This window comes from Phaenicophaeus curvirostris, chromosome 6 (genome assembly GCF_032191515.1).
Source record: "Phaenicophaeus curvirostris isolate KB17595 chromosome 6, BPBGC_Pcur_1.0, whole genome shotgun sequence".
Classification (NCBI taxonomy): domain Eukaryota; kingdom Metazoa; phylum Chordata; class Aves; order Cuculiformes; family Cuculidae; genus Phaenicophaeus; species Phaenicophaeus curvirostris.
In genome coordinates, this window is record NC_091397.1 from 45672780 (window position 1) to 46806471 (window position 1133692).

General features: G+C 39.1%; 4 protein-coding genes across 9 annotated transcripts; 3 read left to right on the forward strand and 1 right to left on the reverse strand.

The window, feature by feature from the left end:
* The first annotated feature begins 77279 nt into the window (after positions 1-77279).
* On the forward strand, positions 77280-121182 carry CMC1 (C-X9-C motif containing 1). The gene is made up of 4 exons (XM_069860074.1): positions 77280-77383; positions 89319-89411; positions 118595-118685; positions 120021-121182. Exons 1-4 carry the CDS (start codon positions 77359-77361, stop codon positions 120133-120135), a joined length of 324 nt encoding a protein of 107 aa, XP_069716175.1. The 5' UTR covers positions 77280-77358; the 3' UTR covers positions 120136-121182.
* A 1525-nt stretch (positions 121183-122707) lies between these two features.
* AZI2 (5-azacytidine induced 2) lies at positions 122708-155418 on the reverse strand. Of its 2 annotated transcripts, XR_011337674.1 has the most exons (9): positions 155261-155418; positions 143664-143893; positions 140302-140427; positions 139876-139975; positions 137477-137625; positions 134790-134851; positions 131225-131340; positions 124396-128322; positions 122708-123665 (listed from the first exon to the last, which is right to left on the reverse strand). XR_011337674.1 is itself a non-coding variant. In XM_069860073.1 (8 exons), exons 2-8 carry the CDS (start codon positions 143886-143888, stop codon positions 127952-127954), a joined length of 1149 nt encoding a protein of 382 aa, XP_069716174.1. In that variant the 5' UTR covers positions 143889-143893; positions 155261-155418; the 3' UTR covers positions 122708-127951. The 2 variants fall into 2 exon arrangements, 1 of the variants encoding a protein (XP_069716174.1); XM_069860073.1 differs by having other exon boundaries at positions 122708-128322.
* A 67096-nt stretch (positions 155419-222514) lies between these two features.
* Positions 222515-268386, forward strand: LOC138722181 (uncharacterized). Its single transcript, XM_069860075.1, has 4 exons — positions 222515-222642; positions 223392-223570; positions 264321-264358; positions 266716-268386. Coding segments are annotated over exons 1-4 (303 nt in total). The 5' UTR covers positions 222515-222641; the 3' UTR covers positions 266801-268386.
* Positions 268387-328790: 60404 nt separating this feature from the next.
* On the forward strand, positions 328791-943540 carry RBMS3 (RNA binding motif single stranded interacting protein 3). Of its 5 annotated transcripts, XM_069860070.1 has the most exons (16): positions 328791-328852; positions 443202-443370; positions 591501-591670; positions 617576-617634; positions 677429-677520; positions 787109-787266; positions 798873-798952; positions 854542-854648; positions 865582-865628; positions 873417-873513; positions 876160-876210; positions 909154-909264; positions 935232-935312; positions 937843-937970; positions 940056-940119; positions 941740-943540. In XM_069860070.1, exons 2-15 carry the CDS (start codon positions 443245-443247, stop codon positions 940099-940101), a joined length of 1353 nt encoding a protein of 450 aa, XP_069716171.1. In that variant the 5' UTR covers positions 328791-328852; positions 443202-443244; the 3' UTR covers positions 940102-940119; positions 941740-943540. The 5 variants fall into 5 exon arrangements, with proteins under 5 accessions (XP_069716171.1, XP_069716169.1, XP_069716173.1 ...); XM_069860068.1 differs by lacking the exons at positions 328791-328852; positions 443202-443370 and adding an exon at positions 493566-493949 and having other exon boundaries at positions 591504-591670; XM_069860067.1 differs by lacking the exons at positions 328791-328852; positions 443202-443370 and adding an exon at positions 493568-493949.
* Positions 943541-1133692: the final 190152 nt, after the last annotated feature.

Below are 1133692 nucleotides of genomic sequence, written 5' to 3' on the forward strand. Positions count from 1 at the left end.
AAACAACAAAACCAAACAACAAATTGGCTGTGGATTAACAGATTAACCAGTGGTATCTTCTTTCAGTGCTGTGTAATGCTACATGTGCTTCCATGGTCAGTTTCCTCCTTCAGAATGAAATCTGGGTAGGATCAGTCCTTGAGTGACATAGAGGGATTTAGTGAAGCATCTGTCTTGGTGCATAAAGAAGGAAGAAGCCAGCTCTGCTAATGATGCCTTTAACAAATCCTTTACAGGTAGGGTGGCGAATCAGGCCTGTAAATTTTCAAGCTGAAGAAGGATACGGTGTTGAAGTTGCATAAGCAGAGAGACTGAAGCTAAGCCTGTGAGAGAGACCGGTGGTTTCTGTGTGGTCATGCAGAAGTGGAAATTAGCAAGACTTGGCAAGGCAGAGAAGACGTAAAGAGAGGAACATCTGTAAGTATTCCCAGTACTTGGGTTGCAGAGCAAAGACCACCAAAAACATGATGTTCTTTCTGTGATATATTTATTAACTGGCTTCATTGGTAAATCTACACCACTGCAGGAAGGAGCAAGGTACAAAACAAAAATGGAAGAGAAGGAAGGATATTGATAGGAGGGAAGGGGGAACGGCGTGACAAAAAAGAAGACAAATATATACTGCACAAATATATCTATGCTATGAGCAAGTTTGAAGATGTATGCACAACAGGCAAGAAGTTAAAACCTTTTTTAAGGTATTCCAAATTGCTTGTCATGTTTTGTGTAAACATAAGGCCATAGATGCATACAAAAGATTGGGGCATTTCATCCTTCTGACTTTTTATTTTATTGTTTTAGCTATAACATCAACAGATACACAACAGTGTTGAAAAAACTGTTTCCCAGTTCTTTTAGCTCTTACCAAGAAATCAAAGTGCATACTTAATCATACCAGTGACGATGTTAAACAGTGGGTGCTACTGTGCACCAGACTTAAGTAACAGAAACAGAAAAAATAGCAGAAAATTCAGCAGCCTAGTCAAAAAGCTCATCCATATTTGTAAGACTAAAACTTTTTTCTGTAACTGCTAGCAAACACATGGGTCAGCAAGATGAGGTCCCCAAGTGATGATTATTTTAATGGAAATTAATGTAATTATATTTATTGTCATTTCTATTTTATAAGTTCTTAATTGGATTTGCTGAAAATAAAAACACAGGCATTGACATGTTTTTTGCTTCACGGGTTTAATATACTCCCTGTGCAGGTCACATCAAGTATGGGCAAAATTCAAAGAGTGAAAAAATGTCACATTTAATTAGGACTACCAAGATAGCCGTGGTGAGATACATTCCTCTGAAGTTCTTGAGTCAAAATAATATGCATTTCATATTGCTTAAAAAAGGCTATATTCTGTGCTAGACTGGTATGAATCCAGAGCACTCCACTGGAATTATGCTGGTGTAAACCTGGAGAGACTGAAATCCAGGTTTGTCCCAATGCATGCCTTTAATTCTGTAATTTTCTGAGAAGTAGGTTCTCAAACACTCTACACTGGAATAAACAAGAAAATAACTCCAGCACCATCAGTAGAGTTATTTGTGATACATAACTACAGGAATGAAACCAGAACCCTGTCCTCAAAATTACAAATATTCCTGCTGAGTCTCTTTTCCTGGGATGGAAACAGATGGTTGATGCATCAAGGCCAGATTTTAATCTCAGCTGTGATCATGTAAGTCTGAAGCTGTTTTGCTGAAGTCTTTGCAGGGCCTTGTTTTCACAATAGAAAGTGGTCAGTGGCTAAACCATGACATTAAGGTATTCTCAATCCCCGGCTTGTTTCCATTGGCATGCGGTACCCTCGAGGATTGGGGTTAAAATAAAAAAAAAAAATAAAACATGACTTTTTCAATTTGGACCAGTTCCCTGATTCCATCCACAAAACTGATTCCCAGCCACTCACACCAGTACAACTTGGAGGGTGATGTCCCATGACAAACACCAGAGCAACCATGACAGGAATATTATTTAGTCAACAAATATGAAACTGCAGCCTTAGGAGGTTATCCATGATCTGAGAACTAACATGGCGATGTCAAGCAAGAACTCATGCTAGAAAGAGAACATAATAAGTTTGAGGTTACTTTGATAAGCTAGAGGTTTCTGGATTGTATATACCTGATGAAATTTGCTCTGGCCTCATAGGGAACCAGATACAGTAATTTAAAGCCATTATAAATTATTTTGTATAACCTCAAGGATACAAGAGGTTCTGAAAGACTGGAAATAGGCAACCACCATGCTGTTTTGCACAGAGAGAAAGAGGAGCTAATAATCATTTTAACCCAGCTTGTTTATAGGTAGTCAATGGGCAGGACAGTCACACTTTGTCCCATGGATCTGGGCATCTCCCTAGTATAAGCACTGGCATTTTTGCAGCTGTGTGTTAAGTCAGGTCAAGGAACAGATCTGTCTGAAAACTCTTCCTACCTCCCTCTCTACCCCCCTCCTCCCACCTGGTTTAGCTCTGCTGGATCAAATCCTTAATTTTACTTGGTGTGTGGTCGTGAGGACAGCAATGTCACAGATGAAAAAAGGAACAGCCAAATGATGTGAAAGGAGGAAAACGGCTTGGCCCAAGGTTGTTTGGTAACAAAACCTCACGATCATACCTAGCAGCTGGTCAGCCTAATTCAGCTCAACAAATAATCACATAAGCTATTTATAAAACCGAGATATAATAAAGAGGAAAGCCACAGCTAGGATACATTTGTTAAGATTAAATCACATCAGGCCAACCTAATTTTTATCTATGACAAGTAAAAGGCCTCTTGGCAAAGACAGAAGTAGAATCCATGCTATAATTAAACTTCACTTACATTCTGCCATTATTTATGGTGCCAATCTTGTAAGTCACGTAGGGTAACATGGCCTGGACAATGAACTGCTAAATGGGCATCCTTAGGTGTTAGTTGTCTGTGACAGGAGCTGGAACATAAAATCTGCATGTAAAATATGAACAAACTTAAATGAAAACAGCACCTTCAACTTAGCAGAGATAACCATTTCAACATTATCATTTGGGAGAAATATTTCAATATAGTCAGGAGTAAGAAACATCAGACTTTCTTTACTTTCATTCATGACAAAGACACAATGACTAACAAACTGACAGAATTATACTTCCTCTGCTTGGCCAATTGGCATTTCTTTTTTCTTAGCTTATAAATCAACAGTCTTAGAATTGTGTCCTTTCTGGTATTGCTTCCCTGTCATTCATATCCCAAGGGAATTCAGTAGGAAAGAACCAAAAAGAGCCAACATAGAAGTAGGTCTTCTGTTTCTTCCATAATAACTTAAACTTCATCTTCTAAGCAATAACTGAACTGACATACCACTAGAGTCTACTTCTTTTAAAAGAAGCTATATTATTGGTTACAGAGAATAGTACCTACATATATAAATAAGACTTTTAAACTATTCTGCTATTTTTAAGTGTTTTAACACATTTTGTCTTTCATACAAATAAGCAGGCTTTTTCTATTTTAATTTAAAAGAGTCATTGTGATTGTACTATTGACATGGCTAGTGTATTTCTCCACAGGCAGATTTAGTTCTTTTCATCACATCTCTAAAATATCCGAGGCAATTTTATATAAATGATAAGCAATGCCAGCCACTTAATTCTAGAGTGAACTCAAAGTTTTTTCTTATGACCAGAGGTTAGAAACCTCTGTCGCTGGAAATGCAAAACATCTTCTGGAGTTGACTTGTATGTTCCCCAAATTTGTGATATGAGTTTGATTAAGTATGCTTCTTATATTTCTCAAAGGAATGTCAAAGACTGTCTGTTCTTGTAGCATTTAATTTTCTTTCTCTCAAATAATTCTTCATAGTCTTTCTGTATCAGTGCAATTAAAGCTCAGTTTATTTTGTTTGTTTGCTTGATAAATCATCAATCAAAGTCCAATTTCTTTAACATGGATTTGGTCAGTCAGTCATTTTTGTTCCATGTCTTCTGATCTGTCTTGACTGTTAGGCGCATATGAGTCATATTTAACTTGAGCACTACTTAAAGCCATATAATTATTTGATCTGAATAATTTGTGAGTCTGCCTACAGTTAAAAATTTTGCATATTAAGTACAGCTACATTAAAGTTGGTTTTTTTAACATAACTATCCCTACAGTAATAGATGAATATCTGAAACCTCACTGTATGTTAAAAACAAATGTTGATCTAAAACTCCCCTGAATATCGCAGTTTGTAAACTCATCAGAAATTCAGTGTTCTAGATATAACTACTGTGGCTAAGAAAACGATCCCCACAAAGCTTCCATAAATGGTATAAGGGCTAGCAGATCTAATGTAAACTTATTACATGTATTAACAGCTGAACACATGTATCCTTGTACTGTTGTGTTGGATCTATATTAATCTTTGCAGTGGAACAAGCTACAGGATAACAAAGGTAACCTAGTTGAAGAGATTTCCACCAGCTTTGTAAATGTGCTGTTAAATATCTCCCACATACATAAAAGCTTTGTGAAATAACATGGTTTTGTATTGCACATATGCTATACTTGGTACAGAGACTGTGAGCAACAGCTTATCCCATTAGTCATGAGATGCATTCAGGCTGCTTTCTCTATAAAATCAGCATGTCTCCGCCAACTCATCATTTACCAAGCAGCCTCCTCACTGGGATTGCCTTCTTAGGTCTGAGTCATTTGTTGTGGGTGAGGTTTTGCATATGAAAGTACCTCCAATATCAGAAAAAATGTCTCTAATACGAAACCCACAAATAAGTAATATGTACCATCCCTCTGAAAATACCCAGTTGCTAATTTTTTACTGGTGCACGCTACTCTCTGTGATATAAACCAAATGAATACAAGGCCTGGCAATTCCATAGTGATTTTGTACTGTGAAATGATACTCTTTCAGTTATACAGGCTATATGAAACCAGCTTTTCATTACTCTTAATTTTGCACCGGTGTGTATGTGTGGATGAGGAACCAAGTCCTTTCTGATTATCATTTTATATTACCTCTTTCTGCCCTCATGGGCTGAAACCTATGAAAATTTTTGGAGACCAGAGCAACCACAGTAACAAAACTCTGTCTGTCCATGTCCACAGTGCATAGAACCTGTAACTCCTTCCCATGCCACAGCAGTGAGTATGGTTTGCAAATTCCTTCCATTTCTATGGATGAGGATCTACACATGAGACCCAAGGGAGAGTGAGCTTTGTCATGGCCACGCAGTAAGGAAACTGAGAGACAACACGTGGAGCTGACACAAGATGAGTGTTGATTCCAGGTAAAAAACCACAGTTCCATGTTGATTAAATGTGCCACAGCCACAACAAAACATGATTCTTACAAAGATGCCTAACTGCATTCGTGGTGTCTCCTTTTCTAAGGGCAAAAAACAGGGTGAAACCCAGCTCCTGCTGAAGATAGCTAGAGCTTTGGTACTCACTTAACAGTCAGCATTTCACCATAGGAAATCATCTCTGTTGCAGGTTAGTTTGAAGGATCAGGATCTTTAAGCCTCTGTCATGTCTCCAGACTTCATTCAGCAAGAAGTTAGACCCAGTCTCATGAAGAACTGCAGCTGCAGTGTGCAGCTGGCACTCACACACACCAGTTTCTAACCCTGTTCCACTGACAAAGAGACCAATTCAGTAAAACATTATTCACTGACTACACAAGTTTCTAAGGAATTTACTTGGAAAATGCACAAACTGCACCACTGCGCCACTGGCTCTTCTGCTTACAAAGCTCTCCTTTCTCCTTTACTGATGTTGCCTCATTCTGTGGTGCTTTAGTAAAAGAAAAACAATCTTCTCAACAGTTTTTTTACCATTAATCCTTTCACTTTAACTAATGTCAGCGGAACCGATATTTCCCATTTGCAAGGTACTATTAAGTTTAGGGATAAACATTTTACCTTAAAGTACCACACAAATCTCCCATGAAAGACTCCTTCAGCAGAATTACATTTCAGAATGCCAAGATTTCTTCACCGTGCCATTTTTGTCCTGTTAACTCACGTATGCAATGCAGTATTATTATTTTTTTTAATATTGTGATTTCTGGTGTCTCCTGCAGATGAAGAGTGTGAACACATTCCTGGAAGAGTGTGAACACATTCCTGGTTTTATGTTGCCTGAAGATACATGAAAATAATTAATGATTCCGTTGCACTCAGCAATTATACTGCACTGTATTCTTTTCAAGGAGTGTGCAAACTTCAATTCAAGCTTCATGAATCTCAGTTTTTACTATTTAAATCAAATGATGCTTGGTCAATACTCTGAATGGAGACCTTCCCTCCCGTCCTCCCCAAACTCAGAAGTTCAGAAGGGAATTATTTGAGAGATCCAATGGATGGTTATATGCAGATAAAGAGGAAACTGTTGCATGACACAGACTTTCAGAAGATTCAAAAGGCACTCATTTTCATGGAATTATACTGAGTCTATTTTTGTCAATGCAGTTTTTAAAATCTTGAAACAGTCAGACAGCCACGTTTTCATATGGTAAACCAACAACAAACATTAACAAACAAAATGCAAATACTTTTTATTAAAACATGTGAAAAAGATACACCCCCTCAAATATCAACATAGAGAGGAGGGGGGAAGGCAACTTATTTCACTCATTATTTTGGTTTTTGGTCTACAGTTATGCTTGTAGCAATTCATGATGGCATCACTTCCTGAGCACCATCCACAAGTTGCAGATACACTGATTCCAGCACCACCAGGTGGCCTCTTTCATGTGAAGTACAAAACCAACATCCAAACCACTACTGAGTGGAAATATTAATTATCAGTAAGTTTTGTTTTCCACCCAAGTTCTTCTACAATTCAGAATGATACAAACTAAAGGATGCAAAAAATGCAGTTCTGTTCCTAAAAAGCCATGCACAAAACCAACCCAATGGTTTTAAAATAAACATATTTTTATAGTTATCACAGGAAATTTCAGATTTTTTCTTAATTAGCTATGCAGACTGCCAGTAATTTATCTCTCCAGTTACTCATGTTTACTGCACAGAGCAACCTGTGCCAATCTCCATACAACTAATGTTACACTCTTTGATCAAAAATGAAATGGTTAATAAAGTTGGTGACTAAGTTACTGGCATTAGGTTTCCACACTGATACTGCTTTGAGATTAATGGGATATTTCTGACCTCTCAGACACGCAGTTGCAAGCTTGCAGAAGGTTAAAGAAGTTTCATTGGTATTTCGTTTCTGTGCCTCCATACAGCTCTAGAAGTATCCAGATTTTAAACTGATGAGGGTCACATACAAACTGGAAAAGAAGGGCAAGGCATTTCAGAGTTTTTCTTTGTAACTGTAAGATCAGGTTCTCAGTTATTCCAAGAGGTTTTAATGTGAATGAGAGTGAAATCCTTACAGCTAATTTTTGTTTTGATGAAAACCTAAATTCTGGAGCACAGATGGCAGTTGAAAAAAAAAGAAGAAAAAGAAACAGCATGACAACCTACAGTAAGGCAACTCACTCCAGTCCTTGGATACAGTCATTTTAAAGTGTTTTCCAGTACTGCTAACAGTTCCATTGTACCACGAAATGGGATGGGACTAATAAACAGCTTTTATGTGAATACTTTTCAGATTGCCCCTCAGAATGAAGATTTCTACGCAGATGCAATTTGCTATGATTTCTGGGATATATTGTATGGCTCATTTAATGCCATCCATATTAGTTTTATATTGTCATATATTTTATTTCATTAAAAACAAAGCTAAGTCAAAATACCAGGCACGTTGTTTTGCCTCTTTTGAAAATCTGAAATAAGAAGCGTGAAATTCTGCCATTCTTACTCAGTTGTGTCACTTTCAAACTTTCAGAATCCAGTTTTTGCTTTGCTTCAAAAGTCAGACTTGTCTGAATCACTTGCAATCACGAAGTTTTCCAGACACACAGGTTGGAAAACTAAAGTGCTTTTAACAGCTGTGTCCCAAGTTCAGAATGTAGGTCTCTGCATGCTTTGTTAGCCCTGAGGAGGGAAGCAGGGACTTCAGCATTTTGGCTGTGTCTTCCACTGTTTGCCTTTTACTGTCACAGCGGCTGCTGCTGCTGCTGCTAAGGATGACATCTGATGTTGACACCAGACATTGGGGAGATAGAACAGACTTTCAATATCTGTGCTCAGTCACTGGGAGAAAAAGCCTTGACAAAAGCCATCACAAAAGGAGATAATCGTGTCCTTCTCCTCCTCAACCTTCCATCACCCTCTCCTGCAAACACCAGAAAGCCTCAGAGGAAAGAAGGCTAATGAGTTACCCCTGAGCCCCACTTTTAATTTGTTTATGCTGTATTTTAGAGGATTCTTTCTGCAAGCACAACTGATAAAGTAAATAAATAATCTCTGTTTTGCAGAAAAGTCATATTTATTGGAGTAATTTTAAATATTGTAAGCAAGCATCCACATACTGACATTTCTCATTCTTTCCAACCAAAAAGCTGCCTACATCAAAGGAAGAAAACATTAACAGAAAGAGATGGGGGTAGCCTCGTAACCCACTTCAGTTTTAACACGTTAAAGGGAGAACTACCATACAATTATCTTTACTGCCCTACACTTACTATGTGAAAATGCAATGAATGCAGGAATTACTGAGGTGTAGAAGTTTTCAGAGCCTGATGCTGCAATCCTCATGTCTGTCATACAGAACCTACCTACACGAGTTGCTTGCAGTTGATCCAAGTAATTTGTATCTAGGAGTGTTGTCCAACACAGGAGCTGCTAGAGTCTGATCAAGCTTTGATTTCTTAATTATTATTCTTAATTAAAAGCTAAAAAAGCAACCACTTTAAAACGCTTGAATTTGCTGATGTTAACCCTTGTTTAACCACATTTTGAGTTAATGTGATACAAAGCCTGAGTTGGAAGGCTTGCTAATATTTCTGTAAAATATAAAATACTAAACACTTCAGCAACATAACAATGCTTGTTCTAATAAGAATGAACTGAGCTAGGTACATGAAGGAATAAGAAAAAGGAGTTTTTGCAGCAGTGTGTGAAGCACAAGCTCAGTCCTCTCCCAGAAGCCATTCTTCGATCTGTTTGGTGGGGCAGGCTGCTGGATTTGGTGTTGATGGCTGCAATGGATTTTTGTCTTTCAAATTTATGTCAGCTGCAGCAAAACAAAGAAATATGCTAGTATTTGAAATTACTTATTTTTTCCCATTTTAAAAAAATGTGTTTCAGCACTAGTTAAAGTTACAAGTCCTCTGGAATTTTTTTATACCTCTCAATTCATTCATCCCTATCCAGTACTCACACATTTATTTCCAGCCAGGAGAGGAACTCAGTATTTTTCTTTTGAGAGAGAATAGGAATGAAAGGGGATTCCCAGAAATGCCCCTCCCATTAGCTCTGTGTTTGAAGTATTATTAACACTTTCACTTTCTCACTCCTACTCTCACCATTTGAATCTGGGTCATAACAGCATGCCTACCCTTCAGTACTCTGAGTGGGTGGTTGTTTTGGCTGGCGCTAAAGTGCACTTGCTTTGTGACACAGAGTGCCCTTATGGTGACGCATACCTGTTCTTTTCAGTTGCCTTTTATATTTTTTTTATCAATTCTATTATTATAAAGGACAGACTAGAGAGTGGAATTTATGTTATACAGTATTTTATTGTTTTAACAATGTGAGAAAGGAAACATCACAAAATATTTTAGTCTATTCTTTTCACAACGCTTTTCCCTACAGCACCTTTTTTCCCCCTTTCCAACTACATTTTCCTTACAAAAATACTGTAATACATGCCCTACCTTCAAATACTACAATGCATGCTTGAGGTCTCAGGTTGGACCTCTAGCACTAGAGTCTTTAAATATCAGATGAGGAATTTGAAGAGCTAGAATTAAATTACAGAAGAAATTAAATTCAGTTAGTGTCAGGCTCCTGTCTAAAGAAAGTGTCACACCTGTAAGAACTCCTGTATGAAAAGATGAATATATGTGAAGGAAGCCCAGTCTTCAAATTTCCCTGTTAGCACAAAACCAAAATCAAGAGCCTGGTACAGGAAAGGTTTATGTGATAAGCGTAAGAATGGGAATGACACCTGTAGATGTCTGTGTTTCCAAACAAGCAAAGTCTATTATTGACTCATTGTTTATCTAATCGTGATGTTTCTTTCTGTCTCTTTGGGGAGTGGAAGAAGTCTGTGATTATGGACTTTTAGAACAGGAGCAGAACGATGAGACACTATTTTTGCTGATTAAAGCATCTACCTTTCTGAGTGCAATTCTAACAAAGATAAAGAAGAGAGATTATTCTACATAGTTCTGTTCTACCTTCCCAGTTATTGTGGAATGGTCATTAATTAATTGGAAAATCTTCTAAACAGCTGCTATTTTAAAATTTCTCTACAATTAGTACTAACAACCTGTTCAGAGTAGTTCACACCTGCTTTCTTTAGGTAACATACCACATAAAGACAAATTATTGCTTGTGTAGTTATTGTATACAACATTAAAAAAACAATCCTAAGATTATATAACTACATGTGTACTGTTTGCTTTTACTACTATCGTCACAAAGCAAACACAACATTTGCAACCTGTGCAATTAACACCAGGGCTGTTCATTCTAAATTGCAAGTGAGTATCTCCATGCCATCCCTTTTCTTTGCATCCAATTAAGGCTAATGCATACTGCCCTACAAGAATTTGCAAGCTGTACCGAGAAATAATGCAGTGTTAGTTTTGTAATTTACTGCACAGGGCACATTTGTGCTAAAGCTCTGTAAACTGGGCCCGTGGTCAAAAGGAGCAATTAGCACTTTGTTAGTATGCAATGATGTACTAATCTACACAGTCCCCAAAAGCAATTGTCTATTCCTCTTGCCCTCATGTACAAAATTTCCTACAGTATGCACCACTCTGCCCCTAAAATAACCCCTCACAACCCTGTTGCTGCGAAATAGGTCTTCTGTGACTAGAATCTAGGTATCAATTAGAATTGGAAAAGAATAGTTGTGCCATTAATCCCCTTTTCTCTGTTGAGACAGCTGCCTAGTTCTCTGGAAGTCAAACAAGTGTAACTGTTCTGTCAAAAAGTAAAAGTGGGTCAAATTTAGGTGACAGAGTATTTCCATCTGAGCCCCCTCTAAAAGTTGCTACTAACTAAGACTGTTGCAAGTTGTGATCTCCAGGAAAATAAGCCTGATGCTAAAAGTGGTGGGATGGTAAAAAACATAGAAGTTATGATAAATTTGACAATTGTCAGAAACAGTGGACTAAAATATACTACTCAGTGAGAATTCCACATCCCCCTCTTGTGGCTGATAAGTAAAGGATGTGACTCTATCACAGGTACCAACTAAATTACCTTCTAATACAGGCAGGCTTTGTGATAGTCACCAGAGACAGTGCACAGGGAGGGCTGCAAAAAACAAGGAGGAAGACAAGGCAGCATATTGCCAAGTATTAGAGTGACTAGTGCTTGTTGTTAAAAGCCTGGTTTCAAAGGCTACTTTCCAAAAATCAGGCTCATTATAAGGTATCTCAGCTGGGGCATCCACCAGCCAAACCACCTTCAGTCACTAACCATTTTGGAAAATCCTGGCAGGGCAAAATGTACCTGCCCATTAAAGGGGTACACACTAAGAATCCTCTCCTCCTTGTATCAGTTGCCTAGAAGCAAGTTAAGACTACAACTTCATATTTACCCAGCAAAACTTACAAGGCTGGGTTACCACAGGGTTGCAGTTTCCATAACTGCAACAGTACAGAAAGCAAGGATAATAGATACCTGATAAGAAAGGTAAGGCTTATTAAGAACGCAAAGGACCTCCATGATAGCAGAACGCTACACAATTCAGATGAGTCAACAACACTATCCAGCTAGGTAATGTGGAAGTTCAATCCTCAAGTTAAAGGAGAAAATAAAAAAGAAAGTTCTGTGAACTGGCCTTATCCCTGCTTCTGATCTTATGCAAAAGAGCTCTTTGGCTCTTCAGACCAGGAGAACAAGAGACATACCCTGGACTTGGATGGAAGAAAGGGAAGAACAGTAAAAAAGAGGTTTATGTAGTTGTAGGAAACTGATAGAGCTTTTCTCCTTCCTAATTTCTTTCCTATTATATCTGTCTTCCACATGAATTTGGTTCAAAGAGCTCCTAGTTTCCGTTTTCCCTTCTTTTTTTTCCTTCCTCCTCTTTGTTACCAGCGGGAAAGAGAGGAAGAAAGGAGGAGTATGAATGAGGAAATGATAAATCAAAAATCTCACTGCAAAAAAGAAAAAGTCAACAGTTAATTTTTTGGTGCTAAAAAATGAAAAATTAGCATTTTTTAAAGAAATTATTAATAATACTCCTTTGAACAGTTTAGATTGGTTGTTCACTTGATAAATACTATATTCACTTAATGGGACACAATCAACCATTCCATTGCATCTGACAAGAAAACCAGCCTCACAACACTCCTGATAAACCTGTCACTTCCCACCAAAAAGCCACAGTTATCTTTAGAACGGGAGGGCAGTAGCACAGCAACAGACCTGAAAGCGCTCTTGTTTCTCCATATTTGAAGAAAACTACTGAACACAAGAAAAGGCCTGAGAGCTGTATTCTTTTCTTAATTAGGGGACCTAAATGTTAGCGTATCAGTGTTTGCCACTTTGGTACCAAAAGCAAAGGTACTTTAAAGAAATATGATAAATATCATTACAGTTACTACTCACAACATTCTATAAACTAATGTATTCCTTCTAATCTCTCCCTTTAACAAGTTAGGAGTCACAGCATCCTTCAGGGAGATGAAAGAAATATATTAGAGATGGTAGTTAAGGAGATAGAGTCTCTTGTGACTTAGAATAAAGTATTTAGATTAACTGTTGATGCATAGAATACTCTAACATCATATAATTTATTAATGGGTCTGTTACACAACAATATGGATCTACTAAGGTCATATCAACTACTTGTCCTCCTCATTCATTTCCTTGTGCAAGCAGCAGTACCTGATTCATTCGATTTCCTCCATCTGTTTTTCAGTTTTCCCAGTTCATCTCTCCAGGACACCACCTTTTGCAAAGAATGCTTTAAATTTGCTGTGGAAAGAAAACATAGTTGCTTGGATGTTATCCAAAGTTGCTAGGCATGGAGAAGATTTCAGAGGTTCTTCGCTTGGTTTGCATTTAAGCTGCAGAAAGGTTTATGCAGCTGTCTGAAATATTTGTAACAGTACTGAATTAGTTTTCAGTTAGTTCATTTAGCTTTCATTGTCAATGAGTTTTGTAACAGAGCAGTGGTAGGTGAGGAGTAGATAATATGTTAACAAGAAGGCTGTTCCTGTCTCTGCTTAGTGTCAGCACCTGCCATTTGGGATTCTCTCCAAAATTTGTGTTCTGCTTGTGAGAATAATGAAAAACAACAAAGAGATTTACTGAGAATTCTAGTTCTGATTGTGTACACTTACATTTATGGGCTTAGAAAATTAATAAAAACCAAGAAAAGAGCATAAGGAACTAAGTCTTCAGAAGTGTTTTCCACAGTAGACAGAAATAAGATCCTGCCAAAGATTTAGCATTTGAACAGATTGTTTAATATTCATGTAGGAAAACTTAAACTGATTATGTTCCAATTTATTTTTTAAATATGACTTTGCTGCAAACTGTGAATTGCTCATCTGCTTAAATATTTTTTAATAAAATAACATGTTTTAATATATGTTGCTATCATGCTGTTACAAACATCGGAAATTATTAACACTAGAAAAGTATTAAAAATTTAAACTGTTTCACCATCTGTGCTGTTTGTTTATTTTTCACATTTCCTTCAACTTGGACAGTGAAAATAAATTTGTTTCGCTTTCTTTTTCACTCTTTCGCACTAACATAATGATTCAGTGCTTCTGCTACAAACACCACAAGGGTACAATTCTCTCCAAACTGCCGTATACAAAAATGATGTTTTCATATAGTTAGAAAAAGATATATGTATATATAAAACCAGACATAAATAACTTGACTTTATTAAAATGACTACATGATTGGTCCATTGCTTCAGTTTTTTATGTGGATTGACTTTCCCAACACACCACAGGCATGCCTGGGCTTATATAGCTACTGTATATCTCTATTTGTGGTACTTGACAATAATCGTTTGGAAAAAAGAGGTTATCATCTAACCAGGACAAAGGATGCCTGAAGTATGATGGTGAGGTGCACTTGTCTCTGGTAATGCACTTTATGTTATTTTTATGTGATGAATGGAAGACAAGTGCAAATACATTTCTATAGGCCCAATTTCATTCAGAATTTCTTTCCCACCTGACTGTCACTATTTGAAAGCACTAGACTTTTCAGCTGAAAAGTCACTGAAGATGGAATCAAGTTTCAAGTCCCAGATTCATCACAGAAAAAAAGTGATTCCAGGTCTACTACCCTGTTACAATTGTGCTGCTCAGTTGGAATATTTCAGGGGCATTCTTCTTCCACACTAAAATGAAGACAATCTGAAACAACTGAATCCTAAGTTGATGTTCCCCCTTCACAAAGCCAGGTCACATCCCAAGGCCGTATAATACCTCAGAATCTGACAGAGAAGCAACTCCCCATTGAATCACTTAAATTATTGCATGAAACCCAAAGATAAATCCATTGGATTAGCATTAATGGACATTATCTTTGTTCCGTGTTCACAGGCACGATGGCTAGAGAGTCATCTCTAAGTTGGAACAGACTCCATACATTCCTCATAAAATATTTTCCGAATCACAATCACTCCACATTTATTGAGTCCAAGCCTGGATTCAATGGCAAAGATCTAAACCTGAAATCTTTGTGCTTTCTCAAAGTAAAAAAACCCAAACTACTGATTTCATATAATAAAAAAAAAGTTCACTTGAGATTGTTAGCTTTCTCTGAGTTACACTTCTCCTGGACAATTTCCAGCAACTGTTCCACAGTAATCTACTCATTAGCAGTGGTGTTCTGAATTTCAAGTAAACTTTTTAAGTCTATAGTGAAAGAGGTGGGTGAAAAGACAGAAGTTAAGGTTAACACCTCTTCTAAATGAATAATGTTTTTCTTGGCAATTTGCTCTGTGTAGACCACACAGTGACTAGAAGAAAAAAATCCCCAATCCACTACCCCTCAATACCATTACAGTGGATCAGGATAACAAGGAAGACTTCAGGAATAGCAATAACAAGAAGAAGGGGAAGAAGGGGAAGAAGAGGAAGAGGAAGAAGAAGAGGAAGAAGAAGAAGTAGTGTGACATTTAAAAATCCTTCAAATGACAACTTTATGAATGTGATACAGAAGTGAAGAACAGGTAAAACTGGACTTGTCTAACAAATTAACTTGACCAGATAGATTTGTTTTATCCTTTCACTTGCCCTTGAATTTTGAGAAGAATTCCCTTGCATGCCAATTGCCTGGGATTTGAAAGGTCTGACACACAATATTCATGGTAGTCAGCTTCACTAATAGTTCTCCACTCTTGTTTTTCCACAAAAAATGTCACACTTTTTGGAGACATGATTTCCTTATTCATTTATTCATTTTCTCAGGGAGGGATTAAAAAGTTAAGTCCTTTATGCTTTACCTTTGATAAGTCTGGAATGGATTGTGAATATGATACTGTAAATTGGCAGAAAGATCTTATTTCATCTGAATTTTTGCATCAGTCTCTCTCAGAGTCTAATGAAACCTGTCACTCTTATGAAGACTGACATGGCCAACAAGTGTGCCGCTGAACTGCAACCTGCCAGGCTTAGCAACTCCTGCCACAAATGCATTTGAAAATCTGGATTTTCTGTTGATTCCAATATGGTTTTGCTATATAATGACTTCCATAGCAAGACCACATAGATATTTCTCTCAGAAAAGTTACACTGCATGTGTTGATCATGTCCAAATTACAAAATGTTGAAGAGACAATAATGGGGTTTTTTGAACATTTGTTGTTGAACAGTGAGAAACAATGTGGAGACTCAATATGTGCTCAGACATCATCAAGTGCTGAAGTAATTAATCTATCCTTCCATGAGCCCTTGGGAAAGACTTTCTCATTTTTAGCTTCAAAGAGCCTTAGTTGCAAATACTCTTTCGGAAACTGATATTCAGAAGTAAGCCATGCTTTACTACTGCAGAAATTCATACTTCAAGGTGAGTCATTTTGTTTTTTAACTCTCCATAAGGCTGGCTCTCAAAAACATATTCTACTGTGCTCTTTTTTTTTTTCTTTTCCTATGAATGTTCCGCTTTTCCTGCTGCCTTCAGCAACATAGCTTACACTCAGAACACAGCTGGTCATTTTAGGGCTCTGGGAAGATTCTGAATCCTCCATCCAGATTTTTAAAAGCAATATGAGGATTAGGCAAGCAGGTGACACAGAGTTCAGAGGGGCTTGAACAACTAACTCATTTCAGCCCTGGTAGAAAGCAAAGACTGGAATTCAGGAAATTTTCCTCAGGCAATACCCAGTAGGGATTTTTGCCTGAACATGGATGTCAGGACTAGATCTTTACAATACCAAATCTGAATGGTATTAAACCAGTTCCAAGGGCTTGTCTGCTACATTATATTTCCTAAGTATAAGTAAATAAGAACTAAGGAGTCTGTATAAACTGGACAGAATAAATATGTTCAAAAAGAACAGCGGCTCAAAAAGTATCTGTGGGTATGAGAGCTACAATAATATTAAAAAGCTAAATGTTTTCAAATCAATCCAGTCAAGTGCCTATTGAAAAAAAAGGAAAAGCTCTCTTTTTTTTTTCCCTCAGCTGTGGTGGTGCAGCACCTGCCATTAGCTGTGGTGGTTCCTATTTTCATATTGTCTGACAGTAGCAGTTGGACTGAGCCAGAGCCAGTGAGGCTGAGAGGCAGACTCCCTGCTTCCACAAAGCTGAATTTAATAAGATGAGAACAGTATGCCAAGATGGTGAACTCCCTCCCTAGCACTTATCATGACACTAGTCACTCAGCAGGGCCCTTATTGCACCAGTAATCTGGGTGAGCCTGGCAGAACGTCCTGCTTACAAGTTCAATATAATAGAACAGCAGGGCACTGGAGGCCTGGCAGAAAAGCTTAGCAAAGTTAAAGCCTATTACGCTATGCTTGAAAAAAATGGCTCTCAAAATATTATATGCCGAGCAAAAACCTGGACATGCCAAGTGCAGTGACATACTAAGCCTCTTCCATAATGGTGCACTCATTAGTCTATAGACACAAGCACCATGGATTTACAGGTCCATAACTTGAATGGAAATGGATATGCAAATTCATCCTTTTCTTCTGCTCTGCTTGAATTTAATAGGCAACACTACACCAGAATATATATAGATACCAAAACTTGAATCTGCACTGAGTTGCATTAAGTTGTTGAAGTCAGAAAATCCCTGCTCTGCATATTATTTCCCTTATATTTTCATAAAGAACAAAAAGTAGTTGGAATAGTCCACCTCACTGGTATACACTGGTATGTAACTGAAATGTCAACCTTGACAAGACCTGTGCAGAAAAGCTGTGTCAGAGACACTCTTAGTACAGCAACATATGCCACAAACCCACCAGAATTTAAATTGAAGCAGAATAAAGATTTTCTTGTGAGCTGTCCATACTAATATTGTAAGTCAGACTGGCTTTAACTGGATTATTACTAATTTGACTGAACATTTTGAAGTCTATCTTACTCCTGTCTTGTTTTTAGCTTCAGCAATGTCTGTTTTAGTATGGGCTTGAAATTCATCAAGAATGTGCTGATCTGACCTTGAAATATGGTCTCTAGTTTGAATGGCAGTTTGGGTTGAGAATTTTACTTGTTTGGAATTGCCAGAAAAGTCTTTCCATTTTGTGAAAAGACCATCATGATAAACTCCCCTGAAATGAATACTAAAATTATAAAACAGCTAAAAAGAGATGGAAGAAGAAGAGGTAGGCGTGTACCTGCATACTTCACTTTTGATGGAAAGGTCAATGTGTCCGCTGGCTACTTTGCAAAGTCAAGTAGGCTTTCATTTGCCAAACACAAGCCCTTAAAGCCATCTGACATGGTCTTGAGTTTCCCTCTAGCCTATATCCATTATTCCAGAAGAGCTAGAGTCTCCTGTGGTTTCTGCACCATGTATGTCCCACATACAGTAGAATTGCATATTGTTCAAGCTGGAAGGAACCTCAAGACGCCGCCTATGCAACCCTCCCTTGAAGGGGAGGGTCAAATCACATTTAGATAAGGTTGATCTGGGCTTTGTCCAGTTAAGTTTTGAAAACCTCCAAGGATGGAGTCTCCATAATTTCTTTGGGCCCCTCTTCCAATGCAGTTCCTCACAGTGGAACATTTTTTTTCTGTATTTCCAGCTATCACCTCCCATGTTTCAATTTGTGGCTCTTGTTCTTCCACTATGCTTCTCAGTAAAGAAATTGGCTCTGTCTTCCTAGTAACCTCCTCTTAGGTAGCAGAAAGCTGCTGCTAGGTGCCCCACACCTTCCCTAAACAATATTTCTCTCCAGAGAAGCACAGTTCCCTCAAGTTCACCTGGCAGGGCATGTTACCTAGCCTCCTGACCACCATCGTAGCTCCGTGCTAGATATGCTCAAGTTTACCAGCATCTTCCTTGTACTGGAGAGCCAAAACCTGAAGGTAGCATCCCAGATGCAGTCTCACAAGTGGCAAACATAGGGGAATAATCAGTGATATGATTCACTGTCTATACTCCTGTTTATACCTCCATTATGCTGCCCATCGGGACTCCCAGCTCCTTTTCAGCAGAATCTCCCATTTCTGGGGTGGCAATCCATAAGAACTAGGGTCAGTGATGTGGCGACTTTTGTGAGTTGGTTACAGAAGACTGCATCCATTTCCTAACGTTGACCACAAGGTTTGTAGCAGATTCCCACTACAGTGTTGCATGACCCGCAAGACCTCAACCACACTCGCTTCTGTTCCACAGAACAGCTCCATACATCCAGGCTACTCCATAACATAGACAGCATGCCACTTCCTCGTCTTCTCCTCCTTGCCTAAAGAGCCTGTAAGCTCTTTACAATACAGAGCTCCTGCCATATCTCTGTTATTCTCATGATGTCTTGGTTCTGCACGCACACACAGAGCTCTAGCTCCTCCCGTTTGCTTTCCAGGCTTGTGCTTTTGTGCACAAACACTTGAGGCAAACCTTCTTTTAACCTGTTTTATCCTTCCTGAGGGCTCTCTTGCTTCTGTCACCCTGTCCCATGCATTTACTGCCTCGACTTCTGTTCCCTCACTTATCTGCACGCTGTCATCACCATCCCCTGACTTACCTGGTTTAAAGCCTGTTGGCAAAGATCATATGTGTGGATATCTTGGATACTCTAGGGCACCTCAAATGGAAAGTACTTGCATTTAGACAGTTAAACCCTGCCTTTAGTGTCTGAGTCCAAGACTTACAACTGCTTCTGTCTGGTCACGTCTATTTCTCATCCTGTCCTTCCAGCCTGTACTGTTAAATTGATCATTCAAACAGAGGTATAGAACTTATCTTCCTTATAAATGTACAGAAAGGGTATCTCAGATACAGGGTTTAGCATTTTTTTGAGGAAAGGCCTTCTTGTGTGAACTAAATTTACTTCTTTTATGTATGATCCAACAGATTCTAGCTAAGAATTGCTCAAGCTACAGTACAAGAAAGCAAAACCAGATGAAATATTCCTACCGTAGTACAAGGGTCAACAATATTTGGCAGATGTAATAAACACAGCAGACAGCAAAGTTTTAGGTAGCACACAGCTCTTAGTCAGGGTGCCTGAGTGCATTAATAGGGCTTAATGGCCCTCACCTGTCTCAGGTGAGGCCTCCACCCACACCCATGGGTCCAGGAGCTCTACTTAAGCTCAGCTCCACAACCTTCTCGTGTTTCTAACCTGCTCTGAAGAAGCATTTGGTTTCACTTGTGCTCCTGCCTGGCAATGTGTCTGGCTGATCTTGGCCTCTGTGAACTGACTTTTCAATTTGACCTGGGGTCTGCATGGCAATTGCTGAACCTGACTTTGACCTGCAGACTGACTTACCGCCTGGACCTCAGACCTGCTTCATCACTGTGAACTTGTCTGGTGATTTCAGCTTTTGGTTGGACCTGGCTATTGTCTCTGGGCTTGCCCTGCTGACCTGGTTATTCCTCTTGGCTTCATGACCCTTAGGGTCCCTCTGGCTCTCACTGCTCCCTTATGAAAGCTGTGAAAATGGTAAATACGTGCTACTGAGAGCTAAGCATGTAGTTAAAGCATTACTGTGAATACAGCAGAGGCAGCGCTTCGAATTTTACTGCAAAAGAGAAGATTTTAAAAGCATCATGTTTCCCTTTCAAGTTTTTCCTTACTGTTCTAGACTGCTACCTGACCTGAATATGTACGGATTTCTCCCTAGTACCTTTGAAATCCTCTATTTAAGTACTGATTTTCTTGTATCACATGCTCTTTGCAGTGCTTTGTTATATTCTGCCATGTTGTTTTGATAAGTGATAGTCCCTTAATCGAAGAACTTTAGTTTGGTATTGGCAGACTCGATGGTTTCCCTCTTGGAGAGGGATACTTTGTGGGTTTTGTGCAAAATGTTAACAGCACGTTAACAGAACTGGAAGTAGTTTGATTTCCTCTGCATCTTGTCTCCCTAGTGAGCACAACAGGGAGTTGAGGACATACATGTGTCTTGTAGCCCTCAACACTGAAGACCAAACATGCTGTTTACCCCTGTCATGTCTGCAGTTCATCTGAAAGGATGCCAGGCTTAGTGTAAGGTAAAAAAAACCAACAACCAGCTTGTGAAAACAACAACCTTAACTCTGCTTTGGAGTATGGTTTTGATATGTGACCCCAACCCCCTCTGCTCCAGCTGCCTGCATTCAGTGGCTGACCTGGCTGGGAGGGTGGGGCTAAAGGGTGACACTATTAAATTAAATTCTTAGGATATTTGTAGTTGTAAATTACATGGAATTTATTTGTAAGGGTGCTGGAGTTGGAATTTACTCATAGTTTTTATTTTCCAATCAAAATTTTGAAATACAATCTCTTCTGTCTCTCACTAGTAAGTGAGCTTAAAACTACTATGTTCTTCTGCATGTGTAAAATCCATGGAAAGTTTTTATTGATTGGTTAACCACATAATCAGAAAAACTCCTGGCTAGGATTAAATGACTTCATGCAAATAAGCAGAAGAGTCTTAAGGAACAGCAGTGTCCCAGAATACTTTTCAGAGCCTATGAGTGCAAGTTGCAAGAAGCACTCACTTTCCTCTTTGGTAGAGCCTCTGTTGGTAGAAAGCGAGGGTACCACCAATGTTCTCCTGTGCACATCCAAACCCAAGGTGATAACAGAGCACTGCAAATCATACCAAAGGATATGCTTCTATTTTAAGTCTCACTTTGGGTGATGAGTTTTAGTTTTATCACCTGTCATCTAGTGGTGAGATATTCCCAGGCGAAGAGTGTGTTCAGGACGGAGCAGTATTAAATGTTCTTGGTAGATTTCAGGTACCTTGTCAATGTTAGTTTGGTATTCAACCACTTCAGCGTATATGAAGGATTGTTACAGCAGTAGTATCTTTGAATTATTTTGTTGCTGAAGACAAAAGTAGTAAAATTGAACTTCTCAAATAAGCTTTTAATATTATCAGGACTAACACAGAAATAACTAGTAATGCAGTTTCATGAAAAAAGAAATTCCTTTGGGTATTGTAACTGATGGGACCGATGTACTTGTCGTAGAGAAGGGAACGAGTGAAAGGAACCATTTAACAGAAAGCACAATGTAGGTAGAGTTACATAAAGCTGAGTGTGACACTTGGCTTGTGCTACAGCAGCTGTTATTAGAAACCATATGGGAATTTCTGAAGGCAACTTTTATTCTGAATTTCCTCATCTGATTTAGCAGAGACAAATACATAGTAATGAGTATGTATATTCTTGATGAAATTCCAAGGAAAAGGTCTTCTAACATTCTGTAAGCAAAATCATAATGCCTTTGCATATTGGTAATCTCTTAACTTAGATACTTAAGACAAATCAAATAAATGTTTTATTTTGTGGGACCAGATGGCTAACACCTCACAGGCTAAAATGCCAGCTGCCAATTTGTTTGCTGGTGTTTGGCTTTAAGTTACTGCACGCACTGGCACATAAAGAATAAACTTTTAATTTCTGTCAGATTTATTTTTCTACATTTTGAATTTTAGTTAAAGTTCACGTTGAATGGAGTAACAACCTAAGGCAAATGCTTGCTCTTTTCTCTCAGGAGGTAGTTTCCTACTACTCAAGTTATGCATGCAATGCATTCCAACCGGTCTTCCATATTCCATCAGAAATGTCTGATGACATAAAAGACCAAGTTTCATTATCATTGATTTGTATTGCTATAGTCCAAAGAAACTATGATACAGCTTATGCCAACATCATGCTTGAAGAAATCTCAAAATTATTTTCTTGTCCAAGAGAAAGTACATATATTCTGCTTAGCAGACTTTTGAAGTATTATACAATGGACAGATCAGATGTATTGAATACCAAGCCAAAAATTCCAACTGACTCAAAAAGAATTTTTTACCAGACCTTGGCACTGGAATTTTAAGGTATCATTGTTATCTGTGCTAAGAGCTAGTTTGGATATGGAGGACTAATTAATCCTGAATTTAAGTGCTTTTTGTTTAGCTGATGTAAAAATGAGCTTCTTGTTATACCATATGATTAAAAGCTATTCCAAAGAAATTTTCATATATTTTTATAGTGTCTGATAACTACAAAACTGTTTGCACAATAGGAATAATCTATGCTAGAATAATAGTGTGTAGTATAATACTTATAGGCCCCAAATAGTGAGATCAGGGTATTAAAAGTAAAATATTTTATCTCCATGAAACTGATCTCACCAATCAGGAATAAACTGATGTGCTGAACTGCAGTGTTGGGTAAACAATGTGAGGAAGCAAATCAGTTGTTCGACTTCAGCATCAAGTATAGAAAACAAACCAAATTGTGGCTATACCCTAAAAGAGATTTTAAAAAAAATTATTCTATGATCATCATATATTTAAATTCCTTTTAAAATATAGCAATTGATCCAGAAACTAAATGACTTTTCAAAATTAGAACATCAACAATCCCAGTTTAAAATACATGGGGCGAAGAGCTCTTTGTTTCTTTTTGGCCAAGCCTACTTCTGAACCTGTAACTGAGTAATTGTAAAGTAGCTACGCATCGGAAGCTATGTATTTAAATTACTTTTAGGTTCATCACTGTTTTCATTTTTTTCAGGAATGAAAGTGAAGTCATCAATGTTAAGTTTGTTTTTTCTCCCTATCTGGAAGACATCCATAACTCAGTGCTTTGACTAATGAACATTAAACAATAGTATATATAGTACTAAAATATACAATATAGTACCAGTATTGTACTGCTAGTTTCCTATAAATGAAATATATAAATCCAGTGTTGCCAGATGTAATGAGGCCTGGTAATACGTTTTAAGGGTATTAATTCTTACCACATTTTACCACTTTTAGATTTTTTCTTTATCCCATACCATAATATTCAAATGAATACTGATTGTCATTACTGTGTTCAGTTCTGGGCCCCTCACCACAAGAAGGATGTTGAGGCTCTGGAGCGAGTCCAGAGAAGAGCAACAAAGCTGGTGAAGGGGCTGGAGAACAGGCCTTATGATGTACAGCTGAGAGAATTGGAGTTGTTTAGCCTGGAGAAGAGGAGGCTGAGGGGAGACCTCATTGCTCTCTACAACTACCTGAAAGGACGTTGTAGAGAGGAGGGTGCTGGCCTCTTCTCTCAAGTGACAGGGGACAGGACAAGAGGGAATGACCTCAAGCTCCGCCAGGGGAGGTTTAGGCTGGACGTTAGGAAAAAATTCTTTACAGAAAGGGTCATTGGGCACTGGCACAGGCTGCCCAGGGAGGTGGTTGATTCACCTTCCCTGGAGGTGTTTAAGGCACGGGTGGACGAGGTGTGGAGGGGCATGGTTTAGTGTTTGATGGGAATGGTTGGACTCGATGATCCGGTGGGTCTCTTCCAACCTGGTGATTCTATGATTCTCATCACAGACAAGAAGCATTGCCTATTTTTCAGATTTTAAAATGTATTGAATATGTCATTATATGTTTTCCCTTAACTGGTGTTCTCAACAAGATAAGACCACTTCTAATTCCACATCCTGTTTTTCCTTTGGTTAGTTGGCTAGTTTAAAGTCTTCCTTCTGTCTTAGGAATTAAACTAGTCCCTCCAAATACGAAAATACTTTCTTTTGAAAGAGCAGCTTTAAATTTGTTTATTCTGAAAACAAAAAGATGGCACTAAATGAAAGTGTGCATGTTTATTTGATTCCAAGGTTTCACAGAGCAAATGAGAAACTAGACAAGTGAGCAATGTTCTCATATTCTGCTTTTTAGGGGTAGCAGGGTGGATCTGTACGGTCTTACATAGTTAGTATAAAATACAGCTGATCTGACCTGCAGTCACTTCTGTGCCTGTCTGTGCTTCGTGGTACTGATAAGGAGCTGCTCAACTGTTGTAAGTCCTTGACCTTTCACTTGTCTCAAGTGGTAAGTGTGAAATTTGCGACCAGCTATACTTTGGTGCAATTTCAAAGCACATCAAGATCATGGCAGGAGATAGATGAATTGAACTGGATAGCATAAGAGCCAACACTGCAGTTTGAAATTCTAGTATAAGATCCTCGGAGAGAGGTTCATCTTTATTTTATACAGCATTGATACTGTTTAATACTTACTGCTGTGATAAATTTATACACATAAAGAGGATTCTGCTTCCAAATGTTTCTGTATTACTCTACAAGGAAAATGTAACAAAAAGACATCCACCAAGTAAAAACAATGTACCAATTTATCATCTCTATGACTTCCTTTGTGATCAGGAAGTTAAAATGTACATGAATTCATGAGTGAGATTTTGGCTTTATGTATTTACAAAGGTGTTAATGTCTCTGTTTATCTTAAGGATTTTGCATTGCAAAACCAAATAGATCATAATCTCAAAATAAGCCAGTACTAACAAAGGTTCAAATCTCTATATTAATTTTCTAGTGGGATGACCCTATTTTCCAGTCCTTTCTGCAGATGGATAGAAGGCCACAGGTTAACAAAGTTTTGAGGACAGTATGCTAGTGTTTTGTTTTCTGAAAAAAAATAAGTGTACTACTCAGCAACATTCAAAGTGTATTTTACAAGACAGTCAATAGTTACATACGAAAATATATCAATATAGCTATATATGAAAATATATCAATTCTGTGCTTAGCAGCCAGAAGAGTGTGAAGTGGTTATCACTGCAAGATATTAATACCTAAGCTATTAAAACATCACGTAGGGTTGCACCTGTGTGCCAGCATTTTAGCAAGCAGTGCTGCTTTCTCTTTTTGTTTTATGATCTATAGGTGATTCCCCTGTTCTTAGTCTACTTCAGACCTTTGCTACAGCTATTAATTTCCTATTCAGGCTGATCTTTGATTGGAAACATCTATTCCTTTACTATAACCTGAAACTTCTCTATTCACTGTGCATCATGCCTGTCCCTTACTCATTACAGGCCCCCAGTATTGCTCTCCAGCTATATCCAACACCTTATGGTCTTCGGTAACCATGCTGCCTGACAAATCTCAACCTTTGTGAGTAATAGCAACATCAAATGAGAAAGGTTAAATGCTCCTCTACCCTGACAGAGTAATGCTCAGGGTAGATGCACCAAGATAAAACAGGTGCGATGCCCAAGTTGCAAATGCAGTCTTGCTCAAGAGGAGATAGGGCTGACCAGTGGTTTAGGGCAACCTGCCTCCTGTATCTAGCTAAACTTCAGCTTATCTGAAACTGGGAGCTTCATGGTCAATTCTGTAAACATGTAGGATTTAATGACCCTGACCTTGCTCACCTGGGGCCTCCAGCTTAACCCATGGCCCAGGAGCTCTATCTAAGCTCAACTTCGGGCCTTTACTCTGTGCTTGAGATTTACGTCAGACCTGTCTTCTCAGCGTAAACTTGTCCAGCAGTCTCAGTTTCTAGCTGGACCTGGCCATCATCTCTGGGTCTGCCCTGCTAGGAGCCCTGGCTGACAGGGTTCCTGCTTTCTAGCCCGCATTGCCCTGGCCACTGCTGTACCCTGCTGGAACATGGTATCATTGAAGTTTTAAAACCACATAATCAAATCAATGAATAATTAGTTAATCAGAAAATTTAATTTCTGTTTCAATGGACCAATGGCAGGATTTCTTTATAAATTTGAAGATGGTACTCTGGTTTGCATTAAGGCAGAATTGATTTTCTGACTTTTCATCCAAGAATTGTCTAAGTAACTTCATTTTTTCAAAAGTTATCTGCATGTTTTCAGACAGTGTCTGTCTCTAGAATTGATAACGCTTAAAATTTATGATTATTACCAAAGTAACGTAGCATTGCTATGCACAAAGGCTGTTGTTTATATCTATCCATGCATACTAAGGCCATGGTCAAGTCAGTGGAATGATGTAAACCAAAGGGGCGAAAAGAGTTGCACCTGCAGGGAGGGCTGGACAGGACAGGTGACCCAAAACTGACCAACAGACTATTCTATTCCTTTTATGTCATATTTGGCCTAAAGCTTAGGGATCACAAGGGTCAAGGCTCTTCAATGGCTGGCGTCTAATACGAACCTTGTCTATCCTCTTGCCCACGATCTTGGATACATGTGTACTTGATAGCAGTTCCTGAGTCCAGCTCTTGTCTGCCACTGAATGCAATCCAGGGCCCTTCCCTGTGTCTGCTCTGCAGCATCAGTGGTGATGTATAGTCACTGGAGGGTTTGATTTTTGTATATTTGTATATATTTTATTATTTTCTTGTTAATAGTATTTTACTTATTATTTTCACTAAAGATATGTTAGTTTCCAACCCACAAGTCTCTCTCTCTCATTTCCTTTTTCCCTTTCTCTGGGCAGAGGCAGTTGAGATCACAACAGCCCATGTTTACGTACTGATCTGGCTGGAATGGGGCTGAACTGTGACGGGGAGACAGGGGAGAAAGTAGCCACAATAATGTTAAAAAAGGATTTTTTTAAGAACTCTGTTTACGTACTTTGAATCTGGCAAACGAAATAAAGCAATGAAGCAATTTGGGATTTCACCATGCAATTTATATTATACCATTAAACTACACTGATAGAATCATAGAATAAGCATTCAAATTTATTACTCATATCCTTGCAAAAGATAGTAGTCGCTCATTCTAATGGGACAATGTACATAAGTTCTGTAATAAATGTAGGTAGAATTATAACCAAGTCATATCCTCATTTAGCAGCCTTTTGTTTCAAAGATAATAATCGGCACACTACTGACTGCTTCTAAAAGTCCCACAGGTATATCTGAGAGATAATTAGAGGAAATCAGTAAATTTTTAAATTGATGCATACTATCCTTACTGAAACCAGCCACGGTGCACATAAATAACAGTCGAGTATGACTCAAACTTAGAATTAAGTTATATTGCATTGTCACTGTAATGTCTTAATGTTATGATTGAAGATTTTTTACACTTCTGAATATCTATTTGATTACAATATCAATACTGGAGTGACCATCAGCCAACAGAATACACAAAATGTATTTCAAACTGATCTCAACAGACAGCCAAAGGCACAGAATCATGAATGTTCAGGAGTCTATTCGACTAGTGCAACTGCTTGGACTAATGTACCCATTTATTCACTCTTCTATGTTATGTAAAAAGAACACTTGCATGTAAGTGGAATATGGAAATAATATAGAAAGAAAATACTGCTTAAAAGTTTCATCCCATATAGGCTCAGGTTTTTTTATTTATCAGAAACACTGGCAAGTATGAAAAGCTTAATTTTGACATCCTGGAAAAAAACAAGGTTAAATGCAAACCTGAATATAATTTAGCATGGAAGTTTATTACAATTGTAAAAATATGCTTTTAAAAGGAAAAATACTGAATATTTAATATCACAAATAAGTAGTATGTAGAATTATGCCTGAGGGTTCTTTTGCTATGTGAGTGGTTTTAATTTAATTTAGAAGGGCTGAAAATATAGAATACAGTACACACTTCTGCAATCTACCAACTTTTTGTTGTTGTTGTAGAAAGGCAGAAAGAATGCTGCATAACTAATCTCAAAAGCCTCTAAAATCATTTAAATGGAAGCAGAGTTATACAATGTCCACCTTGTAAACAGCATAGCAGAGAAAACTGCTACATTGGCAGTACAAGGGAATTCACTCACACAAATTTTTTACTTAACAAGAGAGAAGTTACCATCATCACGCCTGCTCTCATTGAGGTACTTGTGAAAGAAATAATATTAAACTAATTTTTCATTTAGCGTTGTAAACAAATTTGAAATACTTTTCTATACTGGAAATGAATAGTCAGAATGTAGAGCTGCAGACTTAAAGAACAACCCTCCCTCCCCCCAAAAAAAGAAATAAAACCAAACCAAAATCCCTTGATGAAGAAGCTTTGTAGAAGCCACGTTTTAGTCAAAACCTGTCATTTTTAGTCACCTGGTGCTTAAACTCAGTGCTGACATTTTACTGTTATGTTCATGTCAGTAAAGTATTTTAAAAAAAACCTCATAGGCTATAGAAAGCTGAAAAAAAAATAGCAAATACTTTCTGCAAGAATCGGCACCAAAAGAAGTGCATTATTTATACTCAGTAGATGATTGCTTATACAATCACATATTCCACAAATCTAAAATGCTATGCTTGTAGAAACACGGGAGGCAGATGAAGTAATAATATTGAAGAAGTGCAACTCTGAGAGGAAATGTACCACTTTACACTGTACCATGCATGTTTACACCCAATCTTAATCGCTGAGCTCTATCACCACTACTTATTGGTTTCACTGAGGCTTACGCTATGTAATCAATATGATGTTAAATACAGTCAATAAATAATGGCTGGTCAACTACATAACTTGCATTTGCTTTACTCATGCAACAGAACTGGAGGGACTGGCCAAACCCAAATGGTACTGGACAATATAACATATACAGCACTTTGGAAATACAAAGAACTATGTACATCTTTTTAATAAAATTTGAGGGACTTTATAGTATACAAAGATTTACCAGTTTATCCAGTCAGTCCTTTGGAATCTATATTAGTAGTTATGTCTTTTTTGTTTAGTCATCATAAGCAGATAAAGGATATTGATTATGCTCTATTTTTATCCTAGCTTTCTTAACAAGGTAATAGCATTTTTCTTCAGCATGCTTTGAAAGTCAAATATTCTGATGCTTGAGAAGTTCTAACATAGCTATTACTAAGGTATTAATTAGTTCATTGTTTCATCATTTATAGTTACCTATTTGTACAACTGCAGATAAATAATTCATGAATAAAAGGATTATATGTATGCGAGCGAAGTGCTGTATGTATTCTACCATTGTGTAGTGTAACCCTTTGGGCATTTTCCTTTATATTCACAGTCAGATTTTGTTGTAGAAGTAAACTGCATATATGATTCAAATGGGCTCCAGGCAGATGCTCAGATTTTTCCTGAAAACATATAAAGGCTTCAGGGAAACATCTTCCCTTGGTGATCATAAAAGCACCACTTGCATGTTTCCATATGGAATATCCTTAGAACCTTGTTCACAAACACAGAGAGAACTGAGAAGCAAAGCTGAGTGGTTCTGGCACCCTAAGGATTTCTGAGATAGTAACCATGAGGAGAAGGTTCTTGTATACATAGCAATGTGCTACAAATAATGCACGATATCTTACTATTCCTAAATGTTTGGCAGTGCTCTGCTCTGAGACTTCCCTCTGGTCCGTTATAAACCCAGATATTAATTTTGGACTTGATTGATGCTTCTGTAATTCAGAATAATCTGCAATTGCAAGTTATAAATGCTTTGGACTGAAAGCATTTATTCAGAAACTAACAAAATACTGCATATTCATTCATTAAGTAATAGTTGTAGATGTAATGGATGGTAGCAATTTAAAGCAGCTTGTAATTTCATAGCTGCTGTATGGGAGAAATGCTTCTAGCGAAATTATACTAACCAGTTAATCATACGACCACTTCACAGCTGCTACTAAATAAAAGCTGGTTATGTTTATCTAAATTTTCATTTAGATAATAGTCATGGTAGGCTAAAGGTTGGAGAAAGTCCTCTTTAAACCGCTACCTAAAACCTTTAGCAAATGGAACTACACTCAAGTATCTTTTTTCCATCTAGATGCAGGATTGGTGTAACTGGAAATTAAACATTTCTTTGTATGTATTGCTGAAGTTCAGATTTATTTTTTTATAACTCTGTAGGGTATATATCCTATATAATTTGGTTATACTCAGTCTCTTTTTCTGCTCAGCCCCTGGCTTGTTACTTCCAGGATGGTTTGCATTTCAGATTTGTTGATGGGATGCTATTTCAGTTTTCTTCTCTTTCCTTTTTCTCCCTCACTGCTTCTGTTCTCTTCAGAGGCAGAGAATCCATCATACATTCATGTCTTCATATGCCTTACCTGTCAGCAAGTTCTAGTTTAGAGGCCTAATTCAGGTCTTCATTGAGTTATCATGCTGCTCCTCATGCAGCAAAGCTATATCAATGCCTGTAAATGTATTCAATTACCTGCATCCATCGTGTGATTCACAGGATGACTCCTCTCTTGGAATATTACTACTTTTAAAAATGGGCTTTCTTTGTTAGACCTCTTAGGTGTGTCACTTATTCATGTCTTTTCTATGACTCCTAACTTTTTTGTATGTGATAGAAGTTGTCTTCTGATTTTCTCTCCTAACTTTTTCTGTAGGTGTGTTACATGTTTCAGTCCTTAATATTATTTCTCCTTGTCTATCCATCTGCTTATTTTAGCTGCTTCTTCCTCTCTGCTGGATTCTGTACAGACTTCCCATCCCCCTGTCCACTCCTTTAAACTCTCCCCCATAGCTCTGTCTATCCTCTCAGTCGGTGCATTTGTGACCCTTCTGTTCAGATGGAACCCGTCCCACCTATATAGGCTCCATCTGTTCGAAAATGTCCCACAAACCTAAAAGGGGATGAAGGAAGTTCTCCTCTACAGAATTGACGTCACTAGGTGGAATTCTCCTGGGGTTCTGGCCCCGGAGCATCAGTAGCATTTACAAACAATAAAAAGGCTTCTTCCTGAAAGGAATTCCTGTGAACAATGTCACCACAATACCTACCTATTTGCATGTATACTTCTCAGGACCCGATCCAAAGCCTAAGTCACTGGGGATTTTCCACTGATCTCAGTGGACTTTGGATCAAGCTCCTGTTTCACAAATACATGCATTCAAAGGACACGTTTAAAAAATAGCAACTTCTGTCAATTCAAAGGTGTTTAATAACTCCAAAGCAATTTTCTTCCTCCCCAAAAATATGGCAACTAAGAAAACAAAACATTACAGAGATACTTCACTGGGAAACCACTATTAACAATGTCTCTATGATTTATACTGGGACCTAGTGAAATTAAATATTGTAGATGTGATGCAACATTTTGTCAGTGAAGTGGTTTTTTTGATCATTCTCCAAATGTTGCTTAATATCGGCAGTATGTAAGGTATTAAAATCTCTTTGTGATCTGCTTCAAGGGACAAGAAAAGCTGGAAGCAGATAAAAGCAAAAGCTCCTTAACATGGAACCTGCTTTCAGCACTGGTAAAACCTCTAGTGATTTTTTTATTTATAGCCTAAGCAGAAGAGTTGTGTTAGTCTGCTGCATGAAGCCAATCTTTTACTGTTCAAAGTAAATGACTGAAACCTGAAATTTATGTTTATACATCCCACTGAACAGATGTTAAAATGAGGAGGAAAGGCTGAAATTAATTCCTGGCAATTATTACTCTACTCAATAGCTGAGATGCATTTTAAAATTTTTAAAAGACAAGAATAAGAATGGCTCTATACTTCATTTTTGAATAAGGCTCCTTGCAATGACAGTCTCTCTCAGCTTTTTGCAAGGTACAGTAGCTGCAGCTTTGTTTATCTGGCCCCTACACAATATTGTCAGGATGCATTTCCATTTTCCAAGTGACTGCTGCCACTGTGCCACAATCTGTGCTCATTTCTCGAGCAGCTAAACCCTTTGACACTGTGGTTTTTAATTAAAATTACATTAAACTTAATCAGCCAGAAAGAGGCTGCTGTAGAAGGCAGGTTTGATTGCAACCTGCAAAGGGCGCTGGGGCTGCCAACTCGCTAAAGATGTGCCGGCAGATGCCAAGCTGCTTGTGTGAGCCCCATGGTCACAAAAATGCTATGAGAGGTCAATTCTGTCTTCACTTTTTTCTAGCACTGTCACCAAACTATAATGCGCGATAGCTCGCGATAAAGCTCAAGGAAGAGAAAGAAATACATTGCTAATACAGCTGACGTACTTCATTCATTTCTCAAATAATTGAGAATCACAGAAGTATTTGATAAATGCTGTTGTTTGATGAATCCTGCAAATGATAGACCCATAGCTCTACCTGCATGATTAAGAGTCAAACATGTGCAAGTGCGTATGAGATTTGGGTGTTGTGATGTAAATAGTCCCTCATCTCCTCAAGATTTTCCCTGAAGTTTATTTTTTGTTCTTGGCTTTGAATGGAGTAATGAGCAAATGAGCCAGCCTAAGAGTGTCAGATTGCCAGTACTTCTTTGTAGAGCTAGGACTGATTTCACTGCACAACTTAATAGATTTTATATGAAAACGAAAGTAAAGCTTGAAGTAGGGTTTTAGAATAGTATTCATAACCTTTTAAAATATTCTCCAATAGCAGCCCAAAGCAACTGCAGAGTTCCTTGAGCTTGGTAGGATATTGGTATCTTCCCAACACTTCTCCATGTGCTGGTCATTGAATGGGACTTACATATATGAGTATTATTTATATTATTTTAATACTTATGCTAATACTTACGTATTTTATTTTAACACTACCTTATATTATTTTAATGCTTAAAAATAGCGCTCTCTCTCTCTCTTTCCCTCCCATGTCCATTGTTTAAATCTGAACAAACTCACAATGAACTGTTAAGGTAGCAGGTTTCAAAATCTGCACCAGATTTGATAGGACTAAAATGTGCCTCTGAAACCTGTTCCCATCTTCTTGAGTCATGCTTGAAACTGTCCAATCTTAAGAGTTCTTATTGCTTTGAAATCGCTTTTGCATTCCAGGAAGAGGGGGAAAAAGGTGCTCAGGAGCCTTTTGGCTTTTATTTTAAGTTACAAAACCCACTAACAAAGCTTCTGTAAGCTTTTAGGCAAGATTTTAGTTTTTAACTCCATTTTGTATTTCCCCATGTGGGCTATTTCATCCTTCTACCTACAACCAGTGCTTCTGGAATCACTTGAGTTTTGCTGTGAGAATTCGATTTATTTTATATGCTCAAGGGAACAGATGAATACTGTGATCTCATGACTATAAAAGCTGACCAGAATATAATGCTTTAGATAGTTTTCAGTTGTGTATGGCTGGAAATGTGTTTACTGAAACCTGGAAAATCAGGAACAAATTGGGAAAAGTAATGAGAGAAATGCAGAAGAGCTGGATGGGAGAGGTAATGAAATCCAAGAGTCTAGTAGATTTATAATTAGTGAAGGCAGACATCTGAAAAGAAGAGAAAGAGAAAACAGTAAGAAAGGCCTCCCAGTGACTGAAGTGGTAAGATAGCGAAGTTATCTTCTTACTACATAATCAGGCATGTTAATTACAGTAGATGGCAATTACTGTGTTAAGAACTATTACAAACTCTATCAGAAAATAAATACATTAACACGCTTATAAATTAGTAATAACACTAATTAAGTCAATGGAATCAGACTGCTCTAGGAGAAACAGGAATTTTTTTTCCCCTTCAACTGTTCACTCGAGGAGAAAAGAAAACAAAAGAACAAAGCGCTTCATGCTTGCTAATTACATTTGATGTAAGAAGTAATAAAATATGCCAGAAAAATTAAACTTCTGTTGTGTGGAAAAAAGGCATAAAATAGCAGTGATGGAATTAAGAAACAATTTTTAAAAGTTTGCATGTCCTTTTTCTGGATATAGGGATTTAGGAGCAAGCAAAGAATTTAACAACCATTTCATTGCATTATGTGACCACGAATACTTTTCTTCCCCCTTATTCTTGCAGTCTCCACTGTATTTTCCACTTTTTCCTCATTATCTTTATGCATACATTTCTTTATTGTTTTGCACATTTGTTTTGTGCCTTGGAAGCACTCCTACAACTCCAGCTAATAATTTCCTGTGACTGAGCTTTAGCCCTGAAATAAAGAGATGAAATGTGGAAATAATTTCACAGCAAACTTCCCTCTTAATAGTTTGGGTAAAACAGCCATTAGCAGTAAGCATGAACCAAACAGTTTTAAGCCTTACTAGATGATGTTTTTTCACTGAATCAACTAGACCTTGTAATGTACAGTGTGCTCAGCATAGAGCAAGATGCATGGCAAGAAACACTGTTATTCTGTATGTGGACCTTGGCCAGTTACTTAAAAGAATTACACAGTCTGAGCTCCATGGTTAGCAGGGGATGGACCTGGTAGTCAAACATTTCCTTCTAATACAATGTTCTTGACAAGGAAGGATAAAAAAGCAGACAAAATAGTCTTTCACATTTTAGGTCATCTTTTAAGCTACTTTATATGTAACGAAGACTATGGTAAAGCTGGAGATAATATTTTTCACTGATCACCCACACAAGTTTATTTGGAATAGTAAGGTATGCTACTCATACAAAAAAATGAGTCCTTCCATGAAAAGTTGAACTAATGTCTCCTTGTTTGTCTTGGTTTTGTATTTTATCAGTAATCAAAGCTTCTTCTGTGATAGGACCCTTAAAATACCTTCCTTCTTCGGTATCTAATTTTAGTTGAATTTACATTGCAAACATTGTCTTGTGGATCATGGCCTATCTCACCCCCTGGAGGCCTTGTTTCAGGCAGCTTGATGAACTTTACAGTTTGAGACCGCTGTTAGATTTGGTTGAAGCTGGTTAGTAGGTTCAGGGAAGGGAGATGTACATGTTGCCTGGGAAATTACAGAAGTCTTGTTTCTTCAGAAAATGAGGGTTAATTAGATATATAAAAACCAGATAAAAATATTTAAAGGTTTTCTATTTATCCTATTTCTTGTTGTACAGTTGTGAGTTTGTGTTAGTAAATTCTGAAGGAGTGATGGACAAAGAGCTCTATAGTTAAAGCAAGGTATAATATGTGTGTACAAATTCTGCTGGCCCATAGAATGGCACGAACCTTGCTATCCCCAGGAAAAACAAGGGAGTTTAGAATGATGTGTACTACATGATGGGATAAAGATGGCATACATGGCAAAGGGCAATTTGATACAGGAATTTCTACCTCTTATATAATTGGGAAACCTTAGAGGTGTGATTGAATGAAGGCAAGGGTGACGGATACAAAAATGATGGCTTCTTAAACTAATGTGTAGGGAACCCTGCCAGGAAAGGTTCATGTCTAGATCTAGTTAACCAACAATCAGGCAGTAGGAGCAAATTAGAGTTGAGCCCCTGGGGATCAAGTGACCATAATCTGATTAAATTTATTATAATGTAGAAACCAAACCCAATTAAAACAAATATAAAAAGTATGACTTCCGACTGGCCTGCTCTGTAGCTTTATGGAAGAAAGGGACCTTGGTACCTTGGTAGTGCAAGTACGCTGCTTGGTAGGCAGAATGCAGCACTGGGGCAGCTCTGGAGTTCAGAGTATGCAAGACAAACCTAGGATTGGTTCTGTTTAAAGCTCAACATTTCAAAAGGAGAATAATTTTATTCCTTCTAGAAAATTCCCACACTACCAGTTGCACAAATTACATTTAAAGTGGTGATCTCTTCCTAATTAGAAAAAATGCAATTTAAAGACAGGATTAATGTGAATATTAATTATTAGCACTCTAAAGACAAGATGCACCTTCTTAGGAGGTTACCGTTAACATGGATATTAATATTATGATATAATTAATTTGCATCATTGTTATGTCTTCAAGCCAACCACTGCAAACAGCCCTATGGCAGGGAACCACGTATCTCATCAAACTGCAGGTGTAAAGCAAGACCTTCTAAGCAAAACAGACAGTGAAACACAAGCACAATTATTCCCTTATATGTGGGATGCCCAGTTTTTATTTGGTACCTGCACTGCATTTTGTAGGGGGTGGGTGCGTATTTACTCAATGTGGCAAATGACCTGCAGCTGGTGAGAACTCAGATGTGGATTCCCAGCTGCCATTCATCAGCTGTTTCCAGGAAGGCTAAAACTTCTTATGAGAGTGTATATGGAACTATAAGACACCAAAAAGATCAGAGGCAGGAAACTGAGCAGTATAGCTCCTCCAGGATTTAGGTAAGCATTCAAAGACCAGACTTGTCCACACAGGCGAAAATTTCAGGTTCATGCTGCCTTTTAGTTTGAGTCTAAGCATACATAAGCCTAAAGTGTGTTCAGGTGGCACACAACAGAGGTACCTCACCTAGAACATCACTGGCCAGATTGGCAACTAGTATTTGTAGCAAGCCTCAGCTCAGGTTGCTGTCATACAGTGTGGATGCTAACAGTGTGGGTGTATAGAATCAGGTTGAGAAACAGCCTGTTCCAGCCACCTTTAATATAGTGATCAAAGGAGGACAGATTTGTGCTTTGAAAAAAGGGTTTTTTTAATATGGAAAGTTAAAAAGCCTTCCACACAACAGAACTGCTGATGGGTACTTTTGTGTAATGTGCAGCTCGAGTCTCTCTCTTCCCTACAGTTTTCAGTGTTCCTCCTTAAAAGACAATGCCATATCCATTATTGTACCAGCTCATGCTCAAAGACAACATGCAAAGCCTAAAATGCCTCATGACTGCATATCTCAGGAGAAGTCTTGCCTTCCAGCTCTGCTTTCTGGCCTAACCATAAGAATCAGCACTTGGCTTTCTCAATACTCCTGATGAGGTGGTATTGATTATTGAATTTGATTAAGCCTGTGTAACACATCTCACATCCAAGGGTCAACATAGCTTATGAGTTACAGCTTTCTAAGTTTATCAGACTTGATGCTAAAATATGAAAAAAACCTGAAACTAATTATGAAATGGCAAATGTAATTTTCATCTGTTAATGCAACAATGTGAGGTGCCTCAAGGCAACTGAGATGGTTTCTGGTGGCCAAATATGCATTATTTGTAAGACACCTATCACGAACAACAGAATTAGTCATCACAATGTAAAATACAGATAAATACCTCTATGTCAATGAAAAAAAAGCCTTTGTTAAATAACTACAGCTTCCATGTGGCTGAGTCTGCCATTGATATGTCTTCTGACTGGTACCGTATTACATGAATAACCCCAGTAATTTCAGTGAAATTAGACAAGAAGTAAAGTCCTGCATAATGTAAGTACAAAGAAGATTCTACTATTCTCTAAACTGAGAGGGCATCACTCACCTCCCAGAATGGACAATTTTGACTTTAAACATCGTCTAAGACAACAAGAGTGAAACCTTGAATGTCTTTTTCTGCACAGGTAAATTGATACAGATCACAGGAGAAACATTGATTTAAAAAACAGCATCTTGACAACAGAAATGTTCTGCCTGGAATTTAACTGAAAGATGCCACAGGAAAAGTACAGAAAATATTTCTTATAGGACTGGAAATTATTTTTGCAAAGTCTAACTTATTACTCATAAGTTTATCCCCACTTGACAGAATAGCTTTTATATTTTTCAATGAAATTTAGTAACGTCCATAGTGCGAGAACAAGTATTGGAAGGAACAAAGCTGGAGATAACTCAGCACATTCACTCTTCAGAAAACTATCCAGAGAAAACAGTAAAATCCAATAAAATAAATGAAAAAAACCCCCCATCAAGTCAATCAATCAAAACTGCTGTGATTTTTTTTTTTCACTTTACTTGCTTTATTACCTGACTGCCCTTTTGCTTTATATTTTTCATATGGTTTTAAGACACTGCAGCCATACAATTACATTTTTGTGTTTAAACTTTTAAATGCCCAGAGATGTCTCTCCATCCAACAAAGGAATGGAGCTGTGACTCATCTGGACCTATGACTGTATTTCATACATCACTGCTGATTAGGAAGCGTGAGGGTCTATTTTATCAGGCATGTCCCTGGCAGCACTGGGTCATTGCACTCAAGGGGTTAACTGATGGCATTTAATACACTTATCTGCAGGTAAAGAGGTTCAAGGCTGGAAAATACTTCCCCTCGTATTACCACTTGGTCAGTTAGCAACCTTTAGGCCAGAGCTATGCGTTCATATCTTCTTGATATCCTGTCAGGATTCCTTACTCATTCACCAGTAATAGAGTCCTGTGACTAAAACCATTTTTGGCCAGGGTAACTGAAAGACCAGCTTCTGATTCCTCACAGAAACTCTCCTATAGGCAATAAAACAGCAGTTATATCACAACTGCTCAAATGGCAAATATGAAGTGACTGCTCGAGTATAAGATGCTGCTTGAAAAAAAGGAGATGGGGGTAGCTCATTTGACAGAGCTGTTCACACTTTTTCTGCACAGCTGAGAGACATTAGCTTGATTTCCCAAGATTGGTGTGTTTTCCAGCACCGCGAGTTAGAAAACCCAGCAGCCTCAGAGATTAGCTGGGTCTGATCATACATGTTTCAAAGCTCAGGCACCAAAAGCCACTCAAAAAAACCCCCAACCTCATAGAAAGCTGAATATTTTTGCAAGGTCAATAGTTCAAATAGAGTAAACAGAAAAAGCAAAATGGCTTTAGTAAACAGCCTCTAGACTGTCATTCCCATAATAGTACCCTATCTAGTTCAGAATTCCATGCTTTCTTTTGTAGATACGTGGGTGAAATTCATCTCTTTTTGTCAAAAAAGAAATACTTGTCTATGTTCACACAGACTGGAGATGACTGGTAACAACCATCCAGTTCAGTGGATTTGGGAATTAAAGCAAAGCAGGACACAGTTGACGATAAAGGAGAAAACACAAGGCCTTTTATTTTTAGTTTTGATTGATGTCTAAAGTTGAACACCTGTATTTTATACTGAACTACTCAGTCTGGCAGTCTGATAATCAACACTGCTGATTACCCAGTAGCTTCCAGAAATCATTGCTTGTAAGATAGCAAGTAATTTTTGGATGCTTAAATAGGATTGAGATTCTTATCTTGGGTGGCTCTTTTTTTAACTGGCAGAAAAAAAAATATTTTACCAACCTTATTCTATCACAGTCACTGATAATCAACATTCACATAGAAAAAGATAACATAAAACATGAATTTTTTAGTAGCATCAGAACTATTTTAAAATATGTGTTGTATTACGTTGCACTTATTCAGTGTATTGTATAGAGTTATAATAGTTCAACCTTTGCCACGGAAGGCAGAACCAGAAGAGGCTATTTGTCTAGAAAACATGGAAACCCATTTATTTTGACAGATTTATTTTTGGATGTGAAAAATTGTGGGGTGATTTTTATTTAATATTCCTGATAAGCTTACTCTTTTAACTCATGGTATGTACCTGGTATGTATTGAAGGTAAATGATATAGAGTTTAAAATTTTTTCAAGTGTCTCTTTGAACTGAAGCTGCTCACACAGTAGCAGATCAATATGTAGTAAAGGTAATGTGATTGAAGTTGAAAAGGCTTTCCAGAAGGATTTCGAGTTGTTGGCTGCATATCTGATTGTGGATGCTCACTTTTAGTTCCACATAGGAGGGCAGTCTTTGTTATAATGTGCCACTCTTTGGATTTGGTTCTGGAGGAGTTGTGGGTGCAATTTGTCTTTTTATTACAGGGGAACTTGTAATCACATTTACCTCAGAGCAGAAGAACAGAGAAAACAGAAATGAAAGGAAAGAGAACAAACTGGCAGTAATTCCTACCTAAACAGTACCTTCTAATTGCAGACACCCCTCTTTCTCTCCATTTAGACTGCAGCTGAATGGAGTTGCTTCCAGTTTTGTGCTGCTTTAACAATAGTATCACCTCGTTTTCTAATCTCAAAACTTTACAATAATATAAAGCTATATTTGGTTTAAACTCTTGGGCCTACTTATAATTTTATTTATAAAGACAAAACAGAAATTATATTTAAAAAATCAAATTAACACAAGACAGAGGTCAATCACAGCCAAACAGATTTATGTATCAGCATACTAAATAAAATCAACGAGATTATGCAGGTATACTCTTTTTTACTATAAAATAAAAGACAAAGCTACCAACAGAAAAGATTTTCCTAACTCCTGGAGTTGTGGATAGCAATGGAGGAAAAAAAATAGATGCTTTTCAGAAAAGCATTTCCCCTTTTTTTCTGCTGAGATACACTTGATCCCAAATCCTTGGTATGTTTGCACAATGATTCATGGCCTCCTTCTAAATGGCTAGGTGGGTTCATTCTAATCCAAGATGTCTCTGTGTTTTGCTCACGTTTGTTGCACTCTACACTAAGCAAAATAAGAACTGAATTTATTTTGGACTTCAAAAACCTGTCACTTCAGTTCAATTAAAGTACGTTACCCATTGTGTTCTACAATAGTTTACATGCAAGACCTATATTTGAGGCAGAATTACCACAGAAGTCCTCGCCAACATGTCCTCCAAACTTTTACAGAAGAAAAGGGAACCTGATTAGACATAAAAATCAGATAACTTACTAGAATATTCTAAAAGACAGGTTTGTAGGATGTGCAACAAAACCTATAAAGAGTCACTATGAGACCCATACTTTGGTACATTTCAGGTACTTGTTTAAAATCAGCGTTTCTCATGGTGAGAAATTCTGTGGTGAATGTTGAGACAAAAATCAGAATAGCAGCAGTGATCACAGCTGGAAGTAAGTTTGAAAAAGAAACAAAATGAAAAATCCACTCTCTAAATCAATACAACTGATAATGTAGACCTATACTTTTTTCATATTGACTGAAAGCTTGGAGTATGCTGACCTAGGTCTGAACCCATCGCCATGCCATCTATAGGTATCATGTGCTCTGAAAACTAATTGGTTGATGGACTTACGCATGGAGGCGTGAAAAACTTTGTAATGCTCAGTCACAGCAGGATAAGACCAGAAGAAGACATTAACAGGGACTGAAGAGGAAGATGACATGGTAACAAGACTGAAGTAATGCATGTCCTTGTAGACATAAAGGACTAGGAAGATTAAGTAAGCAAGACCTATTTTTCCTTTTCCACTGTGAAAAAAACAATCCTCACAGATATTTTCCTAGCTTTTGTGAAAACCAGGCTCCATTTTTTAATTTACTGCATGTTACAGAGAACACGGTAGCAGACAGAGATGAATGCAGTATAACTGCCTAAAGTGTAGTCACTTTTTCTTCCGTATTTTATTCAAATTTTCTTGTGTTTTGTATTGGCTAAAGATAAAAGAGAGATTTTTGATGCTGTTTTAAAGAACCAACAGCATGTTTTATTATGATTTTCATTTTTAACAGCAATAACTTTACTAAATTCCACTTGCTGTCAGTTAATTTCAGCATGCACCCAAACTCTCTCAGAAAATGTGCTTTTGTTAAGAATTTTTAGTTATCACACAGTTTGCTGCTCTTACTCCTACTTCTTCCATCACCACGGTTCCTCTCATTCAGCCAGGCATTCAGTTAAGGATGAAATTAAATAGTTCCACAGTTAATCCATTTTTTTAGAGAAACATCTTAAAAACATTTCTGTCATAAAGAAACCATTACCTGTCTAATCAAACAACTCATGACTTGCATTCTAAATTTGACAAGCTTGGTCTGTAGTTCAGCAAGCTAACACTAACTTTTTGCATGGCAGTTCTTTGAGAAATATCATCAGCCGGCTAGGTGGGTTCTCCATACTGCTACACCATAATCTGCTGTTCAAAATTGCATCTACCATGTGGTTGCTAGACTGCTACACTAATACTATAAAACATGCATGACAAAACAAATAGACAACGCTGCAGGGTGTCTTCTCAGAAACGATGTATTAGGTGTCCTCCACTCCTTGTTCTGGTTTGCCAGCGAACATCGAAATTTAGGGCATTCATTTGCTGACACAAACAGTATTGATATGAAAGATAGCCTAATGCACACAGATGAAGATCACAATTGACAACAATCTTCTGCTTGGCTCAGTGGATCTTTGAACAACTAGGAATATCTTGTCTGCACAGAAGATGCAGATTTTGGAGTACTTGTTTATTTCATCACTACTTGGGGTACCACAGATCATCACAAACCTTGTGTCTGCCTATTTAAGCTAGAGTATAAACTTTCCATCTTCCTAATATAACATTTTCAACATAAAGCCACTTCACTGAACACACTGCTGCCTCTCTGGAGTCCAAGAACAAATACAAGAGATGTTAGTCATTTGCACACTGCTTAACACATTGATGGAAAACACATGGATGCAATGGTAAAAAATATGAAGAAGAGAAGAGCATATCATTGACTGATATAATTGCAGATATCATTGACTGGAAGTGCATTAGCATTGTAGAATGTAAGAACAGCAAAACCTCTGTAAAGTTTACCTGAGTCTAAAGCACTATCAGTCATTGAAATTAAAATGTGGTCTCAGTACTGAATATTATAAATACTGCAGTACAACACACACTACTTTTGCAAAACAAATGTGAAGTACTTTGGGAACTGTTAAAATAATTAAAATATGCAGCAAACTATTTTTAACAAAAATTTACACCTAAAACCAAATGAGAACTATAAGCTAGAAAATGCAACAAAATCTAAAACATGAATCAATAAGGATGGCATTTATTAGAGTTCCTACAAATTTCAAAGCTTCTTATAGAAATAGTGAATGTGGAAGCCCTGGCAGTACTGAACAGGGACAGCCTGAGCCAGAGAACACCAATCAAGGCCAGCACAGAAAACAAAACACTATAAGGCATGCAGATGGACACTGATGTTCTAGCTGACAGCCACAGTTTGCACTTTTGTAGAAACTGCTATTCCCACCTTAAATTTTTGCTTGCTTAGATAAAGGCTGTTCCTTATACATTTTGACAAAATGGAATATTAAGTCCATTGAGCATCGTATGTACCTACACGCTTTAACCTTAAGATGGGCTGCAGGAGTACAAAATCCTTAACAACAATGTCTATCAGCACAGATGAGAAGGTTTACACCTCCTGAGGCTTTGGATGGATCATCTTGCACTGTGCAGCAGTGTGTCCTGAAACTTTGAGGAATTCCCATTGGAATTCCCCTATACTAAAGATGACAATGGAGACTTTAGCAACACAAAAGAGGAGGGGAAATAGTACATCCTTAAAAGATCAGAGGTGCTAGAAGGAAATCTTCTCCAGATACTATTGGAAAAGCAGTTGTTTTAACACAAATGAAGCTCAGGCTTCAGGAGAAGGGGGACAGGCACCTAAGAGGGTAGAGTACAAGGAACACTGGCTCAACCACTTTCTGTCTGCAAGATGTTTTTTGTTTCGGTTTGTTTTTTTTTTAACACTACAGTTCTGCTGGCAGCCATTTCAACAGCTTGTCTTTGGCTGTGAGAAAGACAGATTCTCTTTCCATGGGATCAAAAGATGTAAAAAGAACAACCAAACATACTGTAAAAATACAGCTAATACACTATGTAACAATCAACATACTGTTAAATACAGCTTTATTAAAGTAAAACAATAATTGATCCCCAGAAAGTTGAGGATCCTTCCTTCCCCTATGTGAAGAACAAAATTCCTCTTGAATTTTGTAGCTAAATGTACTACTAGAGAAAAATATTCTTCCAAAGGAGGTGAAAAACAAATAAAATATTTACACATAGCACATAAATCCTCACAAAGATTTTTTCTTATTTTGTTGAATGAGAAGGAGGTTGCTAAACTTTATTTTTTGGTTTTGAAATGCATTTCAATAGTTCTAACATCATTTTTATTAACTGCAGAATAGGCTAAGAGAAGATATTTGATTTATTGCTTCTCCTTACAGTGATGCTGCAAGATGAGAATACCATTTCTTTTCACCCAACTACTTCAATATTGTTATTCTAAAAAAATGTAGTACTGCTATATAAAACAGTGTGCAGAGCTTTAATTTCACAATATCAAACATAGCTTTCCAAACTAGCAAATACATCTAGGCTTCCAATATCTGTGTAATTTGATATGCTGACACATTTTTATTTCCTGTCTCAGTAATGTCTCATTTCACTAACTCATTGCCATAGGCTACAAACAACTTTCACTCCCTGAAATGTCATACATAATTAATATATGGTAAATTTTAAAATATAAAGTTCTTCAGACCCACTGAACAGGGCATTTCTTTCACTTTCTGTCCTACAATATTGTGTAATGTTGATGCAAATCGTTCTGTTTTCAAAGTAGCCATGTTTGGATGGTCAGTGAAAATCTCATATGCTAATCTGATGATGCACTCAAAACTTTGGATGTATAAACATAAGCATAAAAGTTCAGCTAAATATGCTGGCCTAATTTACATGGTAATTCACTGTCTGCAAATGCAACTTACATAGTGTATAAATGTACATACACTTTTGGCTCTATAATGTTTGTTAAACTTGAGCACGAAACAACTAAAACAAAAATCCAGCCTATACATTTTGTAAATATTTTTAGTATCTGTAGACCCAATGCAGCATTATATGCTTGGAAGATACATTTTCAATATGTGGTGTTATACCTAGGGTCTGTGCTTCCTGGAGTCTTGAAGCCAACTACCATTCAAAATATAATTTCTGTTCCCCTGGTTTCTGCTTCATCTACTACAAATGTGGTGTAGCTATCCTTAGGATACCTTTAGTTCAACAGCATGTATGTATGAATACAGTTTGTTTCCATAAATGATGTTTACTCACACAACTACAATCAGTTAGAAGAAGTATTTAAATGACAAGTAGACAAGCTTAGGGACATAGTTTAGTAGTGAACTTGACAGTGTAAGGTTTACAGTTGGATTTGATGATCTTAAAGGTCTTTTCCAATGTAAACAATTCTGTGATTCTGTAAAGTAGTATTAGGTCTGAATACCTCATCCCATCCAACTTTTTTCAGAAGCATTTATTTTCTTGTATGAATACTGTTTTATCCAAATGACTGCCCTTTTAAAATACAGTCTCTAAATGCTTTATAGCAATTCATAAATAATTTAATTTGCAATACTCTAAACACTCAATGGCAATGTATCATGATGGTCAATGTTTCATACCTCATTGTATCGCTGTTGACTATCTGTGTGTTACTCAATGGAATAAGCTAAAGTGTTTCTTTTTCACATTGTTTTTAGCAGTGATAGCTGAGACTCTCAGATAGCATCAACAGTTAGATGTTTGAAGTCTCCTGATACTGCAAACACAACAAGGAGAAGGATTTTTACAGAATTAATGTAACGAAGTTTTTACAACTGCATTTAAAAAAACTCTTATTTATTTATTTATTTTAGTTGGGTGAAACAGGAGATAGATAACTACACCATTCTACTAAAGTCTGAAGACACACTTATTTCTGGAAGTAAATTATTTTGGGAAATTATTCATTTTCTGTGACCAAGTCCACGTATCTTTTCATTAGTTTTTCTAGTTTTCACTTTTTCAGTATTAAACAGTGTGAAAACAGGAATTAAGAGAAAGCTTTCTAACCACCACATAAGTATTTGCCTTCAGCAAGGAGTAGGATAAATGAAGTGCATACTACGGCAAAATAACGGATCTTTGGTACATTAAGAAGTGCAAATCTGTTTTCTAAATATCACATGCAATGGGTAGGAACACACTGTCACTAGGATATACTCATAATTCAACTGGGAACACAAACAAAAAAGATCAGAGCTGAGAGCGATTCACTTAGTATTTGTATGTTGTTTATTGAAAGTAATTTGCTAGTGTTTTTATTTCTCAGACATCCTCAATGCACTAAATTTTGATATCCAGTGCATTCACTCTGTTCATATCTGCCATATACAAATTCCAGTTAAGTGATGTATTTTACTGAACTGGGCTTTTATCTTAGTCATAAGCTTGTCAGGATTTCTGAGGAAATTGCTCCCACTAATCTTAAGAGTCTTAGAGTCTGAGATGATTTGGCATTGTTTTTTCTCAACTAGTGACTGAAAGATTGTTTCACCTGAGCATACAAAAAAGCTTGTGCAATTTGTGCAGGTGAAGAAAATCACTGAGTGTCAAAGATTTTAAATATAATGAAAGCAACATAGCTGAGACAGGGAAGCACTAGCTTCCCAGAATACCTAGAATAAAGTAAAAATTTACTATTCCAAATTAGATTCAGGGAAAGATAAAGCCTAATATAGAATTCAGAACAGCTTCTCCATTTTCTTCAAAACTACACCAACAGAATTTAAATGGAGCTATTTCAAGAGGCCAAAATAAATCAGCATTATCAAAATAAGAAAGATTAATAAACAAAAGATATGAAATCCAATCCAATCTCCTCCTACATTTTCTTCTGTACAGAGAAACAGGAATGAGAATCCAAAATGTCCTTTTTTTTTAACTCGTGTGGGTGAAATTCCAAATGAGCACACAATTGGAAACCCAAGGTAGAAGTCTTTCCAAGAAAATACAGGCACTGAGTTGTAGTAATTTGAATGTGGTTGACACTGCTTTACTGAGACAGGAGGGCTGCTGAGAGTACAGTTTCTTAAGGTGAACTTGGAAGAGTTTGGGGTGAACAGAGATTCCTCTAGATATGTTTGTCATTTTTAAGAAAATAAATACAAATATGAGGAAGAAACTCCACATTTCAAAACCAAAGATTAGTAATTCAGTATATGCAATTTTTCCAGATAAAGTTTACATAACACTTAAACAGAAAGAAGACTACTGCTGTACTCAAAATGAGTAATACTTTATTTTTTAGACAACCAAGTGATCATGGCTAGGAAAACGAGATAAAAAAATTAACAGAATTTTTTTCTTTTTAACTTGCATTGGAAGCCATCAGAAAGTAAGCTGAATATTTTTCCATGTAAAATGAATAGTTTTTAATACTAAGTAGACAATACAACTCCAGTTGCTGCCTCTTCTTTAATGACAGCAGCCATCTGAGCAAATATGCAATGTGTTTTTATCTATTTGACATGTGCTGTTACCCTCATTTATAGTAGATACTAGAAAGTCATTTGCATGAAATGAATGAAGCTTGATATAGAATCATAGAATCATAGAATAACCAGGTTGGAAGAGACCCACCGGATCATCGAGTCCAACCATTCCTATCAAACACTAAACCATGCCCCTCAGCACCTCGTCCACCCGTGCCTTAAACACCTCCAGGGAAGGTGAATCAACCACCTGGGTAGCCTGTTCCAGTGCCCAATGACCCTTTCCGTGAAAATTTTTTTCCTAATGTCCAGCCTAAACCTCCCCTGGTGGAGCTTGAGGCCATTTCCTCTTGTCCTGTCCCCTGTCACTTGGGAGAAGAGGCCAGCACCCTCCTCTCTACAACCTCCTTTCAGGTAGTTGTAGAGAGCAATGAGGTCTCCCCTCAGCCTCCTCGTCTCCAGGCTAAACAACCCCAGCTCTCTCAGCCATTCCTCATAAGGCCTGTTCTCCAGCCCCCTCACCAGCTTTGTTGCTCTTCTCTGGACTCGCTCCAGAGCCTCAACACCCTTCTTGTGGTGAGGGGCCCAGAACTGAACACAGGATTCGAGGAGCAGTCTCACCAGTGCCGAGTACAGAGGGATGATATGATGCTTTAGCCAGAGCTCCAGAAGGGAGATAAGACAGCCAGATATACCTCTTACCTCTTAACTAAGGGGCTGTCAAGGTGCAGCATTCTTGAATAGTTCTTTTCCTTGTACACAGTGTTCATGCTCAAACTGATTGGTTGGCTAGGTATTGTTGATCTTTTTTTAACTCTATGTATTAAAAATAACAATTCTGCTAATAATAGTGATGTGAGAAGTTGCAGATTAGACATTACACATAGAAATGCAATATGAATCATCCATGGATCACCTATTTTGTTTGCGGCCTGTTGATCAGACCCTGTCACTTCAATGGCTCAATGTCCAAGTGGAGGCAAGTGGTGTTGCTCAGGGGTTGGTAATGAGACTGTTGTTGTCTAACATCTTTGTTGTAGACACTGGCAGTGGAACTGAGTGCACCCTCAGCACTATTGCTGGTGGCACCAAACTATGTGGTACAGTTGACACACTGGAGGGAAGGGATGCCATTCAGAGGGACCTTGATAGGCTTGAGGGGTGGGCCTGTGCAAGCCTTGTGAAGTTCAGCAAGGCGAAGTGCAAGGTCCTGCACCTGAGTTGGGGCAATCCCAAGCACAATTATTGGCTGGGCAGAGATTGGTTTGAGAGCAGCCCTGAAGAGAAAGGCTTGGGTGTGCAGGTGGTTGAGAAGCTCAACATACGCCAGAAATGTGGCACTTGCATCCCAGAAAGCCAACTGTATCATGGGCTGCATCAGAAGAAGTGTGACCAACAGATCGAGGGAGATAATTCTGCCCCTCTACTCTGCTCTTGTGAGACCTCACCTGGAGTCCTGCGTTCAGTTCTGGAGTCCTTAGGACAGGAAAGGCATAGATCTGTTGGAGAGAGTCCAGAGGAGGGCAGTGAAGATGATCAGAGGGCTAGAACACCTCCCATACAAGGACAGGTTGAAAGAGCTGGGGTTGTTCAGCCTAGAGAAGGCTCCAGGTAGACCTTATAGCAGCCTTCCAGTACTTAAAGGGGGCCTCAAGAAAGCTGGGGAGGAGCTCTTTATCAGGGAGTGTAGTGATAGGATGAGGGGTAATAGTTTTAAGCTGAAAGGGGAGATTTAGATATTAGGAAGAAATTTTTTACTGTGAGGGGGGTGAGGCACTGGAACAGGTTGTGCAGAGAACCTTTGGATGCCCCATCCCTGGAAGTGTTCAAGACCAGGTTGGATGAGGCTTTGAGCAACCTGAACTAATGGAAGGTGTCCTTGCCAATGGTAGGGGTGTCGGAACTGGATGGTCTTTATGGTCCCTTCCAACTCAAACCATTCTATGATTCTATGAACTTTAATCAGCATCATCCATGCTACTCAATCCATGTTTTTCTATTTTGTCTTAGACAACCAGCATTCACCTAGAGATTCTGCTATCTACAACACAACATGCACATAGATTGTTGAGGTGGAATTCAGTCGCACTATGTAATTTCCGTAACACCTTGATGAAAAAAAGCCAAGAGAGTGTTTCTCCCCAGACCATGCAAAACATAAGTAATTCTAATAACTCAATACCTCCATTGACTAGATTTAGTCAAACTCACATAGCTTACAAGGAATAAAAGAAATAGTTCTGCATATGCAATCTCCATTGTTCAAAAGCATCTTATCATCTTATGTTTAAGACACTATTTGAATCTATGAAGTCTGCAGTTTGCGAGAATTGTGGTCATTTAGCTAATTGAACTCAAAGATATGTGAGAAAAATGTGCAAAAAAGTCAACAAGAGAGCATTTATACATATTTCCTCTGATGCAGCCAGTAAATATTTTTCGTAAAATGTGATAAAGAAAATTCAAGTGTCCTCTGAAGAATTACTGTGTTAGGCAGAGTAATGTCAATCCTTAAAGTGTGAAACCAAAGGATTATAATTTTTGCTTTAAAAGCAAGTATCAACGGAATTTAATTATGGAATTATTTCTGAGGCTTCACTGATACTGAGTGTGTCATGTAAAGCAAAATAAAATACTGTCTCACAAGTAAAGAAATTAATCTGTCCAGCTTGAATCTAGCACAAAAACATTCTTACAATCTCTTATGCAGCTGTTGCTGGCTTATTAATCTTTACGTAGAAAAAATTATCTATCATAATATCTGTGCTCTCAAAAACTCATAAAAAAGTTTCATGAGCCATGGTTCAGGAAAACCCCTGATAAAAGGGAAATTATTGATACAAAGAAAACCATCCAATTAGTTCAACTCCGCCTTTTAGTAAATCAAATTGTAAACTATAAATTAAAAAACCTGAATTACTGCAGGATACATATTCAACCGTCTGGTATTATCCTGCTATGTTTGTTCATCGTTGACCCAGAATTTTGGAAATGATGTAGCAAGTCACATAAAAGGACCAATGGCCATCAGCCACACAGGTAGCCTGCTGTGAGAAGTTTCTGCCAAAAGAGTACTCTCCTGTGTGCAGGACACCTGTGGGTGAATCCCCTATCACACCAAAAGCTGCTAGCTGGCAATCAAGTTCAAACACCTGATCACTAGATATATGTGTATTTTGCTGGTCCATCTGCGGCACGGAACATGTGCCAGATGTTTCACTAAATATGAATATGAAAGTAGCAGTATAAAGCGTATCATACATTTAGGAAAAACTCTGTTCATAAATCTGCACCAAGTATTTTGTCACTTTTCTTATTCACAATCAAAATTCACCACAGGCAGTGAAAATGTCAGATTTTCAGTTATGGCCAGAGGGATTTATAAGTCATTATTACTGTATATTAGGGACTACTCTTGTTGTACTGTAATCTTTTCTCAGAGCCCTTAAAATGTTAATTAAGAGAAACTTCTGAAAAAACAAAATCATAGTAAGTAATTCCCTGACTGATTCATAAATGCCAAATCTGTCCAAAGATGTTCAAAAATCAGACCACTGGTGCTAAATGCAAACTTTCTGGTACACATGGTGAAAGGAGGTCTAATGCATGATGGGATAAAGAACTGCCAGTCTTGTTAAAAACCAGGATTAATAAAAACCTCAGTGAAGCTAATGGGACTTTCCATTAACTTCTACAGTCTTTGGATCAGATCCTACAGTTTATTTTTCTCTGTCCTTTTATCTTCTTTCCCTTTCAGATTTGTTTTTCTCCTTTATGTGTTACAAGAGCAATACTGAGAGCTGAAATGGACAATGCTTAGCTGGCAGTCATTCTCTGGTAATTAGACTGAGTCTCAAACACCTGACCTGCACATCTATGGATATCAAGCACATCCGAGTGCCCAATTACCCAGGAGTATTAAGAAATAGGTTTGGAGGATGGGCAAATGATTTGATTCTTAAACTCTTCTCTAGTTGACGCTATACTTGCTTCTTCTTTAGCACAGTCTAGAAGACCCAAAGAAAGACTGGAGGTCAAATCCTGTCTGAACCATCATATGCTGTGAACAATTTCTTCATACTGTTTAGGATCTTTGACCTTTAGAAAGTCTACGGCATTCATAATTATATCTAAAGAAGCTTTGATGGTGTCTTCCCCTATAATGGATTCACAGACATGAATAATACTCCTTAATTTTCAAGTATTTCTTTTTCAAATTAATATTTCAAAGAGAAAAACCCTTATTTTGTTAAGAAGAAGAGTTTTTAGGGTTGTAGCTCTTGCGTAGGATGATACAGTTTGGTGGCCTCTCTTGTTAAAAATGTTCTAGTACCCATCTAATGCCCACTTATTTATGGATTTTAGACTAAAAGCCCCTTTTTGCCAGTTTTCTTCACAAGCACTTATCTCAACATCCTCATTAGATGGTTTTTCTCTTTTCTTTTTTTCAAGGCCTATCCATGCCCTTGGTACTTTCTTTTGTTCCATTCTGCAAAAGGAATGGCTTTAAAGGATCTCTCTCCACCAGTTTCAACTTTTTTCCTTTGTAATTAGCCTTATTTGAGGAGCAGAAAAGTAGAAGACCAGAGAGAAATAATAATAATAAAAAACCCTAGCGAACAAAGGAGATGATGTTCTTTACTTCAATCATATGCTGTATAGCCTGAGTCAAAGAACTTGCACATCTTTCTTTTCTGAATTTTTTTTTTACATCTGACTCATATGGTACATGTAAGCCAGCTGAGAGAAAATTTCTAAGCTAAAGAAGAGGAATGTTTTTTTTGGCTGGATATTGTTATTACCAAGGGTTTTTTAAAAGTCATAATTAAAGAAATCTTTTACAGACAGCAATTTGGAAAGGGAAGATATGTATTAATACACAAGTGTGTGAATAAAAAAGAATATATTTACTATGTTAATGGGCAAACATGCATATTTGAAAAACAAGCAGTGAAATAATATATCTGAACTGAAATGAAACTTGGAGATTAATTTCTTGTGTCACAGAAATCATGTCCTTCTTCATTCAAAACATCATGGAGAAAAATTTCTTTGGTATTCTCTTTCAAAATGAAAGAAATAATACATTTTGGCAGTCCTGATAAATCTTAAAATTCTAGAATGAGTTTTGGTACACTTAACACTTATGGAAATATGGAAATCTGCATTTGTAGTGGTCCTGAAACTCACTTGTGAATGATTCATAAGAGCTACGAACAAGAAAAAAGAAAAGGGTGCCTTTACTTATAAAGAAAGTGAGCGGATTTGTATTCTGACTTGTTTCAAACTCTTCTTTGAAAATCAAATAACACTCGTACCTTGAATGTTAGGTCTTGACTTCCTAAGCTTTGTTCCCCTTTTTTTTTGGGTTTTTTCACTTCTTGGTACACTGTTCTTGCAAGACTAGATAAGTAAAGGAAGAACATTTACCACCTGGAAAAAAACAATACTTGAAACTTTGAATGATAGAACTCTTCTCCAAAAAAAATCCAAGTATTTCAAAGAAGAAGATGTATAGAACATCTTCCACTATTGGAAGTCTACAGCTGTGAAATTATTCTCATTATTTTTTAATATGTATTTGTGAATTACATAAGTGGTTTTATTATTAATATCACTTTGAATACATACATGAAATTTACTTTGACTGTCACCAAAAAGCAGATTAGCTAACTTTCATGTATTTAAAGGTGACTAAATTTTTTGTTGTATTGACTGGCTTGATTTTATGTTCCTCTAAAATAACTCCAGCTAAAGCTAGTAGTAAGTTCCACAGATATTATAAGATTATGTAATATTTACTATAACACAAGCAACATATATGTAAATAATTTCTTGTTTAATTTTTGTCTATATGTCTAAATTTTATTAATTTTAGAGCTATCAGAGTTGAACTAATTTTGATGGGTACACAGTTGAGTTAAACTTTTATGGAATCGGGATACTTTTGTGAATTTTACTCACAATACAATATTTTTTTGAGTCTACAAAACTGAATGGAAAGAGACGTTCCAGCAAGACAATAGGTCATTTGTTCTGCTGCTTACATCAAAACAACCACCTTTTGCCACTTATTCTTTTTAGTTCTAGACAGAATTCTAGTGAAAATAAAACCGTTTGAATTTTGGACATAAAGTCTAAATAGGATCTCCCTTCCTTATTTTGCCTATTATGAACTCAACCAATCTACTGACATTCTATATATCAAGATGTATATGTTCACACATCCAAAGTGGGAGGCAATCAGTTTGCATACAGCTACAAACTGCAAGTCTGAAGTGGTTGGATCTCTCTTCTATCTCTGTACTTACTTAGATATCTTCTTGTGGTCTCTGCTCATTTACAAAATTATCTCAGCTAATGCAAATACATTGTGCAATCCATGCTCATGATGGAACTATCAGATTTTCTGGCTTGAATTGTTTAAAGAATTACATCTGTTTATGTTAGTAATTTATCATATTGTGTGCATAAGACATCTAGATGCACTATATTTTATAAAGTAAAGCACTTCCTTTTTTGTAAAGGCAAATGTTCTACTTTTTATTTCATATTTTACATAGTTCCTTTTATATTTCCAGTTACAAGCTGAAATTTTCAAACAATCGTGTAGTTGAATCCAGCTATAGCCTACGTATGCACAGGAAAGGCAGACAAGGATCACAGACTTCCCAAAGTCTATAGATGTGCAAAAACCTGTGGTGCTTAGCTTTCATAGAAAACATCTGTGGGAAAAGAAGAAACTGATTCTGGCGCAGGGCAAGTAAAGAGATTCATAGAAGGGTTTTACACCTCCTTTTCTTAATAACCTCAGCCTAGTGTGCTAAGAACAACATACCATAAATTAAGTTATACTAACTTATCAGTTATATTAACTTATATATTAACTTATAATTAAGTTATATTAAGCATAATTGGATGCAAGTAATTTTTTTCAAAATCTATTCAGTTATATTGCACAATTAAATTGCATTTAGCAATATGTTACATAGATTAAATATGTTAAATACAAAGTAGTTTTTTTTTTTTTCCTTTTCATTGATAGGTAACTTACCTATTTATTAAAGGTAATCTACTTTGTCTGGCAGTAGGCAATTTTAGGGCAAGTGACCGCTTTCACACGGGAAAGGACTCCTTCCTACTTTTTAAAGTAATCGGACAGAAGCCTGACAGGCAGTTTCCTGATCTTAACTTGTGCCTAAGCATATATTATTTAAAATGTTCATGAAAGACATTAGGAAAGACGTCCTTACTAGCAGGGCAGTATTGCTCTGGAACAGGTTACTCAGACAAGCTATGCATCTCCATCCTTGAATGTTTTCACAACTTAACTTGACAACACCACAGCCGACCTGCCTAGCACTGACAATCATCCCACTGAGCCAGATGCTGGACTAGGTGACCTCCGTAGGTTCCTTCCCAACAACATTTCTGTCACCCTATGATTATACTAAGTGAATCCATACTTTCATAAGGCACAATCAACTTCAGATTTCATTACTCATTCACAAAAGAGAGATCAATATTAAGATTCTACTTAAAACTCATATTTTTCATAAAGTTTTTCTTCAAATAGCAGAAACAAAACCAGGTCTGATGGTTCTGAGTGCCATTTACATAGAATGACTATGTTTTTGTTGTCTCACAAAATATAAATAAATATAATAGAAAAAAGTCTGCTCTGTTCTGATAGACCTGAGGACAGTACAATTGTTCCAATTCTGCTGTGCAGAACTTGTTCCTCTGTGAAAACGTATTTATTTAGGGATCACAAATGTTGCAGGTCTATCATTTAGTTATCCAACTGAAATGAGATCCCCAAAACAGGAGATATGGAAGAAAGAGATATGAGATCCCCAAAACAGGAGATATGGAAGAAGGGTTCCCCAGGGCTCAGTGCTGGGTCCAGCCCTGTTCAATGTCTTTATCAATGACCTGGATAAAGGCATCGAGTGCACCCTTAGCAAGTTTGCAGACAACACTAAGCTGGGTGGAAGTGTCGATCTGCTGGAGGGTAGGGAGGCTCTGCAAAGGGATCTGAACAGGCTGGACCGCTGGGCTGAGTCCAATGGCATGAGGTTTAACAAGGCCAAATGCCGGGTCCTGCACTTGGGGCACAACAACCCTATGCAGTGCTACAGACTAGGAGAAGTCTGGCTGGAAAGCTGCCTGGAGGAGAGGGACCTGGGGGTGTTGGTTGACAGCAACTGAACATGAGCCAGCACTGGTGAGACCGCTCCTCGAATCCTGTGTTCAGTTCTGGGCCCCTCGCCACAAGAAGGATGTTGAGGCTCTGGAGCGAGTCCAGAGAAGAACAACGAAGCTGGTGAGGGGGCTGGAGAGCAGGTCTTATGAGGAGCGGCTGAGAGAGCTGGGGTTGTTTAGCCTGGAGAAGAGGAGGCTGAGGGGAGACCTCATTGCTCTCTATAACTACCTGAAAGGAGGTTGTAGAGAGGAGGGTGCTGGCCTCTTCTCCCAAGTGACAGGGGACAGGACAAGAGGGAATGGCCTCAAGCTCCGCCAGGGGAGGTTTAGGCTGGACATTAGGAAAAAATTCTTCACAGAAAGGGTCATTGGGCACTGGAACAGGCTGCCCAGGGAGGTGATTGATTCACCTTCCCTGAAGGTGTTTAAGGCATGCGTGGATGAGGTGCTAAGGAGAATGGTTTAGTGTTTGATAGGAATGGTTGGACTCGATGATCCGGTGGGTCTCTTCCAACCTGGTTATTCTATGATTCTATGATAAAACAGGTGGGGCAGAATCAGAACCATAATAACTGTTAACACATACATCTCAAAAGTGTCTTCCTATGGTACTCATAACTTACATCAGACTCCTGTTCCTGAAGGCAGATGGGCCCTGTAATCCTGTTCCTGGAATGTCATCTTTAAATCAACCCAGTTTCCTTTTACCATTAACAATTTAAAGAGATTGTTAAAGAGCTCACTCCCCTTAAGGTTAAAAACCACATAATGTCCAATGCTATGCATGCCCAAATGCAATCCTATTTCTTATGCCAACTCAGGTAGCTCTTTTGCCACTCTCTTCCTCACAAGATATCTTCTACCTGCTATCAGGGGCTGAACACCAGTAAGACAATTTGCTTCTTGATATAAAATAAATGCAAGCTTTTGTTTGCAAATGAACAGCAAACAAGAAGTACTTTGCCACAAGTTCGGTCTGTCCTGTCAAATATCAAAAAGATAAAACCAAACTACATTCATGAGACATCTTCAAACAGTATCATCACAATAAGGCTTTGCCTAGCACCTCTTTCTTTTGATGTTGTATGTAAAACAAGATTGCTGGGAACCACAGAGCAGCAGGAAAGAAAGAAACCTACTTCTGAGTTTTGGGTGGACTTAGCATCTACAGGACTCGGTCTCAGCCACACACTAGCTCCCATGTCATCAACACTAATGTTACAAACGTACTCTTAATGCTCATAGTGTTGCCAGCACCCTGAAACCATACACAGTAAACCTTATGAGGTGAAGTCTGAGATGAAGACACCCACTGCCATTCTGTTCTCACTGTACTTTACAAATCTTGCAGATACCTAAAAGGGTTAGCTCAAGTCCTCCTCACAGTAAATAAAATATTCTTTAAAAGGCTTTTGGGGATCCTCAGGGCATTCCAGCATTGCCAGGAAGATGCTTTTCCCTACCTAGTAGAGAAATACATAACAATGTGCTTTAGAAATTAAAAATTTAGAAGAATCTGAATAATTGCTTCCTGTCAATTTTCTAGGTTGGCATCATGTAATTCAAGAGTGAATCACCTCAAATTCATTCGGAAATATCTGTCTAGCCTGTGGAAAAGCTGTGTAAAGCTGTGTATGGAGCACAATACATAATGAAGTTTACACTTGCTTTGAGTTTGTCCTGAGGAACATACAGCAATTCTGACATGGTATCTGTCAGTGCTACAAGTTCCAAGATGCAGCCTAGTAGCAGAGGCATCTATTTCCTGTTCGAAGGCTAAAAGAAAACCTAATATTTACACATCAGTTGTCTCAAAATATTAGCATTTGTTTCCCCTTAAAAATAAGTAAGTAACTGCATTATCAGAATAAATTAAATACAAAAATTTTACGCAGATATTCAAACTACAGGTCAGGACAAAATATCCCTAATGAAATTAGTGTTTTTCAATCTGTTTTTTCAGTTGTGCATACAACATAGTTTCAGACCACTCCCTTTTGATCTGATTATAAGAATCAAACAAAGTTAAATTGATCTGAGCCTCGTACTTTGATTTGCTCAAATAACTGCATTGTGTTTTCTGACACATACCAAATGGAGCTGGGTGCATAACCAGGGGTGATTACATCTCACAGGCCTAAAGACTCCAGTTTATTTCAGTACCTTCTTGGATCTTGGAAACAGAACATGCAGGAAAAAGTAAAGTGATGAGACATATTTGTTTAAGCTACACATTCCCTAGACGCATGCACCAACTAAAATGCCATCAGTCTTGAACAGATGTCCACACAGTAAAATCTTTGAAAATTGCGAAGTGTTGTTTGAAAACATTAAGGCAACAGAATTTCTCAGCAAAGCAGCAGTTGGGCAAACAAATACAGTGAAAACAAAGTATTTTTCCCTATTTTTTTTTCCAGAAAACAGATGGATTTATTTATTTGTTTTATTGCTCCAGCCAGGAAGAATTTCAAACTGTATGGCTTCCTATATCACAAAGCTATGGGCATATCAAGCCATTCTAACTGTAAGCACTTTTACACTGTGACAAGAACAGTGCACATAGCACAATGGAACTTCTGCTATGACTACAATATAAATAACTTTTGTATTAGCTGGTATAAATGTTAAAGCCTAAATAAAGAGTATATTGCCTAAACACAATGTAGAAAAGTGAAAAATTACGTATTTGAGATAATACAATTAGTTATTCTCAAGAGTTAGGCATTCTTGCAGATCCACTGCTGATTCCACCAGTGTTGTCAAGGTCTCTTGATTTAGATGGCTAATGAATCTATTACAAATTATACACACATTCCACTAGTTTCATGTATTTATAAGCATATTTTGATGGAATCATTCTGACTACTGTGGCTGGTTTCCTATGCAAAGAAGATTATAGTTTCTGTTTGAGCTACAGGATATGCAGCAAGAAAATAAACATTTTGATTGAAAAAATGACTGATATTGAATATATTACTTAGCTTTTTAAAAACTAGACCAAGCTTTGTCTTACTTTGGTTTTAGCCTCGGAATCTTGTAATAAATTTCTCTAACGTGTGCATACAGCATGAATCACCATATGTTTTCTCCAAGTTTTCTATTGCATGGTGGTGAGGATCAATCCTTGTCTTAGCTGCCTTTTTATAAGAAGATATCAAGGTATTTATAATCCTCACTATAAACCAGGCATTGTCAATGTCAAACACACATACGACTTTTAAAATTCCCTTCCAATACTCAACATTAAAAAATACGGTTAACTAAAAAGGACACAGACTATTTTGAGTCTCCATCATACTTCCTCTTTGCTCCCTTCCTATCTTCAACCTTAGGGATATGATTTAGGTACAGTTGGGGCTTGATGATCTCAAAGATCTTTTCGAACCTAGTGATTCTATGATTCTACGACCTGGTCAAAATTTTCCCACAGATATTCATGCACAATCTGTATGTGCAATGTATGCCTCACTCAGAAACAAAATTTTTTAGAAGATATTCTACCTGATAATATACTGGGACCTAAAAATTCAGAAACAACTCCCATAAACCAGTATGAGTATTATGAAAGGTTTTAAAATGGGTTATAAAAACTCTTAAAATTGTAAGGGTAAAAGGCTTTGAACAAGCCATATTCTTAAAGCAATATTCAGCTCTCATCTTTGGTATCTTGCATATCACTATTTACCTGACACAGATCAGTTTCAAGTAAAGAAAAGTTCAAATGAAAAGAAAGAAAACGAAAAGTAAGAGAGACCTACTCTTCACTGACCAAACCACTTTCTTTTCATATGGAGGAAGAGGGTAGTGAAAGTTTGAGAACAATTCAATCACAAGCCTAGCAATAACACAAATTATCTATATAAAAGACAGTATTATTGAATGCTTTCTCTAAGTTCCATGTACTAGCTCAGTTTAAAATTATAGTTCTGACTGCTGATCAAACGAAAAATTTCCCTTAAGGTGGTCTGCCAGAAAGCCAGTAGATTTTCTGCACAGAAGCACAAATCCTTCTGTACAGGTAGCCCATATACTGAGGCTTTGTCTTCAGTTTTGTATCCTGACAGCTATGCCCCTGGGGTGGCTTGAGATTTGCCCGAAGTACTTCTCTACCATCTCTCTACTCTTATTGGCTCTTCACTCCAACACCACACAACAGCCTCACACTGATTCTCTTTAGCTTGCCACAGAGCATTCCCTAGCTGCAAGGTGCCAAGAATAGGTCTTGGGATAATGATAATGGTTCACCTTTACACACTTGCTCAAAACGCTTTAAAGAAATTATGAATGCTAAACTTATGGTTTTCCCCTGGTCTACTCAGACTCCAAGTTTAGCCAAGCTGAATGATAAAAAGCCCCCAAAGAATTATTAAGCAAATATTAAATTTAGACTTTCGGTTCAAGAACGGAAACTCTGAACTCCCATTTTTATTGGTAAGCCTGGTTGCTCAGTCAGTAAGACTCTAATCTTTCTATCTGTAATCTCTATTACTTTTTTTATTTTGCTGTTAATCTTGGGACACAAAAGCAAATACCCTAAGTGTTCCGGCACAGTACAGGTAATCGTACCAGCAGAAACTACGGGCATGCTTACATAGTGAGGACCACCTCTTACGAGGGATGCTTTTTAAACTGGAGACTACAACCACCACCAGCAAGGCCAGAAACCAATAAACTGAAATAAATTAACAAGTAAATTTATAAAAATTTGCTTTAATGGAATGCAATATGAAGCATGGGCTTAAGGGTCCTCTTTGAATAACTTGAGAACTGTTATTTCTATTTATTAGGCATTTGGAATTGCATACAGTAAAAGAAAAAAGAAAAAAGAAAAAAAAAAGAAAAAAGAAAAAAAAGAAAAAAAAGAAAAAAAAAGAAAAAAAGGAGGTGATACTTCTTCCTGAGCTAACATAAAGTAAAGTTGTTAACGTCTAATTTTGAACTGTACCTTTGTGCTTTAGTGGATCCAAAGACAGAGCTTGACAAACTGGAGTATTTATCCAGACAAAAATAGACACTCAGCTGTGCTTTAGTGCCATTTTCTGTCACACCAGCATGACAGCACTAAGTGTTTAGTTCAAATAAGTGGTTCCACGTCCTCTGATAATACAACATGGTTCCGGCATTCTGTTCACTACAATTTCAGCTCCATCAGGGGTGGCACAAGACAGCTCAGTATTCCCAGAGATTTTCAAATAGTGGTGCATGTGTTCTATTATGCACTCAACCCGCCTGGTCCATTTGGACTGGATTCATGAGGGAATACAATTAGCTGGCCATTTTATTTACACAACACAGTCTGCCAATGTATCCCGAGCTTCAATTATTTTTATTTTTCTCTTTCTTGCAGTTTTGAATTCTTTCTGATATCGTAACTATCTGTAGCACAGACTCTTCTTCCACTGGGCATTAGTGTGTAGGCAAGCAACTGTTGGGGACAGCTTCGGACAGTTACAATCTTCAAATTACAGGTAGTAGTAATTTCCTTCACAAATGCATGGGCATTGTTCTTTTAAATGAACCACTAGATTGTTTGGCAGCACATTACTCCGAATGTGCTGCCAAACAAATCATAGAGAATATGAAGGAACAGCAACAGAAAAGCAAACACTCAGCAACAAATTCTCCTTCCTACTGCACAACTCACCAATGGTCCCAAAGCAGAGTGCTATTGTTGTACTGAAGAACAGAATTTGACACAGGTAATTCAATATTTTAAAAAAACAGGCAAATAGTCACACAATGAGATGAGAAGCGATCTTATCCAAAGAACACAGAGCTTATGTAACTGCAGCAAGCCTCACAAAACCACTGTTGCCACTGTATTTTAGGTATACTTCCCAAAGTTCAGATAGGACATACACCACAAAAAATAAGACCAGACATAACCAAATAAATACAAAAAGTCACTCTCATTCAAATGCAAACATTTGAAATGGTAAACCTATGAAAACAAGGTGTGCTTATTGAAACTAGGAGGTTATATATTACTGATTTTATGATGTTGAATAATCTGTCAAGATCAGATTTCTGCCAATGTCTTCACTATTCTTTTCTTCCTCTGCCTCTTTCCACATGTACTGAAGGAAAACCTTCCATCCTCCTACATTTTTGTCTTGAGGCAACACAAACCCAAAATATTTCATACCATTAAAAGGAAACTTAGTAAGAAAAAACTTTGTACCAGATTTCAACAGACATTTTTTCCCATGCTGCTAGACAACATGAATAGCCTGTCTTACTTGCAATTTTCCTTGTTACTCTAATTATTTTTTACCAAAACATGCTACCTCTGGACAAGCTCTTAAAATATGACCTAAGCTACCCTCTTGCCAAAAGGTTTTTCCACAGACTTTGCTAATCATCTTCAGGTACATTATTCATTTTTGTAAAGATACATAATTAAACTTTGACAGGCAGCCCAGATAACTTTGGCCACTTAACTATAAAGAATTCAAATTACTAAAACTTAAGAGTGATATTATACATTGCAAACACAAAATGACATAACATCACAAAATGATGCGAGACCACATAACATCTCTCATACCTCTGAAGGTTTCCATCACTTTAAATCTAGTATCACTTTAAATCTAGTAATGAGTCAAACTGAAAGTATCAGTTGAACTAGCAAAAACTGTTAGTGCATATACGCTGACAGACAGCCATGGTCTAAACTCACTAGACTGCATGAAATATTCACTTTCCTTACCAATACAGCATGTTCTTATTTACAGTGAGGCTTGAGAGCAAAATCCAGAACCTTTATCTGATTACTCACCTCAAATGTCCCTTATTCCTCAGGTCAGTCCACTGTCTCCTGAAATGTTTTCCCAAAGTGCTGTGGGAAAGCAGAAAGTCCTAAAATCAGTTGTCTGTATTCTGCAACTTCAAATTGCATAGTTGTTTGGTGGGCGTACATAGCAGATAGAACAGATTCTCCTGTTGTTCTTGATGCATATTGGGTGTAGAGCATCTCTGAAGCTACAGGAGGAGAGGGGGACATATTTTCAGGACAAACATACCTGGTCATTCTGGAAGAGCACATTGAGGTGCCAGACTGTGAAGGGGTGGTATTAAAAGCACTGACAACATGCCACAGTCAAGCAACACATGAATTAATATTAGTTTTTGCAACTAATCAATACACTGGCCTTGGCATGTTCTAGAGTTTTGATTAATTGCTGGTAAATTTTACAAAACTAGGGGGGGATACCAGATTTTGGGTTTCAGAGGAGTGGGTTTTTTGCAAAACAAACTAAACATATAATTGCTTTCACAAAATAAGACCCTTCAGCCATAAATAGAAACACTTCCAGGAGATATTTAACAGCCTACAAAAACAACAGAATGCTAATGCTTGTATTAGGACAGCAGTAGTCTTTGTTCTTCCCTCCAGCTGAGCAGGCAGCCTTACTGGAGCAGGATAGGTGGAAAAATCTGTGCTCCCACACCAAAAAACAGAGCTGTCTGGGCACTGTAATTACAGTTGGGGAATAGGGTCCACATGATTTTTTTTCCAAGTGATGGTAGTAGCCCTTTTAGTTATGTCAGGAGCTGTGTGATATCCTGGTGAATTTATAAGTAATTTATTGCTCTTCATTCCTTGCTGAACATACCTTCTCTATTCCTCTCTTCCTTGTCCTGTAGTCTCATAACTGCAAGATGAATATGGAACTCATCTTCATACAGCCACTTTTATTTCCTGCTGAAGAAGAAGAATCACTTGGCAAATATGGAACAGGTGCATTAGAAAGATGACATAAAAAAAGAGCAGTTATTGTTAAAAGATAATACAGCATAAAAGTAAACTATGTTAAAAAATTACCCTGAAAGTTCCAATTCAGACTTTCAGAAAACTCTGAAATAATCATATCTGCCCTCAAGCCACTTGCCTCAGGACAGCTGCATGGATCAAGCACAGAGTACTCAGGGGCACTTCTCAAAGCCTGTGCCTGTGAAGAATAGACCACTGGGTACTGCAGGTCACAGGCATAAGGCAAATAAAGTCTGACTCTGCTTAAGAGGGAATGAAAAAATCTAAAGAAGACAGCTGTTAAAGGCAAGCAGAGTTTACCCTGCTGTTGCACTTTTCAAAGCAGCGATGTCAGAGCTCTTTTCCAATATAAGATCTCTCCTTTCAAATGTGGTTAAGAATTAATTTTAACATTTAAAATGAGTTCTGTGCAGAAATTAATATACATCTAGCTAAAAGTTTGGTGACATATTTAAAGGTTTTTGTATTTCAGTTTGATAGTTTTACATATTTTCTCATGGTCATTTTTGTCACCATTCATCATCATTTTTGCAAGAAAATAACTCACCCTCTCTTAATCTCATTTTTTTTTCTCAAACTTGGGTAACACTGATATCAACATTCCAGGAATGAGCCTAGTTCTTATAAAACAGTAAAAGAAAAAAAAGAAGTCCTTTGTTGAGTTTTTGCTGGAAATGCCAGAAGACGACAAAAACAACCAGAAGAATTATACAAATGAACTTTCTAAACGTATTTGAACAACATTGAGATTTGTTAGTTGAAAACAGGAGGGCACTTATTCTCCCTGGTAACTTTAATGATAAAGCGACCTAGGTGTGCTCCCATACAACCCCAACTTCATCACTAATACCAACACAAGAGGTGACCTAAAACTTGACACTGACAGATAAAATATATGGTAGTCCAGAAATCAATAGAAGCAGTGACCTGCTTTCAAATGAAAAGCAGGAAGAATCTCTCCCAAAGGCCCAAATGGCTATATGGCCTTCCGACTAACCACCAAAATGCAAGGAAAATGTAGACTTTTTATACATGACTACAGAATGGACAGAACTGAAAAAACCCCACGTGCTTCAAGTAAGTATCATTCATGTTTAAATACAGTACAAGTTGGGAGCTTTTTATTTCAGGAGGCATAAGTGGTCTGAAGAAAATGACAAAAGAGAGAGAAAACAAATGAAAAAGTGCAAAGAAGAGTTCATGGCAAAACCACCTTGCCAGAACAGCACAGCACTTACAGAATTACAGTAGTATTCTGACTGATATTGTGTGAAAAGCTAAGAGGGTATTTCTGATGCACATCAAACACAGTAAAAGCTGAAGTGAGACCACAAAGATTTTTCTCTTTTCTGAAACAGGATATGAATTTAAGTCTGCAGAAATAGAACTGGTGTGTGCATGTCTTCTTCTAAGGAGGGACTTGCAGATGCTCCCCAGAAAAATAATTGTTTTACAATAGCACAGCTTCTAACTCCTATGAAATGCCATAAATCAAAGCCCTAGAGTATGTTAGAGCTTGCCACTTTCCCTGCACCACAGACTCCAGCTCCTCCCTGAGTCAGAGTGAATGAACCTCTTTATAAAAAAAAGCAACAATTCTGACAGTATGCTCATTCTTTCTCAGGTTTTAATGCCAATTTCCAGAGCCTAATTGCTGTTGTGAACTGTGAGGAATATTCTATATCCAAACTGTGCCTGGAATGAAAAACTACCTTTCCCCCTTCCCTGTTCTCTCCCTATTTCAGCAGCTGATTTTCTTCCCTGTCAATACAACTATCTGTTGTGGAGAATTTTTGCTTCACAATAAAACTAAAAGCATCCCTTGATTTCCAGTATGTTTGTTACAAAACAGTACCAATTCTGATTTAATCTTTGGCTTTAGGATTGCTTTTTAAAGCAAATTTGATAGTTTCTCAGCAGTAGCATCACATTTCTTCAACACTATGTAGGTCAGTATCCAGTGACTTTGTTTTTAATGATTGTATTCTTTTGTTCTCTTTGCAGCGCCCACAAGGACCTGAATGACAGAAAGTTCATTTTTTCTCCGAATGAACATCTGATTAGAGTAGCCCATGCTTTACCCCCCTTTGGGAGACATGCTGTCAGCCAGCAAAGCCATGGTGGTCGTGGTAACTGTCACTGCATATCCAACAGCTGCTCCGTTACACATTCCCTAACCTGGCAAGAACTGTGCTGCTGAGATTCTGCTGCTTTCCCCCACCCTGGCTCTGTGCTGCCATAGCCCCATACCTCCAGCAGGCAGGCTGGCGAGCAGTTCTTGCTGCAGCTGCTTCTCAGCCTCCTAGTGCTGGTTCATCACCAGCAGGAGGTCTCCCTAAGGTGCTTTCTAGGGCCTCCACCCTGGAGACTGAGTGTCACCCCTGTCAAGGAAACTGAGCTCCTCAGCTGGAAGCCTGCAGGGCTAACCTGATTGGTACTCGGAGTTTGCAGATAGTCAGGTTTTTGCTACAACAACAAAATGAAATATTGATGCTGAAGTGGACATTTTAAAATCTTTATGTTCAAAGCAGAACATGGCTTGCTAAACAGAAAGTCAATAAAAAGGCCAACATATATTTCCTCAATATCAAAAGAATTATGTCTGTGCAGTTGTAATATTCTAGATGAGCTTTAGCTCAGGCAGAACTTGGGCTAAGTAAGACAAAATTCAATACAATTTGTGTTTAATAGATGGATGCCCTAATGAGCATCAGGAGAGTCATTTTAGCTTAATGCTAAATTTTTCAAAATAACCTTTTAATTATATAAAGCTAGGTACTGTTATATTTTCTTTGGAACAAGAAGTCCTTTATCTTTGTTGAATACGTGATAAAAACACAATTGGAGATTAAGCTGCCATCATAACTGGTTACACCGTTCTAGAGGTCCTTTGCTTGCACTTATGCTGGATGGTCCTGGTTAGGATTATACTCTGTCTCATACATGTGAGGAGCTTGGTCTTCCATGATTAAATCTACAACTGAAATAATCATGAAACATTCTTGAACATCATACTATTCTAGAATCTTAAAGTTACAGCAAACAGCTTCATTTTTTTTAAATTAAGAAGTATTTCTGCTTGTGTAAACCATATATGAGCTTAAAAAAAAAAATTCAAAATTTCCCACGATTTTTCAACTAAAAAGACGATGTCAAGTAAATTCAAAGAATACGACAGCAAAATTACAGAAGTAGTTATTTACTTTCAGCTATGGTATCAATAGCTACCATCACTGTTGCAAAACTGCAAATGCATTTCAGGACTTCAAAATGGTAGTATCCACGCATATGCAGTATTCTTAATGACTTGACACTCCATTTTAGGGATTGCCTTTTATGGTAAAAAGTAAGTTAATGTGTAAATTGCTATGTAAGAAACAGATGAATATGAAGGTAGTGTAAAACTGTATCTGCAGAAACTTCAGTTCAGCCACAAACCCATTTTGATTTGGTAAATTTGTCAATAAAGGTACAAATCAGGTGCCACTCACCAACCAAAACTTTTTATTCAAAAAAGTAAACAAAATCTTGCATGGAAAAATAAAGGATGGCAAGAAAGACCATTAATATAACAATCCTGGAGATGAACTGTGGTCGAAACTGAATTATATCAATTAACTGGAGGATACTACATGACAGCATAACTGGCATACCAATAAGTTCGAAATTGGAACCATACCAAGGATGCCATTTGCCTGAGACGGCAGATAAAGTTTTGCAACACCATGCTGCTTCTTCTGCTAAAACTGATAGAAAGTGTTTCTTTTGCATTACAAAGGGCCAAGCTGTCATGCTTGTAATAGAGAATGCAAGAATAACAAATGTTTTTCCATGCATGAAATAGCAATGGAAGAAAAGATATAACATTAAGATACTATACTTCAGTATATATTTCTGGAATGAAAAATCAAGAAACATAACAAGAAGGTGTAAGAAGCACTTGTTAAAAACACACACAATAAACATAATAAAAAATACAAAATGTAATAGTAATTCTCTAAAGGTGCTATGATTTCTACAGCTAACTTGGCTGTCTCCATGTTGCTAAGAATTTCTAGCAGAGGAAGTAACCATCAAACAATTTATATTTCCACTTCTTAAAAACTTTTCTAAACAGGGAGAAAGGACCCACAAAACAAACAGAACTTACATTTCTATAGATATTGGCAACAGTATATAGCACAGCCAAGTGATAAAGAGTTATTCTGAAATTCCAAATGCAATAATATTTTAAGAACACAGGGGTTAAAATCTTGCTGTTATTCATAATCTGCTGCTCTGTATCAGATAATGACGAAATTGAAACCTAAGCTTCACTTTTCTATGGCTTATCCCAGCATGGGAATTGATTCATCACACTCTGCAATCAACTTTTTGGTACTTAACCAAATACAAATTATAACACTGAGGGAGATTTACATGTTTCTCTCATAGAACACAATGCTCAGGATAAAAGAGTTGATTCATCCTCTGCAGTGGATTTAGTTACATTTCCAAATTCCCATTCAAAGTAAAACACAGAAAGACTGGGAGGATGGGTGTTCTAATTGTTTTCTATGCTTTGGTACTTCTCTATGTTATTTTCATAATTGTTAATTTTTAAAAGAATAATTTGCTGTTTGTTTCAAGACTTTGACTTAAAAGAAGTACCAAATTTGCTCTCCCCTAATTTTGTTGTAGAAGTTCTGGGAAATCTCAGAGACTTTATGAACCTTACCGGAAGTTTACAGCACTGACTATTCTTTTCTTCAAAATGTGAATTAGTCACTGAAAGTAAAGAAAAGGTGTTATAAAAAGTGGGATAAAAAAAAAATCCAAGAAACAATGAATTTGAAATAGCTTGACCAAAAACTTCTGCTTTTCTGAGTTGATTAACACTTAGCCCTAGTTATGTAAAAACATGACAGAAAGTTAAATCTTAGTTACACTTCCTTTTACACATTACTGTTCAACCATGTCATCTTTGATGCTGTGTTCCTTCCTAATTCTTTAGGATAGGTAGGAAAGAGAATTAAACACATACGTACAAAACATATACAACATTCATCAGACATTACATATGTATAATGATAATAGATGTGTTTGTACCAAATACGACATCTGTGATACCTTTTTGCTCCCTTTGCCCTTACTGAATTCTGGCTGTTATGTCATTTTAATTGTTTCTATTATGAGATTTTTTTGAACAGATATGCAGACAGATCAAACAAGATAGTTACTTAAATATTTTGCAGCAAAGAATTTGAATGTAGAAGTTGTCAGGATCTTACGACCTTCTGAACACAACTGGAATCAATTGTATAAATCTTCTGAGTTTTTGTAGAAATTCTGTGTATTACAATATGTCAGATTAATCAGACCAAAAAATATCTCAGGATTCTCTGGATGATACTATTGTTTGCCACATCAACAGCAACTCACCTTCACCAACCAGCCATCAGAACTGGAGTTGCACAAAACCTGTATTGCTTAAGGATGCAAATATCCCAGCAGGGCAGACAATTAGGAATGTACCAGAATCATATTCCAGCAAAATACATGTCAAAACCAAAGTTTTCAAAACAGATCGCCCTTCTCTGCACTCAGTGCTGCCTTAACATTGAAATGAATGTTAGCAGACGAAAGTATAGCAACCATAAAACCATACTCAGCAACAAAAATAACATAAGAAAGGCAGACAGGGATAAAAATCCCATTTGTTTGCAGCTACAATGAGAATTTCTCAGCTCAAGAATATGTGACGTGATAATTTCACTGCACTCAACAGTAAGACTCCTGTCTTTAAAAACAGACAAGTGCTTAATTGCACAATATAGGTAAGACACTAGGAAATAAGAAGCTGATTTCCAAAGCAGTGGATGAATACAGAGAAGCATGAAAAACTTTTCCCTTTCTGAACTTCAGGTTCTGCAGTTTTATGACTGCCAATACTTCCTCTTGATAACTTCCATATCTCAGTAAGTAAAACTACAGAATCAGCACTGGTGAGTTAAGGCTTCTTAGCAGAGTACTGTTAAAGTCAGATTGAATTTTCCAAACTGGTGAATACAGAGAAACTAAGTTTTCAGCATTATTAGTGTTGCATCACCCTTATACACCTAAAAACTAAAGGAAGGGAAAAGCTTTTATAAAATAACGTGTTTTGATCATATCAGTCATGGTAGGAAAATTATCTTACTCTACTCACATCCTGTTTATCAGGTCAGTGTCAAGTTTGAATTTGAAACAAGTGGAAGTGTAATGCAAATATTTAATTATTATAAGTTTTATGGAACATAAATCCCAGTATCTCGGATTGTTTTTATATTTTATGAAAAAAGAGACAAACAACCATAGACTTCTCAACAATGTAAACCAAGGAAGTATGCAAATATAACATCATAGATAATTATGTAACACCACCATACTGCAGGGAACACAGATAGGTATGCAGATTTACTATAAGCTAAATATTGAGAGTTTGATGCATGAAAAAAAGTAGTCATCTGCTGACAGAAAAGGTTTTTCAGACAGTATCAGGATCACATTTAGCAATGACTTCTATTTCGCATTCATTTCTGCATCCTTCTCTATATACATTAAGTAGCTTTTGTTTAATCGCCTTTGTCTTCTGCTCCAGTGACTCAGATCTTACCATTTCCACCGACGCCAATACAAATGCAAAAGCATGGATTGTACTTAGTTCTAATTTCCTGAACTATGAGTACTGTTATGATCTCATGTCATCTCAGTGGACTATAAATTGAGGAGCCTGATCTTCAAATCTCTACTCTGACTGCAGAGTCAAGCAAATTGCTTTAACTATTTGTACTGCTGTTTCCTGTTCTGTAAGGCTTTTTGAGGTTTAGAGATGAAAAAAGTAACTACTACAGTTGAACTTCAAGGCAGAATCGTGGTCTGGCATTACAAGGTGGAGTGACCTATAAGAAGTAAATATTTCCAGAATTAACAAAACAGACTATGATTCTTAAGAGAATCAACCAGCAGTTAAGAGGATTTGTGTCTCTAAGCGGAGATTTACTAGATAAAGTGTGTGTACAAACAAGACTAGTGCTCAAAAAGGACTGATTGCACAATGTGGTTCAGTTATTAATGGCCAAACTCTGCTTCATTTTCTATGCTTGTAATAATGCCTGACAGCAAGGACAGAGCTGTAATACCTGCCTGCATTAAGGAATGTATTGGTACGTACCTTAAAACTTCAGAGCCTGCTGCCATAGAAGCATTCTTTACTGTGTCAAAAAAAACCCCAAACAAATTGAAATCAGACCAAGGAGAGATTAGGAAATGTCCGTGCTCATACTAACAGAAAGACAGAAAGATGGCACTAGTGCCAGCTCACATGCCCAGAAGACTGCACCATACAGTGGTTACTAGAAGCCACGTTGATCATTGAATCATTTCCTTTTAAATATTTAAGATCAGAGACTAGCTCTCCTCTGCATAGCATTTAAGAAAATGGGAAAGGATTAATCAGGAGAATGGCTCAGTAGCTTTTTAAAGAAAATCATAAACAGAAAGAAAACTTGTGACTGCATGCAGAGCCAGAAGGAGGGAAAATGAAAATCAGAAGCTTCAGTAAGGACTGAAATAAACTTCCAAATTAAAACTCTGATGCAAGTGAGAATCAGCCTATTATTGTTGTGGATGTAGTTGGACAAGAAAACATTCTGACCATAGCCTGACAAGTAATTGTTCTTGTAAGCAGAGTATATCAAATCATGAAAGTTCATAGACTAGCTTGTCTTGGTGGTGGGCCTTCCCTTTTACATTGCTGAACTACTGTTATTTGAAAATCTTGATGCTGATCTATGTACATCTGGTATATAGTTTACAACTTTGGGGTACATCTGAATCTATTGAGATAAACGAGGATGTTTTAAGGAAACAGAAGCCAGTGAAAGATTGTGCTGCTGAGGACTTTGCAAAAGGAAGAGAATCAAAGTGTTTTTCACTCTGCCAATCAGATCTAGTAGTGAATGGCAAATGTAATTACTATTTGATGCAATTTTTCTTGTTGCGCAGATGGTCAGCTCCCTAGATAATACTTCAGTGACTTCTTGCTAGAAAGACAACAAACAAATTATGGTAGTGACTGTGATTCAATGCTTCCATCTCCCCTGAAACATAAGTGGAAAAGCCTGGCCCGTGAAGAGAAAGGTTTCATTCTCAGTAAAGTGGTAAGAGACAGACCACGGGACTTGTCATAATCACTGCCACCATGGAGTGTGTCACCTAGGGACACACCAGATGCAGCTCTTCTAGAACATGGGAGAGGCCAAGGCAACACAGTGCTAAATCTTGCACTGCGAAGTGACTGCAAAAGTCAGTTATGTGAGATTTGGCAGACTGCAGGTTCAGAGGTCTAACAAGCCACTAGTACCCACTCATCAGAACAAGCAAAATTATAGATGAATAAGACAGGACAGAAATAGTTCAATGTGCCTGGTATTTCCTCTTTCTACAATACCAGATTCTGCTATGAAGACCTCCAATCTTTAAACCTTTAATTATAGAGACAAAAAACAGAGACAGCTTTTTCCCTCTTACAGAAGACACGCCTCCAACCAGTGACCATCTCAAATGGCAAATAAGGCTTTGAACAACTTTACAGTGGCTTCAGTAAAAGTACACTCCCTTAAGAGGAGAACGAAATGTTACTTTGATTGCAAATGTTAACTCTCATTTAAAGCTCCCCCACATCTCTCACCTATGAGTGAATGTTCTTCACACATGTAAGCTTAGCAAAGAATCACAGCCTTTTACTGGAAGTTATATTTCATGAAATAAGATCAAAAATGTCAACAGCGAACACGCTGAAGAGGTGCCACTTGAAAATATTCCTTTGAACTCATTTGACCAAGGCTACTGTTTGGAGTTTAAAAAAAAAAGAAAATCACACCTGTGCGCAGACAGATAAGCTCTATTTATCTGGTAAGAACAAGGTGCAGAGACTTGTGCAATAGATAATTAATCTCTATTGCTATCTATAGTTTCATTGTTAACACTGTCTTGGTTGAAGTGTGAAAATATGTTCACACTCTTGAAAATAGGCGATTAACTAATCAAATGACAATATGAATCTTAGAAAAACAGAAATGACTACAATTCAACACTACGGATGACTATACTCTTATTTTTAGTTTTATAAGAAAAACATTCTCTCAAGCATCCTTCAAGACTGTAAAGGAAGTTACCACATCTTTCCCACTGTAACAATCAGCGCAGAAAGCTATGACCACCATCACCAGTCAATTTTCACTAGAGCACCCAGCGTTTTACCATCAGAGAATTAATTGAGGGGATAATTGTCCTTGTATAGACAAGTTCCAAGAGACTGTTACAGATGACATATGCAGCACTGAATAACTAACCAGGGGCTGATTCTAGTAAGCAGTAGCCAACGTCCCACTAAGACCCTGTCAAGTAACAGTTGTGTGTATTAAGTACTACTGGTCTTATATCAGTGCCTCAGGAGATGTCACAATTAAGCAAGTTTTCTGGTTAAGTATGTCACTTAAATGAAGCACGTGGTACTAACTTGTATCAAAGAGCTACATAGCAAAAGCACCACACATTTCAGCATAACTTCACAGGGCTGCAGAACTTGTGCAAGATTCATTTTAAAAAAAGATTTGACTAAACACAAATTACATACTCCAGATGCTATTTCAAAACTCTCTCCTGGGATAAGATGCAAGGTAGACGTTGTGTTTAAGGAGACCCACTTTGCACTTTTTTTTCTTTATTTTTTTCTTTTTTTTTTCTTTTTTTTTTCTTTTTCTTTTTTTTTTTTTCTTTTTCTTTTTTTTTTCTTTTAATGAAACCATCCATTCATACCCTTGAATGCTCCTACAGGTAGAGTTCACCTAAAAGGCACTTTTACATGAGTGAAAGCAGTAAATAAGATGTAAAGAAGAATGCAATCATCCAGCACAGCCAATGTAGGTTTGCAAAGGGAAAGCCTTGTTTAACGAATTTGATCCCCTCCTATGATAGGGTCCCCCACCTAGCGGATGAAGGGAAGGTGGTGGATGTAGTTTTTCTGGATTTTAGAAAGGCTTTTGGTACTGTACCTCACAGCATCCTTCCAGTCAAGTTGTCCAGTTGTGGGTCAAGTGGGTTCACAGTGTGTTGGGCAAAGAACTGGCTCAAGAGCAGAGCTCAAAGGGCTTTAGTGAATGGGGCTACACCTGGCTGGTAAGCAGTCACCAGCAGGGTTCCTCAGGGCTCAATTCTAGGGCCAGTTCTGCTCCATATATTTATCAATGATCTGGACTCAGGAGTTGAACGCTCCAGTAGCAACTTTGCTGATGATACCAAACAGGGACAGGCTGTTGATTGTCTTGAGGAAAAGGATGCCTTGCAGAGGGATCTGGGTAGGCTGAAACATTTGGCTATGGTTAATGGGATGAAATTTAACAAGTCACCATGCCAGATTATTTACCTAGGATGGAATAATGCCAGGCACAAGTATAAACTGGGAGAGGAGTGGCTCAAGGGCAGCCCTGCAGAAAAGGATCTGGGAGTACTGGTTGACAGTATCTTTTTTCTAATCCTTTCTTATATTCATTGCACAAGTGGCATAGTCCAAAAACCCTTAATACAAAGAAATTGATATGTTGCATTTTCAGTCCTGTTAAATTAAAATTCTCAAATCAATATATGAACATTAACTGAAGTGGTATATAAAGTTACAAAAAACAATTGTAATATCCACATTTTACTCAAAGGAATGAGATCAAACTAGTGGATTGAAAAAAAAAAAAAGCATACAGACACTTAATGCTGTATAACGGAAATGCTCTAGATCAGTAAAGCCAGAAGCATTCGTGTGTAAGATTTTGACTACATCACGCTCTACTAATTTCTGTGAATGTATCAGCATGAAAAACTTGGCTCTTACTGTGGCCTCAAGTTGAAACAATCCATTTCCAAATAAAGAGACTGAGTATTGGGAAAATAATGTAAATGTGGGGAAAAAAAAGTGGACTTGAAACTCATACCTTTAATTTAATGAAAATTGATTTTAAGAATAAATAACATGGTAACTGTGATAAAAATTCTTCCTACTGATTTTTTCTAGATTGCTCCTTGTTATCTTCCATAGGCATGTAAGGTCTGTCTGGCATCTGGGGAAGCCTCCTGGACTTCTCACTTCCCAGAGAATGTAACGTTTAAATCTCACCTTTCCACTGAACAGGACATAACAATGTATGGTATCAGTTGAAATGCTATATTTATAAGAATTTTTGCAGCCTCGTATAAGTGGCTACTGCACAAACTGACTAATTTTCAGTACCAGCTGTCAGTCTAAAATACTGAAGACAGGAGAAGACTGTAGGCTTTTTGAAAATTCTGGAGTGCATTTGTTAAAAATAAGTCCTGAGTTTCAGCTCTTACTCCATCTCCTTATTTTTCACATCTTTTAATTTCTAGGGAATTGTGTTCTCGAGTTTTACAATGCACAGTTCTTTTATCTTGCATTTTGTTTCTAGAGTGGTCTCATGCCACTAATAACAAGAGAAAGTCAGTTAAGTACACTACAGACTCATAAATAAAAGATACCACCAGGATTACTCCTTTGACATTAAAGTATTCATCACTTATTTCTCAATGCTTACTTACACAGGCAGACCAAAAGGATGCATAGATAAATTAGTAATTTTTGACAGTACCAAATTCTAGCAACACTACTCAAAAAAAGCATTTTGTATTCTTTCTATAGACTTCCTAATCTGTATAAAAGCTTTTCATGAGCATCAGCACTGTTCTTCAAATTTTACCTTAAAATCTGCGTGTTTGTAATAACCAGACAGCTACTAGCCTGTCTTCATGCCTCTATAGCATTTCAAAAGCATCTGTTTGACCTTTTAATGCAGACACAATATACAATGGAAATACTTGAAACCCCTGATGCTGAACTGCTTAAACAGAGGTAAAAAAAATGTAAGCCGTAAGTAACTGAGCTAAGGAGTAACCCAGCTCCCCCAAGTCACTGGGCAGAAACGGGCATTTCCCTAACTGTATTTTTCCTGAGTTTCTGGTGGGACACTGCATTTCCTGATTCCTTCATCAGCTGAGCACCTGCTGCAGGAATGTGGTCCCAGAGACAGGGGTGCAGGTGTCTTGCCCATATACTGGGAAGCCCTTTATAAATGGCTCAAACCAACTAATTGATAAATATGGCCACCACTGTAACCATCATCTTCTACTTCAGCTTCTTGCTGCAGAAGCCTCAGGCACTCCAAGGGCTCCCTCGGCCAGAGGCTGCCACAAGTGGCCAGAGGAGGGCTACAAAATTGGTGAGGGGAAGCCTATGAGAGCAGCTAAAGTGACTTGTTCTGTTCAGTCCAGAGAAGAGGAGGTGGAGGGGAGACCTCCTAGTGGTCTACAGCTTCCTCACAAGGGAGGAGGATGAGCATGTGCTGATGTCTTCTATCTGGCAACCAATGTTACGACCCAAGGGAATGGCAGGAAGATGCACCAGCGGAGGTTTAGCTTGGACATTAGGAAAAGGTTCTTCACCTAGACAGTGATGGAGCACTGGAACAGGCTCCACAGGGAAGCAGTCATGGTGCCACGCCTGGCAATATTCAAGAAGGATTTGGATAATGCCCTCAGACATATGTTGTCTACTTTGAGGTTGTCCTGTGCAGGGACAGGAGTCGGACTCGATGACCCTTGTTGGCCCTTTCCAACTCAGGATATTCTGATCCTATGACAAGTTTGCATGGGGCTCACAGGGAAGCTGCTGTTCTTCATACCTGGTCCTGCTGGGACTCCTCAGTTGATAATGAAAATACCAGCAAATGGACTCTCTTAAACTCATTTTGGAGTTTTAGAAAACAAACACCATTTATGAGGGCTGGGCAACATGAGGGAGTGATCTCCAACAATCGTGTGCAGCAAGCGAAGAGCTGGGGACAGAACATATTTCCCACTTGCGTGCATATGTATAATTTTTCCTAGAAATCTTATGCATATTTATTAATTTCCAAGAATTAATTTTAATGTTATTATGAACTTCACAACAGTCAAATCTCTTGCTACTCGGAGCTGGTGCCGGCTTTGCCTGACCTTGCATTTGAGATAGGGAAAGACTTCAAATAGAAGTGTTTACAGAAGCAGAAACATCCGTTCACCACAGATCACACTACACACAAGCCGTCATCATCTCTGAAGAATGAACAGCGTCTGGAAAGTTTGAGGTTTAACAAGGCCAAATGCCGGGTCCTGCACTTGGGGCACAACAACCCTATGCAGTGCTACAGAGTAGGGGAAGAGTGGCTAGAAAGCTGCCTGGAGGAGAAGGACCTGGGGGTGTTCGTTGACAGCGACTGAACATGAGCCAGCAGTGTGCCCAGGTGGCCAAGAAGGCCAATGGCATCTTGGCTTGGATCAGAAACGGTGTGACCAGCAGGTCCAGGGAGGTTATTCTCCCTCTGTACTCGGCACTGGTGAGACTGCACCTCAAATACTGTGTGAAGTATGTTCAGGCCCCTCGCCACAAGAAGGATGTTGAGGCTCTGGAGCGAGTCCAGAGAAGAGCAATGAAGCTGGTGAAGGGGCTGGAGAACAAGACTTAGGAGGAGCAGCTGAGGGAACTGGGGTTGTTTAGCCTGGAGAAGAGGAGGCTGAAGGGAGACCTCATTGCTCTCTACAGCTACCTGAAAGGAGGTTGTGGAGCGGAGGGAGCTGGTCTCTTCTCCCAGGTGACCAGGGACAGAACAAGGGGGAATGGCCTCAAGCTCTGCCAGGGGAAGTTCAGACTGGATATCTAGAAAAAAAAAATTCACAGAAACGTCCATTGGGCACTGGCAGAGGCTGCCCAGGAAGGTGGTTGAGTCACCATCCCTGCAGGCGTTTAAAAGACCGGTGGATAAGGCGCTGAGGGGCATGGTTTGCTGATTGATAAGAATGGTTGGACTCGATGGTCCTGGACATCTTTTCCAACCTAGTGGTTCTATGATTCTGTGAAAAATACACTGTTTGAAAGCAAACACGCTCTCAGAGGGACAATTTGTCTGACTTTAAAAAAACAAAACCAAATACTTAGGTGTAACTTTAGCTTAAATCCACAACATCCCACCTTTTGCCACAGCACCTACTTCTCGCCTCACAGCGACCGCCCCCCCAGCGCGGGGCAGGGACGCTCAAGGTCCCACAGCCCGCCCCGCCCCGCGCGTGCGCGCCCCGCCCCGCCGCGCGCCCCCGCCCCTGCTCGCAGCTCCCTGCCCCGTGCCCGGCGTGGGGGGGGGGCGGAGCTCGGCCGCCCCGCGCTTGCGCGGCAGGCGGCTGGGTGAGGGTAGCGGGGGGGTCGCGGCGCAGTGTGCGCAGCCGCCGCCGTTAGCGTAGAGCCGCGGATGGAGCCTCCCCCTGGCGCCGCAGGTAGGGGCGGCCGCGCGCGTGCAGCGAGGCGGGAAAAGCGTGGCGGAGCGGGGGGGGGCCCTCGCGCCTCCCTCCCTCGGCGCCGCCGCGCTGGGGCTGCCGGTGGGAGCCCCGCCGCTCGCTCGCCAGGAGAGCGGGCGGGGCGGGGGCCGGTGGTACGAGGAGCAGTTGCTGTTACACTAAGTGGAATCACAGAGTCGTAGAACGGTTTGGGTCGGAAGGGACCGTAAAGATCATCCGGCTCCAACCGCGCTGCCGTGGGCAGGGACACCTCCGACCAGAGCAGGCTGCCCAAGGCCCCATCCAGCCTGGCCTTGAACACCTCCAGGGATGGGGCAGCCACAGCTTCCCTGGGCAACCTGTGCCACCGCTCTCATCGTGAAACAATTCCTCCTTATGCCTAGTCTAAATCTGCCCCGCTCCCGTTTATACCTATTGCCCCTAGTCCTATCACTACAAGCCTCGGTGAACAGTCCCTCCCCAGCTTTCCCATACCTGCTTCAGGTACTGGAAGGTTGCTATAAGGTCTTCTCGGAGCCTTCTCTTCTCCAGGCTGAGCAACCCTAGCTCTCAGCCTGTCCTCATGTGAAAGGTGCTCCAGCCCTCTGATCATCCTTGTAGCCTCCTCTGGACCCGTTCCAACAGCTCCATATCCTTATGTTGAAGATTCCAGGACTGGGCACGCTACTCCAGGTGAGGTCTCCAAAGAGAGGAATAGAGGGGCAGAACCTACAGTAGAGTTAAGTTCATCCAACTAGGTATGTTTTTTGAAGGTCAGACAGGATGTCCCTCTGATAGCGTGTCTGTTTTTTTATATAGCATGTTCTTTCATTTCCATAAACATCTTGTATCTAATATGATCTGTGTTGAGCAGAGGTATAATCTATCATCACCTCTGTTTGCAGCCTTTCCCTGTCTCAAAGGCAAGGTCAGACCAAGCTCCAAATAAGCAATAGATTTGACTGTTGTGAAGTTCATAATAACATTAGAATTAGACCTTGGGAAGTAATAAAATATGCGTAAGATTTCTGGGACAATTCATACACGTGCATGTGAGTGTGAAATCCATTCTGTCCCAGCTCTTGTCTCACTGCGTGCTATGGATGGAGATTGCTCCCTCGTGTTGCCCAGTCTTGATAAAGAGCGCTTGCTTTCTAAACCTCCAAAAGAAGTCTTAGAGAGTTTATTTACCATCATTTTTGGATTCACTGGGAAGGGCCACTCCAAGGGGCTTGGGTGCCCCACCACCCCTTCCCTCCTCAGCCCTGACCTCCCAAGGCAGGGGCTGCAGCCCCAGCGGCTGCGCAGGAGGCTCCAAGGCATCCGCAGTGGGCTGTGCTGCTGCCCCACCTGCTGTAGACACCTCTTTGACCGGAAAGCGAACTTGAAGGTGAGGTACCACAGTTGTGTGGTCCTTGGCTTCATGTTACCAAGGTCTCGTCCAAGCAGTTACAACCACGTATCCCCAGAAGCGAATTTAAACCCGTGTTCTTATGTTGTAGCCCTGAGCAAACCAAGATGAGCGGCTCTGTAGAATGCAGCGTATGCACTAATATCTAATTTAATTTTGGAAGTTACTCAAACATTCCATGATTAAGTGATTTGGAAGGGACCTCAAAGATCATCCAGTTTGAACCCCACTGCCATGGGCAGGGACACCACCCATTGGATCAGGTTGCTCAAAGCCTCGTCCACCCTGGCCTCCAACACCTCCAGGCATGGGACATCAGCAGCTTCCCTGGGCAACCTGTTCCGGTTCCTCACCACCCTCATTGTGAAGAATTTCCTCTGTATGTCCTGTCTCAATCTTTCCCTCTCCAATTTATAGCCATTAATGAACAGTTAAGTCCTCTCCGTTTGCGATATTTGAGGCATAGATAATGGTGCAGCATGAAGACTGGCATCTGGCCAGTCTTCAGGAGCCAAAAGAGATGGAAGGTCAAGATAACCTTTATTTTGAAGCTTATGTGGAAACTTCAGATGTGGCCAGATGCCAACAGAATAGTGTAGGGGGCTACTTTGCAGACCTCAGACTCAATAAAGGACTGTGGGGAGCATGCGTGAGGAGGAAGATACCTTCTATAATTGGTATTGTGAAATGTGATTAATATGCATGATTTTAATGCAAAATATAATACATAAGTTCAGTGTATAAAACCTGCTACTCATAACCGTTGATGTACACGGTAGGCAGGTTGATCTCCCCGGTGTATCCAGTAATGAATAGAATGCCTAGCTTCTTAAAACTACACCGGTGTTAAGGCGTTTCTTTTCCCAGTTTTGGTGACACTTACACCCCTATAAATATTTTCTCATCTGCCCTGTTCCCGGTGCACCATGACCTTATATCCATGTAATATTCCCGAGGTGGTGTCAAAAGGCCAGTCCCCTGGCAGAAGGAACCCAGCGAGGCGTCATTAGGCTTCAGCTAATGCAAGGTGATGAGATGGTCATGGCTGGTGCTGATTGGCAGCGGTTGTGACTGTGTGCTTTGGTCCATGCAGCCTGTGGCCACCACCTTCAAGAGCTGAAGGATGCCAGCCAAGACCAAACTCTTTATTCATGATGGAGACCTGCCCTGGGCATGGCTCTCCAGGCCCTGCAAACAAGGCATTCACACAATAATCAAGTTCTGGTTTTGCTGAGCATGTCATCTGAGCATTGATCTGTTATTAAATTAAGAAATGTTATAAAACTTACTGCTGTGTTTGAAGTGGTGGTTGTTTCATCTACAGCATAATTTTGCTTCCCAGTTGTTCTTTAGAAAAAGTTTAATTATTATACTAGCCTAATTCAAGCTACTGTGCATTCATTGAATAGCAAAAGGATGGCTTCAGAGACTGAAGTTTGTCAGTGTTCTGCTTCCCTAATTATGTCTGTAATGACATTGTATGCCCCTCCTAATCTATGTTGTAGTTGTATGTTAGCTGTGGTAGGTCTACAGAGAATGTACTTTGGGTACGTGCTGTGTGACACCAATATCAAGACTCATCTCCTGAGCAGTGGCATTGCTTATTGACACCTTTCTAAATCTGCTACCTTGTTAGCCAGTATCTTTTGCTTACCGCCCCCAGCCCCCATCAGGCCCTAGCTGTTATGGCTCTGTTGAAAACCTCAGAATGTGAACTAAAAGAAGAGATGTCTAATTGAGGTTGTAGAGAAACTGGAACAATAGCTGCAAGAAGTGTGAGCTGCCCTCTTCATAGTGGTAAGGTGTTAACTCGGATACCTCGGTGCTGTAGTTTTTAATGTCATCATTGTTAACTGCTTCTTGGCTCACATATGAGATAAAAGAGAGAGAGTCACAGTTTAGTAAATTGTTACTGTGACTGGTGGTTCATTTTGTGGTCACAAAAGTCACAAATATTCTCATGGCTTTGCCAGGCAGTAGGGAGTGATTATCAAGGAGTTCTCTGAAGCTGAGAATGTAGAACCTGTGAATTATGTCATAATTTGTATGGCTGTGTCATTCAGTGATTGCATCCAGTAAATAAATTGGTAGATAAATTCATTGACACAATTTTGCGTTACTATTTTCTTTTATCCCTCTTCAGAATGAATGTGCTGCTGCAGCCCAGCACTGAAGCTGATTTTTGCATGCAGCACTTCCAAAACTCTATAGGGTGCTGTTCTCAGGAGTAGAGGTCATGGGCTGTTAGAACATTCATTTTCTTCTTAATGTGCACTTGGTTATAGCTGTCATTTTCATGTCTAGATCCCTAGTTGAAGATTCACAAGTGTGAGAAGAGAGAAGTAGGGTTGTTGACAGTAGCTTCCATACACAATATGGGTTAGTACCTATCCCGGACATTGTTTTGGGTCTTAAAAACAGAGAGGCGGAAGACTGGATTTAATAGTTTTCCAGAGCTACTTAAAAAGTCTGTTTCTTACTGTCCTGAGGAAATCTGGCTCATTAAATACAGCAGCAGTGCATAAGTGGAAGGAGAGAATTAGGCTTCCAGAACCTGTGTGACATGTTTCAAAGTGGCATAGCTGGTAAGACAGAGTTAGAAAAATATACTGAAAGAAATGAAAGTATAGCTTCAAAAGACAGAAAGAGGAAAAAATAATGGGAGATAAAGCAATGTTGGATTTTAAGCCCAAGTGTATACCTACAACAATTTCAGCTTTTAATTGAATTTCTTTTAGATAACATTTGTGGTTAAGAGCGTAAATTGCCACCATCAAGAAGGGATTTTAATGGGAATGACCTTTTTGATATTCCTAGTGTCTTTGACCTGTGTTGGGAGGATGGAGGGAAGAGATAATTGTAATTTCATGAAGTTGTTTGACACCACATTTTAGAGAGCTATTCTGAGAAAAGAACTAAAAAATGGAAGATGTATTGGAATGCTCCAACAAGTTTTATAATACTGAGTGGTTTGAAAGGATTCTTTAGAAGTTAAAATCCAGAATAACATCTGCAACATCTTGTGTTAATATAACCAAAAGGCTTTCAGCCTTCTCTTCATGTTAGAACACCTTATGCTGTGCAGCTTTTGAAGACACTGGTGCGTTTTCATCATATCCATGGTATTAGTTTCTAATGGCTTCGTTCATTTGTATCATACGTACTGATTGTTCATTAATACATAGGTACAGAAATCAAAGGTAGCCATTATTTTTTCTTGTCTTAATCCTTCTTTCAGTTAGAAACAAAACAAAAAAAAAGTAGAAAGAATGGTATTGGGTCCTGTTATTCAAAAGCCTTCCTCTTAATTTGTGTGTGGTATTCATTATTTGAAGCGGAAGGTGTAAATTGTATTGTGAAAGGAGAGGTTAAAGTGCTAAATATCCAAGTCTTTGAGAAGTTTGAGCAAATTTTTTTTAAATGAAACTTTTATTTGTGATTTACATTGTTTTTCTTTACACACAATTCTAAAAAGTAGCAAAGATGAGTATGGAGTGATGAAGCCACCAATTAATATTATCAGGCCTGGTGGAAAAGCTTAGGTGGTTAACATCTCCTCTAGAGACCCTCTAGAGCGGGGTTTCATTGTTTGTGTAGATTTGCTTCTATTCTTTCTTCATCCAGATTCTGGGTACTTTGCTCCTTCTATGCATGTTTTACCTGCCACTTATCTCTTATTCCTGATGCTTGAAATCTCTGCAAAGCTCTATTTCATGTGATCTGTTTGGTTTACTACAGATATTTTGTGATTTTTGCAGGACCTTTCTCTATTTCTTACTTCAGGTAGAAGTAAGAAGTAAATTCTTGGACAACATCCACTTTTGGTTAGAAAGGACACAAAAGAAATAGTGTTTTTGTGCTTGAGACCAGTTTCAGACAAGAGGTGCTCAAAAGTGTGGGAATCAATTAAAAAAGTACGGAACTCTATGTGTAGGAATCCAGTTGTGTGTATGCTGTTACTGTATTTTTGCCATCCCAGAAAGAAAAGAAAATGTGTATTTGGTTGCTGAAATATTGCTGCATGGTATGTTTGTTTAATTGACAAAAAGTTGTGTTGAGGATTTTACGTCAGTTACCAAGTGAAGCATTCAGAAGTTTTGCCATGTCGGAATTAAGGCCGGCTGTGCTATTTCAGTTCTTGGCCAGCCCATGGCCCCAGTGGTTACTGACTTTGTGTTTTATGTGTTTTGCTGGAATCCTTATTGACAGTTGTCAGAAGGGATTTGAGGTGGGTTGGGGTTTTCCCTTATAGGTAGCTCACACCCTAAATTTTCATAATTGACAGGTCTGTCATACTTGAACAGTACCTCGGGCTAGGTGTTAATAAGCCTGTGTTACTTCAGTAGTAAATATTAAGCCCTGATCTGTATTAATTCTTTGGACCCTGTAACTGGCTCTTCTGTGTGATCAAGAAAAAAATTTGTGTCAAAAATTCACAAGCGTCTTCAGGATTGGCTTTACTTATTACTCACCAGATGTATGCAAAATTTGCTTTGTTGGGTCTGCTTTTCCTTTTCTTTCTAGATGTTACAGCCTTGCTATAATATAGCCATTGCTCATTTTTAGCAAACAGGCATGTCAGTATTCTAGTAATCCAGTACTGCCGTATTGCAAGAACCTGAGCTCCAAAGCAAAATGTAAGATAACAGATTCAGCCAGTGGAAAAGGTGAAAATTGACTTTGAGGTGATGATAGAATGATGAGAAGTTAAAGCTTTGGAAATTTTCCCTGGTGTTGTCATCCCTGTACTCCATCTTAATTTAAAATTACATCAGTACTAAATAGAAAGATCTCAAAATCTGTTACTTCTTAAATACAAAGAAATTTATTCCTATATATTTAAAGAAAAAAATAGTTTCTGCATATAGAAGCTGCACTGATCAGACACTTTTGCTTTTACATCAAGGTTTCAGGATGTTATTTTACTTGCATTATAACACTTCTGTTATGTCACGTTGTCCTTCTATACTTAAAACCTTATTAGAGAGTGAAGTACTTAAGACTGTTGTTCATATGCAAACGCTTATGTGCAAATGAAAATACCAAACTAAGTAGCATTTCACATGTGTGTAAAGATGGTTGGTCCTGGTCCATCATCAATCAGTTCTCACTGGATGTTTCTGACTGATAAAATCAATTACCTTTAACAGGTTCCTGAATGTTTCTGTGGAGCCCAGGTTTCAAAGCAGTGTGCTGAAACTATTTGTCACTTTGGCCCCATGACCCCCTTGGGGGTAAGCCCACAGGCACCCCCTCACAGGCTGCAATACTGGGTACTTAAAGTATTAATTGCATTGATGTATAAAAATACATTTGTAGGAAGACTACTTAGATTTTAGAAACAAATGCTCTTTTCCTGCCATGACTTTAAGGAGTCTATCTCTATATCAGTTTGTTCTGATGTATGACATAGTGTTTTAGAATAGAGGTTGTAAGTGATTGAGAAGATTTTCAATGATACAGACTTTTTTGATAATGGTTCTTATGATGCATGTATGTACAAATGATTTCACATGAATTAATGTTAGATTGGTAACTTATTTGAAATAAAATGGATAAGCTAGGTAGACGGTAAAGGAGATGAAAATTTTGAGTTGAATGCTTTATTTTCCTGGAGGAGTAGTAAGCTAGAATTATCTTTGTCCATGCAAAACACCATTACAAATACAATAAAATAAATCTGAAATGATTTTTGGAAGAAACCTCTAGAGCCAATAGTTGATTGATGAGAGGAATGTTTGCCAATAAGCATGCAATTCATATGGTGCTGCTACTGCTGCTTTTAATAATAGTGTACTATTTCAGTGTAGTTTTATAATTAGCTCATAGGCAAGCGTTTTGCAACAAAACCTTGGGGTGAAATGGAGTATTTACAGCACAGAAATAGTTTTTACCAAGAGATACGAAAAATTGAATCCTCAAAATTAACACACTTATGTAACTTAGCTATAAACTTGTTATGAATTCTTCAGACCATCGTAAGTGTTCTTTGTACTATAGGCCTTCGTATGGGAAAATGAGAGAATGTCTGGTAAACTCAAGTTTAGTAGGTTCATCACAGATGAAGTCAAAACCTTCCCTTCCAGGAAAAGGACTGTTACACTTATTTAGTGTAGAGGTTTTCTTTAAACATGATATAAGTTAAAGAATGGGAATTCTTCTGGTGTGTTCTTGGTTCTCCTCCATTTCACTGAAATAACTGTTATTTCTGCCGCTGAAGTTTTCATTAGTACTTTTTCAAGACGACCTAGAAATGTATCCACTGACGACTACTTGTTTTTTATGGCAGTTAATAAGAAAAATAAAAATAGTAAGGTGTATTTCTGAACCAAGAGTCCCCCAAAATGAAAGTGATTGTTTCAAAATATTTATATTTATATTTAATAATAGTGTACTATTTCAGTGTAGTTTTATAAAAATATTTATATTCAAAATATTTATATTTTGAAGGGTATATTTGTATTTTTTAACTTGGATTCTTGAACTTCGGCTGTAGCCTTATTCACACGTTCAAGGAGCTAGTGATTTAGACACTGTAACACCCGCAAGCCTGCATTTGGTTTTAATTCTGGCTTAACGTTTGCATATATTTTTACAAAATACTTAGTTTTTACTGTCAATTTTATTTAGTCTGCTTTTTGTAACCTTTACTGAATTGGCTCACGTTTATCCATTGTTCCCTTGTAATATTTGATGGTACTAACAATATTCAACAGAATGCAAGGAAAAGGTATAATCTCAGGGTACGAAGTTGCTTTAACAAACATGCCTGAGTTTTAGCTGGCAGGAGGAGAAAGAAAAGATGCCACTAACATTTTTCTGGCCCTCTGGAAGCAAGAGGTTGTCTTTTCGGTTCCCTTTGTGGCCAAAGGCCATGTTCATTTTGAACAGCGTACCCAGAAGAGCAGGCAAAGTGTGTGGAGGCTGTGCATGGGAACCAAAGGTATCAGCTCTCAAATGCAGAAGGCAAACAGTAGAAAAACATTTCTTGCTTATCTGCGGATAATTTTATTGTTTTGAAGATAAAATAAAACAGTACTAGAACTGTTGTAATGCAGATTATTCTGTAGAGACTAGTCTGCAGCAAGTCTGGTAATAGAATAAGAATTATTTTTCTTAGTACAGAATAGTGAACTTTCAAAAGAAGAAAAAGTTGTAGAAACTGTGATATAGTTGAAAAAGGGCAAGAGGAATTGATGGTTTCACATCATGGCCATCTCAGGTTTTTTGATGAAGTCTTGCTGCTGAGGTGTTGTTTTCTTTCAACATTCTTTCCATATATGTTGCTGCAGAGCGGACTAGGTTGCACTAATGATCATCTCCTTGCAAGTGGTTACACGTCGTTACCAGAAATGCAGTTACTCTCCACATAAACATATTCTTCTAGCTGATATCCGGTATTGTTAATATTTGTGCCTTATTTTTCTTCAATATGTTGTATAAATGCTAGGGATCCCAAATCCAGTAAAATGTTTTAAGATCCTTGAAGGAAAATCCGTGTAATTGTAATGCAATGGATAGTTCAGAATCAAGGACAAATATTAAAATACCTAAGATGTTACAATTGAAACTCATGACTAGATAGTGCCTAAACTGAACATCTGCATTTGAGCTATTTGGAGAGATGTTTGCACCCAGATGCCTAAAGCTACCTCCTAGACATTATAAGATTATTTAAATTGCTTGTGTTTTCATGGTTTGAAAACTGATAATTCAGCTTCACTCCTGAATTCTCTACCTTCTTCCCCCAAGTGGCGCAGAGGGATGGGGAATAGGGCTTGAGGTCTGTTCATCGCATGCTGCTTCTTTCTCCTCAGGGGAAGGACTCCTGACACTCTTCCCCAGCTCCAGCGTGGGTCCCCCCTGGGATCACAAGTCCTGCCAGCAAACCTGCACCTGTGTTGGCTTCTTTCTCAGTGGGATCACAGGTCCTGCCAGGAGCCCACTCCAGCATGGGTTTCCCATGGGTTCACAGCCTCCTTTGGGTGCATCAACCCGCTCTGGTGTGTGGCCCTTCACAGGCTGCAGGTGGATATCTGCTCTGTTGTGGACCTCCATGGGCTGCAGGGGCCCAGCCTGCCTCACCATGGTCTTCAGCACAGGCTACAGGGGAATCTCTGCTCTGACACCTAGAGCACCTCCTTCTCCTTTTTATTCACTTACCTTGGTGTCTGCGGAATTGTTACTCTCACATGCTCTCGCTCCTTTCTTTGACTGCAGTTGCTGTTGTGCAGCAGTTTTTCCCCCCAGAGATTACCTCAGAGATGCTATTTGAGCATGTGATGGGTCCATCTTGGAGTCGGCTGGCATGGACTGTATCGGCCATAGGGGAAGCTCATGCTTCTTCTCACAGGAGCGACCTCTGTAACCCTGCTCCCCGCCTCCCATCAAAACCTTGCCAGACAAACCCGATACAGCTATCCAGTACATTTCTATATGTACTGGGGAAGGTACTGATGTATAAAAGTTAAATGAAGTAATTATTAAAACTCTGATAAGCAGATCTAGTTACTCCAAAGTGCAAATCAGCTGAGAAGCACTTTTTTTGGCATGTATTTGAGTTTATTTTCTGTATTGAGCAAGTCACGCACTGTGTAGTTAAGTGTGTAATAGTGTTGATGTGTTGGGGGTGAATGACAGCAATGGGGGACAATTAAAACTTTCCTTTTGGTGGCATCTAGAAACCTACTTGCTTATCTGTATCCATGTTCATGGATCAGCTTATTTTCTTTGTACTTTAAGCATCACTGTAACCAGTTTAAAAAAAAGGGGAGGAGAAGCTTAGGCTATAATTAGAGCCAGTGGTGCTCATGACAGTTCAGTTTTCTTGTCTGAGTTTTATGCAGTTCCCTCACATGGGGCATTTATGCAATTCATAGAATCATAGAATAGTTTGGGTTGGAAGGGACCTTAAAGATCATCTAGTTCCAACCCCTCTTTGATGGTCAGAGATACAGTTATATATAATGAACTGGATTGGAGAATTGTCTAGCTGAAAAATTGCCTGACAATAAATATATTTATCTTTAAATCAAATTAACATCCCCTTTCAGTTCACCACAGGGCTGCAGAGCATGTCTGTGTGGGGAGAGGGAGAAGAGCATCATGGGGACTGAGAGGGGCCAGGACAGCTGCAGCGCTGCTTGCTTTGACTGAAGTTAGTAAGGCTGGGGCATGGAGCCCAGTGGTGCTGTTTCCTGCCATGGCATTCAACTGAACTGACCTGTCCTTTCTGAAAAACATTCTTAAAAGTTTTCTGACAGCTTTATGTTGTCTGTAACATAAAAAATGCTCATTACAGTATTTGTACTGATATTCTGCAGGAAGTTAAAACGAGGGATATTTAATGGTCATTACTATTATCTTAGTCATGAAAATTGGAGCATAGAAGCAAATAAAGGTTGAGCTAGTCATGTTTGTTATTTTTGTGGTATTTACAGAAGACACTGTTTTCTCGGTCTTTTGCTGTAGGAATTCCAAGTAAGAAAGTTTTGAAGTGAAACATAAGTCTTTAGTTCAAATTCTTGGTATTGTTCCTTGCAATCCTGTTTTGTTATTAGATTCCCCTAGTAATATCACTGATGTGATACTGTGTAATGTCATAATATAATGTCATAGTGTTAGTAAACTTTAAAACACGATGAGTTCAAAATGACTAGAGAAATGTTAGTCTGTTGCACTTTGATTTATAAGTAACTGATGATGCCCTGAAAAATGTTTGAAAGTGGTAGGTAAGTTAAATTCTGCTTCTTTCCTTAACTGCAATACATCACACTTTTAATTTCTTTCACTTAATCTGAATTTTTTATTAGCAGTTTTTAAATGACATGATTGCCACTTGAAATAACAGCGTATCTGACAGAGTTTTCATAATGTGAGCATCAGAACTGAAGCGTAATATCAACATCAAAGGGTGAATAAATAGTATGTTTGAGGAGGAAAACTGGGCATTTGTTCTTGTTGAGTTGAACTTTTCAATGAAAGAACTCAAAGAGCCTCCATTTAAGAAGCTGCTTAGGGTTTTTTTAAAGAACTGGAGTCTTCCACGTAGCAGTACAAATTTCACATTGTGCTCTAATATGTGCTATATTTCTCAGCTTTATGACAGTGAGTAAAAAAGCTTATTTGTGCAGATAATGAACATAGAAGAATACTAGTATCCTGAAATAAGAGTAATTCTCAATCTTTGTGCAGTCTCTATACAGACCTTCTAGTAAGGCAGCAATTGGAATGTGCTGCCAGAATTTTCTCTCTTATTTTTGATTCATTGTGTACATTGAGCAGAACAGAAATATTCAAGATAATTCTCATTTTGTATCTGAGGAATTTTAAATGTTGTACTTCCCTGCCTTTTAATCTATGTGATCCTGCCATGGTACTTTCTGCTGCTAGTTTGTGACAGTATTAGTATTCTAGCATGTCTTGTAGAAGCAATGCTGTTTTATTTCTGTAGATTGACTTTCTCTGATGTATAGATAAAAATAATATTTTTTTTCCTATTTTTTGTTTTTATTGCTCTTGCAGAAAATTCTAAGCTGAGACATGTAGAAAAAGATGTTTTGATTCCACAGATAATGAGAGAGCGAGCCAAGGAGCTGTGTTCAGATAAAGTGCAAGGTAAGAGTCAAATATTCATTGGGATGCAGATGTATTTCCTTTTGTGCCCTCTCTGTAATCCTTGTTTTTAAAGTCAAGTAGTCAGAGAATTGACATGTATGAACTGCATCTTATCTGTTCACTGTAAAACCAGTAGTAAAGTGTATAAATCTGCCATGTTGGCTTTGGCTGCTTGGGGATGTGGACTATTTTCCAGAAGGACTTGTTCTCCAGGGCTGTGGAATTTATTAGTATGATTGACACAACACTTCCCACATCTCGTTCTAGACTGTGTGATGACAGAGCAACACAAGAGTTACTGTATTTCTATATGCATTATTTGATACTTATATAAATGCAATTGCGTCGTGAGCCTTCAGTTAGGGACTCCTTTATTGTGATAAATTTATTGCTATATTCCCAACTAACTGCATCCTTTCTCTGTCCCAGTATTTTAATGATACACGCACATAAACACACGTGTTATTACATGTTGAAATAGGATGATGCAGTCCACTTTTGCATGGTTTTGTTTTCTTCTGAAGAGTACTCTTTAAAGTTGGGTGTTACCACTTCTTCTGACACGCAACTCTTCATATATTCCTGAGAGAAATCTGTAATTTTCCAAAGTGCCAGAAAGATAGAGCTACTTATATACAAGTTAGCTGAGAAAGTTGGAAAACAAAAATTAGGCTGCAGAGTTGTTATATACAAGTGGCGAACCTTCAGCAGAGGGTGCTTGCCTCTTGTCATCTGGATCTGTGCTCTCTACATTTCTCTGATCGTGCACCCTATCAGTAAAAAACTTTCTGTGTATGCAATCGTAGTATGTATATATTTGCCTCTAAATTATGTACCTGTACCACTATACTAGTATATTATATATAAAAATCAAACCAAACCCAAAATTTCATAATGAAGGGAACAAATCCAAACATTTGCTTTCTCATTCATTGTTAAAATGTCACCTTGAAGGGACACATGAAGAGCATTTATTTTTTGGAAAATATCTGCTAGGTAGCAAACGACTCACAGCCATCACTGTCCTCGCTGGAAAGGTCAGCAAGTGCAGAACCCTTGTCTTTTTGTAAAAGAAAAGTGCGCAAAGTTGGACAACTCTCTTTGCCATGAGACAGCCAGCGAACCTCTGTGTGGTGCAAGAGATTTTCAGAATCACTCCCCGTCTCGTTACAAAGTCTGGTAAAGATTGTGCTATCTGAAAGGCTTGTTTTTATGAAATTAACCACGTCGATGTCATCCTGTTGCACTTCGTGCGCTACTGGCTCCGACTCCTTTGCAGCATTAGTTTGCCTGTGAGTGATGCAGTAAAGGAGTTCCATGTTCCAAAGATATCTCTGTAACCTTACCCTGGCATCTCTTTTTTTATTGGAGTCAGAGCAGCCGCTGCTTCAGTGGTTACACTTGCACAGTTCTTCCCTAAAACATTCTTTTTTATTAAAAAATCCATTTCCTGCTGATAGCGTATCTTGTCCGGTACATCTTCCCTTTAGTGGCTCACAAAAAATTAAGTTCTTCATGCATTTCATTATTGAAAGACAAATACTGTAAGCTGAGTTAGAAACATCTGTACTTTCGTCCAGCTGTACAGTAGACCTCCCACACCGTGTAGCTTATTCTAGTACTTGTTTCTTCACATCTTCAGCTGTGTCTTCTGTGCATCTTCCAGTATTTGATGGCAAAAGGATGTGTTTCAGTTTGTTGCCATTTTGTTTGGCATGTATTTTTTTCAGTGATTTTTACCATGGCAGGAGGGACAATTGTTTTCCCAATGATATGTGGCTTTTTGTCTTTCACTATTACGTATGAATATTCATAGGAGGCTTCTAGACATTTATCACTAGGTGTGATAGAGCCTAGTCTAGTTAAAGGAGACCAACGTATATTCAAGCAGTAGCTTTTAGGGGTTCCCCAAAACATGAAGGAGTAGTGTTATAACAATTTTTGAGATGACTAAGTGGGAAAAGAGTTGGGAATTTCTGCTAAAGGAAAGTTGTATCATATGACAGGTAACTTCCAGTGCTGCCAGAAGGACTTAATGCACCTTCTATTTTTTTCATTTGAATGATAGTTGAATCGTTTTTACTTTGAACTCTATACCTATTGGGGAAAGAAAATGAAGAGGGAAAGCAATTACAGCGATGTGGGTCATTGAAAGAGTCTGTCAGTTAAAAATATTTTGGAAGCATGCTGTTTGTATAATTTTCTTTGAGGGTAGACTAAAGGGGGTATGTGTTTCTCCTCTGAACTTTGTGTAAGATGAGAACTTTGGTTTCAGTTTCTTAATTTTCTGTGGCAGCAACCAATACTGGAGATTCTTCAATTATGGAAGCTTCTCAATTGTGGAAGCTTCTCTGTGTTTTTGCCTCCATAAATTTTAAAGCAAAATGCTGTCTCTCTTTTTTTTTTGGTAGTGTTAGGTAACATAATTTTTTTTTCTTCTTCTTTCTACTGAAGATAGTTTTGGTTGCGTATCTTTAGGAAACTGAGGTGTGTGCATGCATCTATCTCCCCCTCATTCCTCTCTCACCTGTAAGCCAGCTTTGATGAAATTGTTTGGAAGTTGGAGGTGGAAGCTGAATATTTCTGATGCAATTTTTATGATCAAATAGACAAGCAAAACTCATATTCATATCCCTATTAAAAAAAGGTGGTAGTATCAGTTCAGCTATTTCGTGCACAGCTTTTAATCTGGATGGGAGGTTAGAGACAAAACCATGGGAAGTGAAGCTTAAGCAGTTTTGTGAACAGGATAATGTATCTTCCCTTAAGTCTGTTGTGAAATAATTGCTGGAATAATTTTTTCATGTTTGTACATAGTGGTAGGTGTTAATCAGAGTAAATAGGCTATGTCTTTTATGCTGTAAATCATTATAAGCTATGAACATAAGCTATGTAATTAAGTAATAAAAACTCCTGCGATATGGTTTGTGCACTACAGAGTGCATACAGGGGCATGAAATTGTGCTGTTCACACTACGTGGCATAGCTTCTCATTTAACTTGCTCTCGGTGTAGGATTTTTCTGCTTTCTGTTAATCTTGTTTGAATAACTCCTATTAGTATACCTTTATTTTGTTATTTCCTTAGGAAATTGTGGTTAATGCATTGTTAATATAAGAAAAAAAGCTGTTCTAAAGTATGGGCCTTTTACAATTTCCTTGATCACACTAGGTTCATATCTGTCCCTATGGGGAGCCCCTATACATTCAATAGTGCTCTGCATGAGCACAGGGGTCCATCTGTATACAGTCCGTTACCTTAGCCTGCAGCCATACCACCTAGAGCTGTGTGCTTATCAGAGCTAATAATGCAGGTTTTGACAGCCTGTCCGGCACGTGTTCAAGAGCCATCCAGGGAAAAGAAACCCCAAGGGTTAAAAACGAAATAAAAAATAAAGGATTTGTTGACTCAAGAGGTGATGCTGCTACCCTAGCATGGTTAAATGGGTGACCCATTGCTGTGCTCGGGTGTTACAGCATACCAGAGTAGCTTAGGGATGAAATAAACGTGTGTCCATCTGATCTTTTTTAAGAACAATGAACCATTATGTCTAGTCATATTTCATTTTACTTAGAATATTTAAATTTACTTTGAACTTTTTTTCAGATTGTTCCAGTATAGTTCTTGTGTTTGCTGCATGTTTCTCAAGATTTAGGTCATCTTAGTTGCAGAATAATTTTAAATGTTTGATTTGTGTATTTTACGATTTCCAGGCACTGTTTCAATGAAAATAGATATATTTGTAATTTTGAGGGTAAACACACTTTCTGCAAAACACTATGACCATTATGTGAATATGCTTTATTTTATTAATATCCATGCACTTAATATATATGAAATTGTGTGCTATTATAGGAGTATCGAAAGTGTCATAAGAGAACAACAACCAACCAGCCAACCCTGCTTCCCCCTCACCCCCCAAAAAAACAAACCAACAACATTTTCATACAGGAACATTTCACTGTATTTGTACTAACCATAGCATGACTTTGTCTGAAATAATGTTAAATCCATGTATTTCTGTATCAGTGTGTCCGTGGCATATAAATTATATGCTTTCAAACTGAAGTGGCTAAAAATAACAATAACTTGCCATTGCCTCATCCATTGCTTTTATGAAATAAATTCTTAAACAAGTTGTTTCCCTTTAAAGTTACTGAGGTGGTTTTTTTGCTTTAATTTCCAGTTATAAATTTAAATTAGAGTAGATTTTTTAAAACAATGTCATAGCAGATTTCAGGAACTTGAAGTTAGCATCTTTTTATTAGAAAGGTTATCTTTAGCTTATCAAAACCTCTCTAGTTTTATCTAGTCATGCTGTACCTTCCATGACTCCTCTCTGCTCTGAATCTAGGGATGCTCACTAAAATAGTACTGCAAGAGCTTTGGTTGATCTTGATCCTATCTACAGATTCTGAAACTTAAATTGATGGGTTTAGGTAGACAAGAGCTGTTGAGAACAGAAATACACAAACTTGCAATACTGTCCACTCAGTTCAGTGTGATTTTGGGTTACTTGACTTAGAAAATAAAAACAGAAACAGCTGACTAACTTTGACAGAGTATGGGATTAGACCCTGACAAAGTTTTCTCAAGCTGAGATCCCAAAAAGAAAGTACTGGATCATTTAGTCAGTCATGAGACCATAATTTTGTATTATATTTGTTGTCTACACTTTCTGTATTACTTTTTTTATAAAGCAATTTCCCCCACTTTCCAAAACCCCACAATTTTTTTTTCCAGGAAAAAGTCTTGCTCCGGAGACAAGGGGACTTAGTTGTAAAGTTTTTTCTTCTAAATTATGTTATCTACTACTGATATATGGCCTGGGTTTGGGTCTTTAAACATCACCAAGAGTGACTTGCAGATGTCTTCTGTAATTGTGACTAGTTTCTAAGGCTCCTGGGTTCATGTAGGAAACTGAGCTACACGCTCAGTATTGGACATGAATACAAGGATAGATAGTTCAAATCACCTTGGATCTGCCTTTAGGAAAGGGAATAATTTGGATGATTGAAGACCTAATCCTGCCTGTGACTCTGCAAATAAGATTGTACCCATTTCTTATTTGAAGCTTGTGGTGGGGGATACCCATTTGGCCAAGATGGCAAGTTGTTCTATTGTTGGGGTTTTTTGTTTGTTTGTGGTTTGTTTTGGTTTTTTTTGGTTTTTTGTTTTTTTTTTTAATGAAAGGGATACAAAAGGAGGATGTTTCCACCTGTGCTGGGTTGAAGACTCTCCGTGGAGCAAACTGTTGTAGTGGTTCTGTTGTCCATAGGAGGTGTGTAATTAGAGCAATTGTATTTATATTGCTGAAAAAAAATCCCAAGATACTTGGCAAGGATTTAAAATTGGTTTGGAAAGTGTGGCTGGAAAAGGACATTTCCAAGCAGGCACACTCCTCCTGTTCTCCAGTTTCCCCATTAGCCCTCTCCTCCTCAGGGCTCATGTTGATACTCAGTGAAAATGATGGGATGCAACACTACTGCAGGCTTCTCTACACTAGAGCATGACCAGTGTCAACCAGAGTTTTGATGATGTGCAGTTACTCAACAGTCCTGTCACTGACATTATCTCTGTCCCTGTAGGGGCCACCTGCTCTAGACCATGACCCTTACACCTGACACATCAAGGCCCATAAAAGCAAATACATTTCTGATTGAACTACATGTGATGCTGCACATTTAGATGCCCAAGCACACCTTTAGATATTCCTTCTTCAAAAAAAATCCTGCTATATATACTTTCTTATTAGAAATGCAGATAGAGAAGTGTATGAAATACTGAGCAAATTTCAGCTTGATGTTACTCTGATATTGTATTGCAGGCCAAGTTCTGTTAATTGATGCAAACCCTTGCTGAATGCTGGGGGGAGATTAACCTGTTGGTACCTACAGTTGTGGTTCCGAGGTTGACGCTGGCAGATGCTAAGACTTATGGTATTGGGAAATTACCTGACAGCTCAGCTCATGTTTTAGAATTTTGATGAGTCTTGTTTTCTTGAAGCAAATTAAAACTAAACCCACCATTTAGAACTGAACTTTGCTCACTTGCTTTGCCTCATTGTGAAAATAGAGACCTTACAATTTTTTAAATTCACATATTTTAGGAATATATGGAAATATAGTGATCTTCTGATTTACCAAAGCAAAAAGATGAAGTAACTGATAAAAATGTATGAGTTAACATGATGACTTCTGGTAACTTATTTTAATTGAGCCGCTTTCCAGAAATTGCTTAAATGTACATGTGTATGTATGGTTCAGATTTTGATGGAAGGCCTGAGAGGTTACATGTGAGGAATGATGCATTTTGTGACTGGAATAGCCTTTTCCTATGAGAATGAAAAAAGAATGCTGCCTTATTACCTACAACTTCATTTTTGTGAGAGGAGGGTTAATATAGTTCGAGAACATAGGTTCAATCCAGTACAAAACGCTAGGTGAAGGGGAGAAAAACGTTATCCTTCATTTATTTTCTCAGTATTTAAAGTACATTATAGTCATATTGTGTGTGACTCCGTGACCCTGTGTGAAACTATTGAGATCACTATTGTACATGTTAGGGAGTTGTCAATTATTTAAATTATTTTAGATGCTTCGATAGCCTACAGCTTTATTTAGTACATACTTACATTATAAGCAGGTGGTTTTCCCTGGTTAGCATTTATCAAGTATAAGATGCTGAATTTTTACATGATGTTCTTGTTTGCGCACAATAGCTTTTATTTTGGAAAAAATTATTCAGCTCTATATATTGCCAATGAACATTTATTCTCATCACATTTAACTATGTGAGTTAATACAATCTCTAGAGGGATTATGGTATATTGAGCTTTGCTCCAATAAACTGGGCAGAGTGAACAGCTATATGTAAATTACAATTTCAAGAAATGATATCCTAGATCTCCTGGTCATTTTTAGTGATGCAGCATTAACTATCCAAAGCTAATTTAGAGGATTTTATAGAAAAGAAATATGAGACCATATTGTGTTGCTTGATGATGAAAAATTAAGTATTCTAACTAGTGTTAAGACACTGAAGAAAATGTTCAGGGATGGAACTTACCCTATTTGATTATTTTTTCTTCCTCCCTCCGTGTCATTTCAACCCAGCTGATGACAAGAAATGGGTCAGACTGCTGGCTTTACCACTGCAACTTAGTTGTGTGGGGGTTTTTTATTTTTTTTTTTTATTAGGGAATGGAACAGCTTTTACACGGACAAAGAGAAATGAAATCACTTTCAATGAAAGAAAGAGGCCTCATTATAGCCACCAACAGCAGTTATTGACAGCTACACTTCCTATTAACAAGGAGCATTTAAGAGTTTGGCTGTTGGATCTTTGGACTTGATCTAATTTGCTAGCATTAATTAGTTTCTTTTGAGCACAGACACTTGGTGCTCACAGCTATAGATTTGGAGGACTAATTAGGACAGAAAATTGAACAGAATGGGGTAAGGCATTAACCTTCAACCATTACCAGCTGGGGCTCTGATAAAGACCACAGAGTCCAAATGCTCCTATTCATGCAAAGAGTACTCTAATGAATATCAATTTCAGCCAGGTTGCCATATCCTACAAGCACTATCTTAATTTTGATTCTTTTACCTGGTAGACATTTTTATGTATAGATACTGAAGTAATATTGGTAGTTCAGAGCTCATAGATTACAACCTTGATAGGTTACCTGTGTTTTACCCAGTCTTTCAAATTAGTTTTCTCAAGTTAGGGATTTTTATTGGTTTCCAATTAAGATCCTGCATTTCAAATTGTTTTCCTGCCTAGCAAAAATATATTAGCATAGCATAGATTAATTGTATGGTATTAACAAACGCTGACTTAAATAGGGAGTGCCTGCATGTTTTTGCATTTCTATAGTACCTGGTGATAATATCCATGAGGAGAAAACTGACAAAGCTACCTGCTGAAGACTGAAAAATAGGATTGCTTCTTTTGCAGATTTATGATGAGATACAATTGTTGTATTGTGGTCTTAAGTTGGTAATCCAGTTTTAGGAGGGAAGCAGTTCTTCCATACTGTGGATTGGTGCTGTTATAAAATCTGGAGAATGGAAGTATTGATTGTATGTAAAGAAAGGAGAAAAACACTTGTCCTTTTGTACAATTTCTTTGATTATTAGAAATGTTGGACTTGAATTCAAGATCCAAGATCGTGAGTTGTTGTAATCCTTTAGTCATATCACTACTCCCTCTCGAACTCCCCATCAGATCTGGATCATTATTTCCTGTTCGTGCAGCTTCTGTGCCTGGAAATTCCTTGCCTGGTGATGAGAAAAGTGTAAAAGTCTCTTCTTTGACATCCTTTCTTCAAACTTGTTAAAACGTATATCCTGTGGTTTTGGGAGAATTCAATCTGTTCAGGTTATGTCTGGTGTTTAACTCATTGAGGCTAAAATTGCCTTTTATGTGCTCCAGTTATTTCCCATTCTCCACTGGTAAACTGTACTTTTAGGTTGAATAGCTGGTTCCACGTCTTAGGTCCTAATGATGTTGGTTTGGTGCAAGCTGTGAAAACAGAAATACAAACCTGCCTGCAGCTGCTGACCTTGGGATATTTTGTGGTATTTAGATCAGTCTTTGGAGAACTACTTTTGCTGGCTGCATAGGGGAGACATGGTCAAGTTCACCTCACAACAAAAGGGGAAGGCTGGCAGTTATTGCTGCAGGCTCTTACTAGTACCACCTTTGTATCTTTTCTGAGATGTTATATACATTGCTGATTCTCATAATTTTCTTTCCCAGTTGATATACTTTTACTTTCAGCAAGTGAGGGCAATACTTGTGATTCTGTGGGGTATTTTTGTATCTGTTCATTGATGGTGGTGATTACCTACAGATACCATAGCTTATGCATTAGAGTATTGCAGTATCATACTACTGTGACGTAGTTGCATATAGTAATGCCTTGTTATTGGCAATATGTGTGACTCATAGTAAATATTATTATAACTGCATGTCTTCAATGATGTCTTAAGTAGTTGCTTCGCAGTCTTGGATTATTAACCCCTCTTAGATACTACATTCAATAGTAACACAGCACTTTGTGTAAATAAATCTAATACTTTTAAGAGGTCATACTATATTCCCTTTGCATGTTTATAAATATTTATATTGTATATGAATTATGAATATTACCCTCGGGTAACTTTCACATAGAAAATAGGTTATTTTTGAACTAAGTCAGAATGTGTTGTGTAGATACCATTAGATTCAGCAGTGGAAAATGGAACTTAGTTTGGTCAAAAAGTAGTTACTGTGTATCCAAAAATGCAATAGTGAGTGTTCAGATAGGCTACAGGTAGTGTATTGACTTTGTAAAGAACATATGATATTCAGGGTAAAGTAATGGGGGGAAAACTTCTGTTCACCGTTCTTTAGAAAACACATTAAATTGGCAAGTGTATTTGCAAAAGAAAGTTGGTCATCGAAATCACAAAAATTGAAATTAAGTGTTAATTCCAGCTGAGCTAAACGTGAATCTTGAAAAGTAGTTGCAGATTCATCTAATATGCTTTGATCTTATGAGGTAGTGCATTATAAGAGTTGTAGTTTTGATCTGCGTTATTTCCTGTACACTGGAGAGCTATTACCTTTTGTACATCGCTTTGTCTTTGTGTGGTATATTACGAGTCAGCAGAGCCAGTCAAAAAAACCCCAAAAGGGCAAGAATTACAGGTCTGATCAAGCAGTAGGAAAATGCAAGTTAAAGTTGAAATACAGTTTGGCAACCAAACACACTTTCAACAAGATATGGTGGTCTAAGTATTCTTCGTGCTTTTTTTGTGTTCTGGGAATATCAGCGTGTTTAATGAAATCTCAAATTGTCATCCTGTTTGGGGATGAAAACATTTTATACTAATTTTTCAATGTGGAACATGAGTTCTGAAGAGTGCTTAGCTTCAATTGAGTGAGTTGTCCTTCTGGCACTTCTTCTTTGATGTGGAAATTAATGGATCCTGTGGTAACAATACTGACAATGCACAACTTGTTTTAAAGTAGAAACAATGTTGTCTGTTGCTGAGTTAAACCACGGTCTTGTACAATATTGTTCAGATCCTTTTAATAATGGCAAAATTCTCTTCTTTCCTACCCCTAGATTTAATTTTGTTGCTATTGTAATTGTTTTCCAATAGTCATCTCAATGGTGCTGTGTAGAAAAAGAGTAGGGAGTTGTGTGCTCTGACGAGTGTTCTGCTTACAGGTCTGATGCTTGAGAAGGGAGCAAAGGCTACAGTAATAATAGGTCATAGAACACTTGTGCATAAAACACTTGTGCTTTTTTGTCATCCCTCTGAATTTTATTTTTAACAGTTTTATCACCCTCAAAAATAAGAAGAAAGGAACCTTGCAGAAAAGAGCACCAGGAATTTGTGCTGCCTAAGATCAGGCATTATGATACCTTTACAAGAAATGTAAGCATATGACAGAAGGTGAGAAGTATTTTGCATGAGGAATCAAGAGCTGCAGAGCTGATCAGAGGATATGAAAGGGAATGAAAAAGGAATACGAGTTGTACAAAGCATTGAAGGTATGGATGAGGCTTTAATTTTATCATCAGGGAGGAAGAAAAACTATTTAGCTGCTGTATTCTACATTTGAGAAGGACAGTAGTAAAGGGTTTGAAAGGAATCATGTAAAGGATGGAGGTTAATCATTCTGATGTGATAATATGTAGGAAAGGAATTAACTTGTGAAATTTTGAAGAAGATAATGTAGGACGTAATGTAATAATGCATGAAAATTTCCCTTGCATGGGGTACGCAGATTTTTCTCTTGATATCCACTGTGTTGGAAAGAAGTTGAAATAGTTGTAGAGAATTTTGGACTTTAATTGTGGTAGTAAGGGATCTGCCTTCTTACCTTTTTCTCTGAAAAGGCTGAAATGCCTTTTTCCACTTCTGATAGTGAAGTTCAGGATTTTCTTGTATGCATTTTATCACATATAATGTCTTGCACTTTATGGCTGTCTTTTTTTCCTGTCTGTGATCCAGAATCTCTTGGGGAAGTAGCTAGTCATTCTTCTTTTCCCCCTCTTCAATATAAATTAAATATGCCCTCCAAGCTTCCAGTTAATTGAGGACATTTTAATACTCTGAAACACTAAATCATACAATCTGCTTGTATGTGTAAATTCATCATTGCACTTGCATACCAGGTTGATACAGATCTTTGTTTCTTGGTGACAGAAATACCCTATAGACTTTGCTATAACGGGGTGCTCTTGAAGTTGGTGAAAAAGCATTGTAAAGGTGTGGCGTGAGGTTTGACCTCTCCTGTGGCTCTAGATTGTCAGTCTAACCTTTTAAAAGTAGTTTTATGGAGACACAGCTTATGTTGGTAGAAAGGACTTCCGAATTCTATTATTTAATATGTGGGAAATGGATAGGAAGTGTGTCATGTGGAAGCACATAGGAGAAAGTTGAAAGCAGGACTTCTTGATGCAATCTAGACCAATCTAACTGTGCTTTAATAGCATTAGCTTCAATTCCATAGATTGTCAATTCTGAGTGCTCTAGAAAATTAGCTCTGCATTGGAGGGCACATTTATCAAGTGTAAGAGGAATGGAGGCCTGGAGAGGACATTTAGAAGACACTTCGGGCCATCACCTTCTTTTGTGGCCATACCTAGTTTGTCTGTATTTGTCCTTTAATATGATTAATGTTGCAGCTTCTATAGACGTGCTGTTCAATTGCTTATTTATTTTTTACTGTTTAAAGAATGTCTTTTTGTTTTCTTAGTTTTAGAGGATTTTAATGTCAAAACTAACTATTCTTTGTTTATTAAACCATTTATGTTCTCACACATTGAGCAGATTCCTGGTGGTAGAATGAATAAAAGCAGCACTTTGAATGGAAGAAATAGGATGATTAATTTCATCTAAAAAAGGCAATTTTCCTACCCTAATAAGGCAGCTTGCACAAAGTTCAGAAGTGCAGGAAATGTCCCTGCTTTTTCTTTCCAGTTTGCAGAGTATCTCAGGGAGGGAGATACATAAAAGCAAAAATCAGCATGATTGAAGAAACATGGCATGCTGAGTGAGACCCAATACAGCAGGGCAAGCACCTAGACTGTCATGCATTCAAATGGGCATATTCTTTCTGCCTGAGAATAGTTAAGAAGTTGGGAAGTTGAGGATAAAATTCTGTGAGGCCATAATGTTTACATTCTTAAATTACTTTAAGGCACTGTTAAGGTAGGCTTTGACACGTATCCTGTTAATTAACAGAAACTTACCTTTCCTAAGAATATGGAAAAGAAGAATATAAAAGAATGCTGTTTAGGGTCATATAACCAAAGATTTAGTTACTAATTAATTAGTAATTAACTAACTAATTAATCTTTAGTGGGGTACTAACAGAGCTCAGAGCTTCTGTGGTGTGTTCAGTAACTTCTGTACAATGGCCTATGTTTAAAATATTTTATATTATCTGCATCTAAAGAAGCTTCGTCACTGTTGAATACTAATGATGCTTCATCTTTCTTTTTGTAACAGAGTTGTCCTCACCTTATACTTTTCAAATCTATTCCTGATTTAACTAGTTGGAAAATTAAAAGGATATACGTGTATATGTGATGGAATTTTTTTTACTTTATACATTTAAAACAGCTTGAGAAAGTCTTTTGTGGGGAGTGAGAATGTGGTGGACAAGAATCCTCTTGCTTCAGCAAGGCTATTGTGCAAGTTCATTTTGATATGCTTCATCTGTTGGGTAACTGTGAAACTTCGGCAGTTTTAAACAGTATCTTTTGGGCAATCTGTCCACTCTACCATCAAATTAATGTAAATACTGGTTACTGACAGTGCATAAACTTTTGAGAAACATTCATTGTTGGACAGAGAATACTTACTACAACAATTTTTATGCTTCTTAAGAAGGAAGGTATATAACAGAGTTAGCAAGTTTTGCTTTAGCTGCATTTTCCCAACAGACTAGTGAATCAGATTAGTAGTTCTGGTCTCATCTTTATCTCTTCTGCTCTTGCTGGTTTAAGTATCAATTCAGGAAAACACGGCATGAGATAACTTTTTTTTTTCCTAAGTTAAATGTGCTAGTTCTGTCCTCTTGTAGGTAACTATTTACATGTTTGAGTATGCATTTATGTACCTGCATTTAATCAGTGTCTCATTACTGCTTTTGTTAATGAAAGGTAGATTACATGTTGGATTTTTAAACACATCGCTGGAAAACTGGTGGATTGTCATGGCTACAGAACAAGGTTCTCTTCTAAATGATGGGTAGGTGAGCTTAAGAAACTGATGTAATGTTTCACATACGGTTCTGTTAGCACAACCTAACTCTCGTCTCATGGTCTTACACAAGGCCTGTAGTTCACTAAAGTATTTTGGACGCTCTGAGACATAAGTAGTGGTCTCAGTGCAGTGTTGTTTGTTCCAGACCTGATGTAACTTGTCTCCATTGCCCTAGTGTTTGAGTTGCAATGACCTGACTTGCCTGAAAGCTAATTCAGCCTCTCTAAAAAGGAGGAGGAAAAAAAAAAATCACCTCTGTGAGTGTGTTGAAAGTTCTTAAAGGTAGTTTAATATTTTCATTACTGTATTTCAGGTCCACCTAGATGCATTTCATATAAAAAGTAAATTGTAACAGTACTGTAGTTGCTTTAGGTGAAACAAGCAGAATTCCCTAGTTTCTAATGTGATGTAGTCAGTCTTAAGTTTAATTACAAAGTTGGTATGCTAAAGTTTAGGTTCTACAGAGTGCTGTGGGCATCCATTAAAAGAGATCTGGCAGGAACCAGTGTTTTGTGTGTCCAGATCCTAACAATCAATGCTTACCAGCTGGGCAGGTTTTGTACTAGCAGTTCTCAGGTCTTAGCTGAACTTGTAGCAAAAGGTCAGAATGATCACTTAAAGCTGGTTATGTTTCAAGCAATCAGATGGAATGCATCTGAATAAAAAAGCAGTGTCTAGCCCTCCTCTTCTCCCTTCTGCAGTCTTTCAAAGCTCCATTGGGGCAGCAGTTAGGTCATAGTGTTCTGCAGTGTTCAGAGAGGAGAGCCTTGTGAGCGGTGCACTAATCTTGGAGACTTATGTTGTCTTCTTGAACTCTCCCCTTATAATTTTTCATTAAGTCATGTATGATGGAAGGCATTTCATCCCAGTTCTAGTCATCTGAAAGTTACGTCTCCTCTAAACCAGTCATTCTGTTTAAATCTCTTTGGTGGGACCTAACTGCATTCTGGATATGTCTTGTGTGCTTGCTCACTCTGTTTCTGTCCCTCTCTGTTTGGTGTCAAGGCAACAAAAAAGAGAGCAAGGTACTTCCAGAACCAGCTTTAGGTGAGACATGAAAATTTTAGGTGGCTAAAATTAGGTAAAACGAATTCTACGGGTAGTCATTTTTAGTCTCTGGTCACACATGCAAATAAGGATAAGACCATTTATGAAGGAGAAACTGTCATGGTCACTGTGTGTGTGGCATTGCATTGCTATGCATAAAGCAAGTATGGCTGTGCTATGAATTTTTGTTAGGGTATTTGATCTGCTGCAAAAGCAATGTAGAAGCTCTTGGGCTTTGTTAGCATTTGCTAAGGATTCATTTGAGCTGGTTTTTTTTTTCTCCCTGCTTCAAGTGCTTCCACGCCACTTGGGAGTCCCATTGATTTCTTAATGCCTCCTCTACTGTTAAACATCGATGTGTCTGCAGGTTCTGTGCAGGTGTGGCCTGGTAGGGACAGTAAGTGCTTTTCCTTTCCTGCCAAGATTTGGTGGAAAGTAAGGGAGAGGGAGTTGACTGATAACTTCATTTCAAACAAAGTTCAGCTGGACAGAAGAGTTACCAGTTCTAAAGTTTGTGGAGAACACTTGGAATCAAATGAAGATTTTGACTTCTGTGGCCCCAATTACATTTTTTTATCCTTCACCACTAGCAGCAGTCCCAAACTCTACTTGGAGACTGAATAACAAATCAAACTATTTTCCAGAACTAGAGTAATTTGACATCTCATTCCTGTTTCACCACTTCCCCCTGACTCCCCCCAAATAATTATGAGATATAAGGCTGAAATCATAGCGTGTAGGGGAAAACAGGCAAATAATCCCAACAGTAAAAACTTAAGCTCATAAATCTGAGACCAGCCTGCTGTACAAGAAAACAGATGCCATGCAATAAATTAATACTAAGCTGAATAATAAACAAGATGTATTGTTAAAGGCCGTTAATGCAAAGAAAGTGGTTTCAGACTTTCATATGCTTGTTTTCTGTCTTTGTTCAATTGAGGCCCTTGCATGTGTTTTCTTTATTGTTCTCTTTTGCACACATTTGAGCTTTGTTGGGTTGAGAAATCAGTCTCTAGTTGGGCAGTGGTGATTAACTTACACTAAATAGGCAGCAGTAATGTGATTTGAGAGTGAAAAGGATTCATTTCTTTTAAATGAGGGGAAAAAAACCAAGGTTGAAGGAAATAGTTTACATAATCTGTAAACTAGTTAAGGAGCTGAATATTTATGCAGGTTGAAATTGAAGCTTAGTTGCCCTCTAGGGGTTTTACATTAATACAGCATATGCTAGCTTTTGGGTGTTTTGTTGGGGTTTTTTTTTGGTTTTTTTTTCAGAATAAGGGTGAGAGAATTCTTTGGAAGAACTTACATACTGACAAATCTGTAGTGATGGAGGCATGTGTACATCTGCATTCAGTGAGTCAAGCTCATTTAGTTCAGAACCCTGAAAATGGTGGAAGGGTGTTTAGCCAGACTGTGTTCTGGTAATTCCAGTTTACCAGTGGAAAAGATGCTCTTGGTGATCCAGTTGTAGCACTGAGAGATCCCAACCAGGAATGGTCCTCATGTAGAAGTCGAGATACACTCCAAAGAGCTTTCAGTGCTAAGTAGATATGGAAGACAAAAGGTTACATGGGGCTGTAATGGTGCTGCTGAGAACTCCCCGATAGTGGCAACATTCAGATCCTCAGTCAGTTTCTGCTTGTGTACTAGCCACCAAATGCTGCTTGGAATTCTTGATGTCCTCAGTAGTATGCATACAGCTTGAGGAATACAGTGTAGTTAACTGTCAGAAGTTAGAGTGCTGTCTGGGAGGCTTCATCATACCAAACTAACCCTTGATTCATGCCACTAAATTCTATGGTGTTACACAGATTTTTATGCCATTTACTGAGTAAGCCTTACACTGAAGAACAGTTTCTGTTTTTTGAAGGACTTCTTGTAGGTGACAGAGTTCCTCATGCGTTTTGGTTTTCTTTGTGGATTTATCAAAGGTTTGTTTCTAAGTCCCCTATGTACAAGTATTTCATTTTACTGTCCTCAAAATTATAGCCTTCGCTATATAGAAATGGCCACATATCTTAATTTCTTTACATAATCAGTTTTATTAGTAGAATACACATATAGTGCTTTGGCCTGGTACTGTTTGGTTCCAGCCACTAGTAGCATCACAGAAGCATCTGCTTGCTTTTATCTGCTGTATGCTTGGGCATGATATCATGGTTTCAGCTTTCTTGTCAAAACAAATGGCTTTATCATCAGAACTCTTATGTTACCAGTTCTGCCTTCTGCTGCTCCCTGATGCTTGATGTCCATACGCAATCTTCCTGGGCAGTAAATGATTGCTGGATGCTGTACATTGGACTAAAAGGGAGGGTGGGTTGGTTGTTCTCAGGACTTTTTTTCCTCCCTTCTGTCATCAGTTTTCCTTCATGAGCAGAAGCAGCTGAGCTGATTGCTGTCCTTACGCAAGCTTTTCCTCCAGAACAGAACTGTTCTGTAAGTATGGTTGTAGCAAGCTTCTGGTCTTGCAGTGTTCTGAATAGCACTGGCCTCATCAGTTTAATAGCTTAATAGTTTAACAGCCTCTGAAAAGTTTGGGTAAGTGTGTATTACTAGGTTGGGGAGGGTGTGTGGCGTGGAGGAGTTCCTGATTCAAGGGAGGAATTGCAGTCACCCTGCTCCTGCAGGGCAGTGTGCAGTGCTGACAGCTCGGGGAGAGTTTTCCAGGACTTGAACAAAATACTGAGTTGTAGTGCTTTGTCATTGCAAAAGACACTTGTGCAACAGTTTCAGAGGTGCAGGAAGAGTATGGTGGCTGGATTATTTGCTGTCTGATATTCAAGCTTACTTAGTATCTGGTTATCTGAGTCATTTATTTAAAACAAGTACTTATTTACAGAAGACGGAAGATAAATGCTATATACAGTTAATACCAAATTTCCAGATCTTGTTGCAGTTTGGTGTGCTTTCTTGTCACATCGTTGACTGATCTCTTCAAAAGCATGAAATGCATGGGGAAGCCTGAAATTCTGTTTGCCTATATAGTCAGTGATGCAGTTCATTTTGAAAAAGTAATTGCGCAGTGGAAAAGTAATTGTGCAGTGGCCATCACTGCAAAGTATCAGGTTACTCTTTGGTATACAGTTCAGAATACAGATACAGCACAATTTTTTTTTTTCCCCTGAAAAATTGCGCTTCTGGTTCTGTCATCCTTAAAAATGCTGAGTAGTACCTCGTTCAGCAGGAATTCTTCCTGTACCTCCATGCTGGCATATGCTGAAGGCTAGGAAATTTTGAAAAAAGAGAGAGACTACTGCAAAACAAGGTCAGTACATGGCAGTCTGTTTTGGAGATGTTGGGATTGTGGCTGGGACGGAGAATAGGATGAATTGTAACCTATAAACTAAATTCACTTTCATTTTTAAAAGTGCATAATAAAGTGCGTCTTTAATATTGTATCCTTGTTGGAGTGCCCAGCAGGCCTGAAATGTTAACCCCATTCTGTAGCCCCATCCCACCCCCATCCTTCAGCTGGAACACTAAATCAGTTTTACTTTTACTTAGAGGATATTTTGTTGCATTCAGTGGAAGGAGAAATAATAGTAATAACATCTACCACCACCACCTTGGTATTGGAACTTTGAGTTGAAATACTGCTTTTGGAAATACAGTAAATTGAACCGAGGGAGGAAAAAAAATATCCCTGAAGCAACATGCTGTAAATTAGAGCAGGTGTCATGGTGAAACAGCTGTGTAATTGGTTCTTCAAGAGTTACATAAATGACCTGCTCTATCTCCACCATGTGGTAGAAAGACATTACTGCTGTTTCTGCCACTCGAATCTCCATCTTCTCTAAATAGATTTTTTTTTTTTAACTTTGGAGTTCAGCTAAGGAGTCAGTCACTATGGGACAGAGGGAGGGGGGTTGTTGTTTCTTTTAATCATCTGTTATCCTAACTTCTAAGCTGTCCCTGAGTGGCTCAGCAGCTCCCGAAGGAGATGGGAGGATAAGCAGCAATGAGGCTGCTCTGCGCAGCTCAAGTTGGATGCACTTGTTTATATAGAAGGAGGCAGTGACAGACAGTAGCCATGGGGGAACTTGCATTTGTTCCAGTTCTGCCTCTTCTAGCGCCTGGTATGGTAATGCTTGATGTCAGGGATACTTACTGGAGGGTGGGAGGAAAATTAGATCAAGTCAGTCTTAAAGGATGCACTTGTTTAAAAGCAGTGCATTTTAACCAGGTGGCTGTGCTTTACCTGAAGCCTTATATAGAAGACAGTGCTTGTACTTGATGGGAACGTTCCTAAAACAAGTATCTTTAGTAGACAAATCATGATTTACCCAAGTAACTGTTTAACATCAACGTGTTGCTTAAAAACATTTTTTTTTTCGTAAATTCAATGGGAAGGAAAGGAGTTCTGCTTTTCTTTACAAATGTGCCTGATTAGCCCAGCAGATTGTCACCTTTGAGCACCTAAATCTGCCTTGCCTGACAAAATACAGTCACTGCAAAGCCTCATACATTAATGTTTGTCTCCTTGCTTCTCTCACCCCACCCCAGTCTCCTGAGGACATAACCCTCTTAGCACTGCTGTGGTCTGGGTGTCTTGCTTAGTCAGGGCTAGGAGGACTTGTCCCTTATCTCTTAAAGAGCTGGGTGGCTGGAACTTCGTAAATGTGGCAGTGTACTGTGTTTCTGTGGTTTGGGGTAAAGTGCATATACATATGTATACACACACACACAAAAAATGCTGGAAATCCAGGCTGGATCAGGTCCTACTCATGCCTGTTATACTGGAGGTAACTAAAGCTAACAAGTAGATATTTCTCTGCATCATCTGCGCTAAAACTCCATTTGCTGTAAGTTCTTTTGAAATTCTAGTGACGAAAGACGTCTTAGTAATAAGTTGTATCTGCCACAGCATTTTGTCAACATTCAACGACAGTCAGGAAAGAACTATCAGACATTTTAAGGTGTATGATTTTTAAAACCCTTCTTTTCTGGCTCTGTGATTACTTAGGAAAATATTTCCCCAGTCAAGTTTAATGTGTGCAATTCAAAATTCTTAGAAACTAAAACCTAACTTTAATCTTCCCACCCCTTGTCCCCCAAAAGTAATTTGATCAGATCTCAAGTGTGTAGTACTGATCGAGAAAGACAGAATGAGGAGAACTGACCTGTCCTTGTCCAAGCTGCAGAACTAAGAGCTGCTGAAAATACTGTGAGATTGCATATGTATATTTTTTTAGAACTCTATTTTTTAACTGTAAGTACTTTAATCTGGTGTATTTCCGTTACCTAAGTTTTTATCAATTTTTTGTTAGTTGTACTGATGTGGTTGGCTTGAATTACTGTGTTTGGCTTTATTGCTCAGTCTTTTTTTTTTTTTTTTAAATTAAACAGTTTTTCTTAACTTGTTGCTTTTCAGTTTTGTTGACTGTCTCTTAGTGCTCATTATGAAATTAGGAAGAAAAGGTCCAACAATCTGCAGTGGAACAGTATGGATTAATTGGGACAGACAGAAATATTTCCCTGATGTTCCTTGAGGCTGTGCCTTGCTTTAGGGTTTCTGGATACACATCTGACAAACATCTGCAATCCTCAGTCCAAATGGGAGCAAATCTTAGAATGCTAAGAGCATGTATAGTGAGTCCAGTGAGAGAGGTTCCCCCAGTGTGAGCCTCTGCGTCATAATGGGAATGGCACTGGGTCTTCATCGTTCATGACTCTTCTTGGATTTATTCGTCATTCCTTGATGCTAGTTTCTTAAAATACTTTTTCCCCAGAAATTCTGACTGTAATGATTGTTGAGTTTGAAAACAAGGAAAACCCAGTTAATGTTTCTGTAATAAAAAGTAGATAAACAGCTGAGCAATGACTTCTGTTTTGAATTAAGTGATGTTAAAGAATCCCTACATGCCTTACATGTGTTTTCAGAATTGGTGTGGTAATGTTGTTTCTAAAAAAACCCAATAGGCAACACAAAAAAACCCAATAATTTTTTTTATAACTTTTGAAACATGAAGTTTAAATAAGCTGTCGATTTCCTATGTTCATTTGAAAAGTCCCTTCTAAGCCTTAATTTCAGAAAATAAATGCTCTTTCTAGGTGTGAGCAGTTGACCAGAAACTTTAAAGACGTGAAAACTTCAAAGGCTGATGCTTCTAGGTAGATGGCAGTTACAGAGCAAGGAGATAGATTGTTCTGGAAAAAGACCCAAACCACTCAACAAACCCAACAAAACCCAACCCCCAAACATTTTAGAACTGCACAGAGTGCCTTTCCTCCCTACTGCTTTGCCCCATCCTACATCCAACCAAAGGATACTTTGAGGCCAATTAATTTTTGCAGCAGCATTTTGAAAACTTCTGATAAGAAAAGGCATCCATGGCACAACACACAACCACAATTGCAGTAGTTGGGACTTCAGCAGAACTTGAGCAAGCCGGGGCAGATCTTGAAGGAATTCAGGCTAGCAAATGCCTTCTTGGTATTGGGGTGAATTTTTCCTCTCTTCATCCTCCTCTCTTGGAGGCTTGTCAGCTTTAGACCCACTGTGCAAGTGATTCTAATGGTTTTGAAAGGTCTGTGAAAACTTTGTGCTTCAAGGTATAAGTCAAGCTTGCAGTTGATAGGAGTTAAGAAGAAACTTCTCTTGAGAAGATGATTTTTTCCATAATCTAGACTTTCTGGCACCTTTTTCTCAAGTAGCTATTCCTGGCTTCTGAGAAAGATGGAGTGCAGGACAAACGGACCCTTTGTCTGAGTCAGAATGTTATTTTCTCATCTCTGATTTTAAATGTCCCCTAGAGCAAAGTCTTCTGATTTGTTCCTAGGATATTGATAACACATATTCTTTACCCCAAGGCAATGTGTTTAGAGAAACAGTTTCTAGTTTTTTGGGAAATATTCTTCCTCCGCAGATCACAGTTGTGCTATTTGCCTTCCTGACAATTCTCTGCTGCTGGATGTTCACTTCTCGATCACAAGACCAGTGATTTTTCAGCATTTCATACTGGAGTGCAAGAGACACTGTAGTCTACTGGACAATCCTCTGTTTGCAATGTATACTTGCATTATATACAAGGCTGCTTTTCCATTCTGAGTGTGCCCTGGAAAAGATTGGGCAGGAGGAGAGATCTTTAACATGGTAAATATCCTTTCCCTAGAATTCCAGGATTCCTGGAATTGTCTCGCCTCCCCGATCCTGCATTTGTGTGCTGCTCCATATTGATCATCTGCCCTAGGACAGATGCCCCAGCAGTATGTTGGAGTTACCAAAGCTGAAACAGAACAGCTTTCTGGGGTGGGTGGTGATGAGCAGGAAAATGGAAAGTATATGATTATTTTTATGTTACAGCAAATGAGCGTTTGTGGAGACAAAGTAGTTGATCTGATAACAGAGGTTTACTTGAAAGACTCAAGGTTATTTTATGTCAATTTTCTTTTTGCCCTATATAAGATGCATTTAATTATTTCGTGCTATCTCACTCTATTCAAATTAATCTGTCTTATATATATTGTTGCTCAAATTAGAATAATTCTTTAATCAGCTGTGTTATGCATGCCATAGTACACTAGAATAGGAAAGCTACTTCTGGCATACTGACGATGCATGTATTTTATTTGTTATTGTAATTTAAAAGTAAAATCAGAAATATTGATTTCTAGTTGACTGGAGAGATGATTTAGTTTGAATATCAGACTGATCTTAATCAGGTGAGAATTAATTGAGTTGGAGGTATTAGATATTCAGTGATGTTAACTGAACCATGAGCAATCTTCAGAGAAGCTTTCTTTTGTACTGTGTTAGAAATATCAAATAGCTCATACTCTATAATGTAAAGCAATCTTTTCGTGTTCATCCTACTACTTCCTCTGGCTCATTAAATGCACCAATAGGCTGTTCTGTGCATCCTGAGCAATCCTCAAAGTAACAGGCTAATAAATAACAATTTATTACAAAATTAAAAGCATGATAACTACCATAAAGTGTTTCTGATGATGTTTTGTATAATTATAATGGTCTTGAACACATTTTACAAACATAGGTTTTAAAATCTTGTCCGTACGTATATTTTAAAGGCAACTGTTTCCTCTTCCTTCCATCATTGCCCCACAGATCCCCTTTGTTACTTGGGTACTTTTTTTCTACCCAGTAGTAGAGCTCAAGGAATGACCCAGACATTGGACAAAACTCTTTCCTTTTTTGTGTAAAGGAAAAAACCTACCCCGGGAATAGAACACAAGCCTTGTCTGGATCATGATACAGGCTTTTTTTTTATTATTTTAAGAGTGTGATAGCAGTATCGTAAGTGTTGAGAAAATATAAATGGTGAGATAACACCTCTGTAGGACTTTCTCTTAAGTAGTAAAATTGCAAAGTCTTTAAATAAACTAGAGCCAGACCTGAGAGGATCAATTTATCTTGATAATGGGGAATATTTCATTTATTTTGTGTACAAGAACATCTGCAAAATGCGTAATTATGATTGCTAAAACTGCAGTTCTAATGTCATATGAATTGCACAACACGTTGCAATATGACTCAATGGGAAAGTGCCAAGTATTTTTATAATCTGAATCTGCCAAAAATGAGCTTTCAGAAATAGCTTTCAGGCGACATACAGTTCATGCACTAAAAATGATAATGATGATCCCTTGGCATTGTTACATCACCACAGTTTTTCATGCAGCTGGTTGTCTCAAACACTTTTTATTCTTCTCTTGCTTTGCACGTGGAAAGACTTCTGTGTTAATAAATAATTATCCAATATTTTTTTATATTTTTGTTTAAAAATCCCCTACAAATATAATTTGCTTGTTGGTTGTTCCCTTTTATTACATAACAAAAAAATAAAAACTTTCTGATAATTTTTAATGCTTAGGGCAGGGCATTAAAATTTTTTCTACACAGTCTTTTTTTACTTGTATGTAAGTGAAACTTTTTCAGGCCAACACACAGATTTTGCCATTTCATTTTGAATGCAGCACAATGGAGAGACCAGCCCACCTCTGTTGGTAGCAGAGGGGTGTTGTAGACTACATGAAGAGCAATTACATCTTAAATATAGTGCTTTGTGTTTGCTGTCCATTGTTTGTAGATCTGCAGACACTGACATTAAGAAGGTTAAATTTAACCTTGTCTGGTTTAATGGTGTGGAACGAAATTATTATCTTTATGCAGCAGAGCTGTGGCTCTGTGTTAGGCCAGATGTTGGTTTGCTGCTTTGAGTCAAAATCTGACAAGTCTTATTTTCATCAGATAGGAGCAATTATTTATTGAACCTACGAATATGTTCTAAGATGAAAATAGACAGTGCCCTGGCTTTTTATTTCCTTTTTTTTGAATTGAGAAGTATATGTACTAGGACATTTGTTGGTGTACCCTTACGAACTTTATTGTAACTAACTTTCTGGTAATGTATCTGGTCTTATAAAGTTTGAAAATCAACACTTTAATATGCTGGCTATTGCATGTGTGTCTGACTGCTTGGATAGAGAGGGAAATAATTTATCCAGTCTTTATCCTGATGTAAGTGAACTGTTACACAGCTTCGCTTTGGTTTCCATCTGTTTCCCCTGTTATCTTGTAGTAAAGTTATAAAACAGAGTTGGGGGAAAAAGCTATTTAAAATACTAAAGAAAAACATTCTTCTTAGGTACTGAGTGTTTTTCAGCAAAGATTTATGCGGACTGTAAAGATATTTGTAAACAAATTTCTTTACTGTGTCAACCTAGCTAATTATCAAAGAAACCTTAACAGATGAGTGCTCTGTAACTTAAACCAGTTCTTAACCAACCATCAAATAAACTAAATAATAGTCAGACATTAAAAAAATAATTCTTGATGCCTCTGACGTCATTTGTATGGTTCTGTGTCTGAACAGAAGTATTAAAAGACTCAAAATAGAATTTTTATACTGAAAAACACAATGTCCAAACAGCTTTAGAAATAACTGTAGAAGGCTTTTTAAAAGCTCCGTCTTCCATTGTACTGTGACCTTACATGTGCCAGATTTACAGAAGGAGCTGTTTTCCCTCTTATTCTACATGTCTTGCTTTCTTAAATAGCTAAGTTGAGATAGGGAAACCACGTGAAATACTGCTCTTGGATCGTAGGCAGCTGGAAATTTGGAGGTACTGAGGACTAAACTCAGCAGCTTCTCCGAGCTGCCCAGGGCCTGAGATGCTCCCTGCTGAATAGTGAGTCCGTGGAAGAGCTCATCACTGACCTTTACCACAAAGCCCTCACATCCATCCCTAAAAATCGTAGGTGGTCTTCTCATGATAGGCAGATCACCTTTGTGGGCTAGCACGCCATAGTTAGCAGGTGAGAACTGGCAAAATGGAATTTCTCTGTGTGGAAATACGGTGGTTCAGCTGTGGATTTAGAGAAGGTACAAATCGCAAGCTTGCTTTAGCATTTCAAATCTCTCTATGTGACTGTAATGGCCAAAAAGTAGAGAAACTTAAAATTGTTGGAACTGTGCCCAAAACTCATTTGCGATTTGCTTTACAAGAGAGGTGCAAACCTTTCTTCATGAGAGAGAGGAGGAAGACAGAATCTGGCCTCGAATCAGTGAATTATTTCTGAGCCGTATCCTCAAGAAGAGTTCTTTGCTCAGCGTGTATCCCCTTAGATGCAGCCTATGGCACGAGAAGAGCCTGTGGGGCTAACCTGTGTCAGATATGATGTCACGAACCAGAACTGCTTCAGGTGAAAGAGGGGTCCACAGCCAGTTTCCGTGGTAACTGGTAGTCACCTGCAGATCTTTGACGCAGTACTAGGTCTGTCCTTATCTGTGCATAAAGCATTCAGTGACAGGCATATGTAGCTGTCCTGGCAAAGCGTCATCACTGTTTGTTTTGTGGAAAGCCAGTGTTTTTTCCCCCTTTCTAACGAGTCATTTTCATTCCTATTATGTTCAGATTCATTCCTTATTTTATTTAGTTTGTGTTTGTAAATATTGGGGATAACTGCTATTGTTAGTTTGAAATGTTTGTTTCTATTTTATTACAGTCTGCACTGAATTTGCAAACCTGCCCAAATTTGCATCTAGTTTTGCTGCTGCCTGAGGTTCTGTTCTGATAGCTTGCTGCTTGGGAGGAGAAAGAAAACATTGTGTCAGCCCATGAGCTTGTAAAGTCATGAAAGCCCTTTGCTGTAAAGATTAGATGACTTGAAAGATTTCTAAGAGATCGGTTCTGCTTTGAAAGAGCAATTGTTCTTGATACCAAATGCAGTATCAGGAAGCAGGGTTGTTTGAGCGTGAGGCCAGGTTTCTCTAGTGTTCTGATTACTGCTTATAGCTGTTGAAGTGTTTAACTACAATGGGTTTGTAATCAGATCCTGTATATCCGCTCCTTTTCAGGTATCTTGCTGTGCACCCTGAAGCTTTGGTCTTCAATGCAGATATTCGAGTGAGGAATAAGTGGCGATTACAGAGATGGAGATTAATTCTTGGTTTGAGATTGTACCTGGAACTATTGTGCACTATTTGTGAGATCCAAACCAGTAGCTCTAACACTCTTTGTGCTGCTCAAGATTGAGGTGTTTTGTTTCGTCAGAGTTGTGAGCAAGGCAGAGCATAATTAAAATTAAAACAGTATTCTTCAGGCTCCTGTAAGGTTTCTGGTAATCATTTATAACTAAACCTGTCTTGCACCACAGTCCTTATGTGACTGCCAAAGGGATTTTAAAGTGCTGGAAGTTAGAGGAGAGAGGGATAATCAAGTTTTGTGTGCTCAAATGAGGATGCCTGATAGTCTTTAACACGCTCCTTTTTTTCCCTCTGTTGTTAAGCATCACAATGTTAAAGCTAGATAGCTGGAAACATTTTTACCACTTTGCAGCAGTGCCTGGCCATGTACTGCAAGCAGGGCCTTCTGAAGCCAGGGAATGCTTGCAATTGTAGTGCACGTTTTCTTCACCAGGACATCACGCCCTCAACCAATCAAGACTGGTGAGCTAACAAGTGAGAGGGACCTCCTGTTGTCTTCAGGTTTTTTTTTACTTCACAGCTTCCAGTAGGAATGATTACTACAGAAAAAAACCCCTAGCATAGCACTTAAGGAAGCGCCTGGAGAGAGTAGAAATCAAACTGGTAACTAGGCAAATCATAAGCTTTCACAGGCTTCTGATGTTTTTCCCAGAAAAACAAAGGAATTTTTTAGGAATGTGACAATGGTTATGATTTTCTGAGATGCTGATGTGGCGACATTCAATGTAAACAGGCCAAGAAAAGAGAAGAAATGTCAGATTCACCTTGAAAAGCCAAAGAAACATTTTGATAATTTAGTAGCACACTGCTGGTATTGTTCAGACCTTACACTGCTTCCTAAACTTCAGCTGTTCAGAAGTATCCTCAAAGTTGTGCACGTGTATTTGTGTGATTTTAGATCTAAACTAAAACGCATACCAAAAAGGATCTTAGAAATTGAGTGTGGTTATTAGCAGATGCCTTTGAGCACAAGTTACAGTATCTTCTCAACTAGTAATTAACTGGTTAATTTAAACTCACTTTTTCCATACTTTCATCTGGTACATTTTCAAGTGACATATGGTGATGTTTCCAATGAATAACTTTATGTGCTGTGTTGAAGCATATTTTAAGTGTTCATTAATAATATGTTAAAAGGGGATAAGACATCCGGTGGGTCTCTTCCAACCTGGTTATTCTATGATTCTATGATTCTATGATTTTGCAAAGGTACATGTAAGTTTGGCAGTGAAAGGATCCTTAAGACTGTCATCAACACTTTCAGCAAACAACAGGGGCTTCTGTAAGATATTTTATCAGAATCCCAATTAAAATAGCCATGGGTAAGCAGATTAGCCTCACCTAGGGATGCATGCAGCTGTTGGATCACTTTCTCCTTTAAGTCTTGTTAAGTAGTGTCTGGGATACTAGAAGGTGGGTTTTGTTCCACTGAGGTCCACAATTGCTTAATGCCCATTTCCACAGCCACCTGCTATGAGCAAAGGGCAGGATCACTGCTTTTGTATGCATAAATCTCTGTTTTCTTGTTGATTTAACTTTCGATGTAATGGAAGATACATCATCAAACAGGATCAGCAGTTACTTAGTAGGTAAATCCGAAACTTAGCTACATGTCTTGAAAACATACGAGGACTATGCTGCAGTTGGTACGTTTAACAATCACGTCCCTATTTTCATGTGGTCAATAACTTGCAGGTGCTTGAGGTGCCTTTTTGATGCCCAGCATGAGGTCAGAAGGTATATTGATACAGTTAGCTTGAAGAATGGAAGTGATAGAGAAATTGCTATTTCCTAAAGTATTACCTGTCTGATAGCTGTGTACAAAAAGTGGAGGATTCTGGTATGAGTACATGAACTACGAGATTTTGGATGAGACAGAATAAGAGCAATACATTGAGCATGTATGTACATATGGTGCTCAAAGTGCATATACTGAATGTATGTAAACATACTCAGTGTACATACACACCAAGTATAGATGATGCCACCCTCTGCATGATGTGGCATCATTACGTTTTGATTTTACTCGATTAGCTGTTTTGCTAACAGTGTTCAAGAGTATTAACAATTTCCATATGCCCTACATTTGTTGGATAGTAAATCACTTCCAGGAAAAGAAGAAGAGAAATGGACTGAATTCTGGAAGGTAACACAGTAAATCTGACTTTGTTCTTGACCTGGCTACTGGTTGATCTTGGACAGTTGTCTCTCTCACTCTCTGTCTCTTTCTTTTTCCAGCTTTAAACACCAGCAAAAACTAACTCAAACCCCACTAACAAAACCAGTTTGAAATCTCCTGGTAGAAATAACAGCTAATCCTTACTTAGTTTTGTTATTTGGTCAAACGTCTGTCTAGCATACTGATAGCAATAAGACATAATTTAAGTCACTTCCAGATGAACCCAACATGCTTAATCATGACTTTATTTCCCCTCCAGCCCTCAAAACTATTTCTGTTTCATTATCTCACTGCCTAGTTTTTAAGTCCCGAGGCCCTTAGGACCAACTGGGTACTTTAACTTCATTGAACAAATGGATGCAAGATCATTTCTCTGGGGAGGAGCCAGATCATTCTCTCTCCTTCCTTTTAAATTCTCCTGTTCTTAAATGCCAGAGATCATGATCCCAGAAATGTGTATGATCATGAGTATTTTGGTGGGCAATGCTCTTTACTAGCCATTCAGAGTTTGAAGAGACTCTGTATTGAAGAACAGGCAGAGGACAATACGCAACACCAAGAAGATGCAGAGAAGAGAGCCATCCATCTTGTAGCACTGTAGTGCCGTATACTGGCGCTCCCAGCTGATAAGCTGCTGGCTTTCTCCTTGCACTCCCAGGAGGAGACATTTTTGGAAACTTCAGGAGGGAACCATGACCTCACAGTTTCTTATCTTCTGTCCCAAAGGTACCTTCACAGGAGGAGATTGCCAGTGGCATTCCTTTGGGAGAGTAGCTAATGGCAATATTACCACCCTCTTAATTTGTAGATACAAATGTATTTCGGTAATTACAAAAGCTCATTGCAGAGGAAACATAACCCTGGCTTACCTAATTCTTCATGCTTCCTTTTGTTTTGCCGTGATAGCCTTGAGTAGTCAGTATGAAAAGCAGGCACAAGAACCATGGATTTGCTGCAAGAATAACTTCAGAAATTTGTTGGTATTAGCAGCAGTGGTCTGTGTGCGAATGTGTTGTATGAGAGGAGCATCCCAATTAAAATCTTGTTGCTAAACACATGACAAAGGCCTTACAACAGCATGAGACTCCAGGCCAACTATGGTTATATTAATAACAGTAAACCAGATCTGGTCTGTGAGGGGTTTTGTATATGGAATACATGGTAGCATTTTTTACCAATTGTCATCTTTCTGACTTTAATTTAGTTTTTTTTTTTTCTTTTTTCCCCCCAGCATTTACTAAATGCTGTCAAGAAACCGGTCTTCTTATGGTGGTGAAGTGTCGGCAAGAGAACACGGCACTGAAAGATTGTCTGGTGGGCTAGTAAGTTCCTCATGAGTTTTTGTTGGGTTTTTTGTTGGTTTTTTTGTTGCATAGGCTATTCTAATCTAGAAATAAGTGAAAAACTTAAATCTTCTCAAAAGGATATTGCAAGGTCAATGTCTTCAATGTCTTTTCTGAAAACTGTTTCTTCACTTTAGAAAACAATGTGCTGATCAGGGCCCTACCTGGCAAAAATTTTATTACTTTAATGAAGCCAACCTATGGCTATAAAGACTCTTCTTGATTTAAATGGTGGTGGATGTAGATTTTCAGCCGAAGACAGCTTGTAACCCTGTATTCACTATGCTGAATTACGTATGTGGAGGCGGAGGTGAGCAGCAGAAGCACCTTCATACTCTGTTAGTGAGACAGGATAAGTTTGTTTTGGTTTTGCTTCTCAGTCTTTGTCCTGAAAGTGTCCTGCTGTTATGAGCAGCAAGAGCAGCAGCAAGGGGACAACCTGATCCATGGTGGATTGAAATGTCTCTTTCGGAAGTCTAATTTATCTCCAGTGCCATCAGGCTGACATTCTTGACTTCCCAGGGTGAAGTTTGGGGGTATTTTTGAGTCTGATATGGGGAGAAGGGGGCTGATTTGGTTTCTTGGTGAAATGTGTGTCCTGTCCTGTTATACCTTTAAACTAGGGACAGTTATTCTCAGGTATTTAGGAACTGATGATAAAACCTGTGCAGCCAGGGAATAGTTCAAGCCCAGCTGCAGTGAGAACTTGCTGGCTTTACTCAGTTGTATTTGTCTGCACATCCATGCATTAAATTTTGCCTTTAAAAATAACACAAACCAAAATCCACCCAAACCATGAGACGCTACTGAAATAAATGTTTAGTGCTTGTATAATTACACTTGAAAATTATGAGGAAAAATGAATCAAATTTAATGATGAAGTACCTACATGTTTACTGTTCAAGATAGACACTTGAGCCTGTTCCTAGTAGTTGCTTGGGTGCATAAATATGAGTGTACTCCTGCAGATTCCCATGCTGAAGACACTAACTGCAAATAATAACAAATTATTTAGGTGACCTAAAACACCAAATATCCTTCCTCTTTGTGGCTTCACTGTAGAGGCTTGGAAAGGACTGTGCTGCAGGAGACAGCAATATCATGATAGCATGCAGACCAACTCAGTATTCAGAGTTTATGAAGATAACTTTAAATGTTTATGTGCTTTATATATTAAAAAAAAGTATTTTATTATTGGAGGCAAGCAAATTTTCTTTGGGTGTGAAAGGAAGATCAGTTGCGAGTGTTACTCATGCAATATCTGTTCCATATTCCAAGATGAAAAACAATATTATGTATTTCTGTGTCTTGTAGCTATTCTGATCCGTTGTTCTATGAAGAATGCAAAACAGAATATCTGAAGCAACGAGAAGAATACAGAGCAACTGGAATTAAGAAAAAAAGGCAGAAGTTTGCTTCAAATGTGTAGTTAAAACTTAAAATGAACTTTGCAAATTTTATATCCAACTTTGATTTGACATGATTTAAACAGACTAAAATCATCTGCACCCATCTGTGTGGAATTTAACTGAAATACACAAAATGAGATGAATGGAGAATAAAATAATCTCTGAACTTGAAAGTGAATTTTTTAATTTAACAATAAAAAGCACATTGTCACAGTTTGCAAGAGAACTTGCAAAGGTCTGTCCCTCTGCTTTGTTACCAATTTACAAAAGGCCTTTTTCAATGTAAAGCTTGTCCCTAGTTCTGTGTGGCAGACTGCATAAAAACTTAAAGAGGGAATATTTTAAATTGTATTAACTGATCACAAATTGAGCGTACATCAAAATTTGCTCCACTGTAGGCATTAATTCCTCCATTAATGTTTGTCATCTGAAGCTAAGGGTGTATGGAGATGCTCTTGCTGCTCTTTCTAGAAGAGAAGGGTGGCAAATGCAGAAAAGAGCAGCTTCTTGGACCAATTTGATTTATCTTTTTCATGGAAATACTGAGTCATGTGAGAGCCTGATAGTACTGCTTAAAAATTATGACTAATTTTTAAGTCTGTATTTTCAGAAGAGATGAATGCGTCATGCCTGTGCGTGGCCCAGACTGACTGTTTTGACTCAGATGAAAGAATCACCTGATCTAGTCCTACCTTGAGAGTGGGAGAAGGCAAAGTCATGGAGAGCAGGATTCTCCCTTGCTTTCCTCTTTCAGAATGCAGATGATTGTATACGCTTCCACACTTCAGGAGCAAGCGAGTGACCACACTTGCAAAATGATTACGGGTAGAAGCAAGTAAACTAAACTAGGTATGTAAGATGCAAGTCACATCTTTCAGAAACTAAAGGGTAAGCTGGTTCCTCTTCAACAAGGGGCATAAAAAAAGATCTTTCATATTCAGATATTTGAAGCTGCTTAATTGTAGAACTCTCAAATGCATAAGTGGCTCTGTTAAAGATAGCGAGTAAAACTTCGTATTACCATACTGAGGTATCTTTTGAAGCATTTTGAAATAAAAGAAATTTTAACAAGTAAGGAAAGTCTGCACTTAAAGACCTACCTAACCTGTCAGCCGTTCATTTCTCCTTACCTACACTGTGTGTAGAAGGAAGAACTGGGTTATTGCAGCACCTCCTTTGTTTACCGTGGCGCACCCTTAGAGCTGGGCTTTGCCCTTGGCTCTGGCATCAACCTTCTCTCTAACACACCCATGGACTTAATTAATTCCTAGGTTTGAATTCTTAATTTCACATCTTTCACTTCCTTAATGTCTTATGCAGGATCCTGTATTTTAATTGCATTTACAAATGTTATTTAAAGTTTAAATGAAAGAATGAGTACTATGAAGTGACCAGTTCGTACTAGTAAATTGCTTTCGGTTTTGTTTTTGTCTCACCTGCAACCTCTTCTTCCTACTCAGGTTAATAGGAAGCAGCCCGAGATCCTAATTGGTGTCAGAAAACAGCAGCAGTACTGACAAAGCCTTCAGCTGTTCTTCAGCAGCAAACTGGAAGCTTTTTTACTACATGTTGAGCACGCTTAAAACGAGCACTTCTGTTTGGTCAGAAGTTACTCAGGAATGACACGAGAGTAAAGCTCTGGAAGCCTGGCTGTCTCCTCTCAGTCCCTCCACCTCCCAGCAACACAAAATATGGAACCATCTTACTTAGTAAGAGTAGCCAGCTGTACACGAGGAGGAACGGAGCAGACACGGATACAGACAGACACTACTTTACATAGGCACCTTCATCTAAAGCAGGGATTGCAACTCTAATTAATGGTCCCCTAGATGGTTCTTTGTATGGTTTTTTTTTTTCATTTTGAAAGAAATTCTGCAGGATTCTTACACATTATTCTACATAAGAGTAGACAATCGATGGAATGGCTTCCATTGTAGCTGCAAGCCTGGCGCCCCATGCCTCCCTCCTTTAACGGAAGCGACGTGCCCAGCCACTTTAAAACCACCATGTGGCACTATTGATTGACACTGATGCAGTACGGTCTTAAAACTGGAAGACTGATTCGTTACCTCACACCCTCACACAGTGCAGCAAGGTGGCTGTCACAGCCTCTGCAGCCTCTTTGTAGGACTTGGGAGAACTTGGCAAAGCACCCAAGACACCCACCTGTTTCAGTTCAGGCTTCACTCTTTCAGTTTATTAAAGCTCTTTTCAAGCTCCTGAGACAAGCTTCTGACAAATCTTAAGAGAAAGAGCAAACCGGTGTCACACACATATTTAAAATGTTTGCCTTCCTAGAATAAAATGACAGCTTTGAGGAAAGAGGAGTTGCAGTTTGTAATGGGCAGGGTTTTCAAAGAGGAGTGGAACTACCTACCACTGCAGTCTCCGCGGCTTCACCCAGCAATTAATCTCTAAGCCAGGAACACATTCTGCCACATATTTAGTAGAGCTCCACTCCTCATCAAGTAAATCCTGCAAGTGTTACATTAGGGCAAAAACAATTGCTGTTTTTAAACCATCAACTTTAAAGAAGTATATCTCAGTTTAGAATAAAATCTATTAATCAAAATAAGAACTAGAATCTACATATTTTTGCAAACAAGAAAAGTCTGTTTATTCCAGAAACATAGAGTTTTGGAGTGCTGGAACCAATCAATTCTTCAAAGGCATTTTAAACTCCTGCTTGGTTGTGGAAAACCTTCTCTTGCAGTAAGTTGTCGAGATGCCTGGAAGTGTGGTAATCGATGGGAGAGAGGGCTGGTGAGTAAGCTGAGCGAGGTAGAGTTTCACAGCCCAGTTCGTGCAGCTCCTGCAGAGTCATTTGCGAGACGTGGTCAGGCATCGTCACGGAGTAAATTGGTCCTGTTTGAGCACCGATGGGTGTAAGCGTTGCAGTTCTTGGTGCGTTTTGCCAATTTCCTGGCAATGCTTCTCTGCTGTGATGGTTTCACTGGGATTAAAGTAGTTGTAGAGAATGATTCCATTTGCCAACCAGCAAACAGTGACCATAATCTCCTTTTGATGCAGCTTTGGTTTGGGGAAGTGTTTTGGTGCTTCGCCTTGGTCCAGCTGCAGGATGGAATGCTGTTATCATAAAGAATCCATTTCTCATCACGTCACAATGCAATCAAAAAATTAATTGATTTTGGTGTGTAAAAAGAAACACAGAGCAGAGTTTTTAACAGTGATTTTTTGATTTTCATTCAGCTTGTGATGCGTGCGTTTTGTTGAGCCTTTTTGATTTTCCCATTTGGTGCAGATGTCAAACAGCTGTTCAATGGTCAACATTTAGTTCTGCAACCTCTCGAGTTGTTTTGCATGGGTCCACTTTGCTACCAGCCCTCAACTGGTTGTTATGTACTGATGGACGCCCATCACCCTCCTCAGCTTCATGGCTCTTATTTCCACTACAAAATTTTTTAAACCAGTTTTGAAAATCTTTGGAACTTCCATGGATGCTTGGTTGCTACTGCTGGCAGTTTCCACTGCTCTACATCCCCTTCTGAACTCATACAACAAAATTGCTTCAATGTCCTTTTTTTTCCTCCTTTAATTTGGCAGCATTTATGAAAAATAAACAGTGAAAACAAAATCATTAGCATAAATAAGTAAAGCGAATCATGCACTTTAAAATGCTGTACTACATGAGCAAGTAAATAAAAGTTTAATCCAAAATAAGCATCACAGTTTACAATGACAGAATCAGCAATTATTTTTGTGCCAACCTAGCAATTCCTGTGTTCTGTTTACTCTGCTGGTCCAAGAATGGTCAAATACAGTTGAAATAGAAATATTCCATCTAGTTATAAATCAGTTCGGTACCAATAAGCACCTCGTTATGTCTATCATGCTTCTCTCCTAGATCAAGCACCACCCACACTCAGATGCCATCGTCTTACAGCTTAATTACTGTGTCTTGTATTGCCTTCATGTTTGAACCACTTACTTTCTCTTACATCTTAACATGGAATGAAATGAATTCTGCTGGACATTGATCTCAGTTCAGATCATATTTTACTATAGAGAACAGATTTAAAGAAAAATCAGAATGGTTCACCTGCTTATTCAGTTTCGGAATTTGCAACTCAGTTAAAATTAGGGTTTACGTTTACTGTCGATAATAAAAAAATGAAATACTTCTGTCCACTATCCGATGCTCACACAATTGCAAGTAGCACACAAAAAGGGGCAAAAGCCAGACCCTTAAAAACCAAACTGATACGAATAATAGAATTCCCCCTCAAAAAAACCCCCACGTCATTTTGTATTCAACCTACAGAAAGCAACAGGGAAACACCGTACTGCTCTGGAGCAACTGGTCATCTTGGGGCTTGTCTCAAGGTCAGAAGCAAATGCGGGTGAGTCAGTCCAGTACCAGAGCCTTTCATTCGTCCTTCACCAGGCCAAGGCATCATTCAAAATTCAGGTGTCTGCACACAGGACTCTCAAAAGTCTCCTGCAATAGCTTTTAAAATAAAATTAAACCTGCTTTACATCACCAGTATAGTTCATATTATTACTAGATGATCCTTGCCAACCCAAATCATTCTATGACTCTACTTTACATGGCCCTGTGCTAAATTCTTTGGACTAGATATTGCCTTACTGTAACTCCACCATATGTCCAGAGCTGCTCGTCTTTTTCCAGCTGTAAAACTTGACAGCGCATCACAGCTAATTTGGGAGTTTGCTTTTTTTTTTTTTTTTTTTGATATGGTTACTTCAGAGAAGAGGAAAACTAATCATCTTCAAGCCCACAGAACTGGCAGGCAACCTTAAAATGATCACATTTACAAAAAATTAAATATTTAGAACAAACGAAACAGGGGAAGTTTACATGAGTTATTAGGTTAGTCCAGCTCTCCAAATACGTATTTGTGAGCTTGTTATATGCTCACTCAAATGTGCAAAGTACCATGCTCCTGCCTCAAATGCCGTCTTCCATTTCTGTTAAATGGAATTAGTGCTTCCTTAAATTAAAAATTGTCAAATCTGCGGGTTGAGTGAAGCTTTAAAATGTTCAAAGTCTGTATTCAAGTGAGATTTTCTTGCATGTGTGTCATTTAACATACTTTGGTCCTTACTTTATGCATTTTTATAGTTTTATATGGAAATGCACGCGTGTGCACACAAAACACCAGAACCCCTTTACTCCAGCTCCTTCTCCATCTAATTTGCTGTCACTGTGATGAAAAGCTTTCACTTCTGAAAATGGAAAAAAAACACTGTAAGCCACTAGTGGCATGGATTTAAATGACTTTTCCATCCTGAGTCAAAATGTGATTGTGTGCTTCAGACCAACAGATGCTTCACAAGGCAGCGAGCTCCCAAGTGACTTCAAATCTGGGGACTTCTTTTTCAAACATTACGGTTTGGCTGCAGCAATGACTGACTGGATTGGAAATGCTGCCTACAGCAAGCTCTCCATCCTCCTGCTCTCCACTCCCAGGTATCAGCACTTCTTCTGAAGTCCCTCCTGGCAAACATCACTGCTCCTTTCTCTAGCACGGAAAGCAGCGCAGAAGATAAACCTCAAGTCAAAGGTAAAGTCCAGAAATTCTCAGGCACGGCCCAGAGTCGCTTAAAATAAATTTTTCCATCACACATGACAGGCTGATCAGGAATCTTTTGACACATGTAGTCAAACCACAGGAACACACCGTAGCTTAAGGTAAAAGTCCTTCAGGTTTCAACATCCAAGAGAATCCTTTTCCCAGAATACACTGAAGCAGGTTGCAGAGGATGTTTGATGTTTTTCCTGAATGGAGGTAGGTGAACCTCAACCTTAATTGCTTATATTCGCAATGACCTTTATAATCAAGAAATTAAAACGGAGTAAAAAGTTTTGTGCCAAATGCTGAAAGGAGATTTGTTAGAGAGACCAATTTCAAACAAAAATAAATTTATTTCAAATCTTACACAGCAGAATTCATTGCACAAATTGAAGTATTAATCGTGTTGATGTCTGTTGGATCATAGATTACTTAATAAAAAAAACCTCTGTAATGTTGAGGTGGTGAACCCCAGAAAGTAAGCTACATCAGAACTCAATACAATATAGCTTACACGGCCACATGAGATATGTTTTCTGCTGCTTTGTTATTACACAGGTAGTTGGTTCTATCAGCTAAAGCCTAGTGACTTGGATTTGTTTTATGCATATTGGGTTTTGTTCTATTACTTTCCAAGAGATTGTACTCCCCTGAGTCAGCTGTGTTCATTGGTCAGAATAAATTCCAGCATCCGACACCATTTCCATTAATCGCAGACAAGCCAGTATACGTGAGCAAGATAATAGAAAGATAAAAACAATATGGGAAACATTATTTATGTATGCTGTTCACTAATACAGTAAGAAGGTATCTGGAAGGCATGTTTTCAACTTTGATAGACAAACTGAAAGAGGATGGGAGGATGGGCATCATGTCAAGTACTTACTCTACAGGGAAGAAAGTGCCTGGAACCACACAGCACGTAGCACCTTGGTAACACTTTTACAGCCTATCATTACTACGGCGATGCTACAGTCATAGCTTCCCCATGTATCTGCAAGCAATTTTAAGATAATTTCCTACTAAACAGCCATGAAAATAGTTTTTATTACTCTGATCTTAAGCTGGACTCTGTGAAGATGAATACTTCCCCACCCACCCATCTCTAAATAACACATTTAGTATGAAGTATCTTCTCACGCATTACAGGGTAGGGATCATGGATCTAAAATGCAAAGCAGTTTTATTCAATGTAAATGCATTTCACTTAACCCTGTTGTGTTCCCCCAGATATGAAGCAGAGAAGTTTGTTTGTTTTAAAAAGGCATAAATTATATTTGTCTAAAAACAGTTCTTGGCCTTAAGAGGGAATAAAACCCCTAAATAATACTTAGACACCCATAACCTATAAAGCAGGCAGTTGCAATCAACTCTAGTTCTCAGTGGCAAACCAGTACCACAAAAACACTTCTTGCATTACAACACCTGATTAAATTAAGGCTTTGTTTCTTTAATAAAAGAAAAGTTAGTAGCCTTCACCACCACACACACACAAAGCCAAGGTTCTGGTGCTGCGCAAAGGAGGCACAATAAGGGCTAACTGCACTGTGAACGGGATGATTCTGTAGCAGGCACCACTATGCACAGAATTCAATCAGTTTCCTACAGCTCGTAGTGTTCAGCAGCTTTACTTATGATCATTTATAATTCCCAATAAAGACCCAAAACGGTGCAATCATAACAGGGCAGCCTAGGAGCAATTTTTCTCTTGCCACTATCTAATATATATCAAGATTTTGACAAAAAAAAATAATCTCACCTTTGTTAAAACTTACATAAAAATGCATTTCTAAACCAGAGGAATCAGAAAGTTAATTGAAAGGAGGAAGGGAGAGATAATCCAGTGCTTCACTTTATGCCTTACTCTGGAATAAAAAACTACTGTCAAAAAATAAGTCAGAGCTGGTACAAGTTTTAACACAGCAAGTATTTTCTTGATAACATACAAATAGCAAAGAAATACAGAACTGTGCCATTTTATTTTATTCCAAGAACTCACTTTTCAGTGTCATTGTTTGCAAACGTATGCCACCTGCAGTGCAAGGCTACCTAGGCACTAGCTAGATCTCTTTCTACTTACATTAAACCAGCACAGCTTTAACTTCAAGGAACACACTCCTGATTTACAGCAGAGGAAGACTGGGCTTTCTGTTCTGGAACTAGAATTAAAAAATAAAGAAAGAACATTCCAGGTAACTTATTTTCCTCCTTTAAAAGTTCAAGTGTTAAGGTGCCTATTCAAATCCATTCTAAAAATGCCTCAGTTCGCTCTAAAAATTGTTTAACTCTTGTGCAAGCAGTTTTGATTGCACTGATCCAGGTAATCTACCGGACAGTTTAGCAAAGTTGTCTTATTTTTCATTTCCCAAAACGTGTTCTCATTAGGTTTTGGAGGACTTGGGAATACCCAGGAATTATCTTCTAGAGAGCTCTTTCCAAAAGAATGGTGTTCCTGAAATGGTTTGCCATCAACTGGAATGGGTCTGTCATCTGTCCATGCTTGTAGAGTCACCCTTTCAGACGGGATGTTGACGCCTCTCGGCAGAGGGGGAGACACAGCGTTGCCAAGCATTTTGTTATAGACTGCCCCAGATGTCAAATTCAGCTTTGAAATGTTCATGTCAACACATTGTACTGGTACAGTAGAGGCAGCTGAAAAAAGAAGATAAAAAAGATGTTTAAATGACATTATCTAATGTATTTTTCACATACTCCAAAGGTACTAAGGTACAGCAGGGATATTAAACCCAATGTTTTCAAGCCACAATTTCTCAGACCATATTTTACTTCAGTAACCACTTAAAAGTTACAAACTGAGTGTACTGACCTCATTGTTCTGATTTGGCAAGATGAACCAGAGATCCTGAAACTGCAGTGTCTAAAATACACCCAGCACCAAGGAAACCTCCCAGCTCCCATTTGAACACAAATCAACTGATGAGTCTTTTTGACAAGACTGGAATGAATGCTGAAACACAGAGGATTTTCATGGCACTTGAAGAAATCAACCAAATTCAGCACACGGCTTCTTCCTGCTCTACTGGTTCTTTTAACAAGTTGTGTTCTCAGGCTGCCAAGAACCTGAATTCTGCCTGTCCAGGAAGCAGTAAGAGGGAAATGCACGGTGTTCTCTGGTACTGGGGGCTCTGCTGGTGCCTGGCGGTTCTTACTCAATATTTACAGCTGTTCTAGAAAACTGCTGTCGTCTGAATTCTGAAAGTAAAGTGACAAGACTGCAACGTTCAGCCATCTGAAATTCCAGGGGAGTTTTAAACTCCTGGCAAGGGAAGGAGAGGATTTTGAAACAGAACTGAATCTACCTGAAATGAAAGAACCGCACCTCCAACACGCATCTGAACAGATGGCCACACACAACCAGGTCTTTTATTGCAATGACAATTTACATCAACATGCAATGGGAGCAATTAATGATTCCTGCAGTTAAAGAAACCGACATCTTGCAGGTAGCTTTCTAGAACATCCGTGGATCATGAGTAAGAACTGTGATTTGTAAGTTTTCTGTTTCAAGGACAGAAAAAGGAGCCAGTACCTTGGCCAAAGAATACAACTTCCATTTGTCACTATAAATTAAAAGCTGGTACTGAATTTGCAAATGACAGACAAAAGCACCTGCCAGTAGCCCAGGCATCATATCTGAAAGACATACTAAGGAAATGGATTTGGTCTCTGTGTGCTGACAGATGTCAAAAGCAATTTGAGGTCTACAGGTCTTTAGAAGTTCTAGAAAAATGAAATCCAGTGCAAATGGATTAAAAATGTAAAAAACCTGCTGTAAGTGGACACACATTTGTTGAAAATGCCCTCACGTGTAGTGACAGCAAAGTAGAATCCACATGTTAACAGATACTGTTAATATTATACGCACAGCAATAAATATATTGCATTCTGCAGACTTTACACACCTCTTAGAGCAGCAACTAGCTTATTTATAAAACTAGTTTTCATATATAAAACAGCTATTACTACAGGTATAGGATGTGGAAGTTTTAAGTCAATTCTACCCATATTTTGCATAAGCCAAGCTTTTCCTATAAAGATAGGCACAGATATATCTCCACCATTCATAAATGCGGCTGACAAGCAAGGTAAACAAGCACAACAACAAAACACAATTTTGGTTTCTGCTGAACCTGTCCACTGTCACATAATTCTGTAGGCTTTTTTCAGTAAATTCACAGAGCAAAATGTCAGAAAAATCCATTGTTTCCCAATCAATCAAGTCTTTCATAGCTGTGGATGTACTGCTGCTTTAGCAACTGCAGAAAATCGCGACTGTGCACCAGGTGAGAGAGAAAAATCAGTACTTGCAGTGGCAAGACAGGTTAACTCCAAATTAAAAATAAGGACAGAAAGATAAATGATCACATCAAACCTTAACACAGTTATGTATTAAAATCTTACTCGCTTCCTAGTTTTTCTGCTCAAGTTTTATGAGAAACATGTCTTAGACTTGTAAGAACATGGACTCGACTGATAATGATATGACCAAGTCTACAAAACGTGGTGATAGTTTGGCAGCCCAGTACCAGCAAGTACCAGACAGCGATCGTTAATCACCGGTGGCCACAGAAAAGGGCAGTGATTGGTCTGGAGGTAAATCCTATCATTGCCTCACTGAGCCAATCAAAGCTGTTTTAAAAACAAAATGTCTTGTTCTTGTACTGGATAGGGACATCAGAGACTGTCACCAATATATTGGAACCAAGTTCACTGTCTTTCTCTGACGACATCTGTATTCCGAATATCCGAACACAGTAAATACCACAACAGAAGTGAGCAGAAAACTAAAGGAAATAGACCCTGCAACGATGTGTCAGACCAATAGTCTGGCCCCACCAAAGTAAGAATGCTCTCTCATAAAGCATTTGGCTTGAGAGAAACGCAGGTGTGAAATAGAACCACTATTCACAGAAATTATACATACTTTACGTGGAAAGTATGTTTTCCTTAATTATTTGCAATATAGCAGCAGAAATAAGGCAGTTTTGTAGCCTCAGTATTTGACATTCAGAAAACATCATCTTACGTATCATTTCACTAGAAAAGTCAGCTTTTCTGAATGCCAACATAAATATGCAGCAAAAAGGAATTTGTCTGTTTAAGTCTGATTTTTAAAAGTGGCCAAATTAATTCTTTATATACTCTATACTGGGAAAATAAGACTGACTGTGTTTGCAAAAAAAGATCCCCCCCCCCAATATGAAGTAGTTGTGGTAAAAGGTCAAATACGAGTAAACTTAACACCTCAGCCTTGTGCACATAAGCAACACTTGACTGAGAAAAAAGCCACAAGGGGAACAGAATACAGTACTGAAGAAAAAACACATCAGCAACACCTTTATGTGTGAAGTTGACCAGTATGAGACAGAAGCAAAAGCACAAAATGGGTAGGCTGGAACCATAATATGGTCTAGCTTATCAACTTCAATTGATGAGATTCTGATAAGATATGATAGCAAGTTACTTTTTTTAAATGGTACAGCTTGAATCAATGGTGTTTTCGGAAGGTCTGTTACTGCAAACACTGACTTGCCTTTCTTGGTTGCTGTTGGGTTGGTTTTCAGTTTTCGTAGAACCTCAGCTTGCACATCAGTCACTAGACGTAAATTAGACATTTCTCTCTTCAGTTCCCAATATGCTTGTTGTGCACTTTCAAAACAAAAATTTTTTTAAGAGTTAAATAACTGCTCTCTCTAAAGCATCCTCATGCCTATTAACATGCTTATCAAGCACTGACTGTTCATCAATTGTTTTTTGCTGGACATACACTGCCAATTTTATTAGAATACCATAATTCAAAGTGAATTGAGCAGTACTGATGATTATCTTGAATTTATGGACCTTTGTGTATTTTATGTGATGAAAAAAAAAATCTTGCATAATACTATATATAATGTATTATATATTAACATACTAGACAATACTAATAATTTCAAGTTCCCTAAATGGAAAGAAACATAAAGCATAATTCTCCATTTTCATTATTTGAAATTAACCATCTTACCATAAAATTAGTAATCTTCAGGTAATTCTTTTTAAAAAAACACATTAAGTGGACACTAGACTGCAAACAAGGTAGGGGATGATCTTTGAATAGCTTCTGATAAATGACACCACACACCATCTTATGTTACGATCGTAGAAATGTTAATTGATCATAGTTTTGAATAGTCTATCAAAATCTTCTTTGGGTCTTTACATCATTAATTTTGCTACAATGAATTCAGCCTACATATTCAAGATCCGAACTGAGGACCCAAACACAGATGAAACATACTGTTTCATATTCAAGTAATCGAATTTATGTTATTACGCTGCCTTATAAAACAGTGTGAAAAATAGCAACTCAACTCATACTCTGATAAGACAGCATAACATAAGAAACATTTCACAACAGCAGCACTGTTCCAGCACTGAAGTTTCAGGTCATTAGCTGGTAGGCAAATCAAGAACAAAAACATCAGAAAAGTCAGCATCACCATATGTCTCTTGGTAAAATTTCAAGCAAAAGGCTCACTAAACACCACGTTTATGTTGATTAATAATTAACTTACTGTTCAAAGACATAAGGATGCAGTTACTTCAACCTTAACATGAAATCAAAGATTTAATGTGGTTTTAATGCTTAACATTCTATCAAAACACATTTATTGAGGACAAGCATCATGGATGAGAGTTTTCAGAATATTTCTTTCTTCCTTCTATAGTCACCTAAAAGACATTTATTGGGAAACAGTTCAGTACCTCAAACTACTGTTGAGATGTCCAAGAATCCACAACAACTGTATTTCAAACATGCATATATACAGATTTCTATCCTTCTAAAATAGCAATTTAGGATGACTCCTGCGTGAAATTTAACAGACATAAATGTGTTCAAAAGCTGCCTGAGAAACAGCTTTATTTTGTTCTGCACATTAATGCTAAAAGTTTCTTTAAAACATAGCTTTCTTCTATGCATGGAAATGTGTCCCCAGAATACAAAAAATTCAGATTCAAACACTCTGTTAAAGAGCAGAGGAAGCTGAGAGTTTAATAGGTAATCTATAATGTGCCAGCAATTGTAACAGACAGAAAGGTAAAACTTTCAGAAGTGATATTACAAGAAGTTCAGCTAAACCTGTGGTCTTTTTACTGCAGAATCTATGTGGCTCTTTGAACTTTAAGTAGATGGCAATTCTAAAATTAAATTGATGATGCAACTATGCTTCATTTATTCGTATGCTTTGGTCTCAAAAATAAGATCAAACAATCTTTAGTTATATCAAAACAGAACTGTTTAGTATTTAAATATTATCTATATAAAAGTGGTAAACGTAAGAAAAAGCTCAGTTTACTATAAACCAGAAAGAAAGTGCTTCGATAAATTTTGTAACATGCCTTTATTATTTTTAAAAGCGTCTTGTACAGGGATGCAGGTACTTGAATTCCACTTACACTACACAATGTATTTTAACTGGTTTTTTGGATGCTGACCTAAAATCCCATTGCAAAGCCTAATTTCCAAGGCATTTGCAATCGAAAACCAAGAATTCCACATGCTTGGAAGTTTATCCTACACTGCCTTCTCTCATGTACTATAAACCTTGAATATGATAGCAATATCTAAATCTACAGGAAACTAGACTTGCAAACCAAGAATTTAAGTCAGATTTGCAGACTGCTGATAAATGTGAAATAATTACTTTCCAAAAAGTTAGCTAACTGCAGATCATAGAACTACAGCTAACTGCAGATCATAGAACTACAGCTAACTGCAGATCATAGAACTACAGCTAACTGCAGGTGCCTCCATTTCTCATAAAGAGTAGGATTGCTTGCTACAAGTGTTTTGCGTAGGTTCTTCAAGTGTTTGTCCACAGATTTTTGAATAGGCTTATGTATGCAGTATACACTACATACCATATTGCAATAAACATGATACTGTGCATATGCTAATTTAGAAGGCTATCACCTGAACATCGCTTTGTGGAATGACTCTGCTCTGGAAGATCAAAGAGATAACTGCTTTACCTTGAAATAACACCTCTTCTCAGGTGTGTTAGACTGACTATTAAGCTCCAGCAGAAACCACAAGAAAAAGTGTTAGCTAGCTAGCTATCCAGTCAAGGTGAAAGGTGAAAGTGTAATGTGTATGGCGTGTATAATATTATCATCATTACACCAGAGAACGTATGAAAAGAAATATTGTGCTCTTCTCTTTCAGTGACTGATTGCCTTTCCCATCTCAACAGCCAAGTACGATGAGGTATTTCATTAAGCAATCTGTCATTATGAAGGACCACTCTTCCCTCTTGTGGAAAATCGTGTAAGTACACAAACAGGCATAACTGGTATAAGAGATGCAGTTCATATTTCTTTTCTGCAAGACAGAACATTTAGGAACTTTCATGCATCCATTAAATGTTCTTTTGTATAAAGAATTAAAGGGGGTGTATATATATATATACTTTCTAACATGGCCCACATATTCAATACAGGAAAATACAGGAATTTATATCATAAGCACAATTATTTGAACGTCTGCAAAATGAGAATAAATGTTTTCTGATATGCTAGCATTTCTCTGGAAAGTTGCTATTGACTTTTGAATAGGTCACACAATGGCTCCTCATCTCAATACTTTTTAAAAATACTCTAAAATGTCTTCTAGTAGAAATATTTTTGCACTGTGCTAAGTAAGAATGTATGCTCCAACAGTAAGTGAGAGATTTCAAGCCATCACCTACCTGAATACAGAAAGCTCCCCATACACAAAAATGAAAATATTCTATAGCTAGGATGAGATTTGGAAATCCATCTACCACCTCAAGCCAGCAAATTATTAAAAAGCTGATTTTAAAATCTAATATAATTTAACTTCCACCTTCTGTAAAGCAATCTGAAGACGCAAATGTTTCCTTATCCTAGGCTACCAATGTAACAAAGAAATACAAGAATTATAATAAACTTCCTAAATCAGTACACCTCAACTTGTAATTAGATAATATCATTTGAAATAATACATTTGCACAGGCTGCAAGAATATTTACTTATTCAAGTAACTGTCCCTCAGTAAACTAGATGTAAAACACAAGAGCCACATGGGATTTTCATACCTCTGGATACCTTGCCTTTGAAGGAGGTCCCCATTTAATGTATTTTCATCTTGAGCCTGGTCCTGCAAAACAGAGCGAGGGGAAGATAGAGAAGGAATGAACATATGATTTCAGATCTATCTGAAAATACTGCAGTGAAACTACAAGTTCACTAATATTAAAAGTCAGAATTAGTCTTCCTTAGCGTTGGTTGCAGTGGTTGCTCAGCCACCACCACACTCTCTTATCCTCTCTTTTTTTTTAAGCAGCCAAGCTCTCAATTTGTGATGAAAAGCAAAACTTGAGAAAGGACGTCCATATAAAAAAAAAAAAAAAAAAAAAAAATCAGTCTTCTTACATCCCTTCCCTGCCCCGGTATACAAAGACCTTTAAATTAACAAAAACCATTTCAGTATGGATTTACTTCCATCATACTTTTATGATAAAACATAATTTATTCCTTGAGTCTGAAAGACTGCTTTAAGTTGTGCATACAAGCAGCCTCACTGAAGTTAACGCAGCTGTTCAACAAATCAAACAATGGGCTCACTTCGTTAGTCATGTTTCTATTAGATCCTCACCTGTGATGAACTCCCTTTTGTATCCCTTCTCTTCATGTTCCCCTCCCTCTATCATTCCTTTTAGCCAAAGCGGTTACGAATCTGATACTTGCTACAGTGGCTTCAAGACAGCCTATACACATTTCAAACGACTTGTGAATGTAATGTACACACTGCATAAACTACAATGCAAAACCTGAATATCTAGAAATAAATTTAAAAAAAATAGAAAGTATAGTTGCCTAAGGTAGAAAACATCTGAGAATGCTCACTAATGTCATTAAAAACACCAATATGAAAATAGCAGTTGGGTTTGAAACAATGCTGCCTTGTAATTGCCCACTGGTAACATTTCGCTGTATTTCACCTGACAGTTTTTCCTTCTTCTGAAGACTTTACCACTACCACCCACATTCAGTTTCACAGTTGAAAAAACAGTTGTACTGTATTACCACACATTTGAAAATCTGTACCTTTTTATTTCCTATATTAAGTGGTTAACAGGATCAAGAAGAAATCATATTTTAAAAAAACAAGAAAAAAAGCTGTTGTTTATATTTGTTCTTTGCAACAAAAGCTGCTGGTATAAGCCTTATTTGATCAGTGTCACGCATAAGCCTTATGACTGCTATTTTAGCCTGTTCTTTCTAGCAATATTAATACGCACAATACAATCTGCAATCCCCAGTTACTTATACAGCTGTTACTCTATTCTGTACAGCTATCTGAAGACACTAGAACTGCATACACGCTGCAGTCCGCCTTCAGAATGTACAAGTTATTGAAATACCTAAAAGAATTCCAGATACAAGCGAAAACAACTACCAGAAGTAAGGGAAGTTAACAAAACATCTCACATGCCTTCCAGGTAATGTGCTTTACCCCCACCTAGTGGGAAAAACGGAGCAAATCCGAGACAAGACAATGCACGTAAGCCAGTCGTGGCAGCAGTGGATCTGCAGAGATGCATTCAGCGCTAAGAACCCTATGCCCCAACTATATACGCTCTGAAGCCAGCAGGAGAGGGGGACGTTACTTCAGGCTACCTCTAGTCGGGTCCCTGAATGCCCAGGAGTGGTTGGGGTACATCATAATTAGTTTAATCCAAAAGGAATCCAGTTTCCATACGGCAGGCTGCTCTGTAATGCAAGGCACAATAGCCAATGGTGATGATTTACTTCAAAAGTAAATTTCTGTAGTAATGTTAATGTGCCCATAAGAAAATATGCCAAAGAAACATTCCCAAATTGAACCAAACCCTGTTTGTAGGCAGGATGATGGACAAGGATGGTAGATTTCATCTGCAAGGCTTACAAAGCCTGAATACTGACTCACTGAAATACTATGTGAATCAAGGTTACATAATCATAATTCATGACCATGAGGAATGTAAGATAGTCTGCCTCTTCAAACAATCTCATTTAAATGTTTGAAGTTTATTGTGTAACTTCACCATGACTGCAGAGTCATAGAGACTGCCACTCTACCTTTCAAAGGTAAGATGTAAAGCAGTAAGCATGCACAAAACATGTATTTTTTTAAAGATTTAATGCATTTTATTATTGTTAAGCTATCTTATTTTTCTTTTTGAGATCTTAACATCTACATTACAATGAGTCACTCAAAACAGACACTTGCCCCAGAAATGGCAGAGAAGGGCACCAAAAGGAGGCACTTTTTGGTAAGAGACCAGGTTTTGCCCAGACTAAATAGCACGGCCTTAAACAAATACCACCACAGAACACTTCAATGTGAACAGCTACTTATAAGAAATCATAAAGCTTTATTTATTGTCGCTATATGGGCAATGTCTGCGAAAACTCACCTATGTAAAATCACAGAATATCTCGAGTCGGAAGGGACACAAGGATCGTTGAGTTCAACTCCCTGCTACTCAAAGGACTACCTAAAGCTAAATCTTATAACTAAGAGCGTCATCCAGACGCTCCTTGAATTCTGGAAGGCTTGGTGCCATGACAGCTTCCCTGGGGAGCCTGTTACTATTTTGAAAATATTTAGAGTTAATTTTACAAAGACATCAATCTTTCACTCAGTTATACACTTTATAGCTCTTTATTTACTGTTTATTTTGCTTGAACACGGGGTTTTAAAATCTACTAAGAAAAAATTCCCCAAAAATAAAGGTACCTTCTGTTTGGATTTTTGCAACTCCTTTCTGAGACTGTTGCACTCTTGCTTGAGCTTTTCTAGATCCTGTTCAAGACTATGCACTTTCAGGTCACTGTTCAGCTTTTCTATTTCCCAGCTGGACTGAGTACAATTCAGATTTTTCATCACTGTAAAGAAGACAAGCGAGACAATCAGAATTCAGTCTCAGTTCAAGGAATGTAACTCAGTATTTCAGGCCCATGCCCTACAAAAATGTTTATCCTGTACCTTCTGAAGAAACTGCAGTGTATTACAACAGGGAAAGAGTAACACTGATAAAGTCATTGGCACACAAGTACTCAGTTTTCTGAGTTCAAAGTATGGAGCCCTACTTTCCAGGAATGCAATGGAGATTTTACATAACAAAAAAGTTAATAACAGCAAAAAAAAAAAGGGCACTGGAAATAAAAAAGTTAATGGCAAACACATATGAAATATACAACAACTTGGATACTTCTTACACGTCTTGAAAGCGTGAGACTTTTACCTTTCAGATTTATACTTACGTGTGAATTGCTATAAGTTCTTCCCAAATTTAATATCAGGAAGTTCCAAACATAACAACAAAAGATGCAATCAAAACAAAAGAGTAAAGCCTAGAAGTTCCATAAGTCTTCTTATAAGACAGAACAAATTCACATGGTCATGAGTAAGAAGCAGCCTAAGACAATCCTAGCCTCAAATCATTAAGTTGGACAGTAAGAAAAGACTTAGCAGGAAGACACCTGTTAAGTCTGCAACTGCACGGTACACTCATTCTAGATTTCACAGTTTAAACAAGCTTAAGCTACCTTAAACAAAGTACCCAGAGCCCACTTATGAGTAAAATCGATTCCTAAATAAAGCTTGAAATCACCACATTTTCAGAGCTCTCCTTATAAACTCTGCACTTCTTACCTTCTTAAAAGCATGAGGCCCTCAACTAGTACACACAGTTTGTTCTTCTATGTTTAAAAACTTGTGCAACTTAATTTTAATGTTGAGGTCCTCTTGGGAATTAAGCGCCCTTCATATCACTGCATTTTTTACAGAATCCGAAGTCCAATCTGTATCTGTAACTTTACAAAGACACCATGTTCTTATTCTCTTTTCTTGCAATTACATTAATAAAGATTTTTATTCTTCCATAGCGTTTTATTTTACATAGTTCTTATTTACACAGCACTCTCTACAACACCAGTATGAGAAGCTGGAGTTGGGCTTTTGGAATTGCTAGAGTACATTGATTGTTTCTCCTTCGTCTCTCCGCCAGGCTCTCTACAACTAGGATCTTTCTACCTGTCCCCATATCCCAGCCTATTAAGTAACTGTTGTCAACTGCAGCTACCAGTATACAACATCCTCTTGTACCTGTCATCCCAACAGTGACACAAAGCAATACGCTGGATCACCTGCAGGTACCAGAGGATGTGATATCGACTGCATAGTGTTTGATACTTGAACAAGTATGTTCCCCCTCCACTCTGACGAAAAGATGGGGGGGTCCAGGAATGTACATGACTAGCCTATTAAACTGTCAGGTTGAGCACATTTCTCAAATTATTACATAATCGCAGAACAGTCAGGGTTGGAAGTGACCTCTGGAGATCATCCAGTCCAACTCCCTCTGCTAAAGCAGGTTCACCTAGAGGTGGCTGCACAGGAATGCCTCCAGGTGGGTTTTGAGTGCCTCCAGAGAAGGAGCTCTGGGCAGCCTGTTCCAGCGCTCAGTCACCTTCACAGTAAAGAATTTTCTTCCTCATGTTCATGTGGAATTTCCTGTGCTCCGGTCTGTGCCCACTGTCCTGTCAACAGGCACCACTGAAAAGACGCTGGCCCAATGCTCTTCACACCTGCCCCTTAGATAATTAGAAGCATCGATAAGATCCCCTCTCGGTCTTCTCCAAGCTAAACAGATGCAGGTGTCTCAGCCTTTCCTCATAAGAGATATGTTCCAGTCCCCTTATCATCTTTGTGGACTTCTGCTGGACTGTCTCCAGTCATCCTGCCTGGTCCTTCTTGAACTGTGGAACCCAGAACTGGACATAAGACTCCAGATGCAGCCTCATTAGGCAGAGTAGAGGGGGAGAATAAACTTCCTCAACCTGCTGGCCAGACTCTTCTTAATGCACCCCAGGATACCACTGGACTTCTCGGCCACGAGGGCACATTGCTGATTCAGATTTAGCTTGTTGCCCACCAGAACAAGAGTGGAAGAACATTGGACTCTACAGTGGAAAAAGACAACATCCTCAGACACAAGCTCAAAGTCCCTCACTGAAGTATAAGCCTCCCTTATCCAGCCACTATATAGGGTTAAACCTCTTCATGCCCTGAGACCATAATATAACCACTAAGACTAATCAATATACATGAAAATGAACCAGCTAGATGCATACCTTGTTGAGTTTCCACTTCAGTTCTTAGCTGTAACAGCTCTACTTCTTTAGACTGCAATTGTTCATTCAAGGTTTTCAAGGATTCCTCACTGTCTTTTATCTATTTTCAGCGGGGAAAAAAAGCAAAATTAATTTGTGAAGGTATTTTTTTTCCTATTGTGCCTGACAATTCAATCTTTATTTTAAAAAACAACACAAGAAAAATATTGCTTTGATTATTTTTAGTGTTAGCCTAGCCCAGTAATAAAACTGAGATATTTAAAACGGTTATTCCTACGTAAAGTATCATCATATATTTTAAAGACCTAAGAAATGATGAAAATACACCACAGATATTCAGCAAATAAAATTAATTCTACAGTAAAAATTTACTGACTATGCAATACTTACATAACATGCATTTAAATCATCACATAAAAGGCATACCATTTTATCCAGTTTGCTTTTCAGATTATCTCGGTCAATGCAGGCCTCTCGGTACGCCTGGTATGCCTTATTTACTTGTTCACGTCCTACTGCACTGCATTCCTCTTCCAGGCGGGAGCCACGCAACTAAAAGTTTAACAGACGTAAGAAATAAGTTGTGTGTGTTATAATGAGAACTGCAAAATTTAAAAAGTGCACAGCACAGCCTGCAACATTAAGCCAACACCATTTCTTTTTAAATTTAGAAAATAAGTTGATCAAATACATACATGCAGGCCAAAATTTTTTACAGAAGTGGAACAAATGCCATCAACAAGTTCTGCAGTCTCTAACCATACTTAATGCTCAGTGGTTTACTGCTATGAGGATGTTTAAAAAACACCCACAAGTCACGATTACTCACATGAACAACTCCTTAATCGCACTGTTTCCAGCCTCTGAGGATGTACAAACTGCTCTTGGAAAAAAAGTTTTAAGCACATGAAGACATGGGAAATTCAGAAGAACTGAACGTATTTTTTTAAATTATTAGTAATTTAAAGATTTTTCTTCCAGTATATTTATATCTAAAAAGTCAAAGCAGAATTATTTACAAATAACTATTAACTTCCAGATCACCACTACCTCATTATCTGATAAGGTAAAAGACAAGCAAGGAGGAATAAACACTACCAACTAGATTGTCAGAATTAAAAATACTGAATATATTTTAACAAGATGCAAGAAGAGAAGTCTTACACCAAATTACATCTGTTCATAGAATCATTAAGTTGGAAAAGACGTCTTAGATCATCGAGTCCAACCATTCCTATCTGCCACTAAACCACATCTCTAAGCACCTTGTCTACCCATCTTTTAAACACCTCCAGGGATGGAGACTCAACCACCTCCCTGGGCAGCCTGTGCCAGAGCCCGATGACCCTTTCTGTGAAAAAGCTTTTCCTTATGTCCACTCTGAACCTTCCATGGCGTAGCTTGAGGCCATTCCCTCTTGTCCTGTCCCCCGTCACTTGGGAGAAGAGGCCATCACCCTCCTCTCTACAACCTCCTTTCAGGTACTTGTAGAGAGCAATGAGGTCTCCCCTCAGCCTCCTCGTCTCCAGGCTAAACAACTCCAGCTCTCACAGCCGCTCCTTGCAAGACTTCTTCTCCAGCCCCTTCACCAGCTTTGTTGCTCTTCTCTGGACTCGCTCCAGAGCCTCAACATCCTTCTTGTGGTGAGGGGCCCAGAACTGAACACAGGATTCAAGGTGCGGTCTCACCAGTGCCGAGTACAAGGGCAGAATAACCTCCCTGGTTCACATATAAAGTTCTTGTTTTGACCAAGTATTGCATTATCCTTTTCATTCTGTTTATCCTGCACACTTGCTTTAAAGGTGTTGAGGCATTTAAATATATACAGCGTAACTAATATAGATATTTGAGACAGATTTATGTGTTTTATTAATAACTGAGACGCACACAAATTTATAAAAATTAAAGAGGTGACAGTTATGTATCTATCTAAAATACCTCCTCTTTTGAGTGTCTGCTTGGAAGGAAGTATGGGAAAGCAAGGCATAAAGACAGGAAGCTTCTGCCCTTTGCTTTTTGTATTGACCCTCAAAAGTGGGCATACTACTCATTTTACGCTTTTCCTTTACATTTTCCTCCCTCAAATAAAGGCATTCAGATAGAACATAAGCCTTACCAAACTTTCTGGAAGCTTCTATACACGTGGAAATTCTGAACTCAAAAGGTGTAACTCCCCTTTTGTTTTTTACCATACAGGTATACTTGCCATTAACAAAGAATGAAAGACAGTTCTGTTGCTTAACAGACCGGGCCTTCTATACAGCTCCCCTCTCAAAGCACCATTTTTATGGTATTCACATACTAAACCCACAGTTTTCTCTACAGAAACTAAGTATCATCTTCAAGACAATTAAGCTGAACCAGGCCAAACCAAAAGACACAAGACTAAAAGGCACTGTCAAGGTCAAGTCCCGTTTATTATGATTTTGAGTAACCACATAAAAGGTGTTACACTCAGCACAGAATATTCAGTCTAGAGCTCTGTAGTTCCTATTCCCATTACCCCCACTGGACAGTACATAAAGAAAGTGCTGAGAAAGTTCTGCCTTTTAACAGAAAGTCAATCCTGTCAAACTAGCCACCAAGAACTTATGAATAAGTGTTTCGAAGTTCTACAAAGTGTGACTCAGGCTTTTCACCCCAATGCCACAAAATAATACATATTTAGTGAGCTTTTAAGAGTCTGTAGCACACACTTAGGACTAAGCACTAATAAATGTCTCAGCTCTAGCTCTAGAATCTATCTTTCCATCTTATATTAAGAATCCTGGAATCATAGAATGCTTTGGGTTGGAAGGGACTTTAAAGACCATCTAGTCCCAAGTCCCCTACCACAGGTAGGGACACCCTCCACTAGATCAGGTTTCCCAAAGCCGCATCCAACTTGACCTTGAACAATCCCAGGATTGGGTCATCCAGGACTTCTCTGGGCAACCTGTTCCAGTGCCTCACCGTCCTCACAATAAATAGTCTTCCTAATAGCTAATCTAAATCTCCCCTTTCAGCTTAAAACTGTTACTCCCTGACCTATCACCACACTCTCTGATAAAAAGCCCCTAAGTAAAAGGGCTAAGCAATCTATCAAAGTAAGGACCTTCTGCAGTACAAAGACTCACTACTGAACGACAAATACACGTTTAATGACAGCATTCTTTAATCACAGACAAAAGCCCGTGCCATGGTCTTTGTTTAAGCTTTAATGAACTTTGCTATACTAAGACCATGGCAAACTGCACTTCAAACAAATTCCTAGATTCCTTTAGGTTTTAGAATTGCTATATCAAGAAATAGCCAGCCAAAGGCTCCATGTTTGTATTTCAAGTTTGAGACTGCTATTTAGCTAAACCTAACTAGATAGTCTTAACAACAAGTTTTGCCTTATCATTTCAGTATGCTGAGCCCTAGAGATTCTTTTGATAGACAATTCCTAGATTCTGACAACTTACAGTATTGTAGAACAGTGAGGTGCCAAGTCTAAGTCACTTAATAAACTAATTAATAAACCCCATAGAGAGACAGATGAAATACAGTAACAATCGAATACAAGTACACAAAGCCAGTGTCTTTGCAGGGCACTACAGCACATCCCATCACATATATGCCCAATAAGGACCAAAATCCCAGTATGACATAACTAGACCACCAAAAGAATAAACTGTTTCACTTGAATAAAACAACTGACCAAAACATTTTAAATTGGAAATGATATTAAGTATATATTTTAAATACTTAACCATCTGCTAAAAAGCGGCTGCTGCCAGAAGCAGATAAATTGATTTTTTTCTTACCTTCTCTTCTAGAATTCTCACTCTTTTTTTTAAGAGGGAGTTCTCCTTCTCTGTCTCCTTTAGTCGTTTCTTGATATCTTCATATGCAGTGACAAGTGCGAAGTGCGAAGCAACAGACTCATCTCCACCATAAGATGGAACAGGAATCTCCCCGTCTCTCTTATGAGTGTTGTCTGCTTTTTCATGGTTCAAAATACAGATGTCATCCTCTACCAACTCGTCCATGACAGCTGTTGAAAGAAACAGATATGAGTGCAAAATTCAAGACAAATTCATCAAGAGTCTCAAGTCTGAAAACCTTCCAAAATAATACTGCAGGCTATTTCTGTTTAAGTATGACAAGACCAAATAATTACGAAATATCTCAGTCTTGCAGAAAAAAAATCTTGAAATCCATTTTACATGGAAAACAGGCTGGATAGAAAACTTGATAAATTGTTTTGAGTACATATCAAATTTATGAATACCCAAATGCATTTTTATTATTATACCATCCTAGAACTTGGGCAGTACCAAATATTTGGTCTTCAAATGAATTTTGTATTACAGTTTTTGCAAGCCAGCACTGAGCAGTGAAAGAGATTACAGTGGCCAGAAATCAAATCCACAAACTACTGTGGCTCCTGAGCACAAATGCCACATTTCCTTCATTCTTAAATGCAAAAAGTTATACTTTCCCCAAACTTTAAAATGGAACCATAGGGCACACTTGCATTGGTCCTTAAAAGAGGCTGCATGAGTTGCTATTCTTTACTTGGTCACAGTAGAAAACATCCTGCACTGAACAGCAATTACAGTGATTCTCAACTAGAAGAATAAAACAATAACATGATCTGTCCCAACAGACAATTACCTGACCATATGAAAAGCATAGTCCTAAACTACCAGGCAAAACCACCTGAATGACAAATGCAAAGTAACCATTAGATTCAGCTTTTATTAAAACACACATCATTTAGGCACAGTAAAACATTCAATAAGAAAACAGTACTTTCAAAAAAACCTCCATATACTTTCTTGAATTCCAGAGCTTAAGAGAAACCCCCCCAACAGCATTTTCTTTAATCTTACTATTTACTAGGAACAAGTTCAGGCATTTGATATAACAATTTGATTTAAACAATTTGATAAACCAACCCACCCCACTCAAAACCAACCAAACAAAAAAAGACACAACTCATCCTTATTTAGTTATGAAGATAAAGATTCCTTGCATTTAGATGAAATACTAACAAATGCTATATGGTACCTTAATGTATTTCTTCCCCCACTTAAACTACTGATGCCACTTACACTAAAAGCTGGTTTTTTTGTTTTATTTTTCCCCTTGAACAAATTCTCAAGTTCCTTATCATTAGCTAATGAACCAACAGAAAAGCTGGAATGAAAGAAATCAGCCTAATGAAAACAGTTTATATTGTAGAAAAAAGTTATTTCAACAGAAAAAACGATCTGATAGCAAAACTTTGCAGAAAAGGCAGGCATCATTAGGGAAAAAAAATCCTCACAGCCACTGCTGCCTCTACTGTGCATTTATTTGCTATTCAAATTCAAACTGTACTTCTATTTGTTTAGCAATGCTAAGAGGTAAATAACCTGGCCTGGAGCTTCTCTATGTGGTCAAATTTCTCTCACCGTGCCAGCAATGGAAAAGCCTTGTGGACTGCAGCATTAGGAAGAGCTGTAGTACAGTTACAGCTGAACAATGGAGCTGTTATCACGTTTGTCTCAATTTGCTCCAAGGCAGTTAGACAACATGAGAAAAACCTGTGACAGCTCGTTTATACTAAACGGACAGCAATGGAATGGCAAGAGTGAAAAAAGAAGACAAGAAAAATACAAACCAAAACTGACATCGTTTTAATAGTTATCTTCAGGGGGCAAACAGACGCCTTGTAGACTGTCAGATGGATTCCAATACAACAGGTATCCCAAGCTTCCCTTGCCTGTTGTTTTGCCTCATCTTCCCTTGAGTTTCTACTTGACTAGAAAGAGCCTTGCAAAAGAGATTTGCTGCGGGGCCAGGTGGTGATTTGTTAACTGAAAACTATAAAAATATTATTGCCTTGGTAGGCAAGAGACCATGGGATACAGAAGGCAGGAGACTGCAGGACCCCAGTTGTTGCTAAGAGACGTAGATAATTGTGCTAAAAACAGACTTTGCAAGGCTGGAAAACAAGAAAGCTATTTGGGCAAGTGGAAAGGCACTGCCTCAATGAGGCAGGGGTATAAAAGGAATTGCTTTTGCTTAATAAAGGTCTTCGATCAACGCTTGGAGTCCATGCTTCAATACACCACAGTTTGCTTCCTTTTCATTGCAAGAATAATATCACTCCATGCACAAGGCAACCTTGACCAAAAGCACTACATCATTCAAACTGCACTAACTGACTGAAGGAATTGCTCACTTTGCCTTCTAAGATGAGCATAACGTATTAGCTTTTCTTCCCCTGTTTTACCAAGGGCTCTGAAAGTTTTCTCATCCATCTCATCAAATTCCAAAGGCTTGCCTTCTGCAGGCACCACACCTCCTTTTCTCTGAACATCAGACTGAAATGTCATTAAAAAAGTGTCACAGCTTATCATCACCTCTTGAAGAAAGCAGTAGATAATGTGACCTTGTACAAAACCTGTATCTTTATCACCACACTTTCCTATAGCTCCTAAGCATGAGCATTATACTTCTTGCACATCTCGGTTCCACCAGGAGGCAGCAATGAGGGAAAACAGAAGACAACATTAAAAGACAAGACCATATTTATTTTGTGTTTTGCTAACTAAAACTCACTGCCTTTATGAGCTTCTAGAAGCGCAAGACCTTCCAAATGAGACTCAGCATACACAAATACTATTTTATAAATGTAGTTACATGCTTAACCCACTGCACCTACCAAAAGAACTATGAACATTTTTTAACTTGAAAGATCTCATTTAGTTTACAGGATCATTCAATTCTGGTTTTTTGATGCTGTGCTCTAAGCCAGGACTAGAAGCTATTTTAAAAACAAGCATATAAATCAACATAAATCAAAGGGGCTTGTAATACACATTTTCCTAAATTTCTACATACAAGATAACCATTTCAGAAAGATGCAACAGACATCTTTTACTATCTTATTCTAACTAAGTGACAACAAACAGCCTACAAAACAAAAGTCTATTTCTCCTGAGAGACTGGTGCCCAAATAAGACACTTTCCTCTCAGCTAGTCGCTTTGAAAGGCAGATCTGATGCTGTAACACTTTGGAGGGGACAGTGGCAACACACCTCACATAGGCTTAAATCAAGTAGGTGGGATATGCAGAAGGAAGCATGTGATTTTTAAACTTTTTGCTTCAATTATTATAAATAGATAAAAGTACCTTGAAACACGCTTCTTTGTAATGGAAGCTCAACAGCCTGACAAGAAGAGAAAATCACAATATTCATGTCGTATACAATTATTCTTATCTTTCATTATCTCTGTTAACAAACTATTAATAATATTCACACACCATATTACACTGACAACTACAAAAAAGCACAATCATTTCACCTTTACATCTTACACTATTCTAATCACCACTGTCATCATGCCCAACAACATGGAAACAAAACTGAGACTTCAGACAAACACTTTGAAATGCAGGGACGATTTTACATAAGCTGAAATTTAAATGCCACTGAACACAAATTTACTCAGAACTTTAGAACATAACATGAAGGAAATACAATAATGAAATACATTACTCTCAGTTTAGCATAAAATCACTTCAAAGCCATAGCATACTCAGTCAGAAAACAGAAAGCTGCTGGTATTTTGAGATTTTGCCTGACCTCCTGAAGTGCATTTCTGCTTTTGGAAAGCAACACTACTCTTGAAACTGAAAGAACCTTTTCTTCAAAGAATGAATAAGGCACTATGATTTCTAAGAGATTTCATAATGGCATTATCAGTCAATTTGAAAGGAAAAGTCTTGACATATTTTGTTCTAAATAGCTACCCATTTTATCCCATAACAGTTGCTCTGCAAAACTACACAGTTAATTTAAAATAAAAACAAAACAAAAAACAAAAACTCAAACACAACACTGCAAAAACTGTGAAAAATCTACAGACAAGGAAAAAAATATTACAAAAAAGCATTTATCAAATCCTAGGTGTGAGTTGATACAAAATAATTTTAAGTTAACTCTATTAGTAAACATCAGTCTCTTGCCTGTGCTTACTGGATATTTCTTTTACTGCATATTCCAAAAAGTTTCAAATCTCATAGTCTACAGAAGTATATGACAGACATTTCCCAAGAAAAAAAAAGTGTTATGACCTCTGTATGGGATAGGCGCTTGATGACTCAAAGGTAAGTTATAATAGATGCGTCACTAACTGCAGCACTTATTAGATGGGCACGAGGAAAAAGTCACATTAGAAAAATCAGAGCAGCTTTGCTAAGTATATCTAAATAAATCAACACAACCTAAGAAAGGAGAGAAAACAAAAAACCCTAAACAGTTTATCTCTATGCTGCAAAAGAACTTCAAGTATTTCCCAAGAAAAAATACAAATGCAAAGTTACTTCTCCAACACCTGCTAAGCCCATATTAAAAGGCCAATAAAAGCTCTAAGCTCATGCAGGGATGGAACAGCTGTGTACAATCAGCAGGTCTATAAAGGTCATGGTGAAATGCAGTTCACCAGCTCTTTGCTGTGCTGTCAGGAAAAAGAAAAAAAAAAAAGAAAAATTCGTGCTTACAAATAGTTCTTCCTCACAAGAAGGTCTCTCATATTACTAAAGCAACAGACAGAAACCCTTAGAAGAGAAAACCTTACAGAAAGGGGTTCTATCGGTAAGAAATCCGTGACAACAGCTATACCCTTTAATTTTACTTCTTGGCAGTCCCATAAGGGCTTGTGGGATTGTTTAGAGTCCAGCCACAGGCCTCTGCCCATGCTTTATTCTATTTGGCTTCTGCAGTTCAAAGCCACACTTGCATGCACTGCTGCAAATGCCTCAGATCTGTCACGCTCAAGCATCTGAGTGAATTTTGATCTCTTTGAGCTGCAGTTCGTGAGACTAACTGGTTACTTTAGTACAGATTAAGTGAAAGATTTCCCACTAAAAGATTTAATCTACAGACAAGTTAATGTCTACAAATGCAATTGGTCCATCTCTACTGACTTAAAGCAAGCTTTACAATCCCACATACCACGAACCCCATCCCAAGAAAGGCACCCTAACTTTTCCAGTGACAAAGAAACATATTACATTTATGTATTTGTTTAGAACAGTCTGCACAGCCTATTTAAATGGATTTTAATATTTACAAAAAATATATCAAATATATTGATATTTAATATTATAAATATATTCAATGTATTATAGATTGGTATCATATACTAAATGCATCATATGTTAAATATGTGACTGTATTAGTGTTTATATTAAATAATTAATGTGGGGTGGTTTTTTTTTTTCAAAGCAACTCGAATACACTCTTCACAGGAAGTAGTATTAAGTTCTAGTAGGAGTGATTAAGTCCAATGTAGAAAAGAACAGTTTCTAGAAACCACTTCTTTTGTTCATTGATGCTTAACACAGGTTATAGAGCAGCTTTGATTTAGTATATGAAATATCTTGAGTAAGAATGTTTTCCCATTTCTTACTAATGCTTGGCAGGAATATAGCTTTCCTCTTCAGAGAGCTTTACAAATATTAGTAATTAACACCATCAGAGGTAGTTAAACATAAAACACATTTTACATACGAGGAACGCAGGACGCAGAGGCTCTAACAGCAAACAGACCACTGCTGAAACGGATTTCTGTAGTCTGAAATGTTAATCTTATTCTCAGGAGAGGAGACTATAAAAGCAGGATTACATTAAATTTTTCCCAGTATTGAGAAGATTCCCATTTTGCCCCCTCTTTTGATTTGAAAGGGAACAGAATAATTTTCAAAATATTTCCAAAGATTAAATGCAAATAATTTCAAGACAGTATTTTCCTGATGTTTTTCAAGGCTGCTGAGAGTCTGAACCATTTTACTTTGTTTACTTTACAGACTTGAGGGGCTCGAGGAAGTCTCCAGCAGTTAATAAGAAGTGCATAATTTTTGTACTGGTTTACCCTGCCTTACACAGAAGGGTGTACATTTGCACGTAGACATCAAAATAAAATGCTAAAATCAAGCAATGCCTCAATCCACAGGAATCCCGAAAGCGTGATGCAGCCTCCACCTTAATTTCAGAAAAGCTGTATCGCTTTTTTTAATTCTTCAAAGACAATCCGCACAGCAATGAAAAACACAGAATTCCTGCAGTCAGAATCAAAAGCTCCACACAATATATGGAGTACGTGACGCATGATGCTAAAATAAGCAAGACTCCCAGTCTCTTTAAGCATCTATCACTTTGCATCTCTCCCTCAGAAATCCTCGTTTCTCTTTGATTCCAGTTGTGAACAGTTTGACAGACATTGCTTTTTACAGATACTTGTTCCATTTTTAGAGCAAAAAAAAAATCTGCATATACGCATTTCAATAGCTGCTAGCTTCAGCCACTGCTTGTTTTTCCCTGTGGACAAAGTCCACAGCCCCACAGAACTCCCCAAGACTCCATGTGGAACAGGGCACAGCCCTGCAGCTTCAGCATACCTGCTGCTCTTTCAGAACATGTCAACACATCGGCTGTATCAGACCTCCAAATCGCTTTCATTTTGCTGCCTCCAGGAAATAGAAAGTTACTGTCTTCAAGCTCACAAACCAGATCACTGTAGTTCATCTACTGTGAACATCCGGGTAAGCTAGAGGAGCCAAGCAAAATCTCCTTAGGAACAACAAGCAATTTTTTCAATCACAAGCTTTTTACAATAAATCTACACTCTCAAGACTGAGAAAATTACTAAAAAGCTCATTTTCTGACAAGAGTGCTTTCTCTGAACAGTTTCATACTCCTCTATCTTCATCGCCAACTTGCAAGGCCTACACATCCTCAACATAATATATTCAATTTGCCTTTCTGTGGATGCTGTCACAACCACAATTCACCCTGACAACAATCAGAAAAGGAGGGGGAAGTTGGAGTCAATTAATTATTGTCCTCTTAGCATCATATAATGCTATTTATTGAACTATTTAATTTAATCTTGAAGCTAATTAGAATCAATACTGCCTAAGAAACACGAGTAAGAATAAGATGGCTTCTGGCTGTGAAACTGTTCTAGCAATAAATATAAGTAAGGTAGCTGAAAAACCCATAGGTCCTCATGCTAACACTGAATATTTTTTCAACACTCTTTTGGTGTTTGTTCCTTCCCATTTGAAAATGCTTATAAAGAACAACTATTTATGAAAACGAAGAGAATTTGTTTTGGTTTTCTAAATCTTCTTTTGTAAAACAAACCACAGGTCCTACCTCCAAGTCTTAAGTTTCCTCCCACTCAATTCAACTGACAAATTAACTCATGTTCAATATGTTCACAAGTTCAGTGATAAGGTATTATGAAAGCCTTCTATAATTACATTAACATATAATTCAACTGGAAACACACCTCACCTGTTACAGCTATTAAAAGGCAAACTAAACTGAGTCTCACTGATGGCCCCTGGTCATCCTGCAATTCACTAACACAGCATCTGGAGGTTTCCAAGCCTGGATTCCTTTTCCCCAAAGGGCTGGAACAGATGATCTTTCAAGGTCCTTTCCAACCTGGGCCATCCTATGATTCTGTATTCAGGCTTACATTTCCTTATTTCAGACAAACCTGGTCATTTGAACGCAAGTATCTGGTAGCAGCTTCTAAGTGGATAACTTCAAATGTTCAATTACTTCACTTCCCATCTTAAACTTAATTTTTTCTCCCCAAATGCATCATCAAATTTACATAGCATCTATCATTATACACAGAGAGCTCCACATAGAAGTATTATATAGTCATGTAAATAACAGCTAATTAATGCAATTATGAACATACAACAAAAACATAAGACGGACTGCGAAACTGATTGTGGATAAATCACATAGATATGGAACCTCAGGAAGTCCCCCTTAGCAGATCCCATCACTGACTTCTACCAAGCTAGTTATGAGGCTGACTCTCGTATTAATCCTATCATTGCCATTTTAACAAACTGGATCTCGTTGCCACTCTTTTATTAAATATGGACCCTTGATCTAGACCGAGCAGTTCAGACTGTTTAGAAAATACCTACGAAAGAATGAAAACAGGTAAATCCACACCGCGTTTTATCCCATTTACTTTTATCTTTTCACTTACTTTCTTCAAAATCTGTTCTAAAGAAATCAGATATTGATAGCACGTGCCATAACTGGTCTGCACTTTTCCCAGAGTAGTTTCCACTTTCCTGAGCAGACATCCTTCATTTAACATTTTCCAGGCGTAACACACAACCCCCAATTCAATGCCTCTATTGATATCATAAGAGCAAATATTACTGGATTTGCAACATCAGGTATGGTTTTTCCAACACTGCGAGATGAATTTGCTCTATTTCTCCACCCAGAGTATACTAAATACAGTTTGCTCTATTTGACCTGACAACTTCACACTTTCTCCACCTTTTAGCTACACACAGAAATCACATACTGAAAAACAAATCATCACACATACTGAAAACCACAGCAGAGTACTTGCTGAAATTCAGGCAATCTTAAAATTATCTCTAATTCATTACTCATTTATTACACATAAATGTCACTTAATCCCCCCTGCTCTTTTTAAAGACCTTTTTACTATTTAATTTTCACTGTAAAATATAATCTAGTTTGTACTCCAGCTACAGTCAGTTTGTATTTTCTGACTGCAAACTGTAGCATAGATTGAAGAAGAAAATAAAAGAAAGGCAGCTTTAGAACACACACAAGGTTTGGGGGAAAGAGGTGGTTAAACCCCTCATATAATTGGATCTAGAGTTCACTCAGCCAGTGTTTTAGAGAATAGTTTGGGTTGGAAGGGACCTTAAAGATCATCTAGTTCCAACTCCCCTGCCATGGGCAGGGACACCTCCCACTAGTCCAGGCTGCCTAAGGCCCCATCCAACCTGGCCTTGAACACACCCAGGGGTGGGGCAGCCACAGCTTCCCTGGGCAACCTGTGCCAGTGCCTTATCACCCTCATGGTGAAGAAATTCTTCCTTAGGTCGAGTCTAAATCTGCCCCTTTCCAGTTTATGCCCATTGCCCCTAGTCCTATCACTACAAGCCTTTGTGAACAGTCCCTGCCCAGGTTTCTTGTAACCCCCTTCAGGTACTGGAAGGTCGCTATAAGGTCTCCTTGGAGCCTTCTCTTCTCCAGGCTGAATGAGCCCAACTCTCTCAGCCTGTCCTTGTATGGGAGGTGCTCCAGCTCTCTGATCATCCTTTTAGCCCTTCTCTGGACCCATTCCAACAACTCCATATCCTTCTTATGTTGAGGATTCCAGAATCCTCAACATAAGGTTTTCTGCCTTCTGACTTCCCTCAGAGTTGCTGGCTCAAAAATTGCACTTAAGAGTTTGAAGTAACAGTTTTTTCACTTGTTATAGTGTAATCATCTGAGCAACACTTACTCATATCACAACGTCTTTCATAAACCAGGAGTTATTCAAAGAACAGAACTCCACTCACTTCACTTTTTCCAGAACTGGCTTCCAGTATACTGGTTTTACTGCATGGACACCGTGTAAAACAGCAGGGGAAATGAAGGGATTCCTTAAAAAATGCAAAAGCTCCTAAAACCACCCATTGGAGTAGTTTACAGCCCAACCCACTCTCACATGTAAGTTGCTGGGAGAAAGAAGTACTTGAAGGAATCACAGTACCAGGTGAAACACCAAGATTTAAAGCTATAATTTCCCAAAAGTCAAAAGCATCACTAGCTCGTAAGACTTGCTCAACACTTACTTGTACTCCCTTCTTCCAAACTGTATTCCACTGTGCTCTGATATTTCATCATGTTTCTGTTTTCATATCTTGCACCAACAGTCCTACTTCATTCACTTTGCCAGATTCTCCTGTACTAAACGCACAAATCGCTACTCTAAGAACTCACACAGTTTTTCATCTTATTTAAGTGCAGCTTTTTGGCTGTTGCATGAGACCCACTACCCACTCATTAGCAGTACCTCTAAACTCTGCTCATGGACCATCAATGGGGATGCCCCTCTTTACCCAACCATACACCCCTGTAAAGCAAAAGTGGGCTGGGACATCACACAAGACTCTGCCAACCTGCTCTTTCTATAAGAATGGCTATATTTTAAGAATCATAAAATCGTTTGGGTTGAAAGGGTCCTTAAAGATCACTTAGATCCAAATCCCTGTCACGGGCAGGGTCACCTTCCGCTAGATTAGGCTGCTCAAAGCCTCATCAGTCCTTGAACACCTCCAAGGATGGGGAATCCATGACTTCCCTGGACAACCTGTTCCAGTGTCTCACCACCCTCACATGAAAAAAATTTCTTCCCGATATCTAATCTAAGTCTCTCCTCTTTCAGCTTAAAACTGTTAGCCCTCATCCAACCACTACACCCCCTGATAAAAAGCCCCTACCTAGCATTCCTGTAGGCCACCTTTAAGTACTGGAATGCTACTATAAGGTCTCCCTTCTATTCTCCAAACTTAACAATCCTAAGTTTTTCAGCCTGTCTTCACAGGGGAGGTGTCCCAGCCCTCTGATCACCTTCATGGCCTCTTCTGGCCTCAATCTAACGAATCCATGTCCTTTCTGTGCTGAGGACTCCAGAACTGAACGCAGCACTCCAGGCAAGGTCTCACAAGAGCAGAATTGAGGGGGAGAATCAACTCCCTCGCCGTGTTGGTCACACTTCTTTTGATGCAGCCCAGGACAAAAGTGGATTTCTGGGCTGCAATGGCACACTGCCAGCTCATGTTGAGCTTCTCATCAGCCAACACCCCCAAGTCCTTCTCCTCAGGGCTGCTCTCAATCCATTCTCTGCCTGGCCTGTAATCATGCTTGGGATTGCTCTGACCCAAGTGCAGGACCTTGCACACGGCCTTGACAAACTTCATCAGATTCGCACAGGCCCACCTCTCAAGCCTGCCAAGGTCCCTCTGGATGGCAGAGAAAGAAGAGAAACTAAGGATCCGCCAGAACCACCTCCGTGCCCCAGTCACTCTGCATCACCCAGTGACACACTTGAGAGGTCCCCAGACACTCTGATTCCACCAGGCAAGAGGGTTGGAGCACTCCTGCTGTGAGAGAGCCGGGGTTGTTCAGCCTGGAGAAAAGAAGGTTCTGAGAAGACCTTAGAGCAACCTTCCAGTACCTGAAGGGCCTACAGGAAAGCTGAGGAAGGACTTTTTACAGGGGCACGTGGCAATAGGACGAGGGGGAATGGCTATAAATTGGAAGGAGGAAGACTTAGATCAGACAGTAGGAAGAAATTCTTCACGATGAGGGTGGAGAGGCACGGGCACAGGCTGCCCGGGGAAGTTGTGGACGAACTCATCTTTTCAAGGCCAGGCTGGACGGGAGCTTGGGCAGCCTGACCTAGCGGGAGGGAGGCTGGAACTGGATAGGCTGTAAGGTCCCTTCCAACCCAAACCATTCTCTGACACTAAACTCCCCGGGACCGCTCACCCCCCCGCGCCACGACCAACCTCCGCGGGCCTCGCCGCGGCCGGGCGGCTCAGCGGCGGGCAGCCCCCTCGTCGGGGAGGCAGCGCCGGGCTCCGCTCGGGGCCCCTGGGGCTCTCATCGCCGCCTCCGCGCGGAACTCCCGGGGCGCCGCCCCCGCCGGCACCGGAAGTCAACACGCGCCTCACGTGACGCCCAACCCGGGTCCCCTCGGCCGCGCTCCGCAGCCAATGGGCGCTCGCGGCATCCGGAAGGAGAGCGCCAGGGCCGCCGCCCCTCCCGGACTACAAATCCCGGCATGCAAGCGGGCGGGCTCCGCGCGGAGCACCTCGGGAAAGACCCCTCCCTTGCCGCTGAGCCCGCCCCCGCCCCGCCCTTGATTGGGCCCCGGCCCCGCCCCCGCTCCTGATTGGCCTCCGTCCCTTCCCGCCCCCGCTCCTGATCGGCCCCGCCCCGCCCGCCTTCTCCCCGGGAGTGAGGCGAAGTTGTTGAAGCGGTCAGAGGGCGTCGGGGGGCTGTGTGAGGGGCGGTTGGACTCACTTGGTCTGTTCAGCCTGGAGAAAAGGAGGCTGAGGGCGGAGCTCACAACAGTTTAGTGCTTTCTTACAAGGGGAGGAAGAGCAGGCGCTGATTTCCTCCCTGTGACCAATGACAGGACCCAAGAGAATGGCAGGAAGATGTCCCAGGTGAGGTTTAGGCTGGACGTTAGGAAAGGATTCTTCACAAAGAGAGCGGTGGAGCACTGGAACAGGCTTCTCAGGGAAGCAGTCATGGCACCAAGCCTGACAATATTAAGGAGCCATTTGGACAATACCCTCACACATGAATGTTGGGGCTGTCTGTGCAGGGAGAGGGGTTGGACTCGGTGATCCTTGTGGGTCCCTCGCAGCTTAGGGTGTTCTATGATTGCCCTTTAAGAGCTGCACTGAATTCCGAGTCAAAATGAGACCATGATACAGCAGTAAAGTGTCTTTTACTGGGGAGGTGCCCCTGTCAAGATGCACATGCTGTGGGACAGGTCCCTCCAAGTGCTCCTGAACAGAAGGTTGGTTTTTTCCCCCCCATTTTGCGTTCTTTAAACTATTCACAGCTTCTTGAGAAATTTATACTTGTGCATAGTCAAAGGGTGAGCGAGCCACAACAAAATCACAGAATCATTTAGGTTGGAAAAGACCTTTAGGATCACCAAGTCCAACCATTAACCTAAGCTTGCCGAGTTCACCAGTAAGCCACGTTCCCTATGACCTGCAGAACAGCGACAACAAATGATGGAATTAAGCGCAGGTATGCAGCAGTGCACTCTCCTCCTAACTTGCACACCAGGCATCAGAGCTGACACATATTTATTGTGCTATATTATACATATGCACTAGATTAATATACATAGTCATGATTTTCCTGAGAAGTGAGTTGGGTTAGTGAGATTAGTTACGGGAACTAATTATCATGAGTCTCTTCCTCTTAGTGCTTGTGTGTTTTCTCGTGGTAGTGGTCGATAAGGGTCTTTGGGGAGGAAGGCAGGCAGTCTTCCTCAAGTTGAACTTTTCAACTTTCCTTCTTGCACGTGCTCTTGGACTCTTTGGGCACCTCTTCAAGGTTGCATTTGGTCCTAGCTGGTTCTTCTTTCTCTTATCATTGCACCATTCCTTGTTATCTGGCTTAATTAGATACAGTCACATTCTTTCTAACTGCAGAGTTGTTAAAATTCCTTATGTAAGCCTAAGTATCCAGGCACAGGTTAGCTAAAAGTTATTATTCAAGCTAATCCTATACTTCAGTTCTAAAATCACAAAACTTATGATAAATAATCTCTTCCTTCACCTAAGCACCACATCTACAGGTTGTTTAAATAGCTCCAAGGATGGTGACTCAACCACTTGCCTGGGCAGCATGTGCCAGTGCTTGACAACCCTCTCAGTGAAGAAATATTTCCTAGTATCCAAACTAAGCTTCCCCTGGTACAATTGAGGCCATTTCCTCTTGTCCTAGTTACTTCGGAATAGAGACTAATACCTACCTTACCACAACCTCCTTTCAGCTAGCTGTAGAAAGATGTAACGTCTCCTCTCAGCCCTTTGCACCAAGCTAAAAACCATCAGTTCCCTCAGCTGCTCCTCGTAAGGCTTTACCAGCTTCATTGCTCTTCTCTGTACATCCTCCAGCGGCTCAATGTCTTTCTTGTTCTGAGAGGACCAAAACTGAACGCAGTACTGGAGGTGCAGCATCACCACCACTAGGTACAGTGTAACTTTTTTACATCCCTAGTCCTTTGTCTTGCAACATTTGCAGGTATGTGCAAAGGCAGAGGTGGAGGGCAGCACAGCACCTGGCGCTGCACCAGGGTGACAAGATCACCATGTGTAACCTTATCAGCTGAAAACACAGCTTTTGTTCCTCAGCCAAGCTCAAATTGAAGCAAGAATAAACCTAAATCACAGTTCAGGACCTCTGTTTTAGGGATAAAAACAAGCTGATTCAACAAGTCTAATGTAGGTCGACGGGAGAGCAGCTGTGCTGTTAAGACTAATTTAAAACCTTAACAGGGTTTCCTTTCCGGCTAAAAAAACAAGCAGTTTGCTTTTATGTTATGAGAGCTCTCTGGTCGAGTCCCAAAGGGCCTTTTGCATCTGTGCCACAAAGTCAGCTGGAGCAAGGGGAGTGTATTTAGGATGCCAAATTTATCTATACATGGAAGAACATTGAAATATTGTGTACTCCTTAAGTACTTAAAGACTAAATGGAAACAGGACCTCACAATCTGCTGTGGGTAGGGAATTGTTATTTGGACAAGAATCTCATTAAAAAAAAACAAAACACCAAAAAAAAAGCCAAACCAAAACAAACCAGACCGCAAGATCGCCATTAATCATGTTCACAGACCTCAAAACAACGTTTTAAAGTTTTCAGCATACTACCATTATTCAGATTTTCACCAGAAGTTTAGGTTAGATATAAACTTCGGGGTTTTTTTATATGCCTGAGTAGTACAGTGGTCTGTTTTCAGCTGTATTTAAACCCTTATTTTACCAAAAGCAGTGTTGTCCTTTCAAAGTCCAAGAGATACCATTTCCAAGTTAAAACTTCCTCAAGATAATTAATATACTATGAATGCAAATGTGTTTGAATGTCATTAATTTACAGAACAGAAGTTTTTTTACATAAATTAGCTTTGATTATTGGAACAGTGCCCTTATGAAATCCAGAAGAAAAGCGCATAAAGGTTTGGGCTATCAAATATGTCCACTATTTTTGCAAATAACATTAATAGATTAATTATCTCATTTATTTTTTATCCATGTATTTAATTTATAGTCTTTTTCCTGTTAAAAATTACAGTTGGGATTATATGTGCAGAGCAGCTAAAGAAAATAGCCCCAAGCAATGGCAATTATTGTAAAACCTTCTGGTACACATCTAAAACCAGCTTAAAGACAGTAATATTAGAATTAATGTCAGAATTTATTCCCATAGTAGAGAGCCTATTTTTGTTTCTTTGAAATGTTGAGTATTTAAGTGGAGAGCAGTTCATGGTGTCAGTTATCTTTTTTGAAGAAACAGATACTTTAGTTTCTGAAGGGAGAAAAACTAATACATTATTACAGAAAGTACTAGAACAGGGTAAGGATTAACAAGCTAATTTTAAAGTGAACACATATAGTTTAGCTGCATATCGGCATACAATGTTTCTGTTGAACAATTATATATATAGCTTTTCATAAGCTGTCCAGCTTAGGTATTGCAAACTACCAAGCATTATTATCCAACTAACAAGACATTTCTCTGTACTTTAGTTTAACATCCTAATTCCAGCACATGCTAAGCACATATAGTGAAATATATTACCAGGCACAAGCAGAAGCCTGCAGAACCAGAATAGTGGACTTTCAAAACAAAACAAGAAAACCCCACCAAAACAAAATCCCAAATCTTTTTGAACTCTTGCAAATAATTCAGCACAACTAATATCCTCAGGGATGCGGGCCAGAGCATTTGGTCTCAAAAGCTTTATCTTAAACTGAGACTAGTAACTTTCAGTACTAAATACATTACAGTTTGATGACCTACCAAAGAGGTATGTCCCTTAAAGGAACTGATTCCATAGGTTGATTTATTAGACTTATGGAAAGACTGTGTTTTTTGCTACAAAACAGAAAGGTTTAAAACACTGACATGGAAAAAAACCCACTGATTAGCTATAAAGTACAGTTGTTTAACATAAGCTGTATTTAATCAAACCACACCAGATTTTCATCTAGAAAACTGTAAATAAAAGATAGATGATTCAGAAATGTTAAGGCCCCAGATGACAACTAAATAACTCTGGTACATGAGAAGTATGTGCCTAGAACAGCTTACTCCCTGTACTCTGTTTAATTCTCTTGACTATTCCTATTATGTATGATTTAAATACTGCATAATTAGAATGATACAAAACTATTATTGTATATAATTAGAATAAAATTAATTTGATATGAAAATCAGCATGCTATAAAACATACTAAGTTAGATTCCATTTGGCAGATGAAAAAGCTGTTTTAAACACTCCCATCTATTCAATTCAGATTAGCCTAGCCTCCAAAATAAATGAGAGTAATCATAGGTATTACTCTGTCCTCATACAGTGCAAATCCTTGCAAATACAAAAATAAGTCATAGTCGTTCTTCTCAGATCCTTTCCTGTACTTGACATTTCACAGAATCAGCACAAAGATCATAAAACATGTCCTGCTCGAAAGTAATCCCTTAGCAGTCTTTACACTCTCTTTTGCAATCCTTCTGTAGCAGTCAAGGTAGGACACAAAGCTGCATTACAGTCAGAACTTGGAAGTACTAAAGAATATATGCAATCAAAATGCTTGCTGTGTATTTTTTGAGACAGTTGATAAAGCACAAGTAACACTTAAATACAAAGGGCATTTGCTGACTTTTAGTTATAGGTTAGCCCTTCCATATTATATTAGGCATAAGGTCTTCTACAAGAGCCACTCATTTCTTTTTCAAGATGTATCACACAAACTGAAGTATTGAATATAGTTTTCAAAATTACAGCATACTTTTTCTTCAAACACCCATTAGATTGAAGCTATTTCTACAATATTTTCATCAACTCGTCGAGTGTCTAGTGTACTCACAACAAAAATGAACTAAAATCTCTCAGAGAGAAATAGCATAGACACACCTACGCAAAACAAGCGACCACTACATTAATCCTTCAACCACTGTAAGAGTGGAAGTGCAGAATTATCCTATCTGCAGAGTAAGGTGGGAGAGAAAGAAGGGAACATAAAGGGTGGTAAGCAGAAGCAGGACTTCAGCTGGTATGTATTTGTTCAATGTCAGTAGCTAGCTGTAGAGGTAGAAAAAAGGAAAAAAATTACCCAAAAACAGAACCAAAAAAGCAACCCAAAATACTTATGTCTATCAGGCGTCTTGTGTGTATTGAAAGAAGGAACTATCTGTTTCAAGCTTTGTACAATTTTACAAAGACTTGAAAAGATTCTCTAGAAGTCATATTTTTACTTTTGTTTGGTGTTGCCAGGAGATAAATATGCATGAAAATGAGAAGAGAAAGCAAATGGAAAGAGGTCTGTCCAGAACTGACTTGGTGGTAAGCATGGTGCTTTAGAATGGTCAGTCATTTTTGTGAAGGAAACGCTGTTCTGAAAGAGAATGTAGTCAACAAAATGCATGAACTTAAGGCACTACAGCATTGCCATTCCAGATATGGCAATTTTCAAACTTTTATTACAGTTTTTAAAGAAATAGATTTTGGATTAGAAAGGAATCAGGGATGGGGGGAGGAAGCTTGGAGTACCACCTGAGTTTTGCCACTGGCTTAGGAAGTATGGAGTTGATCTAATAAAACTTTTTTTTTTTAATTGGCATTTAGCTATTATTACTTTTTTTTTTACCTGTTTTATATATGCATTTGGTTTTCCTCTGCAATACAGTTAGGATATGGTGCAAATGGGTCAGAGGAAACACAGCTGGATATTTTCAGTACAATAACAAAACACATGTAATTATTAGTATTATGAAATCCATAAGCCGAGTAAGTAATATTTTTGTTATCATGGTAGTAGTTAGAATTGGCTTAATTTGTCTTTCAAGTGTCTCCCAAATTAAAGCCATGGTCTGTCTACTGTTACTTTGAAGGATTACAGCAGAAGAATGTAGTAAGAGTTAATGATATCCTCAGAAAATTCCAGTGTGCTGAACAGCTTCCCATAGCAAATTGTTCTTGTTGTTTGCTTGACCCCATAGCCTGAATTCTTACGGCTAATTATGTTTTCTTTCCTTGTGAATTACTTTTACTGTCTTATATAACTCTTCATTTGAATTGCTGTGTCGGTTAATGACTTATGGATAAGTAGCCTAGCATCTTATTCATAAGCCTTCTAATAGTAAGTCTTCGCTTGTTATGAGTATTATTGTTATTTCCAGTAACAAGCTGTTATTCTGTTAAAATGTAAAAATACAAAGTAGAAATGCCCAGAACTTGCTCTGAAAATGTTAAATTATCTGAAAGCCTACCATATCCTGAGCCATAGGCACTGTCCTCACTTGTGTAATGCTCTGAACTCCTTGGTGTCTAGTATTTTCTTACTCTTCAGCAGAACGTAATCCAAGTATCTGAGCCAGAGAGACTCTTAACTGTCAGGATAACATGTTCTGATAAGCAAAGAGAGCAGGGTCTGGTCCTGAGCATGCAAACTCATTCTCATTTGTTGCAACAAGTTTGAACTTCTTTATGCTAATATGATACAGGCAGTTAATATTCCATCACCCTTTTCTGACTAAGCATTTTAATTTTATTTCAGTGTTAATACCAAACTGTTCATCTTTTACTTATAAGTATTTAGAATTGGACATGTAGCTACTTTTGTCACTAAATGTCTTCAGAACAAAATTTAGTGAAATACATTAAGAATGCATAGAGAAAGAAGCATTTGGAGAGAGGAGTGTGCTTGGGATTTTTTTCGGGGGGAGGCGGGAGGAAAGAGGTGGTTTGTGGGGGTGAAGACAACAGGAAGGAAATGTTTGTACTCCTTATTCCCAGAAGTTATTAAGTGGTACTGTGATAAATGCTGATTTGGTACTATAAGAAGAATGAGTCATTTTCTGCTGAGGTAGTTACGTAAATTAGAGACTGTCTTAATAAGTCACCAGTTCAGTGATACATGCTGTAAATGCTTTATGTTCTCAAATCTTCCCTAACCAATGGAACTCTTCTTCACTGGGTTCAGTGTTTTAAATATCTTAGCTAAATTAAGAAAACTGTTACTTCTCAGGTCAGAAAAACTGAGTTACGTTCTTAAGGCCTAGTGCTGATAACATAAGCACCATCCTACTGCCAAGGGATAGATTTCTGTTGTGAACCAGAAAGGTCTTCTGGCATAATTTTCCACCTCTGTTTGATACCATTAAATACTGCCAAACCACTCATCTAAGAAGGTATGATGGATCTGCATCATGTTTCAGAAGGCCAAAAAAGAGAACTTACTTTGTCAATATTGAGGGAGTAATCACAGTTCAAGATAGACTGATGTACTCCCAAGAAAAGCAAGCATTTTCCTGGGGAATTTTCTTCCATCTTTTTTTGAGCCATGAGAAGAGAGGTCTGGATTGGTACACCGTAGTGAAGGTAGGCTCCATGTTCTTTGCACTTCTCATATTCTTCCATTTTTTTCTTCTACTGGACTCTTGTATGAGAATGCATTCTTTGCTGTTTTTCCTGATAGTCTTGAATGCATCTGACAGACAAAGAAAGGTCTGGACCAAGTCTGGATTTGATATCCTGATATCGATATATGTTGTTGATTTTCCATTCACCCCCATCCCTTGCCCTCCTTGCATACATTTACCAACAATGTCATATGCCCCTCACCACATGAAGGATGTTGAGGCCCTGGAGCATGTCCAGAGAAGATCAACGAAGCTGGTGAAGGGACTGGAGAACAGGCCTTATGAGGAACAGCTGAGAGAGCTGGGGTTGTTTAGCCTGGAGAAGAGGAGGCTGAGGGGAGACCTCATTGCTCTCTATAACTGCCTGAAAGGAGGTTGTAGAGAGGAGGGTGATGGCCTCTTCTCCCAAGTGACAGGGGACAGGACAAGAGGGAATGGCCTCAAGCTCTGCCAGGGGAGATTTAGGCTGGACATTAGGAAAAAATTTTTCACAGAAAGGGTCATTGGGCACTGGAACAGGCTGCCCAGGGAGGTGGTTGATTCACCTTCCCTGGAGGTGTTTAAAGGTAGACGAGGTGCTGAGGGGCATGGTTTAGTGTTTGATAGGAATGGTTGGACTCGATGATCTGGTGGGTCTCTTCCAACCTGGTTATTCTATGATATTCTGAAATTAAATCCCTTAAAGCAATGCTGATTTTAAGTTGTGCCTAACATTCTCTCTAACCAGTGCACTGACCTAGTAATGTGGGCAAGGGTCTTTGCTGTCATACTTGATCTCATTTTCAAGCACCAAAGCAATTCATTTTTAAGAGGACTTCCTCCTTTTGTGCAGTATTATGATTTAACAAAATTGAAAGTGAAAAATGTGTTAGATATAGTCATGCTTCTGTGGTAAAAGATAACACAGATGAGTTTGTAAATTAGAAAATGAGTGAAAATAGAAGGTTATGATTTCTTTTTGAAATGCCATTAATGTGCATATAATTAATTATGCATCTTAAATATCTGATATTTTTTCAGATGTAAGAATTATGGAGAAATGGAGATCTGTAGAGTCTGTATTGACAAATATATGGTCCTACTTTTTCTCTGCAAAATTACTTCATCTTTTTTTCTTCAACTGTGTTCATTACTTGATAGAGAAGTAAGTAGCTGAAGAAATGTTTTACGTATCCACCAATTGACAGTTTGTATCCTCGTGGAGCATTAAGATAAAATACCTTTGTTACAAGAATGGTGGTAAAAGGGGTTAAATACAGTTGAAGGTTGGTCAAGAATGGTGTTCCCCAGGGTTCAGTGTTGGGTCGAGTTCTGTTCAATATCTTTATCAATAGTGTGGAGGAAGGGATTGGGTAAGTTTGAGGATGACACTAAGCTGGGAGGTAGTGTCGATCTGCCTGAGGGTAGGAAGGTTTTACAGAGGAATGTGAACAAGCTGGATTGGTGGGCTGTGACCAGTGGTATGAGGTTCAACAAGGTCAAGTGCCGAATCCTGCACTCAGGACACAACAACCTTGTGCAGTGCTACAGGCTTAGGGAATGGTGGCTGAAAAGCTGCCTGGCAGAAAAGGACCTGGAGGTGTTGGTAGACAGCCAGCTGAATGTGAGTCAACAGTGTGCCCAAGTGGCCAAGAAGGCCAATGGCATCTTGGCTTGTATTAGAACCAGCATGGCCAACAGGAGCAGAGAAGTGATTGTGCCCCTGTACTCAGCATTGGTGAGGCTGTGCCTTGAATACTGTGTTCAGTTTTGGGCCCCCCATTACGAGAAGGTCGTCAGGGTGCTGGAGTGTGTCGAGAGAAGGGCAGTGAAGCTGGTGAAGGGCCTGGAGAATAAGCCCTATGAGGGGCAGCTGAGGGAACTGGGGTTGTTTAGCCTAGATAAAAGAATGCTGAGGGGAGACCTTATCACTGTCTACAACTACCTGAAAGGAGGTTGTGGCGAGTTGAGCGTCTGTCTCTTTTCCCAAATAGCTAGTAATAGGATGAGAAGAATTGTCCTCAAGTTATGCCAGGGGATGTTCAGATTAGGTATCAGGAAAAATTTCTGCACCAAAAGGATTATTGGGAACTGAAACAGGCTGCCCAGGGAAGAGGATGTGTCACCATCTCTGGAGGTATTTAAAAGACAGGTAGATGAGGCGCTCAGGGATATGTTTTAGTCGTGTACAGGTGCGGTTGGACTCAATATTCTCAAAGGTCTTTTCCAACCACACAATTCTATGATTCTATGATAAAAAGAATGAAAAAATAACTTTACCAAGAAGTAAATGTTCTTTGGAAAAAAATCTGTTGAACTAGTTGTTATAACTTTGGGGCTTTTCCCATTTAAAATAAATACAATTTAATTCTTGTTTTGGAAGGATTAGCATAAATTTGATTTTTCTATGGCTGAAAGAAATTAAAAATTTAGCTAGATATAGTATGAGTTCAGAAAGAAAATTGGAAATATAATATTTAAAACAGGGATGACTTTCAAGTGATGATGCTATATAAGTTTCTACAAATCAGCGATGACATTGCAATGTGGTTACCCATCCACAGTTTATTACGTGTTAAATTTCTGACAAGAATTTTCATGAAGAGTCTGAGATCCATAAAAGCGGAAGTAACTACATCTGTCTAGAGCTTCCTTCTTTAGTGTGAAAAATAAAAATTGGTTGTGAAAAAACACATTGCTATCTCAATCACTGTTGAATCTATGCTCAGTTATTGGGGCATGTTGAGATATATATCTAATATTCAGCATCAGTGATACATTCTTATTAGCTTGTACTTCACATTGTCTTCATTGATACCTATTTATTTTTTTGATACCTATTTTATTTTTTATTTTATTTTACCTATTTAGTGACTAATGTTTTTTAAGGAGTCTTTGTTAAAGATTTCCACTTCCCAGTACCAGTTATCTTTTAGCAAAGATGATTTTTCTGATGATCTAGAGCTTGTTTTTAGGTATAAAGAAACAATAGAAACATACAAGCCAGTTTTACCCCCTCAACAGACCAAAATCTGACCTCCCCATCCCATCCCTGCATTTTTCAAAGCCTTCTGTTCCTTGGAGCTTTCTATTCATTTTAGTGTCTTAGAAACCATACCATTATCTTGCCCACAAATGAATATGTTGAGCTGTGCTAAACCTTTGCCTGATGCTCTCTAACAGACAACTGTTCTTCTGTCCATTTCTCTGGAGAACCTCACACCAAGCACTAACCTCTCTTCAGCAGTGCCTGCAGCGCTGCTTTTTATAGTGTTTGCAGACTGTATGCCCTGGCTTATGGTTTCCAAGCCTGTGTGCATTGATTCTAAACAGCTGCGGCACTTCTTGGGGTAAAGGTTAGTTCTTGCTTGCCGGTTGTAGCACTCACAGAAAGCATAGACGTTTGCTGTCAAACAGGAGAGCTTTCTAATTCCTTTGTTGAATTTTGCTTTTATAAAAATATTAAGAATGTAGAAATTATAAAACATACCTCTTGAACGCTATTCCAGTGGAGGTTCTTTCTCTGAACTTTTGCAACCATTATTTATTTTAGAGTCAGGTGACATTAAGATGATCACTAATTGAGCAAAACTGCACAACTGTGACATTTGGTTTATAGTACTATTGGATTTTAACGTTGACAAGTCTTCCAAATCCATGGTAAGAATTTCTGAATGTCTATAAAGACAATCACAGTTGGAAATGTGATCACTGAAAGATCTTCTAAGATTTGTGTGCGTTATTTTCTGTGGTTTCAAATTATAACGAGCAAATCCATAAAGTTAAAAAATGAACAACCAGTGTGTCCTGCTACAACAGGAATATCAATGAAATGGAAATATAAATTTGTTGAATTTGAACTTGCTCTTTCTCAAAACAGGAGCTTATCACAAAATTCAGATGAAGTTAATATTGATGCTGTAATTGTTCATCTTTACAGAGCTTTCAAAGTAAGTTAAGTACTTTTTTTCTTCCTTTTAATGTATTCCATGCAGTAGTTGATGGTAACATGAGTTGTGGACAGATCCCCAAATAGACTAGCTGTGAATATTTTTTTTCAGCTACCTCTTAGAGTGACCTGACACACTTGGTTCCAATACTTGTAATAGGCAGTGGATGATACATGATTTATATGGGTTTATTTAAAGCTATCACATTGAACTGCTGGTTAGTCATTGTTGCAGAGCTTGGGCTGCAGCAAAATATATTAACAGCTATTCCAAAGCCCTTTAATACTGGGAAAATAATTACATTATACACAAATGACTGACAGCATATTTTCAGATATTAGTTACTGTATAGATTCATGCTTAAAGGTAGGTGGAAAATGACTTTGCATATTATGTAGGTATTAACGCCATCATAACAATGTGCTAATTACTTAGAGAATTTGGGGATTTTTTGGCTATCAAGTAAAAAGTTGAAAAGTTAAGCCATATTTTATAAATGGATTAGTAGAGTCTATTAAAAATTAAAATTTACATACAAAGTAGATTTAAAAATGAAAGTTAGATATACTTTCAGATAGCCATTTGTGTATCTACAGCAGTTGTTGTATGAAAAACAAGTAATGTAACCAAAGCTACAGATTTCCTTTGGGAAAAAAAAGGTGCAAAAATATGATTAAAGTTTCTGTGATCACAAAGGCAGTGAATAAAAGAACGTGGAATTGTTACTTGACAAATCTCACTGTGCTAAAACTAGATAGCCATCAATTAAGGCAGCAGGAGGTAAATTTAAAACAGGCAAATGAAGTGCTGTTTTATTCAGTGGGCACTGGACTTTTGGAATTTACTGGAGATTGTAGAGTCAGGTGGTGTAAGTAGGTTCAAAAAGGAATTGTCATAAACAAAATGACAGTTTAGTAAGAAAAAGAGTAGGCAAGTAAGTGCTTTCTAGCATCCCTAACCCCACGTTTGTAGGTGCTGTGCAAGTGTTCCCTGAAAAACTGGTATGACTTACGTGTTCTCCCTAAACAGCACTTCCTTTTGCTACTCTGAAGAACTGCTGTAGGTGGACATTTTGTCTGACTTAGTAGGACAAAGTTATTACCTAAGAAACCTTCCATTACTCTCCCCAAAGTATTTTTTCTACAAGCACTTGCTGGCAACCTCATAGGAGCTTACAACTGATACGAGAAAGGAAGAGCACTTTCTTTCTAAATTACTTGCAATTTTGTGTGTGTGTTCCTTTCTGCTTTTTATAGGCATTCAGAAAATCAGTATGCATTTCTTGCCAATGTATACTAATGAAAATGTCAGATATTTGCCATAAAATAAAACTATCTCATGACTATTGCTTTGACTGTGTTTGATTGCTTGCCAGAGATTAGATTGTGGGTATAATTTTCTTTTAATAACTTCATGTTGGGTAGCCCTGCATTCTAGTTTGCCAAGATTTGTGCCAGAACAGATCAAATATGAAATAGATGTCTTATTTATTTTAGAATTCTGAATGTAAAATAGCTTATGGATATTTTAAGAGAGCTAGTTCTGTGTGCTGTCATCAACTATAATCCTCTCTTCCTCCAGTTATTCAGTGTATCAGCCCTTGTTCCTCAGTGGCTTGCATGTTTTTCTGGAAGATGTTACTACTTGCATCCCACTTACATCCCAGAACTGCAAAACAGCCGACTCAGAAGTGTCATCTTTTTTTTGTTTAATATTATCTGAATGAATTTTCAGATGTCATTAATTTTCACTAAATCAATAATGCATTGCATGCTATTTACTACATTACCCATAGCCAGTGCTTATTTTATACTGCTAGAAATAGCAGAATACTAATATGTTTACACCGGAGCCTGCAAGTCTCAGTTTTCACTTATTTGGGCTAGAAATTGTTGAAGTACTGTCAGTTTTGAAGTACTCGGAAACAGCACAGCTTTGTTTGTAGATACAGACCCATATATACAGTAAACTGAAACATTCAGTAAACTGAAATTGTGAATCATAGAATCATAGAATCACCAGGTTGGAAGAGACCCACCGGATCATCGAGTCCAACCATTCCTATCAAACACTAAACCATGCCCCTTAGCACCTCATCCACCCATGCCTTAAACACCTCCAGGGAAGGTGAATCAACCACCTCCCTGGGCAGCCTGTTCCAGTGCCCAATGACCCTTTCTGTGAAAATTTTTTTCCTAATGTCCAGCCTAAACCTCCCCTGGCAGAGCTTGAGGCCGTTCCCTCTTGTCCTGTCCCCTGTCACTTGGGAGAAGAGGCCAGCACCCTCCTCTCTACAACGTCCTTTCAGGTAGTTGTAGAGAGCAATGAGGTCTCCCCTCAGCCTCCTCTTCTCCAGGCTAAACAACCCCAGCTCTCTCAGCCGTTCCTCATAAGGCCTGTTCTCCAGCCCCCTCACCAGCTTTGTTGCTCTTCTCTGGACTCGCTCCAGAGCCTCAACATCCTTCTTGTGGTGAGGGGCCCAGAACTGAACACAGTATTTGAGGAGCGGTCTCACCAGTGCCACGTACAGAGGGAGAATAACCTCCCTGGACCTGCTGGCCATGTTGTTTCTGCTCCAAGCCAAGATGCCATTGGCCTTCTTGGCCACTTGGGCACACTGCTGGCTCATATTCAGTCGGCTGTCAACCAACACGCCCAGGTCCCTCTCCTCCAGGCAGCTTTCTAGACAGACTTCTCCTAGTCTGTAGCACTGCACAGGGTTGTTGTGCCCCAAGTGCAGGACCCGGCATTTGGCCTTGTTAAACCTCATGCCATTGGACTCAGCCCAGCGGTCCAGCCTGTTCAGATCCCTTTGCAGAGCCTCCCTACCCTCCAGCAGATCGACACTCCCACCCAGCTTAGTGTCGTCGGCAAACTTGCTAAGGGTGCACTCGATGCCTTCATCCAGGTCATTGATAAAGACATTGACCTGGATGCTGAAATAAAAAAGAAATTGCCTTTAAAGAAACAAAAATAGAACTTAGGGATGTAATATTTTGTACAGAAATGAGCCTCAGATAATTTTTTAATACGTTTTGTAACATTACTATGAACTTTCTTATTTATGTGTAGATCTACCAAACCAAGTAGGAATGTCCTTTTTTATTTTGTGTTTAATTTTTAGAATGCCATTCTAAGAGGAAAAAATCTGCAAAGGCCATCTGTTCTTTTTATGTCTCTGAGAAGTGTTTGAGTGGTTTCATTAGGAGAGGTAGCGTGTTGTCACTGTTCATTAGAACCTCCAACAGATTATTAAATAGTTAAGGTGTAGAGTGTGGGCGGATGTACCATCTAGCAGAGCTGACAGTTTAAAGGGTCCCTTTCGTGTTTGTTTCAGATTGGTTGAAATAATTTTTTCATGTGTTTGGGACAAGTTGAACCTTTGGCTTTTATACTGGACTGAAAGTATTCGCCAGGTGGCTGCTACAACTTTTACTTAATTCACCCAATCCATTCATGTATTTCTTAATACATGTATTTCTGGGTTTTTTTAGACACTTCTGTTCTTTAAAGACATGTAAAGAAAAAAATTAATATGTTCTTGCCTTTGTCTGAAGTATGTCCCACAGTTAGGATTGTGAGGAAACTTTCTATGCAATTATTGAAGAGAAGCAAGATTGCACTGGAGATTAATAGTCTTGTTGACTACTTTCATAGACTTCTTCCTAATACCTGTCTGAAAAGGTGATTACCTACAGCACTGATTGGCAACAAAATTAACTCCAAACAGGTACTATACATGAGGTCTCTGGAGCATTTCTCCGTATGTCCTCAGAACCACCTGCTAGTGAGAACTCCAAGATAATATGCTTCAGGACTTTATTTCAATTTTCACATCCATCTGTTCTGATCTTTAGACACATCTGATCTCCCTGTTGGAGACACTGTCACTGACCTAGAGAGGGGTGGGTTGAGCAGTGCAGCATTATGTAAGTGTTCCAGAACTCTGACCCCTCTCCTGCCATCCTCCCTCAAAACTGAACAAGAGCTGTGTTTTGAGCAGCTAACACAAATAAGAAAGCTGTATTTTAGTGAATGTAAAGGAGAATATTTATTTTCATTCTGGTAGCACTTTGAGGCTGGTATCTAGCTTTTCAAGTATATATAACGCTAGCTTTGCCCAGCAGGCATAAAACTCTACAAGTAGAACTCACCTGCAAATTTAAAGAGTTCATGAACGTTGGTTAGATTGTAGTATTGCTCCAGGCTTGCTGTTCAGGAGGTGCAATGATCTACCTGTAGATATAACGACCTAATGATTAGGAAGTATTCCCAGTTTCTTTATACTAAGTATAAGTTGATCATACATGGTTTTGTGTTTGATTTATTTTTGCAGGTTTCTATCAGTTCCAGTAGTAATCAGACAGATGCACCGTGAATACATTGTATTGTAATAGCTTTTTCTACACAGTTCTGACAGTAGTGGTATAGACATCTTCTTACCTCTCTTACTAGTATCTCCTTTCCACATGACTAATTCAGAAAAGCTTGTGTGATACTTAATGTCATAGCTTATTTCATACAACACTGAGTATAACTGACTTTGTAAGTAAGTCGAGATGCTATCTGGAAATGTGAGTATTGTATAACATTATGCTTGGGAGAACATACTTATTTGTAGCAGAGCAATGTAGTCCCCTCCATCCATCCATCCATCCGTCCATCCGTCCGTCCGTCCATCCACCTACGTATCTAATCACATTGTCTACCTACTGTGTTAAATATTTCCGGTTTCTCTGGGCCTCTTATTCGGGTACTTCTGCCTTCCCTCTGTACTTACTCCTTGATTAGAAGTCTTTTGAAAAGTCTCAGTAGTACTTCAGTCCTTGTCATAGAAGTAATTGTGTTACATCACCACTTCCTATTACTGAGAATTAGATTTTTCTTTCTGAAATGTTCAGGATGCTTTTTGCTTATGTTGCCGAAACAGCATTTTTGGTACTTTAAAAAAAAAATATATAAATTAGAGACACCAGTTCTCCTATTGCTGTATTCCGCAAGAAAGTATTTTGTTCTCATGTAGGAAAAGCAGGCTTGCAACTTAAATGCCAAGGGAGCATTAGATATGCCCTTTCTATTTAGTTAATGTTAAATTCTTGTCAAGATTATAAATTGCTCAAAAATAAAAAAGGTGATTAATGTGATTTGCAGCACTACTGAGCTCTTGTCATATATGAACAGTTTTAAGCTGTTAGACCAAATACTTATTGAGACTTTGGGAGAAGAAAATCCCCTTGCACAAGTAGTAAAAAAGTTTTGTAGGACTTTCTAAAGGTGTGAATTCTTTTGTGGTTATTATAAATGAATAAAAAAGGAGAAATTCAACAAAGCCAGACAAGAGCTTCAGGAGAGATCACATACCAAGAATGAACATCATAGGCAAAGCTCATCTAATATTGTCTGCCCCTAAAAGGCAATCTTCTGCTCTTCTCATAGAAGCATTCACAACTTGAAATATGGACTGTAGAGAGCAAATACGGGTGATTTGAAAAATCCAGCTCTTCTTTCACTTGCATGTGCTGCTAAATTCTTCATATTACAAATTAATCTTTCAATAAAGAACTATGCCTTTCTTCTGACATGTTTAGCCAGAGACATCTCAGTGTCAGTGAGTGCACATTAGGTACATTCATGTATTTAATTTATTCTTTAGACTATCATCAATAAAGTTCTGTCATTAGTTCCATGATTTATATATGCATTACTTATTTTAATGAAACTCTACTAAGCTGTAAGAAGGAAAGACAATTAAGCAGTTTATTTTTAACTAGAATTGTTGGAAATGCAGAGAATGAATTAGAGCTGTGGAGTAGAAAGAGCTTATTTTACTATAAGACTTTCTTGTTCTGCTACTCTCACTACAGAAGATAAGTGTATCAATATGCAAGTTAAAAATAAAACCTGTTAACATTTCTACAGGGACACAGAGGTATGGCTGTAAGTGGATAAAATGTTTTTTTACAAACACCTCCTGTCATTTTATTCCTATTTTATTCAAGAAAGATTGTTTTTCTCACTTAATATTTCTGTCAGTTAGAGTTATTTTTTTAATTAATTCAAAATTTGTACTGGAATAGAAGACTCAGTGAATGTGTTATCCAATATATTTACACTGTGAAATTCAGCATTAGCTAAATGTTTATATTTACTTTTAAAATGAAATATTCAATCACTTCACAAACCTAAAAGTAGATTAATGAAAGTATCTGTAATAGCTGAAAGCTTGCATTATAGTTTTGACAAATTGTATACACCCCTTTCATTTAAGGTTCTCAAAATAAAATCATTATTATTGTTTTTGCTGTGCTAAGCTGAATGGCTCTTAAAAGGTACACAGAACCAAAATTAAGGATAGGAGGAAACAGCATATCAGAAGGGTTTCCAAATGAACAGATATATTTTGCTTGCCATGCATGAGTCTTGAAAATTCCACGTGTCCCTGTGTCTGCTAGAACCATACCATGTACCTGCACTGTGACTCATATCCAATTCCACTTACAGCCAAAGAAGCATTATTCAGGTGGTCTATGATTTTGGGGTTCAGATTAGGCTCAAAATGTAGTCTACTCTCCTCAGTAACTGAAGTCATATTTAACAATGTTAGTGTCTGTTCTAATTGTAGAACGATATTCGAGTCAACTGCTTTTTTTCTTTCATATGTTACTCTGTAACTCCACACTTTGAAACTTGAGATACAATAGGCCCTCCTAATAACCCTTCTTTTTACGTTTCAGAAAAATAACCGTATGTATAGAATATAAATAGTGTATATTCCTGATTTTATCCCCCGCCTCGCCCCCCATCACCGATCATGACTTCAGGGTCTCTGCTTGTATCGAAAACAGAACTAAAGGTGCTCTACAGCTTTGACTTTTTAGTGCATTTACAGTATTTGACCACTAGGTGTCACACGCCTACTGGTGAACGAGTAACGCAGCTTAGCACCATTGACTTGCTTTTTTTTTTTTTTATTACTGTTTGTAAAGACTCTTTATTCCTTCCCTTTATTTTCCCCAGAGCTCTAATATTGTCTTTGGAGAAATATTTGTTTCTCAATGGCAAATATATCTGTCTTCAGCTGCTTTTATCATCTGCTCTCCATTTGCTAACTCAAGAGTCAAAATGCTTTTGTTTTCTGACAAACATTCACTTGGACTTTCGTCAGAGCTTTACTATTTTGTTTTATCTTTTAAGTTATGGCTTTTCCCTTTTGCTGTTGTTGCAGATGTTTGTTTTCATAAGGACCTAGTAAAATAGGAAATACATGTTTAAAAAATCCACAGGAATTCTGGAAGTCTCTTTGATTCTCTTGTGATAGTGGCAAATCTCTGAAAGTGCTGTCACCTTACTAATATTTCTGCCAATAAGTGAGTTCTTTAGTGGCATTTCACTCGTCTTCAGGCCAGGATTCTCTTGCTTAACACAGAACTATATTTTTAAATATTCACTGTTGTAAAAGTTTCTGATCCACCTTCCCCAGTTTTTTTCTACTGTCAGTTTATTTTGTCACCTCTTGAAAGGTACTCCAATATATTACTTTTGTGGTTTGGATTTGGCTTGGGGGACTTTTTTGTGGTTTCTTTTTTGTTTTTATTTCCTTCCTTATTTTGCATAATAAATGTTTGTTTCCTTATTCCAAAATTTTCATTTTTCCTGTCTCCATATTCCTCTTCCAAATAAATTGACCTTTTCTTTTTCTGAAAGAAAACTGGGCTATGTGTTTGTATAAAGCTACCAGAAAGCATGAGTTTGGGGAAGTGGTGAAAATGAATGTACATAACACAAAATTATAACATAAGAATAGTTCTAGGAAGTCCGATTGGTCTACCTGGCACACCATCCCTTCTTTGCTCAGGCAATAGAGAATGTCCAGCAAAGAGTATATGAACAATGCCAATGTGTAGTAGCACTCTAGGATGCTCTCCCAGTTTCCAACAGTTTGTAGGTGTCGGGCTTCCCTTTACAAGCAAAGGTCTTCGTGTTTTTTCTTTTCTTTTCCAGAAATTGTTCAGTTGCTTTTGGACGCCTATAAACTTTTATGTGATGTGTCAAGGAGTCTTCAGTGCAACTACATACTCTATGAAGTATCTTCTTTTGTTCATTTAGAGCATGCAGTGCACAAAAGTTGTTTGATGCCACTTAGTTCTCATGCTGAAAAAAGACAGTGGATATCATTCCCTATTCACTTTCTTTATGCTAGTAAGATTTAGTAGATCTCCATTTTGCCACCTGGCCAGCCATCCCTTTTCTAAGCTAAAGAATTTTACCTTACATATTGGAACTTCAAAGTCATTCTATGCCTTGGTTTCCTATTGCCTCTTTCTGTCTTTTTATGGGTTTATGTTGTTCTTGTTATTGTGGAAGGAAACTGCGTGGAGCCTGTAAGATCTGGGACGACTGTGGAATCACAGAGTGGCATGGTGATGTTTTCCTCTGTTCCATCTTTAACAATTCCTAACACTTGATTTACTTTTTTGATTGCTACTGAGAGTTGAATCAATGTATTCATGTAGCTGTCATAACCTCAAGGTCACATTTAAGTGTCAATTCTCAATTCAGAACCTGTCACGTTTGTAAAGTTAAGATTTCTTTCACATATTCATCACTTCTAGGTTTTAATTTACACTGGATTTCAACTGCCATTTTATTACCCGGTTAGGACTAGAAGGTTGTGGGTTTTTTTCATTTGGGTATTTTTGTTTGTCTTTTTTTTTCAGATCCTTGTCCCTATGCCTTTAGTCTTCCTGGAACAATTTGGTATCGAAGTATACTTAGAGAGTAATCTCAGTGTTTTGTCACTCTTCAAGATAATTTATGAACATGTTGCACAGCAAAGGCCAAGCACAGACTGTTTGGCGTTTGTTTTAGTGAAATGCCATTACTGAGAAAGCAGACCAAGTATCCTTTTACCAATTTTCTTTTCTTTTGTCATTGGTTTACTTATTTAAGGACCCATATTCCATGGCATTCTTACTTGTTTTAACAGCTTGTGGTGAAGAACTAAGTGCCTTTTGGAAATCCAAGAAGATTGTATTAACCTGATTTCTTTGTTCATTTACTTGCAGGCTTCTTCAGGGAGTTTGAATGAAAGTAATAATTTTTCTGTCTATACTCATTCTTTATAGTAATATGTGATTTGGTATTCCCATCAGGTGAAGGATCTTTGAAGAACAATGTTTTCTTTAAAGAACAGTGGTTCTTCAAAGCAGCAATCCAGCAGTACTGTATGTTTCCTTCAGTCTAGCACCATACATTCCAGTACTGTATCCTAAGACTTGTCTGGTACAGCCTTTAAACTATCATTAGGGATGTTTCCTCAGCCACGTCATTATGTATCCCAGTTACACAACTTTAGTGTTAATAAAAAGCAAGTGAATAGGAAGATTATACTTTGGCGCAAGTTCTTTGGAAAGGAAAATTATCACTACTTAGACTATGATGTTATACTGTGTGCTGCCACCTTGTGGTTTTAAAACGTCCGTCTTCCCCACAGCAGAAACTGCAACCAGAAAATGCTCTGACAAAAAAAAAAAAATCCTTTGTCTTAAAGATAGATAGTTAGGTGGGATTTTTGTTGTGATTGTTTTGGTTTTGGTGGGAGGTTTGTTTGTGTTTGGAGGTTTTGTTTGTTTGTTTTTAGGAGCCCTGTTTGGTCTGCTATTGAACTGGGGTTTTTTTGGGTTTTGGATGAATAGTTCACCTATTGAATTCCTGAAGGCTCATTTAGCATCAACATGTGTCCCATCTTATTTCCTCACAACTTTAAAAATATCAGACTTCAAAAAATGCATATTCATTATTCTATCTGTGCTAATGGAATTGAGGTATTTGTTTGACCATCCTTAAGATGACATGTTGGGCTCTCTTAGGGGGTAGCATTCTAGCCCATTTCCCTGGAAAACCTCTTGAGTTATCCAAACATTTTCTACGTGCTTAACTCATGCATCTTCGTTGGTAACTGACTGAAGTTCCTGTCTTGATCTGGGGTTATTTCAAGGTAATATTGCCTTAATTGCAGATGCACAAATGTAAATATGTAGAGTAGCCATAACAGAGCTGATGTCCCTTCTTAGTAGTCAGTACCTTAATCAGTTGTTCTCCTTAAATGTGATAATTTTTTTGCTTTGTACTTTTTACTATGTTTTACTAGAGAACAACTCACAGCTCTTTATATTCTGTGCAGCATTTCTAACTGTATGCCATAAAAATGTAGAGGTCCTTGAAAAAGTGTAGTTTCCTTGTTTGTAATGGTGGTTCTTTAAGAATTATGCTCCTGCACACAAACTTTCTTCTGCATCAAAGTTCACTTTGCTCAAGGTAACATCACAGTTAAGGAGAATTAATTCAGTATGTGGCCACTTCACTTTCAAGTAAGGCTGGAGTCATGCTTCCCAAGTCATTTTTTATGAATGCTTTTAAGAACAGTGCCACTGTAGGAGGAATGCCAGTCTTTCCATTTGACCACTTGTCCTAACCCACAACTTGCTCGTCCTTGCTCTAGCATTTGACCAATGATCAAACAAAAAAAAAAAATTGAAATTAAACAGGGAAAAAGTGAGTTTTCAGCTTGTTATGCCAGCTTGCAATATACTCGTATTTGGAAATAGAATGTAAGACAGACACCAGTTTCAAATGCTGATTTCAGTGGCCCAGAGATTTGTTAAGGATTTTATAAGCTTATCATCAAAGGCTTCTAATTCTACAAACAAGAATACACAGAGGTAACTTAACAGTAAACTTTCTTCAGCAAAATATGCGCAAGTATCTTTTATTCTCCTATTGACTTAGTCTCTCCAGTTTCAAAACTCTCTTTTAAGGTGCTGATTTATTTCTTGTAGTTCACTGTGGAAAGATGTAGAATGAAGGGACCTTAAAGATCACCTAATTCCAAACCCCCTGCCATGGGCAGAGACACCTGCTAGATCAGGCTGCTCAAGGACCTATCCAACCTGGCTTTGAACACTTCCAGGGAAGGGGCCTCCACAATTTCCCTGGGCAACGTGTTCCGGTGCTTCACCACCCTCATTGTCAAGAAATTATTGTCAAGAAATTCCTCCTTATGTCTAGTCTAAATCTGCCCCTCTCCAATTGAAAGCCATTCCCCCTAGTCCTATCACTACATACCTTTGTAAAAAAGTCCCTTCCGAACTTTTCTGTAGCCCCTTTCAGGTACCGGAAGGTTGCTCTAAGGTCTCCTTGGAGCCTTCTCTTCTCCAGGCTGAATAACCCCAACTCTCCCAGCCTGTCCTTGTGTGGGAGGTGTTTGAGCCCTCAGATCACATTTGTAACCCTCCTCTGGGCCTGTTACAGTAGTTCCGTGTTCTTCTTATGCTGGGGATTCCAGAACTGGACACAATACTCCAGGTGGGGTCTCAGAAGAGTGGAATAGAGGGGCAGAATCACCTCCCTTGCCCTGCTGGCCATGCTTCTTTTGATGCAGCACAGGATATAGTTGGCCTTCTGGGCTGTGAGCATACATTGCCGGCTCATGTCAAGCTTCTCATCAATCAGCACCCCCAAGTCCTTCTCCGCAGGGCAGCTCTCAATCATGTCATCCCCCACCCTGTGTTGAAACTGCGGATTGCTTTGACCCAGATGTAGGACCTTGCACCTCATGAGATTCACCCATGTAGTTCATTAAGAGCTTCACCCTAAAGGGTATTATGGAGCTGAAGACGTCGATTTTGTTCAGGAATCTGAGGGGAAAGGATCTGCAAACCCAGCAAAGCTTCCTCTTTAATGGAACTTGCATTACTGTCCTACAACTGTGGATCTGGTTCAGTGTGATTGAACTGTGTTCCAGTCAAGGTAAACATCACATTGAATAGGAACTGTCAAGTGTAAGGGTCCATATTTTTGAAGTAGTCGTTTCACTTCATATACCAGTGCTTGGTCTCTTCAGATGCAAATCTGGGTCTGTGGGTATAGCAAAATCCAGGAGTGCTATGAATCTTTTGAAGATTATCTCTGTTTCAAATGTGGAAGTTTGCTAATTTTTAGAGAAACCAGTTAAAAACTTACAGGCATTCACTTTTTTTCCTTGTCAGAGATGGAAAGCATGGTCCCCCAAATGATCTGCTCTGATCATTCATGGAAGAATGATGACTAAGCAAGTGACTAAGATTCAGTTCAGTAATCTTCCGTCACTGCAGAGAATTTCAGATAGGCTTCTTTAAAGCTGTGAAATCAGAAATCTCAGAAGGATGTGAGATTTGAACAGAAGCCATTAAGTAGATTTTGAAACTATAGGTTTCTTGGTTTTGCTATCAGTTCAAGCAGGTTACAGGTATAGAATTTATTATTGCTTTATTAATATAACATGTTATACTGAAGGTTTTATGCTTAATAAACAGTAGTGTTGGGATTTGTATCAGACTTAGAAATAATTGCTAAAAATTTTAATTTAAAATTAAATTCTGTTTTGCAGTTAAAATTGTTCTGATTAAAAATCAGAAGTTTTCATAAGTAGCAATTTACTAGTCGAGAAATTGTCAGAAAATAATCTATATTTTAGTTTAGGCAGTGTCATAGCATGCAAGTCACCCTACCTGCTGAAACATTATGCTTAGTAAGTGGCCAAATGCTCCCTGCCTGATTGCATTATGTGAGTTGAACAGCGCTCATAGTTAAGATAGAGAACTACACTGTATTTGCTACAGATGCCCAGAGAGTATTCACGTCTCAGTAGCTATATAGAAAATTACAGCAGTGTTTAATCCAATTTGTTTTGATGATGTTTTCAAGTAACAGCTTCTAAACCCATCCAGTATTTGTGAAAGTGCCACTTCTTGATTTATACCGTCAACTTCGACACTATATCAAATAACTGTCATGTGGAGGTAGATGCTAGAAATAGGCAGTTGGGTGCAGTGATTGCTGATAGACTAGAATCAAGGCTGGAAACAAAGTTACGTTGAGGCAGACCTGAAAGAGAAATTAGGAGTAGCTCAGAGAATCTTAAAACAAACAAACCTCAAACCAAATGACCAGACCTCAGGAAACAGATTTGGAATGAAAATGCCACAGAATCAAAAGGTATACTAAATTGAAGGACAGGGCAAGAGTTTATTTCTAGAGGCAATAAGCTGGCAGGCAAAGTAGTCAGGAGTGGGAAGCAGAATTAAGCAAGTATTAACCGGGTCTGAGAAACAAGCCATAGGAATGTAGTTGTAACCTACCTCAAATAACTGAGCTCACTTGGATGGCATCTCAGGGTCTGACAAAGCCAGCAGTCAGGCACACAAGCCAGTCCTTAACTGTTCAAACTGTTCAGATTGTTAGGCCTCACTGAGAAAACTCCTGTCCCTTCAGTACAACTCCAGGTTAAAAGGTGCACCCAGCAATGTGACCTCTTTGTTGCTGTTGTTTATTCTCCTTGTGGTCACTTTGCTCATACTTGCTTCAGCGGTAGCGTCTCCGACTTGCCTGCCTTTAAAGAGGGGAAAAAAAACAACAATAAAACTGGAAACTTTAACTTCTTTGTAGAGAAAGATACTTCAGCTACCTTCCTGTTGTCTGCCTTTGATCCAACAATTTTTAGTCTTGTTATTTAAATAAAAAATTAAAATCATATATACGTACATATATATACACACACACCCTTTGACACTGCACCTGATGGCTTTGTCGAGAAACTGGTGCTAGTGGAAAATTCTTTTACTTGAATAAGGGCCTGCAGCATAGTGAGAGAAACATTTTATTTTTTAACAGTAGCTGTAAGAAAACAACGTGAAGAATTTGAATTTTACATGAATATAATCATTTGGATAATGATGATTTAGACCAGTGGTCACCAAAGTGGGGTATGCACACACCAGGATGTACGCAAGATGATCCACTGGCCTGTGGGAAAAACAATATTAAAACTTGTAGTTATCTTCTATCAAAAAAAACCAAAAAAGAAATTAAGGTTTATAAATATTTAGTACACAACTCGAAGCTGGTACCCTCACTCGGTCTGTATTGGATGCTCACATCAGATATGGTACATAAGGTATTCTAAGGGACAAATGTGTGTTAGACAATACAGAGGGGTTGGCAATGGTGCTCTCACTTTTTTTTCCCAGTGTAGTGATGGATTGCAGTTTGTGCCTACTGGCTGATGGTAGCATAAAACCTAAATTATGATTAGCAAGGTGTTTAGAACTTAGGCGTTCAGAACATCAGGACAAACCTTCACAGTCTTTTTTTTTAGGAGTGTTTCAAGTTTTGATGCTCAATCCAGTACTTTGCAAAACTTAATGATAAATATCTTGAGGCCTTCTTTGAAGTTTCCTAGGTAATAGGAAAAGACCGCATATGATTAAGCAAACGAATATTCTTCCTGCCACTGTAAAAATAATGCATGCAAAACATGGCAGCAAATTAAAATGCACCCCTTTGTCAGCAAATAGTGCTGGAAGATGCACAGAAGACACAGCTGAAGATTTGAAGAAACAAATACTAGAACAAGTTACGCAGTGTGGGAGGTTTGCTGTAGTTGGATGAAAGTACAGATGTTTCTAACTCCTCTCAGCTTATGGTATTTGTATTTCAATAATGAAATGCATGAAGAACTTAATTTTTTTTTTCTTTTCCTGGGAGCCACTAAAGGAAAGTTGTACCAGAGAAGATATAGTCTCAATGGGAAATGGCTTCTTTACTAAAAACCAACATTTTAGGGAAGAACTGTGCAAGTGTAACTGCTGAAGGAGTAGCTGCTCTCACTGGAATAGAGAAGAGATTCCAGGGTAAGGTTATAGAGGTATCATTGGAACATGGAACTCCTTCACTGCATCACTCACAGGCAAGGTACTGCAGCAAAGAAGTTGAAGCCAGTAGTGCACAAAGTGCAACAGGATGACATCGATGTGGTTAACTTCATAAAAACAAGCCCTTCAGATAGCAGAATCTTTACCAGACTTTGTAATGAGATGGGGAGTGATCCTGAAAATCTCTTGCACCACACAAAGGTGGCAAAGAGCTTAAGAGAGTTGTCAAACTTTAGGTTTTTTTTCTTTTGTGAAAAGACAAGGGTTCAGAACTTGCCAACCTTTTCAGCGATGACAGCGATGGCTGCAAGTCATGCGCTACCTAGCAGATATTTTCAAAAAATTAAACACACTTAATGTGACCCTTCAAGGTGAAGGTGATGTTTTAACAATGAGTGAGAAAGTAATTGCTTTTCAAAAGAAACTCATGGTACAGAAAGAGTGGGTTGATAGCAGGTGTTTGGATTGTTTCCTTCATTATTGTTTGGTTGTTCTTTTTGGGGTTTTTACTGTCACTGAACACATTGTGATTGTGTCACCTATAAAAACCTCTCTCTCTGTACACTTTAAAAATGTGAACACAGAATAACCTGCTTAAATCTTTCAAATGAGAGTTTCATTGGGTTTAGAACCTACTTGTTAAAAATATAAATATGCAACACCTTCTGATTAGTACTGAAGAACAATTGATTGACACCATGGAAGATGGTGACTTACTAGCCCATTTTAAGAAAGACATTTATATAACTGATGAATGGGATTAAAAAAAAATTAATGTCATGATTTTCATAAGTTCAGGCAATGAAGCAGTGCTTCCTTTGAGATCTATGCATCTTTGCGAAGTATCTTTTTCAACTACGACACCCATTAATATCAAGTATTGAAATAAACTGAATGTAGAACTAAACCTTTGAATTCCTTTTTAAAAAAAAGAAACATATTTGATCACATAGCTTTCACTTAGAAATCATTACATATATATATATTTACAAATATTCATGTGTGCTACTGTAGTAATATGTAGGTTATAAAACATACACAAGAAAATTAAAACAGGATGAGATGAAGAAAAAATATTTTATTTTTTATAAACTGTATGTTATTTATTAAAAATGATAGTAACAGAGACCACACATACAAAAAGGTAGTCATTTGAAAATCAAGCTAAATTTTTTTGGTAATATTCTTTAGTGTAGTCAATAAATCAAGTACACCAGCTGTATTAACATTCCTACAAGTAGGGAATAAATTTATATAATGAATAACTGGTACAACATAATTTGTTTTCTTTGTCAGAAGTATTTGTCTTCTGCTTGATTTTGGAATGTTTTTTGGCAGTAGTAGAGGATCAAGCAGCTGATAATGATGCAGCATTGCTCAAGAAAAGAGTGAGAACTTTTACATTTGTTGTAAAATGTAAACTTCTAATGTTCTAATTAAAACTGATGATTAAGCATTGCATTAGGTTTGTATTGCCATCCCCATGTTTTCTTTCTGTCAATCACTTTTAGACTTTGATCTCTTAAGGTACTTAAAAAAAAATAATTCTGGTGTTCTTTATGCCAGAATAGATTTTCTAGGAGGATGTAATAATGTGTTTTAAGATATAATAAAGGCAATTGCACTTGTAAATATTATTTGGGTTTTGCATTTCTTGAATATTACTATTCTTGCATATGTTTTTCAAATGTTTTTGTATGTATTTTCTATACTATAGAAGTAGATATTTTACATGTAACATTGTAGAACTGTGAGGAACAAAGGGGGCATCCTTTGAGGGGGAAGAAAGCAATATCAGGTCTAAAATCTGAGCAGCTGGTTAGTGTTTTTTGATGTGTTAGACATTGTTCAGGTTTTCATATCTGGTCACATATGAATGTTATTTAACAAGTGGCATGTCAAATATTTTGTCTGTGTGGTTATGCCCAAGAGCATAATTCAGCTAACCCTTAAACTATGTGTCTCAATTTAATTAGATTTGTTAGAATTTCTTTGAAATGGTACCAAAATATTCTTCTAGTATCTAATAATCAGTCTTCATCAAGTTGTTAGAAAAATAAATCCTTAAGTTACTATTTCATTGCAAAGAGTGTGAGAACAAACAAGCAATGCAATGCACATTCATTGCTCCTAACAAGGATCTCTGAAGGAGCTGCTACAATACAACTCGTTGCTATGAATAGAAAGAGCTTACCATGTATGGTTAAATATCAACAATTTGCTGCAGGTTGGTGGGCTTCAAGAATCCATAATTTGTCATTTATTTTTGCATACTTTGCCTATTTGGAGTCAAATCAATGGCTTAAGACACCTGGACAGGTGCACAAATTTCCAAAACCTCAAAATACTGAGTAACAAACTCTCTTAAAAATCAGGTCACAAGTATTGTGTATTGTGGTGGGTCCCAGGGTGCACAACAAGCATCTGAAAGTCTTCTACTGCATATAAGGTATTAGTTCTTCAAGAAAAAATGTCTGAGTAGTTTGGGGATTTTAAAGAAATTAATACACAGTCTGAAGTTTCTTTTAACTTTACTAGTAAATACTACCATTAGTAGCTTTTCCAGGTGTGATAATATTAGTTAGTACAAGTGATACCATTTTCTAATTTTTTAATTTACCCATCTGGACTTCCTGGAAAATCCTTTTTTTTTTTTAATATACTACACTCCAATACAAAAACATGTGTATCCATTACAAAAAAAATGGAACAATTGTTAAATACGGGATTAAAAAAGAACAGTTGTTCTGCTGTAAGAACTACTCATGATTTTGTTCCTTTGTCTGGAACTAGAGTAGTACTTTTGTGACCGTTAAAGCTTTTTGATTTCCAGCCTGAAGTGATTTGTGGTAGATTATATGCATTTTGTTTGGGCTCATGTTATCCTTACATTTAAACAACTATGTTCCTTCTTGGTATTCCCATTCAACATTTATTTATTAGCAAACAATGATCTCCTCTTGCACCATATATTGGCATTGCTACTCATAACTTAGCATAGATTTACATGCTTAGAAAACAAGCTCCATCAGGAAAGTGATGACTGAAACCTTTTTTAATGACTTATTAGTTCCTTGGCCCAGTTCACTGTATAGCTACGTGAGCATTTGGGTTGGTAGAACAGTGAAGATGGTGCTGAGACAGAAACAAACTGGTAAATTGGGGTAAGGATAAAACGTAGCATGACATCGCTTTATGCAGTCATAAGTTCTTTTACTTGAATCTTATAAAATAGCAGATTTTCCATTCTCTGCTCATCCTAGTAACATTTCTCTGCTCGTGCCCCATTTAAAATCTGTTTTTCTTTAAATAAGCTGCCAGAATTCTGCATAGCTGTATACACAGGGTCTCATTATCGCAATGTAAAATAGCATAAGGACTTCTCTTACTCTGCTGAAATGCTCTTTTCTGATTTAAGGTCATGTTTGCCTTGTAGGGTTGCATCACATTGGTGGCTCAGTTGTCCTGAGATTGACTAATATGTTATGATCTTCATTTCCCTAATAGATTTTCGGTGTACTAGTTTCTGAGGAACTGTCACAGAAATAGGTTTAGGCATAAATATTTGTGTATGGTGACAGACTGATGTGTCTGCAAAATCATCATGGTACAGAATTGCTCCCATAGCTCATCCCCTTTTAGCAGCTCAGAATGCCAAAATCATGCAAGCATTAGCAGCAGCCACATGAAATTATTCTGGCTGTGTATTATGCCCCTTCTGCCCACACTTCTTCCCCAGCCCTGTCAACTCAGCTGCTAGAGGGGATAACAAAATAGAAAGCAGTTCATGTCAGCCTGGGGGAGTAGAAAGGTTTTAAGGGTTTAATGCTGGCCCTTACTTCTAGCAGGGCTGGGTCTTTTCTGAGTTTTGCAGCCACATATTACTGTGACTGGGAAGTTTTACTCAGTTGTGGCTTTTCTCCCTTCCTCTTCATTTCTCCAACTGGAGACAAGTGTTCTGGGAGAATTTGGCCACTGACAGAGGTGAGCACAGAGCATACTCCGGGATCTTGGCTATCCGATGCTGGATCTGAAAGTTCTTTTGACCTGGGATGTGCTTGTCTCACCTCTCTGCTACAGCTGTTGGTTTTCCATTGTCCTCCTGGGGCAGGGTGCACTGACCCAGCTCTGAGTCAGGGAGGTCAGAGGGGGTTTTGTGGAGAAGCAGTGGGACTGTTGCCGTCTGTTATTGATGGTAGCAATGCTGCTTAGCTCAGCAACAGACAAACTTCTCAGGGAAGGTGTTCCTGTCCTGGTTCCTCTGTCATTGCCATGAAATATAGTTTTGATGCCTGTTCATGCTGAGAAAATAAGTAATTTTATCCTCTCCTTGAGGGCATCAAAATCCAATTTGGTATACACTGCTAAGAAGCCTTGAGCGCTGAGCCTGTGTCCCAACCTCATACTTTGTATTATTAAATGTCATGACACTTCTATTACTCCAGTCCCCACGTCACCCAGTTTTTCCTTTATCATAGTTCAGTTCTCTGTATTGACACATGGTTAGGAGGCATTGACATCTCTCCTACTTTCTATGCCAGGCAGTTTAAAAAATATTTAATAAGATTGTTCCCAAAGATGATATTTGAGGAACTCCACTACTAACCTCACTCTAGGGCAGAGGTCTAGCACACAAGAGTTGACATCTCCTCCATAGCCACTTTCTTGTTGCTTACAATTGTAGCACTAATCCCCATTTTATGTAAAACTTCTTTGTAGCATATTACAGAGGTCTGGATAAATCCCACCCTGCTTTTTCTTTGTCCATAAAATCGGCTATTTTATCAAAGATATCCAGTCATTCTAACAGGATTATGTTGGTAGTTGTGTCTTCTTTTCTCATTTTCTGTTTAGTCTCATATATTTAATGGTTTATTTTCTTCTGAAGTTGTTTTAGGTTTTTTGTACTCTAAGATCAGAGTAATGTGTTTAGGTGTGTAGATGACTTTTGTTCTGTACTATTTGCTGACACAGAAAAGGTGAAGCAATAGAGAAGTAGGACAACATAAGCTAATGGCATAAGTGAGACCATTCCTGTAATATTATTTTCAGTTATGGTTGTTATATTTCAAAAAGGAGAAACTATTGAAAAAGTGCTTAGAAATAGCTGTAAGAATGTTTGTGGGCTTCTTGTAATGTGAGTTGTAATGAGAGGCTTAGAAAGCTCAATCTGTTCAATATGTTTAAGTAAGGATTCAGATGTAATTTGATCGGAGTCCACAAATAGGTGCATGAAAATGAGATTTCTAGTATTTGATGGCCTTAAAACAGTAAGGAATATAATAAGGTCCAGAAGCTTGAGACTGAAGGTAAACAGATTCAGGCAAATAAATAAGGTGCATATCTTTTAACAATGAGGATAACTAACCTTTGGAACATGATTTAGGTCGTTGTTTCTTGGAATCTTTACAAAGACATTTAGGTTTGATTTAATAGCATGAGATTCTTTGGTCTGTATAGGAAGTGTGGTCATGCTAATTTAGTTACAGTCCCTTTTGGCCTTGATATTTTTCTACTTCTCTGTTAAAATTCTGAAATATAAAATAAGTCCCTTCAAAAGGTGAAAGAAAGGAAATAACATTAAGTCCTATTTTCCATTTGCCATGTATGATCCATGTATTTTCATTTTCTATACTCAGGAGGAGTAGACCTTACAGAATGAAATGTGTTCTCCCTCCTGTCTTGATAATCTGCAAAAGATGGTATTTTATAATGATAAACTGTTGGAAACACTGTCTTATTTTCATAATACGGCAAGGTTTGTAATTTAGCCAAGATTATTTGAATTAATTCCTCGTAAGTTTTTTTCAAATAAGCATTGCTTTCCTTGTGCTGTGAGAACTATAAAAGTAAAATAGCATTTGTAAAAATATCACTAGCCACCTAATAAGGCAAAATGTTGCAGTTTTGTCATATGTGGGAATCTAGTTGTAGACTATAAAGGGAAGTATTTGGAGGGGGTTTTCTGGAGCCAAGTTTTATGACGATGGACAAAATTTCCCTGAGAAATATGGACAGACATAGAGAATAGCAGTGGTGCTGATTTTATAAACTGTACAAAGTATCTGTGTAGATGTTTGAAGTTACTCTGGCATAGGAACCTTTGGGGTTTTCTTAATAAAAATAATCTAGAAGTTCTATTTCTAATTACCATTCAGTGTAGAAAAGGAAAGTAATTCAACTTTCTGTATCTCTCCAGAATTGATTAGTGAATAATTAAGGCAGATATTTTAAAGAAACTATTTGAAGGAACAGGAATAAAAAAAAAGTAAGCTTAAAAATATTACATCTTAAAGTATTTCATTCTATCATTCTTTTTCTTCTGTTTTCTCTGGTCGTATCAGTTGGTTTTTTGTTATTTGAACAATTTACAAGTTGAGGAAAACGAAGCATGAATGGAGAGAGAATCTTTTTTGTTTTTTAATTTAGGGAAAAGTTTCACTTTAAAAGCACAGAACTACTGATTATTGTGGTAATATTCCTTGACATTGTGCAAAATGTAAAAGTCAGGGACTGAATTAACAGTGACCTTTTAAGAGAAATCTTAACCTACATGAGAGAATTAAAAATGGATGAGCTGTCTTTGACAGATGGATTAATGGATTGTCATCTAGAACATTTTAACGCCAGAATTGTTTAATTAGTGCTCTCTTTTGAGACAAATAAATTGACAATGTCACTAGCAGAAAGTTGAAACAGATGCAATGTCATGAATCTGATGAAATATCTTGAGGATCTAAGGACAGGAAATAGCTGTTTCTTATAGAACTATATAAAGTGAATACAATTTTCTTAGATACTGAGCAACAATTATACTTTTTGGGTTTTTTCTTAACACCTAATTCAAGACCATACAAAATGCTACAGAATCTTAACTGGAGAAGCCTACCTTTGCCTTCTAAGCAATGAAGTTGTGGAAGCATAAGTGGGTATTACAGTACTTAATCTTTGTCTATCTGTGATATATTTGTCTGGAGTATTTTTGGTCCAGAATGTGGATGTGATCATTTATTTAAACACAATTAGGTTTTTAGGAAAAACCTATTTTAGGAATGTGGTGAGCATAAACACATCAGTATACAATTACATTATTTCATCCTGTAAAGGCAAAATTTGAAGCAGAAAGTAAAAAGTTCATCTGGATATGTCAATTAGAGCAGATGTCCAGGGTGAATACTGGATTATTGTAGTCTTGGAATAGGAGATTTAAAAAGCTTCATGTTTTGAGTTGCACTGAGAAGAGCTTTAAGAAAAAGCTGATTTTAATGCTTAAGATATGTAAGTGTGCTTTTCCATATCATTTACATTGTATAACTTTATTTTAAATTGTAATACTGTTACTATTCCATTCACAGCAGTTACGCCATGTTAAAGCATGCCAATTTGGAGTTTTCTGCAAGGATCCACTAGAGAATACAGGGACACTATCTCCTCCATTTTTCAACATTGCACTTGCTAAACAGTAGCATGTTGCTTCAGCAGACTGTCAGTGCACCATTTTGCCTTATAAGAAAAAGTCTGGGGAAAATCTACAGGCAATGGGACTGAAGCATCATGTTAATTTATCTGAAGTATGTTCTCAGTAGAGATGATTTAAAAATAATTGGCATATTGGTATCATGCTTTGTAAAGAATCCTTCACGTTAAACAATGCACAATTACTTACAACAAACCTCAGTCCAAAAATAGTTCTGTAGTAGTTTCTGCTGCTCGTAATTAAAAGTGTTTGTTCTTTGTACAGCATCATTTTATAAAAGAATCACTTATTAAACAGAAGTGGAAGAGTTGGAATCTACTGTGAAAAAAGAGTGTTAAAAAGTAGCACCTTAAAAATATGTTAAGTTTGCCCATTGAAAACATTTAAATTGCTATTCCATCAAACTACACATGGACACAAATGCTGAGGTCGTTGAATACATTATTACTGGCAAGTAAGAGGGTGGCAAATAGGCTATGCTCATGATAGAACCTAGTAGAATAACATCATAGGACTGGGAGTATGGAGAATCAGACAAATGATAATGATATAAAACACACTCTTCTGACTGTATAATTGTTAGTATTATAAGGAGGGGAAGTAATAATTATTATTGTCACCAGTAACATTGATATGTCTGAAGACTTGCAATAAACAGACCTGAAGAACAGTAATGCCTTTTCATTAGATCACATTTCTAAGCAGAAACTTCAGGACTTCTTGTCCTTCTAGGCATTTGAAAAACAAGTATGGGTGCTTACTGATTTGTCTCTTGTGAGTGACTACAAATGCCCGAAGACATTTTTGACAAGGTGGATAAGATCTGAAATTCATGAGACTTGCAGAATGAGAGAGAAAGGCTTGAGGAAGGAAGAGGAGCATTGCTGTCTTTTATATAAGAAAAAGTGATGAGACATAATTAAATTATAAGTATGCTTAAAACAAGGACTTCCTGAAAACTGCATAGAATATTTTGTAAAAAGACACCATAGCTTTTTATTTGTTTGCACAGAAGTATTCACAGGGTTTATGTTACGGTCCTAGAAACAATTGCCGAGATAAACTGTAGCTGTGATTCAATTGCAGAGTGATTCAAGAATTGATGTGAGCAGGAACTCCTTAAGCTGTCTTCAATGCACAGGCTGACAAATTAAGAAGTAGCTTTAGATTATGAGTGTTCACGCAAGTAGCACTTGAAAAGAAAGCAGTTTATTGTTCGGCTGATATGTGCTTGTGAACTGTTACAGAATCACAGAATCACAGAATCACAGAATAACCAGGTTGGAAGAGACCCACCGGATCATCGAGTCCAACCGTTCCTATCAAACCATTATGAATGGTTATGAACCATTAGTATTTTTAAACGATTGCAATCTACAATTTATTTAAAGTATCACAATAAATTTACCTGGTTTTCTTTCATGTTTGCTAATATGGAAAATCTTAATAAACAGTAGTAATTTTTTATTATATGCATTAAGTGCATCAAAAAGCCGATTCCATGGGACATTGTAGAAATACACTGAAAGGTAACTCCTTCCAAATATATAAAAATATGTGTAAATAGAGCCGATAGATAGTCAGAAGGAAGATGGAGCCTCAAAGAGATGAAACATTATCCAGTATTTCAGAACAGGTCAGTGGCAGTCAGAGGTGAAACCCACATCACCAGACTGTCCTAACAAAGTGACCAGAGTTTACTTTCCTTATAATAACATGAAAGTTTAATAAGTGATTCTAAGTAAAACTGGTGATAAAGAGCAGTTTCTTACATTGAATAGGTCTTGTTTCCTTTGGCAAGAGGTCCAATCATTTGATTGGGAGTCCATTAACATGGTTTTCTTTACCTTCCCTTTTGGTATTCATGTTTCAGCCAATGTATCAAGGCTAGAGTCTTTACTAGCAAAATTCTCAAATCTTGACTTTTTACACATACATGCTTGGTGTAGCATCTAATTTACTTTTTAATTGGAAAAACTTCTATAATGATATATTTAAATGTAGATTGAAGTTTATTTTGTAGACAAATCTATTAACTTACAATAGAAACAAAGAAAGCGTTACAGCTAATTGTCACTCAAATACCAGAATTTATTTTTACTCTCTTAGAAAGAACAAACTCATAAAAATAGATATGGACTGTGGAATAGGCTTTTAAAATATTTTAATGTAATCTTATAAACTGTATCAACTAATAACTCTTCATTACTTGGTAACACTGTGACTAACATGCAGAATAATTTGCTGAATTGTTTCTCCATTCTTCAGCTAATCATTATGTACCTGTGGTTCACGTGCATACAAGTGTGCTTTTACTGTATTTCAGTAAAGAATGAGTAAGGACAAATAAATGTCCTATTCTGGGATGTGACCACTATTTCTGACTAGCAAATTGAAAGGAAAAAGCTGTTGAAAGGAAAAAGCTCCTTGTGGCTGCAAGATCCTGATACTAAAGAATTTTGAAAGAGAAAACATGGTTAAAAATTTTAAAGCTCTGTAAAGAGTAAATATAAAATTATTTTATTCAGAAGTTAGAAACATTCTTAAGTAAGGATTCCTTTTTCCAAATTCACATCTGCTTACTTTGCTAAATAACTTATTGCTCCTTGTAATGAATTAGATTTTCATTGTGATTTTTATCAGGCTTTAATTTTTGGTCCAAACTATGTCAATAAAAACAACAGCAGATGCAGTTCTTGTTGGGTAACAGCATAGACCATTTATACCTTGAAATGTCTCATTTATCAGTGAAATTAAGTACTTAAAGAACTATACAACTTAGATTAGTTTGTGAGATATTTACGCAACAGTTTTGCCTCATTGACCAAAGACAGAAAAGCTGTTTTTTCAGAATGCGAAACTGTGGATTCATTGCCCTGTTAATAAACAGCAGCAGAATAAGCTAAGTACTCTAATTATTGCTAAATGGTGAAAAGAGTCTTTTTTCACAGTTGATGTCCAGACACTAACTCTTTTATGAAATTATATGCCTGGAGATCATATTTCAGCTTTTTGAAATTATGAGTCTTATGGATATTTAATGACATTTCACAAAAATGATACAATCTTTTTAAATGAAAGGTATGCTAAGATACTCTGTTGAAACAGTTGTGAGTATGTAAGATAGTATTCTATTATTCTATATATAGAATTCTTTATTTATGAGAGTTGTCTTATCAGAAGTCCCTTATAGACAGCTCGTATAAAATACATGTGAAATATTTAATAATTTCTCTAGGAGAAAACAGTTTATTTCTGATATAGCAGTGTTTTAGCAGTCAAGTCGGATGTATACTTCAGGCCTCCAAAAAGGCTTGCATGCAAGTGCATTTTTCTCCAAGCTGTATTGTTTAACTTAAGAAATTTCTTCTAGAAATTCTTTTTTTTTTTTTTTTTGCAAATATGCTCAGAAGTTCACAACTGTAATGGCACTATTATTACAATAAGTATATATAAATAATTCAAGGAAATAAATCAAAATGAAAGACATCTTATTGTCATATCACATTTTACTTCTAATGATTTTAAGATAGTGTAAAATACAAAAGCAAGTAAACTACTAGTTTTTAGCAGTTATATCCTTAGTCTTTCAGTGTAAGTAACATTTTCGGTTCGGTACTGGGAGCAGTTGCAGAATACAGGATGGCTTGCTAGTCTGCTGGCCCACCTAATTATCTTTGAAAGTATTGCACAATGTAGGACTACAATATTTACTTTGTCTCAGATTGTTTGTTTAGTTGAGGTTGTTCTGCAGAACAAGATTCAGTTAAAAACCTGTTGAACAAATTTGACATATAACTAAGTGGGGTGATTTGGATCATCTGCAGTAGAGGTCTAGGTTCTATGATATTCCTATATCACAGATTTAGTGCAGCAACTCAGATGATCAGTTAATTTGTTTATAAACTGTGTGCAGTGAAAAGACCCCACTCAGTAAGAGCTATGAAATTGTGGAGGATTTAATCAAAGTCTGTTGAAAAATTGAGCTTGAAATGGCCATGTTATAGTTCCCAGAGAAACTCATCATCATAGAAGCCAAAGAGCGTTTGGAAAGGATGTGAGTGGAAAAGGAGGTGCAAGGCTGGGGGAAGACAAGCTGAACTTGCTTCGCTTTTATCTTGGCTAGAGATATAGTTTAGTATGTTCCATATGTAGAAGGTAAAAGAGGTGAAACTTAGAAAACCTAAACCTTATCTATACTGTTTATTATAAGAGCATTTTTAAAATAACCAACAATCATAGAAGTAGTTTCAATATCAGAAATGATATTTTTTTTGCCCTAATTTGACTTGAGGAAGTGTTCACAAGTATTTTGTCTCAGTGATTCCAAGTGGAGTTCCAGCTGTTTATGTGTAAAGCTTTTTGTCCCTTCCAACTCAAGCCATTAAATCTCTTGTATAAGTTTCTTTGGACAGTTTTGTTTCCGCTGGATGTGCCTGTACTTTCCAGGGAAATAGGTATCAGGCAGAAACAGGAAATTAAAGCAGCTGCTTGACCAAACTATTCTCAAGTACTTAAAATGACTGGACTTCACAACCAGATATAGAGCATGGGCTTTTGAGGTCAGAACCTTTTTAAATAAACCTATGAATTCCAGTAAGTAAAGGTGTAAGAAAATAAGACTAAATGAAATAACTCTCTAGTGTAATACTACCAATATACTAGAGGCTAAATGGCAACTATTTGTTTTATTTCACTGTTTTCTTGTCTGGCATTCCAAACTGGCTAGCTGTGGTATGGGTTGAAAAGCCCTTGAAAATACTGTCTGGAATTTTGTGTAAGCACATCTACAGGTGGATTATTGAATGTATGGACAGCAGTCAATCAGACAAAAAGAAAACAAAGTCAGGTCACCCACAAGAAAACAAGACAAAGCATCCTAAAATTATAAAAGCAGAATTCAAAAATCCTTTTGCTTTTCAGATTTCTTGCTGAGCACTCTCAGTAATGATATCAGAAGTGATTAATTTTTATTTTTAAGTTCTATGATCTATAATTGTTATGTACAACTATATTTCCTTAGCTACAGCTCTGAGGAATACAGTTTCACAAATATTCTTATGAATATACTCTGAAATAGCCTGAGTATAGGCTACAATAAATGCAAAAAAAGTGAACTTTGGACATTTCGTGCGTTTTAAAAATATTTCTTCTTGTTATTTGGTATGTAAATTTTCTTCTAAAGGAGAAATTTTTATCACTACGGAAGAAATAAATCATACATAAAATAACAGTTTGGTATTCTGATAGCTGATTTTAACATAAACAGCAAGAAGCTGCTGTAAATTAAATGTTTCCTGCTGATCCACTTCCTTTTGAAACACAGTAGGAGGGGCATTAGTTAACATTAAGGCAAACACAATTATCTGCTGACTGCATTGTATTAAAAATAGCTGACAGCAATAATTCTTTGGCGTCTTCCATCACTGAAGGTATATTATAAAATTAGTTCATGTAAACATATTTTACAGCAGTAAAATACTTCTTAATGATTTCCAGTATGCCAACGCGATCCTTGGCCACAGAAGTAATTTTTAGTTGTGAAGAAACATGTTAACCATGTTTAGTATTACCAGCTTAAAATTACTTTGTTTTCAGTGGTCACAATGAAAGAAGTATTTGTAGTAGAAATGAAATAAATCCATTTTTACACACACACACACACACACACACAAATAATGTATTTTCCTCTTATACTTGTCTCTACCAAGATGAGGAAAATCCAAACAAACAGAAAATCCATAGCAATTTCCAGAGAGTTCAGCCTCAGGAAATTTACTTTCTCATAGAGAGTTTTGTAATCATTGTTCCAGAATGCTTGGTCCAAAAAGGTGAAGGTTTCTGTTTTGATTTGTATATATAAATAAAATATTTGTTTTAAGTATTTGCTTCTAATGATGTTTCTGCAACTGCTAGTTACACTGTTTACCCAATAATTTCATATTTAAGAACAATTATTTGAAGGTCCTTAACTTATTTCAAAGAAATGAATGTTCTAGGCTAAGTTACATCTTAACCTAAAGCAGAGCTAGTTAATTTGTACTCCCACCAGCATCAATGAGAGCTAATTTTTTTTTTGTTCATTGCTTTGACATTACAAACCCCATTTTTTAATGCTTAAAATAGTATTTTTTCTTACAAATATAAATGATCAAATAATAGGATTAATATTGCATAAAAGAGCAATGTACATGCCAGCTAAAGTTTTTTTTTTTAGTTATTTCAGAGACAGCAATTATTTTGAAAGATCTGGAACTAATTCTGAGGCATGTTGCAGAGCCGTTGTTTTAAAACGGCTTGTGAGTCATGTAAGGAGAGAACGGATACAAGGCAAAAAGGTACAAATTATACATATTTTTGCTGATGATTAGAGGCATTTCTGGAAGTATATTTATTTATAATTATAAAATGCAATTTTAAAATTACCTTGCAATTAATAAAAACTATTTCTAAAATCAAGTTATGTTGCTGAGAAATTTGAGCATTACATGTATTATTAAGAAGTCCTTCTATGAGGAACTCCACGTATTTTCAGTACTAAAATTTGAATGTCTCCTTGTTGGCATACTGAAATTACAGGACTTAAGAGATGCAGTACTATTCATTCTGAAGTAATTTACTTGACCTGTAAGTGAAATAGGAAGACAACTTTTGGGCCAGTTCAATTCTTTTAGATATACTATATTAGCCAGAATTACTACTCTGTCAACATGTCCAGTTAAGTAGTTATATTTCATTGTAATTCATTTGATTATCTTGATCAATTCTATTTCGATTTGATTGCTTTGATCACTCTGACATGGATGGAGTCCAGAACATTGCAATCCAAAAGGGCTGCATCCTGTCTGTGTTCTTCTTTTCGAAAGACTTTTGATTTGAATCCAGTGTATCAAGGTGAGTCAGATGTAAAAACTCTTTTTCACATTGTATTGACGTTTCTGCAACTCTTCTCAGAGAAGGCAGAACACACAGATTGGAATGCTGGTGTGTTTGTTTTCTGTAAGCCTTCAAGTGGGCCATCATATTCTTAATGAAGGTCTTGGGTGTACTTCTAAGCTCAGACCTTTGGAACAGAAGTCAGAGCTACTCCCTTCTGCCTCATTGTCTCCCCAAATATTACACCTTAGCTATGTCTTTCTAAGTCACAACTGAATTCGATACAAGCTCTGTCTTGTGAACAGGAAATTAATTCAAAGGACTGCAGAGAATGATGATAACTTACATAGTCTTGCTATACATGGTAGTATATGGAAATTATGAACACCTAAGAGTCTGATTCATTTTGAAGAATGAAATTTCCATACCTTGTGAAGATGTCTCAGCTTATGGCATATTTTAAAATACAGCATTATAACTCAGCATTTGTTATTATTTGTTATTCCATATGCTTTCTTTTATGTGAAAAATAAATAGTTGGGATAATAATCAAATGGCAAATAAACTTTTTGCAGAAAAATTATGCTTGTAACTTGGGACACTTCTTAGACGGTTACACTCCATTCCTTTCACAGCCCTTGAAACATCAGTGGTCGGCATTGTCTTTGGTCATGAGAGTATATTTCTTTTGCCATTCTCTCCTGGGAGCAGTATCCCTGGGAAGCCCAGGGTTTCTTATATCTTACACTAGGCTGTTTAGTTCCCATTAAACTACTTATTATAGGGAGGCCTTGTAAGAAATGCTTTTGACATACTTGAGCTCTTTCAGCTCTCTTCTGTTCCTTGTCTTTATTTTCTCATCATGGTTCTTTAGGTCAAACACAGTAAGGCTATATTTGTATTATCTACATGTATTAGCATTGAAAAGCATCCTCATGCACACTTCTTGTAGAGCCCCTTGGGTATGTTTTGCAAATTATTTGTTTTACCTGCACTGTAGGGACTGGGTTTTTGAGTTAAAATACACTATGACTTGAAAGGGATAGGTGCTACCCCCCACCCCGCTGTCCCTCAGACTGGGGTTGTGAATTCATGTGCTTTTTTTTTCTACAGATATACATCTACTTATAAAAGCAACTATGAAAGGCTGTACAGTATTTAAGTATTCTGCATGAGGTGAAAGCTTTGTTGATTCTTTTGACGGGGTGGTTTTGTATTTATGTGCAGAAAGAGATCACATTGGAATTAATACAATTTATAAGCCAATGGGTCATAATATTTGCTTTAAGAGAAACATTAAACTTGTGCTTTGTCTATTACTGCAGTGTGCTTTGAGGACAACCATGTTGGCCTTAGGCAGTTCTTCAACTCAAATTCGTCATAAATATTTTTCAAAATGGGCAAACTCAGAAGTTCTCTTTTGAAGTATCAGATAGCACATATTTGACTAAACTGAACTCAATAAGTATATTTTCACATAATTGAAGTCTGTTGCCCTGAACACATTTGACCCAAGGCATCATCCAGCACATAACGACAGAACTCAGAAAAAAAATTCTAGAAGTAATTGTATTTTAAGCTTTGCTAATTCGTTCATTAAATACAGAGTTTATGTTAGGATACTGAATTTGTGGCAGAGAGAAACTGTAAGTGACAGATTTGTAAAGAACTAAAATGATAGTAGTGCTGTATCCTATTTTCTTTTGTTCCTTTATTATTTCCCTGTATAAATAAACTGTCTCCAAATGTTAAAAGCAAAATGGGATGAAATACTAACTTTGTTATTTACTACTTACATTATCTCCTGTGAAAAGTTGTTTTCTTCAAGTGTTTTCTGATAGGCCTTCTAACACCTAGAAAAAAATTCATTGTTATGTCTTATGGGTGATTTTGCTATGGTGTTACATTCTTTAGAATATAATCTACCAATTATTTTCTCTCTTAGCTTCTGAAAACAATTCTAGCAAGAATATTTGCACTGTAATTTGTTACTCAAAGATTCATATATCAGACTTCATCATATTTCTTGAAAGTGTGCCTGTATATGCAAAAAATGAGGGATGAATTATCTAACATTTTAGAAAATCGACCTCTTCCCGCAAACCCTTTTAAAGAAAACAGGAGGAACAGCAGTACCAGAAGGGACTGCACTCTTACACTTGGCACCCTGTTGACCACAGTCCTAATATAATCTTCAAATGACAAATGATCTATGTAATTATCAATATAGTTTAGTAATCCTCATAAAGCACAGAATGCTGTTCAGTGTCATGAGTGTGCTGCACCCTCTATTATTTCCATGTAGTTTTCAATCTCAAATTTAAGGATATTTTATTTCAACATATTTTTTCTGCAGTTCTGTGGTATCAAGTCTTTGTAACTACAAATGTTTTAAAAGGCTTATATATTTCAGGACACATCTGAGATGCAGGGAAATCTGGGTAAAAACATTATGCCTTGGTACCACTGCACTGTTTTGCCTTTCCTAATGGAAAAATTACTCCATCGTGACAGGATAATTTCAGAATCACAGAATGGTTGAGGTTTCAAGGGACCTCTGGAGGTTGTCTTGTCCAACTCCCCTGTTCAAGCAGGGCCATCCAGAACCATTTTCCCATGTCCAAGGATGGAGACTCCACAGCCTCCCAGGGCAACCTGTGCAAGTGCTTGGTCACCCTCACAGAGAAAACATGTTTCCTGTTCAGAGGGAACCTCCTGGTCCTGTCACTGGGCATCACTTGAAAGAGGCTGGCTCTGTCCCCTGTGCACCCTCCCTTCAAGTATTTGCATACATTGGTAATATCCCCATGAGATTTCTCTAGGCTGAACTGTCCCATCTCTCTTAGCCTTTCCTCATAGGAGGCATCCTACAGCCCCTTAATAGCTTTCACGGCCCTTCACTGGACTCTCTCCAGTAAGTCCATGTCTCTCTTGTACTGGGGAGCCCAGAACTGGACGCAGTACTCCAGGTGTGGTCTCACCAGTGCTGAGTAGAGGGAGAGAATCACTTTCCTCAGCCTGCTGGCAGTGCTTTTCCTATTGCAGCCTGGGATACCATTAGCCTTCTTTGCAACAAAGCCACATTGGCTCATTTTCATTGATGAGAGAATATTTTGAAGAGTGAGATATACTGGATACTGTTTTCTGCCACTGTCCTCTTCAGAAGCATATGCTGTACAACCAGCTGTTTTTTAACTTTATTTTCTTGGTACCATCTTCAGAACCATAGCACCTGAACTTTGAAGGGTATTCTGGAATCTGGTAATGGGAAAAATACTGTAGACCCACACAGTCATATGAGATATAACTTACTATGTTTTGAAAAACTGTCATTTTGCATAGTGCAGAATAACACTGTAGCCCTTCATGAGATACTTTTCACAGGTTTCTTGGTGACTGTAAGGGGTCTTTTTTGTATATAACTTCTTTGATACTAAGATGGTACCAAAATACTGACATAATATAGGAAATCTTACTTCGTTATGTTTATTTTCTTCATAGAATAGTTTGATTTGGAAGGAACTTAGAAAGAACATCTAGTCCAGCCCCACTGCCATGGCCAGGGGCATCTTTCACTCAACCATGTTGCTCAAAGCCAGACCATTTGCTTTTACTTTATAACATATCACGGGCTTCAGCCATCAAACCGTAGGTTAGACCATCTATATCACATCATGCTCTCACTACTTCTCTGTGAAGTACTCACACATTGTCCACTTTCTCACAAACTTGCTGCTTCTTAACCAAGTGGCATTGTTTGAACTGTGCAAAGGAATAATTATTTTAACTGAGCATCGCATGACATGATACGGTTGCTAGCAAGCTTGCTGCATGTTCAAGGTTGAAAACTGAAGTTGTTTATTTTTTTCACAGAGAATATTTTTATTGAGATTTTACAAAATTTTAGATAACTGAAATATGACTTTTCATATAACTATTACAATATAAACTGACCTGCTTCTCTGATTCTAAATACATCTTCAATTCTCAGTGCATTCCAGCAAAAAGCTGGATCTTTGTATGTTTGAAACTGATTTATGCAAATCTTTAAGCAGTTAGAAACTACATTTCAACTGTATAATCTTGACTACATTCCTTTTTTTCCTATATTAAACAGTAATGGGGCTTCATTGTCCTTTGATCTTCATGTATAATCCCTTTCGGTTAACATTAGGTTTAAGTTCAGTACTAGAAAATTCAGCTTGGCAAACTCTAAGTGTTCTCTAAGAGTTTTTTCACTTAAAAAAATTGTATGTTTATCCAAAGGAGTATTAGCTGCTACACAGCTTTTAGATATGTTAGAGAACATCCAAAGTATGCTTATTACACTCTCCTACAACTAAAAACAAGAAAAAACCCCTACAAAATATAATAAAGATCAAAGCACATCTCTCTCCTCCTAACCCCAGGAGTATGGAAGGAAAAGAGAAACAGAACAAAGTGGATAAAAATGGAATTAAGAAAAAGACAGAAAGAGACAGATAAAATATTAATATTAAATGTGAAGACTTTCACTTCGCTGTTCTACAAGACAAATGGTCATCCACCCCATACACATTTTTTAATGAAAAGCCTTTAAAAATTGTGTAATACTACTTCTGCAATAATTAAAAATAATTCTTTTTGAGAATTTTTAAAAATAAAGGTATTGCTGAAATATTTCTCAAAACATTTCTATTTCTGACAACTGTAGTTACTGAGAAATTTTTAAGTTTCAGATAATTGCATATTAATGTTAAGAAATATTTTAGGTTATACATCACCACATTTAGACAAGTGATAGTCATTTTTATGGCCTCAAGAAAACATAAATTATCTTTGAAAATATTTCTTTGCTGATTTTTCCTGTGACTAAAAGGCAAAAGAACTCTAAGCAAAACAGTAACAGAAAATAGGAAAGTGAAACTATAAAACCTATGCATTCCTTAAAGTGAAAAAATTCCATGTTTGAAAACATGTCTAGCAATGTTCCCATATTCTAAAAGGATTCTAGAATGACTACAGGTATCGCAGTCTGGCAAACTTCTCTTCAGTATTAGAAAACTGACAGAGTATGATTAAGGACAAAGTAATGAATGCTTGTATAAATATATGCTGATAAGATCAAACCAGCCTGGTTGCCACAGGAGTAAATCATGTATTCTTGACCTGCTAAATTCTTTCAGTCAACAGTATTGTGCGTAAAGGGCATTTTGAAGAAGTCATTTACTTTGATTTTTCAAAAGGATTTCTGATAGAGTCTCTCATAAGAAACCGGCAAGAAAAATAAAGGAGTCATGAGGTAAGGGCAAAATTCTAAGAAGGATTAAAAGTGAGTAAGCCAAAATAAACACGGTTCTAATAAATAATTTCTTCATAGATTAGAGAAGGAATTCTTAGCAGGCAATAAAGAATACTTCAGGTAAAAATAATGTTTTATGGGTTTACCCAATAGCTAGTAGTTTACCCTGATTTAGTAATTATGCTATCATCTTGACTGGTGATTTTCTGGAAATCTGTAATTATTGCCTTTTTGTCACAGTGAGCTGTAGTAGGATCACGATGTGTTTTAGGTATCATTTGATTTTAACTACTGTTTTCTCACGTGGCAATCTCAAAGCATGAAGGTGACGTTGCTGTGGCCCAAGTCCTAACTTTGGTGCTTTCTTTTCATCAGTGGCACTTGATGTAACTCTAGTATTATATTTGTGTTGGTGTTTAATATATCACAAAACCAATCTGGGTCAAAATTAATCTTATCCTCTTGAGCAAAGGGTTAGTGTTTTGCCAGTTTACTTTGCTGATCCAGTTCACCATGTAGCCACATAAATACACCTGATGAAGTACGAGAGGGGATAGAGCAAGAGCAGGTATAATGTCTGCAGTGAATTTCTTCTTTTCATGACAGTTCCTGTTTATGCATGCTTCATATTATTTTTGAAGCCATGGGTATCTCTGAATGGAACAGGTAGTGAAATCAATTATATCCAGTTCAAACTTAAACTCTACTAATTGCTGGCACAGATGTAAATGCAAATGGTGAGAAAGTTGCAATAAATGCAATGATGAGAGATATTGTATCCTAAAAAAAACAACAAGGTATGATACATCTTTGAGCTATACATTGATTTTCACTAGGCAGTTATACTGGGATCCCTTTCACTTTACCTACGCTTAAAAAAGCAGTCTAATTGGTTAAAAAAAAAATTACTTGAATTAGCAGAATTTTGTCTGCATTATGATTAGAATTACTGAAAAATGTAACCAAACTTTATAGAATGCTTGAAAGTTTACAAAACAGTATGAGCATGGGTAATGTAATGTATTAAGCATGCATATTAATATAATACTTCACATGTATTTAAAAAAATCAATCTTCAGTCTTTTTTTCAAATGGTTAATAGAAGTAGAGACAAAGGAAAGTAGGAAAGTAGAAAAGTAGGAAAGTAGGAAAAGCTGATTAGTTGGATTAAATGCTAGTCTGAGAGTCATCAATCACACAGAGCCTTCAACAGAGCAGTAAATCACCATTAAAATAAATAAATTAATAAATAGGTTGACAAACTTCTTTATATTTTTGGCAAAAGAAATGTAGAGGTGAGAAAGATATAACAGAAAATTCTATGGTTCTTTGGTCTCTTGGTTGCACCTGAACATTTTGACCAAAGATAGTTAGTAATGGATATTGCTGAGAAGTCATCTCTGAGTTTTTTGCTGTTAAGGTACATTTATCAGGTGACTGAAAGCCGAAGCATTATAAGCAGTAAGGGTGTAGAACCCTTCCTCACTACCTAGCAAGATGATGTACAGCACATCATCTTATTTCAGCTGGCCATTGATGTTGGACGAAAATAGCATGCATAGCAGTATTTTAGCATGCATGGAAGTGGTCTAGGTTAGAGTCCATCGATTGATTGTGGTTGGAAAGGGCACACTGTCTTCTGGGCAGTGTATTTATAAAGTTTCTTGCTACATCTATAACCTATGAATCTTCTTAAATTTGGTAAAATCTGAGTTTGTGAACTTTTTGAGAGTAAGGTAGGAGTAGGTTTTATGGATGGAAGATCAGAGAGGTGCCATTTCCTCAGAACTCAGTACTCTTCCCAGGCAATCTGTGCCACCATCTATTCAGATTGATCTTTAGGGAAACAGATTTCTTCCAGTTGTGTGTTGCAAATAATCATAGAGAGTGCAAGGAAGGAAGCTGCACAATCTCTTAAACTGGTTTTATTTAACACCATTATTAATAATCTAGAAAGGGAGATAATGCTAAATTAGGTGTTGCAAATATTAGTGAAAACAGAGATAATGCAGAAGAGTGAAAGGAGGTTACAAATATAGGAAGGAAATAAGTAAAACAAAGAAAGTTTTACTCTGAAAATTTGAAGCTAATTACATAGAGAAAAATAATACAAAAAAAAGTTCAGTATTAGAAATATGGAAATTAGTAACAGCAAAAAAGCTGCAGGAACAACAATAGAACTGCAAATTGTATATGAATGTGATCTTGAACATGGAGGAACACAAGCAGTTTGATTTGGGAGGCAAATTCCCATCTCCAGCTCTCTGATCTGCAGAACACATAAATAAACTGTATCATCTTTCAGGATAGCGCATCTTGTTCTCTCAAGTTTACCTCACCAGTTTTGTGACCTGATTGCAAAAGAGGATGTATCACCACAACACAGCATTTTGATCGTGTGCAAAGTTAATGCGTGATATGAGTTACGTTGCCATAGGCAGAGAAATGATAATCCCTCACTGCATCTTTGAGGCCAGAGGTAGATGTAGTACAGCTGTTAATAGCAGAGAGGGAGGCTGTGTCCCGTTTTCATTGTTTCAGGTCATTCCCTGCAGACTGGGTCATATGGTGGGGCATGCTGCCAACCTAAAGAGCTGCAAAGCATATTTTTTACACTCAGATTTTCAGGTGCTGCACTGCACTGCAGTTTCTCTTCAGCACTGGAGGAGCTAGAAAGGAGCTGCAGTGCTTAAGTCAAGACTGAACAAGTGAGTTCAGAGTTGGTACAGTGGTGGAAAATGAGAGAGGAGGTGGAACACTGATAATAATACTGTCAGTACTTAATATCATTATTAGCTATAAGTATTCCAGCGCTTTCTTTTCTCTGCAAAGAAGAGTTAAATTGAAAAATTTTTTGATACTGAAAGGGCTGGCTTTTGGAAAAGAGTAAAAGAACTAAGCATATGTTCATGAATATGATTATGCCTACATTGCACCTTAGGGGCTGGACCACAGAGCTCACTAAAGCTGCTGTGCCCCTTGATGTGTCTCAGTGTTTTGCATGGTCAAATATAGGACACCTGTAGCATACCCTACAGGCTTAGAAAGGCTTCTGGAGCCCAGACAACCTACAAGTCCATCTGCCTTTGTATTTCACAACACTGGGACCCTTCTAGGAAGATTCACGTAGCTGACTTGTCATTGGTTGTGTTCTGTCACTGGAAGGTGGCTGAATGTGCAATTCAGATAGAAGCATACTCAGACTTGCTAGAACTTGATATAAGTTTTCAATCCGCAGCATGGCCCAAATCTCTGTCATATAAAGTTCACAATGAACACATAATTCATATTCAAACAGTGTGCACCTGAGACAACTATGGCCCTTAAAAGAAGGGCTTCAAACATATACTCCACAAAAACAGAGATGAAGCCTGTATAACATGTCTGACAGATAACTGAAGAGATCTTAATAAGCATTCTCTAACAAAATATATACTGTACAATAAAATGAAAATTGGCATGTGAAAGAGCACCTGTGCAGTTTAACAGGAGCAACAGTAAATGAGAAGACATGTTAGGATCTGAGTATGTGCTAAGTCTCTCGCAAGAGACTTTTGATATGCACCCTGCATGTGAAAGCATGCTGAATGTACTAGAAATCTCCATCACTACTGTCACTAGAATACTCTACAGTTGTGTGTCATTTTGTTGTGCACATAGACCCAAACAGAAAGTTTGTGCAGCTGTCATCTTCCAAGTGCACTGCCAGGTTTGAACGGCTTCATTTTATGCCATGATTGCATTCATCCTCTCTGGCTGCAGGTATCTTAGGAGTCAGTCTGTCTCCTTAGGCACAACGTGTCCTTCATAGTTTGCTCAGAATTGCACTTGACATTTCAATATCCAAAATTTAGCATATGTGATACATAGTGTTGTTTTCCACACTTGAGTAGGGCATCAGGAGGAATTCAATGTTCCTGCCCCAAAGAAACAAAATATTTCAAAGGACTAAGTCTTAAAAAACCCTTTGAAAACAGGTCATGAGACAGAATATATAATTTAAAAAACAGTGAAATACAAATATTTTGTAAAATAAATACATATGCAGGGCACTATTTATGAGCTTGGCAAACAGACAGCAACCCTATCACCAAAGTTCTAAAAGTGTAGAAAAGTGTTAACAGTTTGCCAGCTGTTAGAGAAAAACCTTATCCAAGGTCTAACCATTAAGCTGCAAAGAAGGATCTTAATGTATTTGTACCTGGGAAGCTGAGCGTGAACATGAAATCAGTGCCAGTTTTCTCAGGGCAGGGCACCCAAAGCAGTGTTAGTACAAATGTGGCAAGTGGATGTACCTATTTCTGTCAGCCTTTCTCCAGCTGGACTAAGTCAAACCTTAGACTAATTCAGTTACTCTGAGATTAATTCTGGCAGAAGTGGAAAGTACTGTGCTACTGGTCCCTGACTATTTCAATTGACATTTCTTTTTGTCCTACCTAGATTAAAAGCCTTAATTTATACGGCATGGTCACTAGTGTCAAAAATTATGTTCCTCTCAAGCATTAATGCCTACTTATACTAATGCCCGACTTCCTATTAAAATTTGCTAGCATTATTACATTCCCAAGTCTTCTTTTTAATATTTGTTCTTTGCAGTAGGAGTCATCTTTGTTCTCTTTTTCGGTACAGCTTCTAGCACAATAGACCCCTGATCCGAGACTGATTTTCTTAAGTAAAAAAGTCCTAGAGGAGATGTATTGGGAGTAAAAGTTTCAAAATAGATCTGTGCCATTGGAGCTTCTGTGCTTCACTGCATGACTCCTGTTTTAAAGACAGGGTCAAGTTCAGGAGTAAAATAGTTGGAAATCTAAAGGGAGGGGGGGGCTACATGAGATTTCTGCCAAAAATAAGATTCTCCATCCATAGTCCTGCAGTCTCTGAGACTGACCCGTCATGTTGTGAAAACATGTGTATTGTGCCAGCCTTCTTATGTCAGCTGAGAAAACAGAAGGACAGAAGGTGACAACTGTTTCCACCAAAAAAAAAAATTAATATTAAAAACACAGAAGTGTCATGACAAGCTTTGATAATAATCTAAAGAATTATTTGAGTGAGATACTGTATCACGTACTTGACAACATTTCAAGCAAAAAGATTAAATTCCAAAATAAGTGAATCTTGTATTTTTCAGTCAGACAAAATAACCTGAAAGGGTGACTATGTGAGACTCTGAAACAATAAACAAGAAAGAGTTTGTCATTATTAAAATACCTCTACAATTTCATTTTTCTTGATTATAAAAGGAATTTTTAAGGAATCTCATTTATTAAAGAATAAGGAAGTATTACGTTGTCACATAAAGTACTTGCTGATAAGCAATCCTGTGAATCTTTGAAAATTTCTTTTCTTTAATGATTATACCAGCTGTCATCCCTGACCACAAAACAAAGCTTACTGGCCCGGTGACTTGAGAAATGCAGCAGTTGTCTAGGGAGGCTAAATAACATATTATTCTGCATTTATTTAATAGATATTTACATGCTTATATAATTTGTAAATGCATGTACTTTCATATCTATATAAGGAGAAGGAACAAAAAGACCTCAGCAAAAGATTGTGTTGATGATTTAAGATTTCAAATCCCTTTTGTAGCCTCCTAATAAGTATTAAATGCAAGTACTCAGAAGTATTCAACTTTTTTTTTGATGTGTCTCAGTGGCACATTGCTGATGGCACACCTTCCAGGTAGTTGACCTGTACCCTGTAGAGCAAACCCAAGGCAATCTGCCTAATCTCATCCTGTGTCATGCATCCAGCATCCCTGTAACTGGAGAAATCACATGGGTACTTTTTCAGATACCTTGCAAATACATACACAAAAATTATTAAAACAATCTTTGTTCAGTTCACAGTTTAGCCTTTCTGAAGTTTCTTCCATGCCCTTGAAGAACAAAGAAGCCAAATCTAGTTAAATTCTGTTTTTAAGCTTGTCTGCAAAATTACTCTCATCCCCTTGAGAGGAAATAATAACACGATCCCCACAGTGATGGGTTTCAGAGGAAATACTGGTACAGTCAAATCTAAAATAAACAAATATAGTTGGTATTAAAGCCAATGTCTTTTCCCATTTTTGAGTGTCTTAAGATATCATACAATATTGCTAAATTTTAAATACTCAGGTTGAAGTTTTCTATGGCAGGTGTCTGCCTCAGGCTGAAATGCATGTAGTTCTTCACTTGTTTTGGAAAGTTTAAGCAGGCAGAGCACATCTAGCCTCTCAATAGGTTTCATAAGAAAATATTTTTGCCCCTATGAAAAATATTTACAATTACCAAGGAAACTGTATTATCTTCATATTCTGGAGTAGTAACCTAAAATTTGGCACAAGCTATTCTGTGAAAATCTGCCTACATTTGGCTTGCATTTATAACCTGATCAGAAAAAAAATATAAGAAAAAAAAAGACAAAAGCTTCCATGTCTTTAGCCATTAGGGTTTGGCAGCTATCTTCTCCAAAGCTTCATCTGCACTGGGTCTGCTCCTTGTTTGGACTGAATGGGTTGAGTGGGACTTGGTGCACTTCCTCCTCTCTCTGACAAGCATTGTAGTTTGGAGAACAGAGCTTGTAGTAGGAGATTATCTCTTTTTCAGTGTCAAAGAACCCCTGCTGATGACACAGCAATAAAAGGAAAACTGCCTAAGTGGAGCATTAGGAGCTGGATCTGACTGTTACAAGGATGGCGACCATGGTGAAACACAAGAGAAGAGAGAGTAACTGAAATTATTAGCCAAGAGTTATGAAGACAGAGAAAAGTGGAGTTAAAATGTAAAAATAATAGAGAGAAGTGGGAACAGTCTGGATGTCAGAAAGAAATTCTTTGACTGGGGAGGCCAGCTGGGTATCTGTGACTGTAATATGGGCGTACCAGAAATTGCACCAGTGGAGGATTTATGTTTGGAAAATGATAGACAGGTATATAGCTTTGCCTGCCCCCTAGAACTAGACTTTTACTCCTGCCAGGTAATAATTCTGTAGGTCAGATGAAATGCATGTCTCACCTGCCTCTTGTGGCTGATTCACAGAAGAGTGACAGCTTTTCACTACTCATACTTTCCTAGATTGCATGTCGGAGGTCTGCACTGCACCTAAAAACTCAAGCCAGTTGAGAGTATGTGCATGTAATGTAAGTTCTGTTTATAATTTTTGCTTTTTAAAAGCTCAGAAGTCGCTCTGACTTTCCAAACACGGTCTTATTGTCCTTTAGGCTTCTAGGCATAACACATACTTACTTCATTGAAAATTCATGAAAGCAAGTTATTCACAGAAACCCCAATTAATTGGTCATTTTTAGAATAGAATCACAGAATCATCTAGGTTGGAAAAGACCTTTAAGATTGTGGAGTCCAAACGTTAAGCCAACACTGCCAATCCCACTACTAATCCATGTCCCCAAGCAGCACATCTCCACATCTTTTAAATGCCCCCAGGGATGGTGACTCCACCACTTCCCTGGGCAGCTTCTACCAGCACTTGACAGCCCTTTTTGGTGAAGGAATTTTTCCTAGTATCCAATCTAAACCTCTCCTGGCACAGCTTGAAACCGTTCTTTCTTGTCCTATCACTTATTACTTGGGAGAAGAGACCAACACCGACCTCACTACAACCTCCTAACTCTAAATCATAATATCCAAGGGAAGATAATATTTGAGACATACTCAAGCTCTTAGAGCTTAAAAGATGGGAATGTATGTGTAAGCTCAAAATGCAGCTGCCTAGAAAATGTTCAGTGATGAGACATTTGCAAGGACTAAGGACAGAAACTCAGTAAACTTCTCTATGGCCATTCAGCTATGCTGCCCTATTTACTAGAGCTTTGGAGACAGGATTTGACCTGTTCCTACACACTACATGGTGCTATGGATTTACAAACTTTGATCGTGTTGGTGACTATTTAGGCATTTCCTTTGCTTTTGTACACTAGCACTAACTGGGCTATTATGCAGCTCCAATGCTTTCCTATTTTTTTACTATTTACTGTTTGCCATTTCTTGCTTGCTGTCATTCTAAAGAGCACTGATATTTGCTTCTACATAAAATTAGAAATGAACTTTTGTAATGAAACAGAGAAGAATATTTTGGCTGGACCGCTGGGCAGAGTCCAATGGCATGAGGTTTAACAAGGCCAAATACCGGGTCCTGCACTTGGGGCACAACAACCCTATGCAGTGCTACAGACTGGGAGAAGTCTGTCTAGAAAGCTGCCTGGAGGAGAGGGACCTGGGGGTGTTGGTTGACAGCCGACTGAATATGAGCCAGCAGTGTGCCCAGGTGGCCAAGAAGGCCAATGGCATCTTGGCTTGTATCAGAAACGGTGTGACCAGCAGGTCCAGGGAGGTTATTCTCCCTCTGTACTCGGCACTGGTGAGACCGCTCCTCGAATACTGTGTTCATTTCTGGGCCCCTCACCACAAGAAGGATGTTGAGGCTCTGGAGAGAGTCCAGAGAAGAGCAACAAAGCTGGTGAAAGGGCTGGAGAACAGGCCTTATGAGGAGCGGCTGAGAGAGCTGGGGTTGTTTAGCCTGGAGAAGAGGAGGCTGAGGGGTGACCTCATTGCTCTCTACAACTACCTGAAAGGACGTTGTAGAGAGGAGGGTGCTGGCCTCTTCTCCCAAGTGACAGGGGACAGGACAAGAGGGAATGGCCTCAAGCTCCGACAGGGGAGGTTTAGGCTAGACGTTAGGAAAATATTCTTTACAGAAAGGGTCATTGGGCACTGGAACAGGCTGCCCAGGGAGGTGGTTGAGTCACCTTCCCTGGAGGTGTTTAAGGCACGGGTGGATGAGGTGCTGAGGGATATGGTTTAGTGTTTGGTAGGAACGGTTGGACTCGGTGATCCGGTGGGTCTCTTCCAACCTGGTTATTCTGTGATTCTGTGATTCTGTGATTCTGTGACTACAGTTCTGCTAAATATGCAGTGCTTTGTCACAGTAAATGCTTCCCACAGATATCGTGTCTTGGGACCGCTGTTGCTTAGAATTAAGGAAAAAACAAACATCCAAGTGATAAAGTCTATTGCAAGATTGGTGGAACATACTACTCCAGCTAAGAAAACTGAGTCATTGCCATGACTAAGAGAAATGAGATGACTTACAAATCCCTAGCAATCTTCATCTTTCAGACATCATAGTTGACGAATAATCATTAGTTTGCAAATAGGCTATGTCATCCTCTGGTAGATGGAAGTCTGTGAAGCTCTGTTGTATTTACTTCTTTCTAAAGCCTTCCAATAAACCTTCTAAAAGGTTTCCCTTTGACTATCTTAGACCTATAAATACTGAATCTGCCTGAATCTCTTAGGATGATGTATTAGGTACAACCTTTTCAGACTGTGAGAATCTTGAAATATCACTGTGAAGATTCTTTTAAAGATATTTTAATTGTAAGCCAATTTAAGTGTCATAATGTACCTGCATTTCCTTTGGCCTTTACTTGTACATAACTGAACAGGTTAATTATCTTTTGCAGTTAGGATGAATGTTTTTCCCTAAAACTCAGAGCTATTAGAAAACTGAAAAGTTTTTGAGATAATAAACAATGTTGAGGGTGTCCTGTTTATTAGAGATGTTAAATGATGAGCAGTAAAAATCAAAATTTGAATACCGGTGAGCACCTGAAGATTAAGAGGAACCTGTTTTATCCAAATGAGAGATTTCAAGAGAAATTTTTAAAACTTCTGTCCTCTTGGACTATTTTGTTTTGAAATCTCTATATTTCATTGTAGAGGATCTGTTTATTGATATAAAATTCCTTCTGAAAAAGAACAAGGATTTCACTCAATGAAGCCTCCACCATCAGTCCTAAAGGCTGTCCTTTTTTCTTTTGTCCCTACATCTCTTTTGTTTCCACTGCCTCCTGAAGACAACATCTCTTTAGTCAAGTATTGGTGAGATAACAAGGAGTTGTATTTTATTGGTACAGCAACTTGGTACAGCAACTTGGTTGCTGTGCCAAAAGTTCAATTTTTCATTTTTGGAAAAGAAATTACTGCAGTTTCTTTCCCCCACAACTCTTAAAGTATACAGCAGCACTAAATCAGCACTGTTTCATGGATTCACCTGAAGACTTGAGCTGTAAAATTTCATCTCAAGAAATGAAGAATTATTTGTACTATGAAAAGTAATACATACTAAACTTGTTAATCAGAACTGACAAAATGAGATCTTTCAATACAACGGTATAATTTCATCTCTTTAGTGAAATCAATACTTATGTTTTAACTTTTCAGATTTTCTGGATTTCCACTTGAGGGCATGTATGGCCAATATGTTCTTACATCCTTCCAATTTATCTTCTGTCTGCTATCATGAATCATAAACTTGTTCTTTAGCCAGTCTGTTCCGTCCATTTCATTTAAACTTAAGACTTGGCTCTCTGAATCAGGCTGTTATTCTTTTAAAACTTGTCCATGATCAGCTGCACCAGTTAGCAAGTTTCTGCTCAGGTTAATTCATTTTTTCAACATTTTAGAATTGTTTCAGCAATCAAGATTTCACTCTGTTTGTTGTTGTTGGTTTTGTTTCTTTTTTTTCTTGGACATTGATTTCAGTTCTCCTTGTGCTTCAAGGGAATTTTCCAATTTCCATTGATACGCAGTCTTTTTTTTTCCTTGAAAATATTACTTTCCCCCAATACCGTAGCACCTCTTGCTTGTAAATGCTTTTCTAGTTTATCCTGAAACACGGCAAATGGGACTGAGAAAAGAATCAGGGATGTTTTTGTTTGCCATCAACCTTCTATTCCTTTTCATACATGGGGATGTAGGTGTGTCTGTGTAATACAGAAATATGTTTTATATATGTTCATACTGATATATTTTGGAACTAGATGATCTTTAAGGTCCCTTCCAACTCAAATTATTATATGATTCTATATATCTGTGTGTTTAAGTGCACAAATATACAGAGTCATCTGAGTGATTTTTTTAAATGAAACAGTGGATAGCTTTAATATTTTCTTGTCCTTTTTGTTTTGGTGTGTGCACTGCAGAGACACTTGAAACTTATTAGATATTTTCTAAACAGAGAATAAGAAAGTTCTCAGCTTTGAATTCTTGAAGTTAGTTTGTTGAGAAAGAATGACCGAAAGACAATATTATCTCCTTGTACCTGTTTAACCCTCCTATACCTCTGAATCATGTCCCAGAATACAGGTTTCTTCAGTAGGAGGCAAATCTTAAGGAAGACCTTAAATGTTCTGCTTAAATAGATTCTTCTGTTGTTATGACAGATAAAAATAAATAAATAAATCAGCTATTAGATGTCACAGGACTGTAGAATCACCAGATTGTTCAGAACTTTAGTCTGACTGATAGCACTACGCTGGAAGATGCAGCTGTAGAAATCAAAATGTGTATCTAAACAACACTGAGTCATTAGCCATGTCATGTGAAAAAGTAATATTTCCTGATTTGCATTTGCTTTTCTGTACCTTATTTTGGCTTGCCTGAGAAGATTCTTAGAGTACTAGATCTTTATATGGTAAAGAGAACATCAACAATTACAAGAGTAACAGTAAGAAGTATTTTTTACACTGTAGATAAAATTTGATAATTTTGGCATAAATTAATGACAGCACAGTGGGAATTAAGAGGAAATGTTTAGTACAGACTACTTAATGCTTACTTACTGAATACTTTTGCCTAGTTTTCCTTTGAAAAGCATTTGGCACTGGGAACTGTTGGGATATTGGAGCAGGAGGCCTGTTAGTCTTATCTAGATTTTCTTCTAATTTACTTTAGAAAAGACAGATGTGCCTAATACAGTAAACACAAATAATTATTCCAGAGCAGTTATTGTAGGGTTGACAAAACAGATAACTTGACGTGCTTATAAAATCTGTATAAATACAGCCAAGTATGTAAACTGCAATGTTTCTCATTAGAAAGTAATAGAAATGCAAATTGATTTCACGGAAGGCACACAGAATACTTTTTTTCTGCACAATTGTTTTGTTATTGTGAGACATCAGTGTGATAATGCCACGAGAAGCAGCAGGTACCTTGCTGTTGCTCAGTTCTGAGAAGATAGGAGATTTCCCAGTACCAAACACACTCGGGGTAATGTACAGCTCTATTATTTCTAATAAGAGGTGTTCAGCTCTTTGACTGTCTTCCATGCAGAGCTCTTGCATTAAACCAGAACACATGCACTTGATCTACTTCACATAGGCTTTGTCTTCACGGACATACCTTATAGCTTGCAAAGGTGAATTCCATTTTTATGTATACTAAATTCTGCTTTGGTGAAATACCGTTTATCTTATGTTCAGCTGTGACCTGACTTTCATGAGAACATTAGGTAATTTAAGAGTTATTACTGCTCAGGCCTTGAATCCTGACTAGTTTTACGTCTACACAGAATGATGTGAGGACTCAGATTTCACATGCTGGCACAGTGTTCCCAGAGGGCCAGAGCTTAAACTCTGGAAACCAAATTTCAGTTGAGGGAGGTACAGGCAGATGAAAGGAAAGCACCCTTTGGAGCTTGAGAATAGATTAAGTGGCTGATGAAGAAGTAAATATATAATCTCTCAGACTGCTATTGGACTCTGACATCAACTATTTTCTGAAGCTGAGAGTTCTTCTGGTGCTTATATGAAATGAGATGAATAGCTGAACAGATAAGCTCACAGCCTATGAGTGAATGTGATTTATTGCATGGGGGATGTATTATCTCTTAAAGGCAAGTGCAAAGTTACACTGGTCAGTGAACAGCCTAGCAATTCAGTTCTTTTCCCTAGCAGCTGAGTCTTGTGTTTCAGAATCTAAGCATTCACTCTAAATAAATTTTCTCTAGCTCTTGCTACAACATCCTGCTAAAAAAACAAACAAACAAAAACAGACAGAAAAAAGAAAGAATATATAATTTTAAAGGCAAACAGGCAGGGCCCAATGGATCCCAGTACCTGTGCTGACTGTGCTGACGCAGAATTCAGTGAAGGACCTAGCTCAATATTGAAGATAGCTGACTAACTCAGCTTCTCACCTGTCCTGATCCAGTAATTCAACTTCTGGTTGCATGACTGGAACCACTGTAAAGTACAAATATACTATGAGTCTTCACAGCAGGGTCAAACAAGAATACTAAGAGTTATGAATTGCGCCTACTTGTAGCAAAGAACTAGTAACTTCTCCGAAGTTAACTGACCCCTATTAACTGTCAAAATTATGTACTACTTCACCGTCAATTAAAGGGCACAAAAAAGGAAATAGACAAATGCGCTCAAACATTTACATGATGCCTGGCATCTTGTTTGTTTGATATTAAATTGCGTTATGTTATTTCTGTGTCATTGCTGGAAATAGATTAGATTGTATCTGCAGCATCGTATTGGGTTTTGGTTTTGGTTTTTTTTGCTTTTTTACTCAGAACCAGATTTTCAATATATGACATCTATTTTTCAGGTACAATTTTGAGCACTGATTTCTCTGCAAGCAAATGATAAAATATACAAATATGCATATAAACCTCAGCTGTAAGTGCTAACTGAATACAAACTAAGCACAAATGGGCTTTTACAGATGTAAATTCTATCATTTGCTTGTACAAGTGACAATGATAAACAACCACATACCCCTGTGATTTGCATCCACAAAGCTAAAGTTTAGGCCTGAGTGCTTTTTGAGACCTGAAGTGTCATACCCTGTTGATGGCATATTTGACCTGAGAACATCAGCTTTTTAATCAAAACATTTCCTTACAACTTCAGTTTATTTTCTTTATATCCATTACCAGATCTATTTATTTTTAATCTATCATCAAAACATCTATCTTTGAAGGGTTAGGCTGACTGTTGTCTTGTGCTGAACTATTGCTAATATGCTGACAGGCATTGCTATTCAAGTACGTTTGCCTAATTTTGGGTCTAATTCTACTCATTTTGAAATTACTGGACATCTCTCCATTGGCTTTTCATTTGTACATTCCTTGGGGTAGGGATGTGTCTTCCATTGTTTTTTGTGAGTGCAGTGCTAGTTATTGTGTCCAAGAAATACAAGTAGACAATAACCTATTCTTTCAAGGAACAAAAAGATGTTCTTTTTGATGCATTCATCTTTCATCTTTCTTGAATTTGGCATTCAAAGTCAGAATGCTTTTTTGCAAGGTTTTCACTTTCATCAGTTTCCTAGGTTTTTGCATCTTATAGTCTTCTCGTGTTTTCTCATTAACTTGCTTTCACACTCAGTTGTTCAAATGTCTGGTTTTAACTCCACAATTGTAGGTAGAAAAATTAAACAAAAATAAAATTAAGTTGCTTTCGGGAAATGTATGATATCCCAGTCAGCAAATGTTTCTTCAAAATTTTACTGAGACTTGTTTTTTCTCCTATAGCATTCCGCAAAAGCAGAAATAGCGGAAAAAAATAGCCTTTACAATTAGGGAGACATTGCTAGCTCCAAAGCATACATATATTGAAATAATTTATGGAATTTAAAATAATTTTGGAAAGGGAAAGTTCAGGTTTTTGTGTTTCTCCTTCATTCCTTCATTCTGCCTTGTAGTATTGACCTCAAAACAGGTTTATCCTAGGCAATGACAGCAAAGTCAGACTTTTTCCTAAAGATTGATTAAAGTGGTGAACACTATACTGTTTGAATACATACACTCAGACTCACTGGATTCATCCAGTTGTAGATTAAGATATGCATATAATGGACTAAACTGTAAAAACCTATACTCAAGTCCCAGCAGTTGAATTGAAGAGTTTGATAATTGATTGATAATGGATAATACACACACTTCTTATCAATTTTTAGTTTTAAGAAGATGTAATGAATTTCATTTGGTCTTACTTATGCTTAAACATCCTTTGTTTCATTAATTTATACTTAACACACTTTTTTTTTAATACTCTAATAAATTTTGTGAATTTAAATATATTTCCAGTCTGCAGAAGGAATGAGGAGGGAATAGGTTATATCTCAGCAGACCCAGAGAGTTAGCAGAAGTTGGAAGAAGTAGTCAAATTGAGCAGTATGCATTAATTTAAAAAGTAAAAGCAGAAACATTTTAAGAATGTGGTTTTGTGCGTATTGTTTACACAGATACTACCAAATGGATTTCTCATCTATTTTCATAATCAAGAACATTCTCCAGACTTCAGTTTTGACAGTTTTAAATAAAACCCATCAAACTATATTTGCATATGTATATATTCAGTCTGCTATAAAAATAAAAAGATGTTATTAGCACATTGAGCCCTTGTGCTTCTCTCTACTACAAGGGATAGAAGAGGTGAGAAGAGATTGGGAGAGAAAAACAAAAGCAAGTAAGGATCAGTGGAGCTAAACATCTAGCTGTTATGGGCATTCTCCTTACCCCATGACATGTTCTAGATCTGAGGATGTTGCTCTAGGATCCCACTGGGCATATCAGAAATAAAGGCACACAGGAACACCCCATAGAACTAAAAATCAGACAGGAGTTAGTGCTGCGAAGACCCGCACTAGTTCCTCCACAAATCTACTCTGCACTTTACACAGCAGAGCTGTGTGTGTGCAGTGTGTGGGCTTCAGTTCAGCTGGTAAAGCAGAAATGCCTGAGGGCTAAACCCTCACATATTCATTTCTTCTCTGTCTCTCCCTGTTAGTGGGACTCTGAACTTCAGTAGACCAGTTCTTACACACCAACCCTTGGCTGCCACTAGAGATGTTGTATCCCTTGTAGAGCATTCTCATGCCTTTGTCTGCTCCTGAAAGTTTAATCTCCCTGGCAATGAAGATTTGGTATCCATTAAGAAATAATATAGAACATTTCTTTCTCCCTTGTTTTAATGCACCTCCCATTTCTTTATCTGTTTCTAGCAAATTGTTGTTATGACAAATTACTTCCCCCCATTTTTTGAGTGAATTCAGTGGGTATTTTCCTTTCCAAAACCCTGAAAACTAGGTCAAATTTTTCAGTTTGGCACAGATCCAAGCATTCCACAGGAACCGAGGGGACTGCAGCATCACCCAGTGAAATACAGATGTTTTCAGACTGTGTGAAACAAATCTCTGTGTGGCTGTGCTGCCTACCCATTTGCCTCAGAGCTGCATTTCTTTTCTTTGAGTCTGCTAGGTTAGACCTTCTGTCCCACTCAGAGATGTCTTGGCTAACTATGAGTCCAGGCCAACTCTCAGAAAAGTCAGGAGAAATAGCTGCTTCTTTTTCTACCTCACACAGCAGTTTTCAGGGGAATAAAGCCTTTCATGCACCCTGCAGAACTTATGTATGTGAGTATGTATGCTTACATACTCAAATGGTGATGCTACTTCGGAAAGTGGGTGCATGGTCTGCATGGTCATTGCTCTTTTTGCAATATCTTGGGCAAGGAAAGGTGAATTTTTGGCTATGACAAGAAGGGTTTGTTTGCCACTTTTGTGGAGTATGAACTAAAAGGAGTTATGTTCATGTTTAACAGTCATGAAGCCCATCAATTCTGTTTTGATGGCTTTCTAGTAAAAGAGCTGTAGGATCTCAGGAGACCTCCCAAGGCTGACAGGATTTTTTGTTCCAAAAATGGAACAGAGATAAGTCTTTAAAAGGCTCAAAAAATATCACTCAGGGCTTGAGTTGTGCAGCCATTCTTTGTGTTTTCAGTATTTGTGAGCGAAAATGTTAGAATGCGGAGGAGAAATGATATTATCAAAATTGTGGGTGGAAAGCTAGAAGACGGTACTTTTGCAAATGCGCTATGTAATGTATACATTTTCATGTCAGACTGTATAGAGAATGGTGGAATTCAAACAGTATTTTCAGCTTTTACTCTCTAAGAATATCCACAGCATATATTTATATCCCCATGCAACATAATTCTTTTAGGACAGCGCTTATTAGACCTATACAATTACAGACTTTCTGAGACAGAAAATACCCACATACATAGATCTGGAAAGCTACAGGAGCCCCCAGGTTACTCAGTGTTTGCATACTTGCAAAAAAGCACCTTAGAGAACAGAAGCAGAGATCGATGGGTGGGAAAATGACTCAATGAACATCTGTGTCAGCCACTTTGAAATGTGTAGTATAGAGGGAATTATCGATAAGGTCAGAGTCTTCATGAGAAAGCAACTCTGTTTGCAATTCTCAAGCTAGAAATGAAATGGCCTAGAATGCAAGTTGACAGATATAGTGTTGAGTGAGGCACCAAGGAGCTTGCGTTGACAACAGGAAACCTTTGATTTGAATTGTCTAAGGGTGGTAAAAGGTCAAAATTATTCAAATGTTGAATGCAGTGGGTAGGTGAATCCTGAACTAACATATATATGAGGCAGCAGAAAGCCAGATGCTACATCTCTCATACAGTGTTGGCTGTGTTTTTATGAAGATTGCATATATCTTGTCAACTCATAACAGCCGTTTTTGTACATTTGACATGCAACATCTTGGTTTATCCACATTAACATAAATATAAATGTGTTTGAGAAAGTCCTGACAATATCTTTGAACAAGAATTGCTATGTAAGTAAACATCAATAAATGATATAGTTAGTTTCTGAGTGGTAATCTTAAAACTATTCATAAGAAAAAGTGACAATTGCTAAATGAAATAAATGACCGAAAGAAGATATCATGGAAATGGAATAAATGTTCTGTTTAATCTGCCACTGAAGTACTTGATGATGTTAGGCAAAACATTTAATTGTTGTATGTCTTCCCAGCATTTCTAGCCTTATTACTCAGGACTACAGAGGAATCCCCTGCCATGTGGCTTACACAGTATGTTGTACTATCATCTGATCATGACCAAGAATAGGAATACAAAATTGACACTGTTTTCTACAAAAAGCAATCTTCAACCCTTTCTATCAAGTTGTTCCAATACTTGGCCTGTAATTAAATTCATAGTCTCATCACTCCTTAATTTTAATTTTTTGAGATATAGAGAAAGCAGTTGGTCTTGAAAGCTTTTCCTTTTGTATTTTAGAATGTTAGTGTCACTGGAATCTATTTAGTCACCTACACCTGTTTTACAGCACAACCCACAAGTGCAAAATATGCAGGAGCATGGAATGTGTGTTAATGAGTTGCAGTATTGATTTCACCACCAGTATTTTTAAATGCTGTTTCTCTTGAAAAATGAACAATAGATCTGGGCTCAGAAATTCTTGATGCATGTTGTGGTAATAGACAGTTCATCTTCAGTAATGTACTATATTATTCTATATAGAGGGTAAATTATATGCTGTTTTACCACAGTGAATATGAGTGAAGGATCCATGCTAATTTTTTTCAGTCTATCAGCACATCTGGAAAGCATTCAACACAATGTTGGTTTCTTATAAACACAGCCTTCCTGGTACGGATTGACTTGCCCCCCAGTGAGACTCCCTGGTTTCTGCTTCTCAATGCATTGACTTTCAAGATAGTCGCCATGTGACACAGGATTATGGCTCACCATTCTTCCGCCTCAGCTCCAAACACTATCCTTTTCATTTAACATTTGATTGTGGTGGTTGTACCAAGTTAGTTGAAGCTACTGAAAACTTTTCATTACAGTACTGATCTACTCTTCAGCTCTGTGTCTTGTTGCACTATCATGGTCTGTAGTACCACTCTTCTCTCAGTGCTTACCAAAAATCAGGGTAAAAGCTCATGTGCTTCTGCAGGGACCTGAGGAGCCAGATAGTTGTTGAAGGACCACTTAGGAGAATGGAAGGGGGTCCTACTTCTTATCTCCTCAGCCTGCTGAACCAGATTTTATTTTCCTGTTCAGTTTCTTAGTGCTTCTAGATTTGTAGTTACTGTTTGCATCTCAAAGTATGTTTGGCCCAAAGAGGACTACTTCTTTTACAATTTTGCAATTATTCAGACCTTTCCTTTAGCCTGACAAAATATTTTCTACTTTGCATTCTCTTGATATCCACTGAGTAATATTAACCAGGCACAAACCTGGTTTGTGCAGAGAACAACTGGGAGCATGCTGTTGTGCTAAATTATTTGTAATTATTTTTTTTTCATAATAGTATGCTATAAAGGACAGATAAAGGACAGGACAGATAAAGGACAGGACAGATAAAGGAAAGGAAAGGAAAGGAAAGGAAAGGAAAGGAAAGGAAAGGAAAGGAAAGGAAAGGAAAGGAAAGGAAAGGAAAGGAAAGGAAAGGAAAGGAAAGGAAAGGAAAGGAAAATGACAAAAAAAGAAAAATGTGAAATTCAGCAGCCAAGTACAAATCTTTGTCCTGACTTTCATATAGCCTAGGGCCTGCCCTCCTCTTCTTATACATGATCACATTCACTCAAGAAGTTTCTTTTGGGTTTGGGGGTTAAACTCTCTGGGATTAGGAGAAGAGCTTTCTGAGTCAAGGGCCCCCACCTCTGGAATTAGTTTGCCTTGGTTCTCTGCCAACGTCCAGCTCCAGTAAGCTTCAGAGCACATGGTGAAATGTTTGTATTTGGGTTAGCTTTTCTCTATTTTTAGACAGTTTGGTTTTGCTTTGAATGTTACTTTATACATCTGCAGATGGTAGACTGGGAATTGTTATTTTCAAACAGCATTATTTAATATTACCCACCACGGGAAGGTTTCTGTGTCATTTATCAGTAGTTTTCTAACTGTGCACTGTAGCACCTGAATGAACAATATTTTTATTTTCACTTTTATCTTGCCATTTTCCAACCTGTGATACTGGAGGTACTTTGACCCAAACTGGAAAAGCTCTTGAGCACAGATTTTTGTTCCTTGTGTGCTTTGTTGTGTGTGGAAGGAGGTGGTGACTGTGCTGAAGGACTGAGGGAGAGGTGGCTTGTCATCTACATGGGCTCACTGCTTTGCTCTGGGGAGTTCTTGAGCAAAGTTCACCTTTGTACTTGTTTCCCAGCCATCATAGCTGGGCATACAGATCCCACCCTGTAAGTGCTTGCCTGTAGTTAATACTGCTTTTTGCTAATGAGGCTAAAGCTATATGAGGATCCAGTATGCTTAAATCTTTCTACTCCAAAATATAGACTGTATTTAAATGACTATAAACAAATGGTTGTAAGCAAGCTAAGTATCTGATTATTAACTTTAATAGTCAGGGTTTGGTTGTTTTATTATTCACCTCAATTGAATGCTGATAGTTTCAGTAGAAACGCTCCTTATTTGCAGCAATCTGAGAAAACAGTAGGGCCCTTAAATACCTGAGAAGAATACTAAAGGATCTTTAGAGGCGAGTATTTTTAAAATAGAGCTTTGGTTTGTGACAAAGCCTTTTTTTCCCTCTATTGCGAGATTAGCCCTTGCCCTTTGTCCAAGTAAGATCTATCCAGGTTCCCACAGTAACAATCCTGTTGGGGAATAACGGGACCCAAGGCGAGGAACAAAAGGGCATCATGTAATACCTGATAGTCACCCGCTTCCCAAAATATCCTGGGACAGGTTCTCTCCTGGTGTAAAATAGACCAGACCCTGAGGATGTGGCCCGGTATCTCTGTGGAGTGGGTAGTTGCTATCGGAGAGGTCAGTGCGTGCAGCAGGCAGATCAGCTATAGATCAGACGTGTATTATGACACTGCGGGCTCTCAGTAGATGTTTCCAGTTAAGTTTCAAAGCAGCTGCTCCTCAGGACAATGTGATGTTATATTTAGAAGTGCAGACTGGTCACCTGATGGTGTCCCGATTTAAGAACGCTCGGGTCTACGTTCACCATTCATCTCTTCCAAATGAAAAGGGGAATAGCTGAAGAGTTGGCTTGGCTCCGGCACCACTAAGGCAATTCTTGTTTTGGGATAAAACACTCTTAATGAGATTGCATTTTTCCCCACCATGTCTAACTTCAGTTGGAGAAGTGAGCTAACACAAGGAATAAAATAACTGTGCGTGCACTGCAGTCACGAGTGATTTAAAAGCTTACATATGATTTTTTTCTTCTTCTTCTTCTTCTTGTATTTGTGTTGATAAAATCAGAGAGCCTGTGGCTGGTACTGATTTAGATTTGCAGCCCGGATTTGCTCTTGTTTTTCTCCTTACTCCAGTTCTCCTTGTGCAATGCTGCGTGGCGCTGGCAGCCTGAGAGAGAGGGAGCTCCAGTCACACACATAGACTCCGGCCACGGCGAGGAGATTACCATCAAGGAGCCCACATTTGCAATACCGGGTGGTGCTGGGGGGTAGGTGAGGGGGGGGAAAAATAAAATAAAAGCAACAATCGGGTAAATGCTCGTCTCTTCTCGCCACCAGCACCTTGCACAGGTCTGAAACCGCTTGTTTTGCTTTGCTGTATTGCGCTTGCCTGGGATGTGGAGAGGGGAGGGGGATGGGAGGAAGGGGGAGGTTTAACTTTTACTTGACATTACCGGGTTATTGTCAGTTCCCCCGCGTTAAACCCCGGTGGTTTCCCCTCGCCCCCACCCCCCTCCCCGGGCTCGCCTCCCTCCACTTTAACTTTGTTCAAAGGGCTGCAGCCCTCAGGGTTTGTCCGGGCCTGGGACACAGCTCGCCTAAAGTAAATAACAACCACAATTAGAGCGGGAGTTGATCTTGGTGGCGAGAGAGATCTGCTTAGTTAGCGATTGCTGTTGCGGGGCGATTGAAGGCCGTCCGACCAAGGACACGCTGCGCTCACACGCACACACACACACACACACACACACAGACTCTTGCACACGCCCGCACACACACACACCCGCTGGATACAAAAAGTCTGGAGGATCTAGGGGAGAATTGCAGCCGCCGGATCGGTGCAGAAGCCAGAGCCATGCGTGTCACGGCCTCCTGAGGGGGGGGGGGGGGAAGGGAAGGAGGGAAAGGGGAAGAAGGAAAGGAAAAGAAAGGAGGCAAAAAGAGGAAAGAAGGAAGGAAGGAAAAAGAAAAAAGGAAAGGAAAGAAAGAAGAGGAAAGGAAAGAGAAAAGGGGGAAAAAAGGAAAGACAAAAGGGGGAAAAAAGGAAAGAAAGAAAGGGAGAAAAGGAAAGAAAGAAAGAAGAAAAGGAAAAAAGGAAAAAGGGAAAGAAGGAAAAAAGGAAAGAAGAAAAAAGAAAAAAGGAAAGAAGGAAGAAAAAGGAAAGAAAGGGATAAAAGAAAGAAAGAAGGGAAAAGGAAAGAAAGAAGGGGAAAAGGGAAGAACGAAGGGAAGAAAGAAGGAAAGAAAGAAAGAAAGGAGAAAAAAAAAAAAAAAGAAAGGCGAGAGAAGGGAAAGCCCAAGGAAGACGCGGGGTGGTGGAAAGTGTTCGCCTGCTTTTGTCTCGCACTACAGTGAAGTGGAAGATGGAGATGGATGTTCAGGGAGTTTCTCCGCGCCCGGAGCCCATCCCCCCGGCGGCGGGGGCCCCTCCGCAGCGCCCGCCGGCCCGCGATGGGCAGCCGGCCGAGCCGCCCCCCGCCGAGAGCGGCCCCCCGGAGCGGCGGCTCGGCGCCGACAAAGAGGACAAGAAGGTAAGGCTGCCCGCGCCCCCGCCGCCGCCCGCGCTCGGGGGAGGTTGTTTGAGGACACGGGGGGTTGGCGAGGCGTTGAGGGGGGGTGGGGGGGTGGAAGGCGTCGTCGCGCCCGCCCTGCCCCCGAAGTTTCCCTCGATGACTCGGAAGGGCCGCCGAACGCCGCCTTCCCTCCCCCTCGCTCGGGGTTTGGGCGCGAGGCACCGAGGGCGGGCGCCGTGTCCCTTCCAGCCCTGCTGTGTCATTGTGGAGCGGGAGGAGCGGGGGGGGCGGCGGCGGGTGACGGGAGTTCAGCCAGAAATGGGTCAGACCGCGGGCTCTGGATGCGGCGGCTGCCGGGGGAAAAGGTGCCGTTCGGATCGCGGCGGCGGAGCGCATCGAGCGGCGCTTTTGTCTGCGGGCACCGGCTGCCTTGCCGCTCCTTTTCCTCGGCGTGGGTTGAACCGAACCGAAGCCGGTGGGTTCTGGGGTGTCTGTGAGGTCTGGAATAGGCAGAGAGCCATAAATGGGCAAGTTCCATCGGAATATGCTGGTTCTGTCAAGGAGCGATCGGTGTGCGCTGGACCCTAAAACGCAGCCCTTCACATTTATCTGAAATCCGAATAATTCCCTGAATGGACAGATGCCCCGAAACAGGTTACAATCCGAGCACAGATGGAAAAAATAGAAATAAATGTTGCCATGTACTGCATTTGAGCTGCCTTTCTTCAACTAGTTTTACTCTAGTTTGGTTTTGTTACAAATGTGTAAGAGAACAGGAACACAATGACGGAATGTGAAGCGGAGACGCAATAAATTCATGCAACAACTGTGTCACCCCGCTATTTGCATGACTAGTGTTGCAATTATCATGAGAAATACAAGGTATTTTAAAAACAAATTGTATCTTTGACTGGAGACCCCAAGTTTGTAATATTTACCTCCTACGCATTTGGGCTTGTTACTGTTTGGGGAAATCTGTCCTACTATTTTAATTAAAAGAGGGTATCGATGACTGATCATTTGAACAGGGCCTGTGCAGCTTAATAAAGTGGATGCAAGGGCTTTATTTAAAAATGGTCACTGTTGGTTTACATATTGTGGTAGATGAACACAGAATTTCATCTCACTTGAGTTTATGAATATTTCATTCCATCATGACTGCACGTTACTGTATGTATTTAAATTGTTTTTATGTGTGTTATTGTTTCTAGGATCTCTTTCTTTGCATTGCGTTACTTACTGGAGCTTAAAGTGCTTTTATTTAAAAATAATTAAAATGTAGAGCCAAGGTTGCCATTTACACGACTTGGTTGTGCCAGTGCCTCAAGCATTTAAAAACCCTGTCATCAGCAGAAATCTGTGCTCTGTAGTTACTTTCTAATGTGCCACACAGTCTGTCTAATATTTCACCAGTTGTGGAACATGAAGAAGGCAAACAAGGTATGATGGAAGGTGAATGAACACTGGAGAAGGCCTGATTCTTCATGGTGTGGCTAACTCAGTATTGCACTGTTTTTTTTTCTGTATTTGTCAGCATTTACTGGACATAGAAACAAAAGTACTATTTTTTTTTCCTAGTTCTAGCCATGCTAAAATACTATGATCTATTCCTTTTTTTTAATCCACTTTCAGCTCTTCCACACTCACCATTGCCAAGGCATTTGCAATGACTAGCTTTGTATTTTTGGGAAGCGCTGTGATATTTCAAATCTCCCTAAATATATGCATCTTTTCTGGATTTTGTCCCAGGACAACCAATACTTCTTATTAGTGCAGAAGTATTTCAGATATCAGGTAAAATAGTGGCACCAGAAATGTGATGAGAAGGGGAAAACCCGTTAAAGCGATAGTAAAATCCAACAATATTGTGAAAAAAATGTTCCAACCACAAACCAAAACCCAAATATTGCCAGAGACATAACCTAAGAACTTTCTAAATGGAATCAGATAACAGTACCATGGTTTATTTGATGCTCAAACAAGTGTCAGAGGCACATTGATACATCCTAGGAGTGTAAGCACTCTACCTGGAAACTGCAAAGGACGTTAAGAACCTGATTTCCCGACACATATGTACTTAATGAATAACTAAATATTAAGATTTTACAAAATGCCATTATTCCATTGTCAGGACTTGCTTTTGGGGATCATGCTTGAGTTATAAAAAGTCTTATGTTTTATCATTGAACACTATTTCTATTGGAGGTATAAAGAATTTTCCTTCCATCTATATAAATGGAGATGGGTCAAATTTATGCTCTAATAAAACTACGTTTTGTCACTACCTTCAAAAGGAATATTGCTGAATTACCTGAAGAAAGTATTTTTCTGATTCTATGGGATTTCAGTAGAAAGTACTACCGTAGTGTCAATTATGTGGATATTGGAGGGGTGTGTGTGCGTCTGCTATATGTTAATTTGTTATTTTTCCTGGAACCTCGGGAAAATTGTGAAATGTGCATAACTTGAAATATATCCCCCTGTCTTCAGCTGGGATGCTGACACGCTGATGAATATGCTTAAGTGCTTTGTTGGAGGAAGACCTAGGTTACTTCCTATATATCATTCTGTGCTCAAACCTTCTCTGACCAATGTATCAGAAAAGAAATTATGAAGATTGATTTTATAATTTATTAAATATGCAGTACTTGGTGCTTTAAAGCATAGTCGCCATTTAGGTGGGAGAAAATTAAGCAGAAATTGCAGTAGAATGTAAGAGTTAGGAGACGACTGAGTCTATAAGGATACTATTTTTTCCCCTTAAGTAAAACACATCAAGAAAATATTTTTCAACACTCCTACAATGTTTTCTGTTATTTTAGTTAAAAACCTGTAGGGCTAACCCTATATACAGCAGCGTGTTGACATTCTCCAGTATGGCAAAGTGGGTGACTGAGGGGGAGAATAACATGCGAACCCGACTGTTTATTCCCATCTGGAGGTGCAACTGAAGCCTGCGATGGGGGGGGTGGGCTGTCACACTGTCTTGCCACATTGTGACTGAGAGCAAAGGGACACAGACCCATACATTTTAGCAAGGATTTTTTTCCAGCTTATATTGAGGTGGCTGCATCTTTGCAAGGATCACTGTAGGGAGCACTTTGAGACTTGTAGGCAACTCTGCTGTTCCTTTTCAGATTGGTGACTATGGGTGACATTTGTCACAGCTGACATTATGACCAGAATTTTCCCAGGGGTGGTATCCTGAGTTAGGACTTTCAAGCCTTCAGCTGTGTCCAGCCTGTTACAGTGTTTCTGTTATCCAAACTACCTCCTAAGTCCCAGGTCTTCCAAGAGTTGGTCCTAGGTATGGATTTGGTAATGTCATGTTGCATACCCAAATAAAAGCACTTTATTTTGTTTTCCACTGTGGAAAACCTCTGTATTTCTGGAGTTTGCACAAATAATTTTGCACAAATGATTTATGAGCATATCCAGATACATTCCAGATACAAAAAAAAAATCTGTGAAATAGCTCCAAGGTGAAGAACCTTCTGTGTGTTTACATGGAAATGAAGACGTCAAGGTTGCAGCAAAAACAGGCCTATCTGGGCTGGGTACATTGTACTCCGGTTTAAAAACGATTTGCTGGTGTTTGATATAAGAATTCTGAAGTGTTTTGTGGGATTATTTTTATGTTATTTCCCAGAATGCTGGCCTGTGATATCAATGTGTGAGAGTGGTACCCAGATGTGAGCTTCTAAAGGAGAAAAGCTGAGTGCTTTGGGGAAGGCACTTGTTGTTAACTTGGGAATTCTGTTCTGCTGCACACGTGATCTGATCTAATCGTCAGTCTCTGAAAGCGTTCTGCTAGTGTATTTACAGGACTACTGCCACCAACAATACAGTGGTTGTTCACTCATCCTCCGCAAGTGGCAGGTCAGGAAGAGTGGAAGGCTCTTCAAGGGCAATGCTTTTTTACTAATTTCTCTTATGTGTTTAGTTTTGTTTGGTTTGGTTTGAAAAGCCATATGTTATTGTGTGTTTACATTTAGGGAAGAGAAGTCTTAAGAAATGCAATTTATGCTTGAAGCAGGTGGTTGGAAGTTTCTTTTTTGGGGGCAGATCACTCCAGTTTGAAGTCAGATGAGCTTCTCTTACTGTAGGCAGTTCCATTGTAGTCAGGAGAGTAGTCATCAGCCACTGCCTTTTCCTGGAGGTTTAGGTGTTCTCTCAGATTACCTGGACCTAGCCCATTGAGCAACTTGGAGTTACGATCGAAAACCTGAAACTGAAATTAGTGGTGGATAGGGGGAACAAGTCTTGAGTGTGTGTGACAAAGAAAGCAGAGACAGGCAATACTACCAGTTGATGATAGTAGCACGTTCTCCTGGTAATTGTGTAAAATGCAATACCTTCTACTGGCGGGAGTTGCCAAGTACTGAAGGCTTTGTGTCAGGTGTGTTATAGGCCATGGTCCTGCCAGGATGTAATGCAGGCACAACTAGTCAAGGTCAGGCCATTGTCTGCCTGGATGGACAAATTCTTGGCCATCTAGAGATGGCAGAAAATTTTACTTGTGGCTTTTACTGTTCTGAGAGTTTGATGTCAAACAGCAATTCCAGTGTATCTTTAAAGGGTGGACAGAGCTGAAGAATAATGGGTCTTTCTCTAACTCATTGATAAGAATGTTTCAGAAATCATTCCTTTGCCCAGCGACACCAACTCTGTCTTTTTCAGGTCCACTTTTAAGCACTTATTCTTCTTTCTTAAGCAGCTCCTTAGTGTGCTGTGGGACATCGTGATATTGGTATTGATCTGCATAGTTCAGCGTCTTACTGATGAAATGGTCTAAGAAAAAGCTTATTTTGCACTAGCATTCTGTTCTCCAGAGTTCCCAGAGCCTGATGACTGTCTGGGTGGTGAGCCTGCCCCGAAGCCACACGCCCAGGATGTGCTTGGTCCCTTATATTCGGGTCTTTGTCCTGCAGACTTCCAGGTCACAGCTCAGGGGTGGGCTCTAATTCACTGCAGTGTGAGGAGGCTCCCAGATGCGTTCACCTGGGACTGCTGCCCAGAGCCAGTGCCTGGCAGGTGCTTTTGGAAGGGAGATTTGTGTCCTTTCTACTGCTGCTGTGGGCAGCAAAGCTATTAACCATGCCATTAACCTGTTTCAGTGAGCAAGGCCCAGGGGCCTTCTGCTTTGAGGAGAATTAAAAATAAAAATCCAGATTAAAAAAAAATCAAAAAGAATAAATTCACTGTGAACTGAAAGCCTTGCTTTGCAGGCAGGTCTACTTCTGCATTTCCATGCATTTGATGTACTCTGCCTCTCACACTTCTCTTGCCTTCTAGTGAGAGAATCCTTAGATGAACCTAGGATTGTGCCTTTATTACAGAAATAAGCATATGAGAAGAGTAAAGAGAAAGAGGAACTGTCAGTCCCTCAACTGAAGGCAAGACTAATAAACATATTTTATTAGACATCAGAGAATCTATAAGGAGAAGAGATATTGGGAATCAAGCCTCATAATTTTCGCAGGTCCAAAATCACTTTTTATCTCATGTTCTGAGAATTCCTTTCACTGATGTGGGAAAGAACCTTACCTTAAGCGGAGTAAATACACATTTAATATGTATTTATTTTCAGGTGGCACATTGAGAATCTGGGATGTGGAGAATGAGGTCTAGCACTAGTTTTATGTTAGAGTTAAAGCATGAAGTTGGAGAGGAAGGAACTGACTGGCACTTTGCCTGTGTCTGTACTAAAACAATGTACATGATAGTGCATGGGAATGATTCTTTGAAATCTTACACAATACCGAGTCTTCTGAAAGAAGAGTACACTATTTAAAATAGTTTTCCCCTTAAATAAATTGCATGAGAAATGTTTTGGCAAAGAGATAACATCCGTTTAAATTTTTCAACCAACTGATCAATAAGTGGATGAAGCTTGAAAGGCTGATCACACTGACTGGTTCCTGGGGTAAACAGAAATATTCATTGTAATGCAGAGATTTTGTGAAAAGTAAGTATTACTTATAGTTATTACAAAGTGAAATTAAGTGCATATGTTGTTGATTAGGTAACAAATTCAAGGACATAAACAATGAACATCATGGGTGCGAGCTGAACAACACTCCTGAGTCATCGGAAACACAACCACAAATTTTGTATGCACAAGACACAGAACTGGCTCTCTGGCTAAAGGCAAATTTGTCTTGGCTGCAGAAGGGTTGCGAGGATTCCTACTCAGAGGAAGATGTAACACTGAAAGGGGCATTGTTATCTCCTCTTGAGCACTTGGGACATTTCTTTGACTCAGACGTAGTGATATGTGTTCGTGCCTATGTGCTGAGACTGGAAAGCAATCCTATTCAGGGCTGCACGTGACAGCCAGGGACTTGGCCAGTGCATGGCATATCCTTCTCACTTATGTAGAGCTTGTTCTCAAAAGCCCAGTATTCATGGGAATTCCTGTCCAAGGGTTGAGTGCCAGCTTGTAATGAATCTGAGGCTTCAGACAATGGATAATCAATGAAGCTAGAAAAGAACAATACTCATGTTGTTGCATGCTATTCCCAGTGTTTTGCTAGATGCTCACAGTGGTTTTAGACCATCTCTATCTGCGGTGAGCGCTTACCGTGTCATGCTGCACCCTTACAGCACAGTAATTCTTACTGTAGTGAGGTTAAGATTTAGTTAATTGCTTAGAACTTAGAGGAAAATATAGTTACTAATGTGCAAAGTGGTTCCGCTTCTGTTTGGTTCCATATTTGGTTGTTCTCTGCCCGGCTGTAGCCATGCCGCTCACATAGTGACTGGGATTATTTCCCAGCAGTTTGTGCTAGGTGGATTTCTGTACTGACTAGCTGCCAGTAGTAATTATCCAGTAAGGGTATAAAAAGTTGTACAGTCTCAGTAGAGTTATTAGTTTCTAACAACCTGTCTCAGAAAACAGCCAAATAGTAAAGAAAATGGAACTGCAGCTGTAAACAGGAAAAATGGCAACAGGAGCTCTGATAATAATTTCCATGAAATAGTGCTCAGATCACGTTCTAATGTGATATTTAAATATGTAGAAGAAAAAAGGACAGATCTGAAAGATATTACGTACTATACAGTAGTTTCTTTCCTTCCTCACTCTCATCCTTTTTTTGTGGCTCTAGAATTCTTCTCTGTCTATAACAAAACCTTCTGTTTTGTTTTATTTCCCCACATTGCATTCTGAGCTATAAGGAGACTATTAACAATAGTAACCAGTGCATCTTAACTGGGATAAACAAGACTCAATTTGCCTCATAGTATGGACAAGGACAGTCATGTATAAAATTTGTTAGACAGCCATGATTTACTAGAAATAGAGTAATTCTTCCATGCCTAATGACTTCTGCCATGTGTTTAAATACAGCTGTTATTTTCATTATACATTCTATTAAGTAAAGACCAATCTTGTTACAGAAGCAGAATAGGAATAGTTTCCTTGACTGAAAAACAAATGTTGGGTGAGTAGAAATTACAGACTCAAGCCCCAAAGCTGAGTTAATATACTTACTGTTCCTGGGTTCTGAGTTCATTCCATGGAGCACCTTAGCCTATAGTTTCAGAGTTTATTCTTTCCAAAAAGATATTCTAAACAAGTTGTTCAAAGTGATAATGTGATCAAAACCTGAAAATACTGAAGGGAGATAAAATTAGTATTTCCCCGTCTACTTCTAGACCATCTGCAAAGGATTGTTATCATTGACTGGAGAATGAGAATAAAATGGTGTGGAACCTCTGCCTGTTCCGTTAGCATTGGATCCGTGCTAATTGATTTCAACAAGTGCCTCAAGCCCTACTGACATCTCTTCTTTGCTATTAACTAATGATGGTTGTCTCACTGAGGTTATGACTCAGTCTATACTCATTTCCAGAAGGCCATAGCAGAAAATCTCTTTTTGCATCCGAACTAACAGGCTTAATAAGAGTCTCTGTGGAAGGGAACTTAAAGTGCTAGTATCTACCAAAGACAATAGCTGTAGCTGTTACATTTAGTGGTATTTCAATATTAGCTATAGAATCATAGCATCTCAGAATCATAGAATGGTTTGGGTTTGAAGAGACTTTAAAGATCATCTAGTTCCACCCCCACTGCCACGAGTAGGGACACCTTCTTATAGTATATTAAATATGCATTGTGCTTTGCTGGGAATTAGAAGAGTACATTATTGCCTTGAGGTAGTTACCATGTGAGTCGGACATAACACAGGAACGATAGCTACAGGTTTTCATTCACAGAGAGGCAGGTGAACATGGTATGTGAGGGTAAGAGCAGCTAAATGCTGCTCTTAAAGCCAAGGAAGAGTGAAAGGGAGCAGCACAGAGGGGGAGTCCTAGCTGGAAAGTTAATTGAAAGCAGCTACTTTTGAGTAGGACGGGAAGGAGGAAGCTTGTAAGGTTAGTATTTTGAGAAGAAAGAACTTTATGAAGTGTGTATTGGGTCCACGTGGAGTTAAGGAAACACACAACAGAATCTTGCAGAGTTTGCAAAATGCCTATCTAGGCTTCACAGACCTTATACAGTGCTCTGGTTATCCTTGTTAACTTTATTGAGTGTGCTTCGAGGACATGCAGACTTTCAAAGTATGTGAAAGCTACTTTTAATAATTAATTGGCTCACTCTCTCCCACCTATTGCTTCATATCTAATAAAAGGCAACAGTGAGTCCTTGCCAAAGCCAATAGATACAATGATTTTAGCTTAGCAGGGTTTGAGATATGACAGGCGAGAAAGGATATCCTCAGAGATCTTTGAAGTGAAACAATCCCCATATTTCGTCCTGCTTTATTTCTCCCATGACTCCCATATGATGTGCTTCTAGAGTAAATTTTCCTTGATCTAATAAGTGATCTCAGAAAGATCAGTCTAGTTTTAGAGAATGAGAAGCGCATGCGTATGTCTGTTTGAACTGATTTGTAACTGGAAGCATGTTTCAACTTTACTGTGTCAGGGAGACAGACTGAAATTTCCAAGTGATAAACTGACTTCTGCCTTAAGCAGTGCAGTCACCACCCACACTATCATCTACATCCCTGCACTTGCAGTATGACACAGGAAATGACACACAATTATCAAATGGCTGTTAAGATGGATGCAGGGAAATAGTGACCTTGTATGCGTAACCTCACAGACAGACATGCACAGATGTTATGTAGTCACATAAGTGTGTGCAGTTAAAGTATGCCTGTTGCGTACTTGGGAAGACTTTTGTTTAAACAGAGAATGCTTAAGTCTGGAGGAAGCTATGTTTCCAGAGGGAGAAGGAAGGAAACCAGGAGCTTAATGGGAAGGAAAGTCATAGGTTTTTAAGAGACCAAGAGGAGCAAGACAGTAACAAACGGCTAGACATTCATCCTGAACCTGATTTTATGTCCCTTTCACAGCAGGGAGGTGGCTAACGCGGTGGAAGCTTACTGTCACCTGCTACTGTGGTCTTATGCAAAGCGTAGCCTTGTTAGACCTCAAAATGTGGACAGAACTTCACAAGATGCGTCCTCTTGACAAGTTCAAGAAGTGAAGTTCTGCGCATCCTGCGCAGAAGCAGAATAAATGATGAATCATTTCTAATAGAAGCCACGTGGAGGCTAGAGAGTTGGAGGCAATCAAGGTCAATGTGGCTCAGCAAATCTTTACAAGATAGGATCATATCGCAGGACTGTTGTGAGATAATCAGCCAGAACTACATCAGAACTGGAATCACCCAGTGCTGAGAAATGTTGCTCAGTGCAGGAACAAGGCTCTGGCTCCTCTATTTGGTCTGGTCTCTGCAGTGCATATTTTGCCTGTTGATAAGACTCACCAGCTTTTTATCTATAGGCAGTATTTCGTAGTTACATTCTTGCTTCTTGTTGCATGCAGAATGGTTACTAAGGTCTTTCTTACTAACTGGTTGAGTAGTGCAGTCACATTTATATCTAACTGGTATTGTTTTAGAATTAGACTTACATCCTCACAACAGGCTATCTGTTAGATCACACAATCTTACAGACTGTGGCTTTTTTCAGGGTACCTCAGAACTGTCCATAATGCCTGTGTTATCTGCAGTTACTGATAAAGCCCATGAAAAGATGCCATTCTGCAATGCCATTCTGCATTTCACAAGTGTCTTCATGTTACCTATGATCATACCATGACACCTATTAGTCATCCATCTACATCTGGTGGTAATAACCTGAAGAGACCAAAGCTATTAAAATTAGATAACCATAGATAACAGGTGCTTATGTATTATGTACTGCATGTTATTATTAAGAACTAGAAGCAGTAAGACACAGTGATACAACAGTTAACAGGTGCCTGAAGTGTTGCTCTCTTATTTGCTGACATAGGTGACTTGTTTCTCACCCATGCAAAGGAAAATTATAAATGAATCTGTGATAGGCAGAACTTTTGCCTTTTTTAAGATGCATATCAGAACAGTTAGACCTGTTGACACACAGTTCTGTTGTATCAATAGCCTCAGCATGCAGTGTGGTCCTTACTTTATCGTACATCATGGGTTCCCTTCTAATGCTGTGGCAGAGACTGTCACAGCTACCCAGAAGACTCTGAGGAGGAGTACAGGACTTGAGCAGTCAGATGTCATGACCTCTGAAAAGTGATGTGGAGATAACTGCAGAGAATCTAAAAGGTGAGGTACTGAATTATAAGTACAGAAGTGCACTGTGCACCAAGCTTCTCTGCGCACAAACAGAAGTATAGGCATTTTGGAGGATAAAGGCAGGAAATACCAAGTTCTCCTTCCAACCAAAGTACATTGTATTATAAAGATGGGGAAAAGTATTGGGGAAAAAGCATGCATGCACCCATTAGTCAAGAATAATAAAATTCACTTAAAAATCAAAACAATAGAAAATGCATAAATACAGCAATGGGATCTAGTGATAATTTTTAAGTGCAAAGTTAAGGAAAAAAGGAACAAGGTAGTTTATCCATCTTCCTCTGTTGTTAGAATCATAGAATCATAGAACAACCAGGTTGGAAGAGACCCACCGAATCATCAAGTCCAACCAAGCAAAAGGGAACATAACGTGCTTACATGGTACACCATTCCTTGCTCTGATGTATTTGAGAGCACATTCACCATAGGTAAAATACTCTTTTGACCATAATGAGGAACAAAGTGTCACCTCTGATCTGTAGTCTTCTACTTTCCGCTCTGCTGATCTCTTTCCAAACCTCTACCAGCACATGCTGGCAGTCCTTCTGTGGACTCAGGAGCAGGAGGCAGAGACTGCACCCTTGATGTGAGTATTCCAACATTTCTCTGACAGCAGCAGTTTTAGCACTTTAGCATCAGCCCAGATATGCAAGGGTCAAAGGATTAATGAGTTAATAAATTTAAATGTCACAGAGTGAGGAAAGGTGCTTCTAAAATGCTAACAACATTTTTAAAGCTGAGATCTAATTTTTTACCTCATGGAAGGCTAGGGACAAATTTTATATCCTACTGGCAAATCCCACTTTTTCACAGGTCACGGGGTGTGTTGTATTTTAACTTCTTGAAACTATTTATGACTAAGTAAAACTTGTTATGAGTAGGAACTGTGTGAAAGGCAGTGCAGAGGTAAAGATTGTAGAAATAATTCAGAACAAGGTGGATTAGTAGGCTCAGATGGGGGAGTCAGACGTACGTTGTCAGAGCGCTCGCAGTTTACAGGATTCCTGCATTTATGCACCTATCAGGACATGATATAGCACAAATGGGAAATTGAAGGTCCCTTCTGTGCATTAAGCTCTTCAGGGCTGTAAGAGAACTGTTTTGCCCAGTGTAATTTTGGGAATAATATTCACATTTGGAGAATAAGGAGGAAACATGGACAGGCTGCAGCTTGAAATAAATCTGGGGATTTAAAGTTTGTTAAAATAACAATTTTAATGAATGCGTGTAGTCCACATTCACACAAAAGATGGAAACACCCTTGATGAGATTTTGCTTGAGATTGGGAATTATCCTGCCTTGGAGCAGGAGAATGCTGTAGATCTTCTACTTCATTCTTGTATGATTCTGTGCTGGAAAATGCTTTGATGCTTTTAAAAATGAAACTGCCTCTACACAGAGTTTTCAGGTGTACTCTAACATAAAAGTTGGTATTAATTACCTGATAATTGTATAAAATGGATGCAATTGTAAATAAAATTATTCACTGCAGTCTTAACAGTCAGATGTGCACACTTGTAGGATCAGATCTTGCAATTTCAAGCTTTTGAGGGGGATGTATTTAAACATTGCTGCTACAATCAAACCTATATACATACATGTTCATGGAGCACTAAGTAGAATATTTCAACAGAGTAAAATTGTATTTCCTACTATATCAAAAACAGTCTTAGATCTCAGCAATACAAATGTGCTGTGGAAGTGATATCCTAAGAGACTGTAACTAACCTGAATCTATTTTTGGTATGAGATTGTTCATATAAAGTGCTAGTGTAATAACTGAACAATGGTTTGAAGCACCTTAAAAAGAAAATATATTTAAGATTTGAAACCATCAGGAAACTTGCATTTTCTTGGGTTGATATGTTTGAGGAGCTATTTCATTATAATGGGATATTTCAAATTCCAACTAGTCTCTTCTTTCCTGCGTATTAGAGCTGTATAACAATGTCAAATGTTGCTATTGATACTTTAGCCTTAGCCTGCACAACAGATTTATAAGAGCAGAATGCTTTGTCGTCTTGCTCTTGCAGGAGCATCAGTTTGAAGAGTAACACATTGCAATAGATTCAGTTTGCTTTTTTATCAGCAACTGATGGTGACACTCTTAAGAAAGGGCCGAATTCTCATACCTACAAATACATTTGTCAACAAAATATGAGTGTGTGAGACAACAGTTCAGTCACATTTCGCTTTCATTTTTTCTCTTTTGTGCTAGGGCGTAACTTCCAACTGTCAGCTCTTTCAGCTAAGTGTCAGCCTTTTTATAATTGCTGCAGCATGTCAACAACCCCTTTAAAATTACCATATGTCAGCTGTTTACCATATCGACTGAAAGCATGCGTATTGGGTTGCTCCCCTTTGCCCTACCTGTGTTGCTCTTGGTGACAGCCAGGTGATGATTTTAGCTGACAATTCAGCCACTGGCAGGAATGCCCCGGGTGGATTTGATGTGGCTCTGCTGACTCTGAGAAAGTCAGTCACAGAACCAGACAGTGGGAAGAATGGAGCTGGGCGGCAGATGTATCTGGCAGGCTGGCTAGTGAGCAGGCAGACTTACGGACCAAATTGCTTCCTTCCTTGCCTGAATATTTAGTCCACTAGGAGGCAATTATGTTGTAAGTTGTGTGATCTCCATGGGAATTTGCTCCTGAGAAGACCTGGCTACAGAAGCAGGAGAATCTACTAGTCCTAGTATCTGTCTGAGTTTTTGACAAATGCCATTGCTATAGGATGTTAGCACCTTGCAAAGATTTAAAAATATTGCAATAAACCTATTTTTTCCCAAAATCACTGACAAAAAGATGAATGGCAAAGGGCTTACAAAGGGCTTACAAAGGGCAAACCTTGTGTTGTTAGTGGTAACGTGCTAGCGTGTGTCTGGGTTTGGACTGTGTCTGGTATCTGGTTCCTGACTGTGAACCAGAGCTTTTGCTGGCATTTTTCTGTGTCTGCCATCCAATTTGGACCTGTACTGCAGAGGGAAACACTAGTAAGCTAGTAACACAGTGCCAGATAGTAAGAGGATGACAAGTCTTTTCCAGTCTTGTGTGAATGTTATTGAATGAGCAGTCAGTGTGCTAGGGGCCAGTGAGCCAACAAATATGTTCAGCATTCCCACAAAATAGTCTTCAGAATAGTAGGAGGTGTGATTGTGAAGGGGAGGTTTTGAAAGCTGTAGATAGTGGAGTTACGAAGGAAAAGTGAGCTGGCAGGAGGTGTTTGGAAAGTAAATGGGGTGCTGTGTAAGCCTTTCCCACAGCAGCTCTGCCTGTCCAGCTAGTATGTCCTGCTGGTGTGGAGCTGGGATATTTCTCTGTGGGAAAAGAGAGATGAAGGTTATAGGGAAGTGTCAAGGGCACATATGCATGGAGTGTACACAAAGAAGTCTGAACAAGGGGCATCTCAGCAAAGACTGCAATGACCAGGACTGGCTGTGTGTGTTTCAGCTGCTTTCACCAAGCCTCCTCATACAGTGAAAATGAGGTCTCTGAGGCTGAATTGTCTGACATTCTCTCCTTTTATATTAGCCGTATTATTTACCAATTTAGAAAATTATTCAGTGGGGGATAATTAGTGTGTTGAGATCATGATGGGTCTAGTCAGCTTTCCAGAGAGTACAGCGATTACCGTGTGAATAGAGGTGCATGTGACGGACAGGCCAGGTGGCTGCTCTCTATCTAACCTTTGCATTAGTTTTCTTGTGGTTTTGTGCACACCTCTTCTGTGTGATTAGCCTCAGTGGAAACACTGTCTTAAGGGTCCTGTTGGCAGCAACAACTTAATAGGCAAAATGGAAGGGGGTAGGTGTTCTTCTGTCTTTTTCATTTTTAATTAAATAAGGCAAAATGCACAATAAGTAAAGTCTGATTTGCATGAAAATTTGTATGCATGTATAATGGATCTCAATGTTAATGTGGGAGATTGCAGTCTTTCAAATCAGTGGCCTCTATATTTGATTTTTAGAATTATTTGCTTCTTTGTAACTTTCAGTAAGTTTCTGTTGCAAAATAGTGTCTCTAAATTCCTTGTGAAATACTCAATCACTTTGTAGTCTAGTAGATAAGGACTTTGCCTTCTCCTGGAAAGTACCTTTTATTAAAATCCATTGGCAGCTTTTCGATAAATTCTTCTTTTTTTCCTTTATCAAATGTGTTATTATGAGTATAACAATGAATGCTATCATTAAGAAATGCCATTCATTTAACAGCCATAACTTAAAACTTCTATTCCACGAGCAAATGTGTGTGTGTCTGTGTGTAAAAGCCAGATTTCACTGGATTTTTGAATGCAGCTAAATCTTGGAATGAACTAGCAAATATCCTTTGTTTAAACTTAACAATGCTTGTATTTGATACATTCCGAATTAATTTTTTTATAGCAGATTTCATTATATCTCTGTTGTGTTCTGGGTACAATAGGGCAGCTCACTTGCAGCTGAATTAAATTCTGCAGTTTAATAGCAGTTTGACTTGCCTAGGCAATAAACTATCTCCCATAAACGGAGGGGCTATCAAGATAAAACATGTTAAGTTAATTCTGTAACAAATCCCTGTGTTGCTGATGGAAAAAACTCCAGAAGAATTGCTCCCTGTTATACATGGGGGTTTAATGAATCTCAGGATAATGGAGATTACTATCTCTGAGGTGTTTGCTGAAATATACCCTTTCCCAATGCACTCTCTGAATTCTTCTTGGAAGTCCTTGTGGATCAGAAACTGGCTATGGCCTAACTATGCTTTCATTTGCTCTGCTTTAACAAAAGGTATGATTTTAAACTGACTTCAGGAATTTGGTAAAAAAATCCTGTCTGGAGACACCTAATTCCATTAAACCTAGCTAAGACAAATTAAATATGCATGGATAATTTATAGGTATAAGCTAAGCTAACAGAGTAAGTTTTTAACTGTTTACCTAAATCAGTTTTCAAACAGACAAGGAAAAACTTTCATCTAGTACAAGACTGGGAAGATTGGGACTATTTACCCTGGATACGAAATGAATCTGATGAATCAGAAGTAAGATGATAAAATGTTACAGACAAGGAAGGTGTAGGCTCTACAGAGCAAGAAATGCTATTCTACCATCAGGGAAGAACAAGGCGCATTCAGGGAAGCCTAAGAGTGGCAGAATCAAAAGTAGGTAAAAAGAAATGCTTTGCCCTGCGGTGAACTAGTTGCTGACAGAACTCATTGTTGCTGCATATCTCTGAGAGCAAGAGTTTACTGGGGCTCCAGAAGAACAGAGGGTTACATTTAGGGTAAGCTTAGTCTTGACTTAACTGAAAGGGGAGGTCTGAGTGTAGGAGAAGGAAAGAGCGCTGCAGCTTGATTGTGCAAGACCATGCTGGTGCTTAGAAAGCTGAGATCTAATGTGTACACTCAGCTGTCTCTGTAGGTAAGGAGGGCATCCAATTGTAATGATAGGATTAAAAAAACCAAACAGTGGTGGAAAAGGTAAATGACCAGTCTGCTATTAATGGAGTCAAAAGGACTTTTCCCCTATGTCTTTTCTATACAGAGCTGCTTGTGCAATCTTTTGGTTGCAGGATTCTGGCAGGGTAGATCTCCAACAGCAATTTCTTATTCTACAGACAACCACAGTTGTATCCATTTCCTTCCAATAGCTCATCATGTCTGGTTGTGCCTTAAAAGCTACAGCAAACTCTGTCGCAGCCTCATTAGGAGTTTGAATCACTGTATTTCCGTGTTTCTAAGGAGCAAATGCCACAAATTGGTCTGTAAAGGTGACACTCTCTCTCCCACACACTTGGGTAATAGAAAGTACCTTTGTCTGGTTCCCAGACTATGAAGTAGGACAGATCTTGAAAACTGTCAGTGCTGCTTAATGCTTCGTCCTTGGGAAAGGGGGTGCGTCATAGGACAAGGTGGTTTGTTTGTGGTTGTAGCTGCAGAACAAATGAACTGGGGTCCCTTTGTAGACAGCAATAGAGAAGCAGTGGAGGAAAATGAAGAGGACATGTTCTCATCCTGCTGCTTTATCTGGTGACTCTAGTCTCTTAGGCATGCAAAGCCATGTCTTAGACACAGTTTCTAGAGCTTTAAGGGGACTATATTTTGCTGATCAAAGCAGGATAGCAGGGAATCAGGCTCCTGAGTTGTATTTGTGGAGGCAGCAGCAAAGACTGAAGTGGAGAGTTAATCAGCACTTCTGGGTTGGTCTCAGTTCAGCCTGGAGAGCTGTGCACTACATGGAAGAAAGGTCTGGAAAGTGACTTTCAAGTGGGTTCTTGCCTTTTTGTTGTTTCCTGCTCTGCAGCAAAAACTGAGAGTGTCTGTGCTGCCTCTTGGCCCTCCTTAGCCAGCAGCTGCTGCTTTGTTGTCTGTGGAAAAAGCCTAATCGTCTCACCAGGTAGGCAGCTAGGTTGTTCTGGGACCCAGCTGCTACCTGGATCTTTTGTGTAGCTGCTGCAGACCGCAGCACATTGTGGCAGCCCAAGAATATGTGCAGCATGCTCTTTCTTTTTTCTCACGTGTTCAGCTAACCCTGCCAGATTGTTTGATCCACATACGAGTTCTCTCACTGTTTGCTGTTTATGATGGAATGAGGTCACAAGTTAAGTCTGAAGGCCATTCAATCATTCACTTTGTCCCTATCATCTACCCTCACATCCCACCATCTTTGCTCATGCCCTACACTATCAGTTATTGCGCTGTAGTAGAAAGGCCTGACATGAAAATCTGCCATTGCTCATTATTGTGGCCTAGTTTTGTGTGCCAAGTTTTCTGACTGTCTCTCATGAGCTGTGTACTCCACAGGGTTACAGGCTGTTGATAACGACCCACTCATATTCAAAGGCTGAGGAGTGCCTTCTGTGTACAGAGGATGTATTTTCTTTTTTTTTTGTTTGTTTTGTCTTATTATATTGTTCTTTGTTAATATAAGTGAGACTCAGGCATTGGGCAAGAGACAGTCAAGATTAACTTTTTACTACTACTTTCTTCTCCTCCCTCAATTTCTTTTAGTCCTTCTTTGCAGATCTCTGAGGACATAGCTTCATCAGACCCATCAAACTGGAGGTAAAGTGAATGGGTCGATGATGGTGGAGAGCAGGTGAAAAGATTTTTCCAAAGTACATCATTGGAAGCACTTAAGATTTTATGTGATTTCAGTAAATCAAAAACAAGTTCTCACAGTCACATCTGGATTCATGGCAGGCTGAAGGGGAGCCTTGGTACTTGAAGATATTCTTTGCATAAAAGCCTGATACCCTTGCACTTCCACATATGGAGGTGCAGAGCCAAGACTTTGAAAACTGTGGAAGTCCCATCAGTTAATGGGGCTTACCTCTTAAGTCCTCAGCCAAAACCTAGATATTTCAAAAGGTCATCTAGCTCTGGAGAGGCAGCTGGATCAAAGGTCTGAAAGCTCTCTTTTCTTAGTCCATGATGGTGTGTCTGATGGGAGGGTACTTGGCCTTTCTGGAGCCCTGGCCCTAGGAGGGCTAGCAGCTGCTTGGAGAAGATGACCTGTTCCTTAGGCTCATGGCTAATGCTAGCACAAGTACCCGTTTCCCTCAGCCTCAGAGAGCTGGTGAGGGGCTACCTTTCTCGTAAAGCAGCAGCCTGCAAACTATCCCAGCTACGTGGCAGGGGCAGCCTTTAAAATTTTATTGTTTGTTAAAATATTGCTTCAATCTAAAGGAAAATGAAAGCAAATAGAAAGTAATTCCTGGTGAACACGAACTGCTATCTTTTGGCTGGCTCCAAAGGGGAGTCTGAGAGCAGCTTGCCAGTTGCACAGGGGAGCAACGTCTTCTGTTAAAGAGATATGGCAATGCATTTCTCTTCCCAGCTGGCATTCACTGCAGCTCATGTTTATGGCTCTTCCCAGTGGAAGTGCAGCTCTCCAGAGGACTCCTGGCTAATAGCACAGCCTAATGGAAAGGCCCCTGTGCTGGGTGATGCTGTGGATGGAAGCATGAGCTTTATAGCTTGCATTAAAAAGTCGGGCCCTGTAACTAAAAGCTATAATGATTCATTTCCTTCGTGGATGGACTGTAGAGAGGCATGCGTAACAAACAGTGATGAGTGCTAGGACACTAGTAAAAACAATATAAAACAAAACTGTGCCAGTAAAAGGAACGCTAAAAAACTGTCAGTGAAGAAATAAAAAAAAGATGATACATAGCTCATTGTACAGCCGGGAAGTTTTTGTCAATCTTTCCTATGGCGATATCAATTGTAATTCTGAGATAAGTAACTTTAATACTGAAATAAGACTTTTCTGCATGTATAAATATATAGGTTTCAGAGAGGGTGGTAGTTTTAGAAGAGCTCTTTTCTGAGGTTTACCTATTGCATTTTTTTTGAAATATCATTGGTGCGCTAAAATATACTGCAAATATGAGTGTATATCTTGTATTTAGATCTAATATTATGATGGCTATAAAATAACCCATTTAGAATAATATGCAATTGGACTCCATTAATTTTGTGTGTTAGCTTAAATTTTCTGCTGTAGCAAGGTTATTTTTATGTAAATAGAGAAGTTGGGATTGTAAAATAAATAATTTCCATTCCATATTCAGCGAATGATCTATATTTCTTTTTGACACTTTTGCAAGATGTGTTACACAGGATTAGTAAAAAAATTGCTCACTAGAGCTTTTAGATTTGATTTCACACGGCTGTGCTAACTGAAAGAGGCAGTACTATGTTAGAAATACTATATTTTCTTTGTTTGGAAAGGAGGATGCTAGCTATGATTTGCTTACTTGTGGTTATTATTTGTTATTTGGAACACTAGCATTTTGGAGCTGAAATTAAAAGAAGTTGAGATTCACTAAGCAGGAAAAAAATATTAAAGAGAAAAATGTGTGTTCCTGTGAAAAAAATCCCTTTGTAGGTAATAGTATAGCTATGTGTCGTTTTTTTAGCTACTGAAATGTAAAGTAGGTAATTGGAAAATGCCTACATTTTCCTACTTCCTAGGATAGTAATAAGCATACTCCTGATACAAACACTACATGTAATGGTTTTACCAGCTCTGCCCACTGCTGATGTGATGCCAGCACCATCAAATCACAGACCACACCATATGTGGTTAGGTGCTGTCACAGTAAATTTAACCCTCATCTGTTAGGGAAAGAGTCCAGATAAAAGGTCACTTCCAACATCAAAGTGGCCATTTAATACTTTTATTTCCTCTAATTGGAAATGATAGTCAATGAGAATAATTCATAAAACTTGTCCAGAGCAGTGATTCTCTGCTTAAAATGATATCTTCTGCCTAAGTAGCTGTAATTGCAATCAGGTTTATGACATATTATCATAGTGGGATTCAGCACTTAATGATGTATATGGGCAACTTGTTTGTAATAGTTGGCAAATAGACCCGAGTAGGTTATTTCTCTGATAGGAACTTCATTGTGTTTGACCTTTTGTTATCCAAGGGTTTGAGTAAAGTATTACCTTTGCTGGAATTAGGTACTTGAGTAAAACATATCATGGGACTGCTTAACAGTTCATCTGTGATACAATAGCAATTAATGTCTGTGTAAGTAAACTTTCTGTTTTAAAGGTCATTAATTTTCTTTACACGATACAGCTCAGAGAGCCTGCTACTAAAATAATTGGAAGCTAGTGGTATTGATTTATAAAGGAGGATTAAAAAGACTAAAAATCTAAAGATTAGCTAAGCTAGGAAAGGGTGTGATGTAAGTCTGCCTCTTGGTGGTTTTGATCGTATTGTGTATCTGGGTGAAGTTCTTCAGCTTTTGTTTCAAGAGAGTTAAACTAAATAGTTTAATAGCTAAGCCTATGCACTTTAAAACTTAAGAAGAAACAGAGTTCTTCTTTACATGGAGAAATATTTTACCCTACAGACAAACCAACGAGGCCAGTTCTGCTCTAAGACTTGTGTGTGTAAAGGATGTATGGGTGGTGATGCAGCTGCAGTAACGCAGTGGAGCCACCACATTGTTCTCCTCACTCAGGATGGAACCGCTGTCAGGCAACTCTTGGTCCAGCCAGACACTGCTTGGCAATGGTGTCACACTACTGTGATAGCTTTTAGGAGATACCCTTTTTGCTATGATGCAAAACGTTCTTAGTCCTGGCTCTCCTGTATGCCAGTTCCGACTCAGATTAATTTCAATCACCTATATGGGAGTTCCGACTCAGATTAATTTCAATCACCTATATGGGAGTTACATAGGTTTTAAAGCTGTGTTAGAGGCACAATGCATTTCGTTAGCTTTATGAAGACTATGCTAATGTGAACGAGAGTTTATAGAACTGAAGCATTTCTCAGTGACGAGATTGATTCAGCAGTAATTCCTCTCACAGATCTGTTTTGGATTTGGCTCTTTCAGTTGGCAGCACAGTTAGTTCTGTTGCATCTGGAAAATGGTTGTGCATCACGCATTACCATCATAAGAATCCTTATTATAGTATACTAGTTATCTGTAGCAGTGCCCTCTATTTATTGGGGCTTTCCAAAATGTAGGAAGGTCTTTACTCTGAAGTAATCACAAACTAAATAATCAGTAGCTTACCAAAATTTAGAAACTACCCATTGTTGCCAACTAGAGCCGTAGAGAATATTTGATGGCATGGCTCATAGTACATCAATTAAGAATTGCTGATGAGAATCCAACACACTAAGTAAGAAAATTAATGGAAGAGCAAGCAATGGAGCTTCTCGCAGTATTTCAGTGTTATAAAGCTCCATTCTAAATTAGGAGAGTGCACATTACCAGACTTTCAGCTTGCTACTGATCCAAAACTGAATGTTGCCCATTAAATGCTATGGGACAGTGTCATCTTTGTGTGGAAACCACGTCATGAACTGTGCAGGAGAAAGCAACGTTTATTTTGGCAATTAAAAAATAAGTATCTGTTTGAACCTGCGCAGAAGCCGAAGTGTGAGAAAAGGAGAGGGAAACTGGTCAAAAATAAGGGAGAATAACTGGAGCTGAGCCTCAGTGAAAATGGGGCGAGGACTCCAACACCTGGCTTCTGTGCCTTTACTTTTGATAGTCTTGCGGGCTGAAACTGCTTGTATGTGTGTGTGTAGATATGCTTAATACAGTGAGATTGAGATACCTAATGTGGCACTCCCAAGCAGCAACAGTAGTTAATAATTTTACATCGTGTTTTCCTAGAAACTGATTAGCACTCTGAATTGTAAGAAACAAATTCACAAAGCAAATGAAACTGTAGAATTCTATTGCTTAACCAATATTTTACAGTATCCAGGCTTTCCTTTCACTTTTTTTTAAGCAAAGAAAAGTTTAAAACACCATGTGAGACACATCTTTGTTGGATTCGTTTTAGTTTTGCGTAAGATATTTCTGTGAATGAATGTGAGTTCTCTTCCCCTTAAGACTTTTGCTGACTGGCAGAAACCATCTGTTTAGCTGGTTTTATACCTGCTTAATTGATAATCAAGACTGAATCCTGTTGTTTAGCCGATCTGACTTGCCTGTTAGTAAACCCTATTCTCACATTAAACTCTGAAGTATAGAGTACACAGAGAAACCAATTCCTGACCTGTAATAAAACTGACAACCTGTGCCGTCTGCTGGTATCTGTAAGTATAGGCTCTTTAATCATGGTCTCAGTGAGGCTTTGGTATTAGAAAGGAAGAGTATAGTTTTAGAGCCTGAAGGACAGGCTTAAAATGCCAAGAAAACTTCCAGAGCTCCCTAGCACAGAGAGTAAAATGAGTTATGTTCACCTGTTGGGAAGGGAAATTCAGCAGTTCTGCTAGACTTCACAGTTCAAATCATGAATCAGGATCCCAGTGATGAGCATGGCTTAGCACTGATGAATGATTTATGAATAACTTCTGCTTTTCAGATTCTGAAGGAATAAGCTTTCTCTTATGCTCTGCCCACCACCTTTCTTTAAGGGAATTTTGCAAGTGCAAGAAAACATCTTGATTATTAGAACTGAAGGTTTAGGGAAAAAACTAAGTACTGTAAAAGTAGGAATTTGATCATGAGCGTTGACAGGGGTGTGCCTAAGCACTTTTTCTAAGTCTGCATGTCCTTAAAGGGCATGTGTAGTGGAAAACTGTTACTGCTCTCTCGTATGTGGCCTCTGTTCTCATCATGTTCCCAGCCTGCTCCAGGTCTAACTGATAACTGCAGTAGTGCTTTCTACAGGAAGAAACTGTTAGTCTCCGAGTCATGTTCTTAGTATACAGGTCAATAATCAAATTTAGATCAAAAGTAGGGCAAAGACAGTTTTTCTTTCTGCAATGGGCATACCCCAGGAGCCAATGATTGTGGCTTCAGGAATTTGAACACACCAGTGGCTAGTCACAGCTGTCTACTGGTGTTGTGCTACTAAAGAAGTAACTTTCAATATAGTTTTCAGACTCCCCAGGTTTCTGTCAATAGCTTTTGCAGGTGGCCATTCTTCTTTATACCACAAAAGGTAACTAAAACCACGTAAAAGGCTACAAAGTTATAAGGCAACCTGCATCTACTCTGAAAATCTTGTAGGAATCTGAAAGAGGGGAGAAGGATAGCGGGTAGGTGGGTAGTTGGTTGAGTAAAGTTGTCCCAGAAAATTGCCAAGTAGTTAAAAGAGGGACCTATGATCTAGTTCCTGATCAGTGTAATTGTCCTGGAAACGCATCTGTACATAGAAGCATGCACAAGGAAAACCTTACAACTGTAAGCAAAATCCGAATGATTCCCTGCATTATTTGTTGGAAATAAGGGGTCTGCATTATTCCACATACCTGAAGGCAAGCTATGTGGCAGCTCCCAGACTGGGAGCTGTGATAAGTAATCACACAGCTGCCTCAAGGTGTTCTGCTGCAATCACTAAGGTTTAGATAGCAGCTAAGCATTATTCTCGCAAGGCTTAATGTTGAAAGACAGGTATTTCCAACCACTACAGCATAAGTACCAACATTCCTGTTTGAAATGGATTATGTTTGTGCATGTAAGAATTTTATTTATGGCAGTTGTCTGAAGCGTTGCTTCTTACACTCTCATGTCACAAACATGGTGTGTCTGTTTCAGGGATGAAGTGTAGATTTGTAAGGGTGAAAATGATTTCAGTTGCACATGAACACGCTGCCTGCGTTTTGGTTATATGGAAGAAGTTTTTGTAAAATACAACCACAATTTGAATTTACAGTGTAGTAGCACTGTGCCAGAAGGGTGATTCTACCCCCAGAGTGCCTCTGTAGTTCAGATTAGATGAAAAAAGGCGGCCTTAGTGCGGAGTAAGAGCATCCAGGTGAGAGTTAATGTAGACTAGCTATAACTTGCGCCTTCCCCAAGCAGACATACCCGAGAGAAATTTACTCTTTAGCCATCAGGCCAATAGAGACTCTCTTTCCTTGGATTCCTCCTTATATTACAAACCCTTTGTAAATATTTCCTTTGGCTTTAAATGCAACATTTCATAGTCTTAGAGGTTTTTTTTTCCATAATGTAAATGGATGCTTTCTTGTAGCTTAAATGGAACCAGTCATGATGCTGGCTTGTTTGCTTGCTTTGTATAGGGAATCGGGTATGAGACCTTTTCCCCATTGTGGTATGTGACTTTCTAGTATCACCTCTTATTTTTTATTTTCATTTTCAAAATTTTATTTTAAAGTCAGTAAGCGCAGAGCAGAATATGTTCTCTTGAAACCCTGATAGACTTGATGAACAGTTTTTCTACTTAATCCTCAAAGCTCTAGTGCTGCTCTTCCCTCGCCTTCATGATTTCAGTCCCAGTTTGGCCCACTGCATATCAAAAAAGAAGCTCGAAGGATGCTGAAAGTTATATTGGCAAGCGCTCTCCCTTGAGAGATCAAGCGCTGCTTCATCCAAGTCCCAGGGTACCCTGACACCCATCTGCCAGGGAACTCCTGATCTGCCTAATGTGGGATTAGATGCTGTATGAAGCACTGGGTTTTTCTTCCTTTTTAATACATTTTATGAATACTAAATATCCCTTTCTACACCCACATAGCTTACCTCTTTCATGTTGTTTTATAATAAGTATCTGTTATTAGCATAATAACTGCTCAAAGTGACATCTTACATTGTATTGTCAAAGATTCATGTATTAATATTTCCACAGTTCTGATGCTATGATACTCTGTAGTATTGTAATTTTACCAGAGATTATTATTTTTATGTCAAAGATCTGCCTATTCCATTTATATACTGTACAGTGACACCAAAGCTACTGATAGGGGCTGTTATGAAGCTTCTGTAAAGCAGCGTGTCAAAAAAAGTATGTGAAAGCATACTAAACCTCAGAGTGCTTTGATTGCTTCTTGAACTGCTTGAAAAAGGAGAACGGGGGAATTCATTCATGCAGTATTTCCCTGTTGTGTATGTATTTGTTTATCTTAAAATTGTTTAGGCCTGTCTTATATCCTGTCTTTTAAGCAATGTGAGTTGGCAAAGGCCAGCGCACCAGTTTTATTATTTATCAAAAAGCCTTTGTATAAAGATCAACTGTGTCTGCTCTCTATTTGCTATTATTTCCATCCACTTTTCAGTAAGTACCCTGAGCAGTTTGATAAGATGATGGAAATGTTGTCTGGTTTCATTGTTGCACCTCTCAGAATCTCTTGTATCCTCTGGTGAAATGTTATCTTGTACTTTGTTACAGTAATAGTCCTCAGTGATTCAAAACAGGTATTCTTTTGTCTCCTACTCTAACAATGTATGTAGGGGAGACCGTTTGTTCTCTTTCAACAGCTTACTGCTGTTATCAAAAGCAACAGTGGATCAGAAGAAGAACTATCTTTACACCCAGTATCAATAGATCACCTTCCTCCTGCTGCATGATGACAAGCAGAGCAAAATCATACCGACTCTTTCCTTGTTCTGTATGTTTCAGTATTTTTCCCTCTTCGCTACAGACACGTTTCAGTGTGTGGTTAGAGAAGATAACAGTGGTACTTGCACATACGTGTACAGTTGCGAGGAACCGTTCTTGAGATGCCCCAGTTCTAAGCCAGAGTCCATAAAATAATTTTAGGAAATATTTACTTGAGGTGATGATATATTCTGACAATGGCATACACATAAGGTTTGTGTGGATAGAACTGCTAAATCCATACTCTCTGTTTACATATAAGATTCCAAATCTAGGAAAATATTCATCAAGCACTCCTTTTTTACTATTCACTGCTTCTTGAAAATGATCTGACTGCCATCACATTTTTCAATGTATAATGAATGCTGACTCAGTGCTTTAGCCTTCTTTTCCTCTTTTGGGGTTGCAGGGAGGAGGGGCTGGGAAAGGAATTTGTTCTGTTTTTTTTTCTGGGAAAGTTGGGAGAAAACATTTTACAAAATTACTTGCGTGTAACCAATAGACCCAGCCCTATGAAAACCCATTTTATTTTGAGGCTTTCTAGAGAAAACCAAAGGACTGAAGTCACAGATGGGAAGAGGAGAGAAGAAAGAAGGAAAATAGTGCTCATTTCACCCCACTGCTGGAGATACCAGAGACCTGGTTTGGATTGTGCTTGGCCTTGGCTCAGATCTGCACTTTGTGCGAAACCTTCTCTCGCCTCATTTTGGCAATGCTCTCACTACAGAGCTATAGGTTCTCTTGGGATGCTCTGTTATCCCAAAGCTCTTCCATCATAAAACTAATAATGCTAATGGTCATAGGGCCAGAAAGAGAGCCAGAGTGACTTGGAAGTTTTCTCATTTTGGCTTCCATAATTGTTTTGTATAAAGTGATATAAGCCTAGGTAGAAACAGTGAAGAAAAATCAACCTCAGAATAGCTTTCAAACAAATGATTAGATCGATCTCCTCAGAAATGAAAGCCTTGGGTTAATATTCCTTCCCTACCTAAGAACAGCAACTTAAAATGAGGACTCAGTCTTTCTGTTTGTCATAAATACTAGAACCCCATAAACATGTGATTGTCACTGTAGAAATCATGACTAATAAAGACTATATTCCAAAGTCTTTTTATATTTGAGGGGTTTGAGTTGTTTTATTGAGACATAGTTATTTGCCAAATATTACCTGAATTTCTCATGAGCAATATTAAGATCGCAGTGAATCTAAAAGGCATGCAATAAAACCAATGTCCTCATCCCCTAAGCAGGCTTCAACCCAGCCCTGATTGCAGTCTCTGCTAAGTGAGAAAAAAATTGAAATGGCATTTTGGTGCACTGCAGCATCCAGACAGTGGGGTTTGCCTTTCCATCCTGTGATCTAGTCAAGGATGGCAGGTTCTTAGTTTAAGGACTACAAAATTCATAGAAATTAAACCCTGAATGAGAGAAGGGAGAATCGGTACGTTCTGTACTTATTCTAATGTATTTATTTGAACTTAATTAGTTAAATTATTTATGGCTTTAAGTATTTTGGCATTATTTCCATCTGTATGGTCTTTATAATTTCAAAGGGCCAATGAAAAGTACAATGTTTTCTGTGCTTATTTCCATTCTGACAAATGAGACTTCTTGTGGTATTTAGCTATGCAACAACATACAGTGAGATAGGAAGAGACCATGTTCATGCAGATCTGGAGGGACCTCCCAGACAGGCAGTTTCTCTAATATGCCTATTGGTTCTCTGGTTTCTCTGATGAGATTTTTGTTGCAATATGCATTTATGATGAAAATTATAACTTCTGTACATCTGCAGTAACTCTAGCAAACTGCTCTGTTGAGAGTGGCTTGTTCCACAGAATTAAAATGTAAATGAGCTCATTTATTTCTAATAGAATTAGAATGTGCTCTGTAATTCTTGCTGTACCTAGCTGAACTCTTTCTTACACAGACACAACTCTTATTGATTTCTGCAGGAAGTTTGCTGGAACATCATGGACTGCGACCGTGCATAGAAGTATTCTTGTACTGACTTACCTGCCAGTGAATACTGACTCACCAATTAACTTCAAAGACAAACAAACAAACACCTTCACTTTTTGTTTCTCTGCTCAATAATAAATTTAAAGTGGTAGACTGGACCAGTGGTAGGTAGGATAGGACTGTGATACTGATGCTGGTTGTATTTATTAAGACTATGTTACCGTGAAACAAGGTCAATTTATGTTTTGCCTTTAACAATTCTAAAGTGTTTGGAAACAGTCGGTTACTCTGTTCTGTTGATGTAAATATGAGTGGCTTCAGGGAAAACTGCTTCCCTCTCTCTCATATGTGTAGATAACAAATTTATTTATTTGGGATTCTGGACTTGGAATTGATTTTGTTTATGTGCTTTAAGCTCCTGTGAAACAGTGACAAACATGCTGATGTCTCAGTAACTCTGCAGATCCGATTACCTGAAATCATTGCTTTATGTGACCTCTCACTTTCTGAGTCTTGAATATTGGCATCTGTCTCAGAGGGCAGCTCCAAAGGGAAGCTGAACATCCCCAAAGTCAAGTTTTGCAAGAATTTGAGGAAAGGGAAAAGTATTTGTTCACTATTTCCCTAAATGTTTATATCTCCATGTTCGTTATGCTAGCTAAAACGCGAAGGAGGTAAAAAGGCTCTTTTTGCTCTTTCCAAACAGCTTTGGGAAACACTGTATTTGGTGTGCTGCTTAAGATTATAACAGAACAAGCTAAAACACTGTGGAGATCAGCTTCTTCCAGGTTTACTGAAAAATACAGTTTAATGAGAATTTTTGCTTTAATAATAAATAAGGCTCTTCTCCTTGAGTCACAGACTGATCAAGTGGCATTTCCAATAGTACTGCTCTATTGGGCTTCTGATTAGTAGGAACCTCAGTTAATATGAAAGGATACACTGCATCTTCAAATGCTCAACTGCTGTGAAGTACAGAAGTAGTACGTCTGTTTTTAGGCAGTGTTAATCACCTGTGCTTTAAGGCTATTTGTGCATGGATTAATGCAGCAAGAGCCAGGGTAGAATTGGATCATGGAAATACTTAGGTCTAATTATCTATTTATTAATTCATGCCTTTATTGACTGTCAGGGGACTAGCTGTATACGGGCATCTAAGATCAAGACCTAAAAGTGCTGAAGGACTGCATTTGGGAGTAGAGGGGAGAGACCCGATTTGGAGTAATAAAAGTAGAATGGATCCTGGTTTTCTTCTTGACATTACTACTTAGAAGAGTAATGTTGAAAGTTAGTGAGTTACTTCTGTCTTCTCCCTTTCCCAGCCCCTCTAGAAGCATCAGATTGTCACAGACAGCTCCCAGCTGGCCCTGGGGTGCATCTCTGGAAGGGCATGGCTACAGAGCTTTTTGCAAATGTTCAACACATTGTTTTTTTCAATAGCTTATTTTATCTGATATTTATTATTTAATTAAAGCAAATTTTATCTTAAGAAAAAATGCTACAGAAAAGAGGCTGTAAACCTGGATCTTTTCAGCTATTTTTCTAGAATTTTCCCTATCTCATTGGCTCCTTATGATTCTTATGCAAAATTTTAGAGGAAAAAATCCCTGCTCGTTAAATTTGCTCACTGCCTTCCACTGTGTAGTTTAGACGCATCTTTTCTTCCTTCTTTTTTTTTTTCTTTCTTTTCTTTCTTTTTTTTCCAGTATTTTATTCACAGTCTGCTCTACCCTGCTTTAGTTTGGGCTGAAGGAAGCCAGAGAAGGATAACTATCAACGCTTTCCCAAATGCTTGTTCACACCTGAACTTGCTCTTTACCAGGAGGTGTAGGTTGAAAATTGGTAAGGACTGAGATGAAATGTGAAAGTGTGGGATTCTATCTAGTAAGTTCTTGTGCCCTTCTCCGCAAAGCTGTGAGGACTAAGCCCAGCCCCACCTAATGCCGTTTCCCTTGGAATGTGACTGTAGGAGGTTTCAGTCTCGGATGCTAGCTCATGGCACTATACAGTCCATTACTCCGACCACAATCCAACACCCTTTTTCTTTGTCTCTACTCCTTAATAGTCAGCACATCTTCCATATGTACCCCATCTCGCAGTTGTTTTCAGTTTTGCACAGTCCTTTTACCTGACCTGCTCTATATTCTGAACTTTTTCCTCCTCTGGTAAACATTAGTTATATTGAATTTGGAGCAAACCTGTTGTCTCAGTGCTGTCTATACCTCAGGCTGAAATCCTGAGCTTGCTGCTTTTAAAATGGAGCCTCTAAAGTAGCCATCATAACGGTGAAGATGGTTTTGGGGTTTAGATTTTTTTTTTCATTTTTTTATTCCCGCCCTCTCTCTGTTCATTGAGGTCTTTGTGATCTTCAGTAACTTGTAGTTGCATATAACTGACTTTACAACATGGATAATTTGCTTCAATAACCAGAGCTGCTGGTTAATAGATGTGAAAGGGGTGCTTTTTAAACTCAGTGGAAATCTTTGGAGTGGTTGTGGCAGCCAGCAGACACAACCCAAACAAAAATTCCTGTAATCTCAACAGACAGCAGCACTGAATCACTTCCAGCCATCTCTCGCCAGCGTAGTGCTGTGTATTTTGGAAACTGGGGTACCTGCAGCCCCACAAATCCTCACAGCACCAGATGCTGCTCTATAGCCTGGCATCACATAAGCAAGGTCCCTGGCCCTTCAGTCCCGAGGGAGCCAGAAGAAGGCGAATCTTGGCTGCTGCTGCTCAGTGCATCCTTAGCAGAAAAGGAGAGGAAACATAGAGGCCTGTGACTGAAAGAAGTAATCCCAGCATCAGGGTAACAACTAACAGATTAGACAAGGAGCCTGATCTTTGTTGACCTGGACTTTTGTAATGATCCATGAGAGCAGTGTGAGCCTGTTTCATGCCCGTGCTGCAGTGAAATAGTGCGGGATAAAAGGCACCAACCAGAAATTCTGTCTCTCCCCACTGGTAGCATTTTTCTGTCCATTTTACAGAGGCATACGTGACTGCAAAGCAATGGAAAAAAATTGACTTCACTACACATCATTGTAAATGTCTCCTGTCACTGCCCTGGTTGTAGAAGGGAGGAGGAGAGGATTTTAAATTTGGATATTTTTTTTTCCAGAGAGCCTGAAAGATTGGTGTTTTATACTGTTTATATTTAGCCTAAGAAATTTCTTACACTCTTATTAGTTATTTTAAAAATCTTTCTGATTTTGAGTACCAACCAGTAGAGAACTTGCAGCTAGTTTTAATAGTTGCTTTGTTGTTGTTTGGTCCTGTTTTGAAACTGAACGCCCTATGTTCCAAGGTGATTTCTGTCTGAACTTCTGGCTAGCATAAACATGGGTTCAGTCATTAAACTAGTGTTCAGTATATTAAGCAATTCAGTCTAACCTGCATTTCTCTTAATTAATATGTGCTCAACATTTTCATATTCTGTTACTTGTTACATGGAGATGTCAAATTTCAAGACAGCCAGACAATAGCAGCTGGACTCATGTGTTTAAGACTTGATGGGATCAAAGCCTTAGTGGTTTCTGCATAGTGATTTGGTAGTACTGAATGTAATAGTAGAGAGATTTGCTTTTTGCTAGTTCTGAGCTTCCATTTCAAAGGTGGGAATCAGCAAGTAATATCTTCTAGTCCTGTGTTCAGTGGACTTTTGCATGCTGAATGTACACCCTTAGATGTTGTTGCGGTTGAGCTAGGGTTGCTGGGTACTTCTGAAAAGTAGACTACTTCCTCATTATTTTAAAAAAATGGAAAAGAAAATATTGAGTATAATGGTGATTTCAAGAAAAAATATGTAATATTTCAAATAACATCACTGCCATTAATATACCTCAAACCTTAGGAGAGAAGTAGCAGTAGGAGGCATGCACTCCTTGGCTCTCCTTCTGCAGTGGGTCAGGCGCTGCCTAGTTGAACCCCTCTGCCCATGCTTTCCAGTAATGCTCCCAGGCATCAGTTTCACGCTCCGTGTTCATTGCTACCAATCCATGGAAAACCGTTTGTACTTGTGGCAAAAAGCATTCTCGAGAGGCTCTTCACCACTTAGGCCTTCACGCTTTTTTTTACAGTATCTCTTCTCGCACTGTCAAGTTCTCAAGCCCTTCTCGGCTTCAAGACTCTTATGTAAGGAGCGTGGAACTGAAATAAATGCGGAGGGCGAATCCAGTCCCAACTTGATCAGTCACAGAAACGCATCCTGGTCTTGCAAGGAAGGCTGTTCTGAGAATGGCCCTTTTTGCTTCCCTGGGTGAAAAATGAAGCGTCTTTCTCCAATGGGGATACAAGGTTGAGAATGTCCACACCCCCTTTTGAAAACAAGCAGTCTGGCAGTGCCGGCTGGGAGCAAAGAAAGGCCCCTGGCGTATCATCTCCTGCAGTGAAGTGTCCTGGATACAGAGAAGCAGGAAAAGGGATTGTTTTACAAAGGTATGAGCTATTCTGACCCTCCCGGGGCTGGGTGACTTCCCACTGCACTTTCCTTGGGGCTGTGGTGAAATGCCATAGTCTAGCCCACATGCTTTTGCTTGGAAATCTGAGCCTCCAGGCGTGAATAACTTACTGGAATTAATCTTCAACTGTTGTCATCCAGTATTCAAATACTAATGTGGCTGATCAGAGCGAGGCAGTGCAACCATGGTGGTCTTGGAAAATAGTGCATCACACAAGTGATATTTCCTAATATAGTTGATATTTGTTCTTCTGTAAAAGGCATCCTAACATGTTATTTCAAACTGCCAGGCTAAACAACTTGTGCTGGCCCAACCCCTGTGCAACAAACAGTGCATCTGTGCTGAACTGCAAATATCAAGAAGCAGCATCTAAAGGGGGAAGGAGTAGTTATGTAAACACAAGAACCTCCTCTGGAGGTAAATTAAACCTCTGAGATGCTACAGGTTTAGCAAGAACTGTCTTTCCCTTTATCAGCCATGCAACCTGTGAAGCATTGGGAAGGAAATAGCATCGGGGTCTGAATGAAGTGATCCTTCCAGGTAACAAATGACCTGGTATTTCTCAGAGCGGCAAGGGAAGCAGGGTCATGTTTTCAGATATGGCAGATTTATTTTGTGCTCTGAATTTGAAAGTTTTTTGCAAGTTCGTGAACTATGACAGCGATCGAGAGGGATTTTTTCCAGCCCTTTTACTGAAGGTTGAGTGTCACCATGAACTAAATAATTTTGAATTTGGGTTTTTTGTTCGCATATAGGTGGCTTGTGCTGTAGTAGGATACGTGACACTGTTTTTCTCTTCCAACTCACCTCCCGGGTTGCACAAGGAGCTGAGACAAACACTCTTCTCACAGGGTTCTGTTTTTTCTCATCTGTAATGATGCTTACAGATTTTATTTAACAAAGTTTTTTTTTTCAAATAACTGATGGGAAGTGTCATGCAAAACTTGAAATCACTATGTTTTAAATAAATTCACAAACAAAACTGAGAACAATACTGTCTGTGCTCATTCATGAGAAGGAATGCTGCCCTAAGTCAATGAGGCTGCTCAGATTGACTTTTAGCTTAGTGCACAAGTGGTGATTTTGTGTGATATTAGGATTAAAAATCGCTTTGAGGGAAAAGAGGCTATACAGTTAAATAAGGCCATAACTATTTCTCAAGCATGTAGAATATCCCTTTTTTCATCTCCTCCAGAGCGCAAGGACTTTGTGCAAGTACGTGCAGATTTCCCAGCAAGTGAAAGACAACAGAATTTCCTGACTCTTTTTGACCTTCAAGTGAAGGTTGATGAGTAAACGGTGAGGCACCCTAGAGATGGGCTGACCTGTAGGTAACTAAATCTTTTAAAATAAACATACATAAAAAGAGCAGGGAATGTGAGAGGCATGAGGGAAGAAGTTGCTTCCTGCCAACTCACTTTTTACAAAACCAGAATTAATGATATGGTGTGAAATGTGCACCTCTGTGAGTCACTGGGCAGACTGCAGCTCTTCCTGTCCTCCACACTTGGCTAGCACAATGACTGGTGGCCACCAAGCATCTTCCCCACAGGCTGGCATGAAGGAGCATCAATCTGCTTTATGGTTTATTTCACAGATATTTGTCAGAAATCTCAACTTTTGGCTCAGCTGCACAAAATCCCTTGATCATTGATTTTGTACTGATCCATCTCTGCTTGGACTTTGGTATTTTCTGCCATATCGGTTTGTTCTCACTGAACCTCAGACCTGAGCTCCTTTCCAAAGACACTTCAGCCAACTGCTACCCCTTGGACATAGTCTCAACATTTCTTCTACATCCAAGATCATCTGAGCTGTGACTGTTGCCCACTTTTTCACACCATATGGATTCCTTGTCATGGGTTTCTTTGTCAAATTTCGGTGCCAGACTTGTGAATGATCTTAGCCTCCGTGACTGTCAGATCCCATTTCTCATCCATTCCCATTTCAGCCTTTTCAGGCCAGTCATTAGGAGCTACATACTTTGTCTCCCTCTATTTCTCTCTAAACTTTGCAGACCCAACACTTTTGTCCCTACTACATCTGGTTCTGAAACCTTTTTCTTCCATCTTCCACATGCCCTGGACCAAACAGAGGATTTTGGCTGGGAAAACACTGATGGGGGAGTAGGGTAGGCACACTTTTGTTTTAGATGTCTGGATCTGGCAATATACAGCACACTGGAATTGCGGTTCCAATGAAAGTCCCACTCAGCCCCAGGCTGGAGTAGACCTGCTGAGTTGGGAGCCTTGAGGGAATGGCTGAATTTGTGTAAGCAGCTTATCGGCTAAACCAGATAAAAATCAAATGCATCTCTATTGACAGTTTTTGAGCTGGGGCTTTACTTTTCTGTTCTGTTTGAGGACTTACACCTTGTCCAAATTCAGGTAGGTTTTTGTTTAGACACATTCATAACACAAAGGGCAGAATTTTGATGTGTCATATTTATTGTCAGACCTAATGCAGGAAGGGAGTGGAGAGCCTTTCTTGAAAAAGAGCTTTCCCCTTCCACACCATTGTCTGTAACCTCTTCCTCAAAACTGCCCACAACAGTATATCTAGAAACCTTTTCCTCTACTCTGAATCACGGTGCAGCATATATTCGATGTATTTCCACCCCAGATTCCAACTCTAGAAGGTCAAAGTTTTGCAGAGTTATTGGTAAATAAAGATGAAATTTTACTTGGGGAAGTATCAAGTAACATCGGTTACAAGCAGAACTGTGCCCCATGGTACTCTGAGCTGACACCCCCCACCTCCCGCCTGTGTCTTTTGTCACTGCTTTATTTAGCTCAAGGTTTCTTATGATTGAGCCAGTTCCTGTTTCCAGCTGAAGTCAGTGACAAACTTCTTGCTGGCTGTGGGACCAGAGAGTTCATTGCTTGATAAAATGGGAGCACACTCAAGGGATCACTCAGAGGGTCACAGAGCCCAGCTGGCTGAGGCCACTGCAGGATGTTGTTCTGCTGAGAAATACAGAACAGAGTTGGGCATGCTGCTCTGTTTTGTTTTAACTTCATAAACAACAGTCCATTTTAAACAGTCTGCCTTATTTTTTTTTGGTCTTTGAAAAGAAAACTATTGCTGGAGGTGGTCTAAGCAGGAAGAAGATAAGCTGTTTGATGCCGCAGTGGCACAAAGCTTGGGGTAATGAAGGAATGGGTATGTTTCGGGTCAGCGTGAGTTCAGGCAGCGAGGTCTAAATAGCTGCTGGAATGGCACAATTTATCATTTTGTGAGAGAGAAGGTTTTGGTTGCTAGACTAGTTTGTCTATGATCTATGTACCTTTTGAAATCACAGTGCTTTATTTACCTTAGCAGAACAGAGATTTAGATATAAACTTAAATATATTTTCTAGTACAATCAGAGTTTGGGAGTGCCCAGGTATTATGACAGTATTATCTTGAGGTATGAAGATGTGGGAACGTTGTAAAACAAGGTAAAATGTCTGAGACTAAAGTGACACCTTAGTGTAATTCTTACCTACTACCAACTATTTCCTTGTAGTGTTGGAGTGGGATAGATCTGTATGGCATTCTTCCCTTGAGGCAAGACTTTTTTTAAGCTAATATGAGTTATCCTGTATTTGCCATAGGCCAAAAAGAATATACGTGTGGCTGGCTGATGTGAAACAACAGATGTGCAGCAACTGATTTGTAGGTCTAAGCTACAGTCACATATGCACATATCACTGACTACTGGCAATGGGCTAATATCTAGGTTTTGGATTAAAACAATTCAAGACTATAATTCATTGACTGTACAAAAATCAGTGAGTTGATATACTTCAGGATACAGACTAGGTGAGCTTTTTTTACAGATTTAACTATCCCTGTAACTCTATATCTGCACAGAGAAAGGGGGGGAAGTTTACTTATTGATATTAGACTCTAGGTTTCTTTCTGATGGTATTTTGTGCCCTGTGAAGTCACCACAAGGGAAAATAGAAGCACTTCTCTTATCATATTTAACAGCAGAGAAATGAAAGAAGGTGGGGAAGTGATTAACATAGCAGAATAAAGGAGGATTTAAACATATACAATAGTTAATAGTAGAGAATATACTTGCATGAGCAGTGATGAAGGAAGAGTGTTGCTGAGCAGAAGGTAGGAGTTAGAGTTGTGTGGCTGCAGAGACAGCTGATCACAAAGAAAAGATAGAAAAGAATGTCATTGGCAGTGGTTCCTGGGTTTGGTCTTGTGTTTAAAATGCACTTTCAAAATAAGCTTTTAGCAATGTCACAGGATTATCTTGTTACTGTCATTTGTATGCACTATTCAGCTGCTGCTTTCCATATGTGCTGGAACTGTGTGAGCTGGGACTGGAGATGGCACACAAGAGATTCCTGAAGCATTCAAAAAGAGAGGAGACTAGACTACTTTGACTACTATGGCTGAGAAGAAGGAAAATGTATCAGCACATTTGGGAAGTATTCCAGATGGTGGAAAAACATCTTCCCTGTGTCAGTATCTGCCCTATGTCAAAACAGATCAGAGTCAAAGCCTTCAGGCTGGAAGAGGGGAGGGGAGTATGCTGATATATAAATGTGGGTGCTTCTCTGAGAAACTTCTGGAAAGCTTAGGGGATATGCCAAGTTTGTTTAGTAAAAAAGACATGGGCAAGGCGGGAGGGGGCCTGCAACACAGAGAATTTTTCAAAAAGTCCATAATTTTGATTACTGAATGCCTACCCTAAAATCCCACCAGGTGCAATATTTTGTATTGGATAATGAAGTGTGTCAAAGTTTTTAGGGGAGAAAAGATATTCTTACACTGCTGTAAAAGGTAAATCAGTAAAACTACACTATATAGCAGAATTTCTAAGTTAAATCAATAACCTTACACACTAAAGTAGTGCTTTGTAAGCTAAAACTCGTCTACACATCATACTAATCCTTTGAGAGTGTAGAGAGTTTAGGAGATTGGTAATACCATCTGCAATATCAGTAAAATACAGTATTAGGTTACATATGCCTACTAAGGCAGGCATCAGTAAATAAGTATGTGATATTAAAAATTTGACACTTCTAAGTCATTCTTTGATAGTGGAATGTTCGTATTCGTGTGTTGCAGTTACCTTTCTGTGTATGTGATCTGAGTGAAAATCAGTCCTTTGGTAGAGCTAACAGGCACTTTAAGCATTTACTGGTGTGTGGATGAACCTCAAAGATTAACGCTGTAATAGGAACAGGAGTTGGAGGGCTGACATTAGTTTCCAGAGGTCTCTGGGGTGACTTATCTGCAGCTAGAGAGGCTGCATTTGCCATTAATTTTTAAACGGTGAATGAGCTGGGCTGAATCCACTCCCTGCTCCCTGCTGTGCTCCGTCCTAGGGAAGCAATGTGTGCTGCAGGAGGTGCAGTCCTGGCCAGGCTGGCAGGGGGGTGACTGCTCTCTTCCAACTGTATTTATCTTCTTGAAAAGGCAAGACTGGGGTTCCCATTGGGTGCCCTGGGGAAATCTAGAGGGTGTGTTTATTGAATAAGTGCATCCTTTAACTCTGATGTTGACCAGTCACTGGAGTAGTCTCCCAGCAAGAGAAAGTACCACCTAATTCTGTGCTATAAAGTTGCAATGGGTAGAGCTCTGCTGGAGAAGGCAGCATCATAGTCTTACTGATACTTGTTTTCTTCGTTTTATTGGTTTTACTCCTTATTGCTTAGAAGCAATTATTTACTGCTTCTGGTGCAGAACCTAGATAAGGGGCCATGCAGGGCTTGAGCGGACACCTTTCCATCCACTGCACTGCACTGTGAGGACCAGACAGCTCTTGCATGGCTGGCGTGTGCCTTGGGCCTGTACTTAATGTAGGAGACGTCCTATTCCTAAAGAAATTCCATGTTGTAGCACACGCATCATCCCCTGTGTTGTCCCAGCAATTATGGAGTTGTGCTTGGCTGATGCTGGATTGCTGTCTGAAACTTGAAGTTCTTTTGGTTTTGTACTTTGCCATACCTGTGCATTTTGCTTGCTGATTCAGGGTAGCTGGCTTTATCCAAATAATTTGAATATAATTTTTTTATATTGAGTTTCTGTAATTAAAGTGCATGCATGCAATAAGAATTACCTCCTTTATTATTCTCAAAAGTGCTCACCAGCTCTAGTACCCTGAAGGGTTATTGGCATTATATCTGAGCCAATTATTTTTATTTAGAAGATTATACCTATTCATCTACTGTAATATTAAGTAACCAACGTTGATGTTTTTACTTCCTCCAGCCTACATTTACTGAGCTAGATCTGGGAACATATGCATCACATTCGTTTTTGTTTGATGGGCCTCAGAGTCTAAATTGGGACTTTTGAGCTGCTCTTAAATGCTGGGAAACCATATGTGGTGTTGTGTTGTTTGAATGACATTCAAAACCAGAGGGCTTGTGTAAACATGTCATTGAAAATATAGCTCAGTCTGTGTAAGAACATGCACCATTGTTCAACCCATGCGTGTGGACAAAACAGTTGAGAATGGGAGAGAAGAGCTGTGGCTTCTCTAAAATAAGAAAGAACAGGAAAAAAAGTCTTTCCAGATGGACTCCACAGAAAAGTTCTGCAGAGTTGGTGTCTCCTACCTTGTCTAAATTGTCCTGGAAGGAGTGAGTTGTTTGCAGTCCATAAATGTGAGTAATCCCAAGGGACTGGAGTAGGCCCTCCGGTTTAGGAGTTCACTGTGATTAAAGAAAGTATGGTGAGAAAAGCCCTCTTCAGAGCAAAGGACATGTTCCCCACAGAGAGGGTAGCTCTTGTGTCTGGAGAAAAATTGTTCCAGGTTATTTTAAGAAGAAGCTAAAAGCTTGGTATGTAAAGGATAAGAGTTGCTTTAAAGAAGAATTGGACAGTAGCAGAGATTTTTGTGCTTTGGAATGTTTGCGCTTTTGTTATAATCAAATAAACAAATGTTGTAAGTAGGTTTTTTTGTTTGTGTATATCTCTCCAAAAACTTTCTATGAAATCAAGCTGCTATGGGATCAGGGGCAAGGTCTTAACATTGATTAATAGTAATTTCAGTTTAGGAATCAAGGCTTAGGGAAAAAGTGTACAGCTTTAAAAAAAGTGATGAAGAGACCAGTGAATTCTCACTCTTGAATCTGGTGATGTTGGCCATAGTCCTGAAAGAGATAGAGAATGAGACAAAGAAGCCTCTTGGTGTTACCAAGTCAGGTTGGATAGCTGAGGAGAGTGTACTAGGGAACTGCAGAAATGCCTCACAATATAGTATGACTGTAGGACAATCTGGCAGTTGAAATTCAGTGATGATGATTATACAATAGTGCAGAGAAGGAGAAACAATCCTAAACTGAAATACACAGTGATAGAATCTAAATTATCCTTTGGGGAGAGACCTTGGCTTACAATAATTGTATACAAGAGTCTGCTGAATGTAAGAATAAAAAAGGATAAAATACCAAATACTAGGAATTATTGGTAAAGGAATCCTGAACAAAAAAAAAATATTTATGCTACAGTATAAATACATGGCACACTTGAATATTGCACCCTTATTTTAGAGAGGATGTAGGAGAAGGGGAGAAGATACAGGAAATGTTGATAAAAGATGTGGAGTGACTCCCATATGGAAAACAAACGGACACTTGGAGATTTTCATCTTCATATCTGAGCTCGAAGAAATCAAAGTTCTTTCAGGGCAGAAGTGACATTGAGAAAGCAAATAGAAAGTGACTGTTCACCCTCTCATACCGCAGGAGCCAAGCAGCCTCAAGTGAATGGTTAGGTGACAAGTTTAAAACTAGCTAAAAGGACTTCCTATAGCTGTGAAATTGCCCTGGGATATTGTAGATGCCAAAAGTTCCTGTGCTAACAGTGGTGTTTGGACATACCCTTTAAGAAAAACTCTCCTGGGGGTTATTGTACACAAAAATGCAGTTCTGGTTCAGGGAATCGCCTCACTAGAGATTGCTGGGAGCTGAGGAGGCCCAGAGGTTGGGAGGCTTTGGGGAGCAAAGGGAGGGTGTCTTTGGCTGTTGGCACTTGCCCAAGAAGGAAAAAGTCTAAGTTTTGAGCGTGATAGGATGCTTGACTTCCTCAGTTTGAGCTAATCTTGTCTAGCTATTCTTGTGTTATCAGATCTGCCTTGTACCAGGGTAGTGTTTAAACACACGACAATGCAAGCTCCTGCCCTTAAAAATCAATTTGTGCTTTTGTGGAAAGATCTCACCGAGTGTTCTTGCAGAAGAGAGAGGCAGAAGAATTAAAAAAACAAAAAAAAAAAGCAGAAAGGAATGCAAAAATGAAAAAATGTACTGTGTGAAGTCTTCATTTCCAAAGATTTTTTAATACTTTCAGAGGGTCTTTTTGTCTTAATAGCTATACATAGCATATTAATATGTTTTCCACATGTGAATAACATTGATGTTGATGTCTGGTGCTAATCTCCAAATTGTGAACATCTTTGTATCTGGGCACTTGCTGTAGCTTTTCAGTGAGACTGAAATGCAGCTAACCTGAATAAAACCTGCATATTGGAACACCTGATTTTCTTTTCTTTGAGGGTAATGTAATGTGTGCAGTATGTGTGCTAAATACATTGCTTTCTAGTTAGCTCTCCACGTAATGTTGGATTGCAACAGACTGCTCTCTGTCACACCTGATGACTAAACCTGTCTCACCCACGTCATGGGAAAGTACGGGTGCATTGAGCCTTCTTAGAATCAAGCCTTAGGTTGTCCTCAGATTTCAAATCTCCTGTGCACATTTTTTAATATGGCCACTAAGTCAAGAGATACAAGCACAAATGGATTCCAGGCAACAGTTAATCAGATAAGTATTTATTTATTTAACTCAACCTATAGAATTATGCTGGCAATATTTTATTTTTTTTTCAGAGTTAGAATTCCATTGAGCAAAAGACTGTCTTTTAAAGACTCTTTTCTTTTTTTCAGGCATCTGCACCGAAACATTCTGAATTTCATTGGGCATGGTAAGAAATTTCCTTCTTAACCTCAGAAAAAGAGTCAGTTAAGAGCTGGCTGTTTTGTTTACCTCCTGAGGTGTTCAGAGTGGAAGTATGGCTGTGGAAACGAGACGCATTTGGTTTGTGTGGTGCATATTAAAACAGGAGGGAAAGATAACTAAAGCAAGCGTACATTTCAACCTTGTGGGACAGTGTTTACTACCATAACAGCAAGAAGTGGGTTAGAGTTGGCTGTAAGCTAAGGGCCATCAAAAATTGTGTAATGTCTGTCTGTGTGATGGAGAGACACGTTTTTTAAACTACATACAATAAACACCTTTTAAATGGTCTTAGTGAACATACAGTTGAATAGTTGATAATGTTAGGGTTGCCTAGCAGACTCAGAGTTACCAGAGTAAGGGCACAAAGCAAAACAATGACAGGCAGCTGGGGAGGATGCACTGTGCTGTGAGGGGAAAAGCTTGTAATATAAATGTTGCTGAAATATGAAGTAGTTCAATCTCATTGAGACGAAGGCTTTAGTCTTGCTGGCACAGCTGTGTCAGGAAGGGATTTATTATATTTTTGTCATCATTGCTATGCTAGCAAAAGCTCTAGTATATATGAAGTTACACCACAGGGAAAAAAAAAGGATTCTTTTTGTGGACAACTTAATTTGCTCATGGAAATGTTGTAAAACTGTACCTGCAAAAGGCTTTTTTTGCTAGTGTAAATTGTCTGTGCTTGTTTAACAGTACCAATAAACCATTACAAGAGCCTACAAGGACTTGTTGAAAAGGAATAATCTTTCTGAAGCTAAAGACAACAAATAATCCTCTGTATAAATTGGCCAAGTCATACAATTGGACATGGTATTTAAAAAGGAAATATTAAATCTAAGAATGCCAGAAGATTTTTGAGGTTTTCTTTTTGGTTGTTTTGGGGTTTTTTTTGTTTTGTTTTTGGTTTGGTTTTTTTTTAACCATCCTTCTCAACATGCAGTTGCTTTTTGCCTGAAGTTCAAGCTAAGAAAAATCCAAGACAGCATCATGCAGATGTTTTTCCCTCCTTGGGCATGTATTGTCTCCATGGAACTAGGTACTACTGATGGGCTTGAGACAGGGAATCCCATAAAGTCTTTCTTTGTGACCATGAGAAGTACCACTTTCTTGGGCAGCACTAAGAGAGTCTCTCCTTGAAGACACCCTCCCACATCTGTATACTGGGCTTGAAGCCAAGCCTCTCTTCTGTAAAGAAACCTTGCTAAAATTTCTCATTTCATGCCCCTTTATGGAGAGAGAGAAAGAGAGAGAGTGTGCAAGGGAAAGAGAGAGGGAGGTACGTGCCAAGTGTACTGAGAGAGTGTAGCAGAGTAGGCTCTTGATTTTGTGTGATTGAGGACAAGGGGACAGCAAGAAAGGAGAAGGCTTTATATTAATCAGCATCATATTTGCCATCCCTTCCTCCCACCTCAAAAGTGATAAATTCTCTTCCTTCTCCCCTCCAAAACACATCTATATTTTGTAGACAACTGTTTATGTCTGAGTCCTCTGAACTATCAGAGGCACCTGAAATAAATGCATTTATGAATGTGCCTCCTGCCAGCCTCTGTCTAGTCTGCATATGGATACTTAAAAGAGTTGAAGAATATGTCTCACATACCTCAGAAATATGCTGAGTTCACAGTGGTGGCACCTGAAACAGCTTTATTCTTCCTTCTCCCTTGGAGTACAGTGGAATTGCTAGTATATTATTTGATAAACAATCACCAATTAGTCGTTCCAACCCTTGCTAATTCAGCAACTGCTCTCCAGGGCCTCCAGGCAGCTTGTATGCCAGTTCATGTGCTCGCCCCAGGTAGCTCTGAACTGAAGGAGTTTCCTTAATTGTTTTTGCTGTTGTGTCTGTTTGAAAGGTTTTACTGCTCCTTTTGTTGAGCTGGATGGTGTATTACAAATTCACGCTTGCTGTCTTCCCTTTCTCCAGTGTTAACAACATCAATAACACAATCCCAAAACATAATTCTACATCCTATTGGTACCTCTGCACGGGTGGGTAGAAACACCTACTTTGTGCCTCGAATGAAGAGTGGCCTTGCTGAATGCAAGCAATAGGTGTGATGCTGCTTCACTTCTTCAGTCTTTTATAGGTTTGGGCATTGACGGGTGTCTTCATGAACGGCCCTGCTGCCCCTGCTGAACACCTACATCACATGTAAATCAGATCTCAATCATCTGCTGATCATTGAGTGGGATGGGACAGGAAGACATATTACTCATCCTTGATAGATGTTAAAGATTCTTGCAAATTCTGTTGAGCAACAAGCTGTGGATGGGAGAAATGTCTCTCTGCTAACATTTGTTCCTTATTCTTTTGTCTTACAGGTGCCTGTTGATGACTACAAAACCTACTGAAGCAAATTCTACAGGAGATGGCAGATCTATGGTCGTGGATCCTTTACACATATAAATGTTATTGTGTGTGTCTGTTTGACTATGGTAGGGTATTTAATGTATCATAGAAAAAAGTTTTGTACGTCCAGACTCAGTGTCACTCTCACCATAGATCCTTCGTTCCAAACGTTTTTTCCCTCATTTGACTCTTTAAAAATAATCCTTGAAAAGTGTAACCTTCTATGAAAAACATGCCCTATTGTCATCTTCTGGAAAAAAAAGGAAAATTTACTGTATGCACTGTTGTTGTAAGTGAAATATGGTGTACAGCATGCTAAGTAGCTGCTCAGTCAAATCTCAGTGTGAACCCAGAAATCCTCAGTAGAGGGAATAAATAAATATTTTTATTTTCTCTAAAGGCTTTCCTGTGCAATTCTTTTAAAGATTTTCTCCAGAGACAACATAAAGCAAGCAGATGGGTGCCTCTTCACTTCTTAGTGTGGTGGCAAGTTTGTTGGGGCATTTTTGGCCAAGCACTCTGAAAATATTCAAAGTCTCCACAAAGATGAAGCCCACATTGTTAACCAGTAACATGCCTCATCTGTGGTGAGATGGAGAGTTGAGCATTAGATGTTTCTGTTTTAAGTCACACAGTTACCCCTTTATCAGTACCTCCAAAGAAACTGCAAAGACAACTGATGTGAACCTTCTCTGCTCACAGGGTCTGGGCAGAAAGATGGGCAAAGCTGTTCAGCTGAAGTAATTGCTTTTTTTTCTTTCTTTCTCTTTCATGTGCAGTAACATCCTGCCTTTTGAAGTCTATGTTATTTTTTCACGTTAAACTGCCTGTGCCTCAGAATTTCCATTCTGATTTGTATAATATATTTTTTTTAGAACACAATTTTCAAACATATTTCCTTTCTTTCAACCCTTCAGATGGGTTGTTTGGCCTCCACACGCATAATCTTCTAGACTTGTATTGAAGACTGTTGAGAAGAGCTAATACCACAGCATAGTATTTGCAGTACGGTGCGTCATCTTGCAACCAGACTGAATAGCAAGGCATTATTCGCAGGGAGGTGGGGTTATATTTGCTGCTGCTAAGTTCTTAGCTGTTCATTTTTAACACTGGCTGCCTGGATATTTCTTTTTATGGAGCGCCTGTTTATTCTTGTTTATTTTTATAGAGTAAAAGGCTGGTGGGGAGAATGAGGGTGTTATGTGCAGTAATGTTATAAATAACGTTAGCGCTCAGATTATTTGCATTATATCCACTTGCCTGAATGCATAAAGTTAAACAAAAAAGTCTTGGAAAAAAAAAGGCAGAACAATGGCATGGATAAGAGGTCTATAGGAAATACTACAGAATATATTTACTGGGGAGTATTCCCTGACTAGCTAATAAGCCAGACAGAAAATTGCTTACTCCTCCCACAGCCTCAACCAGATCAAACAGAATATTAAAGTCTTAAAGATGCTGGTGTAAAGAAGTAGGAGGGTTACTCAGCACCCACCACACTTAACTGACAGGCAAATGGGGAGCCTGCTGGGAGAAGAGCTACGTTCCCAACACAGACGCTCTGAGGTGGATGACATGATGAAATGCAGCTGAGATGGAGAAGGGGAAGCATACAGACAGGGCTTGTTGTTGTTCTTTACCTTTTGTTCTGTTACTGTATACTTTGGCTTAAATCAACAATAAATGCTGACTTTTGATCTGTGTTTCAGTCAGTGTGGTGCTATTTGGTTCAGTAATGAGACGTTTAGTAACACTGCAAACTCCTGAACAAATGAGGTGTGGGCTAGGCATCCAGGGGAGAGTGGCTGCAGTTCTTCCCACTGCCTGTGTGTGAATGCTCACATGGGACAAAGATGCCAAGGTCCTACTCCCATGGCTGCTGATACTGGAAAGGAGGCAGACTCCAATTCCAGTCAAGGTTGTCATTTACAGTAGCCCTGCTGTCGTATTGACCTCTAGTGTGGTTTCAGTAGTCTCCAAGTCTTCCTCCAAGAGGATGGAAGTGAAGTTGGACCATTTCATACATACTAGGTTTTCTTCCTTCCTCTCTTTCTTTCTTCCCAAATGTTGGTTGAGTCAATGGAATTCTTCTGGCTTGTTATTTCCTAGCATGCATCCTCAAAGCTGCACAGCATCCAGGTGCCCTTTCCTCAAAGTTGAAGGACTGAATAAAACTCCTTGACAGAGCTGCCTCCTTGGTGGGGCAGAGATCGTGGAAGACATTGTTCTGCTCATTTTTTCTGTCCTTGCTGGGCTGCTGATTTCCATCCCATATAACAATCTTGAATTCCTGTATGGTAGCTGGGCCCGGCCATAGCTTTCCATGAAGAAGGAAATTCAAATTCTGGAGGACTTTGAGGGAAGAGGAGCCCTTGAAGGACTTCTAGAATAGCAGCACAGGTTCTGGTTCCCAGATGTCACACAGAAACACCAGTGAATCTGCATGGGTATACAGCAAATCTGCAAAGGAGAGCAGGGGCTATACTGGAGCTAGGAAAGTCCGGTGAAAAGAAATGGTTTAGCTAATGGCTGTGACTTGAGCTCATACTGCAGATTGCTCCAGCAGCAAACCTCTGTCAGACCAATTGGTCCCATATGCCAGAGGACTTTGATTTGTGGCTGGGTTTAGCAATGATCTGAGGCTTGCATCTCTTCTATAAATTCTGCTGAAAACAGAGCTTCGGCTATGAGTCAGTTACAAGTGTAGTTAGTTAATTCAGTGATATATTTGAGTAACACTTTACATCTGGACTTGGCAACCAGCTTGAACTCCTCATTTGAAAACAATAGTAAAGTACAAGACAGATTATGATATGATGTAGTCCATGAGCATTTTTTTTTTACAATAAGAGCTGCTGTTTCAGTTATCTCCTAGCATGAAAAACATATTGGAGAAGTCACAAGTAATTGAAACAAAATGCTGCGAGTGACAGGTCTTTGACAAAGCTCTGGACAGACGATTACAGAAAGTCCTATGTTGTGGGGTGAGAGGCAAAGTACTGTTGTGGCTCAAAGCTGGGGAGGAGAGGAAAAACAAAGGGTTAGGCTAATCTGCTGGTGTAGAAGGAGACCAGAGCTGATCTTTGGGCATCTGCAAATTAACTAATGTTCCTGTCGTTAACCCATTTATTGATGGCATTGAAAGAGGACTGGAGTCACAAAGTTGCAAAATCTGTAGGGGAAATATTACTTGTCTTTTCAGGAGCAGTAAGAACTATGAATATCTTCAGAGAGTTGTGAAGTTTTCTACCAAGTGGGCAGAACAGTGTGGGTTAAAGATCAGTGGTGAATAAAGAAAGTAAGACTGAGTGTGACCAGCCAGTCCTGCCAGATGCAGAAGAGCTGAGTATGAGATATCAGAGGGGATGCTTACTTGAATTACGAACACAATCAAAACCCAACTCTGATATTAGGTTGCATATCATTCTAGACTATTAAGAAATGGAGAATTTCGAAGTGTATTATACAGCCTTTTGTATAAAGCTATGTTGTGGTCTCAACTAGAACAGATTGCCATTTTCGCCTCCCAACCTCAGAAACGACGTGGCTTGAAATAGGGAGATTTGGGAAAAGGGTGACAAGAACTTTCAAGAGTCTGGGAAAACTCTTGCCAGAAAAGAGACCGAAAATTTACCTTTAGAAGATAGAGAAGAGGAGGAATGATACAAATATGGAGGATGCTGATCATGTTGGAGAAGAGAAGTCAGGCCCCGTAGTGTAGGCCCACTGGAGCACAGAATGAAATTTCACAGTTGTTCAAAAAGATATGAATTATAAGTAACTAGGGAGGTGATAGTAACATCACTTCATGTCATAAACTCAACTTGAAAGTTTTGAAAGGGGGTAAGGATAGGTAACAGCCACCATCCTACAACGGCTTAACCCCTGACAAATGTGCCTCTTCAGAGGAATTGTTACATAGTTACTTTCTGCTCCAGTTTTCAAACTGTTAGCTGAATTTTTCCTGATTCACCCCTCTTCTGAAATCCTGTTTATTTTCTGTAAGGGGAGTTAATAATTCAGTGTACTGTGCTCATTTGCCACAAAAAAAAAAGGCCTTTGATAGAGATATCTAGTGCTTGTGCTGTTATAGTGTCATTCAGCTATTGTGCAACTTTAAAATGTCTCTTCTAATATATAATATCTCATTATTCTAGTTCGTGTGCTTTGGGATAAAACTGTGCATTTAATTGTTTGATTAGCTGGCCTACAGCCACTTACTCAGGTGTATATGAAACAAATGTATGCATGTAGGGGTGTTTGTGTACATGGAAAAATGAATTTATAAAGAAACATGTCAGGGGATTGCTCAGTAGGATGCAAATAAAAATAACACAAGTTTGGGTTTTTTTCCCACTGGCTTTCATGACCTCCTTTCAGGGTTGTACATAGATGGGTTTTCCCCCAGCGGGTCCTGCTTCCCTCCACAGTGTCAGAAGGATGGCTCCTGATTTGAGAGATTGTTCCTTGAAGCAGGGTCATCATTTTTCCCTCCCTTTCCCTTTCCGAAATATTCTGCTGCTGCTCTGGGTCTACACATTCCTTCTGCCATGGCAGTGCATGAGTTAAATTTTCCTAGAAGCATAATGCAGCTCTAAAGTAACATGTCTGTTGATGATAAAGTTGCTGGAGAGCATAGAAGCTAGTGCATGGCCTTAGATATTTTTGTACTTCTTGGAACACAGATATTAATCTAAACATCCATATGCCCTTTGTACTGATTTGAAGTCTATGGAGACGTTGAGCAGATGATCTCAGAAAAGATCTGTCATACAGAGACTTCCCTCTGTTTAGCTTGCTCTAAACAGCTCTCAAGAAATTATCTTTTTTTTTTTTTCTTAAATAAGACAAATGAAAATTCTGAAGACTTGAGTCTTTGACGGAAAGACTTAATTTTTTTTTCTTAAAGAAATATGAATAAATTTATTAAATTTTTTAATAGAAATATTGTTAAGGACTCCCTCAGGCTTGTAAAGAAAGGCATTTATTTTAGAATGGTATATTCTTTGAGATAGAGATCAATTACATTATTATTAATTTTTTCCCTTTCTCCATTTTATTGCAGCTTTCATTTTAACATGGCTGGAATGATTAATGGGATGTGCTGGGTTAATGCCTTCTGTTTGAGTACTCAAATGATAGAAGCAGCTTTGTGCAAAGCTTTTAGTGTGGGTGCAAGATTGGAAGATATTTTGAAAGCAATGGATTGGCCATGGTATTTCCACTTACTTTAATTTAGCCATAAATCAACTGTGAATGATTCTCCCATAGTAATTTTTCATACTGTTTGAAGTTGGGTAAAGAACATCCCCGTCCTAGAGTGAAATTGTGATTTTTCTAGATCTTGTTGATGACATGATCAAGATTTATGAAGGGTGACAGTGTAAACATTGCACATTCCTCTCTCTTGTTTGCCTGTTTACCTCTTCTCTTTGCCTCCTTCCTTCCTTCCTTCCTTCCTTCCTTCCTTCCTTCCTTCCTTCCTTCCTTCCTTCCTTCCTTCCTTCCTTCCTTCCTTCCTTCCTTCCTTCCTTCCTTCCTTCCTTCCTTCCTTCCTTCCTTCCTTCTTCCACAAGGAGCTCTAAAATGTCCCCTGGCATGCAGCTGCTGCATGACAGTGGCTCCGACTGCACGGACAGCGACAGATAGCAGGTAACAACAATAACCTAGATGGATATGAGATGGTTCAGATCAAGTAGCAGTAGGATCTGAGCAAATTCCTACAGTTCTGAACATTTTTTCCCCCTCTTAATGTATTGAATTCGCTTTTAATGTTGCTTGATATCAAAGTACAGCTCTACTTAAAAAGGAACGTTGTAGAAATGACATTGTGGAGTCGTTCAGTCTTTCTCCTCTTCAGTTTCTATATCAAGTGCACAGTTTGAAAGCAAAAGGATACTTATTTATTTGTTTTCCTGGCAGTCCTCAAATCTTCTCTGGATTCCGAAGCTCTAGGTAGAATAATTTCTCCCCTTTCTCCCCCTCCCTCTCCATCTTTGCCATTGACTAAAGTGAAGCTGCTAGTACTGAGTAACCTCTCTGTCTGCTAATGTTGCCCTTTGTACCAGCTCAGCAAACCTACTGGGCAATCCCACAGGAATATTGCATTTATGTATTGTGTAATATTCTGCAATACTGTATTTCTTTCCTGCTTGGCTGGTAGCTATGATGTTGAGTTACCATTTATTAGACCTGGGGCAGAGAGGTTTTCTTTGAGAAGGACCAGCTAGATCTCTCAGAGGCACTTGGCAAGTCATATGTTAGTAACTGCCTTTGGTTTTTATCCAACAATAAACAAACACACATGCAAACTCATTTGGCTGCACTCTACCTGAAATTAAGTTGCAGATTGTATCCAGCCCTTGGGCCAGGAATTCCTTGTTCCTGTATTAGACAGTGTCTAATAGTAGTTGAAAGGGAAAATTTTCAGAAATCATTTTGCAAGTGACTCTGGAGAGACAATGAATGTAAATCCTTGCAGACTTACAAAGACTGCAGTCAGAATACTGAGTGAAACTCAACGTGCAACATAGCAGTTCCTCCCTACATCACAGGCTTCAAAGATTTAGTATTCAAAAGAATGTGGGAAATTGGGTCACTTCTGTACAGTTTAGAAAAGATCTGAGGTTACCAACTCTCTTGCTTTAGCCATGCAGAAACTCTGAGTCTGGATTAGCAGGAAATCTGAACAGGATTTTCCTCTGCATTTAACATGAAAATCTAATAAATTTCATTGAACTCACTGAGTGAAGTTCTGCCACCATTGAAATGGATGTCAAAATTTCCATTGGCTTTTGTGGGAATAGGATGTCACCTTATAAAGATAAAACCTAAATAAAATCTCTAGGTCTTAAACACAGTTATTTCTTTCAGGATATTACTTATTGTAAGACTTTTTGAGTTCTTGTAGGGAAAACAATTTAGCTTTCTTACTCACAAGTAGATTTTCTGCCTTTTAAAAATGGCTACAATTTACTTTTCAGTAATTATCACTTAAGAGAGACACCTTAAAAGATCTAAAGGTAACAAGGAGGTGGAGGTAGTTACCATGCAATTAATAAGTATCTGCTATCCTTCCTGCAAGAAGGCTGAACTTGTATTACTCTTCCCCCCATTTATTTTTTGGTGAGCAATACAAAAGGGAGTTGCTATAACAATTTTATAGTCCCCAAATAGTTTTCAGAGTTTATGAGATAGTATTTCATAACTACATTCTGTAAGCAGTGGTGTCTTTTGGAATGACTATGAAATGTTGTAGGACAGATTTCAAGAAGACAGCATTTTGGCATAGGTTTCTGCAGTAAGAAAAAGTTACTCTAGACTCATTTTGAGTATGTCTCATGCCAGGGGTGGGACCAGAGCTGCCTGGTTTTATAGGCTTATGGGTCTGTTTAATCAGGCGGGAATTAATTGATGTAAGGACGGCCAGAAACAGCTCAGGGTGAAAGTCCAGGTTGCCTATGCCCGTCTCCAGCACTAAGAAGTAGCAGATGTCAAGGAGCGCTTATATTGGTAGCTTGTTCTTATACTTGCCTAAAGTCAAGAACTTCCTAAGCCAGAAGGTACAATAATCGAGAAGCAATGGAAAGAAAACAACATTAAATGCAATATCTGATTTCTGTTTCTCCATGACAAGGCTCTGAAGGAAGTCTTCCTTCATCCATTCTTTGACACTACCTGTGTCTCAGCAATTACCCTACTAGGAATTAGTACAACCTGACACTCGTTACACAGAGCATGAAAGTAGTTAATATGTAAGTTATGTGCAAGAACATCTGACTGGGAGGAAGCTGAAGGAAAAGCAGAGAGTTAAAGAGGCTGTAAGGTAAAGAGATGCATGGCTTTCTACTGCATTTTTTTCTTAATTACTCTTTCAGATACTTCCCCCTTCCAGCATCTCAACATGCAAAGTAAATCTGTTTTACCCTGCATGAATACCTACTAAGTTTGATGTTCATTTCTTTTCTATATACACCTGTTTTGTCAAACAACGTCAGGCTAATGTTTTGTCTTAGTGTAGAGTGCCCAAGAAAACAGAGTAAGCTTTGGCAAGGAAAAAAAATCCTATGGTATAGTAGCTGTGTAAGTTTAAAGGCATAAATTGATGGTTCACATAAAGATTGTAAGACGTTTTGGTTGCAGGCTGTTAACCATGCTACAAGTACATTTCAGAAGTCTAGCTTGCAGCTGTCAGCATTCCAGAGTTTCACCCACTAAGTCATTAATTTGTTCTCATGTCTGGAAGATTTAGCATGCCACTATAGTTTCTTGCATATTAAATTTTAGTATGTTTTAAAAAATGTAACTAAAATGCCTTTTGATAATAGAATCCCCAAATACCTGAGACTTCATTTCTTCTGTTGAATGACACAATCAATTATAATAGTATTTGTATGTTCAGCTGGCTGAAAAATAAAAATTGCATCCAGATTTCAAAGCCTGATCAGAAATCACACTTAAAAATATCACGCATTGAAAAAACACAGGCAACTTGTTTTCTATGCGTGTCTGAAACTGAACATAAAACAAAGTATTGCTGATTGTCATAGGAAAAACTGGACTCAGCTGCATTATCTCGTAAAACATATTTTTCCAGTTTCTAGAAGGAACAGATTAAGACATTTGAACACCTCAGCTAGGCTTTTTAGAGGATGGCTTGAAGTTACTGAGCATATGGTGTTTTGGGTAAACAGAGAACCATTAAGAAGCTATTTGAAATTTTTTGGAATATATATGCCAATCAAATTCCCACTGGGATCTGACACTATTGCATGGGGCTCAAATCATGTAACCTCTACTTAACCAGATCTGAAAAAGGAAGTGACAGTGCAAGCTAATTCTTTAGGTTCCCGGTACAGTCAAGGAGTTAAGGAGGTAAATTCATTACACTTAATTTAAAAGGCTGTGTTGGAATAAAATGAATCTTCACCTGCCTGTATCCTCACTGATTATAATGGAATTAGATGGTTAGCCTAGGATACATGTCCAAACTCTGAAATAAAGTAAGTTTGGTGAAATGAATCCTGTCTGAAACATACTACTTTCTTGCAATGTGGTTCAAGTGCGATTGTAGTCAAACAAACCAGTATTTGTGTTGACTGACAATTGTTACCCAGTGTAAACTGCACAGACAAATGTTCAGGACAAAATACAGGATGGGGAATGGATTCTGATGTTTTTTTAGGGAGCTGTTGGATTGCAGCATCTGAAAACTGCTGGAGAAGTTTGCATGGTTAGAGCTGCCAGATAACAATTAAGCATAGCAACATGGGCTGTTTGCTTTCGAGACTGAAGCATATGAGTGGAGTACACCCTGTTCTAGAGGGAAGTTCACGGGCTGGCTGTTTTGCTTTTGTGGAAAAAAAAAATAATCCCAAGATGAAGGAATATCCAGAATTTGCCCTTTCCTTTTTCCTTGGCGATTGTCGCTAAGGCTGGGGTTTGGAGGGACTGGGATTTCTCTTGATGTGGTGTAAAGGCAGGCTAAACTTTTCCATAACACTTTGTCAGAGGCACTGGCCAGTGCTAGTCCTGTTTAAGTGGTTCTCTCATCGGCTTCGGTGACAGCAGATTTAGGACTGTATTGAAGTTCACTATTGCCAGAAATCAAGACAACAGTAATGGATGTTCTGTTTGTCCAGAGTGTTTAGAAAGACAGAGTTTGGGGAGGAGGAGGAAGCCTGAACTATGCTGGGCAAACAGAAATTAACAATATTTAGCATAACTTGCCCTTTCCCCCCTTTCAAAACCAGCTGTTTCAATACCACAGTGACCTACGTGCTGGAGTTCTCCAGAGAGAGGAATGAATGCTTGTAGGTTTTAAACCCCTCTGTTATCAGCAGGCTTACAGTAGAATGAAGTTCTCATGCAAAACAATTGCTATGCACTGCATCCATACAGGCACAAAGCCAACGTATCAATTATGTTCAATGCCCTTCTCTTTCTGTTGCTTTAGACCTGTTTTAAAGGTCTGCTACATCATATTGTGAGAAAAGAAATAGGACATTGGCTCCTTGCTTTCTTTCCCTCCCGTTTAGCAGATGCCGGGTTATCTGCACTGACGCTGCAGAATGTGTCACTGCTTAGATGCAAAGAGCTGCTCCGAGGTGGGTTAGGTGCCAATGGCCTCTGGTCAGTGGTCACTGTATGCAAGTCACCTAATTTCCCCAACCAAGATGAAGGTCTGCAGTGTATCTAGGGTATGGCTTTACCTGTGATCATGACACAAAATGGATCTCATACTATGCCATTTTAAACTTTTGACATGTATCGTGCTTTCTCCGTTGTTTGCTGCCAAACTTCTCCTTTAACCTGAGAGGAAGATAAGATGATAAATTCATAAAGACTTTCTGATTTTCCGAATTTGATGTGTGTCAGCTCTTTGTAGAGGATTTATGAGAGAGGAAGAACCTGGGTAGAAAATAGCTGATACGCCTCAGATTATGAAGAGTGTCTAAAAAGTCTAACCGTTACATACGTAATGTAAAATATTTTTTCTTCTTTTTATTTATCACCTTCCCTGAAAACACAATGATCCAATCAGCATTAAAAGTTTTTTTGATGTCATTGATTTGGCAAACTAACACACTGCCTAATTTCTTGTTTCTTTCTGGGACGACTGAGAAAATGGCAAAAAGCCAACCTCAGAAGGTTGCCCATGAAACTATCAGAGTATCATGTACACTTCAAATGGGGTCTTTGGTTTTGTTTTTTCCTTAGATCATGTACTCTCAAAATGTTTCCTCCCTTGTCTGTGCAGATTTTCAGTGGAAAGACAGTATCCTGATAGTATTCTGTCAATATCCTTAGCTCAGGTTATATTCTATTTTCAAATTGAAAATCTGGTCACCAGGACGTCAAACTACCTGTCTAAGTTCTGTAGGTGAAAGTTGGTTTTCAGTATTATGCTCTGCTCATCTTCTTGGCCTCTGTTAAATATGGGATTCGATGGTCAGTCAAGCTTTACAGGGCTTACGGTGAAGAATCTGTCTTTTTTTTTTTTTTTTCATCGAAACCTACCATGGCATCAAGCATTCATCCACTGGGAGAAATTACTTTGAAGACAAAATATTCAGATCTCCAGCTCCCAGTTTCATAATTGTCTCTCGGAGATCAGGCTTACCATGAATCATGTTGAATCTGATTTGACTAATCCACCTAACCTTAACAATAAAACCCCTAGAAAGTTGTCCTTAGCTTAGAAACAGAGGAAAAAGACTGATGAAGCTGGAAGTGCAGGCTGGTATGCAAATTTCTGTGACAGGTAAAACATTACTCATGCAAAGATATTGCATGGACTCTGGATGGTATCGCTTCATTATCCTACATGGGCTGCAAGGCTTTTTGTTCTGTTCTCATCCTCCTCTTTCAGAACTAGCCACTTAGCTGTGTGTTATTTATTGTCTTCAGAAAAAATGTAGGTAACAGCATCTGGGTAAGTCAGAAAAAAAGTAGATAACATCTGAATAGGTTAAAATCCCCTATACAGCAGCAAAATTCCTGTTGTATTCACTAGAGCTAAGACTGCACATGAAATCACAGCTTTACCCTATGGATCTTCTGTTCCTTCATAACATTTCAGAAAATGGTATAGTCCAAGGAACTTTGTTTTATCTATGGCCTAAATGCCTTTTACACAGTAGAGATCAAATAGTAATGCTATAATTCATATTATGTATTTCCTTGCCATGCCTTTATAGTATAGAGTGGTGTCATCAAAGCATAACGGATTGACCCAAGCAAACATTTCAAATACATTTAGGTGATTTTAAAAGCTAACTGCACGATTGTACTCCGAGACCTAAGTGAGACTGGGACTGAAACCCTTGTCTGAGATTAATCCAGGTGCTTACTTCCCCCCCTTACCCACAGTCATGTGCCCTATAGTTAAATAAGTGTTGGGCCTAGGAAAAAAAGGCAGAAGTTGAAAAGAAACTTCATTATGTTCATTTTTAGACTACAATGGAATAAAAGTAATAGAAAGAATGGTTCAAAATGGTGTTACTTTTGAGAATGGACTGAACTGGAAGAGATTTTATTTTTGTGCCCCCTCTGGCATGAATTTACTGCAAACAAGCAAAGAATTTACTAGGGGACTAAAATAAGATGTCCTTCATATGGCAGTTTTATTTATTTTTCACCTTTGCATGATCTTTGCCCTGCATTGTTACTCTTTTTGCAACATACATTTCCCAGGAGTAATGTGTGAGGATTCCTTCCTTTTGTGAAATTGTAAGCATTTTTGTTCAATAATCTTGAGTTATTATTCAGTGATATATAAGGAACAATTTTTATTACCACCAAATTCTAGAAGTGATCCATTGTGAAAAGCTGTTCAAAGCCCAGGGTGAGCTTTTAACAGGTACGAGCTTTTATGGGGAGCTGGATTCCTATCATCCCATGACGTGTCTTTGAAACTCTCCCCCATGTGACTACGACCATGTGTGCAACTGTGTGGCCTAATTTGTGAGTAGTCATAATGATCATACAGTAATAGGCATGCAACTGAGTCTGTGTTTTGTTCGTAACTCCAAGTGCCTTTAGCTGAATTTTCAAAGAGGCTGAGTTCTCACATCTCCTGCTACTTCAGTAGAGCTCCAGGTGCTCCGAGACTGAAAATCAAGCTACTGACATACTGAAAAATTAAAGCTGAGGTATGAATGAGTCAATCACATATCTACTGTTCATTCCTAAGTCAGACTTAGAGCTGGGTCTTCCTCAGTTTAATAGAGGCTACTCACATAGTCTCTCAGGAGATTTTCTATTCGAGAATTTCCTTTTTTTAGTCGCCTTATCACCCAAATGTTAGCTTTATATAACTGGTATTTTCTAGTCACAGGCCACTGTCCCCATTGTATCTGTTGGATTAGGCACCTGGTAACTACTTTTTTTTTTTTTTTTTTGATTCATACTGCATGTTTGCACACAACACTTGTGATAGAAGTTTTGGACGGTCTGTTGTCTGAGCTGTGGTTACATCCTCAGGGCTGATATTCACTTTCAATACACAGAAACAAAAATGAATAAAATTTGCTATCCAACCTGAGTCAACAAAAAGCGCTTTTTCCACTTATGTTTGTGACGTATTGTGAATATTCATACACGTTCACACTTATGCATGTGAATAAATCCTTGTTGGGCATTCTGGTATGTAGAGCTAAACAGGTATCTTCATGCTTGCAGGAAAAGGCACTTTCTTCGTATTTTTTTCTCCAATTCCAACCTTTATAAATGATGTTATACTTATAAAACATCATGATGGTAGCTGAGAAAAAATAGGGCTTTAAAACAAAATGTGCATTCTTTTTATTTGCCTTCCGTTTTTTGATCTTTCATCTTCAGCTTACTAATGTATTCAAAACTCTTCAATAACGAAGGCTAAGAGCATCTGGGCTTTTATTTTAAAGGAAAAAAATGAAATCCTTACATAATCATATCATTGAAGAATCTGGGCATTAAGAAAAACACCAAATGAAAAGACACAAAATTATGAGCTAGAGGAGCCTTAAACAGAGGGCAAACTAAAAGAATAAAAGATAGAGTATCTTTTTATCCATTCAAAGGCACTGAAGTAAAGACCCTTGAAACCACGTGAGTTTTTAGGACAACGTAGTCTCAGGAGTCTCTTAGCGTTGCAATGCTTAATTTAAATGCCCCTATCAAACAGGTCTGAACTTCATGTGAACAAGGACTTAATGTCTAGATTTTTTGCAGGCACTAAAGGATTATTGATGAGTAGGTGGAGGGATTCTGTCTTGTTTGGTTATATATTGTGGCATTTTTCTCTGCAGAAGCTGTAGCTGTTTGCAATGTTGTCTGCAACCACCTCACTTGAGGATGAATTTTCCTGCCTTTGCCTTTGATTCTTGTACAGCACCCATCAACTGTGAAGAAAACAGCAGTGCTTAAGCATAGGCTATTCAAGTATATTCAAAATATGTTATTTTTAGCATTATTGTTAATATGAAATGTTCCACCAACCAGCTGGAATTATGCAAATCCGAGCACATGCGTTCCTTACTAATCTGCACTCTTGGATGTACTCTTTACATTCATTTCATTTTATGAATGTCTTTCCAGCATACTTGCCTACAATAGGAGATTGAAAAGCCTGCAATTTTCTTCTTGCCTGATTCTCCCATTGGGTTTTGTTAGTATTTGAAAAAAATAAATTGATGTCTTTTTTTTTTTTTTTTTAAGTCCAGATTGAGGAGAAAATCAACCTGCCAGCACAGATGAGTGAGGAGAAAAGGGAAGGCTCACAGACTGTAAAAGATGAGTTCTTTAGGCGGTTCTTTAGTGTCTCACTGTTTGTAGTAGAGGTAATTAGGGCAGTCTTGGAAGGAGCTCTGAAGGTCTGAGATATTTTTCAATAGCTTGATCTTGAGCCAAAAGATTGTAAACTCTGTCACCTTCACTAGTTTCACCAAAATACCATGGGGACAGTTTCTAGATGAGAGGGAAAGGAAGAAGTGATGGCTTTGCAGTATTGGCCTGTTTTCCATGAGTCTGTGTGTAGATAAAGAAAACCTAGACACGGCCTTTGTCATCTTTATCACATCAGTGTTTTTGCTGTGGATAAGATGTTGAATCTCCCTTACATATTCCTCCTTCCCATTTGGGGCTGGTGACATGTTTTAGGAAGCTTGTGTCTATGTCTTGCTCCTCATGTGTTTCTGTATCGCTGTTGATCTATGGGAGCAGACTTTCAGTGCCTCCTGGTGTCCTCACAGACATGGCTGTGGGAGGGGGTTCTGTGTGGCCACGGCACATCTGCTGTTAGGACAGTTCTCAGTTTCTTCCCTGCTAGCATTTTCCCTGAGGATTTGTCCCAGAGGTGAGCAGCCTTGTTCCCTGGTTTGAAATCTCATGATTAAATGTTACTGTAAATCTTTATTTTAACCTCACCCTGTATGTTGTCTGTTTTAAAGCTTTCTTAGAAAACTCATTCAATTTTAAAAACTTATTTACACCTCTAGTTCACCTTGTCTACCTAGAAAGGTCTTTTCAAACTCCAATAATTTGTTGTGCCTCATCATTTTTGCTGAACTCATGATTTCCAAATAGAATTGCTAGAAATTTTATTTGCTGTTGCTGATTTTGTTTTCTACAATGGAAGATAATACACATAGCAAGATAGGATTTTTCAGGCTTTTTCTGACTAAAATAATAAACTAGCGCTCATTGCTGCTAATGAAATTTGGCGATACGTTTCACATTAAGCCTTCTGGGGCAGAAGTGATCCACCCTATGTGCATTCATACACTGTGTAGCACCCTCAGGTCCTACCCACAAAGTCTGACGGACTTTGGAAATTCTTTCATTGCAAGTTTCTTGCTTTGCCTGAGGCCTTCTCTTTTCTTAAGCAAGGAGGCACATTGAGAGTTGCTACTGTGCACAAGAGTTTTCTTGCTTCTCTAACAGATATATTCTTCCAGATCTGGTGGGCTAGATGCTTGGTGTTCTGTATTGACCTAGAACTCTAAGGGATGCTAGGGATATATTTCTTAATTGCTTTAGTGAGTCTAGCCTTCGAACTACTTCAGTTTCTGCTATGATTTTATCCATTTATTACCTGGTTCTGATCTATGTTTACTAACACTGTTTTCTTAAATGAATGGAGCTTTCATTGAGCTCCTGTTCAAAGAAAGTGTAAAGAAAGGGAAGATAACTTTGTTACTAGTTTGAAAACATCCCTAAAACTGACCCTGTTATACTAGTTTAATGTTTATCAGTCATTTGTAAACATTAGGTATCAGCAGCTCAGTGTTAGCTACTTTAAATGAGGTGGTTCAATTGAGACTTACCAATGAATTGTCTTGACCAGAGCATATTTGAATGCTCATTTTAAATATTCTGGCACTGAAATGATTTCCTCTGGTGTAATGGTTAACCGTAACTGTTAACCCCATATGCTAAAAATATAATACCGTGATTGCTTTACAACCACAGCTATTTTTTTTCTTTTCTTTCCTTCTATCAATGAGTTTGCATTGCAAAACACTATATCCTGCTTTATTTGGTATGGTTCCAGGCTTCCTAACATTTTAATAGAGTTGCCAAATATTCTTGTTTAGAATTGTTGCTGTCCACATGACGTCTGTTTCATACAGAATATCTCTTCATATAAGTAATATTTCTCTGAAAAACTTTCAGACTTTCCAAAACCCTAAATTTGTGAAGGGGAGGAGCATAATTAGGTCTATCAAACTCCCTATGTATTGTGGAAAACAAAAAGATACATCAGATTATTTTTGGACTGTAGAAATGTAAGCATTTGAAATAAAGTGAATGAAGGAATGACAACTTACATTTTGAAGAACATAAATTTGGGTTTATATAGATTTCTAAACCACTTCTTCTTCCCTTATGTCACTCTTCTGCTTTGGATCCCTTCATCAAATTCTGTAGGAAAGAAATAATCTTTCACCTGTAACCATTTAACAGCTAGTACAGCAGAGTCCAAATAATTGATTAGACCTTCTATGTCATATCACTATGCAAATGATAAATACCTTGCAGAAGCAGTGGGCAAGATGTATTTGTAATAGTGTAGGACTGGCAGCAGCACCTCCTTGCTGGCATTGCTGCAATATTATACATCCTTTTTCCACAAAGGTACCTTTTGATAGCTGTTTTTAAGAGTTTTAATAGTTAAACCAAAAATCTGCAAAATAAATACCTTAGCATTGACCATTCAGGGCTTTATCTTCCCTCTCAACTGGCAAGGGATTTCCACTCAACTGATAAGGGATTTCTGGTTTTATTGGGTGTGTTCCAATCATAGTGATTTCCTCTGTGAGATTTATATTCTCCTTGTGGTAAATGCTGAGGCCTCAAAACCGTATGATTTTCAAAATAGGAGTACAGGCATGTTCAGTGTAAGGCAAAACATTTATTACAGTCAGGTTTCTCATGTTTCTGAATTACAAACAAAGAATTACTTTTCCCTTTGTTGTCTTGCCATGAATCATGCAAAATTGACGTCAAAGGAGTCATTCAAGGATTAATTTGATTACATATGTACATGAATACAAAGAGAGAAGGGGAGAGAGAGAGAGATGTTTAAACACTACTTTCTATCTGCCTTCGCTGGCAATAAGTAAAATTGGATCATTCTAAGAGGAGCTGAAGACTTTCCCAAAATAATCCTCTTTTTTGAAAAATGGAAACCTCTTCCAGACATTAAGCCAACATATGCCCTGAAGCAGATGTATCAATTACACTTAAAAAATTATAACATGTAGGTTCAGCAAGACTCCTACCTGGTGTAATTTCCCTACATGGAGAAAATTCCTCCATAAAGGAAAATTTCACCTCATAAGAATCTTTCCTACAAAGTATCATTTTTTTATGCAATGGATGAAGTAGGTGCATAGTTCTTTCAGGAAAATTCGTTATATAAGGAGATGAGTTGCTGTGGGCTAATTATATACGGTATAAAAATGTTTCCTATTGTCTTCTTCCATCTATGAAATGTAAGCACAGTCTTAACAAGAATCAGCAGCACATGGTGCTCTTTAGAAGTCAGAACAGTTCCAGCAAATCTGACAGTAGGACGAGAGAGATGAAATATGTTTCTAAAACATATTTTTCTGCTGGTGAGAGAGTGTCAGAAGGCAGGGAGAGGTGGAGAAAGGTGGGTCAGATTAAAATGGTGAAAAGAAACAGTAAAGAGAGGAGGAAAAATGGAGACTGAAGAGGGATCTTTTTCGGAATATCCCACGTTTCATTTTGAATGGTAAGACACACATCCCTTTTCCTGGTTCCTTTTGCTGCGTCTGGGCTCTGAAGCACAGAAGACTCATGGCTTTACCCTTAAGCACTGGCTGCAGCTTGTGTGAACTATGGGACTTAATTACCCCTATGGTCCTCTGGTCCGTGTGCCTTCCCTCAAGACTCTGGCACGTGCTCCAGGCTGAGGTCTCACTCTGACAGCGAGCTGGAGGGCACTGAGTGGATGCAAGGCTCCACACCCCTGCAGAGCACTTTTCTGAGGGACTCGTTCTCTTAGCACATCATTTTTTTGTTGATCCTGTTGTTGTACTTAGCACAGGTATCAAAGGGTTTAGATGCCATTAAAATGCAGGTTAAATACTCTTTAAGAGAAAATCTGGTACAATTGTGGAATAGAATTGAAATTCATTTCAACGGACAATTCTCCTGGCAGCTACCGATTTGGTTTCGATAGGAAGGAAATGGATGCTGAGAAGGAATTTAAAGGCAGTGAAGGAAAGCAATACAGTTTTGCCATCGGGCCAAATAGAAATAAAACTGTTTGCCTTAAAAGATGTTGACAGATTTCAACACTCCAAGGGAAGGACTGGTAGATGATGGACACAGCACAGAAAAACTTGTCTTAAGCAATAGTTGGAGCCCACCGAGAAGTGGTTGCCTAATGATGGCGCTTTGTGATATCAAACAAAATTATGCTGGGAACTTCAGAAGCAGATCAAAGCAGTCACCAGAGAGAGGAGGCTTTCAGTTGCAGGCAGCCTTCTACAGTGTGTCAGGCTGTGACCGGATGAACATTTGGAGCTGGAGGGATAACTTCGCACTATCGGATACTCATCCAGATTCACAGAGCAATGGAAGATGCAAATAACTTTGTTTCTGAAGGGATCTACTTTTCTGTAGAAAGTTTTTTAGATACTCATGTTTTTGATGGATCCCTAGTCCCTAGCATTTGTTATCATCCTTTACCTGTGCAACTTAGTTCTATCTTTTCGCTGCTGTGCTGTTTAGCAGAGGTTTTACTTAGAAAGTGGGAAAATGTCCGGATCCATGGCTCAACCAGCTTGTTCTGTTCCTTTATTCTGCTTTGTGGAAGCAGAGGCGAAGTTTAATTGCAGAGGATCAGAAATACTGAAGAGCAAAGTGCTGAGGAAAGATTTTAATTGAAACAGAGCAAAGTTACCGTATGGTGGAGTGATGTTATGCCAAATATTTTTGCAGCATTTCTAAATGTGGGAGCATAACTTTTCAAACAACTTGCCTGATGTGAATTGCTTTTCTTCATTTAGCAATATTTAGGCGAACTGAATGGTTTTGCTCGATTATAGCAGTTAATTTGATCTAATGCAGTTGATGTAAATCGTGTAGTTAGCCTGATTTATGTCAATTGCACCAGCAAAAATTTGTTTATAAACCAAGCCTGGAGTGTCTTTCTTAACACAAAAAGTATTTTCGTGACAACGGCTGCTGTGAAGTAAAATACATATTGCCAGGCAAATAACATTTCAATTGTATTTTTGATTTCTTTATGGGTTTGGATAGAGAGAAGACTTGAATTATTAATTACAGAAATGTGGCATTTTGTGGTAATTTCTTAGCAGATTTGGGAATTTCATCTTCAGAAAAAAACCCCAGCTATTATGTTCAAAAGACATTTGGAGAAATAGAATGGTGTTTTCTCACTAATGCATTTCCAGTAAACATTGAGATTTAATGATTTTCAGAAATCTTTAATTGTATGCTGACAGTTGCTCCACTGAGGGAAGACCACTCTACTGAGGAACGCTTGTCCCACATGCGGATGATTCAGAATTCCTTTTGCAAGGGATTTTGTGGCTTCTGTGGGCATTTATTATGGCATTTTAAAATATCAAGTACAAGTCTTAAGGCAGTGACATGTGCTGGCTGGTTCTTCTCCCTCAGGATTCTTTTCCATTGAATCTGTAGCAGTTTCTCAGGGATCGATGAAGTTATACCAGTATAAAACTGCTCTGAGAGGAAAACTAGTTTTAATGTATACAGGAATTATTATGTTATGTGTCTCTATTATCATCAGTAAAGGCATGCTATATATTTATATGTTTTCAGTATCTAAAAAGAATGACTTTTTTGTGATCTAGAATGCTTTGAATAATACGTCTACTAAATGTTCATTCAAGAATCTTGGAAAACCAGCACGTGAACAAACAGCTTCGGTTTCCAGTTGCCCACTGTAAGTATATAGGTCTTTCGAGGGGCTCCGATAGCAACCACATGCAGCGTGCTCCCAGTCACACCTCTGCTTTCTGTATGCAAAAACCTGCCATATGTTTCTTCAGTTTCTCTCTCAGCTTCACTGGCCTTGTTCCTGTTAAATGCAATGACTGGAAGGTAGATGTGAATTGCCTCTGGAACAGGGCAGAAGTAGTAAATTTGACCCTCTGGGAGGGAAATTCATTATGTGCAAATGCTGCCCAGTGGCATAAATCAGCCCCCATGGAGTTTGGGAGGAGTTTTTCACCCTCTCGAGTCCCTGCCAATGCTAGTTAAGCTGAGAGTCAGTTACAGCCGTGTCGTATACGTGCTCCTCCCAAAGAAATGTGGGGTTTTTCTTCCAAGTTGACAGTGAATAGACCAGATCCTGATGTGCTATACGGACAAATGGAGTAGTTTGGTTTTATGCATTCTTGAGACACTGTCTTCTTGCTGTGCTGCCTCAGCACCGTTCTCTGGGGAACTGTCATAAACCTCCAGCTAATGCAAGTTAGGAAAGCAAAGTTGATGGCAGGGCTAGTTCCTAGGATTGTTCCTATCCCCAAAATCTGACACCATCCAGAATCCTGATGATGCAGTTCTTCTGGCTCAGGGCAAATACACACTTTGTTATACATAATACAGACATGATTAAATTTTCCATTTGGTAAAGTCACAGAGCAGCTCCAAGTCCTCTAAAAATAGAAACGTGATTCAAGTTGCAAACAAGATGGAAGGATTGCAAATGGCTATATTACACATAGAGCAAGCAAAATGAAATTAATAGGAAAAAGCTGGTTTGGGGACTGGGGCTGTGCTCTCTTTTTCCAAGCAAATGCGCCGCCATGAAGCTGCATAAATCAGCAATTCCACTGTTGCAAGTAGAAAGAGTCTGGTTTACTTAAAATGCAGGCTGTTGCATGCTTTACTCTCCTGAAATGACAGAGCAAAGAAACAATTTTTCTTAAGTCACTGACCCATTTGTTTACCTGCTGAGTTGCCAACTATGCATTTACAAAAGATATTTGCATTGGCTAGGAAATCAGCATATGTACAATATTCTCCTGCACCTTTTATTAGGAGGGGCTGAGGCTATTTTAATTGCTAGTTTTGCGCTTTGTGTCCCCTGTTGCCCACAGCAGCCTCACTGACCTCTGCAAAAGCCAATTTAAAAGTTAATTGCAATTATTATTGTTTAGGCTAGGAGCAGGTTAATAGGGTGTTCTTTGTGGCTCGGGGTGCAAGGGTCCACTATGCCAAATAGCATTTAATGGATAAATAGGAACTGCATCTGTCAGGTCAGGATATCAAAGCCTTTTAAAAGGACAACACCATTAACTTTACCGGAAGAATTATTGGGAGAGACATGTTGCAGTTTGTCTAAGACTACAAAATAACGTCTGGAGCAGAACCATGAGGGAAGGTCCCAGGCTAAGCAAAGGAGAAGAGATGCTCCTTAAAAACACCCCTGGTTTATACTTTCCGCAGTTAGGGCAGTAGACTCTTGGGGCTCTGGACTTCCAAATCTCATTCAGGGATCTGCCCAGGCTCCTTGTGTGATCAGGTGAGTCATTCTGGGCCTCACATCTCTGAAATGGGGGTAATACTGATTCTCTGATCTAGAGGTCTGAGGAAGTTAAATTCAAGTAGGAAAGAGAAAGGAAATCTTTAGGTGTTGTTATGGAGATGAAGCCGGAGTAAAGAATACAGGCATGGTGGGCTGTTTGCACCAGAAACTCCTTACTTTCTGCATAAGAATTCGGGGATTTTTGACTGAACTGGCCTGAGACCTGACATTTTCCAAGGACTGCAAAGGAAAAGGTTCCCTCCTCCTCTTACTGTCCCTAGTGTGTTAAAGGTCTGCATCACTGTTATCATCTACCTTTAGGAACTGGAAATCCTACGTGGAAATGATGCACTTCAAGTAAAATGCACCTTATGTAACAACTAGTTTGTAAAATAGCGTGTGTGTGTATATATATATAGGTAATTAATGTTTCTTATAATTAACAGCAAACATTATGCTCTCTACAAAATAAATATTTTAAAATAGGGAATATATTTCTGTAGTACCAAATACTGGATTTTTCAGGAAGGTAAAATCCTATGTAAAGATTTGAAGCGTACTTCAAAACAATATTTATACATGCTGCTCTACCTAAGCATTCAACTATCATCAGTGAGCATTCATTTGGAGGTGTCACATTTTTTTAAAATTTCTTTGCTCTGTTCACAGTATTTTCTGTGTTAAAACAGTAAGAAAAGCAGAAGTATAAATAGTCTGATTAAGATATCTCTTGTTTATTTGCTTACTTAGGCACAAGACTAAAAATTATATGAACAAAAAATGTGACAAAAAAGGAGGAAAAATACCTGAAAACAGATCAATGTGCTGCAGCACACACAAGGTTTCTGATGGTAACTTTAATGAGGATCATTACGTTTCTGATTTGTATTGAGGCTGAGGTTATGACCAAAGCTGACACCTCAGTGTTCCCATGGACCAGCACTGCTCAGTTTGCCCATCTAATTATCCAGGTTTTTTTCTGTCCATCCCATCCTTGTGGCAACTCAGCTCCTGAGAGCTCCTGCGCTACTTGGAGTGCGATGCCTTGCGCTTTTGGTCTTATCAGCCCACACACAGGGTTTTCCTGAGCACAATTGATGCAGCAGAGACTTGCCTGAGCCCTCCGTGGGGCATCCTGACATGCTTATAAATACAAGCAGTCAAGAGTCAAACTGATCAACCTTCTCAGAGTTTGGACCTGGATGTTAGTGAGTGCTGAGCCCAAGGACACCATCCAGAGCATGTAAATGTGGGGAGTCCCACCAGTTTGAAACTGGATGTATTCAGAAGGATGCCATTCAGGTGGTTTGCAAGGCTGCATCTTTTCATTCTCAAAGAACCTGTGGGACAGCACTGGCCATCTTGCAGAACCTTCACCTTACTTTGTGCTGGCTTTGGAGTTCAAATTGCCTATTGATTTATAAAGACACCGCAAATCTGGATTAAAAAATGCACTAAATGTCACTCCATTTCATCTTGTCATTTTCTGTCACTAATGGCAGTTACTGGTGGAATGATTTGTTACTATATTTGAGCTCTAGAGTGTTGTAATTTCTCCTAATTTAGTTTAGCCCGTAATCTAGCTTCTCCCAGTTCATGGGAGAAGGACAAGAAATTTTCCAATAATTCTGTCTTCTCTTTTGTAAAGAATGTTGAACCTGGTTCTGGGCTTGAAAGCGTTAGTTTTGAGGCCCTTAAGAACAAATTGCTGATACCCTAGAATCCTCTTAATTGCTATCCTGATCAATGACACGCCTGCTTAATTGGGATGATTGGCAGCAACTAATCATGTGCAATGCATTTCAATTACTCTAAACAATATATTAGTGGCCTACCTGTGTTTAAATGACACATCTCCTGTTGTCTTCTGCTGTTGCAAGCTTTCATAAGAGCTATAAAGAGAGAGCTGAAAGCTTGAGAGGAGACATGTTCTACTTATGCGCCCCCCTGCTTTCTTCCTGCTTCTACACCACTCAACTTTATCCTGAATATTTAATACAAAATTATTGTATGAACACTTAAAGATAATTTATGAACTACAGCAGAATATTTTCCAGCACTATCCCAGGTCCCTGCTACCTGGAAAAATTAATTAATTGGTTGGTTTCTGTTTATGTTGGTTTCTTTGTGCTAACCAGCATGTGTCATTACACGTAGCTTATTCCTACGGTAGCTTCACGCTTCGTTTTCTAATGGTATAAAAATGTGTAATTGGACAAGCCTGTGGTCTTACTATTAGAAAAGAATACTAATAAGGTATATTAATGTTCTCTTGTTATAAGGGGAGCTCGTTTAAAAAATGTCAGTGTTTTAATGATGAAAGAGATGGTTGTCTAGGAAAAAAAAGTAAAAATGCATTTCATTTTAATTAGCTCTAATTAGAAGATTAATAGATTTTAAGGACAGAAGGAGTCATTGTGATCTTTAGGGCTAGCTCCACAGGACGTAGTCACATAAAACAAAACAGATCTAGCTTCTGATGGCGCATGAACGTGCTACAGCATATACCTACTTCTTACTGGCCATTCTGCTGTCAGGAGGGAGGATGTGATTCTTCCCTCTTAAGACAGACATCTAAACCAGTTTGAGTCAACCCTGTCCTAGAGACACCTAGACTCAAAATTCTACAGACTCAAAAGGGAATCAAATGTGACTAGATCAGTCTGGTGGACATCAAATTATAGATTAGATTAATCTCATTGTGTCTCTCTTATCGCACAGAATTGTGGAATAAAGAATCCTTCAACAGTCACTGAATTCACTTCGAGATTTCCCTGTGCTGCTCTTCTGTCTGATGTGTGTGGCTATAACTGCCCTTGTCTGAAAGAGCATTTACAAACTGATGCAGTGAGCAGCCTTCAGTATGGGAAATGACCCTGACTGCATACAGGTCTCATGACTGGCTGCTTCAGGCCCTTTGGAGGGAAGCTGGGTGAACAGGCAATGTGGGGTAAACAGGAACTGAGGTCATAGAATCATAGAATAACCAGGTTGGAAGAGACCCACCGGATTGTTGAGTCCAACCATTCCTATCACAATAGGGAACACCATGAAACATTACATCTCCACAGGTAAGACACAGCTCCTCGACTTTTAAGCTTTTGCCTAAGCTATGCTGAGATTAATCAGAGTACTCCCAAACCTCTTGTTGGCCACCACCTTGTAGAAATGGCCTGAACATGTTCTAATCAGACTTAGTCCTTCATGAGGAGGCAGATACAGCTCTTGCCTTTTTAGCTCACCAAAGAAAGGGAGCTGTTTTCCATATGAATGCGCATTGATCAGGAACAAGTTCAAACATTTGGTTTTTTCACTAGGAAATCTGAAGTCAGTTCCTGTCTTAGTCTGGATTCATTCAAACCCCACTGTCCTCCATCTGAGAAGACTGCCCTAACCCCAAGGCAATTGTAAAAAAAAGGTTGCTGTGCAACTGCTGTTTGAAAATTCATCCCTGCTTTTCTCGTTCTCTGGTGTTATAAATCCTGAAGAACACAGTCGTGGGGTTTGAGTGAGAGAGGAAAGGTGCCCATTCCGCTTCCACTGCAATCCATCCTACTCAGCAGGGGAGCCTGCGTCTGGCTCTCTCAGTTCTTAACGTTCACAGGAAGGACATCAGCATTGCACTTTCTTGTTAGCATGGCTAGTTGCTTCCTGTAGGTATACATTCAGTGTGTGGATTTTTTGGACTATCTCTTTGAACTGTGTAGTTCTTCCCATAAATGGGGACCCTGTACATAAATCTGATCTTTGGATTTAACCTGGAAGAAGGAAGGGACAACAGATTTAGGTTTTGCAGATCCTAATAGTGAAGTCCTCCTGTTTTCCTGGTTTTGGTTGCATCTGCATCCTAAGTCTAATGTTTCATCATGATTCTTGATAAACTTGTACCTAAATTATCTGTGCCACGCTTCAAGGTTTCATTTACCTATCTCTGTCTTTGCTGCGTGGCCCTGAATTTGGCATAGGCCATTTTTGCTCAGTTAAATTCTGCTTTTAGAAATCTTCATCTTGTGTATTTACTGATGTACTATGTAAGTACCTAGAGCAATGATCAGGTGACTGCTTAGCTATTTAGCTTTTCTTTGATAAGTAATAGACCACATCCCTTAGATCTTCAGCTTTATAGTAACACATAATAACACTGGCATATATTATTAATAAATACAATTTCAAAAATTTGCAAATAGAAAAAAATAGGTTTTCCTTTATTAGAAATGTTAATTTCTGTCCATCTATTTCATGCATATTTGTTTCTGTTTATCCTTTTACCAAAGTATTTTTTGAGACATCTTGTAGTGTAATTTTAGATGAATAGGCAAATGAATTGTTTTCACAGCACTTACACACGTGTAAAAAAGGCTCTTTTATGCTATACGTTAAACCTCTGGAGAATTGTAAAGATGGACTTTAAGATTTCTACCTTTGCTAAACAGCTTTGCAGCCTTCAGTCCTATTGTTGTCTTTATATGTATAATCACTACCTCAGGGACAACCTGCCTTCCAAGTAACAGTGTGTAGATGCTGAATCTGTATTTTTTAAGAAATGTTTCTTTTCCTGACAGCTACTCCAGAGAGCAAAGAGAAAAGGACAAGTGTTTTCTCAGATGTTAGTTTGGTGACAAGGGCAGGAGACTGAGTAGGCTGGAGTATTAATGTGTTTTTTTAGGGGAACAGAGGAGAAAAGGGAATAGGGATATGTAAGAGGAGTCAAAAATACAGGAGGAAATTGTGTAGAAGACGGGACAAAAGGAACAGTGATGAAAACAAGTTTGTAGTGACACTGCAGGGAAGTAGATGATGAAAGCTGGTGATAGCTTGCTCAGGGGAAGCATCAGGGCATAGAGAGGGCTGGGGTCTGGGAGCAGTGGGGGCTTCTCAGGGTGGCAGGGCAGGACCTGGCAGCCAGGGCCCATCCCACAGCACCAGGGGCAGCCCTAGTCCTGGGCATTGGGCTCCTGCATGTGAATGGAGACAGGACAAGGCTAGGACAGGATGGTCCATTCGCTGAAATGTACGTCATACCCATAGGAGAAGCAGGGGAGAAAAGCAAGCCACGTGCAAAGATGGTTTTGTCTTTCCCTGGCCATCCTGGTGATCATGGCAGCAAGAGAGATGCTGCATGCCCATCGGCCAAACCCAGTGCTGTGCTAAGGAATCCATGGGGTCTCCAGAGCATGTTGCTCTCGAGGTGGACACTGTTGGGACAGAAGGGCATTGAAACAAACTTCCACGTGATGAAGGAATAGGGTAATGAGGCACAAAATATTTGAATTTATATTTTCCCCTGTGGTGTTACGGTCACAAAAGCAGCCATTTCTTTTGCTTGAACTGCTTCTCTGTGTGAATAACATTAGTTTTGTGTGGGCTGGGTATATAAAATAAGTGTAAGCCACCAGGATTGTGATTTATGTGCAACAGAAGGTGCTCCTAGTGGGAAAGACAAGTGAAGGTATGTGGGGAGAACAAATGGGGACTTGTGGGCTCCTCGCATGCGTGTGTGGATATCGTGTGTCTGTCTAATGCACAAGGGAGGACAATCTTCAGCTATGTCTTTTGATTTTCTTCCCTCTGAGGAATGGGATGGCGCTTCAAGTAGACTTTTGATGGCTGTCTTTATGAATAATGCTAATTTCATCATAATACAAAAAGTTTAAAACTTTAGCTTTTGTACAGTATGAAATGAATGAACAGTGCATCAGAAACATCTGTCAGGTTATAGAATAAAGGCTTAATTTGCATTTTTGTGTGGTGTAGAATAATTCATGCTGGGACATCAAAATTTGTCTCCTCAAATGTATGGGAAAAATACACTTTCTGGTCTTTCTTGTTGTTCCCAATAGACTGGTTGAGGGTGGAGGGAGGGGGAAAACAGAGTTGTGCCATGTTAGCACCAATAAAAACCTGCAGGGTGCAATGCAGTAGTATGAGCATCTTCAAAGCACCTTACAAATAGGAATTAATACATTGATGTTGGACAGGGATTCTGTGGCCGGGATAAAGCTGCAATCACATCAAGAGTTCATGTGTGTGATTTTCAGAAGCACTAAAATGACTTTGTAGCACAAATTCAATTCAGTGGCACTTACGATTCTGTTGCTGAAACACCGTGTTGAGTTGCAATGTATGTTGGCGCTAAAATAAAGATAGCAGCAAAAGAGGAGAGAGGTGAGACAAGACATCTATGAATGACCTGACTTCTGGAAAATCTGTCTTGCTGTAACTTTGCAAATTCCATGTCTTTTAATTATTACTGAGTTGTATGTACGGCTATTGAGAAAATAGCTGCCTGTTCAGTCTAGCGAATGAAGTGTATTGCCAAAGACAATAGTTGGAAGGAATAGCTATCAGTAGGAGGAGGATCTTGAGCAGTTCGGAACAGAAGTCAGGGTAAGTATTTTTTCTTCTAGTCTGCTTTTAGCTCTCTCAGGCATCTCATTAAGACGCTTTGACTCAATATGCTGGAGCTGACTGACTGTCTCTTTTCATTGACTGGGCAGGGAACTCAAGTCCTTCATTGTGGTCTGTTGAACCATTCCTAAGCTAGAGACCTAATGTAAGCATGCGTATATGGTGTGAAAACCTGCAAGGATGTATGTTTTTATCAGTGAGGCTACGCTACAGAACTGGAACAAATAGCTGGAAATCCCTAAAGGAAGGCTGGATACTTAGAAAGAAACTCTTCTAGAAACCATTAGCTTTATGAAGGGATCCCTGAGTGAAATCCTATGGGCTTATGTCATGGTAGTTAGCATATTAGGAGAACAAAATGGTCCCTTTGGCCTTAAAATGAATATGAGAATGAATAATTCTAAGTTGCTCTCAATTCTCTTATGTTCCCTGGACAACGCATCCTGGGGTATAGGTTCTAAGGAGCAGAATGTGGCATATTCATGACACATCTTGGCTCCATTGTGGCAGAGAAGTTTAAAAACTATAAATGATCAATAATTTATTAACCCCTTGGTCTCAGTTTTATTCTCTCTACCCTTTATAAATGGTAGACACTCGATTATGAGTGTGATGGGATGAGTTAATAGGATTTATATGCTTTGTATATACTTCATAAATTCTGAAGGACTATAATGTGTTGGAGTTATAGATAAATTATATGAAGAGGCTGGTGAATTGAATAATAGAAAGAATAATAGGAAAACAGTAATTGAAAAACCTATAAACTCCATTAATGCATACCCTTCCTTTATTAATTTGTAATAATAATGTAGTGGATAGATCAATCAAGGACATTACAACAACAGGTGACTAAAATGTTGTCTTTAATGAGATTTCTTGGAGTTTTATTCTAATTCCACTCACTGTGTAAATTAAGGATGGAGTCAGCCAGATACCGCTCTGTGTTATGCCAGGCTGATGGAGCTGTGTTATTGTAATTGGGAGCAGAATTTGGCCCTGAGCTCTCACTTACCATGTGAGGAGGGAGGGTGGAGAGAGACACTCCCAAGATTTGCCTGTAGTTTTCTAATTTGAGACTTGCGCAGAATGAAACCCTGAACCCAAGTGCCTCCATATCAACGGCTGCATACATAATGCATAAGCTATTAAGCATTATGAAGAGTGCTCTGCTCGTTGGGTAGCTGCAGAATAACATGGCTAACAGATGTTGTGCTTCTAAAGCAGTTGAACTCCTGAGTGTGCTTTTATCTTCTGATCTGCAGTGTACTGTTGCTCCCTCACTAGTGCATACACAAGGCAGAGAGATTAGCGTTAATTAGAGAGAGGCTTTGCTCATTTTTCATTGCCAGTTTCAATTTTGGAGGAAGTAAATGTTTCTCTCCTTTTTGATTTCAAATAAGGGCATTTTAGTATAAGCATGGTGCTGGGGGATGTTATATGTTAGTCAGTGATGTCTATGCATAAATTAGCTCGTGTAGGTCTGGATGTCATGTAGTAAAGTCCCAAAGTGGATGAAGGCTAGCGGGGAGGACGGAGGGAGCAGCGCCAGGCTTGGTGCTGGCTGTAGGACAGGGATCCTAAGAGGAAAGCTAGAGGAACTGAGGAGCTGTGCTATTTTGCGGCATGGGTTCATGAGGAGAAACATTAGCTTATTATTCCTCCTAGGACATTACTGAGCTTTATTAAAGCATTTTGCATTGCTGCTTGTAATGAGAAAGGAAGGGGAGCTCTCTCCACCTTCTGACCCCCCCCTCCCTCAAGCACCAATGCAAGGGAGGATTTATTGCTTCATTAGCAGCGTGATCGCGCTTCACAATGAGTATCAGCTTACTGAGTTATTTAGGGAATGACTCTTTCCCCCAGCTATCCCCCCTTCCACCATCACCAGCCCCCCACTTTTCTTCATATGCTTTTGCCATTTACTCATCACAATCAAAATATCACTGCTTCCTTTTTTTCTGTAGTGACAGGGCACTGGCAACAGAACAAATGTCTTTAGGTTGACAGTATGTTACAAAATTGTAATGTGGGCAGGGTAAACTGAAATCAAAGTAAAACCAAATTCCACTCATTCTTCAGATTCCCAGGCAGACTAAGACATCTTGTGCAGTTCATTGATCCTGTATCATGGGCTTAGAGATCGTTCCCAGATGGTGAAGGCAGTGCTATCTGTTTCAGTCGTTTTGGTTTTTTTCCTCACAACTCTGTATTTCCTGTTGTGAGAATATGACAGGACCTCTGGAGTGCCTGTGCTTACTGACCTCCCCTTCTTAATTACCCCTAGACAATGATATTTTATCAAATGGCATAGAATCACCTTATCTCATGTCTTCGTAAATGTATCTGTGATAGAAAAGAACTTTTGCATCTGAAAAGCAGTAATTGTGGTGGCTTGTGAATGGTGCTTTCTTCTATAATTAATTTCAATTATGTCCTGTTAGATTCCCACAGCAGCTGTCCAGCAGTGAGGCTCTGTAGGCCACCAAACCTTCGCAATTCAGATTGGGGTTATGTTTAGAAATGTGAATTCTTACTCAGCCTGTCTATTGCCTGTGTGCTTTGAGTCATATTTGCTTACTTTACTGACACAAGCACATTTTTATCGCTGCTACCGTCACAGTGCCAATGTATGCCTCCAAGCTGCAGGATGACCTGTAATCTTCTCCATCTCATGCAGCCTCAACAACACTGTCAGCAGTGCTTTAATTGTAGATGGTGTTTTGGCCCTGATGCTTGGAACCGACTGAGCTTGGCCTACATCCACAAAAAAACTGTGACAATGTATTTTTTTCTTTACATGTTAGGAGGCAATTCCTTACTTGGTACTTGTTGGTTTTGTCAGAAGTGAGCAACCTTTGATGCTACCAGAGCAGCAGTTAGAGAAGGTAGGGTTCCAGACACTTCTTTGGTGAACCTCAGGGGTGTTCATCAGATGCATACACTCATTCTCTGACATGTCTTCAGAGTTAACGTCCTTGTTGGACTTGCTGTGTTTGTAAGAGCCAAATGTCTTGAGCCTCCTACCTGTTTCCCTGTTTTTTTCTCCTGGACTCTTCAAGACTGCTCTGCACACAGAATTTTACTATCAAAAGGTATGATGCTTGTTTTGGCTCTGTAGTTGATACTTGTTTTGGCTTTGTAGTAATGAGTGGAATTATTTTTAGCGTGAAGCCAGGCTAATTTGACAGTGCTATTGCAGTTTAGCAAATTAACACTTCAATTTGTCATTTCTACCATCTTCTAGGGGAGGGGTTGTTCTGAAGGGTACTACAGTTAGCAGTGGCAGCAGGCACCACGATCAGCAGCAGCAACAGTTCCTGACTCTTTTCAACTTAGAAATGATGCAAGCATCAGTGCCAGCACGCTTTTCCTGGTACAGGGATGCCTGCATTAACATTCATGCCAGGAAGCGTTCCTCTCTGGAGGAAGGAATACCAAGAGCTCTGCAGAGCTTTCCTGCTGGTAAGACGAGTGCTGTTCTCATCTGGATTTCATCACTGCTAACACTTTGCTGGCCCTGAAGCCAAAGGGTGTGGCACAGTGTGTGCAAACTACCAAACTCTCTTACCCCTCAAAACTTGGTGATGTGATTCAAATATGCTATGGGAAATGTGAGGCCAGGGAATAAGGTAATATCCAGAATGGCCAATGGCATGCAAATACTGAACCCCTTGTCCTGGCCTTGTTATTTTATCAGCATAGATGTAGTCCTTGCGGCCAAATAACTCGCACGTCTCTAGTGTCTTGACCTGTATCTGGTATATGTAAAGACAGCCCTTGCTCTGAATACTAAACAGAAAACTTTAGGACCAACATGGCTGTTACAATGCTCTTTACTGCGTTCCTTCACCCAGTCTCGATGATGCCTCTCCAACCTGTGTCCCCATTTCTTTTCCGTGGTATGGTGTCTCTTGGTTCTGTGCTTTTGGGAAGGTTTAAAAAGTCCTCCAAAACCTGTGTACACAAATAGAAAATTCAGGAGTTTTTCTCTCCATCTTTTCCTTTCCCACACCAAGGCTCTCTCTAAGGTGAGAGAATCCAAATCCCTCTGTATCTGTATATGGGAGATGGTGAAAGGATCTCATAGGGAATGCCAGAGAGTGCCTGTCCTGGCAGGGTGTTAAGTCATGTTCCGTGCAGGTACACATGTGACTGTGCTCGTAGGGGCTCTCTGTCGCTCTGCTCTGAGGGGGCAGATACGAGAAGGGCCCAGGCAAAAGAGTGGTTTTGCACACCTTCTCCTCAGTTCTTTAGCTACAAAATTGTGATAGTTGGTGGGTTTAGGCCTGGCATCGCTAGCCACAGGACAACACATGAGCTGAGCCAGGGCTCAATGCTAGGAGGATCTGAGGAAGTCTGTAGGATACATATAATAAAAACACATAAGATTATCATGCAATCATAATTTTTGTTGTTTCTGTGGTTGAGAACACTTGGCTTTGATTTAGCTAGGCCCCAAGCACAAACTCATCATTAATGATCAGGAAACTTTTTTTGTGTTTACATAAAAGGAAATTTCTCCGCTATTTACCGCATAACCACATCCTTTAGCATTACAATTGTATTTTTTCCTGGCAATCCAAACCTTTGAAAGGTGAGTAGCTCTCAGCTAAAAATGTGATAAATATCACATTTTTAGTGCCAACGGTTGGCATGGATACTGATAATTAATATTTAGTTAAAAGACATACTAGATCAGGCTTCAGAGTAACTTGAACATAAAGGATGCTGTCAGATTTTGGCAAACAGAAAATAAGTACCTGTTGCAGGAATGATAACAAATCAATATCAGCACATTGTCAGTCACATTGTTTATTTGTTCTTTTATTTTCATAACCTTGTTTCATGGATTTTCAGTTTCTGACATTTTTTTTCACAATGTTAATGATACATTGAGATTAAAGCAATAATTCTAAGAGAAGGCTTTCTAGTTTCTAAGTTACCTCCCTTGATCATGACTATACATTAAGGTTCACATTACATTTGCAGAGTTTCCTAGCTCTGCTTTAGTTTATGCCTTTAACAAACGTTTGAAAAAATAAGGCATGAATCTTACATAGAAAACCAGTTGTTAAAGGCAGTCCAATCATGTCCTTGTAAAACATCCTCCCAAATACCAGTTTAGTTTGTAGTTTGTTAGTTAATCTGTTACTGAAAAATATTTTTTAAATATTTTAGGATACTAATCTGTTAGTATGTGATAGACTTTGTTGGACCTTTGATGAACTATAATTTTGGATTCATATATTTCTTTTGGTGCTTTATGGTAAGGATCATGATTGCTTTACATTTTCAAGGCAGAACACCTGAGATACTTCTCACTGGCTAAAGCAGGACTTGGGGAGTGCTCTTAGTGTCTTTTAATGGTTTGTCAAATTTCACATTGGCCAGGGCTCAATGGCAAAGCTCCATTTTGATGTAAGGTGAACCTCAACTGTGGTTTGTCTGCACAGCGCAATGTCATTCTTCCAGTGTCTTTCCTCTCTTGTGCCCAGGAGAGAAGGCAACAGAGTTATCAGCAATATACCCAGGTAAAAGGCTCTTCGCATGTTATAAAACTTTCTTCTCCCAAGAGCTGTGATAGCAAGGGCAATAAATGGGATCTCTGTACTTGGTGAAGGATTTAAAATTTCCCTCCTAAGCATTCAGCAAGAAGTCTGATCCAGGATTGCCACACAGTTGACACCCACATTAACTCCATTGCAGAAAACTATCCATGATTCCCTAGAAAGAAAACTATATAGTCAAATCTATTTGTTTGTTTTGTTTTTTTTTTATTAATATGGAACTGCTCTCTTTTCATAAAGTCCACCAAGCTGCAATTCAGTAAGGTATTTCTGTAGATAGACAAATTTATGTTTTCCTTTTTCTTTCTTCCTCTTTGGTAGCCTGAAGGGCATGGATTATTTTTGATGTAGAAACAATCCACAGTAATCAGCTGGTTCTCATAATCTTTGTGCCCTTTCCTGAGCCGTTCCCTGATTACTACAATGTAATTTCATTTGCTTTTATTAATTACTTCTTTTTGCTTGTACTGTCAGATTAGTTCTGAAATATTTCATAGAATCACCAGGTTGGAAGAGACCCACCGGATCATCGAGTCCAACCATTCCTATCAAACACTAAACCATGCCCCTCAGCACCTCGTCCACCCGTGCCTTAAACCCCTCCAGGGAAGGTGGATCAACCACCTCCCTGGGTAGCCTCTGACAGTGCCCAATGACCCTTTCTGTGAAGAATTTTTTCCTAATGTCCAGCCTAAATCTCCCCTGGCGGAGCTTGAGGCCATTCCCTCTTGTCCTGTCCCCTGTCACTTGGGAGAAGAGGCCAGCACCCTCCTCTCTACAACGTCCTTTCAGGTAGTTGTAGAGAGCAATGAGGTCTCCCCTCAGCCTCCTCTTCTCCAGGCTAAACACCCCCAGCTCTCTCAGCCGCTCCTCATAAGGCCTGTTCTCCAGCCCCCTCACCAGCTTTGTTGCTTTTCTCTGGACTCGCTCTAGAGCCTCAACATCCTTCTTGTGGTGAGGGACCTCTCCATTGTAGGAGCTATTTAAACCTTCCTCCTTTAGATCCATACCAGATAATCAGGGCAATTTGATTAAAATGGGAGGCTGACTTTTGATTTATGTTTCCTTTTCTAAGATGAGTAAAGAAAGTTCAGGTCATCTTTGAACCACACATAAAAGTAAAAAAAACCAGTATGTTAATCCTGACTCCAGTGGTCTTCATCTCAGTAGGAACTTAGTTCTATTTATCTACGTGTAATTTCTATTCAAAATATGAATTGAAATGTTGCAATTAAAAAAATTGCCACTGCTCACACAAAATGCAGAGATGATCATGCTGAAGAATCTGTAGAGACATAAATCTTCTGCCAGTACAGCAGAAATAAAACGTGTTCCTAGTTCTCATTAAGAAAAGAGAATGAATAGTGAGATGGTGCTATGTCCTCTGCAGATTTTGCTGTTGCGATGAGAGGATTCCAGAGGGTACTTAAAAATTCTAGTTGGCTGATCAGCACAGTGGCCAAGAAATTTTTGTTCTGAAGGAAGCAATCTACCTTTGACCATGCCTTAATGAGAATTCTTTTATCACCAAAGGTTTTTTTTCTCAATTTGTATTGAAGATTTCAAAGTTTATGTTTTCATGAAACTGAATTTATTTTAAAAGACAATCAGTTCCTTCAGGTAGTAACTAGATGGATATTTTTATTCTTAATTTATTTTCTTCAGCGCGTTACTAAAATAACTGGTAGATGTCTGAAAAGGTGACTGAGTTCCTTCTCTGAATATTTTTGCGTTTGTAAATATATTTCTTTGTTATTATTTTTAATTGTGCATGGTCCTATGTAATCAAGAAAAATTGTCATGGTTTAGTCCTAGCCCGGCCAATTTTGGTAGCTAAAACTGATCAGTTGGGCTCCCTGTCCCCGCAGCCCCCAGGGAAAAGGGAAAGGGAAACGAGAGGAAAAAGACTTATAGGTTGGAAACTAAAACTACAGCTTTAATGAAATAATAATAAAAAAAAATAGAAAGTAATAAAAATATATACAAATATATGAGATTGCACCCCCACCCTACTCCTCGATGACTATATGTCTCCACAAATGCTGTAGAGCAGACATGAGGGAATGGGTCTGCGTCTAGGAGGGAGCTGGACTCAGGAACTGGATTCTGGAATGAGTAAATCTGGGATCAAGAGCAAACAGACCAGACAAGGTCCTCATTGGGTGTCAGGCCATTGCAGAAGAGAGAGGGACCCTCATGATCTCTCATTTTTTATACTGAGTATGATGTAAATGGGATGGAATACTCTGTCGGTCAGTTTGGGGTCACCTCTCCTGTCTTCCCCCTCCTGCAGGTGCAGCCTCTTTTTACCAGCTCGAGGATGGCCTTGGTTACTATAGGAATAAGTATGAGCGTTGGCCTTTCTGCATAGCGATGTCTTGTTCTATCACTTATAGAGAGAAACACTGCTGGAAAACATGCAGTTAACTTTCAGAAAATGAAGTTACTTAGATGAGACGTAGCTGAAGTTAGAAACTAATCCTACTTTTACTCAAACCACAACACAAATGATAGTAATAACAAGTACAAGTCAGCTTTTCAGAATTATGTTTATATAGTCATTTTAGTTATAGTACAACTCAGAAAAGGACTACTGTGATGCTGTTTCTTTTCAGTTTCTATTCAGGAAAGATCTGCTAGTTTACCCATATATGTTGAATGTCTGCCTTAACATAAATGGGTAGAGTATTTTTGGGGTATTAATAGAGTATTATCACATGCTGTCAGAGACTTCAAAAGGGAGATTTTCCTAATTGTTGTCTCTTCACACTGGAGTTCTTTCCTGATAAATAGTATTTCTCCTATTTCCCATTTTCAAGAGTTTTTGAGAATCTTTCACTGCTCTGTGAGTGACTGACGCTACATCCCCAGAGCTGCATGGCACGTGGTTGTGCCTGCCTGTGTTCAGCAGAGCAGCTAAGTACATTCTGAAGCTTAAATATTAGGGTAAACTTAAGTATGTGCTTCACTGCTTTGTAAAAAGTTATAGCTATCTCCATCATGGCCAGTAAAGGCTAATTTCCTGACATCTGGGCAAGCTGCAAAGGCCTGTCCAGCTGTGGGTTGCCACCTCTACTTTCTGCTCTGATTCCATGGTATATTCAAGGCGGCGTTGTTGAGGTACTGCCTCAGAGCACTGCAGATTACAACATTCCCTAGAAATGCTTGCATTTTCTGCATTATAGCTGGCAAAAACAATCAAATAAATGTAAACCAGAGAAGCAAAATAAATCAGACAGAAGCCTCAGAGGTAAATGAAGAACCTTTGTTTTCCATTTAAACCTGTTGGATGTAGTAGTCTGTATGCCAGACCTTGGATCTCTTGAAAATGACTTATTCCCAGCATAATTTGCTGCCTACATTAGACTGAATGAAAATCTATCAGCGAATGGCTTCCAGGTACAGACTCTGCAACGTTTGGCTTTAGTTCCAAATTTCAAAGGTCGTTTAGAAAATCCAAGTCAGGATTCAGAGCAGAATTTTGAACGTCCCTGAAGTTCATGTTTGTTCAGACCTAAGCCTACAAATCTGAACCAACACGATAATGCAGTTTTAAAACAAGAACTTCTAGGTTTATGCGGAATCATTCATTCGTTTTCTCTGTGGTATTATTTACCAGTCACAAGGGCATGTAAAATAACTACTTAATAATTATGAACTGCTAAAGCCGCTCATTATGAATTGAAAATATCTGAGTGCAAATTCTCTAAATGATGTGGAAGTTGGACTATCGGGAACGTTCAGACTGTACGTTATCAAAGTGTAGGCTACTATCTAGTACATTTGTCTGATATACAAGACAATTTCATCTCAACTTGGATGAGATACAGAAGCGTAGGCTCTGTGGAATATGAAGTAGGCTTGGTGGAGCAGAGGGAAATTCATGTTATGTTCAATGTGCCTAGTAAATAATGAGATATTAAATTATAATGTGTTCCAGGAGTTTTCAACTGTATTTTCTCTTTAATCATTTCATTACTCAGAGTCCTTTGTTTCTGACTTGTGTCTTTCATTAGAATTTTAGGACTCAAGTATGTGTGTGGGGAGCTCTGTGAAAGTCCCTGTGGCACCTCCACTGCATTAATTCCTTCAAATAAGAAGGAGATTTCTCAGCAACAGAATCCCTGATTTTTGAGTTACAAATTTCTGCTATGGGCATGGGATCCTGAGCAAGCCTGTGAAGACAGGTTTTGTCTGCAGCAGCCACCATCTATAGCTGGAGCTTCCTTGGAGTGTCTCACTTCCATGGCAGCATACTTGGAGCACATGTGAACCCTTTTTCAATGAGACTTGCAGCAGAAGTGGCGTGGTGTGACTGCAGGGGTGGAAAGGACTCTTGTAGCCTTATGTGAGCTAGCATTATCCTGCTGGGTGTTCCTGTCCCTTGGCATTGCTGTGTGAGAGTTGGACCAGCAGGCAGGATTGGTGCTTTCAAACAGATGGGCCCCGAGCACAGTCTGAGCCAAGGGAAACATGCATGTGAATCACTTGTGGGTGTTAAGGGCAGGATTCCCATTTGATATTCTTGGCATCACAGCAGGTATAAGGGTCCAAACATTTAAACAGCATAAAGCACTTGAGACTCTTAAAAATGCACGGTAGATAGGTAAATTCCTGTTAGTGAGAAGGGAAGGAAGCTTCTACAGGCAGGCACACCAAGCAGCACAAGATTTAGGACTGTGCAGTCTCATTTGTTACCAATGAGTCAAAGACTCACTGGCATGTGAGTGTGGAGCCAGAAAGGCAAATAGGCTTCTAATGCATGGGCTTAGTGAAACCCAAGACAGATTTCTGAACTATTTCCCTTTGCCTACCTGGTGCTAAAGTGTCTATTACAGGAAAACAAGGAAAGTGCTTTAATTATGTTTCTATAAACAAGATCCTGATTTCCTGGAGTGAAGCCTCAGGGAGCATTATAATGCGTCAGTTGGTATGGGCCAGTGGTACTGGTTGTTTTGGTTTACCTTGGGCTATTCAGAGGAGCCTAAAGGGTGTCTGATTCCTGGTCACTCGTGACTTTCTTGTGATTCTTTGAAAATCCTTTCTTTAGCGTTCACTGTAAAATAAACCCTGTTGACGTGGGCTACATTTATGTTTCAGGACTGCAAGAGCTCTCCTTCCTGTGGTTCCCAGTTTGGGGACACAAACTAGCTATGCTTTATTTCCATATGGAATAAGACTTGGCCGTGCAAGTACAATATTCTCTCAGACCTAGGGTTCCAAGAAAGGAAACGTGACTGGATAGGAGCAAAGACGTGCTCCAAGAGATGACCTGTTGGAGTCGGTGAACATGGAACACAAGGCATACATTAATATACTCCCTCTGACAAATCCATACATTGAGACAGACAGTACTTTGTATCTTAGTAGTTTTTGTATGGACAAGATTTATCTAAATATGGTGCTTACTGAATACCCTGCTGTATTATTTGTGAAAACACTTATTTGTTTGCACAGTTACATCACTTGTATGCATGTAAGGGGTTTGTTTTGTGGGTGTTTTTTTTTTTTTTACGTGAGTGAAGCGACTGGCATACAACTGGAACAGCGTAACCTACTGTAGCTAAAATGCAAGAAAATCTTTGCAGTCTAGGAGAAGGTTGCACTTTCAGTGTGGATCCAGGGTTGATGCCAATTAAACTTATATAAGTGCAGTAAGAGAACATTAAGGTTGCAAAGAGTGCACTCCAGAAATGGAAATTTTGGAGCATGCGTTGGCTGAATTCTTTGGCACATAGCGGCATTGTCTTTAACAACTATACATAGGCACACACAGTGCCGTTATCAGCTGATGGTAAATGTGCCCATAGGTGGCACTCAGAAAAATGTAACAGTGTTTATGGCTTTTGCAGGATCAATAAAGTTCATTGTTGTTCAGTCCGAATAGCTCCCTTTGGTGCAGCTTTTTTTAAGGCGGCTTTGAGCAACAAAGCCCTTGTTGGAGGGTTGTCTGAGAAATGGTAATTTAGTTTCAAAGATACTCATAATACTCATAATATATATATTACTAAATTGAAGCATTTGATAAATAATACAAAGCCAACACAGGAAATATTAAATACAGTTTAATTTGTCTGCCAGTATATTTCAGAGTGCTCTTGAATAAATATGCACTTTTATTTTAGAAGATCAGTACTGCTTTGCTTTAGTGGTAAGAAAATATGCAGCACTGATCTGAAATGTGACTTGACACTTGAAAATATAACCTAGAACTAGCAAAAGGAGTAAAAGAAAACATGCTGGCCTGCCAACCTGTTAGCTTAACACCTGACTCACAGATGCCCTACTTTCAAAACATTATTTTTTTTAAATGCAGGCACATGAATGTATTAATTTCTCAATTATCTCCATGTTTTCCTCCACATTCAGGCTGCTTTGTGAACAACTGCTAATGATGCTTTTGCGTACCATAAGCTGGCTTGAATCTTTTGTAATAAGCACCGTCAAAACCTGGTTATATGAAGTTATTTGGAAGTATTGAAACGTTCAGAGATGTGGTGGTATCAATCTTTCAGTCTTATATAGGGTTAAAGACACCCTACATCCACCCCAAAACTGCAAGCTGGAGTTAGTGTGCTATGTACAACCTGTGTAGATTGACTGTATTACCCAGATTCAGTGCACTGTTTGTATGAACCTGAATCTCTTGCAGAGAATGGGGAGGGAGTTTCCTGAAGAAGTGATGTTGATGGATGGGCTGAGCAAATGTTAGCATCTTTTTCTGGGCCCATCAAACACAGTGTGTGCTGGGCCACGTGTGCTAGGAGGAGGTGTTATGGTCACCCTTGCCTGCAGTTTCAGAGGGATGATAAATTCTCCCTGTATGCTTCGTGCTCTAATACTCTAGCTTGTTTCAATATGGCAAGGAGTCAGATTTGTGCGTGCTTACATCTAAATACACATTAATATAAATAATAGGTGAATATTTTTTTTTGATATTCTGTCCAGTGAAAAAATTGGTCAATTGATTAACCTATCACTCAGTCCATTATTCAGGGTTGTATCTGAATGAAATCACAATTATTTATGAAACTTTGATTAATTTTAAATCTGTTCTTGGCTTTGGGCCATCAGTTAAACTGTATAAAAAGAATCAATTAGTCACTTTACCTTTTAAGAATTTTTTTTTTCAAGTTCATACAAAGATTTGTTTCTGTCATGGAAAGACTATAGCCATGTGCCACTGTGTGTGTCTCTTTTAGGTCTGTTATTTCACTTACTGTTTTCATTTAATTCCAAAAATTTGCTGAAAGCTGTGAGTACTCAGCACCTTCCCAAACCAGGCAACTTTAGTTTCACCGCCTAAGTATGCATTCAGGCATTAACTTTACGCAGAAGTGTTTTGAAATGCTGGGCAGTGGTTTCTAGTAGGAATGTTAATCTTTACAAGCACCACCACTGAGATTTCAGCCTTTGAGGGCTACCCCTTGCGGTAATGAAAAAGCCTGTGTTTCAATGATCCTATCATCTCTGCTGGCTGGAGTTTTAACTCCTGGTAGGGCCACTTAAGTCTAACAGGTCAAAGAGGCCAGATGAATTTAAATTCAGTGTTTTGCCAGACTGGCAGTTGATTGATAGTTCTATAACTTACACTCATTAGCAAAATAAAGTCAAGCATCAAAAATGCACTAAGGTAGTCACACTAGCAAGGCAATGGACTTGGCAATTTTTGCAAGTCTTTATGTGAGTCATTGGTAAGGCCAGGCCTCTGCAAGTCTTTTTGGAAGTGAAGTATGTAAGTAAATTTCTGGAGCTTTAGAAAAATGGTTGCAATTATAAAAGTAGATAGTGGTAATGAAAGAAATGGACAAATGCAAGCCCTAAATCCTTGGAGTGTGCAAATATCAGTGCTGACAAAAAGCAAGTTAATAATGAAAAAGTCTTTTATATATCCAAGGATGTAAGATAGTTACTACTCAGCGAGCATAACATTAATTCAGAAACATCGTCATCACTCATAGGATAAGAGCCAGTTATGACTGGGGAGTTACTCATCAGCCTGCTCGGACTGACGGCACTGCTAGGTCAGTATCTTCCTGATAATGGCAATAACAAAAATCGGTGTGGTCAAAATATACTGGAGAAAGCAGTGAGCAAGCACAATACCCGTATTTTAGATCAGCATGAGGGAGAAATTATAATCTGTTCCCAGTGTTCAGAGTGGGTAGAAATCATTGTTAAATATGAATGCCTGTTAGTCGAAGGAGTCATCCAAGTGGAGTCTCTGGGTACTGGTTTAATTGGTTTAACTTTTCCTAAAAGAAAATTTAGGTCAATTTTTTAAGACATGATATGGGATAGATGAGCTGATATTAGAAGCTATCGGAGTTTTTGTTTGGTAAGACTGAAGAACGCATTAAAAATAACCACCCCTTTTTGTGAAGCTGCTTCAAAACATGAGAGTGATGCTTTGCGATGTTTTAACTTTGTTTTTGTCAGGGACGGAAAAGTGCTGTGCTCCTCTTGGAAATGGTGTAGCTGCAGTTGAAATATGTTTTTGTGAGCCACGCTTAAGAGTAGATAGACCAGATAGAGCCCAGGGGAGGGTGACAGGAGAAGAGGATTAGAAAATGTGTTTATGGAAACAAGGTGAAGGAACTCATTTGTCTAATTTAGCAAGAAGGGGCCTGAGGGGAAACTTCACCTCCCCAAACATACACAGATGATGGGAAGCAATAGTGAGCAATTGTTCCAACACTGGGGCGGTTGTTCAGGGCTCCTCATTAGAGGCTTTTAAAAAGTGGTTAAAGGAAACTCTGCCAAGGATAGCCTACAACTGCTTGATCCCAACTTAATGCAGAGAGTGAGGCCAAACAGCTTTGAAATTCTTTTCCAACTCTTCCTTTTTTTACAATCCTAGAAAAAGCATAAGGAAAAGGCTAATCAAAACATTACAGAATTAATTTCCACTTGGACTGATGAAAGAAGCCTACGTGTGTCAATGCTCGGATCCTGTACGAGTCAGGATCTTTGTCTTTTTTGAATGATTGTCTTGTAGATACTGCAACAGCTGTTATTGATTTTCAGAAAAGTGTCTCTGATGTCTGCATAACTGAGGGACACAAAAGAAACAAGCCAAGAGAAGCATTAACTCCTCAAAAATAGCTCTACAGAAAGAGACAGCAAAAGTTGTAAAACAAAGGACAGAGCAGTACAAGGCAGCATGAGTAGAAATGAAGGGGATAATTTGATCAAGAAGTTGAAACAGTTGGTAAAAGAGATTTTAGTGAAGCATTCTACCAGTTCAGCTACTGAACTTGATTCTGACGTTGTTGTTATGGCACAGTAAGAAGACATGATAAACATTCTTAAACTTCAGAAAACTTTGGGTGAAACTCGAATTACCAGGGAAATACTTGTGAGAATGAGATGAGGAATGCAGCATTATAGACATTATAGACAAAATGTCAAAGAACAGAGATGCAAGCAATCATAGCAGTCAGCAAACTGAGCAACTCTGGCTGTTATACTTCTTCCAGTAACAGAGAAACTCTTCTACACTGTCATATAAAATAAAATGAAAGAAGTTGTTGTGCTGAAGCCTGGATTTTGACCTGGAAAATTAACCTGTCAACTGATTTTTTTTTTACACAAGGGTTAATCATTCAAAAGAACATCAAATAGCTTAAAAAAAAAATCGTACTTTTTCTAAAATCACACGAGAGACTTCTTCATAAATTACTATTAAACATCTTGATGTGTCACCGTATGCCAATATAAATAATTCTTTTAAGGTGCAGAATGCGCAGCTAAATCAATGTAAACTCGAGCTTGTGATTTGATAATGGATAAATGTCAAGCATGGTTGCATTATCTCCCCTCTGGTATTTGACTGGCCATTACGCTGAAACACGTAGAAGATACAGCACAAACACTGTATGACTCAGAAGCCATGCATTGGAATGAGTTGGATTGTGGTGGTTTTAAAAGTCTTGCAAATGGCAAAAATCCCCCTCATGTAGATCAAGATGCTTCGGCAGCATAAACATGAGCTGATTCTCAATCAGGTGTGAGTAAACAACAACCACTGCAGAAAGAACCCCTCAGGTCCCAGCACACACATTATTTTAGGAGGCATAGCGTACAAGCGGTAATGAACATCCTTTGCAGTAGATTATGGGTCAGTACAGATGTATAAAAGGAAATGCTGACAAATAGTCAAAATGTGCTTCCGCTTAAAAGAGACTTGATTTTCAAGGGTCTGCAACTGGAAGGAAAAATCTTCAACTCAGAAGTTATCTCTGATGGAGAAAGAAAGCACCTTAAAAAGACTAGGCATTAATTTATAACAAATACCAGAAATCATCAGAGTTTTCAAATAATTATGCTTTATCCTTAAAGCTATTGAGAAAGGAAAATGAGAAATATTTGCTGGGAGCTGTGAATAAAGGCAGGGCGTTAGCCATGACAGCTCTGCCATGGGGCAGCTGGAGGAGCAAAAGAAAAAGGCCCGCAAAAAGAATCTCTCTAATTGAACTTGATGCAGTGTGGGAAATAGTGCAATACTTAACAATTCTGGGAATCTGTAGAAAGCTGTCCAAATCTGAAAAACTTGGCAAGGCCTCATTCTGGCCTTAAGCGACTTTGGATGGCAGAGGAAAGAATCATTCTGGAGTTTAAGGATCTCTTGTGTTTGCAGCTATAAAAGGTTTGTGTATGGCATATAACTATTTCATCAATGAGTAATGTATTATGGGGGTAACTACCTATTACTATTTCGCTTAAGAAAATACTTTTGAAAAGGCATTGTGTGCCAAAATTGCAAGACTAAATATATTTTATTGTATAAAAAGACATTAGTGATTGCTTCCTGGAGATGAGCATTATAGGTTTCAATTTGTGGCTACAAAGCAATGAAATTTTCAGTACACTCAGAAAATTGTACGCTGTGTATTAAGTGAATTGAGGAGTTTGAAAATGGATATGGGTGTTCAATTTTTATATTACACAACTGTGGAAGAACTAGGGAAAAACACCTGCTTTGACTTTGACCCACAAAGGAAAACGCTGATGCAAAGTTGCTAATTAAAAGCAAACCAAAAACCAAATCACACATATACCCCGGGACTTGCTCAGATGCGTTCAGTGCAGGCTTCTTATAAGCTACGAGGATCACTCAAGTGCTTGTAAAATGAATAGAAAACTTCACTAGCTTTAAATGAGTGCAGGCTGGGCAATCACATGTTCCCTTATCACTTCCAAAAATGACCTGCTTAGAGCAAATTGAAGCACTTTGATAGTTCCGATAGCTGTACAATTCACATGTTCAGAGTGGTGATCACCTTCAAATTTAAGCACTTAATTTAAAAGCTTCAATAATTTTAAATTGCTATGTGCCACCGAGTGGCAGATAGAGACTCAAGTGCTACAGTATTTTAAAAACACTTTGGTGTTCTGCTTAATATTTTTATTTCAGGGACTTCAGTGAGGGTTTCCATAGTCGAGTGTGGAAAATGGAACAGATTTCAAGATTAATGTAGAAAAGTAAGAGACTTTATGGTTTTTAAAAATCGGAGTAGAGAAGGTCTTCTCTGGAGAATGTAAAGCTCCTAAGCCCCTGCTTGGCCTTTTCTCTGATCTGTTTGACCAACATCCTAGTGTGGGCTGCATCAGAAGGTAGAAAGAGATAATGGCGTTTACATGGGCATCAAGAGACTTTTCTGTCTGTTTACTCTCCCAAAAGAGCCTGCTTGGTTTAGGTTTGTTTCTGCTTAATGCCTACTTCTGCAGAAGCAGCTAGGAATAAACCTTTACTGTTATTTGAACCCTTCCCCACTTGTGGGTTCAGATATTTTTATCTGGCTGCAGGTTTGTTATTTTGATTTTACTAAGCTTCAATTTTATGTTGGGTTAAATCCTTCCCGTGTGCTTTTAACTAGCCCTGTACAAAATTTATCATTTAAATGCTTTGCTAAAGAGTGAGCTGAACTGTAAGCATCTACTGCGGACTTTGCCTGAGTAGACAGGAGAGGTGCAGAGCCTACCACGAAGACCCATGCAGCCCCATAACTCCGTCTGGCTCCAGATGTAGGGATTAGGATTTTTGAGTAGAATGGGTAAGTCAGGCTTCAGAAATGATTATTCACGCCTGCTTGGGAGGAGACACAGGCTTTGGACTAGGAAGGTATCACTCCAGCCTCCTGAAGCCTGGCTGATAGAAGGTACCACTCTTCAGACTAGAAGAGGAATGGAGCAGGGAGCAGCAAGCTGTAGCCCCCAGAAAGCTTGCAAATGATACACTAAGAATTAAATCTCTGAAGAGCCTAGGAGCAATTCACTAGAGCTGATACCTTGTGACCTCTCATTTAGCAGTACAAGACCAAAATTGGGTTCCTGAGAGGTAAATGTGAATAGTGTCTTTCACTTACAGAAAACTAGAATCTGGCTCACAGAGATTTTATTATTGAGGGTGCCACTTTAAATGCTAATCACTATTTGCAGGTTCATTACAGCTTCAGACTGGCCTCTTCAAAGGAATGAAGGGGTATTATGTGTTCATCTACCAGCGAAATTCAAACTTCTTTGAAAATCCCAGCTTGAAGGTACAAGAACACAGACCAAATGTGAGTTCAGTGATTGTTTTGCCAAGGTCTCTTTCAGTATCCACTTCTGTGAGTACAGACCCAGCCTACACAATGATCTTGTGTTGGCGTCCCTAAGTTGGACCTATGGAGTATTGTGAAATCTGACATCAGACGAACATCATGCAGCTGGAAGAGAAGTGGCTGTTTCTCTGTGGGAGCTGAAATAAACTGTGCTGGCAGGGTACAGAATCATTCCCTAGTACAGTGTGCCAAAACACCCAGTGGTTAAAATGGGAATTTAGAAGTTCTGATGTTAAACCTATTAATGCAGCCAGTGTATATGCATCATACTGGATACCACTTTCATGTTATAAGGAAAGCTGATCTGCTTCAACTCTGGATTTTATTTCTAATAGCCAAGTACACTGACGCACGACTTGGCTTGACACACCACTGGTATTACGCAATTGAAACTCTTCTTTCTATTTAGTGAAGAACCCTTTGGATCTCTGCCCTTGTTTGATGATTGTTTTTTCTTTTGCTGAACGTAAGCAGGTTGTGTAGGTTGAATTGTGACTTTCCTGTCTGCAATCTGAACAGCCAGATTAAATTTTAAACTAACCTTTCCCGGCCCCACTCCTGACTACTTGAATTGATTTATACTGTGTTTAAGTACAGTAAAACTGTGTTGAACAATTTCTTCCATTTGTAATGAATATCAGCTTACTTTCCTTCTTGTTCTTTTTTCCAAGAGCATACATTTTTTGTGACATATCCCAGGAAGAACTGGTTTCCTTCTGCATTTCAGCGTTTACTTCAATACTCCAGACAACTTGTATTTTGGGTCTATGAGTGTGAGTTTTTCTTCACACCCCTGACTTCCTGAAATCCAGTGCCAAGGTGTTTAGATCTACTTGTCTTACTCAAGGGTTGCGTCTGCTGACTGAAGCTTGCATTTAAGGTTGTGAAAAGTTTAATACTCCTCCTTCCAAAGTGTTCAGGTGTTGAAAGCAGGCTGCTAACGGTTTGTGAACAGCCATGCTGATGCTTGCAGTGAGGTCAAGCAATGTGAAAATTAACTTGGCTTTTGCATCTGAGTGAGCCTAGTGGTCAGCAGGTCACTGTAGGTTTGTCACTTGTCTTGTACATGACAAGAAGGTGTCAGAAATCACCTAGTGCACAACTAGGGAGTTTCTGCCTGGCATAACTGTAGAGACCTGGAGATATAATCTGAAGCCTCGAGTTTTAGATATCTCTACTTCTGGGGGGAAGGGTGGCGTAAAATCTAAAGTAATTCTGAACAGAATAAATGTTAGTTGAGAAGTTTGGGAATTTCGGGAGGGATGTTTGTTTTCACTCATTTTCTGGTTAGAAATCTGAAGGTGAGTATCTGAGAGGACTGTGAAGCTTGCTAATTTTGGAATAATGGTGTTGCTATGTTCTTGATGGCTTTTGTCTAGAAAAAGGCGACAGGCAAAATCAAACTTTTCTTTGAGTGAATTTATCGGCCAGTGCATGGGACACAGTTAGGTTATTTGCTCGTTTGTTTTTTTAAGGAAAAATCAGTAATCTCTGTCTTGTCCTTGAATTTCTGCTGATTTCCTCTGATGTTTCAATATGAATTTGTGTTTTATCCCATTACAAACTTCCATTTCTTATGTTCTTTCTCTATTAATAAATTTCCATGCATTCATTTACCTGTTCTTTTTCCTGAAAGTTGCTGTCCACAGAGGGTTTCTTACTCCTCAAGTTATTTACTTTATAAAGTCCTGAATGGACTCTGTAGGCTGTAATTATGAATTGTTACTGAACCAAATAATTTGCGCAAGAATGTGATATTAACTTTTATAAATGGTATTAGACAGCTACTTCACAGTTCACTTCTGATGCCACAGCTGTAATGCTGAAAGACAGTAGACGTACCTGACTAGCCCTCACACCAGCCTGGGCCTGAAAGAAGTGGGAAGACTATAACAAAAGAAAAGGGCTGTGGTTTTTGGTTTTTTTTTAAAAAAAAAGCTTCTAACATGTCCCACAAAAACTTCTCTAATTTTTCAAAGTCCTTATCTTTTACAAAAAGTATTCTATGGCCATCTTGTAAAGCAGCCTTTTAATTACAGAATCCTTGATTGACTTTCTCAATAACTCGCTACAGGTGCACAGTGGTCAGGACAGAATTATACCACTGTACACCCACGTCTCTGTCCTCCCATGGCTGGAAAAAGTACTTAGGATTTTCCCAGGGATGTGACTTTGTCATGGAAACTGCACTCCTTACCACTAAAATTGTGAACATTTTTAATTTCCTCTTGGGAAGAAGGAGAATCAAATTAATTCCAAAGCTGAAAATGTTGAATGGCATTCCCAGACTCACCAGTGGTTTATATAACAGAATCTGTCACTTCAGAAAATTCATAACCCAATCTCTCTTCATAGTACAAGCAGCCTTATAATTTAACAGCATACGAAAATTCAAGAATGCCAATGTGGGCACCCCTGTGTTTCACTGCAGGAAAGAATTACAGCACAGTTCTCAGGAATTCTATTGTGCATGAGCTAGCAATAGCATATAAAATGCTGGTATTCAACTAATATGCCTTTATTTTACACTGTGTCTCAATTGGATGAAGGAAAAATACCCCCCAAAAATGTACTGTATTTTGAATATTGCAAAACCATGGTTATGTTTTCCATCAGAACCATTTTAGTAAGGTAAACATACCACAAAATCACAGAAAATACTGCTCTATAAATAAAGATAGCAGCATGAGAGGTGGCTGAGTCAGTGTGAAGTATAGCAGGGTTTTACTGGCAAAAAGGTGATATTTTGAATATTCATAATTTATTTACTGTATATATCTTAAAATTTCAGCCTGTTCATTATATATGAAATTGAATACTATAGTATAGTAGGAGACTAAAAGGCAAGTATTCATTTCTAGCTTTAGCATCTCAGTCTTTAAACAAGACCTGCTCCTTAGCATACTGGTAAGACAGATGGATAAGTGTTGGTAGATATGAGATTTATAGTGTGGCATTATTTAACTCCTCTGTAATTTGCTTGTACTAGTGCCCTTGAGACACGTTTTTTTTTCAGAAAGTGTGATTTTTCTACATTTATTCTAGTGATGGTATATTGAGAGTTGTTAAGGAAATTAAAGTCACATTTCAGGCCCCAGTTCAACAAAGCATTTAAGTAATGCTTAACTTAAAGTACATTTTAAACTAAATCCTATTTAACAAAGGTAAAAAGCAGAAGCTTTCAGAGGGCCTTTCTCACATGGTTAAATTGAAATGTGTAGGGGTTTTGTTAAAGTGAACTTAGAAATGCTGCCTATAACACAGGCTCAAGAGACTTTCTGTGAAAAAGGACTTTTAAAGAAAATATTACCTGTTGTCCAGATTGCCTGTGGGATGTGGGGAAGAAAGCAGGAAACTCCATTCGAATTTTGGAGCAGAATATAAAATGAACTGGATTTATCTTGCTTAGAGGAAGTGTTTTGAGACCCCTAAAAAAGGTGTTTTGACATGAAAAAGAGCCATGTCTCAGCTCACAAACTTATTGGGTAGTTAGGCATGTTCCTCAGAGACATCATGGCATTGAAGGCTTTTCTGAAAAGCTAGAAAAAAGACCTTGTCTAAGGATGCATGGAGAGACCTCTATCAAGCTGGCAGTTAAATCCCTTGTATCTTTCTGTCATTGGTAATGCTTTCTCTTTTAGTGGCAACATCTCTACTCCCTGTTCTGGAGTAACTTCAGGGGGTTATATTGATACTTAATGACTGCTTTAAAAAGTTTGCCTATTAGAGTCCCAGGTTCTGTTAAAGAACATTAAAAGTTTTGATAGATAAATATCAGGTGTGGTATTGCAGAGCACAATCTATATTTCTGGATCTCCTTGGCAGATTCCATGAGACACCTTTCAGATTTAGAAGTAAAATGCCACTAAAAATAATTTTGTCCAGCTCACCTTCCCCAATAAATTGGAAGCAGTTATTTACAGTAGTGAACCCAGATACAGTTATTTTCTTCATACAGGTAATCTTCCTTAGGAAAATTCATTAATATTCTTTAGGAAAGTAGCTGGTGGCCTTGTCTTCTGCCACCTGGTGTGATGCAAAATAAAAATCCATGGTTTTACCTGTGAAGACACTCAGATGACCAATAGCGAGGAAAAGAAAAGTGAGTTTCTGGGTAAGTAAGCACAGTTTCCTAGTTGTCCATGAAAGACTTAAGGAAAAAAAATTAAGAATAGCTCTCAAGTATAAAACACCAATCACGTTGACAAAAATATTTTTCCACCCAGTATTTTGGATTGTTTGGGAGATCAAAATATATCTAAACCCCAATTTTTGTTAGAGAAAAGCATCACATTTATCATGTTTAAGGAAAATTCCTGTGTAATAGAAATTCAGCACTGCAAAATCAGTTATTTTTCCATATGACAGTGTTGGCAAAGGTTAGACTCAAAAGCTTTCTTAATTAATTACGTCTCTGTATTTCAACATGTGAATGAAGGTTTTGACAGCCTAATAGAAAATGTATGTATGGATCTGTAGTGAATCTGAACAAACACACGTTAACATGTAGCTAACGATACAGGGCGCTTTTCTTTATGTAGTAGCAAATTGTTAATAAGCAGAAGAAAGTTGATTTAATGTTGATATTGCAATGCACAAGTCATTTCACTACATTTTTATTCTAACTTCAAGACACTTAGAATTTCTTCTGGGTACTTTTTATTAAGTTTGTCTGAAGAGGGCAGCCTTTCCTAATGCACTCGGAATTTTCTTACTGTGGCAAGGTTACTGTACACTGAACAAATTGACAAAGGACGCACTCACAGTCCTGAGTTTGCCCCTCATTATTGCTTATATTTTCCTTGAAGTCTCTTTCCATATATATTTATCGACCAACTCCAAAGGATATTATTATTTTAAATATTTGACCTCTGCTAAAAACCAGTCCAATTTCACTCATTATCTGTGCTAAAATTACTGGAGGCTTGCTGTGAGATTTCTAGAAAGATATTTAAAGAGAATGTTATTAGGAAATTTCTGAAAATATGGGTGCTGTTTATTCATTCTGCAGTCTAGAAATAAGGGTCTTAAGTGCTAAGAATGCACGTGAATAAAGCAGGGAAATATTCATCCCTTTCTGTTGACAGTTCTCCTTATTTTTCATGTTTTCTATCCTGAACTCCTCTGCAGGCTTCAAAGTAGACAGAGTTATGATACCTTTTTCCTTTATTTTATGTTTTAATCATAAGGAAACATTTAAAAAAAAAATCTTACAGCAAATTTGTGCATTGCAATGTTACCAGGAAAGATGAATGGCTACTCCACACTTAGCAATTAGTGTGATAGATTTAAGGGCTCTTAGAAGAATTTATTGCTGTGGTGTGCCTCAATCACGGGGCAGGGAGGGGCATTTGAAGAAGCTGGAATGATATATTTTCACAGTTATTGCTGCTCTAGCCACTATGTCCCATCTCTCCTCTCGAAATGACAGCCAAATTTGAATGCCTGTCTCACCTTCTTCAGTGTTAGGATTTAGATTGTGCGATAGGCCTGGAGGAGTAGGAGCACAAGCTAAATGCAGGGAACTTAAAGGCTCAAACTTGTAGAAGAGGAAGGTAGTGGAGGCAATAGGTGTAGGATTTCACAGCCTCTAGATAAATGAGCATACTGTTTGCAAAAGAGTATTATTTGGCTTACTAGAATCTCTATAAAAATCATGTCCAACGGGTTGCTTGGGCAATTAAAATGATGGTGTGGATCCTCTGCAAAACAGTCAGCTAACTGTATTCTCAGTAATTCTCTGTAGAAATGCCTACAACAAAATGAGAGCCCAGCAAGTTCGCTGTGGTGGTTGACAGGTAGTAAACTTTGTACGGCTTCCCAGTCACAGCACCTTAGCAGTGGCTACAGTCAAACTGCAGTACAATGTCAACCCTTCTGTTCATCAGCTGATGATTAGGCAGTATCAGTGCTAATCTAGTCAAATGATCCCTTTTTTTTGCTCTGGTGACTTTGTAGTTTTTTAAGGAAAATATGAGTATAAAAACATATTTCCCCACTGTTACTAAGTAGCAAATAATTGATTTTCTTCCTCCTGCAAACTTGTACTATTATTTAAAGCTGCCAGATGTTTAAGCTGCCACACTCATTGTAACTCAAGATCATTGTCTTACGGAAAGCTTGCTCAAAATCATAGAATCATAGAATGCTTTGGGTTGGAAAGGAACTTTGCAGCTCATCTAGTCCAACCCCCCTGCAGGAGCAGGGAAATCTTTAACTAGATCAGGTTGCTTAGGGCCCCATCCAACCTGACCTTGGATATTTCCAGCAACCTCTTCCAGTGTTTCACCACCCTCATTGTAATAAAATTTCTTCCTTATCTTATAAATGTGATCATTTAAAATCTTATTATTACACAGATATCTACCTGGTTTATATTACTTGAATTTTTCTTGCTATATTCATTGACATAAACCCACCCTTTTCTTCCTACCTTGTCTTTACTACAACAGCCACTTGCTCAGAAGTAGAGGCAGATTGCTTCGTTTCCTTCCAACCCAAGACTCTCTCAATGACTGGGCCCCTCTGAAAAGTATGGGCTCCTTCCTCTTCCTGCCTTAGTGCTGAATTGCTATGAAACAGAGCAGAAATTTTATTCTCTCCCTACTAATTAAGTACTCAACTTTCTCCACATTCAGACAAACAGTTGCACAATTGTAACATGGTCTTCTAAGATGCCAGATTCTCTCCTTGCAGGCCAAAGACCCACTAGCATATTCTTCCCAAGTCCTCTAAGAAATTACATACTAATTGTGTTTATATCAGCATTTTCTCTTGAGACAACGTCTAACTGAAATTGATTGCTTGTTTTCATTTTTTGTGACAAATCTTGGGAGGGAACATTATGCTTTCTGCCAGACACCAAGACTTGCTGTCTCTTACTATTTCCTCTGTTTAATGAGTGTGTGTCTGTAAAAGGTATGGAGGATGGATTTTCCGTGATTGTACTGAGAAGAAATGTACAAATAATTCTTAGATTTCAAATACCTCCCTATTTTGAAATTAGAAATGTGACTTTCTGTTTCCACCCCTTGGGAATGTTTTCAAAATGAGTTTGTAAAATATTTGAATAAGCTTATTGTGTCCTGGTCTTAATAATTTAGCAGGAATTGCCGACATTTTTCCTGAATGTCTAATTGCCTTTTGAATACTTTAAATTTGATTCTTCTGAGAATGACTCATTTATCTAGAAAATGGCCTTTTGTTCTTCACTTTTATCTGTCTCGCCATTAAAACGATATTAGAGTACCTCCTCCACCTTTCTATGATTGCATTGTTTGCAAATAATGATTTTCATTTTTATACTTTCCAGAACCTTCATGATTCATGTTATTGCCTCCCAGTACTGAAATACATGTAAAGTATTCTGATTAGTACATCTACTGTATGCCATCTTTGAGTTCAATTTCTGCACTACTGGCTTTTGCATTGTCTTAGCAAGGCTCTTCTCTATTCTGGCTTTATTCAATGTAAGCATAATTCTGAATTCTTATTATCTCTGGTGAACATTAATAAAAGAAGGTAAGAGCCATACATACCTTTACGAAAGGATTTGTTATTTTTATATTTGTGTTTGTCCAATGATTTTTTTATACTCTATAGTGTATCTCTGAAGGTCTCCTAGTCAGTATAGTCTTTGGTGCGGTTGCTTTGTTTTCTTTTAATGCATCAGATCTGATATTACTCAAAGATTCTGGGTCACTTTTCATATTTCTTGTCTGTTTTTTTTGATGGGACAGGTACCTTTCTCAGAATAGCTACTGGAAGAAAACAGCTCTCACTACAGTGAAAGTCTTTTATGTTCCTGGTGTTATTTCTTTGTCTCAAATCAACGTATACTTGTTAATTCCATTTTTGCAGACCTGTGTTGCATCTTTCAGTCCCATAAGACTAATCCTGGCCCATTGTCTGCTGTAACCAAGACTGCCTTTTTATAGTTAGTTCCCTACACCTCCTTGTGTCCCTGCATTTCATTTACTCAGGGAAATGGTGAGAGTCTGAAGGACATAAAAGATGTCACGTGTTCCAAGTTCTTCCGATAATGCATCTTATATTTCATTGTGCATTTTTTCAATAGGAGTAGATGTCCTGGTAATATCAATACTGTTGTGATCCCTGACTGATTGTTTCAAGTGACTGCTCATAATATAATATTGCTTAACATAGTGCTGTACTTACTTCCTACCTTGTAGTATTTCTAAAAAAAAAAATCCACTTTCTGACTGTATTATTTCTCATATGGCTGTGATGTACTCTCCTACCTTCTCTGTACTGCTTGACAGAGTTCTTGACCTCAAAGCATCAAATATTTCCACATTCTCATTTTTCTTTTTCACTCAAGCTGAGCTGAATTCTCCTCCTTATCCTATTGTGTGTTTCCAATTCTTGTGACTTTCTAACAATTTCTTAATTGTACATTTTATGGGATGAAGTTGCCAACTTTATGTCAGTTCCATCCGAAAGACTTAAAAGTTATTCCTCGATCTCTTTGCAGCTTATCTTCAAACTCTCTGACTTTGGGAGGAAAGTGCTGACTGTATATGTAGCATCTCCACAGAGCCTAGAAGTTCTTTCACCATGTTACAGTTCCTAAGAAAGAGATTGTTTCTTGTCACTGACAGTAGCAGCTGTTCAGCTTGTCTGTGACTCAAGTACACTACACTTTTTTGGCCAGTGTAACTGGGAATGGAGAAGGAATTAATGTTGTATTGTTGGCTTGAGCTTGACCAGACAGTTATGCTAAGGTAGATGTGACTTCAGATGGGTAGCACAATGTCTAATATCAGTTCTTATTTGGTTTGTGATATGTAAAAGGCTTGTGGACTTCTTTGCCATTTAAAGATGTATTTTGAATTTTTAAATACATTCATTATTAGGTTTAAAAATCAAGTAGGATATGGGAGGTCACACAGTGCGTGTTTTGTTTAACAAGATCTCCTGGTTGGTAGCTGTAAAGAGAGGTTCTAAGGAAAGGATATTTTCATCCCTGGCTTTGTCCAGAGTTTTTTTCCCTTCCAAAGTGCCAAAATATTTCTGTATTAAATTGGTGGACAGGAAAGGACAAAGAGAAAAAAAGAAGGGGGAATCACAGTGTCATGACAAGTCCTACACCATGGTTCAGAGCCTGTGTTAAATTGCTAAACTGTCAAGAATCCACTGTTGGGATGAGTAAGAGATGAATTATACTTCTATTGGCAATTTCACCTCAAAAATTGAGTTACAATGTTGATATTCAAGAGTAGGTAGTGGATATAAAATGCAAGTGAGTACTTTGAGTGAGTGCCTGATTTTCCATAAAAACATCCACTGAATGCATTTGCTTCATCAAAGCCCAAACCCACAGGTTCAGAGATGTACTCCTATGGTTGACAGCTCAGTCAATATCTCTCCTGCTCTGTTTCCTCCTGTCATAACATTGATTTCTGTAAGCTAGAGGAAGTAATCCCTGATGACACTGTGCAACAGTCTTAAGGAAAGTTTGTTTTCCCACTGCCCACTTTTTCAAACACAAATTATGAATGTATTTTATTTACAATCTGCTTACACTCTTCATCTCTTATAGTGCAGTTATGTTTCACATCCTGACCACTGTATCAAGATCAGCTGCTTTTTAAATGCTTTCTTCTTGATTTTACACTTTTATGGGACAACATACTTGATGATTCTTCTGCATTATCTCATCACTGCAAAGCAATAATGTCACTTTGATGTATGCTACTCACACAGCTGCCAAGCTCGCTGATAGATGCATCATGCACCTGTTGCATGGAAGAGAAGACCATACTGTCATGCCATGTAGTGTCACTCCACTGTCAACACCGCTACATTTCATTTTGTGTCCTAACCCCATGATCAACAACATCCGTGGTAGAAACTGCTGCATAGCTATAGTGACTTGATGTTCGTATGAAACTAAGTTTCAACATTTTCTTTCTTCATTGTTCTGACTAAAAAAACCCCAAAAAATCCATCTCTCTGGAATTTCACAGTGCTAGTCTCACTAGAAAGCAGGTAGTTTTCCAGGTAGTCCTTGAAGTTTTTTAACTGTGAGGAATGAGAACCTAAAATTTAATTTTACTTGTGTGGTATTGAAGAAACCATGGTTCTTTAAAGTATTTGCAGTTTGTTTGGTCTTATGTCCAGAGTGGCACTAGCTGTGAATTTCCAGCATAGTATTGGTCTTGTTGATAAATGGGATGAGGTTTTGAAGGAAGGAAGAAAGGAATTGTGTTTATTTATAGCATTGGAGTGAAAATTACTTCGTGGGTGAGCGGCATATCTGTTATAAACAGGCTTCAGTGGAGTTTGTCTTGAGGCAAGGTGTGATACCAGACTGGAAACACAGAGATACCCTTTCCACTCAGCTGACTCTTCTGATCTGTTGAGATGACATTTGTGAGGAAGAGGTGGTGAAGGATTTAGCATCACTGAGTGTGCCAAGTCTTACCCCACACAAAGAATCAACAAGGCTTAAGAGTGTCTGGAACCAGACCAGGAGCAGGGAGGCATTGGTATGCGGGCATGAAGTCTATGTTGTTTCAAGAGATATAGCTGGTTCAAATTTCAGACTCTGTAATTCCTCTAAGCACTGTTTCTGATCAAAATCAGATTAGTTGTCATCTTTTCTATTTAAATTATATATAGATATGAATAACTCGTCAATTATGTACTATATTGTTGTTGAATAAGCTCACTAAGTAAAAAGAAATAAAACTCAATACTTCAAAAACCAGCCCTCTACCCACAACTAGACTGCTTTGGTTGATGGCAAAAGGACTTCATCTGCTCTTTGTTTCTGGAGAGCCATAAAGGACATTGTGGCCTTTTCTAGCATGAGAGGCTAAAACTTTATTTTTCACTTGTGTTTCTCTTTGTAAACTGCTGTGAAATATAATGAAATAAACAAGTGAACCCAAAAGTCTGTATATGTCAATAAGCAGCCATTAAATGTTGTTCCTTCTAAACATAGCATTAATAGTCCCTCTTTGAAAAAGTCACAGACATACAAAACTCCATGAAAAAAAGAAGGCAAAAAGCTTCAGTGCCTTAACAGGCGACAGTGTTGTCACATGTCACTATTACTTTGTCCAGCAAATGAATTTTTGAATTTAAGGAAAAATCAGGGAATTTCCATATCAAATAAAAGGAAAAAGTAATCTAGATATTGCACAGTGCAAAATAGAACCTGAGTTTGATGTCAGCCTTTGCATAAACAGCTAACTTTGTATTTTGGAAACAGCAACATCTTCAGTACAACTGATAAGCAAGAAACATGTTGAATGCCAGCAAGATTTTGGGCCAGGGCATTGATGAGCCTATGAATTGATAGTTTATCAAGTATATCATATACTTATAACTGTATTCTCAAAGAACTACAGGAAAAAAATGGAGTTGATATTATTAGAAGTTTAGTATTATCTTCCATTTATTTTCATATTATATTTTCCCTATTTACAAACAAAAACTTTTCTCCCCTTCTTGCCCAGCTGAAAAATTCTGACTAAGTTCTGCAAGTCAAGACAGTACTTCACATCTTTATCAGCAAACTGCATTTGGAACATTAATAGTGTTCATAGGAGTTCACAAGGCAGTTCAAAGATACCCTGATTACACAGCAAATTTGCTACCATAATAACCTTTTAAACCCTAGAAGAGGACAAATTACGTAAGTCCCTTGGTAGGAAAAACAGGGAGCGTGGGTAGATTTAATTTCACCTAACATTAGCCATCCAAAGTTAGATGTCTCAATTAAACTGGCTGCTTAGCCTCTCTCTCTGGTGAGGGGATGGAGAGAGGCAGGTACTTCCAGAGAGTAATTCATCCCATCTTAAGATACTTTTTCAAGCTAATGGGATGGATTGCCATGACTACCAGAAGGCTTTATAAGTTTATTTGGCTGTAGAACAGGTTACAAACTTTGACTTTGTTATCAGAATATATACTCTTTTTTTGCTTTTAGAAATATTGTAACAACACTTGTAACTCTGTGCTCTCCTTTTCTTTTCTGATTTTGAAGTGTGCTCTTACACTGAAGCTCTCCTTGACTGAATGAGAAATTATTTCTGGACTGTAAATGATCTTGGCTTGTATTGTATACAGTCATTAACAGAGTTAGCCCAACAATGACATAGTAACATATCTTTTCATGGACTGTCCTGTTGAGCTATACTCAGATGTGCATGTACTGGCCTAAAAGTTTTTTCTGGCTTCATGCTATGCTATCTACTGTGCTTAGGCGTTTTCCTGCAAACTGCATATAAAGCAGCAGCTTTGCCCATACACTGGACCATTTGCTTGCTCTTCTTTTATCTGCACTACTTTATTGCTATGAAAACTACTTCTGCGCTGACTGGGATTGGGAGGCAGCCTGATATTGCATCAACATACCTCATATTCAGGCTTATGTCCAGGCTTGGGTCTAGTTGTGTCCTTGAAGCATACATTGCACCTGAGCCTACATCAGATTTTCTTGTTTCCTACCAGATGTTGTCTGGGCAGCAGTGCACAGCCCACCAGCTTTCCTCCCTCTCTCGCTTTTTTTTTTTCTCCATAACTTCTGTCTCAGATATCAAAACCTACACATCCAGTTGGCAGTTTTGCCTTCAAAAGTACAGTCCGGTGTGAAAATTGTTTTATCTTTCTTAAGTTTTCAGTAGAAGTTCATTGGTCTTTTAAAGTGCCTGGTGGTCACCTGCAGCTGTGAGAGTTTAACCTCTCTTCACAGGTGGGAGAATAAGGAGGAGGGGCAAGGACATAAGGAACAGCTTGAGAAAGGAGATAATTAGACCAGTCAGTCCTAATTAGTTTTTAATAGTTGGGGAGGGGGTTTTGTACCTACGTGTGGCTGAGAAACAGCTTAAAGGGTGCAGAAACGAGCTGAGATTCAAAATTAGCTGCGTGGAGGCTTGCTGGAGGCTTTTGGTGAGCTGCTTGGTTTGTGTGTTTTAAACAATGCTGTCAAGGAGCTCTACAAGACCATAGAGGGAGTTTATGTCAAGGGCTTGTCCTAGTTGTGCCAGAGGGAGAGTGCTTAAATGTTCTGTGTATGTACTCCTTCTTTCTCAAAGGAAGAGCGATGAGGAAGGTGATTTTAATTGAAGAAAGAGATGTGGATTAAGAGACTAAATGTAGTCTGTGTTCTCTGTGGTGAAATAAATAGTGAGAATGCAGCAACTTGAGGTCTCCTTTGTGTTGCAACCTGCATGCAAAAGCTATTTATCTAGCAGAGAGAATGTTCTTAGCTTGTGATCTTGGCTGCTAGGAATGAAGGGTTATATTCCTAGAGGTAGGTGGTTGTTCAGTGAAATGGGAGTAAGAGTGTGTGTGTTTGTGTTTGGAATTTGTTCATGGATGTTTTTTTTTAATTCACCTGACTCAAATACTTCAACTGCTTGGGAGAACAGGGGATGTGGTCTACCCTTGAAATTTTTTGTTGGCCCTTATAACATGGAGAGAAGCTCAGATGGAAATATTTTCTAGATCTTTCAGAATCTGCTCCAAATGATCTGATATAGAAGCTCCTGTGTGTAAGCAGTATAAGCCTTTGCTTTATAAACTAATATTTTGATTGGTTTGGAATGTACAAGTGATCCTTCTCATTGATCTATGAATGGAGAGCTAAAAAAAAAAAAAGCCTGGGAATATAGGGGAAATAAATGCTGATCTTATACCTGTCCTACTACTGTTTCTACAGTTTATATTTTTAAAGTGCCTACCTCTTAATCAAATTTGAAGATGGAGGTCAGCTTCTAAATACTTCTGAGGCTCTGATTCGTTCTCGTTTGTAAAATCACACACAAAAACGCCTTCTGTCTTTGGAGGTATTCATCTACTGGCTGCCTGGCATGGAAAGGGTCCTCTAATTTCTCTGCAATATTGCAGCACTGTTTCTCTGCAGCATATCTTTCTTTGGGATGTCCTTGAAACTGAGGTGGAAGACTTCAAAAGAGTGATTGCTGTAGAGGAAATGTACCTCCTAGAAGTAACAGGTGTTTAAGGAAGTAATGAAACCAAAGATTGCTATTCATGTGTTTAGATGGGAGTAATATGCAGTTTTTATTAAAATATACTAAAGGCAGACATACCTTTTATCTATATAAATTAATTAAGAAAGGTGTGTGGAGCTTGTGGGAAGGCATCTTGCTGGAAGACAACTTGCAGGTGCTCCCAGAAAATCTCAAGCTATCCTGTTATTCAACTTGTTATTCATAGATTGATCAGTCTTTCTTCCAAAGAAGGTAAAGATAATTTTGGCTTTATGAGACCTTATGAAAACTAACTTTGTATGCAATTTGTCTCTTCTGAAGCTTCTAGTAAAAGAAAGCGTTATTCTCTCACGTGGCATATTTGTGTATTAAAAAATGTCTACCATCGTAGGGATAGACAGTAGAAGCTACGTGCATGATACAGTAATGTTAATAATTAAATTTGTAGAATAACTGCTTTTCGATGGACTAACACAAAAGCACAATTACAGCAGTGGCTGTTTCTTATTAGTGGAATGACATGCCAGCTTTAGAACATGTAATGATGTAAAAGCCCTAGTGGTTATAATTGGCATAGAAACGTACTATATCCTTGGGTGTTAAAAGCCATAAGTTATTTATTTTCATACTTACAAAGAGTATAGTACATTGTGGTATAAATATCACATGGATTGTCTTGCTCGCACTTTTTTTTAGAATAATTTATGTCCATATGGTTCAAATATGAATCTGTCCCCTTATTAGCATCCTGCTGGTGACATAATGTACTGATAAATTAGCATCTCATGTCTGGAAAGCCTGTTTGAATTCAGATCTCATGAGTAGGTAACTCAAATCTGCCTGATCTTCCTGATACAAAACACCTTGTTGTCACAAGGTTTCTGTAGTACCTGAGCTGTCATAATACAGTAGTGATATACTTGTAAGGTATTTGGCTATTGACTGTGGTGGGAGGTGTTCAAGGCTTTTTTGGAAGCACAGAATTCGCATAGTGAGGGATATATTTGGAGGAGCTCTGTGTTATGCTAGGCTCTAGGCTAAAATAAGAATAAATAGGGTAGAAGTTTATGGTAAAAAATAAGTTTGAAACTGAGGATAATGTGTATTCAAACACATGGTGATGTTCTTCTAGACACCATATTGCATTGATTCTTGTGCAGTATCAAAGGCAATTTGATTATGAGGTCCGTATGCGATACATGTGATATGGGTATGAAAGTCCATATTATGTTTTTATTTTTCTTAGTGCTTCAGGAAAATAAATGTAGGGAATTGAGTGAAAGAAACATAGGGATAAATCATAAAGACTGTGCTCTTTCTTCAAAAAGAAATTGGTAAATAGCTTCTGTACTTTATTACTTAGCAAAAAATAAAATGAATGTTTTCAGAATAAAGTGAAATGATTCTGAAATACCAATTTTGCTTTATTTTCTATGAGCTGTGGACAGCTTCTATAAAACTAATATGAAGTATGGAATGCAACATCCCTATGAGTTGGGGAAAAAAATACAGATAAAACTTCTAAGAACAGGCAAAGAAATGCCTTTAATGATGTCTTCCTGGAATAAATGTGAGTTTAGAGCATGTTTGATTAATCTGAGTGAATTGCCTGGCTGAAGAGTAGTGCTTTGCAGCCCCAGTTTAGATTTTAGGGCTCAGCATTGAAATTTGAAGTCTCGGGGACATGAACAAGTTGAGGTGAAAATTGAGGCTCTGTGGTGCAGGCTGAACAAAACATTGATAGCAAATCTGGGTAACTTTCATCTCTGATTTATCTCTGATTTTAATGCTGCTGTATTGTATTTACGGCTTCTTGAGGTTTTTGCTTAGCATTTTTTTTTTTTTTTTTACTATGGGAGTTTACATGGATGAGATTAGTGAAGCTGACTGTATGGCGAGATGTTGGTGAATATTTGACATGTCTGTGTTTTATTTTGCAGAGAACTACGGTCAACAAGACTTCTGGTGCTCCTTCCTACAGCAGATGGTCCAGTTCACAGCCCCATCAGGTAATATACCCTTGTCAAAAAGGATATGAATCTTGGGTTGACATCTGCTTCCTTTTATAATGAATCTGTTAGGGGATCCGTGAGTGTTATCTACCTGCATTAGCCCAACTAGGTCATGCTGATCTTGGAGGCTCTTGCAGGATGTCCCATGGCAGGCTCTAAGATGCAGGTGCTGTTCATGGAGGGTACAGCTCAGACTCTTCTAACGCAGTGGTCCCTCTCTGTGGGTGGTTCAGGATGGTTATCATGGCTTCATCACCTTATCTTTTGCATCTTGTCATTTAAGCTAGAAATGTGTTTGATGCTCTTTGGCAATGCATGAATTCATGTCCTCCCATGCTGCTCTTCCCTCTTCCAAATATTTTCTGCACTACTTGAAAGTGACTTGTAGAGTTACAATGGCCAAAACTTTCAGGAAAATTTTTTATGAACACTGACTGAAATGGGAAAGCTATTCAGTGATAGCCTGGAAGCAATATTATTAAAGGCTTTTTAATAATAATATGAATATTATCCAGGGTTTCTGTTACTTTATCAAAACAAAAGAACTTTTTTGACTACAGTCAATGACATGGCTTGCTTTGTAATCAAAGAAAAATGTATTTTGACCATGGCAACTTCCTCTTTAGAAACTCAAGTGTTTGTTCAGTGTTGATTATGTTAACATTTCTTCTCCCCAAACTTCTACTTTTGCCCTTCTCCAACCTCTTTCTACCTTCAAGTCCTTTAAAAAATCAAACAAAACCACACACAACCTAACCAACCCAAAACAAACCCCATAGATTTTGTCTTTTTATGAAGGACGTATATCTACTAAGAGAGGAATATTTGCTCTCAAATTAAAGCCAAAGAAACTATGAATTTAATTTGTATTCAGGTTAGGATGGGAAAGAAGGGGGCTAAATGATTCATGGGCTGAGAGCTGACTATTTCACTGCCCTACCGGTCTTAATAGTTCTGCTTTCACGAAGTACTGTAAGAGTCTCGTGCCTCCTGTCCATATAAAAGTATGGGGTTTTTTTCTTGCTGAAGTTTCCATGTTTTCTTATTCTTTCACTTTTTGGACATTGAATTTTCACTGTTGTGGGGTAAAAATTAATAGGCAGAAGGTTAATTCTTTTCAGTGGTTATTGCTGGCCCAATCCTAGAGAATCACGTGATAAGCAGGAAAAAGTTCATGGAATACCACTAATATGTACAAGACTAAAGCAGCAATGACTGTTCCTCTCTTGCAGCATGTCTGCATGTTAATGGGAGGCGCGTTCCTAAGTCAGGAGGAGATCATCTTAACACATTGTATAAATGCACTTTACATACTCTATTTCCTTTCCAAGGAGGGAGGGGAAGAGAAGTACCTAAAGATTTGTTCAGTGTGTCGCAACCCTGCCAAATTGCTAGCAGGGTTGAAGGACTAACTACCAGGAATGTTGTTTAAAAGTATGTCTAGACCATCCAGCATCTGCAGGGGAAAAATGATACTGTATGCCTGTGGTAATTTCCCTCCACCTGTGTTGTACCCCACACATTTTAATCTCACCTTCCTTTGTCATTTACACTCTAATCTTTTCTTTTTCAACCTTGTTTATTGTAAGCTGTTGTCTTCTGTGTTTTGGACTTAATAAGCTTGTAAACTTGCCTGATGGATATTACAAATACCAGTACCAACTGTGAGGATGTATAGCCACGCCGTGGTTCAGTTTGGGAGATCTGGATACTGCTGTGTGCTCTCATGAGCTGAGAGTGGCAAAATATTTGTATTGGATCAGAGATTTGTATTCAGCCTTGCAACTTGCCAGCATCTATATATAGTTTATTTAAACTTTTTTTTTTTCTGTGATGGCTTTCCAGGAAAGAAAAAGATTAAAGTTCAAATTCATATTGTCTGCATTTTCTTTAGTCTCGTGCAGTGAACCCAGTGAAGGCTTTTCCGCGTACATCTTACAAGAATCCACATGGAAACCTAATAGAACTACATGGCTAAGACCTTTGATGCATCTAAGAAATGTTAGAAGTGAAATTGATTCCCTCTTTCCCTCCCCCAAGTTTTCTCTTTTCATTTCCTCTATCTGTGTGACGTTTGAAGGTCCATTGGGTGAGAGATTTGAAAGAGTTCTGCAGATGGGATCAATGAGTCACTGAAAATAACAATTTTTTTGCTGACTTATTTTGCTTTGTGCTACCTAGACATGCTTGTATCTTGTATTGGATAAGCTGAAGCATGTTTATCTCAAATATGCTTTCTGGGGAAGATTTTTAATAAGTTCTTATTTAACTCATCGCTCTCATGGACATGTGGAATTAGTGTGCTTGAGGTTTCTTTTATGTGAAGCTGTTCAGAGAATGTGTGTTTGGTTTGTTTTTGGTGGTTTTTTTGGGTTTTTTTTTGTTTTTTTTTTCCTGCCTCTTGAGCCTGGGAAAGTGTCTTGTTGCAGGGGAGGCATCTTTAAAACTTGATTAAGAGGTTCCTTCTGAGTGCTCTGGGAAAGAGGCATTACTACCTGCTTCAAGCTAGCTTTTTTCAAGCACTCCACTTTCTCAGTGTCAGAATAAGAAGCCAGTAGTCTAAAAGTCTGATCTTCTTTGAAGCCAAACAATTAATCTATTTAATTAAAGGACTGAGAGGTGGGCAGTGAAGCCAAACCAAATCTCAGCTTCTGAACTGGTATCCATGGAGCCGTGTTGGACCTTACTGCCTTCGCTAAACCGGCTTGAGGGGTGGAATCAAGGGGAAGATACAAACTGACGTTAATGAGCTGAAATTGCCGATGCTGCCATTCTTGGCTAGTTGCATCACTTGATGTTTGAATAAGTCTTCCACAAGTTTGTGACAAGCTCTGAAGTGAACGTAGTCCTTCTGTGGTACTCTGGAGACTGTGTGCTTCTTGAAGTGCGACTGGCTCTTGTGGCTGATGAAAATGAAGAAGGAAGTGGCACTTCATCAGGCATGATGATGTAGCTGATTTCTAATGTGATGCAGCTTTTGCTGTGTGGGATGGCAGCTAGGCCAGAGTGTCTTACAGTGATGGCAGATCCCTGTGTGGGACAGTGTCTCTCGTATTAGGAACCATAGGTACACAGGCAGGGTGGGACACAAGCCACTCGGCATTGCAGCTCAGCTGTCCCTAGAAGCAGTTTTAACAGTAACAATTCACTCATTACTTGTAATGACTTGAACTAAAGTACTAAGAACTATTGGGGTGGTGTAGCCAATGTAGATGTGAAAATGAATCAAAAATTTTTTTATCCTTAGGAAAGCAGAAGAAAATCAGTATTTCAGATGCCAGTTTATGGTTGAGGCATTGAAAGAAACCATAGATGAATTGTCTGAAAAGAAAGAATGGGACAACAACCCTCCTTACTTGCTTATTTAGGTGCCTACTGTTCATGAGAGACAAAAAGTGGCTAGCACTCAAACATTGCACAATTAATTTGCTTTATAAAAGCAGAAGACAGTGACACCTTGCCTCTGAATGACTGAGAGACAGGCTGTCTCTTCTTAGTCATGGGAACATTAGGGAGCTGGTCAAGTCAGACCCCTCATTTGGTCTCCACTGTCAGCCAGAATCTTTGTGACAGTATTCCAGGTCTCTTGCACAAGAATTGTTAACAGCAGTATCTTTAGAGATGCTTAGATTTTATTAATTTTTAGAAATATATGAATGTATCTTTAGTATTTGGTGCTAAACGAACCTACAGAATAATTGATGTCTTAAATGTCATAAAAAATAATATAGAATGCTTCAGAGTTTTCCCATTCTACGTACCTGTTAGCGAGATGTTAGCATACGAGTTAATGAAGTAAAGATTCAAAAAGTGAAACTGTCCAATGGACAGTTGGACAGGAGGACTCTCAGATGAACTTCTCTAATATTCCTCTGTCTTGGTCCACTGCTGCTGGCTTTCTGGTGTTGGCAGCACAAGCTTCTTGCTTTCTTGCAGGTAGTCAAAGCTTTGTCCATTGCTGAACTTTGGCATCAGTGCTTTAATTAAGGTCAGAATGTGTTTTTTCTTTAATGTCCTGCTCTTTAAACAAAGATAAGTACTATATTTTACTACCCAGTGGTTAGTAGTCTTGGAGAAATCCAAATAGGCAGTGGATATGGATAAATAATCGCTGTAGGATCTAAATTTTAAATAGGCTAGCTCTTCTATCACGTCACGTGATAGTTTATTGTGCAGCTTCTTCATGACTGAGATGATGGAAATACTGGTCAAGAAAACAGAAACTAGGAAAGGTGAAATGCCATTTTTATTGTGGCAGCTGTTTCATTGAATTCCAAGTCTGAGTTTTCAGTATATATGTAACTTTGGCTCTCATTTGCTCCCTGTTATATACCTATGTGTGTGTCCCTGATTTCCCCTTGCTTTGTTTTTGCTCTTGCATTCTTCCTGTGTAGGTGTTTGCACAGTAATGTGTTGATAAGCAGATAATAATACATAGTTGTGTGTTTAGTGGTCTCTTTCATATTTCGTGAGGTTCAAAATAAATCTTGTGATCAACCATTTGGTATGAGAGTAGTGTTAAGTTTTAAGAAGGCATTCCAGGTATGACTGCTGGTAGTAGTTTGGACGGCTCAACCAATAGTAGTTGGGGTGGTTACAGCCTGCTTTTGTCCAAATTAATGGGGACCTGTAGGTGCAATTCATCACTTGTTCAAACAAGGTGATAGGTAATGGTGAGTTTGCTTTTTGAGATCCAGCATGTTGCCTGAACATAAAGGTTATTGGAGAACTTGTTATCAGTGGCTCAGAAGATCCATTACTGTGAAGCGACTTTGCTTTTAAACTAGTGAAAGACACTACATTGTAAATACCAAAAAGATTCCTATATTTGGCTGTTTTGTATAATCGTTGGGTTTTTTTCTTTCAATGCCTAAAGTCTGACTTGGAAAAAGTCAGTATTGAGAAAGTCACTGTCTCTCTGACTCAGCTTTTTGCCTTTCCGCTAAGCATTGCAAACTGTGGCAGTAAACTTTAGGTTAAGTGCCTGTCCACTAGAAATTATACTGAGGACACCAACAATTTTCGCAGAAGCCACTGAACACCTGTCAAATGACAACAACATTCCATCGCTGTTGATCTAGGTTTGAGCTGCACCAGTCTGCCTATCAAAATGAGAGAGACGCAGTGCAACTACTGGGGTTAAACCTTATTAAAAGGGTTAAATAAGATCTGGCAACTTTCCCAAAGCAGACCAGACAACCCAAGCAACAGAAATGTTACCGCTTCCTGGTATTGGCATATAGCCCAAAAAGTGTAGCAAAATTTAGTGGGATTAATTGGAGTTAATAGAGGAAATTTGTCAGTTTTGCAATAAATTGAGTATAAACCCCCTAAATACCTGCTTTCCATAATACATCTTTTGAGAGCTAGATGTACCTACTACACCATAAATCATCATAATTTTATAGCATTTGAGCTTGGTTTTCATTGCACTTTGATCCTAGTTATATTTATTTAAATTATCTTTGGATAAACACATGGGATATAATCAAATATTGAAAAAAATAAGAGTCTCAAGTTTTTTTGACATGTTGTTGAATGGACTCACTAAATTTCAACAAGCCTCTGTTAGGCTTACCTTAGAGAGTTCATTAAACTTGAATTTGAGGTTCAGGTAGTACATTGCAGAAGCAAGATTAGCTAGTGAAATAGTTGTTGCAAGGCATGACATATAGAAGAGTTATTATACTTCTAAGTTCACTGAAGAATTGGAAGAATCAAATATCTGCGGTCAGTATTCCATTCGTTGCTCTTATTACTTCCATAGTATATGCCACGCTGTGCACATTATTAGACAGAACCCCACAAAGCTACAAAGACCAACTCAAGTAGTAGATAAGAGTCAAATATAACCCTGACTAATAGACACTGTTTTTCTGGTGTCTTGCCTCACATAGCATTTGCTCATTTCTTCTGCTAGAGGTTGCAAGTTTCTTCCAATTCACTGATGTTAAAGGCTCTGTCTGACTCCAGAGTTTGCTGCTTCCTCAATAAAATCTGTTGTCCACTTCTTGTAGCACGATGCTTTTGGAAAGCCATCATAAAGGAAGATTGAACCTGCAATTTGGTTGGTGGTTTTTTTGGTTGTTTTTTTTTTTTTAAAGCAGTGGAAATCTGCAGCCTGAGCTGACTACCCCAGCTTCGCCAAGGTCATCGGCAAGAGCAGAGCAGGCTTGTTAATCGTTGACTGCTATGCAAGTAACAAGAGAGCGTGGCACACTGTGTTGGCTACTCAGTTAAATGCATAGATACAGCAAGATGTGTAAACTATTTTTATTGTGTGAAGGTAACTCATCCAAATGAGATTTGAGAGCTCTTGTATCCAAGCAAAGTACAATATAAACTTAGCTATGAAAAGCTAAGGAATTTTTAAGCAAAATAAGATGCAGAGACTTGAAAGGAAACTGATTGCTTCTGGTCAGTGGCAGAAAATGAGTAAATGTACATAGTGTTATTCAAAAGTTGCTCATCCAAGTACCTGTTTGGTTGGCAAAATGACTAAGTAGCCTACTCAGCTGAATGTAAAGCTGCATCCTGTGCTGCAAGCAGGATGAGAACTTGTGCCTGGAGGGAAGCAATAGCAATAGGTAAGGTCTAACCCCATTCTTTCTCTTACTGCTTGTGGAGAAACCCTTTGGACCACAGGATGAAGACTGCTGTTGCAATGTTAGCTGTTATGTATCTTTAGAAATAAACTGAAACTTGTTTTTAGAAACAGGGCTTGTGCTTCATGGGTTAGTGTAAGTGACAAAATGGAGGAAAACTGTCTTTTTCAGTCTATAGAACTGATCCTTCTAGACCATTCCGTAAGTTAGAGATATGTATACATATCCCTCGCCAAACATGGGATTTGGGCATTAGTTCCCATTATACAACAATATGACTATAGTATTACATTACCTGAAGTCTGGAGAGTGCATGCTTTGTGGAAGTTATAATGTTCTAAGTCTTGGTAAACTAATTATGTTAAATTTCTAAAGCCCTTTTTAGCTGCTGTATTATTATAACACTCTTTTAAGCCAGATGGCTCTAATAGGTCTGTTCAATGAATTCTGGCCTTCCCCCTCTCCCTGCAGTTTCTTGTCTATGTGCTATATCAATGACCTGATGATTCAAAGATTAGGACTTTCTCCTGATTACTGTGTTTAAACCTGAAACTTTTAGTGTAGTTGTTATAAAAACATATCAGGACTCTTCTATGATGCAGTACTGTTTTCTACAAGTATGAGAGGGAAATATAGAATATATATATATATATATATAATGTGTTTTCTTTCTCATAATTACTCAGTCAGAGATATCATTGGTATTTTGTTGCATTTTGAAGTTGAGTTTCAGAAGATTTCATCTATAACCTGGCTAACCTTGAAAACGGCATGCAAGGAAAAGCTGTTGTTCAAAACGATGTTTCTAAGCAGATGCCATAGCAGGATTTTTTTCTAGACTAGCTAACATTCCTTACTCTATTCACTTGTTGGGTAACTATTTTTGATGGCAAATAACCAAATGAATGGGTTATGCTAAGTATCTGCTCAAGTTTGCATAGAGAAGTGTGTGTGCCGGGGATGAGGGGGAAGTAACAGCATTTGTGATGACTTCCACAGACATGAAGCGTTTCCCAAAAGTGTCTGTCAGCTACGCTTACTTTATCACTCAGAACTATATTTTTTTTCTAGAAGGAGAATTTCAACAAGACTGATACCAATAGTGTTTTACTGATTTTAAACCGAAAAAGTCAAAATTTTCCCTTTATCACATCTTGTGAAATCTGCCCTGCCTATTTTGGAAACCTCACTTCAGAACTGCAGGTAGTCAGTTTGAGAACTTCCTAGAATGTTCCTCCCATGACTCTTCAGTTTGTTTTTCTTAGTGAATGAAGCCTATTGATATTCTAGCTGTGAATGCTCCCTGTAACCTGGCCTATTTTGACCAAATTTGGTCAAGAAAGGGAAGAGTGCAAGCTTCTTGAACCTTCTGGAGATGTGAAGTTTTTGTGTAAAGCATAAGAGCACAGGAGAGGAGAGAGGCTAGTAGTGCCACACGAAAGGAAAGCACGAGATCACCCTTCATTAGCCATCAGGCAACTCATGGGGGAGAATGATGTTATGGATTTCCTAACAATGGGGCAGAAGTCTCAGTTGTTGGTGCCTGTGTTTTTTCAAGAATGAGGCTAAACTTTCTCTCTCGTGCCGATTTTCTCGTTAATGGATGACCTCACTCCAGAGCTTAAGGAATAATTCAATTAAAGTCAATCAGCTGCAAGACATGTGTACATTCACTATCGGGCTTAATTAGTTTTGTTGTTCACACAGCTACACAGTTGAATTCTAACTAAATTCTATATTGGATTGATTGAATTCAGAACTCTTTAAATCTGAGTCTTTTAAGCAAACTATCTCCTTGCTGCATCTAGCAACATTATTCCCGACTTTTCTCAAGCTTCAGATCTTGTCAGATAAACTTCAGATAATATTGTATGAAGCCGTACATAATCTTAGAGTAAAGTCTTTCAATTATGCTGGGGTGTGTGTGTGTTGACTAACAGCAAAGGTTGACAAAGGATTTTACATACAAATATCTTGCCTCATGTTCTATTGTATGTATCATTTCGTATCTTCTACCGTAGACTTTTTGGTTGTGACTTTGCTATGACATCTTCTTAAAAGAAAAAGGAGCTGCCAGCACATGATGTTTTAACACTTGTCAGCAATTCATCATGATTTCGTCTTACTTTAGATTTAATTGTTCTTGGAATGAACAATTCATAGAGGTTTCTTTTTTTTTTTTTAATTTTGCTTTCTAGATAATGTAATAAAATTGATGCAAAAGATGATTAGTATGACAAGTAGCAGCCTACATGTGTATTACTGTGTCTTCCCCACCTTTTTTCAGTGTTCCAATGTTTTTAAAGATTGGAAAATAGGTGGGAGAAGAAGAGTTTAAGTTATTTTTAGGAGACTTATATGTCCCTGTCCTCTTACTTAAAAATAACAGATGGGCTCTGCTCTCTGTACCTCTCATCTTCAATATTCCTGAAGCCTTAAACCTGGAATGGAAAAACAACAAAGAGACTGTAGCTAGATCCACCTTCTGCTGCAATCACAAAGGGGTTGATGATTTTTCAGAGCAAACATTATCTGAGGGGTATGGCTAACTTTTGGAGGAGAAACAGCTGGCATTGAGCTGTGTTGAGGGGCAGGACTGGGGTCAGGGGTATGTCTAGGGAAGACTGTCGGACCAGGGCTAGTGGCACAGAACTGTTTCTCTGTCTTTCTAAACAAGCTCCTGAAAAAAAATGTTCTTTAAAACCTTTCCCCTTTCCTGTCTTTCACAAGAAAGAGAACAAAGCTGGCTGATTGATTGTTTTAATAATCTAAATGACGATCGTTCTGTTTGATATTTAACCATGCATATCTGAAAGAAACAATTGGTGGATCAACAAAAACAGATCTGCAGGCTACATTTGAGGGAAGAGCTGAAAAAGCTGATTTGGTTATAAGAATAGGTTATGCTTTGTAATGAGAAACGACAAGGCATTTTTCTGCAACTGTCATGGCAACTTTAGAGCTTCATTATATAGGCTAATTTAAAATGTATTTACCCTGTAGCAATGAAATTGCAATCATAAAATCATAAAAGCTGGAGCTGGGAAATACCACTTGAACATATGGACCAGTTCTTCAACAGATACAACTCAGGTTATCTCTAAGTCAGCAAACAGATACTCTCTGTCTTCAATGTTAAGACCGTTTGTTCCAGGTTGTTTTCTGGATGTGGACTCCTTCTAGAGTTTCTTTGTCTAATCTTGGAGCAGGCCTTGGCTAAGAAACTTTCTTTACTTAGAGATCTCAATGTTTCAGCTTTGCTTCAGCAGCTTGTGACCTCTGCTTTCCACTACATGGCTCTATGTAAGCTTGAAAAGTTATTGAACACTAGTAAAAATTGGTTATATCAAGATATTTACTGGTCCTCGTGTTTCGAGGTATGAATTAGTTGCAAGATCTTGATTGTATGAGCGCTCCTTTTTTTGTTTGTTCAAGCTATGTTGATATTTGAAATCAAGTTATACTTCTAAAAAAAGACAGTGCTTTTTTCCATTCTCTATTAACACTGAATTTGTTACTCAGTGATTAATAGTAAGCATTGATGGAATGTCGTGAAACATGTGAATGTCATGCTAGGAAGAAAATGAGACTTTTATGTCAGCAATTAAATTCAGCATGAAGTTCAGGGTGATGTTTCTCCCAGCATATCTAGAGATCCTGTGTCATGCTAATGATCAGCGTTTAGACCTACAGGGAAAATCTCTGAGAATTTCTTGATGTGTTGCTGGCAGAAATCAGTGGGCTTCCTCAGATTCCCTGAAACTTGCATTTTATCCAGTTTGCTACCCTACTGGAGAGTTGTTTCCAAGGTTCATGTTGATTATCTTTAGTATGGTGCAGTTTTGCCAGTGCCTGAGAATATCCTGTAGAGTGACCACTATCTTATCTATGAAGTGGGCTATCAGCTTTGTCTGGGATTATTTTAATAAGCACCAATGTTTCACTCATTTAGGGTATGGGGATTGTTAAAAAAGCATAGGGCCTAAAATAACATACAGTCATACCTCAAAGTTTGCTGATGTTGGAGGCCAGGACCCTAATTCCAGTCTAAACGAAATATTTGTCTCTTCCATGAAAGAAGCTAAAATAGGGATAATCTAGGCAAAGAACTGGCAAATGTAGTTCTGTATAAGCTTGGCTTAGCTTTGGTCATAAATCTGCTGTATTCTATTCAGCTGTAGTGGATATGAAAGATAATGGGGCAGGGGAAGATTTGCACAGGACTCCAAACTTGAATTCAAACTATCAAAAATGAAAGAAAACGAATAAACCTATTGCAAAGGCTGAAGTGGTGAAACCAGAAATTCTACAGGCTTCAGTAGAAACAAAGTTGTGATCAGCAGTGTAAGAACTCTCTAATGGAATGACTGGTTGTGTTGGTTTCTTTTGCTGTTAAGTGTGAATGGTGCTCAAAGAGAAAGCATCTGAACTGCAATGAATGAGTGACAGTGCCTCAATGGCTGAGATTGATTTGGGTTGTTCTTCATGCGCCGGTTAAAATGCAGATGTTAATTGGATGGCTGCAAAATTAAGAAGGGAAAACTTTTAACAGAATGCTGTGTGCAAGTTGCTAAAAATCCTGTCCAAAACTTGTGAGGGAAAACGATTATCTTGCAGAGTACGATAGCATGTCTCAACTCAAAATTAAGGCATGCAGACTTTCCTTTCATATTTTACATTTGTGAGCAGGGAAAATAGTAAGTAAAACTATGCTGTGTGCTTCCATAATTGTGGCTGACTGTAAGGAGTGGGAGAAAATGTTGTTAGTTCTCCCAGTGACTTTTAGAAGGGTCTCCAAAGACTAGACAAAACTCTAAGCCACTTATAACAACTGAGCTCTCTTGTCTCCTGCAGTACAGTGCTTGCTTATCCTGCTAAAGAGCAAGCTCTGCTTGTATCCATCTAATAGGAATATATTGAATCTCGCATGGAGCGCGAGCAGGACTTTGATCAATATTGCATGCTCTCTATTTAAGGACCTACAGCAGAGGCCCTACACTTAGAAAAACAATTGAAGTAGGTCTTGGGAACACTTGACAGAATACATAAACAGATGATGTTATGGTCTCAGTGGAAATCTAGCTGTATTGAACTGAAAATAGACCATACAAGGAGAAAATTGAAGATTACTTGTAGTAGGACCCATCATGCAGTAGGCCAGCAAGCTCTGTCTGTATTCCTTTAGAAAATAAAACTACAAAAAAACTATCTCCTTTGAAGAATGTAGTACCACCTTCCTGTACTAGCTTAGGAACTTCTGAAGGAAGGGGATTCTGTGTTATCCTTGGTATGCTTCACTCAGTATCTGATAGTAACAACTAAAAACATGAAATGGCCAGAAGACAACATTTCAGGAGTTGTTCATGAGATCTTGCGCTTAGTTAGCGGAACGCAGGAATCTTAGTGAGTTTGGTTTGGCAAAATAAGTGTATTATCCCTGAACTTCAATCAGTTGTTCCCTGTTCTCCTGTGCAACGGGTCAAGTATTAAATTACTACATATTGACAAACTGAGTTGTGAAGCATTATCTGAGCTGCATGTCATCTGATGTTTGTTTGCATGACTTTTTGCATGTTGATTTTTATCTAGGAATGTTGTGCCAAAATGCTTGCTTTTGAAAGCTATGGAAAATTAAGTGAAACTGGTATTAAGTTCTGATATAGGCCAACATAAACAGCCAGTTCAGAATGAAAGGCTTTTCATGCCTTTTCATAACCAGACCCAAGTCTTCCCTCACTGTATGGTAGTCTAGCATCTTTTCATTAGAGTCCGTTATTCAAAAAAACTAAATTGCGTTCTGAAGTAGATACTTATTTTATCTAAACATTGTTCTCTAAAGTCCAGAGCCTTCTGCAAAGTTCTCCTTAGTCTTTTGTCTTGTGTGATGTTTTTTCCCAAACGTAGGATCTGAGAAGTCTTATAGTTACTAAGTAATAGTGGCTATACCAGCCTTCGCAGCACAAGTATTAATATGAAATCCTGACTATAATAATGGCTGTAAAACTGTTAGTGTAGCTGTATTAAGAAGTACAAGAAATGAATTGTAAAAGGCTATATGTTTTGACTGGTATTGAAAGTGGCCATGAACTGGAGTGTTCTTATGTCACAGTTAAATGGTTACTCTTATGCCAGAACTGTTTTGGAGTTCCTCACGTTTAAATTTAGAGTGATTATTTTTTGTTGTTAGTGAGAAAGCTTTTATTTAGGGACTTACAAGCTGTACTGTTTTTTAAATTTTGTTGGTGTGTTTTGCCCCATTGCATTATAGAAACATCTGCAGAATGAATTTTGAATCTTCCAGTCTCTCTCCTATATTGCCCTTAATATGATCTTTCTCAAGAACCACTGCATTTGATCCCTGAATTACAATAAAACTAGCACTATTTCTTTAGAGCCAGAGGTAAACTAAATGACCAAACTTCCAACTCCAGTTTATGTGATACTTTGTCATATCTGACCTGAAGGAGGATAGTACCCACCTGGACATTTACTCTGAATTGCTACAGCTGTTCTGTTGTTACTTAAATGTGGATTATGTGATGTTTTCCAAAAGTGGAGGTTGTGCTAGGTTATAAAGAATAATTTCCACATGTAGGGTGGGCTCAGTCTTTCAGCTTCTGCTGCGGTGTGACAGTCGTCTATCACCACGGCATATTCTATATGTGTCAATGTAGCAAGAAGAGAAATAAGCATCACACAGACAATCTCAAGCGACTTAAGGTTTTCCACGTCAAAGCCACCAATTTCCACATGAAGGATAGGTGAGATAGAGTTAGCATTCAGAAAATGCTGGAGAACTTTGAGCTCAGCTTGCTAAGACCTCTGGATGACTGTCTGGGATACTGCTCAGCTTCGCTTTCCCTTTAGCTGCTGGTGCCTGCAGAGATTTGCTAAACAACCACAAACTTGGGAAGAGGGAGGGAGCACCACAAACTTTTCAGTGAGGCTTTTTCTCACTTCTTTTTGTCTTGCAACTTCTTGTGGTTTGTCACAGTTACAAAATTAACTGTAAGCTGCTTTCTGATGATTTTATAGAAGAGTCAACACTCCTGTGTTCTTCAGAGCTGTGAGACGCATTTACAGCTGAACTAGCTCTTGAGAGAGGCTCATTCCAGCGTCTGCCACGAGGAGGCAGAAGTATTAAATCTTAAAATATTTTTCAACCAGATCCTTGATATGCTTCTCAGTTTATTAAACCTATACTTTGGAGTATCTATAGCTGCTTCTGATGTTTGCTGATGATTTGGAACAGGGAAATGTTGCAGCAGAGAATTCAAGTCATCAAACAACTTGGTGTCAGTGGAATTTTTACTTGGTGCTTTGAGGAGGTGTAAAAAATTGTTATGAAAAATGTTACTGTAACAATTAATACCAAGACTCCCAGACACGAGTCCTGGGACAGTATCCCACCCACTACATTTCAAAATTACCACTTTTAGTCACCTTCCCTTTGAAAGGCAACTCTAAAGTCCAGATCAGTGACAGTGACACATTAACATTGCAGTAATTGTATTTTCAAACATGTCTGGCTTCCTGTTCAGCTAATATGTTGCTTACTCAGCTGCTTGCAGTAATTTAGAAACGCAGCATGGCATATTCTTGTTTCTAGACTACCTTCTTAGTGAGGATGTGGTCTGATTGCACTGTGATAATTCTCCTAGAGGAAAGCTATGGAGAATTCTAAAAAGCGTGAGTGCTTTAATTGAGCCTGATCCCTGCACAGCACTGCTGAATGTGAATGAAATCCCACTTGCATCCTGGTGAACAAAGTATTGAAAGCTCGATGGTGGCTTATTGTATATGCTTTTTATAACTGGTATTGCATGTGAAAGAACTGGTGAAGAGGAGGCAAAATTCAAAGTGAAATCTGGTATTTTGTCCTGAATTTGGCCTACTTTACTTAAGTATCAAAGCACATATGGCAGAAAGGTCACTCGGTTATCTGAAACAACTGCAGCTCGTTACATACCTGGGCATAATGGAATCTGTTTAAGGACATGGTATCATCTGTAATGTCACACGTCCTAGATGTTACTATCTGTGTCAGCCTTCATCTAGCTGGCTGCAAATACAGAACCTCTACTGCATGCTTTAAACTGCTAAAGACTGTTAATTTAAGTTGGTTCATGTATTAAAATCCACTTAAAAGAGAAATTTCTTCCTGACTGAAAATGTGTGTGTAAGGAAAACCTCTTCTGCATTTAAGGAGGTGTTGCAGTCTACTGTATAAAGATGTATTACAGGTTTAAATTACAGATTATGACACTTCAAAGGCGCTTCCTGATACTCTTGGGGCAATTGGGCATACAGTCACGATGTTCCTGTGGCTTAGTGGCTTAAAACTAAAAAGGAAGGAAAAAGGCATTTGATAGCAGATCTGTATTTCTGCAACAGCATATTGTTTGACTGTCATCCTGTATGCAACCACAAATGCACATTGCTAAGAGCAGGCTTGTGCTCCCCCACTTCTGCTGCAGTGCGTGAGCAGAGTAATAGAGGTGGTGGAATGCAGTGTGCTGTGTTACGTGGGGATGGTAACCTTCGTATACTACAAGGTCTGTCTTTATATATCAGCAGCATATTGAGATCATGTCTTTATTCAGCCCACGGCTTGAATTTGGGATCACATTGTATAGTTTCTACTCTAACTAGCTCTTAAGTACCCTGGACATTTTCATGTGTTAATTAATATCTAGTGAGACTGTATACAGGGTGGTAGTAAGTAAAACATCAATATGTTTACGTTCTTTCTCAGGTACTGTATATATCAAGGGGTGGTTATATCTGCTTTTAAATGGGGAGGTTTTTTATTTTATTTCAATCTGTATGGAAGTTTTGGATTGACAGTAATAATAAAGTTCTAGTAAAAATAGCTTCAATAAATTCTAGTTTCTGATGTAATTTTTCTTCTTTTTACCTTTTCAGATTAGATGAGGCTCTTTTTTTTTTAATTGTGTTTTTTCTTAAGTTTATTCACTGTTAAATGTTAAAAGGGAGATAGCCAAAACAGTTTAACATCCAGACTAGCTCCTTTGCTTTGCATTTTCTCAAGCTTCCATCAGGTGCTCTCAGAAGCACCTGTTCTATGCACTGTGTTGTGCCATAGGCCTTACATATTGGTAAATGTCTCTCCTGTGAGAGATCTGTCAAAAACACCATGAGGAGCACAAGGTAAGGGCTTTATATAAAAAAGCTGTTTAACATCTTGTTACAACCAATAAGATCTACCTTGTTCTATTAATGCAAGCAATCACTTTAGCAACTTTTTGGCAACCTTTTTGGCAACTGACCTTATTTTTTGCTGATTTAGCAGCGTCATTTTTGTGCATCTCAATGCTGTGCAAACCATTGTGCATGTTTGGCAGATGTCACACAGGATCAGCCTTACAGTCGCCGTTTTTGGTGTTGCAGTATTTTATCAACTGCCTCATTTAAGAAAGGCCTGCCATGTGTTTTCTTTCTCATCTTGAATAGCCGTAACAGTTTTAACTGCTATTCAGTTCTGCCATTTGACTGGCTTCTGTGTTAAGGAAATGATGTGTGATACGCCTGACTTCCCATTTCCAGGTAAATCACACAAAGACAAGGGAGCCTAGTTTACTGTAATGATACTTCACATTTTCAGATATCGTGGCTGAGCAAATGGTCCATTGCCTTGACTACAGTGGTGACTGAGGAAATGTCTTACAGGCTTTTTTTTCAGTTCCCAAATGTCTAGATAATTGTCTCTGATAATGATGTTATTGTGTGCTTTTTGTAGTGAAACAGGCAATCCCTACTATGCTTGAAAATCCGCGTGTTTCAGCATGGCTGTAGCCTGTTGCTTAGTTTGAATATCCCGACATGGACTGCAGTTCTGAATCAGGTCTTGAACAGTCATGGCCCTGCTGGGGAATGCACTGTATCTTTAGAGCCTCCTGAGACATTTCTATTTTAAAGTGACTCCCACATGGTTCTCAGAAACTTTTTAAGAAGTATCTTTTAGTAGAGAGCTGAAGTGTTTTTTCTTGCTGTGCGTAACACAGTATTTTTTAAATCACCTTGATAACGAAAATATTTTTGAGCATCCGGGTTTTTATTTTTCTGCAGCATCTGACTATGCAAGTGAAATTGATACAAATTTTGCCTTGTATATTTTTTTTACTTTTGAGTTTTCTTGTTACCTTGATGTAGTCTGAAACTGGTTTGATTCAACAGTTCATGTTTGCATTCAGATGCTATGCTTTTTTGTTATAAGACTGTCTTACAGAAGTCAGCAGTGTATCCCTTACTATCACATTTTCTTACTTCGTAGTTGTGCTAACAGTGATTATAAAGTCCTGGCCCTTCTCTCTCTCACATTAAACAGGTGAGATTCTGACTGGTGGGTGAAGGAGACCCTCCCATCAAGACACAAAATTCAAAGTGGACCCCCTTTGTTTTCTAACCATCCCCTCAGAGAGGATGTCTAGGTGTGGTTGAATCCATTTCTTGTCCCAGACTTGGTTGACCGTTTGTGACTAAAGGATTATGTGTGTGTGCTTATGTGTTTTTGCCACAAGTCAGAATCTGGTTACCTGTGAGAGTGTCCTAAGAGACTGGTACACACAGAGTTACTACTTGTGGCTCATGGCCCAAACTGGGCAGCTACTTGCAGCAATGCTGGTCAGAGAGAATTCTGCAATGCTAAAGGCAGTAATTTAATTTAAGTGACAGATTAAAACAAATTCAAGTTTGCTGTTGATAAATTCACTTGATGCGTTAGTGCTTAAACACTTCAACTAGTTAAGTTAGTGCATATATATATATATAAAACAAGTAACAAGACAGATTCAAGTTAGTAGTTATTTTCCCACAAAACCCCATTTGACAGTCAGAGGCACGTAATTCTTAACAAAAAAGACATTTCTTCTTTGTGGAGGAAGAGAGGTCCAGGCCCACTGACCCATCAGTCAGTTAAGGTGTTTGTTTCCTCCCCTGTTCCAAAGGGGTTTTATGGTATCAGTTTTATACGCTTTGAAAACTTCTTGGTGCCTCTTGGCAAGGTGGGGCTAAGTCAATGACTATGTGTGGACTGGCCCTTGGCAAGGCCACTTGTGTACGCAGAAGTGGGGACTCGGCAGTTTGCCATGGCTGCAAGGTGGGGAGGTCACTATGTGCTTTTGGAGGTGTTTCTGCCCTTAACTGAAGCAACACCAGGCTGTGAGGCCTCCATCCCATCCCAGGTGTCACTTAGCTGATATGAGTGTTAGACCACTATCCAACCTATCCGTTTGTTTCACCAGACACAGTTGTCCTCTTGACAACCACTCTCTTTTGCTAAAACATGCTCTCATTTGCAAACTCACAATGAATTTGGTGTTTGCCATCCACAGCATCTAGCAAGTCTGTTTTACCACGCCATCAATGATACTTCTTATATACAGCTTCCCACTGTTGAAAATTATTATGGTGGGATTGTGTGCAGTTAACCATTTGCCAGATTTTTTTTGTTTTTTTAATTTGGGTGATCATTTGTTCCCTCAGCAGACGTGGCCCTGGCATGAAAGCTGTGGACACTGGGAGCAGCAGGAGTGTGTGCTGAAAGGTCCTTTTTTCCTCACTGAAGAATTTCAGGACTGGACTGGGATGGTTTTTAGCACAGATTCAGATAGGCCTAACTTTTTACACACTATGAAGCTAAATAACTTTTGAATTCGCCTAATCGTTTTAGGGAAAGATGCGTGTTGTACTGTTCATACCTCTTCAGGTAACAGTGTAATCTTTGGGAGGATAACAAGCATGCGGTCTCATACGTCACTCTGGTCCCAGTCAGAGATTCAAATTGTTGGGGTTTTTTTTATACTGTGTTTACTTCCCTGGCTGTTTCTAGCAAAGAGCTGAAGATGTAATTCTGATCTCCCTTGCTGTCTCTGGAGCCATTTATTTGTGTTATCTGCTTTGTGCCCGCTACACAGAAACATGTCCTTGGTGTTGATACTAGTCTGTGATTTAAAACTGCTCTCATTCTTTTTAGTTTTGTCATATGCATAAAATATTTCATCTTTTGGGACTGCCTGCTCTCTCTTTGCTATGTGCTTTCCCCTAGTTTGCAAAGATAACTATAATTCTCATACTTATTCTCATAGTTATTAGATTTGATTCCACATGGAAAATCTTGCCTATGAACTTTGTCATGACTTTTCTCTACTGTACTGATTTGTTGCATTTCTGTTTAACTTTTTTTACCTTGTATCTTGTGCAAACTGTATATTTTTGCTTTTTGCACTTTTCCTGTTTTACTTAGTGAATTATTCGTATGCCTGCTTCCCCAGCTTCCTGGAGTTCAATGTGAACTTGTTTGCTGGTATTTCCAATGTCTGTAATACTTGGTAAAGTTGCTGTAGTCTCTTCTGAGTTCTGTTTTCACGTCTGTGTATCTCTTGTCCTTCTTGTCAGTCAATAATTATTTTTTCTGAAAATATTTTTACTGTGTTGTAGCTATGCAGGAGTCTTGAAAGCCAGAAGATGCTCCCTGTAGCCACTATATTTTCCAAACACCCTCTTACAGGTACTACAAGCAGTGCCACACTCTTCAGTTCCTCTAAGACTGTCGCACAAGTCATTCAGCTGTGCATGAAAGTTCCTGCCTGCCTTGCTGTCCCCACTAAGAAATACTTGTTGATAATTCTTCAGCCGGCACAAAGTTTGTTTACAAAAGGTCGTGTTTCTTCCTCATATCTCATGTCCCCATTAGGCACCTACTACTGCTGACCATACAGAAGGGTCTGAGGACTCTTCCTCTCCCCCGTGCTATCTTTACCCACTATATGTAAATTTTGTTAATGATGTGAGCTGAGCCTGAAATGTGCAAAATCCTCTCTGACCCAATCAGACGTTGCATCTTCAGCAGAGGAAACAACTGAGCTGGTATCTATGTTCAGTTGTACTTTCATCTGCCTTGACTTATTTAAGGTACTGCTACCACGCTGTGTTACTGCCATTTGGTGGAATCTAGCTGCAGCAGCTCATCTGTGAGCAACAAGCAAGAAATGTGAGATTCTTTAAGTTGATATTACTTTTCCTTTGGTCTTGAGCCTTTATGGTCTAATGGTAGTTTGAACAATAGAGTGGAGGAATCAGCCATAATGTGCTTTTCCTAGGGAACTGTGAGCATACGCATACCCTCTGAGCAATTCAACAGTCTTCTGTTCATACTACTACGTATCTCAGATTGTGTGACCTTAAGTAGTCTTGCTTCCATAATACACCTACCCATTTTTCTTTTGAGGAGGGAGGAGAGAAGAGGTCTTCCAGTTCCACTATGATAACAGCATTGCTAGCAGATGCCAACTGACGTTTGTGTTTCCGGCTTCCTTGTGTGGGGATGTATGATGTTTGTATACAATACTGCTATGGTCCTTCACCTTCCTTAAGAAGTTCTAGTCTGAAATAAAAAGTGTTCTTTTGAGAAGAATTATCTTCAGCATAGGCACTGAAAAGGTGCTGGAAAGAAAAAAGAAAAAGAAAAAAGGTGCTTGAAAGAAAAAAGAAAAGGTGCTTCAAGAGAACCGGGTGATCAGGCCCAGTCAACACGGGTTCACAAAAGGCAGGTCTTGCCAGACTAACCTGATCGCCTTCTATGACAAAGTGACTCGGCTGCTGGATGAGGGAAAGGCTGTGGATGTGGTCTTCCTGGACTTCAGCAAAGCCTTTGACACAGTTTCTCACAGCATTCTGCTTGAGAGACTATCAGCCTCTGGCCTGGACAGGCGCACACTCTCCTGGGTAGAAAACTGGTTGGATGGCCGGGCCCAGAGAGTGGTGGGAAATGGTGCGAAATCCAGCTGGAGGCCAGTGACAAGTGGGGTTCCCCAGGGCTCAGTGCTGGGTCCAGCCCTGTTCAATGTCTTCATCAATGACCTGGATGAAGGCATCGAGTGCACCCTTAGCAAGTTTGCTGACGACACTAAGCTGAGTGGAAGTGTCGATCTGCTGGAGGATAGAGAAGCTCTGCAAAGGGATCTGAACAGGCTGGACCGCTGGGCAGAGTCCAATGGCATGAGGTTTAACAAGGCCAAATGCCGGGTCCTGCACTTGGGGCACAACAACCCTATGCAGTGCTACAGACTAGGAGAAGTCTGTCTAGAAAGCTGCCTGGAGGAGAGGGACCTGGGGGTGTTGGTTGACAGCCGACTGAACATGAGCCAGCAGTGTGCCCAGGTGGCCAAGAAGGCCAATGGCATCTTGGCTTGTATCAGAAACGGTGTGACCAGCAGGTCCAGGGAGGTTATCCTCCCTCTGTACTCGGCACTGGTGAGACCGCTCCTCAAATCCTGTGTTCAGTTCTGGGCCCCTCACCACAAGAAGGATGTTGAGGCTCTGGAGAGAGTCCAGAGAAGAGCAACGAAGCTGGTGAAAGGGCTGGAGAACAGGTCTTACGAGGAGCGGCTGAGAGAGCTGGGGTTGTTTAGCCTGGAGAAGAGGAGGCTGAGGGGAGACCTCATTGCTCTCTACAACTACCTGAAAGGAGGTTGTAGAGAGGAGGGTGCTGGCCTCTTCTCCCAAGTGACAGGGGACAGGACGAGGGAATGGCCTCAAGCTCCGCCAGGGGAGGTTTAGGCTAGACGTTAGGAAAAAATTCTTTACAGAAAGGGTCATTGGGCACTGGAACAGGCTGCCCAGGGAGGTAGTTGATTCACCTTCCCTGGAGGTGTTTAAGGCACGGGTGGATGAGGTGCTGAGGGATATGGTTTAGTGTTTGATGGGAACGGTTGGACTCGATGATATGGTGGGTCTCTTCCAACCTGGTTATTCTGTGATTCTGTGAATTATCTACGTAGAGCTTGTTCTAGTTACAAGTGAAGGTGAAACAGCTCTTTGCCCTATTGCTTCCCAGGCAAGGATTGTGTTTCAGTTGGATTTGGGGAAATGAGTTTTTTGGGGCACTAATATTTGTATGTGTTTCTGCCATTACATGCTCTTTGGAAACGTGATTCTCCTGCATAGATGAGAAGACATGTGTTGAGTAATGTACTTGCATAGGACTGCTTGGTATTACTGGTCCTTCTCTCTACCATTAAAACGTGCAGGTGGGTTTGACAAGTCTTCTCTTATGACTAAGAGTTGGGCTACTTTTACTGTTGCTTTATCCGTCCCTTAACAATTTAAAAGATTTGAAGTGGGGTTTTTTTTCCTTTTCTGATAAAAAGGTAGTCTCCTGATATCATATCTGCATATACAGCAACCTGCTCTAACAAAAATCTCTTGTGACATGAGTTGTTTTTTGTTGAAGGTTTGCATCTTCTTTTTAGAACTTTATTTTCTAACTTTGTGCATGTCTGTACAAGCTGCCTTGGCTTTCCCTCCCATTTTGTGTTTCACACGTGTTAGAGGGCAAGAAAATTAATGTTCTTTTTTATCTTTTGTCGAAAGAGTGGAAGTGTCTGTCTCCTAGCTTATTTCTGATGCACAACTTGTTTTGGCTTTTTTAATATATGATATGTCAGTATAGCACCCCAACAATATGTGAATGGGCTCGGTTGACCTCTCTGTGGCTGAGCTATGAAGGTCTGATCTTGCAAGTATTTAGATATGTACTTAACCTTAGGGTCCTGAACAAATTCACAGGATTGACTGACAATTACTGGCAATTATTCAAGTTTGGGCTCTTCTCTGCATATGTTCATGTTGAACACAACCTTTCCTGCCTCTCACCCCCCCGCTACTGAGTTGATGGGTATTTCAGGACTAAAAGCTAGCTACTTGGGTTTGGTGATCTTTTCAAAGCCTGCTAAGGTAGGATATGTGCAGAGATACAGAATGTTCATTAGTTAAATAGACTAGCTTTTTAAACTAGACCAATTTAAATTGAGAATCGAAGTCATGGCTCTTCTGTCTGATCTTAATGAGCTTGTATGTATGTAATGAGTTTATATGTATGTAATTAAAAATTTGCTATTTGTCGTAAGGTAACCTTGAAGTTAGTGGGGTTACACTGATAAACTGTAATAACAAGAAGTGTCACAGTACCCTACACCGTTCTTTTGATGTAATAGCAAGCTGCATTAATCATAAGTGCTGATACTTACAAATTAGTATTTATTCACAAACGTCTCAGTTGCTCTTAAGTATTTATTTTTTGGTATTATTGGCTTCAAGGCTTATTAAAAAACTGATGACTATCTGTTGGTTTAAAGGCTATGAAGTCATTACGGGTGAATACAAACTCCTGCACCTGGAAAGGAAAAAGTCCTGCAGTGATCCTGGCTAGGGTTGCCTGGCTGGGAAGCAGCTCTGGGGAAGAAGGCTCTGGTGGACATGAAAACTGTCGAGCAGCAATGCAGGTTGCCCAGAGAGGTTGTGAAGTCGGTGTCTGCCCATGCATCCATGGATATTTTCAAGACTGGATAAAGCTGGATAAAGCCCTGTGCAACCCGGTCTGAGGTCTTCTTTGAGCTGGCCCTTCTTTGAGCAGGGTTGGACTAAAAACCACCTGTGGTCATTCTGACCTGAATTTTCCAATGATTCCTATGACCTTCTTACAATGAAATTTAGATTCATATGAAATATTATTTACTTTCCTGTAGAACATTTTTGAAAATGCTGTTGTTTATTTAAGAGCCTGCCATATTTTGATTTAAGATTCAGAAATAATCATCTAATTTCTCCAAAGTAGTTATAGATATAAATTTCAAATTCAGTAGGCCTGAAGTTTAGTATATTGATGAGTACAATAAACAGAAAAGTGAATTTAATAACCTGATAGTAATCTGGGCAGTAACACAGTATAATTCATTCAGGTTCTTTCACAGTACTCGTCACCACACTACAAACTATACTCAAAGTGTGCACATGAGCTCAGAAGGAACATCCAAGGTTACCTACTTTCTAATGAGCTTAGAAGTTGACAACTGCTTTTGGGACCTCCCCACTACCTCTGCCATTTATCATGTTTTGCAAAATAGTCCCTGTTAGGGTTATGTTGCTGATGTATTTACTTTCATAGATCTGGGATTTCATGTTTTAGATAAACTCTTGCACATTTCACTTACATTTGTGAAAATTAGAGACATCGCTGTTAATTTCATGTGAAATAAATCAGAAACTTGCCATTTTTTACTAGAAAGCTCCTAATGTGCCATGTCAGGTGATGAAATGTTAAAATGCAAGTTTACTGATAATACAAAAGCTTTAACCCTCTTGCAGCTTCCCTCAGGAGCGTTAAGTTGCTATCTTAGCAGTAGACCTGCTGCTAATTGTATCAGCCTTGCAGTGGACTTGTCTATTAGCCTAACTATGGTTCTGATGGCTGAAGCTAAGATTACTCTCAACAGTGAGCATGTTTTCAGGACATTGGTTGTTATCCACCTTAAGCTAATTTTATTTTAAGGCCATGACAGCAGTGAAGATGATATTCGCTGGAAGGACGTAATTCAGTTGCTCATAGCTGCTTTTAGTCTTTACGAGTGATCATACTAGTTTTATATGGCAACTTATATAGGAAATTTCCTATGCACCTTAATCTTGATCTGAATGTATTTACAAGGAGATTCTGCCCCCAGCATTTCTTCCTGTCTCTTTCGGGTTAGAAATTCTACATCTCCCATTTGAAGACTCTTGCTTCTTACTGCTAAACAGCGTTGACCTTTCTGGTTGCCCATACACTGTACAATATAGGAGTGACAACTTACTACAGCATTAGCCTGACTTTTTAGCATTAAAATATTGTAATGTTGGGAGAGTTGCTTATCTCTTGTAGCCACTTTGATACATTTGTGAAAGAATTGACAGCCTGTAGCACTAACTCATAAATTTAGAGGCGGGGATTTTTTTGTTTTGGTTTGCTCACTGCATAAATCAAATGGAGTCTTTAAGGAAGTATAACAAATAATGATGCTCCTACTGTTATAAATTTTTTGGTGCCGCATAAAAGGAGAGAAGCTTGATATGAAACCTATGAAAATACAAAATAATAAAAGCAAGTATTTGGCTCTAGAAATTGTTTTCAGTTATTCCCAGCACTGGGGATTTATTCCTAGGTTATATTTCACTCTTAAGTGTGTGGTTGCTGTTTTTCTTGAAACTGAGATCTGCCCACTGTCATCTGAGGGCTGATTTTGTCCCTCTTGTATTTCAGTAAGTATGCAATGGTCTTGTAGCTGAATTTTACATGGTATCCTGCGACGAGCATTACAGGCTCCTGTGAGAAGAGATACCATGAATGAGACTTGAGCAGCTGAAGTCTGGCAAGCCCCAATGGATCCTGTTAGAGATCAGAGGAGTAACCCACAAGCAACGACATAAACAGTGATACATCTGTCAGCAGACAGCTGATGAAATCCATGCTCTCAATATGGTTAAGGATGAAAGAAAATATTCTCATTGCTATTTCACCTACCTCGCACCTCACAGATTCTAGTAAAGGGGTGGCCACACTGTTAAATATTGGCTGCTTCATTACTGAGGTATCATGCTATGGACAAATACATGGTATGGATATTAGCACATTGGGTTGCAGTATGTCTGCTTTGGCAGTCTCTGGGAAAAAAAATGGGACCAATGCGGTCTTCATTCAATTGAGTTTTTTTAATACTAAAATAAAGCCAAAGTCAAGAAAAAGATTTTTTCTATGAAGAGTGCAGTAAAAGAGCTTAGTTTTCACTGAGGCATTGAAAACCTTTTTTTTACATTGTATAAAAGAATTATATAAAAAGTATATAAACTGTTCTGAGGATGGAAGGCCATGATTGACAATTATTTTACTAACTAGTCTCATTTATTCTTTTTTATTTAAGAAATTGGTATAGTCTGTTTTTTTAATTCTGAGCAGTAAAAATAGGAAAAGAGATGTGAGAGACTTTATACATATATAATTCATTATTTTTATTACAGTAATGTTTAGTGAAGGACCACGTAGCAAATTAACAAAACCTGAGACCTGGCATTTCATTCTAGGCATTGCATTATGTGTGGATGTAATATCTTTTTTATGACAATTTCTTTAGAGTATTCTAACTCAAACTGCTCCAAAGAAAACAGAACTCAACATGGAAAACAAGTAACTTCTCCTGCTGGTCCTCCGGCCAGCTGGAGGAAGAGAACAGAAATCCTGGCGCATGGATGCCCCTTGGTAGGCTGTATTGCTGAAAGAGTAGGATGCTTCTCAGTTGTACTCCTGCAGACAGGAGTACTTTTTTTTCCTGTGGAGCTGAGTAGACATCAAGTGCATGCTAATTTGGTGCTAGATAAACAGGTTAATTGTTTCAGTGCTAGTTTTAACCTTTGTAGAAGGGGTAACTCGTAAGATTAGACCTAGAAGCATTTCTGGTGGAAATTACTTTTCCTTCTGACGTTAGTCTCAGGTCTGAACTATTTGGAAAAAGCTCTGTTCCAACTGCAGTTGACTGCACAGTGTATCCCAGGTTGCACCTAAGTTAGCATTCTTGTTCAGGGCAGTAGTGCAGCTCTGAAGCAAGTCTGTTAAACATCTGTTTACAAAGCACGGGCTTTATTCACAGTCTTTGGAGCATGTGAATCAGACCCTGTTGAAGGCAAAATAAGCTTGGATGTCCACATTCAGTGTTCAAGCATACTTGCTAAAAACTTAGCAGGGATATGAACATCTGTGTGGTCCTTCAATAAAATTCAAGTCCTGTAAGTGAGGCCTCTGCTATGCTTCTCTGAGTGACAGCAGATCTGGAGGCCAAGCAGATGAAGTTATAAAACTGATATTGTCACACCAGAAAGTGGGACAAAGCAAGACTCCAGCATCCTACAAGTAATCTACCCTGGGAAAACTGAAGTGAATTCAATAGGCTGCTGCCTGTTCCAAGAAGAGAACAGCATACCGCTGTAGTTTTGAAGTTTTTCAGCTGTGAAAGAGGTAGCTGCTGCAGAAGTGTATGTGTAAAATGCTCATCAAAGCACAGATAGATGAATAGCACCATTTATCTTTTAGTATTTGTGTATTTAGATTGTTTTACGGATGATCAATCCTTTGGCAAGAGTCCCTAAGGGTGTTGGAAGATTGGAAGGATGAGGGAAAGTCCTCGGTAGTGTGGCTTCGATGGGAAGCTTGGAAGAACATGCACAGCGATGTGCAATGGGCCATGGATAGAAAGGGCAAAAAGACTCAGTATGACCCTCCTTCTCCTTGTCCCCAGCAGTTTTTGGCCAGCTGCTTTAGTGGTGGTGCAGAAAATCTCCCTTTGGCTGTGTGTATGCGTAGTGTAGTTGGAATTTGGTAGCTTCTGCTTGTTTCACTCTCTGAAGAAAGCTGTTTACTTCTGGGAGAGAGGTTGGGCTTATATGATGCTACAGGTCAGCCACTGAGAAAAGGAGGTGCAAATTAGTTCTGCACATAGGTATGGTGCTAATCTACAGCATGGCTAATCTGTTTATGGAGGGCAGAATTCATCAGATTGTGAGATAATTTTTCAAACATAGCTGAGAAATGTGTTTTAGTTAGAGCAGTAAAGATTCTATTGTTTTTAGTTTCAAATATTAATACCTTAAAAATTTCTACAGAGACTAATGTTCTCCAGGATATTGTACATGAGATCTAAAAGTAATAATGATGAAGAAATCACTAAATTTTTCTGTAATAGGAAGCAAGGCTATAAAGGCATTCTTTTTAAGTTGAGTTACACTTGCACAGCTTCTACCTTTTAAATGGAGAAGTTGCTTGTGCAGGAGCTTGACTGCAGTGTGTGGTCTTATAGGTAGTATGTAGACAAATGACTTCATTCCTAGCTGCTGGGAAACAAATTGCAGTAACCATTTTTTTAAGCACATTTTGAATTTTGGTTTTGGCCTTAATTGTCCATGACTGAGATCTTCCATTCGAGATTTTGATCTTTTCTTCTCACTGCTTTTCTTAATTTAGTTGGGAGCAGCAACTGATATGCATTACTTTGAGATGCATGAAATCCAGGACATGATGTGGATGAGGAAACATACATTTCTTGAATGATGCTTTTCTGCAATCTAAAGTTGAAAGACCTGACCATGAACTTTACTTTTTCATACATTTGATGACATTAAAGCATGAATGGTGGAGCCTGAGATGTGTTAATGAGGCTTTTACCCATCAGTAGCCTGCTGGAGTCCAACTCGATGCAGTCATGACCAGTCACCCCTCTGTCGGCTGGCTGAGCAATGGAAGCTGGTGATGTCAGCGTAGGCACTTTCAGAATGGCTGTCTACCTCCTAGGAGAGAGAATAATCACAGCTGGCATTAACTGAGCTTCCATTTTGGAAGTTTAATTGGAAAAAGTGCAAAATCAGCCCAGACACTAATAAAGCTACAAGTGAAGAAACGCTGGTGGGTCAGTGTGATGCAGTTAGTGGCACTGCTGTCTATGAGGATACGCTTTACTCTCCAGGAGTGCGATTAAAGTTTGGTGAGTTTTTAAAGGAATTCTGCAAGCACTTAGTGAAGAGGGAGGTTGTTGCTAATATGGGTAAGGAGTTGGCTGGCCAAGTGGCCATCTGACACTAATAAGTAATTGCCTCTTTAAGAGTCCATGTGTGCCTGTAAATAGCTGCAAGGAAGGACTGAAGATTTTGCTGTTTACACAGCCACCTGAAACCACCTGGGAAGATCACTGTGATGAAATTACTGATGATATTTTTCAGGTACAAAGAAACTTTTTTTAAATTGATAAAAGAAACTGAAAAGCAATCTTCTAGCACACACATAGTATTAGTTTGCAAAACTGGTGCAATGAGTACTGAAAGCTGCCAGACTGTGTGTGTTCAGTTAAAGAATCTTAATAATTTGATGCAAGTACGGTGTGTGCACACATGGGTCTCCTAGACCAGCAGGCTTTGAGGCTAGACACTAATTCCCTTGCCATGAGTGGCCCCTGGCCAGAGGACTTTTAGGAAAAAGGCAGTCTGTAGGTAGAATCATAGAATAGTTTGGGTTGGAAGGGACCTTAAAGATCATCCAGTTCCAACCCCCCTGCCATGGGCAGGGACATCCCACTAGATCAGGCTGCCCATGGCCCCATCCGACCTGGCCTTCAACACCTCCAGGGATGAAAGGCTAGAAAGGATTTCAAACTATATGTGTTTTATGAGTTAAAACCTATGCTTTGAGTTATGTTTGAAAACAAAGTGATGGCCAGTGCATTTTAAGGCTATATTTTCCTCTCTGCAAAGGGCTGTGCAATGCTGACATAGCACATCCTGAAACAATTAGCTTTGCCATACTAATTACTTTTCTGTATTGCAGGGGAACAGTATGGGAATGCAGTCCTGTAAACTGTGCTATACTATTTAGGAAGGATATTAAGATATTTGAACACCTCCAGAGTAAAGCATCAAAGATGGTGACAGGGCTGAAATGCACGTCTTTTAAGGAACAGCTGAAGGCACTGAGTTTGTCTGTTTTGGAGAGGAGACTGAGGAGTGACCTTATGGTTCTCTACAGCTTCCTGAGGGAGGGGAGATAAAATAAAAGGTGCTGGTCTCTTCTCCCTGGGACCCAGTGCTAGGACATGTGGGAATGGCTCAAAGCTGCGTCCATCAGGGGAAGCTCAGACTTGATATGAGGAAAAGCTTCTTTGCTGAGAGGATGGTCAGATCTTGGAACAGGTTTCCTGGAAAGATGGTTGATGCTGCATGCCTGTTGGTGTTTAAGAGGCATTTAGACAATGCCTTTAGTACCATGTTTTAACTTGTGGTCACACAATTGGTTGGACTCTATGACCATTATAGGTCCTTTTCAGCTGAGTTCCTCTATGCTGTTGTTCTTCCTACAGTTCTCCTTTCCCTAGCAGTATATGCTGAGGAAATCTGTCATTTCTTCCCAGCCCTGCACTAGAGTAAGCATGTGTCACTGTCACCCTAGGAATTTGCTCTGTTATTTTGTGGGAAGGAGGCATGTACTTTCTGATGGGGGTGAGAGCTGTGGCTTGTCTTTAGGTTACTTGACCATCTTGAACAAATTTGCTAAAAGCACATGTGAAATGCAGTTTTTGAAAGTCTTCAGTGTTCATCTAGTTGAGCTCGGTTTCCATAGGATGGCAGACCCCTGTATCTCTGACACTAGTGGGTCTCAAAGACTAAGGACTCAGTCTGAAGTAGAAAGTGCTCCTGACCTATATGGTTGCAAATCTTTTTGATGTGAAAAATACTTGTTCGTTTCCCCACAGGCTTTTTTTTTTTTTCTCCTTGTACTTATTTTTCTAGCCAAACACTCTGTCTCCAAAGTGGCCAACCATCTAATCTAATGGAGAGCACGTGAGCAGTGCCAGCCCACTTCTGTCAGGGTCCTGGAGGGGCTCATAGACCCCGAAGGGCTGGGAGTGTCCTCCTCTGGGACCCCTGCCCATACCATCTCCTGCTAGGGGATGTGGTGGCTCAGCTCAGCCTGGGGCCTCCAGTGCCTGCCTGAGTGATGTTGTAGATATATCTGTCTCTGTCCCTGTCCCTTGCATTTGAAGGACGCTTTCCTGGATGGACCCCTCAGACCTAGGTTACAGCTTGTCGTCCATTACCCTAGGCATAACCTAGCATAACTATTCTATTCCATTCTCTGTGTTCCCCATGAGTTGAATAACAATAAGACTGTTATTTACCACAAATACTAGGTATTTTTCAGCTCCAAAACCACTTTCAAGGACAGATATCACAAAGGTTACAAGTAGAAACAGGTTTTTATTTTATTTTTGAGTCAGTTTCAGAGTCAATGGTCAGAAGCATTAACACAATGTACATGCATAGCTAGTAGCAGGCTGATATGCCCTTCATTTTAGCTTGAAAAAATATCCTTTGCAGCCTGGCAAAGGCAAGTCACAGTTACAGAAAGTAGCAGGGGGAATATAGGCCAAGCAGCCCCTGTTTTCCTGAAGAGTGGAAACCTGAAAAATGAGGATCAGGACTGACCAGATACAAAAGAAGAGGAGTATGACCTTTACCAAGGACAAGCACACTTTTTGCCCACAAAAACTTACTCTGCTGTTCTTCTTGGCCAGCAATGCATGAAAAGCGCTCTTGTGCCTGCCCTGGGCTTGCATGACACACAAGGAGAGCTGGAAAGTGGCAGCTTCTGATGGGTGCAGCAAGCCTGGAGCCCTTCCAAGCACGGGCTGCTTTGCAAAAGCTAGAACACCTGGGAAGAGCAGAGCTTGTTCCTGCTATGGGCTTGCAAAGAGAAAGAGCTGCAGAGAGTCAAGGCCTGAGTGATGCCTTGGAATTGCAAGAGCAGCTGGTAAGAACTGAGGCTGAATAGCCCAGAGGAGTCCTCCTGACGGGGGGCTGTGCTCAGTACTACAGAAGAAACAACCCCTGGAGGCCGCACTGGAAGAGGAAGCTTCCTTCACCTCCAAACAGGGCAGAAAGACCACCTTCATAAAGCAAGAACAGCAGGCATCTAGCCAAAATGGCCAAAGGGAGCCTTGGCAAGGGGCTGTGCACGATGCTGTAGAGAAAGGCAAAAAAACCAAAACCAAACAACCCTGGAGATCAGTGCCAATCTGCCTTGGGGGGAAAAATAGCCTTTTTTCTCCCAGCTGCAGGGCAAGAGAAGCCATCTTTGTCTTCTTCATGGTGCATGAGCAGCAGGCAGCAACCTAAGGAAAATGGACCCGAGGAGCCCTGACTAACGGTCATGCTCCATGCTGTGGAGGAAGGCAGAAAAAACCCCACCCCTGGGGACCGATTCAAACGTGACCTGGGAGGAAAAATTCCTTGTTGACACCAGAGCTAGCCTTCAGCTATTACCTCAGGATGTGAGCAAGACTACCTCCTTGTCCCACAGGTTGGTCACATCTCCCTGGAGATGCCCAAGCCCTATTCTCTCTCAGCCTGGAGCCATATCAGGAGCTTCTGAGAGTGGTCACATATCACTGGTCTGATTGGCCCCAGAGGCAAGAATTGTCCCCATACCTGCTGGGACACTGCTGGCTGCTTCAAAGCACTGGGATTCCTTGAAACATCTCTGCATCCCAGTTCTTAATGTTGCTGCACATGGCTCTTCAGGTGATAAGGGTAGAGAGATCATAGAATCACTAGGTTGGAAAAGACCCACAGGATCATCTAGTCCAACCGTTCCTATCAGTCACTAAACCATGCCCCTCAGCACCTCGTCCATCCGTCCTTTAAATACCTCCAGGGAAGGGGACTCAACCACCTCCCTGGGCAGCCTGTTCCAGTGCCCAATGACCCTTTCCATGAAAATTTTTTTCCTGATGTCAAGCCTGAACCTCCTCTGGCAGAGCTTGAGGCCATTCCCTCTTGTTCTGTCCCCTGTCACTTGTCCTTTCAGGTAGTTGTAGAAAGCAATGAGGTCTCTCCTCAGCCTCCTCTTCTCCAGGCTAAACAACCCCAGCTCTCTCAGCCATTCCTCATAAGACTTGTTCTCCAGCCCCTTCACCAGCTTCGTTGCTCTTCTCTGGACTCGCTCTAGAGCCTCAACATCCTTCTCGTAGCGAGGGACCCAGAACTGAACACAGCATTCGAGGTGCGGTCTCACCTTGAATTCAGTAACTCCAGCTTCTCTGCATCCTCCGTCATGAGGGCACCCACCTCATTCAGCACTGGGCCCACGTTTTTCCTTCATCTTCCTTTTGCTACTGATGTACTTGAAGAGGCCCTTCTTGTTGCCCTTGGTGTCCTTTGCTAGACTTAACTCCAGGTAGGCTTTAGCCTTCCTTGTTGCATCCCAGCATACTCTGACAATGTTACTGTATTCCTTCCAAGTGGCCAATTCCTTTTTCTACATTGCTTAAACTTCCTTTTCCCGTTTGAGCTTGCCGAGAAGTTTCTTGCTCATTGTTGCAGGTCTACTGCCTTCTTTGCTTGATTTCTTATTCCTAGGGATGCATTGAGCTTGAGCTTGGAGGAAAAGTGCTTGAATATTGACCAGCTCCCTTGAAGCCCCCTACTTTCTAGAGTCCTAACCCATGGGATACCTCCAAGTAAGTCTTTGAAGAGGCTAAAGTTAGCTCTGCTGAAGTCCAGGGTTGTAATCCTGCTTCTTTGCCCTCCTACTTTTGTGCAGGATCCCGAACTTACCCATCTCGTGATCACTGCAGCTGAGAATACCCCCAGCTTTCACATCCCCAACCAGACCTTCTTTGTTTGTTAGCAGAAGGTCCACTAGCACACCTCTTCTTGTTGGCTCCTCTACCACCTGTGTCAAAAAATTATCATCAATGCTCTGCTGGAATCTCTTGGGCTGTGTGTGCCCAGCTGTGTTGTCTTTCCAGCATATATCAGCGTAGTTGAATTCTGCCATGAGAACTTGGACCTGTGTTCATCAGGCTGCTTCCAGCTGTAGAAGGTTCTACAGCCTTTCTCATCCACATTAGGGTCCTTGATCCCCCCAAAAGTAGTTAGGAAGGACTGCCTACTTTTTGTGCCTCCTCTTTAGTGAGCTCTTTCAACAACTGTGCAAGACTGGAATCACCCCAAAACCCACTGTAATCTTTCCTGTTTCCTTTGAAAAATGAACAGCAGGTGCCCAGCTGTGGTTTATGATTATGACTCCAACGATTGTGCATGCACACACCCATACCTTCTAGCACTGGGAGAGGTTATGAAAACATCAGAACTTCTGGGAGCTTTTCCATTTCATACAAAGTTTTGGAGCAAATAAAAAATCTTGCAAGCCAACTAAGAATAAAACTTCAAAATTTCATATGAAAGATCTGATTTTTTTTTTCCTCCCCCTTCAGAAAAAAAAGTAAACCATTTGGTTTTGAATGTCTGTTTTTTTGCTTCGTCTAAGATGACACAAAAGCTACAAATTGTGTTCCGAAAAGGTCAAAGTTGTTCAGCTCTACAGGAATGTTTTGTTTTGATTTTTTTTCTTGAATGAAATTGTGTTTTCATAAGTGCCATTTTTAATAAAGAAGAGCTTTCCCATGGAAATGTTTTTTTTGAAGATGATGGTTTTATCAACAGCTCATATGACTAATGCTCCCTGCCGTAAAGAGTTGGACTTTTCCCCAAAATTGTGTTACAAAAAGCCTTTATAATCTGGAAGTTTTACTCATTAGCAAGCTTTGCGAGCCAAAAATCAAATGCAAATCACAAGAGGAAGCTAATCTATTAGCTTTCTTTTGCTGAAAAATACCTTTTCAACTAAGTCAAACAGGTTGGTTTCTTGTTGTACTCTTGAGAATAATGTTTTCTTGGTGTTGTTTGGTTTATGCTGTGGGTTTAGGCAATATCAGGATAATGTACCATGTGAGTCAAAGAAATAATCTTCTGTCTGGACTGTGACACGTGTTTCTAAATGTAATTAGTAACTCATGTATTAGACACTTAAATTAGCTTTTATTTTTGAAGCTGGAAACTGGTTTCATATCAATTACATGGGATTGTTAGGCAGTCTTTCTGGGGACTGGATCATCAGCTCTGCCATTAGGCTGTTATTTTGTTGGTAAGATTACTGTCACGAAATTTCTCCTTGTATGTACTTAATCATAAATCCCACTGAATTTTTGGTAGTCTTGAATTTGGTTTCTTAGGTGACATTGTAATTTTATTAAGGTTTTATTGTCTGGCTAAAATGCTTTTAAGTGATGTTTTAATCCATTGTTTCATAATATTTTTTATTGTAGAGCATCAACTACCTGCCTTGCAATTTCTATTATGCATGTCCAGACCAGAGTCTGGAAAGCCCTTGGTTTGCAAGCGTCTGAACTTGCTCAGCTAGCATGGACTTAGAGCTTTGCATGCAAGTTCTCTGGTCTAAGAGCAAGCAAACCCTCAGCCTTGCCTCCTGCTCCTCCCTGGGGCCAAAAGGTGCAGCAGGTGGTGTGAGTTAAATGGAGCTCAGCTGTGCCTCATCTTTCTTTTTTCAGGTAGTTTATCACAACACTTGCTCTTGAGGCAGAAGTCTGTTCTTTTCTAAAAGGCTTAACTGATGTCTGCGTTGTTTATGTGAAAATACCGTTACTGACTGGCACCTACCCTTCCAGAGAGGTGCTGTAAAGATAGAATTATGGAGGAGGCTGGTATCCCCAGCTATCTTTCATTTTTTTGTTTTGGTATGGATGTTAGCAGCTCTTCTCATGGACAGATTTTCTTTTCTTTCTGCAATTGTAAAATCTTGATTTATTTTAAATTTTTTTTTTCAAAAAATATATTTGTAAGTCTCTTTCTTTTCTAACTAGCCATAGGGATGTTACTGGAAAATTTCTGAGGAGCGGCTTAGTGTTTTTTCAGTTGTATTCTACATAATGAAAAGTCCTTTGCCCCCTGACTTTGCCACACTAAATGGTAGTGATGCTGCTGGGTCAGATTCTTCTGGCTGCAGATGGGCTTGTTGGATTGTCACAGAACTAAATTTATAAATGGAGATGCTCCACTATATGCTATGATAGACTCTGCTAATGAAGGGCTGGGATGAGGTGCCTTCTCTGTGGCTTGAGGCAAATGCTGTATGAGAAGGGGAAGCAGCAGAAAATGAGGAAAAGCTTGCTGCAACTAATGTTTTGCTGTGAGCATGTTTGCAATATTAAAGCAAATTCATTTTTATAGCCTTGTTAGTTTTAACTTTATCGCCTCCAATTCAATTCATAAACTTAGAATGTCTTATGTAAATGCAAAACTAAAAATGCCAGCAGTGAAAAATTGGCAAAATAGAGAGTTATCCGTATAATTTATTGAAAGAATGTAAACAAAGATGAATGAATAGACAGACTGCTCTCATGGGGACAAGGAGAAAGCAATGTCAAAAAATGTACACTGCGTGAAGCCGTGAAAAGTTAATACAGCATAATGCGCAAGGTCTGCAGAATATTGGGTGAAGCCAGTTACTGCTTTTAGCCTGATGTGTTTAATAAATTCAATGTTCTGCCCTGTCCTCTCAACTAATTCATTTGGGACAATGCAGTCTTAAAGTAGCTACAAGATGTCACTTTCCTCAAGCAGTTTCTACATGCTAGTATCAGTTAAAATGTTTGCCTTAAGATCCATGAAACTTGGAACTAATGTTTAAACAATTTCACAGACCAGACCTACTAGGGGTTGTAGCCAGAGCAGAGAGGCCTTGATGCTTCAGGAGATGCCTTGGCCAAGTTTGCATGTTTTGCTTACGTTCGATCCTTAGAAGCTGTGTCCACAAAAGCTATGGGATGGAGGGGTCGGGGGCATTTTTTTTGGTAATTAAAATTTTAATACCTGGCACTTTCTCAGCTTGCTTTTGAACGCGTTCCATCCCTTTGGCTTACACAGAGGTGTAGGAGCACTGCAATTACTTTTCCATATCTCTTATGCTGTTAGTTCTAACATGACTGTAGTTCACATGGAAACCCGTGCTCGGGACTGAGTGTGTATAGAGTCAGTGCAGGTGTTTAAAAAGTGTAAGTCCACGCAGTTGTACGTAGATGTGCTGAGCTTGGTATGTGTCTTGCTAGCCACCGATAAGCCAATTGTGGAGCAGAAGTATTTTATCTGCACAAATACACTGCTGTGCTATAAAATCTGTCTCTTACTAATATGAGGGTATAAAATCCACCTCTTGCTAATATGAGGATTCTGCTCTCTCCTGATTTGTGTGGTGGTCATGGAGTATGAGTAGCAAGAAGATACAGAAAATTAAGGCTTTTATGCAAAATGCTCAATGCCAAGCATTTTCTTAAATGCATTACACATATTCTTTAATCCATCTCATGTATTTTGGCTGTAATTTTCATGTCTACCTAGATAAGGTAGGATGGTGATAGCCTGATAAGAAGGAATAGCTAGTCTTTTCCCCAGAAGTTCGTTGGAAGTTGACAGAGATGAGCTCTGTCCCTTAAGTTAGGGAAAAAATATAGCCAGTCTGCAGCTTTGGTTTCAGTTTACGGGCTTTATCCAGTAGACTGATATAAGGACCATGTCCATAACATCCTTTGATTCCCTTCGCTTATAACATTGGTACAAGGTGAAACCGTATGGCTTTCTCCTGTGCAGATTTGAAAGTGAGCTTGGAAATAGTCTGTGTAGGGCTAGATACATGCTTCAGGTTGTGTGGGTTTAAAGTGTTTTGCCAGAATGACTCAAGCGTTCAGTGGTTTGTAAAGCTGGAGTCATTTCTAGCTAAGTGCAGGACTTCTCCAATATTCATGAGAGGACAGCAGCCTCATCATGGGGCAGTATAGCAATAAAATGTTTTTTATTTAGACTTTATAGCTTTCTTGAGATAAAGACCCAGTTACAGAATTTGTGACTGTTCCCTTGTGTGTGTGTGCAGGGATGTTTTATTTCTGCTGTTTCATTTCAACCACCTCTGTGAATCTTCAGTTTAGAGTATGTAAAGATTTTCACAGATGTGGGTAAATAAACAAACACCTCTGTGTTCAGTAAAATGGGCAGCAAGTCCTACTCCTTTAACACAGACATTAGAGCTTTCATGGCTATTGTAACTTTGGTAGGAAGCCTAAGGAAAAAATTCCCACCAACTTCAGCATAAACTAGTTCCATAGATGCTTTCCCGAAGAGCAAGTTCAATCTGAAATGGGATCTTTTACTACAAGTTCCACAGATACAGCAAGATGTACAGAAACAGGATGTGTTTTAGCCAGGTAGAGGAAAACATATATCTGCTTTTTAATGTTTTCAGCACATGCATTGTGTATAGCTCAGAATTTATACTTAGGCCACCATAAACCTATAAGTTTGTAAAGGTTGAGCCTCACCTTTTAAAATATGGAACTGCTCTTTAACGATATCCAAATGAGCCATACAGCACAAGAGCCTTTGCCGTAACACAATGAAACTTTTTGCACAAATAGAAAAATAAAAAGTCAACTTATCCTTTAGCAATATTGTATAAGAGATTATTTTTTAAAACAATGCAGATTAGAAAAAAAAATAAAAAGAAAAAGATGGCAGTGGTGGGAGGAAGGGACCTGAATTTCAGAAGCAGCAGAGGAAATATTTTTGAAGCGTCAGTGGAATTCTGCCAAGGATACACACTACACATCGTGATTGATGTAGAAATTACCTAATAGCAAAATTTGGGGAGATAGAAGTAAAAAAATGAAGAAGACAGACATTCAACTAAATGCTCATAAACACATAGTGTTACCTCATTCTTCTCTAAAACCCAAAGAGAAATACTGGAGCCACTGGACTTGATAGGCTTATGCTGTTTTATTTTTTCAATATGCACAGATGCAGTGGTGGGATTCTTGCAAGATAGCATGCTCTATATTATTCCCAGCAGTTGCTTAGCATGGAAATTAAGCACATCTACTTAGTCAGCAAACCTGCCACAGTGGTGCAAAATGGAAATCTTGATTCTTATGTTTCTCTTGGATGGAGAAATAATTCCTTCAGCTGCCTGAATGAGTGCTGCTTGTGCTGTCACTGTAATGCGGATGAACATGTGAGGAGGTTGTGTTCTGTGTAGCATGTTGCCATCACCATATAGAAAGGACAATGTGGTAAGCAGCAAGTGACTGATGATTTAGCAATAAAAAACAATAAATAAATAAAAAGAAGATGCTGTATAGTTTATTGCATTTTTTTCAAACAAGAAAACATATTGAATTTCTTTCAAGAAGGATCTCAAGAGCCTTCCTTAATGCACAATGAAGGCCAAGCTCTTGAAAGCCCCGTGTATTGTATAATACAGCTAACAAAGGAAAAACTGTGCAACGAAGCAGGGGAGGGGCTCGTATTGACTGAATGTGGACAGACTGTGATTGATAGTGTTGCTTTTTTCCCCTTTGTGCACTGTGCACAATAATTACTGTAGGCAGAACCTCATGTTTTAATATATTGTACAATAGCCTCTCTTTTGATTGAAATTCATGTTCATTTGATCTTGACAGCAAAGCAAAGTTAGTTTATTCCAGTAACATTTTTAATAATTAAACAAGCTATTTAAGGCTTGGCATTTTCATTATATTTGCACCAGTGCTATCCATTATTCTGATGATCCAGTGATTCTTTATTAAAACAAAAAATATTACATTCAAATATTAAATGTCAGGCATAATTCATAAATGTAATGAAAGTCATATCTGGCTTGGAGATGCCTTCCCCTCATGCATCTCAGCGGACAGAGATTGCAGCATCTGTTTATGCTGGGCCACCTGAGTGACGATGGATGCGCTCCTAAATCTAGTGTCTGTTAACCCTGGCGTTGCTTTTGAAAATATTATTTCTGTGGATGGAAACTAATCAGCAATGCTGCATTATGGTATTGTTGAAGTAGAACTATCTCAGTTGTGATAGTCTGGGCCCATTATCTTGGAGGGGCAAAAATGAAAACTGCAAACCCTACTTAATCACACCATGGTTTAGGTGAGACTGCGATAGATCTTCTGTAAAATGCCATCACTCCAAGCATTATATGATGTAGAAATATCACAGTTTAAGTTCAGAGCTTAGACTTTGCTTAACTCTACACATTTTATATCCTTTCCCTTGGAAAACAGCTGAAAGTGTTTTCTATAACAAAAATAAGGAGTCAAAGAATATTCATCTCTTATTGGGTAAAAGATGCTATTCTGGCTGCTTTCTTCTGAGCAGTGCATGCTTTTCATAGAAATTCTCCATCTGCCTGGACTCCTGCAGTAGTTCAGGAAATGTTACTGTCCTATGCATCCGTACCTTTAGAGCACAGTGTCTCTGACTGACACATCCTGACAGCTAGCGAATTAGCAATACGGATGAGCCATGAGCCTCTTCGTTCTCCTGATGTGTTCATGTGGCCATAAAGGGTTTTGTCCAGCTGATTCACTTCAGCAACACAATCCCAGTTTGGTATGTTTGTGACTGTTTGCCATCTTTATTCTCTTGTTACTAAGGGGATGGCGTATTCTTTCCAGCTGATCAGAGTGATGTCACTACTCCAGCTGAATCTCCTCCTGTGCCCTCTGATTGCTTGCCCAGAGAAGGAATCTGGCTGAGGAAAATATAGATATTTTTTTTTTTTCTCCCTCATTTACTTTTCACAAACACACTGCTTTTGCCTGAGCTGGAGCAGTCAAAAAGCAAAAATAAAATGCCCAACCTTGACTTTGCTGTGATACCAGATTGAAGCTTACCTGATAATGGGGCCAGGGGCGACTTCGCGGGAAAGTAATACATACTTTGCCAGTAGTGGAGGTGTCATCGCTCCTTCTCTGCATTGTTTCTTTGCCAAGAGGAAGGAAGAGTTGAAATTAATATGGTTTCCACCTATATGGAGTCCCAAAATATTGTATTTGGAGCTGCATCCTCATCTGGTATTGTTTACAAGGGGCAGCAGCTCTTGGGTCATTTGCTTACCTCCCCCAGAAGTATTTAATCTTTTCTGGTCTACGGAAATGATCTGAAATGGCAACTGTCTAAAATTCCAGAGCGTAACTTAAAATAGAGTGTAGGTACTAATAGATACTTTAGGGTAACCATAGACATAGTTTATTTAAATGATTTTTGAGAACTTAGAGCAACAATTTGTGGATGTCCTTTCCAGCCTGTTTTCCTGCAGAGTTGTCTGGAGAGAAATCTGGGGAGAACCGTTTCTAAATACTGCATCGGAGACTTAGTGTTTCCTGGGGCTCCCCAGCTATGGTTTGGTTTTACCTTCAAATGTTTGCTCAATGTACTACCCATAGTGGGAGCCTTCTCTTTAGTATGTGGTGTGTGCAGCTTGGACACTGTGTTTGGAAGCCTGTTCCTGCAGATCAAACTGCGTGCGCTTCTTCAGAGTCGTAGGAAAGCTGAACCTTGTATTTCCAGAGGAGATTTTAAAAGGGAACAAGGTTCTGTTTTTTAGTACATGGTCTTTTTTGTTGCTTTTTACTATCACTCTGTTATTTCATTTAAAAGGACCCCCAAAGTTTTGTTATGTTTTTGTTTAATAAGGGTAAAGCCATTAAGACAGTATTCTAGGATATTATTTCAGTATCAATGTTGTTGAAGCGCATTTTTCAATTTAGTCTGACTTTGAAGCCATGGGAGCAACTTTGCATTTGAATCCAATCAAGGAACTCTTGATGTAATAAATGAAACACCAGGGAAAAATCAAGGGTAACAATTGTATTTTCCCCTTTTGACTTTGGATTTTTAATGAGAAGAATAATTTCTGAACATTTTGAGAAATATTAAGTCTTTCCAGGCGAGCGTGCTTTTGCTATTTGTTTTTTATGTGTTCTTGCCACATAACAGTGGGAGATTTTTAACATACAGCTGAGACTGAAATATAAGCTCCCCTAATGAGTAAGATATATTGTCAATGTCAAGTCAAATACAATAAAAAATGAGTGAATAATATGCGTACAAAAAGGTACCATATGCCACTTCATGATGATTTTTATTATCATATTTATTCTTAAACTGATGCCATGGGCAGGCAAGCACTTTGTACTTTGTGAGGTTTTTCTTTTAAATCTGCATGGAATGTACATACATATGTGCGTGTGTTGTGAAATTCATATGACAATGTAATATTGCTTGGTGACAGTGAGTGTCTCTTTGTCATTCTTTTTTTTCCCCCCTTTCCAGCCCATCTACTCAGATTGAAATGCAATCTGTAACCTAGGCACAGGCCAAAGGCTCACTGTCTTACTGGGTGTCTACACCTGGCTCCAAGGTTGCTTACTTACTATAGATACTTCGTGCCTCTGTACTACGAACTGAGAATTAGTGAAAGGAGCATCTGAGCCCTTAGTTGATTTTACAGGCAAAGCTGTTATTGTCATTGATAGGAACTGCATCGTGGGTTTACAAAAAAATAAATCAAATTCTTATTTTGGCCTAGTTTTGTAACATCGCTAAACCTTCTGATGCTCAGGATCTCGTTTCAATCATATGCTGGTTTTAGCCTGAATACTTCTTCAGCTAAAATCTACTGATCTTTGCTAATTGAGCAGGGCTGTGATTTATTATCTGTTTTTCCCACTCTAGCGACTTCTTCCCTCCTCTCTTCTACCCTTCCCACATATGTTTCTTCCCTTCAGGTCTTTATTTTTTTTTTCTTCCAGTTTGTTTATTTTGTTTCTAGAATGCTTATATGCTTTATTGGCTCTTTTAGTTCTTCAGAAACTTAACTGAGTGGCATTATGTGACTGCCAAATGCAGGATGCTTTAAGAAGTTTCAGTTTTGGGAATGTATCTTGATCTTTGGGAAGTAGCTCTGTAAAGACATTGTAAACAGGGTATGCCAAACTTTAGTTTAAAGTCCCTTTAACACCTCTTTTTCAGTTTAGTCAATTTTTAATTAACTACCTTAAGATACCGTGACCAACGTAATTTCAAGTGATTTTTAGTTACGTTGAGCTCAAACTATTGAAGAACCTTGGTCTAACAATTCCTTACAACTACTGTATGAGTATCAGATGGGAAAAAACTTCCACCCAATGAGAACTTCAGGTTCAAGAATGTATGACAATTTGACTGGGGGGAAAAATGCAACTTAAACTAGATATTTCAGAAATTCTTTAAAATTACTGTCAAGTGGAGTGAGACTATTGCTTTCTTTTTTTTTAACTAGGTCTGTGTTATGTGCACATACAAAACTTAAATTGCTTTCCTCTCTTTGAGTAGTGTCTCTTTAAAACTTAGAAAACCAAAATGAGTTCTGAGTTGAAACAGTGGTTAGAGCATAGTAGGTCTGGTTAGCTGTCCTGGGGTCAGACCATAATCGAATCACATTTTGTTCTTAACTTCTTGGAGGTTGTGTTATCAGCTATGGGTTTCTTTTTAAATGAGGGGATGCTTCTATTCTAATGAGACTGGATCTAAATGAAACTCTGTTTTTTACCTCAGTTATCCATGTGCCACACTTAGGGTAGCATTCAGTGTATGTAACTAAACATAAACCCCAGGAGACATCAGAAAATTCTGTAATACGGACTTAAATAAAGCAGGAAAAAAGTCATATGATGTGCATCCTCCTCCTGTGTATAAATAAATAATGGGTCCTGTTACCAGGCAGTGAGGCTTCATTGTGCTGCAGTTATAGACTTTTCCTGGCCAGGGGGCGGGGAATAAAAAGGATGCAGCTATAGAAACAAAAATGATGGGAACATGTGTGAATTATGTATGGAGGTTTCTGAGTTCTCCACTGTCCTGGGTTAGTGTAGCTGTTTATTCCCTCTTGTGGAAATGATTCATGCAGGGACTGCAAGTTTAAAAACTAAATAATTTTAAGCATATTAATGGAATATTTGTAAGAGTTGTGAAACATGGGAGGAGCAGTGCAAGAAAGAAACAAGTAGCTAAGAAAATCATTAAATAAAAATGTAAAAAATGTAATTATTTACCACCTTTATAGCATTCCCCGGGTTTCTACTTGAGTTGCTTGCTATGAGAGATCAACCGTTATGACCTCAGGGCCTGATTCTGTAGGTGTTCTGTTGCTGGCATAATCCCACTGAGTGCACTGACATCACTTAATGAAAGTCTTTCCAGCACCTGGTGCTTAGTATTCCAGTTCCAAAATGTTAAAGCAATATTAAAAAATGACTGAAAATGCTAGAGTGGGTTCATATGCATATGTGTATGTGTGTGTATATATACACATATATATTTGAAATAAGAGACAGAACAAGCAAGAACTACTTTGAATTGTAGACTTTGAGGATGTTTGGTCAGCCAGGTGATTGACACCTCTCAAGAAGGTGAGGCTTTGTGAATTTATTTTAGCAAATAAAAGTGAGGTTCACTTGCTTTCAGAAAAAAACCAGCTGTTTTACTGAGGGAGGCTGAAAATGTCTGCTTGAAAGAATAACGCAGCTGTAGTAGGAATTTTAATGATAAAGGCTGTGTTAGAATGTAACCTGCTGTTACAATATGTTACTTATTATATCAGCAACAGTGAAAATTTCACTATGTGCTTCCTGTGATATAGAGAATAAACTATCCTTTATATTGTGTATGAAGTTTGTGCACATCTCTGATATTTTAAGTCTTACTAAGGAAATTCTGCTCTCATTATACACAGTACAAAAGGTTTTTCTCTCCCTGAAGCATGAAGGTACTGCTGGAGGTGTGTTACGCAACCTGATGTACTAGGGGACTTGATCTGTTTTGGCACATCCTATAATGCCAACGTGAAGACATTGAGAGAGTCATCGTTAGGTTCCAGCATCATATTAGGCTGCAATAATGAGTAGTGCCTAATCTAAAATTAGATATTCATAAGTTTATGGGACCAGATGGGATTCACCCAAGGGTATTAAGGGAGCTGGTAGAGGTGCTTGCCAAACCTCTTTCCATCATCTTCCAGCAGTCCTGGCTGACTGGGAAAGTTCCACTGGACTGGAGACTAGCAGATGTTACACACTTTTGCAAGAAGCGTCGGAGGAAGGATTCGGGAAACTACAGACCTGTCAGTCTGACCTCAGTGCCAGGGAAGGTTTGGAACAGGTCATCCTGGGTGCCATCTCATAGAACATACAGGACAACCAGGTGATCTGGCCCGATCACCATGGGTTTATGAAAGGCAGGTCCTGCCAAACCAAACTGATCACCTTCTATGACAAGGTGACTGTCTTGACTACCTGGACTTCAGTACAGCCTTTGACACAGTTTCTCACAGTATTCTACTTGAGAAACTGTCAGCCTCTGGCCTGGACAGGTGCACCCTCTCCTGGGTTGAAAACTGGCTGGATGGCCAAAGTGTGGTGGTGAATGGAGTTAAATCCAGCTGGAGGCCGGTCACAAGTGGTGTCCCCAGGGCTTGTTGCTGTGTCCAGTCCAGTTCAATATCTCAATCAATGACCTGGATGAGAGGGGATCAAATGCACCCTTAGCAAGTTTGCAGATGACACTAAGCTGGGTGGAAGTGTTGATCTGCTGGAGGGTCGGGAGGCTCTGTAAAGGGGTCTGAACAGTCTTTACCACTAGGCTGAGACCAATGGCATGAGGATTAACAAGGACAAATGCAGAGTCCTGCACTTGGGGCACAACAACCCCATGTAGTGCTACAGACTTGGGAAAAAGACTGGAAAGCTGCCTGACAGAGAAAGACCTGGGGATGTTGTTTGTGAGCTGACTGAACATGAGCCAGCAGTGTGCCCAGGTGGCCAAGAAGGCCAGCGGCATCTTGGCTTGTATCAGAAATGGCGTGGCCAGCAGGACCAGGGAAGTGATTGTGCCTCTGTACTCTGCACTGGTGAGGCCGCACTTTGAATACTGTGTTCACTTTTGGGCCCCTAATTATAAGAAAGACATTGAGGTCATGAAGTGCATCCGGAGAAGAGTGATGGAACTGGTGTAGGGTCAGGAAAACAAGACTTAAGAGGGCTGGCTGAGGGAACTGGTGTTGATTAGCCTGGAGAAGAGGAAGCTTAGGGGAGACCTTGTTGCTCTCTACAATTATCTAAAAGGAGAATGCAGAAAGGTGGGTGTTGGTCTCTTCTCCCAAGTGATAGATGATAGGATGAGAGGGAATGGTGTCAAGCTGTGTCAGGGGAAGCTTAGATTGAACATTAGGAAAAATTCCTTCACCGAAAGTGTTATCAAGGACTGGCAGAGGCTGCCCAGGGAGGTGGTTGAGTCACCATCCCTGGAGGTGTTGACAAGGTGGGTAGATGAAGTGTTTAGGCATATGATTTAGTAGTAGACAGGTGCAGTTGGAGTCGATGATCTCTAAGGTCTTTCCAACCTAATGATTCTATGAACTGAAAGTTCTGCAACTATTGCTGTCAGAACTGGGAAAATCTGTGGAAGTCAGGGGAGCTATACGAGTAAAACACTAGAAAAAGACAAGGGTGAATTATATCCATTTAAGTGACTGATAGGAATGGTTGGACTCAATGATCCAGGATCCAGTGGGTGTTTTCCAACCTAGTGGTTCTATGATTCTATGATTTGGCAGGGGATGAATGCACATCTCTAAGCGCAGGGATACCTCTTGACACCCGTGGGTGTGGTGGAAGTCCAGGAGCTGCAATAAGCCAGCTGTGGAAATCTGACTCTGCAAAATGATATATGTTCCTGCAGGATAAAGGGCACCTACATGATAGTAATGGGATGTGATATTAAGAGAAATTCAAGATTATACAGGAGTCTGCTTTTAATGTGATGTCCATTGCTTTAAGTTCAATAGCCTATGTTGCTTTTGCATGACATGCTTCATTTGGGAAAAAAAAAAACGACAAACCAAAATAACCCCATAATCCTACAAGTTCCTAATCCATAAGCAGTGTGAATCTAAGTAAAAACCAGCCTTTTTCCCCAAGAAGAATTCCTAGATCTGTTCGTTCACAATTTTTGCAGATGTTTATTTGAGTGCAAGCAATGCAGTGTAATGAAACAAATGAGTTGGAAGTGTCAGAATGCCCAATTATACAACTCACTGCCTGTCTATGAGGCTGAACAATGGAAACTACTAGGCATGCTTTACTCATTTAACTTCGTTTAAACTGTTCTTGGCATCTAAGTTGCATTAATGTGATAACTTCTGTGTGGCAATTAACAAACTGTAGCAATTGGAGACATTCATAGGGCGTGCTGGGGGATGGTTGCGGGGTGGGCAGTTAGCCGCTTGGCTAATTTCCTGCTGGACCTGAAAGGAGGGAAGAAAAGGCTCAATTCTGATTTCTCTCAAATCTGGAAGGGGAGGTGGTGGGGGGGGGAAGAAAAAAAATCCCTGTAAAATCTGTATAGGAGTTGCTATTGCTTCTCCCAAGAGGACCTAAATCCTTCTCTTTGCCAGTTTATTCCAGTAGCTTCCATCATGAATTCCTCTCTTTACTTACTCTTGAGTCCTATGTCATAAAAAAGATGGACGGGGGAGGAAGATGCCATTGTCATGAAAGAGACTGGAAGAAAACGAGAGGCAAGTGAGGAACAACTTGAAAAAGGCAGAAAAACTCAGTATTTTTAGGAAAAGGACAGCTGGAGTAGTAACTGCAGTTGGACCATCAGGGGAACAGGTGACCTGAAAATAAAAGAGCCTGTCCTGAGCTGCTCACTAAGGAATTTTTGAAAGAATACGCTTGATCTCTAAAGGCATTAGGCAGGGCCTGTTTTCATAGGCATTGTTCTCATTGACTTACATTCACGTTTTCTTTGCACAGAGACCACAGGTTTGAACCCATCGTGTTCAAATAGATGTATTTTTTGTATATGCAAAATGTCACTTGACTGTAAATTATTTCAGTCTGCACTTTCTCTGCTGTCTAAGTGGTGGAATACAAAGGGGACTGAGACACATATTATGCAGAATTCTGTATGATTGTTAATAATAGCTGCCCGGCCACTCTCCTGCAATCTTATGGCTTAAAAATAACGCTCAGCTGTTCTGGAACAAGAGGCCATTGGAAAGGGGTGAGGGCAGAATCTTTTATAACCTCGAAGTGGAAACAGTAGCCACTGATCTGTTGGCACAAGAATTACCTAAGCCTATTATTATTCTATAAAAAGTAAATTGTTATTACATATGTACAGACCTCCATTTGGCGGTGCAGAATCAGACTGGCTATTTCCTGAGAGCCCGTACTTGTAGATGTGTGTATCGGATCTGTGTGGCAAGGTTTTAGTAGCAGAGGGGCTACAGAGGCAGCTTATGTGAGGAAATGCTAGAAGCTTCCTGTATACCTAATAAAGCCAATGCCAGCCGGCTCCACAGTGGACCTGCCACTGTCCATGTCTGAGCCCATCAGTGATGGTGGTAGCACCACTGAGATAGGATATTTAAGAAGAAAAAAAAAAACCCAAAACCCACACAAGAGCAAAAAAATTGCACAAGAGCAATTGCAGCCAGGGAGAAACAGCTCTGGAGATACCAAGGTCAGTGAAGAAGGAGGTGGGGGGAGGAGGAGGAGGAGGTGCTCTCCATGCTGGAGCAGGGATTTCCCTGCAGCCTGTGGTGAAGACCTTGGAGAGGCAGGCTGTCCCCCTGTAGCCCATGGAGGACCCCACGCTGGAGCTGGTGGGTGTGCCCAAAGGAGGCTGTGACCCTGTGGGAGGCCTGCGCTGGAGTAGGCTTCTGGCAGGACCTGTGATCCTGTGGAGAGAGGATCCCACATTTTAGCAGGTTTACTGGCAGGACTTGAGACCCTGGGGTGAAGCTATGCTGGAGCAGTCTGTTCCTGAAGGACTGAGGGGTGAGGAGAAACTGTTTTAAGATGATTTTTTTTATTTCTCATTATCCTACTCTGATTTGATTAGTAATAAATTAATTTTACTCCAGTCAAGTCTGTTTAGCCCATGATGGTAACTGGTGAGTGATCTTGCTCTGCCCTTGGCCCATGAGCCACTAATTATATTTTCTTTCCCCTGTTCAGCTGAGGAAGGGAGTGATAGAATGGCTTTGGTGGGCACTTGGCGTCCAGCTGAGGTCACCCCAATGCACTGTTGCAACTGTCACACAAAGAAGCTTCTTGGGGATGGAAGATAACAAAATCTACTCATGAAAGGGTGACCACCTACTGTGCATAACTACAATGGCTCTTCCAGGGCTGTGACCTCCAAAATTTCTATTGACAGTAGAAATATATACCATCTTTCTTACTTTTTTTGTAGTGGAGACCAATATATAACCATGCTTAGTGGAAGGATGCTTTTATTGGCGAAGTCCACAACCCTCACTCCTGTTTAATAATGTGTATTCGCATAGGAAGCAAATGAAGGAGTACAGAGCTGAGCTTTCTCTAGATAGCTGGGGCATTTGACTTTTCTGGCTTCAGAAGAATGTTAAATGTCTTTTTTGTATTGAAGCTTCGTAAGCGTGTGGTTTTGGTTGACTCGAGTCTGAAAACGCAAACCCAGGTCTGTGCTAAAGCAACAGCAGTAGTCTTCATGTAGGCTAATAGTATGACTTGGCAATTTCTGTGCTGGATCACTGAATGCTTTTTTTCTTTTTGTCAAACTGACTCTCGGAGAACAGTTTGCAGGAGTAATTACAAGCAATGAGTAAGGCTTACAAAATTGGATCCTAAGTTACCTGACAAATTTGGATTGCTTCCTCTTTATAAACTGTGATCAATTTTTTTAGAGGTAATTCTGGGAACTGTAATATATAAAATATGCATGGCAACTCAGAGGTAAAAACATGCAGTCCCTGTGTTCTGCTTTTGAGTAGTATTGCAGGAATATCAGTTTGTGCAGGGATGTCACAGCTTTTCTGCGGAATTTGTATGTCACGCTAGATCATGGATGCATGAGAGTAATTGCCTAATTCTGCAGCTTGTCCTTATACTGGCATGGGGTGGGTTCGCTCCACTGGGTTCTCAAATCAAAAATATTTTAAGTGTGAGGAAATGGCTTTTTATGTTCACATACTGTATGAAGTGCTTAATCATTCATAGCTGAAAATTAGCTGAGTGTGATTATTCACCAAGGTACATTAATAGCAGCTGGTGTTTTACTGCACTCCCAAAAGAGAAGAAAATACTGGTCCAAAATGCATGCAGAGCTTTTATAGTCTTCTGGGTAAATACCTAGTGGAAAATGGACCAAATCTTCCCGATTGCACATTTACAGACAGAAAAAGTCCTGTCTTCAAAGCTGTTGTGCTAAACTGAAGGATAAAAATATTTCTTGGGCAGTGTGGCACAGAGGCCAGGTCCCACCCCTTCTGAGGTCTCCCTTCCTCTGTTTCTGGGCTGGGATGGTGGAGGGCAAACATTGCACACCCGCTCCTTGGGGAGGAAGAGAGATTGAGTTTGTCACGTTGTATTTATTCCAGAGTATAAGCCAATTTGTTGTTGCAAACCAAACTTGGGTCCATCTGTGAGTTCTACTGCACTCCCCTCCATTGTCTTGGTCTGTATACCAAAGCTCAGAGGTGATGCTGTGAAGATAATGAACACTGGTCTAGTAAACACTCATACATTTTCAAAAAAAAGCACTGCACTGCCAGAAACTCAAACATGTTAATATTCCAATCACACTTATTTTTCATAGTTACAGTAAAAGTTGAAAGAAGAAAAGGCTGTAAAGGAGAGGTCATTCAGTCCATCCACCTGTCCCAAGACAGTACAGATACAACCAATATATTTGAGATAAATGTCTATATGGCTGTTCTTAAAAGTCTTAAATAATGACAATCACAGGATCTCTGCAGGCCAGCTCTTCCAGGGCTTAACTATCCTTACTGTTAGAAAGAGCTTCCTAAAATCTAACCTCAGTATCCCTTGCTGCTGTTTCAGCCTGTTTCTACATACCCTACCCTCAGCGAACATGGAAAAGGGCTTATTTCCTTTCTCTTTTTTAGCAGCCTTCCTCTACAGTTGAAGATTGTTATCGTATCTCCCTTCAGACATCTTTATTTTTAGACTAAACAACTCTGATTCTTCCCAACTTTCCTCTGAGGTAGGTTTCAAGACCTCTGGTGATAATTCTTTTCATCTGAACTCCTTCCGGTTGTCCTGTATTCTTGCATTAGACACTGTGCCCAAACCCAGCTGCAGTACTTCAGCTGTGGGAGCCTTACCCCTTCTTAGCAAAGCAGAAAGTTTACTTCAGCTGTCTTATGAGCAGCACTCCTGTTTATATTTCACCCTTTGATATTTGCTTTCTCTCAAAGGCAAAATATTCTTGACTTGCATTCAGTTTGTGATCCATTATAAGTCCCAAATCCTTTTCTGAAGACTCGCTGCCTCGCCAGTTGTTTCCCATCTTATGCCTTTTGTCAGCTGCACAGATGTGTGTGTATACAGATATATACACACACATACTACTTCGTACTTGTTCAAGTGCATCTTCATTTTCTCAGACACTTTTTTCTCTTTCTTAAGATTGATTTGAGCCCTAAATCTCTCCTCTAAAGGATCTATTATACTGTCCCAGCTCGATACTCTCTTCAGACCTGGTGTTTTATCTTTAACCATATCAAATTATTAATGAAAATGCTGAGAAGTCCCAGAATGAAAACAGGCCCCTGCACTTAATTCAGCTTTCCCATTTGACAGCAAAGCATGCTGCTTGTATGATTTTTCAAACAGTGATGAACCAAACTGAACAGTTCCACCTAGACCTTGGTTGATTGTCTTGTTTGTGATAAATTTCTGAACGAGTATCAAAACCCTTTCTAAAGTCAAGACCTTGTAGACACTGCTTTTTCATTCTCTGTAAGACCCATCCTGTCATGGAATGAAATTAGTTTGTGGGATATGTTTTGTATGCGAGTCATTTATGTTTGTTTACAGTTTTTGCTTATCTGCTTAATTACTCCTTGTAAATAATTCAATTTTGTTTGATATCTTTCTGGGATTTGAAGTTACATTGATTAATCTGTAAGCCTACTGAAGATATTTGGAAAAGCAAAACACGTTTGATCAAGGTTTCCTTCACGTAATTGTCTGGAGATAGATATATATATATATATATATGCATTTGTCTACCCATCTGCTTGCATTTTGTTGTGGATATACTTGTTGGTGGCAGGATCTGTGCTTAATATGTACTTGATGTCCAGTCCCAGATTTCAAGGTACCTATCAACTAGCTATAAGATTTGTAGTTGCTGTCTGTCCTCCATCTCTGGCTGCCTCTTGAACCTGGTTCATACAGGCCACAGGGAATGATTTTGTTTTTCAGTGCTTTGGGATAATAGGCTGCTTCTCCATTAAAGAAGAGAACTTCTGTTCAGCCTAACTAAGATGAGAAACAGCACATAGTTACAGCAAGCAGTATGCTTACGTTTTTGAATCTGTGATACATATCCTGTCTTGGTTTTGCACTTTATAAACATATGGGAGTGGCTGAATGACTGAATCTTTTAAATCTACCTCTTGTTTTTTTCCAAGGTCCCTGATGTGTCAAGGTCTAGCTATGGCAGAGATTTGTTCTGCAGCTTTGTTCTCATGGCAATATAACTGTCACTTTGACAACACTTTAACTTCTAGAATTTTTTCACCACCTTCCTCCAGTGTCCTTAGTTGTATTAAGTGATTACATTCTGTCTTTGGTGATGAGCAGAGTAGATGTAATTCCTATTAAAACCCAGCCTCTGCCTCTCTGCCCTTCATACTGCTTTCAAATCACAAAAGCAAAACAACAATGCTGTAGCAAACTCACCTTTCTGATTCTAATCAGGAGCAGTGCCTATGTGAGATCAGCAGCTCTTAGTTTTAATAGATTCATTCAGAAGCTTTTCCTTTCTTTGTTGGGTTTGTATATTTTTTCCAGATTAATTAATTTATCTTCCATGTTTTATAGGGGGAGTATCTAGCAGTGCCTGCTTTTAAGCTGCTTAAAGCTTTCCATTACAAAAGATACTTGCAGCCTTTCCTTTGAAACGTTCCTGTCTTTCTCCTGTTTGCAGTGAGTCATTGATTTGCAGCATGAAGGATGCCCTTTGGCTAAGGAAATACCCCTTTTTGTTGTTATTTTTTCCTCTATTCCATAGAATGACATCCAGCTTGTCCTGAGATATTAAATATTGAAAATTGCTGCCTCACTTACGTACTAGCAGCCCATCAAAGTCACAATGCAGTTTAAAGTCAGGCTCTTACTTCTGCCACAAATGCAAAGGTGGAGAAAGCTATATGAGTCCCAGAAAGGCATTGGATTAGTTTAAGCTAAGTGGTTAAAAACTACTTCTTGCTTTTCAGGGAGCAGAAAGAAACTGTCTCTCCCAGTGCAAGTTTCAAGCAGTCTGTTGCTCATCCTCCTCCAATGAACCACTTAAGGGCTAGAGCTTCTTGAGATGTTGGTGAGAGGACCTAGCTCCTCTTACTGTTCCTCATTGTGTAGAAAAATCATACCAAGCCAGGAGTATCCAAAACTTCATTACACATTCAACCCATGCACTCTGAAAAAGAAGCTCTAGTGGCAAAGTAGGTTATAGTCTGTATTGTCAGAGGTGGCTGAAGGTGAGCTGTGCTGAGTTATTGTAAAGCCAAGTACTGAAGATGAAGACAGGCCACCTTTACAAGCTGAGTAACAATTTCCCGAATGCAGCACAGTAAGGTGGATGGGTGGTTAGGTGGTTTTGACATGGTTCATGTTACTGAAGCAAATGAATCCTTGCTACTCTCTCCAACAGGTGCTGGCTCTTTGCAACTGTTCAAAATGACCTTTTTAACTCATCCGGTACCTCATGTGTGTCCAGAAGCCAGCCTGCCCCTTCTGTGCATTACCTGCTAAATATAGGCTGGTGCTCCTACCTGAGCAAAAACTGCTGCTAATTTTAACACAGGTCTTGACTAAAACCTATTGCTGTTTTATATTACGGAGGCAGGATTTTCTGGTGATAAGTCTTGCTCTTTGATACTATCCTATGTGCAAGGCAATATGCTCCTCACTTTCAGTACATGTTCACGTATGTAAACCTTGTGCAAGTGAATCTCCAAGTAGTTCAACCAAAATTCAACTCTGAACCCAACCAAGTGTTTCAACTCTGAGGATAATGGTAGCAGAATCAAGCTCTTCATCATCAGGCCTTGCATTGTGTCAGGGGCAGCAAAAAGGTGTTTCTGTTTAACTTTGCCTTCCATCTGAGATGGGAAGAAACAATCCACAGCAAATTCTGTCTCCTTTCACTCTGTTCCCATTCGTCAGGTATGAGTTTCGTTTTGTTGTTGGAGGAAAGGAAAAAAACAATAAATGTTGAAATTGCCATAATTCAAGGCAGTGTTTTGAGAAATTTCTGGAACCAGAAGACCTACCACCAGTCTCCAAGCCTTGTCTCACTGCACAGCTGGAAAGGTCCATCATGGCTTAAGGAGCTGCCACTGTGCAATTTCAGGAAAAAAAGAAAAACAAAGGCGGGTGGGGCCTGCAGCTTAAAAATGTTATTGACATTCCTTAAAATGTCTTTACTACGGAAAACTTCAGAGCATCTGACACTTGTCAATTTTAACAGTGCAGAAGAAAAATCTGAGTCTTAACCTGATATGTTGGTGTTCTGTGGGTTGTGTGGCTCAGGCAACTGTTTGTCAATGTTTGCACTGCCTTGCTATGGGTTAAGAAATACAGCAGCCATTAACATAGACGCACTCTGATAACTTGCTTGTGCATCAGTGCTATTAATATCCATCTACCTTTCTGACTAGATCCAAACAGGAGACTAAAACACTCTTCCCCAAAATGCTGAGGTAATACTTTTCATCATATACTGCTGTAACCGTGATGAAGTCTGAGTTACACCACTTTATTTTATGAAATCTGTTTTGTCAAGCTCTCGACAAAGCCCTTCTGTTATCAAGGAGGGGACTGTGATTCTTAGTGTAATGCAACCGTTGCCATTTGTGTCTCAGCTTGTCTGGCATTCCCACATCTTTGAATTTCCTGGCTCTTTAACTTACGTGATAAGTGTAGCTTTCTTTTCTTCTTGAATCAGATACAGCTATATCCCAATGACAATGAACCTGAAGAAACATCCTAAAAACTAAATATATACGTCTCATGTTTATTGTGGTTATAAAATTCTCTGTAAAGAATATAAGCTGCTGCCAGGCATGTAGGCACACGATTGGTGTTTTTCTCACATATGTATCCATTTCTTTTAACAATGAGTAATGGACTTCATATTTAAAAGTGACATTTCTATGAATGTGCTAGATTGTGCTATCTTTCTTTCACATGAGTATATTCCCATCATGGGAAACTTCTCACAGAGCTTGTCTTGGGGGGTTTTGTCTAAAGTAATGTACTTTAATGAAAAAGAGCTGCTGAAATTTGTCAGCTTCTTCTTGCACGATTGCGCTTTGGTGGTGGTTTAGAAAAATCTTTACCCACTTCATGATCTTCATGCTTATTCCTAAATCTCTCTTCATGCTTATTCCTAAATCTCTCTTCATTTTTAAAAGTAAAAAAGATGTATGTACACACATGTTACAAAAAGCCCTAAAAATGCCTCAGACCTTTTGCATGAATAGTCTCATTGAAGTCAATGAGTAATAGAGATAGACTTTAGCTGTGTGCAATTTTCAAGCTCAGGCTGTAGGGTAGATTTCAAATACTACAAACAATTTGCAGTTATACAATTTGCAGGGACTTTTCAAAGCCAACAACAGATTTTAAGGACCTAATATCTAATGAGAGATGGATGACACTGATACGGTATTGCCAGTAGTTTGTTTTGGAAATTATCAGTCTTGACTCAGTGAAGTACAGACAACTTTGAGAGTAAGGGCAAATGATTGAAGTACCCTTGTGCTTGTAAGAGTAATGACAATCAAGTGTGTGGGTTCTTGTAGGTTTCTTGTGTTTCCTTGGAAGATGTTTAAGTGCTCTGGTGCTGGACAGATGGGCACGGCAATCCATATATGGCTGCAGTGGTCTGTGACACGCGAGTTCTTGGTTATTTATTTGCTTTTCTCCAGAGGGCTGTATAGGAGACTAACTGAAAAATAACATTAATTTCTGTAAGGTTAGTTCTCCTTTACCAGAGGCAGTAAAGGGCTGAGTGGCTGCAAGGCTGAGAAATGAGGAAATATTTAAAGAGGGCAGCTCAAGCCTGGCATGGCTTCCACCAAGACAGATATAGTAAGCTCTGCTGAAGGCAAGGTGGACTCTGGGGTGCTGCTAAGATGTGTTGGAGTTGGTCTGGGGGGTGAAGTACCATCCTGTGGGGCAGCAACTGTGTTCCTCCAGCCCAAGTTGCAGAAGTGTGCTCATACGACACATTGACAGAAGGAACAGTCTACTGGGGCAAGAGCCCAGCTCTGTGCCAAGCCAGCACCAGTGGCAAAGATGACCTGCAGCACAGGGATCTGAGAGCAGCTGATACGTAACTCACAGGTGACAAGTGCAGAGTATGCCACACTTTTTCCTGGAAAAAGATTCCTAGCTTCAGGCAATGTGTTGGTTTTACAGACAATTTGTTTCTGTGGTTTGGAAGAGTTAGTGGGCAATACCAAGTATTCAAATCTTTTTCAAATCAGGCTGGCTGTTCGTATCTTCTTGGTATCTTGATGGATCCTGACAGATAGAATATCAATAAGGTCATCAGGAATAATAGTTTTTGAAAGTATATGTTTACTTCTGACTGCTGATGGAAATCTGAAACTACAAAGATATACACAAACATCAGCCCCCAAGAAATAGAAATGCGAAGTGGAAATATTCCCTCAGAGACTTAATAAACCAAACATTCAGGCTGCATCAGATTGGCTCCTGCGAGAGGGTGGTTGTGTGAGCCTCACCAGGAAGGACTTGCGGATCAAATGATTCTTCCTGGCACAGAAGCAACAAAAATGAATATTAATCCTCAGCACGATCTGACCATCAGATCAGTCGCTTTTCCAGGGCAAAAATCAGCATCTCTTTTCCAATGGCAGGCCTTGGGTTGTTGCTCAACAACTGTCTCAGTTGTTTGGCAGTATCATAGTATGTCCCAAATACTTGGCTGCAAAACTAGCATTTGGCCTCTCTTTCTTACTCCATACTGTTCTAGACAAGCAAGCATTTCCTTTGGAGTTTGGACTTGTTTCTCTGTAGAAATGCCCAAAATTTCAACAAGCAGCTAGATGTGGTCTCAATCAAATGGATCAACAAGGAAACACATTTTAGAGGTTATTAGGTAAAGATGAAACCTGTAGGAACTCTGTAATCTATGTAAACTCCTCTTCAATCGGAGGAGTATTATTTCAACATGAATGGAATTGCTCCAAATCAATACTTCTCTCTTCCCTAATAAATCCTTAATAACTTAAAAAAAATAAAATTAAAGAGTCTCGAAACAAAATTTCAGCTCCCAGCAGAACACACCCTGAAAGGATAAATGAAGTTAGAAAGTCCAACATTTTTGTTATTGATATTGTATCAGATACTGCAGTGATGGGTAGCAGTAAATTAAGTGGTGCTTGGTCTTCAGTGGCTTCTGCGCCGCTTCCTGGTTGCTTTATATTATTTGAGCTTACTATTAGCTCTTCAGAGACATTCTCAGCTAGTTGGGAAGATACTTTGTCACAAAGTGATTTTTTTTCCTCCTGCAGTGTAATACCCATGCCAGCTTGTTCCCCATCCCATTTTAGAGTGTTTTAAGGTGGCCAAAATTGCTGCTGTTACTCCATAAGAAGACCAGTCAGGCAAATGCTTTCACATAAAACCATTTTTATAATAGCTGGTTTTGTAACTCACATGTAAATGTCTAGTGGAGCTCTCTGGAAATTTTTGAATTGCCAGTATTATACAAACTGAGTTATTTTGTAGTTGAAGTGTGACTAATAATTGTTTTACATAGTTCAAGTTGATGATTACAAAGTTTGAAGCTTGGATGAATAGGATTTAGTACCTAATACTCTGCAGAGCTTGTTTTCATTTTACATTTAATCAATTGATTTTTCTTTAAATGGATTCTCTTTGAAATTTTATGTTTGTACCAATGCATAGACTTCACTATTACTATGTTGCATTACCAAGGGCAATATAAGTTTAAATCACTTTATCATAAAACTTTGCATAATCTGCTCATACAAACTAATTAAATGTCAGGTCATTGTAATACAGAGCTCATATTAACACCATGGGTCACTAGAAACAGCAATTAGTAATTCATGTGTAATCCAGTTAAATTCAAATTAAGAAAAAGAATGTCAAGTCTGAGTTTTGTTCCTAATTCCTAGTTTTCATGATTTTGTACAAGTTTGTGGGGGCACCACTTAAAAACACAATTTCATAATTGGTTTTTAATTTAATTTAATTGGATTTATGCTGCTCAAGCATGACTCTTAGGTTTTTCTAACCAATGGTCATGAGTAACTGGTACTTAGAAATTAATTAACTTTAGAATATATAGATATTTTGAATGTGTTAATCCTTCACTAACTGCACTGCTTTTTTACTGATGAATATTTAATGGTATGAAGGACCTCTGTGTTGAGCCTCTGCAAGCAGAAACAAGAGGAGTAGCTGGTTGTTAGGTGAACTGTTCAATTCATACGTATGAGCCATAAAAAATGAAAGAGCACAATGGGAGAAAGATGTGGAGGTTACTGCACCTTGTCTTGTGCTAAGTTAAAACAAGTGAGAAAACAGGAGACTGTTGTCTTTCATAGCTAGTTCTGCCCTAGTGGGGTAAGGGTTTTGTGCTGGGGAAACTCTGGGCGGTGCTCTGTCATGAGGGGCATCCAACTCATTCCCTGGTTTGCATCGCCTGGTTCCCAAAGGAAAATGTGCTGCAGGATGTGTTGTCTCACCCCGCCATGTGTGATCATGTTCCTGCAGCCAAGGACTTAGGAGCTGCGGTCAGTGTACCCTTACTGTAATACTCAGTCGGGCTGTAAATGTACTGCAGCCAGAGCATAATCTTTACTGCTATAGTCCTTCTGCTATTGCTTTTTCTGTTAGAGCTCCAGACAAGAAGAGTATGCTCAACATTAGGTTCCGTCAGCTTGCTCTCTATGTAGGATTTATAAGCTTTCTCTGTTCATTTTCCTAGATACATTTGGATTCAGGCTTCTTAGCTTTTGCCTTTCTTTGGTTAAAACCTCATTAGACTCCTATCATATTTCAAACTATAGAATATCCTGACTAAAATGTCAATGACATTCTTATAATGGCCATGTCTGAAAGAAGCGAAAATGCTGGTTGTAATTTATTTATACAGCATGCAAAGGTCATAGGTGATTTAGAGACAAGTCTAAAGACAACCATTCTGATCATGCAGTGCTGTATCTCAGATCTTCTCAGCTTCATCAGTAGAGTTTTAGTTGGTGTGAGCAGTGTCAGAGCTGGATAGAAAGGCACAGTGTCAAGATGCCTAGTGTTTCCAGCCCAGCTCTTGAATGCTTGTTAGATCTGCACAAAAATAGTCACTGGTATCACTGGATGTCATATCTGTTGTGCGTTACTATCTCAGGAAGGTAGTCTATTGAAATCACTTTGAAGACCATTGAAAATGAAAGGAGCATCCTATTCCAGGGCACCTGTATTTTTGAGACATAAATTTAAGTACCTAACTTCAGTTTTGAGGTTTAAAAGAGCTGCCCTTCCTTTTTTTCCCTTAACAAAGTGAACATTTGAATTCTAAATCACAATCAGCCAAGCTCATGACTGCCAAATTAGGGATGACAGGTATACCCTGCTGTGCATAGTTTCAGGGAGATGTTTTCAGATATGAATTTAACTTTCAACAAAGACATGATTTCTTTGTAACTTTCCTGCCACATTCACTTTGTAATACAGTAATCACTGAGCATTCACAAAATAAGTGGTTACCCCCAAGTCTTGCTTGTGCTCAGTTTATTAGTGTGTGCAATACAGCTGTGTGCTGGTAACCTGTAATATTGCAACATCCTGGAAACTTGAACTGCAGAATCAAATAAACAGAGAGATTAATCAAGTGCTGTGCTAATCAATTTTTCATATGTAATTAAAGAAAGTGTTTTGCTTTGGAAAGTTACTGTGAGAGATGCAGATTTCCATTCCTATCCCGGCAGACTGATATTGAACCCCAAAAGCCCTCAACCCACGTGGTATGTGGGGCTGCTGGGCATCAGAGAGAGGCAGGCAGCTGGAACAACTGACTGTGAGCATCAAGAAGGCTGTGATACAATTATCTCTCTTCTGGACTTAGTAAATATCATGTGAGGCTGCATTGTTTTACATCAGCTGAGATCCTGCCCTTGTACTTTGGAGAAAAAATTGTTTCAAAAAGAGAGAGAGAGACAGACTTATGAAGGATCTGGAGATGGGGAGCTGGCACTCTACCAGGGCAGCCCTTGCTTAAGTGGAGCTGTATTTAAGTACTGCTGTGCTCTTTGCCTTTGTTTTACAAAGGCAATTATGCTGAGTTCATTAAGACATCAAAGGCAGAGATCTCCCACCATCTATTGTACAACCACTACTGCAAGTATGCAAGTGTACTGTTCATATGCATAGAGAAATATTAGTGAGTTTTTTTTGTTTTTCCATCTTGTATCTTAAATTCAACATCAATTATAAACAATGAAGTCAATGAAAAATTTAAAGAATGTCTCTGAAAACAGGCCTGCTCTTTGGAGTAATTATGTCTCAGTGTTGTTAAAGGCTAAACTGGGAAATACAGAAAATGGGAGTTTACTGCCTTTACGTACAGTACAGATCATGGCATCAGCTCCCTTCCCACTGATGCTGGCAGAAATCTCTCTCTGGTTTTGAATGTTCTGGGTTTGGTTTCTAAATATAGCTGCAGATCATGCCTGCCCTGCAGTGGCAGCAGGGGTTTCCATTTGCCTCACCTTGTTAGCTTAGGTACTGTAGGAACAAAGTTGCAGCGACAGCTATTGGAACTCACGTGGCAGTTAGCCTCTCCTCAAAAGCCCACAAAGTTGTGTAATTCTAAGATATAGATATAAGTGCTTATGACTTTGAGTTATTTGGTTTTCTACTCAAAATGGCTTAAATTTTAGCTTTTACTAAACAAACATGACTTTTTACCATGCAAATGTATGATGCTGAACTGTTACTTTTTAAAGGAAAGACACTGAATAGTAAAAGAAGTAGATAGAATTTATCATTATCTAAAGTGAGCACTGTCTGAAAGAAGGCATGGTTTCTCATGAGCATGTACATGTTTGGAGATCTTTAGTTATAGAATCATAGAATCACCAGGTTGGAAAAGACCTCTTGGATCATTGTGTCCAACCATTCCTATCTGCCACTAAACCATGTCCCTGAGCACCTCGTCTACCCCTTTTAAATATCTCCAGGAATGGTGGCTAAAACACCTCCCTGGGCAGCCTGTTCCAGTGCCCAATGACCCTTTCTGTGAATTTTTTTTTCCATTCTGAACCTTCCCTCGCGCAGCTTGAGGCCATTCCCTCTTGTCCTGTCCCCTGTCACTTGGGAGAAGAGGCCAGCACCCTCCTCTCTACAACTTCTTCCAGGTAGTTGTAGAGAGCAATAAGGTCTCCCCTCAGCCTCCTCTTCTCAAGGCTAAACAACCCCAGTTCCCTCAGTCACTTCTTGTAAGACTTGTTCCCCAGCCTCTTCACCAGCTTTGTTGCTCTTCTCTGGACTCACTCCAGAACCTCAACATTCTTCTTGTAGCGAAGGACTACAAATCCTGAAGTCCTGTCAAAGGATGTGTATTGAAATGGCTTGATCTACATGTGAAGGAGGATAAATTTAAAATTGCATTAGCGGTAAAACTAAGATGCTTTCATCCCTGATAATGTACGATTCAAAATAAAGTACAAATATACTTAAGGTCTGATAGGTAAAAGTTTGATCTGTAAGTGCAGAAGCAGCATGGTCTCACTTGTGTTGCACAAGCCAATGGAAATTCTGGCATTAATTGCCTGTGAACTTATATGATGACATGAATTGCTTGTACGCACTTAGCAAACCAAAGCCACGCAGATGTTTCTTGTACAAAAGCAGTACATATCATTGTACCAACTGACACAGTGAGAAGAACAAGGCCACTGATCTTGGTTTCTGGAGAAGTTACAACAGCCACAACCAATGATTCCCTCAATGCCCTCTCAATGCGATATTTGCAAAAGCTGTATGCCATATGCTGTGGCCTATGCGGGTGCATTTAGAAAGCAAGCACTCACAACTATCCAAAAATAAAGCACAAACTGGTCTTTTCTGAGTGTATATCTATATGAACTTACCGCTAGGGACAAAACTAGCATACTGTCTTTTCAAATTTTTGGGGGGGGAAAGTCTGTAGCTATATATGGAGACACTAGTGAATACTACTGTATTAACGCAATAATACCAGTTGATAGAAATATCCATTGCCTTTTGTGGACAGCCAGAGGAGCTGCCTTTGTGCAGACCAGAACTACGTCTGTGCCCATGGAAACAGCAGCTGTTGAAAAGCAAAACTGCAAAATTCTTGTGCGCATTAGCAAGAACATAGAGGGAATGAGATCGTGGTTGAAATAAATCCCTTACCTTTTTACATTCCTCCTGTTCATTTTGGTAACTGCAGAGTCGAGAACTCTGTGTTCAGCTTAACTCTACATCTGTTCCCTTCTTTCTGCCTCTGTAGCTCTGAGACATTGGGCCCAAATATTTCCCAGAGCTCCTGATAGGGCACTGCATTTCCAAATATGTTTTATGCAAACTTTCTTTATAACCCCAGAATCCTGCATGTCGGATGGTGGATTCTGGGGATACAGGCTGCCCCAGCACAGGAAACTTCAAGTCACATAGGTCTGAGAAGCAAAACCATATCACATGCAAAAAAGATGCTGAAAATGCTTCCTTTCATGGCAAATAGCGTCACTGCTTGTAGTTGCTCCTAGAGAAGCAGTTCATTTAGACTGCCTTTCTTTGTTTGCATAAATGTAATCTATAGAAGTAATGATAAGCCGAGCAAGCTTTGAGGGTCCTGGCACCGTAAGGCTCTTTAGAATTCATTGCAGCAGGGGAGAACATCTGCGATCTGAAACCTTGTGAGTTTGGAACGAAAGACTATTCTGTGTGTTTAACCAGCAATGAACTATTTTTAAATGCCTCTCTTATTTGTTAACACTGAGTAATGGCAATAAAAAGGAAAACATGGTCTCATATGGCTTCATAAGCCACTAGACCACTGCTCCAAAATTCTTGTTTCTTCAGCTATGGCTTCTTCCTCCATCCCTGAGTGAGTCCTGCTGGTGATTATGATATTTCTAGTGGTCTGGATATATTCTTGAACTGAGGTCCAAAGTCCTGAATGTGTGAGGAAATTGTTTGTGATTCAGAGAAGCTCGTCGTCGTGCTGTCTGCCTTAAGTATGTGGCAGTGGGCAACCTCTCATTATATGTTCCACCAGGGAAAAATTACACATCCCCTCCTAGTAACTGACAAGAGGCAGTGAAATCTCATCACTTTCTGCTCTCCATCACCCTGCCTCAGCCCCTCAGCTAACTGACAGATGGCACACAGTCCTGATACGTAGGTACTGGGAGATTAAAGAACAACGCTACAACAAAATAAACCCACAGGACACAAGTAGCTTTTAAAATGACCTCAGGAGACGTGTCAGTCAGTGCACAGTATGGGATTTCCTCAGGTAGGAATTGCATTTACTGGTTGTGTGTGTTGTTTAAGCAATAAAATGCCCTACTGCCAACCATTTGCCCAGCTGTTTCTTCCTGACATAAAGGATGGAGCTGGATCTAGGATTTCCTATGTCCATAAACAGAGATTATAGATCTATATCTATAGGTGTGTGTTTATCTACCTGTCTATGCCAAATGTCTCTTTTTAAAATTACACTGGCTAAGTTGTGTGTAAAGTGGAGCAGAATTCTCCTGTGATGTTGATTACAACACACACTGTGCATATTTCTTATTTCCAGGGGACAATGACTTAAAAAGTTATTGAAGCAGAGAGAAGTACGTGGACCTTGGCATAGTTTGATGGTAAATCACATTTGTAAAAAGCGCAGATAAGGGAGCCTCGCTCCAAGCAATTTCTATAACAAGAAATGGAACAAAACTCGACCCTAGACTCTGCGCATGCTGATCTCAATGTGGGAGTTCTGCTTGCAGGAGAGTTGTGAAATCAGTTTAATATAAAGGGCTTTGCCATGGTCTGCTTTTCATACCCCTCCCCCTGTTACCCAAGGTGGGAGAAAGTTAGCCTAGGATATTTTTCTTTTCTTGTGGAGATGAGCAGTTTGCATTTTGTGAGCTTTTAAAAAACCTTAAGTAGAATCCCTCAGTAGCTTAGTAGTGAATTGTACTATGGCAAGGTACCAAGTGTTTCATAAGCAGCTTGCTGGCATGCAGGAAACCTGCGAAGTGTTTCATGTGGACAGCTTCCTTAACTGGCATTAAATTGAGTAGCTTTTCTCTTAATTTGAGGATGGCTGATTTGTTGCACCGCTCAAGTACATAGATATTTTTGAGAAACAAGTCTTTCATGGGACGGTTGTTTCTTTATTCTTTACATGCAAAATTATGTGTGAGGTACAAGCCTCAAGCAAAAGATGTTTGACTACATCTAGTGCAGGGAAGGTGGGGAGAAAAGGGTTGAAATCAGTGTGTTCGTGGGTGAAATCTTAGGTGTTCACAGGATATTGCACCAAGCTTATCTCTGTGCTTGGCTTAAAGCCAAATAAGCACTTTGATTGCTCTGGAGTGATTTACTTGCAAGAAGAAAACCTGACTAGGTTTTCAACTGTCTATCTCCTTTAGAATTTCCCATTTTAAATTTGGATTTTTTTGAGTCTGTTTAATTTCCTATTTACTTGTAGACTGTATAGCACAAGGCAATTGTGAATGATGAGAGAAAGCTTTTACAGCAGCTGGAGCCACTGAAGGAGTGGAGACAGCCTTCTCTTTAGTTCAGCAGGAAGAGCTGGAGAAGTTCTGCTGAGGAAATTAAAATCGGCCAAACCCACCATTTCTGTCTTGATCCTTCAGTAAAAGCAGCCAGTCTTCTGATGTCAGATCCATACAGAACAGCTGAAGCACCTTCCGGGGAATCCCACCTTCTCCAAGAGCGATGGGAGACACCCAGTTGCCTCCCAGGTCTCTTCATGAGAAGGGCAGTGCCTTGGCTGGACAATGCTTGCTTGCAGCCCCCAGGCCCTTCTCACCGAGACAGGGAGACCCTGTACTGTGGAGGAGAGAAGGTGCTGCAATCTGGTTATAAGCCTCCTCTTCTATGTAGGAACTAAGACCTTGACATTGGTCTAAGCAACACTAGCAAATTTATAAGTAACTGAAAGCATTCTGGAAAGGAAATCTATGTGATTTCATCTATCATGATGTGCTGTACAAAAGCTGAATTATTAAAATGCATGAGAATTTCTCTTTCTGAGCCAAAGAAGGTGCTGCAGCTCTTCTCTGATCTGAGGTCTGGCAATTGGTCAGAATTTTGCTTTCAGTGTACAATAAGTACAAGACATCGGTCCGCCTGCTTTCCCTTGGTTTTATGAGATGGAGACTTGCCACGTGCCTCTTCTTTGTGGCTTCTTCTAAGTGCTGTAGATGTGCAGGCTGCAGACTCGGGTAACTTCACATAGTGCAGTAGGAGGGGTGCGCAGGGACTGCACCTGCTGGAAAAGTGGTTGGAAAGTGAGCTTGGGCAATTATTATTGCTGTTCTTTGGCACAGGAAAACAGACTGAAATGCCTCCTTTTCCCCGGACTGTGCCATTTATTAGTGAGGAGCAAATAATGCAGAAGATAACCAATGAAGCTGCCATGATTCTTACCGCAGAGTAGAAAGTACATTTCTGGTACCCTTCAGGCTTTGCCATTCTGTGAAAACACAGTTGTGGCTTAAGCTAAATCAAGACTAGATCTTGTTCCTTTGGAAAAGACTTAAAGAAGCTGCTTAGCCATGAAGCTGTATTTCCTGGGGTTGTCATCAGGTTCCTCTAAGTAAGCAAGTGCTCTCTTGCTGAATGGGTGAGTGTTGGGTTCTAATAGAGCCACGCAGAAATGAACAAAAACCATAGGAGGGCCAAGACCCCTGACATGAAGGGCTTGTGCTCCTGGCAGGCTCAGAGAAGTTTTTCTCTTACATAAACGCTCTGCTCCCCTCCAGTATTCCTTATCCCAGTTTCCTGGCAGTAAAAGTCCCATAAAATTGTACAGGTAAACAAGGCATCCTCAAGTAGTGCCTTGGTGGCTATGTGTGACCATGAGACACTTCATGTGTGGTCACCACGTGAAAACATATAATTTCAAAGATCTGCAAGTATAATATTTTCACTGTAAGTGAAGGTTTGACAATTTACTGGAGACCCTCAAACACAGGTCCTGTCAGCCTGTTTGAGAAATGCTGCTCCAGTCACCTCTCATCTGGCTCTTAATTTCCTCCTCAGGAGATAAGGTGTGCATGTGTGTGAGACAAGATATCAGGACAGCTTATTTAAAACTTCAGTGTAATCAGGAGCTAGGTGAAACTGTCAGCAGGTTCCCACAGTGTCTGTGTGAGGAAAGGCAAGGGGTGCGAAGCAGAGGTGCACACATAGCCTCAGTGGGCAGAATGGCCTCTGTGACCTGAGGAGCCAGCAGAGCTTCTGAAGGCAAGAAGAGCCCACCCAGCCCTTGATGCTACAGTGTGAAGCCTACATAGGTAATTCTGGGAAGCTGATGCAGGTTGTAACTCTGTGCATAACTTATGCTGTGTATGGAAACAGCTATCCCTTGAAAATCAGATGCGTGCTCTCGGGCAGTGTGGGGTATCAGCTGGATTTCCATTTTTGTGTCTTATTTCCAAGACGTAGAAAGATAATTGGAAAGAGGAGTTTTAAAAATCTTTAAAGGAGCTTTTTTGGCCATTTTTTATTGAGGATTATCAAACAAAACAGAAGCCTTTCCTGTAGCATTGTTGTGTTCCCAGATGTGGTGATTAGCAACCAAGATAAGTAGCTAAGGCTTTTCTGCAGAGATAGTGTTCTTGGATGCAAGGCACAGCTATTCCCATGCTGCCTGCATGGTCCCTACTGCCCAGTCCTAGAGCTGAGACACTATTTTCATTGCATCTTTCCTAGGAAATCAGAAATAGGAAGCTGGATGGTTTTATTCCGTAACGTGTATATAAGTGACTTCTTTCTTCTGGCATTAAGGTATATGCCTTTATTCAGCATAAAGCACTTCAGTGCGTTGCTGAATTACTATTAGCTCCCACTGGAGAGTACATGAAGTATATTCCTTGTGAAGCAAAGTTGTAACACGCTGTAAGCTCCAAAGCACTGATGCAATATTTATGTTGTTCCACGTTCTACTGGCAGATTTAAGCATAATATTGTAGACTGGCAGGAGGCTGTTATGATCTAAACTCCTCGATTATGTCAGTGTTTAATTTTAAGTTCTGTTACACACAGCAATGTATCCAGTTACATTTTTGCGTAGCATTCTCCTTCTAGGAAGCAGAGCTATCAGTGGTAGTGACCTAGGCTGAAAGGCACAGAGCTGTCTTACTGAAAGTAAACTGTGCGTGTTTTGAGCACTATGATGTCAGTCATTTATCCAAAATACATGTTTTTCAGTGCAATGGCATGTAGCTTATCTGACGCTGATGCCATGTTGTCTGTAAGTCCCACACCGAGGTGCCAGTATCCCATGCACGCGCAAGTACTGTAAGGATAGAAAGGTAAAAGACCTTTCCTTATGATGCCTTCGGTTTTATGCCAGACTCATTTTTGATCTGCATTATGCTGGCAGAACAGAGTAGCCGCTTTCTCACAGTCCCCTTGTCTTCCCCTTGAGAAAGACCTATTAGAAGAGACATGTGCTGCCTGTGTCAGTCCTCTCTTCTAATAATTAATTTGTTCATTTTTGCATTAATGCAGGGTGATCTCCATTTGTCTTCCTCAGCCCACAGTCTTAAGAGAGTACTGTAAGGTGATCATAGGTATCACCACCTATCAGCACCTATGAAATCTTTTTTTTTTGTGAAGTCCTCAGCTCCCACTTAAGCAAGAAAATACCTTTGATTTCAGAAGTTGGATACCCATCAAACGTAGCAATTAGAAGGAATTTCATGGGTAGTTTTGATTTCAAAACTGAGTTTCTTGAAAACTGCGAGGCTTGCCGATCTGAGTCTTTAGGTGCTAGTGAAAACCTGGATGTGTGCAGTTGCCTGTTCCTGTTGATAGTAGCCATGAGATTGCAATTGCTGTTTTGCATGCCTGAAGCTTGTTTGTCGATATCTAAGGGTAGGTCGTCCCAAATGACAGGCTTCATACTATAACCTGATGAGTTTCCGTGGAGGAAATTTTATCTTGGTTCCATCAGTAAACACTGCATTTAAGAGAAGTTAGGTTGTACATCTTTTTCAATTGCACTTGATGCTGGTATAAGTAGTGCAGCCACAGCTCCAGTCAGGAAGTTCATTTAAGTTTTTAACTTTAAGCACAGGTAGAAAATTTTGCTTCAGTCCTTAATGCTAAGAACATCCTTGAAAACTTAATTGCATTTATGGTAATGTAAGCCCACTCCATAGAGGGCATTTTATCATTTTAGTTCACTCTAAACACAAATTTGTTCTTGGCAGTTAAATATTGAAGCTGAAATTTATCCCAGCTAACTGAGGAACCATAGCTTCTCTATGTGGCCAAGGAGGAGAGGTCTACTTAATCATGTCTTAAGTGGGCTGTGGCACCATTGCAAGCATCTCTCTCTCTCCACTGATTGCACCGGATACTCTCCTAACCTAAGTACTTGTGTCCTTAAAGTTAAGACTGAACAAAGGCCTGAGGAAGTCTCTAGTTTCTGTTGATGAACAGAGGTAAAATGCTTGCAGTCCAACCAAATACTTTTCATTCCTCTATTTGTTGCTGTGGCTGTCTGTGAATGTCTCTTGTCCTTTCCATTAATGAATACAGATGTGCAACTGCCTGCACCCATCTGGCTTTGTTCAATAAATGTACAGGCACAGACATTTAAATCAAATATTGATAAATACAGCCTTTAATATGTAAATTTGTCTTGTGAACAAAACTACGTCTGCCTCTTTTTTTCATGGACAGGCATTTCTGCCATGGTGATGCTTCTTTTTATATGATTGCCATTGTATTCTGTCTGCAGTAGCATATTCATTGATGCTTTGAGAGTCAGAGGGCTAGGAACAGTTCCTGAAATATATCTGGGGAGAGGAATAATGAAGGTAGAAGGAATTTTTTGGACATGATAATTCTCCTTCTATTTTGATAGCAACTTCTTCTTCATCCAAATATCTTTTCAACAATCGAAGTCTTAATGTGCAAGGAGCACTAAAGGGGTCCTAAATAGTCCCAGGTAACATCTGTGAGAGTGCCAGGCAGGAGGGCTTTAAAAGATACACCTATATGTGTAGATGCAAAAAATAAAAAAAAAACCGTGAGTAATAATAACCCCTAGATTTCAAAATTTGTAACAATCTGCAGGTGGTGAACTAAAGCCCTCATAATACATTTAACAAGTGCTTAGTGGGGTTATAAGACCCTAAGGTAAGTCTCAGTAGCAAAGCCAAAGGTTGTAAGCAGTAATTTCTCCTTCAGGGTAGTTTGTGATCTATTATTGCACTTGCTGTTAATTCTAAGATCTTCAGGACCTTTGGTTTTGAGGGATTTTTTTTTGACTCGCACTCTTTTTTTTTTTTTTTTGACAAAGAGTTGTTAATCAGAAGTCTACTGGAAAAGCAGGAAATAGATGTAATGAATTACCAGGTCTACAGCTTCCTTCCAGGTTATTTGATGCCTTTTGCTTGTCCATTTAGTCTGGTTTACTGTACAATGGACTGAAATCACAGCTTTTGTGGTACATCAAGTTGAATATTGTAGGCATAGGAAGAGAACAGAAGCAAGGCCTTTTTTTAACTTATGGTATAGTCGCAGCATACTTTGGGGGTAAAAGGAGCTGAAGTAGCTCCTGTGAGCTCCAGCACCTCCTCTCCCATGACTTGTTGCCTGCTCTGCTGTACAGGTCTTGTGAAGCCGCCCTGTCAAAAGTAAAGGGTCTGTCCTTGGGGACCATGACCGATGGGTTTCTGTCAGGGTTCTCGGGGCTAGCCCTGCCACTGTAGACATACAGCATGTATAATGCTTCTAAGGAGAAATTTAAGAGGAATTTAGGTAGAGATGTAAAACTGTAGGGTATGTATAGTTACTAAGTATCATAAAATGCAAACTTAAGCTATTCAGTCTGTTAAAATTCTTTGGTTTCCTCATCTGACCTCAGAACTTTCTATGGAGAATACTTGTATGTCACTTATGGCTTTTTTAGTATCTCCAGAAATGTCAGAAACTCTATTAGTTTTTCCAGAGACACATATGCAGAAATATATTAAATAGATGGCATTATTTCAGTGTTTATAGAAAGATTACTGGATTAAACTACCTTTTTGTCTAGACAGACTCCAGCAGTTGCACTGTGGTACAAAAGCAAAATTGGAAATGTATTAAAAATCAACATTTTATTTAATGCTCTAAATTGTACTTCAAAACAATTTAAGTGACATTGCCATTATGTATGCAAACGCAAGGAGCAATGTCAGTAAGTTGGAAGCTCTGTGGGTTGTATTTTATGGTTGTATTTTATGCTTTGTACTGAGGTAAAGGAATGTATCAAAGAAACCTCTCAAATATACACATATGTTGTAAAAAGTAACACTATAAAACATCAGCATTTGAAATGCTTGCAGTAAGTGCTCAGTGGGATTATGCTGCCTTCATAAATAGGTTGTCAGCACAAAGAGACTAATTCCAGCCTTAAATTAACCAGCTCAGAGGAGCCAGTTTTGGTACCAAGTGGCAGGGCTTGTGAATCACTCCTGGAACATTTACCCTGTGGATGGAGGAAGAGCATGGTCCATAAAGTTCACAATGGGTCTGAAAAGCAGAACTGTGCGTTGGAATCCTATTGCACTAGTTGGCTAAACTGAGCGGCAGGGAGTCTGCGGTTCATCAGCTCTGCCTTCATTTAGGAAAAAAAAAAAAAGAAAAGAGAAAAGCACACAGAAAAAAAACAACCAAAAAAACCCCACACATGGGGGAAGTTCCTCTCATCTTGAGCCTTTTTTTCTTCTATTTTCTCACAGGTTTTATTGTTGACCTGGGCAGAGTCTTAAGCTTTGAATTTTATGTAAATGTTTTCTAATGAGCAGTGCCCAGATAGGATGGGATGGGAAGCGCATTTCGGCCCTCGGGTTTAATGTATTCCAGATGCCAGAGCCTGCACCCAGGACTGCAGGCTCCCAGTACCTCCGTGTGGGAATGGCATCTCCTCCCTTCCTCCTCCCCTCCACCACGTGTATTATGGCTTGGTTAAACTCTTCCCAAGTCTTCAGAATAAACTGCTCCTTCAGGTCCTTCCCTCAGAAAGCAGCTCTTGTAAAGACCTGCTGCTCCCACCAGCACTTCCCAAAGTGCACTGTAATAATGAGAAATTTGAAAGTTCCTCCCATAATACATCAGAGCTTTTTCCTAATTCCCTTAAAATGTTAGATCGCTCTTGCGTGTAGGGGAATTGGAGAACAGTATTTGATCAACGGTATTTTGTTTAAAAACAAAAAATAAAAGATGAGACAAGAGACTCTGCTGGAAAGCCATTTGCATTCTACGCTTTGTCCTGGGAAATAAACACCTGCCTTTACAGTGTTGTTTTAATGCTGCTTTTAACAACTTTTGCACACACAAATACATATTAAGCAATATGATGCCTGTTAACTAGGTGTTCATGAGCTGTGACAGATTACTTTTAATGACTGGCATTTACCAACTTCATCAAACCTTCTTTGATAGGCTGCTGCTACGGGAGGGAGAGATGGAGCTGAATTTCAGGCGTGGAAAGCCCAGTGCCTGGCCCGAGGAGTTGGAGATCTCAGCCAGATTATTAAAAGCGCTGGACTCTGTGCCTCCTGCGCTTCCTGGTTCTATCTGGCTGGCCTATTGCCATTTTAATGCCAGTCTCCATGGTTACTTCTTTTGGGATAAAATAACAGAAATGTGAGTTAGCTGCCTGCCCACAGGAAAGCTGCCACGGTCCCGGTTCCAGAGCCCTGGCGAGACACAGCCGCGGTACACGCATTCCAGCAGGGTTAGGCAGGTTACGACAGCTGCTTCCACTTAAAGGTGAAATCTCTCCTTCCCCACTAGCCTTACTGGGGAATGTCTCCTTATCCCTTCTCATGTTTGAAAATATTCCCATGTAATTCTTCTGCAGATTACTCTTCCCCTCCTGTTTGCAGGTTTGCATGATTCATTTTGCGTTTTAAATGGCTTTGTCAATAAAAGCTTCAATATTCAAATGAAACATCAGCTGGGAACTGGGGAAATGTTACAGGAAAATGTTTACTAACAGTTTTTAGTAAATTAACGAGTTTACTGTGCTGCAGTGTGCATAGGAAATAGCAATATAAAAAAAAAATCAGAGTGCCAGGAAATTTATTAGGAGTAAAACACTTGAGTTCAGTCCTTCTGTAGTCCGCTCAAGTTGTGTGAACTTGTGCAAAGTCTCTGTCAAATCCTCTGCCTCTCCTTCCCCAGGTGTGAAAAAAAGCAAATAGTTATCCACACTGTTAAATGAATCTGAAGATTGTGAGGGAACTGCTGTCTAAGTGCGGGTCATGTTGGCACCATTTGGAGTCCTCAAAAATGGATATTCATTTTTCTTGGTACTAGCTAGGTCGATTACTACTCCTACTGAGTCCCCACATACTCAGTTGTAGTGGAAAGCAGAAGTAGATGATCTTTTATTTCATTTTTTTATTTTACTTTTATTTTTTATTTAGGTTTTATTCTACTTTTTGTCTTCTAATGTCTTGTAGGCTTCTTGCAAGTATATTGCTTGCATTACCCTTTCTTCACAAGAAGTGTCAGTAGAAATCACAACTCTGTTGATCCAAACTTCAAGAAAGACTTCCATGAACCATTCAGTCTAATTAGAGGAGACATTCCCATTCTGGAATGGTCTGTATGTCACACATTAAATGTGATAGACCTGGAAGGTGAGTGTTAGGGTCCTGAGACTCTTCAACTGAAAAATATCCCCCTCTTTTGGGGTTGTTGGGAGTTGAGGATCTTCTGGAGACAAGGGTTGTCATCTTGTTTCATGTGGAATCTGTGTCTTTAAGATGCCTGGTTTCCTTTTTGCATTTAGGACTGTAATTCTTCTCAGACAGCTACCCCTACCTCCTCCCTCAACGTGAATTGAAGTTACACAGATCTTCCAGCAAAGTCCATGAATTAGTTAGCCAGTTTGAAAATGTTACTGTCTTGAGAGCCTTTTGTTGTTGTATAAGGAAACAATTCATGAGTGGGGGGGATCTAGGTGCCTTTTGTCCTACTTTCTTGCAGTGTCATATGAAAAAGAGGGCAGTGCCTGAAGTTTGCACATCCTTAGCCACATACCGGAATCCTTGCATAGCCTGGCTGTGCAGCCTTGGCAGCCTCTGTGTCTGGTGTTGGACAAAAGGTCATATAACAGGTTATCATAATTCCACTCCTCATCCTGAGTGCCCTTCATAGCAGCTGTTAGTGAAATGAGGAAAAGAGGCAGTGGAGTGGTCCTTCACAATCCCTCCCGTATGCCTCCCTTCCCCCAAGGTAGGAAACAAAGCCTTTGAAGTGACCCTGACAAATGGGAGTGTGCGCAAACTCCTGTAGGAAACTTAAAGAGCTTTTCTGACAACCGCTGTCCTCTTTTTTTCTTGGGATGCCTTCTGCTGAATCTCATCAGAACTGGGAAGTATTTGCAATAAAGATCGTATAATAAATCTGGAGTTTTAGCAGATTCTGGCCTTAATGCACTCTTCCCCCTCTTGCTGAGTGGTGGGCATTTATTTAAAATTTTGGTGAGGCATATGGTATTATTTCATCTCAGTGAAATAAAACATGGTATCATTAATTGTGAGTTGTTGACAAGATTTTTGTGGAAGCAGTGGAGAGCTGCATTCTGCTGTCTGGAAAATTTAATGTATAAATAGAAAACAGAGCAAGCGGAGGTTTTCATTTCGGCACTTATGCAAACAGGTTAAAACAGATTTTGAATGCAAATATGTATAAAAATAAGGTGTTCTGAATTAATAATTTAGCTTCCTGTGGGAGTGTATGAAATTGATCATTTGCTCAGCATCCCCGGTCTGGAAATTGAAGCTGCTTATTATATCAGCCTGACAACAACATCGCTTGCTCCTGTTACATTGGTGTTAAGAGGCAGTTGTTGGTCAAAGATCTTTAATATTCATATGTGCAGACCAGCATCTAGTATTTATTTTTTGAATTGGCTTCTTCGTAGTAACTCTGGCCAGATTATCTCTGCTTGGGGTGAACCACAGAGAAAGGAATCATGGCAGGGGAGATCTCTCCACTCTCCATGTCGCCTGTTAGGGAATTCAGGTTTGTTCAAAAGCAGAAAACTGAAGACACTCCCCGAGCCACTGCTCCTGCAGAAGGGCTATCTCCCTATGGTCACTCTGGTCCCTTTCTGTCATACTTTCATTTGTTTTCTATGAGGGCCCTTTCCTTTGAGCTGTACCCTGGAAATGCTGAAAGTGGCTGTATTCTGGCAGGTCTCTCCAAGCAGATGAGTAACATCTCTGGCCTTGGCCTTGGGTGGCTTAGTTCTCACCATGGCATATCCTGATCACCACGGTGCTGCGTCTTGCACAGGTCAATTAGTTACTGACAGAAAAGTACTGCTGACGTTGTTGCAAACACAGCTGTCTCCCAACACTCTGGGTATTTCTAAAACAGGGTGATTATTTGTTAAGTTAAAAATATAAACAAAACTGATACTGCTATCAACAACAGTGATAAGAAAATAAATAAAACCCCTGCAAAAGCTAAAAACCACACTCATGTCTCTTATATGAAAGACAGTTGGCCTCTTACAAACACAGAGCAGGGTTTTTCTTGTTCGTTTTCTTGTTTCATACAGAAATACACAGACATCTTTTACATCTGTGCTGAAAGTAGTAAAGCCCCCTGTTTCTCAGGTTATTTGCTTTTGATCAAGTGTGCATATTAGGTAGACAAATTTATTGATGAGCCAAATGTTTCAGGCAGGATTAAGGTTCCAGTCTGAGCATTTTGTACCTCCCTCCTGTGCATCATCCTTTTGCTGGGGTGAAGTGTTCTGGCACCATTGTGTTCTGCTTCTCCAAGTATCCCCCTCAGAGGTATGCTCCTGTTTTGCCTTGCCTACAATTAACAGCAGGCAGTACTGTTTGCAAAATAAAAGGGCTCTGCATTCACTTTAGCAGTTATTTGTAGTCACCTGGTTGCTTTACTTCATTATCCATTATCCATTTTTCCAAGAAATCTCTGTGGGTATGATGATGTGGAAAAACTTACTTGTCCCCTTTTTAAGGTTGGTTTGTGAATCCCTGGGCATAATAGTCACTTGTCCTTGTTCCGTAGCTTATAAATATACCACTGGACACAGGAGAAAAATGGGTACACTGTGTTGGGATGTCATTCCTGAAAGAAGAGCCCTTGGCAACTGCTGCTGAAAGTCTGCTGAACACTGCCAATCCAACTTCCATTTATAGAATCATAGAATAACCAGGTTGGAAGAGACCCACCGGATCATGGAGTCCAACCATTCCTATCAAACACTAAACCATTCCCCTTAGCACCTCGTCCACCCGTGCCTTAAACACCTCCAGGGAAGGTGACTCAACCACCTCCCTGGGCAGCCTGTTCCAGTTCTCAATGACCCTTTCTATGAAGAATTTTTTCCTAATGTCCAGCCTAAACCTCCCCTGGCGGAGCTTGAGGCCATTCCCTCTTGTCCTGTCCCCTGTCACTTGAGAGAAGAGCACCCTCCTCTCTACAACGTCCTTTCAGGTAGTTGTAGAGAGCAATGAGGTCTCCCCTCAGCCACCTCTTCTCCAGGCTAAACAACCCCAGTTGTTATGCTTCCTTGCTGCTGAAGCTTCTGCTACTATGGGAGATATTGCTACTTTCTGTTTCTTCATACTTCACAGACTGCCCTACTGTCTTGAGCACATTCAAGGATACTCAGTAGCACACCCCCACCCCCAGCAAATAACTAAATAAAAGAAAGAAAACCCGTTCCCTTCCTTTGTGACATAGAACTTTCTGGTAAAACTAGCAGCATGTGACACCATACTCCTCCATCATCTCCAGAATGACTGAAGGATCTGATGAAAAGATACTGGTGTAGAGCAAGATCTCTATGAACTGGTTGGGCTACTGTAAGTGAGAGATGAGGAGATTCAACAGAGATCTCCAGAGACCTAAGATGCAAAGATTAATACCACTGCATCTAGTATGTAGGTGGCCAAAGGCTGCCTGGTTTGCATGTTTGTTTTCATGCCAACTGCATAGCCTAAAGAGTAAGACACTGGGAAGCACTATAGTCTGAGCTTAGATTTAGGGCCTTGGGCACTGAGGATTAGTTCCTGTTCTCCCTTAAGGTCACGCAGCTCCCTAACAAGTTGCTCAAACTTGCTCTGCCCCATTTCCGTGCTTTAAAATAAGGATGATTGGGCAAAATATAGCTTATGCTCATTAGATCTTCTAAAAATGCAAAGTGTCTTTGCTAAAGGTAAATATTTCCATTTGTATTCACGTTATGGATTTCCTTAATGCATATTCAGTACTTTCTTAATCTTTTGAAAATCATTTCAAATAGGTAGGAGCTCTACGTGAAAAAGGGTTTGCACGCAACTCTTAAATGAAATCTCTAACTCTCAAATTAAATCTCTATTGCAAATGATAGAATACAGGATTTTAGAAATTAAAGGTAGTGGATATTTCGTACCTGATTCAGTACAATACCCTGACAATGAGGAATATGCCTGTGAAACAAGTTTTTAGAGGATGAGGTGTTTTGTCTAGACTAAGGTCATTCCCAGCATTGTTTAATGCTTCTGCACACTCTTGATTTTTATTTTAACCCAGGTGTCTTTGTTGAGAAGAGTTTGCATGGCGCTATTAACATCCAACAGAACTTCAATAGTTTTCTAAGATTTTACAATGGCATTTGATGAATGTGGCACTAAAATTCAATTCTAATATGTCTGTCGAGTTTCTGTCATCACATTTTGGAGGTGGGGGGAAAAATATCTGTCATAAGATTGGTTGTTATGATTTCTTCCTCAGTGATAGAATTACCTGATGTTGCTGGATAGTCTCCTTCATAATTTTAGGGTGATTTTCTTCCCCTTTTCTGACTATTCTTTGCATTGTTCTGTAAAGAAATTGCTTTAGTCTTGAAAGTGTATGTTTCATAAATATCATCTGATTAATTGTCATTTGCTTTACTTTGCCTTTGGCATATCCTCATGACTTTATAACCTGAGTAATCCTTGATGCATGCTCCAAACTCATTCACTCCAGTTGACTTAAATCTAAGTAGATGCTTTAAAGGCTTTGCTGAAGCAAGATCTTGGTCACCAACAGCTTGAGAGATTTGTTAGTTAAGTTGTTTAAATACCATAAACTGCATGTCAGAAAGCCCATCCATAATCTGCAGCTTGGTTAGGAGAAGGTGGTTTTGCTTTAAGTTTGAGGAGATTTTTTTTGTTTTTAATTTTACTTTCTTCTCTTTATTTTTGAAAATGTTTGGTATTTCTAAATGGAGCACAGTCCTAAAAATTCCACCATCCTCAAAGGAAATTTCCTGAATTCCCCTGTGTTTCCATTGCATAGACACCCCCTTTATTGTCAGTTAGGTGGCACTTCAGAGCTCTGGTTTGTGAAATTGCTGGTTGGAAGTCACACAAAAATTGTTGTTTTGAGTTAATGGTAGTCAGAATCAGATTGGGTTTTTGTCAGATTTTAAAATGAAAAAAACCCACACCAGCAAGACCATAAGCACTTGTTTAATGCCAGCCTCTTTTATGATGATGTTTCATCTCTTAGTTAGGATTGCAGATATGATCTGCCACCTTCCAAGCAGCTATGTAGTAAGATCCAAGAAACCACTATTTCTTCTCCTCAGTGCTCTGCTCTTACTTACATCCTTGCCCCCAGCACTAACTTCAGTAGGAGCATAAGATTTGTAACTTGACTCACTGACTTTTAGTAGTATTCTTTGAAAGAGAAGTATTGAATTCTTTCACAGTTAGGATTGTCCTGTACATTTTATGATGAAAAAACTTTTTTGAAGTATCTGTGTAAAATTCATGCTGTGGTAGTTTTAATCATCTTAAGCAGATCTACCTTCCTCTGAAGAAAGCCATACATTTGAATGGCTTTATGGTCAACAGCATTAGAGAAACAGGTTGTCTTGGAAAAATACATTTGCCAGTGTTACGCATTGGAAAGTGATTTTTCCATCCTACCACTCATATTCCAGTACTGATGAAAATTACAGCTATTAAATTAGCTTGCTTTGTCTCAGCCCAAGTACTGTTTTACTGCTAGTTTGTCAATGGATCAGGATGAATGCTTCTGCTTGTCTTTTTTTCTAGGAAAAATACAAGCAGAATCTATTAACATTTTGCTGTAACAAGAATTGTGGATGCTTTTCCTTTAAAAGTGGTCTTTGCATGTTGCTATGCAGTCAACCATTATTTCCTCAAAAATGAACTTTTTTTGGAAGCTAAATATGGGTTTCCTTGCATTGTCTGGAGAAATCACCATCGTTGGAGTGGGACAGAGAAACCACTGTAGCCAGGAAACTGAACTGGTCTTTATTTTGGGGGTGGGGGTGTTAAGAAATGCTGGATTTCCCAGGTTTGCATAATGTAACCAAAACAAAGCATGTGAAAGCAAAAGAACTGTAAGAATGTTAATATGGCTCCAATTGCTGAAACATATGGAGCCAATCATTGGCACTGCCTCAACACAACTGGGAATGGAAATTAGCATTTTTCTCTGAAAAATATGGGATATTTTTTCCTACCGTTTCTCTAATTTTTGTGGCATTTTTCTTGTGTAAAAGCAGAGATATTTTCAAGAGCAAGGCAAGGTATTTTGCCTTCAGTATTGCTTTCTGTTCTTGTTTTTAATACCTTAAAACCAGGAAAATTGTGTGCAAAAAAAGAAAAATATGAAGAGGACTTGGTATGCAGTTGAACATGTTCTCTAACATTGACACGCTCTTGCTGATCCTACCATGGTTTACACTGAGGGATGAACTGCTAACAGTTTTGCAAAAAAACATGCATATATCTGTAAGGTGATACCCTAACAAACTGTAAGTTTAAATTATATTTGGGTTTTTTGCATCTTCTTTGATATGTACCTAGGTCCATATTTCAGTTCAAGGAGGTGATGAGTCACTTTTAAACATTAGATTTCTTAAAAATAAAGTTTAAAAGCTTTTAAAATCTTAGATTTTGATCTTAAAAATCCTTTAATATTAGCAGAAAGTATATGGCAAGTTCAAAAATAGCTGTGCTGCAAAGAAGTGATTGCTTGGTTTGTGTTCTGAGTTGAGCTTTCCTTGTTCTACCTCCTTCATTCCTTCTCTTCTGATTTTAGAATTGTTCCAAGTGGAGAGAAGAGGCTTTTTCCCCCCTACAGCACCTTTAATTTTTAAAGGAGATTTTTTGCTGTTTACTTTTCCCTTTGTAAAGAAATTTTTCTAAAGTTTTACTTTGCTTTTATTGCTGGTATTATTATTATTATTTTTTATTATTATTCCCTAGTAGATCAAACAAGTACATATTAAAGTTTATGCATAGTGACTTAAACATACATAGAGCTGTTTGCTGGAATATCACCATGTGTAAGCACTGGCAGTTTAAGGACCATTTTTGTAAATAAATTTAATCTTTCTCAAACCCTTTGCCTCCAGTTGGCAAGCTCCCTCTGTTTCTCATAAAGCAGGTCATCCCTGCCATGGCTGACAACAGCACTGGAAATAGTACTTTGGAAATAATGTTTCTTTGTGTAAACCAATGAAAGAGAATTCATATATTGCATATTTTCTTTCTTTTGTTGTGTATGTTTTGTCACTGTGTCAGAGGGGAAAAGTAAGGCAAGGGACAAGGATGACTTCTGTATTTTAGTAATTTGGATTCAATTGATTTTTAAAAATCTACTTAAATAAAGGCTGTATGTTCTTTCTGTTATTTAAAATTATCAACTCGAAATACAATGCATTTTGGTGAGCAGCAGACATAATTGAATGCTCACCTTATATGCAGCTTCTGTATATGCAGCAACTCAGTGGGTGGCTTCTTTTATGAACTTTATAGAATCTTCATTGGTTTGACTGGAACATTTCCAAGTTTGAAGCAGCTCAGAAGAAAATTGCCATTGGATTTGGTTATATGGAGTGTAAGAACTGGTCAGATTTTCTTTTTTATTTTCCGTAAGCGGAAAGAGACAGCTTTGTCAAAACCAAAGCATTTATGGGAACATACCTTTTTTTGATCAAATTTTGCATGGAAAGGGCCAGGTAGAATTTCTCATAGAAATACAGTGTTGTTGCATATGTAAACTTGAATATGTCTTGAATATGAAAAGCACTAGTCGAGAGCAGTCCTGCAGTTCCCCAGTTCATGACACAAAATCCCCAATGGGTCTGAGATCAAGGTTGCGTCCAAGCTGTTAGCGTTCACAGTGAACATTGGAGTTTTCCTCCGTGATCCATTTTGAAGCTGTTTATACTTCTGGCTACCAGAGCATCTGGCAACTGTGAGCTGCACAGAGCTTAACTGAGCATTTCGTGAAAAAGCTCTTTCTTCTGTTGGCTTTAAGTCTACAGAGTAGCTTCTTTGGGCAGCTCCCCATCTCTGTATTCTTTGTAAACTCTCCACTTCACTTATGGTTTCTTTAATAGATTTTTTTTGTCCTGTTCTCCAGGTGTTGCCTCTTTCCCAATCTAGAGGCTGTTTCACAGCTCTGATTGGTTTTGTTGCTGATTGGTTTTGTTCCTGTAGCTTCTGTAGTTTGTGTATACAGTTATCATGAGATGAGGTGCCCAGGCAGCCCACCATTCTTTTGAATGCAATTGCTGCTGAGCATAAGAGGGCCCTTTCTGTTTGTTTTATGTTCTTTCCGAAATAATTTATAATGTTCTGTCACTCTGGAGCCCATCTCTCTAGCTGGGGCTCAGCTCCTTCTCCCTGGGGACCTCTGGGCCAGTGAGCTCTAAAAGGACAGTCCCAAGGCACCTCCATGAGCCAATGACAGAGTTGTGATTTAGCGTGAAATAACCACCCACTTTCCCATAGTGGAGCTCATTAAAAACTGTAGATGTACGATCTCACATTCCTCACTTTTCTATTTATCCCTTACTCTACTAACCCTGATAATAAATTGAGCCTTGCTGGAGAGTGAAATGTTGCTGATACCAATTTCTTTATTAGTCTCCCCAAATCAGACATTTTCAACAGCTTCTGGCTTTTGATGATGTATAAGAAGGGAAATAATTCCCATGGAATGAATGAATGGTTGGAATTGATGATCCGGTGAGTCTTTTCCAACTTGGTGATTCTATGATCTAATGCTGCATAAAAATGGCCGATTTTGAATAGAAAATGAAGTTTTACTTTTGGGTTTGTTTTGTTTAAACGTGGACCTGACCACTGGAGGTATGCAAACAACATCTGTGTCCTGCCTCCTTTTCTGTACTCTTCCTGTTATCAACAAAGTATCTGATTTTCCTGTGGGAAGATCACAGCTCCACTTATCCAAATCCTAGTCCTGTATCCGTCAGAATGAAAATGAGAGAGTCAAATTTTTTTGGTTCTTCAGCATGTCTCTGCATTTTATAGCATATTAACATAAATTAAGACAATGTTTTTGTTACCTGGAGAGTATTCTCATGACTCTATGAAGTTTAGATTTGACTAATTATAATTTCAAACTATTTTTCTGCCTGTAATGAAAGTTTTTCCTCCAATCTGGTTCTATTGTTGCATTTGGTCTTTTGACAAAATACAATGCTGAAGAAGTGTTTTCATTTTATAAACTGATTACTAAATGTGAAATATTTCTTTCTCCCCCAAATTGACAATAAGTATAGGCAATTTTAATGCAGGAAGCCCCAGAAATTAATTTGAAAATACAACCCTTTAATATTGGTTGGTTGTTCCACAAATAATCACAGGGAGATAAATAGAGTTAACAAAAATAAAGAAAACTCACCTCTAAATTACTGTTTAAATTCAAATTCTCAGCTTGAGTAAATCAAAACTGCTGTGCTAAAGTGATATGATCTATTTTCACTTAAAAGTATTCTATATCTAGATCAGTGGAAATACACTATTAGCATAAACTAGCTACCCCAGGGTATTGCAGAAATTGTCCTGTGAAAAACAGCTAGCTTTTTGATTCAACAATGGGGCTTTAAATACATGAAAACTAGAGTTAGCCAAATAATTGGTGTCATAGTTGCCCAATTTATTCCTGTTTGCAGTGAAGAATGACAAATTGGAGATGGTATGATGAAATCTGGATCCAGACTTCCCCTAAATTCCAATATTTTGTCTCCAGAGCTCTAAGTTGGAATGATGAGTAGTTTTCTTTCTGTTGAAAGTGTGTTGAAGCTATTTCCTACAAAAGGAGGAGAAAGATGATGGAACCGTCTGAAATTCTCTTGCAAGTGGCGTCTGACCTTCACGTATGAACTTCATTGGGTTGGTTTTCGGTTCAAATAGAGAGGACCCTTCCAATCTGCTGTAAATAAACAATGAAGCATCAAAGGACTTGAGCTACACCAACAGAAACTGCATGCCCTATACCTCTTGTATTGTTTACATTGTTTTCTAAACCTGTGGACATTTCCCAATTTGAACATCATTTTTGTTGTTGTTGTTGTTCTAACAACTTGACTTGCAGCATAGATACAATACAAATATAGAAAGATGCTTCAATAAAAATGCTAGAATGGCTTTACAATTTACTTTGGGGGCAAGGGTCACTAACTCCTTTGATATATTTCTTTTCTTCTTTCTCCATGGTTCATTAAATTCTCTGAAAGGACATTGTATGTTCCGCACATAATGAAATAGCTTAACCAGATCCCATCACTTAGGTTTAGTTACTAGTTTAAAAAAAACAACCAACCAGCCGACAAACCCCAAGCCCCTCCACTATTCAATGGGGCTGTTTCCATGGGGCTATTTCCAGCTGAGGAAGAACACATGTAGCGTCACAAGTGCTTTTAACTATTTGTAAGTCAAAGACGTAAGAATATATAACACTAGTGAGTTGCAAAGAGCTTCGTTAGATATTGATATATCTAATGCTTAATCCCGTCATTGTGTTCATAGAAAAAATCTGCAAGCAGGGAATTTTTCAACTCTTAAGGGAGAGTTGTTGCAGCTAGCAACAGGAGGTGCTGAGGAGCAGCCTCATGAATTCAGCATCTGTGACCCAGAGTTTTTACCAAAGCTAGTGGTTACTATACTGTTTATAGGACAGAAATTATAGATTCACATTATCTGTGTCCACATCTCCATTAACATTCTTTAATGAAAATTAATGTAAAAATACCATATTGCTAAACATTGCAATAATTTTTGTTTTATAGTTTGCAACCTGGGATTTTTTCCCTCAGTTTTGTAGAATTTTTATGATTTTTACTCCAAGGACTCTCTTGATAATATTATTGTTACCACTATTAAAAATATTGAAACAATAAACATCATTAGAAATACTTAATAAACAAGTGAGTTTTTGTCATTATCAACAATTCCTGCAAAAATCCATTTTTAGAAAGAAGGCTAATTTGTAAATATTTTTTTCCTGAAAATTTGTCATATTGAATTAATATTGATATCACTAATGGTGCGTAGGTTTTTTTTTTACACCAGCTCTCAATTTAAATTTTATGCCTTTTCAAAGTCACATTGCATTTGACTTAAACAAGCCTTTGCCATCTCTCCTTCCTCAATTCTCAGACCTTGAAGGAAGTAGGACTAACATAGGAAGATAAGCAAGGTCACTAAATCTGAACTTGGGAAGGATCAGAGCTAGTGCAGTCTGTGTTTATTCCTTCGCTTCAGGATTACAGATGTTCCTTTTGCAGCTAATGTTCATAGGACAGGGGAACTGATAAAGATGGGAAAGACGGGAACAACTGAGCAGTTTTTGCTGCAGTAACATAATCCCTAGTAAAATCCTTAATGATATCAAAGGGCTTTAAAACCAACTTGTTTTCTCATTGCCCGATGATGTCTTTACATAATATTATCATATTGCACTCCAGTCACTCGCTGCCTAGAAATCACATGATGAGTCAGTGCAGGCATCAGGAAGAGTCATAGAGTCTTGATCTCCTCTCTGGTTTTACATGCTGATTTCTAAAACATGACCTTGGAATTTATCTGAGTGTAAATAAATGAAACTAGACTAATAATGCTAGTAAAGCAAGTCCATTTTTGTTCAATTTTCTGCAGTAAAAAAAAGACTTCAAGGTCTGCTGCCTTGAAAAACACTTCAAGGTGAAGTAGATTATTTAGTGAAAATGCCTGACACAAGGAAGCACCAAGAAAGGGGAGGAACTATGAAATTCAGAAGTGACAACATTTTTTCCTGTTTCCTATTCCTACAGTCCAAACCTGTTTTCATTCTTTCCTCTTGTTATTTCTTCCAACTAAATCTCTTCTTTCACTTATTATTTTTTTAAATTTTCTTCCTTTCTTATACCATTATGTTTTTTCTTTATTTGATAATTGCTAGCTTAAAGATGAGGTGAGTTGAGCTGGATGAGAAATAAAAAAAAAAAATTGTGTAAAAGAGTGTGTATTAGAGGGTTGAAGGAGGAAAGGCCTTCAAATAAATATCAACTTTTCTTGGTATTTCATTCAGGATAAGGGAAAAAGAGAATTAAAGAATTCTGTATTTGGTGTTTGCCAAGAAGAAAAAATGTGTTCTGAGGCATCGCTTAATATTAACAAGTGCTTAGTTTTGTCTGTCTCCTTGCATATTGATAATACTTGCTGAAATAATAACATTTTCTTAATTGTCTTTCCTGCTCCAAATAGTATTTTGTCTAGACGGATAGTGTCAGAAATCAGAGAAATTATCTGCTAGTTTATTTATTGTAATACTTATATACGAATCCCTTACTTCACACAGGTTTTATTTTGGTAGTGATAAATGAGTCTCATTTTCAGTTGTCTCACTGCCTGTGGTTTTCTGGTTGTCCTCACTGGTGTCTGCAGGTTTGAGGTCAGCTCTCTTCACATGGCCGGTTATCTTCTGCCCCCTGCTGTGACCCCATGGCAGCAAGTTACTCTCATAAGTAACTTCCCTTGAGTCCGTTTTCCTTAAATGACAGTCTACTTGGAACCTAATGAAATGTAGAATTGATAGCCAGAATTGATCTATATAGTGCTGGCTCCAAGTATAATCTAAGAAGCTGATTAATTAGCACTTTTTGAGTGTCTTTACTGTTGAGGTGACTTAATGAAATGGATAAGCTCTCCGAAATGTTGGACTTTGGAGTCAAAAGAGGTACCTGTCTTCCTCCCATTAAGTTTTCTTCATAGCAATTTTCAGATTTGAATTTCAAATGATGTTGAACTTGGAATGGTTGCTTGCAAGAATCCGTACCTGGAAGAGATGGCCGCAGAGATATGAGTTTACTTCATTTACTCCATTAAATGTTTCCCTTACTTTTTCTTCCTGAACTGTGGGGCCCCTTGGTCAGTAGCCATACCTGGTAGAGAAGCTCTGATAAACCCTGTGGCAGCTGTTGAAGACTGAGAGAAATAACATCCAAATGTGCAGCACAAGGATTTGATGGAGCAAAGTCAGAAGAAGAGTACTGAGGCCAGTGGTTTAGCCACCCTGGTAAACCTTTATTCAGGGAAACCCCACTTTAGCAGTGTTAGCTTCGATCAGCTGTGATTAGGAATAATGAAGTGATGTTTTCTTTTGCTGCCTTGGCTACTGAATCACAGAATCACAGAATAACCAGGTTGGAAGAGACCCACCGGATCATCGAGTCCAACCGTTCCTATCAAACACTAAACCATATCCCTCAGCACCTCATCCACCCGTGCCTTAAACACCTCCAGGGAAGGTGACTCAACCACCTCCCTGGGCAGCCTGTTCCACTGCCCAATGACCCTTTCTGTAAAGAATTTTTTCCTAATGTCCAGCCTAAACCTCCCCTGGCAGAGCTTGAGGCCATTCCCTCTTGTCCTGTCCCCTGTCACTTGGGAGAAGAGGCCAGCACCCTCCTCTCTACAACCTCCTTTCAGGTAGTTGTAGAGAGCAATGAGGTCTCCCCTCAGCCTCCTCTTCTCTAGGCTAAACAACCCCAGCTCTCTCAGCTGCTCCTCATAAGGCCTGTTCTCCAGCCCCTTCACCAGCTTTGTTGCTCTTCTCTGGACTCGTTCCAGAGCCTCAACATCCTTCTTGTGGTGAGGGGCCCAGAACTGAACACAGGATTCGAGGAGCAGTCTCACCAGTGCCGAGTACAGAGGGAGAATAACCTCCCTGGACCTGCTGGTCACGCCGTTTCTGATACAAGCCAAGATGCCATTGGCCTTCTTGGCCACCTGGGCACACTGCTGGCTCATATTCAGTCGCTGTCAACCAACACCCCCAGGTCCCTCTCCTCCAGGCAGCTTTCTAGACAGACTTCTCCTAGTCTGTAGCACTGCACAGGGTTGTTGTGCCCCAAGTGCAGGACCCGGCATTTGGCCTTGTTAAACCTCATGCCATTGGACTCAGCCCAGCGGTCCAGCCTGTCCAGATCCCTTTGCAGAGCTTCTCTATCCTCCAGCAGATCGACACTTCCACTCAGCTTAGTGTCGTCAGCAAACTTGCTAAGGGTGCACTCGATGCCTTCATCCAGGTCATTGATGAAGACATTGAACAGGGCTGGACCCAGCACTGAGCCCTGGGGAACCCCACTTGTCACTGGCCTCCAGCTGGATTTCACACCATTTCCCACCACTCTCTGGGCCCGGCCAGCCAACCAGTTTTCCACCCAGGAGAGTGTGCGCCTGTCCAGCCCAGAGGCTGACAGTTTCTCAAGCAGAATGCTGTGAGAAACTGTGTCAAAGGCTTTACTGAAGTCCAGGAAGACCACATCCACAGCCTTTCCCTCATCCAGCAGCCGAGTCACTTTGTCATAGAAGGCAATCAGGTTAGTCTGGCAAGACCTGCCTTTTGTGAACCCATGTTGACTGGGCCTGATCACCCGGTTCTCTTGCATGTGCTTCATGATAGCACTCAAGATCACCTGCTCCATGACTTTCCCTGGCACTGAGGTCAGACTGACAGGCCTGTAGTTTCCTGGGTCCTCCCTGCGACCCTTTTTGTAGATGGGCACAACATCAGCCAGCCTCCAGTCCAGTGGGACTTCCCCAGTCTTCCAGGACTGTTGGAAGATGATGGAAAGGGGTTTGGCCAGCACATCCGCCAGCTCCTTCAGTACCCTAGGGTGAATCCCGTCCGGCCCCATAGACTTGTGACTGTCTAGTTGGGATAGCAAGGCTCTGACCACCTCCTCTTGGATCACGGGAGCCTCATTTTGCTCCTCTAGCTCCTGGGTTTGTACACAGACGGAACGATTTTCTTTACAATTAAAGACTGAGGCAAAGAAGGCATTAAGTACCTCAGCCTTTTTCCTCATCCCCTGTCACTGTTGTTCCTTCTGTGTCCAATAGGGACTGTATGGTCTCCCTAGTCCGCCTTTTATTATTTATATATTTGTAGAAAGATTTTTTGTTATCTTTCACAGACTTTGCCAATCCAATTTCTAGCTGAGCCTTAGCCCTTCTGATTTTTTCCCTACACAATCTCACTTCCCTCCTGTAGTCCACCCAAGAGGCCTGTCCCTTCTTCCAGAGCCCATAAACATTTCTCTTCTTCTTGATATCCCTCAAGATCTCTCTATTCAACCAAGCTGGCTTTCTCCCCTGCCGGCTTTTTTTCCGGACCACGGGGATGGCTTTCTCCTGAGCTGCTAGGACCACCCTTTTGAAGAGCTCCCAGCCCTCCTGGGCTCCCTTGCCCTTAAGTACTGTCTCCCATGAGACTTTGCCAACCAGCCTTCTGAAGAGATCAAAGTCTGCCCTCTGGAAATTTAATGCTACCGTCTTGCTAACTACCGTCTTCACTTCACCTAGAACAGAAAATCCTATCATCTCATGGTCGCTTAGTCCTAGGCATCCACCTACTGCCACATCCCCCACAAGGCCTTCTCTGTTCACAAACAGCAGGTCCAGGAGGGCACCCTCCCTTGTTGGTTCATTCACCAACTGTGCAAGGAAGTTGTCTCCCACGCACTCCAGGAACCTCCTAGACTGCTTCCTTTCTGCTGTATTGTACACCCAGCAGATATCAGGCAGATTGAAGTCTCCCACAAGAACAAGAGGCATTGATCTAGAGATTGACCACAGCTGTTTATAGAAGAGCTCATCAGCTGCTTCTCCTTGGCTGGGTGGTCTGTAACAGACTCCCATCACAAAATCTACCTTCTGGTGGGCTCCTCTGATTTTGACCCACAGGCACTCAACCTCCTGATCACCACACTCCATCTCAACAGAGTCCAAGTCCTCCCTTACAAAGAGGGCTACCCTGCCTCCTCTCCTACCCTTCCTGTCCCGCCTGAAAAGCTTATACCCCACCATAGCTGTACTCCAGTTATATGAGTCGTCCCACCACGTTTCCGTGATGGCAACGACATCATAGGCTCCTTGCCCTACGACAGCTTCCAGCTCTTCCTTCTTCTTGTTATGGTTAGTTTCTGTCTTAGGACTTCAGCAAAAACCCAAGATCTTTTTCTGTTGTAACTGTGCATGCATGAATTCTGCTATGGATCAGGTAGATAAGAAGGCCTGTGATTATATGTTGGAGAGGAGTCATACAGAGGTCTTCTCAATTTTCATTTGGTTAGCCAGTCATAATATAAGAGAGTAAGCAGCAAGGTTCTTGGATAGGAAATGCAGCATGGAACGTTAACAATCTGACTGCTCATGAACATGAACTTCGACTTGCTGCATTTACATGGAAACCAGGTACAATGAACTCTCTTTTTTTTTCAAGAGCTGTTTCAGATGATGAAGGCATACTGAGGATTGTAACCTTCCTTGACTGAAACTGTAAGACTAACTGAAATTGAATTTATCCTGTGTTAAAAATTAAAAAAAAAAAAGGAAGTCTAGAGGAATACTTATAGGCCATTACATCTACATCTAATGTCAGCTAAAGATTATATTAATAATTTCTAAGTGAAGAATAATGCGTAGTGTTCACCAAATATTTGGAATTGCATCTGCTTGTGAAATGAAGCCAGGTTAGCTCAAGCAATCTGGTGGTGGTGGTAAGAGTAGAGTAAGTTTGCCAAGACTTCTGCCAATATTTGATTATCTAGAATAATGTTAGTCTGTATGACTTCTAACATTTTTCTCTTTCTCTGAAGTATAATCGTATTGTTTTTCAAAAGGTATTAGGCGATCTACCCTATTTCAAGAATTAATGGGGTGTATGAATTGTTCAAGACATTGGAAGCCTTAAGAAGGCAATCTTTACTAAGATTGTCCAATACAAAGTGTATGCCATTTGCATGTAATTATCAGCATTTTGATGCTTAGTTTTGAATTGTAACTTTTTCAGTGATCTATAGAATATCTAGGAAGTCTAAACCAAATGGGTTAATTGTAGTAGGAGCCACTAAGGTGAGTTTTTCTTAACAGGACCTTAACATTTAGGTGCTAATGTGTACAGTCAACCATCTTATGTGATGCAAGATCTACATGATGCGACCAAATCTTTTAGCCTTACTTGAAGATACTTTTGTGAACAGTTTTTTTCCCCTAGGATCTTTCTTTCTTACAGTCTTCAGATATTTTTTTTCTTTGCATGTCCAGTACTTTCCACTCATCTGTTTTAGTCAGGAGGCTTACAGGTCTTTTCTGCTCAGAAAACTTTAACAGTGGCCTCTACTACTTCTTCTTTGTTCTCTGCAAATTAGCTGGTGGAGAGAAGGGAATGTTTTTCAGTTGACCTCTTTAGTGTATTCGTTATTCTAATTAGTTCATATAATTTTATGTTAATTGTTCTTGAGATTATCATATAACTGCTTCCAAAAAGGGTGCATGATACATGAAATGGTCCATGTAAGGAAATGGTTGTTCAGTGCCTGGTGGGAAACAGTGGAACATTTCACAAAGGCAGCCTTTAGTATGACTTCATTCTCTTCATTGCCCAAGGCAAGCCTGCGTCTATTCATTGGCTCTGGTGGGAACACAGCCTCACTAGATTAAACTCTGCTTTTGTAAATACCCCCTCAGCAGTACAGACCACTTTTATTAAATCAATTAGAATCATTGAGTTGTGCATTGACAAGTTTCTTAAACATTTGCAAGTCAGCTTTCTCCTGTGTCTTTCAGGGTATCCTTATGCTCCTGTTTCAAGAGGAACCATTTAGCCATCTCCTGCAAAGTCTTTGTGTGGTTTTGGCACCTTGCAGCAGTGCACGAAGCTCACATGTTAGCAGGCTTTTGTGGGACAGAGCAGGAAATATCTCTAGTGAGGGCTTTGGAGCTGATGACATGAACCCGCTTTTGCTGTTAGATATACAGGCAGAATCCTGATGCTTGAGAGCTGGGGTTTGGGGAAAACATCTGAAAATTCTGGTGCCTGGCCCAACTACAGCACTTTTAATCGCTGCTTTTTCTAATTTATTCTTTTTTAATCAGCAATTCTCTTATTAGAATCAGTCAGCAGCAGTTTTCTTCCTCCCCCTCCCCCCTCCCGCTTCCTACTGCTCTGTGAAGAAATGTGTGGCTCTTAGAGATTGCAGGGAGCCGCTAACAGAGCAGTCAAGAAAATTCCTCATATTATTAAGAAATGGCTCTTTCGCCTGAAGGTAAAGCTAAATTTGAGCAGCAGGGGGCATGGATAGTGTTTGTGAATGTAACTGCTGGCTGAAAACTAATGTCTTCTCCCTTCCGCACCTTATTGGAGAGGGCCAGAGGGAAGTTTGAAAGTCAGCTTGAAGCATGCTGGATTGCTCTTTTCTAAATTTCCCAACTCTTGGGGGTCTGATTTTTCAATGAGAAGGGAGCAGCGCTAGGATGAAATTCTCAATTGCTGCATTTTGGTGAGTCACGATGTCATGTGCTTTAAAAGGACAATTCCTATAATTATACCTATATCTAGATGTCATTCAGACCCTTTAGCTTAGTAGCCTGGAGCTCTGCAGGCAGCTTAGCCTGTGGTCTCAGGGAAGGCCGGTGCCCTTAGGAGGTGATTTTGCCCCTTCTCTTATCCTTCTGCTCTCTTCTCCAGCATCATTTTGTACTCCTCTAATATTTTTTAATTGCTGTTGCCCCAAACAGAGGCTTTTAGAAATGATTTTAGCTCAAGAGGCTTCTGGCAGATTATTCTCTCCTTTGTGCCCCACAGAGGATGGGTTCCCTTAATTTCCTGACTTATTGGAGCCAACCTCCCTGCTGCTAAGGGAAGGATGGGAATCTTTTCTGCCACCATCTCTTTCAGATACACTGCTGAAAGTGCCACTAATCATATGGAAGAATTTCCCCTTCCTGCTGGCTGTTGCTTGATGCTCCTTGGTTTGCTCTGGGTTGTGCTTCTGACTGGTATCACTGGCCCTTTGATTTGGAGCTGTGCTTTAATTTCCTTGTGTCTGGAGGTAGTTTTAGAAATACCCCTGTTCTGTTCTGTCTCTGTTATCTCAGCAAGGCACGTGGCATGGCCTGTAATCTCTCACCAGTTTGTCTGCATACAGAGCTCACAGATCTTCCTTTGTTTCTACAAATACCTGAACCACATGTTGCAAAATGGGGGATCAATGGAAGTTCCCATACCTTCATCTGCTTCACTATTGGATCCTGATGTAGCTTCTTCATCTGTGAATTTTTGAAGATGTGAATTCCTGGCCCCAGGACAACATTTTTCATGTTTGTTCTTACTTTATTTTTCTAGCTGGGATCAAAGTTCCTAAGTTTACTCCTGATCTATGGGAAGGCAGCAAAGCACAGTTGTGTTGTAGATACGCAACTTCAGTCACAAATATGTTATGTGTCCCTTCCAGCTCACATCAGGAACAAGAGAGGCGAAATAGTTCAGGGTTTCTCATAGAGGGCTAATAAGCAGCAACCAGGTCTGTGAGGCACGGTCACAGCTGAGTTTTTACCCATTTGTGCCTTTGCCCTTGGAATAAGTAGCATCTTCTGTCCTTGACAGCAGATCCCAGGAAACCTAGCTTGGAACTGTAAGCATTTTTCTGCAAGTTTGATGTGATGAGCACAACAAAGTGTTCAAGTCAGTTTGGGGATATTTTTTTAGATACAAATTAATCTGTTACACGCTTACAATGCTGGTCTGCCACTCCAGCACTAGCCAGGCATGAACTGGGGAGCTGATAGGAACGTTGCATCTCACCCTTTCTCCATTGGGCTTGGTCATCTAAGAGGAGAAACTCTGTCAAAGCATCTGACCAATCTGTAGGTATTTGCACGGAGTGCTAGGGGTTATTAAAAATATGTGCTGGGCAATTTCAGAATGGCTGTAGTGGGAAAAACAATTTTTGTCTGAATAAGTCCTTCTATTTGTAGTGTTGTGTATGAATGTGATTAGGTAAACATCTACTTTAAAATAAATCAAGTTCAAATTTAGCAGCCTTCTCAAACGTGCCACATTCAGTGTTCTGGTGAAGTGGGATGAGGAGATTGGGTATTTAAATTGCACAGCAATGTCACAGCTGTTTACAGCACCAGAGGACCAGTATTCCGAATATGATAATGAATTTTCAGTTATTCCTTGCTGCTTAGAAGTGGTAAAACAAAACAGTAATCCAAGCTTTTCTTCTTTCCTCTACGTTTTGTTTCAAGGAATAGGTTAATTTCAATTGCAATAGAATTTGCTTACTGTAGGTAGTATTGAATGCAGCTAGCAATTACATCATATACTCCATGCTGTACAAACCTTTTGACATGGTTTTATTACTGCCTCATAATCAGTAAGATTTGCTACTTACTTGAGTATGGGAACCAGAATTTCCTTCTATTTGGCAGACTTTATTAAAATCTCAGGACTATGAGGACCAAAATAAATTAAGGGTGTGTACAGGGAATGTGTATAAAGATACATAACCCTGCATGTTACTAACTGCTAATATAACTCAATTAGTTACTTAATGACTAATGTAACTTCTGGATCTCCAAACAGTGATTTGTCACTGGTGGTTAGTTCACACATCAGGGTTCAGCTATAGAGAGGACTTTCAATGAGGAGAATGAAGATCGAGTACATTAAGGAAAAGCTGAAGTTGCATCACTTTTTTTGAGCTGACCAGAGGTTTCACGGCAGCCTTTGGTGAATCAAACATTGTTATATGCCATTGCTGAGAAGTGGAATTCAGCATTGTAAAGATGTACCTACTTGTCAGTTAAATATGTGGTATAAATTCTTGGTGGTCAGTGATAAGTGGTGAAGACCATAATGGACCATTGGTGCAAAAGTTTGGGACTCAGTCATCCAAAAGCATTGCGCAAAACATAGGCTTGTTCTGAATAAATGTCAAAAATGTAGAACTGTGGTAAGGCAACAGATGTTGCTTAGAAGCCAATTAAGTATCATAGAATCATAGAATCACCAGGTTGGAAAAGACCCACCGGATCATCAAGTCCAACCATTCCCATCGATCACTAACCCATGCCCCTCAGCGCCTTGTCCACCCGTCCCTTAAACACCTCCGGGGAAGGTGACTCAACCACCTCCCTGGGAAGCCTCTTCCAGTGCCCAATGACCCTTTCCATGAAAAATCATGTAACTCTTAAGAATTTTTTTATCCCATGAAGGTACATTTTAATTTCTGCCCACTGCTGAGAATTAGGAATTGTTTCAGGTAACTCTGGAGTGAAATTTTATTTCTTAGCTTTGGAATTTCTGGAGCCTATATGTTTAAAAGAGAAACTGTGTTTGTTAAATGTATTTGATTACTACACACAGGCAAATTATGGATGATTTCCTGTCCTGTGCTTGGCTTAATTTTTGTGTGATATACCTGCAGATCTTCCTGTTTTAGGAACCACTGAGAAATAAAACTGTCTGAACTGAGAATTTCCAGTCTTTCAGGGGGCCCCAAAAGACTTATGTGAAATCGGTGTCTTTGTTGATGACATTGCTTTCCAGGATTTGCAGACAGAAATCTGTTGTTTAACCTGACTCAAATTTAAACAAGTGCTTTCTGACAGATTTCTAGCAGGAACTGTTGGACCACTATATCACAACAGCTGTCAGATGCTTTGTAAAGATAATTACCCCCACATACTCTGTTGACCTTGTAAATTAAATTTGGGTACACCTTTGAAATATAATTGGCCACACTATGGTTAACTTTTTCTCTGGTAAAATGTCATGTTTTTGCCAGGTGCAGGGCAGGGGAGGAAGAATAAGGGGGGTAGTGGGGAGAATGGAATTGATTATAGCTGGTATAAATTTCAGATGATGTAAAGCATCAGCTCCTTGCGCAGGGAAACCAGTGATTAAAGACCTGGATAGTTCTACGCAATTGACTTATACTCTAGAGTGGTGTTCTCCAAATTACAAAACTAATCAACCACCCTAATTGCCTTCATTCAAAACCAGTCACCAATTTGATTCTTTTACCAGCCAAATAAGACAGCATAAATCAGGCAGTATGAGTGTAGGGGAATGCACGTTTGGGACCCAGCCAGATCTTATGAAAACGTGACAGTGAAGTATTAAATCCACGGCCAAGAGAGACTTCCAATTTTGGTACAGCATCTCATTTTGGCTTTTTTTTTGTGATGTGGTGACCATAGGACTGAAATGCTCCAGGTCTGAATGCGGACCCCAGCTACGATGGTGTGACTTTACAATGGCTTTGGTGTAAGCATGGGCAGAATGGGGCCTTTACTTTGTAGTGTCTGCTTTTATTAGGGTTTTTCTATAAAAGACTCTAATGGGATTTACTTTGCTCCCATTGAATCCAACTGTTGCTAACATTAGCAAGAGCAAGTTCAGGACTTTCACTGTTTCAGCTTTTCACTGTTGTTGTAAAAGCATTTGTTGGTTTCTTTTATTGCAGTGAAGCTAATTCATTTTTGTTTTCAGTATGCATTCTTTTTGTCTCTTTTGTGTGCATGTTCTGTTTCGGGGGAAAAAAATTATTTCCTTATTTTAAAAACTGACACTTTTTCATCATGCCTGTCACCCTCTAGTATAAATAGGAAATGGAGCTCATGGCAGCTTCTGTATCTTGGACACATTTAATGACTATGGAAACAATTAAAGATGCACTATGCCTGAGGAGTCTTTCCTTGGAAAGAGGACTGAACAGCTTTCTAGCTATCAGTAGGATTGAATGCCCATTAAAAATTCTCCAGGCCTTATTTGACTGTCAGTTTAGTAAGTGCAGTCACAGATAGGTAGTAAAATACCTTACTGGGCAAACAGCAGTAGTTAAAAGCAAATAGATTATCTAGATGCTTGAAGCAGAAAAACAGAGGACATGCTGCTGATGGGGTCTTGTAAGAAGTCTTGTAACAAAGTTTGACCACTATACACATGAAACTAACATGAAGAGTCACAATTGAGTTATCTAATATGAGAAAGGGGGAAGTTTTCAAGAATTTAGAGAACTTCTATTCCTTTCAAATGTGAACAAGAGGACAGTATAGATAACTGAAAATATGACAAAATAAACTTGGAAGAGAGGTACAGAACATTTCACTAATATATGAAAAACTATGAATACAGTGCTGAAGACTTGACCTTTTCCTCTTTGTAATTCTGCCAGTTAGAAAGGAATGTGGACGTGTGCTTTCAAATAAAATATAACTTTCCCCATAAAAATATAGTAATATTGTGTGCATAAAATAGTGAAGCCATGATTGTTATTTCTACAGGAGAATACTAGCTATGGCCACGTTGTGGTTATTCTGACCAGTACCTTCTGTCTCTACAAAGATTTAAACATAAAAATAATTAATTCTTGGGTTTCAAGGTATAAATGTATCTGAAAAAGAGTCCTCTGCTGATAAACAGCATTACACAGCTTTGCAGGTGTGTAATAGTGATTTCTTCCCAAGTTCTCTAATAGATTACCTGTAAAATGGTGAACAGAATGCCAGACTATAAAACAATGGGAAAAAATTACCATCAGTGTCTGAAAATATGTATTTCCTGTTGCTGAATGTTTTCTGAAATGGCTGGAATACAGCCTTTGACCTCCTTTGTATTATGTGGAGTTAAAATGCACCATTGTAAAACAGTAAAGAATTGAAGACTCGGGGACACTTGCAACCAGTTTCTAGTAAGTGGACATTATCATAACCTGTAAATTCTGGTTAATTTTATGAAATTGCTGTATTGTTCATTGCTTAATACCTAGAATAATGTCATTCCTCAGCTTGGACAAGGAAGTGAAATAGAGAGGCATGCTTGTGTTGGATATGATTGCATATGCAGGACCTGATCCAGGAGGAACCAAGGTGGCTACAAAGCGGAGGTTATACATGATTTGGTAGAGAATCAAAGGAAGGTCAATAATGACTTTTTTAGGAAGGTCTGACCTAAGTGTAGACAACTCTTTAGACTGTTCAGAAAACTAAAACAAAAATTTCTTACTGCCTGTACAGTCCCTTATAAAGCTTGTGGGCCAGCCTGCCAGCCACCAAGGAGATGAACTATGAATAGGTAACTAAAACATTAAGGAGAAGATATACTCACACTGTTAGAGGATGAACAGGAGGCAAGCTGGCCCACTGGAACCTAGTGACAATTAGAGAATGTAGAGACAGAGAGATGCTACTTTTACAAAGAAACACAGAGCTGCTGAGCTGAAAGTGAGCTGAGGAAGCCAAGGAAGGAAATCAGATCCTCTTCTCCCGGGAAGAGGAGAAAGCCTCTAGGGCTCAGGTTGGCTCTGCTTGAGTGTGAGTATCCCCTTCACTCCAGCAAGTTTCTAATGTGAAACCTAAAATGTAGTAGCCTAATGGAAAAACTCGGAAAAGAGCAGTGGAGCCTGATGGGGGTGAAGAGGCCCTTCCCTCACTCACCCTCCCCCTTCATATTCTGAGGGGAGTGTGGAGAATTTCTTCTGAAAAGTGGTATTGTAAACTGTATAAAGGAAGGAATTGAGTGCTTCCCTGCATGAAATCTGATTGCATAGTAAATAATTTTTCCTTCTTTTTTCATTTGTCCCCTTCTGTTATTTTTTTTCCCCATCTCCTGATTTTCATTCCTTCATAGTCGCTCACTTCTCTTCCATTCTGATTCCATCTGTCATTTCATCATCCTGTCTTCTTTTGCTCTGGTTTTGGAAACATGTATAAATCATTTTGCTAAATATACCTGTGCTCTAGTCTCTGTGCCTTTCTCCTTCTAATGACCATAGTCTGGACCCTGTGTTCCACTGCCTGGCTCACATACACCGTCTGGCCATGCAGAGGTGACTCCTTCCTAGGTGACTCCTTGCTAGGTGACTTCCCTAGCAGTGGAGAGTCCTGAAGTCTGATGTGTGGGGTTTAAAGAAAAAAACCCATAGGTACACGTATTCATTTCCTTCCTGTAGCAGGCCACCAACTCAGTGGAAGCAACTGTAATACAAGTATGGTTGTGTCCTCTCAAACCTTGAGGTGATCTCAGCTACCTCTCTTTTTAGAGAGAGGAACATATGCAACATATTGATCTTCCTTACCTCTCAGAAAAATATTTGCATTTTTATGGCGACTGGTCTGAAAGATCTGGTTTTGCAGGATGCGAACAAAGAATCCCAGATTTCAATCTGGAGGCAGATGGACCTTTAAACAAAACTCCCTGCATAGCAGGGACATCTGTTACAATTTGTGATCCACAAACTTTAAGGATACTCAAAATTCAGCTGTGGGGCTCAGTCCTTGGCTAGACCCAGCAGGAGACGTAAGAGGCAAAGTCTGTGTGCAGTGAGATTTACTCAGAGCTGAAAGAGTTCCTGCAGCAAACTGAAACTATGTGAATTTAACCTCGTGTTAGCCAGAGCATGGCTTGAACATATTTTCTTGCACTTCGTTATCCTAGAAGACCTGACTAGGGAGATGAGGACAGTGACAAGCAGCTTGGTGGAGTCAATAGAGGGCTATTGTGCAGCAGGGTGAATTTTTTAAAGAAATAATTTCTCAGTCTGTGCCCATGGCATTTTTTGATTGATGTGGAAGCAGGAGCCAGCCCAGTTGTTTGCATTTACAAAAATTTACAAAATAATTTTGTCGCTGGAGTCCAGTGTTGGAGACTAGAACTGTTTCTGGCCTACTTTGAAACAAGATTATCAGCTGATCATTAGCTGATGAATTGTAAGTATTTAGGACAAACATAGTTTTCTATTAACTACCTGGAACTCATTTACTCAATACATGTTTTCTCTAAAAGTTTTCAAGATTTTGTAGAAAAATTATGTGACACTTTTCATTGCAGTAGTCACTTCTGATGGTGATGTTAACATTTGTACAGACATTACACAATGTTATGAAATGTTAATTATTAGTTTGGATTTTTTTTTTCCATGAATGTTTAGTACCAGTATGGGACAAGAGTAATTTAAGACAGGACTGAAGTACTTTGCCTTATTTGTCACTCATTAATGTACGCTTACTTTCCATCAACTTAATTCTTTCAGCAAATACGTCTTCCTTGCAAACATTAGTTGAGGGATTCAAAGAGCTTTAGTTAGATGCTCACAATGTGTTTTGCTTGGACAGATAGGACAAACATAAAATTTGTAGGACTCTGTTGCTGGCACACCACATGCTATATTGTAAAAAAAATAATCTATCTTTAGCCTCCCTGTTCCTGATACTTTTAGACATGAATTAGTATTATGTTTATAGACATTCTGAACTAATGGATGTGAATATTTTCTCAAAAAATCCAGAATGTGCAAAATTAAAGGCAATCAGAGCCAAAGCAATTTCTATTTCTTCTTTCAGCGAATATTTAGGAGAAATATTTAGATAATTTTAAGTTCTGCTTGACAAGTTTCCCTTAATATCTCAGACTCTACTATCCTTAATTGCTGGTGTCATAGCTTTTCTGCAGTAGTGCTCATGCCAGCAAGGGCTTGGAAAAGCCATCTGTAATTTAAAACCTTATTTTGAAATTAATTTCATGGGGTATACCTGGCGAGAAGTCAAAGTGCTTCACTGTGTGACCTTTCCAGTCTCTGCACTATAGAACACGTAGAGCTGTTCTAGCTCTCTTTCCAGTGGTTGGCTCCTCCCACCACAGATCTGTCTCCACAAGATGTGACCTTTTTCATTCTGAGGTAGAAATATGGAAGAACAGTGAGAATATTCGTTTAACAATTGACTGTATTTCTAGCTACAACCTTCTTTGATACAACAGGCAAAAAGAATTGACTTAGCACCCACTTGCATCAGATTGGTACTTCATTGCACTCCCTTGGAAGAAGAAAAAGTGAAAAAAGTAGATCTTAGCTCCTCCTCTTTCTCCCTAGTTTAGGGTAGCAACAAAAGGAGGAAACTTGAGTATTGTTGATATGACCTGACCATTTTATGACCTCTAGGGAACACTCAGTATAAGAAACTTACTGGTTGGTTTACTCAGTAGCATATAGTAGGTTTTATCTATTGAATAGTTAATATTAGATGGAGCGTCCCATGATTCTATAGCTCTCAGTGTTATTTGTAAATATCATTAAGTAAGAATAGTGACCCTCTCTTTATAATCTTTGCATAACAAAGTCCCAGTGGAATTGTGCTTTCCTATTTTCCTGTATTTTTCAAAATTTCACTCAGATTTAGTCATCTGTGTGGGTTTTGCTTTTTCAGGTTATCACCTGTTTCTGCACTGATACTTGAAAAAATGGTGACAAACACATGTTGCTCTTTGTAGACTTTGTATTTTACTAAGAAGAAAAAAGCCCCTAGATTGTGCATTCATTGGGAAAGTTGACAATTACTAAATGGAAGGAGGACTACCCCTTGGGGCTTCTATTTGCCAAGTTGCAGGAAGAGGTCTTTTTCTAAGGAAATACTAAACTCTTATGAGATACTAATAGAGCATGCTTACCAGAAAAGGTTTGAGAGTAACTAGCAGCACATCTGTGTTTTGTAGTGATGGTGAAACATGTAACAGTGCACTGCAGATGCCTTTCTCTTTGAAACCCTTTTCACAGTGCTGCTGCTCAATTTGGGACTTCAACATGGGTTCTGGTTCCCCTGTTAACTTCTTCTATGTTCCCAACAGGGACAATCCTGTGACTGTTTTGCTTTCTATTATTGTTTTATTGTTATTGTGTTATTATTATTATTATTATTGTTATTGTTATGCAAAGCAAACCTTAGGGAAACTACTCTGAAACCAATACATTTGAGATTTAGTATTAAAAAAAGAGAAGTCCACAATATGTCTTCACAAGAATGTTATAAATGCATGGATGGCTGACTCTTCATAATCACTTAGTGAATCCTGATGAATAAAAGCAGGAAAAAAAAGAAAAGTTTATATCAGCTCTTAAAATCTGTGGAGATGTCTGTGCTCCTACTTGGAGGCAATTAATAAAAGTAGATTCCTTCATTTGAATACTGAAGCTTTGTCGGCCACTGGAAACTTCAAACTCTTTTTATTACGCATTTAATCTTGTACTTCAAATTGTTGTTTGTTTCCTGAGAGTCAAATTATAAGGGTACAAATTATCAGGTGGGGATTCTTCATACATTGACCTAACTTTATATTCTTAACAATATCTAAATAAAGACAAATGAAGAGAAGTTTCACAAGAATTGTGTACAAATAAGTGTAGAGAGGAGTGGAAGAGACATGGGTGCACTGAAATAGATACCTGGGATTTTAAGGAATAGCCTGAAGCTGGCCATAATTTCAAATCTCCATACAAGTTGCCTGCGTACACCTACTTTGTCTGCGAATTCTTTAATTTTTAATGTCAAATGGAAGTGTTCAAGTACAAATTACACAATTACTGTTTGGTCATCCTTTTTCATGCAAAAATGTGGATTTTATTTTAGATATACAGTAGATGATTTATCTTTTGACTAATTTAGCCCTAATAGAAAATAAGCAGAAGTAAGAAGAATGCTTGTGTAGAGGAGTATTGAGGGAAAAAGCAGGACAGTGAAATACTTCAATTGTTTCTTCCTGTTGTTGAGTCTTCTGTCTGTAGATGTCAGCTACACCAATATTTCCTCCAGGAAGTAGGAGACATAATGAATGTGTGTGGTTTTTTTCCAAAAATGCATTTGTTAAAAGAAAAAGGTCAATAGGACTTCTCAGAATTTGCAACCCTGATAGGCACAGAGGCAGTGTTCTTCCAAGCTTTTATACGCACTATTGACTTCCCTTAAGTTCAGAAATTTTGCATGATGGCAGTATTGATTGATTTATTTATTTTTAAGTAAGGAATTACTCAAGGGAGAGAAAGGAATAATCTGACGACATGTTTTAAGAGATTAGCATAGCAGAATTCTCTTGTAAAGTTAAAACAGGGCCATATGCACCCTCTGGCTTTGATTGCTGTATCACAGTGATCGATGCAGCAAGGCCATATCAGACCATTAAACATCTCTTGTTCTGTAAGCCATTGCTAAATGCTTCAGAACAAGGTGCAAGATATCCTGTAGATAATAAAAGCGGAATATGCTGCCCAGAGAGTATTAATCTTCCTAGCCTTCTTTTATAGCCTACATTGTGAAGATTTATATCCTTTTAAAACAAACAACAACCCCCCCCACTTCCTATATAAGTCTCCATCTCTTTGTTCTGCAAAGAAATAACATTTTTGTCTTCAGCACAGGATAAATTCCCTGAGATGTTTTTAAGCCTTTCAAATGAAAATCTGTGTGTGATTCTATTATGGATCCTTTGGGCTTCAGCAGATTTCCTCCTGTGCTTACAGTTATGCGGATGCATAAGGATCTTGATGCACCAGAAACTTAGCATCTAGAACAAAAATGACATCCAGCACCTGAATGGCGTATCCTAAAGTTACCAAAAAGTTGCAGAAGAATGTTTAGCAGAATCTTGTCAAGCTGTATGGTTCTGATGTTAAGGAAATAAATAAACAGCGTATCTGTTGCTTCATCTACCAAGTTTGCTATTCTTTGATCAGCTAGATTTCATTCCTGAAATCAAACAATTACTGAAAACTTTTCTTACCATAGCTGAGTTCTACTGTAGTTATAGCAACTATATTCCTGTGTATTTATTCTTAAACGTGGGGTTACAACAAAATGCTTATTTTTGAGAGTAAAATGTTCTGCTTCCTAAAATTAAGGTTTAAAAATAGAGAGTTTTGTATAAACTAGTTAAATTACTTGTATTAACTAATCATTTCTCTAGAGAATTTGATGTGAATTAAAATTTTTCTGTTTCAAATCAGCTTTTTTAGGCAGTGGCAAAAAGTATCTATACATATTCTATATCCTATCAATTGGATCAATCTAAGTTAACGATTCTTATTAAGTCTAGTTAGACATACGCTTGTTTTCTGTATGAAAAACAGAGCTGTAAAATGAAAAGAGAGAGATGTAGAAACATTCAGTAACCTCATATCTTGGTGTTAGTAGCATCTATTCAGTGTCTATTTAATAATTTTTATTTTGTTAGCAGGCTGACAGTGCCGTGAAATATTTCAGAAGTTTAAGTCTGACTATTCAGTTGTGCAGAAGCATCTGCAAAGGATTTGGGTATAATGACAGCCTGCAACAGATATTTCTAAAATTAGAAGGGATGGGGCATAAATATATTTTGGTTTTAGAATACGAGGTAAACTTTTTCTTCCATATTTAAGTTTTAGAACAGCATCATTTTTCTGTACCCTTCTTCATCCTTGTTACATAAAATCTTAGCAGAAGCTAGTTAAAATTAAAAAGGAAACACTATCTTTCCCCTGAAATCAATATTTCTAGATATTTCTTGTAAAATATAAAATTAAATAAGAATATTCAGAAAGTTGTAACAACTCCTATTTGTTATCTCTATTAATTAAAGAATATCTTCACAACATTTTTCTCCCCCTTGTAAATATGCATAGATAAATGAGATGGAGCAAATCTCTATTATTATGATTCAGCACCTCAAATCTACTATCCCCTTTTTCTTTGCTTTTATACGTGCTTTCAATCTCTTAAATCCACCTAATCCATGGTTCTGCTGTTAGCTTCCTTAAGAAATTACTCTGCCAAGAGATTTAAACATCATTGGAAATATCCTCTGTATTCTGCCTGTGTTCTTCTTTATGTCACTGAATTACGGTTACATATTTGTACGTGAATTACAGGAAGGCTCTTTGTATTTTTTTTGTGTTTATTCTTAATTATAGTAGCTTTTATACTCATTATATAACTGAAAATTGGCAAAACCCCTTAATTTGGTGATTAGGTGATCAGTGACTGATTCGGTGATCTATGACATTGCTGTTCGGTATGAATAGACGAAAGACATCATACTCTTTCCCAAAGGATGCACAAGAGGAAGTGTTAAAATTCCCATTACAGAGATCGGGTAAGACTTGTGGGAAATTTAAGTCACCTAAGAAGACTGTTTCAGAGCCAATGTTGATTTTTGATCTCCCAAATCCTAGTTTTCCTCTTTATGTTAAAGATCATCCTTTTTTCCCCACATACAGTAGGCAAGATTCTTTTGTATTACATCTATGCCCATTAACTTTCTTTCTTAGTTATCCACATAACAGGTCACCAGATACTAAAAGTTGCACTTAAATAGTAATAAAACTATATATAGATGATTCTTGGAGATTTTGAAATATATTTTAAACTGAACAAAATTATGAGGAGTGGCTGAAGGAGTTGGTGTTTAGTCTAAAGTAAAGGAGACTGAGGGGAAACCTCACTCTCTACAACTACCAAAAAGGAGGTTGTAGTGAGGTGGGATTGGCCTCTTCTCCCTGGTAGCTAGTGATAGAAGAAGAAGAAGTGACCTCAAGATGCAGCAGGGAGATTTAGGTTGGATATCAGGGGGAATTTCTTTACTGAAAGGGTTGACAAGCATTGGAATAGGCTGCCCAGGGAGGTGGTTGAGTCACCATCCCTGGAGGTATTCAAAAGATGAGTAGATGTCACGCTTGAGGCCATGGTCTGGTGGCAGACTTAGGGCTGCTGTGATGATTGAACTCGATGATCTTAAAGGTCTTTTCCAACCAAAACCATTCTGTGATTCTGTGATTCTATCTATCTCTAAATATATCTTTTAGCAGCCTTCAAAGCTATTCCCACCAATCATTCTGAACTGGTTTGATAGGTAATAGGGTAACTAATGCTGTAAGCTTCTGTACAAATCATGTTAATATTACTGTTTTTTCCTGTTTCTGCTGTAAGGTTATGACACCCGCACGTGTCAGGAAATACAATGTACAACTGAATATGCTTTGTGACAAACTTTCCTGAAATGTATATTCTAATCACAGAGTTGCAGAGACTATCAACTAACATAGAAATGTTAAAAAAAAGTATGTGCATTAAAGAAATTTCTATGGTAACCTTATTAATTTAATTTGCTGTAAATCCTCTAGCCTTTTTAGATCAGTATCCTTAAAGAGAGGTAAGAAATTTTGTCCATTCTCAGGCTTTGGGAAGTCATCAACTGTAGAAACGATTTGACTCGAAAAGTGAAGGTTTTAAACCAACTGGGAACAATGTGACAGAAATCTCCATCTGCATTCATTCCATGTCTAGTCTTTTGAGAAGCTCAAAAGCCACAAAACAGAAAACACAGATGAGACAGGGTAGCATCTGTTTATCCTCAGAGACTTCTGCTGTCGTTTCTGGTCATCTTCTCATTTGTCCTCACTCTCTGTTCCTATTCTCTCATCTGGTTTTTATGGACTGGACACAACAACTGTACTTAACATTTTAAAATCTAGATTCTATCATTTTAACAAACATTTGGGGACAGGAAAGGGGGATCTGATTACAGCAGGGAGAAACACAAAAGCAGAGCTTTCTTTTATTTCCTCTGCTCCCTGCTCCTTTTGCCTTTGAGTTTATGATGTTGAACTTCAACAGGAAGGATCTGAATCTTCTTCATACCATTGGGCACTGGGGCAGAAAAATCCCATAGGCTGAGCTGGACTGAGTTATTCCCCTAGCTGTCAGTATTTCCTAAGCAAAGAAGTGTAGCTCTACATCCCAGGCTCTGAGGAGCTTCAGCTGGATTTCCTCTCTCGAGGGTCGATGACTTTTCTTATTTGAGCATCCTCCAACAGGATTCAAAAGATCCCTGCTTTCCACTTTGAGCTCTTCAATGTGTAATGTGTTGGGGTTATTTTTTCTCAACGGTGTAATTTCATGAAAGCTGAAGCTATTTTAGACCGGCGTGTGTTTTTCTTACTGCAACAACCATACTAAAATGTAATGTATTGGCATTTCATTGTTGTTGTTGTTATTTTGGTTTATTTACCAATTTATAGAGTATAAAATGCCAATCTGAAACACACGTGGCATGGCCAAGATGCAAGTCAGCCCATAAAATTCTCGATCTTTAGCTGATAAGAATAAAAGGGGTGGTTTATATTTTGAAGGAAAAGTACTATGAAGGGAAGGTTGCTTGTTTGCTTGTTTGCATTCACAATGATACTTGAAAATAAAAGTTTTTTGCTATATATTTAGAAACATTCGATTGACATCACCTAGAGGGAAGTTCTCTTTTATAATCTGGCCACATGATACTGCTTTATGTGCTGTTGACAAATCTGCAGGAGAGAACTGTGTTTAAGTCAAGGAGTAGATTCTGCAAAGCTTTGTCAAGGATCTGTTTGCTTATTCTTATGGTTTACTTTAAGGTCATGAGTTGTCCCAGTATTTTAAATGCTCTGCTGACCAAGGCCAGTGAAGCTTTGCATGGTCAAACCTTCAGCCTGTGTTATCTCATGCTGCTTTATTCCTTCATGAAAGCTATTTCTTAAGTTTTTCCTTCATGAAAGATATTCCCCGAGTTTTACATTGACTTAAGAGTATTTTTGTTTGTTGATGCCTATGTCTCCTTCCTACTAGTTTAGACTACAGAGTTGTCAATAATCTGCATAATTATTTGGATTTTAATAGCCTTTCATTGCTTTTCTTCCCCCAGGGGTATAAAAGCAAAACAAAGCAAAATTCCATAAGCTCTTGTGCCTTAATACACTATCTCTTGGGTATTTCTGTTGTCATTTATATTGGGAATTTTAATGTAATTTTTTACTGAGATTTACTTATTTTTTAATGAAATCTGTAACCTTGTATTGATGTATCCTGGAAAACGAGTCTTTGCTAGACTGAATTCAAATAGCTTGTAGTCAACTTCTCAGTTGTAATTTGCTCATCCCTTTTAATAAATTAATGATATCTCTCTCCTTTCCAGTAAGAGTGCCCAAAGCATAACGGAAGAAAAAGCAGCTTTTCTAGGCAACTCTGTAGCCCTGTGTGCATGTTCCTCTGTTCTGTATTTGATACTCAACAGATATCTGGGGCTGTTGAAATTGATTTTGAATACCCTGAGAGCTGGCCTTGGATATGTTTTACTTCTTATTTGCTTCTTCTCGTTGTAGTTCATTCTGCTTTCTCTTTTATTTTTCATACATCCCACTGAAGTCATGGAATGGCTAGATGGACTATTACATTTCTAATGGATTAGTTGAGTACTGGAGAAGCCAGAGGATATTAGCCTTCTCACATTCAAATGTGTCGTATACAATATACGTGGCTCTATGAATATTTAATTTGAGTGAAAGGCTTGTCTGAGTATGATTTCACTGAGTAAGAAATCACTTCTCATTTCTGAATTTCCTGGATATACAGTTTGCTTCCTTGCTTTTTAAAATGTCCATTGAACATTTCTAGCCAAACTGGAACATTTAGCAAGTCCTGATCCCAGTAACAAAATTCATGTTGAGATTTTCTTTTAATTTTAAAAGAGAGTTTCGTCTGTTCAATTTATCTGACATTTGCTTCCTCCTCCTGTGTTCCCTCAGTTGGATCTTTAGGGGCTCTGTCGGCTCTAATGTCCCTCAAGCAATCAAACATGTTGGCGCTTAACACATAATGAGAGTTCAGGCGTGATATCGAAAAGATGTAAGCTGTAATTTTCCCTATATTACTTAATTCCATGAGAAATGGTGTTGATCTTCAGATTGTTATGCTGGAAATTATAACTCCATGGTCAGAGAAAGCAAGCTGTTTTATTGTCAAGGGAGCAGGAGCCTCTTCCCCGATCAGCAGTAAAACAATTTATGGGAGGAGTGTTTGTTTCTCCAGCAGAAAATAAAAACTGTTTGCAGAGTATTGTAGCTAATGACAGGATGGATAAATCATGCACCTGCAGAACTCCTGCTATACAATAGATATAACATTACATTAAAGAAATCATAGCTTTGATAAATGTCCTAATCCTACAGTGAGGTTTACAAAGGCATGCAGACCCATCCACAGGAGTTAGCTGTAGAGTGGTTCATTGGGTAGCTTTGCTGGATTTATAGAATTCTTTCCAGTGGCCAAATGCATTTCATAACCACATTACAATCAGTAAAGTAAGCATTTTGTAGATGAGAAGATTTGTAATATGCATGTGATGCTGTAATCAATGCTTTTCCTGCTGCAGCTGAGGAAAGAAATCTGAATTTTTCTCATTTGGTAGAATTGTAGAAGTGATGTTGTGCCACAGCAACTTTTTGGTTGCTCATAAGTATCCCTCTTCCCTGGTATATGAGCCTGGATTGCACTCGCTGGTTAATGTTGCAGGTTTGCTTAAATTGTCAGCCAGCTGTTACTCTTGGGATTGCTTAGAAGAAGTTGTATATTGCAGATCTGGCGTGAGGAAAATAATTTTGTATCCAAGACAGTGGTTGATTTATTGTTCAGGGAGTAATTCAATGTACATGTAGTAAACAGATACATCAGAAAAAACATTAAGATACTGCAGAACATAGTGAAACATACCTTTGGGTACTGTAATAGGGGAAGGAATTGAAGTGTTAATGAAATAATTATTTTTCTCCCCCAACTATCAAAAAATAATGAGATTTGCAAAAGATGTTAGCTATCTGTAAAAAGTCCCAATTTAGCAGACAGGTGAATGCTAAAATCAGTCATTAATTAGTAAAGCTCCTGAACTTCTGTTTCAGTCAGCAGTACATAGATTCATGTAAAAAGTAAGGTGTAGGTGAGAGTGGCGTGTTGACTTAGAATCCTCTTTACTGGGAATGTGATCCTAGGGCATGCACTTATCATGTTAAATACACTTATCAGTTTCTCATTTTTTGCAGCATCCTTTTGTGTCCTCTGTTTTCCCAAGGGAATTCTAGAAGTCCCAAATACTGCTATGTAGCTTGCAGAGACAACTTCAAGAGTGGCAACTGTCATATATGAGAGAGGAGTTCTTAGACCTTGTAAACATACTTCTCCAGAGATCTGATAAGATCACAGATTTAGTGTGATATGCTTTGTTTGGAATCAACAACTTACCTTAAGATTAGTGTTCACCATTAGACTTTTATCTGACACAAATCCTCCCCTTCAAGTTGTTTGCCTCTGTGAGTTGTGTGCTCTTCAGCTCCCAGTGCAAGAACATCCATTTCTTCAGTCACTCTGTACAGATGAGCTGTAGGTGAATTCATTGGATTGAGTGATTATTTTATATGGGTTACCTCTTTAGAAATCAGAACTATGCAGCACATGCAGTCCATCTGTGGCAGGGTCTTAACCAGTGCTATCTTGCCAGAATTTACTGAGAAGACTCAGATCATTCTCATCGTGGGTTAACATAGTGCTTCTCTACTGTAAATTGTAACCTTGGTGTTGAAAAAAAGGCTGGAGTAAATTTAACAGATGTCAATGTGTTTTATTTTCAGGAAAAAATTACTTAGTGACCTACTATTACAAGGTCATATTCAATGTCCTTCTGAGGTTGTTATCATTTAAATTTCTCACAGTAGATTGACTAAATAATATTATGAATTTAAGAAACTCTGACATGCCCTTACACCTTTCAAAGTGAAGGAGGCGGAGGAGGAGGGGACTTGAAGTCAAGGTATTCACAGTGTTTTCAAAACTACTTTAAATGTTTAAACTAGACCAGTAAGAATCCAACCTAACTACATGCCTTTTCATTGCAGTTTACTTTTTACAAATAACCTCACAAAGATAAAAACAAGAAAATACTCTTTGGAAAGTCCCTCTTCACTCTTCATTCTGTGGACTAAAGGCATACAAATGACCAGTCCAGGAGCATGAGTGTCCCCATTCCCTATGATTGGGTACAGCACAGATAACGAAAGGAATACAAGTTTCTCTTATGCATGCAAATCTCCTTTTCTTATTATGCGAAATCAGTTTGAAGCACGGGAGCACTCCTTGTGGCTTTCATTTCACCTTTGCACTAAGCTTGCCTGCTGAGATACTGCAGGTGGTAGTGCTTTTTAGGAGGTGCATGTGTGCAGGAGTTGACTGAAACCAAGCAGTCTCTTGCCTAGAGAACCATCAGCTAGCGGTGACTTTTGATTGCACCCAGGTCTTCCACACAGGTCAACAAGACACATTAAGGCTTTAAACTGAATTGTCACTGACCTATCTCTTGTTACTAATTCTTTGCCCCTTGGCACTGACATGGATGATAAGATGGCAGGAAACTAGGCTTTTCATGGATTCTTCCTCAAACCATTAAGGCCTGCAGTTTTTCAGTTCCTTTCTCATTCTCTGCAACTGTAAGAGCAATGTTCCATACTTTGCCCAGGAGAAAAAAAAATGCTCTTAGCATTCAAGGAACAGTTAAAAGTACAACATGAATTACAGTGTTGAGTCACTAGAAATGACACCAATTCTAACCAGAAAAGTGTGAAAACCATCTATATGGTACTTTCAAGGCCTAACTCTGGGGGGAAATAACAATGAGTGGCAGGCTTTTTCTAGAATGCATTCCCCAAGAGTTATTTAGATAATTTGGTTCCTACCCTGAAAAGTCGCTTAACTTAAGATTCCTATTGGGCCCCAACTCTAAGTAATTCAGCTGTGCTAATGGTGTCCTGCAGGGGTCCCCTTTGTCTTGTTTGCAGGGAGTCTGCTGAGGAAAACTACCCCACAGCATTCCTCTCCCACCTGATGCGAGGGGACAGATGAGCTGCACACCTTGGATTTTGGCATGATATGGGCTCATGTTCATACTCAGCGCTCTTGGCTCCACTGCATGAGCTGTAGCCTTACATGTATGCTGAGATATGAAATACAGCCTCATCATTTCTCTGTGGTTTCAGTGGAATGCTGTTTCTCTCTGTTGATCCTGTTTTTCCAGGTACTGTGTATTGAGTTTCAATCCCATGTCTGGAAAAAACATGTTTCTCTTAGATTTAATAATGGCTCTTAATTTTTTTTCATGAAGGTTATGAGACAAACTTGATAAACTTGAAGTCTGCAGCGGCCAAATACTAAGTGTTCTTACTGGAACAGATGGAATCTGGTTCTAGACTGTAAAACATTTGCAAGCTATAGTGAAAGACTATGTTGGGCAAAGTAGCAGCACAAAATTCCTTTCCTGCTGTTAAAAAAAAAATCCTCCATGTTTAGTTTTCATAACCACTCAAAAAGAAAATAACACCCTCACTCTTCAGTTTCATAATTACCACAATCTTTGAGGTCTCTCAGGTGGATTTTGAGATGAACTATCTTCAGATTTGGTTTGCCAGTTTCATATTTTCTCTGAGCAAGAAAACAAATGCATCATTTTAGCTCATGCAATAGTGTTCCAGGGCAGCTATTTTCATTTCTGACTTTTCCAGGTTATAGGAAACTTTGATTTCTATGGGAACGGTTGTATTTTGTAAAGCATCCAAACTTTTAAGAGCATAGGACTGTGCTTTGCATCATAATCTGATCCAAATACAGGCATATAGAGTTCCTGCAAGTACTATCTCCAGAATGGCAGTTTCTCTACTTAGCCTTTCCCAACTCCTGTAATCATTTTGACACCCAAAATAAGGGACATCAAATCCCTTGACTGGACAGGGGAAGAGGGCAGACACCTTTTCAAACACAATTCTTTTCACAAAAAAAAAAAACCCAAAAAACCAGAAGATGCAGCTGAAGAGAGAACCATTCTGTAATCAAAATCCAAGGAACTGGATACAGCTCATATTGCGTGGGCTAGGAAAATGACATCATAGTTCTGGGAAGTTGCTTTTAAAAGATGAGGTAGTGGGAGGCTGAATTCAGATGTTATTTGCACCTCTTTAAACCCACTTGCCTTCTTTTTTTCTTTTTTTTTTTTTTAAGTCAACGCAAATGGAGAGGTAACGTAGAGCACAATATTTGAGTGTCTCTCTTCTTTTGTAGTGCCGAAGCCAATAATAATTGCAGAATTTTGGAATAGTTGGCCAGATAGATGTAGTCAGTCTTGCATTTGACATAATGTAGAAATTCAGGATTAGCACATATTTTCCTCTTAGCATACTGTGTGATGACACTGTATCACAAAAGACTGGAGAAAATGGGTGTGATGACATGAAGACTAAGGCTACCTTAGAACTATTTATGTTGCTTAATGTCCTAATCAAAGGATGTGCTTTATTCAGATACAAATAGGAAGGAGTGACTGAGAGTTCTTACATCTACTTTAAACAGCTTTAAAAGCTGGAAATGTTGCACCAGTCAAAAGTTTTGCCACCATTTAATGTTTGCAGAGTGCTTTGAAGATAAAAAGTGCTCCATAAATATTATGTTCTATTTTTTCCACTGTTAGACTTCACACATCAGCTATTAAAAGAACTAAGAACTGAAAGCAGTTAAGCTGAAGAAATAGTAATAATACTTCTCACATCACTCATATTTATGTCCAAAAATGTTGAAAAATTTTACAAACATGAGGAAAAGGTTAGCGTACAAGTTTTAAGGTAAGATTATCCATACTTATTAGCAAGAGAAATTAAAGCACAGGGAAAAAGGGTCATTATTTAAAATATGCTCAGACATTTTAATTTTACTGATCTCAATTTTAGATTGCATCAGACCTTCAGGGTATAAAGGTACTGGAGTGACTTACTCAAGAAAAAGAAAACTCTCCCCTAGCTTTGGAATATTTATTGATTCTGGCAAAATATATCGAGGGGGCAACAATTCTTTTTGATTTTAATCTGAAAAAGTTCTGCTTAAATTTTTGGAGGGAAGATGATTAGATTGTCCCAGGAGTGGCAGCAGTGGTCTACCACTGACAGCGTAAGAGGTGTATTACAAATAAGACAAGGTTATGAGAAGAGGTGATAATTTTATTGAAGAAATCAGTATTGCTAGGGGGAGATAGATGCACTTTCAAATTGCCCCCAGTGTACCATTCTTCCCTCTTAGCTCTCTGCAGTGTCATTGGCCCAGTGTCTTTCCCACAGGTGCCTCCGTGCTGAGCTGGGAAAGCTGCAGAGTTTTGTTGTTCAGAGGACGCCTTGAATTCAACTCGATGAATTTGGGGTCCCTGATCTCATGCCTTAGCTCTCCAACCACCCTAGGTTAGGACCATGAGGTGACCAGGCTCTCCTGGGACTTGGTGGCTAGCCAAGTTGATGTGTCTCTTCTCTAGGTGACAACCTGGATAGCTTCAAGATTTCAAAGCAAATTAACCTGGGAGTGTCTTCGTGTATTGACTTTCTTTTTTGTTTTTGTGTTTTCTGGAATTAAGCCAGCAGAGAGAAGCTTTTATTGGGTCAGAAATAGTCCTCCCATTACAAAGGTGTTCCGAGCAGAGGGCTATCCTTGCAGGGACCTCACTTCCACAGCTGCCCACCTGCCCTGAGAGGGAGCGTGATTTGTAGGGTCTCGCTTCCAGCCTCTGCATCCCGAGTGACCTACAAGGGTAGGACATCCTTGAGGGTGTGAATGGCTCACCGTTTCGAATGCTTCTGCTGTGCGGTGGGAACTAGATGGAGGGGCAGAAGGGGACATCACTGCACCCAGATTTAGCACTAGGGCTGAACCGTGCCTCCAGCACAGTGGCAGGTAAAGGAAGGTGTTTTGTGTAGCCCAGAAATGCAAAACAAAACTCGGTCAACAGGCAGAAGGTTGTTCAGCATATGAGGCAGGCTGTTTGAAAAACAGGCTTATTTTTGCTCCTATTCTCTAAAACAGGAAAAGGCATTGTGCATGTCTGTATAGTGCTAATAGCATGTCTCTCCTTACTGTAGTAGTTTGCTGCCACAGTGAAAATAATCAGGTAACAGTTATCGCAGCTGACAATGCATCTTCACATCCCATCAACCACAGATATTTTCTGCTGGTCCATACAATACAGACCCATCAGAAATAATAGGAAGGAGCTAAGCTATTGTTGGGATACAGCAGCTCAATATTCACAGAATATTCAGCTGGCCATGAACTACTTAAGAGGAGTTAATAAGCAGCCACACTTGAATACCTGATGTCTGTAAAGGGGAGAAACATACACGGAGAAGCACATCCTGGCTGAAAACATACTTGATCTGTCCAAAACAAAACCTAGCCTTCATCTCTCATGTAGAAGCAAGTCTACCAGGGCTCAGAAAGAAATATTTATCTTTGAGGAGTGATCTGAAAGATAACTAATGCGTCAAAGGAAAGAAAATGCAGTTTCTGCTCCTTGGGGAAAGAGGGTAAAAGGGGACGGAAAAAAAAAGGAAAAAAGAAAAAAAAAATCCAAACTTTAAAACCCTTCATTTTTTTTCTTGCTGTAGCCATAGACTATTTCCTTTGATTTGTCGTGATTTAAATTCATACAAAAAGATTTATTTCAAATAAGCCCCTTTAACTGTATGGGCAGATTTTTTTTTTTTCCCCTAAAGCCTTTTGTAAGAACAAAGTAACCACTTGTCACACTCAGTTACTAATGAGAGTTTAGTGTGGGTTTTAGTGTTCATTCATACGCTTTGTGTTCAGCTAGTTGTAAGTTAAATCTTTAGAAATCACACTGCAGGAATCCTTCACGTAGGGGTGGGGGCGGGAGGCGAATCTGTTGAGATATTGAGAACTGGTGAGCGGAAACTGCTCTTTTCAGGCTTCCTAATCGTCGGCGCAGGAAATAAACACATGCAGGAAGTCGTTTGGCCTTTTCTTGAACTTAAAGTTTATACAGCAATTGATAACCAAGGCAAACTGTGTATTTAAACTTCTAAAAATTAAAGTAAATAAAGAGAATGTGTTTAGCCAATGCCAGCATGGCATGTAGTTTCTACAACCAACTCATCTAAATACAGCATTAAAAACTGGAAAGATTATACAGGGTATATATTTTTATAGCTAGAATATGTCCTTGCAATCTTACTGTATGTCTTCTCTCTGTCCCCTTTTCCTTTTAATTCACTAATCCTCTCCCAGTGAAAATGAGCTGGAACACTGAAATGAAACTGAAAGTTGTGTTTATGAAGCTGTTTTCTCTGCTTCTGCTTCATATTCTTCTCTTTCATCCTTTCCTTGACCTTCTCATTTATCTTGTAAGCCCTTTGGGATAAGGATAGTCTTGGAGCATGTGAAACACCTTGTTCAATGGTGGCCCATATTGATATTTGCTTAATGCTACATATATTGTGTATGAAAGTTGTCTTTGAAAGGAGGGCAAAAATAAATAAAGCATCATTCCTGAATACAGCTTTTGACATTGATAGTATCCATTTACTAACAGGGACATTTATGAGCATTTCTAAGAAATATTATTTGTTGTTAAAATTTTTCAAGCTTTCACTGTATTACTGCAGTCACTGTGAATTTAATGCTTTAAAAATAACAGTTTCAGGTTTATAATAATTACAATTAGATGGTGTAAATTTTCATGGGATATTGAGAACACCTTTGCCAATAAAATGAAAGCAAGCAAAACCCCAATGCAGAACCGAACACGGAAGAAAAGAGACATTTGCATGTCTTTGAAGACCAACCTAAATGTCTGCAAAAAAATTATCCACTCTTAATGCATCTTCTACTCTTTTTGAAAATGTTTTTTTTTTCCTGCCCCAATAAACCACCCACCTATAAATGCAAGCATATATTAGGAATATGTTTTATAAGAAGAGATCTAGAAGCAGAAAACTGCACTTAAAATAAAGCAAAATGAGAGAAAGCCAGAAAGAATTGAAGTGTTCAATTACACATCCATAGTCAGGGTTGTTTTCAGATTAAGTTATTGAATTAACTTTTTTTAAAAAAAATAAGATTCTGGGTTTTGGTTTTTGCATTTGAAGTTATTAAAAAATGTCATGAAATTTTGTAGTCTGTTTAGAAGGTTTCTTATTTGCAATGTCAAGGTAGCTTTATAAAAGACTTCAAGAAATGCATCTAAATATTGCCCTCAAATTGCCATTCACTGTAAAACGGATGTAGCTGATCAGAAGCTCAATAAATGTCAATACATAGTTCATTATAATAAATAAATATGGAATTTTCAACTATTAATCATGTAAGATTGCATCCTCTACATATTTTCAGAGCATGTCCTTACCTTTATCACTTATCTTTTTGCCTATTTGATTTACATCCCAGCCTGACGTCTAGTAGTCATCAGTCTTTCTTTTGAGGATTACAATGACATAGCTGCTTCACTGATATCTTTGAAGGAATCAATCTTTTGCTTTTCCCTGTTCCTTACATGAAACATTCAAGTTTGTTCCAGACTGTATAACAATGCACAATATGCAAAATGATGATGTGTAGCAGTATGGATATGCACAATGATGATGTGTAGCTGCATTGTTTGTATTCTACCCTAAAAGCTATTTTTATGTTGCTTTTTTTTTCTTTTTTGATAGTCCAGCTCCACAGTGAGAACATACCAAAACAGTAAATCGAGAGTGACCATGAGCCCTGGCTTTAGCTCCCAGTGGAACAGCAGCCAACCTGCTTGGAATACATACACCTTTCCAAGAGCAAGCTTGCACTACCAGTCCCATGCTAGCTACACCTACTGTGCTGGACATCCTGCTGTAAGTAATTACAACCTTTTCTACAGTTACCTGAGTGAGCTGTATGGTCCCCTGGCAGGTAGAGGCAGTGAGGGGTTGACAGTTCATCACACTTTGCCAGCACTCTTTGTGTCTTGTTGCAGTCAGAACAGCTCATGCGTACTAACTCTAACTCTAGAAAATATTAGAATGAATCCAAGATGAAAGTTACATGGCTCAGTAGAAATACATATATTTTTGTATATTTAGCAGTCCTTGTCCTCACATGAAATTACTGTTTGTGTCTGGGTTTCACTGTCAGGGATGTGGGCTAGAGAGCAGTATTATTGATGGCTTTTTTTCTGTTTCTAGAGCATTTGTTAGATGAATGAATTATTCTTCTGTTTCTGAGATTTTAAATTGTATGGCTGAGTCAGTAAAAGGAAGGGCATCTCTTCTCATCATTAGATTTGTTAATATTCACTACTTTATCATTAATGTGATCAGTAGTGAATATGCAATCCTGTTGCTAGGCAAAGACTACTGATCTTCTGTAATTTACCATGAACTGGTGGCCAAAAAGAATGGGGAGGAAGGCTGACTGTTGTTGTGTGTTTTAATTTGACAACCATGAAAGGGTCACAACTGAAGGCTGATGGTGGGTTTTGACATATTGGTATAGCAAGCTGCTCATAGCAGAGCTCTGGCATTCTTTTAGTTTCTGATTTTGAAAGACTCTGGGAGACGTAACAGGGGAAGACCTCTTTAGTGTAAGCAATCTTCCTTTTTTTCCCTCTCTGCACTTTGTTGTTTTAGTGTTTGGATTTGAACTTCACTTTGGATATTGTTAGAAAGTCTTAAAGGACATATTATCTTAACATCCTGTTGTGTATGTAATGAAATTTTGTCTCCCTATAGTGAATTCTAGTAGGAAAAGAGGGGAAAGTGTAGCTTTACCTACAGAGGGGAAATTGTGCTATGCGCCATCTTGTTGCAAGATCTGTGTTATCTGATTTAGATCTGCTATCTTACCTGCCAACAGACTTTTGGCCAGAAGTTTGGTTTAGGAATTGTCTGCAGCATTAACATGGTAATTGAAATAAAGGAGGGGAATAAATTTCTAAAATCTTATCTCTTTTCTGAGGTAGTGCAATGTCAGAGTGAATTAAACATCTCTATGGATTCTGCTGTTTGCTCAGTTCCATTATGGTGTCATTGAAAAATGATAAAAACTATTGTGAGGATTGAAAACAGTGTTTGGCAACGGAAGAGCACAGAAATTTTCCTTGTTTAGAACGATGCCTCAAAGAAAGTCCATGTGCAGCTTAATTTAGTTTGAACTGGGTATTCAAGTAATTAACTACCCCTTAACTTTGATAATTTAGAATAAACACTGCTGTCTCTGTGAGTCGATCTTTGACTCTACATAGCAACAGAGTATACAAGAATGCTGTACTGCCTATTTGATGGTTTGAAAATGAAGACATCTTTGTATCCATATGAATAAAAATGTCTTTTTTAGGCTAATTCCACAGTTCATCTTTCCTTTTTTTAGACAAAAGTTGAGGGTGTCTCAAATAGAATTGCTTTACCTGTATGGTATTTGTTTTCACTGAGCACCTTAATATGTAGACATTGGAAATGGTACTTCAGTCTGAAAGTCAGTTTAGCTGACTGCAGGAGACTAGAGATTATGGAATAGCCACAGTTGCATAAACCTTTGGGCAGATTCTTCGATTAGTCTTTCCCTCAGTGTCCCTGGGTTCAACTGTTCGGTAAACTCGGCACATATCTTGGCTTCTGCTCATCTGAGAAGCTCTGCTGCAGTGCTACTCAGCAGCTAACTGGACTGATTTCCTAGGCTGATGGTAAGAAGCTGTAACAGGTTAGCTGCTATTGCAGTGCCTGCCACTGTGATTGCATAATTTTTCCATATGTTCCCTACTTCTGCATCTTTTGAAGGTGAGGCTGTAAGCGAGGCCTGGGCAGGGCATTCCAGCAAACTCAGGTCCTCCCTCCTGCAGCATCAGATGAGGGTAAAGTTTTGCAAGATGAAACAATGCCTTATAATATCTGTCGCAGTGTATACTATAAAGTCAGAATTAGTCTAACTTAGATTTGTTTAATATGGGCTCAAACTAGCACTTCTATGGCAAATTACACCAATAAAAACTGGATAGGGAAGACCTTTATTTGTGATCTTCCCAATGTAACATGCTTAACTGGATATCTACTGTACTTCAGAGGATTGTATTTGCCCTCATCTGACACAGGTTCACTAGAACAAGCTGTACATTTTACTGCTCTATGAAGCTGTTTCTGCAAAACCTCCCACATGGAATATGTCTAAAGATCATTGTAGTTTCTTGACGCTTTGGAGGCTAACAAACTTACAAGTGCTTTGCAAGTTCAAGGCAGACAAATGTCAGGGAGTTGGATCTGGCCTTGAAGTACTCAAAGATATTAGTCTCTGGAGAGAGAGCCAGGAGAAAAGCTTTGCATTTCTCTACCGTTTGGAGAAAAGCTGTACGACACTAAAAAGACTCATGTTAATTGGGCCAGAAGTAACTTAAAAAGAAAAAAAAAAGTCCTCTCTTTCATTTGTTTTCCTAAATGAAGGAAAAGATATCATACGAAGTGCTGTTAAGAGACCTTTATGACTCTGGCTGGTCGTGAGAAATATGTCTGAGTGAAAGGTGGAGGGTTTATTTTATTTTATCTGAGACCACATTCTGCATTTCTCTTCCATAGTGCTACAGTTGTTAATTAAAAGCAGTCTTTCCACCCTTGGAAAGACAAGAACAGGAAGTTTGTTTAAACAGATTACTTTTTCAGCTCTTGGAGTTATCTAAGGGGAAAAAAGACTGCATATCATCCTAGTCAACAGTTCAATGCCATTTTTGAAAAAATAAGAAGATGCTCGCTTCCCATAAATATAAGGGGAGGCAGGATGCCCTGCAGTATTTGTGTATACTAATACGAGTAATAATGTAGTAGATGCCCCTTATAAAGTATATGATGGCTTTTCATATCAGGGATTAGAAATTCCCCTGGCATTCACATGCAGAGGCTTGCAGCCAGAGAAATACAGCATGTAGTTCTCAGAATAGGAGGAAAAACATAGCCATGTAGCATGCTTTTCTCTTGAACTTTCTTCACACAAGGAAGATAAAATAAAGTCAAAATAATTCTTGTTATCCCCACTGGGCAAGACAGAAACAGTCCTTGACCACTTTCACATCTGTTCTGATTTCCTACCCACGTTTTTTCCAGTGTCTCAAAGACTCACTTAATTTCCCTTTCTCCACATTTTAATGGCAGGATGGTAGGATTTCAGTAGATGTTAAGAAATCTTGTCCAGTGAATTAACTTTAACAAATGACTACTTAGATTATGCTGTAATTTTGAAGAAGTACATGTGTAAAGTGGGCAAACAAAACACAGATCTATCAGCGGGACCTCGTCTGCTTTTGACTATTTCAGTTGAAACTGTAAGGGAGTCTCCTATGTCTTTTTTGAATATTCATATAGCACAGATATCTGCCACACTCACTTATGTAGCAGTCCTTGTTTATGAAGGAATTTGTCAACGAGGTATTCTTTGAAGCACACAGACTGTTGCAGACTGACTTACCCTGCAGGGTTTGAAACCTTTGTTGTAGGCTCGTGAGACATTGAATTTAGTTGCCTGTATTAATTCCTTCATGTACACACATCTCTGTAGCATATGTGATGTCTTTGCATTCCTTATCTAGATGTGCAACTCAGCATATGTAAGACTTTCCGCTAGAATCTATTCTGCACTCTAACGGGATTTGGTCATGCTCCAGTGACAGCCTTCAAAACATGATTGGTTAAATCTGTAAAGTTATTATTTAGAGCTCTACAGATAATGTTTACAAGCTGTTAAATCTGAGATGTCATATGTGGATCAGACAATCAGTTTGCTTGGCAGTACTTCTGTCCCCATTCCAACAGTCTGTCCCCAGACTTATTTCTGTTAACTTCTTTAAATGCATGATTGCTTCTGAAATTATGCTGTTAGTGGGAACGTGCAAAGCAGAATTTAAAAAAAGCAATGCAGAACTCTGTGACACTTCTGGCCTTCCTTCACTCTCTTCTCTGCCCCTGGTAGGACCCTGTAGAATGAGCTATAGCTCCCCTTACATTTTTCTTCTGAAAATTCTTGGACAGAAAAGGACAAAAGGAGCAAGGCTGTCACTGTGGGCATCACTAATGGCAGGTACTACTCACTGTCAGCATGACTATGCAGAGTCCATTGCAAAAATTTCCAGTGGCAGGTAGGTTACCTTCATTGCTGATGACAGAGCTGTAGAACTGTAATATTGCACAGCTTTAATGCTTTATGTAAACTGACTTTGGATAATTACCACACAAATTGGATTAACATCTGTACTGAGCCCTCAATGATTGACTTTTTTAACAACTTACTTTGTATAAATGTATAAAATAAGGAAACCTGCCATTTTTATGTGATTAGACAATGTTTAGGGACCACCTGGGAATGTGAGATGAAATTATTAATTTGTATATATACACATATAAATCTACTGGCTAAATTATTAGTTTGTATATATCAATTCCTGTACACAGATCAAGTTTTTGGCTAAAATCCTTGCAGAATGACATACGAAGGCTCTCAGTGCAGGGCTGGTCTTGGATGTTGATCTCTAGCCTTTTAATGTGATCTTGTCATCTAAAATGTAAACCTCATTAGGGAACACATTCTTATAAGAAGTGTAATATCCTACTCAAAATCTATTCTATAGCACAGAAATAAGACTGACAGAAGCAATAGACTGGTACATGCCAAATTCTTAAGACAGAACATAAATTATGTGACCATATGTTATAATGCAAAGATAATGTTTTAAGAAGCAAATTTCCTTAAATCCAGGGAGTGTTCAATGCATGTAGCATGGATGTACTAATCAAAAATGGCCTTTATTTCTCTAGAAATATCAGTAGAAGAGATCAACACTCTGATTTTTTTTTATACCAAGATCTTTCCAGTGAGTATTTCTGTTGCACCTCTTTTCAGAGAATAAGACAGTGCTAAGAGTTAAATGTCTACGCAGTATAATGCTGTCCTCCGTCACCACTAATTTCCGAGCTATCAGTTTAAGCAGAAGCTGTAACTTTCTGATCTAGCTTGAGCCTCCTGCCTGATTCATTTTGTAAAGTCACGAACAGTGGATTGTGGATTCATGGAATAGAGCCGGTCTGATTAGAGATGAAGAAACTTCCTTTTACACATGCACATCCTTATAATCAGCAATGATGGGAGAGGAAATAAATAGTACAGTAGGCATGAATTGGAAATGTTTCTCTCTAAGAACCTCTCAATTTCACTTGAAGTTCTGAAATCTTGTTTTTCTCTGTGCTTAGCATTAACACTTTCTTACTTTGAAGGGCCTATGATGTGAGATTGATCCCTACCATTCTGCATCCAGTATTTCTTTGGTGCTGCTGTCATTATAGTAGCCACAAGTTAAAAAATAGGAAATGGATCCAAAGAATCACACACTGTTGAAGGTCCGTTGAGCAAAATGTCTGTTATATAACACTTTGGTCACAATCTTGCATTATATAGAGTGTAAGGGATGCATTTTGATCCTCTAAAGATGGTGATCACTTTACAGAGTGCTTTCGTAGTCCCAGCTTCAGAAGCTCATTAGTCAATCTGGGGGAAGCTCAAATATGGTCTGGAGAAAGGTGGGAAAGAGAATTCCCAACCATGAGAACAAAAAGGTTTATCAACAGAAGCTATTTTTTGTAATTGATGATATGATCCTTATGAAGTACTGCAAGAAGAGGTGAGGGAGCAAATGAAAGAGGCAGTCATTAAAGTGAGAATTAAAAGGATAACATCTCCATTTCTGGGTGTCTGTTGTGGTATCAGAGAAAAGCTATGCCAAGTAGGAGGAAAGTAAATGAAGAACTGTGGAGAAAAGGATATTTTTAATTGATGAGATACTGTAGTTATCAGGTATAATGAATAGGTTAGAGATTAAGTGCAAATCCATATGCTAATTGCTGACATAAATTATTTTATCTATTAATTGTTTATCTATTACCTCCATCTACATGAACAGAGCCTCAAAAACATTAGCTTACTAGGCCGCAAACGTGAACCGCATTTTCACTGTGGCTTGGCTTCTTTGGGGAAGAGAAGGTGGAAATTTCAACCCCCCAAACAAATATGTCTCTTAATTAACTTTTCGCACCATCTGTGCTTACTTATAGCTGAGGCAAGCGGTACCAGTGACTTGTGAGATTGCTTTCAATGCTGCCTCTTTAGGCCAGCTTTTCAAAGCAGCAATCACATGCACTTAGTTCTGATCGGATCAGCTTATCAGCTCAGTTCATTGTAGCGCTTTCATAATCATTCGTGTGTGACAGCCCATTAAAACTTGGCCAGGCCTTTAAAAAAATCACAAAATCCACGAATGTGTTTTACATTCAGCTTTTGAGGTTTCCAGTGTGTTTGTTTTGTGTATTAACCTTTGAAATTGAACTTCTGTGAATAGTTGCAGGGAAAAGTCACCGGTAATATAGGTCTTTAGACATAGTAGTTTGCAGCGTTTTACCTCAAAGAGTAGTTTTATTTAAATATATATATATAGCTCCACTTGGATCCTGCAAAGGTAGTGGTGTGAGTGCAGCCTGCTGGACCCAGGACGGGGAATGTGGAGGTGTGACAGGCCACTGCCCATGGGTGGTTAAGGTTCACCAAGTGAGGTTTTCCTTTCTGGAGAACTTTTAGTGGGTGGCAATTGCAGTTTGAAGTTGATTACCCTGGGCAAAAATGGCAGGGCCTCTCAGATTGAAGAGCACCGATAAAAGAAAATGTTTCAACTTACTTGCTTTCCAAAAAGTCTGCGGAAACGGAAAAGTTCCACTTAAATTTGAGCTTGGAGATATTTGGTTTCAGAATTCTGATTTTTATGTGTGAATGTTGTTTTAATGTTATTTTTTCCTGTATCTGCTACTCATCTACCCATCACCTAAATTATATCTTGTTATTCTTCTTCAACAGATTAATTAAAGAATGCTGTGGACTGACATTTTTTGATGTCTTTTATAGATTTTTCTCCAGCTTGTATTGCAAGAGAAAAAAAAGTCCACAAAAACTACAGGACAAAATTTTTTTTTCTGAACTATTAATATTAATAAGATTGAAAAAAGTTCTCTGTATATAAGTCTTGTGCATTTATTGTCAATGAGAAAGATTTCTTTGTGGAAAATATAATTGAAATATTTGCAATGACCAAAAAATACATATACATATATATTCACAGAACTGGAAAAATATGTACTACTCTAAATTTTCTCACTATCTCCTAATGCTAATAAGGTCAACTGTTCTGGAGATGGGAACTTTTTATTTACAAATAGATTCTATAGGAATTTTCTTGCCGATTATACATTTTTATTCTTTCATACTGAAGTGACAGATACACACATAAAGCAGTTATTTCTGAATAGACTTGAAAAATACAAATCAGTTGCTTGCCTTTTTCTTTTTCCTCTTTTTTTTCTTGAAAGAAAGGAAATTCCCTAAATTTAGACTGTAAAATAGACTTGTAGGAAGCAGTAAATACAGATCTCAGTAAACGTCTATAATTTAAAGGTACAGACATATATCTACCTAAACAGTTTTTTACATATATTTGTGTCCACATTCATAGAAGCTTGTGTGTCTCTCTAAATATGTACATACGGGCTTGTAATGTTTATTTTGGTTTTGGTTTTCTGCTTTGATTTAGCACCTAGGAGGTCTGTGGTTCTAATTTAGCTTCTCTGTCTCATTTTCAGTGAGTCAGACAGGTTGTCTTTAGGATTTGTTACTAAAGGTGATGAGTTCCTCCAGGCTCGAGAGAAAATCCTGGTATTAGGGCTTGTGAGTAGATGCTACAAACTGCCAACCTGTCACACGTTTTGGAGACGCCTGACGCTTTTTAAAAGATTGATTATTTCAAAAGGCCAGCGACTGTGTTGTGTTCATTTTAAATAATTAACACGCTCAGGAGACTTCCTTGTTGTATTGCAGACCCCAGGGGTGAAGACTTTTGGACCAGTCTGAACAAATACTGCTTCAAATAATTTTGCTGATGGAGTCTTTATCTTCTCTCTTCATTTTAATTGGGGGTATTGATTTAATATAAACCTACATAATTTAGTGAAGGCATAGGGGATGAAAATTTACCTTTTGCATTAAAACCTACTTCCTTGCCTTGAAGTTTTATTTACACCAGTCTTGCAAATGGGATGATATTCAACAGCACTGTCAACAGTGACTGCTGTTTACAAATGGGAGCTGGAAGAAATGTATGTCTGTTGGAAATACTGATTAGTCAAAATTGACATGTTCTTTTAACAGAATTTCAGGGGGTTTACCCTTAACAGATTTCAAATGTTGTTCCTTTATGGGAAACCAAAATGCTGACCAGAGATAATTTGTCTCTTGCTGTTTTCTGGTGTATGTTCCACCAGCAATTTAGACAATTTGTGGAGAGCACATGATCTAAAAAAGACCAAAATCTTAGAGTTCCTTGTATGGCCATTATTAATCTGTTAAGCAATCTGAATTTTGATCTTTGTCACTCTTGTTGACATGCTCGCTGTTGCTTTTATTAGCTGGTGTTCCTTTAAAAGAAACACCTTAGGAGATAATGTGATCTTTGTGTTTGTCTTGGGCCTGTTTTCCAGTCGTTTCCCTACTTTTGGCCAGTTTTGAGAGGAAGCTTATTTCAGGAGGACACACTATCTGCTGGGGAGACTACAGCTTTATGTGGAAGGTGTTCCTACGGGACACACGAAGGAGGGAGCTGGAGTTTTTGAGAAGGGAAAGCAGGAATCCACAAGAAACCAGGCTTTATTTTTTTCTGCTACTCACACAACAAATCATCACAATGCTCTGTTGACTTTTTCCTGGGTAAGGACTCTATGGACTTCATAATTGTAAAAGAAGGTCCCTGTCTCATAGCATGTAACTACATAGGACAGAAACTAGGAAGGGAAACAGGGTCACTGAAAGAAGGGATCCTACCCAAGGTCATGCAGCTGTTGAAGGAAAAGAATGGTTTCAGTTTGCTTTAATTCCAGCTTGGTGCTTTATCTGTCAAACCAGGCTGCTTTTCTGTAGTTTTCCAAGAATATAACTAGACAGTGTTTAATTTTGTTCTAAAACCTATAACTATAAGATGATGGAGGTGTCTCCTGAAGACCAAAACTTCTAACTGAAAGCAAGTAAGGTTAGTTATGTTCTTTGCTTTTGATCAGTGTCTCTCTGTGCTATATCAGCTTCTCATTGAGTATGTTAAATACAGACATTTGTGTTTCCTGCAAGGCACCTCACCCCAAGCCATCGCTCCTTTGTTCCTTTGTTTTTATTTTAATTGGAGGACTACGAATATTTTAGTATATTTTTCACAGTGTTCAGCTATCAGCTGCAAGATGGACTCCCTGGATTTTGCCAGATAGTCTACGTTTAAGTTCCACAAGGAGCAGAATATTTTCTGTTTGATCCATTCATATGCAAATACCTGTTTTCCTTGGTTGTGCAGGCAGCTTCCATGCAAGAAGAAAAAAATTGAAAGGGCCTGGAAATATTGCAGAGATCTTTGTGGGAATTCCTTTCACACTTTTTCCCCATCTTTTTAAGCGTTAGCCCTTTAGCATGGTCAGATACCAGGAATCTCCTGGCACAAAAGGGAAATGCTCTGTTGAGGCTCTGTGGTTCTGTCCTGGTGACCTTTCCTTGGACGTCTGCCAGCATGGCTCTGATGAAACCAACCCGCTGTTGATCTCTCCACCAAGCACTTGCAGTCAGTAAAAGCAAAACCCGCCTTTACATTCAGCATGGTTACTAACAGCGTGAAGACTGTCAGGAGATCTAGGTTGTGGCCTGTTCCAGCATATTCACTTCTGCTCTATGCTAGGTTCTACAACTACAACATCTTTGTGTGATCTTGGAAAAAACATACAGCTTTATCTGTTCCCCCATCTTGCATTATTCCATAGAATCATAGAATGGCTCAGATTTGGAAGGGACCGTGAAGATCATCGAGTCCACCCCCCACCTCCCTTCCAGAGTAAGCAGGGACATCTTCAACGAGATCAGGTTGCTCTGAGCTCCATCCAACCTCACCTTGAATGTTTCCAGGGACGGGGCAACTGCGACCACTCTGAGTAACCTGTTGAGTATTTCAGCACCCTCAGAATAATACATTTCTTCCTAATATCTAGTCTAAACCTCTCCTCTTTTACTTTAAAAACATTATCTCTTGTCCTATTGCTATTGACTCTGCTAAAAAGTTTTTTCATCTTTCTTGTAAGCACCATTTAAATATTGAAAGGCCACAATACAGTCTCCTTGGAGTCTTCTCCAAGCTGAGCAACTCCAGCTCTCTCCAACTTTCTTCATTGGGGAGGTGTCCAGGCCTTTGATCATTTTTGTGGCCCTCTTCTGGACCTGCTCCAATTGGCCATGTCTTTCCTGTGCCAAGGGCTCCAATATTCCACGTGTGGTCTCACCAGAGCAGAGGGGCAGAATCAACACCCTCCACCTGTGCACCACACTTCTTTTGATGTAGCCCATGATATGACTGGCTGCCGGACCTGCAAGTGCACATTGCTGGCTCATGTCCGGCTTCTCATCCACCAGGACCCTCAGGTCTTTCTCTACAGGGCTGCTCTCAATCTTCATCTCCCAGACTATACTGATACTGAGGGTTGCTCCAACCCAGGTGCAGGACCTTGCACTTTGCCTTGTTGAACCTCATGAGGTTTTCACATTTCTTCATTTATGTCATGTAAATGAGAAAGTTTGCACACAAATACTTAGATGTGCAGCTGGTGGGTTTGTATTAACAATGATTTATTTTAAGAGTAGGCTTCTTTAAACTTCTAGAAAGCACCACAATTTTTACTTTGTTATTAGGATAGTCTTTCTCTGATTGAAAGCCTCCTTTTCTTCAGAAGCTGCACTAGTAGAAATCCTTGTATTGTATACAGCTGGATGAAAGGTTGGATTGAGTTGTTTTCCTACCAAAATATAAAGTGATTTTCTTTTTAAATCTTTCTTTCCATTTGCCCGCAACTTAATGTCTTTTGCCTGCTTAAGGAGGACAGGTGCAATTATTCACCTCTGAGTCCTAGGAAAGAAAGTATAATTCAGCATTGTCTCTTAGAAAGGAAAGTAATTCACTGTCCCACATCCAGTACATTATGCAGGTCAAACAGAATTCTGAAAGCTATAGCATTGTCAAGGATAGTATTCAATAACAATGCTTGATACTAAATCAGGCTGTTTATCTTACACTTTATTTGGGAGTAGAAAAGTAAAATAACTAATTATAGATTGAAGCTTGATAGAATTGTTTTTCCAGTCTTTTAACGACAAAAATCTCTTTGCACTGCTATGTGAGGAAAAGGATGTGTGAAGCTTCTTCAACTAATTCATTGGAATGTAAATTTTAAAGCAGTGCTGGTAGATCCATCATTATTTAGATAATTTCATCTTTTTTTCTCTTTTACCATGATGAAAATGAGGGCCAAGGCTTCAAAAATGTAGCACAGAATTTGTTTCTGAAGAGAGGAAGTTCTCATCCTTTCCTTAAAGAGCTCCCCTGCCCACCACTGAGTTAAGATACTCTGTCTAACTACATTTCAGCCCTGAGTGAATATATTCAATAGATATTTAGTAGATTAATGATGGAAGGGATCTGTTTACAAAACAAAATTCTGCATTGGGTAAATTAGCAGAGTTTCTAGCTGCACTCGCAACTGCAGAGCAGCTGTATCCCAGCATACTTGTTGCTTCATAATTACACAAAATGAACAGATTTAAAGATCTGTAGCTCATGCTTCAAGATCCTTTTTATCACCTGTGACAAAAATAAGTCAAGTCAGGTTACTGTTTTTGTGTATCATGGCTAAGTCTTTTCATTGCAGTCCCTATTTTTGCTTGCTGATAAGTTTATGACAGCTTCACCTTTCTGGGTCAAATCTATCTGGTCTAGTCTAATCTGAAAGGCAAGTTTCCACAGAATTTCAAATAGAATAATTTTTGCTGCTTCACAATCAAAAAAATCAGATACAGTTTTCCCACTTTTGTTAAAACAAAATAATTGTTAAATATTTTCCTAACCCTAAATGCAAGACAAAATTTTATGGAACACATTTTACCATTATTTTCAGGCAGTTAAACATTGATGCCTAGCCCACCCCAGCCCCCACAATCAGTTAATTCAGGAGCAGAGAGATGAACTTGATGCTTTCCAGTAGAGGGTGTCTGAAGCAGATGTTTGGTCGTTTTGATTTTTCTGAAATGAAAATGGAGTAATTTTGTGATCTCTGCCATGGCTTTTTTTTTTCTCTTTTCTTGCACCAGAGGAGTTAATTTGAGGTAAAAAGGGCAATAGAAAGAGGACAAAGCATTCAATTTTCTGTTCTTACAGGCAAGTATTGTACAAAAGACAAACTGAATGTGGAAACTATATCTGCTTATGGTAAGATGTATAATTCCCTTCAGAGAAAATACAGACTGCTGTGTAGATCTAAAAAATGCTCAGAGTATGGGAATAAACAGCTGCACTGCTGATCCAGGACTGAATGTACAACATGACAATCACTCTGTTTCTCTTGAAACGTTAGTGAAGTAGAAAAAAAAAAAGTCACATAACATTAATAAAAGAAAGCCAAGCATGTTAGCGCTTTTGTGAAGGCTAAGTTGCATGGCTTAATGAATAACTGCTTTTTAAAGGGCAACTTGCATTGAAATCTTGTTAACTGGCTGAAAAAAATTAATTGATTTGAAGGACTCTATCTAATTTTGGTATTTTACTCTAAGTTGTTCCACGTGAGGAAACCCTTTTGCTAGTCTTGTTAATATCATTAGGGATGTTTGCACTGGTGGTGGTCTCTCTGGGTAGACTGCATGATTACAAATATTCTTCTTTATTTAAGAAAAAAAAGGGAGAGGAAGAAGAAGGATGGTCTCCTCTAGAAAAAGAACGATATACCTACATAGGAAACTGCAAATTAAATTGTGATTTTGGGGAAACTGCCTATAAACAACATGTCAAATATAAATAAGGAGGAAAAAACCCCAAATATAATCTCTTTCAGCAAAATTGAACTTAGCTTGTTACCTGTAACATTCTTAAGGAATTTTGTTTTCACCATATTTAAGTTAGTCCTAAAAAACGTCAACACTTTATCCTTAACCATGCAAAAGGCAACGAAACAACTGACATTCCCGGTGTCAGTCATTCCCAGTCAAGGAATGCTTTTGAAACTGACCTTATAAATTTTTAAAAGTCTTATGTCTGGAGACACAAAAATACCTAATTTCCTATATGCAACATGAAAATACTTCTTTTTGATGTAAACTAAAATTAACTAAATGTCATTCCAAAGCAGATGTAAATAAGGCTAGTGTTCAGAATGGGATGAGTTGCTGGTCCAAATAGGGAACTAGAGAAACTTGAGAGTCATCCTGTGCAAATTACATCACTGGAAGGAGAAGCCTTTTTCTTACTTTGCACAATACTTGAGTTTCAAGAGGAAAAGAAGGTTTCTTCAAAAATTGCTTACTACCACGACGTCCAGTGATGTTTGTGGTATCAGTAGATTTGTAGCTGCATATGAGACTCTTTGCTGATATATTGGACATTTCTAACGTCACTTCAAGTCTAAAGAGATGATGGTATGTGTTGCTGTGTAGAATGTCCCCCATAGATATTTCACTTTTGCTTTTCCCTCTAAAAAAACTCTGGATTATGCACTTGCTCCTTCTTTGTACAGAATAACATCAGCCAAGCTCTCAGATAACCAGAGGTGATTAAGTCCCATTGGTCTCAACCAAAACATTCCTGTTTGTATTCATTGATGGTCTGATGAGCGAAAGTAGCCACAGGGTGTGTTTGACTCCAGCATGGACTTCTTTGTCGTACTGAAGTCTGTATTATCTGTTGCATTGATACACTGAAACAAGCCTGGTTCCTGTGGTTCTAAAAAAAAGGCAAACTGGCTCTATGAGTTTTTCCCTGACCACGTTGCTTTAATCACATATATTGTTCTGTCCCCTGCTGGCATTTCTTGAGTTCATAGAAGAAGGGAAAATACCTTTCTCACATGAGGCAAAGAAGGGTTTTTTTTTTGTTTTGTTTTGTTTTCCCATCTACTCTCTTTTCAATGTTTTGTTCTTTCAAAAGTGAAGTGAATCCCCCACCTACCTGTGGGAATTTTAAGAAAATAACCTTTTAATGTGGACATGTTTATGTTCTCATTAAGGGGTGAACATAACATTGTTTTCCTCTAATCTAATTGCAAACTGTAGTGGCTAGAGATAAGTCTGTTCACCAGGTTTAATGGTGTTTTACTCTGTTAATTGGGGTTTGGGTTTGAGGTGTTTCATGAGAAGAAAAGGGCTTCTCAATAGTTGGGTTAAAAAGGCAGGGAAAAACAACAGCTGTAAGGGCACTTTCCCATGTACTTGAGCATGATTAAATGTAGCAGGGGGTTCTTCCTTCACTGAGTAAATTACCTTTGTCCCGCGTGTATATTGATATAAACTTTAAACATTTGGCTTTGCAATATATCTCAGGCTGCTTCTCTCACTGCTCAGGGTCAAGAGAGAAATTCATGAATGTTGACAGGAAATCCCTTTCTAAGTATAAGGAATAGGTGTCCAGTTTCTCAGATAAACAGAAGATTAAAATTGTCAAATTCTTTGCGTGTTTACTTTTAAACAACACACACAGCAAATGAAGGAACATTGTCAGCAGATGTATATTACTGCTTCAGACGTCACATCATTTCTTTAGTGTCAAGCATAGAAAATCCCATGAAAATTCTGCCTCTCTGTATGGACTGTTTCAGCCAGGTATGGTGATTAAGGAAAAAAAAGTGTTGTTTTAGGTTATTTGTTACTATTTTAGAAGCCCAAAGATCTCAGTTTTCTAGAAACTCTACCTGACATTGCCAGATGCTACTGAAGCGATAGTTGCATCAGGGTTCCACAGAAGTGTGCTCATTTCTTTCACAATGTAGGAAATGGAGAGCAGTTCTTAAACACTTTCATTTTCTCTCCTACTTTCCAATCTCTATCCATCTTAAAAGAGTTTTCTTCTCTGTAGCATTATGACCGATTTAATACCAAAGCTGAAACATAAGACATAATAAATGAATACGTGATCTTTTTAATCCAAGTGTAATTCATTAAAATCTGTTCAAAATCTTGTCCAATAGGCTAACCTGTATTTTAAAATTCTTCAACTTTTATCTCTTGCATCTGGAATTACTTTATACCATTTGAGATTGCTAAATGTTAAATATTTTTTAAATGGAGTATAAATAGATTTATATTGTTACATTTTATTGATACTGAACAAAATTCAAAGTTCCCTTATAGTTTAATATTAGGACAGTAAAAACTTCAGGTGTGCTTTTCAGTCAAGCTGAAGACATCTTCTTGGATTCTGTTTTTATAACAACCTGACTAACAGTTAAAAAGAAAATAAAATATTTCATACCAGGACGTGTAAATTTTTATGTACTAAAATGGCAAGGCAGGATTTAGACCCATGAGGTTGTTCTATCTGGTGACAGTTCACTCTGTGGAAGTCATTGACTACCAGGGATTCTTGTCATGGTGCTCATGCCACCTCAGTCTGCACTGGCTCCCAAAAGATCTTAAATGACATTGGCTTGATGGGAAGGTTTTTCTCTCTGTTTCTGACTGAGAAATACTTCAATGAAAGTCTTTGTTCATTAGCTACAAACTAGTTTTAAAATTTTGTTCAATTTTAGCCACTCTTTAAGCATGCTATTTCTATCTTTTGCTCTGAAAGCACTGCTTAATAACAGTGGTGGGCAGAATAACTTTAGTCTTATCACTAATAATCACCTTAACCTATCTATTTTGCAGCTGAACAGATCAGGTTAATGCAGAAAGTGGAGGGGTTCAGAAGTAGTTTCCCTATCATAAAAAGACCATTTGCTTGTACATTGACTTAGATTTGAAAAAGGTAAATTGCTGATCTGAACTGAAATATGTGTCAGTCAGAATAAATATTGGCCTCAATGAGAGTTAGTTTGTTGGAGAAGGGAATTTGATATTCAGGACACTTTAGATGTGGTAGTTGTTGAGTATTGCTTATTCAGGCAGTAGAATTGTGGGGCAGAAGCAGGGAAAGTTTATTAGCCCTGCCTTGGGCATCAGACTATTAGATTTCAGGTAATTTAGGCAGGTTTATAGGAAATATTTTACAACTTCATAAGTAAACGTGAAATTTTGGGCACTGGGAAACTATATGAACATTGTAATTTTTTATACCATTTTCCAAATAGTGCTTGGTTCTTTGAGATCATATTGTTTTTATTACGATAAGCATTATTTGTCCCTTTGTACTCCTGGTGCTCATTTTCTTTTTTAAGGAGAATATAAAGACGAGTGCTGATATAAAGTACTGCATAACTTTGTTAAAAAAAACGCGGGGGAGACAGTGGAGAGCTGCCTCAGACAGATGAAAAATACCTGGTATATCAAGGAAAATATATTCCCCAGTGTCATTTCATGCTCTGCAGGGGTCTGTTTTCTTGAGTCCAGTGCAAATGCATACTCTCAAGAAAGCCATTTTCTGCTTAATGTGGAAAAGAAGAATAAAGCAATTTTTTATTCCACTTTTATACAATCTTGTCAAGAAAGAGAGGTGGATGAAGAATTACAATCTTCAGAGATGCCATCAAGACTCCCTAAACACAAACCATATCAACCTCAGTCTGTAATCATATCAACTTTCACAAATTAAGCAAGACTGGATTCTGCTTTGGACACCTCCAAGAAAACCCCCTGATACAACAGGAATGAGCATGCACAATTCCTTAAGCCGATCTCTTTTTCCTCTGAGTGAGTAGTGATGAGATGAATATGGAGAAAGTGTGCAAGCTCTCCCTTCCATTCCCTGGAAGAGGTTATCCAACACTCTCCTTACACCTCCACCCCCACCCCCTGCCTCAAATTAAAGCTTGCTCTGGTCTATTTTCATATTTTGTATTCACTGCGCATCATGCAAGGGAGCAGGCACAGAGCAGCACTGAGAGTTCACATGCTCACCTGCAAAGAGAGGGAATATGATGCAAGAATGGGCTAAGACAGGAGAACTGATCTCAGTAATATCCTGGTGGCCATCACATAGTGTTCAGTTCCTAAATGACTCTAAACAGAAGTTCCCTGTGCCCTTTGAAATCACGTAGGGCTCATCCTTTCTCGCCTACAGCTCCTGCTCTGGAGGGCCACAGGTCTTCCACAGGTTTTGTGTGATAACTGCCAGGCCTTGATGGTTGCCAGAGGTACTCTAGGGCATCTCAAATGGCACTAGGCAGCTATAATGAAGCAACTTAATCAAGCCCTTAGTTCCTAGGACTGCTTTGCCAAATATCTAATTTTATCTGTCAATGATGCAATGAGTGGACATTTCAGATGCTGTAGAAAATGAGAATTGTCACCATATGACCCACCAGATCTGCCAACCTAAATGAAGTGCTCAGCAAACCATGAAAAATTTAAAGACTCACACCCGTAGATGGGAGTGTACACCCCAAAATGAACTTTGCTTCCATTGGATTATGCATCAGAGGGGAGAATGCTGTGCAGTAGTAACAGCAAATGAACTTGAGGAGGAAAAAATAAAAGCCTTTCTGAAATGAAATATTGTAGACATTAACACCGTTGAATATTTTGATGAATCCTTAAAAGACTCCAAATTTCATAAAATGAAATCCTACAAAGGATTTGCTTTCGATATAGGTCAATTTAAACCTAAAAGTTTGGACAAAAATATTCTTTATCTTGGTAGTATTTTATTAAATGAAGTCTGTAAATATGATTGTAAAATAGCAATAATTTTCATGAAGTGTTGCGTAAACTAACTTTCTAGGATGGGTGGAGAAAGAAGTAGTAACACTATTTGCTTAACAACCTGCCTTGATAATACTCTGCTGCATCACTCCCAGAATGCATAACTAGTAATGTTTGGAGTATTTCTAAATGCATTTAGAAAATTCACCTTTCATTTCTGTTTCTGCTCTTAAATAACATGAATATAAAAATAAACACTATTCCTGCAATTGGTAAAGGCAACAAATGCATAGTCTCTAGGGAATGGCATCTATAAGAATGCTGCCACAGAAAATCTTTGCGCTTTTCCTATTGATGCAACAGTTAAAATATTTTCATGTTATATTCGCATCCCCATATGGTTTGCTTCAGTGTTGTTTTCTCAGTTGATGGAGGGAAATTCCCTAGACACATTTTACATAATTGCTTGTACAGTTGCTGTTGCTTACGTTTGTTCTGTCAATTGTGGATAGTCTTTATTTCCAACTATTTTGTTAGCAGCATTCAGAATGCTTAAAAATGCTGGAAGGAAGTATATTTAACACCACCACTCACTTGCAGAGCTCTACAAAGCTGGAATTCATCCCTCGACTCTTCTCTCAGCACCAGCTCTGTCTCATGGAAATACCTCTGCTGTTTTCTTTTGTTTATTTTAACACTTAAAAAATTTATTTTTGTTAGTTTTTAGAAATTATTTTGGAAGTTGTGGAAGATATTTTCACCTCTGTTTTTATTTGCAAATTGCTTTTTTTTTTTGCGAGCTGTTGAAAGAAGTCCAAGTTCTAGGACCAGGAATTGTGAGGTTCCCCCACACTTTGGTTGATGATGATTTTCAGACTAATTAATGAAAGGATTCTGTAGCATCCTACAAGTATTAGCAGTTGTCCTCAGTATTCCGATGGGGGAACATTTTCTTTATAGCTTAAGAGAAATGATGTACGGTGAAATTGGATGAGGAGCATTACTGAGATTGGAACTCATGTTTCTTATTACCTTCTACCTTGCTAAATGTAGCAGAAGGTGTTCTCACCCATTTTTCCCTGTAGCATTTTCCACTATAACAGAATGATGCAGCAATACTTGCCATTAGCCATCCTGATGTTTTGAAACTAGTAACAGTTCTCAGACAACATTAAATCCATGTGCATAGAGACAATTGCCTGAGGTAGGGATGAAGGTGGGCTCCTCACTTAAAGCTCCCAGCAGCATCTGGGATATTTTTACCCAGTATGTTTGATCTCTCACTTTGAAAGTCGAAGTACTAAGTCAAATGAAATCTGACCTGGTCAAGTAAATACTTTTTCAATAGACTTGCAGAAGCCTCCACAAATTGGATCTATAATTTAGAGACATTACGTGGCTTTCGGTTTTGTTTTGTTGGTCAATTTTTTGGTTTTTAATTCCAAAAGTGTCTGCTGTTGGACATATTAAAGGTGGCATGAGGGTGAACGCTTCTGAAGCATATGCTCTACAAAGACATATTCAATACATTAAAAACCCAAATATCCTGTGCTGTAATAAAATAAGATGACAGATCTCATAAGGCAAGTTGTTGTATTTTGGCTTTCTTCATTTACTGAAAAATGACTTGGGAAAAACCTGGAAGTCAAACCAAAAGCAATAGATTGTGCCTGTAAGAAATCATAAAGTTCATTATGTACACAACGATGCAACAAAGGAGGAGAGCTGAATTTTTAGTAGCACTGGGTGAAAATTAAAATAATCTTGGGTAAGTAATATGTTGCAAAGTGATAGTTCAGGATGTTTGAAACTCATTTGAATTCAGCACTGATGATAAGTGAGATCTTAACAGAATAATTTAGAGTGGCTTTTCAAGTCTGTAATCTGTAGGACAGAAAGATTTTTATTTGATTCCTGCATTAAACAAACAAAAAAGGGTTTTGGCTTTCTTTTTATAGGATGAATCTAGAATACTTGTTCAGTTTTATACATTCCCATAATAACACTCCACTGGGGAAACAGTATGCCAATTATTGCTCTTTTTCTTTTCAGATTTTTACATTCTGCTTTTAACACAAAGAAGGTGAGAAGTAAAACTAATTTCCCAAGTGATTTTGTTTTTTTTTCAAAATGAGAAATGTAATTTATAATGTTTCAGATGATGTAGAAATCAGTACAGATTTAAATGGCAAATTTCCACTTTTGATTAATATGACAGTTCATTCCAGCTGAAGTTCATTCCACCTTTCTCTGTGTTAGTTGACATCCTGCTATCAGTCATATAAGCAGGACATGTTGTGCTTGGGTGAGTTGTGGTGGGTTTTTGTTTGGTTTTGGTTTTTAAACTGCTTTTAATTAGCTGTAGTCATCTATCAGGATTAATTTTAAGGTACAGAAGGAGAAGCACTTTTGAGCTCCATTTGCTGTAAATAAATAGCAAGCTGAAAGAGCTACATAAGCCAGCCACCAGCACAAATGAGGTTTCAAATCTAAATAAGCATATGAAGGGAATAGCCATGAGAATTTTTGAAGATGAGTCCTGATCTAATGGCACCAGAAGTTTAGAGTATTTTTAAATGTTTCTGATAATAGTTTACCATCCTAAAAAAGCAAGTTGCCTTCCTGAATGTCTGTTAGACACAGAACACTTTTTAAAAATGAAGAATATTTATTTGGTGAAGGAGAGCTCAGCAAAGTAACCTCAGTTTTGCCTGCTGTTCACTAATAATTTCATGACAGAGTGACAAATATAAACACTTTGTTAAATATTGTTCTCTAATGTAATTCCCTAAATATGTACATTAGCATTTTTTTGAGCTTTCCTTTGCATGACAGTAGTATGGATCTTCCAGTTTACACCTCAGACTTCCTTTTTCCATTTTAAAGCATTGTCCCATGGTGTTCTTCAAAGGGCAGTTTTGGCTTGGGTAATCTGGACAAGATAGGAAGTTTCTGCCAATGAAGTGGCAGGAACTACTTACTTGTTGATAAGGTGCTTTGCTTGTTATTCCCTGTGCTTGGACTCCCCAGTTCTCTTGAAAAGTTTGATGACTGAGAAGAAGATTGTTGCTGTATCTCAAAATGTTACCACAAAGGTAGCCTGATCATCTGGCAAGAAATTGCCCGGTAGCTGTTGTTGTGTTTTATTTTCACAAATTCAGAGCCCGTGGCCTTAATGCACACGACAAGCCCCTGCCAGGCTGCCTCTGAACTGGAAAAGAACGGTAAGGCCATCCTTGGCACATACAAGTCATGGGCCAGCACAAGAGATGGCAAGCAGATAAAACCCATCAGAGTAGAGCCAAGAAGCCATGTAATGGTGCTGGTTGAGGTTACAGGCAACTAAGATGAGCTAAACAAAGTTCTGTCTAACCTAGTTACAACTTTTTACCAGTGGCCAGTGCTAAGGCACTTTCTGAGCCAGAAGTGTTGGGATTTTTTAACTACCAACAGTTTAAGGAAAGATGAGAAGAACAATTGTTCTCAAAGATTTTTATGGAGAACTCCACCCATAGGCATTTCCTGTGAGGGGCAGCCCTAAGGAAATGTGTATTTTTGACAATTTAATACATGATTGCTGGGGACAAAGATTGAAGTTTCAAGTAGGAGCTGACTTACGGGTACAAAATGAGAAAGAATACATAATTGTTGAATGTGAGAAGGTCTCCTTAGAAAGACAGATTGCTGTTGTTTCTGGTGGAAGTGAAACGATTCACTTGCCTGTATTGAGATACCTCTCTTTTCTGTAGTGTTTGAAGCAGCAGAGGCACTGCCCTGAGCAGTAACAGCTGTAATAGCCCATTAGCTGTACCAAAACTGAAGTGAAGCTACTGATGGGCTGAAGGGTTAGGAGTTGAATAGCTAAGATGGTAAAAGGACTTGAGTGCCTTCTGAGGTTTTACTTATGCTGCTGCCAACTGACTCAATACCTCTCACCTGAACAAACACTTGAACTAAAAAATTTTCTGTCTTTTCCTAGTGGAAGTGTTTCCTTAGTCATCAATAACTGTGTGCGTATTACCACCTTCCTGAACAAGTGTAGCAAAAGCTGGAAATTTAAAACAAGAAAGTGTAGAATTTAATAGTTTTTTAAAAACCTATATGTAGCAAAGTCTTAGTTTTTAGGACAAAAAGTTAGGTACACTTCTAATTATATCACCAGAACCTTTGGACTGCATCATAGAATCACAGAACAGTTTGGGTTCAAAGGGACCTCAAAGATCATCTAATTCCAACCCCCCTGCCATGGGCAGGGCCACTTCCCACTAGATCAGGCTGCTCAAGGCCCCATCCAACCTGGCCTTCAACACCTCGAGGGACATCCACAGCTTCCCTGGGCAACCTGTTCCAGTGCCTCACCACTCTCCCGGTGAAGGAATTCTTCCTCACATCTCATCTAAATGTTCCCGTCTCCAGTTTATACACCTTGCCCCTAGTCCTATCACTACAAGCCTTTGTAAACAGTCCCTCCCCGGCTTTCCTGTAGCCCCTTTCAGGTACTGGAAGGTTGCTATAAGGTCTCCTCAGAGCCTTCTCTTCTCCAGGCTGAACAAGCCCAACTCTTTCAGCCTGTCCTCATATGGGAAGTACTCCAGCCCTCGCGTCACCTTTGTAGCCCTCCTCTGGACCTGTTCCAACAGCTCCATCTCCTTCTTATTTTGAGGATTCCAGAACTAGACACATTGGTCCAGGTAGGGTCTCACAAGAGAGGAATAGAGGAGCAGAATCACCTCCCTTGCTGGCCATGCTTCTTTTGATGCAGCCCAGGCTTTCTGGGCTGTGAGCGCACATTGCCAGTTCATGTCAAGCTTCTCATCAACTGCAGGGCAGCTCTCAATCGTATCATCCTTCATCATGTACTGAAATCGGGGATCGCTCTGAGCCAGGTGTAGGACCTTGCACTTGGCCTTCTTGAACCTCATGAGGTTCTCACAGGTCCACGTCTCCATTTAGCATTGCCAAAGTGTGAAGAGTATCAATATGAGTGGAGCACTGTCACATTAAGTAAACATTTCCCAATACATCTGTTATATTTCTCTTCTTCCTTTTTGGAGTAATATAATATTCAGTAAGGTAGACAACTGTCCCTGCTGGTAGGTATGCAAGGGAAATCCTATGGCTTCAGGAGAGAGAAAGGTCAATTCAGCCATAATATCCTGATCCAGGTGCTTGGAGACTGGTGGAGAGAAGTTCTTGGACATGCCTGTGAATATGCAGGAGTGCCCAGAGAGTCTCAGGCCAGCCCAGAGGTCAAAGAACAGACTGTTAATAAGACCTATGTAGTGATTTTTCCACTAATGTAGAACCTTTACAGTGTATGACTTCCTTACTCCAATTACATGTAAATCAGCATTTTGTAAATACTTATGGCCTTAAGATTTTTCAACCTGTCCATGCTTTTTTGACTACTCACTATCTTGTAGGAAGGAGTTCCATGGTTTATTTATGCTTGCTGGGAAGAAACATTTACTTAATATTATGGTGGGTTTAAACCTGTTGCCTGGATTGGAAATTATGTATTTTGGGTATCTTGCAGTGGTCTGACTACCATTAAAATGGGAAGAGAATATGCTATCACACAGCAGAGAACTAATTTGTCCATTTCTAAAAGGAAATAGTAGAATTTCTTGTGGTAACCATGTAGTTGTGCGCTGTATCTACTCTTTCTAACCAGCTTCTAATGGCTGGGGGTGAATCCCAGGACCTTAGATCAGACTTTAGAAGATTTTAAAAAAATACTTCACTATAATAATAGCAGAATCATTTCTTTTTAGCACAGAGTGTAGCTATTGCTTTTTATTTTGAGATACTATTTGCAGACTCTTGAATTTTTTCACGCGAGACTCAGCTTAAATTTACACTCTTATTGGTCTTTAGCAATAATTAAAAAATATTTTGTTTAAGCTTAGCTGTATAATCAGGTAAAAGAAGCAATGGATTCCAGTAGCTTATGAAGTTTGCAAATGATTTCTTTTGGCTAGTGGCTGTCTTCTATTAAATCACGTCAAAGCTATGATACTTAGGTATGGCAAATACAGGACCATTTTTAAAAGAAGTTATTTGGAGAGTAGTAAGAATGTTAACTTTACAGAAATATAGCTTGGGTGAAATCTGTGCTAAAATAAAATCAATTACCCTCTTCTTCTTGAGGAAAGATGAAAACTGCATTACTCTTTGTGGTCAATTTAAATGATCATTTCTAAGGAACCTATTCATTAAATTACTTAGGAATGGGAGCAACAGAAGGAGTTGATTAATGTGATAGGAGTCCCTCTACGAAAAACTGGTTACTTAATTAGCTAACTAGAAAGAAAGGTGGACAATATGTGTTCGTTTGGCCCAATATGATTTGTGAATAATATCAAGTTTCTATGAATTTATTGGTTTAGACTGGAATGAGGTGATGGGAATTTACCTCGTGAAGGTTCCCCAAAATGGAAGTTTTTTGATACAAATCAAAAGGACACAGGAGTTCTCAATTCTGCCATATTAATCTGAGTGTTAAAAGAATCCTTTTTTCAAGGAAATTTTTCTACAGTATATCTGGCGTTACGTTTGAGCAACATCTTATCTACGCATGAGGTAGGAGCCAGTCACTGTCAATCAGCTGGTTTGCACTATCTTGCTGCTGTGCAAGGCAGTCAGCAGGAATTCAGTAAGATCTGGCTGCTCAGCATCCAACTTGCCCTTGTGTGAGGTAGGCTTGTAGGATTTCAGTGCAGTCTCCAGCTCCTGCTATCTCACTCAGCACTTAAAAGTGAATTGAGAGGGAGAGGGTTTGGAGAGCAATCATCATAAGTTGGAAAATCAGGCAGGGATCTGATGGGAGAGTGGAGGAGGATGTAAGAAAGCTGTGTTTCTCTTTTAAAGGGTATAAACATGTTGAGGTCTCCTTGAATTCAAGGTCATACTTGCCCTCTTAAAAAGATGAGTACATAGGGAGATAAATAAAAATCATGATCTTCATATGTTCAGGTAAAATTAGTAATATTACTTTTATATAATATAATTTGAAGCAGCTCTTCTTCTTTCAATGGAGTAGCTCTGTATTAATACGTCTGAGTTGAGAATTTGATGCTAGCAGTATAACAAAATGATCTTCTCATTGAAGCATGGCACACATCACTGCCTGGAGATTCCTGGCTTTCAGTGAGAATGGAATTGGGCTAGCACTGTACCTACAGTGAGACAGATGCTGGTCTGACTGACCCAGCCTTTTCTATTTCAGCTTCTCTGGTGCCTTGAAATCTCTGCAGAATTTCCAGGCTTTGTTTCCTTTTAGGAATCCTTAGGACAGCTGTTGTTATGTGTCAACTTAAGGGATAAGAAAGCAAATTTAACTTTCAGGGTTATATCATAGAATCTCAGGATCATAGAATGTCTTGGACTTGAAGGGACCTTAAAGATCATCCAGTTCCCACTTCCCTGCCATGGGCAGGGACATATCTCACTAGATCAGGCTGCCCAAGGCCCTATCCAACCTGGCCTTGAACACTTCCAAGGTTGAGGCATCAATGACTTCCCTGGGCAACCTGTTCCAGTGCTTCACCATCCTCATCATGAAGAATTTCTTCTTAATGTCTAGTCTAAATCTTCCCCTTGCCAATTCCTAGCCATTCCTCCTCATCCTATCCCTACAAGCCTTTGTAAAAAGTCCCTCCCCAGCTTTCTTGTGTGCCCCCTTCAGATACTGGAGGGCCACTATAAGATCTCCTCAGAGCCTTCTCTTCTTCAGCCTGAACAACCCCAACTCTCTCAGCCTGTCCTCATAGCAGAGGTGTCACAGCCCTCTGATCATCTTTGTAACCCTCCTCTGGACCTGTTCGAACAGTTCCATCTCCTTCTTATGTTGAGGACTCGAGAACTGGACACACTACTCCAGGTGGGGTCTCACAAGAGTGAAGTAGAGGGGCAGATTCACCTCCTTTGACACCAAGGATTTCTCCTGACTGCCATGACTTTTCAAATATCATGGAGAGTGGCTTGGCAACCACATCAGCCAATTCCCTCAGAAATCTGGGATGCATCTCGTCAGGACTTGTATATGTTCAGGTTCCTCAGGTGGTCACGAACCTGATCGTCCCCTACAGTGGGAGGGGCTACATCCCCTTGTCCTGTTCTTGTTGTCCATTGACCCAAGGGGGATGAGGAGAGCATGTTGTCAATGAAGACTGAGGTAAAAGTGTTGTTGAGTACCTCAGCCTTCTCCTCATCTGTTGATACAAGGTCACCATTTTCTTTCATCAGCTGCGGGATGCTTTCTTTAAATTTCCTTTTCCAATTGACTTACCTGTGGAAGCCCTTGTTAGTCTTCACTTCCCTTACCAAGTTCAGCTCCAGTTGCACCTTGGCCTTCTTGACCCCATCCCTACAAAACTGGGCAGCATCCCTATACCCTTCCCAGATTCCCTGTCCCTGCTTGTGCTGCCTGCGCAGTTCCCTCCTGGTCTCCAGTTTGACCAGCAGGTCTCAACTCAGCCATACTGGTCTCTTTCCTTCTCTGCCCAGTTCCCTGCATCTGGGGACTGAGCGCTCTTGCACTTTATGTAAAGCATCCTTAAATATTTGCTAGCTCTGTTCTGCTCCCTTGTCTCTGAGAACCATATCCCAGGGGGGTCCTACGGACTGACTCCTTGAAGAACTGGAAGTTTGCTTTCCTGAAATTTAGGGTGCTGACTATACTCCTCATCTGTCCCATACCCCTCAGGACCTTGAACTCCACTGGTGCGTGACCACTACAGCCCAGGCAGTCTCTGATCTTGACATCATTTATGAGTTCACTTGCATTAGTGATCATCAGGTCCAGTACTGCATCCCCTTGGGTGGGGGTGTCTATTAGCTGGGTTAAGAAATTATCTTCAATGCAGTCTATGAGTCTCCTGGATTGCCTACACCTTGCCATGCTACTTTTCCAGCATATGTCAGGGTGGTTGAAGTCCCCTAGTAGGATGAGAGCTTGTGACCGTGAAGCCTCCTGTAGCTGGAGGAAGAAGACTTCGTTGGTAGGCTCTCCTTGATCAGGTGGCCTGTAGTTTACACCAACCACAAGGCTCCTTTTGCTGCCTCGGTCTTTCATTCTGATCCACAAGCTTTCCACTTGTTAGTGGCTACTCTTCAAAGACAGCCCTTCACACTCCACCCATTTCCTGATAGAGAGGGCAACGCCTCTACCCCTCTCTCCTGGTTTGTTCCTTCTAAACAGACTGTATCCATCGATAGCCACACTCTAGCAATTACCTGCATATTCAAACTTTTTTACCTGACTCAGGTGCTTATTGCTTTTATAGCCTTTTTGGCCAGTCATCGCAAGCATCTGGTGATTTCATACTTTTCCATATCATTCAGCTAATCTTCTGTCACTGCACAAATGTCAACACTTATTGATGTAGGAGACTTGGGGAAAAGTAACTTAAAATGGAGTCAGAAAGGGGCTTTCTGTGGAAGCAGTCATGGTTGTAACATTATACCTAGCCAGTGGTCCAATTACCTTGTCAATGAGTGAAATACACTCTGAAAAAAGAAGCAGATATTAATATACACAGCCAGCATCTTAAGATCAATATAGTCTTGGACGCATCTCATATTTATTAAATATGTGGACAGCAGTATGGATGTAAAAGCAATTTTTTAGATAGATAGGCAGATGCATCTGTATTTTCAAAATTGATAAGCAAATTTGATCTTTAGTGCTTAACAAGAGGCAACTCAGAATAGGTTGATTTTCTACAAGTGCCAAGTTACCAGACTCTAAAGATTTGATCTGTTTTGGGGGATTTGTAATTGAACATTTCTCCACAACAGAGGAAGAACCAAAACAAGTCAATTTTTATTTCATAGTAAAGTTCTTGGTCTCGGGAGCTTCTACAATATATATGATGTCAAGAAATAAATGAGAAATATCAGCTGAGGATAAAGTAAAACAGACTACAAAATTGCACAGTAGGGCTGCGTATTTTTGCCAGACATATGTTGGTGGTATGGAAAACCATTATCTAATAGTGGTTGCCACCCCAACTCAGATAACCTATCCATATCCTGATATGAAAGAACACGGAAAATATTTCAGATGCTGTCATCACTGTCCCTTCTGTCTTTCATACTGTCCCTTGGTTTTTATAGTTCAGCATAACGAAAACACCAGCAAAGAAGTATGTGTTGGCTGTCCAGTGTGAAACCACAGTTGCCAACTTATTTAGACACCTTACAAAGGAAAACCAGCCCTGAAGGTTTATCAAGAATCTCAGAAGATGTCTCTGCTATAATAATTTACACAAGGCAAAACAGCAAGAGTATTCCTTCCTTGGGGAAGATGTCCCAGTGTTTCCCCAGGACAACCGTGGATAATCTGTTGTCTTTGAAAAACAGATGTTATACAGGGAAGATGAAAAACAACTGGGAAAGCTGGCCAGATTGAAAGATTAAGTAACCATACATTGCTGCAAGATGGAAGTCAAATGCATTTGCTTTTTCTTCTTAATGGAAAAAAGCTTTACAGTAAACAGGAAAGTCATGGAAAGGGATGAGAAGCACAGGCTTCTTCCTAAATAATTCTGTGTCTTAGGCAGAGCGGACTATTCCACTGCTTGCACTGGGGAAAAAAAAAGACAGCAAGAGCAGTCCAGTCACAGAAGACTGCTGATTTGTGCAGGGTTGCAAAAGTAATAGCAAGGCTGAAACTGAGCTGGAATTTGTGTCGCTTGAATTCATCTCCAGTTTCAGTCAACAGGGACTGTGCTCTTCTCAGCATCATTCTCTGGCTAAGCCTGTAGTGATTCCATGTCAGTGTTATTTTCCTCTCCTTGTCATTTTAGGATTTTGCAACCATAGTTCTGTTTTGTGCTGATGTTCATTAACCCCCCTCTTGGATAATATGAGTTCTCAAAAGGTGAAGCTTGTTATCCATTTAGACGCATCCTAGCTGTTGATTAACACACTTGTGTACTCGAGGAATTCTGTCGCATTGCAAACATACTGCAGGCTGTATAATCTGCTTTCTGAGTGAGGGAAGTAATGGTTCTCTCCCCAACCCCTCCATCCTCTGCCCGTGTTTATTACCAGTCATTTTAAATTTTTCTTAAAGTGAGACGGTTGACTGTCTGCCTTTAGACCTGGAAGAGTGCAGGATCTTGCAAGAAGGCTAGCGTGAAGAAAGAGTCAGGAAAATTTGGTACTTTTTCACTCTCCAGCACTCTAAGTTTTTAGTTCAACTTAGACACTGCAGATCTCTCCCTTTCCAAAACAGCTCCTTGCCAACATCTCCATTTGAACCATTAAGTATTGGCTCTGTATTTCTTCCTGATCACTGTTGTGTTAGCTAGGAGAATTAAACACCGTTCTCCACTCAATTCAACAAATGGCTTCATCAAAACTGGCCCTGGAAATCTTTGCCTAAGGCTATCCTTCTTCTCTTGCCCTAATAGGAAAGCAGCTGTCTTATACTTTTACCCTTCAACATGCAGCCTCTGCAGTTTCTCTACAGAACTAGAATCCTTGTCCACAATTTCTTTGTGGAATTATATCACAAAGTTTAAGTTATACACAGTATGCTAAAAAACCCAAAATTAAATATGAAAATCTGCCATGTTTCAGATTTTCTCAAGTATCATAGAACAGTGTTATTTTTTTTCCAAGTCCCAGCAGGAAGTGTCCAGTGTATTAGCTGCTCTGTTGCTGTTCAGTATTTCAAATCCACCTAAATGCTTGAGGTCGTTATTACCTTGTCGCCCCATCCCTCCACCCCCAGTAATTTTCACACTAACTGCAGCAAGGTACTTTATTGTTTCTAACTTCACGTATTTCTAACTTCTCATATTTCTGTCCTAAAGACTGCCAAACTCTGTGTATAATGTTATCTGGTGCTATATAAAGGTGTTATATAATGAATAAAAATATTACCTCCTTGTAATTCTCTCTGACATACTATTTTGTATCCTGCTTATTGCAGCAATGAGAGAAATAGTGGCTGTTTTAATCTCCCACTGAGAAGAGAGAAAACTGCATCCAGGTGTGAGGGTTGCTTCTACTGTTGCTGCAGCAGCTGTAGCTCCAGAGTTTACCTCTGTGGGTATCTAGGAAATGATTTGCACTGTGCAAAAAAGAAAAAAAAAAAAAAAGTGTTGAGAAATCAGGTAGGCTTTGGCATGTAAATGTGAAAGGAGTTAAATCAGCCAAATTAGATGCCAGTGATTGAAGATGAGCAGTTGCCCAAAATCTAAACAGGTGTAGCCCGGAGTGAGTATCCAGATGCTTTTTGAAAATCCTACTGAACCATCATGTTTCTGTTTAGGAAACAGAAGACCATTATGATTCTGGCACCAAATAGACACTATTTCTCTTAGCAGGTTTAATGTGAAGTTAGTTTACAGTTGAAGTAGCGTCTTTGCAGTCAGGTGAGCTATAAAAATTTTGGTAAGTTTACCAAAGCTAAGTTACCAAAGTAACCAAGTAGAGTTACCAGTTTTGATAATTGTAGTCCCTCAACTTTCTTTATTTCAAGGCTATTTTGGTTACCTGGTCTTGGTTTTGTATATGATGGAGACTATGAACACTCCTTAGAAAACTCTTAAATTCAAACCAAAAGAACTACCATAGCTATAACTATGTGTAAAGGAAGCCTTGCCCAACAACACAAGAAGAATGGCACCATTGTTTGTGCTGATGTTGACTGTTCCAGCAGTGAGATCACAGCTGACCTCACTGAAACGTTAAACTCAGCTTTCTCTAATTTATGCAATAGGAAGTCACCTAAACCAAAAGCAAATTTAAGTTGGTTCAGATTGGTTGGTGTCCAGAACTGTGACAAGCACAAAGAACATGCATCGCTTTTCTTTGAACAGGCAGAATATTTGGAGCTCTTTGCTAGTCAACCTAGCTGTCTTTCTGGTATAATGTGGCCTCAAAAGGCAAGGCAAAAAGTGAGCCTTGGGCTTCTGATGTCTGAATACAAGTGTTTCTCCTTAATATCATACAATACATGAAAGGAAGCATCAGGAAGGAAATATACCCTGTAGCACCGTTCTCAAGGGAAGGTATACTTCCACAAAATGAAAATAAATGAGTTGGTATTATGATAGTCTAATACTGTGATGTTACGTACAACAGATGCATTTTTCTGCTAAGGGTTTAATCCCTTCAGGCCCATTAAGCAAGGGGAAAAGTTTAGAAGGGATGCTGTTAAAAGAAGACATTAATGCACCTTTAAAAGAAAGCTGTTGGAACACAAATCACAGGAGAAATACAGTACAAAACAGTGAATGAAATATTTATACTTTCCACTGAAGCTGATATTATGCACTTGAGGGAGAAGCCCTGTTGAGATGGGCCTTCCCCTTTGTTCTATGTCTATTTTTCCAATTGTTCAGACATAGCAGTTGTTTCACAATCACTCTGAGGTTGATTAGATTAGAAATCATAAGCCTGCCTGCTCAGCATGGCCGATGACACACAGAAAGTTTGGATATATTCTAAGCATGTAGTTTGGGTAAAGGAAATTCTTTTTTCGTGTGCTTCAAGACTTATGTTGGCTTGTAAAAAATGTACTGGGACTGGATCTTATTCTAACAGAGCAAGTTAATATGCAATATAAGGCTTGTATGTGTTCATGTGAAATCGCAATTCAGGGCCAAATATGCAGCTAGAATAACTTGGCATAGGTTCACTGCCTTATCCAAGGCCCATGACACTCACATTTATGTACCATTACTTTTAATTATATTTGTTCAACATGAAGCAAAACTGCATAATAAAAAAGCTATGAAAGCTTTTTGGGGAAGGTTTTCCAAAGATGATGGAGGAGGAAGATGCCAGGTTTGACGGTAAATTGGGTTTTGCATCTTTTGGGACCCTCTCTTTCTTTTTGGACTTTGAGAATCCTTATACAGGATCATTCTCCTTTTAAAACGATTATTTATGGTTACGAAGAATATGATTTATTTTAAAACAGCTTCTGAAAGAAGAGCAAAATTCAAAAGCAATTTGGTGCCTTGTTTTCTGCAAAAGACTCCTCATGTTTTCTCTACATGGCTCATTTCTTCCTAGAGGGTCTTTTCTGAATGCCACCTTGTATTCAGTCTCATTTATATTAGCTCCTGGCATTCAGCTACCTACATCCCTCACCACAACGACAGAAGTTGCCTAAATGGAAAAAGCAATTGAAGAAAAGGTGTTGTTAGGGTTGGGATTTGGTTTTTGGGGATGGTGGGGGTGTTTTGGTTTGGTTTTAACCTTAATTTACTCAATACTACTTGGTAGTTGACATAAACAGCAAAATGGTCTTGGCAAGGTGTCCCACTTGTGTTTCAGTTTCCTGAACTGTTTTTAAGCTCACAGTTTCATGATCTGATATAATGCCTTCACCTGCCTCTTCATGGCATTTCATTAAAACACATGGATCTGTTAGGAATTCACCTTACCTTTTTTTTGGGCAGAACACTTAATACTTTTGAGTTATGTTTAGGAGTGGCCTTTGTTTTTCAGTTTTTTTAGATCTATTCTAATAAATATTTTTTTTAATTTAATTTTTAGATAAATCTGAAGATGCAGAGGTGCAAGGCATATTTCGCAATCCTCAATAATTGTCCTGAAATAATTTTGCAGGGAGTAGCAGCAACATGCTTTGTGCAAGCCTATTTCTTAACTATATGACTGAGCTGGACTGGACATTAGGGAGGATAATTTGCACAGAACGTCTTAAAATTCAGGAATGGCTTGGGACCATGATCAGGGTTACCCTAAATAATGTTTTTATTTGTTGTGTGAAATCAAGAGCATAAGTAAAAGTGAAAAGCATTCTCTGAGAACTGTCAAATCTAATCTTTCTTTGGTTTGCTGCATTAATGAGTAATTGATACATGAAAAAAGGAAATGTATCAATTCCCCCTTGAAAAGATCTTCTGCTCACTGTTTCAGTATTTAATGCTTAGGTAGCCTTTTTCTTCTGCAAAATGTGTTAAAGACATGAATTTATTCAATCCATCCATGTTAATTTATTTAATCCACCCCACACTTCACTGAGACTGGTAGTTATATACTACTGTTTCTGTTCGAAATGGAGGAGAGGGCGACTGGCTTAGGTTGCTTCATTAACTTTTTTGTGGACAGGAAAAAGGGGCACAGTTGGATCCCATTTTAGAACTCAGGATTTACTGATTTTCAGTCTTCTGTTTACACAACTGCATTGTGCTGCTCTGACTTGAACTACGTATTCCCTGACTTAGGGGACTGAGGTGTTGTAGATGTAATCAACATGTCCAAGTTTATGTCCCTCCAGTAGGCACACCAATACTTTGTTAGATGTTACATGAAGCTTCCTGAAAATCATTTGGTGTTGTCCAAGTGGATCTCATAGTCATGGATCTTGTAGTTATCAACCAGCCTACTGGTGAATGTAGGGCATTGTATTTTCTTTGTGATTTTAAATCAAAACACCAGAAGATACTGAACTTTGGTATTTCTTTTACTATGTTGAATTGAAAGGTGCATTGAGATATTTTCAAATAATGCATTGTAAGGAGAAAGTAGAATTTGTCTTGTTTACTTCTCCTCAGAACTTCTTCCTTTCTGATATTACGATGCTTTTTCAGGGTGGAACACAGGGAATTTATTGCGTAACACCTGTTAACAAAAGAGGGACTTGATTAATTTCCCACTCATGGTGCTGAAAATGTTCCCCTTTGTTGTCATTTTCTCAGGGTTATTACTCATTACCCTTATTCATTCTGCTTTGATAGAGGTAAATAGCTTTTAATTCCTCCTGCCCCGAAACATTCTTAAAGTTTCCTTTGACAGCTTGTTGTAATTATGCCCCTCATTGAAGACACAGTCATTATTCTCTGTTGCTCTGAACAGGATTATTTAAGGCTCATTTTGGATTACTCTGTGCATGTATATTAAACGTGTTTCCCTGAAAAACAGAAAACAGCAATATAGAGGCAGTGTGAGACAGTGGTAAATCTGATCACAGCTTGTATGTAGTTGGAGGTATTTCAGTGAACATGAGCAATGCCCTTGTCATTACACTACAAAAAAAAAAAAAAGAAAAGAAAAAAATTAATGCCAAAAGCATACAAGCAAGAAACTATCCAAGCTTGCTGTAAAACCTGTTATTGAGTAATTGTTACATACAGTTTACTGTTGAGCTGTCACTGTATCCTCAGCTTTAATAAAATATGAGCCAATATTTATTTTTTTTTGCTATATCAGTAGTCTTCTTTTGGAAGGTATCCGATGGCATTATGAATGTTATTCATAATGGTATAATATTGCATTGTGACATTATTATATCCTCATTTTCTCCACTTCAGCTCCCCAGATGTAACTTGCTTGCCAAAATTAACAAGTTCTTGGGAGTGTCAAGATTCTTGCTTTGCCACAAGCCTTATTGTTGCTGAGACATCCCAGCACCGAGGCATTTAACAAATAGCTCAGACCATTCCTGAGAGGCAAGGAAAGAGGGCACTGGTTCCTCATTTCATGTCTTCTCTCCTTTCCCTTACTGAAGGGTCCTGCTTGGTAAGACTCTATTCCTAATTGCTCAGGCGGTTAATTCCCTGAGAGACCATACAGCAGGGGTGGTTCCAGAAACATACCTTTGCCCTTAAATGAACTTGAACTCACTTGAGTAACCACAATGCACTAAGGCTCCTCTCCAGAAAAAAAACAACCCAAAACCAAACAAACCTGACACAATTGTTATGTACTTGCTTTTTTTATGTAGATAAGTGATCACATTTGAATTATTGGCTTTTGTAGAAGCTGCAGTCACAGGTTTCCTAGCTGCATTGCATCTTGTCTAAACAGATGCTTTTCGTTTGGAGATAGCAGGTATCTTTTGCCTATGATCTTAACTTTAGCTTTTTTCCTGATTCCTTTTATGTTAGAAATTGCTTGGGTTTTTTGGTATTCTAACAGTCTTAAGCTATTTAGTAATAGTCTGATTCATTAAGGTATTGGCATTTCTAGTTATCTGAAACCAATGACATTATGGTAGGAATGCTATAGAGATTTAAGGGAAACAAGAGTTACTTTACAAATGAATAATGAACACTAGTTCCTTGCTTATCATCAAGAGTAATTTCAGCTATGCTTTAATATTATAAACTCTTCGCTTCTTGGCAAACATATTCTTGATAGGGTGAATCTTCAAACACAGACACTGTTTTGCCTGTAAATAATCCATATGGAAATGACTGCATGTGCATGGCTTTTTAGCTGGATTTATTAAGCTAAAACAACAACAACAACAAAGATAAAGTAAAGCACATCTACCTCGGCAAGCGGATAGCCATATTTTTACAAAATGTGTGTTAGACATAGATGGGTAGGAGCAGACAATAGATACAGACTTAGAGAATGTGCTGGTATAATTTACTTATTCCTATTACTTTTTGCTTTATCTAAGCCACAGGGGGTCAATGACTGCATGAAGATAGATGTTGGAAGAGATAATTCTTGTTGAAAAGGAAGAGGCTGAACAACGATCGAGAAACAAAACTGGGAGTTCTATAGTGACCTAATCTTGACACAGTTTGTGTTTGCTGGCTAACGCTAGAGTCCAGCCACTTGCTGCCCACCTAATGGTATGCACAGCAGTTGTTTACTTGGGATTTCTGCATGTCTGTAGCAGAAGATGCCAGGGCACCAACAAACCCAATGAAGCATCAGGGTAGTAGCTTGGACCACAAGTAGTGAACTATCATCCTAGCTAGCAGATTTGGCAGATCTGCATTAGTTTTAAACGCATTCTTCCTATAGAAGTTTACATGTGAGCTGTAGAGCTACATGCATTGTGTGTGTTGAGGTGTGTAACTTCCAGATGTACATGAGTCTGTGATTTACAGTAGGGTCTGTGTGAATAATTACAACTGTAGTGTATGCACACAGATTTTTATAGGATGTTTCCAAGAATTTTGAACAAAAAGGACACAGAGCCAGTACATATTTCAAAGATAGCATCATCTATACGTTTCTCCTTGCTTCCTACAGTCTGACTTCCTGTAATTGGGAACAGTCCCAGTCCAAGAAAGAAATTGAGAAATAGTGCAAATAATGAAGACTCTTTTTTATCATAATGGTCTGCACATGCCAAATTTAAATGTGCACACAGATGCCACTGAAATTGAGATAGATCCAAATCCATCTCATGCCTTTAGCCTAGCAAACACTTTCACATTTCCCAAGAGAACATGAAATCCCTCACTGAATATGAGAGATTGCACCTTAAAAATTATTTCAAGTGATTATATTTATAGGCTGTTTATGAGACTCATTACTATGTACACGTGCACATAAATGAAATTAGCCTCACAAGAGGCGTTTATCCAAGGACACACAGAATGTCTGCCTTAGAGCCAGGAACCGGGAGATATCTTCCAAGTTTAGTCCAATATCTTAACCACAATGCTATTTTTGCTTTTCTTGAATCCCACTGTACTTCACTAGCAACCAGAAATCTTCAAGCGGAGAACTCCGCTCTATCTTTCTGAACAAGGTCATGTGTGGCTTGTGTGTTCTGTGTTCCTCCCCATTTGTAATAAGACATCTCAGCCAGAATTGCTCAAGATCACTACTTCTAAATAAATGTAGCCAATAGCAAAAGAAAACAAAAGGCGTATGTAAAGTAAGATATTACAGATATTTTTTAAAAGAGTATCACATGCTTCCACTATAAATAAATATCCTATTCAGAGAAATCCATTAACAAATTTAGTATGAAGGGGATACTATACTGTGGATGATAATTCTTTGGAATCTATTTTGGCTCTTTATTTCTTAAAATTATTGCTTCATTCTATGATAATTTTACAATACAGTATCATTAATTTTATATATAGAAAACTGCTTATTGTTAATGTTTGCCATCCTTTCCAATTAAAAATTACTGAGCAAGAAGATTGAGATTAGCATGCGGGTCCAAAGCCTGGAGGAGTACTTGCCTACCAAGGCTCAACAGGTCTCTTTGCTGCCAGGATATCCATGGGGGTCACTGCTGCAGTTTGGTGGACTGACCTCATGGCGGAGGGCAGGCAGGTCTAGTTTGCTACCAGTCGCTCTGATAGCTTTGTGGCTGAGGCCCATTTGAGAAGGAGCTGCAGGTTTTAATGTTGTGGAGGAGCCATGGCAAGGATGGTTTACTTGAAGCTTACAGTTTACGTCCAAGTTGGGGCCAATGAGCATGTGTCTCCTCGCCTTCTGAAAATATTGGCCCTTTGTCAAAATATGCACCAAACCCCAGTGCTAACTTTTTACTTAATTTTTTATGTGTCTCATTTGCCTACCTCTTAGTAGGAGATGAACATAGTTCGTTATCTCTTCAGGTGATAGGGAGATAAATTTACATGTGTTATAAAGCACAGTCATTGTAGTGAAAAACACCTGCTTGAAAGCCTATGCAAACATTAATAATTCTGTCTTCAGAGCAGAGTTTGAATGTTGTAGAGTAAACATAGTATGGTATTAAAAAGTGATGAGAAAACAAAATAGGAAATATTTTATGATTTGGTTAGCCATGTCCATCCAACACTGGGAACAAGGCGGGGTTTTTTCACATTAGAACTAGATGTAATATGGCAGATTTTATTCTAATGAAGAGGCTCTAGGGGATAGTTAAGGTGTAATAAACACTTTTAATTCTGGTACTCCAGATATTATAGCTGTTGACTTTGCAACTCATCTTTTAATAGTCTTTCTGTTGTTTTATATAAAGTGACTAAGGTGGAAATTTAGAATCTTCATCAGGCTACTGTAGAAATTCTAGTATCATATTCCAGAAATCCTGCGTTTGGTATGACACCTCTTCTCTGGTCAAAAAGGGATTGGTATTTATGCTGGCAGATGTGCAACAACCGCCAGCTTTAAGGAGGAGGCCAGAGACTGAGCACTGAATGTATATAAGAGCCACACACAGAGCAGAGCCACAAGCATTGTGGCTCCTAGGAGAGACGGAGCGAATAGCAGGGTGTGCAGCTTGCAAAGTCCACTGCTGGAAGTGGTTTTTAATAGCTGGTTCAGGAAATGGTTGCAATGTTTAAGAGACAGTTCTGCTGAACCTAGTCAAACTGCTTCCAGACAGTCCTGTGGGACCAAAGTATGCAATGGCATCCTGTCATCTACCAGCTTGCTTGGATCATAGGTTACGTGTGTGTAAGTGCTTGTATATAGAAAGCCGTCCATCATTTCAACTCAGAGAGAGTCCTTTTCAAAGTAGCATGTTGAAATTCAGAGGCTCTGTTTTCACTCATCTTTATGGGAGTTATACAATTCAGTATCCATCCATATGTCACTTGATTTTCTTCTTTTTTATCTGTTACAGGGTGCTACTGTGTTTCCTTCATGCAGGGAGGCAGCAACTATATTATTGCATAAAATTAGAGATGTAAATATAGTGAAGTTAATAAATACTGCTCTTCATAATGTTGAGGAAGAAGTGAATGACTTGCTGTGAGAGCTGGAGAGCATGGGATCTCTATGATCTTTCTCTTATAGCCAAGAACTTAATAACAGAAAAAAAAACAATTCAGAGAGGCAAGGAGAGAGGATCTTTCATTTCTCCTGTTGTTCTACGCTACTGTTTCTTTCTACTTGATCTCTGATTTTACACCTAAGACATGTTTCTTTTGCTTTTTGAAGAGTGCTGAGTAGAGACTGGCTCTTATCTAATGTTATTTAGTGTTAACTCCTCTTTTCCACTCAGACTGCATTGACTGCTTCAGAGTTGTGCGGCTGGAAATGAAAACATGTGCTCTACAGGTAGTCGAGTCACTGAACTAGTCCTCCAAAGTGTCTGCTCTTCACAGCAAAGAGTTTTTTTCTGTTCTTGCAAATAGAAATCTCAGCTGCCAAGAGAACCGCCTGCATATAAGCATGCAGGTAGCGTAGTGATCATTGGTACACAGTACACATCAGGATTCCAGTCTGAATGATCCAGATGCTTAGGGACTTGCAGTGGCTTTAAGGTGACCTGGAGTTGCTAGAGTGACAAGGAGTTGGGACAGTCCTATGGGGCATTTATTAATATTATGATACTTTGGAAACAAGAGCTAAGAACCTGGTAAGAGCTGACATTTGCAGCTAAAATATGTAATGCCTGAAGAAATGCAAAAGCAACCCTTATTAATACTGGCTTTTCCTAGCAGTAGACTTGAAATATGATGATAGTCTGTAAGTGTGCAATGCCTCCTTCCAATTAAAAAAATGTGCCTAGTATCATGTCTAAGCAGGGGCCCAGCAGTGAAGGACAGCACATTCAACTAAAGTTATCGGCACAGTGTCAGATAAAAAGGAATCAAGAAAACGGTTGATGCCATGCTCTTGGCCATAACTGTAACTGAACCATTAAATATTTAATTGTGTCCTGAAACCTCATTAACTTGGGTTCCGTTGTTAGACCAATGGGAGAAGCAAACTGCAGAGTCAAGAAATTTTGACAGATCTGTCACCAGCGCAGAGGCTTTAAAGCACACATCAAGCCCAAGAGCTTGTAGTGTGGTCCGAGCTGTTGAAATAGGAACTGTGAATATGTGGAGAAGAAACAATCACATGCGTCCCTCACTATCTCCTCGCTGTTGCTCAATGAGGTAATCACTTGCCTACCCGGTATTCGTTTGAAAGAAATTGAGGAAATATAAAGACTGCAGATGGTGCCTAGAGATTGTTATATATCATTACACAGGCAAAAACAATGTTAAAAAAGCATTAAGGTTGCAAAGTCAAGTGTTCAAAAGGTATAAAATTACAGAGTAATGGTTGTCTACACAGTTGTAATGGGTTTCTCTGTGAACACTCATTATCTTTTTATTATTCATTATAATTATCCCATTACTCATTAACCTTAAATGTGGGATCACGTGGAATTTCCCCCCTTGTTCTTTTAATTTAATTTATGTGTGAAAAAGGTTTTAGCATTAAAAAAAAGAAAAAACTGAAAATGCCATCCTATGGCATATTGACAAATGGATTGTCAGCAAGGTTGAAATCTTTCTATTTATCACAGAGACATGGAGAGTCTGGCAGCATTAGATTTTAATTGTCTGTGTGGACTAGTGCTAAAAGTGGCTGGATGGGCTTTGCAGCTGGGCGTAGATGATTTTTGTTGACAAGAGAGGAGTGGTCAATGTCAGGAATTTGGGGTTTACAAGCAGTATCAGAAGGGGAAAGGCTGTCTTCCTTCCTCTTACATGTCTCTGCCCCCTTCCATTCTCACCCATTTTGGCTCCTCTCTTGTCCTGTCTAGATCCCTTGATCAATTCATCTCCTCTTAACTACCTGGTTGCCATAGCTGCTGCTTTTACATTCTTAATTTTAGTCAATTCTTAATCTTACATCCCATTTTGTACAGGTATTTCCAGCTCCCCATTTGATTCTTCTTGACACTGGACTTTTACACTTACTCTGGGCTCCTTTTACAACATCAGTGCCTTGATGTATTGTCCCCATCTCCCCCCCGGTAGCCTAGACATATCCCCATATTACTCTTCCATTTCCTTTTGTGACCCCAGCTCCACAGCTTGTCATCTCAGTGAGTGATGGGCAGCACCACACCTCCACACCAGTATCATAATAGCAAAAATAATGCAGTACCCCACAGCACTACCAGAGCTAGATGACAGCATCTCCTATCACGTCTGTGATCCTTACCTGATGCTGTGCAGATCAGGTGAGACCAGCACTGCCCTGCACAGCTTCTCTTTCTGTGCACACGCTTCCCCACAGCAAAGAGAGAGGGAGGAGACCTTCCCTGTCTGTCTGTAAAGGTGTATGAGAGCCTGGAGGGATGCAGGAACAGAAGCTCCTGGAAGGTATTTCTGGAGCATGTAGGGTCTATGTGATTTCAAATGTTTCTCATGTAGCCAAATCTGGAAAGTTTTTACAACAAAGGCAAAAGGCACATCCCTAGCAGAAAAAGTCACCCCTCTGGCCGAATTCCAGGTCCCTTTTCCACACGTAGTAAGATATCTCGCCTTCCTTTGGGCTTCTTCCAGATATTATCCAAGGAGAAGAAGCTGGATGAGCTTGGACTTTTTTTGCCTTCATTTTGCAGCACTTTGTTCCAACACAGGAAAAAAACTTTCTATCTTTCTTGAGAAACAAGAAAAGGAGAAATATTTTGACTGAAATTTCTTACTGTGAATTTAAAGGGAAGATGTGATCTGTAGGATGGAAACACTCAGCTGAAATGGTAGCTATCTGACAATCCAGTAGTCCACTCAAATGGAGATCTGATAACATGGGAAGTATCAAACCCCCATAGTGACAGAATGCCACTGAACCTTCTGGAAAAGCATTCAAATAAAACAACTAGCACAAGGAAATACCTATTACTAAAATACAACTCCCAAATTAAATGTAATTAAGTTGATTTTGCTCCTCTACAAAGTCTTCACAGTACAGAAACATCTACCTTTGCTTTGTGGGAATGTACCAAATGGCCAAACTGCAAATTATCTGTAGGCAGAATTTGTGTCAGTATTTCAGCTGGAAAACTGTATCAAACAATTAATATTTCCCTTCTACTTGCTTTTAGTATTTTCTCCTTTCATTCTTAACCCATTTTATGTGGGGTGAGAAATCATGGCAAAAACTGTTTCATTTTTCTAAGCTGATATATTTTGCTGCCATAGGATCCTGAAAAGACAAGCTTATTGATGTCAGGTGTGTGCAACTTGCAGTTGTAAGGAGAAGGGAAGCTGTGTACATCTATACCTAGCAGGAAATATTTTAAATTTCTTTATTGAAAAGAAGTCAGTAGAAGGGGAGAATGATTGGATCCTCAGTTTATGATATGCAAGTCTTCCCCTATTAATGAACTTAATATCCTCACCATCTACTATGATTTAAACTCCCTAACTGTCCCCCACGCTGCTGAGGCACCTCAGCTAACACGAATTTACATGTTTATGGCAGAGAGTGCTTTCTCCTCCCAACAGGAGGACAGATTTCAAGTTAAATAGAATAGGTCGGGGTATCTTTTTTTCCCCCCTATGAATATTTTGATTCTACATTCAAAGAGCTGCAATATAAGTAAGAAAATACAAGTGGAGCCTAGAGCAACTGTGACTGAGGAATCAGGGCGAAAAAAAAGGGGGGGGGAGGTTAAGAAAAAGAAAGTACTTGTGCTGGCACGATAGAGGTTAGGTGGGGACAGGGCTGAAGAGGAGACAAAATGAATGAAGGATTACAAAGTAAAAACGATTTGGGAATAGGATGTTGGAAGAGGTGAATAGGGTAGAACAATAGGGAAGAGCATTTGCTGAACGTGAATAGAAATCATTATAAAGTTTCTACCATCTCCTAATAAAAATACAGTAGCCTTGAGTCCTGTGCTTTATTTAAAACTCCAGCTGGAATATATAAAAGAAAGCAAGCAAATCATTCTCAAAACAGATAACTTTTAGATGAAGAACATAGATATTTGATGAGATTTTTTTATGAAGGCAAAAGATATTTGATGAACAAGACTGAAGATGCACCAGCAGTAGGAAGAAAAAGAGGCTAGAATTGAACTATATTTAGCATTTGTCTGTTTGCAGGAAATAAATGATCTCTCACCCAAAGAATTTCTCCGGTACAGGAAAGTGGCAGTCCTAACTCTGTTTTTGTTAGATGTCAGGTATCACCCTCTGTTTTGTTCTGGAAAGTTGACAAGTATAGGATTTGGAGGTTAAACATTTCTGCAGTGTGCTCCGTTCAGAATAGGCTTGGTAATGTTTAATGGACAATAAGCTATACTCCAGCTGACAAAATACAGATTTCCTGAACCAAATATATTCAGTTCAGTACATTTTCTTTGGTTATGATGGACAGTAATCTGGCGTGACATAAGGTTTGATTTTGCACGGCAGGTTGCATTGGTTCTGTGGTTAATGGAAGCTGTCCATTACAAAAAAAATGCTATTATTCCTATAAAAGACTGAACTGATTTGAAAAATGGAGAATTTGTTCAAGTTTCCAGCTTACCTGCACATGGAACTTTTTACCCAACTCCCAGTATTGTACTTCACTATTTGCTGTGCATTTTCTCCCTATCTGGGTGAGGCAGAATTTGAGAGGCGGAAATTCCCCCTCTCTTGGGAATTGTTATGCACAATCTTTTGATTCCGTATTTAGTGGACACTTATAATTTTTCTTGTAATGTCACGGGGAAGCTTTACATGCTGATAACAAGGCACTAGAGGTCCTAGTAAGTGGTTTTATGTGCTTTCCACTTCACTTCCCGACTGTGTTTAGGTAGGAAGGAGAAAAATAGCATTTTGTTGTGGCCAAAGATTACAGTTTCTCCTAACCTGTGTTTTTGCTTCCTTTATAAAATACTTTGGACTGAATAGACTCTGAATTACTGTAGGACTTACTGGGGCAAGCTGAAGTGCAGATTGCTTTTCCCAGTCATGAATTTCAATTAAAAACAAACAACTGATGATCACATTTCCCTAAAGACTAATTTAAATAGTGGTATTTCATCTGTATAATTCCTAAACAGTCTTTTCCTACATGTGTACAGTAAAAAGAGGCAATTTTTGCTTAAGATATTTTTAAAAACATATTGCGAGACTTTTTTTAGACTTTGATTTTTCCTTTTTCAGGGCAACAAAGTTGGGTCAAGGCAGAATTTGTATGAAAAAAATAAATATCAGAGTTTGAACTAAAAAAAAAGGTCATATTTTGATATTTCATCAAACCCATAAAATTTTCAATAGTCATAATGTAAATTTATGTTTACAAACACTTTTGAATGAAATTTTGGGATGAATTACAAGGGTATTTTCCTAATTGTACTGCATTTTAGAAGGGGCTCTATCGGGAGATGAAATAGAAATTATTCGCAAAGACTCCTTCCGGCCTTATTTACAGCCAGCATTTGATGAAGAGTTATGTAGTGGGCAAATAAGCCTGCCAGTTATGAAAGAGACAAGAAGAAATGTGTCTTGGCATGCTGGGGAAGATAAGTATGGAGAAAGCAGAAAGCATTATATTTGATAGTGATGGAATGCAGCCTGAGATGACCCTCTGTTCTTGCCTATTGTTAACTTTTTCCCATGCAAAAATAAATGCCACAGCCTGTGAGTTCTCTAAGAGCAGCTGTCGGGATGGTGGAAGAACAAGCTGTTTACATTCACTGCTATAGATTTCTGCCCCACCAAAATCAAGGTTCCCCTGTGGTATCGTAAAAACACAGAGTTTGTTCTTGCCATAAAGAGCTTCCACTCAAAGCTCATGAGACAGAGACAGAAGGGAAGGAGAGAGGAGTGGTTTGTCCAAGGTCACAGGGACAGCACTGGCAGGAAAACAGAACCCAGACCTCTAGTCTTTCTGGGCTTACGTAAATAGGGGAATTTACCAGCGTAATCGCTCCAGGGCAAGAATGCCCACAGAAGGTGTTATGGAGGTAAAACTAGCTCTGGAGGATGCTGGTACAGTTGTGTTAGTAAACTTTCCCAGACAGATCAGCCCTTGCTCCTGGGCTTGAATTGTGATAGCCCCATTGCAAGGAGACCTTCTGCCAAGGAGTGTTGTTGGAAATTTAGCAAAAGGAAGGAAAGAAAAAACAAAACAACACAGCCCTCACTTCAATTAGAGGAAAAGATAATTCCTTTCAAGTTGAGAGGCTCAACTCCTGCTGGCCTTTGTTCTTAAGCTTACCCTTGATGTAATTTCATAGAGCATCTTGAATAATTCCAGTTTATTCTGTGATTACCCTCAGCTGGAGCACAAAATTAATATCTCACTAAGTAATCCAGTACATGATGGGTGAACATTTAGTTAAACATGCCCTAAAAAGCTAGGTTTTTCTGTGTTCACTGGAACTCTCTCAGTGACAATTAATTGCCTGTGTTCTTATGTGTTTATGAGTCTCAGTAAACGGGCGGCATATTTACGTCTCCCCATTACCTTCAGAAATAAACTTCCTTAAGAAAAAAATCTCATGTTCCCTGATTACAATCTCATTTTAAGTAAACAGAGGGTAGGGAAAGTGAATAGTAAGCAGGACTACAGAAGGAGGAAGGTGGGAAGTGGATAATTTTCTCCCTCTGAAATCGTACCACATCCAATGCTGGTAGCATTGAGTTAATATGCCACAAGAGTGAAATGGCCTTGGTTAGTCCTTTTTCTGTTTGGGAATTTGTTTGCCCTTTTTATCCTACAAATTTAGACTCAAGAACAGATGCAATATTTACTCACTTGTGATGTGGAGCTGCTGTAGAAAATATCACCCTTGAAAGGAACATTCTAACCCGTGCAAAATCCTGGTGTTTTCAGAAAGCCCTCATGAACCTCCACCAGAACTGAAAAGAAGTATCAGTCCTTCTCCCTGTCAGCTGTATTTGCTCTGGCCTTCACCATGCAATAAGGGTTTGTGAGGAGAGAGGAACCCACCGTTCTTTGCAACAATTGGGGTATCTCCACTGACTGGTCAAGTTACTTAATTCTTCTCCGTATCACAGAATGAATTAATACTTGCAAAGCATTCTGAGATGCGTAGGAAACAGACTGTAGATAAAAGAATACAAATATTATTCACTTTGTATCCATTAATATCTGCAGAAACAGGACTTTATTGCATAGCTTTGAGATGTCTGTAGAACTGGCTGCTAGCTTCATTTGCTTTTGCAGGCAAGAAATTATATTAGATGGAAAACACAAACAATTTGATAGCAGTGAATGTTCACTGTTCACTTTTTCCCAAAATGTTTCACTCTGCAGCTTTCTGAAGATTTTCTTTAGCATTGGACCTTTATGTAAAAGTAGACGAATGGAAGCACCTAAACCATAGTATTAAGAGAGAAGATAATAAAGTGAAAAATAATGAAATATAATGATAGATAGATAAGATAGATAGATAGACAGACAGACAGACAGACAGGTAAGTAGGTAGGTAGGTAGATAGGTAGGTAGCAAGACTCTGTTGTCCAAAATCTCATACATTAACTCCTTCAGGTTTACTCTGGGCCATATGCAGCTGCTGCAATGGTTAGTGCTCAAGTGAGGAGGGCAAACCTGGCCCAGTTTTCATACAGGTGGGAAATGAGTGTGCGTGGGAAAAACCATCCTAGGTGGTGTCTGGTCTCTAATGAAAGGAGGACATCTGAAAATGGTGGCATCCCCCACCTCAGAAGATTTTGTTGATCCCAGACACTTGATGCTGTTGGCATTATGCTAAGTGTTTTGTTCCTCTGTGTCTTTTTTTTTTTTTCCCCCACATCCTCCAGTTACCACACACTTTACTGACGGTTCCATCAGGATATATCTATTGCTTGTTAGAAATTCAGTTAGCTCTCCTTAGGTAAATCAGCTTGATTAATTTAGATAACAAGATTCTGTGTTCATCAATATAGTTTTAAGGTACCTAGACTGAAGGAGCTGACAGATCTGGAAATAAAATCACTATTCTTCTTGTAACCTATTGTAAACAAGCTGTCAAGCATCACTATGGTCTCCTTTGAAATAGCTTTAATGAGTAAATAGAGAGAATAGAAGCCAAAGACAGTGTCAGAGATGTAAGTCCAAGGGAATTGTTCTTTTTTTTTCTCTTTAACTTATTATATTCCTTTAGGTGGTGGTAGATGTATTTCCACTGCCCAACAAGCAAATTTTCCCAAGTTCTGACTTAAGACAATTTTGACACGACTTAAAAGTTAATACTTCTGGAATATGTATTGCCACTTTTCAAGAACAAGGAGGTAGAAAATGATTGATTTGCTCCTGATTCTGATACCTGTGACTTCAGAAGGTTTTCACAGGATAGGCAAAAAGCTTATTTAAAAAAAAAAGAAAAAAAAAGAAAAAAATGAATGTAGAACTGCACTTTAGCAAAGAAGAGTTCCTGAATTATTTTCTCCTACAATGTGTCTGCTTTTTTCTTTTAACTCACTTTTTGTGAATGAAGAAATTTGCATTTTATGAAAGGTAAAAATATATCCAAACATATGTAGTTTCTGTACTTCAGGCTGCCTGGAGGTGCATTCTCTTTTTTTTTTTCTTTTCTTTTTTTTCTGTCACCTAACTTCAGGTTTCTTATCCATGGCTTTGTTTTTTTCCGATTTAATATTTTGTGGTGCCTGCCTTCAAAATGTTATCTGGCTGTCTGGTTTACAATTGGTTTGTTCCCTTTATTTTATTTCATTTCTAAATTTTCTGTGGAAGAGATTCTTATTGCTTGCCTGTTTTGTGAATCTCCCCCTAGGTCGGTGACACCAGTGGCAGCAGTGACTTGTCAGGTGCGCTGGGACTCAGCTTGCTCACTGGGTTCTTGCTAGTGGGCCTGGCTTGGGCTTGATAATGACCCTCCAATGGGAGAAAAAAAAAAAAAAGTTGTAAAGTTTGCTTGTTGTTGCTGACTGGGATCGAACAGCTTGTCTTTTCTTTTGAGGAACAGTTATACTTAACACTCGGTAGGCAAACTGCTATTTCAGTTTGCAAGTGGATTCAGTTATTCAAATGCATAGGCCAGAAAATGAAGGGGATTCTATTTAAACAGTGTGCTCCCGAGTCACAGATGATCTTTTTGATGTCTGTATTTTGCAAATGGAAATATTCCATTTTCCAGCACTAGCATTTGTTCAGAGGCTGTGTGCTATCTAAATCTGCTTCTGTGGCTGTTCATTTGCATTTTCGCTATGCTATATTGCCTCCTGTCTTCTACCCTTGGCCCCCCACTCTTTTATATTGAATTTCTATTTTTGCTGCCTCCACTCTGCCTTGCATCTCTGCAGGCTCAATCATGCAAGGCGCTGAGTACTTGGAACAACAGAGACTGCTCTACAACTTGTCAGGGTTGCAGGTGAAAAGGGATATCCAAACCATCTGCATATTTAAGACTATTGCTGGGAGAGAGTAGGAGGAAGGTGGAGCTGTTACCCACTCAGGTAGGAGTCTGGCTTTTGCTGCAGCTCCAGACCCCTTCCTAGTTGTAAGAACTGCCAGTGCTACCGACCAGTGTGTCTAGTGGGGAGTGTGTGGAAATCTTATGTTGAAATTTTATGGCATGATGTGAAAGACTCACAGTGGTCAGGTGGTCATAGCCAAAATGGTCCTTCATGGACTTAAAATAATGGCCACAGCAAACCTTGCATGTTCATGTAGATCTCTCGGTCACAATGTTCAGTTTTCTCCTTCCTCAGTTTTTCTTTTTTATTTCACCCTGTACACATAGGTTCTCTCTTCCCCCAAATCTGGTTACATCCACCTCTACAAGCAAACAGCTTAGCAAGAAAAACTGCATTAATATCCTGAGGGAAAAGTGAGAAGGTGGGGAGAGAAGCACAACAACTTAATTCTGGCAGTTGAAAGAACAATCTGAAAGTTGTCAGGCTCAAAGTATCGCGTACCGTCAAGTAATCACTGTTCACTTCTGCAGATACCAACCCTCAAACAGTCTATTTCACCCTCAGGGAAAGTGGTGGGGGGAGAAAAAAAGAGCGTAGGCAGGAGTATCACCAGAGTATCACACGCTACTGTGAGAGGCAGCATATTTAAAGCAATATAAACCCAGCATAGGGCTGAGAGCCAGGAATTGCAGGCTTTTTCACCCGTTCCCATCTTTCTTCTTCGTTCACCTGTGCTTCGAGCTTCTGACGGACTGTGTGGGACTTCCCAGGTTGGACTTCAGTGGGAACTGAAAATACTCAATAGTTTACTCAACTTGTCCTTTCTTCTGCATCTATTTTGGCGGGTTTGGAAGCTGGGGTGGTGGCGCCACAGTTCTCCTCCAGGTGGGCCACAGCACCTGGCTAATGCCTGTATAATGCTCTGGGAACAGAAAACTCATTTTGCTGAAGCTTTTCTCCTGAAGCACACGACAAATACTTGTGCAAGAGCAGCACCTTGTTCTTCTGTGTGGCACAGGACTGCTACCTAAATGCCAATAACAAGTAATTATTTTAGCCTGGTGATGAACGTATAGTCTACCTTTGTCATGCGTATGGGTATATAGGCATGTGCACAGCTTCGCGCACTGCCCGTTCCCCTCAGACGCTTTCTTTTGCAGGTGAACTCACCGGCTGTGGGGTGGTTCTAGGAATCCGTAGCAAACCCCTTTGCTTACGAGACCAGCAAAGTGCCAGAGTGAAGTGTGATATTTCCATGTTCCTGTCATGTGCGAGCACGTGCCCACAACCCAAAACACAGCTGGCAAGGCTAATTTTAGCTCTGCCAGCCTTGAGAAGTATCCCTTTAAAGAAATTCTTTTTATAATTCTAGGGTTTTTTTCGAAGCAATTTGGTTGATAATACAGCAGCTGACAACACCGCTGCAATACTACCAACGGTTTAAATAAAAAACAAAAAGAAACTGCTGCCCCATATTTTTCCCCTCCCGAATTTATAAACTGGCAAAGCCACTGTAGAAAGGCCCAGGAATTTGATGACGTGTTAAAGGAATAAGTGATCAAAAAAAAAAAAAAAAGGAGAAACGCTGGGATTTGTGTACAAGAGGAAGCATTTTGTTATTCACACGCTGCCTTACTGGTTATTTATAGTCCCGTTGCTAGACATACTCTTCCTTCGCTGTCTTTCCAGGGGGGGAATTATTGGGGCCCCCCGTGAGCCCCCGGGTAGGTGGCAGGTGCGGGCTCCTCCCCCGGCCCGGGGGTCACACCTGGACCGGGCCGCCTGCTTTGGGGTGAAAAGGGGGGGGGAGGGGGGCAAAAGGAACTTTTAATTTTTGCGGCAGCGCTTTCACGCGCCTGGGCAAAGTCAGACCGGGCGAGTTGTCTCTTTTACCCCCTCTGCCTCCATTTTGTTCCCAATTTAAATCAACCCAAGCCTTATATAAGCGCTCTGACAAAGTACGCGGTCAATATGTCTGGCCCCGCGGAGAGCCGGGGGTCGCTACGGAGGAGTTTTTTATTTTTTTTTTTTCTTTCGGAGGGAGGCGAGGACTCCGCGTTCCCTTCTCCGGACCCCGTGACCTTCCCCCCTTCGCCTGCTCCTTAATAAATAAATCGACGGGTAAACGGAGGGCTGGCTGGCGGCGGGGGCTGCCCGCTCTCCCCCTGCCTCCCCCGGCTTTCCCGGCGGAGCGGAGCGGGGCGGGGGCTGCGCGGGCTCCCGGGGGAGCGGCGCGACGAGGTCCCTCCCACCGGCGGCGCGGAGGGGGTTTGAATGAAAGACACGACGAGCCCCGAGCACCATGTCACTCCGTGAGGGAGGCAGCGGCAACTAGGCTGGGGAAGGCTCTTCCCTCCTCCCCCCCCCCTTTTTTTTTCTTTTCTTTTCTTTTTTTTTTTTCTTTATTTTTCCTTTTTTTTTTTTCTTTCTCTCTCTTTTTTTTTTTTTTTTTTTTTTTGTTGGAAGAGGAGTGGGTGGGGAGCGAGAGGGGAGGGTTCGGGAGCGAGCGGGCGGCTCTGCGGAGGTTCGGAGTTGTACTGTTTTTGCCGGCTCCTCTCGCAGGACTTTTCCCTTTCCCAGGCGGGCACCGGCCGGAGGGGGAGGCGGGTAGGGGGGCTTCCACCCACACCCCCTCCATCCTCCTCCTCGCTCGCACACAGATAGATGTGCGTGCGCTGGAAGTAAGCGTGCGGGTATAAAAAAAAATAAAAAAAAGGCGAGGAAGTCTCGGCAGCCTGCTCCGTCGCTGTCAGGAATAGCGGCGTGGAAGGAAGAAAGGCCCTGGGGCACTACACCCTGCTCTACGAGTTCCCTGCGCCAGCCAGAAGGACTCCAGCTACATGGGCAAACGCCTGGACCAGCAGCCAATGTACCCCCAGTACACCTACTACTACCCCCACTATCTCCAAACCAAGGTAGGGGGCGGCGGGGCCGGGCGCCGTTGGCGGGGGATGGAGAGCGGGGCGCTGCGGGCTCGCCTCGAAGCTCCACCGCGATTTTCCGTCCTTGCTCGGGTTCCGTGTCACGCCGAGCCGAGCCGGGAGGCAGAAAGCAGGCGGGAGAGGGGCAGGGAGGTTGCTGTCTGCCCTCCCCTTCGTTTCTTTATTTTAATTTACCGTCTCCCCCCCACACTCCCCGCCCCAAAGGCTGCTGGCACCGGTTAATTCCTTTTATTGTTGGGGGAGCCCGGTGCGGTTAACGCTATTGCAACAGCGGGCAGGTAGGGGGTTTATTATAGCATAGGATAAAGATTGTTCGAGACAGCGTTGGCACCAACCGCTGTTTCAGTACGAACCACTGTTTCAGTGCCTCTTACAGTGATCTCTGCCGCCCGTTCCCAGCTTAAAAGCGTTTTGCTCCTAGAAAAGCTGGCTGAGGCAACTCAAACTTTTAATCAGCTGAGGAGAAGATGCTGTGGAGCTGGGAGGAGAGAGAGAGAGGAGCTGAGTGACTGTGAAGCTGGTGGAGTTTGTTTCAGTGCGTTGCACTGCTTTTAATATTTCATTAAATATTGAGGGTGATACGGCTGTAGTCTGTTGCGTTTAAAAGCTCTGGAAATACAGCGTAGCTACTTTCGGAGAGTGTATCCGAGCGCTGACTCTTTCTTTTTTTCTTTTCTTAATATTTTTTTAAATGCCAATGTATGGGAAAGCAGGCCTGCATCTCCTAAAGAGCCTCCGTGAAGTCAGTGCTACCTGGCCGCGAGTTAGTTAATTAGAGATTTATTTTTCTAATGCTATTGTATAATAGGCTGCTCTCTGAAAACATTTCCTGTGTGACCATGGGACAGTAACAAAAGAAAGCCCTAAAATGAAAGTCTGCAAACCCTGTTAGGGCGCTATATTAAAAAGAAGTAAGGATAAATATTTTTTTTAAAAAAAATCCTGTTCTGAAGTGTGACCTCACAGCCCCAGATTAACAGTTTCAGGCAATAAACTAGCGTCCTTTGGGACGGGGCAAAAATATGCAGGGTCTGCACACGTGCATATGACATTGCACACACACACATGCACGTCGTGCTTCCGTGGCAAATTTAACACATGGGACATTTGACGTGTGCGTCTGTGTGTGGTGAAGTGCCATGGGGGAGGCTGACTTCTCCAGACTTTTGCTTTGAAGCACGTTGATCTGGCTGCAGTTCTGAAAGGATAAGTTATATCTCCTTGCTAATAAAATTACTTTCTCGTTAACTTCTATGGCCTGACTACTGCATCGTATAAATTAACTAATTGTCAAAACTGCGATTCAGGCTGGTTAGAGTCACGATGACACCAGAACCGCTCAATGTGATTACAGCCTTGTAATTCATGGCAGGGTTACCTCTCGGTTCTTTGCTCTGCTCTTTCTTTCATTCTATTGTGCAGGATTTTATTTTTTTATTGTATAAAATTTAACCTTTTTTAATTTCTGTAATTTGGAGTGATTTTTATGGCTGGTGATTTTTTTCCTTTCAAGGTCGAAATTGCATTTTACCTTTGTGACCAGTTAGTGTGTATTGTTGCTGTTGCAGCAGCGGCCGTGAGTAGCTTGACTGCAAAATCGCCTATAGCTTTAACTGTTTAGGGGATTGGGGGACGCAGGCTGATGCTATTCCTCAAAACCTGGCAAGCCAAGGACATGAAACAATTGATGGCGTTTTTTTTAAAGAACAATAGCCTCAAGTATTAGTGGAGAAATATTGGACATTCCATGCCTTTTACTCACGTATCTTACATTTTGCCTGTCATTTTTTTTTGTTTTTATCCTTTTTTTGATAATTTTCTTTAAATTCCTAAAATAAGCTTTTTGAGGAAATTTGAACTTAAAATAGTAACAATAGCTTTTCTGTAGGTTGGCTTTTTTAACTCAATGGTTTAAAAAACAGATTAAACGCACTTTTATAGCCAGTATATAAAATAAGCAACCCTGTGAAAAGTCATGTGCGTCTGTCTTTGCACACATGCACTATTACTGTAGGGGCAGGTATAATTTCAAATTGGTGATACGTTTTGTATGGCATTAATTTTTCTTATTTTTCCTTGCTCCACACTTAAATGCACATGTAAAATCTAAATAACAAACACATACACACACACATATATATACGCACGTGTACAAGTATTTCTCTTCTATAGACTGCAAGAGCTCAGAGCAGTGCAGACAGGCAGCATCTGGATTTTGTTACCTTGAAGCTAGCCATCAGCTTCTGGGACATTTTAAAGCAGTTAGATCCATTGTATGTCTAAAGCTAATAGTTGGGTAATCAAATAATGTTGTGGTAGAGAGCTGTATCTTTTATCATGCCTGTTGGAGCAAGACTATTAATAAACCCCTGTATAATTCCAGCCATCCTGTGATCTCCAGTTCGGTTGTTTTGGTTTGGTTTTTTTTCTTCCAAAAACTGCTTTTTGTACTGAGCATGGTAGGATTCAGCTCTACAGAAAGAATGTGTTTTTATGCTCATAGTCATGCATGCTGAGAGGGGCTTGCATTCATTTGTAATTAAGAAAGAAATTCTAGGCTTTCTTATGGCATTTGCGTACGGCTTGTGCAATGCCGAGTGGCAGCACGTTCCAACGCGGGCAAAGTTTGGAAATCCGTGTTCCCTAGTGTGTTTGGGTGAAGCGCTGCTTTTTTGCTTTGCTTGTTTGCTGAAGTTGTCTTGGTTCTTCTGTGAGAAGTACTGCATTACTGCACATTGTGTCATTCTTATAGGGGAGTATGGGGTGGCGCACGATCTCAGTCTACACGCTGGGTTTGTATCTTCTACATAGCTGGCGTGTTGTTGTGAAGAAGTGGTGTAAATTAATAGCTATATGGGTAATGGATTATAAATAGAAAGAATGGATTCCACATGTTTGTCTGATTGTTTAAGTTTTTAGTGTTTGGTGGCCTTTTGTGGAACATGAAGCATGCACTCCTATTATTCAATTTACTTGTGGTCCTTCATTATCAGGTGCCACCACTGAAGCCAAAACTTAAATTGTGGGTTTGAACAAACCAATCATCATCTAAAAGTGAAAGGAGTGGGGGCAGTGGTGGGGAAAGGTCAGTTTTTAAGAGGCAATTGCAAGGAATTTAGTATGTCTGTTAAGGACAAGCACCGAGTTTGAGGAAGGGCATAACTTTTTTTTTTTTTTCCTCTTGTTTTGGCATGATGCTGTCTGACAACTGTAGCTTGAAAATACAGATTTAGAACTTCCTTAGGCAGACCCTGAAAGCAGACTACAGTTGTTCTAGGGGGGTTTATTGTAGATTAAACATTTTTGGTTACTGTTTTAAGTGAAGGATAGTCATGTTCTTGCTGCAAAGGAAATTGTATGGAGGTGGTTCAGCTTGTGTATGTCTAATGAGAATAGCAGTTTTCTATTTTACCATGAAATATCATGTAGTGATATAAAAAATGAGAAAAAATATTAACCAAGTAAGTTGGATGTATTTGAAAGAGTCTCTTAATTTAGTTGAAACTGTGTTTTATCTTTGTTTTGTGGATTATGATTGGATGTAGAGCTGGAGTAAGATCTCTCTGCAAACAGTCTCCTGAAAAAACCTATATCACTTGGGTAGAAAGGAGGAGGTGCCACAGTTACCCGCTTACAGGACTTGTTTTGTTTACAATCACTATGGCTGCTTTTGGGGTAAAAACATGCCAGTTTAGCAGTTATTTCTGCGCGGTTTGCTTTCATGCATTCTCCAGATATTTCCTACCTATTAGTCATGGTTCAGGTCTGGTAGTATAACTCTTCATGGTGTTAACTCTGCTACCCAGTCAGAAGGCTGAAGTACTCCAAATGGAGAGACAGCGTTTACTGTATTCACGATGCCTCTTCATCTCTGTATGCCTGATCCACATGTGAACACATGCAAAAGGAAGAAGTGTGATTTCCCAACACCTATGTGAATAAAATCTCTCTCTACGGATGTGAAAACTGTGCAGACTGGCCTGCAGGCAAAGAGTGGCTTAATGAGCAAGTCTGTGAAGTGGCAGATATGTGCCTCAGCTGAGGAAAAAACAATTGGGGAAATTCAAACAGGTGTACTCAGAAGAGTTTAAGCTCATTGAAGTAATTTTATGGGTACACATTTGGGTGTGTGCATGTGTTTTGCTTCCTTTTTGCCATTTTATTTCATCCTTTGGCACAAAGGAATCAAGGACCTCTCTCAGTTTTGTGCCACGGGCATACCTTCCTCCTTGCTCTATCAGCCTATTTTAGAAAGTGCATTTTTGGAATCGGCACAGATCTATTGCCTCTCTTCACCTTGTATCTACCAATCCCGTCACTCATGTTTCTGTTTAGTGAGTTTACCGCATTCCCTGCTTTTGGCCATCTGGCCATGCAGAAGGCCTTGAAGAAAGCGTTCCAGATTCGGAGGTGCCTGACAGGGCTTCTCTGGCTGGTAGTGTTCAGATTGTGTTTGGTGCCTGGTGTGAAGCAGGGGTCAGGTGTAAGGAGTAATTCATCAACCACACACTGATTTCAGGCTGCATTTCCAACCATCTGCAGCTTGGATTTCTGCCAGAGCTCAAAAGTCTAGCTGGAGCCCATGTGATTGTGCCAAAGTAAAGACAAACACTTGCAAATAGAGAAATGCATTTCTAGGAATGAAGTTCGTTCGCACTTAGCCCCTGTTTGATTCACTACGTCGCAGTGTGTTTTAAATGCCTCTGAGGGCTGCCCGAAAGAACTATGAATTTGTTTAAATGGCATTTAAAAATATTCTAGCCTGGCTGTAATTTTGACAGTAATATGAATATCTAACTAGTTTTTTGCCAGTTGCTTTAAACAGTAAGGAAGATAAAAGTTATGTTCCTCTGAAAAAATGCAGAAATGCACGAACTCGTTTGTTTTCCATTTCTGTTTGCCATTTATCTTTACGTGCCTGGATAAAAATACTTTTGCTGCTGTAAGGGACATCATGATATACATTAAAACAATTTTGAATATCTTAGTTGATCTTCCTTTCATGTGTTGTCTCAATGCAAGTCTGTTTAAATTAAAACCAAACAAACAACTGTGGGAAAGGAAAGTTTATATTTTTACTCTTTTGAACATGCGTGTATTACTGTATGCTGCAGTTACTAGTTTTGCAAGCATGTATTTTACTCCCATAACAAAAGGTGGAAGTTACAAGGATTTGCCAGATTAGGCTACATAGATCTTGATGTGGGGAATGCTGTGTGTTAATGGTTATAGTTTTTAATGCCTTATGCAAGGTACACCTTGAAAAGTAAAGCACGATGCTTCAGAACCAAACTGGTTTGGATTTTAATGCATTGGGACCTTTCAAAGTAAGCCTGAAGGTATATTTGCCCTTTAATTCAAGTATCTTGTTAAAAATCATCCCATTGTTGGTTCTTAAATTTCCATCAATTAAAAACCAGATAAGAAAAGATGTGTTCCAAGTAGGGTGTCTGAGTTCATTTCAGGTCTTGCTGTTAGTAGCCTGGATAGTGTCCCCTTTGCACACAATTGAAAGCAGGGGGTTTTAATTTTTTTTTTTTTTTTTTGATATGCGGGAAGTGGGTTTGCTGCTATCTGTACTCCAGGCAGGAACTTTGAGTTTGCTTGCAAACAAGCCCGTTCTGGAGTGTCCAGGAAGAGAAGCAGATTTTTAAAAAAATGAGTGGGCCATTTTTATTATTATTTTTATTTCTGTTTTCTTTTTCTTCAAGAAAGGTCTTTTAATGTTAGAAATTTTATGTAGAGGAAAATGGTTGATGTGTCTCCAGAACTTGCTTCCAGTGCTGCATTAAAATTGTGTTTTGTAACAGTATCATCAGCTACAGCTGTATGTGATTAAATAGTGTAATATCAAAAGCATGTGTGAATAAGAGCTTTTATGATATAGTTGTTCCATACCAAAGACTACAGATGGGCAGAGAAGGGAGATGGAGAACAGTGATTTACTCAGATATTGTCACAGCCTATATTGTGAGTCTTTGCATAGTGATGTTTCACAATTGCTTTCCCAGTTGTTTGGGCAAAATTGAGGGATGGAGGAAAGTTTCAACACTTTTGCACAGAGAGTTACTCTAAATGTGCAGGAAAGCAGCCTGAGAACGATGTCTGCTGATGCAAAATGACACACCGATATTTTGGGCAGCTGATTAGCAATAATATTGTTTTATAGAATTAATAGCAAGAGGGATCTGTTCTGCTTGCCTTAAAAAAAACCCAAAACAATGAAAGAGCTTTAGTTGTCTTCAGTAAGGCATAATCAGACCCACAAAGCACATGTTGTTCTGCATGGCGAAACCAGGACAGCTGAACAACGTGCAGGTTTAAAAAACAAACAAACACACAAACAAAACCAGATTACAAAAGAAACAAAAACTGTCTATCAAAATGATTCTACATCATAAAAGGCAGTGAGGACACACCTCATCTGATGCTTAACAGCATTTGAGGTTTTCCATGTCTATAATTTCTATTAACAGTATTTGTTCTGAGTTTTAATTTTAGAGAATGAGCAGTAAAAGGTGCTATTCCTGTTTCCTTCTCTGCCACAATTGAGATTTGTGCCTAGTGGAAGCTTAACTGCCATAGGAGATGTCTCATGTGGAGACCAGTGCCTAAAATGAAGATTAGTGATTTCTGTGAGAGTGTAAGCATAGTTAGACCACAAAAAGTAGGAGATAGAGTCTAGAGTTGCTTTTGCTCTTATTTATGTAATTCTTAAGATAAAATTCCTGGGTAGCTTCTTGGAAATTTGATGCAAGTCAGTTTTCTGTGTACGTCTTCTCTACTGGAGAAATGAAGCAAAGGCTGCTTGTCTGATCTGTAGCTGCCGATTGGAAGCTCTTGTTGAATTCCTCAGTTGTACTGTCTTTTTGTTTTTGTTGGTTTACAGTGAAGTCTAATCTTTTCTCCTAGAAGTTTTTGTTAGCTGAAGGACTTTTCAGGCCTGACACTGTCAAATATGAGAAAAATACTATTTTTCCTACTTTTGGATAAAAGGACCTTTTTTCTTTTTGGTTTTTTTTTTTTGTTCTTTCTTTTCTTCTTTTTGTCTTCCTTGCATTTATTCTGTGCTTGCTTCTTTGCAACCATGACGGGAATAAATGCCCTCTCTGTTTATTTGTTGTAAAGTCAACATCAGTATAAAACGTGGTCATTTATTTAAAAGGTAAATATTTACAGGTTTAAATGTTTCATTTGTCATAAATTTATGCAGATGAAATTGTTCAGATAGAATTTTTTTTTTTATAAGGGTTCCTCTGTTAATTGTATTGACTTCATTCAGATGCAAATGAATGAAATAAAACACCTGACTTACATAGATCATAGTAGAATCCCAAAGATGCAGAAGATTGCATGTTTACAATGTAAAGCTCTCTGATACTTTGTTCCTCCTTGGTGTCTCCATGACGCATGTTTTATGGATGGTACCATGTGGCGGTTGATGATTTATGGGCTGTCATGTAGTGGAAGTGATGTCACTCCTGTGTGATTCAAATTTATTCACGAAGAAAAGTTGTGGAACAGATTTGTATCCCCCTTCCTCAAGTATAAATCAAGAAGCAGTTTGTTGTTATTCTGTGAATTTGCGTGAATAGACTAAATACTGAGGCTGCGCTTAGATACTCCCCTTACTCCGCTACTGAGCGCGGCGGCGAAGAGTGGGAGAGCCTTACGGATGGACCGGCATGATGTTGTTTTATTTAACTGATTGCTCATTTGGCTTCTGTCCTGCTCCCTTCCCCACCCCCTTTCACAGCCCTTCCTCTGCCCAGCTATATTTAGAGGCCAGCCAGGCTGAGCCATTCGAAGTTCAGTATCGACTTTGTGCAGGAGCCTGACCTTTCTGCATGCACCCTCGCGCCGATGGGAGGCAGCAGGGCTGGATCAACCATGGAGTCCTGTTTGACTGGCTTTGAGAAACTCTCGGGTTATTTTGAAACAACACACGATTCAATCTAGTTGCCTTCCAGGGTGAGAAGCTGGCAACCTTCGCCCCAAGGTTACTGGAGGGCGAGAGGCAGATTGAAGATGCAGTGGGTAGGGCAGAGGGCTGTTCAGGATGTGCCGTGCTGGAGCTGGCAAAACCTTGAGGTGGTGCTTTGGTGACCTGTGAGATAAAGGGAGATTAGGGGACTTCAGATGGAGGCATTTTGCCAGAGGAGGAGATAAGGGAGCCTGGTGTACGGCTACATCACAAAAGGTTTTTAAAGCTAGGTATCCATAGTTACAGCAGGAGAGTTAAAAATCTAGATCTCAGGGACTCACCTGGTGTAATGTCCTCCTTCCCTTTAAAGAAGAAAGTATTTGGCAGTTCTTAAAGCCGGAATGATGTGCCTCTGTGAATTCCCTGGTGCTCAGAGAACTGCCTGTTTAAAGTTTGCTCTATTTTTCCCTCTTGTTCTAATTCTTCCAGCTATGGAAAAAAATGGCATTGCAATTCTTAGCCATATAAGGGACTTGTTAGTTTCTTTATGTGGTTGGGAATTGTTTCTCCTTTTGGTCTTCAAAGGCTGTTGCGGCTTAGTTTGCTTTAAAGGAAAGGAACTACATCTTGCTTAGACAAAAGCTGCAATCCTTATTTCTTTTCTTTCTCACATCTCTCTGACCTTTTATTGGGGGACATGCATATAAATAAAGTCTGCTTGTTGGTATCATGCAAGCTGATGGATGCTCTTGCAAAGAGAGAAGCATAATGGGAAATGCAGTCTTCATTTCTGTTCCCTCATTTTATAGTGATGAATCTGGTTTGATGCCAGTTAGTAAGTACATGACCTTTTCCCTACATCTTTTGATTCATGACAAGGGGTGTCAGAGCTGTGTTAGTGATCTCTCGTTTCAGCTTTTAACAAACTATGAAATATTAAAAATGAATTAGGTCACTTGGAGCTCGGCTAATATGATTGTAATGCAGGCTAGTGATTTCGTATTAATGAAGCATAACACACAGCTTAAAATAGAAAATTTAGATTTTTGTGAACACACAAGCAGCAGCAATGTATCACTTCTAAGTCAGAATATTTTATCTTGAAAATGCAATCGTTTTAAGACAAACAAAACAAGCTATTTTACAAAGATGGTGTCATCGGCAGCATTCGTTTAGCGTTCATTCCAGAAAATCCTATCTGCCTTTCAGCCTAATTAAAGCTAAGTTTTTCAGTGTATTTACTTTAAAATTGAAACTGCCATCAAGACTTCTTTTACTCTCAGCTAAGATGTGTCTACACAGCTGTCAATGTTCTGCTTAGCTGATACACACAAACTGATAATCTACCATATGTAACTGAACGGTATAATATGTACTTGTTTCTTGTGCAAATGACACTTCTGAAATTGTTTAGCAGCAGGGAGACTGGTGATGAAAAGAGCTGCAAACCGTACACTAAGTGAGAGATATCAGAACTATTCTTTATCTTAGGTCCCTGCCTGCTTCTGCATTCACGATAACTACCTTTAATACTGCTCTATACCTGAATGACATCAGGAAAAAGTTGGAGGCACTGCAGACCTTCTTATGTTTGACGAAGCATGCAGCTGGACTTGATAAGCTGAATGCGTTGCATAGGCTGTATTAAGACAACATTTACGGTGTCAAGGTAGAGCTGCACTAAGTACTGTTAGGCAATCCTTTGTGAAAATACGCATAAAGCAGACATATTGCTGTGGCCTTCAGCAAAGCAGCTGGGAGCTTTCTGCCTGGGAGAGCATTGTACTTGCTGGATTTTGTGTTTGTGCTCTTTGTATCTCTTCGAAGCTTTTGCATCCTACGGAAACACTGGGGCCGATCCAGATATTTCCAATAAAAGTGTCCTTGTCAGTGGCATTTTTACTGTGGGTGCCGGCTGGTGGTGCAAGATGGGATAATAATAAATCTGGCTGATGTATGGTGTCTCCAGGATGGCAGTAGTGGTACATGCTGATCCCACCTGTCTGCCGTTGCCTCGCAGATACAGGTGTGCAATGCACTGAGTCTTCTTGAATTTTGAGATTACTGCTATAATTCCTGTCTCTAGAAACAGCCGTCAGAAAGCTGTAGACTACTGGCCCACCAGGACGTACATGTTATCTCTGTGATTTAGAAGCCTTGCTGGCCACTCAGTTTCTGCTTTAAATCTCTGCCGTTTTACAAAATCACTGTAATTGTATACAGTTGTCCCTGTGCAACGTGCAATTTCCTGTAGTTTGAAAGGCTTTCAGCATAAGATTGTCTAAACTTAATAGCATAAACATTAATTTACTGTGTTAGATTATTGGGTGTTTTTAGCACGCATAAGTCTGGCAATAATTGTGCTAGACAGAAGAAATGTTTTCTTCCCTTCACTTTCTGCCCTGCTTTTACTTGAATGGATCCCTGGTGATGGTAATACTTAGCATATAGCAGTCATTTCAATTTTCCGCGGGCTGTATAAACATTAACTAATCTTGAGAACCCATTCGAAGAGGTGCCTTAAACACCTTCTTTGCTCATGTAATGGCTGCATGCAAATAATGGCGTCAGTCTCCAGAAGCCTATACTGGATTATCAGGAGTTTGGGGACAGACTCATGTAGCATCCACACCTCTTTTCAGGCAGGAGCTGTAGATGAAAAATGTTGTTGCTTGCTTTATGAGCAAATGCGGTGTGTGAATGGTATAAGAGTGGAGGCAAAGCTGGGAAATTAAAGGCAAAACATTTGCAGAAGGTGGCATGTTAATCTCTGGTTATCCAGAAGCAAACAGATGCAGGTTTCAAAAACATCTGAAGTCAGGCCCAATGCAACTCCCAGATGGGGTGTCCAGAATTACAGAGCCCTTGGAAAAATTACTTAACCTGAAGTGAGTACCTGAACCAGCCTGTCTGGTTCAACATGACACTTTCCAGCCCTTTGGCCTTTCTGTTGGGGGAAGAGGAGAAATGGAGGAAGGTAAAAGGATGTGCTTTCTGGAGGAGAAGAATTCCTTGTTGTTTCAGCGCTGGAGAAGGTGGTTGTCAGCAGTCCTGCCAAGACACCCAGGTGAAAAGCACGGTCATGGTCTGTGACCAGTGATATGAGGGCCAGATCAGGGCTCAGCTTGCACTGTTGTAGAGATTCAAACAGACTTTTCCAGAAGACGTTAAAAACTTAGTGGATGGTAAGGAGGCAAAGGCCTACTGCATCCCTCCAAGACCCAGAGAGCAAACGGTTTCACACAATGCCTGTGCAGAGCCCCTGGCCTTGCTGACCCTTGTGGAGCCTCCTGTCGGGTGCTGATGGGAAGGGTGATAGAAACGATTGTCACAATTAGATCAACATCATGTAAGGACTAGTCTGTGTTCAAGTCCTTCAGCATAATTTTTCCAATCCACAGCACCCTGTTAATCAGCGAGGGAATAACAAAGTTATTTACGGGTAGGTGTTAGCTAAATAGTAGTTGATAGATTTAGATTCGTCAGAGCCAACTGGCTTTGGTTTCCTCATGCCCAACACTGTGTGCCTTGGCAGGACTTATTTTAGATTTATTTGTTGTTGTTGTTACTTTTTTTTCATCTCATCTTGGCTTGTAACATTATCATGCATGCTTCCTTTACTGTTGTGTTGGAACTAGTTGAATTTTTAAAAGTTAAGTCTTGTTTGACTCAAAGGTATGTTGCAGATAGGAAGGATATGGATGATATTCCTGATGCTGATAACTTCTTGTGTCCCAAGGGTTTTATTTTAAATATGTGAAAACACTGTGAACAAGGGTGGGCTATTGGTGTTTTTACAGCAGAACAAGGAACTGCGCCAATGGCCACAAAGATGTAGATTGTGGTTGTACAATGTGTGTTGAGGAACGATGTATGGCTGCCATGCTTCAACAACAGCCCATGGTGTAGACTGCATTTATACTTCATCTCTCCTGGTCTTTTAGCAAGGGTGTAAGTTATTAGTTGTGTATTATTTCTTAACCTTCAGTGTGTAACTTCCATTTTGTGTAAGTCAAATGTTCCAGAGTAGAGATATGTGGATTTTATTTCTTTCCTCCTCTTTCCCATGTTCTCATTTGCTCTTAGGAGGGATTGTCAGGTAAGTTCTTGGCTTCTTTTTAATGAGCCCAAGTGGCAAAGAGGTGATCCAATACTTAAGTGAAAAGGGTAGACCTTGAAAAGACTGAGGCAAGAGGTGTGAGTGCCATTAGCATGAAATGAATGGAAGGATAGCCAGAAGCCTTAGGCTTGTTCTGTGATTTGTCCATCTTTTGTAATTTAGCAAATCTGCCTCTTTACCATTTTCTCTCTGTTTTGGATCTCCCCCACCCTCCCATTTTGCTTTTTCTCACTCTTTTGAGAGCTCTTCTGGTTCTCATTTTTCTTTCACCTTATGCTTATGTGTATGTCGCGCTGCTTGTTCTGCATTTGATCAGCATAACTTCTTATGTAGATATTGCAATTGTATTTTCTAAGCCAGTTGCACTTTTCCCCTCCTTTTTAATTTTTTTTTTTATGATGTTTTACTGTTTGCACACTGCCTCTGTCTGTGCTGAGCTGCATACAAAACCAGGGTAAGAGATAGTCCCTGCCTGCAGGAGTTTGAGTAATGTAAATAAGGCAGGCTCACAAAGGTGGGTAGGAACAGAAGCAGAGACAAGTGAAGTGCCTGGTGGGAGGTAGTATTGCAGACCAGTGCCAGGACCTGGATGGTTGGTGGTAACTGGTGTCTCTTGTTTACTGATATACTATGTGCTATTCTGTCAGCTTGGGATTGAGTTGCTCTACCTTCCCAGTTCATACATTGGTAATTCTTTTCATTTTCTTTCCTAATATTTAGGGTTGCAGTTGCATGCATTCAGTTCGTAACTACCTTTCTGCTTCCCTGGGCTTTGTTTGGGCTTTGTTTTTTCTATCTTTGCTGTTTGGTGGCCATTGTCCCACATGTCTGGCAGGTTTAGGGTCTTGGCAGCAAAGCGAAGGGAGCCACGATGTTGTTCTCTGGAGGTGCCTGTGTTGGTATGCTGGCACTTCAACAATAAAGTCTTAGCTGATGTTGCTGACTGGCTTCACGAGGAATGAAACGGAACTGGATGAAAAAGTAAAGCAGCCAAGGTCAGTGTGAGGTGTTGAGTCTATTCCCAGAAAGTGAGGGTTCTAGAAATATTATGGTGTGCAATGGCAGGGGGCTTGCACTCAGTGAGGATTAGAGTTGGTGGTTTTTCATGCTTGCTTTCCGTAGATATAATGTTGCAGGAGGGCCATGTTTCCTGCAACTGTTTAGAGCTTTTCAAAAGTAAATACTGTGGGGGGGAAAGGGGGTGCATATGTCTTGCACTTCAGCGAGTTGGCTGCTGATAAATGTTAGGCTGAAATTTCAAAGGGACAGTGCTTTGTACAGTAGCTTGGGGCCTCAGAGTCAGAAGTGCTGGTCACCTGCAGCTTCTATTAACTTCAACTAGAACCGTATGTACTTTGCACTTTTGAAGACCAGGAGCTCCTTAGGGCTTAAATGTTACCTTCTTTTTTTTAATAGCAGTTACAAGCTGACAGGGAAATCTTCTCTCACTTTTACTGTATTTTTCTTAGGGGAAAAGAGGGGGTTGGGAGACCGAGGGAAGAACTTTTTTTTTTTTTTTTTTTACAGCTGCATTAGAATGTATTTCCAAAAGCAAATACTTCTGTGTCTGTTATAGACGACACTTTATATTGTTAGCAGTGTAATGTTACTGATATTTAAATAACTTTATTGTTTGTTTGCCTTTGGCAACTTAGATTAGATAATGAGAATGGGCACAATTTCTTCTCTTGTATCTTTTTAATTTTTAAAAAATCTTGTAGTGTTTTGGATACAAAGACTGTCTGAAAATGATTATTTGCTTAGATGAGAAATGTGACAAAAAAAATTTTTCATGGAAAGGGTCATTGGGCACTGGCACAGGCTGCCCAGGGAGGTGGTTGAGTCACCTTCCCTGGAGGTGTTTAAGGGACGGGTGGACAAGGTGCTGAGGGGCATGGATTAGTGACTGATAGGAATGGTTGGACTTGATGATTCTGTGGGTCTCTTCCAACCTAGTGATTCTGTGAAATGAATATGTACCAATCTTCATCTCCCTCTAGATTTCTGAGAAGAACTTGAATGTCAAACCCAGGTGTACTTAAAACGCTCATGCACGAAGAAAAAAACAAAAAAAAAAAACCGCAGAATGGATTTACAAAAAGCTTAGATGTATCAGCCAACCTCATCGTCATACACCTAGATTTAGGTGTAGCTTGCAGTCCTGAGTATTTTTTTACTTTATGGACTGAGTTTTTGGGATTAACAGTCAGCTGATAATCATTGACATCTTCAATTAGACAAATATCTTGAAATTTTGGGTTTGTGTTTCACATTGCTGCTGAGTGCTGCTGTTATCTGTTGCTTACTCAGCATTAGCAGCGGGGATATCCAAACCAGGCATCTAGAGGAAAAAATGGTGCCTGAATTGTTTATTTCTATTAATTTTCTTCCCATTGTTGGTGGTAGAAGGGATTTACTGACAAATGGGGTGCCCCTGCTGGGAGACCAATGACTTGTGAGGTGCTCTCCCTTTGGGCCCAAACCTGCTGTTCGGGTGTGCTCACGGCTGAACATCAATTCCTGAACAGCTCTGCTGAAACTGCTGCACTGCATACGTGATGAGGAATTATTGAACAGGAAGAGGGCTGGCAGAATTTAGCCTTTAGGAAAGAAATTTCATTTTGTGTGCATATTACAAACAATAGAGAGTTAAGAGATGAAAAACTGCCACTACATAGGGAAAAAAAAATACTGTTTCAATTTATGCCGGGGTTTAGTAAGTTTCCCTGGAAAGAAACTTGTTCTTGAGGGCATTTTATCTATCTTTCTCTCTCTCTTAGGGTTTTATACTGCTGTCCATCACTGCAGGATCTGAATGCCTTCTATATAGAGGCTGATATCAATTTTGAAGTGCCCTGTGAACTCTGCAGTCTTTGGCACTACTTCATTTAGGTTCTTGAGAAAATATGTTGGGTGGAATTTTTCGAATTAAATATTAGTCTTATTTAAATTTGCATTATAATAGTAAAGAACTTTTAACAAAACTGTTGCTGTAGGGGATTTATCAAAGTTTTTAATTTTTTTCCTTCCTTTTATGATTTTACTGGGGCTCTGTGGTACAGCAAGCATCATTGTTTAAGTCAGAATACATCGCTGACTTTTAACAATGTGTTGCTTAAGTGTCACAATAAGTAGATGAGGGAGAAGTTGTCAAATATCTAATGTTACAGAGGTTTTATTTTGTGTTCAGTGTTATCTGAATTGTTTGAAAAACATTAAAATAATATTTACATTTTCACAGGTGATGCATACCAGTTCAGTATCAGCTCATGAGAACTGTTAGATGCAGTCTTTTATCTTTTCAAATGATTCAAGTAAAAGTAAATGTTTAAATTAGCAGATAGGAATAAATTCTTAAAATTAGCAAGATTACAGTGAGAGGAGTACTAACTGGTTTGGGTATTCGGTTCTGAGCCATTTCAATATTAGTCTTGTGGCTAATCAATCTATCCAGCTGTGTAATCTCTTGGTTTAAATAAGGTACTTAACTTGCCCAAATAATTTTAAAGAGAGGGGGAAAAGTTTTCTCAATCTTTCTTTCCAGTCTGAAAAGAAATACTTTGATTAGTTTCTACTTTAGTTTGTGTCTGTGAGTGCCTTCATTGTATGTGAACAGTAAGAAATTTTTGAAGAAGTTCAAGTTATAACAATGAGTCCTGTGGTTAATCAGATGACGACTGGTCCTGTAGTCATTTCTTTATTGTTGTTTTTCTTTTTTTAATCTTGCATGATATTGAACTCTAGTTATTAAAGCAAGCTTGTAGACCTGTCCTGCTACCAACATTTGTAAGCATCTGCCACTTGCATCCTGGTAAAGATGGGTGTCTCTGGGAGTCTGACTGAGAATGGTTGCTGGTGGTAGCTGGGGAGAGTGGAAGGTAAACCACTGAATATTAAGGTAGAGATTTGAACTAGAGTGCATTTAATGGGCAATTTGTGGAGAAAGTGGAATTCTGGTGGAGTCTAGGAGAAACAAAGAGAGCAGAGAGGACAATCTCGCAGCGAGAAGTGTTTTATTTCCTCAGTGGTCTTGCTGGTATTTTGCAAGAAGGTATGCAGTATTAGAAGAGACCTCAAGAAGTCATCCAGACCATCCTCCCTTTCTCAGATGTGAAATCAAGTAAGCTTACAGTATCTCTACCAGGCATTTCTCAGTCAGTGGATTGCCTCATTATGACAAGCTACAAGTGTTCCTACCTTGAGGTGAGAGAAGCTGCTGAAGCCCTCACTCTCTAGTGAAAGAGGTTCTGCTGCCTCCCCAAACACTTCATCCAGTGTGCTAATAATTCTCTAGTGAGAAAAAACCAAAAGGCAGGTTTGCTTGTGTTTTTCAGTTTTGTCTTCTAAGGAGACCTTGTCCCTCCTCTGTAAAGACACTTTATTCTGAACAGAATATATGGAGGTGAAGGAGCATGGTCAACTTGGGAGTGACAGCTCTGTCTAAAATATCTTTTACTATTATTTTTTACAATACGCTTTTTTTTAGCTGTTGTGTAACTTCACGTACTCTTCAAAGGTGTTAAACATGTATTATCGCATGTTGAAGTCATGTTTTTTACCAGGGGATCAAGAAGTCAGTCTGTATATTCTTGTTTCAAAAGCTAACTGTGTATCCTTATCTTATTTTTTCACAGCTGAGTGCCCATTAGATTTGGTGGGAGCTATTGGGTGCATGGTATTTTTGGAAATCAGGCCATCGAAGTATACTTTGGTTATAAATAACTATGAGCTAATTAAGTTTTAAAAGTATAACGATTCACAGGCGAAGTGCATCTTTTTTCATTTTCACTAGTAAAGAGACTGGGTCAGCTTTGGATGAAGTCCACGCTGGCGTGGATGGCGAGCCTGCGTCTCAGTACATTCTTTGAGCAAGTTTCTTTTCTGAGGACTGTGAGTCAGCAGGGTTTTGAAGTGGATGAGTCATAGACAAACTAGCTGAATGATGGTTACCAAGTGGGTGGGGGAAACAAGGATTTTATTCTGGGAAGGTGTAAATGCAGACAGAGGCCAAGTCTGGAGGTGAAGGGGGCCACAGGATAAAAGGCATTAACTGGTAGGAAGCACTGAACCAGTGTTTGATGCTGACTGCTCTTCGTGGTTCATTGCAGTGATGCCCTTCCTCATGGGCTTTGATGCTTTGTCAGAAGGCTTTACCTTTCTTGGGGAGCAGGGGTCCCAAATGAACAGCAGCTAACTCTGACAAATAAAGAAACATTAATTCTGCTGAGAGCCAGGTAGCTTCTATCCAGGAGTTAGCTTTCTGACCAAAAGAGAAATCAGTCTGTGTCAGCCCTTTTATTCATACAGAGTGTAAACCTTTAACGTCTCTCTGGCTGGGACAGGCAGCATAAAGCACTCCTGTGCAGAACTGGATTAGTGTCCTAACCTCTGAAATCAGAAACAACAGTAGCATATTATATTGTCTGATGAATCTCCTTGTAGGGCTTAGAAACAAGAACACAAACCACCACAAAACATCTTCTTCTGGATAATCCCATTTACTAGTTGGTAGAAGCCCAAAGTGATGCTCCAGAGCATCCTTTTGTGTGTTTCTCACGTGTTTCTGCAACTGTTTAAGTTGTAATGGAATTTGAAATGAGATTTCCCTTGAGGTGTGAGGACTTTTTTTATTGCATAATATTTTGTAGTTCAACAGGAAACCAGAAAATATGACTGTATATTACTACCACTGGAATTACTGCTGACCACAGACCTCTGTATCTTAGCAGATTGTGACAAAATCTGAATTTTTGAGATAGGTGCAACATTTTTGTCCATCATTAAGTGTTCGCTTTGAGTGGAAGAGGAGAATAGCTGTCAGTCAGAGACCTTTGGAAGGGACTGGAGAGTGGTGGCTTAACAATCAAGCTGCTTGCAACCCTGGCTCCTTTTCCCTTCCTCCCAGTGTGTTCAGATAACCCAGCAGAGAGAGCAAAGTAAACACTTCAGCTGATAGTATCCTGGAGTGTTCGGAAACTGAAGAAGGAAGCTGTGGTCACCAGATTCCAGCTGTCCTGCTTCCTCTTCCAAATGAAAAGACTTTTATCAGGATAGCATATATAAATATTTTTTGGTACAAGCGTAAGTAATTCTAGAACTATTTTGATTACAATGTTTGTATTCGCTGGTTTGTGAATCTAGAAGATGCGAGACACTGAACTGAAGTCTAAGAGACAATCTGATATACTGTCTATGAGACATACAGAAAGAAATCTATCCAGCATGGTTGAACAAAGAATGAACCAGTGGCTGAAAAGTGAAGCCAGTAAAAGTCGTGTTTTGAAAGGTAATGGTCATTTACCATTGTTACAGATTGCTGAGGGATGCAACAGATTCCTCTATCACTTAAGTCTTTCAGTCAAAATTGAGTGTCTTTCTTTCATCCTCAACTTGCTGTGTTCTATCCAGGGGTTACTGGGTGATATTTGGTATCTTCTGTTATGCAGAAGATCAAACTAGATCATCATCTGTTGTTTCTCTTGGCCCTAAAATGTAAGGGTCTGTGAGCTGTGGCTGTTTGTATCCTTTAAGCAACATACAGAATCATAGAATAACCAGGTTGGAAGAGACCCACCGGATCATTGAGTCCAACCATTCCTATCAAACACTAAACCATGCCCCTCAGCACCTTGTCCACCCGTGCCTTAAACACCTCCAAGCAAGGTGAATCAACCACCTTCCTGGGCAGCCTGTTCCAGTGCCCAGTGACCCTTTCTGTGAAAAATTTTTTCCTAATGTCCAGCCTAAACCTCCCCTGGCGGAGCTTGAGGCCGTTCCCCCTTGTCCTGTCCCCCGTCACTTGGGAGAAGAGGCCAGCACCCTCCTCTCCACAACCTCCTTTCAGGTAGTTGTAGAGAGCAATGAGGTCTCCCCTCAGCCTCCTCTTCTCCAGGCTAAACAACCCCAGCTCTCTCAGCCGCTCCTCATAAGGCCTGTTCTCCAGCCCCTTCACCAGCTTTGTTGCTCTTCTCTGGACTCGCTCCAGAGCCTCAACATCCTTCTCATGATGAGGACCCCAGAACTGAACACAGTATTTGAGGAGCGGTCTCACCAGTGCCGAGTCCAGAGGGAGAATAACCTCCCTGGACCTGTTGGTCACGCCGTTTCTGTTACAAGCCAAGATGCCATTGGCCTTCTTGGCCACCTGGGCACACTGCTGGCTCATGTTCAGTTGGCTGTCAACCAACACCCCCGGGTCCCTCTCCTCCAGGCAGCTTTCTGGACAGACTTCTCCTAGTCTGTAGCACTGCATAGGGTTGTTGTGCCCCAATATTCAATTGCTAGTGGTAATGAAGGACATGTAGAGCCAAATCTCAAATTGAATCTAAGTGATTGGAAGAGTAGGTACTCATGTGAGATACACCTGGCTTCCCGAGCTTCTGTGTGGCATTGACTTGGGTTTCTGCAGAGTCATGCTCACCTACCTGCACTCTCTCACTTGGCCCATTGTATGTTAGGGATTCTCAGTGGGATATATCACAGGCTGAAATGATAAAAGGAGAGAGGATTTGGGACAGTTCAACAAAGAGAACAATATGTAGGAAAGCATGACTTTAAGTGCCCTCGACTTTGGGCGCTTACAGCATTTCTGATTCTTTGGCATATAAATTACATCAATTTAGAGTCCCTCATGCATCAATAGATTGGGTAGAACAAGTTCTAAGGGAATGTGAGTGAGCATAAGTGGGTATAAATTACATTACCTTACAGATTGCCTCTGAATTTGGCCCAGATTCTTTCCTTTATTTTCATTATGTCAACTTTGTGCATTGGCATTACGGTCTTTTCAACAACTGGCCTGACAGCTAATGAGTTCTTTCTACCAACACTAAATCAACCAAGTCAGACAATGCTGCTCCATGTAAATACTTCTCTTTGTCTTCAGAGTATTCAGAATCCCATTACATTTGGAACAGTGTGCTAGTAGAAGTGCATGTAGAGAAGTACTGTAAAAAGCAATAATTATTCATAAACCACCTGGTTGTTTCTTTGCTCCCCAGCTAACTGTGTTTTCAGTCTTGAGGAGAATTAGAAGGGGGTAGACAGCATGATAATGTTGAAATATAAACTGCTGCGTTAAAAACAATTAAGTCTAAATGAGTTTAGGAGGTTTGGGGTTTTGTGTATGCTTGTTTGTACTCCCCAAAATTCCTGCAACAAACGAGATTAAAAGAATAAGTCAAGGAATAAAGTAGTAAAACTTCCATTCTTGGAGAGCTGAAACAAAGCAAACTTTAACTCTAGTTCATTAGGAAATAAAATAGAGTTTTTCTTTTTACTATTGAATAGAAGAAAAATTGTATTTGTATGTTAATTAAGTTGCAGTAGAACTTGCTTTAGCAATAAAATACATGCCTGCTATGCCATTTACCTAATCTTTTGGCTCAGAGTATATTGCTAAAAGACTAAATTATCCAAGATAGCAGTGTTGATAAATACTTTTTTTGTGCCACTTCATTATGTTTTAGAGATTTTTTTCTTTTTCTGATGTTGACACTTCAGCATTTAAGAAGCCCTGGATAGGTAGAACAAGGAATTCCTGATTGGTTTCTTGGTTTCTTCTTCAGCCTTTTACCCTACTGTATTTTTGCATCTTACTTTTTCGATCTGAGATCAGTAAGAAGCCTATAGAATCTTATGGAAGATGTTTGGAGATCTAGTTGATGTCTTTTTTTAAATTTTTATTTTTTAATATTCTTAGGCGGTGGGAGCTATATAAATGCAAACGACCCATATTATTTCCTATCATATAAGATTTTCTATCATGCTTCTCCTCCAGAATCCCTATGTTCTCTTGAATGATGAAATTGCAAATGTTCCATAAATGTCAGTGCAATTTATTATCATCTTTCATTCAGAGCATTACAAAATGATTTGCAGATGCAGGTGTTGCTAATGATTTCCAGCCACCCTCCTTAAAGATTGGAGAACATAATTGTCCCTGTTTCTATAACAAGGATGAAACTCGTTAACTAAAGTGAAAAGGCCAGTTTTGAAGGTGAGTTTGGGTTGCAATTCCATCTTCTTGTGGGTCTTTTTATACCTTCTTCTCCTCCTTTTTCAGTTTTTTTTCCTTAGTCGGATCCATTGGCTGCAAAGGAGGTGGAAAATTGTTTCGTATGCAGAAGGATGCTTTAGATGAAAAGGAGAGGGTAAAGGAGGAATAAAAAAAAGCTGCTTGGCAGGCCTAAAAAAGTATGTTGCAGTATTTAACTGCACACATTGCAGCTTGCTATTTCTCATCTAAAGACTCTTAAGCCACTGTTTGCTTCTGAAATCCACTTCAACAGCTTCACTTGCGTTACCTTGCAGATTGCCTCTGATTTGGGTTCCAAAAAGTCCTTAGTTAATGGGAGGCATTATATATGACTCTTATCGTGGAAGGTTTGAAGGGGACGTGTGAGGACACATTCTGGCCCTATGTCAGACACTCCTTTGCTAAGCTTCCTTGTGAGGAAGTTGCCTGAGAAATCCAAGCTGTAAGTGGAGGCATACTAGAGGCAGTAAATGTTTGAGAACGTATCAGTCTATAGATTTGACCTTGGTGAGGACATTCGATCACAGAACCTGGTGATAGGAATGACTGTATCAGTAGCGTAAGAACAAGATTCCTTCTCCCTGCAGTACTGAGCAGGTGTATCTTGTCCTGGTTGCATAGAGATGAACAGATTTAGCATTGGTTTTCCCCGCAGCCCCTAATGGAGAAATATAATTTGCAGCTAGTGCTCTGCAGTGCTCTTTTGTCCATTGGGAGAGGCTCTTGGGAGAAGGTTGGTGCAGTCATATTATCTCTCTCTTGGGGCAAATGCTCTTAGGCGTTGCTGTATAAAGGGATGCAATTTGCAGCCACATGCCAGTGGGAATAAGTCAAGGAGGGTGGCTAACGTGGCCAACGTCAAATGTATTTTAATGCAGATATGGCTACGTGATTTTTGTTGTTATTGTCTTTTAAAGCAAAGCTGTAACATAGTTTGCTTGTGGCAGCTCTCTGAAAGTACTCTGGCTCACTTTTTATGTGATTTTGATTAAAATCGACCTTTCTGCCAGCCTCAGTGATCTCATGAGTGAGATATCTGACTTTGATTCCTGGATCTGATCTTTTACCGTGTTGCATGGTGCAGGGGAATCCCTGCCTCCCTTTAGGAGGAAGGCAGGGGTTTATATCTCTGTGCAGCAACCCTGTTAGGGGGAGAGTGGCTCTGACGGACTCTGCAGGAGATGCCTTTTACCACTATCTGGCTGCAGATACGCACTAGGTAGGCAATCCCAGCAACCTAAACTTCCCAAGCACAAAATAGGTATAGTCAGTGCCAGTCTCCTGTTCCTCCCTGATAATCCTATTCAGTGTTCATATGGAAAGATTGGGTCTTGTGGAGAATAGGGTACTCTGTGTTCTGGTTTCGTGTAGCCCTTCGTGTTTCTCTGGAGGCTGAGAGCAAGGGATGCCAGGTAACCCATTTCTCCACCTAGCAGAGATGAAAGCAACAGGTTGTGAAATTGTTGTGAAATGTGACTGGATCCGAACAACACATTGTTACTAAAGGATGTTCTCTATTAAGAAAGCTGAAGCGGAGCTTAATGGCTTGGATAAACTAGCCAAAGGTTGGTAAAGTAATTAGTAGATGTGCACTGTCAACCAACTATTTTATCTCGAACAGGCAATGTTTATAGATATTTAAATCATCTTAAGAAGTGGCTCTCCAAAGTCATGGCAGGATTGTGATCTACGCACTGCTGCAGACATGGATCTGTTCCCTTCCTTCTCTGCAACACCACTGAGCTCTGTAGAAAGCAAGAGCATTCCTACCATGCTGCTGTCTCATGGTTATTTAATTCTGTCCTAGTGCTAGAGGTAATTCTGTCCTTACTGGAAGCTGCTCCTTCACTGGTGCTGGCATTTACTTTCATGTGGCTACTAGGTGAATTGGGCTAGAAAGCAGATCAGGCTGAATGCTAAGGCATTCTGGTTTGGGCTTCTTTTTGTCCTTGGGCTCCCTGAGTCAGCTCAGTGCACAGCCAAACAAGCTCTAATGCTGGCACCCAAGAGGGAGTGGGAACACTCAGCCAGGGGAGGTGGTGAGGGCAGAGACAACCTGCACTTTGGGCAGCTTAAATTGGTAACAAAACTACAACCTGAGTTTACATGCCTGTTTGTGTAAATTGAATAGTTTACTGATTTCTGGCAGGAGTTGTGTTTGGGTTCTCTGGAGTCCAGGGACAAAAATGTCAGAAGCTTCACTACAGTGACTGAGTCTTTCAGCTTCCTGTGTGGTTCTTTGCCAAATTAAATAGAGCCAGAAATCTCAGCACCAGCAGCTGTAGGGAGTTAATCCCACCCAGATCCAGATTAGCCATGGCACATTCTTGTAACCATAGGCACGATAGCTTGGGGTAGACAGCTGTTCTGATAAACCGATCTGGGAATCCTGCCCTTGTAGGAATATTTTATGTATATTGGTCACAGAAGTTGTTTGCAAAATTATGGTGAGACAAACTGGTAGCCTTGATAGTGGTTGCATGTTACCGTCACTGTTGTGATTGCAATACCACATGGTTACTATTATATGAATGGTTTACTCTAGAAGTGTCATGAATTTATATCTCTACCTAAGTTATTTAGATACAATACTCATCTCCATGTATTGTGAGGGTGATGTCTATTTGTGCATACACTAGAGGCTTGACACAGTGAGAGAACAGATGCAGAGATGGACAGCTTGCTTCCTACCCTGAGCAATATTCTTTTTGCAAAGAGAATTTTCTTTCCCTGCCAGTTTTGCTCTTATGGCTTGTGTTGGCGTCATTCTTGATGGTGCTGGCTGAATATTTGGTAGAAGGGGAGAACAGGGATAATTGAAAATTATGGGAATGTGGTGATTATAGACAAGGATAACTTTTGACTGGGTGAATGGGTTTGTAAGACCTTAAGATTGTTTGGAGCCATAAAGATGGGTCCGCTTGGGTAGCTGTGTGGCCTGAGCACCAGACTTTGAATCCTAACAGCTGGGGATTTGAGCACTGTTAAAGGCAAAAAGCATTGTTTGCCAGAGGGTACGGGGATGCTAAAAGTTCCACTGGGTTCGAAATGATAATGGATAATTTCATTGCATCAAAATCCACTGAGGATGCTAAATACTAGAGAATCACATCAAAAAACTGTCTGTGAAGTGCCAAACTCTCAAGTTGTTGAAGTCTAGGAGAGTCTTCATGAGTGGTATCTAAGTTTCCTCTGTTCCTGTGCTCTTCTCTTGACCTCTGCTTCTTGTTATTGTTGAAGACAAAATTTGGGGCTCGGTGGACTTCTGCTCTGATCCAGCGCAACCATTTTTGTGACTTGAAGGGAGAATATTGTTAGAAGCAACTGAGTCTAGTAGTTAGAGAGTTGTAACCATAGGTATAACAGCTTGATGTAGGTGGTTGTTCTGATAAACGGACTGGGGAATCCTGCCCTCAAAGGAATGTTAGATGTGTATTGGTCAAAGAAGTTGTTTGCAAAGTTATGGTGAGGCAAACTGGTTGCTTTGATGGATACCTTGATAGAGTGAGTAGTCTGGAAGGAAATGCATTATTTTCTAGGCTGTGCTGTTAGTGTGTGGTTCAACTTGGGACAAGTTATTTCATCTGTTTGACTCAGCTCTGCCAACTCTCCTGGCATGCACCTTTTATCCATGTTGCCATTTCATTTGTCAGCTTTGTCGGTTGAGGACTTTCTTAAGCCATGTTTGCACAGTTGCAAGTGAGGCAGTACATTTCAAGGACTTACCTCTGCACTGCTTGAAGTTCTGCATCTCCACTGAAATTTGATATCTGACTGTGAATGCTTTAATTTGATTGTAGATGTAAATTAAAACAGGCTAAATTAAACTATCCTGAAGCATTGCCATGAAAATGGTTTACACTAACTTTGAAACTGTAATAGGTCAGGAGCACACATCTATCAGGTAAGATGGGGTAGCGTCCCAGGGTGTACTAACTCATTGGCTTCCCATTGTGCTGGTATGTCCCCTGTGTTCTGCAGAGTGCCTTGAGCAAAGGAGCTCATGGCCCATTTTATGTCAGTACTCACTATTCTAGTAATAATAATGGTAAATCTGAATAGCAAAATGATTCTGCTCAGATGTTCAACCTCTGCTGCTCCTTTGATTAAGGAAAGATTTAATGCTTTAATTTGAGGCATGTTTTGTTAAAGAATAGAGGGCTTTGATTCTCATGTTTACAGAGGGGTGCACTTCCTGAGCAGAATGGAAAACATTCTTTGCTGCTGAAGGATGTTGAAAGTACAGGCACTCCCTGCAGCTGATGGATTTGTTCTGGACTCGTATTTATCAGTACATGTTAACAGAAAAGAAAAATGTTGAGGTATTGTTTCACAAACAAATGTTCTTCCCACCCTTTTGCTGAGATGGATACAAAACCTGCAGCTCCACCTGAGTCATTTCTTGACGTTAGGACACCTTTGTGGCAGGACTCCTTTCTTCTTTTTCTTTTTCTTTTCTTTTGATGTTCATTCCTTGCCTTCATATTTTGTCAAGTGACCATAGCTAACTTAAGCAAGCATTTTAAAATAAGATTGGTATGGTAAGTAATATGCATCTTAAATGAAATGTAATTGTATTAGAAAAAAAAATTGAATTGCAAATATAAAACTCCCAAAACTTGCACCAAGCAACTCCGCTGGTTATTTGACTACCTGTGGTTTTTTTTTGGGTTTTTTTTTTTTAAGACTGGTGACAGATCCTTATAGGAAAGACAAAGATGAGATTTTTCTCCATTTTATTTCTGCTGGAATAAAAGTTAAATGCCTATTGTATAGTAGAGAAAGAAGATGTATTGTGTATACTATTGGTCTTCTAGCTACAGTTTGGCATTATGATTTTATCAGTGGTATGGGGTGTCACTAATATGACCCAGAGCTTAAAATTGCTACTGTCGCTGTAACGTGTTTCTTCTAAAACTATTATTGTCAGCCAGCCACTGCAAGTCCAATTCCACATTCTAGCATCCTCTCTGAGAAGAGCTAGGCTTAGCTTATCATCCTCTTGGCACAGAAAGGGATGTGGTTTTGAGCTCTGCAGGATACAATCAGAGCTGAGGAGTGCCATTCTCCAGGAGCAGCACATAATAAGTACTGAGTTTCAATCTACTTTTTCTTCAAAACCAACATGAGCATCGCTGGCTTGGCCAAAACTCAAAGATAAGAATTTTCAGGGCTCTTAAAAGTAGAGGTGAGATTACTACAGTTTGAAAGATGTGGAGACCATTACAGCTTGAGCAGAAGGAAAGCTTTCAGTTGCTCTGTAAGAGACTGGCGGTTATTGCTGCTTTTGAGAAGGTGCAGCATGCCTGTCCTCTTCGCTTGTGCAAGGCAAGCTGATTGCTACAGGAGTAACAAGTCACAACCCTCCTGAAGTGGTTTTGAGAGTGTTGCACTGGCCCACACTCCATAAATTGGAAGGCTGTGAATCCTGGCTGGCCCTGCAGAAAATACATTGTGTATTGTAGGCTTTTTGTGATCTCTTTGCCTTTGCACACCTTTACAGAGCCAGACACAATCCAGCCCATTATCTGTATGTAAGAGTTTTCACTATTATAGACTTGTAAAACTTTCTATTAGCAATTCTGATTTGGAAAGGACAATTGGAGGCTGAAGGAATGGCAAATGCAACCCGGATATAACTTTTTGATCCCAGAACCCAATTAAATTTGTGGTTTTAAAGTGCATGTGACTCCTGAGTTCAGCTCTAATACTAGATTTATATTATTTCCTGGAATGAAAGTCACTGCACACAATTTTCAGAAAGGCATAATAATGATCCAGTGAAAAATGAATCCAGCTTTTGATTTCTCCCCTCGCCCCCCTCCCAACAGAAATAAGATAGAGAACCAATTTAGTTTTATATTGCCTATTCTTTTAATTCTCAGTAACTTTCCTACAATCAGTGACATTTTTTTCCCCAGATATTTTCTTCATTAGTGCTGCTGTTGCTACACAGTGTTAGCGTGCATTTGTCTCAACATGGCTAATGCTATAGCAATACTACATATTTGGGGGAAAAAAAAAACCCCAGAATATTGACTGGAGGGGAACCTTTCTTATCAGAAACATACCTTTACCTGGACAAGTTGCAGCAGTGGGCCTGTGTGAACCTCATGAGGTTCAACAAGGCCAAGTGCAAGGTCCTACACTTGGGTCAGGGCACTCTATGGTTTCAGTACAGGATAGATGATGTGATTGAGAGCTGCCCTGCAGAGAAGGATTTGGGGGCGCTGGTTGATGACAAGCTCACTATGAGCTACTGGCAATGTGAGCTCACAGCCCAGAAGGCCAGCTGTATCCTGGGCTGCATCAAAAGACGCACGGCCAGCAGTGCAAGGGATGTGATTCTGCCCCTCTATTCGTCTCTTGTGAGACTCCACCTGGAGTATTGTGTCCAGTTCTGGAATCCTCAACGGATAGGATATGGAAGGATATGGAACTGTAGGAGCGTGTCCAGAGGAGGGCTACAAGGATGATCAGAGGGCTGCAGCACCTTCCATGCAAAGACAGTCTGAGAGAGTTGGGGTTGTTCAGCCTGGAGAAGAGAAGGCTCTGAGGAGACCTTATAGCAACCTTCCAGTACTGAAGGGGCTAGAGGAAAGCTGGGGAGGGACTTTTTACAAAGACATGTAGTGATAGGACTAGGGGCAATGGCTGTAAACTGGAGAGGGGCAGATTTAAATTAGACATAAGGAGGAAATTCTTCACCATGAGAGCGGTGAGGAACTGGAACAGGATGTCCAGGGAAATTGTGGAAGCCCCATCCCTGGAAGTGTTCAAGGCCAAGTTGTATGGGGCCTTGGGAGGTGTCCCTGTCCTCACAGAGGAGGTGGAACTGGATGATCTTTAAGGTCCCTTCCAACCCGAACTATTCTATGATTCTATGAAATATCCAATTTATGAGCTCACTTTTCATGAATAATTAATATTCTGCGAGATGTGTTTCTTTTTTTTATTCTGTCAAGGTCGTTTGCCTAAAATTATGTTTCAGCCTGATCAGTTAAGGTAAGGGGGATCTTTAGACAGCAGTAACTGTGAATGCTTGATGCTGCGCAGCTGTCTGGCTCAAACCAGCTTTCATGCCTCTCAATTGTATTGAGAATCACTTAAGTCTTGGACTAGCAGTACTGTATCTGTGCCCGGTTCCTAGTTATATCACAGGACAGCTTCTGTCTCTTGAGGACACTGTTATCTTAATTCTGCTGCTTCTTGGAGTTTGTAGCACCTTTTGCTCTTACAGACCTCTAGCAAAGTGAGCTGAGATACACCAAAGATGAAAGGAACTGTCCTTGCCCTACTCTTTACTCCTGTTACTGAGTTGTTAGCTGTGGAGCTTGGCAGGTTCTGTGGATGATATGGGGTTTCCTGAGAGCTTTGGGGAAAACCGTGAATTCGGGGGAAAGTGATACTAAGTTCTGTTTTCCATGGAAAGGAATTAAGATGGTTGAGAAGTCTTGCTTCTATAGAGTTGAGTTCTTTTTTCCTATGTTTGCTGCCTGGTTCTTACAGGTAGCACTGGCTACCTGTAATATTTATGATAAAACTTTTCTCCAGCAAGGTTGTGCTCTGGAAATGACCAAGAGTCACAAGAGCAAATGTGCTCACCTGCAGTGACGGGGGGACTTGAGTGAAACTGTTTATTTTTGGTTATCCGAAGTAGGAGCAGTGCAACCTATTTGGCATCTTCTTTGTGACTCCACATGACTAGGGAATAAGCTGACTAAAGCGCTGTCTGACATGTATCTAGGTAAGTTCCAAAAATAGGTGAATCTTCATAGTCTGTCTTTAGAGTATGAATTGCAGCTTTGTTTTCCGCCTTCGGTGGCTACTGTGTGAAACTTTTCCCAGGCAAAGCTAATATACTTGTGAAGTTGAAGTGTGTTTACTTTCACTTCTTTCTGGATGTCTTTTCCCCCCTAATCTGAGCTTTATCCAGAGACAGAGTTGAAGGAAACGTACGTGGTAATGCAGTTCTTGGATTATCCTGGATTTGCAATAACAGTGGACACAGAGGGATGAATGTTGTCAAGAACGAGTTTCAGCTTAGAGGAATGTTAGCTGAAGATGAAAATTGCTATGAAGCACAAACTGTTGCAGCAAAATAAAAAGGAAGCCGTATCCTTTTTGAAGTTTTTGGTGGAAGTCCTTCTTGCACAGAAGTCTTCTTTGAATCATAAAGATATCCATTAATTCCTGTTATCCCTTCTCCATTTCACGTAAGAAATACCTTGGCTATGATGATCATCATCAATATTCTTTCTCTGCTGTCTTGACTGAATCAGAAATGACTGAATCAGTATGGCTCCGATGTGGTCAGTGTTACGCTCATTTCGGATGCTGAGAGGAGAGGCAGTCATCTATGTCCAAAATCAAAAAAGCAAACCCTTCACCCACCTGAACTTAGTGATTCACTGAGATGGTCTGTGAGCCACCTCATACTCAAACTGATATTGATTTATTGAGTAAACCTTTCCTGGATGATACAAAGCTTAAAGTATCTCTGAGTATTACCTAACAGAGGGAAAACTCAGGAAAATAAAGACTTGATCAAAACTCCCTTCTCTTCCCTCCCTCCTCTCACCCCTAGGCCACTTCAGTACAGATGACCATTTTGCACGTTGAAAGACCAGTAGTTTACCCTGTGGCCTCTCCATTCAAAGTGAAGCATGATTCACAAAACTGGACTGTATCTCTTCATATAGTTTTTTTCAGACTCTGTGGACAAGAGCTTTATGCTATTGGTGCTGGTTTTGAGCTGAAGTTCCTATCTAGATAACATATCCCTGGATATGGAATGTTGAGCTTGCAGAGCTGGTCTTCTGCAATGAAATCCAGAACCAGATGAGTTGAAATAGATTCTTGATAAAATCATTACTGTTCTCACAGATGCAGAAAAGTAGACATACAGTAATGGCTTAGACACAATACATTGTTTAAAGACCATGTAAAATTAATTCCTCCAGGAGGGCTTGTGTTTTCATGGAGAATGCTGTCCAAGCAAGAAATATCTGTTCTTCCTTAGTCCTACAGAGTAATTGAATAAGATTTTGAAACTTCAGTCTGCTTTATGTGTTACTGTCCAGGTCAAAAACCTGCAAAAATAAATATTATACTACTTTTCCCATCAAGATGGACATGTTTAGAGGCCCTGTTTCTAATCCGATAGTATTTGAAGCCTAATATGATACCCTGAAATCAGAGTAGTAGTGTTCTCAACTGATTCACAGTGTTTTCCAAGGTAAATTTAAGAGGTTTTCTTTCTTCTGTTAAACTTAAATGTAATCCCACAAAACTTTTAGGCTTTCAAGGTGGAGCAATAGCTTTTCCTGGAGTGAAATAGGCCCAATGGCCTTGTGGTTAGTGATACAGAAATTCAGCTGTGGTCATAAATCTGCTGCCATTTCTGTGGGTGTGTGTCTAAGTCTTCTCTCCACATTGGTGCTTATTGAGAGAAAACCATATACAACTTGACTCATTCTGGGTATTTATATTCTAAGGGATGCATCTCAGAGGAAGAGGTGGAAATTCTCTTTTCAAAGGATCTTTGATCTCTAGGATCATGTTTCATAGGAAAAAAAATGTCCCTGTATTTACTTTAAAATCTTTCTTTGAACAAGAAGATCCCCAAGCACAACTTTGCTAGTGATAAACAGGTTAGGGAGGACATAGTCTGAAAATGACTTGGTAGTCATTACTGAGAATGCATCCTCTGCACTTCATATATTCAGAAGGTATGTTATAATAATTTTAGAAGTTGCTTAAGAGATATTTTTTCCCCAGCTTATGCTTGGGAGTCAGTGTGTAGGAAATGACCAAGGAATAGATCATCCCATTTAAATGTTTTGTAAGGTAATAGTTAATATGCTTTGGTTCTGGCTTCATGCATGTTTCACTCATTTGCACATGTGTAGGCGCACAGGTGGACATGCACCCACATGTTGCTTGTCAGGTTGTTCATTTGTAGAGGTGAAAACTGTCTTTGTCTACAGTCTATGATGTACCAAGATGTACTTATAAATAAGGTATTGAATTTCCTCTTTGCCTTTTTATTTTCTTGCTATATGGACAAGTCTATACATTAGTTCTGATTTGTAGGTTTTCTTACATGTGAAAGTGATTTTTGGCACAACAGTGTTTCTCTCCAGGCTTCTAACAATATAATAATGTATTATTTTGCATTACGCAGAAGTGTTTATTTTTATTCCCTGTTTCTTCTGCTCTGAATGTGATAGGTATTCAGTGAACTATTTGTGCATGAGAAGGGTATGCTCAACATGCTGTTTAAAGGCTTATTTACGTTTTGAGGGGTTGCAGTCTGAACACCAATACACAGAAGTGGTGCCTGGTATAAACCTTAGTTTTCCACTGAGACTTGCTTCTTGAGTGAGTAGGATGTTAGCTCAACTGCCTCTTGCCATGCTAGAGCAGTATTCCAGTTTTAGCTTAGCCTTAACTGTTCTTAAATCTTTATCCTGTCTTCACTGCGAAGATGCTATATAAATAAGCACAGCTGAATAGTGTGATGAAGGTTATGAGACGTGGTCGACAGCATGGCTGAATCTCATTACGATGGTTAAGAATCATCATGAGGGTAAAAACTTGAGGTTAAAAAGGCAAAATATTTGTAAGTCTGGTGAAAAATGATGCGTCATCACTGATATGACATCTTGTTTACTAATGTTTCATTGTGCTGGAAAAGAAAGCCTTCAAATCCCGTTTAGCCATCTCATGAACGTTATTGTCTTCCTTTGTCTCGCCCCTTGCCAGTGATCCTTAGGAAAATATACAAAGCTAGACTATAGTGGGTTTGTCTTTTTATTTTTTCCTTCTTTTTCCTTATGGGATCCTGAAAGAGTGTGGTATCTGACTCCTATTTGAGCCTCAGTGGAAACTGGCTGTCTGATTTCCATTCCAACATAATACATCATGAATATTAAAACTCCTAAAATATGCAGCTGTGTGTGCATTTCTGCAAGTACTTCAACTCTTACAAAAGCAGAGCAGAAATTTGCTAAGCTCTAAACGAACTACCTTCTTCCTTAGGAGGTGTTTCTGAGAAGAGGTCAGGTATTATGAAGAGGTGAGGGCAAGGGTTTGGCAGCTCGTTATTGCCATTGGCGGTGCTGGCACTGGGAGCAGCATTCAGACATGCAGAAGAGGGGATGTTTCAGCAGCAGCTGCATGCTGCTCTGCAGAACTACTGCAACAGTTTGGAAAAAAAAATCCCAATTCCTTTTGGAGTAAGCACGCAGTGGTTACAAATACCCAATTGTTTGCTAAGGGCCTCTGTGCGTATTTTGAGTGGTAAGTTGCATTTGAGCCAAATGCAGAAACCCAGCATTTTCTGTAGAACTGCCTGTGGAGTGGGATGTCACGCAAGTAGCTCCAGCAAAATCTGGCCTTCATTGATAAGAAAGGAACCAGGAACAAATGTTACATTTTTAGTTTTCTGCATGCATCTTCATTTATTAATAAATAAAAATTCTATGTCTTCCCTGTGAAATTTCTGGTTAATAACTGTTTCCTCGTAATGTACAGCAAAGCTAACAAAAAAAGCGATTTTATGAGGCAAACAGTTGTTTTTCTATTTAGCTTTCTAAAAGCAAACATGAAATAAATAGTTGTGCAGTGAGAGTATGATTTGCAGGCAGTATTAGAATAAAGATAATGAAGAAGAATGACATTTCACTCTAAGAACTCAGTTTAGTTGCATCAATCTTAATGCACTGTTACTTTTTCTGCATTTATAAAAGTAAAGGAATAAAGTGACAGTGGCCTTGAAAACCTAGATATTGTAATGGAGACAGCTGCCAGCAGAATCCACTCTTCATTAAGAAAACAATTTTTAGTATTGCAATAAATTATTTTTTAGTTAAGACTTCCCTGTATCTTTATCCTTCTTGATCAAATTGGTAAGTTAGAGTTCTGAAATGCAATAATGCAGCTTTACAAATAAGAAATATATGCAAGAAAAATCACTAGATTGCGGTATCAGCCTGTTACTGAACATTGATTTAAACAAGTGTAGGCTGTTCCATCCATTTGTTTTCAATTCCTGTTGCTTTAGTTTGTAAACTTTTTGGAGCACAGACATTTTATTTTGAGCTTGCATAGGGAGCAGAGTTTTGCCTTGTAGTCATCAGTACTGCTAGAAAAAAAAAACAAAAAAAAACCAAAAAAACCCCCAAACAAACCCAAAATTATGGTTTTAAGAGAGGAGGAATCACCAAAAGTGTGAGATAAAACACAGATTAGAGGTGGAAGTTGTACATACCACTTTTCAAATTCTACTTGGTCTTTCATCCATCCAGCTCAAACGGTATTGTGGGTATGTTAGTGAAAAAAAGCAAAGAAGAAATTTTGTGAACTTTTCCTCAACATGTTATAGATACAAATAACATGGATATAATAAAGTAAGATAGCGTGATTTTAAAGTATATTTGTAAGAAATAAGGAAACGGGATTACTCAGTGGTTGATATTAAACAACTGTTAGTATCAGTCTTAACCACCTACCAGTGTAATTTGATCAAGAGTTTTTTACTGAATGTGCTGATTAGATTTATTTGAAGTTGTGATATAATGTTAACATACTTGTAATTTAGGCAAGGGATTTTTCTTTTTATTGAAAAAAACATAAAGAAAGTCTTATTGATTTGCTAAAATAAACTTGGATGTTATTTTCAATCAATACCTTTTAAAGAAACTTTTAATAAGTTCTTGTGGAATCTAAAAGTTCAGTAGTGCATATTGTTTCTCTTGTTTTAAAGCCAAATTTTTCTTTCCTGAGACTTCCTTGTAGAAGAAATTAGTTAACAGAGGATGACATCTCTTCTGTGCATTTCTGCACTAGGAACAGAATTCCCGTATTACCTCGTTGCGGTCTTTCAGCTGCCTTCAAAGAGATTTGAATTAGACACGTAATTCCATGCTCACTTCTATAGGCTATTTGAAGGTATTGCTGTGGAGTCGGGTTTCTTCCATACATATTCCATTCATAAGGTTCACAGTATTTGACTGAGGAGAATGTTCATCTGTACCTTTTGGCAAACTCACTCACCAAGGGGTCATTGCCTGCTTCCCATTATTAGAGAGGGCAGGGAAGGAAGAGTCGTGAGCATTGCCATTGGTACCCTGAGAGAAGCTGTTCACACCTTTTCCGTGGCTGTGGAAGGCAGTGTTGATTCCAGATACCCTGCCCCAAACCAGGAGCCTGTGTGCCTCTAATAGATAGCTGTGTTTCTCTCTATCACTGCTGTATCCTTGAAACTTCATCTCTTCCAGAGCTCCCGGCTTCTTAATAGACATGACTGGGCTCGTTGAGTCAAAGGGCAGCATTACCAAACATGTTAAGACTCAGGTCCATTCTCCAACTCTTGGAAGTTCTTTCCTTATCAGTGCCTCATTTTTCCTTCATGTGTTCTCTTGGTAATAGAGAAGTCGTGGTCTGAAAATGAAGGAATCTGACCCTATTCATACCAGGTTATTTTTTCTGGCTCCTTTCACTAATGTATCCTTTTTCAAGACAAGTAAGAGAAAAATGATTTTGCCGTTGTGTGCATGGTTTTAAAATGGTTCAATAAAATTCTTTCTCAAATCTAAAAATATGCACTGGCACTTTATATAATATACTGTCTTTAACCATGGTTCTTATCTGGGCCTCAGAGTATGAAGAGCTGGACTTTCAAAATCAGAAGTGCCTGACTGTCACATTCCTTACACTGACCAGTACCTGATCACAAGTAATACCTTGTGTAACAGGTGTATTAGATGCAGCTGCCTAGAGATACTGTGGAGGTCAGAGGTGTATATGCTTATAATTTAAGACGTGCATTAGTGTATGGCCCAGCTGTCAACATCTGGCTTTAATTCCCCTGTAGGAAGTGTTCTGCTATCCTAATAAAAGGGAACTAAAGAGAAAACGGAGCCCATATTTAAAAACTGACTTTAGGTTAGCTGCTGAGTGGAAGAAATATCCATGTGTTTTTAATAAAATTTAAGGGAAATATTATCAAAGTTTTTTTCAAATGACTGTCCATCCTCCTTTTCCTTAACCCCATCAAAAAATAATTGGGAAAGATTCTGTCTGGAGTGAATGGGGGTTACTCCACAAGAATCTGGAGGTGAGGGGGTCCTGTAGCTCTTCCCCTCTTATCGCCTTCAATTATTCTTTTTGTATCTGTACAACAGTGGGAAAGGATTTTCCTCACACTAATGCAGGGCTCTTTCTTTAACTATTTGCAACCTCTGATACTTTCTCCTGCGAGGGTTTGTTTCTAACCATCAGTGGCAATGTCGTGCAGTTCAATGAGAGCATTTTATCAGGGCTGCCTTGAAACATGGGTTGATGCTGTTCAGAAATGTTATGGACATGTGGTTTTGGTTATATATCATGTAACAGAAGTTATAATGAGGTTTGATCATAGGTAAATGAAGACTTCTGTGGTCTCTTGCAATTTGTAAATTTGTCTAGTTGTTACAAACATCTCATTTGTGATGGGTCTACAGCACAGTTCAGTGAAATATTAATAGCCCTAGGAAAGAAAAAAAGTAAAAATTTGTTCTTCCAGATATCAAATAATTTGTATATCTCCTGATTAGGTATTTTTTCCTATTTTTTTTTTTTAAACCATTGCACTACAGAAGTACAGAGAATTCTGTTCCTACAGCCTCATTGTAAAAGCAATTTTATTGGATAGGAGCCTTACATTCTCTGTTGTAGTCAGTTTGGGGAATAGTTACAAGGTAATAGTGGGTGATAAGTGTGCAAATCACATTATTTGTTTACAGGATTATAAAAGCTGAAAGAGAAATTAATTCAGTATGGCATGTTGCTTTTTCATTTGTGACTCTTGAAGCATTGGTCTGTAACACCAGACAGCGCAAAATCAGCGTTCTTAAACTGATTCTGAAATTGTTTAGGTTTGTAGTGGAATAGGCATAAAAAATGTACATATAGTGACTCACTGGAAGGGGTAGGAGCCTTTGTCCTCCAATTCTGAATTTTATTTTCACAGTTGTGGGTAATACATAAACTGGAGAGACCTGAAGCTTGCTTTTTTTTTTTTTCTCCTTTAACACCTTTTGATGGAGAATGTGAAGTGCCACAATATCTGCTACCTTCCTATAATTGCTCCTTTTACACATCTAACAAATATGTCCCATTGGATTTTATTTTTCACTTTTGTACTGTGTCTTCTCTTGTGAAATCCCTTTGAGTTTAGCTACATTACTGGGACTACACCAGGGCAAGGGGGAGGAGAATGAATCTCAGAGTCTCCCTGACATTATGATAAGTCCAAGTTGAAATCTCTTTGCTTGTGGTGATTTCTGTCTTTCCTGGCAAACTATGTTCTTTGAGCTACAATGCTTCTCATCAAAATTCCTTGATGATGAATATACTGCATGCTGAACTGAAGCTCAAGTTTCCCTTGGCGATGTTTTCTTTACTGGATGGTCTGTTAACAAAGACGTAAGCAAAGTGTATGTGTGCAAGTGCCTTGTCTTGCAGCATCAAGTGGTGTTGGCATGTGAATAGCGATGCCGTTCAGCCGTGCCACATGCGTTATCAGTGACTGACTTTGCCCCAACATCCAGCCCAGGCTGAAGTTCTTCTCCCCTTGCTTGGGTCTCTGCCAGGAGGATGTGGGCTTTCTAACCCTCTGTTGAGTCTGAGCATGTCACACCCCAAAGCAATTAGGGTGGTGGGAGGTGATGTCTGTGCATTGCTTTGTCTCAGGCCTTGGATTACTTGCAAAGGGGTTACTAAAATGCCACAGCAGATAGGATTAGCTGCCTGTAAGTGTGAGGGTTCATCCTGAAACTCTGCAGTAATACAGGGATGTCCTTAAATAGCACTGCAGAGCCTTATAAATTAAAGATTTTAGTCTTTCATTGTTCTAAGGAATCTGCAATTATAGCATTGGCTTGTGCATGAATGTATATTATTCAACCATTTTTTAAAAAGTGAGTAATTCTCAGAGAGTGGTGTTTTGCAAAGTTGGAACTTGGCATTATAAATCCATTCTTTAGTATTTGAGTGAAACATGAGCAAAGAGTGCAATTCTGTCAGAAGTTAACTCCTTATGGTCTTTCTTTCAGCTAACTAATGGAATACCCTTCTTTCCTTCTGTTATAATTTATTTTCTTTTGCTTTAGAGGTTTTTAAAATCTAAGACAACGCTTCCAACAAATCAGTCCATCCCCCCCAAGTCCCTGCACAGCATCAATTATTATACAGACTCCTAACAGATCCACTTTATGTTGAAGTTTATATCAGCTTAGACTTAGCATTTATAAGGTGCGTGCAAAGTCCTCCAACACTCGGGATTATTGAGCATTCTTGAAGGGGGAAGGGAATGGAGAGAAAGAGAAATTAAAAAAGAAGCCCAAACTACTTTTTGTCCCAACTTGCCTCATACACTTTTGCCTCTTGAACATTTCTTATTATAAGGATTTTTTTTATTATGTTATTTCAACTGAAGATAAATTTTCTGGTTAGTTACGTTGTTTATAGAAAAATACCATAATCTTATTGGAAAGGGGTCTGATCTCCTAAAATGATGATATGTAAAGTACACTTTGGGTTCTTTCATTTTGCTTGGAATTTTTGAGACATCAAGGTATGCTTGGTTTGCGTTTCCAGACTTTTATGTGCATTGTGAGGGCTGGAAGTACACTTTCAGGAAGTGAAAGCTGACATTCTTAGATGATCGTTTATTTGCAGGAGCTGGGGTTTTAAATAAAACATCAAATATGAGAAAATCAGAAGAACTGTCAATGTTGTCATTACCTGAATGCAATTCAGATCCACAATGTTGAAAAGTTGTCATCTAATGGTTACAGGATGATCTGTGACACAGAGCAGTTGTCTCAGAGACAGGTGTGTATTAGGTTGATGTAACAAAATTGCTACCTGCAGAAAGATAGGCAGAGCTCTGCTTACGTTCCTCATATTAACTTCACATGTGATGAGACTGGGAGACCATGCTAATTGTCAGGGGAGAAAATACCTAGCTGTCACTCTGTGGACAAGAGAATCCGTGTGTACATAGAACAAACAAAGGTAATGATTGCCCTGGATTTTAGCACTGTTATAAACTAAAAACACGTACAAGCATGATTTTGCTGGAATCTCCTTTTGAGGCTTCATTACCGTTTTAGCCTGTTATATCATTTCCATCAGAAAATATAACTCCAGTTTTCTTTTATTTTTCTAATTTGTGCGTGCGCGTTGGTTGCAAAAAACCAAACTTGATCTGCTAGTGTGAGTTGGGGACAGTTTCCATGTGTGCTTATGTAGAAGGATGTCTAGCACAGAAGAGTTTTTAATTCTCATGCAAGTACATGGAGGCCTGGCATCCGCTTCTAAGGGCAGCTGGGATTAGTGTTACTACACACAAGCTCACAGATTGTTCCTCTCCTGTAGCACAGGAGTACTTGTTCAAAACTTGCCAATTTCTGCTTTTAACTGGAGAATGCACCAAAGGATGTATATGCTCCTAAACACCATTCCAGTTGAAGGCGAATGCTCATAAAAGTGTAAGGAGTACACGTAAGCCCCATTGGAAGTGGCACATAGAGTCAGTGGAGCCTCTCAAATCCTGCAGTTAGCCTGGCAGAATCCTGAATTTGAACTCAAAACTCGGGAGATTTGATTTGGAGCTTCAATCAAAGAACTGTTCTTTTTGTGTCTTGCAGTCCTTCATTTTCAAAGATGTTCCTGTTTAAATGTGTCTTGACCACGTACAGGTGACCTGTGAAGAGCAGGAAATAATCAGAAAGTGTTGAGATGCTCTGTTATGTTTTATTTCAAAGCCCTGACCTGTGCAGGATGCTTTCTGAATATCTCTGACCATCTTCTCTCATCTCCAAGTCCTCTATGGCAGATCTTTTGTCATTGGTTTCCATAAGTGAGAGCAGAGAGGCTGTTGGCAAACCTTACGCCCTTTTAATATCTGCTTGAACGCATCTAAAGCAAATCGGGGAAATAGTATTTATATAACATGGTCATGAAATCATTAGCAAGCTGGTTGGCAAATTAGAATTTTTAACAAAGGGAAATTTAATTAAGGAATGACATAGTTGTAGTGCAATTTCATATCCTTTTGATAGACAGGTCTTTGTTTTAAGCTTGAGTAAATATTGGATATTTATCACACAGGATGTTAAATATTTAATTTTTCTCACAACAGATGAATATATATATATATATTCCTATCTGGTAGGCTGCTGCTTAATGTTGAATAAGAGGGACAAATTTCTTTTCAGTTATCTTGCTTGGGTGTCAACTTGTAATATACAAGCATTGAACTAATTGAAAGTAGGAATTTGCTATTCCAATTCCACATTTAAGTGGCTACTCCAGGCGTTAAGGCTTTTCTTTCAAAAGAGTCTCCTGCCAGCCTGATCTTGAACCGCCTGGTCAGTGGCAACCAGCATTTGCAGCTGGTATCATACTCTTAGCTTTCATGGGACCTCTCTCATATTGGCGTTTAGCGTAAGGGCTTTCCTAGAGTAGGATGTTAATCAAGCATGCTGTGAGTTCTCTTTGGCCAAAGCATCCACGTTTTTTCTCATGAGTATTTGTGCATCCCAGCTGCCACAGCATTACCTGGCAGGCTTATATAATGCCTACTTGGGTGACACGTGCAGGTTCAGCTCCAGGCTGGGAGTAAATTCTGATGGATATGTTTTCTAAGGCTGAAGATGTGTCCTCTTTCTCTCAAAAAATGTTTGTTACGTTACGCCTCTCACCATATTCTTGTCTTCAGGGAAGAAGATGCAGTGGTTCCTGCAATTCTTAGCTGTGAAGCAGTGGGTTCAAGGGAGCTGGAGTTATTGCACTGCTCCTTGATTCACAGGTCTTGGTAGAAACTTAGATCTAGAGTCTTGTGACTGCAAGACTGCTTGGGACAGCAAAAGACTGTGGAGCCAGAAGGATATTTATTATTAGCACTTGTGTCTGACTTGTATCTGTGCCACCAGCTGGAAGGGAGTTTGAGGTATGCAGCATGAGAAACAGCTTATGCTGAAACTAGACTGGCAAAGTAGAATCACTTTTGTTACATGTGATGTCTTCAGCAAAGGTATTCTCATATTGTCTGCTTGTTATCTTTATTTTTTGATTTCAGAAGACATATGCCATCTATTTGTGATTTTGAATGCATTAAGAAGCAGTCAAAACAGTGACAGCTAGGTCAGAAAAACAGATGAGTTCCTCCATCATAATTGCATATGATAATCCGCTTCATTATTGTTATTTTCAAGGAAATGATACTGATTTCAAATTAGTCTTTGATTTGTCTTCTCTGTGAGAACCGCAGCAGTTATCTTTGCCTTAGAACTGACCAAACTGTGTTGTTTCTCATTCAGTCCTTTAGTATCAGCCGAGCAAATGCAGTGCTGTTCTGCAGCATAACTGTGTAAATCAAAACCTAATGTTTGCTACCACCTATGAAAAAGTTGCTGACGTTAGAGAGATGCTAAATGAGCCTTATTGATGCTTCATTCTAATTAAATACAAGGTAAATGTTCGGTAATTGTACCTTTCATTAAAATGTGAATGTGTGATTTGCAAGCTTCCTGGTGCTGCCCTTTAAAAATAATCTGAAAATATTTTGGTCTGGTGGCATTTAGTCACTATAGCTTAGCAATGTATTGGTAACTTAATAAGCTGCTGGCATTTGTTTTGGAGAAATTGTCCTTCGCATGCAAAGCTGTCAGGCTGCTTGACTATATAATTCTTCATGTGGAATAATACAATAAAGTTCTTGGTATACGATTGAACACTACCATGACCAGTGGTTGGGATCTTTGTGCACGGACTGGCATTGCTTCACAGCAGAAATATCGTTTGATGACAAACATGCGGATTTCTTTACAGCCATCTATTGTTTTTACAAGGTAGACCACCTGCTCTCGGCTCTGTACTTTATGAGCAGTTGCGTGTTGTGAAATGGAATGGGCACTTCAGTTATTTTTGATGTTGCTGAAATGGAAATATGTTGAACTTAGGCTATTAATACTGCAAGTGTGTTTATGCCTTCTATGGAAGCCTCACATGTGCCATTTTGTGAGAGGAGAAGGTAGGGAAAATTTACATTCTTGCCTGCTTTAAATTAGGACCTGTATTAACGATTTAGACTATTGTTATGAGAGCATCGATTTCATCTGTTCCAATGATTCCTTTTAATGAAATTGTTCAAGGCTCAGTTCACCACAGAGGAGACGCTGCTCTCTGCATTATTGGAGCCAAGTTAAGGTCACAGATCTTGGCTCTTCCATCATGAGAATTATTCAATAGAAAACATAAAGGGGCCAGAGAACAATTTTCGGCTAATTCCATGATTGCTTTGAAAGCAGTGGTGAAAAGCACAGGAGTTAATGAGTCTCTCCATTACTTATCAATTCCACCTAACTCAGCAAGCCAAATATAACCCCCTGATTTTTAGCTGAAACTGTTTTAACTGTCCCCAAAATAGACCCTTTTCAGCTGAGGAGGCGGCTTACCTCTAGTGAGAGGAAAGATCAAATGTTTGAAAGATTGACTCCTCTGCTTTCTATTCTCCCATCAATCAGTGGCCTTGAGGAAGTCACTTCATCTTTATTTTTGTCTTCTCATTGGAAAAGATAATATTTTCCCACTTTGTGAGGGTTCTGACTTGGCAGTGTTTGAGCCACCTAAGAAAGGAGAAATACAATTAGCTACAAAGTATTCCTGTTGGTTAGCACAATTGAAAGTGTTTCCTGTTCTGTAATGTACTTGGTGTATGTTTGGATTTTTTTTAAATCTCTCCCAGAATACCACCACCAAAACCCACCAAAAAACAACCAACCAAAAAAAAAAAAGGTCCAGATCTTCTCTGTTTCTTCATATAATGTGCCTGGTGCAGTGTTCTTTAAAAAGAAAGCTAGGCAGTCAGAGAAGAGCTACACAAGTACTTGAGTTGTATTGAAAAATGGTATCTAAAATGCTAAGGAAATAGTTTTCATCGCATTATGCATACGTGTGTGTATTTAATTGGGAATATGTTGCTATATACAATATAATAATTATATGTAACATGTTTTGCTCTATGTATGGATATAAATATCCAATGTGATATAATCAGCATTGATAATAACTATAAGAAAGACGTAAGCATGTGTATGCTTGTGTACTAATATATAGGTAAAATTTAGTAGATATAATGATAATTGGATAGGTACAATGTATTTCATGTTCAGGATGCCCTTGAGCAACAATTTCCACTTCAAAGGCATATTCATAGGTTACCACCCCATAAATATCTTTATGGTGGCAAACTCAAAAAGCCCTTCTTCCTGAGCATCCTTTGTGCGTTCTCTAGATAGCATTGATAGAAAGCTAATTTCCTTGTTTTCATGTAAACAAGGAAAGCTGCAATTCAGAGTGGTTTGTCTGGCCCAGAAAAGACAAATAATAGTAATAATACCTACCTCTTACATAGCACATCTCAAACCTATGAATCAGGCGCTATCAGGGAATACCAATTCCTTATGCGTTATTATGGTGTGAGTCCTGAATGCTCCCCAGGACTTGAAGGGTTGTTACATTGTGTTGAAGAAAGAAAACAGACTCAAAATTTAAGGCTTGTGCAAGGTAAAAAAGACAAGAAAATAATCCAGGATTATATGGCTTGAAAAAACATATTTTCAGCAGATGCAATTCATTCCCAAGCACACTTGAGTTGTGGTCCCACTTCATTATGCTATAGACATGGGCAGAGTTTAAAGATCCCTTTTCTGCATGGCACAGCTGGGCTGTGATGCTGACTGCTGTCTCCTGTAGCAGACCTGGCAGGAAAACAGGTAACAGTAACTGTTTTGGCTCAGTAATTGTAGCTGGGGCACAGGAGGTCGGGTGGGCTCATCTGATGGTCCTGCCTTCCCTTCTGTGAACATTTCTGCAGTAGCTTACTGCTTCTTTATATTTAGCTGTCTTTTGACCTATTCTGATGAGAAAACGATCTCTACAAAAATTCCGTTGGGAAATATACCGAAGTGTTGGCAAAGTCCAAAAAAAGAGATCTATATTTTTATACTGTGGCTTGTGTTCAACCCTGAGGATCTGAAGCAATCATCTTACCTTTGCACACACTTCGCTTTCAGGAATATGTACCTTTAACAGTTGTATGTGAATGACTGGAGGGGAAATAATGCCAGGAGGGAGGGAGGGAACTCCTGGACCATATTTTGTTTCTTAACTACTGTGTCACTGATGTGAATGTGATTTCTAGTCTCCTTGTCTGGTCTTTATAAGTGATGTATGACTTCTACTGAGGCTACTTTTCATTTTTTTTTCCCCCTTCCAGACTCTGAGATGCAAAGAGGTCAGCTCTGCAAGGAGGAGCTGACATGATGAGATGCAAGTCCTGAAAGTCCTTTTTAGTGATAATGGGAAAAGGAAAACTTAGGGTCAAGGCGTAAGAATAGGGTCCATGTGGGCTTGTGATTTCTGAGTGTTCCCCAGAAATAACTCAAGTTCAGTGTGGGGAAAGTGAAGATTTGCCAGTCTGAATTACCATTCACCTCCCTGCCTTAAGCTTGGCTCATTTAAGTAGGGCAAAAAGGCTACCTAAACTTTGTGGATGATTATACATTGTCTGGCTGTGTAGCCCTGTGTTTCAGTCAGCCTAAAACATTTGTGAATGAGCCAGGCAAGTATACAGAATAACATATTTTGCAGAATTTACAGGTACAAAAGTCTTCAATTCTTGATGCATAACTGTAAAGAGCAGCAGAACGCCATATGCTTGTTTTAATCAGACCTGCTGAACTGCAAGAAGTTATTTACTGCTATTTAGTTTTTGACGAAAGTTACCCTACACAATAATACTTGCTTTCCTTATTATTTCCTTATTAATACTTTTCCTTGTCAAACAACCTATGCAGATTGAAACATTCTCTAGATAACAATAGGTAAAGGTAACTATAAAGGCCCATGAGTGTCCTATGAATTTATCTATTAAATGCATGAGGAGCGTTTTATTTATGATTGCTTAAGATGAAGGTAATTGAGACCATGGGATTCATGCTTACCCTCGCTGTTGGTAATTGCCTAATAGGGGTAATGAAGCTTATGCTAATTTACACCCTGATTCTTGGAAGTGACTGTTAGTGGTGCTGAATTCCTGTAGTTCTTCCTAATCTAGCGATCTAGAAGATGCTCAGTTTCTCTAACCTGGGTGCCGGGTGCTCTGTGGAATAGTCCTTGTAGATTTTCCTGTAAATAATTTGAAAAATAACCTATATATGTATATTTTTATATTTAAAAACCAAATAATGTGACTTGTGTGTTACCAGTCTGGCAAGTTCCATAATGCCAAATTCTTTGTGGAGAAAAATAACTACAGGATAAAGAAAGTGACCTGTGATACTGGAAATGGGAGGAGGAAAGAATGGAATTTAATGAGCAAGTGAAGTGGGTAAGCATGGTGACTGAGAAGTAATCTATCTCAGTAGAATTTTGCACTGTGGAAATACATCAATAGTTGCTTTGTTCAAAGCTAATAACTAACTCATTCACTTAAGGTGTTACTTAAATGCTTTATGTATGTGTGTGGATATGATGAGAAGCACAAAACGCTGCAGTTTTGTAGCGGGAATCTGCAGAAGTGCAGGTTTAGAACAGCTGGACAGGCAGAAACCAATATCTGAAAGATTTTTCTGAGGAAGTATTTTTTGTTCAGTTTCTCGGGTCCTGTTCTTAGTTAAAGGCTCCTTCCAAGTGCTAGTAAATGGCCACTTGCTTTTTGTATAGATATTTGTTATCTTGCATTGCCTGGCTGAGACCCAAATTTTAATGAGAGATATGTTTTTAATGATTACTACAGCTTCATAAAATAGTCAACTATTTTAGCTTTCTCTTAGGAGACAAATATGTAATTCTTCTTAAATACATGAAGGGGCAATGTATAGGGAATTGAATTACATGAACATGACTTATGTGATCATCAAAGGCAAACTTTTTTGTTAAAATCCTGATTTATTGAAACTATATTACATTGAATAAACTGTTTAACGATGCATACACTTAATTCCCTTTTCCAATCTTGTATTTATTGGTTTTGCTGTGCTAGCCTGTGTTATGCTCTCAGCAATGCTACTTTCTCATTGTGCTTTCTTGGTGTTCTTCCACTAGCTCTAAAAATCATATAGTTCATCCAAAACGTTAATTAGGAAAGAAAAGGCTGTGATCAGCATTACTCAAACATGAGGTATTAAAATTAGAAATGGCACAGAAGCCTTCTGATTCGTTGTATCAGGTGGCTTTTTTCTGCTGTTGTCAAGAAGGGGGAGAAGTAGATCCAGCCTGCCTAACTCCAGCATTTGCACGTGAAGGACACTGCAAAGAAGAAACCAATCCTGGCAATTACTATGGGGGAAAAGAAGAAGGGAATAGAGGCTGATGAACCTTTGCAATAAAGGAAGGGAAAATGGAAATAGAAGGGTTGCTGTACGTTGTTGCTGAAGTTTGTTCCACAAATGAAACATACTGTGGAAATCCATGGAGGGAAAAGTGTTTGATGACATAAAAAGTAGGAGTCATTTTCTTTGACGGGAATCATCGGCTGAGTGAAATAGGTTTTCCCAGAACTGCCCGATTTAAACCAGGACAAGACCTGTCATTTGAACTTGTATCTTTAGTCTTAAGGGAAAAATTCTCTTCCATCACTGAAGAAAACAAACCAGAAACCAAACTATATTATGGGGAAAGTCAAAAGACTTTAATATTTTGCTGGCAAACATTTCAGCAATGTTTGTAAACTATATATAGATTCTTGAGTCATATTTCTTAAATAATTGCTAGGCACGATTTCAGTCTGAGAACTTTATAGAAAATGATATGAAATTGGAGTAGGGATGAATTCCTTACAGATGAAGTTGCTAAAATAATACTTAGAGCATTTTACTATATGCATTTAAATTAAAATTCTACCTTAGAACCCTGCCATAAAGCACAACATGGCATCATTCATAAAATAATGTGGTTTGATAACAAGCTTTTAAGAATACATCTTATAAATCTGTTGGATTCCACCAGTAATATTTATGTAGAAAATATGTTCCAATGTAGCCCAGACTTTGAGACAGAATTTGTCTGCGTGTTGCTTTGCATGGGTACTTTGACTTCTTTATTAGCTGGCTGATGATACTGATGTTCTCAAACTGCTAAATAGATTCAATGCATTGTAAAATGCCTTCCTGTGGGATATCCAAAGGATTTAAATCCAGCCTTGATTATTGTTTTCACTGCTTACTCTATGAATGAAAATAGACGCTGCAGATCTGCTCAAGAATTGTGGAAATCCCCAGAGTTTGACCTCATGTGTAATTGTTTTCTCCCTTTTAGTTGCCTGGTGCCATTCAGGAGGTAGTGATTTTACATACCAACCTTGTCAGGCATCAAATATTACAGTAAATAAATTGGAAAAAAATGGTCCACCTCTTGCTTTTCAAACCCCAAATGCAAGAGAACTGCTTTTTATATGCCAGGTTGTCCTTTCCTGTGTGTTACTTTAAATTCTTAAGCAGCTGTAACATGGAGCAAAATACTGTACAGCACCAGCTGGAAACATTTTTTTTTTTTAAAAGCACAAATGAGGTGGAGCTTGTTGTGTGGCTGCAAATGCCGTGTTCTGTATAGAGGGCTTTTGCAGTGCCCTGAGGACCTCCAACCTCACCCGCTCTGGCAGCCTATGCAGGCCAGGGCTAATCTTCACTTACCTCCATCAAGGATTCTAATGTGCTGTACTAAATTATACTGAGAGCTGATCAGCAGGAGTTACCTTGAATTGCTCTGCCAGGGGACTATTGCATACTGAGACCAGGAGAATAGTTAAGGCATTTGGGAAGCAGCACTCTTATATGCCTGTTTTCTTATGATCCAGAATAATGCCTAGCCAATAGTGCTCTAACACTGTTTTATGTCTTTCTGTAGGAGATACGTAGGTATCTCAATTCCAAGAAGTTAGTAATGAAAGAACATTTGTAAGAGTTCTTTTCTCTTTTATCTTCTTGCTTCCTGACACCCCCTAACCCCCGCCCCCAGCCACCAGTAAAAGCTGCCAAGGGAGTATTTCAGTAGATAAAATGACAACACCCAAATCTAATATAATAGCCTTTGCCGTAGTGAGCTGCCAATCATTCTGGTTTTAGATTTGATGACCAAAAATCAGGTCTTGGTGTGAATGCTAGAGGTTCGTATATTGGTAAGATGTCATATGTGGAAACTGAGTAATTTGCAGTGTGTCTCACTAAGCAGTGTTTTGTTCTGGACAGTACTGGCGAAGCACAGGACTAGAGTAACATCAGCACTGCAATGGAACAGTGACAGTGGCAGCCTCAAATACAGGCGGGAGTGCTGTGCCTTTTCCTTTTTCTCTCAGTTAACTGATCTTTCTGCCTCAGTTTCTCAGCATTATCTGCAGTCCTCTTGCTTTGAGTGGCAAATGTATCATACTCTGCTCTGTTTCTTGCCTGTCCTTCTCTGGCTTGAATATCACATGTGCCCAATTTGTGGCCCAGAGGAGAGATGCTCCTTCTCTTCTTGGGTCTCTGTTCTGCTCCCTGCTATGTAGTTTTCAAGCTGAAGTACAAATGGGCTAACCCTGTACCAGTGACAGAGTGAAGGATATTCAGCTCCATGCTTCTAGTAGATGATATTTGTTGCAGGGAAGGGCTCTAAAGGTTTGACGTGTTTTTAGGAGCTTAGTTTGTTGTTCCCAGCTGACTCTGCATAAGGAAATCTAAATGTTCTGCTGGGTTAGGCTCGGTACCTCACCTCCGATGGTGGCATGAGCGTAAGCATGGCCTATTCTTCATGTATTGCCCCAGCATCCACAGCTATTGGATCCGATGTGGGAGAGGGATTGCTTTTAGTATCTGCTTACAGGTTACTTATCTGTTAGTTTTTGATCCCTTTTACAACCTGCTTGTGCTACCTGCCACCCCAGACTTTGGGGAGGTTGCTGCCATAACATGATGTTCTCTTTTTTATGTTGTAAAATGATTATTTGCAAGCTTCAACTACTGTCTGCTTGTTTGTAGCATGATGGGATTTGGAGGAGAGCAGTTCTGCATTCACCTTACCCACTATCCACACAGCTTTTATAAACCTTGCCCACCTCCTGCCATCCATCAGCTTTCCAGATTCGACTGTCTCAGCCTTTTTAGCCTGTCATCACAAGGGACAAGCTGCTTGGTCAAACTTTAGGCAAGAATTGTGACTAATGCTGTATTTTGGTTAAAGTAGCTGTGTAAAATTAGGCATCCCAAGCTCTGGCCCTAAGGGACTCCAACAAGTGGCTGTTTCTCAAACTGCTAACACCCCAATAGTTCCTGCAAGATGATTAGGAACTGCTGTATCTTCAGCAATTTTGAAAATTAGGCCAATGGTTTAGTTGTCAAGGGGTGGTATTTTCCAAGGAGTAGAGGTTAGGCCAACACAAAGTGCTTGTAAGCGCCTTGCTTCAGTGGCACATTTAAGCGTGTGACTTCATAAAAGCTAATACTTTTTGTAAAAGGATAGTTATTTAGTCACTTTAGAGGGGCAGATGGGATTCATGGAACTGAAGTAAGAAAGAAAATGTGAGGTATGCATACCTTCAGGTGATGTGTTGTTCAAAATGTTAGCTTTTGAGAAATATTTCTGAGAAGATCTTGAGAGCGGCCAGTCTGGGAGTTCAATAACATGTTTTTGATCTGTAAATGTTATTATGCCATGGTTAAAAGGTAACTATATTTTTTCTTGCCCAGTAATCACTACTGGCTCAACTGCAATGTATTTCCTTTCAGGACTGTGTGGTTGGTTATAGCAGAAATGAGCTATTGACTGGAATCTTATCATTTATCTAGACTTCTCTTGGCTATTTGAAATGTGCCTGAGAGGTAATAGGTGGCAATTTGCATTCTTTTGTTCTGTGAATTTTACCTGACAGTCTTGTCTACAGGCTCTTTTGTAAGGTTTAAAGGAACACCAGAGATGGGAGGAAAAAAACTGAGCGAAATCCTGACCTTACTGGGAAGTACTTTTGTTGCATGAAAAATCTGCCAATTTAGAAAGGTTTTGCTGAAGCAAATACAAGATACAGAAAAGAGCACAGCTCATCATAGGGAGGAATGAATTCTCACAGTGAGTTTTCTTTGCATATCTTCCTTTTCTGCTTTATTTCCATTTAAACCAAATTTTCCCCTGTTAATTTCATAAGAATTTGAACGAAAAGATATGGTAATTCCTATCTTCCTAAGATACGACTTCTAGGACATTGGGTTTTTTGTTTTGGTTTGGTTTTTTTCTATGTACATATTAAAATTCAGTGTGTTCTTCAAGTTATTTGAAGGGATTGACTATGCAAAGACCTGCCTATAACAGAATCTTCTAACATGTAGTTTAGCTGTTTAAAAGGGTACTGGGTAAAAAATGTATGGCAACAGGATCTCATTAATGAAACAGATTTGATTTGAAGCCCTGATGCAGCTGTTGACAGCATAATTAAAATGATTAATTTGGAGTAGAAGAAGTACTTTGAACTAATTTGAAAAAATGGCTGTGATCTTGACCATACATCTGACCACTGTTAGGCAGGTACATAGAAACAGTAAAAGGGAAAAAAAAACCAACCAAAACTGAAGAAATGTAGTAGCTGGAGAAAAGAAGGCTTTGTCACGTATTTCCCGTCTTTTCAGACCTCAAACATTTCCTAACAAAAAATAAAGTAAAAAATGAAACAAAACCTGACCTAAACGCGTGAACAAAACCAATTATGTATGCTAAACCTCTAGGGATTTCTATATGTGCCATTTTGTCACAAAGAATCATATTAAAAATCATAATTAAGGCACTAAATGTTCTTTGCATTTAATTCCATCTATTTTCCTCATCTGAAATACGATTGACTACATCATATTTGTTAAATCGGTATGTGTTTTTACATATGTAATTATATATTTTAAAATCCATTTCTTTTCCTTTTTCTCCCTGTCTGGATCATGGTGGGAATTTCAGTTAACGCCTGGGGCAAAGTGCCCTGCAAGGATGTTTGGAATTCCTTTGCTCCCCATAATGGAGATCTTTGGAATCTGTAAGAGGGTTAGAAAATATGTAGCTGTTCTATAACAGTTGGCTTAACTTCTATTACTTTCTTCTATTCTTCTGTTATAATAATTAAATATATTTGATATGCTTTAATTATATCCTAAAATGAGAGCTGGGTTGCATTTTCTAGTTCTTGAACAGACTGAATTTATCTGTCCCCCTGTTAATGTCAACTATGGTTCATGCTGCATTTTCACGGATGCTGCTATGTAAGTATATGCATTTAAGTGTATACGTGTACGGTTTCCTTTTCCTTTGGGATTTTATATCTTAAGCATATAGATGCTGAAAACTCTAACATGGGTAATACTGATTGTTCACACAAACTGGGCTTTGCAGTTTGTGGCATTAACTTAGTAAAGCATTTATTTTTCTATTGCTTCCCACCTTTGTGTAGGCAGAGGTTTATAAGGCTTTAATGTGTGGAGAGAAAATTAAAACTGGGCAGAAATTTAACTGGAGAAAGTGTTCAATTCCATAGTCTCTTAATGCTTGTATATTAATAAGCGCATATATGTTTAGAGTAAATATTTTATGTTAGGATGTTAGTTTGCAAATTGGAGCTTGAGGACTAGCTTGTCATTTTTATTTCTCTCCTCAGAGCTTCTAGCTTCATGATTGTATTTCCATACTTCTTATTATGGTAAAGATAAAATGTTTTTATTGTAGAGGAACCAAATGTTTTGCTTTGTAAACAGAATACCACACACACACTGTTCCTGCAAAAGTATTCTTGACACCAAAGCTCATCCCATCTGCATGGGTGTCAAGGCATGACTGGTCCACATGTCTAACATCCTTTTTCTTTTAAAATGTGCAAAGAAGTTGCCAAAGACAGTGTGTGATGCTGTATTACATGCTCCCAGTTTTTCTACACCTTTTGTCTGAAATAGATGCTCGAGGTACGTGTATGCAAGTGGTTTTCTTTGCTAAGGATTCTGCATCCTAGATCTATTGGATGATACCACCTTAGCGATGGAAACCAGCGTATTTTCTGACAGGCTAAATGCCTGCTGAAAACATGTGAGTTTTTCTTTACGCATTTTAAAAAGCCAAAAAGCAAAACGCCAATGAACCCAACCCCAACCACCCAGATTCTCGAACAAATGATATGCTTTTTTTAATCTTGGACTGACCTTTGGAGTTAAGCCTCTCTGTGGTGTATAAATAAGTGGTGACCAATTACTCTTGGGAAGGAGGAAGTTTGATGAATCACAGGAAATAGTAAATTATGTGGATTCCACAGGATTCCCAAGGTTGAAACAACCTTTTTTTTCTCTTCCCCTGCCTTGCACAGAGGCCTTAAAATGTCACCGATTTGATGGGATGGCAGGCTCCAGTTACTTCTGGAGGGCATGATGAGGGGAATGGGGAAAGGAAAGCAGAAGACTTCACAGTTTTTATTGTGCCGTGTAGGTTAAATTTGCTCTCTTTGTTTCCTCCCTAGAGGGTAGAGAAAAACAATCGTGGTGTGCTAAAATTGTTCAAAAGCATACCAGCTATTTAGGGAGAGCTATTTGATGAAAATGGGGTCTTTAAAGAAAAAAAAAAAAAAAAGTGTGTGGGGCACAACTATGGTGCTGATAACTTGTTAAGTTTTACTCCACCAGTCTCCTATGATTTAAAGTTTCAACATATCCATGAAGTGTTAGTAATATAAATAGGTAGGGTGGGGAAGGCTGCAAATTCTAATGCCAAATAGACTCCAGGATGCGAGCACAAATGTGGAAACGGAGCCTTTCCTGGTGTACTCTGTCTCTGTCTCTTCGCTGCTATTCTCTTGGCTTCCTTGTCAATTAAACTAATTGGTGCTGAAGATATTTCCCTAAAGGAGATCTCATACTAGGGCATTTCAGGCAAAATCATTTGCAAGACTTTTAATCTAGTCAGGATATATTAATAGTATGCAGGTTTTTTTATGCGTGAAGGGAATGCTCTGAAATTGCTACATTGTTCATGGTCCATATAGCCAAACAAAACACTCGGCGTTTACTGTCTCCAGAAAATGAAAGTTAATTTATACAGCATAGCAACATGCTTTGTTGTGGAGCCACATTAATGTAATATAGTTTGTGTCTCAGGAATATTTACAATTTGATTTGGTCTTTTTCATAACAAAAGTAACTTTTTAATGTAAAAGAAATTCCTTTCCCTCTTTTTATTTTTTTCAGTTTGCTGTTTGTATGTTTTACACCAAAACAACCTTTTTTAGGTCGTTTATTTTACTTGAATGTCTGATAACTGCATTGTGCCACTAAAGGGTTTATTCCCCATATGCTCTACAATACAATTTAGTTGTGGTGTATGATAATAAAGTGTGTTGTAAAGAGGGTGCGAAAAGAGTACTAAAAGTTGTGTTTGTAGCTGGAATTTAACACCACCTTTGAAGAGTTCATTAAAAAAAAAAAAGCAATAAAAAAAAAATGAAAAGAAAACCCCAAACTCCCCTAGATTAAATTATAAGCAGTTAATTTTTTGGATGAACCTTTGTGAGGTCTGATTTGGTCACAGAATTTCATTGTATTTATCCTCAAAGACATAAATGGCTATTTTCTAATAATAGCATTAGCTTACAAATATGACTGTGCTTGCCAGAGGTGAACTCTGCTTGGGAAGGCCTCTGTGCCTCTGAGAGTGTCTCACTGTGATCGAAGACAATTGCAGGATGAATACCATTTCTTAATTTTAAATGTTTCTTTATGTTGGTATGTATTTCTTAGTCCCAAGGATGCATGTTTTATAAAACAGCGAGATGGAGTTCATATTTTGCAGATCGCGCTGTGGCTGCATTTGTGCAAAGCTGTTGTGTGTTTGCTGTCAGGCTTACCTGTATGAAGAGCTCCACTAATGGTTTTTAGCATTGACTGCGTGGTTGGAAGCTTGATAAGTGGGTTTCAGTGACTGTGTGAGCAGTGTTGTGAGAACGTTACAGCTTTCCCCAGGGTAGATGCCTAGGACAAATGTAGTACTTGAGGTAGCATTAAAACTGTTCTCAGCTGGGGCACCTTCCACAGGTCAGCTGCAAGGCTTTGATGCTGCCACTCCTGTGCGATGTGGGAGAATGGAGCTGATGTGGGAGCTGGTATCTTGGTCTAAAACATAAAAAAACGCCACGGCTTTAACTTGCTCGTGGGACCTGGTTTTCAGACTGCTTAAGTGTGGGTCTCAGGAAGACTGCAGTTTCCCCCTGGATAACTTCCGAAGAGTTCTGACCTGACAACACAGCACTTTTCCTCATAGATGAGGTACTTGAGCTAGGTGCCTCCTGGTTGATGCGCACTCACACTGCTCTGTCCCAGGCACTCACCCATTACAAGTTACCCATCAGAAACTTGAGCAGTTGAAGTCCAGGAAACAACAGTGATGTAGGATTACCATAATTACCCACTGGCTTTTGAGAAGCTCCTTTGTAGTTGAGTGCTACCACCACTTCAAGACATCCACCCCAAGCCATGTAGAAAGTGAGTTGAGGGAGAGCTGAGGACAGGAACAAGTAGTGAGGTGCATCGCATGCAGAGCTGGGTAATAGAGGGCTTTCAGATCTGTCAATGAATTGAAAAATTGGCTCAAAAAATGATCTACGTTGAACCAAATAAATCTAAAGCTTTCCAGCTTAGTTAATGATTCTTTATCCTTTAATGTAAGAGTGCTTAGATCAAAAAAACCCCACCTTTTCTGCTTGAACATCCTGTGTGTTGCTCACTTCTGGGTTTGTTTGGGTTTTTAATACTTAATGCCAACTTCAAGTGAGCTGGTGAAAAATTTAGTGAAAAATGTGAAGAAAAACCTTACCATTTTGTATGTTACATATTTCAGTTAATATAGCAACTGAAACCTTTCTTTCACTGAAACTATTATCTGAGCTTGAACCATGGATACTTTCTGATTGTATTTCAAAATACAAAATACATTTTCCAGTGTATTTAGTATTGATTTCCTCCCCCTTCCCCGGTCTAGCTGAAAGTGTTATGTGCTTATTTTTATTTGGACTTGCAGGTACATGATTAGCCTTCTACAAACCGTGACTCAACTTAATCCAAGGTCAGTTCAGTTTTCAGACTTGCTGGAGCTCTCAGCAGGCATTTAAACCAATTTTCACTGTGACTGACCGCTTGGAGAAAGTTGCAGGCAAAGCTGGGCAGGAAGTTACAGAATACCTTGTCTTCCAAATGTAAGCTTTTCCCACTTAAGTACCTACCAATTTCAACATAACTCTTTATGTAAACATTTCTGAGATATATGGTGAGTTTTCAGGTGAGAGAAAGACTGTCCTCAGTGTAGTCACTAATGCCTTTTTTTTTGCGGGGGGGTAGTCACCTGCAGAGAGAACAGTCACAATGGAGTTTCTAGGTGCTTTCCAAGTTGGCTGTAGCCCTGATATCTGGGTTTCCTACACCCAAACCAGCATGTTTTCTATCTCGTAGATTGGTTCCATTTTATTGAATTAAACGTAAATTCATACAAAAGGAGCTGGCTCACTGACTGTATGGACCAAGTACTTACCAAAGCACACGTAGAGGATAACCTCTTGAATCCTTCCATTTGTTTTAAGAGTTCGGGAAGGAACTTTAGTCTAGGGTGAAACATCTAATCAGTGACAGGGAGGGAAAGAATCTGGTGAAGGAAGAGCATGACTTATGTTTTCATGCTAAACCCCAACTAAAATAAAGACGTGTATTAGCAATGTCTCTTTTTAAGAGTCAATAGAAATGATATCTATAAAGTGTGTGGGGAGGAGAGAGAGAGAGAAGAGCTGGAGGCAGAGGGGCAGGCAGCTGAGCACAGCTGTCTCCCAGCTGCTGCCCTGCATTGGGGTAGTCACTGAGATGCAGACCTGGCAGTGAATACGGAGAGCTCTGAGCCAGGCTTTGCACCAGTTTTGAATGCTGTTGGGTACCAGCAGCTCACTAATGCTCTCCATACAGCCATCTTCTGCTCCTCATGAAGATCTGTTGTACTGGCCATGCGCAAGCAGTGCTCATTGGTAATATCAATGAAGTCTCTATCAAGCCAGGCAGCATGTTCTTACTAAAGAGTTTTTCTTAGGCTGTTTTCTTTGATTTTTGCCCTGTAAAGGAACAAGATCAATTGTAGGAAGGGAAGTGCTTGTATATACAATTAAGGAAACTTTTCTTTTTGTTCCCCAGAAAAATACTTGCAGCAAATACTTTCTGCTGTTTCTTCATCTTTAGAGGCTGTTTTTTTCATGAAACTTGAGGTTTCAGAAACCTCCTAGTAGAATGAGAGTTGGAAAAGAAATTCCCTTTTATTGCATCTTCTTGTTGTAATGGGAAAATGTGTGGTTGCCAGCAGACAATTTCTTGGTGTCATCTATTCTAATCAAAACGTTCTGTCATTGGGCTGCTTTTACAAGGAGTCTCATTTGGCTCTCTTTCTCCTCTTGGAGTAATGACAGCATCCTTTCATTCCCAGATGACACCCAGAAGTCCCCTGCTATTGAGAATCAGACAGCAGTGTGATGCCTGTGACTTTCACACAATCTGATAAGTATTCATAAGTCTCAGGTTGTTTCTGCTTAGCTGGCATGTATGAAAAGTGGCCACTTATAGCAGGGAACTGACAAAATGTCTTTGTAACTAGAATCTCACAGTCAGTTTTGATGGGGGGAGAAATAGTGAACGTTCTTGTCAAATGGTTTAACATGATCTCTACTGCTGGACATGCCTTGCAAAACAGGATTCATGCAGGTGAAGGGGAAGAGAGCACTTTTGATATATGTATTATCTAGTCTTCTGCCATGGTGTGAGAAATGCTTTAGCCAGCTTGTCTGTTTACTGAGCTAAAAAGCAAATCAAGATTATGCATTATTAGAGATGGTTGAAGAAGAAGCTGTTCGTATCCGAGTTTGGATTACAGGCAAGCTGCAGTTTGTGTTTGAGGTTGAATGATCTTGTCTGGCATCAAGGGCACTGAAATTGGAGATGTGTAATTCTCAGGAGTATTTTGGCATCAAATGGTAGAAATGCACAATGTATTGTTTATAACTTCTTCGTGAGGAGAAATTCTTGACTCAAGCTTAGCTCCTGGTAGCTGATCTAGAGAATTTCACCATTCTGTCCTCTCTGTGAAGCACTTACTTAATATTCGTTGCCATGATATGTGAACTCCAAGGAGGCAATGAAGTGCCTCCTATGAAGAGGAGCAGAGAACTGTTGCACCAACCTTGATATATATACATATATGTATATTTAATCTATGGGGAGATCCTGCGGGAAAAAAAATTACATGGCTTAATTGGAACTCTCTTTTCTGCCACTGGCTCTCTTCATTCTCTGCTACTGGATGATTAATGTGGATTGTGGGAACATTTCTCTGTTCTTCCCTCCCCAAAGAACTAGGATTTCATCAGTTAGGAGAACTGATATAAGCGTCCATTTACTAGGTGAGTGCATCAGATCTCTTCACTAGATTTCCCAAAATCTAATGCTGGGATCATCAATTGTAGTTGTGAGTTACCAATGTCAAAGTAGTAGGACAGAAGATTTGTCATGAACGTGCTGTTTAGGTCTCGAGAGTAAAGGAGAAGAGCATGAAAATGTCCTGCCTTCCCCTACCCTCTCCCCGTCGTAGCTATTTGAATGATTACATCTTCACATCTAAATATGTGAGCGTGGTCATAGAATGCTAAAAGTGGATTCTTTTCAGGTTTATAGATTAATCTAACAAAGAGGGGTTAACAGTCAAATAGATTTGATGGTATCTATCTAAATGCCTTTTTACATAATTTATACTTTGCTAGCTATAAAAAGATGCTTTGGAAATGATTCAGAAAGTCCTTCAGGAATAGTCCCAATCTCTGCAGCCTTATTAAATGCATACAGGCATGTCTCCCAGTGAGAATCTCAAGCTGTGAAAGTCATTAGAATAATAAATTAAACTTCTATGTATACAGGCATTTTAAACTTCAGGTGAAAATTCCTTATATGCCATGTTCTAATTTTCAACTCAAGGGCTAGAGAAAAGAGGCTTTGGAACTGATCAGTGATCTTCTACAAAGTTTTACATGCATAATGAGTCATTGGGCTTCACTGGCTCTGGAACATGTTACAGAGCTTGAGATGTTAATGCTTTGAAAGGTTCTTTTCCTTTCTTGACTCCTAGCTCTGCAACAACTAAGATCTAATTAAGGGGAATAGACTATTCAGTGGTGGAAACTTCACAGCTAATAATGAAGTGCATGTTGCTGTTTTGGATTGGTTCCTGTCACCAATTTCTATTAATATTTTAGTCAGTATTATATTGTAAAATGGACTCTATGCATACATTGTGTAATCAGGATGACAAATGGAAATCATCAGGTTTTGCAACTGGAGAAACATCATTTAGAAGAATAACTCCAAGCATCCAAAAGTCAAGAAGTCAACGGAAACAATTTTTTCATGGAAAATACGCTGAGACTGGGGCCAGCACGAATATGCAGTTGACTCTGGTTGAAAGGCTAACTTTGCCTTTTGCTATTGATTTCCAAAAAAACTATCTTGCTCAGGTTGAATTGCTTCATTTGAGTGTATTTGCTTAGATGTTTCAATGTACTTATCAGCCAGTTTATGAAGTGGGAAGAACCACAGAATATACTCCCTACTTTGTCGAAAGCTGATGTTAATGGGATCACTAGAATGAGCTACTTGACCTGAAAATAAAGAAATGTGTTTAGCCATTATGAATTTAACACATGGCAGATTAGTCACCAATGCCATGCATGCGAGGGATGGCGAGGAGCACAAGATACATTAGGGAAAACAAATACGTGAAGAAAATAGTAGAAGAGTTGAAGAGAGATTTGCAAGGAGGCTATAGTCTTTATCTTCCAGTTAGGAATTAGGTATATACCTTGACTAATTGGAAGTTTCGGAAGATAGTTTGACTTCATTAGAGAGAAAAAGGTATCAGTATTTAGACAAAAGTGGCAGTTTCTTCCTTATCCAAATCTAGATTTTTATCAGAATAGGAGAATTCAATTCAAGAAATTGATCATTGTAAGTTGAAGGATGCTACCTAAAAGCTGGGGAGTGGAAAAATTAGAATATGTCGCTTGACTTTCTGTATTTTTTAGAATGTCTAAAGGTTATGATTATGGAGGATGCTGGATGCTCTGATGAGGAATGTCTTTCTTAGTTGGTACCTTAGCCTATGATTGCCAAATAAAGTGGTTTAGTCAAAAAGCCTGGCAAATGAACATTAGGAAGAGATATAACTTTAACTGAAATCAAGTGTATCTTATTCTGGCTGTGATTGAAGCCAATGATATCTTCACAACGTGAATGTGGCTTGGGTTGTTGCTATGAACTTATTCAAGAACATTTTGATTATCTCTCATAGAAACTGCAGGAACTGTTAGGAAAAAAATCTATATGCAGGAGAGTTTTGGGGGGAAGTTTAAAAAATAGATACTTTCCAAATAATAACATTGAATCCAGCTTCTGCTCATGTTGCTGCAAAGTAGTCTGTGGCAACAGCTGCTGCTCAAACAGCTGAAAATACTGAAACATCTATTTCAACACAAATAGAAATAGACCTAAAAGTGCTTAGTCTGAACCTAATTCAGAAACTAATCCAAAACAAGCGTATTCTGGGAATTGGTTGTATTCAAGAACTGGTCATTTTTAGCATTTCATCAGGCAATAGCATGAAAGAAATATCCACTATAAAAATACTGAAGAACCTTGTCAATCAAAGAGCAAAATCCTGGGGTGGATGGAACAAATGGCAACAAGTAGTAATGTTTCCATAGATTTTGGTGGACTCTCAACTCATCGAATGTGACTATTTGCCAAGATTCCTGTGTGCTTTTTGGCCTGGTTGAGCAATAGCAATAATGGCCTTAACCTACATTTGTTTTGACTGATGAAGATTTTATATATGTAGCCTCTTTCATGCCTTCCTCAAGTCTGGATGAAAACCAGCCTCAGTGGAACTCTATTCTTCTTCCCCAGAGCCTTTTTGAAATATCCTCTTCTAGGAAACCTTCCAGGAAAAATAGAGACCACTTGCATATTGACTAATTGCACCATTAGCAATTGAACAGAAAGGTATAACCTGCTTTCAACAAATTTCTGAGTTCCAGATGTGTACGTATCCATTTCCTCAGACTTTTCAAGGTGTGGGGGGAACACTCTTCCTTCTTCTCTAACTCCTTTTCATTTGCTTCTGGGAAGAGGACTCAACGTATTTCTCAAAAGAATTCTTCTTGAATCTCCAATTAAGAATACACACACAAGTTTCCCATAATGGATGTGAATGCCTGTAATTGTAATGGCAGAACTACAACAGCATCCTGTCTATTACTTCTGTTTTGATTGTATTATGTTCTTCTGACATAGAGAGACAGGGTGCCTGCAGAACTACAAAGATTGTTAGCTGTGAGATGGCCCTTCAAGTCTGACAATTGCAAAGTCCAAGGGATAATGCCCATTTCTTTGAACTCCATCAACCTGGGATAGTTTGCAGAAGGAATGAACACCGCGTCTTGCTTATGTTGCTTATTTTCATAGAATTTGTCTTGTTTGTATGCGGTTCCCTTGTTTTTTGAATGTCAGATTGCAGCTTCCAGTTTCCATTATCCTTTATAGAAAGAGAAATGAAAATCGTTGGTTACACTCATTGTCTCCTTTATACTGTCTATGCCAGAGCAGAATTAAGGCCCAGGACACATAGGCTTTTGTATTTGTGCTCCTTTGCTGTGCTTGCTGAAGCACGTTGCTTTGGCGGTGGTATTGGAGTTGGGTGGAAGTCGGGGAAGCGCACTGAAGACTTGACCTGAACCTTTGCCTGTGAGGAATTCAAACCCCAAAGGGAACGTTCCCCCATGAAACAGCACGCTGAAACCACAAAACAAGTGTCTGCCCAGTGTAGCCTCACATGGCTTCAAAACACCATTCCACAACTAATTAAAAAACCACAGTGTGGACCTCATCGATGCTTGGTCCAAACCTGCGGGCAGCAGTTTACAGGAGGAAGGTGTCAGAAACACTACAGTGGCTTTGAGAACTGTGCTTAGATGCTGCACTAAGGCTCACTCCTCTCTTCAGGTGGAATGCTGTTCTCCTTGCCTCTCAGTCCTACTATTTGTGAGAAAGAAAAGAGGAGGAGTTTTTTTTTGTAAAGCTGTTTAACAGCATGAAATAATGTTTTTCCCAAATGACTGAAACCACTCCTTAAGTAAGAGAGAACCTGCAGGTGGAGGAATAGCCCCTGCATTCTTTCTGTATTTCAACAAGAGGACAGAGACAGGGTTTTGACAGGTAGTAGGTAAAGTTTGATTAATTGACTTATCTAGGGGAGATAGAAAGAACCGTAGCAGTCAGCAGTCTGCTGGCTTATACCTCTCTAATACAGTTCTTTGCAGAACAGAGCAGTCAAGTGATGACCCCGTTCCCCCCACCCACCCCCAATTTCTAATGAGTTTTTGCTGAGCCTGTGGATCTACCGAGGACATACTTCTGGCTTGATAATTGATACACAGAGTCTAACCTTCCCTGGGACACATTTGCAAGAAAAGGTTTACAAGCAGGCTTAGTGTTTTCATCATACATGGCATCCCTTCTGAAATATGGACTCTTTATTGTTACTGTTATGGTTGAGAGCTCTTCCTATATTTCTGTCCTTTGGTTGCCTTAAGTGCACAATAAGTGTATTTTAGAATCCAAGTTTAACATGTGAGTGGCCTGAAAACTTAACTGCTACTTAATCACTTAATCATGAGATAAATCTAGCTCCTCCTCTTGTGTGTCTAACACATGGATGCATTCACTATGTCATGTTAAAGGAGTAATTGAAAGCTTCATTCACATGTGATGCAAAATGACCAGAAATGTCTGCACCCTGCATCCAGATGTGCTGTAATTTGTACTGTTACTTTGGATTGTTTTGGCTTTCTAAAAATAATAAATGACCCTCCAAATAGTGGTTGGCCAGAGGCATACAAGAAGCAATCCATAGTATATGGATTTGTTCAATGGCATTTAAAGGACCTTGATTAAAATTCAGCCCAGACTGGAGTGATGAGAATACTGTTTACTGAGGACTGTTTGAAGTCGTACGTTGCACTGCAGACAGACCAGAGGGATGCACAGATTGAAACGTTTTAGCTTGCCTGTCTGAATCCGGCTGTCAGGAGCTGATGGCACTCTGTGAAAGAGGTATCAACATTCTTGAGCTGTTTGACTGCTGCTTCTTATGAGTTTTAATTTTCATTGTTTTCAAGTCAGCGTCTGCATGAGCTCAGCACCAGAGATCATGGCAATAACAACAGTCTTGTTGGCTGGATCTGCGTTTTTTTATCGAGTACTACAGATGCTACGTTTAGATACTTCATTTTAAAGTAGTATGCATTTGAAAGTTTGTGCTGTAAAACAGACATCACTTTTATTCCACTTTTCCCTAAGCCCCATTCAAACACATCTCCATGCGTCTCTGAAGAAAGATGAAAGTATTATTCTCTCTTACTTCACTTTCTCCCTCTCTGACTAGAGTGCATAAGTACCATAGATAAAAAAAAAAACCAAAACCCTAGGCAAGCACTGTGTCTAACCTCCGTATTGTTTTATATTGTTTGGGGGGGTTTGTTTTGGGGGTGGTGTTTTTTGGGTTTTTTTGGGGTTTTTTATGTGTAGATAACTTTATTTTTTTAACTGAAAAATCTGAGTTGAAAATACAATTTTTAAAAAAAACCAGATTATTTCATTTTATTTTTCTTGGTTCTGGCTTTGACTAGGTTTTGGGTTAACAACTGCAGAAGACTTTTCTATTTCCATATGTATCCTTCATCACAAGCTGAATAAACTTGAGGAAGAGAGATGCAGGTGGTACAAAATGTTTTAAAAAAAAATCAGTTGAAAATTTTGAAGAGTGAAGTTTTCTTTATAGAATCAATCCTGAATAAAACAAATGTAAGCAGGATGCCCCTTTCACTGGTAACACAGGCAAAATTTGCATCTAAAAAGTACTCTCTGTGGTACTTACCCACTATCTTCTTTATGAGTCCATGGAAATTTCTATTTGGTATATAGGTGGCACTGGGTAATGGAAATAATGAGTCAAACGGTCATTAATAAATGCATAAAAGGGAATTCAAAATGTCATACTCTTAAGTGTAAAAGGAAAGGAAAAAATACTGTAGATTATGAAGGAAATATTTTTAACAGGCATTGATGAACACTTAGATGATCTTTAAGATCCCTTCCAACCTAAACCACTTTATAATTCTATGACTTTGTGTTTTATCACTGAGGGTAATTCTGCTGGCCTGTGATGCTGAGAGATTTGCTGCTGCTGCTCCCACTTGCTGTGGTATGAACTGACAGTTTCACTGTTGTGAGCAGCTCAGATACCTCTGCTGGAAGTTTTCTGGAAAATTCTCCTCCAGGTTGTCAAACATCTGTCTGTTTTGCCAGCATCCAGAGTGTGTTATTGGGCTCTGGTTTGGCTAATCAGTTTGAGACAAGAAATGTTTGGGTTTGGGTTTTTTGTTTTTGTTTCCTGTCTGACTGGCTTTGAGCAGCTAACAGGTGAGGGTAGGAGCAGGGAAGCCACACAAACACGTGGTCATATGGATGTGCAATAGAGAATTAATTAATTAATACATGATAAATCTTTACATAATACCAACTTCTTCCATTTTCTGCTGGAGGTATACTTGACAGAGTGAGCTTTATTGTTGAAAAGATCTATGAGGTGCTTGTAGAAAAGATGGGGCTCTGAATGCTTATTTTTCCCGTTTTGTGCATCGCACCTGGGTATAAGCAGATATTCTGAACTAACGTGGTCTCATCTATCATTAATCGCTGTTCCTGGATCTAGGCTGTGGATAAACATTTACAAAATGTATCAATATTCCTCTCTCAGCTTCAGGCGGGATCCTTGTTACAGACTAGGTATTTTCAGTAAACTTCTAGCTGTGTGTATGTTGTGAATAATAGTGATTTACTAAAGTAAATTATGTGGGAAATGGAACACACTGAGATAATGATCTATGAAGTTGGGAAACATAAGTAAAGCTTGGTCCCAGTTTTGAGAGAAGTCATGGGTATCAGTTTAAAACTCTTAATTGCTGCTTGTAAATGGTTATTGGTAGTTATTACCCATTTAGAAAGAGTAGGACTGCTAACATCTGAAATGGAGCAAAAAGTGGCAAGTAATTGAGCCTTAAGGGGCTCCTTGTCACTTAGGGAGGCATAGTTGATATTCATACTGCAGTTTATGGGTGCCTGGCTGTAATGAATGCACTTACGGTTAATTATTTTTTGTCTAACAGTTACTGAGCTATAGTCACAACTCATCAGGAAGTATAAATGATCCCAGAATGCAAGGGTCTGATTGAGCTAAAAGGGTTCACTGTGCTGCCCAGCTAGTGGTGAGCATTGGGGCTGCAGTCTTGTCAGCTGTGCTTCCCTCTGTTAGCAAACAGGTTGAGGTATTCCTTTACTGGGTAATGCAGAAGGCCAGATGGAGGCTTACTTTTCGGTGACCTATGGCTGCAGCTACCTGCTTTGATAACTTCAGTCCAATAACTTGGCACAAATGCAAGATAACTGACTTGACGCTTTTTAAGGAAGTTGAAGCATTGGTCTCAACAATAGTTTAGGAATTAATAAAACAACAAATAAAGCTATAGATAGTCACCTGATGTTTGGGAGGAGGGGAGGTAGGAACTCAGTTAAAAGTATTTTTGCTTTTCTGTCCCCAAGGATGTGAAATTTAATGTATTTTGTTCTGTGCATCTGATTGTTCTTTAGATGTCCTGTCTACCATTTGTAGTATGTGCTGATAAAAATTTTTCACTGTGTTGCTGATGAACTTTAAAGTTTTAGTGAATTCAGTGGAACATCAAGTGACTGCAAAGTGACAGCGGAGAACTGTTGGACAATCTACATAGCACAACGCATTTGTTCAAGGGTTCAAAAATCAATGCTACTCGCCTTGGGAGGTGGGACCGGTACAGGGCGTGAGATGTGGAGGAAACTAAAGTAGCTGCTAAACAAGAACAGAATAAGTAGTTCAGGTGAAAACCAAAGCAGCTTTATTTAGTGGTGGTAAGCAGGTTTAGCTTTCCATAGGTTATGTATGTGACCTAACGTACCAAGGAACCATTTCCCAAAATGCTATTGCAGACAATAAGGAGCACTGTGTCACTTGAGAGCTAATTAGGATGCAGAAAATCTCCTCCTCCCTCTGATGCTCTGTGTATTAAGCCCTCAGCTGTATGGTAGAAGCACTTCTGAACGGTCGAGATTCATGATACTTTTGCACTGCATCCTTCATGGTAGTGTCAGCTGCTTGATGCTAATAAGATAATGCGGATACAACATCTTTAGACTCTCTTACAAAATGTGAATTAGCTTTCGCTAAGGTCTTTGTTAGTTCTCAGGCAAATGGGATTTGTAAGGCCTTAGCTCACACCCTACGTCATAGAAACCTTTTAAAGAAATTTATGCTTCATTTTTAAATGTTGTGCTGCCTAATTTTCTTTCCTACACAAAAAAGAATAAAACCAAAAGGCATTTTTTATGCCTATCAGATTAGTATCTTTGCTTTCTTAATCTTGAGTACTTCAAGTGTCAAGGCCAGTAGAGAGTTACTCATTCTCCCTTGTCTGATTTGCCTTATGCTGCAGATCCCTCTGACACTTTTTTTTTGTGTGGGTGTGTGTGACAACTCTTTCCCCTTGTAGTCCCTTGACTCCCAGTTTCATTTCTAGGCCCCCACCCCCATCTTTTCTATGACAATCAGTGGTGATGTGTCTCTCTTGGTAGCTACTGCAGCAGTACAGGTGCAAGTGTCTTTATTCTTTGTTGTTTTAATTAATTCTTGCTGAGTTCAAGGCCATGATGTAGTTTAATCGTATGAGTTGCATGCTGGGTGCACATTAAAGCAAGCTCCAGCGTAAGGGCTCACAGGGTGAGCATCCTTGCAGTGGATCAGTCTATCCATAAGTCATGTCAATAGGTGTCAAACTGCACCTATGATCTGTTTGAAATGCGGTGTAACTGTTTCGCAAGGTAAAAATCTAGCTTTCCAGGGGCAATCCAAGTAGAGGACATACGCAAGTATGCTCATTGCACTCCTCTAGAAGGCTGGTAGTTAATCGTGTACACAACATCTGGCCTCCTAGGACACAATCTTCATGTTGTATGTGGCCTGTGATTTCACATTGTGTGGTCTCATGTAATAAGACTTGTATCACCAACACAACTTCTATCATCTCGTCATGTCACTAAGGTCCCGCTTAGTGTGTGGATTCCAGTGGTGTTTGAAAGCCACGTTTCACCTGAAGCAAACAAATTTTCATATCCCTTTGCTTGACCAATGTAAGCTAAACCTGTAAAAATTACCCTGTACTGGAGCAAGTAATTCCTCTGGGAACATTAGAAGAATTCATATAAGGTACATAATTTTGGGCAAAAGAACACAGTATCTTCTGCTCTAGTTTCTGTTTCTGTATAGATAGATGTTCACTTACGTCTCAGAAATCTTGTAAAGTTTAGAGAGAACATTGATGCAGTTGAGGGGAAACTGATTTGGTATTGAAGTTGTGCTCATCGTGTATGTGATCTCTCATGCAAGAGAGCTGCTGAATGAAGCTGACCAGTGCAGTGCTTCGCCTGAGTACAACTGAACATAATCTACAGTATATCTGTCCCTTTACAAAGGTACATTTAGTTTTCTAAAACTACTGTTCTATAAGAAATAGCAGTAAATTATAAACCTTTGAGTGCTCCTCTTCTGTATGTGATATCAACATGGGTTTTTTTTTTTTTGAGTCTCTTATAACTGTAACCAGGGTCCTGCATATTCCCAATGACAAAGCTGATTTCACTGGGAAAGCCAGATCAGGTCCTACAGGGTAACAGCGTGGCAGAAGGTTGTTCCTCTGTGTGTGACCTTACTGCCATGACGGTCTTGTAAATTGATCTGTAGAGGAGGATTCCTCTTTCTTCTATGGGCAGATTTTAAAAATCAATGCAGGTTATGACTTAAGTGCTCTCTGGTTCAGCACTTCAAATGAATTGTAGAGTGTGGGGACAGAGACTAACAGAGGCAGGAATGGGTAGACAGCTTTTAGAAAATGTGATGCGGTCGTCAGTAAAACTGCTGCCAAATGGAAGCTAGATGGAAAGCATGGGAGAAGGAAAAAAAGCAGCTCTGCTGAGGCTTTGTAAAAAAAGCCTCAGCTTTTCAAACCAGTAGGATTTGCCAGAGGGATAGTCGTTCAGTCACAGTTTGATCTGGCAGGATCTGGGGCAGGTGGCAAAGCCCGCACTCTTGTCCAGAATTATTCACCTCAACAGCCAGTGTCAGTAGTCACATCCCATTGCAAGTCATGATAGCATCACTGCAGTGGGCAGCTGTACTGGTGCTGTGAGTGGGATTCTGGCTCTGTAGTGGGTGGCTGGCAGGAAGACGTGTGAAGGGTTGCCCCAGCAGCTCTGAGATCTGAGCTCTTCTTGCTGCTCCCAAGACCACTTTGAAGGAAGCTTGTGCTCACATGTGTTGTCAGGAGTCTTCAGCACTATTAGCAAAAAAAAAGGAAAGAATGACTTTCTAGTTTGCTCAAATTACCTTGTTCTGAGTAAATGAAGATCTGAAAAAAAAGAAGTGCGAGCTGGAGAAGAAAGAAAAAAGCCTATCCCATCCCTGTGTTGACAGGTCTGGCTGTCAAAGCCTGATCTGTTGTAGTGCTGCCCAGGAAGGCAGCTGCAAAGTCACCTGGGTTGTTTGGCTGCTTTGCCAGCAAAGTAAGTGTTGTGAGAGCCTTGCAACACTGGCTCAGGTAGGTAGGGTTTCAAACAGATGACCAGTGACAGCAAGGACAATAGCCCCAAATATTCTTATTAAAAACAACACCCGTTTTATTTTTTTTTCCCAGCCCCAGTACTGCAGGGGTGTGGGCAAGGCAGAGGGAATACAGCTTTTGGGGTTCTAGGCAGCATCTTTTGTAATGCTATAGAATGCATAGTTGCAATTGCTCTTAACTCTCAGGGCATTAGGAGGGGAGAAGAAGAGCAGGGCTTCCCAGGTTAGCACCTCCTTCCTTCAGTCATTTTGGCCATGAGAGCTGTGTTAGGGTTTCTGCAATGGGTGGCGAGGGTTAAGGGATAGCGTGTGCTTGTGGAAAGGGAGCGGGTCAGTAAGTGGAAGCACATGGTGCTGGCTGGCATTGCTGCTCCTCATGTTTGTAGTAGGATAGAGTTTCTAAAGGATTAGATAACACGCCTGAGCTCCGTGGCGTGCAGTTTTTAAACTGTGTTTACAGTTCAGGAGGTACTGTGAGTAGAGATGATTATGTCCTTTAAGTGCTGTTTTTGTTGCAGCTTCTGTGATAAAAGGAGGCTCTGCTGAAGACATTTTCTCTGGCAGATATGTATTCTCTGAACAGTGGCTGTGCAAAGTTTTGGGGGATGGGAACAAGCTACAGAGATACCTCCGCACTTCCCTTTAATAAAAGCACATCATTAAGCCATTTCCTGCACATCTGAGAGGCTGTTGGAAGAGCAAGATGGTATTGAAATGAAATTAAAGAACTGCTTGATTTTTTTAAAGTATTATTTAATTTAATCTTTTTGGAGTATTACTGTTTCTGGGGAAAAATAATGTAATGAAGGCAGCAGAATTACATTGGCTCTATGATCTGAGTAACTAGAGGGAGAAATTCCAGTATCTTCTTTGCTTTCCTCTTCTGAAAATATAAAATACGGAAGGCAGTACAAATTGCCAAATTGTTTTACCATGTCAGCTGCTAATGCAACTGATGCCATCCCTGTTTGTAATGTAAAGAGGCCTTTTGCCGATGTGAGTGTTCTGTAGTGTGCACATATTATATATGTTGTATATGTGGTGTAGGCAGAAATGTGTCTGTACCTATATAATGTGTACATTATATGCTTATATAATGTGCTATAACATAGCATAATGGAAATTAAACAGAGCAGGGCAAATCAAGAAGTCTGTTCAGGCCCAAGTAAACCTCACTGGGTCCTTGACTAGTGCTGGGCACTGGGCAGCAGCATGTCAACGGGGTGCATGCTGAGTGGATTCCAGGACTGGCCTGATGGGCAGGGTGGGTGTCCATAATGCTGCTTTCTGTACAACTGGCTGTCGCTACCAACTGTGTGGTGGGGACAGGTAGGTAGGGAACTCCTCTGTTAACAAACATGCTCCCTGGAGAAGAGCTCTTGGCAGTTATCCTCTTGTCTTTCCTTGAGGCACCCCTGTCTCTCCATTCTGTAGCAGGAATTGTGGAGAGCCTCTCTTGTCTATTTTGAGTAGGACAGCTAATATCGTTTTGATGAAACAGATAATTTGTATTTTTGGTGATGTTTAGAATTGGAAGATCTTATTCATAGAATCACCAGGTTAGAAAAGACCTCTTGGATAATTGAGTCCAACCATTCCTATCTGCCACTAAACCATGTCCCTGAGCACCTCATCTACCCGTCTTTTAAATACCTCCATGGATGGTGACTCAACCACCTCCCTGGGCAGCCTCTGGCAATGCCTAATGACCCTTTCTGTGAAAAATTTCTTTCTCGTATCTAGTCTGAACCTCCCCTGGTGGAGCTTGAGGCCATTCCCTCTTGTCCTGTCCCCTCCCCTCCACAACCTCCTTTCAGGTAGTTGTAGAGAGCAATGAGGTCTCCCCTCAGCCTCCAGGCTAAACACCCCCAGCTCTCTCAGCCGCTCCCCGTAAGGCCTGTTCTCCAGCCCCTCACCAGCTTTGTTGCTCTTCTCTGGACTCTCTCCAGAGCCTCAACATCCTTCTTTAGCAAGAGGCCCAGAACTGACCCCAGGATTCGAGGTGCAGTCTCACCACTACACAGTGTTTCACCACCACAGTTTTTCTGTCTGTACATGAAGAACCAAAAACTCACGGTGGAAAGATGTATGCAGAAATAACTCAGAAGATGCAGACTTAACCATACAGCTTATAGTATTCAATGGAGTCCTTGTGTGACCTTTATTCTGCAAAGAGGTGGTCTTGCAGCACTTTACTGCAATAGCTCTTTGCAGCATATTGCTCAATATCATAATGGCTGCAGAAGAGTCAAAACATCATGCTCTTTCTGTCATCTTTAATATTTTTTCCAGAGTTCTGAGCCAGCTGCATCTAGCTGTCTCTTTCTTTTTTTGTGAAAGAGCTGACAATCCCACTGACTTCCTTAACAATGACTTATCCTCATTTCATTTGTATATGAAAACTGCACAGCAAAGGCAAGCCATGTCTTTGTAAGTCAATAGTGAGACATGGAGGAAATGATTATTTGGAATCCTAAGGATACGAGAGGGGTTTTTTTTATTGCTGGTCTTTTGAATTGAAATGTTGAAAATATCTTTTTATATGTGAATGTGGACATGGTATGTGCTGGATTTTTATCTGTCACACTGCAGTTTACTGCTTTTCTCAGAGAAGATGAACCTTTAAAAATGTTTAAGCTAAGAAAAGGTATTATTATTTTGTCACATAAAAGCCTTACACTTTGAGTAAATATTAATGCCTCATGTTTGAATGTTTTGAACATGAGTTAGTACATGCTGCGCTCTGTTTACAATTTATATATGTTTAACCTTCAAAATGTGGATATTCTTTAGACTAATTGGTAAATGCATGTCTAAGACAAATTGCTGGAAGTATAAAATCAGAAGAAATGAGTCAGGGCTCAGTCCTCCGGTTCTTTGTCTCCCGTGTACTTGTTTGGATTACAAATCAGAGTGAAGGGCTTTTTAAGCTATTGATCCCAAAGTGGCTTTGTGCTTGTGCTGGTGTTGAGCTGAAAGGATGGGTCAGAATTAGCTGGATATCATGACAATTTTCCATCAGAGGACTGATTTGGTTCCTCGTGCCAGAGGGAGCAGACTAGAAGATGTTGCAGTGTATATACCTTGCTATTGTCATCCTGCTGATGGTGCTCAGGGTACGCTATGAAGCACCTATGCTGCCTTGCTGTGGGGAGTCATAACGACGGGGGTGGTAACATGTCTTAGCAATAAATGCTACTTTGGAAAAGTGAGGGTGAAAAAATTCTCAAAAATACTGAGAACCATCAGAGTACATAGAGTAGTGAGAGGGTTTGTCTTCATGTCTGACGTTATTGACCTCTGAATGTAGTCTGAAACCACAGCTTTTGCATCAAAAAAATGTCCCAATGCATAATCACATTGAATGAAGTGTGTCTACAACTTTAGAGGGAAGACTGTCACAAAAATCACAGCACCAAGTCCTGTATGGAATGTAAAGAACTTGGCAAAACCAAATCCCTGTTCTTTACTGGTATATTGAGTCATCAGAATTAATCTGTAGATTCAAAAGAAGTATGTGGTTTAAGAGAAGACAGGTTCCTTGGGCAAACATCATCTTGCTGGTAGGAATCTTCCAAAGGAGGTTTTCAGAAGTCAGCATGTTCTCCTATAGTGTAATGATTTAGTGTGTCAGGACAACCATTAGGTAAAAGATGAAGTAAATTTTGAGAAGTTTCCCATATCCATAATCTTTATTTGTCAATGAAGGCTTTACTTCTCTTTTTCTACAGTTTAAAGAATGACAGCTGGGTTTGACAAGTGGTACAGGTAAAACTCTGTGTTGAAAACCAAACATAAAAGTTATAGAAATCTTGTTTATACTTGTTAATTGGTTTGTAATTTTCAATGATTTTTTTAAAAATAGATTTATTGATGGGCTGTCTTATAAATACATCATTAAAAGTTAAGGCATACTTTTTTTTCTCTAGGTTGCCTTCAGTTACAGAAATAATATTCCTGTTGGTGGCAAACATGTTGGGAAAAGCCTCACTGCTTTTCTGCTTTCAGGATTGGAAGACAGAAGTATTTTTTTTAGCTTGGAGTGAAACATTAGTGACTCCACAAATGCAAAATGAACAGGCAACTGGTGAAGCAGATGCCATTTTTACCTATTTCCTTTTTCTCTTGTCTGAAAGAGGAGTACAATGGGATCTATACAGTTTTGTATTTAAAATGTTTGCTAAGCAGTTCCGATAACCAAAACTGAAAAAAAAACTCCTGCAAGGCATACCTGCCTATACGTACAACATACAAGACTGCACGTCAAAGTATGACTTGGGTGGGGAAACTCAAGAAACAATAGCAGTTAAAGAAAAACAGCAAAAGTGCTCATTACTTGGGGCTGATCCAAAGACATCTATTTCTGTGTTATAGTGAAATGTGTATTATATTTTCCCCCATTTTTGTGTATTTTATCCTTTATTTGCCACATCTAAAATAGATATAATGGAATATATTTTTGTAGTGATACTTAGCATTTATTCTTTTGCATCCTTTTTTTAGTTTTTAAATATATGCATATATATACACACACGCACATTTCTAATGGCACTACATATTAAAATGCAAAAAAAGAAGAAAAGAATAAATGAAGGTATACACTATGATTTGGAAACTGAAGGACTGATCCTGCTTCCCCTGCTAGCTATCAAGTTGGAGAAGAGTACTGATAAACCAAAAGTGATAGCGCTAAAAGTGGAAAAATGTGAATCTTCAGTTTTACTGAAACCTAAGAATTCAAATCTGTTTTAGTTTGATTTCAAGTCTTTTTAGCAGTAGCAAGCTTTTGTTGCCTCTGTCTCAAAGAAAACCCCAGCACCTGAACTTCAGCTCTGTCCCCTCCTTGTTAAAAGTACGTTCTTCTTTTTTTCTTTTCTCCCTTTCTTTGCTTAAGGCTATGGTTACAGTAGTTAATTTTTAAAACAGGAAAATAGAGGATTAAATAGAATTAGAGAAAGACGCCTTTGTACTAGGTACTGTACAGTATAGTGTTTAAAAAGTCAGAAAATATGTTAGCAGAAAATGCCTAGACTGTAATTTAGATAACAACCCAGACAATGAGCTAGCTTGTTAATTGTAAAGGCTGGTGGAGAGCTGCCAGTTAGAGAACTTGTCTTTTTATATCCTACTGCTCCTCATGGCTGTCCTAGATGGAGGATGACAGGACATGAACTTCTTTAGTTTAGGCTGAGCTCTTCTTCTTTTTTTTTTTTTTAAAACATTATTCTTTTTCTTGCCTTTATTTCTACCAAAAAAAACCAACCCAACCCCCACGTGTCACAAGAGTTGTAACAGTGGTTAGCTGAACTGTCATAAGAGTAAGTAATAATCAATAGTGTGAGGAAGTAGGCAGAATGGGTGGTCTGCAAAGCAGGGTAAACAGAGTCCTACGGGCTGAACATTGGTGCTGCAGACATCATTGTAAGTACTCTTTAAGCCAAGTATGCAGTTTGCAAGCAGTGAATCTCGCCAAGTTACTCTTCTGAAAATGATTCCTGAAGTAGTGGCAGTGAGGCACGCAAAGTTCTAGGTCAACTGTCCTTAGATCCTTTTTTTTTTCCAGCTGCCTAAGAGTAACTGCAGTTATGGGAAGGCAAAACAGGACTGTGTCTTTGGTCAGGCTGCTCAGCAGGTTTGTACTGTCTCTGGTAGCTCCTGGCATGAGTCTGTCTGGGGGAGATGAGCCCTGCAGGCAGCACTCTAGCCCCCAGCATCATACTTCCCAGCCAGCACCAGATGGGAAAAAGACCTGGCAGGCTGATCCCTAACCTACTGATCTTCACCCTGCCATGGTGCTTTTAGATGATGGACTTTGAGCTTCAGAGGTATACAAACCAGTGATTTCTGAGGTCCCAGCAAAGAATTTAAGCATAATTTGTCCATAAACACCTGAGTAACCCTGCTACTCCTCTGCAAAGTATGCAAGCATGTGGTTAAAGTATTCTGCTAAATGAGAGGCTGTAAGAAAGGAGAAATAGCTCTAGTAGAGAACATGAGCTGCCCAGTTCATCTCTGAGGGGTTTTGTCATGATTGCTTCCTGCTCACAGTTTAGGCTAGGATTTCCTAAGGAATTTGAGGGAATTAAGCACAGGACTGTCACTGCATTTTAATGGGGTTTGGGTATCTGATGCTACAAGGGCTAAGCCTATGCTGAATGACACTAGTCTGACTAATGATGTGGTTTCAAACTGATGTAGTTAAACTGATGCAAAAGACTGTGTGCATAAGCCTAAGTCAACATTCACTTGGCTTTATAGCAGTTTGGTTTAAATTAATTAGCACAAAGGTTTAAACTAAGGTAAAGTCAGTCACTCTTCAACTGAACTGGGAGTGTGTTTGATAAAATTTAACACAGGTAGGCATAGACTGTAGGTGCATAGGTATGGATTTCTATTTCCTGGTCTGAAAAGCTTGAATTGCTGTTCTTTGCTGTTCTTTGCCAGAACAGCATTAGTTCCACAGAAAACTCTGTGTCTGGATGTTTCCACAAGCTGTTTAGTTTATTTTGTATTTTCCTTTGAAGACTGGTAGAAGTAAATTTTGTCTTCCATCTACTACTTGACTTAAAAAGTCCAACCAAGGGGCCTAGACACAGACTGTAAGATATAGATAGGATGGCCATTTTTGCCTGTAGAAAAAAAAGAACTGTCAGACAGATTGGAGCTTGATGGCGATACTTGATTCTCTCCTTGACTCTTTGTATTAGTTCTTAAAGTTTAGTAACACTTTTAAAAAATTTACACTTAGAATTTTAGAAGATAAGTGGAAAAGTCAAGATTTGTATGTTCCCACTGTAGTGCAGATATTCGTGGAGAGTTTTTATGTGTGTACATATTTGTGCTAGTGCCAGGCTGGCTACTTGTGGAATGAATTTATTTGGAAAGGGATCTCTTCAGCAGCTGGTGGTTTCCTCTTTTGACCTGTGACGCTTCCAAAGAGGACTCAAGGTGGTTTAGTGGTGATGAATTGGCAGACTTGTCACTAAGCTGTAAATCTTGAACCTGCCTTGCTGTGTTGAGGTGTGAACCCAAGATCTAAAGGAGGTCAGCATTTTGGACTGCTGCTGTGTATAGCTCTTAAGCCTGCTTTACTGAAGGAAGTGCTATTAATAATAATAATTTTTCCACTTCTGTAGTTCCTTTGCTATTCCAAAATTATCCGATTAACATCCATGTGTCAAGTAAAATGCAATTAAGTAGAAAAACCCCAAATTAACTGAAAAGAAACGACCAAACCAAAAAAAAAAGTCAAAACAAAAAACCACAACAAAGTCAAGTCCAGAATAACTTTGTTCTAGTTCCAGGACAGATACACAAGAAATAAGAAGTCTTCCTTGTTTAAATGTCACTTGTAGAATAATGCTGACACTGTTGTGTGTTATTCTGATGCTTCCATTAGGAAGATAGGTTTCTACACAGGCTCCAGATTTTTAGACATTTGGTATTGTTTGGCTGTATATTCTTGCTACATATAAAATATCTTTTTTTCACACTCTGTATACTTTTTCAGACTGTCCAAGAAATTGTCTACCTGGCATAATCAAACCTTAAATTACTTAACTTTGAATAACCTCCTAGGTCTGTGCTCACTCTGCTGAGCAACCAACTTGGGTACAAAAAGCAGTTTAACTCTACTGTTATGAGTAAGCCTTAGCCTTACTACTGCTAGCTCTGCTGTGCTTGTCCTTTTGCTGCTAGTTGTGCAGTCTTTCTGTTGGACAGATTAAATTATGTAGGGCTAGCATGCTATATTTTATGAATAAACATGTTTAAAAAAGGTATTTAAACTTATTTATTATTAGATGATAACAACATTTTCACCTAATTTATAGAAATCTGGTGACTTTCACCTTGTGTGCATTATATATTCGATATCCTTGGGAGTCTTAAAATCAAGCCGTGTAGAAGTATTTTAAAAAACCTGTCATTAGCTGCTGAGTAGGTATTTGTGTACTTCTATGTAATTGAACCGAATGAGGAGTTTTAAGTTGATTTGCTTATTTGTCACACTGAGTGTGAATCCTCTTCTCATGATAAGTTTGGCAGATTTAAATCAGCTGGGAAAAAGGGTGGTTCTCAGCAAGGGAGAAGATTTGACGGAGCATCAGCACGATTTCACTGTAGAAGGCTTTGCTCTCGTGCAATCCTGTTATTTCGAGTGCGGTGTACTCCAGCTAAAAGTAGCATATATAACTGAATAGTGCCAAAGGCTGAAATAATTTACGCTTAAGCTTGTAAATTTTTTTGTGACACTAAACAAACAGAGGTATACACATAACCCAAGCAAAAACACCCTCTGGCCTTTATTCCTCTTTACCCCCTCTAATTAAACAGACTTCAGAACCAGGTCTGAGATCTTATCATGACTGAAGATGCTCATCTGGAAATCCAGCATTGTTTTAACACTTAAAGTTTTTACCTCTGCCTTTAGCCTAGATTTGCAGATAGGTGTTAGATAGCTCTTCTGTGCATTACTCTTGAGTATGATTTTGTATAACCATGCAAGTGGTAGAATAATATCACCGACAATGCTAATGCTCATTTCTAGGGCTTTTCTATCCAAGGATCTCAGAAGTGCCTAAAACCAATTTATTGCTCTCATTTTACTTAGAGGAAATGGAATTTTCTGGTGACTGCCTAGTTAAAAATCACCCAGCCAACTGAACACAAAATCACAAAGAGCATGAAGGTAGCTGCACTCCAAACCAGGATCTGCTTTCTTGGTCCTTGTATGCTCTCATGATAGATGTTTACTCACCATGAGCAAGAAGGTCATAAACAGATCAGAGATATGCACATCCTTCATTGCCAAGTACCACTACTGTCTAGTGCCATCATGTTTAAGTGTGTTCATTCAATATTGAAGTCATATGTCTTGACCAGGTTAAATTCTGAGCCTTTTTGGCATGCTTTTTGTTATTGTCAAAGATACTATACACTTTCCGGTGTACGTTTTACACTGCTGCGTGCAGAGTTTGATTGCTAGAGCTGAAGCTTTCCTTGGGGAAGCCTCTGTTTGCATGCTTTATTTTTAATCCGATCTGTAGTAAATGTTAAAAAGTAAGTTTAAACAATGGCAGACCCTCTAACGCACGTTACAGGCAAGCTGTAAGAACAAGGCTGGAGAAGACTGCATAGAAGAAAAATTTCAAGTGATTCGAAGGGGCTGTTTTTTGTACAAGTTGCAGTTTTGCCCCACTTTCCTATCACACCTTATTGCCTGGTAGCTGAGTTACTCTAATATGGCTAAGAGCAGAATCCAGCCAGCAGGTTGTGGTGATTACCAGGCAAATATGAAGTATGTGTGCTTTTCCCTGGAGTGAGTGAAAGTTGCAACAACTCATCAAGTAATTCAGCCACCCTCAGGGCTTGACCTTGTATTTCACATCAAGCTGTAAATTTTTGTTGTGAATCCAATTTGAATTTTTTGTTCTTCTTGTTAATTTGTTAAGATGCAGCCATGTGTGAGGTGCTAGGAGATGTGAAAGGAAATCTGGAGTTGGGCCTGAGAATGCTTAGCCTTAGGCTTAGCTCTTGTACAGAGCGGCACCAGCTGGGTTGTCGTACCTGCATGGGGCTCTAGTGGTATTATCTTGGACTCCATTCAGGCACAGCAATTGGCTCCATGTGCTTCCCTTTGTGGGGCTGGGACCAAACCAGATCGCTAACATAGGTAGGCTTTGGGAGACTCCAACAATGTTTTGCTTTAAAAAAAAAAAAAAAAGAAAAGAAATTGGCTAGTAATTATCTGAGCACTGTTTTTATTCTTCCATTTTGTAAAGAAAACTGTCTCATTGCTTAGTCCATTCCCAGGAGCAGACACTTGCTGTCACAGAATCGTCTGTCAACCAGGCTGCATGTTTCTTATCCTCCTCTTTTCTCTTCCCCCTGCCTGGAAGCAGGGCAGGGGCGGGGAACAGCAAGCAATAAGAAGTGATATTGTATACAAGGCTATTACACTTTTGTCTTGGCCTGCTTAATGTCCTTGACACCTACCCATTTCACCCAGCGACAGCCAGTATGCAAATTGGCTAAAAGCTCCATTAGGTTGTTCAAGGCTGGGGAAACCCATCTGTCAGTGTCTGTGACACAGCCGGGCTGGAGTCTCACGTGGGAACCTGTCCTTGAGATACCCAGGCAGCTGAGTTTCTTCTAGCCTCTAGTGTTCTGAGAATCTAAGGAAATTGTTGTATATGCTGCTTCTTGCTGCAGTTTGTATTTTTATGTTTCCTTTTCTCCCCTGAACCCTTCTCGGAAAGCACAAGCATAGGCTGTGAATTATTAGGGAAAAATTTGGTTTAATTTTTTTTTTTTAGTTGCTTTTACAGAAACAGACAATTATACATATTACTTGTGGAGAAAAAGAACAGTAGTTTTTTGTTATCCTAAAAGAAGAACAGCTTTATAACCCTTTTCCATATTTTCCTGTCATCTGCTTCTGAAAGGCGTGAGGTGGGTACTTAAACAAGACTTGCTGGGGATCAGCTGCAGTTGATAGGTTCTCTGAGTGAACCAGAAGTGCATGATAACATTACGAAATATCAAAGAATGCACCCATAAAAGGCTTCCATTGAGAGGATTTGAATGTGAGGCCTGGGACTGAGAACTGACCCTGCGGAGACAGAGAAGCACAGATCCTGCTGGCAGGTTTGGGAGCAGGCTCGCATCTCTCCTCCACTCAGCATCCCCAGGGGAAAAGTTTCTGTGACAGCAACAGCACTTACTGTACATCCATTGAGGGAAGCCACTTACTTATGTTTTCTGCTGGATGGAAGTAAGGCTGCAGAGTGGCAATTTCACTGTTTTTTGCTCTCTCTCTGAAATCTCCAAGCCCCCCATTAAAACACTTAACCAGCACAGCACGCCAGGATGGATGGTACAAAAGTAGTTGTTAGCCTGTGAGTGCTGTGGTTAGCAGTGTTACAGCATTTTGTAATATGAGACAGTGGCAGCAAAATAGTTCAGTTTTTCAGTGCATTAGAGCAAGAAGACTAGGCATAAGCCATCCAGAGTAGAGCGTTTCGAAGTGTGCGAGTTCTTTATTGACAGGCCTCACAGAGTCTCGATTATTTCCTACTGGAGTCATGTAAGAGCCCTGTGCATAGAGTATCTGGCAAAATAGCTAGTGTAACTTCAATGCCCAGTGGTGTTCAGATGCATGAGATAATTATAGCTGCCTCCATAGCAGATGCTCTGTTCTGCAGTTTGGCGCTTTCCTTCTTCAGTGTGCAAATAATTTTCCTTACCTAAGCTGATGGCTATTTTGATGATACAAAGCTGAGCTTTTGTTGAAAAAAAAGTTATATATGTTGGGTTTTATGGAAATGCTTGTATAGCTAAGAGTGGGTTTTCCCATTATCATTCTGTTTAGGAATAAGAAAAGCTCTTTTGATACTACTGTATGGAGACTATGACATTAAGAGTTAATGTGTTGGTATAGCCAAGATCAGAATAAACCTTGTTTCCAAAAAGAAAAGTCAGCAATTCAGCAGGTATTCTTCATATTGCTAAGTGTAGCTTATTCAAATCGTGATATATTCTGCTTTTTGTGTTCCAAACACAGTCACGTAATGAGGAGGCTTTTAGATTAGCATATTAGTTTAAATTTCAGACATACCATTTTAGTTCTCTGTCTTTTGCTCCCAGTCCTTTGTTTTTCCTCTCTTTATCTCTTGAGGTAACGTAGACCTTGCCGTAGCATGTGACTCCAACTAAAAAAGCTAAAAATCAGAGTAATGATGGTATATGCATTTTTCTAGAAGTCAGTTGTGGATGGGTTTACACAACCTTTGCTCTCACAGTCGAGTATATTTTCACACTGCCTCAATTATTTCAGTGCCTGTGTGAGTAGTCGAGATTTGCCAAGGGGAGCAGAGGGCTTGCAGTCTTGCTCAAATCCATTTCTGCATTTGTGTTTTTCTGGCTGTCTGGTCAGACTGCCACGTCTTAATGGGAGACAGAACTATTGTAGGTCAGTGAGTTGATCAGCTTGCTTTGAAAGGAGGTGGAATCTGCTTCATGTGACAGTGAATCAGCCCTTTTAAAAAGTCTAAAAATAAGAGGACTTAAATTTTTGGCCTTGCCTGTACAATGGGTACCTGTGCATAGAGCAAAGGAGAAGATGAACTTGGGTTTTCACATGCATTTTAGGAAATTGGATGCCTGGATACATTGTGAACAAAAAAGCCTACTTTGTCCTTACAAAAAGTTTTGTTTTAGTACCAAAGTTGTGGATGTCCCATCCCTGTAGGTGTTCAAGGCCAGGTTGGGTGGTGCCTTGGGCAGCCTGGTCTGGTGGGAGGTGTCCCTACCCATGGCAGGAGGGTTGGAACTGGATGATCTTTAAGGTCCCTTCCAGCCCAAACTATTCTATGATTCTCTGGAAGTCCAGTTTCAGGAAACTGGGTCCCCAGGGGAAACTGTTCCTGATACTGGTCCTGTATGCAAGAGGGCTGAAGAAATGCCACAAAGAATAGCTTCTTTGGCAGAGGCGGAGAGAAGTGCAGAGCCTTTCTCCTAGGTTGAGGGCACAAAGGCCACTGCAGAGCGTAGGCTGTAATGTTTTCTAGATGGGTGGAGAAAATAATGGGACCATGGAAAAAAATGGGACTTGGTAAGTTTTTGTGGCCTATTTATGAATGCCTGAGAAATGGATTTTAGTTTTAGTGAATACTCACAAGCCTGTCAGTGGAGCAGCACAGGGGGACACCATTCTAAAATAGCTCTAGCAGATGCCACAATAATACGAGCTTTCCCTGCATCTCTCATTTACTTCTTGCTGTGTGCAGTTTCTTACTAAATCTGTTCCCTTGATAAATGCAAAGATGTTCTTGTCATTGGATAGAATAGCTACGTGCAATCGTCGCAAACACTAACTAGTTTAACCTTCTCATTGCATAGCTACTGCTGCTGTTAAATATTTCCGGGGCTAACAGACATCTTTGAAATGAGTTTTAAAGGGTTTTCTTTTTGTATACACAAACCATGGCTGTTAAACAATGTCAGCTTGAATGGAAGCTATTTAAATGATAACAACAATAGTGCCAGTTATTGGGATAAACTGTCAGCTTAGAGAGGGAGACCGGCCATCGGTGAATCACTGCAAGGGAAGATAGAAAATGGAGAAAATTAACCTGTTAGCATAAGCATTGCCACCAGATCTTCTGGAAGTATAATTACCCTGATACCTCGCTTCATGCACAAGCGTTTAGCATTGGTACAAGATGTCAAGAGAACTTCTATCCTGCCAACTTTATCTTCCCTGAAGTAAGGTCCTCCTTTTATATCCTTAATTGGTTTAAATTCAAAATATGGCAAGTTGATACTGATTTATGAGGCATCTTGGTAATCACTTACCGGCCTTGTCACTTGACTGGTATTATTTATTTTAAAATTTATTAATTGATACAAATTGCCAACCCCGCCATCCACATTCATTTCCACTCCAGCACAAATTGATGGATGTGAAGAAGGGATCAGGTTCTGCTGGAAGGCAGTGGGCTTCAGCTAAACAGTGCTGTGCTGGGATTCCGATGGTTTGCATCCCCTCTTTGATGGGGCACTTTGTGCCTCTCTGCCTAGCAACTCCCTTCTGCTTACTGGCGTTGTGGGCCTTAGGCTAGCGTGTTGGTCCTTTTGTGTTAGCACTGTCCCTCCTTGAAGCTATGAAAGCATGACCAAGCCCTTGGACCAAACCTCATGGGGTAGGTTGTCTGTCTCTTGGCGTCAATGGGATGGGGAACGGAGCTGGTCTTGTGTGCACCTCCTAACTGCTGCCACCCGCTAGCTAATAAACACAACTGAGGCACTTATAAGCCTTTGGCAGATGAAGGCAAATCTTGTGGGCTTAGGGTGGAGAAGATACTGAGAACTACTTGTTGGTGATAGATTTTTGTGTTCTAAGGTTTTTTTGGTTTTGTTTTTTTTTGGTTTTTTTAGCTTTTGCCTCTTTGCTATTCAAGAGCTGTGCTCATTTTAAAAATCTGTAAATAGGAACAATAGAATCACAGGAGTGAAATAGAATTCATTTGGATGTTTGTTTGTGTAAGGTCAGCTACTGCTTCTGACAATGGAAGTGGTTTGTCCTGTCCTGATTTCTTTAACGAATGATGTATATATTTAAAAAAAGCTCTGATAAATAATGAAATATTTTGAGAGCTGCTTGAAATTAAAAATTGTGAAATTAATCAGAAACAGCCATGTAATTTAGTTAGTACTTTTGTTTAATAATTTTTAAACACAGTGAAGAAAACCCTGGTGCCTGAATTGTTGACAAAAAATAAATAAAAACCCTACACCCCATCTATTGTTTGTGAGCATTTCTTTTGTAATTTTCAACTTCCTTTTTCTTTGTTGTTCTGTTTGTAACGAAGCTGGGCCTAATTTTATTGCCAGTAGTTTGATGAATGGCTTGAAAGGAATCGATGGCAGTGGCCTTGTTTGCTCCTTAGCCGTTGTGACAAGAGAAGGGGTTTTGCATGTTTGTTTTGAATTCCCTTTTGTTGGCATAAATGGTTCTTATTAAACATCAAGGTCAGTTCACAAACTTGAGATGTTGGGTGAGAACTGCTATTCCAAAGGCCTTATTATTTTCTTTAAGGATGCCTTTAAATTTGGAGCAAGTTTAAACTGTGAGAAGTGTTATTGTGATCAAGTGAGTAGCTGATAAATGCTATTTTAGCAAGAAGGCTGCTGGACTGTAGAGCTGCCTGCTGCCAGGGCGTCTTCAAGTAATCTAGCTAATTTTGAAAGAGCTCAGAACATTTTAGGACCAAAAATAGCCATGTTTGTAATTAGGGTTACTAAAATAGAAGCAGTCAATTCCCTGGGGATTTGCAGAAAAATCTCTGACTCTTCCTACCTCAGGCCTGCTGAAATCTCTGTGGCTCAAGCATAGCCAGGGCGCTGCCTTGGGAATTTGTGGCCGAGCAGATTCTGGCTTCAGGGAGGAGTTATCTTCTTTCCTCAGCCACAGGCACGCCACTGCAGCAAGAAGAGTAGATGAGATAGTTGAGCTGAGCTAGAACTGATCTAGCAAGGTGATGATAAGCTTAGAAGCATTGTAGAAGCCGAATTGTATTAGCTATACATGCTCCTGTTTAATTCTACACTCCACTGTGTTTAAATTAAAAATTGATTTAAATACTCCTGGTTTCATATGGGTTCTCTGGACAAGGTTTTAGGAAAGGAAGGGTTGTGGCTGGTTTTCATGGCTGTTAAGGACTACACAATACTGTTGGGGGCTGGTGCCGAGAAAGAAATATGACCTGGTCTTTTATCTTCCAAGTCCTGTCATCCAGCTTGCAGTTGACTGCACCTCAGTAGCACAGGAGGGAGGGATGTTACCTGCGAGGGAGTTTGTGATACTCCTGGGTGACATGTAGAATAACAGTTATCAAGGAGATAGAGCCACTGAAAGGTTTGTGTTATCTATGCGGAAGGGTGCTAGAATACCTAGGCATCTGGTAACGTAGTGGTACCTAATAAAACAATTTGTCTGTAGCATGGACATGAAGTAATTTAATTCAGGATAGTCTGGGTTGTAAAGGAGCAGATTTAGAGGTGGTCGTCGTCTTAACTACAGAAGGCACATTGTAATGCTAGTAACAGATGACGTATCACAAGAAGCTGCTTGTATAAGTGTCCTTTAATTCTAAACTGTTATGGAGATGAAAGTATTCAGACTCCACCTTTAGAAACATATTGTATTTCCCTATTTATGTTTGTTTCCTATCATGTGATGAGGTGCAAGGGAAGGTGTTGCTTGCTAATTTTAGCCTTGCAGACTGTCACTGCAGAAATCTGGCAGTTAACGCTTCTGGAATATAGTGCTTTATGGAAAACCAGGCTATACTGTGTGCCGTCATACTTGATGGCATTGGGATGCGGGGAGGGGGTGGGGTGGGTAATATTTCATACTTGATGGCATTGGGATGCAGCGGCGGAGGGGGCATATTTCAAAGTCTTGCTTTCCTGGCTTGTGTTAATGTACTAGTTAGCGTCCTGCAAAAAATTTACAAAAGACCACAAAAAGCATTAATGAGAAAGAAAGCAAAAGTGGTTCTTTGCTGATGATACGTATACTGAGAAATGCAGTGAGTGCACTGTAACTTCATAGCCATTGCCATATTTTTCAGAGCTATGGTACTAGTTGCAGGAATCACTCTGCATCTTGACCCTCACCTGTACTTGTCTGTTGCATTGTAAAAGCCTCAACAACTCCTGTCCTTCTACATGCTCTGAGGCATCTCTGTGCAACTGCTGATGTTTACAAGTTGGGGAGGGAGAAAAGGGAGGAGGATGCCAGGGGGCCACTTGTGGCTCAGAAACCCTCAGTATACTGCCCACAAAGGAACTTTTAAACTGTGGTCTTCCTTGCCAGACCAGTGGATTGTCGAAGGTCTGCTGGCTCCAGATGTGTTGGGAGCAGAGTGAGGTCTTGAGTGTGGGGAGCCAGGGATGGGGGGAGGGAGAGCTCAATCTGTGTGGCTGCAGGAAGCTATGGGCAGGGTCCCTGACAGGGATGCCACATTCCTGTGGCATCTATTTCCTCCTCTGCAGCAGAGTTTTGTCTGCTGAGAGTGGTATGACAAGAGAATTTTAATGATAAATATATCTCAGTGAAATATATAATAGCCTGATAATAAGTTATTTCCTTCATGGAAAGACTTTTTGCTCTGCAAGAACTGCATTAGTCCAGGGTTCAAGAAAGGAAATATAGCGGCAAGCCATTGCAAACAAAATATTAGGCACATGAGGGATAATGCAGTTATTTAACACCAGAAAAGTTAAAAGAGTATCTATGCATATTTTTTTTTTATTCTAGAATTCCCTGTTTCTCTTTTCTCTTTAGCAATCCCTAAGAAGAAGAATTTTTAATACAGACATTTGTTTTTCAGAGTGTTAAAAACATCTAGGACTTTTAATAATCTGATCCTTTATTTTGGCACGTGCGTCACCATCTCAATCATGTTTTTATTTACGTGCAAAAAGATATGATAGCAACCCCCCTAACTGAGTGGCTGCCACCGCCTCATGTCTTTGAGGATTATCCGTGTAAGACATGGGTATAGTATGAAAGAATCACATAAAATCTTCTAGAGGACGGGAAGACGGTGAAAAATAACCACTGCAAAGTTTTCCTGGTAAAACAAGAAGCAGCACCAATTACTGGTGGCAGATTTAAAATAAACAGATTTTTAATTTTTTTCTTTACTATAAAATTAAATTCTAAAACTGATTGCCACAAAGAGCTTTTTAGGGGACTGAAGTAGAAATTAGTCAGATCATGGAAGATGCAGGACCTTAGGTATATGTTAGGTTGATGGTCCATGTTCAGCCTCTGGTTGAGAAGTCCCAGACTGAAAGGTATACTGGGAATAATTACTCTCTGCTTGCATTTCTTATGCTGTTTCTCAAACCACCTGTTATTAGTAACTCCCTAATGTAAAGCTTTCTCCTAGGTGGGCTTTTTGTTTTCCCAAATGTGGTATTTCTTACAGAACATAACCATCAGCTTCTGTTATCAGACTCTGTTGATTACATTAAAGGAAGTCAGTTATACAGTCTAGGAATCAGAAGTTAGGAAATGTTCGACTTCTTCATGAGCCTATGCAGTCTGAATTTGGATCCTGTGTCTCGTTTTGGATCTTGTGTGAGTAGTCATTACCATGTGATCATTTAAATACTGTGTTAGATATGATCTGCTTTCCACAAGACCCCAGCATTTGCAGAGGTATTTAGTGATAGTTTTGTTCCTTGTGCTGTAGGTAGGATTCAGTCCTGCAACCCTCCTCAGACACACCTTGGAGACTTGCAGTATTTGTGCTGATGTCTTTCAGTGTGCTGTTGCAGTTTTAAAATTACCAGAGGTATTTTTCACATTTTCTTGGGCCAGATTCCCTCGAATTGAGGCTTGTGTTGTAGTTACCACTTTAGTTCTCTTGTGTGTGACATTTTATGCCTGAGATTGAGCTGATACTCTGAGTAACTGATCTGAGTACGCTACCAATTGGGACCTATGCCTTGATATTACTGGGGAAGTCAGATCGCCTTCCCTATTTTAAGAAGGTAAAAAATCTATTTGCTATGACTAGGAGTGTGTTTAGTTTAAAATCTTAGCAAGGTTGAACTTTGTTTATCTGATGGTAGCTGGCAAGGGCATTCATTGTGTAACTTCTGGTCTTAGAGGTTTGTATAGGTTTGCCAGTTCATTTCATTTCAAATGACTGAGTACCAGACTGCTTTTAAAATGGTACCACTTTCTCTTAGACAGTGTTTCCTAAGACTATATTGTAGATCTTCAAAAAAGCTGAGAAGAGGATTTCCAACGTTTCTAATTCCTTTAACCCAAGGATATTGCATTAATGTAAATACTACTGCTGCTGAAATCTGTGTAGGACGTTGTTGTTTAATAATGACTTTAGCAAATGAACTAAACTTGAGGTCAAAGCATAGCAAAGGCATAAAGTTCAGATGTCTCAGTTTTAGTAAATCCTTTGTGTGCAGCTGCATTTGATTACAGGATATATCTGCACCTGCAGAAATCACTTAGTAGACATGTTCTGTAAGTAAACATGGAGGGGTTTTAACATGCATAATGCGTGAGGTGGAGGAGTTTTATGTTGGGTAATTCTTTCTTATAGCATTGGATGTACTAATACCGATATTTTGAGATGGCCCTTTTGTCCAGTCAGTCAACCGCTCCCCCTAGCTTGGTGTTGCCTACAATCTCCACGAGGGTGCACTTCCTCGCATTATCCAGCTTGTTGGTGTGATGGTACCTACCACGTGGCTGGCCATAGTATCAACGTTATGGTTGTGCCTGGCTGCTGGTTAGGGTTTGAACCATTGACAAGTCCCCTTCAAGCCCAACCTTCCAGACAGGTATTTATCTTCCTTGTCATCTCATCGCTCCAGCTCATGCCTTTCTCAATTCGACGGCAAAGATGCTAAGGAGGACCATATTGCAAACCTTGCTAAAGCCAAGGAAAGGGGCATCCACTCCTTTCCCACAATCTGTGGAGCCAATCGTCTCAACACAGAAAGCAAGTAAGTTGGCCAAGTGCTATTTGCCCTTGCTCATCCGTGCTGGCTGCTCTCAGTCACCCCGTCCCTCCTGATTAGACTCAGCTTCCATGAGGCTTCGTTCTTTAGTTTTGCCAGGCTGTGATCAGCCTGCAGTTCTCGAGATCCCTGTCCTTTGAAGTGTAACATTTTGCCTTTTTTGCAGTCATCAGGAATATCCTGATACTTCCACTTGCTACAGACTTTCAAAGTGAGAGGGAGCAGCCTCATGGTGATGTTGGCTGTCTCCCTGGCAGTCATTGTTGAGTAAACTGTAAATGGTTTCGTAGAGTCGTTTCTATCTTAATGGTCTTCTGGGGCAGCACCTCTTACCCCAGGCCATATGGCTAGATGGAGAGACTTTGCCAGGCCTGGCAGCAGACTTTGCCAGTGGAACCTGAGGCAAAGAAAGCACCGAGTGTTTGTTTCTCTTCCATGTCCTTTGTCACTCCTCCCCTGTCCTATTCAGTAGTGGGCAGGTGTTCTCCTTAGTCTTCCTTTTGCTTCCAATGTGCCCACAGACATTGCCTTGTTATTCCCAAGCAATTTCTGCTCCAGCTGTTAACACTGCATGTTACTGTTACAATCTGATTATGGTTTTGTTAGAAGTGATTGTAGATGTCACTCTTCCGGTTTATGATGTAAATTATTTATTATTTTAGATTTGAATTCCCTTTTTTGGCTCAACATTTCATGCACATGAGTCTGAAACAGTGATATTAAGTGGTGTTAAGACTTTTAGAATATTTATATGTATGTGATTTGAAATATAAACCTTATCGTTGCATGCTGGTATTCTTCAGGCTTCTGTTCTAAAGCTTGGTACAACATAAAAAATTTAGACTTAAAAAATGAATTGTGTGAATGAAGACAACAAAAGATCAAGAAGCCAGAAACCTAACAGGTGAGATTGGAGGCAATGTTGCAGTGCAGAAGAAAATTTAAGGTCTTTTTTATCAAGGAAAATGTAATTTGGGTGAAAAACATGGTAAATACAGGTGAATGTGTCAGAACATAATTTTTTTTTAAAAAAAACCTCAACTTTTTAGTTTATTTCAGGAACTTATAATGTACATATATGACATATATATCCAGTAACTCTGAATTTCTGTTACTTGCAACAGGAGTACCTCATTATCCCAGTTAGTGTTCCATTTTATTTTACATAGATGCGTAATGGAGCAGCTGAGTCCCCACATTGCAGTGCTCTTCACCTCTGAGTACACAAGTTCCAGTTCTATGTACTGGTGTGCACACTATGGAAAAAGTGAATGGCACTAAGCCCAAAATGGCTTGGATGAAACGTCTTCAGCTGAATCTGTGTATGTTAGTAAGGTACATGGCTCATCATCCCACAGTGTTTAGCAGAAAATAATGATGATTTTAGGGAACTGTGGAAAGATATGTGTTATGGTGAAATTAAATTTCTGCACTGGTTATGAGTTGTTCTAAGCATACGAGCAAGAAGAGGGTCGGTTACTTTTACCAAACTGAAAGTTAGTTTTGTATGGATATTTTAATTGAGTCAGCATTTCTAAGTGCATGAGTGAAATGACATTTGAAACTTTGGACAAGCACAGAAGCACAATATGATATTGAAAAAATGAGAAGAGACTGAAAACCTATACGACAGTAAATTTAGACTGGTTTTTTTTTCTGCTTTAAGGAGTGCTAAAACACCAGAGATGGTGGAAACACTGAATAAGTGGGAATTAGAAGGGAAAGGGCTTGCTAGATTGCAGTGTAAGAAATGATCGATCTTTCACATGCATAACCAGCAGGGCAGTGTTATGCATAGTCAGATTCACTCATTTTGAAGCCAAGAGGACTTCCTGAAGGTACTTCTACTTTTTGAAAGAGTTCATTATTTTATTTACATTCTAGTGAAAGCGGTGTCAAAATCTCACTAACTGCTAAGATACACTTGTCATCTTACCATGGCTTTAGGTGTTATAAGATATAAATGAAGATTTTCATCATTCAATAGTCCTTTGGGCATTACCAGAACCTCTTGTCAGGACAACAAAGTGTGAGGTAGGCAGTAACCGCTGTGGTATCTAGTTATGCAGATAGTTACACCTGAGGGTGAGCTGATTGGTTTGGACCTTTTGCCTCAGTCTGCAAAGTTTTTTTTTGAAAATATTTCGTAGATTCAAAAAGACAACACAACAGTGTTGCGTTTTTTACACATTTGTAGCATGCTTGAGAAAATTCATCCTCAAAACCAGTATAATTTATAGAAAGCTGAATTTTAAGGAAAAAGGTAGAAATAACTATAGATAGATTGATAGATTGTAATTCTGAAAATTAAAAAAAAGATAGAATAAAGAGGTTTGGAGGTTTGCTATTTTTTCGTTACTTATTTAGTTTCCTTACTAAATTTTGCCTCAGGTGGATTTGATTGATGTCTGGAAGAAAACTTAAACGTAAATTATAGTAGATGCTTGTTAAATCAAAGAAAATTAAATTGCATTTCCCACACTACCTGCCATGTCTGACACATGAAATCTAGAGGAAATGAAGATTTTATAAGACTCCAGACAAAGTGACTTTTGACAAAATGGAAAGTCCAGCCTTTTTAGGTGATGTGTAGTTTAAATGTGATGTGCCAGCACCCTGTCACCCTGAGCCTTAGAAGTGTCCAGTGTAGAGAAATCTACCACTTACCTGAGGAGATTATTCCAATGCTTAACTGTTCTCACAATGAAAAATTTTCTTCTGGAATCCATTTGGGATTTCCCCAAGACTAACTTATGCCTGCTACCCCAGGTCTTTTCTCCTCTCGAGGCTGAACAAATCTGTGTTTAGGATGTTAGTAATGTGACGTTCAAAGGTGCCTTTGTCCTAATGAATTTCTGCAACTCATCTCATTACCAAGTTCCTTCTAAGGCCTGAAGACCTAGTCTTTCACTTTGGTCTTTACGTGGACCCAAACTAGTTTATTAGCTCATGTATAATGATGACTTCATTATAAAACTCACTCTTTCATGTAGGTGACTTGTTTAAAAGATGTGCAGAAGTACTTGGAATGGGACTGAGAGGTTTCAAACGTGGAATTTCAGACACAACTGCCTCCTGCGGCACGCTGCCTGTGGTGAGCCCCACATGTGGCCACGCCAGCTTCTGTGCCTCCATCAGCCCTTTGTGGTACAGGATTCAGGGCTGTCACAAGCATAAAGGTGCCCAGCACCGCCTTGGCCAACGACCCCCACAGACTGACACCTAAATCCTAACCAGTACCATCAGATCCTTGTCCCTGCTCTATCAGCTTACTAGAGGGCTTTCTAGCTGTCCTTCAAATAACATTACAAACATCAGTCTTGTGAGGTTGGTTCCTTCCCAGGCGAGGAATTAGGTATCAACCATAGTAACTTGTATGGGTGACTTTTTTTAAAAGCTATTTGCTATCATAAACGTGTTAGAGGAGTTTTCACTGGAAGCAAAAATGTGGTGAGGTCTGTGATGGTTTATATTTTGTGGGCATTCTCTGGTGAGCCTGAATTCTCTGGCTTGGAAGCAGGGCATTACTGTAGCCCAAGGGGCCCTGAAGAAAATATGAACTCTGGCTATTGTGGAATGCTCCAGATTCTGCCTAGATGGTGTCACGCTGTTATCTTTGGGACAGACCTTTCCTAAACTGTGTGCGCTGCGGATTCCTTTAGCCACAGGAGGGGAGGCACAGCTCATCTTTATATAGTGCTGGGTGGAGGAGTAGAGGTTCCCTGTATCTACAAAAGATTGTTGTGGTAACGTGTGGAGATGATGTGGACGATGCCAGGGGAGCTCTGCCACCCCTGGTTTCTCCATCCCACCAATGTTCATGTAAACAGTGGCAGATTTCCCACTTCTTCAATTCCATGAGAGAGACAAATTGTGGAAACTTGAGTTGGTTTTTTGAAAAACCTTTTTGGTTGAGCTTCCATTCTGCAAAATGAAAACACATCTGCTTCTGATCTCTGCTCACCAAATTCTCAAGTGGAGAGGAAGGAGATGATATCGATGGTTTGCTTTTGTGCTTTAAGTTCAGTTTTATGTTATGACCTTTTACTTATACTGAGGTTCTCACACCAGTGTTGATGCTGTGGTATGTGTACGCTGTGTGCAGAAAAGCAGTGCAATGAAGCACGTGCCTCCTACAGCTCATTTCCAAGATGCTTTTAGTCTGCTGCGTGTAAACAAATACCCAGAGAGTAAATTTAGTTTCGCAGAACGAAAAAAGTGTTTGTTTTTGCAAACATTTGAAAGTTAAGTATCAGCCTTTTGATCAGCATTTTTTTCCTTAACCTTCAGATGGACTGACAACTCATCATTGCAGCCCAAAAATTGCCTGCATAGAAATGTCAACACAAATAATAATTTCTGCTTAAATTTGTTATTTTTCTCCCCCTTTTTTACCACAAAATTGTTGTATTACAGGCAGTAATTGCTTTCATATTTTGATCTGTGCTCTAAAATATTCTTATTAGGGGAATTGCAATGTTTTATTGTCCAGTTTGCCCAGATTTAGTATTTTAAGATCTAGATTCTGTTCACATTTAGTCTCAGTACATCAATAAAATATGAATGGATTGGATAATGAAGCAATAACACTAATTTATGTCAAAGAATATAGGTTATTGTTTACGAGTTTGCCAAGTGCCAAAATACTTTATCTACAGAAAGAATTCTTCTTCTCTCTTGCTGAGAAATAAATAATGCCACAGGAATGGTCTGTCATAGGAGCCTTCTGCCATGAAATAAATGGGAGGAGACGAGGCTATGAAGGTTATTTTCCACTCTGGGAAATATTTATTTGGTGACACAGCTCTCATTCCTAGTCTTTGTTTTTTTAGTGCTAAGGACTAAATTGCACCCTCCTGTCTAGATGCAAGAAGCCCTAAATTCAGGGAAGCTGCCGTAGTTTAGTCCAGAGTGACAAACAGTCCATGGATAAACAGAAAATCACTTACAAAGGATGAGTAGTTTTATCTTGGTTTAGCAACGTGTAGGGAGGAGAGGGCAAAGGGCTGAATTTGAGGTCTTGACAGCTCATGTTTGTTTAGTGACCAAAACCCAGTATGGACAGTGATGGCCTGGGCACTCTCAGTCTGGAAACAATACTCTTAATCTCTGTGCTGTTCCCTTGTCTTGGGCTGGTTTTTGCTGGGGCCTGTTCATCCTCAGTCAAGGTGGCCATCAATGTCTCCTCATGATATATGCCCTTTATAATTTAAACTTTATTGTATTGCAGATAAGCCTCTTGCCACCTGACCAATTTGCTCTTGGAGTTTCCCATTGGCAATGGTGGGAAATGGAGTGATGTATGGATTGATGTATTTCAGCATATCTTAATGGAAACAGAAGATACTGTGATGAGTGGGAAAATTCTCAGGCTTATAGCGTGTGTCACCCTGTCTAATGACTGCTGAACTTTCAATGCTCTTAGATAGCTAGGAAGAATGAATTGCTGATGCTTTCTGTTTGGTTGCTTGTTTGATTTTCATGCAGACAGCTGGATAAAAGGAGACCTACTTTGGATGTACTGTCTGATAAAGGACTTACTCCTCTTCCTGTGGATGTTTTACTTCCAATGCGTTGTCTACCTGTAAGTGCTTATAAAGTGCTAAAAGCTGGACAGTCTTGATTTGGAAAAGAAGTATTTTAGAAGCGAGAAAATCAAGCCAAATTGTTCCTGCACGTATGGTTTATGGATCTCTAGTGCTTTGTGCTGTGTTCAAGGGAATTGTAAGCATTGGATGTATTTAGCCTCCTGGTTTCAACTGCTTTGTGTGTGAAAAAAAAATCTCAAAGTATCTTACTGACCCATCAAATCTCAAATTTAATCTGACTATTGAATGACTGGTGTGCCTATTGGAAGACAAGTTTGGGGTTTTTTTTAATTATTATTTCACAATTGTCATTTTTCACAAGTGATTTTGGGTGGCCAAAGATGTCGTTTAGACTAGAGTAGAAAAAAGTTCAATGTACACAAGAAGCATAACTAAGATAGTACTGAATAATTCAAAGGTTTTTTTAAAATAAATTGGTAAACAGAGACATAAGGAATCTAAATTACTTGCTTGGGGTAACGCAGTGATGCAGTAGCAATAAAGACAGCATAACCCAGAAGCTCCGACTTGCTGATCGTCTTGTAGCCAGCAAATCACTTTTAAAGGTTTTGGAAGTGATTCAGAGAAGTCAAAGTTCTCTTGAGGTGTATGTTCCGGTTTTCTCAGTTGACGGGATTGTGATGGAACAGACTTTGAAGTTTGTCTGTCTTCTTCTGAGTTTACTTACATTGTCATATGCTGTTCTTTTATAAATGGAAAACATTGCTAAGCATTGGGTTATTGGTTCTACAGAAACAGTCCAGAAACCTCTGTCACTGTCTAGAGTGGTTAGAAAATGCATGCATTAATGCATGTGTTTATTTTCTGTTAGGAGTCTCAAGAAAGATCTGCCTATGTAGGTTAGCATCCAAGAGAAGCTTTGTCTCCCCTAACTGCAGCCTTTCTAAAATACACAAAGTTTGTGTGTTTGGTTCAATATTCATAGTTTATTCACTTTTCTATTCCATGTGGCTATGGATGAGGAATACAGCTTACCTTTTAGTGCTGCTCCTCACAGAGGAAGCCCTCTGAAGGCAGAACAGTTGCTGTAGCTTTTATCTAGCTCTTTTTATTATGTTTCCCCTACCTCTCTGCTTATTCTTGCAACTGTGGTGACTTTCTTTTGCTCAGTATTGAGATCTGCTGTTTAGTCAATTCCCCAAACCCATAAATAAGCCAGTAAGATGGTGGCATCCTGTCATCATTACTGTCCTTGGCCTGTAAGAAACCTCCAGCTCCAAAAATTACTCCATTGTACTGTAGGGTGTAAAGAGAAAAGTATTTTACTAGTGTGAGCTGTAAACTGACATTTGGACGTTTTATTTGTATTTACTTCACTTTATTTTATCTTCTCAATCATGAGATGAGGGAATTGTGTAGCAATTCGGCTCTAAGGGAGATGAATCTATCAGCTGGAAAATGTTCCGTTCAGAGTGAAATAGATAGTGTATGTTCACAATTGCTTAAATAATGCATATTTTAATGCAGGAATGCATCATTCCCCCCCCCCCCCAAAATATGCAATATAATAGGAAGGCGATGTATCGGTGTTAATGGGGAATCTTTCCAAGGCCTTACTTTCAAGTGTATAAAAGAGTACAAATCTGGGATAGCCAAAGGTGAATACAAACAAATTGGCTAGTCCATTAGCATAGCTGTCCAGCTGTATCCTGGGTTCTGAGGCCACTCCAAAACCACAAGCCCGACCGCCTCAGGAGCCTGCCAAGGAGCCAGCTGCTGCTAATAAAGCAGACTCTACAACTTGGCATCTGGGGCCTGTGATTCTCATCCAAAAGGAATTTTATGTTCAAAAATATTTGAAATTTGTCTTTTTAAATAGTGTTTTGCTTTGAAAGAAAAATGCCTTAGTCTAAACTTGCAACAAGTGAAAAACTACAAAGAGTGCTGTGGTTGCTATGGGAAGATAAATGCTGTTCTTGCATAAGGAGGTTGGATGTTGGAGGGAGTGTTGTTCATTTAGTAATGAAGAGTCTTCTGGTTCAGCATTTCAGGGTTATTGAGTAAGAGAGACCAAGGTATCTCATTATTCATGCTAAGCTGTGGGCACTAGCATGGGACACTTTGTTTCAGAGAGCTTGACAGTAGGATTTAAGTGCAAGGGTGCATTCCTGAGACTGGATCAGAATTAAGGACGATAATTTCTTACTTCTAAATTATGAAAAAGGAGAAATTTTATTCATTTTTCAAAGATGAAAACAAATCCTATTAGCCAGCCACGCTAAATTAATAAGCTGCTTGGAATGATCTGCGAATCAGTTCATTCCCCCAACACTCCCCACTGAATAATGAAGCATGAGAATTGAAAAATGACTCGGTTGCATTGGTTATTTGAAAAATTAACAGCAAAGCTAGCTCTGAATTCCAGCTCCCGTTTGAAGTAAAACATGTAGATTTTTCTTAATACTTCTATTCTAGCACTGCAGGTCCTGTGCTTGGCTGTGTTGGCAAAACATCTTTCCCAGATTTCTACAGCTGGTGTCAGGGTGTCTTGAGCCAGCCTAGAAAACAGTGCTTCTCATGGCAGAGAAGTCAAGTGCTTTGCCCCCAGCCACAAAGAGGACTGATGTTAGAAAAAGGCCCAAAGTTCCTGTCACTGGGTGTGCACATGGCTCCCCAGGCAATGTTCCGCCTTCAGCGTTGTCTGGGGTCCTGTAACAAGTGTTCCATATCTGGGATCATCATCAGGTTGCCATTCTTTTTGGTCACTGAAGTTATTACGTGGAGATTAACGAACCAGACCCTTTGCTCATTTGGAGGCAAAACGCATACTTCTGCCATCAGTCATACACTCATCAGCTTAGGGAACAAGAATTCAGAGCTTTCTTCTGACCTGAAGCTTTTAGTCTGGCAGCCCTCCAGAAGATGTCATCAGCCCTACTACAGGCAATTTTGTAATCTTTCCGCAGAAAGTATTTTGGGGTATTGGGTATGCATGGAAATTACTGTGGACTGCAGTGGCTGAGATTTATGAGCGAAGAGGGTCTGGAGTATGATGGTACTTGCTGCCCTGAGAAGATCAGTATCCTTCGAAGTAAAGATGCCTCTCTGGCCATCCTTAAAGCATCTCTGCAAATGCTGCTGTGAACCCGGACGTTGACGTGTGCTTGTTGTCTGAGCAGCTCTTGCTTGAGAGACCACTTCTTCCATGACCTAATTCTCTGGGTATACAGAGGATTTTTTTTTCTTTTTTTCCAGAAGTGGCCCTAAAATCAGTGTAAATATAATTCATGTTCACCTCTAGGTCCCCTTTCAGCTGGCTGAGTGGGATAAAATGTCTTAAGCTTAAATTAGAATTAGGCCCCCAGTGCTTTCCTCTGTGTGAGGATAAAGATCTTATAATAGAATGAAAATTGCTCTTTGTATTTCAGAGGTATATTTCCACTTGTTTTTTCCCTTGCTTCTTAGGTTGGTGTGAGAATAGGCCATTTACTCATTATCCCCTGCTAAGACATATATAATAATAACAATTAATAATTAAAGTACATAGCACTTTATTGGTTTACAGAAAACCCTGTCCTTGGTTTACTTAATTTACATGTATTCAGTGTGTATGATAAACTTGAAAGAGTGGAGTAAAGCAGTAAGAATGTTATCTTGACCTTTTTTTAATGTGTATTTTTTAAAATTTTACATTACCAAGTCTAAAAATGTGCGAGATTACCATGGGATGTTTCCCAAGCTTTTGATATATTAAAGCCAAACATATGCTATGCACAGTCACATCTACCTCTTTCGTGGCTCTGGAGTGGCCAGAGATATTTAAGCCAGGTTGTAAGATGCATTTGTCTGTGTGTTTGTTGGAGGTTACTGTTGCCTGCAGGTTTACCCAGCCCTACTGTCTGTGGCTGGAGCTGATTTCCAGGGTGTAGCCATCACACCGGGGCTCAGCTGAGGCAGTTTCTTGTGCTGATACTTGGGGCTGCTGCTTCTGCTCTCTGTTTCTGGGAATGACATTGAAGCTTGGGTGGGTGGGGATTACCCAGTGATAAAATGTGTGTGCAGGGAAATATGATCTGTATGCATTAAGTGCTTTTGATTGCCAGCAAAAGTATCTATGCGGATAGTCGAGGAAAGAAGCTCATTGCCCTTTCTCCTTTACTGTAGATGAGAGTGAATGTCATTACTTGCTAGCATGGTGATCAAACTGTCTGATAAACTGTTTTTTCCTTTTAATGAGTCCTACTTGAGTCAACCAGGCTATACTGCAGAGGATTTGTGATGTCCTCACACTTGGTGGTATATTTCTCCTTTCTTGGTTTAAAATGGTAGGAACAGGGAAGAAGGAAGGGTAAGGTAGCAGGAAAGGCATTGTTGCAAACACGGTGTTTTCTGTATTTCATTGAAATACAGGCTTCACCTGTCACTGAAGATCTGCCTATGTTCTTCAACTTTTTTTTACTTCTTCTAAGTAAAGAGACTTGTCTGAAAGAGTTTAGAGCTACTAATTTAAAAATATCCATCTACCAAGGCTCTGATTCAGTGTGTGCATAATTATAAGCACTAAAGTAGAGTCACTGAAATGAAAGGGGCAGTTGATTAGTATGATCAGAATTACTCAGACTTAAATATTTTCTCTGTTCAAGGCCTAGATGCAGAATGAGCATATTAGAAGTCACTAAAGTATTATTGTTACTATAATAAAAATTGCATGTGTTTTGCTTTCATTAGTCCATTAGCACATTATGATTAACTTAGAGTTGGACTAGCATTTACCTGCAGTTGTAACCATGCATCCTGCTAGCGCAATATGCTGATTGGCTTGTGAAAATGGGATTTTGCTCCCTGCCCTCAGCAGGCAGTTAAGAGTCCTGGAGTTTTGACTTGCAGTTCCTCCAGCTGTCCAGTTGGAGCTTTGGCCTGTGGCATCCCAAGGTCTTCCAGCTTCTCTCCTGGGTCTCACCTTTCCCGCATAGGTCATGGCGGTGAGGGATGTGGCTTTCCTCCTTGCAGCCACTCCTCTGTTCACCTGACAAGCACTCTGTGCTGTGAGTAAATATGCTGATTGTCAGTGAGCCGGAGATGGTTGCAGCAGCTTAAATTGCCTGATATTCCCTGAGACTGGAAGTGCCTAGGTAATGTTTATAGCATGTGTGTGTCTTCTTTCATAGCGTGTATTTACCAAGGAGTTAAGGAATGTGTTATTTTCCATTTGAGAATACCTCCCTTTTTAAGTGATATTTCTCTGTTGCTGTGTGAGGTTTGTGGTTGTTTAAAAGTGGGTAAGGTTTTGAGAGCAAGCAGTCCTAGCCTGGTCATATTTTCCAGAGCCTGTTTCTCTGTTGTGAGAGATGTCCATAATGACAGTGTCTTTTCAGGCTGCTTTGTTTTGGTTTTTTTTCCCCTCTCAGGCTAGCTAGATCTCTGCCACCTTACTGTGTATGTACTGAGTGATCCACATGTTTAAAACAGACTTACTAGGCTTCTGGCATCAGCTTCCATGCCTTTGGCTAGATGCTCTTATTTTTGTCTTAGAGTATACTTAAAGAAAGAAGTTAAACACAATCTGCTTTAATACCAGTTACTCTCAAGTATCTGTCATTTCAGAGCTTTATTTTGTGATCCACGTAAAATAGGCTCATTGTTAGCTACTTTAATTCCAGATTAAAAAAGTAAACTAAAATTATGCATTTCATAGCCATAGCTAAACCCCAAATCCAGGCCCCATTTTGCATTTTAAAGGTGTTGCTGGCTGGGGTGGGCACAAGCGCAGCTGCAGATGGGCAGGAAGGGCAAGACAAGAATACCGCTCAATGCGTAGATCTAGAGTTACCTGAGTAAAGCAGTGTCTACCATGCTTTTGTTGTCCAGTAACAACCTTTTTCTTTTGTTTTGTTTCCAGCAGTCCTATGCACCAGCTCCCCACCCCATGGCTCCTCCCAGCCCCAGCACAAACAGCAGCAACAACAGCAGCAACAACAGCAGCGGAGAGCAATTGAGTAAAACTAACCTGTACATTCGAGGCCTTCCACCCGGCACCACTGACCAGGACCTTATCAAGCTGTGCCAGCCGTAAGTGCCCTTTTAGTACTTGGTGGCTTTGAGCAGGAAAATGTCAAAGCTGGCCTTTCAGTTTACACTCACGTATGTCCACAATAAGACATCAGAAACCTCCTGCACTCAAAGGTTAACAGTTATTCCTTTAATATGAACAGCTAATTAATGCCTATTTAAAAAAAACCTTCTGGTAATGAGTTTTAGGGGATAGAGAGGTGAGGGCCTTCTCGTTGACTTATCTTTATTTGAATATGATTTCTTTTTTTATATTAAAAAGAGAAGTTGCACAGCAAGAAAACTTCCCTAATGGTAGATTTTATAGTTACAGTGATCTGTGAACAATAACGTGGTGCACAACAAAATGAGTGTTCCCACCTCTATCATTTATCGCATCCTTTGATTGCCATGTCACACGCTGCTGGGCTTAAAGATTGAGAAGTATGAAACCCACTGAAGGTGGCCTCATAGAAAATATCTAATTAACTGCATTTCAACTAAAAAACGATGATATAGGAAGTAGCACCTTCTGCCTCTGTGTTTATTTTAGGTGTCATGATTGCAGACTATACTGACATCAGGTTTGTTGTGTTTTCTACCTGTTAAAACTGGAGAGGCAGCAGGAAGAGAAGCTCTTTGCTCCTCATGTGTCAACAGAACTGTCTCCTAAAATGTTGCACCATTACCTTTACTTGCTTGACCAAATGTAGTGGGTAAATGAGTAGGAATGAGAACGTAATTGGATTTCCAAATTTTGATCATTGTTGATGATACGTAGGAGGGGAATAATACAGTTTGAGATTCCAACATGAGATTTCCTGGGTGGAATTTAGGATAACACATTTTTTGGTGTTGAGGTGAGAACATAGAGAGATTTGTAAAATAAAAATCCACCCTTGTTATGATGCAGAACTCGGTGCTTTTGCAATAGAATAGTCGGTTCCAGAAGACAATAACACCTCTGATATTTTTTCGTTACAAATCATCCTTTCAAGCAGGGATCAATAAGTGAAGTTTGGTGAAGTGAGGAACAGTCTGGGGCTTAGCTGCTGGCTTGAATCCAAATGGCTGTTGTTTTGAAGCTTGCAATAGGAGTAGCAATTTAATGGGATGGTACAATTTTACATCTTTCTACTGTTCCAAATTTTCACCAAAAATGCTGAAAGAATTCCCTAAGTATGCTTGATGAGGAAGCGGCTAACAGTCTTACTGAAGTCATATCTGAACTTCAGCAAAATTGTAAGAGCTTGAAACTCTTCCCTCTGATTTTCTCCTACTAAAGCTTTAACAGGTAGTACTGGCTCACTGTTCACAGGAATATATCGTGTTGGTGATTTTTCATATTTCATGCAAGCTGAATTGTGAGTGTACCTGTCTGACATTTCTACAAACTACATTCATTGACACTACCTGCTTGTGACAGTCACAGATAATCCCAGTTCAAGGGCCAGATCCTCAGTAGGTATAAACTGACTGAAGTCTGCTGGTGTTCAGAAAGCTATTTTGCCAAACATCATCTTGCAGTCTGACCCTTTCCAAGTTCAGACAAATGCTTTCAGCCGATCGGGAATGAACTAACTATTCCTAGAGGAGCCTCACGGCGTTGGCGTGTAGTGCTGCAGTCATGGTGTGAGGCTGTGATATAAGCAGCGCTACTTGAATCATGAAGTTCAGTAAGCATATTCCTGTCCCTTGTCTGCATAGGGGAAGTGCACATCAAATATCTTCCTTTTGGCACTGTGGCAACATTTTTAATGTGCTCCACCAAACTTAATCTGGTCTATGATTAGAAGGCTTTGTCTTGTTATCGGGGAGTTCCTGTGTGAACAGATGCTCTTTAAGAAAAATGCTGACATTATTTTTTGTGATTTTCTATCCTTTGACTGAATGGAAGTGAGGAGAAACCAGAAAGTAGTTCTGTATTTTTTTCAGAATATTAAAAGTATTTCTCAAAGCGAAAGGGAAAGACTGTATACAGAAAGTTAAGCATCTGAAAACAGAAGAATTTGTCATGGCAGCATGTAGATTTTTGAAGTAATGTATTTCAAGACACTTTCTGTAACTTGGCAGGTAGTTACATAGTAGAGGTGGATAAAGGTCTAATTCTTCCTCCTCCGCTGGTATGTATAACAGCAGTCTGCTGCTATATGAGCAATACATGATATTTGTCTCTTTAGAAATGGTTGTCTTCTGTAGAGCTCTGTCTGAGCTTGTGTGGCTGGCATCTCACCATGTGTCAAAGACTTCATGTGAACACGTGTTCACAAAACAGCAGAAGGTTATGGCTCTTAGGCTTCCTGCATAGAAGTATTAGCAGTTTGCTTCAAGGTGTGAGGTGAAAACAAGAATTCTAATCCATAAAACATATTATTTTGCAGTACAAGATTTCTGGAGACATGCACTTAGGGGAGATATTCACCAAAGCTAGCTTGTGCTCAGGACACTGGTTCACCTAGGCTAGCTGCCAGTGCCTAAAATGAGCCTTTCTACACCCATTTCCGCTGCTTTAACATGTGACAAGGCTGCCAGCAGTACAACTGTCACTTGTGCTATCTGACATTTGGCCGGTCTGAGGAATAGTGTTCTAAACCCACACTATTTCTCTGTCAGAAGTACAGGGAGTGTTAGTAATGCTTATACTTATGTACATTTATCATAGCCCATCCCATTTCCAGGTTTATTCCAGCAAGGAGGCTACTCACAAGTGACGTGTAACGTCTTTTGTGTAATTACATTTTTCCAGGTGGGTTATGGAAAAGAAAGCCTTTAATCAAAATTGAAAAAGTACAGGGCTGCTTTGGTGAATCCTGCCTGCTTTTCTGTATTTCTGCTGTGTGCTTTTTGGTGGTGTGTATCACTCACTAAACAGAAAACAGCAGACTGGAGAACCATTGATGGTTAAAGTACAGAGTCCGTTACACGTGATGTCAGGCGTTTCTGACAAATGTTCTGACACTATCAAACATTTTATCAATTTAAGAGTAACCTTGTCACAGTAATCTGTCAAACTGTTCATATAACTAAAGGAAAACAAGTCATCATAGGCTGTACAGTAGCTGAGCAAATAAAAAACAAATTGCTACTGGAAGATTTTCTTTTTGTGTGGTTCTGATCCTCAGTATGTGGTTTCACATGTCCAGCAAAGTTGCATCAAATTCCCTTTTGCAGCAGGGAGCTGTTAGTTTTCACTGTATCTTATGGGACTTTGTGTGACGACTCAGTCAAAGGTTACAACAAAAAAAAGGTGAATAGTAATGTTTAGCAAGCAAGAATCAAATTGTTCTTTTACATATGTATCTTCTTCTGGGTTTTCATAAGCACTGAGTAAAAGAACTTCCCAAAATGGATCTTGGTCTCTCCTAATCTTTCTCGAGGGTTTTTAAAATAGAAGCTTGATGCCTATCTATGATCTTATTGTTAATCAGAACTTATAAGTCTAAAAATTTTGATTTTTTAAATATTTCATTAAATTGATAGTAAATATCACATCCTTAGCATTTATTTCACTGAGGCAGAGTTTCTGCTGCTGCAGTGGTACACACCATTATATATGTATCTTCCTAGTCAAAATATGCTGTTAATTGAAAGGAAAGATAATCAACCTTAAGATGTAAAATTACAGATTATAGACAGAAAAATGTGGATGGTGTGTCACTTCACTAGCAAAATACAAATTATTCTTTTTAATAGTCATGATATGTCTAATTTTCATGCATGATGTTATATTTCATCCAGAAGAATTACAAAATCTCTTAAAAACACACACAGATGGCTTAGTCCCCTGTTGGTATACTGGACACATCTCATTCTTACTAACTACTACCCGGTGGAGATAGATTGAAGGAACTCTCAGGCACAAATTAAACATTTGAGCTTTATTACTTTAAACATTTTTCATTTCAAAACCTAACAGTTTTTCTCTCAAGATTTTTCTGTCTCTTTTTACATGTCTGTGCTTCCCATCCCAAGTATTTTGAAAAGAGAAATTGGCTTAAAAAACCCTAATATTTGACTTACAAAAAAACCCCCACCAAACCAACCCACCTTGTATTTAGCACAATTAAGGCATTGGCATATGTTCAAAACATAATCCCTGTCCATCTTGTTTCAGTCATGAATTTTTCATGCTTAGTCTATTGTCTGAAAGAAAGCAACTTCAAGCTTCAGTGTCTGATAGTTAAAACTAACTTAAGGTTTTGTCCTGACTCCTGACTCCTTTGTCCTCTCCCCTTGTGTCTCTAATGTACCTTCAGAAATCTGTTTCCATCTGCTTGGTTCTTATTGGGATTCATTATCTCATCACCTGTCAAGTTTTGACTTTTTGTGGTCCATGGTAAAATTAAAGGACTTAATTAAGGCAATGACAGTAAAAATATCTAAACTTAAAGAGCTGCAAGTCTGTATGCTGCTCAGGCTGACTCTAGAGGAAAAAGAGATGGAATCTTCCAGGTTTTCTGGATACAAGAAATCTCTGCTGAATTGTGATTGTTATGAGTGCTGGTTTCTCTATATAGCTTCTAGATCCATGTTTTGTGCAGATTACTGAAGGTTTTAGGTTTGGTTTAGATTTGTGGAGGTTACTTGTTGTTTTGATTTTGGTTTTGTTTTGTCTTTTTCTGAAGGTACCCTGATTGTCTCCTTGACAAGTCATCAAGTGTGAGATTTTAGACCTCATTCCATTCTGAATGTCTTTGGTTTTGTCCTATGGAACATCTGAATAAATATTTAAGCTGCTGCTGTTTGGGTTCTGCTAAAGGGCTGGCCTCAAGGAGAATGTAACTGAGATTATTGATTGAAAATACATACATTGCTGTACTTAAATCCTAGGCTGTTTTTTTAAAATGGACTGTGAGCATTCGTTTTGCCCCCACAGAAACCTGCTGAATTCATTGAGGTTTCAGAGGGGATCAAGGTGCCTTTCAGGACAGGGTCTCTTTTTAATAGCTGCAACAAGTAGAACATTTTCAGTTAGACCGAGCTTTATAGTGAGTTCATGATGGCTATTTTTACTGTGTGTTAAGGCAGCAGGTGCCTGACATTCTTGGCTATTTTTATTTTCTTTTTCTTTCGTGAAAATAACAACAAGTTCATACTACACGAGAACTGACAAAATGAAGATGTGGGGAAAGTAAGTTCCCTTCCTCCCCTGTTTTTCTGCATTGAAATGTTAATTAAAAATATTTACTGTGATCTATAAATAAAATGAAGATTAACCAAAATAAAATCCCTATAGTGAGCTGGAAACCAAAAAGACCAAAAGAATCCTTGGAGTAAATCCTTTGTTCTGTAGTGAAATCAGACCAACTTTGTACCCACTGTAAACAACTGGTGTTCTTCTCCTGGCCCTGGTGAAGACCAAATCCTAACTATCTGAGACTTGCATAGCAATGGACTCTTAGGTTATGTCTGCTCCTGTATTTTTAAGAAGTAATCTTCTGATGTGTAATTTACTGCATTCTGTAACCTCATGTATGTTAAAGTAAGGTACACTGTGACTTCAATATTAATTCAAACAAAACCACATAATCTACGTCTCTCCTGTGATTAATATCAGCTGACGCTTGTTCTGTGATATAGCAGAGACTGAAAGGGCATGAAGGTGAGAGCACTCATTCAGTGGGATTAGCTCATATAGGAACCATGTGGCATCATATAGAGTAGTTCCTGCTTAAATCTTTGTGGATGTTTTGGTTCGGTGTATCCTGGTAATGTGAGAACTGTGAATGACTCTGAAATCTGCTAAAGAGATCAGTCTTCATGGGAACCAAAGAAATGCCCATGCTTGAAAGGAAAGAAAAAACCTCAAAGAACAGCAAGACTTTTTTTTGTTATTCCAAGTCAAGTTAGGAAAGCAAAGTCCCAAGAAAGGTGTACTGTTGGGCCAAGCACAGCAGAAGTGTCCTGTTGGACTAAATATGCTGTATCAAAGCAATGAGGGAACTGCAAGAGTTTGTTCCTCTCATGTGTGTGTGTGTGTGTGTGTGTGTGTGTGTGTTCAGAGCAGAGAAAAACACACTGATCAGTTAGCGTGGAGAAATCCGTGTTCTTCTCAAGTTCTTTATATCACAGACTTTTAGGAGAAGTTTATTAAGAGAGGTGGGAAGGGAAAGTAAATTAATTTCAAGTTAATACTTTAAAGTCAAAATGCCTTTGATCAGGAACCACATGGTGAACATTAAGAATGCGTAAATTAAACATAAAAGCAGAGGAACCTAATGCTATAGACATGATTTGTTAATTCTTGCATTGAAGACATCTTCATAGTGATGGTGCTTATTGATGCTGTTAGAAACATTGTGGGGTTGCTGTATGGGTCCAAAATGGTACAGGGCACTGCACTGGTATTTTATCTGAGCAACATCTTGATTTCTGAAATCAGTTGATTTGCAGTTTTGCACTCAATTATATAAATACGATATCTTTGTAGTGTGTAAGTGTAGGCATGGATGTGCACAGTTTTTTTCTCTCCTTTACTTGATATCATTAAAAAGATTATTTGTATATTCATTTTCAGTTAAAATAATCTTCTAATGTCTTCCATTGTTAAAAACAAACATTAAAGTTACCCCAGCAGGCATTGAACTGATCCTCTTCTTACCTAGCCTCTTTCATCAGCGAAAAACAAAACTCTAGGTCAGCAAATGCCCACAGCACTACAGAGAGCTCCATCTGGGATGTGAACGTTCTCATTGTCAAGAAGAAGGGCAGAAAATAATCTGCATAAAGTAATAAATGAGCACCTGCACTCTTCCCTGTTTTGAATGTGCCCGTCTTTTCACTGAGGTGTGACAGTGTGTCAGTGAGAGTTTCTCATCTCCTTTCAAGTTGGATGAACCTGATTTAATGGAAGATAGGGGAGGAGACAGCATTCTTAGACACTGGTGCTCAAAACATTTCTTCTGATGAATTTTAATTCAAGTTCATGGGAAAAAACACCCACAACAAAATGGAGAGCTTGTAACAGAAATATTGAGTCTTCTGTGTAGTGGTGTGAAGGGCACGACTGTAACAGCCACTTGTTTTGCTTACAGTGCAGAAGGGATGTTGAGATAGAAAAAGGGCAAATACTTAATGAGCTGTTTCTGACCTGTTCTGAGATGTGTATGTCCAGTCTTTCCTTGTTCTCTTACTTTCTCTACTTCTCCAGCATATTTTGTGTGCAGCCAGTCAACCATGGCATCATCATCCATCCATCATCCCCTTATTGATATTAGCATTTAAGAGTCTGTAAATGTGCGTGACGAAAACCTTTTCAAAGGACAGATAGGCTCTACATAGTGCATATCTGTCAGATGAACGCCTGGTTTTGTAATGTGAGTGTTGCTCTGTGGAAAGGCCTTCATGACTATGAGGCTCTTGAGAGTCAGAATTTTCCAGCCCCTGGAGGTGTTCTGTAAAATTCTGATGCTTGGTTTCTATTTTCTGAGGAGGTGGATTGACGTACAGGTGGTTTGACAAGGGTTCCTTCGCTGGCTGTCCTTTGAAGAGTCATTGTGGCTTTTAGGTTTTGGGTTTTTTTAATGGGGATAGAGGTAATGGAAGTTCTGGTTATGTTTGGTTCTTCTGCTCTGAAGCTTATCCACGTCTTTTAGATTTTTCTGCATCGTTGATATTATTTTTCCTAAATTCTGTGGCATAAAATTCAGTGGATCTTCCTGATCTGTTGTACTTTGAAAATTGATGGCAGCAGTGGGATAGCAGAATTGGTGGCTGTTACATGCCCAGAAAGCGGAGAAGAAAGTAGGAAGTTCTTTGACTGGGCTGTGGAATTCCTTTGGAATCGCCAACTTGGGAGGGAATGGAGAGACACTGTTAGTGTTGTCGTTTGTGGAGCAGAAGTGTTTCCATAACCTTTCTTTAGAAGGTATGATACAGATAATGTTCTGATCTGTTTGAGAAATGTATTGTCCTAAAGCTTTGAAGGCAACAATACCAGCCATGCCTAATACGCTGCCCTCCACCCTCCTGGAACAGGAATAACCTGCACACTGCTTCCAGCTAATGGCAAGAACCTTAAAGCATGCCTGTAACTTCTATATAAGGGAAAGTGGCAGGCCAACTTTGATGGCAAAGCTATTGAATATTATCAGCACAAAAACAAAAATGTCATTGTGTTCAGCTGCTAGACTTTCCCTTACCGTTCCAAACAAGCATCAACAAGAGCTCTGTGCTATGCAGCATGCAATGTCCTTCATTCCAAGTATTTGGTAACTTCCCAGAATTATTTGTTTGACAAGCGTTGTAGCTAGATTTGTGTTAAAAGCTGAAAAGCCTTTAGGTTTTTTTAAAGGTGTTTGCTAGAGAAGGAATTTCTTAGAATTTTTTCAACTACATCAGAGTTCTTACATCTGACTCATTATAAAAGAGAGAGGAAAGATGGAATGTTTTCAGCATAATTTTTAATAGATGTTGATCTGACAGAGATCTGAGAAGGTTTTATCTTTCTTTTTTATTTATTTTATATTTTTATTTTATTTATTTTATCTTGCTTTGGGCACCTACCTTCTGTGCATCTTGAGCTCTAGGGAGAGTAGAGACCTGGATTTTGGTTCTCTTGTACTGAGCTGCAGCTCTAGGGGCAACCCCAAATGAAATAATGAAGGTAAGAGCATTGTGGAAATATCGGTCCTATTCTGAAATAAACTCTGCCAACAGGCACTCAGACTCATATAAGCTTCATGGAAGCACAGCAGTGTGTTCAAATAGCAGTTATTGCAGGATTGTAGCCATGTTATTGTTTCAGTGTAATACAGGTAATAAGTGCAGCATTTATGGCTATTACTGCCTGGTGATCACATAAAAAAACTGAAAACAGACATGCCTGCCTTACTTCAGCTTCCCTGTTCAGCATTTCCATATACTCCTGGGGTTATAATCCAATTATGAAACTTCAATTATTTTCTGTAATTCAGTGATTCAAGAACATTAACTTTTTTAGCTTCTATATAGTAGGGAACTAGTAATTAAAAGGGATGAAATAATTCACAGATTCATGGAATTTAAGATCCAGAAGAGACTAAGGGATGGTCTACCGTTAATTTCTGGTTGATTTACATCCTTAAATTTTCCTTATTTGCTCCTGGACTGAATATAGGAATTTATTTCGCTGTGAAGTATATCTTCCAGAAAAGCACGCTCTCAAGATATGAAAGCAATAGCAAATCTACCACTGTTGCAAACAGTTTGTTCCTGGTAAGTGTATTCCCTGGCCAGAATTTCTGACTCGCTTCCAAATCAACTTTCTGGTGTTGGTTTTTACCTGTTGGTTCTTGGTGTAATCTGATTAAGGACGTCTCAGATTCTCTCCCTCCAGCCTCCTCCCAGAGGTGCTTACACATTACAATCAAGTCAATTTTCAGACTTTTTTCTTTAGTAAGAAAAATAGGTGGAACTGTTTAAGTCCACTTATAAGACAGTTTTCTCCAGCCTTTGGATAATTTCATCAAGGACTGCAAGGGTAATTTGAATTTTTAAAAAATGGTTATTTCAGGTTAGAAATAATTTCCTTTTCATGTTTATGAAGATTTATTGTTATGTATAATTTAGTAGCTGTATCTGCTTGTATATGGCCTTCAATGGATAAAATGTATTGCTGGAACATCTGTGTTACTGAGCAGGAGAGATGACGCTTGAAAGTTGTGGTGGTTCCCTAGCAGGAGTTGAAGGAGGTGCAATATGTGCTCCGTGGAGATCACGGTACACTGAGCAGAGGCTCATCTGAGCTTTTGGTTACCTTTAGTTGTAAATCAGCTGTCTGTCCATCTTTGGCTTTGAGTAACAAAAAATGGTGCTGCAGCACCATTGTAGCTTTATTAGAAAAAGTAAAGGACTTTGGATCTAAGCCATACCTCACTGAGGTAATTAATTTTGTAGAACTTAATTTCTCTACTCATCTTTCATGTTTCTTGTACCCTCTGCTTCATTTAAATCAACACCAAATTTAAGATTGTCAATTAAATTCAGTATGACTATGAAGTTTTTTAATTACTCTGCAATAATTTAGCACAAATATTTCAGTATAATGTTTATTAAGTGCCTTATGGACTGCATAACAATTGAATTCCTAAACATGCAACCAGTTCAAGGAGCTGAAGGATTCCTATATCGCGGTCTCTTGACTCTCACAATAAAATGAACTTGTAGCAGTTATATCTAAATGGAAAGGAAAGCTGATGGCTGCAGTAGAACAAAATAGAATATGACCAAATCATTGGTAGGGTTTGAATAGAAGGGTTTAAAAATAAAAATCATGCTATGATTTTGCTCATTGCGTAACATAAGAATTGGACTAAAGACATGATTGATTGCAGGTCTCACAGACATGGGAGACAGGTTACGATTATACAACTATTACATATTATCAGCATTTTTAGGACTTCTAGTTGCTTTATCTCTATTTTCAGTGAATGGTAAGAAAAAAATGGCTTTGTAATATGGATTTGCAATCGTTAGTTCTTGTTAGGTTCCTGCATTTGTTTGGTGGATCCTCCTATACTTAGATATGAAGAAACAATAATTTCTCTTAATCACAAGACTACATTGCTTGTCCATGCCATGCAGTTCTCATGGTGTGTTGGGCACATGGTGCTGCTGTTAGGCAAGCCCTAGCGGCTGAATCTCCCGCTGGTGCTGAGTGGGTAGCTCTAGTCATCAGCATATGAGGTGTTTCGTGGTGAGGAAGAGGTGGGTCAGAGTGGCAAGAAGTACTAGAATACATTGCAACTCCTTGGGTGATCATGTCTATCAGTACAGTTTAGTGTGTACTGAGGCAAGTCTGGAACAGACTTAAATTCCCTGTCCTCCCTTATTCTGTTTTCCTTTGCCCCCTAACCTGTGTTTTCTCCTGTAATGCAATCCTCCTAGAAAGAGGGATATTTCTGTACAGTATCATTCACTTCATAGGTGCTGGTTAGCAGTACAAGGTTATTGATGAGAAAGCTTGTGTTAAATCTCCCTTCAGAGGCTGCCCTAGAATTGTTACAACTCATGTACGCGTGGCATTTTAATCTCGCTGCAAAGACTTCTAAAAGGGATTTTTAAAGGACTGTGCCACTAGTTAGTAGCTGTCACCAATGTGTGAGGCACGCTCTCAGCGGAGACTTTAGCAGCCTCTGCTGCACCTGGAGTCAAAATGTCGCCAAGTAAATACATCTCTATCTTTTCAGACTGCCAAGTCACGGCAGCACCACACAGGACTCAGGATGTTGAGCTTGTGAGAGGGATCTCAGCACTATAAGCAGATTCCTGGGGCTGGGCACTTTTTTTTTCAGCCAGGGAACCTGCTGCAGCAGGTCTAGTGGGAGCATCGAGGTGAGTTCAACATGCTGGGGGCTCGTGGGATTCAGGCTGTGTGCCAGCAGTAAAGTGCTCTTTGCCTCCTAACGAGGTAGCCCTCCAGTCCTGCTATCAGGAGGTCTGCAGCTGGTCTGCTTAATGGTGTTTAGTAACAGTATGTGCAGTAAAGCATGCTCTCCTATTACACAGAAATCCACTAATGCTGGCATCAAGAGCAGCGGGTAATTCAATCATACCCACAAAAATGATATTAACATAACATTAAAGAGCCGTGTAGACTAGCAAAAGACAGGAAATTATGGAGTTCAGACTTGAAACTTTATCCTTAACTCACCCATATTGCGCCAAGGCATTTGGAAATTTCCACAGCGCGTGTGATTTTATGGAACCTACAGTGGGGTGGATTGTCCTGTTTGTCTGCGGAGGATTTCCTCGGCTAACATCGGCCAGCGTTAGCGAGAATTGTGTAAAGAAATCCTGGCACAATTTATAGAGTGTAGCTGGACAATGTGAACTTTAAATATGAATTTCTTGGCTTGGGCGGTTTACCTACCCCAGTATTTCTCAAGTGCTGCTTCAGGTGTTAGCTGTGTTGACTTTTTCGACACCAAGTTCAGTAGCTAAGCCCCTCTCCCAATTTCAGAACTAATTTTTAAAGTTGTTTATTTAGGGTTTTCTTTCAGTTCAAGAGTCACTAAAAAAGGTTGTGTTTTGTTTTAGATTTACCTTTTGATTTTTAAAACACTGCTTCTGTTTATTTGAGATAAATTCACTGGAACTAAGCTAAGTTATACTAAAAAAATAAGCTGTATACACATCTTTGCATATTATTTGTGTTTTTCCTCATTTTTGGTCCTGCTGAAACTAGTAATGCAACTCAGTAAGTAAGATGAATTTCATTACATAAAAATCCTTGGTTGGAAATGGAATAAAAGATGTAGACTAACCTATCCTCTTCCTTGTGGCTTCCAGTCCTCCATTGTAGCTCCCTGTACCAGCAGAGACAAGGGAAATTTCTTGCAGGGACCCCATGGGTCAAGGAGGAGGAGGAGAGTCAATTTACAGTCTATTCATGAGGTTTTTATAGATAAGGCTTAAGCTGTTTGTAAGTAAAACTGTTTTATTTTACCCACTGGCATCAGAGCCACCAAGACCTAAGGGGAGAATTGTCTGTCACTCCAAGGATGGGACTTAACTGCAATCAGATGTGAGATTGCAGATCTCCTGGAGATGTTGAAACCAGCAGGTACACTGCTTGTAAAGTAGCTAAAACAGCAAAAAATGCAGCACACTGCATTTCTCATATCTTCAGGCAGGTTTTGCGGGCTGTGCTGAAATGCATTCTCCCTTTGGATAGCCTGACACTGATGCCCAAGTAAAATGAACATGTGTTCCATTCACACTTTATGTAGCTCATTCCCACACGGCTCTGGGAGAGAGGGAGCTACATGATGGTCATTATTTGGGGGTGATTTAAAAAAATTAATCCAGTGCAGTGGAAGTAAAGAGTGGCAGAAACCAACAAGAATTATTTTCCTGTCATAATAACTCATTTAGAGATGTGACACTTTCTGGAGTTGATGAATTCTTGGTGTGGTTAAGCTCTGAGGTTGTTCTCATTTCCCCCCTGTGTGCTTTTTGTGCTAAGGACCTGGGGATGACTATCACCGTGTCTGTCTCTGTGGTGAACAGGATGGTCATTAATGACCATGCATAGAACAGCAGGATGCCTGTATCCTAGGGGAAATCAATTTTCTGCAGTGAGCTGGGCTTGTAAAGAGTAGAAAAATTCCACTGAAGGGGAAGGGGGGAAGGAGAGATAAAATTGGCAGAGCAGGGACTGAAAAATACAGAGACTTCAAAAATGAGGGAAGACTCAAAAGACTTTTTTTCCTGTCAAAATTGGGCAGATCTTGAGCATGGTAATCATGGAGATGGGAAGGAGAATGGCCTTCTGGTGAAGCTCTAGAAAGGGAGACATGGAAAGGTTGGGAAGATGACTGCCTGGGTTTAGACAAATGGTGATGAGTTTTTAAAGTGCAGAACTGAATCAGTGCTGTGCGTTTAACTCCTAAAAGAGCATCTGTATTGTGGATGTTTCTGAGTTTTGGAGCCATGCAGTGAAACCTGGCACTAGGTTAAAGCTAGCTGTGGTAGCTCCGTGCACTCCTGCGGAACCAGTGTGAGCACAGACAGGTCCTTGTGTTCTTCACTGTGTGCAGGTGTAGTTGGGAATTCAGACTAGGGTAATTTTCTTCTGCCATTATGGACTCTTACACCTTTGTGTCCCTTCTCTTACTCACAGAGTCTCACTGTGACACTGAGTGTCTCTCTCAGCTTTAGGTGGCCCACTGGCTATAACAGTTGTCCAGCACACTGTAATAGTTTGCTTCCCTCTCCTCTCTTTTGTTGATTTCTTGCTGCTCCAGCCTTGCTTCTCCCTTGGAGATGGGGTGGAGTGAGTTTTTCTTCCTGAAGATCCTGTCATTTTGCTCTTCTAACAGATATTGAAAAAATTGTTTCACAAGGGAGAAAAGGGTACTAAACTGTAACTGGTGTTAAATATCATTATTTGGATAACAACTCTAATAAGAGTAGATATGCTTAGACTTTGTAAGTATGTTTGTATGTTTATGTATCTTAAAAATGTAAGCAGACATAAATCTTTAAATCTCAAACAAGAGGATGATTCTTTTCTGACTCTGCTCAATATTAAAGGCTAAACCAGAGATAAGATAACATTCCCATAAACATGGAAGCCTGAACAAAGGAGCTGTTGTCCTGAGAATGTGGGAATCAAAAAAGAAACTAAAGTTTGAACTTAGGAAATTGTCTTACGAAATGGAATGCTGGATGTAGAGTAATATTTAATGGCTCTCAGAAATTGTAGAACAGGGTAAATCCCTAGGTCTTTCTCTTGATCTCAGTGGTCTCTGGAGCAAGCCCAAAGAAAGCGGAGGACAGAGGCATATGGGAAATGAATAGCTGGAGCAGACTTTTTCTTTTGCTTTAGCTTCTTATTCAAGATGTTGGTCGTTTGAGAACTTCCTTTCTTGATCAGCAGAAAGGGAAAGGGTGGGAAGCTCCCATGGTCTGAGTAAGTGGGAGGAAAGGATGCAAATGCAGTTGGTGAATGAGATGTTTCAGGAACATGTAAATGCACAGCCTGATACTGCAAGTGCTTGGTTTATGAGAGTTGCCCGTCGGGTGTATTCAGGACTGTGTAGAATATGAATTCTGTTTTACATAGTTGTAAAAACTTGCAGACTGTTGCAGGTCTGTTTCTTGTAGAATGTCTTTGACTCCATGAAGACTGTCCTTTTTACATTGGTTTTATGCTTTCCCACTTGTGATGGGATGTTCAAAAAGCAGTCAGCTTGCCACTAGAGATAATAATTGTAAATTTTGTGTTATTAATTTTTAAACCCTGCACATTTGGCAGATTATATTTTGGCTGCTGGAATATAATTTATCCATATAGGATATACTTGCCATTTATGTGTGTGATAGCAGTAGTAAAGTGTCAGACTGGGGCTTTCATAAATCTTTAAATCCAGCTCTTTTTATAAAGCAGGGAATAGAACACAGGGTGGATTTGTTCATTGTTATTATTTCACTTATTTATTTATTTAGTTTCTTTGTCAGGTTGTTTTCTGGGACCCAAAACAAGCAACTGCCTAACAGTGGTTTTTTTTCCCTAGCTGGAGATGTTCACTAATATTTGATGAAGATGTTGCCCTTCGTGTTGCCCACACTCCGAATTTTATTGTGAGGTTCATAATGTTTGTTTCTTAAACCCTTACATCCCAAGGCATGTGATAAGATGGGAATCTCAGATTTCAATTTTTAAAAAAATGTGGGTTTCTCTCCTTCATGGCTGCACAGAGAGGCATGAAAACACAACCTGAGTTTATCACAAAGGCTCAAACTGTATAAACAAAATAAAAGGATATCTCAAGTGCATTTATTTCTTAGTTATTTTTAATACCAAAAGTTAATTATATAGCTTTTTTTTAGTGTATTAAAGAGCAATAGGAATTACCAGTATTATATTCCTTGGCCTTTATCCAGTGAATCAGTTTTCTCTCTCTTAAAGTATGCCTAATACTCAGCATGAAGTCTCAGTTTTTCTGTGTGTGTCTTTATATGGTTTGAGGATTGTATCTCATTGAATTAGTTTACTTGAAAGTACCTGAAGCCAGTAATACATGGAAGTCCTTTATTGAGGGCTCCCAAGCAACTGAAGCTAATGTGCTTCCAAATACAGTGTTTCCAATCAGATTTCAAGATGTATTTGCTGTGTTTTTCAGTGAGTCTTTCATTCATGGGGTAAAATTTCTCAGGAGAAACATTAAATATTTTAATTCTTGCTCCTTTCTCCAGATCTGCCCATGTCTATTTCAGAAAGGACAAGTTACATAGTACATCGATTTTCATGGCTTACCGTCCAGGGTCCTGCCTGGCAGGACTAACCAAGTGTCCTTTTAAGGATAGGAGACACTGAGTGTATAAGGAATGTAATTATTTAGTGAATCCCGTGGCTTATCTAACTCCTCCCTAGTCCATGTTGGCTGTTTCTGGGTAGCAGCTGAACCACAGCAGAGCACAACAAATGCCAGTGTCGGCTTTTATTCTGTAGGAGGCTCAGCACCAAGATGTTCAGTGAGAGAAGCTGGCACAAAGCCTGAGTGAGGAGTTTTTGGTTGAGTAAGATTTTGTTTGTCTTAGGCTCATCAGTTCTCAGGAGTGCTGATTGATGAGCAGAGAGCTACAAGACATGCTAATATATGCTATATTCTCTGCCCCTTGTTGTTATCTTGAAGTGTAACTTCAATATCCAAACACAGAAAATACTGAAGCAACTACTCTATTGGTGTAAACTGGAGCAGCCCATTGGGTCCAGAAGGAGGGCACCACATTCCTGGAATCCAAAGTGAAGCTTTTAATAAGCCCTCCCTTCTTCCAAATACATTTATCAGGCTCTTTAAATGTATTTACCAGGCTGACGCAGTGAGGCTAATGTGTTCAGTAATGTCTGTCTTAGACAGTAAAGAGTGAAGACTTATTTATATAATAGACAGGGGCTCTCAACTAAATATCTTTTTTAAACCTGTTGAAGTCTTTTGTAACAGGTGACTTGATTTAATGCTTTATTTACTTGCAGGTTTTTAAAGCATTTTGAAAACTACAAAATTAACACACAATTCATAAATTATCTATTAACATTACATACTGGGCAGCTTCACCTAGTTTGAATGTTATTAATGACAAAGCTTTCACTTAAGAGAAATTCCGAAGAATACCTGCTGTGGGAGCTGGCCTGAGAGTTGTAGTGAGTTACCCACAAGAACAGATTTGTCCTCTGAAAGCTAATTCCTGTAGTAGTTACAGGCTTTGCACTGAGAAAAGCAAAGCGCTTGCTGAGTGGAAACATGAACTTGTGTGTCCTGTGTAAGTATGCTTGTCGTATCAGTGCTGTAGGGAGGACTTCCCACACCCTACAAGCACATTAATTTATGAGCCTAGAAACATGCTTTAACCTTGAGTAATGTGAGTCGTCCTGCCTCAGTTCAACTGGGCTTCTTACAAGCTTGAAGTTGTACATGTGCATGACTATTTAAAAATACTGTGGACTAATAGCTTATCAAATCCATTTCCACGCCTTCTCCTGAGACTGCCTTTATGTTACAGTTACCAAAATAAATGGAGTAAAAAATCATTGCCTTTAAAAATATACTTCTGGAGTTAAATAAAATTCAAAGAAACTTAAAACTAGGGGTATTCAATCCCAGTCCTGGGCGAACAGCATGGATTTTTGTCCATGTAATTATAAAAATCCAAATCCATGCTCTCGTTGTTTCTCCATGAAGAGTTCAGGCAGAGAAAAATGTGTTCCTCTGAACCACTTTTGTCAAAGTTCAGCCTTTGGAAAATGAATACAACTGTGACATTCCAGCCTTGGAAAGAAAAGAATAAATATATATATATATAAGAAAAAGAAGCAATTTGTTAAATAACTGAAGTATGCATTTTGCAATGTATAAATCCTGTGGAATAGTTCCTCTCAAAATTTTGTTGTTTCAAAAGACATCCCAAGTACCTGGATTTTTCTCATTTGTAAATAATGAAATGGGAGCTGTGTGAACTCAAAGTCTCACTCACACATTTGATTCAAATGGCCTCTGTGTGAACTCTATAAATTCTTTAGCTTTAAATTATCAGTTTGAGTTCACAGTCCCTGGTGGTAGCTGGAATTCTTGTCTTTACTTTAATTCCTTTTCTTTTTAATTCTTTTTCTTTTCTTGGCTATTGTTGGAGAGGAACCATCTGATTGAGACATATATATATGTGTGTATATATAATACAATAAGTTGCAGTCATCGAATTCTTTTAAGAGTAAATTGTTTTAGTGAAATGTCAGAAAATCTGCACAAACTGAACTTTCAGAATTCCCTTGAATAATGAGGCTATTGTTAAATGATTGAATACTTTAGAGATTAGTATCATGGTATGCTGGCATGCTGGTTCATACCAACTGTAATTTAACAATGAATCTCCTCCGTAAGTAAGCAAGACTGTGAATGAGAAACTGGATACAAGACAGCACAGTGTGCGAGAACATGCAAAGGAAATAAATTCTATACAAAGCAATGATATGTTGGAGGGGAGGGAGTGTGTATATCCACAGTATCTGAGATAATTGAATTACTGGGTAGAGGAGAGTCTTCAGATTTGACAACCTGCTTAATTTTTTCTTCCAGTGCCTATGAGCAGTCTCTTTATAGTAGAAAAGATAGGGTTTAGATTTTACTTTTTACCACCCTCTCTACTTCTTTGAAAATTAGAGTGTGCTTGGCATTATCATTTGTGACAGGCTACAGTAAACCACATCTCTTTCTTTGAAGGGTTTCAGATCCCTAAGCTGTCTTCCCCATAATGCATCCTATCATTATACAGAAAATATAGCAGCACTGCTGAATGTCTGGAGACAAAAGTTGCATTTTATTTTTTTAAGACATTTGAATTCTTGCAAACACGGAATAATTAGTAGTTGAAGATGTAATGATGGCCCAGAAGAAGGACTGAAGTGTTCTATCCAAAATCATAGTTATTAATTTGTGCATGAATTTTGTTTTCTCTACTTAATTTAGCAACTGTAGAATATTTTGCTAATTAATTATTAACACTGGTTATTTCTCATGGCAGAACTGTGGGGGGAAAAACATAGCTTTCTATCAAAGCCAAAATAAATGTTAGAATTTTAATTTAATTTATATATGTAATCGTATTTTAAATAGTCTAAAATAGCTTCAGTATTCTAACTTGCAGATACAGTATGAGCATAATATATAGCATTAATTCAGAATAAACTGTTCTTTAGTATAAAACCTGCAGCTAAGAGCCAAGTGTCTCACTTGCAACAAACTGGGGAAAACACACTGTAAAATGTCAGGTTTTTATGGGGAGTGCCACTCCAGTAAGTGGCATTTTATTCTGTCTTGAGTATCAAGAGTGTGACAAATCTGTAGCCTTATTATAAGCACTGTGAATAGGATTTGAGCTTGTATCTACTGAAGGCGATGAAAAAACCTGCCTTTGATTTCTGGAAGTGTTCAATCATGCCACTTAATTTCATTTACATGGAGACAAAGAATCTTTATTTATTTATATTGGCAAAGAAAGGAACAAGGCTACAGGACAAGTTACTTTTGAACTACTAAAGTGATATACTACTTACAGGTCTGAAAGTCCAAGTTCTTTCTGTTTCCAGAACTTTAGTTTCTCTTTAAATTTAGTTTAGTTTACTTCTGTTTTACCTGGCTTAATTTTCCAAATACTGAAAACAATTACAATATGTCTCCAGAACCTGTACACTTTCAGTGAGGCTGTTTTCCCGGAGATTTAAGTATGTGAATGCAGATTGGTTTGAATAGGAAATATGACTCTGTTTCTTGGTAAATATCTCTGCTGTCTTGTAAATACAGTTCTAAACTCGAATGTGAGACACTTTCATTTTAGTGAAGATGAAGGTGAGATCTATTCCTGTGTTTTAATAGCAATAGGTTTTAGGGATACTAGAAAAGACTGCTAGATTTTAACAGCAGAGGGATTTTTGGGTTATATGTATTTCTGCACACATATTAAGAGGTTTATTTGTGGCATTCTCTACCCTAGATTGTTGAAATTTTGCGAGAAGCAAATGCCATTAAAACTATCAAGTTTTCCATAATCTTTAATAAAAGAGCATCAATGGTTATAATACAGCTGCTACAGGACTGTATTAGACCCCTGTGATTTGAGCTAAATGGTTCTTGCATCTTCTTCTGAAAAGCAGGATTTCAGAATATGGTATCTAAATGCAGTATGAAGTAAATGGCGCAATCCATAATCTAAAATAGTCTTTTAGGTTCTTTCCTCCTAACACGGAGCTGTTATTGAAGAGAATGGTATTAACAGTCTTGTTAATCCAGTAGATAGTAGGTTCCCTGCAACTACCTCTTCCTGTTTGTTTCCCAAGCCATGTGCTGGTCTGTGAAAATAAAAGATGCTTTGAATGGTATGAAATTTATTGTTGCATTTTTGTGTTAATAAAAATTTAGTCTTATTTTTTCCTTTTTTAATTAAAAGTAGTATACAGAAAAACAGCAACAAGGCAGCTCAATCTTTGTCAATGCGTAGAATAGTGATGCTTTATATTTTTGAGAAAAAATACAAGCATTGAAAATGTCGTGCAGTTGATGAAATGCCCAGAAATGAACATGCAAATCAGAACTTCCTTTCTTTCTGAGTGAATTTCTCTTTTGTGTGTATTTGGGTGTCATAGGTTCACGTGGCAATGTATTATAGGAATAACTCCTCTCCAAGAGACCCAGCAGCAGTTCCTTCTGTACTTCAGGCTTTCATAATGTGGGCTTTTTTTTCCCTCATGAAATCCATGGTTTTCCTAATAGAGTCTCTTTAAACAAAATAAACCCAGTTATGCTATTTATGTATTAATTCACAAGAATGAAAGAGCCTTAGAGTTTCTTATCTAAATCCAATTACTGCTGGTCAAATTCATCCCAGTACAAAAGTTCCTGATGGAAAAGCATATATTACCTAAATGCCCAAAAATGCAGACTGTTTTCAGTTGGGTGGGTTGTGTTCTGAGCAGTGCTTGAGGCCTTGAGTGAACGCTAACACTGGAGATATAATTATTAAGCTCTGAACTTTGAAATTAGATGATAGCTCCATTGGTTTAACTAAGCAAGGAAGAATTCTGTACGCTGGTTACTTGAGTTTAAATCCCAAGTGTCGCGTTTATTTAAAACATTCAAGCAGTAACTGGAATTGGTCCAAAGCTGTGCCTTGTACAAGCCTGTGCACGTACAGTCTTGCAGATGAGGACGGCAGCGTGTGTAACGCCAAGGTGGCTGAGTGATGAGAGACTCAGCCTATCAGGTCTAATGGCCCTTTTGTGTTACACAACTAGCCATGACCAGTCTGGAGGCTGGCTTGAATGATAGAATAAGACGTGCCTAGCCTAGAGGATTTTGTGTTCTGTAATGACATGGAAAAGTCTGGCTTCCCAGGATAGCCTTTCTTTGTCCCAGCACTTCTTGCTGGTGGCCATCCCTGAGGAGGCTTCCCACCCTGAGGTTTGCCTGGCAGCAGCAGGATGTGTGGCACCTGGTTCCTCTGCCTTGAGATAGTTCCTGCCTGAATCTCACTTGCCTCCTAACCCCGGTCACCCTCTTGCCTTCCCTGCATCCCCAGCTGCCTGCAGGCAGAAGCAGAAATAGCTTGAATCTTTTGTGTGCTGGGAGGCAGCAAATTCACATTGGTTTGGGATCATTGTGGGCAGTGGGTAAGGTTCCCATATGTTGCGAGTGTGGTATCACTTGCAGCTATAGTGCTTCCTTCGGAAACTATCTCTGTTTTAACAGCAGTTATCAAATAACTTCCTGGGAACAACCAGGTCAAGCTTTGTCTGCAGTGTAAGTGCTGATCGACCGCCTGGCTTGCAAGCTCTTGAAACGATCTATTGATACTGCAACTTTGATGTACGTTAAAGGCTTATTCTGCATTGCTTGCATCTTTCCCGTGTCTGCTGAATAGTCAAAAAATGTGGGGGGTGGGGGGATGGGGCTCTTGCAAGTTGTTTTTGACATAGGTGGTAGGACTGAGCAGGGAAATTGTTTCTCCGTGCATGTACGATCTTCCCTTAGTCCTACCCTCCGTGTGATGCGGTGTATTTTACCGCTGTTTACAAGTGAAGTGTTTTTAAGCGACCTTTGTAATTTTAATAGTGGATATCAAATGACTTCAACAGTTTCGCCCCAAACCAATATATACAAGAGAAAGCAAAAATGTTTATGTTTGTAAGAAGATATTTCTGCTCCCAAATTAATGTTCTTTAGGAATGTAAGAACAGCTGGGCTGGGTCAGACAGGCCTCTGTGGCAGTGCCTGGTGTTAGAACAGGGACAACGTGCAGTGATACTGCTCTGGTATCCTCTCCCAGTTTCTGGCAATATATAACTTCCAGGGCCACAAATGTGGTTTTGCTTTTAATTTTGTGACAGGTTTCCATCCTAGAAGCCGCCTGACAGCTTTCTGTAGAGTTGTACTTTGTGGGCCATCAGTGCAGGCTGTGACAATGGGTTCCTACCCGTTCCAGGGAAGTACCACTCTCTGGAGATCTAATACTTTCTAATTTTATTGGCAGTCCTTACATATTATGAGAACCAATGAAGACGACTAGTCACAGTCTCATTGCATGGATGCTTCTGTAATGAGCTGAAGTCCTAGTCTGTGTAGGTGCTGCTAATGAATACTCTTCAAAATACGTGACCACTTGGTTTTAAATGAAAATTATTACATAGAAAAACATTAAAAGCATAATGGAATATAGAAGTTTTAAAGGACTTTCTTAAAAAAACAACACTTAAACAATATTATTTGTTCTTACTGTGCATTCAGGTAACACTTTGGAAAGAATGTAGTGTGCAACAACACAAGTTGTATGTTAGGAAATCTTATTAGTGATTTCAGTTCAGATATTTAGTAGACACATTCTTGAGGTAGCCATCTTAGAGATTTATTACATGTGTTCTCTTGGATACTGTGAAGCAGTAGGCTATCCTTACTGATAAAGTCATTATATTGAAAGGCTGGTAATAAGGCATTGAGATGAACTCAGTTCTGGAATTATCTGACTGGGATTTTTGATGCAAAATCTTTGAAAGAATACATCTGTGCAATGTAACTTGGGAGGAAATTAAACAGTGCTCCCATTTTCTCACATCACGCTGATCCATACCTGGTGGTTTTCACATTTATGATTCCAGTAGTATGCAGAACAGAGGTGTGGAGGCTGTTGGATTTTATAGTAGTTTCTCTTTAAGTATAAGAAAACAAGAGGCTAGCTCTTGTGATGCACTTTATCCTTATTTCTGTGGGTGTTCCCATTGAAGAATACATTTTTGGTACTTCTGGGTGAATCAAATAGCAGCAAAAGGTCACACAAGCTGAAAGCCAAACATCTTTGGAGAGGAGACATAACTTGATACCACTCTCCATACATGCAAGAAAACAATATGACTACATTTGTAGGAACCATATACCTTCCTAATTTCATGCAACACACAGACTAACATTCTTCATCAGAACTGATGTTCTGATTACTGTAAAATAATTACTTGAAATATTTAGGGAAACAGTGTCCAAATTAATTCCAATTACTTTCTTGTGGTAACGCTCAAGATTTATAGCGGTAGATTAAAATGCTTGCATATGGCTAATTGCCTGTAACAGTGTTTGTTACTGTGGTGCCTCTTACCACTCTGATGTTTGTTGTTGCAAACATGAAGCTGTGCACATAACTCTACGTGGTGGAGGAAACCTCCTCTTAACTGAACAGAATTACTTCTGTGACTGAAGTCTCTAGTGTAACTAAGTTTTAGGAGGTTTACAGTATGTAGCAAGTAACTCTGGGAAATCGGTAATAAAAACACTGCAACCACAAATGCCTCTCTCTGCTGGCCAGAAATGTTAACCTTTAGCTCTCATGTGTCTTGGATGAAACAACATATCAATTCATTAGGAACGGTTGGATGTTAGTTTTTGTTGGGGATGTAGGTTAGCTAGTGATTTTTGTTGGTTTCTTTTTTTTTTTCCATTTATCTGTCAGAGGCCCTTTAGTGCACAAGATAGCCATGTTTTTTTCATGTTTTTCATGTGTTAGATTTTAAATCTAAATAAATCAAATAAATGAAGATACACTGTACGGGCCAAATTTCCTGCTGGGTAAGTTGGCCCACTGAACAACCGTAAATCAGACTGGCAGAGATCTGGCTTTGCTAAAATTAAGATATGTGGTCTGATGTGTTTGAGGCCAAAGTCAACTTCAGGTATTGCTATGAAGAATTATAAAATTAAGTGGAACATAAGTGAGTGTAAAGGCCCCAATTCCAGAAACACCTGAGGTTAGAAAAGCATGTGATTTCATGGTTAACATTAAATCTGTTCTGTATGTGTTTGGAGTGGAGCCAGCTATGGGAAAATAGACTTACATCTACCTGCCCATGTACCCATCATGATGAAGTTTACAGTGGATTGCCCCTGCCTTCAGACCACAAAATCCAGCCTATCTACAGAGCCAGTAAGAAAAAGAGGATGTGTGGTGGAGAGGAGAGTTTGTGATTTTTTTAATTTTTTGTTTCTTTGTTTGTAGCTCAAAGATGGCTAAATTGGAGCTTAATTTAAATTGCACAAACTCTTTATGCCTTTGGGTCAGTTCACCCTTCTTCTGACTGTTTTCAGTCTGAAATAAAACAAAGCAATACATGTTTTTCCTCCCTAAAATGGAAGTCAAGTGGGAACAAATGATTTTGTGGGTTCTTATGGAAAGGAAAACCAGTGAAAATGGAAAATCTCACTTTGCATCAGTCATGAAAACAGAGTAGAGAGAGTTAGAGACAGTGGCCTTTAGAGTTGAGTGGTTACATGCCACTTACAATGTGGAAACTTCAGCTGAGAACTTTCTACCAGGCAGAAAAATGCCTCAAGTCTTTGTTGGTACTGAAGATTATGTTCAGGCAGGCTTTGCCCAGCCTTTCTCATTGATGCTGCTCTCCCTTCATGAGGTATTTGTTTCCTGGTTCCCAGACTGAAACCCAAAGGTACCTTTTTCTGTGTGACTAATAGCACCACTACCCTCTTGGCTCCTGTCCTTTTTTTTTTTTTGTCTTTTTTTTTTAAGGTTTTTCTTTTTTAATTATATAGGTTTTTGGGGTTTTTTCCTCGTTTGCTGCATACGTTTACGGACAGGTAGGACAGAGAAGACTATGGGCTTGCATAGGTAGTATGGTGCTCTACCTGCCTTTAGAGTTGTTTTTTGTATAGTTGGAGACATGTTTTTATTCCTGAAGCATAGAAAGGAATTGCAGCAAGGTCTTCCACATCCAGGTTTCTGGACTTCAAGCAGAAGTCGCTAACACCAAATTTATATTGTTGTTTTTAAAGATTAAACAAATAAAAATTGGTCTGCCATGCATTTCAGTGATCTATAATTGATGAACTGTTGGTTATTTTCCATAGGTGTTGCTTTGCCATTAAAAGATACAATTTTATTATAATCTTTTCTCGTAATACATCCTTCATTGATGGCAAAAGTGGTGTTCCATGGAAGTCTTCCAAATAAAAGCCCAATCTATCAGAGTACTGGCAATGCTTTTGTAAAAAATCTGTGAAAAGACATTTTAGAGCAAGCTCTCTTCAGTAAAGCAGAGTCCAAGACATATCTGTGACTTGAAAAGTAAAATTGTTTTCCTTATTCTCCTGAAGTCTCATATTCATCCATAAATGACCATGTATGATCTTTCACCAGGGTTTTGTGATACTTGCTATTAAGACTTCAATTTCAATCTTAGTCTCTGTGAGGTAAAGACAGATACCTATTTTATGGTCTAGTTGCTTAACGCAGCAAGTTGTAGCTGCCTAAATTCCCTCTTTATCAGGCAGGTTGTGGTGCAGTGCCATATCATCGATAGGAGGCAATGTAAGTTCAAATAAGTATTAATACTCATCTCAGAAAGAGCTAGAAGATGCACCTAAACCTCAGAGTTTCTGTTTACCTAAAACAGAACTTCAGAGTGTATGCGTGCAGGTATGGATGCACACATGAACACAGTTGTGTGTGCATGCACGTAAAAAAAATGGCCATACCTTCTGCAGTTTTGTTAATCCTGGAGGAATCTGGTCCATCTGTATCAAAACAAACTTTTTTTGGCAGCTACACATTTTTTAAAAATATTTTAAGCAAACCTAATCAATTGAACTGAAGAGACCTCTTTACTAGTGTTGATGTCCTAAAATTCTTATTGTAATCAGCATTTACGCTAACAGTCTAGCACAGTGACCAGAGGCGAATGGCAGTGTGTGTCAAACGAGCAGGTGCTTTTCAGGTAAACTCAAAAGATGTTTGTTGAACTGTAACAGTAGAAGAAGCCTCTCCAAGAGTATTGGGGAAAACATTTTTCAAGAGTCTAGATCTCTTCGTAGTATGTGTGTTATATATGTGGGAAAATACCTATGTGCATTATTGAAATATAATAACAAGTATTTCTGTTTTTTATTTTCTCCATAGGTATGGGAAAATAGTATCCACAAAGGCAATTCTTGACAAAAACACAAATCAGTGCAAAGGTACGTGCAAAATGTCCACCCTGTGGAGTTCATTGTCTGTTTGAATGATTGACTGGTGGCTTGACTGCCAAGGCTTTGGCTCCAACTGTGCAATCAACATAATGTACGGTATATTACAAACATATTTAATAATGCCAAGGCTTTGAGTTGTGTTTCCAGTAACATTGCTCATTAATTTTTTTCATTAACAAATAAAATGAAAATCACAAATCAGAACAAGTATCAAATTGCTTCGGCAGAAAAGTAAATTACCTTCTAACCACATAGTGCTGTTTGATTTGAATGATATCATCAGTGATGCAAATTGATTTCCTATATAAAAATGAGAAACCTTTAGGAAAAGTTTCCCAAGCAAAACCTGGTTTAATTTTTCTATTTTTGTGAAGTCTTGGCCTACACTAATAGAAGAAGAAAAAGGTATTCCTTGACACAAATAGATCCACAAGTTGTGATGCCAAGATACAGAGATGATTCCTCTTTCACTTTTGTGTTCTTAATTTGTCTGCTAATTTGTGAAAATGTTTTTAGTGAAATATAGTACGTTTTGTGTGTGTGTGTGGCTGTATTTGTCTAGGTAAATATTGACAAACATTTCTAGTGGTATCTTAGGACTAGAATTGTTTTTCATATACCAGTCTGAAGAGCCATCAAGTCTCTATGGGAGAAGGTCTGCTTTAAAATGACTCTCTAACTTTACACTGGTGGTACAGAATGCTCTTGGAGTAATAAGATTTAGAGTAGGTTCTTCTGATAAGGAGCACATTTTGGACAGCATTTCTGCATGAATTAATAAGAAGAAAAAACACTGCAGTACAGGGATATCTTACAAGGGCCCAGACAGGGTCTGAAGAGAAGCAACAGAGAAAGACATTGGGGGAATTTACAAGATGGGACAAAATTCTTGCAGTTTGTACAAGTGTGCGCCTTTACCTATTGCTTGCCACAACAACAGTCGTTAGTCAGGCAAGAGAAAAGTAGTCTGGAAGACTGCAGTTCTAGTCTTACAAAACTTGACCAGCCCGATCAGTCATGGGTCATCATCAGGAATGGGACTGCCATGCATTTGCTAGACATGCATTTTCCTTCCTTGGAGCACTGTTCCTGCAGACTTCTGATAACATCAGTGGTTTATTCTATGGTTTGGTTGTTTTTTTTTTCATTGTTGTTGTTTTGATTGTATTATGAAAGAATATTCTTGTGGGAAGATGGGCTGGACCACATTCAGAAAGCCCTGGCCTGGTGGCTGGTGGTGCACAGATGTGAGTGCTGCAGTTTCAAGGATGGGAGGTGGTGGACATGCCCAACTGCTGCTGCGTGGCCAGGAGATTTGAATTTTGGCAACAAGGTGCTGCGTGGGGAGCTGTATGGAGTGGAGGACTTGCAGCATGACGAGCTTACAAAGAATCTGAGTAGATCAAATGGTCTCTAAGGGGGTTTTACAAGGAGGAAGAGCATCACAGTGTGATAGGAAGGGCTTTGGGGTAGGAACATTTGGGGATGACGCTTTAGGGCAGGAAGGAATTTGGACTGAGGCCAGGAAGAGCTGAAGAGGTCTGGGCTGCTCCTGTGAGGGATGTGAATTGGGAAGCCTGTGATCAGATAGATTTGAGTTGCTCTGGGACCACTCTTCACTGTCTTATATTCCAATGAAGATCTTCCTTTGAGGACAAGACCGTCCTTTCCCACTACCATAAAAGACTGAGGTGTTCTCTGTTTTCTCATGTGTCAACTCTATGTTTTTTTCATCTTTTTTTCTGAAATATGTCTGTCTGAAATGGCAACACAAATCAAGCAGATGGAGTTGGATTTGAAATGAACTGTATGTTGAACAATGAGGTGAAATCCACATTACAGAGAAATTTGTCTCAGCTGATCTTAGTTGTCCAAAACCACAGTGTTGTCAATGCGGATGCTTCAGCTCAGTTCCTAAAGGTTGGTGGAGAGAATCTGGGGGAAGCATGCTTGATAATTAGCCTTAACTTTTTGTTTTGTTTTTTTAAATGCATTTTTGACTAGTAACAAATTTCACAGGCGTGCTACCATGTGATTAGAACTTCCATCCATTCCCATTTCCATCAGTAAACAAGGAAAGAATGAACCTGTTTTGCGAAACACAGAATGTGAAGTGAAAATATGAATGGTAGAATTTCAAGAAATAAAAACATCTGGGTTTAGTGTTCTTTAAATTGTATTTAGCTTTGAGATTATTATAGTAGGGGCCATATAAGGGTGAGTTGGAATTTTGTAAAAATTTGCTTTCACACTGTTGTATTACACTGTAGGTCAAAGATATTATTTGTATTTTCAAAGATGGACTTATATGACCTAAATCATGCCATTAAAAATAGTAAACATGATTTGATTTATTAACAGTGTGCTGCTTCGTGACATAAAAGAATAGACCTTTTGCTGCTTTAAATGCTCGGTACAATTTCCTTCCTCTTCAGTAAGGGAGCCAAAAACAAAAAGAGGGGGGCAGAGCTTCCCAGGAATCAGAAACAGAAAGGACCTGAAGAGGTCAGCTAGCCCATTCCTCTGCCTCAGGGCAGGATCAGTTCTGACCCACTGCTGAGGGGTGTTTCTGTGCTCAAAGGTCTCCAGCAGTGGAGATTTCTTGAGCTCCTCAGGCAATCTGTGATAGTGCTCCCTCTCCTCGCTATAATGAAGTGTTTCCTAATGTCTAACCCAAATATCCCTTGATGCAATTTAAGCCTATTGCTTCTTGTCTTACCCCCAGTGGACATGTTGAACAGTGTATTCCTTTTCTCTTTGCAGCAAACAGATATTTGAAGACTTCTATGTAATTGTTATATCTTTTCCTTAGACTAAGTACTAGGTCTTTCACTTTTTCATTAAAACCAATTTGCTTTAAGTTTCTGATTGTGTTGCTCTTTGCTCATCTCTATTAGCTCACGTCTTCCTTGAAGACTTCAGAGTCAGGCACATCATGTTAGATGGCTTAAATCTTACCAATTTCAATAGGGTGGAGAGGTTATTTCATTTGTCTTCTGTGTGATCATATGAGTCTCCTTTTTGGTGCTATATTCATGTAAGTTAGTGTATATTTAAAATATAGGTATATTTCTGAGGCATAGGGTGTTGCGTGAGAACAGTAGCGCTGATTTGTGCTAAGAGATTTTCTGCAGCCCCTAGTTCTGTTATTCTTTTCTCTAGCGCTGCTGCCAGACAGGCATTCCTTATTGTGTGTTCCGCTCTTTGCTGTTGGTTATTCCCTCCTAAGGCTAGTACTTTTCATTTGTCTGTATTGAATTTTACTCTATTTTTTTCCCAGCAACTCCTTAATTTGCTAAGGTTATTCTTGAATCTTAAGTCTCCAGAGCGCTTGCAGCACTTACCTCTTTGCTATCCTCTTCAGAGTTAATAAATGATTTCTGTAATCCACTGGACAAGATAATTTGGAAAAGACTGAATAATAACAGACCGGAGAAGACTTTTTCCAGAAGTTGAAACTAGGTTAAAGTGTTTCTAAATCACTGGGAACTGCATCTATTCCTTTTAATAAACAAACAAAACAGAGAAGAAAACCCTGGAGTTTTGGTTTTGTTACTTTCCAGTCTTCTGGATCTCACCTTCTGGAAAGCATGAGACGTCCTATTAAATGAACACATCATCCTGTGATTTTTATACAGTGCGTTAGGGTGGGTTAAATTCAAGGAGATGATAGAAGTAGTTATCATGTGATTGCAGATTTTGAAATCATCTTCAGTGTTGTTTGTCTGTTGACCGAGGTATAGAGTAGAGCTGAAAGTGGAAAGTAGTTTATGTAGCAAAGAAATTATTTCAAATACTCCATGTATTGATGTGCAGATCTGTTAAAACAGGCTTCTGCTTAGCAAGAAGTGTTATGCTTCCTATTGGAAAATTGAGGAAAATGCTGTTCAATGGACCTTAAGTTATTCTGCAGTATTCCTCAGATTTTTGAAAATGATACTCACTGCATTCCTGTCGTGCTAAGGAATAGTGTTATCTGAGGATTTTGCCCTGGTATGAATTAAGCAGTTGGGTCTCAAGTAATCATATATGCTGCAAGGGAGCTCACTAGGGAAACCTTTTGACGTAACCTCTCATTTTCAGATTGCTCTTTGTTGGTGGCATAACTGCTAAGTGAGGCAGAGGAGAAGCAACAATCACCCTTTAATGGCACAATATATAAAACAAAATAAGCACAGTCATGACAAAATGGTCAGAAATCACTGAACAAAGCAGTGAACAATCACATATGGCGAATAATGAAAAACAGACACATGATTCATTCAGATGTTCAAACACAAAAACCCTAATGAACAAGTCAGAGAGCTTTGGCTGCTTTTGCTTTTTCCCCTCTCCCTCCCCTCTTTCCCTCTTCCCCTTGCACATTTCCCTTCTGGGTCCACTGTATTTGCTAATTTAAAAAGTAGGGGAAATGAAATAAAAGAAACCTTTCAAGAGAAGTGTTAATTTAAAACGCGTAGATACTTCTTTTTCCAGCCCGCGCCCCCTGCCCTCTCCCGACTGGCTTTGCCTTTGATAGACCTACGTGCTTAGAGCCGAGGGAATGAGTAATGGTTGTTTCACAGTACAGTTTCCATACCTCATAGCAATGGAATACAGAACAGTTAATCTGCCAAATACACAAGCCCATTTCTTAGCGTATGAATTACTGTCATCTGCATCTGCCCTTGCAGACACTTTAATTGCGTGCATGCAGATTTACTTCCTGGTTTAATCAGAAGCTCATATGATTTTGAGCATTTTGCTAGAACCTTAGAAGATGAGTATGGGAGGATGACTGAAAGTCCAAAAACCCACCTGTGGGGAATTTATTTTTTTTTTTTAATAAATAAAACCTATGAATCACAGTAATGTGTAGGAGCCAAACACTTCAACTGCATATTCTTCATTTTATGTATATTTTTTCAAACCAGGCATGACTTGATTTGTTGAATAGCAGTGTTTGTCTTGGGAGAGAAATGTTCCTAACATGATGAGGGGAACTGTAGAGACTCTATTTATAATTTTAATATTTCATTATGACATTTTTCTTGTTGAGAAATGTTAGCAATGATCTATTCATTTTTAAAATATGAAAACTGGGGATGCAGATATGCAGTCATTTTGATTGCAGTGGGTTTATGGTAAAAAACCACCATCAGGTCATCTGTATTAACCAACCATATATCACGAACAATTTTATTTCTCCAGTTGCCCTGCTGTTTTTAAACCAAGACTTAAAATTTACTGCGACATATTTTAGAAATGGAGAGTTTATTTGTGTAACAAAAATGGAATAACTGAAGACTTACTGTAAGTGTTGGAGATAATTGGACTGGCATGATAAAGTGCTGCTTCATACCTCCCAAAAGGAGTCTGTCCTGCCTTATCAGTGGTGCTACTCATCTGCTTAAGGTCACCAACATGCCTATGTATCTTGATGCATTGGAGCTTAATGAGCTGAAGGCTTCTGCTCTGATGTTCTGATAAACAAAGCTTATAAGTATATAAAAGATACAGGTTGGTGTGTGTGTTAGACAATATACTGTTTAACTTTTTAGGAAGTACTTTTTGCACATATTCTATGAAGATTAAAGTTTATTTGTGATCATATGATTTTATACATTTTTACTTCATATTTACCGATTCCTGTTATACTAGAGATAGCCCAATTGGATTGTGGCTAGCAACATGAAGCAAGGCTGCGTAAAATAATAAGCTACTGAAGAAAGAGCTAAGCTATGCAGAAAGCCATTTAGTTAATAAATTTTATTTATTGGGAATACACTCAAATTGCGATAACTGTGCTGCGTTGTTTATGATTCTCAGAATTGCCGTTTTGAGGAAGAAAAAAAATCCCGCCAAGTAGGTCTGATCACTGACTGTAAACTGCTCACACTAGGGGGGCATGCGTAGTGTGCTTGAGGGGGAAATGGATCTAGTAGAAAGTAAATAATTTGTAAAACAGACTTATGTAATTTTGAAACACTAGAGTTGCGTAAATAATAAATCAATCCTATTTTCAATGCCGGGATAGACAATAAATGTGATTTTTTTGTGCATTAGTTTTGTTTGATTTCATTTTTGTTTGTTTCCCAAATCTTATGTAATCAGTGGCACAGTAGTTCACAAGTTAATAAAAGTGTGGCAGTATGGAATATTTTAATTTGGCAGGTTTTCTAATAGTGAAGCATTTGTGAAGGCTGGATAGATCCTGAGTGTGCGTAGACGCACAGCAAGTTTTATCTGTGGTTCTGCTGGTCCACCTCACTGCTGACTTGTAACAGCCCCTATTTCTCTGGTCCCGGGTCTCTGCTGAGTTGATCCTTAAGGTCCCTTCCAACCCAAACTATTCTATGATTCTGTGATAATTTTGGTTGGCAAACCAGCTGATATATCTAAATATCCTGAGTTAGAAAGACAAAGTTTTCAGCAGAGTTGCTAAGTCCCCATTTCCAAACTGTAAAAAAAAGAAGGTGAACTTGCTGTATTAAATTTTTTGATATCGAGAGATACATTTAAACACTGTGAGGTTGGTTGTTTAAAATTTGTAAATGTTTGGAGGATTTTTTTATGGTTTTTTTGGTTGTTGTTGTTGGTGGTGTTTTTTTAAACCTTAGTTTCCCTCCTGTCTTTTGTTTATGAGGAAAGCTTGAGGTTGGTTGTTTTTTTTTCTTTAAAGCGATATTACTGTGTTTTCATGTGAGACTAGGAGCCAAGTCTTTAAGAAAAATACCTAACATCAACTTCGAAACACTCTAAAGATGGGCATACCTCAAAATAAAATAAAAAGAATTGTCAATGAGGAACTATGAAGTCCTTCTCTCACCAGTGAGGTCTTGTAAGTTCCCACCATACCTTATCAAATGAAAGCTTGTTCGAGCTGCAGGCTTGTCAGTTATGATGCTTTATAAATTTGATAATTTTAAGAAGTCACCAGAAAGTAGACTGGGGGGTAGAAGGAGGAGGAAAGTGCATGTGCATCTTTTTAAATCTATGCATCTTTTTAAATCTATGCCATATGTACCTATTCCCTTGAACTTAGAGGTGAGGTGTTTATAGATGCTTAGATATCATAAAGAAGCAATGGCACAAAGTGGGAGTGTGTGCCGTTGTTGGATGAACTACTTTCCTGGCACCTGGTGGGTTGGCCAGCAAGCGTATAACGTGTCTTGGCAAAGATGTGAATGTTTAGCAAAATCTCACTTTAGCTTGGAGGTAGAGATTCTTCTATTTGTGTATTATTGAATGCTTTCCATATATGCTGTGAAATAATGAAAGGGTTTGATGAGTTGCACCAAGCAAGTCACCGTAGCTGAGTGTGCCTGCCCTGGCTGCTGCCTTGCCATGATGAAGACTTGGAGACACATTTGCCTCCATGTCTGCAAAATGTTGCTGCACTTCAGTAAATATTCTTGATTGTATCTAAACAGTGATCTGTCTCAAGCAAGTTCTCTAAAAATTGCCTTTTGAGCTTAAAGGCAGGTCCTCTTCAGAGGAAACTCCTATCTAATTAGTTCCCCAGACACTTTCTTAAACGGTTTCTTTGCAATTAAGGAAAATGTTTCCTGGGTCATTATCTTTTCATAAATGAACTCATGGCCTAGCAAATATTTTCTGTAAGGAGACCCAAAATGCTCAAGTATTCTGTGACATATTCAATCTATGATTATTCTTAATTTATTGTTTCCAAATTTTGCAAGCCCCTGTCTCTGGCAAATTACTGTTTAAATTTTGTTTCCTTCCAGAGAAATAAAAAAGTAGAATTTCCATTTATACACAACGATTAATGTTTTGATTCATTGGTCTGTATAAAACTTTGCCAATAGCTTGGCATGTGTTTGAAGTGCATTTTGGGACTGAGTAATGTTATTAGGCTTAGTGGTCTCAGCAGACTTGGAAATATCTATTTCATATCACAGAATTGAGCAGAAAATGATTTTTTTTTTTTTCTTTGAACAGAAGCTCATGATCAGCTTTGTTGAATACTTACTTTTAATACTTTGGCTTTTTCAGGCATCTTGCAGAATCACTTTGCTTTAACTTTTTTTCTCTGATACAATATAATCATGGAATCTTGTTGCAGCATCTCATGTATCACTAAATCTGTCTGGTCTCTGGTTGCTTGAAAGCAGGTCATCTCTCCCAAAAGTGGTAGTACTCCACTGAGAAGTTGGTTTCTCAAGTCTCAAGACCTTTGTGCAACACCTGACCTGTGGAAATCCCCAGACAGAGGTGGAAAGTGCCTGGCCTGCTTCCTTTTGCTAGAGCTGACTCAAGCATACAGTGTATGCAAAACAAATGCTTACTTGATGCAGTGGCAATTTGATAATAAATCCAGTTGACTGACTCTTATTGAACACGGGTACTCGACAGGAACCATTCTGAATCAGATCTGTTAATTACAGCGTGACCACTTCTGCGGTGTGCCAGCAATCGGAGAAGCCACCGGTTGCGTTTTCCCCTATTAGTGCATGTCGCTGGCTCTTGTCTAGAGGAGTAAAACTCTCTTATTCAAGTGAATTAAGTAAATGTTCTCTTTCTTGTTTCATAATATACTGTGAAAGTAAAACACTAATAGACTGTACCATCATTTTTTTAATATGTTTATGGGTATTTGAATGCTTCTGTCTAGAGATGGTGTAGGATGGTTGGAGTAGGAATATATGTGCAACACAGGAAAAAAGTCTTAACCTCTGGCAATAAAGATGTAGCTTCCTCAATGCTGAGTGAAAAACCCACCCACACCAGTTCTGGGGAAGGAAAACGTTGGCATTATTAATATTACTCAATCTATTTAGGTTATGGTAGCTATACAGCAGTAAATCTCTAGATACTAATCAACGGTACAGAAAACAATGGTGCTGTACAAAAATGAATTAAAAGGCAACATTGTCCTATGGACATTTCAACCCAGGACTTTGCAAAAGAGCAGAGTCCACAATTCATTTAGGTACTGTGAGTAATCTTTTTACTTTGAATGGAGATAAGTAACATTTGTTTGAAATCCTGAATTCTCGAAAAAAGAAAACCACAAACCAGTCTTTTGGCTCTCCTGAGAATAGTCATACATTTGGATAACGTTTAGTGAGCTTTTTCAACAGAGAATGCTTAGAGAGGACAGCTAAATTTATATATGAGAAAAGGAGGAGGCCATGTTAGGGGTAATAGAAACAACTCTTCGGCTTGGTGAAATAGTTTTTGTCTGACTAGGTCTTCCTCAAGATCAATGATCAGCTGATGTTTTCTTCCATTAGATGGCAGTGGTGGTCTCTCTGGACCCCCAAATTACAAGTTTGATTAAAAAATTAAATTGGTTCATTTTTTAATTTTCGTTTTTTAAAAAAAAAATCTCTTAGTTTGGTTTATAATTTTGGAGTGTCCAAGCTTTCAGTTTTTTGATTCATATAGAATTTTACAACTTACTAGCTAGTTTTAAGCAAATATTTCAGAGAACTGGGACTTTCAAATACAACCAAGTTAAATGTTTTTTTATGAAATGGGCACCTAGGTGGAGTGGCGACTTGGTGCTCCTGCAGAAGGAAGTGCAGAATGCGTTTGGCTTCACTCTGCCTAAAGTAACCACAGTAAATCACCACTTGCTCATCTATGATGGAGCCAGAGCTTGTGCTGGTTTTTCCAAACAAGGAGTCTGGGAGGAGGTCTGGGTATTGGAGGGGAGAGGGGGGAAGCAATAAGGAAAGCTTGAGGTGATGGATTCAAGTTAATGCAGCATGTTGTAGCATCACAGTTGGGATAGGACATGGGCAGAGGCAAGAAAGATGGGCCTCAAATGTGTAAGTCAACAAGGCTTTGTTTGCTTCATTGCTGGCAGAATATTCTGTTTTATTCTAAACAAAGGTCAAAACCAGAAATTTTTTTTTTTTGAATGATCTCTATAAAGATATTTCAACCACATTCCCTTGCTGCTGGGGCATTAGTCGTGGTGTTGATGTTTATTAACTTATTAAATATGGACTAGTAAACATCATTTATTTTTAAATGAATTAAAATGGGCTTGTTGCCCTTCATGCCTTTTTATTAATTGAATATTTTTGCTAAGCTGTCTGCTTTCAAAGCAAAGGTTGCAGCCAGGAGATCAGTGTCAATGGAACCTCTATTTAAATCCATGTTATCTCTATGTTAATTGCCTGCCTATTTATCCAACCAAGCATGTCATTCTGCAGAAAGTAAAGGTTTTTGTGGTCAACCTTTAATCATGAAACAGCAAGAAAAAGTCTGAGTGACCTGGTTTGCCTGAGGTACCTTGGTTGGTCTTGTCAGTTACTTCAGCTCACAGTAAATTGCAGGCTAAATTCCAATTAATTGATGGAACGTATCATTAAAAAGAAGCCCTTAAACTGATGAAAAATCCATGTTCAAGATTTTAGTACTTAATTTTTGTTTATTCATTGCACATTATTTTAGTAGTTATTTCCCTTTTAATAAAAACTTTATATTGCTAGTATAGATAGTTATTAAAGAAGAAAGTCATGGAACAGACATTAAATATGCCTTGAATTTTAGAGACATACATATTTATCAGGTTGGATGAATCTGAGTTCTTTCATTAGAAAGAATTCCATAGTTACTGCTTGCCGTGCTCTACTTCCTTGTGCTGTTACTGTAGAAGTGTTAAAATACTTAACACTCTTTAAGAGAGGGTTGTATGCCATGCAACAAATCCTTCCACAGCTGCTGTTTTGCTACTCTTTGTTTCCTCTAATGTCTCTCAATGAGATTGAGTTTTTGGAATTTAAACTTTTGATATTGTTACCTTTGTCAAATTTGTTTGAGAAGGATCAGTATATGTGTTGATATTTCTGAAGTGTATTCTTTGCCTTGCCTTTTACTCTTTTCATAATTATTCCTAGTATTCAGTTTGACTTTTTGAGTAAATATGGAGCTGGCATTTGTTTGGACAGTTCATAGGACATCATTTTGTAATGTGAAACTGAAATTGTTTTTTCCCATGTGCACCACTACATTTATCTACACTTACTTTCTTCTCCTGGTTTATTAGTCAGTCACTTTGTTTAATAAGGTCCTTCTGCAGTTCTTCACAGCTACCCCTCCATTTTTTTTAACTCTTGAATAATCTTGTCACCTCACTGCTTAGCCTCTTCTTGTCATTTAGAAACAGGTTGTGCAGTATGGGTCGCAGAAAAGCTCCACATTGATGTCCATTGGTGCTGTTCCACTGTTGTAAGAAACACTATGCCCTCTAACCTCTGTTTTTATCTTTTAACCAATTGTTTATCCAAGAACTTTCCCTCTTAAGCCATGGCTGCTTAGTTTCCTAAGCAATCTTTTGTGGAGACCTTGTCAAATGCCTTTCAGAGATCCAAGCAGACTATATTAGCCAGATCACCCTTATCCACAGGCTTGTTGACCTTTTCAAAGAACTCCAGTAGGTCTGTGAGGCAAACCTACAGAAGGCAGGTTAACTCTTTCCACATAGTTTATTTCCATCGATTTTACGCTGTTTGTGTAATTTCTGGTAATTTGACACCAGACCTGTAGGTACCCAAATCTCACCTGGGATCTTTTCAGAACAGCGCTGCCACATGTGCCACCTCCCGGTCCTCAGGTACAAAGTCAGTTTTAGGAAAAAAAGCTGCACACAGCTTATTAGCGTGTGTAGTCAGCTATTGCATCCTGGAGCTCTTTTCAACCAGGGAGTGTGAATACCATCTGTTGTTGCAATTTGTTAGTGTTCACTTTTGTCAATTTGTCCCATAACCTCCTCTGTGGTCATTTCAAATTAAGAGTTGCATCTGTTGTTCTGGGCTTCCCAAGCAGCTGCTCTCTAAACAGCCCCTAAAAATGTGATCTTTGCATTATATTCCATTTTGTCTAATCTGTGTAAGGATAAATAAAGTCTCCTATGAGCCCTCCATTTGCTTTCTACCCTTACTGCTTTTCTGCATCTTCCTCTGCCCATAGCAGCTGGTGTTGCCATTCTGGTGGGGCAATCAGTAATACGGAGGTAGCTCTCCAGTAGTGCAGAATTACTGTTGTTCATGTTTAGGGCTGAGATTTCAGTTCTTGTGGGTTCTCTGTTACTTTCTGCCATGCTTAGCTTGATCGTTTCTCCACCACCAGCGTGGCTTACTCTCTCTGTGCCTGTCTTAGTGTTACAGTGCTCTGCTTTCACAGTCTTTCTAATACATGTTTTCTTAGCGTTATATGTATTCCAATTCACCCATCTTATTTCTTAGGTTTAAAACATTTAGGGAGCTAATAGAGTTTGAGTTGTGTTGTTGTCACTGTGTTTGAGTGACACTGTGGTTACTTTCCATCCCTGTATGTCCACTTATGTTCTCTGGACTGTTGTTTTGTTCGCAAGAGAGGCAGATCTAGTGATCACCCTCTGGTTTTCTCCAAGGTTACCAACTCCCCCATCTATTTGCCTGATGAGAGAGACTGTCATCATTTCAACCTGCTCCTTCCTCTGGTTAGCTCCAAGTTCTAGAGGGACACTTGCAATGCAAGAAGATGCAAAGTCAGCAGCTCTCACGGGGGAAGATCTAGCGCTGGATCTCATCCTGCTTCACCATCTGAATGCTGCCTTGATCTGGCAGTTGTCCTAATGGACTTGGGCCTACTATGTGCTGCTGCTGAAATATCCTCTGTGAACCTCTCCCTCCTCTCCCTTAGAAGGATTTGGCTCGATTGTTTCAAAATGATGTCCCTGAAGGTGTAGCTGCTGAATTTCTTGGTCTCCTCCAGTGCCTTCCTATTCATGGAAATGGGGCTTTTCTTACTCGAAAGAGTACAGGGAGGGGTTGATGAGGGCTGGAAGACATAGCATTTAAGAGAACATTTACAAAGCTAAACCAAAATAAGAATGCATTGTCTATGAAGAAATTGATGTCTGGTATTAGGCAAGGGGTAAAAAATGCATGCACCGTGCTCATGAAAGTCAATGGGCTATGATTAAATTAAGGGTGAAATATGGGTGAGAAGTTCTGACCACCCGAGCAGCAGTGTTTTGGTACAGGAGGTGGAGCAAGATGAGTTTTTGTGACAGAAGTTGTGGCATAAGGCTACTTGAGAGTGGGATGAGGGTTTGGTGACTAACTCCTTGTCCAAACGCATGCGCTTGCGTCATAGAATACCACCAGTTTTCTGAGTGTGGAGTCAGGCAAATATTGTAAAATGTTGCGTTTTAGTGCATCATTTCATTCCACTAAATCGCTGCACCTCTGCAAGGAGCACTGGGAAGAAAACTGGGAGGCATATTCTCTGCAGCACTTGCTCTCTTTGGGGCTGTTGCAAATGATGCGGGAGCTGGGCTCTGATGGATGCTGGCTTAGGGCTCTTGGGACTGTGGCACTCTCCCACGCTCTCTGCTGCCCTTTTCAACAAATCTGTTCCTCGGGGGATCCCGCCGGCAGACCCTGGCTCGTGGGCTAAAGCTGAGCAAAGCAGTTCTTGCTTACCCTTACCTGGGCTGACTGGTGGTGTTGGGGCACATAGGGGTAGAGGGGAGGGAGCTGTGATGTTTTGCTGAAATTCTGGGGGCAGGAGCTGGAGGAGTGAAGTGTGGCTCTGCTATGCTTCAGCTCCTTGCAGATGACATGAATTTTTGCCAGTGTGAAGCCTAGGAAATGTCCGTAGGTTTGCACATTAAAGAAAATAAAGTAATTCCAAAATGGCTTTTGTCATTCAAAACCCCAGCAAGGTGAACTTGATGTATTTTGGGAGTGAGGATAAGGCAGAGGAATGGCTATGAAATGCTCCTCTGTTATTTTAACTGGAAGTTGAGACTATCACTTGATCGTTTCATATTAATAAGGCTCATAAGAAAATGGGATTTTCAGATTATGATTTGAAAGCTCCTTGTTCCCACTGTGTTTTAGGGAAGAGTGGAAGCACATGTTGCACACAGGACTAAGTGAAACCAGAAATTTCATTTCAATTTAGACAGTCTTTACTGACACTCTGCTCCTGGTTTGGCATTCCTGGAAGGGTGAAGAAAAGTGGAATATAAAAGGGGAGAAACTTTCCAGTCAGCATTTGGTTTGAATTTACATATAACTTGGGGGGTGGGGGGGGAAGGGGGAGGGAAAAAGAAAAAAAAAAAAAGAAAGCACGATTATGATTTCAGTGTAGGTCCACTCTAACCTCAGAATCACTAGTTGTTCTGCAAACCTCCATGAACCTTCCGTTCTATATGCTGCAACAGCATCTCTGCACTGTTATTTTATCCTGGTATATTAGGGTTTAAATGGAGAAAATTTTGCGATACAGAAATGTTTGGACTGGTATATAGAAAAGTGTACTATTTCATTTATTTTACTTATTTATTTTATAATAAGTTTTGAAAAACTAAAAATGGGATCTAATATTATAGTTTATCTCCTCTCTAGTGGAGATCCACACTGTAGATCGCAGATCTGGTCTGTGCCATTCAAGGCACTGTAAGAAAATCTGAGTTAGGGTGAAGACAGCCTTCAATTTTAATACCTCAGTTGCCCTGTGCAGAGCAGTGTATCAAGAAGCTTATGATACACATATATCTAAAATATTTTTATGTTTGTTGAACTACTTTATTAGAAGTTGCTGTATATAATATCTGGCATCATTATAATGCAAGAGTTGACAATCGTGAGCATTTAGATGCAAATTATGCAAGTCACAATTCATAAATAATAATTAAATACATAATTCTGGTCTAGTGTAAACTTTCCTAGAAAGAGTAATTTAATTGTCAATCACAAGATCAGTGTTGACATTTGAAGTTGACAGTTAGGTTCAACTCATTAATGGTTCCATTTTGCATGTGTCTTTTCCTCTGCCTTCTGAATTTTCTGAATATACAAAGGGCTGCCTTTGGATATGTGTGCTTAGCATTAGGTGTGTGCTGAAGTACAATACTTAAGAAGGCTCTTGTGTTGCAATTGTCTTAAAAAAAATAAATAATGTGTCAGCTCTGATGGATCCTGCTGCTTCAAAGTTCATTTTAGGACAAAGGATGCTTAAGCTCGCTATTGTAGGACCCCCAGATGCTACCAATTATATTGAGCTATGCACCTCAGTATTTTGGTTTATATCACTGTTAGAAGTATCAAAGGCCTGAGGATATACTTGAAAATCCATCTCTTGCTTTTGTGTTGATGCAAAGGTGTAGTGTTCCCAGGTGTGACACACTTGGAATGAATTCGGCCATTACAGTTAGATTGAGTGTCAAAATTATTATCTCCGTTATTTCAGTGAAACCCTGACTACATGCTTAAGAAGCTAGACTTAAGGCGTAGATATAGCATTCACTTGGAGAGGACGTTATGCTCCTCTGATATTTTTGTTGACTGGCCTGCATGCTTGTTTTAAACATCCTATTTCAATCTTTTGTACCACTCTTCAGATTTGGGGCTGAATCTTCAAATATTTGTCAACAGCTTTCAAATATAAGACAGAGAGGCATGCAATTTATTATGCTTACGTGCCTCAAAAGCTATGGTACTTTGGGAAAAAACAATATATTGGTCTTTGTGATTAGTGCTTACCTGTTCTGCTTGTGTTACTACACCTGAAGCTGTACATGGATCACTTTCGAGTAGATACGCTTAATGGATTATTTTGGTGTGCAGTTCTGCAAACTTACAGGCATATGAATGTGAATACTTCCTTTAATTATTAAATGGGACTATAAGATGAGTTAGAACTTCTGGAAAGCTCAGAGTTAATGCAGAAGAGGAGAGGACCTTTTGCTTTGCAAGCTTCTGGGAGGAAAGAAGGTATTTTACACCAACTGGCAAAGAGCTTACAGGGCACACTTCCAAACCTTCAGAAAAAGTTTCCCACAAAGACTTTTTTTTTTTTTTTGTATTTAAAGTCATGCTGCAGGAATTAAGTTGGAGATACCACTGACCGAAAGGACATATTTTCTGAATGAGCCGAGAACCAAAGGAAATGACTCTGGGGTTTGAAATCCTTTTATTTCCTCTGTGGAAGATATCTGTGCAGCTGAAATGAACCATTCTGGCTGGCTTCAAGCCAAACTTTATGGGAACTGAGATTAGGAAGTTCTATGGTCAAAATAGCCATTGAACAAATTGCTTCCAGTTTAAAGCCTTAAATTTCCTGATAAAACTACAGTGTTTAACCCTCTTTTCTTTTTTTTTTTTTTCATTTGGGTGAATGACCTGGCCAGTATTAGGCACTTACTGTTTGTTTATCCAGTTGTGCTCCCTACAGTGCTCTCAGAATTGCCTGCAAAGCATTTGCTAATTTTTACTTTTATGTGAGATAAGCAGAGCAAAACCCAGAAAAATGTTTAGAACAGATTTGGGTGATGTTTCTCACTTAAAATATGAGAAAAACTGCTATAAACAAGAAAACAGTTTGCCCACTTCACAGTAATATTTTCATCTTACAGCCCTTTTGAAGGGATGCTTTGCTTCATTTTATGGTGGGGTTAACTTGTCCTTCCTGAACTAAACGAAGAGGCAGCAGCAGTAGCAGTCGTGCCTCTGAACTGCTGTATTTACTCCAGCAGATGCTAAAACCCAGTGTGCTGTGACTAGAGCACCAAACCTGGCCTCTGGATGCTGTGGGGTGTGCCAGCTAGTCCCCAAAGTCTCAAAATACTCGAATAAGAGTAATATAATTCTACATTTTTTTTACTGATTTCCTTCCCTATTACCTTCAAACTGTTTTGCCTGTGCGATGTAAGGTTATATTAAGGGATGACTGGAAGGGTGGCAAAAATAGTCAGTGCTGTAATTTGGAAGAAAGACCAGGTGTGCTGATGCATCCTCCCCCCACCCTGCCTGAGACTACACTGGGCAACCACATCTGTTACCTCCCTGTGCGCCTGTCCCTTCGAGCACATGCCCATCTCCTTATCATGTAGGCAGAGCTTCAAAGCAGAGCTTGTCCGAGGTAGGCGTAGGCTGTATTTTGGGCAGTTCTGGAAGAGGATGTTGGCAATTGTACTGGAGTCAGAGAGATGTGACAGGATGTGGCCACATCCGCTCTTTCTGTCCCTACCAGCACTGTTTCATTCCCCAAGGTGTATGTGCCTTCATGCATACTTTGCATATCATGCATTAATGCCTTCCTGCAACCTAAATTTAAAAGTCCTAAATATTAGGCAGGTGTTTCCATCATTTCACCTGAGAGACTAATTCCCAAAATAATGGAACTCATTATTAGTAAGATTTTTTTCTTTATACTCAGCCTAAATTTTGCTTTTCTTAATTTAATCCCACTACTCTTCATTATCCTTCCACCTCTACCTCTGGGTAACATGCTAATTAATTCATCTCCCTCTTTGGTTTTTGCTTTTTACCCTTCAATATCGTAGTTCAATGTTAAAATGCATTCTTCTTTTCTTATATTTACTCAGCCCAACAGGTATATTTTAGCTCCAGCAATTTTTCCTTGTAAAGCTCTTTCTGCTGACCTCTATTCATTGTTAGTGTTCATCAGAAACCCTCTGGTTTGTTTACAAATTGCTGGTATCAAAGTGATCAGAACAAGATGCATAACCCCAGGTAAGTGTGTGAGTGACATTATAAATTGGGAATTTATATATCAGTGCCCTTAAACCATTTTTGTTTGCTTTCTCCTGGGCTTTTTTTTTTTTCTTTTGAGAGAGATTAATCATAGTTTTTATGATCAGTTTTGAAATCAAACTGCAGTCTGACAATGCTTAAATGAGCTTAGAAGGTCCTATTTAATAAAAAATTAGGACATAGGTGATTTTAATAATTTTCTGATTTTCAAAATGTTATATAAATGGGTGACCTAGCATGAACCTTTCAAAATGCTCGGTTTGCATGTGTCTCTTTTACAGTCAGCAGTGTTTCTGGAATAATTTCTAAACATTGTGAAGGCTGTTCTTAACTATTCTGCCAGTAGTGGGTAGTATGATTAATCAGCCTTTCTCTTCCTTAATGATATTCTCTTATGTATTTGTAGACAGCTATCACATCTGTGCTCCCTCATTTTTTCCCCTTTTATTATCATCTTTGTCCTAGATGTAATATGTGATTGCAGGTAAACTTAAGCAAGTCACTAATGAAACAAACGCTTAAGCAGTCATTAGTCACCTGAATCTTGACCAAACCACCATTTCTTCTCTTCCTTCTTCCAAAAAGGGCACCTAGGATAATTTTTCCATTTAAAAGTCTAGCCTCCAGTCGTAAGGAAATACAATATCATCATGTATTACCAGTCATCTTAAAAATAAACAGAAAAATTGAAACAAAAAACCCACGCTCTAGTCCCAGACTATGAGCAAATAAAGGCTGGAAGAGCATTTCCTTGTCATCTGGCAAATATGGTATACATCACCACAAAAAGCAGAAATGATGTGAGATTTGCGTGGAAAAAACAAGTCACTTACTAGAGACTGTGCCTGTTAGGATACATTAGCCAGCCTTTCTTGCAAAAAGTCCTGTAAATTATCACTTACAATTTCCACAGAGCTCTAATTTTCTTTTAGTCAGTCTATCAAAATACTATCTGTGGTTTTTTGTCACCTAACAAAGAGGAAATCCTCTTTGGCCCATGTTTCCATGGAATATTGATTTGGAGGAAAGGCCAAGCTTTGTGAAACCAATGCTGATACTGCTTGGCCTGAGGAAAATTACTGTAAGCCAATAATAAATGCTAAGCTGAAAAATTAAGAGTAAGAAGTACTCCAAAAGGATACTCTAAGGTCATGCTTTATTGGTCCTTAACTTCAAGATGATGGAAGTCTCCTAATTCATGCAACAGGAGGAACTAATAAACTCAAACTGGAGAACTGTCACAAATAATGGACTACCGTTAGCTTGAGAGGTTGTAATTAACAAGCATGTGAAGCAATTTTACTGTGTCTGTATATAAATGGATCAGCAATAGGTCTAAATTATGAATAGTCAGAACTTTTATTCCTTTGAATAATTTAACGAATTTAGGATCTCCTTGCAGGAGGTCCGTTAGTCTATTTTGAGATTTTCATGGAAAGTGAAGGTAGAGTAGGAGGAGGGAGGAAGATGTCTTTTATCTGCAGTGACAGAGGAAGGTGTCTGCAAAGCTAGGATTAAACTTTCTGAGTTTTCTTTGCTGTCACATGTGCATCACACAAAACTCTGCAAGTGTCTCCAAGAGGTAAAGAATTTGTAAAAAAACATCTAGACCATAAGAAGACTTCATTTATTGATTTAATTAAGAAAACAAAAACACAGAGTCCTGGCAAGTGAAATATAATTATATTAATATATAATCTGAATTTTAAAATCCCATGCAGTAAAACTGAGTTTAAAAATGGAAATTACCCCTTTAATTCCATATCTTTTTTGTATTGCGTGTAGGAAATGTACTGATTTCTGGCCATGAAAGCTGCTAGAACTGCTATGAAAATTCCAAATTTATCTACTAAAAATATGCAGCAGTACCCCTCATGCAGATAATAGCTACAGTGACTCAGGTAAATAAAAATGCAGTGGTAGTGCTGGATAAACACTCGCAGATATGTTCCCACACGTATGCTTTTGAATTGATAATGAGTTTATAGTGGCTATACATCTTTGTGGTTGTTCTCCATTAACATTTGTAGGCAGCAAGGTTCTCTGCTGCCACTGTTCAGGGAAAGTACCATTTTGGTTAGTGCAAGACACATTTTAGTCTTGGGGGAAGCAGGGTGTTCTATCAGCATTTGCCATCAGAAAGTAGGAGCTTGTTCACGGTACTTTGCTGTTTTAAATTTAAACTCGATGAGCTCAGCATTTTGTTTTTCTAGAGAGAATCAGATGAGCTGCTGAATGTAATGCTACTCAGTGACAGGCTTTTGATAGTCAAAAAAATTCAGACGACTGTATTCCCTTTCTAAATGACTGACTAGAATGCCTATGTAATTAATGGAAAAGCTTAAATACTTATGCATATGGGATGTGAAAATGTACATAAAATTGATATTTCGTAATAGGCTGGGTTCTAGCCTAATTGTATTGAGTTCTTAAATGCTGTAAACATCATAAATTTATGATTTTTGCAGCTTCCTTCCTTTTTAAACTATGTATTGTTTTGAACTGGGCGTTTCTGGAGGCCTGAGCTTGAGGAAATTTGGAATAAACTCTCAGTGAAATATTGGTGCTTATTCATTTAGAGATACAGCAATGTATTTTTCTGATTTGAAAACTTTTTTGAAAGATCCTTAGTTTTCATTTGAACATTTGGGACTAAGAACAGTACTTCTGTAAAGTGTTGATTAACTTGTTTTAAATAACAACACCTGACTGTTTGCACATGGGAAGTACTATAGCTGTGTAACTGTTGTGATTGAATATGGGAGGTGTAAACTCTCATAACCTATGAATATCTACTTATCAGACCTATCTTCTCAGAAACGCAGAGTTTGCAGCAGTTCCCATCACTTTAACTTTGGTTTCTCCTCCCTTCCCCTTCCTCCTTATTTTTTTTTTTCCTGTAACACTCAGTCTGATTTCCTAATCTATTGTTGCAAGCAAAGCTAACACACACAAATCCCATGGGCATCTCTGTCCCCTCATTTACGGTTTCTAAATTGCTATTCCTTGACTGATAACGCTTCTCTTGAAACCACCCAGGCAGAGGTATTGCCAGTGGAAAATCAAGAGTCGTTCTTCCAATGTCATTAGTTATTACATTGCCATGAAAGTTGTTTGGTAGCAGAGAGCCTCGTGGTGCTCAGAGGTGTAAGAACCTGTGGAAGGATGGAGGCAGAGCTGATGCTGCCACCTTTCATAGTAAAGGATTAGAAGTGACAGCCAGCTCTTCCCTTGACTGACTTAAACAATCGCTATCAAAATGAGTATAGTCGTGCTGCATTCAGTCATATTGTACAGTAATATATGCTAACACCAGTGATGGGATAGATGAGATGGTGTTTTATATGCATTAGGCTGTATAGTTAGGAACCTGCTAGTCACGTCTTTCCCATGCTGTTATTTCCAGTAATATTCCTCATGTCAAAGCTTGTTCCAAATGTCTGAAATACTGGAAGGGGGGGATGAAATTGTCTTTGCGGCACTTTCCACATTTTTTTGGGGTTTTTTTTTTTTTTTTTTGAGTGACAGGTTGCTTAACTTCTCTTTGCTTCAGTGTTTCCCCATCTGGTATAAGTGGGGATTATATGTCTATCTTGGATTCCTCCATGGCTTGCATCGGTGAAGTACCAGTGTGACTCACAGTGTTGGATGTATTTGGTCTCCCAGCACCCCATGATGTGGGGAAAGTACCATTAATCCCATTTTACAGAATTTTAAATAAAGAGTGAGGTATAAGGGATTTTCCAGGTCAGTGTTCACCACGAGACATTGCTCCCTCTGGTTGACCATATAAATACCCAGAGAAGGTAGAGGATTGTGAAAGTAACATTTGTGGGGTTTTTGTCCTTCTGGGTGAACTTGTCAGTGGGTAGTTGAGTTGGTTAACTCTGAACCTATTGCCTGTCTTAGCCAAGGTAGGCCCTGCTTACATTGTAATCAGCACAGTCTTTCAAGAAATAGTATGTGACTCTGACCACACCAGTGGTATTTCTCAGTGAGCTGTAGCTATTCCTATTCTGATTAGCTCTGGGTGGCTGAAAGTGCTGTTCCTAAATAGTCAAACCACTTAATCTCCTGAACTAAAGAAGACCAAGGCCAGAAAATGAATATAACCTTACTTTTCATCTGAGGGATAGCATCCAGTATAAGGCCAGTATAAGGATGCAAGGCGTCTTCATAAATGGCCAGATTTAGGTAATGTTTACAATATACTTAATCACGCGTTTAACTTGAATTTAATAATTAACAATGTATACCATGTGCAGGATAAAATACATGTCCTGAATTTGGCATGCAACGCTGACATGTTCTACAGCACTAGAGGGACTCATGCTGGTATTACAAACTTACGGGAGAGGCTGCTGTCTTTGCAGGTGAAGTTGCCATTTTCGACCCACCCACCCCAATAAATTCTCTTGGGGGAAGTGTCCAAGGCAATGAACTTGTCCTGATTCTTGGAGCAAGCTGTGAAGGAGCTGGGAGGAAGGAGCCCCGAGGAAAGTAAGGAATGTCCTGAAAAGTGCTGGAGATGCACCCAGTTCTGTGGGGAAGCAGGATCTGTACTCGAGCTCAGCCTTGCAGTTTTCTTTTTTTCCTTTAACCAGCAGTCATGCAAACACATTTGCTCTAGGACAGTGCAGGATGGCACAAAGTCCTCGCACAAGTTGTGATCAGATGGTTTCCCAAACCCTCTGTACAAAATGGTCATTAGGAAGCACAGGTCCTAGTTCAGGATCACTGGTGTTTTTTATTTCCTAATGTGTAGGGATGATTCAGGACACTAATGCTACTTATTCCTCTTTTCTCTCCTCTGTCAGCTCTCTCAGCAGGCAGCAGGCACTGTGACTCGCTCTTAGTCTTAGACCTTCATGACTTATGCGACACGTGCCTTTTGAAGACACCCACATTTTCTTGGCACTCTTCAGATTTGCCCTAGAATTGAAATTAGAGAAATCTGTTTGGCTGCTTAGTGTGTGCTGGCGTTTGTAGGGGCTATTTGCTTTGTGTTAATGCAGAACATTGTGGTAGATGCATTTGTATTATTGACAGTTTGTGGTTTTTATTTTAATAAAACCGAGGAGAAATTTTGGAATTGCCTAGGACATAGTACTGGGGTTTGTGCCTGTTAATTTTGCGTTGCCCAAAGTGTATCTAAAAGAAGGTCCTCTAGTTCAGGGCTTGCTGGTTTTGCCCTTGCTTAGGGTGATGCGCATACCTGTGGTGTCTCTTGTGGTATCTGCATCGGGTGGTCCCAGGACGTGAAAGGATGAGTGTTTTCAAGGCCTCGCTTTACTTCTGAGGCTTTTCAGCGTGTGTGCTGTGGGCTAGCGCTCAGACTTCATTTCCTGCCTCCTGCTAGAGTGAAGGACAAACACCTATCTCGCAATACATTAAACCTGTCAATGTTTGACTTAAGCAACCAAAAGATTGATGAAGGTAATGTGAAGCAGCTGGTTTTGGGTGTGTGTTATTTTGTTATTGATAGGCCAACATTGTTTTAAACAACAAAACCTGTTTCAAAGGTGTCTTTTCAGTGATCATTTAGGGTACTTTAAAAAAGAAAAACAAGTTCTGTCATGAACACCTCATGCAATGACTCATCCTGCAGGTAACCATTTCTGTGTAGACCTTTAGACCTCCATCCCTAATGACTTCTAACAAAGTTGCTAGAAGGGAATTTGACATAAGCATTTCAGTAGTTTTATAAATTTTTTTTTAGTCAGTGTTAGAGTCTCTTTTGGTCAGGGATCCCATGTTCTGCTCTGAAGCATGAGAGGAGCCTTGTCAGTTCTTACCTAGGATTATAGCTAGAGCTCCAGTTGTGGAATGATCATTCTGAGATGCTGTATGGATTCTCTGTTGATACGGATCCTACTCCTTGCTCTGCAAAGGTGAATACTTGGCTGCCTTCTAGGGTGCAGGGTTTGCAACTGTTTCTTCTCTCAGTAATTAGCTTTCTCACTGTTCCTTCCTCTTTGCTCTGTTAAACCCTGCCTACTTTTACAGAGAAAGCAGCCCGCTTCAGCTGAATTGCTGCAAAATCTCCTTTTCCTCCAGAAAGGCCTTTTTAAACTGCAGGCTGGTATTTTATCTCTGGAGTAGTCTTTTTAGCCACCTGCCTTTGTATAAACCTTATTTTTTTTTAATTATTTAAATGCTATATTTTTATCAGAAATACTGTGAATAGTGGGATTGCTGAGAAACATATCAAAGTACACTGCTGTCAGCTATCAAATCTCTTTAAATATCCTCCCTTACTATCGCTAATAATTAATAATTAAGAAGGGAAAACATATTTTCTAATTATTTATTTGGCAGGAAGCTTTTTCTAGGAAGATAAGTAAATACTAAAGGAACAGTGGGTTTAAAACATGTTGTGCAAAGTTTATGTAAACAAATTATGTGAAGATAAACAAAAAAAAAATCCAGAGTGTGGGCTTTTGGCTCTTGATTAATGAACTTTTCCGGTGTTTTGCTGGACAGGATCACTCGCTTACACCATGCTGTGTACAAAACTCTTCTAAGACTTTGTCCATCTGTTTCTGGAAATCTCTCACCCAAGATATATTTTTATTTAAAAATCCTGATGTTTATCAGTAATTGCAGTGGGCAAGTAGGTCTTGGTGTAACTTTGAGTTCCTTGGAATCATACCAGAGAAGACTTTGGTCCCAGCATCTCTTCTCTTGCAGATGGCCACCCAAGTGCAGTAGCAGTGTATTCATAAACACGTATGTTTGTTTTAATGTATTTTTTAGGGTAAGCATAACACACTTGTTGAACTTGTATTCCTATTGTGTGGCAGAAATGCTCCTTATTCAAAGGTTGTGGAGGCAATAAAGAGTGATCACATCCCTGTTCATAACACAGGACAAACCAGTTCCTGTTCTCTTTAATTAATTCTTTTTCTTGAAATGTTGTTATTTTTTTTTAAAGCTGCATGACTGTCATCTGAAACTTACACATTTTTGTGGCCCTTAGGATTGTCAGACATGTAGTTCAGATGGAAGGATTTCTATTTAGCTTTTGTTTCAAGCCACAGACTTTTATTTTGTCTCCAGACTCTAGAATGCGATGAGAACCCACATCATGCCACAAATAAACACGATTAAACCTAAGGGAGAGAAAAGACTCCAGTGACTAAATCAGGATGTTATAATTACATATGGCAAATACATAATGTTTAGTAGGTTTTTGGTTTTGGGATCCAGAATCTGGTGGGAAGGGTAATGTCATGGTTATTTATCAGTGGTAGCTCCAAATGCTCTGTTACACTTACATACCACATTAAAGTAACTTGTGGATTTGCATTTTCAGTGTGTTTTGTGTGTTTGTTTCAGTTCTTTAACAGTGCAGTGATTCAACTATCCTGAAATAACACATGGATAACAGCTGTAGGAAATCATGCAAAAATTTTATTAAGCACTAGACTCTGAAATTGCCTTTTTCCACTACAAATGCACTGACATCTGGGTCATATCTTCTGGTTAATTCCAATGTGTCTGACAGTGTAACATACCAACAAACAAGAGGGAAAACAACAGAAAACACACAAAAGAAGGAAATAGGAAACCAGTGTTCCTTGTGTTTCAGACACTGTAAGCCAGAATATCTTTCAGATTTTCCTAATAAATCTATCTGAAGGTCTGACTTTCTAGACTATGGAAAGTCAGTATGACAGAACTGTCTACTGCTATGATGGACTTCTGAGGTTTATTATTTTCTACTAGTCAAATAAAAAATTGCAGAAAGTGATGTCCAGAAGGCAGAAGCAGGTGTCCTCCACAGGTTTTGTTACCGGGCATTGAAAATAAAAGGGGATCAGAAACTATTCTCAGGTTTTCTGAAAGCTTTTACAGTGAGAGATGAATGTAATTCCAAACAGACTGAATCAGACAAAGCAACAGAAGTGCCAGCTGTGTAATGATTGACTCTCTGAATAGCCTGAAATTTATATCCATGCAATTTTTTTAATAAAATTGAGATTTGTATGTCCACTTCATATGTAAGCTTTCAAATGCTAATCTGGCTTTTAATTTACAGAGGTTAATGAGAAAAATGTGGATGTCTCTAGAAATGAAAAAAATGCTGCAGTGAAATATGCAGTCTTTCTTCAGCTGGTAGTTAGCTTAATATGTGTAGTATTTCATTAGTTACAAAACATATTTATTACAGGCTTCAAATATCAGTAATGGTTAGGTAGTATAAACCTGGTTTTGTGAGAGATATTCAGCTTAATATTAAAGTAAATTGTGGACTTTCGAGTGAGATTAAAATGAGAATCTATTTAAATAATACTTACAGAAGATAGGGCTGTTAAGTATTTATATAGTCCACCCCTCTGATCTTAAGGCAGGTGTAACAATATCTGATTTTTTTCCTACGGTTATTCCTACATCCCATCCCCTAAAAGTTCCATGATTGGGGTTCCTAAACATTCCCAGGCAATGCATGCTATGCTTACTCATAGGTTTGTTTTGGTTTTTTTTTTTTCCTGACATCTAATCTATTTTCCTTGCTGGGTTTTAGACTACTGTTCCCAATGAACATGGAAAAATAGTTTCACCTTTACGCATTGCAGCAACTGTTAATTTGCCAGAAGACTGTTATCCAGTCTCTCCTCTGTCTTCTCCAGTAATTGACCCTGATTACTTCAGTCTTTCCTTTTAGCTCATGCTACCTAGGCTTGCAACTATTTTTCTCTTCTACTCTGGATTTAACCAATTGGTCATGAAGTGTGGCTTTCATAAATGTGAACAAACCTCCAGACAGAACAGTTAAAGGATTATTTTAGTTGGGTTTTTTTTCCCATCACTTTCCTGTTCACACATTGCAGTAAGATTTGCGCTTTGGTGCTGCTATGGCATTCTTCAGTTTCCTAGCACTATGAACTCCAGCATGTGTTTCTCAAAGTTGTTGCCAGGCGGTCATTCCCCTTCTTAGTTCAAAGTATGTCCCGAGTATGACCTAAGCATCATATCAAATTACTGTTTTTGCAAAATCTCTTCTTACTGCTTTTTATTCTTGAGATATATATGATGAAGTCAACAAAGGAAGGAAAGATTGAATGAAGGCTCATATCAGCAAGTTCCTGCATGCTTCTCAGTGAATGTTCATGTCGGTGCACCACTCAGTATATTGAAATAAATGCAAAGGAACAGCAAGCTGCTTTGCTTTTTTTTCCACAGAGTGAGGGTAGCCAAACAGAAGATGGATGGTAATTTGTTTCTGTATCACTACTTCAGTTTCATCCTGAACTATAAGAAAAACTAGATAACCATGTATAAAATGCAAAGGCCTTTATAAGCATACCATATAATGTAGTGCAAATGGTTTCTCATCAAAATTAAAAAACGTAATGAGGAATTTTAAATGGTGAATTATTAAAGATAATTCTTTCTATTGATTAGTGATACTTTTTGAGCCAATGGATTTGGAAGTTTTCTGAGAGTAAGGAAAAAGAATCTTTCTATTTTTAATAATTCAGCTGAAATTTTTAGTCATCCAGTTAAAATTACTTGGAGAGGAATCCATAGTCCTGTTTTAGAAAGTCATATTTGAGCTCTGAGTCTCATTTTATGGATATTTTTTCCTTCTGTGCAAAAGAAACTCAGAAACTTTTTTAAAAGGGGGGAAAAGAGAGACAGACATTTGATTAAATTCCCCAAAGCTGCATACAGTAAAGTTGCAGGAATGGCTACAGACAGATCTTCCTATGCAAGAGACATTACCATGGTCTCTGTGTGTGTAAAGGGCTTTTGTGAATGAGGTAAGTGATTTAGTTTTGTGGTTAAGCAGTTAGTTGAACACCTGTTGTGATATCCAAAGACCCTTCATGTGTCTGCCTAAAGTCCCACTTTGGAGTTTTTTCGTGGAACAAGCATCTTTTGGCACTGGCGACACCACTTGGTTCAGCTGCCTGGAAGCTTCTGCTTCTCCCAACAGTTAACTCAGGAGAGCTTAGAAACTAGTTGGATCTACACATACTTAGTATTTAGTGTCAGTGCACACACAGACATTCTGGAAATGCAATTATTTTCTATCCATGTGTGGGTTTAATGGGATTTCCAAATAGTTCAAGAGCTCATTTTTTCCGAGATGCTGAGAGAAACATGAACTCATTCACACAGTGGCTCTGGATTGCTTTACCTAAGCCTTTTGCATTGGTTCTATTGATAAACATCTATTGATGTGCATTATGAAGCAGTGGACAGTATCTAAGGAGAGAATAAGAATATCCTTTAATCGACTAAAAAGTCAATAAAACACATTTTTAAAATGAGCCTGAAGGCACAAGCTATTTTTCATAAGCTCTGCTCTTTCTTTTTTTGTTCTCTCTTCTCTCTAGTCAGGTTTTGTTATTAAGCGCTGTGGCTTTTTAATCAAAGCCCAGAGTTACCCGGAGTACATTTTTATGCTGGCTCTGCCCCAAGAGCAGGCTGCCGAGGCTGCACATCGACAGAGAGCCCGGAGAAGCATTCCTCAACTTGGACCTTTTGTCCCAGCTCGCTTCCTGTTGACCGACGGGTGGCCCTTTGCCTGGCTTCTTGTCAGGTTGTTCACACAGAAGAGAGAGTTCAGCGTTTCCAAGGGCAGCGAAATCTTGAAGCAGATTAAGAGTAGTATGTGATGCTCTTGGAGCAAGAATGCCCTTTTTTTTAGTTTTTTAGTTTTCTTCCTTTGTGGGTTTGCTAAAGGACAAAGGTCACAAGGACAAGATAGAGTGGTTTGGTGTGCTGGGGTGTAATTACACTCCTGCTAGGGAAGAACGGCACAAGATGTTTACTGGCTGACTTTTCACTTTAATGGCAGGATTAAATCCTTGGCCATGTGTAAAGCCTCTTGAAAATATACTATTATCAGTGATGCATGTATCTATATATGCATGGTTACTTATATGCACATATGAATATGCATAATAATGTTAGTGTTTATCATAGAAATACAGTTGTAGCTGCAGCAGTGCAATGATGATACAGGGAAACCCGAAAACGTAGTTTGTGTGCCAAAGCTTTTCTGTTCCCTTCCAGCTAAGTGAGGTCAACTAGGCAAAGTTATTGGTACTCCCTACAAACAGTATAGGTGTTGCCTTGCTTTTTTAATGCTTATGGCATGGGGCAAAACTATTGTAGTAGAAGCCTCTCCACTCAGTTGATCTCATGTGCGCTGTACTCCTGGCATGCTGGTATTTCACTGCTGGCCTGAACTACTAGGGACTGATATGAATAGGGGATTCATTAACTACTTCATCTGGAGGTTGATTCAGGAGAGTGAGATGAAGGCTTAAAGGATGAAAGAAAGAAGAAGGAAGGTGAGACAGAACATCCAAACCCCAGTTCTTGAAAGCAGGCTTGGGGCACAGCCTACCAAGTGCAGTGCCAGGCAGAGGCAATGCTGACAGAGCCCCTTGCTGAAGATGGCAGGGGCACAAATGCCGCTCCATACAGGCAGGGGCAGGGCAGGAGGAATTAATACAGAATTTTTCAGGCTGTGAGCTCAGCCCTCTACATAAACACCAGTGCAGGTCTGACAAATGTTGAAGGACTTCTGTATGTGTGTGATTTCAGTGATGGAAAGCTTAGATTTTTCAAGAATTTCCTAGGATGCATCCAGGTAAAATTCAGTAGGAAGGAGCACGCTCACAGCAATACAGAAGTAGGTTACGAGTCCTAGTGCATTTCTCTCTCATTCCTCATTTCTCTGCCTGCATTCCTGAGGGACTTCTTCGTATCACACAGCCCATTTGACTTATGACTTAAAGCAGACTTTTGTTTCCAGCTCAGCAGAGGTGAAAGGCTAGGGCAGTATCCCACAACCAACCGAGCTTCCACATTTTTTCCCCAATCTTAAGCGCTTAATATTATTGCAGATAATTTTCCACTGTCAAGTTGCTTGCTTCCAGTAGCTGGAGGATTAGGGGAAATTATGGGGATAATTCAACATTTTCAAAAAGTCTGCAGAGGAAACGATAAAGAGTTCTTAATACTAAACATCTTTTAAAAAATTAAGGGGGGAAAAATGCTCATCACTTTTCTTATTGGAGAATGCCCTAGTTGTTCCTATCATTTATCAATATAATTTAATTTATTGCTGGCATTTTTTTGCTTCTACACATTTCTGGAATCATTGTATTTTTAATATCATGGCTATCAAATTATCATAAAGGGAGATAACAAATGCTTTATGCTTATGGGAACAAACAATAAAATGAATTAGTAAAACAAAATTAATAAAACAAATATTAATATCCGATCTTTTTCTTTTTGTTGGATCTGGGCATTTTAGTTGGTACTTGTTCCGTACTACTTTTCCCTTTGTAAAATACTTTAGATTAATAAGCATTTGAGCTTATTATACATGGAAAATTGTTGCTCTCCAGATGTTAGGACTAAAGAACCATCTTCTTTGGAGCCAGACCACCTATCCACACAGTTATTTCTCTGATTTTCATGTCATCTTTATGATTTTGGTGTCAGCAGCCAGACAAATTAGCCCCCATTAGTCCATTTTTTTCCCCTCAGCTCTTGAGGTTTTAGGTGCCTGGAAATCACTGTGGAATCTAAATCTTGGTCTGTAGAGTTATGCAGCTGACAGATCACATATGCATGTTTGCTGGGAATGTTTTTTTAGGTCTTTGGGCAAGACTACAAGCTGAAAATGCAGCAAGTCTTTTTAGAGTTTGGGTATTAGAAGGCTTTATTAGAGTTTGTCGACTTTGAAGGAAGCACAATAATAGCCGAAGTGAATGTAGTCAAGAGGAAGTGTTTAGTCTGGCCCCAGTGGTCACAGTTACTGAAAGGCTGGTATGAAATGGATGAGGAAAGCATACGCATGCCAGTGGCACAAGGGATACCAAGAGCACAAAGCCACTGGCTTCCAGACGGCTGAAAGGATAAATGCTCAATTTGCACACGCAAAGAAAATCTTTCTTTGATAAGGCATGCTAAATTACACCCAAGGAAATTGCACACATCCTTAAAATATTAAAAATCAATATACCGTTTAACAAATCTTATTTTTATGTCATGGTTTCGGTGTGTCTGATGCCCAGCTTCCAGGTCCAAGCAGCAACAATACATTAAATAGATGTGTTTTTTTAAAAAAAACAATCTGTTTTCTTTTTGACATAAGTGAAATATTGAAGCATCTACTTGCAAGCTTGTTAAATTATTTGGGTTTTTTTGTTTAATGTTATTGGTGGAATATGCAGTACAGATGTGTGCTTGAAAACACAGGGAAAAAAATCAAGGTGGTAGGATGCTGATCAAATTGCTTGGCCTTTTGAGCCAGTTAAAAACATCTGTGCATCTCAGCTGAGTTGTGTTATTACTGGTTGGATAGCAAAGCTGATGTGTCAATACAGAGTTTGAACTAATGGAAGGACTATTTCCTTGGCTATCATTAAAAAGCCAGGAATGCAGACCATTCACAAACTTAAATGTTATTTTCTGTAAACATTTCAGTTATAAGTAGGTGTAGTTACTGATATTCATCTTAAACAGAAGCCCCTTAAACTCTAAAATATCCACACAGTTTTGGGGAAGTTAAATTGTCTCTTGTTTAGCAATTATTTTATTTTTGGAAGATGCATATGAGCAAGCAAGTGTCAGCTGGAACAACACTTCCATGAATTATTTTAAGTTAGTACTAAGTTTTTGCCTAGTACTTTCCTACGTCCATTTGGAGTGCTTTTTCAGTAATTTTTTTTTCTCTTCAAGGTCCAGTGTCTCTGTCAGCTGCAGTCAGCAGTGAATTAATACTCAGATAAACCAGGGAAAAAAATTGGTTTCCCATCTGTTAAGTGTTTTGGAGGATTTCTTCACCTATTCTGTACTGGGGTGAACCCAAGATTTTTTTAAACAGAATCAGGAGAAGCTGGGGGGAAGTCTGTTGTTTTTTCAGATCTGAAGAAGAGCTTGTGTGTGCAAAATTATCTTTTCCAACCATCTGTTGATGTAGTAAAAGATATTTTCCCTGTACCTGCTTCTCTCCTGTCCTTACCTTGGCACTGTTACAGTGTCATAACTAGTAGAGAGAAACACCCTGTCCAAACAGCTGGCTGAGGGATGGAAATCTCAGGCTGGAGTTCTGGGTCTGAACTAGTGCTTAGCCTGGCCTCTTCTACTCCCTTGAGGGTCTCCTGACTCTCAGGCTGCTCTGCTGTCCTTAGCCATTTTGCAACTTTGAGTAGAAATTACAATGTGGAGGTGAAAGGTCTGTGGAAACCACTGTATTGTTTTGTCTTAATTTAAATAGATTGGATTATTTTTCAGAGGAAAATTACTTGTCTGGCAACTTCTCAGTCCATTCCGTTTTTGAGCCTGAAATATTTTGTGTCTGCTTTAGGTACAAGTCCCAGCCTTGGACAATTGACGTGTTGGATTATATAGCCCAGGGAAGTGAATGCGCCAGAGTCCAGGGCTCCTTGCAGGCTGCAGTTGGTCTGAGGAAAGCCTGAAGCAGGCTGACATGGTCTACACTACCAGTAAGAGAGTAAGACTGGAAGGAATCAGAGCAAACCAGTAAGAAATTTAGCCTAGAAGTTTAATTTAAAGAGAAGTGAACTTATAGACGTTAATTTACCACCAGCACGCAGCAAATGGGGCCCTGAGCACTTGAAATTGTAGGGCATTAAAAGATAGATATTGACTCCCTTGGGAAGTAGGAGAAGTCAAAACCTTGCAGGAAGGAGCACCTAGCAAGAGGTCATAGGGAATGTGGGAAAACCTTTAAAGTAGAAATTAAATAGCTACAGTAGCAAGTAAACACTGTAAGATTGAAGGTTTATGAATGATAAGAGGATTAGAACATTGCTCTGCCATTAGACATTGTGCATATCTCATCCTGCTCCCTCAGATGAAATTCCCTCTTTAAGCTAAGACATTTTGGTAGTTACCAGTTGAACATTAAGAGGAACATGCTGTCAAATGTTAACTCTGAATTAAGATGTTTGTTATATTAAGTGATTATCTCTTTAGGTGTGTGCCCCCAAATGAATATCTATAGAAAATCTTTTATAAATAATTCTTTCAGAAAATGATAATGATAAAGTGACTTGTTAAGGCAGAGAGGACAAGGACTTATTCTCTGTGGTGATGCCTTGTTTATTCTGAAGTGTATAAACAAATAGTGCAATAATTCCTTTGTATTCTAGAATACAAAGATGACCTTCAACATACAGATTTGAACAGGTTTTTTGTTCCTTCTATTTTTGCTAAGCCTATATATAAGTGTGCTAATTCTTCCCTTTTATATGAAGAAATCATCACAATATCATAGTTAAAGCCGTGTATAAACTGATCATTAACTGGGGATTCCAGAGGCTTGATTTAAAGAAAAGAATATTCTGAATTGCCTTTCCTTTCACATTCTTCTGTGCAAATTGGAGTGCTGTGATTGATCTGTCTCTATAAATTAGTGCATCCTGTACACCACATCTGCTTTCTTTGGTTCTAAGTCATTAGGCTTTGTGAAGATACCGTGGGTGAAATGTCGAAGGAAAACTGTACGCTTCTCAGCCACATGCTGCCTATATGAATGCAACATGTTTTTTGGGGCAAACACTAAGGTGGTAGGGTGGGATTGTTATAACTTGATATCCAGTTTTCCAATGTCTTGTCCAATGCTCTCTGTCAGAGACAACTCCTTTCTGACATAGAAGAGCTGTTAAAGGCCTCCTATATGATTTCTAGCCTGACATATCGTGGCCATGAGATCCTGTGATGTGTCGTTGTTCTATTTCATTTTCTTTAAATAAGTGGGAAGATAAAGATCTTAATACTGAGATCAAGCTAGATTTTCCTAACAATATCTCAGATGTATATACTTTATTGAAACCTCTGATTTTCTAGAGCTGAAGACACAAAACCCCAGAATTCTATGTTAGGTATGCCACTGTAAAGTGAAATAATCTCTCGTATCCTCAGTGTTCTCCGGGTATACATTGAGATCAGCGTCTGGTCAGTAGATTTCAATTTCAAATCTTCAGTGTGGTGAATTACAACTAGATAAACTGTGATTGCCCATCAAGCTTCAAGTATAGCTCCACAGTTTTCATCCCTTTTGCTAACCTATCTGCCAACAGAACATGTTGCTGTCTAGAATCAATGAATAATTATAATAAGAATGCATATTAATTAATATCATAAGAAAAAAAGTAGGAGGGATGAATTTGCTGCCTCAAATTAAAATTATTTAGAGGGAGTAAGACGGTGAAACTATCATCAGACCCAAACAAAAGTGTGACCACAACAGTGGTGTTTTTTTATAGCTGTAGTTAACAGAAACCGCAAAACTAAACTTGGCAGGTGAAAGCATTCTACTTAAATGGCAGACTAATGTAATACTTTAAATGTACAGTTGATGCAAATGTATGATCTCTGGCAATTTCCAGAATGCTTTTTATGATCAGAAAATGTGCTTCGCCTGTCTTACTAGTTGCACGAGATGACTTTAAAGTGCTTCTAGTCTGGTACAATAACATTAGTCCTTTGTGTAGCACGGTGTCCTACAGCGTGCATAATGACAATGTAGTTATCATAGCTGTTAACAAATGGGGCCTAATGGTTGCTTCAGTCTTTATGACTCAGGCGAGACCCTTTAAAAATTATACTGTAAACTCATTAGGTGTAATTTGAATTGGAGGTTCTGGAAATAGATGCTAGCTGATAGACTTTGTTGATGGCCAGAGAGCAAAACAATTAATCCCCAGTTTATCTATCCTGGTGGGTTGGTTTTACGTTTGTTGATACCTTACTTTTTCTTATTTCTTTCTCTGAAGGCCGATTAGGTTTTTCCTTTTTTTTTAAGAGAGGTGGAAAAAATCCGGGTTTTTATTGCGTGAATTCAGTTTTGAGGAACTTAAGCCACCTGGTTTTCGGTTCTGCTCAGTCCCAGCTCTCCCCTGTCCTAGTGCACTGTTCTTTTTCAGGGATGTGAGGCAGACTGGTATAAACAGATGTCCCCCTAATAAAAAAATCTGAGCATTGGATCAGTGCTGATGTGATTTTTTTTAATTTTTTTTTTCCCTTGAATGCTAGTAAATAGTGGCTGAAGTTCATGCGAACAAAGATGTTTAGAACAATATGTTTTGGCTGCCTGACTCTCAACATGAGGCAATGTGTAATTCACATGAACCTTCTGTAGAAGTTTCTGGATCGTGTACCAAATGCAGCACTGGCCTTGTAGCACAGAGACCCTGATTGAAGTCTAGCTTGCAGTTCCACACAGACTCATTTTTTCCAGGACAGAGCTCTTTCCAAGAGCACAAAGCACAAGTGAGTAGTTAGATGATGTTTAGCTCATCAGCTGTTCAGTCTTATGATGGAGAAATAGTTCCCTTCCAGCATTTGCTGTTCTTCTGAATGGAGGCACTCGTCAGAGTCAACCAGCTTTGGTAACAACCAAAAGTATCCCCTGGCCAAGACCATTAAAATGTTCTTTCTGAAGTACACAGAATATTGTCTGTGTGAGCCAGGCGCAAATACGTGAGCCAAGGAGGTGGGGGGGGGGGGGGGGGGGGCATGGGCCACTAATTAGGCATAACGGAATTAAGCCTGGATTTGGAGCGCTGTATGAGTCACAGCCAGAAATTTCCCCTGCTCAAGCAGTGGCTTATGACACTTCCTCAAATACAAAACATCTGGGAAGAGAAGTCAGTAAGTCCCTTCGAGAATGTGCACACAACAGGATGGCAGAGGAAGGCAAGGCATGTGAAAACTGCCAAAATCTTGTATAAATCTTTTTAGTGTTAAAGAAGCAAATGACTAAATAAATGTTGCTTCCTCCCTCCTTAGCCAAACATAGTGTAATTCTTCTGATGGATAAGATCATTATATTATTTTTCCCAGATAATGAGGTCTCATTTGGGGTAATCCTATGGCAAAGCAACCTGCCAAATTAGAGCCCCAGCTCCTGCCTGATCTGTTATATCATTATTTCTGCACACCCATTGTTTTACCACATAGTACATTTTATTTGGTGTAGTGAGCCTTTCTGTTATGATACTTGCTGATATGGAACATATGATATTGTGACTAATCCACGTTTTCTGTCATATTTCGCTAGCATAACCTTGCAAGTGGTATGAAAGGCTTTTACACCTGTCAGAAAGGCTTACTTAACTCATATGTTAGAGCTGCTGCAAAACCAGCTTGCTGAAATGAGCTGCAAATTCAAAGCAGCATATTGAATTTTGTAATTTATTTGTTCACAGCACAGGTCAATTAATTTATTTCACAGTGATGTAATGTTTAATATTTGAAAAAAATAGATAAAACATGGCTGAGAAGCTGTTCTCTGTTCAGCTGAGCAAAACAGCAAATGTTTCTCCTGTTTGCAGCAAATACAATGTGTGTCATATGAATAATACTATGCAGTGAATAATAGGCATGTTTGCTGAAATGGTTTGGACTGTATTGTTTTTCCTGTCAACGGAAGATTCCTTAGCATTCCTTACTAAAAGACACAGTACAATTAAACAAACAGACAGGAAAAAAGAAATAACCTCTCTGGGCCTCCCAAGCTTCAATTGTCACACATATTTTATCTATAGTTCTTTGAGACACAAAATACATCTCCCTTTTGGTTTCTACAATGCTTTGCAATGAGGAGCTCCACCTTTGTGCAAACCTTTCATCCACACTATAACACAAATAATCAATGATTTCTGCAGCATCCTGTTTTTGTTATCTTTTAAAATAGCACTCAAAGAGGTAGCATTATGTGCTTAGTCAGGTTTGTTTATTACAATTCCTTAAGCTTCATCTTTTGCCAAACCCAAACATAAAAAAAAAACAAAAACCAAACCCAAACCAACAACAAACAAATTACAAATAATTAGGAAAACAACTTCTTGAGTTTGGCTTTTAGATTAGTCACCAATACCAAGAAATCTGAGATAACAGATTTGCCATCAGTTGAAACTCTGGTTTTTGGGTTTTTTTTTTATAGCAAGAAAACCCCCCAGAACTGCTTGTAGGTCCTGTGGTGTGTTCTGTGGTTTATAGACAATAGACTACATATAGAAAATAATAGACTAAAGACAACAAATGTCTAAAAATGTTCTATTATAAATGTAATACACCCTGTAATCTCAAACAGTAGCTCACTCTTGTACAGGTGTTGATACTCCTAGCCTGCTCTTGGTGCATTCTCTCTATCAAGTCCCATATTTTATCCCTTCCTGAAGAAAGGCCAATGGAGAGACTCTCTTACATGTTCCCCACCTACCTGGTGGTGCTTCCAAGAAGCTAGATGGTAAGACTTTGTTCTTAGCAAGTGAACTAGGTATTTTCATCCTATATGTAACATGAATTACAGAGACCAGATACAAGTAGTATATCTTTCAAGGGTGTTTGTCTGTACTAATTTGTTAAGGTGAAGAGTACTTGTATTTCAGTCTTAAATGTTAATTTGCATAGCCAGATTTTAGTTTTTGTTTGAATGAGTAAATGCTTCACACTTTGCCAATAGGTCTTTATGAATATCCCTCCTAACATTCCTGCAAGTGCCAACATAAATGAATTCTGTCGTGTTTTCTGGTTCTTTACTTTCCAAATTAATTTGTGGGTTTGATTGTTTGATTGTTTGTTTGTTTTTGTAACTTCTCAATAACAGCATCTTCTTCGTGTTATTGTTACTGTGTGTAAAGTTTTGAGGTATGCCTGTGTGATAGCTGAATTGTGACTTTACTATTTTGGCATTGAATGCCGAACTTTAAGTCTCCTGCTAGAGGGCTAAGCCGATATTTAGAGAGTATCCATTTATCCATCCTTTATATCAAAATCCATGGCAATGTCCTCCACAAGACAAACGGTATATTTTGCTCCCATGCCTATTTTTCATTCTTCATTTTGATAGCTCGTATAAAGGCTTGTTGTTATTTTTAAGAGGAACTCATGCAATATAAGTATGCAGAGCTGCCACAAATGAGCGAAAGAAACAACAGCCTGGACCAAAAGAAGAGTGGCCTCTCTAGGTACGTTGTTCATAGCAGAGCTCTGGGAAACCCTGCATCTTTTGGTTCTGTGGCCAACAGGGTGTTGGGATAAGCAAGAGGGGTAGCTGCCACAGGGATAGGAGCTTTTTCCACATTGTTTTTCAAGACAATAAAACCAACAAATAGTTCTCCTCCTGGAACAGGAACAACGCAGCCATGGCCCCTTGTGTCTATGACAACAAAGGTCTGTTTTGCTCCTGATCAACCTTCAGCTGCCTCTGTTAGTGTTTGAGTGAGCAGTGATGGAGGCTGTCAGATGCTATCAAAACCTGATTAAGTTAATGAGCTTGTTTTGCCACTCAGTGTGCTTCTCAGTAACTGTTCTGAAGGTGAAATGCTAGTAGGCACATGATCTTCTGGACTGTGAAATCCAGCCCACTCTTCCCTTAGATATGCTAATATGGGTCATCTATTTTGCCTGTCACCAATAATCAGAGTCGTTCAGATGACCTTTGATTTATACACTATGTTTTCCTACCATTTTCTTTGAGGATGAATTTTTGAGGAATTAACATTTCTTTGGACTTGTTTTCTTTCTTGTGCTGATACCCTCACTTATTCAGGCTTTCAGATGAGCCTCTCTGAAAACCATTTGCATTTTTACTAGTGACTTTCTGAGATCTGAACTAAGCCCAAGAACACTGAAACCTGCCCTTCAGTTCAGCTTAGGTTTCCCTAATGACATCAAATCTTCTGTCTGATCCTCCAACTTTCTGCTATTGCTTTTCTTAACACTGTGAGAATATAAAGTTTTCCTCAGCTTGATTTATAGTTTTACTAATCAGAAATTAGGTTGCTTGTGACATTAGTTCCTTTGATATCCTCGGGAGGTGGTCTAGTACATAGATATATTTCAAGTCATAGGTTGGGTACAAATGTGGAGAAACAGTGCTCTGCCAGTCAGCTTGGTCTTCTACTGAGTATGCGGTCTTTACTAGTGCCTGGCTTGCTTGTTGTTTTCTCTACTCAGTTGTTAACATCCCCAATGCTACACTGAAGTTTCCCATTCTAATTCCTGGGAATTTGCCAATAAAAAATGTAGAATTAATCTTTGATCTTATCGTCATACTCATCGTTCAGTTAGTAACATTATATAATTGTCATTTTCTTGTGATTTGAAACCAACCTTGGAACGAGTAATCAGTTGCTAATAAGTTCCTACAAGATGAGAAATCTTCTTTTAGAAGTCCTAATTAATGATTCTTCCTGTGAGTGGTAACCATCGTCTCTTCAAGTAAGTTGTGGTTCCGTTTTCACTTTTCAGTGGCTTTTTATCGGCTTCTCACTATTAACTATTGCTTATTTCAGGCAGATTAATTACTCCAGGGTGAGAGTCAGTTTAACTCCTTTCATAAACTTTTTTGGGTTTTGCTGATGCAGCTATGGTACAAATGTCCCCAAAATCTCTTTTCGAAGTTGTACATTCTTGCAGATTCCGTTAGGACTCAGGTTTCAATAAGAGTCCATGTTTGCCAGTATAGAGTGTGTTACTTTGGTACCTTCTGTGCAGCACATCAGTCTTTCTTTGTCACTGGCTAATGTAACTTCTCCTAGACAGCCAGAAAGGTCCTTTTTAACTGGAATCTACCTCTTGGCCCCATGTAATTCAGGCATCATGAATAGCAGTGAAAGCCTAGTAGAGTCTTACAGACTTTCTGCAACACCAAGGCCAAAACCTTAAAGAACATGTTTATTTAAATGAAATATATATAGTATGTAAATGCATGTTTATATGTATGTATGTATATACATGCATATACTTAGATAAAACAAACTCTAGACAAATGTGGGATATGGAGACGAGTTAAACCGAGGGGATATTTGGCCATGAAGACTCTTATCATGTCTGTATTTTGGGGATGGAAAGAACTTTAAATTTTCTTATGTTGAGGGCTTTTTTTTTTATTGTAAGTCTGATTAACCAAAGCACCGAAATACTGATTTTATTCTAAGCATGTGCTTAAGGGGTTCTGCTTTTGGATGTCCTGGCTCCATGAGAAACAATCTGATGAGACAGTATTTTGAGCTGCAAGGAGCTTTCTGCTAAATAAGTTGAAAACGGCTCCTTAACCAGTTGAAGACTGGAAGCACAATCCTGTATAATCAGTAATGGTCCTGCTTTTATTACGACGAAACTGCTGCCAAGAAGTGAGACTGGATATTCAATCTGCCAGCTGGCATCTTCCCTTCCCCTCTGAATTTTGATTATTTTTACAATCACGATAAAACTTTGTTTTACTGTAATGCTTTGCGTCTGAGGAGCTTGAGTGCTTTACATATGCACAATAATAGGTTAATTGGATTAGTTGGTCTAATTGCCAAAAGGTACATATAAATGTATTATTCCCATTTTACAGAACAAGACATTGAGGCAGAAAGAGGTTAAGTTACAGGAACGTTTGCAGCATATTTAGCATTGGTGTAGTTAAGGGAATAAAAAGGATAAGCTCAACAGATAAATAGAAAGGTAGATAAAATAAGGTAGAATTCCCTAGGACAATTGCTGAAAACAATATCTTTCATTTCACCCTTCATTTTGTAGCCCTGTGAGCTGGACAAACCAGTGCTTCCTTTCTGAGAGGTAAGAGTAACTTCTCCAATAGGAAGCTGAGCTAGAAATACATTTGAGATTTTTTTAAGCATTATTTTTGCTAGAAAGCTGGATGTAGCTGGTGAAGTTATGATGTGGAGAGGAACTAAAAGAAGAAAAAAAAAAAAGTCCTACTTAGGCTGTGTGAGGAGAGAGAATATTTGTGAGGGCTTGCTCTGCTAACCTGGGTCTGCACTGACCAGTTTCCTTGGGCCCTGCAGCAATATTGCTTCCAACACCCAGGCTGCCTTGTTCAGAGCTCTTCCAGGGATCTTGGGCACATTTCTACCCTGCAACTTGTATATACATGGTGAGGTTTGCTTATATTGAGGGCACTAGTGACCTCCAGCAGCAAAACAGCAAACCTGGTGGCGGTTTCCGTGTGACTGTAATGCAGCAGGCTGTTATTGATCCCCTGCTAGGAAACAGACTTTGCACATGTGAAGTTACTGTCATTGTCCTTTTCTCAATTTACTGCCCTTGCCTGGCACGGAGAGATTTGGAAATTTCCCTGTGTTATGCATGAAGTAGGTTCTTGTATTGTAGATTAAAAACAGAGCAGCTGTCCTTGAAAGGGTACAGCCTGGGGAAGTAACAATGAAAATGGGCTTAAATTATTTTAGTTAAAAAGAGATTAAGGAATATGCTTTGATCTCCCATGGTAATGATGAAGATCAGCAGATGTACGTGAAGTCTGTGTTTCTTTCTTCCACTTTCTCTCAGTTTAGTAAAAGACCACCGAAATCTGCAATACTTGATGGATTTCTGTATTTTTTTTTCAAAGAGAATCTCACTGAGGGTGAGTGAAATGCTCATTAAATTGAGCCAGCTTAGTAGATACAGAGTTGTTTCCGCTAGCTAGCTATCTGTTGGGCATCAGCCATAATCAGAGAATGATTACATCTGCATCTCTGCAGTGACTTGTTTGCTCCTTGGGATGTCTTTATCGATCCACATTTGGATTTAAATGATAGTATGTATGTATTATGCAAATTAAGAAGGCACTTCAGCATTTAGTAGGGTGCTGAATACTTTGAGGGGGATATGTAGTCAAAATGGTAAATTACACCAACTGAGAACTTGAACTCCTGTTTTTATTTGAGAGTTATTATGCATACATATAACGCTGTGCATGCTTTTATACTCCACCTACTTTATAAAGGAGAAAAAAAAGCTGAAGGGGAAAGGTTTAATTGGTTTTAATTCATTCAGCTTCTTAAAATATACATAGTAGCACATTGCTTTAAAAAGATGTGAAGGAGCAGAAGCATTTGAGGCAAAAAAGTTCATGCTTTCCAGCTAATACTCGCTTTTCATTGTATTGGCTCCCTGTGGTTTGCCTGCATGACCCAGCTGCAATGAATGGGATGGAGCAAGAGCAGCTTGCCCAAGTCTTTGCTATGTGCTAACAGGAAGAAGTAGTGGTGACAGTTGTACCCTTCATCATCACTGGGAGAGAAGAGACAGGGGAGGGAAAGAAAGAACGACAACAAATGAGAACAATATTTGGCCCAAATTAGTTTTCCTGACCAAACGCTTGATATTTTTGTTCCAAAGGCCCCTGGCTCACAATGAAAATGAGCTAATCCCTATTAGGAAGTCTTTCTGGATTTTGACTGGGAAGTATTTGGTGTTGAATGAACGAGTTTTGAGGGACTCTTTTGTCCATGTTTTGTTCTCATTAGAAGTGTTCTCATTAGCGGAGCCTTGTGATAAAAATGGTTACAATGCCCTAGTTTTTGTTTATCAGAACTAAAATTCAGTGTCCAAGTATCCCTGATTTTTTTTTTCCTTCCTTATCCACCTATGCCATGCCTTGCATGAGTGCCTCGCTGCCCTGTCCCTTCCTCTGCATACAAGCCCAGCATGAGAGTCTCGCCCTCCTTTCCCTTCCTTTCTTCTGCCTTTGGCACATGCCATGAGCTGGCTCTTGCTTGATAAAGGCTGAATAATGACACTTGCAGAGGGAAATGTTCACCTTGCCCAGTTTTGGAAACAAACACAAAAGTCTCAGTTTAAAAGCTTGTTTCTCTACACTCTGTATGTAAACTGCAGAGCGAAGCTCCTTAAGAAAGTGGTCCAGAAAATGAATCTGGCTTTGGTGTTCTGAGATGCCATATGAAGGAACTGCTCTCTATTACTACTGAGACATAAGGAACCTGGGGTTCCCACCCTCCTAAATTAGTCAACATTACCTGAAGCTGGGCAGAGCTGAAGTTTGGAAGCTGAGCTGTTGTCAGCTGTGCTCTGGTGGATGAATTTTCTCCTGTAGCAACACACTTGGAGAACCAAAATAATAATCTTCTGATATATGTTTCTTGGATAAAAGTTAGTTATTTTAAGTGCATCCAAAAACTGCCCCGGTTCTGAATTAAGTGTTTTCTAACTGTGTTTATGGGACAGAAGCAAGTGCCTGTGAAACAATTTAGAATCATAGAACCATAGAACCACCAGGTTGGAAGAGACCCACCGGATCATCGAGTCCAACCATTCCTATCAAACACTAAACCATGTCCCTTAGCACCTCGTCCACCCGTGCCTTAAACACCTCCAGGGAAGGTGGATCAACCACCTCCCTGGGCAGCCTCTGCCAGTGCCCAATGACCCTTTCCGTGAAAAATTTTTTCCTAATGTCCAGCCTAAATCTCCCCTGGCGGAGCTTGAGGCCATTCCCTCTTGTCCTGTCCCCTGTCACTTTGTCCTGTCCCCTGTCCTTTTGCAGCAAGGAACCATTGCAACAGGGAACCAAAGGCTGTGACACCAGCATAGTATTGGTTTTCTCACACTGCCCTAGAAATGTGCTGCAACACTAAACTGCAGCATCCATTAAGATAAGATTTCCATTTCATTTTGCTGTGCCCTTGACCCTTCACCTAGGGCTAGGCTGTCCTTATGTTGTGGTCTGTTGATAGCACAGACCCTCCTGAAGCAGCTAAACTGGATCTTACAAAGCTAGTTAATATGTCTGGGTGTGTTAAGGAATACAGCGTTTCATCGGCTTAGGCTTGTTCATGAAAACAATTTTCTGTATAAGTACCTAGTACTTTCTGTTTCTGATTTATCTAGGATTTCTGGCATTTTCTCTGTCTAAAACCCCTGTTAGTAGGAAGACTCTAATGATATTTTGGCAAGTCTACTCCCATTTTTGGATAAAACCAGTAAGTACAGAAACATATTGGACAAGAAAAATAATGGACGTAGTATACTCACTTTTTTTTTCCTAGCTGAAAAAAAGTTTCAATTCCAAGGAAAGATTTGGCTTAGTTTTCACTTTATTTCTTCCCTAATTGGTTCCTTTGTTGCACTATCATTTCAAAACAGGCCTTTCTGCTTACTTTTCACCTTTTTTCAAAGCCCTTGTGTTCTATACTGGACTCCTAAGATATCTGTTGCCTCTGTAGTTTTCCTGTTTCAACTAAAGAAGCTGGTTTGGGGTTTTTTTTGAGACCTACTGTTTCCATCTTAATAGCTGAAATTAGCAGACAAGGGAAATCAGGGGCTGGAGAGGCTAGAAAAACAGGCTAAGAAAGAGGAGATGATGGAAGTAAATGACAGAAATATAAAATACTGTAAAGGAAAGATCTGTTTGAAACATAGCAGGAAGTATGGGAAAAACAGAAAGTGTGGAGAGAAGAAGCAAATAAAGAGAAAAGAATTGCATTGCCAGAACATCAGGTCTTCACTGTCTTCTTGCCTCTGTTGCTATGATTATGTATTTGCTGAAAGTGTACAGGATTCTATGGAAACATCTTCCCTGTTGCCATTCCTGTATAGAATGATTCCTTTGAAATGACTTTTAGGAGTGGAAAAGTAATTAATCAAGCTATCTTCCTAGACTACGTATGAGTCTTTCTCTTTTTAAGTCACCTTAGAGAAACAGGGAGAGGAGGAGCTGGAAAGTGAAGGATGTGAAGGATAGGAGTGATCATCTCAAGGCTGGAAAGAAAATGGGCAAGGCTGTCTGGAGAAAAAGAAATAAAAAGAACAGCCTACCAGAGAGCTACCTAACACCAGTTTATCACTAATTAAAAAGGGAGAATATGGTTATGTGCGATTTGCTAGAGTAAGTAGGAGAATGTAAATTAAAAAAGAAAAACAAACAACAAAACACAACCCCCCAAAAAAATAGCAACATTTAAAATGTTTGTTTTCTACTTTATTTTATCCATATAAAAATAAAGTGAGAACTTAGATGAAACACTATTTTGTTTGTGCTTGTTTGGATGGTATGATGGCCAGGAATTGTTTGTTTCAAGGGGGTCTGCTTCAATTCTTTGTTCCACTGTGAGAACAAGTCTCTCATACTGTTTGTGTCTCAAGAGCTATGCCAGAAGTCTGCAGTTCTTGTCTTCTTGCTCAGAACCATTTTGCTTGGCTGTAAGCATAAAAGCTCTAGGGAGGCACTGTCTATTACTGCTAATTCTGTTTCAGCCTTATCCAATGCTTTTTTTTGTCTTTTGTGTGGCTCTCTTGCACTGTGTAGTTTGGCTGTAGTTATAATCCATGTGCCTCTGGTTTATGAGATGTGCTGGTTCGGTTGCTTTCCAGTGGTCATACTCCATACGCTTTTTCTCAGCAGTCTGCAGAGTTTAAATGTATGTGCTGATCTAATCTGACCGCATGCAAAGAACCAGCTGCAGAACTTTGTGCAGCAGTAAGTCCAGGTTGAGCATGGCTGGTACTGACTATGAAGAGTAGCAGAAGGGGGCAGTGGAGATCTCAAAGCAGATTGTGCAGGAACCGGTGTTTTCAAAAGCTCCTGAGCATCTAGCACCACACCGTGCAGTGCTTAACTGCGTAGACTTCTCCAAACTAACACTTAAACTGGTGGCATGGTGCTACTCACTAGGTCTTTTTATACTTGGTGAGAAACAGGCATAGATATCCTGGAAGGACCATACTGTTAGTGCTCTGTGCCTTGTAGGGGTACGAACTTATTCGCTGCTGGTGGGAAGGTCACTGATGGATACTGGTGTGAGCTCCTGTGGATGTGCCTGTTGCACTTCAGAAATGCAAGAGCAGAAAATCCCATTGACTTCCAGAGGCACTTCTGTAAAAGCTGCTGATTTATTGGAGTATTTCTGATAATCCCCCTCTAATTGTCTTCTTTTGTGGTCTGTGCGGGTTGTTGCTGTTGCCACCGCTGCAGAAAGGTGATTTGTATTATGGGAAGTCCTGGAGATCCTAAGGACACCAAAGTGCTGTGGCTCTGCATACTCTCTGCATATGTAGTAAAAAACAAGCCTTGTCCCAAGATCTTACTGCAACAGGCACTTTTCTGTGATGTTCTACAGAGAATAAGCATATATTGGGGGAATGATTTTATTCAAATTCTTAAGAGGATACAGTGATGAAGAGCTTCAATGCTACACACAGTATCTGGGAAGATATCCAAAAAGCCCAGATGTTTAGTCTTCAGTGGCTTCATTTTAAGCTATTAAATGTGGAGTTTATTTTTTGGTTGGAAGCTGACTTTTTCTCAATTTTCCTAACGTACACCGAAATATTGACTTTCCTGAGGGAAGCTGGCTTCTGTTGGTTAGCCTCTTAAACAAGTGCAATGCACTTGTGCCACATTTATGCATTAGCATTGGAATTGCATGATTTGCTGGGCATTCCTTTAAAGGATTTTCATTTTCATTGTCTGGGGAAAAAAAAAGCCTTAATGCAATAAATGTAGATTTCCTTAGTGACAAAATGCCTGTAAGGAAGATGAAGTGGGCGTGCCAGGTTAGATGTAGTTGCAATGTAGACTCAGGAATGGAAAGGCTGCCTGATACTGTAGTCTGTCTCCAATCATGTCACAACATCATGTTTACCATGGGGTCCTTCATCTGCCCCATCTGTTTATTCCTAGACAAGGGCAAAGAAAAGCTACTTCTTTCTTATGTGCAGTGTTTGTCCCAGCCATGCAGGGAGAAAAAAAAAGCCCGAACAAATAAAATGAGAGAACAGGATGGAATGACTTCTAGACGACTACAAGTTTTCTTCTTTCCAAATAACTTTCATATCTGTTGTTGGAATTTCATAGTGTCTTCAGTGGAAGAGAGAGCACTAGGGAGTGTGAGGCTGTTGCACCTCTCGACTAGGTATGAGAGTAGCCGAGTCCCTATTTCCTTCAAAGGCCCAGAGCTGAGCACATGGAGGAATGCTTGGATTAGATACCTGCTGCCCTGAGGGCTGAGGACACGAGTATTGTTTTTTCCTTTCCCAGCCAAATATAACAAGTATGTCCATGTTGCCCTCTTCTCCCCACATTTAGCAGTGAAAAATGTATCTGCTCTCAGGGTCATATAACACAGTATCCTCTCTACTTAATATAAATACCCAATGCAGGACCTTCACATGGAACCATATACATAAATACATGGATATGCCATCTCCTGATTCATGCATTACCTGCCTGTGTCACCTGATGGAAACTCTGGAAGAAAGAGTATCAGATCTGTTCCAGAAATACAAAACAGGAACCACGAAAATGGCAGGAGCTTGGTGCTCAACTGTTACAAGGCTGCCATCTCTGTGTAATGGAATTGGGATGGGCTGCCTTTTGCAGACATCATTTTTGTCATAGGCTCTCAGTAACTATGTGTGCTTCCCATATTTTTTTTCAGCCAATTAGTACCTCATCATCCTCCTCCCCACGCTTCCTCACTGTTTCCAGGCTCTAGTGGTGCTATGGGAAGTTGCTTTCCTTTTCATTTGGTCACGAAAATGGCTTTGTGAGCAACAGGCGAGAGATAAAATGAGCAGCCTGCAAATTTGGTAGTACAATATTTATACTCTAAGAAAGCATAACCATGCATGCTGGATGTTCATCTGGCTAATTCTTGCTGTTGACAGGAAGCAGACATTCAGTTTCAAAATATTTACACACCTCTTCATTGACAGCACCAATGTGTATTTGGTGTCTATGAAGAGATGCGCTGCAGCCCTATTAACTACTAGCCATCATGCCTGCTGTAATGAACAAAGACCAAGTGACCAAAGAAGTACTGACACACAGAAAAATGTGAGATTCAACACCATTTCTTGGAAGACTAAAAATAATTTTAGATCGCTGGTTATTTATTTATTTGACAATGCATGAGGATCCTCCTGAGCATTTAAAATGTGTTTTTTTTCTTTATAGGCATTTCAGCTTTGTAGACAAAACATGTTTGCTAGGTTTATGTGTCCTGGCAAAGCTCCTTCTTGCTTTCTCTTTCAGTTTGATTTATTTGATGTATTAAGCTCATACAGAACCTCACTTTCATTTTAAAAAAGAATACCACAGCATGTAAATTCCCTCCTCCCCTTCATACCTTCGATTATTAAGCACTGAAATGGATGTCTTTCCCTAAACTGGCTTCATGGGGTGAAAGTCGATCTCTGCTTTATATTTGGCCTTTCACTGGCAATGTATATCAATGAGTTTACTATTTAGTTAAACTCTTAAGCTTCTCCAGAGTCCCTAAAGAAAATGTTTTTACATTTAGAAGGTACCTGAACATTTAGGAAGAACTACTGAGGATAGAACTACTGATATGGCTCCTTGTTCATGTTATTATGGTCTAGATGCAGGCTTGCATGTGTAGATCAGAATCATTGGCAACACCCAGCTACATCTCTCTTTCTAACATATATACCAGGTTTCCTATCTCATCTTTAATGATATTGCTACCAAAACTCCCTCGATAGCTGCTTGTTACACAAAGTTGGGAAGCACTGGGCAATTACACAGAAAGGTAATTAGATGATCTTGAAGACCAGATTGTGAGAACCAGGGAACAAATCTAATAATAAAATCAGCTACTTAAGAAGTAATAGGAAAAACCCTGTGAGGGAAGTTGGAAGTTTATCTATAATCAATAAAGGAAAAGGAAGAAGTGTTAGATTATCTTGTAAGCATCCAAGCCAAAAATAGGCACAGCTATTAAGGTAACAAATATGGTACAAGGATGTCCCAGGTGAGAATCTTCCAGTAGGTAAAGGGAAAAATTACAGGAAGTGTGAGAGTCGCTGGTGTGACCCCATGTGGTAATGTAGTGTGGGGTTATAGTTACTCACTTTCCAGAAAGACCCAGGATGCCTCTTCAATCACATATTTGTGCCTTCTCCCTTTACAAGCTGTGTGAAGGCTTGTTGTAGACATGAATTTCAGTACACAAGAAGCTTTCTACATATTGGCATTTGTGCACAGGGGATTGTCCTTCTGCTGGTTTGACCTCCTGATGCCTCACAGTTATCACCTCAGCAGCTTCAGTGTGGCCTCCAGATAGCTTCCCTCAACACAACTTAGTGATGTGTGACTCATGTCCTGTAACAGCAAGTGATTTAAAATGCAAGCTTACATTCAAAATAACACTATATAGCCTTAAATCACGGAAGGAAAGGTGTTCACTTAAGATTAAAACGTTATATTATTTACTTGATTGTTTTTTCTATTTTTGAGGTTTGTAGTTATAATGATAGGAAAAATTCTACAGGTTCAGAAATTCAGATTAGATTAAAAGCCACCATTTCCACCACTTCATCTACATGTTCCGCTTACTTAGATTGTTTTTTCTTCTTAGCCTGGAAGACGAATAGCCATTTCTGGGGTACCATAATAATAGCATTTTTGAACTTCAGGCTAAAGATAACTCTGGTAGATATATGACAAGAGGCTCAGAAGGTGCAACTGGCATTCAACCATTAAAGGATCTATTGCAAGAGAAAAAGAACAGTCTATAAACAGTGATGAGCAATATACCTATAACACTATAGGAATACTTAAATTCTGATTGTCTGAAATACTGTGTAAGACCAAAATCAAAAACATTGGGCACTGAATCTGTATGGTCTCTTTAATATGGTTGGGGTTTTTTTTCTGACCTGTGTGTTGTGGCTTACCCTGCTCTCTGCTGCCCATCCCTGCTGTGCTTCCCCTCTATAGCACAGGTGTAACATTGTTTGTGAGCACCAACTATTTCTTGAAAGCATACTACTGTCTTGCTTGAAAGGTCATTGGTATTTTAGCATTATGGTGATGGTGGTATCAAGATCCTTTTCTTAGTACTGAATCATGAAATATTCAGAAGGTATTGCTCATCTCTGCCTAAACCTCCAAGACATCATGAGTGTTGATGGGTTGGAATAGGAGCTCTTTGCATATTATCCAAAATGTTTATCATAGCAAAGGTTGACATGCCAGAATTGGCCAACTGGCATGAAATAAAACATTTCACTTCCTGGGAAAGTGCTATCACTTTACTGCCTTTTAGAAACTATAGATGTTTTCAGAATTACAATTGGTTTGCATAAAGAACATAAATTGCTGTGCTCTTTATCACTGCTTACTGTATGACAAATATACAGTCCAATTTTTCAAGTGTAGTGTCTTGAAAATGAATGTGTATTTGAAATGAAAACCATCTCAGTACTTGAACATCCTCCCTCTGGAACAGGCTGGATAATAACATGTTCATCACGTAGGGTTATTTTAATATTTCCTGAAGCCTGCACAAGATGCTTTCTATTTTCTTGTCAAAACATACTGAAATGAAAATTATTTTTAATAAAGTACAGTAATCTCAGTGTGATCACCGAGTGCATCTTCTTATGTCAAATTGTTTCTTTCTACTCACAAGCATTTGCAGTTACTTAATGTTATGATTGCTGAGCAATCCAGCGTTGGGAGGAAGAGAATGGAATATTTCATTTCTGAGAATGAGCACGGGGTCATACAGAACATCCTCCTTTGCCTCCTAGAATAGCGTCATTGTTTAAACCTAATGCTGGAAGAGTTGCCTGCTGAAGGACTTAATTTCCTCCCCCCTCAAACCCCAGTATTCCATTGCTCACTTCCATAGGTACCCTGCACTGGAAGTAGAGCTCCCATTGATATTCTGGTTTTCCGTGTCTGTCCATAAATGTCTGCTGGAGTGCCATGCCGCATACCATGCCTGAAAGGTGCTTGGCATGGCAATATTAGTGTTTATTTCAGAAGTAGTCCATGGGAGCGCTGGAGTTAGTCTCATAGCTTCCTTAGTTATATGCTCTTTTGGTGAACTGCTGGTGGATAATATGCTTAGCTTCAAATAAACTGGGGTAGAGCATTTAGAAGAGAAAATTGCTTGTCTACATAGGCACTGGAAGCTTTCAGAAATAATGGCTGAATGATTTTTTTTTTCTAAACTGTTTCTGTACACCAGGTTTTTCACTCAAATCGCTCAGCTCTAAAATAAGTGATGGACAAATCTCCAGAGATTTGGGTTCATATCTTACCCAAACATTATTCAAGCTAAGTAAAGCTCTGGAGTTTGCATAACTGAGCATGAAACCTCAGAAGAACAGACTTTCTCATGAGACTGTCAGTGTTTCCTGCTGGCTGGAAATACCAAGAAAATAGTCTTTCTTGTGGTATTTTGGAACTTCAACATCTGGACATTGCTGTAATCAGAGAGGAAAGCGAATTTGAAATATAATTGTTAAAAAGTGAACCCTTTTTCACTTTGGGGTGTGAGATTTCTTTTCCAGTTTTGCAGTGAAGCTATTAATTGATGCCCTAACTCTTGTATCTGAAAGTAGGAGATCTTAACCTGAAACTGCAAGTTCTTGCTATTTTGTTATGGATATTGCAAAATATTATCACTTGTGAGTCACCGAGTGGTTCTTCAGTCAAGGAAAGAAACTGCTATTGTATCATTCCCTCCCTTTTATGTAAATATGTAACTAAACACTGCTCTTGGAGTACTTGTTTTTTAGGAGAACAGTCTGCTTTCTTCAATCACCGCTTCAAGTGTGAAATTTAGCTCAGCTGCAGAGCCACAATGAATGTCTTATGCTAAACAAGTTTAGTAAAAATAATCTTAACGATTTCATTATGCAACTAATACACCAGTAAGAAATGTTGTGGTAATAACTGTAAAATGAAATCATGTGTTAGTTTATATGGGAAATGTAGACGGGGGCTATGCCTATATTTAAAAATAGAATTAAACTTTGATTTGGGTTTTGACAATGAATCAATGGGACTTGCAGAGCGAGTCACTTCGAAAGTTAGAGATGGAAAAGTGTGTTTATCTCTTGTCCCTCTGCCACTGCAAGATTCACAATATGTTCTCTTCTTTATTCAGTTCATATTTAGTAACTCAAACAATGAGTTTTCCATCATTGGCTTTGTATGATTAATCCAAGTTCACGCTGTTAGCAGAATACCAGGAAATACAACTTCCCTTCCAGTTTATTTTCACCAACATTTTCATTCTTTGACAGGTCCTCACGAAGTCTTACGATTCACTGTTTATACCAGTCACATGCTGCAATTTAGTTGCCCGTGGGTACTGATTCACTTTGAGGTTCACTTTTAAGACCCCGAACACTCCGTATATTGTTAGGGACAATCACATAGAGTTCTGCCACCTGCAAAATCTGGATTTTTATGGCTATATTTGTGCACTTTCCAGAATTTTCTCCTGTTTGCCAGTCTTCATGGTTCTGAATTGCCAGGAATGCAGTGTTAATGATGAGGGAGGGTAGTCAAGTGCGTTATCATTTTCTTGATAGGTATATAAGCTGAATTTGTACTGCCTACCCCTTTTCCCCTTACTCTTATTATTGCAACAATATTTCACAAAGAGCTTTTGTCAGTTTTAAGGTCTGCTTCTGTTTTTTTTTCAGAGGGTATGTTTTTGGAAGGATTACTTTCCAGAAGAATACACATACATATGCTTATACATATAGTTACTTATTTATTACTTCTTTATACTTCTTTCCCTCTTACCAGAATCTTATTGGTTTCTTTATACTGTTACCTTTACTTATCAGAGATTGCAAAAATGTTTCAATTTAGTAGCATTTTAAAATAAAAGAAAAGATGTTAAGAAAAGATGAAATGCCCAGAGACGCTGGGTCATGGAATCTTCTCTGAAGATATTCCAAACCTGCCTGAACACATTCCTGTACAGCCTGGTCTAGGTGAACCTGTTTTAACAGGGAGGTTGGACTGGATGATCTCCAGAGGTCTCTTCCGACCCCTGCAATTCTCTGATTCTGTGATCATCACAGGTTCCATACTTTAGTTTTGCATGTAACTATTACCGTTAATTAGTTGTGCAACTAATAATAACCTGCATTCATATACACTGTGTTTAAATCAAAGTAATTGAATGTTCAAATTAAAGATGTGTTTGCAAACAGATGTCTAAAAAATTGTTTGTTAGTTACCTATGGTGCTGTTTTTCTCTCGTTCTGTTGTTATAAAGGGGATTGGAATAATGCAAGAGGTAAAAGAAATCATTGCAGGAATATAATCAAAGTGACAGTTTTGTGTCGTATTTCCATATCAAGCTAAAACAAACAAAAAAATTCAGTTATATATGCATACTTAACAATGTAGGTGTGTCTCTGGGGAGTGATCTGAAATGAAGGGACTATCTTTTCTTTCTCACATTTAAGACTCTCCATTTCCAATTATTTTTCTCACTATATATTAGCTGTTTTAATTAAAAGGTGATGATTCACCACTTTCTAGCCACTGAGAACATTTTTATGAAGAGTAGGCATTTAAAAATAGTAATAATGTAGACTATTTTACTATTACTCTGAGCATTTGGAGCTGTAAGAATATTTAAGCACGATTTGAACAATGAAAGCAAAAGCTGTTTTCAGTAATTTTGTGTTCAAGGGTGATTCAACCTCTTTGCTTGCTAACTCTAATTTTCCAAGTCTTATAAGACTTTAATTTGATTCTTTATCTGAGCATAAAACAATGTCTGAAAATTGCACAGTAAATTACTAGATAATCACTTTTTTGTGGACTACCTGATTGTCAGAATGAATACTGCTTTTTCAAGAGACACTCTAAGTAAATGCTGGGCAAGGTTCTTATGAAATCAAGTGTTTTCATCTAAGTGTGAAGGAGAAATGCCTCACCGATTATTATATATTTCCTAAATTGTGTATATATATTGGTGTTTGTGTAAAGATTTTTTGCCGGTGTCCTCAAATGTATCATCTATATATACAGGTATGTCTGGAGGTAGCATCATGAAATTTAAAAAAATTACATTTTTTAATAAATGTATTGTATTTCATGGCTTCCCAGTTCAACAAATAGATTTGACTGCTGCCCTTTCCCTAGGCTATTATTCCTCTCCCTCTTCACAGCCCCTTTTAAATTTCCGAATTCTGAGCAAGATCAACAAAAACCCTGATTGAAGAAAGCACGTGTTGTCTTAAGATGACTGTATCCTTCTTTTTGCCCAAAGAACCTGCATTTCTTCAAGACACAACATGTTTGATATGTCCAGTCTTGTCTGTTCTGGATTTCGGATCTAATATATTGAATTCTAGACAGTCAGAAACAAGGACTGAGAACTTCATTGTGGTAAAAAGACATTATGTCCTGGTGGGAAGTAGAGTTCCAAATGGTCTGGTACATCAGGCCTAGAATAACAGTTTTAAGTATAACAAAATTGTTGTAATTACACATAAGCAAATCTGGATTTATCTTTCAAAAGAGGATTCTCCACTATTATGTAATTTTATGGAAGATTAATGCAAATTTTATGTTGCCCAAAAACCTCATTGTGCCAAAGTCAAACACGCCAAGGAGGGAGAATTGCAGAGCTGGAGACCCTCTGTAGAGAGACCTGCAGGGCTGAAGGTTCTGTAGGGAAGCTGTCAGTCCCGATTTCCCATCTGTCAGACTGGATGTGCTCTATGGATTCAAAGTTGTTAGCTAACAAAAACAAAGCATTAAAACTTCTGCTGAAGTGAGTTGTTTGACTTCAGTGGAACCACAAGAGCTCCCCAGTATGTATGAGCTCCCCATTGGTATATTTAGATGCTTTATTCTTTTATAAAATAATGAGATTACTTACATGGGCACATTAGTTGAATTAACATAGACTCCATGCCAGTCTCTTGTCTGGCTGTGAGCTGTCCTTTCCTTTCTCCCTGTGTGTGTGGTGTTGCAAAATGTGGAGTACTAGCTGACTTGAATCCAAGTGATTTAAAGCAGCACCTGGCCAGAGATCAGATGTGATGTTTGGCCTTGTGTCAGGGTGAAGCTGAGAGTTCACTAGCCCCAGTTTATCCTCCCTTGTTCATCATGGCTTCTCCTTTCTTAGCCTGCTTGCTGGAGGTTGTTGCTATTGTGAGCTCCAGCTCAGTTGTGGGCCAAGGCCCTCCACACCTCACTCTTCTGTGTGTGAAGCACACGCTTCTGTTCTTTTTTTTTCTTTAATTTTACTTTCAGCTGGGTCATCAGGACAGAGCTGGGATGAGTGCAGAACTGTGCCCGGCTGAGTGCTTGCCCTTCAGTCCCTGTGTTCACGGGGCCGTGGGCACGGCGGTTCAGAGGGCAGTGCCAGGAGGAAGGAGGGAGACTCTGTGAGAACCTGGGGGTGAGTGCTCAAGGCAGGAAGGTGGGCAGAGCCGATCTGGCGTGGGTACAGATTAGTTCAGCAGCCGTGACAGCTCCCTTTCTGATGTTATTAGCAATGATTTCTGCTGATGGAAAAAATCTTCCATGCAAAAAAGTGCTGTGGTGTGCTAGATGTAAGTAGTAATTGGGGGTCCAAACTTCCAGGACACCTCTGTTCCCATTTGCTTCCTGTGACTAATGCTGCTTCAATTCTCCTAAAAGGCAGCCAGGACTTCACTCCCATCATGAAGTGAGAGGAGCTCCCTGGAGGCAGACTATGAAGCCCATGTGTGCCAGGAGGATCTGGCCTTTGCTGTGTGCCACCGCTCCAGGGCTGTACCATAATTGTGGGAACCGCAAGTGAGAGGCAGTCCCTGAAATTATTTGGCATAACCCTTAAGTACCTGATCAGTCAGAGCAATTCAAAGTTTGATGTCTAAGAGCTCTACACACCTGCAATTACTTAAATCCACAAAATTGCACCCATAGGTATTTGCAGGCACAAAAATGTTGGCATAAAATTAGAGACCATTTCCTAAAACCTGTGCCTAAATTTTGATGATATACTATATGAGGGGTTGTTATTTTGAAATGGATTTGCGGAAAGCAATTGAAAATCTCCAGGCATCCCATCTGTGTTTAAAGTAACAACAATAACAAAACTTTAAATTAGCATAGGAGATTTAAGACATTTCAGGAAAACATTGATTAAATCTGCCAATGAAATGAATGTGTTTGGCGAGTGACCTAATTAGTGTATACTTGGTTCTTTTTCACTGCACTGCTTACCACTAATTGCTGTTCTGCTGGTCTTCTCCTGACAAGTAAGAAAAAACAAGGATGAGGGATTTGTTGAGGAAATAGTGACATTCAGTTTTAATTCATTTGAACCTGCTGCCAAGCTTAATTATGGAACTGAGAAACTGAGACTGGGAGGCCCCCAGCCGTTTAGGTTATACGAGACGGAGATGTTTAGTGTCTGCCAGTGTATTTGGGTAGCACTTAATGCAGCTAGCTGTAAACTTGTGCTTGCTGATGCTTAGCTGTTTTCTTTCCATCACAGGTACAAAAATACTGGGTTTATTCCTTGAATTTATTTATTTACCTCTGATGGCATCAGGCCAAAAGAAAATTACAGGTGTTTTCTTTCTTAGAGGAAAGGTTTAACAATTAATCCGGGTAGCCTTGTCTTTAGGTTTTGTGTGTGTGTGTTTCTGTGTACAAACTAGTAATATTTTCTGCGAAAACCCTCAAGATCCTGGAATACTTATAGCATTGAAGAGCCAAAGTCACCCTCAGTCTAAGTACACTTGAGGTGAAGGGCTCACATTAGTGATAAATTCCCATCTCTCAAAGCAGCAGGGGATAACGCAGCTTTCCCTATTTGCATTAGGAGATCTTAAAAGAAAAGGGCAGGATGCATCATGAAAAAAAAGGGGAAATAGTTTTGGTTTTGGTTTCCTGTGGTGATGATGGATTCTTGTGAGCAGAGCCTGAAGGTCCTGGTTTAGAATCTGAGTGCATTTTTCATTATGTTCTGCACAAAAACTGGGGAGGGAGGGGGAGGAAGTATAATCCATTGACCAAAATATTTATGAGCCAGTGTACACACCAAAAAAAAGAAGGAGAAGAAGAAAAAAGCTGTGGAATTTGAAGCTGGAAGAGGTTGGGGCTGGTGGGGCTTGCACTTGTTTTTAAAAGAGGAAAAAGAAATGTAGACCTTTGCTTTGAGCTGCAGCATCCAATTGGCAGGCCCTGGTCTGAATCCCTCCCAGGGGATACTTCCAGCCAGCCTGCCGCCTTTTCCCAGGAGGAGACAGGGAACAATTACTTGAGCAGGGCTGGGTGCCTGAGCAGCTAAACCCATCCATGTTGCACCTTCCAGGGGCAGCCACAGCAGCTTGGCGGGGCTGGATGGGAGCACAGTTTGAGCCTGCTCCTGCCACAGACCAGACAGGAGGGAAAGACTCAGTACAGGGAGCTGGAGATTCATTTATACTACAGGAAGAATTGGAAGGGATGTCCCAGTACCCAGCTTTAGCTTCTGTGGGACCTAAACTTGATCTACTCTGAAAAGAATATTAAAAAAATTCCCCCCAAAACCAATTAACTACTCCCTGCCCCAACCCAAAGGAAAAAAACAGCTCTACTTTGTTAGTGTCCCAGACAAAAAAAAAATGAAGTGCGATTATAAACAAATGAAATGTCACCAATGTAGGCTATAAACATCTACATGGAAAAACATAAACTGTACAAAAAGGCAGCATGCCTAGTTTTGTGTTATAGAGCATTGCAGGGTTCTTGTAAGGATACTTGAATGCTGAAACAGCCTGGGAACTTGGCTTTCCTTGCAGCAGATTGATGTTCTTTGGATGCATTTGCAGCCATGGAGTGATTTTATCCTGATGTTCTGTGTGTGGTGGAGAGATGTGTTGGGAGGGGAGAGGGCCAGGAAAAGATACTTGGAATGAAAATGAACTTGAGGGAAGCAAAAAGAGCAACTTTGCAGTGAGGCTGGGAGTAATATTACTAATAATAGTAGAATGCATAATGGACAGCTAAAGATGCAAGGTTTTTGTCTGGAGACTCTTAGTGGATTTCTGATATGGTTATATAGCCTCTTGTGCCCATTGAATAAATGCTTAGAAGTTACTTATGGCTTTAAATATTATGGACTGATATTAATCTTCAATAATTCACTATGTTAAATATAGCTGATCTCTATAGTACAACACCAGAATATTCTTAAACGTTACGGTTTATTTTTACAAGCAAAACTAACTTAGATGTGTATACTTACTGTGCTATCTAGAAAGTCATATTAGAAATAATTTCCCTTCTATTACTGCATACATGAAGCCTGCACTGTACACTTATAAAAATATAAAAATCTAACTCTATTAATACTGTTTTTAATGCCAATATTAAAAGTTTCTTTTGCACCTTTACTTCTTAGTTTTCAGGTATGAACATGGTGAGAACTAAAAAGAAATTTAATCTCCTGAGAAGAACACCTTGGTTTCCTAATAATTTACTTTGCATTTTATCCAAGTCATCCCATGACTTCCCAAGGCATTTCAGGTTTCCCATTTGGCAGCTCTGGCTTCTTGTCAGGATCTCTCATCTAGCAAGATGGAAGCTGCATCTCATTGTATCTCCTCCTTGCTCCCAGAAGCTGCTCTCCCAGAAGGCAGAGGCATTGGAGAAATCCAAGGAGGACTCTTGCTCTCTTGTAGCATGCTTTTTGGTTCAAAGCAGCATGACTTTTGCTGCCACTCTGCAGTGAAGAGAGAGCTTGGATAACACTGCAAAGCCAAATGCGATGTTGAGCAAACTAATCTAAAAATGGCATGCTCAGTAGCAATAAAAAGGGAAAAGGAAATAGGGAGAATATAAGTGGGTAAAACACTCTCCACCTCTCCAAGCTGACCAAACTGCATTGCTTCATGATGGTGTTTATTAGATCTGCTGTCCTAGTGCACGTTTGTTTTAGGCTTTTCCTCAATTCATAGTAATGTCTTGCCAAAAGAATGCACCCAAACCAGGCCAGAAAACTGAGGGAATGAAAGAATAGAAAAGTTCAGATCTTGATTTTGTTATCAAATTAGTGCTTTTCATACTTCTTAAGTCAGCAGTTTTTGGTTGTTTATTTTTTCTGGTTTCCCTTTCATTTTCTTAAAACTTTGTGAATGAGAATTAAGCCAAGAAAAGAATAAAGTCTATGCGCACAAAATTCTTTCATCATTGGACTAAACCCTGTATATATATTGAAATAATAATAAAGAGATGTTTATATCTTGAGGGACAAGGTGGTCACAAACGTGCACTCTTATACCTTGGTTTGGTGCAGAGAGGAAGGCAGTAAGGCCTCCCAGGAGCAGGAAGAAAGGCTTGCAAAAGAAATAAAAATGGATATGGCAGTAAAGCATATCTGTGGTTGCCTCCCGTATGATGTGTATTGAGCTAGTAAATGGAGATGTCTGCAAAGGAGCTGCTATGCTATAAATACACTTGTGCAAATATTTTTAAAGCTTTCAGGCAGTTCAGTTTTGTCCATATGGCTTCCCAGAGAGGTGGCCCCTGGCCACAGCTTGTCCAATCAGTACATGCCTACCTGTTCTGTAATTGCTTAATAAGATGCCGGCTGAGATTTTCCCTAGATGGATTGTGGAATGCATGCAGCTGCCTAAATAGGTGCTTCTTGAGATTTTAACATCTTTTTAACTCTGTTAAAATTTTTATAAGCAAGACAGTTGAATGATGTTGAAGATCAGAGATAGCTCAGTGCTTGAAAGTTGTGGACAGTCCATCCCTTGTCATCTCTGTCCGCCTTTGTATCTTTAGAAAAATAAAAATACTTCCAGAGTTGTGGATATCTAGTAGGAGCTTGACAGCGCTGGTCTTGCTTGAACATACCATTCTTGCTGGTTAAAGGAATCAAAAATGAAGAAGGAAGAAGAGAAGATAGGAAGTGACTGGCTGATTAATAAACTAAACTGATGCAAATACTGGGAGTCGGAAACCACTTAAAAGCGGGTGATTATCCCTTGTGAATCCCTAAGATCTAAGCTTGCTAAGCTGCTGTTCAGCTGATACCCTGAAGCAGTTCCTGGTAGGGACCTGGCCTTTGTTCCAGCAGAGGAGGTGGTGAGATGAAAGGGATGTGATTTAACCAAGCTGTGACTTTATTACCTTACCATCTTCTAGAGCTATCTGGCAGTCGCTTGTAGAGCACAGGTTGTGATTTCTCTCTTAATCGCTCCCACCTGCTGTAAGACTGAACTGCCTGCCCCTTCACAGATGGCCCCAGCCTGCCACAGAGACTCGCTGCCTTCCTCAAGTGAAGCTTAATCTTTGTCTGGGTTCAAGGGACAGGGAAAAGGTGTTGTTTCCTCACCAAATGAGTCATTGCTAACTGTAGCTTTGTGTTCCACTGAGGGCCATACTACTGCCTCCTCTTATGGAAGAGAAGGGGCAGGACTCCAGAGCACCTGAGCCCTGCAAGCATTTGCCCTCCAGCTGCCAGGGACCATTTATCTGTTAGGAGAGGCAAAGAACTGCCTTTCCTACCACTCTGCTGCGTACTTTCCTGCACTGTGAAGCTTCAGGTCATTGCAATTCCTTAAAGCCTACCAGATTCAGGAGGAAAAGTGTGAGAAATAAAGGTGTGATGGCTGGTGTTGGTGGCAGCGCTACTGGGAGACCATGAGACAGTATGAGAGAATGGAAAAGGTTTCGTTCTTTATCTATACACATACACATGGATAATAATGAAAATGTCTGTTTGTTCATTTTTCAGGTTATGGTTTTGTAGATTTCGACAGTCCGGCAGCAGCACAGAAAGCAGTAGCATCTCTCAAAGCAAATGGCGTGCAGGCACAGATGGCAAAGGTAAGAGCAGCTATGTTACTGTAGGATTATCTGAGCTGTTGGGTTAAATTTCAAAGATTTTGGTTTGCTCCTGTTTTTCTTAAGGGTTTGGATTGTTTATTCCAATTTATTTACTGTTTTTTCATCCAATGGTTTATCTACGGTCCTGAGAGCTGTCTCTTATGCCATGGGTTCTGCTCTGATATTCTATCTCTGCCCCTCTCTCTGGAGTTGATTGTAAGATGGAGAACACCGGAGTGGCAAAGCCATTGGAATTGCCTTTGTCTGACTGCAGTGCGAAAGAGCTGCCTTTTCTTTGCCTCAGAGTTGTCTTCATCTGGTTTCTTTGCCTTGGAATAGTTATTCTTTTCTGACATGCCTGATGGGTTTTTCTGAAGGAGTGACTGACTGAACAGAAGGAAAGTTTGTTTGATCTGCCTCGGTTTGGCTTCTCCTGCCTTTTTATTTTGAGGATGTTAAGTGGAGCTGTAGCAGGTTGCTGGAAGAATAGTTGCTGGAGATGACTGGCGTCTGTGGTTCAAAGAGGCTACAGAAGCTATGCTGTACATCTTGTAGCAAGCACAATGAGCTCGGATGCTCTGGTTATGGAATTGTCCTTTGTCCTAAAGCAAAGGGGCTGACTAGGAGACTGAGTAAATGACCATCATGTGCTCCGGCTGTTGCCTTTCTGAAGGCATAATCATGTGTCTTTGGGCTCTAGACTGTGTCAGCCAGCAAAAATAGCTATTGCTTTGTACTTCCAAGACGCTTTGTCCAAGAGTTACAAAAAGCCCTTAATATTGCCTGATTTAGTCTCAGCAGAAATGATGCTGGCCTGGAATCTCAAACAGCAAAAACAAACAGGTAATTACAAAGACAGAGTCACATCAACAAACAGACAATCACCACATTTGAAGATTCCTGTGTAAAGGACTGCTGGTGATTTAAACCTTTTTTTTCTTTTTTTCCCCAAAAATATCATACTAAAACCCTTTCTCCCCCACTTTCTCTCTCGCCCCCCCCCCAAATCCTTGGTGGTAAATGGGATTCTTTTGCCTTCTACTCAGTTAGGCTCGCTATGCCTTGAAGTAACTGGATGTGATCCACGTATTTCTGTTTAACAGTGCCCCACAATGCTAGCTATGCTGTTTTATTGGCTCTTAGTTTTTATTGACATGTGGTGATAAAAAATATTTGCTTCAAATGGGTAAAGGATGGTGAGCTGAAGAATGTGAACACCTCCTAAGAGCTGTACTATTTTATTTCTCAGATATACTACATCTTCTTGTTAAAATACAGGCAATTTGACACATTAGTCAAGCTGTGAGAGAGAAACCAAAGACAGGCGGTATGTTTTGTCCTACTGGTTGATCTCAGATAGCCATTTGTGGAGAGAAGTAAATCTCTTAACTGCATAAATCCATAAAGTTATAGATTTAAAATCAGAGATTTAAAGATTGAAATATAAATCTGTAGTTGATATTCTTATGGGTCAGAACACTGAACAATTTCAGCACTTGTATGCATGGAAATACCAAAACAATAGTGAATTAAAATACTGTGTTTTGCATTGTCCAGTATTTTGGGTGCTAAAGGGAAAGCCTGATGCGTTCAGAAGATGAAGGACTGTATCAACCAGTAAGGTTTGTTTTCTGGGGGAACTGTGGCAAGTGTAATTTCTTGCCCTTCATGGTTTTCAGGTGGCTGATGTGTAGCCTTTTGATTCCAGAAGACTGACTTTATTTTTATTATTTAACCATGGTGCCAGATAGGTTCTTTTTAGTACTCCTGATAGTTCAAGATAAATATGTAACTGACTTTTCCTATCCCTGGAAAAAGTCAACGATGTAGAAAAACAGGGATTCAAAGGACGTCGAGACAACTCTATGCAAAGTACATCATATGCTTTCCCAGGCTCCTGCATTCTCAGCTATATCTATCTGGAGAAACATGTTAGTACTTGCAGATGTTGGAAGCCAAATTGCGTAACAGTACTGTCTGCATTAACAGTGAGGATTCAGAAGAGGTTTGAAGAAAGAGGCAGAAGAATTCAGCCTCCACTTCTATAAGTTTATCCAGAGCAATTTTGTTTCAAGAACTGCTTTAATTAGTGGTGACTGGTGGCTATCAAATGAAATAAAAGAAAGAAGAGTAAGTGTGAAGAAATTACCTGAACGTGCCATTACCTAAGCATGCCATGCCCTGATAAAACAGTCAGTGCCTTGTATCTTCTGTTTTGCATTGCAAAGTAATGGAACTGCCCCATGCAGAGGCCCAGGAAAAGACTGTAATCTGGATTCAGTAAGCGTCAAAACTTTCAGTCCAGTCGTGGATGCTTTTGAGTGAAGGTGAAGGAAGCGTTGTCTAGTTTTTGCTATGTGCTGGCCTTCTCTCGTAGTGAGAGAAAGTATGCTGAAGTGTCAGTATAGTCTGTGAAGTTTTCCTGGAGAGAAATCTTGCTCAGAAAGAGTAGTTCTGAGTCAGTTTTAACACAATATAATTTTTCTCATAGAAATTCAGGAATTTTCTTTGAAAAACAAAAAGCAGAACTGAACCATGTTGGCTAACAGAAGTATCTTGTGGATACTTGAGTAAAATATATTCATTTTATCGATGCTTAAATACAGCCACCTCCCTCATTTTTATAGCATTTGGACACCCTTTTGGCTGCTTTTATTTCAGACTGCTGTCTCTGGAAGAAGGTTAAATTCTGGTTGATCAATGTTCCAAGTCCCATCGCTGTTGGAAAACTTGTTCTGTCGAGGCTAATTCACCCCATAATACTACACAGGGGAAAAAAAGTCATGTTTGAATCTCTCTTTTTTTATTCTCTTGGATGCTATTCAGCCTCATGCAAAATAGTCAGGAACAGGATTCAGCAGAGAAAGAACAGCAGCATTATGCCTGCAGAGGTAGTAGTGACAGCTGGGAGATGAGGTCTCATGGGCCTGTGGATGGTTGCCCACTTGGTAGGATGAGAACCTACATAGCCACATGGGATCTAGGCTTTTGGACACACGTGCACTCTCGCCTTTTCTGTTTAGCACTTCCTTCAGACAGGTATCTAAACCAGAAATTTTGACTACTGCTATTGTTCTATGTCCAATGAGCTTCGTCTAACCTGTCCATTGTTTTCAAAAGTCCTTATTAACAGTTGAATTTATGTAGAAAAATTAAGGCAAAGAAGCTGTTGTGTGATGATTTCTTAGCTAGTCCGGCTCATTTTACTTGGTGCTTCCTGCTTGCCTTTTGAAATAACTCAGATATGCAGATTTGGTTGTGTGTATGGGTTTTGCGTATGTAGTGCCTGCTTTGTTTGTTTTTGTTTTCCTGCTAAAAATGGCACAATTAATATGACACTGGATAATCTCAGGAATTATTGATTTGTTTGTCTCTTTGCGCTAGGGACTGCACAACCTCCTCTCAGAAAAGACAATGCTTATATGCATGGTTTAGATATTGGTTTCAATTTTTCCATCTGCTCCTTTCATGCATTTTCTGGAAAAATTTATGGACGGAACTTGGAAAATTAATAGGGAGAAACTTAGTAATATGGGAGCTGGCTCAGACAAGTAGGCAAGGAAGATGGTGCACATGAAAAATATATCAATGTTCTAATAAAATCTGTAGCCACATCTATTCTTGGGATTTTCAATAACCCTTCACCCTGAATTACATATTCATGATGACACTTGTTAATGTGTTTTTACATGGTGCTGAGGAGTCTAAATCATCTGAAGAATCAATAGAAGTTAGTCGTCTACATAAATGGGAGGGTCTGAGATTGTGAAGTTGGTGGACTTTACACTTGTAAAAAATTCCTAGACATAAGGAAGAGTTTCTCCAGATATAAGGAATAATTTCTTCGGTATGAGAGCGGTGAGGCACTGGCATGGGTTGCCCAGGGAAGTTGTGGCTGCCCCATCCCTGGAGGTGTTCAAGGCCAGGCTGGATGGGGCCTTGGGCAGCCTGGTCTGGTAGGAGGTGGCCCTGCCCATGGCAGGGGGGTAGAACTAGATAATCATTATTCTATGGTTCTGTAATTGTAGAATCAGTTTATATTCATGGACATTTTTGTGACCTCTACTGTAAGATTATGGCAAGTGGAAGTATCACATACTTTCTTGCAGAGAATATGTAATAGCTTCTTTAATATCTAGCAGCCCATCAAGAGTGTTGAAACAAGCACATTCACTGATGAGGGGTTTTCAACCCTGCTGTTACTCCAAGTGCATTTGTGAGGATTGAAAACTGTATTTGATGATGCATATTTTCACTGGGCTTTCCTTTTGTGTGTATAATGCATTTAGACATCCTCAGCACCTCTACAAGAAATGTGGACACTGAAGAAATATTTAATCAGCGATGGCAGTTGTCTAAATCCAAGAACATTTCTCAACTACTCTGCTGCAGTAATTGCCATCTAGAGGGTACACTGAAGGAGCTGGTTCTGAAAAAAAGACTGTGCCGATAGGCTTAGATGGTTTTTTTCTTGACAAGAGAATTATAGAATGTGATTTTGCTTCTGGTGTGGTATTTTTCTCATCTCTCCATCATGCAGAAGCTTAAATACAGGGAGTAATCACCATCTAGGTGAATCATAAAAGGAAATTGTTTCCCAGAACAAAGCCAAGCATAAGAGCTTCTGAAGAGGAACAGAGAGCTGAGGGTCTATACTTAAATAGACAGTTCTTCTCCAAGGACCATGGAAAAGGAAATCTCACAGAAGGATCTTATTTATTTTCCAGGCTTTAGCATAGGTCTCAGAAAATGCTCTGGTGTGAGTCAGCTAACCAAATAAGTCCATTTGGCCTGCTTATTTTTGAGGTTCATCTTTCTCTTCTTTTTAAATTACTTTCTTTTTTCCTCTATCATTTACCAAGACTCTAAAGGGCTGTTCCTTAAAATGGAAACTGCAGGAAATGGAAAGACTTTCCAGTGAAAGCGCTACAACCTAATATTTTTTTTAATTCGAGTTTTTAATGAAAAATTCTAATTCTCTGTATTTTGCAGCTTACAAGTTCATGAAAATATTTAATAAAATATTATCCTTACAAAATATGATATACAAGGTCTGACACAAGACCCCTGAGACTGTGCCTTTAACTCTTATTATTTAACAAATTAAGAAAATCAACTACAATCACCTTCAAAATAGTTCCCTTCTGAGTTGACACACTGCATACGATGCTGCCAACATTCAAAGCAATTCTACAGATCATTTTCTGAAAGACTGTTGAGGATCTCTGTCATTTTTGCTTTCACACCTTCTACTGACAAAAAAATGGGTTCCCTTGAGCACCATGAAGAGGGAGGCAGGTCGAGCGAAAAGGGTGAGTGCTCAAGCACAGTGATGTTGTCGTTAGCTAAAATCTGCTTCACGAACAAAGCTCTGTGGGCTGGCAGGCACCAACGTTTCCCAACCAAGGGTAAGAAAATGCCTGTATTTGAACATGTGTCCACTCGTACTGAGTGAAGGAATCAAGTTGAGCCTTGTCTCTCTATGACAGGTTAAGAACACGTTCTATACCCATCTCTTTGTCTCTCCCCTCCTACTGTTGGTCTGCAAGCTATAGTGTTAGTCTTTGGTTTTTTGTGTTGGACGTCATATGGTAGGATTTTTAGACTTCAGTATTGAAATTGTCAGGCTTCTTTTTAATCCCATCCTTTAATTATCTGATCTCCCCTCATGCCACCCCAGCAAACTGTTCTATGAAGCCAAATATTTGTATTGGGTCTTTAAAATTATTTTCTTTGTTTACTGCTAGAGCAGGAGCTCTGGAAACCCTAATGTGCTCAGCAATGTAGGAGAAGCTGAGAACTGTGCTTTGCTGATGCTGGCCACTTTCCATGTAGTTTCTGAACAAACTGCACAGCCTAACATGGGCTGCTGCTTCACCAGTTGTCAGAGATGTTTGGCACAACTGAGTGTATGTGTGTGGAGCACTCTGCATGGAACACTCCTTTTATCTTCCTGAAATGTTAATTATAGCTCTCCCTGTGTTTATGCACAGGACATACTGACTGACCAATACTGACCTGAATCGGTAATGATCCTGGGTTAAGTAACAAAGAAAAATTAGAGCTTGGAAGAATTGAAAGGCAATTCAGTTTAGATCTCTAAATTACAGGTACCAGTGTCTCTCTCATTGGCTTTCTTTTACAAAGTCAACCATACTAAAGAAATTCTGCAGAAGCAATAACCACATGCCCAACAGTTTAATATAGTGCTGTTTATATAAGCCATGCCCTCCTCATCCTCTCTCATCTGTTTACCTGTGTTGTTTTGTATAAACTATCTTTGTTTCTTGTAATGCGGAATTATAAGTTTCCCAGCTGGTGCTGGCCCTTAAATGCAGGTTTTGTAAATACAGAATATGGTTTCTATTGTTTCTATGAGATTTTATCACAAAATTTCTTAGGAAGATGTGCCTTCACAAATCTGAAAGGTTTATTTCCAGATGGAACACTCTCTAAATTCAGGATTCAAATCACAGATGTGCTATAGCAAAGTGCTAACTTTAAATTTCAGAAAATCTGCAGTAGCAGATGATTGTGTCTTATGAGCTTCCTAGACAAACAAGACTAAAGCAGTGAGCAGTTTTGTAAGAAACAGCTAATGTGATGGATTGGGATGATAGTGAAGATACATGACTCTAATGGAAGGACTTCATAACCTCATCTAGCCTGGAAAATTTCACGCCTGTACCTGGGAACAGTAGTAGCCAATGTGAAATGAGCTTGCAATCCTGTTGCTGCTTTTAGGTGTACATTCGCAAGTCAAGATAGAACACATTAACTGAAGCCATTCTTGAAAGAACATCAAGTAATCATGGGGGTATTAAAATCCAACTATCCCTTCACACTTGCGTGTATTGCTTCTGAAAACATGTAGGTCAGTAGGAAAGGAGGTGTACCTCGGCAGTGCTTGTACCACACCTGCCAGACTTGTATACGATTTCTCTGGGGATTTTCAGAAGTGCTTAACTTAGCATAATTCTACTCTCTGGAAGTGATTGGGACTTTACTGTTGATTAATGGAGAGGAATTAGGTCAATGCTATGTTCCTTTGTTCCCAAAAATCTTAGCTCAGCACCTTTCTTAACCACTACGTTAGCTTAGAATATTTTACGGCACATACAATTGTGTTTATTCTCTAGCTATCACCTCGAATAGACCTTGCCATGGTATTTTATTTCCCCTTTGAAGCACTGCTTTAGTTTTTAGATCGACTTGATTTTTTTTCATACAGTAACTTCATCTAAGTTAAAACATTCCTCTCACTTTGAAAATTGTGGTGTAAATAATCAGTAAATGTATCCACCTCCATGCTACTAATGCTCTGCACCACAGAACAGATGCTGATAAGTGAAAGATGTAGCCAACTTTTAGGCTGGAGAGTATTGGAATTACTGGGTTCTTTTCGGGTTATGAACTTCAGCCAAACAAGAATTGGCCTTTTTTCATAAATACACATTGTTCTCGACTTTCCTCTGACTTGGAACACATTTGAATTGGTAATAATACAGCTGAAATCCACAGAGCTTTGGCAGTTTAAGCCGGAGAGAAGAATGGGGCTCCCTATGTTTAGCACTCACATAGCTATACATCTTGGAAGCTCTTACACACTCTTTGCAAACCCTTTATGTTTGCAGAACAGGCAATCTGAGTCCTGCAAATGAGTTAAATGCTGGAGTCAGATTAATTCTTTTTTTCCCTCCATACTCAGGAAACTCCAAACGCCCCACAGAGGAGTTATCCGACCACAACTATGCAGCCTGAGAATCTACAGCTCAGGCTGAGAGAAACTGTGTTCTAAATTCAGTAAGCACATCTTTACTCACCAGGAAAAACCCAGTGCACTCTGAAATGATCAAAAAACTGTGGTTTTAGAAAATATTACTGTGGTAGAAAATAGACATAGCCTTTCTTTCAGTGACATATCATTTAATCATGTTCTTCTGTAGCTCAGCATGGGGACGATGCTTTTTTAAGGTGAGAAACAAAAAATCATCATATCTAGCCTGCTTCCTCAGCAGGAAGAAGTGATTCACATGACTACCAATGGGATAGTGTGCATACTTTTTGGGGTAGCACTTAGTCTGGACTGAGACACGGATTCAACAAAGCCATGTGATTTGTGTGAAGATCAGGCCACCTTCAGATTATTCTGTTTGATTTGGAAAGCAGGTGTACAAACTCCAGGAGCATTTCTTCTGAGTTAATGTGAGTGTCTGTGTAACTGCTCATCAGCCTGGAAATACACAGGTGCATATTCTGCCAGTAAACACAAATCTACTCGTAATATGCATAGATATTCCCTCTGCACATACTCATCCCCCTCTGAATAACTAGATGTTACTGTATTAGAGAATACTCTGCTTGTTATTTCCTTATTAAGGAATGTATCTCATTCAACCAACATGTCTGAGTGGTTTGGCTGCAATCTAAATAAATTTAGGAATAGATGCAATTTTGTTCACTAATGAATGATAATTTTTGTCGCTGAGAAAAACCCTCTGTTTTTCCATTGTATAAAATTATCAGATTAGGTTCTCGTCGTGGTACATGCAACAAACTGAATCATGATGGCAGTTCATTGAATTATTTAGTCTTTGGACTTCCCCTTAATGTGTTTGTGCTCAGAAAAGGAGGTTTTGAGGATATGAAGGGTTGAATTCTATTTGCAGTCACTTTAGACTAACTTTGATGTGACCAAAATAAATGTAAGTGATATAAGAATGCGAACTTGGCCGTATCAGGCCAGAACAAAGATTTCCCTGACATCAGATTCTCTTTCTGATAGTGCACTATAGCACTTCTCAACAGAGGAGTAAAATAATCAGGCAAGCATCTGAGGCTACTTCCCCAGAGTATTCTCTTTGCCTGCAGCAATTTCCAATTTGGGGTTTCCTGAGCTTGTATTGAATAACCCTCTATAAAACTGTTTCCCCACCCTCAAATAAAGAATTTACCCTGCCTTTTTTTCATTTAAAATTTTGGCAGCACAACATCCAACCTTAAGAAATCTTCAGTTTAACTTACGTTTTTTGAAGAACCATCTCCTTTGCTTGCTCCAGACCTGCAGTGTTGATTACATTGATTGCCAGCTGATTCTTGTATTGGAGGAGACAGAAGAATCTCATTCACTATCAATCTTTGTCATGCCACATACAATTCTATAAAATGTAATCATAGCTTCCCTTAATTCCTATTCTTTTTCCACTTTTAAGAAAGGGGTGCCTCTATGTGCATATGTAAATAAGGTTGTGGTTCTTAGAAGCAAGAATCAGTTGCTAAGTAATGAACATGAAGCATGGTAAAGTGTTCTTGTAATACGAGAGCACAGCTGACAGGAAGCTTAGAGGGTCATTTTATATCAATATGCTGGACAGGAATTAAATCTTGCTAATGCTGTGTAGTGCTGCAGCCTGGGAAACAGGAAAATGGACATACAGAGCAAGGGAACGTTTGGCTGATATCGGATATTTTGTAAGGTGTACCTCATTTTGTACAAGGATAAATGCACATATCTGATTAAACCCAGGAAGACCAATTTTTTATATAAGAACTCTCAGCTTTAGAAAAATGTACCCCAGAAATAACTGTAGTGTTAAAAAAGCACAACATAAATATTCCTTTAAAGCAGCAAGTGAAAAAAAGTACAACCCCAAATATGAGGACATATTTTCAATTTGGCGTCAAAAGGAAATATACCTCCCTCCAAAAAAAAAAAATCACTGCTGTGTATAAATAAGGCATTATAAATACCTACCTTAAAGCCTGAGATTGTTTGATCTCAGCTTTCCTTAAATCCTAGAACAAATTAGTGACTGTGATATTGCTGAACAATACCTGAAACTAGTGTAACTGGTGGATCAAAGTCTGACTGATTCTGTCAGCAGGCTTGAGGATAATACCTTTGCCAGGGACTACGGTTACGTACCCTGGTGCATTTTATCATGTTCTCACTGCTTTGGCGTGAGATTACCAGCTGCACTGCAGCATGCACATTCATACTCAAAAGGAGGAAAGGACTGCAGCAGATCTCGTGCTGTGCAGATGAATTGCTGTTTGGGAAGGTTGCATATTAATGCTGTTCTGCTTTCCCTAGTGCTCATGGAAGAAAATTACCCTTTTATGAGCTGTAGTCCAAAATGGGAGAACCTAGGGACCCTAAGTTTCCACTTTCTCTAACTATGTAGACAGAGAACTCTTTGTCTGGTTCCCAAGAGACCTCTATGAAGGTATGTCTTGAGGACCTGTGGGAGATTTACATCTACCAAAGACACCCTATGCAGTGCAGTAATGGAGGTACAAAAGTTATTTCCTGTACTATGCCACAAAGTTTCCCATTTTGAAAACCACAGAAAACAATGGAAGCTTCGATGATAGCATCTGTAAATGCATTTTTGTCATTGGAAAAGTTGGACTTCCCTTGGGTGAGCTTGAAATTAGAATGGATTTTTATAGTATTTGATAGGAAGTATATTTTTCCCATGCTAGAAAGGATATAACTTTGCTTCTCTGGGTGCCACCGAGTAACAAAGTAGGATGCATTCAATAAGAACTGCTTGTCAGTCATCTGCAACTTGATGTTTTTTATCTAGATTCAGAAAGGAAAAGAAATAGTGAAGAAAGGGAGTATGAGGTGTTTCATTTCTAAACTCTGAAGGTTTTGGAGTTAGGATAGTTAAAGCTTGATGCTGGAAGACTTGTCTTTGAATTCCTCATAACAAGTGGGCATATCTTTCTGAGTTGTCACTGAAGTCTGTGCCTCAGACATCATTTCTTCATGCTTTTAAATCGTTCTTGGTTCTTAAGTGCAACTGATAGACAGGTAAAGAAAGAGAAGACACCTTGAAGAAAGGCTTCCCCATCTTCAAAAGTATCTTTGCCACTTTACTATCCCACTCAGTTAATACATGATGCCGTTTCATTGCAGTATCACAGTTCTGTCTTGCTGTATATGGACATATGTTTTTTCAGTATGTGCATGCATAGTTGATAAGTATTCAAGTAACTATATTTATATACATGTATTCACACAGTTATAGATGATAATTTAGAAATATTCTGGAGAAAATTTTATACTGTAATGCAAATCTCCTGAGTAACAAAAAGTATTATCATGGCATTTTTATAGTATGTACTGTTGGAGTGCGACTATTTACTAGTAATTCTTCTAAACACTGGGAACAAAATGCTGTGTGTTTTTTAGGAATGTGCTGTAGAAATAGGAAAGAAATTGGAGGTAAATTAAATCTTGGTCACATTCAGCCAGTATTTTTCCCATCTGTCAGCAAAAACTGGCAAAAAAGAAACCAACAAAATTGTAAAGTCTGAGATGAGACTTAGTGATTTACTCTCTGGTTTCACTGTGCCTATGACTTGAAGTAGAGCTACAAAGCCTCAGGTTTTCCCAGATATTTCCATAATTTATTTGTCCGTTTTGCATGAAAGGTTATGATCCTGCCATTAATCTAAATGTTTTCCTAGTCACCTACTCCAATTATAGCTTTTATGGAAAACCAGGACTATTATTTATATGGTCGTATTGCATAAAGCAGCATGTGGAGTCAGCGCAGGGAGGGTCTTTGCAATGTCATAACTTCAAAAAATTCTTCTCCCCTGCTTAACAACTTTTTTATCAGTGGAAGTTCACCTATTGCTAATAGGGTGATGTAATTCCTGTCAGACTGCCTTCTTACTGTACAGCACGTTCATAGTAGTAACATTGTAGGTGTGGTAAAGCAGCTAGAACGGCTACAAACCAAGTGGGAATCTGGCTGTAATGAGGTCACAGGGGTCTCACTGCTTTGCCCTCTCTCCTGGGGCTGCTGGGCCTACAGTAGTGGAAATGTTTCTCTTTCAGAATAAAAGATTCATTAGCCAAGATATGTAGTGACTTACTTTTTGTAAGATCAATCTTCTGATTCTTCTTGAATTCAAGCTTTCTGTGTTAGAAAGGATCTAAGGATACAGACTCAGATTGACTTTGCTTGAAGTTCAAATAAATAGTTTCATCTTGCCTGTTGCATGCTATTCTGCTCTTGAGTACGCATGTAATTTCCAGATTGGCTTACGGGGTACCTTGAGGAGGCTGGATGTTTTATATCAGTCAGCAATTAGATTAGTTGCCAGGGTACCTCTCTGCACTCGTGTAAGTGACTCTTGTACTTGCTTTCTTTGATCACAAGACATCTGGGAAGCCTGGTGCAGGCTTATCTGAAGGACACAGTCTGACAAAGTAGCAACTTAGACACTTTCCTCCTGGGAGTGTCGTCTAGCATCTTGTCCTTTATATTGAATTTTACTAAAGGTTTCTGCATTTCTTTGGTCATAGGTCTTTTGAATTTTTAAGTAGCTCAGACCTGAAACTCTTAATACTGTGGTGGAAACTTCTCACAAAATGCAGCTGTCTCGTATCGCTTGGTCTTAATGGTCCGTATATCAGCTCAAGCACCTGTAAATACTGTTTATTGCTTAATTGCTGGTATTTGATAATGCCTTATATTTTAGTCTTCCACTTAATATTTTGAAATTTTTCATAGTGATCTTTGCTGTCATAAATGTCTTCCTTTCTGTAACATCCCCCTTTTTTCCCAATGTGAATGCAATCCTTTCACTTTAATCTTTTCCACCTCTCTTGAACTACATGAAAACAGAATGATATGCCATTTGCATCCTTCCTTTTGCTATTGTAAATACATTACATTTTTTTTTTAGATGTTCCTACATGCTTATCACCATCCTATTGCAGTTACATGAACTTTGGATCCAAGCTGGTTTACATCTGGATGGTGCATGAGGCAGGCAAAGTGAAGTGGTGTTTCTGGGAGAGACAAGTTCTTCTTATGATATTCCACTGATTAATAGCTCTTTTCTGTACCTTTACCACTTACAACCCCTCTGTCTTGAGCATGACTGAGCAGAGCTGGGCATTATTTTTCAGAGAAGGTCTTTGCATGGCCCTTCAAGTATTTGCAAATAAATGTTCACAGCTGAAGTTCCATTCTTTGGCTTGTCTTTAATGATCATGTCAACAGATTGGCTGTTGTTTAACACCACAAATGTGATGGCTGAATATGTTGAGTTGTTCCAGAAAAGTCTTGCTTGGCATCCTAGAAATTATTTTCTAGCTGTGTATAATACCAAAAATATCATAATCTAAATAGGACACATAGAAAGTAAGTTAAATTTATGTGTTTCTAAACTTTAAATGCTTTCTAAAATGCTGCATTTCACAAAAAAAAAGTGGAAATGAGAAAATTCCAGTAGAGGGTAGATGAGTTTCTAGCATATTAAATCTTGGTATTTTAGCTCTAAGGAACATTTACTTCTCTCTCGATAAAATCTGACATGCTTGAAGAAATGAGGATTAGGTTCCATGGGGTTGCAGGTTTTTATTACCTTTAAGATTATTTAAAAAAAACCTCAAACCACAAACAAACAACTTTATATTAGCTATGCAGACATTTTACTGCTAAAAAGTTTCAACATGAAGATAGAATGGTGAGAAATATAGACCTGAATTATAGTTTCATAAGAAGCAAATGGGTATTTTACTACTACTCTGTTCATAGTTTTTTTTTGTTTGGGGTGGGGTTGTTTAGGGTTTTGGGTTTTTTTTTTGTTGGTTGTTTTTCAGAATTACTGTTCACATGAAGCTTATATAGAAAAAAGCCTTGAGCCATGCAAAAGAAAGTTAGTCACTCTGAACAAATTGGCACTGCGGAGATGCATTTGTTTGAGACAACAAGGAAATCTTGCTGTTCCCCCCCCCCAAATATACATATGACAGATACATGTAAAAATATTTTTCAGGCAATCTGTTTCAGTTATTTTAAGACAAAACTTGATTTTTATGAGCAGGAGCTCAAATCTGGAATTTCGGATAATTTAGATGGCCCTCAGCCTCATTAGTACTACCACTTTTAATCATGTTTAGTAATAAAAGTTCTCAGAACTACATAGCAGTGATTTGTGGTTCTGAAGTGTGCTGGTTTAGAATACAGAGCTGTATTTTGGACCCAGACTTAATAGATGCATTCAACATGCAATACTGGAATACGAAGTCTTCTATTAGGAAGATGGGCTAGATTGTTTCAAGATTGTGGCATTCTGCTTCCCTAGCTGGTATTCTACCTATGTAAAGTGTTTTGCTCCTTCATCTGTACATATTGTCTTCTTTTGCAGCAGAACAGGCTGCCCAGGGAGGTGGTTGAGTCCCCTTCCCTGGAGGTGTTTAAGGCACGGGTGGACGAGGTGCTGAGGGATATGGTTTAGTGTTTGATAGGAATGGTTGGACTCGATGATCCGGCGGGTCTCTTCCAACCTGGTTATTCTGTGATTCTGTGATTCTGTGAAATGGAATATATTGGGGGTTTTGATCAACAAATGAACTCTCTCAACCTTTGCATTTTCATTCTACTAAAACGTTTTGTTTTTTTAAAAGAAGTCTGAAACAGTACATATTTGATATTGCTCTGCTTGTTCATCAACCATCTCACTTAACATATTGGTTAAGAAACCGAAACAAAAAAAACCCAAGTATTCTTTTTTCCTTTAAAAACAAACAACAAACATTGGTTTTGTGTAGACCTTTTGTTTTTCACCTTTAGTGGGATGGAGTGTGATTTTATTCTGGAAGAATTTAGGAACGAAGGGTCAGGCTTCTCTTTAAAACTCAAGTCTCAGCTAGAGGAAAATATTCCTCTAAATTCCTGCATACCTACTGTGGATAGTTGGAAGCCCAAAGACGAAGCTGAGATAACAGAATAGTGCCCAGAGGTCAGCTTGGCCCATCAAGCTGTTACTAAAATCTAGGAGTCTGGCCTTCTGGGCAACTCTCAAATTATCCGCCACCATCAGTGACGTGCTTTGGCCTGATGAATCTACGGGCCATCTTCTCCGTCGCAAATCTGAGAAGCTGAAGGGAGATGCAACTGAGGCACAGTGGGACCTAAATTCTAGGTAAGATTCCAGCAGTTTCTTTGAGAACCACTTTTTGCATCTAATTTCTATAAGCACTGTGCATTAAGGTAAATAGTTCAGCTGGTTTAAGCCAGCTTAGAGTTTGCAAAACCAGTCTTAACAAAGTAGAAAATCTCAATTAATCTGCTTGTTTTAAATTAGAGGTTAATAGCTTCTTACAGACTGCAGACTGTAAAAAAGAAGCCTTGTTAATCAAAGCTGGTTAACTTCTACCACTCACTCTTAAGGGTAAAGCTTTTATTTCCAGATGGTGAATGACATATCAGATGAGGGGGCAAATGTGAAAATATATAAAGGTTCTAACACATCTACAAATTATTTGGAAGTAATAAACTGGTGATTTGTCCTTCCTTTACTGAAGGATAAACTACCTCAAATTGCTGCAAGTATTTTGGGGGAAGAATATGCATATAGATGGTTTCTGAAAAGTGGCTGATGTGCAATAACCTGTTCTTGGGTCAAAGTCCCACAATATGCACAGGTTTCATTTTAGTGGTCTGTGATGAGAAGACTGCATCCTGGCTGAATACCGTGAATTAGTAAAGAAGCGATTTAGATTAAAAGATATTGCATTTATTTAAGAAATTTATTTTCTATTCTCCTTTACTTCAGCACCAACTCTGTGAATAGCTCTGATGGTGGCACAAATTAAAATTCAGTGCTTGCAGTGAGTAAAATACTTAGCATAGGAGAAAATGTTGGGATGCCTTGTCCAGAAGCTGATTTCAGACATTATGTATCGCTTTTGCTTATATGTACGTGCTTGCCTGCCTAGCACAGGTGCAGTCCGGGAGATGAAAAGGTCAAATGCCTGCTATGGATATGAACTTTGTTCGTCTTGATGTGCTGACGAAGTTTTGTTGACTAAGTGTAAATATAGCTTAACTCTTCCACAGCACGTATGTCAAAGAGAACATTATTATAGAGAAGACAGACGTTTGTCAGTACAATACTGGATGCGCAATACTATGTAGAGGTAGCGCATAGTGGAATCTGGATATATTTGCATCTAAATGAACTGAGCATTTCTTTTCATACAGCTTTGATTTACCTCAATTGCTACAGGTTTTTATTCCTCCTGGGATTTGGGGAACTGTATTCCCATTATGCACTCATCTTCCCTTCACATACTGTCTGCCACCTTCATTCAGTGCCACCAGATAAGTATATATAACAAAGATCTTTTACATCAGAGCTGGTTACTATGCTGTCAAGCCAGTTACTGTGTTTGAGGCCTCAGGAGGAGCAATGAGTGATGAGTGCAGCATTTATTTAAGTACTACTTCTTTTTTATGTTAAGTATTGACGGTGTCTGAACCTGCTTCAGCATCCTTAATGTTTATGAATATGATTTGATGGTAATGCACAATTCCAAATTTGTTGTTTTGCAGTTGTTTTGAGTGCTTTGGCACTTTAGGAAAATAATGTAGAAAAACAATTGAAAAGCAAAAGTTGTAAAAGGCTTGAGTGAGCCTCTTGTGCTACACATTATAAGCTTTTGCTTTGAATTAGTGCAAGAACATTTTCAAATCCTCTTTTGCATTGTGTAATAGTTCACTGAAGTTTTCTTTCCTATATTCTGCAAACTATACAAAACTTTTTGAACTATTTCAGCATTGGAAAAAAGGAAATTCATTTGTTAGTCATTGTTTTTCAGACTGCAGTACTTTCCAAGAAGTGCTTAGACACTTACCAAAGATAGAGGAAGGTCTATCTCCTAAGGATTGTATGATTTAAAAAGGCAAAGGCAAATACACAATAAGGTAGTAGCAGTTGTCTGCGTTCTTTTCTAATGAGAAGTGGAATTATCCCCACTGTCCTTGCATTTTGATTCCCTTTTCTCATTTCAGCATGGAATTTCCTCTTTCAGTTCTTGTCTGTTTACCCAGATTTTGTATATGTGAGTGCTAGTTACATTTCCCTTCAGTGGAGCATCCCTAATATTTCCCTTTACTTCCCTCACCAATTCACTGGGACAGTCTTGTCCTTCTGACATACCTAATGGGATTTGTCAAGTCCTTGGTGTAACTCTGTGTTATTTCCATGAGTAATGAGATACTGTGGTAGGGCATCTTGTCCTGCCCTAAACGAGACATGCCAAGCCAAACATGAAATGGAATGCCAAACGTTATGTCCTATGTGTTTGTCAAGTGTGTGATCTATTTTTTAGAGACCCAACTCAGTACACTGAAATATTTTACTACTTGTGAACTTTAGCTTCTGTTAATATGATTGAAGCAAGTGGAAATGGAAATTGTCAGGGCAATTTAACAAAGAGAGCCTGTAAAACTCATTACATCCCAGGTAGTAAAATCACTTTAGAAGGCACATTCTTCAAACTTGAGCTTTATTCAGTAAACTGCATTGGTGCCTGACCTTTTAAGAGCTTTCCCTTCCCTGGGAGGGAGGAGGGGGAAAAGGCCTTGTTGTTCAGAGCTACCTATCTTAAATTATAAACAGCAGCCAGACTTGACTCTGTGCTTTAGATCACACAGGATGACAGAGTGGGCAACTATTCCAACCAGACAGTTAAATGGCCAGCTATTTAGATGAGTTTGATGTGTATTTCATGTAATTGTATACTCCATAAAGCAGAAAAAAAGCTAATGTTGTGTGCAGGCTGTATTTTAGCACAAAGTAAATCAAAGTACCAATCGTAAGTTTGTAATTCAACTTAATCTTTTCAAGACTTGATGCTTTTAAGAAGCTTTAGGTTGATGCTTCTTAGTGGATAACCGAGGGTTAAAGTTACTTTTGAGAAAAGAATTCCTGTTAGGTCTATTTCTAATTTGCTTAGCAAGTTAAATGGCTTGTGGAGAACTATCCAGGACCATGGCTGGCTTTCTCCTTCACTGCGGCGTAACCATGCACTTCTGTGTGCTTCCCTTTGCACTGTCTCCGTGCTAGAGTAAATGACTGGGTTTTTGTGCTAAGACTGTGAATGAGCTGTCAATCCACTCTTGATAGCAAATTTTGTCATATTTTTTTTCTAATTGTAAATCTTTTATACTTACGGTCACATGTCACGACTTCTGATTAGCAGAATATCTGAAAAACAAGTACATCATGGGCTATGTCTTGACCAGTTCATTATTTCTGTGGTTTTCCTTTTTTTCTGGTATCTAAATGATTATGATCTGTAGAGACTGCATTTTCTTGTAGCTATCGTCTGCCTGGTTTGTGGGCACAAGTCAGGTTGCTCATTAGGGAGCCCACGCACTCAGGGTTTACTCCAGCAACCTTTGAAGTAAATGGAAAGGCTCCCACTATTTATTAGGTGTCAGATCAGACATTTAGTGCACGTTGTGGCATTACAAGATTTTGTCTAATTACATAAGTCTTTTTTCCTTATCTACGGAGTTTGTCAGTTAGTATTACTTATAGGAAGTATGTTAGAGCTGATTGTGGGAAACTATGAAAAGAGAGAGTGTTTGTCTGCTCTGCAATTTTCATGTTGTCTCATGTATTTTTTTTGCCTTTGGTGCTATGCATTTTTTATTTCTCCTGGATCTGTCACTATCTTATCTAGAGATTTCCTGAACATGTTTACTGGAAAGTTGATAAAAGATGTAAGTGAAAATAAGAAAAGATTAAGAAAGGATTGAGAGTGAGGAATAGAAACTTAGAGAAAGGAAACTTTTGAAAGGAAGAAGTGATATAAAAAGAAATATAATAAATACTTTTTTTCTTTTTGATTTACTATAGGCAGAAGAACTTTCAAATGCTTAAATGGTACCAAGTGCTTCATGCAAAGAGAATAGTCAGGTCCTTAAGTGACAGATAAAAAGCTATGTAAATTCACAGCACTCCCAGGAAGATTCCTCCTTGTGTATGAAATCCACAGAAAGTTTGCCAGCATAAAGAAATGGTGGGAGATGGTTATGCATGTCGGTAATTGAATTCTGCAGTAGGTTTTTTTTCCACAGAGCAGTACTGATCTTTGTGTATAAATTGCTCCACATCAAGTGGAAGCTGGTAATAGCACAGATGTAGAGCCTAAGATGATTCCTCTTTGAAAATCTGGCTTTTTTTCTCATCCTGAAAAGAAATGTTTCTTGCTTACCAACAGGTGAAATTTATTCCATTATTCCTGTACTTCTATAGCATTTCCTCTTCCCTGCTTAAATTCCCATTTCCAGTGTGTGGCAATGCCTTAGGATTGTAGCATAGAGAAGACAGCAATTGTAGAATAAATTAATCTTTCCAAAGGTTGTAGGATGTAAATGGTACACTGTTCAGTGGAACAGGAATGCAGATGAGCCTTTGATTATAGATGTATGTGGCACGCGTTATGATTTTCTTTCATAAATACTGTTTCTTCTGCAGAAAACAGGTAGTTGAGTATATACTCTATTCCACTAATTAACTTGCAAACTGTCTGCTGTTATACTGCCTTAGTAGCTTTCTTTAGTGCCCGAGTGTTATGCCCAGTATTTAAAAAAAATACTTAAAATATAAAACAGTGTGTTTTTTATCCATAGCCAGGTAACCTATCGCTATTACATTATTTAGGTAGGACATCGTTTTGAAAGTTTACATTTCTGTAAAGAATGTTGCATTTTAGTTAATGAACTTTATTTGATGGTGAAAGAAAGTATTTATTTAAATAGATGAGTTGCCTTCAATTATTACAGTTGGTTTTGTTTTCATATAAGCAAAGTTTTTCAAAAGTCTTTCTCTAAAAGCAGATACAAACTTCCTGTGGTTTCTGCAAACTCCACTCTGGTGCTCGTAAAAATAATAATGATTTTTTTTTTTTTACCTTAGTCAAACATTTTTAACCAGCAGTATTTGTGCTGCAATTTCTGAAGTGTCAGATTTTAAGGCTAATTATTTCATCTCTGAAAATAACAGTTAATGCTTTTTAAATACCCATTTCAGCAATCACTCCCTCCCTGCATGCTCCTCTACTTGAAATGCAGGTCAAATGTTGAAGAGAAAAGAAAAAATAAGAAAGAACTAGCACTATGATTGAATATTAACTCTCGTTCTCTGTTTATATACTTTGTCACTATTTTCCCAGATTTTGCAGTGCTGTGGTTACATTTTAATTTCTGGTCTATTTTTGTCCATTTGCATTATTTAACATATGCTGCCTTCAGTGTCATCTTCTGCTTAAATGTTTTATATTTATTAGCAACCAAATTATGAGCCATTTACAAGACATATCTGAATGGGCTTAGCAAGGAAAGCCTTCCATCTTTTTAACAGGTTCTATGAGAAATTGAAACTCAAGGCCTAGTTAAGCAAAATATTTTAAAATATGCTGCAATTATAGTAATGTGATTGATCATATTTTTGTTCAGAAGTTGAGCTTAACTATGTTGGAACTGTTGAAACGGGTCCAGAGGAGGGCTACAAGGTTGAGCAGAGGGCTGGAGCACCTCCCAGATGAGGACAGGCTGAGAGAGTTGGGATTGTTCCGCCTGGAGAAGAAAAGGCTCTGAGGAGACCTTATAGCAACCTTGCAGTACATGAAAGTCATACGAGGAAGCTTGGGAGGGATGTTTTACAAAGGTTTGTAGTGATAGGACTAGGGGGCAGATTTAGACTAGACATAAGGAGGAATTTATTTAGAATGAGGGTGGTGAGGCACTGGCACAGGTTGCCCAGGGAAGCTGTGGCTGCCCCATCCCTGCAGGTGTTCAAGACCAGGTTGGATGGGGCTTTGGGCAGCCTGGTCTAGTGGGAGGCGTCCCTGCCCATGGCAGGGGGATTGGAACTGGATGATCTTTAGGTTACCTTCCAACTCAAACCATTCTATGATTTCTATCTATGATTTATGTTTAAAACGAAGTGTATTGACTGCTCAGCAAGCTTCTCTGTCCCTAGTTCAGCTTTCTTCTAACTACATCTCTGTGATTTTGAATACATTCAGAGCTTGAACAGAATGAAAACCTGGGCAAATCCCTACAAAACTGCCCCATAAACACAGCCCCCTGGCTAATTGAAAGGATGGAGGCTGCCCTTGGAGCATGGAGTCATATGCAGTGAGGTCAGTGAACTGAATACTAGGTTTCGAATAGACTGTGTTAGCCTCAGTCACAGCCTGGGATGGTGACTTCTAGGTCATTATGCATAAGCAGGAGCAGATTACAGCCTTGCCTTTGTGTTTAGACTGGCAGTGTTTTCTCCACAATTTGGGTAAGAGAAAATGTATTAGATTGTATTTAACTATCTGGAGTAACAGGAAAACATATATTTTTAGAAAGAGGCTGAGGAAGTCACATTTACCTAAGGTGTCTAGTACCCAGTATGAAGTAAAATGGCACAAAATCTTCGATTTTTTTTTACCCAGATAGATGGTAGGAATTTGTCTTCAGATGTCATGACTGTGTGTATTGGAAAGCAAATGCAGGTGGTTGATATACACGCCATTATGCTGGTAATCTGAACGTATCACTAGCAAACTGAAATTATGCATAGATTTATTGTGGAAATGGTAAGTAGTCACAAGGAGAATACCTAAGTGATTCCCTGACGTGATTTCATCGGGGAAAAAAAAAATGTTGGCAGGAAGCATGATCCCCTGTAAAGCTATTTGGTTTTATTAACAAATCACTCACATTTTTATGTTAGTCGATGGGTATATTTCTTTTGTCCTAGTGCTTATACTTCCAAGTCACGGAATAATTCCAGGATATGATTAATTGCCAGTAATTCTCACCAGTTTTAGTGGGCTTTGAAAGCATTCAGTTCTTTGCATGGAGTGAAAATATCTGTCTTCTGTATATGTATCTATATGTGGGAGGCTTGAGCTATATTTCATAGACGTAAACATTATTAAGCACATATATATAATTCTCTTGCATCTATTTTCTGCACTACACTTCCTATTTTGAATCAGTCTTCTTTCTTTTTCTCAGTTTTGCATATTTTTTTTTTTCTGAAATTAGGAAAAAAAATGAGCAGCAAGAAAGATTGAGAAAGTGTTAACAATTAAGTGTATATTTGTAGGGCTTTGTCTTGTATTCATGCAGTGAAGGTAACGGATTTGTTTAAATTTTGAGCTACGCAAAGATGAAGAATGCAACACAGAGAAAGGAAGTTCAGGAAGCCTCGCAGCAAACACAAGAACACCTAGAAAGCATACTGATGCTTTCTAGGGACTTGGAGAAAAGAAAATATATTTTACCTCATTGCGATAGCAAGCAGTGACATTTTTCTCCTGATTTATTACAGAAATTGCTACATTTTCTCCAAAATATTTTCAGTGACAAAGAGAAGGTACTTAATGGATAATCTTTGCTTGATTTTACAATTAATTGATCCAGTAACTATTTCTGTAATAGCAGTATTTTGAGAAAAAGTTTTATGAGCATTAAGGCAGCTTAATTGGTTACATTGTGTATCTGAATCATGCTTGCTACTTTCTGATGGTGGTTTCCCTCTCTGAAACAATGCAATTTTAGGACTTGAGTAAAATAGAGGAGTTTCTGCCTGGTAGGGTATGCTAGATACAGTGAGATGCAGTGCAAAGCAGGGCTTACTGTAGTGCTGGCTTAAAACATTCAGGCTGCAGTTTTCTGGGGAAAATTTCCAAACTGGTAATTGCATCATGTTTTCTTTCAAAACTCCATTTGTTTTCTGTAAACAAAGGGCAGCTTTTGTATAGGTAGTTGAAAGTACAAAGGGGTCTCTTGGCAAATCATTAATCTTGCTTATAATTGCTAGTCAGCATTGTAGTCCTTTTCCATAAATTAGAAGGAAAGTTAGCCAACCATCTCGTGTTTCCTGTGGCAGGGAGCAAGAAGAGTCCTGATTGTCAGGGCAAGGAACCCATTGGATACTTGTATTAATGTATAGTACATTGTGTATTACTCAGTGAGGTGGAAGGTAGGGGCAGAGACAGATGGGGAAGAACAGAATTAACTTGGTTTGTTTACTTCATTAGAAGTAAACTTTGTAAACCTTGTTTACTTCATTAGAAGTAAACAGGCTTAACCCCTCCCCAGCTTCCATCAGTTAAATGGTTACGGCTTTCCTTCAGCTCATCAATAATGACACAAATGCCCATGTTTTGTTTCTTGTGAGCGTGCATGCACACACACACGTCAGGCAGGCAGGGCGAGGACCACAAGGAGTGAAGCTCTGGCCCAATCCAGAGGAGATAAGTCACCGCTAAGAAGTCATTGAACTCTCCTCCTCCTCGAGGATGTTCATTTAATTATTCTTTTCTCAGCGGCACAACTGTGTCACCAAGGTGCAGCTCATGGTATGGGATGGAAGCTGAGAGACCTACAGAAAGTACTGTCTTCTCATTCCTGCCTGTGTCTGGATGCAGAGCTGTTACTTTATTCATTCAGAGGGAGTGTCTGAGTTTTCTCAGTCTGACAGGACAGACTGGTAAGGATGAGACTGCCACCTTCCTTGTCCCGTTTATTCAGGGGAAGGCTGCTTGCTCAAACCACAACCCAGGCTCAGAATGGATATGGGGTGACTACTGGACTTTCCACGTCCCGGTGCCCTACAAGGTTCATGCACATGGAGGGCTGAACTTTCATGTCCCTCTTTCCTCCCTTGTTGCACCTCTGTAGTTTGTTCCTAACTTTTCATAAGAGAAAGCTCTTAATTAGCTGCCTTCTAAGGGCTCCAAGTCTGACTCTGCTGCTCTTGAAGAGCTCTTTAGGTAAGTCAAGCGTGGGATGTTCTTCTGTTCTGCATTATAGCACTACTTGTCAGCTCAGAGATTTCACACACTGGTATGGCAAATACTTCTCTTTGTATGTAACCCAGGATTACTGCACTTAGAAAGTGCTTTAAATGAATTGGAAAAAAAAAAACCCAAACAACCAACCACAATGCAAAATGCTTGTCCAGAAGACCTTGCACAGTGCTGGTTCTTGTGGATTAACTATGTACAGTGTGCAGCTATACTGCATTAGCAGCTTTTAATACTGCAGCATTCAGCATTCTCCTGTGATGAAGGCTGGCATATTGCCTTCATCTCTATATGTTTCTGTATAGGGCATAAAGATATTAAGAACATGACCAAGAAAGCATGTAGCTCCAAAGCTGTTATTTACTTGTCAGGCAATAAGGGGTTCTTAGCATGAGGTTTTTCCCTTTCCCACATTATACCTGTCCAGATTGAAACCTATTCTGGGAGTTTCCTTATGTTTTGTTTTAAAACTGTACATCAAAGTCTAATGCTTAACTACTATAATAGAAAAACATAAACAATGGCAACTGCTGCCAAAATGTAATGGACTTTAAACTGAAAGTTAAATATGCAAATTTCCAGTGTCACTCAGAACTTTTAATACACAATACAAAACTCCTCTTCAGCAAAAATGCAGAAAGTTTTTCTCATGCCACCTGCCTTCTGGACAGCAGCACAATGACATTCCTGTACAGTAAGACTTCCCAAACTCTTCTCTGGTTGAATGCCCCTGCAAAGATGCGTGTACCATGGGTACTGCAAAACAGTACCACAAAATTCCTGAAAGCATGGGTGGCCACAAATCCTCTTGATAACCTTCTAAAGTCGCAATCCTCCATCTTCCATCCCAAGTTTGAGAACTGCTGCTCTCCAAGCTCTCCATCTTCCTCGTATATGAAGTCCAGGTCCTATTCATCTTTAGTTCCTTTGTAGGATAGGAATGTGATTTCATGAAGATAAGTATTAAGACAATGTTTGTTGACAGAGGAGTTAATATTCTGAATAGTCTTAATAGAAAGGTAGAAAGCAGAAAGACATCAAGATGGAATGGAAAGAAAGTCAGTATTTGGAAAAAACTATTTGCATGCAACTCAAATCACTGGTGTTATTACTGTGCATGTATGTTCCTGGATTCTCTTTCCCATTCTTTCCCATTTTATCCTGTTTCATTCTTTGCTTGTATTTTGCTAGTTAGTTTTTGAGATGAAATATGTGAAGAAGGACCAGATGGCTATAGAATCAGGATCAGTGGCAGAAAGTGAGCAAATCATTTTATAACATGAACAACTTCAGGTTCTAGATTGCTTTTTCCCAGAATGGACAGCCCTCTATTAAATTTCTGTTTCCTATATGAGTACTCGTAGGCTGAGGTCAAATCTCCCCTAAATCATCTCTGTGATGAGTTAAATAAATTGATCATCTTGTATCTCACACTGAAGCAAATGCTTTGATCCGTGGGTCATTCTTCTTGCTTGTTCCCCTGCAACCACTCTGTCAACTTAGACCTCACAGTTTCTGTGTTGCAAGCACAGGAACCTGAGACAGAGGCAGCGTTGTACTTCCCCATCATATTTCTCCCCTTCATCAAATTAGCCTCTTGGAGCAGCACTACACAAGGAATTCATGTCCATCTTGTCATTTAGCTGACCTCGACAGTTTGTCAGAGGCACAGCTCAGGGTCAAGCTCACCACCCAAAAAGGTGTTCTTTATTTCTTATTCTTAGATGAAAGCCTGTTTGCTTTTTAAATAGCACATTGTTTGGTTATGTTGAGGCACAGGAGAGCAACTTTTAAATCAGTTTGATCTCAAGCTCTAGTGAGCATAGTTTTTCTATTTCCACCAAAACGAAGGAGTATATCTGATAAGAAAAAGAGTCTATCTGGTATATCTGGAAAAAAAAGAGAAGCACTTCGAGATGCAGGTGAAATGTGAAAAGGATCTTGCATAGGATTGATTTGGTTTGTGTGGATTTTTTTTAATGCACTAATTCTAATAGCCTAACTTGGACTATTAGTTTCAAAAGTCAGAGTTTTGGCATTATTTAAGATAGTTGTTTTGTGTTTCCATGTTTATATAACAGACCTCATCTAACTGACTATAGAGGGGGGGAAAGAAAATCCTTTGATCCTTCAGCAAAATGTTTTTATGTAAGTAGCCTTCTCATGGTGAGCTTGGGAAGTCTGGACAGATCATTGTCCATCTGTTTTTACAACTTTCTGTGATCACCATCCAGCAAATGCTGTTTAATCTACAGAGGATAAACACTTCCAGAGTTGACAATGTGCTTCCCAGGTGCCGAGGGGGAGGGTCATACAGCCAGACCATTTGCTGAAATGTAGGAAAATAGTCATCCAGAGAAAACAAATATCCACGGAGACTTTAGGGAAGAATCCCAGCTCTTTCCTTTTCTTTTCTTTTTAGAAACCAGAGACTCTTTTGGAAGGAAATACAAAGGTGTTGGTAACTCGTCTTTTGCTGCATGGGCCAGTGGAGAAGGAGGAGGAGATGCCAATGACCTTTAGAATCGGTAGCTCCCTTTTTAAGATTAAAGGACTGCGAAGGAAATGTGTAAATGTTTGTGCAGAAGACTAATGAAACAAATTCTCCTCACTATATTTCCATTTGGAGCACTGTTGATTGCTGGAAGAGGGATCAGAGGCCCAGCGCTGCAGCATGGAAACGAGCTGCTGGTGCCTGGATCATGTCATAGCAAGGAGGCTTAGTAACTCTAAGCCGCTGCTCTCATTCGTGCTGAAGCCTAACACCCTCTCCAAAAAGTTACACAGCTAGCAGAAAACTACCCCTCATTACTGCTCATCCCAAATATCATGCCTGTTTAGCCTGTCTTCGGATTAGAAATTCTGTGCTGGTTTACTCACTCCAGGATAAGCTTGCAGGGACTGGGCTGCCTAGCACTGGATGTAAATTTTGTGCATATGTTTTTATGTTATGATAAAAAAAATGATATATGCCACTGTTGCTGGTGCCTCCCTAACTACAGCTTTGCTAGTTTCTTTGTACCTCACTCACGGTACCTTTTGTGAGCCTTTGTGAGCAAGTTTGTGTTCCTATTCACGCTATTTTACTTCATGGAAATCAAAAGGGCATTACAGAACCTATGGACCAAACTTCCTGTGGTATAATACCCTGCTTCAAATACTCAGAATATCCAGGATTCTTTCCTTATCTTTCTTAACAGTTCTTCACTCTGAAGTGTACAGAACTCTTTGTTGGTTAGATAGGTAATATGTGTATGATCCTACCTCTGGGGTCCAACTATCTTCTTTGTCTCCCTGGAATCCTTCCAGCAAACACATCACCTACGTGCAGACAGGTTTCTGAAGGGGAATGGGAGACAAGATGAGGCCATTTTGCTTCTCAACTGCTTCATCATGGGTTTTTGAAGATGTGTGTTAGGCCTCTGCTCTTGATCAGTCCACAAGTACATAAGAATAAATCTTGTCCAAGCACACACCTTTCTCTGACTGCAGCATTTTTAAAAGCAAGTTGCTTTTGTGTGCAAGATTCCTTCTGTATTTTCTCATCCCATATTTAAGGCTTGGTGGTTTTAAAATGTAAGTAAGCTTTTCCCATCTTTGCCGCTAACCCATAAATATCACATATCGTCTAAGCTGCTGAAATTAATCAGTGTAGTGAAGAAACCACATACACACCCCAACTGGACGCCTTTTATGGGTGGACTAGGCCAACAGCAGTTCCTGCCAGCAGTATCCATCACTGCCAAATATGAGTCTACTGGATGAGCAGCACTTGGTTCATGGAGCATTTTACCACTACAGATCAAGCAACTGAATACGAATATTGGCAAGATCACATTGCAAGGTTGCTACGTGGTGAGAGCAACTTCTTAGAAAATTAGTTTTAAAATGGACTGTGGAGCTAGTTCAGGATGAAGGGTCTTGTGTATCTAACTGAAAGGCTGTGTAAACTAATGACAGCCAACACGAGTTGTAAAAGCTCCATCTCCTAAATGTGACTAAATCAAGCTCGGGGTCAGGACACTTCTATTCTGCACACAAAAAGTCATACCTATTCCTTGCCTCGTGGGAACACCAAACAACTGAGGTTACTGGGGTTTGTTGTGTTTTGCTAATCAAAGTGGGGGAGATAACTACTTTTTTGTTTATCGTGCCTTGGGCTACTTTGAACTGCATCAACTGTTTCCATCTTGCTAATTATCTGTAGGAAGGAAGGATAATGAAAATGTAAAAATGGTTCCCGTACCATATTGCTACCATATGTATTTTTCTAGCCTGTCATGATTTTCTGTTAATCTAGAGGATATTCTCTGTTCACCACTATGAAGTTTAAAAGCAGTAATGCACAGTAATTTCTGTATTACATCACTTCAGAATAGATCTCTGAGATTTAACTGTGAAGCCAAAGTCACAAGGCACTGGTTTTGACAACAAGATACTTCATAATCTACAGAGCTTGAGTTCTGTTTCTTCTCTGAAAGCTGAGAGATGCCTGATGAGAACTGGTTTATGTCAGGTTGACTTTACCAGCAAGAGGCGCTCAAGCAAAGGTCTTTAAAAGAAGTGCTGATGAAACACATTTCTTTACCACTCTCTTACTAATAGTACTTTGAGACATAACCTCCTTGCAGAACTTCAATAGGTTCATGTAAGAGTACAGGAAAGAATAGGGGTTTTGCGTTGTTGTGTCAATATGTGTTTGGATTTAGTATCTAAATACATACACATATGTGTGTATATATGCACGCAGAGGTGTAAAAAGAGAAAGGACACTAACCATTTTTTCACTAAATAATTTAAAATGGTAAAATGTTTGCCAGGAGTCAGGGCTTTAATATAGGATATATTGCCTCAATAATACTGTAAAGCTTGTCATATAGTATTGATTATCAAAACAATATCTATGCTGGCTGCTTCAAATTTTGGTCCTTCTCTCTGGGCTACTGGCGCATGGTTCACGGTGGATAGTACTGACCTGATGTAGCCTACTGAACTCAGATTTGGGATAGCTTGGATACTGTTCATGCTCTGTCCCTGGTCTGCTGTGTGACACTGGCCATCTCTTATCTTCTCAGCTTCTTTCTGTTACTGTCTCTAGCTCTTTTCTTCAGTTTCATACATTTTGCTATTGGACACTTTTTTACTTTCTGTCTATGCAGAACATAACGCAGAGCAGCGCTGTTCTTGGCTTCAGTTACTGTACTACAAGTATTAGCAAAGAGAAAGAGAGAAGCACTGTTTGTTACTCAGTGCTGTCTCCATTGCACTCTAGGGGATACTGTGGCCAGGTTGGCATGAAATTTGAGAATGGAAAGAAAGAAAAAGAAAAAGGGTTTTTCTCAAAGTCATCCCCTGCTCCCTCAACAGGGCATGGATCCTTCTTTTGGAAAGCTGGACATTAGCTTCCTGTGTGTGACGTAGCTGGTGGCTCTGCTGCTTACGCACCTGCTTAAGTGCTTTTTGCTGGATCACAGCCTGGACAAATTGTGAATTCCTTATCCTCTCCTATCTACATTACTGCATGCTTCAGAGCTGTAGCAAGGCATTTTAGTGTCCAGGATAACACCTTGTACTTGGCAGCTCTCCTGCTTCCCCCACGTGGTCTCTAGAGTGTCGGCACCTGGGATGGGGGAGACTCAGGAAGCAAATAGCAGCCGCAAGGCAAGCTGCTGCAGCCCACCTGTGCAGCTGCCTGGCTCCTGACCCCACTGCCACCACTGCTGCACTGTTCTCCCCTCTGTCTTCATTGGGAGAGAAACATAAATGTCAGGGGGGACATTGCTTTTGCCGTTTAAAAGGGACTAGTTTAAGCAGGTGTGGCCAGCAACTAGAGGCAGGCAGACAGGATATTCCCACTGTCCAGTTTGGATGCTCCTTCTGTCCCTGGCCCTGTCTTCCCTGTGCTTCTGTCAGCCTCAAAAATTCACAGTCAGCTTGTATGCAGTCCCTGCTTCTGAAAAGGAAGTTCTATGTGACACGTTCTTATTTATTTAGACTTGTCCCAAATCTACCATTACAGTCGATCCATTTAGACAACAGCCCCATAACTCCTATAATTTTGACAGTAAGCCCTTGTAGGTATGTCTACCTCCAGGAAAGCCTTTGAGATGATTGAAATGTAATTAAAAAGTGAAGACCAGATGTTTCTTCCTAGATTATGTTTTCAAGATCACAACAGTCCTTTCAAAAGGAAGAAAATGGAAGAGAAACATGATAAAACTTATACTGCTCTGCTTTAGCAAGGGAATTTCCTAAAGTATATACCAGAAAAGTCTGGATTTTGTTATTTTTTTTTTCTTCCACACCAAAGTTTGTAAGTGGCCTGAAATGGTAATAAAGCAAAACGGACATTCTGTTCCATTATGCAAAGCCAGCAGATGTGTTTTTCTTCACTGCACCTGCTTTGTTGCTCAACCTTTCCAGAGAGAAGAAAAAAAAAAAAAAGCCAAAAAAAATTTTTTTTCTTCACTGGAGCAGTGCTTTACTAGTAGTCTTTTTTTTCTATAATTTACCACCATGAAAATGTTTTCTTGGATATACTTTTGAAAATCCTTTATTACACTTTATGAAGGCAAGTAGAGATGTTGAGGAGTTCAGGGAAAGAACCCACATAGATCAAAAGCAAAGGAGAATGTTTGAATAGGTGCAAATCCTTTATAGTAAAACTGCCAGGAAACATACAACTTTAATGTAATTATGCATCGAACTGGCAAATTAGACAAGATATGCTCCTACCATCTTTAAACAAGCCACTTCCTATATAGAGAGAAGGATGACGTGGTAGTTTGAGGTTTCTTCTAATTATTGAATTTTATTCTGTGGTCTGTGTTTTATGTAGTCCTTGTACAGTCTTTGGCAAGGAAAAGCCCTCTCAAAAAGAGTTGGTTTTTTGTTGTTTGGTTCCCTCCCCCCCACCAGCGGGGAGTATGATGATACTTTGTGGTTTGTAGACAGAAAATTTGTAGGCAAACTTTACAGGTTACTATCTTTATAAAAGGTTAGGTACAGGTGTGTTATTTATCTTAGCAATTTAAGATGCCTTTTAAAATTCAGGTTTTAGGAAATGTCCTACAAACCAGTTCGGGACATGCTAGGTCTTCTTTGTGTCCAGTGGGTATATTTTTAATTACTCTGGGCAGCGCACACATTTGCCATAAGCATGAAGGAAGGAGATCTTGGTTATTGGTCACTAAGACCACACTGCTACAAGTTCTGTTTCAATGTGGAGCCTACAATAATGTTGGGGTTTTTTTCATGGATTTAGTATTTTTCAGGATATGGTCATTCTGAAAAAAATATTATGTACTCATTCATAAAACCAGATTCAGGTGTCGCCCCCCCTCCCCTCCTTTTTTTTATCCCTCTTTTAAATACAAAGAAATTATTAATCAATCCAATTTCAAATGACCAGAAGAGTATAAATACTTGATTAAGTTTTCTCTAGAAGTACCACTAGTACTCTTGTGGAAATCATGAAGGAATTTTTAGCAACCAGATCAGTGTCGTGTTTTCTTAACCTGATGCTCCAAAGCATTCAACGTTTCTGTACAGAACTGGGGGCAGTAGTGAGCAGTCGACCTTTTAGACTCACTACAGAAAGGTGTTGTATGTTACCTTCTTGGACATTGCTGATAAGAACAAAGCTGGAGTGAGACAAGGGGACCAAAATTATTTCTGATTCCAAACTTCTTATTTACTTGCTTCATCTTTAGATCAGCATAATCCTAGCTAGGCAGCAAGGCAGTTTGCTGAGCTGAGCTGAGAGCTGTAGGGCTTTGCTGAAGTCCAGCATTCAGGTTATGTCTACAGTAAGAAGCAGCACGGACTAATGGGAGCAGATCTGGGGAGAAAAATAGTGCTACACAGCTGACATCCACGTTGTGCATTTCAGCGAGGTTTTATTTCACACTAGTTCTTGTCAGGTCCCCGAAGACTGCATGCCCCATGGTGGTGGAAATAAATCATGTGTAGTCCTGAACTGAACTTCTGGGTAAATTTAATCTGAAAAGACCTGAGTTCCGGTACTCCACAAGTGCTCTGTGATATGAACCAGCACATGGCAAGTGGGAATAATTACAAAATTTGTGTCAAAGACATGTTCCTGATTCACACTAAAATGCAAATGTAGATGCAATGCCTGTTTATACTCAGGCTACTTTGCACCTCTTGGAAAATGTGAGGGAAACAAGTGAGAGTACATTAGGCTATGGGAATAATTGCACATTAGGTAAGTGAGAAATAAGGCTAGTAATTGCCTTAATTTATGTTGTAGATAACTTCATATAGCCATTATAGGAAAAGAAGTGTAATAGAACAAGTAGATTGTTTTATAAGGTTAAAAGGAAATACTTGATTTTCTTTTTCCTCTGTCGTTACCTGTTAATTACAGTGCAGACTCTGTTTTTAGTTGGAACAAAACTTGTCCTCAGAATATCCGTATAATATGGTGGCATGTACTGTCTGGAATAACAGTTATCTAAAAGCCTGGAGAAGAAAAAATGTAACCTACATTTTGGATTTCTTATGAAGTATCATTTCAGTGATTTATCCATTTATCTAATATTATCATGGAGAAAATGTTTTTTTCTTTATTATAATGTCTGTCACTGTGTCTAATAGAATAGGCTCTGCTGAAGATCAGCAGAGTTCAAACCGTGGTGTGGTACAACCTGAGCTAAGGTGTGAAGTGCTTATGTTAAGTAGGACTGCAGGCTCCTAGACTCAGCCACACAGGAGGATTTAATGTATATTAACTAGAAGATTGCTGTAATGTTTTTGTACCTTATGTTGTAAGGATGTGGGGAGTTTTGTAAAAATGGGTATGTCCAGGTACTCAAAGGTTAGATCATGAAGTGTAGTTAGGTGGTCCTGCATGTTGTCAAAGCTGACCAGGAGCAGAGAAATCAGCAGAGATAAGATGCCTTTTCCCTCTGGCCTCCTTTCTTAAGTAGACTAAAATTCTTCTGCAAATTGTAGCTATTTATAAGAGATTCTCATCTGGGCTGTCTCTCCTTAGATTTGCTATCATGGCAGTCCCCTGGCTCCCAAAACATGTGTTCTAATCAACCTCCTTGACACTTCTATAATTAAATAGGGAGACAAGAGGCTGAAGAAGTGGAAAAGATGATAAAGTAACAAGGAGGCCTTCAAAATAGACCTCCAAAAGCCTCTGGAGCCACTCTTGACAGAAGATGATTGGTAATTCCTGAGTTCTCAGGATTTAAAAATAAAAATGGGAAAAAAAACAGATATTTGGTTGTTTCATAATGTTTGGCTGCTACATGTGTTCTTCCCCCAATATTTTATATCAGCACTGTGGTGCTTTGTTAACTATACACTCCACATGGTGGAGTGTATCACTGTAGACCTCGTGTCATCTGGAGCTTTGCAGTCCTATCTTAGAATGTAAAATACTTCAAAATGTGCAAAACCATTCTGAACTTCCTCCTCCTCCCTCTCACCTCTCATTGTTTCTGCTCTACCTCCTTATCTCTCTCAGCTTGTTCCTTCCTCCCCAGCGTCTCTGAGTCCCAGACGCTAAAATACCTGCTGAACAAATTCTGATTACAATTTGGAAAAGAAATGTTTTGCAAAGAGATGAGAGAGAGGAGAAGGGATGCCCTTTGTTAAATTTCTGGCTGATTTAAGAAATAACCAGTCCCAGATGCTTAATGGAAAAAAACTGAGAGCTTCCAAACCTCCTCAGCAACACCAGTTTTGCTGATTTTGACAGTGCTGGTATGTGCGTGCATTTTCAGCCTACTGGATGTGTTAACCCTCTAGCCAGAAGCCTAAAATAAATCAGACTTATTAGGAGATCACTATCTGCCTTGGTATTAATACCCTATTTACTTGTGGTATAATAGATTATTCAGAGGGAGGATCTTGGTTCCTTTTTGTACAAAACACATTGGATGGTTGAGAACAAAGCGTGTTCTGGGAGGGCAGTGGGTGCTAGTCCTCCTCCACTGCTGCTGAGGGAGCCCACCCTGGGCATGTGTTGCTGTGGTTGCTTGTATCTTGCTTCCCTCAGGGCTGCAGTGCCCTGCAGGAGCTGGAAACACTGTGCCTCCCTTTTCTGTGCCACCATGTGGAAGGAGACATATCTCCAGTGGGGCTTCCAGTATTTTAATGCTTTTGCTGCAAGTTGGAGGAGACTTCCTCGGCAGCTCTCCTGCAAGCATACTGCCAGCGAAGGACACGGGTGGATGCGTATGGAGCCGTGCTGCTGGGACCACCTGCCTTCCCAGCTCTGCTTCTGAGGGATTTTTAGGTGCAACTCCAGCTCTTTCTACCAGCGTAACCCTGTAGCATGTCCTCTGGGGCCAGAGATAATAACTTTCAGTCACCCCAGGCTGGGCTGTATTTGCATCTCTCACGCAAAATCAGCTGCAACTTCATTTGCATGGGCAAATATGGGCATTGTCTTCCTATCCTTATCTGAAAGTATATATATATGTTTATGACAAGATTTGTTCTGTGAAAGATCAGGATTTTTAATAGTCTGTGCCACAGGTTGACATCTGTTGCTTTCTGGTATTCCCAGTGTCCTTTCCAGCCTTCAGCCTCCTGTTTACTGTATGTCCTGGGACAAGGTTGTGCAATTTTTCCATATTTGGATTTGAATACCCCAAGCAGCAACATGTGTTGATGATTATCTCAGCAGGTTTGGAGTCAGAACCTGCAGCTCGCTGCCCCCTGAGAGCACCAGAAATAGTGACTGTCATAAATGGCAAAAAACTTGCTTAAACCCAATTAGGATTCCTGAGTACAGAAATGCTGACAAGAAGGCAGATCTAAACACAAAGTGCATTCACAGGACTTCTTTAAGTTTTAGAAGTCTAAATTCCTATCGACCTTCCATGGTCTCTGCCATGAAGAGTTTTGAAAAGCACCTGAAAATGGTTTCCTCTGCTCTTCCTACCAAATTTTTTTAACTGCTGTTTTCCCTCTCCATCTCTAAACTTTCAGTACTTACTTGTGTGAACTTGTGCTTGCACTGGAGATTGGATATAGGCCACTCATAGCTGGTCACGCTCCCCTGTGTATCTCGAGATGGCTGGTTTGAACCCTGGCTTGTATTAAGCTTAATCAAGGCAGTCAGGAGGTACCTTTGAATCACTTCCCGTGACTTTACTGTCGTCACTACCACTTACCACTGCTACATATGTTGTTTTCAGCATTATTCCCCACTGCCTTGGTGTGCCCACCCAAGATTTTGCCTCCAAGAGCTGCGTGCTAATTAGCAAGCTTTTTTTTTTTTTTTCTGATGGGACCCATGTAGCATTGATCCAGACTTGACTGGTGACAAAGTTAGTGATTGCCAGCCTGAGAGCTGCCAAAGGAGGACTGTAAAATGGGCATGGCTTAATGAACGTAAAACTCTTCCACAGCCATGATAGGATTTTCAGTATGCTGAAACATAGAATATATGTTATTTATCTTCATCCGTTATATTCTTTACCATAAAATTCCTCACAAAAGACTTCTAAGAGCTTTCAGAGATGTAAATTTTGCCAGAACAATGACTCAAAGCTTTAGTCTGCTAATAATAAGTGTGTATTTGTTTACTGTGTTAATTCTGTGATGGAAGAAAATAGGAAGTGACTCAAACTGCAATAAAAAGTATTTTTTTTCCAGACACAGCAAATGCATCGTGTAATAGTTTGTGGTTTACAAGTAAATAAATAATGAAAGATGCTATTCCAAATACACCTGCTTTGTTTTGTGTTGTTTTCAAAACGCCAGTGCAGAATGTGTATCAAAAGGTAGAAGTAAAGGGAGAGACCTTACCGAGGTGAAACACAGGCAAGCTCTGATGATCATAAAGATCTTTTTCTGTTTTATTTTCTTCTTATGCTTTGTGATTTGCCCCTATTGAGTTCTTATCCTTTCTCCTTGTTTATGAAGGGATGTTTTTTTTTTTTTGTTTGATTCTCATGTGCTTGCCTGAAAACCATTACCGGTAAGCAGAAACTAATTGTCTGCATGGTACAGCTCTCTTGGGACTTCGAGCTCATCAAGGTTCGCTTGGTTATATTGCTGGGTTTCTTTCCATTTTCAGAAAATCTGACTGTGATTGCAAAGGCTTTGTGTAGTAGTTATAATACATTTTATATGATAACCAGAATATTAAGATCCCAAAGCAGTGGAAATGACTAAATGCTTGGAAAGGACAATGAATGGCTACTTTCTAAGCTGAAAGATATGGGTATTATGATAAATAACATATGCCAATATATTAGCAGTTATATCTGACTTCAGCATAACAGAAGACGCTCAACCTGCTCGATTTATTTTGCAATGTGTTGTGTGAACAAATTATCTTTATCCTGATCATATATATTAATCTACAGTATCAACTGACTTTTTGCTGTATTCTTTCTTGAAATATGTTAGGTGAATTTATTTTTCATTAAGAAATTCTATTTATCAAGACTCTAAACATTCTAATACTTCAATTCACTGCTGCAGTCATTCCAAGTGCAATTTTCTGAAGGCAGAATCAATGAAACTTCAGTTTATGTAGGCTATTTATCAGTTTTCAATATTTCTGCCTTTTTCCTGCTGATCTTAACAAACTTGCTTTACGTCTCTGTTATTTCTGTGTAGGACCCTTCATTGTGGATCTCAATGGACCATCCAACCTCACTTTGCTTTGCCACTTACAATGGTAGATAAATATGGTGTGAAATGGTGAGGGGTTTTTGACCTTACAAAAAGGGAAAAAAGGAAAAAACAAAAAGAAGAAAAGCTGTGGAAATGAATTTAGACAAAAAAAATCTGGAGCTTCAAAAATGAATTTTAATAGTGAAAGAATCTCTTTTCTCCAGAACAGTTAATAATTCAGAGCTATAAGAACTCATTTAGATTTTGGTGGCTTGGCTTTGGTCCTGTGTCAGTCTAATTTGAAACAGGGGATCTAAGGAGGGTCTCTTACATGCCAGGTGATTGACCCTCCATCAAATTATTGCCTGTCTTGAAAGAAGCCTCTCATTCCCTCTCACCTGGACCTTTCCCACCTCGTATGAATAATTGAATAATCACCAGGGCAGTGCAAGAGAGTAAAACTGTAGCCTGGTAGGTATCAGGGATGTAGGGTCTTGATCCCAGAGCTCCCACATCCTGCTGGAGAAATCTGGAATCCCTGTGGGACTTCATGCTGTCAGATTGCGCCTGACGCTTTAATGTTCTTTTCTGGTTTGGGTAATGGCAGGATAATCCACCAGCTATTCTTACTGACCTGCATTCTCATCACTCTCTCAAAGAGATTATACAATGGGCTGTGTAGCCATTTCTGTATAGGTTTTCTTAGCAGTATCCTGCATGCTATAAGACATACTACTTAATCCACAGAGATAGCCTGTTGCACTCCTGGCTCTCAGCCTTCCTTCTTTTGTACAAAGCAAAAAATAGTTTATTCCCATCGTAAACAATGCTTGTTGTTTTGTACCTTTGATTGTCTGACACTGTGCAAAAACCTACCATCAAGCTCATTTTGTTTGTAATTAAATCTAAGCTCATTTGGTGGTCTGAGAGCCTTAGGTTTTGGTTTTCTTCTTCTGTACTAACTCAGTGATAATGTTAATAATTATGATGATGAGAATTAATCTGTGCCTTCTTCACTGAAATGCACTTCACCAGCGTAGAGCACAAATACAGAAGATTCAGTAGATAAAAAGCAGAAATGCTAGAGAGGGCAAATCTGTGTTCCCCTTATGAGATGTAAGTGTCCGAGACCCAGTGTAGACTTCTTGCTGTTCAGCTTGCGCCATGAGTTGTGGACTTTCTGGGTTAAGCAATGGGTTCACTGAAGGTAATGGCAAAACTCTGACACATTTTGCTCCTGTTTTCAGAAAAACTGGCTCTGCACCATCTTGTGTAATTTGATAATTGTCTTAACATGGGCACCGTGGAGACTTTATTGTTGGTGGCTGAGTAGTAATGGATTGGGCCCATGAATCTACTAGGTCTTGTATCAATCAAAAGAAAAGGGCAACCTCTGCCCCAGGCAGCTGAAGAGATTGAGGTAGGAGACTGCGGGTGACACACAGGATAATACTCATCATGCATTAGAGGTTAGCTTCATACCTGGATATTGTGGTGTCTTCACTGCTGTCTCTACAGAGACAGAGGGTTGCACAAGCTTGAGAAGTGCGATGTTTAAGGTAGGATTTCTCTCACTGCTTGAGGAAGTATTTTTCCTGGAGGTCACTACTAGAACAGTGTAGTAGGAAGAGAACATCTTGGATTTTTAGGCTTTGTTAACTAATGTTTTCATGTGACTGTGGCGAATTACTCAGTGAAAAGTAAAAATGTCAGTTCATGCTTGTTTTATGCAGTATGTTCCTTCCAACTCCATTTCTTCCTATACGCACATTAATAAATAAATACCCTCAAAGCTGAGGACATGGCAGAGATCAAGCTTGTAAGAGAAAACCTCCCAATCTCAGCCTGTTCTGATTCCAATCTGCCAGCTCTGTACCATAGCTGGCAAGCACACAGGACAAAGTGCAAAATGGGTATAGAAGACTGTAGAAGAAGTACTATCATACCTGCTGCGACACTCCAGCTTGGACATACGCCTAAGTTCATTAGACATTGAGATGCAGTTTCAGGTAGCAGATTCAGGTTGCAGGCAGAGTTGTGGTGGAGGCGGGTGAGTGTGGCCGGGTCAGGCTGCCCTGCACCATTTCCCTTAGCCTGGTCCTCTTTTTTTTTTTTTTTTTTCCACAGCAGGACAGCTTCACTATAGTCATTTGTTCTTACATTACGGAAAGGGCTATTTATTACCATCAGCTCAGGAAATGACCTAATGTGGCCTTGTAAGGCAGAATTAATTTGCAATGACTCCAGCTGAAAGTTGGCCGTCTTTTAAAATAACTGGAGAACTGTCAGGTTCTTTGAAGTTACTAGAGTTCTGATGTTGAAATAGAAATTTTTGTAGAGGAAAGCAAACTTAACTTGATTTGCTCTTGCAGTGTGTAGCGTTTTTCTCGGTAGAATAGGAGGAGAAGAGTGTTTAGCTGTGAAACAAAAAGCATTCCTTTTGTGTTTAAAGAGAACTTTTACTACATGCCTTTTGAATACAAACTTAGCGATGAAGTTTTGCAGTGAACGTTCAAGCTGGAAATGTTTAAAATGTGAGCAACTCTTGTAAGTTGTGTGGTTGTTCACAGCAGGGACCACACACTGCAAATAAATGTGAGCTTACTTTGGTTCTACCACATCTCAGCCTGGGATGCAATTTTTTGCAAAGGTGTATGAAGCCCTGTTTTAATTAGTTTTTCCTTAATGATCAGAGGAGCGGCTCAGCTGTAGGATGAATAAAGGATTTATTGCTGTAGAAGCAGGGGTTGTTTATTATTGTCTTTCCTCTTTAAGTTATGTAAACTTGAACACATTGACCATTTTGGGTTATCAGCGAACAGATCATGTGTATGTGTGTGAATGTGCAAAATGTAGCTGTTTCTAATTTAAACTAGAGTTTATTACTGCCACTGGATCTGCTTCATTGCCGCTAATGAGGTTTTAGGGGTCCTTATAATGTAACAGGATGAATAACCTTTTGTTAAAATAAGGCCACCCAAAGTATGTGAAGTGGTGGATACCGTTCACATTATTGGTTTACTGTATTTAGTTCTTATGAAGGGAGTGGATGATATCGCTTCAAATTGAAGAGCTTTCACTTCCTAGTGTGCATAAGAACAGGATTAAAACTCTTCCTTTCCTACTATACTGGCTTTAATCATAATCCCATTTGATATGAACTCAAATGTATAAACATCTGATAGTTATTAGATACTGTGAAAGGTGTTGGTGGTTTCCGTTCAGCTCATGTTGGACAGGTGTCCACATCAGAGAAGACCTCCATCACAGTGAGCACAAGCACACATGCTCCTGAATGAGGCCAACGATGAAAGCTCACGGAAATACAGTTCCCCTGCTGCCATGGCCAGGAAATGTTTCCTTCAAACAGTACTGTCAAAGCAGCCTCAAAGGGGGAAGCGTTACCATGCAATTAAGGAAACACAGAGTATTTCAAATTTCAGACGAGTTTTTATGAGTGCTTGACTGCATGTGCATTTATCTGTCCATCTGATAAACAGCATAGACAGGTGAATCATGTATTTGTACTTATGTTGGCATTAACTTTATATTAATCCATCTCTCACAGGTCATTTTCTGCCATTCCAATTCCCTGAGCAACTTTAAACAAATGACATTTTGCTGCTGTCAAATAGTCAAAGATGGTTTTTCTTCCTTTGCTTGGTTGAAGCATCGTTTAACAAAAGATTACTCTGAGCTCCTTTCTCTATTGATTTTCATCCCACCCCACTGAGTAGTGATTAGAACATATTTATACCCAGTAGGCTAAAATTATCAACCCAAGGCTCTGGCCCATCAGTGATTTTCCTATGCATATTTTTATAAGAAATGTCATAATTCTGGGATCAGAATGGGTGAGGGTAGGTGATAAATCATGCCCTTGATGGATACAAATCAGCATGGCTCCATTGAAGTGAATGGTGACTCGAGGTTTTCTGTTACAAACACAGAGATACTGATTGCTGGGCACTTAGTTTTCTGTAGCATCCAAAAGACATGTAAACGGCACGGTTTCTTCAAGGCCCTATGTTTCTAATCTTATTTCTGGTTGACTTGTAACATAAGGATAACAAGTTAGCATATGTTCACAAGCAGAATTAATATAAATACCTGGGCATGTATTCGCTTTTATTGCATCTTGATAGAAAGGATCTCAAAACACTAACAATCCACCCACTCTGTGAGATTGGAAAGAGTCACTTCAAACCTTTTGTGAAATTCTAATTCAAGAAAACCTTTATAATCCCTCTGCTCTTTTTCTTAGGTAAAGTATCACTCAGTTCTTATGCAAACTTGCTGTTTGATGTTGCTAGGCACTGTAAATCATCCAGTTAATTTTCCTTCCAAGGTTATTCTGTTTCAGCTGTAAGTGAAAAAGATAAATGATTCTTATCTAGTTTTATAAAAAACAGAACCTGTGGATGAAAAAAAAAGAAGAATGCTCTAGATAAGTATCTCAGTATTGTTAACTTGATTAAGTTTGTTATTCTAATTATTGTTGTGACTCTGTGGAACTATTATTCATATCGGTTATAATAAATATACATTACTGTCCTAAATGCAAGCTCTATACCAGTGGTTTGTTTCTTAACACAGAGCTTTTGCTCTGTACATTTATAGTTCACTGTTTTAACTGCTTCTCTGCTCTCCTTCTTCACCATTGTTGTTTGTAACTCTACCCCTTCCCTATTTCATTGGAAAATATTCTTATACAAATGTAAACTACTTTTACAGTTTAAATTGAATTTAGAAAATTAAAAGTCATTAGAAGGCAAAAAAAATGAGATATAGCTTTACAGCTTTGAATGGTTTTGATATTCTGATATGCGTTATCAGATATGTTACACCTTTTTCTTTGGCTTCAATCTTCTCTTTATTATACAAACTTCAAAAGATACATTTTTTATCACATTGCATAGATTTGCCAATGAGACCAGATGTACAGAAAACTTTACCTGTATTAACTAGATGTGGAAAGACTCTGAATATGTCAGTATTGCATAATTTAAAGTGAGAAGGGAAAACACTGATGTGTCTGAAATGTCAACTTTTGCGCCTTATTCCAAACAGCAGCTGCCTTGAAATCCACAGGAAAAAAATGCAGTGGTGCTGTGATAGATCATGGAACCACTTTGCCACCAAGGACTGTTCCTCTCTGGTGGTCAGAATGATGGTACTCTCCTCCCTTAATCAGCTGAATCAAGATTTTGACTCAGGTTTGATCTGTGATCATTGTTATCTGTCAGAAGACTATTTCCATCCGGTGATCACTTCGTGAAGAAATACCAAATTTACTGATCCTCTTAAGCTGACATCTGGTATTTTACTCATTTTATCTTAGGTTTAAGAACTTACGTGGGAAAAATTTCAGGCTGAAGTCATTGGATTTGCTGAATTAAGACAAGCTTTTTCACCTTCAATTCAGTTAGTGTCAATTGTTTTAGCATTAGAAGTGCTGCAGTATATTTTGCAATGTATTTAATTTTTTGTTTACACTAAAGTAAATTAACAAAGCAGTTATTGCCAGCCCTTGCAAATTTAGCATAAATCTCACATTTTACAGATGTTTGTTGAAAAGCCCCACTTTGAAAATCTCAGCTTTTATGTAAACTGAAAAAGGGGCAGTACCTTTCCAAACCTCATTGTTGCCGAGTCAAGATTGAAAGTATGACATTGTAAGGGATCACAGAATCAAAGAAGCCCACTTCGGATTTTATACTTCTTGGCATACACTTAATAAATAAGTTTCAGTTCCTGTCCTGGTTTGGTTTTGGTTTGGCTTGGTTTTTAGCTAATCTTGTGAGATTCAAATGTACAGGTTTGACAGTAGAAACATAACTAGTGTAGTTCAGGAATTAGCAGGTCAACTTTCCAGCCTGCTTAACTAACAGAGTTAATGCCAAGCTCTGTAAAGCTCTTCAATGAAAAAATAGAGCAACCCAGAAATGTAAATCTACCTGTTACCGTTTTAACAACATGTGGTGCAGAACCACATATGGGGATTCAGGAATATGAACAGCTTTCACCTCCTACATTAAGGAAATGTGGAAGATCCAAACATACCTGTTGGCTCCTTTCTTGGACTGACCAGACTCCCAGAAAGAGTGTGCGAATGAAAGGCTTGTTTCTCTTTGAAATGTTCCTTCTTTACCCCCTTTAAGCATAATCTGATTTTGCCTTTCCATTACGTTATTGGCTAGATGAGTATTCAAAGCCTTTATCAAGTCAAATTAAATGTTTCTGACCAGGTTTATTAACTAGGTATATTTTAATCAAATTTAATGACATTTTCAATGAAATAGTAAGTGCACTGGGCATTTTTCTTATTGGTCCATTGAAGGTAGAAGAGGCATTTACCTCCTTTGAACATGAAAAGCAGTTGGTGGCAGTCCCTGTTTGTTATTGTGAAACATGACAGTTATCTGAAGAAAACCAGCAGGATTTAATCTGACAGCCCAGTAAGGGAAGAGTGCCACCAATCTAATTATCCAGTAATCTAGTCAGAATGGGAGTAATTCTAGGCCTTTCTCAGTCAGTTAATCACATTTTCCATGCATTAGCAACTGCACATGCAGAGCTTTTAGAGATGAGCTCTTAGCCCAGTGTAGACCACGGCAGACACAAGACATCATGTCATTGGATTTGTTTGCTGTCGTGTTCTTTTTTCTAAATTATGATAAAGTGTTTCTGTTCAGATTTGGTTTTGCTCTTTGAGATAACCCTCTGCTGATAATTTCTCAGTTCACCATCAGTCGTTAACTACAAAAGACACTTCTTCATTTTGGATGCCCCAAGATGGAGAAAAAGCGGTATCATCCTCTGCCATTGATAATATTGTCAAAAATTGTCTTTCCTCCATCTGTTTTTCTTTTCCCTAATGCCCACAATATGGTAAAATAAGGGGCGTAGTGAATAAAAAATCTCCAAATCCTAAGTGTTTAGCCAAAGATTGTCAAGTTATCTTCAGGCTAGGTGTCAAATGATATGACAGATCTATTGCATAGAAGGTGGGTTGGGGGGATTATTCAGGAAGAGAATTCATTTAGTTTTTGACAAAAGTTCGGAGGTTTGGGCTTTCTGCTTTTGTTGTTTTTTATTTAACAGTGCTTAAGGCTTGATTCTACTGTTTGCTAGTTGTGTGACAGGCACATTTATCCTGCCTGTCATTTCTTCCCCCCCACATTTTATTGTCAAGCCGGGGGAGAAATTATTTCATAACTCTGTCCTCAGAGGTATAACTTGCCAGTCTGAAATATCTGCTTTGGATTGTAAGTAGTTGGGGGGAAAATGCTGATCCCTGAATGTTTCATCGGGGTTTTTTTTTTGTAGGGCAGCAGACCTTGTGCTGTCATATATTTATTTATTTCTGCAGTCCAGTCCAACCCTCTGTTCTTGTAAGTAGGCAAGATACAATTTACTCTTATTTCAGTGGAAGAGGAAAGATATATTCTAAGTATGTGCATTCTCTACACTTGGTATTTGAAAGAGGATTCTTGGGGGCTGCCAGAAGATATTTAGGTGCTTGCTTCTCAGCTTTCCCTGTGACAGGAAAGGGGCTGAATGCCTTGAAAGTTTATGTATCACCAAACACCTTGTGCTTTGTTAATTCCTTATGGGACTACAGTAGTTTGCTTCTGGACAGCATGGTGCATGCACAAGGACCTGTACATGAAGCAGAAATAGATTTCAATTAGGAAGAGAGAAGAGAAGGGAAGAGTCGAGTCAGATTCCTTCACTCATTACTTAACTTGAGAAGTGTTAATGCACCTGACTTGCCTGCAACGTTGCTCATTCTTGAGCCAGGCCAGAATGTCACCTCTACTTGGAAAGTCAGGAATAGGATTTCCTTCTGTCTCTAGAAAAGGCTTGATTAGTGAAATAGTCAAGTTGAAGTTTGGTGGTCTTCACATGCAGTGGGCTTTAAACTGGATCTCAGCTCAGTCCTCAAACTCACTGAATCTCTCTCCACCAGTGATATAAGAACAACACTTTGAAGCCAGATGTTGCAGATCAATTTGATTTCTGCTTTATCTGAGTTCCTTTCCTCTTACTCATGTTGTTTACATTCAAGAGGTCAAACTGAGTGAAGACAGTTTCTGCAGCAGCAGTCTGTACAGACTGGTTGTGCGTTTTTCAGCTTTCTTGTTACTTGTGTAACTTTGGGTGTTGTCACTGACAACAGGAGCTGATTTAAATGGAAGAGCTGGTTGTTTTCCATTCTGATTTGACAAGGAAGTGGTGGAGGTCAAAACTGGAGGAGCTGGCATCAGTGATGCAGCTTTTTCAGAGGGGCAAATGGCTCCAATTAAAAATAACAATAATTCCTTAAAAAGAGATACCAATGTCTCCTTTGAAACACTACTGACTAAATAGAAGTCAACGAGGAGGCATTACACGCCAAAAGGGAGAATGGGAATAAATGACCCTGCTAGATGAATCAAGCTAAAATACATGCCATGTTGGGCATTTCACTTGCAAATGAGTACCAGATCTGAGCTGATCTTCAAACATGCATTTGCAAAGATTGAAAACAAAGTAGGTAAAAGCCTTCTTTTAAAATGTTAACTTAGTGGAAACAGCAGTTACACAGTACCTCTAAGAACTGAAGGTGCTAGCATTATGTATCAGGATCTTGTAGAGTCATGTAAGCAATTGTTAACGTGGTCGAAGTATTTATATTTTTATAGTATCAAGCAATAAATAGCAATGTACTTAATATGCAGAAATGGTTCTTGTAAACATTATTTCATATTCAGGAGCCTCAGATCCTCCCTTTCTAGTTTATTTTTTCCTGGTCACATGTAATCTGTAACCTTTAGAAATATTAGTGAGATTTCTCTTCTGAAGTTCTTCAGGAACCCTCTTTCACTGTTATTCTTTAACAAAGTACAAATAAATTAAATTCCTACTCTTGGATATGCTACTTATGTGCACAGTTTACTTTATGTGATTGACTTGGTGAGGCTGTGAAACCAGCATATTGAAAGAAGCATGACTTGTTATCGCTTTTAGAGATTTGTGCTTTGATTTGAGTATTCCCTACATGGATAAATAAGATACACATGCTTTGCTTGACTTTTACTTACAAAAGTTCTTTTAAGACAAAATTACTTCAAACTGCAGACAGGGACCTCTGGAACCAACCTTGTTAAGTAGAAAAAAAGCATCTTCAACCTTCAGCTCCAAGAGAGATAGGAGAAGTGAAAGGTTTCCTTGTCTTTTGAGTTCCATTTTAATTGGCTATTTAAATTGTGATTAACGAGTGAGATGTTGAGACTCAGAGCACCAGTTATAAAACTCCTACTTAAAAGTGCAGCAACAATGCATAGGTATGTATGAATCTGAAGGTCCTTTCACTGCTTTATACCTCGAGTCTTACATTTCTCCAGCAATGTTGAGTTGTTTGTCAGCAGACACTTTGATTTCAGTGTTTAAATTAATATGTGCTGAATGAGCAGTGCTTTGCAGAAGTTGAGCTTTGTGTCTTGTTCATTTTTAACAAGAGGGCCTGCTGCAGTCAAAGGAATTTCCCAGTGACAAGAAGGGCTTTGTGGAAAGAGTGAAGGGAAAAAAAGACCTCGGCTGACATAAGGGAATTATCAGTCTGTCTTTCTGTACAAGGAAATAACTGTGGACTTTGAACTCTGGAAAATGATGAAATTATAATTTCAAATCTTGATGTAATATATAGGGCCTTCCGTTTTTATCCAGTTTTTAACTTGTTTGTTTCACTTTGCTTTTTTGTATTATTAATCTGTGGTCACATTAGTGACTAATTTAATCCATATATGACCTTTTAGGGTGGCTTCCAACTCAAACTATTCTACAATTCTATGATTATATGTAGTTGCTGTAGTCTTTCAATCTGTTTCCCCCCCATCAAATGGAAATACTTTGGCTTTGTAATGCAGTACTCCTATTTACACAGACCAAGAATCCCAACCTTATTTATTAGTTTAGGTTTTGTCAGACTTGCTCAATCCTACTATTAGACCATAAATACCAACCCTACCAATAGTATTGCTCTGAAATGCTTATCAACCCTTCTCCTTTAAGATCAGCAGTGGACCTCTACTTGACTGTCTATGTGTTCCTAAAGAGGTACAGCATGAGCAGGAAATGCTAAGAGACAAAAGGGTTTGTGGTCTGTATAGTGTTTATAAGGGCATAGGAGGAGAAGGATGCCCAAAGAACTTGGTTGAAGCCATTACATCAGAATTTGGCATTATAACCCAGGTCTCTTGGCTCCCAGTGTAATATTGGGGTGCCACACCAGTCACAGGCTTACACCTTTGCTGTGTCAACCCTTAAGCTTTTAGTGACCTAAGAGATGCTGTATATAAACACGGTTATCCCAGGCAGCTTTTCAACACAACATTGAAGCTACTCCAGTAAGCCTCGAAGATTAGGTCTGAGGAGGAGGTCTTTTGTCTGTATCCAGAGCTAAAGCTGGAAATGTTCTGAAGGGTTATTTTTCTTGGTTTTTCTTTAAGTTCTGTGTGTGGGTTTATTTTTACTAGAGCTCTACCTAACAGGACATTAAATCATTGATTCAAAATGTTTAAAGAAAAATATTGAAGTAAAAGAAAATACTACAGTAGACAAACCAAAAAGGTCAGCACATACCATAGAAAGTACTGTGAGTATTGGAAATATGTGGCAAAGTCAAACTTATGCAGTAGGTGGAAAGAATGACCTTTTAAAGGTGTCCTTCCTCTGCGCTCTAAGTTTTCTATCTTGACATCTGCAGCCACTTCTTCAGACCGTTCTCTGCCTTTGGTTTCCTCTGTTATTTATATTATGTTTCATTCTTTTAAAAAGATTTAAATTTCTTTCCTTCCTGTTTCATAATATGATTTTTTTTTAACCGCTACTCCATTTATTTTTGCTGTTTCACCCTTCTTTTCCACTTCTTAATGAGTAGCTTTTTCCTGAGGTGTTTTTAAGTCCTCCATATCTGTGATCAACTTCATTTTTTCTGCTCATTTCACCCTACTTCTACCACCTATAAAAAAGCTTTTTTCTTTAGTTCTTGTCCAATATTAACCCATTTTGAACCTAGAATGAAGGTCATGCTTATATTAAAGTGCAAATAGTGAAACTTTATGAAAATGAGAGATTGAGAAAATGAATTGGCAAGTAAAACTTCCAAAATGTGGATGAATAAAGAGCTAAGAATTTAGATATTTGATACTTGTAGACTGGTAGAAAATGACTTTACTAAACATACTTGTATATGCAGTCCTCTTTTTAGAAACCTATATGCTTTAGTCTGTCAGTTTTCCATTGTTTGCCTACTATTGCATTATTTCAAATGCGTAAAATAGGTGAAGTTCAAAGCTGTCATGTTGATGTGAGGCAAAATATTGTCCTGGTCTAAAACTCTGTAAAAGAAGTTGGGAAGGCACTTTAAGGAACCTGAACCTCTGAGACACTAGAACCTTGATGTCAAAACTTGACAAACTTGACTTTTTTCCTTAAATGCCATATGGTCTTTATTCTTCTTAGATGAATCATTCAAATATGCTAAAAATTTAAATAATATGAACAGAATTGTAAATACCAATAATTATCAGCCTGTGTTAACTATATTTCATAAATACCACTATTAATACAATCTGAGGTAGAGTGACAATGTCACATAGTCTGTATTTTGGGGAAAATGGTGTTGATGTTTGTCAGACCTTTCTGGCAAGTCTCTGAACGAGCAGCCAAAGCTCATGTCACACCTTTTCAGCAGACACCCTTAAAGAGGGAAAGGGTTCAGGGCCTTTTTGGAAAGCACCTCGACTCGCCCTCCTGCTTGCTTTCCTCTCAGGGAGCTCATTCATCAGATTGCAAAAAACTGCTGTGATAAGCTGAAGCCTGATTTTCCCGTGGGACAGTAGTAATAGTGCATCTTGTAAGGAAGAAAGATGGAAACCATGTTGACCCTTGAGACTATCTTGAATACATCAGTGGTCAAAATAAATGGAGCTTTTCCTATTAAGGATTAAGTGTTGTAAATGTGATGAAAGACTAAACGGGGGTCATAAAGGCAATTAATGACTCTGATCTGACTTAATCATCCTTATTTCGCAAGGCAGCCAGTCACCCATGTTGCTCTTTGAGCTCCCAGGGTGTATGAAACTCCTGGTGTTACCTGATGAATCTGGGCAAGAGAAGAAGCTCTATGTTGTTACTGTGGCTCTTCTGCTGTTTATTCATCTGACAGTGCCCAGAAGGTTGATAAAATGTCAGAGGTCTTTAGGCATTTGTGAATCAGGAAAGAAAAAAAAAAGGTAAAGGAAGGAAAGTCTGGGGTTAGGAAGTTTGTAAGACTAATCAACTCATCTGGCTTCTTGCATGTGGCAGCCTTAGATAGCTGCTTTGATCTCTTATTGGTCATCACAATAGAGAGGTGGTGCCCTGTGACCCTAAATAAATTTGTGGGAGCAGGTGATTCCCTTCATCTCTGATCAAATGGCCTGCCAAATAGGTAGAGATCCAGTTTGCATAATAATGCTCCCTCAAACCAGCTCCCTATCCTTGGTTTCTCCTTGAACTCCTCCATGTTGCTTATCCAGCACTTGAAATCTATGTTCTGCCCTGTAAAGGACAGTGAATAATTGTGCTTCAACCTTGTGCGTGGCTGGCAGGTGGGAGACATCTTGAAGACATTTCTGTACCTCCACTGGCCTTCCTGCCACTGTTTTCACATGCAGGCTCATTACTGGGTACCTCAGTGCTTGCTACAGGGTATGGAGGTGAACGGTGCCTTCCATGCCATTTTTTAATTATAGCACTTAACAAAAAATACAAATATTTATTGCCGAGCTGGTTCTAATTGAATTTACGTCTGGAATATTGAATTGAATATACTGGATCTCTCAGCATCCTTGCTTAAAACAGAAAGGAGGCCTCCCGATTTCTGTTTGAAACTTTTTATTACTGCGTCAAAGAAAGTGTTATCAATCTGTCAAACTCATTCAGTAACAACTTATTTGGATCAGGTGCAAATGTTTTCTTTGCCACAGATTTATTTCCAAAGTCAGACTAGGCAAAGAGCGAGGCTTTTTTTTTTTGCTGCCATCATTAGTACAGCCTCCTTCAGGACGAATTGATTTAATAGGTGGACCATTAGGGTTGTATTCCATGTTGAGATATTTAACTGCCTTCAGAGAACGCAGGACTATCTGAAAACAGACACGGTGGAGCAGTACGTATAAATACATCGTCTGCTCCCACTGCAAGGCATGCCTTCTGCAGACAAGTTTTTTCATTGCTTGCATGGATACCGACTTTTCCCAGGGAGCTATCTCTTGGAACACATTAGTGGAATGTGTTAAGCTACGCCATAAATAGAGTTAGCACACAGTTACATCCAAATGATAGTTTTCTTAGAACTGAAGAGAGAGATCTATATTTGCAAGCACAGCACATGAAAATATTTTTATTTCAAGCTTTGTCAAGTCTCACATCTAATTAAAAAACATACATCTTTAGGTATAGAGATTTAAATGCTTTTAGTTGTTTTGTTTATTTTATTTTCTTTTCTGAAATACCATCAGCATTCAAATGGTCATTTACAGCCTAGTTCTTTCGGTCTTTTTCCTGCAGATCTTATTTAAGAAGATGTTCTGCTGGAAGAGATCTAATGGGACCCAGTTCTAATACAAGGATTTAATTGCTCTGGCTTTCAAAGCAATGAGTTAGCTGATTAAGTTATGGAGGCTAGATGAGAGAAAATTGGACACTATTGGCCAGAATTTTAAATTTATTTAGATATCTAAAGATTCAAATAGGCTTGCAGAGAGATTTTAAAGAGCAGATAAATACTTAACTCCTTAGCATGGAAAGGCCATACAAATCTGACCCAGAGTGCTTTTTTTCTGGAAAGTCTTGGGCTAAAGGTGTGCTCTGAATTTCTCTCTCAGACAACTCAGCCTCTTGTGGGAAGGAAAGGTGTCCAAAACTGCAAGTTTTAGTTGTCTTTCTTGGCTCTGTTCGCTATAGCTGTGCAGGCTTTGTCAGATTCTTAACATCCTTAAGAGCAGTATCCAATCTTCCACAGGATTTATAAGGTGCATATTTGTGCTTTCAGGGCCTATCCAGGCTATCTTTATTGTTGTGGCTTTATAGAGGAACTATTAGCCCTTAATCTAGCCCTGAACTATTGAAAACCATTCTTTTTATCTAAGCCTACTGTTATCTGCACCTGTGTTTAAAATAATTTTCCCAAGAGGAGTCTAAAAGCAAAATTGAAATCCACAGGAGGTATTTTTATGGTAAGAGTTTAATATTCATTTTTACATGTGTTTCAAACATTTTTGTCTCAAGGTAGTTGTTTAGTTGAGAGGTAAACAGGTTAATTTCAAAAAATAGCTTTAATTAGTTTTAATTCATTTTTTAATTAAAATAGTTAAAAGAACATGTTTTTTTTCAAAACTTAATCTGCAAGAAAGTTTTTAATTTTCAGTTGGAAGCATGGTGGCAGAGTGGTGTTTCTGAGTTTTGTTCTGTTTGGAGCATTTGGGTGTTGTTTTTTCATCAGTAGTACTCAGTGTTACTCTAGCTGTAAGTTTTAGAAGAGGAATATCAGGCTTATGGTTTGCAAAGCCTTCTTAACATCTATGGGGGCATCCCTGAATGTAACTGCTGGCAATAATGAACCTCAGCCTGTGTAATATGCTTGGACAGAAAACCCATCTGATTGATTTAATAGCAGTGCCTAGTGATTCAGAGGAAGAAGGGTAACGCATGATTTACAATTTTAATTATTTTATTTTATTTTATTTTATTTTATTTTATTTTATTTTATTTTATATTTAGCCCTGAGCAAGGGACGTTAGAGCAGCTCCAGCCATTCAAAAGGAATACTGGCTCTGAAGACAGCACTTGGAATGAGTCTGGGATGTTCAGCCTTGGAGTAGCGCTGTGGAGTGAGAAACTAAAGGCTTATTGTTTGCTTTTCCTCCCTTTCAGCCCCAATGGGCTACCACACTCTTGGCACAATCTTAGCAGTGCATTATTTTTCCTGACATGAAGGCACATTGCTTAGCCTCTTTGCCTTTGGTCAGATATCAGCAATATAAAATGATGCCTTTGTGTAGCAGTTTTATAAGGAGAAGTAGCTCTGGTCAGTATTTCACAGATTCATTTTATTAATCAAGATCTAAAACCTTCCCTTTTTTCTCCCTGTATGAGGGAGGGGCACTGTTGCTACAAAAGACTGGTTCTCACAGGACAGTGGGACATTTATTTAAAACCCAAATTTGAATCTTTGAGGACTTTTCTTCCTTCCTTGTTTTGTCTGGGTCTGGAAACAAAAGGGACAAAATTCTGCCCCAGAAACACATACAGGGACTTTGAAGTGCTGTCCATACCTCTCTTAAAAGCTTTCCATTTCAAACTGCATCTCAGATTTTCCTTACATCCGTCAAAACCTTGCTATATTTCCATGTTTGCAAATGAATACAGTCCAGAAAGAATCAGCTCAGTGCTGATAGTACAGAACCCTTGCACCGGCACAGTGACTTCTTCAACATTTTTACTTTTTGGTGAAATTGTTTTACATGTTCTGTATGATCTTCTTATCTGCAGCACTTTAGAATTACATCTAGGCAGGCTGCTGACCCACTCTCTCCAAATTAGAGTATCAGAAAACTTTGTGAAGTAGTATCTTCTTGGCATTTCTCCAATCCTTTTCTAAAAAGATCTGGAGAAATTCTAGAATTATTTGGGAAATTGGTAACATTTTGGTTGCTTCTCTCACACCCTGCTTTCCACAATACCCAGCACAGGGCACCCAGATCTGGACTGAAATGTTGCCTGGAGTTGACACACGTTCACTGGATGCTATAGTGATTCAGGCTTTTAAACAGTCCATCTGTTTTTATTATTGGTTTTCCTACCTGCCATGTGTGGTTTAGTAGCTCTGAAGTTAAAAGTCTGTTCTTCTGCTTTGGTTGTTGTATGTGACACACAGTGGGTTTGAAGACAGAGGGGTGATAGTGCCTAGTGAAGAATTGTGTGTAGGAAAAATAGAAAGGAGAATATAAGTGGAAAGTATAGAGAAAGAAGGAAATGAATAAGGCCCAGAGAGGCTCATAATGTCCAGTTGAACAGATTGTGGAGGGAGTTGGAGGCTGGAAAAAGAACCCTTTGGTGTCAGCTGCTTCTTGATAACGATTGCTTTGAGTCTGGACAAAGACAGGGATTAGCCAGAACACAGAGGAGGAAAGTAAGGTGTCTGGCAGTGAATATCATTTAAGATACCAAGAAGTATGTAAATTATGACTGTGGAACTATCAGTGTACAATTGTTTTTGTTGGAGTTTAAGTTCTTTTTCCAGATCTGTGTATTGAAATAAATTCCCATCCAGGCAGAATGGGTTGAAAACATTGGACTAATTCAGGTGTGATTGCAGCAGAATAGTTATTTGTAGCTAAAAGAAGATGCCACTAATGCTGCATAAACTTTTGCTGATCTCTCTTATAATTTGGAGAGAATAGCCATTGGTCTCAACCAGGCCTATCTCTGCAGTTTGGTTTTCATATTCCAAGTTAAAAGCAACGTATTTTCTGTGCTGGTCATGGTGCGTGGCAGATTTTTCAGAATTCTCCAGGTTCTGGCCCAAATCCATTTATGAGCTTTCAGAGGAACAGTACTAGGGAAACCTGAGGCTTTTGGAATGAAACTTAGGGGATTAATTTCTGCCTCCACTGAAGCCAAGGGAAGTTTTGCCACTGGTGTCAAAGGCGCTTGGCATTTCCTCAAAATGGGTGAATTTTTCCTGTATTAGGAAGCTGAGTGGCATCAGACTTTCTATCCTGCAGGATACCAGATTGCTGTAGCTGATATATGCAGTGGTGCTTGAATATAAGAGATATCAGTTGCTATTAGGCTCTATAGCTTTCTGTAAGAGCTCTTTCTTTCTCTGCTTCTCGGTCTTCCAAAGCAGACCTTTAGAGTCTCCTTCCTTGTTAGAAGAAACAACTATTATATACAAAATGGGCATGGACAAGCTTTAAGTTTAATTTTTTTACTAATTTCCTTATTTTTTTACTCATACAATTGCATGTAGACAAATGCTGACACTTGTTTGGTGATGCTGATTTTGGTGGATTTTGTAAGTAATTTTCAGAGAAACCCGGGACCTTAGGTAAGATCCTCTTGTCGTTTTGCAAATTTTTACCTAATGGGAAGAAAAATTAGCACTGAGAAGGTGAAAAAGGAAGATTATTTCTCCGGGTTTTTAATTCAGAGCTGGTCACTGCCCAGATGATGTGATGCACCAGCCCTAACACCAAGTAGTCTGTCTGCATTGGGTAGTGAAAGGCTGCCCCAGGCTGATCTGGACTCTCCCCACGAGAGGATGCTAACCATCTTTGTACTTGTAAAACAACTTTCAACTATCAATGTGACTTGATATCAAGATCTTGGGTCACTAGTCCTCATGGATTCAATACTGGGATCTATTCTGCTAGCACAGTCTTGGTAGTGCAAATGGCATGGAATAGTTAACAGAGAAGAGTTGAAAGGTATTGGCAGCCATTAGTAGTGAAATGACACTAAGAAGCAAGCTGGAGGGTTTTTTCTGGATTTTGGGTCTTAGCTTGCAGCATACCTAGAAGTTCATCTGCAAATGTAGCTGAGAGAACTTTTGCCTATCTTTGCTCTGGTGGCCAACTGCTGTAACACCGTGGGGCTCTAAAGTCCATTCACATGGTATCAGGCTTTCTGTGTAAGTTGTCTTGTACTGGTGAAATCACACTACTGCTGAGGTCGTTACAAGATTAACCATTGATTTCTAGTAATTCCTGGCTATTGCAAACATTTGGACCCTTTAGGAACTGGAGGGGGCGTAATCTTGACTTTGTGTATGTTCATTTTAAGGGGAAATGAGGGCTTCTGAGGAAGATGCTAATCAACTTGTGGATTTGGCAAAGGAAGGTGTGTTAAGAAACTAAAAGTGTAACGGCGGATTAAGTGAGAGAAAAGAGTCAGTAACACAGTAAAGCTCTGAAATTATGAGATTCCTCTGTTGCTGCAGGAGCTTGGATCACTCCATGCACAGTTTTACATGAATCTTTGCATTGGTGACATGCATCCATCTTTGTGCAGGTACACCACAAGGTTTACAAAGCACAGCAGTACCACTCAGTGGTTTAGGCAGGTGAAAAACAGTACTCAGACATAAGGTGTGCAGGGATCCAAACTGTGCAAACTGGAATTGAGCTGTGAGAAGGCACCTGCTTATCAGATAAATTATCTTTGGAACGTCAGTGGCATAGTGTGAACTTGATGAACGTAGCTCTCTGCGTCTCAACATTGCACTTGCTTAGTTGGAAATGCAGTTAGTTGGAAAGATGAAACAAGACCACGGCCTGGGGGAGTAATATCAATGGCTTTTGGTTTTGTTTTTTATTATTTTTCTTTTTCGTCAAGGCAGACAAAAAACTCAACCATCCAGGCAACAAAAGGGTAGTGATTATAGAAAAAAAACAAAAACAAAAAGCCACAAAGGATAAAGGCAACGTAATTTGTGAGCACAGAAGAGGAGCAGTGCTGAGAGCTCAGTGATGCCTCTGCTGCAGTGTGCCAGCAGCAGGTTTGCTGTACTGAGGGAGCGCTTGGAGGTGAGCTGCCTTCCTGGGAGGGAAACAGGCACAGTGGGAGCCATGGTTAAGTATAACAAAGATGGAAATGAGGAGGAAATTCTTTTTTAGCACATTTAGCATGCTCAGCCACCTTGCAAGGTAGGACTGCTGGAAACAGTAGATGGATATTAATAGGTGACATTAAATAATTGCCAAATGTAAATGCGATTGAATGCCTCTCTCTGCAGCTATCTAGGTGTTCATTAGGCTATAAAAAGTAGTTGGTTTTCCTCCCTGTGTGGGTAGAAAGGGCTCTCAGTAGCAAAATTCAATTTACATGAAAGATAAGAAAAGACAAAATTATCTTTAAGTCATTTTTATTCTGTGTAATTTTATTGTGAACAGATAAACTGTGTATATCATATTGGTTTTGTCCAAGTTTACACTAGATGTTAGATTATTTCAGAAGATGAAGGAGTCAAAGGTAATAATGCATATCCCTATTTATAAATCTGTTTTGTTGAAGTTTATGACATAAATACCTGAAAGTGAAATATCAGAAAATGAAGAAAACAACGCAGACATTCTCATAATAATTGTGATTCACATAAAAATTAATCACCGAAACATCTAGCTTGGTCCCTGACTGCATTCGAAGTTAAGTACAGTCTGTAGCTTGTCTGTAAAAATCAAATGCTCTTTTTCAGAGTGTTAATGGAAATTTGTTACTCATGGCTGGGGGTGCACAAGTGATGCTTGTAAATAAGCTTCAGCTTTTCTTCTTAGAGTTGTTTGGGATTTTGAGAAAGAAAAGTACTCATTCCTATTTGATAATATTCTAGTTCAGTGAGAGACATCCTTGGGGCCTCAGCAGCAAATGTATTCTGAAAAGCGAACTTAGTGCATAAATTAGTCTGTTTAAATATCTAAAAAGGTTTTGATTTTCTGACTCCCACATGAAATGTGTTTTCTGGCTTTACCCTATTCTCTCTCCAAGGCAGAATTTTTCCCTCAGCAGCTTGTGTCATTAGCTCATCAAAAACCTAGGGGAAAGTTAGGAGTATTAACAAAGAAGAATGGATAGCCTTTGAGGTAACTTTTTATTTTTCTGACATAGTTTGGTGTGTCCATTCTCAGAGTGATGTTGACTTCTGGGTTTCCAGTGGAATAATTAATCTGGGTCACTGCTTTAGCAGCATTTTGCTTCTCCTGTATCTTAATGCCTGGAAATTTCTGGACTCTTTGACACATATTGTTTCATGTATACTGTGATATTACTTAGAACAATTTCATTTGTACTTGAAAACAGATTTCAAGGTTTTAATCCATCTAGAGCTTAAATATTCATCCTTGTTTAAAGTGAATTTAGTTTGTGTCTTATTTGAAACAAGACAACAGATTTCAAATGCTTTTTTTTGAAAAACTGGTATATGGAGGAAGATTCAGTATAAATTGATTGGTTTGCTTTTTTCCAGCAACATGGTAGCAGAGGTCTGACTGTGTTCAGTTTGGTACAAATTGTGTTAGAGCTCCATTCATTCGTGCTTCTTTCAGAATTTATTAAACTGAGTAGAAGTCTTGTACAAATTCTCTAGGTTTGTCTGGGGTATAGTAAGAAAAATCAAGAGAAAGGTGAGTAAAATGAAAGGAAGTACTCGGAGTTAATAATCTCTGATCAGTACAAAGAAACTAGGAAAGTAGCATTGACTGGAAATGAGCAAAATATCTCTATTGTTTGATACAGTCATTATGTGCACCTCCATTTACCAGTGTAAAATTTCTTCCTCTTTCTGCTAGTGTGGAGTTGAAGACCATTAGGAGAAAACAAGCATTAAATCCATCAATGTAGCAGGTGGGTTTGACATCCCAGGGGATGTACCTGCCGAGGGCAGTGGGTGAGCCGTGTCTCTCCATGGAGGCTCAGCAGCCTCCTTGCCTGTGCCCAGAACCTTCACACAGAACATAAACTGCCCTGACAGCCTTTTTTTGACAAGGAAGGAGAAGCAGCCAGTGGTCACTCAGAGAGACAGAGGTCATGTGAGAGAGGCCTAGGGCTGCAGACATCGTCCCACCACCCCTGCAGGCAAAGCTGGGGCTTACTGCTTGGGTTTACAGCCTGTGGGTGATTTGGGGTTAAGAGCTGCATGTCTGATGGGAGTTGCTGTCTGTGGAGCATTTCTTTACTCAGCTGCCATTCAGTGTCTTGCAGACATGGGGCTGTATGAGGGCGAGAGGGCTGGGAGACATAGGCTTGTTCCTCTTCTGGATCTGGGCTACACTCAGGGGCTGCAAAATTGTCCCAGAGAATAATTAGTATAGCCAAGCTGGGGAGTCCAATGATGCGGCATTTACATTTAACAAATGTTTAGTTTGTAAGAGCAGAAGATTGTCATGAAAATTTCCGTAAATATATTTAAATTATTTAATATTGTAGCCTCTGAAAGCTTCTCAAGGTTTCTCAGAATTATTGTGTGGTTGTTGATGCACTCACTTGATACTGATGTGCCACCATTTTGGACTATTTTGGGAGATGGCAAAAGACACACAGCAACCAAGTGGCCCATGTGTTTCCATCACATTTATATCGTTCTTCTTGACAAGCAGAGTCCAAAAATAAGAGATCACGGTAAGTCTGATCCTTTCCAAAGAGGCGTTTTTCAAGGTCAGACTTGAAGGGCATTTTAAAACCTATAGGTGATTTTGATCTGTTGCTATATGTATTACAGGTTAGATGTTCTGCAATGAGACTAACTTTCATATAAAAGCCATTACATGAGCTGGTAGCCCTTGTACGTCACCCACCTGCATAGGTGTCAACCAATGGTGACTGATAGGCCAAGTCTATTGCAGGAGCTTTGCTACCCTTTCTCTGCTATTTACTGAGTTTTTGTGCTTCATTGGAAAAAAGGCTCGAGCTTGATCTGCAGGTTAAATTGGAAAGTCTTGAGGAAGGTGCCATAGGAGTTATCATGGCAGTTCTGGTCTGCAGTCCAGCATTTTTGGATCAACGTATCTTCACAGGGACACGGCATATGTGCACTGAAATTACAGGCAGGGAATCTTCGCTAAATTCTCTACCTAGTGACCTCACAACATGGCTTTGGGACAAAGATATGAACTGTTGGCTTTGCATGCTCTTGAGCTTGATACAGTCAATTATCTCTGCAAGATCCTAGGAGCTCGCCATCCTTCCCTTAGTCTCTGAGGTAGGTGAGGAGAAGGAGAAGGAGGCGAAGGAGAAGGCGAAGGAGAAGGCGAAGGAGAAGGCGAAGGAGAAGGAGAAGGAGAAGGAGAAGGAGAAGGAGAAGGAGAAGGAGAAGGAGAAGGAGGGCTGCTGCACTCCCTCCTTACCGCCTAGCAGAAAGAGGCAGCACAACTGGAAGCACAGACTCTGCCTTGTAACACCAGCAAGGAGTCCTTGCTGGGCTGGGCTGTCCCATGCTTCCTATGTCTCTGCACCTTCAGTACTGGCACATGACACTCAGGCTTTCCTCTACCCACCTTTTCTCCTGTCTTTCCTTTTATTATCCAGCTTTCTGTTATTTATGTCCCTTGTTAAAAGCCAATTTATTCATTTTAGGAGGCACTGTCCTTTCTTTGTTCCAGCCTTTGTTTATTAGCAAACTTCTATCTTTTTTCTGCCTGACATAAAGTATTTGTAAAAGCCTTTCTTACTCCCCTTAATCCCTTTGGCTAGCATGAACTCCCCTTCCTTTCTTGTTACTCTTACTTTTTCCTGCAAGTCTTAGCTGATTCTCTGTAGTCTTATGTGGATCATCTCTATTTCCAGTATACCCGCTTTCTTTAAAACCTCAGAGTACTCCCTTGTGAAGCCCCACTGGCTACTCCTTCCTTTTTCTTTGGATTTTTATGTATCACAGGGACTACAACAGACTGCATTTTCATTAGAGTGCCTTTCAGGACTTTTCTGCAGTTTTCTGCACTCGCGACTTCTCAGAAAGGGGGGTGGATTTTAAGTACCCCTTTGAGAGGAACGAGCTACATCCATCCTGCCCGCAACTCCCCCTTTCAATTTGCAAATGAAAACTAGTAATAAGGGACAGATTAAACAGCATCATGCATGGGTGCACTGATGCAAGTGGCTTTTGATTTGCTTGAGTCTTTCTTCTGAAGCATGTAAAGGTATGGTATGCAAATACAGACATACACATAACAAGGTCCCTGGGTTCCATCGCTCCACACAGATTTCATACTTTTTCCATACTTAGCACTTTGTGAATGCACACATCTAAAATGTCCTGTGGCAGAGAGTTCCACAATTTAATTAATTCTATGTAGTTGTTTTAGACCTGTTGCCTGATAGTTTCATATGATGTTCTCTGCCTCTTTAGAGAGAAACGGTGTTTCCCTTCTGTAGTCATCTCCTCTATGCTGTCTAAGATTGAATTGGATTTTAAATGCTAGCAGGCCATTCAGTCTGACTATTTTAAATAAATATTTAGTATCTTAAAAAATCCCAGTGTGGGATAGTTTGGTGTACAGACATTTTACCTTTAAGCACTTTGTAAGGCAGGCTAGCAACATTCCTGCCTTTGATTGATTTCAGTTGTTAGAGGTGTGTGGCACATAGGAAAGATGCATAGGGATATGTTTTCCTTCTGATAGCAACAGATATTTTAGAAAAGAGAAAGGCATCTTCTGTCTAATGCTGCAAGTGAAAAAAATGTTCAGCATTAACTTGGCTGGTGTCCACAGGAACATCTACTGCAAATGAAGTAATAAGTGCATATTTCAGTGACCCATGGTGATGAGTAATTTGGTATCCACCCAGTAGTGTAGCAATATAAAGGTATGCGAACCAGGCATGGGGCTCTGTCCTGTGCTAGAGTGTCTGTAAGCCCTAGAGCAATACAAAACCACAGTTGGAAAACCAGGAACACCTTCCAAAAAGATCACGTGTCAAGCTCCGGGTCCTGGCCCCAGAGAAGGATTCCAGATGACATTCAAAAATTAGGTTATTGCATAAGTGCATAAAATGAGATGCCTGCAAATGCATGTGGTCACCACAGCTTTGTGACTGGTCATTTTTTATCCCTCTCCTGCTAGAGGCAGAGCGACACTTCTAAAAGCCTTTTACCTCACTGTAATTTTAAGTGGCACGTAGGCATAGTTGAGTCATGCTCTGGATTCCAGTAATAAGGAAGCAAAGCATCACGACCTGTGTTCAGGGTTTTTTTTTCCCCTCTTGTTCCAAAACCCCTGTGAGTTTATTAGCAGTGTGGTTCACAAGGGAAAGCAAACACCGGGATCAAAACTGCATTGTCACATCCTTGTGCACAAGGTGGGAACTGAGCTCTGCTAAAGGCTTGATAGCAAGAGCTGATGAACCACAGTGGTGCCTGTTAGGCTTCAAGTGTATTAAGCTATTGGTAGCATCAAGTGGCTTGTTGAAATTCATCCTTTCCTCCACGTGAGGTACTCGCTTTGCACGAGGGAATAATTCACACACAAGACTTTTTGGCATAGATATCATGGTATTAAGTAAGAGAGAATATGTAGGTGGAGGCAGTGGAGTAATGAAAGAGTTCTACTAAAAAAAAAGAAGGAAGAAGAGGAATCTTTGTGTGAATGTGATTTGTTAAAAGCCCAGAAGTACTGTATGCAAGATAGCAATATTAGTGGCATGCAGGGGAGTTGGCTCAAGTGCAAGCTGTGCAGCTACAGTCCTGGTACTATCCGGAAAGGAGAGAAAGCACTTCTGGCTGTAAACAGAGTTGAAAATGCTTAGTGGGTAAAAATTATAAGCATAAATAAAAATAGGCTTAAGTTCAGACTTTTGGTAATAATTGCATTAAAATGACACAATTCATTAAATAATGCAATACACTCACATCTCTAAATACACAGCAGCTGTTCGCTTCTGTCAAACACGATTCCTTTAGGGACTGAATAGAGAAGAATAACATGCTGGCTTGCATGGTAATGTCCTGACGAGCACCGGGCTGCAGCCTGCCCCCAACATTTATTAGCAAAGGTTGTCTCTCTGACAGCACCAGATCCTGAAGGTGCCTCTGGCTGGGCAGGAGGTGCCAGCTGGGTAGGGTAAGATAGGATGAGGTAAGGTGGGGTAGGGTAGGGAAGGAGTGGGTACACAGGCATAGGAATCATCCTTCTCGGGCTTTGTAGAAACTGAGTTTTAAAAGATGTTTCAGCCTGAGGCTATAAACATGAATTTGGCAGGCTGTGTTGTGCTGGAGTTGAAGCTCATAGGAAGATTTTGGTTTAAAATAACAACCAAAAAAAAATTTTTAAAAAAAAGAGGTATGAAAATGCTTGCCAGGTGATGGCTGGTTGAGTATGAACACAGTGTCATCTTTCTCCAGCCTTTGGTTGTGGAAGTCATAAGTCCGTCCTGCTGCCAAGCCTGTGATACATAATAAGTGATGTCAAAAATGTATTGATGCACCAGTTAACCAGCCAGCAGTTACATTTCCCATTCCTTTCTAAACAGAGGACCTTTTCCTTCACTCCACAACTGAGATAATGTTCAGACTGTGTAGAAAATAGACATCTCTTAGGAGCAAAAGGCACCTGTGAAGAGCCCAGCTGCGTGTAGGATTTGAGTTGTTGCCATTACATCTGGTTGCTTACGAGGATTCTGAGCTGCATGTCTCCCTTACTCTGACATGGTTTAATTTGAGATACTCTTGTGCATCAAGAAATATAATTTGGGCCTTCGTTTCTAATCATGTTGAGTAAGTCTTTGCATCTTTTACCAGTCTTCATGAAATTGAAGTAATTCTACAGAAAATTTATTTGCAATAGACTACTGATCCAGAAGGTATTATCTTTGACTTCCGGGTCTTATCCTTCCAATCATTTAAACTTACATATGAAGCCTAACATCTGGCACATCAGCATTTATACGTGGCATTTTACTTTTAGTTGCAGCAAACAATTGTCAGATTATATTGAATCCAGTACTGGGAATCTCATGTCTCTCATTTATGCAAGAAGAGAATCCAGGGTTAAAGTTGCCTCCTGAAGCCTCTCTGGGCCAACATCTCTAGAGAAAATGGCAAGAATCTACAAAATTACTTGTAAATTCCTCATGAATTCTTCTCTCCTTGCTCCTTTTCTATTACTAGACTTGTATAGACAGATCGGGGTAGCTTATTTTTCTTTGCTTGTGATTGATCTGAGTGTTTGTCAAATGTGCTCTAATATACTAAGGTTTTTTACATTGGTAAGGACTTTTATCTCTTTTGCTTCATTTGTTTTTTGGGGTTCTTTTTCCCTCTTCATTGTGGTATTATTCAGGTACTGTCTTTTAATTCAGATTCATAACACAGGTTTGATAAGAACACTCTAGAGAATGAAATTTTGACGTGAGAAGAGGCTTTAAAAGGAAAACCATGATTTAACTTGTAGGCTAAGTTATGTGGCCCAGTATTCGAAGTTCAAAATGGCTCTAAGTATTGGTGAAATGGAGCGTAAGCATGCTTATGTGACCTTGACAGTCTTCTCATTTGAGTAATATATCATTATGCACTGGTGCTTTATACCAAACAGGTGAGCTTACCCCTATGGCCTCTGCGTGCTCACTAGCCAGTGTTCAGGACCTTCATCTTTCAACTTGCACACCCAAGACTCAGTCTTCTTGGACTGAGTCTTGGAGAGAAGGAGAGGCAGATACAACCTTACTACAGCTTGCCAGGGGTTGGCATCTGCCCTCTTTTAAGTCTTAATAGATTCTATGGATTCTTTTCCCAGCCTTTTGTATATTTGGCCACTTTGTGCTTTAACCTAACACTGAGCTTATGATGTAAGTTGTAGGTGAAAATGCGTTTAAGTGCACCTAAATAACTGCATGGCTTTTAAAGTCTTCTCCTTTCAAAATTACATAAAGCCAGGCCTCTGGAATGCAGTGAGAGAAAGAAACAAATTCATCTACAGGTGTTTTCTGGCTTAAAGGAAAGGTTGGAGGAGAGTAAGCGGGAGATGGGTAGGAGTGAGGGGAGGGGGAAGAGTATCTGCAATCCCTTTGTTTATTCTCTCAGGATCACAGAGGTTGTCTTTCTCTTTTGTTGAGATTAAGCATTTCCAGAGGTTACAGGAGTAGGGATGCTGCGGGTTATATATTAGCATATTTCATGTCAGACAGAGAGCTGGCCTTGCAGTAAGATTTTAACTCTTTCTTTTCAAGAGCCACTGATAAATATTGTGTGAATGTTTTAACCTCTATATTTATCAATATTTTCTACACATTATACCAGAGGTAAACTTGCAGCACAATAATTATAAATAAGTGGGTAACATTTAATTAGTTCCACTCAGTTTTGCTTGTCCTGGAGTGTTTGCTTTAATTTCTGTTCTCTCCTGCCTTTTTATGCTTCTCCAGTTGCCACTGCTTTTCCGCACATCCTTTTTGCACAGAAAGCAATACGGTGCTGATTTCCACACTCAGAGGGCTCTGGACCTTCCTCGCTGACTAGGGAGGTTCTTGGTTTCTTGCTATCTCATGTTTGTTTTCACAGATAGAAAAAAAAAAACCCCAAAACTCTAAAACATCCAGAGAATAGCTCAAGTTGTGGGATACTTTTTCAATAGGTAATACAATGCAGCGCAGTAAAGACTGAGTAGCAAAATTCAAGCACCTTTGCTGAAAATGTCAGTCTAGCATCTTTCCTGCTAGTGGAGTGCCAGCGCTTCACATTTCCTTCTTAATTTTTACCCTTTGGTTGACTATAGTATTGATTTGTGCATTAAGAATGATTTAATCTTTCTTCCACCCTCTTATTAAGAGGGTTTGAAACCCTGCTTGGAGTCTCTATTAGTGTTTGACATCACGAAGGGAAATGTCAACATAAAATGAGATAAATTGCCACATCACAGAAGACTGGAGTACAACTTTCATGAAAGATGGATTTAGGCAACAGTTACCAAAATAAAAAACCTTAAAGGCAGAACCCTTCCTTTTCTGCATCCATCCATCTTTCTGTTTGTCTATTGCTGCATTATCGTATTTATTAGAGTTTGTCTTGCTATACAATGGATTGCCAGAATCATGATTAAGAAGCTTATTCAAATGAATTAAAAATGTTTAAATGAAAAAGACCCAGAGAAGTAATTGCCAAAATTTAATCAAGGATTTAATTTGTAGCACAGACCAGCCAAATGGATTTTGCTTTTTTCACTGCACTGTTTGTACAAGGAAATTAAAAAGTATAAAGAGTCAAAGACTCAGCAGTGTAACCCTTTAAGAATATTGCAATGTGTTCACTTATTCTCATTAGCCGTATTATATCAAACTTGCTCCTCGGGGCTTGCAGTTTGCAAAGCCAGACCACAGACGCTGGAAAAAAAGATGATAGCATTTTTTCCAATGTCATAAATTACTGCCAGCACACATTAGATGATTTCTCCATGCATTGCTGTAAGCATTTCAATAGTAGGTTAAATATCACCCTTCTTAATGCCACTTAGTAATAAATGCCCTCATTTTTGCATGTCATCTTTAGCTGAACTGAAATAACTGAGACTAAGGAACCGTCGGTGTTTGAAACAGTAACATTTGCTTGCATTTACTGCCGAGAAATACATACATGGCACCATTATGCTGTCTCTGTTTCATTGATGATAATAAGGTATCATCAAGCCTGGCATATCTGTTTGAACATGTTTTGCAGGAGTCTAATCATTAAGTAATATTGTATACCATTTCATCCATCATTTCCACACAAAGAGCCGTACAATGCAATTGACAGAACAATACTTTATGAGCCATGAATAGCTTGAGCAATGATAACTTCCAAGTAGCTCATAACAGACCCAGAATTGTGCTCTGAATTACAGCACTGAAAGGGTAGGAGGAGAGATGAGAAGTCCCTGCTTGTGAGGAGGAGGCTGAGATCAAGCACATATTTCTTTCTGATTAGTTGTAGTTGAATTCAGCGGAGTGCCAAACACTCAGCCTCCTTTGCAGGCAGAGAGCAAAGATGCTACTGCAGCAGCCTGCTGCTTTGCAGAGCCTATGGCAGCAGTCAGGATGGGCTGAAAGGGTACCAGGTTGTTCAGTGGCTGTGAACTTTTTTTCTGCTGACAGGGATGTTGGAAGCAGCAAAATGAATGAATTTTTGGTTTACATGTTGCTTTCACACAGTTGTTCTTTTCACAGAGCGCTTTAATTTGCAGGCATCTCTTCCTTGCTCAGTTGTGTGCTTATAATTTTGTTTGCACAACAGAAGAGTTGCTGATAAACAAACTTAAGACTTTGGAAAAGGAAGGAGTCCAAAATCTAGTGGTTGAGTTCCAAATATTTGGATTTTGTTCCTTATCCAATCTTCTGAGCCTTTTAAAGATTGTGGCAGTATAAATTATGCAGCTGCTTTTCTGGGGTTTTTTTAAGTGGAACTTAAAAAGGTCATCTTGTTAAGTGAAGTTGGAGTTAAAACCATGCATGTTTTTACTTTGTTTCTCTTTTAGAGTCTTACATTTTTATAAACTGTATACTATGCGATGTAAAATTCTTAAAAAAAAAGCTTTTGAACAAGAACAAAAACACAGTATGAGATATCAGAGGGTATCATTCCACATGTGCAACATTATTTTCACCATTTATTTGCAAACTGGTTCTATTTGCCATTGCATTTCACTTGCAGACATCTTAACACTTATATTGTAGAATTGGGTGTAAGTTGATGGAGCTCAACTCAGTTTAGCTCCTTTTCTTGATCATAAAGAAAAGCAACTTACGTGACTTTTAGATTGTACCTAAACCTGAAGAACCTCCACATTATCCTTTAATCTTTTTTACTGCTTTTTTGTGTTGTAAAACTAGCAGATGCTACAATTTTTTTTTTATTTTTTTTTTTTTCTTCCTGGTGGCCTCTTGGAAACCTCTGCTTTACTAGGATGTTTCAGGAATGCCGTGATTTGTCCAAGATTATTCTGAATGCCTGTTTTTGAAAATGAGACTGAATAAATTTGTCCCATACTTCTTCATGGGATTTCCTGAGCAGGAGTATCTGTGTGTGAGCCATTCAGTCCATGTGTTGTGGGTTTGAAATATCGAGGAAAATCTTGGATAAATGGGCTTTTCTTTCTTTTTCTTTTCTTCCCGCCCCCCCACCTTGCTAGACAAAATTTCAACCAGAAAAGAAAATCCAGAGAAAAAGAATTCACCAAGTAGTCCTGATCATTCTACTCTTAGCATGAGAGTCATGCAAGACGTGAATGTGGTTACTTCAGTGTGAATTGTGTACTCTCCAAATACGTATATATTTGCTGGTTATTGAAGAAGCACATATAAAGATCTTTGTTGTTGTTGTTTAAAAAAACCTAAACCACAGTTATTTTCTGGTGACACTAAAGCAGAACAGTGTTGTGTGAAAGCTTCACTTCCATAGAATGGTTTTAGCTTGTTAAAAGGGCCTGCTCAGAACATTGCTGCTTTCCTGTCTCTGAGTTCCTCGGCAGGAAATCAAACAGGGAGTTGCTGCCTTGATCCAAATAGTCTCACACAGCATTTCATCAGGGAAGCAGAGCTGAAGAGGAATGTTTAGAGTGATAAGCTTTTAGAAAATATTTCTGGGAGTGCACTTTTTGAACTGGTGAGCAGAGACAGTCTGTCTGTATCAGGCACTTCTCCTCCTCCTTATCATGGAATTTACTATTAAAAAACCTCATCGCCACCTCCTTGAGCATGGAGGGAACCTTTCACAATGCAGTTTCTCAGCAGCTGACACTCTGGAGTCGTGCTGGAGGTAGTAAATGAATAAAGACATTTTTTTAAAAAAAGAGAATAAAGCTATAGCATCTCAAGTATGTTAGAGAATCAATCATAGGCTTGAGCTCATTTGTTCCACTAGAGTGTAGTCTTATAAGAAGAGAACTGCTTGTTCCAGAAAAAAGTGTGAATAATGTGATAAAAGAAAATGAACTGCAGAATATATTCTAGCCAGCAGCCAAGAAATTATTCACACTGACAGATATTACAGGTACGGTGCATTTTCTGTCTATAATACCACCTTCTAGTTTCTCTTAGCATCTGCATTATGATTGCTGTTTTCCAACTTCGTGAGTATAGAAATGCACATGGCTGTGTGTATGTTTCTGGGATACACTTCCTTTCTTTTATATATCATACATGGTACTCAAAGCAATAATCCTTTAGTTACAACAACTCACCTTGCTTATACAATATTCAAAACTATTTCACCGTTTTGAAACTTCAGGTATTTAGGATTGAAATTGAACCATCATTTCTCCTCTGTTCTTATTTTGAGCTGATGCTTATACAGGCATGTTTATGGGTGTCAAAAGCTGAATAGACACTCAGGCCAGAAAAGCACTTGCTGTAGTCTGAAGTGATACTTGTATGGGCTGCAGTTTTGCCTGAGCTATGTTAAGGAAATCGCTCATGGTTTTCTGTCCCATTACTTGAGGTGGTTTCTGTTGTATCACTGTATATAGCACACAGCATAATATGGATCTAGATAAATAAATCCCAGTATTTCTTTAATACTCATCTTGCATTTATTCAATCTGTCCTCATAGAATCATTTAAAGTAGTTGTGCTGATGTCAGCTTAGCTTTGTTACGTGTTGCAGCCTTTACTACCAATTAATGAATATTGGTATTTGCAAGAACTGCCTAAATTGAGTAGATTGTAACAAATATTAGCAGCTCACCCTACAGCAGTAGGCCAGGAAAATGACCTGGGAGGAAGGTGGTCAAGAAGGAGTTTGAAAGGAATTTAAAAATAGCCTGAAGATGGGCAGACATAGGGGAAGAAGTTAAAGGCGGGGGAAGAAGATAATAAAGTGAGATATTTATGTGTATGTATATGCAACTCTACTCTTCTGCTTACGAGTGCTGTGTTTGAGAAACTACTACATTCCTTCTACTTACTTTTCTTATTAAATTTACGACCTAAAGCTTCTTTCATATGATTATTTAATATATGGTAGGTGTTTTGCTCTTAACACAAGGACCTTCTGATTTTCTTCCTACTGTGATTTTTTTCTGCATGCTATGGAATGCATATATGTATCACATATAAACAGCCGCTTATCATTTATGAAAATACATTCAAAAACATACATGAAAAACTAGGGAGTTTATCTAACCTGTAAGAGTCAAACTGATGATACGAGTCTGTTAGAGAAACATTACAAGTTGCATATTTTTTCTTTTAAGTCATGGACATGATTAGTACCAGCACCCCCAACTAGTCATCAGATTTGAATGAATATGTGTTTATAAGTCAGTTCTTTGCTTTTGCTCCAAGAGTACTGTGATAGAGATATCTTTCAGGATGCAGGGAAAATGGATTTATGCCTTTCTTAAGTGGACAGAAACATTGTTACGTCGATTATGCATTTGCGATTTGCCTTTCACTCTTGGAAGTGAACCAGGGACATTGGTTTTATGTTTCACTCTACAAAACGTTTTGTTTGGGTCTGTTTCCCTTTGAGAGCTTGACTGGGGAAGACTGAGGTCATGCATTTTGAAAGTACATCACTGTGTGAGGGTTTTCTTTATGCATAGCTTCTTTCTGAGTCAGAAGCTTATTCTAGTGTGAGTAGCCATTTATGCCATGTCCTATAAACTGTGTCAATTGAGGACATACCTTTGAGTAGTGGAAAGCAGAGAGAGCACAGTAACAACGGACCACAGTGGGCTTAGTGTAAAATATGGGTAAGCCTCCATTTAACCTCTGAAGCCTGCAAAAACCAAACCAGCACCCTAACTCATTGATATTCGATGTATGTAAAAGTCAGGTTCTTCAAAGTTACTGATAAACAGCCAATACGTGTTGTGCCATTGACTTTGTACCAGCAGAGACAACGTGTTCAGAAGTGTTACCTGCAGGGCTTTTGCTTCAGACCAGTTCTTCTCATCAGACTCAAGCTGCATGGGAGTTCGCTTCTAAATGGCAAGGTAGTTGACATATTGTGTCTCAATTTAAGCCCCATTACCATTCATTAGACGTGCTCCTAGTTAATTATTTTAAAAAATAAATGTAAATAACAAGTGTTAATTATACCCTCGAGGCCATTGATGTGTACCATATTGGCATTTCATGTTAGAAATGCTGCCTGAAATTAGGATAAAGAGCAGCATAATGCAAGGAGGAGGTTTCAGGAAATATTATTGCTAACATAATATTTTATAATAGCAATTTCATTAATTATAAGTCTTACTATTTAAATAATATTCTATTGAGAACCTGCTAGGAAAATAATTTAGGTGATTTGTTGGTTGTAATATTCCCCCCTACATTTGAAAGACTTATTTTATTAAAAATGGTTTTCAACCAGCTATAACATCACACAGTGATTCTGGGGCAGTCTATGTACATGTTCACTACGGGTGTGTGTCCTATCACTTTTGAATATTGACAGCTTCCTAGAGAAAGGTTATAATAGTCTGTACTTCCCCAGTGTTGTTCCTTCTTGCTATCTGCTCTGTGACTTCACTGAATTCACCAAGAAGTTTTTTTTAAATTCTTAGCCAAAAATTTCTTCTTTTCTCAATGTGTAGCCAAATAAAGTGGGTTTTGTACAGTATATCAGTTCGTGGTCTTATCTTAACAATTTTCTGGCATGGAATGTCTGAACCAAAACAGGAACTTAAGAGATGCTACATAGGTTCTGCATTCTGTGTCCTTTTGTCTTAATGCCAGGTACTGTGTGATGATGTGCATTGCATTTCAGTCATTTTCTTTAGAAAAATTATCTTCTTCACAGGGCTTATGGGGTAATCACATGTAAACTTCCAGATTCTCCTCAGGAATAATATTCTGTGAAATTACATTTAGGATAGATCCCTGTTGTGAGGGGGAGCCAAGGCAGATTTATCTCGGATTAAAAACTTAGTAGCGTGGAAGGCTGAATTCTGCACCTAGATCAAAGATCAAAGGAATGGTCTGGGGCTTGCTCCAAACTTCTGGTGGTAACTGCTGGATCCAAGCCCCCTGACCTGTTGTTCCTTCCCAGGGTTCCTTGGCCATGATGGCAATTGGGCCATCGACTGGTGTTGTCAGTGGGTGATAAATATCTGTATCAACACTGAGACAGGCAGTATTCAGCTCTAGAGAGTCTACAACCATTTTGCACCATGGCAACGTTTTTTAGAGAGTCAAGAGACACTTGGGTAATCACAACACACTTCTTCACACAGGGAATTCCACACAGTACTGGACAGTTGCCCTGTTTGGACTCAGGAGTCACTGGCATCGGGGCTTCCTGCTTGTGGAAGCTTCTGCTCCTGCCTGCAAGCAAAGGGTAAAAGAAGGTGAAGATAAACGTCTGTTTCTAGAGCACACCATGATGAAAAAAAGAGGGAGAGGGAGAGAAAGGGAGAAAGAATGAGAAGGAAAAAAGGGAGCGGGGGGAGGGAGGGAGGAAAGAAGGCAAAGCTTTTTCCTGTGCTTGAGCTCATTGTGCATAGAGGCTTTTCTTGCTGCATCTGCATCCCCTTCTGATGGCACATGCACTCCTGCAACAATATGTTGCTGCCTTCTCATGATGGCCCTGCCTCACCAGAAGGCTCCAGTACTGATCTATCTACCTTCTAGCGCAGGCTAACCCGAAAGCTGGCCAGACTGCAGCTTAACTTAGAGTGCACTTTGTGCAGCTGTGTATCTTGGACTGAATATTGTTCCTGGTGCTTATAAGCTCTTGTAGATAAATACGAGGTGTCACGTCCCCTGCAGATCCTGCTCGCAGTAGCTTCTCTTCCCCAAGTGCCAGTCAGCTTCCACAACTTACCACCTTCTTTTGCCCCTTCCTCAGCCTTCCTTTTACATTCAGTTCTGACAAAAACTCGTGAGGAGTTGCAAGGCTGTCTTCTGTGACTCAGCATGGGTCTAGCATCTTTTGATTCTTAGGGTGAACGTGAGGACAACCTTCTCGCAGTGACTGCAGATAATGCATCCTTTATCTCCTGAAGCTATCCACATCACATCACAGGCTGTCTTGGCTTGCTTGAGAGGAAAAAAAAAAAAAAGATATCTTCCCCTTCAAATCACATTGTGGCTTTCCATCACTTTTTCTGTGCATAGGGCTGCAGTGATGCCAATCGATACCTCTGTGGGATACACAGTATAAGTCTGTGGAGCCAAGTCTGGGTGCTGCCAATAGTGCTTTGATCTCTCTGGGTATACTGAGAGCCGGTCAGTGTGCCAGAGCATGGCTATATGCTGCATCTCTTGCAAGAAAGTAGATGTGAACTTTTCCTCTTGCATTTTGTGACTGGGGTAATGACAGAATAAATTATATGCTGAGCAGTATGTGTGTAAACTATGTGGAAACCTGTTTTTCTAACCAGCTGGTCAGGTTTTATATTGATCTGTGATCTTTCTATGCAAAATAATCACAAATCACCTTGTCTGACTCTTGATAGTGTTATTATTTGTCCTAATAATGTAAGTAATAATGTAAGGAAATTCCAAGTAATTTTATCTTGTGTTTGTAAGGAAGGGAATGTGGAGGCTGCTGTAGAAATTTGAAGCTTTGTATAAACTGCTTCAGGCATTTAAATACATTCCTCTTACTGCCTGGGGCATTCTTTAGCCCTGGAATATCCTAAAATTTTCAGTTTGAGGAGGGGCTTGTTAAGATCTGCTACCATCACTACTTACACTGTTTGTCTCTGTGTTAAGATTGAGATTGAAATTATTTAGTTTTTAAATCTATTTAAAAATATGCACAAATGAACTTACGAGAAAACTTTGCCCTAAGCATAATTTTATGACCCATAGATTTTGAATATTTAAAGCTGTACTAATAAAAATAAAGAAGGGAATATTCTCAGGGGTTTAATTTTGCTGGTGTGTGTTGATCTGATGGTTTGTGAGTTTTACTACATTTCATTAGGGAAATTTTACCAGAGAAATGGAGTTGAATATACAAAATAGTTTATCTTAAATTGGCAGCATGAATCCTCAGTAGAGCTTGTTTACAAGTACTGATTCACTTGAACACTTACTTTATGAAGAAACATTGTGGAAATAATTTTATTGCCTGTAGTACTTAAGCAAGAAAGATGGAAAAGGACCTAGTGAAGCCATCTTCTTTTTGATGGGAGTCTCTGCACATTTATTTGTGTGTTGGACATTACTTTCCTATCTATCAGGTTCAACAGGCCTGTTTTCAGATATCTTCATTGAATTTTTATAAATATTGAAGTTTGAAATCAAATAAATTCTGTGAAGTCAACAGCACTGAAATTTGACTAGATCTCAGCCTCTAAGGGGAGAATTCTCCCAAGTGTAAAAACATTGAAGGCAAGCATGCTCTTTCCAGCAAAGTTTGAAAGTTTGACTTGACACACCTCTCTGAAACTAAACCCTCCTAGTATCACCTGACTTTCTGTTCATAATGCTGTAAGCTGATAATCTAGTTACACTTTCAAAATGCCCAAACACTAATAAGATACACAATGTAATTATGAAAAAAATTTCCTAATGTTGAAAACAGTAAGGAGAAAAGTTTGCTTTTCTTTCAAAACCCATTTGCCTTCTCACTGGATTTGTAACTTATGTCAGGTTAGTTTTGTGGTTTTTTTTGTTTTGAGCTTTTTGTTTTGTTTTGTTTGATTTTGGGTTTGGTTTGTTTGGGTTTGTTTGTTTATTTATTTCATTTTCATTTTATTTGGGACTGTTTTTGCTGTTTACTGAATGCTGTCTCTCCCAACCCACACTCTAAAATTCAGCAGTATGTTAGATTACTGTTTACTTTCCCTTGGAGATTACTTGCTTCATATTTCCTTTTTAAGATAATGGAGGAACTCTTTGAAGTGAAACATTTAATTGGAATTAAGTATTCTGTGGGGTGACAGAGCGATTTCAACCAGTGAGAGGTGAAAAGGAAAAAACATAGTTCTCTTCATTCAAACATCATCTATTTCTTCCTTGTTATTCTGGTCTTTTTTTCTTGATATTTGAAGCCTGACTGCAAACAGGTATTGGAGAAAAACATTACTATGTTCACACAAGACTTCTCTTCTTGATTCTAAGTCCAAAGAGATTTGGATAAACATTTAAACAGCTCCAGACCTTTCAGGGCTGACTTAGCTTTGATACTTCTGTTATGTTTCTCTACCTCTTCTGTTGTGTTGACTGGTGTTTAAACTGTGTTATTAGAAGGTGCTATGCACTGCACTCTAGCAATCATGTTTTACAAGTTTAATGAAGACTAGTTTTCTAACGTGGCCAATTGGGTTGAATGGAAGCTGCAATTTCTCCCTAAGTCCCAACATGAGATAGCTTTACAATGTGTTGAAATGAAGAGCTGCCTGCTGAGATTGGAACTGCTCCTCACAACACCCAAGTGAGCTGCAAAGCAATGTCAGTTTGTCATCTTTTACTATTTGTTCCTTTTCTTTTATTAGAGTTTACTTGCATTGCGCTTTTAATATTATGGGGCTAGTAAAGAAGGCCGTTCCAGTTTCTTATTTGATAAAGGGATTTGTTAAGTACAAATAAAATAGCATTTAGGTAAAAACTTACATGAACAGGAAAAGAACAGCAACAAGAATTATTCAAACAAGTATAATTTATACGACTATACTCTAGAGTATAATACCAGCTACCAGTGAAGGGAATTTTGTATCTGTACATTGTCTCTCTGTATGTCTGATGGCCAAATATGACAGCTCCTTCTGAAGCTGCATTTATATGTAAGGGAAAATAAATGTACACAAATGAAGTATTTAGTATACCAGCTTGTGTACAAGATGAATTTTGGACATTTTGACCTGCCTATTCCTCTAGTTCGTCTTTCCTGGGATTTGCTTTTCCTGTTTGAAATTTCTGAACATCATAATGCACACATCACGTCGGTGACCTCGAAAGGAAGGGTGATTTATCTGTTGTGATCTCATTTTCACTTTAAAAAGGATGGAAATTTTGAATCTTACAGTGAGGCTTGGAATTTGTCCACTACAAGGTGAGAGGAGTTGCACTGAACTTGGCCAAATGCAGTGGGTTATCAGAGTGGCTCTCAGGAGAAGCTCAAGGAAGAGGCATAAGCACTGTGAAAGTATAGTAGGATATTTCTCTAAGCAATAGAATAATATACCTTTTGGTAGCCAGCAGGGGAATTTTATTTCACTGAAGTGAGAAGACAAACACCAAATTTCTCAATGAGCTGAGATTTAGTTTTATCCCTGAATGACTTTAGACTTTTAAATTCTAATGTTACTGCTGGAGAAGAAAAATTTTCTGTAAAACTTTAAAGCATCTTTCATTATTGTTCTTCTCTGCTCTCCTTTTGGGGGACACTTTTTAACAACTTATCCACACAGGAAATCAGCGAGTAATAACAAAAAAGAAAATATGATTGTTGGAAACGCTAACACATTCCTAAAAAAAACACCCCCTGTCTATAAGGCTAATGTCTAAATCCTCATTTATGCTCTAGAGGTGAGGGGAGCACTAAGTGAGAAGTAGCCTATTAATAAATATAAAGGTTTTGTGGAAAAATGTCTGTGTCTGTGAGCAGCTACCTCTCTTCACATGTGGTCTTTCAAAAAGTAGTGGGTATCCATAGTGTTCATACATATTGGTGCAACAGATTGCTTTTTTGCACAAAATCCAGCCTTAAAATCTCACCTAATTGATCTCTATTAACTTTGAAACATCTGGCTGAGCATAGGGTTTGACTTAATTGTAACAAGTGATGTAGTAAGGGGGACCACTGATGTGCAGAGAAGAGCGGCTCATACTAGCGCACAGAGTCTGCAGCCCATCAGTCTACTTCACAATATGCATAGAGTAAAATCATGGTTTGCCTTTAAGTGTAATTAGCTTGAGGAAACGTTTGGTTTCCCTAAAGTTTTCATATTGAACTTGAAATTATGATCATTAATGGTAATGCCTGCAGTCACGTGCTTTCAGATACAGTGCCCTGAAGTTGTCACATGAGCACCACCTTTATGAATTCTAGTGTTATCAATATTGCTGTTGTTTGAAGCAGTGCATCTTCATAACCAATAGCTACGGGAATTGAAATGAACCGATAATGTTTCATTAGGCTTTGAGCCACGGAAACAGTGACTATCAATATTCTTTGCAGTGTTTTCTCCCTGCTAACACAGCAGAAGCTGGGTAAAGACAATGCATTGGACTCTACAGATCTCGGCACGCTTAAAATCATACCTTCCTCAGCTATGACCTTGCTAGTCTTTCAGCTTCGTATTTGCATCTGGAGGAGTGTTACAAATAAATTGTTCAGCTAGTCTGCTGGTGGTGGGATGATCAGTTTGTGCCCTCTTACAAATAGGCAAATTTAAGGCTGGCATTTTTTTTTTTTTGGAATTATGTTAAATACAACATAGTTGTTTAAGCTCTGTAAGCAAGAAGTTTCCATGCCTTCTCAGAAGACAATAGGGGTAGACTGGTTCCATTCTTACTCAGCTGCTGGCTTTGTGGAAGGATTAGGGCTTTATTCTATTTTGAGGGAGATAGTGTTCTTTTCTTTAGAAAAATGGACCCTGTCTACTTCCATTATTCTGTCTTTAATCTTAGAGGGGAAATTCTTCTAGAAAACTTTGTTATAAAGCAGATGACTAAATAGTACTTGGCTTTTTTAACATTGTAGCTGATGACTGAAAAAGTAGTATAATCCTGGTGAGCAGTTAGTCTTCTGTTCCTCCCCAAAGGATGGATAATGATGACAATAGTACTTGAGGTAAAAAGAATATAGCTGAAAGAAGAAACATTAATTTTTTGGTAGCTGGTTATATTTATTTTACTGAGGTTTTGGTCTGTCCTTGTTATATCTGGATAATGCAAGAGACTATTTAAGGTAAGAATTGCTCTTTTCTGTTTTAATCTGCTAAAATAATATTGTGTTTCATTATGCTATATCCTTTTTATATGAAGTAAGGCTGCATTGCACATTTCAGATAATACTAGAAATGTTCCGAACCCTCATTCATTCTTTGAAACTCACCCAGCCACAGACACACTAGAAATTTGGCTGGTAACCATTCAAATTACAGCTCCAATTTTGTACTTCGCTATATTTTCTTGGGCAACAGCAGGGCCCTCACTTCCTTTCTGAGCAGTTCTGGTTTTTTTTCTACTGTCCTGTGAGGAGACTTAGAGGAGACAGCTGTAAGCCCCAGTAATTATGCACTGTAGTTGGGAACACTGTTGTGACGATGCTCAAGAATGTCTACAGTCTTGAAAACATTTTTTGAGAGAGGGAGTTGCTAGATAAAGACACATCAGAGTTGGGGGGCAGGTCAAACTGTCATAGATAGACCTCAGCTGTGGTGGCCAATTTGGTGGTGGTCATGGGGATTTAGATAAATATTAGTTTAATAGGCAATACAAATATAATTAATATATTCATATCACATTATTTCAAATGTATGCCTGCAATACAGGCATGCTCTAAGTGCCGCAACCAGAATTGGAGTGCAAAGTTGGAGTGGTATGTGCTTTTATTGGAAGATCATGATTAAGAGTAAACAATGTCTAAAGCAAGTGTTCGACCTTACTGATCTGTATGAGACTGAGAAGAAAACAACGCATACCATGTTTATTGAAAGCAATCAACCAGAATAGTTTAATTTGTAATGAAATTGATTTACTCGAATAGCATCTTCAATCTGAGAACCAAGGTATTTGACTGTGTCAAAAAAAGAGAGTGCAAGCTTAGTGAAGAGCAGCTGCAGAACTCTGAAACAAATGAGACGGATCTATTCTGAAATATTCAGGGGTGCATGTAAATGTTTTATATATTCTACATGTGAAGCATATTTTATAGCCAACAGCACTGAACAAGATGATTCTTGATTTTTCCTTAAGTCAAAATGGAGTACTGGGTCAATCTAGAGAACAGAAATGTTGCATACTGCAGCAAATACAATGAGCAACTCTGTGACGTTATTTCTTAAATACATCATTCAGGCTACTAGACATGAATCATTTCTATTTTCTTGTTTAGATGAACAATCTCATTTCTATTTTCACTGGTCTATCTTTATTTGCACTTCCAATTAGTGTAGCCATTGTCATAAAAAGAACCCTAAACCAGATATTTATTTTATTTTTCTGTTTTATGACATTAGAGGTTGGTATAACATACAAGTTTGTATACAGGAGTGTAGCTGTCCTCTGTTCCTAACTGTCTTTCTCTCAAATAAAATGTAAAGCATGGCCGAGTTTGTTTTAAACACACTGGAGAAAAGAAGAGGGACCTGAGAGGGGGTTTGGTGGAGAACTCGGCAGCAACTGTTGCAAGAGCATCCAATGAAACATTTCCCATTGACCACTACAATGCTATAAAATGTTATAGAAATTCCTTGTCATTATAACTAGCTGGCCTCTCAAACTCACAGCATTATATTAGGAAACTGAAATGCCACTATTCCACAGAAGTCGTTTGGTTCCTCCACCGTTGCCTGCTCCACCACTGCCTTCTATTAGTGTTCATCGAGTACAACACTGTAAAGATTGCCTTTCTTGCTGGGAGGGTGAAAGACGAGGTATGTTAGCCTGTAGGAGGGGCCTCCTTTCCCCTCCTCCTTTCCCCTCCATCCCTCTTAAGCTCCAGCTTCACAGCATTGCTGCCACACTGGTGCATGGGGAGGTGGGTTTTGATTTTTACTTTTTTTCTTTTTTTAGCCTGTTCTGTAAAGCTGCCCTAAAAAAAGAAGCTGATCACAATGGCAGCCTTCCTGATGAACTCTTTATTAGGAGATGGGTTGATACCATCCATTATTTTGCAGGAATAACTGAGATGGTGTCTAGCAGCAACAGTGCTGGCTCTCTGGAGCTGAACTGAAACTAAAGCCTCAGAGAAAAATGTATGCTCATCCTTTATACCCAACAACTTCCCTAGTTCCCCAGTTTACACACAGCTCTATCAAGTGGCCGATTCACACACTGAGGGGAGTGAATGTTTTATGTGTAGTTGAACAGCAGCTCTCCCAGGGCTCTTATGCATTTAACTCATTTTTTTTTTCTTTGGGAAGAAAGAAAAGAAAGGCTCCATATGTTTTGAATTTACTTTTCTGGAACTGGCACATTGCAGACAGCTCCTGTGCCTCCCTGGGAAACAGGTAACCACCCAAGCAGTCCTCCAGCTCATCCACTGGTCAGCCCTTCAAAACTGAGTTACGGGGGAGAGTTTTGGAAGAGGAGCATAACCCACTTTTTTCCATGAATGTCTTTCTTTTCCAAATGGAATTTCCTGGGAAGATTTTCAAGGCAGTTTTTGAGCAGTATATGGGACCTTTGTTAAACTCAACTCCACTTTCGCTGCCAACTGTAGGGACCCTTGGGACAACTTCATGGGCTGTAGCCATGTCCAGAGTGTGCAGATGTTGTGCAGAGTGATTGGAGTCGCTGCTCATGCATGCTACACTGTGTCGCAATGCACAGTAAATCCAAAGCATTGAGCCATGAATGTGTCACCCAGATGATTTGTGCAAAACAGTAAATCCAGCATTTATTGTATTGGGATTTACATGTGGACATGTCATCTATTTGTAAAGAACATATAGAGTATGATGCTCTAAACTGACTTTACCAAGCAGGTGCAGTAGTTGTGGGCATAGATTTCTCTAAGGAAAAATGCTGGATAAAAATTGTTTGAATCAACACCAAAGCATAAGTACATAAGGAATGGATAGAAAAATCGAAGTTGATGTCATTGATGTTATATGCTAAGTCTCTTCTCTTTTACTTTTTGTTTTCCGTAGGTTTATTTTGTATTATTAATTTTTGTATCAAGAACTCAAATAGAAGTTATCTTTGAAGAGTAAATACTTGCTACAGCACCAAAAAATTTCTTTTCAGTGAAACTATTGCTTTGTGGGAAGCATATCCATTCAAAGTAGACTATTCATTTTTTGTGAAAGATGTGACTTCCTGTAGTCTATTTTTATACATTATTTATAATTGTCTTCATTTGCAGATAGCACATTTTCCATAGCATAATGTATTTGATCACACTTACAGAAAACATTTGAGGTGTTTTCCTCAAAATTAATAACTAATAAAAATGACAAAAGAAAAATCCCATGCCATTAGAGTTTGTTATATAGTCTTCATGAAGGAAAGACATATTTTAGCTTGGCCTGAATTCCTGTGAAATTAAAACTCTTTTACTGGACATAGCAATTAATTTAATTGTAGCACTGGGGATTTGGATAGAAGCTGATCTGCAGGGCTCTGTCTCACACTCAGCCTTATCTATGTGTGCTAACTTCAGCTGAGGTGTTCACAACCAGAGAGAAACTCTGCATCTATACAGGATCTTCCTAGTGATAAATGCTTGTTATCTGGGAGAAATAATTGGGTAGAGGAAGGAGGAAAGGCAAGGAAGACTGGGAATCTGTCTAGCTTAGATGTAGGGAGGAGGATTGTGGCTGGTGCTGAGCCATCCTTGCATTTTTCTGCGCTTGGCAGCCAGGCAACCCTCTGTTGCTTCTCTTCCAGCTTGCTTTGCTGCATTCTGGCAAGGTGGTGAGGGGACCTGCAGCTGCAGGAACAAAAAATTGCCTATCCAAAATGGCACTGATGTCACTCACATTGCACTCAAATGCCCCCTGTTTCACCATGGTAGGCATCTCACTCCTGTACATTTTGGCAGGAAAAGGAAGAAAGTGAGCCCTTCATTTTCTGACTAGTGCCTACATTCAATGGACGCTGCCCAAGTCCATCACTCACCCTTACCTTGCTCAGATGTGGGGTAAGGAAGCACGGGTACCAGTACTGGTAAACCAGGAGTCCAAACAGTCTAAACTGGGTACTGAAAAATCATGAGAAATGTTTATGACTGGTATTCAAAATGAAAGTTTAAATTAAATTGACTTTTCCTTCCTTTTTTTTTTTTATTGTAGAAATGGGAAAGACAGGTCTGAAAGCTACACCTTTTCCCTAAGTTCAAACCCTAAAATGGTAATGTTTAAAAAAAAGAATTATTTTTCTTGTTAATAAGGCAGGCACATTCGCTGTGAGAACACACATTTCCAATTCCAATGAGTGACAGCAGCTCCACTTGTCTCCAAAGGCAGGGTCTTAATTTCTTATGGATGCAAGCTTCAGCCATCCTTCATAAATACAGAGCAGAAGTGGCTGAGAGCTTCAGAGCTGTATTGTCACCTGGGAATCATCACAGTGCCCCACCACGCTAAGCCCCTCCTTGTGGTGCAGGGAGGGGAAGAGAGAGTGCTCATCCCTACTGAAAATTCAGAGTGAGTAAAGTCAGTAGTAGGAAGAGGCTGGCAGTCTGGCGTGATGGGCTGTGTTTGAAACCTCTGGGATGTAATGTCTGGTCTTCCTGTGCTACAAGGAATCTGAAAAATGGGACATTTGGAGGGTAAATTGCTCTTGTTACTGCTGTTGGCTTCCTGAAGTAGCAGCAGGTGTGTTATTGAGGGCTCTGCCTTCTTCCCCTTTCTCTGGTGTCATTTTTATCTGGTGGAATGGTAGTACTGAGCTATGGGTATGCCCAGGACCTGATGGCATGGGTGCCAGGCTAGCAGGTTGTTGCAATGGCATCATTATGAGTGCGTGCAACTGTGGCAAGTGGAATCAATTCTGTGGTTTCTGCCACTGGATGTCAGGAACAGAAAATTGCATGAAGCCTGTAGTATGATTGAAATTGCCAGGAACATTTAAATTGCAGAATAACTGTGCTCTCAGGCTGTAAAATTAAATGTTACTGCTCACTGGAGTAATTGAGTTGAAATGGCTTGCAAGAAAGCACTCAAGTAATTGTCATTTGGAGAAAGTATTGTCTGTGTTCAAGTTTACATATTTGCTTTCTTGATGGGGAAGCTGGTACAGCACTTCTGCAACATCCATCAGGAACGATGCATCAGCCAGGCCAGAGCACTGAGCCCAACCTCACCTAAGATATGTCACAACTAATGGCAAAGAAGGATGCGAGGGTGAACAATTTCACATACAAAAGCCTTGTGTGTAAATGAAGTTCTGCATTTTGCAGCATCTCTGCAGACCAGTAGGGATGCAAATACAGAGGTAACTTGGGCAAACGGAATGTTCCTGTAACTCAGCCAACCACGGTATCATCGTGTTGGAGAGTGGAGCCAAGAAGGGATGCTGCACAGTTAGCTGCAACAGTATTGTTAACACATCATGTGCTGAGCATCACCACTAAAAAAGCTTAGTTTCCTGTAGATTTCTATTGGAAAGTTGATTGATGGGGATGTTTCAGAAACTCACAAAATCTGAGCAAAACTTTTTCATGATGAAGGTTTTTTTTTTATAAGGCATCTCTCCTACATGGATGCTGTACTGTCTATCAAAATGTGAACGTATGCTCCTTTTTTTTCTTGCCACTGGGGGAACTTGCTTGGTCTCTCATTTCTCTTTATGGCAAAAGACTTGTAGAGCTATATTTTATCTTTGAAAAAACTAGCTTTCTGTTGGGTTAGGCAGTAAGCTGCCATTATGTTAAGAAATGATGAACAAACAAACAGCGTGTTTGCCTCATTGCCCTAGGAACTAGGATAAAACAGCTACTGTTCACAGATAGGAGATGGGAGCGATGTCTACTTCTGTTTTTATAGTCACCTTCCAAACATGACTGTGTAAAAGAAGAGAACTGAAAGTGAGTGAGTGTGTGTGTGCATGCACATGGAGAGTGGAACACACTTGAAGAGTGAGGCCAGTCCCGTGGAGCTACTCCCCTTTTCTCTGGCATTCAGGTAGAAGAAAATACTTGCTCTGAGCTGCTGGTTGTCTTCCACTAGAAAAAAAAATAAAATCTAGGAAATTAGTAGCTGTGGTTCCTAAGAGCTTAGCTGAACAGGAACAATTGCTCCATCCAGTTGAGAAATGAAGCAATAATTAGGTGAAAAAAAGGACCATGTAGGGCATAGTTAATTGCTCAGCTAATCGTGCTGCAGTGCAGTGCATGAACAGAGGGAGCCCTTGAATGGACACGAGACTGAAAGCAAGTAAAACAAGCATTGCAATCACCTTGTGGAAGATACCATACTTCCACTTACATTGCATTAACTAAGCAGGAAGGCCTTGAGAGCGATGTGTTTCTTCCTATTTCATATCCGCCCAAAGTGCTTATCTGTCTTTATCTCTGGGTATTGATTTCTCTGTGCTCCGAGTCCTAAGTAACAATGCATCTGCCCTTCTAACTTGTGTTAAAGCATTAGATTGGGAACTGTCTAAAATCAGATTTAAAAATGAAGCACATTAGTTTAAACTGTTTTTTCCCATCAGTGACCTTCTGAAGAGACTGAAGTGTTCTTGCTAGCCAAAAGAGATTAAAGTGAGCAAATTCTACCTCAAAATTGTTTGCAGAGATTTTTTTCTGGTATCTTTTATTCCACTTAACTAGATGGCTCTGCTGTCGCAGTTAAGCAGCAGTCAGTGATGGGGAACAAAAACTTTTTTCTTTTTTGGTAAAGAAAAGCGCCTTGAGAGAGTATAGGTTATGTTCAAATGCTTGCTGCTTTATGCTGCTCCAGTGATGTAAAGCAGCTGCTAACTCACTGTAACCGTTCGACTGAACTGGATTTACAGTGCTTTACATTGCTGTGATGATGCAAGGCAGCTGGAAAAGACCAGCTCCCTTAAAAAAAGATCTGTTCCCTTAAATGAAACAAAATACTTTGATAATTAAAAGTACAATGCTACTTTTATCTCTGTTTGACATTTGTTTTTTCTTCAACTCCCTGTTTATAAAGACCAGATTGTGCCCATGATTGCCATCATCTGAAATTAAAGGGAATGTTTATGGAAAAGAGTAATCCTCAAACTGAGGAGGGATGACAGAATTCAGCCATGGGAAACACGTGAGAAATAGCAGCCTTGAAGTGACAAACCTGTTTGAATTAAGTTGAATAACTGTTTAACTCTTGTCACAAGCCTAGTATGTCCCTATTAAACAGGTATTTTCATAGAATCATAGAATAACCAGGTTGGAAGAGACCCACCGGATCATCGAGTCCAACCATTCCTATCAAAGACTAAACCATGCCCCTTAGCACCTCGTCCACCCGTGCCTTAAACACCTCCAGGGAAGGTGACTCAACCACCTCCCTGGGCAGCCTGTTCCAGTGCCCAATGACCCTTTCTGTGAAGAATTTTTTCCTAATGTCCAGCCTAAACCTCCCCTGGCGGAGCTTGAGGCCATTCCCTCTTGTCCTGTCCCCTGTCACTTGGGAGAAGAGGCCAGCACCCTCCTCTCCACAACCTCCTTTCAGGTAGTTGTAGAGAGCAATGAGGTCTCCCCTCAACGTCCTCTTCTCCAGGCTAAACAACCCCAGCTCTCTCAGCCGTTCCTCATAAGGCCTGTTCTCCAGCCCCCTCACCAGCTTTGTTGCTCTTCTCTGGACTCATTCCAGAGCCTCAACATCCTTCTTGTGGTGAGGGGCCCAGAACTGAACACAGGATTCGAGGAGCGGTCTCACCAGTGCCGAGTACAGAGGGAGGATAACCTCCCTGGACCTGCTGGTCACGCCATTTCTGATACAAGCCAAGATGCCATTGGCCTTCCTGGCCACCTGGGCACACTGCTGGCTCATGTTCAGTCGCTGTCAACCAACACCCCCAGGTCCCTCTCCTCCAGGCAGCTTTCTAGACAGACTTCTCCTAGTCTGTAGCACTGCACAGGGTTGTTGTGCCCCAAGTGCAGGACCCGGCACTTGGCCTTGTTAAACCTCATGCCATTGGACTCTGCCCAGCAGTCCAGCCTGTTCAGATCCCTTTGCAGAGCCTCCCAACCCTCCAGCAGATCGACACTTCCACCCAGCTTAGTGTCATCCACAAACTTGCTAAGGGTGCACTCAATGCCTTCATCCAGGTCATTGATAAAGACATTGAACAGGGCTGGACCCAGCACTGAGCCCTGGGGAACCCCACTTGTCACTGGCCTCCAGCTGGATTTCACACCATTTCCCACCACTCTCTGGGCCCGGCCATCCAACCAGTTTTCCACCCAGGAGAGTGTGTGCCTGTCCAGGCCAGAGGCTGACAGTTTCTCAAGCAGAATGCTGTGAGAAACTGTGTCAAAGGCTTTACTGAAGTCCAGGAAGACCACATCCACAGCCTTTCCCTCATCCAGCAGCCGAGTCACTTTGTCATAGGAGGCGATCAGGTTAGTTTGGCAAGACCTGCCTTTTGTGAACCCGTGTTGACTGGGCCTGATCACCCGGTTCTCTTGCATGTGCTTCATGATAGCACTCAAGATCACCTGCTCCATGACTTTCCTTGGCACTGAGGTCAGACTGACAGGCCTGTAGTTCCCTGGATCCTCCCTGCGACCCTTCTTGTAGATGGGCACAACATCAGCCAGCCTCCAGTCCAGTGGGACTTCCCCAGTCTTCCAGGACTGTTGGAAGATGATGGAAAGGGGTTTGGCCAGCACATCTGCCAGCTCCTTCAATACCCTTGGATGAATCCCATCTAGCCCCATAGACTTGTGGGTGTCTAGTCGGGCTAGCAAGGCTCTGACCACCTCCTCTTGGATCACGGGAGCCTCATTTTGCTCCTCTAGCTCCTGGGTTTGTACACAGATGGAACGATTTTCTTTACAATTAAAGACTGAGGCAAAGAAGGCATTAAGTACCTCAGCCTTTTCCTCATCCCCTGTCACTGTTGTTCCTTCTGCATCCAATAGGGACTGTATGGTCTCCCTAGTCCTCCTTTTATTATTTATATATTTATAGAAGGATTTTTTGTTATCTTTCACAGGCTTTGCCAATCTGATTTCTAGTTGAGCCTTAGCCCTTCTGATTTTTTCTCTACACAATCTCACTTCTCTCCTGTAGTCCATCCAGGAGGCCTGTCCCCTCTTCCAGAGCCCATAAACATTTCTCTTCTTCTTGATATCACTTAAGATCTCTCTGTTCAACCAAGCTGTTTTTTATCCCTGCCAGCTTTTTTTCCAGAACATGGGGATGGCTTTCTCCTGAGCTGCTAGGATTTCCTTTTTGAAGAGCTCCCAGCCCTCATGGGCTCCCTTGCCCTTAAGTACTGTCTCCCATGAGACTTTGCCAACCAGCCTTCTGAAGAGTTCAAAGTCTGCCCTCTGGAAATTTAATGCTACTGTCCTGCTAACACTTCACCTAGAACAGAAAACCCTATCATCTCATGATCACTTAGTCCTAGGCGTCCACCTACTGCCACATCCCCCACAAAGCCTTCTCTGTTCACAAATAGCAGGTCCAGGAGGGCACCTTCCCTTGTTGGTTCATTCACCAGGTGTGCAAGGAAGTTCTCTTCCACGCACTCCAGGAACCTCCTAGACTGCTTCCTTTCTGCTCTATTGTACTTCCAGCAGGTATCAGGAAGATTGAAGTCTGTAACAGACTCCCATCACAAAATCTACCTTCTGGTGGGCTCCTCTGATTTTAACCCACAGGCACTCAATCTCCTTATCGCCACAATCCATCTCAACAGAGTCCAAGTCCTCCGTTACAAAGAGGGCTACCCCACCTCCTCTCCTGCCCTTCCTGTCCCGCCTGAAGAGTTTGTACCCCACCATAGCTGCACTCCAGTTATATGAGTCGTCCCACCGCAGTTCCGTGATGGCAACGACATCATAGGCTTCTTGCCCTACAACAGCTTCCAGCTCTTCCTTCTTATTCCCCATGCTGCGTGCATTGGTGTAAATGCACTTCAGCTGAGCTGCCGAGCCTTCGGCCCTCTTAGAGGGAACAGAGTTCATTCCCAATTGCCTGGTAACTGGAGTAGCTAGCTCCAGAGTGCCCGTATCTCCCTTAGCACCCCCAGGTGTGTTCTCCCCCACTTTCTGTGTGGTGATGTAGTGGTGGTCCTCCCCAGCACACCCTCTCCGAGTCACTATTGCCCCACGTCCAGGCTCGCTCCTGTCTAGCCTGGTCTTAACCCCCTCCCCCTTCACATCTAGTTTAAAACTCAATTTATGAGCTTAGCTAGGTTTTTAGCAAGGGCTTTAGCCCCCCTAGGAGACACGCGTGTCCCATCCTTAGCAGCAAAGTCTGGGGGTGCGTGAGCCACCCCATGATCAAAGAAGCCAAAGCCCCATTCCTCACACCAGGCTCAGAGCCAGGCATTAATCGAATTCTTCTTCCTGACTTCCAGCTCCTCTGTATTTAGCCTTGGGATGGAGCAGAATACTATTTGTGCCCCAGAGCCCTCCATCATTTTCCCAATGGCCCTGAAGTCTTTCTTTGATGGCTTTGGTCTTTCTGTTTACTAGATCATCGTTACCAGTTTGGACTACTATCAGATGATAGTAGTCTGTCTCGTGGACCAGGGAAGGAAGTTTTCCAGCTACTTCCTTCACTGGTGCCCCTGGTAAGCAGCAGACCTCTCTGTGGAGCGGGTCCGGTCTGCAAATGGGTCCCTCCATTCCTTTTAGGAGGGAGTCCCCTACAACAAGCACCCTCCTCTTCTTCTTGATGGAGGATGTTTTTATCTTTTTCTGAGGATGGTGCGGCCTAGGGAAAGATTCTAGGCTGTGGGAGCCATCATCCTCATCCTTAGGGTTGGATTCCACCTGCAGCACCTGGTACTTGTTCACCAGGGGGATCTGGGGTTTTGCTGTCTGGTTGAGGGGAGCAGATTTCCTTTGTCTGGCAGGAACTTGCTGCCATTCCCCATCTCTTGTAACCCCAACCTTGCAGTTTGCAGGTGGATGGTGTTTGGACACACCAGCTCCAGCAGGCTGCTGAGTTAGTGAGAGAGCACTACTCCACTGGTCTATCTCCCTCTCAAAGGGGAGCCAGCATTGCAGTTAAGGGTCTAATCCTGCCATATTTACTTGATTTGCATTGTACCTCCTCTTGCGTGGGTACAGAGCATCACAGCTGATTTCTGCTTGAGCCTTTTTATAGGATCCATCCTCAAAGGACAGCAGGGCCTGTCCTGGTTAACAGTAGGTTTCTAAGTCAGCATACATATCTTTTATACCAAAATAACTGTCATACCTTTTGGTGAGAAAGTTCATCTCTCTCTTGATTTTTTTTTCTCTTTTCTTTTAACTCTACAGTGTTCTTAGTGAGACAAATGTGCCCCATTTTGACAGGTTTTGCACTTCAGGAAGAGGTAAATAAGTTTCTCCCCCCTTATTTACGTCATCTGTTTAGTCACTGTAAAAAAAGCATGAAACAAGTTAAGGCAGGCTAAGGTAATATTTTCTATGGTTATGAATAGGTGAAACCATAAATACTTTTTACTTTTTTTAAAAAAATAGCAATAATCCTATTTGCAAGTGAGGAATGGTGATGGTGGAACGCCTGATAAGAAAGTATCAGAAAAGACAGGACGAAGCTAGCTGCCGTTTAATAGAAAAGGCTAAAAAATTGCCAAAAAGGGCAGTACTCTTGTTGTGTAGCTGCACAATGGGGTTTGTGTCATGTCGTTTTGTTTTTCTGCTGGCATGTTTTTGCCCATTGGTTTGTCTGAAAGGCAAGCTGGATTGCACCGTGATGAGCTGCCCTCCGCGCGGGCAGCGTGGTGTGGTGCAAGAGAGCCTAGCAGCAGGTCTGGCGTGCGGTGATTGATCCCTCCATTTAGGAGGCATAATGCCTTCTGAAGCAAAGAGCGGATCAAAGACTTTAATGATTGACAGTGATTTATGCCTCTTTTGTTTTTAATTCCTTGACTCTTGACACTTTAAGACGGGACTTTATAAAAGAAGGATGCTGTATCCTAGGGTTATGCCTCCTTTCATAACAGGGAAAGCTGAAGGAGCTGTGGAGACTGATACCCAGATTTCAGATATATTAGTTTTTATTTAAATCTGAGGTTCAGAGGTTTGTGGGCATGCTGTTTCTGTTATTAAATCATTATGCACCTACCTGGGGGGAAAAAAAAGCCAACAATCTTACCAGGAGTGCCTCTATAAACATTTCTTACTCTCCGTAGTGTAAGGCTGGTATATTAAAAATTCTTCGAATAGCTGACCTCGACAGGTGTTTTATTTGAGCAAACAAAACAATAGATAGTAATATAATCCCCGTGGAGCTGGCATTAGGCTTTGTGGGAAATGCATAATTTCCTTTACTGAATATAGGAAGCTGCGCAAATTTAATTTCTTCATTTTTGTCATTAATATCAAGCCATCCTGGAGCTCTTTGCTCCTTGGGGCTGAGGTCCGAAGCCTGTTGCATGCAGTTACACAGAGGGTTTTTCTGTGGTTTGTGTTATGTATTTCAGCAGTGCAACACTCTCAGGGGCGTCTGCCAGCCACAGCGCAGTGTAGCGTAGAGTAGCCTGACAGCCCTTTTACCCTGGGAGCAGGTGTTATGCCATCATGCTTGCACGAAAATGGTGAGCAGTCTCTTTTCTGAGTGGTGCCAGATAGGCTGCCGCAGTGGTTGGCTCTGTCAGTCCCTACAGTATAGTATAAAGTCATTATTGTACTTTTGGCTCCTTGCTTCTGGAAGGCCTCATAATTTAAGGGCTGATTTGTTTGTTTGTTAGTTTTAATCTAGACCATATGTAGGTTGCAGTTTTAGTGGCTGTACTTGACATGATCTGGAAGGATGACGTCATCTTAAAAGACGTGCTTTGATGAAAACATTTTGCCATCCATCCATGCAGCAGGAGCCTTGGTGTTGTCCTGGGGTCTCCAAAGAGTGGGATGATGGATTTCCTAAATGATCATGATGTACGCATGGTCTTGGAAGTTCCTAACCCATCCTTCAGTTTTAATGGCAAACAAAGAGCAGTTCTGAAGTAAGTTTAAATCTGAAATAGAAGTTAATTTAGGCTATTGTGTATGTACTACATAAAGCAGCAATGACTTATCTTTTCATTTTCCCTTACATAAACGCTGCTATTGCTTTTGCATTGCCATGAAAAAACTGATACTAAAGGGATGCCATCTCCAGCTTAGGTGAACCAGTATCCTCACCCAGGATGGCAAATGCTGCCTTTTTTGCTTACTATGAAGCATGAGGTCCTGCCCTTCAAGAGACATCACTTCTCTTAAACTGTGGAAGCCATTAGAAAAACTCTTCACTATATTTTATTGTCATCATAATGTTCGTGAATTAACATCCACATTTTCAGCATCATTTACTGTTAAGTCCTCTATTAACTATTTAACTATTTTCAGAAAGAAAGTGGTCTTGTAGCACTGTTCTCGGGGGGGTTGAGCTGTACTTAATTTCTAACTTGCAAGTTCTATTCAGCTTGCTGGGAGTAGAAATATTTCCTAGCTTTGAACATAATTTTAGAAGAAGATTTCAACTAAGTTTGGTCCTCTTTGTGTTGACTAACTAAAGAATTTGTATGTGGGAGTCTAGTAGCACAAGTATATCTAGAAGTTTACCGTGTTAAAACAGTGGAAAAAAACCCTAACGTTTCTTCTTAATAGAGTGGACACAAGCATGAAAGAGACAAAACCCAAAACCCAAACCAGAGGGCTATATTTTCAGAAGTAATTTAAAACAGCATTTGGTACATGCTTCTCTGCTGTTGGTTAAGATTTATTCTTACTTTTAGATATTCTTTAGGAGCATGTGAGATTAGCGATGTGTACTCTTCTGTTCCTATAGCCTTTCATCCTGGGATTTACAAACAATTACTATGCTTTAGCTTGTACATAAGTCATCCCATTCAGCATAATGTGGTGTTGAACCTGCTTAGCCAAGTTAATGTTTACTCTTTGTTTGGTTTTTATTGTCAGTTCAAACTTTGGTACCTGACAAACTGCTTTTATGAAGTTGGACCAAAGCTTAGCTGCTTTGTATCAAAAATATAAGAAGTCTTTCATTTCCAGATTTACTTCTACACACAGTATTTTAAAAGATTAAGAAAGGTATTCCTTTACAGCTTAATTTTGGTCCTGTTGGTGGTAGGGGTTTTCAAATAGCTACTAAAAGTTGGCTCAACAAAATGGTCAGCTGATTAAGACGTCATTGGTTTATATACTTGAAAGAACTGAAACAGAAATCCACTTATACATTCACATTTTCTCTTTCTTTTTTTTCTTCTTTTTTTTTCACCACCCCTCCCCCCTCTTCTCTTCCCCTCTTCTTGGTTCATTTGATGGGTTGTTTTCTCCTTATTGGCTGTTTCAGAAATACGGGTCCTGGTGTTGCATATACTTTTCAGGCCATATCTGCACCTCAGGAGTTGCTTGTGAGCTATTCATTTGCCCCACCCTGAGCCTTGCACTCATCCCTTTGACATCATCTGGCAAGGAAAGGCCATATGCTCAAACCCACAGGGGATTGCAGGGAATAGTATTGAAACCCGTACGAGGATGAGCTCTGAAGGGACGGTACCACTTTCAGCTTCTGCAAGCAGCTTTCTAGGGTCAAGCTGGAACTTACTCAAGAACGAAAGCAGGCATAACCTTAACACTTAGCTAGAAGTTCTTGACTTTTGATAGCAGAATTAAATTTAATCGAGTTGTTTAGAATGACTTCTTCTGCTCATTTCCATTTCTAAAAGTTTAAACATAGGTAGTGTGAAGAAACTCAGTGTTTGACACTGAGGCAGACACCTTTTTTGTCCACACTGCTGATGGCCATGCACCAGCCCTGGCTGGTCCTAAGCCTCTGTGGCTAGGAAGTGGTTGAGAAATGTGATCACTCTGGGTTGGGGGGTGTTTATGTGCACGTGTGTGTGCTCCTGTAACCATCAGCAGGCAGATTTCCCTGCTCTCTTCATTTGGCATGGGTTGGGTATTCCTGACTGAAAGCATGGAGTCAGAATCATGTGCCAAAATAGTTGGATTTCAAGAGCAATCATATTGTGTTTTGTCAAGAACCATAGGGCTTTGAGTAGCTTGAGCTAAGCTTCAGAAGCTACAGTTTTCGTTGCCTATAACAAAACCCTCTCAGTTTGTACACTGTCAAAGCATCTTTTGCTTTAACCACTTGCCTTGTTTTTGTCATAGTCTACTCTTCCTTTGTAATATTGCTTTCTTTGAGTTTGTTTGATGTAGATGGGAACACCCAGGCAGAAGGCCACCCCCTTTTTTTCTGTAATTAATTCTGCAATCTTTAATGTGAGTATCTCTTTTGGAATCTTTCAAACCCACTTCTGAAGTACATAATCTTCTTCACCAGTTTGGCATTGCACTTTCCTCCATTCCTTTCAAAAATATGTAGAGGAGGAAAGGGAACAATTTCCCCCTCTGAAGGAGACAATCCACTCGTTGCTTTGGGGAATAGTTTGGAATAAGCAGATAGAGCTTGCACATAGAATTTAACAAGCTAAGTAATAGTCCCAATACTGTTTCTTTCAGTTTTGTCCAACACCCAGCTTGTAATGATGAATCTTGTGAAATCTCTAGAGTAATTTCTATTCCCATAGTTCTTACATTTAATTTTTGGTCAGTACTGGATGTTTTTTCTTCTATTTTTCAAATACCAAAGGAAGCATGGTAGGTGGCCCAGTGGAAATTTACTTAGAAACAAATCATTCAGCTGGAGAAATCAGACTGAGGCACACAAATGTTGATAAGATTTGGGCTTCTGTACTCTGGGATTGGTGAGACCTGTAGATATTAGAGGCACAGTTGTGACCCACCTGACTGAGGAGGAGGTAGAACATGCTGCTACCACATCAAAAAGGATTGTTTTTAAGTGCTGTTTGCAATTGCTCAGTATGCAAAGTGACTGTCCTCTAGCTGAGAAAAGTTGAGGACTGGTTATCCTGATGGAGTTGGAGAGTAGATACGATTTTGCTGAATCTTGGAAAGGTGCTGTCTTCTGTCAGGACTAGCACTGTGTGTCTACTGGAGGACATGTAGGAAACCTGTATGGGGCTTCCGCAGGTTTGCTCAGAACTCAGGCTGTTGTGATGCCATTTTGTAGACTCAAAACCCAGCTCCTCGGTAAACAGGGCAGGAGGACATTGTCAGCATGTGGAGTGACAGAATGTAACTACCATTGACAAGAACACCCACCAAAACGCTGAGTCTTGTGCTTTGGGTCCAGAAAAATGACTCACAAGGAAACAAAGTCTGCTTGGGCATGGTTTGGTGGGTGGCTGTGGAGAAAAACATGGGTTTTTTTCTGCCTCTGGAAATGTTTTGTTTGGTGTTGATGGAGAAAATTGAATTATATTCTAACAAAGTAGTAGTGATAGCTGAGAGTTTTGTGTTGGGGGAGGGTTAGTGCAGTATGCTTGTACATTTTGCTTTTCTGTTCAGAATATTAGCGTTGTTGTGGCTTTTTGTTTCTCCCTTTCAATGGAGGAGGTTGACGGAGAGGTTAGATACCAGTTCTGCCTCAGTGATTCATTAAAGCGGAGCTGGAGGAACGGAAGTTGCCCTGTTCAAAGGTGTGGGGAGTGTTTTATTGTTCTGCATGGTGCTGTGAATGCCAACAATTTTGCAGCTGTGAAAAGGGCTCTTAATGAGTTTCAGCATTTTAATGTACTTCAAGTTCCCAATTGTACAAATTTAAGAAGCTTAGCAATTCAGTATCTCCTGAATAATAGCATTTATTTTATACTCTAAATACGCTCAGGGAAGTCTCAACAATATTGCAGGAAGTCTCGGTAATATTGTGGCTCCTTCCTAATGTAATAGCTTTAGAGGACCTAATTGACTTGAACAGTGGAATTGGTCCTTTAAAAAACATGCACACACAATTTTTGATTAATGAGCCCCATAATAAATCATTAATCTTTTTTTGGCTCAAAACCCAATCTGAATAGTTTTCAAAGTAGAAGAAGTTGTGTGTGTTTTCCTAAACTGTCTTAGTGATACAGTGCTTGCACTTCAAATCTATCTTCTTAAATTTACAAAACAAATAACCTAACCTAGATTAATTTTTAGAAAAACAAGCCAAACTCTGAATTACTTGATTACTAAGAAGCATGTGAAGAAACATCTAGATATGAGTACTTCCTCTTAGAATAATAAAAGCACTGTAAAATGACCACGTAATAAGTGTCCTTCTTCCTGAAGGATCCCAAAGTGCTTTTACACATTTCATACAGTCAAAGTGGGTCATTCACCCATCACTTGAATGAAACCAGTCTTTACTGGCTGCACTAAACAACACTTTTTATAGGAAGGAAATCGCAAATAACTCTTGCATTTGAAACTCTGGGGAGACTATGAGATAGGCAAATTGTAATTGCCCAACTTGGAACTGGGCCAGGAGACTGTGATTAATATACCCAGGCTGTGCTTTAATTGTCCCAAAGTAGTCAGGGCCTTGGTTTCAAGTGTGCTTTGTCTCTGAATAGAATTTCTTTACTTCATGTTAATTTTTTAAGCTTATGAATGGGTAGCAGGTTTAGCAGATTCTAAAAGCAGGGGAATTTTTTACTTACATGGGGATCAGCAACACTGGGGTGGTGCAACACAGATTTCTACCTGTGTCTCAAGTGACAGAAGCTGGTTGTGTATTTTGTGGTTTCTTCCCCTTTCACTGCATAACCTGTTTTCATTGACTCCCTCAAAATATTTTCCCCAGACTTCACTATTTTGAACTCTTTAAATATTATTATTTTAGGCATTAAAATGAATAGCAGAGGAAATGCAGGTGGCTCTACTTAACTTTTCACTTTCTCTGGGTATTGCTTAGTCTTTCGAAACAGTAATATCTCAAAAACCCGTGAGAGGCAGACTAGCAGGTTAAGTTAATTGATCTATAAAAATACGGTTATGGTACTTTAAACTGTTTCCCTTAAAAAGCAAACAAGCTGCAGAGGCTGTTGATGCTTTTCTCAGCAGTGCCAGCCTCATCTCTCCCTGGCACGGTAACGCTGGAAAGCCTCTGAATGTCAGATCCCATCTTAAGGCAGCTAGATGTGTGTCCTCTGTGACAGTCATTGATCTGAAGATCCACAACTGAGTTAACATCAGGCTGAGACATTACTTAGTGGGATCCAGTGGATATTTATTTTTTCTGGGGAACATGAGAGTTTTTGAGAGATTTTGTATAGATATGGCCAAGTTCTATACTTAAAACATAGGAGCATTTTCTGAGGTTTTGGTGGGTTTTTCTTGCAAGTAACTCACAGACTAAACCTAACATTAGTTTGGTCTGTTGACAAAATTGAGCTGATCACAAATTTCTCAGGACTGCTATGTATCAAGTTTGGTCCCTTCCATGAGCCACCAGTAATTGCTGCAGTCTTGATGGTAATTTCACAAGCGAACTCTGGAATTCCAGAGGCATCCACTTAAAGGTATTGTAAATGGTACCTTTCAGTCCTGCCTCCTTCAGGAACAACTGCATTTTACCACCCCAGAACTTGACTAGAGGTTATTTTCTGCCTATGTCATCAGCTACTGCTATCAGTATCTATGAGGATAAGCACTGGAAGAAGCAGTCTGCCTCTAATATAACACTCTCAATTTAGATGTGGCGCTCTCTCATTCTAGTTCTTTTCCCTAATGATGCAACAGTAGACAGCTGAGAGTTTAAGACGTTCATCTGTAAGCTTTCAGCTTTTCTTTTCACTATAACTGGTTTGAAAATAAGTTGCAAATACACCGCCTGGGAGAGGTAGTCCAGAAGCCTAAAACGTTCATGAGTTGAAGTTCCTTTCTTGCACAGTCTTTTCAGTTATAAAAAAGATTCTATAGCTGGAACAAAATGACTCGGGTCATTTAAGGACAAGTGTAAGAGCCAAGTCCAGCTTTTAGCATCCTAGGAGAAGACCTACACCACTCTCCCTACACCCCAGCACAGGTTCGCCTTTGCTTAATTCCCAGACATACACCAAATCCAGAACATCTTCTTTGTAATTCCTTTTCAGTCCAGGACTCAAGGAATGTCTCTGTATCTTGTCTCACAGTTTCATTACTGCAGTAAATTACTGCAGTTTATGATTTATAAGTGAGAAAGAGGATCACAAAATCCTTAAATAATTGAATAGTTTGGATCAGAAGGGACCATGAAGATCATCCAGTTCCAACTACCCTGCCATGGGCAAGGACACCTTCTACTAGAGCAGGTTGCTCAAAGCCTCATCCAGCCTGGCTTTGAACACCTCCAGGGATGGGGCATCCATGACTTCTCTGAGCAACATGTTCCATGTTTTACCTTCCCAGTAAAAAGTACCCTCCTAATATCTAATCTAAATCTCCCTCTTTTCAGCTTAAAACCATCACTTCTTGTCCTATCTATGCTACCTGAAAAAAGCCACTTTCCATTTTTCCTGTAGGCCCCCTTTAAGTATATATTATCCTTTAAGGGTAATAACATTCGTCATTTGTTGGATTGATATAGCCATCACTTTTAATATGAATGGCTTATACACATACAAATATATGTAAAATATGAATACGTGCAGATATATTTAATCACAACGCAAGCATATCAGCAGCAAAGCACAGTAAGTGGCTATATATAGGGATACCTCCTTTGTATTTACAGTCACTCACACATATGTATGCATGATTGCAAATGTGCCTCCTTTTTTGGAAGTCTGGGTATAGGCTTGTGTGTAAAGACACATAGACATCTGTTTGCCCAGATCTTCAAAATTGAAAGCATGCTTAAGCTGGAATGCGCTTTTATATGTATAATGTATTTTATTTTTACGTACGTAATATAGAGCTTTACTTATGTCCTTGAACCTAGCATTTCCATGCAGATATGCACATGTGGACACACATACACCCCCTACTCCCCATATATGCATAAGCCACGGCTGAAATACTATGTATATACAAGAAGGATAGATAAGCACGGGCCACAGAGAGCTCAGTATTGGAATGATAGTGCATTTTCTGACAGGCCAGTGTTCCTTGGCTTTGGAAGGGAAGAGAGTTCACAGAGCCCTTTCTAGTTTGCTACTTCACATCTTGTGGAGAGGCCATGTTCTTTGTAGATGGCAAAGCACAATAAAATTCCCTTTCTTCTCCGCTTTCATCAACTGCCAAGAGAAGAATCATGTTTCTCTTACTGCCCTCTCTACCCTTGTTTTTCCCACCAATATTGTACAGTTGTAGAAGTGTCTACCACTCTCTTCTGGCTTTTCCTAAACATCTAACTGATGCATTGGGTCACTCAATTTCTGATTTTCTGTCTACAGAAAGCAGAATATACTTTTAAATAATGTTTTCTTCACCAGTGATGCTCAGGGTTTTTTTGTGTGTTAGGGAATAGAAGCTTTGACGCTTTGGTTGCATCTGTCTCCCAGAAGGGCTGGGAGGAACAACAGATGCCTGGCCCCTCCTCCCAGTGTTGTCCATTTGGATGATGTTGTGTCTCCTCTTCTGCTGCTTGTCCAGTGGCCACCATAGGTTACTGATTTCCCTCACAGTACTGGGTTTGTCTGCAAGGGGCTAGAGGTGTTGCTTCTATGAGAAGCTACTTGAAGCTTCCCGTGTCCGACAGAGCCAATGCTAGCCAGCTCCAAGACAGACATGATGCTGACAAAAACTGGGTGATAAGCAACTATGGTAACACCTTTGTGATAACATATTTAAGAATGGAGAAAACCCTACTGTGTAATAGCAGCCAAAGAGAGGAGTGAGAATATGTGAGAGAAACAATTCTGCAGACACCAAGGTCAGTGAAGAAGGAAGGGGAGGAGGAGATGCTCCAGGTGCCAAAGCAGAGGTACCCATGCAGCCTGTGGGTAAGATCATGTTGAGGCAGCCTGTCCCCTTGCAGCCCAAGAACATTAACAGTGGAGCAGATATCCACCTGCCGCCCACAGTGAAGCTGGTGCTGGAGCAGGGGAAGAATGTGAGAAGTCCTCCCCTTGAGGAGGAAGGAGCAGCAGAGACAACATCTGAGGAACTGACTCCATTCCCTGTCCCCCTGTGCCACTGTGGAGGAGGAGTCAGAGAAATCAGGATGGAGTTTGAACCTGCGAAGAAGGAGGCGTAGAGGGAAGGTGTTTTAAGATTTGGTTTTATTCTCATTACCCATCTGTGATTTGATTGGTAGCAAATGAAACTAATTTTCCCAAGTCAAGTCTGTTTTGCCCATGATGGTAACTGCTGACTAATAGCCCTGTCCTTATCTTGACCTACAACCTTTTAGTCAAGTATTTCTCACCCTGTTCAGTTGAGGAGGGAGAGTGAGAGCAGCTTGGTGGGCACCTGGCATCCAGCCAAGGTCAACCCACCACACTCAGCTCCTATGATTGCTGTGCTACTCTCATTCATTGCTTGTAGCCTCTGCTTCTCCCCTGCAGCTGGGCACAACCCCAGGTTAGCTGAGGCCACAGCAGGAAGGGAGGTGGTCACACCTGCAGGCTGTCTGGGCTCTGCTTTCTGGCATTGACTGCAGCTGGGGGGCAGTGGACTTCTCCGTCGGCACAAACTTGGTAGCTCAGTGCCGGCACTGCTGAGTTTGCAGCTTATAGAACACTGGACCATTCCTGGCAAAGAGGCAGGATTTTAGCCCAAATGTTACCCTTTTTTAACCTATTTTCCCGCCTTTGGCTCATAATCTCTACTTTATTTACCTGGGCAATCTCATCATGTAGAGCAAGAGTAGCTTTGATGGATGCTGAGGAGAGCACAGATAGCTCAGCTGCTCTGTTCAAGGTGAGTCAGCAATGATAATCATAGCAATCCAACTCCTGACTTTTTATTTCATTTTAACATCTTATTTTTTAAATAAAGCAATTTTTTTTTGCTTCTTCACTTACTAATAATATTTCCTTGTTTTCACTTGTGAACCTTGAAATTAAGTATTTAAAAGCCTTTTTGCTAACTCTTCACTGAAACTTGCTGACTTAGCACTGGGAATTCCACACACAGGAAAAATGTGATATTGCTGTGTCTGTCGTGCTTCTGAGTGATAACCATCACTTGTCACATTTGAAACATAACTTGGTTGCCTTTCTACATCTGATGCATTTAGGAAAAGTGTAAGTATTTCTGCTGTGTATGTTTTGTGAGTCGTGCCTGATCTTAAATAGGAGCAGTATTTTTGTCTGTGCTAAATACAGATTTCTCAAAATAAAACTGTCAAGTCTGTGTTTTATGGTGGAATTTGTTTTCCTTAAGCTGTATCTATGTAGATTTTTTTCTTAAGCTTTTGTAGTAGTTAAAAGAATCCAGACTCCCTGAAAATTGATGCATCCTCAAGGACTAGTAGGTTTCCATTTCTGGCATGTGCATCAAGATGAATAACTGTTCTCTAGCAGTTTGTATGGACTCAGGCTAAGTAGACCTCAACCTTTATCCCAACAGGAATTCCCAGACAAGAAAATTCTGACTTCATTTATGGTTTATAGGAAGTAACGTAAAACATGACAAAAGAAAGCGTTCGGTTTTCTTCACAAGCAATCACATGGGATCTGTGTGCTGCTTGAATTCGCCTTTGGGTCAATAGGTCAAATATTAAAAAGCATTATGCTGTCCCAAAAAGTCCTCTTAAAGCTTCTAATGCTTTCCCAGTGCCGATAATTTACTGCTGTTAATAGCTACAGTCTTCTTCCAGTGCAAGTGCAGAGAGTTAAATGCTAAGGCTTTGAATTGTACATGAAGAAATCTTGATTTCCTGACTTAGCCCCAACCTAGTGAAGCTTCTGAAGAGTTCCTATTGATCTACAGATAGATGTAATATTGATAATAATTTAATCCAATGTGCATGTATAGCATTTCAAATCTATGTTGTCTTCATTTTGCTGGCAGCTTTGAAGGGAAATACTAAAAGCAAACAATAAACGCATGATAATCATCAGAAAAGATGCATCCATTTGGGGTTTTGCATCTTTATTAATATGAATATATTTTTGAAGATATTTTCCAAGCACAGATCCTGATATTGCCAAGTAAGACCAATGAAAGTTTACTGTAGAATTCAGTTAGAGAAGGATCAGGCCAATTGTTCTGTCCTTAGGGAGAACAGCTGCTAGAAGTAGCGGAGAGAAAGTTCTAAAACCACACTGTCCAAACACAAGTTACATATGCACAAAACATCTGTTGCTTGTGCCTCTGCTGCTTCTTTATGACATCCTATGGCCACTGGAAGGTCGGAAAATCCCATCGCTTCCTTTTCTGAGCTTGAGGAGCAACATGCAACCTCTGCTCTGACACTTGACACAGTCTCCACAAAGTATAGAGGGATTAATCCATAGGTTGATTTGAATGCTTTAAATCTACAGTCTGTGGGACCCAAATTTGTTTTCTACAATGCTAGATGGTGTCTGCACTGAGTGAGCAATATTATTGTATTCTGAGATAGTTTAGGGAGAAAACCATTTATTTCCACTACTCTATTTCTGCAATCCCTATTGCCTTGTACACGAGTCCTGCTTTTCAGGATCTATTATCGTAATTTTCCAGATTTCAGCTTAGGCAAAGGAGAACTGTAGAATTCATGAGAGAGTTTTGTATTGCCTGAGTTCCATCTTCTAAGTCTTTGTGTTTATGTTGGATGAGCATGATTTTAAGTAGAGGAAAAAAAATTGTTATTTTCTTTTTTAGATATTATTACAATTGGACATTTTTTCACCGAACATTTTTATATATTAAAAATGCATTTCAACTAATTGGTGTCAAAGGCATTGCACACATTTTTTAAAAAAACCTGAAGTAAGATTACAGCAGGATGTGGTTTTTGCATATTTCTAAAACTTTTTTTTAAGAGCTGTTTAGGTTAAGCTGTTAATATAAATTCATTTATTTAGTGCATATCGCATTTTAGCTTGAATTAGCTTTCTTTCCTCTGTTATTGATAATGCAAGGCTTATACTGTGGCCTGATTTCATGCTATGGCCTCTGTAAGGCAAATAATCTCTTTTGTGACCGCTTCTTTCTTTGTTTGTGCAAGTATATGCACACACACGCATGCAAATGCACCCTTTCTGTGGAACAGTGTAACCCAAAACACAGTTCAGTGAGAACACAAAGAGTAGAAGTTCAACTACAAGATTGATTGGCTCTGTGCAGGGGCAAAGGACTTGACTCATGTCTAAATATCAGTAAGAAAATCCTGGAAAATGCACACCAATTAGCATGTCATTTGTCCACTATAGTATAAAGCAAATAAACATATGTGATGTGATATTGTTTAACATGCAATAGCACACTGTGTCTTAACTTCACTAAAACTGCGTCAGTGACATATCAAAATAAATAGAGAAGATGTTCAACTTAGACTGCAGCTCATCTGTCAAATCAGCCTTTTGCTTCCAGAGGTCATCAGTGAATTTCTGATTTAGGGTTAATGGTGAGGAGATTAGGTGTTATTTTCAGAAATTGTTATAGACAGGCTTCCGATAATCTGAGGTGCTTAATTGATTTGTACTTAGCAGCAAAAAGGTCATTTAAACAGTATGAAAGAGAATATGGAGGTAGGTGAACACATTCAGAGACAGAGTGACACAACAATTTTTGCAGAGGCTGTGGTGCCCTTTTGGCTGCAGTGCACTGTGCAAGTTGAAAGCTGCAGAAGTTTGTTTCTAGGAAAATTAAGGAGTTCCAAAAATATCACCTTGTAGTGTTAGAAGTATGAAAACTAGGGGTTTATATTGGTCTGTGATAGTTCTGGTTATGACCATATTTTATGGAAATAAAAGGAGGCACCATCTATCTTATATAATGTTTTAAAGACAGTGACCATAACAACTGAAGTCCGTATTTGCCACACAAGACAAAGGACAAATCAAATCATCATTGGCAGATCAAATGCATGATGAAAGGTTCTGCAGCAGCTCTGTGCTGGACAGACCCAATAATAATTCAGTTCCAGCAATATTTAGCTTTAGCAGATGCTGTGCTGTCCATGAACAAACTTAATTAAAAGAAGACTGAGTCCAGCTTACACAGCAGGCACAGCACTCTGATAGTTTGCACAGTGAAAAGAAATCCTGAGCATATATAAACTGTGAACTCATTTTAAAGTTCATGGTTTTAATTATACTTTGCTGTGGAGCTGATACAGGTGTTTGTGACAAGTAATTTCTTACAATACATTCGTTCGTTTCGTCTTCATAGGTCATGTTTTTTAGGAATTTACTTGTATGCATTTTTTGACAAAATTTGGTAGAGCAAGTTTTAACTTATAGTTTGTTTAAGAAGTAACTGTGAAGAGTGTTTTAGTGATGGCACAGTAAGGCTGGCTGCCCAATTCTGTCTTTTCTGAGCAGATGATCACAGGGAAAGGTTTCCTAATAGCAGGAATTCTTTTCTTGTGTCGTTATATATCTTAGAATTGCTTAAATTTACTTATGCAAATCACAGCTTTTAAACATCATCGGGAGAATGCTTTTCTTCAAAATAGTCCTTGTGAGTGTTTTCTGTGTTCACAGGCAGAACCACTGTGTCTTTTCAGAAAGTGTCCTTATTGTTAACAGGCTTTTGACATGACTTGTTAACAATCAGTCTTATACAGAAAATGAATGCTGCAGGTTTAGTTTTAGATATATTTACAATGTTTGAGGGATTTGGTTTAATTATTGCTGTACAATTGTTGCATAATTTGCCCAGGGAGGTGGTTGAGTCACCGCCCCTGGAGGTGTTTAAAGACGAGTAGACAAGATGCTTAGGGACATGGTTTGGGGGGGAGATAGGAATATTTGGACTCGATGATCCAAGAGGTCTTTTCCAATCTGATAGTTCTGCGATTCTGTAATAATCATGCTAAGGCTGAATCTCCTGCAGAGCAGTGGAAAGTCTGTGTTGCTAATAAACTTTGAACATTGTAATGTAGAAGTCAGTTAAGGTTGGGTATGGAAGAAAAATAATTTATGAAACACAGTCAGTGCTCTGTCTAAAAAGTCACGGTCACTACTGTGAAGTAGATGTATGAGGGTGGAAGATAATTTTAACTTCTCAGGATGTTAAAGAACATCTCGGGATGTTAAATCTTGACTTATTGGAGTGTTTGGAAGGCCATCAGTGTCTTCTGCTGGGCAGTACTTTCCCTGTGAAACCTTCAGTGTTTAGACACAGTCTTATTTGAGAAGATATCTAGTGCTTCTGGCAGCACCTGCTGCAAAGAACTTTGGAAAGACTCTTGACAAGGCGGCCAGCATTGCATTTACCAATTTCCTTCTACTGTATCTGTTGGATTATCAGTACTTATTGCACTAATAAAATCCATGTAAATTTTAGGTTTTCTGTACAGTCTTTTAAGCTTTTTGTTGTGCTACTCAACAACAGAGTAAAACCAGCCAGGGATCAATAGTTAACTGGCCATTGATTTAGCTATCTAAGCTGTTAAAAATGTGCCTGCACAAAGGGAAGCAAATAGCCCAGTAAAAAGTCAAAAGGAGCCCTGGCAGCTGCGCTTAATACATTCTCTTCACCTCATGTTACTACAATGATGGCTCAAAATGCATCATTAACAATTCTGAAAAGCTATATGGTGTGGACCACTGCCATCGTTTTTTTATATTTCTTATGAATTTGTTAGGTTTTGTTCCTTTTTTTAAAAAAGAAACCATAATACAAAAAATTTTTGAAAGCAAGGCTACTATCATCTAATTCCAATCAGTGTATCATTATTGATCTGAAAGGCACCATGAGGGTTTACACAAGTGAGATCCCAGTCCTCCAACCACTGCACAGAACCCCTCCCTCCCACCCATGCTGGGAAGGAGCAAAAGGGTTTCTTGCCATCTCTTCTCTGATACTGAGAGATGGTGGAGTTCAGCGTGACTTCAGTCTTCCGGATGTCTGCTGGAAGTACAGTACAGCAGAAAGGAAGCAGTCTAGGAGGTTCCTGGAGTGCGTGGAAGACAACTTCCTCACACAATTGGCAAGTAAACCGACAAGGGAAGGCGCCCTCCTGAACCTGCTTTTGTGAACAGAGAATGCCTTGTGGGGGATGTGATGGTTAGAGGACTCCTGGGACAAAGCAATCATGAGATGGTAGAATTTTCAGTTCTAGGTGAGATGAAGAAGGAGATTATCAGAACAGACACATTAAACTTCCAGAGGGCAGACTTTGGACTGTTCAGAAGGCTGATTGGCAAAGTCCCATGGGAGACAGTGCTTAAGGGCAAGGGAGCCCATGAGGGCTGGGAGCTCTTCAAAAAAGGAAATCCTAGCAGCTCAGGAGCAAGCCATCCCCATGTTCTGGAAAAGGAGCTGGCAGGGAAAAAAAACAACTTGGTTGAGCAGGGGGATCTTGAGGGACATCAAAAAGAAAAGGAATGCCTATGAGTTTGGAAGAAGGGACAGGCGTGTTGGGGAGACTACAGGGAGGAAGTGAGATCATGCAGAGGAAAAATCAGGAGGGCTAAAGCCCAACTAGAGCTCAGATTGGCCAAGTCTGTGAAAGATAACAAAAAAATCTTTCTGTAAATACATTAACAATAAAAGGAGGACCAGAGAGAATATTCAGTCCCTATTGGGTGCAAATGGAACAACTGTGACAAAGGATGAGGACAAGGCTGAGGTGACATGGTTTAATATTTGATAGGAATGATTGGACTCGATGATCCTGTGGGTCTTTTCCAACCTAGTGATTCCATGATTCTGTGACTTTCTTTTAACTTTCATACCAGTGTAAATGTGATAACTAAGTCAGGGGCATGCTGCAAAGCTTGGATAGTCAGTGAAGGGAGAACCTCTCCAAATGTTACTTGCAGACGTTAAGTATTATATCTGAAGTTAAACATCTGAATTATGAATTTGGTAGTTTACTCTGTTTGAAAAGCAAGCATCTTTTACATATGTGCAAAAATATGCCACATTAACTGTAATGTGAAAAAGCAGCAGGAATAAGTGAGGAAACTATAGAAAACTGAGGAAAAAAAAATCCTTTAATTCAGATTTTTGGAGTGTGAATCCAATCAAATGCATAGCAAATCAGCTTTCAAATGAATGTGTATTTCATATGCCCTGGAAAGTTCTCATGATCTGCAGTACTAAAAAACTTAAATATTAAGTAATAAAACTACAAGAAGAGATATTGCATGTGAATCTATAGAGAGAAAGTATTACATGCTTCCTCTAAATTTCATTTAAGCTCAGTGGCTTGTATAGAATCCAGTTTAGAAATAATCTAATAAACTGGAGATGAGACTGATGCTACCGTACAACTGCAGTGTGCAAAATACTGAGGAAATACTGGAAAATTTATGAAATGGTATATCAGTGTTTCCATCCAAATGATCTGGTTTCTTATAAATGGTTCTATATAAATGGCTTTTTCCATAAAGAGCATAACTATTTTTATGTGAAGGGCAGACAGAAGTTCAACTCAGATCTTTAAAAGAGGGAAGAAGTTGCATACATAGCCTGAAGATCTGGGCAGTGACAATTAGGCAGAGATGAACTGGTTTGGAGAAAATTGTAATGTAGAGTGGTTTGAACCTGGATCTAAAATTTTCAGAAGGACTGGGCCATGCTGTTAAAGGTGAGCTGTGATATTTACCTCTGTCAGTGTTAATATGATGAAGTCTCAGTTTATTAAAGACAAGAAAAGCACAGGATCTCTTAATATAAATATTGATTATATCTTTAAAAAAGGGGTTCAGAGACTTGTATTGATCCACATACAAACTTACATTGCCAGACTAAGTTTGGAAGATGGGAAAAGGAATTGTTAGAAGTAATAAGCATCACTTAGCTTCCTAGAACTAGCTGCTCTAAGAAGATATAATATAGGCTGAATAAAAAGAAATGGTACATAGAGTTTCCAACTAAAATAAACACACTTGCTTTTCAGTCCTACTGAGATTACAGGAGTTTTGAGTTCCTTTTGGGGAAAAATAATGTAGCCAAAAACTACCCACCCCTCCCTACACGTGTCCTTAAAGAATGCATTACTAAATGTACTACGTAAAGAGACTCAGCCTCTTCTGGAACCAGCAGGAATTGTTCTTTCAGCTTTTCATGCGTTGTTTCCAAAAATTATCTCAAAATGGGAGGGAAAATCCCATCTGAGCACTGTCTATTCTTTCAAGAGTAGCTGGGAGGGTCCAGCAAAGCAAACAGCAACTTTGAGTTGCAGTATGCCCTCCGCTGGGTTTTAACCTTTCCAAATGCTGTTGGTGTAGTACATTTCAAATCCTCTGCATTATAAACTACTTCTCCCTCCTTGGCAAGGGGCTTGGGAGTGGAGTGACTGGGCCAGTTCTTGCTAAAAGGCAGTGACAAAATTTTTGGCTGTTTCCCTGGTACAATTGCTCCTAACTGCTGAACCCCAGAGCTCTGCAGCAGGACACCTGCTGCTGAATGATGGAAATGCTCCGTGCGTATGAGAAACTTAGTTTTGACCTACTGTTAGTTTGCAGTCTTAAGAATTTTAAACCTTCCTTGCTATGGTTTTGGCCAGTTTGGGAGTGTCTGTCATGTACACCCCCCAGCCAGGGTGGCGTAACTATAACATATACACGCAGCGAAAGCCCCTGGAGCTCGCAGGATGGAACTGAGGTATTTGGGCTACAACAATGGTGAAATTGCCTGAGATGGGAGCAAAGAGAGTTGCAAAAGGCCTGCACTTGTCTGGAGAGGAGCTTTGATTGGCTTAATTCTTAATTTCTTTTTTTTTTTCCTGTTGTTGGCCTGTTCTGTGGTACTCATTGTACCAAGGCAGACTGGGACACACCAGGATCCTAGAACTAGCTCAGTCTAGGATGTGAGGCTGTGTCAAGATTTCAGAGGGATGGGGCTGACTGGATGAGTTCAGCCCTGTTTCTCTGGGGCTGCCCTGCAAGTGCAAGCTGTACTTGGAAAATGTGACCCGCCTTGGGCTGTTAAATGAGAGACCTCAGATAAAATGCATTTCACTGAGGATGGCCAGGAGCAGGCTTTTATGGTGCCTCAAGGAGGATACTTTTTCACCTGACATAGACAGCGGGCTCCACAGCTGCCTTCCCTTCAAGAAGCAGCAACTTGGCCTGGTCTTGTACCCATTAATTAACCAAGTTTGGCACAAAGAGCCTGGAAAAAGCAGGGGAACCGTGCTGCCCCACTGCAGCTAGCCCTCTGCTGCTCCCAGCAGCCCTCTCCTTCCTTCTTACATGTAGAGGATTAAACCTGAAAGGCCGCTGTGCTTTGGGAAGACGATGTCAAATGGTGTGTTGTTCCCCTGCACTGTGGGATGAGCCTCATGTCTCTCGGAGTGGTCTGGACAGGGAAGGCAAAAGAGAGACCATAAAGCCCACGTGGCAGTGGGGGCTCTGGTTGGCTGGTGGCCATGCTGCAGTGGCTATCAATTGACAGGATGTCTGAAGCATGTTGCTGTTGGAGGTGTTTGTAGGATACGTGTGGCTTTCTACCACCCCACCTCTTCTGTTCCGGTCCAGAATGTTGGGGATCTAAGAGGAGAATGCAGTTCTGAAGTGACCACGAGTATCACACCAATGACTTTCAGCTCTGTCACTGATGACTGGTCTGTCAGTCCAGTTTGGGACCAGACATGATAATAAATGGGGTTTTAGCATCTCAAGGTGGAAAGTAGCATTTTTTTAATGCCTGGTGAAAAGCCACAGAGAGAATTAAATGAACCAGAGGTAGCCTGGTCCACACCATTGCCACCAGTCCTGCAACCTTGGGATGTGATCCCTCACTGAAAGCTGAAACTGACTGTTAGTTAGTTAGGATTATGAAAGGCTAGTAGTTTGCAGGGTGCTTGGACTTATGGTTCTGCTTTAGCTTATCTTCTTAACAAATACGCGTATTCTGAACAGCGGGATGCTTGCCTTTTGCACTGAAAAACTCAAGACACAGGGCTGGAGAAGTGAGTATGTCATGCAGGAGCTTGGGGAAGCTGGGATGAATGGCTCAGGCAAAAGAGGAGCATCTGTTAGCACCTCCACGCTGCAGAAGAAATCTCTGTGCAATGAAAAAGATTATGAGGAGCCCTGGTGCCAGAGACTGAGAGGGAGGGCTGAGCCTGAAAAACAGGAGCTTGTGAGGACAGGTGGCCATGGGGTCTGGCTGCACAGTGGCGAAGCAGCCAGCCTCTGCGCTGTTCTCTTAAAGCCTGGTCACCTTCAGGCGGCAGTGCTGGGAAGGCATTTCATCTTGTTTCAGTTTGTGGTGTGAAATATGGCTTCCATGGGGTTATATTTCTCTATAAAGGAAAGTAGTATTTCTCTAAATGTTATATTTGTATAGTAAGGAAAAATAATGTGGAATTTTTTTCCTTTCTTAGAAAACACTGTTGTGTTGTGGAAGTAGCATGCATATCCTCATCCGTCTCTCTCTGCTTGCAGCTCTTGTTCATCATGTTGATAGAAGATGTTTGGTAAATCCTTTTGAGAGAGTGACTATGGCGTGCTAGTCATTCATTCATCCTCAGAGTGTAGCTACACTTTCCGCTGATATTTAAAACAACAGCATTTAATCTCTAACACAGTTTAAAGCTTTATGTGTTACTACTCCGGAAGTGAGACAGATTGACAGCAGTTATTTATTTCATTGCCCCAGCTTGAAAACTGAGTAGTCAAAAGAAAAGTTCTCATTTTCATATTCTGTGGGACTGAATTGCTTCAGTGGAAACAAAGGTTGTTGTGCAGTTACTGATGCATAACTGCTTTTTTCGTATTAGTCTGTCCTTTAACTATGGGGACCTCATCTGCATAAGACTGTTAGATTTTTTTCCCAAATGTTGACAAGGGATGTCAGTCCCTGAGCACTGATTGGTTGATTAATCAAAGTCTTTAACCAATTAATGGGTAGAGGTTTCCATAATGATGCATTTACTTCTGAAAAACTGTTCCTATTGGAACTGCAAACCTTTATACTTCGATTTGTTTTTATAATGCCTCTGCTTTAACTGTTGCTATGGCTCACATTTTCAAAAATGCTTCCTAATCTCCTATATATATTTCCCTTTTTTTCTGTGGCCTGAGGGGGGAGGAGGTATTAGTAACAAGCCATAAAACTTAAATAGTTTGCACACAGAGAAGAGGAACAATGGCAGTGGGGGAGGGGGGGAAAGATAAAATGCTTCAGAGTTTTGTTTGTTTGTCTGTTTTTCCCAAAGCTAAAAGTGTGATCTGAATCTCATATTCACGTCTTTTCTTGCCTGCCTGCCTTCCAGGACTGTTTGCATCATTTTCCTCACATTGTCAGTACTGTATCAGTTCTGACCCCTTACTAATATCTTTTGGTTGTTGGAGAGGAACTAGCTTTTGTATGAATGTAAATTGAATTGAGAGAAAGGAAGATAACTGCAGGGAAAGATGACTGAGAAGGGAAAGACTGCTTTCTTAGATTTGAGGTTTGTAACTTCAGTTGAATTTGCAGTAAGTTCACTGTTTGTGTGTGTATTTCCTCTCCTCTGCCTCTTATTGTAAGGTGTGGTAGTAACTCGGTATATTTTTATGGACATCTGCTTAAAAATCTGACTACTTACTTCTATTTCTGTTTTGTAAAATATTAGAGAATTCAACCTTCAAGGTAATGTATTGCTTTGTGGGGTAATGGGTCTTGAGATGCAAAGCATGGAGCAGCGTGTCCGAAGGCAAGTGTCCGCAGCTTTCAGGTCAGAATCCAAATTATGCAGTGCAACAGTATTACATGGCTTCTGATTTTGGACCCTTTGGGGCATCCATTTGCAGCTTTTCTTGTCATCCAAAAGGGCTAAATTTTCCCTTGAGCATGGGGCAGGGGAAGCTGAAAACTTCCTTTGGTTTCTGATATTGATATTTAGCTAAGGTAGATTTTGTTTAGTCATTTTTGGAGCAGACATCTTTGTTCATCTCTGTCTTCATGTATCTTCTAGAAATAGGATATGTGATTCTTTGTGTTTGAGGAGACACATCTGCGCTGATTTTAATGAAGTGTAATTTGAAACTAGTGTACTCAAACCAGGGCAGACGGTTGCAGAACTGTATGTAATTTCTTGAGTGTATGGTTGTGGTACTGCTGCAAAATTATTGATCTGGTTTTGGGATGCCTGCTAGCCAAAAAAAGGTATTACTGTTGTCATATAAATGTTAGCATTGAGCAAGTACAAATTAATTCTGCCCATTAATGTGTAAAGAAAAAATATCCAAAAATATGTCTCAGAAGACTTTGCCCAGTAAGATATTGTCTGGCTTTACTACACAGCATAAAGGTTGTATCTTATATTTTTGGTTATTAAGCATTGGCTAAAATTGTGTAGTCATGCCTGATCCCAATCAGGCTTGTCCTGACAGTTGATCAGGTATTATGAAAAGCTTATTATCAATGAAAATGGAACTAGAACCATGAACATTTGCAAGGCCTCAACTACATTGATTTAGTGTAATCAAGATCTGGTTGACAAAGTTTTTTACTGCTTTAATATCTTTATTTTTCATATGGTGCCTATGCCTCTTTCATGTTTATATGCAGCAGTTCAGCAAGCAAAAATAGAAAGTTTAACTTAAAGTTCTGAAACAGAAGAAGAAATTTGTCTTCAAATTTATTTTCACAATTATTCATATGACAGACTTCAGTTTATCAGATATTTTAATTCAGTCTGAGAATAAACATACCACCTATCTCACTGCGACCTTAGATTGAACTGCATTAACTCCCCTCCACTCCATTAGGTCTTGTTGCATACTCGGGAGTGTCCGCGTTCTGTGTTTTTAACTAATTTGTTCATGATGAACAGGTTGAATGGGAGGTCTTCAGGCTGGAAAGCATATCTGCTTAAAACATGCATTGAGTTTGCTTTCTTTCTTTCTTTCTGTTAACAGTGAGCACATTTGTGGAAATCATGTTTTCTTCAGAATCTGTTTGTTAAAAGAGGACACAAACCTGAGAACACTCATGCATGAGAATAATTTTCTATAAATGAGTAGTGTCACTGAGTTCAGTAAGAGCAATCATGCACAGAACTAAGCACATGCATGAGAGTTTTCAGAAATTTGGCAAATATGTTGTCCTCGTGAACAGATTGTCCAGCTTTTCTTCTAACACAGCTATAAATTCTTGACTTGGTCCTATTTTACTCAGCCCTCATTTTATGTGCCACGAGCTATTCTATTGTGCTAAGCCTAACTGGGGATTTTTCTCTTATTTTGTTGTAGCAACAAGAGCAAGATCCCACAAATCTATACATCTCAAATTTACCCGTTTCCATGGATGAGCAGGAACTGGAGAATATGCTGAAACCCTTTGGACATGTCATTTCCACCAGAATATTAAGAGATGCTAATGGAGTCAGCAGAGGAGTTGGCTTTGCCAGGTGAAAACTTAACTCCTTTTTGATTCATGCACATTTTATGGCTTTGGTCCTTTACAAATGTTGTCTGTTCTGTAACTCTGAAGCCTTATAGCTATGAAAATGCAGAACAGCATCTTCATCAGATTGTGTGTCTGTTCTTTCTAATGAGCTGAAGAATACCAATGCAGAAGGATTCAATTGCTCTAAACAATAGTTCATTGTATATATGTATACGTAAATAAAAACCACTAGGAATAGTAAGTTATCCGTGCAGTATCAAGTTTAGATAATAATAAATGTCCTACAGCCAAAACCATGAACTTGTGAAAGGAACTTAGCAAAGATTTTGCAATAGGAAAAAGTAAACTTAGCAGTTGGAAGGGCAAAGAGGAGGAATTGTAACTGAAGAAAGATGGCTTCCTTGTAAGCTGCAGGGAGCTCAGGCCTGTGAGAAGAGCTTAAGAGAAATATTTGCATATATAGTCATAGAATTATAGAATAGTTCGGGTTTGAAGGGACTTTAAAGATCATCTAGTTCTAATCCCCCTGCCATGGGCAGGGACACCTCCCACTAGATCAGGCTGCCCAAGGCCCCATCCAGCCTGGCCTTGAACATCTCCAGGGATGGAGCATCCACAAATTCCCTGGGCAACCTGTGCCAGTGCCTCACCACTCTAGTGCTGAAGAAATTCTTCCTTATGTCTAGTCTAAATCTGCCCCTCTCCAGTTTATAGCCATTGCCCCTAGTCCTATCACTACAAGCCTTTGTAAACAGTCCCTCCCAAGCTTTCTTGTAGCCCCCTCAGGTACTGGAAGGTCGCTATAAGATATGCCTGGAGCCTTCTCTTCTCGAGGCTGAACGACCCCAACTCTCTCAGCCTGTCTTCATATGAGAGGTGCTCCAGCCCTCTGATCATCTTTGTAACCCTCTTCTGGACCCATTCTAACAGATCTGTATCCTTATGTTGAGGGTTCCAGGACAGGACACAATACGCTGGATGAGGTCTTGCAGTAGAGGAGTAGAGGGGCAGAATCACCTCCCTCAACCTGCTGGCCACGCTGCTTTTGATGCAGCCCAGGATATGGTTGACCTTCTGGGCTGTGAGCGCACACTGCCGGCTCATGTCGAGCTTTTCATCAACCAGCACTCCCAAGCCCTTCTCTGCAGGGCTGCTCTCAATCACATCATCCCCCATCATGTACTGAAATTGGGGATTGCCCCAACCCAGGTGTAGGACCTTACACTTGGCCTTGTTGAACCTCATGAGGTTCTCAGAGGCCCACTTCTCCAGCCTGCCCAGGTCCCTGTGGATGATATCCCATCCTTCTGGTGTGGCAAATGCACCACTCAGCTTGGTGTCATCTGCAGACTTGCTGAGGGTGCACTCAATCTCTCTGTCAATATCATTGATGAAGATATTAAACAGCAGTGGTCCCAGTACAGACCCCTGAGGGACACCACTTGTCCATTTGGACTTTGAGCCATTGACTGCTGCTCTCTGAATACAACCATCCAACCAGTTTCTTATCCACTGAACCATCCACCCATCATATCTGTCTCTCCAATTTAGAGGGGAAGGATTGTTGTGGGGGTCTGTGTCAAACGCGTCCAGATAGATCACACCTGTTGTTTTTCCTGTGTCCACTGCTGTGCTTTCTCCATCATAGAAAGCCACTAGGTTAGTCTTACAGGACTCGCCCCTGGTAAAACCATGCTGGCTGCCACTAATTACCTCCCCGTCCTCCATGTGCTTTAGCATAGCTTCCAGGAGGATCTGTTCCATGACCTTCCCAGGCACAGAGGTGAGACTGATAGGTCGGTCGTTCCCAGGGTCGTCTTTTCTGCCCTTTTTAAAAATGAGCACAACGTTACCCTTCTTCCAGTCACCAGGGACTTTTTCTGATTGCCATGACTTTTCAAATATCATGGAGAGTGGCTTGGCAGCCTCATTGGCTAATTCACTCAGGACTCTGAGAGGCGTCTCATCAGGTCCCATAGACTTATATATGTTCAGGTTCCTCAGGTGTTCATGAACCTGATCCTCCTCTACAGTGGGAGGGCGTTTACCCCCCTCATCCCCATCTTGTTGTCCTGTGACCCAGGAGGGATGAGGAGAACAGTTGTCAGTGAAGACTAAGGCAAAAAAGTTGTTAATACCTGAGCCCTGTCAGAGTAGTCAGATATTTTAGACAGAATGGGCAACATGCTATTACCATGTACTTCATTGTCAGTACGGATAAACAAATTTCCATGTTTATTCTCAGGGAATATTTACATATATTTTCTTCAGCTTAAAACATTCTTAAATCAAATAGCTTTCTTTGGAAAAGCCAAGAAATAGAGAGCTATAAATAGAAATGTATTGAAAAAAAAAAACAGTTAAGAAGAAAATTACGTAATTCTGCTGAATATCAATCTTCTGCTTCAAAAGAAAAGGAAGAACTCCTCAAATAATTGTTTCTACAGGTTATTCATAACATTGTTGTGTGGAGGAGGCAAAATTATTTAGTCATCTTGCAAATTTCTTTGAAATACACCGTATCTTGGTATATCAGGGCACTTCTGTTAGTGTCATAACACCACTGAGTGAAATGGGGTACCGTATGATAAAATGGTAGCTTGCAAGATGTAAGTGACGTTGCAGTGTTACCTTTATCCTTCACATGAAAGATCGTCACGTGCGACGAATGTTAGGATGATACTGTCAGAATTCAAATGGAAAAAGTCAAAAAGTTCATACTGAAAGATGACACACTTTCTTATGCATTCTTGCAGGTAATAACATTAATTTTCCTAGTTCACTAAATATAGATTAGTGCAACTCATGGATAAACTGCCATGGTAAAAAATAAGCTGTTTGTGGAAATACATTTAATTGTGTAACGTATTTCAAGAAACCTTTAGTGATCTAACATGAAGGTTGTGTAATTCACAATGCAAACGACAGAAGGGTAAAACCTTTGCTCCATCGAAGTAACAGCAAATCTCCCATTGAGTAGAATGAAGCCAGAGTTAATTCAGAAATTTAGAACTGTAGCTGAATGCCGATTATTGTCGTTGCAGAATGCTCAATGCAGACTTTAATTACATGACTACCTGACCTTTTTGTAATGAAGTGCTATTGGGTATCTTTTTCCTGCATGTCAATCCAAATAGATTAATTTGTTTAGCTTTGCTTGTAGTCATGAAGGTTTTGCTCTAGAATATCTACAGTGTGAATACATGCTGAGTGGGTATAAATGCAGTACAGTTAGAGGATGGCAGCTATATTCTGTCCCGATGAGATTTCAGAAGTTCACATCAGCAACCTGTATGGTGATCTTAGCTATTATACTTTCTGACCTGGGGATTTTTGTTGCAGTGTGTCTTGCCTGGTTGTGGAAATATGCCATGCTGTTTAGCATAGCTCTGAACTGAGCTACAGAAACACAGGAGGAAGAGTGAATTTTGCGTACACTAAAATGGTGCAGCATCCAGCAATTTTAAAATCTGATGTTTCAAAGTTATTAATTACACGCTATGGTGATTAAAAATCACTTTTTGATTCTGCTCAATTATATGAATAGTCAATCTCAAACAAAGTATATTCAAAAGCAATCAGAAGTAAAGACTTTATGATGGACAGCTATTGTCAGATTTTTCTCCTAAATGGGTGTGATTACAGTTTCATACTACTGCAGGTGGCTACTTAATCATTGTAACCAGGGATACTTCAAATGTTCTTGAATCAAAACTATGTGATTAATGTCTGGCCGCATTAGAGTTCAGCCTGTTTTAAAGTATGCGCATACAAAACTAGTTGAGAAAGTATTTCCTCTTTTTTTGCATCCCTCAAAAGCAACAGAACAGATCTTCCCAAAACTTTCTAGCGCATTTCAACGTGGCTTGAACCCAACTGTGGCTGGGTACACCCCAGAAGAGATTTTGGGGAGGATAGTTACGGGCAAGGGGCCAGAGAGTGGAAGCTTTAGACTCCAACTGTGGCTCTACAAGCATCTATCCAGTTGAAAGGGAATTGTTGTACCCTCTCGACACCTGCCTCTGCCTTGCTTCTTGTTTGTGCTTTGTACTTCAGAGCCATGCTGCCTGGCTCCAGGCTTTCCACAGGAGCTGGCATTCTGTGGGGTTCACATTGCTGTTGTCCATTGGCAGCATGACTTTCCACTGACACCATCAAGCAGAAACTAGGACTAAACACAATATAGTATTGTATAGCAGAGAGAGAAATTAGGAGGAGGGGAAAGAAATACTAACTAGAAGTAAGGAATTGGACAAAGGAGGTGGTGCAGATGAGAAGCTTTGAGTTCAGTCTGCCATAAGATTGCACGTCGAAAGAGAGAATGATGCAGTGTTGCCATCGCGCAGGTTTTCATCCCAAGACTTAAAATTGCAGGTGTTTCTCTTAAATCCCTGTTGCTGGAGTCATCTTCAGCATCTGATCTTTTCTTTTTAAAAGTGTCGGTGCATTCCTCAGAGCTAAGAACAAAAGCATAGTCCTTCATCCTCAATTAAAAAAAAAAAAAAAGGAAAGGAAAAAAAGCTGCTGGATTTGGAGACTTTTTTTAAAGATATAATTTTAAAGCTGATCTCTTATGATTTGAGTTTTGCAAACAGGACATTAGCAATGTTGCTGGTGGCGTGAGTTAAAAGCAGATCAGAGGTAGTGAGTAAATGAGAAGGTTCTTTGAAGGAGGCTGGAATTACTGAACAAGAGTACTGAGAGCATGGTGGGAAATATTTGTCTTCATCCTGAAGGTGTGTTTGTTGTCATTTATGAAGAGGTAACTATGTGATGGAAGACCTGGCTTTCCACAGGCCTGTGAGTGGTGTTCCAGATGTTAAGGTGGTAGAAAATAAAGAAGTAACGCAATCAAAGTGAAGCCAAAGCAGCAGTGTTGTTTTGCTAAATGAAAGGGGAAATATTTAGAGTGAGATCTGTGAGTATCAGTGATGATGCTGCTTTGGAGGCAGAGAAGTGTTGGCAGCACCAGGGGATAGAAAACATCCAAGCAGTTTAAGGATGCGTTTGTGAACAGAGGATATGCTTTGTTCTTTCTTATTCAGGGGTTTAATTGAAGGCAGTTGAAAAGGTGCTATGAGTTTAGCTTGCACAAATCCATCAACTGGGACAATAGTGCAGGCTGAGATATTATGAGGATCATTCCTACTTTCAGTCAGAAGAAGGATCCGTCACATCCTGCATCTTACTAAGGAAATTGCTTTATAATTGGGTATCTCAAATGAAACTGGAAATCCCAGACATGCCCCCAAGACTCTGTATGATATCTATAAAATATTCTAATGCCCATGGTGATAAATTTCTGTTGAAGGACTCCCTAGAAGGGGCCCATGGCCTTACTGCAGAGTGCTGGGGAGGTCTGTGGAAGAATGTAGCTCGGAGACCCTCACATTTCTATCTGGTGTTGCAATCTGGACCAAATTTTGGTAGGCTCAGTATGTGTCTCAGAAAATTGCCAGGCACGGAGCTGCACTTTCAAGGAGAAACAAACTCCAGAGAGGGACAGGTGGGGCAGGATCCCAGGACTAATGTCCATGGGATTCTGTAATATGAAAATGGGTATGAAGCACTGAAAGGTGAAGAGGGAGAAACAAGGAAAGTTAGGAACCATCAGATAATGTGGCTGAACAATTTTTGTAATCCAAGCCCGAGGTACTATGAATTTAATTGAAGAACTTGGGATATGGAAAAGGGGGCAAGGAGGCATTGGGATATACCTTAGGGAGGGGCTTGCTGATAGCACTGAAGCAATGAAATAAAAATTGCATTTTATAACCCCACAGTAAAATACCATTCAAGTTGTATTTAAGTATCCTCCCTGTAGAGACAGTAATATTAATAATACCATACATGCATGTACCACACTTAGCTGAACAGCGGAGCAAGAGTTTTATAGGTCTTTTTAAATGATAAAGTGCAAAGGAAGAATTAGAAACCGCTAACTTTTTTATTTTGTTTGCTGTCTTGTAACTTAAAATGACCTTGCAAGATTCACCCCTCGAGCGACATTTTACAACGAAGTCATAAGCCTCTGAAAACAGAAATTTATGATGGAAATGCTGACAGTCAGACAGTCAAGTATTGCACTGCTGGCGGCACCAGTGTAATACTTAACCCGAGACTGTGAAGACAGTAGCATAAATCAGCCTGGGTCTAGGTGGAAATGACTGTGTGTTCATGCTATTCTTTTCCTGTAACATAAGAAAATTTGTCCAACACAAGCTGTCGTAAAAGAATGTTATGATTCTGTTCCCGGTAAAGGACTAAATTAATGAGATTCTCAATTAGCTGTCTCTATCATCTCAGAGGTTTCACTAGACAGAGCTATGCTCCAGTTTCCATTGAAGCAAAACAAGAGAGCCAAGCCTTTAATTTGTATGTTCTTTTCTTCAAAGGAAGCTGTGCATCTTTCAGGATTTTTTCAGGCTAACATACATGTCATTTGGTTATATTTGATTTCTTCTGAAACAAAGAGGTTTCTCTATGAAGAGTATTTAGCTCTATGCAGAGATACTCCTTCAGGCAGCTCACAACAGTCACCTTGACATAATGGGACTTGCTGCAATATAGAGTAATGGACCATGGACTCAGAGAAGAGGAGCCTATCCTGTCCTCACTGGAGTGGCCTCTGCAGATTTTGCATATTCTCCTGAGTTAAGAATCAACCTCCTATTGTTCATGCAAACAGAACTGAACATGAACATCCCTGGAGGTGTTTAAGGCCAGGTTAGATGGGGCCTTGGGTAACCTGATCTAGTGGGATGTCCCTGCCCGTGGCAGGGGGGTTCAAACTAGATGATCTTTAAGGTCCCTTCCAACCCAAACTATTCTATGATTCTATGAAGAATATACAGGCAAGACATTTTGGGAAAAGATAGAATGCATGACTGATGAGGAGAACTTGTCAAAATTAATATCTTTTCCTATGCTGCAAATGATGAAGAGAACAGTTTTTCCAGCATAATGTGGTTTCATAACAAAAAGCACAAGCATCTTGAAGCAAACTCTTACCCGCTGGAAAGCTGGGCACAGAAGATACCCGAGTCAGTTACAGGAGAGAAGAAAGTCACAGCTTGCAGCCCTATCAGGGTCTTAGAATGCCCCAAATTAAAGTAGCAAAATGAATTAAAGAAATTACTGAACTTGTTGCATAGAATGATGAAGAGTGGGACTTAAGAAGGCACTAAGAAACCTTGTACTAATTAAGCCTATCTTGTAGCTTCAGAGTGTTTAAGACTTAAGATCATTTTCCCTGACCTCTTTTATGTCACAGGCTGTTGAAGTGCTCCCAGTTACCTAATATTGAGATAATACTTGTCTTTTACTAAAATACAGCTTTCATAAGTGATTTGAAGACATCAACTTTTTGAAGACATACCTCTTTTCTATCTAACGTGTGCCAGTGAATCGTCTTCCTTGCAGTTAAATGTTTCTGCCTAATTTCTCTTTCAAATTTATCTGGCTCTCTCAACAAGATTAAAGGACTACTTAGTACCTAGTTTATTCTCCCAGCAAAAGTACTTATGCACTGCTATCAGACTGCCCCTCTAGCCATCTTTTTGATATCCTAAAGAAATTGAGTTCTCTGGTGCGTAGTTTAACTGTTGCCTCGGTTCTTTGGACTCTTCTGCTGTATAATATTGCTACTACCTACCTACCTCAATCTTTGCAAATCTCCTTAAATAGCAGAGAAGTATTGCCCCCCAAGATTTATTATTCCTGCTCTTATAAGAAAAACAATAAATATAAGAAAATAACAATATTATTATGCTGATCATAACATAAAAGCCATAGTAATAATTTAATCTTTAAATATTTACTCTGGATAGTCCTGATTTTCATTTATGTTGTTATTATTTTAAAGCAAAGCGGCGACAGGTTATACGTAAGCCAAACCCACATATTACTGATAACTGGTAATTACATCGTACTGAGTATTTCTAATGTAATAATTATGTAATCATCATGTTATTCCTTGTATATAAATTTTATTAAATTATTTCTTGACACTACATCAATCTTTATAATAAGTGTGTGTAAGAGCCTTAGTTTTAAAAATATCCCTTTTCCTTTTTTTTCTTGATAGAGGTTCTCTGTTACTTATAACAATGCATAATGACTACTTTGGAGCCACTATGGTCTGCAGAGAGAGTAATATGCATTTTTTTAAATGATGTAAAATAATTATTTAATAGCAGGACATGAACATCAATTTATTTGACTGTGATACTTGCTTAAACACCAACATCAATTTATTTGACTGTGATACTTGCTTAAACACCTCCAATTTTTCTGTTCTTTTACTAAGCATATTGAAATGTTTTAGATTTGCAACCTATGGCTAGAAAGAAAAAATAAAAACAGTTTTTTCAGAATTTTTAAAATTCACTTCCTTTCAATTAGAGAGAATATAGACAATCTAGTTACTCGTACTATATTTGGGAACTTTACAACTTAATTTCCAGAACCTGGAGATGCATGGACACAGGTGAAAATGAGCTCTCCTATTTTTGCTAGTTTATTTGGCTTGGATCATTAACTGTACCTTTAAAAATATCATAAGAATCTGGCCTATGGCTTTGATGATTTTTCTTCTGTAGTGCATTTCCTGATTCAAAATAATACTCAAATGCATTATATTATCTCCAGAATGCATTTAAACTGTAATTCTTTAAGATCCTCTTACGATCGTAGGAGCAGCACTGCTGAAGAAAATTTGAAAATAATACTTCATGAATGATTTGATCAGAAGCAATTTTCTACTTCCATGTGATCTTGATGTCCTCTGCTTTCAACCAGGAGAACTGAATATCTCTAGCTTTCCCTAGAAGGTTTTGAAGCAGCCAGTATCTGTATTTTTCCTCCAGACTATAATAATTTACCACTTTTTTGTTCTATCAATTATGAAAACTATCACTAAAAAATGGATTTAAGAGTGCTCTTCCCACAAGTTTATCTGTGTTCTTATGACATTCTTTTGTAGAAAACCTGTCACCTGAAGACTAACTTTTAACATGTAACATTCCTGTTAAAGATATTTTCATTAAATACCAGTCTCAACCAACATATTGAAACATTTCTGTCTCAGGATGAGAAGAATAAGTTTATGACCAAAAGCATATGTTGTGCATCTCACCTGAGTTCCCAAACACATTCTACAATAGAGGTGTGCCGTAGCATTTTGAAGAAAAAGTAGGTAGAATTTATTAGTATGGACTGAGGAAAAATCTATATTTTCATTGGGCCACTTCCCAGGTATGACTAGGCTTTATGCTAAAACAAGTCAAAAGAGGAATGTCTAAATCAGCGTGTGCAGGTAGATTCAGCTTATGCGTAGGGACCCGCCACAGGAATAGCCCCCCAAGTGGTTGATGTTGATCAGAGTTCTAACTAAATTTAAGCCAGAGTCTTGTGATGACAAATTTTAGTAATATATGTGGTTGCTCTATACGCCTTGTTCCTCCAGTCAGTCAGTGAGCTAATCATCTTGAAGAACACAACCTGAAAGGGTTATTTCTTAAAAAATAGGTATGGTGAACAAGTGTAAATTATTATTCCTCCCTAGCTGGCCCTGGGATACATACTGGCCTGAGTAGTTGGTGGCTGCTGGGCCCGCCTCGTCGTGGCAGGGAGGAAGGTCTGTCACACCGGCACACGTTGCAGAAAGCACACAGGGACTTGGGAGACAAGGGATGGATGCAGTTGTTACTCAGCAGCACATCTGAAAGGAACGTGTATAGACGGCTTTGTCTATTGTGCTGCCTTTTCAAACTGAGTCGATAATGCCAGTGTCGGTTTCAAGCGAAGCGTGTGCCAGATTACAGATAGCTAGCAATGGCATTTGAGAGCTGTTAATTGTGAAACTTGAGAAGAAAATGTGAACATTCTTTTTCAGAGTGCTATTCGAATGATGGCCTTTTTATCCCAGAACACTGTGGGTTTCACTTTTATTCTCTTCCCACATAAAATGCATGAAGTGCACTGCGTCTCTTTCACTTGGCAGCTTATATATTGCATTCTTTGCAGGGACTGCTTTGGCTTGTTAAAATGTACCCCGTGTATAAAAATGAAATTGTCACTGCTGTGTGGTGCAACATAACATGGTTTGACACTAAGCGCCTGCAGCTACAGAAAACAGACTTTTATTGCATTTATTCTTTCAGAGACAAGAGTCTCTAAAGGCTCAGTGCAGACATTCGCTTAGTTAAATCTGAATGAAGCCAAAGTGAACAATCTAAGTTGCTGTCTTTGCGCTTGTAGAATTGGCCCAGCCCACATGGTATGCAGCGATAAAACCTGGAAGAGACAATTTTTAATGATTCCACCTGAAACAAACTGACAAAAGACTTTAACTTGCACAGAAAATTAATCTGGTAATTAGGATTTGGAGTTTTTTTGGGGAGGGGTGTGGGTTTTTTTGGTGGTGATGGTGTGGTCCTTTGGCAAACTTGTACCCTGGGAGACAAACTGCTGCACTAAACTCTACGTAAGCCTCTCTTTCCCAAAACCATGTCACAGGAAGACTGGTGGATAAAATTCATTTTAAAAAGATATGAACTGGTGAAAAGTAAGCAGTAGTTATGTCAGTGGAGTTTTTTTGCAGAGAGTACCTGGAGGTAAGCACTGGTGGAGGAGCACTGAACATCATTTTAAGCACAATTTTTCCAAGAAAAATAAAAGCAGTATGATTTTTTTTATTTTTGCTTGCTTGTTATATAATCATAGAATAAGAATCATAGAATATCAGTTTGGAAAAGATCATCTGATCCAACCTTTCCTGGCTTTCCAATTCTTTCTTTCCTCTCTTCGACATTTCTGTATGCATTTGTATCGAAGTCAGCTCTTCTTTGGAATACAAGACCTGAAAGAATATTGAATTCCCAGAGGTGGTATGGGATTTGCCTAGTAGCTTTGTATTCTTTACAGTTCCTTCAATAATATATGTACCGATTTACTGTTAATGCTTTAATGTCTCAGTGCTTAAAGTTATCTTGAGGTCATATGTGATGAACACTAATGTATTAACATGTGAATTACTGTCTTCACCCCAAAGTTGGCTTTATGTTGTAATAGGCACATATGCATTGTGTTTGGTTTTGCTATAGTGTCTGTCTTTGGAGGTTATATTTTTTAAATTGTAATTCTTAATAATTGATGCTTAATACTCTGAATTCTTCTCTGGATCCTGTAATTTTTTTTCATGTCATTTGAAGTTATTTTGGGCACACAAGGAATCTAGAAACACATCCTTTGCCTTTCCAAGCAGCACGTGAGAGCATAAAGAATGTCCTTGTTCAGGGTTATTCCCTGGAGCCAAAAGAGGACTGTTCATTGACACTGCTGCGGCTCACACACAACCGGGAGTGCAGCTGCAGGCTTTGAGGGTGGCAGGTCCTGCTTGCAAGCCACACCATACCATAATGAGCTCAACCGGTTTCTATGCAGAAACCCTCAAGAACTGCTTTGAAGATTTCTCTCAGCATCTGTGCTTGTCCTTTTTTTTTTTTTTTCTCCTTTTGCTTTTTGGTTTTACTGACTGAGTACTTTCATAACTGTCTATTAATGCTTATTTCCTCTACCCCTACCCCACCCTCTTCTCTTTTCCAGAATGGAGTCTACAGAAAAATGTGAAGTAGTAATTCAGCATTTTAATGGCAAATATCTGAAAACCCCACCCGGTCTACCAGGTAAGTCTAGCCATCATTATAAAACTCAAAATTCACTGAGAAGTTTAGTACAGAAATGCTGGCATTTATGTTCACAGTGGCTTATGTTACTGGCCCTGCCAAGAGAGCATAAAGCTTTCCTGGTTGAAGCCAATCATTTATGACCCATAGCAACTTCTTCCTTGCCCAAGTTTGTATTTATGTCTAACAGCAGTAAACTGAAGTTTGTATAAAAATTGTGTTGTCTTACTGTGTCTTTTCCTTTTAAATGCATAGATCCTGTGTGATTTTTTTTCCAGGTAGAACAAAGACCACATAAGTAAATGCTGTTACTTTTCTAGCAACCTTGGAACATAACTAGATCTGTATTATAGATTATAAAACAGCTGGTTGTTCAGGTTGTAGTAACTTTGTAGTCTTTACAGTTACTAGTTAGTGTTATTGGTCACTGTTAGTAGCAACAGCTGTTAATACTGAATATATTTCAAATATGAAGAGATTTTATACCATTTGTACCTGCCATAGCTTAATGAAATCCTGCCATTTTCGGGCAATACCTCTAGAATACATTCAGTGTCATGTCCTTGCTACATTGAAAGTCCAGGTTCAGCCAGTATCGTGCTTTTGAAATAGTCAGCTCTCATCTGTGTGGTCATCAGCTGTGCAAAGTTTAGTGATCAGTTACCTGATTCTTACTTCTTAACAAGACCTCCCTGAGGATACCAATCTGCAGAGATTTCTCCCTAAGATTCTCTGAAGAGCTGCATTAAATGATCAGGAAATCCTTGCAAGAATTGCATCCTAAATTATTCTCTCTCTCCCTTTTTTTTTTTTCTTTTTAACCTCTATTAAACTATTTCCATTTTTTGGTTACTTTCATTATATTCCTCCTTCTTCGTTGCCTCGTTCTTTATGCAGAAGATGCACTAAATACTCTAATTAAAAGACAGCCATCTGCACAGCTACTGTGTACAGTAATTGAACGCTGCAATGTACACATAAATTTCAGTCAGATCACCTTCACGAAAGTATAAAACTTTTAGTTCAAGCTGAAAGACTCCATTTTATGGATTTCTTTTTCCAAAGTAGTCACTGATGATTTTTTTTTCAAACCGACTAATGAAGTACACCACCAGCTTTGTGAGATACAATAGGCTAAGGCTGTGTAGAATAATGAGCCAAGCACTATAGGCAGAAACATTGAACTGGCATGCCTTTATGCATACATTGAGTCCCAGTAGTAATCTGTTTAATATCAGAGCAACACCCAATGGAAAGAGTGTGAATAGCAGGGAATTGGTAAGTGAAGCTTCATCATTATAATCCTGCATGCTTCATGGTCACAATCCCGATTGTCTCAGAAAGGGCGCATCATTTGAGACAGAAATAAAGCAGAATATTCTTACAATGCCTGTTTGAAACAAAAAGAGGTATGTGGTAAAGAATGAAAGCTAGAATTTGAGTTGTTGGGGTTTTTTTTTAATTTGTCAGGAATATACTGGGTATTCGACACAAGTAGTGTTGAATATCAAAATAGGCATCTTCATAAGACAGCATGATTACTTACTTTTGTTCCAAGAGATACACTAAAATTTGAGTTTAATGTTTATAACTTCTGCTTCTTCCTCAATTAAAGCATAAGAATGAGTTCCTAAATTTCCCGAAGAAGGTGCCCATGTGGTAAAGTTGTCTAGTATGTTTCTATCTCAATTATTGTGGTCAGTTGGCATTTAGTTGCAAGTATGATCTGGGAAGAGACTGTATTAAGAGTTAACATTTACCTGAGTGCTGTTCAGGTGCAGGTATATCAAAACGCAGTTCGGGACAAAGCCAGGGAACTAGTAACTAAACTCACTGAACTCTTCACCAGATATCTGTAAGATCCCATTTTGTCCTCTGTTTTTGGAGGACAAACTCTGTCGCTCCAAACACACATAATGAGAAATTGTCATGGTGTATTTGATCCAGATAAAAGAGAATATTCATTATTGGAGTAGGGTGCTCTTCAAATCCATATTTAAAAGATTTTTCATGTCTATTCATTTCCATCTTAAGAAGCCAGAGAACAAACATGATCACTTGAGAAGTTGGGTCAATTCAAGTGATACTGGTCATGCTCATTCATTCACCTTTGATCCAGTGCACGAAAACCCCCACGCATTCAGTCCTAGTTTCTTCTTGACATAGTTTTCTACACTCAGTTTGTATATATATATCTGTGCTAGGAACTTGTATTTAAACTTCTCGGCAAGGCAGAAGCATCTTGCTTTATCCCCCTCCTGGCAGTTGCTTATCTTCCTGCATGGAGAAGGAAGGAAGATCAAATCTTCTAGCGTACCTGGAAAATCACAATCAGAGTCTGAAAATTATCCTCCCAGCATCTCAGTAATTGGCATAGAAAGAAAACAATCTAGTGTTACTGCTGTAACCTCTTTATGGATTTCAATTAAAAAAATAAGGAACTGGAGAATATTAGTGGAAGTGTGCAACACTATCTGTTATTAACCTCTACTGCTGGAAGACATGATCTTACTGCAAAAGAAAACTAGTCCATCCTTTTAGGGTTAAATTAAATTGATTTAGGATTTTCAGCTGGATTTCTTTCAGATGTAACAGTAAACTGTGAGGGATTTTGCATTTCTGTCTGTATCATCTGTCATCCAGGCTCTCATGTTATGGTTCAGGCTTGTCAGGTAATAGAAGGTTGCATTGGGCCCATTGAGAAAGAAATCAGCCTAGCTGCAGGTCATTTTGTACTACTCTGGTTCCCAAGGCAGCAAGATTATAGACCAGGCAAACAGCTGGCTTCCATCCATGCTGTCTTCCCTAGATATGTTCCCTGAGATGTGATGGTGGCGACACAGTGGGATAGATGTATATGGGAATATCATGTCCATAGGATAAAATGGTGACATGTTGTGGGAGTATTTGTGCCTTGTTACCAAGTTCTGATGGAAAAAGAATTGGAGTAGGTAGTTTTCATGTGATCCTATACAGCGCATCAGAAAGATTTAGCAACATGGCTCTGGATTTCATATGAATGAACCATAGACCATGGCTTAGATATATCTCCCAAAGAGTTGTCTCAAATGTTGATTTTGAATACAGAGCTCTTTCCCAACTAGTACTTCCTTGACAAATGAGATGCAAGTTTAATTGGATGTATTTTTTTTGTTGGAAATAAGATAGAAATTACAGGAGAGTCAGTGTTGTGCACCCAGATATTTGAGCCCAGCCAGGAGTCACACACCTAAGCTGACCCAGGACAACAATATAGCAGGAAAGGACAAAGCAGTATTGCACCTGCAAGGAAAGGAGGGCTCTGTATTCTGTATGTTCCCAAGGCAAAATACTTCATTCCTTGTTTGACTTTATAACTACAACTACTATTTTGTCTCTAAAAAAATTTAGAGCTGAGCTGTTGCAGCCCCAGACCATTCTGCTTCCACCCAGTAACAACGTAAAGGTTATTTTCTGGGACTTGAAACATTTTGCTACTCAGATGCTTAATGCCTAAGCAAATTGAGTAGTGTTGTCTATGTTAGTGAATTATTCTCCTTAAGGGTGGTTTTCTGTCCAATTCCTTGACTTCATTCCATTCCAAAGGTAATTGCTTCACTGTCCTGCTTGCTCACCTATTAAGCATTTCATGATGTTCAGTCTTAAACATACAGTACAAAATAATTGGTTGTCCCATAAATAATTAGTTAATATCTTTGTATTTCTTCCAGACTGATAAAGAATAGTCGTCCCTAGAAATCTGCAGGCTCTCAGTGCTTGGCAGATTCCATGTGGACTTCATAAATATTCTGAATAGCTTTGACTGATTATTTTTTTAGCATTTTTTTTAGTTTGTTTGGTTTTGTTTTCCCTTTACTATCACTGCTTTTCTGAGATAAATAGACCAGAGCCTACTGGGTATATTTTATTCCTATAAAGAGTGCAGCCCCACGTGAAATTAATTGTATAGGCCCCATATTGCCACTCTGAAAGCAATGAAGGCATCGGATGATAGTGCAGTAAATCTCCATCAAGATGTGAAGGGCACTACTAATGATAAAGGTAGCTTCCCTTCAGTCTTTCAGTGCCACATCTCTTTTTGTTGGTGAATGGGGGACTTTATGTGAAATCCTGCTAATCTATCAAATTTTGCAGTCACTGAATTAACATAAAAATTCCTAGCTTTTCTGTCAGTACCAAATTGATTTCTCTTCGGATGGGCAAGCTTAAGGTACATTCTTTGCACACACAGTTTTTTTTCATCACCCAGTATCCTTTCATATCTTTAAAAAACTTAATTTTCTCTTTTTGAATAACTGCAAAGACTTAACGAGTTTTTACTTTTCTCTCTGGAATTTCACAGGAACATGCTTCAATTGCAGTAATTATCCTCTGCTGATAGGTCCATTATGTTCTCTCTCAGCATTTTCTAGTCATCATAGTACTTCCTAAATTTTGTTTGCTTTGTAAATACTTTTGGTTGTGAGAAGACATTGGGCCAATTCCTATCTCAGAGAAAATTCCAAGAAAGTGAGGTGCATGGATGTTACAATGTATGGTCAAGAGTAATGTGTTTAAGAACACCGTGTTTTCTAGGAGACTGGACCTAAAATGGTCCTGAGAAAACAGTATTCAAGTTGAGGGTTAATTGTGCAATGGGTAGTAGCAACATTTTATGCTGGTTTTCCTTTTTCTTAGTGGATGAACAAATGATAACTGGTTTGTCATTAATGATATTATTAGTTGGGTTTTTTTTCATTTTTATCCATAAAACCCTGAAAATCTCTTCCAAAACTATATTCTTGGGGAGTTTTCCTTATTTTATTGAGGTAAGTAATGCATTGCTATAAATATCTATGCCTTTCTACCTCACATTCTGTATATATGCATACGTATTTGACTTTTTAAACAAGACAAAAGAGTAGCCGCAGGTAGAAACTAGGTATTGATTTTGTAGTTGGCTTAAAACATTTATTGAGCGCTACAGCAAACTTAGAATAAAAGGAATTCTTCTAGGTTTGGTACTGGTAATAGCTGGTGAAGCTAGTTTAAAACAGGGTTTGCTTTAATATATTGTTATCCTCAGAAATTATTTTTAAAAAAATAAAAATTCCCTCACTTGTAGTCTCAGATCCTTTAAGGTATATGGTGTCAATGTTATATGAATCTTTTATGTTGTCTACCTCCTAAGAATTCAGTTTTGTAAATATTTTCATTGCTATCTGCTGACTGCAGTGTATAGATCCTTCACTTCTTTATTAGGAAATATGCTCCATGTAAAGACCTTTGTAAAAAGTAACTGTTCAACAGATTTTCTCCTGTTTCCAGTTTCTGGCTGTCATTTTTTTATGGCATTGCTGTTATCTTTTGCTTTCTATACTCCATGAATCCATGTGCTCAGCTCATTAGCAGAAATTTCTTTTACATCTCAAACACTCTAAACATCCTTTTAACTTTGTCATTTTTCAGTCTTCAGCTTTGACTGACAGTTAAAATCTTTAATTCCTTTGTTATTGTCCCACCTGAGTCCTGGTGGTGACCATGAGGCCATTTTAACTCCTCCTGCTTTGGACCCCAGTTGTTTCCCACATCCTCAGTAACATGCAGGTGGCAGTCCCCAGTCAGGTCTCTCCCAAAAACTGCTCAGTACAGAATGTCCTCTGTGGACAGTGTTGCATGGGTTGTGTTGGATGCTAAGAGGTGCCTTGGTAGCATACGTAGGTGTCAGAGAAGAGTGTCCTTATGGGAGTTTAATTTTTCAGACGTCACATAATGGTTAAGACCTCATAGACTTTGCAGGAGACTGTCATAATAATGGACTTTCTAACCAAGAAACTGCAGAATGGGTGCTGAGTTGGCAGAAAATACAAAACATTTTGCTTAGAAAGCAGTTCCCTGGCTAGGTCTCTGTGGCTTTGTATTGTGGCTCATGAAGGCTTCTGTGGTGTGACCAACCTTGTAAGTGCTGCATCTTGTGCTCTCTGTTGTAGAACCATGGCATGGCTGTCAACCACCACCAGGTGGAGGCTCCTGGTTTTGCCCTCCTTGTGGTACTTGGCCAAATATCACTTGTAATTAATCCAGCTTGTACCAGCTCTTTAGCTACAGATCTCCGAAAGGTTGTGACTTCAACTGAAATCAAGTGTTTCTTGGTCTGTCTCCTTCCTTTCAAAGACAATCTTTAAAAGTTAGAGGATATTTGTGTTGCTTTATAACATTCTTGAGAATGTCAAATGTGAAGTATGGCATTTTGTGTCACTGAACAAGGCAAGTTTTCCTGGCTTTAGCTCCTTTTTTTTTTATTTCTCTAGAATTACATTTAGGTAACCTCCATTTGTCCTTGCTATGCCAACATTTGCGTAGACACTCCTGGTTTCATATCAGACATATCCATGTCTTGCTGCAAAGAACCATTCCAGATTTACTAAATTTATTGGATATTGAAGATTCTATATTTTTTAAAAGCAAGGGATGGTTTCCCCCTCAAAAAAAAATCTTATGTTTGCTCAGGATTATCTCATTTCCATTTAGCTCAAACTCTTTCTTTGGCTAGGTATTAGGCATTTACCCAGTAAACCCTGAGAGCTGGTATGCACTTATTTCTTAGAGGAACATGAGTTGAGCTGATTTGTATTGCAGATGTTAGGATATGTAGCAGTGCTAAATCACATAATTTGGGCTCATCAGGGAGTTTGTGTGAGAGAAGACAGAGTGCTGACATTGTCTAAGGCTTGCTTTTTCAGAAATATATAAAGATTTTGACGATGGGGACAGTCTCAAAGATCTGATGTGCTACATATTTATGTCTTGTTATATTTGAGCTTGTACTGGTCTGTAAGGTCTTTGGAAAAGAACTCTTTTTGGATTTTAAATAACCGTATTATGAAATATTAACTTCTGTAATCTGGCTGTAAAATTAATGAGAAATTCTTTCACCTTTTTTTATTACTTTATAACTGAAAGTAATAAAGAAGTGCATAAGATCACTTTGTTTGTAGTAGTGCAGTAATTCAGGTCATGATGTATAAAACAGCATTACTGCAGTTTGGATTAAGATCTTTCGCTTGGTTTATAAGATTGAAGTTAGAGGACAATGTGGCATATAAATGAGAAAAGATCATTCCTTGTTTCTTTCTGTTGCAGTATCACCTATCATATTTGTCCTAGGATTTCTAGAAGTCTGCAGCATAAATGGAGAATTGCATTCCTTTCTCATTTGTAATATCTGGTGATAATGAACTGTGTCACAGTTTATCTAAACTAATTTTAATATATAGATTTTTTTCTTTTAACTCAAAGTGCATTTTTGCTTTGAAGAATGACTATTTAAATCTTCTAATTCAGTGAATCCATTTCCTTTCTTATGCAGTGGCAGATATATTTGCTTATGAACAAAAATAGACTTTTCTATATGTTGCTTCTGCATAACCAGCACAGCTGAGAGTGTGTGCACTGAGTTCTGCCGTGCCTCATATATCAGCAGGAGAAGTGTTGACAAGTTTCTGGTCCAGGGACAGTGCTGTTCCTTGGATGCACTTGTAAAATCCAAGACGAGACAGACGAGTTGCGCAGGTGTTATGGCAGGCAAAATTTATGAGCCAGAAAGATTCACAGCTTGAATTTCAGATTGTTTAGGTCTAAAGGGCTGGCAATTTAAAACAAAGCAAAGCAAACAAATAAAAACATGCAAATCAGATCACGAAACAATGTGGAACACTGTAAAGTCATTTGTACTTGATTCAGATTTCAGAGAGGAATTCTGCTTTTGCATCAGCTGTGGCCAGCAGTGGCACAATTCCTTCTGTTTCTTCCTCTCCTGCATTACTTTATTGGTCCCTTCAGGACACTTTAAATGATGGAGTACATCTGCTTTGCAGGCCCTATTGCTGTGGTGTAGAGTTGTCACACCTGAGCCAGCTAGTTTAAAACTCATTTAAAAAGCTAACTTCAGCAAGGGTATCAATCTAGCTAAGCACAGGCTAACCACTTGAGCTCATAGTATGTTATGCTTAATAATATCCAGCAAGTGGTTTACATTTTTTTTTAATACCCAAGGAAAATTACTTCCCTTTCATAGGAAAATTCTTCCTTTCCTGCTCCTTCCTCTGTCCCTCAGACTTTTTCATTTCCTTTTATGTTAAACATTTTTAAATTTGAAGGATAGATAAGTTTAAGTCAGAAGTTTCAGTCTGAACTTTTGCCCCATAAATTCCATCTAACCTGAACAAAAGAAGTTTTATTGAAGCTTAATGATGTACAAAATAAATATTTATTTTTTTTTACACAATCCTTTGGACATCCGTATTTCAGCCGGCAGTGGAGGCCTCTGGGATTGGCCATATTGTCAGATACCCCAATAAAATTGGGGCACTGTTTTTTCACATGTTTTGGAATGCCTCTGTAAATCAGTAAGCATTTAGGTGGTGTGTGCCTGATCTGTGCTGCCTGCAAGGCGTGACAAGGACATGGCAGCTGCTGCCTTTGAGTGCACTTGGAGCCTCATGGAGGCTTTCAGGTGGGTTTGCTCCATCAGGACTGGTATGAAGGGCTTTCTTCAAATGCATTTTTACTGGCACAGCTTGTGAAGAATAATGTGGCTTGAAAGAGAGGATACGTATCTGAAGTTCTAAGTGTTTTTGTGAGCAGAAATCAGCCTGAAGGCACTTAGTGTCCCCTTAAGGATTTTGGGAGAAATTTGGTGCTGGTGCATTTAGGAGGAACTATGTGGCAAGAAAGGGAGTGTAATGAGAGAGGGAAGGCACATGTAACAAAAAATAAAAGAGGGGACCTGTCCTTGCCGTGTGGTCTTGCCTTTCTACCAGTTTTGCTTGTTCCTTCCCTTCTTTCCTCCAAAAGTAAACCTTTCCCTGCCACCAGAGGAGCATTGAAGACACTTCTGTAGGACTTCCTGCAGCATGAAGAGGCATGAACTCTCAGAAGTAGTGTGTGAAGATTTTTACCTTTGTGATTCATCCAGACAAAATGAGATGAGCAGTATCACAACAGCAGTTTCCATATTTTTTTGATTACCAGGAGCCTCTTGCATAATTGAAGTCTCTCTCCCCTTTCTCCTCCTGAAATGGTACTGCACAACAGAGAAAAGCAATACAGCCCGAAAGCACTGGGAAAGCAGGGGGCTAACATTTCATTTGATTTTTTTTTTTTTGCCACAACAAGAATGTCATTATGTTGGTCAGCAGTCTTTAGCAGCTGTAAAAGCCCCATTTCTTGGTCATTTCTTTTTAGTCTTTCTTGTTTGAATGGCAGCATTTTATCACAAGATCATAGAAAGGTCTTTCCCAAGTTCAATCACAGGAACTTGAAAGAGGAGCAAAGCAGCCTACATTTTACTAGGACTGCCTTGTGTCTATGATGTGTCTGCAATTTACCTTCTGCAATGTAAGACACGTCAAGAGGGAGGGGAAAGGTGCTAGATGTCTGATTCTATATTTATCCTTTTTGTCAAAGCTCATTAAAACAGCGTATCATATGTAGCATTTCTCCCACCACCTTGTGTATAATCCTTGAGTATATGAGTATGATATTTCCAGAATTGCTGCTGTTCAGCAAAGAAAAAGAGGCCAAAAAAATGAGAGAAATGGGGAAAAGGAGTAATTTAGTTTTTTTTTGATTGCAGAAAATACTTTTCAAAGGCCAAGTTTGCAAGTCTTACTTCTCATAAGAATTTCCATTTCAGAAAATGCAAATTCTAACCACAAACCACAAACCTAACAAAAAATGTTCCAACTGTCATCAGTGGCTCTTCAGTTACAGCGTTAAAGTACTGAATACCATCAACATATTCCTTAATTAGATTACTGATTGCATTGTAAATTCCCTGATTCTGAGCCTTTTTTCCTTTGACTTTTTTTCTTCTTTCCCTTTCCCTTTTCCTTTCCCTTTTCTCGTTTTTACCTTTTCTTTTTTCACTTTTCCTTTCCTCTTTTCCATTCATCCCCTTTTTTCCTTGTCCCCTCCTCCCTTTCCCCTTCCTCTCGTCTCTCCCCCTCCCTTCAGTAGATGCCATAACTTTGCGATCAAGTGTAAAGTTTTGTAGTTCAGAACTGTCACTATAAAATTTTGAAGTATCTTTAATTACGTATTAATTAAATTATAATTAATGAAGTATATTTATTAAGGAAATATCACCTAGCAGCCTACTATTCTCCTCTGAATTTCCCCCTCCAATCTCCCTGGCTATAACAGCACCCACCTGCCGTCCAAAGTGCTCTCCTTCAAGAAATTCTCCATCAGCTGAGTTTTACATTACAGTGTAATGAAAGCTTTGGCATTTGGGATTTTCAAAAGATGCCTGTTAGCATGGGAATAAATATCATGAGAGTCTGTCTTTCACTGATGCAGGAGGTGATGTCATTGGCTATTTTCATGTCTAATTTATCTTATTTCAGACTAGCCCCAAGGGTAGCTGTAATAGAAACGAAGGAAAAGTGAGCTGGAGTCTCTATAACAGAGAGTATTCTCCCTGTCTGTGAGCGGCAGCACTGCAAAACTTGCCTTTGCCTTAGGAGGCTGTGATTCCTATGTGTTCACTGCTGGGTACAGGATTTGGTGTATGAGCAATGGTCGTGAGATAACAAATTAGCCATTGATTCAGACCTGCCTGTGGTGCCCAAAAACTATTGTATGGTGACTGCTCTTTTTTGAAGGTCTGTTTGAATTATGTTGGTGGTCCTCATGTACTTCCTAGGAGAAAAGCATCTAATAAAAAAACCACTATAAAAATCAGTATAATTAGCATCTTTTTGAAACTCTCAACTTAAAGGAAGGGTGGATCTTTTTCCTGATCTGGAGCTGATCCTTCAACATCCACATTGTTTTTGTTGGATAAAGACACAGCATTATTTCCCAGGTCTGATAGTCTGGCTCCATCTATTAATTTTCTTACACTTGGTTGTATTAATGTTGATTAATTGTCGATAATTTCAACTAAGCCTAAAAGACTTTAATGTGTAAGTATCCATGCATTTTAATGAGACTGACATACTTTTCACTCAACTTACTTAAAAAAATGCCAGCAATGTTAAATTACCAGAGGAGTAGCATGGATCCGACTTACAAAATAAGCCTCATGTATGTCACTACTCTGACATCCAGAGAAAGCTTCTGGAATCAAAGATCCCTCAAAATGCTGAGAACGGAAGAATCTTGAGTCAGTCCTCTCATTATGTACATTCTCCGACAGTGAACACAAGCTTAATTCTATTTATCTTCATGTTTCTAACCTTCTGCAGGGGAGGAGAAATACAGGCAGAGAGTAGTGGTAGCTGCTGTGCAAAATTGCCTTTGTAATCTGGCCCTTTTTACAGGAACACAATGAATCTCAAGCAGTTCAGTCTCAATCTGAAACCTGTAATAGAGCCCTAAGGAGGCATCGTGAAAGGTTTTAGCCAGCACAGTTGCATTTAATAAAATTAAATGTGGCTGTCAGAATTTATAAACATGAGTTGAGAAATCGGAATAACTCAGTTATCTAACAGGGCTGGTGGAGTCCAGCTACAGGTCTGTTGACGGTTTATGTACACCATCTAAGGGAGATGTGGCAGAGAAGGATCGGTCAGGAAAGATGATGCCAGGTTAGTTAGGATGTTGGTTCTTCTACCACATCCATGAGCAGACACGCCTTTGTTAGGTACCACAGTGGAAACTCCATGGTGCGTGCTTTCTTTGAAAAGCATGTAGGTAGCTGTAAGAAGTACTGTAAGTTTGCTCCTTGTTTTAATCCTCAATTTGTTACTTTTTTAGTGTTTCTTAACCTGCTGCTTTCTTGGTAAAAACAAGCTTAATCTGCACAAGCAACTACTTGAAGAACAACTGACTGCATCTCGCTTCCTTGCTGCTTAGCACCTTGAAGAGAGCATCTTGATTAATAAAATGGTTCTCCATCACTCTTTCCTGTTCCCAGCAGGCTTAGTGTAGCGTGTCTTCCCTGCAGCTAGCCTTGCCTTGCTGTCACCATCTCTTTTATGCCAGCATTTCAAAAATTTCCTATGTGGGTTTTGCGCAGCCTCAGCTGCACTGAACTTTTTGTAAATACAGTCCTGCATCTACATGTCCTGTGCCTGCAGCACTAGATCATACACTGCCTGCATCTTGTCACTTATTGACTCCTGAAGGAAGAGGTTTGCTGGCTGATGACACAACACAGATTCCACCACTCTTGGTAGGCAGACTGGTTGCCAATGGCTTGTACCTAGAGACTATCCATTGCTGTCCTTTTTTCAGTACAAAGTCAGAATTGCTTAATGTTTTGCTCTGTGACAGATTAGACAGGAGAAAGGAGTAACCTTCTGTTGTCTGATAACTTTATTTGATAGCAAGTTTGTATCATTGCTGCAGAATCCATATGACAGCTACTCGTCTTGCTTTGTCTGTTTTGCTTGGGGGTTTTGAGTTCTGATATACATGTGAAAGATTTTGGCTGAATATATTTTGCATTTTGTAGATGAAGAGAAGGCCTACCAATCTGGGGGCATTTGAGATGTGGTTCCACCTGTCACACCAGACTTGTTGGCAAGCCTATTTTTCATCAAAACTGATTCTCATAGGATTATGTGTGTGTGTATAAATATATATATATATATGTTTGAGGGATTTTTGCCCTGAAATGTCATTGAAGACCTGAATTGTGAAATGTTCCTTAGCACATAATTAAGTAACGCTTACTCAAGTTTTAAGAACGTGCTTCATTTTTGTCCTAAACAGCAGTGGTCTCCCAAGTCTGAACCCTCTGTTTAAAGAGTAGAAGACTAGCTGGATGAGGGAGCAAAGTTTATTTTCTAACATCTGCTGAGGTTTTGAAGTCTGATTTTGAGTCTTTTCCTTAAAGACAAATGGAAGTTAATAATTTTGGATAGATCAAAATCAGTTCATCTGAATTGTTTGAACAAGCTAAGAATTCCTCTGAATCACCAAATTTATAGAGGCATATTGACGTTCAGTTACATTAAAAAACAGCTCTGTTCTTTTTATACTTTGAATATTTTGGACTTTTTTGTTTGTTCAATGCGCATATCTGTTTCCATTCAATTCGTTGTCCCTAATACTTGAGCTTCTTAGAAATGAATTAACTCACAGGATGATATACCAAGTAAAATTTGGCCCTTCATTATGACAGGGAAAGTAAAACCAAAGAAGGGAAGATTTGTTTGATATCATGTAGGAAGTTGGGAGTAATAAGAGTAGTAAAAATAATTAATGCATACTTCTCTGTATACTTTCTCGCTAGCAGTTCTCAAAGAAATCTGGGGTTTAATCCTACATTTTGCTTTAAGCTCATTAACTTATCTTAAAGTCAGAGTGTGTTTGTTTTGATGGTTTTTATTTTTGGTTTAGGTTTATAAATGTGTTTTCCTAGGTAATACTTATTAAGGAATTATGTTTCCTGATATTTTGTCATTCTATGCTGATTTTTGAGACCATTGCTTCCTGCTTCCTTGTGGATACTGCTTTTAATTTGTTGGCATGTGGTTTTGTGCTGAAATACCTGTCTCTTGAAATTAGACCTCAGCTGAGCTGGATAGGGAATTGAGCCATGAATGTTAACATTCACATGCATCAGTTGGTTTTTACAGGCTTCTGTGGCTGAGCTTAGCTCTTGGAAAAGAACTCATGTTCCTTTCAAAGAGGATATCCTTTTGCCTTTGTGGCACTTTAAAGGTCTGTCCCTAATATCTGCCAAAACCAAAATAACAATTCCTTAGGTATTTCCTGTTTTCTCTTGTTAAGAACTCAAAAGCATCTATCAACTTAAAACAATTCCTCCTCTTCCGTGCTAGCTTTTAAAAGTTGCATCTTAAAAATAGCCAGTTCTCAGCACATTCCTTTGCACTCAACATCCTGATAGATTTTTTTTTTTTTTGATATTTTGTCACAATTTCATTCTTTTTTCTCTGTGTGTTGAAATTATTTCACTGCTTGTTGCCTGTTTGGAAATCTCAAAGCTCTATTCCAGACAAAAAGACAGCAAAGATGCTGAGTCTCCTCCTTTGCCAAAATTAGAAACATGCTTAGGGCTTTTGTTAGATCCTGGTTTTAATTTCCTGGTTAGAAGAGTTCCCCTTCTTTTTTAATTCTAATGCCTTCCCCCCCGCCTTATTTATGTTAAATTGGTTGCTCATTTCCATGCACAGTGAGATGACAGTTCTGAGAATGTCTTTGGATTTTTGAGCTCACAGGAAGAGGATGCTGGGGAATAGGCACTCAACAGCATCATCACTGCTTTCCCATGACTGTTCCTGCTTGGTTGAGAGAGAAGATTATAATCTACCCTATTTATATTCTTTGTTATGATTATTGATTTCTTCATAGTATAAAAATAAAAAGGGGCAAGTTTGGAGTCTCTGAGTACTAGCTTGTAAGTAGTATTGTTTTAACAGCCCACAGAAAAAACTTTTCCTCCTGAGACTCTTTCTGATCATCAGAGTCAAAAATCTCTGACCAGGTTCCTTCAAGTATTTCACATGAGAACAATTCGATATTTTCATACCAGATTTACTTATTTAAAGTTATTATTTAAACTCTGCTGGGCAGAGTCCAATGGCATGAGGTTTAACAAGGCCAAATGCCGGGTCCTGCACTTGGGGCACAACAACCCTATGCAGTGCTACAGACTAGGAGAAGTCTGTCTAGAAAGCTGCCTGGAGGAGAGGGACCTGGGGGTGTTGGTTGACAGCGACTGAACATGAGCCAGCAGTGTGCCCAGGTGGCCAAGAAGGCCAATGGCATCTTGGCTTGGATCAGAAACGGCGTGACCAGCAGGTCCAGGGAGGTTATCCTCCCTCTGTACTCGGCACTGGTGAGACTGCTCCTCGAATCCTGTGTTCAGTTCTGGGCCCCTCACCATAAGAAGGATGTTGAGGCTCTGGAGCGAGTCCAGAGAAGAGCAACAAAGCTGGTGAAGGGGCTGGAGAACAGGCCTTATGAGGAGCGGCTGAGAGAGCTGGGGTTGTTTAGCCTGGAGAAGAGGAGGCTGAGGGGAGACCTCATTGCTCTCTACAACTACCTGAAAGGAGGTTGTAGAGAGGAGGGTGCTGGCCTCTTCTCCCAAGTGACAGGGGACAGGACAAGAGGGAATGGCCTCAAGCTCCGCCAGGGGAGGTTTAGGCTAGACGTTAGGAAAAAATTCTTCACAGAAAGGGTCATTGGGCAGTGGAACAGGCTGCCCAGGGAGGTGGTTGAGTCACCTTCCCTGGAGGTGTTTAAGGCACGGGTGGATGAGGTGCTGAGGTGATATGGTTTAGTGTTTGATGGGAACGGTTGGACTCGATGATCCGGTGGGTCTCTTCCAACCTGGTTATTCTGTGATTCTGTGAAAGATATTTTACATTATGTGGGATTTTATTTTAGAAGAGCAATTTGGCCATATGTGTAAACTACAATGCAAGCGTGATATAATAGTTGTCACTAATATATGCAGTGGAATCACAACAGAAACGATTCCCAGGGACATTTTCTATATGCGTCAACATCATGATGCTGACGCATGAAAAAACCTATTGCTTTTTTCAAAGTTTATTGTATTAGTTGTCCGCATGTTATACTTTATGTGGACCTGGGACTTGCAGACACTTCCTCCATGCTTGCCTGGCTGGCTCAGGAGAACCTTCAAACCTTTTGGATTAACTCAGGAAAGTCCATTTACACAAATTGGTCATCCACTCAAATAATAGTGCCACTTCATGTTGCCCTGTGTATTGAGCTCAGGGCTGTGGTCACTCCCCATGTTCTTCTCTGACCTTCATGAGCACATACCTACCTCAACTGTGCCCAGCCTTCTTCCAAGGAGGAGGAGGAGGAGGTATTAGGCCATGATTTTCTGCCCCCATCTCAAACTACCACTAGCAATCACTGGTGTTGCACAGTGAGCTTAGTACGTTAATCACAGGAATGACTAGCCCTCTTGCCTCCCCACACAGTGAGGGCGAGACATATGCCTATAACAAATGCCAGTGGGCCCATCTCCATGGGTTCAACATTGTCATGTTGCTCCATGGGGTCCACTGCACCATAGTTTAAACAAGCACTGGTGATGACTCATGTGCCAAAGATGTTGCCCCATATGTCCCTCTTCTTAATCCGTTGTCTTTCCTTGCCAAGCTGGATGATCCAGTCCATAGCTCAGTGAAGTGCCTCTTTGGCACATGACCCAAAGCACAGCAACCACTGCTTGTCTGGGTCCTGCTTGCTGTAGGTCTCTCTAGGGATGTGGAGCATCAGAAGACTGCTCTGATGGCTATACTGATGGTAGTCCTTGCACATGGCTGTTAAAGCTGCCTCATATTTCATGAGCCACCTCACTGCCTAGCTTCCTGAGTCCTGTAGAAACACAGACCCTTGCTGCTGGCCCACAACTCACCAACCTCCTTGTCCCTGTAGCACGAAGGAGACTTGGTGGCTGCCAGTTCTGACCTACAGGCTGTGGTCTATCCAGCAGTTCTGAGCCAGCAGGAGGGTCTAATGTTTTAAAACCAAGTATTTGAAGATACGTGATGTTACATAGAATTTTGATTTAGAAGAGTGATGTAGCAGTATGTGGAAATCACAACAAAAGCATGATGCAGCAGTTGTAATACGCAATTAGAATACTGAATTTTAATACAAACCTGATTCCAAATACCCGTGTGTATATGTTCCACTATCATGTGGAGGGAGGTTTTGTCCTATTTAGAGAACTCAAAAACACAGACTGAATGAAAAGCAGCCTGGAAAACTTTAGATGGCCTGCATAGTTAGACATTCTTACTATTTGGTTCCTAATCATTTGCATTCTGGTGCTTTATTTGTAAGAATGAATGTTGTAATTTTTTTTTTCCCGCGTTACCTCATGACTTTTATTTTAGCCAGTATTTACGAAGGATAATTCTTGTACTTCACTAATATCAAGTCCTAAAAGTTGTCAAGGGAAGAGAAGAGCCTGCATAATGCCGAGAGTTATTTGGAGATTCAGAGTCAAGGACTCTAGGGTAATTGTGCGTGACATTTCAGATCTGAGATCTGTCTGCTTTGGGAAAGGGGACAGCTGACTTGAAACATTTCCCAGGATCAAGGCTTTTTTTGTCTTCATCGGGAGTTTCAGTTTAAATGGCAGTTCAATCAGATGTATCTTGTGCCATCAGCATGTGGATGCCAGCTCAGCCGTACAGGGACAGGGTGGCTTCATATGCGCTGATAGGAAATTACACCAGGATGTAAGGCTGCATATGGTTAATATAGTATAAAATATCATCACTGTTAATTTCTTAGACGTTACAAGTAACATGAATGAAAGCAAAGCTGCTACAGTTATTTTTGTTTGTTTGTTTTCTATGCTAAGAAACGGGAGAGAGGGAACAGCCTAGATAAGATGTGGATAATGCAAACCGTATATACATGAGGCTGTCCTAACCTTTAATATCCTTGTATTTCTGTAGAGAGGAAGAATAGCTTTTAAAAAGCAGCAGCCAAAATCTGGAGAGCAGTAGGCATTGTGCATCCCATTTTCTGTGTTCTGATGCTGGAGCCAGGGGTGTCTGATGACATATCATAATGAAACATTTGAGTGCTTTGAGAAGTCAAACACAGTTCAGCAAAGCAGAGCTGAACTAATGTGGGCTGCCTGTTTGCCTGTAAACAGATAATTGCACTCTGTTATTTAATTGAATTTTCATGAAACTAAAATATACTTTGGTAAAGTATACCATGAAAATGTGTTCTGCTTGTGGATCCTGTATGTAGGGACTCAAGGTATTGGGAGGTGGGAGGGTGCCTATCAGATACAAAGATAAGGCTTGAAGTTAAATTGTTATGAAAATAATACTGTTTCCACATATTATGCAATTCAGATGTTTTTACCCAGAAGGTTTTTCATTGCTGCTGCTGTTATCGGTAGTGATCTATTAATAGATGGATTAGAGTCAGGGAACATTATTAGACCACAAAAAGTTCTTTTGTTTTTGCAGAACAACCTTGCAGCTGTATCATTCATACGTGGTTAGTTTGCATTTCTTGGCTACCAGCCGTTCTAAATGGTAGAGAGCATAGTACTGGACAGTGTGAGGGTTTTGTGCTGGGTTTTGTTGAGTTCCTTTTAGAAAAAGGAAAAATCAAAGAATCCTTCTGACTTATGTTCTTTCTCACGAGGCTATCATTTCAAAGGCTCGGCATGCTAGTTATGTCATCATAACCTCCTCTGTTCTTCTTACTTGCTTCATGAACAATTTTCTCATGGAGCAGAGGCAGGATATTCTCAAGAATGGTCTTACTCTTTGGAAATAATAGCAACTTTCTGATTACCTGAGGTGCTGAGGGCAAGGTTAATAATTCCTGTTCGTTACTTTGTTCACAATCACTTTCCATTGGGCATTACAACCTCACTCTTATTTACATTTCTGGGGTTTGACCTTGGGCTGGGGAAGAGAAGGCTGAATACTTGGGTTTTTTTCTGTATGCTTCACAGACTGAAGTGGAGAATTAAGAATACATATGAGATCTGACACAAAAAACTGAGACTAACCATATAACTCAGGTACTATGAGTGGGAGAGGAGAGACAAAGAGCATAGAACATGTTCTAACCCATCACAGTGAGACAAGGCTCAACTCAATTGCTCCCTTCAGTGTGAGTGGACAAGTGTTCAAGTTTGTCTGTTTTCTTACCCTCGGTCAGAAAATATGAGTGTGCAAGAGTGAACAGTGACTTAACGTGAATTTTTTTGTGAAACTGAAGAAATTGGTACTTAAGCTTTTCAATTGTTGGCTGAGGCTTGGAGTGAAGGTAAAGAATACATGTATTGTGCACACAATTTTGAACGGCACGAACAATTTTTGAAAGGCAGAAAATGCATGAAAAACAATGATTTCCTAGGCTGTGCATGCACAGCAGTTGCTGATGACAACACTGAAAAAGTGCAAGTGGTGATTCTTAAAGACAGAAGCTTATGTGCTCAAGCAATGGCTAAGAAAGTTAATTCGGACAGCAAAAATGTTCAATGAATTTTAATAGAAGAATTCAACATGAAAAGTTTGTGCAAAAATGATTCAAAAAATGCAGTCAGATGAACAAAAAGAATGTCACAAGAAATTACATTTGAACCTTTTATGACACATTGAGGACAAACCAGATCAGTTGAATTCTGTAATTGCTCGTTACGGACCTTGCATATTTACATTTGATCTGGAAATAGGGTGACAATCAGTGCAGTAGAAGTCATCAACATCTCCAAGACCAAAAAATGCACGCGTGAGTCATTTGAAGTTCAAGGCTATGTTGATTCTTTTCTTCACTATCCAGGGTATTGTGATGGCAGATTGGGTTCCCAGATGCCACAGCAGCAGTATGGCATTGAAGTCTTGATGAAATTGTGCAAACATGTGAGAAGGAAATTATCAGAATTGTAGAGAAATGAGTGGATTTTACACCACGACACCACATCAGCCCACAACACTTTGTGAGGCTGTTTTTAGCCAACAATAACATCACTGTGCTTGAGCATCCACCCTATTTGCCAGACCTGACCTCCTGCGATTTCTGCCTCTTCCCAACATAAGTCAGGACCCATTTTATGTTGGTAGAAGAAGTGAAAGCAAAAAATAATGGAGATTCCCAACAGCCTTACCGAAAATGATCTGCAGAATTGCTTTGAACATTGGCAGCATCTTATGCAGCTGTGTGTGAACTCAGAAGAGAACTGTTAAACCTCACTACTGAATGACACACTCTTGTTCGGGCCTTCTTTTGACCTACACAGTTAAAGAAGGTGGTTTGTTTTGATATCTGTGTGATGACCTGGAGGCCAACAAGCTCGCTCCCAGCGTGAAATTAAAAAAAAAAAAAAAAAAAAAAGCAGGATTTATTTTGGTCACAACCAAAATAAACAGACAAAAAAACTTGGGTGAACTGCTGATGGGGGCAACTTCCCAAAGTTGCAAAACCAAATTGCAATCTGGTCAGATTACATTCTGATACCTTAAACCATTAGCATGTGAGGAGCAGACTTGTCATGCATTTGCAGAAGCTCCTTTGGGAGGGTCTGGCAGTTCCAGGGCAGTCAGGTCACTGTCAGTCAGGTGCCACTGCTGCACCCTCTCCTCTCCCTCCCATTTGATTGTGGTGCCACAGAGAAGGCCCTCAGGGCACATGTCCCTGCACACATGACAGTGTTTAAGACACAGATGATACTGGGGTTGTTTAGCCTTGAGAAGAGGAGGCTGAGGGGAGACCTTATTGCTCTCTACAACTACCTGGAGGGTGGTTGTGGAGAGGAGGGAGCTGGCCTCTTCTCCCAAGTGACAGGGGACAGGACAAGAGGGAATGGCCTCAAGCTCTGCCAGGGGAGGTTCAGGCTCGACATAAGGAAAAAATTCTTCACTGAAAGGGTCATTAGGCAATGGAACGGTCTGCCCAGGGAGGTGGTTGACTCGCCTTCCCTGGAGGTGTTTAAGGTGCGGGTGGATGAGATACTGAGGGGCATGGTTTAGAGATTGGTAGGAATGGCTGTACTTGATCCGGTGGGTCTCTTCCAACCTGGTTATTCTATGATAGTTCTAACACAAACTGTTCTATGACTCAAGTCTTTAGGAAGTGGCTGCTGCCAAAACCTTCTCCTCCACCACTGCTTATTGCTGGCACCACAAACAAGGGTGCAAATAGCCAGCACTCAGACAAATGTTTAAGGCAAGCAAAACAGTAAAGTTAGTCTTTACAGGAACTATTTTGAAGATGATGGTAATTGATTTTCTTAATTTGTTAAATAAAAAGAGTTAGGATGTGGGACCAGGTAACTGACTTCCTCATAGCTCTTTGCCAATGACAGCTGAGAAGTCTAGATTGAAAAATCTCAGAATCTCTTGTTTGGTTTTCGAATGTCCTTTTCATTTAGATACCTAAATTTAAATACCTGAAGGTACTTTTCAAAGATAAAGACCACCCAAAGTTATGCTACTTAAACCTCAGAAAATCATGCTTTAGATAAGGACACTTTTAAGGACACTTTTAAGAAGAGAAACATGACATGGGGGGACTCTCATAATCTTCTAATTCCTTCCTTTAGTTATGTACCTGAATGGAAGATGATTGGAAGTTAATGGTGTTTCTAGAATTATTACTGTCTTTGTTTGGTATAGGTAAAGGCAGTAGTTGAAAATTTTTTTTGGACCAAAGGGCAGCTATGTTTTCTGCCAGCCTTCAGAAGCTTTTAAAGAGGATCATATCGCCACATTTTTAATTAGAAACAATATCCTGTAACTTCGCTGTGAAGACTTTGTTCCCTGGCCTTGTGGTTCATGAAAGGTGTTATACCGTGGTTTGGAAATGCGCTGTCTGCAAGACATTCCTAAGATGTCTAGAGTAATATTATATAATCATTGTTCATAGAGTCCTAATTCAGATGCCAGCAGCATATTTTCTTTAATAAAACCCTGTCCTCGTAAGGAAGTAATCCATCCCCCAAGTCAATTTTAAAGTTTCTTGTTCACTTTAAATATTTCATTACATTAATTTTTCAAAACAACAAAACAAACATTCATCAAGTGAAACTAAGCATGTCACCCTTGAATCCGTACATCTGTTGCTCTCCTGCTGTTTTCCTGCATAATTCATTTTAATACATTTAAAGTGTACATCTCATTAAAATTCCTTGCATGCATTCATGTAAACTGTTTGCAATAAGGAGAAAAGGTGGGAAAGAGGCTTATGTCAAGGAGGTTCATTAAAGTCACTGTTTCTCTTTTTTTTTTTTTTACTTATTTTTTTAAGTGTTGCGTGTATACCTGTGGCCTGCCTTTAACCATATACCTAAGCATACAGCATCTGTCTCCCTGAGTCTCTCTAAGTAGGAGTCATCTCTTCAGTGCCATTAGAAGTTTCCTCCAGGATATTTTCTCTGACTCTTGACGTCTTTGTTCTCTTTAAGTGCATACAACCACTTCTCTTCATCCTCATTCACTCACTTCACATAATATTATACACAGTGTGTTCTGTGCACGAGTCCTGGTTTTGGCCAATGGAACATTCAGTATGTTCAGATGCCCTAAAGAGTTCTTGTGGGCTGGCTGTAGTGCTGGAAAGGGTTTTGATTTTCAAATTTTGGAGTCACGGATTCATAGTATGGTTTGCATTGGAATGGACATTTAAAAATCATCTCGTCCAACATGCAGCCATGGGCATTGACATCTTTCACTATATCAGTTTGTGGTTTCTTTCCCTCTCTGTACTTTCAGTGATTGCAGTGTTTGGTTTGGTTTCATTTATTTTAGCATTGTGGAGTTGTTTGTGTGTCTTAAGACAGCTGTAGAAAACAAGTCAGTCTCGTAGCTTGAGGTGTAAACCTTTTAAAGTCAGTGAATACTTATTTCAGTGACTGCTGAAATTTGTTTTCTGAAATCCCTCATAGATGTTTAGGATTATATGTGATTGTTAAAAGCAATCATAAAATGTTATCATAGCTGTTGATGAATCGTAAGAAAAGCTTATAACTGCAGCAGAAAATCAAAAATGCTTTGAGAGGAAAAGGAGGTCCATATTTAAAAAGAAAAAGAAGGTAATTTAAGGTATTATTTTCAAGAATCCTTCCTGAGGAATAAATGATGTTTTATGTGAAGTGGTATGTGGTTGCGTCTACCTGATTTCTTTGTACTTTCATATTTACCTTTTGACATGTATCACTTAGAAATCTTATGAGAGGTATATGATAAACAAAATCATAAAGTGAAATACATAGTGATTGTCTACTTGACTAACCATTTTTGAAAGTTTATTTGGAGTTTACATGGGAAACTCCTTTTTGCTTCCTGGATATGATACAACATGAGTCAACAAGGAAGAGGTTGAAAGCCACATGTGACCCCATTAAAATGATTAGGTGAGATGCATTCAGTCACTTTGGCTTCCTTGAAATTGAGTAACAGAAGATGCAGCTGTGAACATAAAATTGAGAGTTCCCTTCTGAGCAAAAGTTATTTCATTTTATTCAGATTTCCTAGTTCTAAATAAGCAGCATAGGTTTGGATTCAGCAGTGTGCAGCCCTGTCAAATATAGGTTATGAACTATGGGAAATTACCTCAGTCCTGGGAGGTTATGGGTCCGGAGGCAGCTGAACTCAAATGCACTGGAAGTCCTCCCCTGGCATTTCAGTGAGAACTTGGTCTATTCAGTAGCGGGCAAGCACAATTTGCAGGTGCAGACTGTTGTGTCATTGTTTCATCCATGTTCAATGTTGAGAGAAAAAGAGATTCACATGGATTCTCCATCTGTTGTCTGTGTCACCGCTGTACACTTGTATGTTGCTGGGGTTTATAGGAATGCACTTGTATTATTATACGTTTTTCTCTGGTATATTACCTAGTCCAAGCTTTCATGTAAATACAGCAAACATTGCATGTTACGGAAGAAACATGGAGAATGGTGGAGATTGGGAGCAGACTTTTAGGTTAGCAGTCTGCAACAATTTATCTTCAAAAGGTCTCAGCAGTAGGAATGCTGATATGAAATTCCTTGTTTATGCTTTTTCTTTGCACTCGAATGTGCACCAGGGTTTTGCATGAAGGTTCAGAACCATACTGTTTGTTTTAAGGCATTTCAGCTACTAGAAGCATATGAAATTTTAAAGAGCAGATTTAGGTTCACAGGTTGTTTTTTCTCAGCTAGTGCTAGGTAATTTCATATGTATTCCAGTGAGATTAATGAGTGAGAATCCTGCAGTGTATTTAAGAGACTTGGAATGACAAGGCAGGTAACATTTTCTTACAGGCTGTTTTTTTCACTGATGTCTACAGTTCGTTTTCTTCAGTTTTCTTTTTATGTATCAGATACAGACCATTGTCTGGGATAGACTGGGCACCAGTCTGATCAGGTGATTTCTATTTTGCTGCAACTGGCAGGAACTTCTGTCTGGCTGTCATGTTCCCCTTTGCTCTTCCTTTTCAGCTTGCATGGCACAGCAAAATGAAATTAGAAAAAAAGGCTACCACAATTTTTTCTTATTATTTTCATAAGCTAGAAAAAATAGAACAAAAATGTTTCTTACTCAGAAATACTAATTGAACAACTAATTAGTCTATGAACCCAAGTGGTTTTGTACTTTTTGCATTCTCACTACTTATACTTCCATCTGTTCTGTTACACCACCTTTGTTTAATTTCATTTTAAATTATCTAATACTTTAATCTCTCGATGCCAGAGACAGGATTTGTCTGTGGTTTGGAAAGCTCTCAAAAAATGAGGCTGGGAACCATAAAATGCTACTGCAGTGCAAGAAATAGTTGATTAGGCGGTGGTCAGGTCAGTCCTTACTCCTGATCAAGAGAGAATTTCATGTCCCCTTGTATTAAACTTCAATGATATGTAGCATACTTTAGTCAATAAATAGCATTTTGCTGTTTATGCCCCTTGGAAATAATACATGATGTTGCAAGTATTGATCAAAGAGTTCTACTCTGTTAATCTCTCTGCTTCTAGCAATGTTAAATATTTACAGATTCTCCCTTAGTATCCTGAAAAGTGTTTTAGCCCTGCAGAGGATGCTCAACCCTTCTGCTTTATACACGTTTTACAAGTATTTTCTTCTTTTTTTCAAGCACACATGCATGACAAAGAATTATACTACGTTTACACCAGTTTTAAAGCTTTATTGTGTTAGCATCTTGTGAATGTGTTCATTGATTGGGATTATGTAGTTATTCAGAATTGAAGAGAAGAATGCCTTAGAGATAAAATCCATCAGTGTCTCATCTCCAAGTAGCTGACTGACATAAGGGACAAGGACAGGCTAACATTATGCAATGTGTGTCTGTATTGTGCAGTGACAGATACAAAGAAGCAATATTCATATCAGGTTTATTTATCCAAATAGTCATGAAATTATCTGAAGATTATCAGAGTACTAAAAAGTTATTGATCTCCCTGATAACTGCTTCTTTATTATATCTGTATTCTCATCAAGAAGTCTCAGAGGTTAGTAGCAGAAGAGACAGTGAGTTGTGTAGGCTTTCTGTCTCCCATACTTGTTCAGTGACCTCATGTAAATGTAATCATTTATCCTCAATTTTTTTATACTAATGTATCAAAGGCAGACTTGATGTTGCCAGGCGTGCAATGGAATACGCTCCAGGAAACCTTCCTTCCAGTGGTGAGGTGACAAATGAAAAAGAAAATAAAAATGGATTTTGCAATTTAAAACATAGCGTGCTCAGGGAAGAATGTATAGCCAGCTATAATGTGATATGATTCATTTCTATATATGCAGGGAAGAATTTTACACAAAAGCTTTATGGGAGACGTACCAGATATTTAAAGTAACATGAAGACAATTCTACATAATGATACTTGTTTTATCTATCATGAACTAGAAGAAAGGTTTTAATCCTTGTGTTTGCCCTCTTATCTTTCAGTAAGATGTCACATTATGCCTCATTCCATTACCTATTTAATCATCCTCTAGACCTGGTTATGTGTTTAGAGGGTAAGGTTGGCAGAGAGAGTAAAGCAAAATGTATACATGCTTGTTTAAGTCCCTGAAGATCTCGATGGTACTATGTAAGGAAATTAGAGATAGATATTAGAGATTTTAGATATCTACAAAGCCAGTGCAAAAGAAGTCACTGCTTTAAGTTGAAAATTTTACATGATTTTGGAGGATTTCTTCTTCTAGGTGATCAATGGCAAGTTGGATTTTAATCATTTGAGCCACTGTGATGCTTATTAAAGATTTAGGGCACGTTTTGTTCACAGGTTTCATCTGAGCACAAACACAGTTATCCAACGTTTCAGATATTTAAAACGTACCACCTCAAATGTCAGCATGAGCGTTAAAAGAAATAGAGCACTTTTAGAAACCTAACATTCATCTAGGTGAGTTTGTGGGGTGTAACTGTATGAAAATCTAGCCATTACTTGGGACACAGTTTGGGAGAGTTTAGTGGGTGGTGGTCCATAGAGTGAGAAACAATGACTGCAACTGCCCCTTTCTTTCCTCGTGCCTGAGGATACAAAGATGTTTGTGTTTAGGAAGAGCACAGGGATTCTAATTTCTTTTTTTCTGTCAGATCCTCTCAACAGATTAAGAAATCTTGTCTCTTGTCAGCAGTATCCAAGGTAATGTTTTCCAAACACCAGTTATTTTAGCTTCATCCAATTTCTTATGAGGAAAATATCTCAGTTTCAACAGTAAAGAGATTGAGGCATAGATACAGTGAGGTGACATTTAGGAGTGCTTGATACTTTTTGTACTGAGCATCCTGCTCTGATGAATTGACTTGTCCTTCCAAAGACTTCTGCTCTCTCTGCAAAATGAATGGGGAGCTGAAACCCCTGTATTTTGCCTGCTGAATTGTAAAGACAGTTGCTGTGTAGTCAGTATGATAACCTCCCAACATGACTCTCTGAGGCCTAGACAGAAACAGAACCCAAATCTCCAGATTTCTAAACCTGGGCCTTTGTTTTGAGACCAGAACAAATGTTTGTAACCCTTGAATGTCTACTGTCTGGCCCTCAAAATAAAGTATAAATCTTGGGATTAATGAGAACTGATTTTAGTGTAAGTGGTTGGGTCCTATGCTTTTTGGAGCATTTTCTGTTTAAAATATATTTCACTGATTTTTATTGAGATGGTTTTCTTTGTGGTGGACAACTATATCTGGATATATATTTATCATTTCGTATTGCATTTTTGAGCTGATTCTTCATTACCTATATGTAAATAAAGTGCTCTGTGAAAGTAGGGAATTGAGCTCCCAAGGTTTGCCTAGCAGTCAAGACCAGATGTATCCTCAGGTGAGTTGACTAAATCATTAAGACTAATGACTCCACACTCTCTGTACAGGATGTAAAGTTCACACTTAAGGGAGATACAACCACATCTTATCTCCTCCTTAACTGCTTGTGGGTGTACATCAACCAAGGAGGGCATTTATGAGTGAGGAAAGCTGTCTCTGTTATGCATACAATGATACATTTTGCTATGCAAATGATAGACAAAGGGTTTGAAGCTTGGAATAGTTTCTGAAATAATTCTTAATGCTTCAGACCATGAAACAAGGAAGTGGACCCTGCCATCCCCTGCTGTGGGTCCCAGGTTCCCACATTTCACACATTGTATGTTCAAATGACAAAGTTCTGGTTTCTGTGCAAGTAACCTGGGATAGAGTTATAGCATGAGCCTTAAGCTCTACTAAACATGTGCTTGAAAGTACCTTTTATTTGCATTTTTGTTGATATGTTTTCGATGTTTCAACAGTTTGCCAATAACGTGATTACTCGTAGGATTTAGTGGATTGCTGGAACAGTTGCAAACTGGTGCCCTGCACTGCAACTAAAACTGGTGAGAGAGAAGGCCCTATAGGTAGGCATGGGTTCTTCATCCCAGAGGGAGAAGATTATATTAAAAAAATTAAATCTCCCCATTTTTTAATAAATTAAAAATTTAAGGGACTAACAATATGTGGAAGCATACTGCAGAACATAAAATACAAGTGCATATTAGTTTTTTAGTTTGGGAATCCTTGGATGAACAGAACTGTGTGGTGAAGAGCTTTAACTTTTTTAGGTGGATGTTTATCAGAGTGTATTTGCTGGAATATCTGTCCTTCACAGCAAAAAGCTCCTTTGTACCTTGTAAGCCCGTGTGTCCTGACAGATGTAGTTTTGTGTCGATGCTGAGCGATTGCATGCTTTCTGGGTCATTCATGTTAACATTTTGATTATAGTGGTGAGTTACAGGGGATGAGCTGCAGAGACTGTGATCTTACACTGCAATGTACTAACGCAGATGAAGAAAAAAAGCATTTATCTAACTACAAAGCTTTGAGCAAAGTGAGTCACATAAGCAGATAATCTCTAAAGCAAACTTTCTACTCTGTGTTCTGGTGGTGTTGTCAGCCAGTGGCCTAATCTTGGTGTCCTTCAGAGTTTGCTGTGTTTTATAGCGGTTGTGATCTAGGGAATTACGTATGACATAGGAGCATAGGCTCAATGATGATAAGGTATGAACCCTTATGAGAGCTCAGTATCCACGATAATTCTGTCATGTATTGGGAAAATATACTTGATCCTAGAAAGCACACAAATGGAAATTGTGATTGTGAGGAAAAGAGAGGGGTGTAATCCTGCATGGATGAAAGCACTTTGCATTATAACCAGCTCTGTTCTGCCACTTAACCACCACCAGGAGACAAAAGACAAGAGTAAGTACTCTGCTGTTAAGCCTAAGTGTTATGTCTTGATTCTTTTCTGCCAAAACCACTTCAGACTAAGTGCACAGCTATGCATTAGGCTCCAGACTCCCACTCGATTTGGAATTTTTACATCTCAGTGCATCTATATGCTGACTCTGTATCTGCACTGGATGACACTACTGACTGGATGAGTTGCTGCTCTTTGTTCAGCAGTGTGCAGAGCTGCATGATCTGCCTCCAAATACGATTAATTCAGTATTCCTTACAAAGCAACAACAAGCAAAACCTCAAACCTGTTTTTGGCTTTCAGTGAATTGTGTAAAGTCTGAAATAAATCTTCAACCAGTCACAAAGGGCAAACTCATCTTCCTTGAACTTGATTTTGATTTTTAAGACTTACCTACCCCAGAGGTCTCTGTTGCTCATTCCCTGCCCTTTCTATACATAGAAGTCTCAGTGATCTCAACAGTATTTCTGTGCACTAGACACTGTCGGGATATACAGCGGAGACCCGTGGTACAGCTAAGAGATGCACAGCACCAATTGGAAAGGAAATATGAATCGGAAGATTGCCCACCAAGAACATGTAGTTGATTTTCTATATGGAGAGTGGCACTGAGCTGAATTTATGTACAGTGTAATTTATACTCCATCCATCTATGCATCTGTGAATGCTCCACGTCCCCCCTCTTCTTCCTTCAGGTATAGGCTCCCTGTTTAACAGTTGCTGAGATAGGTATCTGTGGCTATGAAGCACACATATATGATACAGCGTATGAAACTCAATGTAGACTGGGAAAGGGGTATTTCTGTATGTGTTTTCATAGTGATGAGAAGCATTTCTTTTCTAAGGGGACTATATTCTGAAGGTAATATCAGGTAGTGGACTGACCTGCACCTATTGTGTACTCTTGCATTGTTCCATTCGTGCTGCGTAGAAGCTTGGAGGATTAGCTTCACAGCACTGCAAGTAGGGAAACATTATTATAAGTATAAAGAAATAAGAATAGGGTTATCTAGTTTGTAAGCTAGGGAAGAATAAATGCCTTTCTGCTGTTATTTCAGCCAAATAGATCTTCCCGTACTCTGCCGTGCCTGAAGTGGGTTGACCTGATTGTTTTACCTTGGCGGGTCAGGTTTAAGAGAGAAGCCATTCCCTTTCCATTGTCCTCCTCCATATACACAAAACATTAATAAAGCAAGGTCAGAGGACCTGTTAGGGATCTCTTCTTTGTTTTGGTGTTAGTCTCCAGCTTCTTTCATACAGACTTTAGCTCTCATTAGGCTCTTTTTTCTTCAATTTAAATTGTTTTTATCTCATGTTGCCAACAAATCAATCAGAGCAACCATCACTATGAATACAGAACATCCATGGAGGCCAACATTGATTTCTCCTCAGCTGCTTCTTATTATAAAGTTCCCTGGTGTGAGGAAGACGAAAATGGAAGCTAATAGACATTACATCTCACATACATTTTCACATTCTGACAAATACAGTTTGAGGATTTTCTTTTTTTTCATTAAGAAATTAGCTGTTCTTTCTTGAAAAAAGTTAAAAATAACATTTCTCTCATTTTCTTTTCCAATGCTGGAGAGTAGAAACTTGCACAGGTATCGGGAGTTGTTATACACCCAGATCAACAGAGTGTGGTTGCCTTGAAATGATCACTTGCATGGCAGAAATGTTTATATTTCCTGCTGTGTTAATTGGTGTTACTAGTAAAGTCTGTAAGACAGGTCTTTCTCAGCTAGCAAGAATTCACTTGCTGGCCAGTCTGATTAGTAAAAAGAGTGAAAGCCAGCCAAATTATTTTAATAGGATTTTTAGCTTTTCCAGAAAAAAAAAAGAATTGCAGAAACAAAAATAGATGACTTAGAAACCTGCCACTTTTCCCTATTAACACCTTGTTCTCTGTTGTGTATAAATGTGGGAACTACCATGAAATCAGTGGCCAGTGTTGTGAAAGGCAGCTGTGTGAAGATAAGGAAACTCAGGATAAGATAAGTTGACTTGAGGTTACCTTGTTGACAGCAAAGGAGGACACCTTTGGTGTCCCAAGTCAAGCTTCAAAAAAGCCAATTCATCCCTTCCCCTGAGTAGTCGTCCTTGGTTGAGTGTTCTGCATATGGTGATTCTTAGCAGTGATTGTAGTGGTTAAGTATTTCCTTCCACTCCCACAAAGTTACCCTTTCCTCTCACGTCTTCTAACAATGGGATGTCAGAGGTACCCATCAGGACAGAAGAGTCCCAGTGGGCGCTACTCTCTCTGCTAGTTCAAACTTTGTGGAAATAAAGAAATAAAAAAAATGTCCTCCGTGTAAGAGAGAGCTGTTGGCTCACAATCTTTATCCACTGCAGCCGGGCAGCTGAAGTTCTTGTTGCAGCTTCCTCTCCAGCACCCCCTTTAATTCAACAAAGGTTGAGAGGAGGCTTGTGAATGCATCAGGAGCATGTGAAGACAAGTTTCTTCATTTTTGTTCCTCTCTTTGCTCTTATGACAAAGGTAATTGTTTGTGTTGGTTAGACACCAGGATTAGGTCTTCTGGGTCTAAAAATCAGTGTGGAAGTTTTAAATTTTTTTTTCTTTTTTTCTTTTGTTTTTATTTTTTCATCCCACCTTAATGCTATCAAGTAGCTACTTCTCTAAATAGACTGTATGTGGGCTGTTAGCTTCATTTAATCCACGTATGTGTTGGTTTGCCATGGTTAAGTCAACGTAAGCATTCTTCAGATGCCTACAGCTTTGGAATTTATATGTAAATTTCTTCTAGGAGAAACAAATCAAACTTGCATTGCAGACATACCAAAAGTACATTAATATATATTAACCTGAAAGTACTAGGTTGAATAAATTGAGAGCTTCAGCAGTGCCATATTCAGAGACATTTAAATTTGAAATTGAGTTTCTTTCCAAATTCCAGGCCAGCCCAGCAGTCATCTCTATTTCTCAGTATTTTTAATGAAAGCATATGCTGTGCTGGACTGATGTGATATCAGAATAAGTAAATGACTAAGAGAAGTAAGGGACTAAAGAAAAAAAGAACTGGACCTAGGATGTGGATTAAATATGAAATTCTTCTGTAGGTAGAGAAAATTCAGCAATGGTGATTTCTGTCATTATTTTTGTCTATCACCCATCCATATGGAGAGGACAGTTTTCACAGACAAGTCAAAAAGAGGACACCTGAGTCTTAATCAAGCTCCTTATAATTAGATTACCTTTTTTGTTTTGCACAACAAAAGAGGCTGAAAGGAATCCTTTACCCTGAACTCTCATTCACATATGTCCATCACCATGGTAGAAATGAGACCAGTTAAGCCAAAGGATAAGTTAATCTGACAGCAGCATAACCCAAACAAAGAAAAGAATGTCCTTGTGCATAAGCAGCTTCACTTGATATTAAAGAAAGCTGATACACATACATACACACTCTCTTACCGACATACAGGTGCACACATACATACACAAACACAAGCATTTAACATTTAAGATCAAGATTTATTTTCCTTTTGATGGAAATTGAATTCTACTTACCGTAGGGCCACTTGGCATAACATTGGCAGCATGAGGTGCCCTTTGCGTTCAAATAAATCAGTGACATCAACTCTTGAGATGTCATCAGCAAGCAGCCAACAAAATCAGATTTTCTTTATCAGAATTACTAACTTCCACATGTAAAGCACTATGGCCTACTTTCTTAGCTGATTTTATGATTTAACTGTTCTTTTTTTCTTTTCTACCTATTTTTAACACGATTGGTAGGTTATACTAAGTATATTGCTGTCTTTATTGTGTTGCCAGCCAGAAAGATTAGAAAAGATCAGATCTTACTCTATTTCTGTAAGCACCTTTATGAGGAGCAATTCTGATCTTCAGGCTCAAAAGGCTGAGTTTTGTCACCAGAAGGTGACTGTTGAAGGTTACATTCCACTGCATCACCTGATCAGCTCAGAAAGGGACAGGCATTTTCAATTACAATTTCATCTTGTCCTAGACTTAGTTGTTATGTCTGAAGTCCTAAGTTCGCTCTTTTATTTCTCGATCGATTATAGAGGAATCTCAGGAGGATTGGCTCACATGTAGAGGTCTATACTGCCCATATCTGTCTTAAGGTGAAACAAATCCTCCACAAAAGTAGAAGTTCAGTACCATGAGGGGATCTTGCTTAGTAACCATAAAGCTGATGTCAAAGGGCATCTTCATTTTCGGTGTGGTTCCACCATTTGCTCAGTGTATGTTTAGTTACTTCCGCTGCATTTTCCCTGCCTCTGGACAGAGTATACCTATACTAAGGAGGGTTTTTACCCTTTGAGTGTCTATAGAAACTTTATGGGAAAAATTATATTACTAAGTGCAAAACATAACAGTTGTCTCCAGTGAAACCTGCTTCGTTTGTTTTATTTAGGCAGGCTCTAGCAGAAGCAGGTAGCTATCAGCTCTGTAGAGTTAGGTGTTGCTTAGAGAAATCATCTTGAGAACCTCCCCCATGAGCTCTGCTTCATAGAAAATGAACTCGTTGATTGAATCTGCAGTAAATATTGGGCTATTGGTCTAAGCATGTTTCAACAAATATTTGATTCTGATTGCAAAGAGCAAGGGGAACAGCAGCATTGTTTTTGCCAAATCACTAAAAAAGTGGTGTGGAAAGGTGCTAACCTGCCACTGAGAGAAAAGTAACTTCTTTGATGTTAAGGCTAACTGCTGAATGCAGTAGAATATGAGAAATTACTTGAACTGCGGATGGCATGACACGATCTTTTATTATGGGCTTAGCTGTAATGACTCCCTCTTATGGTTCATTTTGGCGGAGAGATGAGACTCCCCCATTTCCTCCTTCAGAAAGCCAGTGTGCAGGGAGCGTGCTGAGCGTGGTCTAGTATCACAACTTAAAATAAAATATGTGATCACACAGCATGCTTGGCTTGAGGTTGGTAGTTTTTCAGCAATAGACATTATTTACTTTGTGCAGTGAGCACAAAAACCTTGGACCGAGTTTTAATCTAGCACTATGGTAATAGTGATTGATTCATCAGATGTTGTACTGTAGGTAGTGCCTGTTTCCAGTGTCAAATCTGTCAGTACTGGGGTAGCACGCTTACAGAAGGTGGAGTAAACAGTAAGGAATAGCCAGGGTTATTATTACATATGCAAGTTTTCTTCATTTAAGTAGAAAACTGAAAAGGTATGTAGGAATGTGGGTTAAAATGCAGAAGACAAGCAGCTACCAGCCTTATTTTCAAATAAATTGATTTTTTAATACTAACAGATAAAACCATATGTTATATGTATGTGCTTCAGAGAAATCTGGAGCTAACCCAGCCTCATAATCCTCTCACAGTCCTCAAATGCATGCTACAAGCAGGAATAAACACCTAGGCAGAATTTCTTGGTGTTAGTATCTTTGCAAATGTAGCAGTCGTGCTGTGGTGTGGCAAGATGTGTCAATTTAGAGGAGTTAACAAAAACAGAGCAAGAAATGTTTTTATGGAATATGGGTTATTTTCAATTCATTTATGTGTAAATGTGCTATTCAAAGGCTGTATGCATTTCTCATTATGTTGTCTCCCTAATTTAGTTTGTGTACTCTTTGTGGCATAGGTATTTTCCTGGTATTTTCCAAGGCAGTACACAGCCACTGCTACTACCACTTCTACTTCTAGTAATAACTGAATAATCACCTACTGAGTCTTATTTCTGTGATTCTGCCTATACTGATGTGACACAATTAGTAGTTGGCTGTTGAAGCGTTCTGAATGTTAGTGGTAGTAGGATATATGGACATAGGATTTAAGTCCTCGAACATGTGTGCAATGCTTTGCTTTTGTTATTTCCAGAGGAACACAGAGAATGGCAGACAGTTCTTTGTTCAAGTTTAGTGCTGTAGTTCCAGGGTGCCAAAAAAATGTAATGCCATTCTGTGAAATGTTTCATAACCTAAGAATTTTGTTTCATAAAGTGGGTTACAACACAATTTCAGTGTTTTCATATACAAGATGCCCTTAAAGCACAATATATGTAAAAATGAAATATTTTAATAAAAACACTGAGAAAAACTACAAGAAGTATCTTAGGTGAAAGTAGTGAGAGAAAGGACTCGCAAAGAAAGTGTCAACAACAGCAATGCTGAACTTCAGCTTCTTTGATCTAATTTTCATTTTGTCACTCAAAGCAGAAGTCTGAGTCAAAGTTAGATATCTTTGGACAGGGGCACACACTACAGAACTCAGAGAGACTAGACAGTCTCTAAAAGAAGTGCTGAGGTTTTCCCATTTAAAATTTAGAAGGAAACTTTGAGGTTGAAATAACAAAGAAAACTGAGAACAAGGACAGAAAATTTGAAAAAAACCAGAAAACTTAGAAACAGACAAAAATGCAGTATTTTATTCCCAAGTATTTATTCTTCTAGCCAAAGTGAAGTGATTTCTTAGCATTTCTCTTCTGAATGAAAATTGCAAAAAGTTCCTGCATTATGACCAAGCAGTGAAACCAATATTTCAATGGTCCTGAACGTGAATTTGAACAGACTCGCATTTGAGTTGTAACACCTTTTTATTGGTCCAGCTCTACTGTAAAATGTGCTTTTTTTTTTTTTTTCCTTTTTCTGTGTTGTTTGTATCTGGAAAGGAAAAAAGTCCCCACCACAGTTCTCCTGATCCATCTTTAAAACTTTTATTTGTGATGACACTACCAGAAAATTGACATCAGATATGTTATTTTTGAGTACACAACAGTGCCAGATATTGTCTTATGTTTCTGTTGTTTTGTACTTCAGTAGTAAACACTATGTTTGTTGCTTGTAGGGAACCTAATACAATAGACTTCCCTGTGTTCCAGTAATTCAAACCCAGAATAATGGTGAGGGTGATGATAGGATGTTCAGCCCAGTATGCCACACTTTTAGAGGAATTAAATGGTCTGTTGGGGTGGAGAGTGTTTCTTGGTGTTATTCTGTGAGTGGAGGCACAGTGTTAGGGAAACACGGAGCTATTTTTAGTCAAGATTTTTGCTTTTGATTTATTGAGTGCTGTTAGACTGAAGTCAAGTAGTTAGGTAGTGAAGAAGTTAGTGTAATGGAAAATAAGATGTCACCAAACATGGAATCATTCAGTGCAACAGGGAAAGCTAGATTGGTAGGAAAATGGATCAGAAGGAGATTACCAAGTGAGAGCTGATATGAAGTGTGCTAGAGTACAAGGTTTTTAAGGATTTTGTTAACTTGCCATGTGATAAAGTACTGAAGAGCCCAGAATCTTCAAATACCCCACTCAGGAGAACTGGAGGAGGGAGTTCAGGAGAGAATATTGAGCTGAATATTTTAATTTTGGGGTTTATGCTTGGAGTTTTTTTAAAACATTTTTTAAAGCATTTTCATGGTACTTCAAAAATGGGAACTTTTATTGTATCTAGCTCTGCATATATGTTCTGGCTACACCTGAATTGAAGTATGCACATTTCAGAGAGCATGTGCTTTGAAAATTAGACAAGTACTAGCAAATATCCTAAACTATATTCTTGATCCCCTGCTTATTCTCAGCCCTGCATTTGCATCCTTACTAAACAAGGAGGCAAAAATAGAAATGGCAACTCTTTAAAATCAGGAATAGTGAAACTGTTGTACAAATTACCTTACACACACTTTATTTTTGAACTACAATTTTTAAGAGGAGTAGCAGATATCATGCTGCAAATTTGTTCTTCTAACAGTGATTTCAACAAGTAAAGAAGATATAGTCAGTATTGTGCTTCATGAATTTTCGTAATTACATGTCTGAAAGACTTAAGTGGTAATAAACATTGTTAAATTACTTTGTAATAGTTTTTTTTTAAATTCAAACTAAAGTTTCAACAATTACTAGTTGAAGGGAATTAACTAGGCATGACTATTAAAAATAAACACAACCCATTGTCAATCTCATCTTAAAACTGAAATCGTATGATTTTCCTTGTTTAGCTTTGCTGGCTTCTCACTTGTCAACCTTGCTTTATTTATTCCTGGGCCCAATGTTCGCACGTTCACATTGATCTCCTGAAAAGCCACATAAACTCTGATAGGGAAATCTGATGAAATCCAGCTTTAAGAAAATAAGTTTTAGCCACGTGTTGTGATAGGATTGGAAATGAAGATTGCATTGTACTGATTTTACAGCACAGTTGCTATTAGCAAGCTGAACAAAACCACCGGACTCTCTCATATAGACCAAGTGGAAACACATCATGTTATAGTCCTGTACATCTGAACGTATATTTCATCTAATATACTTTGTTTATTTTGAAGTGACTAGGAAGACTGCAGAAAAACAGGAGGTAGATTTAGAGGAAGGAGCTGTGCATGGTGACAGGGGACAGGACAAGAGGGAATGGCCTCAAGCTCCGCCAGGGGAGATTTAGGCTGGATATTAGGAAAAAATTTTTCACAGAAAGAGTCACTGGGCACTGGAACAGGCTGCCCAGGGAGGTGGTTGAGTCACCTTCCCTGGCGGTGTTTAAGGCACAGGTAGACGAGGTGCTAAGGGGCATGGTTTAGTGTTTGATAGGAATGGTTGGACTTGATGATCCGGTGGGTCTCTTCCAACCTGGTTATTCTATGATTCTATGGTGTCACCAGGCCCAAATCATCGGTCAGATGCCTGGCACAGTGAATTTTAACACCCTCCCATAGGGCGGACCCTGTATCATTTTCCCTATTTTGTTTATTATAATAATGCAAGAGAGGCAAATACCAGAAATTTCCACTGCTAATGATAGTGTTCAGATAGGTCAGAAAGCATAGCAATTGCATTATATACAGAGAGGCCTTACGGACAGATAAATCTCCTATACATCATATGGTAACAAAGGCAGCAGATGTTGCATTTGGAAAAGGGAGGACCAAGAGTCAGAAGCTTAATAATGGGGAAAAAAACAAAAAAAAAGCTCGATAAATTTTAAGCTACTTGAAAAACACATTTACAGCAGGATTTTTTTTTCTTTCTCATTTTTTTTTCATACAAAAGCTTTAGCTTTCTTTCTGACAGTTTTCTTTTCCTGAGTATAACTGGCGTGAGTATAGAAAGGTCCATACAGACAGTAGAGAAGGAGAGTTGTAGCCATCCCAGCACGTAGCAGAAATTTGCTTTTTGAGAGTTGGATTCCTTCAGTACCTCAGATCACAAAGGCAGGACCTGTGTGAGTGCGCATGAGTGCATGCATAAGGAGGGAAATCATTTCCTATTCTCTTACCAGTATTTATTATTTTTTAAATATGAGCGGCTAAAAGGAAAGCAGAAGATGACAAAAGTTGTAGAACGAAAAGTGCTATACTGAGATAGGCACACTGCATGATTCTAAGTAATTATTCTGATCACGTAGTGCAGGTTATGTATTTATGAAATATCCTGGGCAGACATGCCAATTGAGTTAAACCCATTAACGATGAATCTTGCAAGAATCCCTACAGCTTCCCATCACTCAATATCAGGCATTAAGATTGAATATAGGCATCAACATAGAAGATTATAGTCTCTGTAGAACCGACACTGGAGAATGGAGACAGGCAAGTCATCATCAGGCACAGAATTCTTCTGCTCAGAATAATTGCCTATTTGCTCTGCATTCCAGCTCTATTCCTTGGGCTTAGATCTCCTGCACATCTAGTTAGAACTTGCAGAATTAATATCAGGTTTCCTGTCACCTCACTCATTACTTTTGTCAGGGGAATTCAAGGAGGAAAGTCAAAAACATGTTTTTTAAAGGCTGTTTCTTAAGGACTTCTCTTTTTTTCTTTTTTGTTTAAATAGAAACCTGTCTGTTAGCGTGTCAGGTTATTTCTTTAGGCTACACTGGAAAGGACATCTGAAGAAATTGCAATTTTACAATATAGGTATTGTTGCTTGAAGATCCTTATTATGTTATCTTTTCTACCCACAACCACACCTTCAAAAAAAAAGAGACTTTAGAATGGAAAAAATAAGTTGAATAGCAGATTGGATGTGTTCTCTTTAGACTTATGTTTCAGAAGGCTTCTGTTCTGAGTCTTAAAGCATGGGAGCAATTCTTTGAATAACATAGCAATACAAAAATATGTCTAATTTGTTTAATGTAGTGCTAGGAAATCTCAGTGGGCCTTTGTGTAAAAGAATGATGATGTACAGATGACAAAGAGAATCTTCACTGGAAAAAAAATATGTCTTACTTATGTAGGATTCTGTCAAAGAAAAAAAAAAAGAGAATAGTTTTCTTTAGAAAGCTGACCTGCATTTTCATACATTTATGAATGGAGTGGTAGATGAACATGGAGTGCTGTGAGAGCAATATTCATGTGGTCCCAGTAGCTTCAGCAGATTTATACTGGCTGAGAAAGGCCAGAAAATGCAGTTCAATTCTTCATGTAGAGGAAGTTTTAATAAAATGATACAATCCCAAAGATACACTCAGAACAATTGCTACTACAGCCTGTTTGTTCCAAAGAGAGTAAATGCTGTTATGGAAAATAAATTACTGAACTTTGTTAGTCACTGCCACTGAAATTAATGAGCGTACTGTAATGCTTACTCACTACCTTTCTTCCCTTAACATTGAGGTATTTTTTCATTGTTTTATGCATTCTCATATAAGTCCCTCAAGTTCTAGCAATTATTTTCTCTCTGTGTGTTATAAAAATGTAAAGGATGTAATTTTCATTTCTTAATTATTATTTCCATGATCCTAATTGTTAATTAGCTAATAAATCCTTGTGGTAGAGCAACAATGCCAGCCAGTATTTGACAGAAAAATAAGTGTATTTTTATGCTGAATTGTGTTGTTTTGTCCTCACTCAACTGTTTTCGTGTGGCAGATTTTTTTAAAAGGTTCACATACACAAAATAATTATTAGTTTCCAACATAATTTTGAAACTATCTTGGAAAGAGTGTCTGTGAAGCAGTAGAACGTGAAAAAGAAAAGTTAAAAATATGGGTTGATTTTACTTCTCTGCTATCATTGACCTTGGCTTTCTTGTTGTTTTGAAATATCATTCTGTACGTTGTTAAAGTGAGGGAGATTCAGAACATAGAAAAGTTTTCTGGAAAATAGATTTTATATCAGAATTGGAAATGAAATGAAAATTAATAAGAAATTAAATTAGGTTAAAAGGACAGAAAACCCATTAGGAACTATATGTTTATGTATTATCTAGCAAATCAAATGTCAGAGTAAGATACTTGTGAAATAATTATCAATCATTTAAAGCAAAAGGAAACAAACAACAGAAGCCTACATTTTTATATTTCAAGGGCTAAGTCCTGGCTGCTAAATCCATCAGTAAAGCAATTACATGACATTATTCTGATTTTAAGAGAGGTTGAACATTCGCAGCTTCCATTGTGGTTGAACTGTCAGCAGCTTTGCTGGAACACTTTACTTGCAAAACATTATTTTCTGTTGAGAGGTAGCACGTTTTTGTTGAAGTCAGGGATTTCACTTCACACGCACAGGAGAAGAGACCATTGAAATCACGTTCACCAGAGTTGTCAGAACCATAGTACGCAAGCTGAGCAGTGTTGAGAGTAAACGCGGAGTGGGACCTGAGGGTGGACGTGAGCCTTGCCAACAGGAAACTTGGCTTTATGAAAAAGAATTTTAATTGCCAAGCAGCAAGGTGATAAATGCAGAAAAGAAAATGACAATTCTGTTTTCCCTTCAAGTTAGTCTTGTGCAGGCATTCAGATTTGTGCATGCTATTCTCCAAGGCCTCCGTGTCTTGAACTTTCTCTTTAGTTTTTCAAAGACTGTTCAACATAGGATGCAGCGGGAAAATCCTAGAGGTTTGTGAGGCTCGACTCTCTGGTAATCAGTATAAGCCAAAGATGATTGCTGTCAAGAAGACAGACAAAAATAAGTCTGTACTTAGTAAAATGTAGACTTTAGTTAAAGTTCATTTTACTAAGTACAGACTTATTTTTGTCTGTCTTCTTGACAGCATCATCTTTGGCTTTATATGATGACAGAGACGTGAGCACAACCTATTAGGTGATGTTGCCCTCTAGGGATATAGGAGTGTGAGCTTGGAATAGCTAAATATTACAGTAAATAATAGAGGTTTGTTTAAAGCTTTAGATACCTGTGCTTTGACTGTTCTGATGTTCTGCATTTGATAACTTTCCACAGATATTTGTAAACATGCACATATATAGATATGGATATATGCTATGTGCGGAGGCACAAACACATGCACAGAAGTATATATATATTTACAACTATACTGGCATCCAGTCCTTATTATCATTACAAACTCAATTTTCATGAGCACTGTAGATCAAGTTGTCTCCTGAAGCATTTTATTGAGTTGATGGTGGTATTGCAACCTTGAATCAGTAAAAGAGATCTTCCCTGAAATAGAGTGAAGAGGAAAATGAGGCTGAGAAAATAGGGCACCTCAGCAGACCTCTTTGAGAAGGGTTATCTTATGAATAAATACCACATAAGGACTCAAGAGATCTGTACTAGGTCACTGTGTGACACTGGACAACTTGCATTATCCCTGTGCTGCAGCTCATCTCTTTGTGAAACAAAGAAAATGCTTCACTACCCACTGGGAGAATTAATTCATTAGTGCTTGTGAGGTGTTTGCAAACAAAGTCTGTGATAAGCACCATAAAAAAAACCCACCTTCTTAAGTATACAAAAGTAGCAGCAGAAGTTACCTTGAAGGAGCATGGCATGACAGAGGTTGAGAACAACATAAGCCTGCTCATACCCTAATCCTGCAACACTAGTGTATGTTGCATGATGTAAATATGAATAGGTCAGTTAGCATGAGAAGACAATGGAATTACAAAGCAGGAATAAGAGATATGAAATTAAACCTGGAATAGCTCTGTGTTCATTTTAAATGGTATGTAAACACAGTAAAAACCGATAATAAAAGCAAGCTAGCTTGGTCCAAGGTGACCATTTCAGATAACTGTATTTTCCTTCTAGTATGGTAAAGCAAGTCTTCCTGGAGCAAACGTGCAATACTATTCTAGCTTGGCACAAAGGCACCCTAAAAGAAAAAGCTTTCACCCAAATACAGTTTCATCTTTCATTATCAAGGGTCAAAATCAGGCCAGTATGAACAGGCTGGGCTGAGCCCTGGGTCACTGTGATTGCATCCAGTGTCACATGTGCTTGTATTTCTGTCCAGGAAATATACTCTGTCCAGGCTAGTTAAAAACTCCATGCACATACCACATAGCCAACCAGTAAGTTTCCAGGAAATCTCATATTACTCTGTCCCACTGAATGCACAATTTGATAGATGCACATTAATGATATGGCACGTGTCCAGTTCTCTGGGCACCTCAGATAGAGGTGGACACAAAGAAATCTAAAGTTTTTCATCTCCTGCTCCACCAGCAAGTCTGTGCTAACCTGTTCAATAAAGTTTCCTCCACCTTTATATGGAGTGTTAGTATCACTAGTTATCTTATCTCCAGTATTATAAGTGTTTCCTTCTCAATTCAGAGGTAAGTTTCGGAGCCTGAGGCTCTGTCTTCCCCACTGGCAACAGCCAGAAGTGGAACTTCACCGCATAGCGATAACAAGTGTGGCCTAATGGCAGCATTTTTAAGCATTTGTTGTGGTGTCTTTTAGGATCAACAGTCAGGTAGAATCCTGACACTGACTAAAACCTAGGTATCTGTTACTCCCTTCCTCAGCACTGCTGTTAGAGCTATAAATAAACCACTTCCTACTATATTTTAGAGTTACAATCGAGTCTCATATGCAGAATGGTATTCTCGTGTTGTGTTAATCCTGCAGCATTAATATTGATGTCACTGTGTTGTGGGTTGTTATCTGGAGATTTTGCTTGTGTGCAGATCCTAGCTGAAGTATTTGGAGAACGTTTAGAAATTTGTGTAGTGTTCATGCTTTTGTTACTCGGTATTTACCTTACCCTTCATTTTAAATTCATTGTTCCTCTTAAGACCATCCTCAGGCCTGTGAGATTTTTCTTCCATCTCTGGATCTGTACCAAAAAATATTTTGGAAAGGAAGGCTTCCTCCCTTTCGCTACAGTCCATTTGTGTCTCACCAGGTTGCAAAGTCCATCAGGAACGGTACTGAACTGGCCTTTTTGTGGCAGAAGAGAGCCATGAGGTCTCTGCCAAGTCTGCCTCTTTCTTCAAAGTAGAAAAGTTGTTGCCCTTTAATTCTTACTCTACTATGTTGTCTTCAAATTCTATTAGCAAGGTGGAGTAGATTTTGTTCTCTGTCTCGAGGGAAATACCACATTGTGAGCAGTAAAGCTGGCAAAAATATAAAAAAAAAAAAAAGAAGAAGAAGAAAGAAAGGAAACCGAAAGCCAGATTAGCATCTCTCTTAACAGCAGAGTGAAAAATATGATCACATTTGCAATGGACTCTTATTAAGCTGGTGGAAATTGCAACCCAGAGGTCATACACTTAGTCACTGGCAGCAGAATGTTGTCACTCCCTGCTGGCTGATTCATGGAATCATTTACTCCGAAGAAAATTGCTGCTTCACATCAGCTGGAGACAGCTTTTGTCAGGTCAGACTCTGATACTGCTGTTTGGTTGTAATCGTTCTTTGAATAAAGGAGCATATGGACTCATCACACTGGTGTGATTGTGTCCACATGCCTGCAAAGCAAGGAAGCATCCCACCCAAATGGGGACAAAACCTTAAACAATTATTGGATTTTGTGTCAGAGCCTGTTTCTCATATCATAATTTATCTGGAAAAGAGGTCCTTGCTTTTTCATCTTCCATGTAATCGTCTCTAATTTTATGTCTAGTGGCACATAAGTGTCAAATCATCTATAGAGTGTCTAGATAGGCTTTAAAACCAACTTGGATAACAGAGCCTTAATATTTTTGTGTAGAGAAGAGTCTACAGTCTCCTTAGTTTTGTTCATGTTTTGATACCATACAATTACTCTGAGACTGTCTGCAATATCAGTGGGTTCCTCATAGTGCAACAGAAAAGATAAAACCTCTGTTTTCAGATTAAACCACAGTTTTTATAAACTTCTATCATTCTATTTGTTATCAGCAGTGACATTTAGCCCATCCATTTGCTTTTCCAGTTACAGTGTTTTCTTCCTTCAATCTTTGTACTTGTGAAGGCCTCAGTTGTAATCCAGAAGTGGGTGAGCACGAGTTGCATTTACACGTGTGAAGCTACAACATTTTCAAGGGCAGTTCAGAAGTATACCTCTCCCTGCCCTTCCTGATTTTCTCTTAACTATCTTAAGGTGTTTATCTTCATCTATTTCTATACCCCTTTTTTTTCTTTTTCACCTTGTTTTGCTTGGCTGGCTTCTGTTCTTATTATTACAGTATCTTTAACTGAAGGAGTACAGGATTGACTTTAACTTTTCCAAGCCTCGCATTGAAATCACTTTCCTTTTGTAATTTTTGCACCCATGGCAAAGAAGGCTCTAGCATGACCTTCACACAACCTCTGAGACGTGTATTACACAGAGTTGAAGAAGATTAGGCAATCACTCAGTCTCTAAAAAGTAAGCTTGTTTCCTTCTCTACCCTTAGCTGAGAGCTCTGCACTTCAAAATTTCAGAAAGGTTTAGTGTTATCTATTTAGTATTCAAGGATATTGTCTCAGATGTTAATAAAGGATTTTTAAGCTGAAAGGGTTAGAATTTTCCTTACGTCGTAGCATATTAGATTTAGTGTTATCATCAACACATTTTGAAAAGAGCTAAGAAGTATGACTAAGATCTTCCATTGTCTTGGGGAAAGATTATAATTTCACTTTTTTGTCTTCCCCTTGGATAAAGTATTACCATAAATAGATGACTTACTGGAAAATTCCAGTGAAACCACTGTGCAGCTTTCCGTCGTGGAAATGACAGGTACAATTGTACCTTGAAGACAGAGGCTTACTTTAAGCTGGTGCAAAGCCTCCATGTCCTGGCAGGAGCTTCAGGTGATAGTTTGCTTCAAGGACTTGTTGCCTTCTTGGCCTTCAAGGAAATGGAGTTACTAAGCAATTTATTTTTTTTCAAAAGCCATTTCTTCCTTTCCCAGCACATACATGCCAGTGCCAGGTGTGCTTCCCTGCAGGTACTTGGCAAGGGGAGCCGTGACATTCAGTTTCGTTGCACTCAGAGAATCCTATATTGCAGACTCAGGGTTTGGGAGTTGCCATGAGGAGCAGCTGATGCACTGAATTGTAGCTGTGGCCGGGTGTGACGTGTCCCGTGGCACCACGCTGTTGGCGGTCATTGTTCTGAGCTGCTGCTCACCCCTTCTGCTGGGGAGAAAAAGGGAAGGGGTATCAGTGTCCTTATTTACATATTGTTTGCAAAGTAGTCCCTCCCTCCCTCCCTCCCTTTGAGCGTGTTTACAGGAGAAGATGGTAGAGCATGCAGTAAGGTTTTGTGGTACACAGTAATTATCCTGTCCAAGGTGTTAAGCGTGATTTGGATATCCTCTACCGCAGCGAAATAGACTCCTGTCTTTAAGAATCACTCAGCCACTATCTTTTAAATGCTTTTTGCTGTGTAACCTATGCCCGGCCACAGTTTTGACACAGTCAGTATGAAATGCGCTTTTCAAAGGTGTTCCAGCATTTAAGTGATGAAGCTGGTGATGCTGTGTGTTAGCTTCTAGCAAACTCCCTCATTTTAGGCCATACACATGATGTTTTCCAGTGAATGCAGAAGAATAAAATGAAAGAAGGGCAATAAAAACAATTTTCTCTTCTGTTTTTCCTTCTTTCCCCAGTGGTGGTAAAATTATATTGTTCGGCTGTGTTTTAAATTATAAGTGATTGGAGTTTTTCCTCCTGCATCCAGTAGTCATTGCTGGAATGTATGTTAATTAGAACATAAAGAAAAGGATTTTGATCAGGCAGTCTAAAAAAAAAATCTGAATATTTCTGAATATTTTAAGCTGTTGGACACATCGGTAGCTGGTTAAAAATTGGATTTATTTTTTTACTTACACAGGAATATTTCATGCATCCACACTAATCAGTCCTGCTAGGAACATACTGTTTCACCTCTGATATCGAGGTCATGTTACTGCTTTGACCATGCACAGGTGATCTTTGCCCAAACCAAGTCTTTTTCCCTATTGGAAGAATTTTCTACTGCTACTTTCTAACAGGCCTGCAAATACTGTTAGATTTATATATATACAGCTTCTTTTTTATTGCAATGGCTATTCAAAATAACACAAAATATACATCTTTCCCCACAATCAGTAAATAAAATGTAGTATTTAAGCATGTATGTCTGAATTAAATAAGCTAATGGTCATAGCTGAAGTATTTTTCCTTATGCAGTTTAACACTGGATTGCATAAGGTCTTCTGCACATTAGTTATTATACCTATGTTGGAGTGTGAGGAGCGAATGCCAGGGCTGAAATTTAATTAGTCAAAAATAGATGTCTGTGTACAGCAAATATATTTATGGTGATGGAAAGAAATCACTTCACTGACATGAGACATTTGGCCAGGTTTCTTTCTTATAGTGAAAAAGAATTTTCTTTTCTCCATATTTTTTATTCTAGCAGTGTTACACAGAATGATGTGATGGTAATGGTCTGGTTTATCTTAAGAAATACCAAATAAAAAGTAATAAATAATTTAATGAAATTAAACTTTAAATAATAAAGCTGATACTAAATAATAAAGAAATACTTAAACAGCTGCATGAAATAACCTTGTATTTAGCAGAGCCAGAATTAATTCTTTGTACTGCATAAATTCCAATCATTTTGTCTCTGAACTGTCGGTACAAGTACATTTTTCTTACTGGGATAATAGTAAAGTCTCTGTGATCAATAACATTAGTTTATGAGTATAGTAAAAATAGATTTTATAGCAGAAGCGTGCAGAGCTATTGTTTTGAGAAGGAGCTTTGGATAAAAGCTTTGCGTTTGCTCTTTTCTCCCGAGACTACTAAAAAGAACACTGAAAAGTAAAATGGGTGACCACAGAAGCAAGTAGGGTCACCCATTACCAGGGATTCATTTTATTTCCATTAGAGGGGAACTAGAAAGCATCTCACACTGTTTGTACCTGATTTTCCATTATAAATTACTGTGCATGAGATCATTTAAAAATTGCTGAGCCTTTCAGATGAAGCTGACTCTGTTGCTGTTCCTTAATAATTGAACAGTAAGAAATATAAGATCTCCATTTTCAATCCAAACAAAATAACTTCTGAGATTATGAGAGAGGGCAAAAAAGGTATATGAAATACAGTCTTCCGAAAAGCTTGTGGGGCAGTGTCAGAGGGGGTTTAAAGAGTGGGTGTAGGTTCACATTTAGAGGATGAGTTTTTTTCAGTCCACTCCTACATAGAGGTTGGAGTCCTGGGACTACACCCTGGTGCACATTGATATAGGAGCATTCGAGTGGTACACCGGTATGGAGTAAATGTACTTAAGTCAGGGTGTTATTTGTTCAAAACCATGATCCAACTTAGACCTGTCCTCTTGTTCACTGCTGCAACATAGGAACTTTCAGCTTTTGTGCCTGTCTGGGATGAGGGGCAATACAGTGTGACTGCAGAACCTCACTCTGTATTTTTTTCTGAAAATTGGCTCCTGATGATAGGGTAGCGGTTCTCTTGATTTTCTTTACTTACTGTTACTAATATGATGGAATTGCAGCTTAAAGACCCAATAAATCACTAGCATCTGTAATTTTTGAGTGTTATCACTGAAAGAAAGTTGCTGGGAGAGAAACAAAGTTTGTAAGAGAGACTCCAGCCTCCAGCATAACTGCTGTCATATTTACTTCCAGTTCAAGTCATAGGCTAGCAACCTGTGCTGAAACAAGGGCATAAACATGCTAAAAGCAATGGCTTTTTTTTCTTTTTTTTTTTTTAAATCATAGAATCAGAATCCCAGACAGTAACTTACATTTTCAAAATCTATACAAGTCCATAAAATTTGAGGTTGTTCTTTGAAAACTGTGCACATTTGCTAGCTATTGTCAACAGGAAGACTCTTTTGATAGGGGACCATTGCATTATCATATCTCTATTCTACTAATTACTTGCATAGTTTTCAGAAGAGCTCTGTAGGCTCTTCTTCCTTCAGTGTCTTGCTTAGCTACTTTGGCATGAGAGAAATACAGGGTAGCTGTGGTACCCAAGTTCCACACATAAATTCTTCAAACGTAGAAAGTTGGGTTGGTTTCTTAAGCATTCAATTTTTAACAGTGCTGACTGAGCAACTGTGGGGCTTTGCTTATTTAGCAACAACAAAAAAATGATATCTACTCATTTCAGTATTTATTTGTTACCATCTCACTGATTAACTGTGAAGTGCTTTGAATGACTTGTAACCAATACTCCTCTTCAAAATATGATACTGTCTCAATTTTTTGGTACATAGCTTTTCCAGTGAGGCAGGAATCCAAGGCAGTCTATCAAAGTGATTTTTGCAGGAGGTATTAACCCAGCCAAATTCTGGTTTGTATTTACGATTGGCATATTAAAACAATGTGCTCCAAATTTCACTTGTTTATATGTCCTACCCAGAAGTCATGGAAAATACAGGTCTAAGCACTGGGGTGTGAAATTATTTCTGCAAACTGATGCACATACTTAGTTGGTTTGATTGCACAGATAGATAAAAAGCCTCCTCTTTTGCTGTAAAGACCCTCTGAGAATTTAAAAAAAAAACAAAGCTATGAAACAGATCACACCTCAAAGACCACACTTCCTTTTCATCCAGTAGTTTAAAGTTGTGAAGAACTGGCATAGCACTGGGTGCAAAGGGTGAACTACACCTGATATTCTTCAGCTTTTCAATGGGGACCTCCAAGAGGGTAAACTTTTCCTGCATCATCAAGTTTGAGGAAGCTGCTCTGTCTGGCAAAACTCACAAGCCCAACTCTGCTCTTGCTTGCAGTTACCTCAAATTAGGCTTCAGCAGAGTGGCTTTGATTGAATTCACTGAGAATCTCTCACTTCTGTGAGCTCAGGTTCAGGCTTTTTGTTTAATGTGAGGGCAGAATCCAACATTAATGTGCAATGCATTATTTAATTAGTTATTAGTTAATTAACTTAGTTAATGAACTCCTTAATTCTGTTCTGGATTTACTTCTCATCTATTCATGCTCTCCAACAGAAACTAGCAGTAGAGTTTCTTAAAATAAAAACGTGCCATCATACTACAGCATTTCAACACTGCTTTAATACTACATTTCAACTTTGCTATTTTGATTGATTTCATTTAAGTTTCAATACATATTTAAGCATCTGTTTCTATATGTTATATCTGTAAAATAACATATTGAGTTATAGAAGTTTCTCTTCATCAGCACCATTGGAAGACAATGTTTAAATAGGCCTGAGTCAGGCACTCTCAATCTGCTCTTCTGTTTAAAATTTAAAGGCAAAAATAACTTTTTAAACCAAAAACAAACTGTAAAAGGAATATTGTGGTTTCTTAAAGAAAGGAGACTCTAGCTTCTGATCTACTTTAACAAATCTTATGGGGGGCTTCTGCGACAATGAGATTAAGTATAACTTTTCAGTCTAGTAGCTGGAGTGTTTGCATCAATCACAACAAGTTCTGGACTACACTTTACAGTTGGCATGCTCTTTCTCCAGTGTACGCATGCGGTTAGCTGTTCTACCTGTTCTAAATAATTTCTCTTTCACAGAACAGGAACATTAACTTTTTGTTTGACATACTATTTCTCCTTTGGGAATTTATTTTTCTTCTTTAATATATTCTTGCTCTTTAGAAATAATTATTATACAAAAAGATGAAAGGATTGCTTCCCACTTCTTAAGATAAAGAGGTGAACTAGAGATAATTATTTAAGCGACAATGCAGTTTATCAAAAGTAAATCCCCTTTTCTTCTTGCTAGCCAAACAGATGTTTGCTTTTTAATTGTTGCTTTGGGGTACATTTCTGTTATGTAAAGCTGTTTCCCCAGTTTCTATAATTATATTGTGAAAGTGGCATGTTGTAGAAACTAAGTGCAATGTTAACCCATTGTTGTACTTCCATAATCAGCTGTAGAAGTCTACGGAGTATCTTGTAGTTAGATTGAACTGTAAATCTACTGGACAACTATGCTGTATATTGCTTGACCTGTGTAAAAGCACTGGCTCTTGCAAAACCACTGATCAGCAGGGAATCATTTGAACGTATAGTAGTGTACTTTCATTATATTTCTATTTCTGTATGTTAGGGTCTGTCCTGAGACATCACATCCAGTTTCATGGATGTCATGGCTTAGCCTCTGCCAGCAACAAAGAACCGTGTGGCTGCTCACGCACTCCTTCCTCCTGCCCCCTGGTGGGAATGGGAGGAGAGTCACAAATAAAGAAGGTAAAATTTATGGGTTGGAGTAAGAACAGTTTAACAGGAGGATAATTTAAAAAAAAAAATAAGAAGAAGAAAAATAGAATATACGAAGCACAAACTGCTCACTGCCCAAAAAACTAATGCTCCATCTGCTCCTGATCTGGAATCTTGATCCGTGCTCCTGATCTGCACACCCGAGCTTGAGCTGCAATTATCGAGCCTTGAAGTCAAGCCACAAATTGCACCTCCCAGCCAACTGCCCCCCTTATATGCTGAGCATGGCATCATGGTATCAAATATCCCTTTGGCCAATTTGGGTCAGTTTTCCCAGCTGTGTCCCCTCCTGGGTTCTTGTGAAAACTAACCCTATCCTAGGTGAAACCAGGACAGTGGACTTCAGGGACAAAATCTATTACTCAAAAAAAATTATCAACTCTGTCCTTCAACAAGTCAAATCCTCCATATGGGATAGGATGATGTGTTTATTTGCTTCACTACTTACAATTTCCTTACTCAGCTAATACTCTCTTCTTGCATGTTCTTTTTTCCTTTTGTGTCATGTACCATCTTTTGTGAATCTTCATTTTCCAAGAGCAGAGAAGCTGTTTGTGTTTTCTAATCTTCCTTGAATTTTGAGTTTTGTTTACTTATTACTTTGGGATAAGTAAGTACTTCATGACAGAACTTTTGTAGAAGCCAGTGGACTAGCATTGTTAAGTGCTCTATTGATAGAGTCTTGTAATGTTTACGATTCTAAAGTTTACAACAGCAAAATTCATTTTGTAAATAAACTCTGCAGTTCTGTATCGCCCGTAGTCCTTCTAGGTACCTCCATCTAAGGTCACGTATAGAATCAGAACTTCAACTTGCTCTGTCCTGCCTTGCTTATAGAGCTTTTGTGTCTCATATCACCCTCTGAAATACTGTATGAGTAAGCAGACCTGCTTAAAAAGTAGCAAAGGTATTACTGTAGGATGAAGGTTTTCTTAAAGACCAAAAAATGATTGATCTGTGGCAATGGGACTTGTTTTTGCTTGGATGTTTCAATCAGGTGTTCTGTGTAACGTGTATACAAAAAATGTTATCAAAATACTTAACATTTGGAAGGGAGTTGAGAAGAAAAATAGTTATCAAAGCTTGATCAGTTTGGATGCTTGTTGTAATTGTGAACTGAATTGCTCTGTTCCTCTTGTTATTGTGGAGGAGGATTTACCAGGGCTGAAAAATAAATTAATCCAACTTTCTCGTAAAAAATACTTTGAAAAAGATAATTGACTGTGCACTGACTGTGCATTGATATACCAATGACTTTCTCAGCATTTTTCTTCACATCAACAAAATGAAGGTGTTTAAAGATCCACATGAATGTTCATAATGCACTTGTTGCTCAGCTTTCTACTGGAAATGTTACTTCAATTTTTGCACAAGATGAGAAGATGAGATTAAAGTCTTCCTGACATGCCAAAAAATATTCTGTCTTCAAAAATATTCATAATGAAAGCAGTTAAAATGCGTAACTATGTTTTTATTATTACTTTTTTCGATATGTAATTCTTGCCATTGCTGGATAGACAATACAATATGACTGAATCAGAAATTGTGGAGGACAAGTTTTTCTTAGTAACTGTTAAGGCAGAAGAAGTTTCAGAGCACCTGAAACAATGTAAAAGATTCACTGAATGCAAATTACAGCTTTCATCTTCCTTTATGAAGCACATGCTCATGAATTTATACATTTTTGCATATGTAGAAGCTCAAGTGTATCTGCCTTCTGATGAATGAAAGAATAAGGAGGTTATGTATTCAGAACTAGTTAGAAGTTTGCTTTTTTTTGGTCGAATTCACCAATTTCATTGAAGTTGCTTTCCTGAGGTAGAATGTTTCTAAAAGTCTGCCGTATTTGAGAAAGAGGCACTCTTATCCCCATCTCCTTCCATCAGAAGGTTTTGTACTGCTTTAAATACTAATGTTGCTTTTGGTGATATAACAGCGTTTTGGCAGTTCAGTGTTGTCTGTCCATCTAAAGTAGCAGAGCATGAGAAGCTGAGCTCCTAAGAGAAATCCAACAATACAGACGACTTGATTGACATAAAACCAATCTCTCTCTTTCACTTCCGCTGAACTCTTAGAGTAAATTCAGGGCCTGATTGAAGAGAGATAGGGCTTTAGCCATTGACTTCCATGGGAACAGAATCTGAACTAGCAACTACTGCCCTTTCCTAAAGAAGCACTGAATATCTTGGCAAATGCTGTTTAGAAGCACTATCAATTTGATCCCGCTTCCTTCTCAGGACTGAAAGCCAAGTTCAGGGCTATTTGTGTCTTATTAAGTAGAGCAGGCTTTGGATGGGAACTACAGCGAGCATTTAAATCTTGTCCTTGAAAAATGGGTTATGACTTAATGAAGCTTTTTCAAGTTAAAGCTGTTATTTATTCTTGATATTTCTATTTGTTACTGTCAGGTAGAAGTCAACGAAAGAGCAGTGCCTTCTATCTTAAAGAGTTTATCAGGATGGAATAGCCTGAAATTTGTCTCAAGTGAATCAATTTTCACTTTCTGACAGGAAAATACCAACAGTAGGCTTTCCAGTTATGCTTTAAAATACCAGACATGCTCAAAACTTTGAGGATATCAAGAACCACACAAAAACATGTGCTTATCAGCTCAAAATATGAACATCTACAGATATCCAAATTACATTTTGTATTAAGTCAGCAGTACAAAAGGTGAGAGAAGAGGCAAGGACACAGGCATTTATCTTCAGTCAATGTGTTCATACAGAGGAAAAGAAGCAAAAATTCGGTCTGTAAATTGAAGAATGCCTGTCTGGGATAGAGAAGACTAAAACCAGAAAAAGTTTAAAAGGTCCAACTTTTTCCTTCTTCCCTTTCTGAAGTATTTGGAGGTAAAATATCCCACTTCTACTGAAATCCTTTGGTATTATTCGCACAATGTTGGTATTGTTTCAATAGTTCGTAAGTTTTTTTTTGTTTTGTTTTTTTAATTGATAACCATACTACCTAATTGTGAATTTTTTTATTTGAATTAAATTTATGACTTTTAATGCATTTATGACATTTCATGAAACTGTTAAAAAAGAATTCTACTTAGAAACAGTTTTTATGATATAGTGGAATAGGATATGCTCTTTCCCATATATTCTGTTGGTTTGTGTCTGATTACTTACAATAATGGTACTAACGTCAAATATTTATGTACATCTGATCGTGCAAAGCCTAGAGAACTTATCTTCCAAGGGATTCAAAAGGGCTGAAGTAAACCAGATATTTGAGTTCTGTTTATTTAGAGCAACGTATTTTGATGCTCAAGACTCTGTTATGTTGCACTCTACCTTTTGTCCTAAAAGAAGAAAGATTATTAATTTAATTCCTTTATAGAATCATAGAATCACCAGGTTGGAAAAGACCCACTGGATCATCGAGTCCAACCATTCCTATCAAACACTAAACCATGCCCCTCAGCGCCTTGTCCACCCGTCCCTTAAACATCTCCAGAGAAGGTGACTCAACCACCTCCCTGGGCAGCCTGGTCACTGTAGTTGTTTCCATGTGTAAACTGTTGAGCCCTTCACCACTTCAGAGTTAATAAGATAATTTTCTATCTTGCTGGATGAATTATGCTACAAGCCTGTGTTTTTTTAGAAAAAACAACAGACAATCCAAAACCGTCTTATGTGGACTCTGTCTTTCTGTGAGAACATTTTCTTTTGATCTTTTTGCTTACGTTAATGTTGATCTATACAAATCAACCATTCTCCCAGAACTTCTCCGTTTGCTGTAGAGGAATATAACCTCCCATGAAGAACCTTGCCTGGGAAAAGCATGGTACCATTGTCCCAATCCATCTTCTTCCCCACCTCCTGAAAAGTCTGTACAATGGTTTTCACTTCTTTTTTCCAAATATGGATAGTGAGTAACGTGATCCAGTGGAAGGTGTCCCTGCCCATGGCAGGGGCTTGGAACTAGATGATCTTGAAGGTCCCTTCCAACCCAAGCTATTCTTCTATTCAATGATTCTATGATTCTGTTCAATTTTGGTCAACTTCAGGAAGTACCAAATTAACAAATGAGAGATTGTCACATGATGATTCTGGATATTGAAAAGAAAGCAGAAAAGCAACAGCTTCTTACTTGTAGTTGGCTAATATATAGAGAGGATATGTAGTAAACTATGTGACTTCCTAACTTGCTCAACCACGTCAGAGTCTGTGGGCTAATACCACATATGTACATTAGCAGGTGATGATTGTAAATATACAATGTGCAGATTGTTTTTGTGTGTTCTTATGTTGCTTGGTACTTGCTCAGCACTTAAAACAAAAAGCTTTTGAAGCTTCAGATGCGATCATTAATAGGTCTTTCTCTAATGCAGGATTAGCACCTGCTCCTCCCTCACAGTCACATCAAAGTGAATTCTAAGTAACTGCTCTGAAATCATGCAGCATCACACTGTGGAGTAAAACTGGTGAAAGTGCAAAACAATCAGCCCTGTAAAATCTCTTCATCTGCAGATATACTCTCCACAGCCACCTGGATGCTTTTAAACCTCCATTATTTTAAATTTAAAATGGTTGGCTGAGTATTGCTTCTACCAAAATCTGATACAATAATCGAAGTCAGAGGTGGGGAAGGACCTCTAAGGTCACACATTTGAGCTTTCTGCCAATAATAGATTGTTCCCTGCAGTTCGGTTTCTGGTGACCTTGGAAATTACTAGCCTGGTAAAATGGTAATGAAAAAACAAAGCTGTTAAAGCTTCAGTAGTAGCCGAAGTGATGCTATCCCAATGAGAAATTGTGGTTTTGACATGAGGTTCTCAATGTGCCTTGCTCATTGGCTGCGGTTTTTAGGTGTTCACAGTTTTAACCTACTCCTTCTGACTCATTTTGAGCTGACTAAGAAGTTGGGGGAGGTGAGCTTGTTTTAATATTATATGAGTTTATTTTGTCCTTTAACCAAATCATATTTTTTCTTACAAATAAGTAAGTCAGCAACTTGAGTAAGCCCCTTACCAGAACATTTTCTTCATATCCCTGCACTTTTATTTTTTCAACATTTCTAGCCTCGCAGAAACAGGAAATGAGAAGGAAAAAAAGAAGGGGGTTGCCCTTATTCCATCAAAAGTCATGATTAATTAATTAGAACCTCTACTTGTCATGCCTGGGAACCCAAAAATTCCTGAAAGAATTCAAATGTGATGCATCATTTTTAGATTTCTTTCAAGCAAGCCAATATCAGTATAGTTATCTGTTGATGTAGGCAATAAAGGACGGTCTTGACATACACCTAATGGAGTGTGTAGAATTTGCCCCCTATTTTAAGAAGGAGGCAGCAAAGGCAAGCTCCCACTGGCAAGCTAATTATAGTTTTGGCTGGAAAATATTTTAGGAGGCTGTTAAAAGCTGGGTAGATGGGAAAAGATCCCAAGACATGAAGTTCCCTTCGTGTTGTACCCGTTTGATGTGTGGTAATTTCTTCACTAGGGGGCCCTATTGTGAACTGCCCTTTGGGGTGTGCAGCTCTGTGAATATCCTTTGTTCCCTGGGCTCTGACCCCCCTGACTATTGTATTCACAGACACCAGATCTCAGTTGGAGAGGAAAAGGGTTTTCTCAGCTGCCAACTTGCTTAAAGGAGGAGTTAAGAGGAAAAGAAAGCTAATTGGACTGTGCTTGGCAAAAGTCTCTATTTTATTCTGTTTATTCAGATTTTTAAAGGATTGGGTGCTGAGAAACACAAAAATAGTGAGAATACTTATTCCTTAAACAGATTCTTGCAAAGTTTTTTATAATAAAAACTGAAAGCTGCTTTAGTAAAGCAGTGTTTATCCTTGCACTAATGCTGGTCGTGAATATGTGTCTAACTTAGCTGGAACTAATGCCTGACTCTACTGTTCCACTGCAGCAACTTAACATTCTGCGTAGGCTGATTATTTTTTCAACAATATTTGCTAAATTCTTTTAAGGGCTGCCAGTATATATTTTTGAAGCTTAGTTAGTAAGAACAGCTGCCAGTGGAGTCAAGGCTAAAAGAGGCAAAAAATATCTGCAGAAGGCAAGATTTTACTTCAAAAGATCTGTATTACAAAGCACTACTGTTGCTGGTATAATACTTTCTTTGGGGGGGATGCTAATATAGACTGGGTTTCTTGTCTTCACAGCCCCCACTGAGCCTTTGCTGTGCAAATTTGCTGATGGAGGGCAAAAGAAGCGCCAGAATCAAAGCAAATACACACAGAATGGAAGGCCGTGGCCCAGAGAAGGAGAGGTAAGTGCCATACAGCAATTATTTTCCCAGAGTTTGGCAGAAGTCAGCTGCAGACCTGAGGGTCTGCCTTTCAGGGCTACGAAGAAATCAGATTGCACACCAAATGTGGTAGTTTCACACAGAAGAAGGTATATAGATAGCAGAGAGAGGAAGGCTTATAGTAATGTGTGGAGTGTAAAGTAACAGGAAAAGAGAATCTCAGAGCTTGGTGTGGAACCAGGCACAGCCACCTCCCACTGCGAGTGCTTTGTCTGCAGCCTGACCTGAGCCCAGTATTCCCTTAATGGTGTGCCCTTTATAAACTCTGAATCAATTTACACGTAAGCAACTCAACAATATTATTTCCTCCATGTAGTTCCTGATGATAAAACATCGTCTAGGAATAGATGGGTTGTTACAAAAGGGAAAGATGCACTCACACATCCAAATGTATGGTCCATGTTAAAGTTTTCCAAAAGGGTAACTGAGATAGACTCTTCATTCTGTCCAAGACGAAAGAGTTCACAGTAGCCTCAACTCCATCATGTATACAAAGTTGAAAACAAGCAAAATAATCTGATAGTTGCTTTCTGCTTTGCTGCAAATAGCCTCTTTCTGGAGTTTCCTTTCTGTGTACTTATACATGAAGTGACTCGAAATGTGGGTGAAATAAGAAAGGAATTTATACGACTCTTCAAGAGTTTGTTTACTCTTCTTGAATTCTATTATGACATAAAGACACTTGAATGAATGAGGTAGATCTGGATATAGTACCTTCTTATGCATGAGTATAGGTATGAAGGCTGAAGGACTTATAAGTGTTTCTAGCCTAAACACTTCTTCTTTGTGTTTATGAGTTATACTTCAAGAAAAAATGTATGTTGTTCAATTGTGACCTGCTAGAATACAAGTTATTTGGGTATTTTTTTTCTTCTTTTTGGTGGGTTTTGCTGTATTAACTTTAATTTTGCAAAGCATAAACAAGAAAAATATTTGGTATTTTTACATTGCATATTTCTAGAGGGTTTCTGCTTTTTTGTAACTACTTGATTTTGCTAGCTGATACTTTTTGGACTATTAACTTATGAAATACATACTCTAGCATAATTGATGAGTTTCTAGAAGAAGCAGAAAGATCTCTTGGAAAGCATAGAAATTTCTCCCTCCAGCAAGTTATTGTACACTGTTCCAACACCAGTGCTTCAAAATATTTTTAGCTTTGTAGGCTCAAAGTACCAATGTGGCAGCTATAGTTGCTACAAGAGATTATACAAGTCTCCAGAGGTTCATTGCAGTCTCTTAAGTTGTATGTCACACAAAATGGAGATGTCTTCATATAAGCCATTATGGTTTGTCGTGTTAAGGATCGGCTGAGGAACAGGCATCCAAGAAGTACTTTGAGCAGTAGACTCAAGTAATCATGTACAGAGCTTAAAAGATGAAGGCCTCTGTATAAAAGGCAATAATAAACACTCAATAAGAACAGCAATCCATATTTTAAAGACCTCTAAATCCCTTTTTAAATAGTAAATGCCATCATAGCTGTTATCTCCACTATTCTATACTTCCTTCAGTTCAAATCAATAAACAAGAGACTATAAAGTTAAAGCCAACTAGCCACCATTATGCCTATGGCCTCAGGGCATCAGTGTAATACATCATACGTAGTTAATTTGCTGCTGGTGGAGTGGCTCATATAAAGTACAGTGATATCGCTGTGACCTAGAAGCAGGGTGTGGTTGGTGAGTTTATAGTATCAACATTTAACAACTGTTTTTCAGTGCTGGGAGACATCATTGCTTATTCTTTGTAGTCAACTAGATAGCTGTTGTCATAACCTACGTAATCTATAAACATGGAAAAACTGTAAAGATACAAACTCAGAAATATTTCAGGCTATGAATGTGCTCTGTTTTCTTAGATTTTCTTTGTTTACTTATATCTGGTTAATACCTTTCTGCACATTGATATTTTCTACTCAAAGCTTCAAAACCAAGAATGCATGTTCTCTTTTAGGGTTGGTCACTCATTTATTGGATTTCTGCCCCATTGTCATTAATTTTCTTATTTCCGATGTAAAATCCTCTGTGTAATTATTTTGATATTTTATATGCAGTAGAGTTTTTCTAACATTTTGGCCTTTAACAATCTTACTCTAACCATGACGTACTATTATTCATTTGTTTTCTGTGTAGCAGCACTCAGGTAATCTTCCTGCAATTATTCCTGTCAACTTTATTTCTTTTAAAAAAGAACAGGTAACAACTAGCAGGAAATAATTGATATATGACAAGTGTCATAGTTCTGATTACAAATGGGATCTGGAAGCATTCCCTGAACCTCTGCTTTTTCTTGGTTTCTTCCCCAAAGGAAAGCATTGCATCATAGAGTCCAAGAGATTACTCCCTAAGTATTTCCACCCTGGCCACTTCCTGCGGTATCTAGACCAAGATGTATTTGGCTGTTGTTCAGATAAGCCTCTGCATTCTTGAGTACTTGTGTGAAGGGCATTTCTAAATCTTCTGAGGTTTAACCAGAACACATTGAGCATACATGAAGATTAGTGCTTGGAAGGACAGTCCCCAGAGAAATGGTACTTACATTTCTGTCACTGGACTCAAATTTGAGTATGTGAAGCAGAGATGGTTAGCTGTGTCCTGTACTCTGCTGTAGGGGGAAAATGGCAGGAGATTTAGCAGAGAAGAGCAGGTTTCACCTTTTAGCCATGCTTTTCTTAGAGGTTTTGCTCTCTTTTATGGAGACCTTCTGGGGAATTTTATAAGAAAGGATTACTTCATTTGTAAAGTTTTCAGGCCATGCTGCAGAATGTAATAGAAAATCTTATTCCTATCATGCATTTTTGTAGATTGCTTCATAACCGTATAGAAATACTTCAGTTGGCTGTTAAATTGACTTACCTTTTAATTTACTGAATTTTTCTAGAGCTTTTCGGTGGTCGGGGACAGGGGTGCTGGGTGGTACTTGGCTACTTGGCTGTTTGCTAACCAGGGAGGTATGCCTGACCTTGAATAGCACTTTCTAGTCCTTACCCTTCCACTCTCGCTTGAAGCCTCAGGAAATAGTCAGCAGATTTACTGAGGCATTTGACTGAGGATTTGTTATGGCTGACCAGTTCTAGACTAGGAAACCGAAAGCTTAGATTACTTATGGCTTTGTAAAAGACTGTCAAATTGGGCATCTAACATACAGGTGCAGTAAATGTACAGTGAGATCTGCAAATGTTGGAAATACTTGCAGTGAAATTCATACCTAATAACTAAGTTATGGGTTTAATTTTTTTTTTTTTTTAATTTCAGGATAGGTTTTTTTCTGAGCCACATCAGTTTAATTCAGCACTCTGTTGTGAAACTTTCCCTGACAAGATCATGTTGATATGGTGATAGAGAGTAATCATATTCAAATTATGTCTGTAAAATATTTGATTTTTTTTTTTAACTTTAAAATTGGCATTGACAAGTCTAGAGGCAGGTGACATTTCTCAAAAAATTGTTCATTCGATGAAAATGCATGTAGGGAATCAAGAGTAGTTACAAATTGAGATCAGATTGGATTAAAGACTACAACTTAAGTTTTACAACGTAATTCTTTATTGCAGATTTACTGACACTTAGTTTTGGTTATTCAGAAATAATATGTTTTGCTGTGTGTATTTAAGAGAGCATTTATTTGAAATTTATCTCCAAAAAAGGGAGACGTCTTACATAAATTGAAAACAAATGAAATGGTTTGCATCAGCCCTAAATTTATTATTGCTGACATTCCTCGGGAAAGAACAGTTCTAGTAATGGTAGCCTTTCTATATTTGGTCAGCCCAAAGTCATTAAGGCACTTTTTTTTTTTTTTTCCCTTCTTCCAGTCACAATATTTGAAATCTTTGTTATTTTATTGTGTTGTCTTTCTTGGAAGAAAAGATCACCACTACAGTATTGGTGCATGTGTCACAATAGTGACATGCACCATTGAATGCAACCCCTTGTCATTGAATTTTGTCTGATGTCTACAATGATATTTAATAACTGCCACTAATAATTCTGTTGATTGCTTTCTTGCTTTTCTTTCTTCTGGAGTACATTTTAGCTTCCTAATAGGCAAGAAGTTAACCTCCATTTCCTCCCCATTCACTCTCTTCCTCCTTTCCGTAGTTCCCCTTTGTTTTCTTTTAAGATCAGTTGGTGAAATGTCTGAAGAATTAACATGTTTTTAATTATTTCTTAAAAAAATAAGATGACCTAGTAGTTTGGGAATGTTGGTTTCATTAACAGTTTCTCCTTTTATCTGATACTCATTACAATTTTATATAGTGCAAACAGAAATTTAGAGAGAAAAACATACAATAGGTAATTTGAGAGACTTTCCAAAGCAATTGATCCTGATGTCAGTCGTCCTTTCTTTACCAGCAGCAGTCATTTAGAAAGGATTAGTAGATCTGTGCTAGGACCATTTATAACTCAGACATAGATCTCTTTTTATGGTTCTAAGGAGATAGGTGCTACTTAGTTGTGTTCCATAATCCACAGTGCCTGGGGCTGATGTGTTTTGTACCTAACCAAACAGTATTTCCTTTCTGTGTGAGACAATTTCCAGGCCTGTCCTGATATGCAGTAGTACCCTCATATGCAAACCACTTACAAAGACATCTACTATATATTTAGCATCCATATAAGTTAGACATTGGTCAGTATTTTGCATGCTTATTTCTAGCGAAAGCTTATTTTAGCAAAATGAGGAATTGAACCTGGGCAGAAGCCTTCACAGAGAAAGAAAGTAGAAGGGAAAAGGTAACTGGCAAATCAATGAAAAGATACAGAGCAATGAATTAAAAATTCTTCATGACACGAGACACTCTCATTGTGGAAAGTTTTTCGAAAGTGTGCCTAAGCGACATAAATAGCAAAGACCAGTTGAAATGGTTGGATTTTGAGTTTCTGATTTTGAGCTTGGTGGGCTTTCAGCTTCAGCAGTGCTGCAAGCCATCCCTGGAAGTCTTCCTTCCCAACTCACTGTAACACGCATATCTGGTGACTGAAATCCACAACTGATTTAATACAGGATCTCGTGGAAAAATAGGTGTGCCAGATCCCCAAAAGACCATAAAAAATTCATAGCCCTGTAAATGGCAAGGTTAAATGTATGAGTTGGCTGTTGAAACAGAATAATTATACTGTATTATATATTTTTCTATTAGGAGGCTATTATCCTTTTTCTTTTTTCTTTTTAAGTTTTGTAAACTTCAGCACTTATCTTTGAACTCATCAGGTAACTGAAGTGGGAAAAAAAAATGACTCGACACAGAAACTGTGTAGATCAGACTTCCATTCCAGTTCTGTAGGACAAAAAAGGTTTCTTGTCATTCATTTGGATATCTGAACTTGTCATTGTGTTTATCATCTCAGCCTCTGATCTTCTGAGCTTCATGAATCACTTCCCACGTTTGACCTCAAAATTATGTATTTTTCTCTCCACAACCACTTTTTTTTTCTCAGAACTTGCAGCTGCTTAAGGAACATACATCACTGGGAAATGCTCCATTTCTTTCATATGTATCTCTATACTTAAGAAGTGTCACATGTACATTCTAGATTTCACCTCAAAAAAAAAGGGGTGTTTTTTATTCAGAATTAAATTCACAAATACTTCTAGTGATATGGAATATTTCTGGAAGAAGTTTAAATAATCAGAGGAAGTAACTCTGCCAAGTTAACTTTGCTGCTGACTGAGCTTATTTTCTTAAATCAGTATTTTAAATTAATCTCTTTTGGGTTGTTGGTTCCTTCTCCTCCTCTTTTTTCCTTTTTCAAAGTGTTTCAGTCATCGTTTCTTGTCAGGGCACAAGAGATCCTTGTGCTGTGATGCCTGACAGATATTAGCAGTGGTAACAAAACAAGTAGAGGAATTTCAGTGTTGAAATTTCAATTGATTCCACTGTAGTAGCCAAGAGCACACCCGTTCCCCTGGGACATCAATCTTCCAGCATGAAAGCATGAGGGGGTGAGTCAGAAGAGATGGGGAAGAGACTTATCTTCTTGTCTAACTTCCTCATTGATTCACCACAGAAATCCCTTGAGTCCTAGGTACAACTTTATTTTCCCAAATCTCAGCTTAAGGAGGAGAAACCTATGGAGCCTACTGCTTGGGGAACCCACCACATCAGTGGATTTCACCCTTTTTTAATTTGTAGGACTCTCCAACTTTTTCCAATGGGACCGTAACCTCCTGCGAGATAAGAAATCATGTGGTGACAGCAGCCTTGCTTTGTGCTTGTGCTCCAGCATTAAGCATAGGCTGGCCAGAGCAGATTCGAGTAGACAGTGTGGAAGGTTCAGACCTGAGCAAGCGATATAGGGCACTTCTATAGTAGGTCAATACTATAGTGATTTTTTGCACGTGGTGAAGGAAAGACACCTACACTGAGTGTAGATAATGAAATGCTGGTGAAGCTGTTTGTGGAAGCTACTTCCCAGCAGCAAGGAAGATACCATGCAACTTAAATTTGGTCATTTATAGATAACTTCTATTTGCTGGAAGACAGATAGCAGGGCTGATAAATGTTCTTCTGACAATTCAGAGAGGTTTTGAAAAGAAATAATAAACCTACCTTATTTCACATGATGTTGAAGATGTGATCATTTTTTTAATAATCACTCCACAACTTAATAATTTCTTTGAGAGATTTACAAATCCAATTTACATAAGCAATGCAAATGTGATGGTCTGAGCATCTTTTTAATGAGGTGAATGTGCTCATTTATGCTCAAATCGTAGCACAGAGGTAAAAAAACAGAAACAGAACACCTTGTCTTTGCCCACGGAAAATTTTTCACATTGAAATGTTGAATAAAGGCCTTCAAACTTTCTGGGAGAGCCCTTGCCTTCCAGAGGCTTTCTGATATTTCATGCATTTTATTGGAGGAAAGAGGGTAAATTTAAAGAAAGGTACAGACTGTATCTCTTGTCATTAGAATCTCTTTCTTCACTGATGCCAATAATTAGAAAACTGCATCAATGAAATAGCAAAAATCTTCATTCTTTTGTCCCCAGATCAGTTTGGTAAAAATAAGCAATAAGTAAACACATGATTTAAATAGTATTTTTACAAAATCAGTCTTTTAAATAAACTGTCTTTATTTCTGTGTCACTCGTGACATTCTGAATATATTAGTTGAGTAATCATTTAGAATTGTCTTTATTGTTATGTATGAAGCTGATAACAGGTAGTCCTTTTATTAATTACTTTAAGGGATTGCATACTGAAATGTTGAAGTGCAAAGTTTTCATTCAGTAGCTCAGTATGTGTCCGTTATCTGACTGAGCGACATAAAAATTCTGTGGTTCAGTCACTCCTTCACAGAAGATTTATCTGACAAATATTTTCCTGAAGCAGCATTCCATCATCAGTGCCACTCTCTCAGGTGGCATTTCATCAGGCAGTGTCACTATCAGAAGGAATAAGACCCTGTCCTTCCACTGAAACGTGGGCAAAGTGGTGGATAAAAAGACCTGGAAGAAAATATTCTTCAACACAACTGAGAACTGCTATAAAAACCTCAACCACAGTATAGTTGATACCATATTAAGCGCAGTGACAGATGTAGTCAGTTCTGTGGTTTTGACAGAATAAGCTGGTCTTGTGTCTCATGGAAGTCTGAGGCCAACCCTGATATTCTGTATTTGGTATTTTTTTAACTCCTGTATGTATACTATGGTAGAAAGTGGAGACAGTTTTTCCAGTAAGTTATTGTTGCTCATCAGTTTTTGTTCCTGATGAATGAGGATGCTTCAGACCATAAATCTCTCACTGGTCCGGGCTAACTTTTGCCTCTCCTGGGCTTCCAGCCGGCGTAGTTTTCTAGGGACAAGTTACACAACTTAATGAGAATGAAGTAAATAGTCCTCTGTTAGCAGCTATTTGAAATAGCAGCTGTTTAAGGCTACTCAGCAATGGGAAATATCAGCAATATTCCTGGGCAAACTGTAGGTGGGGTACCATATGCATGTAGTGCCACCCACGGTGTCGTATTTGTCTAATGTTAAACTTCCGTTTACTGGCAGATGTGATAGTGACATTTATAGCGGTAACTGCTGAAGTACTTGAGCAGATTCTGGTAATCTGTCACTGTGCAGCATGGAGAGGGGGCTGAGTGTCTAGGCTTTCATATTTTGTACTCGCTAGGCCAAAAAACAATGTCCCTTGTTCTTAGTAGCAATAACATGTAATGGACATGATGCTAATAGCTAGGGAACGAAGTACGTGCAGTTTGTCTGCATGTCCCCACCTGCAGGTCTGGGGTGCGGTGGGGCTGGAGGGCAAGCTGAAGGTCTGTGCACAATCACGTGCTCAAATACTCATGAGACAAGTAACTGAAAGCAGCGTAAATATGTATTTGCAGGTCTCACTGGACACAGCATTGTTAGGGCTCCAGTGAAAGAGCTGCTCCAATTTATTCTTGCTGCACCCTCATTCTTATTTGTGTCAAAGAAACTAAGCTACAAGCAATTATTCATTTTGCCGTTTACTCCTAGCCTTCCCACCTTGTTGCCACTTTTTCCCCAGGTCACACTAATGCGAGCTGTGGGATATGGTGAGCTCTGATCCAGGCAACCCTAAGGACTATTGTAACTGGAAACTCCCTTATTTGGAAAGCTTGGGTCTCTCTTATCCCAAGGAATTACAAGCATTCTTTTCCTCAGTCTGGAGTGGATGCATTATGAGATGCTAAGATGTCAACACCTTGATTATATAGAAAATGTCTTAAGTTATTTTTAAGTTTTTTTTAAAATTATTAGAACTAATTGTTCTGTCCCTCTAGGGCTTGTGCATACTATTTAAGTTGTCTTTACCAGCGCAGGAATATAAAAAGAGAGCAATAACAGATTTTATAAGTGTTGAAAGTAGAAAGGAAAATAAGAGAGGATTTTTTTCCTAGAATGAATTGCAGACAAAAAGTATTTTTATGTTAAAATTTTATTAGCTCTCTTTTGGGATGAACTGTATACTTTTCCATTAGTAATTAACGCAGCCTTACCAAACAATAAGACATAAGAATATAAAAAACTGTTTAGTAGATCAACCCTTATGATTTTCTAAGATAATTTAATTTTTTACATCGAAATTAGAAGCTGTTGGGGTCACACTAAATTGGGTTCTTTGACATTTTAAACTTTCAGAAATAGCTGGTTTTATTTGCCTTTGTATGAAATTATTGTTTTTTTAAAAAATAGGCATGTATTTATGCCCTCAGTTTCTTGAATTATCCTGTGCTTGGGAATAGTACATATTTTGTTAAAACAATATTTTCAATAAGCAAAACATTTGCCCTAGCATCTGCTTAAAAGAATAATGAGAAAAAGACACAGATTTAATAATGACTTGAACATTATTTATTTTCTTTTGCTACAGAACGTAGTGTGAAGCCTACTCTTGCAGAGCAGAAATTATGGAAAACTCGGACCACCTCCCCTTAGACTAGTGTGCAACTGCCTGGCTAGCCTGGCTCTTCCAGGAATGCTGCCTGATCTCTCTCTACTTGCCACTAGAGCATTTACCCTGGCCACTCACCTGCCTGCATGGGAGCCGACCAAGTCCAAATGCTTTCCTGACCTGTCTGAGCAGCCATCTGGGAGGAGGCAGATGCCATTATTCAGAAGTACTTTGGTAGATGGGCTCAGGGCTCTTAAAAGCTCCCGCCACGAGTGTGGACTGCACAGTTAGTAAAGCACCTGCCCTTGAAGTAAATGCTTCTGTCTCCTGTCTCAGCAGCGAGCATATGGTCTGTATGACAAGCAGAGAGAAATACAGTGCCTTGGGGTGGGATGGTGCTGTGGCTGTTTTTCAGCTGCTCTCAAAGGGAGAGGAGCACCTTGAATAATGGTGTTCTCTCTCCTTCTAGCCTTGCACAAAGGGAGATGTCTCCTGGTAGTGTCTTGTGTTGGAAAGTATTTCACAAAAGGAGGGGAAAAAATAAGTGAGGAAGACAAAAAGTCAAAGCAAATGCTTTATGTGGGAGGACAGATTGTCAGTCTCACGTCTTAAAGTAAATGCTGGGGGAAAAGCTGGTCTTTCCTGCACGGCCCCAACTGCTGTCTTGGAGCATAAGGTGGAGCAGGAAATTCAGTTTCCAGCCCTGCTGTCTCCCTGCCTTTCCTGTGGTACCCGTGGACCTGATGTCTGCTAATGGTGGCAGCAGTGGTGGTTTTTAACTGGATGCTATTCTGACACTGCTAAATCATTTTGTACAGATCATAGCGGTGAATGGCAGTTGAAGGGCTCTGTGTAGTCCATTAACAAATTCTTTTGCTGTCCAGACCTCTGAAGTATTTTAAAAGCCCTGCTTAAAAGCTCAAGTGCTATTTCTTTTTTTTTTTTCTGATTGGTCTTTTCTGCTTCACAGCCCACTTTTTGTTTCTTGTCTCATGGTAATGAATTGACTGTAAGTATGAGTGACAGTGCAGGGGAGCAGTAGTAGAGTGGGGTCACGCAGGGTGTGGCTGTTGTAGGAAAGATGAGCCTCCTTCCTGAGAAGCTCTTGTGAAGCTGGCTTTAGAATATTTACCAACTACCTGTCTCACAGGTGACAGTGGGATTTGGCCCTGTCTTGTTATAGTGAGCAATCAAATATAAATGCATTGATCTCAGTGTAGTTATTAACTGCTGCTGGTGCAACAAAACCACCGCTTGGTCTGAATGTTATGGAGTTATAGCAACCGACACACTGATCAGATCTATTTCTCAGGGATCTTTCAGGGAGGAGGGGAGGTAGCCAGTCTGTCTGTGCTGCTTTGGCCCATCTGAGCTTCCCTGGAGAATTTAGATTATTAAGTTGCATTCAGTTTTTATTCATGTTTTCTTAGAATATGTTTAACATTTTTTTCTTTTTTTTTAACTTTTTCCTGCAGTAAGAGTAAAAATCTGTTTTTCTTCCCTAACTATGTGCAGGCTGGCATGGCTTTGACTTATGATCCAACAGCTGCTATACAGAATGGGTAAGAAATGCATGTTTTCTTATGCCTTGTAAAAAATGATTTCAAATGCCATCTTCTGTTTTCTCTCTCTGTGGTGAAACTTGTTCAGAAGCAAATTCACTCAGTCATATTTTGACTGAAGCATGTAATGCTATATTGTCAAGTTCTTCTTTTAGTTTCCCTTTTGTTTTTATGCCCTCTTGTTTGTAATACCCATTTGAATGGGAAATTGTTTTTCCTAATAGTTTCCATTTCTATTTGGCAAATGCTAGTGGATTTTTTTTTAATCTCTCTCTGTCATGAAATGGAAAACAGTAAAATTCCCCTTTACTGTCTTTGCTTTTGTTGAAGTAATCATTGAAGAGTCCAGTGTATTTTGGATAATAGAGCTGTTACTTCATCTGGGGTTCTGTCTATAGGCTGGCTGGCTTCCATAGCATTGTCTGAACAGAAATACTGAACAGGGAGAAGGCCTGAAATTAGTATGTAAGCAGATGGGATTTAGGGGTAAAATTCTGAGCAACCCTCTCCTTCAATTCTCATCTATCATTTGCCGACATGAAGAATTTATTCAAATTATTCAAATTCAAATTTAGCAGAGAAGTTAAATCATCATGTTATTTAACTGCATGATTACATCTCCAATTATTTCATGAGCTAGAAAAACAGTGCCTTGAAATCTACCTATCCTTTCAGACAGATTAGCAACAATTTGAAGATAAAGAGGAGGTCCAGACCTGAACAATCCTACAGTCACTCTTTGATCAGAGAGATATTTGATATGATTATCAAATTCCATGCATACTCCCATCTGCATTCTTCAGCTAAAGGGGAGAATGTATGAGGTTTTTTGTAAAATATTTGTTAAGGTACAGCCATTTGAAGCATTTAGGAAAAATAAAAGCTATCAGTTCTGGTAAAAAATCAATAAGAATAGTTGTATATTTTACTTAATTGCCCTTTACAAGCAGTAGCATTGTAGGACTCATGATATCCCCATGTTGTGGAGGAAGAGGCCAAACCAGAGCAACTCAGAAAAAATAAGGGATTTGCATAATTGTGATTTCAGAATACTCTGGATCTGTTTCCCTTTTCTGACCTCCCAAATGAGTCCTTCTCTTCTGTCGTCATACTTCTCAGTTGGTAACACATTCTATGCTATAAATAAAACCATCACTATTTCATAATCTGCTAGTGTTTTATCCAGACAACTGGCTTTTATTTCAAAGGAATTCCTTCATGTCAGTTGCATGAATGTTTTGGAAACTGTAGTTTGAATGATCTTTTGAGATTAATATAATTTTACATCAAGATTTTTTTTCTGGAATTATGAAATCTATCTCAGAATCAGACATTATTTGCAGCAGACAGTACCCATGCTGCTCGGGTGTCCAGGCTGCTGAGGTGGTTTGATCACTCAATTGTTTGAACACTGTCAGTGATCATTGAGAAAAGGAATAGTACTCAATGGAGAATTTCAACCATGCAGTTGTTTATAATGTTCTTTTATTTGTAAAGCATGAAATAAACTACAGCACTGGATATCTCTCTAAGAGTGACAATTAATTACTGCTTTGACATATCTCGTCTTCCCAGAGCATCAAAATATTTTCAGTTTCATCAGGACAAAATGATCTCATTCAAAAAGCTCTTGTAGTGAGATCTTGATTGCATGCAGCATCATGAGGAGAAGCTGTTACTATGCAGAAACATTGATTTGCTCACCAAAAGTCATGCAACTGTTGTTCCATCCTTCGGCTGCATCTTTAAAATGCTTTCACCTGAGGATCACTGGGGCCCTTTGGTTACAGAGTTTCTTTTTAGCTCCCTAGGCATTCACTTAGTAGTCTCTACATATCCTGTAGTTATAATTTTTTACTGGTTTTCATAAGCTTCTTTTCTTGTAAGTACAATGAAAATCTAGCTCATGGGTTTTATGATGCTTTGCTTGTAAAATATGTGGATGTAATTTGTTGCTTACAGACAAAACACACAGGTTACATAGCAGGTGCGTGACCATAATGAAAGAGAGTTGAAGGCTCTTAAACACAGCAAAGCAAAAGAGGTTAACTTAATTGTCATTGAAGAGGCTTAGGCAAACACATTGTTCTTCCTCACAATGAGGGTAATCTGGAATAGAGCAAAAGGCTGCATTTTGCAGTCCTCTTGTGTTGATGGTGTCCCCATGCCCACCCGGTGAGTAAAATGCTGGGTAATACTAAAGCAGTAAAGTGGACCAAGCTGTTAAGCTTTACATGGAGCAGTGTTAACTGAAGGTCTGTAAAACAAAAACTGCTTCCTTGTAGCAGACCTGTTTGATGCAGTCAAGTTTAGCGAGTGTTGATCCTGCATACGGTCCAGCACTTGTTGATGTGCTGTGTGATAAGCACAAGTTGCTCAATCCTTTCAGTGCCCACCAGTGAGGAGCTTAGTGAACTGAGACTGGAGGTGGGAAATGTTAAGATACCCAAGCTGAGGTGAAGATTTAGGTGAGGTATGAATTACAAATGAAAGAAGTCTTGACTGTGCATGCTAACGTCTAATATATTAGAGTCCTTTATAGGGTTGACAAATGTATTTTGACGCATGTAAGTTGCTAAGCCCGTGCAGGATTATATGGAAGATGGAAGTCTACTAAAGAGGAACGTCTCTGCCCACGTCGCAGGGTGGTATCTAACATTTTCAATTCCTTAAGAGTGTGGATTATATTCGGTTTTGGGTTGGAGCATAAACAAAGCTCAGGGAAAAATCTGGACTTTTGCATGTCATCCAGATGAAAAGGTGGGTTCTCATTGCTCATGTTGTAGTACTATCACTTTTATTACTGTGTAACTGCATACTTGCCTTGAAAATCTATAGCAGGAATAAAACAGAAGAGAGCAAGAGAGAGGCTTTCACTAAAAATAGCTAAGATTTTTCCCCACAAAGGAATAGATAATTTTCTTTTGAGTCTATTAGCTTGTAAAGCTTTATTCTCCATTTCATTATATTGGTTTTATGCCCATGTAACTCTGTTTAAGCATCTAGTGAAGTTACATCAGTGTAAAACTGTATAACGGAGTGGAGAATCTGCCCCATATTGTACTATAGCATTGCAGTATGAGTTTCTGAAGACGTGGTAACCACACACTTTAGTAGATAAGTCTTTTTCCTTGCCAATCTCTCTGTCCTTTTTGTTTTATAATCAGCCTTTTCTGAACTGCATTTACAAAGGTACTCATTTTTTTTTGTGGGGAGTAGTGTGTCTGTTGTAATATGCAATTGATTTTTCAATTTGTGGTATTAATATTATTTTAGTGGTTTAATGCACTCATACAAAGAACAAAGTAGAGCTCTTGTACTCATGCTGTAAGGATGCTCATTTAAAATGTCCCTGAGGCTTGAGTCCTCCTGGCTATTTGACTAAGATTGTGATGTACTCTATCAGTTTAATATCTGATATCTGTGGGACTTTACTGCACATTTGCTGGCCAATGGGCTCAGTATTCAGATAGGTCTTTTTCATCTCAAACATCTGACTCTGTGGCTTATAGCAACTGAAAATTGCTGCCTTGATAACGCTTGGTAATACTCTTACATTATGTGAGCCCCAGGATACTATTTATGAATCTAACTTTTTCAGTACTGCCTGCAGGCATGAGGCATGAGCAAATGGTGTTTATTGCAGTGCAAATAAGGTCTTGCTCTTGTGTAGATTCTGTATGGAAGCTTGTACATTCCCCCATAAGATAGGAACCATATGGATTTTTTTTTTCTGGTTTTTGGCAGGAAAATAGCGACCAGACGCTACAGATAATGAAGTCCCAAAATGCAGTGGGAGGGTTGGTGTAGGAGGGGAATATGTGCTTTGTCTGTTAAGCAACAGAAACTGTTCCTAAAGAATTGCCTGTGTATGTCTGCTGATGTACTGGGAATGCGCTCCTTTTAACATCTCTTAAAAACATTTTTTTCGAGCCCTTTATAAACCCCTCTTCATGAACAACCAGGAATATCTTTTAGCCTTCTAATGATGAGTTTTCTATATGCTTATAGAATCCATGGAGACTGAAAAGGTCTGTTTGTAATAGAAGTGCAATGTCCATTTTGCCTCATTCCTGCCACCTGCCTTTCTACTTTTTCTTCTAGCTTTGGAATTATTATTTTATTATTATTAGGGACACTGGCTTGCACGGGCCAATATAAGTGTGCAGACTGCATTTGCTGAAACCACAGCTGAGCCTTTTGGAGAGCTCTACTTAGAGCTCACAGTCCAACCACCACAAAGCCTACAGCTCTTAATGTACAGTATAAGATACTGTACATTTTAAGGCCAGGAGACCTGGGGCATAATTGAACAATATATCTAAAATGAATCAACGCTAGTATCATTCATACCTCTTTCCACTCCTCTTTCCAATATACATATTCTGATGATTGATAATCTTGTATTCCCTTGGACTTACATACACCACGCATCTTCCACCTCATCTCATCTCTCTCTGAGCCTAAAAAAAAAAATAAGGAAAGCCTAAGGTCACATTTGGGAAGAACAGCAGCTGTGCATCTTGTTGGGATGCTGTAGGGTTTACACCAGAACAGGCAACTCTTGCATTTTTACTCCTCCTGTATTTTTTAGGTCCCCAGCATGCCACTAATGCCATTTCCATATTAGGATATTAGCCTGTTTATATGTAAAGGGAATTTGGGGAGGTACCTTCATGTCCCATGAGTGACAGCATGTTGAAGCCTCTTTGTGAGTGGGCGCTGCCAGGGCAGTGCAAGACTCCACTTAAGCATGTGTAAGAGCTTTGTTTTTTTAAAGAAAATCCTTTTCCTTTTTATTTTTTTTTTTATGGTAAAGGTTCCCTATTACTTAGAGTAACACAAAATGACTGCTTTGGAGCCACTATGATCTATAGAGAGAGTGATATGCATTTTATGAATGATCTAACATAAATATTTACCAGCAAGGTGTGAGCATCAAATTACTTGGCTGTGATACTTGTTTAAGCACCCACAATTTTTTGTTCTTTTACTAATCGTATTGAAATGTCTTAAATTTGCAAACTGTGGCTAGAAAAAAGTCATAAAAAACAGTCTTTCTTTTCAGATTTTTTGAGATACACTTCCTTTCCAATTGGATAGAACATAGACAGTCTAGTTGCACATATTGTATTTGTGAACTTTACAACTTATTTTCCAGAACCTGGAGATGCACGTGCACAGGTGAAAATAATTCCTCATAGTTGGTGGCAGGTTGAGCATCCCACACCTGGTTGGGGCTCGCCTTGAGTCTCTCCCCAGCATGACACACCCATCTTCACCATCCCACTGTACTTCATGGATGGCAGATATCTACATCCTTTCTTTAGATCTTTTGGGCACAAGCAATGCTGTTGCAGGAAGACAAGCCTTTTTCTCTGGGCAGAAGGGATTCCTGATTGCAAAATATTTGATCTACTGCCTGTCACAGTGACTCAGATTGTTAAATTTCCTTTATTATTATTAAAATTGAAATATATGAACTGGATTTTCTCATGTCATTTGCTGCATCAGATTTCCTTCCTTTCTCTTCTTTGATGCTCTGGTGCATGCATTTTTGCAGTATAGCTGAGTGTCCTGATAGAATGTTTTATTTGCTGGTTATTTGAGAGCATTCCAAAGTGTGACAGATAAATTGTATTGGCAGGGGTGTTGGAAGGCTTGTATTTTTCACATTACTAGAGTGTATATTCTACAAGCTTATGTACTATTCAGATAACTGCATCTCTAAGCTGAAACTGAAATAGTTAGCTGTCTGTCAAGTTCTTGGCTTAACACACTTTCTGTAAGTTTGGTAGTACTTACTGGGATTTATTGGAGAGGTTGTTCCAAAGACTCAACATTACTTCCAAATGGGAAGTTGTTTGTCCCCTGCACTTGTCTTTGTCTTACTAATTCATAAGCAGTTTGAGTGTAGCATCAGCACTGGGCTGATGGACAGACAGAACGAGAACAGAATGAATATGTTGTTTTCTACAAAGAGTTTTGGTTTTATACTATTCTTCACTTCTATAGGTTTATATGTATTTCTGTTATGCATTTTACCTTTTCTATCAATCTACCATTGACTATTCTTCTTTGCCTCACACAGCATTACTTAGTTCATCCACTTAGCAACAGCATAGCTGAAGTAACTTCTGGTTAACCCTGATCTAGGAGAAGACCCCTGTAACAGGCACATGCATCATGCTAATGCCATAGATGAACCCAGACAGTGCTATAAAAATCCTTTTCCCCTCAATGATCTATAGACTTAATGTTTGATACAAGCAGTGGGATACAAATGCCTCTAAGTTCTCATAATAGGATACATATAAAATTGGGCAAAGGCACTGTTTTAAAATAGCCTCTGTGTAAGCGTTGTAGGGGCAGATAAATGTTCCTAAAATAGCAATATATTTCTATTAAACAAAAAATCACTCAGACGCCACCTGCTGCTTTGGCATTTTAAAATCTTATTTGGAATCGAGAGAACAAATGATTGCTTCTCTGTTTCTCTCCCCTCCTAATTCAAATGTTTCCACACAACCTTCAAAGACGGCAGACGTTTTTTCCAAGGCTATTGGTTGTATGAAGTCAGTGGTTATTTGAGCCTGCATCCAGTCTGAACTAGACTGATTAGTACTAAATCTGGGATGCCAGGACATTCAGGAAATAGAACACTTGTTTAAAGACCAGTAATGATTTTTTTTTTGTTGCATGAGTCTCATGGAAAGCTACTGTTGATTGCCTCAGTGTGGGGAGAAAGAAAAAGCATAAAAAGAGAGGGAGTGTAATCCACTTCACTGTTACAAGAGAGAGCATACATGCAAAATCTTCTGTTACTTGTAAGATTAGTGCATGCTTTATGAGAAGGATCTTCATGGGGTTTAAATCAGACGAGATAACACTGCGCAGGAGTGTTTCTCAGAGTCCAAAGTATCAGCATTTGGACAGCTGTGAGACTACAAACATTGCTTTTTTAAGCAAGTAGAATTTTCTGGCTTACAGTTAAAACTGAAATGAAGGCAAATGCAAAAATCTTTACAAACATACACGTATTAAGTACTTACACAATCCACCAGTAGTGATATTTTTCAAGTGATAATTTTATCAATAATCATTAACCCACAGGGAAGAAGAAGGAATATAACTTTTATTACCATCAAGCAAGAAAGAGTGCAACTTTTTTTTCATAGCATGCAACACTGGAAATAAAAACAACTAAATCTAAGATTTTCAGTGCTGCCTGGGGCATTTAGACTCATAATTGCTGATACATTTCACAAGAGGGTGGGTTTTTTTGCTCTCTGCCTACATGACTATGAAAATTTCAGCCAGAGTTTTTGTAGGCATTCCTGAATAAAATAATTCAGGCTTGCATATGGAATGTGTTATTCTCAGCACTGAAGCATTAAGATCTGAAAAGAAAACAAGTACATCATGTAAAAATAAAATCAGTAATATTGTCTTCAATATTGCGTAAGAGATTTCCTTTCAATAGCTAGCATTCTGGAGAAGCAGTTGTCTTTGCATTTCAGATAATTACTTCTTGTATTGTAAAGCTCTATATTTGTACTAGTTGAAGTGAAAAAAAAATATTCTTTGTGTAAATATTCCGCCTCCTTTCCATTTCCAAAATCTGTTCAGTGGAGGATTCACATCTTCTTTATTGTGGTTTTCAAAATAGATGGACATAATTACCTGTATAGAGTCTTTTTTGTCTTTGCCTGGGAGGCAGTGAATTAGTTAGTCAGAGCCTAGCAGTCGAAAGGTTCAAAAAATCTCGCTTTTGTTCTTTGTTTGCAGATTTTATTCCTCACCGTACAGTATTCCAACAAACCGCATGATTCCACAGACATCAATCACACCATTCATTGCTGCTTCCCCTGTCTCTACATATCAGGTACGTCAGATTTGAGCTTCTCTACTTTTTCGCAGTTAATTATGTTTTGGATGTGGATGAAGGCAGAGTGCATACCATAGAAAATTGTGCGAGTGCTTGTGCTCTTGGGTCACACTTTAAACAAAAGTCTTTCTAGTAGTATTCAGGTGTCATTTGGTATAGGTTTTAAGTGTTTCCTGCATTCTTTACATTAGCAATGAAAGCCACCATAATTTTTTATTTCAATCAGCTTCCCTAGTAAACGGCAGTTTTGCTTCGTTTCCAGTTGACAACAGCAGAAGCTTATCATTCTTATTAAAATGTTTTGTCATTTTGGCTCCCCTTCATTAGCCAAAAGATTTTCTAAATTCAGTTTTTATAATTTATGTTGACTGCATCTTATTTTGAACTTTTAACCTCAGCTGTATTTGTTCCAGTGACAGCATCCTTTAAAAGCACTCATTTTTATCCAATAATCCCTGACAAAGCCAGTTACTTGAGGATAACTGTCCTCATATCCTTCTTCAGTCTCCCACATGTTTTGTTGTTCAGATTTTCTCTTTTCAGCATATCCCTCACAGATCTCCACTGAGAAATTATTGCCATGCTCTGGCTTTCTGAGATGGAAGTCAAAACCAGGTTGTATAGTTTTATTATTAGTCGTTCTCTGGGAACATATCACTTCACTCTGAGACTGGTCATGGGCTATACATTTTCCCATATCAGTTATTTCTGTCGTATAGCGTCAGTGCTCTTCCAATCCCGAGTCCTAGCTGAGATGAGCTACCCAAACTTGTAAAGCTGCATGGTGGGTTGTTCTTAATGGTAGGGCTGGGTTGTTGGGTTGAGTTGTGGGTTTTTTTTGAGATGGTGTGCTGCTGCTAACAGGTAATTCTGGGAAGTTGTTCTTACTGTGTTTTGAACTTGATCTTCAAAGAGAAATGATTCTTGTAATTTTCTTTTATTCTCATGTTATTTAATTTTAAATGGCTATGTAACAATTGCCAAACAACAGTTGTTTTTGTGGGATCAATTCAATAAATTTCAGTAAATGGCAACAGCAAAGAAATGTCAGTGCCACAGACCTATGAGTGCAGCTCACATGCACTTTTCTCAGTAGCAAAACTGGTTTAAGAGTCATAGTTCCTCCCTCTCATTCAGACTACTTAATTCAGGCCCCCCAGCCACTTATTCCCATCACTGTTCCACAGTTCACAGTTGCTCCCTTCTTCCATCCTGACTTAAACGATTGTATTAGTTCATGGTTTGATGCATTTGCATGGCTTGATGCATATGCACCAAAGCCATACTTTTTTTTCTTTTTAACCCATATCATTCTCTATAGATAGTGTGCAGGGTAAAACCAAAGGCATTTGCCCTGGCACAGAGGAGAAACTGCAGTGGTGCAAGAGTGGGAGCAAGGAACAGCAGTAAGCTGTGGCAGCTCTAGTAGATTTTAACTAGTGGGGATTCACAAAAAAAAATTTATAGTAGACATTTATTTGCATGTATGTGCACTGGTTTTGGTTCTAAACATGTTTCACTGAACTTTCTTTTCACCAAAAAAAATTGCTTTGATAAACCTCAGCAAGCACTGAAGTACACAGTTATGCAAGTAATTCTCACCACTTGCTTCATGAACATAACCAAAGGATATCTGGAGAACTGGGACCTTCCATCTTTCTTGTCATCATCCCTGCTGATGCTCAGTCTGAGCATGCCACGTACCCATCTCTCTGCGCAGTGGGATAGCTCGTGATGTGCCCAGTGATGGCTACAGCACAGCTGTATTTTTTGTCTACTTCCTTTGTGTTGTGCTGCCCAGACTGATGAAAAAGGAAACTAGGATACACAATTCTTGGGGTTGAATCTGGGTTATGTTAACATGTGGGCCATTTACACTTGGCACAAGAGGAGGGTGCAGCTCAGAGGTGCCACCATAAATGTGCATGTGCTCTGTAATGTATCTAATTGTTAGTAAAATTGGTGTATCCATGGAATGTGTTACATGTCAGTCATGAGGCAGAACAACAAAGAAAGAGTTTGCTGAGGCATATAGAGTTCTGGTTGGAATGGATCCCACAATGATGTCCAAGGTAAGAGCTGATCCTGGGAGGCAGGGACATCTTAAGCCAGCTTTGCCATGGAAGCTTTCAATTAGAATAAGCTTCAAAACCACTGAATTAGATCTGCATTTCTTATTGAAAATGGAATAATTCATTGTGAGATTTCTGGAAATGTTATACCTTTAAAAGTGCATACAGATATTTTTGAAAATAAACTTTCAACCTTTCATTTGTCCTGCACTGTTGGTTGGATGACATGTTCATGATTATATTGATGGATGAAAGCAAACAATGCAAATGAAAAAAATAGGACAACATGCAATATTGAAGACTGCGTTATGAGATAAAACGGTTTGAATCATAGAAGTGGTACAATCACTCAGACTTCTGACTTTGGTAGAAAACATTATCAAATGAAATTTGAAAGCTTTTTCCTTTGTCAATAACTTTATGAAGCATAAATGAATTTTGCATTGAGTTACATAAATTAAGTCTTTTTCCAAAATTAGCTCCGTAGTTGTACTAGAAAGAATATTTTGAAGTAAAGCTTTGAGTTCTGTTTTAAACTTTTCTGTTCTAATTAAAAGTATTTGATATGCAGGTCCAGAGTACTTCATGGATGCCTCATCCGCCATATGTTATGCAACCAACAGTAAGTGGATACTTACTTATATCCAGTTAAAGTGCTTCCACTGTAACCTTGCTTTGTTTGTCAGCCACATTAAAGTCCCAGGTCATGCAAGAGCAGCCAGCTGCTCCCTTTGACAAGAGCTCTCTGCTGCAAAGATTTTGCTTCTTTAAGGAGGATGGGTGATGTGCTATCTGATTGCATTGATTATATGAGAATAACAAGCCCTAAAGTGTTTCTTTTGAAGCTTTGCTTCAGCGACTGCAAAATAACTGCCTTCTTGAATACTTTGAATTGCCAGGATCAACATGTTAGCCCTCCCTTTATAATGCTTATCAATCAAAAGGTCCTTTGTAGTTGTATATACTTTAAGGGGTCCTCAATGCCTCAGTAATACATTTCAAGTACTGGAAAAGGGTAAAGCATAGTTGTCTTATAGAGGTTCTGCCAAATGTGCTTTAGGATTTGACCAGTCAACTCGTTTGGTTTTTTTTGTTCCCCCCGAATAAATTGTCATCTTTCATCAATTTATAACTACTACTCAAAGCTGCATTACACTTCTACTGACATTCATTAGAAGCAGTGCAGATGACTTTTTGTTTACCTCACCAAGAGTTTTGATGCACTTTGCCTAAATATTAGTGATATACCAGAAGAAAACAGCATACTGAATTCCGCTATGTACAGATTGCTTTTGTTTAATTTCCTGCCTTTGATCAGTTTCTCAGGTATGGATCTACTTAACAGCATCATTAATCAAAATTCAAATATGTACCCCACATAAGCATCAATACATTGATTTATATGAGGAGAGTAAAATGAAAACGAAGGTTTATAGTTTAGGACTGTTTGTTATTCACATTTGTATTCAAATGTTTTGACTTCATAATAGAGTAACCTCTGGTGGGATTTAGCTACGCAGCAGCATGGATATAGTTACACTACATATCCATTTAGTAGCACAGGCCTTTCATCCCAATTTAAAGCCCCATTCCACATCCCTCAGCGCATTGGAGACAAATTCTTCAGTTTTCTTTCACCAGGCAGTGATCATAGAGTGGACTGAATGTTTTCTGGAAGCCCAATTCTGACTGCTGTGGTGCTGTGTGTCTTTCCAGACCTTAGTGAAGGTTTTTGTCTCGATGGAGTAAAGCTACTGCTGTGTTCCTTGTAGGGAGATGAGCTGGATCAAACAAAGCCACAGTTAAAATCAGTCCTATATTGTAATATTTGGGCTTAATTCTAAACCACAAGAAATCTCAGTCTTGCGGGACCCTAAGAATCTCTGATCCTTGGACAAAGTCTCCCTTTCTAAAAAAAAAAAAAAGACCTAAGCATTTTACCAAAACCAGTTTTTGTGTGTATGTGTGTTTAAGTTTTATTTGGCAAGGTTCAGTAAAAAAAATTTATGCAGTACTAGGAGAGGTGTGGTAATTGGATGTATTTCCTCTTTGGTGAAGGGCTATGAAGAGAAAAATAACTTTTATAGTGAGTGGCACCGTCAATATGCCAAGTGAAATTTGTGTTTCTTGCCAGCTGGAGAGTTGTGTCAATGAAACTTGGTGTGCCTATAGGTGGGAAAGGACAGAAGCAGTGGATAAGTGGTGTAACATTCCAAGGCCAGTGTCCTTGCCATTGTGGGGTTACCTTCATGTGTTGTCTACAGCCATTCCAGTCTCTTCACTGAAAGATTTTTCCCATGTGTTTCCTAAGATTTTGTTCTTAAATAAATGGAAATGATGCATTTAGTGCTGAAAAGTATGAAAGCAAAAAGGCAGAACTACCATTCCCCAGGTTTTCATTCAGAGATGAATTCTTTATTAGAAATGTCTGAAAAGTTGTCAGAGAATTACTACACAGAGGACTCAAGAGACATCAGAATTAATGGCCTGTTTTGAAAGAAAATCAAGAATCTGTGTCCATTGTAAGTTTGCTGTAGTTTCATGCCTAACTATAGACTCTATTCTAGGCATCTCCACAGCTTAAAAAAAAAAGGAAAAAGGAAGAAAAGATTCCAATGAAGTTGGCAGAATTTAAGACACGAGTTTTGTTAACACTCTGGGCTGATGAAACTGGGAACTTTCTAATTTGATTACCTTTTAGTTTCTTCTAGTAACTTAGTTTGGCATGTTATTATCTAAATTGCCGCTGCTTTACTTCATAATTTTTTATGAGATGATTGATTGTGGCATACGACGTCCCACTGGAAACCAGTGCAGATAAATATTACATTCTCCTTGCCCCAGGAAGGAGAATATTTTGTTAAGGCTCTATTATTCTTTGTGAGTAGAGATGAACTCTTACAGAAAGCACAGTTTGAATTGCTCAAATGCTGGTGGTAAATTCTTTGTTTTGATTGTAAGTATCCATTAAATCGTGTTACTGGATGATTAGCTTTTCATTTCCGACAGAAAGTCCCACTTGCTATTTATGTATAATTTAACACTGTGTAGCGTCCTTCGTGGCAGAAAAATAGGCACGACTGTGCTGTAGAGGAGACAAAGGAGGTTTTTCATTCAGCGTGCTGCACACAGACAGGACGTTTTTCTCCAAGGCTGGCAAGGTTGCTGACAAGAAGGGAAGAGCTGTGCTGCATGGCGCTACCATCCTGTGTCTGCTGCCCCTTCTCTGCCTGCCCATCTTGTCTCCTTTGCCACCTGCCTGCCTGCTCATTTAAATACCATGCTCTTTCTTCAGTTTTATCCCCTGCAGGAGGTTGGTCTGCCAGGAATATTGCTCCTCTATGTCCCTTTGTATATCAATTTCAGCTACATTTTCCTGATGTGTACGTGCGTGCATTTTGTATCTGTTTGGTTGATGGCTTAAAAAAACACTGCTATAGTAAAAAATTTTATCTCCAATTCCTTCTGTAGCTTTTTACCTACAACCAGAGAAACCTCTGACCCGAACGGATGGCAATAACATATATATTAACTTGAAAATATTTCTGTATACAAGGTCCATTCCCCCAAAAACTGAGACTCTGCCCATAACTCTTTTTATTTATTAAATTAAGAAAACCAGCTATGATCACCTTCAAAATAGTCCCTACCTGAGCTGACATACAGCTGCATATGCTGCTGCCAACATTCAAAGCAATTCCGCAGATCATTTTCTGAAAGGCTGTTAAGGATCTCTGTTGGTTTTGCTTTCACGTCTTCTACTGGCGAAAAATGGGTTCCTCTGAGCACTGACTTGATCTTTGGGAACTCTTCACTGTAAGCCTAAGGCAATAATTGAAAATTATCTGTCTTGGATTTCTTCAGTTTCACAACAACGTTGATGTTAACTCACTGTTCAGTGTCACACACCAACATTTTCAGACTGAGGGTAAGAAAACATCTATATTTGAACACATGTCCACTCATACTGAGTGGAGCAATCGAGCTGAGCCTTGTCTCACTGTGACAGGTTAGAACATGTTCTGTAACCAGCTCTTTGTCTCTGTCTCCTCCCACTCTTGGTTCCCAAGCTATAGAGTTAGTCTCGATTTTTTTCATTTTGGATCTTTTATTGCTTTCCATTCCCCAGCCTTGCTCGTTTTCCTGCTATTTGGGATGTCCATAAAAGCAGAAGACGACCAAAATGACGTTCTATGAGGAAAAAACAGTCAGAATTTTTTTTCCTAATAGGAGAGGGTCAGATGGGCAGTCAAGGACTCTGCAGGTGTATCACAATTTATTCATGACTTTCCCTGTAACTTTTAACCTTTTTATCATAGATTGTTGCCAATAAGCAATTGCAAGTACAGTTTTAAAAGGTTTTTTATTTTATGTTCTCAGTGATTTTTGCTGGCCTTATACTAAAATAAAGGCCATGGAAAATTAATATCAAATAGCTTGAGGTAGCACTGCTATTTCATAAGAAATTTTAAAAAATAATTATTCTGCTGGCATAGTAGGGTCACATGTGAAAACCTCCCACATCTTTGTGCTTGCACAACCTTCAGGGTTTTGGAAAACAGGATTCCTGAATCATATGAACATGATGAAAAATTCACCTTGAGGCTCATATGTGACTCAGACACTTTTGAAAAATGTACCCTTTGTAAATAGAGCCTTCACCACTTTTTGATCATATTAACTGTGCTGTGTCTGAGTAAGAGTGCCTCAAATTTGCTAGTTTTGTTGCTTTTCCACGTGCCCTAGTCCCTCTCACTAGATGTAATGGAAGACAAGCTGTAGCAGAGTTATGACAGTGTAGAGCTGGACTCATATTGGCATAGCATTTAATGCACTGATGGCAGTCTGGACTCCGTTTAGTTAGCTGTAGCTTTCACAGTACAGTGCTCACTCATCCCTACTTGAAACAAGTCTTGTATTTCATTACTGCCTCAGGATAAGGGTAGATGGATAGTGATGACAGAATCAAAACATAAATGGGATAAGAGTTATTCTGGGGATTTATAACATTTGCCACATTAGTGTGTTTTTCCTGTCATCCCTGAAGGCTGTCTGATGGTTCATGAAAAAGTTTGAAAAACATGTTGTTTAAAGTCGGTTCACATATAGATAATCTTTATTTTTATTAATGATTACATTTGCATAAAACTTTTTTTGATTCAAATCTTTACTGAAAATAATACATGTGGTTTTCCTCTCTAAAGGCAGGTTTTCTTTAGTGAACCAACAGAAATGCTCTACCCTAATACTGTATATGCATGCTGGTTTTACACTTGCCCTCTTTTATTTGGAACTAAAACTGTGTGAACTGTAAGTAATCATTGTATATGCACAGAAAAGTGTTCTTGTCAGTCTGGAATAGTTTCTGCATAATAGCTGCAGAAGTAATATGCCAGTGGCACCATGAAGGGTGCAAGCAGAGCAGCTTATGGAAAAAGCTGCTATTGATAACGATAAAATGTGTTTGGGAAAACTTCTGGACACTTCTCAAACCCTTACAGCCCTTTCAGAAAGGTCGATGTCTTAACAAACACCCTTATTATTTTTTTCTGTCTTGCTTCCTCTGGCACATGGGTGAATGTAATCTGTCTGTCTTTAAAAGCAGCAACAAAAACATTTCTTATTTCACAAGCAGAGTAAAATCCCTACTTTTGTGAGAAGTGGGGCTGAGTAAGGACTCCAGATTCTTGCCTTTTGATTGTTGCGCATGAATGTAGCATAAAAAGTACAAACTGTCCAACTGAAATATATCAGTTTTCATTTTCTCACTAGTGACTCTGTTGTTTTGGAGGATACCCAAAATACCACAGCAGTTTCAGTGTTTTGATTTCTGTGCTCTTGAACAAAGAATTTCCTTGTGCTGTGTTCAATGACCCTCTCCTGGGACGGCTTGCTCTACCTCCTGGTTGTTGCTCTACGTTTTTAGCAAATAGAGCTGGGAATCCATCTTGCCTTTGCCTGTATGAGTGTAAGGGAACAAAGTACGTTCTCTGCAGACAGTTGAGTCTTGCCTCCAAAATGAAATTTGAGAGTTCAGCTAGCTGGTATGAAAAGTAAACAGGAAATAATCCTTAGAAATTGGAATCTCCAGCTGGTCTTTTAACTTTTAACTGTGTATTTTTAAGAGATCCTTTGAACATCAACTTACTTGAACTTTTAAGGCTGAAGAGTTTAGAGGTTGAAATAACTAACCAAATACCAATGCCAAAGTTCTGCTGAACAATTTTAATTCCAGTGTTTCCCGAGGCAGAAAATCAAGGACTGCCAATTCTATAACTCTGATAATCAAGACAGTAATTGGCAGTGTTCCTTTGGGACAGGCAGGCTCGCATGAGGTCATTTTTGCCTGCCTCTCACCCAGCACCAGCTCTACATAGATGTCTCGGTGCTACTCTGCTAAATGGGTAATTTCAGACTCAACTAAGCACGTGCTCACTGACTCTCTGTAGTGCCAAGTGCTGTTGTGTTGAGGAGAGTACCCAGGACAGAAAAGCAGTGCCCAAGCTCAAGCAGCTCATGCTTCTAAAAGGAAATAGGTGTAAATAATTAAGTGAATACACATCTCATACTCAAGTGTAAAGATTTGTATATTTGATTATACTGCTTTTCTGGAATGATATCAAAGTATTTCTGCAGTCATTTGTTCTGCTGTTGTAGATGTTAATATGAATTAATATGAATGGCAGAAAAAGATACAGCCAAATTAGATTTCTAACCCATTTTGACACTGTGCTAGAGCCCCCTGGTGAAACTGGACATTATTTGTGACAGCAGCAAGATACACTACATATGGTTTCACTTAGAAAATAGGGATGGGAGAAACACAAGTGTTTCCAGTATACAAACCATTGCATTTCAGGAACTCGTGCTTTCCTTTTTTTTATCCTAAAAAGGCTTAAGAGTTCTAGTAAAATTTTTTCTTCTTTCAAATATGCTAAAGGTAGTGCGAATACTAAATGGATAAACCATCAGTCTTAAGATTTTTTAAAAGACATTTACATTAGTGGAAAAAGACTATATATATTTTTTTTCGTACAAATCTATAAACGTAACTGGAAAATATATTTGGAAAAGAAGGCGACTGACACTAAATTTGAAAGGTACCCCAGAGATGGTGAAGCCAGGAAATTCTGGTTGAGGTTATGGAGTACTGATTTCTTTTTAACAGAAAAGATGCAACCTCAACCATCAGCCTTCATTGTCAAGAAAAATGTTAACACAACAGCTGTTTAAAAGCAGAAAGTTTTATTGAAGGGTGCTGGGTTTTTTAAATATAGTTATAATTCAAGAAACATTGGAGTACCTTCTGTGGGAAAATGGAGTGCATTTTAGAAAAAAATCAATCTCTGATTTTGAACAAAGCCTGCAGTCTATTTTAACTTTTCCAACTTCATGTAGATCAACTAAGACTGAAAATCACTAATATTTTATTTATTTCACGTAATATATGTATCATCTCTGGTGGCATGTAGGTTTGCGTTTATGTGAAGTTTTGCATTTACGCTAAATCAAAAATCTGAACATGAACTGTAAGGTTCATATATCATGTTTGCCATTTTGAGTAAAAATTCCTCATTTGCTGAGCACTGGTCACGTTAGCTGTTGTCCTGTCCAGGTGGTAGATTAATAAGCAGGCAGAATGTGATAGGATCAGGAGGGAGCGACGGACTGTGGAAACACATGGTATTAATTATAGGCCAAGAGTTAGATTAACGTGTGAGTAATGGGCTCAGCAGAGTGGTGAATTAGGTAAGCACGTGATATAAATTTATCAGATGATTTCTCAGTTTAGCTGTCCGTCAAATATTTTGACATGTGTGTTTCATTATGATTGCACGTGCATGTGTGTGCTGTGCGCTGGAGAGGTATGAGATACATGTACGTTGCAGCCCTCTCAAATTTATCCTACATCATTGACCATCTCTTATTATTTGCCTGGTAACGTCCATTGTCTTGCAGCTGATGCTAGTATTATCCAACCTCTGCAGTGAGAGCTCTGCTACACTGGTTTAAGCAAATCACATGCATGTATCAAGAGCTTGCAAGCCAAGCTTGCAACACAGATGGTCATATAGTTCACTTGCTGAATGTCCAAGTTCTGTGAGGATGAAAAGGAAAGGCAACAATTTTCATCTCCACAGACAGCAAAAAGCTTTGAATAAGCTGTGATCTAGGAGCACAGTGGTTTCACACTAGTTGGTGACAAGGCTGGGAGTGATCTACTGTGGGTGCCTGCTGCACGCAGCAGTGGTCCCCTCTCCCATGAGGGAGATTTCTTTCTTCCATAGTGCACTTAAGAACAGAGGATGTTGCTGCTGTTCTCCAGCGGAATGGGGTCTGCTCTAGGCTTCCCAAACCCCATCCCTGCACTCCAGAAAAATCAGCATCTCCTTTACAGATGAGGCATGAGGCAGCTTTGGAGAAGGGAACAGCCCTGTGAACCCAGATGAGCAGTAGGAAGAGCTGTGTTATATAACTAAAGTAATGCCAGGGCAGCACTGTAACTATGATAACTCCAAAATAACAGTTATAAAGACTGGTGCAACCTGTCAAAATTGTAAATATGAATTCCTGCTAGTGATGGACCAAGTCAAGTTTTAGGCTATCGACAAAATGTCTTTTTGTATACAACTGAGTATGAAGGGGTTATGTAAGAATCGAGGTGTAAGCTGCAAAGTTAATTACTGCATTATTACTCTTTAAAGTATGGCGCATTTTCAGCTGTTATTGGAAGAGTATTCCAAATGGAAGTAATGCATAATCGTTCAGCTATAGATATAATGTATAGCTATTTTCATCCTTGCACAAGCTCCTTTTTAACCCAATCCTGCCTTTCCTTGCACTGGTTTCAGAGAATGCATATAGGCTTAGAGCACTTAATGACAGATACTTTTTCTTATGCCAATGATCTGTTGTGTGACCTTGGAGAAAACATCTTTCTTCTCAGCCTCAGTTTCTCATTTGTCTTTTTTTAATCCCATCTGTTTAGATTGTAAAACTGTCATACCACTAAATAGCTTTTACTAGATGTTTGTGAAAAGTCTAATGGAACAAGGGCCTATCTTGACTGATGCCTCTAGACATAGCCTTGCAATGACACTGCTAACATCTAGGGCTTTCTTATTAAATATTCAAATAATCCTGTCCTAGCTATGAAGGGAAATATTGAATCAGATTTTTACCAGTATAAATCACAAGTTAACTTCACTTAAGAAAATTGAGTTGCATAGGTGTAAAAGAGTGAGAATGAGAAGAGAACCATGCCTGCAGCAATAAATTTATGAAGGAGACTCTGGCACTTTGCTAATCCATAGAACAAAAGCACTTACATAAATTACCATTATGTTATGCAAGTGTATTCAAGGACCAATTTACATAAGTAGGGGACACAAGCTAATCTATATCTTACTTACGATTACATCAAAATTTATCAAGTGCAGGAGTTGTAAAAGTTATAGTAATGTACTTTAAGGACTTAGTGACTAGTTTATAAGACTCAGGATTCCTAGTATATCCAGGAACCATGCCATACAGTCCCTTCCAAAATCTGATTAAACAGTTTGATTTTTTTGCCTCTTGCTAATCCTGTCAGAAGGCTTGTTTCAGAACATGTTTGTTCTTTCAGGCTTAACACTGTATTTTTAATTTCCAACTTAAAGGTACTCATATTCATTTTACATCCATCTGGTCTTGAGTAAATGTTCTCCCCTACTTTCAGTAACTCTTCTTTCATCTGGATGTTCACCACATTCAGTTATAGACAAAAATCTTACCTGCATCTTCATATGCTAGTCTTATTATGCTAAAATAACTAAGTGTTTGCAATATTTTAGTGACTTTGGACCTCCGGCTTCAACAATGACTCTTCTTTGGATCTGTTCCACTTTGAATTCATTTTTCTGGGGCAGTCAATACTCACAGTATTCCAACCTTTTGTAAAATAGCATTACTACTTCCTTCTCTTCACTGGGAGTACTTTGCTGCTTTATAACATCTTTTTCCCCTGTGCACATGACCTTTATAATGCAGTCATCCTACAATTCACTAACACACCTAGGTTTTCTTCTTCTTCCAAGTTTCCAGCAGCTGCTTCTACATTATAAATGAATACACATATTAGCCTAATTGTCTTCACGAATTCATTCCTTGCTCTGTTTAATCCAGTCCTTCTTGTATGGTAGTTCAATCTTCCACTTGACTGAAAATGCCTCACAACATCATAATTTCCCCAAATCTTATTATTCAAGGGCATTATTAAAAATATGGGATGAGAGCACTTCTTACAGAGATTTTAGTGACCCTCCCACTGAAGCAATATAGCTTGTCTTTTAGCACAACCTGTTGTTGTTTCCTCTTTAGTTAATTCTTTATCATTCCCAAAGTTTCTGTTGCGCCTGAAATACTTTATTGACCTTCAGAGAGCTTAGTTCTGGGGCTTGTCCTTTGTCTAGAAAATAGGTCATTTTATTTTAAAAAATGAGGTTAGCTAGCTCTGTCTTTGGTTTATCTGTGTTCTATCTTCATTAATATCCTGTAGTCTTCACCACTGCACCTGGCCTTACGTTTGCCAGCAATTACGTTGCTCTGCAGTAGCGATGATCCAGTCTTGGTTCCTCATTTTGCTTGCATCCACACCTTGAGTTCAATGACTTCTCTGGGTTTTTCATCTCCTCTGGCTGTATTCATTCCTCTGCCAAAATTGTCATTCCCAGAAAACTGCCTCTGCTGTCTGATGGCTCATGTGGGAAATGGAGGCAGCGTTCTATGCTCATTACTGGCATACTTACTGAGGTGTCCAAGCGAGTGGCTGACTAACACCTCCTTGACTGTAACTGCTGAAACATCATAATAACATAATTATTTTTAAATTATTTTTGCAGGAACAGTTCTACACAGTTTTGGGGGTTTTTTTTTAATATCAATGTCTAAATATACACTGTGATTTAACATCTTGGAAGGTAGAAACATCCAAGATATGATAAGTAATAGCTTATGATTGAATGTAGTCAGATCTAACCATATTTGCCATTCATGTGTTATTCTGTTAGATAAAATGTTTTCTTTTCAATTCAAATGTCTTTATAAAGAATGCAATATTGACCTAAGCTTTGCAGTACAGAGGCAAATCTAGATCAAATTAAGTGTGTCTTTCCTATACTGATTTCGGTCCCACTGAAATGGAGTGACTGCTTAATTACAGTTTTCAGGTTGTAAACTCATGGCCTTATTTTCCTCTCAAACTGGTGCAAATTAGCAATAAATCCATTCTGAGTCCATGCATTCAACAGTGTGTGTCAAAAAGGTACTTGTTATGATAAAGTGGTAGCTGCAGCGTTGTTGAGACTATGGTTTCAACCTCTTTCTTACATGAGTGCAAAAACAAATAGTGAAATATAATAGTATAAACATTGAACATTCTTTGACTCTTTCATAGTGGATTGGTGAAGAACGAGTTGTGTAACAGTGACCGATCAACAGATTCTGAGGAATTTTGAAAAAGTACCAAGTTGCTATTTAGTGAAACCACTAGATGTTTATTCTTTGGATTACCTGCCAAAGAGACATGCACTTCCAGCAGGGTAGGCTTTCTTATCAAATGGCCTATTGTTAAAAGGAGAGTGGAAATCAGGGGTTGAAATGTCGTTTCTTGTAATCATGGTTTAAACACAATTTGTTATTCCTTATTACTGACTACAGGCTTGAGCATACCTAGTTAAATGATGTCTGCTTCCTTCCCTCTCCATGCCTTTTAAATAAGTTACCTGGAAGGTTTTGTAATGACACTGCAGGCCTTGTTGCCCTGTACGGCCCCTGTTTCTAACCTCCATCCCAAATCCCTGTTGTAGCCCTTCACACTGTGCTTTTCAGAGTGAACAATCAAGTGTAAGTTACCTTTTATCTACATGCCACACACGACACACGTCCCAAAGCAGGAGGAAAATTGAGTTCCTCATTATCAGATGTCTACTTCTGCCTCCTAAGAAGTTGTATAATGCACAGAGAAAAAAAATGTGCAGAGTCCTCATCCAGGCCTCAGTCTAGGTTAACTTGGATGATTTCTTCAGCTCCAGGCTGAGGGTCACAGGGTTGACACTCTGCTACTGATCTCTGTGATGGGACAAGAGCGTTACATATGATTCACGCAGCAAACAGCCTGCTTTCAAATAGTCTTTGTACTTTTCCAGTACAGCAATCTGTAAATCATTATGCAGCCCCTTTTTGCCCAATCCACACAGGATGTGAGTTTGTGTCAGCTCCCAGCTTGATAGCCTTCCTCTTAATGCGATCAATAAAAGACTCCTGCTTGCAGCTTTGGAAATTACTAGTCTATTGCTTCTCTCTAGCCAAGAGGGTGGGCGGCACATTTGCAGATGTCCCACATCTGATGGGTTTGAGGCTAGAGGCGTATTTTCCATTAACAGGTATAGGAAGAGACCTGCTGTTGTAAAGCTGGTCCATCCACACTGCCACAACTGCTTCTGGCTAACCCTGGGTTCCAGTGGGCCAGGAGCACCAGCAGAGTTTCAGGAAAAGCGTGGTGTATGCTTTCCATCACTGACATTTATTCCTGCTGGCAGGCCATGTAATTTCTGTAGAAAGGAGAAGATTGCTCTAGATGTACTTATTTTAAATGGGGATGAGGTGTTCGATGCAATGATCATTTCCTGGTGCTTGTCACAGGTCTTACCTCAGGGAGAGGATGGGCTGGATGTTGTCAGGAGTAGGTTGAGAATTTCTGATAGGCAGATGCAGCACTGTTTCTCCCTTATTTGTGTCTGTGGAAGTAGCAAAGCTGTATTACTTCCTTCACTGTCTCCTGCTCCAAGTTCAGCAAGCAAAGCCACTCATCATGACAGCTAAAGCTGCAGCAGGCCACGTCTTCCCTCAGGACCAGAACAGGAAAAACTAGAATTCGAAAGGGAAAACTTGTGCAATTCCCCCAGTTTCGTGCTGCCTTCTACATACAGTAACATCCAAGTCATATCTTCAGCCTCCACTTGATAGCCAATTTTATAATATTTCAGCCTAAGTCTTTACAGATGTTCAACATCTTGGGCTTGTTCGTTATAACTTAACTGACTATAGACCCAATTTTAGGCAGATGCGTAGGGTAGGATGATGGGGGGAAATGGTCTTGGAAAGATAGTCTTTGTGTATTACTGCTGCCAAGAGGGAGTTCGGGTTCAGTGCTCAAACTTGGACTCACAACAGCAGACCTACCTTCAATCCATGCCAGTGTTCATGTTATAGGCAGATGTGACTTTCCTGGGGTAGTTCCCAGACCCATCATACTAGTTTTGCCCTTTCCTTTATTTTGCCTCCACTTTCAAAGGTAGTAAAGCCAAACCATTTATCCATGGGTGACAAAGTTCAGCTTTGGAAATAACACTGAGAAGCCTATTGCTGGGACTGTGTAGGTGATGTGAACATCTTTCATATTCTGGTCTTTGTACTTCAGTGGATAGTAAACACAAATGTTTCCATAGGGATAATATAGATAGATCGATGTATGTAACAGTCATCCATTCAGAAAAAAAATATGAAGGTGTTTTTGCTGCAAGCTAGCTGAGCCCAATATAAAGATTTTTCAATAGAGCCTGAGGAGTTTTGTGTACTATAATCTAAGAGAACTTCCTCACATGGAGACTAGATGTTCAGCTGTGTTCGTTTGTCATTCTTCCTGGAATTTATATGCCGTTCAGATCTGTCTTCCATTTAAAAAATCAGTGGTATAGCCCACAGCCTTGAGAGCACAAGCTATGGTGATTAGACATGATCTGTTTGTGATGATATCTGCTCATCTCCAGAGTATGCAATATATTTTAATCCTCTATTAGCCTCTTTTCCTCATTTTGTTCAACAGAAAAGGAAACAAGTAGGAGGGTGCCATGATTGTTCTTGTGTCAAGTGAAGTGTGAGACTGTGCCTTGCTCTTTCCTTTCATCCTCTTCACCAAACTAGGGCAATATGTAACCGGATGTTACTCCACGTTTATTCTTCTTACATAAGAAAAGGCCATGTTAACTCTTTTCATACAATCATAGACTAATTTGGTTTGGAAGGGACCTTTAAGATCATCTAGTTCCAACCCCTCTGCCATGGGCAGGGACACGTCCCACTAGATCAGGCTGCCCAAGGCCCCATCCAACCTGGCCTTAAACACCTCCAGGGATGGGGCAGCCACAGCCTCCCTGGGCAACCTGTGCCAGTGCCTCACCACTCTCATGGTGAAGAAATTCTTCCTTATGTCTAGCCTAAATCTGCCCCTCTTTATATCCATTCCCCCTCGTCCTATCACTACAAGCCTTTGTGAAAAGTCCCTCCCCAGCTTTCTCGTAGGCCCCTTTCAGGTACTGGCAGCTACTCTTTTGTGCTGGTAAAATTCTTGTGGATAAACAGAAGTGATGGAGCTCTTGAGGTTAATAATTCCGAAGTCCAACATAAGTCCTAGGCACATCACAGGCATTGCTTTTGCATCTTATATGTTCTAAAAGACAGTTGTTTTGCTCACATGTGGTGGTCTCCCTCTGAGAAGTATTTTCTCTGTTTCAAAGAATATTATCTATCATTATGACATGCTCCAAAGTGGGATCCCAACCCAAGCAACCCAAGGTACAGCTGAATCAGCCGAAGATTAGGGTATGCAACAGACAAAGACTTAAAAGTCCCCAAAGAGGCTTTTGACAAGCCCCTGTTTTTACTCGAAATATCATCAGCTAATTAGTTGCTGTGACATCAGTGCACACTAATGTGAAATTGTTTAGCTTAGCTGTGAGTAAATTGATTTTGCTGACCTCTGACCTAGGAAGTACAGTAAATGTCATGAGCTGCAGTGATCTGCTTAGACCTTGAAGTAGCTGACCCGTGTTACCCAAACAGCAAGTTCATAGCAAATACACCTGTTCAGAAGTGGCAAGGTGAATCATCATCCCTAAAATATGGAACACTTGACAGCAAGTTTTACTCTGCAGAGTTAAGGAACTTGGAATGCAACTTCCTAAAAGTGATGAATGAGTTCTGATGATTGCTATAAGGCTTTGGTTTTTCTGAAGGTTTTCAAAGGCTTCTGAAATGTTTCTGAAATATTCCAATAATTGCTGTTGTACAATATTAAAAGTCCTGCCAAGCTCTCTAATTAAATATAGCCGTAGTTACTTCTCAAAACTGAAATTAACTACTTGGCTTGACATATTGTGAGCTCTCTTACACAGGTGGATAATTCAAGCTCCACAAGGAGTTTTGGTCACCTAGTTTCTCAGTTCAGTGGATCTGCAATTGAATCATTTCCTCTTAATGGGTGACTTGACTAAGTGGTTTGAAAGTAATTAGGAAACCCAGTGGATCTGATATTGAAGTGTATGATCAGCATCTTATCAGAAACTACTTATTTCCTGTGGGAAACTGCATTCGAATTCTCAACAAATTCAGAAGGCAACTTGTTGCTCCCTCTTCTAAGGAAGCTAATCAAGGAATGGTTGCACCATCTCAGGCGTGTTGTGACTTGTGATGAAGTGACCCCAGCTGATTTTAAAGGTGTTTTCAGATAGGCTGTTCTTTATTAGTATTGGATGTTTTATTTGATCACTTTCAAGAAAGCAGTAATTGACTTCATACAGACACAGACTATTTTTTATCCACTAATACATTTTAATCTTGGTGCACAGCTATTAATGGGATATGTTTCCACTCTAGAGCAATTCAGATTGATTTTGTTTCTACTTCAGAAATGTATTACAGTAGAGCCACAGTATATAAAAGTGCTTGGGGGGTTGAGATGAACTAGGCTTATGGTATATACAGCTCCTAACAGGAGCTCGGTACATTTAGAGAAGAAGTGGTGATTGATTAGTACTTGGGCTAATTGATATGACACTGAGTTAGTCAGAAGGTCTCAGCTCCATCAAAATCACACATGACATTGTTCCAGTGCCTCTAAATACTGACTGGTTAGCTCATATGATAAAAGCAGCATGTTTTGGAGGAGTCTTCCAGAGCTGAGTGAATCTTCCTTCAGCATCAGTTACATTCTTTCCAGAAAGGCTTCCTGCCTAGAGCAGCATTGCTCCTCCACTGGAAATTTTTTAAAAGGATGTTCTCAGGTCTGTTTATTTTTTATGGGCTTGGATGCGGTCACTGAGATCCTGTGAGATCAGAAGAATGGAATGGAAGCAGCCACAGATGACACTTGAGCTATTTCCACAGCTGGGTGCACACCAGCCAGAGTAGGCGGTCCTCTGTAGATGAATTAGTTCGTTGAAGTACATGATACAAAACATCTGTTACAATGAGAACAAACAAAAACAATGTGCCTTTGAAGACTAGGATTTGTTGGGAGCTGCCTGCAAGGGTGCTGAATGAAGCAGTTGTCAGCAAGGAAACATTTTCAGGCTTGCCCTTGTGTGAACTAAAGCAAAACTACACAGTACAAATATCTAAATTCAGTCAACCAAAAGACCTCCTTTTCACAAATGTTGTTACTGTGATTCCTGATACGGCAACAGGGAGGGAGAGAGCTCTTCTGTACCAAATGTTTTTTATACCCTAAACCACTTTTAATACAATGGTATAATTCCAACTGAGTGGCTGTAAAAACTTAGAAGCTACATTGGTACAATAACTGTTATTCTGTCAGTCGTTCCCCACACTGCTTTATTACCAGCTGTCTTGAAGTGCAGTAGACGTTTTTCATTGTCACTGCCACCTGATGACAAATAAAACCTTCAAAATGGCTTTGCTCTGAGGAGTAGCTCACAACTCCTAGCCAGAAGTAAACCTTTCATATCACCTTAATGAGCAGAAGCAATCCAAACGTTCCCACTCCATTTTACTCTTAGGAGGTAGTTTCTTTTGGCTGCCTTTGATTTTTTTTCTCACAGATGAGCTGATGAGGAAGTAGGAATACTAGACAAACACTCTGTGTGTATAAAGCCTGAAGACAGATCAATCAAAGCCAAATGTTTTCAGTTATTGCAAGACAATATTATTCTTGTAGACTGTTAAAAGAAAATGCAGTACCTCCTAGCACAGTATTTTAGCCATGGTGAATATGAATTTGCTGCAGGTATTTACTAAAGCACCACTTTTGTTTATTTTTTCTTAAAGCAAGGATGCTAACTAGGACAGAGATTTACTAGATAAGAACTCTATCCTATATGCATAATAAGAAAAGGCTGAACTAACAAAACAATCCCCCAAAGAGAGTTTGTGCCCAGTCTGTGTGTGCACATAAGGAGGACAGCAGTAGTAAAAGAAATAAATAGAAGTTTATCCTTTAGATCAAATGGCAGTATGTGATTTTGGACCTGGAAACCCTTTAGTTCTTTCCATGCTAGTGGTGTGCTGTGTCTGTGCAAGGCAGCTACGTTTTTTTAAAGGCTCAGCTACTGAAACAGGAGCTCCCGTGGTCTCTGGGTGTCAGATGGGCCATTAGGATTGAGCATCTTTCCTTGCTTTGCACCTGTGACCCAGTGCTGGTGTCAGGAGAGGTGAGAAGCTGCTGAGGAAGCAAAGTTAAACAAGATTCTTGTTTAGTTCCATTGTTTCTAGTTTATGCTTTCCTGGTGAGCAGGGTGTCTGATTGTATACATGGTCATAGTTTATTATAGCTGCACAAGGCAATTACGTTAATCTTGCTTTTATTTCCTAATATTCTTTGATCTTATACACATCAAAGATGTAAAATTTTAGTCTTGCTGGTAATTAGCTAGGAAGCAAATATGTTGTCTGTCAGTATAGAGGATACAAAGTGTAAGAAATTGTCCTGAGGGAGTCTAGATTCTAGTCTGGTATTTTTTTTCTCACCATCAGGTTTTTACTTCTCTTTCATCAGTCGCCTCAGCCATTAAATAAATGTAGTGGAAATAAACTTTGCCATTTGTGAAATTCATTCAGCTTTTTAAATCACCTAGTCATTCAGTATGGATCCTCAGTTGAGGAGAAGCAGTTTGGTATATCAAACAAAAACATGCATCAGTGTTTCCTAAACTTGCAACAACCCCTTGCAGTGTGTATTGGCAAAAGTTTCACGCTTGCTTGCTTGCTCTAGACCAGGGCTAATACTGTGCATGGTTCTGATTTGATTCACCCATTATAGTCCAAAGGCTTTGATTCCTAACTTGTGATTAGTGCTGTGGTCAAGAACAGCAAATGAGTATATGGTAAATTGTTTGGCTCTGCAGTTGCTCTTCAAAGCTGTCTTTTTAGAAAAAGGACGCACACAGGGATTATTTTACAATTTCTGCAGTGAATCTCTGCATCAGTATTTTATGCCTACAGCTGGTGGATTTATACATTGCAATTTATTCTGGGATTGACCCCTCCTCCCACTTTTGTTCATGAATTGCAAAGAGATCATTATCTTCATAAATTTGTTTACTGTCCAGAACTTCTGTATGAATAATTTATGGCAACATTTCAGCCTAAGGATTGTTCTCAGTGTGCATAACAAGTATTTATTAGATGGTTTCATACTGGAAGTTGTTATTAGACTTGCTGCCTTTCTGCTCCCAGGTTGGTTGTCCTTATCTTTATTTATTAATTCAGCTTCTAGACAAGATGACTGTCTTGCCATAAAATAAGATTTTATTTCTTGATTAAGCGAGTCTGCAGGCAGCCATAGGCTTCCTATATGGCAAGTACTGCAAAAAATAAAAATAACAAAAAATTTGAAATAGGATATTTGAAAAAGAAATCACTGAATACAGCCTGAATCTGAAAATGAGCAAAACCGTCTCTGCTTGGGATTACTATTTAATGGCACTATGTCTGCAGTATAAAAAAATATATTGGATACCTGCATATTAACGTACAATTTAGTTTGGCTTCTATCTCTGAGGATCAAAACAATGTGAAATCCTGGTAGTGTTCAAGCTGGTGACAAAACTCTAATTGATTTCAGTGAGATCAGAATTTTAGGCCAAATTTTTCAAATTCACTAGACTTAAGACCTGTGTATTACTGTGATTGTTGGATTATGGAGGTTTTAACCAGTGAAATTATAAAGGGATTCTGCTAAAAATTTGTTCTCATCCAGTTCCAGTTTTACACGAGAACTGTGCATATCTGCATTTCTTCCCTGCATTTATAACCACTTGCAGTGCCACAGGACTGAAACACCACAAAACAGGGTCTTTTATGATACTGCAGTTCCTCGATAGTAGAAATGGTACCAGAAAATACCACAAGAAATACTACCAGAATACTTTTATGTACTTTTCAGTCCCACAAATGGATTTTCTGTGGGCCTTGAAAAGCCACTGCAGAACAGAAATGTGACTGCTAAGAGGTTGGTCTCTACTAGAGTTTATCGGAACATCTGCTGTTGGTTATGTTGTGCCTTTTGATGTCAAAGACAAAACAAGGGTTTGTTTGGTTTGGGGAGGAAGGGGGTTCATGCAATGAAGATTCACAAGCATGCAGTGCACAGAGTCCAGCCCCCCAGTCGCTGTCACTCTGGAATTAATTAGAGTGCTCTTTTTTTCTGTCCACATAGCTCTCAAGCAAAGACGGGAGTATAACCATTTTGTCTATCATCCCATTCCTATTTATCTTCCTTTGGATGTTTCTTGTTTCCTTTTCCTCTGAGGCTACCCTTTGCTTCTGGCTAGGTCTGACAAGACTATTACATATATAGTACTCTGTGAATAATAAAATTTGGCTTTGTGGGCAGAATCAAATAATAACTCTAAAACTTGTCTTGAAGTGAAAATGTGCAGAGGGAGGGTAGTGACATGGAAAAAGTTGTGAAAATGTTGTTTTGACGCTCCTCCAAGAGAGAATTTAAGGAGTGGGGAGAGAGTGAGAAGAAGAACAAAGACAAAACATCTATAATCTTTCTGTTTTCATTTCTGGGTTATTGAACTAATTTTAAGCTTTTTTCCCCTTGAAATTTAGATAAATTCTGAAATGACATGTCATTTTGAAATACAGTGGAAACATTGCATTTTGACAGCTCCAATTTTTTTCATTCTTTTGGTCACAATTATGAGCCAACTGTGACCTGAATTCGCAGGATGCTTTACTCTCCCTTAAAATGTTTTTTCCAAATAATTTACTGTTCATCTCAGCAATATGCGTATACTGCCCAGCTGGCCTTTTTTTTCCTCTCTCGAAAGTATGGAGATCATCTTGCCTTCATGATTAAAGAAATCTCCCTGCACTTGTGGCAAACTCAGCTGCCCAAACTGTGCTGCCCAGAAGACTGATTGTCCAGTTTGGGTCAAAGACTCACTCTGGTGCATTCACTGCCATTGTGAGACATCAGCTTTTTCCTCTCTGACTTCAGAGCAAGATGCTTTACATTGAGAAATTTTCACAGCCGCATGTGGTAGTAGGCAGTTCCTAGTGAGCTACCTTGTAGCCTGAAGAATCACTTTCTGTTGAGTAAGTGTAAGAGTGCTGCTTAGGAAAAGACCTTGACAAGTCTTGAACTGCTCTTTCTCACTCATCCTCAGGACCTCTGAAATTAGTGTTGAATGCAATGGTGGTTTGATTTCTAGATGCCAGAGAAAATAAAACAGACATAAAGATTTTTTTCCAGACAAAAATGAGCACTTCTACAATATTCATATAGTTGAAAGATAATCAGGATAGCAGCCCAGAGAAACATTTTTCTCCTTCAACTTAAAGTTCTGCAAATCAGACTGTGTGGAGGACACAAAGCCATAATGGAGTAAAGAATGTCTTCATTATATGTCAGGATCTTAAATCTTGTGCATTCACATAGTCTTGTACACAGTGACTGGTAGGGAATGGTGGTGCATCAAAAAGCAATAATAAAGCAAAGCTTTTTATACATATTACTGCAGCATGTATGGATAAATGTGAACGAGAGAGAATTAGCTCACTTATTCCAATAAATCCATTCACATTCAGGCAGCAAACTTGAACTTCATTTGCCCACATTGCTTTTGGCTACTTTTTTGGCAGCTTTGCTTTATGACAGAAGTCTACTCCAGTGCAGACAGCTTGATTCTGAGAACTGCAGAACTCTTTGCATTCATCTGCTTATGCAAAAATCAATAACTGTTTTGGGTAAACTGAAAAAAGGGTTATAATTCGATGCAAATAGCAAGAGGTTACCAGCTGTCATTGTAGAGACAGGTTATAACAAAATATTCAGTCATTCTAGGCTTTACTGTAACTGGGAAGCTGAAAAAGTACTTGGTCATCTGCTTTTTGCCTTCATTTAGCCAGTATCGCCAGGAGTCCTCTGAAACCTGTAGTTTGGTGGAATGGGTGTGTTGCATTCACTAATATGGAAAATGGATGCTTTTGGGATCGGTCTTTGGTGGTTAACAACTTTTTGGTAAAACAGAATGCGCAGCAAAGACGGTAGCAGTAGGCTGGTGATGAGCACTCTCAGCAGGCAGCGTGCAGGGCAGTGACCATGCAAGCCTCTCCTCTCTGTGCCATTGGTGCTCTTCATCTTGAAGCTAACCTGCTAGAGATGTAGCTGTGGGGATGCATCCCCTCCACCTTTTGCAATCCTTGGGATGGCTGTTTGACAGCACTGGTTTTGGTAATGTATTTTCGGGATTGACAGTTTCTCTGTGGGTAGCTCATCCCCGTACATAACTGAACAGCTGTAGCATGATAACGATTTTCAGTCTCAGAAATGATCAAACCTGGTGACCCAGCATTGAGAATCCTTATTCTATTACTAGTCCTCTGAGCCACTCTGTTCCCCCTATGTACTTTCAACGTATTTAACATTTTACAGCTGTGCTCACTGCTATACAATAGTTAAGAGGGCTGCCAGCGTTTCCAGTATGAACTCATATTTTAAGGATAATAACTCAGCTGTAAGAATGTGTTCTAGGATGAAACTTTATAAGGAAGATCTCAGCCCAAGGGTGACTTTATCTGGACAAAAATAAAGGGAAAATATATCAGTACAGATGCATTAAGAAGAAAAGTAATCCTTGCTGGATCAGTTATTTACTTTCTCTTCTTTTTAGCTTAACAATAGCCAAAATCTACACCTTTTTGAACTTTTCACATCTGCTTTTTAGACTGGCTGGACCACTTGCACAATGATGTTTTACTAACAAAGGTCAGTTTTGAAGTGCTTTTCCTCAATATTTTCATCTTCTTTGAAAAGACAACAAAGTGTGGAGCAGAGTAGACTTAAGCTAGTTGTTTTCTATCAATTGCTTCAAATCTACTCAGCATTAATAAAGAAGTAAAATATTTCCTTTTCTTGATTAATTTGGACTGGAGTGTGTGATGGAAACCACCTGTTCTCTTTGGTCTTGCAATAATGATGACTGAACACTCATGGACTTGGGAAAGTATAGATGGACATCCCAGAACCATCGCAGAACGATGATAACAGACCGGCTCCCCAGTCCTATATATATCATGCAATTTGCAAACCACTAAGAACTTTTTGAGAGAGGAGAGGATTATAAAAGTGAAGCATTATTGTAAAACACAGGCTGGTTTCACTGGAAGTACCTTAAAGCAAATGACAACAAAGTATCACATTTTTAACTATAAAATGTGTTCATCCTCTATAGTCTCCTATTTTCTGACTATTGATGCAAAACTGAGGGCTTGAGTTTGATTTCAGTTACATCAGTTGTACCTCACTGATTTAAATGTAGTTGCTTCTGAATTATCTGCTCTGTGTGCTTGCTACTGTCTTTACTGGTTTTTCTTGGTCTTGTGCATCAGGGTCAGGATTTTTAGTTAAGGACATTTTTATACCCATGGTTTCTCCAGATTGTGCCTCTGTTATTGCTTGTTCAAAATAATGTAAAAATGCGCAGCTGTTACTGAGAACATCCCCCAAGGATGCTGGAGTTGTCCAGGTGCAGCAAAAGCCCCATGTTGGTGGCAGTTGGCTTGTACAGAATTGAATTCAAGCAGCAATTGATCTGGTTAAAGCCAGAAAAAAACGTAGTTAAAATTTTAATGGCAGAACTGAGGCACAGACTTACATTACTTCTAATAATGGAATATAAGGTAAGAAGGCACTATTGAAAATTTGTGCATTAGTCTTGGTGTTGAGGCCTATCACGAAGCTGGCACTACAGGTAGGCAGTTTTCTCCGGTCAAAGGACAAATCCCACTGTGGAATGGAGTGGATTTCATGCATAGTTTCCCCTGAGGTGCAGTGAGTCCAGAAAATTAAATGCATTTGGGGTATGGGGCAGGGCATTTAGGCTCTGAAAACTTGTGGTATTAAATGAGGGGAAGGGCAGGGCTGGAATAGTTTTCTTTCTGTTGCTGCATGAGAAAGGGATTTGTTTAACAGAACATATTACAAATCTAACTGAATGTGACAGAAAGACTGATTTCTGTATTTGTCCTCTCTAATAAGGAGACATTTTGAGATTTCAAAATCAAAATTAGCCACTGTGATCTAAAACTGAATTAATACATAACATGAACTGTGGCTTAGTACAGGGTTTCCTCTGCCTATCAACTTCAAGTCTAACATCTATTATTGAATGGAAAAACAGCTTGAGAAAAGCATCGTTACCTACTCCGGGTTTCATTCCAGCATCTTCTGCTGTCGTTTTTAGTAGGTAGGATAGTAAGGGTTCCAGAGAAGATTATGTGGATACTACTGCTTCTCATCAGCCTTCCGGAACTTAAAGTTGTTTAAATTCAGAAAATGGGATGGGGAGGAAAAGGATATAATTTTTTCGCACCTGCCACTCCAACCCCCATACATTTAGTCTTCTTTTGTGCAGGACCTGCACAAAAAGGAGTTTAGGTATAGGCAGCAGATGACAGTGCTCCACAGTGTGGTCTCATGTAGGGTGGATGTTGGGTTTGTAGCTGAGTTCAGGCATGATGCAGCAATATAAGCTTCGTCATTTCAAGGTGGCTTCTCCCTTCCCCATGCAGCTGGATACCTGGATTTTGTGGCAGCACCAGCATCAGCACAGCTCTGAGAGTGCAACATAGGTTTGGGCTTGACCTGAGAGTTAGCTCTGAACACTCTGTAATTACTTTTGGCTCGATATTGCAAGGGCTACCATGCAGTCCATGAGCAACTGTGTGAGGCATTCTCGCTTGTATTGACCATCACCAGTAAATTCTGGCTTGCAAGAGCCTCTCTGATTTTGAAGTGGCAGGGACACATCCTGATATCTACCTGTTGCTTCAGCATTCTTCCCACTGTCCTCTCAAGGATTAGGGATTTCACAGAGGGCATCTCTGCTGTCTGCCCTCCTGGCATCTCAATATGTCTCCTTGGTGCATCATTCAGTGGTACCACATTGTTTTTCTGAAAGCTAAAAATATTCTGGATTTTTCCATCAAAGATTGTTTGTGGTTAGGTCCTTCTGGTGCTGTGGAGCTGATGCCACACCTAGCCATACCATTTTCCTCTGGCTACAGTTGGTAAGGTATCATTTTGTGATCTGACCTCTGGTGGATACATAGGGTTATGTGACTCACCTGCTTTTCTGGACATTTTTTCTCTTGTTGGCCAGTTCCTCAGTATTTCTGATGTCTCCCAGTGTCAGTGTTTGTCCTTCTAATGAATGGACCTTTCTTCCAGCACAGTCACTGGATTGCAGCTCACACAGCGTGAGTCCCTCCAGGTTTTGGGCAGGAAATGAAACATAGCACATCTGGTACAGATCACAGCTGCTGTCCTGTCACTGGCTATTGTAATGTTGAGGCCAGAAGTGCATGCAGAAGAAATGTCACAGACATTTCCTCCCCAGGCCCTGTTAGCCACTTTCTGTGCCTAGCAAATGAGGTATGTAGTAAATCTCACCAGAAAAGCAGAAATCAACAGCCCAGTGTTTCAGAGATTAGGTCTGGTCAAATGTCTATTGTCATGGCACGCAGACAGGCAGAGGTGCCTTATCTTACCCAGAAGACTTGAAAGCCAGGGAGAGGCAAGGGCCTACCACATAAAACACGCCACACATACTCTCAAGCCACCAGCCTGCTCTGTTCCTCTACATCCAGGCACAAGCTCTGAAGGCAAGTCTTTCTGTTAGGCATTTTTCTTGTATTTCAAGCAAGTAAAATAAAATAAGTGTTCTCAGCCAGCAACAGAAGCTCTTACTCAACATTCATTAAATGTTGCTCATAAATAAGAAATACAGAAACTTGTCACTGTTGCTTTTAGTTACTTTTGCCATAGTAAATACTGGATTGAGAGTTTCAAACATCTAAAAATTTATCCTTATGTTGCAAAAACAGTGTGGGAGTAATAGAAATGGAAATATCATTTGTCCCATATGTAATTATAAATGTGTATATATGTGTGTGTATATAAAAGATAAAAATATTGAGGATGAAAATATGGCATCCTTTTTGAAAGTTTCATTTGAACCCAGTAAGGCAAGGAAGTGAAAATTTAGACTAAACACTGGTGCTGACTCATATTTTAATTGTGCTGTTTAATAATTTCCATTTTGCAACCTTGTTAGAACTAGCATGTGCCATCAAGTTAATTTTCACACCTGGTTATAGACATTAAGGGAAGGAACACAGCAGAACTGTTTGGAGAGGATAAATTTTTGAGGTTTCACTTTAATAGATGAAACTCCATTCTAATTCTAAGAAAATCTAATCCAACAGGAAGAGACTCCTAATTACCATTTATTAGGATGGCAAGTCAGCCACTGGAAGACCGTGGGTGAAGGAATTAGTCCACATCAGAAAAATATGTATAAGAACATAAACAGAGTAGAATTGCCAAGCACAACACTTAACGGTGTGTCACATATTAATCAGTTATAGACTATATCATCATAGCATGTTTTAGGTTGGAAGGGAACTTAAAGGTAATCTAGTCAACCCCCGCTGCCATGGGCAGGGACACCTTCTACTAGATCAGGTTTCTCAACGCCCTGTCCAACCTGGCCTTGAACACTTCCAGGGAGGGGGGCATCCACGGCTTCTCTAGGCAACGTGTCTCACCACCCTCACAGTAAAGAATTCCTTCATAATATATCTAATCTGAATCCACCCTCTTTCAGTTTAAAACTTTTATCCCTTGTCCTATCTCTACACCCCTTGATAAAGAGTCCCTCCCCATCTTTCCTCTAAGTCCCCTTTCAATACCGGAAGATTGCTGTGAGGTCTCCTCAGAGCCTTCTCTTCTCTAGGCTAAACAACCCCAACTCTCTCAGCCTGTCCTCATAGGGGACGTGCTCCAGAGCTTGATCATCATTGGGCACTCCTCTGGACCCTCTGGAAAAGGTCCATTTCTTTCTTTTGCTGGGGCATCCAGAGCTGAACACAATACTCCAGGTGGGGTCTCACCAGAGCAGAGCAGAGAGGGAGAATAACCTCCCTTGACCTGCTGGTCATACTTTTTTTGGTGCAGCCCAGGATGTGATTGGCTTTCTGGGCTGCAAGTGCACACTGACAGCTCATATTCAATTTTTCATCCTCCACTATCCACAAGTCCTTCTCTGCAGGGCTGATCTCAATCCTCTCACCATCCAGCCTGCATTCATGTTTGGGATGGCTTTGACCCAGGTACATGACCTTACCCTTGGCTTTTTTGAACTTCATGTCATTAGTGTGGACCCACCTGCCAAGGTGTCACACCTGTCAAGGTCTCTCTGAATGTCATCTCTTCCCTCTAGAGCATCAACCACATTGCTCAACTTAGTGTCATCAGGATCAGGAGTTCTATGCAGGAAATAAAGACTTGTTTTCACTAATGGAGTCAAAGGTTTGAAATGTATGCCTATTTTGACATGGGATGAGAAGACCTTTGGATATTTTTTGTGAAACCTGTTAATGGGAAGGCCAGGAAAAGATTTGTTCTGTATATTTCACTGGTTACATCCTATGCAAATTACAACATTTGTGTTTCTTCTTCATCTTCTGAGGGGGGCTAAACCTTAAGTGAGCATTGTGAGGATGCTTTTGCTAGAAACGGTTGTTCTTGACAGAGCAGAAACGCTGTTATGTGGATTGGATGTACAAAGTTGACATACAGCCAAGTGCACTTAAAAACTGAAGGTCAGGAAGAAAACTGAAGAAATTTGATTTCTGATTCCCCTCTAGAATATGTCAGAATAGGGAGCAAGAACCGTCTATGGCCTCCCTGCCTGTTCCATCAGATGTCGCAATGAATGGTTGGACTCGATGATCTGGTGGGTCTCTTCCAACCTGGTTATTCTATGATTCTATGAATGCCCTGCTATGCCAGGTCATGTTCTAACTGTTGTTGGCTCCTACCTGTTAGCAGACCCCAGCAAAACTACTCCCATTTATTCAGGCATGTAGTACCAGTAATTTTATATTATTTCTGGGGCAAACTGGAGAATGGTATTAAAACTACTGCTTTTCTCACAGCCTAGAAAGAGCACATGGATTTGTGGCCCAGCCTGCGTGTGCAGACAGTAAGGGCAAAGATACAGCACAGGGCACTCAAACTCTGCTGCAGAGTCCCTGTAGCAATTCAGAAATATTTTCCCTTCATAAATATTGTCCTTTTTGCTCAATGACCTTTATTCTGAGATCTTGTTTTGGGTGGAAATATTTAAGTCACCATGCAAAAGTCACTTTAGGTACTGAGTGACAAACACAACTTTTTGTTTGCAACAGAAATGCTATCTCTTTATTTTCTTCAAGTCCTTTTAGATTAACAGACAGCCACATGCTATCAAACTTACTGTTTTTTCAGCTCTGGTAGGAATATAAACTACTGATATAATATCACAGCGGTACTCCCTGATGTAATACATTTATTAACTGTTACCGGTATACTTGCAGGTACTGCTTTATTTGTGCACACAGTTACTGGTCTAAAACTCTTTCTGTTGAATCAACTGTGTTTTCTTTATGTCTTGAAATTCCCATTTCTATATCCTTTTAATCTGCATTTTTATATGTAGGCTAATATCTGTATATAATAAAAAGCAGTATTTCAAGCTTTATTGGGCACTGGCAGAGGCTGCCCAGGGTGGTGGTTGAGTCACCTTCCATGGAGGTGTTTAAAAAATGGGTGGATGAGGTGCTGAGGGGCATGGTTTAGAGACTGATAGGAATGGTTGGACTTGACGATCCAATGGGTCTTTCCCACCTTGTGATTCTATTCTATGATTCTAAGCTGGGACACAGGACATATAGTTAAAGACGAGAAAGACAATGGGAAAGAAATCATCAAAACCATAGCGGTTGTTTTAGGAAAAGTGGTGCATATGTAAGAATGATCTCTGTTCTTTATCTACCACACTATGTTTGGATTCTTAATCCTTTTAAACCAGTTACTTCTGGGTAGTATCTGTCTCGGAAATATGACTTATACATTCAGCTGAGGAAAGAAATTAGCAAACTTACAGGAAAAAAAGGAGAAAGAGAAAACAAATGTATCCATTGGTCCAAGGAGATTCATCTAAGGTATGAAGTTGATGTCAGATAAGGATTTGCGTTCATGCCTAAGATTAGAAATATTACAATATGAAGCTGTGGTTTAGTACTTGCCAGCAAATCAGCACTCAGAGTTGGTGAAGACTGTATCAAGATTTGCCCATTCCAAAGTGAAAGCTGCTTGCATTTAGTGCAGGGTTTGGGTTTCCTGCTTACTTTACCCCATTTTAGCAAGCTTTTAAATTCAACAATGTAATGAAATTAAACCAAATTTTAAGATTTGCAGAATGTACAGTATTAGTTGATGTTTGCTGATCTTCCTCACCATACTCATACCATGACTTAATCTCTGACCAGCTCATAAATGCCAAGGCAACTGGCATGCAACAATGCAGCTGGCAACTTTTCATTGAGAAAGGAAAAAAAGTAGAAAACCAAGTTTTCTTTGATTTTGAAATACGATGGTTTTATGGAATATCAACAAGTATCCCCAGCAGAGTTTATGACAGACAGCAGAGAGCATTTCACAGCTACCTTTAGTCTTCTTACTGTATTCATGAATGGCTGGCCACTAAACAGCCAGTTCAGAGCACTCCACCAAGCTTACTGCTCTGACAAGAGGCTCCTATTTTTTCTGCTGCCTGTAAGAGGCAGCCCAAGGAGATGAAGCAATCCATCTAGACAGAACAGTAAACCAATAGTAATATGGTCATCATTTATTCAGTATGCAAAGGGAGTACAGTTATCTACAAAAAAAGTATACATGTTAGGGTGTTTCAAATTTATTCTTGATAGACGTGTCTGCTCTGATAAATATAAGGAAAATCATCCTTTCAGTCAGTTTAATAAAACCTCAAGAAACAGCATGTTCTCGATAACATAAAGACATTCATTTAGTAGTCTTGTAATAACTTTTCAGATGGAATGACTCAGTGCTTATTTGACTGTACAATGTGTCTGAAAACAAATCTGAAATGTAAGTTTGCTACTGTAGTGTGTATTGGCTTTACATTGGCCAGTATTTACAAAGCAGAATTTGTATGTATACTTAACTTGTTACAACTTCCTAAATAAAGAAAAAAGTAAACTGTAAAATCAGCAGATGATTACTATAAGCTTTAAAAGCTATTTATTCAGCTGCTATTTGTGCATTAAGTCCAATATCAGTATTAGAACACTGGAATGAAACAGAAGTCTTTAATACAGTTCATTATTCTAGAAAGCTGCGACTAACTAATCCTTCCGCCCACTGGCCCCCAAGTGCGTCTCTCAACTAGTGAACTTTCTTTTCCTAAAGCCCCCTCATGCACTTTTTATTTCTGATGTCACTTTCCCACCCTTCAAGGCACATAAGGTGGCAAGCATCATTGTACCAACTAAACTTTATTTCTGCTGATGCCTTTTGATATTGGCAAGCATTTAAAGATAGTTTACTTAATGTAATAAACTGATTGTATTTAGTGTTCTTCATCTGATTTCAGTTTGTTACCATACAGGGAGTGTAGAGTGTTTGTAGTTGATAAATTTGGGCTTCTTTCTTTGCAAGTGATAGAGTAGAAAATGCTCTGAAATAATTAAATTCACTTTCTTATATGACTGGTAGGTCCACAGATCTTAGAGCATTTTAAAACAGCAAGGTCTTTCAAATAAAATTAAGAGGAATTAAAGTCTATATGTCAGTGAACTTATATTGGATTTATCACAGTGTTGCAAAAATCATGCATTTTCTTATGCATCATTGGTTCCCTATAATTTTCCCTGTTAATCTTCATTTCTTTTAAAGCCACTGTAGCATTAACAGACTTGTATGAGAAGTGATTCAACAATAGTGTCTTGCTAGATTTAAAAGGCATTATGGTAACACATTTCTTGCAGGCATTATAAAAAGATTAATCATACTGAGGCAACAGGGCAGACCTAAGTTATTGGCAAGTCAGCTACTTGTTTTTGGCAAAGATAGTGGCAAAAACTTCATCATAATTTCTTCTACATGTTTTTTCAACTAAGCTAGTTTTTTTCAGTTTGAGTAGTGTTATGCCACACTAAGATATGTGTCTCTATAGTTTACAAACTCAGTAAAATCAGACATCCAAAGGTGAAAAATACTGTTGCTGTAGCCTTTGCCAGTCACCAAGTGGATGTTTATTAGCAAATACCTATTACAGGCTGAAACAAATTAAATTACTTCCAGTACGATGTCTGATGCAACACACTGTTGTCTTCTACAGCTAAATAAGATGAATATGAATGGAACTGACAGCATGTATTATGAAACACAGTATGGTCTGGAGACTGGGTGTCGCCTTAACAACCGGATGATATTTCCTTAATTAAGTATAATTTTTTCCCTTCGTGATCACAAGAGGATTCTGGCAAATTAATGGTCTGGCAAATGTATGTAATTCTCTGCTCTAGGTAACCGTCAGCTTCAGACACATTAAGCTATCTTAGGAAAGCTGCAAATACTTTTCCTAACTTCTTTTCCTAATGTATTAAACTGCATTTTAGAGACTAGAATAAATGTATTTTCTATTTAAAAATAATGTTTAGTCTCTGTGAGTAATTTTTTTGTCCTTCATATAGTTTCTCTTCAGTCCATACTTTTTTAAGAGTTTACTTGCAAAAACTGCCTTGCTACTGAAAAGACATTTGCTATCAGGTTTTTCCACTGTGTCTGGCACTTACGTTTCCAACACTAAACCATAAGACTTCCTTCACCACTGCCCTTTCTTCATTTCCATGTTCCTGAATTTATACACAGGAATAGCTATCAGTCTGTCACATCTGTAATCACAGTGAGTTCCTCCAACCATAGCTTTGCAATAAACATCTTTGCAAAGAAAACTAGGTATTTTAAGACTTTAGGACACCCTAAATTAATTGCAGCCACCCCTGCTGCTGCATGAAGCTGTGATGCAGGTATGGCTTTCTGCTTACCGCATCACACATCACAAGTGGGAGCCCACCTTGCCTGTCATGGAATGTCCTGAGGCAGTTGTCCATAAGCCAAAGGACAAAACTACTTGTAGAGGGAACTGAGAACCGTTTATCATTTGACAAATCTGGTTTGAGCACGTATTGTTTGGTTAAGTAAAAATGCTGATTTGTGGTATGGATCATTCTGAACATAATGATCGTGTTTTCTTATTGTAATTAAAAACATGCAGATGGATGTCCATACCCCAAGACACTGTCTGGCCATATGCTGCTCTGAAAGAGCAGCCCTGATATCCTAGGTCACTGGTTTTGAACATACAGGAAAAGCATCATTTTCCTAGGGCATGGTGTGACTTTAGACTGTTACGCTGAGTCTCCTGTGCAGGGAGTGCCGAAGGGGCTATATGAATGTATACCCCACAGATTTGCTTTCGGGCCTTTTCAGCAAAAGGCTAGGTATTTTTCAACAAAAAGAGAAGAGCAGCATGAAAGAGAAGGATGTTGTGTAAGGAGGAAATAAGGGCTTTTTCAATTTAATATTAACTGTACTATGGTAGAAGAAGTTTTATGATGAAAGCTTGTGACTATCTTGATTTATAAGGACCCATGCTAACAAAGGAGAAGGTTAGCACTGTGGCAGTTCATTAGAATGAGTTAATCTATGGGATAATCTATGTATCTCTGTAAAGCTGTGCAAATTAATATAGCCAGGAAAGAAGCAAAAGCGTTTGCAAATGTTGCAGGTTTGATACTTGCACCCTGATCAACTTGTTTTATTAGCATTTGTTTGGAATCATGACAGATATTCTGTGGAGGCTAGTTTCTGTAATTTGCCAGATTTCTCTAGGGACTCTAGTCACTGCAAGAAACATAATTCACTATATGGCATAAAACAAGTGTGTATTTATTTCATATGCTGAGGGTATTACAAAAAGGATTAGCCAAGCTGTGCCTACCTCCCCTTTACCACTGGATGCAAGTAACAAGTTCACAGAGACTGCAGAATCTCTGCTTCTCAGATAGCGTGTACATAAACAAAATATTGCAGGTAGGTGAGAAAAAATAGATTTGGTACTTCCCTGGCGTTTTTTTTATTTTTGTTTATTTTTATTTGCAACTGAAAATTTGAAATCTTTTGCTTCTAATCAGATTCTTGGCAATGCAGTCACATAGCTCTATATAAATGTGAGGCAGACACTTAAGAACAGGTGTGTTCATGGTTTTGGAACTAGTTCATTTCAAATTTGTGTTAATAGGTGGATTTTGTCAGCAATCTGGATGGAAAAAATGTCAGTTTCCCTTTTTTAACACAAATACTGTCATCCACATATTCCATGCTTTGTAGCAGATGTAATCTTGAGATTGTGCAAATTTATAATGTGTGGTCACAAAGATACATATGCTCAAAGTAAAGCAATTATTTCATAAGAAAAAATAGCTGGAAATACCTCCTTATTGCACTATCTACAAGAAAAAGAGCAGACCACTGTTTCTCACTGACTTTCTCTAACCAACACAGGAAATAGCATTTTACTCTGTAGAACTGAAGAGAATCAACACTTCATTAAGGCATGAGGTTACCAACATGGGACCTTGGGGAGTGGGACAGCAAAACACCAAGGAGTATGAATGACAAAGAAGCTTTCTCCTAAGCTCCTCTGACATGTCTTTTGTCTCATTTTTGTTGAAAGTCTTGTTCTTGTGTTAGTTCATATGTTGCTTGTTATTAATGTCTTTGTTTTCCATGCAGACGAGAAAAATGCTTTTAAACACTATGTATGTGTTCTAAATGGGTATCACTACCAGACTTTCTGTCAATAGCCAGTCTTACTTAATCAGCTATAAAATGTTATGAGTAAGGGCTCTTAATTGAGACTGGAAAAATCCAAGATAATTGCCATAAAAGGTCGAAGATCTCAGAGACTGAAGGTTTTAGAAGTCAGAGAAAATTGAGGACATATGTGTTCTGTCTGTAAGATTGTTCTATACAGGATATGGAAAAATAGAAATGACAGGCATTTTGCAATGTACAGTAAAATTCGTCATAGAAAGAACATATGCATTTGTTTGTCAGAAGCAATGAAGTACAAAATGACACTTAATTGGAACTGACATAAAATGGCCTCATTAGTAGTACAAATAATATATGTGTGTAGCTTAGTGGTCAATAGGAACAAAACATATTTCCTCTGACAAATATATTAGTCTCTTTTAAGATTCATGTCAAGTTTTCAGCCAGGTTCACTCATTTAGAGAAAGCTGGGTTTGGGGTTCTTTTTTTTTTAATGTAAAATACTGAAGTGTAAATGATGTGTGCTTGTAGGGTGCTGTGATAACACCAACAATGGACCATACTATGTCAATGCAGCCAGCAAGCATGATGGGCCCTCTGACCCAACAGATGAACCACCTTTCCTTGGGCACAACAGGAACGGTAAGATCATAGATTATGCTATTTACTTTCTATATTGTAAAACACTTATTGCTAACTGAGTTTCTCAAGATAATTTATTACTCTTGGATGTTCAGTGCTTCACTTTTTGCAGTTTAATATTTCTGTGGCTTACTTGGTTTTTTTTATTCCATGTCAAGGGATGTATGGCCCTCTCTGGGCAAAAGTATCAAAGTGCCTTTCATAATGACACAAACATGACACAAACAATATCATTAAATTGCTACGTCACACTAAAATTTATCTGCAGACATGTTTCTAAAACCATCATACAGTCAGCATTAGGCATTACAGAACAAGAACGACAAGGCAATAGAACAGTAGGTCAACAAATCCTGCTCTGTACTCAGCAGAACTCTCTATACTAATTCTTATGTAAATATGGAAGTACTCCTCTATCAAATTGGTTTTTAATCAGAAATTGTTTGCTTGTCAATCTAGAAAGTTTTATGCCGTTGGGAAATGGGAGCTATTCATGGTAGGACTCAATACTCACTTCTAACCCATAGCAGACAGCCATACCTAGTTTGCTCCAGGCTCAGAAATGTGATTTTGGTTCAAGGTCAGCTGTTTTTCCAGGATATTATATTTAAACATGCATATTTCAACAGTTATTTTCTCTTTAAGCTGTGTAAGTCAGACTCAATTAATTCTCCCAGAGTCAGAGAAAGGCAAAAAATACTATTAATATAAAGTATTAAACCTCTCTGAAATGTTCCTAAAATACTACAGCCTACACACAGAATATGGTGATTTGATATGGAAATGTGTGCACACTGCATATTCATATATATTTTTACAAAAATGCAAGCATAAACATTACACTTAGATGTCTTTAGCACACCCATGCTTTACATAGTAATCACATGAATGTTCTATTATGCATTTACAATTTTTTTTCTATTCCTCCACTGTACTACTTGATACTAAGGTATAGGAACACAGTTTTCCAACTTTAGTTTTGGGGCTTTTTTTAAATTGAAGGTACTGAATTAAGTTGCATCCTTACAAATTTATTTAAGCTGTTGTATTGGGCCTTGTCTTCGTCCTCTCTTCTCTTTGTCTCCTTTTTTCTTATCTGATGAATTTAATTGTAATGCGAATGTCCTTTCCCCCTTTAAAAAGGAATGACAGCTCTATTGAGATCCAATACTTCTGTATTTATTTCTGAGGAAACTTGAGCATGATAGTTCATTGTTTATTCCTGGTATTTTAAATGTTTGTTTCAGCAATCAAAAGAAGTAGGAATTACACTTCAAGGTTAATATCAGCTTTTTTCCCATCTGTAAAGAAATAGAAGGAAATACTAGGACTAGCAAGAATTTCTGCATGTGTAGTTGCTGTGATTCAAAGGGTGTTTAACGATTAAGACAAGGCAGTGGAAAATGCATTCTGGTTATGCTGCTGGAAAGCTTCTATGAATTTTACCTTCTCTCTATCATTTTAGCATCCATGAGTTTTACAAACATTATCTTCTGCATTCGTTTTCTTGCAGTCTTAATGAAAACTAGAAAATTCCCATTCCCCTGTTCCCTTCCAACCTGAGACCACTATTACAATGTTCATAGTAACCAATCCATTTTGAGCAGCAGGACTCTGAAAGGCAGTGAGTAATCTAGTGGGTGATAATAAGATCCTGATTTTATTTTACTGCAACTGTAAGTAAAGAAAAGCTTTCCTTCATTCCTTTTCCTAGTTCTTCATACAGTCTTATCTTTCAAGGTCACAGCACTCCCATACAATTTCTTGCAATACATCAGAGATATATCATATAGGTTTATGTTTACTATCTTTAAAAGTCCTAACTCATTTACAGAAATCTTGAAGAGCAAGAGAGTGATTGGTGGATGCTACAATATCCATAAGCTTTTCATAAATCTCAAATTATACCCTATTTTATGACTTACTCTTTGGTAAAAACACCATCAGCGCCATATTCAGTTAAAGTCTTCATGCAAGCAGTAAAATCATGGAGCTCACTGGGAATTTCTTTTGTCAGACACTAAAGGAAGAACTTCAGAATTTGGGCTGCTTGTAGCGGTTTGTTTTTTTTTTTATTTATCCATCCTGACTTGAAATTAAATCTTCCTATCATGTTCTGTTACAGAAAAAAAATATGAAGGGAAAATGGACAACCTATTTAGAGATATGATTTATTTAGAGATGTTTTTCAATCCAGGGAAAGAAGCATTGAGAGCATAAAGCCTTGACAAATTTAGCCAAGTCCAAAACATGCTACTGTGAGTACCTCAGCAGGACTAAGTTTTATGAGAGACATAAGACATAAGCTATTCATTTCTGTTATGAATGTGTGTTTTAATTTTATCCTTAAAACTGTGCATGAGGGTGCCATAAAGAGCCACCAGCTATCTCTCAAGAAACCAGCCAGATTTTTTTAAGCAAACAAGCCAAAAAGTCACAAACAGTTCTGCTCAGTGTTGGCTGTGACTCTGTCCCAATTTAATTTAAAAGCTTGCAGTAGGCAAAGCAGTTTTTTATTAAAAGGCTTTCATACATTCACTTCTTTAGTCAAACCATTTGCTAATTAACATATTTTTCAACCTAAACAGACCTCTGTGGTCACTTAAGTAAGAGTTGACATCAAACGCCATTTCCAAACTTGCCTGATTTAGGATGAATGCTGGGAGTAATCCAGAGAAATGGCATAAGAGACTATGCATGCCTCATGTCCTGTGGGAATTTCTCTGCCTTTCCATGCTTTCTAAAAGATTAAAATACTCTGTCCAAGATAGAGCCATTCCAGAAGGGATACTTTTCACGGAGGAGCTCTCTTTAGCAATTTGTTGAGGTGAGTTACCAGAGTAAGAGTGGCCTCTGCCGATTCCTGCATGAGTCCAAAAACTGGATTTGAGTTTTGATCTCTCAGCCCTGATGATATGAGAAGCACACATTAAAATCCCATGGGAATTCGAGGGACACCTGCCTCCATCCCTTCACGCACTTGCTTTTTTAATCACCAGGCCAGGGGAGGCATTTCTGATAAATGCTGGCAGGCCTCACTTCACCTCGGAGCATCCAGTTCAGCAGCCAAAACAAAACAGGTTTACAGCCCCACTCACAGCCAGTTGTATTCCCCTTGTGCTACTGGAAACCTTCAGTTACTGGCCCCCAAAAGCACAAAGAATTTTGTTTAGGAAGCCATTTGCTATGAAACAAGTAGTCTTCTTTCTCCAAAACTCCCAAAGAATGTGTATTTACTTTTATTTTATTATCATTTTTAACCTTCTAATTTCTTCTCTATTATTGAATTATCTGTATAAAGGCAGACATCTCTGTTCTACTAAGCACTCCTCTAATGAGGTGGATGCACTAAGGCTGTCAAGATCCCAGACCAAGTGAAAAGATACAAATGCATCTTTACTTGATTTCACTGTCCAGCTTGTGAAAACATACAGAATCACAGAATCACTAGGCTGAAAAAGACCCACAGGATCATTGAGTTCAACCATTCCTATCAATCACTAAACCAGGCCCCTCAGCACCTCATCCACCCTAAACACCTCCAGGGAAGGTGACTCAACCACCTCCCTGGGCAGCCTGTTCCAAACTGCCCAGTGACCCTTTCTGTGAAAATTTTTTTTCTGATGTCCAGCCTAAACCTCCCCTGGCAGAGCTTGAGGCCATTCCCTCTTGTCCTGTCCCCTGTCACTTGGGAGAAGAGGCCAGCTCCCTCCTCTCCACAACCTCCTTTCAGGTAGTTGTACAGAGCAATAAGGTCCCCCCCTTAGCCTCCTCTTCTCCAGGCTAAACAACCCCAGCTCTCTCAGCTGCTCCTCATAAGACTTGGTCTCCAGCCCCTTCACCGGCTTCATTGCTCTTCTCTGGACTCACTCCAGAGCCTCAACATCCTTCTTGTGGTGAGGGGCCCAGAACTGAACACAGTATTTGAGGAGCGGTCTCACCAGTGCCGAGTACAGAGGGAGAATAACCTCCCTGGACCTGCTGGTCACGCCGTTTCTGATACAAGCCAAGATGCCATTGGCCTTCTTGGCCACCTGGGCACACTGCTGGCTCATGTTCAGTTGCTGTCAACCAACACGCCCAGGTCCCTCTCCTCCAGGCGGCTTTCTAGACAGACTTCTCCTAGTCTGTAGCACTGCACAGGGTTGTTGTGCCCCAAGTGCAGGACCCGGCATTTGGCCTTGTTAAACCTCATGCCATTGGTCTCAACCACAGCTGCAGCAAATGTTCCAGCCCAAAATATGTATGATATGGGGCAGAGAGGGAAGAGAGGATGTAATGGTCTGCAGTTTGTGGCAACTTGACCCTGAGCGTTTGCATCTCCCAGTTGTGCTTCATCCACCAAGAGCATAATTCCTTTCTGCTTTTATGAAAATCAAATTGATTCCTGCTGGTGAAAATACAATTTAAGTTACTGATTAATTGAGAGGCAAGTGTGCTGCTTGATCACCTCCCCAAATCTGCCTGAAATCTGGAGCTAAGCAAAGAGTCTGCCAGAGGGGTGATTTCTGCCTTATTTATATTTATTTTTCATACATATCTCTTCACTCAGAAGAGAAGAAAGCGTTTACATCATTGGGCTGGCTGTGGGCAAATATGTGAAGAAAGCCTAGGCTTAAATTATGTCAAGATTACAGAAAAAAGTGATAACTTTGAATATTCTGATTAAGTCCGACAATCCAGCCTCAGCTCCTGCAATTGTATTAAAACAAAATTTTAATACCAGGAGGCATGATGTGAAGGCAGACAATCAGTTTTAACCTTGAAATTTTTCTTTTGTTTACTAGTTTATTATTATTTATTACAGTAAGCCTCGCTTTTCGTATGTAATATTAATCTGTGATTAGATCTGCTGTTAAAAAAGGTACCATAAAGGGAGAACAGAGTGAGTCTGTATGGGTAGCACTGAAAGAGTAGCATTAGCATGTGTTTAATAATGTATAGAAGCTGGAATTGTTCCATCATCCGCCTGTCATTCAAAATGTTTCTGATACAGCCATTGATCTGACATCTATTTCGTGGTTTAATAAAGTTGTGATTGATGGCCTGAGTGGATATAATTCAAAAACCTTTAGGAATATAAAAGCTGAGCGGTATGATCACTGCTTTCAGTCCCTGCTACTCAGCTTGCTTTTACTGTGGCACTTCCACGTTTGGCCATCGGCAGCAATAAGTTCCCTCTGCAGTGGGAAGAAGAGTTGCTCTATTCTTTCTCCTCTCCTGCTCATTCCTGAGGGAAGTTTTCTGCTCTGCTTTTTCATGGTCTGAGTTCCTCTCCCCTCCCTGCTTTTAACATCCATTTCAGATTCTGCATGGGTTCCAGTTTCATCCAGCCAATCGAGGCAGCCTTTGTTAGTCCTTGTTGGCAGAAGGGTAATTCCAGCTTATTTTCTATCTCTTTTGGAACTGCCTTACCATAGGTTTGTTTCATCTTAAACCTTCAATACCCACATCAATGGGAGAGCGAGTAGAAGCCATTTATTTAACTAAAACTGCTAGCTCAACTGTGCTGTTTAATTGTTCTTCGTATTTGCACATGGTTCACTCAGGTTTTAGTTTCTAATTTAGAAATGTAGTAAGCAACTTACAAAATAAGCTTTCCATTGCGCTTTTTAAACAAACAAACAAAAAGCAAGCAAAAAAAAAGATGTTTAATTGTTCTGACTATCTCTGTATTAAAAATGCAGTCAGGTAGAACTGCATTGACGTAATGTGGGATTGTGTTGAAACTGCAAACCACCCTAACTCAGCGTTCCTGGTTTATAGTATCACTAGAAATCTCCCACTGGGATAACAGGCTTGTTTTGCAGGTACATCAGTCTTATCTTTCACTTTGTTAGTTCTTTTTGTTGCCAACAGAGCTTGATGATATCTCCAGAACCCTTCAATGGAACAACAAGCTTGTTATAAGTTTTTTATCTTTTATTTCCTTTGGATACTCCATGGTCACCAGTGGTTTAAAATGTCACCTAAAGGCCTCAGCAGAATAACTGCTTTGTTAGATAGGGTTGTTTTTTTCCTGTTTAATCTACAATTCTATTTGCACATACTACAACTACATGCAGCTGCAACATCATTGCATTCCCCTGATGTTTAGATCCTTGTTACAAAAAGCACTCTCTGTTATTCTAATTGTATGCCACAAGGTCCCTGGAGAGTTACAGGAGCAAAGTTTCTTTGCAGTCTTGTGCCTTTCACATTATCAGGTGTTAATCTTGAAGCTCTTTTATTTTATTTATTGACTGACTGTTTCAGTTACTGTTTGTGTAAAATGCAGGACTGAACCCATTGCAAATGAAATTAGCTTAGTTGAGGCTGAAACCAAGATCATCCTTGCCCATTTACTCAGCCAAGGTTCCAGTGCAAATGCAAGTAATTAATAATGGGAAGTTGTCTGAGGCAGGAGATGCATTTAAGGAGAATTTTTTTTTTCTGAAATAACAGCATAAGCTTTCTTGAGATTTATAGAGAAGAAATAGCTCCTCTTGCACCTCTTCCCAGCTTTTAATCAATTTCCAGAATTCACTGCCACTAAATGCAGGACTATTGAAACAAATAGGCTACCAATCTTAAAAAGAATAGATTCAACATAAGGAAACATTTGCAGATTCAACAGCATGGTAGAAAAAAATCTTAATTTTACAGAATATAGGCCAAACACCTGGTAAAGTGAACAAGGAAAGACAGGATCCTTTCCCTTTTTGGACCATCTTCAAACCCCTCTTATTCTTTTGAGAATTAGGCTGATCAGCCCTTGTGTAGAGGAGACACTTTCTAATCAGCTGTCTCAGCATGGGTTCCATGGTCTACATTTGACCGTAGCTGTGGTTAGACAGTATTTTTGAAAGAAGAGAGCTTATGAAATCCTACTTCTGTAGTGTTCTCCCTTCTCTTCTGAACTCAGCTTTACTTGCATACCATTTGTTGGAAGTGGCTCACTGTTTGCCTTTATATGCAACTGTGCCTACCTTCAAAGCCACTGTACGCCATTGGCAAAGAAGGGTAATGTAAAAGGAGAATAAACACAGGTGGAGGGAATTCCATTTTCAGTTCAAGCAGCCCTTCGTACAAGCCCAGCGTGTCAGTAGCTTTTATTCCGTGTTAAATTTTAACTTCACATGACGCTTCCACAAAGGAGCAAGTGCTTTTGTTGAGGACTTCTTGCCTCTCTTTGAGGTATCAGCTTCTCACTCAAAGTGACTTTATCCTAGATTCTCTTTCAGAGAAGGGCTCAAACTCCCTGATTGTGGTGATAAAAAGTGAAACCAATACAAAGCAACAGCAATGGATCAGCAAAGCAAAAAGTATCAGTCAAAAGATCCATAACTAATATAACTTCATTTTTAGCATCAAATGTCATTCCTATCATTAATTTGCAGCTGAAATCACTTACCTATGAACTACAACATTTAGAGGCTTTATTCTCCAGTATTCTCTTATACATGGCTCCTGTAGTTCTGTTTTGTGAATTCTAGAAGTGCTACCCAGTGTTACTTTGAAGGACAATGGGAATGTAGTTCAAAACCACTGCTTCCAAAGCATGTTTGTTGTTTAGTGATAGCCATGCACTGTGTATAAAATGAACTCTTTTTTTAGTAATGAGTAGAAACCAAAAGCCATAAAACTTACAGTACCAGGCATATTCCTTGTGGTCTGCAGCATATCCTCCCCCCAAAGTCTCACCTTTAGTCATAACCCTAGAAATTTTTATTCGTATCGCTGCTAGAGATAAACCAAGATTATGAACTCCTTTTGCTAGCTACTGGTAGATCATTCCCTAAAAAACTTTGAATGCAAAGAGGAAAAAGTGTATGTTCACATATGTACACGTGAAACTGTGCTTATGCCACAAATAACAGGGCAGTTTTGATGGGGAGAAGGCTGGTCTAGTTTGATTTGGTTGGTTTTAGTGATTTGTATAAGATTTAGCTGAAAGAGGCTCTTTATTTAATAAACAGACAGGGAAGTAGAAAAGAGGAACAAATAATAGGTTAAAAAGAGATGAAAATAATTCTAGGTTTGAAACATCCCACCACACCTACAACTGATAAACTCAATAAAAGGTGGAAAATAAAAGTACTCTAAATGTCAGGTCTGTCATCTGTATTTTCTTGATATGTTTCTCCTTTGTAAATGTGTTTTCAGTTTTGTAATCAAGATTGTAACTCCTTACTTTATTAGAAAAAAACTTGGCTTTATTGTCCTGCCTGCATTTAAAGAAGACTCAAGTGATTAACAAAAACAATTAATATGACTTTTTAGAGAAGTAATGAATCTGAATTACCAGCAGTGGAGTCAAATGCAGTTGGAACTCTGTAATCCAACACAAGTTTGAGAATCTTAGAGTGGTGAGGGGTTTTTTGTGCCAGACTGTGATCATATGAAAAGCAAGAAGTGTCTCCCAGAGGCGGGCCTTTCACAGCTCTTTTCTGCCAAAAGCTGGGAATCAGTCCTGTGGTCATAACCCCACATGCTACAAGTATGTGTAAGCACAGCAAGAGGTCCAGAAATCCTTGAAGGGAATGTATCCTCAGTGGAGAAAAACATGAAAAAGTATATGGAAGAATGACTAGTTTCTCCTGAGCGCTGTTGCAGTCACAATGTCAGTTCCGTCTAAGATGAGGTACTTCAGTTGTAGCAACTTCAGTCACAGATGTTGTAAACTTTAGCTGAAAGAAAAGAGTATGAAGGTGATAGAAAATGGTAGCTTGTAACACAATGTGAAGGGCATCCATGGAAAGGACAGGAAGGTTTTAATGGTGCTTACAATACAATTTAGGAGCTTAAAGTAAAATAGGGAAAGTGTAAGTTGAATATCTTGCAGAAGTTGCCGATGTATTAAGTGCTATATTAGTGTTTGAAATTAATCAGGGAAAGGTCATTGTTTGGGATATCTAGAACTCAGCTGCGCCAAACACTTCAAAATCCACAGGAGAGACTTTCAGATGTCGACACAAAACCAGAGCAATTGTCTAACAAACTTTTTTCATCTCTAACTTCTGTTTTTCATTGTGAAGAAACATCATTATTTCAGTTCAGAACAAGTAGTAAGAATTTAATTTTTATTTTCTATTCATTTAACTACTGAGAATTTGGGAAATTATAAAACTTTTAACTAACTAATACTGAATGTGACATAGCAAGACTCAGAGAAGTTCTGTACATCGAAATAATACATTTTCAATGTCTGAAGTTTGTACAAAGAGTAAACATATGTTACGAGTGACCATATCATGCAAGTGACAGTATTCACTTAGAAAAAAAAACATTTGGGATCAACAGTTGAAATTGACACATTTCTACATGTGTTTCATGCATTACGAAGAATACTGCTTGCTTTCAGCGTTTTTTTTTTTCCAACAGGATGGGTACATTTTGTTAAGGAAATTGTTTCTGCTCTGAGCAGCAACCTTTGAATTATATTCTCAGTGTTCTCTCATAGGCAAAATTGCACTTGCAGGGTACTGGGACCTCACAGAAACACTAGATTATAGATGCTGCAATGTTTCTGAAGGTGGCACGTTGCCACATTATTGGATACACGTAGGGTGGAGATGAACTTGAATTTAATTTGAAGGATGTTCAGTATTTGTCATATTTTAATCACAGTGATGGAAATAACATAACCTCTGTGTTGGACAAAGGCATGGACCTGCAGATGCGCACAAAAATAATATTCCATTGAGTTTCATTGCCTTTTCCTGTAGTGTATCCCAGTGAACTTCAGTGCACAGTGCATTTTACAGCTAATCCACGTGGTTTATTGGATGATTGGCAAGCTGGGAGCCCAAAGGTTTAAACTTCCTCTAAGACAAATTTCCAGTGCTTTTGCAGTATCTTATTTTCATCCACAAAGAACAGCCTGTTCAGGGTTCACACACTTATGAAACAAGGTTAAATGAAGGAGCTAAAGGTACAGTCTTCATTCACTGTGTAAAACACTCGTATCCTGTATATACAGTGATTTCAGCCTGAAGTTCTCAAAAAAAGGGTAAGTTTTGTTCAAATGATTTACAATTCCATAGGGAGCTGCTGATGGCAATAACCCCGGTGCCCTCAGATGGTAAATTATTATTTGTGAGTTATGGGAGATTCTGTGTCAGTGCTACAGCACTGTGGAATCCTCTTGCTCCTAAAAGACTCAATTTGGGAGGAGAATTCTGCTATAACTAATATTTACTATGAAACAGCTCAGTCAGCACATTTCATTAAACTGTAACAAGGGGTTTGAAAGCAGCTGCATTGAGTGAATTTGGGAGTTTGCTGAATTGAGTTGTTTTTCTAGCAAGGTAAACGAACTCTTGAACACTGCAGATTTCTACTGTGTGGTAGATGAGAGCTGCACCACGTTGGGATGGGTCCAGGGAGCAATCAAAAAGGCACATCCTTTTCCAGTCCTGTGGAGGACTGCTCTGTCCTTTCGGTTTCATTATGGCTTTCGAATGTGGTAGGCAAACCTGTGCACTTCTAATTTTGCCTTTTTAATTATAGTAGTTGTAATATACTGCATGTTTCTTTAGATTTTAGTATCTAAATGTCCAAATCATTGCACATTCACTAGCCTCAGTTCTCTGTTTTTCTGTGCTGAGTGTGTTTCTCTTATGGGGTTTCCCTTAAATCAATATAATATTTCTGTGACGCAAACTGATTTCACTGATGCAAAAGCTTCCTGTTGTTTGTGTTCTCTGGCCTCCCAACCACAGTTGTACACAGGGTTTGCAGTTATAATTTCCAAACTGACCTTTTTTTCCAGCCACTGAACACCTGACTGCTCCCTTCTTCCCATATTGTTTACCGTGATTCTGCTCTGACATCAACCTTTCCCACCAAAAACGCCTGCACTGGGCTAAAAAATGGGGTCTATTTGTTCTTTTTTCAGTGACCATTTTTGACAGTGACAAAAATGTAATGTCAAGGTAAAGCGAGTATTTGGCTATGATGGAATTCCCATGGATGATCTTGCCTGGTCAATCCACAGAGTCCAAATCGGTGCTCAAAATTTTAGGAGCCAAAGATAATTTTCTAGCAAAACCTATTTTCCTGGCTTTCCTTTAACATGCAGGTGCTCCTAACTAGCTATTAGTAGGGATGTTTTCCCATGAAAATAAAGGACTTTTCTCAGAAACTTTAGTTTTCTGGTATCAAGGTGGCCATAATTTGATTCATTGTCTTTTATTTCAGTTGAGCCTTTCTACTTTGATGTAGGAAAAAAGGATTTTTTTTTTCATTTACACTTTCTCAAAGATTAATTGTATTACACAAAGTTTATTAGTAAGTAGAAAATAATAAAAGTAGCAACAACTTGAAGACTTCCTTGATGTGTTTTGGGATGTAGGGAAATAGTAGAAACAAATTCCATTCATTGTATGGACACTGGTTGAATAAGGAGTTTTCCTTATTTTGTTTTAAGAACTTGTGCCAGAACAACTGAGAGAAAAAGACAACTGTCCTTTCTGAAATTTCTATTTTTTGTTTATTGCTGAATGTAAGAGTTGGGAATCAGAAAATGACTGATGGGAAAATTTGAAGTAATTCACATGCAACAGAAAGCAAAGAAAAGAATGATACATTTCAAGGCCTATAAATTCACTCTTACTTTTCATGATTTTTTTTTACAAATTTCATGAGCAGCATTATATTTTCTTGTGTTTCAAAAGAGAAAAATATGGCTTAGGCACCATGGCATCATCTTGAGTTTGTTTTTAATATTAGGATTTTTACTTTACATCCACTATTGCATATGTGTTCCAAGGAATGGTAATATATGATTGCAATTACAATTCTGGCACAGAAGTGTAAAGGATTAGTGTCTCTGGCCTGTAATTATTCTATAGAGATCTTTGCTGGCAGGGCCTGTTGCAAACTAAGGAACTGGAACACTTACTGTTAGTTTGAAGCACTTATTTTTTAGGCAGTTCAGTTTATGTAGCTGTGGAGTTTCTGTGGAAATATTTTAACTCCATCTGTACAGATCATGCAGATTTCTGTTGAATGTTTTGATTGGTTTTGGTTTTTTTCACGAAGTACAAATAATACAGGAGGGTATGTATAGCATTTGCTATTCCTCCCAAACACAACAGGACTCCAGCCTTTTTAGAGACATCCTAAGGCAGAAAACCCCCTGATAAATAGCAACAGCAGCACTCATATTGCATTTTGTATTCACAAAGTATTTTAAAAAGATTAATTAAATATTATAGCACCACTTAAATAAACAAGTAAATTAATGCAAGAGCTTTGATTTCCTTTGAGCAAAATGACATCTACACAGTGTAATCTTTCTTATAGCAGGGACAGCAGCTCCTGTTGCAGTCCAGGGATGGCTCAGCTGTGCTGCTAATGCAAGCAGGATATTTGAGGCAAAGCCCAGACTTTCAATGGACTTTGCAATGGTCTGCTGTAAGCTGTTCCAGTCATGGCGGCTGAACTAATTGGCCCCTTCCCAGTAAGAAAAGAGCAGATTTTACCAGCTCTAGTTAGATTTGGCCTTGCTCCCTTTCTCTTAAGTGTGCCTAGCAATGCAAGTTCTTTGCTTCTCAGCAAATATTTAATAATAAAGGAAAAGATTGTAAACTGGAATTTTGCAGTCAACTTAATGTTCAGATTTCCATGCCAAAAAACATCATGAGTGTCAAATACATTTAGACGTTTATATCTCCTTGAGCTCACCAGCAGTATGGACAGCTGTGTCTTGGTGGTTTTATTTAATGGTATTAATCTCACTCCATTTTTATCTTCACACTCTGCGTAGTCTTTCTCATGATCCTTCATAACATGGACAAAGTTCTAGTCCTGAGGCTAGGATGATAGTTAAGCAGATGCTGTTTCATTTCACAATTACAATTTCTTCAAGGCTATTAGGAGATATTATGGCTGGACAGACTGGCAGACCACCCTCACCCCCGCCTCCAGCCCCCACCATAGGATTAGATTCATCGTCCCTGACATCAGTCACTTAAGTGAGAGGAGTTTGCAAATGTCTTTATTCAGCTTCAGGAATAGCCAGTTTTACATCTTCTGAAAGTTAACTCTGCTAATTTGTGTTTTAGGAGTGATGCTTGGGAGTTCAGTGTAACACTCCTATGTCAGCAGCAATCCTTATTTGTAAGGTAAATCATGCAAAATCCTAGTTTTAAATGTTTTCCTGTAAATTTATTTGATGGGAAAATGGCCACTTTGTCATCATTGTAATATTCCTGGGAAAGAAAATCTGTCATGCATGTCATCTTTTTTTTTTTTTTTTTTGCTTATAAAAGGAAAGCAGAAAGGGAGCATTTGTGTGCCAAAGCCAGAAGTGTATCATAGAACCAGAAAGAACAACCTGGCCTAGAAATAGATACTTTGCAATATCCTCCTGAGAAGAACAATTCTCTGACTGGGCTGCGGTGTTTAGAAGAGGCCAGGCTGTTCTCCCCCATCCTACTTGCTTGTCTGTACAGGATGAGGTGCATTTGTGCAGCATTTGTTCCTTTTCGCATCAGTGAAGCAGAGGGATCAGAAGAGTTCACTGAAAACTCCTGTTAGGGCCTGTGTAGTTTTCTCTTTTTTTTTTTTGGATAAACACCATTAAGGAAAGCTAAAGATGATTGAATTTCAGTTTGGTAGCTGTAGATGGGCTTTCTCAGCTGTGATTCTTTTTTTTTTTTTTTTTCCCCCTAACTCTGTATGTGGCATACATGCTTTGTCACCAGTGACATTTAAGAGAATATTTTCTCTCAGAATTGCCTTCTGGTGAAAGGAAGGGTTGAAGATGTTTTACGAATCCACAGTCCCAGTGTTTCATGTGACTGCTCTTTAAAAGCAGATGGGGCTTTTTTCTTCGGCTCCCAGGTGGATCTATCCGAAACATTCCCAAGTACCTCTAAAGAAGCAGTGGTGTCTCTTAGAGGAAACCAGATGCCCTAATACAGGTCTGGGAGAGTACATGACACTGTCTCTCCTGTTGGTCTTATCACTTGTTACGGTGTTGCCATCATTTACAGTAGTATTTCATTAATCTGTCACATGGAATTTCATTTGAGTAGTATGTTAGAATTTTTTGTCAGTTTTAATGCTTAGCAGTGATTTATAATTTTCTGTGAAATTAATATATTATTAAAAATATGTCTGCAGTTCTGACTGTGCATTATGGCATATTCACAAGATCTTGTCTTCTCTTAGAACACCCATATCCAAACTCTATTTATTTCATTTCCCATTTGGAGCACTTATCTTGTAGCATTTTTGAGCTGTAAATATGCAGCCATTTAAAAAGGAATGAAAAAATGTCTCAAAACTTTGTAATTCAGCCAGATATAATTCTATGCAATCAGGATTAAACGTAAAGAAATTGCATATTGAAACATTTCAGTCAATACTGCAGAGTATCCTTCTGCAAATTGAGCAGTGTATCTCTTGGTACATTTTTTTGTTTGATCTCCATTACTCACTGGTCTACAACATTTTTTTCTTTTCTATTTAAACGATTTTTAAATGCATATCACTGCAAAACTTTCCTTAAAGCCAGTCCTGCCTGGGAGTTTTCTCTTTTATATTTTCCCTTTTCCCAACCTTGCCTTTCCTCATCTTGAAGCCAAGACCTTAGCCTTTTTTTTTTGCTGGATTCAGAGTTTCAGAACCCCTCACTTCCTTGGTCTGCACCCATCCCAGGAAAGCACAGCTCAACCTGGTGGTGTGGTAATGCTCATGAGGGACACGGTAATACATTGCCTGGATGAAAGCTGACAGGGCTTTGAGAAATATGACAGTACCTCTGCCCTTGATCAGACTTCCCATTTGAAAGTTTTCATTTTGGTAATTACATCCTTCCCAGATAGTAACCATAGTCATTGATCATACTAATATCATTATAACTGATTCCTGTAAGTCACCTTTTAAAGACACTTTCTATGGTTTCTTTCCCCCTATATCTTCTTCTGCAGTTGCAGGATAAGACTTTTTCTGTCTACCCTTCATCTGATTGATTAGAAATGCCACATACTTCCTTTACGTATAGCCTGGTAATATACACATCACATTTCTTCCCTTGGGATCTTAATCAGAACAAGTAATGGCCTTTAGCTTTTCTCATTAGCAAAATGGAAAAGCACCATACCCAATCCATTAGAAATACAGCATTGTAATATGAGCTTATAGAAAAATGGCTGTGTGCCAGCAGACATGGATTGAGTTTACCTTAAAGGATTTTCAGTTTAAAAAAAAAAAAAGAAAAGAAAAAAAAAATAGTCACCCTTTCTGTCTGGCAAGCAAACATTTTGAGCCATAACTTATCACGCCTGTCTGTCAAACATTTTTCTGTTGCTCCTTAAGTGCTGTTTGGACAGCTCTGTCATATAAAGGGCATTCATAAGGAGGAAATATGGGTATTTGTAGATGTATTAGTGTCTCCCCCAGTGTTGATTCCCTTCCTGGATGATTATTCTCATATTCCATCTCCTATCAGTATTAAAGGGAGGGGAGGAAGTTTTTCTTATATTTTGCTTTGTTTTTAATTTTTCACAGAATGTGCTAACCTGAAAAAATGCAACAAGGAAAACCATTACAGGATATTCATCTATCAAGCATTTACCTGAGACAGCTGCTATGCTTTTTTTAGCCCTGTCTAAAACTATTTACAATCAGTACACTGACAGTGAGGACAAGACTGATTAAGAGGGCTTTTTCCCCACTGCAGTGAATTGCTTTTCACTTGGCCTGGACTTTATTAGCCCTAAAAATATTAAAATTCATACACCAATATTTGTGCTTATACTGTCTAGAATTGTAAGAGGGTGTTAAAGCCCAAATCTGTACCGATTGGTAATTGTGTGTAATTGGAATGTGTATGAGCTGATTCTGTCTCCTTTGGAAAGCTACCACTGAAAGAATACGAAGAACAGCCTTGGAATGCTGCTGTTCTGCCAGCACTAAAACACATCTGTTTTACTGGCCCCCTCAAGCATTGCTAATGTGATTCCTGGGAAAATAAGTACTAAGCACATCCATAAAGCTGTATTAAATAATGTCTTATAGCAAATGAGTACTTGCACTTTTCTTTTTGTTTTCTTTTTTTTAAAATACACATCCGGTTTTCTAGGTCTTAAGTTGCTCAGCTGCACAAAGTGAGATTCAGAGCTGAAGTATCAAGCTACCATTCTTGCCTGCTTCGCTTATAGTTCGTCAGCTATGCTGATCACACTTTCTCAACAAAATAGACTGGCCCAGTACATGGTAAAGAAACCAGTATGGTGAATCAGTGTGGACGACTTGCAGGAGTCAACAATGGGAGTTGTTCTAAAGGGACCTCTTTAGTACAGCTTTGGAATGGAATTAGTTACTAGATGGAAAAAAAAAGCAAGACTCAAGGCAAGGAGGGATGACTTTTTTGGAAGTGTTGGCCTTTTAATCTTCTTCTTTCTGTTTCTGTTTTGTTCTTTTGCGGTTTGGTTTCTTTTCACTTTCTGGTAACTTTCCTCTTATTTGAATGAAACAATGACAAAGTGGGAGAATTTCTCTTAAATTTTACTACAAGACAAGTTTAGGGGTTCAACACTGTAAGCAACTCTTCATATAGTAGACAAGCTCATGACATGGCAATATAGTTCAGTCCACTAAGCCAGCATGATGCTATAGGACAAGGTCTCTCCTTTCATTATGCAGCCCTGGAGCTGATGCAGTGATGTGCCTCAGAGATCCACACACAGTTCATTATTAACATACTTATGGGCAGGCTCTGTAATATTCTTGCTCAGTCAGACTCTATCAGTAGAGTGATCATGTAATGATCATGTAAATATATTTAAAGACTTTAACAGACCACTTCATATGCTAGTAAGAAGCAATATTTCACGCTGAATTATTTTAAAACATAATCCTTTAAATATGCTGAAGTTACCACCAGCCATTAAAGATTAGTATTCTCTGTTACCCACCTCTCTTTCCAAATATAAACACGGCTGATCCTTTTGCCCAAGTTACAGACAGAGGGAAAGCTGGCTGACCAACGCCCATGCTTTTCCATTTGTGGGAAATCCATCTTATGAAATTTGGTTTCATTCTGATTCATCTTTTAAAAACTCAAAACAAAACAGAAAGATTCTCCCTTGAGCCAGAAATTCCAAGGAAAAATTAGTTTTCGTAAGCAATGGCACACGGTGTTTCCAATACAAAGTGTACTCTGCAAGACCTTGACAGCTGCCAACTGGTTTAAATTCAGTTGCTGTCCTGCTCCATGTCAGTTTTCAGGCAGCAGCTGCAAAGCACTCCCAGGATTTCATGCTCCAGAGCAGCCCCACCATGTCCGATGCTTTGGGCAAGCTTCCAGATCTCCTCATGAGTTGTCTTACAGATCTGCTTACTGAGGACCAGATTAGTCCCGGAAGCCATGTCAGAAAACCCCAAGAATGTTGCTTTGGGCAAGCAAGTTGGCGTGATTGTCCTGGAAGAAAAGCAGAACATGGACTTGAAGACTGAACAGGGACTGCCAGTTCCTGGATGTACAGGAAGAGGCAAAGACATCCCAGAGCTTCACTCAAGACCCACCGTGGCCTTAGGGCTTGCAAACTCCCATCTCAAAAACCCTAACTCTGTGTTGAGCAGCCTTGAAACTCCAAGTGCATGTTTTGCAGGACCCTTGGCCACACATACCTGAGAGCAGGTTGATTTTCCTTGCATCCTTAAGCATAAGGAACATGTGTTTCCCTCTGACTAAACCTGGACTTGCATCTTCACCACTAATAAATGAAGGCAAGCTCTTAAGGCATCCCTAGTGCCACTGTTAGCTTCCAGTGTAAGCCCCAACAGGAACCAGAGGTGATATATACATGCTAATTTTTGTATACTGAATTGGCAAGTTCTTCATCTCTAGGTGTAGGGTACTTGTGGGCAGTCATTTTTTTACGAAGTTTTGTGATTTATTTGTTTCTTTTCTTTTTTCTCCCTCCCACCTCCATCTTCCATGCAGGAGGCGGTTAAATTTCTCCTGTTTCTAGGATAATTAGAGATACTAATATTCAGGTGACTTTTTGTGTTTCTACTGTGCCTTTTTTTTTTTAAGCTTGTAATCATCCCTGCTTTCATCTGCTTCATTCTTGGACAGTTTGCCCGTGAGATAGCCACTCATGTCCAGTCTGAAACAACAAATGGAAGGTGTATGTGATTGATGAGCAGCTGTTATTTAACAAGTCTAAGTGGTTTTCTTGTTGTTTTAACAACAACCTCATTCATACAGTATGGACATTTGCACACAGCAGCCTGCTTCTCTTTAAACTCTTCAAATTCATGGAGATTTAGTACCCTCTAGAAGACATGTTTACATCTGGAAAGCAATTATTTTTTCATATAAATGGATATGTTATTAATAATAGCTTAATGTGCTTATGTGTTTAGAGTTTCACTGACACATTTATTTATTTACTCACGTTGAAAATATTAAAATGGAGAGATCAGTCTTCCTTCATCTTACTAGCAGCCATTCATCAGCGACTAATTGAAAGAATTGTATTCAGATGGAAATTCCTGAGAATTTCCAGCCGAGGGGGTGCATAGGGAATTTTTCTGTCATAAGAAGCAGTTATAATTCTCCTCCATCATCCTTTTATTGTTCAGGATACAGGATCTGAAAGAACAATATAAATGTGACAGAATCTCAGTGATTACTGACCCTGGCTGACCGAGACTGATGCAGTATACTCTTTTTGTTGTGATATAGTCACTATACCCTGGTTTTATACAGGTTGCTGCAGAAAGGACAGTCTGTAATAAATCATGCACTAACACATGCTCAAAAAATCACCCCAGAGATCTCATAATGTACATTCACAAAATAGGTGCATAGAGGGCATTAAAAATAATACCCCTTTTGTAGGGAAATGGATAAGAACTGAAGAATTAATTAAAAGTACAACAAAATGTAGAGTCTTGGTGTTTATTTTAGGCATAGGAGTAGTCTTGCATTCTTGCAAATGTATTCATCAGGCCCATGACATTATTAGAATTACGCAAATAAGCAGTATGCTCATCTTGAGGCTATTCATGTACACAGCTGTACATGGAGAATCAGTCTACATTTCTGTACAGCCTCCATGGATCCTTGCCTACACATGGGTCCTGCCTGCCTTGTGCTTTGTCACAAGGAAGACGAGTAAAAATATCAAGGACCTAGGTGCACTGACATGGGCTGTAAGGATCACTGGCACCCTGAGGTCAAGGTCTCCATAGCTATGTATAAACTGATAAGCATAACATGAACAACTTGTAATGAAGAAGTATTCCTGTAAGAAGTTTCACTTGCCTTTAATGGAAAATAGAACCAAAATGTGAACTTAATTTTCACATACTAATGGCTTTTCCTCCCTTTTTCACCCTTTTCAGACATTAGGCCTTTAGATTCCAAAAAGTGGTTAAAACAAATGAGCTAGTGTTTTATTTATCTGTTTCTACAGACATTCCTGGAGTGCTGTTTGCATTTTCTACAGTTTTTACAAACACAAGATTTTGTATGCTAGTGAGAGCAGGGTGCACAGCTGTATGTGGTGATCTGACTGTTCTCACATTTGTTTTCTCTAAATAGTCTTTATCTGATTAGTCCTGATCGTTCAGCTTTAGTAACAGGCCTGAATTTCTGAAATAAAGAATAGACCTGTTAGCTGTGGGGGGTTTAGCTCATCTGCACTGTTTCTTTTATACCTTTGTATTACTCTGATTTCCATAGGTAGGGATTTGTGAAGGATGCTTGGAACTCCTAAAGAGAAAAGGAGATTAGTTTGTAAATATAGTTCTTGAAGTTATTATTCCTTCTATCTTCATTTAACTTGCTCAGAGTTAGGTAACATCTCATTAGGAAGGTTGAAAAGGAAGTGATAGCTGGTGTTCCTAAATACCTTTGTATTACTGAGCAGCAGGGAAGGAAGGTTAAATCTTGTAAAGATTTCTATTCTCTGCCTGAACAATGAATGCAGTGGCCCAGTGATGGGATTCTCTTGAATGACAGTACTATTCTTGATAGGGCTATGGTAATTGTGTAGTAAAATACCGTTATATTATTATATTTTAGGCCAGGCTGGTAATTATTAGCAAAAATATTATAATATATGCAAAAACTCCATATCATTTATTCTCACATTCTTTAATTGGGAAGAACTAAGATTAATAACAGCCATTGAATAATTACAGGATTGAGCTGGAAAATGAGAATGCTTCTGGGTAGCAAAAGATATTTGAAGTTTAAAAGAAAAACTGTGGCAGCTGGATATTGCATTTCATTGAACTGCCACTGGGGCTGATGAACTAGATGGTCTTTTTCTCTTCCTAGGTTCCTACATCACCATGCTAGACTATGGAATAAGAAAACACAGCAAGACAATGTTCTTTTCTCTTGGAGAACAGGGTATTTTGAAATGAGAAGGTGGAGCCAGGGACAAAAAAGCAACAGTTTTATTCTATATTTCATTAAAGTTATAACCACTTCACAATGGTCAGAGAGAGATGCAATTTTTGTTCTTTGCAGAGAAAGAGATTTGAAAGTGGGAAGGCAGGTTTCCTTCATGGAAAGAAAAAAACTGATGATAAAAGTAAATCCTGCCAACAGTCTCATTTCCCTTAGTTTTCCAGCAATGCAAATGTTTTCACATAATTCTGTTAGTGATGCAGTGTCTAGACTTCTCAGATGGTTTTAAAAAACACAAACAAACCCTGGCATTAATTCTGAGAATCCTAAAAAGCTAAGTCATTATCACTGCGCTATAGCTCATGCAGTGGTACAAAACCACAAATAGTCACTGAAGACCAGACTCTGGAATCCTTGCTCATTTGAGATACGTGGGTTAGCATTCACTCACATAAGATGTCCCATTTAATCTCCCTTCAGCAGGCTGTTGTGTTATAAATGCTTAGTAGCATATACTAGTACAAGGATTCTGCAATTTGGCTCTTACCTTTACTGAAAAGGCTCTCTGCTTTCTCTGGAGCATGTATGTTGATGAAGTAAGGCAAGTGATCTTTGTTTCTTTCAACACATACACATTTATGGAAAAAGAAGGCAAAACTCCAGAAATAACTTTTACACATTGATTTTATAAAAGGTTTCTTCTTTGACATTTATTCCTTGCACATTGCCCCTTGTCCTTAGTAAGCCTACTATTTCTGAGTAAGTGTTGCTCAAGGTTTCCAAATCTACACCAGACTTATATGTTGATGTCTGATTTTGTAAATTCTTTCTGATTTTCTTTATACCGGGAAACTTATTCAACATTGAACAGGTTATTAACCATTATCACTCTGTAAAATCTCACAATACTCATAGTGGCCAAGAGAATGACTGTGTATCCAGTAGTTGCCTTCTAATAACAGATGTCTTATTGTATAGGCAACTAGATCTACACATAGAATTGTACTTTAGGATTGTTTCTTGTACTTCTGTTAATACTAACCTTCAGAGTTTAAACAAATTTTGTGGCCAAAGTCTTCTGGCAGCGTAAATGAAATTGTTCAGTCTTGCAAGAGGTACTCACTCTTTCAGGCACAGTCTCAGCTGAAATTCAGTAACTAACAGCCTTTCTAAGAGTTGTTTGCTATGTATTTCAGCTTTTAGGCACTTGCCTGACTCTGCATTAAGCTAGACCAAAGAAAGGCGGGCCAGAGGCTTATCAGGACAATGTGGATATTACCTGTACCATTGTCTCAATTTAAAAGCTCCTGAAAATTCCCTGCAGGTCACTCACCTCTATCTTTGATGGGTGAAACTTATCATCTTACAACATGCTCCCTCACTCTGCCTGGTACAGGCAGCTGCTTTCCTCTTTTTTTTCTCTTCCCTTTGTCTGCCACCTTTATGGGTTTAGTGTTTCCTGCAGGCTTTACCAGAAGCCTTGGTGGAGCCAGGCTGGGATGCCCCACTATTTGCAGGTCTGTAAGAACTGATGTTGGTCTCTGAATTAAACATTATCCTTCTCACACTTTAATTTTGTCCCCTCTCCCACCTCCTCATTTGTTACCTCTTTTCATTTAACTCTTTGTAGTCACAGAGGGTAATATAAGTGTATATTATTACTGTCTCATTTTCTAGCTATATATTTTTTTCACATACTTAAACAGTTTCAAAAATGTAAAAACAAAAATCCCATTGGACAAGGTATGAGGAGAATTGTTAATGCAACATACAGGCTAAATTGGTGCCCTGAAAAGTGCAGTCTGAATTAAGCAATCAGACTTTGTAAAGCATGCATTCTATTATAATACTGCACATCCTCAGTGCTGAGAACATACATTCTGTGTGCTTTATGAAGAAAAAAAATAGTCAGAACTAAGCAGTTTCTAGTTTTAGAGCCACCAAGCTTGTACAACTGTGGAAGAATGAACAGTGTTTTCTTCTGCCTTGCGCATGCTTTGTTAAATGACTGATCACATGCAGCTCAAGAATCTTTAATCCTGATAGGAAAATATGACAAAGAAAGAATGGATTTCAGTATTTCAAATTATCTTATTTCAGTGACTACAGTGCTGACATGTAGTAGAATTAGTTTCGTATTGCAGAGCGTGTAAGTTATGCTGTCTCTTAAATATGTACATGGGGATAAACAACTTCAGTGACTGAGTGTGGTTCATGGAGAAAATAAATCTCAATGATGGTCATCTGACCATAAATGCCTTCTTTACTTGCCATCTGCCTACTTCCAAGTTATGTTAGTTTCTTGAGGTAGATGGGAAGCCATAAGTGGACTATGTGCATCTAAGGACCTGTGTCCCCGTTGAGCTGCATCACCCAGCTGTGGGAGGTCCTTAGAGAAAAATCTTCATCCTGCTTGGTTCTGAGCAGAGTAGATACAAAATGTTTAACTTTTCTTCTAAATCTCACATTTCTTTCTGAAGCTCTTTTCCACCTCTCACCTTCCTCACTCTAACCCATCCGGAGCACATATTTTCATTAAATAGCCTGGGGGACCCAGGGAAGGACATAGACTCCAGTGGGCTCAGTGTGTGCAGGGTATGGAAGCTACTGAAAAGCAATGTTCAGGAAGCTTCCTGCTAGTAACCAACTGTGAATATTCATGACAGGAATTCTTGCATTATCCAAAGCCATTGATGTTAAGTATTGCAACTGACATTATGCCTTTGCACTGTGTAATCTTCAATGTATTTATCCTGTGAGATCAGAGAACTAGTATTATGTAGTTCATAAGGGAAAGAAATGCTTGCAAATTTGATTGAGCTAATGTCAGTTATAACACAAATTAATCTGTGCTCCTTTTTCATTATACTGTTAGTAAACAAACTAAACTAAAGTGCTGTCTCAGCCTTGGCTAACTTTTGCTAGGACCAAATTCTTTACCACAAAAACTGTGACTTCATTTATGCCATTGGTTGAACTAATTTGGTCCACATAATTTATTTTAATTATAGAGCTCTAAATAAATTAACCATCATTACAAAGGACATTTAAATAAGCAGAATACGCTGTACACAGGGTAGAAGTCTTATTCCTACAGTTCTTCAGGGAGTATGGCAAATGGCTTTGGTCTCTAGCACTGTAAATCATCTGCTGCTTGACTGCACTCAGTTAAAATTCATGCAAAAAAAAATTTGAAGTGGGAGAGTAATGGGAGATATGAGCATCTGGAAGACCAGAGCAAGCAGGGGTTGGCCACAGCCACCAGTAAATTCAAGTCAACAGAAAAATTTCCCCTTGAGATTATGTTGTAGTGAAGGAAGCAGAGTGAAGTAGTTGGGCAAGTAAGTTCAGCATCTGCCTCAAGAGGAAAACAATAGTGACAGAATAAAAGAATGCATGAACTATCTAGAGCGGCGCATACAGAGTCAGCAGAGACACTAGTTCATTCCCAGTTTAAGTTGTTACGCTACAGAAGTTACTAAGTCATTACGCTAAGTTGTTACTTAATGCCAAAGAATTCTGCAAAAAATGGAGTGATCTGAATAAAAGGCAGATGAATAATTTGGTATCTGTGTATTAAAACTCATATGTGTTTGTATATAAGGTAAGGCAGGCAACTGCCTCTTGTAAGATTTTTTGCACTGATCTGCTTGGTCCAGGGGAAATCTCTGAGGAAGTTTAAGTTGAATGTGGCCACTTTATTCTTTAAATTAACAGTTATAATTAAAATTCTTTTATTTTTGTCTGAGTGAAGCTAGCCTGCCTAGGTATTTAAAACCCTTGTAAGTCTTTACAGAACTGTAAGAAGTTCTTCAGGTTAATGTGGAATATTGACACACTTAGAACAGTGCTACGCAGCAGATGTCATCCCAACATGTGACAGCAACATTACAAAGCAGAATGAATAAAGTGGAAGCAGGTCTGGAACACCCTGCTGTAACATTCTCATTAGTTCCTAATCCATAAGGTAGGAGAATAGCCTGACTGAACTGGGCACAATAGGGATTGGCCTAATGTCTTTGGTGGGTTAGCATTCATAAAATAACTATTGAATTCAATTCGCTTTCTGAAGAAGAAGAAAAAGGAGCTGCAGAAAAGCATGGCCTTATACAGGCACACAGACACTGAGGACACTCCTGTCTCTTTGCTCAAGTTAAGAAAAATACTGTGAATTTTAGCAAAAATATTGTAATGATTTTCAACACAATATGCTACTCATATTACAAGTCTGCATTCTGTCCCCCTTATGTTCCTTTTTTTTTCCCCCTATAGAAAACAGTTTCATTTAAGTAATTTTTTTTTCTTCTACTTGAATGAAGACTTCAGAATTTGGCTGAGGGATTCTCAAATATGCCATTCTCATTCCCATGCCTTTCTCTAGCATTGCTGCAGAGTCTGCACCTCTCTATGCAATTTCATAATGCATGTTAGTGATGGGCATATCAAACCATCCAGTTAGTTTAGAACTGAGGTGAGAGAGTGCTTTAAATGTAAATTTTTCTCTAAACAGGAGAATAAAATCTTGCATGCAATTCCTAGCTCTGCCAGGAAGCAAAGCTATATTTAACTCATTTTAAAATTCATCAAATACGTTCTGGGCTGATTCAGATATTTGCTGTGTCTTTGAAGATAATGTGTAGTGGAAGTGTCTTACAGTCACTTGTGGGATTGGGCACATTTTGAGATTCTTGTGAGTGAAGACATGCATATAGGACTGGATAGTAGAAGGAAAAGTACATATAGATCTGGTGACTTAATTTTGATAGTCTACTTGAAGATTTGAACAATATCTGTTGCGTTCAGTTCAAGAGCTTTTTTAACAAGTCCTGTAAAGAGATTAGTGCCATACAAATGGCAAAATTCATATGCACTCATGAATTTTTAAAAAGATTGCCTTGTAGTGGTTGGGAGAGGCAGTATTTTAGAGAAGTAGTACAAAGTGTTGCTATAATAATAATTTGCAGAAGCTTCAAAATGCATAGAAAAGATCCCTGGATATTAAGAAGAAGCCATAAGAGTTTAGCTAGGTATTCTGTGTACAAAAGGAGACACTCCCAGATATATCTTTCACTTCCTTTGTTTTTCCTGTCTTGAATTGCACCTCCCTGCATCTATGTATCCCTGTAAACTCAATTGTGTTATTGACACGTTTAAATATAGACTGGAATAAACCTGTCAAATATCATGCTTCATTTTTTGTAGGCATCATTAGATAAGATCAATAAGATTCCAAAAGATTGTTCAGACTCGTTTTGTGTCTGTGACCACTATATATATGCTGCTATCCTATCTCTCCTGGGTTTTTTTTGCGAGTATAATGCAAGTAGGAGTCTCTCAACTTTAGAAACCATATGAACGATCTGAATCTATCCACAAGTTGTTTACTGTTGCCTATATTCAGGTATGACCTGACTTTGAAGTTCAAGATTATGATTTTTAATTGCCAGATAATTCCTACCACTGCTTAACATTCTTAATTAAAGGAAATAACAGGCTGTATACTATCCAACAAACTCTGAACAGGAAATTGAAACAGTGTCATATGGTTTTACAGATCTTGGTTGTGGTTTTCTAATGTTCATTTGCATTTGGTTTGTTCTAGTACATGACTGCTGCTGCACCTATGCAAGGGACCTACATTCCCCAGTACACTCCTGTGCCTCCAACAGCTGTCCCTATTGAAGTAAGTGTATCTCCATCCATGAAAGTAGAATGAAAGGGTAGCAGAGCTCTGACTTATGCCTCCTTGCATCTGTTTAAAAGGGACCTAAAGACACTTGGTGGCTGCAAGCTTCCAGCTTTTAAAATTAGGACTGTATAATTCTTTCTGTTTTTCTTTTCTGTCTTTCTTGTTTTCTTTTGTTCCCCTCCCACCCCCTCTTTTTTTTAAAAAAAACCAAAACAAAACAAAACCCCCAAAAAACCCTGTTTGCAAGTATTCTTGGTTTGCATTTGTTTTGTTGTACAGCAGGAGATGGAATAAAACATGAGTGATTGTGATTATTTTTTTCCTCATGTATTTGGGAGGGAGATGGGGAGAGACAGGAAAACAAACCCAGTAAGCAAACCACAAATCCAAAAGCCATGCCAAGAAGAGAACATTGCAAGAGGGTTTGATGTGGTCCTTAGCAAGTATAGGTAATTGCTGAAAAATTTAGCCACCAGAAAATGTGATTGAGCAATGGAAGCCTTGTATATAGAGACATGGAGGGTGCTGCACTGACTGAGTGCTTTTCATCCTTGAGGAAAGAGTCGCACCCTCCCTTCTTGGGGCTGAGTCATACTGATGACAGTCTAGTGAATAAGTATTTACTCAACCCTGTAGACCACAAGCTGCCAGGAGAGCGTCAGCCTGGTCTCCACTTCTGTGAAGCTTCATAAGGGCTTCTGAGCACAGCGAGAGGTGGGAGCCTTGGCATTCTCTTCCCGGTGTGCTCTTCCGTGATACCCTCTTCTACTAATAAGTTCTCCCCTACTCTGGGGTAATGCAAGGAGCACTAGAGTTTCTGTGCTTCTGTCTTCAGAGTGGGCTTTGGAGTTTATGCTATTGCTGCTCTGTGCTCTGAGGGTGCTGAGTTAGTAGTACTGATAGCATGGCTCCATCCAAATCAAGTGGACTAATCCTGGTTTCTGCCAATTCTTTGCTATTACTGAGGTTCCCGAATGAGGTCTCACAGGAAAGGCTGCTACTGTTCTGTCATACTGAGTTGGCTGTGTTTTAGTCTTTTTTTGCCATGGGATAATTTTGCCCTACATCTTGTTTGCTTATAAATGGGCTGTGGGTGCCTCTTTTTGATTGCCAGTCTTAGCTGTCAAACTGGGCAGACACAAATATGAACTAAAAGGAGATGGTGGGATGGAGAGTGATTCATACAGCAGTACTGGCTGTGTACTGTGCTGACCAGTGCAAATGAGAAATTAAGGTAATTCTTCCTGAGCCCTCCTCCCTATGACTCACCCATTCACGTCTGCTAAGGTAACATGATTTCATACTTATCTATTATAATACTAAAAAAATTACCTGCATATACAGCCTGTCTTGACAATTATTGTCACTGTTTATCTGTATTCATTTATCATGAACCAGGACTCCACTATGCTCCATGCTTTACAAGCAAAGGCCAGAAAACCATTCTCTGCCCCAGAGATCTTACAGTCTCAAGATGGACTAAAGAAGAAGGGTAAAGACAAGGAAGTAGACAGAAAAGATAATACTGACAGTCTGTTAAGCAGTAGATATGAAGAATTTCTGAAAAAATTAACTGTTATTCCTAACAGATAATTTAAAATAAACTACCTGTTGTTTACATGAGACAAATAAAAACAAAGCAACTGCTTTGGCTTTGTGCTCCCTCTTCTGGCTCTGTTGTGTGCAATACAGTAATAAAGCATGATTCTTGAAGAGACCTGCTAGTGCTATTCACGTGACCAACACAGCAAGCATGAGAGGAAAGTAAAGAAAACATAACTTATTTTGAAACCGTACAAAAATACTTAAAAATAATATTATTCGGACTGTCTAAATAGGATAAGAAACAGTGGAAAATGTTGAATTCATACATATAATATTTTGTGGTTTATTTATCTTTTTTTGTGAATATAAAGAAAACAAAACTTCATTTGAGTTTTGACTTAACAGATTAAAGTCTTTAGTGTGAAGTAGGTTTATTTTTGAAGGGAACATGAATAAAAGCAGTGTGTAGAGGAGGGCAATATTTTCTAAGGTAGCTAAAATTCTGTTGGATGTGCAGTAGAGCAAAGAGTGGGGAAGCTTAGATTCTGTTTATATCACATTGCAAAGAAAACAAAATAAATATAAATTCACTGTGAAGTTGAGAGAAGGAAGTGAAAAATCAGAAGAGCTATACATATGTTATGAAAAAGACAACAAGTAAAATCCAGACTCCGCTGGTCAGGAATTTTGCCTCTGGCTTTGAATAGGCAGGTAACCACCCTTGAAGGCTGACATATTTTCCACTGCAGCCTGTGAAAGCAAGCACTACAAGGACTGGTAGACTAAGGAAGCTTCTTGTTGCTGGATTAACTCTCTAAAACTGATGGAGTTTGTTGTGCCAGTATGTGGTTCTGCTATGTCAAGCTTTCTTGATCTCTAGAGAAATATGGGACTGGTGAGCTGGTACTGAGCCCTTTTACGTAATTCACTGCAGTTACTAAAATGAGTAAGCTTTTCATGCTCTCATTTGATTCCCTAGGGTGTTGTTGCTGATACTTCTCCACAGACAGTAGCGTCTTCATCACAGGAAGCCAGTGGTCAACAGCAACAGATGACAGTGGAAACATCCAGTGAACATGCACCTGCATATTCTTACCAACAGTCTAAGTAAGTAGGCATATGCTTTATTATCAGAAGGGTTTGTTTCTTGATAAGAGTGGACCAAATTCTGCTCCCCATTTTTGCAATATAAATTCTGAATAGCTCCATTATGTTCAGATAAATTATTGATATATAGCAGTATAATTAGCAAAAGGTTTTGGCTGATGGCCTTGCCTTGGCAAAATGTCCTTGAGTTCCTGCCTGCGATGTTAAGCTTTCTGCTGTTTTTCTGGACTCAAAGGGATCTCAACAACTGCCTTAACAAGCATCATCTGGGCTAAAGCAGGACTTGGTGTCAGAGGTTAAAAAGGGGGCTTAAATTTTGCAGTGGTAAAAATATTTGCATGGTGCCTGTGTAAAGGTTTCTTTCTCAAAGTGTAGCTAGTGAAGCAATTGCCCCAAGTTGGTATTTGTGACTGTGAAAAACTGGTGCTATGCAGACACTGAGTGGAGGTGGCAGTGGTTATGACAGGGAGAAGAACTGCTGTCTTTCTGTTGTCTTCTGCTCCCTATGTTTGCTTCCCATGGAATACGTTAGAATATTCAAAATTTAAACGCTGATAGGTAAATCTAGAAATCCTGAGGAGTCCCTTCATCTTCAGAGTAATCCTCAAACACTCCTTCTCTTTGCTACAATAAAACTGATCCTCACAGAGGGAAGGTTACTTAGCGACAGAGTACTTCCAAAACCAATCAATGTTGGACAGATTGTAGGAAGGAGCCCAAACCCAGTCCTTTATTAATACATGTATATTGAACACCAGCATCGCTGTGAAAAGAGAGTTACACATTTTTTAACTTGAGGAAGGAAGTAGGCAAGTAGTCAGGCAAGAAATATGTTAGATATGTCAGTCAATGAATCACGACATAGTGCTTATAGAAGTATAAGACATCAGCTGGTATAGGAAAGATTAGCATTATGCCAATCTGTCAATTGCTTTATTCGGTTTTGACCTCTGGAGGTGGAAGATGCATTTATTTGTCTAGCTTATGAAAAACAAATGGTTTCAGATCACACAATGTCCCTTTTTTGACTGCCATAAAAGTTAAGACCTCGCTATTTCTTATGCCAATATTTGTCTATATGTACAGATTGCAAAAGCAACTGATCACAAGGTTTTGTTGGTGCATCCAATTGGAGAGACAGTCTACATATGTGTATCCCTTCTAGCTGTCAGTCTTTCTATCACCTGTAAATGACAGCAAAATATTTACAGAATATAATGGACAAAGAGAGAAATATATGTGACCTTACTGTCCTGTTGGCTTGTTTTAATGACTGTGTCCTGTAGGAGTTCGGATCTGACCATTTCCCTGTTCCACTTCCCAGTTGCTTAAGTCTCAAAGCAGAAGGTCTTAGGTTCAGAAGCACTCACAAGGTAGCTGTGAGCAGCAAATTCTGTCATTTTTCCCACATAGGAGGAAACTACATTATAATTCTTTATTGAAATGGGCGCTGTGTTTCTTGCCAGTGTGGTGAATTCCCACCTTCTCAAAGAATGAGTTCCCTCATCTTTCTTTGTCAGTCACTATGTTTTTGCAGTGAGGGATACACTTCTAATGGCACTAGCGTTTATATCCAGAGAATTTCTTTCTTTTTTAATTACACAGGCAGACTCACTACTGATTTTTTTTTCATTATGATTCTTTCAATATTTTTTTTCTGAAATGTGCCCTCTATTTGTATCTGCCAGTTACAGGCAGAAATGCAAAGCGTGGGAAGCTGTAGAAACAATCTGAACTATACACAATCTCTCTCTCAAAAAAACAACTTCTGACAGAATATATCAGTAACCTTTAAATATAAAGCCAAGTGAATTCATTTTGCAATTAAAATATAATTTTATTAATCTATTCTTTGAAGGGTGTATTTATTAATAGCAAGCATCATGCCCAATATACAGCAGCTGTTTTCAAAGGGAGATGTGAGGAAGTAATTAACATGACCAGACAATGATTTTGTCAGATATAAGCCAAGGAAAAGGCAGACACTATAAAAAATTATTTCATAAGAGTTGATCAGTCAGGAGAAAAGTTATAACAGTGTATTTCATTATATTTATTTTCTTTGCAACAATCATGAAATTGCAGGCAACGAAGGAGAGGCAATGTACTCAGAATGAACTGGGTGGTATAAGGACTCTGTACTCTCTTTGTAAGTAAAAATAAACCACGAGACTTAAAATTTAAGTTCCACTTTTTTAATCAGCATACACATTCTTTTATTTAATATGCTGGCTGCTGCAGTTGAGGATCCCACCCATAGATGTTCAGAAATTATAACTTCATGTCAAAAAGCTGCCTACTTATTTTGTAGCAATATAGGAGAAAGAGACCTTGTTTTCTGAACAGAGGACTCAACTCTATGAGGAAATCACCTTAATTATTTTAGTCCCGGGCTCCCTTGCTTTTAAATCTTAAATTTTGCACATAGAAGTGTAAAATATATGAAGTGGAGATAAATGGGAGATCCTTGAAAAGTGTAGCCTAAACAAAACTCTGCTGCATAGCACACTCTGATTTTAAATGTGGAAAGAATTACATTTTTCTGGAGCCTTTTGTTAGGCTAGGTTGGACTAGAGAGTGTGTGCTGTGAGCCTTCAGTGGAATTGGTCTTTCAGCATATGGTGGCCAGTTGATCCAAAAGAGGCAGGCAGTAAGCATCCAACTTGAATACTCCTACCAGAAGTTATGCATAGAAAACCCTAAGAAAATAATTAATTCTTGCTTTACACGTAAATATTTACTTTCAGGCTTCACACAATGAAAAAGTCCTTTGATAATATTTAAAATTGAGGTTAGCTTTATGTATACCATACCAGAGAAATAGTTCTGTGGCACATGTTATGTCATCAACATGCTTCACAATTTAACTCCTAATACTAAAATTAATTTTAAACTAAGCAAAAGAAATACATTAAAGCTTTCAAAATGAAAGGTGCTGGATTTTGTTCTGCTGAACTTTGGTTTGAAAAGAATTTTTCTCCATGCAGGTTTTGAGGGCTGTAGAATAAGCAATAGCTAACCCTTACTGATAGCCCTAGACATGAAACAGCATTTATACGTCATTTCTACGTCTTCCCAAAGATGTCCTATAGTCTTGCTAAGACAAGCTTGATGTGACATAACTTTAGATGACCTCAAAACTGCAAAATGAGAGTAATATTGTCTAAGAAGAAGATTGATAGTTTAGCTAATTCTCTGTGCTAATTTTAAAAACTAATATATGATCAAAATTTATATTTTCTCAATTAATATTATCTTGAATGTTTCTAATTAATTTGCAATAACCAGCTCATTAAACAGACTGCTCCGCAGTCTAACTGTTCTTGCCATCAGAAAATGTGTGTTCGTTTTAGCAAACTGGATGTATTCTTTTATCGTAACTTTATCCTTCATTTTATTATTAGCATCCAAAATAAATAGTGCCAATTATTATTATGAAAACATTCACTCTTTTATTGTATTAGTTTTGAAATATTTGCACAGTGTTAAGCCACATATTCATTTTATTTCAGTGTAGTTAGGCTTCCCATTAAGCATAGCATTAATCAGAGTAAATTCATCTGCTTAGGATGTGTTATCATCCCTAAAGCTGGAGTTCCCTATTTCTGTCTGACTATTTTCCGCTTAGTGGTGGTATCATATTTAAGCAGCTGCAAAGTTAGTTTAGCTTGGATAACTTTTAAAGGGAACTGGGTGGAAAAAAAAGGAGAGGAACCTATTTCAAAGTTGTTTTGACTTAATGACCACTTCAATTCAATTGTTTTTACAGACAATAAAAAGGACTGAAGAATGTCGGTCTGAAATCTTTGCCTTGAATGGAGAAATTTCACTGAACAAGAAGTTGGCTTCCAGTTTGCACAGGCGTCAAATGAATGCTTTTTTTTTTTTCTACCTTTCCCAATGAAAACAAAACAGTGTTTTTATGTGCTGTGCAAATGGTTCCGTCATGTAGTCTGACAATTTTATTTTTGCTATTTTTTTTTTACCTAAAGAAAAAGCCCAGAGGAAAAAGTCTGGGTTGACATTTCATCTGGACGAACATTTGAATTCAGAATTTACCTGGAGGTGTAGCTAGATTTTTTTTTTTTTTAACAGAAAAACTGATGATGTCAAGAGGGAGCAAGTTGAGATGAAAACCAATTGTCTTCCTCAATAATTAAGCTACTCTTTTTCTCTCTCGTTTTAATTTTCCTCTTGTTTTAAATCTAGAGTGTTTTTTGAGTTTTTGGTTTTTGTTTGTTTTTTTTTTAAAGAAATGTTTAGGTAAGGTTTATCTCGAATCTTAATTGCCTTAATTTTAAGGACGTCAAAGGCTCTCAAGGCAAGCTGTCAACGTCTTGTTAGAAAACCCGAGAATGAATTGAAACTGCTCACACCGGTGCTGGTGCAGAAGTTTAATAGACTGAGTTTTTGGGGTGAACAAAAAACAAACTGTACAGTTTAAAAGAAAATGATTTTCTTCTTTTGAAGAAAAGTTGATGATAAAGGAACTGTGGCAACTGAAAGGATTGGAACAATGCTGGGACTTTTATGAACTTTGTCTTAAGTGTTGACAGAAAAAATTCTAGAAGGCTAAAGCATTTTACAGTAAAGTTATTGAATTGAGAAAAAAACTTGCTGCATTGTAGAGAATGCAGGGTTTTTTTCTTGCAGAATGCAGATTTTTTTATTTACAAAGCGTGATCGCTAGCAAAAGCATTAGTGCTTTTTATCTGCAGTCTTTTTTATGAGCTTTAAGAAGTTTTTAGTCTGCTTTGCTTGTCACATTGCAAAAACCTAGCTTAAGAGCATTAAAAAAAACTTAAGTAGATAGGAGCTTATGGTCAAAAAAGTGCAAAAAAAAGCAATAGATAGAAGAAATTGTTGACAATTTCTGTAGTCTTTCCTAGTTGTGAACAAATGCAGCCTATGGATGGCCTATTTTATACCAAAGATGAAGTGACACCCTAACGCAGTCCAGAAGATAGAGGTTTTTTTTCTTTTTTTATCTTTATTTGACCTACATGGCCGGACCAGTTCTTACTTTCTTGTTTGTTTAAACTATCTTCCACTGGTGTTTTACATACTGCATATGTTTATTGTGGAAATTTCAGAATAGTTGGTATGGGAAGCTTGTTGATGGTGTGCTTTGGAGAAAATCCCAAAGCAAGAGGAAGTGGGTTACCAACTAATCTGTCCAGGTGGGCTTTAATTTTTATGAGTTTTTTCTGTTAAACTGCCTGATATTTGGTATTTCTACTGAAACAACAGTCTTCCTTCTGAATTCCGACCTACCACAGATTCATTTCTTCACCTCAGTCTTTGCCATCGTCCAGCATGCATAGCCACCTTAATTCTTTGTTTGTTTTTCAGTGATGTGTTTGAATCGCCAGTTAGATGCAAGAGAAAGCAAACTTGATCTTTGTTCTCATTTTAGCTCTCCCATACAAGCAGAAGTGTTGAAAATTACTTAGTATTGTCATGCAGGCAGGAAGATAAAAATTACTCTTCTCTGCTATGATTTCTGTTGTCTTAATGTGTTGGCTGACAATCAGTAATTAGTATGATGAGGCAAAAAAAAAAGACACTAATTAAATAGAACCCACTGAAACCTGTTTTAGGAATGACACTTGTTTTCCATAAAGTAATCTTGATTACGGCCCTTACTTTTTTACAAACAAACAAACAAATAAGGTGAGAAGCAAGTCAAAAGATGATTTTTTTCCTTAAGGAGGCAGAAGAGAAGCAGCATTTAAATATATACATACATGTATATCTATATGAAAAATTAAACCAAACATTATTAAGCTTTCCTCTGTCCAGAAAAGAAGGGGGAGCTTCATTAGAGACAGGGTATCAATTAAAAAAAAATGAAATGAAAACATATATATTGGGTCAATCCAATTCAGCTGCCCAATTCTAAAAAGAGATTTGGTTTTCCCTAACCTGACTTTTTTTGGGGAAAAGAACACAATTATTTTTTTAAATTGATGAAACAAGATCGTATTTTTTAACAAGGGGGGGAGGGGGTTTCCCAAATAAATGGCTGCTAGGCATGCAACATAGAAAAGAGAGAAATGCGAGTTCATGTGGTTCTTGAATATAGGAAGAGGGCCTGATTTTCAGAAGTGGTAAAACTTCTGCTTTCTCCAGAGTAGTTGTTGATATTCAACACTTCTGAAAACCAGGTGATACCGAAGGAAGAGAACAACAACATCCGCAACATGTTTTCAATTCAGAAAAAAAAAAAAACCAAACTCTTTCTGTTTCATATGCTGTCTCATTACTTGTTATTTTTTGAAAATGGCACTTGAATTTTGTTGTTAGCTAAAGGTTCCCTCTTTCTTTGGAGGGCATATGAGGGAAAAAAAATCCACCTAGCCTTATTTTCTTCCTTTCTACACGTATTCTCTTTCTGTCTCTCTTTGAATTCTTTGTACAAATAGAGATAACCCCAGGCACAGTCAGTTAAATATGAGATAAACACGTTTGTTTCTGTGTTAGTTCTAATGTGACACACAAAAAGTCTCATTTACTATCAACAATGAGGCTACAAGGTAGCTACCATGTGGCTGATGAATATGCTGAGGTACCTTCTTGTTTCTATTCAGAACTCTGCTGCTTTATTTATACATTCAGAAACATTTTTCTTATTTTTTTCAGCAAAGTTGAACAATCTCAGTGTTTTTTATTAACCCAGATGGGCAACATGATATCACAATGCCTGTCCCTTTAAAATGTTTCAAGTGCATTCTGTATTAGAATTGTTCCTTTTTTTTTTTTTCTCCATGCTGTAATGTTTAATAGTATTTTAAATGAAAAGAAACAAAGTAAAGAAGTAGAGGAAGAAGAAGAGGAAAGAAAATGAATCCCTTAAATACAATTGGACATCTTACTGATCTCCCAAAAAACACTGAACTGATACTTGAAAGTCAATGAATTATAAAAAATATGAGCCTTGAGTATAAACAATCATAGATCATAAGGTAAGCAAAAAACTTATGTGGAACATACAAAATGTTCAGAAAGTGGTAACTTATTTGTAAAAGTTTAAGATGAGATAAATGAGAACAGTGGAAGAGCAACACACTTGCTGCATGGCTGTTGTTATAGGACAGGAATACTTGGTGGCCTCTGAAATCTAAAACTGGTTTTCTTTATGTTTTGGCTAATAAGATTTTTGGAAGATTTATGATTATCTGCTTGCGTTTGTTTTCCTATTTTTGCTTTTTTTGAAGATCTGAATTTGTAAAGTCAATATCTATGTCTGTCTTACCAATTTAGCTTTAAATATCAGGAGGTTCCTGAAAGGTTGCAGAAACAACTCTAGAAGCCTAAGGCAACGGTGCCTGGCCCAGAGGTCTAGAAGTAACATCCAATCCATAAACTGAACTGCGTATGTACTTTCCATCACACCTGAATTCTTGTAAATAGTCAAATCTGGATGTTCAGGTTTGGTATTTTTTTTTTTACCTTAAAAGAGAAATACAGATAGGGTGTCAGAAAATATGAATTATGGCTAGAAAACTCGGAATACCTGGGCTCGTTGCTTAACATTGAGGAAAAAAAATGGATACAGTGGAACTGAAGAAAGTGTTATATTTGCAGGTGCTGACCCAAGCGTAGATCAGGGCACTGAAAAGTGAGATTGCTGAGGGACTCTTCTTCCTATCTGGCTCTACTGCTGGTTTTGTAAGCACTTTTCACCTGTGACAGTCAGGCCTCAAATTATGAATGTCCTCTTATTGCCTTCCAGTGAAACAGACTCTTAAAACGTACTTAGCTTGTGCTTACTTGTATAGTTCTGTTTACCAAGAGACTGCCTTGGTTGTGTTGGTCAAGAAATCTACCATAATGCAGAATGAGGCATATTTGAGAGCAGTTGCATCACATTGTATCATCTTCTGCTATGGATGCATGCCCAACTGTGGAAGATAAAGGCTGGTGATTAGAGAAGTGTGGGCTTAAACTTTCCATGGGTGATGGGCTGAAGCATTTGAATGGATTTTTACTCAAGTAAAAGTCAAACGAAGGGTATTATTTATGTATGTATATGTACCAAAACTCAGCAAATTCGAGGAAGCCTGCATTGTAATAAAGTTTATTTTTAATATGTCATAGTATTTGGGTTTATATTACATTGTTTATGGTACTGAAGGATGAGACGTACTAAATGTTTAACAAATTGCTATGCTTCATGATATTAAGCTGGATGGTGCTCTTCATGCCCTTTCATTTTAATGCTGAGGTTGATGTGAGCAAAAAAGATTTAAGCGGACTTGCTAAACTCCACCTGTAGCAAGAGCCATGCTGAAGAGTGATAATGTGCTTAAAGTAACGAATCAATCCATTTTTAGTGATGAGACCAAATGTGGTAGATGAAGATAGTAGTGCTTGATGCACGCATGGTCAAAATTTCTTTTGAAACTTTATTTAACATGAGATTTGTTTGGATATAAAAGAAGTGCCCTAGGGTAAGGGGTTATCCTGGTCTTTCTTGGTAGCCCACATGAACTAAGAAAACAGTCATGGTGTGATGGAAATGCAAAACAGTAAACAACACAAATGCTGATATTGGGTGAGTTAGTCTTTTCTGTTTAATGACAATTGACTCTAGTAACAATGATTCCTTTCATTTTTGATAATACATTTACACAATCATGCGCGCACACTTTCTCAGAAGGAGGGCTGAGTGAGCAGCAGATTTCTCGTCTTCCTCAGTGGAGCAGATTTCTAGAATCCCAGCAAGCAGCAAAAATTCAGTGTAAGGAGAGTTATTTTTCCCTCAAAAAGAGCAGTGACTTCTATATTGCTCCTGTCACACAAATAGGCTAGAACCCTGTATGTACCCCAGAGATTTATTCACCTTTGTGCCTCAAAGCAGGCAGAAGAGACGCTTTCTTCTCCCCTTTATTAACATGCTCTTTGTTAAAATTAAGCAGAAAATTGTCAGAGAAAAGCTGTAAAAAAGTAAATCCTAGTGTTGGTTCAGCTTTCCACGATGAGAAAAAATCTTGTGTTTATTTCAGTTGTTCAGTTCAGTTATTAATTTCCTAACAGTGACAGCTGAGTTCTTTCACCTTAATAAGAATGTGTAATGAAGGGAAAAATGTCAGCCTTTAACAGGTTCACAAATCCATTTTACCTTGTAGGGCCAAAGCCTGCAAGGTGTAAGCACCTTCCAAGATCTGGATCTGTTGACCTTAAGAAAGTATCTGCCCCACATTAATTTTCTGCCTTTAAGTGTCTTTCTCTTGGATAATAATTTTATTAATTTGGTGAAATTTACAGTCAGTTATATTTTTAAAAGCCCAAAAATACAGCCTAGAGAAGAGAACATGATGTTTATGTAACTAAAGTATTAACAAATATACTGTATTCCAGAATGGAAGAAAATTCTACTATCTTTTGGAGGCAAAAAAATTTTATGTAAAACCAGGAAGCATACAGAATTCATATAGGAATTTTAAATTGATTTCCCTTTTTAAAGGAGAACTAATTCTGTCTGTAAGAAAAATCAAAGCAGTTTTGAAAGCAGATGAACGTCCTATCAAGAAAACATGCATCACACAAATGGGACAGAGGTTCTTTAAAGCCCTTACAGACCTCACTGTAGCCAAATGTAGAATACAGAACCTCTGCGATACATTAAATTATAAATCTTATTTATATGGGCATCTGTGTGCTGATGTCTCAGAATGTCTTTGAAAGATCTGTACTGCTATGATTTTATTTTTTTTATGTTTTCCATTTGTACCACAATCCTAACAGCTGCCATTTTCCCACTCCTGGGGCTTTCTGTAGATCAGTGGATGTTAGGTTTAAACTTCTGTTTTCTTTGATGAAGCTTTCAATAAAAAAATAAAGAAAGAAAAGAGCTGGGTGACTCTGTATTCTTGTGGCACCTTTCTGCAGAGGCTTCCTGAGGCCATGGCTCTTGTGCTGAGCGCAGGGAGGGAGCAGAAAGGCTTCACAGCAAAGTCTGCCTCCTCTGCGTCTTCACCAAATGGAAGGAAAGAATTGGAGAGACAAGACGGCTCTGTTGCCTTTTCAGCAGCACAACCAGCCATGTGTTAGGAGGTGAAATACAGGAGAAAGTTTCTCCCACACCAGGACTGAGTATTTAATGCTAATGGGTGTCTGCTGTTCAGCTCTCAGCTGTGCTCACTTGCTAGAAGAACATTGCCTCTGTTCCTGATGCTTAAAGAGTGACTTCAGGGCAAAAGTTGCCACATGGAAGACAGAAAATCTTTATTTATGGAAAAAGTATAGCCTAGGCAGTGCTAGTGCAAGCCATACTTCATCTTAAAAGGGAAACTGGAAAGTAAATTGCCTCCTCCGCCACATCTCACAGGGAACAAGAAAGCGGTTTGGCTTACTTCCCCATGGCTGCTTCAATCAGCGGCTCTCACGTTGCCGTGTTCATTTCTTCCCACAAGGGCTGTTTCTGTGATGAAGGTGAGGGTAGACTGGAGGTGTCCAGTCAGTCTCCTCCCCAGCCAAGGAGCTTTATTCACAGGTTGGAAACCACCGAGTGCTCCTTTTCACCTACCAGGAATGCTTCTGCACTAACCATCTTCTGTGGGATTGCCTGCACACTTTCCTTTTCATTCTTTCTGTCCAATGGAGTATCAACAGGTGAGCTTCTTACTCCCTTCAGCCTAATCAGAAAAACCCAAAGAAATCTTTAGAAGATGGAGGAATGGGAAGAGGAAGTGGGAAAGAGGGTTTGTTTCAACTGCACCTACGCTGAAACGCCCACTGCTGCTGGTTGTGATGATGGTGAGAGAAAGAGGAGAGCAGGAGGCTGAAGCTACACTCTGCCTAGCCCCCTGACTGGTAGTTGTGGAGCCTGGGGAGAGCAGCAGAAAGTGGGGCAATTTGTCCCATCATCACAGGTGGTGCTAAGGTCGTTTATAACCAGTGCTCTGGCACTCAGCTTCAGATATGTTACTTCCAAGATTACTCAATTTCCAAGATCATTTCACTTCAAATCATACTAACAAGGGTATCACTAACAACTGTGGTGTCTATGAGTTTGATTTTGTTGTCTGTCAGTTGGCCTTCCACGTACATACAGAAACGGGCTGAGTGGGTTTTGCATCATCTTCCACAGAAGTGTATGTAAAAAGGCTTTCTCCTCTCATCCTCCTGGTCCCCCCATCAGTGTAAGGAAAAAAAAAAAAGTTAGTAAATGATACTACTGTATTTAACACTAAGTCTTCTCCCTATTCTGTAGAATTAAAAAACAAGGACAAATGAGCTTTTGTAATGTGTGATGTATGTTGCTTCTGGAGGGAGATGGTTGTGTTTATCAGTACTCTGCATCTGGAATGTAAGTCCATGAGTTTCATGTGGAGAAAGCCATTTGCCCTGATTGTCACTCCCTGAGATTTCAGGCAGAGGGGAGAAAAAAAGGCAAAAATACAGCTGGTATAGAATAAACTGAGGGAAACTCTGCACTTACCACATTTAAATACTTTTTATTTGAATTATTTTGGGTGACCGGAAATTGCAAATGAAGAGCAAGGTCTCAATGTGCCAATAACCATCAGCAAACACAGAAGCAAAGGTTCAGGAGCACAAAGGACTGCAGCAGAAGTTATCAAAAGTGGCAAACAAACCAAGATAAAAATCTAAGTGTCTTCCTGACTGTTGGTAAACTTGCTGGAGCCTTTCTCTGTGCCTTGGCTCCTCACCCCACTGTTGTCAGTCTGGTCTTCAGGAGAAGACTATACGCTATGCAAACATCTCCATTTGACTTAGCAGAGCTTAGGTCACGGTGATAAGCACTGGCTGACAGAAGTGATCCTGAGGCTGCACGCAATCTTTTTGTTTACTGACGTTACATTGTTCCTGAAGAAGTCCACTTTGGGGTAAAGAGGCTGTGACCAAACCATTTCCTTCCTTTAAAATTTTTAAATGTAAAACTCTGCTAAAAGCCTGCTCGCTTCTGTTATCTTGCTTTGCAGTGGGCCATCACTGAACTTGATCTGGAGGAACATAAAAGATAACTAAATAATCTACTGGATATGGGCTTCAGTTTAAACTGAGGAATAAAAAGTTGATTTAATTTAAATGACACAGCTGTTTTTTAAAGTTGAAGAGTTTTTATGGTGTGGTTAGCTGAGATCCTAAGCTTGGTTGCATTGAAATACTGCTGAAAAAATAGAAGTTTCTGAGAAAACAAAATTGAAAGCATGATTTAAACCTATTATTTGACTTATTTCACCATTTGTTAACAGACAATATATTCTCTGTCTTGTGTGGAATTCAGCTATTGATACACAGCCAACTGAAAATTGCGTAAGCTCCTTGAACATCATTCCTGTGGGATCTAATCCCACATTTTTCACTCAGAAATAATTTCCTCTTTATTAACAGTTGTGCTACACCACACAGCACCCCACTAGGACATTCTCCTCAAGCAGAGCAACTTCCACCCACTGCCAATCTCACATGAAATACTCAAGCTCCTCTGAGCTGTCCACATGGGATCTGGTTATTTTTTAGTTAATTTGGTAACATGTGAAGGAGGTGCATGGCCACCATTGAATCCCTTTTTAGTACAGAGGAGGAAGCAGAAGCAGAGGACTGGGCAGATCTCATCAGCTTATGCCGAGACACAGCAATCATTAGCTGGAGAAAAGCAAGGAAGAAGTCGTTTGAGCAAGATAAAGAAATAGAGAAATTTGAGTTCTTTAAAACTTCCCTCACTCTCTCTTTCTCTTGCTTGGGAATTATGCATATCCAGCCAACAGAATTAAAAATTTGTATGTGTGTTCACAGGTGCAGTATGAAGCCATTGGAGTAACCAAACATACGCTTGTCATCCAGTTCATAGCCACCCAAACGCTTGTCTGAGCCTTAATGTCCACGGCACAGTGAAGAGAGCTGAGTTAGCCATCAGCAGAAGTGGAGATCTGATCCAATGCTTTCCTTTTCAGTTTGTGCTGCAAGTTCCAGGAGTGAAGAGTTACTTAACTAACACCCCAAAAGCCTGGCTTTCTTGCTGTAAAGCTGAGACTTCGAGAGACCCAAGAAGTTCCATTTTCGTGGAGTCTCTTCGCTGTTTCTCAGCTGTGCCTCTTTGGTATTACGTCCTCTGCGTGCTTCCAAATAAGCAAATAAATATTTGTTAGAATAACACACAGGGGCCCCATTCTTCACTGGGTACTCTGCAAACATAGAAAAAAGACATGTTCTGCTAAGCTTATGAGGTGAAGCAAAAATGATCTGCTTAATCCATTAAGTGATTCATAATTCTGCTAGACCCTCAGACACAGCTGAGTACAGTTGGCTCCAGCATTACTGGTTACTTTTCACAGCAATAGCTGGCTATAGCACGGAGTTCAAGGACTGCTTTCCAAAACTCATTTCCCTTTTCATATATTGATTGTACTGTGAGGATGTAAACAGCTGTTTGCTGATGACAGTTTTGGGATAATATCCAATTCTTTGTGCTTGGAAGAAACATCTACTGTTGTTTAGAAAAATGTAGTTACCCAGTAGTTTCAGCTGGTGAAAGTGCTGCCACCAAAATCATCTTGAGGTGTATAATTCACCCCTGTGCAGACCTGTGTGGCTTGGATGAGATACGTCTTCAAGCAAACACTTGTGTTGGAGGCCTGACCGACGTGTGAATGGTGCTTTGAGCTGGCTCTGACTAGTGATGAATTTTGTCTGTAGCAATGACTGAGGTAGAAAGCTGATGGCTGGGGTTTTTCTACCATACAAGACAGCTGAATTGCCTTTGTAGATGAGGCCCTCGCCTAAACATAACCTAGATGGGAACCTTTTTTCTTTAAGGACTTGTGCAGTGAGTTAACCATAAAACTGTCCCTTGTGCCTTACTTTTGCATTGAGGGCAGGGGCTGCATAGGAGGTGGTTTCTGCAAATGACGTTTTCTCCTTGCTTTCCCTTTGAACACAACCCTTTTGGTGCTCACTGCATGCTGACAACAGCGTCTGTGCTCCTTATGAGGAATCTGCCCCTGCACAGAGGTGCAAGAGGCCCATGGACAAAGAAGGTTTCCTTCCACATCAAGGACTTCCCTGGGCTGCAGCAATAATCTTTCCATTTGCTAGCCCTGGCTGTGTGAAATATGCTTATTACTGTAATATGTTTCAGCTTTTATAGCCAGCTTCTCTGGATAGAAAGTGTGAGAGAACGAGTCCTCCCTGTCCCCTCTCAACTGAAAAAAAATGTGTCAGAAACTTCCTCCAGCTGTGGCGACAGTATCAGGGAACTGTGAAAGCAAAACCCTCTGCTCTTCAGCTGAATCCTGGTTTGTTTTGTTACAACTTCCTTCTTCTCCCAGTTTGCTTCCAGCTCATTTATCTGTCCCACCCACATTTTGCATCCTGTTTGGCATGCAGAGGGTGAGGTGACTGCCATTCCTTGCCTACACAGCACCTAGGAGAAACCTCTGAAAGTACCCAAGGTATGAGTGCCAAGATATAACCACACTAGATTCTCTGATGAGACTTCCTTGGTTATTTCTTTCCAAAGCATATTATTTTTTATATGCTTGGAAAGAATTCTCATTTAAAAGTAGGGCTTTGAGCATCAAAGCTCCCTGTGGTGGTGTAGACTGTTTACCTGAGAGATGTAGTTCATCTGCTGAGTAGGAATGTTAAAGACTGAAGCTAACTGGGGAAAAAAAGAGTGAAAATAGATGAACTTCCCAATAAGAAGAGGTAGGAAATGAGCTTCCTCAACTCAGAAGAGACTTTGCAGGCTAGTGAGGCTCTGTCCCATTTTGCCTCTCCTTGGAGGTAGCTATAGTTTAGGAAGGTTGAAACAGACCGAGCATGAGTTGCCCTGGTGAGTGAATTAGCAAATAATTTTGATTAATTCTATGCACAGATAAAAGGGAAAGGACTGAAGCAGGATGGATGGCTGAGGTGCACACAGGCTGTGAGGGAACAAGGAAACCTGAATGTCAGATAGCAGGACATCAACACCTGTCCTAGAAAATCTTCTCCTCCTCACTGTGGCGCGGGCAAGCATTCACTTTATCAGTAACAAGGGCTCCAAAACATGGTATGAAAAATTTTGTAGCAGAATTAATTTTCCGACTAGTGATATCTACAATGACACAAAGTAAATTATTTACACAACAAAGTCCCAGTCCCTTTCGTCCCTCAACTACTCATTGCCTGCCCACCCCAGCAATATTTTCACCAAAATGAGCAACAAAAAAAAATTTTTGGTCCTCTGCCATAGCTTTACTGAAGAAGCCTCCAAACCTCCTTTCCTTGCAAGACTTCATTTGTCTGAACAGTAGCCCCTGCAGCACTGTCTCCACTTCCCACTAAATGCAGACCTATTCAAAATACTTATTGTTCCTATAGGTATTGAGCACTCAAAACGCAGAATGCCAGTAACAGCTGAGTGTGTGCTTGCAGAGCTTGGGCCAACAAGGCACGATTCCACCCAGGGCAGCTGGCTGGTCTAGTAAAACTCTCCTGGGCTCATGAAATAACTGACATGAAAGTGATATTTGGAGCAAGAAACGGAACTCATTTTTCAATTGACATTAAAGAGGAAATCATTTTAGTGTCGGCTGATATTGCCCAGGCATGTTTTCAGTAATTAAGTCTTAGAAAAAGCAATGGAAATACCTACGAGGTGTGCTACAAATGAAGCCAGAAGCGATGTGTGAGAGGTGCCAGCTGAAGGAGTCCCTGTGCTTAGCATTACATGCAATGGGAAAACTCTTATAATTCAGCCGCAGGGGGAACAAGTCAAGAACAGCCCAGAAAAATCATTCATGAAGGAGCCTAATTTATGCTTTTGAGTACATTGTGAGGACACAGGAAAGACACAAATGATTTCAGGAGGAGAAGTGTAATGTATGTGAGAGTGTAAGGTATTATTGTGATTTCGAGGTACTGAGGAACAAATGCTATTGTATATCCCCTCTTGCCTTAGCTTTTAAATGCTTCTGATCCTAGTCCTTTCCTCCTTGTGGGCTCATACGGCATCTATATGTGACTTGGTTTGGGTCTGGGTTCTTTTTTTCTTATTTTGTATTCTTTCATAATATTAGACTGCATGCCTGCATCTAGTTACAGGGTTTGAAGGTTTTCAAGAGTTTTGGTCTTACTTTTCCCATATTTTATTTTGCAACATTATAATTACTTCAGACATACATTCCATTATGCACAAAATCAGATGACTTTCCTACATTTTTACAACCAAAAACCACTGCAGGAAGAGTCAACTTTACCCACAGGATAATCATATTTTTAATATGGAACACCCAAATCCCTGAAGGTTTTTTTCTGCTATATTTCCCTGCCTGTCCTTCAGGACCCAGGTGAAATTAGTGTTTTCCTTCTGTCTCAGGCAGAAGTGGATATCTAAATTTATCCCAAGTTATCCATACATTGCTGTTGATCACCTAAATACTTCCTAGATTAACAGACACTACCAGCCCTTGCTTTCCACAGTACGAGTTTGTGCCACCACCTTTGAGCAGAGGGTTTATTGTTGAGTGAGGATGCACAGCAGCAGCCCAGAAAGAAGAGTGCACTGCAGATGCAGCTGATAATGTTCCTTTGTCAACCTGCAAAGAAATCACTGAAACTAAAAAGAAACTCCCTTCCCTGCTTACTCAAATTAGGACACCTTCCCATTTACTGTCAGCTTCTTCAGTCATGCATGCATTCAGGTGAGTGTTCATAGAAAAAAAAGGTCTTTAAATTACTTTTCCAAGGTTTTATGAGGAAACTAATCAGCTACCTTGTTAAATTTCAATTCTATTTTATGTTTTGGCTTTCGTATAGCCACTAAGAGCCCAGCTCCCCTCCCAGTATAGTGGAAAGACAACATTCCCAAGAACTACAAAAGAAACACTAGCATGTTCACAGTTTTGTAATGTGTTTGTCTGTCTGTTAAGATTTGCTTTTTGTAAATCGTTGCTGTTTTCCTGCTGTAACTCTTCACAGCAGAACACACTGCTTTTATTTATTCTTGACATATCCTGTATAAATTTATGGTTCTGCATCAATAATAAGAATCATTAATCTTAGTAACAATGTACATCACGGGGTCTTCCAGGCATTCACCACTGAACTTGCTGAACTGTCCTACAAGTGAACCTCCCACATACTCGCAGTAATTATTTCTGGGCATAGACAGAAAACAAGGAGCTCCATTAGAAAAACAGGGAAAAAAATGATAATTTTCTTCCAATGGATTTTAATGATGGGTGTGGTGTGGGGAAGATTCTCAGTTACAGAAGGGCAGAAAGTGCAAACTATAGTCATTGGAAGAGGGTTTCCTTTCTGTAGGAAATGAAAGTTTGTTTTTTGACATTTCCTAGTCAGTCAAAACTGTGGACAAAGATTTTGTTAAAAATGTACCAAAAAATTGTTCCACGAAATAGCCAGTGTTTGTGTTTAGCTTCCATTCTTCCAACAACTGCATTAGCCAATACATACAACTTCCCTATATTCATCTTTTATTTACATAAAGGAAAGGAATAGCAGGAGGAAAGTAATCTAACATATTAGAGCAATGGACAGTAAATCCAATTCTATATCCAGTAAAGTCAATAGGAATTATTCTGCTGCGTTCACTGGACACAAGAAGCCATCTGTGATTCAGACATTGTAATATAAGCAATCAGAAACAAAGGAACCTGAGCAAAAATCAAGAATTGCAGAAATAAGAAAATGGCAGAAACAGAAGTCGTACGTTTTAACTCCTTTTTTTTTTGCTTGAGAACACATTTTGATAATGCCGGGTTTTAGAGAGCAAGCAATAAATTTAATTCGCTGGCTGTAAAGGCAGTTTAACCACAACTCAAGTCCTAAAATTTTATCCAACCAAGATTTTGCTCTCTCTTTATCAAGAAAAACTGCCATTGGATTAAGATGTTATCTTAGTGAAGTTGGGATTATTGTTTAGTTGTATCACCTTTCTTCCTCGCTGCCTTTCTACCTGCTATATGGAAAGGGTTTGATGGCTGTCAGGGAGGTGGATGGAGCCTTGTGAGAGCTTGACAATGAAGGAGAGAATTGATAGACAACCACTGACTGGGGAAATGGCAAGAGAGCCTGGGGAAAAAAAAAGGAGGAAGAAGACGTGTAGATGGCACGTTCTCCTTAGCTGCAGAAGCTAATTGTCACTGGTATGTGGACATGTATTTGGTTTTGTTCACATGAAACATAAAACCTTTGACAAACTTTCCAGCCTTTCTGAAACACCCCCAAGCATTATTTAATTAACTGACTCACGCCAGGATCTTCATCTGACAGGTCAAGCTACCTACCTTTAAAAGGATGTGAAAAAGATACAATGTTGCCACTTTGATGAACATTTCAACCTTGGTTTTGCTGCCCTTACTTCTGCTATGGAAGAATTAACAATGTCATGCCTGATCCTTAGTCCTCAGTATAACCGTAAATACACAGCTACAAGTATATAGTAGCTCTCAAATGACTGAATTTTGTTAACCTGGTGCAGTACTAAACCTTATTCAAAAACTAAAGGGAATTTTTAGAAAGCCAACCCAGAGTCTTTAAATAAAACATGAGGACTTCCTGTGTATATACAGCAAACATTATTCCCAAGCAATCTTTCTTTAAAATAAATGATTGCTTATGATTCTCTAGAAACCCATTTCTACCCCAAGTACTGCATCTACTGAGGGAAAAGGAGACAATTCATGCCAGATGAAGTTGACAGAGCGTCAGAAAAAAGTATTTGAGCTTGTATTCATGTAAATATTTGCTTACTTTAAAAAGGTTCTCTATGAGATGCAGAAGTTGAAGGCATTGAAGACGATTGCTTCCGGTAAATCTGCAAGACTCCAACTCATCTACCTCAGACAGCATCAAGGATGGAGACAGTTAGAAATGTCAGAGAGTCTTTACATTTTTCCATAACCCATTTAAGCCTTTTGCGGTTTTAAAAGCTCATCAATGACTGCTGATCCATATTAATGAATGTGACAGTCTGGGACATTCAAGGTAAGAAGCTTTAGTTTTTCAGATAGACTGGAACTGATTGTTTTTTGATGAACACTCCGGCTTCTATAAATCACATGGATCAGACCCTTCTTCTTTTGGAGTTTTATTAATTCCTTCCTTATTTTAAGGATACCCGCACATGTATTTGTTAACGTACCAGTAGAACTGCTGCTGCTGACTTCTTTCCACCAGATGGCACCACAGACTGTGATCCATAGCTGCTGTCTGTATGTGTGGATGTATGTACCTTTGCATAAATGTATGTGCATATGAACATAGGTTGTATTTCTTCGTGTAAACAGGAGTGCTAGACACCTACAAACCTCACCAACTTTACTTGTCTCTTTGTCTACCACAGAAGAAGGAGAAAGACCAACTGACACCTTACATTGAGACTTGGCTAGAAATAGTGCTTCTGTATTTCACACATCCATGGTACCAGCACTCTGTACTATTTAAAATAAAGGTGATTAAAGAGCACATGCATATTATGAAATTTTACTTTCTCAAACAATGTAGGGTAGGTGCTTTCTTCTAAATTGCAACACCTGCTGTGTAGTGCCCCTTGAATGAAGTTCAGTCATTGAAGGATTATTCCTCGGAATCCAATCTTTTAAAAATCTTTTCAATTCAACCATTCCACATTGCTATATGGGCTGTCTACCCAATGCTTTAGTAGGAAATAGAAAGAGAATGTTTTTCTATCTTAGCTGGTTGCTTTTCTTATCTTAATTTGGCTCTGATAGTTTAATCAAACACCTTCACTGTAAGAACACTATAGAGATCTGAAAGATGAACAGAGATTAATAATAGACACAGAAAAAATTCCTTTAAAAGAAATTGGCAAATACCACTCATAAAATGTTCATTGTATTTTGGGTCATATATTTAAAACACACTCAACAAATTTGATTATTATTTAGTGCTGCCATTTTTCTTCTTAATAAATTTTTGGTTGTTACAACTTGCTTTAGAAACAAAACCTCTCCTTGATCTGAAGAGTCTTCAGTGAGATTTGTCAGCTGGTGTCTTAATATCTGAGGTCTTGCCTTTATAGGCATGTGAAAGAATATTAATATTTTGAGGACAACTGTATTTAATTGTTACTGTAAAGTCCATGCTAGAAAGGTGGTGTTTCATGCTGCAATGTAGATTAAAGTTCTATCAGTCTTCTTCCCAAACAGTTTAACAGATCCATAAAGTCTTTTTTTGGTCTGTGATTCTTTTCCAATCTATTTTAATTTTGGACATCATCATCATTCTAAATGTTTTTCTCTCCTTGCTTTGAAGAACTATATTAGCTTGTGCTATAATCAGCATTTTGTGGCAATTCCTGAAATGTATCACAACAATAAAAGGCACAAACAAAGGATTCAGTCTCAGATAGCCTATATGGAAGGAAAAATATAGTGTTTGTTGTATTTTCTTCATCATCTGTCTATTTCTAGCTGTTCTTTCTCTCTCTCCTGAGTAGGTGTTACAATGGTGAAACTGCCCTCTTGTTACCCTGTGCCTTTAAGGCATTGATTTCCAATCATTCCTGAGATGAGCAGGTACCTTCTGCCTCCAGTTCCTGCTTAAGATATCTTCAGCCTGAGTTAGCCTCCTGTCTTAGCTGAGGGCCTAAGTGCTCCCAAGTGTATTGAAAACTTGCATGGGAGCCACCAGGAACCAAAAAAAAAAAAAAAAAAAGCATTGCTGATGTATGATGGATGTCCAGGAACAGGCAGCAAAGGAAAGGAATAGTGCCAAAAAGCAAGCTGTGAGTCTCTGGGTACAGAGAGAGGGAGAGAGGGAGAAGAAAGGTAATTCCTGGGATCACTAAACCTGGACAAGGAATTTCAGAGACTGGAAAGCTGCTCTGAATTCAGAAGGCTGTATTTTTGGCCCGTAGCATACCAGTGTCTCTGCTCTACATGGCATCCTACGGAATGGGCTCTTGGTGTGAGATCCTGAGCTTGGTATACAGGCTGCAGTTGTCAAGCTGCAGGTTGAGCCTGCCTTCAATGACAGGCATGTCATATAAGCTGCAGTAAGCATGGGAGACAGTAAATCATGCTTTCTGGAAACACTGCAATAATCAGTGACCAGGAAAAACAGATAGTTGTCCACAGGGAGGTGTGGAAAATAGGTCCTGCCTTGGTACAAGGATGGACTGAGATGCGTGTTAATTGATTTCTTCGGTCATGAATGTCATTTCTTAAAAGCATACTGTAAAGTAGATTTTAATGCCTCATCCTTTAATTCTCTTCTGTTCCCCCTTCTTCAATCTCTGTAAATGCATTGGCTTGTGGGCTTGATAGTACTTAATTTGTACATTTTTGCTTAATTTGATGAGCTCTAAGTGCTCTTTCAGCCTACAGTGAGCGCTCAATAATCCAAAGTGGCTGTGAAGTATATAAGTCCTGTTGCTGCTTTATAGTGCCTGATTGAAACAGAAATAATGTGTTATAAAATCCCACTCAAATGTCTTTATTGGATCACTGCTATCCATCATAACTCAGAGGTAAAAATTATCTTGGCTTGCTGGTCTGTTTTTTCCTCTACTATCCGTCTACATTAATAAGTGTGATGAAGTTAAAGCAGTAGCCTCCTTATGGCTTTCTGAGTGTTTTCTATTAACATGCAATTTTACATTTCCATTTAGCAGTAATGTCCCTAGTGCCTGGTCAGTCCAGAGCTCTGTCTCAAACTAACTTTCGGGAAACATTCCTTAGTTTCCCCATGTAGAAAAATGGGAACGAGTCTTTTCTCAGCACCTGTTTGAAAGCATGATTGATCATGTTTGCAAAATATTTTGGACAGCGAGGAAGTTCCTTTTTAGGGGAAAAAAGAAAAAAAATCCCAACTTTTTTTGGCTTGAAGTATGCAGCACAGGTTATTTTCTGGATTTGTCTGAATGACTTGTGAGGGACAATATGGTTTTTTCTACCCTCTTCCCCTAAGTCTCCACACACACCACATCCCAGATGCAGAAGAAGCACAGCCAGAGGTGTGACTGCTCAGACTTACCACTATGACAACAGAAATGCACCCCTGCAAACTGCTGAGTAAAACATAACAAGACCATCCTATATAGCGTATATCAGGAAGGATTTCTATGTACATTATCTGCAATTTCATGTTTCTTAGATGAGGACTCCCTATTCCTCCTATTTGCCCCCTTTATTCTTTTGCTCTCCCCATTTCCCCCTCACATGGTCCTTAATATCAGGATGCTCTAATCTACTTCTATTAAGAGGTTAAATTTAGCCAGAATGCTCCAGAACAGTGTTCCGTCTCATCGACCACCCCTCCAGGCTGTGTTCTGTAATTTCTCCCGCTGTGCTGAATTGATGCTCCTCTCCGTTTGTGAAATAAGCAGTCGCTTCCTGCGAGGAGACTTGCTGCCTTCTGAAGTGCCCACTCAGCACCACAGAGGACAAACTGTCTGGCAACAGGGTTGTGATTCAAGGGCTGTGATAAATGGAAAAGAACAAAAGGAGAGAGGTGCAAGGGAAAGAGGCTGGAAAATAGGATGAAGAGATAAACAGAAGAAATGAGGGAGAGGCTTAGGCTTAGGAACAAAGACTAGTGAGCTATGAATATTAAAATTGTTGGTGTTGTGATAGAGAACCCATAACATAGCAGGCTCTTTCAGACAGCTAAAACACGTCAGGCTTACCCCTGCCAGGTAGCAGTCTGCTGTGAAAATAGGTCCCTTGAAATCAGTACTACATTGCACTGATGCATATCTTTTATTTTAAGTGAGGACTGATTCTATTGAATGATAGTATACCTGAAAAAGAAACAACAGGAAGATGGCCTTTCCCCCATAAAAATGTGTAGTATATCTGAAGCTTTTTCCCCAAAGAATTAATTTTTTTTCCATTTTATTTAATATTGCAACGTATTAAATATAACACTGCAACACATTAAATATTACTTCTATTTTAAAATATAAATTCTAAGTTTTCCTGGCCATTAAGATTAATGTCTAATACTCTATCTTTCTCACTCTGCTAAGGCCCATCAGGGAAGTGTTTTGGCATGTCAGATGGTATCAGTCACGTAGCTGGGATATATGTAAGGGGATTGTACTTGGAAAGCCCATTGCTGTGCTGTATAGAAGTTGTAAGAGAATGTCTGGAGAGACAAGAAAAGTTTGGTGTTATTACAAGTCATAATTTTCACATCAACGCTTGTGATTGAGCACAAGAGCCAACGCGGGCAGCCTGCGTGATCTGCGTGCACGTGTCTGGTTAACTGTTGCCATCGCGAGTAGTGCCACTTTGTGCTGTGTGACCCTTGTTGGTCAGAGGGGCCTACATCTCTTTGCCGTCGTGGTATCAGCAGCCTTGGCCTTTCACAAGATAAATACCATTGCCTTCTCTCCACACCAAGGTTAGCTTGCTTGTGCAGGAGCAACTCTGATCCTTGCTGCTTCTACATTAATCTTGAAACAAAGAAACTTACGCTTAACAGTTTAATCTAACAATTAAGGCAGGTACACTTTATTCAGCGCTGGAGAAGCTCGGGATTTGTCCTCAGAGTGCTTCTGCCAAGCAGTGATTTCACAGAAAATTTATACACAGAATTGTTTTCAAATTCATGTTTTTTCATGACAAACATACTTTATTCCTGGAACCTCATTGCATATACAGGGGGAATGAAATCAAATCAGCTCAGAGTAGTTAAGGTGGGGCCATATCTGAGCGGTCAATCTCAACAACTCTGGGTGACAAGAAGATAAGGGTCCTTGTAGTTATCTTAGTGGTTCTCTTGTTTCTAACACATTACAGTTGATGTTCCATCCCACCATTTACAAATCACCATTTCAATCTTCAGCAGCTTCTTTGTCCCACCCTACTGATCTCTGAAACCAAGGTATCTCCTTTGCTGAGATAATCAGTTTCCAATAGGGAATCACTTTAAAAGGGAGATTTTATCGCTTAATTTGGGAATTTCTTTTTTTAATTTAAATGAAAAAAAAACTAGGCTTGTGTCTTCTCTGTGTGTCTTTTGAAACTGTGTCATTTGTAATAATTTATGGAAAGGAAAAATGGGTTGTTAGGAAGCAAGATTAACCTCTGAAAAAGGCACCTATAAATTACGAAAAACACCTACTGTGGTATCAGAAACACGCTAACAGTTGTGATTTACTACCAAAACGAATGCCTAGATGCCCTACAAGCCACATCAAACTGTAGGTGACAGCCAGCTTTGCTGAACTGTTCACAGGCTCCCATCACCACTTTTTCCTGGTGGTGGGTGTCACCTGAGAAGCCCCAAAAGCTCAGCTTTTGAATAAATAACACCCAGCACCAGGCATGCTCGGTGTAAGCACTCAGCATGCTCAGTGTAAGCACTCAGCATGCTCAGCAGTGGTCCTGTCCCTCCCACTCCTTCCAGAAGTTCCTGGGCAGTGCCCAGCCCAGCAGCTGCCTCCATTTCTGTCTTTCAGTGAAACGCTTGGTGCACACAGTAAATATCAGGCAAACAATGGTGCATATGTGCTATGAACACCACTGTGCAGTAGGGATGAGGGAAAACACAGGCAACTCTACCCTTCAATGCAGACATGGGTGGCCATTTCTTTCCATCAGGGCAGCTTCTGATGACCTTCTTGTATTGCTGGAAGACAATCACTGAGGCTGGGCTGAATTGCACCCAGGTTTAGGGGATTAGTGAATATGAGATGAAAAGCTGAGTCAGTCCTAGCTGCATCTTCATTTTCCAGCAGACTAATCAGAAGTGCTTGCAGCTGATGAAGAAAGCCACCAGGAACGTGAGGTTATAAGTGATTCTCTTTGCCTGACCCTGGGTGCTGCTTCAGGAGAACCTGGCTGCATAGTGCTTCATCCTGGGATCATCATTCAGGCCCAGCACAGCGAGGTGGCTGAAAAAGGAAACTGTAAGTAAAAACTGCTGCTTTGGGGTTAACATGTGACACAATTCATTTAGCAAGGTGAGATTTGGTTGTGTTTCTTCAAAGGTGGTTCATTATCATAGTCAGCGATTTCTTTAGTATTCTTGACATGTTGGTCTTATGTTTGCTGTTGCTGCAAATTTCCTAGTGGTTTTAGGCTCCATACGTACTCTTTGTGTTGTTATGAAGTTCCTACTCTATTTATTTTAAATGTTGTCAGCACAGAGCTCTTGGGTTGCAAGGTAGAACTGTGCCATGACTGCAGCCTATGGACATACTCAGTGGGGAGTGAGCGGTATTTTTCCTTAATCACACAAGAGCTCCAGGGAAACTTTGTTGTCTTCTTGCCCTTCTTCATTGCTCCTGAGCTCTGAAGTGTCTCTGTAAGAAGTACGTTTACTCATGATGTGCAGAGATTTCACTGTGAACTAGAATTGTGGGGAAAATGATCAAGAGACATGTGGGAAATCAGCACCTATCAACTTTGCATGCTAAGCTGCTTTATGAATGCTAAAACCTGTAAGGAAATCAGCCCAGTAACTAGGTTATGTCTGCTAATCTGCATAATTCTGGATTCTCCTGTGCAAGGGTAGGAGACTTGGAAAAGGGAGAATGTGTTTTGTCTGTGTTGCTAACTCTTTGAGGGAATTCTTGTCGTGCTTCTGTGCCTTTCAGACTCCAGATTTTCCATTTCTAAAGTGGTTGTATCTGTTGATCTCCAAAAGATGTATACCACTGGGTGCATTCAAGAATAATAATAATAAGCTTTGGTTTTATGTATTAATTAAGAGCTTCTTTATCAGGCCTGCAGGACAGCTAATCTATGCTATTTGCACTATATGTTTCCTTGGTGTACTTGCAGCCCTGGCATACTGCATGCAACTACACATGCTGCACGTACACTTGCTAACCGTGAAACTTCCAGAGCTTCTGCACAGCCCCTTTGAAAATATAGCCCACTGTGTGTTCATTGAGCACTTCAAGATATTGTTGCATTTTGTCTTCGAAATTATGTGATGCTGTTTGGCCATTTGAAGTGGCTAAGTGCTTTCAAGTGCAAAAGACTCGATGCTGGTTTTTATTTTGTTTTAACTAAATTCTTTGAGAAAGTGAACAGGAAGGAGGTAGCTTTGTGAGGTAAGTGATAGGTGGCCCTATTGTGGGAAGGAGGAAATAAAGCTGTATGAACAAACGCAAGCAGGGTAATAGTCTACTCAACAGTAGGTTCCCTTGCTAATTTAGAAAGCTATTCTAGCTCTGCTTTGATTCTGTTTCAAGTTCAAGCTGAGAGTAAGGAGGGCTTTTAAGTTGTCATTTTGTTAATGTCAGCTTTTAAGACACAAGAGGGAAAGACAACAATTACCAAAGCAAACGGATCTATGGAAATAAGACTCTTCTACTTGTTATGTAATTCAAGACTGAGAGGTGGTGCTGCAAGGTTTACTTTGTTGTTGTTGTTGATTTGGGGGTTTTATTGCTTTGTTAATTGCAGGTTTGGGGGAGGGCTTAATGACCAGAAAGCTTGTTTTAGCAGGTGAGCACATTAAGACATGAGTATGAAGCAGATGATTTGATTTCAGGTGAAGTCAAAATGGAGGTAGTGAGTTAACTAACTAAAATGTAGTGACTGGATATGTATTTCCTTTTTTCAGTACCAAGGGGAACCATATCTGGGGCTAAAGTAAGGTGTAATTTTGGCTTTCTTTTCATGGCATTTTCACCAATCAGGAAGTGGAATCATATTAAAGCAGCATATTTCAACCCAAAGTATTACTCCCTGAAGCATTATAGAAGACTGGCAGAAAAGCCCACCCTGTTTTTAATGAGAACCTTAAATTGAATGAAAGGAACTTTTGAATTGTGAACCGAGTCTTTAGAATTTTTCTCTTAAGATCTGAAAGACTCAGCTTGGAATGTGACTTTCTCAGAAATAACTGGTAATGATTCTATTCCATAAGCATGTGGGCAAGGCTGATAATTACTCCATGATAGCAGAAACCATACCTTCAACTGATATACACTATCATAACTTCATTAACAATAGCATAAGTGTGCCAGGTCATCAGTTAAGATTCTTGGCCTATGATTAGTTGAGCCAGTAGCTGCATGGTTGTATTTTAGTGTTTCTTAATGTACAATCTGACAACTAAATACATACAGTAAAAGTATACCCTGACCTTTCCTTTCCGCTTCAGACAGAGCGGTGTTACTTTGGCCTTCTCATTAAACTGAAGAGCAAGCAGGAACTGCACAGGCAGTGCAAGCAGGCACAGGGAATCTTGAAAGAGTATAAGGATGCTGCCTGGTTGTCTGAAACATAAAGGAAAGGCTAGGCTATACTTCTACTGTGTATATTTAGTTGTCAGATCGTACATTGAGAAATCTTGACTCAGCCACACTGGTCTCTTCCCTCCCCTGCCTGATTTCCTACATCTGGGGACTGAGTACCTTTGTATTTTATAGAAAACACCCTTAAATATTTGCCAGCTCTGTTCTGCTCCCTTGTCTCTAAAGACCATATCCTAGGGGGTCCTACTGACTAACTGCTTGAGGAGCTGGAAATCTGCTTTCCTGAAATTTAGGGTCCTGACTATACTCCTCACCCTATCCATATCCATCAGGACCCTGAACTCCACCAGCGTGTGATCACTGCAGCCCAAGCTGCCTCTGTATTTGATGTCACTGATGAACTCACTTGTATTGGTGATCATCATGTCCAGCATTACATCTCCTCAGATGGGGGTTTCTATTAGCTGGGTTAAGAAATTATCTTCAGTGCACTCCCAGATTGCCTACACCTTGCCATGCTACTTTTCCAACATAAGTCAGGGTGGTTGAATTCCCCCAGTAGGATGAGTGTGAGTGTGAAGCCTCCTGTAGCTGGAGGCAGAAGGCTTCATCAGTAGGCTCTCCTTGGTCAGGTGGCCTGTAGTTTACACCAACCACAAGGTTCCTTTGGCTGCCTTGGTCTTTTATTCTGACCCACAAGCTTTCAATCTTTTTGTGGCAACTCTTCAGAGATAGCTCTTCATGCTCTATCCATTTCCTGGTGCAGAGGGTAACTTCTCCAACCCTCCTTCCCGGTCTGTCCCTTTTGAACAGCCTGTAGCTGTTTTAAGGAAAACATTGTGCAATAAAATTGTACTGCAGCAGAAATACAAAGTGTGTGGTGATGGGGAATCAGCCTCTGAAAGTATCAATCACTTCAATGTGAAATTGCTTCAGCAGAGTGAAATAGCTTGGGACAGTGCAGGAAGGAGGAGAGCCGGTTATGATCTGAGCTTGTGATGGTAAGCCTTTTCTCTTCCCCTGCCCAAGTAATTCACTGATTATAGCCATGGCTTTCTTCTTATATCTCATTTCTTCTTTTAATTTTACCTGCAATTACCTTTTGAAAAGATGTTGCCGACAGCTTCATTATTTCAGTCCCCTAAGCACTGCAAAAGAGCACAGAAAAACTTCTTCCAGTGTGTGCTGTCAATTAATAACCTTTGCTAGGTCTAAAGACTAAATAGTGCAAATAGCTGTCATTTACACCACCAACATATTGTCTTTCCTGGAGGAAATGTGGGATGTGAATGCCTTTGACTACTGGCTGTGGCAAACACGCACATATAACTTGCATATCTAAGTAGGATATTAAACAGTCCTTGCAAAAAGAACCCAAAAACATTAAAATGGCTTCTCCTTTAAGGAACTCTGAGAATATTAATAACATCTTAAAGAAATAAAGGCAAAACCTTCTTATGTTTATGATACTAACATTCTTTTTTACTGAATCACTGATGAGTTGTACTGCCCTCCCAACTCACCATTAGGATAGCAGTAAATCTTGCTTGGCTAGTGAGCCAATATAATCTAAAAATAGCCTGTGTCTGAGTGGGAAATGCATACAGCTCTGTTCTTGCAGCCTGCCTCTGAGACTTCTGCCAACCTGTATGAGACTCCAAACATTTGGGTAGCTTCTTAGATGAAAATGTGAATGCCTTTGCTTGCGTTTGGGATATATTTTTGGGGGAGTGGACATGGCCCAAGATTTAACAAAGTAGTTTTGCCCCAAAGCATAAGTGTTTTGAGTGATAGGTTAAAGAATCCATTTTGTGCTGAGATGATGCCATTAAGACAATTCACAAAGCAGATGTAGTGCACAGATATTTCTAGATCCTGCTTGAAATGTAATTGCAGTTCTTCCTGCAATGCTATGAATTTTTTGAAAGAGTTGTCCTTCTCTGTTTCTCTGTACTATTGATTTGTGCTTCTATCCCTTTGGTCAGATAGAGGGAACTTAAATTAGAGATTGCTAGTAAAGGATTTAATAAAAGAGCTGCTTCAAGATTTCCACTGTGGGACTTCACAGCATAGAAAATGAAATTTAGCCTAGCAATGCTTTTATACATCATTGAGTTGGTGTTATCTTTCACTGAAAAGGCAGATGCTCAGCTAGATTTTGGAGAGAAAGGCAGTGTGACTAGCAATTTTATCATGTTTAGCTGGTTACAATAATTACCTACAGTATAGAAAAGCAAGCAGTGGATTACTGACAATAAACTTCCAAATTACTTTTATAATACACTCACTGTCAGCAAAGGTTTTGTGGCTTTGTGTAGGAAAGACTGAGGTAACATACTTTGGTCACTTCTGTATAGCAAGTATTTATCTATACCATTTTCCTTTACTAAATTGCAACAGTACTGAAGAAATAACTTAACCCATTTGAGCTGAACTTGGTGTTGTGACCCTCTACTGGCTAATGGAATCACGCCGGATATGTTGTTCTTACTCCAGTTTGGTATGAGAACAAATATTGAAATCTCCAAAATGATTGTGAATGAAGTGTCACATAATAGCTAGTGGTATTAAGCTTGTTCGCAGGTAGAAAGTGCAAGATGTAGAAGTCATAATCATGGAATCATAGAACTGTTTAGTTTGGAAGGGACCTTAAAGATCATCCAATTCCAACCCCCCCTGCCATAAGCAGGGACACCTTCCACTAGATCAGGTTGCTCAAAGCCTCATTCAACCTGGCCTTACAGCTTCAGTGATGGAACATCTATGACCTCAGGGCAACCTGTTCTGCTGCCTTACCACTCTCACAGTAAAAATTTGAAAATATTGAAACAGGTTACTTGTTTTCTAGGCCACACTGTCTCTGAATACAGAAGACATATTGCTAATATGTAGTACTATATCATAGGCTAATATAGTGATGTGTTACTAATTGGCATTATTAATTGCAAGTACAGAGAAGTCCATTGCTCCTAAGCTAGGCACTGAGCCATCGAGTGATGGTCATTCCTAAGCTGCATTAAAGTGTTTCAATGTTTCATAACAGAGCAAGTTTCTGGTCAATACTTTTCACTGCTTAAAGAGAAGACTGGAAGTAGGTCAGTAATATTCCTTTTTACAATGTATTGTTAAGGAAGTGCCTTCTTCTACTGTTCAAAGAGAGTTGGTATTGTAACTTTGAAAGGACATCGCCAGTTAATAAATAATCTAAGATTTATGTTGCATAATATAATTTATAATATGTTTGAAAGTATGATATAGTTCAGCTTTTCATCCTTAAAGCTACAACTGACCCAGTGATGAAGATAGCAGTATATAAACTGGATGTCCTCAGTATAAATGTTACAAATCCACACCATTCTTTTCCCACCACCCTCAATAGCTTTAAAAACTACTGGCCTAGTTTCCCCATATGTTATGTTGTGGGCTTTTTAACCTTTAGTTTTGTAATGTTGAAAATCCTGAAATAAAAATGGTTCTGTTGGGTTCTGTTATGATTATAATTGATGTACAGATCTAAACCTGCAAAATGTTCAAATACAGATTTAAATCAATAACTGTTCGGGAAAGCACTTAATCATACACTGAATAGTAAGGGCAAACATAAATTCCATTTAACTTGAACCAACCTCCTCCACAACTGAAAGTGTGCTTTTAGTAATTGCAGCTATTTTGAAAAGTTCATTCTGTGTGGGGTGTTTCAGACTCCTCTGGTTCGCTTATTTGTAAAGGTAAGTGTATTATATTCCCTAGGTTTTTAGAATAAGCACAAATATATATATGGATGTGACTGGTTTTATGAGGTCTGACACCAATAAACCTGAAGACTAACCTGTATCTTGGGAACCAAGAGTAGAAAAGGAGAGACAAGGAGCTAGTTATAGAACACATTCTAACTTGTGACAGTGAGACAAGGCTCAACATGACTGCTTTGCTTACTATGAGTGGACACACGTTCAAATAGAGATGTTTTCTTACTTTGGTTGTAAACTGACAGCGTGCAAGAGTGAACAGCAAGTTAACATCAAGATTCTTATGAAACTGAAGAAATCCATGACAGAGTTTGTTTCAATTATTGCCTGAAGCTTTTGGAGAAGAGATCCAAAGGTTCAAGTTGGTGTTCAAAGGAGCAATTTTTTTCATTAGATGATGTGGAAGTAAAAATTATGGGGATCCTCAACAGCCTTTTAGAAAATGACCTGTGGAATTGCTGTGAATGTTGGCAGCATCATATGCAGCTGTGTGTCAACTCAGAAGGGAACTATTTTGAAGGTGATTGTAGTTGATTTTTCTTATTTTGTTAAATATAGAACTGTGCCTGTAACTTGTGTGTTGAACTTTGTACTGAGCATTTAGCACAAAGAAAGCCTTCCCTATAATCTCTTGTTACCAAAGAGATGATAGAGATGCACGAAGGAACCATGCCCCTCATAACACAGTGGATGAGGACTTTGTGATCTCTATCCAGATCTGGATGTGTCAGTAAATAGTGTGTAGCTGCTATTTACTGCTATTTATGAGCCAGACTGCTTCTACAATACCTCAGAATTCACTGGACTCAGCCATTAGAAAGTGAAAAAATTTATATCAGTATTTCCTCAATTTCTTGCGTGTTTGAATTTTGTGAAGCTTGGAGCCAACTAGATTAGAGGATTGGCTGATAGAGGAGGAGAACATGAATAGAAACATTTCCTTTCTCTCCCTCTTCCCCCTCCTTTTCTAAAATACTAAAAAATATGCTGACTGGACTGTTAATCTTGAAAATAAAACACTCTAAGAGGCTAGTAAAGTATGTAGTGTTTAAAATTTCCAGTCCTAGTATGCTAGGGTACAAATCATCTGCTCTACTTTAGTACTCAAAATCAGAATTGGTTTGCTTCTGAGTTAGTCTTCCTAAGTCTCTTCTAGGAACATGGACCTTACTGAAGCTATTGCTGCTCATCTTGAATCAAGCTCTGAGAAAGACCAGATAATTCAGTCTCTGGAGATGACTGTTTATCTCCTTTGATTAGAAAGAGAGCCTTGGGACATTAGATTGCATTTGGAATTCCAGTGTGACGTATCTAGATTTAGGTGAGATCCTACTCTAAGGAGGGACTGTTTCCCTTCTTTATCTCTGAGAAAATGACAGACTGGGGCTCCACAAATGGGATTGTATTCTATGTGCATTTTATCATCCAGAATTTTTTTTCTGTAAACCCTTTTTTGGGATTGGTTTGCCCTGTAGGGTTTTTTTTTTTTTTGGTCAGTTCATGCAGCTCCTCAAATGGAGAATACAACATAGCAGCATTCAGATACAAAAATTGATTAACCAGTCAAAAGCCTGCTGTTCCTGACAGGGTGACAGAGATTAATTCAGTGAAAACCACGCAGATCTGGTTTATTCCTAGGTGAAAAGGGGCTCTGGAAACGATCTTTACAAAAGATAGATACTTGAGGCTCTTTTCTAGAAGATGTGTGGTATGCAGTTCATCCTTACACGCCAAAGAATGCTTAGTATCTATGAAGTTCAAGACAAGCTGAAAGTGCATTGCAAACAGCATTTTCACTTCTCCCTTTGGCTAACTTTTAATTTCAGTATTCAGTGGGAGATATGGTCGGTTTGCCCTTATATGGTCGGTTTGCCCTTTATTTTTGGTCAGTTCATGCACCTCCTTAAATGATATCTGCAAGTTGTTTAACTTCACTTTTCACTCATGTTCTCTATCAGATGATTCTTCAAATTTGGAATTTGAGAATTTGTTACTTTTTTTTTAGTGATCCTCTCTGTAGTTGAAGAGATGAGGTTGATTTTTATGTATATGATTAATTTTAAAGCTGAGTTCCACTTCTCTGTTTTAGATATTCTTCCTGTGCTTTATCTTTGGTAGTCTTTCTGACTTTTGTGTGTTCTCACAAAGCAGAAAAAAAAAATCACAAAGAACTGGTATTTCATTCAGTTCAATTTTTTTAAATTGAATCTAGTTAGCTTTTTCTCTCAGTTTCAGCCATAGGAAATACCATATTGCTAATTAAGCCTTATCAATAGATTACAATTATAATAGGTAATTTTCTTCTTGATTCTGTAAACTAGGTTTGCAAGTAACTAAAGAGTCTATACATGTACTCCTGGACCATCTTCCCCAAAGACATTTAATTTGTGGGTTGGTGACTTTGGTCCTCACTGATAGAGGAAATACAGTACTTGTAAAACACTATGCAGAAAGAAAAGGTGTGTCTACGTGTAACAAAGAGCAAAGCCAGTATGTGCCTGCGCCAATGTTACTGCTTTGTCCTTATGGGTTCTATCAGCTCTAAAGAGTTACAAAATGCGTATAATCCTTTTTAGAGAAGAATCTTGACTTTTCTGTGTCTTTCAGAACACACGTACTGCCCTGAATGAGATCTGATACAGTCCTTATCGAAGGCAGCATGAAGTGTCCTACTGACTTTAAAACAAGGAAAATGAGGATGTAAATGCCTGTTATATGTGGATTCATATCAAATATCCCAGAACAGCTAGTGTTTTATACAGGTAAAGACAAGTTGCAAAGGGATGTGGAGAAATCAGCACTCTTGATACAGTGATTGGACGCAGGAGGAATTATCTAGGAAGATTAAGGCTGTTTGGAAGAAAGGGAGAATACAACATAGCAGCATTCAGATATATAAAAATAAGTTGTAGGAAGGAAGAAAGGAGTCTGTTTTGCTTTCTGTCTCGGTGAGAGATGAGAGAAGAAGTGGTGGGCTTAAATTTCTGTGACAGTGATTTCATTTCCAGCAGAGGAGAATGCTAACTTCAGGAGTCGGTGAACACTGGGATAGGCTGGAAGAATGGTTTTGAATACAGTTTAAAGAAGCATTTTGAATGATTTAGAATAGACGTTAGGTGTTCTATCAATCTACAAATCTGTAGTCTCTGCAACTGTAGAGATTTGAAATAAATATCTGAAGAATACTTGGATCTATTAAATCTAATTCAGTTGATAAATAGCATGCTAAACCTTGTATCTCTCAAAACCTCTGCAAAACCATCATTCAGGGATAATCCACTCACTACTATCCAGACTCAGAATCTGGAGGACAAGTTATATGTTTAGATGTATTTATACACATACATGGATGGAGGGGAGTGGGAGAGATTCAAAGTGTCCAAATTTTCTGGGTGCTCCTTCCAAAGCAGACAAAGAATATTTGAGCAATTCACTTCGCACCACTGCATCTCCCAATATTGTGACAAGAATCCTAGCTGCAAGATCTCATTTTTCAAAAATCTAAATCATTTGAGACTATAATGTAAGTCTTTAAAGTTGCAAATGAAGGTTAAGTCTTAAGTATAATCAATAACTGATGTGTTCCTGATCACATCTATAATAAAATGGCAAACTTGCTTTTGCAGGAAAAGGTGTTGGCCAGGCTTATGCTCTACACCGATGATGATGATGATTATATAAATAGCAACAGTGAGGTTAGCTGAGAACTGGAGTGGTTGACAATTATAAATATTAAATATATTGTTGCCTTAGGTAGCTCATTCTTATTTATTTACTAACTAACAAAGTAAACCCAGTAGCCATTAGAAAACTGCTGGAGATTTTAGTGTGTTAGATCAGTGCAATCTCTTACAATTTACATCACTGTAATGCCTGAGATTTTTTTGTTCTGGAATTAAATATCATACTTCCAGATGCTAAAATCCAGTTTCTGCACCAATTTATTTAGCGTTGCATCTTAGATAAGCAATACCAAATGTAAATGAAGGTAAGGATGACAAGGATGAACAGTGACATAAAAGTCAGCATTTCCACTGTGGTTGACAGATAAATTGAAGTTAGGCTCTGCTGTGTGTAAAAAGTGAAGAGAAGCACCTTGGATTCAGTGGGGTAAGAAAAGCAGGGGAGGAATTAAAGGAGATATGGAACATGAGATAAACGGAAAGAGGAGTTGAGAAAATTATCTTTGAAGGAATAAGTGTAGGGCAAGGTTTTATTTATCTAGACTGGAAGAAGACCAGTTTAAAAGAGGATAGTGAGAGAAACTTGGCTGGCATTTTAAGTAGGTGGTCAGAATAGGGACTGCCACATGTAGGTTCTGCAGAAATAAACTAATTATTGGTCATCCTTTTCAAACTGAGGTTCAGATGTTCTTCAAATATTAATAGGCATGTGACCAATTTTAAATGTCTGCATTTTCAGGTCAGTCTTTTGGTACTAGTCCATTTAAAAGGAAAACAAGATCCAGTCTGTTAGGTAGCAGTGTTAAAGGTTTCTACCTCAGTTGTGTTTGCAACAGAGTATTCCAGCTAAATCAGTATCGTTGTGTGGGAAATAGCAGCCAACTCACTTGTCTAGATTACAAGTGTAGCTTTGTATTTCCACAGAATTTCAGGCTACCCTGGACAATCGGGCAGTGTTTCAGACTGGCTGGCAGTAGGCAGTCAGAATTCAGATTTTTGAAGCCTGCTTTCATTCTTTATCCAAACTGGTTACTTTTTCAAGTTCTTTTAAGGGGCTCTTTCCCAACAGGGCAATGTTATGCGAGATTGCACAGAAATAAACTTCGACACTGGCAATGCTGTCATCACCTGGATTCATTAGAATGTCAGGGGAATGGTCTGGTAATGGAAGTCTATGCACTGAAATCTATTTCAATTAAAAAAAAAAGAGGCACACTTCTCATTTATTTAGAGTTGTGGCATGGCATCCGAGACTATCAAGAGAGCCTTACACAGGCCAGATAGATTAAATTACCCTTGCAAGCATTTCCTATTCTGCAGACATTGTCAGGGTGAACTAGGGTAGAGGGCTGTGTATTTTGTGCTACTAGAGTAACTGAGGCAGTGCCAGTGTAGAGCTGGTCAGACTACATTCCCGGCAGGTTGGTTTAAAATTCTAGCTGTGGTGGATTTGTCAGACTTTGCCTCTATCTTCACTGGGAGTAAGGCTTACCTTTAAAAAGAGATTGATTTCTTATATGAAATATCTTCTCATGACAAACAGCTGCTACAGGGCTTGCCGTGCAGCAGTTGACAGTAGTTTATTGTTCTGATCACAAGACCCCTTATTGTGAGGGCTTTTTCTTTTCCTGTAGTGCTTATCTACTTTGGGCCCCATAAAGTATTTTACCACAATGTCAAAGCTGGCATTAGTGATGGAATTGTTTAACTTAAGGAGAGAGTGTAAACTAATTAAAAACCTTTTGGCAGATTTTATGTCCTGCCCTTCCCTTCCATAATTAGCTGAACTCAGAGGGCCATGGGAAGAGGCTACTTCCCATTCCTTTGATCGACTGGTCAAGAGGCTGCTGTTCCTGACTGGGTGACAGAGATTAATTCAGTGAAAACTATGCAGATTTGGTTTATTCCTAGGTGAAAAGGGGATCTGGAAATGATCTTTACAGAAGATAGATACTGGAGGCTCTTTTCTATAAGGTGTGTGGTACGTGGTTCATCCTTACACACCAAAGAATGACTTAGTGTCCATGAAGTTCAGGACAAGCTGAAAGTGCATCACAAACAGCATTTTCACTTTGGCTACCTTTTCATTTCAGTATTCAATGGGAGAGTCCTAGAAGTGAGTTGAGCAGTTACATGTCAGTGGTCCAGATGGGTTTATGCATGTGCCTTATGACACAGGGGTATGTCAGTAGCAGCGTTTTGGGGAAGTAACTGTAATGTACTGGAATTGAACAATTTTTTTTTTTAAAAAAACAAAAAAAATCCCAACCTGAAACTAAGCAGTAGAAGTAATTAATAAATGAAGCATTGCTTCCTTAAATAATGTATTTAATTAAAACAGGTTTTGACCTTTGTTGGTGTTTGCCTTGGAGTGTCAAAGTACTTTCTGGTGTATTGAACTCCCACCACCTGCTGAAAGTGTGATGGTGTATCTTTACAGCTGTTGCAGAGATAAGCGAGAATAATACAGACCAGAAACACTTTTTTCTTTTTTAAACACCATAGTTAGATCAGAATTCATGCTTTCTGGTAAACATACCATCTGAAGCACTTGTGTATCTAAACTCCAAAAAGGTCCTAGCACACACATCTGAAAGACGCTGAAGACAGACAGTGTAGGGCTGTTCAGTTTTGAGCATACTCACATGAGCACTGTAAACAAGAACTTCTTTGTCAATGTACAAATATTTTTTTGGTGTAAGTTAATGAGTGTAGGGGTTGAAGGGGCTTCAGGGAGCATGTATGAGAAATTCCTCTGTCCTGCCATGGCATGAGTATGCCTAGCAGCTCTTCTTGGAGCTATCAAAAATTTTAAAAAAAAATTGTAATGGAAGAGATTTCTTAATCATTCCCTTTCCATAAATAACTAAATAATATGTTATAATTCTTGATTATACTCGGCATTTTTCATTGGGTACCCACAATAATGTTTGAATTTTTTTCTCTTTTATATACTGGAAGGCTGTTATGACATGTATTTTCAACTATACATCCCCTTATTCTCTTCTTTCCTGTGACAACTTCTACACCAAGTCAATCTGCATTTATTCATTGGTTAGCTTTGTAGCACTCATACTATTCATGTTGATATTTTATGCCCTTCTCTAATTTGTTTTGCCCAAAACTGAACACAGCACACAAGGCAATTTTCACTGACGCTACATACAGTGCACCACAAGTGATGCCATGTTCTGGATTCAAAATATATTTGTTCCATACTATAAGTCCTCAGCTTCTCTCTTGCTGTAGAACAGCTTAGGTATTTATCCCATGTCTTACACCTGATTTGTCCTTCCAGCATGTATTACCTCATATTTGGGTTTTTTATTTAGTTGTGTTGTTTCAACTGTATTCACTTTTCAATACTATGATGTTTCCTCCCCTTTGCAGTCCCAGCTATTACCATTCCCTAATGTTTAAGCACATTCTCTCATATTTCATCCAGGTCATCAAGAAAGCATTGGGTGGAATCAGACAGAATAGATCCCTTTATTAAACGGTTGGGAAGCCAAAGCAACTACTTTTTAACCACTGTATGATAGTTTAATCTATACTGCTTTTTGTAGATCGGTGATGGAAATGTTATGCCAGGATCAAGATATATTGCATCTACTGTTTTTTAATCTTTACTCCCCATCCCAGCTCCAAGGCTGTTACTGTAGTGTAGGAGAAAACTAGGATGATAGGACACATTTTAACAGGACAAGTCTAGGTCCTCTAAATAGAAATTAATCATTTAAGACATTTTTTTCTGTAATAAACATCATTCTATAGTCTCAAGAACAAGTCATTGCTACTTTTTCCTAACAACATGTCACAATTCAGAAGATTGTCTTCAGTGAGTGTTTTTAATTACGTTTTTCATAAGTGTGTTTCACTGGATTTCTAATTCTAGGAGCTTGTAACAAATGGCTGAGATAATCCATGAGGCTTCTGCCTTAGTTCATGATGTTTTATTTTCCGGCAGTGTTACAATGCACATGCCTTATTTTAAGGGCTTGAAAGTGACAAGCTATTGAGCTGCAGGCTACCAATAGTCAGACTAACTGATAGTCTGCAAGGTCATTAATGATAGATACTTGTCTGCATCATTGGTTCTGTTGCAGATTAGAGTTCCGGGAACACTTCAAAGTGATTTTCCAGAATGAATTTATATTTAGGCATGTTGTCTTAAGCATTTAGTACTGAAAACCCAAAATAACACCAGAGGTGGTGTTAGAATACCAAAGATTCATACTGTTATTTATGGATTAGCATAATTCACAAGCTGTTGTTTACAGTGTGACTCCATGGAGTAGCCAAATTGAAGCATTGCTCTGGGTAATGAAGCAAAACATTGGTGATGACACATTCGACCATTACCAGTAACCTCTGCCACCCCCAGGTACTACCAGACAGATCTACCCTACCTTTGTGCCACAGCTATTTCTACCACTAGTTATAGTGTTTCATTCATGCTCAAGAATATGCTCCATCAAATGCTGAAAAAGGTGGAGCTCAGATTTCTTAGAATTTGTCAATGTAGCTAGTTCTGCCCCATCTGGGAATCAAAGGTGAGTTTGTCATGATTTTATTTCTATTAGTCATCAATTCCTTCCATATTTGTGTTCCTAATGTTGCTTCAACTACCTTCTGTAGTTGTGTTCCTCTGAAATGAATGTCCATGAATGCAAAGGAGAGTTCCACTGCCCTTCCCTGAGATATCAGGCAGGATGTTGTGAGGTTGTGTTGCATTTTGACTTCTGCCCTGCTATTCGTGCATGCAGAATGCCTTTGCATTTCCTTTCCTTTTGTTATCTTAATTAACAAAGTTTCTTTTTGCTGCAAATGTTAGAGTCACGAGCCAGTAATGGATTTTTTCAAACTCATTCCATAATCCTTGATGATAATTAGGAGGTGACCTCTCATTTTCAACTGCACTGTACAAATTCATTGTGGATTTTGAACAAATACAATGGCATCTATCATCACAACACGATGGTGGATACCTTTCCTCTTTCCAATGAAGTTCACATGAGTGTTTTGATTGTGGGTTTTTTCAGGTTATTTTTCTCACCATAAAATGTTGTGTTTTGTTGTAGTAATGGGGGAAGAGGGCATGGGGAAATAAATATTCATAGTCTCTTCCTAGCATAGTTCTCTTGGCACTAAGGACACTCCTAGGATTAAATCAACTTTAGCAAGCTTTTCAGTGAAAGGCTGTTTTATTTATTAGGCAAAGAAATAGCTACTGAGTAGATAGAACACATGGCTTCTGTCTATCATCATACCCATAATACATAAATACTCACTAAATATAAATATCTCTTTTCAAAACTAGTTAGATTTGGGAATGTCAAGGTATGTGTACACTGGCCATTATTAGTGCACTCTCTGCAGCCTTCCCCACCCTGACTCTCTTCTGGGCCACACAACACACAACTTGGCTCTTTAAGCTGCTGTATGGGTGCATATTCAGGGGATTGTCCCCAGAAAGCTCAGTGGATAAAGTGGCCGTAGTTATGGTGGTCTCTTCTTCATAGAATCTGTGAACATGATCCCAGTAGGCTTTATCCTTCAAACATCCTAATGTGCTCATGCAGCACAAAACTTCTGCTTCTTGCTGTGAACTCTGATAGCTTACAACATAGTCACAATTGTTGTTGGTAAATCTGAAGAGTCTGAAATAAAATCACTAATGGGTACATATGTCTTAGGGCCTTGAAGACACTAGTGGGGACTTGGGAGGAAATGCTATGTAGTTCACACATAAGCAGTTTGCCATAGGTGGACTACCTTTAAGCAGGGTGGCTGTGCTCCACTTATCAGTTGTAAGGCATGATCCCTGGTGCTTTTCATTTAATTTCTAATTATAATTTTTTTGTTGTGTACTTTCTAATTTTTATTTAAACACCTACACACAATAATAAATGTCTTCTGTTAATGATGATTTTATTGTGCATGAACAAATCCAGTTTGAGAAGCAGCCCTTTATCTACTGGCACACTCCTGAAAATATACTGCTTTCTGGTAAGGACAAAGTATTTTTACACTATTTCTTGTAGGCACGAGATTGAGATGCAGGAGGTGTAGATACAATTGTTGGCTGTATTGCACGTTTTCTGTGTGATTCTGAACTTATGTGTAATCAACAGTCAGTTATCTGTGGGTGCTTTAACCAGTTTGAGGTTTAATCATACCATGGAAGCAGAGGTACTTGAACTTTCCCCTTGCCAAGCCAGCACTGCGCTGCCCAGACTTATTAGTTTAGGCCAAATGCCAGAAAGAGACAGCTGTACTGCCTTCCCAGCCAGCTTGGGTCTGTGAGCAGTTTAGCCACATTGTCTGCAGAACACAAACTAATAGCCCAAAAGACCCAGTCTTATTTTGTGGTGTCATTGGGAAGGCTCCAGTACTGCATTTCTGTTTTCTGCAAGGACTGGGGCCACACAGAAGTAGTTCAAAGCCAGCCCAGGCTTATTAAGTGCCACCTGGATGTCTCTCTACCATGCAGAATGTTCCAAGGTTTATTATCTCAGGTTTGATGCCGGTCTAATAAATTCACTCATCATCTTGTCAGTGTGTCTGCTTGTATTGTGGCTAGAGCAAGCCCCTTATCAGCAACAACTTTTTTAACTCGGCATGAAGATTCTGGTGAAAAAGGTATCACAATTTAGCCCACTGTGTGTCTGTGCTTCAGATACAAACTTTGTTTTCTTTCTTATGCTCTGCGTGTGCACTGCAACGGGACACAGCAGTCTGAATGGGATTTATCCTGTTAAGTTGCTTGTAGGGACTGAGAAATCACCCATGTGCTATGATGAAGTAGAGCAAGTTACCAAGAGGCTGCATTATGTCTTGCTTGTTCAGTGCGAGCTCAGGGAATTTACACAGCATGAGCTAATCTGTGACAGCCACTTTAAAGAATACTTCTACCTTCTGAGAAAGTTCACTGCTGTTGTGCTAAGGCATAAGTCACTATACATTGCCTCCTGTTTACTGTAGATTATGCAGAGGGGCACTTGTAATGACGTAGCTCATAAGCTGTAAACTCATATCCTAGGTTCTTAGGTTATAGCTAAAAACTCAAATACAAATTCCTTTTTTATGAAATGAGGGGCAAGTGGTATTTCTTGTGTGACTGTTGACAGAACGTCTTGTTGACAGAACACAATTTTGTAAGAAAATTATCGTTACAGCTCTCTGATTTTTTTTTTTTTCCAACACTTAGTGAAAAAAAAGAATGGAGTGGCTTCTCACAAATACTTGTCTGTTTGCTTGTTTTTTTAATGTGTCCTAATTACGTTTAGATCAATGATATTCTGCAAAGAATCGTTTAGAAAAAAAAGTTAAAGAAACAGTCTTCAATGGAGGTTAGTGAAATTGTATTAAAGGACTCCCAGACATGGCACAATACCATCAAAGTAGTGTTCCGTTTGTATTTTCAGGAATTAGTTGAATTAAGCAAGCACCCTGCCGTACCCTAAAACCTTTATATGTTTACGTTCGTAGGGAGAAAGAGAACATACTATTAAACTAAGAATGAATGTCAGTTACAAACTATGGAGCTGATCCAACACCTAGTAGAAAGCTGTAAAACTTGGGAATTCTAGGTCAGGTTCTTGAAGCCCGAAATCTTCACTCAATGATTCTGGAAGAAAAGGAAGCAGAACTGTATACATTATTACACCGTATAGACTACCGTGCTTCATTCAGCTAGATATAAATACATAATAATAATACATTACATAGCATAAGTACATGATGAAGATAGAGTAACTAGTTAAGATCTATGGGCAGGTCATATTTATTTGAGGATAGTATTTGATTTACTTCCAAACAGGTCTATAGCAATCATTATAGCTCCATGATGAAATGTGTGTTCTGAAAGCCTTGTGAACACACTGCTATAGCTCCAAATCTACTGTAATTATCTCTCTTTAAGTAAGCTGCACTGCTGTCTTGACACTGCTTCCATTTCCTGAGCTAGCTGATTAGCTCTATGGCCATGCCTGTAGAGATGTAGACATGTCCCAAGAGGACTATCTGCTGTGGTACTCCATAGTGCTTCTTTGAGTTCTGCAGTAGGCACTAAAACCAAAATAGTCACAACCTGAAGCCTACACTTACGTTTCAAAATCAACTTTTTTTGTTGTATTTAAGTTTCTAAATATACTTTGAGGATTTGGAGTTGGATCTGTGCTCTTGGCTGAGGTGCATCCTGTTGAAATTCCACTACTAGAAAACTAATTGTATGCCTTGAAATGTTTGACGCTCAGTGAAGCGGGGCCTGTTAAGCCAGAGAGTGTCTGTTTGTTTTCCCAGGAAAAAGGAGAAATTTGTATATCAGTTTGACTTGTCAGAATTAATCTAGGAAGAAATATTTGGTTGAGTTCAACACTGAGAAACCTGAAGTGATGACTCTCGTTATCATTCGCTCATCCAATAAATGAATACAAATCAGAACTATATAGGTTGTTACAGGAATTAATATTTTTCTGGCTTACCCAGGCTGAACAACTTTGATTTCATTTGTCTGTGTTTAATAAACTACAACGACAGATCCAAATATCAACTGCAAAAAGGAGGTGGGGAGCAGGGATTGAGGTCAAAAGAGAGAAGACAAAGGAAATACAGTAAAGAGACCTCTGATGTTCCGTAGTTGAAAATATGGAGGGGATGGAGGGTTATAGGATGTTAAGCCAGTGTCTCCTGTCATCTATGGAAGCCTTTCCATCTCCCTAAATAGATACTGAATGAGGCCCTACAAGAACGAGCTTGTGCCTCTGTACAAATGTCTGAAGACAAAACAAAAATAATTACAGTACTGAATGGATTGCATTGGCTGACTCCTTTAATGCCTAATGTTCTTTGGCAATGCTTCATTCCGATTATTCCATCTGGAGATAATTGTGTGATATCATCCATAAAATTAAAACATAAATCAATCCAACTAGTGATCAGCCCCATGAGCTGCTGTTTAAAATCACACATGGAAATCTAGCGCTCCCTGCCTTTTTAGTAGGATGTGCAAAAGAATAGTGAAGTGTAAGGACAAAATAAAATCATGGGCTAGTAGTCAAAACCTATAAATCTTTCGTAAGTTCTAACAGTGTTGTCAACACAATACATGGAAAATAATAAACTCTTTATTTTTCCTTATACTTTAAATAAACACTTAACAATAGGCAATATTTGAACTTTAAAAACTTTCTGTATTTGTTAGAATAATGGCTTCAACTTTGTATGGCTGCAGCACAGCAGTGAACTGCTGACTTAAAGCAAGTAATCCATTATTAGCAACTGAGAAAAGACATTCCTAATGGAAGGATAATTTTCTTCTGCAGAGCTGGTGAAGTAATGTCCTTATACCAATAAAATCCTTACACCCCTTTTCTGCCAGGAGGGCCACTATATCATTTTATGTGATATTTATGTGACTACCAGGTAGTCTTTGAACCATGAAGAACTAATTCAACTTTTATCTTGCACAATTTTTGAAAAAAGGATTATCAGCAACAAATATTAACACATATTCCTTTTGGTTTTTAGCAATTGACTTGTGTTAGAAGGGGTTTAAAGGGTTAAGGGGCCATATTGGAAAAAAACTACTTAGAAGACTAATTTACACTTTATTTCTCTTGTCTCGTTTTGAAAATTTTAGGAAATTCTACAAATGGAATTGCTCCAAAGTCTTCCTATCTCTAAAGTAACTGTAGTACTTTAAACATAATGGGACTTTATGTAAATTTTAGTATTTTTCTTTATATCATGCACGCAAATTTTTATGGAAAGCACACCTAGCTGTCTTCTGAGGGATGTTTTACTTACTTTCACTAGGGTAATAGCTCAGTATCTTGTAAAACTTTGCAGAAGGTAAGCGGAAGGACATTATGAATGAAGTAACCTGATCGCCTTCTATGACAAAGTGACCCGGCTACTGGATGAGGGAAAGGCTGTGGATGTGGTCTTCCTGGACTTCAGCAAAGCCTTTGACACAGTTTCTCACAGCATTCTGCTTGAGAAACTGTCAGCCTCTGGGCTGGACAGGCGCACACTCTCCTGGGTGGAAAACTGGTTGGCTGGCCGGGCCCAGAGAGTGGTGGTAAATGGTGTGAAATCCAGCTGGAGGCCAGTGACAAGTGGGGTTCCCCAGGGCTCAGTGCTGGGTCCAGCCCTGTTCAATGTCTTTATCAATGACCTGGATGAAGGCATCGAGTGCACCTTTAGCAAGTTTGTGGATGACACTAAGCTGGGTGGAAGTGTCGATCTGCTGGAGGGTCGGGAGGCTCTGCAAAGGGATCTGAACAGGCTGGACCGCTGGGCAGAGTCCAGTGGCATGAGGTTTAACAAGGCCAAATGCCGGGTCCTGCACTTGGGGCACAACAACCCTGTGCAGTGCTACAGACTAGGAGAAGTCTGTCTAGAAAGCTGCCTGGAGGAGAGGGACCTGGGGGTGTTGGTTGACAGCCAACTGAATATGAGCCACCAGTGTGCCCAGGTGGCCAAGAAGGCCAATGGCATCTTGGCTTGTATCAGAAATGGCGTGACCAGCAGGTCCAGGGAGGTTATCCTCCCTCTGTACTCGGCACTGGTGAGACCGCTCCTCGAATCCTGTGTTCAGTTCTGGGCCCCTCACCACAAGAAGGATGTTGAGGCTCTGGAGCGAGTCCAGAGAAGAGCAACAAAGATGGTGAGGGGGCTGGAGAACAGGCCTTATGAGGAGCGGCTGAGAGAGCTGGGGTTGTTTAGCCTGGAGAAGAGGAGGCTGAGGGGTGACCTCATTGCTCTCTACAACTACCTGAAAGGACGTTGTAGAGAGGAGGGTGCTGGCCTCTGTTCCCAAGTGACAGGGGACAGGACAAGAGGGAATGGCCTCAAGCTCCGCCAGGGGAGGTTTAGGCTAGACGTTAGGAAAAAATTCTTTACAGAAAGGGTCATTGGGCAGTGGAACAGGCTGCCCAGGGAGGTGGTTGAGTCACCTTCCCTGGAGGTGTTTAAGGCACGGGTGGATGAGGTGCTGAGGGATATGGTTTAGTGTTTGGTAGGAACGGTTGGACTCGGTGATCCGGTGGGTCTCTTCCAACCTGGTTATTCTGTGATTCTGTGTAGTTATCCTCAAATGTTCAACTGGATCTTCATAATAGGTCATATGTGCAGCTCTCAATTGTTTGTTTACAGCAAGCCAGATGCTAATACCTTGATTCGTTCTCAATACAAATCAGTTGTGAAAGCAAAAAGATTTACTCAAAGGTTCTTTGAAGGTAGATAAGGTGTAAGATATCACCAAACTTGAATAAGAATTCATAGAATCATAGAATAACCAGGTTGGAAGAGACCCACCGGATCATCGAGTCCAACCATTTCTATCAAACACTAAACCATGCCCCTTAGCACCTCGTCCACCCGTGCCTTAAACACCTCCAGGGAAGGTGAATCAACCACCTCCCTGGGCAGCCTCTGCCAGTGCCCAATGACCCTTTCTGTGAAAAATTTCTTCCTAATGTCCAGCCTAAACCTCCCCTGGTGGAGCTTGAGGCCATTCCCTCTTGTCCTGTCCCCTGTCACTTGGGAGAAGAAGCCAGCACCCTCCTCTCTACAACGTCCTTTCAGGTAGTTGTAGAGAGCAATGAGGTCACCCCTCAGCCTCCTCTTCTCCAGGCTAAACAACCCCAGCTCTCTCAGCCGCTCCTCATAAGGCCTGTTCTCCAGCCCCCTCACCAGCTTTGTTGCTCTTCTCTGGACTCACTCCAGAGCCTCAACATCCTTCCAGTTGTACATCTTTTGCATAACAATAATGTAGTATTAATAAAATAGAATATATACAACAGTAATATTAAACTCAACTATATATTACTCGGAGTTCAATTTTCAATGCTTTACAACTTGTTTTATCTAGATACTGGTCCTAGTCAAACTCACACTTATGCTTTGACTGCAGATACTAGTGTACAGAGCTTCTAGGAAAGCTGAAATGAAATGGGTTATAGCATTTCCTTGGAAAATGTTTGCCATATCTGGAATGTTCTTGGCTTTTTCCTTAAAAAGAGATTAAGAGTCCCATTTAATACATTTAATAATAGACATATTTGACATACATATCCATTTTTGTTGATAAAGACTTTATATCTCTTTCTGTGCATGTGTATTCTGTGTATTTACATATTGCCTTTATACTTTTTATATATTTTCACACTTTATTTGATTAAGAATTTGATAGGATGTTTATCTGAAGAGAAATTGCAGGTGGTATGATATTTCATCTGGAAAACAGAAGGAACAATAGAACTTGATTGTTAAGTGATCCTCAAAGTCCTACCAGACATCACTTTTAATGTAGTACAGGGAAAAATAGAAGAAATGTGTCTTACTGCTGCTTGGTAAAGATTTGGATGTTTCTTTATCAATTGTCTCTGACTACCTTACGATTAAGATTGAAAGACTGATCTTTCCTTTGAAAGCAAGTGAAAAGATGGGAGCCTGCCAATTTCGGAATAGATTTCTATAAAAAGGGATAATAGGCCAGGAGAAACAGCACCATCAGATCAAATGTGTTTGAAATTCATGTAATGTTTGCAGTTTTGATTGGAAGTCAGTGTTTAGTTGTCAATATTTCAACCACATCCATCAGTCTGGCAGCACATTGGGAGTTTGCTAATAAAGAATTGAAAATATGCACTCAGCTCAATGGGTAACTGCAGAAGTAAAACCTGTATTGTCTTAATACTTAAATAGTGACTGGAGATTAGAAGACACTGCAGTTTCTTTGAAATTAGAACTGGCAAAATCCATTATTACATCAAGAGAGAAAAAAGAGTATTTGACGTGAGATGACATCTGCTTTTAAAGTTATTAGACCATACCCTAAGGGAAGAAAACAAAATAGAAGGGACAATATCTCATCATTTTGTCATGTATCTCCATCACATTGCTCATTTTTCATTTCAAATTTGGCTGAGGTAGATCCTGGAATACAAAGGCAAATCCAATTGCTACATTCAATAATGCAGTTAAAATCTCTAAAAGCTATAATGCTGTCTGTATAACTAACTAGCTGTACTGCAGATTTATCAAGCTATACCTTTGAGACTTGTGAGAAGGTAGCAGTTGTATATGATTTCATTATGTGTCTGGGCTGATGACTCATTTAGAGACATAGGAAAATAAAGAAAGAAAAGTAGTTCTGTGCCATCTACTTCAACCTCCTATGAATGCCAGCTTGCCCCTGTAGAACATTACTTCTTGGAGCTTTGACCAGTTTCAATGATGTGGCTAGTAAAACCACAGTTTCCTACAGGGAACTCTGCCACTCTGTTGTACTTTTAAAAACATTGTATCATGCTTGGCCAGACATCACATTGTTTAGTTTCATTCCAAGGTGTTTACTAGCTGTAGTGCCCTTTTGCATGCATAACTAGTTCTTTTTCTGATGCTTCTAGTTGCCGAATATTTATAGACTATCATCCAGTCCATCATTTCTCAGCCTATGCTGATAGGCAGGTAGTAAGGTAGGATGTGGCGCAGGCCATGTTTAATGCTCTTGCTGGATTCATTCAGCCCTGTATTTGCACAACGATTTTGTTGTGGCTATAAAGTGCTTGATCCCAACCTGTTAGGATAAGTTGATTTCTATGGGAATTGAACAAAACTCATATCAAAGAACTTTTACTACCTTATTTTGTGCTTCCAGCAACTAATATTGTTAGTGTTTCTTGACATTGTGGCTCATCTGAATTTGAGAGGTCAAAAATACAGCTTTGCGCTACCCTCTTGTAACATGCAATTATGTTCTGTTAGTTGGCCACAGGCTTAATCTTTATATTTATCTATCTCTAATTCATGTTAGAGTAGGTGAAAGCACCACGTTAAATGTGGGAGGTATGCTGTCTGGGTCTGTATGAGCATCTTAGAAGGCACCATGCTTAGCTTAAGCATTCTCTGACATTAAACAATAGATGGAAAAGGAGTGGGGAAAGAAGAGAAAAATGAAAGCCATTGAGGAAAAAAGACTTGCCTGATATGCATGGGATTTTTAGTTATATTTAGTTAAAATATGGTTTGTGAAGCATGTATATGCCTTTTTCTGAAGTAATGCGTGCAATCATCATGGAAGTAGAAAACTAGATTTCTAGTAAAATTAAAAAAAAACCAAAACAACCCCTCCAGAAAAATCACAAACAAACAAAACACAAAACAACAAAAACAAAACAGAAAGGGTATTAAGTTCCTAGTGAATTTGATTGTGCAATTTAATTAGACTAACTCTATCCATTCCTCTCATGGATAAACCCTGTGGTGGTGTGGGTAGAGCCTATTTCTCCTCAATGTTGCCTCTGCCAAATTCTTGAAACTGAGCTTTGTTTGGGGGAAAGGAGACAGCAGAACTGCTGACACCACAGCTTCTTTCTTGCATTCTCTACTGTCAGATGGAAATAACATAACAGACCCATTTCTTACTATGCGGTGTAAAAAGTAAGCTGGGCAATTTCTTTACTGAATTTCAGTGTGTACGTTTGAATGATCAGTGGGATCCCAGCCTAAAACCATCCGATTTCCTCAGTGGTTCAACACTGCCTGCCCTTTTGCTGTTTTACAAATATGCTTTAATTGAAACAGGCCACACCAGGATGCGCGTTAATGGGCTGCTGTTGCACTGCTTGGGTGGTAGAAGGTAATTGGTCTCTGGTCCAGTGCTTCACAATGCTCCAAAGGCATGTGCCAATAGTCTGCTAATGCACACCCTGTTGTGACACTGCTTAATTAAAATCTTAGAATATCAAATGCAGAAAGGTCTAATGAAGAAGTTTCTTTCAAGCTGGTAAATACAACTTTATGACATACTAACCAGTGTAATGTATGCTGGCTGTTTCTGGCCCGTGGAATGCTTAGTCTAGTCAATGAATAGAAAAGGAGTGTGTACTGGCAGATGTATCCACCATTACTGGAGCGTGCAGTGCAATAACCAGGCTTGTGCAGTCAGGTGCAAATTATTTCGTGCTTTTTCAATGGTTTTGTATCTTGCCTGATGAATTTGAGCTTTATATTATCGAATGATAATCAACTGCATTATGAGGTATTTTCTAATGTTTTGCAGATGATGGATTTAAATCTAAAGACTAAAATAGATTTGTTTATGTAAAGATAATACATTCCCCCCCTCATTTTCATTTGGTAAAGCAGGATTAAGTACTTTATAAATCAATTCTTTTTCTAGATTTTCACTGGACTGTTTTTGTTGCTTTGCATGTTATACACTTTTATTAGGCTGACTGTTCAGTTTATGGTCACAACCTCGCCATATACAGAGTGCAATTAAACTGGAGGGCCTTTTCACTATGCATTTTCAAAAGTAGACATACAGATTTTGTGGGCAAAAGTGCAGCCTCCTGAAGTTGTTGCTGTAAATATAGTAAGTTCATTTTTTAATGAGCTGTCCCACCAAACACACTAGGTGTGTTTCCAGTAGATATCAAAGGTATAGAAGAAACAAATAATCTGCTTTTGACAATGTGGTAGAAGATATACAGAAAGCTTTCAGAATCATCAGTCTACCTCTCCTAAAGCTTCCCTCAAGGATACCCACCTGTTTGCCCTGATCCAGCTGCAGTGTGCGCTAGGTGCATGGCCATGCTGTGCATACAGTTTTCCAGTTGTCTGTGCAGGCACGACCATGCAATGCAATCCAGAACACGTGCTGCATCCAAAGAGCACAAAGAATTCATCTTGTTAATCCCTCTCTTTCTTTAGGTAGTCTATATCTTTTAGAATGACTCTCAAGGTACAGATTGCTGTCCATCATCTCCTTTGCACATTCAATTACAGTGTAGCTGTGCCTAGTCCAAGGTTATATTAAACCTTGCAGAGACAGCCTTCAGAAATGGAAGCTGAAAGACAGCATACAGCACTGTGGAGCCCCAGAGACAGGCTTTAAAATGTCCTCAATATTAACTTCATATGAATTTCTGGTGAGGTATGCGCATTTCTTTATTCCCTCCCCTCAGGCAGCCGAAGAGCTACAGTGTCTTTTCAAAATTGTTCCAGGGATACTGGTTTTGAACATTTGGCAGTTATGCTAGGTCTGCATGGATGCTTTACTGAAGGGTAACCCAGACTGTGCTGAGCTTTATGCTAATATGGTTAAATTGTGTCTGATATTAAGTCAGTTTAAATCCATGAGGAGTCTCTAGTTTGGTGTTCTTCAGCACAAGTCTAGCTTAAGTAGCTCTTCAGGAATGAAAATAATCACTTTCAGATGGTTGTTTATAACATTTGTAAACAGATAACACTTCCAGAAATGACATGGTTATGAGCAGTTATGTTTTTTAAAAAGGAATTAATCTGCTTGGCCTTAAAGATCCTAAAACTGCTAAACCCTGAACAAGAATACGTGTGCAGATCCAGAGGAGAATGAAAAAGAGGCTTCTTTCCAATCAGAGAAAAGACACTCACAAAATTTGTTGTCTACTTTATTACTAGCGAGTATTATCTCTACTCTCTGCTGATACCTGCTTTCTTTCCAGTGTAATTCAGTAACGTGTAATGTGGCTTTAATCTCCTGATCCCTCCTGCCTGTGTGCTGTGAGACAAGAGAGACAGATGAGTTTGGAAGTCAGGGGTCAGTGGAGTTGCAGCACACAGCTGCCTACCTGTCAGGTCTCCTCAATCATCCGTTTGATCATGCCACTTTCAAGGCCTGTAGAGATAAAAAAAAAACCCTGTACTCACCACAGGTCCTCAGGGAGACAGCAATTGAACCTAGTCAATGAGATGTACAATGGAAGAGAAGGAAATCTGTAGCAAAAAACAATTCTAGGCCTTCTACTGGTGCAGTAAGGTCTTGTCTAATTTGAAGGGGTTTGCTGGTACAGTTATGCTGGTGAAACTGCAACAGCAAGTTCTGTTATGGGGATTACGGTTAATACTAGAAGGAACCTTAAAGTAATTCTTAAATTGAATGATCTGTCCTCTTGTATTCCTATAACTATCTTTTCAAAAGAGTTTGCTGAGCCATGTGGGCATTCTGGCACATAAACTTAGGTGTGGCACAAGTCTAAATAACTATAGAAATGGAATTGCTGTAGTTGTACTCTCTGTAAATGCAGACTTTTCCAGGCAGAGTGCTTCTTGTTTCCTTTTGTGTAGGCCCAGACAGCATGGAGACATTGGCCAAACATACAGACTAAGGAAGCAAGGGGAAATTTCAGAGCTTTGTACCTTGGCTACCTGAAGGGTAAGGATTGCCCTTTCCAGTCATGGTCTTCCCCTGCAGCTAGATTGTTACCTAAACATGTGGTTTTTCTCCCATTCTCTTTTCCTCCACAGCAGCAAAGTAAAGTCGAGCTTTATTCCTTTATTAGGAAAAGGTGTACTCCCTTTTTGCCCATAGAAGCTCTGCAGGATACTGTGTAAAGTGTGTGTCAGAACTCTGTGGTGCTGTTTGAAATCTGCTGGCATAGAGATGTTCCATATCACAGCTCAGCCTGGAGCTTTTATTCTTCTCCCTTTCTCTTAGAGGAATTTTGTTCTTTAAAGTCACTTTTAGTGTGTGTTTGGGAAACGTGGTATCCTTCTTCTGAAATCATGGCAGTCAGGAAGAGTTATACATGTTCTCTATCTGGACTTCTGTAAGGCCTTTGACATGGCACCTGACAACATCCTTGTCTCTAAATTGGAGATATGAGTTTGATGGGTGAACTGTTTGGTGGATAAGGAATTGGTTGGATGATCACATCCAGAGGGTAGTGGTCAACTGCTTGGTGTCAAGACGGAGATTGGTGACAAGTGGTATCCCTTAGGGGTCCATATTGAGACAATTACTGGTCAACACCTTCATCAATGATGTGGACCATAGGATCAAGTGTACCCTCAGCAAGTCACAAGTGACAGCAAGCTGAGGGACATGATGCCATCCAGAGGGACCTGGACAAGCTGGAGAACCTCATGTGAACCTCATGAGATTCAACAAGACCAAGTGCAAGGGCCTGCACCTGGGTAGGGGCAACCTGGGTATCAATTCAGGCTGAGGGATGAAGGGATTGAGGGCAGCCCTGCGGAGAAAGACTTGGGGGGTACTGGTGGATGAAAACCTGGCCATGAGCCAGCAATGTACGCTCACAACCCAGAAGGCCAACAGTATCCTAGGCTGCGTCAGAAGAAGCCAGCATGTCAAGGGACATGATTCTCTGCTCTGATTAGACCTTGCCTTGGAGTACTGTGTGCAACCCTGGAGCTCTCAGTACAGGGAAGCCATGCACCTGTTTAAATGGGTCTGGAGAAGGGCCACAAAAATGATCAAAGGCCTGAAACACCTCCGCTATGAGGATAGACTGAGAAAGTTGTGGTTGTTCAGTCTGGAGAAGACAAGACTTCAAGGAGACCTTATTGATGCCTTCCAATACTTAAAGGGGAGGCTACAAGAATGATGGGGGCAAACTTTTTAATGGAGCCTGATGCGATAGGACAAGGGGTAGTGGTTTTAATCTAAGGGAGGGTAGGTTTAGACTGGATATAAGGAAGAAATATTTTACAATGAAGATGGTGAGATGTTGGAGCAGGTTGCCTGGTGTGGTAGTAGAAGCCCCATCCCAGGAAATACTCAATGTCAGGTTGGACAATGCTCTGAGCAATTGGATCTAGTTGAAGAAGTCTCTGCTCACTGCAGGGAGATTGGACTAGATTATGTTTAGAGGTCCCTTCCAACCCAAACCATTCTATGATTCTTTCCTGCTTTTGGTGTTGTGAGGTGGTTTCTGTTAAATTGTACTGGTTTGGTTTTGATTGCTTAACTTTTCTATTGTTTCTCTTTATGCTTTCCTGACTTTCCCTGAGCCGTATAGAATCGTAGGATCATACATGTTCAAGACCCAAAGAAAGCGCTCTGGAGATGCCAGAAAACCCTGCTGAGTAGGCGTGGACAGGATGTTTTTGCCTGGGGGACCCGCTCTAGAGCAGTTTTCAAGAATGATCTAATATAACAATGAGGTTGGCATTCTAAAAGGAATCTGAGGGTTAATAGGCAAAACTTACCAAGAAGAGTAAAAATATGTGGATTTTGGAGTAGACCAAGTCCACTGAGCTTCCTGGGTTTATTTTTTGGTATTAAATAACTTCTCTACTTTCATGTAAAAAAACCTAATCTTTTAGTGATTTTGTTGTATTATCAGAAATTTTGACTAGTACATTCAAACTCTTCTTCTCCCAGCTGCCCTTGTTCTGCTTCATATTCCCTTCCCCTGTCATCTCAATGTCACTATCTCTTGAACATTGGGTTTTCTTTTGATATTATTCTTCTCTGGTTGCTGAAGCACACAATAGCCATTTAAACAGTGAAGGGAAATAATGGGGTACACTTTCAGCATGGGCAATTAGTTGTGCAATTCTCATTAATAATAACGGGGCTTGTACTGAGAATTTTCCTCAATAAATCTACCAGCACAAAGCCTTTCCCCTTATGAGCAACAGATGGGTTTTCCATAATGGCTCATTACCTCCTTGCTTTGTCATGCTGCCAGAATTGAAATATAAAGTTATTTATAGTTAGAGAAAGATATACAAGTCACTGTAGATCATTCCTTTCCATCTTTTATACTTTATCTACTTAGTACTTTAGATCTCCCAGGACTAGGAAGTTGCGGAGCACTACACAAGAATTAAGATGAGTGCCCTTCTGTCTGGTTATTTATCCTGATGGTCTTGCATCTCCAGGGTGATGTTGTGGTCTCCACTGGGACTGGTAAATCGGGCATTTCAGTAAAAGAGACCATTTCTCAAAAGAAATTTTGTCAGCTGTGACAACCCATTTCTGTGAAATTTGACTAGTAGGGGCAGAAGGCAGAACTATTTTACCATGCATCATAAATTTGAAAAGGTAAACAAGTTACTTGATGATATTCCGTATTTGAGACTGGGATGAGGGAAAGTGGTCATTATTTGGCATGCCAATGAGAGATGTCATTCCTCTGACAGCTGACGCCGGAGGCCAGGAAAGAAAGTTATTCTGATGAAGACAGTGCTTTTATTTATAAATACATATATACACACATTTTATATACAGATATATTTATAGATAAATTTTATTTATTTGTATGTATGTCACGTTATTAAACTCATTCATTTCTGGAATCAGAACTGGTGTCAGTTTTTAATGTCTATTACCTTACTGTCAGTATGTTATCCTCTTTTCTTTACTACCATTTACTTTTATTTATTTTACTCTTCCTTTAGTCAATGTACTTTTGAGGTAAAAATTCCCACCAACCCACACATGTTATAGCTGATGAGAAACATGAGCAAAAGGTTAATGCAAGATTTCATGTTTTGTTGTTCTCAAAAAACTTAAGTTCCACTTAAAATTTTTTAGGTATCAAAATTTAAACGTTTGGGATCCACCATAGTCTTGCTAAGCTATCAAGGCTGCCTTGTCGAAGCTTTTTATATATGCCCAGAAAAGATGACCTGTCTGAAAAGGCTATTTTCTTACTGTTGAAGAAGTATTTTGTTCACTCCAGAGCACATTTTCTTATCCTTACTGCTATTCCACAGCTTTACAGGGTTTGGAACATGTTCTTGAGGTAGCTTCCCCAGTGCTTAGCAGAGGAAAAAAAAAAAAAAAAAGATGTATCTTTGTTTCTACTTCTCCCAGTGTATTGGCTGTAGCATTATTCAGTTGAAGAGTTACCTTGTGTCACCATAGCTTGGGAAACACATTGAAGCATGATCAAAGCCCTCTTTCGCCTTTGGATTATACTTGCAATTCATTATATAAGACCATTTCACTATGAGATTTAAACACTGTTTCATACAGAAGGCTATTTCTATATTAATGTATTCGTCCTGATTCATTGTGGAATTATACTGTCTCAGAAAAAGCCAAGTTGGTCTGCTGAACATTCAAAGCACATGACAAACTGTTCTAAGAAAAAGAAGTGCGTGTCTCTTCTGGCATGTATTTAAAGTTTTTGAAACTATCCCAAGAAGATGCTGCTGATTTTTTTTTTTTTTTTCTTTTTTCCTTCCTCTAGTTTTATTTCACAAAACCTGTTTATTAACCACCTGGTGAGCTTTACTGCACCTAGAGCTTGACTTAAATCATTGACCAGTTGGTGCTGCTGGGGCTATTCAACCTTAGGTTTGCAAAGCCTGCTTGCATGTGCAAAATAAGCGAAGGAAATGGTCAGAGGAGGCAATTAATAATTGCGTATCCAGATGCAATAAAGTGGAAGCTTGTAATGCCATCCCAATCCTTGCTGCTGCAGTTACTATAGCAGCAGCCAAATGCTGACTTTGGGTGACTTTCAGATATTGACTATGAGGGGAAAAAGTAAACACCTTGGGAGGCTTTTCTGGTAGGGAGTGGTATGATGCCTCATTTACAACAAGAATAATATTGCTACACGTGGGGAAAAAAAGAACAAAGCACCAAGTATTTCTAGGCTCACAGAGTTGTAACTATCACCCTGGGGAAACTGCTTGAGCCTGACTCAGAACTGGACTCAAGATTTTATTGCACAGACAAGTGTAGGCTCAAATTAAAGGCCTGTATACTAAGTAAAAAAATGAAGGTATCAAGAAGATGAGAATCCGTATGACTGTGGGAATGGACATGAACGCTCTTAAGAGTTGACTATAAGACTGTACCCACTACCTGCTCCTAATTCAGCACAGATGATGGCAAGATGTTCAGCAAAGCCTTCTCCTAAACTGAGATCTGTGCAGAAGAAAGGCAAATCACCACAGAGTTCATCATATCTTTTATCCAGCAGTGTCCTGGTTGATGGTCTTGTCTGGAGGAATTAAGTTAGTTCACTTATGGATCACTGGCAACAGTTCCATGCAAGCTGAAGCCACCGTTTTGCTTGCTTCCCTTCCCCTACTCTTTGAGTAGTAAACTCAGCTAGAACTCCATTAGCCTACTGGAAAGGAGATGGGAAACAGGACTGAATTAGTTTGGGAACAATTCTCTGAGCAGAAAAGTCCAGGGAGGTTGATCTTGAGAATTAAATGACTGGTCATAGATCATCATCTGCTTTCACACAGGTAAACTCATGTGAATAAGACAGACTAGTATGAAGCTATGTTTTCTAATATTCATAGCAGGTGTCTTGGGGGGTCGGGCTGGGTGAGGAAGGACCAGTTTCAGAGGAAACCTCTGATACTGCAGTTGGGTATTTCATGGGGCCTTTCTGGCCAGGCAGATCCAGTTGTAAAGCTGAGCTTTAAATCTGACAATATTTAATCTTTGGATTTGATGTGGCTAATGTCAAGCGTCTGTTTTATGCATCATCTTTCTTGTGTATAGACTGAGACAAAACATCTTGGTTACCAAAAAAACTCTTCCACTTTGTGGGAATTAGTGCCGGCTATAGCAGCTGCATAGTAGATCCATGCTCCTTGGGAGATGTAACAAAGCAGGCCCTAAGTAAGGTTCATAGAAGACAAGGGTCTGTGTATATCCACGATGCTCTACACTTCCCTGCACACTGCTCTAATCTTGCTGTTTCAGCCTCATATGACCCTGTTCTCATTGCTCAACCCTGAGAGTCCAATACTCCTTTATAAATGGAGCCAAGTCCCAAGACATTACTTCAGCATGAGATGCAAGTAGCCAGCACTTCTTAAAATTTGACAGTTAGGGAACTCATGCCATGCCTCAGGTCATAATATAGTTGCCTATTAGATGATCGTCTCCTCCCTCACTTCTACTAGGCACAATGCTGCCAAACTGCAACACATTAGTAATAATAATGACATTGTCATGGCTATTGATCACTCCTCTCAGGATCTCAGAGGAATCCATAAATTTGTAATGAGTTTCCTGACCCCGTGAAGCCATAAATTTAAAGATCTAGGATGCTGAAGGTGCTTGGGCTCACATAATTGGTACAAAACTAAGTGGATTTCTCTTCTTTCCAGCCCAATGGGAAACGGTATTGGTGTGTAATAACTAGTTGGCCAAGATCAGAGGAGCCACAGGCCGAACAGCATCAGCCATCAATAACTCAGCTATATTTACTCCTGATGTTACTATTCAGATGTGAACCCAACTCAGCAACAATAATTTAAAGCACAGTATGAATTGATTTGAAGGATAAGGTGGGGAAGGGGCTTTTGAAGTATTCATTGAATAGTTTGTTGGGGACAAGTTGGCCAAACAGCTGGAGTAAAACAAAAGGGTAAAAGAGAGAAACTCATTTCAACTGGCTGCTGGGGGAAGGAATTAGTGTGTTCAACTTTCACATTCAACTAATTGCCTCTGTCTGGTCTTGTGAGAGTTAGTTAGTTGTATGGACCTGTTTCAGTCATGTATCTCTGTATCCAAAATGAGGAAGTCTATGTTACTTTATGAGAAGGGCTAGTTACAATGGTGAAGCTTGAAGAAGAAAATAGAGCAGGAGTGGGCTGCTTTTGTCTTTGTTTCCTTTCCTTTTACTTTTTTAATCTGTTTTTTTTTTTTAACACTCTTACTTGCCGTGCACTTCATGTCACAGCCAGGCTACTCTTTATTTATGTCGAAAACTGGCATGTGCCTGTGAAAGAATATATTCTACACCCTATTAAATGCATTGTATTTTAGCTTTTGAAATGTTTGAATTATATTTGTCTATAGTTCACAAAGCAATTTGAGGGTGGTTGTTTATCTTGTTTACAAAGCACAAAGTAACTCCTCAAACAGTCTGTGCTGTCTATGTATAAAACCAAACCCCTCTGAGCTCTTTTAAATACACAAATATGCCAGGAACTTACAGATTTATATATACTCTTATACAAATTTCATGTACATGTGGCTTGAATCCAAAAGTACTTTTTCTACACTGTGTGAAGTAGATATCCATTCTACACTGTGTGAAGTAGATTCCACGTGTCATAGTTTTTTTAACCCATTAGGAGAGCAACATTCTTAAACACTTTGACTATAAGTGAATTCCCTGAAACTGTTGTCTGTGGTTGGTTGGTTAGTTGCAATGTAGGTGCCTTTTAATTCAAGAGTAAAACTACTTATGTCCTGCAAACCTCAGGCTGTTATCTGATATTTTAGATAAATAATGCATGACCTGCGAAGTTACCTTAATCTCTAGACTTAGGTATTATAAAAGTGATTAAATTATTTAAATCACAGAGGTCAAATGGAATGATACGATACCGTGGTTAGGAAATTGTCCTATATGGGACAAAATCCATATCCCTGGTGCTAGCATTCATCTGCAGGGTTGTGGTGGCTCCCTTACAGTCCTTCCTTAATTTAGGATTGTTTGGGTCAGCAGATGTCTCTTCACTGTTGGCTCCATTACTTTTTTTGCCAACTTTTGTCTTGTTTGCTTTAAAATGTCTGAATTAGTACCCACTTAGCATTCTGTGTTTGACAGAAACTGAAAGCTGTGTGTCTTAGGATGTAGACCAAGAGGATAAAGGGGGATGAACACTGAGCTCACTTTTCATGACTGTGGATTGTCTAAGCAGGTGAAGATTGATTTGATTAAAATCAGAAGAAAAAAAAAAGAAAGTAAACTCTTTCCTTGTTTTCAAACTGTTCTTTAGCAAAAGGAGGTCAGTTTTTAGGACAGTCTCCTTGACACTTTGTATGTGTGCTAAATTTTTTTAAATAGAAGCCAAAGGAAAAAAAATGCACTTGTAAAAGTGTTACCTTTTGAAGAGTGTAGACTGCATTTAATTTCCTCACTTCCAGTCAAAGACTATGAACCACCACTCAACTCCAGAGGTCTCAAAGCAGTTAGCCATTTCTCTAACACTTTTGTCTTCTGTTTGGAAAAACCAACTTTCTCAAATCGGAACCTTCTGTCAAAGTTTTCAATGACACTTCATTTTGAAATATCTTTAACTAGCACTTTCAATGGTACTGACATTGCTGGCAATGAAATAATTTAGTATATAATTTCAAATCAGTATTTCAGGTTTTAATATTAATTGCCAAAATGAAACTTTTAAAATTGGAAAGCAGTATTGGATCAGCACCCAATCTTTCTAAGAAAATTCTATGCTGTTTGGAAAAATCCTCTGGGCTTTGTGGGTTTTATTTCTCTGACAGAAATATAAGCAAGTATTTAACTAATAATATTGTTTCCATAATAGAAGTTCTAGGAGATTTTATAGCTCTAGCACAAAGCTGGGTATTAATCACATCAGCATGCACTGACCATTGTCTGTTGTGCACTGGGATAATAGTCAGTTACTCAACACAATGCTGTAATATAGAAGTTTAAATAAAAGTTTTTGCCCCTACTGAGTAGGTGCATTCCTTAAGTCTCCCAAGGACTGTTGTAACAGCAGGTGTACAATGCGCATATCTTTCAGTTATGTGGTTTTCTTAGGACAGTATAAGCAGTTTTCCAAGATGGGAAGTGAGTAGCGTGTGCATTTATACGTCCTGACACAGGTTAGCACAATGTTTTCTGCTGCTCTGAACCTTCTGGTAGAGTTGAAGCACACAACTTAAACCACCTCTCAACTTTATGTAGAAATACCAGATAATGGAAAATTCATCTAATTACTAAATAAGGGGTTGTTAGTTACTGCCAGTACTAAAATACATACAGGATTTCCAACACAAGTTGTCTGGCTTCCATTTTCCCACTTTGGATTTTGTGCATTTTCATCATGAGAAAATTTTTGCCTATATAGTATAAACCATGGACAAATAAATCTTTGTTCTGAAAAGCTGAGTTTCGTTGTTTCACTGTATGGTTTTTTTTCCATTCTGTGTGGCTGTTTTCTGGACCATTTCCAACTTGTTAAGAGATACTAGCAAGCAGTGGGCAAAATTTGGTACTCAGAATATGTTTACTTATTGCTGTTACACCACATTACAGTAACATCAGGTCTCTTCATTGCAACAGACCTATAATGTCCTGCACCAGGTAAAGGATTTGGGCTTTTCCCTCTCTTCCCTACCAAGCTCCATTCTGTGAGAGGCAAGTGTTCTATGCATTTTGGTCAGACAGAAAGATGCTTTTCAGAATGATTCAGCACAGCTGTTAGCTCCAAGTAAGTCCTTAGATAACCAGGTGCTGAGCAGAAGAGTTCTCCCTTGTGCTATTGTATAAAAAGTGTCAAGTAATAATAATCTACTGCCTCTATAACAAACCAAGTACTTGAGTCAGAGAAACTAAAACTTCCTTTAACTCTGAGTAGCTCTGAGAACTACTTCTGCTGGCCCTTTCCTAGCTGGGGGTGAATTGTTTGGGCAGAAATTGGACAAGAACAGCTGCTGAAACACCTGCTGCAAGGCCTTTGATCTCTCCTACTACAATGATAACTTTTGAGGCTTTGAAAGTTTGCCCATCTGGAGGAGAAGCTACAGCTGAAACTTCTTTGCTATCAGGGCTGCTGCAAGATGAGTGTGTTGGAGTGATGGCTCAGCTTTGAGATTATTCTTTTGTGCAGGTGCATAAATGAAATTTCAGACAGGTTAGGGCTGTGTGGAAGCAAGTGTCCCTGAATATTTGCCTGCAGTGAAATACAGAGTAGCATGTAGTTGTCATAGTCTAGGCTTTACACAGTCTTCCAGCCTGGCAAGAACCACACTTCCAGTCTGTTTTGCTTTAAGGATACAGTTTGGATTGTTGTTTTCCTCCTCCCCACAGTTAAACAATACTTATCACAGTGCCAGAGATTTGAAGGTGGAGTGTAGTTGCTTTCCATGTTCTGCTGCTCAGGACAGTTTGGGTTGTTGATTGTGATTGTGACAGTGTTTGGTGCTATTTAAGTGATGCTGAGTCTGCGTTTTTTTTTAAACAACCATTCCCATGGAAGTATGAGAAGGATGGTTATGATCCTCAGCAGGGCAATTTAACAGCTTCTTTAACTCTCTTGAGTCTTATAAGGTGAATAGCTAGTCCGTGTAGCCTGATATAAACTAAAGAGTTGTAGTGGGACACTAGATCCTATGTTCAATTAATACTTCTATCATGCATTGGAGTCATCTTGTACTTGATTTCTGGTCTGGAACCAATGAAAAATTGATGAGAGCATTACCCATATGCACTACAAAACATCATGCCATTTTTTGTATATGCTTTTCTGCAGCACTGATGCTTTGAATCCTCTAACTTGCAGGGAGGGAAACATTTCTCAGGCCTAGTTAAGCACCCTTGATCTGGCCTCTGGGATATGATAAGATGCCCCTAAGATGCCTTCAGCTCCAGCTGGAGCATTACAAGAATCTGAGGGTTTGGTTCAATGTCTGTGCAAAACTTTTCTAATGATTTTTGCATTGTTTTTCCTGTCTGACACTTTTATTGTAAACTGAACAATGTATGCATACAACCATCACACTACTTTCTGCTAATCCCAGGACGGTTTTATTCTGTGCTGCAACACTTATCACCATTACAGTCAAGTCAAACTCCCTCTGCAGTGTTTTTAGTAAACCTTTATTTCAGGAATATCTTAATTTAATTTCAAAACTAAGAGTAATTTTGACCGAGGAAATAAACGGTTTCCTTTTGAAAATGTAAAAAGAATATTATAGTTTTGCGTTTGTGTAACACACCTCAAACTTAGATCTTCCATTATGAAATTGACTTTCTCATGACCTGTTTAGTTTTTCTAATATTTCCTCATAAATAAATAAAAAAACAATCACAGGAAATTCCCAACTAGCTCTAACTGTGGTATAAGTTCTTGAAGGAGTGTGTGCTAATATCTGGCAATGCCTAACACTAAGGAAAAATAATGTAAAGTAAGATGAATATACCATTGTGTAGGGGGAGATGAGGATGGAATACTTCTGATTAGTCTATGGCAAAAGAAGATATTGGAGTTACTTATATCAGTATTCAGTACTTCTGTGTTAGGTCAGAACAGTGCAGATTCCAGGAACTCTGTGGCATTGAGATCTTGCATTGGTAGCTTCTTGAGGCATTGGGAGAGGAAAAAAAAAATGATGTGAATTATTTTCAGCCTATGTTGCCATGGAATTTGATGCCCCATTATGCTGAGCTCTGCAACTTTACACACATCAGCCTGGACATCGTAACAAAACTTTCCTTTCCAGGCTCATTTTCTTCAGCATTGGTTCAGATTTGCTGAACATCTGGCGCTTCATGGTTTTTGCTAAACTGGGTTGTTTTTTTCCCAAGTGCTCAAAGTATTGGTACCTATAAGAAAATGTTGAGTGATAACCAGAAGCAGGCAAACCTCATTAAAAAAATGCAATGTAAGCAGGTTTATGACCATTGCAAGCATTATAAGCAAGTTTATATATAGCATGAAGGCCGTGCAAGTCTTTTACAATCCTTGTAATCCAAATACTCTTAAATGAGTTTATTTGAGTATATAGTAATCTTGATGCCTGTTTAAAATCGTTATTGCCTTAAGAACAAACGTTTCAGGAGGACACCATGTTTAAAAGCCTTGTTACTTGGTGCTACCTAGCCACATCTGTTATGTGAGAAGGTAAACTAGGTAGGGCCATCATTATGTCATGTGCTATGATACTGCCAGTGGAGGTAAACTTTCTATTGTTCTTCTTACCCAGGGAGTTTAAAAATATTAGTTTCATTCTTTTTTCATATACAGTAGCGTTTACAGGTCTCAAAAAGTTTTTGAAGTCAATATGGCTCTTTGTTTTGAAAGCATTAGTTCATATAAGTTCTGGACAAACATTTGTGCTTTAGAATTGTCTGTGATTAACCATATCACGTTAACTAACACCTTTGAAGTCTAGCTTGCTCAAGTATGTTGTAAACAGCATCTGTCATAAAATGCCCATGAGACCAGGAATCTGTTTTAGTGCTATACATGGAAAACAGCAACTGAGACTGCATATGTATTTTCACTTAGTTGATTCTCTTTGCAGTAGAGAAAATCACTTTTCTAAAGTCAATAAAACAACTCTATGGTTCAGCCAGGAATGGTCGTGAATTCTTTCTGCTAGCCCTACAACTCCTTGGCTATACATTCCTACAAAAGACCTCACTTTTATACCCTGCCAACTTTCCTATAAAAGCTTTGTTATAAAGCTCACTTAACTATGAAGCAACCATGATGGAAGGCCAATTTTTCTCTAAGCTTTGAGATCTGGTTTTGAATAATCTAAAGCCTTAAAGGAAGATTTGTGTATCATGTATACTGTATGCCTACTCAAATGCTATTAAGATAAACTTCTCCACAAAACCAAGAAAACTTTCCTAGCTTCCTGATAGGATAAATTGAAAACTTTCTTCTTTTTTTTTCTTCTTCAGTACTCTTTCAAAACAGTCACACACAAATGAACTAATTAAATTTTTAATCTAATCTGATTCCTACTTCACTTAGCAAATGCAAGATACTTGATATGCCTCACTTGTAGCATAGTAACCAACCCACTTTGAGAAATGTAACTGTGCAAGCTGAGAATTAGGACTCATTATGCCTTTGCTGAGGACTCATTAGGATTGCATGCTGAGGGTGCCATCTTAATTAGATATGAACTTGACCACCTGAAAGTAATTCACACTGGCAGCCAGCTGTAGTGTTTTCCAATTTCTGATTTGTCTGGCTTCCATCTGCCAGCTTTGTCTTAGCAGTGACTTTCTGTTGACATCAACAATGATGTTCATAATATCATGAATTGCATCTTGTCCCCTGGGTGCAATCAAGTTCGACAGTTCCCTTCACAGTATGACTCTGTGAGGAAGGGGGATGCTAGCTATGGGAGAGTCATGATCAAGACGATGAAATACAAGACATGCAGTAAATGACCTTGAAATGTAAAAATTCAAACCAAAATCTTCTGCTTCTTCTAAAAAAATATTAAATCACCAAAGCAAGCCCTCACACTTTTGGCCATCATTGCAACTCCACTGAACTGATGTATGAATGGCTAATGTTTCTATGCTTCCTAGGATCTGTTGGCACCTGTCTTTATGATATATCAAAGAATCTTTATTGATGTAACCCACCAACCAAACAACTGGAACTTTAACTGGGGCTGTATTATATAATATTATATAGCAATGCAGTCTCAAGACAAAAGTGGATAGGTGCAGATGCTATGTAAATTGTTTTGATGACAGAGCAGTTATGTAAGCAAGTCTGTATAAGAAAACCCACAGACTGTGAACAAAGGTAAATTACCGAATGTCGAAAGGGATGGAAATTCCCTCATTTATTTCAAACAGAACATGGGATCTTAGGCATGCTGCTAACCTATTGAATGCAGAAAAAAAAAAGAAGTTCATTTAAACCACAGCAAAATACTGTGATTGTCAGACTGCATTGCGGACAGATGCATCCTCCTCATCAGCCAGGCTAATAAGTGGAAATATCAATGAAGTTAAAGATGTTGCAGAGCTCCAACAAAATCTGCTTTCACTTAAGCACTTTTCTTGAAAGTTAGGAATTAAAAATTACGAGTGCCTTTGCCATGTTGTGTGAGGTTAATGGAATGGCTTCCCCAAGAGATCTTTTTTCTCTAATTGCTTCTGAAACTCCTATTAATGGAAAAAATTTGTATGCTGTACTTCTTTGCATGTTGATCATTCCTGTTGAACAGCAGGTATTAAATAGTTTGTCAGGTATTTAATGCCTTATCTTTTAGTCAGGGACTTCCAGCAAGGTTCGCCTGCTTTCCAAAGTACATCTAAGGTGGAGGACAATATAAAGTTGAGAGTGTTTGTAGAAAAGGGTAGACCAAAAAAAGCTGGACTGAAAAGGCCAGACAAAAAAAGTCCATACTGAAACAGCTGGACCAAAAGGACCAAACTAAATAACTCTTCCAACTGAAAGAGTACAGAGGTATTAAGTGGAAGAATATTAATTGTCAAAATTTGATTAGGCTTCTCTGTGTTTGTGTATGCAGAGTTTTTACAAAATTTCCACATGCTCAGTATTTCAAGAACTGAAGCCTAGCCCTGAACAAAAAAAAATTATCTGTCATGTTTAAGTGTCAGTGGGTATGCTGGCCTTCCTAACGTTGAGGAGTAGAAACCTAAAATAGTTACCACATCTTTGTACATTCAGTGTCCATCTCCAGCTGACAACCAAGAACTCAGTGCCTCGTTTATTTTGCACTGTGTTTTTTGGAATGACTTATGGCACACCCCATTAAATGGCCACTGTAGAGACAAAGAATTTTTGAAGGTTCTGTACTATTAGGAGTTCCCAGATGATGATCACATCTCCACAGGAATCAACTGCCACTGTGTCACAGACCTGGACAGGTATCTTTGGAGCCCCACCTCTTAACTATTAGTTCACCACCATCCCACCATGCTTTACTTTAGACTGAAACAGAATACGAGTATTTCTCACTCCAGCTGCTAGGCTTGTGAACTGTTTCACACAAAGAAATCACTTATGAAATTCTGGCTTTCAAAGCTAAAGTAGCAGTGTGACTGCTTACAGAAAGTGACACAAAGCCATTTTCCTCACCATTCTCACATCTAGCAGCTGGTAGGCTGGAGAAAAGAATTTTGGGACAGCGTATTCCCTAGCATGTGTATTTTATTGTGCTAGTTTTGTCTGCAATGGAGTTGATTTTCTTCATAGTAGCCATTACGTGGCTATGTTTTGTATTTGCACTTGAAATAGTGTTGATTAAACAGGCATGTTCTCCTTGTTGTTGAGCAGTGTTTACACAGAGGTGAGGCCTTTTTGGGGTTAAACCGTGGCATTTGTGTTAGTAGGAGACAAACCTGAAGGCAAAGGAATTCAAAGAAGAGTACTATGATTTAAGGTTGATGACATCGGTAGTCAGTGTTTCTTCTGAGTCTGGATACAATTGAACATCTATTGCTGGCCTTGTGCATACCAATAGATTCACTGAGTTTTTAATTGCTAATTTAATTACAATAATGTGACCTATGTAATTGGTTAGTGTATACTATTTGCTTTTAGTAGATAACATTTTTCAATGTCTTTGAGAAGTGCTCACTTGACTACCACCCTCTCCGTGACCCACTCCTGTCTATTGTGATTAATTAACTTATATGCAATAGTGTATGCTGCTATTCGTATTGTCCCTCCCCCTCCAGTTGCACCTCATCTCTCTTTAAGTGGGATAAACAACAGAACAGTGCAGACAAATGTTTATATAGAGACATAGAATTTGGCTGGGATCCTGCTTTATGAAGAAAAATTCTTGCACATTATGTTCTAGTGGAACAGAGCACACAAATACTGTATTTAATTGAAATAAAGCCAGTTATGAACAAAGTAATAATATAAAAAAAATCACCTCACTTAAGCTTCAAAATCAATACCATCTGCAAAACTGTTCACAAGCTGAAGCAGAAAACCACAAGTGACAAAAAAAAATCTCAAAAGAATATTCAGTATTTGAACATGAACTGTTTGTGGTAAAAAGAATTACGAAATGGCAGAGGAGCTTTTTAACATTTAAAGAACTGCAAAATATAAAGAACTGAAAGAGTTTGTATTAATAAATAAATAAAGTTTGTATAAATAAATACCAAGGTGTAAGGGAGGAGGCAATTGTGGCTTCCTGTTGGAGAAAACATAGACAATCCTTCCAAATGTAGAACTTAAGATTTGCCTGCGGTTGTTAAGAGAATTCTCTGTAGTGGATCATTGCCTCTCCTTACTCAGGATAAAATCAGTAATTATAAGGTTAATCCTGATACAGAGATTTTGTTGTTATTTTTTGCCCAGTGTGAGCCTCTAGAGTTAGTTTTAAACAGCACAAGTTGAGAAGTCAAGCCCTCTCTGTAATCAAGAAGATATCTGAGATAATGAGCCAAAATCACTTTGATCTGTTGGGTATCTGATGATTATTGGTGTTGCCTTAATGTGAGCTATTATATATTTTTTTCCCTGCACTTGAATTTTCTTAGTAAGTGGAAGTTGAAGGTGACATGGATGGGAAAAGCAATGGGATCATCATGCAAAGAGTGTAAATGGCTATATAGACAGAGATTCCCTACTGGTGGATGCGTTGGTATAATCTTGGCAGTTTTAGCACTAGAACTTCAGTGCTACTGACCATGAGGATGTGTGTTCTGCTAGATGTCTCTCTACTGCTAATCATTTTGTTCATTTTCCTTTAATTCTTACAACTGCTGGCAGCTATATAATTTTTATAACTCAAGAGATGACATAATTTTTGGTTTGGATCATTTTGGCATGTAAGTATAATCTAGTGTGTGAAAGGGGCTTATCCTCTGCTGGGACTGGGAGGGATTCCAGGAGATAGACAGAAATTCTTCCTTTTGCAGAAGAGTTCTTGGGACTTGGTCCTTGCGTTGTACTTTTCTCTGTTCGATGTTCTAGCGTTGTGCTGAGCCACTGGTAGTATGTCAGGAACAACTAAGGTTGCAATTTAGCCAACTTAATACAACAAGCTTATGAAATTTGCTAATACTAAATATATTGGACTTTATAGGCTTCCACTGCAGTCACTGTTTCTGTTGATGCTTTGGCTCTGGATCAAAATGTGGGTTGACCATCATATCCTTCCTTGGCCACATTCATGTCTGTCTCTTCCTGTTCTTCATGGCCTGTCCGTAGAATTGTGTAGGAGCGGGAGCTGCAATTAATACATAGCAAATGATGAGGAAGTGGGCAACAAAGCAGCCTCTGTTGTGTGATTGCTTCACTGGAATGGCGCTCCAAGCTGGGTATGACTGCGAGTGCTGGCTACTATAACAGACTCTAATTGGGTCAATGTCAGCTGCTACAGATAGCAGCAGCCTGAAAACTGTTATTTATCTTTTAGTGGGAGAGAAGTTCTAGAGGAATAATCAAATTCCTTCACGATGAGAGTGGGGAGGCCCTGGCCTGATTTGGCCAGAGCAGTGGTGGCTGCCCCATCCCTGGAGGTGTTCAAGGCCAGGTTGGATGGGCCTGAGGCAGCCTGATCTAGTGGGAGGTGTCCCTGCCCATGGCAGGAGGTTGGAACAAGATGATCTTTAAGGTCCCTTCCAACACAAACTATTCTATGATTCTAAGACTGAATCTTCTCTTACACAAAGTCTTGCTTGAAGAACTCTCTTTTCCGCAAGCTCTGTCAAAATTCAGATTGTCTTCTGTGTAGCTCACTTGGGTATTTTTGGCTATCAGTAACATATCCTAAAAGCACAAAATCTGCGGATATGTTGATGGCCTCCCTTGACCAAATGCCTTAATTTGCATAGTTTAGTTGTTTCTGAATTTGCATAGTCTCAGAAGACTCTGCATCTTGACTTTGTATTGTAGCATGTTGTTTTATTTTTCGTGAGCTCTTCATCTGTCCTTAATCTCCTCACCTGTTATACCTCCCAAAATTGTGAAATGGCAGCACTGGTATAGGACATAGTAGCCAGAATAAGCAGTGCCCTAGCTAGCTGGTTGGTTTGTTTCTGTTTAGAATTACACCCTCTGTTTTACCATTCCTTTAATGAAATGTTCACCCTGAAAAGAATGTATATTACAACTAGAGCTTTTACTTGCACAGATTTTCAGGATGCTGTTCTTCTCCAGTAAAAGGTCATTTTTTGTCTTTCACTAAAGCCCTCCAGCTCATTCTGGATAATGTTGGTCAAAATTTCATTTTTGTTTCATCAAGATTTTCTGAATGTGCCTACTGAAAAGCTTTTCGAGGGTCATGCATTGATGTCTGTTTGGGGTTAATTCTGGAAATCTCCAACAGGTATTTTCTTACAGTAACCTGCATAAGGTGAAAAGTAGGGAATAAAATGCGTACATAAGAAGCGAGAAAAATAATAATAGCTAGAGTGATAGAACAGTAAATGAGAAACAAAATGGTAACCTTAGAGAGCAGTGTGGAATTTCATTCTGTTTCTTTAACTTTTCTTTTTATGAGGCTCCAGTGAGGTGTACACAATGCAATGGTTTTACTAGGCACTATAGAAACCTTCTAAAAGCAGGATTAAATGTTTTATGCTGTTTCCATTTGGAAGAATTCAAGCCATAATTATTCAGTATTACAAAAACAGAAACCAAAAGTATTTGATTGTGTCTGCTTTAGACTACTGACTAGAAAACAGTCTCACTAGCTTGGTACTTGTTCAGTGCCTTTCAAACTATACTGTGTTTTTCCTACTAAAACTAACAAACTATTTAAGCGTACTAGAAATGCTACTCTCTTGACAGCTGCAGAAAAGACAGCATGGTAACACCAAAATGGATTAACTGTTAACAGCTGGTTTCTACAGAGAAAGAAACAAGCTATGCAACCGAGATTTGTGAATTACTCTTTGACATTCAGTTTTTAGATCTGAGAATGAGAACTATGTGAAGACTCAAGTAGGGGTTTTTTTTTGTGATTTGTACCTGCTCTTCAAATGTCATAAAAAGGAAAAGGGACCATTCCTCATTGCAATTCTGCCTGCAAATGCCTGTGCACAGCTTACGTTGAAGTTATTGTAAAGTATTAAAATGCAAGTCTAAAGGCAGAATATGCCTTTTATGACCACAGTATGTAAGTAATTCAAATATACAGGCTTGTTAGCCTATAAAATTACGTATTGCTTGATCTTATCTCTTTCTGTCCCAAAATGTATTGGTATAAACGTAAGTTGTTCCATCAAGATTTCTTTGAAATTATTATTTGGGGGGAGATTGAGTATTCCAAAGCAGACTCTCCCTATCTCATTTCTGAATCAGCATTTGATCAAGTATGGAATTTTGTTTAATGGAGGTGCACAATCCCAAAGAACTAAAGCATCTATAATAAACTTATGAAATATTGTGAATCACTTTTTTGCAATTTTACAAACACAAAGCATCTTATGCTAAAATTGTAAAAAAAAAAAAATCTTCTGAACAGTAGATAGGACTGTGATTGTTCATATGTTTTATAAATGTATTGCGTCAAATTAATCCATATCCTATTGACTTCATTGGAGTTACAGAAGACTTTGGAACTGAATTTCCATTAAGGAACCACACCCTTAAGCATTTGCAGCCATTTTAAGTGTTCATCGTTTTTAAGTCTTTGTTAGTAGTTCTGAAAATGCTAACACTTGAAAACTGCTTTAGTTCTTCTGTCGTCTTCTTTTCTTTTTAAAAATTGGCTTGTTAATTTATTTTTACTTCCATAGTATCAAAAAAGTGGGAGGGGTAAGGAAGAGGTGATTATTCAAGTTTTGTGAGCATGAGGGAAGAGGGATTTGGCAGCTCTCTCTTAGACCTCCCTGTCAGAGCACATATTGTAAAGTAGTCTGAAATGTATCCAAAGAAGACAAACATAGGAACTGAAATTTTAACTCTTATTGGCAGTGACATTAGTAGACTCAACACAGACTCTGGAGTTTGGATATATTTTTCTTGTTTTTAACTACAGGGATAAAGTAACTAATACAACTTCAATTCCTTCACCCTCTGGTATTTGGCTTTAATGGTGGAATATTTTGTTCTCACCTCATAATTGAAAGGCTTCTCTGATGTAACCTGGAACTTGTACTTATTTTAAAAGTACAGCAAGTCCACAGCACTGCACACACATATAGCTGTCTGTATTCCAAAGTGCACTCTCTACATTATTAGGAATTCAAGAAACTTGCTTGTGTTTATACTATACCACCTTTCAGAGGGTGTGTAAGAAAAACAGTATCCTTTTCTTCAAAATTACTGTCTTAAGATCCCTTAAAACTATTGACTTTGGTTGACCTTCTAGATGGTATTGATCATATATTCTTGGCAGTAGATTTGTAAACAAGCAGGGAAAAATCAAGCAGCAAGATCTGTGAAAGCTGTAATTATACTACACGTAGTTGCAGTTTGTGTTTCTGAGACTTTATATCTAATTCTGTTATAGAGATTACATGACCAAGAAGTCAGATCTGTCTTTTTAATTTCTTCCCAAACCTGTTGATCCTGACATTGGTGTATTATCTTTCTGGGCAGTGGGAAGTAGTAACAAAAGCCAGGAGAAGGAAAGGACTGTGACACAATCGTGAGTGGGCAGCACGAGATGGCTGAGCAACTGTAGTGGGTGGAATGGCAGCAGTAGTTAATGGAAGCATTAAAAAAAAAAAGGAAAGGCCAGGCTGCCAAGAAGGTTTCAGTGTGACAGAAGGGATTCGCATAGACCAGTGGTTCCTGTCTTTTCTTTGGCTGATATATACTTGAGGAATTTCGCATTGTGTTTCACTTCACTGAGCTTAGTCCCTCCTCTCTCCTCCACCTGAAAACTCTTGCTGTCTCCATGTCCCCAGCCTACTCTGTGGCTCCCGTTGCTGCCTTCAGAAAGGCCAGGAAGCACTGGACATGGGTTTGCATTGAGACAGTGTAGTTTTAGCAAACTTTATTCCCTTGAAGTTTGTTGCATGTCAATTCTCTGTTGTTGCCTCAGCAAGGAGAACCATGCATCTCTTTGGAAGCTGCCAGGAGAGACTTTTCTTTGTGGCTTTATCTTTCTTATTAGTAGATTTCTCTGTAATCGATGAAGATGATGCTGGCTTCCTTTATCCAGGAGATGCCCTATTCAGAAGCAGAGTTGTCTCTTTTCACATCTCAGATGCCGGATTCAATCATGGCGAATATGCTGCCACGAAAACTAGGTGTCTTGCCATTGGCAGGTAATGACAGTCATCAAATACATCACAGTAGCCAATGTGTGGGCAACAGCAAGCAGAAAGGGAATTTTATCATTGCTGCTCCCAGTGGCAGAGACACTGGCAACAAAGTTCACTAGGTTCAGCCTGGCTTTCTTTCTCCACAACTGTAGTTTTCTATAATTTTCTCATATCAGCTTTTTGTTTCTCTCCCAAGAAATGTAAATAGCTTCAGCGTGTGTGTTGAAACCCTAGATCACACTATAATGGCATTTCCATCAATTTACAAGCACTCACTCTGAGCACTTTACTTACCACTAGACTAAGCTAGAGGGTCTGCAGCTTCTGAGAACTTGATTTATTTCTGTGCTGCATTTCCTCCTGTCCAGTCCATCTGAACATCTTGTCACTTGTTGTCTTCATGCTAAATCCTGCACCAATATTTCACACTGATTGTGTGTGGCATACTGTTCACTCATCGTTTGTTCCTTCAACATCCAGCAGTGTGCAGCCTGGAGCTGAACATACGCTAGAGAAGTATGTCTGCCTTCCATAGCTGTTAATAATAAAATAGCAGTTAATAATAAAACCGTACTGATTTTGTTTGGTCTCATAGAAATACTATCATTTATCTTTATCTCTTCTGATCTGGAATAAATGACAACACTATTTCCTGGGAAATATAGTTTTCATTGTCTGGATTTTCACCCAAACTGCAGCTCTCACTTGTGATACACAATATAGTCTTTGTCAATCAATTCCCTTTATCCTAATTGATCTAGGTAAAATGATAGATGGCAAAAGTTCTTTGAAATCTGACATTTAACTTTCCTTTATCTCCATTTGAAAAAGCAAGAGAACCTACTGACAGAAGAGGATGGAGGGATAGAAAAGTTTTTTGGCTCAGAGTTTTGCTCCTTCTCAGTCAAGCATTGAAAACTGTTGTCCAAAGTATGCTGAGAATTAGGGAACAGCAAATTTGTGCAATTGAAAACAGTTACATGAATTGAAATGCCAAATTCCCTGTGCCAGATGCAATATGAGTTCACTGTAGGGCAAGAACTATCATTAGAGCTCCCTAGGAAAGGAACTAGAATAGCAAAGTAATGATTTTAGGGTAATATGCTGATGTTATTTGAAAGCTGTGATTGGGATGCAAACGTTTGTGCAGCATTTTGTTTTACGCAGTCCCTTGTTAATGCATCTGGTATTCATTTTAATACCACTAATCCTAATGGATTCATTTAGTACTCATGTGGTTGTCATATGCACTTCCTGTAGGTGTTGTGCTGTGATGAAGTACTGGTTACTGGCCACTTAAAATAAAGTGTTACCACATTTCCTTTGATTATGTAAATTTTTTTCAGAAGCTGTCACAATAAAATTCTTCCTGGTATGTGTTAGCAGAAGCAGCTGTATGTGAAGACCATTGTATCAGCAGTATTTGGATAATGTCATGGCCAGGGGCATTCAAGCCTAATAGATAAAACATTCAGTTATCCTGGCAGTAAGTGGAATTTGAAAGTGTTTAAGAAAAGCAATCTTGGTTGCACATAGGGATAGAGCAAATGGGTAGGCTTTGTCAAGGTGGCAATTTTTTTAAAAAGGCAATCAGTCAGCATTCACTTTGTCCAGAAGAAATTTGTTTTCCGGCTTTTGTGTGGAGTAAGGGCTATGAGTGGGGCAGTGGGCCACGGTGGTTTGTTCAGCTGGATGCTTGCTTATTCTCTCTTCAAAAATTAGTTTGGCTATCCTATATGTTTGTGAAGTTTGTAATGGCTTTTATTCAAGAATAAGCATTGTCTTGAAAGCTTTCCAAACGCCTTACTTTATAACAAAATAAATAAGGCTTGCAGAGTGATTACCTTCGGGTTTTTTGGTGGAGTTTTGAGGATTTTGGTTTGTTTTTTTCGTTGGGGTTTGCAGTTGTTTTTTTTTTTTTACAGTATGTCTTAGGAATGTCTGACAGAAATAGATCAGAATGGACCGGAACGTTTGGTTATATGGTTTGAATTATTGCTACATGTAGAAAAGTACTTGTTTGGTAGAGCTCTGACTTTTAATATGTGGGTTTGTCTCACAAATCACTGCATGTGATACACAATGTAGCACTTTAAAATCAACTCTGTTTAAATTCTGCTACTCCTTACCCACGGTGAAGTAATAACCCCCCCCAAAAGTGCTTCATGACCCTGTCCTTGTCCAAGATGTCAATGTTGTAGTCTCCAGTCTCATAAAAATTCTTACTGAATTCTGCCACTAAATGGGAAGAGTAAGACATCAGATCAATATTGGAATAACACAGATTCAGGATATGCTGCATGTGAAGCTGGGTATTAAACATTTTAATCTGATTCAATTTCATCAAATTTTTCAAAATTACTCTTTGCATCCACCTCTTTCTGGTAGAAATGTAAGGGAGTTACTTCATTGAAACTGATAGTGTATAAAAGCCTACTGAATGCTCACAGCAAGACAAAGTCCTCTAAGAGGATCAACAGATAACAGAAGCCTATCATTCCTGCTCTCTGTCTTCCAACAATTGCATCAGCTTGTGGAGGAGACAGGGACAGTTTTCAGAAGGGCTGGCATAAAGTTATTCTGGCATGATATCCTTAGGCAGGACCAGGGAAAAAATTATCTCCAGCAGCAGGAAAAATCATGGATGCACCCATGGCTACAGAGGAGGTGTTTTGGTGGCTTAATTTGTTGTGTAGGGGGTGGTATAGCTGTGCAGGCAGTGAAACTCTTTGTCAGCAATTGCCATGTGTCCCACAGGAGTCTCTGAGAGTATAGCTGCAGTAGTTTACCTAGAGCTGCGGAACCCCTTGTAGCAAGATTTTAAGCGTGAGCAGTGAAAATGCTCTTGAAAGCAGCAATTAAAAACTCACATAGTGACAGGAGTAACTTGCAGCTTCTCAAGGCACAGTGTGTGTCAGACAGTTCAAAATACCATGGAAAAGACTCATTCCCTTTGAATGCCCACAATATTGCTTACATAAAACATTGCTAAATGTGAATTCTGTTGGTTTTGTCATTGTGTGACTTCTAAGAGCTGAACTAATTTGGCATTCATGCAGTCACTCATTTGTCTGTACAGAAAGTTGAGTCTTGAAGTAGTTTACATTCTTTGTGGTCATGACAGTCTTCTGAGCTTATGCTCTTCCCCAAGCTCATAGAAAGGTGGTTCTTCTTAAATTTAGGTTTCACCCTTGTACTTCCAGAGTCATAAAACTCAGACTACCTTCTGTCATGTCTTTTCTGCTGAAGTAAATCATGTTGTGAAAAAACACATACAATAATGTAGATACAGCAGCTGATGACTAAACCAATCATATAATCCACAGCAAATAAATTCCCGTTAATTTGAGAATATATTTTCATATTATGATATGCCTTTCTTACAGAATTCTCCTTCAGGTTAAAGGATAAGTTTCATTTGTCATTTTCTATCTATCTTTTCCTCCTCTCTCCAAGTTGAGTATTTCTGTTAGTCAATGTTAAAATATCAGAAAGCAAATCGAATGTAAACAAATATCTACTGAGAAATTTATGGGTTTGTATAACCACTTTATAACTGCGACCTCTACTACCTCCCTGTCCCCAAATAACTGCTTGAATGAAGACAGTGTGTATGTCTTACACTTGCATGTGAAAGAATATGTTATTTCCCATGATACTGTATATTATTTTAGCTTTGAGATAATGAGACGTTATTAGCAGTTAAAAATATTTTTTTTACCACTAAGCTACTTTTTACCTTCTTGGCCTCCTGGAAAATAGCTGAGATAGTAAGGGGAATTTTGTGCACCTTGTGGGGATTATACTGTCAAAGAAGAAACATTGAAATATACTTTTTTGGTTTTTTCTGAGTTACAGCTCAAGCCACCTGTTAATGGGCTGTTGCTAAAGTTACCTGTAACTTAAAATATGTGAAATTAATGAACTAACTTGTTGCCACTGGGTTTTGTCAAAATGATTCTGAGAGAAGGGACCTGCCTCTGCTTCTTATCTTCCTTTCTGTTCTAATCTGTCTGTGAAAGTGATGCCAAATAAAGGCTCTCCCCCATATGCAGTCACTTGAGAGCCCCTGAGCAGAACATTAATTCCATAGAACAATTCCTATAAACTAACATAGGCTAGTATCTGTTTAAGGTGTCTGTGATATTTTTGCCACCTTCAAGGCTTGTTGCGTCAAAAGAACTCTGGGCCCTGTCTGATGTTTTCTCTGCAGAGCCACATTTCAGTATTATGTCCCAGTTTAGGCAGATAGAAGTAAAACTGGCATTGTCAGTAAATTCTTTTCATTATAGAGTACTGCTTCCCACTTGAAGTATATTAGCTTTCCTTGAAAAATACAGTACCAGATTCTCACAGAGCTGAACAAAAATTTACTGTTCATTATATATTAAAAAATGTTATTAGCCAAATATATTCAGACCCCCACAGTATCGCTACTTTTTATAGCACCTATAATGCTATCAATAAATTTCTAATCTTGGGGCAGTTAAAAATATATTGTTTTTCTTAGAGTATGTACTGCACTCAGCTCTTGGTATTATCAACTCTTCTTACTTAGACTTTCAAAAGACCTTTTTGGATTCTCAGTTCAAAGCTAATTGCCCTTGCTTCCACCACAAAGTTACCCAAGTAGAATGGAGAAAGTACATTATTAACTATTGGTAATACAGATTCATTACACGCTATGATCTAGACCTGCAGTATAGATCAAGTCTGATAGCTTTTATTTGCATACCTTTCTTCCAAGTATCTTTTTCACTTCTCTTGTCTTCCTGTCATTAAACGTCAAGGCAAGTGATTGACAGGTATCCAGATTTTGTCAGAAGAGAGAGAATCTCTGAGGAATTCTGGCTGCTTCAAAGCAGCAACATTTGCAACTTGCTGAATGTAGTTAATGGAATTTCTTTAACTGGGTGGTTGTGTAGTTCTTTAGGAAGTATGATCAGCCACTGATCATCAAAAGGAAAACACACAAAAGATCAGTCAAAGACAGGACAGCTCCTTTGTATTCTAGCTTTACTATGAAGATCATACCATATAAATGTATCTCTTGCCTGATGTACCTCTTTCAGTACTTCAAACAGAAGTATTACCCATGTATCTCTTTCATAAACTTAGGAGTCTATTTAGCTGTTATACTGTGTGGCATATATTACATAACACTTCTCTATAGATGGCCTTAGAAAAGCTTTTTTTAATCACAGGAAAAATCTCGATGTTTTTTGGAAAGTGTTGTATTGTTAATGTTGCTGAATCTATTCAGGAATATCAACCTTTAGCTTTAACTGTTAAACACAGCAGAAGTAGCTTCACTTCTCAAGGCAGAAAAATCTGCCAGAGTAGCAATCTGCAGGTGAATTCTGCTGCCAATATGTTAATGGTCTGTTCTAAACCAACTGAGAAAGGTAGAATTGAGACTAATCTAACATATTTCTCTTTTCTGGTACTCAGTTTTTCAGTTCCCATGATTGTTATTGTGCTCTCAGGACAATATAAATAGGTATGATATCATATAGCTGTGAACTATCCAAGTAATTTTTCATCTAAATGACATCATAATCTTGCTGCTATCCATTCTGGTGGCATCAGGGGTTTTATGGTTGTCTTTGCTGGGAAAAAAATTGAAAGCTTTTAGAGCAGCATATAATTACTGAATGTAAATTTCATAAAGATTTTAAGATATGGATTATATCAAGACTGTGGTGTCAACAGCATAGTGTAATGATATGTTCATCATTGACTGGACTACTGTGTGACCAAGGAAGGACCTCACTCTCTAATATGGTTTATCTGGTAATTTTCAAGTATTTGCCAGTCGCTTCCAAGGACATTTTACTTTTTTTTTTTTTTCTGTAGAAGAAGTACAAATATATATATGTTTGTGCGTGCACATTTCTTTCCAGTTTCCCCTTCACAAAATACACTTATCTCCCTCTTCCACAACAAATAGTAGGCTAACATGTATTTGCTAATGCTAATTTGTGGTATTGGAGACAGTATTAGGAGCCTGACAGACCTCCAAAGCTAACTTCCAGGTCAGAAAACCTTTCCTGGCACTCACGGATTCTCAAGCTGGAACCTTTTTTGATGTTTCCCTGGGACAGGAGCATGAGAGCAGAGATTATTTATTCTCCAGTAGCCCAGGTCACTCATGTAAGTAAAGACCATATTTTGTTCTGCCTGGTTTCGAACCATCCAAGGGCTATTTTAAATTTCTGTGTTTGTGCGAGCGGTTTCTGCATAATGGCATGAGTGTTGAACATGCTGCTCTGTATTCATGACACGTCCAGCTGCATCCTGTACTGTCACAGCACAGGTCACTGGTGACTGCCAATTAAAATACTTCATATATATTTGCATACTGCCCTGAAATGTGCTGGGATGAGATACTGAAGTTTCTTCATTCCTGAACTGTAAACTGTAAGGTATTAGTATGCATAAAAGCATGCAGAGTACACTTCTGAATGCTTAGGTCTGTAAAGTTTTTGCATAAGATACAGTGCTGCTGCAGCTCCCTGTCACAACTTTCCTAAAGCACAGGGCCCCTTGTTGAACTGTGAAGAAGACAGATATTTTCTACAATGGTTTTCCTGGAGTCACCACTTTGCATATTCTTGTTTCTTTTCTGCGTCATACAAGCATGCCTTGAACACAAAATCTCCTGCTGCAGTAACAGTCTACAAAGTCCACCACACATTCTTCTAGTTTTCAGGAAAGTATTCTCCTCCTTTGAGTTTTATGACCTGGCATTTAAGGGTCAAGAACTCATGTGTTATTTTTCAGTCTTTGACGTAAGTTAGTAGAATATAGTTTTTCCTAGGAAAATTGCCTTGTCTTGGATGTGCTCCCTTGGAAAATAAACTTATGCTAGTATTTGGCAAAGCTGGAAATAGGATAGCTTTGTTCTAAGAACTTTTCATCTTCTGATATCAAGAGATTTATTTATCGGATAGTACTTAGCAGAAACTAGGGCTTATTCTTTCAGGCGTACTCTCAGTTTTTGTAGAAACTTAAAAATCTGTGTCAGTTAAACTCCTGTGAAAGATTTTGGGGTTTGGTTTGACTTTTTTTTTTTTGGTGGTTGTAATAACTAATTTCTTCTTATCTTGTTGTGAATACAGTTGGCCAAATTTCTTTCGGGCATCTCTCCACTGAGATCAAACTGCTCTTTTCTTCCCTCCATTCTTTCTATCAGGTTGCACTGAATTTTACCAGACAGTAAGTTTATGCTGGTTTTTTGGGACATTTTGGGCTTACTTAAAATATTCCTTTTCCTTGTTTAGCCAAGAAATATGAGGAAAGATTATGGAGTAAGGAATCACTCCTCCCTAGGAATCCATTGCTTTCCAGATGTGTCTCCTGCTGCTAAGAATATTAACTATCCTTTCTTATTAGATCACAGCACATCATAAGGCTGAAACAGAGAGGTGAGGACTAAAGTAAAGTAGGTACATAGGTTTTTTTAGTCCATGTATACAACTGTATTTGTACCATTCCACTTCATCTCAATAGCTTTTTGTCTTGTCAGTTTTATTAAGATACGTGATGACAATTTTGGCCCCTTTAAAGTAAAATGGAGATTTGAGGCTTCTGTGTTCTTCATGTGTTAGTCCTACTGGGTGAATTGGAAATTTGTCTGTGATTCAAAGAGGAGCAAATCCTCTTATTTAATTGTCTTGGAAAGAGGCACGATTAGATTAATAGCCATTAGCAAAGTAATTACAATTCCCGTGATGTCATTTTATTTTGAAGTCCTCCTATTCAAATTCCTTGTGAGTCAGATTTGTTTCTAATCTGTTGCTCCAGAAAGCACATAGGAGAAAGGAGTGAAGGAAGCTGGCCAAGAAATATTGGGCTTGAATATTATCATAGGAATCTAATTATGGCTTTCCTAGTTTAAATAAATAAATAAATATAAGATTAGGGCACTAGTCTTCTGAGGAGCGGCTGTGGGAACTGGGGTTGTTTAGCCTGGAGCAAACAAGGCTGAGGGGAGACCTTATCATATTGCTCTCTACAACTACCCAAAAGGAGGTAGTAGTGAGATGGGTGTTGGTCTCTTTGCCCAAGTAGTGAGTGATAGGACAGGAGGAAATGGCCTCAAGTTGCACCAGGGGAGCTTTAGATTGGATATTAGGAAACATTACTTCACTGAAAGGGTTGTCAAGCATTGGAACAGGCTGCTCTGGGAAGTGGTTGAGTCACCATCCCTGGAGGTATTTAAAAGACATGTAGATGTGGTGCTTAGAAACATGGCTGAGGGGTGGATTTGACAGTGTTAGATTTACCATTGAACTTGATGATCTTAAAGGTCTTTTCCAACCTAAACTATTCTGTGATTCTGTAATTAGTGTTTAAGGGATGGCAAAAAGTATGGTTGTGTATTTCTGTATGCTAGCTCTACTGTTTTATTCTAGCTGGTAGGTATTCCATGCAGATGTTTGGTTTTTTTCTCTGCCTCAGGGATGTGGGGCATTGCTTTCTTCTTTTAGACATAGTCATACATCTCAACATCCATGACTTCTTACCTGCATAAATGTCTCCTTTCCACACAACTGATCTGGTTCCCCTCCACTGACAGTGTAACTTGCTTATAAACTACAAATGCCATATCCAGAAGGTAAATTCATTGCTGCCGTGCCAACAATCATCATCACCTTTCTTTTCTACAAATATTACAGAAACAAGAGTGATGAGTGTGATTTGAGAAAACTTTGTCAATTTTAATAACAGCTGAGAAAAAAAATTCAGTGAGAGAGCTAGGAATATTTTGTTACTTTAGACCATAAAGTATCTGCTCTGTGTAGTTCAAAGAATTATAGGCTTCTGTGCATAAACAGAAGAGGTACGTAGATGCGTTTGCCAGTTGATAATTCATTTTGATAATTTATGACTCTCTTAATAGTCTCTGATTAAGAAAGTGTCATTATTGGCTTTTAAAAACTTTTCATAAAAGTATGCTAAGTTTTCCTTAGGTCATATGGATCAGCTGACAGGTCCCCCTTGTTAACTAGTGTGCATCAACACTATTCCCTCCAAGTTTTCAGTTTATATTACGAAAATTCACTTTTGTGTGGTCTCTCTGGATCTAGCAATCTACAAAGTTTCCTTGATCAGTGTTTACTCCTGGTAAGAATTACCTCTTTTATTATTTGTTGCATGCATTGATGTATTTTCTCTCTACTTAGAAAAACCCTGTCCTTTTTGAACTCTTTCTTTTCCTTGTTAGCCAACCACTCCTTTTCAAAACAAGACTAATTAGTTTTCATCACATTACCATTTTCAAGACACTGCATAATAGTTTTCTTTGGTTCTTTTGGTATCATTATTTGATTAAAATGGAAACTTGATTGCTATCAAGGTCTGACAAAACATCAGAGCTTTAAGTAAATTGTTATTATTTTTTCTTAGAAGTTCTTCAAAATTGCTGTCTTGCAAAGAAACAATAAATGATATACAGCTGGACCAAAGCAGCTTTGAATAGACTACACAGGAAAATTGTGTCCCATATTCTTCATGACAGAAATCATGACACGTCTGCAGCAGATAACAGTATGAAGGGTATAACTGTATCTTTGCATTCAGTGGGAAGGGTGGGATATGACCACAGATAAAAAGCTGAATCTATAACTTAGTCCCATAGTGTTTCATGCAATTTATATGCATCTCTTCCTCCCTCAGATCAGAAGATCAGGGATTTGGATTGTAAATTCATAATCCTATAAGCAAAACAATCTACACCACCTCCACAGCTCACACAAGGGAAGCCCTTCACATATGGCTGAGTCAGTATATATAGAGCTAGGTAAAAACAATTGATACCCTTTGAAAATGGTGCATTATAAACGGAAACATAAAATAGCAGACAATAAAAATCTCTCATTAAAATAATCTGAAGTTGACATGAGATTCAAAAAACGCTCATTTATTTAGTCTATGTCTTTCACTCTGGAAAAAGTATCTCTCTTGGTCCATGTCAAATGTTGAGCTTGAAATGATCCTGTATCCATAATTTTTGTTGAAGTGTCAAAAATGAATTTAAATAAATAGAACTCCAAAGAAACACACTTCCTGTCTTCCTGTGTTTTGCTTTTTGTCCTTCATGTTGGTAGGTGTGCTGCATAGCACAGAAGGAGTGAAATTGTAGATTTTCTGTGACATTAAGCTTCCAGTAGAGTAATACTCCACATAATGATATTTGAAAGCTTTATTTTTATTGTGCAGCTTTTTAAAATTAAGATGTAAAATTTTTTAAATTATTTAAAATTAATTATGCACCAAAATAATTTTGTTTAGATGTTTGTTGTTGTGAGCAAATTTATTTTAAATTACTTCACTCTGGATGAAATTAATAAAAACATTGATGATGATCAAGATTAGAATTGTAAAAGAATGAGGAAAAAAAAGTCAGGAAAATTAGTTCATATAAGGTTTTGTTTTTTCAGGTAGATACAGCAAAACATTTGACTGTTTTGAGATCTCTTTAGTGGTGTTAAGTTTAATATGTGTTTTGACATTGATGCCACAATCCTCTCTAAAAGGCCATCAGCTCTACACATCTCTCAAAGGGACACAGGGAAATGATGCTTCATGCAATGGCAATAGTTCTGTTTGTACCAAGTTTTTGCGCACGTGGTGGCTGCTATGGTGGTACCAGGGAATTCCAGAGAAAACTGTCTGACAACACCTGTGTCTTCATCCTTGAGCTTGCGTGTCATATAGCTGGATGCACAGTGATAGGCCTGGCACCCGATTTCCCCTCTTGAAAATGTTATAAAAGCAACCTCAGGCAGAGTATGGCAAAAGGCCTTCCCTAAGGAGCCCAGACAACATCTCCTGGAAGGGCTGGTGGGATGTACAGGCATTCGTAGCTCAGTCTGCCAGCAAGAGGTGCTATGGGCAGAGAAAGCCCAGGCATGGCTCCTGCTGGCTTTCAGCCTTTGCACAGCTCAGCCGGCTCAGAGGCTACAGAGCAGCCTCTCTCCGCAGGTGGCTCTGCACAAGTGGGAGCCCAGTACTAACCTGGTGAGCTTTAAGGACAGCCTGTAACACATGCCTTGCCTCACTGAACCCAGACTGAGAATGATGAGTCTGGTTCCTGAGTATGCCTGGAGGTGTTCATCCCGACAGAAATCCAGGAATTGAGGCTCTCCAACATTTCTTGTTTTCCCACGGCTCTTACACATAGTGGTACTATGCACCATAATTCCTTTGTACGATGCATTGTTGGCCTTGAGAGACAACTGCTTTGCTGGGAAGAAGTTATTATCAGAATTCTTTGCCTGTGTAATATACATGCATACTATGGGGATTAGCAGGCAGGAGCATAACTGTATGCACCTGGCACACAGGGTAATTAAGAGTAAGTGGAGAATTACATTCTATATGTTACTAGTTGGCTATACATTGGCTCAGCCCTCTCCACCTTGTTAGGCTACTGGTTGCTGAAGAAGAATGCTTGACTGTTAGGGGTTTGGAGAGACACTGGTGTTTTCTTCACTCACATTAGCATTTTCCTCAGTTATAGCAGTACAAGTGAGCAGTTCCTGCGATGAACACAAACACTGGTGCTGAGCAAATTGCTTTTACAGCCAATACTTAATTTCCAACACACCATTGTACTTTAGTCTTGAAACTGAGCCCTTCTGCACCTGTCCCAGACTGAGCTCTGTACATTTTGAATATAAAAAGGGTTCATATGACCCTGTTTGCTTGCTCATTTCCTGACTTCTGAGCACTCTTATTTCACAGCTATGGTGTGGTATTGTTCATTTTCTTTATTGTTATTTTTAATGTTCAGCGTGTCAATTTTTGTAAAGGAGTATCTCAGAGTTTTTCAAACCCCCATCCATGAATGCAGCTTTCTTATCACTTAGTACTGATACTGACTGGCAGAACTGCCTCTTGGCATCGTGGTGTCTGAAGTCATTCTTGGCAGTTGTTTTATACTTAAGTGAAAATGCAGCATCTACATTTCTGAGGAAGCACTAGAGACATACTGAAAAATATCATGTGCAGCTTAAAAGGGAGTTGTGCAATCCCACGTATCAACAAATGAAACCACACTGGGAATTTCAAAGAAGCCATTGACAATATTATTGTGGAATCTAGCATGGTTGTTGCCTAAGGCTAAACATGAAACCCTTGAAAAAAGAGGCCAGAGTTACAGAAAATAAGAATTATAGAGAGGGTGAAAAAAGTTGCTTAGTAAGTAAAAAAAGCACCTCGGCTTCTGCAAAGACTTATGTTAGAAACTCAGCAGTCAGTGTGAAATGTATGTCTTGTTTGATGGAATTGACATAGCAAATGAATCCATGTTGTCTGTTTCCTTGTTTTGTTTTTGTCAATAATTATCTAGATAGTTCCCCAAGCTATTACCTCATCATTTACCAGATCTTCACTGTTACAAACTTGGTAACACACAAGGATGGAGAAGTTGTTAATCCATCCTGGAGGAAGGAACAGAAAACACACTGTCTTTGCAGCATCCGTGCACCTAGAGGAGCAACCTTTTATATGGTTAAAAAGAGAGGAGTACTGCCCAAAGAGTGTTACTGCTCTTATGGAGATTTAAGTGGTTTCTGAAGTAGAGACAGAAAAGCAGGGAGAATTTAGAGTATAGAATAAGCAGTTCTGGAGTGGCAACTCTTGATATAGCCGAGCTCGAGAAGAAGGCTTGGGTGAATTTTATCTTGTTGTAAATGTATTTGTGCATCCAAACCTCAGCAAAGAACTGAGGGCAGATTTAGTGTGTTGACTATGCTTTACAGAGGAAGTGAAAGGTAATTGCTCACAGATGGCATGGTGATCAGTGATAATTGGAACTGTAGTATCAGCTTCAGGGAAGAAATTCTCAGCTCTCTATAAATGTTAGGTTTCTGATAACTCACAGGGAACTAAATGCTTTCCAGAGGCAAACTACAACTTTTTTAAAAGGCTTGAATGTATGTTGTATTCCATACATCCACATCACACTTCTTGTGATTGCTGGCTCCTGTTTAACATCTTAATTAAGCCCCTGGAAACAATCTCAAATAACACCATTCCTAATGCGACTCCAAGTCCACTACGGTAGCTCATTTCAGAGTGGAAGGGAAGAAGATACAGGAATTATGCTCTGGGAAATAAGGTTTACTTGATTTTTTTTTTTCTTGAAATTATTTTTAACCCAGGGACTCAAAGGGACCTATCTCTGTGGCAAAATATACATTGCTTCTGGTGGTCAGATTTTGGAGAGCTAGTTTAAGTGATTCTTTGGCGTGCTGCTTTGAATAGCTTAGACAGCAATGATCCATGGTTGTGAAAGGTACTTTTCCCTTTCTGCCTCTCCAGTCAGCCTCCCTCAGTTCTGGGCCATGGCAGCTGGTCTTGTTGTCTTTCAAAGGAACAGGCACTGCGCAAAATGTAGATGGTGCTATCTACACGTCCTGTGATGTATAAAGTAAGGGCCTTGACTTACAGTTGTTAGAAAAATAGTGATTTATAGCAGTAAGCACTTAATAATGTCAAAACCACTTTGTGAATTAGGTGGAACAAATAAACCAACAGCTCTCATTTTTCAGAGTGGGCAAAACTGCTTTCACAGCAAATTATTTCAGAGTTTATTAAAAGAGAGAGCTGCAACTTAATTAAAGGGACAGGCAAGTGGAACCAAGATTGGGTGGGAGATAATGCTTCTGCCTATATGTAAGCAAAACAAAGTGATAGTGAGAGTAAAAAATGAGTAAATAACCAAAATGCCCTGAGAAGGGTCAGACTTCCTAAGTAACACCTAGAAGTCATGTGCCTGACCTCTGTACTGCATATTTAAGTTAATGAATAAAATGTCCTAATTCAGAAGTTCTAAGTTAAAAAATAAACAACAAATCCAGTGTAGTTGGAATCCCACAAGAATGCTGGATTGGAAAGAGGAGTATAACCTTTTCCCTCCAGCTCTTAATATGTTTTTGGTATCTTCTTCAGCTCAACATATGCTCGCAAACCCACAATATGCATGCCGAGATTTTAAAAAGCACAGCTTAAGCTCTCCTGCACATACTGCTGCATGTAACAGGGAAAAAAAAGTCTTCTGTCAGGGTGAATTTGTCCTGAACCAGAAAGCCTACACAAAACCTAAACATTTAATCTAGTTTCTGATTGATAAATAAGAACTCACTCAGATCTTGTTTTAACAGTTTTGCTTCTTTTCCTCCTGGAATTTTTTTATCTTTTTTTTAGAGTAGCACTTCCTTGGTAGTTATGGGCCTGTCAACGTGGGACTTATAAATGTTTTCAGGACTTTGTAGCTCATCTGTGTGAGAAACTGCATCAGTCCAAAACTTTACTCAATAGGTCTGAGTCTTTGACTTTGCACTGCCCTGCTGCAGATCTCATCACTTATAGAGCCTTCTAGGCTCAACTGGCATTGAGGAGTTACAATCTACACTCAGCCTAGGTAGAAAAAGGAATTTTGTAAAAAATGTTTGTTTTAATAAGCTGCTTTAGTGTTTTGCTAGATGCATTCACTTTTGCAGTTATTGAATTTGTGTGAATTTTCATTATAGGATAATTCTATTCAGGACTTTCTCATTTCTCTGATGTGTTAAAATCTCTCTGCTTTCCTGAATAATCAGTTACTTTAGAGATTAGCACAAGTGCACAATAGAACAGGAATAATTTGTTGCAGACATGTGCATGTTTATAGCTTACAGTATTTTTTATTATCTGCACTAATGCATAAAGTCATTAGAATTTGAGTATATAACTTGGAGATCTCTCAGGAATTTCACCCATTCAGATTTAAATTATCGTCATTCTTTCAATTCCTAATTTAGTGTATGTTCCGCCTTTTCAGTAGCATCCAGTATCACTGTCAGCGATTCTTAATTTTTAGGGATTTCAGATAGTAATTGCTGCCTAGGCAATATTGCTTCTTATTTTTTATATATCACTGCTAGGGGGGAAGAGGAATTATCTGTTTTGATAGCAGCACAGCTTGTCCAGGCCATTTTCAGTTCAATGCACAGACCACTGTTGAAATTACAGCTTTAGAAATTCTTTATATAGAAAAGCTTTGGATACATTCCATGTAGAATGATACAGTGATTTATGTTCTGGGCATGCAAAGTGATGTCCAGGGCCCTCTTACTAATCACTGCTAATTTGATCAGTCTATTTGCACTAGGAGAAACTGATTTAAAAAAGGATGTAATACGCAAGTCTGAAAGACTGATAAATGAGCTTTCTTCTTCACTTTTAAAAAGACCTGGCAATTGACTACTGCAAAATTTGAGGCAACTGTCTTCTGTTCCATTCCAAACTATTTCTAGATTTTTAATTGTTTGCTCCTGGTCTTCCTCTGCCAGTGGATTCAGCAGGGTAGCATGCACAATTAAAAAACATCACTAAGAAGCAGAGGCAATGTCTGGCTCAGAGCAGTGAATACACACCCTTAGCCCTCTAGACCATGGGCTACAAAATCAGAAAGAACTTTAACATGAAGTACAAATAATGTAATAAATCACAGTGCAAAGCTTCTTAGAGTGGCATTACTTGTTATATCTCATACTGGCTTCCTAGTCATCTGGAATGTCTTCCTGCTACCACTGACAAGTAGGAATTTTGCCAGTGGCATCAGTAGGAGACAGTTTGCTTCCTTTCTGGTGTGGAAATCATTCCAGCAGTATCCTGTATTTTATATAATCCTTTGTCCTAAAAGAGGCCTTGATCATTTCGCCGATTACAAATTCAGTTATGGTTTTGCCATAGGCCTTGGGCAAAGCACAGTCTGTTGTATTCCATCTTCCAGCACATGGTAGGCTGAGAGTTTTGAATTGGTGTTTAGGTTTCTTCTTGCACCCAGTAAACATTGCTTGGACAAGATTTGATGCCTAGAGTCTGAGGAGCCAGAATGGTCAACAGGGAGTTGCATGTTTGGTCTAATAGCACAGTGCAAAGCACTGCTGTGTTAAATCCAATGTCCTGCTCCCCCCATCCATAAAACTCTACAAAGAAAAAATACTCCCTTCCTAGGAATTGTAGCCCCAAATACCTTCTTTCGTAAGGTAGCATGACTGTAACTGATTTGCCAAAAAAAGAGTAAGTCATTGTTTTCATTCAAGTGTAGGAAGGCAACTCTTGGAGTAGGGTAATCTCAGTGGCTAGAACACTCATCCAAGACAGAGGAGATAGCAGTTGATTCTTGTCTTCACCTAACTGGTGATGACACTGCCATCTCTCAAAAGTGAGCTCTCCCTACAGCTATTGGCCATACCCTCCTCCTTTTTGTTGAGGCTGTTCCACTTTATGGGAATTTGTTGCAGATTCACTAACACAGATTAAACACATACTGTCTTGGGAGGCAGGACAGTAACCTGTCAGCCCTCTATGCTTCTCTCCTGGCTCTGGGGTTGACATGATTCTCTGCGCAGGGACATGGTAGCTACTGAAACAGTGATGTATGCCTTCCTGTATGCCCACACATGCTTTGGTTAGGTGCTTTCCTCAGAGCTCAAAAGTTTTGTGTAACTGTTATCATTACTAAATGAGAACATAATTTGAAATGGGAGAGCTGGTACTATTTATCTCTCTCAGCAGCTGCATCCTCAAAAGTGAGCCCTGCTCACCTGCTTGAAAAAAACTTTGTAAGCATCTACTTTTAGGAGACGATTTAATCCTGAGGGCATTCATGGATCTGCCTGAGGATTCAAGGATTTAAGCCTCAAAGATGCAGGCTGTCAGACAGACCCGAGGTTTGTTGTTTCCTGCTGGCTATCTCTAGAGAGCTTCCTTTGCATCTTGATGCCACTGGATTATCATTCTGACTGCTGGTCATTTATAAGGGTCTCAGTACTCAAGCATGAGTTTGGCATATATGTTTAAGGGGCATGCATCTAAGCATGATATGCTGCAGATTTTTTTACTTACATGCTGCTACATCCTTTACGTGTTCTAGGTAACTCAATATGTATTTTTAGAGCGGTTAGGTAGTAGAAGGAACTTTTGCCCTGTGATTTCATGTATGGCTTTCAGAATGTGTGACTTAAAATCTTTTCAGTATCTCAGGCTATCATCTGTTTTCTTCGATACCCTATTGTTTATCATGTATGGCTCCCATTTCAGTTTTTTCTGTCTGGGCTGCAAGCTGTTTTAGGCAAAGGCCATCTTTTCAATGTTTGCCTTAAGCTTAACATACAGTGAAGTTCTATCCTTGAATCATAACTACCAGCAGTGCTAATTCTCTACAGGTAGACATTGAGGCCACAAAGGTTGCTGGGTTTCAGGTCACTTGCCTTTAAAACTTTCTTTACTTGGAACTGAAAGCACTTTCCTTTTGGAGAAACAAATTCACTTTCTAGGGTAGTGATCAGTGTTAAAAGTTATGTGTTGGCTGAGAAATATCTGGAATTCCTTGCTGCCAACAGTTATTAAGTTGCTGGTCCCTGTTCTGATCAGTATATGCAAATGCAGCACCACACACTGCAGTATCTGTGCTTCTCCTTGATTGCTTGTCATTTTATGTAGCAAGTCAGTCTGGTTATTGCACTTTCTCTGCAGTCATAGCTTTAAAGAGCTGCTGATGCGTCACCAGTGATAACCTCAGCACCATTCCAGGGAAAAGCTGTCAAGATTTTATTTTCACATTCTTCTGACTAACAGCAACTTCAGGGCATTTTACAGAACTTTCACATTTATTCTCCTGATTAGCATCAGGATTCACAGTGATGAATAAGTGAGTCATTCCCTTGTGCACCTATTAAATAAGCTTTTCCAGGGTCTCCCTTAATTTGAGTCAGAAAAGTATGAGTGCAGTGCACCCTACAACTGAGTAGTAGTCACCTTATCTGAGAAATGATCACCTTATTCTTTCAGTAAAAGATGAGTTTTGATTTGTCTGAGCAAAATGAACATGCGCATTACATATTCCATGGAATTTGTGGGGCAGTTAAACTGGAATTTTACTGCTTACCTTCTGGACAGCTTGCTTTGATTTATCCTGTTTTACCAAAAAAAATAATAGGACTGCTATCTGAAATCGTATAGTTTAAATGTGCTGCTGTACTGTCTTCATGGTAAAGACATTAACTGTTAAGTTTTTCCTATCCTCTAGTGCCTTCTAGACTTAAGATCTAGCTGCAGCTTTGCTTTATTTTCCCGCTGTGTTCCAAATACCTCAGTAAAAGTGTGTTGGGGGATTAATTCTTCATGCTTCTCAGATACTCTAATTTTGTCTAGAATACTCCCATTTTTTTTAGGCTAATGAATCTGTTTTCCATTTCTCTCTTAATTCTTTCTCTAATTTCTACTGTCTGTGCTATGCGATGGAGGATTTCTCTGAATAGAATTTAATGCACAGAGTTGAGATTATTTGAAAGTAAATTTTAGTATCAAAGCTTCTGCTGCCTTTAACCCAAATTTTGTTTGGTAAGGAACGATAGTTTAAAACACTACTTTGTGCCTAATCTGCACCAATGTCATATAAACTGACCTGTAGCTATCGTGTGAAGTTTTGACATAGAATAGTCTTGTTTATTTTATCTTAATTTTATAAATAATGCAATTAAGCGTCAGTTACAGTGAAACTAAATAGTTGCACAGAAAACCAGAATAGCGGTGTATAGTGCAAACACACAGGAAAAGTAGCAAAAGACATATAAGGCTGTTGAGATGTGAATTGGACAGGTACTCAAAACCACAAAAGTCATGTGTCAGTTATGTAAATTGTGGTGGCTATGGTCATTTATTCATCAAGGAGTTGCTGTTAGTAGACAATTATTTCTCATTACCTGTGTATTTTCTGGTCAATATAAAGCAGTTAAAAACTTGTTACAAGCAATATTGTTTTGAAAATAGTTAAGAAAGAGAAGGCTGAGTTAAATAGAACAGGAAATCCCCCACTCCTTTAGTCCTGTAAGCTTATGGTTTTACTGCTGAAGTATGAAGTGTTCTGCAGATAAGCTGACACAAATATGCTTTGGAAACCTTACATTCCAGTTCTGATTTCTTAAAAGGAAAACCTGGAGTTAAATAGCAGTTAGTACAAAATGTTAATGGAAGAAGGCGAGCATATAAGGGAACAAACAGCAACTTGCTCAAGCAGAAATTAATCTTTGAGTTACTGAACAAATGAGAAAGATGGGTTGTGTGTTCTGTGCAGCTGGATTTATCCTTAGTTTGTCTGCCTTTTTTTACCTAGACTGAATCTTGCTAATGTTAGCTATGTAATTTGCCATAAAACAATAAACTTGTAATTGGAGCCTGTGATTTTTTTAGCAATGCCTTACTTTTTCTTCAGTGAATACTTCCCAGACTTTCCCCGAACCTACATCCTCATTAGTAACTACTACAAGAAAATGTATGGCAACTTGTGTTTTGTGAATTTAGAGTTCCACACACTTCCCTGCGCAACTCACTTCCCACATTTCAGAGTTATCAAATTGCTTCAGTCCAAATGAATCTGTCATTACTATATTTATTTAACATTGGTTTTACTGAATTGTGGGTGGAGTGAATGGTATAAAAATGTTTAGCTTGTGGTTGTTGGAGGCATTTTCATCATATTTCCCTGTTGTTATAACACTCTTGTATGTTTATTTTTTGTTCTGCTTACAGCAAGTATGCATAGTTCTAAACTAATGAGTTGTTTGTGAATTAAACAGCTGTTCCATTTTTAGTGTGTTTAAGAATAATTTAGAAGCTTTTTAAAGTTTTGGTTATGTTTCAGGATTTGTATACTTGGATGGAAACTAAGGATAGATTGAGGAAAGGACTGTTCTACAGTTTCTGTTAACTTTTCTTAGTATGTAGATTTTTCCTCATTGCTTATTAGGTGAAGGACAGTGTACAATACAAACCACAAAAGTACAAGAGCAATTACTCACATGCTGTGCAACAGTGAATTTTTTACCTAGGTATTCTTTGTAAGGGCAAAGCTGGGAACAGCTAACAGAATAACCAGTCCTAAATGGATAGCAACACTACTCATAAATTAACTCTAGAGGCAGCATCAGTTCCTCAGAGAGCAAATCAGTATACAAGAGTTTCTACTTAGATGCAGCAGTGTAAGAAGGAGTGAACAGAGTGTGGTAGCTTCATTAGCTGTCCCAAACTAAAACATGAATCAGTGCTGGTGGAGTCACTATCATTCTGGTAATGTGTTGGAGAAAAAAGGGACTAATCCCTTTTTCACTAAGAGACTAGGCTCTTGACTGGGACAGGTCTTTTCAATCAGCCTTCTTGCTGGTGATTAAGCCTTATTAGAAAATCTTCTGATCAGCTCTGCTTACAAGGAAGCAAGGTGAAGAAAAGCAAGTTTGCAGATGACACCAAGCTGAACGGTGTGGTTGTCACACCAGAAGGATGGGATGTCATCTGGAGGGACTTGGACAAGCTGGAGCAGTGGGCCTGTGGGAACTTCACGAGGTTCAACCAGACCAAGTGCAAGGTCCTGCACCTGGGTTGGGGCAATATCTGATTTCAGTACAGGATGGGGGATGATGTGATTGAGAGCTGCCCTGCAGAGAAGGGCTTGGGGGAGCTGGTTGATGGGAATGTCAACATGAACCAGCAACGTGCACTCACAGCCCAGAAGGCCAACAGTGTCCTGGGCTGCATCAAAAGAAGTGTGGCCAGCAGGTCGAGGAAGGTGATTTTGCCCCTCTGGTCCACTCTTGTGAGACCTCATCTGGAGTACTGTGTCCAGTTCTGGAATCCCCAACATAAGAAGGACATGGAACTCTTGGAATGGGTCCAGAGGAGGGCTACAAAGATAATCAGAGAGCTGGACTACCTCTGCTATGAGGGCAAAGTTGGGGTTGTTCAGCCTGGAGAAGAGAAGGCTCCGAGGAGACCTTAAAGCAACCTTCCAGTACCTGGAGGGGGCGTACAAAAAAGTTGGGGAGGAACTGTTTACAAGGGCACGTAGTGACAGGACGAAGGGGAATGGCTTTAAATTGGAGTGGGGAAGATTTAGATTTGGCATTAGGAAGAAATGCTTTACTATGAGGGTGGTGAGGCACTGGCACAGGTTGCCCAGGGAAGCTGTGGTTTCCCCATCCCTGGAGGTGTTCAAGGACAGATTGGATGGGGCCTTGAGCAGCCTGATCTAGTGGGAGATGTCCATGCCATTCTCTGAAATGTGTTAAAAACAGATGGGATCTGTATGAATACCATCCAAATCGTGGTTTTTGCATGTTATGTACATTGAGGCAGTGCATCAGGGGCTCAGAAATGGAAGGAAAAATCTATGAATGTGTAGAAAGAACATTCTAGGTTTTTTTCCTCCGAAACAGTGTAGTTGGAAATTGACAAATTTCAGCTAGTTAAGTCGAATTTGCAGATGGCCGGAGAAGAACATGGTGAAGAAGTGCAGCAGGAACAGAAAAAAGAGAGCAAAGTCTCAAGAGGAAGGAAAAGGAACAACCTTCTCTTAGACACTGGTAGAAGTGAGTTGTTCATTGACAGGGAAATGGAGAGGACAGGTGGCGTTTAGTCATGCAAATAATGAGGTAGGAGGGCTGCAGTGCAAGGCAGATCTGAGAGCAAGCTGCATTTGGAGGAGTGTGTGTCAGTGCTCACTTAAGAGCTCTTTGATTATTAGCAAGGATGCAGACTGTATCTGGAGTTTTCAATTCTAACTTCAAAAGGCATTCTTTTTGGCACAGAGGAAAAGAGGTTTATTTTCAAATCAAGCCAATATGGACTTTGTAGTAAAAAACCCCAAAATTTGCTTGTTTACTAAGAAGGCACAGACAAATCTATTTGACTATCTCTTGACTACAATGTTACAGCCTACAAATTGCTGTCTTAATTGCTGTTATCCGTTAGCTTAATTGGGAAATAAACTGTTGATTTACACAGTTAATATTCCCAATACATTTGCATACATAAATACACAAACTTGATTGATTTTTTTTTTTAAAAAGATGTTACAAAACCCTTAGCCATGTTGTCTAGTGGTTTTGATTAACCTTCCAGAAAGAAAATTACCCTCTAGTAAAAAAAGTGGACTTGAACTACCTTATTAAAGAAAATTACTTCAGACTGTAGCACCAACAAATACAGAAAAAACTTAAATATTCGTAGGTCACCTAAATTGCCTTCTTGATGAATATCTGTTACGCTTTCAGGCTTGTCTTGTATGTTGCCTCACTTGCTTTCTCCTCTATTAACTTCTACTCAGATTAAGATATTCACTCAGCTAAGCAATCTGACCTTGTCCATGAAAAGTCCAGTAAAATTCACTTCCAGATATTGCTTTTCACCATCATTTTTCTATTAAATCAGGCTTGGCTTTAAAAAATGGAGTTTATTTCTTACCAGTAATTCCTACATTGTTGGAGTATTTCTGCAGGCTTGGTAGAAGCTGGACAGCTTGGTTAGTCCTGCTGAAGTACAAATACACAGTATTGGTCCTATGCCTCAGGAAGGGGAGTGGGGTGAGGAGAACGTGACTGCTGAGAATGAAAGCTACACGTTTCCAAAGTCTGCATTTGAACTAGTGTTTTTTTTTTGTCTGGGGTTTTTTTTTTGGCATGTGAATTTCTGAAGCTGCCTAAATTGGAGTGCTAGATTGGGGATACAAAACACACTTTGGGACCTTTGCGAGTGTAGGGGATTGGATAGGTTGTTCAGAAAACTGAAGTCTAGTTTGGAGAGGCTTAGTTAAAGGATTGCCATGCTGATACAAATAGAACTGTGCTGCCTGCTGTATTTTCAGTGCTGAAAGAGAAAACTGGTTGCTGAATTTGTTTGGGATGTGTGAACATGATAGCAACATGGGGGAAGTTTGGGAATTGCTGACTGGTTTGAAAAGCATGTTGAAAGGAAAACATTGGCCTCAGAAGTTTAGATCTCATCTACTTTGCTTTAATTGCACACAATTATATCACTTTTATGTAGGGTTTGATTGTTGTTCTAAAACCACTGGATTCCCACATAAGAAAACTGAATTACACATTTCCACAGTAGGACTCTTGCTGCTTAGACCGGTATTTGCTCAAGTCCATCATTATTCAATTGAAGAACTTGATGCTCCTGAAGAGAGACGAATTATTGCTTTGAAGAGCTGTGCTGGCAATGAAAAAACACCAATGATACCGCTGGCTAATTATTTTCAAGTCAATGGTAGGGCTCTGTTATTACTGCAGAGACTTAAATGCAGCATTGAAGATGCTGCATTTACTGATGAGAAGCTCTTCATTCTGAAAAAGAACTGGCTTGCTGGTAGGCAAACTTGTCCCGCTGCTAAAGGGAAATTGGTAGCGCTGTTTTTGAGATCTTCAAGAGGGACAGAAAGCATTTTAGAGAGTTTCTCTGCGGCAAACTGGAAAAATAAAATGACAGTAAAAAGTAGTGTTCCAATAAAGAAAACAATAGAATATACCTATTAAAGTCCACTTTTTTTTGTAAGGCAGAGACCCTTGAACACTAGGGAAGTTCTGTATGTTTTAGGGTTCATTCTTCAGCCTCAGGTTTGAGTTTTATTTATTTTCATGAATATTCTTTCTCTAAGTGGACCACAATGTAACATTTTATCTAACGTATTGTGAGAAGGCAGGGTGAGGAAAAAAAGTTAGAATACAAAGAAAATATCATTGCAAGTTTTAAGGAGGACACTGACAAGGGAGAAATAGGACCAAGAACAAAAAAGAGCAATATGAATTAATGTTATATGAATAATGGTTTGCAGGTTAAAAGCGTTTGAAGTGAAAGGAAGGGAACAAACAGCAGTCCAGAGCAATAGCAATAAGCCAGAGAACGTGTAAAGGATCAGATCTGTAAAGGATCTGTTATCATGTTCTGAATTGGCTTTGAACAGATTTATTTTCTCCTAGCACATTTTGAAACTTTTCATCCACTATAGTGTTAAGCATGCAGCTGTTGCTGCTTGCATTTTTTTTGCTGAGCTTTCTGGTTTACTGAAGCATACGCTAAAGAAATTTTCAAGGACATACACAATGATCAGTATTTATTGTTATAACTCATGAAAACCGAAGAATGTGAAGAAGGCAGATGTTTTGCAAAACGCCTTATAAAAGTAATTATTCTGCCTCACAAATTACTCATGAACTATCTCACTTGAAAAAGAGTTTGCAGAGTGGGATACTTTGATTAAAGGACCATACATTTATTAGAAGTGTTCAGTCTGTGATGAAACCTGGGCCTCCAAGGGTATCCAGGGGAATACCTTACCAATCTGAAAACCCCTGAATTGCCCTTTCATGAATTTTTGTTATTTTCTCCATTCTTCAAGCTTCACAGGATTCAAGCTGGCTTTAATGTTTAAACATATCTCTAGGTATAATCAAACTCAGCTTGGTATAAAAAAACTGCCAGAGAGACATAAATAAGTACGGTTTTCTTGGCTAATTCAGTGCAGTATGCCTCTTTGTTTTGAACAGTAGTATATAAAGTAGTGGTAGACCTCCTTCAGGTAGGAAAGAAAAAATTGGCTTTCCCATGCTGGCACAGGTGGGTTGAGTATTTTTTTGCTGTTTCCCTAAGGCCTGAATATTCAGTAGATAATTTATTAGATTGCCTTTATTTGTACCATCCACATACTTTACTGCTTGAAATTTGTGTTCGTTATATCAAGCTGTGTTGGCTTTAGTACTTACATGTATTGTATTGTATGTTTTTCCATTGGCAGTGGTTAAAATTGTAAATTAATAAACCTATAGATTGATAAATAAAGGTACATTTCTGTGAATAAGTTGTTAGCCTGTGGCTTAGTTACAGAATTCAAATGTTCAAAATATGAATTGATTCAAAGAGCACAATTTTTGCAATCCATTGTCTAGACTGTTTAGTCAAATGGAAACTTTACCTACTACATTAATTTTCTACCATTATTTTCTTTAATAGAGTAATGAAAATAGTAGAAAATACTTCATGAAGAATGCAATAAACTGTTTATAAATTATTATTATTCATTTATTTCAGCTCCTAGGTAGTCTTAAGACGGAGCAAGTAATAAGCATATCTGGTTTCCTGTCAACTTAGCATATATCTTCTCTCTGTATCAGGTTGATGGTTCCCACCCTATAGCTTGCAGGCAGAACATAGTTTGTGAGATGCTCCAGTGTTGGTCACAGCAACAGGAAAATCAAGTTAAAATGGGAAAGCTTGGCTCCACATCCACATCAAATACTCATGTTTGCCCTAGTGAGAGGTAAAATTACTGTGAGTTTCAGTCACTAGAGGGCACTTGAACGGTTTTCAGACATACCATCCAGTCAATGACAAAAAAACCCCATACCAAGCTCTGTGGGAGTGCAGGCCGGGCTTATAAATATAACTTGTGATGCATTAAGCCTTACATAAAAAAGGAAATTCCTTTTTGAATTATCTTCAGTATTTTATGACCACCAGGCTCCGTGTTACAGATGTTGTCATAGGTGGATTCCTTATTAAGCTAATTCCTGCTGAGAAATTTAATTAAGATCTTGAAGGTGATGTATACTTGCGTTTACAGTTAGAGGGCGTGTTTACTTCTTCTCTTTCCCACTAATTACTACTCCCTCGCACAGTGAATTTCAGTCATACATCATCATACCAGAATGCCTAGCCAAGATTATGGTTAATTCACATTTAATATTTATTTCTTTATTAGAAGTAGGATTTTAGTTTCAAGTTTATTTATGTTTGCCAGAATGCAGAAAAAGTTTTTCCTTGTTACATATATGACTTTATGGATTTCTTTAACAAAGTGAAAAAAATTATCAGATTATAGCATTTCAGGTCACTTCTGAGTAAAAGTGGCTCTGAAGTGCACAATGTCTCAGAAAGAACCACTCCTGTCTGTTTCTTGATTCAGATTTGTTCCAATTTGGTCTGCAACATCAGTTGACTCTAATGGACACTCCAGACCACCTGAAATATGATAGTCAGCTAGTGAGATTTCCTGCTTCTCTTGCCCATATGCTGCGTCGTATAGCAAGCAAACACAAACACGCTGCCTGTGCAGGGCAGATCTATACAAAGCTGAAGGTTGGAAGAAATCTTACTCCATCCTGCATGCTTGTAGTTCAACTCATCCTCCAAAAATCCAGAAATTCTTTGTGAATGTTCCAGGATCGGGAACTGGCCCTTTAGATAACAGCCTCAAGCAATCTTTCCAAGGAGCAAAATCTCGTAGGATCGTATCATCATTTAGGTTGAAATATACCTTTAAGATCATAGAGTTCAACTGTAAATCTTCCTAGATAGTGAAAATTTTGGAGGTGCTACTCCCTTGCAACCTACGGAAAGCTGCAGCTCTCCTCACAAGCAGGAGCTAGTATTCTCTTTGACTGGACTGTATCAATGGACTTTTCAGTTTTTCTAACAAAGAGGCACCGGGTTGCTTTAGTTTCCTTTCTAAAATAATTTAATCTGTATTGACTCTGAGTCCTAAAATAGTCAAGATATTACCACAACTAAAACAGGTAAAGGGAAATAGAAATGTGTGTAATTTTTCCAGCCTTTCATGTTTAACAAAAGATGATGGCAAAACAATTTTTGAAAACAGTATCTAGAGAAGTGCCTACGCATATCTGTTGCTATTTGAGAGACCCCTGGAAAAAATGACCAATGCTTTCCTGCTGTAGAGACCTTAAAAAGGAAATAACTGTTGAACATATTTGAAGTTATGTGGTATATAAATCAGTCATGTGGCTTCAAGTGTTGCAGTACTTTTCCAATTATGTCTACCATCCAAAATTCACTTCTTCCATTAGTGAAATGCTAGATATTCCCTTTGGCAGCTCTGCTTAAATCATTTGGGATTCACTTTTCTATTTTCCTAGGGTGACACATTCTACTTCCAGGATTGATGCTGAAACTTGTTTTGCATATCTAATTGTTGCCTTATTTATGCTGTAACCCCAGGATATAAAAGGCTAGACACTGAGATGAGCTGAAGTAACTCCACTGAATTTAAAGAGAACTCCTCATCTCTGTGAAGTAAATGGGAGATTTGTCCTTGACTTAAGAAATGTCAGGATGCTACCCAGTGAATTTATTCAGGCTGACAGCAGTGTAAATGAAATTTAAATATGGCTGGTTTGCGGCTGTGTAATAGGAAAGAATGTACTAGGGTCACTAGTTTTACAAATCTTACAAGGTGGATTGTGCAGGGAAGCAAACCATACGAGCCTGTGGTGGGTTGACCCTGGATAGATGCTAGGTGCCCTCCAAAGCCACTCTACCACTCCATGAGGTGCAGTCCTTCAGGAACAGACTGCACCAGCATGACCTGCCCCCCCTACCCCACAGGGTCACAAGTCCTGCCAGCAAACCTGCTCCAGCATGGGCTCCTCTCTCCGTGGGGTCACAGGTCCTGCCAGGAGTCTGCTCCAGTACACGTTTCCCATGAGTTCACAGCCTCTTTCAGGTGTATCCACCTGCTCTTCTGTGGGGCCCTCCACAATCTGCAGGTGGACATCATCTCCCCCATTAACCTCCATGGGCTGAAGATGACAGCCTGCCTCACCATGATCTTTACCACAGGCAGGGGAGTCCCTGCTCTAACACCTGAAGCACCTTCTCCTTCTCCTCCTCCTCCTCCCTCACTGACCTTGGTGTCTTCATGCAGACTTGTTTCTCTCGCATATTCTCACTCCTTTCTTTGGCTGTAGTTGCAGTCATGCAGGGTTTTCCCCCTGTTTTTAAATAGATTATCCCATAGGTGCTACCTCTGTCACTGATGGGCTCAGCCCTAGCCAGGAGTGGGTCCATCTTGAAGCCATGTGGCATTCGTTCCATCAGACAGAGTCAAAGCTTCTAACATCTTCTCACAGAAGTGACACGTGTAGCCCCCCAGCTACCAAAACTGTGCCATGTAAACCCAATACAGATCCATAAGAGAACAAGACAGTTTAGGGCCTCAGACTTTTCCACACAATTTTTGGATTACTTTGCATTTTCTTGGAAAAAATATCTGGGATCTTAATGGTGCTTCCCAAATGAGCTAATTAGCTGCATTCATATTTGTTAAACAAAATATAATTAAAAGAATACCGAAGGCAGTATAAAAACTGGACTTCTTACTGTGTTTGCAAGTTGCTGTTTCCAGAACACTGCAAAGTTAACTCACGGAAGCTTTACCTGATTAAAATCCCTCTCTGTTGAATTTTTTCAGCTGTAGGATTAACTCTTAGTCTTGACTTCTAGTCACAGTTTGAGAAAGTCAACATTGTGGGTCTTACGTGTGAAACTCATTTAGACTTTAGCACTGGAACTTCATAATATCACAAGTAAAATGTAGGGAGAAACCTCAGGTTATATTTTTGGGGTCTGGATCTGAAATCTGTTCACGAAATTTACTGAAGTACTTAAAACTTCAACAGAAAAGTGTGTTTTATATTTTACCTCATGCCTCCATTTAATTTGGTTTGCTCATTATGGAGAAAGATTTTAATCAGTGAAGTTAGTGAACTGGCTGATCTGTCATTATTTTGCTTTTCATTACCCTCCAAGATCGTTCCTGTGCAGCTCCAGTATATTTAACTAAAATGAGGATTTAGCATTCTAGGGCATCAACTCGTAATGATTCATTATTTCTAATATATTCAGTTCATACCATATAATTTCAAAGTAAATCTTTTTAACCAGTTCCCTCCAGCAGTCCTTATTTGAGTATTGTGCTCAGAAGGACTCCTGGAATCACTGTCTTGGGGAACTGGAATTTTACCATAAAAAGAAAAAGAAAGTTAATGCTTTTTAATGAGGTCTATTCTAAGTTCATTGACTCACTGAGTTCCCAACAATATATGAGATCATTGCCAGTCCCTATATTCACTGTATATTCTTCCATTAAATTTCCTGGATTTTATTATGTAATGAGAATTTGTGCCTCTGGATTCCCTTTATTCAAATACAGAAATGAACTGGTAGAAAGTAGGTACATGGATATTTGATTCTTAAAAAAAAAAAAAATTAATAATGTAAGCTAGAAATGTAGGACCTAAGACCAGATCCCTGACATTTTCATTGTTTTCACAGACCTTTGGATTTATGGGATGCTAGATGCAAGAGGAGTTATCTAGCAAAACTGTCAAATGACAAAATAATCAGGCAATGTCATCCCCAGGTCGCCCTTGTGCAAACAGATGGAATTTAAGGAGAACCTATGGCTCTAGTTTTCCTTCCCTTGGCTGCAGTATAAAGGTTTGACAATTCTGAAGGATTCAGAGGGCAAAATTCATATTCAAAAGGAAAAGAAAATAGAAGTTGATTTTTCTTCAAGATTACATCATGAGAATTCTTAGAGATTTTTAGCTGGTTTTGACATGTTTGTTTTGAGGAATTAACTCTTTCTGAATTTTGAATAGGTTCTGAAGATAACTGAAAGACATTGTGAATTACTACTTTCAAAGTAGTCAATAGAGAAAGCTAAGTGGAGAAAAACATACATTCTGTGACTACTGCATGCAATAAGTAGTCAGAATTGTTAGCTTTCTAAACATTATCTCAGCCCAGAGCTTGTGTAAATCCTCCAAATGCCTCTAACACAAGTTACCTGCCTTCTGTTGGTCTCCTCTTTCTCTGACATGATAGCAATGTTGTTTATCATGAGTAAAAGCTATAGCTATGTTAGATTTAAGTCAGATAACTTACGTTTATAAGTGAGAAATTATTTGGTTTGGGATGAATACAGGTCTCCATTCCTTTCCTGTGGAAGGCAGTGACAAGTTGACTTTAGCATTCTTTGATTTAGAACTGGGGCCACCGAGATGGTTATATCCATCTTCTTTAGTGAACTGGGTTCTAATGAAAGCAGCTATTAGTCCATGCTTAGTCCAAAGCATAAAGGGATCATTGAGAAGGATAAAATGGAGTGAGTCCTCAGTGTGCAAAGGACTAGACCATTTAAACAATAGAGATAGTGCAAATTTTATTATTTTCTTTTCCTCATCCATATTAGAAAGCATTTTATTAAAGCTGGTTGGGGGAAAAAAAAGGTGCAATTTTATTAATATTTCCACTACGACATTTTTTTCCCCTATGAAAAAATCCAGTATATAGATGCATATATCAGCTAGGTGAGATACGGGAACCGTATGTTCAAGTCTTTGCTGTATGTTAGGCAGAAGAGGAAGAGCAACCTAGATATTCTATATGTCAGCTGGGTGACCTCATCACTAATCCCTAGTGTTCAGACACTTTCAAAATTCTCCTCTGGGCATTCTTCATCTCAGTATAGCTAAAGACTCACTGACTCAAATTAAAGAGTTCTCTTTAGCCCACAGACCAGACTACTCACTTAGGAGACAGCAGGTCTTTCTTTAAAACATGGACCTTGAACCGTATCTTGAACCAAGTAGCAGATAATTAATTACACCAATTTGCGCATTGTTTATTTCAATTTTCATTCAGAATTTTGCTGTTACCAGCAAAGCTTCACTAGAACCATTATGTATCATTGCTCAGGGGGGTTACTTAATGGGCAGAAGTTACTTTCCAAAGCAGAAGTCTTTTGCTGAATATAATTTCTGAGCAGTTCTAATTATTGAATGGAAAGGTAAGCCAGCTGCTAAAACAGTTCTATTAGCTCCTCAAAAACTTTTAGAAGCAAATTTAAAACTTGCTTTTGAACCACAGGCTGTCAAGTAATATGTAGTGTAATATTAATTAGAGGAAAGAGAATATATTTTAATTAACTAATTTAAATGTCGAATGCAAACCTCATTTTATCCGTGCACCTTCTTTATTTTATTTTTTCTTTAATTATTACCTCTGGCCCTCTAAAATTCTTAGTAATCCAAATTAAATATTTCCCAAAAGACCTAATTAGGCCTTTCCCTCAAAAAAAACCATAACACAGAAATGTCAAGAATAACTTCTGCAATATACTGGACAAAGGACAAACACCCTTGTCAAAACAGGATACCTGGTCAGAACTGCAGATCACTCAGTACTTTCTCTTCACACACATTGCTGCCCAGATTAGAGATAGCCAGGAAGTGTGTGTTGTTTACTTGGAAGCTGGCATGAGAACTGCACTGATCTTCCAGCTCGCCAGGATGGAGAGGGGATGTAATAAGAATGCAGCAATCATCCACAACTTCCCTCCCTCGTCCTCCATGGCTTTTTGACCGTTAGATTAGTTTATATTTAACAATGGGGGGAAAAAATATTCATGTCGTCCTAATTTTTTCTTTTTAATGGTTTTCAGTTTAACTATGGTTGCTTGGGTGGGTTTGGGTTTTTGTTGGTTGTTTGGTTTTGTTGTTTTTTTATGTTAAACTCAGTTTCTTTAGACTGTTTTCCTCTGTCTTGTAAAATGTTAGCTGGTGCTGCACACTCAGGGGTCCAGCATCCTGTGTTTGGAGTTGAATACAATGGCAGTGACAATGTGTGTCCTCTGTGACATGATGGCAAAATTCTATATGGATTGTTCTATACTTTCTCACACATGGGCTATGAGTTTATACCATAGAAAATGCTGCAGGCAGATAAAACCCGCAGTCTTACAATGGCCCTTAAAATAATGTAGTTTATACGTTGAATATAAAATATTTTAAAAGGCAACAGTGTCTTTGATGGTCCCTGCTGGATGGTCTGTTACTGTTTTCGGTTTCTAGAAGCTCAAGGGGAACACAATGTCCTGGACAAGCAGCCTTCACAAAAGTTTTTCAGCACGACAGAATTGGACCTAATAATATCGTGCTTTCATCTCCTTGTGCTTCTGCATTCTGCCTATTTGATTTGTCACCAAAATCACTCAAAACTAGTAATAAAATAAGTGTCAGTAACATTTCCTTATTTGTTATTTTTGCGTTAAATAAAGTGAACAGTGACCCACACAGGTTTGAAGTTAGAGTTATAGAAACACTGGAGAGCTAGTAGCTTTTCTACAACAGTCGCTTAAAAGGAGCCTTGTAGGAAAAGCCTGACTCATGCTGGAAGATACAAAATACCAGTAATGACAGTTCTGTGCACATAAATTCACAAATCATATTGGTGAATGCCTAAAATTACTGAATCTTCTAGAAGGTGCCACAGAATGATGCAAATAACCTGATAATGGAGACAAATTTTCAGTTCTGAAAGATCTGACTGGAGCAGGAGAATACTTTAAAAGCTTTCCCTCCATTGTTACACTGACTGGACTCGTGAAGTCCTGATCCTAGAGTAAGATTTTCTAAAGTGTCTTGGCCCACTGACTTGTGGTGGCAATAGAAGTTTGCTTCAGAAATACTATCATACTTCTAGTTTGAGCAGAGTTCAATAACAGGAGAGTTGGTGCAGTGCTAGTTACCTCATTTCCAAGCTACTGACACTAGAGTTGAAGAACACTAATAACATACGAAATCCATGGATGTAATGTGTCCAATGGGGCATATGAAGCTCTAGTAGAGCACAACAACTTGAATCTAGAATGTTCAAAATCTGATTTATTTTTTTGTTTTTCAACCTGCACTATTCAAGTACTGACTTTTTCTTCCATTGAGGAAGAAATTTTTTTTTCTACTGGAAAATAATAAGCAAATGTCATCTTTTGAGCTATAATTCATAGGACCAAAGTTAATGTCTAGAAGCTGGCTCACTTGGGCAGAAAAATACTAATCCAAAAGCCATTAAGTCTATTAAAACAGTATTTGTAGTAGAAGTTGCCTTTATACCCTGAAATAATACTCATGATAAAATGTATACAAATCATCCTTTGTGAAGATAAAAATGTGTCATGTAGATACTCTATTTCTGCTTGTGTGGTGTACTTTCTTGATTAGGCAAGCAAGGTGCCCTGGTAACTTAATGTTCATTAATGTGCGAATACCATTGAGGACAACATCAAAAGTGAGATTTAGCCTCAACCAAAGTGAGATCTTTGTGGGAGAAGTGACATAAAGGAAAATTAACTAGAACTTACACGTATTGAATATTGTGCAGGCAGTTTGAAGAAAACTGAAGATAGAATTTCAAAGCCAACTTGGATCTGTGTGTGTCTACACAAGAGACTAATGTGCTTTAAAAGCAAATTCAGATTGACTGTGAGAACAAAATCTGATTGCTAGATGGGTGATCCAACGCTTTGTGCAGGAAACATGTAGTTACTTCCTTCAGTCTGTGATTAATGTGATTCAGTTGGTCAGTCTGGCGTACATTTAGACCTGGCACAACCTGATCAGCAGCCAAACACGAGCAGTTTATAGTCCCAGTGCCCACATACACCCGCCCTGCTCCCGAGAAAGGAGAAGGGGAAGCGAGAAAGAGAGTCTTGTGTATTGGAAACTAAAACAGCTTTAATGAAACTAATAATAATAATAAGGAAAATACCATTAATAAGAAAATAATAAAATATATACAACTATATTAAATTGCATCCCCCTCCCGTTGACTACATCACTACAGATGCAGTACAGCAGAGCAGGTAAGGGGAAAAAGTCCTGGGCTGGAATCAGCAGGAATAGAGAGGTGGACTCAAGAACGGGATTCAGGAACACACAAATCTTAGAATAGGAGCAAAATGACAGACTAGGTCCTTATTTGACACCGGCAAAGAAGGAAGTTTGACTGTGAGAATCTCTCTGTTTTATACCAAGTATGATGTATGTGGGTTGGAATGCTCTGTTGGTCAGTTAGGGGTCAGGTGTCCTGTCTGTTCCTCCCTGTACATACAACCCTTTTTCACCTCTTTCACTTTTGGCATTCCACTAGCTCAACGATAGCCTTGTTTTCTATGTGAATAAGTATAAGCAATGGCTTTTCTGCATATGAGTGCCTCGTGTCATCACTTCAAGAGATAAATGCTGTCCAAAAACCATGCAGTTAACTTTAAGGAAAGGAAGTGACTTAGGAGGCTTAGCTGAAAAGTTAGAAACTGTTTCTACTTTAGCTCAGGCCAGAACAATACTAAAAATTGTTTCTGTAACTGTTGACTTCTTTTAACAGCAAACTTGTATACAAGCTTCTGAAAATTTTGTTAGAATTTTTCTACTTGATTTTTGAAGAGGTTAAAACAAACATGATGTTTAATTACATCATCAATTGAAATGTATGTATTTTTGACTTTATTGCTGAGTATTACAGAGGTTCTTCTTTGTACCTGAAGAGCCTCAAGACATCATAATGGGTGGATAAAAGTTGGGTTTGCAGAACCCAAGTTAGAAAACATTAGAGCTACTTTCTCTTTCCTCTTGATGAGGTGATGGGAAAATGTGTAACGCACTGCAATTGTGAGGCCATAGGCATCAAGCATCAGGATCAGAAAATTATGAAGCCACCCTACAGGCACATTTAATCATTGAGTAGCGAATACTTTGAATAGTTTCCACTCAAATTCTAAAGTGTTGTCAAGAAGAGAAATCATCCAACTTGGTTTTTTAAACTGCTGCAGAATTTTCTCTCCTAGGGAAGATACTAACATCTGTCTTGGTTGTTGTTTGGTTTGGGTTTTCTTGTTTTTGTTTTGGGTTTGTTTTTTTTTTTTAATTTTTGCTTAAAAGCAAACCAGAATTAAATACTACATTGTTTTCCACACAAATATAATTTTTAATTTTGTTTTATTCAGAACACAAAGATTTATTTTTCTGTAAGAGAAATTTAATGTTTCTTTTTAAAAAGTGTGCATGTGATTTCCCTCTAATTCAGTTATTTTTGTAAATTACCATTAATAATATGTAGAAAGGGGGTTCTTTTTTATAAATAAACTCAATAATTCTTTTAACAAAAAAATATCTCTTTACTAACAATCAATATATTCTGCCTCAATACCAAATAACAATTCCCGGAAGAAGGAACACTGATTCTCTTATTTAATTAGAAGACTTTTTTCTCATGGGCACTCATGCTGATTTATGAATACCTATTGTTCTTAATTTAACTGCATATTCAGTTTTGTACAATGGAAGACATATACACTCTGGCCTTGGCTCATTCAGCATACATGTGAAACTCAAGCTTCTGTGGGTTTTACTGTTAAGCACCTATTCAGTCCTTATTTCTAGAAATCTTGGGGCTAAAATAAATATAATTTTATCAAATTAATAATCCAGTAATTCTTTGAAGAATGCATGGAGACATCTTCTGTTCTTTAAGTTGCTGAATGCCACAAAGTCTAATAAAAAGAGGGGTTTGTTTTTTAAGTGCTTTAATGGCAAATAATTTAAATAAGCACCTAAAACTTCAGAGGTCAAATTCTTCTGCCATTAACAGTCATATATATTTACTGAATTCAGAGCAAATAAAACTATGGAGCAGTGTTTTTTTCCAGTATGCTTCAAGCTTATTGCTACCTCTTGGGTCTGCAACACTAAATGCAAATGTCCTGAAAACAAAAATGAAGTACTGGGGTTAGAAGTGTTCTTCATTCCTTCCCTTCACTCTTCTTCCTCTCTCCTAGTCTGTTTTTCCTCTTTCTCTCCTCATCTCTCTCATTGTTACTCTGTCTCTCCTCCAAGCAGGTGGACATATAGAAAAATATGAAGCCCTTCTGAGGTAGGAAGTACAATTTGAATCCAAGGAAAGGGGGTGTTTGTTTGCAATTGAGGATGTCTTTCCAGTAAGCTTTTATAATTCTAGATAATTTGTGTTAGGATCAGCTAACGCGTGCCTACTTCTTCAGGGACAATATAGATAGTTTTAAGTTTTGAAGAAGAAGACTAGCTCAAAGATGATTTAAAAATCTCACCTTGGGTGTAAAGACGTCTCAGCTTAAGCTGTAAAAAGTAGAAAAGCCAAAATGATTTTGAAGGCGTATAGGCTTGGATGCATCACATGTGTTCACCAGCTCTTTCCAATCAAAATGTTTTTGATGCATCCTATACACAATCAAAGGCAGGCATGATTTATCTTTTAAAACATTCTGACTCTGGGGTTTCTGTCAACACATCTTACTATGTTTCATCTACTTGCATGCGAGGTGACTCTAGGTCACCATTTTCTCTTTACCACCTTAGTTAGCTTCGAGAAAAACTAAGTGTCACCTTGTTCGAGTTCAAACTCATTCTCACTGTTTTTTATTGTAGCATCCAAACCTGAAACTTACAGACCTTCTGAAAGTAATGCCTGCTTCAGGTTCCCCATATCATGTTGGCATTATGTTAGTTGAGAAGTGATTTGTGGACTGGGCATCTAAGAGCATCATTTGGTCCAGGTAGATCCTCCCATCTTTGCCCGAGTCAAGAATTAGATCAAGCAATGCAGTCAAGCACAGTTTTGACACTAGAACAGGAAAAAATAATACTGCAGATATTTATGTGAAACATTAAAAGTGCATAACTGATTTTAGCAGAATAGAACCAGAGTGCCACAGAAATTATCTAGCCACCTTCTTGTGCAGGTGTCATTCCTGATAGATATATGTCTCACCACTGATGGGGAGATTGTAGAGTTTCCTGCAACTTACTGCAGTGCTTTCATTTCTTGCTGTCAGAAAACTCCTCCCAATGAGCAGCCATTTGTATGTTTGAAAACTTATCAACTCCATCTACCCGACCACAGTTCATTCAATCTTTCCTTTATGGCTGTTTCCAAAATCTGCATTCCTTTTTCCCTCTTTCATTGTTCATGGTTCTTGAGTTCAAATTTGGACAGAGAGCTACCACTTCACTCAGCTCTCATGTAGCACCAGCTAAAGGAAACTAGAGCATTAGTTCCTATATCTTGAGAACTGGTTTATATATGTACCCCAGTATCATATTTACCTTTTTCTTCCAAACAGCATGACACTGTTAACGTGGTTTCTGAGCTACTACAAACCCCAAATCATTACTAAAGAATCCCCATCTTATGAGCTGCTATTCCTAATACAACTACTGAGTTATGCATTTAATTATTCTTACCTAACTGTAGATCCTTAAATTTGTTCTTAGTTACATTCTGTTTTTCAAGGCAGAATCATTTTGAATTCTAATCCTGTCCTCCAGGGTGCTCACAATTCTTCCCAGATCCATGCCACTTGCAAACTTAATAAGCACTTTCCTATAATACATATTGGTTGGAAAAACACCTCAAAACCTAAGATGTTCCGTAACTGTAAATTAGTGCTGACTTAACTGTTCATATGAAGGCTGCTATTTTTTCTTTAATTGCTTAAAGTTCACTGATTACGATAGTGCTACTAAACAGGATGTCATGTTTTTATTGGTCTAGAGTTCCAATAGTCCTGAACTGCAAGTCCAAATTTTATATCAAGTTTTTATGGAAGTCCTATTTTAAAGATTCTTAAATGTTCCATTTTCCTTCTAATATCATCACTTGAGGCATTAAAAATCCAAACTGGTTTGAAGTGAATCCTGTTCTTTTCCAGTTTCCAAATGAACATCAGTTTCTTTGCATGGAAAACAAATGTAACAATTCCTAGCCTCCACAAAGAAGGATTTTAAGGATTTGCAGTATTGTGGTTACAGCAGCGACTTCACTGTGAAATGTATTATGGTATGCGAGTGATAACTGTTACTAGACAACACTATAAAAATTCTTCTAGCATTTTGCTGGTCCTTCTTTCTAAAACAACAGCCTATCCATGAGTTATGAGCCACTTCTCCAAGTGAATTCTCTTGTTTGTTTTAGAAATCTACATTTATTTAAAATAAGTCTTAGCTCAGTTTGATTTACTGAGCATTTAAGCCCCAAAGGATGCATAGTCAATGCATTCCATTAAAGAATTGATACACAAATCTATTGTCAATGGCCAGACTCTGCTTATTGCTTCTTATATTTACAGCACAGATCTGGGCCTTTGATTTCTGCTACCAACTGTGTGACTACCAGTAAAGTATTTATTCTTTTTATACTCAAGTTCCTTTAGCTGGGCTTCAGACGGGTATTAAAAGATTGAACTAAGAACTGGCTTTTGAGTTCCTCAGATTAAAAGTGTTGTCCAAATGCCAATCAGTACTGAACATCTGGAGGGCTTGTGCTGATATTTTGGATGCGGTTCTCATTTTCTTTACTGCTGAGCTTCATTAAATTCAGCAGTTACTTCTACTGTACATTTGCAAACAGAAGAATCACATCCTATATATTTAAGAGTCAAGGAAGAACTGTTCTTCTAAAAGGCCCGTTTTGCCAGTGGATGAAAACTGTGTAAGCCTTTTCTGTTTGGCTTCCCAGTAAGGAAGAAGCAGTTATAACCAAGTATACGTATATTCCAAACATATTATTGTTTAATTTAAGAAATAATATCCATTTTGGAGATGGGCCAGCAGGCCCTTTATTTTGAATACCAGTGCTTTTACTCCCCTGCATTACCTTGGGCTTAGGAATGATCTGTTGAAAAACAGATGCTGAGGATAAATTTAGCTACTATTTTACATGACTCTTCTTGCTTTCTTCAGGGACATGTGCAATGGAAACTAATGGGGTTGCAGGATGCTTTTCTTCACAGCTCCATGCTCTGATGGCTCTTTAGGAAAAACACTCAGGAAGACAGTCAGATCACCCCTTGGCAACATTTGCAGCATTATCCGTTATAGCAACTCAAGGCCTCATTTGAAATAAAATTACCAGTATTACCATGCTGTTTCTATATCCCTCAATGTACAGTGTTTTCCTCTTCTAAGGCCACGTACTTATTAACTTCAGGTTTTTTAGCAAGGTTTCACTTCTCATCTTCCATACCAGACTAAAGGCACTTCTGTTTTTAAGCTCTTCATGATCCTTCTCTTATAGCTTCTCCCTTCTTCTTCTTCTAGCTGTACATAAGCACCCCGTAACTTCCCCCTCCAGTGTTGTCCAGCCACGTCTTAGAAGAACCTAGCTAAGCACTTGTAGCAATATGATTTGCTAAAAGATTCCAAGGGCGTTTGGTTGGGGGTGTTTTTTCTATTATTTTTTGTAAATACCACGAAATTTGGAAAGAAGCATGTTGCCCTCAGAACTCTTTGGATAAATTTGTATTATTTTCAGGTTTTTATTAGTTCATTGTTGTTAAGGTTCTGCAATTTAAAAAAAAAAAGAAAATAAAAGCCTCCAATACCAGCAAATACTTGAGTATTAACCTTACAATCACTGATTTTTACAATGTGTTTTTCTCCTCAAACATTTCATCAGTCAGCTCAAGACGTGAACCTTTCTTTTACTGTACATCAAATCAGTTAACATTTTTTGCCTTTTCAGCCAGATGCCTTAAAGCTATCACATTTCTATCTCACACAGTATCACATAAATATAGACTGTATCCAAACCAAATCATAAATTACTTAAGCTTTTCATAAATTTATATGATCTTGAACACGTTATTGGAATTTGGAAACTGGAATAGCAGCAACATATCTTCTTATGTACCAGCTATGAAGAAAGGTGAGGGTGAGGAAGTAGACAAATATTTCCACCAATTAGAGAAGAATTTTTCAATAACTTACATTCAGTTTAACTGTAGAAATTTATGCATGTTATTTGATCCATCAAATGCTGGTGCCATTTTCTGTAGCTATTGAAATATGTGATTGTGTGATTTATTAGATCAAGGCTAAAGGTATGCTCATTTATTTAAACACATATTCAGCTAAGTTAAATGAGTTTTTAGAGGCAATGAAATATATGGCTTACCTAGAGTATGTAGTCCTTCCAAAATGAGTTGACCAAAAATTAATGAAATTTCTTGTTTACAATGAGTTCTTAATAAAAATACCGAATCAATCATTTTTAGCAGCTAACATTCACAGACTCAAAGTTATTATCACTGACAAACAACTAAATGTACTGTTTGAATCACAAAATAGCGAAGATGCTCTGTTCTCCACAGTCCAAACTAATAAATCACAATTCAGTTTTTCTCCAGGCAGATGTCATGTACCATTTAAAAACCTATGTAATAACTGCAGTATCCTTAAGGAATGCCAATGTTACATACAATAGACAATAATCAAGAATGTTAACACTGAAAGGATTTCTAAATGAATTCTTTATTACTGAGGCAGAATCTGTGCACTATTTAAACTGGTTTTATTTTCTACCTTTTTACCATGAACTTCTTTGTTAAATCGCAATAACTTCTGATGTTTTTGAAAACACAGTACTTGCCACAAAGAAATCAACATATTCTTACTTCATGTGTAAATCTTCTTACTTCATGTGGATACCCACCAGTAAATTGAACTAATACAAGTAATGTCAGTGTCCCCGAAGACTGTAAGATTACGAGACAGAAAAAAAATTATTAACTCATCTCCGCCTAATTTTTTTTTACCTCTCCCCTCAAAAGCATTTCCCATCTCAAAAATTGCTAATAAATGCAGATAATGACCTTGATTCAAGTTAAGTAACAGCTAGTCCTGACTGGAGTCTGGCTCATTTTTGTCATATGGAGACCTGATTAGTCTTAGATAAACCTTTTAAGGTTTTAGAAAATATGAGCAGGGTGACACAAAGGGAAAGCAGAAGAGTTAAACATCAGCTCAAGTAGGGGAACGGTAACAGCCAGTATTAGAGGAGACTGTCTTTGCAGGCTTTTAGAAGCGCTTATGAAACTGCATCCATTGCAGGGATTCTCCCATCCACTGAGCTATGACTAACGTAGTCCCATATGTTGCTGGGGGAAAAAAATTGGGATTTAGTAATATCTGCAAAATGTATTGTTCTGAAGGAAAAATGATCTAGTTTGGCTGGTGGGTCTAGGATAGGTGCCAAGACAGCTAAATATTCAGCATTCAAGCACTCCTTGGGAAGAGTGTGGGAACTCCCCTGATTTTATACGGTGTGTTAAAATAGTTCTTTTGTTTGCATGGTGTTAAGGTTGAATAAGATACCATCTGCACTGAGTTTTACACTTTATGACAGGAATAATGACCATAATCGGTCTGTTATCAGTTCCTGCTACTCATAAAAGAAACGTGAAGATGAGTACCACAGCATAGTAGGCCTGGATGGGTGCCCAGTTGTGAGTCTGTCTGCAAAGGTTCAAAAAATGCAGTAGGAGTCTGCATAGATTAGATGCAACAAGCAATGCTGTCTAAGAATTAGCTCAAAATCAAAAGAATTAGGAAGACTTTGAGAACAGTAACACATGTGGGACTTGGTTGCTGTAGTAAGAAGGCATAAGCAGTCACAGATTATGTACATACAAGGAAAAGAAATGTGTCCACGATTGGCTTTGAGACCAAATGACACAGAAAAGCTCAGGCATGCCATTAAACTCTCTGACCCTCCAAATCGAGATGGCTGCATCCAAATTGCCATTGGGAATGATGCCTGTCCAGCATCAACTTCTGAACTGGGCCCAGGACTTGTTTGCAAGATGGGTTGTCAGCCTTAGGCCAAAACCATGCCTGGAAATATTACAGCAATTTAGCAACGTTGATGACTGAGGCACAGTGTCCAGGACTGTACTGCTGTAATGTAGTCTCTGTGTTTGGGTAAATCTCTGTTTGTGTGTCCCCTGGGTGTAACATTTGAGCCCTGTCAAATTTCACATTTGATGTAGAGGTATTGATGACACCGAGCACCACATGGAAAAAAGGTACAATAAAGACTGTTTAAGAGGAAAAACCCATAGAGTGAGTTACACCTCACGGGCATCCTAATACACCCTTTGTCTGTCTCTGTCTTTCTAATTTAGGAGTTCTGTTATTATTGGCTGAACCGCTGAGACTGTTCCTGAACATATGTGGCTCAGAGGGTGATTTGACAAAATCTAGAAAAAAAATAAAAGGGAAAATCATACTCTCAGTGTACACTTTCACCCCTCAAAACATTTGTTTCTGCACAAACATCTCACCTTGATTCTGGTTTTTGAGTTCCCTGAGCACTTTTTATTTTTATTTTGCCCCATCTCTGTAGGTGTTCAAGGCCAGGTTGGATGGGGCGTATCCCTGCCTTTCACAGGCGAGTTGAAACTAGATGACCTTTGCTCTGGTCAGTGAGTGAGAAGGCGAAATGTAGGGGACTTCTCTGGCTAGGAACAAGTAAAGGTGTCTGGAAACTGTTAATGAAATTACTAGATGACTTAGTGGTTGTTTCAGTTGTAATATGAGGAAAAGCTTGAATGATGAAATCTGCATCTTACTGCTCAGTGCAGCAGAGAGGAAAAAAGGCCTGTAACAGTAAACTTGAGGATTTTTTGAGAAACAGATGAAAGTGTGGGTGGGGGATCAGGTGATCTGATAGCAAGATACTGCTGCCTTAAGTCAAGCAATAGGCATATAAACTTTCATTTGTTCCGGTCAGCTTTGCGTAAAATAAGATCTTCCTTGAAAAAATATTTCATGCTAGTTAGCATTCCAAAGCTATGAGAAAGCATTAGCAGAGAGTTATATCAGTGAACACATCCCTACGTAACCTTTGTGTTGGCAGATGTGTGATGCAGGATGTTTGAATGTTGTAGGGAAGTAGAGGACTGCCCTAACACAATGTTCTGCCTCCTCTAAACATATGAGCAACCTGAACAGTAAAATAGGAGTGTACTGTTTGAGAGGCAAACCTACGTGCCGTGCCAATGCAGAGAGGAATCTTTCTGTTGTACATAAATTTGTGTAATTCCCAGACTATGGCAGTACATGATCTATCTTGGTTCTGAACCGTTATATTTCTACTGGCACTCTTTTCCAGATGGGATACTGAGGTACAGGAAGCACACAATTTGCCTAAGTAGTATGGACCATCTGTACCTAAGCAGGAAATGAGCTGGGTCTCCAGAGCTCCAGAACAAGGCTGTCATCATAGGGTCATCTATTTTCCTTGTGCCATGATGCTTCTCGTGAAATAAAATGTCTTCCTCTGCTCCCCTGGGTATCTAATTCTGTGTACTGAATAAATAGTGAAAGCAGGAACAGGAATAATTTTCTTTCCCTTTTAAGAGTCTGCAGGCTAATTTATTCTGTGTTTGTGTTTCACTTTTCCCTATCTACCTTCCACATTTTCTGTATTTTCTTCCATGTTTAAAACATGCTGTCTTTCTCGCATGTCATTCTTTCTTTTCAACATAATACTTGACATAATTTGCCCTCTGCATCCTTTCTGTGGTGTAATTATGTTATCTTTGTTGTTATTGATTTCTGTTGCTAGGGGATGAGGTCGTGCCACTTCTGGGCAGTCCTTCGTTACAGTTCAGCTGTATTCTTTTAACTCTTAAAGATTTTCCTCCTGAGAACACTGAGTGCCAAATTTTGAAGTTATATAAAAATGCCAGCAATCCCAGAGGATGATTTTGTTTGAGGAAAGATTGCAAGATTTAATTATCAGATAGGAGAACAGATAGAATTTGGGAGAGATTCTGATCTTAGCTGTTTCTTTATGAGAGCAGAAGTTGGCCAATGAACTTCGATTTTTTCTTCACCCCTCTATGTTATTGTTCAACAGTTTGAATGCTTCTAAGTCAAAATATTATAGAATTTCTTTATCAGTCGCACACTTCCAATTGAATACTTTTTTTTTTAAGGGGGCATGTCCTTTTGAAATACATAAACTATTTTTGCTCTTCTCTGAGTTTCTGCTTTTTTATTGAATCTACATTCCATTTGCTCTGCAGAGCAGAAATTTGGTTCTGCAGAAATGAGGGGACTGATGCTGAACTTCTAAGATCTGAATAACAGTTGAAACCAGAGGGAAGGATGAAATAGCTGAGGGCAGCTTTTTAGAATAAAATTGCTTCTTTCAGTATAAACTGGAATTTGGTTTAGTCGGTTGTTTTTGTAAGGGAAGTTGAGACTGTTCTGTGCTCCTGAGTAAGATTTTCATATGTTCTTGGGGTAAAACCCATAGTTTCAGACTTCTTGACTAAACTCTCACAACCTTACTGAAGCATTTTACTAAGTCTGCTTCTCTGTGAGCCCACAGTATCACTCAAGGATTATGGAAGTTGGTAGCTCAGCTATTGTGGCTCACAAATGGTTGGTTCCTTATCTGTGTAAGGTGAGGTGTGAGCAGACAGGCTATGCCAGCCCTATGTCCTTGGTCTACTTCAGCCTGCTCTGGGCTTTGCAGCTGGCTGAGCTGCTGAGCCCCAGATGATATGCACTATGGATGAAAACAGGTGCCATAATGTCATGGCAGACTCTGCAGAGCACCGCAATTCTTCATCTGGCAGCTTCAGAAAAGAGCAAGATTTAATACCAGACTATTTTAAAGGGATTCTAGCATACTATTTTATTGTATTCTGGCTATCGTTTCCTTTCCTTGCATGAAGCTGTCAGACATCCCCTAGTATGTGGTAATTCAATACTTGTATAATTAATTACAGCTAATTTGATAAATGACAGAAGGTGGAAGATCCTCTTTCAAATCTTCTTTTCCAATGGTCCTTGAAATTTGGTTGTTACAAAGGTGTGTCTGTGAGAGATTTTCAGAATTATGTTCCCTTGTACACAATACTGTCCAAATTGACTGAATCTGGTATGACAATCTCCAATTATAATTTGGTTTATATCCATGTTCCTGGCTTGAGTAAGGAGACATCTATTTCTTCCCCTTGTCTAAGACTGCTTTTCTCATAAGAAATACTTTTTGTGCTTTCTGTATTATTATGCCTTTCAGACTGCTCATCTCATTTTAGTAATGAATATGTACGTGAAAACAGTAAATATATCTGCCATCAAGTTGCATATGGGTAAGTTGGAGTAGTTTCAGAAAGTGACTTTTGAACTTGTAAATCCAGAGTGTTTGCACCAGATCCTTTTTCTTATTCTAATCTAGCATGAAATTTGTCCAAAGCTAAATGTACTTGCGCTAAGGCAAAAATGCACTATGTACAGCTTGCATAGGTCTCAAATGTCTCATAAGCATTATGCCACACAGGGAAGAGTGCTGCTCTGTGCATACATACACACATTTGTACACACTGCTTTCCTGCAAAGAGACAGTGATTTCTGGATCAAGTCACAGCATGGCCCAGACTTTAAAGCTGGGAAGCCATGGTGTGGTTGGGTACGTAAAGAATAAGTGTAAGAACACTATCATCTCATTGATGGTCACCCAAAACCAGCAAGAAGCCAAATGGGTATATTGCTTTTGCCTCTGCAAGTTTTTCTTTTCCTAATGTTTTTCTGCCTGCCTATCTTATGTAGTGTAGACCTCATGTCCAATCAGCCAGCCAGCAAGGAAGGTTATATATTCTGGATGCATGTCCTTTTCCAGGTACGTGTATATACTACATGCTGTAGAAGCAAACTGTTACTGAGAAAACGATTCATGAAACCATCTCCTAAGACCATGGCATGAAAGAATTGATAGTCAATTTTGATGTGAGCAAAAAAGATAATGTTGTTAGATGTTCATGAGGGGAGAAAGGGAAAGCAGAAATGTCTGCAGAGGGCTTTGCCTTTTTCAAAGCAGAGTGTTGCATAATAAACAGCATTTTAAAAAAAAAAAACTCATACCACTCCCTGTGGTAATACCAGCCATCCTTTACAAGCCCTGTAGGAATAACATTTTTAGTTACAGCTATGGGAGACAGGCTCTTCTCTGCCTCCTCCTTCTTCTACTGGCAGAGTTCCCAGATTCAAACCATTTGGCTGACAACTTGCTCACCTGTGTCTGCTGATGGTGCACAAACACATCCCAGAGCACTTGGCTTGAATGTTCCTTGAGGTGAGAACAGTTCTGTGACAGACACACTCAGCACGCAACGTCTCTCAGCACCAGGGGTTGTGGGTGTGAGATTCCCCTTCACACTAAGTGGAGTCACATAGCAGTTCCTGACACAGCCTGAAACAAGGATGCACTCCAGCTGCCTGATTAGTACTGGTGCCAGCCAAACCACTGAGCACCTACCTCAGCACTTTCTGTTTCTTATGAGTTTAATCCTAAGTAACTGATCATTTTTTTCCCTACATTTAATATAATAAATAAATGATGCTTAACAAGTTATGTGCATGGGAGAAAATGTGGTGAAGCAGAACTGTTTGCGTATTTGTTCAAAGATGATTTAATCTGCTTAAGTTGCTCTCTTGTTTAGAAAGATCTTGTTTGTTTCAGATCAAGCTGACAGTATAAATATTAATCTGCTTGCTGATGCTATAATCTGAGTCTTTAATCAAGCCCTTTGAAGCAGAACTTATACCCTGAGCACTCTTGGTTACACATCCGTTACCTCTAACAGCTTAATTTGCACTCATAGTTTATACAGCAAGAAGGAAATTTTAAAATATGAAACCTACATCCTCAGGTAATCCACTAAAAACACTTATTTACAGTGAGAGCAACACAGAAGGGGATTACTAATAGCTTTCCTTTTCCAACTGCTGCTGCAGGCAGCAAAACAATGGAATTACATTTGGTTTTATGTGCAGTCTAATCAGATGATTCCAGAATTACTGAATCTCTCTGGGTCCTATGGCTATGAATACATAAAATGGGTCAGTTCTGCAGTGTTTCATTTGTACTCCTGCCATTGAATTAGCTCAAGGCATGCTTGATGAGGTGGAAAGAAAAGGACTCGAAGGGAAGAAATTAGGAGTCAAGGGAAGGATGTTGGACAGCTAGAGTCGATTTGAATTGGTACAGTGCCATTGGAGTCAATAAGACTGTCTGGGTGATGACTCGATACAAAACTTGGCCACAATGTTTGGATCCTGGAAAATTGCTCCCCTCAGTTCTGCGGGGACTGAGCAGGGTAATTTTTTGGTTACTCTTTGAGCATTATCATTATCTTCTTGAGGGCTTCTTTGGGGGAAACTTTTGGTATGATGTTATGTGTTAGTAGAACCAGTCTGGTTTGTACTAGTTCCATACCTGTAAGTAAAAGCAGCCATTTGGTTTATGGTAATCACATAGCTTGCATGGTATACAATAGTTTCAATGAAAGCTTTGCAAACCCCGTCTTGGACTTCACTGAAAAAAATTCACTGAAGTAGGTGGTATGGACATTTGGATTACATCCTTGCGCAATTGCTTTGCAGAGTATATCTACAGTCTGTTTTGAAACCCTGTGGTGTGCTTAGCATAGTAGAGGAGGTGTATGCATACAGCCTTGTGCTTCACAGTGATTTTGAAGAGAGGGGAATCTGTCAAAACTGTAAAGGGTTTTGCTTTAACTTCCTCAGCCACCTGACTGGGCCTTCCCAGCCCTAGTCTTGTTCCCATTTCATTGTGGTTCTATCAGTTCTGTTGTAGAATCCTGATTATATAAGAAGGACTGAAGTACTTCTGCCTGAGCTGTCAATGGGAAGTGCTAAGGGGTACAGACTTGGTTTTTTTCTCTATGCTCTTTTGAGCACTTGGGACTGCACAGAAGGCATTGATCTAATCATCAAAGACCCTGTCTTCAAGGCCTTCCATAATTTCTGCTCAGTACTTACTCAGGCAAGGATCCAGTTGACTTCCTTGAGTCAGCCTCAGCAAAAAAAACAAATGAAGGACTTGGCTTCGGGTCTGATGTCATACTCCATTTCCTTTCACTTTAACTCTTCATTTTACCAGGTAGTAAAACTATATTAGAGACAGCATAGAGGTCCGGTTTTCATCATGCATTCTTCAAGTCTCCAAGCATTCTTTTTTTCCCCCACAACACCAAGCAGATGTGAGGGCTTGAGAGAGAGGTGGGGAAATACCAGTGGTGTCACCAGCATGTAAGAACTGATTGGGGAAAATGGTACTATAACAGCTTTTCTAAATACACAGAATGTAGGAAGTTATTTGAACAACAGATTTCTCATATAGACTCTGCAACCCTCTTATAAGCTCTTTATCTTATCTGCTGCAAGTCAGATAGAATTTCCTGGCTCAAAGAGGACCCCGAAATGCCACAGGATAAGTGCTGTTTCCTGCCCTGGCACACCCAGTGCCGCCTGCCATGCCTCCAAGCGCAAATAGACTTTGTCTCTCTGCTCTTTAGAGATTTCTTTTTTTCAGCAGACAACAGATCACTTCTTTACCACTGTTTATAGATTCAACTTATTCTCCATTTGAGAATGAGATCTTAATCCTAATAAATGAATAATGTGGAGTGCTAATTCCATTTCCCCTCCTTTCCCCCTGTGTTGTCAGGGAGACTTAGCTGACTCCAAGCTCTCCATTTGGAGGTCAGAGGTTTGGGCATGAGCAAAGCCTCCCTCAGGGTATGCTCCGTTCTTGCATATTTAGGTTCCAAAGAACAAGATGGAAAAAAACTTCGCCTTCTAGATCTCCTGTTCCCAACTGCTTCATGAGCGCTCTGAAAGGGCCTTGCCTTTTCCAATTCAAGTTAGCATATCTGATTCAAAGGCCAGACAAATGCATGATTGTTCCATAGATATGTCTGTCTCAGTTGAATGTCATTACTAAGACTGGAATGCTGTCAGAGTACATGTCCTGTAGTTTCTTTAAGCCAGATGCATTCTGGCTGTGCCAAACATATTGGCAAATGCACAAACAAACACAAGTACACACACACACAAATACATTTGTGGAGGGTTCCCAAGCAGCATTGCTGCTTGCAAATATGAAAAATAGCTAAAGAAGAAGGGCACACAATAATCCTGGGCAACCTCAACAGATGATGTTACTGTAGATCTTAACAAAGAGTGGATGGCAATGGAATTCTCTCAGTCCCTCCACAGAAGCAATGCTTGCCTCTGTGTGAAAACAGCGAACGGTCCTACAGCTCAGTGAGTGGGGGTTTGGAGCAATGTGAACCTGCGCCTCCCCAGCTAACAGGTTTCAGAGCATTTTCAAGCTGAGGAGAATATTCACAGTCACAGACCTTTCAAGTTTCTTTTGTGCAAGAAGTACTTCAGTAGTTTCTAGTAGGCATAAAACAGAATTTATAAACAACAGCCATGTGCTCTATAATAGATTGTTGCAGTTCTATTTTTGCATATGTTTGAAATTTGATTGGAAGTGAATGAAATGGCCTTAATTACCTCATTGGTATTTGCCATGTGTTGTTTTTGCATCCTGTTTCAAATTTTTCACCTATTAATTAACCTTACCAATGCACCAAACATGTTGGGCTTCCCCCCTGCCCCAGCTATCCCATCTGTTATTTCATTATGACTCAATTTCTCACAGCTTGCTCTTCCTTCAGCACTATCGCCATGTTTCAGTCTCAGTTCTTCCCTTTGCTCTGGCTTTCCTCTTAGCACCTGCACATTCCCTGGGTACAGAGAAAAAGTAACTGAAAGATTCTGAGGCTACTCTATGGCATATGGGCTCTGTCTTTCCTTCCCAGCTTCAAGAAGTGTTTCATCTGGAAAGCTTCAGCTGGTTCGAATTGCTGAAGCTCTGTTGCCCTTCAGTGAAGCTGCAATGAGGTATACTAGCAGGACCTTGGTGGCATTTAGCCACAGCAGCTGCTTCGTAGCTATAATTTCAGGATCCATTTTAATGAAACAGACTAGAGCATCACTATGATATTAATATCAATCAATAATTTGGGGCTGTCAATTTGGGGCTCCATCTTGCTCCTCCTCAATTTTGGGCTCCATCTTGCTCCTCCTCAGATGAATCAGAAAAGTCATGCTGCTCCTGTAAACCAGAATCAGTCCCTACATGAGGGGATGTCAATAAATACCAGTCCAAATCTTCAGTTAGTCCTCAGCCCATGAAAAGTAGTTTCACTAATGTCAGCAGTAATGATTGTACAGTTGAGCACCCCAGCTGTAATGAACACAGATCCCACTAAGTATAGGATATTCATTGAAAAGCAATTAATCTTCCTCACCAGAATTTTGTCCTCGATCAGATGACTCAGCTTTTTAACAGGATTTAAGAACCAATGCTGTGCAAATAATAACTTCCATTTGTATTCAAAGGAAAACTCAAATCTATCTCATGCAGTTATTTTTATAACTTACCTTGTTCCTTAGTGAACCCTAAGAAGGAAACAAACAGGCTGTGTAAATTACTTTTACACTAGCTGGGAAGCTACCTGAGGATAGGTCTATTTATGTGGTCAGCTACCTAGACCAGCCCCCAGGAAGAGGAGATGGATGGCCCACAGGAAAGGAAGACATAATTCCTATCAGCAATAAAATAGAGGATATATGTTAAATTTGTAGAACACAGAGTGTTTCAGGAAACGAAGTAAAGGGAAGAATTTTTTTAATGTTTGTATTTGGTGAACTCTAAAAACTGTTATTTATTGCAAATACTTCACATCTAGTGAGGAAGTACTATATATTTATTTTTCTTTGATTCCAACAAAGGCAGGAATGGTACAACTTGAGAGAAAATAAAGTTTATTTAAACAGTTTCTTTTTCTAAAGTATAAGACCTCTGACCATGATTTACTTTGAATGGCACTTACAGACCAGATCTTTCTTGCTCTTACCCATGTGAAATGCTTTGTCTTTTCTACCAGTGCTTGGGCATAGATATTTTGAGAACATAGTTGTGGACAAAGTGATTCTGTGTATCACAGTGATCGCTACAGTATCTGGAAGTCCACCTCTACTGTTCAGGAAGGTGACTAACACAAGAGGCTGTAGTACTGAGATAGTTAAAAAACGCAGGTTTCATTACTTTACCACAGGCAGAGACAGACAAAAGCAAATGCATCTTAATGCAACCTCAGGAATACACAGTTTTCATTTCTGTTCAAGAGAAAAACATTTTTCTTAACTACCTGGCCACTATTGAAACTCAACTTCTCTGTTTTTTGCAGAGTGAGTCTCACTAACATAACGAGCAGTGTCATAGCATAGTATAGGGGTAGGATCAAGTATAGAGCATAACAGTGTTATATCTCTGGGAATACTTTCAGGCACAAAAAAGAACAAAAGTTTTGCATGTATTCATTTTGCATGAAGCATCCCATATAGCTGTATTGTTCTACCTTGTTTGTAGCAAACAGTAGGGCACTGGAAACTCTAAGAAAAAAAGAGTTTTCAGTTTCTCAAATATCCCTTCACTAAGTGGGTGAAGGGCTTATTTCACTGGTTCTGTGCTGGAGCTCATCTTTTGTGGATTTATATTTAGCATAAGCATTCTAGCCGGATTACAAAGGGAAATTTATTCTACACAAAGGTTATTGGGTTTCTTTCAGAAGTGTCTGTTTACTTAAAGCATATCATACCTTAAGGCTCTTCAGTGCCTACCTTTCACACCATAGTCCTGCCTCTTACTTAGCCTTCCAAACTCCAGAACTGAGAATCCATGCCTTGTCTTCTAGAGGTCTCTTTCAATGGAAAATTAACAAGAGGGACTTCATGTTCTTTTTTATGGAGCTGTTTGAGGAAGAATATTGTGATCTTTATTCTTTATCTTTACCTGTTCTCTGCATGGCAATCAACGCTTGAAAAAGTGCAAGTGCCTCAGAATGTTGTTTAATTTCAACATAACTGAGAAAAAATATTTTGCTGAGAGTTTGTCGAATGCAGAGATCAGTAGCTAGCAGCTACCAACAGCCCAGAGCACTTATGTATGGTTTAGACCAAAAAATGAAACTCTAATTCAGAAAAAAAGGCTTGAATTTTCCAAGTTAGCCTAAACAGCTGAGAACTAGAATGCTCAGCTTCACTGAATGTACCAAATCACTTTCCACAAACCTCTTCTTTTACAGACAGTCCTGGTTACTACGTTCAAACCCACAAGCTATTTGTTACTTAAATCATAACCATCAAATTGTATTTCACCTTTTTGACAAAACCACAGTAAAGTCCTAAAAAAAAAGAAAAGAAGGTGGAGAATGAAGATACAGCTAATTTTTGCCTCCTGGAATTAGAGAACTCTTCCCTTATGAGATTTTTATGTCATTTGGGGCCACTGAAGAAATAATAGTCCATAAAATTGAATCAACACTCATTAAATCCAGTAGGTGAAGTTAGTCTACATGCAAAATAACCTAAAAAAAATCAATGACCCACTCAGCATCTGTGTGGCTGTTTGTGTTAACTGCTTTCAGGATTAGGGGAAAACTTCTCACTGGGTAGGTCAATATAATTCCCTAGAAGTTAATTGAGACTACTGCTACTCAGAGACTGAAATGTTTTGAATATTAGTGGTTCAAGTTTTACTCTGGAAAGTATTCGTAGCTACCACAAGGATTTTACATTTGCATGTTGCTGCCATATCTCCTGGCCTACAGTACTGATAAGAATAGCATCCGATAAAGCCCGAACTGTGACTCTGAGGTCTGAGCTCGCTGAGGAGCTGCACCACGGGAAAAGCCCCAGGGAGAGTTCTGGCTGGCTCAGACAGGAAATTGTCTTCAGCAGTTGTCTGCTGCAATGACAGCTCTGCAGCCAGCACCTTCACTGTAGGCACTGTGCATCACACTTGGAGCCCAGGAGCCTACACCCACTGTACCGCACGGTGGAGAAATCCCAAAGCCATCCTCAGCTTCAGGAGACAAGAGGTCTTCTCGAGCCGGCAAAGGATATTCAGCAGTTCAGCCTCAAAGTTGCACAGTGAAAGTATCTGTGAAATCAGGGGATGAAATGGACGGTTATGAGACAGTATATGGCACATCAATATTTTTTAAAACATCAGAGATATAAGCTGGCATTTTCCATATAAACTCTTTTTTTCTGCAGAAGAAATAGTATATTAAATCGGTGATGTGAAAGCTTCTTTGTTACCATAGCAAGATCTCTACCTTTCTATTCTGAACACTGTGTAAATTCACAAGTTTCCGATTGCTTTCAGTGCCTCTTTCTCCTTTAACAATCAAACCTAATCTCCTTAGACAACTCGGAAGATATCTGGGTAATAGTCTCTAGTGCAGTGATAGGGAGGTATGTATGTTTGTGAATTCATGATCTCTTCCTAAAGCAGAAATTTTTACAAACTACCCACACCAGTGATTTAGACATCAGTACCAAACTAACTGATGTGGGTCAAATTCCATAAAGAATAAAGCCCTTTGAAGGAAATGAGCAAAACCATCAGCATGGGTGAACATAGAGTGAGCAAACCCATTCTCTCAGACAAATTCATTTTGAAAGATGAAATGCTGAACATACATCAAAGTTAACATCCATTAGTCTAATCACAGAGTGCAAATAATTTCAGTTGTTCACTGTATTGGCATACAGCAGTTATTTTCTGCTGCCTCAGCACTGTAGCATAGTTTTTGTGCCTCCTCCCCAGACTTGCTTCTTTTGTTCTTGCTGTTATAAACTAACATATTCTATCAGCTACATCTCCTCCAAAGGAATTAATGCACAGCTGGAACAGCTGAAGTAGTAGGACAAGCAGTAGTGCTAGAAGAAGGGAACACATTGCAACCAACAAGAGGCCTGCATTGACTGATCCGTGCTGCTCAGGGCTTTGTTCCACCTGGTCTGCCTCTGCTCTACTGCTTAATTACCCTCATAGTAAAGTTACTTTCATTACCTCCAGGGAAAAGCACCTCATTCTGATTTATGACCACAGTTTCTCATTCTACCACTATTCACCTCAGCAAAGAGCCTGACTCTCTGCTCTCAATAACCTCTGTAGGTACCAGGAGCAGGTTGAACCAGCTCCACTCCCTCAGCCTCTTCTCACAGGGCAAGTGTTCCAGCCTTGGGTGCCTCAGGAGCTCTTTGCTGAACTCACTGTGGTTTACTGGCAGCCTTCATGTATCAAGGGACCCAGAACTGAACCCAGCATCCCAGATGTGAACAAGCAAATGCTGAGCAAAGAGGAATAACTACTTCCTCTGTCTCCTGGCTGTGCTCCTGCTGATGCAGGCCAGGGTGCTCTTAGCCTTCATTGCTGCTAGGGACCATCCGGCTCAGGCTCACCCAGCTGCCCTCAGCAAACCCAGGCCCTTCTCTGCAGAGCTGCTCTCCAGCCAGGCAATCCAAGTCTGTTTCCTGTAGGCTGTTAGTCTGTCTTAGACACAGGGCAGGGCATTTTCCCCAGCTGAATTTTCTAAGTTTGTTGGGTCCTTCTGAATGGCAGCCCTGCTCTTGAGCTATTATCTGTGGTGCAACCTGGTTCCCATCCATTCCAGATCATTGCAGACTCGATGAGGGTAAATCTGTCTCCTTCTCTAGACCCAGGACTGGCCCCTGAGTAGCTCCACTTGTAACCATTTGCAAATATTTGTGTGTAACTTTTTTCCGTCCTTACTTTATTAAAAGGCAAATTTGTTGCCAGTGTTGTACTAGAAAAAAAGTTTTACAGTAAAGCAGTCCAAGCACGAAATATCCAGCGAACTTGTTGCAGGACAGTCTAAAGAAAATAAGATGAGGCTGCCAAGATATTTTGTAAGGCAGCAGGAATTGATGGAATAATTTTTCACATTGTTTTAGTGTTTTCTTGTTTAATAAATCTATGGGACTGGTAAGAAGTGACTTGCGCTTCAGTTATGGCTTAGCTCCAAAGTACCTCCAGGAAGAAATATATGGGAGAGCCTGCATTCCCAGAAGTGAATTGGATATCTGTATAATGAAAAGCACAACCTGTGTGCATGGCAGGACATAGTTCAGGGAGCCAAACTTCACTCTGGTGTAACTCTTTTTTTGCTTATCTTCGAGTGCAGCACTCTGATGATCATGTGACCCTGACCCTAGAGTTTGTTAACAGGTATTCCATTGGAAAAAAGCAATATTCTTTAATGATAGGGATTTTTTTTCACTACTGAAACACACACACACACACAGAGGCAAAGTGCCAAAAATGTCATATTTAATGCTCAAAAGATGTAGAGCCAGAAATTCCCTGGCTTCGTTAGAGGTGTGAATATTGCTGTGGAGCTATTACTCTGAGTTTTGGCTCTATTCTCACTCAGTTGTCATCTTTATTCATAAGCTCAGAAATTCTGCTGAGTGTGTCAACTTCCTATTTTGCTATTGTGGCCGGACATGATTTCTTCTGTTTTAGGAATATTTCTTGCAGACCTTCTCTCTGACAATAAGTTCTTGTTAATTTGTTGGCTTGATTTTGCTGAAACCATAGGGCAGGTAAGCTTGTGAAGAAAAGAATCCTTCCTCTTAACTCCTCCATCATTTTGCATTTGCCATCTTATTTTCATGATTAACAAGTTGGCTGATATTATAGTTTTTGCTGTTTTATTAGCTTCAGGCAGAATTTTGTGACTGCATCTTCCTGTTCCCACTTGAGCATCTGTCAGCTTCAATACAGCTCTCTGGGCTTGCAGAGTGTGGGATAAAGTGCCGTGCTAGAGAGACTTGGCTACCCTGAATGACTTGGTCTGCACACATAACACAACTAGCTCCACACAGTCACTACCTTCAGAAATGGAAGCAGCAGAGCTGCATCAGCCCAGCACTAAGCTCAGGCTAATTACCCCACCTGAGAAACTCAACACATGACTTAACCTTTTCAGCATCCTAGGTCACACCTGGTTTTTTCTCCTCTAAATAGGTGATATGACTTCTTGATGTCTGAGCAGCACTCCTGAACATCACTCCAGTGTGTGCTCATTAACTGTAACTAGGGACAGTCTTCCTGACCTTTGCAATAAAGATTTTGATTCTTAAACTCCTTTGCTTTTGGCACCTGGCTTGTTATTGCAGACAGGAGGTAGAAGGAGAGAGACGCGCTGAAGACATTGTCAAAAGCATAACAAAACTGGCTCTGTCATCTGTAAATCTGAATGGGAAAAGTATGACACCTTTTACAGGCAGAGATACTGCACATAAAGTAGCAAACTACCTTTCCCAAAGAGACTTGATGCAATGCCATGTGGCAAGGACACAGGATTTATTTGAAACTGTTGTCGTCACGAGTTTTTCAGCTTGTACAATCTAACTGCAAGCATAATAATGGTGGCTGAGCCCAGCAAACTTTTAAAATCCTGTTGCAAGGATGGCTAATATTGCTGCCTTTGTTTTGGCATTTTGAAGACACGTTGAATTTGTTTGTGTCAGTTATTTTCTTCTGATACAACTGCTGTGGGCAGAATCAGTTTGGGGGTGAGCAGTTGTAAGGAAAGAGGACTAATGATGTTGATGTCCAATAGGGTAGAGGTAGCTCAAGGTCGCAGCATTCAGACAGGATCCAAGACACCTGCTCTACACTGCTCTGAACCCAACTGGCCCATCTACTGTGCAGCTGTGTGAGCCAATGAACAGTGAGACCACAGTATCCAAATTGCCGTGAGTTCTGTTCTGGTGGTTCTTCCATATGGACCTAGTATTTTACTGTTGTAGTAGAAGAACCTTAGCCAATGTCAATAATATGTGGTTAATACATATTTTTGCAGTTGTGGAACAAAATGCAGCAATATACGACTGAGTCATTTTTATTGTTTACCTAAGAAAGCTCAGCTTAGAGACAAAATATCTTCTTTTTTAAATTTTGTCCTAAGTTCATCCGTCTTTCCATATGAAGTACGTGAGGTGCCAAGAAGCCCTGTGACTTTCTGAAGTCAAAGAGTTGGCTGGTGTAAATGTACATTGTCCCTTTAATATTAATGGAGCTAATGTGATTCTTGCTAGCTCAGGATCCAGCCCTGAGACTGAGTGGAGGATTTTACTCAAATTAGAAAGACGAAGTGTGTTGCTGTTGTATCTCTAAGTTGTTTGTAGGTAGGCTGCAGATGTTAAAACTTCCATGTCTGAGCATGAGGTCCCAATATTATCCACTGTGTCTTCAAAAGTAGGATAGGAAGAGGAGGAAACTAGAGTGTCCACTGTGCTTACAGAAAACGAAAATATTACTGTGGAGAGTACTCAGGGGGAAGTGCAGAAGGGAAAACATAGAAATGCCACAGGAATTTTGTGTCTACTGACATAAGGGAGACCTAAATTTGAAACAAGTTGTTTAGCTCACTCATCTATTACAATGTTACAGTGGCAGAAGCAGTTAGCCTCCAGTTTTAACTGATTATCTCTTTTTAAAAAATATTTAGGGCGAGCAGACACATTACATACTTAAATACTGCATAAGATGTCATCTATCAAAAAGAAATAGGTGCCATTTGGCATCTGCTGTAATTGCTATGACAGAAATAGCTATACATAACTATCAGAAGAAAGGTTGCCACACTTTTAAAAAGCTTACAGCTATTTTATGTATTTCTAATGGCCAATGAATAAATGATGAGACATGCATTTTACATATTTGTGAAGTAATGAATCTGAGATTAAATCATACATAATTATTTTCAGGTGCTAGACATTTAATATACTGTGGAAAAAAACTGCTTTTTATGTGAAGTATGACTGTAATTACAAGTATGTTAGATAGCTCCTGGGAAAAACCTTCTGCAACTGAAGAAAATTATTTGGCTCCAGCAGTGGATGCACCATAATACATGAAGAGCTGACCTATAGCCCTCATCCCAGATGTTTAGTTCATGTTCTGGATGTCCAGTCATTAAAAACAAGTGCTAAATATTCTTGATTTTACCTGATCCTGCCACTGCTTGCTACTATAGTCTTCATCATGAGCCATTACAAAGCACACATGAACACAGCTGAGCATGTTCATAAATGAGTGGTAAGGAATTTTAAAAATAATAATAATAATAATGAACAAATTAAATGACCTTCCTGAAAAAAAACAAGCCTTCTGTTCATCAGTTTATAGTATTTTTCAAATAGTAATTAAAAAACATATTTTTTCTTTGAAATGAAATTTTCTGATTTTTATTCTTTTGTCTCGCTGAAAGGAAATGAGATAATCTTTAAATCACGGATTTTTGTAGTCATTTTTAACACTTAAGGAGAAAGTGCATTGTCTGCCAGGCAGATGAATCCTCCATCAAAGAATTTCAGATGTGATTTTTTTTCTTAATGTGATAAGACACTATGCATTTTGTCCTCAGTTCTCTGGAAGAGATCTCAAAGAAGCAATTAATATCAAACTGAATGACTGACCAACCATCTGCCAATTCCAGCACATTCAATACAACTGATGCTTTATTCAAATACAGAATCAGAGTACAGGCTCTGCCACCAGAAGAATTGATTTAGCTCAGATTGGAAGGCAAGAATGATATGTAATTATACATAAGTGAAACTCACTAGTTTAAGCCATTGATGCAGTAAAAGTCTTTTTCCGCTACATTAAAAGAGAAAAGATAACAGGAAATTTTCAGTGTAAGACTTAGGGCAAGTCATACTGAATCTTTACTTGTCAAGAAGTTGGCTGGGAAAGGGAGGGAGTTCCCTCATTTCAGGAGGTTTTGCTGTTTAAACTCAGGCATTCAGAGATGCTAAAAGGATTAAACACTCAAATCTGATTTATTTTGGTGGACTTGGGCAACATAACCCTTGGGCAACACTTAACTCTCATGTTTTGACATCACAGAAGGCAGCTGCAGGGACAGGAAGCTTTCCAACAAAGGGAGAGGAAATCCTGGGTTGTTTGGTTCAATAGAATATAAATGAAGAAGACATTATAATGAATAAGGAATCAGAGCTTGGAGAAGATATTTTGTGTCAGCTTCTGACCGCTGATTTGATGACAGCCTATAAATCAACTGCAAAGTCAGCTGGAAAAGCCACGTGAGGTTTTCTACAATCTTGAGAGAACCTATAGGTCTGCAGTATATTTTTCCTCGACTGATTTGCTTAGCAACAGAAGGGCAGGTTAGAGTCTTGCCTGGAAAAAAGGGTATAAAATCCTCACATGAGTTATCATTTCTGTATTCACAAAGTGTCCACAAGTCACTGCAGGATGTGTAGTGAAGTTAGAGGAAATGGGATTTCTCAAAGTAGGACTTTCATAGCTGATTGTATAGATTCTGGGTTTTGACAGAGAAAAGCATAGTAATAGTGATCAAAAGTAAAGAGGATATTTCAGACAATACCTACCTTTTCCTTCTTTTCTCTGTGAAAATAATGCTACTATGCTATGCGACAGAGATCAGGAAACGTCGTATCAACCTAACTTATCCATACAGCATGGAGTTCTGGCAACAGGCACTGAACACTCAAACTTTCACAGAAGTGCTAGTTTGTTTATTTCTAAGGTCGTTAGAAGTTCTACCTTGATATTGCATAGAGCCAGTAGTTCAGAAGTAGTTGATTTTGAGTCACCAACAGCTCTAAGATGTGAGTAAGCTGCAATTCAGGACTTCCACAAGTAGAGTTTGAAAACAGAACTTGCTTCTTGACCAAAGTGCTCTGGTTTTAGGATTAGGTGTCTTAATTGTTTATCTGTTGATGCTCATAGGAAGCAACTACAGACTGCACGGTTCAGATGTCACAGATAAACAGAGCCTTCCTCCTGAAAATATGCTTCCAAGGTCAGCTATTAGAATAGTGCATGTTTTGCTTTAAATACAAATAGAAACTAATGAGAAACATGTAAAAATGACTGCTAGTGGGTACACTGCAAAGCTGGGACAGCAGGTTTTGTGTGGTCATCTATGGGACATACATTCATTCTCAATTTTTTAAAAAATAATTTATGATATTTAACAATGGTATTTATTTTATACTTAAGTAGCACTCTGACTACTACTTCCTTTTATGGACTTTCCCTCAAGATGGATTTTTATATTAGTATTTCCCATGCTTATAGGGTAGGGACTTCAATTCTAAGTGTTTTTGATGTTTCCTAATCCTTTTTTAGCCATTCTAATTCACTTTTTTCTCTATTTTTAAACTAAATATTTTAAATAGAACTTTAAAACATTTTTGACACATCTGCAAGATTTTAATCAGAAATATTTACCAAACTGTGACTAGTAGAGCAATTTCAGTTGCCTCATCAATACTTTTCTTTGATAAATTCATTATTCAAAAAAACCCAGTGTTTCCAAGTTCCTTACAAAGACTACTTTGTAGATAATATTACAGGAATGCAGAGAAGTATTTGGGTGAATTCGGTGTTCCTGAATGTTCATTCACAAGGAAACATAAAGACCAGACTTGTTTCAGTCTATGTTACAGTGAGACAATAATAGCAATATTATTTCATCACAAAAGGAAATACCACTACAGGAAAGGAGAAATCATGTAGACAAATGATAAGTCAATGCAGGAATGCTTCACTGTACTGGAATGATTAAGCTGACTACATTTTGAAAGGTTTCTTTTTTTTTTTGTTGTTGAATATTGTACTTACTTGTTCATAGTGAATACCACAGAAAAGACTGTACAGGCTGTCTGTATATAACTTGGAAATGTAAGCATTCACTACTTACTTTACATGCTTGAGAGCATGAGAAAATACATTTTTTGTGTGTCTCCTAAAGGAATGGGGTTTTCCTTGTTATATTCAAGGTTATCATGGAAACATCTATAACAAAAGTAATTTTAAGGTGATTAACAAATGTAGTACAACTTGTTTGCTTGTTCATGATATGTAGCATGATTGTAAATTAAAAAAAAATCATGGTTGTAATTCCCAGTAGAGTGCAGTTGTGCATCCAGTTTATTCTGTACTTAGGTCAATCACATCTGAGAAGTGGAGAGAGTGAAGAAGGCAATTTTTTCCCCATTCAGTCTCACCTCAGAGCCCCTAGCCCCTGTCTGAACTGTAGTCTGCTACTCTACTAACATTTAAAGGATTTCATGTGGTGTTTGACATTATAATAGCTTAGTTTGGACATTTATTTTCAGAAGATTATTGTGGCACTTATGAAATATCTCGATTAACAGCTCTGTACAGTGAAGTCTTTTTTAATTGGTCAGCAGAAAATTTGCAGCAGTTGGTGCAAGGTCTTTGCACATCAGGACTGCCACATTACAGAACTGCCTCAGGAAGCAGGAGGAAAACTCTCATTTCTCTGCCTGTAGCATCCCCAAGATTAAAGGTATTGATAGTCATTGTTGTGTAAAAATCTTCAGTGTGTTTAAAAGGAGAGCAAAGCACTAATGCAAAGGGTACCAGAAATGGCATATGCCTTGATAAAACTACTTTTTAAGTCAAAACAGTTTGGCTCCAGTGTGAGCAGGAGTAAATGATAGTGCAAGACTCCAATAAAAATTTTGTAGTTAGCAGAAGCATATTTGTACATGGATTTTTTAAACAAAGGGAATTCAGAATCGAGTTTAAATTCACAACCCATCAAACACTTGGAAGTTTAAAAATTCATAGTTACGGTCCACAAACTCACTTGGCTTGCTTCTGTGGATGATAGCAGTTTCCTCAAATTGTTTTTTATTTATGATCTGATATGTTATTTTTTGATCAAGTATTTTTTTAAATATTTTAAGAAGTCAGCAAATTTGAAAAAGCCATCGCACTTGTACTTCCACAGAAATTCCAGGAAAAGATCAAAGTGTGTGTGTGTTTTTCTGGCTAGGTCTTTTCTGTCCCTGAGCTGCTGCTGGCTAAAATTGCAGTGTCAGTGTGGATTGCTGGGAACTAATCACTTATAAACTCTGTTTCTGTGTTTAACTCTGCCTGATATATCCATCAAATCATGATGTATCTCTTTTTCATCATGTTTTTGCTGTGAGGTGGTGAAAACTGAAGAAGGAATGTGGATTTTCTATTTTGTTTCATAGATGGTAAAAAACTGTCTCTGAATACCTGGAAGGTACAGAGTACCGTAGTAATTACTCTCTTTTCTATGTAATCACAAGTTAAGGGATAATTACATCTTAGCCCTTGGTTTGCAACTTGTCTTTTTGGAGTGGGGGAGCACGGGGAAGAATTTTAGAATAAGGGCGAAATTACAGATAATCATGAAAATTGTGGATGAAGTAGTACTAGTGTATGGTCTCCAGGAGTATGTATGAATGAGGAATCTATTATGTGTATTGAAAATACAACTGTTATCGTTGCACAAATAATTTATGCAGTTTAGTGGTGAGCTTTTCATTTCTAATACCTATGTGTTGTTTGAGCTACTAAGCCTGTATCTCTCACACAAATCCCAAAGTAACAGAGGCACTGCAGAGTTCAGAGCAGAGCTTCCAGAAGCTTAAACAATGTCAAACTTCACTGATGCCCTTTCCAGTCATGTGGATCCTGCTAGCTTTGTTTCTGGATACAAGTCAAATATAGCTGCCTGCAGAAGTAATACTGAAATACGTTACCAGTGTTTGGTTTTAATTCTCCTTGTGACCTGGACAGTTTATGAACAAATTTGAAAGCCTAATTAAAAGAATGCATTGAAAGCTGTCACTAGGTTTGAACGCAAAGTGAAGAGGTAGTGACGCTTTTTTATTTAAAAACAAAGCAAGTTGGGAATCTGAGTGAAAAATAAAATCCTCTCTTTATTTGATGGTTCCCAGGGATTAAAATGAACACACAGTGGAAATGTTTGGAGAAGTCTCAGTTTTCCATTTCTTCTTTGTATTGGGAACATTATTATACAAGAACTGCAGGTAATGTTGGGTCTAGGAAATAAAAAGCAGACAGTTTTCCAAGCTAGGAGCAGAGTATTCCTTACGCTGCTGCTGGCTGGTGAAGACGACCGAAGTGTTTTTAATAGCTTGCAGAGTTTTGATTTAGAATCAGCACAGGGTATGCCATTCCTTGCTTATCTACAACAAGCATTTGTTGTGATATTACAGTACTTTTTATAGAGCTGCAAAAACGTGTTGACCTCTTCTTAGTTAAAAGGAGATAGAGCTCACTGTGTGCTCACACAGGATACTGCTCCCACCAAAGCCATGAGCAAAGCTTGCAGTGACTTCATATACATGAAGAATTCAGTACCAGCATCCAAAACAACTATCATGAAAAGACAAGGGAGAGAATATAAGGACTGTGTAATAGCCAGGTCCTGAATGAATTCACTAAGAACAAAGAGTCAGCCTCTGACCTTGGTCGACCAGCCAACTGTGTGCCTGGAGGCAAGCAGTACTTACCTGGGTTAAAGCCAACAGAGACCTTCTCCCATGCCACCTCTTTTGAGGAAAAGGAAATGAGGAGGTCAGTGTTCAACTGTGTAGCCTTCATAGTGAAGTAAAAGCAGGCACATCATGACAGAGTTTGTTTGGCTATGAGAGACCGTATGCAAACTAATATGACCCAAACCCACCAACTTCTTGAGACTGTCTCCAAGGTGTGTCCACGTATTCATACTTTTTTTTTCTGAAAAAAAGATTTCTTATTTAATGTCATCTACATAACACCTGCAGAAATGTGCAAAGTTTAGTATATGCTGAGGAAGGTAATGTTAATTTTGTACTCTGTAATATCCAAGATCAAGGATAATCTTCTACTACAGTTATAAATACCAGTTAAGGTTTTCCACTGTCTGATACTAGCTAGGACCTCCAGTGCTTTAACTTTATAGTGACGATAATTTATGTTTCTCTTGTGATACTGTAGGAGAGATAGGCTTTGAAATGCCTAAACGTAATCTTGAGGAAAGGGTTAGTATTTTTTTTATTCTTAAAACTCTGGGTTAAATTAAATAGTAATTAAGAGCCTGATGAGTCATCTGTATTATTCCTTTGGAAATAATCACCGTATTGTAGTTCTACATCCCATCAGCTCTTTATCTTAGATTTCTATTTTTCTAATCTTGAGAACCAAGAAGACAGTTGAGAGTGCAAGGAGAATTTCTCAGAGCAACTATGTTCACCTCTGTTGGAGGCTTATACAATAACTGTTGTGTTTCAATCAGTGCAGAAGGAATCATCTTGGTGTGATCCAATTTGATTATATGCATTTATATTCTTGTGGGATTTGAGAATATCTGCTGAGATGATTTTGTAGGAGATAAAGGTAAGCCCTTTGTTAAGAGGCTGCGTAATTTACAAAGATTCATTTCCCTGTGTCTAGTTTAAACAAAAAGGTGCTAGCAGACGGTACCTGTCAGCTGTAGTATATTACATAAATATGTGTAGTATAGAGATAATAGAAATGAAATCTTCCATATTTTTTCTTTCTGTGGTCTTAATGCCTAAAGATATTGAATGTAAAATCCCCCCAAAATGCATTGTAACCTTTTTCCGGTTCACAACTAAGTAATTTGTTCACTTCACAGCCAGGCCTTGGGCAAGCTAACTAGTTATGTGTTATCTCTTGGACTGAATCCCATGTGAGCCTTAAGACCCTCTTATGTTTTTCCTCTTGTGACTGAGGGTCTATGAAGACTGATGCAACTTGAAAAGGAGAACTGGCAAAGCAGTATGTGCTGGTAGGGTGCTGACATCAATGTTGCACTCAGGAATTCCCTTTGCACATGATTCCGCTTTTATTGCACTTGGGAGTAATGGCTGCTCCTCAGGTTTTAATACCTACAATGTGCCAAGTCTGGCTTCTTGTGACGAAAAGCAAGTGAATGAGTATGAAGAGACACAGCTATGATTGATGGTAGCCACAAATAAATCGGCTTTTCTGGACATTGTGGCCCTAGTTATGGTTTCTAAAATGCCTGGCACAGAATAGGCATCCTCGTTATTTTCCTCTACAGCAGAAAAGCCCTTTTTTCCTTCCATAATTGATGGAGAGGAACATAATTGTGAGAGATTATTATATTTATTGCCTGAAATAACACAAACATGAGGAAAAAAAAAAGTTGTGAATAACGTTCCCTTATTACTTTCCTGACTGAAAATCTACAGAAGAAAACACCTTGACTTTGTTCAGGTTTGAAAAATAGCAGATGCTCTTACTGAGCTGCCACAAGTGTTCTGTGAGACTTATACGTTCTGATAAAGCAGTGCAGACTATGTCCACCATCAGGATGACAGAAAAGGAAAGGGGGCCTTCCCTCTACTAAGTTCACAATTTTAGGATTCTTAAGGTTTTTTTCATTTAAATTTGGGGGTTCCATGATCCTCCCAATGTGTTTGCCATAACCAATTGCATAATCTAAAGTTTTAAGCCATTTATAATGTGGAATTGCAAAGCTCTCACAAGGGATGACCAGCAATATATAAAAGCCATCTTAATTACATCACTTGAATCGAAATCACTTCGTGTAAGCACTAGCTGGATAATACAACAAATTGCTGCTCTCTAAGTGTTAAACCACTCCTAGGAAATCTTGCATTGTTATGAATATTCGTGGTTTATGTTGGATATTAAGAAATATTAAAAATCTCCAGCTGTGCTAAAGAGCAGTATAACTGGAGGGGATCTGGAGATGCTCAAATTGTGAAGAGATCTTTTATGGGAAAAGCTTTTCTTTATTTGACAGCTGCATTTTTCAGCCTATGATATGATTCCAAAATATTTCAAGTTGTGGATTAGTTGCACTCTTTTAATTACTAAATGCAGGCTTTTTTAATCAACCATGCTTCTAATGCCTAAGGAATTTGCCCGATCCTCTGGTAAATGTTAGGTCTTTGTAAGTGAAAGGCATTTGAAGAATAGCTCAGTAGTCTGGGGGCTAAAGAAAATCCATATAAAACAAAGATATAAATCCATTTTTCTAATTCTGCATATGAAAAAAAAGTTGATATGTAGCCTTCTGTCATTTTTCTAACCCTTGGGGAATGCAGTGCAAAATGGACACTTGTTCAGTTACTAAAACTTCTTTTCAGCCTCACAAAGACTTGGCTTCCCAACCTGATGAAAACATTCTTAGGAGTTTATATATAGCACTGATTCTTTGAGCAGTATTGTTTGGTGACAATAATAACATTATTGTTTTAGTTTGTCAAAAGCTCTCTTCACAGCAGTAGTTGAATAGTAGCAGACTAAATGCCACAGTACAGTCCTATGTTTTGTACAGTTTTCTTCTGCACTCATGGACATAGAAGCTGCAGGTGTTGGTTTCTGTCACTAAATGTGTATTGTTCCATAATATCCATGGGCATAGAAGTATTACTGCATGAAATAACACCTTCACTAAATGTGAATACAGCTTCATAATTTGAGAAATAGAAGGAAAACAGTGATTTTGGGAGCAAACTGCCAGCTGGTATCAATTAACTGAGAGTTGTCGAAGTCTTTCTTTTGTCATATGCTACCATATGACTTAAGGGAAACACTTTGGCACAGTCATTTTGTCCTGGCTAAGGATTCATCTGCGTCTTTGGTGATATAAAGTCAATACAGAAGCAGAGTGACATTAGGAGGTTCGCATTTGGAAGTAGGCTTCTTTTCATTGCAGTTTACACGATAGAGTGTTTGAAGTGCTTTTAAGGAGATTTTTTTTGTTTAACTTCGAACACTAACCCTAAGCTTCTAGAGTGCCTCTGGGTAGACAAGAAAAGAGAGTCCTTGACTTGCTCAAGTAGTTTAACTGTAAATTTTCTTTGTATATGTTTGTGGTAATGTGTCATTCACAGAACAGTAACTCAAAACAGATCTTTAGGATTCTAGTTTACTGTTTAGCATCCATTCTTGTAAAGCTGCCATTTTGCTTACCCACAGTTGTGAGAAAACCACATTCACCCAAACCCAGTTTTCCATTATGCTCACTATGTTATATTTTAATAGGGCAGCTGACAAAAGTAGAATAATGAAGACATTTAAGTAACTGTTGATGTCAAGATAGGACTGGTGTGAATGTTGGTCTCTGACCAAATCCAAAATTAGAGCAGAACACACAATCAGCTGAGATAGGTGTGGTTTGAAGTGGCATTCAAAATGTTAGCATCCTGGACTGATGTGCGAAAACCTCACTAGCTCAGTAACTGTCAGAGGAACTGGGGTTTCTCACCACCTCCAAGTGAGGCCCCTTCCTGAAGAATAATTCAGGGTGAAGTCAGAATGCATGAGAAAAACTGTTTTGCAGAAATCCCTCAGCAAGAACAGTGGTGCAGTTTACAGCAGTCTCAGCCTTACCTTCTCAGAAATAAAATTATGTTAAAAACTAGGATTTTGAGGATGTGGGCACATTCTTACAGCATTGCTTCAGAAATATTCAGGCAAATCATATCAATAAAAAAACATGAGTTGTGCTTGTTTGATTGTGCTGAAAGATACAGGATGTGCACTGGCTAAAAAATCACTTTAAGGTGCTTATCGCATTTGACCTCTTGAGAACAAAGCTGTACTTGTATGTATAGCTGGTCAAAATTCCTTTTTTTTAATAAATGTTGACTTGGGCATAAAAATATTGGAATTTCTTTTCCAGAATCTTCTTGAAAGAAGGAGAGGAGTGTTCTTTATCTAAAAGAAATGGTTTCAGAAAAGTTTTTAAGAAAAAGAACCATGGTCCACAAAAAGCAGATTCCCCTTGCCCTCCACTTGCAAACACTCTTGGTTAATTAACAAAATCACTTTTTGTCTGTGCTTTTGCTCCTTTATGATGTCCTGATGTGGAAGACGCCAAGTTCCTTGCTTAACTTAGTGATAATGTTGCTAGCACTGAAAATTAGAGTAGCCCACTGGGGACAGTAACCTTGGCTATTTTTCACTGTTTAGAAACCACAGCTCTTTTTACCTCAGTGCTGTGCTAGTCTTCTAAGGGAGCAGGCTGAATTTTCACACGCAAGTTTCACATCAATCTTGCATTATGGAAAATTCTCTAAGAGGATAATGAGATTAATAGAATCATAGAATAGTTTGGGTTGGAAGGCACCTTGAAGATCATCTGGTTCCCATCCCCCTGCCCTGGGCAGGGACACTTCCCACCAGCCCAGGCTGCCCAAGGCCCCATCCAGCCTGGCCTTGAACACCTCCAGGGATGGGGCAGCCACAGCTTCCCTGGGCAACCTGTGCCAGTGCCTCACCACCCTCATCGTGAAGGAATTCTTTCTTATGTCTAGTCTAAATCCACCCCTCTCCACTTTATACCCATTACCCCTAGTCCTATCACTACAAGCCTTTGTAAACAGTCCATCCCAAGCTTTCTTGTAGCCCCCTTGAGGTACTGGAAAGTCACTATAAGGTCTCTTCGAGACCTTCTCTTTTGCAGTGAGTAACATGATAAGGTGGATTCAGTGTTGTTCTAGGAAAGAAAACTGGTTTTCACCACAGACAGTTGGTGTGATCCTGAACACCAGATGTCTCTGTTCATGTTGGTCATAATCAGGTCATTCTGAGCCAGTTCTGTAGAGGTTACAAGGAGTGAGTAGACAGAGATGATCTCAAAGTGCAAAATTATGAAGATGACTTTAAGCATCCATGTGTTCTTTTCTCTCTCTCTCACACATAAATTCAAAAAATCTGAAAAGAAAGGGATAGATTGAGAAGGGAAGGAGAAGGAAGAAGGCAACAGCACATATATTTCTAAAGACAATTTACACATGGAAGATTTGACTGGAGGCTGGCTGATGTTGTGCCCATCTACAAGAATGGTCAGAGGGAGGATCCAGGAACTAGAGGCCTGTCAGTCTGACCTCAGTGCTGGGAAAGGTCATGGAACAGGTGATCTTGAGTGCTATCATACAGCACATGCAAGAGATCTGGGTGATCAGGCCGAGTCAACACAGGTTCATGGAAGTAGGATGCTGTCAAACTAACCCGATCACCTTCTATGACAAGGTGACCTGTTTACTGGATGAGGGAAAGGCTGTGGATGTAGTCTTCTTGGACTTCAGTAAAGCCTTTGATACAGTTTCTCACAGCATTCTACTTAGGAAACCAGCTTCCACTGGCCTGGACAGGCACACACTCTCCTGGGTGGAAAACTGGTTGGATGGCCGGGCCCAGAGAGTGGTGGGAAATGAAGTTAATTCCAGCTGGAGGCTGGTTACAAGTGGTGTTCCCCAGGGCTCAGTGCTGGGTCCAGCCCTGTTCAATGTCTTTATCAATGACCTGGATGAAGGCATTGAGTGCACCCTTAGCAAGTTTGCAGATGACACTAAGCTGGGTGGAAGTGTTGAATTGCTGGAGGGTAGGGAAGCTCCAAAGGGATGTGAACAGGCTGGACCACTGGGCTGAGACCAGTGGGATGAGGTTTAACAAGGCCAAATGCCGGGTCCTGCACTTGGGGCACAACAACCCTATGCAGTGCTACAGACTAGGAGAAGTCTGGCTGGAAAACTGCCTGGAGGAGAGGGACCTGGGGGTGTTGGTTGACAGCGACTGAACATGAGCCAGCGGTGTGCCCAGGTGGCCAAGAAGGCCAATAGCATCTTGGCTTGGATCAGAAACAGCGTGACCAGCAGGTCCAGGGAGGTTATTCTCCCTCTGTACTCGGCACTGGTGAGACCTCTCCTCGAATACTGTGTTCAGTTCTGGGCCCCTCACCACAAGAAGGATATTGAGGCTCTGGAGCGAGTCCAGAGAAGAACAACAAAGCTGGTGAGGGGGCTGGAGAACAGGCCTTATGAGGAGCGGCTGAGAGAGCTGGGGTTGTTTAGCCTGGAGAAGAGGAGGCTGAGGGGAGCCCTTATTGCTCTCTACAACTACCTGAAAGGAGATTGTGGAGAGGAGGGTGATGGCCTCTTTCCCAAGTGACACGTGATAAGACAAGAGGGAATAGCTTCAAGCTGCACCAGGGGAGGTTCAAAGTAGATATCCAAAAGAAATTTTTCACAGGAAGGATCATTGGGCACTGGAACAGGCTGCCCAGGGAGGTGGTTGAGTCACCATCCCTGGAGGTATATAAAAGACAAGTAGACAAGGTGCTCAGGGACATGGTTTAGTGGCAGATTGGAATGGTGGGACTCGACAATCCAAGACATCTTTTCCAACCTGGTGATTCTATGATTCTATGACATGGTAACTTGAGAAAATTCAATTTGAATTAATGTTGAAATCTCAATTTGTATTTTTTTTTCATAGTCATTGCTTGACTTTCCTTATCAGAAAGCTATAAAAGCCACTCAGTGTATGAACTTAGACAGGGGAAGCATCAAATCAGATAATTAAAAAATCATCCTCAGATTGTCGTATTGTCCAAACACAACCTAGTGTGAATTCTCAAAGAATTCCAGTTTGACATATGACATGGAAGCGAAATGTACAAAATGAAATACAAGAATTCCCCAGCCCTAATGATGTGCCTTTAAGGGAAAACTACTTAGCTTACACAACTCATTACCTCTTCTGTGTAATGGAAGAAATATTTACCCACCTCAAAGGAATTCAGAAATTGGATCCTGATTCTGAGTTTGTGGTCATATAAGTGGTAGTTTTAGCAATGAATGTTTTGGCTGGTAAAAGTACAAAGGGAAAAAATATTTTTTGAAAGAGTTTTGCAGGTGCAAAGCAGACAATATTTCCTTATTAATATTTGACACCACGTAAAATTATAAATAGATCCCTATCTTTCTGGTTTCCCAAGCCACTATTAACAATAATGATACAAATAAAAAGGTATTTTGGTTTGTATCATGTTTGGAATTGGTAGATGGGGCTGCCAGCTCCATCTGGAAGCTTTAAAAATATATAAACTTAATGCAACGATATTGCTGTAGCATTACCTTGACAATACTATCTAGACTTGAAGCAAGAAATTGCCTTGAGATGCAATGCAAAGACATCAAAAGAGAAGATTGCATCTGAAGAACAAGAAGAATTAATATGATGGGGTTTCGAGTTCCTTCCCTTCTGGAAGTGAATAGCAAAACTCCTGCTGACTTGGAGGGTGGCTTCAAACATCTGTTGGTGTTCGGTAAATTAGAAAAAAATGATGATTCGACACATTCTAAAGCCTTAGGAGTCTAATCTATTGGGTCCTTGTCAATTTGCTGCTTTCTTTTCTTTCCTGGAAAACTTTTCCCTTCTGGTTCTGTGTGCAGGCCACGCTTGTTTTACTGTGCCAGTTCTTTGGATATTTAGAATGGCATAAAGTGAAGAAAACTACTTTGTGCTTGGAGGAGATCATAGTGTGTCTTGAAATGGTTAACTCAGATATATGGTAGTCACTCCTCTGCCTCAAAGACTCCTTTTACTGATATACGAACTGCTTTCTCCCTAATGTCTTGGAATATTCTCTGTTCATGAAAATGTATGATTTGAAATTTAAAATGTTTCATTGCGTCAGACTTCCTGCCGCTGTCAAAGGAGGGAAGACAGTGTGAATAACTTGTGTGCTTTTTTCAGTCAGGCTTTCTCAGTAAATCCAAACAAAATCACACAGGTCTCAATGTAAACAGCTATACACAACTGCAAATTACCTCTCACATCAGCCTCAATGTTAAGGGAAATTATTTGATTTCTTTCAATATTAGAAATTATTATTAAGGATATTTGCAAAAGTTCCTAATTTCTGATGTATTTGGGAGCACAAGGCATGACTGTAGTTCCCTTCTCTGCCTTTACTCCCTAATACCTTATCCAATGCTACCAGACTGTACTGTGCCAGTAGTTCTAACACAGGATAGGTCCAGGCAGCTCTTCCAAGACATCAAGGAGACCAGGAGTGTGTCCTAAAATTTTCTTAATCAGGTAGTCCAAAATGTAAATAAGCATGACAGAATTACTTTCACATATAAACAGTCCAAAGGCATCTGATGGTTGCTTCCATTTTTGAGTTCTTAATCTCTTACACCGTTGCCCTTGATTAGAGATGGAAATGCTTTAGTATCTTTGAAACAGCTGCAGCTCCTGTCCTTACGTCAGAAGATAAAAATATTCTGTTCTTTGTGTCTAGTTCTGTTTGGTTACAGTAAAATAAGTGCTGAAATTAGGGATTATGGTTTTCAGGTTACTTAAAAAAGAAAAAACCTGATAAAATTACATCAGCTGTAAGTTTCCTAGACTCAAAATAAACATACTTGAATGGCAGAAAGTGACACATTTACTTTAAAAGGTTTTTCTGGAATTCACCTTCTGTTCACACTGCCTGCTGCACGGCGTATATATTTCTTCCTGTTCATGTTCTTTGTGGTTCACACATGCATGGGTAAAGGTAGTATCTTAAATAGCTTTTTATTTGTGTACCAAACTCCACGTGGGACCTTATGAACCAAGTCCTAAATGAAGTAATGGCAAAGTTTGGGTATGCTTTCCTCCTGCCTTTCTGTCTTGTAAAACAGCTCATTTTTGCTCACATAACATGGCTATTATTTAAACTATCACATAAAAACCAGTTTTCTAAGAACTTATAAAGTACTATCCATTTGTAAAAACAGACACCAAGGATTCATAAATTATACCACTAATTAAAAAGAAATATCTCTCCTGATGCTGTAAATAAATCATTCTACGTCATATGCCTGGAAAGAGTACAATCTCTCTTTTTTTTCTAGAGGAAAAGTGTTGGAGTTTATTCTAAATGTTACAAAGTCAAGGATAGAAAATACAATTAAAAATGACATTTCGATCATAATCCTCCTTTCAGATACGCTGTGTAAAAGAAAAAGTATATTTAGTAATGGATCATTTCACAGAAAGGCTTAAAATGTCATTGCTAGCCATATTTTCTATGTTTACTCTTTGTGTGTAGATAACCACTTGTTCCATTTGCCACCTATGCACTGATAAAGCTTTAAGCCCTCTTCTCTAGGTGAAAGGATAATCCAGTGGTTAAACTGGAAATTTGAATTTGATGAGCAGCTTTACCATGGACCTATATCTGGTGACCTGTCACAAATCCCTTATTGCCATATGTAAACAAAAGGCAGTACATGCTGCAATGCTCAGGTCTTTTCTGGTGATGTCTGGCTTGTGCAGATTTACCGGGCCTATTTGGGCTTGTAGAACACCTTATCTAGAGAGAGCCACCATGTAATGTGGGAATTCAGTCCAGGGAATCAGGCTAACTCAAATCTGAAGCAAAACACACAAAATTACTTGCACAGGATCCTTAGTATCAATTGCCTGTTCTGCTTTTATACCACTGATCTTACTAGTATGATTGATTCCTGGCTATGTTTCAGCATCCCGTTTCCCTCAGGGTACGCACAGTTTGCTTCCTAGACTAGTCCTGAGATTTAACCTAGAACAGAATAACTAGGTCTCTCTCTGGGCAAAATTTGCAGTTACATAGGATTTGAACAAAGATCATTCCATTGTGCAGGAGGGCCCTCTGGTATTGATCTTCTAGCCAGCCTGGACATCCACTGCCATTCCAGAAAGCACCATAGCACTACATGACCTTCTGCAATAGCACAGAAAGATGCTTAGAGAACCTTTAAAAGGTTTTTAAGATGCCTCAACCCAAAAGAGGGACAATGAGGGACCTGAAGGAGAGATGAGACCTTTATACCAACGTTCCTCAAGTTTTGCCACGTGAGATGAGAGAGTTCATGACCATGATATGAGTCACCTACAGGGATGTGGAGTAGCTTCATCTAGAGGAGTTTAAAAACAACATTGAAACTAAATATGATGTATACTGCAGTCCAAAGAGGGAAACTGCCATGCTGAGCATAGGGTAGACAAGTATTGTGCATGAGCCATGTGCTAGAAATGCCTTTGAGATAGGAAAAATGAAGGTGCATGGGACATCTATTCATTAAGTGATGTTCAGTCAGTTCATTAACTGACAAGTACTCAGTGTGGCTAGGGGAGCAGTGACAACTTAGTTACTCTTGACCCCTTGGCCAAGGCAAAGGACCCACCCATAGGTGAAAATCACAAAAAAGGGAAACATATACTTTATTTCCCCAGTGATAGAATTAATATTTCACTGTCAAGTGTGACATGAAGTGAATAATTCAGAGGCACTTGTATATGATAAAAGAGAGTTGTGTAAGTAATAGTTAAATATTGGATATCCATTGGCCATTGAGTCAGCAAGAGAGATATTTAAATGTTCTGCTAAACAAGGATGGATTTAAATAAGAACATAAGGTCAGGGTCCCCATTTTGTTAAATTTTCTCTTTGCTTTGACCCTAACAGCATCTGCTGCACTACATTATCCTAGAAAGCATATAAGAATAGTCAAGACAACATTTCTTATAAAAAAACCAGTTGTAATTTCATACTAATTTCCTGACAGTAATGAAGCTAAACTGGTTAGTTGGGTTTTTTTTAAGAAACATCAGCATTTGACAAATAAGGATGCATAAAAATAATTGAATATACCATACATTTCACTAGAGAAGGTTTGACTAGTTCCTGCACTAAATTACATATCTGGATCCCACTGTTTCATCTGAGATCACCTCAGCAGGGATGCTTGTGGAAATGCAAATTTGCACTGCTGCTGAGTCCTTGCAGATTTTACACCGCGTGTCAATTATTTGCTTGAGGATCTTGGAATAGTTTGCTCTCTTTCTTAATATTTAGCAATCCAAACACACTGCTCTACAAATGAGATAAAATTATTTAAATCATAACAATCTTCTCAGTATCTGTTCTAGGCCTCTTGTCATTTGCTGCAGAAGGTTCCAGGTTTCCCTGTTTCTCCTTTTTGCAGTGTATGAATATGTCCATCACTTAACCTAAAACATGAAGAGGACTTAGTGCCAATAATATTTAAAAAGGAGACAAAATGCTCATTTTTCATACAGTTTTTTATTTTGCCAAAACCAGAGTCAACACAGGTGACGATATTGCTGCTCACTCAAAATCCTACAGTTATTCTGTCCTCTATTGTTTTTACAAATCTTCCTTCAAAATCACGGTAGGCTATGCCTGTGTAAGACTAATGAAGCATTATCCATATGGAAGTGTTAGATATCTTGTTGGATTGACTGGGTTATTAAGACAGTCAAGTTTTTGCCCTTGCAAACTATTTCCACATTGTCTTGCAAAGACTATATCAGAGCCAGGTTGTCTCCAAGTCTGTAACTATCCCAAACTGGCAAACTCCTAATTATATTGACCTTTTTGCCAAAGAAAAAGCAGGAAATGACCAAGAGTGATCTGCTAAAAGTTGGAAAATAATCAAATCCGTAATAACTTTGTCTTGCTTTCTTCTATTAGAAAAAAAACCCTCAAAAATCAGTTTTTCTGTGAGTATCAAAGGGAAGAAAACATACTTTCCTATGAATTTCTTTGGTGACTGATCTCACAGCCTATAACACAAGGTCTTGGTCAAGCCTTACCAGCAGGTGGGTTATTTAGAGGGCTTTTTGATATTGTAGACTTTCCGGTATTTAATAAGAATGGCACATTTTTTCCCTCATAGGAGCCACTGGTAGCCTAAATCTACCCAGCCTTCATGGAACTGCTGGGAATTTAATGTCTCTGAGTCTGCCGTCACTCTGCCACGCTTGGTTGAGCATATTATTTGGAACTGGATGGACATATAAGCGCAGCACTTACCTAGCCTTGTGTGACTGTGTGCTTCTTCCCTTACTCACAATGGTAGAAAACTACACTTCTTGTAGCTAGGCTAGTCAAATTCGTATTTTGGAACATACCTGACTTAGCTGATTTTTACTTTTCTTCCAGTTTACTATAGGGCTTCAATACATGCCTCTCTGTCTGCCAAAATTCAGTTGTACAACAAATATAGGGATGTTTAAAAAAAATCACTAATTCTGAAAAGTAAACTGAATTTGGATTAATTATTTTAATATAAAATGATCTTTGTGTTATCTCTGCTCTTTAACTCTGTTTCTGAAAGCAAAGGTTTTTGTAGCAGTCACAGTGGAAGAAATAGCACATTTGTGTGGGAGCGATGAAGGTGCTTTTAGGTTGAAAATAATAGTAGTCCTTGAAACGAGACACTCGTGGGAAATACGCTTGGAGGCCTGGCTGACTGAAACATGCTGCTCAGGGCTCCATTAGCTGTGGCCATGTTTTGCCGTAGGTCAAAAAAACGAGAGGAAGTCTAGCAGGATGGAATTTCTAGCCATCCCAAGAATAGAATGAGTTGGATGTTCTCCAGTCAAACCAATTTTTTTGTCAGAAAATCATGACTCATCACATCTGGAATGATTTGTGTAACTTTGTCAGTTTTAGAAGACTGACAGCAAACTGTAAGGATTTTTTCATCATTTCATGCTTGTTTGCCTGGCAGGAGGTTGTAGACCCCAGAAAAAGTCACTTCTTTAGCATCATGGGACTCCTATAGGCTTTTATAGCCGCTAGGAACTCTCACAGGCATTCGGCAGCGAGAAGCCCAAGGAGTCTTTGGTCCACTTGGAGTTTGGCCCACTGTTGTTCGGCTGAGAGCTCATACTGGGGGCCTCTCTCAGGACTTTTATGTAGATACTGTTGAAATTTTCCAGATATAAACTGCCTTTTTTTTTCTGAAAAAAAAGATCTATTTATATCCATACAAGTAATTTACAGATACTTTGAGTGAAAAGGAGTGTCAACACATTTCTTTCTTAAATTGAAAGAAATTCTCAAACTCCAACATTTCATTCTCTCAGAACAGTCTTCCTTCCATATCTGGGAGAAAGAAAGGTTGAGAGGCTGCTCTTTTTTTTGATGGTGACTCATGTGGAAAGAGGACATACCAACTAAAAAGACTGCTCTGTGTAAGAACCCTACTCCGGACATCTTTGCCAGTGAGCTGGAACGTTGATTCCTCCACTCCTAGTCTGCTGCCTTACCCATGGTTTTGTTATTTTTGACTTCCTGTTGTTACTGTATGAGCTGGGTATTAAGCAAGAGCCTGTGATGGTCTCCAGTTTTGGTTTCTTTGACATTTTTGAAAAATCAGTCATTTTGGCTCTTTGGAAAGAAAATACTTGGAAACTTTTCATTTTCATGGGATACTCTTGAAATTTCTAGGGTTTTTTTATTCCAAAGAAGAAAGTAAGAAATTTAGAATTTCCTACAGAGAAGAGATGTCAACTTTTGATGTGGTGTTCTCAGGAACATCCTTGCTAGAGGCCACAGCACTGAAGCCTTGGGAATGGTGGAAGCTGCATGATTGCTGGAGGCAATCTGAAATGTCCACTTTCTGTGATGTCGCTATATTTTTACCTGGGAACAGCAGGGTGCTAAGGCCTTGACAGCCAAAGTCACAATAAGCTCTATGTGTGATGAATGTAGGGATGCAGACTTTCCTGTAAATCATAAGAGGTGTGAGTTTGGGATGCAGTTATCTGTACTGCCAAACCTTGCCCACATGCTATGCTGTTCTCACACTGGGATTTTTCACATGTTACTTCTATTAAGAAATAGTATTGTTCCTGGAAATTACAGAAAATAATTTGGGGGAAAAGCAGTGCATTTTTTTTAAATCTTATCTCTGCTACTCCCTCCCCAACATCTCACTGTCACTTATTCCTTTCATAATTTGCTTGGAATAATCAGAGCTACTTAACAAATGTGAAATTATTTGTTTATCAGTGAGTTATGCTATAGCTCTTCAGCAGCACTTGTTAGCAGGGCAACGTTCATTAGCCAATCACCCACAGTTCCTTTCCCTTCTCTGTCTTGGGAAATGATCCTGGTGAGATTAAAATGACACCAAATATGCTGTTTTCTGAAGAACAATTGTTTAGGTTCCATGGAAGGAGAGTCTCTTTCACTATGCTGCCAAAGTTTTTCCTCTACACTTTCAAATTAGTATGAGTCATTTTTGCAGCGAGCTGAATATACGTCTGCTAGCAAGACTGCAGGTGGCAGGTGTTATTCCCAAAGTCCTCTTCACATACCAGGCTTGCTGTTGTGTTCCCCCAGCACTGCCTTTTTGCTTGCTAGATTGAAACATGTATTCAGCTCTTGCTAGGCCTTTGTTGCAGGGAAGAATTGATCCTGGACTTGTTCAGCACCCTCTGACACTAAAGGCGTCTGCATGTTCTCTTTGAAGCCACTATAGTCTTACGGGAGAGGCCATAGTTTGCATTAAACTAGCAGAAATATTTGGAGAATAGAGACAAGTCTTCATTCATGCAAGCTTTCTTCTGTGAGGGAGAAGCAGCAGGCAGTCTCACACTAACTAATATTGTTCAGCCATCATGGCTACAAAACCACCACCACTGTTGTGTTGTCATGCTTTCTGTAAAAATGCCAGAGAAATGGAAAACTGGGGAGGAGTACATTAAATTTTAAGTATTGTTCATGAGAAACTGTCCCCCAGACTGAAATAATTTTGTTTGGCATTTTTCCTAGATTTTTAGTTGCACAAATCTGACTCCACAGCAAATATGATTGCTCAACAGGATTGCAAAAGTATTTATCAACAGACATCTTCTGAGACCGCCTTCCTCTCTTTCACCTTATTTGAGTTGCCAGGCTATTCTCCCTCAGCCCTGCATAGTTTCATTTTCCTTCTAACCTGAAGCTGAGTTCTCTGTTGTCTATTCATATCCATAATAATGCCTTTATGTTTACAAAATATTAGGACCAAGCATACAACTTTTCAGTTTAGAAATAAAAGCAAAATCTATTAGGCAAGCAAAGAAGCAAGAATTCATCATTTAAATCCCAGATTAAAAACAGTGGGTATAAAAGCTGCTTGAAACTGACTCCTGCATTTAAAGGAAAATAAAGCCTGTCATTTACTCATTGTAATTTACATTTTTTCTCTCATGCAAGAAGTAGGCTTCAATGCAAGGGTTAAATGAATTACATCTTAACTTCAGCCATCTCTTAAGGCTTGCCCTTAATCTACAAGAATTATCTTAGTTCTGTCTGGAGACAGAGGAACAGAGGCAGGTGGGTCCTGAGAATAATTCAACTCACTTCTCTTTAGAGAGGATGAATAGTCCTGTGTGATTGTCCTGGACTGCCTTTTTCCAGACAGCTGAAGCTAGATGATATAAGCCCCATTCTCCAAAGTGAGACCCTAGATTTTTTCCCCCATCCCCCCTTCCTATTAACTGATTTACTTTTCTCAAAAGCACTAGAAAAAAAAAAAAAAAGGATATGTCATCTGTTGGCAGAATCCCTGCAGGATGATGCCTCTCTTTTTATCATATGTACTTAGAACAGAAAAAAAAACAACCTTCCAGTGATATTGTACAAACTATAAATATTTCTCTACATTTAGCAGAAAAAAATGGAAAGCTCTTATCCCTGTATTGCCATTGGCCCTAAAGCTGCAGTAATCAGCACTATATACAGCCAAAGCAGCATTCTAGGAGACATGCTGTAAAGCAGAGCCAGACTGGGTGACTATACAATCTTTGAGAAAGAAGCAAAAGTGGACATCATTGTTCAACAAGGGGTCTTGGATAGTTTAATCCTGGGAATCTTGGATAGTTTAATCCTGGGAATCCTAGTGATAAAGGCAATATGGCTAGAGTAATTTATATTTGTTTTAAAGCCTAGAAGTGCATTCTTGATGCAGTGGGGCACAGGGAGGCTTGTATGTTGCAGAATCAGGCCCTTATTTATAGTTCTAGTTTATCAGGAAAATGGTATGAGAGAAACTTCCTTCTTAAGACCAGAGAAATATGACCAGAACAGACCACTTTGAGGGGGCGCCTGTAAGTTCCAGAAAATGTTTACCGTGTTGTGTCCTGATCCTAAAGTGATGTGGGGAGCAACGGCTCTTCAGACTGTGTGGAGAACCCTATGTAGGGTTCCTGTATTGGGTGTTCTCTCCAATGCATCTCATATTGTCACCTAGGCATGGAAATCAGCAGAAATACTTCTAGTCAATACAAAGTAACAACCTTCCTTGGAGAAAAATACAGTCTTGCAGGTCCCATCAAAAGAATTTCCTTCAGTCTTTATCGGAACTGGGAGTGACTCATTTCAGTACTGAAGTAGAGCCTGCTCTGCATCTCACAGGCATCTAACCACTTTCTAGGAGTCTCAAAACCCACGGAAGTAATTTCTGGGTAAACGTTGATCTGGGTATTTTGAAGCAGATGTTTTTCTCCAAAATAAAGATGCCATTTCTCACTGGTCGTTCTACTCTACATTTATATTACCCTTTTCCTTAGGAAAGTCTGTAACTTCACTAATTAAACTGATTAATCAGGAATAGATTTAACTGGAGCCACTTCTACAAATATGAAGTCATTAGACTTTGGCCTTTGCTCCAGATTTTGCCAGGAAGCCACTTCTTACAGTAATCTCCATTTAGTCAAAAAGAAAACTGTGATATAGAAATATTATGCAGCTGGATGGAGTGGTTGGACCATTTATGAGTCTGGGTCCAGATTTCATGTTCAGTGATTACCTCATGCCACTCTATTTACTCTAATGGATTTGATATGAAAAAGGATGGAGCTGGTAGAATCTCAGCCTCTGACTTTAAGCCAAGACTATAGGCAACAAATCCAAAGCACATTGATTTGATGCATACTAATAAAGCCAATGTCTTGGCAGAAAAATTCAGTAGTGTGCTTAAGTGAGCAAGACTAGTAGGCTAGTGCATGCATGGTTCAGTACAAACAATTACACCTTACAGTAGCCAATTATGATCAGTAGGAATAAGAAATCCAAATTCTGTTAAATAAATACCAGTATTTCTTGCAACCAGTAGTTGTGCAGTAACAGAAATGAAAAAAATATGTCATTGCCTGAGATGGTCTTGTTAAATTTCAAGCACTCTGATGTCATGAAGCATGCAAGTAAACCTAGTTACAAGCATCTGCGTAGCCACATGGAATTATTAGCTCCATTACATTTTCTTCAAATGCATAGTCCACTCTAGATTTGCAGCTTCATTACTGGCTGAAACTTTGCACCTAACTAAGGTTCTGTGGGCCTCTGTGGAGGTGGTTGAGAACTTCCAAAAGGCCATTCAGTGAATACAGTTGGTGAAAAGCTCCTAATTCCAGACCCTCACTTAAATGCCTGGATCTGAATGGATGCCAACCGCAGTCTTTTCAGGAGGATATGAAAAGCCAATTATATGTAGTCAAGAGACAAATCTCATGGTGCCCAAAATAGGTGTGGAAAGTATATTGAGATATCATCAGTGTATGTGACACGCCCTTGAAATTTCTCATCCAGAAACATGATCTGTTTCTGCAGCAAGGAATAGTGCTGGGAAGCAAGGTTGCAAAACTACATGGCTAAAAGAAGCAGCTACTGCTGTGTGTCTTGAAAGGCATTTGGGAAAGCGTGAATGAGGAAGGCATCACTTCGGGATGCCTTAGTGTTAAGTTTGAAGTTTTTCAATTGTAGAAAGAAGGGACATAGATTCTAAATCACTTCACTATGATGGGAACACATGTTAGAGGAGGTCAGTTTTCTGGAAGCTGGTCATTTGAATTTCATTCTCATCCGCGTGTTCTCATTTGAACTTTACTTGTTCTTTCCTTCATGAAATGCATGAAGTTAGTTTCCCAACTAGAAAATAGTTTAAAACCTCCAAAAAGGTAAAGTCACTTGATTTTTTTCACTGGTAGATCTATTGTTACGTAATCATCATAGGAACATTGAAAAAATTAATTGGGAATTGACCTTTGGAAGTCAACTGATTAAATTACTGCTCAAAGAAGGCTAATGAAAAGGTTCAGAATTTCAGACTTCAGAATCTTTGCTAGCAGTAGCATAAACCATGTTCTTTGATTTCAGTTACTGTTTAGTGTAAAGAACAAGGAAAGAGAGAGAGATTTTAAACCACTTCTTTCATTTTCCTGTGTTTTCATGTTCCTAGGCCTGCCTGGCTCCCAGTGTAAATTAAGGCCTCTCTAAAGTATGTTTCATTAATTGGCCGTGAGAAAGAAAATACAGTTTTAGTATTCCCTACTCTGCCTGTGTCTTTTGTTCCCATTTCAGAGGGCTGCCATTACAGTAGAAGCTGAGAGAAGAGCTGGAATAGGGTCATTCCCACAACCTGTGCTGACAGGGGAGACTCCTTCTCATACTCCCACAATGCCTTTCATGCTGAAAGATCAAATGCCAGCCTTTTTTACGTCTTTTGGTGCACTCAAAGAGATGGTACAAAGGACCCATAAATTTAGGTTTCAAATAACCATGTTTGCTAATACACAGGGCCGAGCTGCATACAAACTTCTGCTGTCTGGAGAAAGTAGTTGGAATCCATCCACATCTGCTGGATTTAAAATTGCTACTTTACGGATCTCTCAGAAAACCAATAGGAGGCACGTAAAGAAATGAGATATATTTTCCAGCTCGTAATTTCCCTGTAATTAGAAATATTTCAAGTCTTCCTTTTCTGTTTCAGTAATCTAAAAGGGAAAAACTCATCATAAGCAAAAGGCAAGCGATTTTCAGTGTGCATGTGAGACATCATTTATCATTAGGAGCTATGAGACCATGACCATTAATTTTTTTCCCAGGTCTTTCGTATCTTTTATTTTTAATTCACTTCTGTATTATGTTTTTGAATGATAAAGTGTTCAATTCACTGCTTGGGGATTGTTCTCAAACTCTTTAATATAAACCACATCCATACGATATTGAAGGATCTGAATTAAATTAAATCTACAGAAGAAAGGATATTCAAAGTTCTCTATTTTTATGAGTGTATCATTCATCTTCATCTGTCATTTTAGTGTGTCTCTGTACTGTAAGATTGTGCACTTGTCTTGTCTATTCTAAATTGCTTAGATATCCTTGAAAAGCCAGAAAAAAAAATTCAGAAGCAATCAGCATTTTGTCATCAACTTCACAGAGACTGGAATTCAGCTTTTTATGCAAGGAGTGCTACTTGTATGGAAGTATATACTCACTCTTTGCAGAAAATAAAGTATCAGGTGTGAGAGATTGTGGAAATGATGCTCACCTGAGTTACTCAAGTGTTAATCAAAACTAAGATCTATGGACTTAAATGGATGTGCAGCAAGGTCAGTCATCTGCCAGACAAGAACCAGGTTCATTCAGTGCTAAGGGAGTGAGTTCCACCAATTTTCCAGGCATTGCATTTTCCTATATCATTGCAGAGTGAATAGGAAACTATAAGCAGTAGTAAATAGCAGAAGAGGATATGATAAAGTAGGGGGGGAGGTTAACTGTAACCTTCCTGTGAGTTGTTTTCTGACATTGCTTTCCCATGCAGTTGGTTTGCCAGCCCACAGAATGTCAAGCTGTCGCAAGACACACTGTTCTAGCACATCTGTCAGTTCTCCACTAAGTGTTTATTTGATGCACTGTGTACGTGCAACCTGGCTTCTACATACCATCCAAGAAGTAAGTATATTTGCATATGAACTTGAAACGTTGTTCATGGAGACTTCTGGTGGTCTAGCACCTTTGGAAACAAAGAAAATAATTTGATACCTGGGCACCAAACTGTGTAGAATTTTGCTCCTGAAAACACTTTTGCTACCAGAGATTCAGTATTAAAATTTGTCCATGATTGGAAGTAGGTTTGTGCAGTGTTTGCTACTTAGAGCATTTGCATAGCATATACACTCTAGAGAACATTTACGTGATTTTGATGCAGTTTAGAAACAGTTTGTGAGAACAAAATATAATCTGGTATAACTCATCACTAGCAGCCTGGATAGTTTTTAGAGCTTAAATACTTTTTCCCTTTCTTAAAATGCAAAGATTTGACTCACTTCAGTATGTCTTTTCTCTGATGGAGAAATGCTATCTTGCATAGGTCATACTATCTCTGTTCGCAGTTAGAGGAGCACAGACATACATTAACAGTATCCTTAAAATATTGATGTCTGTTATAAGCCTTTATTTTACTGCTATTTATCATAGGGACTGTATTCATTAAGACATTTTATGAAGTGTTTTGAACTTTTTATTTAAATCAAATAAAAATATATTATTTTCTTCGTATTTGTGCTTCTGTACCTCCGTTGTTTTTATTATTTCAGCAGCCAGCATAATTCATAAGACAATTTGACTTTTTCTATTTATGTTGCTAACGAAGTTAATAGAAAATTCCGTTTCCTTTTCCCTCATTCTTAGATGAGCTGTCATGAGAAAATAAGATCAGACCAATATGGTTTAGTCATGACATACCTAAGAAACCTGAAAGCTTGGATTCCAAATGAAAAAGCAGTAAGCAAAGGTGATTTTTGTTTATTATTCCCTACCGTATCTCTGTCCTCTCAACATCCTGTTGTGGGTACGTGGGGATTTTTAACATGCTGGTCTGGTCACCTGCAGCTGCTGTCTCTGTTAACAGCTGTCAAGACTCTGAACCCCTAGCAAACAGAAATGTCTGATTTCAGAACTATGTCCTTGCTGCCTAGCTGGGGAAAGCTCTACTTTACTGCCTGCCTCCTGCCGTCGTTTCAAAGAACACTGTGCAGTAGGGTGACTAATGGGTGAAATGCTTTTCTAGGGACACTTAGCACAAAATACAAGGAACCTGGAAAGTATGAACTCACTGTGTGTTGTGGGGATGGGACATAAAATTCAAACCAAATGTCTTACAGAATTAAGGCTGGTTTGTAGAGAGACCTCCAGTGTCAAGACTGTAAGCTGATCATGTTCTGCAATCAGAAGGAGATGAAAAATGAATGCTGTGGACCCTCCAGACTCGTAGTCACCTGGGAACTTGGGCATGTGTGAAACTTCTGATATATAAGCAGCTGCATTGAAGTTGGTGCCCATGATGAAACCCCTTCTTGAATCGGGATCTGATTGTGAATTATTGGCTTAGTTCTAATTCTTGCCACATGAGACTGCTTTTAAATCTAAATTCATTCATTAATGTTTCTAAGGCACACTGAGATCTTCCAACATGTATGGCACTATTGAAATGTTAAGTGTCATTATAACTTCTGCTTGCAAAACAGCTGAAGATGGATTTACTTTACATGCAGACAGTAATGGCTTACTTGGAAGAGTTACACATTCTATTGGGTAAATAACAGGAGTGTTATAAATTGTAGCAGTGATATGTTTACATAATAGATGGTAACCACTCCAGAGGAGCCATAGGAGTCAACTTAATAATAGGCATTTTGAAAATGATGTAAATATATGTATATGTGGGGAAGTAAAATGGCTGTAGGAGATAGAGAGCTGACAGTTCCTGGTAAATACTGCATATTTTCAATGCTGTATTTCAATGGTTTTATGCAAACATGTCCATTCAGTGGCTTAACATGATAGCAGAGTAGAAAACATTTGTATTCCATGTCTGTCAGTAATGTATACACCAGCGCTATTAGATACACTATGGATGGAGCTAAACAGTGGGTTGCTGAGTTTGCAAGTCAGGTGGTGCAGCTAAAAGCTTTCGGACTTGTTTGTTCCCCAGAGCAATTCCCTCCATCTTCTTATCCACCTTTTGGCTGTTTACCTTCACTTCAGCTTCTTCCCAGACTTGAAAAATTGCAACCCCTTTATTTCTGTCAAGCACATTGCCTGTTCTCCATCTGCTCAGCGCCTCATGAAAAAAAGTCCTCCCAGCTTTGTTCCCTGGCTTTGTAGCACTTACCTGTCTGTTTCTACCTTATCTTGCCTTTATTTTTAATATTGTGCGTAGTGAGGTTCTGGTAAAGAATGCTGCTCTATGAAACAGTAGGAAACTGTATCTTCCATATACCTGTTAACAATTGTACACACTGCGTTTGAAGGGAAACAATGAGGTAGCATTAAGTGTAAGATTGAAACCAAATTCTTGTCTGGAGCTATTGTGCAGGGTTTTGTGAAACATTTTTTTTCAACAAAAGCAAAAATGCCTTTTTGACCAAAATATCTTTTTCATGGCAAAAGCACATTTTGACAAAAATCCTTCATTTTGGAAAGGTAAAAGGAGGGGAACATACAAATAAGGCATCAATTTAATTTCTAAATTAAAAAAAAAATAGGAGGACAATCATAATAAAACTTTTTTTTTCTCAAAATATCTTCTCAAAAACAATCATAAGTATCTGCTTTATTCTGTAGCTATTTTGATATCCCTGTCATTGTATAGTTCGTTTAAGAGCTTTCCCCATAATTCTTCCACCATTTTAAGAAAAATACTTGGACCCACAAAAACCAAAACTCAATTTTTTAAGAATTAAGGATAAGCTAAGAACACTTTAAAACTTATTTTTAGGATTTAAACTATTTTTAGTACACTAAAATAACAAGAAGACAAGAAAACTTTTCAACAAGGAGCTCTGTTAGCCTTATCTATGGTGGCTGACTGACTAGGAGAACTATATTCTTGCAGCATCTGTAGAGTTAAGAATCTTTCTGCTTTTTCCATTTTAATTTGATTTCTGTTTCTCTCTAATTGTGTGCCATTTCGGCTCCCATGACAGAAAAGGTTTTCTATGGGTCAAGTCACATGGGAGACCAGAAATCAAGCTGCCTTTTCAAATCCCAGAGGGACTCTGCAGGGATGCAGTCTGATGCTGTGACTACTGGGTCAGTTGGGTCTTTTGGTTTGTGCCAACACTTCAGTGGAGCCCATGATGTGGGGGTGCAGCAGAAAGCCCTGTCACTTGTGGAGTCCTTCAGTTCTCCTTGCCCTGACTGGCACAGGGAATGTGATTCCTCCACTTGGGTCATAAGGGGCGATGCATGAGGAGGAAGTCTGGTGGAGCTGGAAAAAGGAAAGTTTTTCTGTGGACAAACTGCGATCAGTTTGTCGATTAGGGCTAGCAGTAAGAAAACGAAAAATGTTCTTGGGGGCTGAGACTGGAGGGAGTGCTCCACTCCCCCAAAGGTCTTATACATCCAGTTTATTTGTTAGGCACCTACCTTCACCAGAGGATGAACCTGGACTACAGCATTAACAACCCCTTGTAGCTTAGCCCCGGTGCGTGCTCCTTGTCCCCTCCTTTCTGCTGTGCAGTCCTCAAGTCTCTTCCTCTACATCTATGGCTGGAAGCCAAAGAGAAGTCAGGAATAGAAAGGTTTGGGAATGAGTCCTTTGTCAAAGCTGAGAGAGAGGATCAGCTTTGGAGATTATATGGCGTTACACATTCTTTATAAGGATTGTTCAGTGTTTGAATAAAATTTACTGTTGAGTTCTGATTTGTTTTTAAACTTGTTGGCCTTCAATAGAGTCTAGCAGTTAAATAGATTTCTACTATTACCTATTTCAGATGCCTGTTTTAAAATCTGTTATAATACTTAGATCCAGATTTATCTATGATTTTATACACATTTTGCTTCCTTGAGGATTCTGTTGCTGAACTACAAGTAATATCTCAGTCTTAGAGTACACGGCAGATCTTGAGTTTTGGAATTAATTAGAAGGAGCCTTGGGGAGGTGAGGAGTTTAAATTTCATTCTTATCTGTGTGTGCAACAACTGGTTTATGATGAGGACATGCTCAAAAGATTGATTTTCTTTTCCTGTTAATACAATGGAGGGATGAGTCTTTCCAGAAAGAACACACCCTGACATAACAATCCCCACCCTGTCTCTGCTCAGTCCTTTTCATTAAAGCCCCATGCTATGGGCAATACAAATTAGTTTTAGATGAAGCAAACTGGAGAGGTATGAACTTGGGGGTATCTGACTTACAATGCTGTCCATTCTAGTTATCTAGAAGAATGTCTAGGGACTACACCTCATCTTACCCCAGGAATTGCTGAGAGCTCTGTGCTTCATCGATGTTCTGTCCAGCTGTGGGACTGGGACAGTTTCACTTTTCTTATTAAATGGTCTGAGCCCTTCCCAGACACGTGATTTTAACCAAAATGTGGTATTTACAGTATATCCGTTTCTCATTCATTTTGCAACATCAGTTGTCATTATAAAAAAAGACACTTACAGGAAACATCGGGGGAAAGGCAAAAGTACAAGAGTTTCCATCAGTAAGACACTGGGAAACCAAGAGATGCACAGACCAAAAAGGAAAAAGGAAATTACCAAGCAAACTCAGCTGGCATGGGTTGACATTATTCTTCCTAAAATCAAAATGTCATGGCAGTAGCAAGAAGAGAGATGTATAGTGTGATATTTTAACTGGGCTGATTCATGGTAGACTCAAAAGACTTGCAAAGAGACAACCCCAGTGACAAGTAAGTTTTCATCAAGATACAGGTCTTTCTCTAATCCTCTTTGTCCTTAAGACATATCATTAGCCCAATGAGTGAATTTTTGCTTTCATATTCCTATTCAAGCAGGAAGTGAAGCAGGATTGGAGAAAAGAACTAATCTATAAAGTAAGACCCGTTCTTAAAATTCTTATTTTGGACAGAATATTTAGGAGTGTTAATTGAGGGACAAATTGTTATAGCTTTTTCCCACAAGTCCTTCAAGGTCCAGCCCTGTAACTCAAGTTAAGTTGTTCTGAAGAACAATTTATCATGACCAGAGAGCCCCTGTCTCAATATCCAGTGAGGAGTGGGAGTGACCAATAAGCATTATATCTAAACACTTCATCTGAAAAACAAAAAACCTATTTCTCTGTCCTCTCTTCCTAATATTCATTTTATGATGATGACTTAATTGTAGCCCATAATTTTTTTGTTTCAAAATGCCTAGGCAAATCTGTTACTGCTCGCCACTGAAATGCAGCATTAACCGGGAATTGTAATTATTTTTTATTAGCTGCAGAAAACTGGTTTTTTATTTTTCCATCTGTCAATATTTTTTTTAACTGATTTCATCTTTTGAGGCACAAAAACCAAACAGATTTTCTTGCTTTATTTCACCTGCAGAACTGGATTGAAAACATCATTTTGCTGAGAATACACTCAACATTTGATACTGTGGGTGGGGAGCTCCTCCAAATCATTGTGTAACAGGAGATTTAGTACATGATTCACACTTCAGTATGTAATGTACTTTTCTTTCCAAGCTGTAGCATTTATTAATAATTTTGGTGGCAGCATTTGTCATCAGAAGAAAATGCAGGACGTGTACATATACACACATCCATGTATAGGCACGTAATTCTAGTGTGTGAAAGAGCATGGTACTTTATGGATTTACTAGATTATATATGCTATCTCAAGGTACTGCTGTTTGCATTGTAAAATCTGAAAAGAAAGTAAATTAACTATTGTGATGCCAAGGGAGATTTGGCGTCTGATGAACTAAGTACTTGCTTGCATGCCAGCCTGTACAAGGGTAGGAGGGCTGGTGCTATGAAACTAAGTAGGACCTTCTGGTGATGCTGCTTAGTTCCTAAGGCATCTCCACCTCTCATTCCCTTTCCTTACTTCTGTGTTATATAAGTTTGAATATTATATCTTCTTTTCAAATTTTAAAGGCATTTAAATTAGTCCCTTTTGAAGAAGTTTTTTGGCCTTGCTGCAGGAATTGTTTCTTAGAGGAAGACAGCCAGCAAATTACCCTTGAAACAAAAGAAGAAAATGAGAAAAACAGCCCCAATGGGAACGATTTACAGGCAGTCTCAGTGAGACTAGTAATGGGATAAAAGCCAAGACTACAAAAGAAGGCAAGGCAGAAATGAGATACTGATCTCTCTGCAAGAGGCACTGTCCCAGGATATAGGATCAACTCAACTGAGCAGCAATAAGGAAACAAACAAAAACCAAAAAAGCTCACAGTAGTTGGGATCATAAAAAACTTAAAATTATTCTGAAAGCCATTTTAATACAAATTTAAGAGGAGAAACAACACACATTTCGAGTAAACTACAGTATACTGCACCTCATAAGAAAATTGCCCAGCCCCCAACATCTAACATGAACATAAATTATATTTCAAGACCTCCCTAGCACCAGCTGACCATATCTCGGTATTCTGAAAAGCACCTTAAGTGCTGGGACTTGTTTCCGTTCAGCTGTTTCTAATGGTCACTGCCTGTATTTGCTCATCCCTTCTTGAGAAACACGGTCCCCAAATCCACACACTTCAGTCTACTCTTGGATGATGGTTTGGAATTTTGCACTGAATTTTTTTTTTCATTAAAAAAAATCCTGAAACAGAAATTTTTTAAGGATAATTAATCCCTTATGACAAAATTTTAGTTGGAAAATGTTTTTCAGTTCCAGGAATTTGTGGGCCAATTGTGAAAGTTACAAATGGTTTCAGTCTAGGTTTTAGTACCTGCTGTTTGGAAGAACTAGCTCTAGTGATTTGCCCAGTTCCTATTCATAACCATGCAGCCAAAATCCTTAGATCAGTAAAAATAAAATAAAAGCAGATCAACAGTTTACAATCAGCACATCCAATTTTTGTTTTAAGAACAGAGTGTTCAGTGCAGCAAAATGCTATTTGTGATGGAATAGCACTGAGGAATTTCCCACACTACAAGTCAGAATCTTTTAACTAGACTCAAGGGGTTATTATTCTCTAGCCTGCTTTTCTAGCTCAAGGACATGGTGGAAAGAAATTCAGCATGAGAAATGTGGCACATTGCATTTATTGGTACCATTGAGACCAAAACCTGCACTGTCCTAGAGTCAATCCTGACCTCTAATTTGAGAAGTTGTCTGAATGCTAAATCTAGCTCACAGATAGTTAGAATGTAAAGCATAAAGGTACCCAAAATCCAGCTTGTTCTGCTTTCATACTGGACAGGTAGTAAGGGAAATAAGAGCAGTCACCTGCAGAGGTAGAATGGAGAAGCCACTGCTTCCTAGCCTCATAAGCAAGCCTCTCTAAGAGGTCTTGAGGAATATAGCTAGAAAAACTTTCTGCAGTGCTGTCATAACTCAGCATTTGCTACAGAAATAGGTCTTTGGTCTGTAGTTCTGCTCCAAGTCAGAAAGCATTACATTCACGCCAAAAGAATTTAAATATATTTTTTTAAGGAAGAGAAAAAATATTTTAGATTGTCAGTAATGGGATGCAGAAAATAGAGGGGAAAAAGAAAAAAAATTAAATGCATAAAAGTTAATTAAAAGTTATTTGCTGCATGAAGCATTTATGTAACATGCACCCAAAATATAACTGGTAAGAAATCAAAACATGGATTTTTTTATATTCAGAATTAAACTCTTCACTACAGTATCTAGTAGCTAGAATCATTAAATAACTGTAAATCCATGTTGGAAGTGGTTTTGAGATTATTTTGAAGCAAAGGCAAAAGAATAATAGTCAATTAAATACAATGATTTGGAAAGACTTTTTCTGGAAAATAGATACATCTTCTGGGATATTCATGATCCAGTGGGACAATTATTAAATGACCTTTTTTCTTCTTCATAGTCAAAAGGAGAGCAGCTTTCCAGAGTGAATGGAGCTGGGTGAATCACATGGTCTATGGCAAGCTCTGGAGTGCTTAGCAAGTGAAGTCATCCAGACAGGATTAAACAGAATTATGTCTCCGTAGCAGTCTTGTTTATGGAAAACGAGTTTGGGCAATTGGCTTAGCTTAGGCACATACTGTTCTTTTTTACCTAGGCACATACGGCTTTCTTCAATAAAGTAGTCCTGTCACAGGCACCAAATGTTCCTGGTTTTAGTTAATAGAAGTGGATCATGGGGGAAGGAGACTGGCCTATCTGTTCCTCTGATTTGCCATAGTTTTGGCAAGCTCCTCAATATATACAGCAGTCTGTGCTGCAATTTTTTTCTAATGAAATCCTATACTTTTTGAGGTCCTTGTGCCTTTTCCAAATGAAGCCGCCAAGAATCACATGAAGCATATATAAGCTGCAATTAGAAAATGGTATTTTTAAATTATGTTGGTACTTCACAGCATAAACATTCATCTTCATATGCATCTAAAATGCATAAATGCACCAGCTGTGAGGTTTTTCCTTTACTTCAGCTTATGAAAAATTCCGAGATCTCAGGAAATTTAGAACACAAGAATGGTTTATTTTTATACCTATTTCCCTTGTCATTTCCTTTTCCAGTTCCAGTCCCTCTGAGGAGAACTGATTAACTTGAGACATTTTTCACATTCATTAGTATCGTCATTTGAAAAAGTGCAGAATTGTTTCAAGACTAGTGTTTTATGCCCATTAAACGATGATAATATTGCGTGTCAGAGCACAGCAAACAGGATAAGTGCTACAGATGTAAAATCTATGAATAAATAAAACTGCTGAATTTTGCATCTGTATCTGTATCAGAATGGAACAGAGGGCATTACAAAACAGCAGGTTGCTAAATAAAATTTGCATGTTAGTGGCCATAAATGAAAAGGTGATTGTTGATGCTGTTGGAGCTAGTTGCTGGAAAAGAACCTGATTAGCACTTTTCAATAGAAGAACAACCTCCTGGGACTTCACCAAAACTCTTTTACGCTGTCAGGCACATAGGAGTAACCCAAATGTCACATAGGCTACATGGCACAACCAGAGAGACAGAAGTGTCCAGTCTTAGTGCCATCTGTGAAGTTCCAGATCCGCACATCATCTGCTGCCAATACTACTGCATGCTCCTCTTCTCACTCTCCTGCCTTTTGTCTCTCCTCCTGCCATTTTAGAGATGCCACAGCTACCTTGTCATGAGCACAATCAGTAGCAGAGGCAGGTGGTGGGGAGGAGTACCGTACATGTGGGCGATAAGAGCTGGTGCCTTAATGTGTATGGACTTCTCACCTGTTTTGGCTGGCTGGGGACATTGCTCTAGTCCCAGAATGCTCCGTAGATATCTCCTTTGGTTCGGGGGCTGATGCTTTGCTTCTTTGCTTCTTGGCATAAGTAGAAAAATACTAGGTCAGTGGTTGAGAGTTACTTTTGCTGGGTACAGACGGTTCTCTGCAGTTTACCACTATATTTCTATAGGCTATATTACATACCAGTTTTTCATTATTGTTATTTTTAGTGAAAACAATTTCTTTTCCACCGCTCTTTCCTCTTTTACTACTGAGGGGGCTGGAATTGGCTCAAACTGTCCAGCCAAAATTGTTTATAATATCCAGAAGCCCTCAAATGGCATAAGACCAAGGTAGCTGGTTCTTACTCCTCTCTTCTCAAGTCTTTACTATGGAGATGTGAAGTGCAATGCAGATTTTTCCCGTAAAGATTTCTGAAATGTAGGGTGAACATTAGACACCAGCCAATGGTAAACCTTAGTGCAACCACAAAAAAGTTTTGTTTTAGAATTAGACAAGCCTGTGCATCAGCAATTGTCACACTTCCTCATGCTACTTTCTATATTCTTTTTTTCTTGCTGTGCTGTGCAAGTTGTCATAGAGCCATTAGTTCTCACTAGACTGGCAACAGCCCTGCTCTGACCCATTTACCCAAAACGGCTCTACAGTCTCTTGCAGTGACAGTTGCCTAGCACAGACAGATCTGACATTATTTTCTTGGTGAAGTTCCAGCAACTTGCTCTGTCGTTCCTAGCTGAATCTGTTTTTTCCTATTATTAGTGGTTTTAAGTTGCCAAGCTCAGCCAGCATTTCAGACTTAGGGTTTACAGCTGAAGTCAAGTACAGTTGTTCTGAAAGGAGCACTGGGATCTAGTTGCTGCTTAAACAAAATGACTGGATCTTTATTAGCTTCATATCAAATATTAGAAGTACAGAGAAAAAGAAGAAGAAAGGAAAATTAAAGTATCTGTAATGAAGCAAAACTATCACCCCACAAATGAAGAAGAGGAACCTTTCATAATTCTTAAACTGGTCTCACCAAACCTCTGGTAAGGTTTTAGAGGCTTTTTGCTTAGATGCCTTTAGTTCCTAAACTCCTGTTTCTTCAAGACCCTACTCAGAAAATTCAGTGTGCTGTTATGTGAATGATTAAGGTTTTCCTGACTAAGTTATCAAGAATGGTTATAACTGCCTTCCATAACTGCCTGCAAAATATTGTTCCTCTTGGGAAAAAAAAAAGGGACCAACTTTTAAGGAAAGGGCTTTGCATACAATTGCTAACATTGTAGGTTCAGACATAGATAAGAGAATTCTAAACACAAAATTTAATACGAGTAACATAATAGCTGTTTGGGTTCTTGATAGACACAATTTGAATGATGAGTTTCTGATCCCCATCACAAACATCACAAACAGCCTCCACCTCTCAGTCATATTTGCTGAAGAAATTCAGTATCTATTATATGCTGCCTAAATAGTTTTATTACACATTGAAGACAAATCTGAGCCAAGCATCTCAAGCATTTTTCAGAGTTTGTAAGTACAATATCTTATAACAGAAAGTGTTTCAGTGTCAAAGGGCTGCAAAAATTTCATGCTTAAGAATGTTATGCATAGGGCAGTTCACCCTAGAAATTATGTTTAGCTTTTTAAAATAACAGTTTTCCCTATTTTAATCAGCTTAATTCTTCAATATCCTATACTTAAAAATACAGGAAACAAGAATTAGACAATGCATAAAAGAACTCATAATAACTAAAACAAAATTTCCTCCCATGAAGTCAGAGATCTGAACCTTGCAGGAATGTCAAAGTACTGCATATATTTTCTGTGCACTAAACTAAATATTTTAAAATACCATAGAGGCTTTTAAAAATAAATATCTTACTTAGAGCACTATTCCTCCTAAAAATATTTTTGAGAAACACAATTGTGTTTTATGTTTCTATATTGTTCAAAAGAAGAAAATATGATGAAGCAGAAGCCAGAAAGCAGAGCAATGTTGTAGTGTTCCTGTAGAAAAGTAAACAAACAACAACAAAAAAATACTACGGGGAAAGACCCCACTACCACAGTATAAAAAGTATGGCCTAAAGATAGATAGGTATTCTGTTGGCTTACTTGTCCCTGCCATGCATCTCTGAATTTCAATGTTTGATTAAGGATTTTGGAGCTTTTTACATTTTCATGGGTCTGCTCCTTTCTTGTGGATATAAACTCTCTCTTTGACAGAATACTGATATGTAAGATGGATGGTTGTGAAAAGAAATCCCAAACATCCTCAAGCCAAGCTCTCCATCTCAGCATTGTCCGTGGAGTTGACCGCATACTATTCACTCTGCTCTGATCATTAGTGACATCTGTGCCTGTACAACAAGGAAGAGGTAGTGAGAGGCCCACAGCACCTTCTCTGAAGAAAAGCTGTCTGTTTGTGAATGTTTTCTAAATTGTCCTGAGACTTTATGTTCTGATATCACAGTTGTCTTTGCAGTGGAAAGATCAGCAATAAATGTTACCCAAACCAATATTTGATTAGCCCAGGAAGAGTTGCAGCTAGTTCTTGTAAGTGTCTTGTCTCATGAATTATGAGTTTCGGTTTGATCCAGCTCCTGCTGAAGTCAAGACCCTTTCTACTGACAATCGAGAGAAGCTGGATATCAATAGACCTACAAAGTCAGTAGTCCTTGGGCAAAACTCCTTTGACATCAGGTGGCTAGAAAGCCGCCCAAAAAGACTGTAAATATTATATATTTGTATTGGCACAGCAGACAGTTTGGTTTTATCTGGACACAAAGAACATTTCAACCAATTTCTGGATTTGAGCTGGTGAGAGCAGAGTTTTAAAATTCACAGAATACTGCATTACAAGTAGCAGATACATTCCTTACTATCATGGGTCAGTGTGAAACACTTGGTGGAAAGTAAAAGAGCTTGAGAGAACTTGCCATGTGCCATATTGTTGCATACACTAAATGGCTGTGTGCTCTTGCGAGTCGACTGCATCTTTGGATTTAAGCATTTTGGCACACCCGTGGGTCAGCAGAATAATGCAGCCTTTCTTGGGGTTATTGCATGAATGGACTTGTACAGTGTGAATGATTGACTTGAAGGGGATAAGACTCCTCCCTGTGTCTGAGAGGGTCCTTTAGAGAGGCATTTTCCATGTTTCCTCAAGTTTCCTGTAGAAATTAATTATGAGGAGTGAGGCTATGACTAGAACTAGTGTAGCAGGATGTGAGAACTTCACAGATCTTCACAGACAGAAAAATCACTATAGAATTCAAGTTCTTCAGCACAAGGACATGCTAGGAAAGGGCCAAGAACAAAGGCATGAACAGATCTCTGAAATCCTCAATTGGACCAGAGGGGTTTCAAGTTAATGGACATTGATCTACCCACATCTGGAAATAAACACACTATTGGGCGGAATAGAAGAAGTACATGTGTGGTGGGGATGCCAGGAAATCTAGTTTCCCCATTGGAAGATCTGGTGTGTGTCATGCATTGGCTGAGGTTAATGAAGCAGCCTGTGTTTTCCTCATTGCCTGGTAACCCTGGCTTTGCTAGTGTATTTGTGCATGCTAAGTCTGCACATGTAAAAAAGGACATTTTCTCTATATTTCTTTACCTTCTCTTCCCTTCAGTGGACAAATCTGACAGGTGGCTACTGCCTTTACCTCTGGTTTTGCATGACCTCTCCTGAGAACTAACACTGTATGTGAAAGTTTACCCCTGCAATTTTTTACAGCTTTGTTACGAATATTGTACACACACTTAAAAAGATATCTTATCAGCATAAAATAACATGGAAGCCCTTTTAGAGTAAATTAATGTAGGAAAAACATATCCATCCTCTCCTCACACAACATCAACACATACCATCGTTACGTATGTGTTCCTGTCTCAAGTCCAACCACATGTACTGCTATATATTGAAATGTCTGTACATTAGATGGTTACTCACTTTGAGCAGCTTCAAAAATTACAAGCAAATTTTTAAGCACATTCTGTGCTTCATCCCTATGGCCCAGTTCCTGTTATCCATCAAGTCTGTTTTAAAATAGGACGCGTTTTTGGTAATGCAAAGTCAACAGTGCTGGAAAGTTGGCAGGTACGCTTATTTAAACAACATTCCCAAGTAGTCTCCTGGCAGGTGTTTCCAGAGTACTTTGAGCACAATTCTTTGGATGGGATATCTGCCAAAGTACATAGCAACAGGGGAAAAAAGTGTTTTCCTTTTACTGCAGTTGGGACAGTGCAGTGTTTTAGATGCTGCGCTTGCATCCATTTCAGGAGCTTATTTTGGCACAAGGTCAGAGCCTATACAATGGTAAAATACACAGCATCTTCCTGCTTGTTTAATACAAGTGAGCTTCAGCATACCAACCAGTAGGTTATCTTCCTGGCAGCGGGCCAGCCTCTGACATGACTCTTCAACCATTCTAGTCTTTCAGCTATATAGAAAACCTTTACTTTAGAACTCCTTACCATAGACTGTCATGCTGCAAGGGTTTCTGCAAGTTCAGAACAAATGTTCATTTCACAGCTGGCCAAAAGAGCAAAATGGGAAGGGTGGGTGAGATGGGAGAGGGATCAGAGAAGCTTTGTCTACCTGGCACTGATTTCTGTTCCAGCTGAACCTGGCTTTGCTTAATTGAAACCTGTCCTCTAGATTTCAAAAACACATGACTGGTTTTATAATCCTTCTGGCAGCTTGTCCACTTCTCAGTATGTGTTCTAAACCTAAAATTACCCTCTGTATTATCCATGCACAAATAGTCCCATAGATATGTATCCTCTTAGATACATACAAGCACTCTCTGACCTAAAATAGAAACAGGTATGCGGAACAGTAAACAGACATCAAAGACTAAAGGAAACATTAACTGAGGGATATGCTGTTTTGAAATTTAAACTGCAATGCTATGCTGAAATAAGCCCTGTTCAAAGACATGGTCACAGCATGTTTGGTTGTTAAATGAGTTCTTAGGAGTCTAATACCAGAGCTGCAGTCGTAGGTGACCGGCACTCATGCAGCCTCGGCACAGGTTGTGGAGAGTTCTATAGCATAAAACTGGTTTCCAAAATAAGGACTTTCATCTCAAATCCAATTCTTACTCTTGGTTGTAAAAAAAAAAAGATGTGTGTCAAACCAAAGACCTTGCATTTTCCTGGGTGTGTAAGCAGGCTAAAACAAGTTTCAGATGTGGCTTATTCCAATCACTTCTTCACCCTTGACCATTGAAGCATGTAACTATGTAAGCATCCGTACTGCCAGTACTGCCAGTTATTTCACTTGAGCTGTTACTGTGCACCTGATGCGATTCCATACTGCCTCCTTACTCACCTGCCCCACTGCCTGCATAGTGAGCTACCAGTACCTTCACCTCATTTGCCACTTCTGCCCTTTGGCATAGGTTCAGAAACCTGTAATGCTCTGTAACTGCAAATGGCAATATCATGTGGTAAATACTGTAGGCAGGCAGACAGTGTGGGTGGTAACTTTGGTCTGTTTAATTTTGTAAAGATCTCCATTTCTCTATTGAATTTGTCTAGAACAAAATTTTCAGGTTTCTGGAGCAGGTGGCCAAATTCAGCTGACCTGGCTACAAAATATATGGACTGGCCAGGACCATCCCTTGCCCTTTGTAACTGCCAGCCTTCATGTTTCATTGAACCTGTCCTGTTTTCCACCCAAAATTCACGTTGGCCTGAGCTAGACGTAGACCTTTCTCTAGGGGATAGGCTTTTCTAGGGAATTGTGACTCCACCTGCGTTCAAAACTAATTTTAAAGCTCTTCTGTTGTGAATATTCTATAGATCACTGTTTCCATTAATTTCCTTTGTCTTTTATGTATAAGTAGAAAGGGAAGCTTGAGCTTTTTATTGTATATTAAATAAGTTAGAAAGCATTGGTATACCACATATGGACAAGGAAACTGTGGGACTAGGCACTGTGAATACATGACACAAACACAGGCAACCTGTCATCGGACATTTCCTTGTTCAAGTGTTAGGAGTGAATGAGCAGGAGAGCACAAGGACACAGCTAAACACTACAGGATGGCACAGTAGTTCTGAGCAGCCCTGCTCTTATACTGAGTCATTATAAGCATTGCAGCAAAGGAAATATTTCAGAAGGCTTTGCAAGTAAAAACTACTGTCCAAGACCAAGTCATCACTTCAAGGGAGCCTAGCACAGATAAGATACTTAAATACCATTATTGTGGGGGACAGTCTACAGTACATTTATTCTAATAAGTCCTTAGCAAATTGTTTTGTATTACTTTGCATAATAACTGTTTTAAAGAGTGAAACAAAGAAACATGAAACAAAGAAAATGTGCAAAGGATCCAGGGGAATCAGATATTCAGTTTCAAGTTTTGGTGTTTGAATTACAAAACCACTTCTCAGTGGTACACATAGATATTGGTATGCTACTGGGGCATTATAGCCACATTAGCTAAGCATCATTTTTTCTTGCTCTGTAGACAGAACCTAGTTGTCAATCATTTAATATTCTCAGAGGGTAACATTCACTTTGATGCTGGCTCTGTCCCCATGGAATAAAGTAACCCAAGAAAGTAAATATAAATGCTTTAATTGTGTGTGAAACAAAATTTCAGTGAATATGTTCAGAAATGTTTATAGCATTTGGCAGTCTCTATTGCTTAGATTAACAATAGAGTGAAGAGGACTAGTACTAGCACTGCTTGTTAAAAAAGGCTATATTCTGGGTTGTTATTGGAATCCTAAGCATTTCCAGGTGTGGTCTGCAATGCTAAGGATGGAAATTTTCCCAGCCTCCTTTTCCTTTTTGTTTTGTCTTTTTCTACACTTGTGAAGGATACTAGACTGACATGCTTACAGAATACTCATTTGTCTTGCCACAGATCATATACCCTCCTGATGTTTGGGCTTGTCCACTCTGACCTATGATCGTATTTCTTATTTGAGTTAATTTCTTTGTGTTGTATCTGTCTGCCTTCTGCAGATAATGGGGTAAAACCATCACCATTTTCCATTAAAAAAACCTTATTCTGTTCAAATTGCATAAACCCACCATTGACACCAGTGTAAACACAATCCCTTTCAGTGATAATAATGCTTTCTAGTCATTACCAAAGTAGGCCAAACAAAGATTAATGACCTAAAACCCTCAGAATTACTTTATAATCCTGTAAATCTCTGGATTCCTCAACCAGAAGATGGACCTGCTGCATCTGACCAGTGGTCAGGTTGATGGAGATTCCTGTTCAAGGGAATAAGGGATGTTTGGTCCCTTAATATTGTGGACTAGGCATGTATTCTCAAACAACTTGCCTTTCACTGCTGGGGTTTCCTGAAAACTTCTGAAGAAGCTTCTTCAGGGTAGTAAGTGCTGCTGTTGATAGGGTGCATTATTGGTGTAGTTTTTCTTGAGGAAAACCCTTAAAGGTATGTGATCCCACAAATTTGTGTGAGTCAGACAGGTCCTTGGAGATAAAGCTATAGAAACAGCAACAAAAATTTTGGAAGAAGTCATTTCAGCAGTTTTTCAAACCTTATGTGCTACCAACAGCAATTCTTAAAGAAATTTTTTAAAGAGGAATGTTCCTGAATATTTTACTTCGCTTGCAGTTATGGATGTAACTTTACTCCAATGCTGGCACAGTTTTCTCTGGAGTGGGCAAAGGTCTTGCAAACAAGATGGAATTTTGGTGAGTGTGGTTGCAACATGCTTCTCCCAGAGAACCTGACAAGGAGAACAAGGAGGAATGTGCTGAGTCATCAGTGTGGGGGTTTTTTTGCCGAGCATGCTAATGCCTGTCATCCTCTTTGAACAGTCGCTTAAAAAAATTGTGTGAGTTTATCAGTACCACTGCCAGATTAGCAACAAGGATTCAGTATTAAATCAACTGTTCAAACCGCAAAGAAATCACCACTTCTTCTCTGTTGAGTGCAAAGTGCATAGTAATAATTCAGTGGATTTTTTTTCCTGTAAAAATAGAAATTACACGTTTTAGAACAAAACGTTTTCTAAGCCTAGCTGAATGTTCACCAATTGCTGAGCTGAAGCCAGCTTTCAGATCTTTGTTTGTTTGGAGCTGTATCTAGGCACAGTTTCTAAATCAGCTTACAAGCACACCTCCATGGAACAGATCCTGTCTAGTGTCTCTCATCAGCATGTGCTGTCATAACATTCATCTGCTAGAGACCAAGTATCAGTTCTGACACATCCCATTGCCTTTTCTCACCTCGCTAACTCAAATATACCCAGACCTCTACCCTTCAGATTTTGTGACCAATTAATATAGGGGATAGAGTCTAGAGTCTATCAGCTGGCTGAGTAGTTTGTTCCATTACAAGGAACATAGACTTGGAAATCCCAGCACACACACAACAGAAGTATGGTATAAAAAAAAAAAAATGTAAGAAGAATGAGAAAAAAGTAATGCATTAGAACTGCCTGTTGGAAGGCAACTCACTTGTCTAATAAGACAAGGCAAGGAAGGTAAAACTGATTCTAGGTTCTTTGGAAGGGTGCTGTGGTTAGAACTCTCAGGAGAGGATTCTTAGTGAATAAACTAAGAGAAGATCATATATATAATGTAGACTGTATTCTTACAAGCTCTTGTCTCCTGAGCTTTTTCAATAAGACACAGAACCATAGAATCTTCGTATGGGAGGTGTTCCAACCCTCTGATCATCATTGTAGCCCTCCGCTGGACCCATTCCAACTGTTTCTTGTCCTTCTTACATTGAGGATTTCAGAACTGAACACACTACTCCAGGTGAGGTCTCACAAGAGAGGAATAGAGGGGCAGAATCACCTCCCTCAAACTGCTGGCTACGCTTCTTTTGATGCAGCCCAGGATACAGTTGGTCTTCTGGGCTGCTAGCACACATTGCCAGATCATGCTGAGCTTCTCATCAATTAGTACCTCCAGGTCCTTCTCTACAGGGCAACTCTCAATCACTTCATCCCCCATCCTGTACTGAAACCGCAGACTCCCCCAACGCATGTCTAGGACCTTTCACTTGGCCTTGTTGAACCTCATGAGGTTCTCACAGGCCCACTTCTCCAGCTTGTCCAGGCCCCTCTGGATGACATCTCATCCTTCTGGTGTGGCAACTTCACCACTCAGCTGGGTTTCATCTGCAAACTTGCTGAGGGTGCACTCAATCTCTCTGTCTATATCATTGATGAAGATATTGAACAACTCTGGTCCCAGTATGGACCCCTGAGGGACACTACTTGTCACGGATCTCCATCTGGACATTGAGCCGTTGACCACTACTCTCTGAATATGACCATCCAACCAATTTCTGATCCACCAAACAGTCCATCCATCAAATGCATATCTCTCCAATTTAGAGAGAAGGATCTCGTGGGGGACTGTGTCAAAGAAGACCATTGGTTTTCCCATGCCCACTGCTGTGGTTACTCTATCATAGAAATCCACTAGGCTGGTCTTAACGGGACTTACCCCTGGTGGAGCCATGCTGACTGCCACTAATCACCTCCCCGTCCTCCATGTGTTTTAGAATAGCTTCTAGGAGGATCTGTTCCATGGTCTTCCCAAGCACAGAGGTGAGTCTGACAGGTCCGTAGCTCCCAGGGTCATCTTTTCTACCCTTTTTGAAAATGGGAGCAATGTTACTCTTCTTCCAGTCAGCAGAGGCTTCTCCTAATTGCCATAACTTCTCAAATATTATGGAGAGTGGCTTGGCAATCACATCAGCCAATTCTCTCAGGACGCTGGGATGCATATCATTTGGTCCCATAGACTTATATATGTTCAGGTTCCTCATTGTAACCGTTGTTACAGTTGGGTTCTGATCTGTGACACCATCCAGTCCTAACTATTTCAGCAATGCTTTAAATAAGAACTGCAGGACCCAGTAATTTGTTTCCCCAATACAAAAATCTGAAATTATCTTCAGAATTCTTCAGCCAGTGGCAAGTAGGTACCTCCTGAGAAAGGTCATCCTGTTCAGAAGGATTGAATACTCCTCCACACTGACTACAGAGGAAGCTTCAGTAACCATTTCCATATCTCAGAAAACTATCTTTTGTTAGGTTAATGTTAAGTGGGACAAATCCTACTTACAGGAGGGCCTGGCTTCCAGACAGAGCCAAAATTGAGGGTCAAAGTTTATTGTGTGCAGTGAACGTGTTCGCATTATACAAACATTTCTTTGTCACAAAGGTCTTTGGTTGCTGAAGGCCAAACACATTCATGACATGGTTGTCCTATCCCTGGAGCGGTTCTTGTTCTGTGAAGCACGACAGCCCTGGGACTGGCACCAATGGGAAGGAGCAGCACAAGGAACAATGGGCTCATAGCTGAGCTGTGCACAAATGAGGAAAGGAAGCCATTTATCATCTCTAGGCCATAATGGAGACCCACTTCCTATTAATTAGAGAAACACAGAAACTGAAAAAAGAAAACAAGAAACTTACGTAATATGATCTCAGAGCTGGCTGATTTGCTAATGTAAAACACAGGGTGGAAAAAAGGCTGATAATATGTAACAGTAGGGCATGACTGCTGATCTCATAGAAAAAACATGCGGAAAATACTATTCAAAACACTGACAAAATGACTTCGTGTGGAAGGCAGATCTCTTCCAGTGGGCAGAATGTTCCAAAGGAACCTGCATGCGTCTGCCTATGTGCTCTTTCCCTTAGCAGGCATGCGAGTGGCTTGGGTGTTGCAGGGTCTAAAGGACAGTGTTTGGGTAACAAAATGTAATTATTTTTGTCCTGTTACATTGCATCTGAAATATTTTTTCCTTCTTGAACCCTGGCTGTAAGGCTAAGAGCATTTTCTGCAGTTTTGAGGGTTAGAGGGCAAGAGATAGCTTCTTATCAGATGCAGTCACTCACCTATAGCTCTCTAGACCCAAATGGTAACAAAAGCAGAAATAGCAGCAGGGTATGGCCTGTTTTTACAACTGGAGTCTGGACCACAGGCATATGATCTCCCTACTAATTCCATGCAGTAACCACATACACTTTTTTTTATTTTCTTAGTAGTTAGGTCAGGTAGATTTTAAAAAAAACACTGATGATGTTGTAAGAAAATAAAAATTTACAACACAAAACTCCCCTTCTCTTTCTTGTACAGCAAAGAAAGTTTAACGGTGATTGCTTTAGGAAGAGATAGTATGTTGTACTAAAATAGGTGATGTCCACTGGTTTGCATGGCAATATAAAGTAGTGTTCAAAATCTTCAGTAGCTCCTAAAACTTTAGGAGGAATTTCTCCATGTGCTTATGAATTCTGACTCCCACTACTACACACTCAAGCACTACACCCATTTGCTATTATTGGCAGGGATATGAGTTTGACAGAGCTGATCAGGGGTTTGAGAAACAAAACTTTTGGCCTCTATTTCTCAGGGAGAGTTTCCTACCCTTTCAAAATTTATAATTTATAATAAGCCTGGGCATTGAATGAGATCCCAGTGATAACTATGCTGAGAAATGAACAGCTAATAAAAAGACATTCCAGATGTCCCTTTGGAGGTGAACATGGTCCTCTCCTGAACAGGCATCTCTCCATCACTTGTCTATAGATAAACGTGTCACATCAGCACTAATTCTGTGACTGCAGTTTCTATCACCTCCTTCCTCCCTAGGAAACTTGTTTCCTACATGTGTATTTTTGGAAACATCGGAGCAAAGACAAAACTGAAGTTTTAACCCTGGCTCAATAAAAAAGAAAAAAAATAGGTGTGGATTCTTTTTAGTCTGGGTAATAAGTGCTTGTTTGAGTGTTGATGTACTCCTATCTTTAGTTGCCAGCTTCTCTGACACCTGGTGTTAGGACACAAAGACACCTTCTAATTTTGTGACAAGCCCAGTAGCTAAATAAATTATTTTATTGCTCATAACTGTTACATGCACTGTCTTGCAGTCGTAGTGTTATCATCTGGCTGAAACTAATATGCTTTTTGTAAAGCAACCAGGAGTGCCCAGATTTAGGCAATAGTACTTTTGTTAGGTCAGGCACTGAGCTGACTCAGATATAGCTTACAGTGGCTTTTGGTTCTTTTTAAAGAGCTGTGCAGATGCCATGGCAACTGACCCAGGATAAGAGAGGCAGACTGGGCATTACTAAATGAGGCTTTGAGATTTTTAGTGCAGTTCACTGGAAAATAACCTGACCTCTGTATATGTGGCACTCAATCAGGCTTTTAAAGTATATCATATTATTAAGAAAATGTTTTCATAATTTTTGGCCTGAGGCAAAACAGCCTTGGCATTTGCAGAGGCTCTGAAGATTGTCAATATTTGACTAGACCCTATTGAAGATTGTCAATATTTGACTAGACCCTATTGCTTCAGTAAACCGAGGATAGGAATGGCACAGGGGTTACAGAGTGTATCAGGAAGTTTGTCTTTTTCTGCTGTTCATGTAGGAAATACACACTACATTTTATTCTGAATCATTGAGTTTACCAAGGATCAATCTAAGAGCTGCAACAATCCTCAGCAGAGATCAACAAGTAAGGCAGGAAAGCTAAAGATAGCACGCAGGAGTTTTTCGTTCTACATGGTCTAGAGCTAGGAGCAACATCATAAAATAGAGATCTGTAAAAGGTAACACCTCCCTGTTTCTGTTTAAATCTGAATTGAGCTGGAAATAATTACCTCAGAAAGAACTGAAATGGCATCACTAAAACTTTCTTTTGTGGAGTGCCACATGTCCTGGATTCTGGTGTGCTTTTATTAGGCAGGTTTTAACCTGTTTGGGGAAAGAAGATTACATCCTGATGCAACACTTTCATATATGTTACTGCCTCCTGACACAGAGCACTGGGCAAAGTACCATACAGTCTAGATAAGCAGGTTTTTGTACTGTAAATTTTGCCCCACGTCTTCTCCTAAGAAAAATTTCTTTGCTGTATCTTTCATTTTTAAAATAGCTGAAAATATGTCATGTACCTCAATGTAGGGTTGAAATCTTAATCCCAGTTTTATGAGGCTTATGAAACTGATACATATTGTGCTATGTGGGAATTAATCCCAGGTGACCGCTAGGCAAGGCTGATGTCTCCAGTTATCAAGTGTTAGTCTCCTACAAGTACACACATGATCTGTGCATTTTCCAGTATGTACAGGGTATTCTCTGTTACAACTTAATGAGATAAGGACAAGTAGAATGCGCACACTTAATCAGTTCAAATGATAATACTTCCTAACGCTGATCACCAACAAAGGCTTACAGCTGTTCAGGCTCATTCCAGTGAATAATAGCTTTTAAAGAAAAATGAACCATAAAAAATAGTAGAAATCAGAATTTGAATAGAAGCAACTGGTAATATTTCTGTCCCAATTACTGAATTGCAATTTTCCTTACTTCTGAAAGAGAACTCCTGGGAGAATTTTCCCACTGGATTGTTCAGTGGGAAAAAATGAAAAATCTGTAAATTTTTGTCCATTTCCCTTGTGTGGTTTCTTCCTTTATCCTAAAGACTGTCTGATTCACGTCCTTCTAATTTCGTTGCCTGGGAACATGTTAGCTGTGGTATGGAAGTGACAAAGAGAAACTGAGGGTTTGTGAAATCTCATGGAAGATTTAGGAAAAGATTTAAGAGAGCATACACGGCACACTGTAGAAACCAGTGATTTATCAATTTCAAGAGAAATTGTTTAGAAAGTACTTGAAACTAGTTCAGTGGTGTAGGGTATATTACTTCATCTATTTTGAACTTGGTGGATTGTACATGTTTCTCAAACTAGATCTGCACCTTCTCTTTGCTCCTTGCCCTTCCTATCCCCTTTCCAGTACACCTCTCTCTAGTGCCTGTTTTTGTCCTTTGCTAAATTGTCGATATTCTGAACAAAGTTCTCTTTCTCTTTTCTCTCCTCTTTATATTTTCCACTGTTATCTTGTCTTTCCTTTTCCTGTAATAAGCTGTTTAATCCTATGTGTTTACTAGCAGAGGCTGCAGTGGGTATACTCTGGCTTTCTTTCGTAGGGCTTGTCTTTCCATCTCAGATGTCTCTCTGACCACCACATCCCTTGCACTACTTCATTTGACTGTGAGGTGGGATTCCATCATCTAAACATAGGTGTCCAGAGATATTTTAGTGCTTTAGGGTATTCCCTAAAGCCTACAGTTGTCTGTCGTGAAACCTCTCATAGGGACTGTGTCATATGAGGATGTCTGAGATACTCAAAGGATATCTAAACTGAACTTGGTGGTGGTGTTTATGTAACTGACTTGTTCTATTTTAACTCCTCTTCCACTTCTCTGGCAAAAAACCTTAGTCTCTCAGTGACAAATAGTCTGCGAGCACAAGCCGGCCTGTCAAATGGCTCCTCTGCGGCATAGAGACTTCTTGGGAAGGTCCAGTCATTCTACTTGTGAATTTCTGCACAGTATCAACTTCCAATACTTCAGAGTTATAGAAAGATGAGTACGTCTTTGTGCTGCATCAAGGTTTGTCCCTTGATAAAACAAATTTGCCACTGAGATATTGAAAAAAAGAGAGATAAATTGATACCCATACTTGAATCCACATCCTGGTTTACCTCACCATACATTTTCATAGGAGGCTTGACAGAAAGCAATGCATTCAGAATACTATCCCACTTCTAGCACTAAATCTTCATTTCCCAATTTGGGATTTTCACTTCTCCGATAACCCTGTTTCACTTTACTTTTCCCATGTAAGTTCTAGTGGAAATGCAGCCTAGACAGGCGTTTTGGGTGCAAGTCTGAGAGACTGAAGAGCACCACTGCGTCACATTCTGATATGTTTTTAGTGTCCTAGACCCTAACTCCATACAGAGCCTCTAGAGCAACTGTGAAGCACGTCATGACGTCAGGTCTTTGAAAACAGTGGCAACAGCCTAATGTTGCACCCACTAGTATGTTGAGAAACTCCAATGAATTCAATATAATTCAACCAGGAATTTGGCTGCCCTTTCTTTTTTTCTTTTCAGGGTAAATAGTTCATCTTAAATGCCAGATTATGAAACAAATTACAGAAAATGTGATGTTTTTCTAAGAAATCAATCCAATGTAACCATAGAATGTGCCTTTTTGGTCTGGACTCTGTCACCTCGGGATTTTCTTATATGTGCAAATATTACTGGAAGGAGTCAAAAGAAGCGACCCTTTGGAGAACTTTCTTATGGGAAGCAAAAGCCAGGCAATGCCTTTTTTGTGAGACAGCTGTATAGTGCTTCTTAAAGAGCCTTGAGCAAGGTGGGAAAGCATTTGTCTGAAAATCACTTCCTTTGTCAGAGTTTGTATGTCCTCCTTAATATCTCTGCAAAGACAGTCTGGGAAATCTGTGAGCAGTCATTACCAGTTGTAGGTTTTGCCTAATTTTTTGTCCAAAAACCACATCAATTTTAGCCTAGTGTCCTACCTTCAGACACAACCAACACTTTGAGATAAAAGTTAAGATAATGAACATTATCTTATGCTTTGAAGACTGACTATGAAGAGAAGCAACATTTTTAGGTCATAGCCTGATATTGTGGGACAGTTTGCAAGACAGCTGAAAACAAACACTTGACTATGGAGACAAATAGTCAGGCTTCCTCCTAGGTTTCTAATTTTTTCCCTTCTTTTTATAATTATGAAGGATTAATCACTATTTTTTCAAGAAATGTCAAGGCCTATGATATAAATTTGTGCTATAGGGTCTGGGAGCTTGGCTTTTTTAACTTGTGCTAACACAGGGCAAACATGAGAAAGTGGAATAATTTTTTAGCAACAGCCTACTGGTTACAATGCAAGAAGTGTTTAAGAAAAAAAAAAAGGAAATATTTGAACAAAACCCAAGAATTAGCAAGACTTCTGGTGTCTTGTCATGGCAACATGGGGATCTGAAGTGAGGCTGCCTCTGCTCCTCACCATGCTGCAGACCACTGGCTTTACTTGCCGTCACTGAGCATCTCCCCACTTTACCTGGTGGCCAGCAGCCAGTCGTCCCTGTCTGAGGAATGGCTAAACTGCATATCTTTGTGGGGTTTGATAATTGAGACATTTCACAAAAGAAGCCAGAACCATCAGCAGAAGCATTTATAAAGCAACTGGAACCACTTCTTTGTAGTACTTTCCCAGATTTTTCCAGACTCACAGCTCTCGTAGATCACTTTTCCTTCTCCTCCAGCTTCATTTTCTCAGGTGCCTGGGTAGCCACTCTGAAGCCTGCTGTTCAAAACAGTTCTTTCGGATTTGCAGGGGGTTTATCCCCACACATAGTACAGGGCCAAAAATCAGTCTCCCACTGAAGGGGAGGAACTCCCCCTTCACTGCCTTTTAGCCCTTTCCTTAACTAGGGCTTTAAAACAAAGAGAAGATACAAGGAAACAGGATCAAAACTCTTAAAAGGATAAAGAATGCAACTTTGCTGGGAAAAACAGTCCTAATATCTCAGTTCCAAATACAATGATTAAGAATCAACAATATTTTCTTCATCCATTCTAACACCAGATTTAGGCACTAGCATTCAGTATGAACTTCCATGTCATTGATCGTTGAGTCACAAAATGGTTTTGCAGCATTTCCACACAGCTGGAGGAGTAATCATACAAGCAAAAGGGCAGCAGCTGTTAGATTTCAAAGTCTTACCAGGAAAGGAATTCTGGAAATGTAACAGAAATTTTAAAGTCCTCATCACCTGTCCAGTCCATCCATCTCTCTCACTTTGTTGTCTACATATGTCTTAAATACAAAGTAACATATTACTGATATAGTTTCCAACTTATATTGTCTGATAGTCACAAAAAAATCTGTCCATAAAAAAATTAGAACTCTTTGTCTTAGCGATTGCATGTTTCAGCTTTAAGTATTAAATTGTTCTTTAAAAACCCATAAAGTATGGATAGTCATTTGAATCCAGTAATTCCAGGCTTTGTTGTGAAACAAAGACAGAAAACAAACCTCCAAAACTGGAAGCACACAGCAGCCATTGACTAACTTTCATCCCACCAAATAACTGAAAATGCAGCTTGCGTTTTTCAGCGTGCTCCTAAGTCTCACAGAGAATACCGCTTACATGCCCTGTGTAATGAGCAGCTCCTTGAGCAGCGAACACTGATTATCCTGGAACTTCAGCTTTGAAGAACATGGATAACTGCAGGAAAAGGAAATTAAGTAGTAGGCATAGCAATTTTAGAGGCAAGTTTTTCAAGGACTTGCTCTATATCTTCAGGAATAGCTTCAGTTTGTGCAGATTTTCTTGAACCATTCCAACCTTTTTCCTCACACAAAAAGGACACTTTTCAGTTTCCAAATCCTCAGCTAAAGCAAAAGAAGAGTTTATTTAGTACTCTTGAATGTTGCTGCATGTATTTCACATACATCCTCTCAGCAACAGTATTATACAGAGAAATACTGAGGAACACAGATTTTGTTGTTCTTAAATCTTGTTTTTACTTCTTTGATTCACTATGAAGCAGCTTTGTACTGTGGATGCTCAACTTACCATTTTCTGTAGGTTCAATCTCTGTAGCTACCTGTAACAGTAAACTCCTCTTGACCTCAATAGCAACAAGGTGATGTGTTAGGTAGAATCAAAGAACAGTATGCAAGCACTCAGAAAGCAGGAGCACTGAGCAGATGGCAGTCACAGATTTGCAACTGGAGATTTCACTAGTTTCATCAATATCATAGAAATGTGCGTAGTGGTGATTTTCTCATACATAAGTGTGAGACTGCAACAATGAAGGATATATTCTAGAAAGACTTAGCCTGTTGGAGGGACGGTTTCTTGGATCTCAGTTTCTTTGGGCTGTTTCAGTCAGAGAGTGTCCAAGATTCCTATTGCTTTAATGGGGGCCAAAGTGGGTTTTGGTTTATTCAGTTTGTTACGTTTCTGTCTGGCTCCTGTGGGTGTGCTGGGGCGTTTTGAAAATCTGATTATTTATTTGAGGTACTCAGCCCTTTTGAAAGGTAGGCTTGTACAGTGGTGCTTTGTATGCAAATTCTTACAGGACAGACGCGTAGGAGAAAAATGTCAGCCAGCACAGCCTGTTAAAAATATACCAATGTCAGAGGGTAGGCATAGCTATGCCAAAGTAAAAGGTGTTTTCAGATTTGTGTCTTGAGGAGTTATACAGAAGGTCTCCACTAGGAGGCTCTGCCAATTATAGAATCATAGAATAGTTTGGATTGGAAGGGACCTTAAAGATCATCCAGTTCCACCCGCACCCTGCCATGGGCAGGGACATCCCAAGGCCCCATCCAACCTGGCCTTGAACACCTCCAGGGATGGAGCATCCACAACTTCCCTGGGCAACCTGTGCTAGTGCCTCTACACTCTCATGGTGAAGAAATTCTTCCTAATGTCTAGTCTAAATCTGCCCCTCTCCAGTTTATACCCATTCCTCCTCATCCTACTACCACAAGCCTTTATGAATAGTCCCTCTCCAACTTTCTTGTAGGCTCCTTTCATGCTATAAGATCTCTTCAGAGCCTTCTCTTCTCCAGGCTGAACAAGCCCAACTCTCTCAGCCTGTCCTCACAGCAGAGGTGCTCCAGCCCTCTGATCACCTTTGTAGCCCTCCTCTGAACCTGTTCCAACACCTGCATATCCTTCTTATGTTGAGGATTCCAGAACTGGACACAGTATTCCAGATGAGGTCTCACAAGAGAGGAATAGAGGGGCAGAATCACCTCCCTCGACCTGCTGGCTACGCTTCCTTTGATGCAGCCCAGGATACGGTTGGCCTTCTGGGCTGGGAGCGCACATTGTTGGCTCATGTTGAACTTCTCATCGACCAGCAATCTCAAGTCCTTCTCTGCGGGGCAGCTCTCAATCACATCATCCCCCATCGTGTACTGAAACTGGGGATCACCTCGACCCAGGCGTAACCCCTTTTTGCTCAATTTCCCAGGTTCTATTCCCTCTTGCAGGCGAGTTCCTATCAGGAGATGAGGATTGGCATCTTTTGCTACATGTTCAGAGTATATGGCATGGCTATAGATTTTGCTGGGGTGTTAGTGAAATACCTAGAAGAGAATTCTGCCTCAGTATAAGTTACTGTGAAGTTTGTCCACCCAAGCCAACCTCGTTTGTCTACATGTACACCCACTGTTGAGCAATGCAACCACCATCACTTCTACTATGTTAAAATGCCTGCTGGTAACTATCTAGATGAAGAAGTCAGCTTAGGCTGAACTCAGGCAAGACCAAAGTGTTCTGGCTCAAAGGTGAAACACTTGGAAGAGCTGGCCTAAACATTGCCACCACCCTCCTTCAAAGATATACAGCCCTTATTTATCAAAGTTACGGCTACCTATTCACTAGACTTGGATGATAAAATTTTCAGCAATTTGTTACCTTCGGCTCACTGGGAAACTCTGTCATTTCCTTGTACATGGGCATCTTGTCCCAGTGATTCACGCAGTTGTCACCTCCATCCTGAATCCTGCAACAGGATTGGAATCCAAAAACTGTGAACAGATCTAGAAGGTGACTGCTGATTTTTTTCCATGGAGTAAGGTGCTTCTAGCGCAGTATGTCTGAAATTAAGTCCCTCAGCAGGTTTCCACTTTCTCAGTACCTGTTTAAAGACTTAACCATCATTTTCAAAGCAACTGAAGACATGTCAGTTGCAGCTGCATACCTCTCATGTGCTTTAGATCAGGAGGATCAGAAGAAAATATATGAGAATTACCCATGATATGAATCTGGATTTGCTTTGCCGTGTCTGCACCTCTTGCCAAGGTAAACCTGCTATGGAATGCTCTGCTGGATTCTGATCATCTTCATGAAATACTGCAGTTTTCCCTATGTAATTGGGTGGGGAGGCGTATTACCATATATGACACAACTCAACAGCTGGTTTTATTCCATAATCCTTCCTCCTTTCACTCAGCTTTTTCCCACCAAAAACCACTTAATGAATGTCGTTCCCATGGAGCATATGCAAAGAATCCCATCCAGGGACTTCATTATTGCTTTCGATGTCCTGTAGAAGGCCGTTAGATACTACCTTGTTCTGTTTTGGGTTTAGTCTTAGTAGCTCGTTTTTTCACCTTCAGGTTCTTTCCATCTTCTGTTACATTTATTCCAAAGGAGGAACTTTTATTCTAAAGGTTTTCAAGTACTCTGAGTTTTAAAACAATCATTCTGAAGTTCCATGAGTGAGATGTCCTGGGGGTAAAGGTCAATTCATGTGGTTTATTCAGCTGTCTATCTGTGGAATATAATTTGTTTCAAAACGCTTAATTCCTGAAATGTTTTCTCCTGCTTCAAACTTGATTTGAGGTCCTTAAGATATTGCATTTCTGATGTGATTACAAAATGCTGGAATTAGTCAAGTAAAGGCTACTGTTTCATTTAGAATGAAAAGACAGGAAGATGGAAGGAGGAAGTATTTAGAGCTTGCTTCTAAAACAGTGAAATAATGTAATATTTAGGGTTGTTTTGACAAGTGACAAATTCCAAGTGAGTACAAGTCAAGCCACTGTAGCGAGGGTGGTTTTTATATGATAGTAAAGAATGTGAATAAAAGTAAACTAAACTGAAAGGGATACTCCATCAAAATGTACATATTTCTTTGGAAGAGCAGTACAGCAAGGTTTGACCCAGAAGGCTTAGGTGGAAGTGAACATACGCAGATTGTTTCTGTGCTGAGGCCAAGACTTCAAAACGCAAGAGTGTGTAAATTGCATAGCAAAAATGCTTTCAATCTTCAAAGTATAAATCACTCTTGGGTCAGTATTCCTGTCACAAGGAAAATTTGTGGGCTAACTGGCTTGCTTCCATGCTTTTCCATTGTAGATTACCTTGTAGACCTATAAGGTCCATGGCCAAAATTTTTACCTGCCTGTATAGAACCAGACTCTGATTTTGGAGATATTCTTGAACCTAAGTTGTGAAGCACCAGTTGATGAACAGATAAACAGATTTTGAATTAAACTGAGCAATAGGTGTGACTGAATTCATACAACAGAAAGCTAGCTGTAAATTTGTGGCTAACACAGATTTCTATGAAGACGAGGATTAAAGGATCCTTCATACCAGTCAGGGGTTGTTCCCATGGTGTATCATGTACCAAGAGAGCAGTTTAGCATCTGTAAAGCTCTTCCCCAGTCTCCATCACCATTCTGCCTGCACTCACTTCTGGCTAAGAGACATGCATTAGCAGAACAAAGCCTTTTGTGCTTTGGGAAAATGTCACAGCCTAAACTCAACATCTGATGCATGTAATTAGTTCACAAAATAGACCATCAAAGTCTTGTAGAAAGTGTGTATTTATGTATCACTCTCAATGTTTTAGGAATGGGCAGAAAATGGGCAGCCCGAAGAGTTTAGACAAGCCCTTTGGTGTGAGATTAAGTAATAAAATTCACAGAAATACCTCAGTATAAATTTCTACATCCCTGCTAGATTGAAGTTTTTTTGTCCTAAGGCAGACCCTATGAGGCTGAAGTCATAGCACTTCCTTTCTGCCAAATATTGAGGAATTTCTACAAGAAATCCAAATCCATACAAGTAAACACAGCCTGGTACAAACGGTAGAGAAGCTCACAGAAGAGGAGAGATTAATCCAAAGCAAGAAAGCTAAAGAACTTCTCTTTCTTAGTAGCCACAGATTAGAGAAGTGCTCTGCCCTGAGCCGACAGCTAGTGAGAAGAAGCAGCTGGAGCTAGACAGATAGAGCTGCTGTCCACATTTTTCCTATTGTTCTCACACTCTTCAGAGATTTTTGGAATTTATGGCCAGAAAGGACTATTAGTTTGTTTAGTCTGACCTACATTTTTTAATTCTAACTTACTCCAGTAATTTGTGTTTAGTTACAACTTCTATCTTCTCAAGTTGGAGACGTCAAGAAATACAGAATACAACGTTGCCTGCAGCAGTTTGTTCAATGATCAGTCATGCTCACAATTTTTCATAGAATCATAGAATCACAGAATCATAGAATAACCAGGTCGGAAGAGACCCACCGGATCATCGAGTCCAACCATTCCTATCAAACACTAAACCTTTCTCCTTAGCACCTCATCCACCCGTGCCTTAAACACCTCCAGGGAAGGTGACTCAACTACCTCCCTGGGCAGCCTGTTCCAGTGCCCAATGACCCTTCCTGTGAAGAATTTTTTCCTAATGTCCAGCCTAAACCTCCCCTGGCGGAGCTTGAGGCCATTCCCTCTTGTCCTGTCCCCTGTCACTTGGGAGAAGAGGCCAGCACCCTCCTCTCTACAACGTCCTTTCAGGTAGTTGTAGAGAGCAATGAGGTCTCTCCTCAGCCTCCTCTTCTCCAGGCTAAACAACCCCAGCTCTCTCAGCCACTCCTCGTAAGACCTGCTCTCCAGCCCCCTCACCAGCTTTGTTGCTCTTCTCTAGACTCACTCCAGAGCCTCAACATCCTTCTTGTGGTGAGGGGCCCAGAACTGAACACAGGATTCGAGAAGCGGTCTCACCAGTGCCGAGTACAGAGGGAGAATAACCTCCCTGGACCTGCTGGTCACGCCGTTTCTGATACAAGCCAAGATGCCATTGGCCTTCTTGGCCACCTGGGCACACTGCTGGCTCATGTTCAGTTGTCTGTCAACCAAAACCCCCAGGTCCCTCTCCTCCAGGCAGCTTTCTAGACAGACTTCTCCTAGTCTGTAGCACTGCATAGGGTGGTTGTGCCCCAAGTGCATTTTAAAAGAATGTATCTAATTTGAAAGGCATCTCTTTTAAGATCCCTGTCATTAGTTATGCATTTTTTTTAACTTGTGTTTTGTCCAGAAGAGGGCAATTAATGGCAACTTCTCAGTCTTATTCTAGGTGGCACTTCTACTAGGTGACTTCCCATTCTGAATTACACTATAACAACATCAGCTAGGAATAAAGCTGTCTAGCAGTGCCCATGGAGACACAGCAGTGGTTTAACTCAAATAGTTCAGTTTAGTTTTGTATTTAACACAGAAGACTCTCCAACATCATTATCCTTCTGTAGAGACCTTGGACATCATTACAACGCAGCTAATGTATGACCATGGACATGTTATTCTGCCTCTCAAGATCCATCCAACATTGTAAGACTAACTGTTTCAGATGGTAGTTATACTTTGATTGTACTTGCACTTATTTTTGTACGATAGCTATCACCAATATCTTGATGCAATTTTTATGTCTTCCCAACAGCGAACACTAATAATTGATGAGAAAGCTCTGATGAGAATAAGGAAATACAACTGTTCTTCATTCTCTGCAGATGCAAGTATAGGGCAGTTCCAATGCTTTGTAAGCTCTTCAAATCCAACACTGGCAATACTTTTCATTTACATACAATCACTTTTATTGGATGTGGAAAATATCAACAAGAAAAATAGCATAAGAAAAAAAGCCGATGAGGCAAGTTGTTTACAGTTACCTATGTAATTCTTTCCATCTCCAGCAGTTCTGATTAATCTTTTGAACCTTGTCACAAAAGTAGCTGTATTCTTTAAAACAGGATAGTAATAACAATCACCATAGTTACTGCCAGTGCTTCTAAAACCTAAAAAGTTAACGAAAAAATAAATTGCATGCTTTCTTTAATAAGAGGGTTGCATTATTTTGAAAATTATATTTTGTTTTATTCCAGTCTGGGGAAGATTCTTCAGGGCGGACTGAAATCAAACCTCAGTGCTTTTCTGAGTATTCCTCCGTTCCAACATTTTTGGGGCAAAATAGGATATGCAGAGGGAAAAAGATTGGCAGTAAAATAGAAAGATAAAAGCTTGAGAAAAATTCTAAATATTTTTAAAATATTATTATGGACAATGCTTAGGGAATGAATTGCTGTTCTCTTCCAAAGTGTACAAAACGTCTGTTTCTTTAAATTTCCTGAAAAGTCTTCACCAAATCTCAGTCCTTTCTAATGTCGTGGATAAGGGGAATTCCTGGAGAATATGGGGCTAAGCTGGTTGATCCAGCTGATCCTCTTAGCAAAATCCTAAAGAATATTTCTTCTGCAGCTTCCTTGGATCAGGGAAAACTGCTATATTTGCTGCTTCCCTGTTTTCCCACCTTTGTGGAATAGCACCAGAAAGGAGTGGTTTCTCAGGGTTGTCACAAAAAATGAATGCATGGATCCAATGGCTATAGCTCACACAGAAAGAAAACAACATTCCTGATCAGCGATATGAATTGCTTACACTTGTAGTGCACGAGTTCTTGCTATCCGGTAAGACTTCAGTAGTTTAGGGTCACTGATATTAGAAATTATAAAATCACACAGAGTAAATACCATAAAATAGTTAAAGTCCCTAGGAAGAGGTTTAGTGTTTCGCTTTAGTATTAAAAGCAGAACCTTGCTACGGGAGATAAAGGAACACTACTGCCTTCACTCTTTCCAGAAAGGTGCACGGTGAAGCCTGATTGCCCAATGTAGACTGACATTAGCAAAGATAAATAAACTCACAGATCTCTCTCTTAAGACACTGATTTAATCTATTTGGTTCTGATTACAACTCCAGGACCTCTGAGAAAGGCATGTTTTTTTCAGGGAAGAAGGTTAGACAACTTTAAATTTGACTGCTCATTTTTTATTCTTTGCCACAGCTCAGAGGGAGACCTCATCATCTGAGGAATTAACTGTGCTAACCAAGTTGCAAAAATACTTGAGCTTGAATACTAACCTCATTATAAATATCAGTCAGTTTTAAACATTGCATTTGTGCAGAGTTCCCTCTGAACAAGTCGTGCATTTACAGAACTCTTCTCCAAAGGAAGGCCAGACAGCACTGCTGCAAAAACTCTTGCTAGTTCTGCTAATCCACATGTGTAAACTGGTAGTCCTTGAAGAACTGCTTACTGTCACTGGTGAGCCATTTCTTTCTAGTTCTTACCAGCACATATTACTTTCCTGGCTTTAATCTATCTGTGAAACCATTGTAGGTAAGTCTGCTACCACAGCAATCAAACAAAATATTGTACAGTGCCAAAACATTATGCTACAAATAAATTCTCAGCACATAACTCCCCAAGATCATCTTTCCACATAGTTAAAAATGGGTGGGACTTTTTCTCTGGTTTCCTTCGGCTGTGTCTCCAACCAACTCTCTCCCTAATTAAAGCAATTCTATTGCAGATTATTTTGCTTAAATTTACTTCACTGAAAGAAATTACACATCCTACGAGTTTTTGAGCCCATTTGGAAGACATGGTACAGGAAAGAAAAGACATACAATGTAAAAGGAAGGACAAGGTATGGTTTGTGAAAGAGAAAATTGGCTAAACCCGAGTTCGTTCCCAAATATCCAGCAGCTCACAGAAAATCTGGTTTTTTGTTCTTTCAATTTTTAAGTAGGGTAAAAATTTTCCATTAATTGTTTATCTATGTGTACTCAAGTATTGCCATCATCTTGAACAGTCGTTTTGCAGTAGAATATGTAGAGACGTTAACCCTCCTTAAAACGGCACTGTACAACTGAAGAACAAACTTCACTGACTAGAAGGGGCTCACCTCTCCCTCTCCCCTGTGGTGATGGGGGTGGTTCTGCAAAGCTTGCCCACAGAGCTATCCTGATGGTTCTGGAAGAGGTGCACAGGGGTGTGTTGCTGTTTCTCTTGAAGGAAATTTTCACCACCATGGTTTCTTATAGAATTAAATTATTCACTTATTTAAGGACTTGCGTGTGTACTGTAATGAAGCTGTTTTCTGGATAAAGCCTGAAGCGCCTCACAGTGCTAGGGAATTTCTGCTTACAGAAAAGCTAATAAGTAGGAAGAGTTTAAAACTTGACCTCAATAACATTGGACTTCACTTTATCAGGTTCTTCTCTGCCCAATTCCCAGTTGTTAGAAAGCATCCCACATAGTTACATGAATCTTACAGAGCTGTCGTATTGTAAGGCTGACCCGTTCAAAAATATTCCCTATCTCTTTCATAAATATGAAAGTATTCCAAGAGACTTACTGTCCAGTGGTAAAGACATTTAGTAGCTTTTTCCTTGCAGAGCCCTTTTTAAAATATGTTTAAATCTTAAATCTCTTGTCTGCACTCACATGGTAAGAGCAGTAACAGTGCTGAGAATGACCATATGTAACAACATTAATTTCTTCCTCTTTTCCTCCTTACATGTCCTAACCTACATGCATAGTAGCTTGACATGACAGGTGCTGCTGCAGCTGTAGATTCTCCCAGGGCTCTGTTTTGATCTCTGAAGTCTGTTAGAGTCTTTCTGCTCTTGCTACTTTTCTAAGCACTTAAAAACCAGCTGTCATTATCAGGCTTCTGAAATGAAATTCGGATACACAAGGATTTCCTTCATCCAACACAATGAAGTTTCACACAGACTGAACAGAAATCACCGGTGTGTTTCCAAGGCCAACAACAGCCAGTGGGAACTGTGCAGCATTGTGGAGGAGTGCTAGGTGGGTAATCAGAGATCACTGAGACTGCTTAACAGTGACCACAGCCACCCCCTGCTACTGATAGCACTTGTTTCTACATGGCTGGAGAAGTAACTGTTTATACAAATAATCTTTATCACACTTTTACCAGGAAATTGCTTAACATGTATCTGAAGTTGAGCATTGTCAAGTTGAGCTCATTTCATTTCAAGCCAACTTCTGTTTCTCCACTGCTCAGTGAGCACAACCCATTCCATTTTAATTTTGTTTCAAACAAATATAACAAATAACATAGGCTTTAGAAAGCCTCCTTTTCCTAGAAGAGCAATACATTTTCCAAAACCTTTTGCAACATTGAATTAAGAGCAAAACTGCTCTAAAAACTCCTGTATGAACCTGGGGAGTACTGTGCTCTGCATACATTGCTGTCCTCTTCTTCAGACAACAGGTGTTCTGAGCCGTCCAGTGCACTGTCAGCTCTTACCTGCTTGAGTCAGATCGTAATTTTACGCAATGGTAAGAACATAAAAATTGTTGCCTTGGAATAGCTTGGCAGTTCTCTCTCACCTGTTATGCTATCTCAGTGCATTTAGCACTGTTAGAGTCTGTTAAAGGAAACAACCCACCACTTCAGAAGTGATTATTAGAATACGTGAAGTCCAAACATAGACTTCTTTTTGGACATGTTTCTTGCATTAATACTAAATAGAGAAGGTCACGAGTCTGATGAAATAAAATGTGATTAAAAAATTGAGACTTCTACAAACCTAAAGCAATAATTTCTGCAAACCCAATTGGCAACAGAATGTTAGACACGTAGGAAAAACTCCTGAATATTCCAGTTGACATTGATCTTACCTATATGACCTAAATGCCTTTTCAAAATTATTGTCAAAAAAGCAAGACTCTGCTGACTTCAGTGGGACAAAGGTCTGGCCTTAAATTATCTACATATAGAGTTTTCAAAAATATCTAGAAATGGAGCTAAACCAGAAATACAATCTCAGACCCCAAAGCTTTGAGCAAGTTTTGGTTGAAAGACTTCGCAGCTGGACTTTGAGCTGCATGGAACAAGCCCAAAACTTGGATGAGATCTCCTGTGAATGCTGAAGAAAACTGTGTTTCCATCCAGATTCAGACTTTACAGCTTGGGGCCCGTCTCCTAAAATGGTGTAGTTGAAGGCCAGAAATAGCTGCCTGCTGTGAAAGGAGGCAGAAAGGCCCCCACCAGCTGCATACTCTCAGCAGTCTAGCTGCCTGTGTACAATAGTATCAACACAGTAGGGGTAAACCCACAAGGAAGTCTCTGCGGTAAACTGGTTTGCAAAAGCTGAAAGTGGTGTGCATGCTTTGTAGCACAATAAAAGAAGGTTATTTTGTGGCTGCTGCAAAACAACCTCTAATTCCTCTCCAGAGCTGCAAATGCAGCCTTTGCAAAATACGCATTAGGTTTTGAAACTGAAGTTCACACTGGTCCCTGCTTATCGCATGTTGGCTTACACACTCTATCAACACCTGCCAGTTCTCAGTTGTCACCACTCCTTTCACACGTGAAAGCTCATGTTGCTGGTCTATGATTGGCACTGAGTTACAATAATAAGTGGTGATGTTAGCATGCCCCAGAAGAACCACATTTGATACTGCAAATGAGATGATGTCATAAGAGACATTAATATGACTGCTACAAAGAGAATAATGTTTGCACCTGAAAAGCCATGAACACGAAAACATACTAGAGTTATAAAGTATAGATATCATTTATGGTGCTTTCATCCTAGGAAGTCTGCCTTATATACCCTAATAGAGAAGTCCCACACTGTGGGGTTATAAGTATTACTTCCATGTGGAACATGAGAAAATATGTCTGCAGAGGTATGAGTTATCCTCCCATCTTGTCCCTTCATGTACCACAAAAGCCAGGTTGACAAGAGTCAACAACAGGAATAAGAATAGATATATATCCTTGCCTAAAAATCTGCTCAGTGCTGTAAGGAAAGGGACTATTTTTTTTTAAGTCAAAATAATCACCCATGAGAAAATAAGTTTACCTGTGCTTCCCAGGGATCTCGTTCTCCATCATGCATTCCAGCTGAGGATCTTTGAGCACTTTACAGGGAGTAGTGTCTCCTAGTCTATAAGAATCATTAGGTTTTCTCTGATTCATAGAAAGCTCGTATGGCTCCCTGGAGAAAGGAGTATGCTGTTGGCATGATTAATGCTTGAGGAGTTTATTCTTTTTTTTACAAAATAGGTTTGCATAAAAATTAGCAGCAGAAAATAAGACTCAGGTCCCTGTAGTGGTTACTTTCAGGCACTGTCTCCAGTGGAAGTTTGTAAGATGACTTATACTTCTGCTTACTTGACTTGCAGTTCAGTGAGGTGAAGGTCTACGTGCCCACATAGAACAGGCAAAATGGTACCTAGCTCCCTTCATCATCTCCATGAGCTGCCTGCCTCCTGGTTGTCAGTGAATCCCCTTCAAAGGTTTGTCTTCCTTTGCCATAAGGTGGGTGGACAGTAGGCAAAAAACAGGAAAGCAATGGAGCTTGTCTCTGTGCTCCAGCTGTGCCATGCAATACAACCACAGCTGGCACTATTTGTCATGGCACGTGGAAGGAATTGTGACTTTCAGAGGATGTCCTGCATGACTGAAGACTTTCAGAGCCTGTGTACTAAATGATTGGGCTGACAGCCATGTCTGGCTTGGTATGGGGAAGGGAAGGAACAATACTTGAGCTGTCTGTGTAAATTTGTTCTTTGCCAGATTCTTATCCCAAGAGGATGAATGACATCAAAACTAATCAATACGCAGCAGTGAGATATCCAAGTTACTAAAGAGTCCAAGACAGCACTCATTCCATGTTTTTCTGTGTAGAAAGTCAGTGACGAAAAGGCTCTGTGGCACCAGAACGCTTTAATTGCCGTATTAAAGGCAGTTCAATGGTAAAAATCATGTTTACCTTCTAAATTCTCTTGCCCACTGCAGCTAAGTAAGGAAAGAAATTAAACAATGACCTAATAGGTATATCAGATGGCTTTTTTTTTCTTTAATTCTTATTGGTTGTAAGAAACTTCACATGAAGAAAAGTTTCCACAAGAGCTATGGAAGGTGGTCTGTACAGGATGGGTAGTTGCACGTACCCCAGCGTTCCTTCGAGAGGCACAGCAGCCCGAAGAAAGTATGTCAAATCCTGTCAGCCGGGGCTGCTGCCCAGCAAGCCAGGCAGTGGGCTGAGTGGGACAAGCAAGCAGCGGCAGCTGGCAGGAGCTCAGAGAGGCTAGAAATAACACTGGGGAGACTGAGAGAGTGGACTCAGGAACTGGAAGGAGCAGGTGAGAGAATGCATTGATGCCAGTGAGGGAGACAGGACAGAAAGGAGGTGCTCTGAGACTGAAACATCCTGGTATAGCTTTGGGTTATGGTAAAAGTCTCCTGATGGTTTAGCTTCTGCTTTAGTTACTTGGAAGAGAGATCTTCACTGCAGTCAACATACGCCTTGGCAACACGAGTGTGTAGACTAGCCTGATCAATCTTTGCCCCCTCTAGGTCTTCCAGGAGAATGTGTCAAGCAAGTCTGGGAGTGGGTCTCAGTGCAGCATTTGTCTGAGCTCATGATTCAGGCCCTGGAAAGGGTGGAAGAGCCAGGCAAACTGTGGGACAACACCAGATGGTGTTCAGTGCTCTCATGAGTCAATTTGTTCCTTCCTGCAAGTTAAGAATGTTTTTTTAGTGAAAATAGGATTTATACTCCCTGATACGCCACTAAGCTTCATGACCAGATCAGAGAGGAGTGGAGGCAGGTTCTGCATGGGAGGCCAAGCTCATTCTTCAATGCCAACCTCAATTCAGCTTCACCCTGCAAGCACCACATGCGTGTATTTTACTGGTAGAAAAAGTGGACCTTAGTGCCATGGCTTTTTTCAGGGCTTTAGGTATCTGCTTATCAGCACATCTGAAAATAGCTAGAAGGAATTGTTGAGAGTGGTAATGGAATGGAGACCAACCTGGGCTGGGACTCTAAATTGTGGTTAACAGAGCAAATAAAGAAGCTGTTAAGTATATTATGCCACTCCGATTTCACAATGCCCTTTATTCTGGGCTTTGACAAAATGATTCTATATGAGATTCAAAAGTTTTACCACTGATAAATTAACTGAGTGTGATTGTTGCTAGTTGTGAAACTAATAGTCTGGGACTTATTGTGATTTAAATGTTAACACGCATGCAAAATCACACAAGCAGATATCCTTTTGAAGAGGCAGCTTGTTAAGTCTAACAGTACCATAGTTTGAAATAGTAGCAATTGCAAAGAAGTTTTAAAAAAAGGTTTATTTTTAAAACAGCAGTCTGTAGTTGATATCCAGAGGAAAAGTCAGTGGGGATAGAATAAAACTCACAGAATGAATAAAGCGAAACAAAGGAAGGAAAGATATGTTAGAGAGTAGGAGAAATAAGAGAAAGGAACCCAATGAAAGGAGGCAAGAAGAAGGCAACAAAATCAATAAAAGGTAAATGTGCCAGTTCAGAATAGCATGCCCTTTGAAAGAAAAAATTTGGAAACATACAAGAGTAACATTACACAGACAGATTTACTTTGAATTACTTCTCATTTGTGATGAAGATTCCTGAAATTTATTTCTCCATCTTTTCTCATTTTTTAATCACAGTAAAAAATCAACAAAGAAAGGTATGGATGAAAATCAGGCTAATATTTATGTCAAGGAAATACATGCATCAGATAGCAAATGCTATAAAAGCTCTTCAGAAAAATAACCCCTATATTGTTATAGGGGTGCAGAGCGCCTTGAATATCACTGCAGCTGTGGAATAACAACCTCTCCATGATCCTTGCAGAAGTCCTTAATGCCCCACTCTATCGGATGGAAGAGGTATCCTTCACATCTATTGAGTGTTTAAAGTGATCACTATGTAATTTTCACTGCCCAGTATTAGACTTCTCCAGCCAAGAACTGAAACTACTGATGGGAGCCCGGCTAGTTTTCCCTGAGTTGTAAAGGGAAATGCCTGCAAAACATTCAGGGCTGGCAGGACTTCCCAGAGAGCATCTTCTGGCTGGGGAGACGTCCCATCAGCTGGCAGATGTGAGAATCTCTGTGTCCACAGCCTGTAATGGGGCTCACAGACTATTTCGGTTATGGTTTCAGTCACAAAATAAAAAAGAAAATTTAAAAAAGTGAACGATTTTAGCTGAGTTTTTTGCAGGCCACAGCCCGCTTGTTCCACAGTCAGCTCTGTTTGAAAAATATCCAACTCCCAAGTCATTTTGTATCCTGCTATTCAGCAGTACAGTTTATGACCTCTAAAACACAGTAGCCACCTTCTGTGACCACAGATCATAAAGTTGCCTTGCAGATAAAAATTATGGAAGCGTGCACTTCCTTCCTGAGACAAACAACTATGCTATATGAAATAAATTTGTTTAAAAGTCCTGGTCAAATAAGTCAGTTTAACATCACCAGTGTACTGCATTTCTGAATAACACATATATGAACTTCTTGGTGGGTGGAAGTATAATTCCCTTGGTTCTGGGGCTTTGCTATTGAAGTATTTGGATTCTTTCAGATTAGATTTAGGGATATGCTGTATCATAGATTCACAACTCCCTTTTGTTCCAGTGGGAAAAATGAAACAGAAGGGCCTCTGTGTTATGTTTCTTAGGTTCTTTGATAGCTTCAGATATTTCTGGGGCTTGGCATTCAATCTTCAAATTCTTTCTAATGAATAACCTAAAATAACAAGCTTTGATGATAATAAACGCTACAAATTTTGTAATGGAGACATGTTCCATGGGTAACCATGGTTTTGAGCAATTAATCTCCCAAAATGATCTGTACTGATTTGGAACCAGGTCTTTTAAAAATGCTATTTCATCTAGACTTAGTTTTACTAGTTCTTTGTA

What these genes read in the sequence shown, in the direction of transcription:
- AZI2 (XM_069860073.1), bottom strand. Translation starts at nt 143,888, where the DNA reads ATGGACGAGTTGGTAGAGGATGACATCTGTATTTTGAACCATGAAAAA. An exon ending in TGAAGTGGAAACTCAACAAG is followed by an intron (nt 137,626 to 139,875) that starts GTATGCATCTAG and finishes TCTTCTTTACAG; the next exon opens with TGATGAAAAATCTGAATTGT. An exon ending in CCCAACAGCAACCAAGAAAG is followed by an intron (nt 128,323 to 131,224) that starts GCAAGTCAGTGT and finishes TTCTTTTTTCAG; the next exon opens with CTGCCTCTACTGTACCAGTA.
- LOC138722181 (XM_069860075.1), top strand. An exon ending in CCGACAAAGAGGACAAGAAG is followed by an intron (nt 223,571 to 264,320) that starts GTAAGGCTGCCC and finishes TCTTTTTTTCAG; the next exon opens with GCATCTGCACCGAAACATTC. An exon ending in TCTGAATTTCATTGGGCATG is followed by an intron (nt 264,359 to 266,715) that starts GTAAGAAATTTC and finishes TTTGTCTTACAG; the next exon opens with GTGCCTGTTGATGACTACAA.
- RBMS3 (XM_069860070.1), top strand. Translation starts at nt 443,245, where the DNA reads ATGAGCCCTGGCTTTAGCTCCCAGTGGAACAGCAGCCAACCTGCTTGG. An exon ending in TGCAGGCACAGATGGCAAAG is followed by an intron (nt 677,521 to 787,108) that starts GTAAGAGCAGCT and finishes ATTTTGTTGTAG; the next exon opens with CAACAAGAGCAAGATCCCAC. An exon ending in AACCCCACCCGGTCTACCAG is followed by an intron (nt 798,953 to 854,541) that starts GTAAGTCTAGCC and finishes TTGTCTTCACAG; the next exon opens with CCCCCACTGAGCCTTTGCTG.
- CMC1 (XM_069860074.1), top strand. Translation starts at nt 77,359, where the DNA reads ATGGAGCCTCCCCCTGGCGCCGCAG. An exon ending in GTGTTCAGATAAAGTGCAAG is followed by an intron (nt 89,412 to 118,594) that starts GTAAGAGTCAAA and finishes TTTTCCCCCCAG; the next exon opens with CATTTACTAAATGCTGTCAA. An exon ending in AAAGATTGTCTGGTGGGCTA is followed by an intron (nt 118,686 to 120,020) that starts GTAAGTTCCTCA and finishes TGTGTCTTGTAG; the next exon opens with CTATTCTGATCCGTTGTTCT.